This window comes from Triturus cristatus, chromosome 9, assembly GCF_964204655.1.
Source record: "Triturus cristatus chromosome 9, aTriCri1.1, whole genome shotgun sequence".
NCBI classification, from domain to species: Eukaryota; Metazoa; Chordata; class Amphibia; order Caudata; family Salamandridae; genus Triturus; species Triturus cristatus.
Window position 1 is genome coordinate 264,050,251 of NC_140592.1, and position 1,153,433 is coordinate 265,203,683.

At 46.0% G+C, this 1,153,433-nt stretch overlaps 2 protein-coding genes, 5 long non-coding RNA genes and 2 other non-coding genes across 9 annotated transcripts; 4 read left to right on the forward strand and 5 right to left on the reverse strand.

Moving 5' to 3' along the window:
• Positions 1-34,396: 34,396 nt before the first annotated feature.
• On the reverse strand, positions 34,397-679,552 carry IARS1 (isoleucyl-tRNA synthetase 1). Its single transcript, XM_085624880.1, has 34 exons — positions 679,428-679,552; positions 604,281-604,406; positions 600,866-601,022; positions 592,950-593,069; positions 587,781-587,863; positions 566,989-567,106; positions 564,767-564,914; positions 542,478-542,565; positions 510,862-510,922; positions 475,465-475,560; positions 474,432-474,554; positions 447,551-447,642; positions 414,702-414,800; positions 379,743-379,869; positions 348,812-348,885; positions 330,118-330,312; positions 325,200-325,286; positions 299,377-299,460; positions 282,117-282,261; positions 268,428-268,548; positions 254,798-254,889; positions 252,921-252,998; positions 246,817-246,938; positions 225,333-225,435; positions 223,435-223,518; positions 221,431-221,605; positions 209,759-209,871; positions 194,006-194,101; positions 175,358-175,534; positions 171,473-171,593; positions 155,215-155,340; positions 117,155-117,298; positions 59,122-59,274; positions 34,397-34,683 (listed from the first exon to the last, which is right to left on the reverse strand). Exons 2-34 carry the CDS (start codon positions 604,397-604,399, stop codon positions 34,601-34,603), a joined length of 3,804 nt encoding a protein of 1,267 aa, XP_085481006.1. The 5' UTR covers positions 604,400-604,406; positions 679,428-679,552; the 3' UTR covers positions 34,397-34,600.
• On the reverse strand, positions 514,106-514,643 carry LOC146797712 (uncharacterized). Its single transcript, XR_014969029.1, has 3 exons — positions 514,609-514,643; positions 514,467-514,519; positions 514,106-514,382 (listed from the first exon to the last, which is right to left on the reverse strand). It is a non-coding gene; the product is annotated as an uncharacterized LOC146797712 (long non-coding RNA).
• Positions 518,892-519,429, reverse strand: LOC146797713 (uncharacterized). Its single transcript, XR_014969030.1, has 3 exons — positions 519,395-519,429; positions 519,253-519,305; positions 518,892-519,168 (listed from the first exon to the last, which is right to left on the reverse strand). It is a non-coding gene; the product is annotated as an uncharacterized LOC146797713 (long non-coding RNA).
• LOC146797714 (uncharacterized) lies at positions 524,100-524,637 on the forward strand. Its single transcript, XR_014969031.1, has 3 exons — positions 524,100-524,134; positions 524,224-524,276; positions 524,361-524,637. It is a non-coding gene; the product is annotated as an uncharacterized LOC146797714 (long non-coding RNA).
• On the forward strand, positions 528,887-529,424 carry LOC146797715 (uncharacterized). Its single transcript, XR_014969032.1, has 3 exons — positions 528,887-528,921; positions 529,011-529,063; positions 529,148-529,424. It is a non-coding gene; the product is annotated as an uncharacterized LOC146797715 (long non-coding RNA).
• Positions 592,615-592,742, reverse strand: LOC146797716 (small nucleolar RNA SNORA84). The gene has a single exon (XR_014969339.1). It is a non-coding gene; the product is annotated as a small nucleolar RNA SNORA84 (small nucleolar RNA).
• On the reverse strand, positions 599,767-599,898 carry LOC146797717 (small nucleolar RNA SNORA84). Its single transcript, XR_014969480.1, has one exon. It is a non-coding gene; the product is annotated as a small nucleolar RNA SNORA84 (small nucleolar RNA).
• Positions 679,553-968,692: 289,140 nt separating the features above from the next.
• LOC146797718 (uncharacterized) lies at positions 968,693-971,235 on the forward strand. The gene has a single exon (XM_085624881.1). It carries the CDS (start codon positions 969,113-969,115, stop codon positions 969,803-969,805), a length of 693 nt encoding a protein of 230 aa, XP_085481007.1. The 5' UTR covers positions 968,693-969,112; the 3' UTR covers positions 969,806-971,235.
• Positions 971,236-996,111: 24,876 nt separating this feature from the next.
• LOC146797719 (uncharacterized) lies at positions 996,112-1,013,931 on the forward strand. Its single transcript, XR_014968518.1, has 3 exons — positions 996,112-996,233; positions 1,004,411-1,004,552; positions 1,012,797-1,013,931. It is a non-coding gene; the product is annotated as an uncharacterized LOC146797719 (long non-coding RNA).
• The last annotated feature ends 139,502 nt before the right edge of the window (positions 1,013,932-1,153,433 follow it).

Sequence of the window (1,153,433 nt, forward strand, 5' to 3'; positions counted from 1 at the left end):
TGGACTACCCATGATCTCCACCAGTATTCCCTGCCTAATCATAGACTCGATCACAGGTTTGATCCCAGCAATCGTTTCAGGGGATAATTTATACTGAGGTGTTCTCGGGAATTCCACGTTTGGCTTAACCTGTATCTTCACCGGTTCCACTCCCCTGACTAAGCCAATCTCCTCTCCACTTAGGTCCCACACGTCGGTCGATACTGACTCCCTCAAATCCTGTGGAAGCTCCTCCACTGTCAAAGCTGGGTACATTTCCACACCCCCCCGCTGGTTTGCAACCTTAAAGGTCGCGTCATCATCCCTTGTCTGCACCTCTACTCCCTTCGGGGTACAGTAGATTGTGCAATTGAGCTTGCACAATAAGTCTCTCCCCAACAAACAAACAGGACTAGAATCGCACACCACGAACTGATGTCGATCCCTAAAGTTTCCTATCCTGACTGGAATCGGTTCTGTCAAGGGGCTTACTAGCCTCTTGTTTGCCACCCCAACCACTTGTATGCTTTCTCCAGAAAGGGCTACACCCGGAACTACTGCTGATCTTATAGTTGACCTGGTAGCCCCCGTATCAACCAAAAAGGTAGTAGGGTGTCCATCGAGTTCTGCTTCCACAAAGGGTCCTTTCTGATCTACTTCTAAAATGGCCCTAAGTAGGCAGTCATCCTCCTGGCCTAAACTCAACCGGGCCAGCAAATCCACATCCTTCTCCTCGCTTACTTCAAACATGGGCATCTGTAAATAAGTTCGAGCTCCCTGCTGTATGTTCTGTATTCTGGGTGGCTGGGGAACCTGCACTTGCGAGATGCCGGTCCCCCCTTGCATCATTCTCGGTACAGTCACCGTCTGTACCTGTTCCGCCCCAGGGACCTGACTCATTCCTCCCTCTATCTGTGGTTGATTATAGGGGTTCAAGGGACACTCGCGCCTCCAGTGTCCCACCTGATGACACTGGTGACAAGCTGTCGTCTTTTTCAGTATTGCTACATCTATGCCAGTCCTAGGGTCTACGGGCCTCGGCCTTCCCTGACCCTGCACGTTCTGATTCCCTGTCTGGTAGTTTCCCTGTCTCCTTACCACTGGACCCCCATTCGGCGGTCCCTGGGCAGCTTGCATCTGAATGAGCAATAGGTTATCTTTCATCTTCTTATGCTTCGACTCAATCTCATCCGTGCAGTACCTGGCGTACCGCAAGATTTCATCTACGGGCTTATTCTGCCAACAGATCAAATGCTGCTGTATCATGAGACTAACCTCGGGCTTCAAACCCAGCACGAACTTAGACACAAACTGTCCCATATCTTTCGTCTCCAGCTCGTCTAGGCCACTGTACTGCTTAAAAGCTTTCAAAAGTCTCTCATAAAACTCATGTACTGTCTCCTTTGGTTCCTGCACCGTCCTGTCTATTTTCACCCAATCAATGTCTTGGGGTGAAACCTTCGATTTCAACCAGGTAATTACTTTCTCATACAGCCTCATCACCGCTGGCGACGGACCATTTGTAATCATATTCCTCTCCGGCTCATAGTCCGGCCAATCAACAGCAATTTTACATGCGTTCCACAGATCTCCCGGAACCACAATATCGAATAAGGTATTTAGGTCTATCCACAACACCTTCGAAATCTTAACAAAACGCTCAACCTGCTTGTACCACTCTGCAAGCTTCTCCCTGAGCCTGGGAAAATCATTCGTAAATGATGCCAAATCCCCCCTGCTCCATGGTACATGCACATATCCCCCATTCGCCACTTCCCTCAGGGGAAAGGTCTTTGCTAGTAACAACCCTTCACCCGGGGTCCCTCCTTCCGCTCCCCTAGAGGTCTTTTTCTTAGACCATTTCTCTTCCCATTTATCCAGCGTCAGCCATGGCCGCATGGCTAGAACCAGTTCTCTGGCATGTGACCTCAATCCAACAACCCTCTTCTCCTCCAACTCTCGCTCAGTATAGTGCATCCTATGACTTCCTTGCAACACCCTAGTCTTGGTTAAATCCACCTCATATTCCTTCGCCAATCCCCTCAATTTCTCGTGTGCCATTCGTGCTTTCCGCGTCACATCTTTCGCCACGAAAAACAGCTCATCCGGATTGTAAGATACTATCCTCTCGAGAGGTAGACTTCCATATATAATTTCATCTACCTCTGCCTTGAGCCTTACTATGTCTATCATCCCTGCCTTCAAGGCTCCTTTCAACACCTGACAACTTGTTCCACGTCCCTCATCATATTCGCATTCTGGTTCCTTCTCTCTCCTCTCTTCTGGTGTTTCTATGGGAGCAGAATAACTCTTAAAGTTATCTTGAGCTCTCTCCGATTGGACCACATTAGGGTTCAGGTGCCTTTCTGACGGTACCCATGACCTTAAATCTGATCTCGATTCCATCAGATTTCTCGGTCTCACCGGTCTCCGTTCCTCTTCGCCCCTAGATGTGTCCGATACCGCTGCCAATGGTGTACTCCATTGTACAGGGCTTGGAGGTCGGGCCGTTGCCCCTTCCAACCCACTTTCCTCACTTTCTCTCCTTGTTCTTTCTGCCACTCGTTCAGACCTCTCACTTTCCTCTGATTCCGGACTGTATATCGACACAATCGGTCCAATGGTGACCGGTACCCTCAATGCATCCGGTAACCTCATCTCTCTTTCAATCCTCCCACTAGCCTCAGACTGACCCTGTGAACTCGCTGTTTCAAACGAAACCAACCCTTCCACTCGGGTCTCAGGTTGGATTGTTACCCTTCTAGTTTCTCCTCTCTCACCCCACCTATCATCCACTTCGTCTGGATTATAAGGAGGTGGTCTCTCGTCTAACAATCTTTGCAATACCCATCATCGGAGTCACTCTCCTCATCCTGTGCTTTCACATGCCTTATCCCCGTCGAGTCTATCAGCAAGGGATACAGTTTCTCTTCCTCAATTGTCTGCACTCTCCATTTTTTCTCCGCTGCATCCCACTTGGCATCCTGAAATGCCCTAATCGACTTCCTCATCCTCTCCTGACTTCTTCCCTTTTCCTTATCATGCGCTGCTCTAATCCACGCATGTAATGCTTCGAACTGTGCCGGTCTTGGCAAGGGTCTTAAGGACCCCATCACCGTCTTCAGTTGGTACAGCACCGCTAGTCTAAATGAGCCATACCTCGGGAAAGCTAGTTCCCCTTCACCTCGTGTAATCTTGTGCCAATTCTCAATCCAGACTATAGTATGTAACCCCACATTCTTTGCCATGTAATGTGCTGGGGTGTCCTCGGGAGGGGCTTCTTCTCCTTCTCGCACAACCACATGCTTATCGCCTCTACACAATTCTCGCAAAACCCTAAGACACTTCATGATGAGCGAATTCGATCTCGCGCTCTGTTTACTTCTTGTTCTTGAATCCTCCAATAACAGCGCGACTCACACCAACCGGCCTATCACAGCGCGACACTTTCTGACGTCACCTTCCTCCGTTCGCAGCAGTTCCCTTCTCCAACACGTTCACGCCCTTTCATACACTGAAATAACCGATTAAGTTACTTCTCTGGCTGTCCGTCCACAGCCTCTGACTGTTCGTCCACAGTCTCTTGACCTTGTTGACCTCAATTGGCGCCCGTCTGCCCCCGTCCGGCCAGACAGATCGCCACTGATAGGTTACTAACACTCCGATCCACACACAACAACCCACGACCAGCGTTAAGTTGCCATACACACGCACGTTCGCTCCCCCTATCTCGGTCCAGGTGATCGATGGTACCTCACGATCTCCTTTGAGTGGTCAACAAAATCTATCTCAGGTGTCTTCTACACCACAACTCCCGGGCTGCGCGCGCTCACAGCCTGATCTCACAATCACACGACATACACATCAACTCCGCAAGACATCACACAACAAATCAACACCGCAATCTACAACATCTCATTTTCATACTCACTCCTGGAACTGCTGCTTCCTGCCGCACTGCTACTCGCCGTCGATGGTCATCTGCTGCCGTCTGCTGCTCGCCATCTGATGATTCACCATCACTTATCGTCTTTTGGGCCTCAAGGATCACTTATCCTTATCTAATCTAATCGTCCCTCGCTATCGGAAGTAACCATCCGTTTCTGCTACCAACTGCTCCGGCCCATTTTAGTATCTCGCAATTATCTACTAGAACCCACTCTGGTCGGATGGAACTTTTTACTTGCCCAATAGCGTGGAGGGAATAAACACAATTATCAAAAATGCTGTCCACAATCTGTCATAATTAAGGACTCGAGACTTAATCTCTTGGCTCTCTGGCTTTTATTATCAGCATAAAGATTTGCAGATACAACGTCCTCAATACGAGGCACAACAAGTACATAGGCACTAACACAAATGCTACTCTACGAAGAATCCGCATACGGCTAAAAATAACTAAAAGCACAATCTCTAAAAGCATGAGGTAGAAAACTACCAAGCCAATGTCGATATTAGGGACACTGGACCATACCATCTCTGTCCCTACTCTGTACTAGATGACATCCCTACTTAGCAATCCCTTGAGACCCTCAATCGAAAGGTGTCAGAGTGAAACTTCCTAAGAAGTCTTCACTTAGAGAGCTTGATCTAAGTTGCCCCCTCTAGCTCTTCGCCTACCCTTCTCTGCTCTGGGCTGCTCTGATCTGCCTCCACCCTCGGGGCGCTGTCCCTAATACAGAACCCCAAGTCTCTGAACACGCCCTTTGCGCCTCCTCTTCTGCGGGGTCGACTTTCAGTAATTTTCCACAGAGCGCTGTCCAGTTCCATCGTCCATCGCTTGGCCTTGAGTCCCAGACGCCATCCGCACTAGGAGTTACGATTGGCACATTCCAATGCACTCCCATGTCTGGCTTTTACTACATAAGTCAATTCATGAACAAAGAGCTTCTCTACTAACGAGCAACTGTCCTTGCACCTGGGGTGAGATCATGCAGGGCAGACATACTACACATCTTTTAACTTGCAATTTACTACAGCCTAAAACCTCTACTGGAATAAATCCTTTTTGGCCTATTGCCCTTGGCTAACATAAGAAAATACCAGGCCTTTCGCCTCAACGATATATGCGAATTCTGGCCACTACTTCGGTTACACAAGCATGTCTAAATCACAGTATTGACATTTACGTCTTTCTTTCATGTGTGGTCAAACTAAACAGTCTACAGACACGAATTCTAATCTACACGTTTTAACATCACATTGTTCAAAGGACTAAACTCTATGCATTTCTCTAATATATACATAATATGCTTGTACATAGCTAACACTTCTATTGAAATCGATATAAGTCGTACAATTCTTTAATACATTGCACACAAAATACCTGAGTACACATTTGATTATATGCGGGTGCCGACTAACAGTGAATATAACGCACCCCTACGATTTTCAACCTTTTAAGCGCTACATCAAAGCTTTAGCTTTTGCATGAAGCACACGAGCCAGTCTCATTGGCAGTGTATTTCTGATCATGCTGCCTTCACGCCGCATGGTCAGTGACTGGCTACCGCCCTCCCCCTATGACCACACCACCCCCGGACACAGCACCCAGACGTGGTATCTTTGGAAGGCGGGGGGTCGCGAAACCCCCCGGCCGTATTTATTAAGTACAAAAACAATAAATTTCAAATTTGCATGATAAACGGTTATACAAAATTCAGCAGGACATTAGATACATAATTGTCAACAGGTGTGAGTGTCTATCCTTAACAAAGACTCTAATACAGATTGTTTCCTAACCGAATCTAACATCCTCCTCTGCAATTTTGTATACTAACATTTCTGGGCCATATGGCAAGGTCGCTAACCGGTGTCAGGTCCTACTAGCTGCGCCTCCCCTACAGGTGTGCGCATGCGCAGCCGGGCCCGGTAATTACCCGGTCCACGCCGTGAACTTCATTTACCCACTAAAGGAGGGCCCTTACTCTGCGCCATCCGGTGACGTCATGAGTATGCGCGCGCGGGGTGGCTACCAGCCTAAGGAAAGCGTGACTCCCCAACCCGCGCCCCTTTGAAGCACCAGTTACCTTGCCCCTGAAGTTCTAGGAGGGGCCAATGGCCCCTCCCCCTGGGCGGGCACCTCCGTAGGATGATGCCCGCCCCCTCAGACCTTCAAATAGTTGCTCACCGGTCATGACCTTACCGCATGCCCCTCATACCTAATAAATACGACGACCTAAGGGAGAAAATTCTAAAGGACAACTACACTGACTAAAAACACAGGTCATGTATAACATCATAAAGCTACTAGGGAAAGAAAAGACCTAAACACGACTGCAACAGTTTACACATAATCCAAAATCATTCGCTACCTTGGGAGAAAGAGGCCTACAAAAAGCATAGTCAAAAACATAACTGCACAATACCATATTGATCACTACAATGGGAGAAAAAGTCCTAACAGAAAAACCTCATCAGAAACTAACATTTCATGACAATTTCCCGCACCCAAATGCCCGCTAGTTGGGCTAGCAACACATCAACCACGTACTCCAGGGATGGTGGGTGGGGAAAAATTATCTGCCCCGAGCGCCGGGGCACGTCCTATGTGGGGGAGCGTCCAGGGAACAAGGGGGTTACCTGGGCGCTCCCCACCGCTTTATCCCCCCCCAGTGGCCCGCCCCCCTCCCTTCCGACCCGGATGTCAATTAACGACATCCGGGTCATCCAGGCAGCCAATCGGCGGTAGGGCGCGCCCCCCAGTGACGCGCCCCAGCACCGAGTAGTCCGGGGGGAGGTCGCCGCACAGCCATGCAGGCGGGGGGGCCAAAAGCCCCCCCTTTCCACATGGTCAGTGACTGGCTACCGCCCTCCCCCTATGACCACACCACCCCCGGACACAGCACCCAGACGTGGTATCTTTGGAAGGCGGGGGGTCGCGAAACCCCCCGGCCGTATTTATTAAGTACAAAAACAATAAATTTCAAATTTGCATGATAAACGGTTATACAAAATTCAGCAGGACATTAGATACATAATTGTCAACAGGTGTGAGTGTCTATCCTTAACAAAGACTCTAATACAGATTGTTTCCTAACCGAATCTAACATCCTCCTCTGCAATTTTGTATACTAACATTTCTGGGCCATATGGCAAGGTCGCTAACCGGTGTCAGGTCCTACTAGCTGCGCCTCCCCTACAGGTGTGCGCATGCGCAGCCGGGCCCGGTAATTACCCGGTCCACGCCGCGAACTTCATTTACCCACTAAAGGAGGGCCCTTACTCTGCGCCATCCGGTGACGTCATGAGTATGCGCGCGCGGGGTGGCTACCAGCCTAAGGAAAGCGTGACTGCCCAACCCGCGCCCCTTTGAAGCACCAGTTACCTTGCCCCTGAAGTTCTAGGAGGGGCCAATGGCCCCTCCCCCTGGGCGGGCACCTCCGTAGGATGATGCCCGCCCCCTCAGACCTTCAAATAGTTGCTCACCGGTCATGACCTTACCGCCACGGGCCAGCATTGTTAACCGACGATCTGGCCTCCCCCTCTACCCAGACATAAACCAGGAGCGCGCCTATTTTTTAAAAAACCCCTCCAACCAGGCCCAGACATTATTAGACCACAGGACATTAGCTGCCTCCGTCAAGTGCACCCCGTCCCTCAAGTAAAAATGCTCGCCCCAGATACACCCATGTGGAATCGTCTGCAACTGGGGGGTCCGAAATAATTTGTCCAACTGTGTGTTGACCCTCCGTACCGAGTGATTCAACGCCCTGACCGAGACCCCCCCTCGCCACTGCCACCGAGGAATAAGTTGCGACCAAACTACTGTGGAACCCGGGCAAGCCCTGGCCACCCACCCCGCAGTGGAAATGATCTCCTCAATGAGCACGCGCCTCCCCAATTTTGCCAAATCATTCTCCCCCAGGTGAAGTATCACCACTGACGGGGGGGGCCCCTGCTGAGCTAAGATTCCCTGGAAGAAACTCCGAAACTGGCTAAGGCATAACCCCCCCCTCCCGAAGAATGATATATCCAACCCCTTTTGCGCTGCGCTCGTCCTACGGTCTCCTGAAAGAAAAACATGTTCCGCGCGCCTAACATAAGAATGGCCCACAATCCAAGTCACCAGTTTCTTGTGTCCTCCGTGCTGTGCCGATGTCGATCGTTGTCGCCCGGTGCCGAGTTCCTCCCCTGCGTGACAGGTTTGAGAAACTGTAAACAAAAGAAACATACAGGGCGTGAGCACCATCATGTCACAACATGTCAATTCGTACATAACTCTTGTAACGTTCAGACGACCATCTTCCCAGTGTCTTCACACTCTCCACTGAGAGACCCCTCGCCACTGCCTCGGTTGCTGCCCCAATCCTAAATGAATGGGTGCCGAATTCCTTTGGATCGAACCCTGCCAGACTGACCGTTAGCTCCAAGACTCGCTTAAACTGGTACCTAGTCAATGGTGTACCATCGGCGTGACACAGCAGTGTGTCCCCCGCCGTGCACTCCCGCTGCCTACAGAAAGCCTCCACGTGAGAAACCGGGCAGCAGGGGTTGGCCCGCGCCCGATGGAGCACTATGGTGTGACCCCGAGAGTCCTGATCGGTTTTTGATTTCTGAATTGTTATTCGCATAACGTCTTCCTTGATCTCAACCCCGGCCCACTGTAGTCCCCCCACTTTATCAGTTTTTGACCCAGCAACTAACTCCCCAACCCTCAAAGCCCCATAAAAGGCCAGGGAAAATGCCGCCTTGAACAAGATAACCTCCCACTGGGAGCTACAAACAGTGTGCAGTGCCCCCAATAAGGCCGTCAGCCGTGCCAATCCAATGGGCCTTCTCCTATCGCCCCGGTAACCCTGTACACGGCGCCAACCCCTCAACGCCTTGCGCACCAGAAATGTGTTAGTGGGATCTCGCATACCCCTACTCTGCGCAAAGAAGGAGATTGCCGCCCTATGTCTGTTCGCAGTCGCAACTGAGCGCCCTTCCTTGTGCATTGATTCTAGGTAAGCTGCAAAGCTGTCCTCCTGTGCCCACCTAGCCTCCCATTCCCGCCCCAAGAAAGCCCGGTAAGACAAAAACGCCCCTTCGTAAGCTGTCTTGGTCCTGGGGGCTAAGCTAGCGACCACGAGGTCCTGTAATCTGGGGCACCAATCTGCCAAAGTACTGCCGGGAATTGCGCCGGCTGGGGATCTGCCGCCGGAAGGTGTTCCCTGAAAACCTGCATTTTAAAGCGAGAAAGGGAGTCAGCTGCATTATTGAGGACGCCAGGGACATGCTTGGCTCTGAAAACCACATTCCATTTTAAGCATTGCAACACAATCTCCTTCAGTAAGTGGAGTATGAATGGACAGCGTGCCCCCTGCTGATTTATGCATTCCACCACCGTCATGTTATCCGACCAGAACACCACGGATTGGTTGCGCAAGTGTTCCGGCCAGACCATCAACGCTACCCATATCGGAAAAAGCTCCAGAAAGCCAATATTGGTAGTCAGACCCTGTGTCCTCCATTCCGCTGGCCACCGCTGGGCGACCCACCTGGTACCCAAAATGGCGCCAAAGCCGGTACTCCCAGCAGCGTCCGTCCATAGGCCCAATTCCGCCGATGTGGAGGGAGGACCCGGCCACACTACTCTGCCATTGAAATCCTCCAGAAATGCCATCCAAATGAGCATATCCTGGCGAACCTCAGATGACAACCTCGTGTGGTGGTGTTTCTCCCGTAGTCCTCTCATTGCTTGGGCAATAGAGCGTGAAAAAGGGCGTGCCATTGGGATAACCTGGAGCGCAAAATTCAATTGCCCCACCACCTCCTGTAGCTGTTGCAATGTAACCTTGTCTTTGCGTAGGCATTGCCGTAGGGCTGCTCTGAAGCTAGCTACCTTAGCTCTGGGTAACCTGAAGCATCCCTCCACGGAATCAATTTCGATACCGAGGAATTCCAAACAGGTGGACGGGCCCACCGTCTTCCCCGGGGCTAGCGGGACACCAAAAGCCCGCATGAGCGCGCAAAATTCCTGCAACGCCCAAGCACACTCCTGAGATCCCGCCGCACCCAAGAAAAGGAAATCGTCCAGATAATGCATCACCTGCCGATGCCCCGTCACCTCCCTCATGACCCATTCCAAAAATGAGCTAAACGCCTCAAAGTACGCACATGAGATAGAACAGCCCATGGGCATACATTTGTCCATATAAAACTTGCCATCGAAAGTGAAACCTAAAAGATGATGGTCCAGAGGATGAACAGGGAGGAGGCGGAAGGCAGATTCTATGTCAGATTTTGCCATCAATGCCCCTGGCCCCAGTGCCCGCAATAAATCCACTGCCTGGTCAAATGATGCATACTTAACGCTACAAATTCCCTCATCAATCGCATCATTCAGTGACGCACCTCTCGGAGCCGACAGGTTGTGGATCAATCTGAACTCCCCTTTCTCTTTTTTGGGTACCACCCCTAGTGGAGAACACACAAAATCGGGGACAGGCACCTCCTGGAAAGGGCCAGCTATTCTCCCCAGGGCCAGTTCCTTGCTAATCTTAGCAGCCACCACTGCGGGGTTATGTTGCACCGACAGTTGGTTCCTGCAATGCGTGCTACCTGTGTAGCCCCCTGCCGGGATCCTAAAACCGTGAGAAAAACCTTCTTGCAGTAGAGTGGCCGCTGTGTGATTCGGGTACCTATTCAACCAAGGGATCATTGCCAAAACATCTATAGGGGTTACGATATCCCGAATATCGGCCCTACACTGGCTTCCCCCTCCCCCTCTGGCTGTGGTTGCCCTGCTTGGACCTGCAAGATGACTCGGGGTGGGAGGGATGACCGCAGATCGAACATGCATGTCTGAATTTACAGGTGCCCGGGGCCCTCGTGCAGGTACGCTTATTAAAGTCCCAACACACCCCTTTTCTCTCAAAACCCCCCCCCCTACCCCTACCCGGGACCTCACTCCCCTGAGCCGCCCGAAAGGGGTGCTGAGGTCTGGTGAAGTACCCCCTGCCCGCAGTGGCAGACTGTAGTGGGGCAGAGCTCCCAGAGAACTGCCTATGCCATGACACAGAGTCCACCTTATCCCATGCCAATGACGCGTCAAATTCCCTAGCTTTCCTGAAATTGACATCATACTCCTTCCAGGCATCCCCCGGGTACTGCTCGCTCCACCCCACGATTCTACTCTGGTAGCAAGCCAATGACGCCTGCACATTAGGAGGCCGCTCGGCCATGATGGTCGTGAACACTGCGAAAGCCCTAACCCAATTGAGCAAAGATTCTTCAACCCTAAACCTAGCACACTGTGCCCTCCACTCACTTGGAAGCATCCACTCCTTTAGTGTCTTTGCCTGGTCCATCTCCCTGTGATCCAGTAGTAATGAAAAAATGTAAACATATTTCCCCGCCCAAATGCATTCCTTCGTTGCCTGGGACACATGTTGTGCCAAATTCTCAGACCTAGAGGGCAATGACCCATCGCCCAAGAGGGGCAGTGCCACCTCCTTACCCTTTTCCTGCGCCGCGACCGGTTGACCACCATCTGCCGTTGGTTGGGCGGGGCTGGAACCTGTAAGTGAAGAAGAAGGGGGAACCGCAGCTCTATCCGCTGCCGCTGCTGCTTTAATCTTTTCTACCAACTGTGCTGCTTCAGCTGCATGGTCTGATGACGCTGGTAAAACCCCCCCCTTTTTTAGCCAAGGTAATAAAGCCGCTATCTGAGATGCCAATTCAGGCGGGACCGAGTCTGGGCTATCTGGTGGGACTATGGGCCCCCCGGGAGGCATAGCCGGTGGGGCTGGCCTGATAGGCGATGGAGAGACCGGTACCGGCAGACCCGGCACTGGGATCGGTAGCACGGGCGGGGGGGGTAGGCCCCCCAGGAGGTGGCGGCGGCGGCATGGCAGGAGCCAATGTAACGGGTGCCGGGAAAGGTACCAAGGGTACTGAATCAGAAACCGTGGGTGTGATTGAAACCGGTACCACTGGGGCTGGGGCACTGCGCCTTCGCCTCTTAGCCTTGGACGACTTGGGCGGGCTAACAAAATCCCCCCTGGACAATGGTGCCTTCCGCTGCCGCGCGGGCCTGCCTGCAGGTGCTGGGGGGTCAGTAAACCTTTCATTCAAGCGTGCTTCCAATTCATCCACTTTACTCAATCTCCTATTGATGCTATTCATCTCCTGCATCATGGCCTGCAACATGACCTCCATCCTGGACCCCCCTTCACTACCCACTGGCCCCGCCATGACTTGGGTGCACCGCCCTACACTAATACCCTAATACAGGCGTCAGTACGCTTATTACCTTCACTAGGTGGAGGATCTACAGGGGGCTGTAAGCACCATGCAACCGTAACCGCAACGCCCCGGCTTATCCGGTTTGTCAGGGGTGAGTGAACTCTAACGTAGACCCACCCGGCGGCTACCAGAAGCAATGTAATGCGAGCCCCCCGCTCTCCTCTTACCGATCGAATCCTGCGTACTCCCAGCCGGAATTGAAGGTACCTGCGACCACAACCGCTGGCCACCACTCGGGGCTTACCACAAGAAATTACAGGGACGTAGTAATAGCACCTGAAATAGAAAATGTATTAAATCCCGGTAGTTATGAAAAGTTACACACGTATGTACGAGCTCTACCTTCCTTCACTGCCCAGTCCACTGGCCTTGGCTGTTGCCCCTAGCGCGTGTTTCAGTGTCACACAGTCCCAGCAGTAAAGCCGATACCCTGTACTTTCCTTGTAACCCCTTGCCCTCTGCCTGAAATTCAGCAGCACCCACTTCCTTTAACTGCCTACCTAAGCAACCACCGGGCGCTTCAATATTAATGTGTACTACGAGTACTTAAAACTGTGCTCAGTAACAGACTTATTTGCACCTATGATCGACCAATCCTTGCTTTTGTTAGGCACGGGGAGATTAAGTGAGTTGCTCAGAATCACCAGAGGTCCTGTCTTCAAGTCGAGGCTAGGTAAAACCACCTTAATATATAGCTGAATGGGTCCTGGTCAAGTAATGCGTATCAAACCTCCCCCATCAAACTCGACATCAATATATTGTCGCTCTCTTTCAGGCTCTCTGTATTTCTATTTCCCGCATTAAATAAAGCATGTGAACATCAGATTCAGGCCTGTTGGCTATGCCAATGCACGTTTAAAAGAGGGTGTGTAATCTAACACTCATCCCTTTACTGACCGGCGGCATCAATCTATGCATAGATCAGAAACATCTGCTCTGCGGTGCAACATGCAGATTCAAATAAAAACGTAACAGCCTGGGACCTCACACACACAGCGCACGATCGCAGGAGGGGCGTGCCACCGCCTCCCAGTACCTGCTACCTTCCTTGCACGCTGCCGACGCCGGATCACACGCTCGGTTCCCCTCTCGTGGGACGCGGACCACAGAATGCCTCCGTCGCTTCCGGATCGCGAGATCGTATCCCAGGAACACACGATGCCTCCTGGCGGACCCCACGAGGCCGTCCGGCGATTCTTCGTGCTCCCGAAGCCGCTGCCTGCCGTCCGACGCGAACGCGAATCCTCAGCTACGAAGTGAACCTGCAAATTAAAAAATAAAACAAGCGAAAAATTATCTGCCCCGAGCGCCGGGGCACGTCCTATGTGGGGGAGCGTCCAGGGAACAAGGGGGTTACCTGGGCGCTCCCCACCGCTTTATCCCCCCCCAGTGGCCCGCCCCCCTCCCTTCCGACCCGGATGTCGATTAACGACATCCGGGTCATCCAGGCAGCCAATCGGCGGTAGGGCGCGCCCCCCAGTGACGCGCCCCACCACCGAGTAGTCCGGGGGGAGGTCGCCGCACAGCCATGCAGGCGGGGGGGCCAAAAGCCCCCCCTTTCCATATTCTGCCTCTTCTCCCTCGGCATTGGTATGCACGGCGCCCTCTCTCCCTCCCTCCCTCCCTCCCATGACTCAGAGGAGCTCCCCAGCCCACCGTAATAACCGCTGGGAGTCGTGGCTAGGACACTGCAGGCTCTCGATAAAGAAGGTATTATATCTGTGATATACTCCGTGTCAGCCTGGTTGTTTATAGGGAAAACAGTTAACATAACCTTAGCTCGCGGCAAAATATACAGAAGTCCGGCTGCCTGTTTCGTTGCGAATAAAAACTTGGGTTGATGCATTTTCAGGGTATATTTGTTAACAGTAAGGATTCGCCTCGCTTCAGATCACCATGTAAGTAGCTGTGAATAATGAAGTTTGATATGTGGATGTCATGGCTCCGAGAAGCATTGTAGCGCTACACCGAAACTTTGAGTCATGTAGCAAAAGCATCTAACGGATGAGAGCTGCAAACATCATTTCTTGGGGAAGGGGGCGAGGCAAAACCGCATGACAAGTTGTCGCAGTGGTCGAATTACATGATTCGTCCAGAATCATCATGGGTCAGTTGTCGAAGCGTTGGGGAAGAGGATGTGGCCTTAGGGAAAGAGCTGCCGACTTTGAAGCTGGGGAACCGGGTTCGAGCCTCGGTGTCAGCTCAGCATTCTGTGATTACCTAATCTCCCTGCGCCTACCAAGTAATAAATGTGTCCTTGTATAACATAACAGGTGCTCATGTAAAGCGCTCTGAGTTCAAGCTATATACATCTGCAAAAAAAAAAAAAAGTGGGATTAGAACCCACGCTTTTAAATTCAAAGGTGCGTTGTCTTTATTAAAAAACTTAAACAGGAGACGCAACATCGCTCTTCAATCTGTATGGATACGTTTATTATTTATTTTAATACAGCCTCGATGCAATGACAAAAAAACACAACAACATGCTAACAGCTTGTACCTTCACACCGGGAGGCGAGGGGTGTTTACGAGGGCGGTGGATGCAGAAATCTAGAAAGCCGCCCGGCAGAAGAGTTAACTTTGAAACACAAATGAGTGAATGAAAGGCTTTTCCAAGATCTGGTGACCTTAGTGGGGGTGTGCGAGGTGCCGAGATAAATCGTTTACATCCCCCCCTCCACCCAGGCCTCCTTTGGCCCTTGAAGTTGTTCCCGGAGGAATCCTCGCACAGGCTGCAGGTGCCACAGCCCACCGTGCAGTGAGTAAGCCCGGCGCCGGTGCCACGGGTTCCTCTATAGAGAGGGCGGAGTGTGTCTGGAACAAAGATTCAATTCACAATTGTTTCACCCCCCGCCTCTGTCCCCTCCACATACACGCAGAGTTCAGCTCTTTGGATTTTTTAGGGCTGCGCTGCCTTCAGTTTTTTTCTGATTCAGGATGCTGCTGACAGCCTAGTTCCCCACCGCCCCTTCCAAAAGAAAAATATATGTGCCCGAAGACAGGGAGCGAGAATAGACAGCCCCCTGGGGTTTGTCTGTGCTATATAATACAGAACTTTATTTATTTATATTGTGCCCCCCACCACCATAATAGCCTTTTGGCGCTTGAAGAAGAATGTTACTATAAGACCTCGACAGATCTACAAGACTTGACAATCATTATTAATATTTGCATCCTGTACTGTTCTTAAGCGCTACAAATAGCACATGTCAGTGTAAACTAAGGCTTTGATTGCCATCTGTGGAGTCTACCATGTATATGCCATCCAGGAGTTTGGGGTCACCTGCCCAAGGGCTCTTACATATCTCCAAACCAATTAAAAACCGGGAGGAGTTCGAAGGTTCCAGGAGTTCCTGGCACTCACTTCCGTTGAGGCTCAAAGGACACCATGTCTAATGCTCCAGCCCTAGAAGCCACTTGGCGCTTCATGGAGGACGGCTGGCTTCTCTTCCTCCCAGTAAAAACCTCTGACAATGTCCTTTAGATTATCGGCTCCTATGTGATACTGTGCCTTGGCGCCAACGAGATACTAACCAGGCGCGCAACACCCATTGGGCTTACCGTGTCTATCAAAAGCCAGGACGCGCGGCAAAATTCTAAGCAAAAACACCTTATAATTTAGCAATTTAGAATCACTGTCACTTTAACATAATTTGTCAGTCAAACACAGACCCCTCTCAAATAAATGCAAGTCACAAATGCATATAATCCAGTTTTTTATCAGTATAATATGGATAACATGTCCTATTGCTTTGTGTTTTTTTAAAATTGTTTTTTCTTCTCACAAATTCATCTAAAGACTGATGGTGCATAATTGCTAATATATACTGTATACTTTTTAGAAAAGAAAAACAATATCATTTACAATACTAATAGCTCTAAACAATGTCACTGCGTGAGCTATTGCATTGTAAATGCTTGTTGAGGAAGAGATTGACGGTCCAAAGATCTAAAATGGGCTGTAGCCCCTGCTTCTTCTTCGGATTCAGAAAGTAGCGGGGATAACAGCCACTGCCTACTTCTGAAACTGGGACCCTTCCTATGACTCCCTGGCCAAAGAAGCCATAACTTACTCCCAGAGCAACTTTAAATGATCCTCCGTCAGCTGTTCCTGATTTGGCAGAATAGGAGGAGGAAAAGAAAGGAAAGGTAGGGAATAGCACTCCAGGACTATATGAAAGACCCACTTGTCTGATGTTATGGATCTCCAGTGGGGGAGATGATAATTTCTCCTACCAACTGGAGTAGTGTGGTCCTGCAGAATCAGCCTAGGATTGCTTGGAGGCTGCGGCTGCTGGGGGCAGTGTGGTCGACGAGTTCTGGCCTCCATTCTGAGATAGGAATGCACCACGTCCTCGTCCTTGCACGACTTGGGAAATCTGTGCCGGACCGTGGTTAGGATATGGCTGACACGGCTGGAAATCCCTTACCTTGCCAGAAAGGGGCGAAAGGAAGATAGGCCATGAGGGGTGGAGGAGAGGCCCAAGGATCTGGCTGTATCTCGAGAGTCCTCAAACCTGACCAGGGCCGAGTCTGCCTTTCCCCCAAAAAGGCAGGTTTCATCAAAGGGCATATCCTTCAAATTGGCTTGGACATCGCCCAAGAAGCCAGTTGTACAAAGCCAGGTGTGGTGCCTTAAGGCCACCATCACTGAAACGATCTGCCCAGTGAATCGGTTGTATCTAGGCCACACCGTACGGTGAATTTTGCTGCATCTCTTCCATCTTGGACAGCTTGGGAGAGCACAGCCTGGGCCTCCCTCGGGACTTGTGGCAGCACTTGCGCAACCGTCTCCCAAAGGGAATGGGAGAAACGGCTTAATAAGCATGCGGTATTCACCGACCGCAATGCCAAGCTAGAGGAAGAAAACTTCTTCCCGAATTAATCCAGCCTCTTGGATTCCCTATCCGGAGGGACAGAAGTGAATGCGCCTTGGGACGTAGAGGCCTGCACCACCAAACTCCTCGGGGTGGGATTTTGGCTGAGTAATTTTGGTTCGCCCGGAACTGGCCGATGGCGGCGTGCAATCGTCCTATTCACAGGAGCCCCTGTGCTAGGTTTGGATCATGTACCTAGAAGGACATCCGTAAGTGCCTCATTAAGGAGCAAAAGGGGATCGGAAGTGGAAGCCCCTGGTTGAAGTACCTCGGTCAGGAGATTAGTCTTGACCTGCACAGAGGGCAGCTCTAGTCCAAGGACCTCAGCTGCCCCTTTACCACCATGGCATAGGATGCCCCCTCCTCCGTAACCACTTTTAGCGGAGAGCATGCCAGTATCTGGAGAAATATACAGACCACTGGCTTCCCTAAGTTCCCCATACCTGTCCAAATTATCTTCAGAGACTTTCTGGGTTTCAAGAGGGTCCCAGTCCCCTCCCATTCCTCTCCTGAGCCTAGCACATCCTCAAAGTGCTCAGGTGACAATATAGAACCTCTGAGTTCTGTCAACGAGGGAATCTGCGTAAATCTACGCCATTCTGACTCCGTGTCATCGGGGATCAGGATGGGGCTTGAGCCACCGACGGGCAACAGTGACATTGCATGCACCGACTTCGGGTTCGTCATCAAGGAAGGTCGCGTTAGCACGACCAGTGTCGAACCGGATCCGGGATCGGATCCCTGGGCCCCTATCGGCGTCGGGGCCAGAGCGGATAGCCTCAAACCCAATGGGGCCCCTTCCACCCACGGGGCCTGAAGGCTCAACCAGGGAGGTTTTTCCGCTCAAATACGCGGCGCATGCCCTCGTAAAACTCTTATCTGAGCGATAGTTGCTCCAGCTCCCAGAAAGGAGTGGAGTTGCGAAGTCGACTCTGGCTCCGGCTCAGCGGAACCGGGCCTAGAGCGTTGGTGCTCCTTACCTCTCGACGACGGAAGCTAGTTGAGGTGAAGACGAAGTTCGCTTGGACTTCTTCTTCTTATGGCTCTTTCCCGAGTGTCCCGAGGACCTCGAATCGGAGGAAGAGGACTTAGGGCTCCGTGAGAGGTCCTGCGACCTCCTCTTCTTCTGTCGGGACTGTGACCTCATCGGAGTCTCGCTTGTTCGTGCCGACTGCCGAGCCACAAGTAATTTCATTGCCCGCTCCCTCAAGGTCTTCTGAGCCATTGCCAGACTGTCCGAACACGATTTAGTATTGTGGCCGTGCTCAAGACACCACAGACATATGCGGTGGGGATTGGTGACCGACATCATGCGGTAACAAGTTCTGCATGCCTTGAAACCGGTCTTCCTCTAAGACATCCCTTGCACATGAAGTCGTAAATCCCAAACTTTTCGACAAAAGTGGAGAAAAAGCCTGCCAAAAAGTGGCAGAAGGGTAGCTCTTCCCGGATTGCCTATTTAGGCACCGCGACCTCATAACAGACGCCGACGTCACGTGGAGCCGAATTGGAGCCACCAGTCGTCGCAAGCAAGGGGTTTTGCACAACAAAAGTTTCCAGGATCCAGTCTGACGACTGGGAAATTCAAAGGTAAGGAATCTGAAGCTAGAAGTCTCGATCAGATGGAGAGGTAGTCTTTACTGCGTATGTCTAACGTACTTTCAGGATGGCTAAGCAGTTTGCAGTAGTAGGGGGGTTGTTGATTACAGAAGGCTCATTAAATAAGGAATACGAGGAAAGATGCAAATTAGATATCTTTAATGCTATTTATTATCATAGTGAGAACTATGTAAAGGTCAGGTAACATGTAGTCTTATTATAGCAATCAATGCATATTATTAAATAATACCTATTAGTTGATTAAAGTAGGAATGGGAAAAGTGGATAGTTTCAAAGTACACTTGTTAGCATGAGGTGGGGAAAAGATATTCTGATGAACATGTGCCAGTGATGCATTTTTCTTTTTTAAGGTAGGGAGGATTTATATTACCCAGGAGTTGAAGGCTGAGGGGACAATGTAAGTTTGTGTGATACAAGTATAAAGCTTATTAGAGAACCATTTTGGTCCTGAGATAAAAATAATTCTGGAAGGCTGTACATATTTTAAAGAGTCCAGAGACCACACCAAGGGCCAAGTTTGAGAGGGCTGTAGGTAAATTGCAATTTGCTGTAGTGCATACGGATTATGTCATGCATCCAACAAGTCAGGAAAAAGTATGTTTGGGTAGATAACCCCTTGATGACTGAGGATTTAAATGCTGTGAAATCCGAAAAAATATGCAGGATATGCATTTTTTCATAGTGAATAAAGGAAGGTAAGAGACGAACAAAGTACACAGGATTAATTAGAGATAAGGGGGAAGCAAATAGGAAAGGATAAGAGAAGTGCAAAAGATTCAGAAGTGGAACGGAAGAATGTATTTTGTGACATCTCTGCTAAACCATAAGGCGAATGCCAAGGAGAGCCCAGAAAGGACATTTACCTGACGTGCAGGAAACATGGGCAGAATGCCCAGGGTGTGTAGAAGCATGACACAAAAAATGTTTAAGGTTAGGAATGAACACTAGGTGACAGTAAGGATCAATGACCAAGTTGGAGGTATTGTAGGTTGTGGACTCCAAAACCTCAATTATTGAAGAGTCGGATTTCTTGCACAGTGGGGAGGTAGGACTGAAAATTTAGTTGATTAGAACATGAGATTTAGCAATTATAGTAGCAGTCCTATACAAATGGTGTTTTTTTCATAAAGTCGGTATGCCAGGACTCAGCCTCAGAACTAATTTTAGAGTGCCTTGGCATCAATAACAGTTTGGGTGCACGGAACCCTTTTGCGTCACTGAGCACCCTTAAGTTGGTGTGTTCCACACAGCCCAAATACAAAAAATTTACAGTTTACAGTGCAGTGCAACCTCATGCCTGCACTGTGAACAGCGCATTTGCGAAGGGTGGACTGGCTGATTGAAGCTGCTGATCCACATTTCACTGCAGGCGGTGACACCAGACTCACTTTGAAGGGGAGCAGGGATCCCCTCACAGGAAGGTGCAGGGACTGATTGCACCAGTTTGTAACTACATGTCCCTGGGTCCTTTCTAAAAGGGCACCCGACTGGGCAGCTCGTCATAGGTGGTGCACAATCACTGCATCTCCTGGAAGCTTCTTTGTTACTGTGCTGGTCTCTGTAATACAGCACAGGCGCAAAGGTAATGGGTTTCCTCATTTGCATGGAGGAAATACCTCCTTGCCTTATTATAAAAGGGGCAAGGCAAATGTCTGCTGCCCCGTTTGTAATACCATAGTGCACATGTGGAGAAAAAAATGGGTCCAAACGTTAGTGGCACCCCAGGTATACTATGTAGAATACAGCAGATGGATTTGACAAAGATGAATGCATTTAAGATTGCACTGGTTGCACAACGGCCAGATAATTGTACCTCTTGAATTAAAAGCTTGTCTGCTGTTGAAAACCATTAATAATTGTGAGGTGTGTACTTTTATTTTAAGAATGGGCCTGCTACTATAGCAAAGGGCGGAGGCTCAAGTGGCACACATGGCCTCTCCTAACTCCCACCACACCCACCAGGCAGGGTACATCCACTAGCTCGCCTATGATGGGCTGATTTACATCAAGGCGAGCCAGGTCAATGCAACAGTTCCAAGTAGCCTCTTGCAGGGCCGGCTTTAGGGCGGTGCGACCGGTGCCACCGCACCGGGTGCTGACTCTTCGAGGGGACGCCCGGTTTCGAAGGATGTTATGGTTTTAAAAGCACCCGTTGCTGCATTGCTGTCCTCCTGCAATTTTCATACAACAATAAAAATGTCAGGGTAACTCCGGAGATTAATGTTCTTCCTGGAGAGAGAAGGAGTTTTGTCTTGTGGAAGTTTTATCTAATTTTATGGTAGCACAGAGTGTTAATGTGCCTGCTGCAAAGAATGTGTACCATTCCGATCACAAAGTGCAGATAGTTTAAATAGGTCAGTGCTTTTGTCAGCGAGATCCTTTGGGTACTAGCAGAGTAGATGTTAAAATCCTAACATGGAACAGTGAACCAATAACTGTCATTAAAGAGCTGCATGCAAACGGTCAAGGTATAGTTTAGCGCATTATGATGTTTTCCTGCGTCTTTCATTAGTCTAATGTTTCAAAAAGGGTTCATTTTGGTAAAACAAAAAAATCCTAATTATTAAATGTAACCTCCAACCCTGGGGTTATGTTTTAAATTCGGAGTCTGTGCCTCTCCAGACCAAGCACTCTTAAACTATACTGTCTACCAGTATGGATGACATGTGACTCACCTTGTAGTCTTCTGGCTTATGTAAAATTTCCTATACACTGATTCACACACATATCATTGATTGTCTATGTGTAGTGTATGTGTGTGTGTGTGAGATGTTAAATGCCCTGACACCCTACACTGGTATAGGTGGCACTATTTACCTAATTAAATATATGTGAGAGACAGTGGTTATGGAGACCTGAGGGGCACTATTAAAGGGTGGTAGTGAGGGAATCTGTGGGGGGGGCACCCATGGTGTGCGCCAACAAACATTGTCGCACAGGGCGCCACCAGTGCTAAAGCCGGCCCTGGCCTCTTGGAGATGCGTTCAGTGATATGGGACCAGCTATGTGATCCAGCATTTGTGTGGCCAGATTTAGTTTTAGGTTTAGAAACCTGTCAAATCAACGGAGAGCTCTAACATTGACCCTTTATAGCCAAGCAAACATATATTTGTCACTGAAATCTGGTACTTGTAGTACACAGTTTACTATAAACGCAAGAGAACAAAAATAAGAATACAAAATAAAATCAGCTTTGAACACGCTATGCACACACGGAAATGGAACAACTCACTATGAGTGCATCTCTGAATAAATGTGGAATGCTGCTTACAAATAAAATGGCAAAGTTTTATACATAGACTGGCGTTTCACATGGGTGCACAAAACTGCCTGTGGGTCAGTGGAGTGCTGTACATAGGAAATGCAGTGACATCAAACCATTCCAAAGAAAGGAACACTTCGTAAGGTGCTGCACTTGCCCTCAAATGCAGTGGCAAAGACAGCAGTGCGCAGCACTGGTGGATAATAATTTTGAGCCCCAGCACACTCTTTTTAAAATATGCATTACGCATGGATTTTAAGTGATGGCAAATATGTGTAAGGGTGTGCATGACATTAAAGTAGATCTAAAATGTCCAACTGTGTGCACCATCTAGGCTTGAATATGGAATCGAGACTAGGAGGTAAAGTACATAGTATGTTGCTGGATCCATTTGAAAGGGTAAGGAATTATCTGGAAGTTGTTAGTACGAAATTAGGAAAGCTGAAAAGGTCGACTTTGAGAAGGGGCGGTTTTCAGGGTACGTAAAAAATTAGGAGTATTCTTTTAGTGTGTGGGAGCAGCTAAAGGAAAAAAATCCAAAGGTTCTGAAAGATGGGAGTAATGAAACACTGACTTATCAGCATGGTTTGCCCCAGTCGTTGATGCAAGCAAACTGAATAACTCAGTCCACATGTGCCTTGATCTCGGGGATCTTAAAAACTAAATTTAAGCTAATAGGTACCTATTGCCTAATTTAAAGGAGATCGTATTAAAAGCTCGAAACCCTATAATTGCACACCCTCAGATCGTGATGCACTCATTATTGTCATTAACATTTTTACACTGTTTGTGATTTACCAGTATATGAGTATGCCTTTTGGTTTGGAATCTGCATCAACGGTTTTCCAGAGCGTGATTAATAAGATTTTCATGGACAAGTCATGTGCCACCTACTGTTAGGATAACTTATTAATGCATAGAAAGTGTTTGGAGAAGATCGATGCTTGGGTTAACAGTCAGTTGTCGAAGTTTAAAGTGGATTTAAAGTAATGGCAGAGAAATGCAAGTTAAAGTGAGAAGTATGACATATTTAGAACACCCCATTGATGAACAAGGGCAAGACCAAGAGGAAAAACATACATGTTAACACCATAGTGGGTGTGTTGCCACCAAAGTACAAGGATTAGTTTAGGTCGATTTCCTGATTTCCATAACCTACATATCTCCCGTCTGGCCAAAAAAATCACAAAAAACAGAAATTTCAAATTACACATAGATAGCTGCACATTTTCCTCCACACTTAAACCAAAGAAAATTAACCGAGTGCAGATTGTAATCTGCATCCCAATCGTTTCCCTGATAAAGTCACACACTGAATTCCAATAGGAGGATATATTTGGACATGTCATAAACAGGTGAATATCGTCTGCAATTGGTAGCATACATCTGGGACAATTATATAAATTACTGGTGATCTTAGTTAACTTTGCAGGTGACCAGTACACTCTATATGTGGTAAATAAATGATTTCTTTTAAGTGATGCTGGTTTGACTACTGTTCGTAAATAATCATAAGAGATACGCCACAATTGCGTTACATCCTCTTCACCAAACTCCTGACCCCAAAGCTTCACAATTTCGATCTCTAATTCCTTATCCATTTCCACAAAGGCCCAGTACCAAAAGGAAACCTCTTTTTTCCACTGGCCAAATCTCATCACCTGACTAAATTTTGTTTCATCGTCCTCCTCCTCCCAAACCTGTGTGGCGCACCAGGAACTTAGTTGATAATACTTGAATCTTGTTAGCTGCCCCTTACAAAGATAATTAAAGTCTTCCCAGCTCATTAAGTCTAGGCCCCGCTTAAAATCAGCCCAACAATGGATACCGCCTAATTTCAGAGGCTGACTGAGCTGATCTCTCAAACATTCGGGGGTACCGGGGGAATCCCATATTGGAGCATAACTCGAAAAATATGGGACTTTAAAAACTTTCCTAACATACATCCAAGTGTTCAAGGCAGCCTTCAAAACCTTTAGTCTTATCTTCTTAAAAAACTTGGAATCGACAAATTTAAAAAGAAAATACAGTTGGCCCTGCGGGATATCTTCCAACATGGCAAAAAAGAGTGAGCCAATAGATGACTTGTCTGTCTTATTAGCCAGCATCCACACATTTTTAAAATGAAAAGCATAACTATAACAAACAAATCAGGGAGTGCCAACCCACCCACCTCTAATCTCCTCCTCAACTTCTTCCAAGAAATCCTAGGACCTTTGTACGCCCAAATAAAACTACCTATTTTACCCTGAAGTTTTGCTATGTCCTCTTTCTTGAAAATCAAAGGGATAGAATTAAAAAGAAATGTAATCTTAGGAAGAATAATCATTTTTATCAAGTTCACCCGACCATATATATTTAGGGGGAGGTTTACCCATTTTAACAACAACCCTGCCACTTCCTGGCTAGTTTTCCTCCAATTAATTTTTGTTGTATCCTCAATCTTTTGTGGGATTAAAATCCCTAAATACCGTATTTTGGTTTTCACCCCATAACTTTGTGAGACCTGATTCCACTCCATAATCTCCGTTTTGTCTGTATTTACTTTATAGCCTGAGACCTGCCCAAATAACTCTGCCTTCCTCATTAGATTTGAGATCGCATACTGCGGATTTCTTGTATACAACAATAGATCATCCGCATACAAAGCTAATTTAACCTCATAATTTTTTGATCTAAAAGGAAGGATGGAAGTATCTGCTCTAATCAAATTTGCAAAAGGTTCAATTTATAAATTAAAAAGAAGCTGAGACAGGGGGACAACCCTGCCTTGTCCCCCTAGAAATATCAAACCAATCAGACAGTGCCCCATTTACCAAAACCCTAGCCTTTGGACCCCGATACAATTTTTGCACCGCCATAACCATATTCCGCAGAAATCCAAAGCTACGTAGGGACTCCCACATATAAGACCAATGCACCTGGTCGAAAGCTTTGGCTGCGTCGACCGCTACTATAGTAAGTGGCTCCCTCCGAGTCTCAGCTATGTCTACTACCCCTACCAACTGAAAAGTTAGTTCATTTAGTTGTCTTCCAGGGATAAAACCTCTTTGATTGGGGTGAATAACCTGTTTTGTTACTCTGGCTACCCGAGCTGCTATAACCCCGGAAAAAATCTTGTAATCCGAATTCAATAAGGAAATCCGTCGATATGAATCAACACTTCTCGGATCTTTATTTGGCTTTAAAATCAAGGTCACTATTGCCTCTGACCAGGACAAAGGAGCATTTTCCCCACTAATGTAAATTAAATTAAACAAAACTTTTAGAACTGGGATTATTATATCAATAATAGATAGAAATGCCTCCACTGGAAGGCCATCTGGCCCTGCGGCTTTCCCCTTTACCATTCTCTTACATTGAGCTCTAATCTCGCCATCTGTAATCTCTCCTTCTAAGACTTTCTGTTGCTCATTAGTAAGCTGAGGGAGAGCCGTTTGTTCTAACCACTCGGTAATATCCTCTTGATCGGGATAGATATCCTCTCTATATAAATCTTTCATGAAACTACAAGCCTCCTTGCAGATATCATTGGTGTGCAATATTTCGCCAGAAGTTCTACTAATTAGTGCTCAAATGTTATTTCTGGCTCTATCCGCCTTAGTCTTCCAAGCTAATAAGGAGCTACATTTTTCTCCATATGCAAAATGCCGGAGTTTGCTGGCTTTCCATTTATCGGATATTTTTTTTATCAATACGCGCTTAAAATGTTGCCTGTAACCCTTCTAACTCTTTACTTAAAGTAGGAACTATATCCAAGTCATCCATTGAGACCTTCTGTAGTTCTCTTTCTTTAATCTTGATCTCTTCCAATTTATATTCATCATCTCGTTTCTCCATCCTTCTTTTCCCTACCATTATAGATCTTAAGACTCCCCTTAGAAAGGCCTTATAAGCATCCCAAACTATTTGATAACCAGCCGATCCGATATTCATACAAAAGTATACCTTAGATTTTTCTCTTAGATCTCTAACTATCACCTCATCTAAAAAAACGGTTCTATCTACTGTCCATCTTCTCTGCCCCTCTTTTTGCTGTATCGTCAGTGCCAGGGCAACAGCTGAATGGTCCGACACTATTGCGGGGACATGTACAATCTCCAATACATCTCCAAGCAACTCTTGGTCTACCAAGAAATAATCAATTCGAGAATGATGTCTATACTTTTTACTGTAAAAAGTGAACTCCCGAGCATCCCCCCTCTTAATACGCCAAATATCGATTAAATTGAAATCCTTCATCATACTCTTTAACCTGGAAAATTATCTGGGTGGGTTCATATAGTTTACTTTAGAGGTCCAATCTAGTTCCTTATCCATAACTAAATTAAAATCTCCTCCCACCACAATAGGTAGTGTTGTCTCTAATAGACAGGATTCCATCTTGAGTAGAGCCTCCGGATCATCATTATTCAGTCCGTAGTAAACTGCGCATACCAGGGACAAATTTTGAATTACCAGAGTCGCCACCAACCATCTACCTGAACACTCAGTTTCATATTTAAGTAATCTTATTCTATTATTACTTTTAATGATAATGGCAACTCCTCGAGTACTCCCCCCTCTGATCCGAGCATACTACCTCCTGAACCCATCTACACTTTTAAAAGCATTGTCTACATTCAATACTTTCCAAATGAGTTTCCTGTAGTAGTATAATTTGAGCAGTGCTTCCCTTAAGAACTTCCAAAACCCTAGATAATTTCCTCCTAGATCTCAGCCCGTTCACATTCCAGGTCAAGAAATTACCTACTTTAAACTTATCCATTCTCTACCCCAAAAGTTTCAATTCTTACCCTATTATCTTGGTTCCGATCCATGAGCATATATACACTTAACACATCCCCTACAAGAGATACGCGAATGAGGACAACATTTTTTGTTTTTCTCCCACTGCTCCCTACACCCAGTGCCCCCCCATCTACCCTCCCCCTGGGAAACTCCCTCTTCATCCTAAGGCGATACACTCCGCACTTTGCGGCCTCCCCCATCCCTCCAGAAAGGAAATCAGGAAATTCTCCCTTGTTTAGTGACTGCCTCAGAAATATAATTTATACTAGCGAGTCCGATATGGCATGTGACCCTATGAGTGAGAGGAGAATATGGGCACCGTTGATAAGATGGAGAAATGAGGAATTGTGAATCCTATGATTAAGCCAAACCTGCTGTCGGTAACCATCCCCCTCTTAGTGGCGGTATCATCGGGTAGAGGAGAATGAAGTGGACGCAGCAGTATGCTTGAGGGATATAACTCGTGATTGTCTCCTGGTCTATCGGTTAGTATCCTTAGATAAGACCTTGAGGGATCAGAGTGAACCCAAACAAGAATGTTGGCGGTATGAGCATTCAAAAAAAATAAAAAAAAAGGATTAGTTTAGGTCGTATTTGGGACTGGTGCTATATTATGCAAAATTCTGTGCATTTGCAGAGACTGCAGATGGAACTTTTATACCAGCATGTGTGTTTGTGTATAACAGTGTCAATAAAATGTAATGTAAGTTTGCACTTATTCTGCCTTCACCATGTCCATCTCCAAACGCACAAGCAGTGAGGGATGTCCCTGGATTCATCTGAATAACTGTAAAAACACAGATACGAGTCAATAAACAAATTACTAGTTAGGATGACTTATTTAAAACAGTCAGGATCCTTATGTCTCGTTTTTCAAAAACTTCAGGAGACTTAACTATGAACCCCTTTTCTCTTAATATCTCCTCGTCTCAAATGTTTACAGGTTAGCACCCTGCAGGCTGCAAGAGTTGATTTAACATCAGTAGCTGCACAGTCATGTTATGCTGGCAGTCAAAACAAATTCCAGTGCATTACCGTTTTGCTATTGGTGGGTATTTCTAGTCTTGTAAACATTCAAGTAGCTGTTCTTGCTATGAATGTCAGAATAAATACTGCATGAGTTCCGCTCTCTCCGGATCTGCGCTGGCTGGCGCGGAAAAAGAAATAACTGAGGTCAGTGCTCAGGGGCGGCGTCTAAGTAGATACCACGACGTCACGACGGCGACCACAACGCCATCGACGAAAAGCGGAGTCTACCGACACACAGGGGTACTGCTGAGATTAAAATTCTCCGGATCCAGTCTGATTCCTGGGGGTAATTCTAAGGTAAGGAATCCATAACTAATAGTCTCTTTCAGATGAAATTAGTATAAACCCTTGAAGTCTCCACTGACTTGATGTTGTCTCCCACTATTGGTTTCACAACCCTTTCTCCCCAAAGGTTCAACTACACATCCCAACCATGCACCATGCTGTTATCTAAGATCTATCAGTTGTTTACTCAGGGACATACTTTTTCAGTACCAAATGGACTCCTATTAGTTCATCTTAGATTACGTAATTCATGAGTCAATATTCACGCCTGCCAAAAGTAAGAAAAGCAGACATTATGATCCATATAGTTGGAAGCTTTGTTACCCTCTCAGGCACATCATGAGAAGGGTGTCTTCATAAGGTTTTAAGCAAGCGCTATAGTAGAATCTTGATTTTGGGTCCTCAGCAGGTAAGGAACCAAGGCAATGGCCCTGCGCCTCCTGATCTGTTCCTGTCACCCTCAAAACACCTCTTCCAGTCAAAACACTCCGTTTAAGCTGAATATTCTAATGTGACCTCAATGGCATCTGACTGTGAGGCTGATGTCACATGATCAGAGTGATTACACGCATGTGCGCACTTATGCATGCATTTATACATACATACAAATGAGGCTCCTCGCCTCACAACACAGATAATTCTACTACCCTGCAGACTGCATAAGAATGATAACTAGGACATGATGATCACTGCCAGCAGTTACCCTCTCCCTCCGCTCCCAAAAATATTTTCTTGTGCATAACACTGCATGAAAATGTCTTGCCTCCTACATACTGACCATCCAGCAGTTCCTGCGTTGCACCGTTTAGGTTTTCCTGCTTATGTGCTATAATATATGTATAAATATAAGGCCAAACAACAACAAAAGACAGAACTGGCGTCAAAAATGAAGGAAAACGCCAACACTGTTATCAACCTCCCAGACACCGTTCTCACTAAAGCAGAAACCCAGCTTCTTTCCCTGGACCTCACTTATTGTGCTGAAAGTAGTTTCAACTACAGTAGAACCCGTGTTGATATCTACAAATTCATACGGAAATTAAAGCTCGTAAAGTTCTTCAAAATCAAGCATTCTAATCTCCCCTTGCCTTTGGTCTCTGCTGTTTCTGATGGCTGTGGCAGCAACCTTACGGTCTCCGACATATCCACCATCCGGACTATGAGAGAATTGGAATCTGATCCCACTCCAGTAACCACAACACAGATGCTGCGTACTGAGGGGTTAGACACTGCTCTTAGGGTCTCCAGCCCTTTCAAACCCTCTTCCACTTTCACACCCATGACGCCAGGGGATGCCAACGACACCTTCAATGATGTTGTAATTGAGGATCTCAAGGAGCTACATCATAAGAGCAAACACAAACGTTCCCGCAACCACAACAAGCATCTGCATGCCTGGATTAAGAAACTACGCAACAACAACCAGATTGTCGTGAATAAATCCGACAAAGGGGGCAATATTGTTCTTTGGCCTAGACATCTCTACTTAGAGGAAGCACACAGACATCTGAGTGATGCCACTTGTTACAAGGAAACCTCTCAGCAAAAATATAACAAAAGTAGGATTACCCTCAAAAAGAAACTAAATAGTTTCAAAATGGAAGGCCTCATCAGTAAAGAAGAGTTCCTGTTTCTCCATCATGAAACACCGACATTACCAGTACTATACGTTCTACCCAAAGTGCATAAGGGCACTTCTCATATCCCTGTTCGCCCTATCATTTCCGCATGTAACAGCCTCTGCGAGAATATGTCCAGATATGTGTATTTCTTTTTGCAGGACTTAGTTGTCTCCTTGCCATCTTACTTACGTGACACTGGGGATTTCTTCAACAAGATCATGGGCCTACCTTGGTCCGACGACTACATCTTGATGTCACTTGACATCACCTCCCTATACACCAGCATCAAACACTGTGATGGACTACGGGCCAGCGAGCATTACCTACAGGAACGCACAACGGGCCTGCAAGCATTACCTACAGGAACCACAATCACCTGTCATCGACATAATGATCTGTTGTTATTCATGATTAAGTGGTGTCTCAACCACAACTATTTTCTATTTGACAGAACAGTATATCAACAAATGTTTGGTGTCGCCATGGGTGCCTGTTTTTCTCCCAGCTATGCATGCTTGCATGTCGGCTGGTGGGATAAACAGGTACTCAGGGTGAACCATAGTGTGGCTTGTAGTTCCCACATCGTCTCCTGGCTCCGGTACATTGATGACGTCTTTGTTGTGTGGAATGGTTCTATTGAAAGTGCCCATGAATTTGTCGCTTCCATTAACTGCAATGCCTTGAATTTGGAATTTAATGCCAACATCAGTAAGAATATGGTAGAGTTTCTAGATGTCACTATCTACATTGAGGAAGGAAAACTGCACTCAACTCCACTGTAAGAACACTGCAGGAAACTCTACTCTCCACGCCACTAGTTTCCATCCCAAACACCTTATTGCCAGCATACCGTATGGGGAGATGCTCCGTCTGAGGAGGATATGCAGCCCTGAGTCGGATCTTAGAATCTGTCAGGAAGAGGCATATGAACGCTTTATAGCAAGGGGTTACAGCAGCAGCTCACTCCAGAAAGCCAAAACAGAGCCATCGCTATACCCAGAGTTACACTCTTAGCGCCCAAACCCCAGATTGCAATGGATGACATCGGTAGCACCCCTGACACTTTGATCAAGAGCACAGCAGACACCCAACTGATTATCGCCTACAGCAGAGAGGAACGGGCAATTAAGTCCATCATCAACCAACATTGGCGTATTTTTCAATCTGACCCAGTCCTGGGCCCTCTGGTTGCCGATAGACCCACTATCACTTAACGCAGAGCTTTCTCTATGAGGGATGGATGCCCTTGTTAAAAGTAGCCCTGAGGTCATCAACAAAACAAACTGGCTTTCTGATGCGAAGGGTTTCTGCAGATGTAACACATGCAGTGCCTGTAGATTTGGTGTCAACACCACCACAGTCACTGCCAAATTCTGCAATAAGCCCATCACACTGCAACACAAATACACATGCAGGACAGAATATGCAGTTTACATTCTCCAATGCAGTTGCAACCTCAAATATGTGGGTAGTACAACATGAGGATTTTACAACACCTGAGGGCGATTGTTAACAATGACCCCAGCTACCCCATGGCCAGGCACTTTAAAGAGGCACATAACAACAACCTTGAGCACCTCCAATATTTTGTGACTTATAGTGTGCCCACACTGAGGCGGGGACCAATCGTGAAAAAAATCTGAGACAACTTGAAACCCGCTACATCCTTGAGCTAGACACTAAGGCACCTTATGGGCTTAACAGCAGTGAGGACCTATAGAACTATATATGATTTTTTCATGCATTGTGCTCATTGTCTTTAACTGTTCTGCTTCCAATATTTCTCAGTATGTGGACTAAAATCTGTGCTGATCAGTCCTTTCCACTTCTGCGACTCCATGTCTATTGCCGCACCTGCTGTGATCCAATTCATTACTCTTTCCGAGTCTGTTTCTCTTCTTAACCCTGCACTAACTGTGTATGTCTCCAAACCTACTTCTTTTTACTTTACCTTTTGTGCTTAGGGCACTGTGTCCTTTATTATCTCCCTTTATGGAGTTATTCTCTGCACATTAGGCGGTAATATTTTGATCTTTTTTATACCCGGCTGGGTTCTGAGCTTAGTTCCATGCTGAACTTTGTCTCTAGAGTAGATTACTATTGTAATCCTTTTAATACGTTGCATTTTGCACTTTGTCACCTATTACTATGTTGCACCACTTTTCACTGCCATACCTACCTCACTACGTATCTTGCTGCAGAGTGCGTTAGTTTAATGAGAGGTTTTTCGACACTGAGTCAGATTCCACTGTCAATGCCGTTTTCTACAGTTATCCATCCCTTTTTTTATTTAATACTCTCGCCTCTCACTCAATAATTATTATCATTAGTTCCATTTTGAGCTGCCATTCTGGCAGTTTGCCCCTCAGTGTTGCTTTGTCCCTGATCACTGATACTTAGGACGGCGTTATGTGGTCTCATCGCATGTCTGCCTCCCACTAGCCCCAAACTGGGCTTTGTTGATAGTTTCGCGATTGCATTTACTTTTGCCATCTCCAAAGCACTAGGCAGTCACTTGGCCATCTGCCTCACAGTGTCCCGAGATTGCACGTGCATGTCACCTTCTTTATTCCCAGTCTTTCCCACGTCCATTGTTTACGTGTGGCAAGTTAGGCAAGCAGCGTGTTTTTCTATTTCTTGAATATTCCTTTTTCCGTGTCCACATAGCGCCGCCTTTCTGAGTCTTTCCTCTCCAACTTTCCCGGCACCATCACAATATATGTCATTGGTAACTCTACCATGACTTGGGGCATTGACGTGATCTCATGTGTGTTTTTCTTGTGTAGTAAAATTACAGTAAACCAACTTACACTGTCATAATATCACCGATACCGTAAAGCACCTGCATTCGTGATTTTACAACGTATTGCAACACACCTACTTACCTGCCAATATAAGCTGCTACTTGCACGTAGCGTGTTCATGTGATCAAGGCCGCAAGTTGGCGGCCGAAACGCGTTATGTGGACCTGTTTATGCTGTGAATAAACTCACCATTTCACATGCTGCTGTGGTCTGTGCCCATATGTTCTTTGCTGCCTGCAATTACTACGAGACCTTCTGCGGAGATATATATATATACACATACAATTCAGTGCACATTTATTATTTAACGTTTTCCTTTATTACAGGTTGATAGTGTACTAATAACTCATATTGTATATCAATAGTGTGAATTATAACCGAAAGCAGATTTCAGTAACTGTGCAACAGAATTGTATGCTAATTCTGGTGTTCGAAAAGAGATCCTTCAGATTTTCTTAGGAGCTTCGATTAGAGCGCGCTCTATGGTGAAAGTATCCTAAGTGAAAGGTTCGTGGCTGGCCTTGCTGGTCTTATCTGTGGTTTTTCAGCAAAAAACACTTTTACAGAGCCAAGCTGAGATCTTGGGTCTCAGAGTCCAGTAGCACATCTAAAACAACTTTGCCATGCAAAAAAGGTATGTGTGAAAGGCTATTTGGGAAACTTGAGCAGGTACTTTGTTGCTGAATAAATTATACTAGTAGCTAGAACAGGAGGTTAACAGTTTTTTTTCTTACAATGGGTTGATTCCATCAATCAATGCTTTGATTTAATGAACACCATCTATATACTCTATAATATGCGACCATTGTTTTTCATGTACTGGTTTATCACATTTTCTATTTAACCATTCTGCTTATTTTTGTCATTTGTATTTATATAACCTATTCTCTGCTAGGGCATTAACTATCAATGAAATCTTTTTTAATATTTCACGTGGATTTCTTGTGTGTTCATCCAAGGGGAAAAGGGGCCCAAGACCTCACTAATAATTGATAAACAATTCTGTAGTGTCACCAGACTGACCATTACCTCAAAAGCACCTTCCAAAAGGTAGGTCGTTTGAGGTAGATGGGTTACATATCTGCCTGACATCCTGGCTCCAGTTGGTAAGCTGCCTGAGCCTGCACATGCCACAAGTCCAAAACGGTGGCGTAGTTGCTGGCAAAGCTGCAAAAATGTATTACCTGCATGGCAAAATAATCAAGGTTGTTATGTGGTCCTTAATGAACACATTTGTCATTCTTTACTACTGGGATTCTGCTGCATAGGTCGAGGCATTATTTGTTAGTTTGGTATTCCATTAAATTTTTGAGTGAGACAAACTGTCCAGTAAATAGCCAGGGGATGGAGGAAAGAAGACCACTTGGACGGAAATAAAGGCAGGTGAGGGATTAAAGGAAGATAGACGATGGATAAAGGAAGAAAGGCAAGGGGGCAAAAGAAATGGCTGATGGGAAGAAAATAGATTAGGAGAAGTTCAAGGCAAACTGAAGGTGCTAGCCAAAGGGAGAAGTAGGCTTTAGTATTTGCAAGGCGGCTAGGGAAGATGGCAGCCAGGGGGGGGAAAGGCATCCAAGGCCGCAAGGGGAAGGACCTGAGGGGAGGAGAAAAGGAGGACAAGCACAAATGCTTTTAAGAGTAGGTAACAACTTAGGGCAGTAATGCCATGGAAAGTGGCAGGTGAAAAATAGGAGCAAGGGGGCGGGGAGATGCTGACTGCTTGTAGGAGGACAGGTGTGAAGTATAGAAGGCTGAGAAGATGTATGGAGTTTCTTATTATGTCTGATTAAAGGGGAGTTCAGATCAGGTTTTTTCCCCTTCTTCCTATATGCCTATGCCATGTGACGGCTGGCAAGCAAGGAGACAAATATGTTAAAGAAGGCTAGAACATGAGTATGTTTTCAGAAAAGATAGATTTTATTGTTAACATCACCAGAGCCATTAGCAGCATATTACACATGCACAGACACAGAACAACTTGCAGTGTATACTTGTTAAAACTAGACTGAAGTGATGGCTGCACAGAATATAATCTTCATTAGGATTCCAGCTTCTGAGTAAAAGCGGGTGAGAGTCTACTGTAAAGCTAAAGTAAAGTCTTTAACTTTCAGCAGTTGTAGGTAAAACTCTTATATATACAGTCTTCATGTGAAGGGTCTCCAGGGATGTACCATCTGTAATTTCTAAAAAGATGAATAAGAATAAAACAAATGAATACATTTAATAGAAATAGCTATTCAAGATACATTCAAACTATTCATGTTATTTCTCTGTGCAAGGTACGTACATACTATCACAGGTACTTTTCGACTTGATTCATTTAATTCATATTTGCTCCATACCATTGACTTCAATATGTATGATTAAGCCATGAAGAGACTTTTGCAATCCCTATACGAGCATGCTATTAAGTTTTGTTAGTAATTGGGTTACTGGTTAACTGGGGTGTGCGCCCTGGTCAAGCAGCAACCACAATCCTTTCAGGGTAAGGCACAAGCAAACCCCAAATTAACCTGTGCTCAGTAGCTTGGCACAGAGCAGTCAGACTTGACTTCGAGGCAACGTGCAAAGTGTTTGTGCAACACTTCAAGCAGTAGGACAGTGAAAACACCACAAAAAAAGAATGGGGACGGCGCCGCCAGAGGGTGCCATTGGCAGAGGGGCGACGTCAGGGAAAGTCAAGGTCGCTCGACCGACGCCGATCTGGGTTACTCTATGGGTACAGGGGGCCCGACAGGCGCAGGGGGCAAACCCGCTGGCGTAAGACCAATAAGACCCTCTTGAACCTGCAGTGCCTCAGCAGGGACGGGCCACACAAATAAGGGGTGCATGGCCTCATAAAATTCTCGAAGTTGAGCATGGGTTGCTCTAGCTCCCGGAAACTCATTGGGGGGAGGGGGGGGGGGGGGGGCTGGAGACTGCCTAGGCGCAGCCATGGAGCCAGGCCTCGAGTGTCGACGCTCCCTCGTCTCATAGGATTTGTTCGACGGAGTGAAGTAGAAGACCTCTTCGACTTCTTACTCTACTTCTTGTGGGACTTACCAGAATGGGACGAAGATCTATGGCTCTGGGACCCTCTTCTCGACCAGAGTTGAGACAGTCACGGCATAATACGTCTAGGGGCAAGGAGCTTGGGAATTGAGGTGCATGTCGCGCAAATCAACGCAGCTCTTAGAGTTATGGTCGCGCTCAAGGCACCAGAGACAGATGAGGTGTTGGTCTGTCACATACATTTGTCAGTGGCAGGCACCGCAGGGCTTGAATCAAGCCTTCCTCATCGACATACCAGGAGACAAGTTTCAAAAACCTTCGATAAAAATTTGAATAAAGTCAGTCACAAAAAATGACTGAGGGTAGCTTTCTCTGGATCTGTACTGACTAGTGCATAAAGAAAAAAAACTGACAGCGTGGTGTGGTGGCGCCTATATAGGCACCGCGCATGTCACTTCCAGACAACGCCACACAAAGCCGAACGACACCACCTACCAGCGCGCAGGGTTACTGCTCACAAAAAATATTCTGGATCCACTCTGAGGCCTGGGGATAATTCTAAGGTAAGGAATATGCAGCTAGAAGTTTCCATCAGATACAACCCACAACAACTTCCGACACAGTTTCATAGGGGAGAGGGAAGAGATTAAGAACTCCTGCCTACACTTTCATCAGTGGTATGAAGTGTCAATCCATCACAAGCCAGCACTTTACAAAGCAAATTACTTTAGCATAAACTATTATTATTTTAATAGTTTGTAATGGAAAAATATGAACTGGTTACTCGACAAATGTTAAGTATGTTGATATCATTTTTTTGCACAAATCAGAATAAACTGACATTCAAATTTACCTTTACCGTGTGATAAATCCCCCAAGTACTGTGCAATTACAAGTTAAATCACACAGAATGGGTAATTACTGTGTGGGCTGTTTATTCCGGTCGTAAAATCACATAGAACTCACCATTCCATGGCGTTTTGCCAGATACATTAATATTCTGCTGTGAATAGGTGGGAAATGTAAGCAGGGGCTGCTGGTTGGCAATGGAGGTGGATGGTGGGAATAGGGTAGGGCATGGGAAGGTAGCACGATTATATACAATTAAAAAAAGAAAGAAAAGTAAATTATACTTGGCTGCTGCTGTAGCCAACGTCTCTAGCAATTTAATGTCTGAAATACCATATACATACATATATTCTTCCACACCAGGGAAATCCGTGTTTGCAATCCTAACCACTAATAATGAAGCTGAACAAAGTTAACGCATGAGGGCATACACTAATTTCCTTCTACCTGCCTCGTAATATAACCCTTAGTGTCCTCAATGTGTCGTCTTTCCTAGGTATATACCTAAACATATGATTTCCTTGCAAAGTAATTGCCTGTATGAATACGAACTTAACATTCTTAATGCACCAAACATTTTCTCTATGTATGGAAAGGCATCAGCTCAGACCCGACCCTAGCAAAGATGCCATGCATGAACAGAATAAGCAGAACTATCCGTGTCACGGGTAAGTCCTCTAGTGAGAAGTAATCACAATACATAAATAATTAAGTAGAAGTTTGTTGAAGTACAGAGCACCACCTGGAAGCACGTCTTTCATCAATTGCTTATCCTTGCAGCTGTCACAGTGTTCACCCCGTCATTCCAAACTGGATTTCAGAGTGCACCATGAGAGTGCTGACATTTACAAATGTAAACACTACACTACCCCTTCCTTAAAATAAATTAAATGTAAAAAATAATACAATGCAAAGCATAATGAATACAAATGCATAAATTACATAATACCATGCAACCATATTAACTAGAAACAGAAAGCAATAAATAGAAAGATACATACATACATCGCATCAAATGATACAATCATACATACAGCAGAACACATTGGAAGATATAGTGCAACACAGGGCCAACCTGGAAACGAGGTGAGCCCATCCATGCTGGTTTCCTCTGAATCCTTTTCTCCCCTGGATTCTCTTCTTTCCTGTTATCTTGCACATTCTCTTCCTCATAACTACCTTCAATCTCTATTGGATCTCTCATTTCGCCTTCATGTACTCCTTCCTCACACTGAAAGTTCCAGTCAGCCTCAAAACCTCTGTACACATTAGATCTTTCTTTATTATATACACGTTTCTCTCCTTTAAGAATGGCTAATGTTTTCAGATTCCACACTTTTCAATCGCTTAATTGCACTGCATTTTTTACAACTATGTTACTTCAAATGGTCAAGAAAATTGACTTTCACCTTTTTTTAACTTTCCTTGACCTTAACTCACATTCATACTATGATGCTAGAACCACTAACCTTTCTGCAATCATACTTGATTTGTGATTTCTGTTGGTGCCCTCTATTTTCTATCTTACCTCATTCAAATTCACGTTAGTAGTGGTGGATTCCACCAGCCATGAAGGGTTACTTTTCATTCGAGGTAACCTACCTCATATAATTTCAAAAGGCGAGTGTCCTGTCATGTCAGTACTAGTAGTTCTATATATCCACACCGTCTAGTATACTTGTAACTCCACTCATTATTTCCAATTCCAGCAATCTGTATGTCACCCTTAAGTACCCTATTGACCAAGTCAATCATACTGTTCCCGCTAGGATTATAAAGGGATGTAGAACGATGTTTAATTGCAAATTCTATTGAAGTAATCTTTCGCCTTGCCTGATAAAAACTTCACACCATTGTCCGTGATAATTTGGACAGGAAGCTCCTCCTTCATCGGTGAATATATTACCCAGAAAATATAAGACAATATCCGTGTCAACTTTGTCCAATATCCTAACTGCAGGCCACCATGAACATATATCAATTGCAGTGATGACATACTTAGATTTGATCCCTATAGGACCCATAATATTCACTGCAATAGTCTCCCACTGGTTTTTAGGAACACAGTGTTCACTTATATTAGGTCTTAAGATTTTTAACGACTTCTGAGCATTGGCACATGTCACACAATTTCTGACCAGCCTTTTAACAAAAATGTCCAAACCTGGCTGCCAAAACCCTTTCTTTGCAGACTGTTTGGTTCTTACATTACCACTATGCCCTTTATGACATTGCATAGTAATCAAACATGTTAATTTGTTAGGGGGGGGGGGACTGCTCTGTCACCTCTCCATATTATGTGATTACCGTAAGCCAGTTCATTTCTAATTTCACAAAAACACCTTATATCTGATTTTTGTGCACTTTTAGTGGACCAACCATTTTTCAAGAATTTCAAAACTTCTTGCAGAATCTTATCTTTTGCATATTCTTTCAACCATCCTTCTTTTCTATAGGGGAAATACTTTCATCATAAACTAACGCTATATGATATTCATCCTGCCTCTCCATACACATCTGCAGTGGCAATTCCCAACCAAAAACACACAGTAACATTGTCCCTAGCCTGAATATAGAATATCTTCTACAAATATCCTGGACTCTCCTAGAGATTCTAGCTATACGTGCGGACACTCTGATCATTCCTTCAGTGGTAAGTAAGCTGACTAAAGGCTTTTGATCACTCCTTATTTCACATTGTTTACCCCACACAAAAGATCTAAAATGTCCTAGGGCCCAAGTGCAAGCCAATATCTCTCTCTCGATAACCAAGTACTTTTCTTCGGCAGTAGTAAGAGCTCTGGATGCATGCGCTATAATAGACTCTGCACCTTCTTTTAACTTATGGGACAAAACTGCACCCAACCCTTTAGAACTGGCATCAGTAGAAATCACACTAGTAAGACTGGGATCAATACCACTCAAAGCAGTGGCTTTAGTAACAGCCCTTTTAACATCAAATTCTATTTTACATTCTTTACAACAATCAAATTTAGTTTTGTTTTCATGCAACTGTCTAATGTGAAACGTCCTGAATTTATAAAAATTAACAAACTTAGTATAGAATTCTGTGAGACCTTAAAAAAACATAGACCTCACATCATCCTTGCTTAGTGAAGCAGGTGCTAACTGTATTGCTAGTAATAACCCAGGTTTTGGTTTCACAACTTATGTAATACATGACCCAAATATGTCACTGATTTTCCCGCAAACTTCCAATTTAAATGTTTCACAGTCAGACAGCTTGCATTTCAAAATTTCTAAAATACTCAATCACGTTCTTATTTGTCCTTCCCATAAATCAGAATATCATCCTGGAAACACTGGACATTCAGAACCTTCCCAAATAATGCATACATCCCACTTTGAAAAGCCGCCGCTGCCGACGCAAACCCAAAAGGCATCCTCTTGTATTGGTAACATCTCATAGGTGTTATAAAAGCAGTATAGCTTTTATAATTATCTTGCTGGGCAATCTGGTAGTATCAGAGTATCAGAGAGGTCAATAGTTGAAAAAAAACCTGGCTTTCTCTACAAGGGCCAACATCTACGGAATCCTAGGCAAAGGAAATTGATCAACCAATATATTATTACTAAAATGGCGTAGATCAATGCATAATCTGATATTTCCATTGACTCATCTGACCACAACAATTGGAGAAATCCATTCAGATGACACAATTTTCTCAATTATGTCATCCTCTACCAGTTTACTTAGTTCTTTCTTGACCTCCTCTCTGACCATGATAGGAATATATCCTAGCCTTCTGTATCTTGGAACAAGCATCCTTTTTTAGTACTATTTCATGTCTGAAATTGGATAATATGACTATTTCCTCCTTAAATTCTTTGGGAACTTTCTTTAACATGGCACTACCCGTGCCCTCTCTTTCATCCACAATCCTTAATGGCTCAGGGCTGCTCAGATTAAGCATCATGCCCAGTTACCCTTGATCATACCAAAACAAAACCGAGGGTCCTTTTTTGCCACGTAAAGTTTACCAATACTCTCTCGTTTTAAACCTAAAAATCAATATGCGATAACCCAACATTTCAATTCCATGCCCTGAATACCCTTCAGGATTGATGTCAGGTTCTTCCAATGTACCACCCAATTTGTAGGCAAATTTGGATTTCTATACACCTTCATTAATAACGGAATACAGGGACCCCGAATTTGCATACATTTTTATCCCTTTACCTACATATGTCACATCGCCCAAAACATTTTTTCTTATCGCTACATTATCAATTAAGTATCTTACGTTTACCCTCTTTTATATTCAACACAAACTTGTTTTCCTTCTGTAACTCCTATAATGAAGTTACCTCCTCACTCTCATCACCCTCATCTACACATTTGACTCTGTTTTCTTTTCCTCCTGCAAACCTTAGAAAAATATCCCATCAACCCACAGTTGGAACATTTTTGTTTGAGAGCTGGACACATCTTGCTATGAGCAAGATGCAACTTGCTGTCACAAGCGAAAATAACTTACATTTTCTCTGTTCCCCTCATATTGCTTCTCCTTACTTCCTTCAGAATGTTTATCAGTTTTTTGAAAGTCTCCTTTTTTAGGTGTAGACTTGTTAGAGATTTTTCTTACACCCTCTTCACGTTTCCCATTCACATCTGCTTGCACTACCTTATCACTCCTACTAGACAATTCAGCCTTCCTGACAATAGCTAAAATATGTTGTAATTCTGCATCCCCCATTAACCCACAATCTTTCTTGAATAGATAGGTCTTCTACATACATTACTACCTAGTCCCAAATTAAGTCTTCTTGTAGAGCTCCAAATTTACAATCCAACGAAAAGGTTCTAAGAGCTGCTACATAATTGTCAATGGAATAGTCAGTCTCCTGTTTTCTCTGGAGGAATTTATACCTTACAATGCCTTTACATTACTTAGGAGAACAATAATGGCCAAAATCTGCAATAGCTCAATCAAATACTCTTCTATCACCCTCCCCTCCATCATCTATCCTTGTTAATCATTTTTTCAAATGCTTTTAGAACTCCTGGACCCACAGAATGTAGAAAGATTATTTTTTTCCCTATTCTGCAGACATTTTCCCTTGCTCATTAACAGTTGCTATATCATTTAAAAAAATATGCTTTCCATTCTGCCCATTTCATTCAAGGCGTAACCCCAGAAGGCCAAAAAGATTGTGGGGGAGCCAATGAAAGCTGCTGTGCACACATATTGAGAGTAATATGAGAATCAACCAAGAAAGAGACAAATAGGGACTAGTTCACGGTAATTTTTCCAAAATACGACTGGGTCCGTTCTTCACCCCATGTAAATCCACAAATTGGAGGTTGCAAGGGATAAGTTTACTAAACAGTACACCCAGTGTCTGTTCTCCTTGCATTACTATGAATCAAGACAGAAAATGTAGTAAATGTTACATCAAATAAGTCAGCAGGAACTGTAGAAAAGATGTGTGAAAAGAAACATAAATAATTGCTTGGCGAAAATACAACCCACGAATGATGATGAGTCCTGACCAAACGAGAACCAGTTTCACAAAGGAGCACCGAAAAAACAAAAATCCAGGCTCGGTGTGGTTAACGAAGGGTCGCCGTTGTGAATAGACTGCCGCCAGACAGATTTTCAAACTGAAACAAATCCAATACGGCGGCACGTTACGTTGGGTGGTTGAGCACGGTGTAGTGATGACTGCACACGTAGAACCAGCAAAGCGGTCCTCACGCGCAATATTGAATGCGTTCATGGGCTGAGCCTGCTCGTAAGCATCAAAACACAGGTGAGAAACAGTCAATCTCCAAGAAGAAATAGGCACTTACCAGGAGGGAGTAAGCGCTGAGATATAAAGCTTAGGGAGGGTAAAACTCACCCACTTTCAAAACGGTTGTGATTCTGGACACAATATTGAATCTGTGTAGACACCAGAAAGAAAATCCCTGCTAACGTTGCGTGAAGGTTTATAACGGTGGTGCTCTAGCTCGTCGCCAGCTTTGTTAAGTAATCACAATACAAAAAGGTTACTTAAGTAGACGTTTATTCAAGTACTGAGCACCGCTTGGAAGCACGTCCTTGATCAACGCTTATCCCTGCAGCTGTCACGGGGTTCACTCCATCATTCCAAACTGGAATTCAGAGTGCGCACCATGAGAGTGGGGACATTTACAATTGTAAACACTACATCTGGGCCTTTATCTAACCATTCTATCACATGTTGTTCTTGAGCGACCCCAACATATTTTCGGTTCTGATAATTTCTCATGTTTATAGTTTAAAGTATGCTTCAGGTACAGAAACAACATAAGGTCTCCAAGTTAACTGCTTCATAGAAATCACCAGAATGCAGAGTAGTAATCTAGGTGCTACTAACATTTCTAAGAGTGCAGTCTTGCCTGCTAATAATAGTGGAAACTTCAATCAGAAAATAAATGTGTTTAATTTCCTTTTATCTGCCTTTGTAAGGTATTTGTTTCATCTATAAGATCAATTTAACTGCTAAAATAAAACTCACTCAGCAACACGAAAAACTGGAAACAAGCATTTTCAGCATATGCCACCAGGATGTGGAACAACATCCCCTATCACAGCAGACCAGCACCAATCTACAATTCAGGATGAAATTGAAAACTCACCTATGAAAGAAACCTCTCTCAGATAGGCGGACTTCTCACAACTTTCTTCTTTCTCTAGCTCTGCCTGGGGATTTCCCCTTGTACAGCGCTCATGCTGATAAGCTAGGTTCAGCTTTCGAGATACCAAAACGTGTATACATACACTTCATGGCTGAGATTCATGTGCCATCTATTGGCCACGAGAAGCAGATTGCCACAATATGATGCCAGGTTCCCAGGAATTGACTCCGATGGCCTGATTGTGAATGGATAGTTGTAAAAAAATGCCAATTTCTATAGGTTAATCCACTGCTGCTCCATGATGGACCGCTCTGATCATGCACCGTGGAATGTGGTATAATGTAAGGGTCTCTCTTTGCTGCTCATGGGTGTACTCTTCTGGGTTTCTCCATGCCAGCCTTAGAGGGTAACATTAAAGTCTATGCAATGGCTGAATATATAATGCCTATTTCTAGGGGCTGCTGCAAGCCACACACAAAGTATTTGTTCCTAAGAGCATATACCATGACAGTCTGCATAATACTCAATACTATAGTTTGCTTCTATGCTGCTCCTAGGTGGTTGTCAGAGCATCTATCTTAGACTGCACCGTTCCTCAACTATGTGCACTATGCTCCATACCCAATGTGGTTTAAACTATATGATGGAGACCACCCCAAAGATGGTACATTAGGATGCAGGATTCTTTTCTTTCAAATGTTTCTTCCATACAATGCATTTGAGGAGCCACATGATTGCTGCAACACAGTTTGTGCTGTTTCTGCCACACATGCATGACATCAAAACACTGGTCACATAGGCCACAATGCATTAACTCATTTTCTATCCATCAATAACACAGCATCCTGTGATTAAGAGCCCCAGCACTCATGTTTTCTTCAATTTATGCCAGGGTGTAGAGGAAGACACAATATGAGTCCTCTTAGGACTTTGGTCCTGACACAGAAAATCCAATCACTACAAAATATAGGCCACGCCACAGACACCCCCTCTTTCATCCAAAGTAGCCCCATGGACTACCTGGTGCAAACATGTTTTGGCACCCTGTTGGGGGTTATACAGCAGTATACCAAGCTTTCTAGCACTTTCTTTAAATAAAGAAACACACCCCTCAAGTCATGGATGGCATAGCTACAGCAAAAATTACAAGGGACAATGCAAGGTGGTAGTTTCAAAGAAATACATAATGCGGGGTTTAACAAGCAGTAAATCGCCTGTTAAAGAAAGGGCACCTGACAACATATAGGTAAGAAAGCTGGTTAGACAACACAATTGCTTTAATAGTTTCAGAATATCACTTTAATAAAGTGGCACATCACCCAGAGTAAATATAACTGCATTGGTGTTCGCCTCTAAACACCCTAATTCCCTTACTGTAATCTGACGGAGGACCGAACCCTGCATGTCAGATGCTACATTGTTTTGCAGGAACAGTATATGTATGTTATACAGGTTCTCTTTATTTATTAGCACTAACATATATATTTTGACAACAGTTGGCAAGAATATTTACCTGAAGTTTCACACAAGGATGACAAGTATAAAGCATGACAGGCAAATTGCTTCTCTTCCTCTAATGTTTATAGAAAAGCTGGGGTTACACAGGTTTAACACTAGCTTTTTCTGTGACAATAGATGGTAGCCAATATTGAATGATACATTTCAGGCCATCCCTCTTTAAGAATCAATCTTTTTATTGATAGGAAGAGAAATTTGCGAAACACAGCTTTCTGCCTACACCCAGAGGTCAGCAGAGCGAGCATTATGTGGCGTTCAAGCCACAACCCGGAGGCCGGCCGCGTACATCTATAGCTAACAGGCTACTAGAAGCGTCTTCCATTTTCTGAGAAGTAAAACAAGAAAATTTACAAAATGATATATCAATCAGGAACCAAGAAGAAAACAGACCCTTCCCCCCACTACCCCTTCCACCACCCCCCCATCGCACCGGTTCAACTTCCTAGACGATATTAAGCATCAACATTAACCTTGATATGTACCCCCTCTTCACACCACTGGGTGAGCGTCCGCTGATGATTGCTCCATTGGTAGAAGGCGCAGGACTTGCAGAAACTTCGGTCACGTAACTTCCCTCATATCTTGTGACAATAAACTCACAAAAGGCTCCCACAAAGTTACAAAGTCTCTCCCTTTCCCTTCCACCCCCAGCGACAGACGCTCCATGGCTAAGAGATTCCATAAACGACGTAACCAGGCTAGGAGCTCTGGGACTGCCACTGTGCCCCATTGTGCTAGAATGACCTGCCTGGCTGTCAACAGTGCTAGTGCTATTTGTCTACCTCTGAGAGATGTCAGTGGGAAAGTCTTAGGATGTGAGAGGCCAAGGAGAGTATACTCCGGAGCATGTGGCAGTGAGATGCCAAACGCTGCATCTATGTTATCTAAGACCTCACCCCAATATCTTTGTAGTTTCGGGCAATGCCAAAGTAAGTGCACAAGAGTACTAGTCATTCCGCACCCCCGCCAGCAGTGGTCTGTCTTGCTTTTATCCCATCTATGTATTTGTGCAGGTGTGTAGTACCAATAAGAGAGAATCTTAAAGGTGGATTCAGCCCCCGCTACGCTATGTGCAGTGTGATGTGCTCGGTATAGGATACGGTCCCATTCTTTGGAAGAGAGTTGTCTGCCTAATTCTGTTTCCACCGAACTTGCGCCATTGTGCGATGCCCATTCGCCCCCGCAAAAGCATGGTATATAACTTAGATATGAGGCGACGATCGTCTTCCTTACGCACCAGCCACTTCTCAAATGACGTAAGCAATCTCGACATTCGCGCATAGTTAGCAGCCCTTGTGAACAAATGCGTTAGTTAGTGGTAGGAATATACATCAGCGGCGGGTAAATCATAACTTTGCCTAAGCTGGGGGAATGGCATCAACCCCTCTATATCGAAAAGGTACCCTAGGCGCTTGCAGCCCTGCACTCGCCAGCGCTGAAATATCGGTGAGTCCTGACCCGGGGGAAATCTGGGTTATCCACAATGGGGGTCATCGGCGAGGGAAAAGAGGTCCAGCCCCTCTGTACTGCCACTCTATCGCAGACCCGGAGTGTGGGCGTCGTAACTGGAGAAGAGTACAAGCCCCAGGCCCGGTGTTGACGGGGTAGCCACAGTTCTCTCCAGATGTTTTTGCCTGCCACAGACTGGTCCATAAAGTTCCAGTGCTTCTCTGATAGCGGCCTATTCCATTCAACTATATATCTGAGACATGCGGCTTGGTAGTAGCCCCCAATGAGGAGCAGGCCCAACCCACCTTTCATTTTTGGGCGTATCATCTGTGCAAGAGAAAGGCGTGCCCCCCCCCCCCCCCCCCCCAGACAAACTTGTTAATGAGAGCTTGCAATTTTGCGAGTGCTCGGGCGGTGGCGCCATAGGTCTCATTTGAAAAACATAGAGAATGCGCAGGAGAATCGACATTTTCACTGCCGCTATGCGTCCAAACCATGCGAGGCATAGTTTTGACCAGGTGTCCAGCGCCTTGGCCATCTGCTCCAGTAGTGTTGAATAGTTAAGCTTCACCATATGAGCAAGAGTCTGAGCCAGCTGCAAACCCAGATATTATATATCACCTTGTGTCCAATGGAATGGGAATTGTTGTTCCAAAGCAATCACTTCCTCAGGGGGTATGCCCACATTCAAGATAACGGATTTGTGCAGGTTCACTTTAAACCCCGACACCTCCCCAAACGCCGCAATCTCATCCATCAGCGCCGGCAGGGAGGTCTGCGGATGCATGAGGGATAAGATTACATCGTCGGCATATAAACTTATTTTGTGGATATCCGCCCCAAACTTCATACCTACAATGCGCTGGTCCGTCCGAATACGCTGGGCAAAAGGCTGCATATAGAGCACAAACCGTAGTGGCGACAGAGGACATCTCTGCCGGGTCCCTCTGGAGATCGGGAAGAGCGAGGATCTACAGCCATTCGCCCGCACAAAGGCTGATGGGGCACAATAGATACACTGAATCCACTTAAAGAAGCTTTCCCTAAAGCCGAATTGGCGCAAGACCTCAAATAGATATCCCCAATCTACCCGATTGAAGGCCTTCTCGGCGTCAATTGCTAGCAAAAGGGCCTTCAGATCCGATCTCCGCGCATTATCTAACAGGTGAAAGAGCCGCTTGGTGTTCTCTCCCCCCTGTCGAGTGGGGATAAAGCCCGCCTGATCAGGATCTATTATTCCCGCCATGAGTGGTTTAAGGAAGGCTGCTAGTACTCCAGCGAAAATCTTCGCGTCAATATTAAGGAGGGAGATGGGTCTGTATGAACCACACTCCGTCACATCCTTGCCCGGTTTCGGAATAACAGTAATGGCCGCCTCAGACATAGAGGGGGTTACCTTCCCAGTCTCTAAGAACAAGTTAAATAGTCTAGTTAAAAGGGGAGCAAGCTCCACGCAGAAGGCCTTGTAGAAGGAAGCAGGGAAGCCGTCGGGGAAGGTGATTTTGCCACCTTCAGTCTAGAAATAGCCGAGATCACCTCTTCTATTCTGATCTCTGCCTCAAGCCCCTCTGCCGCAAATTTAGTGATGGGTGTAACATCGCACGTGGCTAGATAAGCTCGGGACTCACTTGCGGACGTGTCCTGGCCAGTATAAAGGACACCATAAAACTGGCTAAAGGTATCGACTATATTTTCATCTTCCGCGTGTTCCACCCCCTTGTGGTCATGAATCACAGAGATACGCGAGGCTTGGGTTTTAGCACGGAGTCGGTGAACTAGCATCTTGCCACATTTGTCGCTGCTTAAGAAGAATTTATGGCGTAAGCGGATAAGAGCATACTCGCCCCTATCTAGGTCTAGGTGTTACAGCATACGCCTCTTATTTTCCAATTGCTTCCGGACTCTCGGGGCACCGGTGCGCTTATGAATCGCTTCAAGTTAGAGTACCTCGTTCTCCAGCTTCTGACGCTGCTCCTTACGAAGCGTATTGTGCACCGCTGATATAGCAATACATCCTCCCTGTGTGACTAGTTTCAGGGCCTCCCAAATCGAGGACAGGGATGTAGTGGCGGTGTCATTGAGTGTTAGATAATCTGTGATAGTAGCCCTAATATGCTTCGTCGTGTCTTCTGAATGCAGTAGGGACACGCGCATGCACTAGCTTGGAGGGAAGTTACGCGGGCGCTGCGCTGGGATGTGGACAGAGAGGGGTGCATGATCTTAAAGAGAGTAGGCCTCAATCCCTGACGAGTGTAATAGAGGTAATAGAGCGCTTGAAGCCAAATAGTGGTCTAGTCTTGCATACGTCTTATGGCCTGCTGAATAGTAGGTATAATCCAGCTCCCCAGGATGGTGCTCCCGCCAAACATCGTGCAACCCGTTATCTCTTAACTATACCCGCCCTTTAGCAGAAAGCTCTCCCGCCTGGCCCGTACGCTGCCCAGACCTATTTCAGCATGCATGACCAGGTTCATGTCCCCTCCCACCAGAATGGCTGCGTCAGGTGTAGAAAGAATGTCAGTAAATGCGGAGAGCAGGAAGGGTTCCTGTTGTGTATTAGGAGCGTATAAGGAAGCAATAGTGAGGTGAGTTCCCCCCCAAAGGACCCTGATGGCCAAAAGGCGGCCTTTTATTTCAGCTATTGTCGCCACCACCTTTCCGGAGAAGCGGACTCCCAGCAGGATGGCCACCCCATTTCTCTTAGATGGACCTGCCGACCAAAATTGTTGGGGAAAGCGTCTATCACGCAGCCGTATGGAATCTTTGGAAAAGAGACGAGTCTTCTGCAATAGACAGATGTCACCCTCCAAGCCCGCCAAGAGGGACAATACTGCAAGTCTTTTCCTGGGGTGATTAAGGCCTTTGACATTCAGGCTCACTACTTTAAGATCCCTCCCCATCGTAACAGTGCGAGGCCCTGGAAGTGGGCCGGTAAAGCAAACTGCAGCTTATGACTGTGTGACGAGGGGGATGGCAACAGGGACGCACATAAGCAATGTGAACAAACTGACCGGTGTAGAGGTGGCCACCCCTATTTAAATTAAAATAATAAAACTGCCTGCATGATATTCTAACAATATAAATGGTAGTAAAACTATACTCTAAAACTAACTGGGTTTCTAGGAACCCATTGATACAGTAAAGCAATATATAAAAGTGAAATTATTAGCAAGAAGATAGTTATTTATGAGAGAAAGGAGGATTGTGTAGCAAAGGGCATGTAGACTCGAACACTGCCTGAGAGAAGGTTCCATGTAATAAAGCTTACTACATTGCTGTCCTGTATTTTATTATACAGGAGTGCCCCCTTTCCCCTGTGAGGTGTCCATCTGTAAATCTCCTGGTGCATGCTTTAGACATACAAATTCATCAATCAACAGACCCTTCCATATAGTTACTACAACAGTAATAAATATCTAACTGAAATATCTGACTGATTGTGAATTATTGAATTAAAAATATCTATAACAGATCCAAGAACTAAACCACTTCTAGGGAATTCAGATAATGTGGGCTCTAGATTATCCTTAAGGCGTGGTGGATGCTTTTGGTGGGAAATGCTATAGGCACGGTGTTCCTTAGTTGGGCACCATCCTCTGCCTCCTTGCACTTGTGTAGTCCTTTACACCCCTTGAGAGGTGCCCAGGGCCTGTTCAGCTGACTAAGAAGCGATGGCGCTGTTTGTTCTGTTTGGTTGGTAGAGCTGGTTGGTGGCAGTAGTGGCTGCTACCGGAAGGGAGTGGTGGGGTGGGTGGTGAGGGGGTTGAGAGGAAATAAAAAAAAAAAAATGCTTACCTGGGCCGGCCAGCGTTTCTCCTCAGTCCTCTTCCTGTCTACTACGCCAGCAAGAAGCACCTGGGGTCCCAGGCTCCACTAAGCCAATCACTACGCCGCAATGCAGCGTTGTGATTGGTCTGAGCGCTGTGGTTCGGCGCTCAGATGGGGGACTGGGAGGCTTCGCATGTTCCTCACCAGGCTGTGTAATGCAAAGTGCGCATGCCTGTTTGGCCGGCCCAAGCAGTAATGCATACTTAAGGAGTGCAAACTACTCCTCCCCCTGCTCTGGCCAGCCTCGCCTCGTGAGCCACTGACTTCAATAGGAAAAATAACATGATAATAACAATACATTATTATCTTTTTTAATTTTCTTTTGAGGAGTGGGGCGATGCTCCTCCACCTTACCGGAGGAGCTGCCACTGGCTTGTGGGTATTAAAACCTTCACCAATGAGGGGAGAATTTTGGTGATGCACTTAGGGTTCAGAAAGTGCCCCATTAGGGAGTAGCTTCTAGCTGCAGATTCCTTAGCATTGGAATTGATACCCAAGCAAAAGGTAGGTCTGCAAAACTGTTTCACACTAGAAAGTCCTGCAGGGAGGAACAAGTGCCAATCCTAATGGACCAGACTGTCCACGCAGTAATGCTTTGTGAACGCGTGTAGAGAAGCCCACATTGCAGCCTGGTAGATATCCAGAACTGGAACTCCGGATGCTAACGCAGCCTTAGCTCTGGTGAAATGAGCATGCAAACCATGCAGAGCACTATCCATCTTTAGATGGTCCATTTCTGCACTGCTTTCCTGTGTTTTTTAGATCCTAAGTACCCACGAAGAGTTGATCATCCACCCGAACTCTTTTGTGCAATCAAAGGTAGAACGACAATGCAATTTTTGGGTCTAGATGGAGGAGTTTCTCCTAGTCTTTGGTGGAGTGTGGTGCAAAAAAGGTAGGCAGGGTGATGTTCTGACCTACATGGAAGGAAGTCACAACCTTCAGAAGGAAGGATGCACGTGTTCTGGGGTCCAGCTTGTCCGGGTAGGAGGCGATTTATCGAGGGTGTGCCGAGAGTGCCTGCAATTCGCTGAACCTCCTGGCCGAGTTATGGCAATGAAAAAGCAGTTTTGATGGTCAATAGCCTAAGAAGGCAATTGAGCAGAGGCTCAAAAGATGCACACAACAAGGTGAGAACATGAGTCAGATCCCACTGGGGCATGATGAATGGCCTGGGGGCGTGAGGGGGGACTTGTGCTTCAAGCCTTTAAGAAACCTAGCCACAACATGCAACTTAAGATGGTGGTGAACAGATGTAACCAAGGCTCTCCTTACTGCTGAAAGAGTTCTTGCACCACTTCTGGATGGTGATGCCATTTGTGCTCTGCTAATGGTTCTGACGGGTAGCGCAATTGCTTTAAAGCTATGTAGTATTAATCATGCAAAAACAAATCTAATACATTTCTTTATAGACTTCAGGATGGAACACGCGTAGCTAGAAATGATTTGACATAAAAATTATTTTTTACTCTGTAAAACGTAGACCTGTCAAATTCAATAATCATCAAATGACATCAGTGACATAAAGATAAAGTGACATGATATGGAGCTCGGACTCCGCTAGAAAACAGAATCTCCCAATCTCCACCTCTACCAGATGGCCTTCCCATCCCAGAAGTGACGCATTAGTCACCACAGTAGGCTCTGGTTGGGGAAGGGAATGGGGTCGGCCACTGACCCAATCACGGTTCATCAGCCACCACTGCGGATCTTTCGCAGTTCCCTCCCAGATCTGGGCCATGTTGGTGAGATTCCCCTGATGCTGTGCCCACTGGGAGTTCAGGTCCGACTGCAGAGTCTGCATAAGCCAATGGGCATGAGTAACAATCAGGATGCAGGAGGCAATTACAAAAACCTCAGGGTCAGTCTCGCCGAAATCCAGGATAAAGGCTGAAATATTGGTATCATAGCCTGAATATCCTGGACTTGCTGTTCAGGAAGATGGGCCGCCAACTGCACTGTGTCCAGAACAGCTCAGATGAAAGGGAGCATTTGAGAGGGAATGAGGTGTGACTTTGGTACGTAGGTAGTAAACACTGGTGAGTGCAGAAGGTTCGCCATAGAGTGGTGATGGGAGAATTACTGCCTGAGGCAAGCCCGCCTTCAACAGCCAGAATGGAACCCCTGATCTCCGCAGATGAGCTGCAACCACCGTCATCACTTTTGTGAACCCCCGAGGGGTGCTGGGAAGGCCCAACGGGAACATGGCAAACTGAAAGTGTACTTGAGTCACCGTGAACTGCAGGTAACATCTGTGGGCAGGCAGGAAGGGGATGTTGAAATATTTGTCATGCAAGTCCAACGCTACCATCTAGTCTCACGGGTCCAGGGCAGACAGAAATTGGATGAGAGTGAGCATCTTTAATTTCTCCTTTTTCAGTAAGAGGTTGAGATGGGTCAGGTCTAGAATAGGACAAAAGTCCTCTGTCCTTCTTTGGCATCAGAAAGTACTGGGAATAGCAACCACAACCCCCTTCTGATGCCAGCACCCTCCCTATGGCTCCCTTGACCAAGAGAGCCAGCATATCCTGATGGAGCAAAGAGAGGTGGCCCTCCGTCAGCCAGTCATAAGTAGGTGGCATGGGTGGAGGAACAGTCACAAAAGGGAGGGAGTAGTCCCTTTGGACAACATGCAAAACCCAATGGTCGATGTTACTGGCCACCAGTGGTGCAGGTGATGTCGGATCCTGCCGCCCACTGGATGCCCATGATGATCTGAGGTCAAACTAAAGAGGTTTGGCAGCTGTTGGGGTAAGGGGTTGTACTGGCCAGACCTCTGGCAACGTGTCCCGCACCGTCCAATGGGCCACCGCCTTAGGCAATGATAAGGCTGGGAAGCCTGTAGGCTGTGGTGGCTATGAAGGTATAGACAGTTGGAGACCCCTTCGTGGCCACAAAAGGGGCAAAGGATGACTTGGGGCGAAGTCAGGGCCATAAACAAGCCTAAGGTCCTAGCCTTAGTTCTACTATTCTTAAAGCACTCCAGCACTCAGTCCACCATCTCTCAAAAAAGATGAGAGCCACCATAGGGCATGTCCATAAGCGAGCGATGGACATCCCCTGAAATAAACAGTTGTTCTTGCCCATTTGTGGTGCCAAAGGGCCACCGACGATGAAATTGCTCTACCCAGAGAATCAGCTGTGCTGCGTCCACATCACATGGTGAACTTTGCTGCGTCTCTCCAGTCAGCAATACATAGGAAGAATAGGGCTTTGGCCTCACACAAGACTATAGGCAGCACTTGTGCAACCAAATCCCATATTGTTTGGTAATATCGTCCCAAAAGACACACAGTGTTCACTGACTGCAGGGCAAGGCTGGCAGAAGAGAACATTCTCTTGCCAAAGGTATCCAGCCTCTTGGATTCCCTATCCGGTGGAGTGGTAGGGAACACACCAGGGTTAATCCCATAGGTAGAGGCTTGGACCACCAAGCTCTCCAGAGTGGCGTGCTGGGTAAGGATACTGGGGTCTCCAGGAGCAAGGGATGGTGGCAGGCAATCGTCTTATGCACAAGAGCCCATGTGCAAGGCTTGGACCAGGCCTTGAGGAGGACGTCAGTAAGGGCTTCATTAAAAGGAAGTAATGGTTCAGAGGGGCGGCTATCAGCTGAAGCACCTCCGCCAAGACATTTGTCTTGACTGTCACTATGGGCAGCTGAAGGTCCAAGAATTCAGCCACCCTACGCATCACCATAGCAAAAAAGGCTCCCTCCCTCATAGCCACGGTAGGAGGAAAGACCAAGCCAGTGACATGTGAGGTGCCTAAGCCACTGCCCTCCACCAGTTTCTCGTATCAGTTGTTCTCATTCTCATCTATGGGATGCTGGTTTCCATAAGGCCCCCAGATCACTCCAATTTGTCTTCCTGGCCATTCCTGTCAAAAGCAAAAGGACCCGACTCCAATCCGAAGAGCATAGTCCCCAGTCAGCCCTGGAACCAGTCTCAGACGACGCCCACACTGCTCCATGTCGGAATCAAGAATGATGGGGATTGCCATCACTGGAGCAGGCACAGAGGAAGGTCTCGTCTCGCCAGTGGCTCCGTACTTGATCCAACTAAGGATCCATGGGGCCCGACTGACACGGAGAGCAAACTCGCTGGTGGGGATCCATTGGGGCCTCTCCCAAAACCGTGGGGCCCGAAGATGCTCCAGAGGGGCTGGACCACCAAAATATGAGGTGCATGGTCTCATAAATGTATTTAAGCCGGTCTGGGGTTGCTCTGGCTTTGAGAAAATCAGGGAAGCACAAAGTGGACCTTGGCTCAAGCTCCGCAGAAAAGAGAAGCCACGAGTGCTAATGAGTCAGTACCGGTGCCGCAAAGTCAAAGACCTCTTCGACTGCTTAGATTTTTTATGCTTGTGGGACTTACCCAATGAAATTGGGTGCAACAACGATCACTGGGTGAGGCTCTGCAAACTATCCTGGGACCTTGCATATGATCGTGTGTCTCGCAAGGTAGTCAAGCGGTGAGGAGCTTGGGCGATTCCTCCCTCAGCGTCTTGGGGTGCCTGGCACGGCAGTCCTCACAGGACTTGGATTCGTGGTCATGCTCAAAGCACCACAAGCACACCAAGTGGGGTATGTCACAGACATCAGTCTGTGACAGGCATCACTTGGTTTAAAACCACCTTGTTTCTTAGGTGGCATCCTTACACAAGGAAAGAAGAACTCTCAAAAATAGTAAACAAAAAGTCAGTCAAAAAATGATAAGGAGTAGCTCGTACTGGATCAGCGCTATCTGGCGTGGAAAGGAGAGAACGGACATCAACGTGCCAGAGTGGCACCTAGATACGTACAGACTGTCACTTCCAGGGTGGACGACGCGGAGCTGAAGGACACCAACTACCGGCGTAGAGTGGTGCTGCTCAAAACACTTCCAGATCCGGTCTGACTCCTGGGGATTATTCTATAGCAAAGAATCTGCGGCTAGAAGTATTTATCAGATTATTCTCTTTTCAGGAGGAGTTGAAATGGAGGGTATTGTTTTTCAGGTGAGAAATGGTTCAACCATTACTCAAACTGATCATGGACAAGATGGTATCTGCCAATGTAAGGTGGTGTAGACAACTGCCTCTACTTCTTAAGATTAAGAACCTGCAATCTGGGACTGGCAAACTTTAGGGTGAGAGGAGAAGTGGTATTGGAACTTAATGAGTGTGAAGAAATGACATCAAGTATTCTCAAGTAAGTTTTATTGAAAGCACATTTCTGTAGACATACTGGAGATTCTCTACCACCTGCAAGGTGTACTAAGGATAACATTCCCTAAAGACATAGTTTTGTCACTACTGGGAACAGATGTGTCCCTGGGATTAATGAACTTTCACAACAATGCAACTGCACAATGCACCACTCAATTCCCAGGTGACCTCAGAAGCTTTCTCAAACATCTAAATGTGTGAAAGATTATGTGGTTAAAGGCCAAATATCCAGCAGCACATCTTTATTCATACATGATTTTAACACCAGACGCCCTTTTTTTTAACCATAAAGAGCTAAGTATGAGGCTAGATACTGGGTAGATATTGGACAAATTAAGCATTTGACTCCCTCTTCAGAGGAATGCCACTTTCGGCGAGAGCGAAAATTCTTTATGTTCAGGTTTTATGTAGCTCGATCGTCTGCCCAAGATATTTTCTTGACTCTGTCATGTTTCTCCATTTCTTACATGATCTGGGATAGCCTGCTCAGTAGTCTCTTCTTTGGATGTTTGGATGGTGCGGGTCCCCAGGTACTTTCTACACTGCAAGTTTGTTTCGATGCTGGCATTTTGAGGCATGCCTATGAAAAACAGGTCTTCCATGGTTGTCTTTAATTACACAAAACTGTTCCCATCTGGCGTCCAGGCCTCGCTCTTCAATTCTCATTTTGTTTTTAGTGTTTTTTACAGGATCCAAAGACAGATGCTTGAATATGGGTGGGTGGATATGAAGGTTCCTTAGTATTCAGCCAGCAGTACCTCAGGCTGCTAGACTTGCAGGCACGCCACTGCACAATCCTGTATACCCAAATGGAGATGAGATCCACATATGGCTTAGATTTCAGTGCTAAGGCGACAACTGTCTGTACTAAACTTTTTTTTTTTTTTTTTTTTAAGTATACACAGGGGATGGGGATTCAGCTCCTGGGCGGACATATCTCTGCAACTGAGATGCCAACAGTTAGGCTGTAACCAACAATCTTTTTTCCTCATCATCTCCTTCGAGGCAGTAGTGAAGACTTTCCACTCTCTGCTCTATCCAACACTTGTCCTCAGATCGAGAGTATGCTCACCTCACCATGCCGACTGCACTAAAGCAGCCTACTGATTAATAGGGGGTTGATCCACTTTCCAGGGTTAGCCGCACAATTCGTGATCATTTCTCTCTATCACATCTAGCTTCTTCATTTTCCTTTTGAACAGTAACATCAATTTAAATTATCACTTATTACTCACCCTATCTCAACGTGTGTGGCTCACTCTTGAGATGTCATTCCTCACAATCAGTGGAATCAGAGCATCAGTAGATATGCACGTAATCAACGTAAATTTGCATTTGTCCTCAAACCATACCCCATTAAACCTTTGTGGAAACCTTCCAGAGCATAATGTATAACAAAGGTTATAACAAATGATTTCATGCAATGCATCCAATTCCATTGAGACCATCACACACTGCAGACAAAGCAAAAATCACTTTTTTCTGCTTGACCGCTTAACCCCTTCAGCGCTGGGCGAATTCCGCCGCGGTGCTGAAGGGTTCGAGCGCGGGCGGGCTCATGACGGAACGGTTCCGTCATGAGCACAGCTCAACCGTGGCTCATGACGGAACCGTTCCGTCATGAGCATGGAAGGGGTTAATGTATCATAGTAGTGTCATCCTTCAAGTCTAACTGCCTCAGATTAATCCTGGACTGGCAGCCGAGATGTCATTGTCGCCAGGACAGTGCTTTACAACAAGGATGATTGGATTTCTTGGGACACTTAAGGAGAAGGTTCTCCAGAAAAAGTGTTATGGAATGCTTGAGTCCTTGAAAACCAATGAAAGACATCATCCTTAAAACGACTTGATTGACAGTGCACACCCAGGGCACCATCATCCACGGACAAGCAAAATGCGCTGCTGAAACATGTTCTATTGTCAGAAATGTTGAACAATGTGACTGATAGTCCATTTTGCCAAACAGATCATGTTCTTTCGAAATCACAAATTACTTTTTAGGTTGCAAAATAAAGTAAAGCAATATCTACAGGTGACTGGCAACCTTAGGCACTGTCGTAGTGGCGGTCCTTAAATTGACTCTACTACTGTGTGGGTCAAAGAAGAATGGGAGGGTTTTCCATCGATGTTAGTGCTCAAAGAACAAACACACTTGGCTCAGAAGTGTAACAAAATGCAAACTATGAATTATGCCTGTTCTGCAAACCCAGTGTCAATGTTTCTTTTCAAGTAGTTTTAGGTTTATCTCAGGTTTAATTTGTTCCCACATTGTAACCTACTAGTAAATTGACTAATAATTAATGATAGCTCATGCTGGGGTGTCACATTTTAGAAATAGAATCTGTGACAACGGTATAATGTATTCATATTCAATATATCCACAGCACAACAGTTGTTTTTTTAGATCGGGCCTGGCGGCAGCGCTCATGTGTTGCTCGATCTGCGAGGCATGCTGTATTAGGGTACGCACTAGAAGCCCCGCCCATGCTGGCTTCTGATTCGTTAATAGGCTTGTTAGTCCCTTCTTGGTACCGCCTTGTCTCCATTTGTTACTGCCCATAAGGACTGGACCTTTTACTCGTCATGTTACACGGTCTGCTTTATCTTGGCTGTGAGCACTATTTGGTTTAATGTATTTTTTTTTTTTAATTTGCAGCGCAGTCCACTTTCACTTTAGCAGCTGCGCTTCTTTACTTAATTAATTTGCATGCAGCACGGTCCGCTTTCACTTTAGCAGCCGCACAGGTTTCTTTAATTAATTTGCAGCGCGGTACGCTTGCACTTTAGCGTCAGCGCTTGTTTTTTTAATTAATTAGCAAGCAGCGCGGTCCGCTTTCACTTAAGCGGCTGCGCTTCTTTACTTAATTTGCATGCAGCGTGGTCTGCTTTTACTTTAATGGTCCTGCTTGTTTATTTAATTAATTAGCAGCGCGGTCCGCTTGCACTTTAGCAGCCGCGCTTGTTTATTTTATTAATTTGCATGCAGTGCGGTCCACTTTCACTTTAGCGGCCACACTTCTTTATTTAATTAATTTGCAGCCACCCACGTGTGCCTCCCTCTGCTCCTGAATCCCCATCCCACAACCCTATTTCTTCCCTTCCTTCACGACCCGGAAAAAGTCGCCTGGAGCCGGTGCCAGCCTCAGAAAGTTCAGATGAGGGGCACAGGCGTGGCTGGAGCCAGGCACCTCACGCGAGGCTTGCTGCATACTTCTGTTGGAATGAAAGGTAGGCACTTTTACGTAGGCAACGCATTTTCAAGTCAATAGGTCTCGCATTTACGCAAGTTTGAGCTATCGACATTGTAAATGACAATGCCTTTTATTTTTGTTTTTGTTTTCGTTTTTAAAACATAAATAAAAGGCATTGTCATTTACAATGCCATTAGCTTAAACTCGTGTAAATGCGACACCTATTGCATTGAAAATGCTTGTTTTTTAAACCTAAGAGTCAACGGTCAGAACCATCATATTCCTCTCCAGGATTGTGTTTCAATAGACAGCTCCCATATTGCTTTTTTACTGTAGCCATAAGGAAGTAGCCACCCCTAACCCACATGCAGGCAGTGTTCGATAATAATTAGAACGAGGCACTGACTTCTTCATCATTTTGTCAAAATGTTTTATATCTTGGCGTTGGCTCCCACTCCTGAAATTCAAGGAATGTCCAATGAACCCGGCAGACCTTCCCGCTTCGGAGAATGCCAATCAATCACACCTGGAAGCCTCCATTCACGCCAGACTCCTAACCGAACGTGATTAGAGAAACTAATCACTTCCCGTCATTTAACTACACATTGATTTTCATCCTGCTGGTCGTGCACTTTTTCAGGCTCATCGACGAGTCCACTGCTTTGAAAAGGTGATCACTGAAGCCATTTATTTTAACAGCTTTTAATCATGAGCGTTGACACAAATAATTTTCGGGGAGGCTTTATTGCCCCCGCGCTGCAGTTTGCTTTTCTGAAAAAATGAACATGGACTCGGAGAATGCAAATCCGGTGCCACTTTTTAATATACCTATCTGCATATGAAGTGCTTTCAAAGTTAAAAAAAAATAAAAAAGTGTCTAGTGGCATCAGTCAAAACATTCTCGAAGATTCGAATAATTTGGTACAAAACACCTTGTTACTGGCCAGCACACATCTGAAACTTACCCTGTGTTTCACCTTCGTCTTGGTATAGTTTTGTTCTCCTGCCTCGGAGACCGAAGAGCTTTGCACACTCCTTTACAAGGCCTGTGTATGTGAGTCCATTCTGACAAGCTGGGTTTTCCACCAGTAGAGTTCCAACCGTTCCTCTCAGGCATTCTAGAAATAAAGAATAATAAGAATCCACTGTTGGTTTCAACAAACAACACACACGTCATGGTAATGCCATATGAGCTCTATGTATATGAATGCAGCCCCGGATGACGGTAAAGAACTAAGAGGTTGCTTACCTTCGGTAGCGCTCTTCTGTTAGAGACTCTATATAGCCACATATTCCTCATTTTTATAGTATACCTCAGGTGTCAGACTGGATCTACTCTGGTAGGTGGGGCCGTGTAGCGCCACACTGATGCAGTTCCTCTCTGGAAATGACGTGCCGAGCCTATAAAGACACCACTCCTGTGCGCTGACGTCAGTTTCAGTTTAGAGACTTCTAGACACAGACTCCTCATGCTGAATAGAACCAATAAAGTATCTATTAGGAATTAGGAGATGGGTCTGTGAATGGACTGAAATCAGACAGTCCTGCTGGGCCGCATGGGCAAAATGCCTCTGTTGGCAAACTTGACTGTTCAGACAAAAGGGCTTCGGGAACGTATGGAGGGATGCCCTGAAGCCGACTGGGAAATGTCCAGGACAGGTACCCCACATGCTAACGCAGCGGAGTCAGCACTAGCCCTGGTAGAATGAGCACACAGTCCTACTGGAAGCTGCTTTTTAGCCAGTGTGTACAGGGCCGGACTGGCCGTAGCAGGCACCGGGCAATCCCCCGGTGCGCCGCACGGGTGGGGGCCGGTGGTTTTGGCCCCCTTGGGGCTGTTTTTGTTACAGGGCCGTTTTTGCAGCATAGCTGCAAAATCGGCCATGTAACAAAATCGGCCGAAAACCGGCCCTGGCAAAGAGCTCGGACGCACCCCCAACCCCGAGCACTTTGTCAGGGCCGGTTTTGGTTCGCCGTCCGGCCACGAGTGTGTAGAAGATCTTAATGCAGAGCACAATCCAGCAGGAGATGGGTCTCTACCGCATAGCCTTGCTTTGTTTTCACTCCAGAGAACCCCACCACAGAGCTGATTACCCACCAGGTGTTATCTGGTGCGATCTATTTAAAAGCTCATTGCTTTCTTTGGGCCTAAGAGATATAATCCCTCCATCTTCTAAGAGGGATGAGGCAGAGCATAGAACGCCGACAAGGTGATGTTCTGGCCGACGTGGAATGGTGTCACAACCTTAAGCAGGGAGGATGCCCATGTCCGCAAAACCAGCTGGTCTGGGAAGATGGTGGTATACAGCTGATTGCCAAACAGAGCTTGAAGCAAACTCACACACCACGCCTAAGTAACAAAGATGAGGAACACTGTCTTGAAGGTGAGAAGCTGCAAGGAGCAGCAGTGAAACTTCTCGAAGAGAGCGCACCTCAGAAACACACGGACCAAGATAAGGTGCCAATGTGGCATGACAAAGAGGGAGGGAGGAAACAAATGTAAACCTTTCAAAAAGTGCCTAACTGGGGTCTTAAAGAATGAGGACTGATCCGGCATCAGCAAAAAAGCTGAAAGAGCCGAAGAGTACCCTTTAACTGTGCCCAGAACAAAGCTTTGCTGGGCCAGGGAAAAAACAAAACGTCAGATAAATTTGCCAGGAGGGTATCTATCTGCTAAGTATTGCACCAAGCCACAAACTTGTCCCAATTACAGGCGAATGCAGTTTTTGTTGAGGGACACCTGGCTGTCAAGATGACATCAATCATCAGGTGAAGGTGTTCACCCGTTGGTGCTCGAACTCCAAATTTAAAGGTGGAGATTGTGAAGGTATGGGTGCAGAAGCCTGCCCTGCTTCTGTGACAGCAGATCCTCCCGGAGGGGCAGTCTGATCAAAGGACAGATGCTCAACCCCAGGAGTTCTGGATACCATACCTTCCGTGCACAATTCAGGTACACTAGAATTACTTCTTGAGAACTAGGGCAGGAGTGGTATGGATGGAAAGGTATAGAGGAGTCCCAAGTTCCACTCGAGGCGGAACGCATCTTCGAGCGAGAGACACTTTATAAATTCCAATCTGCAGAGCTGCTGACATAAGCGGTCTTGGCAGTGGCAAACAGATCGAGCCAAGGTACTCCCATTCGTGGAAGAGACTTTGAGCCACCTACGGGCACAACTGCCACTAGTGATGCACTAGGCACCAATGGCCTAGCTCATCTGCCCTGCCATTCAACAACCCTGCCAAGTGGTTGACCACTAGGACAATTCCTTGATGACAAGCCATTTTCAGAGGCGCAGGGCCTCCTGCCACAGGGTCCATGACCCTACGCCACCCTGCTTGTTGCAGTACCACATGGCAGTGTTGTTGTCTGCGAACACCTGTTCCAGCCTCCCCTTGATGGATGAAAGGAAGGCTTTCAACGCCAAGTGGATGGTCCTCAGAAGGTTTATATGGAGTGGAGACTCTGCCAGATTTTCACTACTCCTAGATGGCCTTCCCAACACAATAGCCATACATCGGTCACCACAGTCAGCTCTGGGTGGGGAAAGGAGTGGGTCTACTGCTGATCCAATTGAGGTCCATTAACCACCACTGCAGATCTTTTGCAGCTTTCTCCAAAATCTGAACATGGTCGGAGAGATCCCCTTGATGTTGGGCCCTCTGAGACTTCAGGTCCCATTGCAGAGCCGGTATATGCCACCTGGCACGTTGGTCCACCAGAATGCAGGAAGCCATCAACCGGAGCAGCCTCAGAGTTGAGCTCACTAAAATTCAGGACTGAAGCCGAAAGATATCGATCATAGCCTGAATGTCCTGTATTCTTTCCCAGGGGAAAGGTATGAAACTGAACTGTGTCCATAAATGGCTCTGATGAAAGAGTGTCTGAGCAGGAGTCAGGTGTGACTTCAGCAAGTTGATAGTGAACCCCACAGATGACAGAAGGTTCGCCATTGTCTTTAGGTGACTGAGAACTGCTTGGGGCAAGCTTGCCTTTAACGCCCAGTCGTCAAGGAAGACATGGCATTCCTGACATCCGAGTTGTGCTGAGACCATTGCCATCACTTTCGTTAACACAAGAGGGGAGCTGGTAAAACCAAAGTGGAGCAGCTCAGTGGGGCCCGCAGGACCTCCAGAGGGAGTCAGAACGGATCCAAAGCATGGGCTCTTTGATCTGTTGTGGAGTAGCTGAAGGCCCTGGAAAGTCTGTTTGTGCTGGAAGAAGTTGCAGGATCAGCTCCTAAGTCGAGCGGCTTCGGGAGCGAGATTAAGATGCATGGCACCGTCCCACACCTTTTCTGGGGAGTGTGTGTGAGTGGCATGAAGGGGCCGAGTCCCACTTAGATTTCTTATGTTTTTCCTTCGACTTACCTCAAGAATTCAATCAAGAATAAGAATGGACCCTGAAACAACTGCAAAATCTTGTACTTTCAACTTGGGACAGGTTTTGTGGTGCATTCAGGTTCACTGCAGGCTTTAGAGACATGGCTCTACTCCAGGCATCACAGGGAAACCTGATAAGGATCTGTAACAGACATTTGTGTGCGACAGTCCTTACACAGCTTTAAAAAAGTTGTTTTGGGTGGTGATATGTCTCTTGCACACTGTAAAACAGATGTTTTGATAGGGGTAAGAGTCTCAAAGAGATGATGTAAGCCATTGTGATGATGAAAACTTGTTTTTAGACTTACAGGAGGCAAGTGGTTTAGATACTTCACCAGATAAAACCCAAACCGGCATGTAAGCAGTCCATTTAAAAGGTTGATGGCAGGAAGAAAATGTAGTAATCTGTTAAAGATATTGCTTGTAAGAATACATTTCTAATGGAGGTTCATTCCCATTTCACATATATTTACTCTTAAATAGAACATCATGTTCTCCAACGGACTGCAGAGCAACACAACTATTAAGTATCCTGCAATTCTTGCCAATGGTGAGGGACTAAAGAGCATTATTAGGGGCAAGGATTCAATAGAGTTCATTTTTATGGCACATATCGGACAGATTTAACAAGAATTCTGTAATACTAGAGTATTATGTGTGCTCTCTAAACCTACCAGTTAGTCGTGTTGGCACAATGGTTTCCATTGTTATGTTATCTTATTTGTATAGCTCACAAATCACCTGTGATAGTATCCAGGCACTTGAGCAGGTGTGTAGGTGAGTATCCACTCGGAGTGATTCGAAGAGGTAGGTCTTCAGGTTCCTGTGGAACTCAAGAAGTGAGGAGGATCTGATGGGTTGGGGAGACAGTTCTATGCTTTTTGGTGCAATTTAAGAGAACAAACAACCTCCTGTTTTGCTCTTGTGAATGTAGGGATGTGTGAGAGTGAGGCTGAGAGTAGGTGTCTGGCAGACTCGTGAAAGTGTATCCAGTTGTTGAGGTATTCTGGACCAGTGTTGTGTAAGGCTTTGTATGTGTGTATGAGGAGTTTGAATATGCTGCATATGTGAATGGTGAGCCAGTGCAGCTCTCGGAGGTGGGGTGAGATGTGGGTGTGGTGTGGCGTGGGAGGTCAAGTACAAGTCTGGCATTGGTCTGGATGGTCAGATGTCTTTCTAGGAGCTGCTTGGAGATTCCAACGTAGACAACATTGCCACACTCGCACCTGCCAGTGATTAGTGCTTGCGCAATGCTATGTCTGGTGTTCTGCGGCAGCCATGTGAATATTTTTCATGGCTTGTGGCAACAGATAGCGCTCACTGCGATGGCTTGTGTTGTCATGTTGAGCTTGTAGTCCTAGATGATTACCAGGTTCCTAGCGTGGTCTGTGGTGGCTAGTGTTGGTCAAAGCTCCATTGGCCACAAGGTGGTGTCCCATAGGGAAGTCTGGTTTCAGAAGACTGGTACTTCCGTCTTATAGGAGTTGAGCTTCAAGTATATGGTGCCCATTCATTCTGTTACCATGGTCATGCAATTGGTGAAGTTAGCTCTGGTGGTGGTTGTCTTGTCTATCAGGGAGAAGATGAATTGTAGCGCTTGCCTATTAACTATACCCCCGCTTCCAAACACATCAGAGAGGGGGTGGTCCTCCTTTAGGGTCAGAGCAGCACGTATGTGGAACAAGCTGCCTGCTCAAGTGAGATTAATAACCGAGGAAGGACCCTTCAAGAATGCCCTAAAGACATCTTTTAAAGCTTTAGGATTGGACATACTTTTGAGGGCTTCGCCCCTTCCCACCTTTTCTTCTATGCTGAGCGCCGGACTCTCTTAGAGTAGCTGTGCGCTATATAAAAGACATTCATTCAATACATGTGTGTTGCTGGCATAGGAAATGATGCTGATGCCCTGAGATCGAATGATGTTGGCGAGTGGTGTCTTGTGTGCATTGAGGAGGGTGGGGCTGAGATACGATTCCTGGGAGATTTGGCAGATCATGTTCTTGGTCTTCGATGTGAAAGGTGGCAAGTCTGACTCTTTGGGCTCTTCCCTTGATGAAGGAGCAGATCTAGCTGAGTGTGGGTCCTTGGATGCCAATCTCGTGAAGTCTTCTGATGACTGTATTGTGGGATACTGAGTCGAATGCCTCAGCGAGGTCAAGCAAGATGATGGCCACTGTTTTGCTCGCTCCAGGATGGTCCGGGTGTCATCAGTGGCTGAGGTGAGTGCTGTTTCAGTGCTGAGGTTCTTTCAGAATCCTGATTTGAGTGTTTTCCAGTCAGTGGTGTAGTTCGAGGTGGGTTGTGATTTGCTTGTTGGTGGCATTCTCTATCACTTTGGTTGGGTAGGGGAGCAGGGAGATAGGTCAGAAGATGCTCGATTATTTGATTCATCCGACAGCTTCTTGAGGAGGGCGTTGACTGCTACATGCTTCCAGTCTTACGGGAATGTGACGGATGTGAGGGAGTGTAGGAAAGTGGGTTTTTGTTGCAGTAACCACCCCCTTTTTTTGCCTAATAGCTGATGCACTTTTCCTTGTTGTGCCCTGGGTTCCTGCCAATCAGGTGCCCAGGGCTTGTGTTCCTTCCCTAAAAACTGCCTAACAGACAAAACCCAAATTGGCAAACCCTGGCCACATGTCAGCCCCTGGTAAATGGTACCCTAGGTACCCAGGGCCTTGTGACCAGGGAAGGCCTCTAAGGGCTGCAGAACTTATTGTGCCACCCTTACAGGCCCTGTACCCTAACACACACACACTGCTCTTGCATGCTGAGTGTCTGGGTACAAGACAAAACAGAGAGTCGACATGGCACACATCCCTGTGTGCCATGCCCACACCTACACTGCCATGGCATACATCAGCCACCCCTCTAGCTGGGTGCCCTATGCCAATGGTGTGGGCACAGGAGCAGGAGCCCTGTGCCCCTACAGTACCCAGGTCCATTCCTGGGCTCTGTAAGTGCAGTGCTGCCCTTTAAGAATACATGGTGCTGGGAGCTCGTCAAACACGAACTCCACAGCACCATAAAGGCAGCCCTGAAGGCTGAGAAGCCCTACCCAGTCAGGATTAGGCTACTGCCCCCCTCCCACAGGAGAGAGGAAGGATAAGGGGTGTACCCACCCCAGGACAGGGACCCATTGGTCCCTGCCCTTCACCTACCTGTAACGCCCCTAAATCTAGTACTTAGGGGCACCCTGAACCTTCCTTCCCCAGATTCCAGATTCCGAAATTACAAGAAGAGCAAGAAGAAAAGAAGACCTGCCCTGCAGCTGCGAAGGAGAGGGAGACGGGAGACACCAACTGCTTTGGCCCCAGCCCTACCGGCCTGTCGACCTCGAACCTGCTCCTGCTCCAATCCCGGCATCTCTTGTGGCCAGCAACCTCAGAAACCCCGGAGGACCTGGCTACCTTTGAACTCTGATTCCCTGGAACTCCCATGAGTAGAGGCTTTACTCAGAAACTACCTTTCACCCCTGGCAGCAGCCCGGAACCGCGATCCCAGCCCACTCTGCACCAGCCAAGCCTGGCCCGTGCCGGAGTGAACTAAACCCACGAGGACGACCCCACGGCGACTGTGACCCCGAGTCCGGCACCCAAGGACCCCCCTCGACAATCCTGACGAACCCTGCAGCCTCAGAACAGTGTGCTACCCCAACCGCGATCAACAGAGGGTAAGATTTTCCGACACCAAAAGGCACCCCTGCACCCGGCGCCCCACGGCCCTCTGGGTCCCATCCCGGGGTACCTACCTATCCTCCAACTACCTAACTTACCTCTCGAAGTGGTGGTGGCACCTGAAGAGTCCTCATCCCCGAGCTTGCAGTCTTTTTCCTAACCGGAGATTTCCCATTGGCTTTCCATTGAGCGCCCGACTGCTCAAAAGCACTCTGCACCCAGCCGCCCGAGTGGCCCTGGCAGTGAAAACTCTATTCCTTCCTACTTCCCCAGTTGCCCTGAATAAGTGACCAGGAGCCCAGCTCCCACCGCCGCGTGGCTTGCCAGTCAGCAGCCACCAAACAAGGCCCCCCTATCCCTCATAGTATAACATTGGGCCTAACTCTCTCTGCACCCTGAGTCTGGGCCCAGAACCTTAACTCTGCCAGTCGAGTACTTACCCTTGAACCGCAATCTCTATTTTCCTCATAGGGTAACATTGACTGACTTTTTCTTGAAATTTCTTTTAAGTGTGGACTTTTCAAATCTTCAAATATTCACCAAAAATCAGCCAAGTGGCAAAAACGAATTTACTCACCTGTTCCTAGGTGAACTCCCAGTGCTGGATCTTGGTGCCCAGCACTGACTCTGAAAAATCTCTACAACTGTACTTACCCTTAACCCAATTTTCTTCCACAGGAAACCATTGTCTGTTTTTCTGTGAAATTTCTTCTAAGTGTCGATTTCTGCAATCTTTAAATATTCTCCAAAAATCGTATAATATCTGAAAACGTAATTGCTTACCTGTTTTGGATAAAGGTCCCAGTACTGAGTCTAGGCACCCAGTACTGGATTACAAAAGTAACGAGAACGTACCGTACCTGTAACCTGCATTTTCTTCCGTAGGGAATCATTGGTTGTTTTCTCTGAAATATTTTCTAAGTGTCAACTTTTAAAATAGCTAAATATTAGTTAAAAATCATTACAGTATTTAAGTTGACTTTCATCACTTGATTCTGAGAACTGACCCAGGACTGAATCTAGGATCCAGGCCTGGAATTACAAAAGTAACCTAAAAAGTAATCTGTTGCGAATAACTTGAATTTATCATTGAGCTCAATGTATTGTTGTGTTTAGAAATAGAATTGCCTACTGCAACTACTTGTAACTTTTTACTAAAGCCTATTGCATATAGAAAAGTATTTATATGAAACATCTCCTGTCGAGAAAGTATATTTTAATTCCAAGTGTTGGTTCTAAAATAAAACAAGCATATATTTTTTTATATATAAACCATTGGCCTAGAGTTCAGTTATTGAGTGTGTGGAACCATTTGCTGACTGAGTGTGTACAACAAATGCTTTACACTGTCCTCTGATACTGCCTTACTGCTCGTCCAGGCTACCACTTTAGAGAGTAAGGTTATATCTAACTTTAACCTCTGTTAAACCCTTGGGGTCTGTGGACTCTGTACACCCTGTACCTATTAAGGAACAGTATATACAGAGCCACTTTCTCACAGGGAGGTGTTGATTATGCGGGTAAGGATGGGGCTGATTGGTGAGATGCGACTCACCAGGTGTCCCTCTATGCAGACGACCTACTGGTGTTTGTCAGAGACATGTCCTGTGTTCCTGCTGGGCTGGAGCGCATCCTGTGCGAATTTGAGGCGCTCTCGGGGCTCCGGGTAAATGCAGCCAAGTCCTGCCTGTATGCATTTAGAGCAGACACTCGGGATCCGGGTTACCGCCTTGGAGGAGTGCAGGTACAGTGGCAGCCGGACACCTTTCGCTATCTGGAAATTCAGATATATCGTCAGCCGACGGATCTGGTTGAGGGCAATCTGGGTAGAGCCGTATCTGCGATCAGGACTCAGATGAAGTTCTGGAGCACACTTTCCCTCTCGGTCACCGGCCGAATAGCGCTGGTTAAGATGGTAATCTTGCCCTGTCTACTGTACTATTTCGCCAAATTGCCTCTTATACGTCCCGGCGTCCTTTTTCACAGGCTTGACGCGCTCCCTCCGAGACTTTATATGGGGAACGGCGCGGCACAGAGTCGCACTACCCAAATTGTGTCTCCCCGTAGGTCAGGGAGGGCTTGCGATGCCATGTTTTGAGCATTACTATCTAGCAGCGCAGCTGCAGTGGATAGCTCGCTGGCTAGCGGACAGGGGCCACGCCGACGGCAACGGACCCCCCACTGTCGTTGGCTGAGCTACTTAGGATCTTTCATCCGGCGGCAGATGTGATGAAACCGGCGCCGCTGCTATTGATAGTGGCCTACAAATGTTATCGTAGATGTCTCCGTCTTACTAGATCAAGGATTCCCTATGCACCGGCCAATACTTAGTGGGCGGAGAGTGCTTGGGGCTGTGGAACTGAGGGACTGGAATGCAGCTGATATCTGTACCTTAGAGGACCTTTAGCGAGATGGGGCTCTTCTTCCATTCGCAAACCTTGAGGAAGAGACAGGGCTAGCTCGAGGCCAGTTTCTCCGACATCGAACCCTGGTGGAGACACTGGCAGGCCACTGGGGAGACCTACGGGAGGAACCAAAACAACACTTAGTGGTGCAGTATCTTCATGTCATGGGACGGGGGAGACACCTGGTTAAATGGTTTGCGGTGGCGCTACGGATGCACGCGGAGTTCAGTCTAGGGTCGTTGCGCGGAAAATGGGAGGCGGATCTTGCTCGCCCCATGTCCGATAAGGAATGGGAAAAGGTGCTACAGGGTCCGAAAAGAGTGCCTAGGAACATGAGATTCCGCCAAATACAATTCTTCATCTTACACAGGGCATATCTCACACCGGCAGCCATTAACAGATACTTCCATCGTACAGATGCATGCTGCCCCCGTTGTGCGGGACCGGACGTTGGCCTAATCCACATGCTATGGGACTACCCAGTATTGAGCGCCTACTGGCAGGCAATACGGTAGGCGCTCCACAAGTGCACAGGACGGGATATTCCCTCTGAGTGGTCTGTCTATTTGCTGCACCTTTTCCATAGACCGCCTTCTGCAAAAGTTGCCTCTAGATTTATAGATCTGGGGATTGTAGTGGCGAAGAGACTCCTCACTAAGCGCTGGAAGGCAGACACCCCCCCGCCTGTGAAGGCATGGCGAGGCTCATTCCTAGTCTGGGCAAAGGCGGAGGAGGTGGCCCTCCGGAGGGAGGAATCATTGGGGCGCCGGATGACACCTATCGCATCCCAGTGGGGGGAAATGTTGCAATCCCTGTTGCAATTGGCCGTAGCTGACACGGAAGATGATAGAGGTGGGCTGAGGGAACTGCGTTAGTTGACAAGGGGCTGGCTCGCCTGGTGGAGTATCGCGGCACTAGGTGCTGCAGCTTTGATGCAGAAGGTGAGACACAGGAACACGCAGGACATTGTCTGCATGACACTATTTTTATTTATTTTTTTTTAAAGGTTTTTATTGAGCAATAATTCGATTACAAGCACGGGCCTACAACCACCAGGGCCGGCCGCTAAGGACAGAATGAAATATACATTTATCAAAGCTGCAGTCGGTTCCCGGGGTTCGGCCCCGTAGTGACTCCGGATAGTTCTAAAGGAACAGGAGAGTTAAATCCAACAAACACAAAAAAAAAAAAAAAAAAACTAAAAGAAAAACAAAAGGCGAGGCATAAAGACAAACAGTGCAGGTCAGGCTTCCTCCGGGGAACTCCAGTTCAGACCATTAAGCAGCACGCGAAAGGAAGGAGTACCGGGAGGCTGGGGACGGGGGGGGGGGGGGGCAAGGGAAATGAACGTCCATATGTAGTCATTCCAAAAGATGCCCGGAACCGTCAAGGGTCAGGGGGACATGGCGATATCGGTGTCCACCAGGGGGGGCGTACAGATACCCCCGCGATATGCATTCCATTGCCCCCAGATTCTGCCCCATGCCCCCGGCTTACCACGGGCAACATACACAGTCTTCTCCCTGAACATACACCAGTCCATATTCTCCTTCCATACTGACACGGTGGGCGGCCGCTGGGCACCCCAAAGCTGCGCTATATCTCTCTTGGCAATCATGTTCCCCAGGGCCGCCCACCGAGTCTGAGCCGCGCTATAATCATTGGGCTCCCACACATTCAGGACACAGCGACGCACCTCCGGCAGTAGCACAACCCCAGTGACCTGTCCCATAACCGTATGTACCCGGCGCCAGTAGTCCGCCACCTCGCGGCACTCCCACAGGATATGGAGAAAGGTGGCGCTGAGCCCACAACCCCGCTTACAGAGCCCATCGTCGGAATACCCCATCGAGACCAAGCGAGGACCCGTCACATACACCCGGTGAAGAATCTTAAGCTGTACCAACCGGAGACGGGCTGGAATGGCGACCTCCTTGGGGGACGACAGTGCAGACTGCCAGTCCTCGTCGTCCAATTCCACCCCATCCCCCGTCCAAGCCTCCCGAAGGCGCACCAAGAGGTCAGCCCGATGATTAATCAGTTTCTTATAAATTAAAGAAATAGTACTGTCAGGGACATGTCCGTCAAGTATGCGGTCCTCGAGGGGCGAGGAAACCGGGATCTTGGTCCCCTCTCCAAAGACCGAGAGCAGGGCGTGTCGAACCTGGGCATAGCGGAAGAACTCCCTGTCCGTAAGCTCATATTCGGCCTGAAGAGCCGCGAAAGTCTTAACCGCGCCCTTATGCCACAGGTCTCCCACTTTGCTGATACCAATCGTGTCCCACTGGTCAAACCCCTTCGTAGTCCAGAGGCTCCCAAGGCGATCGGAGGCAAACAAAGGAGTAGCACATGTCAGTCGCTCACTCCAGCCCGTGGCCGCAGTGGCAGCCCTCCAAGTCCTCACCGCAATCTTAGTAGGACCCGTAAGGGTCCGGCCAGCCGAGCGGGAGTAAAGCGCCCTGTTATAGTCCCCGCCGGGAAGCAGGAACTTGTCCATCTCATACGCCGGATTCAGGCCAGGCGCATACGTGGCATGGTTGATGGCCGAAAGCTGCGCGGCCCAATAATACCTGCGAATGTCGGGAAGCGCGATGCCCCCGTCGTACCAGGGTAGAGTAAGCTTAGCCAGAGCAATGCGCGCCCGCCCGTCCCACACCAGTCTCCTCTGCAGGCTCTCTACCTCCCGAAAGTAGGCCACTGGGATGACGTCGAAGGAATTCTGGAGTGCATAGAGGAACCTGGGAAGGGACATCATTTTGAACAGCGCGGCCCGACCCAGCGGGGACAGGGGCAGCCTGCACCACCGGGCCGTGTCCTCTCGCAATCGCCGAAGCGGACGCAGGAGATTCTGCTCATAGCGAGCCACCGGGTCCAGCGAAACGTATATCCCCAGGTACTTAAAGCCGCTCAGAGATACTTGGATCGGAAGCCGAGGCGGCAGGAGAGGAGGACCACCGGAGATCGGATAGACGCAGGATTTAGACCAATTGATCGTGAGACCCGAATTATTCCCGAAGGAAGTCAGAACGTCAAAGAGGACGTTGAGCGACTGCCGCGGTGAGGTGAGATACAGGAGAATATCGTCCGCATACAGCGAAACCCGATCTTCAAAGCCCGGGGCCCACCGGATCCCTCTAAGCGAGGGCTCCCAGCGGAGCCAAGCAGCGAGTGGCTCCAGGGCGAGAGCAAAGAGCAAAGGGGACAACGGGCATCCCTGCCTCGTGCCCCTGCCGAGGGCAAAGGGCCGAGAGACCCGCCCATTCACCACCACCTGAGCCATGGGTCCCGTGTAAAGAAGCTTCACCCAGCCAATAAATCCTTCCCCAAAGCCAAATTTAGCCAAGACAGCCCAGAGGAATGGCCACTCGATGGTGTCAAAAGCCATCGTGGCGTCAAGAGAAACCAGCACGGCCGGTTCGGAGAGGAGCTCCGCCCTGGCAAGGGCGCCGTGAAGACGCCGCAAGTTAAGAGCGGTGTTACGATGCGGGATGAATCCGCATTGGTCCGGATGAATAAGATCGCACACGACGCTCAACAGACGAGTGGCAAGGACTTTCGCCAAGATCTTAGGCTCCGCATTTAGCAGTGAAATAGGCCGGTAAGAAGTACAGCGGTCTCGCGGCTTGCCCTCCTTGGGGATAACGACTATCGTGGCCAAACGCTGGTCGGCCGGGAGGGAACCCGCCGCCAGAGACTCACGGAACATGCGACTGAGGAAGGGCGCAAGCTTGTCAGGGCGCAATTTATATAGCTCAATGGGCAGACCGTTGGGACCCATAGCCTTGCCCGAGCGAAGGGAGCGGATCGCGGTCGCTATTTCGTCCGCCGACAAGGGGGCGTCCAGCCGCTCACGGTCCTCGACGGACAAGCCGGGCAAGGCGATATCCCTCAGAAGAAGGCGAGAGTCGTCCTCATCCCTGTCAGTCACTGGGGAGTACACAGCCCGGAGGTGGTCGGCAAAACATTCCACAATCTCGTCAGGCTCCGTCACACACACACCATCCGCAGCACACAACTCCGGGACCACACGATTCACTCTCTCCTTCCTGTCCAGCCACGCGATCAACTTTCCCGCCTTGTCCCCGGCATCGTACAGTCGACCCTGCTGCTCCCTATACATAGTTTTGGCCGCGTCGGTGACCAGGGACCTATATTCAAACTGTTTCAGGCTGAGGGCATGGAGCCCGTCCGGAGTGACATTCGCCTCCAGGGCCGACTCCAGCCCCAAGATGTCAGTCTCCAGCCTCACCACTGCCTCACTCTTGACCCTCTTAGCCACCACTATCTGGGAAAGGGCGTGTCCGCGGACCACGGTTTTAAAGGCTTCCCACAGGGACATTGCAGACGACACCGACCCCTCGTTATCCAGTATTGGTCCATAGCCTTAACCAGGCTGTCACGAGTCGTAGGGTCTCGCAGGTACCATGGGTTAATGGGAGCGATCCGCCCTGCAGACCGCGGCCCGGTGTCAAAAAGAAGCCACAGCGGAGAATGGTCGGAGATACCCCGCGCCAGGTGCCTGACCTCTCGAATCCGACCAGTCTGCGCCGCGGGCATCAGGAAGTAGTCTAACCTAGAGAGACTCCCATGCGCCCCCGAGTGAAAGGTGAATTGACATTGGGTCGGATGCATTAATCTCCAACTATCCACCAGGCCGAAGGTATCCAGCATCCCACCCAGCCATGCCTGGGCAGCGGGGAGGGTCCTTGGTGGGTGACGATCCAGTTCCCCCGAAACCACAGAATTAAAGTCCCCGCCCATAAGCAGGAGGCTGTCCGGAAGGTCAAGCAGCATTCGACCCAAGTCAGTGAAGGTGGAGTTCTGGAGGCCCGGGGGGACGTAAACTGAAACCAGGGCAAGGGGCTGACCCTCCCACCTCCCAATCAAGCACACATAGCGCCCTCTGTCATCCGAGACTATCTTAGTGATCTCCACCGGAAGTGAGGTTCGCAGGAGAATGCCCACCCCCCTGGAACCAGTTGTGAAACCAGAATGGGCCACGAGGCGGTATCCCCCCCTGTTCATTGCATGACAAACATTGCCAACCAGATGCGTCTCCTGGAGAAACACCACGTCAGGAGTCAAACGACGCAAATATTGCAGTACTACACCCCGCTTGATACGGTCCCCCAACCCATTGACGTTCCATGACATAAGCCTCAACCCGTCCCCCCCCATCCCCCCCAATAGATCAAGGGTCCCCCAGCCTGCAGCACAGTTCCCAAATGTGGACAAAAATCAGTACCTCGCCCTGTAAACAAAAAACACACAACAAAACAACCCCTCCTCCCCCCCAACCCCACCCCAGGACAAACTCCCCCCACCCTGCACCCCTGCGGGCCAAAAAACCCCCCCAACTTGCAGTGTGCCTGTCGCCCCTCTAACCCCATTCTACGAAAAGACCCCAGAGGAGGTAAGGGACCCGTCCCCGCCCGCCCCCCTCACTGGTCCTGGTAAAACACAATATGCAAATGAAATAAGACCCAACTGTACAGTGCAAAACGGCAAAATCAAGGACCAAAAGTCATTCTTGAGGGGACCCGTCACCCGCGGTGCCCGCGGAGGGTCCGGGACGGCCACCTCCGTCCGGCAGAGAGTCCAGCCAGTCACTTGCAGCCACAGGAGAGTCAAAAAAGGCTGTCCGATCCCCATGTTCCACTGGGAGTTTTGCAGGGTAGAGCATCGAGTATTTTAGGCCCAGCTCGCGGAGACGACGCTTCACCCCCTGGAATCCCATCCGTTGTTTCTGGACCAGTTGCGTGAAGTCCGGATAAAAATTGATGGTCGAGTTCTCATAGCGAACCGGGCCGTGGGCCCGTGAGGCCTGCAGAATAGCGTCACGGTCCCTGTAGTAGAACAGTTTGGCCACGATAGGCCTCGGGGGGGCCCCCGGCCGTGGCCGACCGCCCGGAACTCGATGGGCCCGCTCCACGGCAAAGAACTTACTTAGGCCAGCCGGGGACAACTGTTTCAGGATAAGTTCCTCGACCACGAGGTCAACCGGGCGGCCGTCGGAGGACTCCGGTACACCTATGACGCGAATGTTGTTGCGTCGGGCACGTCCCTCGAAGTCCTCAAGCCGCCGGGCCATATGATCGTTAACCACCCTGATGTCTCCAAGCGCGGCCCGCAGATCCAACACCTCCGCACCGAGGGTGGAGGTCCGCGTGTCGAGAGCCTGGACCCTCTCGTTAGTTTTGGAGAGGTCGGCCCGGATCAGGGTGACATCAATCGCGACAGTGTCAATCTTACGGGCCAGGGCCTCATATTGCGTCGCGATGGTTTCCCTAATGCCATCAATGGCGCCCATAATGTCCTGTAGGGATAGTTCCGTAGAGACGGTCGCGCCTCCCTCCGCGGTATCCGAGGGGAGGCCAGCAGCGCCAGAGGGCCCCCTGCCCTGGGTGTAGCGGTCCATGTTATTGCTCTGGACTGGTCCCCCGCGGAGGGAAGCCTTGGTCTTGCGGCCCTCGGGACCCCCTTTACCCCCCATGTGAACACGGTCACTCAAGGGGACCTCCAACCAAGAGGTGTAAGGGCACCAGCAAGAAGACCAAAAAATGTCAATATAGGGGGTCCGAGGCGATAGGCACGCTAGTGGCAGTTGAAAGGAAACCTCATGCAGAGGCCCAGGAAACACCTCGCCACTCCGAGCGCGCCCCCCTGCCGGTCTCCTGAAGTGCAAAACCGAAACCGAAAGTGAGGGATCGGCAGCTGGCACCGCGCTGAAGCCGCTGTTGTTCAATTGCAGCCCGGTCCCTCGGGTCCACTTCACCCCGGTCACCTCCGTCGGGTGGGTCCCAAAAGTTCCGACGACGACAACTCAGGATTCCCAGGTCCGATTTAAGTTTTGAAAAGAGATATATGCTCAGCTGGTCTTTATCTCCCAGATTCCATAAGCCACTTCAGGATATTCTCAGGATAGATTCCGAGGAGCAGAGAGGGTGCGGGGAGCCCTGTGCTCACGCGACCATCTTGGATGCGCGCTAGGCTCCTCCCACCTGCATGACACTCTAAATAGGTGATGCGGGGGTTGGGAGGAGGAGACCCGGTAGGGGGTGGGGGAGTGCACCTAGACGCATGTTGAGAGCTGCTGTTGTTGTTTTAGTTGTTACTCTGTAGGGGAGACAGCTCCCCGGCTGCAGAGATTGGTTATTGATAAAATAATTGGTTATCTGTTTGTTGAAATAACTGGAGGGAACGAGCATAACACTAAGGCTGCTACTTTATAGTCCCCACATAGGGTACGACCTTAAAGCATGTGGTGCTGTAGTAGTTTCACTAACAGCCAAGGGGGCCTTTCATATAAGACAGAACTGAACACCGCCCCCACCGTTACAGGTCATCGCAATTGATTGTATAATAACATGAATATATGCCGTGCGTCAATTGTAATTGTGCACTAAACTACTACACGATGTGATGTATAACTATTGTTACAAAATTCAATAAACAGATTTCTAAATAAAAATAAAAAAAAGGATGGGGCTGATTGGTGATTCTTCCAGGTTGTAGACATGGACGGGCATGAGTTTGATGGGGCTCCGGAGCGGATGGTCCACATGATCATCGCTGTGTCATCTCTGGTAAGGGTTGTGCATTCTGTCATGGGGCCATCTTGGCGTGCAATGGGTAGGGTGGTGATGAGATCACTGTGGTTGGGTTGGTGTGCAAAGGGTAGGGTGGTGATGAGATCACTGTGGTTGGGTTGGTGTGCGAAGTTGGTTGTGTGAAGGAAGTTTGACAGGTCATCACAGAGTTCTTGGGAGGGGGTGATGTTGACGGTGGCAGAGGGTGTGGGGAGGTCTTTGACGATTGGGAAGATGTCCTTGCAGTTGATGGAGCTCCCTTTGATTAGTTCAGCTAGTGCTCTTTTCTCGGTGTCTCTCAGTTGCTGGTGGCAGTGTCTGAATGCAGCATTATAGGCAGGTCTATCAGTGGTTTCGTGACTAACTCTCCATTTTCTATCTAGCTGATTGCGGTGTCGTTTTACATCTTGAAGGTCCTATGTTTATTAGCTGGCTTGCTTGTTGAATCTTCTTTGCCTCTTGGGTTTGATGGGTGCAAGGGAGTTTGCACAGCTCTTGATCCAGTTGTTGAAATTGGTGATGTCCTCACTGAGGTTGTCCATGGGGTTGGGTTGATCAGTGCAGATCCAGTCTGCTTCTGAGATTTTGCCTTAGCTGCAGCTTAGCAGGCTGATGCTGGTGGGTGAGTTGATTTACTGTGCATTGATAAGGAAGTGGACAATGGTGTGGTCTGTCCATGTGAGCAGCGAAGTGGCATTGTATTTGATGCTGTTGCTAGTGGTGAAGATGAGGTCCAGTGTGTGTCTTACGATGTGTGTTGGTGCTGTAAAGAGCTCTAATGAACAAGTTACTTACCTTCGGTAACGATGTATCTGTAAGAAACATTAGTTAGTTAGATTCCTCACCTTAGAATATCCCCAGGCGTCAGACTGGATCCGGAAGATTTTTCGTCAGCAATACCCCTTGCGCGTCGCTAGGCGTCGTCTGCGGCTCCGCGTCCGTCGTCGGCGTCGTGCGCCGGAACGACGTCGGAGTACTTAGACGCCGCCCTCGCGCGCTGACGTCAGTTCTTGTACATAGCCTTCCGCGCCAGGAACGCAGAGCCATGCAAAGACCGACACTGGTGCCAAAAATAAAATCGAGGGGCCTGAAAAGGATAACCTTAACCCTAGATGTCAGTTCGCAGAACGGGGAGGATGGGTGGGTCGGTGAGGAATCTAACTAACTAATGTTTCTTACAGATACATCGTTACCGAAGGTAAGTAACTTGTTCATCTGAAAGAAACACGTTAGTTAGATTCCTCACCTTAGAATAGATACCCAAGCAATACCATCCCCGGTGGTGGGTCTGCGAACCAAGATCACACCAGAAAGTCCTGGAGGACAGAACGGCCAAAGAAGCCATCCCTCCGGACTTGGCTGTCAAGGCAGTAATGCCTGCCAAACGTGTGTAGCGAAGCCCACGTCGCCGCCTGACAGATGTCCTGCAAAGGGACACCCCGTCCCAAAGCAGTAGTAGCCGCTGTGGCCCGAGTAGAATGGGCGCGCAGCCCAACAGGAGGGTCCTTTTTTGCCAAGGAGTAACAAATTTTGATGCACAAAACGACCCACCGAGAGATGGTCCGTTTGTGCACAGCTTTCTCCTTCTTAGCACCCACGTATCCAACGAAAAGGTGGTCGTCCACCCGGAACTGCTTTGTGCGGTCCAAATAAAAGGAGAGCGCACGTTTTGGGTCCAGACGGTGGAGCCTCTCTTCCTCTTTGGAAGGATGCGGAAAGAAGGTGGGCAAGGTGACAGACTGCCCAAGATGAAATGGAGTCACCACTTTCGGAAGAAAGGAGGGACGAGGCCGAAGGACAACCTTGTCCGGATGAACAGAGAGAAAAGGAGGCTTTGAAGATAAAGCCTGGAGCTCACTCACCCGTCTAGCCGAGGTGATGGCTACCAGTAAAGCAGTCTTAAGCGTCAGCAGACGAAGAGGACAATTATGAAGAGGCTCAAAGGGAGCACACATTAGAAATGTGAGAACAAGATTCAAGTCCCACTGAGGCATTACAAAAGGGACAGGAGGGAACGTGTGAGTAATGCCTTTTAGAAAGCGTGTAACCACAGGGGACTTGAAAAGAGAAGGCTGATCAGGAAGCCGCAAGAAGGCTGAGATGGCAGCAAGATAACCTTTCAGGGTGCCCAGGGCAGAGCCCTGCCGGGCCAAAGAAAGAAGAAAGAGGAGAACCTCAGAAAGAGGGGCGGAAAGGGGATCCACAGCCTTTGCTGTGCACCATGCCACAAATTTGTTCCACCGGCAGGCGTATACCGTCTTTGTGGAGGGACGCCTGGCTGCCAGAATGATATCACAGACTTCAGGAGGCAAGTCAAATGGCATCAACTGTCGCCGCTCAATCTCCACGCATGGAGGTGGAGGCTGGACAGGTTCGGGTGGAGGACCGTCCCCTGCTGCTGCGACAGAAGATCCTCCCGAAGGGGCAGACGTAGCGGAGGATCGGTCAACATACTAAGTAGCTCGGGATACCAGTACCTTCGTGCCCAATCCGGAGCCACCAAGATGACTTGGGCCCGGTCGTGCCTGATCTTCTTCAGCACTCTGGGCAGAAGTGGTATAGGCGGAAAGGCGTACAACAGACCGCAACTCCACTCGTGACGAAAAGCGTCGCCGAGCGAGTGCCGCCTTGGAAATGCCAACGCGCAGAACTGCTGACATTGAGCGTTCTCTTCGGTGGCGAATAGATCTAACCAAGGCTCTCCCCACTGCTGAAAGAGACCTTGCGCCACTTCGGAGTTCAGACGCCATTCGTGATCCATCATGCACCGGCGGCTGAGTTCGTCTGCTCTGGCGTTCAGAGAGCCCGCCAGATGTTGAACCACTAGGGTGACGCCCTGGTGTTCCAGCCACGTCCAGAGGCGCAGGGCCTCCTGACAAAGGGTCCACGACTCCACCCCGCCCTGTTTGTTGCAATACCACATGGCGGTGGTGTTGTCTGTGAACACCTGCACGACACTTCCCCTGACAGAGGGAAGGAAGGCTTTCAGTGCAAGTCGGATCGCTCTCAACTCCAACAGGTTGATGTGGAGACGAGACTCCGCCGGAGACCAGAGGCCTCTGATCTCCGCCTCTCCCATATGGCCACCCCATCCCAGGAGGGACTCATCCGTCACTACGACATGCTCCGGTTGGGGAAGGGAGAGGCTTCTGCCCATGACCCAATCGCGGTCCGTGAGCCACCACTGCAACTGCTGTGCAGTGCCCTCCGAGATCAAGACATGGTCGGACAGGTTGCCGTGATGCTGGGCCCACTGAAACTTTAGGTCCCACTGCAGAGCCCGCATGCGCCGCCTGGCGTGATGCACTAGTAGGATGCAGGAGGCCATCAGCCCCAGAAGCCGCAACACTAGCCTGACCGAAACCCAGGATAGAGGACGAAAGATGGGAATCAGGGCCTGAATATCCCGGACCCGCTGTTCCGGTGGATAGACCCGGAACTGCGCCGAATCGAGAACCGCTCCGATGAAGAGGAGCTTCTGAGAGGGACTCCGGTGTGACTTCGGCATGTTGATGGAAAACCCCAGCAAATGCAGGAGATCCGCCGTAGTCTGGAGGTGGGAGACGACTGCCTGGGGCGAGCCCGCCTTCAACAACCAGTCGTCGAGATAGGGGAAGACTGGAACCCCTGATCTGCGCAGATGAGCTGCGACCACCGCCATCACTTTCGTGAACACCCGAGGGGCACTGGTGAGGCCGAAGGGGAGCACGGTAAACTGAAAGTGCTCTTGGCCCACCGTGAACCGCAGGTAACGCCGGTGGGCCGGCAGGACGGGGATGTGGAAATATGCGTCCTGCAAGTCCAACGCTACCATCCAGTCTCCGGGGTCTAGGGCAGCTAGAACCTGAGCCAAAGTCAACATCTTGAACCTTTCCTTCCGGAGGAAGGCATTGACGTTCCGGAGGTCCAAGATAGGGCGTAGGCCCCCTTTGCCCTTCTTGGGAACCAGAAAGTAGTGGGAATAACAACCACGACCTACTTCTGGAATCGTAACGCGCTCGACGGCCCCCTTGGCCAAGAGGGCCGAAACTTTCTCGTGGAGAAGATTCAAATGATCCCCCGAGATACGGTGGTGCTGCGGTGGCATGGCTGGAGGGGTCGTCTCGAAGGGGAGGGAGTAGCCCCTTCGGACGATTTGCAGCACCCACCTGTCCGATGTGATGGACTGCCAGTGGAGCAGGTGATGGCGAACTCTGCCGCCCACTGGCGTGGAATGGGCCTGAAAGCTCGGACTAGGAAGGCTTTGAGGCGGATGCTGCCGGGGTGGATGTGGGCTGACCTCGTCGTCCTCCAGAACCGCCTCGGCGGAAACCACGTCCGCGACCGCGCGCAGGTTGGTTCTGCGGCTGGTGGCTAGGCGCACGTGAGGAGGCACCCCTTCCTTGGCCACGAAAGGGGCGAAAGGCGGAAGACTGCGACCGCGGGGCCGAGAGGCCCAAGGACTTGGCTGTAGCCCGGGAGTCCTTAAAGCGATTCAGCGCACTGTCCGCTTTCTCGTCAAACAGGCGAGTGCCATCAAAGGGCAGGTCCATGAGAGTGCTCTGGACATCGCCCGAAAATGACGTGGACCGCAGCCAGGCATGACGTCTAAGCGCCACTGTGGTAGAAATGGCCCTACCCAGCGAGTCCGTGGTGTCAAGCCCACATCGTATAGCATGTCGCGCGGCATCCCTCCCATCGGCCAGAGCCTGGGTAAGTCGTGTCCGGACCTCCTCCGGACACAGGGGCAGCGCGTCCTCCACCGCATCCCACAGAGAGTGGGAATAACGGTCCAAGAGACAAGCGGTGTTCAAAGACCGCAGGCCCAAACTAAGGGAGGAGAACAGCTTCTTGCCAAACTGTTCTAGTCTCTTGGAATCCCGGTCCGGCGGGGCGGTCGGGAAAGAGGATTGGGAGGTGGAGGCCTGGATAACCAGGCTCTCAGGGGTAGGGTGTTGGGACAGAAAACTGGGGTCGCCCGGAGCAGGGCGGTGGCGCCTGGCGACATTCCTGTCCACAGGAGGAACTGTGGAGGGCTTGGACCAGGTGCCCTGCAGAACGTCAATGAGGGCCTCATTGAATTGCAGCAGAGGCTCAGTGGAGCTTGCTGCAGACTGAAGCACCTCAGTAAGGACGTTAGTCCTCACAGCCACGGCAGGCAGCGCGAGCCCAAGGGCTGCGGCCGCCTTGCGCAGCACCACAGAGAAAGCAGCGCCCTCCTCCGAAGCCACAGTCGGAGGAGAGACAAATCCAGTGTCTGGAGAGGTATCCAGGCCACTGGCCTCCCCCAGTTCATCTGCCCAGTCCTGGGACAGTTGGGCCTGAACGGCCATAGGATCCTCGGATCCCTCCCAGTTGTCCCCATCATCCGACTCCTGGTATAGAGGAGAAAGTAACGGAGCTGGGCGGTAGACATAATGTGTCTCTAGCGGCGCCGATCTCGGCGTCCATCGACGCCGTACCGGCGCCGGGCCCGGAGTGGGACTGAACTGGGGCACGACGTCGAGCGGAGTCGACGTCGGCGGTGGTACCGGTGTCGACGCCGGCGGAGGAGGCGTGACGAGGTCGACCGGCGTCGGCGGGGACTCGAGAACGGGTCCCTCGGGCGCTTGCGGCGTCGAGGCCGGAGCCGTCAACGGCGCCGGGGCCGGAGCCACCGGCAGGCAAGGCAGCCCAGTCGGGTCCGCGGGGCCCGAAGGCGCACCAGCGGGCGCCGACGGCGGAGCCAGGTTCCTCATGGCCGAGAGGAAGGCACTGACTTCCGCCAGCGTCGCATCAGTCCCAGGGACCGGAGGGTATGGGGACGTGCGCGGCGCCGGCGGCTCCGCCGGAGCCGCGGGGGTGGAACCACCCTGACCCTCGGCCGAGTCGCGCGACCGGCGAGGGGAGTCCTAAGAGCGGTGTCGCCTCTTGGACTTCTTGGAATGCTTCGACTTACCCGAAGACTTGGATCCCGACGACCGATGGTGACGTCGGCTGCGGCTCCGCGACCGATCCATGGACCTCCTCCTGGACCGGGATCGAGAGGCGCGCGGAGCCGAGTGGCGAATCTCGAGAAGCTTACGGGACCGCTCCCGTCTAGCCTTCCAGGTCAGGGCCTTGCAGTCCGAGCACGACTCCGCGTCGTGATCGAGGCCCAAGCAGTAAAGGCACCGGCGGTGATGGTCCGTAACCGACATCAAGCGGTTACAGTCCGTACAGGCTTTAAAACCAGGCATCCTACCGGCACCGGAGTCGAGACAAGATCAAAAAGGATCACAAAAGTTAGTCAAAAATTGACTAAAGGGGTAGCTCTCCCGGATCTGCGCTTACTGGCGCGGAAAAAAGAAGAACTGACGTCAGCGCGCGAGGGCGGCGTCTAAGTACTCCGACGACGTCATTCCGGCGCACGACGCCGACGACGGACGCGGAGCCGCAGACGACGCCTAGCGACGCGCAAGGGGTATTGCTGACGAAAAATCTTCCGGATCCAGTCTGACGCCTGGGGATATTCTAAGGTGAGGAATCTAACTAACGTGTTTCTTTCAGATCTGTCTTGCAGGTGGAAGTTGAGGTCGCCGAGGAGTATGTAGGTTCTGGAGTCGATGGTGATGGGGGCGAAGAAGTCGGTGATGAGGCCAGTGAAGGTGGCTAGCAGTTGAAAGGCGAGGGTTCCATTCAGGTTGAAGTTCTCGGAGATTTGAAGCTTGAAGTGCAGATGTTCCATGAATGGAGTGGCACTCTCCTTGGATGTTAAACACACAATAGAAGTCCTTGTAGTTGACTGAGAGACCCCCTCCAGGCTTATGATGGCGGTTCAGTTGTGCGATCTTGTAGCCCGTGGGGATTGCCGCAGTGATGTCGGGTGCCGATGTGAAGTTGAGCCAGGTTTCTGTGAGGAAGAGGATGTCCAGTGCGTTGCTGCTCAGCAGGTCTGAGATTTCGGTTGCGTGTTTTCTGACCGATCGTCTGTTGAGAAGCATGCAAGCGAGTGAGTATTGGCGTGTGGGTTAACTGTGGCGTGTAGTGTTGGGTTGGGGGTTTTGCTGGTGCTTGCATAAGATGTGTGGGTAGGTGACTGCAGGAGACCCGACAGTGGGTTCCTAAAGTGGCTGTGGTGCGGCAGCAGTGGAGGAGCAGCGTTCCTGGATCAAGCGACCAGAGAAGCAGAGTGGAGTATCAGGGGGTAGGGGGTGAACAAACCCAGGTTTCTGGCACTGAGTGCAGTCCAGGTGTGGACGGGTGCAGTTCTGTTTTCCTTTGGTGCACCTGATACGAGTGTCTGCTGTGTGGACGTGCCACAGCTGCAATTAAATAGGTCCTGAGAGAGGGGAGGAGTGCAGAAGAGGTGGGGGGAGCTGCAGGTGCACAGGAAGAAGAGTTAGGAAGGACATGCTGCAGGACCAGCAGGTAAGGAACAGGACAGGCGGGAAAAGCTACGGGAGAGATTGAGTATTGGAGGGAGCGCACAGAAACAATTAAATGCTGAAAGGCACAAAAAGGGGGAAAAGTGACAAAAAACAACTCTGCCTCAGGCATAGAAAGGGCTGAAAAGTGTCCAACCAATGAACAATAGAGCAAGAGGCACGGCGCACAGAAAGGGGTGAAAAGTGCCCAACAAATGAACAACAGAGCAAGAGGGACAGAGAGGGGATGAAAAGTGTGAAACAAACGCATAACAGAGCAAGAGGTACAAAAAGGGGTTAAAAATGTCAAAAATAAAACGGACAAGGAGAGCAAGTGGCACACGGGTAAAGAGAGACGGTCTAAAAAACGGGTGAGGAGATCGCTGGTCAGAATTGGACCACACAAGAACCTCAAGTAATTGGGGTTGAACCTAGGCACCTGGTCGTACATATAGTGTTTGCGAATATTGTGATCCGTACAAAACAAGAACACATTCTTACAGTCACTAAATAGAACATCAAAAGAGATCCGAGTTTCACTATGCCAGATTTGACAAGCAGGTTCACTGATGCATAGGCGTTTCCCGCCTAAAAAAAGGTTTAAGAAAAATAATATAAGGCAATGATAGTGGAATGAGCAACGAAAGGAAAGAAATTACATTTTAACTAGGAGTGAGGAAGGGTGCGGAAACGTGCCGAACAATAATTTCAACGTCATCAACAGATTTAAACCGACTATTTTTCCAAGTAGAGCACAGATTAAATAAATTAAAAACAAACTAAATCCCTAAATTCATAAGGATGCTCCAGGTGCATAAGCCGGGTTGGTTGGGATCTTCCCCTAAATTGACATTGTCCTGACAAAACTAAATGTTTTAAAAGAAAACGACTTAATGTATTTTATATTCTGACATATGCCTCGTCTTTTGGCCGAATCCTACTTGACATCCCCTGTCATGAAACAAAAGCGGAACATGCCACGGTTTGCTGCTACAGCTAATTAACCTGCTATGTGCACGGCGGTTGTATACTGGCAACATCCAAGCGATCCATCACTATTATCTGCCACTAACTCACCGCTAAAGCACCCTAAAACAGAAAGGCGTGTAACCAGAGCTCTGAGGCCCTTATCACTTCTACTTGTCTCTGTTTTATACAGCTTTCAGAGTGCATTTGTAACATAAGATAACGTTGTTTGAAACACAACTAAGCAATTAAGGTGTTCTCTGAAAATGTTTCTAGCAACCCTTCTCTTAAACGGGTTGTGCACTGCAGAATACCTTATTAACATACAATGCATAAAGGTGCACTGCTGATGAATAATTGAGAATACATTCCAGCAGGATCGCACTGTGAAAGTAAATTAGTGTCTTCACTTGTTCAGCAAATACTCTACACGCAATTACCATGAGGCTAATGCATATACATAAACTAATGATGCCGAACGCATCCCTACTGCATCTCTTTATATATGTGCTGATGTAACGTTACACAAATTACAAGCTTGTTCATATTATGCAGAGCGGACAACCAATGCTGATGACTGCAAAACCAAGAGGACATTAAGTCTTCACTATTAGATCTGGCCTAGAGACAGTTTTAGCGCTGACACAACACAAAAGCTTCATGATTTCAATTAACCCCAAAAAATCAAAAAGGTGCCTCGATTCCCTAGGAGCTCTGTAAGATTGCGGCCCCAAATTCGTTTTAGTGGTAACCATTTAAAAAATGTATAAATGGGGAGGGGGTGTGAGTGTGGTCCACCTCTTCGAGCCCATTTTGGGCCCCCGGAGACCTCATGTCCCGTGGTCGGGTGTGCTACTGAATGGGAAGGGAGGCACGGCCCTTCCTCCCAAGTCGTTTCCGCCCTGAAGACCCCATCCCCTGGAGCCCAATGTATTAATTATGGGGAGGGGGAGCCTATCCCAAGCAATTTTCGGCCCCTTGGACCCCATACCCTAGGACCCAAAGTATTTATTATGGGGAAGGGGGCGACGCAGACTCCTTAACCACGTCTTTAATGGCCCTGGGGACTCCGTCCTCGAGGATTGGCTCACTTTGTGTCCCAGGCAGCCTACCCCCGGGACACAGTAGTTTCCCTGCCCGTACTACTGTGGGCAACGAAACGTGTGTGCTCCAGTCCGGCTGGAGCATTTTCAAATCTCCTGCCAAACAGGAGCCCACATGCAAGTTTGCTACCAGCTGACGTGACATTTAACAATGCTCCCACCGACTCAGAGCAGACTTGTGATCTGTTTCCCTGCCCACACTGATGTGAGCAGGGAAACAGAACACAATATTGCGCCCACCATGAGGGAGCAGAGTAAACAGGTGCTCCCTCCAGGTGAGAGCAAAGCCAGCTCCCTCACCATGCAGGGAGCTGGCAGGGGCTCTAGGGCTACCCCACCAGCCCCCAATGTTGTGCTTAGAGGGTGCCATGTGTGGGCCCCCACCTATATTTCATCGATGCCCCAGGGATGGGGCCCATGAGCCACAACAGGCTTATGGCGGGAGCCACGTGGCCCCAGCCCCTCTTTAAAAATGGCCAGCACCAGGGGATGGGGTCTCTCTGTTTGGCCCCAGGAGATTGGATCCCCAGGGCCAAAGAAGGCTCGGGAAAAGGGGGCCTTGCAGCCCCCTTTCCCTTTTTATTATGTTTGGCATCGGGGATGGGATCCCCAGGGCCAAATAAGGGTCTGGGAGTGTACAGCCTCCTCCCCTTAATGGAAAATGCTACTTACCAGTATGCATCTGTTCTTGGCATGCAGAGCTTCAGAGTCACACACTGAGCATAGGTCGCCATCTGGTGGTGGGCCCGGATGATTACACTTTGTTGTTGTCCTGGAAGAAGTCTTTGTCGTCACAAGATAGGGGACTCCTCCTATGGACTATAGTGCGCATGGGCATCAACTCCATCTTCAGATTGTTTTTCGCCAAGAAGGGAAATGATGAAGTTATGTGTGAACAGAAAAGATGTCCATGTATGGTGTATCTTATTAAGATAATACTGGAACAGATAAAGGTAGCCGGGGAAGTGGGAGGGCGTGTGCGACTCTGCAGCTCTATATGCCAAGAACAGATGCATACTGGTAAGTAGCATATTCCGTTTGAGGCATAAGAGCTGCAGATCACACACTGAGTATAGATTGCATAGCAGTTCTCTCCCTTGGTGGCGACCACCAGTATCTGGTGCAGTTGTCTGAAAGTGTTTTTAGTACAGCCTGGCCCACAGTAGCTTGTTGTTTTGCTTGCACATCTACACAATAATGTTTTGTGAATGTGTGCGGTGTAGACCGTGTAGCTGCTTGGCAAATATCATCTAGTGGAATGTTTCCTAAAAATGCCATGGATGCCCCTATTTTACGGGTGGAATGAGCCCTAGGGGGAGTGGATAAAGTACGTTTTGCTTTGTGGTAGCAAATCTGTATGCATTTTACAATCCACCTTGCAATACCTGTTTTTGAAATGGGATTGCCTTTGTGTGGTGGAGAGAAAGACACGAAAAGCTGTTTTGTTTTACGGAAAGTCTTTGTCCTATCAATATAGTGAAGAAGAGCTCTTTTAAGGTCTAGTGTATGAAGAGCTCTTTCAGCCACTGTTGTAGGTTGTGAGAAGAATACTGGCAACTCAACAGATTGGTGCGATTAAGATGAGCGTCAGCAAGTGCTGCCGCATCTTGCGTACCACTAATGGAATGAGTGGGAGAGGCGGAAAACCGTATGCAAAGATGCCTGACCAATTCATTCATATCGCATTGCCTCTGGACAATGGGTGTGGGTACCTGGTGGCGAAGCTTGGGCATTTTGAGTTCAGCTGTGTGGCGAACAGGTCTATGTCTGGATGTCCCCACCTTTGAAAGAAAGGCTGAAGAACTTGTGGATGCAGTTCCCACTCGTGAATTTGTTGTCTCTGACGGCTTAACAGATCCGCAACTTGATTGTAAACTCCTGGTAGATGTTCTGCTAGGAGAAAAATGTTTTGAGGAATGGCCCATCTCCATATGCTTTGCGCTAGCTGTGAGAGCTGTAAGGGGTGCGTCCCCCCCCTGTTTATGTAGATAGTACATGGCTGTCATGTTGTCTGTCCGGACTAAGATAGCCTTGCCTGAGACATGAGTTTGGAAGGATTTTAGGGCTAGGAATATGGCTAGTAACTCCAGATGGTTGATGTAGCTTTTGTTGAGGTGTCCATTTGCCTTGTACTGTATGGTCTGATAAATGGGCTCCCCAGCCGGTGAGCAATGAGTCTGTGGTTAGCACTATTTGTGGAAGCGGGTCCAGGAACAGTCGACCTTTGGAAAGGTTTTTGGTGTTCCACCACTGCAGAGAGTGATGTGTTCGACCGTCCACCACCACCAGATCTGTTAGCTGACCCTGGGCCTGGTTCCATTGGCGTGCTAAGCATTTCTGTAAGGGGGGCATCTGGAGTCTTGCATGTGGTACTACGAAGATGCAAGAGGCCATCATTCCTATGAGTTGCATGGACACTCGAGCTGGTAATGAGTGTTGTGGTTGGTGGTTGTATAAGAGCTTGCATGCTGTTTATCCTGACTGGATTTGAGTGTTGCAAGTGCTTTGGAGGTGTCTACTATGGCACCTAGGTACTGTTGACAATGGGAAGGATGGAGATGTGACTGTGTCTTGTTTATGGAGAACCCGAGTTTGTGTAAGAGCTGAATAGTTTGGTGAGTGTGCTGTATGCACTGGTGGTATGACTTGGCTTTTTTTAGCCAGTCGTCCAGATAGGGGAGAACATGAATGTTCTGCCTCCTTAAATGCGCCGCTACTACTGCGAGGCATTTTGTAAAAATTCGGGGGGCCGTAGTGACTCCGAATGGGAGGACTTTGAACTGGTAATGCTGACCGTCCACTACGAACCGAAGATACTTCCTGTGAGCTTGGTGAATGGGAATGTGGAAGTAGGCGTCCTTGAGATCTAAAGTGGTAAGGAAATCTCCTTGTGTTAACAAAGGAAGGACTTGTTGTAGAGTGACCATATGGAAAGGTCTGATTGAATGTAAAGGTTTGAGCAAATGACACCAGAGCACAGCATATCTATGTTACTTTCATCCTCATTGTATATTGCGCAAACTTCAAAGACATAAATGATTCAAAATCGTAGGATATCAACGTAGCTGAAGATCATTCCACTGTATTATTTTCTTTATCAAAGCAACAGCCGATGCGCGTTTTGCCCCTGCGGGGCTTCCTCTAGGCTCTCTGTAAGTCCTATATGAATCTTGTAAAATCAATCAAACTGGTACTTTTTGTTACTTTTCACCAAAACGTATCTCACTTCCAAATAAGTGTACTAAAAAATTGTATCCATTCACTGTATTCGTCAAAATTGTTTCTTGAAACACAAATTATAAACATATGGTGGCCCAAATTTCAGTGCAGCGGCTTCGGAAAGTCCCTTGGAGCCATGATAAGTTCCATCCAGTCGTTTTTTCGTATCCGTCCTAACGCATGTGGCCTTCTAAGTCCCGTAAAGGTTTAGTGGTCTGAGGTCTAGTATGGGCCTGAGAGAACCGCTCTTCTTTGGTGTGAGGAAATAGAGTGAGTAAACCCCTGTATTTTGGTGATGGAGTGGAACTGGTTCTATTGCATGCTTTTGTAGGAGAGCATTGACCTCCTGTTTTAGTAGTGTCAGATGTTCTTGTGACATGGGACGCTGTCTGGGTGGTATGTGTGGAGGAGTTGAAGTGAGCTCCAGACAATAACCTGAATGAATTATTTGTTTTACCCACCTGTCCGTTGTGATGGAATTCCAGACAGGTAGGAACTGTGAAAATCTCCCCCCGACTGGAGTGGAATGGTCTGGGGGGAGGGAAGTCACTGTTTGGAAGTGGAGGCAGTACGAGTGTTGGTGCCTCTACCTCTACCTTTGGTATTATTGCCTCTATAGCCTCCTCTGTAATATCCTCTGCCGGGTGAGGACTGAGTGGGAGTTTTGAAAGAAGAGGAGGCGTTGTCAGTGTGGAAATTCTTGGCCGTGCCTCTGTAAGAGGAGCGACGAAAGGACCCCTCGCAGTTTGGATTTGCAAGGCTCCCATTGACTTTGCGGTATCCGTGTCTTTCTTCATCTTTTCTAAAGATGTATCGACACTGGGTCCAAACAAATGCTGTTGATCGAAAGGCTGATTTAAAATAGTGTTTTGCACCTCTGGTTTAAATCCGGAGATACGCAGCCATGCATGTCTACGTAAGAGCAGACTAGTATTTATTGCCCTAGAGGCTGCGTCTGCAACATCTAGAGCACAGCGAATGGAGGTGTTTGTGATAATTTTACCTTCTTGAATTAGGTCGTTAGCCCTGGTTTTATACTTATCAGGGAGATGTTTTAATAGGGTCTCCGGCTCATCATAATGAGCCCCATCATACCTTGATGGTAATGCCTGTGTATTAGGAATCCTCCAAACATTAGCCGCTTGGGATGCCATCCGCTTACCGGAGGCATCTAATAATTTAGACACTTTATCAGGGGGTGGGGGGGCATGCCCTGAGGTTTGTGAGTAGGCTCTCTTTCGAGCGTTAGAAACAACTAATGAGTCTAGTGGGAGCTAGCCTTTAATATAAGCTGGGTCAGAAGGGGCAGGCTTATATTTTTTCTCAATCCTAGGATTGATAACTCTGGCTCTTAAAGGGTCTTTAAAGACCTCTGGGGCGTGTTTGATGACCCCCTTGAGCATAGGTAGTGTTATTGTGGACCTTTGCGAAGATGTGATTGTGTCCATAAGGAAGTCATCATCTACGGGGTCAGTGTGCATATCTACCCCATGAAACTGAGCTGCCCTGTGTCGTAGCTGTGAATATCCTATGGTGTTGTCTGGAGGGGATGGTCTAGAGCAGGGGTCTTCAAACTGTGGGGCGCGACCCCCAGGGGGGCCGTGGAGTGATGCAAAGGGGGTCGCGCCTTCCCAGTCACACCTGCCCAGGCCCAAGGGCTTCAGCCCCCCCCCCCCCCTTCCCCCGTCCTGTGTCTCAGCCCGGGCTGCTGCAGTGAAACTTGAGCTGCTGGGGGCTCAGCTGGGCAGTGTCTGGATTCCTATCTCCGGCACCCCCGTGTTTTTTCACAGGTCTTTAAAGACCATTTAACATGCCTTTGTAAACTGCTTACAGAGGCTTAGGTTTTTTTTGCTGGTTCCAGTACCCCCTGGGTCCCCACTGTGCCTATTCCTTACATTTGGATTTTACATTCACTGCCGTAGTGTGAGAATGCATTTCATGGAAAGGAATACAAAGTTGGCTTCCTGGGGGCGCCGTGTGTGAAAGTTTATTGTGCTTTTGAAGCACCTGCTGCAGCGTTTCTTTCCTCCCGCCTCACATAAATGTCAAGATAACTTGTGTGATTAATTATCTTCCTGGAGAGAGATCAGAATGTTGTATAGTTGAGGTTTTGACTTGGGTGATGTTAGTGCAGAGGGTTAATATGCCTGCTGCAAAGAACGTGTACCAAGTAGATTACAGAGTGCGTAGGATGTGAAGAGATCAGAAGGTTACTGCTTTCAAAAGAGACATCCTTTTGTTACTTGCAATTTATAACTTAAAGTCCTAATATAGAATAGTGAGCTATTAACTTTCATCCTAGAACAGCATGCACACTACAAAGAATACATTATTAGACCATTGATTAATGTTGCAAAAAGGGTTAATTGGGCTAGAAATCAATTCTTATTATTAAAGGAAACTCCCAACTATGCTGTTTCTTTTTCGACTCTGAGTTTGTGCTTCTCCACACCTGCCTACCAGTATGGATGACATGTGACTCCTATACTTTTAGTCCTTTGGCTTATGTAACATTTCCTATACACTGATTTACACCCTTATGATTGATTGTCTCTGTGTAATGTGTGTGTGATGCAAAGTGCTTGGACACCCTACACTGGTATGAGTGGCACTATATAACTAATTCAATGCATCTGAGAGTGTGTGGTTATGGAGACTTGGTCACTGTTAAAGGGTGCTAGTGAGAGAATCCGTGGTGGGGGTGGTCATTGTGGGGGGCACCGACAAACATGGTCGCACAGGGCACCACCAGCACTAAAGCCGGCCCTGGGAAGTATGCACAGATAAGCGCTGAAAATACCGCTTTAGGTGACTGTTTTTTTTTTGTACCGACTGGGCCACCAAAATAATCTGCTGGCAACCCTAACCATAGGACTGGAAGTTTGTTGCAGGATCAGCACATTATTTATTTCCTTCACCCTCGATCCCCGATTAATGCCGCAATAGTTTAACTTAGATCTTAAAGTCTACGCCCCATCAATAACATGCTGAGTTACTTCATGGGTCTGGGAATGCACCCTGCATTCAGACAACTCATTCCTCATTCTCGCCCTTCATTGTCACGCTCACCCTGCACTCACAGTGATCACAATGCACTCACACTGATCACCATGCACTTGCACCATTCACCCGCTCACCTTGCACTCACAGTGATCACAATGCACTCACACTGATCACCATGCACTTGCACCATTCACCCGCTCACCCTGCACTCACAGTGATCACAATGCACTCACACTGATCACCATGCACTTGCACCATTCACCCGCTCACCTTGCACTCACAGTGATCACAATGCACTCACACTGATCACCATGCACTTGCACCATTCACCCGCTCACCTTGCACTCACAGTGATCACAATGCACTCACACTGATCACCATGCACTTGCACCATTCACCCGCTCACCTTGCACTCACAGCGATCACAATGCACTCACACTGATCACCATGCACTTGCACCATTCACCCGCTCACCCTGCACACAGTGATCACAATGCACTCACACTGATCACCATGCACTTGCACCATTCACCCGCTCACCCTGCACACAGTGATCACTCTGCTCTCAAAATGCACTTGTCCTGCTCACACTATACCTCAACCTGCAGTCACACGAGTACACTACTCATCCTGCACTCATGTGACACTTCACTCACCTGTCCCCCTCACTACTCAATATGCAACTCACTCAAACAAGCCCATCAGTAATCATACATTCATTCATCCCATTCTGAACTTGCATCCGCACCCAAAATGAGAGAGGACAGCAAGGGAGTGAGAGAATTTGATTGAAGAGGTCAGGGATGAGGAGAAATGTGAATTGCCGAAGAGAAGTGTGGACACGCAAGAAGTGAGTGTGATCCAAAGGTGAGGGCTTCTGTTAGAACAAAGGGGAGATGTGAAAGAGGAATGGGGGGACTGGAGAGGTGTAAGATACAAATAGACAAAGACGAGGTGAATGAGAAGTGCTGAGGGGCACGGGAGGTGACCGGGCCAGAGAGGCCATGAGATAAATGTGAGAGACTGTTAGAGATGAGGGCAGTGAAAGGACAGAATGGCAAGAGGTGATGAAAGGTGAAGTGAGAGGTTGAATGGGGAGAGTTCAGAAGTTGTAAAAAGGGGTGAAAGAAAATGACCTGCAAAGTGAGAGAGGGATCCGGGGTTAGGAGAGGAGAGAGGGATGGAAGGGAGGGGGTGAGAGGAAAGCTGCATGGGTAAAAGGCTTAACTCTACACAAAACCGCCAGGGTTTTAAGGGACCCCTGCTTCTTCCGGTCAGGGCCAGGTGAGCTTCTAATGTGGCAGCACGTATTGCTGCAGAGTGGAAGCCCCTTCACAAAGGTTGACTTGAAATCTTTCTGATGATAATTGCTGTATTTTGGTTATAAATGGGTACTGATTGGGTGAAATCTTTCCTCAGCGTTACTGTGTGTAACAAATATCAAAATAATGAAGCAATGCTATCCCAAAATACGCGGCATCACATAACCTTATTTACGTTTTCATCCCACGCAATTTAGTCAACAGGTTTAGACATTTTTGTCAAGAGGGGGTCCTTACGCCTCAAAATGTTGACAGGGGGGTCTCGGCATCCAAAAGTTTGAAGACCTCTGGTCCAGAGGGATAAATGTCCTCCTGAGTCACACCAGGTGCACCTGGTGCTTCATATTCTTCCAAGGGGTCATGTGATGGTGAACTAGGGTCCCTGGGGTCTTCGAATGGTTCATTGTCTCCGTCCCAAAAATCGTCATCGTCATCTAAAGGTGGAGTGTTTTGGGGTAATGGGAAATTTATAGGAGAAATGTCAGGGTCAGGCACGAATGGAGGTGGTGAGATGTCCCTAATGGGAGAAGATTGGGCATTTTTCTTCTGAGGAGCTGGAGATGCCAATTTCCTCTTCTTAGGCTGCAGTATTATTTGACCTGTTTTGGGATTTTGTAGAAGAGTCTTTTGCAATGGGTCCGGCTTAAAAAGTTCTTCACCAGCAGTGTCCTTTTTGGGAACGGACTTTTTCGGGTCTGAGCTTTTGGAGGTGTTTTTAGCTCCTTTTGCTTTTGATCGGAACCTTTCTTTGGTTGGGGACCGGAATCTTTTTTCAGTTCGGAAGGTTTAGGTTCCAAGGATTTCTTCGGTACCGGTTGTATAGGTTCCGGATGTTTTTTCGGTCCCGGTTGTTTCTGATCCAGATGTTTCTTTTGGTCCGGTTGCTTCGGGTCCAAAATGTTTCTCGGTTCCAGCTGCTTTTTTGGTAGGGGCTTGGGTTCTGCAGATTTTTTCGGTTCTGGGTGGCTAGGTTACGACACTTTCTTCGGTGAGAGTTGTTTCGGGACCAGAACGTGGTCTGAGTGGTGGGAAGGTTGACTCGAGCCCGAGTCACCTGAAGGCTTTAGTTTTGTCTTCTTTGCCGGGCCAGAAGGCGGGGCGACAGAAGTGTGAGAATGGCATCCACCTAGGCCCGAGGGTGAAGGGGTTACCATAGCCTTGTCCGACATGGATGGGTGAGAGGGGTCAATAGGGTCGACGTCTGTACTTACGACCCGTTGACCTGCCGGAATGCTGTCGTCATCGTCTGCTTCGTCAACGGCCTGCTGATCATCTTCGGAATCGGGGTCTTCAGCTTGAGAGTCGATGACCAACTGTCCCTCAGTGTCTTCTGACTCCTGTTGATCTGGAGTCTCTGGGACGATGTTGTCGACTGGAGGCGCTGAAGCTTGAGCCATGGCCCTTCGAGCCTGTCGATCTCTGATGGTTTTCTTCGACTTGAAGGAGATGCAGGCCTGGCAGCGTCGACATTCGTGTTGTGGCGACAAACAGAGGTTGCAGACTTGGTGCAGATCAGTGTGGGGGAATTTGTGTCCACCGTGAGGGCACTTCTTGAAAGGTGTTCTTTCCATCGACCAAGGGCCTGATGGCGCAGGTGGGCCTGACGGCCAGCGTGGACAACCGGAATCGAAATGTAGGTTTTAAACGTTGTGCGTCGAAGAGGGATCACGATCGTAAAACAATACCGACGATAGGGTTAAGTAAGGATTGCGCATCGAAAGGTCGATCGGTAATGAACCCGACTGGGAACACGACAAACACATCCGAGCCCGATGGCGGAAAAAAACAATCTGATGATGGAGTCGATGCCCATGCGCACTATAGTCCATAGGAGGAGTCACCTATCTCGTGACTACAAAGACGTCTTCCAGGAGAACACCAAAGTGTAATCATCCGGGCCCACCACCAGATGGCGACCTATGCTCAGTGTGTGATCTGCAGCTCATATGCCTCTAACATATATGTTTTGGCCCCAGGGGATGAGGTCCCCGGGGCCTGAAGGCCAAACAAACACTGCACGCTAAAGGCTGTGCGCAGTATGTGGTTGGAAGCAGGGCCTGGCTGCAAGACAGGCCCTGCTGCTAACCCCATGCCACACATGACCTAAGGTCATGGGGTTGATTGCCTGTGGGGGAAAGGGGTGGCAGAGTACAAGCCTGATTATGCCACCCTGCAATGGGAGGGGGGCATGAGCCTCTTCCTAATTGGCTGGGTCCCCTCATCTCCAAGATGGAGGGGACTGAAATGTGTGCTTCACCTCGCCTCCCCCACCTGAGGAGTGGGGTTTGCAAGATGGGCACACCTCTCCTCCTAGTTCTATTTTCCCGCTAATTCTCCCACCCAAAGTGGGGGTCAGAACCGGAAGGATCCTTTTGCCGGGGGCAGCAAAAGGCAGGGCCAGCGTACAAAGTCAGCAGGCCTTTGAAGCTTTCCCTATCATGGACCCAGTCCATCCTGGGAAAGGAAGCATGACAAATACCCAGGATGGGCTTTGTTTTGGACCCAGAGAGTGGAGGCTCTCTACCCTGGGGTCCAGAAACCTGCCTCGTGGTGGCAAATGGCAGGCAGCCATTCAGAAACCAAACAAGGGCTGGTCGTTTTTCAGGGGGCATCTTTAAGATGTCCTCTGAGTGCATTTTACATTAAATCCCACACTAGCATCAGTGTGGGTTTAATGTGCTGAGAAGTTTTCTACCAAACTTCCCAGGTTTTAGTGAAGCCATTAGGGAGCTGTGGAGTTTGCAATGACCAACTCCCAGCCCATATACCCTTTGTTGCTTTACTACACTTACAATGTCTAAGAAAGGACTGTAGGGGCTTAGGGCTCATGCCACTGTACCCTCACCTGGGGGTTAGTACACCCTGCTAGAGTGCTAACGTAGGCCCCAGACAGTGGGTGGCAGACATTGCACACAGTGATGTGTGCCATGTCGACTCTTCACTTTTATCTGCACCAAAACACGCAGCCTGCAATGACAGTGTGTGGGTGTTAAGGTGCAGAGCCTCTAAGGGCGGCACAATAGGTGTTGCAGTCCTTAGAGGCCTTCCCTGGGCACAGTGCTGTTGGTACCCATGGTACCTTTTACAAGGGGCTTACCTGTGGCCAGAGATGTGCCAATTGTGGGTATAAAGGTAGAGCTTTAGGAAAGAACATAGGCTCTGGGAACCTCATTGGCAGGGACACAGGGCACACCAAGTTAAAGTACATCATGTTTTAGGCAAAAAGTAGGGTGTAGCCATGCAAAAAGGGGCACATTCCTACACCTAAACTTTACGGGTAGCCTAATTCACATTAATCAACCAAACATATATGGGAAACCCTCATTGCACATGGTGCTCAATATGCAAACAACTGTTCAAACGTCTGTTCCAAATGTAATGCCCTACAGCTATCATCTGTATCAAACCCCACACAGTCATCAAACCTATATTGAGAAATGAAGTTTATACGAGTAGAAAAATGGCTACTGTAAACAATGATTACCCTATGGAGAGCGTATACCCTGTACCACACTGTTTGCAGACAGATAAAAACATCATTTATTTTTTTAAATGTGAAATAAAAAAGTATCTACTAAGAACAGTGTACACTCTATGCAACACTTGTCAAAAAGATACTATGCATGTAAAATAACCAAGGTCTGAAGGTGGTACAGATCTTATTCTTGAAGCTTTCATTCCGTGGTGATAACTTTACAGATAGCCCATCTTCTAAAGCTAAATAAGCACATGTACACAGGTTAGTGCCTGGTGCACACAGTCATTTATGTTATGGAGAAATTGTCATTCTGAGATGATTCTTAGCATCTTCTACGTAGAATCTTTGGCCTGTTGGAAACTTTTTCTGCAGAACCAAAAAACGTGTGTGGAACGTGTTGAACAAAAGTTGTCAACTATCACCTGCACACAGTTAGTCTTCAATACTAAGATTTAGAACATTATAATACCTTTACACACCTAAGATGCATTGGGACGACATGACATTTGTAAACAATTACAACCATTAGCTGAAAACAGGCTGTCAAAAATTAGGTAGTAAAGTAATGAACAAGTGACTTACCTTCGGTAACGATGTATCTGTAAGAGACATATGTTAGTTATAGATTCCTTACCTTAGAATTACCCCAAGGCGTCAGACTGGATCCGGAGAATTTGTTTCTTAGCAGTAACCCTACGCGTCGGTAGGTGGCGTCAGTCGACTGTGTCCGTCGTCGTGTTTGCCGTGATCCCGTCGTGGTGTCTAAATTGACGCAGCCTCTGCGCACTGACGTCAGTTCTGACACGACTATCCATGCCAGAAGTGCAGAGCCATGCAAGACACTGACCACTGGTGCGCTGAACTAGGGCCCTGCAAGGGAGTCCATGTCCCTAGAAGTCAGTTCGCAGAGCAGGGAGGATGGGTGGGGCAGTAAAGAATCTATAACTAACATACATCTCTTATAGATACATTGTTACCAAAGCTAAGTAACTTGTTCATCTGAAAGACTGTTAGTTATAGATTCTTTACCTTAGAATAGATACCACAGCAATACCAACCCCGGAGGAGGGTCTGCGAATTAAGTTCACACCAGAAAGTCCTGGAGGACAGAATGGGCAAAATAGCCTTCCCTCCGGACTTGGCTGTCCAGGCAGTTATGTCCGCTGAACGTGTGCAAGGATGCCCATGTGGCTGCCCGACAGATGTCAAGGAGTGGAACTTCGCGAGCAAGAGCAGTGGTGGCAGCTGTAGCTCTGGCAGAATGAGCACGGAGCCCCACTGGAGGTTCCTTTCTCGCCAAAGCCTAGTAGATTTTTATGCAAAGGACAACCCATCTAGAGATGGTCCGCTTTTGAACTGCCCAACCTTTCTTTGCATCCACATAGCCAACGAAGAGTTGATTGTCCACCCGGAAATCTTTTGTGCGATCAATGTAGAAAGACCGTGAACGCTTGGGGTCCAGACAGTGGAGTCTCTCCTCCTCTTTGGAAGGGTGTGGAGGTGGGAAAAAGGTGGGCAAAGTAATGGTTTGTACAATGTGAAAGTGTGTTACCACTTTCGGAAGGAACAAAGGCCTTGTCCTAAGCACCACTTTGTCCGGCTGCAAAGAGAAGAAAGGGAGCTTAGAAGAAAGAGCTTGGAGCTCACTCACTCTACGAGGGGATAGCCACAAGGAAAGCTGTCTTCAGAGTGAGGAGCCTGAGAGGACAGTTGTGAAGAGGCTTGGAGGGAGCACACATAAGGTAGGTTAAGACCAGATTCAAGTCCCACTGGGGCATTACTAAAGGAGAAGGAGGAAAGAGATGAGTAATGCCCTTGAGGAATCTCTGTACAATAGGGGACTTAAACAGAGATGGCTGATCTGGAAGCCGAAGGAAAGCAGAGATGGCTGAAAGATAGCCCTTAAGAGTGCCCAGGGAAGAACCCTGCTGTGTCAAAGAAAATATGTACAATAGGACCTCTGAAAGGGGATCCACAGCCTTTAATGTGCACCATGCCACAAACTTATTCCATCGACAGGCGTATACAGTCTTAGTGGAGGGACGCCTGGCTGCCAAGATGACATTACAGAATTCAGGAGGAAGGTAAAAAGCTGGGAGGTGGAGGCTGGACAAGTTCGGGTGAAGAACCTTCCCCTGCTGCTGTGACAGAAGATCCTCCCGGAGAGGCAGTCTGAGTGGAGGATCGAAGGCCATGCTCAGGAGCTCTGGATACCAGACTCTTCGTGCCCAGTCCGGAGCCACAAGAATGACTTGGGCCCGGTTGCGCTTGATCTTCTTCAGCACTCTGGGCAGAAGTGGTACAGGCAGAAAGGCGTACAGGAGGCCGCAGTTCCACTGGCAACAAAAAGTGTCGACGAACGAGTGCCGCCTTGGACATTCCAACACTCAGAATTTCCGACATTGCGCGTTCTCCTTGATGGCGAACAGATCTACCCAAGGCTCTCCCCACTGCTGAAAGAGACCTTGCACCACCCCTGAGTGAAAACGCCATTTGTTATCCACCAGGCACCGGCAGCTGAGTTTGTGCGCCCTGGCGTTCAGAGAACCTACCAGGTGTTGAACCACCAGGGTCATGCCCTGATGTTACAGCCATGTACAGAGACGAAGAGCCTCTTGACATATGGCCCACGACCCTACCCCGCCCTGTTTGTTGCAGTACCACATGGCAGTGGTGTTGTCTGTGAACACCTGCACCGCTTTCCCTTTGAGAAAGAGAGGGAATGCCTTCAGTGCCAGACGAATCGCCCGGAGCTCCAGCAGGTTGATATGGAGCCCGGACTCCACCAGAGTAGAGACACCGCTGATTTCCGCTTCTCCAAGATGGCCACCCCATCCCAGGAGTGACTCATCTGTCACCACTGTGAGGCCCGGTTGGGGAAGGGAGAGGGATCTGCCTCTGACCCAAGCTTGGTTTGTTAACCACCACTTCAGCTGTCCCCTTCGAGATCTGGACGTAGTCGGAAAGACTGCCCTGATGCTGCATCCACTGGAACTTCAGGTCCCACTGCAGAGCGCGCATATGCCATCTGGCATGATCTACCAGCAGGAGCCATGAAGGCCAGCAGCCTCAGGGTCATTCTTACCGAAACCTGAGATAGAGGCTGAAACATTGGTATCATAGCCCGAATATCGCTGCTCGGGGGGATAGGCCTGAAACTGCACTGTGCCCAGAACCGCCCGTTGAAAGGGAGCATTTGAGAGGGAGTCAGGTGTGACTTCGGCAGGTTGATAGTGAACCCCAGCGAGTGCAGGAGGTTCGTCATAGTCTGGAGCTGGGAGACGACAGCCTGGGGGGAGCCCGCCTTCAAAAGCCAGTCGTCGAGATAGGGGAAAACTGGAACCCCTAATCTGCGCAGATGAGCTGCGACCACTGCCATCACTTTCATGAACACTCAAGGGGCGCCGTTAAGGCCAAAGGGGAGCACGGTGAACTGAAAATACTCATGGCCTATCGTTAACCGCGGATAGCGCTTGTGAGCTGGCAGGACGGGGATGTGAAAATAGGCGTTCTGCAAGTCCAATACCACCATCCAGTCTCCAGAGTTGAAGATAGACATGACCTGAACCAGGGTTAGCATTTTGAACTGCTCCTTCCGGAGGAAGCGGTTGTGGGCACTGGGGTCTAGAATAGGACGCAGGCCTTTGTCCTTCTTGGGCACCAGAACGTAGCGGGAATAGCAACCACGACCTACTTCTGGCATAGGAACCCTCTCGATGACTCTCTTGGCCAAGAGAGACGAAACTTCCTGGCAGAGAAGTGCCAAATGATTCTCCGACATGCAACCAAAAGACGGTGGTATGGAAGGAGGGATAGTTTCGAAGGGGAGGGAGTAGCCACTTCAGGCTATTTGTAAAACCCACCTGTCTGACGTGATGCCCTGCCAGTGGGGGAGGTGATGGCGAATCCTGCTGCCCACTGGCTTCTGATGCCCCTGGAAAGTTGGACTAGGAAGGTATGGAGGCGGCAGCAGGGGTGGGAAGGGTGGACTGGCCCGCCCGCTGGTCCCAGACCCACATCTCTGGGTTCCACGTACGCGCTGAGACTGGGTACCTTGCATGAACCGGTGGCTGGTCTGGGCTAGATGTGTTGGGGTGCCCCTTCCATAGCCATAAAAGGGATGAAAAGCAGACTGAGGTGGACGGGTCGTCGCTGTGAGGCCCAAGGACCTGGCCGTAGCTCGCGAATCCTTAAGGTGCTCCAGCGCAGAGTCTGCCTTGTCACCAAAAAGGTGACAGCCATCAAAGGACATGTCCTGTAGGGTTGCCTGGACATTCCCCGAAATGCAAGACGTCCTCAACCAGGTGTAGTGCCGACGGGCTACCGACGTGGCAATCGTTCTGCCCAGTGAGTTGGTGGTATCCAGTCCACAGCGAATCGTGAATTTGGCTGCATCTCTCCCATCCGCCACTGCTTGGGAGAGAACGGCCCAGGCCTCCGGGCACTGAGGCAGCACCTGCGCAACCGTATCCCAGATGGTATGGGAGTATCGGCCCAAGAGAAATTTATGAATTTATGACACTCTGACTATAGTGGCATTTCTATAGGAATGGTGTGCCCCTTAAAATAATTTTCAAGCCTTCCTGCCATTGTCATAAGACCAACCTAATAAAAAATGGTCAATGAAGAGGTGAGGAAATGGGGTGCCAGATCAGTGCAAGCATAAAGTTCTGGTCAAATCTGCAATTTATGCCTATTTCCAGCAAAAATGATTCCACTACATACTGGACAAGGGCTGCAGGATAATACGCTTCCACATCAGGCATTTGTTCTCCAGTCTACACTAATGCCATATTCAGAGTCTTATGCACTACCCTGCTCCTTTTTCTTGAGTCGATCCAGTTATTTATCCATCTCCCCTACATCGCCACTAGGTATTGAGACACAGAGCTTATGAAAATGAATGAAGAGTAAGGGAGCACTACCATCTTGAAGATCTCTACCAGTCTTACTAGTGATGAGGGTTGCTTCACCCAAAAGTTCCCTGAGTTCACCTGGCCCAGAATGAGTTTCCGACTAAGATGTGCATAATTTGTAATCATTACTTCCAACACTGAAAGCCTGAGTTTTCCTTGGCAATGGTATTAAGGGAAGGTAGTTACCTCTATTCTTCATGATTCCTCAGGAAAACAGCAGCAATCTACACCCCAATCAGGTCATAACTCTGATATCCTAAAAAAATTCTCAACCTCTCTCAGAAGGTCCATCGGTTTGTCAGGTTCCTCAAACAATATCAGAATGCCACTTGCATACACTGATACAATGTGTTCTGTGTATCCCACTTTTATCCCTAACATTCGCAAAGTCCTTCACAGTATGCACCCCAAAGGTTTCATTGAAATTGAAATAAAAGCAGGGAGAGCAGAGAGTCTGGATTGGTCGCCCAGCCCGCTCTCAGCCAAAAGTATTTGCCTGGTCCTAACCCTTGCAGCTGCTTTAGTATATAGTAATTTCATACAGCCTCTATCTTTGTCCTTACTGATCCAAAGTAACTCATCCAGATATAGCAAACCAAAAGTATTAGGCACATTCTTAGCGTTCAAGGCTGGTAGTGCACAATATTCTCCATCAAAACATAGCCTGTAACATGTATCTGTCTCCTTAAGTTAAGCGCAGTCTTACTAGTGTGCATGAAGCCAGACTGGTCTTCATAAACCAAGTACAATATAACCCTATATAATCAAATCGCTAAGAGTAATATTTTTGGGTCTACATGCAATGCAGACAAAGGTCAGCAATTTTCAATATCCAACATTTCCTTACTTAGTTTGGGCACCAAAACCACCCTTGCCTCCCAATGACCGCAGTAGTATTTCCACTTCCAAAGCCTTAACTAACACCGCCTGCAGTTTGTTGGTAGAATTGGGCTGTATGCGGTGTAGAAATATGCCTGTAAGCCAACCCTTCTTGGGAACTTCATCATATTCATGCTTTTGCTTGGATTACACATTTCTTCCGTAGTGACTGGGCTCTCCAGTGTATATATATAGAAAAGGGAGTATCACGGAAAAAATACGTACAATTATTCATAGAGAGAGCACATTTAATTACCCTTTCAAAATTATTAAATAATAATAGCATACATCTGGCATCATTTACAGTATATCACAAGGAAACAGGCGTTTATACAAAGAAAGATACAGACACATATATCACATACCATCAATACAATATATAACAACAAACAATTAACCCAAACAAAAACATTTTTATGAGAGTGTCCCCTTAAGAGGTATCAGGCGGACCACTCGGAGGTAGTCAAACTGAATAATGGGGAACACAAGCAATGTGGGCAAATATAACCCGAACTTTGTTAGATGTGTCCCAGCGGCAGTCTGTAAATCACTGAAACTCAAGTGACTCCTCCATTCAATATCTGTCGACGTGACCACGTTTCAGCCACAGTGAACTTCAGGCCTCTTCAGGACAGGGGTTAAATGGCAACTAAAAAAATGTATATATATATATATATATATGAGGGGGGTTTACCATTAAAATATTTACAAAGATATGGAACTAAGGGTGGTTCCCAAGTCGTGCGCACAAGCCCAGTAGCCAACAAAAGAACAGATGACACCCTGTGTGCCAACATGATTTATAAAGAGAAGAAAGGGATAAATATTAGTCATGCAACGCAAGGTGCCTGGGAATATCTAATAACAACCCTAACCCTAGTGTGAACAGGCATTAATAAAGTGCAGACAAAACTTCCAATAAAATCTCTTATATAGCCACCATCCTGGCGTGCTGTATATATGTGCCCAATTAGAAACCTTATATCCCTACTCATACAAAACATAGATACACTCACATGTATCTTCCAAATTTAGATCCAAAAATAAGCTCACTCGCAATCGATGGGAGCGTTCTGTAATAGAGGTCAAAAAGGAGCAACAACGTGTCAGCAGGGCTGCTAGGGAGGAGGTATAATGTCCACAGGGCATACTATCGTCACAAACATCAAAATGCACCTACCTAGTAGAGACTTAATTGCGCTTCAAGATTTTGCCTACGGCAGTGATCGGGACACCGTTTCACCGACTGAATCGCGCTTCACCACTTTGCCTTCGACAATGATCAAAGCACCGTTTCACCAACAGATTCTAAAATAAGAATGGAGACAACTATTACGTGTGCTCCGTTTTTACCAAGCCTCTCTAAGGCGGTCTGTCCGGGGAGAGGGGGAGGCACTTACTAGGTCAAACACGGGCAGTTTTTTAACTCGAATTCTCAAAGGCACGCCAATCCAAACACACGCGGGTTCCGAAGTAACGGAGCCAGACGCGTCCTACCCGGAACTAAATACTCGCGCTATACATGGGTCCCTCCCGCTGCCAACGAAGACAAGGATATAGAAAGGGGACTACAAGGCATCTAAGGCTCATAGCGATCTCGGGTCTTCGAGTTCCATGAGTTGAAGACAAACTCCTCTGATTATATTCAACATAGGGCAACAATATATACAGGAACATTCAGTGGAAGTATATTTAAACTAATATTTAAAATAACGACACCATAGCGAAAGGAATCTCAGGCTCATAGAAATCTCGAGTCTTCGAGTTCCATAAGTAGGAGACAAACACGGGGCAACAGTATATACAGAACCATTCAATGAAGATATATTGAAATAACAACACCATAGCAAAAAGAATTCTCAGATACACTCATTACAGCTACTAACTCGGTCCCTCGAACAGAGAAAAGAAAATTTAGAGTGGGCATTGTGAGCACAACATGGTTAACACACCAGGGAGACCCCACCACTCAATAATATACAAAGGATCTGTATAATATATACAGTTACACTAAACAAATATACTTACAGAGAATCTAAGTACATAGCCACAACTGAGAGGAGAAGCGCCCTACAGGTGGCTCATCCATCTGGTACATCAAGGTCATATAACGGTCAGTTTATAGTCTTGGCCAAGAATAAAATTGCATACAGAACCTTACGAAAGCAGGAGCCCCCTTAGACAATTATATAGCAAATCCAGTCAGAAATTGCCTAGGGGAAATCAAATCTATGCAGGATTAATTTCCAATCAACGACCAAACCTCATCGCGGTCATTGAGCCCCCTACTACTAGAGGTCTGAAATCTTTCAATAAGACGTGCTTCTAGAGTATTAAGTTTTTTCTGTAGTAGTATTTTAGTAGTAGCCTTCACTATTGCAAGGACAGTCCACTCCAGCTCGTTTTCACCATGTTCTTTTTCCAAAAAGTGTTGGACCATGGGAGCCCCCAAGGTCTTGCACCGAATGCGGGATTTATGTTGGATAATCCGCATTTTGACTGCTTGTGTGGTCTGTCCTATATGCCACAGAATCAAGAGCAGGGATTCTTCAGGACACGTCAGAGAGTGTACAGACGATGAATCACAATGAGAGTCACAATAATACGAGCCTGGAGTTAATGCCTATATATAATTTGTCTCAACACCCTTTGTCTGATGTAGAAACTGCAGTTCTCCGTAAAGGGTTGTCGTTTGTACCTACAGTTATGCAAGATCCTGTAGATACCAAAACTGAAGTATTACATTTCCTCAGGAAAATCAGATTGAAAATCTTTTTTGCAGAATATAATGAGAGCAATGAAAGAAACTTTAGTGGCCTCAAAAAGAAGTCCACGTTTTGTCCACAACGCTTAGCCATGCCTGAAGAAATTTTGTTCTTTGAAGATCAAACTTTACGCGAAATAGATCTGTTGAACGCTAAACAAATTGCGTTCAGATCTAACTTTAATAAACAAGAACAACTGGCACTACAAGAACTAGCTAGTAATCCCCTTACGGTTATTAAGCCAGCGGATAAGGGCGGAGGAATAGTTCTTTGGGATGCAAAAAACTATGATGAGGAAATTAATAAGCAGTTAAGTAACAGAGAGCACTATCGACCGATAAATGACAACCCTACAGCTAGATTAAAAGCCCAAATCTTACACTTAACTACAGAAGCTATGGAAGCAGGATATTTATGTCAAAAGGAATACGAGTTCCTAAATATCACCGAACAGAAAATACCAAATATATATGTATTACCAAAAATACATAAAGATGCTTCCAAACCCCCAGGTAGACCCATTATTGCCGCTTGTGGTTCAATTTTGGAACCACTAGCAAAATACATTGATGTGTTTCTTAAGCCATTTGTCCCGTTAACGAAAGCCTACGTGAGAGATACAATGGACCTCATCTCTAAAGTGGAGCTCTCGGAGTTCGATGGAGACCAACAGTTGTTGGTCTCCTTGGACATCGAGAGTCTCTACACGAATATACCACAAGATGAAGCACTTCTGGTGATGAGACATGTACTGGACACTAGACAGAGACCCCACCAAGTTCCTTCAGAATTCCTTCTTGAATTGGCCACTATCTGTTTGAAAAACAATTTCTTTGCCTTTAAATCCGATTTGTTTTTGCAAGTTAAAGGTGTAGGGATGGGATGTTGTTTTGCCCCCGAAATCGCTAATCTGGTGATGGATTTCTTTGAAAATAGGTACATCTTCAATGAGGAGACTCCATTCAGGGAGCATATCCACGAGTGGGTACGCTTCATTGACGATGTATTTATGGTATGGAAGGGCACACATGAAGAACTAGAACTATTCCACATATGGCTCAATAACCGTACTCCTGACCTCAAATTTACCAAAAATGTGAGCAATACACGCATTAACTTTCTGGATGTATGGATTATTGCTAGAAACGGCAAGTTGGAAGTGGATTTATTCACTAAGCCGACTGATAGAAATACTTTATTAGACTATTCATCCGGACACCCGCGTAACCTCAGGGACAACCTGCCTTACGGGCAGTTCCTGAGGGTACGACGGAACTGTACAGAAAAACACGACTACTTCAGGAATGCAAAAAATCTACAAGAAAAATTGGTAAATAGAGGTTACCCCAAGCGATTGGTAAAGGGAGCACTTAAACGGGCGTGGTACACACCCCGGGAAAATCTCCTTACACCTAAAACTAAAAAGGACACAGAACAATTGGTATGTGTATTGACCTTCAGCCCGAAAGCCAACAAAGTCAAACAGATTATCTTGAGGAACTTGAGATTACTGGACCATCTAAATATTCCCAAGCCACTGTTCGCCTTCAGGCGTGGTAGGAACTTGAGAAACCAGCTTGTTAAAGCTTCTAGGCAAGCACCTATGCCCACAGATACTAGAGGTCTACTGGGGTTACCTAAAATTGTAGGACACTTCAAGTGTAACAATTGTGCTGTATGTGTACATACCAAGGATTCTAAAACAGTCACGATTCATGGTAAAATACATAGACAGCTGATGTTTTCAAATTGCAATACGAAAAATGTCGTATATTGCGTAACATGTCCGTGTGGGTGTTCTTATATAGGACAGACCACACAAGCAGTCAAAATGCGGATTATCCAACATAAATCCCGCATTCGGTGCAAGACCTTGGGGGCTCCCATGGTCCAACACTTTTTGGAAAAAGAACATGGTGAAAACGAGCTGGAGTGGACTGTCCTTGCAATAGTGAAGGCTACTACTAAAATACTACTACAGAAAAAACTTAATACTCTAGAAGCACGTCTTATTGAAAGATTTCAGACCTCTAGTAGTAGGGGGCTCAATGACCGCGATGAGGTTTGGTCGTTGATTGGAAATTAATCCTGCATAGATTTGATTTCCCCTAGGCAATTTCTGACTGGATTTGCTATATAATTGTCTAAGGGGGCTCCTGCTTTCGTAAGGTTCTGTATGCAATTTTATTCTTGGCCAAGACTATAAACTGACCGTTATATGACCTTGATGTACCAGATGGATGAGCCACCTGTAGGGCGCTTCTCCTCTCAGTTGTGGCTATGTACTTAGATTCTCTGTAAGTATATTTGTTTAGTGTAACTGTATATATTATACAGATCCTTTGTATATTATTGAGTGGTGGGGTCTCCCTGGTGTGTTAACCATGTTGTGCTCACAATGCCCACTCTAAATTTTCTTTTCTCTGTTCGAGGGACCGAGTTAGTAGCTGTAATGAGTGTATCTGAGAATTCTTTTTGCTATGGTGTTGTTATTTCAATATATCTTCATTGAATGGTTCTGTATATACTGTTGCCCCGTGTTTGTCTCCTACTTATGGAACTCGAAGACTCGAGATTTCTATGAGCCTGAGATTCCTTTCGCTATGGTGTCGTTATTTTAAATATTAGTTTAAATATACTTCCACTGAATGTTCCTGTATATATTGTTGCCCTATGTTGAATATAATCAGAGGAGTTTGTCTTCAACTCATGGAACTCGAAGACCCGAGATCGCTATGAGCCTTAGATGCCTTGTAGTCCCCTTTCTATATCCTTGTCTTCGTTGGCAGCGGGAGGGACCCATGTATAGCGCGAGTATTTAGTTCCGGGTAGGACGCGTCTGGCTCCGTTACTTCGGAACCCGCGTGTGTTTGGATTGGCGTGCCTTTGAGAATTCGAGTTAAAAAACTGCCCGTGTTTGACCTAGTAAGTGCCTCCCCCTCTCCCCGGACAGACCGCCTTAGAGAGGCTTGGTAAAAACGGAGCACACGTAATAGTTGTCTCCATTCTTATTTTAGAATCTGTTGGTGAAACGGTGCTTTGATCATTGTCGAAGGCAAAGTGGTGAAGCGCGATTCAGTCGGTGAAACGGTGTCCCGATCACTGCCGTAGGCAAAATCTTGAAGCGCAATTAAGTCTCTACTAGGTAGGTGCATTTTGATGTTTGTGACGATAGTATGCCCTGTGGACATTATACCTCCTCCCTAGCAGCCCTGCTGACACGTTGTTGCTCCTTTTTGACCTCTATTACAGAACGCTCCCATCGATTGCGAGTGAGCTTATTTTTGGATCTAAATTTGGAAGATACATGTGAGTGTATCTATGTTTTGTATGAGTAGGGATATAAGGTTTCTAATTGGGCACATATATACAGCACGCCAGGATGGTGGCTATATAAGAGATTTTATTGGAAGTTTTGTCTGCACTTTATTAATGCCTGTTCACACTAGGGTTAGGGTTGTTATTAGATATTCCCAGGCACCTTGCGTTGCATGACTAATATTTATCCCTTTCTTCTCTTTATAAATCATGTTGGCACACAGGGTGTCATCTGTTCTTTTGTTGGCTACTGGGCTTGTGCGCACGACTTGGGAACCACCCTTAGTTCCATATCTTTGTAAATATTTTAATGGTAAACCCCCCTCATATATATATATATATATATACATTTTTTTAGTTGCCATTTAACCCCTGTCCTGAAGAGGCCTGAAGTTCACTGTGGCTGAAACGTGGTCACGTCGACAGATATTGAATGGAGGAGTCACTTGAGTTTCAGTGATTTACAGACTGCCGCTGGGACACATCTAACAAAGTTCGGGTTATATTTGCCCACATTGCTTGTGTTCCCCATTATTCAGTTTGACTACCTCCGAGTGGTCCGCCTGATACCTCTTAAGGGGACACTCTCATAAAAATGTTTTTGTTTGGGTTAATTGTTTGTTGTTATATATTGTATTGATGGTATGTGATATATGTGTCTGTATCTTTCTTTGTATAAACGCCTGTTTCCTTGTGATATACTGTAAATGATGCCAGATGTATGCTATTATTATTTAATAATTTTGAAAGGGTAATTAAATGTGCTCTCTCTATGAATAATTGTACGTATTTTTTCCGTGATACTCCCTTTTCTATATATATATATTGTCCCTTATACCCAGGTATCATAGGGTGATTTGGGTATAGCCCTGTTGTTTTTGGGCTCTCCAGTGTGTCACTCAGTTAATTCAACAACCTGAAAGTTATGCAGGTGTCCAGTACGTCCTCCATCTCTCCTACATCTGCGACCTGTGACTATATACTAGTCTGTCAAATATTTGCATTGAACTTCATAAATACCCACCACTGTATAAGTTATGTTCTCACCGTAATATGGTCTGGGGAGACTCCATTTTCAGTAGTCATGCAACTGGTCTAACTGATTTATACTCCTTCTCTGTGCCCTAGCTGCCTGTACAATGTCCTCTGGAACTTTTCTAGAGATTCCAGGAGCTCTTCCAGGACTGCCTTCTTTCTTGCTAGAAACCACATCCGTAAATTATTTCCTCCCATTTTACTACTACTTGCAGGCCTTTCAGGGTTCTAGAATATTCCAAAAAGTTCCTTTATTGCTTCCCACTCAGCACCTCTACTAAATATAATGCCCTCATTCGTCTCAAAATACTCTCACATAACTGCTTAGAGAAGTTCGGGTTTAGCAATGCATTCTGGGTTAGTTTCAAATTCAGGGTTCTGGGTCTCACTCTATTACTAAAACATGTTGCCCACAGAGAAGACTGATCAGAAAGCACCTTACCCTAGTAACTTACTAGGTGCTGCATAATCCAGTCCAGTGACATCAGTATGTGACCCAGTATGAAATACAAAAAGTGTCTTACTCTGCGTTTCACCCTCGAGATATCCAGTATCCCCAAATTTTGCATTGCCCTCTTCAAGGTTAAGTTTTACAAGACAGTTGTGTAACAGATGAGAGATTCATGTTGAGAACAGCATCTGCAGCCCATATATGAAGAGAGTGATAGCATATGGGCCACCTCATTGAGCCAGTGACAGGGATAAGAGCATTATTGCCATTAAAAGCAAATGTACTTTCAGCAATGAGTCATCCACCCCATCTACCTATCATCCCAACCAGCAGTACTTACTTATTCTACAGGTCCAACACAGCAATGCAGACAAATGCACTATCCAAATCTCTGATGTAGAAAATGCATGTGGATGTTAATACCAACATCGCCATCACATGATTACCTCACTCTTCTCCATCGTCAAGTGAGTCTCCTGTACAAACACCATATGGAGCCCTTTTTCACTTAGCGAAGGATCCCACTCTCAGTTAACACACGCATTCTGCCCTTAGCCCCTGTTCACAGCTTCATACTTATAAGTCAACCTCGATATTATCAAATCATATCCCAGACCATGATCTGGCCCTGTGTAGGGATATCACAGTTGCATCCTGCAATCTCTGTACACCGTCATTCGTACAGAATGACTAACTAACTATAAGCCCTATCACACCAGCATTCCAATAATATGCCAGCTGTTATGGGGAACAGACTACTAGGTTATATCGCCTCAGTTCTGTTACCGAAGGCAGAATACAGGAGTAATGCTATTTTACATTAATCCTACTTCCTCGAAGCCAGAAATTGCCTATCCGCAAATTCAACTATAACAAACAAAACTAGTAAAACAAATTATCTAAGTGAGACCAGCACCCTAACCCCAAGTAACGCTGCTAACAGAAGAGCATGCACAGCCCACTCTTAGCACAGCAGCAGCATTAACAGGTGTAAGAAACTGGCTCTATATATACTGCACCAAAGTGAGGTACAGTGTGTATAGAGTCCAAGGATCTCCAGAGGTTTGGCAGAGGTTAAAGTTAGATTGAACCGTACTCTCTAAAGTGGTAGCTTGGTCGAGCAGTAAGGCAGTATCAGAGGACAGTGTTAAACATTTGATGTACACACTCAGTCAACAAATGAATTCCACACTCAAGAACTGAACTCTAGGCCAATTGTTTTTGTATAAACAATATACTGTTTTATTTCTAGAACCAAGCAAGCCTGGTACGGGTAAGCATAAAACTACTTTGTGGTAATAAATTACTTGTATGAACACAGTTCAAAATTGCAATGTAATTTGTACTGGTATGGGTTACAGTTTTAAGTAAGCAGTTTGCAACACATTGCAGGTATAGTATATTCGAATGAATGGGCTTTTTTAAGTAAAATGCAGTTAATTACTTTTCAGATTACTTTTACTAACACAGGGCTGGATTGTAGATTCAGCCCAGGGACATTTCCTGAAAACAGGTGAGTAAATGCGTTTTAGTTAGAGGTACGATTTTAAAAGAATATTATTGCATTTCAAAAGTTGACACTTTTTCAGATAGAATCCCCAATGTTATCCTATGGGAGGAAATTCACTTAGCAGGTAAGTTATGTTAACGATACTTTTTCTTGCTCAGTGCTGGATACCTAGATTCAGCACTGGGACATTTCCTGAAAACAGTTGAGAAAATGCGTTTTGGTTATTCGGCTGATTTTTACTGAATATTTGTAATTTTCAAAAGACGACACTTAGAAACTTTTTGGGAGAAAAAGTGTCAATGTTATTCTATGAGGAAAAAGAGGTCATCAGTTTCCAGGTAGGTAATCGGTCTTTTGAGTTAGGGTGCTGGGGTTAGACTCGGGCGTCTCCCAGGGTGAGTGATGCACTGTTGTTGCACCACCAGTGGTGGCCGGGTGCAGAGTGTTGAGGCCCAATGTTATCCTACGGAGGATAGGGGTGCTCCGGTTGATGGCTGCTGGCAAGCAGGCCACTGGGTTGTGGGAGCAAAGCTCCTAGGGTTAAGCTCAGGGCAAGTTGGGGACCAAGTTAGCACCAAAGGGGCACCCTCAGCAGCACTAGGGCGGCCCGGTGCAGGGTGTTGTTTTGAGGTCGGGTGCCCTGTTGATTTCAATAGAGATTCTCTGGGACAAAGAAACACTGCAGGCTCGGGGACGAGGATCTTCCAGGAGTGACCACCCCTTCGTGGGGTAAGTAGGGATGTTGAGGGTTGGTGAGGCACCGCTGGGCTGGGCGCACAAGGCCGTGGGGCATCGGGTGCAGAGGTGCCTTGGGACGTCGGATTTTCTTACCCGCTCTGGTCGCGGTAGGGGAGTCCTCTGGATTGAGGCTGCAGGCGTCGTCAGGAGGCTTGAGGCAGGTCAGGGGTTGCCTGATCTCGGGTCAGGATCGCAGGGGGGGGGGGGGGGGGGGGGCATCCTCGTTGTGTTTTTCCACTTGAGCTCGGGCCGGGTTTGGCGGGTGCAGAGTGGGCTGGATTCACGGGTCCTGGCTGGCACCAGAAGCTGCTGTTCAAACATGTCCGATGTTCACTGGAGAAACAGCTTGGAAAGTGAAGGCAGGCAGGTTCTACGGGGTTTTTGAGGTTGCTGTCCACTTGACACGCCAAGGTTTTGCAGGAGCAGGTTCGAGGGGAAAAGGCCCTTAGGGCTGGGGCCAAGTAAGTGGGCGTCGACCTCTTGTTAGCTCTGCACGGCTTCTCGTCCTTATTTTCTTTTTCTTGTGGTTGCAGGATCTGAGGAAGGAAGGAAGGAAGGTTCAGGGTGCCCCTAAATACTACACTTAGGGGTGTTACAGGTAGGTAAAGGGCAGGGACCAATGGGTCCCATCCCTGGGGTGGGTACACCCCCTATTCTGCCTCCCTCCAGTGGAAGGGGGCAGGAGCCTGTCCCTGGTTGGCTGGGTCCCCCCCACCTCAAGATGGCGGGGACTCGAGGTTGTACTTCACCTCACCTCCCCCACCTTAGGGGTGGAGTTGGCAGAGGTGGGCACACCTCTCTTCCTCACTTGTTTTTCCTGCCGGTTCTCCCGCCCAAAGCAGCAAATGGTCTGGAGAGGCTCACAAAGGCCTTTGAAGCTTCTCCTTCGTGACCCTAACCCATCCTGGGGGAGAAGGCTTGGCACCTCGTCCCAGGATGTGCATTGTTTCAGGTTCCCGAGAGCAGCAATCTCTCGACCCAGGGGTACAGAAACATGTCTGGTGGTGGCAACCTGTGCAGCCACTCAGTAAGGTCACTGGAAGTTAGTGGAGTTTCAGGGGGCATCTCTAAGATGCCCTCTGTCGTGCATTTTACATTAAATCCCACACTGGCATCAGTGTGGGTTTAATGTGCTGAGACGTTTGATACCAAACTTCCCAGTCTTCAGTGTAGCTACCATTGCGCTGTGGAGTTCATAATGACAAACTCCCAGCACCATATACTCTTAATGGCAACACTGCACTTACAGGGCCCAGGAATGGACTTGGGCACTGTAGGGGTACAGGGCTCATGCACCTGTACCCTCATCACTGGCATAGTGCACCCAGCTAGAGGGGTGACTGATGTATGCCAGGGCAGTGGTTTGTGGGCATGGCACACAGGGATGTGTGCCATGTCGACTCTTTGTTTTCTTCTGCACCAAGACACGCAGCCTGCAAAGGCAGTGTGCGAGTGTCAGGGTACAGGACCTCTAAGGGTGGCACAATAAGTGCTGCAGCCCTTAGAGGCCTTCTCTGGTCACAGTGCCCTGGGTACCTGTGGTACCATTTACCAGGGGCTGACATGTGGCCAGAGATGCCAATTGGGTTTAGGCTTCAATGCAGGTTTAGGGAAGGAACACAGGCCCTGGGTACCTGATTGGCAGGAGCCCAGGGCACACTCAGTCAAAGTAAATCAGCAATTCAGAAAAAGTGGGGGCATACCATGCAAGAAAGAGGGCACTTTCTCTCAACAGGTCAGAAAAAAAACCAATCCAGCACCAATACCTCAGTAGAACCAAGCAGTCAGGATGGCGAAGACCTGTCTGGAGACAGTGCCTTTTGGCCGAAGCACAGACCAAAGCCTATGCCCGGCCCTGTTGGCCTCCTGCCCCTCCAAAGCATGCATCATTTTGGGAACCTCAGCTTTGCCTTCAAACAACAATTTTGCTCAGTTGGTTTCCCAGCATAATACTAACCACCATGTTGCTGTACCTCAGTTACATAGTGCCTATAACACAAATTTCAATCCGTGCATCAACTGTCAATTAGCTAAGATCTGATAGGAACTATTCCTCAGGGCCTACCATCAAAGTGCTTTACTTTAGCGCACGGCTGCAACCCAGGCCAAAGCCCTCCAGTCCCCTCGTGGGTGTTTATCAAAGGGGAATCTGTATCACACTTGTGCTAAGATAATCGTCTCCCACTAAAGAGGAGTCCCTACCTCGCTGGATCCACTACCCTAAGCTCATTGCCCACCTATTCTGGGAAACTGAGGAAAACTGAGCATGGCCTATCCAAAATTCTCAGCTTCACAGACAAAAGGAGCATATATTTGACCTCAAACTCCAATAGAGGCTTCTTGGCTGCTTCAAAACTACGTCCTTAACTGCTGTACTGTTGTGGAGTAACAGGGAAGTATGCATGCATTTTCATATCATATAGGTCCCATTCTTCTGGTCTTCTGAAGGACAATGTCTCCATTGTTCAACGATCTGAAGGTCACAGTTCTCTGAGGGGCCTTCAGCTTGGGCAGACACATGGGTGCTTTCTGTGCTCTCTCACTGGAGAAGATGATGTCAGACCGCTGAACTTCAGGCTCTTGTTGATCCAGCTATCCACAAATAACTCCATATTCTTGCCTATAAGATTCTTCTGGAAGGGCCACCATAAGGATATTGGTCAAAACAAGCACTTCTCTTTTGTCCTAAGCCTTTGCTTCCAGTACTTTAGTCTTCTCACACAGGTCAGCCACCTGCTCTCTAGTTGGGCCACTTCTCAATTCATCTTTGTAGCTTGTTTCTACTTATTGTACCCAAACCATCACTCCTTATCATTGCCTTTGTCTTTCTTGTTCAGTCTATTTCCCTAACCAGTCTTTAATTTTATACTTGTTTTTAGGTCTAGCCTGAGCCAGCGCATGCGCTGCTCTGGCGAGACATATAGTAAGCGGGATTTTCGAAGTGCTACCACACCGTTTTGCTGGCCTAGCGCTTGCGTGCGCGTGCACGCGCACAGCCGCCAACTTTTAGTGCGATTACTTTCACTTTTGCCGTACCACTCGCGTGCTTGCCGTCGCGCGCGTGCACCTCTCCTTTCACTTTTGCCGTCTTTCTAGCTGGTCCCTTGATCATTGTTCCAATTAGTGATAAAACATTAATGGGCTCAGCCTCCAACACACAGATACGTCTGTTTCGTGGCTTCTTTCCAACATGCAGCCATGCCCCCGCCTCTCCTCCACCCCCTGACCGCCTGCCCACGCCCCCTCCTCTGATTTGAGTCTTGCTCACAAAGGCTCCCCATAACCACCACTCACTCTCCGACAAACGCATGCAGACTCTCACAAAACCAAACATTGGCATAGCCAATAGGTCTCGCTTTTGGGACCTTATAAGTATTTAGTTATGTAGCAGAATATCCTTGGTGCAACAACACCAACTGTTGCATGTCTAAACACTTATAAGGTCCCAAATGCGAACCCTATTGGCTATGCCAATGCTTGTTACTCTTGTTTGTGAACCATTCCATAACAGTATGGTTAACAACACCTTCCTAGCTAGATTTTGATAATGTTATCTACATTTACCACTTCAAGATGGCCGCCAATGTCGGTCTTACGGGGCTCTGTAATACCCTTTTCACTTTTTGAACTCTCGATAAAAATGGCAATTGCCGGGACGCGCGTCCCGAGTCATTTGTATAGTCGACGGCACCCACTTTGACAGGTCCTGAAGTTCAGCAATAAGAGGTAATATTTTCACTGACATATCAGTTGTGGCCTAAGCGTAAGCTTGCATGTGAGCCGTCTTCCGTGCCAGATTACTACTTGATGCTTAAGCAGTTATAAGCGAACGTTACACCGGCAGTTACATGGGATTCTAGATGCGTGGTCATAAACACTATCATGACCTGGTTTAAGTGCACAACAATCTTGTGACCTATTTATTCACTCACAGCGTTGCGAATCACACCTTTCACCGATACCAGCTCTGTTACAGTTCTATTCACAGCGTGTTGTTAGTTTGATTTCAGTCTGCTGCATAGGAGAGTATGTGGCACACGCTCAATACTATCTCTGTCGCACTTGTATGTTCCGCCAGACCGGTGTGGTGGTGAGCATTCCCTCAACTTTAACCTTTTGACTCTTGGTCACCCTTTTCCAAACCATATTTGAGGTTTCTGGGCAAGGTTTCTGATCCCAGCACGGTTTTAATCTCGTCACTGAACTTGTTTTCATCACCATGATACGCCACGACACAAGGATTCACGTAACTTTGTATGCTATGCATTATAGATAAAATGAATATTTTGCTTTTCCTCTTTTGAACACAGTCGTCTCATTCGATCGTTCTTGGTTTATTTGAGGAAATGAACCCCTGATGAAGGACGGGGACACGCCTGAAATGCATTGGGGCCAATACATATGCTTGGTTCATTGATTATGGATATGTACAAATTTGAAGAATGAAACTGCTCATGAAATTGACATGATTACAAACATACAGCTTACAATAAATGATGTGCTGAAATAATAATGCTGAAATTTGATTATTATTTCAAGGATTTGATAAATCCAGATTGGATGCCAGCAGTGCATCCCGAGGGTCACTTCCCATTGGGAGGTGCAACAGAACTATTTAATACACGACAACTCTCACACCAATGTATCATAATCTTAAGTACATGGATCAAAAGAAGTTGCGTTAATGTCCTTTCGATTATCAATGAATAACCCTTAGTCTGGTGGAATACAATAGCTCCTTGTTGATATAAACAGGTCTCTATACGCAGTGCCACTTAAGTCAACCCCAGCACAAGGGAAACTGTCATACTATTTACAACAATATACATTCAGCACGTGCATGCAAACATGGCTAATCCTTTGGTTTGTAAGGCGCACTTTACCTTGTGGTTCTGCATTCTGCAGCTGCAGATTGATGTACTGGCAGAAGATCTTATCACTGCTCTTAAGCAAAGCGGGAGCTGGCCCTGATGTCACATGCAGAATCTTTCCATTAAGGCTCAGCAAGTCAGTAGTATTCGTGAGTTCTGAAAGGCAAATGGAAAAGGGAAATATTAGCCAGTGACTGCACACAAATAAGACCACTGAATTGCTGGTAGAAATACACAGATGCATTTACATTATAGCGTCTGGCAAGAACTTGAAATATGTGTACATACGTGTTACAATGCATTTTATTATGTGTTGAGACAGAAAAGTCCGCTGCATTGTAAGGGACGTGCCCTAAGTGCCCCACTCTACTGACGTCTCGATCCCTAATGAACAAGTTACATACCTTTGGTAATGCCTTATCTGGCAGAGACAATATCTAGTCGCAGATTCCTTACCTTTGAATTTCTCCAGGCGTCAGACTGGATCCAGAAGATTTGTGGTGAGCAGTACCCCTGCATGTCGGTAGGTGGAGTCTGGGCTGGCAGTGACATCCGAGTCACCTGTATAAGTGCCACCTCGACATGCTGACGTCAGTTACTTTTCACGACTTTCCACGCCTGGAGCACGGAGCCATGATGTGCACTGACACTGGTGTGTCCTAACTAGGGCCCTGAAAGGGATCATCCCTGACCCTAGAAATCTGTCCACCAAACTGGGAGGATGAGTGGGTCAGGAAGAAATCTGTGCCTAGATATGGTCTCTACCAGATAAGGCGCTACCGAAGGTAAGCAACTTGTTCATCTGATGGAGACTTACCTTTCAACATATACCCAAGCAACACCATTCCTGGTGGTGGGTCTGCGGACAAATCTAAACTAAGTCGTCCTGCAGGACTGTACGAGCTAAATGCCCGTCCCTGCAGACTGCACTGTCCAGGCAGTAATGCTTGGTAAAACGTGTGCAGGGAAGTCCACGTTACTGCCTGGCAGATGTCCAGGACTGGGACTCTACGTGCTATTGCAGTGGTCGCAGCTTTACCTCTGGTGGAATGAGCCCTCAGGAGGCTGTTTCTTTGCCAGTGCATAGCAGATCTTGATGCAGAAAATGACCCATCGAGAGATGGTCCATTTCTGCACCGTCTGACCTTTCTTGTCACCAACATACCCCATGAAGTTAGTTGTCCACTGGAACTATTGTGTGCAGTCAAGGTCGAATAGCAATGCTTTTTGGGTCCAGATGGTGGATTCGTTTCTCTTCCTTAGAGGAATGTTTGAGGAGCGTAGAATGTGGACAAGATGACAGATTGGACCACAAGAAATGGTGTCAACACTTTCGGTAGGAAAGAGGCCCTAGTGCGAAGCACCAGTCTGTCTGGATAAACTGAGAAGAATGGAGACTTGCAAGATTACGCGGAATTACTTGAGGAGTACAACCCAGCATTTAGCTCTATGTTCTTAGTGCAAAATACCTTGCATTCAAAATGGACCTGAGGATGCATATTGCGCCAAGAAAATAGCTCTAAATGCAACAGAACACAAACAGCATCTGCCTACAGTCGTACATTTGCTGTTCCTGTGCTTCCGCTGTAGGGTTATTGCGCCAAGTTACGTTAACAGGCGAAATTGCATGATTTTCAGTGATTTTGCATCAAACAGTAATACGAAATTACAGAGATTTGTCCGGAGTAATTAAAGTTTTGCCAAGGCCTATTTTCTAAACAGCCCTTTTATGGAGAGGAATGCAGATAAAAAAATACAGTGGATAATATTTTTCAGAGCTCGTGCATTTTCCAGCAGCAGAACGAGCACAGCCACACAAGCTTTGGTAAAACCAATATATCTGGCTTTAATATGATTAAAGCATGCATGCACAAACTGATGTGTCAGTGTTTCTATGCGCAAGTCCTTTTCATTTAGACCTATTGGTTTGCCCAGTGTTTGTTTAAATTCAGGGATTGCCACCGAGTACGTGCGGGGGTGAATAACAAACAAGCATTGGCATAGCCAATAGGTCTCGCCTTTGGGACTAAATACTTATAAGGTCCCAAAAGCGAGACCTATTGGCTATGCCAAGCGGCCGTGTGGCCGCGAAAGTGATCGCGATCAAACAACAAAGCGGCCCGTGCGGTCGAAAGTGAAAGTAGTCGCGGTAAAAAGCGGCGCGCGCGCCCGTGCACATGCACTGTAGCTCTAGGCTGGGCTGGTAGCACTTCTTGGAGCCCTCTCAATAAGTCTCGCCAGACGAGCGCATGCTCTGGGTCAGGCGAGACCTAAAAACTGCCAGTGATGCGCTTAGTGACAAAGGGAAAAGCTCCAGGGAAGTTCCACAAATGAACTGAAAGTCAATTTGATAACAGTTTGAGATTATGGTAATTGGAGTCCAAATTGGATTATAAAGAATTCTCCTGAAACTACGCATGGGCAGCACCTTTGTAGGCCGCCCAGGCGCATTTATAAACAAAGTCCAGCCAGGACCCGCTGATGTTTTATTACAGCTGTGTGCACTCTCTCTCTTGATGTCTACAGTAGGTTATTCTTTGGGTGGAACTGCTGGTCCACGTGTCAGTTATCGAAGAGAAAGGCAGAGCAGCAAGAATAGCAGTGCGTGAAATACACAAGGTAAACGTAATAAATGAACCGAATCCTACATTTAAAACCGCGTATGTAGGAGCCCCTGAAAGCTATCAAATCACGAAAGAGCTCGAATAATCTACCTAACAAACCGTGGAAAGAGAGATGGCCAACCCTTGTGTGTGTTAGGATCTGGAGAAGGATTTACTTCACTCTGCGCAGGTGTGCTCTATAGCGCATAGAAGCTACATTTGTGATTGAGTGTTAGCGCCAGTGTAAATTGATGAATAGTTAGGGAAACCAAGTGAAACGTTTGCAATACACACATGTAAGGCATCTTCGCATTTTCTAGAATGTTCGGGTCTTGCGAATGCAGAGTTGCTCCATGGAAGGCTTTGGTCGTTCCCTTGAATATATTTATGCAGTGGTTCTGCAGACTCTTCATTTGAAAACTTTAAAAAAGGGCCCATTACATAAACGCATGGGCGGGCACTAGGTAAAGGAAGCCATCTAGTGTGTGGGCAAAAATAGTGCGAGATGGAAGCAGGGGAGGTATGGCAGAGCCGGAAAGACCACAGAGGGCACGGCCGAAGGAAACATAAGAAATGCACTCGCTGCAGCCCTGTAATATGTTGCAGAGTTTTCTAGTTTGACATGATTAGAGATATACATCATCAAAACTACTTCTACTTGTTTTCCATTGGATTTACTTTATTCATAATAAGATTCAACATTTCAAGCCCAGACCTAGTCAAAAGCACCACGTCCAACCGGGACGTATTGAGGCAGACACCAAGAGAGCGGGGGTCCGAGCTGACACCAAGAGAGCGGGGGTCCGAGCTGACACCAAGAGAGCGGAGGGTCCGAGCTGACACCAAGAGAGCGGAGGGTCCGAGCTGACACCAAGAGAGCGGAGGGTCCGAGCTGACACCAAGAGAGGGGGGGTCCGAGCTGACACCAAGAGAGCGGGGGTCCGAGCTGACACCAAGAGAGCGGGGGTCCGAGCTGACACCAAGAGAGCGGGGGTCCGAGCTGACACCAAGAGAGGGGGGGTCCGAGCTGACACCAAGAGAGCGGGGGTCCGAGCTGACACCAAGAGAGCGGGGGTCCGAGCTGACACCAAGAGAGCGGGGGTCCGAGCTGACACCAAGAGAGCGGAGGGTCCGAGCTGACACCAAGAGAGCGGAGGGTCCGAGCTGACACCAAGAGAGGGGGGGTCTGAGCTGACACCAAGAGAGCGGGGGTCCGAGCTGACACCAAGAGAGCGGGGGTCCGAGCTGACACCAAGAGAGCGGGGGTCCGAGCAGACACCAAGAGAGCGGGGGTCCGAGCAGACACCAAGAGAGGGGGGGTCCAAGCTGACACCAAGAGAGGGGGGTCCGAGCTGACACCAAGAGAGGGGGGGTCCGAGCTGACACCAAGAGAGGGGGGGTCCGAGCTGACACCAAGAGAGGGGGGGTCCGAGCTGCCACCAAGAGAGCGGGGGTCCGAGCTGCCACCAAGAGAGCGGGGGTCCGAGCTGCCACCAAGAGAGCGAGGGTCCGAGCTGCCACCAAGAGAGCGGAGGGTCCGAGCTGACACCAAGAGAGCGGAGGGTCCGAGCTGACACCAAGAGAGGGGGGGTCCGAGCTGACACCAAGAGAGGGGGGGTCCGAGCTGACACCAAGAGAGGGGGGGTCCGAGCTGACACCAAGAGAGGGGGGGTCCGAGCTGACACCAAGAGAGGGGGGGTCCGAGCTGACACCAAGAGAGGGGGGGGTCCGAGCTGACACCAAGAGAGGGGGGGGTCCAAGCTGACACCAAGAGAGCGGGGGTCCAAGCTGACACCAAGAGAGCGGGGGTCCGAGCTGCCACCAAGAGAGGGGGGGTCCGAGCTGACACCAAGAGAGCGGAGCGGGGGTCCGAGCTGACACCAAGAGAGGGGGAGTCCGAGCTGCACCCAAGAGAGCGGGGGTCCGAGCTGCCACCAAGAGAGCGGGGGTCCGAGCTGCCACCAAGAGAGCGGGGGTCCGAGCTGCCACCAAGAGAGCGGGGGTCCGAGCTGACACCAAGAGAGCGGAGGGTCCGAGCTGACACCAAGAGAGCGGAGGGTCCGAGCTGACACCAAGAGAGCGGAGGGTCCGAGCTGACACCAAGAGAGCGGAGGGTCCGAGCTGACACCAAGAGAGGGGGGGTCCGAGCTGACACCAAGAGAGGGGGGGTCCGAGCTGACACCAAGAGAGGGGGGGGTCCGAGCTGACACCAAGAGAGCGGGGGTCCGAGCTGACACCAAGAGAGCGGGGGTCCGAGCTGACACCAAGAGAGCGGGGGTCCGAGCTGCCACCAAGAGAGCGGGGGTCCGAGCTGCCACCAAGAGAGCGGGGGTCCGAGCTGCCACCAAGAGAGCGGGGGTCCGAGCTGACACCAAGAGAGCGGAGGGTCCGAGCTGACACCAAGAGAGCGGAGGGTCCGAGCTGCCTCACCGCAGCCTGCACGTCCCCAGAGACGAGACTCGTACAAACGGGCTTAAATAGCCACAGTTTGAGAAATGGTGTAATTATCTTTCCTAAAACCTAGACTCTATAGGTGTTTGCACTTCTTGAAAGGAGTGAGATGTATGGATTACCGGACATTACTAGCGGGGAGAGCAGGGCAGACACAGGATGTGGCCCAGCGAGAACTCTTTAACATATAAAAAGAAGTGGGCAGACACGCAGTGAGGGTGGTATTATCTTGAATACATCATTTATTTAAAATAAGGACTGATCGCAATTCCTAGAAAGGGTCCGTGGCTGCACAGCAGCACCAGAAGCAGAACCCTTGGAAACGAACAGCTATGACGTTACAGAGACTGTGATGTCAACGAGGCCCCGAGTAAATGCAGAGGGGAGGTCTACACGGCAGCACAAAGAAAAGCAGAGGCCACTACTGCCAGGGAAGTATGTCGGGAGGCATGTGGTCTACTTTTCAGGTTCATGGCTGGATCATTTGTAATGACAATAGACTGATCAGATCATGTCCATGGCGTGCCCTCCTCCCCTTAACATGGAAAACATGGTATCACCGACAGTGGTGACGAGTCAGGACATGCTGAAAGGCTTTCCTTATGACGTGCTCTGGCTATAAAAGCCTGGTATCCAGGTAGCTGCAACACTGCGCGCAAGAACACTGGACGGGCAACACCACAGCTGTGACTGGAGCTGGGAACCCTGAGAGGCCGGAAACGGTAACAGCCAGAAAGGAGGGGGTGGGGGCAAGGAACATGGTGAGTTTATGCAGGGCTTTAAGTGGGATGAAAAAACCTGGGGGGGGGGGGGGCTCTCATATAGGGGCATGGCCTTAAGCATCTCTCGTAGGGGCGTGGCCTTAAACACTTAAGCTAAAAGTCTGTACTTAGCATAGTGTGTCGCCCCACTGGTATTTTGCCGTTTCTGTCCATTTATTCAGCTATTTAACACAACAAGTAACATTACACCTGCAAGAAGCCAGGACTAGTATTAGCTTTGTCAATGGCTGTAAATTGAATAAGCTAAATAAGCAACAACTATTACTTCGTTGTAATGCTCCCGTTCTTGTGGGTGGGGTTGTGGTCTGGGTTGGACTGGGATTAAAAATTGGCCTGGGCACGAAAAAAAAAAGTGGCTCACATTTGCATATTGCCTTCCAGCAAAACGCTGCTTTGGCGAAGTTTTATAAAAAGGAGGGGGAAGACTCTCACAGAGGCATCTTTTCTTAATTTTATTTAGATAAAAAAAATGCACGAATTAGTTCACACTGGTGAAACACACCTGAAAACAAGTGCTCAGGCCCCCTGCCCCCGCTCAATATGCATATATTAATGGCCCGGCCCAGCGAGAGAAAGGGAGTGTCACCTTTGCCCAGGGCACAAGTCCTAAAAAAGTGGGGGGACGCTGACGTCACAACAGGAAGTGGCGTCACGAAAGGTGGCTGGCACCATCAAACTCATTGCCTCCCCTCGCTCACCCCTTAGATGCGATTGCATCAGAGAAGCCAGCGCGTGAGCAGCATTCTGAATGAGTTTCGATCTCGCCCCAGAGAGGCCAAAGAGTGAATGTGTGGCTCCATTTGCTCCAGCTATCGAGCTCCCGGTAAAATAAGTGGGGGGACGCCGTCCACCCGCGTGGTACCCCGACTCGAGCCCTGCCTTTGCCCAGTGATAAAAGGGAGGGAATGGTCGCCCATCTGCCTCCAGAAAGGCCACTCAGGCACCCACTGGGCCGCTGGCGGCATCCAAACACCATAGACACCGCCCATATTGCCCCCTTCCCCTCCCCCAGGCTTCCCAAAAAAGTATCCCACAGCTGGAACTCGGATATCGGCCCCTCGGCCATTGCCCGTGTGCCCGCCTTACCAATCCGATCCTGGTTGTGGCTAAGGCTAGAGCTGATGACCTTTGAGCTGAGAAAGCAGGTTCGAGCCTCAGGTCGGCTCAACTTCCTGTGATTCAAAACCGGAATACGTCGTTGTGCAATGTAACTGGTGCTCGTGTTTGCTCCAAGTTTGCTCTATATAAAACTGAAAAATTTGTCTCATTGAAGCTACATCAAAAGCAGTGAGGGATGGTATCGCAGAGTTACGCTTTTTTTTTTTCACCCTAAAGGTAAAAATGGAGATTCCAATAGGGACCCGTTTCGGCACCTGCTTTTAAGAACTGCCGGTGCCGACAGGACCCAGTCCACTGAGAGCCCTGACTTTATGAACACCGTAATCGTTAAGTTTATTCAACCCCGATTCTTCCAACTACCAACCCTTCCAACCCTTCAATTCCCAGCCTAATTCTTCTCTTTTCCAATGTATTCCCTTACTTTCTCTCCACCCCATTTCTTCTTTCCCTCCACTCCCACCCCTGGTTCTCTTTTTTTCTCTCCCTACCCCTTTCCTGATCTCCCTTCCCTCGATACCCTACTCATTTCTCTAAACCCCTGCACCCCACTGCTTTCTTCCATTTCCTTCCCTTCCCCTTTACTTCCTTTCATGTTCCTTTTCTTGCCTTCACTTTCTGTCCCCTACCACCACTTGGAGCACAGTCACCTGCTCTTTCCCCTCTTCCTCACTTCCTTTCAATCTTCACTTCCCTTCCCTAAATCAACTTCCTTAATTTCATCCTCCTTTTCTTCCCCCTACTCTCCCATCCCTTTCCTACCTCGTCCCTCCTGCCATTCAGTCGATCCCCTTCTGTCTCTCCCATACCTACTTCCCTCTCCTCTCGTCCAGTGCACTTTTCAACCTGTCGATACCCAACTCATCCATTCCTCATCTCCTCTACTTTACCTTACCTTCAATATCCAGCGCCCTCTTCCTCCATTGGCTTTTTCTTCTCTTCCTCTCATACCCATCAGCTAAATCCCCCACGCTTTCAGCTTCCCTTCCACCATGCCTTTAATATCGCCATTCCATCTTCCTTTCCCTCCACTTTCTTCTCCCATCCTGCAACAGACTGGAGTTTCCCTTTCCTTCGCCATACCTTCTAAGATCAACCCCAATCCCTCTCCCCTTCAACTGCTTTACAGACCCTTCCCCAACTGTTCTTATCCTCACCCTTCACCTCCCTTCTCTTTCCCTCCTTTACCTTCTATAACATACTCTCATCCAACTCCTGCCTCCCATCTTTAATTTTACTTTACATTCACCTCTGCTACCCCCTTTCTTCCCTGCCTTCCCTTCCCCTCCTCTCTCCACTCCCCTCCCATTTCCCCACAAACCTTCCCAATTCACTTCCCTTGCCAACCATTTTCCTTCCCTATCTTTCTCTTCCGAACCCCTTCTATTCCTCTCCTCTCCCTCCCAGCTTGATTCTCTATTTCCCTACCCTCCCTAGCCTTTCCCTTCCATTCGCTTTCCACATCCAACCTCATCCTCTCCTCTCCATCTATTCCACCCCATACCTCTAACATTTTCACCTCTACCCTCCCCTTTCCCTCTCTTTTTTTTTGCCCTCACCTTCTCTCATTCCTTTCTCATCTACTTTAAGTTCTGTCCCTCTCATCCTCTCCTCTTCAGTCCCCAACTGATCTGCTCCTCTACCTCCTTTTATTCCCTATCTCATTGTTTCCTCTCCTCCACCATACAATAACTGATCCCATCCCCTCCCACTTCTTTCCTTGGTATACCCAACCTGCTATTGTCTAGTCTCTTCTCTCTTCGCCCCACCACTCCCTCTTTGACTCTTTTCCTCTACCATCCACTTCTCTGTTCACCTCCACTCACCTTCTCACATTTACTATACCTTCGCTTTTCATCCCAACCCACTTTGCCCTCCCTTCCATTGCTTCCCCTTCCCAAATTCACGTCCCCTTCCACTCTAGTCCCTTCATTGCTTTCCGTCCCTTAAAATGTTCTCTTCTATTCTCTCCTCTTCACCCGCCTCCCTCCCACCTATACTCTGGTCACCTTTCCTTGCCTCTCCTCTCCTTCCTTTCCCATCTCTATTAAGATGTTGTTTCTCTCCTCATCTCTCCCATTCACTCATCCCATCCCCTCCACAACTCTCACCCCCTTTCCCTCTTTCCTCTCACCTCCTCTCCGTCCCTTCCCATCTTAATTATGGTTTGTCCCGCTCATCACTTCTACTCTCTTCTCTTCAGTCCCCGACCAATCCATTCCTCATCCCTACTTTCTATTACCTACCTTGATCTTTCCTCTACAATATCGTAATCGATCCATCCCCTCCCACCTCTATCCTTTGTATACCCTACCTCATCCTCTTGTTTAATCTCGTCTCTTTACTCCTCTCCCCTCTTCTACGCTCTTCTTTCCTCTTTTCCTCTCAGCTACCACCCCTTTCCCTCCACTTCTCCGTTCACATCCTTTCACCTTAATTCTCCTCTCCCTTCACCTGCAGCGTGTAGTGAAGCTTTAAACAGCCATTACAACCTGGCAAACTAAACCGTTTGCCAAGCATAAACTCCCTTTAATAGTAATAAGTCACCCCTAAGGTAAGCCTTAAAAGCTCATAGGGCAGGGCGCATGGTGTGTTTAAAAAGTAGGACACATGCTTAAGTTTTACATGTCCTCACAAACAAATTACTTACCTTGGGTAACGCCTTTTCTGGTGGAGACTAACAGCAGATTCCTTACCTTAGAATATTCCCCAGGCATCAGACTGGACTGGAAAATCTTGACCAGTGCCTCTGTGCGCCGGTGGGTAGTGTAGTATAGCACTGCATCGGCAAAGTCGCAGTGCCTATATAGGAATCACCCCAGCAGGCCGACACCAGTTTCTTTTGTGAGTACGTTTATGCCAAAAATACAGAGCCACATACAAATCAATGCAACTGTTTTGATCAGCAGTTAGTATCTGAGGGGATTGTCTTAGCAAAAAGAACCCAGTTAAAAAAAGAGGGCAGATGGGAGTGTCAGTGAGGAATCTGCGGTTAGAGTCTACCAGAAAAAGCGTTACTGAAAGTATTTCACTTGTTCTTCTGATACAGACTTCTAACCACAGATTCCTCACTTTAGAATACATACTCGGCCAAGACCTCCACAGAGGCGGGTCCGCAAACTGGCTCAGACCTGAAAATCTTAGAAGACTAAATGGGCAAAATGGCTGTCTCTATGGACCTGACTGTCCATGTAGTAGTGCTTTGTGAAGGTGTGGAGTGATGTCCAAGTAGTGGCTTCGCAGGTGTCAAGATCAGGAACCCCGCGTGACAACGCCGTATTAGCTGCCTTCGCCCTGGTGAAATGGGCCCATGAGCGTTCAGTAGGTTGCTTCTTAGTTAATGTACAGTGGAAGGGAACCCTTTTGGTTGACCTTTGCTGTTGAAGCCTGCACATCCTGGCTTTCAGGGGAGGGGTGCTGGAAGAAGGCGTCTGGGTCTTCTGGGGCAGGACGGAAGCGTCGGCCAATCATGCGGTGCATGGTTTGGCCCAGGCCCCCAGGGGAATGTCAGTGAGGGCTTTATTGAAGAGGAGCAACGGTTCAGATGAACCCGCTCCTGGGTAAAGCAACTCTGTAAATACGTTGGTCTTGACCACAAATGCTTGCAGCTGTAGGGGTCAGTGACCTCCTTCTGCCCTGTGCATCACGGTGGCGAGGGAGGGGCCCTCCTCCGAAACAGGGCATGGAGGGGAAAGCATACCAGAGACCAGAGAAGGGTCCAAGTCACTGTCATTACCCAGCTCTTCATACCAGTTTTCTCCTGAGTCAGGGTCCTCCTCTAGGGGACGAAACCATCCTCTGCCCCTTCCGAAATTAAAGATTTTATCTATGGACGGGTAAGTCCAGGGGCTGGTAGGGGCTGGACAGCGCCAGTATTGATGTAGAATGGCGCCGGCTTGGAATTGGGGATGATGATGTACTAGTTGTAGCGCGGTGCCACTGGCACCTGGGAAGGCGCCGGATGGAATGGAGCCAGGGTGGAAGAAGGCACCCATGGTGGCGTCAATACGGATCCGGGGGTGTATCCAGATGGCCTGGCTGGCATCTGGGGAGGACCTGCCGGCAGTAACCCACTCAGGGCACCTCGCGGCTCCGTGCGGCTCAAAGGCAGGTTAGAGGGAGTCGGTGTTCCAAAGATGGCATGCATGGCGTTGCAAAACTCCCTCAACTGAGGAGAATTGCTCTGGCTCCACGGAACTCTGGGAAATGTAGAGCAGAGCCAGACACCAGCTCCGCAGGTGGAGTGCGGGAGTAGGGTCTCGAAGCAAAGGGTCAGGTGGGGGAAACCAAAGAATGCTTACTCTTCTTTTTGTGCTTCTTCAACTTTCCCGACTTTGAAGAGGATGTCTTGGGAGTGAGATGACGAGCGACAGCGGGAATGGGCAGAGATCTTCCTTAGGAATTGGAACGATGCAGGGCCACCTTCTACTGCGCCATCTGGAGCTTCATCAACTGCTCACAGATGACCTTGGAGCGCATCGACTTGCACTCGGTGCAGGTCTAGGGGTCGTGGCCAGACCCCAGGCACCAGAGACAAACTAAGTGAGGATGCAAGACTGCCATTTTTCTGTGGCAGTCCCTACAAGATTTAAAATCCGTAAGGTTTGGAGGGGACTTGTCCCTAAGCACACTGTGAGCAAATGCTCAAAAGGGGTCGATCAAAAGAAAAAAAGTGGTCAAAAACTGACTGAGGTAGCTCTCTGGATCGCAGCTCTGGATACGTGCTCCCCAGTCTGAGAGGGGACGGTGTCCTCTGTAGTCCCTCCAAGACCAGGAAGCAGGTATTCCCTAAATAGGGTGTGACTAGCTGTGTACCTGGCAGTATTCACCTGGGCATAATTGGTTTCACTTTGTGTCTTTAACAGTGAGTATATCCCTGTCCACTTGGGATCCTTGGCCCTGAAGAATGCCCATGACCTGTATAAACAGCAGACAGGGGTAGAAACATGTTAACATAAGGGGGATGGATTGAGCCATTGTGCTCATATTCTGTCTCATAATAGTTTTTAAACATACCTGAGGTCCCTAACATTAAAGATGATAACCTGGTGTCTCTAGGTATTTTTAATTGATCTGGATCCCTCACTTGTTCAGCTATACCGTATCTAAGAACGCCCGGTACCCATTCTTATTTGGAGGTTTAGTTCACTCTGGTGGTACTGTCCTACCGGGGTGGGGAGAGGCTGCCTATGATGAAGCATGCCACAAACTGTGGGGTCAGGCTTCCTCTTCCAAAATAATGGTCTTCTTTTCTTTCCTTTCAGAACTTCTGACAAGCTTAAATAGGGCACAGATAATCCTTTGAAGGATAACTAATCCCCCCCCCCCCCCCAATAGCTACCGCACTCTGCGTTTTTTTCCAAGTTCAAAGGCGAGCACGACGTACTGTGCATTCCCAGCACTATACATCAGTCCTTCACCATCTTTGAGAAGCCTAGGGTGCTACATGTTCTCCGGGTGGTCTGCCTGAGATTTGGAGTCTAGCTTGTCGACCCACTGTTTGAAGTCACCCCTAGGACTTAATTGACTTTATTCTGCAGATGGTGTATCATTTGTAAAAAATCACTCCAAAAAGTTGAAAGGGGACAACAGGGAGCGACAAAATGTACCTAAAGAACTTGCCATTGACTAATAACTTATTTCACGCAGAATAATGACAACAACCAGTATGACTCTGAGGAAATGGTAACTATGAGGAATCAATATAAACTTGCACATGTACTTGTCTTGCCACCACTAGATTGGTCACCTGTTCTTCCACTCATTGCTGGAGGCGGTAAAGACCAAGATGACATACCATGTCAGGTGAGTTACCATTGGGCTAACAGATGGCAGAACATCGTTGTTGCCCAAAAAATCCCACAAATATGGTGGTCTGAAATTGGTAGTATGATGGCATGTATTTGCGCTATCAAAACACGTCATCAGGGAATTCTAATCAAAATGTGGGAGCTGACATCAGAAAAGTAATATATGATTTTGTCTACTTCTATGCATGGAAATAATCAACTCATTACAATTCCTATTACATGAGCAACCAAAGATTTGTAAGTTATTTGCCTGACAAGACAAAACTTTCCCCGAAAGCACCTTAGCATCAGGATTCAATGGGCAAAATCTTTGCTATAATAAAATTCACTGGCGAATTTGATTACACTATGGTTGTGTCAAAGTTTCCGGGAACATTTTCTCCAAAAAGGGATATTGGGTCATCACATACCTCAGTAGTATTAGGGAACTGAAGAACAAGTTACTTACCTTCGGTAACAATGTATCTGTAAGAAACATTAGTTAGTTAGATTCCTCACCTTAGAATATCCCCAGGCGTCAGACTGGATCCGGAAGATTTTTCATCAGCAATACCCCTTGCGCGTCGCTAGGCGTAGTCTGCGGCTCCGCGTCCGTCGTCGGCGTCGTGCGCCGGAATGACGTCGTCGGAGTACTTAGACGCCGCCCTCGCGCGCTGACGTCAGTTCTTGTACATAGCTTTCCGCGCCAGGAACGCAGAGCCATGCAAAGACCGACACTGGTGCCAAAAATAAAATCTAGGGGCCTGAAAAGGATAACCTTAACCCTAGATGTCAGTTCGCAGAACGGGGAGGATGGGTGGGTCGGTGAGGAATCTAACTAACTAATGTTTCTTACAGATACATCGTTACCGAAGGTAAGTAACTTGTTCATCTGAAAGAAACACGTTAGTTAGATTCCTCACCTTAGAATAGATACCCAAGCAATACCATCCCCGGTGGTGGGTCTGCGAACCAAGATCACACCAGAAAGTCCTGGAGGACAGAACGGCCAAAAAAGCCATCCCTCCGGACTTGGCTGTCAAGGCAATAATGCCTGGCAAACGTGTGTAGCGAAGCCCACGTTGCCGCCTGACAGATGTCCTGCAAAGGGACAACCCGTCCCAAAGCAGTGGTAGCCGCCGTGGCCCGAGTAGAATGGGTGCGCAGCCCAACAGGAGGGTCCTTTTTTGCCAAGGAGTAACAAATTTTGATGCACAAAACGACCCACCGAGAGATGGTCCGTTTGTGCACAGCTTTCCCCTTCTTAGCACCCACGTATCCAACGAAAAGTTGGTCATCCACCCGGAACTGCTTTGTGCGGTCCAGATAAAAGGAGAGCGCATGTTTTGGGTCCAGACGGTGGAGCCTCTCTTCCTCTTTGGAAGGATGCGGAGGCGGAAAGAAGGTGGGCAAGGTGACAGACTGCCCAAGATGAAATGGAGTCACCACTTTCGGAAGAAAGGAGGGACGAGGCCGAAGGACAACCTTGTCCGGATGAACAGAGAGAAAAGGAGGCTTTGAAGATAAAGCCTGGAGCTCACTCACCCGTCTAGCCGAGGTGATGGCTACCAGAAAAGCAGTCTTAAGCGTCAGCAGACGAAGTGGACAATTATGAAGAGGCTCAAAGGGAGCACACATTAGAAATGTGAGAACAAGATTCAAGTCCCACTGAGGCATTACAAAAGGGACAGGAGGGAACGTGTGAGTAATGCCTTTTAGAAAGCTTGTAACTACAGGGGACTTGAAAAGAGAAGGCTGATCAGGAAGCCCCAAGAAGGCAGAGATGGCAGCAAGATAACCTTTCAGGGGGCCCAGGTCAGAGCCCTGCCGGGCCAAAGAAAGAAGAAACAGTAGAACCTCAGAAAGAGGGGCGGAAAGGGGATCCACAGCCTTTGCTGTGCACCATGCCACAAATTTGTTCCACCGGCAGGCGTATACCGTCTTTGTGGAGGGACGCCTGGCTGCCAGAATGATATCACAGACTTCAGGAGGCAAGTCAAATGGCATCAACTGCCGCCGCTCAATCTCCACGCATGGAGGTGGAGGCTGGACAGGTTCGGGTGGAGGACCGTCCCCTGCTGCTGCGACAGAAGATCCTCCCGAAGGGGCAGATGTATCGGAGGATCGGTCAACATACTGAGTAGCTCGGGATACCAGTACCTTCGTGCCCAATCCGGAGCCACCAAGATGACTTGGGCCCGGTCGCGCCTGATCTTCTTCAGCACTCTGGGCAGAAGTGGTATAGGCGGAAAGGCGTACAACAGACCGCAACTCCACTCGTGACGAAAAGCGTCGCCGAGCGAGTGCCGCCTTGGAAATTCCAACGCGCAGAACTGCTGACATTGCGCGTTCTCTTCGGTGGCGAATAGATCTAACCAAGGCTCTCCCCACTGCTGAAAGAGACCTTGCGCCACTTCGGAGTTCAGACGCCATTCGTGATCCATCATGCACCGGCGGCTGAGTTCGTCTGCTCTGGCGTTCAGAGAGCCCGCCAGATGTTGAACCACTAGGGTGACGCCCTGGTGTTCCAGCCATGTCCAGAGGCGCAGGGCCTCCTGACAAAGGGTCCACGACCCCACCCCGCCCTGTTTGTTGCAATACCACATGGCGGTGGTGTTGTCCGTGAACACCTGCACGACACTTCCCCTGACAGAGGGAAGGAAGGCTTTCAGTGCAAGTCGGATCGCTCTCAACTCCAACAGGTTGATGTGGAGACGAGACTCCGCCGGAGACCAGAGGCCTCTGATCTCCGCCTCCCCCATATGGCCACCCCATCCCAGGAGGGACGCATCCGTCACTACGACATGCTCCGGGTGGGGAAGGGAGAGGTTCTTGCCCTTGACCCAATCGCGGTCCGTGAGCCACCACTGCAACTGCTGTGCAGTGCCCTCCGAGATCAAGACATGGTCGGACAGGTTGCCGTGATGCTGGTCCCACTGAAACTTCAGGTCCTACTGCAGAGCCCGCATGCGCCGCCTGGCGTGATGCACTAGTAGGATGCAGGAGGCCATCAGCCCCAGAAGCCGCAACACTAGCCTGACCGAAACCCAGGATAGAGGCCGAAAGATGGGAATCGGGGCCTGAATATCCCGGACCCGCTGTTCCGGTGGATAGACCCGGGACTGCGCCGAATCGAGAACCGCTCCGATGAAGAGGAGCTTCTGAGAGGGGCTCAGGTGTGACTTTGGCACGTTGATGGAAAATCCCAGCAAATGCAGGAGATCCGCCGTAGTCTGGAGGTGGGAGACGACTGCCTGGGGCGAGCCCGCCTTCAACAACCAGTCGTCGAGATAGGGGAAGACTGGAACCCCTGATCTGCGCAGATGAGCTGCGACCACCGCCATCACTTTCGTGAACACCCGAGGGGCACTGGTGAGGCCGAAGGGGAGCACGGTAAACTGAAAGTGCTCTTGACCCACCGTGAACCGCAGGTAACGCCGGTGGGCCGGCAGGACGGGGATGTGGAAATATGCATCCTGCAAGTCCAACGCTACCATCCAGTCTCCCGGGTCTAGGGCAGCTAGAAACTGAGCCAAAGTTAACATCTTGCACCTTTCCTTCCGGAGGAAGGCATTGACGTTCCGGAGGTCCAAGATAGGGCGTAGGCCCCCTTTGCCCTTCTTGGGAACCAGAAAGTAGTGGGAATAACAACCACGACCTACTTCTGGGCTCGGAATGCGCTCGACGGCCCCCTTGGCCAAGAGGGCCGAAACTTCCTCGTGGAGAAGATTCAAATGATCCCCCGAGATACGGTGGTGCTGCGGTGGCATGGCTGGAGGGGACGTCTCGAAGGGGAGGGAGTAGCCCCCTTCGGACGATTTGCAGCACCCACCTGTCCGATGTGATGGACCGCCAGTGGAGCAGGTGATGGCGAACTCTGCCGCCCACTGGCGTGGACTGGGCCTGAAAGCTCGGACTAGGAAGGCTTTGAGGCGGATGCTGCCGGGGTGGATGTGGGCTGACCGCGTCGACCTCCAGAACCGCCTCGGCGGAAACCACGTCCGCGACCGCGCGCAGGTTGGTTCTGCGGCTGGTGGCTAGGCGTACGTGAGGAGGCACCCCTTCCTTGGCCACGAAAGGGGCGAAAGGCAGAAGTTTGCGACCGCGGGGCCGAGAGGCCCAAGGACTTGGCCGTAGCCCGGGAGTCCTTAAAGCGATTCAGCGCACTGTCCGCTTTCTCGCCAAAAAGGCGAGTGCCATCAAAGGGCATGTCCATGAGAGTGCTCTGGACATCACCCGAAAGGGACATGGACCGCAGCCAGGCGTGACGTCTAAGCGCCACCGTGGTAGAAATCGCCCTACCCAGCGAGTCCGTAGTGTCAAGCCCACATCGGATAGCATGTCGTGCTGCATCCCTCCCATCGGCCAGAGCCGGGGTAAGTCGTGTCTGGACCTCCTCCGGACACAGGGGCAGCACGTCCTCCACCGTATCCCACAGAGAGTGGGAATAACGGTCCAAGAGACAGGCGGTGTTCAAGGACCGCAGGCCCTAACTAAGGGAGGAGAACAGCTTTTTGCCAAACTGTTCCAGTCTCTTGGAATCCCGGTCCGGCGGAGCAGTTGGGAAGGAGGATTGGGAGGTAGAGGCCTGGATAACCAGGCTCTCGGGGGTAGGGTGTTGGGACAGAAAACTGGCGTCGCCCGGAGCAGGGCGGTGGCGCCTGGCGACGTTCCTGTCCACAGGAGGAACTGTGGAGGGCTTGGACCAGGTGCCCTGCAGAACGTCAATGACGGCCTCATTGAATTGCAGCAGAGGCTCAGTGGAGCTTGCTGCAGACTGAAGCTCCTCAGTGAGGACGTTAGTCCTCACAGCCACGGCAGGTAGCTCGAGCCCAAGGGCTGCGGCCGCCTTGCGCAGCACCACAGTGAAAGCAGCACCCTCCTCCGAAGCCACAGTCGGAGGAGAGATGAATCCAGTGTCTGGAGAGGTATCCAGGCCACTGGCCTCCTCCAGGCCACTGGCCTCCCCCAGTTCATCTGCCCAGTCCTGGGACAGCTGAGCCTGAACGGCCATAGGATCCTCAGATCCCTCTCAGTCGCCCCCGTCGGAGGTGGTACCGGTGTCGACACCGGCGGAGGAGGCGTGACGAGGTCGACCGGCGTCGGCGGGGACTCGGGAACGGGTCCCTCGGGCACTTGCGGCGTCGAGGCCGGAGCCGGGGCCGGAGCCGCCGGCAGGCAAGGTTGCCCAGTCGGGTCCGCGGGGCCCGAAGGCGCGCCAGCGGGCGTCGACGGCGGAGCCAGGTTCCTCATGGCCGAGAGCAAGGCACTGACTTCTGCCGGCGTCGCGTCAGTCCCAGGGACCGGTGGGTATGGGGACTTGCGCGGCGCCTGCGGCTCCGCCGGAGCCGCGGAGGTGGAACCACCCTGACCCTCGGCCGAGTCGCGCGACCGGCGAGGGGAGTCCGAAGAGCGGTGTCGCCTCTTGGACTTCTTGGAGTGCTTCGACTTACCCGAAGACTTGGATCCCGACGATCGATGATGACGTCGGCTGCGGCTCCGCGACCGATCCTTGGACCTCCTCCTGGACCGGGATCGAGTTGCGAAGCTCGAGAAGCTTACGGGACCGCTCCCGTCTAGCCTTCGAGGTCAGGGCCTTGCAGTCCGAACACGACGCCGCGTCGTGGCCCAAGCAGTAAAGGCACCGGCGGTGATGGTCCGTAACCAACATCAAGCGGTTGCAGTCAGCACAGGCTTTAAAACCAGGCATCCTACCGGCACCGGAGTTGAGACAAGATCAAAAAGGATCAAAAAACTTAGTCAAAAAAGACTAAAAGGGGTAGCTCTCCCGGATCTGCGCTTACTGGCGCGGAAAAAAGAAGAACTGACGTCAGCGCGCGAGGGCGGCGTCTAAGTACTCCGACGACGTCATTCCGGCGCACGACGCCGACGACGGACGCGGAGCCGCAGACGACGCCTAGCGACGCGCAAGGGGTATTGCTGACGAAAAATCTTCCGGATCCAGTCTGACGCCTGGGGATATTCTAAGGTGAGGAATCTAACTAACGTGTTTCTTTCAGATCATGTACACAATGCTTCAAAAAAAATATTAGACCTAATAACAGGTTTAATTGAGACACCTGTTAACACTTCTTACCACCAAGTACTGGAACTAACTTTGCTTGATATTTCAGTTACGATAATGCCACAAAAAATATATATTTCCAGAATCCACCAAGTATCAAGTATGTGTACCGAGTCCACAATTTTCACTATTAATCAATTGATTACGGAGTTTGGGAATCTAGTGTCTTGAGTGGTTAGTTCTTCTACTTTATTTTTCAATGTTTCCACACCACTAGCAGATGTAAATGTGCCCTTATTTCTCGTAAAATTAGTCTATATCTGAAATGACAATTTCTGTAACATATTGTTGTCTATAATAAATATAAAAATCTATTATCACCTATACTAACTAGTTTGACAATGCACAAAACAATCGAGATTAATAAAGATGATGTAAAAATATATCCAAGCGTGTATAAAGAATGTAACTTGATATTGTAACCAGTAGGTAATTCATTAAGGTGATCATTCTATCTCCAACTCATTTCCTTTGAAATTCAAAGATTTGTTTCCAAAGCCTCCTAATATCAAATCACACTTAACCGTACATGGATTCGCAATATTGCTGTGCCCAAGAATATCGAATTCAAATACTGCCACAACTGTTCAACAACATGGAGTATTTTGTTTTTCTACCTCTTGTATTAATGTTTTTCAAAATGTCTGCTTATTACTTGTTCTGCAGTGTGATTCAAATTCAACCCAAAAGGCCTCTGGATTTCAAGCCAATTAAAGGCAAGTACTTAACGATAAGACAAGGAAAGAAATGAGTTGAGAAATTACAACAACAAAACAACTCAGGCATTGACGCTCTCTAATCACAATGCAAAGTGAGCAACCTAATTATGTCCGATTTTTTCTGGAGGGCTCAGAAATATCACACACAATGTTGATGTTGAATTAGAATTTTTAGCCAGTGTGTTATTTAAACTATGTGTGTGCTTTGATAGTTAAGAAAAAAGTATAGTTGTAACAGGGAGACTGGTACTTTTTCTAAGGTTCAGCAGGACACGTTACTGTTTGGGCACACAAAGACAAGAGAAGATATCAAAAACACGAGCCACTTCCGGGTGTAGCAATAAAAGAGAAGCGCATGTAATCTTTTTAAGCCTACACGCTTTCGGACATTTGTGACGCAGTCTGAGAACTAGCCATCTCTTTGATTTCCAAACGAAGACAATAGGCAGTGCTTCACAAACCTTTTAGAACTCCAATCCACTTTTTAGGTCTCGCACCTAGCGTTGCAGTGCGCAGCGAGAGACCTCTTGTAGGGGGTTTGAAAACGGAGCCAGGAATCGCACACGGTCGTGCGTGTGCTTTTCATTTTTGCTTCCGCTATTGGGCTTTGACTGCGTGTTTTTTACAAACAGTGCACGCAATAGGCCAAAGGCGGACACATTGCTCCGCCCATGGCCTATTGGTGTTTGTTACGCGCACTGATGACGTGTTTTCAATTATCGTGCCCAGACACAGGCGCGATAATGGAAACCAGATGGCTCGCTGTGGCGCGCGCACCACTCGTGAGCTTGTTTACTTTATGGATTAGCGTACGTGAGGTAACACCAGTCCGTCCTCACAACATTGCCCTAATGAATATAACCGCAACCAGGTTCGGCGTTCACTTTCACGCTAACACAGCGTTAGCCGTTGCATGCCGACTCACGAAAGCACGGAATTCTTCCTAAAGTAAGTGACACTGGCATATGTGCTGTATCTTTTGTATTATTGAATCTTGGCTCACACGGACTTCGTTAACGCGTTCAGTATCTACTTGTTGGGAGAAAAGGGGTGCTTTAAGTTTCCTCGCCTCCTCAACTTTCAAGCTTAATGCACTTCAAAGCTCTTTAACTCTCTCCGCGGCTTTGTGGCGAGCAGGGCCGCACAATGAGCGGCGGTTTGTTTTCAGAGCTTGTTAAACATCTATTGAAGCCCGGCGTGTGCCGTGCGGGCCGGGCAGGTACTTGATGGGAACCCCCAGAAGATGGCCCCTCTCTACCGGGGTACCAAGGCGCCCCCAGAGCCTTCACTCGGCCCCACCAACCGAGGGTTCCTCACCTCGGACGCACGCATTGACTCACGCACAGGAAACGTGTGTGCTTTTAGTGCCATTTCATACTTGCAGGTACCGCATTGTGCACTTGTGCGCACCAAATCAGAGGGCAGATTACGTTCACCCCGTGTGGACAGCTCCCGCGTCTGGATGATACCCTTGGTGTAGTCGCGTGTGAGACACGCTACTTTAACCATGTATATTTATTTATTACTACTTTATTTATTTAGAAGTTTTGTAAAGCGCTAGGTGTTCTCCCGATTACTTCAGAGCGCTTATTATAAGTATCACCAATAGAACTAAGAGCATTTTTTTCTGAACTAATGTTACGTATGATACACCATTATTTTTGCAAAACACCAATCCTTGTAAATAATGCACCATTTTCCCATTTTGACACGCACATAGTCTAAGAATAGCACCACTGATTATTGACTGTATGTCTGATGCTTTAGGGTTTTATAAAACATAGTGAAATACACCTTTTGCCTGATTTACTGAGCTCTCTAAATGAGGGCACGAGGAAAGCAGTTCTTGTGGTAAGCACTGAGGCGGGAGAAATGTCATGAGTAACGCAGGGTGTCCTAGGCACACACATGTTCTCAACCTTCAAAAGCCACATTTAAGCATTTTGCATAATTATTCACTACTCAATACCACATAAATACACTACACATACAACCAGTCACATAGCAACGATCCACACTCCAAACTATGCCACATAATTCCAATCAGCATAATTCCACCCGCCACAGTTTCACACCACACAATTCAACTCCACACATTTCCATTCCACACTACATAATTTAACATCAAACCACACCATTCAACTCAAAAGCACAATTACACAACACACCACATACATCCAATCCATACCAGAGAATTCCACATAATTCCACATAATTCCACTCCATGGCGCACAGTCCTACTCCACATAATTTTGTTACACTCAATACCACATAATTCCACTGCACACCATGCCACATAATTCCACTACAAAAATCCACTCCACACAATTCCACAACTAACAATACCAATTCAACCCACATAATTCCACTCCACATCACATACATCCACTCAACTCCACTTGGGTAAAAAACATTGTCATTTACAACACCAATAGCTCTCTCACAAATGCGAGACCTATTGCATTGCAAATGCTTGTTAGTACGACAAACGTTTTTGACCCACATGGCTTTAATGGACACGAGGAAGGCCATTTTTTTATGTAACTAAAGCATTGTGAGGTAGTGCATTGCCGTTTACAGACAGGACATTTTCCATTGAAATGGTCACTAAATTTGCACAGATATACAGGTTTACTGATAAAACTACATAACACACATATGTGTAGAAATCGGGTTTCAGTGAATATCTATTATGTGTGTATCACCGAGTAAAGTATCTTGATTTGTTCTGATCCTATTCAAATCTTGGTATCCATCACACTTCAGAATTACAATGTGCTTAATTTTTGCTTTCCTATTTGGTGGATGTGAACTGTTCACTTACATTTATTTACATTTTTATTGTGTGTTACGAAAAAAATGGCATCCTACAGCCTGCCAAATTACACTTCATGTAACCCAGCAAGATGGTCAAATAATTTGCTTTACTTTTCTTTCTCTGGCTGTAAAGTGAGATTAGTTTGTAAATACCAGCACCCATGTTAATCCCTTCGATGTGTGCGTCGGCTAACGGCCGTCGCGAGCACTACCTCCGTAGTGCTGCGCACGTCCGTTGGCCGACGCGGCCCCGCCCGCGCAATCCGCCGCGGTAAACGGGTTAAACAAATATAAGCAGCAGAATTCATAGCCTGACATTTGATCTCTATCTTTGAAGTGCAGCAAATGTGACAAGATGTATGAACAAGTTATTTACCTTTGGTAACGCCTTAGCTTGTAGAGACAATATCTAGCCGAAGATTCCTTACCTTTGAATTTCCCCAGGCATCAGACTAGATACAGAGGTTTTTCATGAGGAGTACCCCTTTGCGCCGGTAGCTGGCTTCGGTGGCTCCACATGGTGTCGTCTGTATAATCTTTGCCGGAAGTGATGTCCGCGTCACCTATATTGTCTCTACCTCAGCGCGCTGACATCAGTTACTTTTCATAACTTTCCACGCCAGAAGTACAGAGCCGTGAAGTGCACAGTGTAGGAGAGTAGGGTCTGCTTTCTATGTTCACCCCCACTTTTTGCATTTGCTTTACTGGTTTTCGACTTAGATGTGGCTGTGGGCCTGCTAATCAGACCCACAGCCCTGCTGTTCTCTCTCTAAATTGATACTATGTACTCTAGGTGCATAACCCAGTTGGATAGGATCACCTTATTGGCCCCTGTACAGTGTACCCTAGGTACCCAGGGCATAGGTGTACCCTAGGCCTACCAGGGGCTGCAGCATGTATTATGCCACCCCTGGCTTGGCCTTCCATTATGACACAACTGGCTGATCACTCAGCTGGGGCAAGGTCGTGTAATCACCCCTTGCTTAGGTGTAGTATTCCTATACCTAACTTACATATAGACACATGTGTACCTATCAGCCACTCCTATGGCAGGCCTTAACAATCCTGGAGGCAGAGTGCTTGGTAACATGTTAGATGGTGCTCTAGCATGAGCTGAGACTGTCTGCAGCTTTCGGAACCATGTCCTTATAGCTGTTCTATGATATAGCCTACCATATACTCTTAAAGTGCCTTATAATCTTAAACGGTTATGGTAACTATGGTTTGGCTTTATCAAAACATGTCGTGTAAGGTGTCTAACACTTTGGAATAATACCCCCATCCCATTTCTGGGGATGAGGATATTATCCCTCCCTTCTAGAGGGAGAAGACATGTTGTAACCTACTTACCCGGTTAAAGTTAACCAGAGCCCCAGCATCACAAAATTGATGCTGCTGCCACAGACACGAGTCTGACCTCCTGCTGCTGGGAGTGATCCCGGCAAGGGAGGCTTGGACAATAGGTTTCCTGCCTTGGGAGGTGCGAGCACCACCCCAGACAGGCCTTAGTGTATTGGGGCAGGGAGGGATGAATAGAATGAGACATGCCTGGGGCACACAAGGTGTCCCGTGCATAATCCAGTTCAAACCGGTGCTGGGGCACTCCAGCCCCAGTCCTGGCGCGAAACTGGACAAAGGGAAGGGGGTGTAACCACCCCCCTCCCAAGTCCCACCCATAAGGCGTGACCTAGCAGGTAACCCAGCCCCCCAGATTTGGATAAGAGTGGTAGCTGGGCCCCAGGAGATTCGATTACCCTGAACCTGCAACTTGAACAGAAACTCTGGACCTTCGACATTCGACGAAAGAAGAAGACTGAAGAATCTCCCTTGTGGCCAAGGAGTGGCTACCCTGTGCAAACAGGCACCATCAAGAGACTACCCTTTGCTTTGCTAAAGTTCTACGAGGAACCGACTGCAGAGCCCGACCAGAGCCTTGACTTCTAGACTTCTCCGACCCTGCTCCACATCCACAGCCGAGCTGAGATCCGTGGAGGCGACGAGAGACGTGGGACTGGCTACCTGGGAAAAGTGGCTAGTATCTTCAAGCGCAGCTTCTGAGGCACCCTCGAAGTTGTGCACCGGGGATTGAGAAGCCCCACCTCCAAGCACCATCTGCACCGAAGACCAGCCCCCACACTCCACGAGTCCTGCGTGGGGCCCTTCTGCATTTTCCTGCTTGCCGCGTCTGTCCGGTTGCTTGCCCGCTGGCTAGTGGCCTTTGTGACGACGCACCCTGAAATCTTCACCGCTGGTTTGGCTCCTCCAGACTGGCTCCTGCTTCTTTGCAAAAGAGAAGCACCTCAGACCTTCCGGGTCTGCACCAGAAGCAAGTCCTCCGTTCTTCGTGGGTTCCGCTTGCCAAGGCTTGGTGAGTCCTAGTCCAACTTCGACGCCGCCGACAGCAAGAGCCTTCGTGGGACAGCTCGCCTCCTGGTCCTGGTCGTCCTCGACGTTCCCTGGTCCTCGTGGCTGCAGCGACAAGCTTCACCTTCACCTGCAATCTTCACGACATGGCCTGGTTCCTTCCTGGTTCCACGTGGTCACTGGCAAGTGACCTTGACTCTGTCCCTTCTGCTTGCAGGTCTCCTCTCTTCTTGATCCCAGCCTTGGGATCCACCGGACACTCTTCACTGACCGCCTGTCAGCAACTTTCCTTCAGGAATCCATAGAAGTCCACGACGAAACCCGACGCAAGTTCACACCTATGCACCCGCAGCCCGTGGTCTAGGTAACTTGGGTACTTCGGTGCTCACAAGGGTAGTGACTATCCTAGGGTCTAGTTTCCGAGTCTCGACTCTCTAGCTGCTTCAGAAGTGTCCTTAAACTGTTTATTTCTAAACTGTACTATTTCTATCGACTATATGCATTACGCGTGAGTGTTTCCACTCTGCACCTGAATCCCGTGGGCCTCCCACTTCCTAACTGTTGCTAGTGTAGTGTAGCCCCAGCGATTCCCTAGGCCTAGGCCTATCCTATTTCCGTGACAGTGGTCCTTATACCACTTACTTAGTATATGGGTTGCGTGGCCCCTAGGGCCTAACTGTATTACTTACCTGTGTGACTTAATGTATGCTTAAATAAGACTGTGTTGTACTTACCTCTAATCTCATAAAGAGTGCTGAGGGTTTGACTAGAATAAATACACTTTATTTTATATATATATCTGTTGTGGTGTCCTTTCATTTGGTATTCAAGGGATTATATATGGTATCACAGCTGGCTTCACATGCCATTCAGAGTTTAGCCTAAGACTGCTCTTGTCCATGCTACCACTAGGATAGCTGGTCTATAAGGTTGACTTTACAACCAATCACCATAAGGGTTGTTTGGACTGATATAAGGTGTACACTAAAACTAGTGACATCATACATCAGGCCAACTTCTCACACACAGACACTAGTGTGTCCAAACTAGGACCCTGAAAGGGATCATCCCTGACCCTAGAAATCTGTTCGCAGAACAGGGAGGATGGGTGGGTCGGTAAGGAATCTGCGGCTAGATATTGTCTCTACCAGATAAGGCATTACCAAAGGTAAGTAACTTGTTTATCTGATAGAAACTTCTAGCCGCAGATTCCTTACCTTTGAATAGATACCCAAGCAATACCATCCCCATTGGTGGGTCTGCGGACAAATTTAAACTAGGAAGGTCCTGTAGGATCAAACAAGCAAAATGCCCGTCCCTGAGGACATGACTGTCCAGTCAGTAATGCTTGGTAAACATGTGCAGGGAAGACCACGTTGCTGCATTGCAGATATTCAGCACTGGGACTGCACGTCCTAACACAGTGGTTGCAGCTTTAACTCTGGTGGTAGGAGCCCTTTACCCTTCAGGAGGCTGCTTCTTTGCAAGTGCATAGCAGATCTTGATGCAAAGAACGACCCATTGAGAGATGGTCTGCTTCTGCACCGCCCAACCTTTCGTCGCACAAACATAACCCATGCAGTTGGTCGTCCACCCAGAACTCTCCTGTGCGGTCAAGGTAGAAGGACAATTTTCTTTTTGGGCCAAGATGTGGGAGTCGCCTCTCTTCCTTTGAGGGATGTGGAGGAGCGTAGAAGGTAGGCATGGTAACATACTGACCCACAGGAAAAAACTAGAAGAATGGAGGTTTGGAAGATAACGCCTGCAGCTCACTCTCCCTCTAAGCCGATGTAATTGCCACTAGATAAGCTGTTGTGATGGTGAGCAGCCTAAGGAGAAAATTGTGAAGAGGCTGGAAAAAAGCTCCATCTAGAAAGTGAGAACCAAATTAAGATCTCACTGAGGCATAATAAAAGGAGAAGGGGGAACATATGTACAAGGCACTTTAAAGAACAAGTTACTTACCTTCGGTAACGATGTATCTGTAAGAAACATTAGTTAGTTAGATTCCTCACCTTAGAATATCCCCAGGCGTCAGACTGGATCCGGAAGATTTTTCGTCAGCAATACCCCTTGCGCGTCGCTAGGCGTCGTCTGCGGCTCCGCGTCCGTCGTCGGCGTCGTGCGCCGGAATGACGTCGTCGAAGTACTTAGACGCCGCCCTCGCGCGCTGACGTCAGTTCTTGTACATAGCTTTCCGCGCCAGGAACGCAGAGCCATGCAAAGACCGACACTGGTGCCAAAAATAAAATCTAGGGGCCTGAAAAGGATAACCTTAACCCTAGATGTCAGTTCGCAGAACGGGGAGGATGGGTGGGTCGGTGAGGAATCTAACTAACTAATGTTTCTTACAGATACATCGTTACCGAAGGTAAGTAACTTGTTCATCTGAAAGAAACACGTTAGTTAGATTCCTCACCTTAGAATAGATACCCAAGCAATACCATCCCCGGTGGTGGGTCTGCGAACCAAGATCACACCAGAAAGTCCTGGAGGACAGAACGGCCAAAGAAGCCATCCCTCCGGACTTGGCTGTCAAGGCAATAATGCCTGGCAAACGTGTGTAGCGAAGCCCACGTTGCCGCCTGACAGATGCCCTGCAAAGGGACAACCCGTCCCAAAGCAGTGGTAGCCGCCGTGGCCCGAGTAGAATGGGCGCGCAGCCCAACAGGAGGGTCCTTTTTTGCCAAGGAGTAACACATTTTGATGCACAAAACGACCCACCGAGATGGTCCGTTTGTGCACAGCTTTCCCCTTCTTAGCACCCACGTATCCAATGAAAAGTTGGTCGTCCACCCGGAACGGCTTTGTGCGGTCCAGATAGAAGGAGAGCGCACGTTTTGGGTCCAGACGGTGGAGCCTCTCTTCCTCTTTGGAAGGATGCGGAGGCGGAAAGAAGGTGGGCAAGGTGACAGACTGCCCAAGATGAAATGGAGTCACCACTTTCGGAAGAAAGGAGGGACGAGGCCAAAGGACAACCTTGTCTGGATGAACAGAGAGAAAAGGAGGCTTTGAAGATAAAGCCTGGAGCTCACTCACCCGTCTAGCCGAGGTGATGGCTACCAGAAAAGCAGTCTTAAGCGTCAGCAGACGACGAGGACAATTATGAAGAGGCTCAAAGGGAGCGCACATTAGAAATGTGAGAACAAGATTCAAGTCCCACTGAGGCATTACAAAAGGGACAGGAGGGAACGTGTGAGTAATGCCTTTTAGAAAGCGTGTAACAACAGGGGACTTGAAAAGAGAAGGCTGATCAGGAAGCCGCAAGAAGGCAGAGATGGCAGCAAGATAACCTTTCAAGGTGCCCAGGGCAGAGCCCTGCCGGGCCAAAGAAAGAAGAAAGAGGAGAACCTCAGAAAGGGGGGCGGAAAGGGGATCCACAGCCTTTGCTGTGCACCATGCCACAAATTTGTTCCACCGGCAGGCGTATACCGTCTTTGTGGAGGGACGCCTGGCTGCCAGAATGATATCACAGACTTCAGGAGGCAAGTCAAACGGCATCAACTGCCGCCGCTCAATCTCCACGCATGGAGGTGGAGGCTGGACAGGTTCGGGTGGAGGACCGTCCCCTGCTGCTGCGACAGAAGATCCTCCCGAAGGGGCAGACGTATCGGAGGATCGGTCAACATACTGAGTAGCTCGGGATACCAGTACCTTCGTGCCCAATCCGGAGCCCCCAAGATGACTTGGGCCCGGTCGTGCCTGATCTTCTTCAGCACTCTGGGCAGAAGTGGTATAGGCGGAAAGGCGTACAACAGACCGCAACTCCACTCGTGACGAAAAGCGTCGCCGAGCGAGTGCCGCCTTGGAAATTCCAACGCGCAGAACTGCTGACATTGCGCGTTCTCTTCGGTGGCGAATAGATCTAACCAAGGCTCTCCCCACTGCTGAAAGAGACCTTGCGCCACTTCGGAGTTCAGACGCCATTCGTGATCCATCATGCACCGGCGGCTGAGTTCGTCTGCTCTGGCGTTCAGAGAGCCCGCCAGATGTTGAACCACTAGGGTGACGCACTGGTGTTCCAGCCACGTCCAGAGGCGCAGAGCCTCCTGACAAAGGGTCCACGACCCCACCCCGCCCTGTTTGTTGCAATACCACATGGCGGTGGTGTTGTCCGTGAACACCTGCACGACACTTCCCCTGACAGAGGGAAGGAAGGCTTTCAGTGCAAGTCGGATTGCTCTCAACTCCAACAGGTTGATGTGGAGACGAGACTCCGCCGGAGACCAGAGGCCTCTGATCTCCGCCTCTCCCATATGGCCACCCCATCCCAGGAGGGACGCATCCGTCACTACGACATGCTCCGGTCGGGGAAGGGAGAGGCTCTTGCCCTTGACCCAATCGCGGTCCGTGATCCACCACTGCAACTGCTATGCAGTGCCCTCCGAGATCAAGACATGGTCGGACAGGTTGCCGTGATGCTGGGCCCACTGAAACTTCAGGTCCCACTGCAGAGCCCGCATGCGCCGCCTGGCGTGATGCACTAGTAGGATGCAGGAAGCCATCAGCCCCAGAAGCCGCAACACTAGCCTGACCGAAACCCAGGATAGAGGCCGAAAGATGGGAATCAGGGCCTGAATATCCCGGACCCGCTGTTCCGGCGGATAGACCCGGAACTGCGCCGAATCGAGAACCGCTCCGATGAAGAGGAGCTTCTGAGAGGGGCTCAGGTGTGACTTCGGCACGTTGATGGAAAATCCCAGCAAATGCAGGAGATCCGCCGTAGTCTGGAGGTGGGAGACGACTGTCTGGGGCGTGCCCGCCTTCAACAACCAGTCGTCGAGATAGGGGAAGACTGGAACCCCTGATCTGCGCAGATGAGCTGCGACCACCGCCATCACTTTCGTGAACACCCGAGGGGCACTGGTGAGGCCGAAGGGGAGCACGGTAAACTGAAAGTGCTCTTGGCCCACCGTGAACCGCAGGTAACGCCGGTGGGCCGGCAGGACGGGGATGTGGAAATATGCGTCCTGCAAGTCCAACGCTACCATCCAGTCTCCAGGGTCTAGGGCAGCTAGAACCTGAGCCAAAGTTAACATCTTGAACCTTTCCTTCCGGAGGAAGGCATTGACGTTCCGGAGGTCCAAGATAGGGCGTAGGCCCCCTTTGCCCTTCTTGGGAACCAGAAAGTAGTGGGAATAACAACCACGACCTACTTCTGGGCTCGGAACGCGCTCGACGGCCCCCTTGGCCAAGAGGGCCGAAACTTCCTCGTGGAGAAGATTCAAATGATCCCCCGAGATACGGTGGTGCTGCGGTGGCATGGCTGGAGGGGTCGTCTCGAAGGGGAGGGAGTAGCCCCTTCGGACGATTTGCATCACCCACCTGTCCGATGTGATGGACCGCCAGTGGAGCAGGTGATGGCGAACTCTGCCGCCCACTGGCGTGGAATGGGCCTGAAAGCTCGGACTAGGAAGGCTTTGAGGCGGATGCTGCCGGGGTGGATGTGGGCTGACCTCGTCGTCCTCCAGAACCGCCTCGGCGGAGACCACGTCCGCGCGCAGGTTGGCTCTGCGGCTGGTGGCTAGGCGTACGTGAGGAGGCACCCCTTCCTTGGCCACGAAAGGGGCGAAAAGTGGAAGTTTGCGACCGCGGGGCCGCTGGATCCGCGGTGGTGGAACCACCCTGACCCTCGGCCGAGTCGCGCGACCGGCGAGGGGAGTCCGAAGAGCGGTGTCGCCTCTTGGACTTCTTGGAGTGCTTCGACTTACCCGAAGACTTGGATCCCGACGATCGATGATGACGTCGGCTGCGGCTCCGCGACCGATCCTTGGACCTCCTCCTGGACCGGGATCGAGAGGGGCGCGGAGCCGAGTGGCGAAGCTCGAGAAGCTTACGGAACCGCTCCCGTCTAGCCTTCGAGGTCAGGGCCTTGCAGTCCGAACACGACGCCGCGTCGTGGTCGAGGCCCAAGCAGTAAAGGCACCGGCGGTGATGGTCCGTAACCGACATCAAGCGGTTGCAGTCAGCACAGGCTTTAAAACCAGGCATCCTACCGGCACCGGAGTCGAGACAAGATAAAAAAGGATCAAAAAACGTAGTCAAAAAAGACTAAAAGGGGTAGCTCTCCTGGATCTGCGCTTACTGGCGCGGAAAAAAGAAGAACTGACGTCAGCGCGCGAGGGCGGCGTCTAAGTACTCCGACGACGTCATTCCGGCGCACGACGCCGACGACGGACGCGGAGCCGCAGACGACGCCTAGCGACGCGCAAGGGGTATTGCTGACGAAAAATCTTCCAGATCCAGTCTGACGCCTGGGGATATTCTAAGGTGAGGAATCTAACTAACGTGTTTCTTTCAGATAATCTATTTACAATAGGGGACTTAAATAAAGAGGGTTGGTGAGGCAGCCGCAAGAAGGCAGACAGAGCAGAAAGATAACCCTTCAAAGCGTCAAAAGCAGAGCCCTACTGGGCAAGGGTAAGAATAAAAAGCAAAATATCAGAAATGGAGGAAGAAAGTGGTTCAATGGACTTTTATGTACAATATGATACAAATCGCTTCCAATGGCAGGCATATTACCCGCCTTGGTAGAGGGACGCCTGGCTGCCAGAATAACATTGCAGACTTCAGGAGGAAGGTCGAAAGCTATTAACTGCCGCCAATCAATCTCCACGCAAAAAGGTGGAGAGTTCACAGGTTCAGGTGGAGGACAGTCCCCTGCTGCTGTGATGGAAGAACTGCCCAAAGAGGCTGCCTGACAGGAGAATCAACACTTATATTTAGAAGCTCGGGATACCACACTCTGCGCCCAGTCCAGAGCCACAAGGATGATTTGGGCCCGGTCGTTCCTGATCTTCTTGAGAACTCTGGGAAGGAGTGGTATAGGCAGAAAGGTGCACAGGAGGCCTGAGATCTACCCGAGACGAAAAGTGTCTCTGAGGAGGAGCCAACCATGGAAACTCCAGCACACAAAACTGCTGACATTGAGCGTGCTCGGTGGAGGCACAAAGGAGATTCTGTGCCACCTCCGGGTGGAGATGCCATTCGTGACCTGCTATGTATCAACAGCTGAGTTTGTCCACTCTTGCATTTAGAGAACTTGCCAGGTGTTGAACCACCAGGGATATGCCCTGCTGTTCCAGCCATGTCCAGAGACGCAGAGCCTCTTGACAGAGGGTCAACAACCCCACCCCACCCTGTTTGTTGCAGTACCACATGGCAGTGGTGTTGCCCGTGAACACCTGCACTAGCCTTCCCTTGATGACGGTAGAAAGGCTTTCAATGCCAGCCGAAACCACACAGAGCTCTAGCATGTTGATGTGGAGTCAAGATTCCGCTGGAGACCAGAGTCCTCTGATCTCCACCTCTCCCAGGTGGCTGCCCCATCCAGGAGAGACGCATCTGTCACTACTGTAAGATCTGGTTGAAGAAGGGAGAGGGGTCGGCCTCTGACCCAATCACGGTTCATTAGCCACCACTGCAGGTCCTATGCAGTTCTCTCCGAGATCTGGACCATGTCAGAGAGATGCCCTAGATGCTGCATCCACTGCAACTTCAGGTCTCACTGCAGAGCCCGCATATGCCATCTGGCATACGTCATCAGCAGGATGCTGGAGGCCTTGAGCCCCAGCAGTCTCACCAAGACCCAGGATAGATGCTGGTAACATCGGTATCAGCCTGATTATCCTGGCCTCGCCGCTTGGGAGGATAAGCCCGAAACTGCCCTGTGTCCAGAGGAGCTCCGATGAAAGGGAGCATCTGAGAGGGAGTGAGGTGTGACTTCAGCATGTTGATAGTGAACCCCAGCGAGCCCACCCTCAGCAGCCAGTCATCGACATATCGTGAAGACTAGTACCCCTAACCTGCGCAGATGAGCTGCGACCACCAACATCACCTTGGTCAACACCCGAGGGGCGCTGCTTTGGTAAAAATGGAGCACAGTGAACTGAAAATGCTTGTGGCCTACCGTAAACAGCAAGTAGTGCAGATTGGCAGGCTGGACAGGGATGTGAAAATAGGCATCCTGCAAGTCCAATGCTACCATCCTGTCTCCTGGGTCCAGGGCATATAAGACCTAAGCCAATGAGAGCATCTTGAATGTAAATGTAAATGTAAATGTATGTGTCTTGTAAAGCGCACTGCTGCCCTGAGGCGTCGTGGCGCTGTAGACCGCTGGGGAACCCGTCCTGGCTATCCCTGTGAGATGGTCCCTCCTGGGTATCTCCAAGGTGAAACCAGGCATCCCCGGCGAATGTGGGGGGCCGTTGTGGAGATGAGGCAAGCTAATGCCCAGAGTTGCCGAGTGTGTTCCTGGTTAGAGTAGGTACCGAGGCGAGAATTATCGAGTCCGTTTTGACCCTGGTCCACGGCCCTGCCGCGTCGGGAATTGAACCCTGGTCCCTGGCCGATTCTCTGCTTGCGGATCTGCCGCCTCTAACCAGTGAGCCACACCTCTCCACTTGAACTTCTCCTTGTGGCAGTAGTTTAGGGTTTGGAGATCTAGGATAGGATGAAGACCCTTGTCCTTCTTGGGGAACAGAAAGTAGCAGTAACAGCAGCCACTGCCTACCTCTGGCACAGAAACCCTCTATATGGCTCCCTCGGCCAAGAGAGCTATGGCTTCCTCGCACAGCAGGGACAAATGATCCTCTGTCTGCTGGTCGTAGTACGGATGGAGAGTATTCTCGAAGGGTGGGAAGTAGCCCCTTCGGACGATCTGCAGAACCCTCCCGTCCAATGTTATGGACTGCCGGTGATGGCGGATCCTGCCACCAACCGGACGTCCTCTATCTAAAAGGGAAGGATTAGGAGGGTTTGGAGGCTGCAGCTGCCAGGGTGTGGTGTCTGGACCAGACCGCTGGCTACCCAACACCAGAGGCAGGTAGGAACCGCGTCCTTGTCCACACAGAGGCTGGGAAGCCTGAGCGGCTTACATAGGGTTGGCGCGGCTGAAATGCTCTCCCCTGGCCAAGAAAGGAGTGAAAGGCAGACCGGGGATGTGGAGCAGCCGAGAGGCCCAAGGACTTGGCCATAGCCTGCAAGTCTTTAAATTGCTCCACAAAAGGGGGTGGTGATGAACGGAGCATCAGAACCAATCAAACACTCACACCCAGTCAACAGATCTGGGTTTGATCCATCACCGTTCTTTAGCCCACTCTGCCACCCCAGTTCAGACATGGCCATATGCAAATCAGTCTGACCCTGTGCCTCATGGGAACAGTCCAGCCCAAACTGCCAAGCCATGCCTTCCCTGGACCGGAATCAAGCTTCCTAGGACAGATTTCTGGCATTTCAGCCATCTTCAGCCAGGCTTGCTTGAATCCAGTGGCAAAGTGAGCAAGGGACTCACGTCTGAGCATACCCTGCCAACTTATGGCGAACAAAGCGGTACAAAAGGGGGTGGTGATGGACGGAGCATCAGAACCAATCAAACACGCACACCCAGTCAACTGATCTGGGTTTAATCCATCACCGTTCTTTAGCCCACTCTGCCACCCCAGTTCAGACATGGCCATATGCGAATCAGTCTGACCCTGTGCCTCATGGGAACAGTCCAGCCCGAACTGCCAAGCCGTGCCTTCCCTGGACCGGAAACAAGCTTCCTAGGACCGGTTTCTGGCATTTCAGCCATCTTCAGCCAGGCTTGCTTGAATCCAGTGGCAAAGTGAGCAAGGGACTCACGTCTGAGCATACCCTGCCAACTTATGGCGAACAAAGCGGTACAAAAGGGGGTGGTGATGGACGGAGCATCAGAACCAATCAAAATTTAAATTGCTCCAGCATCGAGTCTGCCTTGTCTTCGAAGAGACGGGTGCCATTGAAGGGCATGTCCATGAGGTAAGCCTGGATATCCCCTGCAAGCCAGATGTTCTCAGATAGGCATAGTATCTGAGGGCCACCGTCGATGAAACCGCCTGCCCAGCAAGTCGTTCATGTTCGAGCCACAGAATAAAGTGAACTTCGCTGTCCCGCCTAACTTTTTTGGACAGAATGGTCTGGCCTCCTCCAGGACCTGTGGAAGCAATTGCGCAACCATTTCCCACAGCGTGTGGGAATAGCAGCCCAATAAGCATGCAGTGTTTACTGATGGCAATGCAAGGCTGATGGAAGAAAACATTTTCTTTCCCAAGCTGTCCAGCCTCTTGGAACGTGCCATGTGAAGTGGAGTCCTACATCACCAAACTCTCTAGGGACGGGTGCTGGGTGAGGAAATTTGGGACCCCTGGAGAGGGGCGGAGGGGGCGAGCAATCGTCCTATTCATAGGAGCCTCTGTGCTCGGTTTGGACCAAGTGCCCAGAAGGACGTCGGTGAGGGCTTCGTTGAACGGGAGTAGGAGTCCAGAGGAGGAGACTCCCAGTTGCAGCACCTCCGTTAAGATGTTGGTCTTGACTGCCACTGAGGGCAACTGAAGGTCGGGGACCTCAGCTGCCCTCCGCACCACCACTGAGTATGTAGCTCCCTCCTCCATAGCCACGGTAGGGGGAGAAAGCATGTCGGTATCTGGAGATGTATCCAGTCTGCTGGCATCATCCAGTTCCTCACACTAGTCCATATCCTGATCATACTGGTATTCTAAAGGGTCCAGCGAGCCCTCCCATTCCTCCTCAAGGCCTAGCACTTCAGAATAGGGTATAGGCTCTGACCTAGGAAACAGGTTTCCTGTCCGCATAGGTTGACAGGGCTCCGTATCATCGGGATCACAATGGGGCTGGCGCTGGGAGCATCTGTGTGGGGACCGGTGCCGGGGAAGGTCATAGTGGCACGAGCTGTGCCAGTCCGTATACATGACTGCATCTATGGGGGCCCATGAGAGCCAGAGTGGCCGGCACAGAACCAGAAGGGGCCCCCTTTGATGCCAATAGGCCCGAAGGCGTTCCGAAGAGGTCAGGCCACTCAAAAATGAGACTCGTGTCCTCATAGAACTTATTTGAGCAAGGATCACTCCATCCCCCGGAAAACTGGGGAGGAGCGAAGTCGGCCCAGGCGCAGATTCCGTGGAACCCCGCATTGAATTCCGATGTTCCTTCATTGCGTCGGTAGATGGAAAAGGAGAAATCGAAGAACACTTCAACCTCTTGTGTTTTTTGTGCCTCTTACCAGAAAGACCCAACAATTTTGAGTGGGATAAAGAAGTCTTCAGACTCCTGGAATGGTCCTGAGACCTTCCTCTCGAGCAGGACTGTGACTTCCGCAGAGTCGCATGCTGGCTGCTAGCAGCTTCAGGGACCGCTCTCTCAAAGCCTTCGGCGCCATGGCCTGGCGGTCGCGCTCCAGACACCACAAACACACAAGGTGTGGGTCCGTCTTCGACTTTGCTCGGTGAAAGGTGCCACAGGGTTTAAAACCAGCCTTCCTCAATAAAATCCTCAACGAACCAGGCGGAATAAACCCCCAAAAAAGTCGACAAAATATCACAAAAATCCTGTCAAAAGTGGACTTGGGGGTAGCTCTTCCCTCGGATCAGCACTGGCTGACACGAAAATAAATTAGCGCCGAGACGCCTACGGGCAATTGTACACGCTGTATAAATCTCAAAAATAAATAAATAAATAAATAAATAAAAGAACTGACGTCAGCTGACGCATGGCCAGATTCAAAGGAAAGGAATCTGTGGCTAGAAGCCTCTATCAGATGCCGAATTTAAAGGCATCTTTATTTATTTGTTGACTTTTGCATCCCGTCCAAGAAATAGGCTTGCGACCCACCAGTGGGTCGTGAACGTGAAAAATCCCTGTCCACTGCCAAAAGCCAACTGAGAACAACATGACCCAGATGATATGAAATTACAAATAAAAAAATTAATAAAGGTGCAACAACCGTGACCTTTAAGGCTTCAGGTGTCTTATCTGAAGTTAAGCAGGAGTTATCAAAATTACAGGATGCTGAGGGAGCACAGAAGGAACTCCCCAAAGCAGTTACCAGCTTTGAGTCATGCTAGGTCACCCCAGAGAGAGCATGTCAGCATGGGATATTATGATGAGCAGAGTGCTCAGTCTGCACTGGGCACAGACTAAGATCACAGAGGCTGCATGAAGACCTCCAGACACTGAGGGAACCCTCTGGTAGCACTGTAAGTTCACAGGCTATTTCCTCGACTGTGCTCCTTTCGTTTTGTTGGCTGCTAAAAAACAATTTGGTCTTGGTTACACCACACAGATTGGCCACTAAGAACTTGTGCGAGTGCCTTCTCTGCACTCTCCGCGGGAATAGCTCCACATCTGGCCGTCAAATTGTATGCATGACACACAGTTCTTCATACATAACACACAAAAGAAGGAAATGTAATTAGATCCTTATTTGGAAACTAGCAAACTGTGTAATTAATGTGTTTAAATATAATACAAATATTAGAAACATTATTATAATCTTAATACAAACTGTTGAACACTAGCGATAAAAGAGTTATTTTGGGAGGTGGGAAGGGTGGGGAAGAGGATAAAAACACCTTGCACATTTTAAGTGAAGACTGCTGCTGATGCCCACCCTTGCCGGCACTTCAATCCATTTAGGGTGATTATGCCTGCTGGTGGTTTATCTCTCTCAAACATAGGTGCCAGGTCCTGCATTACACAATAGCTGGTGCCAGGCAGCGAAGTGCCCAATGTGGTTATAGGTCCACATAGCAGCCTTTCAGCAGGGCTTATTCCTCAGGTAATTTCAGGAGTAAGTCAAGGGGAAGAGGTGAGACTTTTTACTGACAAAGAACAATTAGCTAGTGGACAGAGTACAACCTTCATATCATTTCTGACCACTGGCTACTGAAGGAAAGGGGGTGTGGTGAGGACTTGCGTTGGGTTGAGTGCCACTGGCTCATCAGGGCAAACAGCTGATCATGGAGGGAGTGGGGGGTCAAGGTGAGGATTATTGCCAACTAATGAGGCATTTACAGTCTAATTATTATATGGGATGGGATACTACTCTCTAGTTAGGGGTGGAGATCTAAAACATGAATGGGCCGATTACCATACCATTGTGTCTGTTTATTCTGCAGCAGAGACAGATGTCACTGATTACTGCATAGCAACTCCCGAATGGTGTCAAGTCCAAATTGGAGCAAAATGTGGGTAATTGTTTTATGATAGCGCAAGATGGCCTCTGGGTACAAACCTCTTCACTTATGTTTCTATAATACATGTCTTCTATTCAATGAAGCGGGTTCAGAACCAGATTTTGAGACGAGACGATAAAATCTTGACAAGAAATGCTCCTAAAACCTACCAGTGCTGCCTCCTTGTTACAGTAATTCGATGAAGTGTCCACAGTCCATTTTGCAATTCTTTTTGAAACATCTAGGTCATCAATTGGCCGTTTTCTCACAAACTGGATTTAGGCCATTTGACTGCCACTAGATACATCTTTTCACATTTAGAGTTTAAGCTTATGTAAATTCATAAACACGCACCTGTGTTGCCATTGTAAACGGCAAGATTGCTATCCTTCACACCAAATATTGAAGCAACAGCATCCTTAAACCTGGAAAAGTCAGGTACACCATCTCCTTTGGGATTTTCCAGTAGCAGAACTCCATCTTGATATATAAAACACAACAGAAGGAAACATAATTAGATCCTTATTTTGAAAATGGTAAACTGAGTAATTAATGCGTTTAAATATAATAAAAAAAGGTGTTAACTTTATTATAATCTTAATACAAAATGGGGTACACTTGCAATAAAATAGTTTTTTGGGGAGGTGAGGTTGGAGGATAAAATATACCTTACACATTTTAAAGAAGTATGAAAAATGTATATCAGTCAAAAGCAAGAATATGCACAAACGCCCAGACCTAAGAGGCAAACTGTTCCAGTCCAGAAATACGGTGATATACTTTTAACCCTAGCCGTAACTTGGACATTCTTTTCGTAGCCAAAGTGTATTTATAGAACAACAGACTCCCCCAATTGCAAAAAGTAAGTTACTGTTGTACGCTATAAAATGACAACTACACAATGGAATGGTAGATTTGAAAGGAATATTGAACTAGATGAGAAGTGTGACTTTCAAAACATATATTCTCTATCTATTTATTTCATTACAGTAATAGATTGCAATTGTATCCCTCTTAAGTGATTAAACGGTCAAGAAACAACAGATCAGAGAAATAATAGTCACTCTGTAATACTATCCTAGCACTTTTTAAAACTTCATGCACAAAACAAAATGTACAGTACATGTCCAGTAAATATCATGCCCACACCACCCATGAGCTGCTGTATCCAGGTTAAAGATCAACATTTCACTAAAGAGTGATGTTACATTTGCATAAATAATAAAATGTTGGTGTTCTGTAAACCATCAGTGAGAAACACTCGTCCTCATTTATAATTCTGCACGATTAAAAATATGCTTCCATTCTTCTGGGTGACTCCAGGCAGGAGAAAAAAGGAAAAAAAGTATGCATGCCTGAGATTGGTGTCAATTAAAGTTACAACCCAATGTATGTCGTTGGTATTGCTGAAACGCATGCTTTCTCCTCCACAGCAACGTTTTATAAGATCAGTGGAAGCCAGGATCAAACTGGTAAAGAATATCAAAGAATCACCAGATCTCATCATTCCTTGACAAGTCAATTGCACAAAGATCCAAGCTACCATTCTGCACCTGTGATGACTCACTTTATTAGCTAGTCTTTTCTTCATGATGTGAACTTTGACAAGAAAAGGGGTAGCCTCCTAAAAAAATGAAAGGTGGACCTCAATCCTCTATCCAACTGTGGCCGAGCTCACACTATCCAGCAGAGGCAAAGGTAATAGAAAGGGAGGGGTCAGACAGCTACAACAGCAGAGCCAACAGCCTGCAACAGCACAGCTACCAACCAGATGGTTCTATATGACCAGCAAACAGGCTTAACTACAGGCAGAGAATCAATACTAATCGACATATGTGAAGAGGGATATTTTGAAGGGAACCCGAGCAGCAGTCTTTTTAAAACCCTCTACCGCTTATGGCACTCTTCACCCTGACATTCTGTAGTTGCCTCATTCCACACGGTGTAACGGCTAGCACAAATTAAGTCACTCATTCAAAATTATACATTGAAAATGTAGGACTAGGGGCGTTTACTTTAGTAACTCAAGAAATACCATGGCTTGAATAAAAAAAAATCAACACTTAATTCATATTTAGGCCCCCTAGCTGACGTCATTCACCAATTCAGGATCGCATTTCAAACCTATGAAGATGATATCAGATCTTGATCTGCCTAGGAGAATGGTGCAAAGTTAAATTTCTAGAGGCTCCATATATAAGACGCCCATTCACATCCCCAACTCAGCTCTCAACATTAGTAACCTAGGAATTCTCTTTATTGTGATGTGGAGATATTTTAAGGGTGTACATCACTGCGGAAAAAACTATACAAAACCCTATAGGTTAAAGCCAGGTATCTGCACAGTGAGCGTTTCTCTTTTAGGATGGCATTATAATTTTTTTTTTTTTTTTTTTTAACAGTTCAAGTGTGGCCATGCCTGTTTGCATTGTTAGTGTTTACTTATGATAGACTTGAAACAAGCTTTGCTTAAACTCTTGACAGGCTGAATTCCTGGCACAACCTCAAGGCTTCAAACTAAATGAAGGGGGTCCGATAATCACCCTTATACATCGTCTGGTAAATACACTGCACTGTGTATTTTAGAGTGTGGGGGGTGGGTGGATTGGCAGGTCCTATTAGGGCCTAGAAAGCTTCAAACCCTCGACACTAAACACACATTATTCATGTTATCGTGTATGTTACAATGACAAAAGGAACATTTTTACACAACCATGCAAAATGAATACACTCAAATTATTAGTGTCGGCTGAATTTAAGTACATTTCATAGTTCATTTATATTTCGCCGTACAGAATATTTTTATAGGCTTACAAGAATGACTAGAAACGGAAATTATTTCAACAAACAGAAATGCTGCCACACAGAAACGAGCTCAGTGTTTTTTTTTTATAAATTAGAGGAAATAACTGTAGAGATATCGATTTATAAACTGCCTGTAACTGATAAGACATTAGCCTCATGCCAGCGACGTTTTATCGAATCTCTGTAACTATAAATATCTCGAGGAAGCTTGGAATACTAACGTAAAGCGATAACCGAATGCTTTCCTAAAGGGGATCATTCTTATCTACCTCCAGACCCACAAACGTCGACTCCACAGTTCAGAGATACGAAAGCAGGAGCCACTCACATACCAGACAGACGAGCGGAGCCTTTGTCTGCAGACCGCTCTTCCAGGGGCGACTACGGAAGCCTGGATGAAAGGTCAAGTAGGCAGGGATGTCGAGAGGTAATGGAGGGACTGTGGATGAGGTGGGCGCACTGTGGAAGCAGTTGCTGTATATCCGTGCGCAGTAGTGGCCCAGTTCTTCCTGTAGGCATGTACTACTTATCAAAACAATTCCTGGTGCCTTTACTGTACTTGACCCCAGTGGTTTAAATGGTAAAAAATAAGTGCATGTACTAATTAAAATAATGGTGTGGCAAGTGGGCGGGGCGGGTCTCGCCTTTGATTTAGTTAAAGCCATTTGCTTTGCTAATGGTATTGTGAAGCAAAGCAAATGGCTTTAACTTAATGAAAGGCGAGACCTATTGCATTTTTAATGCTTGTTCTAGGATACGACGAGTGACTGGTGTATCTCCATTATAATTTATTTATATATATTTAGGATATACTAACAAAGGGGGAAAGCACCCGTGAAGTTCTCCCCCATTAAATAAATGACTGACTACATTGTATAAATAGGGCATTTAATGGATAAACAGAAGCATAGGCAAAGTAATGAAGGCGCCTCTTGGCGCCACCTGGATTGTAGATATATTACAGCGGCGATCACCACAGGGTAGTAATAGTTACGATCGTGCATAGGAAATGCATTTTTTGTGTTGCTAATAACTCTCACGCCGTATGACAAAGTCTAACAAAACTTTCCAAAAAGTGCTGCTTTTTGACTAGATTGCGCACAGAAAGTTTTGGCGTGATCCGTCAAGTGGGGGCAGAGACAAAGGATGGTCTCAAAACGCATTTTCCCCCTGAATTTTTCCATAGGAATTTTAGACACCGCAACAGCCCAAACAGCTGAACGGACTTTTTTTTCTCACTTTTTTTTTTAAACAAACAGTATACATGTTACATCAAGTATGCATTGCATCATCACATAAATCCACTGGTTCACAATGAGATAACTACTATGAGCTATTTCCGTTCTGTTTGTCAATTTCTGCTTACTATCCTGAGTGGCACCAGTCTTGAATCATATATACCGTGTTCAATGAACTGGAGAACTCTTTAACCCCCACCCCCCCTAACTTAACCGGTGTCGCCAGGTAACATCCTAACCCTAACTCAATTATACCTTATTCTGTAATTGTTACCTCAATGTTCTGGTTATGGTCACCCATTTCATTGTGGGGTTCTCCCTACCCCGGTGTAGTAGGAGCCTGTGACAGCAGCTGAACGGATTTTTACCAAATTTGACAGAAAGCTCGATCTTGGTCCAGAAAGAGTGCTTTTTGTGTAAATCGGTTCAGTAGTTTTGGGGAAATTAAGGTTAAAAATATTTGTATATTTCATATCTATGTGGACTGCAGCAGCGTTTGGAGTGTCAGACTTTCGTTGTTTTTAACTTTCTTTACATTGTTGGAGTCCCGTGAGGATAATGGTAAACCCGCATACCGGAGGATCCCATCAGACACAATCATATGATCGGAGCTAAGCCTGGTGGTTGGGTTAGAAGTAAACTCGTGGTTGTGCTGTTCGGTATAATTCTAATATTCACATTTTCTCTACATACCTGTGCATGGTCAAGAGGACAGACTGGGGGGTTAGAACGCAATGTTGGCACATAGACACATACACCAGTGCCGCACTTAAGTGGATCAGTTCCACACATGGCTCACAGTGTAATCGGTGTCTAGCATTGCTTGCTTTGACTCTTATCAGACTCTTCACATACCCACATTAGTTTGGTTTGCAGGGTTCCCCAGCATTCCTTCACGAACTTTGGCAAACTATACGGTGGCAGCTCCTCCTTTTCACAGAGGTCAGGTCTCATCACTACCTGTTTAGCTGTTTATATTTTGACACATTTTTGTCCCCCGCGGTATTGCTTTGTGGTTCACATTTTTTTACACCTCAGGAGTGGTACAACCTCCAATATGAGCGAGGCACGAGAAAGAAGATTGGAGGAGGCTAAAAGTTTATTTGATGAAAATTAGCTTTCTGTTGCTGATACTAATGACACAGCAGCACAGGCGACAATGGGAACAACAAAGACATTGACTCAACAATTGAATGTGTATGAGAATTACTCAAAAAGGAGATTAAAATGACATGGGAGGTGATGTCTTTAGAGAACTACATCGAAGTTGGTAGGGTTCCTTGTGGCCTAAGGATATTGATTACCCCAACATACCAGAACCCCAACCCCAAACTCTTGGAGAAATGGTCTGCTCTGATGGCCAACACATGCAAAAATATGCTAGGGTTGTTAGCCAAGTATGCAGCAATGGAATTAAAGCAAACAGTTGAGGAAATAGCCAAAATGAAAGCGCTCTTGGACAAACACCCAGAATAAGATGAAATAAAGAAATGAGGATGAGATCAAACAAAAGAAAAAGCGAACATTTTTAAGGGACAAGCAAGACTATGCCCAAGGCACGATTCTTACATTTGGACGAAAATTTGATGATGCTGTCAGCCAATACAAAAGATTGGGGGCTTTACATCAACAGGAGCTGGCAACATCTGAAACGGATTCAGACAATTATTCATCTGATCTGGATGAACATAATTCCTCAGTAAGACGGAAACCTATATCGTTAATAGCCTTAGACGGATATTGTTTTTACAGATAAATCAGACCACAGGAGGAAGACTACCAAGAGGAAGAGGAGTAAACGGAGGAAAAGGAAAGCAACAAGGCCTCAGCATCATCTGTGTCCAGCTTCCAATCTACTATGAACTTCATTAGTGATTGGATGAATGCCAATCAACTTAAGTTGAATCCAGACAAAACGGAGCTGATCCTTACTGGTGGTCCGGCTAATCCGTGGAATTCCAACTTCTGGCCACCATTATTAGGAATCCCTCCACTCCCAGCCAGCTCGGTAAAAAGTTTTGGAATTCTGATCAGTAATGATCTAACTATGAAGGCCCAGATCAGTTCAGTGGTTTCTGCGTGTTTTTTCCATCTCCGAAGAATTCAGAAAATTAGCAGATCCCTTTCCACCGCAGCCCTGACCCAAGTGGTTCTTGCCATGGTTATTTCGCGTATCGATTACGCAAATTCCTTGTATGCTGGCATACCAGTATACCAGCTACACCGGCTGCAACTGGTCCAGAATCAGGCAGCAAGGCTTATCTTCGGTCAGCCTAAACATTGCCATGTGAGACCATTGTTGAAGCGCCTCCATTGGCTTCCTTTAACTCAACGCTGCCTATTCAAGTTAGGCTGTACCATCTTTAAGGCTCTTTCAGGACGTGGCCCCGCCTTCATCGCCTCAAACATACATCGGTACATCCCTTCTCGCGACCTACGTTCCTCAAACAAGAATTTGTTGGTCCCTCATACCTTCAAACATAAGAAACATTGAGGTCTTAGATATACGACCTTGGCCCCTCAGATCTGGAACGCTCTCCCTTTTTATTTGCGTACCACTGACTCCTATGTGGAGTTCAGAAAACTGTTTAAGACCTGGCTATTTACCCAGGCTTACAACTGAGACTCACTATTTTGCAACCGCAGCCGTCCTCCCCTAGCGCCAAGAAACCGTCTGGTGAACGTGCGCTTAACAAATAACATTTAACATAACTTAACAGGAGGACGGAACACCAAAAGAAACATTGCCACATGGGAGACTCACAAGGCAAACAAAGAAGAAGTAATGGGTGAGAAGGCTTTATTTGTCATCAACCTGTCCCCCCATAATTTGACCCACGATGAGCTGGAACTTGGCTTAACGTTTTGTCCTACTGCTAATTTTGATTTTTTCAGAATCAGGATTGATATCTGTTTGTTTATACGTAAACTGAAACTTAAAAAGTTATTCCATCAGAACCCTAAAAGAATCAGGTCTGACAATAGCACTGTACTGCATCTCGTGATACTACTGCTGATGATCTGAATCTTGGGGACATCAAAGGTCTTGTCACATTAATGACACTGGAGGGCGAAATAACATAATGGGATAGTGCTAGAGATTTTTGGGAATCCCTTAGCAAAGAGCTTGACAGAACCACTGTTACTCCCTTCAAACCCAAATCCACATGCAACCCCAATACACCTCATGACATCATTGACACATTTCACGAAGTGGTAGTAAGAGATCTTTTCAAAATTTGGTACAGAAGCAGGAAGAATTTTGCATCCAACTTAAAAAGTGGGCAAAGGGAAGCCTTCAAAACCCTTCAGAATGACCATGACATTGTCATCAAACCCTCCAATAAGGGAGGTAATGTAGTACTTTGGGATTTCAATAAATACAACCAAGAAGCGCAGAGACAACTTGATCAAAGCAGTGACTATAAAAGGACTAATGTGCAGGCCTTCAAACACTGTGTTGAGTCATATCTTGCCATGTTACCTTGGTGGAGGGATAAGGGTCTACTTACCACAGATGAATATTTGTTTCTAATTGTCAAACATCCAGTGGTGCCCTGTTTCTATTTATTACCCAAAATTCATAAAGGTAGAGTGAACCCTCCCGATAGAACCATTGTCTCAGCTAGTCTTCTTGAACACACTTCCAGGTACCTTGACATTTTCCTACTACTCTATGTGTTGGCCCTCCATCATATTGCAGAGAAGGCACAGACTTCATCACCAAGGTCCAAAACATTCCTTGGCAGTCACATTTCCTTTTGGTCACCAAGGATGTGACCGCGTTATACACTTGTATTGATCACACGGTGGGCATTGAAGCTTGCAGATTCTTTTTTAGGGATAAACCTAATCTCCAGATTTGATCATACTATGATGTTATTTGAAATTTTGCCTTCATAACAACTTCTTTATGTTTATCAGCCAATGGTATCAATTGGTCGGCACTGCGATGGGCAGCTGCTTCGCGCCAAGCTATGCCTGTATTTTCATGGGGTGGTGGAAGGACAGCCATGTGTGGGTGGAAGAGAACGAGAAATTGACAAAATACATCACTCCATGGACCAGATACATAGATGATTTATTTATTATCTGGGAAGGCCCAAGACGTGATTTGGAAGATTTTATGGCCCACATTAGTCGCAACAACTTAAATCGGTCTTTCACATCCAATATACGCCAGACTAAAATTGATTTTTTAGATGCAACTGTTGAGATTCATGATAGTTAGCTACACACAAAACTCTTCTGGAAAATCACAGCTGGTAATAACATCTTACACGCTACAAGCCATCATCCACAAAATCTCAAGTGGAGCATACCCTATGGCGAGTTATTACGAGCCAATCGTAATTGCAGCACAGATGCCCTTTATGAAGCAGAGAAGGGTAGAATGATATCCAGATTCAGAGCTAGAGGCTACCTCGAGAAAGTACTTAGAATGGCTGACAACAAGGTATCTCAGGTGGCTAGGGATACATTACTGGTCAAAAGAAAGAGACTCAATAACTGGTGAGACTCATCATCACTTAACAGTATAAGTCGGAGGTCAGGGGAGTAGTGGCACGCCACTGGCACCTTGTCAAAAGTGATCCCTTCATCAGCAAAACAGTCAGTCCATACCGCAAATCACGTTTCATAAACCCAAATCTCTAAGTGATATACTTGTACATAGCTACACATACACTAGCTAGAAGGGATGAGCGGCTACAAGAGCAGGGTGGGTTATACAAATATGGCAGGTGCAAGGCCTGCAGGAGGAGCAGCAATAAAAGACCCTACTGCACGGCCACTGGCAAACAGATAAGCATAAACAAATTCATCACATGTGGCAGTGACTTCTGTGTGTTTATCCTCACTTGTCCCCGTGGCCTTAGATATGTGGGCAGCAGCATTGGCCCAGTCAAAAAACGAATTTTAGAACACTACAGGGCCATAAATAATCTTGATCAAGCATACCCTGTTGCAAGACATTGGACTCAAATGCACCAACAAAATGCTGATCTTCTTGTTTTCTTTGCTGTTGACCGGATTGAAAGAAATGTCAGAGGTGGCAATACAGAGCAACATCTGCGGCAGAAAGAATCAGAATATATCATTCTGCTGGGCAGCAAGTACCCGAGAGGTTTGAACGAGATTGAGGAGCTTCATATACACATCGGCTGATGTGGTATTTTACTCAAGTCTGTCCATTCCGTGTCTTCCTCTAGTCTTGAGCATACAGCCATTCATTTCTCTTTTTCTTCCCATTCACTTGATATGTTCTTAACTTACCCTAGATTGACCCCCCCCCGGTCTGTTTGGAGTCTCTGGGTAGGGTTTCCTGTCCCCTTCACAGACTCCAAGCCCCGCACTTATAGCTCGTGCATCTGTTTTTTAGCTTTATTTCTTTTCTTTTTTTAGTTATTTCTGTTGATATGGCATTACACGTTTATGCTCCCTTCTGGGGAGAGTGGACACAGTCTTGTACAATTCGCTTAGAGACTCTGGGGTAGGTTCTGTTCTTATCACAATCTTGACATGGTTCAGAGAACACTTGGCCAGTTAGCATATTATCCCATATGGCAAGTGCTCATATTTCCAAATGGGTTGACCTGTGATTTACATTGGTGAATATAAATGTAACGCACACGTTACTTACTTGTGTAAGAGACATTAGTTAGTGATAGATTCTTTACCTTAGAATATCTCCAGGCATCAGACTGGATCCGGAAAGTTGTCAGCAGTACCCCTGCGTGTCGGTAGGCGTCGTCGGGTGCAGAGGGGCCGAATGTTAGCCAATGGGCCTAAGGGGATCTTCAGTTAGGGACTGCTTACGAGCAGGCCACTCGGGTGTGGGAACAAAGCTCCTGGGGTTAAGATCAGCCCAGCAAGGGCCAACAATCAGCACAGGAGCTGCACCACCAGCGGCACCGGGGCGGCAGGGTGCAGGTTGGCAAGGAGACATCGGGACCTGTGCTTTTCAATGGAGACCTTTAGTTCGACAAAGTTACTGCAGGCTCAGGCAGGGAGGCTTCCTGAAGGCGACCACCGGCTGGAGAGGTAAGTTGGATTCTTGGGAGATACCTGGACACCATCGGTTGGGCCACCCAAGGCCGTGGGGCGTCAGGTCTAGGGGTGTCTTATGGCGTCGGATTTTCTTACCAGCTCCGGTCGCGAGGACTCTTTAGGTTGAGGCTGCAAGAGTCATCTTGAGGGAGGTCGAGAATCACGGGATCCCAGGTCCGGATCGCTGAGGAGACCTCCTCGTGGTGTTGGGCCACATGAACTTGGGCCGTGGTCGTAAGATGCAGAGTGGTGCAGGATTGCGGAGTCGCCGTAATCCGGATTCTGATCTTAGGGACTTTGTTGAGCAAATCCGGTGCTCAAGGGAGAAAGAGTAGGTAAGGTGAGTGCAGGTCAGGTCTTCCGGGTTCTGAGTGGCTGCTAGACACGTCGGGTTGTTCGCTGTAGGAAGGTCAGAGGCGGGACAGGCCGGTAGGGCTGGGGCCAAAGCAGTAGGAGTCCTCTTCTTCCTGGGTCAGCACAGCTCTTCGGTCCTTCTTTCTTCCTCAAATCTGAGGAGGCAAGATTCAGGGTGACCCCTAAAAACTAGATTTAGGGGTGTTAAAAGGGGTGTGCAGATTGGGTCCAATGGGGTGGGTACACCCCCTTTATACCACCCTCCAGTGGGAGCTGGGGCATGAGAATCTCCTTAATTGGCAATGTCCCCTCATCTTCAAGATGGAGGGGACTGAGATGTGTGCTTTACCTCACCTCCCCCACCTGAGGGGTGGAGTTGGCAAAGGTGGGCACAACCCTCTTCCTAGCTTGGTTTTCCCGCCGATTCTTCTGCCCAAAGTGGGCAGCAGAACCCGGTGGGAGCAAGTTGCAGGGGACAGCAAAAGGCAGGGACAGCTTCCACAGGCAGCAGGCCTTTGAAGCTTCCCCTTCCTGGACCCAGCCCATCCTGAGGCAGGGGGCATGACACCAATGCCCAGGATGGGCTTTGTTTCTGGACCCAGAGAGCGAAGGCTCTCTACTCAGGGGGCCAGAAACCTGTCTGGTGGTGGCAAATGGTGGGCAGCCATTCAGGAACCACACCAGGACAGGCCGTTTTTTAGGGGGCAGCTCTAAGATGCCCTGTGAGTGCATCTTACCTTAAATCCCACACAGGCATCAGTGTGGGTTTAATGTGCTGAATAGTATCCTACCAAACTTCCCAGGTTTTCAGTAAAGCCATTATGCAGCTGTGGAGTTCGTAATGACCAACTCCTACATCATATACTCTTTTTGGCTTTACTACACTTACAATGTCTAAGAATTGACTTAGACACTGTAGGGATGCAGGGCTCATGCCACTGTACCCTCAACTGAGGGCTACTGCACTCTGCTAGAGGGGTGGCTTACCTAAGCCTCAGGTAGTGGGTTGTAGGCATGGCACACAGGTATGTGTGCCATGTCGACTCTTTTCTCTGCACCAAAACATGCAGCCCGCAATGGCAGTGTGTGTGTTAAGGTACAGGGCCTCTATGGATGGCACGATAGGTGCTGCCGCCCTTAGAGGCCTTCCCTAGTCACAGTGCCCTTGCCACCCATGGTACCTTTTAGAAGGGGCTTACCTGTGGCCAGAGATGTGCCAATTGTGGGTACGAAGGTACAGTTTTGGGAAAGAACACAGGGCCTGTGAACCTGATTGGCAGGGACCCAGGGCAGATCAAGTGAAGTTGCATCAGATGCTAGGCAAAAATTGGGGGTAACCATGCAAAAAGGGGAGCATTTACCTACACCTGTGAAAAGCAGGGTCCTCACCCAAAAGTAGGGGCAAGCTTCACCATAGGACTTCACTCCTGTATCTCTATAAGGGTACCGGGTGGGCTCAACTGCATGATGAGGATCTTAGGGCTTTTTAAGTTGGTTTGAGGCCATATTAAAAATCATAAAACCAACCCTGGGCTAGCAACTAAAGTATTTTATTCTGGGATGCCCGCACCAGATAAAAAAACTGCAATGAAGTTGATGGACTTCCGCAGTCTTTCTAAATTGTCCACATGTTTTGGAAGACCTGTAAAACTGCCCTATAGGTCAGCAGCCTTAGTCAGACATTTGAAGCTTCTGGCCTACCAAATGTATTTATTCCGATGCTGCATTTGTGATATTGGTACAACGTTGTTGCATGCAACATATCTGTTTCTAAGACACAGAAAACACACAACACAACATGATTTTTTTCCCGAGAGTTGCGATAATAGGTCCCTGCAATTACGGCAGCGAGAATCCAGGGCAAAGAATGACAGTGTTCTCCCTTGAACAATGTTCGACACTCCCCTAATTTCTCAGGATGAGAATAATTAACTTAAGACTTATAACAATATTCTGATGAAATAGGCCTAACAGGCAAGTTAATGTTGGCAGTAGGGTCTGCCAAAACTGGTTCTCCAGCAACATTTCTCCAACTTTCCTACAAGCATTGATTACCATTGGCACTTAGAATATATCACTCTTTTGCTTAGAAAACTGCAAGAGTACAGGGACAAAGTAGTGGCGTCAATTGATGCCAGTTCATGGCCATTAATAAAAGTCTATCATTAGCAAAATATAAACTTTCCCAAGAGAGAAAAAGACAGGCAAATTCTATTCTAGGTAAAGTACAAAAGCCTTTGAATGAAAAAAATATCACTACTGCCAACCTGGAATATAAGATACCATTAATCATCAAAGGAGTACAGTTTGGACACAAGCGAAAAACCAGAGCCAGGGAAAACTTACTGCAAAAAGCAAGTGGCATAGGCCACAGCGAATTAGACTCAAATTGAACATTTTCAATTATGTGATCAATGCTAATGCGATCCATGGCCTATTTCGCATCATACAACTGCACAACTGCCCCACTCGCTGGTCTCCAGATACCCATAGAGAAAACCAAATGTGCTTCATCACCACAAAAAACACTCACATAAGTTTTGAAAAGAAAACCTTAAAAAACATTTTATACAAGATCTGCCACTTGTAAAATAAACCACTTTAATCTGCTAGAGGCCTTAAAATAGCTGTGGACTACTGACACCCAGGTCATAGAACCTTAAGCCATATAGCCTCTTGTCCAAAGGTATTCCCAGTTAGAATACTTATCATACTACAAGTGTTTAAAGACTAACAGATAAAAATATCTTCATATGGAGTGCGTGGCCAGAATTGATATAAGATCTTCTTGCTACACGTTCTTCTGACCTGCAACACCTTCTAGGAGACTGAAGTAAATGGAGGTGCAGGGGAACAAGTGGTTGCAATCCATAGCACATTCAAGTAAACTTCACTTTTACACTCCAAGATAGTTGGTTAACTTACACAGAATCTCCACACACATTTAAGCTACAAAGCAATTTCTTAACAAGCCTTGAAACTGAAAGATGCCTTTGTTAAAGAATGTGGGGCCAGGTGTACGACCTTTTTTTAGGTCTCGCTGAGCCCCAGCGCATGCGCTGGCTCGGGGAGACATTTTGTAGTTGGGATTTTTAAAGTGCTGCCTGTGGCCTAAAGCTTGAGTGCACGTGAGCGTGCACGCGCGCAGCCGCCAATCACTGCTGCGCGCGCACCACTCGCGTGCTTGCCACACAGCGCTCCCGTCCAAGCGATCGCGATCACTTTCCCTTTGATCGCGAGCGCTATTACTTTCGTTTTCACGGCCGCGCGGCCGTTACTTTTACGGCCGCGCGGCCTCTGGGATGCATAGGCCAGAGTTCCCGCTCATCCTCTTTTCCACCCTCCCCCCACCACAGAGCGCTTCTCGCGGCCGCGCTTCCCATTATTTTTTCCCGATGTTCTCCGCTAGCATGTTACCTCTTTGCTCCGTTTCTTGCTTCCTTTGCCTGTTTTCTCTCATCTCTCTTTTTCCTTTACCCTTCTCCTCTCCCGAGTTTTTTTCCCTCTCTCTCTCCGCTACTCTCACGGTGTCCCTCTTCTCTCTCCAGTGCCATTATCCCTCAGTGATTCCTTAGACTCTCCTGCCTCCCCCCTCCCCATCACATTCACTCTATTCAGTGCGCGCGCGGCCCATTATTTTTTCCCGATGTTCTCCACTAGCATGTTACCTCTTTGCTCCGTTTCTTGCTACCTTTGCCAGTTTTCTCTTTTCTCTCTCCTCTCTTTTTCCTTTCCCTTCTCCTGAGTTTTTTTCCCTCTCTCTCTCTCCGCTGCTCTAACGGTATCCCTCTTCTCTCTCCACTGTCATTATCCCTCAGTGATTCCTTAGACTCTCCAGTCCCCCCCCCCCCATCACATTCACACTCTATTCTGTGCGCTCGCCCCCCTTCTTACTGGGAGCACTGATTAGCCGAGCCTGGCGGGCCTCTCCCAAAGTGCTGCCGTCAAGGTCTGTTCAGACTTGTTAGGTCAGTGGGGCTTGGGGAGAATCAATACCTGGGTGTCTACAAGTTGTTATAGCTGTATAGGATCAGCCTTAATTGGGCAATTCAAAACTGTTGGGACACACTTGCACCTTTTTGCATTTTCATGCAGGCGATTGTTCACATTGGGACGTTTTTGTCTGGATTGCACATGCAGGGCAATATTTTACGCGATTATTCGATGATTTATAATCTTTTGTGTTTTCCATCTGGGATGTCTCTTATGCTTGTGATGATTTTCAAGAGTGGTCTTTTATTTGCGACTGAAAACCCTTACGGGAAATATTTTTTGTTGGTCTGATTACCTACTTGGTAAGTCAATAGCTTATAAAACACCTTTCATACAGAGGTCATTAATTCAGGCTCCTATATTTACAATGACATATTGGAACTAATCCTAGTGAAGTGACACACACACAGACACACACCCAAGGGTAGACACGTGTGCACAGTGATCGGAAGCCATACAAATTGTAGACGTGCGGCGTGCAAACGCAGATAGCCCAACACACAGTAGAAACTCACACAGCAACAGCCCTTTCCCAGCCGCCGGCGCCCACACACAAAGGATCCTTCTTCTCACACGCCCGGATAGCACGCTAAAGAATTATTCTGCTTTGCTCTCATTTCGCAAGCCCCTAACCGACAGTGTAATTGGCGCTCAGCAGGACACCAAGGAGGCCGGTTACTCAATACTCTGCGTTCCGGGGCCCAAGCCGTGCAGCCCCTTTTCTCTCATGGCTTCTACTATTGTCAGGAGTGGGGGGTCACAGTGAGCCCAGGAAGCCCTACAAGCACTGGGGAGCCGGGCCTCTCTGCCTGACTACAATGACGAGTGCTCCAGTCTGCTCCCAGGATACTCACAGCAAAAACCAGACAGGGGCGTTCAGTATCAGTAAGGAATTCTACACGTTTCAAGTGCTTCCTTGTCCTTTGAGCGCTAACTTGCTGTACATAGCCCCCTCCCAACTCAATCTTGCCAAACAGCACCATTTTAGGCCATCTTAATGAATATTCTGCAGAACAAGACAAGTACTGATGGAAAATGACCACTGCATGCTTTTTAACGGTCTGGCCCATTCAGGCTCTAGATACAGCAAGCATTGGCATAGCCAGTAGGTCTCGCCTTTGGGACCTTACAAGTGTTTAGCCATGCAACAGTTTGTTGTTGCACCAAGGATATTGTGCTGCATAACTAAATACTTATAAGGTCCCAAAAGCGAGACCTATTGGCTATGCCAATGCTTGTTTGCGGCTGCAAACGGGAGATCCTCTCGTTTGCGACCGCAAAAAAGGGTAATGACATGTATAAATGCTATTTTGTGAGTCACTGACTCGCAAAATAGCATTTGCAACTCCCGCTATTAGGAAGGGGCGTCCCTTCCTAATAGAGAGTCACCATGCCATGTACAATTGTTTTGCGACAGCATTTGAGGTCGCAAAACACTTGAAGTAGATGGTAAACTGCAAGTAGGTGGTAAACCACTCGCAAACGGGACCCCTTCCCCTTTGTGAGTATGTGAGAAAGGGACCCAGGGACCACTGCCTGCCCTTCTAGCCATTCCTAATGGGGTTGCAAATTGCGACAGCCTTATCAATATTCATGAGGCATGCAATTTGCGACTCTATTAGGAATCGCTAACAGTGTCTGAGACACTGATATACATCCCAATTCTGAGTCGCAAATGTGACGCAAATTGCGAGTCGCGAGAAGCAAATTGGGGGGTCGTACATCTGGCTCCTGGTGTGGTTTACTTCTATAGAGGGAAGACTAAATGTGACCATCAGTTGCTTGACAATGTTTTGTGGTAGAACAACAATATATTTAAAAATTGCTTGAGGGGAAAAAAAATACTAACATGATTGTCTCAAATTATGCAGTTTTAATGAATTGCGTGGAGTGCGGTTTGTAGTCACAGACATATTTGCATTCATATATATCTTGATGAACAGTCAACTGGATGTAACAAACAGCAACATTGAAAATAATGTTAGGAAGCATGACTTGGACATGCTTTCTCTTTAGGAGCAATGCTAGGCCCAGACATCTATGCTGGGCCACAACAGATGCAACATATCTTGCAACGCTAATGGGAGCCTAAATAGGTAATTAGTGTGCCTTCACCCGACATTTGTTCATTAAAATATCATCTTTAAACCAATCGAACAATGCATTCATGGTACCTTGCTCACTGCCATTAATGGAAATGTTGAGGTTGACATAAGCACAAGCAGGAGCAACGATACATTTCCCAGAAGTTGATACACCTTTCACAAGCGTGATTTCCAGTTCTGATCCTTTCAGCTAAAAAGAGAATGTAATTTAAATAAGTTATTGCTTAGAACCCAAACGCATTTTTTAGACAAATCATACAAATTCAGATAGTACTTCAAGAACAAGAAATTCACATTGCACTCAACTCAATTCTTTAAAGATTTAACAGCTTACTCAATTGTCTAGTATTGGTATTATGGTAAAAGCCAACAAGACAGATAATTTTTCTTGTCCTCTCATTTGGGAACATTATGATGCAAACAGTCACAGCATTTAAAACGGGCGTAATGCAATGGCTCACACAACCAAACTACATGTATTTGTAATATAGAGAACTATTGGGATAGTAAAAACTAAGATGTCTGTTAATTTAATTCACATTCTTGAGTTACTAAACAGGAGATTATGTACTCAAGTAATATATAAATGCAGAAATCTGCATAGGTGTCTGTCACTTCTGAAAAGGTTAAACTCAGCGATGTCCATTGTTTACCAAAATCTTATCATACATTCGGTACACTGACGCTTTTTGTGGGTCAAGATCCGTATAAAGGCCTCTATGCTGGACTACAAAACAATTACAAGGAACATATCCACACATACGCATTGAAATTATCCCAAAATTAAAGATCATATTCGCAGGGCTACCATCAAGCCCCATTTGTTCCCGAACCATAGAAAATATCCCCAAATTAGAGATCATAATCTCAGGCAAGACCTAAACATGCCTTCAATGGAGCCCCAGTTTTTCCCAAACTGCGCTAAGGCCCACTGACTCTGCAGTAATCCTAAATTTGGGAGAGTTTGACTAATGAGAGGAGATCTGTCTGTTGACCTGAACCTATGTATCAAGAGTGCATCCAGTTAGCCATCGCAACACTGCCATACTTCGTCTGCTGTTTTGTCCTACTTACCTGCAGTGGGAGGAGGAGGTTTTGCATTATTAAGAGGTCAGCATAGAAAACGAACCCCATGAAGGACTACATCGGAGTTAATATATTTGTCCAATATAGCTACTGTGTAGGCCAGTCCTGTGGCAGCATGGTATGGAAGCCATTTGTTCAAAGATACTTAATGATCTGATAAGAACTTTGTCATCCCTCACGTCAATGTTTCAATCTATCAAATGTAATTTTGAACTCATTAGATCTTGGCTTTCGTAGAAGGAGGAAGAACCACAACTCACTTATGAATAAGATGTGTTTTCAAGACCCCGAGACACATTCAAACAGTTCGGTGATTATTTTACAAGTCTTTGTTTAAAATGACCCTTAATGAAAGATGACCCAATACAGCCTAGTAAGACTCACGAAAAGCTTCAGTAAATAGAAGGAGTGGCCAAAATTAGTGGAAATATGCTTCAGGATTTTGGTTAGCCTGTTTATTCTAGTCTCTTTGGTCTGTACATTTTGATCGAAGGCCTCAGCCGCTTTTCATCACCATCTTGGAGAATGTGGACAAGATGTCTATGGCTGCCTTACACGGAAGGATATTTTATGGCGCTATCAAATTTCCTGCATCCGGGTACATAAGAGAACCTGTTAAAATATGATTAAATCCCTTCAAAGAAGTTAGTATGCTGCATTTATTTTCTTAGAATCTGAACTCCTTTATGTCAATAAAGAGACATGGACTGTCTTAGAAGGTACAAAAAGCAGACTTTTAGTTGGCTCCAAAAATAGCACTTGTTGTGCTGTGTAATGCAGCATATGTCATGGTTCCACAAACGTGTTGGTGTCAAAGATTACACTAGGAAGGATGCTGAAGATGGAGTCTAAAATTAATCTGAAATCCGAGTCGACAAATTTGGATTCTGTGACGCATGTGCTACATCACGTGGCTGTGGGGAAGTGGCCAACTCTCACTCTGTTAAATCAATGGCAAGCGTGAAAAAGAATGGAATTTGTGAATAATGGTGACCCATCCATGGGCCTTGTTTTACACTTGCAGTGAAGCAAGCCAAGAGGTTATACTGCTAGAGTCACATTTGGGCAGTTGCACAGTAGAATTGTAAAAAACATAATTCAAGAAAAAGTGTGGCACAAATGAATATTTCTAGATCGGGATTCTGCAGTGAATGGCTGCCGTAGAAAAACTTTACAAACCATTGCAGACTGGGTTTTGGTTGTCAGCACAATATCAGACAGCCCTTACTTTTTGTTTAATGCATAGATTGGGAGCCACAGATTGGTTGGCGCACGCACATTACACAAGCATTTACTTAAACTGTTTTCTATTTTGGGGATTTTCTATCTGCCACGTAGTGGCTCATAATGAGACTGTACACGTCAGAATGACCTTCCAAGGGTCATATATTTTAGCTTTTTGAGGGACCAGCTAACCACACTATAGCTGAAGGGAATGTGAAATGGTTGCTTGATGGCTGGGGGTACAAGAAACTTGGGGCTAAAGAATCTCAAGCATAAAAAATGCTACATTTATCTGTAGAGAACACATCAGCATTGGTTAAACATGAAAAACAATCTTTAACCCATCAGCATTATTAGGGACATCTTAAGAGGTAGATACAGGCACTCTGACAGTTTTATATGCCCTCCTAGTACAATTCCTTCCCATTTATAGAGTATTACTTTATTTACTAGGTATTCCTTCGTACCACTGCAGTGACCAGAGAAACAAGTTAGAAACAAGAACACTTTCTAAGGAACCACGTTAAACCAGAAACAAAAACACCTGCTTAAGAACTGGTTATTTTGTAAGAAGCGAACCAGAACATAACAAACACAAGATAGATTTTACATACAATTAGAAAATTGGAATGTTGAGCACTCCATTGAAGACAATGGAGGGCTCCGGGCTTCTACTGGCTGGTAGAAGCTGGTAGAGCAACATTCCAACGGTTTTTTAATTTCACCGCTGTTGCTGTGAACAAAGGCCTCTCGGAGCCTGAGTGGATTTAAATCCTGTCGTGTTCCAAGAGGACTTTGTATTTTTACAAATTAGAACATTCTAATAGACTTAGAGTCCTCCGTAGAGAGACATTAAAGGCCCACTCCCTTGTTAAAGGCCCTGGCCTTCGACTCAGGCCTTTACCGCTGGAGGGCCTTTAATGGCCGGTAGAGCCTGCTACGGAGGGCTCTAAGCCTATAGTAGTAATCAGTTCTCGGGGCATAACTCAAAAGAAAAAACGTTATAGATGCATAGTTACATTTTAAGAGACAATTTTCTAGATAATCAGTTTGTCAAGTTATATTTCGGCTCACAACAATAGATGAGAAAAAGTAATCAATAGGGAAGACTTCAAAAATAAACATTTATAACAAATCCATAAAAAGCAAGTTTAAAGTATAACGTTGTTCTTACCACAGTATTAGATTCACTTCTGCTGCTATTCCCACATAGTTCTAAATTACTATAGTAAGTTAGATATCATAATTTGCTATTTCTACATGTCTGGGATACAAAATTGGTTTCTATTTGCTTTGAGTTCACTGAGTTTTTTTCAATTAAAAAGCAAGTCCAAAACAAACATAACCTAATACAAAATGTATCTTTGAAACAGAACCCAAACCGCAATCATTGTTCAGATTTTAGCAAACTTATCCCTAAACCACTGCATTAGAAAATCCCATTCCTGCAGAGAGGAGGAGAAAGGGGATTTAGAAAGAACAACATAATTAACTTACACATCTTTTTACCACAGTTCATAGCCCCCTTGTTGTGAAATTAATGTCACCTATGCTGAGAGAGTATAGCTTGTCAGTTTACGGCAAGAACAAGAAGGATAACACTTAAAACAAGAAGGATTGCCTTGAGAAGTTTGTTGCCCTTACTTGGGTCTTCTCTTGTATGATCACGTTGGAGGAGCTCGGGACTGGATACAACTTCAGAGGGGATTTGATCGTTGCAAAAATGAAATCTGTGTGACCCTTGATAACCGAGTCTAAATAGTCTCCATCAGACTGGCATCTGTAATACACGGAAATCTCATCTGTAGGAACCAGATTGCCCTGGAAGTCAATAAATGAACAGAAATTCACCTAATATTATACAGTAAATGTACAAATTATAAATCAAGTATTTAAAGTGATTTAAAAATAAAATGAGAGAAGAAAACATTTTTAGGACATCTATCTTAAAGCTTTTATGTGGCTTTCAACTCATAACTGTTATCAGGTTGTGGTAGAATACAGTGAAAATGGGCACCCATATGTGAAGAAATAAAAATCACCCACAAATGCCTATAGCGACGAGTAACCACATGTGCATTTAGGCAAAGATACGAAAGTACTGACTGATAATAACATGCACTACTCTGAGTACATAATCACTTTTCTGTAACAAAACAGAGATCTTCAAACTGTTGTCGCGGGCACTAGGGAGCATGAGGGGATATATGGGAATTTAACCTGCACAAGTGTTCATGAAAAACAACAGTGTTTCGGTAAAACAGCTTGAAAAACACTTCTAAAAAGGTAAAAGTAACATTATTATGTTTAAACTCTGTATTGTCATTGTAAGAAAATAAAAGTGAACATTGAAAATAAATATTCTTGGGAGATAGTCCAAACTTTAGACAGCTGGGCTCACTGGTTAGAAGTGTTTTACATTTCAGTGAGTATTTGTGAGGGGGAAAATTCAATACAGTAAATTATTTAGGATTACTCAATTTCAATTTTTGCCTATGTTTATTATTTTATTTGTGTATTTGAAGAGTTTGTTGGGGTAGTATTAAACGTAGATATTGAGTAGGGTAATTAGACTAACTGGATGTGCAGATTCGAAAACTGGTACTTTTTAGACACTAACCTTTATTAAAGAGCTTAGATGAAAGCCATCCTGAACAGTTATGTTTAAAAATAAATAAATAAATAATAGAACTGGTTTGGTTCTGTACTGAGGCTGGAAATTAGACTGTTTCAAAGTTTGCTTCTCTGAGACTTCCTCCGTATTTCAGTCATTGGAATCCTTTCTTAAGGGATCTGGTTGGAGTTAGCTGATCCTTGTCTGAGGTGTACTAAGGGGTAAGTTGTATTTCTTTTTATTCAAAAACACCACAAACCTTTGCCTAGAAGGCTTTGTAAGGGTGTGCATACAATTTTAATTTTAGTTCTGCACTCAGCGAGTCAGTGAAATACTTACAATGTCTGTTTTAATTGCTGGACATGAGACCAAATGAAACAAAGTATAGCAGCCTGATTTTGCATTCACTGTAGCCTGGGTAAATTTATTTGGGAAAGCAGTGTACATGGAGAAGAGGGAAGACTTTGTGCAAGATGCATGTAGCGACTGACTATTTTACTACTGCCTTTACCTGAAAGGAAAAGGTTAGACCCATGTCAATGGAGAAGCCAAGGTTTTGGACTTCCTAAGGATGTTCAGAGGCTTTACAAGAACAGTGGGCCATTCGAATGGGCGGGTAGTTGGATTGGCCCCACTTCCTGTAGGATTCAAGTCTTGGTTTTATTAAAGAAGAGGCAGCTGTTTTTCCAGCCAATGCTATTTATGATTAAGACATTTTATTAATCACTGATGGAATACACACAGTCATTCTCTAACCTGGTGAGAATTTAAGAGACATTTGTGTACTTTTGGAGATGGAGCTGGTAATTTGCGAAGGCTTGTATTAATGTAGGCATATAAACATTTAACAGCATAGGAGAACAAGAAGAACACTATTGTAAGTAGCAATACAAGGTGGGGATTGTGAAAACCAAGGAGCTACCATGCACAACTTCACTAGAAACTGTGGAAAAAGTGGATGCACTACCAGTTGAAAAAGGTAACTACAGCCCAATTTAAGTCGTTAGTGAAAACTGGTGTGACCCACCAAATCTCAAGCTGCTGAGAGATCAAGTTGAATACGGCTGACTTGCTCGCCTTTATTCAGGTTAGTGAGGAGCTTGTCTGTTATACTGGCTAGAGTTGTTTCAGTTCTATTCTTTAATCAGAACCCAGATTGTTGATCGCAAAAGTAATGGTTTTCTCAAGGGGGCCTTTTAATTCTCATTACTACCGGAATTCTGAAAGGGCACAGTAGATTTGAAATAGGAAGGTAGCATAACAACAGTTGAGGATATGCGTTCAGTTTCTTCAAAAGTGGATTAAATGATTGCATGTTTCGGAAAGTAATGAGCTAAACATGTTGAAACCGAAGAGTTGATTAGGTTAGTTATGTAGACTGTTAGCAATGGAAGGCATTGCTGCACAACTGATACAGTACACGGGTCCATCGGGAAATTGGAAACTTTGATGTTGTTGAGCCAATTTCAAGACATCCCCCATGTATACTAATTTCAAAGAGGTTAGCTAATAAACTGGTGTTGAGGGGCAATTGGGCAGTGTAAGCAGAACTCTGGACCGATCACAAAGGGTTTTCAGATGTTTCCTTTTTTTTAACTGAAAAATGGCAGATTGTCCTCACAGTGTTTCGGTGGGGTTATTTTCAATCTTGGATGGGTTGGGTAGTTCTTTGAAAACAATTCCTTTGTATGATCCAATATCTCAGTGACAGATTTATCTCTATTACTTATCTTAAGTGAACTCTTCCATGCATTTGCATTATGTTCTGTACGATTTTAACAGTGTTTTGAGTCACTTAGCTCCAATTTCTGATAAACTCTTTTACTTAGGCTAGTACTGTTTAACCGCTTATTGTCATCCATAAAGAATAATTTTCTTTGTTCAAAAAGTTTGATAGGTTCTATCTAACATGTCCAGTGTGGTTATGTTTTGATGGATTTTTTTAGTCCTGCTTCAGGTTCTGAAGTAATAAGGTTTGTGATGTGAGATCCAATGTTTCTTGGAGAAAACATCGACAAGCTGAACCCAGAGGCGTAATGAAATTGGATGGGGCCTCCCTGTAAAGTATATGGAGGTCAGGAACTCTCATGCCAGGGGCCCACCCGTCTGTGCACGTGCCGGAGGGTGCCCCCTGAACTCGTGGGCCCCCAGCATCTGGAGCTGCGGGATAATGTTACGCCACTTACTGACCCACAATATTTTAGTATGCTTGCAATTTTAACTTTTGAGATACAAGTTGTGAGTGACATTTCATTTTGGAAGATGCCGTTCTTGGAATAAAACATTGAAGACCTCTACCAATGCACTATAGCATAGTTTCTTTCTGAGCTGATCATAGACGAAGATGAAGTTTTACTATTTAACAATATCATCAAAGAAAGTATGCAAAATATTGTTTAGAATTTGGAACATTTTCATTACAAACAGATGTTTTCATTAATCTTTCTGCAGCAAGGCTAAAAGTAGTCTAGGGAGGCGTCCAATTAATTCCAGGCCCAGCTGCCCATCTTAGAAAGTATAAAGCCAAGGAGTGTATAGATGCCAGATGTCCCTCTTTCTGCCATCAGAATCACAAGGAACACTCTGAGGTCTGCATTACTATAGTCAAGTTATTTATGCCTCCCCATTTTAATTAGGGAACGTGGAACCGTATACAGGATTCCCAATGATCAATTCATAAGCGAACTTTAGTCTCACCAGCTAACAGTCCTAAGACCTGGTTTGGCCAATCAGTTTGTGAGAGATCACAGCCCAAAGTGATGAGTGATGAGTTTCATGTGAAAACATCAGTGTTCATAATCCTCAAATTTTTAGAATTATATATATATTTTTTCAAAGACTGGGGATGATTGTCCCTTCCAATTTCTTTTTATATGCAAAGTCTGCCCTCAGAACCTCCCATTTTCGCTCATTACCATCCTTCATTCCTGTTTTATTTTCTGCTTTAATGCCTTTTTTCATTTTTGCTGTACTTCCACTTTCCCTCCCAGGGCAGATCGGCGACAGAAATACTAGTTCATATTTCAGTGTCCCCTTGTATCTTTTGTGAGACAATCACAAATATATATATTCAAAGCGAAGTATCACTCTGTCATTATCATCAAGTGAAAAGATTATCCATGTTCAATTCTGTACTACAGAAAACTGCCATTTATTTAGATCAGAATTTGCGACAAATCACATGTAAGAGCTCCTAAATCCAATCTACCTTCCAGCTGTATCAACTGCTGTCCTTCGAGGCCTCTAGTACCAGTCCACTACACTAAGAGGCAGAAGTAGTCACAGAGGTGCCCCTCAGAATAAACCAAAATAAGTTAATCAATACAAATACATCCCACTAAATTCAAGATTCAGATGCAACTACGTATTCTGTTTTAAGATAAGTCTATCGCAGCTTTACTCTTTTATGGTTGGTGAAGCTTTAAGACTATTCTGCAGGCATCAGATTGTTCTTTAAAGGTTAGGAACTGTCCTCAAAAAAGGACCAAGCAGTGATCCGCGTTTGGTCTATTTGAAGCAAGACATGTCAGCCTTTGCTATATTAACACCAGCATTCCACAGACATCTGGAAATTCTAGCATCTTCTGGGTTTCCAAATACCCTTATTTTTGTACTGCCTTGCAATCTTGTTGTCTCTAATTCACAGCAGAATGAGCACCCTGCATGCCTTAGACATCATGAAAAACAACCTCCTCTTTGATCATATTTGGAGGAGCCATTTCAAATGCTGTCACTGGGGTGTGCGTGATTGTTGGGGAAAGGGTCTAGCCACTACGTAGCTGTCCCTCCATGTTCTAACCATGGTATCATGTGCAACTGGAGATGATGCTTCTGTATTTCTAGGCAGTATCTTCTAGAAGAAGATTTGGAATTTCCAGGAGCACCTCTGAAAATGAGGCATGTACAAGTCCTCAATTTCGCCAGCCTCCCCTTCCCTTTACTTGAGGGACTTTGCTTGTACGCTGGTTGAGATCTGCACTTTCATATCCCTTTTGAAACTGAAACTCCCCACTGTTGAAGGTAGCAACCATTTGGACTGGCAGGGCATTCCATAGGCAAGTATGCCACTGAGGCGATGCTATACCATCCTTCAACGTTGAATGCCGGATTCCACAATCAGTGTAGAATAAACAATTGCTGACTGGGTCCATCCAAAAGTTAATGGATGCCTTGGGAGTCTTACTACCAGGGGCCCATCCAATACATAAGTGAGAAAGACTCATAAGATCCTTCGCACAGTTCAAACATTTAAGAAAACCATATTCTCCAATCATAGAGCATGCAAAACAGAGAAAAACGGTTTCTGCAGAGCAGTAATTTTGAAAAATAGCTGACAGTTTCAAATGTAGACCTGTTTCAGAAAGGAGGATCTTTTACAGTGCACCAATATTGGAGTTAAAAAGTGAATCTAAATCCCAAGCCTTTGCATTTGGCCACAGCAGAGAATGCTGGCACAGGAAATAATGACAAAATGGTGCTCTTTATTTTACAAGTCTGCCACTCAACATACACAATGAGCTTGGGCTGAGATCAGCTAATCGAAGTATGCTTTATATCTCAAGCAGCCTGCCGTTTAATCTCATCATCAAGATCTTCCACCACACCATCTACTACTCTGTCAAAAGGACACAATTGACACCTCAGAGGTAAATCATGGAGTCAAATGTAGGAAATTTTCCTTTCCTAAGCATTCCTAAAGAACAAGTTACTTACCTTCGGTAACGATGTATCTGTAAGAAACATTAGTTAGTTAGATTCCTCACCTTAGAATATCCCCAGGCGTCAGACTGGATCCGGAAGATTTTTCGTCAGCAATACCCCTTGCGCGTCGCTAGGCGTCGTCTGCGGTTCCGCGTCCGTCGTCGGCGTCGTGCGCCGGAATGACGTCATCGGAGTACTTAGACGCCGCCCTCGCGCGCTGACGTCAGTTCTTGTACATAGCCTTCCGCGCCAGGAACGCAGAGCCATGCAAAGACCGACACTGGTGCCAAAAAAAAAATCTAGGGGCCTGAAAAGGATAACCTTAACCCTAGATGTCAGTTCGCAGAACGGGGAGGATGGGTGGGTCGGTGAGGAATCTAACTAAGGAATATGCTACTTACCAGTATGCATCTGTTCTTGGCATGTAGAGCTGCAGAGTTGTACACTTAGCATAGATCGCCATCTGGTGTTGGGCCCGGATGTTTGCAGTTTGTTTTTCTTCTTGGACAGTCTTTGGAAGTCACGAGTTTGGTGACTCCTCCTTCGGTCCGTACTGCGCATGGGCTTCGGCTCCATCCTCAGATTGTTTTTCGCCAACAGGGAAATGATGGAGCGTAGTAATAACAGTGAGAAACCCATGTGTTGTATCTAAATAAGATGTACTGGAACGGATACAGGTAGCCGGGGAGGCGGGTGGGCGTGTACAACTCTGCAGCTCTACATGCCAAGAACAGATGCATACTGGTAAGTAGCATATTCCGTTCGAGGCATATGAGCTGCAGATTGTACACTTAGCATAGATTATATAGCAGTACCCAACCTTAGCGGCGACCACCGGTATCCGTTGCAGCTGTTTGAAAAAGTGTCTTTAGTACAGCCTGGCCCACCCTAGCTTGCTGCTTGGAATGCACATCTACACAGTAGTGTTTTGTGAAGGTGTGCGGTGTAGACCATGTGGCTGCTTTGCAGATGTCATCTAAGGGTATATTCCCTAGAAAAGCCATAGAAGCCCCTAACTTTCTTGTAGAGTGGGCTTTAGGAGGAACAGATAATGTTCTCTTTGCCTTTTGATAGCAAATTTGTATGCATTTTACAATCCACCTAGCTATCCCTGATTTAGAAATGGGGTTGCCTTTATGTGGTGGAGAGAAGGAAACGAACAATTGTTTAGTCTTCCTGAAGGGTTGCGTTCTTTGTATGTAGTATAGCAACGCCCTTTTCACATCAAGTGTGTGTAAGGCCCTTTCTGCAACAGATTGGGGTTGCGAAAAGAAGACAGGTAATTCCACTGATTGATTGAGGTGGAAGGGGGAAATGACTTTGTGCAGAAACTTCGGATTTGTGCGAAGTATGACCTTGCTGTGATGCATTTGTATGTAGGGTTCCTGTATGGTGAACGCTTGTATTTCACCAACCCTTCTAAGGGAAGTGATAGCTACAAGGAAAGCTGTTTTCCAGGTGAGAAACTGTAGCTCACATTTGTGCATTGGTTCGAAGGGCGGACCCATTAGTCGTGTAAGAACTAAATTTAGATTCCATACAAGGGAAGGTGGTGCCCTGGGAGGAATTACGCGTTTAAGGCCTTCCATGAAGGCTTTAATAGCGGGCACTCTGAAGAGTGATAAATGCTGTCTGTTTTGTAGATAAGCAGCGATCGCTGCTAGGTGTAGGCGTATGGATGAATATGCCAGGTTACACCTGTGAAGATGGAGCAGATAGCATATGATGTGCTGTATGGATGCATCTAGAGGGTTGATTGTATTGTTACGGCAGTAAATTACAAATCTTTTCCACTTTGCGGCATAGCATGCTCTAGTGGTAGGACGTCTGGCTTCCATGATGATGTTCATGCAATCAGGGGGAAGGTTAAGGTATCCGAATTCTAGGATTTCATGAGCCAGATCGCCAGGTTGAGCTGAGCTGGGTCCGGGTGCCTGATTTCTCCATGGTTCTGGGTTAGGAGGCATGGGGATAGATGCAGTTTTTGATGTGGTACCACTGACAGTTGCAGTAGCGTGGTGTACCACGGCTGCCTGGCCCACGTCGGAGCTACCAGAATGAGTGTGAGGGAGTGCTGTTGTAGCTTCCTGACCACTAATGGAATTAGTGGGAGAGGTGGAAAGGCGTATGCAAATCTGCCTGACCAGTTCATCCATATCGCATTGCCCTTGGACAATGGGTGTGGGTATCTGGCGGCGAAGCTTGGGCATTTTTTGTTTTCGTGGGTGGCGAAGAGGTCTATCTGAGGATGCCCCCACTGTTGGAAGAATGGGTGAAGAACTTGTGGATGCAGTTCCCATTCGTGTAGTTGTTGCGTTTGTCTGCTGAGCAGATCTGCCATGGTGTTTTGTACGCCTGGAACGTGCTGTGCCAGGAGAAAGATGTTTTGAGGAATTGCCCATCTCCATATGCTCTGGGCTAAGCGGGAGAGCTGGGGAGAGTGTGTCCCCCCCTGTTTTTGGATATAATACATTGCAGTCATATTGTCTGTGCGAATGAGGACTGCTTTGCCCGAAATCTGTTTTTGGAAAGATTTTAGGGCTAGAAAGATCGCCAAGAGCTCCAGATGGTTGATGTGGAGCGATTTTTGCTGTGGCGTCCATAGACCTTGCATGGTGAGGTGTAGGAGGTGCGCTCCCCAGCCGGAGAGCGATGCGTCCGCTGTTAGAATCACCTGAGGAACCGGGTCCAGGAACGGCCGCCCTTTGGAAAGGTTTGTGGTGTTCCACCACTGCAGAGAGTGATGTGTGCGGCCGTCCACCAACACCAGATCCGTCAGCTGACCCTGGGCCTGGTTCCACTGTTGTGCTAGGCACTCTTGAAGTGGACGCATGTGGAGTCTTGCATGGGGCACTATGAAGATGCAAGACGCCATCATTCCTATAAGCTTCATAAACACTCTTGCTGGAAGAGAGTGTTGAGGAAGGAATGTTTTGCGTAAGGCTTGAATGCTTGTGATTCTGGCTGAGTTTGGATAGGCAATACCTTTGGAGGTGTCTATAGTGGCCCCGAGATATTGCTTTGTGTGAGATGGTATGAGGTGGGACTTTTGGTAGTTCACCGTGAAGCCTAGCTGGTGGAGCAGTTGGATGGTGCTGTTTGTATGTTGCACACATTGGTCGTAGGACGCGGCTTTTATCAGCCAGTCGTCTAGGTAAGGGAAGACGTGAATATGTTGACGTCTGAGGTGTGCTGCTACTACTGCTAGGCATTTGGTAAACACCCGTGGTGCGGTGGTGACCCCGAAGGGGAGAACCGTGAATTGGTAATGTTGCCCGTCCACCACAAACCTGAGGTATTTCCTGTGAGAGGGGTGTATTGGAATGTGAAAGTATGCGTCTTTCAGATCCAAGGTTGTGAGGAAGTCTCCCTGGCAGAGGAGTGGGAGGACTTGCTGTAGGGTGACCATGTGAAAATGGTCTGAATGTATGTAGGCATTTAGAGGCCGGAGGTCGAGAATGGGTCTGAGGGTCCCGTCTTTCTTTGGTATTAAGAAATATAGGGAGTAGACCCCTAGATTTTGTTGATTGACGGGGACCTGCTCTATAGCGTGTTTTTGGAGGAGTGAGAGTACCTCTTGTTTGAGCAGTGTGGAATGTTCTTGAGACATTGGACGGTGCCTTGGTGGGATATTGGGTGGGGTAGATGTTAGTTCGAGACAGTACCCTGACCGAATGATTTGGGTCACCCACTTGTCCGATGTTATGGACTCCCATGTGTGGATAAAGTCTTGTAGTCTGCCCCCGACCGGAGTGGGATGGTCTGGGGGGAGCGGAGGGGAGTCATTGTGCGGGTGGGGTGGCAGAACGGGTGTTGTTGGTTTTGCCCCTGCCCTTATTGTTGTTGCCTCTGTAACCGCCCCTTTGATTGCCCTTTGAAAAGGTATTTTGAGGAGGGGACTTGTAGGAGGTAGAGGCGTTATCGGTGGAGGAGCCTCTGCCTGTGCCACGAAAGGACGAGCGTCGAAAGGAACGTTTAGAGGCTTGTGTTTGGAGTGCCCCCATAGACTTTGCTGTGTCTGCGTCCTTTTTCATCTTTTCCAACGCTTCGTCTACCTTTGGCCCAAAGAGAGTTTGCTGGTCAAAGGGGTGATTGAGTATGGACGCCTGGACTTCAGGCTTGAACCCTGAGATCCTGAGCCAGGCATGGCGACGAAGCAGGACACTTGTATTTATGGCTCTAGAAGCAGTGTCGGCTGCATCGAGGGCACACTTAATGGAGGTGTTTGTAATTAGTTTACCCTCCTGTATTAGGTCATGAGCCTTGCGCTTGTGTTTTTCTGGAAGGTGCTGCATAAGAGCCTCTAGTTCGTCATAGTGTGCTCTGTCATATCGCGCAAGCAGTGCTTGTGTGTTTGCAATGCGCCAGATGTTTGCAGCTTGGGAGGCGGTGCGTTTACCAGACGCGTCCAGAAGTTTAGATTCCTTGTCTGGCGGTGGGGCTTCTCCTGAGGATTGGGAGTTAGCCCGCTTTCTAGCTGTGGAGACAACTAGGGAATCTAGGGGAGCAGGGCCCTTAATGTATGCAGGGTCTGTGGGTGCCGCTTTGTACTTTTTCTCTATTCTAGGGTTCAGTACCTGGCCCTGACAGGGTCTTTGAACACCTCTGCGGCATGCTTGGTGACACCCTTAAGCATGGGCAAAATAGATGTGGATTTGTCCTGTATGTCAAATGTATCCAGTAGGAAGTCTTCTTCCACTGGTTCACTGTGCATGTCCACCCCATGGTAGTGTGCTGCTCTCTGCACTAAATGATGAAACCCTAAGGAGTCCTCTGGAGGAGACGGCCTGGATGGGTATAGGTCGTCCTGAGGTATATCTGGTATATCAGGGTTATTGTAATCCTCCCATGGGTCTGGGGTCCCTGGTGGAGTGGGATCCATTGGGGCGTCCGCCGGGTAATTGTCCGGGTCCCCGTCATCCGGATCTGGGGATGGGGCCGGATCATAGTGAGGTGGAGGTGGCGGAGACCTGGGAGGGGGAGGGGGTGGAGGTGGTGGAGGAGGTAGGGGAGGCGGTAGTGGGGAGGGCACTCTGAGGGGTGAAGTAGCAGAGTCCTTCCTTTTGGGTGGTGGAGGAGGAGCCGGAGTATCAAGGCGTCTTTTCTTGATAATTAAAGTCAATAGTCCAGTCTTTGGATCTTTGGACAGAGTCTTTTGTAGAGGGTCTGGTGTAAACAGAGCCAGTGGCGTCGAATCGTCCGTCGGCACCGGTGATTTCGGAGCCGAGGGCTTCGATGGTTTGTGTGCGCCATGCTTTTTTGGGGCCTCCTGTTTTTTCGGCGTCGAAGGAGTTTTCGGCGTCGGAGCGTCGGTGCCGACAGATTTATGTTTGTGCTTGGTCGGCACCGAGAGTCCAGGCTTCGGCACCGGTGGCTTCGGAGTCGAGCTGGATATTACTTTCTTCGGTGCCGGATGCTGTTTTTCGGCACCGGGCGTCGGCTGGCTCGATCCCGAGCTGCCGTGAGACTTTGGATGCTTCGACACCGAGCCCGAAGGTGGGGTGATCGAAGCTTTGGTCTTGGTTTTGCCCAGGCCGGCAGGCGAGGGAGTAACCTGAGTCTCTTTGGTTTTGGGCGCGGGGGTGGGAGGGGGCACAGTACTCCCGGCCCGCTGCGCCGGTGTGATGTCCTCCACGTCGGAGTCGTCGGCTTCGGAAGCGCTGACGACGTCTTCTTCCTGCTCGGTGTGTGTTTGCCCCGAGGCTTCGGCGCAGTCTCCGAAGATGTCCGGTGGAGCTGCAGACGATGAGTGCGCCATGGTGCGTCGAGCTTTTCGATCCCGGATGGTTTTCTTCGATCGAAAAGACTTACAGGCGGGGCAGTCTCTGGCCTCGTGTTCTGGAGAGAGGCAAAGATTACACACCTGATGGAGGTCGGTGTGGGGAAATTTAGACCCACATTTTGGGCACTTTTTGAACGGAGTCCTTTCCATCGGCCGGGACCGGAGTCGAGGAGGGCCCAAAGGCCGGTGCCGATGTAAGGGATGGAGAAAGTGCCGCTTCGAGAGATGAAGATGATGATGAAGAAACTCGAAGATACAAGGATTTTCCGTCGAGGCTGGAACCGTAGAAGTTCGAAGCCGGAGCACGAAGTATCACATCCGAGCCCGATGGCGGAAAAAAACAATCTGAGGATGGAGCCGAAGCCCATGCGCAGTACGGACCGAAGGAGGAGTCACCAAACTCGTGACTTCCAAAGACTGTCCAAGAAGAAAAACAAACTGCAAACATCCGGGCCCAACACCAGATGGCGATCTATGCTAAGTGTACAATCTGCAGCTCATATGCCTCGAACCTAATGTTTCTTACAGATACATCGTTACCGAAGGTAAGTAACTTGTTCATCTGAAAGAAACACGTTAGTTAGATTCCTCACCTTAGAATAGATACCCAAGCAATACCATCCCCGGTGGTGGGTCTGCGAACCAAGATCACACCAGAAAGTCCTGGAGGACAGAACGGCCAAAGAAGCCATCCCTCCGGACTTGGCTGTCAAGGCAATAATGCCTGGCAAACGTGCGTAGCGAAGCCCACGTCGCCGCCTGACAGATGTCCTGCAAAGGGACTCCCCGTCCCAAAGCAGTAGTAGCCGCTGTGGCCCGAGTAGAATGGGCGCGCAGCCCAACAGGAGGGTCCTTTTTTGCCAAAGAGTAACAAATTTTGATGCACAAAACGACCCACCGAGAGATGGTCCGTTTGTGCACAGCTTTCCCCTTCTTAGCACCCACGTATCCAACGAAAAGTTGGTCGTCCACCCGGAACTGCTTTGTGCGGTCCAAATAAAAGGAGAGCGCACGTTTTGGATCCAGACGGTGGAGCCTCTCTTCCTCTTTGGAAGGATGCGGAGGCGGAAAGAAGGTGGGCAAGGTGACAGACTGCCCAAGATGAAATGGAGTCACTACTTTCGGAAGAAAGGAAGGACGAGACCGAAGGACAACCTTGTCCGGATGAACAGACAGAAAAGGAGGCTTTGAAGATAAAGCCTGGAGCTCACTCACCCGTCTAGCCGAGGTGATGGCTACCAGAAAAGCAGTCTTAAGAGTCAGAAGACGAAGAGGACAATTGTGAAGAGGCTCGAAGGGAGCGCACATCAGGAATGTCAAGACCAGATTCAAGTCCCACTGAGGCATTACAAAAGGGACAGGAGGGAACGTGTGAGTAATGCCTTTTAGAAAGCGTGTAACCACAGGGGACTTGAAAAGAGAAGGCTGATCAGGAAGCCGCAAGAAGGCAGAGATGGCAGCAAGATAACCTTTCAGGGTGCCCAGGGCAGAGCCCTGCCGGGCCAGAGAAAGAAGAAAGAGGAGAACCTCAGAAAGAGGGGCGGAAAGGGGATCCACAGCCTTTGCTGTGCACCATGCCACAAATTTGTTCCACCGGCAGGCGTATACCGTCTTTGTGGAGGGACGCCTGGCTGCCAGAATGATATCACAGACTTCAGGATGCAAGTCAAATGGCATCAACTGCCGCCGCTCAATCTCCACGCATGGAGGTGGAGGCTGGACAGGTTCGGGTGGAGGACCGTCCCCTGCTGCTACGACAGAAGATCCTCCTGAAGGGGCAGACGTATCGGGGGATAGGTCAACATACTGAGTAGCTCGGGATACCAGTATCTTCGTGCCCAATCCGGAGCCACCAAGATGACTTGGGCCCGGTCGTGCCTGATCTTCTTCAGCACTCTGGGCAGAAGTGGTATAGGCGGAAAGGCGTACAACAGACCGCAACTCCACTCGTGACGAAAAGCGTCGCCGAGCGAGTGCCGCCTTGGAAATTCCAACGCGCAGAACTGCTGACATTGCGCGTTCTCTTCGGTGGCGAATAGATCTAACCAAGGCTCTCCCCACTGCTGAAAGAGACCTTGCGCCACTTCGGAGTTCAGACGCCATTCGTGATCCATCATGCACCGGCGGCTGAGTTCGTCTGCTCTGGCGTTCAGAGAGCCCGCCAGATGTTGAACCACTAGGGTGACGTCCTGGTGTTCCAGCCACGTCCAGAGGCGCAGAGCCTCCTGACAAAGGGTCAGCGACCCCACCCCGCCCTGTTTGTTGCAATACCACATGGCGGTGGTGTTGTCCGTGAACACCTGCACGACACTGCCCCTGACAGAGGGAAGGAAGGCTTTCAGTGCAAGTCGGATCGCTCTCAACTCCAACAGGTTGATGTGGAGACGAGACTCCGCCGGAGACCAGAGGCCTCTGATCTCCGCCTCTCCCATATGGCCACCCCATCCCAGGAGGGACGCATCCGTCACTACGACATGCTCCGGTTGGGGAAGGGAGAGGCTTCTGCCCATGACCCAATCGCGGTCCGTGAGCCACCACTGCAACTGCTGTGCAGTGCCCTCCGAGATCAAGACATGGTCGGACAGGTTGCCGTGATGCTGGGCCCACTGAAACTTCAGGTCCCACTGCAGGGCCCGCATGCGCCGCCTGGCGTGATGCACTAGTAGGATGCAGGAGGCCATCAGCCCCAGAAGCCGCAACACTAGCCTGACCGAAACCCAGGATAGAGGCCGAAAGATGGGAATCAGGGCCTGTATATTCCGGACCCGCTGTTCCGGTGGATAGACCCGGAACTGCGCCGAATCGAGAACCGCTCCGATGAAGAGGAGCTTCTGAGAGGGACTCAGGTGTAACTTCGGCACGTTGATGGAAAACCCCAGCAAATGCAGGAGATCCGCCGTAGTCTGGAGGTGGGAGACGACTGCCTGGGGCGAGCCCGCCTTCAACAACCAGTCGTCGAGATAGGGGAAGACTGGAACCCCTGATCTGTGCAGATGAGCTGCGACCACCGCCATCACTTTCGTAAACACCCGAGGGGCACTGGTGAGGCCGAAGGGGAGCACGGTAAACTGAAAGTGCTCTTGGCCCACCGTGAACCGCAGGTAACGCCGGTGGGCCGGCAGGACGGGGATGTGGAAATATGCGTCCTGCAAGTCCAACGCTACCATCCAGTCTCCGGGGTCTAGGGCAGCTAGAACCTGAGCCAAAGTCAACATCTTGAACCTTTCCTTCCGGAGGAAGGCATTGACGTTCCGAAGGTCCAAGATAGGGCGTAGGCCCCCTTTGCCCTTCTTGGGAACCAGAAAGTAGTGGGAATAACAACCACGACCTACTTCTGGACTCGGAATGCGCTCGACGGCCCCCTTGGCCAAGAGGGCGGAAACTTCCTCGTGGAGAAGATTCAAATGATCCCCCGAGATACGGTGGTGCTGTGGTGGCATGGCTGGAGGGGTCGTCTCGAAGGGGAGGGAGTAGCCCCTTCGGACGATTTGCAGCACCCACCTGTCTGATGTGATGGACCGCCAGTGGAGCAGGTGATGGCGAACTCTGCCGCCCACTGGCGTGGAATGGGCCTGAAAGCTCGGACTAGGAAGGCTTTGAGGCGGATGCTGCCGGGGTGGATGTGGGCTGACCTCGTCGTCCTCCAGATCCGCCTCGGCGGAAACCACGTCCGCGACCGCACGCAGGTTGGTTCTGCGGCTGGTGGCTAGGCGCACGTGAGGAGGCACCCCTTCCTTGGCCACGAAAGGGGCGAAAAGCGGAAGATTGCGACCGCGGGGCCGAGAGGGCCAAGGACTTGGCCGTAGCCCGGGAGTCCTTAAAGCGGTTCAGCGCACTGTCCGCCTTCTCGCCAAACAGGCGAGTGCCATCAAACGGCATGTCCATGAGAGTGCTCTGGACATCGCCAGAAAATGACGTGGACCGCAGCCAGGCGTGACGTTGAAGCGCCACTGTGGTGGAAATGGCCCTACCCAGCGAGTCCGTGGTGTCAAGCCCACAACGTATAGCATGCCGCGCGGCATCCCTCCCATCGGCCAGAGCCTGGGTAAGTCGTGTCCGGACCTCCTCCGGACACAGGGGCAGCGCGTCCTCCACCGCATCCCACAGAGAGTGGGAATAACGGTCCAAGAGACAAGCGGTGTTCAAAGACCGCAGGCCCAAACTAAGGGAAGAGAACAGCTTCTTGCCAAACTGCTCTAGTCTCTTGGAATCCCGGTCCGGCGGAGCGGTCGGGAAAGAGGATTGGGAGGTGGAGGCCTGGATAACCAGGCTCTCAGGGGTAGGGTGTTGGGACAGAAAACTGGGGTCGCCCGGAGCAGGGCGGTGGTGCCTGGCGACGTTCCTGTCCACAGGAGGGACTGTGGAGGGCTTGGACCAGGTGCCCTGCAGAACGTCAATGAGGGCCTCATTGAATTGCAGCAGAGGCTCAGTGGAGCTTGCTGCAGACTGAAGCACCTCAGTAAGGACGTTAGTCCTCACAGCCACGGCAGGCAGCTCGAGCCCAAGGGCTGCGGCCGCCTTGCGCAGCACCACAGAGAAAGCAGCGCCCTCCTCCGAAGCCACAGTCGGAGGAGAGACAAATCCAGTGTCTGGAGAGGTATCCAGGCCACTGGCCTCCCCCAGTTCATCTGCCCAGTCCTGGGACAGTTGAGCCTGAGCGGCCATAGGATCCTCGGATCCCTCCCAGTTGTCCCCATCATCCGACTCCTGGTATAGAGGAGAAAGTAACGGAGCCGGGTGGTAGACATAATGTGTCTCTAGCGGCGCCGTTCTCTGCGTCCATCGACGCCGGACCGGCGCCGGGCCCGGAGTGGGACTGAACTGGGGCCTGACGTTGAGCGGAGTCGACGTCGGCGTCGGGGGTGGAACCGGAGTCGACGCCGGCGGAGGAGGCGTGACGAGGTCGACTGGCGTCGACGGGGACTCGTGAACGGGTCCCTCGGGCGCCTGCGGCGTCGAGGCCGGAGCCGTCAACGGCGCCGGAGCCACCGGCAGGCAAGGCAGCCCAGTCGGGTCCGCGGAGCCCGAAGGCGCACCAGCGGGCGCCGACGGCGGAGCCAGGTTCCTCATGGCCGAGAGGAAGGCACTGACTTCCGCCGGCGTCGCGTTAGTCCCAGGGACCGGAGGGTATGGGGACGGGCGCGGCGCCTGCGGCTCCGCCGGAGCCGCGGGGGTGGAACCACCCTGACCCTCGGCCGAGTCGCACGACCGGCGAGGGGAGTCCGAAGAGCGATGTCGCTTCTTGGACTTCTTGGAATGCTTCGACTTACCCGAAGACTTGGATCCCGACGACCGATGGTGACGTCGGCTGCGGCTCCGCGACCGATCCTTGGACCTCCTCCTGGACCGGGATCGAGAGGCGCGCGGAGCCGAGTGGCGAATCTCGAGAAGCTTACGGGACCGCTCCCGTCTAGCCTTCGAGGTCAGGGCCTTGCAGTCCGAACACGACTCCGTGTCGTGGTCGAGGCCCAAGCAGTAAAGACACCGGCGGTGATGGTCGGTAACCGACATCAATCGGCTACAGTCCGTACAGGCTTTAAACCCAGGCATCCTACCGGCACCGGTGTCGAGACACGATCAAAAAGGATCAAAAAAGTTAGTCAAAAATTGACTAAAGGGGTAGCTCTCCCGGATCTGCGCTTACTGGCGCGGAAAAAAGAAGAACTGACGTCAGCGCGCGAGGGCGGCGTCTAAGTACTCCGACGACGTCATTCCGGCGCACGACGCCGACAACGGACGCGGAGCCGCAGACGACGCCTAGCGACGCGCAAGGGGTATTGCTGACGAAAAATCTTCCGGATCCAGTCTGACGCCTGGGGATATTCTAAGGTGAGGAATCTAACTAACGTGTTTCTTTCAGATACCCATTCCTGACGAGCTCTGGCCCTATGCTCCAACCAATTTCTTTTCGCCATCAAGCAGAAACTTTCTGTCTTTATAACCATAAAGCAAACCTTTTTAAAATTACGACTTTACAAACAGTCACTGTATGCGTAAAGGGCAAGCGTAACACAACAGTTATGCACAATTATGATGCATATAAAGACATCATTTTTCTGTCAGCATTACTTGCTTAATTAGTCACTCAAGTAATTTTAAAGATATCACAATCAAAACATTTTAGGTAACTGCACATTTGGAGACAAACGGTCATTTCAGTCTCTTCCAGGTAGTCCCTGCTATGGAATGATTTGCGCCTCGCATATTGACTATACAGGTCTTATGTGGGAGCAAGTATTGTGATAAACAGGGAGATTAAGTGTGTTATGACTAATGCAACTTTAAAAGCCAAAATATATACCACAAAGCCACTTTTTCATGCATCTATAAGTGAGCTCTTCTCCACTGTTACCATGTATTCAGGAAGCCAAAAACTGGTGAGTTAAGAAAGACTGGCATACATTATTTTTTACTTCTCACTGCTGTAATGGAGAGGGCTTGGCTGTGTATAAAGCAGGGACTTTAGCATCCCTGTCAATACTTGTATTTAGTTGAAATGTGATGTTAGCAGGGTGCTACACACTATTGTCACAGGGGCTCAAAATTATTTTTCTATTTGCAGGCTGAGTAGAACTCCAGGAGACCATCGCCAGTGGCACCTCAGGCCTTCCTAGGCAAGTAAATGGTGTGGTCAGGATGAGGCAGATTTAGTGATGGAGGCAACATGTCCAGCTGCTTAGCACTACAGGCTGCTCCTCGTTAGTAAAATAGTAATACTATGCGGGATGAGCCAATATTACTTTATGAGGATGTTTCTAGAATGTTTCTTTCATCCTCTACTTGGTGTTGATTCAGCTATTGACAGAATATGAATTACAGGCTCAGCCGCGATACATGGAAGTATGATGGAGTTTCTTTATGAACTGCTACTTGTTTGAAAGATTAAGTGAAGAAAGACAGGTCTGCATCATTCCATCTATATATGAACGCCACTTAGAGTACTTAGGGCAGAAGATGCCTTTAGGCTTATTTCTTAAGTCTTTTATTTTAATGTAGTGTTTAGTAAACTGCTTTTCTTGATCTGTATCGATGTAAAAATTGAGCAAATAAAAGGAGAAATACTTCATGATTACCTTACGTATAGATAAAACTAGATCAACAAAAAGACAACATCATGTTACTCAAAGCTCAGTCGAGAAACAAATTAGAGAAATACCACTACCAAGATACACATGGAATTCTTTAAAAAACCAACCTTTTTTCGTAGTTTCTGAATGCGATTTATCACCTCGCGTGCAACTCCTTCATCAACCATGGACTGGTCTGGAGTGACATCTAGCAGAACCAGAACCTGAAAGAGGATGGGAAAAAATTAAGTTGTATAATCCATTAACAATAGTTTATACATGTTCTAATATCATTTCATAACCTGCAATTTCTAAAAGATTTTATCTCACTTTGAGATAGCAACACAGACTAGATATGAGTCACTTAAAGGATCCTTGTAACTATAACATTTCCTGAACTGAGATACTGACGCGACAGCAAAATAGAAGTATGCTATTATCCTGGAAAAACGACCTGTGGTTGCATGAGGCTGCATGGGATGATTCTGAAGACATGAAACGGCAACTTATGAACTAGGGGCCAAACTGTCTTCCCAACCTTGAAAAGATGAAGTTAAAATTCCAACTTCTTTGTTTGTCCTTCCCAATGTGAGAAGTACAGTCCTCCAACATGAACAGCTTCAGATGAAGCAAGAGGAGGAATGAGATCCTTGAAAGTCTCCTACTTCCAGTGCCGACGAAAATCAAGACAAAATGACAGCTGTGAGAAGAGGAGGGCTTCAGATTAGAGCTCTTCTGTTTCCCTTTCTTGTATCAAACAACATATTGCAAGTGGCACCTCTTGACCTGAGGGTACTGAGCACCACCCTGACATCGCTCCAGCTAGGGATTGGTATACCAAGGCAACACATAGCAGCCCACACGATGCTGATGTCCGGCAGTGTGTGGCGAAAAAGTTTCTAAACTTTGGACGCAGCCAAGGACTGGCATGATGGGTGATACACACCACTCAAACTTAACCTGTATGACTGTCAAGACCAAGAAGGGCAGTGATAAGAGTTAGCCACCCGAATTAATATAGAAATGTGGAAGCTGAAGTCTGTATGTGCTGCAGCTGCATCATTAAGCATTTCAATCTACAAAGAAAATGCTATTTGAGGCATGACATGGTGAGTGTATCTGTTGCCGTACAACTTGCCTTTACGATTTGTGAAGCCCAATGATGTGTCATTTTTGTTGCAATTGAGTACTTAATGGCACAGTTTACATTATAGGGGATTAATTTAATGGTGTACTATTTTGGTGGCAGAACGACCAATCATGGAGCAGCAGTATGTATTCCTCTATACACCTTAACCCTGGCAGTAACCACAGCAGAATAATGTAAGAAGTAACTATTAAAAAGTGTCTTAATTGCTTGCTTTTTAGGACTTCTATTGGTTTTGATTTGATTTTCTTCTACAACTAAATAGTTCACCAATTGTTTCCCCCAAAGCGAAACCGTAAAGAATGGGTCATTTGGAGATTATATCAATATTGCTGAATTTAGTTGGAATAAATTTAGATGAAAATTTGTAGAGCTTCGGCCCTCAACAATTCTGACTCATAGCAGTCCCCTTGGCAAAGAGACAAGATGTAATTCATTTATGGAGAATGGCACTTCGGAACAGACAAGTAGAGCCGTGGGAAGTCACAAATTAGTTCAAAAGAATAGAAATTGAGAAGAGAAAAAATGGAGTACATACACAAATCATCATTTTCTTAATTCATGATTGGGAGATTTTGCAAAGTTTCAATTTAAAGTGTAAGGTCTAAACTAAGAGTACTATGAGATGAGACTTTGATAAGAGCTAGTTGTGTCTTAATTCACATATTACAGTTTCATATAAGCATTTACATTACTCCCTGTATCTAAGCAGAGGAAAAAGACCAAATGAAACCATGATACAAACAAAAGATGCTCTTACTTTGTAGATACACAGCACTCAGTTCAAAGAGACCCACCATGGGTCGATACTTCCTGGACCCTATGGTCTGAACTCTTCTTTTACTTCAATGGTCTGAACTCACATCCCATACACTGCCTGCCCATTTCCTACCTAATTGTAGACCACAGACAACTCCTACCTTCTTTTTACTACCCAGCTGTAAATGTAGTTTAATTTTCAGATGCAATGTAGTCGCAAGAAGAAGCACAGACTTTAACAGAGAAAAATGTTATTTCAGTAAAAGAAACTCAAACTTTAAGCCACTTTACACAAAACAGTACTTTAAATGGAGAGGAGTGTGTCCAGTTGTAACTTGATTAAAGAAACACATATGTGGTGGGGATGGGTGGGAATATGTAGGCACCTGGACACCTAGCTTGCCACTTACTTTTCTGTGGCCTCCAGTTGCTGCTTGTTCCAGACTGATCCAGGGACACTGCAGCTGCCTGGGTTTTCCCACTGGGGTTTTCCCAACCGGGTTTTCCCAGTCACTGTACTTCTCACCAACAGAAGCCACGCCAACCCCAGGATCTACCTAATGAACAAGTTACTTACCTTCGGTAACAATATATCTGTAAGAAACATTAGTTAGTTAGATTCCTTACCTTAGAATATCCCCTGGTGTCAGGCTGGATCCGGAAAGATTTTTCGTTAGCAATACCCTTGCGCGTCGCTAGGCGTCGTCTGAGGCTCTGCGTCCGTCGTCGGCGTCGTGATCGCCGGGATGACGTCGTCTGAGTACTTAGACGCCGCCCTCGCGCGCTGACGTCAGTTCTTGTACATAGCTTTCCGCGCCAGGAATGCAGATCCATGCAAGAAACCAACACTGGTGCCATTAATCTAGGGCCCTGAAAGGGATGACCTTAACCCCAGATATCAGTTCACAGAACAGGGAGGATGGGTGGGGCGGTAAGGAATCTAACTAACTAATGTTTCTTACAGATATATTGTTACCGAAGGTAAGTAACTTGTTCATCTGAAAGAAACACGTTAGTTAGATTTCTTACCTTAGAATAGATACCCCAGCAATACCAACCCCGGCGGTGGGTCTGCAAACCAAGATCACACCAGGAAGTCCTGGAGAACGGAACGGCCAAAGAAGCCGTCTCTCCGGACTTGGCTGTCCAGGCAGTAATGCTTAGCGAACGTGTGCAGTGAGGCCCACGTAGCTGCCTGACAAATGTCCTGCAGAGGGACTCCCCGTCCCAGGGCAGTAGTAGCCGCTGTGGCCCGAGTGGAATGGGCCCTCAGCCCCACAGGAGGTTCCTTCTTAGCCAAGGAATAACAGGCCTTAATGCACAAAACGACCCACCGAGAGATGGTCCATTTGTGCACTGCCCGTCCCTTCTTAGCGCCCACGTAGCCAACAAAGAGTTGGTCGTCCACCCGGAACTGTATAGAAGGAGAGCGCACGTTTTGGGTCCAAACGGTGGAGCCTCTCTTCCTCTTTCGAGGGATGGGGAGGCGGAAAGAAGGTGGGCAATGTAACAGACTGGCCGATGTGAAAGGCAGTTACCACCTTAGTGAGAAAGATAGGATGAGTCCTGAGAACAACCTTGTCCGGATGGACAGAGAAGAAAGGAGGTTTAGAAGAAAGAGCCTGGAGCTCACTCACCCGTCTGGCCGAGGTGATGGCTACCAGGAAAGCAGTCTTAAGGGTCAGAAGACGAAGAGGACAATTGTGAAGTGCCTCAAAAGGAGCGCACATCAGATAGGTTAACACTAGGTTCAAGTCCCACTGAGGACTTACGAAAGGGACAGGAGGAAACATGTGAGTAATGCCTTTAAAGAATCTAGCAACAACAGGGGACTTGAAAAGAGAAGGCTGATCAGGAAGCCGTAAGAAGGCAGAAACAGCTGAAACATATCAGTTGAGGGTGCCCAGAGCAGAGCCCTGCTGGGCCAGGTAAAGAAGAAAGAGGAGAACTTCAGAAAGAGGGGCGAAAAGGGGATCCACAGCCTTTGCTGTGCACCATGCCACAAATTTGTTCCACCTGCAGGCGTATACCGTTTTAGTGGAGGGACGCCTGGCTGCCAGAATGACATCACAGACTTCAGGAGGCAAGGCAAATGGCATCAACTGTCGCCGCTCAATCTCCACGCATGGAGGTGGAGGCTGGACAGGTTCGGGTGGAGGACTGTCCCCTGCTGCTACGACAGAAGGTCCTCCTGAAGAGGCAGTCGAATCGGGGGATTGATTGACAGACTGAGTAGCTCGGGATACCAGTATCTTCGTGCCCAATCCGGAGCCACAAGGATGACTTGGGCCCGGTCGCGCCTGATCTTCTTCAGCACTCTGGGCAGAAGTGGTATAGGCGGAAAGGCGTACAACAGACCTCAACTCCACTCGCGACGAAAAGCGTCTCCGAGCGAGTGCCGCCTTGGAAATTCCAACGCTGCGCAGAACTGATGACATTGCACGTTCTCTTCGGTGGCGAATAGATCTAACCAAGGGTCTCCCCACTGCCGAAAGAGGCCTTGCGCCACGTCAGAGTTCAGACGCCATTCGTGATCCATCATGCACCGGTGCCTGAGTTCGTCCGCCCTGGCGTTCAAAGAGCCCGCCAGGGGTTGACCCACCAGGGTGATGCCCTGATGTTCCAGCCATGTCCAGAGGCGCAGAGCCTCCTGACAAAGGGTCCACGACCTCACTCCGCCCTGTTTGTTGCAATACCACATGGCGGTGGTGTTGTCTGTGAACACCTGCACTGCACTTCCCCGTACAGAGGGAAGGAAGGCCTTCAGTGCAAGCCGGATCGCCCGCCGCTCCAATAGGTTGATATGGAGCCGGGACTCCGCCGGAGACCAGAGGCCTCTGATCTCCGCCTCTCCCAAGTGGCCCCCCATCCCAAGAGGGACGCATCCGTCACCACTGTGTGCTCTAGTTGGTGAAGGAAGAGGGATCTGCCACTGACCCAATCTCGGTCCGTGAGCCACCACTGCAACTGTCTTGCAGTGCCCTCCGAGATCAGGACATGGTCGGACAGGTTGCCCCGATGTTGAGCCCACTGGAACTTCATGTCCCACTGCAGAGCCCGCATCCGCCACCTGGCGTGATGTACCAGCAGGAGGCCATCAGACCCAGCAGCCGCAGCACCAACCTGAACGAAACTCGGGATAAAGGCTGAAAGATCGGAATCCGAGCCCGAATATCCCGAACCCGCTGTTCCGGAGGATAGACCCGAAACAGCGCCGAGTCCAGAACCGCTCCAATGAAAAGAAGCTTCTGGGAGTGACTCAGATGCGACTTTGGGACGTTGATGGAGAACCCCAGCAAATTCAGGAGGTCGGCCGTAGTCTGGAGGTGGGAGACGACTGCTTGGGGCGAGTCAGCCTTCAACAACCAGTCGTTGAGATAGGGACAGACTGGAACCCCTAATCTGCGCAGATGAGCTGTGACCACCGCCATCACTTTCGTGAACACCCGAGGGGCACTGGTGAGGCCGAAGGGGAGCACGGTAAACTGAAAGTGCTCGTGGCCTACCGTAAACTGCAGGTAATGCCGGTGGGCCGGCAAGACGGAGATGTGGAAATATGCATCCTGCAAGTCCAACGCTACCATCCAGTCTTCAGGGTCTAGGGCAGCCAGAACCTGAGCTAAGGTGAGCATCTTGAACTTCTCCTTCTGGAGGAAGGCGTTGACGCTCCTGAGGTCCAAGATAGGGCATAGGCCCCCTTTGCCCTTCTTGGGAACCAGAAAGTAGTGAGAGTAACAACCCCGACCTACTTCTGGGCCAGGAACGCGCTCGATGGCCCCCTTGGCCAAGAGGGCAGTAACTTCCTCCTGCAGAAGTTGCAAGTGATCCCCCGACATGCGGTGGCACTGAGGTGGCACGGCTGGAGGGGTCGCCTCGAAGGGGAGGGAGTAGCCCCTTTGGACGATTTGCAGCACCCACCTGTCTGACGTGATGGTACGCCAGTGGAGCAGGTGATGGCGAACTCTGCCTCCCACTGGCGTGGAATGTGCCTGAAAGGTCGGACTAGGAAGGTTTTGAGGCAGATGTGGGCTGACCGTCTCTCTGTCCCCCTGCTCTGCCTCGGCGGAATCCACGTCCGCGACCGCGTTGAGTCTGGTTCTGCGGCCTGTGGCTAGACGGACGTATGGGGGCGCCCCTTCCTTGGCCACGAAAGGGGCGAAAAGCAGAAGTTTGCGGGCGCGGGGCCGAGAGGCGCAAGGACTTGGCCGTAGCTCTGGAGTCCTTAAAGCGCTCCAGCGCACTATCCGCTTTGTCGCCAAAAAGGCGACGGCCATCGAAGGGCATTTCCATGAGGGTGCACTGGACATCCCTGGAGAAATACGTGGATCTCAGCCAGGCGTGGCGACGAATCGCCACCGTTGTCGCAATCGCCCTACCTAGCGAGTCCGTGGTGTCAAGCCCACATCGAATCGAGTACCGTGCTGCATCCCGCCCCTCAGCAAGAGCCTGGGCTAGCCGTGTCCGGACCTCTTCCAGACACTGGGGCAGCACGTCCGCCACCGTATCCCACAAGGAGTGGGTGTAACGGTCCAAAAGGCACGCGGTATTAATAGACCGCAAACCCAAACTGACGGAGGAAAACAGCTTCTTCCCAAACTGTTCCAACCTTTTGGAGTCCCGATCCGGAGGAGCGGACGGGAAGGCGGTCTGGGATGTAGAGGCCTGGATAACCAGGCTCTCAGGGGTGGGGTGCACCGAAGGAAAGCTGGGGTCGCCCGGTGCAGGGCGGTGGTGCCGGGCCATGTTCCAGTCCACAGGAGTGACTGTGGAGGGCTTGGACCAGGTGCCCATCAGAAAGTCAGTCAGTGCTTCACTGAACTGCAGTAGAGGCTCCGAAGAGCTTACTGGCGGTTGAAGCACTTCAGTGAGGAGGATTGTCCTCACGGCCACTGCAGGGAGCTCCAGATAAAGGGCTTCGGCAGCCCTGGGCAGTACCACGGAATAGGTTGAACCCTCCTCCGTAGCCACGGAGGGAGGAGAGATGAAGCCAGTGTCAGGGGAGGTGTCGAGACCACTGGCATCCCCCAGCTCTTCTGCCCAGTCCTGATCAAACTGGCACTGCTGTGCCAGAGGGTCCTCAGACCCCTCCCAGTCGTCCCCGTCATCCGACTCCTGGTAGACAGGTTGAAAGGAAGGAGCGGGCAGTAGATGAATTGCTCATCTATAGGCGCCGCTCCGACGCCAGACCCGGACCGGGGCTAAAACTGGGGAAGACGTCGTCTGAAGACGGCGCCGGGGGCGACACCATAGGGTTTGGCGCCGGCGAAGGGGTCGTAAGGTCAACCGGGATCCAGGCCTGGATCCCACGGGGGCCTATTGCGTCGGGACCGAAGTCGACGACCGTGCCGGGGCCGCCGGCTCGCTAGGCCTCACCATCAGACCTGCAGGGCCCGAAGGCGCGCCGGCTGGCCTCGACGGCGGAGTGAGACTCCTCATGGTCACGAGGAAGTCTCGGATCTCGCCCGGAGTCGCATTAGGCCCAGGGACCGGAGGGTATGGGGCCGGATGCGACTCCTGCGGCTCTGACGGAGCCGCGCGGGTGGTGCCAGCCGAACCCTCAGCCGAGTCGCACGACCGGCGAGGGGAGTCAGAAGAGCGATGTCACCTCTTCGACTTCTTTTTACTGTGCCTCGACTTACCTGAATGCGAGGACTTCGAACCTGACGAGCGGTGATGGCTGCGGCTCCGCGACCGGTCCCTCGACCTCCTCCTCGACCGGGACCTCGAGCGCCACGGAGCCGACTGCCGGACCTCGAGGAGCTTGCGGGACCTCTCCCGCCTAGCCTTCGAGGTCAAGGTCCGGTAGTCGGGGCACGACTCGGCATCATGGTCGGCCCCAAGGCAGTAGAGACACCGACGGTGGTGATCAGTAACCGACATCAGTCGGTGACAGGCATCGCACGGCTTGAATCCAGGCATCCCTACCGGCACCAGGAGTCGAGGTCGACTCCAAAGATGAACCAAAAAAGTACAAAAAGTTTAGTCAAAAAGTGACTAAAGGGTATGCTCTTCCCGTATCTGCGATTACTGGTGCAGAAAAAAGAAGAAATGACGTCAGCGCGCAAGGGCGGCGTCTAAGTACTCCGAGAACGTCATCCCGGCGATCACGAAGCCGATGACGGATGTGGAGCCGCAGACGACGCCTAGCGACGCGCAAGGGTATTGCTAACGAAAAATCTTTCCGGATCCAGCCTGACGCCTGGGGATATTCTAAGGTAAATAATCTAACTAACGTGTTTCTTTCAGATGCAGGTCATAGAACAAGCGCGCAATGGACGCATGCAGTGGGCGCGCCAAAGTCAAACCCGTCTGCGCACCTCCGTGCCTGGACCGGACCCAGCACCACAACCCCTGGCCCTCCCGCCGCCCGATGATACACAATCGGCGAGCTCTACACCCTCGACCCGAGACGCTGCAAATAACACTGCCACCACGCCAACTCATGCTCCATGATAAGACCTTTCACCTGCACCTACTGCCACTTCACCTGCCACTGCACACACAGCAGCTCACCAACCAGCCCCACCCCAAACACACCACCGGAACAAATACACCAACCAGCCCCCGACATTGCCATAGCGATCCCCGACGGATATAAAATGACTCACCTAGACGGCACCAACAAGCCCGGAGCAGGAACAGCCATCATCCACAAAGAGACCATACAGTGTACCACAACCACCGGCAACACCACCTCCCCCATGGAACATCTCAACTTCAGGCTCCACACGGACGACAAGACAACCATCAGAGGCACCCACGCATACCGACCCCCAGGTCCGCGCTCCAGTTTCTGCAACACCATCGCATTGCGTCCCTAGCCTTAGACTCCAAGGACTACATCTATCTAGGTGACCTAAATTTCCACATCGACGACAACAATACTGCAATCCTCCTCAACAGTATGAGCAGCCTCGGATTGACCGAGATTGTCCATGACCCTGCACACACTCCGGACCCAATTTTCACCTCCAGCAACCGTGTCAAATACAGCCATGTCACACTACTCACATGGACCGATCACTCCATTGCCCACTAGAGCATTTCCAGCCATCCCACTGCAACCCCCAAGATGACCAACACCCCACCCCAGGAGTTGGAATAAAATCTCAAAGACCAGATTGACGAATGCCCTCAACACCTCCAACCAATCTACCACCCACAACCTCAAACAGGGAGTAAAATACTTCAACGTCTGGGTCACCAATTGCGCAGACAGCATCGTCCCCATCAAGACTAACATCTAGAGAACATCCACCAAAAAGGCCAGCTGGTACACCCAAGAACTCAGAACAGCGAAACGGGGCAGCAAACAGTTGGAGAGAAGATGGCATGCCAGCAAGGACACCTCCGACAGGGCAGCCTTCAAGACCTCTCTCAAACTCTACCACCGCCTGCTGAAGGCAACAAAGAAGACAGCCTTTGCTGCATGCATAGAAACCAGCAACACCAAGGAACTTTTCAAAATCGTTAAGGAATTCTCCTAACCGTCTGCCAGCGAAAACAACATCATACCCTCACAGGAGCTGTGTGACAACCTCGCCCACTTCTTCCACAACAAGATCGCAACCATATACAGAAACTTAGAATCCCAACTCACACATACAGAATTTCTCAACAGATACGCCACCACCGTAAGCAAAACTAACAACACACTAACCGCCTGGACCATTCTCTCCAGCCAGGACACCATCTCCACCATGAAATCTATCCACTCTGGAGCTCACAGACCAATGCCTGCACCACATCTTCAACCTCGGAAAGCAAAGGATCAGCGAGGGTCTCAACACACTACTCAATCACCTTCTTCCTCACCGGAAGAAACCAGAGGATCCGCATCCCATCTTTCACCTCTGAACCCAAGGAGATCACCTGCGGTATCCCCCACGGCTCATCCTTCAGCCCTATGCTCTTCAACCCATATACGACCATGCAGGCCAACATCATCAGATCCCATGGTCTCAACATAATCTCCTACACAGATGACACCTAAATCATCCTATCACTTACCAACCACCACCACCACCACCAACTTCCACAGATGCATGACAATTGTTGCTGACTGGATGAAGAACAACTGCCTACAGCTGAACACAGACAAGATGGAAGTACTGAACTTTGGCAACAACACATGGAACAACTCCTGGTGGCCATGAGGCCTAGGACCCGCACCCACTCACTGACTCCGGCCATGCCAGAAAACTCAGAATCATCATTGACATCAAGCTCACCATGAAATCACTGATAAACGCCAACTCGTCCATCTGCTTCCTCACCCTGCACATGCTACGTAAGATCTTCAAGTGGCTACCCCTACACACGAGACGCACCGTGCCACAGGCTCTCATCACCAGCCGACTGGTCTATAACAATGCTCTCTATGTAGGAATCGCTGCACACCTCCTACAGAGACTTCAGACCATACAGAACGCCGCAGCCAGACTCCTTGGCATTCCCCGACAAACCCAGATCACACCCCACCTCAGGCAACTCCACTGGCTCTCTGTACAAAAGAGATGCCAATTCAAGATGCTGATGCACAAACACAAGGCTCTACACAACTAAAGACCTGCATACATTAACCACTGCCTGAACTTCCATCTACTGTTGAGAAGACTACGCTCCGCCTCCCTTTCACTAGCCCATACTCCCCGCATCTACCAAAGCCTAAGTGGAGGACAATCCTCCCACATTGCAGCAAAGAACTGGAACAGCCTCCCCATGCACCTCTGGGACATCACCTCACTTCTGGAATTCCAAATAGCCCTCAAGACCTGGCTGTTCAAAATAGCCTCCAGGACCTGCAAGTGCCTGGATACCCTATCAAGTGATTAGCCGTGCTTTATAAATCCTGATTGATTGATTTAGTATGTAATTGGGACAGTGCAATTTTCCTATCACTTAGATACATATTTGCACAATGCCATTTGTTACAGTACATATAATTTGAAGACTGGGAAGATAAATTGATTTGCTCAGAATCAAACATTTTTGGTCAATTGACGAAGGACTAAACCACTGTGTTACTGAATCCCAGGTTAACAATTTAGCCTCTAATTACAATCCCCTTCCATTTTAGAGAGTACTCGCGTATGCGTTAGTTATGCAGCAGAGTTATTTAAATGTTTTCAACATATACATTGGAGCTCTGATTATGATGTAGCTCCTGGAAGTAGACAAATGTTAATTAACAATTCATTTTAAAAGATAAGCCCATCCCTGCTGAATATAATGCCATCTACACTCATAACCACATCTGCCCCCTTGTCAACCTGTTTACATTGTGTGTTCACCGCAATGTCATCAACGTACGAGTTACTTACCTTAGGTAACGATGTATCTGGTAGAGACGATTCTAGCCGCAGATTTCTTCACGTAGAATTATTCCCAGGCGTGAGACTGGATCCGGAAACTTTTTTTGACACAGCATCCCTGCACGCCGGGGGCGGGGCGACATCACGTGACTCCGCCCAGGCATCGTCCGCGTACATGACGTCAGTGAGGTCACATATGACCCGCCCCGACGCGCCTACGTCTGTTTTCTTTGGAGAACTTTTTCGCAACACAACGCGGAATCACCAGATAAACTGTGGAAGCATGGGAACAGTGTGCGAAGAGCAGAACATTGGAAAGAAACTGTGACCAATACCACCACCAGAGTAGTGCCAACACCGCAAAAACCCAAGGGCAGGGAAAGAAGAAAGAAGAGAACAAGCAGAAACCTGCGCAGTCACCCTGCCAGCACATAGACAACCTCCCATCCCTGTGCCTCGGAGGCAAGAACATGCGTAAAAGGCATGGCACACATAGGAAACCCCTCCCCCCCATCCTGAGCAAGGAATGGGACCAGCCCGAAGACAGACGGGGACAACAAACCTCAAAGCCACCCCAACCCAGAGGTCAACTACCCACAAGGGACAAGGGCAAGACAAGGCCAGATGACCCTTAAGCATAGGATAGCAATGGAAGGAGGTGAGGGACGAGAGGGATAGAAAGCAACCCCCCCCCAAATCTGGAGTAGCCAAAGCAGCAGGGCAACGGAGCACCGGAACCCATCCTCCAAAAGGACCAAGGAGTAATGAACCGCCCCCAGACGGAGCCACCTGTCAAGAACAAGGAAGGCCCTCACATGAGACACAGCCCCCCCCCCCACCGGGAGGCGAGTACCGAAGACCAACCCAAGGGTCCTCGCAGAATAGGGGAGTAAGGGCGGGCCGTGAAGAAATCTGCGGCTAGAATCGCCTCTACCAGATACATCGTTACCGAAGGTAAGTAACTCATACATCTGATAGAGACTACTAGCCGCAGATTCCTTCACGTAGAATGGATACCCTAGCAATACCCCCTGGGAAGGAGGGTCTGCGAAAGGACCCCACGAGCCCATGCAGAACAGAGGGCCCCACAGGGGAACAGATCTGTGGACCAGGTAGAGCCTCGCCCCTGTCAGGCCAAGGGAACCCCCACAAGCAGGACCCCACCGACCCCCAGGGGGGGTGTTGGAGGGAAAGAAGGCTGTGGAGGCTTGTGCACTCACAGCAGAGGAACCAAGGGCAAGGACTGCGAGGCTGAAGCACCCCACTCCCCCACAAGGCAACATAGCTTCCTCCCAGTGTCAAGACAGGAAAAGCGGAAGAAAAAGAAGAAGAAGCCTAGAGAGCCCAAGTAAACTAGGGAAAAGAAGGCAAACCCACTCCAGATGGAAAGCAGCCTGCCAGCCAAAACAGCGCCGGCAGTCGAAGAACAGCCCGAGGCCCCAGGAAGGCCGAGTAGGCGGCGCCCGGCAAGGGATACACAGGATCATCCCAGGCCTCAGGACAGGAGCAGGGAGAGGAGAAGATGCCCAGGCCACCACTACGAGTGGCCGCGCACACGACCTCAGGAATCAAAGCAACTTACCTAAACGCCATGGAGAACCGGCACCCGAAGGCGGCCAGAACCCTCTAGCAGAGTGCAAGCAATAAGACGGCTATCACTACCCCACATAGGGTACGTTAAGTCCCAAGATAAGGGAACCCTCTTTGGAAGAACTTCCGCAGCAGAGGAAAAAACAAAAGAGCCACGGGGAAAAAAACACCCCCGCTAAAGGCTTGACAAGCAGCCCAAGAAAAGCAGAAGGCCCAATCTTAGGGCCAAGCCTGCGCAACAACTCCTGCAGAACCACACACAATCAACAGAGGGCCGTCCAGCAGCCAACAATGCGAAAGTCCCAAGGAAGGACGTAAACGGCCAGAAACACACTGTACAGTCAGAACAGCCCACTTAAGATGGCCCAGAATCAACCCAACTCAGAAGTCACTGAGGAGGGGACGGAGGAGGAGGAGGACGGAGCCCTGCCAAGAGCCTCTGGATGGCGGTGTCAGCCAGGGCATGGAACAACAGGCTGCCATCAACGGAAGGTTGATGAGTCGCTCCCGAATATTCTCAGGGAATACTCCGTCCCTAAGCCAAGCATGGCAACGGAGAGCGACTGAGGAAGCCATGGCCCGGCTCAGCACCTCTGAGATGTCCAGAGCGGAGCCGAGAATAAACGCCGCAAGCTCCCGCCATCCAATGCATGATGCCGTAAGTCCACCAGGCCAGACTTCTGGGACGCTGCAGATCCCAGAGACTCAGCCAAGTACCACAAACAGGAGGAGGCCCTAGCCAGCACACACAAGGTGTTAAGGGCCCGCAGGGCTGCGCTGGTCGAGGCGAACATGTTGCGTCCCCAAGAATCCATCCAGCGGGCCCCTCGGGACGGCGGGGTCAACAGTGGCGGCAGGGAGGGAAAAGCAGTCCGCAAAAGGGGGCTGGCGGCTGAGGGGTGAAGGGAAAGACACGCCGGGTCACGCGGCGCTGGGAGGTGCCGGTGCAGAAGATGCTGAGGCACCAGGTCCCCTGAGGCAGGACGCCTCCAAGCCCCCATCAAGGAAGAAAGGAGCGAACCTTCAAAGGGAAGTAAGATTTCCCTCCCACCTGCCCTGGTGGAGGACCTCCAATAGATGGTCAGCCGGAAAGTGAGCCACCGGGTCACCCATGCGCAGAATGCCCACAGCCGTGGACACCGCGTGAGCGAAGGCCGCACCCGCCTCCGTAGGGCCCCGCGGTGGAGAAAGCAGCTCCTCCGTGGGCGACTGTTGCAAACTAAGGCGGTCGTCCCCGAGGCCAAGCGGGGCGGGCAAGGGCCAGACCTGGAAGTCAGAAGGAGCCGAAGAATGAGGGACCTGCCGCTCTTCCGATGAACACCTCTGCCTCAGGAAGGGCGGGGAGCCGCCCTTCGACGCCGGTGAGAAAGACACCACACGGCGACCAGTCTCCGGGGAGGACGACACCAAGATACAGCCCGCCTCCGGAGAAGAAGGAGCGTCCGAAGACGAATTCGTGGTACGACCCCTGTGCGGAGCCGTAGAGTCCGCTGCCTGAAGTAGGACGTCGGCGCCAGCCGACGTCACCGGACAAGGTACCTCCAAGTCACCCCGGAGCGGAGACCGGAGTAGAGCTGGAGCGGCACCGACCCCGGGGCGGCGCCGGAGCGGCACCGACCCCGGGGCGGCGCCGGAGTGGCACCGACCCAACCCCCGCCGAGGCAGCCACCTGCGTGGGGGAACGAAACGGGCCTAGGGAGTGGCACGAAGCCTTCCGCCAACCGTGGCCCAGAATGAGGCGCAGATCGCTCGGCAAGCCATGTAGCGGCGCCAGGGACGATTCAACCTCCGACTCGCCCTCCGACGAGGCAGCCGCCTGTGGGGAGGGGTGAGAGGGGCCCGGAGAGGAGCGAGGGGTCTGCCCTCGGCCTCGACCCGGAGCGGGACGAGGAGGGTCCATCGACCCCTGTGGCTCCGCACGGTCCAGCTGCTGCCGGCGCTGTAGCAGTGTCACCTCGGCCTTAGACAGGACCACCTTGTCAAAGGACCGAGAGGGGCTCGGGGATGTGACCCGAGCCCCGGCGACCTCCTGTGACACCACAGAGACCCCCGTAGGAGTTTGCAGCGAGGCAGAGACGCCATGGCCTAAAGGAGGTGCCCCAGAGGAGCCGCACCCCAACAGTACCACATCCTCCAAGCCTGGATCCGAACCAGTCGGGGGCGGAGCCACCAGCAGCGCCGCAGAGGGCCCTACACAGATCGAGGGAACCGCCGGCGCCCCAGGAGGGGAAGAAAGAGGAGACGCCAGCCAGGCCTGAAAAGCCGCCGCGTATGTCTCCATTTGGACTCTCGATGCCCCAACACCGAGAAACGGTGGATAGGACGACACGCGGGGCCGCATCACCCGCGGAGAGGCCACGCCCCCGGTAGGCCGGAAACCAGCCCCCGGGGACAAACTGCGACACTTACCCACCGGGGAGCGATGCACACGTGACATTGGGGAAGGGCGAGGACAACGACCACGGCTGTATCTGAATCCGTCTGCCGAAGCAGACGGAGGGGAGGACATCGACCTGGAGAGACGCGCCGAGATACGTTTCATCTGGTGCTCCCGCCGCGACTTCGGCTTCAACTGTTGGCACGCCGTACAATCTGTGGTGCCGTGATCCTCCCCCAAACACCACATACAAATGAGGTGCGGGTCCGTTGCCGACATCAGATGCCCACAAGACGCGCAAGTCTTAAAGCCCGAAGGCATTCGCACACTGTTCCATTCAAAAGAAATGGAAGAAAAAGGGGGCCCTAACAGGCTCGTAGCAAGGATCGGATCTGCGTTGCACGCTGAAAAGGAGAAACCTGACGGCGCGCCGAGGAGGGGTTAATGTGACCTCGCTGACGTCACGTACGCGGACGACGCCTGGGCGGAGTCGCGTGATGTCACCCCGCCCCCGGCGCGCAGGGATGCTGTGGCAAAAAAAAGTTTCCGGATCCAGTCTCACGCCTGGGGATAATTCTACGTGAAGGAATCTTCGGCTAGTAGTCTCTATCAGATAATGATTATCAGAACCTATAGAAAATATAAATGTTTGATGACACCCACTTAAATTGTTAATGGCTTTTGAATGTGTTACCTGAGCATCAGAATGGGCTTCAAACTGTGCATCTCCTCCCTCGGCTTGGTCAAATGTGTACATGAGGCGCAGATCTTCCTCATGAAGTTCATGACCCTCCACAATAACAGTGCCTGCATAACAACAGATATACAACATATTTGATAATATTTACAACATATTTCATACTCAAGATAATTCATGAAAAGCATGCTCTCAAAGTATGAAATCATTATCATGATTATCTCAGATTTACATGTCATACCACCTCACAAAGGCTTTTCCCTACCTGCCACTTGCAAATGCACTCACCATTCTGTGGACCAGAAGACTCCCAGTTTGACAGAAGCTATATTACTGCTGAGTTTGTGCTCCTAAAGTCAACGTTTCAATATTGTGCTTATATATGGTCAATGGAGGGCACAAGGAACATTTGATACACTATGGACATTATTCAAAATCCCACCAGTGTTACACCTCAATGTGGCATTAGAGTACACCTTGAAACCCGACAACTCTGGCAATCCTGTAGTCACAAGTACACTGTCAAATACAAGTATCGGTTAGGACATTTCATCTGGTCACTTGTAGGAATCCCAAGGCTGTTTCTGATGCCACATACGTGTATGGTTGCAAGCCGGATTGGGAGGGCAGCCTAGAAAAACATACAGACATGAGTTGCTATTGTAACTAGTTGTTTTTGCACTGAAAGAAGTATACACTTGTTGTGTTCTCAGCACCATTCAAATATCCATTCCTTTTAATGGTTGATTTTAACTGATATATTGTCTATGTTCCTGTGCAGGTAACAGGATTGGGAGATCTCATGGTAAGCCTGGTATCTTTGCCGTCAAGAATATTTGTTCATGAAAGGAGTATTACTATTCAAGTGTTTTTCCTTTTTGTTTCCTTGCATCTTACGAAATGAATTGCTTGCAGGCAACTCCAGTTTTCCAGCATTGTTAGCTTTCATATACTCATGTGCTTGAATCACTCACAGTAAACAGGCAGGGAATCCCTGGACACCTAAAATAGTAGTAACAGGCTTAAAATGGCCATAGGCCTCAACAGTGTCTGTACTTTAGCACATTCGCCTCAGTTGAAACAACCGAATTGCAGCCAATAAAGTGCTGAGTTCTCCTACACCTCCAGCTCAGATTTCATGGAACAAGTGTGAAGGGAACTTATGATAAAAGTGAACCTATGACCAGGGAGGAGAGAGAGTTGTATGTGAATATATAGTAAAGATATCAGCTCGGAAGAGTTGGAGTTGCAGGTTATTAATTTCTTCTACAGCACTGGATCTTTGATAGTTTGACATGATTAAATCAGAATAGCAAGCAATACATAATATTTGAAAAAGTGGGAAGCAGGCTCACCATATTGAAATTTTTATGTATGTATGTCTTGGTAAATATATAAAGCACAAACCTAGCCAGGAAGCAGGAGAGCGCTGTACAGGTTGTGGTGAATTGCATGTCCCACTGCAGAGTTGGCTGCTATATTCACATCTCAGCAGTAATGCTTTGTGACAGTATGCCTGCTTTTCCACATGACTGCACAGAAAATGCCCTGCACAGACTGCTATCTGGTGAAGTGTCCCCCTTGATTAACTGATCTGAAGAACGCAAGGCCTTAGTTTAGTCCACGTAGGACCCAATACACCTGATTTGAGTGTAAGGACTTCTCTACAGCAGTAGATGGAATAGGAAAGAAAGACAACAGAAAAACGAATTCAAGCAAAACTCTATAGGGACTTTTAGAATAAATCTAGAATTGGTCCTGTAACTCTCCAATTCTCACCAAGCTGAAGCAAGAGCATCAAAAGAGTGGTTTTCCATGAAAGGAACTGAATGGGTTAGAAAGGAGGCAGCATGAGTTGGCTAAACCGTGTTTAACTCCCAGGAGAACATCTCATTGGAGGAAAGGCCCTAAAACCCTTCCATAAACTGCTTTATAGTCCTCTATGAGAATGAGAAAGTCTCTTTTGTCCTCCAGGACCAGGAATTGCATCCAAATGCATCCTAATCTGAGACCACTCCTGGCTAGCTGAAGGAAGTATGGTAACAGAATGCGGTTGCATGGATTATAGCTCTCATTTTTGCACCACTTGAAGGAGATATTCCACTTAAGATGTCTCTGCAGTCTGAAGGGTTAGCCAGATAGCTGTACTCTCCGTGGTCAAGAAGCATACCATCAAGCTAAGTGACTGGAGATAATGATGAACTATCTCTCCATTGTATCTGATCAGGAGCTTGGGTTACTCCTTCAACTAGACCATTGGGTACGCAGAAAGCCACATGATGTCACTGTATCAAAATTGACATGGCCATGCCATGGCAATCAGGGTCACGGAACAGTGGTCTCCTTTTGTTTTTCTCAGCACCCTGGGAATGAGGGGATATGGCAGAAAGGCATAAATGAAGACATTCAACCACATCAACTAAAAGACATTGCCCTTGGATTCCGGTTAGCTGAACATGTTGGTGTAGTGCTGGCATTGATTGCTGTCCTGGGTAGCAAGCACTTTATGGATGGCTGCTGTGACAAGGCTGAAAGAACCAACGGTGCCCAAAGCAATTCCTTGCTGGGCTTGGGGCAACACAAACGACACTTCAGACAGTTTGGCATGAAGTGGATCAATCAGCCTGGTAGGACACCAATCCACAAACTTCTCCCAGCAGCAGCCATATACAAACTTAGTTGAGGGATGCCTGGCTGGCATGATCACAACAACCTCAGGAGGAAGATCGAAAGACCTCAATTGTCACCGCTCAATCGACAAGCATGGAGGTGCGCATATTCTGGTGCAGGACCCTGTCTTTTTGTGTGACATGAGACCCTCCCAAAGAGGCAACCTGATCCGAGTACATATGCTCAAGCCCAGGAGTTCAGGATACCATACTCTCCGAGCCCACTAAGATAATTTGCGCCCGGTCAATCCTGATCTTCTTAATACCTCTGGGCAGGAGACGTTTTGGCGGAAAGGTGTGCAGGAGGTCCGCGTTCCACTCTACATGGAACCAGTATCTGAGTGAGAGACACCTTGAAAACTCCAACTTGCATAAGTGCGGACATTGTGCACTCTCATCACTGGCAAAAAGATTAAGTTAACGTTCTCCCCATTCGCTGAGAGTCCTTGTGACACCTCCGGATGTAACTGCCATTCAGGATCTGCAAAGTTTCAATGGCTGAGTTAGAATACCCCGGCGTTTAGAGATCCGGCTAAGTGGCATACAATCAGAAAAATCTCCTGCTGTTCCAGCTATATCCAGAGGTGCAGGACCTCCTGGCACAGGATCCACAACCCCACCCCATCCCACTCTGCTTGTTGCAGTATCACATGATGGTGGTGTTGACCGTGAGCATCTGCACCAGTTTCCCTTTGATGGAAGGAAGGAATGGATGGCTTTGAGTTCCAGCAGACTGATGCACAGTCGAGTTTCTGTCAAAGACCTTAGGCAACTGATCTTCACCTCTCCTAGGTGGCCACTCCAACCCAGAATCGATGATTCGGTCACCAGTGTTAGATTTATTAGGGGTAAGGAGAGGGATCTGCTGCCAAAATAATCGAGGTCCAGCAGCACACCATGGAAGGTCTTTTGCAGTCTCCTAAAAAATCTGGAGCTGATCGGATAGATCTCCGGGTGCTCTGCCCCTGGAACTTCAGATTCCACTGCAGAGCTCACATCTGCCGTCTGGCAGGCTTAACCAGCAGGATGCAGTAGGTCATCAATACCAACAGCCTCCGAGTCATCCTGAATTTTAGGACTGAGGCTGAAATATCATGACCATAGCCGAAATTTCCTGTACTATCCACTCGGGAGGATCTGGGAGATAGGTGCAAAACCGCACTGTGTCCAGTATAGCCCAGATGAAGGGGGGTGTGTGCGAAGGAATTAGGTGTGACTTTGGCACATTTATAGTGGACCCCAACAATATCAGAAAGTTTGCCGTAGTCTGGGTTGTGCTTGCCATCAGCAGCTATTTGTTACATGGGGGAAGTCTGGGGCCTCTTAAGATGTGCTGCGACCACCATCACGTTTGTGAATACCCAAGAGGTACTGGTAAGGTCAATGGGGAGTAGAGTGAATTGAAAATGCTCCTGGCCCACCATGGCGCACACAAACTTGGTTCATTTGAAAAAGAAAATTACCAATCTTACTATCCAGCAAATTGTTATATGGACCTTGTATTGTACATATTGCCTTCATGCGCCGGCTGTTGTTGTTTTTTTCACGTTGTCACTAGCGCCGTTGTTTCACTTACACGAGCACTTTGTACACTTTCTCACTAGGGTTGCCAGAGTATTTTATACCTTGTTGTGCTCTGTTGATCTATCCAAAAAATATATGACGCCGATTGGCGCTTTTGAAAAAATAACTTTGAGTTTCCTCTCTTTTTCCTTGTAATGTCTTGTACATACCTTTTTAAATAATTTCAGTATATCCTGCTGGGATATTGTCGCATTTACAAGTATTTACCCAATCTCAGTTGGGTCTATGGGTATAACTCCTGTGATTATTCTACCTGGCCCACCATGAGCAGCAGGTAATGCCATTGGGCCTGCAGGACATGGATGGGGAAATAAGCAGCCTGCAGGTCCAACGCTACCGTCCTGTCTCCAGGGTTAAGGGCAGACAAGACCTGGCTGAGCATCTTGAATTTGTCCTTCAGCAGAAAGGCATTGAGAGGACGAAGGTCTATGATGGCAGGGAGGCCTCCGCCTTTTTTCAGCACCACGAACGGGCAAAATTAACAACCACGACCAACTTCTGGTGTCAGCACCCTCTCTATGGCTCTTTCAGGCAAAAGAGCATGCATGTCCGGCTGCAATAAGGACAGATGTTCCTCAGTGAGCCAGTCTTAGGATGGCGGAAGATGAGGTGGGGTTTCGAGGAATGGTAAGGAGTAACCACGATGGACAATTTGCAGGACCCACGTGTTCAAAGTAATCGTCTGCCACCCTGGCAGAAAATGCCAGATCCTACCTCCGACAGGGTGGCAGTGTGCTGCCAAGGGCAATTAGAGCAGGACACGGCCTCGAATGAGGTTGGAGCGGCGTTGTGTCAGCGTTGGACAGCACTAAGCGTTGGCCATCTTCATCCGGCGTCGATGGCACCGGCATAGCCATTGGTGTATCGCGTTCTCGGGTGGGAAGTGGTGCCAGAGTGGGATCAGATACTGAAGTTGGTATGGAACCCAGAACAAAACCAGATGGCTCAACTGGCACAGAGGATGGACCCGCTGGCAGAGGCCCTTGGGGCCCCTAGGCACACCAGAGGGAGCCAGTAATTTGCCAAAAAGCTAAAGCATGGCTCCAAGGAATTCTATTTACTGTGGCTGGAAATTAAAGTTGGCTTGGGATCACAGGCAGAACCAGCTTAATAGTTAATAGCTCTGGGAGTGAGACCATGAGGCAAATGTATGCCCTGGGAGAGTAAGGCCCTAGGATCGTTTGGAAATTTTGTATTTATTCTTCAACGTACCCGAAGATTTGGAACGCAGTGACGTCCTGCGACGGTTAAGACTTTGGGATCGGGATCTTCCTTTGGACCTTGACCAGTTATAATATGAAGTCTTGCGGTGCTTTGAGACAAGCAGCTTCAATTTCAGATCCAGGATGTGCTGCATCAATGTACAGTCACTGCAGGCCTAGGAGTCATGGTCCGACCCCAGGCACCACTGGCAAACCATGTGCGGGTCTGTAACAGACATACATTTGTGACATTCCCCACAAGGTTTAAACCCTGTAGATTTGAGAGGCGAGGTTTTCCCCAGCACATTTGTCGAAACATTTTTGGAAACAATTCCAAAATTTTAGTGTCAAAAGAGACGAGGGGTAGCTCCAGAGCAGCATCTGTGGGTGCAGAAAGAAAGGACCTAATGCTAGTGTGCATGATTGCAGCTACATAGGACACTGAGTGTCACTTCTGTAGCGGAGCAACGTCGGCGCAGAGCCACATTGCGCCACCTGTTAGAGCACAGGCGTACTGCTAGAGATTTTTTCCGGATCTAGGCTAACGCCTCAGGGAATATTGGGAAGGTGAGAAGCCTGTGGTTAGAGGTCGCTATTAGAACATCTTGATACTTTTCAGTGCGTCATCCATACGTTTTCCAACTTAAGTTTGGCAATCAAAAGGCATGTAGTTCAGTTCAGTTCAAATGAATGTATTCGATTCAAAAGAATCATAAAAGTTTACAAAGAAGTTTGTACATTCATTTTAAAATGCAAAAAGTTTTATCAAACAGTACACAAAAATTGATATTGAGTTACATAAAATCAACAAAATTTGTTCATGATTCAAAAAGTTTCCTAATTAAAAGAACAATCCTGATAAAACTGAGCACAGAGCTACAAATTGTCTAACGATTGATAATGACCTCAGGTAATCAAAACCTTCTTGATAAGTACAGGGCCGAATGTATATAATGGGCTTAATAAACGGGCTCTTGGATATTTATAAAGTAAACAAAAAAGCATAAGATGCATTGTGCTCTGATCAGCTGTGTTATTACATGGACAGGGGGGGGGGGGGGGGGGGGGGAGTCTCTCACACCATCCCCCCTGTTTTGGAAAAGCCACAAGAAAATGCAATGTATTTAAACGAAATCTTGTCATTAAAAAGCCCAAATGAGCCCGAGTAGTAAAAGACAAGTACAATTGTTGTTGTTTTAAAGATACATATTCCACTGTATTACTAGCCTGACTAGACAAACTTAAAACAGTATGATATGCATACTTGATTACCGTCTTCATATTAGATTGAATAGACTTCGGGTTTTCATAAAAATTTAAAAGGCCTATCTTAGAAAAAGTTTCCTTGACATAGCGTAACCATGGAACCGCCATTGCATTGTCAAGATTCATACAGTCTCTTAAAATACCTCTTGAAAATAACAGCTCTTCTGAGGTCCAAATTTTCCCCCATAAAAGCAACAGGGAAACATGAATTCTGTCAATCACATAATCTAAACCCACCTCGGAATGACAGAATAAAGTAGAAGTACTACTGGGGATAAATAGGAGGCGTTTTAAAAATGTGTTCTCTAATATTTGAATTTCGGCACTTTTGTGGTATCCCCATACCCCTGCCCCATTGGTGGCTACTGACAGACATTTAGATTTATACAGTGTTTTCAGTTCAGCTATCGGCTTATGACCAAGTTTGCTGGCAAAGCGAAAGAGCCCCTCTATGGTTCTGCTAGTTTGTTGTAACCGTGTTGAAATCAAGTGATCCCAGCTCAACTTATTATTAAAAAGATTGCCCAAATAAGTAAAATTTTACACTTTGTCAATGACTATGTCATTGACAGTGTACTTACGTATTTTAGTTTTATTTGGACCACAAACCATGATAAAATATTTGCTAAAAATAACCTTGAGATCCAATCCTAACATGAACTCATTAAATGCATTCAGACATTTTTGTAGGCTGTTTGCTGTTAAAGTCATCAATACTGTATCGTCCGCATAGGACAATAAGGGTACCTGTTTGCCTTCTATTCTTGGAAAATCCAATTTTTATTGTAATAAAAAATGTTCCAAACCGTTTGTACATATTAAAAATAGAAAGGGAGCCAATATGCATCCCTGGCGTTCACCCTCAGTTGAGGGTATTGACTTGGTCTTTTCTCCTAGTGGCATGTATACAATCTTTAAACAGAAGGGGGATTAGAGCACATTGTTATGTATAAAATATTTTCCTGCATTCTTGAGAGAGTAGCCTGGGACCTTCTCATAAATCAGTATGAACTCGGTTTCTTGATTATATAATGGGGTGAAATCAGAGCATGTTCAATCTTCAAGATGCATTTCAAAGAAATGCAGCCAATCCCTACAGTAGACCAAAAACATTTGTTCTTGAAGTTACTCGCAAATCACACAAGTACTTGGGAACATCGAGTACTATCTTAAAATAAAGAGCCTTTCAAAGAGGGTAGGGATGTAGTTTTAAAAAAAACCTTTTCTTTAGCTAGCTGAATCTCTCCTTAATGAAAAGTGGAAAGAATGGCAGAGGACAAAGAAATGGAAGATGACTTTCCTACCAGTTCAAAGGCAAGTGCAGACCAAAACAGTACATCATACAGCTACCAATGGGTCCTCTTGCCCCCATTGTTTATTTTATTTATATATACAGTTTTGTATAGCAAGAAATCGATCCGAAGGAACCAGAGTGCTTGACATAGTTGGCAAAGCGACAGTTACCCGGGTTACATGTAAGTAGATACATTGACATGAATTAAAAGCAAATACAGTGTTACAATAAACACATAAGTGTTCTATATGCAATCTTGGTTGAGTGAGTAACAAATGGAGTAGACACAGTTACATAAAATAATCACAGATAAATGACAACAGTGTATACGATGTGAATATATTAAGTGTATATGTTACGTTCAGAAGTAGTTACTTTAGGGAGTGTCAATTTAAGTACCAGTGTGCCTAGTCCAGCTATAAGATGAGCCAGGGAGCATATAAGCATACAAAACATATAGGCATGCAGTAATGATGTAGACCAGTGCATGAGCAAAAAAACATATAAGCCTAAAATAAGCTAAAACCAGTGAAATCATAATGGCACAAGCTACACACAAGCTGGACACAAGATGGAAGTATGGTCATACAGTGGCAAGTTCTAGATCAGGAGCTACAGAGGTGCTTTAACTGTTCTTAAATCAGATGCAGGCAAGTCATGATCATGTGCAGCGGTGCGGCGGGAGCTACCAGCGATGGACAGGTCGTCTGTCCATTTAGCTGCTGTGTGGATGCAGGCTTGAGGCAATTGAGAGTGGGAGCAACGCAGCTCCTGGCATGAGTTAGGTATGTGTGCGATGTCCCTGCTTCAGAAGAGTCACACACATAAGAGAGGGGAGAGCTCCCATTATACTATGTGGTTCTACGCCGTTCTTATTTACGGATGATCTGCTTTGCTGAAAGACAACTTTAATATTTCTTGATGGACATTTTCCAGCAACTATGTTGAAAAACTGACAGTGGCTGAGAGGATGTATATTATTCAAATAATGCAAGCCATGTTAATTGAGTAATAGGGTGTATAGCAGATCAATGCCTGAAACTGGGCGATCCAAGGAATAAAGTTATAGAGTATTGCTAACAGTACGGGAATTGAGAATATGATGGCTGACCTGGCTCCTGAATACGAAAATGCAATGGAGTCACGCGGGCATTTTATTTATGTAGACTGAAGGTGATAACACAGTGGACCATGTATGTGATTTGTATGTTTCGCACTAGCAGGCAATACTATTAACTAGGGAAAAGGATATTAGCAACAAAATATTCTCTGTCATGCCCCTCGATCTATAACAACCACAGGCAGTCAGTTTATCTCATTTTTTTGTCTTTGCCAATGCAGACCTATTGGCATTGCTGATAGTTTTGTTGATGCTGTTCAGCACCAGCAAAAATAGAGAGAATGCTTTCTGATGCTGAAAATAAAGTGTGATGATGCATACAAGCATAGGCGTCATCATGCATTCATACGAATGTGTCATGACTGTATGGCGGTCGCCAGGTCCTTACATGTAAGAATGCAAGTATCAGCACAAATACACTCCTACCCCATGAAGGGGTGGTTATATTGTTGTTCCAAAGTGGTAGACACCCTTGTGGCAGTAAATAAATATTAAAAAGAGCGCAAAAGCGACGTTTGGTAAGGAGGAACCTGGCTGCAAATAATAATAAATCTTATGATGTTTTCAAACAAATTGAACAAAAACAGGACAGGTGGTATGGAGGAGTCTGGGGGCAGAGGGAGCAACACCAGTGTTAGACGAGGAATTTGGATCAATTAAGAAAACAAAACAGGCAGGAAGGCAGTGCGGGAAGGAGTGACAGCTAGGGAGGGAGAGCAAAACTGAGAGGATGGATGGGTTCCAGAGTGTGAAGATAGAAGCAGCACACGGGGAGGGGTGGGTGAGCAAGAAAACGCATGCCCTCCAGGGAGAGGTAAAAGTAAAACAAGCACTGGCATAGCCAATAGGTCTCGCCTTTGGAACCTTATAAGTATTTAGTTATGCAGTACAATATCCTTGGTGGAACAACATCAACTGTTGCATGTCTAAACACTTATACGGTCCCAAAGGCGAGACCTATTGGCTATGCCAATGCTTGTGTTTGCTTATTTTGCAAACCTGCAATGTGGAAAAAGAGTGGGAAAATATACAAAATAAAGGAGCAGGCCAGAGCTCCAACATGCCAGTACATGCACTGAAGTGTACTCCTTCTCATGCTCCTGTGCACATGTGATCAAACAAAATGCTCTCACTCATAGTGCGGACAGCCAGTGAATAAAGTGGGTTGACCAACTACAGTGTAACCTGAAGTCACGGGGCAGTAGATGAGCTGTACAATGGATGGGTGATCTTCAACTCTACTTAGCAGAACCCTTGCTAAATCAGGAAATGACAAAAATCAAGGGGCAGTACATAAAGCAAGTAGGGCAAAAATGAGAAGCTTTTCCCTTCCATGTGAAAAGTTATGCAAGCATAGAATGAAGTGATCATCTCCCGCTTTGCACACTGCAAGTGTTCAGACCTTAATCGGACTGCAATTTCTGTCTCTAAAGGTGGGGAGGGCGGGCAGAATGAGGTTTTACGAGCTGCGAGGATGCCACAATTCCTAATCAACAAAACACATTTTTAAAGGCACATAAGCTGGCACTGGAGAATAGAGAATGGTGAATGGTCACGTCGGTGAAGCGAGGGATGGAGTGGTGGGGAAGCACATTTAAAACTGATAGCGCGACACTCTGGATAAAAAAAAAAACAAGCGCGACCCGGCCGGGAGTTGTGTGGCGCGCAATTAAATACACAAGTGAGAAAAATGTGAGCGAATTACACCAGAGACTTCACGAGACAGACCTCGAAGAGAAGAGTCTGATCTGAGGCAGAACGAGATAGCGTGAGAGAATGAGACAGACCAGAGCAGCAATACATCGCGGCGCCGCAAAAGTGAAAGTAATTAGCAGAGGCAGAGAATGAAAGCCGTCTAAGATTAGAAACACAACCGATCTTCCGTGCAGTAAGGGAGGGGGAGGTGCGGGTGAGAGAGGGGGAGGAAAACCGGCCATGCGAGGAAAGGAATGCTAGAAACCAGGATAGCAGCTGTGCGCGTGCACAAAATCGCAAACGCAAGCTGGTGGCCTGAAAAAAGCCACTAGGTTAGCACTTCCAAAACCCGCTTACTGAAACTCTTGCCAGAGGAGCGCTATAAGCGCTGGCTCAGGTGAGACCTAAACACATGTCCTCAAGAGAGAGATAAATGCAAAAGATAAATAGTAGTTCTTGGAAAGTAAACAGTGGAATGAAGCAAAACGTCATAAAGAACAAATATTCCAGGGAGACGATAGAGAAAAGCAGCCAAATAAGAAGCAGGGAAATGAGAACAAGAAAGCCATCCAATCAGGAGCAAGGGGGCTGCCCCGAAGCCAACTACTTGTATATATTTTAATGTTGTTTAAGATAATAGATCTTCGACAACAGATAACTAAGGCAGCCTGTTGGTGAGGTCAACAAAAATGCCCGAATAAAAACCTTGAAAATTTAAGTGTTTATACTGTTTTGTGTAATCAATGGAAGGAAATTCCAAAATGGAGCAAACATAAAAGAAAACAAAGCAGCAGCAAGTGTAAAAAATGTATCATAATTGATTTATGTCTATCACCGACCTGTTTTCTGGAATTCTTCCAACTGTTCACTCTTTAGCTCCTTGATGGCAGCCATCACATTCTTGAAGGCTCCCTTTAGACGCTTTCCGAGAACCATGTGATCAGGTTCGGCCCTCAACCGTATTCCATACTTGTCTTTATCAGTAGATAGTGTCACTTGACGTACATTGAGTTCCTGTGCAAATTTGACACCAAAACACTATGTGAATAGCCATTCTTTTGAAACAATTTTGCTGAGAAACAAAGCTTAGCTTGCACTAGTGTGTCTTAAAATAGAACAGCCAATATAATTAAGCGTGTCAGCTAATTAAGTTTTACTGCACATTTTTCTCATATTGCAGAATACTAACAAAGACAATGTTTAGGTGGATTGTTACCAGTGCTAAACTATTTGCATTGTTTCTAGATATGTCAAAGTTACAGTACTTTCAAAGTACTTTTAGTTTAACTGGAACCAGCTACACTAAAGAACATGCTCATTTTGTATGTGTGTCAGTGGCTCATGTTTTCTGTTACAATGTTATTTCTTCCTTTTAAGAATTTTGATAGTTAAAGGTTGCTGGCATTGCCATAAAAGTGACTGCTCTTATTTCAAAGCCTTGGCATTTGACCATACCTGTGATACTAACCTTTATTTGACACTGAGTAATGTTTGTTTATACTAGACTGCACTAAAGCCACAAAGGGTGTTTATCAAAGGAATATGGGTGAAGCTATCGATGGAGTACATGTGGATGGTTTTCACTGGTATGTCAATCGTAGCAGGGCTCTCCATGTTTAACAAGTCTTTTCTGACCAGCGACAGAGCTCATTTTTTCAGCAAAATACACTCACCTTGACAGTTCACTGTCTTTCTCTTATCAGCTGCATGCAAAAGTGTGTCTACAATCTGATGATTTCACCATCAAATTCACTGTAACTCCAACACTGACCCTCAAGGTTGAGTTTCTTGTGGGGTATTCTGAATGCGTTCTCGACCACGACTTTCTCGACACCATCATCCAATACATTCTCAGTTATCTTCACCAACTTCAGTGAACAAGCCTTAACCTGCCACTTTTCTTTGGAACTCTAATTACTAACATTCGTGCCCTTCCAATTTAGGGTTTGAGAGTTTCTATCCTTGCTTATAGTTTAATATTGTTTACTATGCAGTGCCAACATCCTGCAGGGTGCTTTGTGGGAGACTCAGATAATGCATGCATTTGTTTTAGCTAGCTATCCAGTCTCTGACCAAGCTTTGGAAGGCCCTGCTCTAAACATGTAATCTAACCAGCCAATACCTACATTTAAGATTCCACTACTTTGACTAATTTATCAATGTTGTTAGAGTTAGAATGGACTACAACAAATATACGGCACTGAGTTTCAGGTGGGACTTTTGCTCCGCTAAGATGTCTTTTTCTCAAGGGAAATGCAACAAGGGTAGCATGCAGATTTAAAGAAGCATGCAAACAAAATAGATATTATTTTTTTTAAATCTATTTGTAATATATGGAAATATACAATCTTAAAAATCCATTGTAGCCATTTCGTTATCTTCCGTCCGCAGGAGAACTGAAGGGGTATTTTGTGAGCCTTTTCCTAGGACCTCTGCTAACATCAAGTGCAGACCAACAATAAAACAGTACAATAGTTTGCTTAAAGTTGCCAAGGCTCATAATGTTGGCGAGAGTCCAAACATAAAGCTTACTTTCAGAAGCGTTAAACAAAATACAACCGAAAACAGTAGAAATAAAATAAAGAAATACTAAATCAAAAATATAAAGAATGTATATGCTACAGTATAAAAATACACAGAGCTCTATAGACAATTGTTGAAAGAATACAGCAGTTTTAGAGGGGACTTAAAATGGTATCCAAGATAGACTAATCGACGTAAAAAGCAAAGATCACCATCTGAGAGTACCGTATATTGAGTAGGACAATCCCTGAAACCAGTTCAGACCAAATAGTGTCTTCGTAGGGTGCTCCACCTAAAGAAATCATCAACAACACATTTACCTCAAGGATGTACTTATCCAGGGACCGGATATCTGCCAATGCCTCAGGGTCTTGATGGATAACCACCACTTCTTTAAGGGGGTACTGCAATTAAAGAAACATTTCATACAAATGAATTACATATGTTAAAAAAGAAAAAGTAGTTGAACATACTGAAGGGCTAAAATTACTTTTAGGTATCACCAGTCCTTCCTAAAGTGCATTTCTAATATCAAACTCTACCTAACAAAATTTTAAAAATAGTTTAATGAATGAATGAAAAGTATAACATAGTATATGACTCCATATTTTAGTACCGGTCTGAATGCACAAATTGGACTGTCTCTTGTTAAGATTGCCAACATTAGGGCCTGATTTAGATCTCGACAGATGGGTTACTCTGTCACAACGGTGACAGATATCCCGTACAATGAAATATAAATCCCATAGGATATATTGGGATTTATATTTCGGCGGACATGACATCCATCACCTTTATGACAGACTAACTCGTGCACCAAGATCTAAATTAGGCACTTGAAGCTAGTATGTATAATTATGATCATACATTTGGTTCAATAGACTCAAATTGAAAATGATTATTATTATTTATCAAAGTGCTAAGCCAACTATATCATTACATGTTGATACTTCAGCAGTCCTTCTTGGAATCTTATGATCCACTACATGAAGTTCAGGATCAGGCTGCACTAGGGAGATTAAATACCTCAAACTCAAAACTAAATAACTAAAGGTGCACACAAGTTAGCCAAAGAAAGGATAGTATCTTGGGCACAAAAAGGGAAAGGATACTGAACTCTCACAAGTGTTGCACCAACATTTATCTGAACTAGTAGTACACCACACCCCCTTTTTCCACTCCCTTGGGACTATTGTGTGTGTGTGTGTCTGTGTCAGCAAGAGAGAGTAATATCTAAACACCCTTTGAATCAGTGCACTCTAGACACAGTTGGCCACAACACTGACCGGTGCAACAAAGACAGCTCCAGGACTTCCAGTATAAATCAATAAGCTAATCCAAATTCACTGGATGGAGCAAGGCATAGTACCCTGAGACCTTTTGTGATCTCCCAAGGCATTGCAACTTTCCCAGGCACACAGTAAATATATTTATGCAAGTGTATTTGTAGTGCCTCCACATGATATTTGTAATTGGGCTTTTCCTGGAGCCACATCTATTGTTGTAAGCTTTAGGCTGCTCCATGATATCAGACAGCATATTCAAGTGTGGAACCCACTTAATATTTTGCTTGTCCTAAACATTTCTTTTCTACTGTGTCAGCTGCATTTAAATTGGCATTTTATCAACATATATTTCAGGCTAGCAATATTAACTTCTACTCTACTAGCACCCATCAACTGCTTTATCATTCTGTCTACATGGTCTACAGATGGGCCTGAACACTGATCAGAGTTAAAAACATCCAACCAGGCATACTATATAAAACATGAAGCTTTATGACCCCTGTACAACTTATCACCTTTGATTTTCCTTTATCACTTTCCTGTCTTATAGACTTATGTAATGCATTATCAGGAAGTGTGTGCAGTCAGGTGTTTCAGAAATTGTGTTTCCTTTGAGGTGACTTGACTTGTGTGTGTTTCAGATTAATAATGCATTTCCGGTAATGGAAAAAAGAAAAAAATATATATTTCACAGTAATATTGTTATAAAAAGAAAAAAAATCTCACCCGGAAGTAAAGTTGTGCTACAGTTCATGAGAACGGAGTCTCGGAAAGACAACTGGGAAGAACAATGGTTTATAAAGATAATGCAAATTGTGTACTGCTAGTTTCATCCTAAAGTTAGGTTTGCCTAGCAAACACTGCACTTCTATGAAACATTTAGAAAATTCTGAAACTTGGCAAAGTTTTATAACACATAGCAGAGTGCAAACCTTTATTGGAAGAGTTTTTCTATCACGTATTACACGTCCTAGCTCGATAACAGACTGCATCCGGGATACTGCGTTTTCAATTTTCCTGTCAATTAGTTTCTCCCTAAAACAAAAAAGAAAATTATGAATGACGTAATTAGGAGGTAACCTTGAAAAATATTCAGCTTATTCCACTGCAGTATACTTATGGAGTGTGTTTTTGATGAAATAGATCTCCTTGCATATTTATCTTATGGTAAGCATTTATGTGCATTAACAAGGAACATATGTGAGGAAGTATTTATAGCTAAAAGTTTAGAAAACCAATGTTCAATGTTAGCACGCAATTCACATAGAAAAGTCAATAGTATCCTGTGCAGCATTGGCAGAATTGTACTTTGCATCATAGCCTTCAGACTGAATGCACTCCAAAAATTAAAAAAAAAACGAGTACAGTTGACTTTGCCTTCTCACTTCTATCTCTTCTCATTTCATTTTGGTTTATCTGTGTTTTATCTTCATCACCATGGCTTGGAATCATCTGCTCATGCATTCCCAGATTTTCAAACCCTAAAATTCCAACTTGCCAGCCCTAAAACCTCCGCATCAGAGTGCCACTTTGTTACACAGGTGCCCACCATGTGCCAACACACACAATAAATTAACGTTAGGAACAATATTTCTGGTGAATACTCTATCTACCTGTAGATTCCTCACCTTATCAATCTCAGCAGGTACCAGACTAGATCCTGAAAAAATAAAATAGCACTCCTCCACCAGCAGGTGCTACCACAGCTCCAACTCGACTCACGTGCCTCTTCAGGTGCCACAAAACAAGAGATGGGGTTGTGTCCATGTCAGGCTCAAAGGGGGTTGGATAAGACCTATACTGTAGACTCATTTACAATCATAACAAGAACCATGAACTAATTTCTAAGCACTAATCCTAGTTACCCCTAACTCAATAGGATTATTTACAATATAAAATGAGCAGATATCATGTAGGGAATGTGATTTGTTTGCCTTCTTTCTTTCTCTAAACCAAGCTATTTTTTTATTTTTATTTTTTACACATGGTGATTGACACCCAGATTATTCCTCCAAAATTATTTATTCATGCAAAACCTTTTCATTTCTGTTGGGATGTTGTGTTTATCACACACATAACCTGACCTAGGCAACAGTCTAACTCGCACTCCAGTTAGGAACACTTCTGGACACCAGAAAAAAACGATCTTTCCTCGGCAAAGTGGCCTGAGACCTCAAAACAACCAATTTATAACTACCTACCTCGTCATAATTTTGTTTCAACATTCTATACAATTATTTATTGTTCACAGGCAGTCAGACAAAGACTTACACTAAGCCATCCACTCCCACTAGGGATCAACATATCTAATAAGGATCAGATAGGAGCACAAGCATGTTAGGTATAAGGTAGTAATGTGGACCATCAACTGAAACTGTAGCCTTGAGAAGACACACAACTATAAAACAGCCAATAAGCAATTCATTGTCGCTCTCATCAAAAAATGATTCAAAACCAGACCAGCTGCAATAATACGCCTCAGAAATTAAGTCTGCAAAAGACGACATGGGAAAAATATAAACCACAGTACCCTAAACGGTCCAACCATATGCTATATATGCAGTTTGAACAGACAGGTAGAGGCAAGATGACTACCAGCATAACAGAAGAGCACAACAGCCCATGTAATCTTTACCCTATCCAAGACACAAGATGACTAAGTAGCCATTAAAGTATTAGCGAGGGAACTGTTAAAGGGAAGCAAGGGTTTTGAAGTAGATGGTCCAGGCTGTAAGATCTCTGCAAGGATATTAGTTTTGGTCTCAATGGAGGATAGCTGCAATTCTAGTTCCTCAGCTGGCCTCCGGACCACCACTGCAAGGCACTCTCTTCCACTGCTGGCCCAAGTGGTGAGTCAAGTTCTGTCTCACAGGAAGTGCCAAGCCCAAAGGCATCTTTAAATAAAACTATAAGGCGTCATCAGTATAGGGAGGTGAGAAGTATGCCATCCCATTCCCATCATCATCTTGGGTGACTCCTGCTCTGACAGAGGATAAGAGTCAGAACCAAAAAGAAAACTGAGCCTTTGCTAATAGGTGTTAAATGGCAGAGGCATTGGGTTAAAGTTAGGTGGCATGACAGCCGGTTGTGCTTTCATAATTTTGTAAGGCAACATTAGTCGGGCTCGAGCTGAAGTCGGTTTGGGGGCTCTTACATTGGTGTTAGCACTAGGTCCTCTTCTCATACCAGTGTCGGTTTATCAAGAACCATCATAAACCTTGGACCAGAGTGGAAGGTCCTGTAATGGATCTCATGTGGACAGACTGTGCGAGGAATGGATCTACTGATAGAAACTAGACTGTGGAACCCTGCTTTTCCATGGGGCCCGAAGGCATACCAACGAGATCTGCAACCACCTCGAAAATTTGCAGCATTGCCTCTTTAAAGGCCTCGATCTGCTAGGCGATCCACGAAGGCCCAGGAATCTTGGGGAAAGCCTAGATCAACTGAGCAATCGTTTTATTGGTCAGAGGCCTCCAAGGGGTGCGACTAACATTGTGACACCCTTATGTCGTCTCTGAATGGCAGAATAGGGTTGAGTACAGTTCTGCTTTCTAATGCTTGCGCTTGAACTTACCAGAGTACCTAGAGCGCAAAGTTGAGTGGTTGCAGGAATTGCATCAGGACCAGATCTGCGCCAGAGACTTGGGTCTGCGACTTTCTGTGTTTGGCAACATACATATTTGCTTTCCAGTCTGGGATGCATAAGCATGCACTAATTGAATGTCTTGACACCAAAAACACACCTTGTGCTGGTCTGTGACCAACATTTGCTTCCTGCAGTCATAGCACAGCTTGAAACCTGCCGTTTTGGATGAGGACATTGCTTCCTTCCACACTGATAAAACTGTTGTGTGTAGGCATCATGGAGCCAGATGACACCACCTTGCAGCTTGCTGGAGAACTGCTATGGAGAAAAGTTTTCTGGATTTAGTCTGATGCCTGGTGAGTATTCTAAGGTGATAAATCTGCGGTTAGAAGTATCCATCAGATGTTTTCAACCTCTGCCTCCAGCCTCATCATGCACTCCCACAAGCTTGACTGGAGGACTTGTAACTCCGTTTAGCTTCAGCTTATAACTATCTCGTACAGGAGAGATCCAAACTCTGTACAATTTTTAATGGAAGAAGCAATCAAGAAAGTTACTCATTAAATCTGATAACCTTGTGCTGTACTCTATCCTTCTGAGGGTGTATTGCTCCTTTTCTGCATGATTTCCTCATATTCTGAATTCGAAGTACAAAAGTAACTTTTTCTACTAGGTCAAACGTCCAACACCACTTTGACCATGTGCATCGGTGCATTAGACTAATTTGTCACCTAATACAGAACATAGGTGACACCTTTCCAACATTTCCCAACAATGTTTACACTGATTTTTATTAGGGTTTCCCATTTTTCTTTTTTCTACCTTTGTAAGTGTATATCTTTTCGATGCTTACTGCATCTAGGTGTAAATCTTACATTGTTTATGTTCCCAGCTGTACAGTTCTTTAAATTGTTGATCCTGTGACACACTTGACAACATTCAGAAAATTAAGGCTTAAGCTCCTCTCATTACTATAGGGTTATTAAAAGATATTTTGAGGATATCTCTAGCATGCCTTTCTGGCAAAAGCCTTGTGGAACCAAAAGAGTTTATCTGCATCACATGTATCAAATCATGTATGGGCAACAATTTTCCATGATCTGCAGCATTCTGAAGTGGAGTTCAAATTGTCCTTGGATTGTAGTTGCTTGCAGCTCTAATGGTATGTGAACAGTGTGATATAACCAGTGTAATGACACGGTATTGAACTTTGTGCTCTCTGACCAGTCTTTTCCATGATTGCATGACCAATAACTTTTGTTGGTTAAATCATGCCTTTTTTATCCTCATTTCACATTTCTTACCTGGTTTATGACTGGGCCATTTTCATAGACGTATACCTTATATTTGTTACGGGTGTATGCTTTTCCTGATACGTTGAGTTTTACCCACTAATTAAATGTGCATCTTTCATTTCTATAAAAGAATGCTTCTCTGATGGACAAGTTACTTACCTTTGGTAACGCCTTATATGGTAGAAAAATGATCTACCCGCAGATTCCTTAACTTTGAACTTCCAGGCGTCATGCTGGATCCGGCAGATTTTTAATAGCAGTACCCCTGCGCGGCAATAGGTGGCATCGGTCGACTCTTTATGACGTCATCTACTTCTATGTCATTGGCGGGACATCTGCGCATTCTATATAGGTGCCACCCCGGAGTGCTGACGTCAGTACTTTCCACGCCAGAAGTGCGGAGCCATTAAGTGACTGGCTGTGGTGCGTCAAAAAACATCTCGGGCCGTAAAGGGGAAAACAGCCCTGGCACTAAACCAATCCGCAGTGCGGGGAGGATGGGTGAGTCGGTAAGGAATCTGCCACTAGATCATGTCTCTACCAGATAAGGCATTATCGAAGGTAAGTAACTTGTCCATCTTGTCTAGCTGCAGATTCCTTACCTTTGAACAGATACCCAAGCAATACCATCCCCGGAGGAGGGACTGCAGAAAGGTTTTAGATTAAGAAATCCTGCAAGACAGAGCGGACCTGAGAATCCAGTAGGTAGTCTCTGGCAAGCATGTGCAGAGATGCTCACATGGCCGCTTTGCTGATGTCACTAACCGGAACACCACACTACAGAGCCGTGGTGGTTGCCTTCACCCTGGTAGAATTGGACCTAAGGCCTTCAGGAGGCTGTTTCTTTGCCAAAAAGTAACATTTTTTATGCAGAGGATGACCCAGCATGAAATGGTCTCTTATGAACTGCTCGTCCCTACTTTGCTCCAACATACCCTATGAAGAGTTGGTCATCCACCCGGAAATCTTTAGTGCAATCAAGGTAGAACAATAACGCTCTTTTTGGGTCCTGACGTTGGAGACACTTCTCTTCCTTGGAAGAATGCAGAGGTGCATGGAAGGTGGCCAGAGTAACATATTGAGCCAGATGGAAAGGTGTTGCCACCTTAGGCAGAAAAGATGCCTTAGTGCGGAGCACTACTTTGTTTGGAGAGATGGTCAGGTAAGGAGAATGATATGACAGTGCCTGCAGTTTCCTAACTCTCCTGGCAAAGTTATTGCCCCTAAAAAGGCTGTTTTGATAGTGAGCAGCCAAAGGGGTTAATTGTACAGCGGTTCAAACGGTGCACACATCAAAAAGGTAAAGACCAAATTAAGATCCCATTGGGGCATGATAAAAGAAGAAGGGGAGGTACAGATGGGTAAGCCCCTTAAAAAATCTCTGAAGAGGTGATTTAAAAAGTGAGGGCTGATTTGGCAACCAAAGAAAAGCAGATAGGGCTGAAATGTAGCCCTTCAGAGTGCCCAGAGCAGAGCCCTGCTAGGCCACGTAGAGAATGAAAAGAAGAACATCTCAAAGAGAGGCAGACAAAGGGTCAACAGACCATTCTGTATAGAATTTACAAAATATTTGCCATCAGCAGGCGCATACTGACTTTGTGGAGGGACGCCTGGCTGCCAGAATAACCTCACAGACTTCGGCTGGAAGGTGAAAAGCTGTCAACTGTCGACCGCTCAATCTTCATGCAAGTAGGCGGATAGTGGACAGGTCCGGGTGGAGGACCCTTCCCTGCCGCTGCGATAGAAGATCCTCCCGAAGAGGCAGCCTGACCAGAGGATCGATGCTCAATTGCAGAAGCTCGGGAAACCAGATTCTCCGTGCCCAATCTTGAGCCACAAGAATGACTTGGGCCCGGCCGCTCCTGATCTTCTTGAGCACTCTGGGCAGGTTTGGTATGGGCAGAAAGGCGTACAGGAGGCCTGTGCTCCACTTGCGACAAAAAGCGTAGCCGAGCTAGGGCTGCCTTGGAAACTCCAACACGCAAAACTGCTGACATTGCACGTTCTCTTCGTCGGTGAACAGATCTGACCAAGGCTCTCCCCACTGTTGAAAGAGACCTTGCATCACCTCCGGATGGAGATGCCACTCATGATTTGCAAGGCACCAGTGGCTCAGTTCGTCCGTTATGGCATTCAGAGAACTGGCCAGATGTTGAACCACCAGGGAAATGCCCTGTTGTTCCAGCCAAGTCCAGAGACGCAGGGCCTCTTGACAGAGGATCCACGAACCCCCTCCGCCCTGCTTGTTGCAGTACCATATGGCGGTAGTGTTGTCTGTGAACATCTGAACTAGCCTTCCATTGAGGGATGGTAAAAAGGATTTCAGTGCCAACCGGATCGCACAAAGCTCTAACAGGTTGATATTAAGCTTGACTTCCGCCGGAGATCAGAGTCCTCTGATCTCCACCTCTCCCAGATGAATATCCTTGACTGTCCGCTCAGGAGGATAAGCCCAAAACTGCACTGTGTCCAGAACTGCTCCGATGAAAGGGAGCGTCTGAGAGGGAGTCAGGTGTGACTTTGGCACGGTGATAGTGAACCCCAGCAAATGTAGGAGGTTCGTCGTAGTCTGGGGTGGGAGACAGCTGCTTGGGACGAGCCCACCTTCAAGAACCAGTCATCGAGATAGGGGATGACTGAGACCCCTGATCTCCACACATGGGCTGCCACCATCGACATCAACTTGGTGAACACCCAAGAGGAACTGGTGAGGCTGAAGTAGAGCAAGGTAAACTGAAAGTGCTTGTGGTCCACCGTAAACCGCAGATAGCGACGATGGGCTGGCAGGACGGGGATATGGAAATAGGCGTCCTGAAAGTTCAACGCTACCATCCAGTCTCCCGGGTCCAAAGCAGACAGAACATGAGCAAGAGTGAGCATCTTGAACTGCTCCTTTTTTAGAAAGTGGTTGAGGGCCCTGAGTTAAAGTATAGGATGAAGGCCAGAAAATAGCGGGAATAGCAACCACAGCCTATTTCTGGCCCGGGAACACACTCTATAGCTCCCTTGGCCAGGAGAGTCTTGGATTCCTCCCGGAGTAAGGCAAGGCGATCGTCTGTCGGCCGTTCGTAATTTGGAGTCGGGAGGGGTAGTCTCGAATGGGAGGGAGTAGCTCCTTCGTACTATTTGCAGCACCCACCTCTCTGAGGAGCTATTGGCGTATCCTGCCACCAACTGGACATGCATGATCCGGAGGGATGTGACTAGGAAGGTTTTGAGGTGGAGGAGGGGTTTGTTGCTAAACTCGACTTCTGGCCACGCAAACCACGGGGTCAGGTTGTACCGCGTCTGCGGCCCCGCAGAGGTTACTGAACTTGCGGGATCCTCTGACTGGAATAGGTTCGGCATGGTTGGAAGCCCCTTGCATAGCTACGTAAGGGATGAAAAGCAGATACAGGTTGGGATGATGTTGTTAGGCCTAGGGACTTGGCCGTAGTCTGCGAGTTCTTAAGGCAATGAAGTGCTGTGTCTGCATTCTTTCCGAAGAGACAGGAGCCATCAAAGGGCATGTCTATAAGATTAGCTTGGACATCCCCTGAAAAACCAGATGTCCTCAGCCAGGTGTGGAGCCTTACAGCCACCGCCAAGGAAATCGCTCTGCCTAGCGAGTCTGTTGAGTCTAAGCCACAGTGTATGGCAAACTTGGCTGCATCTCTCCTGTCTGAAATAGCCTGCGCAACCGTATCCCATATAGAAACGGCTCGCAGTCGCCAACATGCCACCTGGGGATGCTGGCCTGGGGTCTTTAGGATTTTTTTTTTTTGTACAACAGGAAAGGTGTGCTCGACAATGCTTTTAAAAAAAGAAATAAAGAACAACACCCGGTGTGCACCCGAATCAAAGAGCAGAGTTTCAGGATGTGAAGCACCTAAGAGACCTCATAAAAGTCCCTGTAAAAGCCTACAATTTAAATTACATATTGGTTCTGTGTGGTGCCCCAGGAACACAGGACACCAGCTGGAGAGCTCTGTTGCATAAGGGAGTCACTAAGTGCTACGGTAAGTATCCCCCACTTTTATTCCCCACTGATTGTCACAGGGTCACTACTAGTGTCTTAAGAGAGTGAATTTATGAATGGCCTTGAGAGAGGTTTTGATAGTTTTAAGCACTCTTCGAGCTGGAACTTGTAGTCATGTTGCTCTGGGGTGCAGAAACCTTTTTTCTAGGCCCTTTAGTTCTTTTGCAGCTGTTATGATAGTAGAATAAATACTCATACTCCATATGATATTGATCATTGAAATCTTTACTGATCCCATCAACAGTGAATTATTGCACATATTGTTTAATGTCTTTGAGTGGTACCATCCTGAAATGTCTCAATACTGATTGCACTCTGCTTTGACCTTAAAGCTAGGCCTTTAACTAGTGTGGTGACAACCTGACAAAGCCAGTAGGTCTGACGTTTGAAAGCACCCACTAATGTGTCTTAAGCACATGGTGTGTATTGTGGCTTTAGAGTTCAGGGCTTGTAGGTGCTCAACCCGTCAGCACTTGGGCCTATCAAGTACAGCTAGGAAATTACTTGATGTGCACGCCCTGTAGTGTGTGCCCCCATTGGTTATGAGGCCTTTTGACAGAATTACCATAAGCATTTCCACCTGCCTTTCTGGATCTAGTTGTAAATGTGTTGGTAGTACTTAGTAGTGTGACTAAAATAAAGTACTTTTCCGTTTTATAAGAAAACACTGACTGCAGAGATTTATTAAGTATGGTTTGTTGCATTGTTTAATGCACCTCCCTTCAGTCAGCCTTCGACTGCTCTGCCTTGCTGCCCTGAAAATCACATGCTAAAAAGTAGTTCTCGGAGGTGAACTAAACTCTGTTTGCGGAGTTTTTCGCACTCCGCGGAGCTTTCGGAACACCGAAAAAGTGTTTTCCTTGTTCGTGCTCGCCAACAGTAGGTTGGCCAGCGCGTGCGAGAAAAATCCAACGCTAGACCGCTTCTCAGTGCGATTTCTCTACGTGGGTGGTCGCGGATGGTCGCTATCGCTTGCCGTGAGAAACCTTCCATTCGCATTGAGGAAGCTGCTGCTCGAGTAGAACTTCTACTCGAGCGGCAGAAAGTAGCAGCGCCCTTGTGCCCTGCGTGGGATGCCGTTCTAACTGATTTTATAGCGCATGATAAACACCCTGTGCTAAAAATCAGTGCAAACGGCACAAGGTAACGCACTCTGCTGCTCGCGGAACTCAGTGTAGCTTGCCAGAGTTGTTTTGTAACTTCGCAGAGTTCCGAGCTCAGCGAAATCCACCCCGGTCTACTAAAAAGGGGTACCTGATTCCAAGTTAAAGGTCTGGGTGCTATGGATTCCACAAGACTCCTGTGGTGAGCTACTCCAGTTATCATTGGGTAACAACTGGCAACAAGTGGCCCCTGCCAGCCCTGGGACCAGGATTCCTGACAGTTTGCATCAGCCTTGATCTTCTTTATGCTTTGTTCCTGAAGTCGGACAGGCCTTTTATTCCACCAGGCATTTCCCTGGTAGGCTGGAGCCCTTGTAGGCCAGGCTTGAAAGCCCCTGGCCACTCACTCCTGGTGCCTCTGTCACTTTCCCCAGCTCATCGGGGTTGATTCCGGCAAGCACAGGAAGGCTTCAAGAGATAGGCAGGGAGGAGGACAGTAGAAATAATCACAGCGAGAGAAGAGACAGGAGAGAAGGAGAGAGAGAATTGGATGTAAATGGAGGGTGAGCGCGGGGAGACTAAGGGAGCGGGGTCTGGTTTAAGCATTTTTTTGCCAAGGCTGCTTTTGGTTCCCTAGTCTGGTCATTTTTCTCCCTCTATTGACTGCTCTCACTGCCTGGCCTTCCGACTTCCTGCATTTCTCCCTTGAAAAGGCCAACTACAAGAATGAGACCGAGCAGGGCAGGGACTTCCTTTTACATCTAGGGGGGAAAAAATCTAGAAAAAGGGGTCTTTTCACCAAGATAATCCAAATATGCTTAACGATTCATTATGCAACATGGAAAGGTGGCTCAACTTTATGCAATTTATACTTTAAAAGAATAGGCTTTAGCTTGATGCACTTGTGCTGAATGGTATGACGAAAGGAACAATAGTCAAGAATCTAAAAATGTCTGTTTCTGCAGGACTCCAGGAGTGAGATTACTTGGGCTTCCAACTGTTAATACGTTGTAAAAAGTCAAACCTTAACGAATACATCAAAATGAGACAGCAGACACCTACGCAGGAATAACGTCTGCCGTATTCATGGGAAACAGTAAAGCATACACTATAAAACTGTGCACTGCACTTCTGAAACACATCAATCTTCCAATTGATTAGTGGATTCGGGAATAAATAAGAACGCAGAAACGTCAATAACTGCATACATTAAAACCAACAGCCATAAAAAACACATATGACTTTTCAGAGGCTCACCTTGAACAGCAGCTATGGTCACCTTCATTCATTTAAACAATAATTTAAGGTCTACTAAATGTAATCAAGCATATTTGAAGTCCAAACAAATACAGTTTATTGTTTCAAACGCTAAGGCATATTTAAGAATTTGTCAGTTTACTAGCAAAAAAATCAACATATAATTAGCCAAGCCTCAGCAGTCACAAGCGTATGGTCACACATCCTACAGAGCTATTTTAAACAGTTTGTACGGCCTATTACTGAAAGACTGACTTTATTTCATTTATGCCAGATACCACCAATATCGTTTTTCAAAAATAAGGAGATTTTAATTAGCCTTTCACAAAATGTAAATGCACTCCACAGCTAAGGGCCATTTAAGGCTAAAACATAAAAACTCATTTTATTTTGTTCGCAGCTCCATTTACATTTGCAAATTAGAACAAAAAAGGTACCATGCGTTCGGTTGCATATGAATTGTTAGATTTTACGGTGCCATCAAGAAAATGGGCCACATTTACTCAAACGAGCGGCACGCAAAATTTTACTTTGCAGCCCCCTGAACAGCTCACAAAAATGCACATTCCTATGAACAAGTTACCTTAGACTCTACCAGAAAGAGCAGAACTACAGATTCCTCACTTTTTGAATATTCACCCGGCGTCAGACTGGATCCGAAAGCGTTTGAGCTGTGCCTCTGCGCTGTCAGGTGGGGTCATGCTACACCGCACGGGTGCCGTTCCGCTCCGGAAAGGATGTGTGCGGCCTATATATGTGCCGCTAACGTCCGCCGATTTCGAGGCTGTCCGTGCCCCCAGATGCCGGACCCCAACAGCATATTGTGTATTTAAAATGTAAATCGGATCATATGTAGAACAATAAGAACACGCACAACACAAGGATGGAGCCTCTCAATGGAGAACTGACAAAAGAATAAGCTTAACTGTCATTGGACAGAGACATAGTAGTGAACTGAAAGAAAGTTGCTTGCAAATGTGGCCAGCAAAATCAAATTGTTAAAAATGTGAAAAGTGACGCTGCTCACCAAGCACTATCACCCCTCACGACCTTGCTGTTGTATCAATGCAAGTATAAAGGCACTGAATTATCCTGGCAACCTGATTGGATAATTCATTGAACAACTCTCACACAGAATTAACATATAAAGGTGAATACCGCAAAGTAATCAAGCCGTCACCCGTGAGCAAGGCGTTTGAAAACGTAGAAACGTATAGGGTGTTCCTGTCCATACGCGGATTACGGAGAAGAATTATATGCAAAAAATCTTGTATTCTTCACATCGCTGTGAGTGCACATTTTCCTGTGGTTCATCCTGGCCCAGAGCTGTGCTGGACATATACACATATATATATTCTAAACATAACTAATATATACATTTGTTAAGCAGAGCTATAAGAATATCTATATATTTTTATACTATAATGATATCCGTACAAAGAAATAAACAGATCTAGATACATCCAGAAAATCTAATTATACATGTTTAAAATACACAGCCATAAGTTGTACACTTGTGTTTTGAGTATGGTGGTCATGTAGGAAAGTCAACTCGAGTGATCTTCTTAACCCCTTCGATGCGAGTGACGGAGCGGTTCCGTCATGCGCGTCGGTTGCGCTGTGCGCATGACGGAACCGCTCCGTCATGGCCCCGCCCGCGCACGGAACCTTCAGCACAGCGCGGTAATCCATGCCGCGCTGAAGGGGTTAAGATAAGATGTTTATCTGTGGGTCTTATGTTTGGGGGAAATGAATTTCATCGTTTTGGCTGCTTCAACAGAGAAAGATGCAACACCCCTGGTTTCTTTCTTGTATGCTGGGATTTTAAGGTGAGGTGCCAAACTGGAGCAAAGGTTCCTTTTTTAGGTCTCGGCTAGCGAAGGCTGCGCTTGCGTAGTCTCGCTTGGCGAGATTTAATGTTTTTCAGTAGTGGGGCTTGAACCCGCCCTCTTCTCCATTGGCTGGCTTCCTAAACGGAGGCCAGCCATTGGAGGAGAGGGGCGTCTGTCCATTTAAGCCCCGTCTTTTTCGGATTCAGGGGCGTGTTTTTTAGTTTCTTTCTCTCCTCTGGAATGTAAACATTCCAGCCAATGGGAAGAGGAGAGAAAGAAAAACACGCCCCCGAATCCGAAAATGACGCTGCGTTTCTCTGAGGCATTTCTGCTTGACCTCGGAGAAAGATGGTTACAAAGTCGGCGAGCTCCTGGCCTACTGCACCCGGCAACACGCAGCAGTGCAATACAAATAAAATGGGATTAAAATAATAATATAGCAGCAAACAGTAAGCAACACACAATAAAAACAATTTCCCACTGGTCGTGCGTTAAAGCCTACTGTACCCTGCAACTCGCAGCAGTGCAGAGAAGATTGAAATAGTTTAAAAGTTTTTGTAGAAATAGTAAGCAGTTTAACACTCGTAGCGATAATAGCCCAACGATCTCTACTGGAGTCCGCTGCAAGACCGCGTCGTGGCTCCCATTAAGTAGGGAATCTTGAGGTTGGGCGGTAACAACTAGACCGCCGACCCAAGATGGCGCCTGACTGTGTCCTACTCGGGAGACTTAAAATGGCCGCTTTGTCGGAGGCGCTATGCTGCAGGAGATCGCAGTCTCGGGCCGGAAGAGAACCCACCACCCAACTATGTCCCAGGTATGAGGGGAAGAGGGCAGAGAATGGCCTACTGCACCCTGCAACAGTGCAAAACAAATAAAAAGTGATTAAGATAATAATATAGCAGCAAACAGTAAGCAACACACAATAAAAAGAATTTCCCACTGGTCGTGCGTTAAAGCCTAATGCCCCCTGCAACTCGTAGCAGTGCAGAGGAGATTAAAATAGTTAATAACGTTTTCGTAGAAACAGTTTAACACTCGTAGCGATAATAGCCCAACGATCTCTACTGGAGTCCGCTGCAAGACCGCGTCGTGGCTCCCATTAAGTAGGGAATCTTGAGGTTGGGCGGTAACGACTAGACCGCCGACCCAAGATGGCGCCTGACGGTGTCCTACTCGGGAGACTTAAAATGGCCGCTTTGTCGGAGGTGCTATGCTGCAGGAGATCGCAGTCTCGGGCCGGAAGAAAACCCACCGCCCAACTATGTCCCAGGTATGAGGGGAAGAGGACAGAGAATGGCCTACTGCACCCTGCAACACGCAGCAGTGCAAAACCAATAAAAAGTGATTAAAATAATAATATAGCAGCAAACAGTAAGCAACACACAATAAAAAGAATTTCCCACTGGTCGTGCGTTAAAGCCTACTGCCCCCTGCAACTCGTAGCAGTGCAGAGGAGATTAAAATAGTTAATAACGTTTTCGTAGAAACAGTAAGCAGTTTAACACTCGTAGTGATAATAGTCCACCCATCTCTACTGGAGTCCACAGAAAAGCTCTCACTTTGAAGCCAGAGAAAGAAAAGTAAACACCACTCTCTCAGAAACCTGATCCCAACATTTGACCTCTGTCTTTGAATGCATAGCACACATGACAAGGACAGAACAAGCGTTAAAGGCCTGTTTACAGAAAGCGGGTACTCGGAAAGATACAGTAAACAAGGGATGCCCCACCAAAGTGGCGAACTGAAGCTGGACAGCCTAAAACAAATAAAGCCAGCAAATAAGAAACAATAAACTGTTAGTTACAAACCACAAAATCAACAGCAAAGGGTGAAATGCATTCCCGGAGAAGCTTTCAGAATGCCCACAAGTCGTTAGCAAACCAGACAGCTGTGCTATATGGTAGGCTTCGATCTAAAAAAGAATGAAGTGATTGCATTATTCTGTTCCTGCATGCTAAGATTGAAGTCCAATGTGACCCCTCATAAGTGTTTAACTGCATGGGCAAGCACTTGGCAGGTTCCCTTTTCTAGAGGCCATTGCAATTATATTTGGGGCCTAGAATATGGTTACTAGGCACTATCCTAGCAAAGGTGTCATGGACCCTAACGCAAGACAGGAAAATGGGGCTCCCATCTCCTGTTTTGGTAGAAAAAAAAAAACAATTTTTGGGATCCAGTCGGCCTCCTACACTACTGGGCCCCTGCGCCTCTTCACCTGTTGCACTATTCATGGCTACGCCAGTTACCAGGTGACTTTGAGCAGGCCTGGAGGTTCAACACCTTGTGGTCATTAGGGAATCATGTCATGCTTGTTGCTCAGGAACGAGGATGTTCCAGGAATCTATCTCCGTGCAGTGGCAATTTGGGATTCTCTCAGTGGCGAGCATTTCTGCGGGCTCTTGAGTGCTGTAGGTAAAGTCGGTGGAAGGTGAGAGCCCTGATACCCAGAGCACCTCATGTGTTTGGAAGAGCTCCTCTGGTCTCTGCAGGGCCAAGGCAGACCACAAGGGTCACATTTCTTTGGCCCTTAATTAGTTGCGTGCCCTGAATTATTTGTCTTTTTTCTCTTAGAGGAGGCACGCATAGCCAACTTTCCAGTGGTTAATTAGCCCAGGTCTAGTGATCTTAACATGGCTGTCTTGTGTTATTTTTGTGCCAGGTTCTCCAAGTGTTTGAGGCAGGCTGACGTGCTCATCTATGCATGCAGAGGTGACTAGGGAATCCTGCGATGTCCCGGCTGGTGCATGTACCAGCGTCATCAGACTCCCAAAAGAACAAGTTACTTACCTTCGGTAACGATGTATCTGTAAGAAACATTAGTTAGTTAGATTCCTCACCTTAGAATATCCCCAGGCGTCAGACTGGATCCGGAAGATTTTTCGTCAGCAATACCCCTTGCGCGTCGCTAGGCGTCGTCTGCGGCTCCGCGTCCGTCGTTGGCGTCGTGCGCCGTAATGACGTCGGAGTACTTAGACGCCGCCCTCGCGCGCTGACGTCAGTTCTTGTACATAGCTTTCCGCGCCAGGAACGCAGAGCCATGCAAGAGACCGACACTGGTGCCAAAAAAGTCTAGGGGCCTGAAAAGGACAACCTTAACCCTAGATGTCAGTTCGCAGAACGGTGAGGATGGGTGGGTCGGTGAGGAATCTAACTAACTAATGTTTCTTACAGATACATCGTTACCGAAGGTAAGTAACTTGTTCATCTGAAAGAAACACGTTAGTTAGATTCTTCACCTTAGAATAGATACCCAAGCAATACCAACCCCGGTGGTGGGTCTGCGAACCAAGATCACACCAGAAAGTCCTGGAGGACAGAACGGCCAAAGAAGCCATCCCTCCGGACTTGGCTGTCTAGGCAATAATGCCTGGCAAACGTGTGTAGCGAAGCCCACGTAGCCGCCTGACAGATGTCCTGCAAAGGGACTCCCCGTCCCAAAGCAGTAGTAGCCGCTGTAGCCCGAGTAGAATGGGCGCGCAGCCCAACAGGAGGGTCCTTTTTCGCCAAGGAGTAACAGATTTTGATGCCCAAAACGACCCACCGGGAGATGGTCCGTTTGTGCACAGCTTTTCCCTCCTTAGCACCCATGTATCCAACGAAAAGTTGGTCGTCCACCCGGAACTGTTTTGTGCGGTCCAAATAAAAGGAGAGCGCACGTTTTGGGTCCAGACGGTGGAGCCTCTCTTCCTCTTTGGAAGGATGCGGAGGCGGAAAGAAGGTGGGCAAGGTGACAGATTGCCCAAGATGAAAGGGAGTCACCACTTTCGGCAGAAAGGAAGGACGAGGCCAAAGGACAACCTTGTCCGGATGAACAGATAGAAAAGGAGGCTTGGACGATAGAGCCTGGAGCTCACTCACCCGTCTAGCCGAGGTGATGGCTACCAGGAAAGCAGTCTTAAGCGTCAGAAGACGAAGAGGACAATTGTGAAGAGGCTCAAAGGGAGCGCACATCAGAAATGTGAGAACAAGATTCAAGTCCCACTGAGGCATTACAAAAGGAACAGGAGGGAACGTATGAGTAATGCCTTTAAGAACCACAGGGGACTTGAAAAGAGAAGGCTGATCAGGAAGCCGTAAGAAGGCAGAGAGGGCAGCAAGATAACCTTTCAAGGTGCCCAGGGCAGAGCCCTGCCGGGCCAAAGAAAGAAGAAAGAGGAGAACCTCAGAAAGAGGGGCGGAAAGGGGATCCACAGCCTTTGCTGTGCACCATGCCACAAATTTGTTCCACCGGCAGGCGTATACCGTCTTTGTGGAGGGACGCCTGGCTGCCAGAATGATATCACAGACTTCAGGAGGCAAGTCAAACGGCATCAACTGCCGCCGCTCAATCTCCACGCATGGAGGTGGAGGCTGGACAGGTTCGGGTGGAGGACCGTCCCCTGCTGCTGCGACAGAAGATCCTCCCGAAGGGGCAGACGTATCGGAGGATCGGTCAACATACTGAGTAGCTCGGGATACCAGTACCTTCGTGCCCAATCCGGAGCCACCAAGATGACTTGGGCCCGGTCGTGCCTGATCTTCTTCAGCACTCTGGGCAGAAGTGGTATAGGCGGAAAGGCGTACAACAGACCGCAACTCCACTCGTGACGAAAAGCGTCGCCGAGCGAGTGCCGCCTTGGAAATTCCAACGCGCACAACTGCTGACATTGCGCGTTCTCTTCGGTGGCGAATAGATCTAACCAAGGCTCTCCCCACTGCTGAAAGAGACCTTGCGCCACTTCGGAGTTCAGACGCCATTCGTGATCCATCATGCACCGGCGGCTGAGTTCGTCTGCTCTGGCGTTCAGAGAGCCCGCCAGATGTTGAACCACTAGGGTGACGCCCTGGTGTTCCAGCCACGTCCAGAGGCGCAGAGCCTCCTGACAAAGGGTCCACGACCCCACCCCGCCCTGTTTGTTGCAATACCACATGGCGGTGGTGTTGTCCGTGAACACCTGCACGACACTTCCCCTGACAGAGGGCAGGAAGGCTTTCAGTGCAAGTCGGATCGCTCTCAACTCCAACAGGTTGATGTGGAGGCGAGACTCCGCCGGAGACCAGAGGCCTCTGATCTCCGCCTCTCCCATATGGCCACCCAATCCCAGGAGGGACGCATCCGTCACTACGACATGCTCCGGTTGGGGAAGGGGGAGGCTCTTGCCCGCGACCCAATCGCGGTCCATGAGCCACCACTGCAACTGCTGTGCAGTGCCCTCCGAGATCAAGACATGGTCGGAAAGGTTGCCGTGATGCTGGGCCCACTGAAACTTCAGGTCCCACTGCAAAGCCCGCATGCGCCGCCTGGCGTGATGCACTAGTGGGATGCAGGAGGCCATCAGCCCCAGAAGCCGCAACACTAGCCTGACCGAAACCCAGGATAGAGGCCGAAAGATGGGAATCAGGGCCTCAATATCCCGGACCCGCTGTTCCGGCGGATAGACCCGGAACTGCGCCGAATCGAGAACCGCTCCGATGAAGAGGAGCTTCTGAGAGGGACTCAGGTGTGACTTCGGTACGTTGATGGAAAACCCCAGCAAATGCAGGAGATCCGCCGTAGTCTGGAGGTGGGAGACGACTGCCTGGGGCGAGCCCGCCTTCAACAACCAGTCGTCGAGATAGGGGAAAACTGGAACCCCTGATCTGCGCAGATGAGCTGCGACCACCGCCATCACTTTCGTGAACACCCGAGGGGCACTGGTGAGGCCGAAGGGGAGCACGGTGAACTGAAAGTGCTCCTGGCCCACCGTGAACCGCAGGTAACGCCGGTGGGACGGCAGGACGGGGATGTGGAAATATGCGTCCTGCAAGTCCAACGCTACCATCCAGTCTCCAGGGTCGAGGGCAGCTAGAACCTGAGCCCAAGTCAACATTTTGAACCGTTCCTTCCGGAGGAAGGTATTGACGTTCCTGAGGTCCAAGATAGGGCGTAGGCCCCCTTTGTTCTTCTTGGGAACCAGAAAGTAGTGGGAATAACAACCAAGACCTACTTCTGGGCTCGGAACGCGCTCGACGGCCTCTTTGGCCAAGAGGGCCGAAACTTCCCCTCGCAGAAGATTCAAATGATCCTCCGAGATACGGTGGTGCTGCGGTGGCATGGCTGGAGGGGTCGTCTCGAAGGGGAGGGAGTAGCCCCTTCGGACGATTTGCAGCACCCACCTGTCCGAAGTGATGGTACGCCAGTGAAGCAGGTGATGGCGAACTCTGCCTCCCACTGGCGATGAATGGGCCTGAAAGCTCGGATTAGGAAGGCTTTGAGGCGGATGCTGCCGGGGTGGATGTGGACTGACCGCGTCGTCCTCCAGAACCGCCTCGGCGGAAACCACGTCCGTGTGCAGGTTGGGTCTGCGGCCGGTGGCTCTGCGGACGTGAGGAGGCGCCCCTTCCTTGGCCACGAAAGGGGCGAAAAGCGGAAGCTTGCGGCCGCGGGGCTGAAAGGCCCAAGGACGTGGCCGTAGCCCGGGAGTCCTTAAAGCGAGCCAGCGCACTGTCCGCTTTCTCACCAAAAAGGCGAGCGCCATCAAAGGGCATTTCCATGAGAGTGCTCTGGACATCCCCCGAAAAGGACGTGGACCGCAGCCAGACGTGACGCCGAAGCGCCACCGTGGTGGAAATCACCCTACCCAGCGAGTCCGTGGTGTCAAGTCCACACCGGATTGCATGGCGCGCTGCATCCCTCCCATCGGCCAGAGCCTGGGAAAGTCGTGTCCGGGCCTCCTCCGGGCACAGGGGCAGCACGTCCTCCACCGTATCCCACAGAGAGTGGGAGAAACGGTCCAAGAGACAGGCGGTGTTTAAAGACCGCAGGCCCAAACTGAGGGAGGAAAACAGCTTCTTGCCAAACTGTTCCAGTCTCTTGGAATCCCGGTCCGGAGGAGCGGACGGGAAGGAGGTTTCGGAGGTAGAGGCCTGGATAACCAGGCTCTCGGGGGTGGGGTGTTGCGACAGGAAACTGGGGTCGCCCGGAGCAGGGCGGTGGTGCCTGGCGACGTTTCTATCCACAGGAGGAACTGTGGAGGGCTTGGACCAGGTGCCTTGGAGAACGTCAGTGAGGGCCTCATTGAATGGCAGCAAGGCTCAGTGGAGCTTGCTGCAGACTGAAGCACCTCAGTGAGGATGTTAGTCCTCACAGCCACGGCAGGCAGCTCAAGCCCGAGGGCCGCGGCCGCCTTGCGCAGCACCACGGAAAAAGCAGCACCCTCCTCCGAAGCCACAGTCGGAGGAGAGATGAATCCAGTGTCCGGTGAGGTATCCAGACCACTGGCCTCCCCCAGTTCATCTGCCCAGTCCTGTGACAGTTGAGCCTGAACGGCCATAGGGTCATCGGACCCCTCCCAGTCGCCCCCGTCATCCGATTCCTGGTAAACAGGTGGAATGATCGGAGCCGGACGATAGACATAGTGAGTCTCGAGCAGCGTCGGATGCGGCGTCGGTGGGCGCCGCATCGGCGTCGGGTCCGGACAGGGGCTGAACCGGGGAACGACGTCGACCGGAGTCGGCGCCGGCGGAGGAGGCGTGACGAGGTCGACCGGCGTCGACGGGGGCCCAGGCATGGGCCCCTCGGGGACCTGCGGCGTCGGGGCCGGAGCCTCCAACGGCGCCGGGGCCGGAGCCGCCGGCGCGCAAGGTCGCCCAGTCGAGTCCGCGGGGCCCGAAGGCGCGCCGGCGGGCGTCGACGGCGGAGGTAGTTTCCTCATGGCCGAGAGGAAGGCACCGATCTCCGCCGGCGTCGCGTCAGTCCCAGGGACCGGCGGGTATGGGGACGTGCGCGGCGCCTGCGGCTCCTGCGGAGCCGCGGGGTGGAACCACCCTGACTCTCGGCCGAGTCGCGCGACCGGCGAGGGGAGTCCGAAGAGCGGTGTCGCCTCTTGGACTTCTTAGATCGCTTGGACTTACCCGAAGACTTCGAGCCAGACGAGCGATGACGTCTGCCGCGGCTCCGCGACCGATCCTTGGACCTCCTCCTGGACCGGGATCGAGAAGGACGCGGAGCCGAGTGTCAGAGCTCGAGAAGCTTAGCGAGCTTTCGAGGTCAGGGCCTTGCAGTCGGAGCACGAGTCCGCGTCGTGGTCGAGGTCCAAACAGTAGAGGCACCGGCGGTGGTGATCGGTCACTGACATCAGTCGGTGGCAATCGTCGCAAGCCTTGAACCCAGGCATCCTACCGGCACCAGATGTCGATTGACAAAGATCAAAAGGGATCAAAATATTTAGTCAAAAAAGACTAAAAGGGGTAGCTCTCCCGGATCGGCGCTTACTGGCGCGGAAAAAAGAAGAACTGATGTCAGCGCGCGAGGGCAGCGTCTAAGTACTCCGACGACGTCATTACGGCGCACGACGCCAACGACGGACGTGGAGCCACAGACGACGCCTAGCGACGCGCAAGGGGTATTGCTGACGAAAAATCTTCCGGATCCAGTCTGACGCCTGGGGATATTCTAAGATGAGGAATCTAACTAACGTGTTTCTTTCAGATATCGTTATCAACGTTCGGCTCGGACCAAACTAGGGCCAGACATAAAATACAACAGGGAACAGAAAGAAAAACCCCCAACAGCATGCTCTAAAAGTTAGATTTAGTCTAAATGTTCAACAACCTATCATGTGTGCTAATGAATTCTATGTGTGCACGGGTTTTTGTTGTGCCTTGTTTCATCATATTGCTGCAAAGGAGGGAGGTGTGTTAGCTGCTTGTGTGTGTCTACGCTCTCCTGCTCAGTCCGGAATGGTGCTGATGCTGTTGGCATGTTTGCAGTGGCACAGCAGGGATAACGGGCAGTGAGGCAGGAGAGCTGGGAGGCTCAGAAGGAAGGTATTCAGGCACCTGGTGGACCATCCTTTGAACCCCATTATTGGTGTATCCGCTCTATAAGATGCACCACATGTGTAACATGCCAATGTCTGTAAAAGAAGAGGTGAGCATTAACCTTGCTGTAATGTGTCAAGATGGAATTTAAAAATATCAGTGGAGGCTGCCCTGTGGTTTATGTTGGTTGTTGCGGCACATTAACTGAATGGCAAAACTATGTTTGTGTGTTACCCTGCACTAAATATGTGGGTGCCTTGCCACCCTCTACCCAGGGTTCACAAGATGGTTGATAGCTCAAGGGAGCGCAGGAGGGTATTTTTCACCCTTGTAACAGCAAGTGGAGCTCTTACATTATGTTCTTGGCATTTGTTGTGCAGCACAAAGATGGCTTGTAATGGAATGTCCAAACATAAACAAAAATTATGTCATGAGCAATGCCAATAGCTCTAACTTTAACAATGCCGAGACCATTGCATTGTAAATGCTTGTTATCACATTGCTACCAAACAAATAACAAAATAGACTTTTTTTTTACCTGACTGGAGGAAGCATGAGATAATGAATGCTAAGTGAGTCCTTTTCCTGGACAGAGGATGGGTCAATAAGTTTCCTCAAGTTCTGGTACATCATTTCAGTGATAAACGGAGTAAAAGGGGCCTGTGTTAATATAAACATACAATTTAGTTAGATGGTTTTTTTTCTCACCAAATTAAAAAATACATACACATTCAAAGTTTTCTTTAAAGGATTTCCAACGCTTGGGAGCAAAAAGCTCAACAGCATAGGGTACTTTGACTGTGTAGCCAGTTCATGTGCACTTTACAGACAAGATGAAAACAATAACATGTTGCTTCCACTCACCAATATGACACAGAAACAAGCTATTAATTAAGACTGTCTATGCCCACTCTAAACGAGGTTGGTGCTTGTTAGACCTGGCCCTTTCGACAGGTTTATCCCCAAACGTTTTGCCTTTTGCCTCCTATTTTTTCGGACCCTGTTTTTTTGTCAGCTATAGGATTCTGGGCACTTTACCACTGCTGATCAGTGCTAAAGTGCATATTCTCACCGTATAAATTGTAACAATGATTGTTTATCCATGATTGACATATTTGATTTACTGGTAAGTCCCTAATAAAGTGCATGGTGTGTGTTGGCGCCTGTAAATCAATTGCTACTAGTGGGCTTGCAGCACTGGTTGTGCCACCCATATGAGAAGCCTTGTAATGTGTCTCAGACCTAGCACTGTAGTGTCTGCGCATGCAGTTGTTTACAGCCATGCAAGTGCACCCACTTGCCAGGCCCAAACCTTCCCTTTCCTTACATGTAAGGCACCCCCTAAGGTAGGCCCAAGGTACCCCATGGGCAGGGTGCAGTATATGTGAAAGGTAGGACATGTACTGGTCTGTGCGACATGTCCAAATAGTGAAATACTGTGTATTTCATTTTTCACTATTGAAAGACTGTCAGTCCCATAGGCTCATCATTGGGGCTGCGATGTAACATTTTACACGTGTAGCTTTCCATACGGACAAGATAGAAATAACACACCTTTTGTTAAAGGTGGTTTTTAATTTCTGTGTCTGAAAATGCCACTTTTAGAAAGTGGGCATTTTCTTATTTTGCTATTCTGTGTGCCTCTGGCTGTTTGTGTATTTGGTGTCTGGTGTTCGAATGACAGGAGCTGGGGATGTGCATTCACCCTAGACAGTCACTAGGGGGGTTGAGGTGTGTTCTGCCTTCCCTGGGTGACTCATCGCTGGGCTGAATAGACCTGGTCTACATTTAGAGTGGTGGGAGGAGTTTTGCTTGCACCTGGGACACGGAGTCAGCAGCGGCGTTGTAGACGGCGTTGGGTTGTTTTCTTCTGGTCCAGCACAAAACACACAGTCCCCAGTGCTGATGTCAGAAGAACTTGAAGTCTTTGCAGTTCCTGATCATTCTTAAGCAGGGGGCAAGCTCTACCATAAGCCCTTGGAGAAACTCACAAAAAGGAAGTTGCAGAAAGTTTAGTCCAGTCCTTTCACTGCCTAAGACAGTAGCAGACACTGCAGGCCAACACAGCAAAGCACACAGCAAAGTGATAGTCTCTCCTCACAGGTTCTCCAGCTCTTCTTCTTGGCAGTCTTCTTGGTTCCAAAAGAGTTCTAAAGTTTAGGGGTTTGGGCCCCACTTTTTATAGCCCACAATCCTTTGTCCTCTCAGGCAGAGAGTGTCTGTGCTTAGTCCAAACCAGTTTGGTCCTCTCTGGCTCAGATTCCCAGCAGGAGGCGGTGACAGCAATGTACAAGGCAGACAGGGCCTAATCAGGTACAAGGGAAATCTCTTACCACCACTCTAAATGCAGACCGGGACTATTCAGCCCAGCATTGACTCATCCAGCCACTGCACATCCCCAGCTCCTGTCACTCCACAGCCAGACAGTCAATACACATCCTAGCAGAGGCACACTGGATGGCTAAGCAAGAAAATACCTACTTTCTAAGAGTGGTATTTTCAAACACAGAATGTAAAAATCACCCTCACTAAAAGATGCATTTTAACATGCTGAGTTCAGGCATACTAAACTTTATTTTCCTATCTGGTCCTAATGGGAAGTTATATTTATAAGATGTTATAAATTAACTCCCATGCTTTCCTATAGACCAGATAGCCTTTCAATAGTGAAAAACGAAATGCACTGTACTTCACTACCAGGACACGTCACACACATCAGTGCATGTCCTACCTTTCACATAAACTGCACCCTGCCCACAGGGGTACCTTGGGCCTACCTTAGGGGTGACTCACATGTAAGAAAAGGGAAGGTTAGGGCCTGGCAAGTGGGTGCACTTGCCAAGTCGACATGGCAGATACAAACTATGCGCAGACTCTGAAGTGGCAGGTCTGAGTTACCTTTTATGGGCTACTCATGTGGGTGGCACAATCAGTGCTGCAGGCCCACTAGTAGCATTCGATTTACAGGCCCTGACACACTCAGTGCACTTTAATAGGGACTGACAAGTAAATCAAGTATGCCAATCATGGAAACACCAATCCATAACACAATTTACCCAGAAAGCATATGCACTTTAGCACTGATCAGCTGTGATAACGTGGCCAGAGTCCTATAACCAAAAAGACTGGTCAGGAAAAAATAGGAGGAAGAAGCAAAAGGTTTGGGGATAACCCTGCAAAAAGGGGCATTTCCAACACAGTCAAAAGTTCCACTTCAACTGAAACACTTTCCCCAAGACTCCTCTGAACGGATACTGGAGGGCACGGAACGACTTCTATTAGGCTTCATCTGATGATGCAAACAAGACCACATGAGGAGTGCCTGCCATGCGAAGATGTTCTGGACTACCTCTGGTAGAAGTAGTCACTTGGGATCAGCAAGATCAAGCCAACTGCGGCTGTCAGCTCACATTCTGAGACCTCGCTAGGTGACGGACGGTGAAGCAAATCCCTTGGTAGTGTGCCCAAGTCCAAAGTCTTAATCCTTCCAGACGAAGACGGTGAGACCCTACTACCTCTTGCTTGTTGATGTACCACATTGCTGTCTTGTTGTCCATCCAGATCTGGATTGACCGACACTGGATGGAGGGAAGGAAGGCCTTGTGTGCCAGCTGAATGGGCAGCAATTCTAACAGGTTGATGTTAAAGATCTGTTCCTCCGAAGATCATAGGCCTCTGATCTCCAAATCCACCAGATGAGCTCCCTATCTTGAGGTGGAAGCATTAATCACTACCGTGAACAGTTGTAGGGAGGGAGAAGGCTATCGCGTACTCTGGTTCACTTCGTTCCCCCACCAAACCACTTCCGATGCAGCGCTGGAGATTGCGTTGGAGTCTAATGGGTCTCCAATGTACTGTAGCCGCTACCTACGGAGGCACCACTGCAGGGATCTCATGTGCCAAGTGCATGTGTGACTAGGAAGATGCAAGAAGTCATTAGACTTACGAATCTCAGCATCTTCTAAACTGGAACTTGCGTGCCTTGTTGGAAGGATGAAACAATCTCCGTGACATCTGCAATTGTCTGTGGAGGCAGAAAGGCTAAAAGAAGGGTTGTGTCCAGTACTGAGCCTATGAAGTGGAGTCATTGAGACGCCACAGGTGAGATCTGGGCTCGCTTATGAAAAACCCAGGTCAAACAGCAGGGATACTGTCGACTGAAGATGGCGTGACACCATCTCTGGCATTCTGACTTTAAATAGCCAGTCATCCAGGTATGGGAAGATTGAGATGATGCAGCTGCTGAAATGAGCCAAGACTACTGCCATTACTTTTTGCAAGAACTTTGGGTATGACCACAGGATGGGGATGAGGAAGTATACATCTTCCAGGTTGAGTGATACCATCCAGTTTCCAAGTTCAAATGCCAGTAACACTTGAGCCATGGTCAGCATCTAGATCTGTTTCTCCAGGGAAACAAATTCAAGTCTATGAGATCTAGGATTGGGCGCAAACCGATGACCTTCTTATGCTATAGAAAGTTATATGCATAACATTACTGGCCTTTTTCCTGCCCTGGCACAAACTCCACTGCTCCTTTCTGTAGGAGTTCAGTCACCTCTTGCTGCTGCATGGTTAGGTGGTATAGAGGGGAGAGAAGAGTGTGGGGAGGCAAGAGAAGGTGGAGCCTGAAGGAAGGGAAGGGTGTAACCCCTTTCTACAACTTGGAGGACCTTCTGGTCCCAAGTTATGCCCTTCCAGGCTGAGAGAAAGAAGCACACCTTTGACACCCACAGGCTCCAAGTAGTAGGGAGGAAGTGAACTAGGTCTGTTAGCCTGGTGGTGCAGGGGAGGAGGAGGAGTATTGCTTAGCAGATCCACAACCCTTACCTCTGTCTCTGCCCCTGTATTGTTTGACAGGCGGATTTTGCTTCGGCTCATGGGTCTGGGGTTGGTAGGCATGGTGCTGATGGAAAGAGAAGGCTCTTTAAAAGCCATAAAAAAGATTGAACTGTAGGTAACCCTCGTGGGAGGTGGCAGTTGCAAGCTCAAAGAACAGCCTGGGGCTGGTCTTCAAGTGTTACAATGCAGAGTCTACCATTTCCGCAAAAAGGCATGAACCATTAAATGGAAGGTGCAGGAGGTTGGTCTGAATGTCAAAGGAAAGGTTTACTGTGCACAGTCAGGCATGCTCACGAATAGAGACATGGCAACAATGGTCAGGTTGGTGTCTAACAAGGGATTTAAATCCTATGGGGGAAGAGGTTGCCCACATTCCGAATTTTCTTTTAATACTGGCAGCGGAAGACAGAATGACGTGCAGGTCAGTCAATATCTTTAGATCTGCCATTTCATTGTGACACTTGCCAGTCAATAACTTACTGAGAGAAGAGCACCTGATAGTGTACAAGTTGATTCGAGGGATTAGACTGTTCTTTCCCCAGGAGCTCAAGTACAGCAAACTCTCGTATGTCAAAATAGTTCTAAATCTCGTCATGGCCACAGAACAAGTATGTTTCAAGGGAAGAGCTTTCCACTAAGTTAACAATATTCTTGTGGTTGATATCTTGTCTGAGGGTCTTGGATATATGTGCCTTGGATCAGAAAGGATGATTACTTCGGAAGGAGATATGTTCACAAATGCCAGGAGTACAAGATCCAATAGTCAATCCATCTTATATTGGCTTTCCCAGATACACTTCACCTACGTCTCATAAGAAGCGCACTGGCTTTTGAGGAGGCAACCACAGAACTCCATAATCCTGGACTGCATCAACTGGTAAATATCATCAAGAAACCAGGGTGGTTTCCTCACCATCCACAGGAACTGTGGGTGGTGTAGGAAGCTGGCTTGGACCAGGCCATTTGTGGCGCACCCTCCAGTCGGGGCACCATGGCATCCAAAGCTTTAGCATTAGGTGATCGGTAGGAGGATATATTGAGAAAGGGAGATTTGCCATCTAAGTCTATCTATTGTTGGTTATCTAAGCAGTGGAGCACCCCTAAGATTGTTTTGGGTACTTTAATAAAGTTACTGGGAGTATCATGTTATGTACATTTATAGAACACTTTCTCTGATGAGAAACAAATTTGCAAGGAAATGTCCAGAACTTTCAGCACCTTTATCTTACAGCAGAAATGTTAAAACTGGGACTTTGGAGAAATACTCGAATGGGAGGACTGGTACAAACATGTCAAAAGTGAGTGAATCACAATTTTAAAAACTACCACAGTGCAGGCAAATTACCACCAACGACAGGACAAGAGCAAAAAGTAAGTAAATTAGAAACATTACAATCCAAAGACCCCTTCCTTTTTACAGTACCCATCAAGCCACCATTGCTGAGGCACAATGACAAGGAAAGTTCTACTTTGGCAACAACATTAAGAGGGTTGTAAAAGAGACAAGTGAGAAATAACTACTTATTGATGATACGGAGAGGTTTAACTCCCCATAGCATCTTCTGGGAACTGAACAAAAATAATGAAAGGACAGAGCTACTAATACATGATTTTCAAGCAATGTACTTGATTACCTTGCCCACAGACATGGCCATCAGGTGAATACAAATATATCAGTTGAACATCTGGATGAATGTAATGCAAGAAACGTCTGTAAGTTGGCATTTCTTATTTATTGAAGAAAACACAGGCATATTTGAGACAGAAAGAAAAAGCAAAAAAAAATATAAGCTTCATTACCATAAGTCTGCACATAGACAGCAGGACACTAAGCAAGGTCTCCAAAGCCATTGTACAGTCTTCAGTTCCATTTTCACCCTATACAAAACATAATAAAACAACACAACGAGAAGTGAACTTAAGAAAACAATGGTCTTTATAAGAATTAAGGTCATAAGTAGGTGTTCAATAAAAATGGCAAAATTAAATTTGAAAAGATGAAACACTAATCCGGGGTTAAAGCATACTTTTGCAAACTTTGTTCAAACTTATGTCATGTTTAAGAAAGACAGTTAAACCCTAGTGTTATACTGTGAAAGGTTTATACTGCATAGATAACTGGGAAATCATTTTAGTGTAGTTATATAGCATACACAGCCACATGAATTACAGCAGACGGAACACAATTAGAAACAACTAGCTAGAAAAAAAAGATGAATGTAATGAAATTACTATTTTCATTTAGGCAAACTGAAGAACTTGGAAATAAAATCCTAGTGTACAAGTCATGTCATAACGTATGGACTTTAATTGTTTATGTATAAAATATGGAATACTTTTACTACTGAGATAAAGTCAGTTTATTAAATCAAAATGAAGATGCTTTATGCTTCAAATGAAGGCTGTACAGCTAAGGAACATAATGATCAACCTTCAAAAGACTCCCTTGCCAACTGTTAAGACTAGACTTTCCATTGAATTCTTTCAAAGTATCATAGGACTATATATCAGACGGCATTGTACACTTTTTACACTCATAAGCACAATATACTGGAGTCTGGAAGATACATATATACATATATACTGCAGGGGAATTCTCACTGTGGTGCAATTCAACTACAAACCGAGTGTTATTACAACAGCTCACATCCTTCTCCTGGACTGACCATTCTATTTTCCCTCCTACATATCAGAGCCTCTGTCTAACATGCCACTTAGGCTCCGCCTTCAAAGTGGAAGTGAAATGTTGGACCAAGAACATGTTTTAATGAAATGGCCAGGAGACTCTGGTTCCCAAGCTGACTGGCCGCTACCATACTAAATTTTGTTCTACATGCTGACCTTACCGATGCTTGCAATCAAGGCACAAGCTGTAAAGATGCGTTGCTCTAGACAGGTTGAATAGTGTTCCATGGACGCATTCTTTTAATTCAACAATTTTAATATTAGCAATCTAGTGGAGAGAAGGAAAACTTACCTTCTTTTCAAAGGAAGGGGACTATTCCTAACAGGAGTGACCTAATAACCGGAAGGACATGGATCAGCAGACTGGAAGGGGCTGCAAGTGTGACTGCTCAGGAGAGCTACGGTCACTGCCAGGTCAAACAGAAAGGAGTTGCTCCATCGCCTTCAGCTATTGAGGGGGGTGAGCTTGCACCATTATTTATCCCTCCATGTCACAGGGTTCGTGCAATAGCCCTCTTCGTAGTACAGTGATACAGTTCCACTAGCAAGCCACGGTCCCAGAGTTGGCCTAACAGATTTAGGTCTACTAATACCATGGACAGTGTCTTAAAGGACACATCCTTAAAGATGCCCAAAAGCTTGGAAAAGTGCTTTGTTGGGTCACTGAGGTCTGTTTACATTCCCTGAATAACTGAAGCTCAAAACACGAACACTGACTCACAGGGCACCTTTACTACATTGACCAAAACCAAAATTCAAATGCTGCTAAACGAAGCAATTGCAAATCAAGTGCAATGTTATGGGACCCTAGCAAACCAGTGGTGAATGGCTATTGCCTAGTAACCTCTAACTCCCCAAAGATTCCAAAAAGGTCTCACAAATGGCATCTAGAGAAATGATTTTAATTAAATTACAATTAGTTCTCAAAGATGTATTCATTGAAGTTAAGGTACCGGAGTAAATAAAAATAACATTCACATTAAATTACCTACCTTTAGCCTCCTGCGATTCATTCGAACATACCAGTTTGTTAGCATGTCCACAAACTTTACTAGTCGGGGCACTACTGTGAACAATCTGTAGGCTGGAAGCAAATGACACAAAGTTAAAAATAAGTACAAATATATAGGTTCCCCTTAACAGAATGTTTCCTCTTCATGCTTCATAGACTCAGACGTACGTCTCTACTATGACCCAACCAGACCCAAAAACACTTTGTTTTTCAGACACATGCACCTCTGAAGTCAGAGGATGGAAGAAAGAAAGAGAGCGAGAGAATCTGGGCGACAATGAGAAAGAGAGGGACATCCTACTGTATAAAATCAGATGCAGACTTTAGGAAGGATTCAGCATGATAAATGTAAGGCAAACAGAAGGAGAGAGTGAAGCATGTGTGATAAGTCTAAATGCACTACAAAATCTTCAAGTTAAAAATAGATCTCAGACTAAAGAGGCAGGCCATCATTGTCCACAGTGAATCTGTGATCCTCTACACAAAGCTTTGCTGTTAACAGGTTTCTCAACCTCTGTGGAACAGAACTTGAAAACATGGTTTGCAGAGGAGTGAGGCACGGCTGTGTGCTTGCACCAACCCTGTTTTGCCTCTTTGTCAACGCACTTATTGCCCAACTTATTGAAGTTAAGGACAATGACGCCCCCAAGTTAGCAAACTAAAAGGTTCCAGCATTGATGTTTGCTGACGACACCCTTCTGATGTCTAAGTCGCCGATGGGAATCCAGAGGATATTGGACAGTTGTGTCATTTTTTGGAACAATAGGGGGCTGGAGATTAATACCACAAAAACCAAGTTTATGGTTGTTAACCCAGCCAAGAAAACACGTCCAAATCCCCATTTAGATGGTACAGTACTGGAAAGGGTTCCTGTATTTGACTATTTGGGTCTCACCCTTACTGAAAACATGGATTGGGGGCCACAAATAGCCACGTTGTATGGGGCTGAACTTTGGGGACATTGTTCTTGTACCCTTTTGAGTAAAATTGAGAACAGTTTTTTAAGACAAATTTTGGGTCTCCCCTCTAGCACCCCGTTAACCCCCCTGCGGTTAGATTTAGGTATAAGGCCGATTGAAGATGAGGTTACCTTTAGACCTCTAACTTTCTGGCGCAGGATGTGGGTGACCCCGGAACTGGTAGATTATCAGGTAGAAACAGAAGAGCTACTAGGTCTTCCTGGGGCAGAAAAAAAAATTGCTTGGTTTGCACATAGAGTGCACAAGGATAGGCAAACCAACCCTCTGGAGTAACCCTGAAGAAACTTGTTCTACAGTTTCACGTACTGAACTGGTGAGAACTTATCGAACTCACAAATTGGAAGTCATCTACGGGAATCCAAACCTAGGTGTTCTGACAGTAGAATTTCTTACTGTGAAAGAGGAGTATAAATTAGAACCCTTTCTGGATGATATTCTACCGTCCCCAGCAAGAAAATTATACCTCCAGTTTAGATTTAGCACCCTTCCTTTGCGGGCCTTCACTTCCAAATGGTCTGTATTGGGCCAACGTGGGTGCCCAGCTTGTAACCATCAGGAGGAGTCAGAGCTGCATGTTTTATTTTTTTGCCCAGGTTATAAATCGGCAAGACAGTGTTGGCTAATCCAGCTGTGTAGGAACATGGGGTTTGTGCACTGTCAGGAGGCATTTAGAGTTTTGAAATACGATACCTCTAAGCCCACTACCTTTGCTGTTTCTCGTTTTTTAAACACAATGTGGCGCAGGCGTTGGGTTTTCTTAGAAAAAGAAAAAAAGATAATAATAACCGCCCCAGCTGCTAGCGTATAGTTTATTCTATTGCGTATAATAAGGAGTGTGGAAAAACCCTCTTTTATCTTTTTAATTGTTTTAGATCTTTTACCATGAGATGATTATTTTTAATTGATACATTTTATGTATAACCCTCTCCAGGCATATTTTTTATTGTACCGTTTTTATCAAATTTTCTGCCCATTGGTTGGTCTTTGCAATTGACTTGTTTGTTATTGTATTTATGCCTGTGTTTTTCATGTTTCAATATTATTGCACATGCCCTTTTTTGAACCAATTGGCTTGCTCACTGGTTAGTGCACCCAAATCTTCTTTCGCACCCGAAGATGTAGCACTTTGATTATTACATCTCAGTTCGATGTGCCTTAACTATATATTGTCATGATTTGGATTAGATTATATTGTCACGATTTGGATTATATTGTACGCAAACTTTTATGGTCTTAATGACCGAAATAAAGGTTTTTGAACTGGAACTGGTAAACATGGCGAATAGAAGCACAAAAGAGCACATGCAGAGGATTAGGGCTATAACTGTCCAAACCTCTTGAGAAGACCATGGTATTTGTTACAGAACACTTACCGAGTGCCGAGGTGGCCAGTACATTACCAATACAGGTACCGATTTCAGGCCAGAGAGTTATTACATATAGATATTCCTCACCACCAGGTGCGGTAGCAAACATGACTGAGAAGAAGACTACTTCCCAGCTAATCATCTTGCCTGGTTCCTCTAAACTGCCTGAAGAAAATGTCACTGCCCTACTGAGTTTAGTGTCCCCATGAACCCTATAGTAATTTGAGAAAAGGGATGGCTGTACTCCGGGAGGGTTCAAAGACAAATACAATACTGTGGTGACACTCAGACAAAGCAACATAGAACTTTTCAGAGGAGGTGCATTGAAGAACTTCATTGAAAGTGGTACATCATGATATAGGATTACCTCAATGAAAACTGAATGTTTAAATGAAGTGAGATTACCTCATTGCTAACTCATCACTTCTTTACTGCTAATTGAAGATTTAAAAAGGAAATAAAACATACAAGGACTAGAGCTACAACAATGCTTTGATAGCACACACCTATGAAATGTTCTGAGCAGTGTTTCTGAGTGCTATCACAACCTGCTTTTTTATAAAGTATGTGGCTTTCAGAGACAGTGGTCTGCACAGAGGGGATTTCATATGTGAGTATTTTACTGTTTGAATTGCTCTGCAGAATTCCAATGTGGCTGCGCCTAAAAAGATTAAGTTCCTCCAAACAACTTTTATTGAAAAATAAACATCAATTTGATGAAATATGAACAATTCTGTTTAAACGAAAGCGGATTACTCCACTGACAATTGATCATTATTTTACTGTTAAAAGAAGACTACAAAATGAAATGCAAGATGCAAGGCCAACAGCTATCACAATATCATGGGGCCCTACTGAAAACAGTCTTTCAACACCTGTCAAAAGTTATGTGCTGTGTTGCAGAAGTGCGCAGAGCACTACTATGAGAATGTGGATTGAGGGGATGCGAATCATCACCAAGAAATAACATCACCATTCCGTACCAGGTCCAGCTAGGTCTCAATAATTTAGGCTGGAGCTCAGCCACTGAGTAGCTGCAGCACACAGTAGACAGGCTTAACTAAGGCGAAACATGTAAAGCCTTTATCAGTCCCAAAACTGTTAAAAAGGAGAGAACACACCACAGTAAAAATAGCATTCGAATTTATAAAACTAGAGTAAAATGTAATGAACAAATTGACACCAAAACGCAAAAAATCTAATGTAGAGGACCAGAAATATGATTTTATAGGTCTTACGTCAAAATATTGCTTCTAAGCGCCAAGCGTCAATTGCGGTTATCTGGTCACCGGGTCCAAGTCAAAAGTCAAGGCCGACTGCGAGATAATGCCGGACAGGTACAGAGACCAGAATTGTGCAGGTGAAAAGTCTATCTTATGACTTAGGAGATAATGCCTAAGGCGTGAGGAAAAGTCATCACATGACAAAGATGTTATTCGATGAGGACTGGTGACTTTGCCATTACCAGCCAGTCGTTCAGGTACAGAAATACATAGACAGCACTTTTGTGAAAACATGAGGCGTGGTTATCAGCACAAACGACAAGACAGTGAAGGGCAGAGCTGGAACCCCACAGTAAACTTTCTATAACATAAGCAGAGAGAATTGGAAGATGGAAATTGGTGCCCTAGAGGTTCAGGGACACCAATTAATCCTCTGCATTCAGTGCCAGAAGAACGTGGCTCTGAGAAAGCATTTTGAACATTGCAGGTACAATGAACAAGTTCAAAAGGTGGCGATCCAGAAAGGGTCTCAGACCACTGTCTTTTCTGTTGACTAAGAAGTACACTGGATGACAACAGTCTGTTGTTATCAAGTCCCAACTGGTGAAGTGGGAGACTGCCATTTTCCCCACCAGAAGATGGTAGTGTGGGGGTGGGGGGGCTAGTCAGAGAGGCTCTAAGTCAACAGACGCGGTAATGGACGAGGGTCTGCTACAGCTGCTAAAGGCACCTTTTGATCCACGCCTGCATCAAAAGGAGAGGTACACTGAAGTGTCAGGAGTAGCGGCTAGGGCTATCTCTGCAGAGATAGCTGAGCTCTGGACAGACCCTGAATTTTCTGTATCGGTGATGGTACTGCCTCACAGACAAATCCAGGTACATTGACCATGCCATAGACCTGTTATTCTTGAAGTGCTATAGGAAAGAATCAGCTTTTAAATAAAAAGTTGATTGCCATCAAAGGGCATATCCCTTAGAGTGGCTTTCATGACTCGCGAAATAACGGTATAACACAAACAGGTATGTCCACATAATGTGGCGGCTCTGTCCATGGGCCTGGCATGGCATCTGCAGAATCCAAGTCACACTCCAAAATCTGTTTTGAATTATCCAATCCATCACTGACTAATTTGGGAAAGGGTTTCTACAGGTCTTCCAGTAGGCTTATGGCTGCCATTCTTGCTAATTCCCACAAGAATTGGCAAAAGTAAACCAGCAGGCATGAGTAATTCTCCGAACAGAGAGTGAGACTGCCTGAACCAAAAACCTTTCAGCCCACGGCATCTAGATGTTTTGACCTCGTGGTCACAGGGGGCAAAGGCAAAACGTTAGGGTTCATTCTTGAAGATGAAGTTTGAACCACCAGGCTCTCTTGAGACTAGAGTGAAGGCAAATAAAAGTGGATCACCTACAGCAGGCCTATGACATTTAGAAATTTGCCTGTGGACTGCTGCACCCGATAAAAGTTTCTCTTAGGCAGCCAAGACAGGTTACAGTAGAGGCTCATTAAACAGAAGAAAGGGCTTTGCAAATGAAGAAATAGATTACAAGACCACAGTCAAAATGTAATAGTTAGACACCTCGGAGGAATAAGTCATGTCCAGAGTTCCTGCAGCCTTGAGCAACACTGTGGTAAATGAGGATACTGTCTTTCTCAGGGCTCAGAGCGGAAAGAAATGCCCTTTCCAGGATAGGTATCTAGGACATTTGCATTTTATAAGACCTGTATCAGAGTAACAAAGAGGAAGCAGATGGTGAGCACTTGGAATCATCAACTTCTGTGCGCCCATAATCTGTATCACACATGTCTATGGGGGAGGAGCCAACTATCTCGTCCGCAACTTTATGGGCCCTAGTTCTTCCGTTCAAATTCTAACTTTATACTGCTCAGATATTTTCAGGCAACTTCAATGATGTTCCAGTAACAGCTAAGAACGTGCGGTTGAAACCGGCTCCAGTGGACGACATAATGGATTGCGCCAGACAAACAGGAGCTGATTACATCCAACAGGGGTAGCCCTATTCCCCAAAATCTGGGGCCAATAAACAATAGAACAGCTACAATGGTTCAGGGAGAGTAATTTTTAAAGGAAAAAGAAGTAGATAACAATCATACAATACCTGAGTCTTGAAAAGTGTGTCACGCAGTGTAACAATGAATAGAACAAAGAACAAAAAATATAAAAAATAAGGTACCACTTTGCATTCTTATAGAAATCTTTTTGTTATTTAAAACATTTTGTGTGGAACATGAATAATACACAGTCAAATATACACATACAATTGGTGCTCACTAGCTTACACAACAAACATATAAATACAGATTACAGTGTTGGTGGCTAATGAAAAAAAAGCTTGGGTCAGAGGCAGATCCCCCTTCCTTCCCCAACCAGATCTATCAGTGGTGACAGATGCGTCTGGACCCTAAACGTGTGCTGTCATACTAGCTTGTCCGCACCAAAAATTTCCAGCTAGATGATCACCACTTTACTGCGCCGTTTTTAAGTGTTTTGCCTCCCTAGGCGAGAATTGAAAAATGCCGCCCCCTCCCTTTTACTACCATCACTCTCTCCCCCGTCATCCAGGCTTGAGAAGCACAAACTCTACTGCCGAACCCTTCTATGTTACTCTCATTTACTTTCAGGAAACATGATCACAACAATCAGTCCTGCAAATGACCTCAACGAAAGGCCCGGGCCAGACCGTTACGGTAGCCTTACACTCACAGAACTATGTACACGGATTCCCAATAGAGCCTTGTGTTTAAATACCACCGAGGCGTCAAGTGCACCTCGTTTTCAAAACCAGAAAAAACAAAAATAGTAACTTGCACCATCTTCGAAGGCCAGACCTAGTGGTTTTGCCAATGCTTGTTTTTTTTTCACTGAGGCACCTGAAATAGTTATCATCTACCATTGTATCCATTTAATAGAGGCTGATCACAACATTAGGACAGTGCGTAAAATTCTTCCATTTATTCCAAAAAACACAAGAAAAACTTTTAACTTCCCTAGTTTTATCTAAGTTGGACTACTGTAATGCCTTATATATAAATCTACAGTCCAATCAACTTAGAAGACTACAATCGGCACAAAATGCTGCTTCCAGATTGGTGCTAGATGTCCCTAAACATCAGTCCATTAGGGCCGGGATACAAAAGCTGCACTGGCTGCCAGTTGCTCAACGCGTGAAATTCAAGGCACTTTGTATAGCACACAAGGCACTTTACAGAGTAGGTCCACGTTTTCTATGGCATGCCTTCAGTTGGCACTCCCCAGCAGACAACTGCGATCGGCTAATGCCTTCTTGATGCCTACTTCCAGAGTCAGGACAGCGAACTGGGTGGGGGGTGGGGGAGGGGGCATAGCACCATTAGGCTATGGAACTCTCTTCCGCTTTCTCTTAGGAAGATACCTTCTCTACTTGAGGTCAGGAAGAATCTTAAAACCTGGCTTTTCAAAAACTAAGTTCCCTTACAGTATGCGGTCCGTAAGCGCCTAGACACCTAAGGGTTTTAGTGCGCTATAAAAGTTGTGATAAGTTACATAACATAACAATTAAAAGATTTCCACGTCAGGGAGATTATAGTTCATGATGCTCAAATCTGCGCTAATCAGAGACTATGGCAAGACGTTAATAAAGTTTGGCGTACAACACAGAATGAACTGCTTCTTGGCACTGTGAATAGAAGTTATTGACAAGCTCGTGCATCGTACCGCTATGAGAGTAATCCTGACCAGAATTTGAGCCGGTGCAAGGCAGACTGCACACTTCACCATAGTTGACAAGTGGTTCCATGTTGTGAAACAACTGCAACCAATCCCGGGTGTGCGGCCACCTGTGCATTGCATTCTGGGATTTGTAGTCTTACTTTTAACAGGGTAAGCACTGGCTCAAAAATCCCAGCGTGGACATTGACATTGGCCTACACAGTCACTACCGTATGACGGTACCGGGCATGACACTAGGCTAGTGGTCAGTGTTTTGATTTTTTTACGGAGTTTTATATAGCGCGATCTTGACCCGAAAGTATCGGGTATCAGAGCGCTTCACACAAGCACAAGTTACATTACATCATGAGGACACATTCATTTTTAGTGGTCACGAACAGCCTATTATTATGACAACATGCGCAAATTTCACTGAGCTGCTAATATTTCAGCCCAGAATTCCGAAAGGGGACAATAACCATTTTTAATAGTTCAACTAGGGGCAGGCTAGGGGTCGAACAAAAGGCAGTGTGGGGCAGAAAGACAAAGCAGGTTTTCATTAAACTCCGCAGTGAATTGTTGCAGGATGAGCAACCGCTGCATACCTAGTGATATAGAGCTCCGTGCTATCCGAGACGTCTGACTCAGTTGTACACATTCAGGTACGAGGGCAGGAAGGACAGGCACAGTATTCCAAGTGGAAGATGGTAAATAGTGTTCACTTTCACTACAGTCCTCTGACGTGCTCCGGGCCTGCAAACCCCATTCTCTCCCTGAACCCAGGAAACTCGCTTACTTCCTTAGTCTGAAATTCAGCGGAAATATTCTGGGGCTCAAAGAGTCGCCCGAGTAGTGTATATTCGTGGTCGCCATCTTGAAATGAGTGATTTGTTGCTGTATTTTAAAACAGGTGTTACGCCAATTACCGTGTTTTTTCCAAGTATGCTAGCGCTAACGTGGGGTATTATGTTCGAGAAATACAATAGTAAGTATTATTCGTCCGGAAGAAAAATGAAATAGAATTAGATTTCAAAATCAAGTGCAGAAAAAGGTGCACTGAGCTACTACTTAATTTTCAGAAGCAGTTATAATAACGCTTAGGCAGCTAGTGAAGGCTAATAAGGCCTAACAGTGGAAACCCCCTCAACCCTACGCGTGCTAAAGCACAAGTTACTTACTTGTGTAACGATAGATCTGTAAGAGACATTAGTTAGTGATAGATTCCTTAACTTAGAATATCCCCAGGCGTCAAGACTGGATGCGGAAAGTTTTCGTCAGCAGTGCCCCTGCGCGTCGGTAGGCGTCGTTGTATGGCTCTGCGTACGTCGCTGGCATCGTAGACGCCAAGATGTCGTCATCAGAGTTACTTAGACGCGCCCACGCGCGCGGACGTCAGATCTGTACACAACTTTTCCGCGCCAGAAGCGCAGAGCCATGCCAGAGACCGACTACTGGTGAAATAGAACTAGGGCCCTGCAAGGGATGACCTGAACCCTAAAGAACAGTTCGCAGTACGGGGAGGATGGGCGGGCGGTAAGGAATCTATCACCAACTAATGTCTCTTACAGATATATCGTTACACAAGTAAGTAACTTGTGCATCTGAAAGAGACACGTTCGTGATAGATTCCTTACCTTAGAATACATACCCAAGCAATACCAACCCGCGGTGGTGGGTCTGCGAAGTGAGATTACAACAGAAAGTCACGGAGAACTCAACAGCCAAAGAAGCCGTCTCTCTGGACCCGACTGTCAAGGCAATAGTGCTTAGTGAAAGTATGCAACGAGGCCCAAGTGGCCGCCTGACAGATGTCTTGCAGGGATACACCGTGCCCCAATGCTGTGGTAGCTGCTGTCGCCCTGGTAGAATGGGCACGCAGCCCAACCGGAGGTTCCTTTTTAGCCAGAGAGTAACAGGCTTTAATGCACAAGACAACCCATCGGGAGATAGTTCGCTTGTGCACAGCCCGGCCTTTCTTGGCGCCCACGTAGCCAACAAAGAGCTGGTCATCCACCCGGAACTGTTGTGTGCGGCTGAGATACAACGAGAGCGCACGTTTTGGGTCCAGACGGTGGAGCCTCTCCTCTTCTCTTGAAGGGTGCGGAGGCAAAAAGAAAGTGGGCAGAGTAACAGTTTGCCCGAGATGAAAGGCAGAGACTACTTTTGGTAGAAAAGAGGGACGCGGTCGAAGCACAACCTTGTCCGGATGAATCGCCAGGAAAGGAGGTTTGCAGGAAAGAGCTTGGAGCTCACTCACCCGCCAAGCAGAGGTAATGGCAACCAGGAAAACAGTTTTCAAAGTCAATAACCGCAAAGGACAGTTATGAAGAGGCTTAAATGGAGCGCACATCAGATATGTGAGAACCAGATTCAAGTCCCATTGAGGCATCACAAAAGGAATAGGAGGGAAAAGGCGAGTAATGCCTTTGAGAAATCTATTGACAACTGGGGACTTGAAAAGAGGGGGCTGATCAGGCAGCCTGAGAAAGGCTGAAAGGGCAGAAAGGTGGCCCTTGATAGTGCCCAAAGCAGAGCCCTGCTGGGCCAAAAAAAGGAGGAACAATAGGACCTCAGAAAGAGGGGCAGCAAGAGGATCAACAGATTTTGATGTGCACCATTTTTTTTACACCGACAGGGGTATACCGTTTTAGTGGAGGGACGCCTGGCTGCCAAAATCACATTACAGACTTCGCGAGGCAAGTCAAATGGAATCAGCTGTTGCCGCTCAATCTCCACGCAAGGAGGTGGAGGCTGGACAGGTTCAGGTGTAGGACCGTCCACCTGTTGCTGCGACAGGAAATACTCCCGAAGAGGCAGTCGGATCGGGGGATCCACGCTCATACTGAGTAGCTCGGTATACCAAACTCTTCGAGCCTAGTCCGGAGCCACAAGAATGACTTGGGCCCGGTCGCGCCTGATCTTCTTCTGCACTCTGGGCAGAAGTGGTATAGGCTGAAAGGCGTACAACAGACCGCAACTCCACTCGCGAGGAAAAGCGTCGCATAGCGAGTGCCGCCTTGGAAACTCCCATGCGCATAACTGCTGACATTGCGCGTTCTCTTCGATGGCGAATAAATCTAACCCAGGTTCTCCCCACTGCTGAAAAAGACCTTGCACCACCCCCGAGTGAAGACGCCATTCGTGATCCAACATGCACCTTCGGCTGAGTTCGTTCGGCCTGGCGTTCAGGGTGCCTGCTAGATGTTGAACCACCAAGGAAATGCCTTGACGTTCCAGCCACGTCCAGAGAAGTTGAGCCTCCTGACATAGGGTCCACGACCCCAGCCCGCCCTGTTTGTTGCAGTACCACATGGCGGTGGTGGTGTCTGTGAACACCTGCACTACTCTCCCCTTGACAGAGGGAAGGAATGCTTTGAGTGCAAGTAGGATCGCCCTGAGCTCCAAAAGTTTGATATGGAGCTTGGACTCCGCCGGAGACCAGAGGCCTCTGATCTCCGCCTCTCCCACGTGGCCGCCCAATCCCAGGAGGGACGCGTCCGTCACTACTGTGTGCTCAGGTTGGGGAAGGGAGAGGGATCTGCCGCTGACCCAACGCTGGTTCGTGAGCCACCACTGCAAGTCCTGTGCAGTGCCCTCCGAGATCTGGACGTAGTCGGACAGGTTCCCCCGATGCTGCGTCCACTGCAACTTCAGGTCCCACTGCAGAGCCCGCATATGCCATCTGGCATGATAGATCAGCAGGATGCAGGAGGCCATGAGGCCCAGCAGCCTCAGTGTCTTCCTGACCAAAACCCAGGACCAGGGCCGAAAGATCGGAATCATAGCCCGAATGTCCCGGACTCGCTGTTCGGGAGGATAAACCCGAAACTGCACCGTATCCAGAACTGCTCTGATGAAGAGGAGCTTCTGAGAGGGAATCAGGTGCGACTTCGGCACGTTGATGGAAAACTCCAGCAAATGCAGGAGGTCGGCCGTAGACTGGAGGTGGGAGACAACTGCCTGGGGCAAGCCCGCCTTCAACAGCCAGTCGTCGAGATAGGGGAAGACTGAAACCCCTGATCTGCGCAGATGAGCTGCGACCACCGCCATCACTTTCGTGAACACCCGAGGGGCGCTGGTAAGGCCGAAAGGGAGCACGGCAAACTGAAAGTGCTTGTGGCCCACCGTGAACCGTAGGTAACGCCGGTGGGCTGGCAGGATGGGGATATGAAAATAAGCATCCTGCAAGTCCAACGCTACCAGCCAGTCTTGCGGGTCTAGGGCAGACAAGACCTGAGCAAGCGTGAGCATCTTGAACTTCTCCTTCCAGAGGAAGCGATTGACGTTCCTGAGGTCTAAGATAGGGCGCAGACCTTTGTCCTTCTTTGGAACCAAGAAGTAGTGGGAGTAACAACCACGACCTACTTCTGGCGTCGGAACACGCTCGATGGCTCCCTTGGCCAAGAGGGTCGTAACTTCATGCTGGAGAAGTGCCAAGTGTTCCCCTGACACGCGGTGATACTAAGGTGGCATGGCTGGAGGGGTAGATTCAAAGGGGAGGGAGTAGCCCCTTCGGACTATTTGCAGAACCCTCCAGTCCGAGGTTATGAAGCACCAGTGGGGAAGGTGATGGCGAATATCAGTAAGCACTTCATTGAAGGGCAGTAACGGCTCCGCAGAAGAGGACAGGGGCTGCAGTACCTCAGTCAGGAGATTGGTCCTGATAGGTACAGAAGGGAGCTCGAGGTTAAGAGCCTCAGCTGCCCTACGCAAAACAACTGAAAAATTCCCAACCTCCTCCGTGGCCACGGAAGAAGGGGACAGAGTACCAGAGTGTGGAGAGAAATCCAGATCCACTGGACCCTCCACATCGCCTTCCCACTCAGGCTCATCCGCGCATTAAGCTGCAAGAGGGTCCTCAGACCCCTCCCAGTATTCCCCTTTGTCCACTGGTTGCTGAAGGGGCCGATAAGGATGAGGTGCCCTGGGAATGGGATAAACTCCCCTCCAAGAAATGGAATGGGAGGGTAAGATACCAGTCACAGTTCGGCGCCGTCCAGCGTCAGCGGCGGCGCCGCGTCCGGCACCGAAGCTGGATCCAGTGTCGGCGCCGAGGGCGCCGCAGGGTATGGTGCCGGCGTAGCCGAGGCCTGAGGCTGCGGCATGGAGGCAAACCCTTCCGACGGATCCGCGGGGCCTGAAAGCGCTCCGGAGGGACCAGGCGGGGCAAACAAATGGCGCAAGGCCAACATAAAGGCCTGCACCTCTTCCAAAGTCGCTTGTGGGCCCGGAAAGAGAGGGTAGGCCGCAGGCAACGACGGAGGCTCCAACAGAGGGGGAGTTACCGCCCGCCCCCTCCAGCGCGACCGGTGAGGGGTAGAGGAAGAGCGACGTCGCTTCTTCGACTTTTTATGGCGCCTAGACTTACACGTCCCAGATTCCGACAAGCGATGCTGATGGCTCCGGGACTGGTCCCTTGACCTCCCACAGGATTGGAATCTCGATCGGCGCGGAACCGACTGCCGGACCTCCAACAACTTTCGAGAACGCTCCCGCAAAGCTTTCGGCGCCATGGCCCAACAATCGGGGCACGCCTCGGGGTCATGGGCGTGCCCCAAGCAGAAGAGACACAAGTCGTGAGGGTCCGATGCCGACATGTTTCGACGGCAGGCCCTACAGGACTTAAACCCGGGCATCCCTGTTGCACCAGGAGTCAAGTGCACGACAAAACAAGTTGTCAGAAACCAAGTTAAAACTTTTAACTAGGGTTACCGCTCTCTCTCGGAACTGCGCTGCGGCACGGAAAAAGAAAGAACTGACGTCAGCGCGCGTGGGCGTGTCTAAGTAGCTCGGACGACGTCATGTCGGCTGCTATGACGCCAGCGACTTACGCGGAGCCGTACGACGACGCCTACCAACGCGAAGGGGTACTGCTGACGAAAACTTTCCGGATCCAGTCTGAAGCCTGGGGATATTCTAAGGTAAGGAATCTAGCACTAACGTGTCTCTTTCAGATCTCTCACATCAGACTATGCAAAGCTCTGGGTTGCTCTTTCTTGCTGTCTTAAGCGCTACATGGAAATACTTAGTCTTCAGTTTGGGCCCAAGAGCAAGGAAGCCACAGATCACTAGTGATAAATGACTACAAATGTTACATTTGGGGCCCAATAACTCCCGAATTACACTGGGACCCTCCCACTAAATCAGTTCACATGTGGTTGTAATAGCCACACTATGGAGCAACCAGATGATTTTTGGAGTTCATTTACATCTGCACTTCTTCTGAAAGTAAACTGATATACTATATAACACACCATACAGCCCACACTAGCACACACAGTTTTTAGACAAATCACTTATCATCACACACTTTTCTCTTGTTCAACTTACCAGCCATTTCTAGCTTGAAGAACTGAACAAGTGACTGGGTGAAGGAAAGAACCCATTTATCCATGATATTATTGCTCTCTTTCACTGTGTTTTCATTGTAAATGAATTCAATTCCATCCTCCTGGAAAAGCAATCAAAGGGTAGGGACATTAAAATCAACAGTTGTGAAACTTCAGAGGAAAGAAGCCTTGCATAGCAACCATTACTCCTGTTTTATCTTAATCTAAAATTGATTTTTAGCATTTGCATGGGGAGAGGCTGTACAAATAAACAACATAAATCGTTTTATTTTTACTATGCCAATGCTGAGAGGAGCTAATTAACATATGTATTGTCTCTGTGTAGATTAGACATCATTTTGTGTTACATTATTATTTGATTATGGAGGTGTCACATGACTAGGTTAGGCCCAGGAAGAAACACTGCCATTTTACATCTACACCTTTTTAAAGTTGCCTTCTTTTTCCACACAATGACTTTTGACACACATTTGCTTGAGTGACAGTGCAGGATTAGTTTCTCTGAAACCACATTGCTTACAAGTACACCTTGAGTATTCAGTACAAGACCTGAGCACACATTGTGCAAATATTGTTCTTTATTATTTGGCCGTAAGGTGACAGCGCTATCCCAGAGACAATAAACAATGTCAGCTTGGCTGAAACCTCGTCACAGAAGCATGGATGCTGTCCTTTGTAAATACACACGTTCCTCTGTGCTTAAATTAGAGGAGCACTCTGCTGTCATTGCGAGGCCATCACTATCGTCGGAGTCTCAGCCCAGCTGATTCCTGTGTACCCTCTGCGAGGGATGTCCAATTTGTGAACAAGGCAGGGACCTACATACCTTGCCTTCAGGCAATGGGGGATTTAGATCATCCAATAGGGGATTCTTGGTAGAACACCTGCCCTTGGCACCCAGGTTAAGGGACACATAGTAGTAGTACACTATATACATTACTCCCATGCCAGCATATATACACTGTTTTAGCACGATGGTGGAATCTTTCAATCTTTTTACTGTCCTTATAGTGCTAATCACTTTCATCTACTCCGGTCTATTAATCGTTGCAGCGCATATATTTATTACCAGAATCACAATGGTTCAACAAAAATGTAAAACACACCTTTATGTATTTCTTTCATATCTCTCGGAGAGAGCATGAGTGACTAAGCGAAAAGGTTCTAGATCTGTTAACACGATTCCTTGGGGCTGTCATGTTCTGAGGTTGCCCAAACCATTTGTTACCTTTCCAGGCTTAGGGGTACTTATGATGGCACTGTGAAGTAGCAATTCTGCAGGCCATAATATCCTGAGGGGGTGCATACAATCAGTCTGGCGGCATCCCAACGTTTATTTGTCCAACAAACGAACAGTTCCTCCTGAAATGTGGAAACAGTACGACATGGCGCTGCCAACGTGGTAGATTGGGTTCTTATTTAATGGATCGCCTGAGTAGTTCTCTTGTGCATACCCAGAGACCCCTACACACCTCCTATCCCGAAACGCCATTGGTGGTAGGGACTATCCTCCTCAGCAGAGTAGTTAACCCCTATGTATTGGCTCTAGGTTGTTTAAGCTTGAACACTTCAAAGGATCTATTCCCTTTATGTTACCCTCTCTGTAATTCATACACAATTATGTCAGGAGAAGATGACACGAACACACTTAAAATTGCTGAGAACTGCAGACATGCCGTTACTCAGGATCTATTACAACATGGTCGCGCACTTACAGGTGGAGATGTTATCTTCGTGGTTGAGGCTCATGAAGCATATAGGACAGAGGTGCTCTATTCATGGTTTACATTCCAGGTAGCAGACAACACAATAGGGCTATTTTACAAATACAAACAAGATGAAATTACAAATAACTAAACACCATATGAACAAATAGAAATACTTTCAACATACCAAAAACACAAAAATTGGTTTGATGGCACCGTACCATACACAACAGAAGATGCTAGACTCGGTCCCTTTAGCAATGAGGGAGCAACAACAAGCTGAGAGGAGGAACAGCCATCATCATCTACAAAGAGACCATACCACCCCATGGAACATCTCACCTTCAAACTCCACATGGACGACAAGACAACTATCAGAGACACCCTCGCATACAGACACCCAGGCCCGCACTCCAGCTTCTGCAACATCGTCGCAAACTTCATTGTGTCCATAGCTTCAGACTCCAAGGACTACATCTTCCTCGATGACCTACATTTCCACATCGATGACCCCAACAACAAAATTACCACACACCTCCTCGACAGTATGAGTTACCCCAGATTTACCCAGATCGTCCACGACCCTACACACACCGCAGGACACACTGGACCCAGTTTTCACCTCCAGAAACTATGTCAAATACAGCCATGTCACAGAACTCACAAGGACCGATGACTCCATCATCCACTTCATTATCTCCAGCCCCACACTACCACTTCCAAGATGACTAACATCCCCCACCGGAGGTGGAACAAAATCTCAGAAACCAGCTGGGTGAACACCTTCAACCCCACCAACACTGCTACTGCCACCAACCTTGAACAGGGACGCCTGGATCACCAACAGTGCACACAGCATCTTCCCCATCAAGAGCAACATCCAGAGAAAATCCTCCAAAAAGGCCAGCTGGTACACCAAGAACTCAGAACAGCGAAACGGGAAAGCAAACCGTTGAAGAAGAGATGGCGCGACAGCAAAGACATCTCTGACAAGGCCTGCTGAGGGCCACAAAGAAGACAGCCCTTGCCGCATGCATCAAAACCAGCGCCAACAACACAAAGGAACTTTTCAACCTCAGGAACTGAAGTATCGGCCAGGAACTCATCACCCTACTCAACACCTCTATCACCACTGCAACATTTTGTTACACCTGGAAACACGCCGAAGTCAGACCACTACTCAAAAAACCCACCGCCAACCCCAGCAAACTAAAAAAGCTACCGCCCAATCTCTCTGCTCCCATTCGCAGTGAAGGTACCGAAAAGATCATCAATAATCAACTCATGACACACCTGGAGCAAAACCAGTTACTCGAAGCCTCCCACTCCAGCTTTGGCTACAATCACAGCACCAAAACTGCCCTGATAACCGGCACCCATGACATCTGAAACCTCCTTGACCCAGGAGAAACAAAAGCTTTGATCCTACTCAACCTCTCAGCAGCTTTTAACACCATATCCCACCAGACGCTGATCGAAAGCCTCCACCACATCGGCATCCAAGGTGACAGGCTCAGATGGATCACCTCCTTCCTCACAGGAAGAACCCAGAGGATCAGCCTCCTACCTTTCACCTTTGAACCCAACTTGTGGTGTTGCCCAGGGCTCATCCCTCAGCCCCCACTTTTCAACGCATATATGACCCCACTGGCAAATATCGTCAGATTCCACAGTCTCAACATAATTTCCTACGCAGATGACACCCTACTCATTCTCTCACTCAGCAACGACCCCCACCACCAGAACCAACTTCCACAGATGCATGACAAACGTGGCTGACTGGATGAAGAACAAATGCCTGCAGCTGTACACAGACAAGATGGAAGTACTGATCTTTGGCAACAGTAGCAACACCTGGAACAACCTTTGGTGGCCATCAGACCTAGGACCTGCACCCAACTCCCTCCGACCATCCGAGAAACCTCAGAATTATCATTGACAACAAGGTCACCATGAAATCACAGATCAACGCTGTCTCCTCTGCCTTCTTCCTAACTCTGTGCATGCTACACAAGATCTTCAAGTGGCTAACCCTGCATACAAGACACACGGTGATTCAGGCTCTCCTCACCAGCCGACTGGACTACGGCAACGCCCTCCAAGTAGGAATCAGCGCACACCTCCTACAAAGACTTCTGACCATACAAAACACCGCAGCCAGACCCAGCCTCATCCTTCCCCGACAAACCCACATCACACCCCACCTCAGGCAACTCCATTGACTCCCTGTACAGAAGAGATGCCAATTCAAGCTGCTGACCCAAGCACACAAGGCTCAAAACCACCAAGGACCCGCATACATTTGCCACCGCCTGAACTTCCACTAAGGATCGGAAAGACTATACTCCACCTGTCTTTCACTTGCCCATACTCCCCGCATTTTCCAAAGCAGAAGTGGAGGATGCTTCTTCTCACACATCACAGCAAAGACCTGGAACAGCCACCCAACGCACACCCAGACCATTACCTCACTTTCAGAACTCTGAATGGCCCTCAAAACCTGACTGTTCGAATAAGCCTCTGGGACCTGCAAGCACCTGGATGATTAACCGTGCTTTATAAATCGTGATTGCCTGATTGTTTGTGGGCGTTAGATGCTAACGGATGTCAAGCATGATTCCTGGGTAAGACTGAAGGCGTTAAGAGCAGCAGGCGTGACCAGCGTTATGTGCAGACAGAACACTCGGGATGGTAACAACTTACAGTGTTGGGAAGTTGTGCTTTTATTTGCTAAAAACCTCAATGCTGTCCCAGGTGAAACAACACTTGACCTTTCTTTCTGGTGACCTAGAAATACGGGACTTTCTGTTAGGGCCTACAAAACCACGTCAAATATGCTTCTTGTATGCAATATACAATGAAATATGGAACGGGTCTCAGCAGAAATCTGCTAAAAGACTGCACGAGATTGACAGGGCTAATTTGGAGAAGGCTCTAGCAGTAGTTGACAATGGCTTGACCCCTACTCCCCTCCCCGTCCTCTAGAATGTACTCCCTGAGTAACATAGTATTGTCAGCATTAAACAGCATACAACACAACATATCTGCCTTAAAACATAGGCAATCACAACTTAGATCAATATTGCTATTTAGTTGGACGCTTCAGACACTTCGTTTTGGTTGCATACCATGCCGACTTATTAATGCCACAAGCCTATTTTTACCTTACCAAATGATGAAACAGCAAATACTCATGGTACACAAAGATGCAACATAAACTAAGTTGCACATAGAGACATTAGAGAACCTGCCATTCACTGTTGCCAAAACACCTTCAACGGATTGGATAATCCACAGGTACATTACTCTGTCGATTTTGACATTCTATTTCCAATACTGCTTATAACACCATCAAGTGGGCAGATATGAGGTGTTAGGGAAGGGTATATACGTCAGTATTGGGAATTACCTTCCAAATTTTGGTGTTGAAATAAGGAAACTGAAGTTTTTGTAAGCAGTTCAGGCTGCAAGAGAGCTTTTAGTAGTTCTTAAGTGAGCAAGGAGGTTTCGCTCAACTGGGCCTGTAATGTTTCCATTACAAACTTATCTTGCTACCTGAAAGGTTCCACAGCAGCCATGATTCATCTGGCTTCCTGATTACTGTTGAATGGGAGTTTTGATTTTGAACGATCAAGGATGCTGCTGGATGAAACCAGGCCTTGCCTATCTTGTCACGGTTTCTTCCGTGGTCACTTGCTGTACACAAGTATTGTTTCAATCTGCCCGTACAATTAGGGAGGCGCCACTGTGACCTTTGAATAAGCTTTCAAACATGCATTTTGATGCCCTGAGCAATTTTAAAGCCTTATTGTTTCAGAAAGACGTGGCCTTAACATCGGCAAAGGAGACGTTTGACTTTCAAGTTGCAAGTTCTTCTTCTGAAATACAGTCGCTACTGTGCACTAATTTCTCACAATATTTTGGAGAATTGGTGCACAACATTTTAAACATGTCTCAAACCACCGCGAGGCCGAAGGATCTGGCCGTAGCTCAAGAATCCTTAAAGCGTTCCAGCGTCGAGTCTGCCTTGTCACCAAAAAGGCGACGGCCATCGAAGGGCATCTAAGGGCATGTCCTGCAGAGTTGCTTGAACATCCCACGACAAGCCAGACGCCCTCAACCAGGCATAGCGCTGAAGTGCTACCGTGGCAATCGTTCTGCCCAGTGAGTCGGTGGTATCCAGTCCGGTTCTTCCAGCTGGTCTGCCAAAGAATCCAGTGACCCCTCCCAGTCCTCATCACCACCTTCAGGCCGATAGGGAACACCTGGGACGAATAAGGGAACAAAAGAACCCTCCGGAGTCGGATCCGACGTCGGCCCGGCTCCAGGTCCATCTTAGGGGGTGAGGATGGGGACAGCGTCAGCCGGGGGCCTTGTCGCCGGTAAAGGTTGAGTAAGGTCGACCAGTGTCTATCCGGATCCAGGCCTGGCTCCACGGGGGCCCTCCGGGGCCAGAGCCGCCGGCATCAAAGGCCCAGGACGCCCAAGCGGCTCTGCGAGGCCCGAAGGCGCACCAGCGGAGTCGGGCTGCCCAAAGATACGGTGGAGGGCTTCGTAGAACGTACAAAGCTGGGCAGGGGACGTCCCAGCACCCGGGAATGGGGGGAGGCACAGAGTTGTCCCTGAATCAGGCACTGGAGACGGAGCCTTAGAGCGACAATGCTTCGGATCCCGCGCCGCAGCAGCCGACCGACGGGGAGAAGGCGAAGATCGACGGTGCTTCTTCGCCTTCTTCTTGTGCTTCGACTTACCCAAGGAGTGAGAAGACTTGGACGAGGTGTAGGGACTCCATGAACGGTCTCAAGACCTTCCCCTCGAGCGAGACCGGTAGCGTAGCGTAGCTGACTGCCGGGCCTCCAAGAGATTTTGGGACCACTCCCACAAAGACTTTGGATTTATGGCCTGGCAGTTGGAGCACGACTTTGGGTCATGGTCGCACTCCAGACATCAAAGGCACACAAGGTGCGGGTCAGTCACAGACTATCAGTTTGGGACAGACCTCGCAGGGTTTGAAGTCGGTCTGACGATGGGACAACCCTCGTGCACCAGGAGTCGATGACTCAAAAAAAGAAGTGCCAAAAGTCAAAAAAAGCTTAGTCAAAAATGACTTAAGGGGTAAGCTCTCCAGATCTGCGCTAGACTGGCATAGAAAAAGAAAGAACTGACGTCAGCATGCAGGGGCGGCGTCTAAGTAGGCACTGCGATGTCATCCCGGCGACCACGGCGCTGACGACGGACGCGGAGTCGACTGACGCCACCTACCGGGTACTGCTAAGAGAGAAAATTCTCCAGATCCAGTCAGATGGCTGGGGGTAATTCTAAAGTAAAGAATCTATAACTACCTGTCTCTCTTAGACAAAAAGACTTAGGCTCTGGATTGGTTAGCACCTTCCAGCCAATTTCCCTACGCATTCCATCATTTATTCACTCTGTGCTCGGAAGTATTTTTGGAGGTCTTCCGCTGGTCCTGTTCCTAATTGTCGGGACAGTGATTTTAATTTTCCTACTCCACAATGGATGTCCCATTTCAAGATTGAAGGGAATTGTCACTACCACATGTCCTCCTGTGCCATGAACGCGCATAATGTTTCGGTGCACCCTTGATTCAGGAATTGAATGAGCACTGGTCTTGTCATTTCGGCCTGTAAATCTTCACTGCGTGCAGCTCATATTCCGCCGTCTGCTGTTCACTTTCAAGTGTGTCTTGGACTTGTGCCTAGGAACGCAATCAGTTCAGCCTCTGGACATACAAGTACTGGTGGATCCCTTATAGGCTCATTTGTAGTGCTCTCCTTTGTGTATTCCATTGCTTCTGAACACATTCTACAAGCCTTCCTGGGATGCTTCTGCTCCTGGTGAATTGGATCTTGGCTCCAGTCCTGCAGACTTTCCACTGGCTGTGGTCACTCCTTCAGCGGCTGCTGTGGTGGTTGGATGGGAACTCATTTGCTCCATAAACCTGCTTCGAGGTGTACCTCTGGGATCATCATCTGCAGCTGCTGGGAACAGAAATATTTTGTCTAACACTCAGGACACATTAACAGCTGGCCATTCGTTCAGTAGGAACATTTTGATTTGGCCCATTTTTATTTTTAACATCCAGAATTCTTTTTACATCTGTTTTTTATAAGCATTCTATATCTTTTGACTTTCTGTATGCTTTGGTTTTTCAAATTCTATGATTGCCTTTTTTTTAATAGATGTTAGTGCCATTTATATACACACATGCTGTGGCACTGCTATGGATAACTTTCTTATTAGAAGAAAGCTTTTTAATTGACTTATTTCCGAGGAGTGGGTGTCACGTGTCTAGGTTAGGCCCAGGAAAAAAGACTGCCATTTTACATGTATGCGTTTCTAAAATTACCTTCTTTTTCCACACAATGACTTTTGACACACATTTGCATGTGTGACAGTGTAGGATTAGAATCTCTGAAACCACATTGCATACAATACCACTTCGTAAGTACACTATCACAACACCTTGAACTTTTAGTACAAGGCCTGAACACCCATTGTGCAAATGTTGTTGTTTATTATTCATCCATAAGCCGACAGAGCTATCACAGAGACAATAAACAATGTCAACTTGGCTGAAGCCTCGACACGGAAGCATGGATGCTGTTGTTATAAGTACACGGGGTCTTCTGTGCTCAAATTAGAGGAGCACTCTGCTCTTATTGCGAGGTCATAGCTATCATCGGAGTCTCAGCACAGCTGAATCCTGTTTACCCTCTGCGAGGGATGTCCAACTTGTGACCAAGACGGGGACCTACATACCTTGCCTTTAGGTAATGGAGATTTAGATCATCCAGTAGGGGATTCTAGGCAGAACACCCAACCAAGGCAACTAGGTTAGGGAACGCATAATAGGAGTACACTATATACAGTACTTATATGCCAGCATATATACAATGTTTTAGCATGATGGTGGAATGGTTCATTCTTTTCACTGTCCTTACATTGCTAATCACTTTCCTCCGCTTCTGTATATTAATCATTGCAGCGCATATATTATATAAAGAAATCACAATGGTTCAATAAATACTGAAAATGCCCCTTTGTGCATTTCTTTTATATCTCTTGGATCACGAGTGACTGAGTGCAAAGGTTCTAGATCGGTCACTCCGATTGCTTGGGGGTCAAGGTTGTTGTGTTCCAAGTCTGCCCAATCCCTTTTGTGACCTTGCAGGTCTTCTGGCCAAAATATCCAGAGGGGATGCATAGAATCAGTCTGGCACATCCCAAAGTTTATGTTGTCCAACAAACGAACAGTCCCTACTGAAAAGTGAAAACCATACGACCGAGACTGACGTACTTCGCACAGGCAATATCATGTTGCAAAATGTTTCAATTACTGGTATAACTGTTTAGTAATACCTCTGAACTACACAAAAGCTTCGAAACATTGAGCTCCTCCAATTACGTCTTGCTTGCTTTACTTTTCTCTCTCTCCCTTTTGTTTCATTTGCTCCAAGTCTCACTTTTTTCATGCATCATTTCACCTCATACTTACTTTGTATTTCCTTCATGTTCTGCTTTATCACTTTCACTGTTTACATCTTAAATTTGGTGCCCAATTATGTCCATTCTTACACATTCTCTACCTTACACGTCTCACTTCAGCCCAGAAGACGTAAACTTTTCTTATAACTTTCTATGTGTATTAACAACTGTGAATTCATTTTAGACCCGCTTAAAGCATACCAAAGCCTTAGCATTACTGGATATTTGCACATATTTAGAATTTTTGAGTATTCAAGTGGGTATTTTCTTATTCCATTTTGTACAATACACACTTAGCCTAACTATTATAGTAGCAGAAGCTTTGTTCTTGAGCTCTTGTAATGGAGCAAAAATGGCGGAAATAAGTGAAATCTGACATTTTACTCGGACTGCATCGCCTTAGAGGACTTTTAACATTCTTACCCCCAAGAGAAGAGACTGGCAGCTGTTCATTAGTGTCGACCTGTAACTTCGATTTCCTTAATTCATCCGCATTAAGAAAAAGTCTATAAATGTATCACTAAAATGCTCCAGGTGACTAAGGGTGAAGCTCTGTCCTGCTGATATGGTTTGTTGTACTTAAATTATTTTTTTATTTTTGCTGGTTATTTTTACATTAAACCCATGTTAGATTTCTGTGAGCTTCCCAGAATGTCTGTTTTATTTCCCACCCCTTCACTCCTGTTTTGGTCTTGTATCTGGTACCCAATTTCTTAGTTTATCCCCTTTTCTCACCATATCCCATTTTAGGTGACTGGTACGAGACCTACTGCCTCAAAAACATTTGACATAACCCATGACAACAGCAATTCCCAAATCTTGAAAGTAATTGCTGTAGTATCCCAAAGTTTTACTGCACAGCATTATGAAGGCCACCATTCAGGTCATACTTCCCTATTCTTCTTTTCAGATTCTAATCACAGCAAGAATTGGGGGGGGGGGGCTACAGAGTGACATGTTTAACATCAGTAATTCCTGTCACAATAGGTAGCTGTAATGCCAATTAAGGAAACAGTGCTTGGTGAATAAAGTTGTGCAGCAGGTCGAAGGAGAAATCTGTCTCCTGTCCGGTCAGGATTTGGTTTGGGCAGAGGTGCCGTTTTAGAAGTATTCTATTCATAGCCACGGAGGCATTGCCACTTTCCTAGTGCTTCCTGAAAACCAGGCCTTAAATACCCACACCCAATTCACCTTACTTGCCAACACGTTACAGTCTTGTTTCTCTATCATCCTTTTACCGAGGGAAATAGCATTGGAGTACAGGCCATCAATCTTCCCATAGCCTGCTGCATCTACAGTAGTATTTCATTTTGAAGAAACATCACTGAAAAGGGGAGCAGAGGGATAATGCACTCCCGGATTTGACCTTTCAGATTACTTGAAATGCCCCTGGATACCAGATTCATTTTTGGTGAGGAACGAAAAAACAGAAACAAAGTGGATAGCTGGGCTTGGCACAGGTCGTGCTCCCCTATGGCTATACCCACCACCTGCACATGAGGCCCCTCAGGGAGCAAAGATCAGAGGTACGTGCCCTCAGGGGAATCTTAAGATACCTCTGGACACTATAAATCATTTTGAGTCCAGCAAAAAAACAGACATGAAGTGGGGAGCCAGGCTACCTGTAACAAGGCCTCTGTCCTGTTTATATCGGAGCTACCGTGGGGAGAAGATGAAGGTGTGCTGCCCAGCCTCTGCTCCAATGACCTGAAAAGCCCCTGGGTACAAGGAATCATTTCTAGTCTAGCAAAATAGAAATAGGGTGGGAAGTCGGGATTCCAAGCGCAAGTCTTTCCTCATGCCTGGACGGGGGGGGGGGGGGGGGAAAGGGTGGGCAGACTAGTGGGCAACGCACCAATCTCCTCATTTGAAATGGAAAAATGAGGCTCGCTGGAGACAACCCTGTACCAGAGGAGGATTACTACACCTTTCGTAAGTTGTAGTTTCTAGTGGAAATTCCTCTTCCCCTCATTAGTCTGCACAGGGGAGTAAGAGTTTATTAAGTCGAGTCATGTTTGGGGAGGCACAGGAGTGGGAAGAATCAGGTGCCTTAAACCACGAGGGGAAGCTTCAATCAAGTTCATTCTTTCTTTCTTGGTGTCGGGTGGAAGAACCTTAAGGGGTGAGGGAGGGGGCTGACGCTGAAGGGTTGCTGGGCTGATATCCTGATCAGGGACAGGAAGGTCTTCATGTAATTGTACCCCTTAAAGAGGAGTCTGTCCCTAGGCTCTCGAGTGAAACTTCGCATTTCGCTATTGCAAGCTATCCAGTGGGCCTTCCTCCCCCACACGGATGAGGGAGATAGTATCCAAGATAACAGAGGGCCATGAAGGTATGGTTAAAGACTGTAAATCTTTTGGGCCCTCAGGGAGTCAACCATTATTATCAGGGGGATAATTTTTCCTGGCTGCCCAGTGAGCTTTTCTCATCCCTAGTGGGTTGATAGGAGATTCAATACCGCCCCAAACTACCCCTATAGGTGGGGAAAAACTGGGTCTTATTAGGGATTCAGGGGAGTTGCTGACAGTGGTCCGCTCCCCCTTATATACTGTCTGATGGTCGAAGGGTGATATCTGGTCAGGGACCATGGTCCTATCAAAATCCTTAAGCAAGAGTCAATTAAAGAGAGGCACAGTTTGCTAAGTAAGTCTCCACTTTCTAATTGAGACTCTGCTTTGGACATTGGAGCCAAAGGGCAGAGTTATGGCCCCTGGACTTGCTACGACATGACCTTGCTTTTACAGTCAGCAGTGGCATCTCTCGATTTCTGAGTTGGTGACGTCAGCATGCTAGAGGTAGGATTCACAATACCAATCTGTCACTGAATCCAGAGCACAACATCAGAAGCTGTTCAGAGGACCGTCCAGGGCTGTGCTGTCGATTTGAAAAATATTTGCTCCAGTTCGTGACTTGCAGTTTCTTAGCACTACCCATGCAGTGCTCAGGGCATGAAGAGGGGTTAAATAATCATATGGCTAATCCTACAGTTTTCAATGATTTTCATCTTCACCACTTGTACAGAGAAGGAAGTTCCACTAATTCCCTCTTTTTTATTTGCAGAGATGGTAAACTGTGATGCTAACATGGAGCACGTTCTTCTCTTCTGAGGCTATCGTTTGAGCTTTACATGGATAAATATTGGTCCTTTGTCATAGGCTGTACTGAGTGACACACAGACTTGCAAGTTGGGTATCTGCTGACTGCTAGTCAATGAAGGGCTTCTATGGCTGTGAAATATGGTTGAGTATATGAACATGCAGTAATTGCCTTGCTGGGAATTCTGGATAAGAAGAATAAATGTACCCCGTAAAGTCCTGTGCATGGTCAGGATGTGATAGAACGATGATGATGATGGTCTGGAGCTTCTATCGAAATTGTAGATGTGGGAAAATCCATCTTGGGTTACACATGGAACAAAAGGCACTTCTGTTGTCATGGTTTTCTTGCGGAAACAGAAACATCCTGTAGTATACAATTACTTCCAGGTTTCTTATGTTTGTTGATGTTCGTAGTGATGTTCCTGTGGCAGTCTAATGAGGGATGGTAGTTATTCCAATTTCTGCATTTCAAGGTCTTGGATTTCAGTAAATTTAGTTTAAGATGGTTATTCAACATCCACTGGTCGACGGCTCTGAGACATTGGTCTACTCCTGACTTGTCCAGGTCCTTTTAATTTTCCAGCTGTAGTATGATTTGAGAGTCATGGCCATAACTGTTGAAGGATGTGATCAGAATAGGTAGTGTGGTGAGGTACAGAATGAAAAGGAGAGAGGTACTGATTGATCCTTGCAGTATGCACGTATTCATGCTTAAAGACAGTGATGTTAATGGGCAAAGGGACATGATGCTCGAACCCTTTCAAGAAGATTTCTTGTAGGCTCTATAAAAGGAATTAGTGGGAAACGGTATTGAATATGGCCAGCAACCGGTAGAAGACTGGCAAAAGTGCAGTACTTGAAGGATACTCAAACATTCCCAAAAAATCATGCACTCCACAAAACACTAACATCATCACAGAAGGACCACAACAGGCAGGAAATAACACGAACTAAAATAATTTAGTAAAGTGCTAAGTTTTAAAGACAACTAGCATTCTGTAAAGCTGAGTTTATTTTCTGTTTATATATGCTGAATTGATTCAATATATTAATGTGAATAATGCGTTTAACTAAACTATCTATTCAATTCCTAGTTCGTTAATCCACATAAATGTTATGTATAAACGCTTGTGATAGAGTGACACTTATCTTCATATAGAAATACAGGAACCGAAATTTGACATTAAGAAGCTCAAATTAAGCGACAAACAAGCAAAGAAAAGCCTAACTTAAATGTGTTAAAAAGCTAAACAAGAGATCCAAAGTACAGCTATGGCTTAATTTTCACCGCAAACAGTTATGCACACAGATGGAAGCGTGCTGCATGAATGTTAATTTAATATATTGGAAAGAAGGTACCTTGTGAAGCCGCAGGATGTTTTGCATCAGAAAGCGATATGCATTGTACCACGGGAGGAAAACATCCTTCAGCACGTCTCTCACGCCTTCTTCCTTAAAGCGCAGGTTTTCTGCTCTTACCACAGGAGAATTGATGAGGTACAATCTATAGAAATGCAATAAAGCAAATAAGAAAAGAAACGAAAATTTGCAAGCGGGCTTTTATAATAGCATAAACCTAACTTTTTAACGGCACCCTTTTTTTTTATTGAGCAGTAAAAACAGACAGGTCATACACACAATTCATACATAAATGATAGGTGCAAGGTAAAAATAATACATACTCTTATAATTCATCAAGCATTAAATACCATAAATTCATCAGTCATGTGCAATAACACCTATAGTAGAAACAAGACTTCCATGGAATAAAAGTAAAACCATAACCATTGCTAAAATCTATAAAGCTGTGTGCACACTGTTTCCTTAAAAAGCACAATTCAATCAAAATTAGAGGCAAAAATGTTTTGCCCACCTAGAGCAACTCTCATCTACAGACATTGATCCAACCAGCACCACACCTTTAGGGTTCAATACATACCCAAACAAACCTACAGAAAGTCATGAATACATATCAATACATATAGGCAGATATGTACAAGAACCAGTAGACTTACAACACCTCCAAGTACACAGAACAACAGCTGTACAATTGAGCATGAACGCAGACAAAAAGAAGATGGAAAGGAGGGTAAATCAAGGGGTGGTGTATAAACAGTTCCTAAAAACATTTACTTTAGCGTGTTAGTTTCCTGTAATCAAATACGAACATATATTTGGTTTTTGGGATGTTGACAATTTTCGTTGCTTTGTTTTTTTTATTGTTTTTATTCAAGCGACCTGGGGTCTTAACTTAGCTGATATTTTGCTACAGTCTGTTCTATAACGGTGCAAATTAATTATAACACTTGCCAAAGTACACTGTAACCTAAATCTAAAATGTTTTCTACGTTTTCCATGGTTTACAATCTACATCTAATGCTGCAGTGAGACTGTTATTCCCAATGGCATGCAAACTTGATTCTTCATCTAGAATAACTCAATTAGTCAAACAGGAAGGGAGATAGCCGCACATAAACCGCTGTGAGATAATTAACCTAATTTTATGTAAAAGCCCTTGTTTCAGCCAGACAGTGTTTTACCTGCACACAAGAAAAATACAAACAAGCAGAGGTAAAACCAATAAGGCTGGGTTTAATGTGCTCATATATGTAGTATAAGCACATTAAAGCCACAAACAGAAAGGATAAGCTGTTTACACTGCACAGCTTCATTGCCTTCGACACAGGCCTGTTTTTGGGTCAATGTCAAATATATCATATAGCAAAGGAGTCCTCGCTAGAGCTATTCCTTAGTTTCAATGACACAGAACCAAAGGCAGGTCTACAATGAAGGATGCCTTGTCAACCGACCTTCACTTGTCATGGAAACAAAAAAGGGACTGTGTTGCAGTAAGGAAGCCTTCAATATAGACAGCCATTTAATAAAAATATATTTAGAAGCACTAATAAACATTAGGAGGCAGAGGCATGCTGGGAACACGAGGTGATAGCAGCCATGGGGACAAGGACCACATAGGAAAGAAGGACAAGAGAGGGTGTGAGCTTGAGAAAGGAAGAGAAAGAAACACAGGAAGAAGGAAAGGGCACCAGGAACCCAGTAGAGCCAACAGAGAAGCCTACAGTTGTGAAGCAGTTCTTCATGAGGTTAATGCAAGCATTGCAACGGACCAATACAGTGCATTTAGAGGCGGAAAGACAAATCCTAACAGCCAACAACATTAGATGAGAGAGAAATATTTCCTGAGCTGAGCCACGATGTGACTGACGATCTCAAGCCAATAGATGAATGAGTCTGGTAACAATAATATATGGTTAAAAGGGGGTGGGACCGAAAGCCTACTTTATATTGTTACCAAAAGGTCATTTGATAACTGAACAGTCCAACCACACCTAAAAATGCAGGATTCCATCTTAAGAGCGATTAATACCAGCATTGCAATGCATTAGGGAGTCCATCACTAATTGTGCAGCATCTACATTACAAACACCCTGTATTCCTCTCCGCGTGAAATGCCAAACATAACTTTGCATTCAAGCGCCAACTTGCTTGATGGATATGCAAAAAATGCGCTGAACGGTGCTAAAAGTAAACATAGAAACTATGAAAATGTTACTTTTTACAATCAAACTATTTTGACACATGCTGTTCGGTAGGGGATCGAGAAAAATAATGTAGCATTATGCTTGAGAATATGCAAATATTGAAATCACAGAAAGGTGTCAAGGGAGGTTTATTTTAAATATTCACGATAAAGCTGAGACCACTAATTCTGAGGTTTTTAAGTATTTATTTTGCTTAGTTTTGATAATTTAAAAAGACATTCATAAATCAACTGGACAGGTCTTTTAAAAGGAAACACACATTAGTAAAACACACAATTGCAACACATTTGTATGAGTGATTTAGAACCATTTCTTTTGTGAGACAATATATACAACACATACATAATACCAAACGTTATTTGTGACAAAAATATATATAAATATATAAAACAAACCAATGATCACACGACAAACATCAATAAATTATGTGTGCCAGCCTGAAATTAAACCAGTTCTGCATTTGCACAGAAAACACAAGGCGGACAATTGCTCATTCTCATTGTGGGGGACGGTAGAACAGGGTGTGCCACGAGGGGACTGAATAGAAATGATTTCCCCCTTTTTCTAGGTTGTCAACACCCTTAAGTAGGATATGCATCCCCACCCTCCCACAGGCAGAACAGTAGACATGTGTATTTGAATGAGCAATTGTTCGCCTTGTGTTTTCAGTGCAAATGCAGGACTGGTTTAATTTCAGGCTGGCACACAATTTATCGATGTTTGTTTTTTGGATCATTGGTTTGTTTTATATATTTTTGTCACAAATATGGTTTGGTATCATGTAAACAACGAGTATGAAGCAGAGGAACCACTGGTAGGTGGACAATATCGGGATGGGGCAGTACCCCTTAAACCTACCCCTCTTAAATGAGAAGCAGTGGTGACCTTTGGCCTACTGGGTTGTTGAGGTCTGAGGCGAATGGAGAAAAAAAAATAATAATAATAATAATTGCCTTGCTGGGCATTCTGGATAAGAAGAATAAACGTACCCCGTAAAGTCCTGTGCATAGTCAGAATGTGATAGAACGATGAAGATTATGGTCTGGAGCTTCTATGGAAATTGTAGATGTGGGAAAATCCATCTTGGGTTACACATGGAACAAAAGGCACTTCTGTTGTCATGGTTTTCTTGCGGAACCAGAAACATCCTGTAGTATACAATTACTTCCAGGTTTCTTATGTTTGTTGATGTTGGTAGTGATGTTCGATGTTCCTGTGGCAGTCTAATGAGGGATGGTAGTTATTCCAATTTCTGCATTTCAAGATCTCACAAAAGAAAGGGTTCTAAATCACGCATGAAAATGTGTTGCAATTGTGTGATTTACTAATGTGGTGTTTCCTTTTAAAAGACATGTCCAATTGATTTATGAATGTCTTTTTGAATTATCAAAACTAAGCAGAATAAATGCTCAAAAACCTAAGAATTAGTGGTCTCGGGTTTATCGCGAATATTTAAAATAAACCTCCCTTGACACCTTTCTGTGATTTCAATGTTTGGGTGGTCCAGTCTGGGGAGTACAGGACCCAAGCCATCCTTGTTTCCACTGAGAATATGCAAAAGCATTGCCACCGCCGGGGCCCGAGGCCCTTCCAGTCTTTCTGTCCTGAACTGGGCTATGCTCAAACCAATCGAAAATTGCCACGCAAGCTTATTTTACTCCGCTTTCAGCGACATTTGCGCTATTTTGAAACTGCACCACCCCACCAGTGGCATTTTCTTTTAGTCTTGACGACATGACAAGCTGAGGAACTACTTCTGACTCGGTGTGCCAAAAAGGAGATAAAATGCATTGGTCTGATAAAGAATTCTACACAATGTATTTATTTTTGTTTGGGGTACAATGCAATTAAGCAGACAGAAGTTAACTTAAATCATATTTTTAAAGTGTGGGAACACAATCAATAAGATGTTAACGAGGGAATACAAGACCAAACATTATCAGGAGGCGGAACACTTGGTCTGAGTAATTCCAATTATTAGCAAGAGTCCTTAAAACAAACTTCCCCATCCACTCCTCCTTCCCCTAACCTCAGCATAACATAGTGACATTTTTTTGCTAAAAGTTCACGATAGACAATCACCGCAGTGTTGCCTATTTTAGAGGGGACACACTTTAAAAATGCACATGCTGCGCTTGTTCCAGGAACTAGCGTCTCCCTAGCAAGGCCACTTCTGCTCTGATCTGTAAAAAGGACTCAAGAAATGCCAGTAACAAAAGGCACACATCATATTTCGCATGTACCAAAAACATGGAAAGAAACTTGGAAAGGAGGATGGTAAGCGCAGTTGCTTTTGCTGCCGGCGAGGGGACGTGACGTGACTAGTGGCCAAAACCTGGCTAAAAGGCCCTGCCTATACCGGAAATTAACCATGATTGGCTGCGAGACGCGTTATTCTGTCAGGAGCAGGCAGAAACGTAATGGGTTCCTAATGGGGGATCAGGAGACAGTCACCCGCCCCTATCTTGGTACAGCGACCCTGGAGAATACAGGTGATATCTGAACACCGTACCGCAATGCTGGAGTCCTCTTCGTGGGCGGGACGGGGATTGTCCCTTAGGGTGTATCTGTGTATTCGATGATGACACCATGTGTGGACTAATAATTCTGTTTTTTCTGTTAAATGGTTCCGAGTGAATATATGGTAATCTAATTCACTTAACCGCACCTACGCTATGGGTTTGCTTTTTTTTTTTTTTTTTTTTTTACTTTGTATTACATTTGAAAATGTAAAAAAGAGAGAATTTAAAATGTAAAGAGACTAGCTCTAGTTTGAACACAAAAGCAGACCGACAAAAAAATGTGGCAGTAAATGCTGTGGGCCCTTTCTGGAGCAAGTGCCTCGTTTCCATTTCAATGTCCTCCGTTTTTTTCTTCCATCTAATCAACGTCTGGTGCAGGCAGGAGGAATTAGAAACTTCAACCATAACTTTGGCCGATTTTCAAGGCTTGCGTCATTTCGCCAGTACTCACATTAATATTGATCCAATCAAATATGACTTTCATATCAACTGCATCGAATACTCTTGCAAGTTTACTATTCGAGAAGGTTCAAAAGATTGCCAAAGGACGCTCTGTGCTGAAGAACCACATCAGAGGTGCTATAACTTTTCAGCTAAGACATACTTTACAAATGTGCTCAGTTAATCACATCCGAGGGAATTTAACCTTTTACAGATCAGCCAATGTCACGGACTGATGATCATAAAACGCTTTCTAAGCAGCAAAAGACGTCTCCATACTGGCGAGATTAACATGAATTATTAACAGATTTTAAAGTGTCGCCTTTGATAAATATGTCGCAGTGGCAACACCCAAGCTGGGCTTGTGAGGCACCAGGAGGCTGCACATTCAAAACCTTTTTAAAAATGTATCAAATGTGTGCCTGGCTGGAGCCTCCTTGAATGATAGTAATCTAACAGCAATGTTTAATTTGTAGGTAAAAAGGTTCAGAAGATTTTTCTTAGGAGCACCCTTCAGCCACTGCGAATATAGGGACTGCTGACAGCCAAGGCGGACTATTTTTGATTCTACCTTACGCCTTTTTTTTCTTCAACCACCCTACATATCCTAGATCCTGATGTTGCTCCTTCAGAATATTTTTGCGGTCTTGCTACAGACCGCTCTAGCGGTCTGTCACAGAATACACTGTATAAAATATTACACCGAGCTAGCTACCTTGTTCATGATTATATGGTGTTAGACCTGGCATCCTTGCCACGGTGTCCCCAGAATTTTGACCTTGTAACCTCTTGTCTTTGCTGGCTTGAGAAATCTGAGCCCTTTACCACTGCTAACCAGTCCTCAAGAGCATGTGCTCTTTACTAAAAACATGATAACATTGGTCTAACCACAATTGGCATATTTGATGTCCTTATTAGTCCCTAGTAAAGTGCACTACATGAGCCCAGGGCCTGTAAATTAAATGCTACTACTGGGTCTGCAGCACTGATTTGCCACCCACTTATGTAGCACTTTAAAAATGTCTCTGGCCTGCCAGTGCATAGCCTCTGTGTGCAGTATTAACTGCCATGTTGATGTGGCAAGTTAAACTATATGCCAGGCCCAAACCTTCCTTTTTATTACATACAAGGTCCGGTCCATGGGCAGAGTGCAGTGTATTTAAAAAAAGTAGGACATGAACTAATAAGTTGTACCTGTCCTGGTAGTGAAATACTCTTAAATTAGTTTTTCACTACTGCAAGTCCTATCTCTCCCATAGGATAACACTAAGATTGCCTTATTATATTTTTTAAGTGCAATTTCCAATTGGGCAGCGATGGGACTCCCAAATTTGGGGTCTCAGGACTTGCAATTTAAAAACACAACTGATGATGACGTTGGTTTTTAAATTGCAGTTCTGAAAATGCCACTTTTAGAAAGTTTACCATAGGCCACTCTTCTCGTGTCCCATCTGCCTCACTGCGTCGCGGGTAAAACTTTCCCCAGTTTTGCTACTCCTTAGAACAATATTCAAACCCGTTCATCCATGGAAACCAATGCTTATACGAATCTTGACAATCAAATGCACTTATGAAATCCCTCGGGAGACCGTGCCATTTCAACTTCTGGCTTTTTCTTAACCTTTTCGAGTAACTACTGTATGCCAATCCAGGCTTTTCACAGCAACCCGTGGAATCCAGAAATGAAACGTACATCAAAGTCGGCTCGTCTTTTAATACCCAATGCATTTCGAACCTAAATTGGTTCTTCTTCAGGGGCTTCTACAATAAATAAAAGACATTCAGCTAGCTATTCACTGTCAACCTTTAACATACTGAAAAGATATATATAAAAGCTAACCTGATTCCTCACTACCATAACCCACCATCCTAGGAACCCATCTATACAAATACCCAATACAAACTCCTTCCCATAACACACCCACCTTCCCCTGCCCTCACAATTACTGCAAAGCCCACCCCCGATGTTCACACCCTTGCCCCTTCGTCAACCTTCTTCGGTTTCCCTCTTAATCATTACTAAAACATGCTGACAACAAAAAAACTAAGCCTTCATGTTAAACGCCCTACATCCAAATTACAACCCACTTTTTTCTAACAGTTCTCCCTATAAGATTCTAACCTATCTACAATCTTAAACCCACCCCATTTGCCACTTTCCAAAAGCAAAACAATTCTGTACCTTATCAAAACTTTTAATCGACATCCTGAACGCCTCGTCCTTCTCTCCCCATGTAATGGAAAATCATTCATTCTCGCTACTTTAATGACCGTTATTTTTTAAAAACACGCCCCACTAATCGAACTTCGTGCTTTCAAGCCCGTGACCATAACCCATAGGTGTGCTAATTCTTTCAAAAAGTGTTGAATACAACTTTATCTCCCATAATGCACTACCCTCGACGTTGCCATAATTAATTCAACTTAGAGCAAACCCCGTGCTTCACTCATTCCCCATAATACATCCAATCTACTCGCAACCACTGGAGTGCAGGAATACTACATTTAAACATACTCCATTGAAAACTAATCGGCGATACTAAATAAAACTTGAAAATCATCACACATTCAAAACAAATATCAATGCATAATCCATGGTTTTACAAATGAAAACATACATAAAAATCTTGAAAGAAACACGTAAAGGTTAACTGTCCGTAATCCAACGCTGATTGCTCAATTGTCATACATGCTGTTATGTCTTCATCGAGTCCACTCCAAAAACATGCTGTCTCCAAAGTAATGATACTCACTTAATCTTAACTTTATCAATACGGCGTTCATCCATAGGGTGCAACCTCATTTGGGACGAAACATTGCTAAGCAGAAAACCATAGTTTGAGAATGCACTCCTTCCCTTATATTGTATTCACAAAACATAATTATGTTGTCACTTTTAATGCTTGCGATACAGATTGCTGTGATCTGTCCCCTTCACAGCTCATACTGAAAGTATACCATAGGCCACTCTTCTCATGTCCCATCTGCCGCACTGCGTCGTGGGTAAAACTTTCCCCATCGTTGCTACTCCTTAGAACAATTTTCAAACCCGTTCATCCATGGAAACCAATGCTTATACGAATCTTGACAATCAAATGCACTTATGAAATCACTTGGGAGACAGCGCCATTTCAACTTCTGGCTTTATTCTTGACCTTTTCGAGTAACTACTGTATGCCAATCCAGGCTTTTCACAGCAACTCGTGGAATCCAGAAATGAAACTTACATAAAATCTTTTAATACCCAATGCATTTCGAACCTAAATTGGTTCTTCTTCAGGGGTTTCTACAATAAATAAAAGACATTCAGCTAGCTATTCACTGTCAACCTTTAACATACTGAAAAGATATATATAAAAGCTAACCCGATTCCTCACTTATACCATTGCTACCATTACCCACCATCCTAGGAACCCATCTATAAAAATACCCAACACAAACTCCTTCCCATAACTCACCCACCTTCCCCTGCCCTCACAATTACTGCAAAGCCCACCCCCGATGTTGGCATTTTCTTACTTAAACCATTTGGTGCATTCGGCCTGTCCCTGGAATACACATCTGGGGTAGGTAACAGCTGGCTTCCTGCCTTCCCTCTAGACAGCAAGACACAAAGGAAGGGTAGGTGTGACTGAGTGCCTATCTGCATGTTGATGGGTCACCCTGAACTCGATTGGAGAAAGGAACTGACACCTCACACTTGAAAGGGCTGTGTCTTGTCCCCACACAAATGATGTACATCCTCCTGGAGTGAGTCTGGAGCCAGGGCAGGAAAGGCAGGGTCCTAGGCACTTCAAAGCATCTCTTTGAAGTCTCGATACTTCAAAAGCCCAGCTGGGTTTAAGTATTGGACCTCTGACACCACCAAATGAAAACACTTCTGGAAAGGAATACATTCCATCAGGAAGAGGGACAGCTGTGCTGCCATGAGGGACTGCTACTTTGCTAAAGTGCCTTGCTGTGTTGGCCTGCTGCCTGCCGATTCTTGAATGGGAGTGAGGATTAGACCTGCATCTCTACATCCACAACTTACGTTTCTCCAAGGATTGTTGGCTTGCCTCCTGTTGCTGAAGTCGCAGGGATAGCAATATACTTGCCCTCCATCTTCAGAAACAGCACTTGGACTTTGCTTTCTTTAAGATCTGCTCTGCCAAGTGGTGCTAACCCAGTCCAGGGTCCTTGAAAATCAGCACAAAGTGATGCACCTGCCAGAACCTGTGAATCGATCCAGATGCACCAGTCCGCATGGACGAATCGCCTGCTGTGAGATCGGGATAGATGCATCACCACTGTTGCAGGGACCAAACCAGCACATCGCCCTTAGAATTGCTGTATCTCCCTCGGAACCGCCACATCACCTTCGAAACAGCCACATTGCCTCCAATGCATTGACGCTACTGCGTGGAGAAGATAGAAGCTTTGCTCCTCCAGCGTGGATGAAACCGGCGCATAGCATTAAGAAACCAACGCTCTCAGAACAGGTGCTTCGATCAACGGAACCGACGCATTGCCATAGCTAAGTGGAGAAATCCGGCGCAACACCCTGAGGCTTAGGTTGGTTTGTGGGGTGTGTACTATGGTAATCCTAGTGTCCTCCCACATCTCAACTAAAGTCAATCTTGAGGCAGTCGCTGTACCTTCAAGAAACCCAGAGACAGCAGTCTGATAAAACATGGCAGAGTTCATCAGCAACCAGACAGTGAGTAAACAAATATTTTGACATCCTGCCCTCGCCCTTTGAAGTGCACCCAAGAGTGATATATACAACCCCAGCAGACCTGCCAAGAAGGTCTCGACACTCCTGCAGCATTTGACATTGTGATGTCAACAAGAGGCCCACTGTGATTGGGGTCGGTCTGGCCAGGAATCAAAAGAAAGATGCACATCTGGGTGTTAGCTACCTCTTTTGTGACAGGGCAGGTCTCTTTGAAGTTAATCAAGTTTTTAGGCCCAAACCACAGGTCTTCTTTTCAAGGGCATAACAACTTCTACCCACACTCAAGGCCTTTTGTCCAAGTCCTGCAAGCAAATTCAGACCTCATTCGTGATTCTTCAAATGCTAATTATTGGCTGGCAAGTGTGGGAGAGCAAAATTTGAATTCAGCTCCCGGTACTTCAGCCAGAGGAAACTTAACCTTATAAAAGTATCTATCTTTTACTTAATAGTTATACAAAACCAAATTCTACAACTAAATTGGATTTTGAATCTCAAAAAAGAGCAGAATATCCATGTGCTAAATCCCAGCAAACCGTTTTTCAAAATATTTTAACGAAGAAGGCACACCTATAACTGGCAACATTTTCTATGAACTCAACTTGTTGGTTTCAAAAAGTAAATCAAATTACCAAAACGGACACTACAATACTTTTGCTGAAAACACTTCTGCGCTAGACCTTTTTCAAAATCCCTACTTACAGGGGGAAATGTAGCCTCCAATAGGCTGAGCACAACACTGTGCCATTAGACACTGCACCTTCAAGGATCTGCTACCCTTTCGAACATATAGCGCAGGGTCAGGAAGGCAGTTTGATCTGAAGAAAACACCATGCAAGTATCATTGCCTTTGTAGCCTTTTCACCAAGAAGACTTTGTAAAATGGGAAGGCAGGAAAGCTTTGTATGGCTTCAGAGAGATGACTACTGATGGAGAACTAGGATTGCAGGAAAGTAACAGACTCTTGGTCTTGGGATTCAAGCTGATATCCGTAAGCAGAACAATAAAATGACAATCTAAGTAAGGCTCAACCCTAAAGAAGGGTTCAAACAAGGATGGTGAAGATGTTAAATTATTACTGTTCCTCTCAACATAAAGCTTGCAGCTCGCTCATCATTGTGACCTAAATGATAGCTAGAGGAATGGTCACTTTCCCTGAGTTGTTGCAGGGCAGCCTTGTACGTGGATTCAGAAGGGAGGACATTGGTTTTAAAAGGACTTTGCTGAGTTCTCAAGTAATACAACAAACAAATGATGGACGGAATGCTGACAATGCAGACATTCTCCCCCAGTCAAGAGATCTGGGTTAAATCCATCGTTCTTTTGCCCACTACGCCACCCCAGTTCAGACATGGCCATATGCAAATCAGTCTTGACCCTGTGCCTCATGGGAACAGTCCAGCCCGAACTGCCAAGCCATGTCTTCCCTGGACCGGAATCAAGCATCCTAGGACCGGTTTCTGGCTATCAGCCGTCATCAGCCAGGATAGCTTGACTCCAGTGGCGTAGTGAGCACGGGACCCACGTCTGGGCATACCCATCCCACTTAGGGCGAAAAGCGTTACAACAAACAAATGATGGACGGAATGCTGACAATGCAGACATTCTCCCCCAGTCAAGAGATCTGGGTTAAATCCATCGTTCTTTTGCCCACTACGCCACCCCAGTTCAGACATGGCCATATGCAAATCAGTCTTGACCCTGTGCCTCATGGGAGCAGTCCAGCCCGAACTGCCAAGCCATGTCTTCCCTGGACCGGAATCAAGCATCCTAGGACCGGTTTCTGGCTATCAGCCGTCATCAGCCAGGATAGCTTGACTCCAGTGGCGTAGTGAGCACGGGACCCACGTCTGGGCATACCCATCCCACTTAGGGCGAAAAGCGTTACAACAAACAAATGATGGACGGAATGCTGACAATGCAGACATTCTCCCCCAGTCAAGAGATCTGGGTTAAATCCATCGTTCTTTTGCCCACTACGCCACCCCAGTTCAGACATGGCCATATGCAAATCAGTCTTGACCCTGTGCCTCACGGGAACAGTCCAGCCCGAACTGCCAAGCCATGTCTTCCCTGGACCGGAATCAAGCATCCTAGGACTGGTTTCTGGCTATCAGCCGTCATCAGCCAGGATAGCTTGACTCCGGTGGCGTAGTGAGCACGGGACCCACGTCTGGGCATACCCATCCGACTTAGGGCGAAAAGCGTTACAACAAACAAATGATGGACGGAATGCTGACAATGCAGACATTCTCCCCCAGTCAAGAGATCTGGGTTAAATCCATCGTTCTTTTGCCCACTACGCCACCCCAGTTCAGACATGGCCATATGCAAATCAGTCTTGACCCTGTGCCTCATGGGAACAGTCCAGCCCTGAACTGGGGTGGCGTAGTGGGCAAATCATGCATTTTAACTCTATTTAAACTTGATTTTTTCTACGATCAAACAATGAAACTCGAGCTAAAACAGGCAAAATGCATTTCAACGGCGGAGGACATACTAGTTATGGGGGATAAAAACACAGCTGGATGATGACATTACGTTTTAAAGATAATAATGACAAGCAAAAACTTTGGGCCCTACCGAAGAGCCCGGTGAGGAGAAGGCTGCTAACTAGGGCAAGGTTTTGCTTACTCCCTCAAAGAGTTTACATCACGATTACCAGGGAGGTGGAAAGAACACTGTATGATGTCTCAAACTAATCACTAGTACCCGTTATACATTATTTGCATTTGTAATAAGTTGGTTGGCCTAAGTGGGAAACTTTACCGACAACATTTTTTGCGCTTGAACCTTAGAAACTACAAATAAGCAGTGACAGCATGTGTGTGGTGCTGGCCCACAACTGATAGGGTTTTTTAAAAACGTTTTACATTTAGTTGTAATCGCAATTACCTTACAAGAGGCGCAAACTGTCTAAATATTGGTTTTAAAACACGTTAAGGTCTTTATTTTAAGTAGCATTGTGGCTTGCTGCTATTGTACACTAATGCAATTATTTTAATTGTGTAATAAACGTACTTTATACTAATAGAAATGACTGTAAAAGTAATCAGCATTGGCAAAATCAAAACGTCTCGGTTTAATGTGCTAGCACATTCTGCATAATCACTTAAAGGTAGACACAGAAACTAAGTCTGTATTGAAGCCTCTCATACCTTTGATTTAGTTCTGTTTTTGTTTGTGCATCAAACATTAGATGGCAAGGAAGCCTTTATTATAGTCATTCTTTAGTGTCTATGGCTTACAAAAAAAGAAAGAACTATAATGAAGGCAAATGAGCATCAACCTTCTTTTGAAAAAGAAAAAAAGAGGACAGTCTTAATTGCAAAGGAAGAGTGGGTGGAATTCATGGATGTGGGGGAGGAAACTAGGAGTACACTGAGGAAAGGGGGAGAACGAGAGATCATGGTGGGCGAGGGAAGGAAGAAGTATGCAGGGGAAGACGGTGTGGAGGAGTGAGGAAGGACAGGTGGTCGCAGACTGAGGAAACGAGGAGAACTCAGGAAAAAAAAGCAGAGGAGAGAAAAAGAGGAGGCATCAAAAGAAACTAGTAGCAAGACACACTGGAGAGATAAACAGAAGAGAAGCCTATAGTTGAAAAGCAGTATCTCATGCAGTTCAATGCAAGCCCTGCATTAGAGATAGAAAGATACACCCGGGTAGCTAGTAACATCGGCTGACAGAGAAATACTGCTCTAGCCTGAGTCAAGATGTGATTGACAAAGTCTCAAGCCAATGGTTGAAAGAGTCTAATAAAAAAAGCCAATGATTGAAGAGGTCAGAACCAGAGTCCACACTAAAGCCCCTATTACGAGTGGGCGGTATCAGAAGCATAATAATTAAATAAATCCTTATCAACTAACACAAGCAGAAATAGGGCACTACGTGCGGGTTTTAGTGTTTACTACACCAAAAATGTAGGTCACTGTATTTAGAGGACATTTTTCCCCTGGTCTATTTCAGCAGGTCTGACCAGCCGAAATTCACCTATGGATGTTTGCCACAAAACTCGAAATTCCATTATGTAGGACAACCGGCGTAACCGCACATATCTGAATTTAATGGGACATTCATAATGAGGTCTTAAGTATTTAGTAAGCAAATTATATGTTTAGCACCTGTGCTATCAACACAGTCCTATTACAAATGACCATATAAGAATAAAGTTATCTTATTGGTGACTCCATTAATCATAGTCCATTTCTCACTCTATCAATGTTGACTATCTCACCACCTAGTGGTAGGACTGGACAGTTTTTTTTTTAATACAAAGCATTTCATGCCAGTGCAACTTATACATCCAAACGCCATACTACCATCCCAGCACACGAGCACTTCTGCCCATTCCTTCCAAACAAGCACTGGCAAAGCCAATAGGTGTGGTGTTTGTTTTTTGTTAGAATATCTCATAATGAAGCAAAATCTCAAGCTGAAAATATATGGACGATTGGAGTACGTTCCCTTAGTTGAAAAGACTGCACTAGCAGGGTTAAGCTGTACTCTCAAAGAGCATTATAAAAAGAAGTCAGTTGATGAAGTTTGCGCTACAGGTCATGAACTTATAAAGCACACACAGCAATTTAATGTACAGTAGATACTTTAGTTAAAGGGCAAGTATTATTATGTACAATACTTAAAGTCAACAACATGTTGCTCTGATACAGTAAAACAAAAATGTCAGGCACTTCCTAAACAACAAAGTCATAAGTCAACAAATAAAATGTCAACATTTCAGCTAAGTACATAAATCGAAGAAAAGACACTGGCTCTCATGTCACCTCTGCAGGCTAACAAAAGGCGTAACTTACCACAAAAAGCTAATGGAACTAATGGGAAAAATTTAACCATCCTTAAAATGCCACTGGCTTGATAGTCAATCAAGGCAATAGTGAAGCATGAAAAGCACGCATTACCAGTGGCTGAAGGGGGAGAAAGTAAAGCCCAGTAATTTTTTGAAGAATTAGTTACATGAAGTTGAATTAAAACTAAAGCAGACTGTTGTCTGATTTTATTTTTAAACAATTGTTATTAGCCTTTTTAAAAGAAACACAAAAAGGATCAGCAGCTCAGATCAGGAGCCATATGTTACATTGTGTTACAGTGGCATATTCAGTACCTTCTTGTGTATGGAGACCTTGTCCTTTTTATCAAACTTGTACTACAGAACATTCTACCAGGTTTAATTCCAAACATCCTTTTCTTTTTTTTTTTTGATTGTTGATTATATAAACTTTAACAGGTAACTTTGATAAACTAACAGGTAACGTATTTTCCACCGCGGACATTTTTGCATATTGTAAGTATTGTCCTCTTCCAAGCTCAAACATATTTTCCGCCTCCTCCCTCGTCAGGAATTGTTGGGCTGTATACAAGTCCCAAATCAGTTGACACCCTCATTCAGTCCATTTAGCGATGGGCATATTTTGTCCTATCTTTTTGAAAGGCTGCACGGCCCACAGCGGGGCTTCGGGAGCATAAGGTGCCTTTTTCACTACCATTTTTACTGCAGTTTCCCAAGTTGTGGCTACGTGTCAAATGATGTATGGGAAGTGCTCTGGTACTCTGGCCCCCAGCATGAGGAGTTCGGGAAGCGAGATTCCATGATGCGTGCCTACTAGCAACCGTTTCTCCCAATTATCGTGGTCATCCATCCAACGCGCCGCGTGTTGGAGCTGCGATGCCATATAATAGAGCCCCAGCCGAGGGACTTCAAGTCCCCCCTGTTCCCATTTCTTCTGCAGCGTGTCTAGCTTTAATTGTTTCCTCTTTGATCCCCACATTAGCTCCACCATTAAATGCTCCAAATGTTGGAAGTATATACGCGGGATTTGATACAGTGAATTCTGCATGACATAAGCAGCGTGGCAAGATCACCATCTTTGACAGTGCCACCTTGCCCATCAATGAGAGGGGGGAGTTATTTCCAAAAAGCTACCGATCGCTGTATGCCTCCCACACATCTTCCCATATTTCTCTCCAAAAAGGCCGACTGCATATGCACTAGTTTAATCCCCAAATATTTCACCTGGACGTCGATTCACCAAAATGCCAGGAGTAACTGCAGTGGCATCATATACCCTTGACATTAATGATATCAGCACAAGTGGCATACTGTGATTTTAGACCAGGACTCTTCACAGGAAGTGCTCTCACATGTCCTTAAGCCTGATAACATCTTGACATCGATTACGTTCAATAGTATCTGCATGATTAATTTAACACAACACAGAAAATGTCTATTTTAGATACCACCTATTATGTGCTGAAACATTTGGATGACAATGGTGAGGCGTAATACTTGTCATGAAGCGTAGAAAGTAAAGTCAGACCTCTTATAATGGGGTTGGAGTATCAAGGCTAATGATCACTTGAAGGTATAAAGTAATATCCAAGTCATGAGTCTAAATATTCAAATTGATATTACACAGACACAGAATCCATGAAGATTATATTGTATTCAATATTATGTAGAATGAGGAGAAATATGGGCACAGAACCATTCCAGAGAAGTTGTATGATAACCTTTATATTTGTAGATGAGAGCCATGGTCTGTAGGGCAATGAATATTGCCCTTCAGACTGCGGCTGCCTGCTTGACTGGTTCAGAGTACAAAGATCACTTAGTTTCAGATATATCTGATTGGATACTACATAATCTTCACACAAATGTTTTTCTGTTACCTATCAAATTGAATATTCCTACACAAGACTTGGATACTAGTTTCTATCTTCATGTTATATTAGGATGCAAAAAAGCCCTTTTTGACTAAGCCGGTTTGTCTTGAACTACTAACAGAACATACCTACGTCCAATCATTGTCCTCCATTTCACTAAAGTGAGTGTACATGTGCTTTATTAAACATAACTGATGATTCTGCCTAAATTAGATGCGATAATTAACTTTAATTTGCATGAATACATACATAAAATTGTAGAAGTTCTGACAACCTTTGGTCAATCATCAAAAACAAATACTGTGCTTATTCCCACCGCTTCCTGTGCGAATATACAAACTATTCATTTTAAGAGTGATGGTTTTCCTTATCACTCTAGATGTACTCTTGGGTAGCAGAGTGTACTCTGGTGTACCACCCTTTCCAATAGTGCTTCCATGTACCATTATTGCGTTGACCAGTTTAATATGTGGTTTGCAGCTGATGGTCGCCACCCCTACCACTCTTAAGTTGGGACAAAGGAGAGCTTTACCGTAGGTGTAGCTCGCAGCACAACAAACCGAACATAATAAATCTTGGACTATAGTGTGGGCTCTGTTGGCACTTATATTTCTGACATGTGCACACAAAGATCGTTGAAGGACAAAACAAAGATAAAAAGACACTTTCAAATCATTTCTCCAATCGAGAAAGTATCCTACCGCAGGGCATCAGCACCATAACTGTTTATGACTGTCATCGGATCTGGGTAATTCTTCTTCCGTTTGCTCATTTTTTGACCATCACTAAAAATAAACCAAAGCAGAAAATTAAACAAGCAGGGGAAAAGGTAAAGTGTTTTAAGTTTTATATAGTGAAAAGGTGTTCGGAAACTTGAGAAAAACAAAGAGATACCGCCTGTCCATCAGCAGTCAAAGTTTCCCTTCACGCACACAGATACAGTCTGAGCAGTACCAGAAGTATACAATCCCTCACACAATGCAGTTAGCAGGCAGCATAAGTTCAAAATAAATACCCATCTACACGATCAGACACAACACATCCACACACAACACACCAGGCTGCAGCAGTGCACCACCTCTCAGAATCGACCTACAAAAAAACTCTTGCCTGTACAACACTGAACCCCAAACTCTGAATTAATGGCACGCTGCGGTGTCTCCCCACTAAAATATATCACTACTATTTTTTGCACTATTAGACACGATAATCCAAAGACTGAGGGGGGATGAGTTTACTGGAAAAGAGAGGAAAATAAGGTGGCGGATGAATGACAACATGAGACTTCCTATTTACATTTTTCTTTCATTCTAGAATATGCAGCACTCTACTCTGCAGTATACCAATTCATCTGGAATAGCTTAACTATGGTACATGTGAAAAGATTTAGAACAGGTGCGCAAGATCACCCTTTGTGTAATGAACGGGGGGGGGGCTGTCACTGTACAGACTAACTCCATTAGCTCAGAGTACACTTGCTATTAGTAACCATGGGGCTGAAGCACCTCTGTTTACGGCCACATCCGCCAATGGGCCCTGAAGTCAGACTTGGAAAAGACCAACTGGAAATGCACCCTACAATTCCAGGCAATTTTTGTCAGCATCGTTGCAGGGGCTCGTCGGTCGGCAACACAATTGATGCTCTTTCAACTAGCTCTCTGTAGCACCTGCTCAAGTGCGTAGATCTCACCACCATCTCACGCACACAGTATGTCATTGGCAAAGCAGTACTGCAGTTCACTAATCGGATACAAGCAACATGGAGCCTGCCACACAGGCTTCAAGTGTGTGATCCCAAAAAATAAGCGATAATAGATCTTGCAGCAAGCAGGTATCACATGTATTCCAAAATATGCTCCAAATAGTACAAAATATGCCATCACAAAACTAGGACTGTAGATACTTTTAAGTTATTTAATAAACACATAGAAAAGGATCGACAAGGGCACGTTATAAGCAGAAAGATGTGTACAGTGTTTGCAATAGGAGCCCCTATCGGTCAGCTTGCATCTACTGCGGTTCAAAATGCTACGTCTTCTGGAAGGCTGGGGACTTCAGTGGCCAAGAATATCATGATAGGACTCTCATCGCTGGGCAAGTGTAGGTGGTTTCTGCCCAGCAACACTGTGAGACAACTTTCATTTTAGCACAGGAAAAGGGGAACTTAAAATACAACTCCTATAACTTCTTGTACAGGAACCATCTTAGATTGCTTCATTATAACCAAATGCTCACATAAGATTACAAGTTGCATTCAACAGGAAAATCAAGTTACTACCCTTCAGTAACATTGTTTCCAACAGATATGAAAGGTCCTCAAGTCATACAACATGGACCCCTTCCCAGGTGCTAGGCAGAATTGGAAACTTTTAACAGCAGTGTAATCAAGAGTGCCAGCACCAAGTATCACTGTGCTCAGCATGAAAACTGGAGAAGCACTGCTTCACCGGGAGTTAGGATGCAGTTCCTTAAAATACTTCATGATTCCCCTAGTGTTAGTTCCATCCTGTTTTTTCCATGCCCCACTGAAGAAAAAGAAATAGAGGGTAGAACAAAAAAACAAAAACAAAACAAATCCATCCATCATGCACAAGAGAGAAAACAAGAGGCCGGTTATTTCCATCAAGACAGTAATGCATTGGAGAGTAATGTAGAGAGGAGCAGGAAGCAGCTTATCAAATCATCTGGCTTAGAGCTACTCAAACGTAGACCGACGTGGGAACCATACACTTCTTGTTGAATGGCCATGAAATCCTACTGGTAGTGACATTCCCGCAAGGTCATCAAAGAAAGTCATCTGGAAATAACCTGCTTTTTGACAGCGTTACCGATTCCCTCCAAATGAAACCTATAAAGAGCATGCCATCCACCCTGAAAACGGCGGGTCTGTGGATGCAAAAACTGAGCGCTCTCCCGGGATCTAACTTGTGCATCCTCTCCTCCTCTTTACAGGGATGGGCAAGGTAAGAAAATCACTTCAGTCAAGTGAAGCTACCCCGAGCAATTGCCAGTGCTTCAGACTGATTTACATATGGCTGGATTCAAACTGAGGTGGCAAGGTATGCAAAAGAACGATGGATTGAAATGCTATCCTGAGCGATTGCCAGTGCTTTGACAAATTGCAAGCATTCCTCCCATTACGTTTTATGTGTTTCATATACCGCCCTAAGAGACAAGGGAATGCCCACACATGAGTCCCGTGCTCACTGTGACCCTGGAACCTATCTACACCCAACTGATGAGATCCAATCAGGGCATAACCGATCTTGGTTTGTTTGGGTTCCGGTTCAGAGAAGACCTACCCTGGCTGTTCGGGCAGGCGTGTTCCTATTGGAGCAGGGTCAAAACTGATTTGCATATGGCTGTGTCTAAACTGAGGTGGCAAGGTGCGCAAATGAACAATGAATTGGAATGTCACCCTGAGTGACTGCAGTGGTTCGAAAAATTTAATGCATTACTCCAATCACTTTTTGTGTGTTAAGTAAAACTCAGGGACAAATTTCAAACAAAAGATTTGTTATTGAAACAAAATAAGAAGCTAAAAGGGCTTGCAGCTCGTACATGTATAATGGAGGTTATCGCCACCAAGTAAAGCATCTTCCACACAAGAAATAGCCAAGGGCAGGAGAGCATGGGCACGAAAGAAAGGTTCATCTGAAATTAGAGTATCAAATTCAATTTCCAAACCGGCTCTCATAATGAGTCGGAATTTTGTTATTTTGCAATCCTCTAATAAGTCTTGGCACCACTGGAAAGTTGAACAAAGATTCCTTATCTGGGAAAAAAGCACAAGGATGAGGGAATCTTTAACCATGCGAATGTTAAGGTCTTCCTCAGCTATAGAAAGTCCAGATGAAGCTTGTATTTACTGGTAAATGGGTGCTCACCAGCTAATATCAACTTCATTACACCAGGAACCAATTTAAATAAACTGACCGGCTCAAGTTTCAATCATGTGGGGTTTAAGTTGCCCTTCATTGCAAAGGGCTATAGATGTACTCAACGGGAGAAATTTGGGGTACCAGGTTCGCCTGACCCAATCTGGAGCAACTGGAATCCTAGAAGTCTTCAGCATTCTGATTTTGTGGTTCACTAGAAGAGAAGTTAGGAAAGTTGTAGTGAAGATGAAAAGTTCACTGTAGGAACAGAGCATCTGTAGGAAGAGAGCATCTCCAAGGGAGATCTACAAGGAAACTCCAGCAAGAAATAGAGGTGAGATTATCTGTTGGCCCATGTGTAAAAAGGTCAATCTCTGGAGTGCTGCGGGCCTGAAACATCTGGTCTAACACTTCCTTTAGGATCCCCCCTCAAATAGCGGAAGGTAATCTGCTAAGAATGTCTACCGTCATATTTTCTTCCCCTCCAGATGAGCTCAGGACAGATCAAGTTCTTTTCATCAGGCTGAAACCTTAGGTCTAGTGCCTCTTTGCAAAGCATTATGAACCCCATTACTCTCTGCTTGTTCAAGAAAACATAGTTCTGGTGTAAGAGTGGAGATATGTTTCTCTTTGCAAGTGTGGAAGCAACACCTATAAGGCTAATTTGCCTGCCCTCAATTCCATGAAGTAGATGTGGTATATTGTCTGTTGAGGAGACCTGACAGAGGTAAACAAGAGGTCTTCAACTGGAGACTCCCACAACAAAGAGGTGCATCTGTGACCACCTACGGCTGCAGCCAGGGTAGTATGAAGGGTTCCTATGCCAGAAAACAAAGGATGAACACCGGCAAAAGCCAACTGAAAACACTCAAGTAGTAGTAGAACTGTTTCCACTGCTAGCGTAATGTCAGCTGGAGCGTTTTCATGCATGATTGGGTGTGGGGGGATTAGGAAAATGCAAGATGCCATGGCCCCAGAAGTCTCAAGACGGATCTCGCTGTCTAACAAAGATTTTCTAGAAGTGTAACACCATTGTACTAATGTTGTTCAATCCGGAGTGAAGGGGAAAGGCATGCAATGAAAGAATGCCCAAAATTGCCCCTACGAACTGGAACCCTTGGTTGGGAATCAGGGATGCTTCTCCTCCAGTGTCAGGCCAAGGTCATGTAAAAGGGTGTCCATACTGGACAAGTGTGTCTCCAACAAGTCCAGGGATGATATATTTAGAGCAACTGGTTGGATTATTTTGGTCCCCAATATAGGTGCCATCCGGAGGACAGGAATGGGGAGTCTGTGCCCTATGTTATATTCCAAGCTCCTCCTTTTAACAACGTGGAGGTAGCATTGGCCTTGGATTCAGTTACTCGGGGCAAGGCCCCGGGCCCTGACGGGGTGCCTGCAGATGTATTTCTCTATGAGAAATCATGCTGGGGCAAGTATATTTTGAATTTGGCCAATGCAGTAGCACAAGGGGCTCCGGTACCAAAGTCCTGGCTGGGGGCGGTAATAATCCCTATATATAAAAAAGGGGACACAACTCTACCAGGGAATTATCGGCCCATCAGCCTTATAGACACAGTTCAGAAGGTCGTAGGTAAAATGACCTTGGCAAAAATCATAGCCTGGGAGGAAGAAAATAATGTTCTATCTCCCTTCCAGGCAGGTTTTCGCAAATTGACTAGTACGATAGACCAGATCTTCCGGTTTATGCTACTGCACTGGAAGACAGTAGAGCTGGCGAAGGGCAGTCTTTATGCTGCCTTCATAGATTTACGTGCAGCTTTCGATCTAGTCCCTCGCTCCCTGTTATGGAAAGTCTTAGCTGAGATGGGCATGCCACTTGAAATACTATCGCTAGTGATGAGATTGCACGAGTCAAACTCCGCAAGGATCCAGTGGGGGAAACATGGGCAAATATCTGATGAGTTCCCGGTAGAACGGGGGGTACGCCAAGGCTGCGCAATGGCCCCGATGTTCTTCTCCCTTTATATTAACGGAGTAGTGGAGCGTATGTTGTCTACTTCTGTAGATGCTCCAACACTGGATGGAGTGAAAACGCCAATCCTATTATTTGCAGACGACACGCTCATTCTATCCAAAACTCCCAGCGGCCTGCAGCGTGCCCTGAATATCTTCGAGGGCTTTTGTACTGATCGAGGCCTAGAAGTAAATGTAGCCAAAACAAAGCTCATGACATTCAATCCCCACTCCAGCTTTAGAGGGAACTTTTTCATGGATGGCCAAAAGCTAGAAATGGTTTCGGATTTTGTTTTTCTGGGCATCCACATAGCCAAGGGCGCAAAGTGGGGGAAACACACAGAAGTGTCGGCTCTTAAATTTCGCCAAAACACTGATGTTATAAGTGCTGAACACAAAAGGTCTTTGACCAAACCTATTGCGCCAGCACTCCAAGTATATGAGGCCAAAGCCATTAGCTCCACGCTCTATGGCTCAGAGCTTTGGGGCAATGGCAATTTAGCACTATTAACGCTCGCCGAGAATAAATTTCTTCGAAACCTCATCGGCCTTCCCAAAAGTACACCCATGAGGCCTCTGCGTTGTGAGCTAGGCAGGAAAGCCATTTCAGATATGGCTAGACTAAGACCCATTTTATACTGGCAGCGCATCTGGGTCACCCCTGAACTCGCTCACTACGCAAGGGGCTTCCTGGATTTAATTAATCATGATAAGTTCCATAAGATAGGTTGGTTGGGGGATTTGGGCAGAATGCTGGGGATTTTGGGCATGAATGAGCTATGGGTGAATCCAGAGGAGGCCTTGTTCCCGACCTAAGCAGTTATAAAAACAAAGTATTGGGAAATGGTAGAACATCGGGATTGGAACGACGCCGATTCTTCTACCATGGAGGGACTATTTCTTGAAGTAAAAGCTTCCCCCTTCCTTGAGCCCTATTGGGATATTATAACCAAACCCCTGGATAGGAAGCTATATTTCCAGCTTAGAGTGGGGTCTCTCCCAATTAGATCACTAACTGGAAGATGGGCAGAGGGTAGTTCCCAAGCCTGCCCAGTCTGTAAAAAAAGCACTGAGACCACTGCCCACTTACTCTTTGTGTGTGGGGCTTATTCAGTCCCCCGACGTGTCTGGCTGAGGGCTATGTGCAAACAGCTAGGCACGAGAGAGAGCGGCATCGCTCTTAGGATTATTCGCACCAGTCCTTCAACATTCATTGCTGTGGCAGTTGCTAAATTTCTGGGTTGGGCTTGGGCCATTAGAAGGAAATCTCTCCCCTAATAGTAGGCTAGGTGAAATGAATATTAGTCCATTGCCTGTTCCCCCAGTCAATGAGATTCTAGTCTCTTTGTGTTTATACTGGCTAAATAACTGCATTTGACATGATCTTTAGTTTTCATTGATGAATTTTAATATTATTGATGCCATAATGTTTTATCATTTTAAAGATTTTATAAGAGATTGTAAATAGGTTATAAATGTTTCATGCTTTTATGAGTTTTTTATCTCGAATAAAGCAATTAAATCGCAAATCAATATATTTAGGAAGCAGCTATTCAGATAAGTGTACACATAGACCCTGGCCCATGCCAGTAAGCCACATTACTCTTGTGAACATGTAATGAATGGAAGATTAAGTTATATAAAAGGGGAGCATTGCACTCTGATAGTGCTCATCCCCACAATAAATTCTGTGTTCCTGAACTACTGATACATGGAAATAAGCATCTTGTTGGCCCAATTAGAAAAAACAGTCTTTTGCTTGGGGAGCTTGAAGTGCCTGCAGTAGCGTTACCATCTCAATTTTTTCCTGCATTCGGAAGTCGTTCAGGAATTTCAATTTCAATATTGGATCAAGCTCTCCCCTTATCTGGGCACCAGGAAGCACACAGAATAATCTTTCCTCCTTTTCATCTGGAGGAACATGCGCTGGAATGAATTCATCAAAATGTTTGCGTGGGGGTGGAGAGGAGGGATGAGGAACTTTTTCAGTAAGATAGGGAATAACCTATTGTCACAATATGAAGGTAATTCCCGTCACTTCTGAAAAAAGCCCAACACCATCCCCCAAACCTCACCCCACCCACCGGAGCCTTGTGCACACAACCGCTAAGAGCTTAGAGAGGTTTTTAAATGTTAAAGTGGGACAGAAGAAAAATGAGTCTACCCATTTCTACCGAAGCTCTTGTCTTGTGTTGTGCTGTTGTGGAGGCAGCTGCCGCTGCTACAACCCCCGATATTGTTGATGGATGTGTGCTGCAACATAAGCCACACAAAGAGCTTTGCTTGAATATCTACAGGGAGTTACCAGCCTTCTTTCCAAAGAGAAAATGCTTGCCTTGCTGATGTTATGGCGAGGAAGAATGCCATCTTGATGGTAGACAAAGAGGACAATTGTGAATCGGTTCGAAGGGAATGCACATTAGGTGAGTACCAAATTCAGGTCCAACTGCGTCATCACAAACAGAGTTGGTAGAAACGTGACCAGCCCCTTAAAAAAACACAACAACCAGTGATTTCAAGAGGCATAGCTGATCAGATAAAGATTAAAAGGCCGAAAGGGCCAACAGGTAAACTTTAACCGTTGCCACAGAAAGATTTTGCGGTGCCAAGGACAAGCAAAATAAGGGAACTCCTGATAAATGTGTATGTGGGGGTTGGATGCTTAGTGAGGAACACTAAATAACAAACTTCTCCCAGCATCAGTGCTAAATTTGAGCCGGTGGTTGCTGATGGAGTGCACCAGCAATACTTTTTGGAGACTGGCACTTATTTTTCAGCATCAGATATTTCTCAATTGCATGAGAGGAAGAAACACATAAATCGGAAGACAGAGGAAGAGAAAGAAGGCAAAACCTTTACAAACTGAGGAAGCATGAACCTGCAAGAGCTGAGTAAAAGGAGCAGGAAGTGTTGGCTGCGTATTAAAGACTACCAGCCTTGGTATGCAGCATGCAGATATTTAATTGCACTGGCCGCTGGTTCTGAGCTGAAAGTTGGGCACCGACACTCTACCTTTCATAAATTAAGCACTGCGCAGTATCACGTGTAAATGGACTTGGTAGATGGGCACCTGGTTTCCAAGATGATCCCAATCAGTTTGGAAGGAAAGTTGAAAGACATCAATTGTGGCTGCTCAAATTCCACACATGGAGGTGTAGGTTGTTTAGGACTCGGCCGTGCTGCTACAACAGGTGGTCCTCTGGAAAGGGCATCTGAATCAGAGGACATGTATTCAAGCTCCGGGTACCACACTCTCATTTCCTAGTTTGGGGCCAGTGAGATGACCTAGGTCCGGTGTTTCCTGATATTTTCAGTACTTTGGGAAGGGGGGATAAGGGTCCGAATCCCCAATGCTGGCGAAAGGCGTCTCTCAGGGATGACTTCCTTGGGAACTCCAACATGTAAATGTTTGGACACTGCACGTTCTCTGCTGTGGAAAATAGACTGAGCCGGAGTTTTCCCCATTGCTAGAAAACGCCCTGTGTGCCACATCCGAATGTAACTGTTACTTATAGTCTGCTAGGCACTGTCACCTGAGTGTGTCTGCCCTGGTGTGTAAAGATTCCACCAGGTGCTGGCCAATGGGGAGATGCACAGAGTTCAGCCACTTCCAGAGGCGCAGTGTCTCCTGACAAGAGGACCCACAACTAGGGGTGGGCGGTAAACTCCGCTGCTCCGGTGGACTTTGTGGAGTTTTGCTAATTCCTTGCTCCTGATGGAGAGCAGAAAGCATGGCAGAGTTTTTTTTCACGCGTGACTTGCCAACGATAAGTTGGCGAGCACGAGCGAGAAAATAAAGCACTAGACCACCTTCCGGTGACATTTCTCAATGCGGGTGGTTGCGGCAGGCCTCTACCGCTCGCGTTGATAAAGCTGCAAATGGAGTAGAAAATTTACTTGAGCTGCAGAGAAAAGCATCGCCCCCTGGTGCGCCGCATGGTGCCGTTCATGCTGATTCTAGAGCGTGGAACAAGCTCCCGGTGCTAAAAATCAGTGTGAGCAGAGGTTTCGTACCGAATTTCGTCACTTGTGGAACTCAGTGCAATCACATGGAGCTTTTGAAACTCCCCGTGTTCCGCCCACCCCTACCCACAATCCCACACAACACAGTTTTCTGCAATACCCCATGGCGGTCGTGTGGTCCATGAAAACCTCTGCCCTAGGAACACTCGCAGTGCCAAACAAATCGCTCGCAATTCCAATAAATTTATGTGGAGGCAAGCTTCCGGCAAAAACTAAAGTCCTCTGATCTCCACCTCTCCCAGATGACCTTCCTAACCCAGCAACGATGCATCCCTTACAATCATTAGCTGTGGGTAGGGTAGGGAGAGGGGTATGCCACCAGTCCAATAGTGGTTTATCAGCAACTTTTTGTAGTCTCCTTGGACACCTGGATGGAGGCTGACAGGTTGCCTTGGTCCCATTGCATGGTTCGCATGTGCCGCCTTATGTGGTCCATGAGCAGGATGCAGGTGGCCAAGAGGGCCAATATCCTCAGAGCTGCTCTCACTGAGACCCAAGTCAAAGGTTGAAACATCAGGATGACATCATCAATGTCCTGGACTTGTTGAGCTAGAGGGATAGCTCGGAAGAACACCATGTCTAGGATGGCTCCAAGGGGAGTCGTTCTGAAAGAGTCAAGTCTAACCAGCACGTTGATGGAAAAATTCAGCGATGTCAGCAGTTCAGCCGTTGACTGGAGGTAGTTCATGGTAAGGCTAGTATTGTATTTCCAACCTACACAGATGGGCTGTGACCACCACCATCATCTTTGTGAACACCCAAGGCACACTGGTAAGGCCGGAGGTGAGCACGGAAAACTGAAAGCGCTATTGGACAACCTTAAACCGCAGGTAATGTCTGTGGAATTGCAGGCAAAAGATGTGAAAATATGCATCTTCCAAGTCCAGCGCTACCATCTAGTCTCCCGGATACAGGGCAGGTAGAACTTGGTCAGGGTTAGCATCCTGAATTTGTCCTTCCGGAGGAAGTTGTTCAGAGGGTTAAGGTCTCCATACTTTTTCAGCACTAGAAAGTAATGGGAGAACCAACCAGTCCCGATCTCTGATGCTGGCACTCTCTCTATTGCTATCTTGGCTATGAGAGGTTGAGCTTGGGTAGCTCCTTGACCCCGAGGGCATGGAGGCTGTCGGCTTGCTCCCTGGTCTCAACATCAAAAAGGCTGGGATGCCTGTTGCGGCATAAGCGTATATTGTCTTTGCCCCTGCTGGTAGCCCTTACCAAAGACTCAAATGGGGTGATGCTGTTGGGGGAACTGACAAACTGATGGAGTTAAACCTAGAACAGGCAGTGACCTTACTCTCTTTAAATCCTTCAAGAGGCGATTCCGCCTTTAATCTGAACAGTCCAGAGCCATCGAAGGGCATATCCACGAGGGACTGTTGCACGTCAGATGAGAAGCTCAAGGAACTTATCCCAGCATTGCACCTAAGCACTAGGCTGGTACCAACTGCCCTACCCTGGCAGTCAGCTGTGTTCAGATCAGATCTAATTGAATATTTTGCAGCTCCCTGTTTGTCCAAATGTAAGGTTGGACAGAGGTCCTCTTGCACAGCTAGTAAGATGTATGCCACTCTGTCCCATAATGCATGCCTGCCTAGTAGACATGTTTTTTCACTGAACTGAGGGTGAGGCTGACCGAGGAGAACATCCGTTTAGTGAATGTCTCCATCCTTTTGGATTCCCTGTCAGACGGGGTAATGGGAAACAATATTGGGTCTCAGGCCGCTGGTACAACTTTCAGTATCAAGTTCTCTGGAGTAGGGTGCTACAATAAGAAAGCAGGGACTCCTTGAGCAGGCCTGTACCTCCTCGCCACTTGCCTATTGACTGGGGAGCAAGATCCAGGATTGGCCCAGTGCCCACCAAAATCTCAGTCAAGGCTTCATTAAAGAGGAGTAGAGGCTGGATTGATCTGGGGTATGGACCGCTGTCAGCACGTTGGTTTAGACTTCTTGAGGGAAAAGTAAGGTCAATCACCTTAGCTGCCCGACTAATTACTGTTGCAAAGGATGCGGACTCCTCAGTGGCCAAAGGGATAGATGAGAATAGGCCAATGTCTGGTAAAGTGTCTATACCATTGGCATAATTAAGGTTGTCGAATAGGGTGCCATCGTCATCATACTGGTTATCAACGTCGTAATCAGTGTCCCCAGCATCATTACATGGGACATGCAAGTGTGCCTAGAATGGGCTTAATGTTGAGTTTGGGGTGGTGAGGCATGAGTCTCTGAGTCCAAGAGGACAACCGACTGTGTCAGGCGTTGATGGCTTCGCTATTGGTGCCTTTACTCGAGATGGTGGTATCGATCATGATGTCGTAGGTGGTGTTGAGCGCGGCACAGAAGGTGAAAACATGAGTGGCGTAGAGACCAGAGCGAGCTGCGTCAATCCAGAGGAAAGGGACAGCTTTTGTGCAAGGGCACTGCCAGCGCTGAGGTAGGACAGGGCAGGACAAATCCACTCGACCGCTCGCATTTGAGAGGTAAATTTTATGAGGTCGAGCTATTTTTAGGTCCTACTCGCCCTTTCTGGCGAGTAGGAAAACATACTAACTTTTGTCCTCCGTCTTTGAAAACGGAGCAAATGTGACAAGATAAGAAATGCGTTACTTACCTGTAACAGCAGTTATCCAGTATTGGTGTCTTTCATAGATTCACATGCCTGAATCATTCCCCGTCGTCGAGACGGGAGCCTCCGGTACATAAAAAAGTAATGTCCTATAGACATACATAGAGAAAAAAAAATAGGCCTAAGGGCCTCCCCTTAGTAGCCTATCATAGTCCTTATGTAAAAAGGACCAAACTTCTAGAGCCAGCCAATCAGCTATCACCTCCCTCTAGAACCTTCCTGGCAGGAGCCTCAGTCCCTCAGATTTTCGTACGCACCAAGCTAGGTAGGCGTAATATAGTTAGAGAGAGGCGTGAGTCCTTCCAGGGGAGGCGGGAGGGTTGCATGTGAATCTATGAAAGACACCAATACTGGATAACTGCTGTTACAGGTAAGTAACGCATTTCTTATCCAGTATTAGGGGTGTCTTTCATAGATTCACATGCCTGAATCAGAGTAGTTAGCAATGCATTATGCACATTTCCGATGTAACATGCCAGAAAGGTACTTGAGATAATACAATCATTATCATAACAGTTCAAAGCATTGGCATACATCAAAACAGTAAACAGTAAAGAATGTGCATACCAGGAAGGCGGGTTGTTGGAAGGCTCACCTCACTGGAACAGATGGCGGAGCACCGCCTGGCCCACTGCCGCATCCTTCGTAAGTTCGGCATCCAGGCAGTAGTGTCTGGAGAAGGTATGCGGTGACTTCCACGTCGCCGCTCTATAGATGTCCAAAATCGGCACTCCAGCAAACAGCGCTGCTGATGTGGACATCGCTCTGGTGGAGTGTGCTTCCACCCTGTCTCGCAACGGCCGTCCGGCCCCTTCATGGCAGAACGCTATTGCAGAAGAAATCCACCTTGAGATGCTCTGTTTTGTAAGAGGCATACCCAGCCTTGGTCTGCTGTAGGCCACAAATAACTGTGAAGATTTTCTGAATGCTTTTGTCTTATCCATATAAAACTTAAGACACCGTTTGAGATCCAGAGAATGGAGCGTCCTCTCTGCTGCCGTGGTAGGGTTGGCAAAGAAGGAGCGTAGGACCACCGGCTCGTTGAGGTGAAAGTCTGAAGGCACTTTCGGTATGAACTTGGGATTTGTCCTCAGCACCACCCTGTCCTGTTTGAACTGCATGAAGGGCTCCTGAATGGAGAGAGCCTGCAACTCGCTGACCCTCCTGGCAGATGTGAGCGCAAGTAATAGAGCCGTTTTCCATGAGATGTACTTAATGGAGGCTCGGTGAATGGGTTCAAAGGGGTGCTTCATGAGTTGGTTAAGGACCAAGTTGAGGTGCCAAGTCGGTGGGACCCGTCGGGGCCTTGGAAAGGACCTATAAAGACCCTTAAGGAACTGTTTTACAAGTCTGCTGGACCAGAGAGACGGGCCTTGAAAAGTCCTGGTAAAACGTGAAATTGCCGCCAGATGTACCTTTATGGATGCATGCGCTAGTCCGGACTGTGCCAAGTGCAGGAGATATGGTAATATCTGCTCGGGTGTGATATGAAGGGGTCTCAGGCCCTTCTCTGAGCACCAAACGCAGAAGCGCTTCCATTTGAGGGAGTAGGTTTTGTTGGTACTGTCCGCCCTCGCCTTTGCTAGCACATCCCTGCAGTCCTGCGGGATGTTCAATTGGCAAAACTCTCTGTGCTCAGGAGCCAGGCCGATAACCTGAGCGATTGTAGGTTCGGGAATTGCACTTGTCCTTTGGACATTGTCAGCAGGTTCGGGTGCTGAGTTAGACGGATCGGCGTCCTGATGGAGAGGCGATGAAGGTCCGAGAACCAGTGCTGCCTCGGCCAGTACGGGGCGATCAGAATTAGTGTACAGGGCTCCGCCTTCATTTTCCTGAGGACCCTGGGAATCATCGGGAACGGTGGAAAAGCGTGCGCAAATACGCTGAACCATCCTATGGAAAAGGCATTTCCGAGCGACTCCGGTTGGGGATGCCAGCTTGCGTAGCTTGGGCATTTGGCGTTCTCCCTGGTGGCAAACAGGTCGATTCCTGGGACTCCCCATTCCGAGAACACGTGTGTTAGTGCACTCTCGTCGAGCTCCCATTCGTGGGAGAGGGATTTCTGCCTGCTTAGGGCGTCCGCAATGGTGTTGTCCTTTCCCGGGACGTAGTCCGCCCTGAGCGTAATCCCCTGGAGAACAAGCCAGTTCCAGATTTTCTGCGATTCGCGCGATAGCGTGAGCGAACGCGTTCCTCCCTGTTTGTTCAGGTAATGCATCGTCGTGGTGTTGTCCGTCCTGACGAGCACCTGGGAGTTCTGGATGCGTGGTAAAAAGGCCTGCAGAGCCAGAAACACAGCCCTCAACTCCAGCAGATTTATATGGAGGTGTTGCTCCCGATCCGACCATTTGCCGCTGACTCTGAGGTCCTGAAGGACAGCTCCCCATCCCGCTAGAGATGCATCTGTGGTGATCACCAATGGCGCTGCTGGCAGCAGGAACGGTAATCCTCTCGAGAGGTTTCTGGAATCCTTCCACCACTCGAGACTCCTGGATATTTGTGTAGTTATGTTTATAATGTCCTCGAACGAACCTGCGCTCTGAGTCCACTGGTTCGAGAGAGCCTCCTGCAGTGGGCGCATCCGCAGCCTGCAGTGAGGGATGAGTAATATACAGGAAGACATCATTCCCAGAAGTGACTTGAAGGTGCGAACTCTCAGGGATTTCCTGGATTGCACCGTTTTGGCCAGGGATATGATCCTGTGTTTTCTTTCGGCTGAGGGAAATGCCCTTGCGCATTCCGTATTCAAGGTGGCCCCGAGGAAGGTGATACTTCTCGTAGGGGACGTATGTGATTTCTGAAGGTTCAGCGTCAATCCTAGATGATTGAAAAGATTGGTACAAGCGTTGAAGGATTTGGTTGCGCCTACGGCCGTAGGCGCCTTGACCAGCCAGTCGTCTAGGTAGGGGAAAACTTGATGACCCATTTGGCGTAGGAAAGCTGCCACAGGAGAAAGGCACTTGGTGAAAATCCGCGGAGCGGATTTGAGGCCAAACGGAAGGACCTTGAACTGGTAGTGCTGTCCTGCCACTTCGAAACGGAGAAACTTCCTGTGCCCCTTGAGTATCGGGATGTGATAGTAAGCATCCTGAAGATCCAAGGATGTCATGAAGTCTCCTTCCTCCAGAATGCCAAGGATCTCTTGGAGCGTCACCATCCTGAACGACTGACTCTTCAGGAAAGAGTTGAGTGCCCTGAGGTCCAGGATGGGTCTCCACTTCTTTTCTTTCTTCCGTATCAGAAAGAAACGGGAGTAGAATCCTTTCTCCCTCTGAGCTGATGGAACTCGCTCGATAGCTCCCTTCCTTAACATCTCCGATATTTCCCGGAGCAGCAGTCGCAGATGTCTGTGAGGAGACCTGCGGGGAGGGGTTGGAGGCGGGATGGCGGTAAATTCTAGGGAATGGCCGAATCTGAGAAGTTGGAGCACCCAACGATCTGAGGTGATGATGCGCCAATTCTTTAGGAAATGGGTCAATTTTCCTCCAATTTGTGTAGAACAAGATGGTAGCTGGACTGGCTGGAGTAAGCGGTCACTGGCGTCCGCCTGTGCCCCTTTTCTGGTTCTTACCCCTGAAATTGGATCTTCCGTAAGATGATTGTCGACCCTGTTGTTGCTTTTGCTGGTACTGGGTCTTGTTCTGGAACGAATATGAGGACTTATTCTGGAATGATCCTCTGTAGGAGGACTGGCCTCTAGATTTGTTGCCCCGAAAGGACTGGTTCCGTGCCTGCAAGGTTCCAAGCGCTCTAGCCGTGTCCGTGTCCTTTTTAATGGCTTGTAGCGCCTCATCAATCTTATCTCCAAATAGGTGCTGTCCGTCGAAGGGCATATCTAGCACCTTCGTCTGCACTTCCTGCCTGAACGATGTTGCTTTGAGCCATCCTTGGCGGCGCAGGACAGCCGCCCCAGCCAGTTGACGGAAGCCTGTCATGGCTACATCAATGGCGCAATCGATGATCTCTGCCGCAGAAGACTGGCCTTCGGAAAGGAGTGCTTTCACCTCATCCTGTGTGGCACTCGGAAGTTCTGCTAAGTAAGGGGCAATATCCTCCCAAAGTTGGCGGTTATAACGCCCTAAAAGGGCTATAGAATTGGCCACCTTGATGGTCATTGCCGAAGTGGTCGAAAACCTTTTTCCTATTGTGTCTAACTTTCTGCCCTCCTTGTCTGGTGGTGCTGAAAGAGGCGAGGATGGATTGCGTGAATTTTTCTGGGCCGCTTGGGTCACGACCGAATCCGGCTTCGGGTGGCCAGTCAGGCAAGCTGGCGCCGTGGATGGTGCTCTATACTTCTTATCCAGACGCGGAACGACCGCAGGAACTGAAGCTGGCGTTAGCATCAACTTCTTTCCCTGGTCCCAGAGGAAGTCAATGATAGGGATTGATTTGGACGTCTTTTTCGTCTGCTCCTTAAAGTCATGGAGGAAGCATTCTGTTTCCGTCGACTCCATGACCATATGGAACCGCGTCGCAGCCCGTTCCACTAGCTTGTGAAAACCACCTATATCCACAGGTGGTGAATCTGCCTGGCGCGGTTGTGGGGAAGGTGGTGAAGATGCTACATACTCTTCCTCCTCATCCTGGTCCGTCAGGTCTCCCGGGACCTCACCTTCCTCCATCTCCTCAGCCTCCTCATCCGTTGAGTCTATCACCTGAGGTGGCGGCTCGTGGCAGACCTGCGTTACCTGCCGTGATTGCCTTGGGGCTGTCGCTGGGGGGTTAGTAACTGGCACTGGGACCCCTGTATCCTGTGTTGGTGGTTCTGGGAAACGTTGTTTGTAATCCCTGATAAGGAACTTGAGGTCCTTAACAATTGCCAGAGGGAGGCAGACCATTGGGGTGACCTCCGTGCGGACTTGTTCCTGGACGGGGCGCTCCTGCGCACTTGAACCTTCCTGCTCCTCGTCCGTGCTTTGGCATTTGACAAACAGCTCGGAAGGGGAAGTAGCCTGTTGGAAGAACTCTTCTTCGGACTCTTCGCTCTGCAGGATCTCCAGAGGTAAATTGGTTTGGACCTTGCTTGGAGATGTTGTTTCCGGGGTAATCTGTGGTCTGGGAGCAGTTCCATGCACAGAAATCTCCTTGGTTTTCAGTCCCACGGACGACGACGACGACGACCTTCCCGTCGACGGCTCAGCTGTCACCAACGGCGTCCCCATCGACGATATTTTCCTTGTCGACGATGTTCTCGTCGACGATGTAGTCGTAGACGATTCAGTCGTCGTCGACGCCTTCGTCGTCGACGCTTCCGTCGTCGACGCTTCCGTCGTCGACGCTTCCGTCGTCGACGCTTCCGTCGTCGACGCTTCCGTCGTCGACGCTTCCGTCGTCGACGCTTCCGTCGTCGACGCTTCCGTCGTCGACGCTTTCGTCGTCGACGCTTTCGTCGTCGACGCTTTCGTCGTCGCCTTCGTCGTCGACGCTCTCGTCGACGATGCCTTCGTCGTTGACATCTTCGTCGACATCTTCGTCGACGATGCCTTCGTCGTCGACGCACTCATCATAGATATCCTTGACGTCGACTCTTCCGTCGGCGGAGGGCTCCTCGTCGACGATGCCCTCGACGGTACTATCCTCGTCGTCGACGATGATTTAGACGACGGTTTTAATAGTATAATAGATGAGATAGGGGTACCTGCAGACGATGATGATGGAGTGGTCGTCGTCGACGAGCGGGCCGACGCCGCTGTGGACGTGGACACTGTCGTCGTAGCTGTGGAGACATGTCCTGATGGCCTTTTTTGCACAGATGATGGCGTTGCCATTTTTGAGGCCGACAGAGTAGGCTTCTTGAAGGTGAGAGAGACTTTATCAGACGCTGAAGACTTCGAAGATCTCGCCTCTGAAGACTTTTTGTGCGTCTTCGTAGGAGGAGCGTCTGAGGGGCCAGGAGATGCCATTCTCGGCCTCTTCAGGGAGACTCCAGAGGCTCCAGAAAAGCTCGCCTCTGAGGACACCACACTGTCCTTGTCTTTGAGCCTGTCCAGCCAGATAAGCAGGCGGCCTTCCCTGTCTCTCAAGGTCTTATGTGGGAAAGACCTACATATTTTGCAGTCCTTAGGGACGTGGTCCGGGTAAAGGCAGTACAAGCATAGTTCATGCTTGCCGTCCACATGAAGCCTCTTCTTCCCACATGAAGAGCAAGCCCTGAAAAGGGCTTTCTTCTGGGAGTCCGACATGCCAGGAGATGTAGATGAAATAAAACACTCACTGAAGCAAAAAGAGGCCTGAAGTAGTCAGCGTTGAAATCCTGAAGAAGAAAGTCACCAAAAACTGTGAATAAGTTGGTTTGAAATGAATCCTGAGGAGAGCTCAGGTTGGAGACTCCCTAGCACAACGTGCGGTAGAAAATCTGAGGGACTGAGGCTCCTGCCAGGAAGGTTCTAGAGGGAGGTGATAGCTGATTGGCTGGCTCTAGAAGTTTGGTCCTTTTTACATAAGGACTATGATAGGCTACTAAGGGGAGGCCCTTAGGCCTATTTTTTTTTCTCTATGTATGTCTATAGGACATTACTTTTTTATGTACCGGAGGCTCCCGTCTCGACGACGGGGAATGATTCAGGCATGTGAATCTATGAAAGACACCCCTAATACTGGATAACAAGATTTAAAGGCCTTTTTATTGCTCACAAAGCAAATGAGCAATAAAAATGCCTTTAAATCTTGTTATCTTGTCACTTTTGCTCCGGTTTCAGAGACGGAGGTCAAGTAGGTCACTGTTAGGGCGAGGAGATTTTTCAAGGTACTAATCCTGCAGGACTAGTACCATTTTTTAGATTTTTCGAGCCCTGTAGGACTTGCCGATAGTAAACCAAATGGAGGCCCTGTAAGATCCGTGAGGCAATAGGTGCTCCCGAGGTATTTGGCGTGGCACCAAAAATGTTATCCATGCTGTCTGTTAGGGAAGTGTCTTAGGAGGAAAAGCAGTGGAATCAATTCCGCATGGTGGGAACTACTCTATAGCCTAGAGGTGCAAGTTGTGTCACACGACTCTGATTGGTGGGAGTGACGGAACGGAGAGACCCATACTTAGATTTTTTTATGTTTCTTGTGGGACTTTTTAAACTTACCTGAGCCTTGTGATCTCTATGATGAAAGGTCAATGAAGTGGGACCGCATCCTTGACTTTGGCTGGGACTTTAACGGTGAGCACTTCCTAAAGCGACAGATTTCAGTAGCAGCAAGCTGTGTCGTTTTTGGAGAAGGGGCCCCATAAGCAGTTAACACGGATGCCCATCACAGACTTCCGTCAGTTGCAGTCGCAACGCGGCTTAAAACCTATAGTTTTAGGTGGAGACATTATCCCCATACGTAAGAAATTTAGAGGGGAAATCCCCTGTCAGATATGAGAGGACTCCAGCGCTGGAAGCACAGAAAGCATGGAAGTGACATCAATGCGTGGAGGTGGGGCAAGTATAGTGGACCGATGTTATGTCTAGGGAAGGCTGGATCTGAAGTAGAGTCGCACAATGCCACTTGTTGGTGCATGAGGAAATTGCTATGAAAGTTTCAGGAACCAGTCTCACGTCTGGGGAAATTCACAAGATGAGGACTCTGCAGTTAGAAGTCACCATCAGAAAAAAAAGTAGCCAACAAGAATCAAGTGATCATCACAGCTCAGACTCCAACTGTTGTCTGGCAACTACTTCAGACAATCCACAGAGCATCAGCATTATTGCTAAACTGGACAAAAATGGCAAATACACACTGGGGGAACTCTAATTACCATTCATCTTCCAGCAGGGGACTTCCTTCCCGCTACATGTCTGGCACTCATACAAAACAAAGGAACTAGAACATCCTTCCACACATCTCTGTCCGGTACAACCACATGCAGGAGTGGAAGAGGGCTTTCCACTGCAATACAGAACAAAGGACCAGAAGTGGCTTGTGCATTGCCACTAGCACAATGGAAGTAGGTGTACACAAGAAGTCATGATTGCTTTCTGAAACATTTTATGTCACGAAGGCCCTGCACTTCAAAGAGAAGGCTATCTTTTTTGAAAGACAGGAATCTCATAACAGTGAAAGTCAGAATTCATCCTGGAGTTAAAGGGCAAGCAGAGGCCACAAACCAGTGGGTTGGTGGACTTCTACCCCCATTTGTCCCAGAATGTGACCTACTATTGCACTGCAAGCTGGGCATCAAGAACACCCTTTCCACATTTTACCCTCCGGATAGCAAAGACAAGCAGACAATGCCTTCTCTGGGAAGTTCTGTAGGGGTAGAGATTGGCAATCCAAATAGTCAAACCAACAGAATAAGTACTGTCCAGCCCAGCGCCTTTACTTGTAAAAAGAGAAATACTTTAAGGGGGCAACAGAGAGCCGGTGTGCAAAATGGCCACACTGTTGTGTGGCTCTTACCGTCAGAGGCATCTATCCATCACTATCCACCTAGCCAAACCTCCCACACAGTCGTCCATCAATGAGAATAGGTTTGGGACACTCATCAACAGATGCCACCCGTCGATTGCAGAGGACATGAAAAAATAGGGACTGTATTGAGCTCAGACCCGAGTGCAGCATTAAGAGACAAGATGGTGACCGACCTAGTGGTAGCCCAGAGAGGCAACGCACCACAGCGACTACTACTGAGGCACAAAGTCTGAATACTACCGGGGGAGGAGCTGCTTCGTGCCCGTTGAAGGTGAGCGCAGACTGCATTGCCACAACCATCTAAATTGGCATTTGATACGAAACAAGACCCTAAGACGGTGAGACATGGTTAAGGCTCTTCAGAGCACACCGACACCAGAGCAAGGTGAAAAGGACATGCGCTCACTGCTACGGGCAATGAAGGAAATCCTGCTGTCTATGAGCCAGAAATGGATACCCTTAATGCCCGAATAGATTCCATTTCACATAAGATAGACCAATGTGACGTGGGCATCAGGGAGGCAGAGCAGAGGATCTCTCAGGAGGAGGGCTCCCTTAAGTGCAAAAGCAACACCCTGCACAATATGAAGAAGGTTCTATACGTTCTAGTGGCAAAAAACGAAGATTGGAGGCAAGATGCCACCAAAACAATATTTGCATCCTAGGCGGACCAGAATCGGCCATCAGAGGGAGAATGGAAGACTACGTGGAATGAATGCGGACAACAATGTTTGGTCCAGATGCCTTCTCATGCCTGCTAACAATGGAGACAACCCAGGTGCCTTGTGAGGAGACCCCCCCATGGGGCTCCAGTCAAACCAATTGTAGCACGCCACCTCAATTATGGAGATTGTGACATGGTTCTCCGACTGACCCGGGAGTGGTGCGAGCTATCCTTTCATGGCTGTGCAACCTCACTCTACCCATATTTCACTATGGCAGCACAGGAAGTGCACAGGAAGTACTCCGCTATCAAAAAGAAACTGATAAAAGATAGCATTCTGTACTCCATGCAATACCTGGTCAGAGTCAAGATCACACCTCAAGATAAAGAACACCTCTTTCAAAATCCATAACAAGCAGAGGACTATCCAAATAAACATATTTGGGAGAGACACAATAGGAAAGACCCGCATTATATGACACCCTGATGGTCCAGCCAAAGCAACTCAGAATGAGAGATCTACTGACACTGAGCACCACAGATACTGCAGCTCTGCATATTTTCTACTCAAAATAGTTCAGTGACCATCTTGCATCCTGCCGGTACCACACAGATACTAACTTGCTATCCTCCATTGGAAAACAAGTTCCCAACATTCCAATCTTTGGTAAGAAGGTTTACCACAACAACCCTATGACCCTCTCTCCAGCTCAGTGAGAGTGTTTGTGGCCAGCATGTTGGTCTTCCCCAACGGTTTGCACCCTATCTCATCTCTTTGTGAATATTTTTTTGTTTTCATTGCGTTTTAGTTATGGGAATTCAACATTGTTGGATGCAGGTAATGGGTATGTCCTGGTGGAGTTGAAACACTAGTCCCCGATAGAGGCCCAGACGATTTTGAGCCCTATGCATACAGGACTCACACCTTCACAAACCAATGAGCCCTACTACAGCAAAACTTAATTCCCTGACATGGAATCTAAGGGAGCTCAACAACCTTTGTAAAGTTAGTCAGGTACTTGCATTCCTCCGCAGATACCATATTCATTTAGCCCTCCTGCAAGAGACACATCTAGCTCCCAGATCACACATCCATTTTGCTAGGAGATGGGCTGAGTATCATGTCCACGGTGTCATCATATTGATTAAAAAAGGCACAGGATTTTGCCTACAGTGGTCCGAGAAGGGTGATCAGGGTAGATATGCTTTCCTCTGGCGTCACCTGGGAACCACACATGTTACTGTGGTTAACTGGTATGTCCCAAATGCAGAAGATCTCAATTTTTACACCACTCTCTGGGGGGTGGGGGTTGGGGGGTGGGGGCAATAGTCTCCACCAATGGACAGTCATTCATTTGGGGTGGAGATTGTAATTGCATCTTGCAAGGACACCTAGACAGATTCCAAACCTCCTCTGGAGGTAGATCGGACACAGCCAACAGATTGTACGGTATAATTCAAGAAAGTAAACTGCTAGACGCTTGGACATACAGGATTCCTCTCGTTAAAGAAGGCATCTTTTATTCCTCTGTACACAACATGTGGTCTCATTTAGACTACTGGCTCATTACACCTGATGTAGGGACCTGGATAGTAGCTGTACAACTTTACCTACCTGTACTTTACCTGATCACTCATCAGTGTTACTTCATCTGCTTACCGGATGCAGTGTCATTTGGAGGACTGTGGAGACTGAACTCTGAACTCCTGGCAGATAACCTGTTCACCAAGGAAATTTGGGTGGGAACTTAGAGTACTTAAACATAATGCGTAAGGTACTCAGACAACATTTAGACCGGCTAGAGTGCGATATTAAAAGTTTGGAAGATGAGCTGGCAGAGAATGAGGCCTCACAGATATGAAACACACTTTCAGAATATAATGACGTAGCAGACAGGGAGAGGACATTTTGTGGCAAATGTGCCAGACCTTATTCATACGGGGACGGCGAGTACCCTGGGAAATCATTGGAGAGAATGCTAAAGCATCCCAGGGCCGCCAATGATATTTTGGAAATTGAGAGCGCAGCTAACCATCGCTTCGTGGGTAATGGCCAGATACTAGAAATATTCACCAATTAATACACTGACCTTTACATTTCACAATCCACCTGCTCGTATGCACAGGTGGACAATTACCTCAAAAACACTGCTGACACAGCATGGCTGGTGGCCAAACGCAGAACATCTTTAATACAACTGTTTGAACCAGTGGAAATAAGAGCTGTCATACTGGGACTTCAAGCAGGAAAAGCCCTAGGGCCTGATGGCTCCCCAGCCGAATTCTATAAGTGATACATATGTAACCTGGCCCGATATCTGGTAGACGTTTAGGAAGCACCCGTAAACAGAAAATATTACCTCCATCTATGTGACCAGCCTTAATAGAAATATTGCTTAAACCACATATGTACCCTCACAAATGTGAGACCTACAAGGTGCTATCATTGATTAACTGCGACACAAACATTTTAGCCAAGCTAATTACAAATGGCCTCAACCTTTTATTGCCAGGCTTGGTCAGGCCAGATCAATCTGGTTTCATCACCGGCTGCTCTATGTCCAATTATCGGCACACCTTATTTGCTTTTATCAGTAACCTGGATCCTGACTCAGATGGAGTTGCTCTTTTCTTAGTCGCCACTAAAGCGTTTGACTTGCTGGAGTGGGCTTGCCGTTTAATCATCATCACACATATAGGCATGCCTAGCTCTGTCGTCAATTGGATAACATTTCTCTACACAGCTGTGTGTTTGCATTAAAATTAACAATGCCAGCACTCACCCCTGCCAATTGCAAGAGAAAACAGTCATCTATCCTATTTTCTCTGGCTCCTGAACCATTTGCAGTTTAGATTAGACACAATCCCACTGAGCACACACTACGCTATCATAACCGCGATATATTAATCTAATTGTACGCAGATGATATAACACTTTACCATAGGACTCACATGTCAGCCTTAACCCTGTGATGAGAGAATACGTTCGCTTTGGAGTGCTCTCTAGAATCAAAAGCAACTGGTCTAAATCCCAGATCTTTCTGCTTACCCATGCAACACCGTTTCACACCAAACTACCCACTAGAATGCTGTGACAACGCCATTAAAATTATTTGACATTAAAATAGATTGAAATCCACAATTGATAATCTGAGAGAACTATAGGGTTGGGGTAGCCCAGATCATCGAACATGTCACACACTGCATAAGCCTCCTATTTTCCTTAGCGGCGGCATTAGCCTCATAAAAATAATTATTCTACCCCAATACCTACACCTATCCATCAATATACCCCTGATACTCAACAAAACATTTTTCCATATGTTAAAAACGCAGCTAATACACATAATGGAGGCAGGTAAACAAGAAATGATTAACTGGATACACTCACCCTCCACTTCCATTTCGGTGGCTTCGAGGCACCTTACACTGAATTATACTATCTATGTGGCCAAGCACACTCTGCATATTTCTGGCACTACCCGATTTGTCGAAAACAGCAAACTCCAAGGAAAAGTAGGTGCTTGGACAGAATCGGATTTAACTTTTGGATGTTGAGTGAGATTTCCAGGTGGAATCGAAGATAGCAGGTGTGACAGATAAAAAAAATAAAACAGTAATTCCATTGAAGATGCCTTAATCAGCTAATCGTCTTAAGTAATAAAACGAACTGTACTCCAATCCTCTGGGAGCGTACTACAATTACTGCTAAAATGTTTGTGCATACTCTGAAGCCAACGTTAGACTAAAAAGGAGCACCACAAGTGCGAATACCCAGCCACTAAAAGTTGATTACACTAAATCCAAACAATCTAAGGACACAAAATCTAAGGACACCATACAATTCTTTGTATACAAAGCTTGCAGTCCAAGTGTCAACATGAATATCTTGAACTTTTCCTTTTACAAGAATGTGTTGAGGTACCAAAGTTAAGAATCGGTCGATTTCCTCCAACTATTTTGGGTAAAAAATAAGTACTGAAAGTAAAATCCCCATACTTCTTCTGTCTGAGGAATCCTATCTAGGGCACCCTTCTGAAGCAGTGATTGAAATTCTGCTGTCAAGATATTATGGGGGAATGTAGGAGGATGGTGTGGTGGAACTTGTGGTGAAGTTTCAGTTCGATAGTCTTACGGATCAACTCATAAATGCAGTCACCCACCCCCTCACTTGAAGCCTGATATTTGGGATAACAACATAAGAGCGGTTGTCAGCATAGGTGCTGCTGAAGTGAACAAGACTGCTGTCCTTTCTCTATTTGAACAGTGCAGAAAAACGGAAATGATGTCCGACATGAGATGGCGCCTTTTATGGATCCCCGTCACATCTCTTGGGAAAGGCAGATCTGTGTCTTTGGCTACAGTAGGGCAAGCAGCACCCCAGAAATCTTTTGCTGGTGAAAGTTTCTTCCCAAACCAGTCTAGCACCTGTAGGATATTTCAAGATAAGGAATCTGCTGGAGAAAGCATGCATCTGAAGTGTGGATTTCACTCACAAAACAAAGATAAAATAATATTTTATCTCTAATTTCCCTTTCTGAGGTGCTGAAATGTTGTACCATGGTTTTAGGCAACAAACTCCAGCTCAAATTTTTGTAGGTTGAGAAAAGCTGTAAAAGGTGAAGCCATTTTTAAATTCAATAGTACTTCTTTTATCAATCTCTGCAGGATTAAAGGCTAAGTCAACAATGTCGGGTGTCGCACCTGTGATCCTCAGATTATAAACAGGTTAATTTCAATACCTTGAGTTCACTTGGACAGGCTGAAAGGAGAGTGCTTCTCTTGCTGTTCAGTATGAACAATTCTAACTTTATGCGGGCCCCCTACTGAAAGGATAATTTAATATAAACCTGGCATGCTTGTGCCCAGTATTTCAGAGCAGACTGTACTGAAGCCTCTGCAAGCAACAAAATCTGAATTTGAATTGACACTATTATATCAATGCTGCGTCAGTGAAGCAAACTACACCCACCTGGCCAGCACCAGCCCATTGACAATCACGTTCTTGAAAGGTGGCTTTCCAAAGAGGGCCGTCGACAGCACCAGCAGCGTGTAAAACCTGAAAAAAGATGAACACCAAGTTACCCTTAAGAAGCAAAACTTGAGCTTTCTAACAACTACAGCGATCTTCCCTTCAAAAGGAAAATCGAATAAAGTGATCTGGCAGTAGTTCTCACTGAACAACCAGAGAAATTGCAAAGCGCAAACCTACTACGCAACTTGTGGAAAATAATCATTCTCTGTGACGAACAAGGATATACTACTGGGGCTGCCTGCATAAACTGTATACTTCCTAACTTGAATAATTCTAAGCTTTGCCGTGGAGCATCTTTCCACCAGCACCACCCACCCATCCTGGAATCCGCTTATGCCACCCAAGCGATAAGGGTTGTACTGATACTTAAGGATAAGCTGCCACGAGGACATAGATCGGGAGCTCCAATTATTCAACTGATACCACCAGTATTGCTGCGCCCGCCGAATGCAGTTATTGACTCGTCTCTATGTAGATTATTCTCGACTTACCGTCGGAGGCAAAACTGAACTAGAAAACTCTCAAACATCAGGCCGCAATACTGGTGCACAGGAAGAGCATACCTTAATATTAACTTTGCCTACTTTTCAATTTAAAAAAACTCAACACAGCCTCTCTCTGGAAGGGCTGGAGTGGCACTGTTAATAAAAATAATTCGAGCAGTTAAGAAATAAAAGAAAGGCCTGACGAATCTACACACTAGAGTATTGTGGAGACTAAAGCACTAATAAGTGAAACACTGTAATCATGCATGAAATAAAACCACAGCCTCTTTATTACATTAAGAGGGTTTATGAGGGTATAAAATAAATAGTGCTGGACGAGACACCAAAGGGATTAAAAGAGATGCACAAAAATACCACTGAGGCCATGTTGGTTTTCACTGTGTCTTAGGCAGACGAGCCGTAGACGGTGAAACTTGGTTGTTGGCTTGGAAAATCTCCAATGTTGAGAACCAAATGTGAAATTTCTTAGTTAGATTAAGTGGGAATGTTTTTTCTCTCTAAAACTTTCAATAAGCAGAGTTTCAACAAATAATTCAGGACAGAAGACTTCAAAATATTTAACATGAGCTTTTTTTATCAAGAACATCAACATACACTGCTTTTTTAGGATGAGCAATGGAGTAAGATTGACCTGCGCGAGGTATAGCTGATGCTTTGGCTCTTCACTTCTTCCAGACTTCCACTGCTGCCTGCAGCTGGTACTTATGTTGTGTAACACCTCTTTTTTTCACACTGTGACGTGGTAGCAGTTCGGCCCTTGGCTACAACTCAATAAGATTGCCTCTTCAAGCCACTTCATGGTCCATATGTTCTGTGCCTCAACGTGCAAAAGATGAGTGGGACTAACAAATTACGGTTCAAGGATCATGTAAAGTAGTTAACTTTGCAAAGGAGTTCAGCCCACAAATAACTATCTTCAGGTGAGTCAGTCTCCTTGGATGAATGGAAGCAAATCAAGCTTTCTCACTAAATCTTAGAACTGTAAACAGTGCAAGCAATGGCATGGAGAGAGATGGGAATCCCAGGTACAAAAGATTCTCTCAGCAGGTACACGGATTGATGGCTCATTGTGCCCCAATAACTGTGGCACACAGAGCTGCAATCATAGAACCAGCAGTATTCTGCTCAGAATAATTGTTCAATATTTTTTAAGTAGAAGTTGACTTAGAGGAAGGGCGGTCAGCAGAGACTGGAAAAGGATGCAAGTGATCAAGAAGAACCTGCCAGTGTGAATTTAGGAAACAGCCTCTATGAAACGGTTACCGAGGTGCATGGGAATCATCTGCTGCCCTTAACTCTACAGTTTCAAATACCGCCTATCCAAAGTAAAAACCATATCTTGAAGTTCTTCCTAGTCATTAACATTTTTATAGGAAATGGGAGTACGGTATGGGTGCATTCCTTTTGCCTAGAAAGCAGCAATCATGGATTCACCTTTCCCGCTCAATGGGCAAGAAAGAGAAGGGAAGAAAAAGCATGAAGGGTATTCCACTTGATTTCTCCAAGCACAATCATTCTACTAGAGCCAGAGCAAAGGTACTTTGAAGCAGAGGGGGTAATGAGGTTGAGCGCCAGTGCCCAATTTGTCCAGGTGGTTGCCATGGCACTTATTTCTGGGGACAATGGCTTTTTATGCTCCTGCAGGCAGCAGTCACGAAGTCCCACTACTGATGTTTTTGTTATGTCTGCCCTCAATCCCAGACACAAATGTTATGTCACTGCAACATCGCCACATCACACTGGTTGGCAGTTGCCAACAACCCTCAACTATAGTGAAGCCACCAAGCACCTGACAAGCGGACTCATGAGGCATAGACCAAATTGCATCACTGCATTCGGCCTCACAATGGTAATAAATCTTTTAGCTGTGCCTGGTCCTGGCTGGACTGAGTAGGGGCAGATCGTGTTACCACAGGCAGAGGTACACGTATGCCACTAGTGCTGACAAGCACTACAATATTGCCTCTGCCTGCCCGCTATGACCATCTACTGCTAGATAGGTGCGGAGCTGGCATGCTTTCTTTGCCTGAGTGGAGCTGAGCTGAGCTGCCTGTTTCTAGACATGCACTTTCACTCTCATTCCCTGTCTGCCTTCCTTGCAGCAGGCACCCTTCCTTTCCTACTGCTCCACCTCAGCACTGTGTAGTAACCGACCATGGTGCTAGTGATATCAAGGATTAGCACTGGTGACCCGCAGCACAATGGTTGGTGGCTCAACCAAGACATCCACTGTCAGTGCAAGATGCAGGGGACCGCTGACTAGCTTTCACCATCCCAGCAGGATTGCAGATGGTGTTGCAAATGCAATGAAACACGGCACAGAGCCAGCCTGTGCTTGTTTCCCTCTTGTAACTTATGCATATGCACCCATTGCAACGGGACATGTTCAAGTGACTCCTCGCAAAATAAATGAAAGGTCTGTGGCACCTGACCTAGTCCAGCAAGTATGTGGGACCCACAAAGGCCAATGTTGTGCTTCATTCACAGCATCTGCTTGGGCCTTGACAGTCCAGAGAGAGCGAGTGGTGGTAACCACCAACATCTGAAGAAGATACATACGGCAGGCTCCAGGCTCCACCTGCTCAAGGTCCTTGCGCTAACAGGGGGTCCATGAAGACTTTAACTGGCTGACACCTGTCCTGCGCAGCCTGTGCGTGTTGCTATGTAGCAGTGGACAGATGACTGATAACAGTGAGAAACTGAGCACCAGTACCTACATATGGGTCTAGGGGCTGGGAGGAGCGGTCATGGATCAGCTTCATTTTTAAACTAATGTAAGGCGAGGGCATCACTGATGCTCGTTACAGTTGTTTGCGGTCACTGATGCTTATTAACACTACCTGGGGTGAGCCATTAACAATTGTTACAATATTATTTTGGGCCATTGTTGTGCGTTAAAACAGCTTGGGGCCATAGATGCTGGTTTCAGCTGTTTGTGCCCAAAGATGCTTAATATAGAGCATTGATGCTTTTTACAGCTATTCGGGATCATGGTTGCTTGTCACAGCAGCTTGGGGCCCCGGATGTTTGTTACAGCTTAGAGTGACCGATTCACATTGTGGTCATGTTTCTTTTAGGCCAGTATCAGTTGACAAGGGTTCCCCGACCATCAGTCCCATTTTGCGGAGGTTATTGACCAGATGTTTTGCACCACTTTTGTGGATTATTATTGAAAAATACTACTAAAGGTTTACTCTGCTTTGATAATTAGTGGCACAAAATATGTGTCTCTAAGTTAAACAAATAAAGCCCAAGCACACCTTTAATTTCCTACCCCTATCAGAGCACCAGCAGGCACCCGCAATAGTACGGAGGACAGCAGTGGCAGTGACGTCAGCATTCACAGACACATTTTGGGGCCCAACAATTATTATTATTGTTTTTTAAATCACTTTAAGCACCTTGGGGCAGTACTAACTACATGTCTACACCAGGCCGGGAACTTTATCACTCCACGTCCCAAGCCCTAGGCGAGATGGAATGAAGCCAAAGGGAAGAGGGCATGGATGATGGAGAGTCAGTTGCTACTTTCATTTATCTGCATCCAGCCCAAATTAACCTCCAAAGTGGCAAGGTAGTCAAGCGGTTGATTCCAAATGCAGGCAATCCTAAAAACCCAGCATTATTCGCCAGCACCCAGCAAGGAGGAAACACTTGTAAATTCACAAATACAGCAGCCTTTACCAGAACCCACAAATGCGGAGTACATTGAAACAAATAATATGAACCAAGTAATAGCTAACACAATCTCAGCCGGTTAAATACCCATGTGAAATCATTTTACAAACCAGAAGGTACTTGTACACTGTGCCACAGGGATGATGATACCATGTGCTGGACACAAAAAAAAGAGGGAGTTAAAGCGAAAGGAGACGTTTCTCACAATGCCACAAACGAAAATGAGAGGCAAGACAGCACCTTGGAAAGAGTACTGGAAGACAATGTTGTCATGAGAAGGAAACAAATCCACTTTTAGGGGCGGTTACCACCTGCAAGGTAATTGTTCCTGCGAAAACTAGGACTTAACTAACGCTTTTAGAAAGTAAATAAAATTGCAAAAATTGGAAGTACACAAAAATACTATCAAATGAGAGTAAATAGAAATAATTTAAACGTACTTGCTATTCAACCTAAAAGCTAATAATTGTCTAGTCAGATGGCTCATGAGCACATGTTTAAATTCTCAACAAGAATATTTCCACTTGCCTATAATTTAAGGAAAAGCTTTAAAGTATGTGTGTTCAGTTTGTAATTATTCAATTAGGTAATAGTTGGCTACAGAACAAGTAAATACGGTAATTAGTGATAAAGCAAGCTAGTGGTGTACAGGTGCATACGAGTGATCCTACCATCCTCTTGTTTGGTCAATGCCTTCGGCGATGAAGTCTGCAGGGAAGGAATCTTCAAACTCCCTCTTGTTCTCGAAGGGATAGTGGACTTGGGCGTAGGGCATGCTTCCACTCTCAAACCAGCAGTCGAAGACTTCGGGGACGCGCCTCAGCACCCCTTTCCCACAGCGGGAAGGGATGGTCAAATGATCAACGCTGAAAGAGACAAAAGTTATTCGGAAATGAACACAGTATCATGGTCACCAACGGTTACTTTAACACCAGTGATCCCGATATCACGATACATACATTTTAGTTACAACTCTTACTGGAAGAGAATAAACATTAAAAATTAGCAATACATTTCTCGCCTACCAAACAGCTTTCTACTGCAGGATCTGAATGTATGATCTACACATTATCAAAGAAAGTAGAGAAATTGAAAGCGATGAACTTAATGTGCTACTCTTTAAAAGTAGATCAAAAGCAAGAGACAGCGATGCAGTAAATCAGCATTGTGCCATTTCCATAAAGGCACGTCAACATATCACTGAAAATTTAAACAAAATGTATAATGAACGTTAGGGACAAAGGGCCAGATGTACGACCATTGTGATTTGCGAATCGCAAGTTGTGACAAGTTGCGACTCGTAAATCATAATGTACAACAGTGTCTCAGACACTGTTTGCGATTCCCAATGGGGTCGCAAATTGCATGCCTCATGAAAATTAACGAGGCACTCTCAATTTGCGACCCCATTGGGAATGGCTGGCCCTCCCAGGTATGGTGGCCTGCTGGGCTCAGCAGACCTCCATGTCTAGTACAGCTTTTAAATAAAGCAGTTTTTTTTTCTTTTTTTAAATGCAGCACGTTTTCCCTATAGGAAAACGGTATGCATTTAAAAAAGAGTTTACAAAGTTTATACTACTACTTTTACTACTAAAGGTGTGGATTTGCTGCGACATCACCAATGGATCCGAGAACTCTGGATGCTTCAGTATCAGAGCCGGGATCAGATCCGAGGTCCAAGCCAGAGTTTGTGGCTAGGGAAAACCTTAGATGTTGTGCGATTCCTCGTGATGAGACGAAGGGGAGCCATGTTTTGACTTATGTTTCTTCTTTTTAGAAGTGGGTGACGATTTCAATCCAGAAGAGCGCTAGCAGCTGCATCCTCGTCTGGGGCCGAACATTTTTGTGAAGTTCAAAAACGTAGAATTTGGCTTTGCAGTCCATGATGGCCTATGGATTCATCAGATAAAATTTGACACAATGCCGAGCCGTGTGAGGAGCCCATCTGCAACATATATTTTTGGCAATCCTTACAAGGTTTGATCCCTATTGGTTTTGGAGGGGACATGTCCATTTTACACTGAAAAAGTTTGAAAATAGGGTCTGGCTAGTCTGACAGAATTCGAGGGTGCAAGCTCAAGATCTGGGTTGGCAGGTGTAGAAAGAAAGGACTTGGCTCCAGCGTGTGGATGAGATGACTATATAGGGTCCCGTAGTCATATCCAGGACAGGACGGATATGACGAAGAGCTGCACGATGCCACCTATTGGCCAGCAAGGAGACTGCTAAAACAAAAAATCGCGGGATCCAGTCTGGCACCTGGGGGTATTCACAAGATGAGAAATCTGCAAATATAAGCATCCATCAACATTGTGCTACAAAGATATCCAGGACATACTCAGAAAGTTTCTGGACTCAGAACATTTGACTTGTACTACAAGATAATTTAAAGTGTTTCCAATGCTTGATTTCACCTCAAGTCTTGCAGAAGGCACATAGTTAATGCCCTGTGTGCTTTTGGCTTATCTTTAACTTTCTATAGAATAGGGTGATCCAAAGGTCAGGCATCCACTGAGTATTACTGAAGTACATTTAATCCTACACAGCCATCCAGTAACTTGCATCGTCAAAGCAAAGGCAACCAAAAGAGTAAGGAAGAAGATCACATGCTAGGTTCCCAACAATTTAGGGGGGAAGAAACCGAAAATGCTTCCATGTCCACAATCTATTTTCAGGTGACTAAAAAAAGTAAATATAGCTGGGGGAGGTATCCTGACTACAGGGGTTGTTCTCAGTGGGAAAAGATTGGGATAGAACACCTGGGTGATGTATGGAAAAATGGTTCCCTGCTCTCATTTGAGACTCTTAGCCAAGAATTTGACCTTTGCCCCGCTCAGAGATTCCGCTATCTCCAGCTCGGTCACGCACTTAAGGGGCACATCGGGAAGAGAACCCCCATCCCTGATTTCTCCCCCCTGGAGGATAGAGTGTTGGCCGACCCCATTCCTGAAAAAGGAATTCCGGTGATCTTCCGGAAACTAATGAATACCTCCCCAGATCCGATGGGACACTTGCAACAGACTTGGGTGGAAGACATGGGAGATATACAGGATGAGTATTGGGTGGAAGCTCTGCAAAGCCCACGAGAAATAGCAATCTGGGTCAGATTTAGACTATTACAATTAAACGTTGCACACCGCTCATATTACTCACACACTCGGCTACACAGTTTGGGAAGGGCAGAGTCACCGCTGTACGTAAGGGGCTGCAAACAAGAGGGACCCTTCTACCACCTCCTTTGGGGTTGTCCGGCAATACAAATATACTGGAAGGGGGTCAGTGATAAAATGGCGGGGGCCCTGGGAAGAAGGGTACCAATGAGCGCAAAGTGGTTGCTTTTGATAATTCAAGGGGTGGAGGATTGGTTACGACACACTAAGACATGGCTGGCCCTGGCTTCAGTAGTTGCAAGAAAATATTGCAAGAAAGTGGGAAGTCCCCCGTCCCCCAACTACAGCGGAACTGGAGGAAGATATGGACTGGTGGCAGAGGAAGGGATTTACAGGGCCAGAGGGCGCCTCAAAAAATGGGAAAAAAATATGGTCCCCATGAAGTAATTATAGAGGAATTTCATTGGGGCCGTAAAATACCTAGGGAATACATATAGTAAGCCCATCTCACATCATTCCAGGGCCATCGTTGACCGGATAGGTAATGAGGAACTAGGATTGCTGCCTCAACTTTGATATAAGCTACTGTTAGACCAGGCACCATTGGTGTGGGTCTCCCTTCCATTTTTAGGTCTCTGGACCATCCGGTCGGCAGACCGGAAGTCCGGAGATTTAATGACTTGGGAGAAGAGGGGCTTGAACCCGCCCCTCTTCTGCCCTGTTCTCCATTGGCTGGCCTCGTAAATGCTGGCCAGCCATTGGAGAAGAGGTCCCGTCACTCCAATCATGCCCCGTCCTTTTCGGATCGGGGGGCGTGTTTTTTGCGAAAAGTCTCAGGGAGGAGACAACAGCAAAACACGCCCCCGAATCCGAAAAGGAGGCTGCCTTTCTCCGATGCATTTCTGCTCTGCCTTGGAGAAAGGCAGTGGTGTGCCTTTTGCTCTGCCTTGTTTTTCTGTTCTTTGAGTCATACCAGCAGCACAAAGGCGACTAACTGGATTACTACTTGTTTTATTAAGGTTGTTTGGGTACCTACTGTGTTTTTATAAAAGGATAAGTTTTACTACAATTTCAAGATGCTTGGTGTGCTTATATACAAATTAAAATCATTTGTTTTGAAACTGTCGGATATGCTTTTCTCATTGCGTTATTGCGTTCTTTTGTGTCGAATCGGCCTTCGTTGGTATTCTGGGTTCGTTCCATAGGTAGCGGTACGACCGGACTGCGCAGCCAGTGAATGGTAAGGTCGTTGTTATGTTTGGGGAGTGTGTTTTCATTAATGCTGTTTGTGTACCTACTATGTTTTTCAAATACGTTTCCTGATTTGGCCGAAAATGAATGTTTCATGTTTAGCCAAATCTGATCTACATTGCTGATAATCGTCGTCCTATGTCGAATCTGCGGCGATCGGTATCTTCCTGAATGTTCTGTAGTAAGCGGTACAAAAGGGCGGGGCATTAGTTTATACGGTAAGTTCCGATTAGTTTGGACCTTTGATGTGTGTTTCAAGATGTATGATACGCTTATGTAGGGATAAGTTATTTGACCGTAACTGTCGAATATGCTTTTGTTATCTCGTTATTTACGTTGTTTTGTATCGACTCTGCCTAGGTTACTATATTGGGTCACGTTCTATGGGTAGCGGTAGGACCGGACTGCGCAGCCACTGTAAGGTAAGATCGATGTTAGGTTTGGGGAGTGTTTTTGTTATTAGTGCCGTTTGTGTAGCTACTATGTTTTTAAAGTAGATGTTTACTGGTTTTCCTACAATTTCAAGAAGATTCACGTGCATATATACAAATTATTTGTTTTGAAACTGTCGAATATGCTTTTCTTATTGCGTTCTTTGCGTTCTTTTGTGCATTGTGAGTAGCTGTGGGACCACCTAATGCCCTCCCGTCCACCATCATAAAAAGGCTCCCCCTTGGCACCTTGCATCTTTGGAGGCCAGTACATTCGACACAGCTGCCCCTTCTCCCCCACTTGAGCACCCTTTTACTACACACGACCTTAAGTCCTCACGACCACCCCACCCGCTCTGTGCCCTCCCACCACTGCAGCTCTGTTTCAGATACAATCAGAGCCCTTCCTACCCTCCCCCCTTCAAACCCAGGTGGTGTCTCCCATCTGTGCACCCATAGCCCCCTTCAAAAGTTCATGAGCCCGCCCGCGAACAAGTGTCACCGTCGCCCCCATCCACCCGGCAGTCCCCACCCCTTCTTCCAAGCTGTGCCCCCCCCCCCCCCCCCCGTCGTCCAAGCAACAAGCATTTAAAATGCAATGGTCTCGTTCTAACTACGTTTGCGTTTTATAGTCAACAACATTATCTTTACAATACATTCTGAGTATGAGTTACATTAAAAACAAGGATGAACAAGGATGCAGACCATGCTTTTCGAAAAACTGTGACCGGAGAAGTATGATTTTTCAGGTTTCAACCCTGCTTAATGATGACATAACAGGAAATAACGTAACATCACCTTTAGCCTGACCTTAAAATCGAAGGAAATGATATAACATGACACAAGAGAAGGCCATAAGGTCTTTGAAATAGATGACATCGTCACGGGGTGGTGGGCCAAATTAATTAGATGAGAGCCATGTTATTGTGCTGCCATGGAACAAAGAGGCAGATGAGGGCTGCTGGTCCTGTCCAGCCCAGCTATTCGCCACCCATCCCTTATTCACCGAAAACAAGTGACGGCCGGTTTCATCCTTGCCTTTGTTTCAGTCACAGTGCTCCTGTGTATCTTATGGCCAGTGAGTGTGAACCTTACGACGTGCATGGTTTCCAGCATCACCCTTCCTCACTGAAGTGCAGCAGCGCTCTCCTTGTTTGTTTGTGTAAGAGAAAGAAGGAACTGGAGAGAGGAGGCAGGAAGAGAAAGAGAGAGTGGAGGGAGACTCTTAGGGAGGAAAGTGAGAAAGAAGATCAAATGGAATGAGTGGGAAAAGGAGGGAGCAAAGATGAAAGAAAAAGAGAAGGGAGGACGGAGACAGGATAACATGAGAGAGGAAAGCGAAGGGGAGGGAGTAAGGAGGAAAAGAGGAAGACAGAAATAACAAGCATTTACAATGCAACGGTCTCGGCATTATTAAAGTTAGAGCTATTGGCATTGCTCAGGACAATGCCGTTTCTTTAAATGTTTTAAAAACACAAACATAAACAAAAATAATGTCATGAGCAATGCCAATAGCTCTAACTTTACCAATGCCGAGACCATTGCATTGTAAATGCTTGTTTGCCTTTGCCTCCTGTGTTTTTGCTGTGTGTTGGGACTCCGTATTGCTGGTCTAGATGCTTTGGGCACTTTGCCAGTACTGTTCAATGGCAAAGTGCAAGTGCTCCCTTTGTAAATTGTTGTTATGGATTAGTGATTCCATGATTGTCATATTTGATTTATGTGTCAGACCTTAGTATAGTGCACTGTGTCCAGGGGCCTTTAAATCAATTGCTGTTAGTGGGTTGCAACACTGATTATGCCACCCACAGAAGCATCCTGTAAAATGTAACTCTGGCCTGCCATTACAGAGCCTGTGTGCAGTCTGCCATGTCCATTTGGCAAGTGCACACACTTGCCAGTCCCTAAACCTTCCCTTTTCTACATATTAGTCACCCCTAAGGTAGGCCAAGGTACCCCTGTGCACAGGGTGCATTCTATGTGAAAGGTAGGACATGCCCTGATGTGAAATACTGCCAATTTCGTTTTTTACTATGGCAAGGCTACCTGTTCCTATAGGACAGAATGGGGGGTTGGTTTATAACATCTTATAAACATAACTGGCCCTGGGAACAAAGTCGAAAAATAAAGTTTAGTATGCCTGAACTCAGAATGTTAAGATGCATCTTTTTTAAAGGGTGATTTTTACATTCTGTGTTTGTATTGCACGTCTGGCTTTTGGATGACCGGGGCTGGAGAGGGCCAGCTGCTCCAGAAGTCTGATGAGACAGGGCTGGGATGAATAGACCTGGGCTGCATTTAGAGTAGGGGGGAGGAGATTTCCCTTCACCTGAATGTGCCTGGTCTGCCTTCAACAATGCTGTCTCAACCTCCTGCCAGGAAGCTGCACCAGTGAGGACAGAGCTGGTTTTGGCTGGGTACAGACACACTCTGCCTTCAGAGAACAAAGGATTTTTGTGTAAAAAAAGAGGGGCCCAAACCCCAGACTTTTAGATCACTTCTGGGAATCAAGAGGAACCTTTGCCAAGGAGAAGAGCTGGAGATGCTGCGGAGGAATACTGCCCCAGTGCTGTTTTCTCTCTGGGGTTGGCCTGCAGTGCCTACTTGCTGCCAATGAAAGGAGAGAAGGACTTTTGCGGTTTGTTTTGTCACCTGCTTGAAAAAAGATCTCCAAGGGCCTGAAACTGAGCTTGCCTCCTGTTCTGAAGTCTCAGGGACACAAAGACGTCACCACAAACTCCCCTGAATTTCCTTGATGGGAATTCTAATTTGCAAAAAGGTGCCTGCTGCTGTTCTGGACCTCTAGAGACTGTTTTCCGCTGGGAGCCGGAAAAAATCGACGCAGCTTCGAAGAAGCAAGACGCATCCGCACCTGTTTCCGACGCATCGCCGAAGAAACCGTTGCAGCACCTGCTGCAGCTCGAGAAATCGCTGCACGCCACATCGAGTGCACCGATCTCTGAGATCACCGCACCAAGTCCAACGCAAGGCCTGTTATGCAGCTGCACAAGTTCATGCATCATCACCGGATCGTCGTATCGCATCAAGGTGCCAAGTCTGTCACATCGTTGCACAAGTTACTTACTTGTGGAACGATATATCTGAAAGAGACATTAGTTAGTGATATTTTCCTTACCATAGATTCCTTACTGTGAGAAGTTGGCCTGGCATATGCTGGTCACTAGTTATAGTGGCCACCTTGCACCAGTCCAATTCGACTCTTATGGTAGATAGGTTTAAGACAACCTTTTAAAGAAAGCTATCCTAGTGGTAGCTGTGGAGAGCAGCCTTCAGGCTAAGTCTCAGAGGAATGTAAAGCAGCTTGTTTTACCTTATAATCTCTTGAATTACCAAATGAAACACCACACAGGTATATATATCAAATATATATGTATTTATTTCTAGACACACTCTACTAATCTCTTTATGAGATTAAAAGTCAGGAATACATTCAAATATCAACGTTTCACAATAAGTTAAGCACAAATATGGCTGGGGCCCTAGGGGCGTACCAGACCATATACTAAAAAAATGGGTTAGGAAAGTCGACTTGCAAAATGACAAGGCCTAGGGCCTTTAGAATCGCTGGGGCACGGGAGACACATGCAGTGTGTGAACACAGACGCGGGTTCCCTATTGATTATAATGGAGCAAGTCGCGGTTGGATTTTTAACGTTTTAAAGTCGCGGACGCGGAGCCGCACGACGCCACCTTCCGACGCGCAGGGGTACTGCTGACGAAAACTTTTCGGGATCTTAAATCCCTTCGTCAGGGGCCAGCCTAAAATGAATGTGGAAATGATGAGTAATTCCTACATTATGTATTAATGCTTAAAAGATGCTGTGGTGGTGAGTGTTAGCCTTTAATGATGGTGTTCATGCGTTATTCATGTTAGTAACTGGTGCAGCTCTGTATTGCCATGATAGTAAATCAAATGCAGAAAAATGGAAGAAAATAAGGAGAACCCAACGTTTTGGCGACTGTTAATTTTGGTGAAAAAAGTAATGAAGAGAATAAAATGATGAATGATGATAAACCAGGACTGACTAAAATTCTCTCGTGATGTGACTTGAATGCTGAGGAAACAAATGATTCCAGAAGTGAAGATGTGAACTGAAAATAGCGAAAGGGTGACTAGAAGTGGAGAGAGATAACAAGGTCGCTCACCTTGATGGCGAGGTTCAAAGAATAATGAAATGGACTACAACGGTCATAAGGATAATTGCTGGTAAAAAAACCTGTGTGGAAATATACCATGAAGTAAACTAAAAATAAAAATAAAACTTGGAAGACGTAATGCGTCTCACGTTAGGGGGCGCTTACCTTCAGCGAGTAGTGTGTGGATTTAACGTGGCACTTAGGGTATAGAATTCCGTTAGTGGAGAGAAACGCCGAAAGTTAATGGCCGTGTGGAAATATATTGTTCGCCAGGGGACAATAGCATACGTCTATAAAGGATAAGCGTGTGGTTAGCACTGTAGATAAATATAAATCTGGAGACGCGTGGATAGCCTGAATTCGTGGGGCTTACCTAATGCAATTGCGAGGAAGTCCTCGTAAGCGTGATTGATGCCGTCAAGAACGGAACCATTCCAATAAGCAGCGCGGTTATTTGGTGAAAAGCCGCGCTCAGTTTAAATGCCGGGGGGGACAGGATGGTCATGTGACACGCTGGGCGAAAATGGAAGAAATACTATATGCTGAAATAATATGCTAGAACTGAGTAATACTATCATGAAAAACTGGACGGAAAGAGTAAATTGGAATTAAGCATCCTGAAGCGAAACAAATAAACTGGATGAAAATGATATATATTAGAAGGCTGAAAACAGAAAAAATGGAAGCGAGATAATGTAGAATGAGCAGGAAAAAACTGCGGGTGTACCGTGGAAGCCGATAGTCAGATAATATAAACAGTTGGACTAGTGAAAAAAAAAGAAAAGTAGAACGGGTTAGATGTAGTGCTGTGAGTAATACCGTGATCAAAAAAATAAATAAGAATGAGAGTTAGATCTAGAGTTTGGATGTAAACACGACGTTAACAATGATAACACACATAATCACAGTAAAATTAGGTAATACAGTCTTGCATGAACAGAACATTGAATTTAAATTGTATGTCAAGCGATACTAACTCAAAAGGTGAGTGAATGAACCTAAAACCCACTAGATAAATCTAAATTGTTGGGAAATCAATATGAACCTAGTTGTATTGGAGGGGTTCGTAAATAAGGAGAGCTGGCAGAAATGAGTGAAAAGGTTTACAGAAAACAACTCATATCAATACGGTCATTGAGGCCGGATGGAATCATAGTGTTGAGGAATTTGATCCAATAGATTTCTCTTTGGAGAAGTTTTTTTGTGATGTCTACACCAGGTGTGGGTATAACAGATTCAACAATCTGAAACCTGAGTTGTGATATGGTATGGTGTGATTCATTCCAATGAGTAACTAACGAAGAGGTGGTGCTCCGATTCCTAATTTTACTTTTACGTTCGGTGATTCTGACCTTAATTTTTCTTTCAGTTTTTCCTATATAAGCTTTGCCACAAGGGCATTTAATACAGTAGATGACATTCATCGAATTGAAATCACTTGAGTGTCTGAGAGTTATTTATTTTCCAGAAGATGGATGAGTTAACACGTCGCCTCCGATGACATTGTTGCAGTGAATACAATTGTTACATTTCATAGTGCCTTTAGACTTCAAGGTAGACTGGATAGGGGAAGGAGCAGATAGTAATGTTTTCAAGTTTTTTCCCCGTATGTATGCAAACAATGGTTTGGTAGCAAATAGATTGTTAAAATCATCTTCAGATGCTAGCATCTCCCATCTGGAGTTGATAATGTGTCGTATAGGTTTGGATGCTGTGGTGAACTTGGACACAAACCTTAGGTACCTAGGGCATAGGCACTTCACAGGCCTACCAGGGGCTGAAGCATGTATTATGCCACCCCTGGGAAGCAGACTGAATCTGACACCACAGGCCTGCTACTGCAGCCTGGGTGAGGCAGTGTTAGCACTCATCACTGAGGTATAGGTTCCTATATCTCACCATACACACACATATAAACCTATCAGCCACCCCTATGGCAGGCCCTATCAATCCTGAGGGCAGGGTGCTTGGTTTACAATGTGAGGGGGTGCCTCTGCATGAGCAGGGCCCCTCTGCAGCTACCGGAGTCTATTCTCTATGGCTGTTTGTGGATGCGGTTAAACCATATACTCTTAAGTGCATTATAATGCTAACTTTGGAATGACTGCATCAAAACATGTTGTGTTTGGTGTCAAACATCTCGGAATCATACCCCCACATCAGTCCATGATGTGGGAGTGTGATCCTACCCTTCTAGAGGGGACGACATGTGCCTACTGTGGTAACACGGTAGAAATCTGAAAGAGCCCTGGCATCACAAAATGGATGCCACCAGCACAGACACTGGGCTGCCCTCCTGCTGCTGACTGAAACTCGCAGTGGAGGAGGCCCAACAATAGGCATCCTGTCACCTTCCAGAAAGGATTTAGTGTATTGGAGCTGGGTGGGTGCACTTCTAGAGTGCTTTGAAGTCCTGCACTGAGGGAGCAGTAGGCTCCTCTGTGTATATGCCAGCTCAAATCGGTTCAGGGGTTACCTGTCCCTGCTCTGGCGTGAAACTGGACAAAGTGAAGTGGGTGTAACCACCCCCTACCCTGACCCTCCCAGAGGAGTGGTCATAGAGCTAGTCCCTCCCCTATCTTCAGTATAAGATAGCAAACCTTGCCATTGCAAAGCAGATAACCCTGGACGACGCTCTACAAAGAAGAATCCTGGCCCTTCGACGTTCCACTACCTTTGGAAGACAGAAGAATCTCCCTTGGTGTCAAGGAGTGACTCCCCTGCTTGGCAGGCACCAAAAACCTTAATCAACGGTCGCAAACTTTCCTGCTCCCGCCGGAGTTGGAAGTCCCTGCAGCCCCGGAAGTGGATTTCCTGACTTCTCGACGGCCATTGTGAGTCCCCAGCAGAGCTGAGGCGAGTGGACCCCACAAGTGACGAGGAACAGCAATACCTGGGTACCGTGCACTATTGTCGAGTGCAACCACTTCACGACGTTCTACGAACTTGTGCATTGGACCATTTGTGGCCCAAGCCTCCAGCAGGTTTTGCAGTGTAATTCAGAGGCCTACCCCGTCCCGAGTGACCGTGGGCTCCTGTGAAGCATTTCCTCAAGAGGTGTCTTTGCGATCCCTTGCCCGTTGGCTTGTGGGTCCCCCGAAGACTTTATCGACTCAAGGGGCTCCCCTGGTTGCTCCAGGCCTGCCCTCACTCACCCTCGCTGGGTGAGTCCCTCAGACCTTGCTGGTCTGCAACGCTGACCTTCTTTGATTTCCACGAGACTTGCTGTTGCCAAGGCTTGTTGGCTCCAATCCGGTTGCCGACACCTCAGTAAGCTGCAGACGTCGTGGGACACTCCGAATCCAGCTGCTGGTCATCGTCTATCTCTCCTGGACCTTGTGAGCGAAGAGTCAAAACACCATTGACGACCTGAGATCACCCGACATCCGTGGTCAGCCATCTTCCTGGCCACCGGTCACGGGCAAGTGGCTGTGAACACTGTCTTTTCAATTTTCAGGTCATCTTTATCTCGAATCCACCCTTGGATTCCACCAGACACTTCTTCAGTCGACGCAAGCAGCAAATCTTCTTTGGTCTCCATAGAAAACTGTGACGCGACGCGACCCGACACCAAAAGACACCTATGCACCCGGCTTCCCTGGGTGAGGTAACTCGTGCACTCCGGTGCCCTAGTGTGTGTTGGCCCTCGAATTACTTACCTTGTAAGTGGCTTGCTTGTAGACTTCCTCGAAGTACCATGCCAGAGACCGACTACTGGTGCAATAGAACCAGGGCCCTGAAAGGAATGACCTGAACCCTAGAGAACAGTTCGTAGAACGGGGAGGATGGGCGGGCGGTAAGGAATCTATCACTAACTAATGTCTCTTACAGATATATCATTACACAAGTAAGTAACTTGTGCATCTGAAAGAGACACATTAGTGATAGATTCCTTACCTTTGAATACATACCCAAGCAATACCAACCCCGGTGGTGGGTCTGCGCAGTGAGATTACACCAGAAAGTCACAGAGAACTGAACGGCCAAAGAAGCCGTCTCTCCGGACCGGACTGTCAAGACAATAATGCTTAGTGAAAGTATGCAACGAGGCCCACGTCCCAATACTGTGGTAGCTGCTATCGCACTGGTAGAATGGGCGCGCAGCCCAAACGGTGGTTCCTTTTTAGCCAGAGAGTAACAGGCCTTAATGCACAAGACAACCCATCGGGAGATAGTTCGCTTGTGCACAGCCCGGCCTTTCTTGGCGCCCACGTAGCCAACAAAGTGCTGGTCATCCACCCGGAACTGTTGTGTGCGGTTAAGATATAACGAGAGCGCACGTTTTGGGTCTAGACGGTGGAGCCTCTCCTCTTTTTGAAGGGTGCAGAGGCGGAAAGAAAGTGGGCAGAGTTACAGTTTGCCCAAGATGAAAGGCAGAGACTACTTTTGTTAGAAAGGAAGGACGCGGTCGAAACACAACCTTGTCCGGATGAATCGCCAGGAAAGGAGGTTTGCAGGAAAGAGCCTGGAGCTCACTCACTCGCCGAGCTGAGGTGATGGCCACCAGGAAGACAGTTTTCAAAGTCAATAACCGCAAAGGACAGTTATGAAGAGGCTCAAATGGAGAGCACATCAGATATGTGAGAACCAGGTTCAAGTCCCACTGAGGCATCACAAAAGGAATAGGAGGGAAAAGGTGAGTAATACCTTTGAGAAATCTATTGACAACCGGGGACTTGAAAAGAGAGGGCTGATCAGGCAACCTAAGAAAGGTTGAACGAGCAGAGAGGTAGCCCTTGATAGTGCCCAAAGCAGAGCCCTGCTGGGCCAAAGAAAGGAGGAACAATAGGACCTCAGAAAGAGGGGCAGCAAGAGAATCAACAGATTTTGATGTGCACCATGCCACAATTTTTTCCACCGACAGGCGTATACAGTTTTAGTGGAGAGACGCCTGGCTGCCAGAATCTCATTACAGACTTCGGAACGAAAGTCAAATGGAATCAGCTGTCACCGCTCAATCTCCACGCAAGGAGGTGGAGGCTGGACAGGTTCGGGTGGAGGACTGTCCCCTGTTGCTGCGACGAGATCCTCCCGAAGAGGCAGTCAGATCGGGGGATCCACGCTCATACTGAGTAGCTCGGGATACCAAACTCTTCGAGCCCAGTCCGGTGCGACAAGAATGACTTGGGCTCGGTCACGCCTGATCTTCTTCAGCACTCTGGGCAGAAGTGGTATAGGCGGAAAGGTGTACAACAGACCGCAACTCCACTCGCGACAAAAAGCGTCGCCTAGCGAGTGCCGCCTTGGAAACTCTTCGGTGACGAATAAATCTAACCAAGGTTCTCCCCACTGCTGAAAGAGACCTTGCACCACCTCCGAGTGAAGACGCCATTCGTGATCCAACAAGCTGAGTTCATCCTCCCTGGCGTTCAGGGTGCCTGCCAGGTGTTGAACCAAGGAAATGCCTTGACGTTCCAGCCACGTCAATAGATGTAGAGCCTCCTGACATAAGGTCCACAACCCCACCCCGCCCTGTTTGTTGCAGTACCACATGACGGTGGTGTTGTCTGTGAACACCTGCACTACTCTCCCCTTGACAGAGGGAAGGGATGCTTTGAGTGCAAGTAGGATCGCCTGGAGCTCCAAAAGGTTGATATGGGGCTTGGACTCCGCCGGAGACCAGAGGCCTCTGATCTCCGTCTCTCCCATATGGCCGCCCCACCCCAGGAGGGACGCGTCCGTCACTACTGTGTGCTCCGGTTGGGGAAGGGAGAGGGATCTGCTGCTGACCAAACGCTGGTTCGTGAGCCACCACTGCAAGTCCTGTGCAGTGCCCTCTGAGATCTGGACGTAGTCGGACAGGTTTCCCCGATGCTGCGTCCACTGGAACTTCAGGTCCCACTGCAGAGCCCACATATGCCATCTGGCATGATCGATCAGCAGCATGCAGGAGGCCATGAGCCCAGCAGCCTCAGTGTCTTCCTGACCGAAACCCAGGACCAGGGCCGAAAGATCGGAATCATAGCCCGAATGTGCTGTTCTGGAGGCTAAACCCGTAACTGTGCCGTATCCAGAACTGCTCCGATGAAGAGGAGCTTCTGAGAGAGAATCAGGTGTGACTTCGGCACATTGATGGAGAACCCCAGCAAGTGCAGGTCAGCCGGCCGTAGTCTGGAGGTGGGAGACGACTGCCTGGGGCGAGCCCGCTTTCAACAGCCAGTCGTCGAGATAGGGGAAGACTGAAACCCCTGAATCACGCAAATGAGCTGCGACCACCGGTGGCATGGCCGGAGGGGTAGATTCGAAGGGGAGGGAATAGCCCCTGCGGACTATTTGCAGAACCCACCTGTCCGAGGTTATGGAGCGCCAGTGGGGAAGGCGATGGCGAATCCTGCCACCCACTGGCGTCAGGTGGGCCTGAAAGAGAGGCGGCAGCGGAGGTGGTGGGCTGACCCGTCCGCTGTCCTCGTGACCCACCACAGCGGGTCCCACGTCTGCAGCTGCGCTGAGACTGTGGCTGTGCAGCCTTGCGGGTCTGAAAAGAACGCGCCTGGGCGCCATGACCTTGACCTCGAAAGGACCGAAAAGCAGACCCAGAGTGAGTATGCGTGGTGGCGAGACCCAAGGACTGGGCCGTAGCCCTAGAGTACTTAAAGCGTTCTAGGGTGCTATCCGCCTTATCACCAAAGAGGCGTGTACCGTCAAAGGGCATGTCCAACAGGGTGTTCTGGACATCCCCAGAAAAGCCAGTTGTTCGGAGCCAAGCTTTACGATGGAGCGCCACAGTTGTGGAAAGTGCCCTACCGAGAGAATTGGCAGTGTCAAGTCCACAACGAATAGTACATTTTGCAGCATCTCTACCTTCGTCATGGCTTGGGAGAGAACCTCCCGTGTTTCCACAGGGCACTGAGGCAGCACCTGTGCCACAGTGTCCCACACAGAATGGGAATAGCGGCCTAGCAGGCACGCAGTATTCACCGCCCGCAATCCAGAGCTGGCAGATGTGAAAAATGTTTTCCCAAATTGTTCCAGTTTCCTAGATTCCCTGTCTGGAGGAGCAGAAGGGAACACACTTGGCGAGGCAGAAGCCTGGACAACCAGGCTCTCAGGCGTCGGGTGTTGTGTGAGAAAGCTGGGATCACCCGGCGCCCGACAATGGTGGCGCGCCACACCCTTGTCTACAGGGACTGCTGTGTTAGGTTTAATCCAGGTGCCCAACAGGATATCAGTAAGCGCTTCATTGAAGGGCAGTAACGGCTCCGCAGAGGAAGACTGTGGCTGCAGGACCTCAGTCAGGAGATTGGTCCTGATGGGTACAGAGGGGAGCTCGAGGTTAAGAGCCTCAGCTGCCCGACACAAAACCACCGAAAAAGTCCCAACCTCCTCCGTGGCCACGGAAGAAGGGGACAGAGTACCAGGGTGTGGAGAGAGATCCACTGGACCCTCTACATCGCCTTCCCACTCAGGCTCATCCTCGCATTGAGCTGCAAGAGGATCCTCAGACCCCTCGCAGTATTCCCCGTCATCCACCGGTTGCTGAAGGGGCCGGTAAGGACGAGGTGCCCTGGGAAACGGGATAAACTCCCCTCCAAGAAATGGAATGGGAGGGTAAGATACCAGTCCCGGGTCAGCGCCGTCCGGCGGCGGCGCAGCGCCCGGCGGCAAGGCCGGAGCCGGCAGTACCGCAGGGTATGGTGCCGGCGTAGCCGAGGCCAGAGGTGGCGGCACGGGGGCAAACCCTTCCGATGGATCCGCGGGGCCGGAAGGCGCTCCGGAGGGACCCGGCGGGGCAAACAAATGGCGCAAGGCCGACATAAAGGCCTGCACCTCGTCTGAAGTTGTGTGCGGCCCCGGAAAGGGAGGGTAGGCCGCATGCAACGATGGAGGCTCCAACGGAGCCACGGGGTGTTACCGCCCGCCCCCTCCACTGCATCCTGCGACCGGTGAGGGGTAGAGGAAGAGCGACGTCGCTTCTTCGACTTTTCATGGCGCTGAGACTTACCTGTCCCCGATTCTGACAAGCGATGCTGATGGCTCCGCGACCAGTCCCTCGACCTCCCACGGGATCGGGACCTTGATCGGCACGGAACTGATTGCCAGACTCCAAAAACTTTCGGGAACGCTCCCGCAAAGCTTTCGGCACCATGGCCCGACAATTGGGGCACGCCTCGGGGTCATGGGCGTGCCCCAAGCAGAAGAGACACATGTCGTGAGGGTCCGATACTGACATGTTTCGAAGGCAGGCCCTACAGGACTTAAACCCGGGCATCTCTATTGCACCAGGAGTCAAGTACACAAAAAAACAAGTTGTCAGAAACCAAGTTAAAACTTTTAACCAAGGGTATCGCTCTCTCTCGGATCTGCGCTGCTGCGCGGAAAAGAAAGAACGGACGTCAGCGTGCATGGGTGGCGCCTAAGTAGCCTCCGTGACGTCATCTCGGCGCACACGACGCCAGTGACGGACGCGGAGCCGCACTACGCCACCTTCCGACGCGCAGGGGTACTGCTGACGAAAACTTTCCGGATCCAGTCTGACGCCTGGGGATATTCTAAGGTAAGGAATCTATGATAAAGAATCTATCACTAACTTGTCTCTTTCAGATGGGGGACGCAGTAAGAAACCGATGCATCACCTCCCCACGCAGTAAGAAAGCAACGCATCACCTCCTCTTTGGTAAGGAACCGACGCATCACCTCCCCCGAAGCAAGGAACCGATGCATCACCTTCCCTGCGGCCCTTTTAGTTTGTTTGCGTGACGCATCCCAGGTACTTTGTGAGAAAAGTGTCACATCTGCAATTTTGCCTGAACTGAACTATTTCTACCATCTGACCTCATATTTTTAATACTGTATTGTGGATTTCTTGTTGTTTGGTCTTGTTTTGGTTTAGATAAAGATTACTTATTTTTCTAAACTGGTGTGGTGTCCATTTGTAGAGTTTTCACTATATTACTTTATGTGTTCACAAATGCTTTACACACTGCCTCTGAGATAAGCCTGTCTGCTCGTGCCAAGCTACCAAGGGGGTGAGCAGGAGTTATTTTAGGAGTGTATCCCCCTTACCCTGACTAGAAGCAAGGGTGCCTATTTGGACAAAGGTACCAACTTCTGCCAATTAGAGACCCCCATTTCTAACAGCTACTCTAACCCACTCCCGGAAAGGTTCATCATAAACTGCACCAAATATGCGATGCCGATTCCACTGTACAACTGATATGTATAATGTTTTAAGTACATGTTTTTTTAAATAAAAATATATTAAAAAGCTGTAAATATGTATGATTAAATGTGGCACTTGCATTGTAATATAGTAATTGCAGGAAGACTTCTGTAAGCTTGAAATCGGGTAACATGACTCCAGAAACTAGGTCTACTGCTTCAAACATTAATTGTTTGAAAAACGATGTCTTCAACATTCTTCACATTTTTAAGTCGTCAACCATTATATAATCAAGCAATCGTAGAAACTCCACAACAGCCTAAAGGTTGAAATAAATAGCACCTCTCAAACAAGCACTGGCAAAGGAAATAGATCAGGCTTTATAGCTCTAAAGAATACAAATATAGAAGTGCTCTAAGATGGGTCATGTCTCTATACACCACACCTCTTTCTGTGGATCCACCTTTTTAGTTTCTATGAAAAATCACAATCACTTTTAGGAACCAAATCAACTTTGGCACACAGTAAGCAGGATCACACTTAGGTGCAAAAGTAATGTGTTGCAACATTAACGGGCGGGTGAAAAATTGCTCAGGTCAACATTTTCACTCATAGGAGCTAAAATCACATTGGAGGAAAAGCATATTTAGGTGCAAAGTCAGAAGGAGAATGGAAACACTTTTTTGATGAAAAGCCACATTTAAGGGGGAAAAACATTGGGGAGAGCAAGTACAGACAGGTGCAAAACACCTCTGTTACAATGTCACAGGATGATATATGTAGGTGCAACAACACTCAGAGAGAAAATGCTGTGGTAAGAGGTCATATTAGGTGTAAAATATGTACAGAAGATTGACATCAAATTTGGTTGACAGCATATTGAGGTGTAGAATCACTCTTTGTCCAAAGTAATCAGCATTGTGGTGCAAAATCACATTTAGGTGCAGCATCAACAGGACTGTGCTAAAAGCACCTTTAGAAAAAGAAGTACTCCTCCACTGCAGTGTATGGCTCTCTCCAAGTATGTGAATTTGAAGATATGAGCTCTGGCATGCAGCTAAAGTGGTATACAGACAGAGCTAAAAGGGATCACAGAAGTGTGCAAAGTCCTTGTGTAATATGTTTTACCCAATACAGCAAAATATGAATTTCTTGCAATTGAAGATTCAGCTGTTTATCCAAAAAGTGTCCACATGAAAGAGTAATGTTTGGCTTTCTTGAAACAGAAGAGAAACAAAACTAAGTTTGAGACAGAATCACTTCAGACTGCTTTGCCTCGATTGAATGATCCAAGAAGGTTCACCAGGACACTAACCTCTCTCTGTGCAGATCAGTTAACTTCACACCAGTCAGCTCTGCCAGTTCTTCCACAGATCCAATGCAAACCACCTGTGGAAAGAAATTAAAATGTACGCACATCTGTTATAACACTTCAAATATATTCCAAAGATTGTTAAAAGGTTTTGCTCATCGTAGAAGGTACATACTAAAAGGATAATGACTTCTAGGCATTTGGTACTAATAATGCATATTAGTAAAGTGTTTGCATGTTATTGGCCTTTGCCTTTAGCTTAGGTAAATGCTGGAGCAAGCCTTTAATGGCTGGCATATCCCTCTCCCATATTGCTACAATACTTTTAAGTGATAGTTCCAACAGAATATGTTAGCGGCACAGCTGAGACAGCATCCAAGTCACCTTGGTAATGAGGTTCTGTGTGGGTACCAAACAAAGCAATCTGTATGAAGTTGATCTATGCATATGAAGCCAGGACTGAACATTTGAGGCTGTACCAGCAGATGGGAAAACCGCACTGGGCATTTGAAGCTAAACCTGCATTCTGGATCAAGCATTTGGTGTTGCTATCTGGGCACTGGGCCTTTAGGACCATCCCTATTCATGGGAGGGCAATGCTGGGCACTTGAAGCAAGACATGGGGATGCAGCAAAGGGCATGAGACTGATTACTCAGTCTACACTAGGCATCTAAGGCTTCACTAGGGCATTTGACTACACTAGGGGAAGACTACTCCAGGAATTTGAGGGAAAAAACTGCATTTGTGGAGGCTGCACTGAGTAGTTGTGGCTACCTCAGAACATACGATACTGTATTCCGCATGGAGATAATTGGACATCTGAAGCTATACCTGGGTAATTGGATCATGTCTGGGAACTTTGGAGTCATGACTAAGTAGAGCTGTATTTATGAATTTGAAGAAGCATCTGAAGAGAAGAGGCGCACCTGGACATCTGGTGCGGTGCCTGGACAATTAGGGGGCTGTCAAGGCATTAAGGGCTCTTTTAGTAGTTAATGGCGTAAGATACCTTTTACTTACCTGTTGCAGTGATTTTGACCTTGAAGTTTATATAGTTTCTCATACTATGCAATATTCCACCTCTAGTGGTTGAATCCGGCTGCATTTCCAATCTTTCAAACCTTTTTACATTTAAGGTGCTGACATTTGTGGAGTCCGTATGACTCGCCATAATGTCAACCATGATCCCACAAAGCCCCAAAAGTGATTTTTATTTCAGATTCTTGGTGTATTTTTACTTTTATTGGCAAGTTCTTCCCACCTTCACTAGGGAGGTAGGAGGTTTACAGGTGAATCTATTGGAGATGTAAACCCATTGCCGATGATTAACTGGTATCTTCTGCAGAATGAAAAGTCTTCCAGATTCACATGCTGTGCATTGGTTATATAGAGATACTTGCACTTATGGAAGAGTGTGTAAAGAGAGGGTAGTGCCAAACAACTGCCATACAATAGTCAGACCTTCTCCAGGCTCTTTGTTTGCTTCAATAGCCCCACTGAAATGTGTTGTAGACATATGTCTAGAAGACTATGATGCAGCAGTAAAATATCCTTTAAATACACATTGCCTATGAAGGCTAATGTAGCCCTTTTCTTCCTTGTCAAATGTGCTCGTGGTTTAATGTCTAAAATGGTACTAGGCAATTGATAACATATGAATGGTTGAACAATCCATCTTGCTATGGTACCTTTAGACACCACTGGCCCCAGCAGCTGAAGAGCATGTGCCACAAAGAACTGTTTACACTTTGACAGTCTATGTCTCCTGAATAAAGTACATAATAGCTCTGCATCTAATGTGTGTAAAGCCCCTTCTGCTGCAGTAGTTTGATTTTTAAGGACAGCAATTGTAATAATTGATTCACGTACAAATTCTATATTTGGTATGATAAGTCAATTTGTTCTTATTGCCTTGACCTTATGAACGATTAAAAAGGATTTCTCAACTGTCAGTATCTGTAATTCACGAATCCTAATGAGATATGTGAATGCTTCTAAAAAGGCTGTTTTTTCAATGCAATGGGTTTTAATGCTATCTTGTGCTTTGGTTCAAAGGATGCATTCATCAGCTCAGTCAGCACTAGATTTAGGTTCCACTGAGGTGGTGGAACGCCATGTGGGAGTTAAAGAATGCTGACCCCTTCTAATAATGGTTTAATTACTGATTTTGTAAAGATTTGCGCTGGTTGTTTAGTGTTCATATATGCCACAATGCCTGATACATGAATTCTCAATGATTCATAACAGAGTCCAGATTCAAATAAGTATGTTAAGTAAGGTAATATTAGTGTTTCTTAGTTTTTCCATAGTATTGTCTTTGGACACCAACTAATAAACACTACTTTCCTATCTAACATACCTTTGTTGTTTGCTTTCTTTCCTATTTCATACATCCATACGCTTCTCTGGGGGATACCAAACTCTACAATGTCAAGGGCCATGGCCCCAACGGTAGATTGTGCGGTTCAGATTGAAACAGCTTTGCACAATACATTGTTAGTAAATCCGTGTGAACTTGAATTAGGATTATATTGTGATATGACATTTCCATAAATTAGAAGTTCTATACCGGACGTGGCCATCTGTGTTCCACTAGAAGTTGTGTAATAGTGGCATTTTCAATTTGTTTATTGCAATTGGGATAAGAGATATTAGTTCAAATGAGTATGAAAGTATCCCCATTCAATATATTATTTCTGTGAGACTGTGAATGCGAATGCCTGCGAGGCAAAACTTTGCATTTTGCATGCTGCAAAAGAGATCCACGTCTGGTTTTCCCCATGCTTCGAAAATTACGAGTAATACTATTTGTTTCAACTTCATTTCATGCAAATTTCATGAGTTCCAAAGAAATCTGCCTGAATGTGTTTTGCAAACTAGGGACATGATTTGCAATCGATATTATTATTATTATTTTGTTGCAGTAACTCAATTTCCAATGTCCTGTGTTAATCTTGACAGAGAAACTGATATTTTGCTGCTCTGCTTGCTCAGGTGAAACATTGTTGTGTAGCCTGTTTGAATTTGAAGAAGCATTTTGTACAAGACACAGAAAAGCCCTGAACCTCTTGGGTATTAAGGATGTGCTGCACACACAGATAGCCCACTTGATTTCAATGATATATTTTTTTTGTAATGTGGTAGGTGCTGACCTGGTCTGACATAGAGCCATACCCCCTGCTCTAAAGCCCCAACAGTCACAGCAGCAAACTGGAGGATTTACCACCATAATGCCCTCCTCTGAGGTGGGGGGGGGGGGGGGGGGGGGGGAGAAAGCGTCTGGAAGCCAAATATATCTTTTTTTTATGAGGCGGGGACTGCCCATCAAGGGACTGGGCCGTACCACCCAACCCCTAAAGGCCCAACAGGCCATACTACACAACCCTAAAGCCACAACATAATTTTCTACCAATACCTCCCACCCTGCCCCCAACGGGGCTTAGAGACTAAATTCTACACCCATCCCCAAGGCGAGTGAGAGGAAATTTGAATGCTTTTAGGTGGATTTCTGACATATGAGCCAGCAGAGACTGGGTTTCCCCCCCCCCCTTGCGGTAGGCAAAAAGACTGTTTGGTGGTCCCAGCAGCAGTGCAGTGCCACAGCGGCCACTCCATTCAGTTTCTCACTTAGTTTCCTGGTGGGCCTTCTCATTCCTTGGACGAGTAGATTGGTGATACATATCGCAATCTGCCAAACCAAGGGGCACGAAGACCATCAAAACATCTTGATCTTTCCTTGTTGCATTTTGGAGCCTTTCTTGTCACTAGCAATAGAACCATCCGCACAAGTGGAGTACCTTTTTTATCAGAAATATAGGAACGCTGGATGGGAGGAATTTTGTGAATCCCCACCGATTCTGGAATTTTACCAAACAGAAATGTGAATAAAGTGTGTGCTTTTAGAGAAAGGTTGATGTTTGTAAAGCCTTCGGGGTATAAAAAAAACATAGTGGGATCAACGCAAGCCACATCATCCTAGACTGCTCTAGTTTTCATAAATGTCTTGGTTTGTTAGGGTTCCATGGGTGCCAGCCAAGCCTACTTATCTGGAAGTGATGACATCTAATGATTGTTTATTTTTAATTACCCAGTTTAAAATGCACCGGCTGTAATGTATTCTTGAGATCTGACAGAGCTGAACTATGGCGCCTATTCTGATGTGACTCTAGTACCATTAGATCTGCGCATTCATCCTGGGTTTGCACCCTCACAGCATAGTAAGAACCTGCTCAATTTGCTTTTACCTTTCTGAGCCTCAGATCCCTAGGTAGTGCTCAGTAAAGGTATAATGCACTATAAGAACATATTAGCACTTACTACACAATCAGCTAAGGCACAGTTTGGTCACAACTCATTTCTGCAAAACATTATCCAGCACCTTAGTTGCAACTTTTGGCTATTAGAAAGGGTGGTGTGAGTTACAGCAGGTGTGGAATCTCTAGTTAAAAGGAGAGGATAAGACAGCTTCATGGTTTATTGTCAGAGTGGAGAGGAGTATGGTCTCAAAGTGGTAGCTTCCTTCTGGTGCACTTATTCCAAACAACCAGTCAGCTCTGAGCTTAGATCAAACCAGTCAGCTTGTCATTTAAGAATGCACCTACAGAGCAGTGAAGGTCATCCAAAAGCCGCTCAGCAAATATGTTTCAATTGCGATAGCTACTCGTTCTGATTCAAGGGCTACCTTTTCTTTATTTTTACCATTCATTCAATTGATGGTTCGTTATTTTTTCTATTTGCCCAATTCCTTTGTTCACTGATTATTCTTTCTTCATGCATGACATTCCATTACACTTAAGTCATTGCTGGTTTATTTTTACAATTCTCAGCAGTAGCAAGATGTCATGTACTGTAGTTCATTATTCCTTCATCCAGTGCCAATTATTTCCAGTGGCCTTATTTTATCACTATTTCTCAATTTCTTTGTGTTGGCCATTTCTTCATCCAGTGGTCATTACTTTTTCAAATTCACAATTATTTTGCCTTGTGATCAGGTTTTTCTTCACTTTCAACATTCCATCGTCTGGTGGACATTCTGCTCCAAGTTAATCATGCCTCCAGTGGCACTAGTCCTCTATTACTCATCATTTCACTATCAAGAAGCTATTAATTCTTAATTTTCATCATCCCTTTAGCCTGTGATCTTTCCTTTGTCATGTTCACAATTCCTTTATTTTGTTAGATCATTATTAATTCACATTATTCAGTTGTCATTTCTTTATGGTCACTATTCCTACATCCAGTGGTTATTTTTAGGCCTCGCCTATTGGATACTAAAAGCAACAGCGAAAGACCTATTGTGAACTTATAGTAGGCTTCCAGCCCGTCCATTTCTTACCATAGGCTGGCTTTACTGTCACTCTCATTTACATACTTCTTAATCAATGGTCTGCCTTATTCTTCTTGCGGTTGTCCCACCCTCGGAGCACAGCCTCTCCATGGTCCTTCTGATTGGCTGACTTATATCCTTCCACTGTGCATATTTAGAGAATTACTTTTTTCTTTTTCAGTTACTAATCCATGACCCTGTATGTGTTTTCTAGCTCTCTCCCTCGTTTGCTGCTTCCCCTCATGTACTGTCTCCCGCCATTCCCTGATGTTTTTCTCCCAACCCTCCCAGCTTCTCTGTAAAGCACAGCAAAAGAGGTCTTTTTTTACTGGGTTATGGATGAAGAGGAAACTTTAAGGGTCATTTTAAAAAATATATCTTGCATTCCACATACTGCACGCATTTATGCAGTTGGGGATGGGCCTTTTGCTGCTCACACTCAGCTGACGTAAGGTATACTGTACCTAGCATAGCCCGGAGGGCCCATAAATCCGATCCGTGGGCTACTGCAGAGAACTAAATGGCTGAATCCAGTTGAACGTAAATAAGGCCTTGGCAAGTGTTACGCTTTACAGTCTGACACTTCATTACTCTTTTTAAATTCTGCAGTTTCATCAGTGAAACGGATTTGAAAAATAAGCCATGCAATGTATAAAGATTGAAAACTATTACATCTAGTTTTGAGACACCACAAGACAATGTGTTTGCTTTTCCTCCAGTATTTTGAAATATATTTACTTATTTTAAAAAAACAATACTTTACAAACAAACATTGGCAAAGCCAACAACGTGGTACCAGCATTAGAAAGGTGAGACCTTTTGACATTGCCAAAGCTTGTTTCATACTCTCCATGCATTCATGGAGCAATTGTTTTTTCTTCCAACTCACTAAATCTTAATCTTGTGGGTATTCTTACTACAATGTCACTATTCTTTTACTATATGGTCATTTTTTGGCTTCACTGTCATCATCGCTTCAATCTGTGGCGGCCCTTTATCAATCTTTTTGACAACTCCAGACAGGCTGCATCGCCTCCTGCGGGGCTCAGTCCCCTCCCTGCAGCATCATCACAGCCAGAAGCAGCACCTGTGTCACCTGGAGGGAGCAGCGAAGTGAGCACTGTGGCTCTCAAAAGGAAGGGCAGTCTGAGGGTACTGAACAAGGGTGGGGAGAAGGGGAGGCATGGCTGGGTGTGGGTGGCACAGGGCAGATCTAGGTGCTGCTTGGGCACTGGCTGTTGACAGTACTAGAAGCAGCTTACAGGTAGTGCGGGGTATTGCAGGGGCGCTTTTGCTGTAGCTATGTGATTCTGCCGGCAAAAAACAGGTCTAAGATGGTGTTGAAAATGCTGGCACAAGCCAAGTCTACGTGTGATACTGCTGGTGGGTCTAGAGGAGATATTGGTTCCACAGCCAGATACAAGGTAATGCTGCTGGGAGATAAGTGTAGGGGGCTTCAGAGTTATCTGGCAGAAGGTAGACTCGAGCAAAGGCTGCTGGCAGATGTCAGCTACACCAGGCATCACCAATGAGTAGCGTGTGAGCTACTGGTAGCTCTCTAGCTACTTGTTAAGTAGCTTGCCTGTGTGCGGCACAGCCTACTACATGTGAAGGCTTTTGTTTGTTTGAATTAATATATGTATACCAAAGATGAAAAATGTGTATTTGATATGAAAATGCATTTTCAGAGCCCAAAATTTCTAAAATATATTTAAAGCAGATATTTGAATGATAAATCATGCAGCATTGGGAGACTTATTACTAATATTATTAACTTGGAGCCATGGGGCATTGCAGCTGTGGCTGTTATGTAATACACTAGTAGAGACATTCTAAATTGACAACACCTTTTCTACATAACTACTGGCAATCCTGCGCTGAAGAGGCCACGGATGGTAATACTGCATAGGCTGGCCACTAATGTGATCTTGTCTGATGTGTATGTACAACACTAGTAATATTAGTAGCTCAGGATTGTTTACACTGAACATAAGTAGCTTTCGTTAGTGAAAAGATTGAAGACTCCTGCTCAACATTATGCACTCAATCCATCAATACACCTACTCTTACATACATTCTTCAAACAGTTGGTCCAGTCTTGCATTCACCAACTTACCCACCTACATAACTACACAGATACAAAACTTGCAATCAATTAAGAAGCACTTTCACTTGTTAAACATTGGCAAAGCCAATAAATTTTGCCTATGTGAACTCTTTTGATTTTGTCAATGTGCTTTTTTACATGTTGCACAGCAGCACAAGTTGGGGAGGGGGGGTTCAAGCAACAGGGAAGGTGGGTGGGAAACACATTGGAGAGCAGCAGGAAGGAGAGAAAAAGGTGGGAAACATATCAGAGAGCAGGTGGGGGCTTTGGGGATACAACAATGAGCGGGAGGAGGGTGTGGGTGGGTGACAGGAGAAAGAAGGGTGACTAACAACGGCGAGAAGGCAGGATGGGTGAAAAACAATGGAGGCCAGGGTGAAGGAGAGGGACTGAAGAGACATGCACTCAATTGAATGCATGTCGAAAAGTAACAAAGGAGTGCCTGAAGGAGACTGCAACCAGTGGAACTACACTGACCGCAGAGAGGAAGGTGTACTTGGTCCATGCTCCACGGCAGGGACACAGACAAAGAATCAGGAAAAAGCAGGAGGCGAGGAGAAGTCGGTGACCAATAGGAAGCAAGGAAATGGGAGTGGCATGGGAGCCAATCAATGGTAAGTAAAAGTAAATAATTTGCGGGCTCTAAGCCCCTTTTAAGATTTTGTTTTCTTTACAAGAAATTTCACAAGCCCAGCACTATGCAGGTGAATGCTAAAAGGATAGCCTTTTGGGGACTTGATGGGAGTATGGTATATGAGAATCGATATTCAACATCACCCCAAGTGAGTACCTCAGCATTGAAAACTGAGTAGGGTTGGTGGAACACCAGTGGAAAAAGATATGGGAAGAGAATGAATACCAGGATAAACTCCTCATGGCCAGTTATGACAGTTTCAGAAGATTTAAATCATTGATAGAGATAACATTTTAATAGAACAATATGCTCCTCCAAATTAAGAGTGCAAAAGACGTAAGAAAACTAGCCCTCTGTATCATGTCAATAAAAAACACCAAGTACTCCAAATGTCTGTCTAAATTTCATAAAACTGGAAAACACCTGAAACTAAACCAGTTTTCGGTTATTGCTCAGCAACAAGCTAAGTCACACTGTGTTCTGTTCCGCTACCAGTTCTGTTACTTCCAACATATAAAAAAACAATCATTTACAACTGCTATGGCACCACTAAGCTTCAGAGCCAACATAAACTGCCTTCTGTTCATCAACTCACTTCAGAACTGACTTCCAAACCCTAACACCCTCAAGAACAAATTATCAAAACTATATCCCAGGAGTTTCCAACTTTTTCAGTAATGAGAGCTACTTATGTGCATATTAAAATCATTCTACGCTACTAATATAATTAGGGTTGTAATAGTGATCACCTGAGACAGGATCACATTAGTGACCACTACTTGCAAGATTACCAGCACTGCTCCTCGCAGTGCATCAGGCACGGTTTACAGAAGTAATGTAAAAAAATGCTTTTTCAATGTGGAATGCCTCTACATGGGTAATATGTAACGGCCATAGTTGCAATTTATCTGGCATTAAGTTAGTGATATTATTAATAAGTCTCCCCAGCGCCCCATTATATATTGCTCAAATATCTGACCTAAATATATTTTGGAAATATAATCATTCTTCTCAAGACATCATACAGATATGAGTTCACTCAAGCAAAAGTTTATATTTTAGTAGGTTTGGCTGCACACAAGTGAGCTACTTGCTGGTAGAAAGGTACCAGGTAACAGAGCTAGTCGTTAGAGAAGCCTGCTTTAATCTAATAGGACCGGGGACTAGGAAAAAACACACAAAGTCTTGAAGGCAGCCTAGTGACAGACCTCCCGTGAGCTAATTAATTGATTTTACCCACTCTACGAAAAATTAACAAAGATGAAATGTAGTTTAAATACCTCAACATCATGTAAAATGCACTGCACACTGGTGACTAGGCATACCTGGCATAAATGTAATTCAACGTATACCAAATAAACTCATCATTTCCACCACCATCACTATCCTAGCAGTCCCGAAGTCCAGTTCCCACCTACCAATGATAACTTGTTCAGAGCTTCTGCCTCTCATTGCACCCCACCACCATTTCAAAACACCTCTTCTCCCAACCAAGTCACTGGCTGGGAGTGGTGGTCGTCCCCACGTCTGTGTCCAGCTACATCTGCACCAAGAATCTCCAAGTACCACTACCTGTCTAACTTTACAGCCAAAAAAACTTTGTTTATCTCACAAATCTGGCATACAACTGTGTGGGTCAGTACCTGCTATGTATCTAGTATTCCAATCGCAGCACAAACAGCTATTGCCAACCTAACTTATAAAATTTACTTTTAAAGCCCAGGGACACATATGTACAAAAAGTAAAATGCATACATACAAACAATACCAAAGCCTGTACATCTGTCTTACAACTGCAAGTGCCTCTTCAGTGTTTGGAGAGTTTAAGTGTGTAGTACTAAGAGAGGGCGAATGCAGGTATATGTGAATGATTGGATGAACAGATGCTTTCATGTATGCACTCACCTACCATATATTCATGCATCATCACTCGGCATACATTCATCTGCCCATTGACTCAATTTTGTAGTTAACCACTCATCCATCTACCATACCATGCACAAACCAAATCGCCTATGAGTAACGAAGCCCTTTCAGCCAGACCCATTGGATTTGTGAATGCTGGATGAATTGATGTTTCTGGGCAAGTGACCACATCTATCATGGCCCACAGTACCCCCAATATAGTAATTTAGGCATTAAGATAATTGTAAATGATTTATGTAGACTATTTTAGGCCCCTTTTCAAACGCCATAGCAAGTGATTTGTGCCCATTCGTTTCAACCCCATAAATAGTAATCCAGTAACTATCATGGTAACACTTTTTTGGCAGTAAGCAGGAGCTGCAGCAAACCGAAAGGTAACAATTGAGAAGATACTTATATGAGAAATTACAAGTTAAGACCTTCCCTAAAACCAGAGAATCTGGAACAGAATTATCCAGGAAGATTACGCTGTTCACCTTTGTAGCTAAAAAATTAGGAAGTTAGAGATTGAGGCACAAACCAGACTTGGCTAAGCTAACTGCCACTCAGGGGAATTTGCCAAAGCCAGACATTTTTTAAACGAGTAACATAAGACTACATTAGACCAACGTCTTTTACGAGGAAATTGCAGGGTTGGACAGTCTGCATGGCAGTAGGAATCTTTTGTCTATGAAGCCTTTAAAAATGATTGCCCGTCCATATCAAACACACCAATAATCACTGCGCGTTCTGCAGAAGAAACTAAGCCACCTGCTGCAGCCTCATGACAGGCATCACTGCCAGCCCACCGCCCCACTCCCCAGCTAATGCACAAAGCTCCTATGCTATGCCTCCCATAACAGTTGATATTATATTATTCCTTTGCCAATGAAAGAGTTCATGTCGGGAGGAAAAAAAATGATTTGTGAGTCATCTCCATTATCTGACAATTATGCTAGAATCGTGCGGCTGAAATTAAACGGTAGCGCAGGTCCTATTGATTTTCAATGCATTCTCTTTTAATGTCAATTAATTCACATTTCTGGATTAAATAATGAATGTCAGTTAATCGTTCGCGCTATAATTGACTCGGTAAATTGAAGGCTGGAACGTGATCATTTTTCAATTGAAGCACAATCAAATTCTTCAAATAGTTCTGCTTTACAGAAAAAGAGCTTCATCCTACTACCTACCTGAAATGTCTTTACTTTGTCTTTTATACAAAAAAGAAATTGAACATTTAACAGCTACCAACAAATCTGAGCAAGTTTCCTAGGAGGCGGATAAAAAGTTGCCGTTTACTTGTTATAGTGGACCACCTCAGAAATCTGCTGTGGGTAAAAATTCATGGGAACATGAATCGGAGGGGGAAAAACATTCCACTATCCTGTCTTACCAACAGGCGAAAATGGTCCGAACAATGCTGTAAGCAGAGCAATTATCTTTCTTTATTAAAGCATTATTGTTAGTTCCACACATCGTATATGTTGTATGTGATGCTGCAAAAAAAAGTCCACTTGAAATAAAGCTGCTGAAAGACCCATTAATCTTCTGACAACCTATATTAAAGAACATAGATGCCAGAACGGAGCCTTGATCCATCTATATAAAGTGGGAACACCGAGCAAGAAAGAAGTAAAAGCAATCCAGGACCCTGACGTCCAAGTCCATACAGTGTGAAATGGTTGTCAGAGGGGGCCCATGAAGAAGTATATCAAATTCTGGTAAGAGGACAAGATGACATGCATCACCATCATCTAAAGCGGGAATAATTCATCGTCTGGATGATGGCACACTCTGTGCTGTACGAAGGAAGGAAACCATATTGTTTGCACAGGAGATTGCGGAGGGAAGAACAGTCTTTAGAGTTCACATGGTGCACACCATGAGCCAATTTACCAGTCTGAATCTCCTGGTCATTATGAGCATGAGACAAAAATTGTAAAGGTCGGTGGGATCGAAAGTGGCCTTGACTTAAGAAATCAAGAAAACAGCCAGAGCAAGTACTGATAACAGGAAGCCAGCGGGCTGACTAGAGATGAAATACTTTATCAAAACGCAGGAATACAGATATGGAAATATGTGGTGGGCTTCATTTTGGCAACAATAACGTTTATCCAAGCTTTAATCAAGGAATCTCTCATTCGACAGACGTAGATTAAAGGATTAGGGCCATTTTGGGAGCTTGAAAACCCAAGTAGGTTTTTTGATATCCAACTTAGCGCCAACCTAGAAGTCTTTTCTAGCAGTATCCTGGGACAATACAAGGGTGTTCATCTTATCCAGGCTTTCAAGGAATGTAGCGCTCTTGTAAAGCAAGTAATCAAGAAAAGAACTGATCCTCCAAAATGGTAAGACTCCGAATTTACAAAAGCCAATAGGCAATTGAGGACAGTCCTAATGCAGGTTTTCAGGTTCCCGCTGAGGTTTGTGCATAGAATTTACAAGGGAAAGATAGTAACAACCTACCAGTAAAATACCAATCTTCAAAAAAGGTAATCGGGGAGATCTCAGGTGTTATCGTCCAATATCACTTATTGACACCTCAGTCAAGATAATCAGGATAGTAATATATAACAGGGTGTGTGCATGGACCCGTAGTAAGAACATTTTACACCACACACAATATGGGTTTAGGGAGCAGCTGGGTACAGTGGAATTGGGCCTGGACCATCCATTAGTTCACTTCCAGCATACCCTTCATGCAAATTTGGTAGCAAGAGTAAAATACAGGGACTCTGAAAAGCTAACAGAGCCTTTTTTAATGGCAAGAGGTGTGCATTTGTAGAGTGTGCTTGCTCCGTAATTATTAATATTCTACATCAATAACTTAACTCCGTTTTTGGCAACCTCCTCATGTGACGGTCCTATTATCAACAATGTCCCACTGGCAACCCATGCTGTATGCAGGTGGTGCAGTCCTGATAGCTCAAACAACTAATGCCTTCCGTATGCTGTTAAATGTGTTTGGTGAATTTATATCTAGATTAGACCTTTTGACGAACTTTGGTAAGTCACACATTATGGTTTGCTGTCCCTAACAACAGAGTTCCCGCTGTATAGTGCTGGGCTGTGGGGATTTACAAATTGCACCAACTAACTAAAGGTAACCCGTTTTTAGGTCTCGCGACCTGCGTTGCACTGCGCAGCAGTGCTTGCGCAGGCGAGAGTCCTTTTGTTCTGGGGTTCAGAAATCTACCTAGGAATCGCACACGCTTGTGCGTGTGCGATTCCTTTTTAGCTCCCCCATTGGCCTTTGCGTGCGTCTTCTTCCAAAAGACTGCACGCAATTGGCCTGAGGCGCGCGCATAGCTCCTCCCATGGCCTATTGTCTATTACGCGCACCAAGCGCGCAATAGACACCAATAGGCCGTGGGTGGAGCTATGATTTTGCCCAGACACAGGCGTGACGCGTGCGCCACTTGTTTTTCTTTACTTCTGGTATAAGCGCGGCATCCGCGCTTTACTTTTGATGTTATGAGTAAGTAAAGCGCAGGTGCCGCGATTATACCAAAGGTAAAGAATTAGATTTTTTTTTCTATTTCTTTACGTTTGGTATAATCGCGGCACCCGCGCTTTACTTATAACATTAAAAGTAAAGCGCGGGTGCCGCGATTATACCAAAGGTAAAGAAATAGATTTTTTTTTCAATTTCTTTAAGTTTGGTATAATCGCGGCACCCGGGGCGCGGGGGTGTCACAGAACCCTGATAATATCCTAGTGTGCCTACATCCGAGGTAAGGGCACTATAGGGGCGGGTGGTAGGGAGAGGGGACCAGCCTTAGTCTATGCATGCATCATCGCTGTTTATAAATGCAAATACAATGTGTACGTTCTTAATATTCTGTTACAGCTATTTGCAGGGCTGGTGCTATCAAGTGCGCAGCAGGTAGTTGCAGTGGCCCCAGGGCCAGCCGTTTTGTTTTGCGGGGGTGTTACGGAACCCTAATTATATCCTATACGTTACATTGTTTCATTGAAATATCACTGTATCTGCTGTTGGGCTTTTAATGAGGCGGGTTTCAACATTTCACAACAGGGCTGCCGCACGGAAGAATACTTTTGTGTCTCAGCAGAAGAGCTAGTGCTGCACTTTAAGAGACAAGTGCTGGTACATTGCAGCAGGCAGCTGTGCTCGGACTAGCACGGGTCAGGTCCTGCCGGCAGAGCTGTTATTCTCGTGAGGAGACGGCATACGCACTACTCAGGAGGCCTGTTGCACTTTTGCTGTGAGAGTCCCGGCACTTCTCAGCCACAGTACTACAGTAGCATACACACTGACAACAGGGCAGTGCGCACAAGTCTGCGCAGAGTTTGTATGATTCTTAAAGAGCAGTGCATGTGCTTCCCAGCAGAGCTGCTGTCCTACTATTGGAACAGTAGCATCTGTTCTAGGTAAGGCTGCTATACGTTTAATGGGACAGTAGCAGCTGTTCCTGGCAGAGCTGCTATCCTTTAGTGGGGTCAAGTGTTTCTCCCCGCAGGGCTGCTATACGTTGAATAGAACAGTAGTGTCTCTTCTTGGTAGCATTGCTGTACATATAATGTAACAAAGCAAGCACGGGCAGCATGTGTATTATTCATTTATGGGAGAGAACCACCGCTGCTCAAACTGCTAGGCTCTAATTAACCCATTAATGTATACAGCACCCATGCTATACATTGAATGGGACCGTTCTAGAGTGTCTCCGCAATCTGCCCTGGTTTAAATGGGACAGTACCGGCACTTTTCAGCAGGTAAATTACACTTTCTGGCTGAACACTATTTGCACCTCTTAGCAGGGCTTTTATACTTTTAATGGGACAATACCAGCACTTCTCAGCACTACTTCTGTCCTTGTAGTAGTGCTGTCCTTGTAATGAGATATTACTAGTGTGTCTGGGGGGCTACTGCACTTTTAATGGGACCGTACCAGCTACCAAGCAGACTCACTGATTCACAGAGACACACTCACTCACACACTCCCAGACACTAGCACACAGGTACAGGCAGACTCACTCACAGACATGCAGATACTCACCCACACACAGGTATACTCACTCACTTAATGCTCTTTCTGAGTAGAGCGTTTTAAGCGCCAGTACCTTCGCGATTGGGTCTGCAGCGTTTGTTAGCTGAGGTGTGGCCTTAGTTAAGAATAGAGGCTCATTGCACAGTGACGCCTTCATCATACTGTCTTCTCCGTGCCTTATTTCCCCATCTCACGTCTCGTCATTTCTTCTTCTCTCTCTGCCCGCCAACACTTTTTTTTTTTTCTTTAATAAGCGCAACGCCGTCTTCACGTACACCGCGCTATGCAATGCAATAGGTGTTGCTATTGGTCTCGCATTATTAAAGTTTGAGCTATTGGCATTGCTAAATAATGCAACACCAATAGCTCAAACTTTAATAATGCGAGACCTATTGCATTGCAAATGCTTGTTATAAAAGGGGACTATCAATTCCATCAACATCTTCGACTTAAACTGTTCATGAGAAACTGGGCCTCGGAATTTGGAGGATCAAATGGGCCCCACTACCTTTGTGGCTCTCAGTCTAGAAAAATTCCAAGGCAACCCTTAACCATATCATCATAAAGGATTGCATAAGTTAGGCAAGGCCACCAGTATTCTGAGTTGCCATATGTTTTGGAAACATGAAAAAGCTTCTCCCACCTTTTTGACAATCAGTCTTTAATACTCGCTCAAGCTAAGAAAATTGTGAAAGCTCAGTATGTGGTAGTCGATATACGAGGGAAAAGGCAGAGATTGTGAAACCAACAGTGAAAGAATACATCGCCATAAGACCTGATGTAAGAATGGCATTCTATCAGCATCTAGCGATAGGTAGTTGGGAAAGGTCGCTTCTGTTTAGATTCTGGTCAGAGACGATTATTTACTTTGTTTCCCGTAGGGATACCAACACGCCCTGTTGTCCCAAATTTACCCTTGTGATGGGGTCTCCACACAATCCCTCTTATCTTTTTTTGCCAATTTTATGCACTTTTTGCTAAAAGCTTTAATTCCCTTATTTAAAAAGACTTATTTTGCACAATATAGAGCAGCCTGTCTGCATTTAGAACTTCTTAATAACAAAGAGGTTTATGCCAGTTTCTTGCTCTCAGGGATGTGGCGACTAGTAGCCAATGGACTACCAGATCCCCTCCCAACTAGGGACTATTTTTGGTGAAGTGTGACATCCTGCTATCTCAGAATGTACTATTCCACCAACTTCTGACATAGTGTAACGCTTCTCTTGGTGTGTGGAGTTCCCTAGCCCAACCAAGGAAAAAACAGATTCTTCCACGCTGTCTGAGATGCTAGCCTGTCTGCTAAAACAAACCCGCTGCCCCTCTAGTGTGTGAATACCATTTGCCCTTCAAAGGTGGCTGCCCCTTTGAAGCTCATATTTTGGGCTCACATGCTGTTTTACTATCCTGCCAGGATGAGGACATACCTCTTCCCTTTGTGGGCCCTTTGTTTTCCTTCCTGAAAGCCATTCACACGTCTCGTTGAGGCGACTGAGACTGTCTCGAGGACAATAGATTGTTTGCAACCGTAAACAGTCACTGGATAACTTTGGGCAACAAGGTTCCCACTCTCTAAAATTGATAAGCTGTCAGCATGTAACTCTACACTTGACAACTACTAAGACAACTACTAAGGCTACTAGCCTTTCCACAGCAAAAACTACAATGAGGTGTTTTTACTGTCAGGACGAGTAAAGTTACTGAAACAAGTCATTCTTTTCAATATAATGCACCCTGCCTGTAGGGCTCAACAGGATTGCCCTAGGGGTGACATATAAATATTAAAAAGTAAGGTTTGGGGGGGGCGGAGCTTGGCTCGCGACGAACATGGCCGCCTGAGCCCGGAGCTCCTCCGCACCGGCCTACTATCCTGCATTTATCCGACACCCCCTCAGGCATAAATCATCTTTGGACGGCTGCTGTTGGGTCCGGGGGCCTCGGCGTCCCAGATCTGGCCTTTCGACTCTCGGTGGCCCCCCCGTTCCGGAGCTGTGAGGCGGGGGCTCTGGCGCGCTGCTGGGCCTCATAACCCCCGGGGCCTGGTAGACAGGAGGCGTGGCTGCGTCGCCTTGCGTGCGGCCGGGCTCTGTTGGGACGGGCCGGTCCCCGGAGCGACCTGCGGCAGGATTCGAGGGCCCTCGGCTGACTCGCGCCGGGGCGAAGGCGGGGTGCTGGTCTGGCCACGGCGGGGTCGGGACGGCCCCGCGGAACGATCGTGTGAGCTGAGCCACCTGCAGCGCCTCCTGGAGTGGGAACCCTTGTCCCACCGCCCGTCCATCTCCGTGCCTGGAGGGGCCTGGGCAGCGGCCCGCGCCTCGAGGCGACCAGCATTGAAGAGGAGCAGAGGTGGACTCGCCGGCTACAGGGAGGTTAGTGGAGATCGGACTTTGATTTGACCTATGCGGTGCTGGCGGCGCCCTGCCGCTGTGGGTTACGGCCTCCCTGCGGCCTTCTGAGGGAACTGTGAGCGCCTGACCCGGGTGGAGCCCCTACGGAGACTGCCGGCCAGCACGTGTAGTCCTGGGATACAGTGCATCGCCCTAGTGCCTGCTGCCTATACTCTGACCTTTTGCTGTGGGGACCGTCGCTTTGCCGGTGGATGGCCGGCGCTGGGGCGCCTCGGACATCGGCGGCCGCGCCGTGGGGGCGACCTGGAGATATCTCGGCCCACTGCGGCTCTCGTGGTCTGGCGGCGTCGTCCTCGGGCCTGCCCTGCACGTGGGTCGGACGCTCCTGCGGTAGCCCTGTGCCTGCATCGGCCGGGAGTGGTCGCGGAGACGGCCTGGCACCATGGGAGGGAAGGGCCACCGCAGTGGGGCACAGGCGAAGCTTGAAAAGTACGCGTTCTGCCAGGATCAGAAACGGTCCCCCCCGGATGGGCCTGCGGAGTACACGCTGGCGGACGTCATGGCCACGCTGACACAGATGCAGGCCTCGATCGGCACTATCTCCACAGATGTCGCGCTCCTCCGGGCGGATGTCGCCAAAATTAACTCCAGACTGACTGAGGTCGAGGCCACCACGGAGACCCTCACGCGGGGCACGGCAGACCACCACAAACGCATACAAGCCCTTGAACTGGTGCAAAAGCAGCTGCTGGCCAAGTTGGACGACAAGGAAGGCCGATCCCGACGCAACAACGTGCGGGTCGTGGGTGTGCCTGAGAGTGAACGCGGCCCGGCCTTAGACCTTTTTGTTGAAAAACTGATCACTGAACAGCTGCAGCCCCGCGGGCTCTCCAAGTTCTTCTCGGTCGAGAGGGCGCACCGGGTGCCGGGTGGGAGGCCTAAGCCTGGGGCCCCCCCGCGCCCGATCCTGGCCCGCATTTTCAACTTCCGCGACCGTGATGCGATCCTCCAGGCGGCGCGTGCCGCCCCCCCGCTGCGGGTGGACAACGCTAAGGTCACCCTCTATCCGGACTACACCGCTACAGTAGTGCGGCAACGTAAGGACTTCATGGCAGTTAAGGCAGACCTCCGCTCTCGAGAGCTAAAGTATTCAATGTTGTACCCAGCAAAGCTGCGAGTGGAGGCGGAGGGGCGCACATGGTTCTTCACATCGCCGGCGGAGGCCTCGGAATGGCTCGAGGGGTGGCGTCCGGCAAGAGTGAGGGGTAGGGGAGAGCGCGCCCTGGGCGGCCTTCCCGACTCTCACCAAACCCTGAACGTTGAGGACTCAGGCGCAGGTGACGAAGTGCCTTGAGGCATGGTGCTGTGATGTGACCGGACTATTGGACACTTGGCGACCTGGGGCCTTGCTGTGGCTGTCGGCCCTTGGGGCCTTGAACCTACAGGGGGCTGACGACCCGGGCCCTTTTTCCTTTTCTCTCATCTGACAGTCTGCTGCTTGAGGGGACAAGCTCACGGTGTGGGGACTGGCGGCTGTGTGCTGAGCGGCTTTCCCCCGTACGCACGTACCAAGTTTATGGGAACTAAGCACTCTGCTGAGTTGGGGTGGCGGGTAGTTGTGAATCCGCTGGGCAGGGAGGCAGGGAGGGGGGTGGGGGGATGGGGAGTTCGTTTAAATGTTGATTTGTGTTTTGTTTTAGGTTCACCAACCACTCAAGGATGCATTCGGCTGATTGGGCAGGTACAGGTACACAGGGGTGGCACACGGCAGGACGCGACTCACACACCCTCCCCTGGAAATGGCGTCACATAGCCTGACCCGGGCGACCACTGACTCACTGCCAGGTGCCCCTGCTCAGCAGCGTTCTCCTTCTTTTGCGGTCCTCTCCTGGAACGTTAATGGACTGGGAGACAAGATTAAGAGGGGGCTAGTGCTTCAATATCTCAAGCGCAGGGGGCCCGCGGTGGCGCTCTTGCAAGAAACACACCTAGTGGGTACGTCCACCAAAGCCCTGGATAGGTGGGGGTTTAAGATGGCGACACATTCAGAGTTTACGACAGGGTCCCGAGGGGTGGGCATACTGGTGAACAAGCGTGTCCCCCTGATTATTCTTGATTCCCGTAGAGACGACTATGGCCGCTTCGCGGCACTCACCTGTCAATGGGAGGGGAGGGTTTATAATCTGGTTACGGTCTACATCCCCCCCGACACTACACCAAGCCTCCCTCAGGGCACTGGGCGAATTCCTTTTGGCGCTCCCGCCGGGGGAGCTCATCATGGGCGGGGACTTCAATGCAGCCATGGACCCTGCACTGGACAGGTCTTCACACAGGGCTCTCGGGGCCGAAGCCTCCACGCTCGCAGACTTTGCTACCGCGCTTGGCTTAGTGGACGCGTGGAGGGCATACTGGCCTGATGAGAGACAATACACCTTCCTCTCCGGGGTACACCACACCCTCTCACGTATCGATTACATCTTCACCTCACCGGCCGGGTACAAAGGGGTGACTGAGGTGTCGCACCTCCCTAGGGGCATCTCGGATCACTCGCCGGTGGTCATCACGTTTGCGTCCGGTGACCCAGGTAGGCGCACATTGTTCCCGATCCGCCCCGGATATCTTAAACTCCCTAAAATCGCTAAGACCCTCACAAAGGCGACCAAGAACTATTTCACCGAGAATGCGGAGTCTGTCGGGAGCGCAGCAACCCTCTGGGAGGCCTTTAAAACCGTCCTCCGTGGCCAGGCCATCTCCATCATTACGGACCACACTAAGACCCAGCGGCTCGCTGTACTGGAGCTGGAGCGGGCGATAGTGGAGGCGGAAGCATCCCATACACTGCACGGGGACGGAGATTCGGCGCATACTCTCCATATGGCGCAGCAAGAATATAGGTCCCATCTTTGGGAGGGGGCCCGAGCTCGACAAGTAGCCACCCAGCACAACATCTACGAACTCGGTGATAAGGCTGGCAAACTCCTGGCGTGGTTGGAGAAGGGGGACCGAGCGTCGCGGTGGGTGGCGCGGATTCGCCTGGGCGAAGGGGACTTTACCTCGGAGCCGCAGCGCATAGCCGGGGCCTTCGTGGCCCATTATCAACGCATCTATAACCCTGAGGCCTCTGCTACCGTGGCAGACAATGAGCTCTTCCTTAGGGACATCGCAATGCCTCGGCTGACCGCTTCGGGGGCTGAGGCCTTGGAGGCGGATCTGACAGCGGAGGAGATCACGCTGGCGATTTTGGCCCTCCGCAGTGGTAAGGCAATGGGGCCCAACGGAATCCCAATCGAATACTACAAGCAAAATTCCGCTCTTGTGGTCCCTCACCTATTAGCCATGTATAGGGACGGTCTATCGACGGGGATTCTCCCCCGTGATCAGAGGATGGCTACAATAGTGGTGATCCCGAAACCCAACAAGCCGTCCCACGAGTGCTCGTCTTATCGCCCGATCTCGCTGCTTAATGCCGAGGCAAAGATTCTGGCCAAGGTGCTTGCAACACGGCTGCAGCCTTACCTTTCGACCCTAATACACCCGGACCAGTCGGGATTTATGCCCCACCGGAACACCGCTTTGAATCTGCGGCGTCTCCATGGCATCATTGCTTGCCGCTCCTCGATCGAGGAAGATGCGGCCATACTGTCGTTAGATGCGCGGATGGCGTTTGACAGAGTGGAGTGGCCTTTCCTCTTCGCCGTCCTCCGCCATATGGGGCTTGGCCCCAGGATTTGCGCATGGATCCAGCTGCTTTACACTCAGCCACTTGCACAGGTGGTGGTAAATGGCCGCGTCTCTGACGCCTTTCCGCTGGGTCGAGGGACTAGGCAGGGTTGCCCCCTCGCCCCGCTCCTATTTGCTATGGCTCTTGAGCCATTGGCGGCGTGGGTGCGACAGGATCCGATGATCCGTGGCCTTAGGTGGACGTTGGACTGGGAGGATCGCATATCCCTTTATGCGGATGATGTGCTCCTCTATCTCGCCTCGCCGGCGCGCTCTATCGCCTGTCTCCTCAACATATGTGAATCATACGGCAGTAGGTCCGGATACGAAATAAACTGGGAGAAATCCATTTTATATATGCTCCGAGGCTCCCCACCGCGGCTTCCGCGAGGCTGTAACATTCTAGTAGCTCACGACGGGTTCAAATATCTTGGCGTGTACGTCACGGCCGATCGAGACAAATTTGTCGCGGAAAATCTAATGAGGCCCCTCCAACGGCTTCGCACCGACGTCAAACACTGGCGCGCATTGCCACTGACATTGCTTGGACGGGCTTCGCTCTTTAAGATGCTCGCCCTCCCGAGATTCCTCTATGCGTTGCAAAATACCCCCTTCCCGATTGCACCCTCTTACTTCACGGCAGTCAACGCTGAGATCACTCGTCTTCTTTGGGAGGACAAGTCGCCTCGTATTGCCCTCCACAAGCTTACCAGTGGCTGGTATGATGGAGGTATAGCCCTCCCAGACATTAAGACCTATTACTGGGCGTCGCACCTCATGGTTATTAACCAGTGGCTCCATGTGCCGGGGGATGACCCCGCATACCGTATGGATCGACAAATACTCGGCCCCGGAGGGGTGATGGGAGCCCTCTACAACCCAAAAAGGGGTCGCGTTCCGGCGGGGCCCGCAGCCCATACCCTCCGGATATGGCACGCGGCGCAACGGGCGATGGGCTGGGCTGGGCTGGGAAGATTACCCAGGCAACGCCGCTTTGGAACACTAGGCAGCTCGGGGTACTTCGCACTACCAAGGGGTTCCACCAGTGGGATCTTATTGGCATCTCCAGGGTGGGAGACCTCTGGCGCAAGGGAGAGGTGATCACTTTTGCCCAACTGCAGGCGGATTACGACTTGGCGGACACCGAACACTTCCGATATTTACAAGTTCATCACGCTCTTCAGGCGGCGATTCCACGTGAGACTCGGCTCCCTGAGTCATCGCCCTTGGAGGACCGGCTCCTCATGGAGCATCTGCTCCAGAGAGCGACGTCCCTAACATACCGGAAGATAATAAATAACCACCCGACCCTTTTTCCGCCCTCAAGGGGAAGTGGGAGGCAGAACTTGGAGAATTTGATGAGACGGACTGGAATTCCGCGCTCTCATCCCCCAGGGAGGTGGGCATATCTTCCAAGCTCAGACTGGTCCAACTTAAAATTTTGCACCGCACATACTACACCCGTACCCTCCTATTCAGACTCCACCGGGTGGAGTCCCCGCTGTGTCTCAGGAACTGTGGCCACGAGGGGACCTTCTTGCATACCCTCTGGGAGTGCCCTGTCGTTGCGACTTATTGGAAAGGGGTGTTGCGTATTCTCTCCCAGGTAACCAAAATTCCCACGCTGCCGGAACCTCGGCTGTGTCTCCTTAATGTCTGGGAACAGACGGACCACAAGAGGGTGACCCAGCTTTGGGTGACTTTGGGGCTCATGCTTGCGAAACGTAATATAGCCCAGAAGTGGGGATCGGGGCAGGGGCCTACCCTGACGCATTGGATCCGAGATATGGACCTTGTAATGGTGACCGAAAAAACTGTGTATGTTCATAGAGGGTGCCCCAAGAAATGGTCCCAGGTCTGGGGTGGATGGAATGTTTACAGGGGAAATATCTGTGAGCCCCCACCGGATGCAGCGGACTCGGATCTCAGTGACCAGGACTAATGGCTCCACCGCTGGAGATGGGCGGGGAAGGAAACGATGGGGTGATGTCATTGGGCTGTTTATTCCTCTCTGTGACACCTGTATTGTCATTGCTCCGGTACCTCGTAACCTTTGTATGCCATGCCTTGCACTAAACGAGTGGTGTTTGTTTTATGTGTTGTTGATAAACCCAATAAAAATATTTCAAAAAAAAAAAAAAGTAAGGTTTGGGCTTTGCTATTGCTTTAAATAGCAAAGTTGAGTTAGAAGTTAATAAAACTATTCTACTAGCTGGCAATGGTGGCGAAGAGTCATGTTTTGTCTTGCCACACTTGTGGTCGCACAATAAGTGCTGCAGTCCTCGAGGGACACTAACTTACAGGCCCTGGGTACCCCTGGTGCCATATACTAGGGACTTAGAAGTAAGTTAACTTATGCCAATTGTGTATGCCCCAATTAAACACATACCTTTTTAAGGCACGGAGCACTGGCACTGGGGCCTGTTTGTCAGGACTCTGCACTTACAGAATCAAAAACCAGCAGAATCAGCCTAAAATCTTGGGGGTGATGAAGCAAACAGAGGCACACCCTTACAGCAAGAATGAAGGAAAATGCAGACTCTAAGCCTCTTGGTAGCCAAACTGTGAATACTAAGAAAATGGGCAAGGGGGACACAGGACACACAAAATGGGGTCCTGGTTCAAGGTAATGGTTGTCACATAACAAGAAAGAATTGACACTATCCTGGGGGTCACATGTTGATTATTTTATGGTGAAAAAGACAGCTATGATCAGTCTGTGCCCGTCCTATCTGACCAGGAAAGAGGAAAAGAAATTAGGAAAACTTAAGGGACTACCTGTATTGGCATTAGGAGAAAAGAAAACTGCTGACATGAGCACAAATTGGTCAAGTCTAGTTACACAAAGTGATGTATCTGTTTTAGCCTGAATTAATTGGTATTTGCAAAAACAAATAAGTAAATCTTAGTGTGGTCATGATCAGAAAGTAGTGAGAAGTTATTTTTTTTTTTTAAGATTACAGCCTAGCAGGAAATGTCATGGTCACCTTGTAAATAAAGTAAACACATTAATTAAAAGTGCCTTTTTCACTTTTAGATTTATAAATCGAGGAAATGAAAAAATGAAGTGAATCAGCACAATACATCATGTACTTTATAACATGCTAACTGAAGGTCAGATGGTCAATATACAAATATCTATTCTTCAAGAATAGTTTCTAAGAATAAAGTACTCCAGACCCAATTTCCCTATCCAAACCAGAATTATTAGTAGCCAGGATTAACCCCGTAACCAAAGTATCTTGACTGCATACTTACATTAAGCTCAAAGGAATTATACCAAGGGCAGCTTCAAATTTTGCACAGACTTCTTTAAAACAAAATGCATCACATATAGTGCTACAGTGGCATAGGGTCAATTACAGCAAAACGTTCATACGGACAGGTAACACCAACTTCCCTCTGGAGCAATCTCCACCTCACCTAACCCTGCAAACACCCTCTTTAAACGCCATACAACAAAACACTTCTCTCAAAAACTAACTATAATGCATTTTGTTCTTTTTGACACCAAAAAAATAAAGAACATAACAGACTAAATTATATGAATTTGTTTCCGTGCAGAACTGCTTCACTCAGTGACAACGACTACCAGAAGCATATCACTCCAGTGTGCAAAGACTAGGCCTCTAAACTGACAAAAGAGCTTTAACCCCGAAACTGTCATTAGGACAATATAGCTGCAAATATTTTCTTGTCAAAAGGCCACTTTTTGAAATGTGTCTGGTGATCAGCATGTTGCTTACTCAGTGATTTTTTAAATTCAGAAAAAGTCAAATTTTGGTATAAGGATCAAACGTATCCACACTGGTGCGGTCTGAGGACGATAGACAAGCTGCAACAAATGATATTCTGAAAACTCAATTCCAGAGAGTCGGTCTCTTGCTTGAAAAACAAGAAGGAGCCTGTCATGTTATTCATGTAGTGGCAGCATCAGTTAGGAACTCCATCATGGACAGGCAGACAATGCCAAGCAGATCATCGAAAGTTTCAGGAGACTAATTTAGTACAGACCTCTCCACATGTACCCAGAAGTCCATATAGTGATAGATTTACTGTGTGGGGTATCCAACCTAGAAGAAGTGTCCATGACCATTGACTCAGGCCATGAGTGGAGAAAAGATTCTTTCATAGGTAGGTGGTCCTACATGCTCCACCACTGCAATTCCGCACCCAAGCAATGGGTCACTGAAATCTGACGCTAAAGCTTCAACGTTTGGCTCCAGTGATGCCACAGCGTCAGGTGCACAGGAATCATGGACATGCTTGGGGAACAATGAACAAACACTAGGGCATGATGGCAAAACCAGTTTGAAGATCCACTGCTAGGCAGAAAGTTCAGACTAAAAGCAGGATAACAGACACCATCTCAAGAACAGCAACAGCCTTCCCCTGAGTTGTGTCTACAACTGCTCCACTGAATTGAAGCCTCTGGCAGAATACCAAGGAAGACTGGTTATACTGACCGTAGATACCAGCTAGTGAATTGGAATGCATGTCCAGTGAGGGTGACAAAGATAAGGAACTGCCAAGGTATGGGTAAGAAAGCCCTTCACATAAAAAACCATTTGCACATATATGCCACCAATATCACCATTACACCGCTGAAGACCTTCAGTGCAGACATCTACCTAAATGGCAGGGTGGAGAACTCTTGGTGCTCTCCACCCAAGACATTTCCATAGGTGGACTCCAAATGTGATACAATAATAGGTTTCATGGAAACTCAAGGACATCATTTTGAACTTGTACATGTAAAAGAACATTTGCACATTTATAAATCAAAGATATTGTATACCCTCCACATACTTTGAGCTCTACTAGACCCAAGAATACCTGGTGTAGTAGCCAGAATTTTTTTTCCAAGCTGGAACTGTCTTGATCACGCATTTGACTAGCAATGTTGGTTTCCAAGTGAAAGGGGCAGAAAGCACATGGGAGAGGACTGGAGGTGAATTTTTGACCACTGGAAAACCTGCAGAACAGACAAGTCCACTACACCTGTCTGCAGGCTTCCAGAAAGAGACACCCTGCAACATAACTCTGGGACTGTGAAATAGGTGAAATGCTGTAACTACAGGGTACAGAATCACTCTGCTACCCATTGTGTTTATCTCTACAGCAGCTGGGAACAACTGTGAGGGATCTCATGCCATAAATGCCTAGCATACCCGCTGAACCTCATGTCCGTGATGAAAAGACCTTGGAGGCAATGTTATCGCTTTCCACTGATAAAATTTGGGGTGTCGTCAGACAGCATCCCAAATAATTCAGCACTATAAAAAGGTTTGTCCAGTAAATGAGGCTGTAAGCCTTCACATACGCCTGTCAATCACATACAGCCCTATCTTCTATTGATAACATTTCGGCATCCTGGATCAGCAACTTTGAGCACAGTGTGCGCTTGGAAGGACAAGTTACTTACTTTTGGTGAGTGTCTTTCTGGTGGATGCTATACTTAACCGCAGATTACTCAACTTGTGAATATTCCCAGGGCATCAGCATGGATTCAGAAACTTTAAGAGCACTTATTCTGTGCTCTGATGGGTGGTGTTGTGCAGGGTCCAAACAATGAAGAATCTCCTCCTCCTTATATGTTTGAGGTGGAGCAAGGAATACCGGAAGGTTGACAGCCTGGCCAACATGAAAATGAGAAATCACTTAAGGTAGAAAAGAAGCTCAAGGGCCTCAAAACCAACTTATTTTGGAAGAAAGAAGTATAAGGTGGGTTGCAGAAAGAGCCTAAAGCTCACTCACAAGTCTAGTTGATGTTATGGCAATGAGAAAGACTGTCTTCAAAGTCAGAAGTCTCAAAGGATAACTGTACAGTGGCTCAAAGGAGGGTGCACATTAAGAAAATGCGGATGTAGCTTAAGTCACAATAAGGCATCACAAAGTGTTTTGGTGGGAAAAAAATGTGCATATCTTTCAAACATCTCATCACAATAGATGATTTAAATAACAAGGGTGAATTGTCAACTGCAAAAGAGCGTATAAGAAGCCCTCAACAGTGCCCAAGGAAAATCCTTGCTGGACTAGGGACAGAATTAACTATGAAACTTTAGACAACTCTGCCTGTAAAGGGTCAATTGTCAGGTGATGCACCAATCCACAAATCTGTCTCAAAGACAAGCCTACACTGATTGTATACAGTGACACATCACAGCCAACATGACATCAACAACCTCAGGTGGCAAGTCAAAGGAAGCCAACTGTTGCAGCTCTATCTCCACACATGAAGATGCATATTGTTCAGGCAAGGGTGTTACAACCTGCCCTGCTGCTCCGATAGAAGATCCTTCTGAACCTGCAGCTTGATCGGAGGACAGATGCTCATGTCCAGCAATTCCGGGTACCACACTCTCTCCTGGCCATAAAGGTTCCCACTAGGGTGGCTTAGGAACGGTTGATCCTGATCTTCTTTAGAACTCTGGGCAGGAGAGACAGTTGTAGGGAGGCATACAGGAGTCCCAAGCTCCACTCTAGATGGAAGGCATCTCCAAGAGAGAGCTGCTTTATAAAATAAAATGCGCAGAAGTGTTGGCATTGCATGTTCTTGGTGGTGGCGAAAGGATCGAGCGAGGGTTCTCCCTACTGCTGGAAGATAGCCTCGTAGCCTATAACACCTCCGGATGCAACTGCCATTTGTGATCCGCTGGGTGCTTGCGGCTGAGCTCGTCTGCCCTGGTGTTTAAAGATCCTGCCACGTAGTTCACCACCAGAGTAATTCCTTGGCAGTCCAGCCACTTCCAAAGGTGAAAGGCCTCGTGACACAGGACCTCACCATGCTCTGCATGTTGCAGTACCACATGCAGCAGCAGCTTTCTTTTGATGGTGGGTAAGAAAACCTTCAAGTACAAGCAAATCGCTCTCCATCCCGACAAGTTGATGGAGTCAAGTCTCTGCTGGAGACCAGAGTGCTCTGATCTCCACCTCCCCCTGATGGCCTCTCCAACTCTGTAGTGATGCATCTGTAACCACAGTCAGCTCTGGGTTGGGGGAAGGAGAGGGGTCTGCCACCTACCCGGTCGTGGTACATTGGCCACCACTAAGATCTTTTGTAGTCTACTCCGAAATCTGTATACAATCCAATAGTTTACCCTGATATTGTGTCTGCTAGATTTTTTTTAACATGACCTGCTATGTAAACTCAGAGGCTACATGTGGATGAAAAGATGCAACATTTAGTAAAGAGCATAGATGCATCCTCGTTGGCATCTCGCTGATCTTGGTAGGAATGCTTTAGAAGGATAATGTTACCATCGTAACTTTGTTTATCAGCAATGAATGGGTACCTTGCAACCTAGTAGTAGAACTGGATACGGCTCCAAAAGCTGTTAATACACAAGGCAAAAATAGGGAAGAGCCAGGAAGCACGAGTATCAGAAAGTCTAGGATGAGTCCATGCCTCTCTGCTAGGCCAAAAGGAGGACCCAGAGAGTGGATCTAAAAATTCTATAGGTGTTCCTAACTTTGCAGTCTGATCTGTCACAGCAGGCCAGCAGATAAACACAACTGAGAAGAAGCATCAAGGACCTACCAGAGAAACCAGAGTTAGCCAATCTTACCAAGAAAACTGAAGACAAAGACCCAGCATTAAGAGGTATATCTATGGAATGGGCCATCAGAATGTAAACTTTTCTAATGAAAAACGACCAAGAACTAGTAGAAGGGTATGTTCTAGGTAGACAAAAGGGTTGTGTGTCTGGGACCGGAGGTGAACCAGTGAGCATGCACCTATCCCATTCCAATGTTAGCATTCCCTCTCCAACAATTATTCAAAGCTTCTAAGGAGAGAAATGCAAGTAAAGAAGTCAGTAAAGAACAAAAAATTTGCCTTGGCCCGGTACCCTTTATGAGGCAAAGGATAACTGCACTTCTCGTTCTACTTGCTGCTGAAAGGGTTATGTGTCTACAACGGCTCAAATTGGTTTTTACTAAAAAGAAACAACTTTTGATTAAATTAGCATGTCATTCTAATTTATTATCCAAGTATACTTAGGCTACCATAACAGTATGTCAAGAGTCCCAAAACAATTTGAGTGAACAAAATTGCAATTTAAAGCCTTATTTTATTAAAATGTTGATTCTTTTTCACAATGTTGATTCTTTTCCACAATTTCTATTTATATGAGCAAAATCAGATTGCTCAATAAACAATGCCCTCAAAATCATTTCCATTAAACAACACTCACTCATGTTGCAAAATCCAGCACCGATATTCCGCGAAACTACATCAAGTAGAGCCAATCCATCTCAGGATAGAACAACTATTCCTATTGGCTGCGATAACCCAGCCTCCTTTCTGACTAAAGGAAGCAACACTTCAAGCCTGTATGTCACATATACATGGAAACACTGCTCTTAACCATAAGGATGAAACTTAGAAACATAAGTCACCTGCTTCCAACATGAAAGAAAAAGCTGCGGTTCCCTGGTCAACAGGAGGGGTTAAATTAGTTTTGAGGACAGAATTAAATGTACTTGAAAAAGACAGAAGACTACGAAATGGGAGTGACCTGAATAACTTGTGGGCAGAGAGTACTAGGGTACTGTTGGGAAAGAGGTACAAAATCAAGTTGTGTTAGCATGGTGTGTACACCAGAACTCCCTGCATGAGAAGTGGTTTTGAATCTCACTGAAAGTGGGACATAGAACGATGGAAGAACCTGTTAAAAGCCTGAGACACATATTCAATGGAGCATTTCACACTTGTGCAAGAGCAAGAGGAGTATGAGATCCCAACCGCACCATTTCTGGTTTTGATGAACTAGTGCACATTGCCAGAACGTTGTTGAATAACGGAAATACCAAACCATCAACGGACAAAAAAAAAAAAGACAGCAAGATGCAGTTTTGCAATGCATCTATACAATAAAACCTTGGGAACATTGTGCAAAGCCCTTGCAGGACTTAGTCGTGCAGGAGAGAATCAGTGGGCAAGGAATTTGGGTACAAAGATTGGACTGGGTCACAGTGTTTTTAGCCTGAGCACCTCAGAATAGTAGGTTCAAATTAATACACTTAATTTTATTTCAACCCCATCAGGATAAGAAGAGTCTTCAAGACAGGGTCAGGAACTTGTTATTAGTCTGAGGCTTATCATTATCATGACACACGGGAATGGCCAACATTAAGGTATTACAGGTCTGAGATATTAGAACAAATTAATAGGGCCACAGTTATCCACCAAAAAGCCTCACCAGAAGCATGCCTACTAGGAGTGTTCTCAAATACAAGGGCGGGGAAGCAAAGGAGAGGATTTGTAGATTTAGCTCTATTCTTGGCGAAACGTAAGGTAGCCATGTGAGGAAGTCACTGTGTGCCTCCTTAGTGGCACTATGGAGGTCTGGTGTGGTTGGATGGGCAGCAACAGGGATAGTCTATCTACAAAGAATAGCAGTGAGAACGACTAAACAAAGGAAGATAGCGGTATGGGAGGCTTTTGCAAAGAGAAGCACACAAAGTGCCCCCTGAATAGTTACTGGTATTCGTAAAGTTGAACACAGAGGGATATCCTCTTTACGAGGTGGCAGAAATCATGTCCAGGGCACCAATACTGAAATGTGTGAGGAATGCCATGAATGCAGGGGTCATTGTCCAATATTGTTCGTCTAGCTCTGAGCCCCTATTACGTTTATTAATGTGATCTATACTCTATATGGCAACACTGGAGTGCATTGCCCAAATAATCTAATCACAGTGTGCTCACAATTCCTGAAAACTGCGATTAATAGTGATTCCTGGTCCCAATACATGTTATGGAAAAATCCAATTAAGTGTGTATAGCATGAAATCACCTGAACGGGTTTGAGCAGGAACAAAGCATATACAGTTTAAATAACTGTGAATGAAACTGGAACGTAGTTTGAAATTGTACATACCTCTTCAAAGTCATCACTGACCCACAGAGGGATGGGGGTTCCCCAGTATCGGTTTCTTGAAATAGCCCAGTCACGAGCGTCCCTCAGCCAGTTTCCAAATCTCTTCTCTCTCACAAAATCTGGAACCCTGTTTTTTTATGTAAAAGTAATACTCTTAGTCCTATTAAAACAGCATTACGAGCTTTTTAAACATGAATGGAATCACTGTTTAGTATTTATTATTTATAAGAATTTGAATATAGAGCAAAGGAACAAGAGCCCTAGGCTTACAATTTTTTTTAAAGGTAGGATTATAATTCTAGCATTTCTAATTTCTAAGAATAAAATTTGTGTAGAAGATTATGAACTACCCTAGGATCAACTCCGAATCCGCCATCAACCTCCGATGACATGTCTTACTGTGCAACGGGTCTATAAGGATAGCTCTCAAGATCAAATTTGCAGATGTCTGCATTGCCACTCAAATAAAAATCAAATCAAAGACACTTTATTTGGCCAGTTACGGCCATAAAAGACACAGATTAATACAATATAATCTTAGCACACAAAAAATCGTGCACTATTGCAGAGCTCAGGTATTCAAGCGATAACACTAAACCACTTTGGAAAACGAGATCGCCCACGCTCTAGCAAAAGGAATAAACGTGTTTTGCAACACTCACATAAAGTGCAAAGTGCAAAACAGAAGGATACAAATAAAATGTATATAACAAAAACCAATACTTCAAATACATAAAATGCTAACATACTCAATCATCCATTAATAGATCTCAAGAAATGGCCATTGAATTTTGCCTGTTATGTGTTTTTTAAAGAATTATACTTCATGCCTTGGATGTGATATCAGTTGACTTCACTATTCAGGGAGAGATGATGAATCATTTGTCGCTCTTTGTAGGCCATAAAAGTCTACTAGTAATGCGATAGGAATCTAAGATTTTTTATTGCCTCGATTTTTATTCAAGACATATCAATTTAGCATGTCAGAAACACCCTTCTAGACATTTGATTTGCATGTTTACACCAAGTAGAAAAGAAATAACAAGTCTGTATCAAAAACCTCCTATCAGCAAACATTTGCAAACTGAACCACTTTCAATGGAGAAGATGAATTGCACAAACCCGAGGCCCTTGCATTTTACATGACCCAGCAGACCTTGATCCTACGAGCATGGACTATACGCTACTGGGTCTTCCTCTGCTAAGTAGGTATTGTTGTTCTGCATACTCATGGACACACTATGCAATTGTCTCTATGTCTCCAGCATAACCTTTGAGTCTGCGCAGTACAGAAGAGCAACTAATAACTCAAAGTTCAGCAAAACAAAATTGTCTAGTGCCAAGGTGCTTTTTAGACAGTTCCACGGAAAAAAATAATTGAATATTTGGCAAAAACACATTGGAAACATACAGGTTTTCACTCGTTTTGAGAAATAAAGGTAAGAGACCTTTCTTGGGGAGAAATGAAACTTGCCCAGACATGCAACAAAAAGTCTTGATATTACTACTTCACTGCATAACACAAAACAAAATTTTAGGAAAAGAGCCAAGAAAGTCGGGAAACCCCTTGAAGTAGCGGAATTCTGCATGTAATTATATAGCACAGCAGAAGATGCCAAGGCAACTGAATTTAGTATAATCAACCCTTGCAGTGATTATGGTTATGTACCACTGGGAATTAATGCGGCAATCCAGGAGGTCTTATTAAATGGGAGGAAACATGTATGTGCCCAGCAAATGTCACCGCATTCCTCCTAAAAGAGAAAGCTTTGAAACTGACTAAAAGGGCAATATAGGAGCTAAAATAGTAAAACCAGGAAAATGAACTGTAAATGCATGGCATCCAATCTTCTGATGGTCTTTAAGCATCTTACAAACAGCAGATGTCAGAAAGGCAAGATGGATGTTGCTCTAGTCCAGTACTTTTCTGATACAAACAGGCATCGCAATTATGGGGTATCGGAAGGTAATGAATGCACAGTTTTTGGACGTCAACATACAAAGCATTTCCATCATACAAACTCAACGGTCAGAACAGGCTCCAGAGGCTGAAATTGTATCTCGAAGCACAAAACATGACTTAAGTATTGGAGACAGGAAAATAAGTACTTTGATTGTGTGAAGAACAATCATTTCATACCCTTTTCACTAAAAAGAGGAAAACGTGTAACACTGTTTTGAAAAAGAAACACAAAGAAATCGGAGCTGTCCTAATATCCATGGTCGTAACACAAAACGAGAGGTTCCGCTTCCAAATTCAGTGAGAGACCTGTGATATTTCTTTGAATCGGGTCCCCTCCCAGATACACCCAGGCTGAGCACAGGCCCACAGAAGACTGGAGCCCTCTGCCCCGAAAGACAGAAAAAAAGATGAATTATGCTAAGAAGCAGGTAAATTCATTTGTGACTTTTAGAAGTGTCACTGCTTAGTTAATAAAAATTGAAACCGAATGGCTAAGAACAGTGTGTGCATGTATCATTGTTCCACAGACGTTTCTGAATTGGAATTTTAACACTAAAGGAATTAATTCAAGGTACGTTGCGTCAAATCTACTGTCGATAAGCCTTATACGACAGAAAATAGTTGGGGCCACATTGATTTCTTACAGTGAACCATTTGTTTAGAGCGTTTTTCATTAGGACTTCACTTTAGATTGACCACATAATAAAAATATTTTTCCATCATTTCACCTTTTGGCTTTCACGTTTTCTCTTTCAGCGTAAATTGAACTGACTATTAACTTAAAACAGTTTTTTGGCTATTGATGGGCTACAAAACCAAATGGACAATGGCCTATGCACAGTAAATCAGCCATGCGTTTTTGTTAATACAGGTCATAGAACTAATGTAAAATCAACACACATAAGCTCCAGCATGTAGTAGCACAAAAAACAAGAGGTTCAGTCGATTTAGGAAGTGCAGCTTTGAGTCTTGAAAACGTGCATATGGGGATTCCCTATATCAGGCATCTGTTAATGTCATTTGGGAATGTAACAGATTAAGCCAATCCGACTATCAGAAAGCCATATGGGAGAAGCAACGGGTTAAGTGGACGTGTTCTTCCTTGCTACCCATATTCAACTTTTGTAGCAACGTAATCTTACAAGGACAACCAATCACTTTGACTGAAGAACAAAAATATGTGCTATTGGAGCTTCTGAGCCACCAAGTGGTTTGGCACCTACATAATATATCATCAGTAGGTAGAAGGAGGATCTTTTCCATTTTCAGCTTTTAGGATTTCGACAGGCATCTCCATGGAGATGTCCATCTAATGATGCGTCTCAGTGGAGGGAACCCAGTTTATAATCTCAACATCAATAAGAGTTTTGAGACATTGAAACTGGAACTGATGGGGGAGCACACTGGGGGGGGAGGGGGTAGTAATTTTGTTGGGGGGGGAAGTTGAGGGTAATAGTTACCAGAGTGGGGAGGCTGTTAACAGCCAATGAGAGACGGGAAATAGGAACTTGGATAATACCGTACACTCTTATGGATATGTTGCCTGATAACATTGTATGTATATTACTATGTATTGTATGCACCTATTGTGGAAAAGATGACGGTATGAAGGCGGTAGCGAATAATACAAAATTTTATTTAAAAAAAAAAATCAATAAGAGTTTTGAGAAACTTGGGCTATTTGAGTCATTGGTGGGATGCAGGACATGAGTGGCGTTTCACTGTAATGGAATGAGATTAGTGCTTAACTTTTCTCAGGCGCCCACTAGAAACACCAGACTGTTAGCAACTATTAATAATGCAGTTAGGTAATGCAATTATATGATACTTGGCCAGAAAATCACCCCTTCAGATGGTGCGACCAGATATACACAATGAATATTCCCCCAGAGCTGAAGGTATTTGACAAACCCAAATAAGGAGAATGAAGAATTAAAAATGAACATCCAACATGCCTACTGTTCTAAGAGGAAATGGTTTCTAGATCTATACACAATGTTCCTTACCATCAAGGGAACACACAGGGAATTTGATGAGCCAGAAGACCTGAAATGGTTACTCAAATCTCTCGATACAAAGTACATGGATACATCAAGGACTACTGATATCCCAAATAATCCAGCTGTGAGAGGAACTACAATGAAACCCAAACAATAGGGACAATCTTGGAGACCCTTCCCTTGAGCTTGAAAGAATGAACGTGGTGGTGAAGAAGTGAGATGGACCCTAAATCCGAGAGAGAGAAAAGTCCTGTTCTCGCTTAAATGTTTGACTATAGACTCCAGACGGAAGAAGTGGCAGTGATTCTAGCAGTTGGTGGAAGCTTTGGAGACCAGGTTACACCTCTCCATGCAAACAGATTGACTGACGCATGTGGGCTGATTTGCCTCAAGGAACCTCCTCCTTCTACGAGGGACCGTGGGTCAATTGGACTTGGCAACAATTGGCACGTATGGCAGCTGTCCCACACTAAACAGCTGTAGTTAGACATAGTTCTGGATCCAGAACTCGAGACGCTGATTTCATGTCATAGTGTTGCAATGGCTGGGGAAGCAGGTAGGAGGGAGGAAGGTCACCCATTTAAATAAGTTAAGTAATAGTTGTTTTGCAGTTTCAGGTGTCCCTGAAGAGAACGGTGTGGGATTTATTGTTCACCCTTTGTATTTCTACCTCCAGCTCTAAATTGTGCCACACATCCGCAGTACACTCCTTAGATATCGCTTAGGTGGACCTGGACATTAGACTGAGGCGGTGTCAGGTAAATCCATATATCGTGTCTCAACTTCAGGGTCTGGCATGTCGCACCCATTTCTCAGAGGCTCATTTAGTTCTCTAGTTTATACTGCAGCACAACTATGACAGATCGACAATACCACATTAAATACTTTTGAATACTTTCGTTTAACGTAAATGGCCTTTATCGTTCTATAAAAAGGAAAAGGTTCTGATATAACTAGCCACAAAATCACCTGACATTACGCTTCTACAATAGACCTATTTATCAAAATCAAAGAAACTGAAGGGAGATTGGGTGGGCAGAGTCTTCCAAACAGACAAACTAACCCTCAGGGACTCCTAATCCAATGTATTCCCCCCAAAAAAATGCTGAGAGGCCATCCTGTTCAATAAAACACCACAATGCACTGTGAAGAAGACATGGCTCGACCCGATGGGAAGATACGTTTTTGCCAAAGTAAACACCATGGAGATTGTATTTTGTCATTCCTATCCAGGCTCTTTACAGAATTCGGACAGGTGAGGATCTACAGCTAGACCCAATTGTTCACAGAGCAGGACCATACAAAAAAACGAATGCTACAAACTAAGCGGCACTGTTCAACATTATATAGGGCAATGGACTAACGGACCCATAGTGTTTGACACACCTGTGAGACAAAGAGTAAATGTGTATTTCAAATGTACATGGACTTGTTCTAGGATCAGTTATTTATTCCTAAACCACCCCATGCATGCCATGTTGCATGACTGTCAGATTGTGAAGGGGGGAAATATTGAATCATGGCCCAGTGATGCTGGAGTTTGAACTGGGACAAGTATCCCAGATCACCAAACTTTGGTGTCTGAAATTGTTGCACTATAAAATGTCACAAGATAAGAAGCAACATACTGACCACCTATGCCAGTATATGGATAATAATGAGGCCTCAGATTCGTGCCCCCAAGTTCTATGGGCACTGGGCCAGGCTGCCATGAGAGGCAAACTCATGACAGACTCTGACCTCTCGGGAAAGATTTACACAAGAAAAGCAAACACACCTAGAACCGGAGGTCCAAAGACTGACAGGGAGATACACTGCCCGGCCAATTCTCCAGTTGCTGAGACAGAGCAAGGAAAGTTTGATCTTGAAACACACTTCACTACAAAAGCAGAATATGCCCTCCTTCTCTTAAAGTGGAGGTATTTTGAACACGAGGAGAAGGCAGGATGGTTACAGCAGTGCATCTCCATTTGCGAAAAGCCCACTTAGCCATCCCTGCTATCAGACCTCAAGCTGGTAAACTCACCATCCATGCAATGGAAATAGCTAATGCCTTTGGAAACGTTATAGGGGGTTAGTATAATGCAGACATGCAAGAGAATCCCCAGATTGAACTGGCATTCCTGGGGGGCGTTCGCCTCCACATATCGGAGGAGGGCAGACAATTGCTGGAGCGTAGATAACGCAGGACGAGATAGCCAATACCATCTCGACCATGCCCTAAGGCTCCAGAAGACAAAGATTTTCCAACTGTGTTCTATAAGTTTAAACAAACATATAACGGTCCCATTACTGTATTAGATTTTTAAAGAGGTTGATAATGGCTTTATTGTGTTCAGGTCGGAACTCGCCCTCGGCTTCAGCCTCATCCTTAAAGTGGATAAGGACCCCACTCAATGTGCCAGCTACCGCTCAATCTCGTTAATCAATATAGGCATAACAATACTAGTGATGAGGCTCAGAAAAGCCATACTGAGCCTACTACATGAATCACAAGTGGGCTTTGTGCCAGGCTGCTCGTCAGGGAACAATATGAGCATCCTTACAAATGTCTTGTGGCAGGTGAAACCGGACACGAATGACAAGATCTTGCTCTCCTTGGATGCTGAAAAAACATTCGACCAAGCAGAATGGGGATGCCTATTGTGCACTATGGAACGGGCAGGAAAAGGCTGAGACTTTTTGGCTAAGGTACGGTGGCTGCATTTGAACCCCACCGCCCAGCTAGATTACAGAGGGTGCAGGACGCAGGTCTTTAATATCCACAGAGGGACCCAGCTGGGGGTGTCCGCTGTCACCACTTTTGTTCATTATCGCCTTGGAGCAGTTAGCTGTGGCAATAGGGTTAAATGAGGATATCAAGGGTATTACTACTAAAGCAGGGCAAGTCAAGACTATGTTATATGCAAATTATATCTTATTAATCTTTAGTGACCCAACATTTCACTCCTGCCTCCGATTTCTTCAATTGATTCCTTTCTGGGTTGCCTGGGTACCAAATAAAACCCCAAAAGAGAGAAAAAGCATTGGCAAAGCAAAAAGTTCAGACAAACATTTTGGAACATCCTGCTGCAGACAACACAAAACCCCCAACATTATTGCTTTTAGTATACATTGTGACTATGTCATAAAAATGTGTTGGGCAATCATTCAGTGTAGTTTTGCGATGTAAAACTGATTCTCATGCACTGTAATGCAGCACTCTACAGGAGACGGAATGATACGCCAAACAGTCAATAGCATGAGGTGAGAGAGAAATACTCCTCTGGGTGGTGCCTGTTAGATCTGGAATCCTTGGCGTGGTTTCCCCAGTCTTTTTGCCTCTACCTCCTGTATTTTGAGGGTATGCTGACTTTGTTTCTGCTGGTTTATGTACTCTGCGCACTTTACCACTGCTGATCAGTGCTAAAGTGCAAGTGCTACCTGTGTAAATTGCGATTCTGATTGGTTATCCATAATCAGCATATTTGATTTACTGGTAAGTCCCTAGTAAACTAAGTGTGCCCAGGTCCTGTAAATCAAATGCTGCTAGTGGGTCTACAGCACTGATTGTGCCACCCACACGGGTATCCCTGTAAACTTGACTCAGGCCTGCCATTGCAGTGTCTGTGAGTGCAGTTTTAAGCTGCCATGTCGACATGGCAAGTGCACCCACTTGCCAGGCCCTAACCTTCCTTTTTCTAAATGTAAGGCACCCCTAAGGTAGGCCCAAGGTAGCCCCATGGGCAAGGTGCAGTATATGTGAAAGGTAGGACAGGTACTGGTGTGTTTTACATGTCCTGATAGTGAAATACTGTCAATTCGGTTTTTAACTATGGCAAAGTTTGTCTCTCCCATAGGTTACCATTGAAGCTGCCTTGCAACATCTTACAAGTGTAACTTTCAAATAGGAAGATATAGAGATTTAGAGTTTAGTCTCCCTGAGCTCAGAATTAAAAAATACATCTAAGAGTGAAGGTGGATTTTAAATTGTGTGTTTGAAAATGCCCCTTTTACAAGTGGGCATTTTCGTGTTTAACCATTCTGTGCCTCTGCCTGCCTGTGGAATCAATGTCTGGTTTAGACTGACCAGGGCCTGTTTGTGCATTCACTCTAGACAGTCATACAAAGGGAGCTGAGGTGTGCCCTGCACATCCGGATGGCCCATCAGGTTGATGGGTCTTCCTGAGCTAGAGTTGTGTAAGGAGTTGGCACTGACACATGAATAGAGCTGCACTTCTTCTTTAACAACGCTGTCTCCATCCACCTGGAGTATGTCTGGAGCAAAGGCAGGAAAAGGCAGGAACTTGCAAACTACAAAGACTTTCTTTTGAAGTATGCCTACTTCAAAGGCCAAAAGAGGAATAAGTAGTGGACCTAAAACCCCTGACTTTTAGAACACTTCTGGATCAAGAGGTACCTCTGTCAAGGAGAAGAGCTGAAGAGCTGTGAGGAGGAGTACTGCCCCTTTGCTGTGTGTTACTTTGCTTGGTTGGCCTGCAGTTGCTGCTCCTGCTTTGGAGAGGAAAAGTACTGGACTTTGCTGTGTATTCTGCTTGTGATGTTTCTCCAAGGGCTTCTGTGTGCTTGCCTCTTGTTAAGAAGTCTCAGGGCAATCAAAGACTTCATGTACAGCATCCCTGAACTCCACTGCTGGGAGTTCTGACCTGCCTTGTGGTGCCAATTCCAGTTCTGGACCCTTGGAGGTTGTTCTAATGCTAAAACGATAAAAATCGACACATCGCCTTTCCAACGCTTGTTTTTCCAAAGGAGCACCAATAAAGATGAGGTCATAAGCAGAGCATCGCAGGGCTTTGAGCTATAGGTAGCTCACTAACCAGTAACTGGTGAATTTCAGTGATGTTTGGTTTTTAAACTTTACATTTTGTGCAGCTTCAGAGTGTGTGTGGTGTGTGTGGTGTGTGTGGTGTGTGGTGTGTGTGGTGTGTGGTGTGTGGTGTGTGGTGTGTGGTGTGTGGTGTGTGGTGTGTGGTGTGTGTGGGGTGTGGGGTGTGGGGTGTGGGGTGTGGGGTGTGGGGTGTGTGGTGTGTGGGGTGTGGGGTGTGGGGTGTGTGGTGTGTGGTGTGTGGTGTGTGTGTGTGTGTGTGTGTGTGTGTGTGTGTGTGTGTGTGTGTGTGTGTGTGTGTGTGTGTGTGTACACACACACACAACCTACAGTTGGACTGAACTTCAAATATAAATAATTGGTGTTTGCGGAGCAAAGACATTACGTTCCTGAAATGTATTCATTTATGAACAAAGCAGGCTATAAAAAGTGTAATTAGTGTCTAAAAATGGCATCTTAAATCAACTTAATGTTACTCTAGCCAAGCGTGACCTCTTTTCCAATTGTTCTACTGGAAAGCCTGAAATTGATTTCTATTAGAAGGATGAAACAAGAAATTGCTTAATGCAATTTTGACTTTTTAATTAGCTCAAATACTCTTTCACTCAATTAACTGAATAGCCGACTGAGGGGATTGATAACGATTGGATAACCAAACAGGTCTGTTAAGACCAGCAGATTTTTCAGGGTAGATAAATACTGTGTTGTTAATTTTTGTGACTCATTAATTGAAAGTCACATATGCAAAACTGCATTACCATTAGGACAGCATTGCCAACCCTCTTGATCAGGGGTCTCCAACCTTTTCAGTGGTAAGACCTACTTGTGTTCAGTGAAAATCATTCCAAGCTACTAATATTAGTGCCATACACACCAGGAAAGATTATATTAGTGACGCCCCCTGACAAGATTACCAGCCATGATCACCGCAGGGCAGGATTACCAGCAATAATGTAAAAAAGGCTTTGTCTATTTTGAATCCTCTACAAGGGTAATACATAACAGCCACATCTGCAATGCCCCTGGCATTAGGGTAATAATACCAAGGTAATAAGTAATAAATCTCCCAATGCTGCATTATTATCATTTATAAATATTTTGGGGAAATGATTGGCTTGAAAATACACACATTTTCATTTTAAATAGTCACTTTTCAGTTTTGGTATATGTATATTAATTCAACCAAGCAAAAGCTTCTAATTTAGGTGGCTGGGCTGCACGCAGGAGAGCTACTCACAGGCAGCTGGAGAGCTGCCAGTAGCTCACGAGCTACTCGCTGGAGAAGTCTCCTCTTGATCATGGTGAGCGTGCTATTCCCAACCCTTCTTTCGGGGCGTGTGCCCTGTAAACTTAGTCCTATTTCCTCCTCTCAGAAGTAAAAAAACAAACAAACGTAGTGAGGGGGTAATAAAAAAATATGAGCATTAAAACAGACCTGTCAGAATTCAAACTGCATTCAACAGGTGTATTAGTGCAGTGTGCTGTTGGTACAGAGTCCCCATCTTCTAGATCTGCCCTGCAGGTGCAGTCTACGGTTTGGGCTTCATTGCGTTCAGTGGATATTCAAGTTCTGTGACCATGTGGTTATCCATTGATTAAGCAGGCATTCAAAGACCAACTCTCTCAATGAGTCAAGTGCTCATTCAATGCAGCTATCTCCTGGATGGAAACGACACAGACAAGGGACACTTGATGTTCAAGCAAATATTTCCTTCCATTCTGCCGGTCTGAGAGGTGCCCCTGAATGTTCCTTCTCCATCAGGTCCCTTTCAAAGCGCCAGGAAGGAAGGTTACAGAGGTAGGCTTCTAACACCATTGTTTGGGTGGTTTTTGTGTGCTACCATGAATGACCAGGTGAGGAGGCCACATGTAGAGCGTACTGTGAATGCTAAGGTCTTTTCCCTGCGCTTCTTCGGTAAATATCCTATCCCATGAGTGCTTGTAATAGAGAGCGCCAGTGGAAATAATGCCACTACCACCTTATATCATTGGTCAGAGAGACAACTTTGTGGCCATGTTGAGATCATGTTCGCTGCTGGACCTGTGCATGTGGTGCAGCAACGAGCCTCTCTCTGTGCTATAGGTTGCTGCAGTAAACATTTATACAAACAGGTGAAATTTCTTATTTATCATGAAGAAACTTAAATTAAAACTCTATAAATCACATAGCACTATCATACGTTAGTTCATCTCACCCCCACTTCATTTTAAAATAATGACAGACATCACATCATATTTGCTGCCCTAAAATAATTTTTATTTTTAAAGCAACCCGTTAGAACAATTAATAGTTCTATTACGTATGGATAAATCATGAACATGATTGCTATAAAAATAGAATTTATGCAAGGTTTGTAAATATGTTATGATTTCCATGTCTTTCGTTTTTTTATTAGGTTAGGAGCAATAAGGTACGACGGTGTCATTTGATTTATAGAGTTTTAATTTGATCTTCATGATAAATATGAAATATATTCAATATGAATATTAAATGTGATGTCCCTGCCTACAATGGATTGCGAGAGAGACGAAATACAATAAGATAATTCAATAAATTAAGAAATATGGTGATGTTTTGTATTTTTTCTGTATGATTGGTCTTTTATTTTGAATGTGATTTGAATGTAATCAACTTTTAGGCTTTTAGTAAGGTTGCATTGTGTTTCTTTGATTAATTTTCAGGTTGTAGATCCGAAACACGTGTTGGCTTCAAATCGTCAAATCGTCAAATAGTTGAGGTGTTCTTATGAGAGAACGTGATGAAGAACTTCATATTTGTGAATAAAGCAACCAACTGGAGAGGAACATACATGTGAATGGGACTTTTTTGTTTTCTTTTATTGCCTCCGAATGGACTTGATGAATTGGTAACGCGCCAGTGGGGTAGAGGTGCAGGAGGAATTAGGGGGCTGTGCTGTGTTCCTTATTTACCTTACAAGCAGTTTGACGATTTTTCATATTTATGACAAGTCCAATAATTGGCGAGGTGCCTTCCTTTATCCTGCCTGAAGGTTCTGGAGGCTAATTTGCATTATCCTATTGAGAGGTGGACTGCCAGTGCTTGGCCCCAAAGAGGAGTGAAAACTGCTCCCACAGTAGGACTCCAAGAGCTAGTTCGCTGATGTCCTGTATGTCTGCAGGGTCACAACAAGCTCCCAGAGGCCTTTCTCTTGAAGAGACCAGTTGGCCAGCAACAACTGGACCTGAACTCGTCGGCTGAAGCTGGTGGCTTTTGCTGGAAAAAGTCCTAGCCCCCTAGTGCTGTCCCTAAGATCATGGATGCCTTAAAAGTGACCCAGAGGACATTTCAAGACTTCCAAGACCTGGGGAGCCAGACATCTCGCAGAAGAGGTGTCCTATTCTGATGCAACTTATTCAGACACAGCTTCAGGCTTGCCCTTCCGGAGGATTTTGAGCACCATTAAAAAGACCAAGTCTGAAGGCAAAGTTTTAAACAAGAACGAACCTGCTTTTGTGTATCTGACCGACAGACCAACAAGGTTGGTCTGAAAACTCATCTTGGTCCCAGTCTATTGTTTCTATATAGTATCGTTTGCAATTGGTGCTTTTTGGCATTATTTTTACTTAAAAGTTTACAAATTCATATCTTTGATTCTCCCTATTGGATTGTCGTAGTTTAGGTGTAGTTTTGTTTAGTAAAGTTTACTCTATAGTGTCTTGTAATGTAAATGGGATGCTGGATAAAGTTAAAAGTACTGTGATCCTTTGGCAGGCGCATAAACTGACCCCAGCTGTCTTTACACGCAATTGCTCAGTAAAAGGTGCAACCTTCTGGGTTCGCTAGGGGATCCAGAGGGGTAGCAATCCTCCTCAATAAAACCTTGCCCCTTGTGGTTACAGATGTTTCCCCAGACATCTTGGGATGATAGGTCATGTCACAGGCTGTGCTCAACCCTGATATCTTTGCCAGAACCCTTTGGTTTCAGTGACTTTTGCAGAATAAGGAAGCCAGATGCGCATGAATACACGCACTGCTCTGACTCACACAAATCATATTCGAGAATAGATTATCTGTTCCTTCCCTCCGTTGACATTCTAGGAGTGTCTGGGGATAAAATCTATCCAACGGTCCTGTCTGACCACTCACCTATAGAGATCACACTGCGACCAGCGACACATAAGTCTTGCTCCCACTGGTACTTTCAAGCTAGATGGTTGAAGGATATCAGGTTTCAAGAATTCCTATGGGGGAGATACACTTCTACTATACACTATATGCTAATTCACCACTAATCCTCTTTGGTTTTCAGAGTAGCATGCTACTCGGCAAAACGCGATTTGACGCCTTGTCAAGGGTAGTAAGCGCTATAGAAATACAATTACAATACAGTCAAATCTACTCCAGATGTCTCCCGATTATACTATGGGAGGCCATAAAAATGGTGCTCAGGGGGCAAATAATGGCATATATAGCAGGTAGGAAGGAGAACGAGAAAGAAATTACGGCCCTGGAGATACCGATTGGGGAATTGGAACGCCATCTAATCCAGAAGACAGACTCTGAGGTGATACGTCACCTTGAAGCTTTCAGGGAACCGCTTAAACAGAAGCTTCTCAGGAGGGCCAAAGAAGTAGTGAGAGAGTCCCAAATCAAAGTGTATGAACTTAGGGATAAAACTGGGAAACTGATACATAGGTTAGCAACCAAATCACTGGAGGGTATGTTTGTACCGCAGGTACGCAGACCGGACAGTGAAATGTCCAATCACTCCGCATTTATAGCCGAAACGTTTGCACAGTATTACGGGAAATTGTACAGTTTGACCCCGCCAAGTAGAGCAGAAGAACAAAGCAGCAGACTTTGTGGTCCAAGGCTTTCCCGGGATAGTACGGCAGAGCTGGATTGACCTATATCGGAAGGCTACTTGCTTACAGCATTGCATGAATTCAATCCAGGAAGGTGCCCAGACTGAACGGATTTCCAAAGGAATTCTTTAAAATGTTCACACCCACCCTAGTCCCAAACCTTCTTGCTATGATCGAAAGAGTTTAGACTGACAATATCCTTCTGCTCGATGTCCGGGCCGCTACTGTGGCAGTCCTCGCCAAACCGGACAGGCCACCCACGGACTGCGCATCATACAGGCCGACCTCACTCATGAACGAGGAGGTTAAAGCGATTGAAAAAGCTCTGGCAAATCGATTGGTTACTCAGGTGAGCTCTCTGGTGCATATGGACCAAAACGGCTTCATACCGACCATGGCACCCGGCAATGCCTTAGAAAGCTAAATGTAAAACTAGCTCACCTGGGCTCCGTGTCTGAACAGACACCATTATTGCAGCTGGCCTTGGATTCGGTCGAGCAGTTCTTCCTACACACAATTGTGGTAAAAAGTAACTTTGATCCCAGATTCTGTATATACGTGATGCTGCTGTATACCAAACTATGGGCCAGGGTCTGTGTAAACTGTGTCCTCTCATGCCATTTCCCCATCAGCAGAGGCCCCAACAGGGCTTCCTCCTCTGCCCCCTTTTATTTGCTCTGTTAGAACATCTGGCTGAATGGATAAGGAGGGACGCACTGATTTGGGACCTGAAGTGGGAAGCGGACGCTGAGGAACGAATCTCTTAATCCGCAGAGTATGTCGTCTCATATCTCCAATGTCCAGAGCAGTCTATCCCGCGACTGATCAGCATGCTAGAGATCTATAGCGAGGAGGCCGGATTGCGTTTGAATTGGGAAGAGTTAGCTATAATCCCGGTAGTAGGCAACCCTCCAGATGTAATACTCGGGTCAAGAAATTTGTTATATAAAGAGGGTCTTCAAATATCTGGGTATGTATGTATCCGGGGACCCAGTAGAATGCTGTGAAAGTAACATACATCCTCTGCTTCACAAAATCCACGGGTACATGACATGTTGGGGTTCCCATCCCCTGAACATAATGGGTCGCATAACCCTGCTAAAAATGGTGGCACTACTACAGATGCTGGACGTACTACAACACTACCCATTTAAGATATCTACGGGATGGTTTGCGACCTTGCATGTGGGCATTAATAGCTACATTTGGCGAGGATCGTCTTTTAGGGTCTCCCACAAGAAATGCATACAATCACCATAGGACAGTCGGCTGGGGGCGGTGGACCGGAGACTGTATTTTTAGGCAGCACAGTTGCTCTTGATTAATGACTGGATTTTTAGCGACCAAGACTAACTGACTACGAGGCTCGAGCAAACCTCCCTATTCTGGCAAGCATCATGGACCTAGCTATATGGGGGTGCCCTCCTGGCCTAATGGTTATTGCTACTGTCATGTGGAGGGAAGGGCTAAAGTGGATAAGGTGATGGGGGGGGTGCTCACCAAATAAATGCCACTGTGGGAGCTAGGCTGTCCGAAACGACGAGGATACAGATTTTTCAAAATAGGAGAGGCTGGGGATCTCAAAATTGGGAGACATCTCGTAGACAAACCACATGAAGTTGTACAAGCAACTGGTTGAGGACTACGGATTGCACAAACCACAATTCTTTCTCTATTTGCAACTCCGCCATGCGTTGGATAGTTATAAAGCTCAAACAGCGGCGCTCCCAGAGTACAGTCCGGTGGAAGTTAGACTCACGATGTCAGCCACTGAAGGGAAGGACATATCCTGTATATATCAGACACTAGTTACGACTGTCGCCAACCCACTGTTCAGACTGCAGGAGCAATGGGAGTCTGACCTGGAAGGTGGGTAAAATTGCAGCCCAAGAACAGCCGATTCCCACCCATCTAAGACTGATACAGTTTAAATGTTCTCATAGAAAGTACTATAGCCAGAAAGACTGTGGAGGATGGGACAGGGGGAAGGCTCAGACTGCCCCCGCTCTGGCCAGGCCAGGGGCACCCCGATCCATGTGTTGTGGGAATGCCAGGTGAGACATAGATACTGGAATTTGATTTTTCAGAACTTAGAAGAGGTGATAGGAATCCAAATTGACCAGGACCCAAAACTGGTAATTCAAGAAGTGTTTCCAGGGTGAGACAGGAACAAAGGACAGAAGTTATTAGTAGGGATTGGTTGCATGCTGGCCAAATGAAACATCACTGGCCAATGGAAACCTAGCAAAGCCCCTCCAGTTTCAAAGCGGTAACGGGGGATAGATCACTGCTACCGAGCAGAAGTGATATACTGATCAGGGGCTGTCCCCATAAGTACAACAAAATATGGGGTCAATGTACAGAACATCTCAGCCTATCGGGCTCTGACCACCAGGAGGGAGACACAAGGGTAGGGGTAGGGTGGATATATAGCCCATGACAACGCAAAGAGCTCTAGGGAATGGGCGAGGGGTACAAGACATTGACCTAGAGTCCAGCCAGCAAGCTGTTGGGTCCCTGGTGGCAGGAGACATGGAAAGAAAGTTGACAAGTGGAGGTGGCGACTCTTTGTCGAATGTGTTAGCACGCTGATCAATCATTTGTAAGGATGGGTTTGAGGTACTATTAGGACGGGCTGGGGCAGATGCAGTGATTTGTGGAAGTTTGATATGATTGCACAGTTTCAATCTAAACTTTAACAAAAATGTATATTTTTTTATTTAATCTATTTTTCTAATATGGTTTTGGATTTATTTATTTTTTATTCTATTACTGTTTTGGTACTGCATAAATACGTTGTGCACTGCTGTCTGTCCAATGCCACAGCTACCAGGGGGTTGAGCTCCGGTTTACTTTACTTCACTCCGGTGAATTTGGTGATTATTAATTAAGGTGGGCCATCGCCCACCCCAAATTTTAATCCACTTTCTTACAATACCTCGGAATCTTAATAGCCAGGAAACTAATTCACGAATGGAAGAGGCAGTGTGGTGAACAACTGGCTTAAGGATGTATGTATTAGAAAAACATCGTAGGGTTCTGATCCCCAACCCCTGGCTGAACTGCAAAAAAATTCAAATGCATCTCAATTCAGTGAGATGTAACCAGAAAAGTAGACACAGGTCCTTTACTAGTTGCATTAGGATGCCTTCCTGGAATTTCTTACTCAAAATGTCATACCAAAATAGGGCTAGAACTGGTAAATAACCTTGGCAACATTTTAAATCATTTTTGTTTTGTTGGTTTTTTAATAATCACTGTGCTAACTTACGACAGGAACCAATCATATGCAAATCAGCCTAGCACCAATGGGAACACCACCAGCCCAAACTACCAGGCCAAGTGAAATCCGAACAGGAACAAAAATGGGCTGATCTAGAGATGACTAATTTGAATCTATAGGGACACAGTGACAAAAATAATGGAACAGAATGCAGCCCAGAGTAATTACCAGTGAAGTCAAGCTTCCCAAGCATAACTTTGTTTGCCCCAGGTGCAAAGGTATGCCCAGTCCTGGGTCTTGCAGTTCAATGTGCCACAGGACTCGAGATGCACCTTACATTTGAGGTCCAACGCGGCAAAATGTGGCCTGGAGTTGTTTGTTTTCCCATTCAGATGGGCTGTGGCTTAGCAATTGGGGCTGGATCTTTCTTGGCAGAGCAGGACCAAGGATGATTTAGATATAACTGGTCCCCATTAGTAGAGGCACAATAATAAAAATACACTGGGAGACAACTACAAGTGACCAAGATGAATTCAAGCAGTCCACCCATTACTTCTTCCAGTTCAGTTTTCTAGAAGCATTTACTTCAAGGTAGTTAACTACTCTTTTCTTTAAAAGGACTTCAATATTTTCTCAATCACCAATGTCAATCTGGCTGCCCTGCAGTTTCCAGCCTTTCCACAACACCTGCTTATTCAGAAGAGGAGTCTAGACAAGTATGACCATTCAATAGATGTGTCCACACCACCCGCAGTGCAGATATTTTAGAAGCCTGGAGGTCACATATTCGAACATCCCTGGGATGGCAGCATTTTTCACTATTCTGAAGTCTATAAAACAATTAGAATTTAGTTCGATACAAAATTATAGCATGTTTTCCTAGGAATTCTAAGGGATAGATTGTTAATGTTAATGCTTCTCTTTACTTTTTCACTGCTTTAAACAGTTCTTTGTCGACAGTGATTAAAGTAATTGGGGTTACGTGCCCCAAAATGTGATGGTTTTAATGGTCATTCACATGTTTGGTCACTCATATTGGAAGTCAGAGGTTCTAAAAGTTATTCATCATAAACAGAGTATTAACTTGTGTACCAGACTTGTCGATTTCAGTGGTATAGTACATGTGCGGTAAGGGACAGAAGGGTCTGGTTTTATCTTTGCGTGTGCAGATGGGGTGCAACCTGTAACCAATTTCGTTGCAGAGCCTTTTATTTCAAACTGAAAACCATTGTCTATTATTACAACTCCAAGAGAGGTCTTCTGGCGCGTATTACAGAAAGTGCTCTAGGCTGCAGAGTTGGGATCCACATGGCCTCTTCTGCATCACCAAGATTATGGTACCCAACACTAATCACTGCTTCCTCCATCGAGCATCTGCCCGGTTCCTTCTATGCTGCATCCTTTGGGGCTGCGGTCAGAGCGAGCAAGGAGTGCCGTCGACACCTCACACCATCGCCATCAGCGGAGACCATGGTCTACCCTGTGGTCTAGCAGAACCTCTGCGCCCCCAGGTTTCACAGACCTTAACTCGTGCCATCTACTCACCTTCTTTTCTGCTCTCATAGGTCTATTCTTTATCCAGTCTAGCCCCTCTCCTCTGATGCACCTTGTGTGGTCCTCCATTTGAAATTCGAACAAGTGTGTACCACCCCTCCCTCCCTTGAGGGTCTCCCTGCATGATGTAATATCCACATCCTTCTAGGTCAGGGTATAATGTAAGCATCCAGATCATGCAGGTTCCCAACATTAACTCAGGCATGATGTTGTAAATTATTAGCATAATGTAGGCATCCATAGCATGATGGTACTGCCCAAGGTTATCTATTCATGGTATAATGGTCTCAAGTCTTGGAATGTGGTGGGCATCCATATCATGACAGTACCACACCCCTGACATAAAGCTGTTCCTGGTAAAAGGTTAATTGTCAGCATAATGAGGGCATCAATAGAATGCTGGGTTTTTACCTATGGTTAATGCTGCCCTCTGCATAATGGTGTTAATTCTTGCCATTCTGCAGGCATCATTGCCATACTGGTGCCCTACCCCTGGCATACTTTGAATTCTTCCATAAAAGGGGCATTTGTTCCAGGATGCTACACTTTTCTTCATAATGCTGGTCGAATGGTGGGACTTCCTGGCATACTGTGGGCATCCGTGGCATCAAGCTAGCCCTGAAATCCATAGCATGAAGATACTGACTGATGGCACAATGTTTACCGGGGTATCATAGCAGCAAATCTTGTCACGGTTGGAAAGTTAACACACATTTAGAAAGGTAGAGGAATATACGTCTCTTGCATCTTAATCTGGTGATGGTAAACCATATAAAAAGCCCCTTTCACTTATGCTCTCTCATCAGGTTACCCATCCATCTATCCATGCACTCACCGGTTCTTCCATTTGTGCAATCACTCATTTGATAACCAATGATGAAGCACGGTCACTTACAAAATACCCAGTCTCACTGGCTTTGTGAATGGTTGGGATCCAATCTCCCTGTCAGCCCTCACTGTTGCCTGCTTAGCCTAGCTTTAGATCATTATTACCGCTGGTGATCTGCTGACAGACCAACGAAGCTAAAAACTCCTGGACTGCTCTTTTGGAGGTCTTGTAGTTTACTTTAATAGTCTGCTTTTTAGACATACGTCTTTATTTCCATTCTGAATAGATCCCATTTGCAATTCTATAGAACATTCATTGGTACTCATTCATCCCATCACTGCATTACAATTGGATTTATCACCATTTACAACATGCTGTTCAAACAAGCGCACACAGCCGAGAAAGAGAAGTCGGGGACGTCGAGGAAGGGTTAGAAAAGCAATTCTGAAAGCGCTTACTAGAGCAGCATTAGGTTTTGTTTAAAGTCGCAGCCTGAATACAAATAAGGGCGGCCAATTTCTGTTCCATAAGCAAATGCTGCCCTCTAGTGTTTAATGTGATCACATGCTTTAGTTTTTGTACTGCTGGATGCTTGAAAACCCACAGCGAAAAGATGCAACATAATGATTGACTAAAGGCGAAAGAGCTATAGATAAGAAATGGGAATTCCCCCTGAAAGGATTACTCTACATATCTTCAAAGTATACAAAAAAAGTGAAGAACGGAATGTTTTTTTTAAAATGTGTATTGTGGGAAGAGTTTATACAGGCCATCAATTCATCTTAAAATATAAAGAAAAAACAACTTTTATTAGAGATTACAGCGTAGGAAAAAAACTATACATAGTCCGCTTTCAACATTAATGCGGTATATTACAAAAGGGATGGAAACAAATATCGCACATCGTCCCGATACTAGCAGCAACTTATTCTGATTTAACAAAAAAAATGAGATATTGCGCTTCGTCCCAAATGTAAACAGAAAAAAAACCGACAGCCCAACCTATACCAATCCGCTCAATAAAGTCCGAAATGTATTATGTGTACCGAACCTCGTGCATAACGGCATTCTAGTCCCTTAATTCACAGCATTTAGGACCGCCATTGTTAAAAAGTAGGGGTAACTTCCAACCGCCAGTTTTTCAGAATTATCGACCTTGCTAAGAGAGAAGTTCAAAAAAGTTGTTTCTTCTGCAGCAATTTTATTTAAACGTCGGATGAGTAGCCAAATACTGCTGTCTGTGTATCAATTAAAAAGTTAATCTCTAAAGTATGTAAGCAGTATTACTGCACATTGGCCCAAAACGGCTTTATTTTTTGGACAATTCCAGAAAATATGTGTCCAGTTACTCCCGCTGAACACTAAAATGGCTAGCAGATAACGGAGGATTCATTTTATTCAGAAAAGCCAGTGTTCTATAAAGCAGCCATTTCCTATAATACTGCATACAGCGAATATTCGCACCCTTTAGTAAGGAAAAGCGAAACAATATACAGTTTATTCCAAGTCTCTGCCGAGATCAGACGGCCCTCCTTAGGCTTCAATGCCTCACGAGCTTTCATAAATCCATCGGTTCCCTTATTCTGTCTAAAGTTGGCTACCCAATAGCTAACAGATCTGCGTGTATTAGTCTCAGTCAAATCTTTAACTAAATCTAAACTTGCCATAATTCTTCTGGGACCTAATTCTGTTAAAAAGCGTATTACGTGAATAAACGACCATTGAATCAACATTTAAGTGTTTAATGGAAGGTTCAACTTCGGTCCAATCTTTCCTGGTGTGCATGTTCAGAAAATCCACAATACTCTGCTGATGCCACTTCTCTCCTATCTGGAAGTTTGTTTTTTAATCTATTAAACGAAGGTGGCTGATGTAGATATACGTTAAACGAGTCACACCACTAATGGTGGGTACATCAATGCTTAAACAATTCCTCCTTTCGTTTTAATAACCATTGTAAAATCTTATATCTGACCTTATTGGGCGATTTAGTACGGCTTAGTAAATCATCTATCATATTCCTGAACAATCACAATTAAGAAAAAATTATCCATCCATTTTGAGACTTCTTGGGACCTACAAAATCTATAACAACAATGTGCAAAATTCGCAAAATACTATTCTTTTAGGGCCATATGAATCATTCCAAATTGTGATCGCAAACGCCGAAATTCGAAGAATTTCGGCGTTTGCGATCGCAATTTGGCCCAGTGGTATGTATTAAAGAAAAACTGCCTCGCAAAATAAGGAATAGCAAAATTTGCGATTCCTTATTTTGCGATTGCATTTGAGGAATCGCAAATTGCTATTCCTTAAATGCAATGTAAGAAGCACAGAAAAAATGCAATTTGGGCTTGAGGAATCACAAATTACCACCAACTTAGTTGGTGGTAATTTGCGATTTCTCTGAAAAATTCACTTTTTTGCGTTTTTCAAAGTGTCATGTGGTGCACATACATGCCCTTAGGGCATGTATGTGTGCTACATGTGCACACATGCACATTTCAGGGATGCAAAAGGGTGTCCTTTTGACGCCCTGGCACCTTTGAAATTGCATTCTCAATTTGCGATTCTCTAATTGAGAATCGCAAATTGAGAATGTCTTCCCATTCATTCCGATGGGCCTCTAAGCCCATAGGAATGAGTGGGGAGGTATTCCTTAATTGTGAATTGCAATTCGCAATTAAGGAATATGTAGGATTCGCAAAATTATTTGAAAATCCTACATACATAGCGTTTTGCGATTCTCAAATAGCGATTCGCAAAAAATCGCTATTTGAGAATCGCAAAACCAAACTTTCATACATATGGCCTTAGATAGGGTAGGGCAAGGCCCCCATCTTTCACTGGCCTATAAAGAGTGGCTAACACCAATCTAAGTATTTTACTGGACCAAATAAAAGCAGAGAATATTCCCTCTATCTCTTTAAAAAACGTAATCTAAAAGGCACAGGGGAGAGTGGCAAATATGAAATCGCACAGAGAAAAAAACAGCATACGAATCCGTGCAAATTTGCCCCATTATAGATATTGGTAAGTTGACCCATCTCATAAAAAGCACCCTAATTTTACTGATCAAAGGTGTGTTCAGTGCATATAGATCGTTAATATTCTCTGTTGTGTAAATTCCTAAGTAGCGCTTTGGGTACGAGTTAACAAGAGAGTGAAATTCAGAAAATGGTATGTCCAACGTGCAATTACATAATAAAATCTCGATTTTTAACCTATTAATCTTCTAGCTAACCAAATCTTGATACTCTCAAAAAAACCTCTTCTGATTCTCCAGACTAGGCTTTAAAAACAGAGCAATATCGCAAGCGTACAATTTGATTTGAAGTATCCCACTTATCGGGGACTCTATGCTCGTGAGTGCTCTTATGGCTATAGCTAAGACTCTATGAAAAGAGCAAAACGTATATAGGTGAAATGGGGCAGCCCTGTCTCATTCCCCTGTGTGACTTGCAAGAACCAATATGAACTGAATTTATAATTAATCAAGCTATTGCACCTTTACACAATCGAGCTATATTCTGTACAAAACCAGTGGTAAACCGAGTTCTTAAAGAATAATAAAAAGACTCTTCCAGCAGACCAGGTCGAATGCCTTCTTGGCATCTAGCAACAACTTGAGCAGGAACCTGCTGGTGTTTAAAGTAATATACAGCCTTGACCAGAAAATTTGTTAGAGTACAACTGTCAGACAGAAACAAAACCACATTTGTCCGGGTGGACAATTGTTCCAACAATTTTGCTCATGTGATTTGCTAGGAGTTTCATCACAAGCTTAGAATCAACATTTAGAAGGCTAATCAGCCTATAGGAGTTCGTATTTTCCCTGCACTTCTTCAAAAAGCTAACCACAATTACTGTTTGAAATGGTGATGGGATTTCAACTCCATCAATAATATGGTTAGCAAGCTTTAATATCTCAAGATTCAAAACGGGTGCAAATGTCTTATATAACTCGGCCGGTAAGCCACCATCACCGCAGGCATTCCCAATTGGCCAAGGACTTAATAAGCTCCTCGACTTCTTCTAGGGAGAATTTAGCCATCAGAGCGCGTGATTGTCTCCATTTTAGCTTTGGAATGGAAATTTGGCATAGGAAGCGCCTGCAGTGGAGGCTATCCACCATTTGCTTCACACTGTATACCCGTGTGTAATGTTTAAAAAAATGTATCTGAAAGTTTAGGGTCTGAAATCAGGGTCTTTGTTGCTGTATCAAAAAAGTGACGCAGTCTTATTCTGGGCCTGTCGCTCAGTCTTATTCTGAGCCTGTCGCTCATGAGCCTCCCAGGTTAAACATTTCTCAGCATACTCACTTTCTTCGTATATCTTTTGATGATATGCATTATTAGCAATATACTCTTGCTCATAGTAATAATCCTGCAATAGCAGTTTAGCTTTCCTGAACTCCAATTTATTTGCATGAGATCTATTTCTTAAAAAGTTGTCACTGGCCTGATGTAGAGCAGAACACACTCCAATCCTGCCCTGTGCGCTGCGAGGTAACTTTTTCCGTAACAGCCCTTGAAGTTGTGGAAGCACAGATGGTCGCTTTAAATTCTTTCCATACAGTAACTGCACTAGCAGTATTCGCATTCAGTTTAAAGTAATTTAAAATCTCATTTTATATATCACAGCACTGGGCTTCATCTTCCAATTTCACTTAACTCAAAGTCCATCTCCCAACAGGACTATCTAACTTAATCCCAGTCACTTCCATCTTGACCAGAAAGTGGTCTGAAAAACCGTTTGCACCATGACTATAACTACTTAAGCTCAGGACGGATGAAGAGAGAAAATAATCTAATCTTGCTCAGATTGATACCGTTCCAAGAAGCAAGAATATTCACACCTAGCAGGGAATTTCTGTCGCCATAGATCAACACGATTCAGGATCTTCATATATTCTGACATGGCTCTAGCCATTCGGAGCGAGAAGTAGTGTTGGCTCAGTTTGAGACTTCCACTCCTAGCGGATCCAGTGAGCCTAAATCCACAACAGATGTACTGAAAAGTATCCTCAACAAGATAAGATAATTGAAGCTGGTTCGGAGGGATGAAAGTGGCACACTGGGTCTCAGACTAACGAAAATTGAAGAGGCCACGACACACCTTCCTGGGAGATTCCAGGAGGCAGAACATAGCATCTCTACATTGGGAGATGAGATGCAAGATTCATAGTAGGCGCTCCAATCTACCCTTTCTGAGGATCCCTGAGGGTGAGTAGATATCTGGAAGCCATTCTGATCTGATACAGCTGGTGGAAAATCTGATAAGAACGAGCAGTCTACCTGGCTTTGAAACAGACCTGCTGTAGGAAAGTGCCTCCTTTGACATGGTTAGCCCCAACCTTGTGCCTGGAACATGACGTGATTTCGACTGAAAGTGCACTGGGTCCCTGCTAACCAGGTTCCCAGTGCCTGAGCTCTTTCCCAACACTGTACCACAACTGGCACAACTTCAGCACCCCTGTAAGTCTCTAGTAAGGGGTACCCCTAGTCATTAGGGCATTAGGACTGAAGAGGGTCCCCTGTTGGGTTGCAGCACGAATTGTGCTACCCTAGGGACCCCTCAGCAAGACCATATAAACTGCCATTGCAGGCTGCTTGCCTTGGTGAAGACTAAAGTGAAGAGTTGACATGACACACATCCCTGTGTGCCATGCCCTTCACGAAGTTAGGGAAAAACTGCCTCTATGACCACTCTATTTTGAGGGTCAACAAGCAAATCAAAACGTATTCAATTTGGAGAATAGTCAATATATGAGTATAATGTAGTAGGACCCGTCGATTTCAATATATTGTTCATATACAAGCAATTTGATTTATGCACTGTATGTAGTTATTGCACTTTTTATGTATGAATATGTATAATTACAAATGCATGTACTTTAATTGAGATATATGTATATAAAAAACAAAGAAAAATGAAAGAACTATGAAGTAAAAACCTTTTCAATGAAATGTTTGAATTGAATATTGACTATTCTTCAAATTGAATATGTTTTGATTTGCTTGTTGACCCACAAAATAGAGTGGTAATGAGAAATCTAGTTCATTAATTGTAGGTAAGAGGTTCTGCCTACTTTTTGGAAGAATTTGTTTTGAATTTATGGTCATAGAGGCAATTTTTCCCTAACTTAATGTTTAATAGATTCCAGCCTCTAGGTTCCATAACTGAATCAATCCCCATGATTTGAATGCCCACAGACACTGCATGAGATATAGGTAAGTCACCTCTAATTCCGGACTTCAAGCCCTAAGGCAGGGTGCCCTATATCACATGGGTGGTCATATCAGCATAAGCAGATATGACTCTGCAATATCTAAGTCCATTATTGGATATACTAAGTGCGCAGGGAAGCCATAGAGAGTAGATGGGCTGGGCACCCTTCATTACAAGTTCCCCAACACCATGATGGTTTCACTGTACCCAGATATGTTTGATACCAAACATATCATCTTAATAAACCCACACTGATGCCAGAGTTGGGTTTATTAATAAATGCACACAGAGGGCACCTTGCAACTACTGGTGTGGTCCCTGACAAGTCTTAGCCAGCCTGCCGCCACCAGACATGTTTTGGACCTCATGGGGTGAGAGTCTTCACTCTCAGAGGCATGTAACAATGTCTGCTCTGGGCAGAGGTGCTTCACACCTCCTCCGGGCCAGAATGGCATTCCAGGGCGGGAAGCTTAAAGGGCGAAGTCGCCTTTGAAATGCAACCCAGGCATCTCCAGTTAGTGTAGGATGCCAAACCCCCTCTCCTGCTCCACTTTTGGAGGGAGGATAGGTGGGGAAATTAGTTAGACGAGGAGGAGGGCACACATTCAGCCAGCACCACACCTAAGGTGGGGCAGGTGATGTGGACTGCACTTTTCCCATTCCTCTATCTTGGGTTGGAGAGAATTAGCCAACCAGGGTCAAGGTTATGCCCACATCCCAACTGAAGTGGTCATAGGAGAATGTAGTCGCCCTAAAGGTAGGTAGCCCCAAGGCTACTACCTGCCACTTCCTTTAACACCCCTAAATGTAGTACTTAGGTGGCACCCATCGGCCCTGAACCTCAGATACTGCAGACCTAAGAAGAAGAAGGACACAAAAGAGCTGCAAGGAGAAGAGGATGTGTGACTGACTTGTCACCAAACCTGCCATCCTGCCTGTTGTCTCCGACTACTGCACCACAGCCAACTTGTCCTGCAGCTGTACTCCAGAAACCCGGGAAGCCTGCCCTTGACAAAGAACCAGAAACTCCCTTGCACGTCGCAGGCCAAGTCTGAAGCAGCAACAAAGAGCTCGCTACTAGGTCCGTCGAGTTGGTAACCCACAGCGAAGTGGCAAGAGCACTCCAAGAGTGGAAGCTGGCTCTCACAGACGTTCCGAGTCCCTACCTCACTCCACCGACCTCCAGCCTTGGAGGTCCCTTTCAACTTCATTTGCTGCAGCCAAGGTTTGTTGGTAGCCAGTCCGGCCACCGACCCCTTCAGTCTTCACTCCAACAAAATGCATTCCCCAACACCTGTGACAGACGTCAGAAACTAGCCCACTCCATTGATTTTGCATCACCTGTTTGGTGGCGTCGACTGTGTGGCAGAAACCGCAGCTCGTTGACGGACTAACCGAGACGCATCTTTGGTGCACCCTCCCCCTTGGATGGACATTTCCATATGTCCCTGCATCCAGCATCCCTGGGCAATCGAGAACTGCCATTCCACTCGTGTCCAGGGGCCCCAAAGACCTCTGCTCTGAAAGAATAGAAACCAAATCCGTCCCCCAACGTGCCAGTTGGCACAAGACTTGCAAAATGCAGTGTGCTTTTACTCCTGACTGCGATGGCCTTTGACTGACTGTCACCCGATTTCCCCCAATTGCCTGCAATAATAAACTGTTTGACAGTGACGCAGGTTACCGCCATGGGCTACTCACCTTGGCCCATTGACATTGTTCCTTCCTCCATTGTGTCATCTATTACTTTACTTTTTTTTTTTTTTGACATTCTTTGTTCTGCTGTCCTTACACTGTACTTTGTTTAACTTAACTTCAATGCGAACTTTCGTGCACTTTATGGTTCATTTGTGGTTTTTTTTTCCCTGTGGTTGTTTCCTGTTCTAGTTGGAATGTAAAGCGCTCTGATATCCCCTGGGATCTTGTTCGCGCTATATAAAACTTTATAAATAAAATAAATAAATAAAATAAACAGATAAATGTATGTTACTCTCGACCGCAACAGTCTCTGATTGACGGTACTGCCCATCCCTCGATTTCCCCCACTGCCTGCAATGCTAAATTGTTTGATAGTGACGCAGGTTACCACTTTGTTTTCTACATTGACCATCACGGTAAATACTTGACGTTGTTTAAGCCTTTCCTTCTTCAACTGTCTTCTACTGCATTTTCAAACCCCACTTGCCTAATCATACTGATTTTGGTGACTAAAACATATATAAAGATTATTTTTGCAACTTGGTCTCGGATTTATTCTTGAGTTTGTGTCTCATTTATTGCCTCTGTGAGTATAACAAATGCTTAGCACTACTCTCTGATAAGCCTAACTGCTCGCCCACACTACCACAAATAGAGCGTTAGTATTATCTACTTTTGCCTCTGCATACCAGTCTGGGACTCACTAGACTCTCTGCACAGTGTACTTCATTTTAGTACACTATATAGAGAGCCTGCTTCCTACACCTGACAATTATGAGGGAGCATCAAATCCTGGCTCAACATACCTCCAATATGAAATTTCCGTGAACCATCTTAGTGAATTTCAGTGACTAAAGGATTAAAGACCAGCTCCTAACAGCCGCCATTAAGCATAAATAATTCTCTATTGCGGAGAAGGTGAAAATCTGCATATTCCCGGACATGGAATTAATAGCGGCCTGACAAAGTAAAGAGATTTTGAGGCTCGCAAGCTGGTTCAGATAAGGGGGAGCCCAGGATACGATATTTCAGCAATCAAAGTTGAGAAGTCTTTATAAAGAGCTATTTCATAAATCTACCGATGGTAACGAGGCACGCAAAATGCTCGTAACTGTTCTTAACCCAACTGGTGCCGCCCATGAAGGGAACAAAGTTTAAGGATAAATATATTGACTGCAAGTCAGAATTATCATAAATTTGAGGGTGCAGAGTGGAGGTACACCTCTCCGCTCACAACAGATGGGTGGGTGCTACCTTTGTGTAAATACAGGGTGTCAGTAAGTGATGGGGATTCCTCGGGCACAATACCCCCCAGCTGGGGTGAGGAAATATTTGGGAAGGGCCTCCAAAGGGCAGGGTTTGCTTTAAGAGGCTGGGGTTGGTGGGTCATGGCAGTTAGAAAAGGGAAGAGTTCATACTTTGAAAAATTGACAAGACTATTAACTAATAGAAATAGAAACAAGGCAAGCACTTTCACAACTAAGCAGGAGGCTGCCATGGAAGCACGTGGTCACTTTTGCATTGTACTGTATGTTTGATAGAGTCATATGTACTTATTAGGGGTGGGCGGAATTTGCGTAGTCGCGCAACGCAAATCTCCGCGAAATGGTTAAAAATCTCCGCGAACACGCAGAAATTCCGCGAACACGTGGAATTGCTTGTTCGCGATGCTTTTGTCCCCATTTGCGACCGCTGTTTGCATGTTCGGGGGGAAATATCTCGCGAACATGCATTTTGAGATCGTGAACAAGCAAAAAATTCCGCGAAGCTGCGGAAAGCAGAATTTTGAGCAATTCCGCATTCTCCGCGGAACGCGAAATTACCCGAATTCCGCAAATTCCGGGAGCGGAACGGAATTTACCGCCCAGGCCTAGTACCTATGCACTTTAAATACGGACCAGTGCAATAAGTGGGTGAACCGTTGTGAAAGTCATGTATACCTGTATACATGTATTTTTGTATTGCACTTTATGAAACTGCACACAATATTTTTAGGAGAGAGTATACTTCTCCTTGCAGACATTGATGGAATGTCTCAGATGTATTTCGAGGAGCACAGTGCACTTTTCAGAACTGTATGTTTGATAGAGTCATAAGCACTTTAAATACGGAGCAGTGCAATAAGTGGGTGAACAGTTGTGAAACTTATGTATACAATTATACATGTTTTTTTGTATTGCATTTATGACAGCACTTTATATTTTTAGGGGGGGGGGGGGGGACTTCTCCTTGCAGGAATTGATTGAATAGGTCAGATGCATTTCAAGGAGCACGGGGTACTTTTCAGAATTATGTATTTTAGGGAAGTATATAGAGTAAAGGAGAGAGGCAGGATGGGCTGTGTGTACTAAATTGCATAAATGGTAATGCTTCAAATCAGGAGAGAGAGGTAACATCTGTTTATATCCGCCTGCCTAGAAAGAGATGTAGAATTTTGAGATCACATCTGGACCTACCTGCCCGCCTCTTGTATCCAACTATTTATCCAGGACTTTATCCTGTCACAGTAAAATGTTTTTCCATGGTGCAGCTTTGAATTTGGAAGGAATGAAACCACATTATCATCACTTGAAAGGGATCTTGTTCAATGCCAATGGTCTGAATAATAAACGCAGGCCAGAGCAATTGAAGATTGGCTGAAAAAAATATTCCCCAGAAATCGTGCTAATTCAGGAAATGTACTTTCGAGAAAAGAGGAAGCTGAATTATAAAATGCTTAAGCAATGAGCGGGGGATGAACGTATCTCAAGTGCGAGGGCAGCTCACAGGGGAGGTTCAATACATATAAATAGACCTCTGCAATATCAGATTAGCTCTTCCCAAACAGACAAAGACAGGAGGTAAGCTTAACTAACAATGCTAGAATATCTGTTGCCACAATGTATGCTCTGATTTTAGATGACCCAGCCCTTTGGTAGAGCTTTGTCAGACACTGTTAACTATCCCGGGAAATTGATTTTGGGCGGGAATTTTGATTTACTCTTAAATCCAGAACATGACTTGTCATCACATGAATAGAATGCTTGAATTATTCTCAGCCATTGATAATTACTTGGGCAACATCCCAATCCCTTGTTATTTTGCATGCCATACCTCCTCAGCTTGAACTAGCTATACGCAAATCAGTCTTGAAAATAATTCAAGCATTCCATCCATCACATATTTGTATATTTTGATGTGTCAACCTAAGTGGGACGGGTATGCCCAGATGTGGGTCCATTACCCACTGTGCCACTGGAACCAAGCTGCACCCGACTGTAAAGCCTCAATCAGGACGAAACCGGTATAGTTTTGCCTTTGTTGTTCAGCGAGGGCCTGGCTTGGCAGTTCGCCAAGGAGTAGGGTAATGACTGATTTGCATATGGCTGGGTCTAATCTAGGATGGCATGGTGGGCAAAAGAATGATGGGCTGGGATGCTACCCTGAGCGATTAGCAGTGGTCAGACTTATTACAAGTATCCTCCCATCACCTTTCGTGTGTTTACGCTCCATATATCAAGCCTGCGAGTGTGGACCCAGTCTTAGGCACAGCGCTTCTTTCAGCAGAGATTTAGTGCTAGTAAGGTAAAAAGATAATCTATGAATGAAGCCTTATTTGCATGCCTGTTCAGTGGTTTAGCATGTGTGAAATGAATGGGTGGAAGTGTCTTGAGAACAGTAAAGACTGATAGTACTATACATGTAATGTTTAAGTGGTGTTTATTTGGGCTTCTACGGATCAGTTTTATTTGAAGAAAAGGAGAGAAAGATTGCTGCAATAGCTTATGCAAATCTGCATAGGAGGCACCACAGTTATAGAAATAACCAACAATATACACGGATAATCAGAGCACAGGCAGAACAAGCACTGGCAGGGTCCAGCAAACAGGACCGATTTCAACAGCGTCCAACACCAGAAGTAGGCGAAGGTTGCACATTCACCACAAGGGTGAGCACCCTCACAACTTCCCTTGTTAAACAAGCATTTACAAATGCAGGCTTTGCCTTGCCCAACCCTCTATCCAAAAATAGGTACACTGTCCTAAGGTTATGGTTGTTGAGGGAGGATTGGGTAAGCATGTGGTCTAGTGTGCACATTACATATGTTCACTTGCACTGGCTCCTCGCTTCTGAGCCTGGTTGAACCTTAAGGTCTTCAAACATTTACATTTGTTTCTTGGCACTATCACATTACAGCTGCCCATAATACGAGAAGACATACCATCATTAATCCAAGGCAACCACTGTGCTAGGGTGGGCACCATCATGCACAGCAAGCACACACTATTTCACGGACTGCACACCATAATGCAGGAATGGTCAGAATTGACAGCAGTGTGGATGCTACGGATGCTCACAATATGTCAAGAATCAACGACTGTACAATGGATGACCAAAGTAAGGTAAGAACCACCAGCATTCATCAGAGAGTCAACATTATGCCAAGGGTGGGGATCAATGTGTAAAGAAAGTACACAAAATGCCTCGGAGGCTCTGGTAGTTTTGAAGGAGTGCAATAGTGTCCATGGACACTGAGAGACCTGGATTGATTGATGGGCTCTGCCAAATTCGTTCTCGCAAACCCAAGAGTTGGCAAAGGCATTTGTGTCCTGGATTTTGCCCAGAAGGGTGTATAGGCATGTACATTAGCATAAACATCACATACACTAGTTTTTCCCTTCTCGGACACCGCTTGATCTCAAATGTATTCACATTTGTGCCTTGGTCCCATCATATCATGGCTGACCACAGTATAACTGGAAACTGCCAATATTAAGACAGAATAGGCACCATCATGCCCTCAAAAGGTCATTAATTACCACCATAATACAGGAGCTAACATTGGAGCGGATATGGATGCCACAGATACCCGCAAAACTTCAAGACTTCACACTACTGTGTATTGGATGCCCACAATATTGCAAGAAATGCAAGAAGTATGCTAGGATAAACATTATGCCAGGGTTGGGTGCCACTGTGCAATGATTACCCACAATATGCAGAAAAATGACCATAATACTACTGAGGTCACCATAATTCAGTGGATTGGCACACAGTCCCAAGGATGTGCACAGTATCTCAGGAACCTTGATGTTTTAGCATTTGCTGCCCGAAGAGCTCCGGGTTTGCCCAGACATGGGTCCCAAGCTCACTGCACCACTGTATTCAAACTAGCCTGGCTGATATGATGTGATACCCTGAAACCAGTCCTAGGATGCTTGTTTCCAGTCCAGGGAGGCCCTGGCTTGGCAGTTGGAGCAAGACCAAAACTGATCTGCATATGGCTGGATCCAAACTGAGGTGACATGGTGGGTGAAAAACATGATGGATATGGGGTGCGGCCTGAGCGATTGAGAGATTAATTCAAGCATTGCATCCATCACCTTGTTGTTTTTGCAATAAGTCAGGAAAAGCATGATTTCAGAGCTAGGTACCATTGCACTTTGGATGCCAGAATTATTATGATGACAGGGAAAGCATGTTACCAATATACCCTGAATGTCCAAAAGTTGCCAAGAACACCTCTATTACGTAAGGGACAGTATTTGACTATGGATGACCAATGGGCATCATCCCATGATTGCCAGCAAGCTGCCAGGATTCATCACTACATGCAAGGGTCAACAAAAATCGCTAATGGGTCATCAAGGATGTGCCACTTGTCCTCAGCCGAGAAGGCATGAGATTGCAGGAAAAAGGTAGGGAGACACATTCACGTTTTGGCAAAAACTCAGACATGACCTAGCAGACAAAAGTGGGATGAGGCCTCAGGACCACTTTAAAAAATAAATAAATAATACTGTGCAATGTTCAGAGGAATACAGGACCTATACCTTGGTGTTGGACTTGGCCCTTTCTGCAGGGTCATCCCCAGACTTTTTGCCTTCAATCTCCTTTTTTCTGAACCCGTTTTTGTTGGCCTTTAGGACTTAACCAGTACTAACGCGTTTGTGCTCTATCCTTTAAACATAGTGAAATTGTCTTACACCAGATCTGCAAAACTGGTTGTGGGTTGCTTGTGTACCGGTTCAGGGAGGACATGGCTTGGCAGTTCGGGCTGAATTGTTCCCACTGGAACAGGTCAAGACTGATTTGCAAATAGCTGAGCCCAAACTGAGGTGGCAAGGTGGGCAAAAAACAATGGATTGGTATATTCCCCAAAGCGATTGCCAGATGAATTCAAGAATTCTATCCATCTCCTTGTTGTTGTTGTTGCAGTTGACCCCCAGGCTGTGCGGCCTCGTTTATGTTCAAACTTGCAGGCATTCCTTTTGTAAATTGTATGATTGGCATGGATCCTGTTGCCTGGCCTGTTTGGCCGTATGCTACTCACATACTCAATTACTTTTGCAGTCAGTTATTATTTGAGGACCTCCCTCAGATCCAGGAGGACCCCGGAATGTATTTACATGTTGTTCGACAGCAATGGCTTTTATAGTGCTCTCTGTTTCTGCAAACTTCGATGATTGTGGTTGTGTATATGCTTGATATTATTTAAAGTTGTATCACTATAACATTTGGTGAACTGATGTTATTGCATTTTTATGATTCAGAGCAGCACTAATCAAAATTAACTATTTATTGAATGAGTGAAATAACATCAGTCTGCGCTGTCTGCATAATGTCTCACTGGTCTTCACATTTCTCGAACCTCTACCTCATATCATACCTTTAAGAACTAACACACAAAAAAATCAATGTTTAAACAGAAGGTTGTCTGACCATTTATTTTTATTCTAGTATTCTGTTCTGTTCTGTGTTTCAAACATATGCTGATGTTTTAACAAAAGAAAGTATGTCCAAAAACAAAAATATACCCCATTCGCAGATGGATTACCAAACTTCAACAAAAGCCAGTCACACTCTCTTGGTCATTAGATGTTATGCAGACCCAAAAAAATATAATTTGGCAGCATTTTGCTGAGCACTAACGTGAGACACGCTGTTCTACTTTCCTCCATGCTCTAGGGTATGCTACCAAAGAATTGGATTGTGGTTTAAGTGATGAAAGGACAGGTTGCCAACATAGGCAGGGCAATCACTTCACAGTCTACCTACAACTGTCCACAAAATCACCAAGGCACTCCTAAGTACTTAATAAAAAAATAAAAAAAATGCATGCAACCCCTTAAATTTATATCTGGTTCAACATTGGGCAAATCATTGCAGTGTAAAATGTAATAAAAACCAACATGTCCCCTAGCTGTTTAGGAACCAACATACAAGGTAGGAAGATGCTCATGCAAGCACCTGCAAATACTGGGCATGTGGCGGTAACACTCTGGAATGCATGAGCTGAAGTCGAGTTTTGGAGAGTGTAAACTGTGGGACAAATTCAGACCATCAAGTGTTGACTGATAAATACTTGGTGCTGAAGAAACATAGTGGTTTGAACACAAGTTGGGCAGAGACAGAAACGTTGCTCTTACAACTGGTATGAGGATGTATTGATTAATTGGCTACTAATGCATCAAACAGAAATTACAGATCATTTTTTGCCACTTCATTAATGTACTAATAAAGATGTTTAAAAATAAAAAAAACATAACCTTTAAATGTAGTAAAGTTTCTAAAACAACTTTATTTAACTGCAATTTCTACAGGCAATGTGAACTGGCCTGAATGGGGACAGAGCAAAGTCAGTGATGAAACCTGCTCTTCCTACTGATGGTACTTGGTCACATCTCTCTTTGCAGAGCGGTGAGCAAGTACCATCAGTACTGACTGCTTTTCTAAGATTTTGTAACAGAGTCCAGCAAAGTGAGGTGCTGAGTAACGCTTCAGAGTTTAGAAATCAATAAATAATGGGATTATTTGGAGGTACATTACCAGTAGCACTGACTGTTACAGGTTAGCAGCTTGTCAACCATATGTTCGACTCTCACAAACCAGCTGGGAACTGCTTTGTAAATCAGAGGAGTATCAGACCTACAAACAAAACATTCGATAATAAAGTTAATATGCACAACTAAGACAATTCTACAATTTCTGTTAAATGTCAACTTCCAAACAACCATGCAAAAATGGCCTTCCCATATCTGAAAACATTTTGTAATCACACATTTAATTAATCAAACGAAAAAGCAAGCCATTCACGCTTCCTTCGAAGTCAGAGGCATAACGTTTGTTTATAGGAATTCTTAGTCTTTTTACAAGCATGTCTATTTCAAGGAGGTACCTTTCTATAGGAGGGAACATAGCTACCATGATTAGTACCCAGCTCTGCAAACATCGATGTTCATAGGGTCAGTGGCAAGAGATTTGGAAACTCAAACAAATGTGGCACCACAGTCAGGTATCAAACATAAGACTGCACACAGCGTAAGGATGTGTTCTCATCATGGTGAGCTGGCGGAGCAAACAAACTGCAGCCTTCTCCTCAAAAAGTCAGATTCAAAAACCGACATGTTCAAAAACACAATCTTGATGATTCTTATGTGAATGAACACGGAGCAAGCACATTGCGACCAAAATTCTTGCTTCCCACACACTTCACTGTAGTATGTTTTGGCAATATTTTGGAGAGATATTAGAGATTCTGCATGTTGGACTTGGCCCTTTTTGGCAGGTTCACCCCTGAACTTTTTGCCTTAAGCTCTGACATGGTGGTGGTGGTGGTTTTAGGCCTCTGGGCACTTTGCACTGTGGCCCAGAGTAAAGTGCGTGCGCTCTCTGTGTGTGTGTGTGGTGAGATTGGCCTGCCCTCCCATAGGAATGCATGGGGGATAAGTGTATCCATGGTAATTCTTGGTATGAGAGGAGTGCAGGGTCGTATGTATGAGCTCGTGAGGATAAATGCTGCGCAATGGTGTGCGCAGATTTATGGTGACTGCTGGAGAAACGCCACTTTTAGAAGATGGCATTTCTGTGTACTGTGTGTCTGCCTGCCTGATGTGAATTGCATGTCTGGCTTGTGATTGACAGGAGCTGAGAGGTGTGGGTGGGTGGCTCCAGGAGGAGCAGGGTGAGTCAGCGCTGAGCAAAATGGGACACCTGGAGGATGAGTGGTGGGAGGGGTAATCCCCTGACTCTGAATGGGATGGTGCTTCCCAAGTGAATGCTGGCTCCGCCCCCCCTGTGGTGTGACTGATGGCGAGCCCCCACCTGACAAGAGAAGCTTGGCAAAACAAAACGCTCCAAATCCCCCCTAAACCAGTTCAGACTGGTATCCCCAAGTCCTGTGCTGTGACACAAAGGGAAATGCTGGTATAAATATAGGGGCTTTGACCCCATGAAAATGTTCTGTACCTGGGTGCTGATCCTGCTGGGGCCCAGGGGGGCTGCCAGGAGGGCTTCCCTCCCTGGACCCTGCATTGCCCCCTCTTCTTTAAGGACTTATTCTTCTTACTACAGAACCTTTGCCAAGGAGCTGTGGCTCCTAGCACCTTGTGAGCGCTATATTTTAAATTGCTCAGGGGAAGAGACAAGAGGAAGCATCGCAGCGTGGAGCTGATACCTACCTTGAGGGAATCCCTACGTAGGGATTCCCCCGCTTTTGCTGATTTCATAGCGGGTGCCCAGCCCGCGTCATGCCCGCATTTGATTTATTCTATTTTGATGGATACGGGTGCCCACCCCGCGTCATGCCTGCATTTGATTTTTTCTATTTTTATAGATGGGGGTGCCCACCCCATGTTGCCCACCCCGCTTATGCCTTCTTTTATTTAGATGGCGGGTGCCCACCCCGTATGTCGCACCAGTTAAGACGGGAGCCTACCTCGTATTGCGGAGAGAAGAGGAAAAGGCCACCGCGATCTCGCGGTGACCAGGAGGTCAGGCAACCTTGCCGGCCGAGGGGCGGGACTTCTGCGTCAGTGGAGGGAAGCCCCGCCGGAAGCTGGAGGTCCGGACCCTTGCGGACTCCGCATTGAATTCCCGGGTCCCCGGGTGAAGAAAGAAGAGGCCGCAAATGGCAGCACGGGGCTCCCGTGAGTGAGGGAAGCCCCGGGTGCTGCCACAATTGCGTGGCCTTGGCAGAGGGGGGCCCGAGGCACATTGTCGGTGCATGCCCCATCGCCGCAAAGGAGAGAGAGAGTCCCCGAGGAGAGGGGGCTCTCCCGAGCATGCCGCCATCAGGTGAAGAGCAGTGACGGACCGGGTGAAGGGGACAGGCAGCACTGCACTTGCGGCGAGGCAAGGCTCCTGTGTGGTGAGGAGAGCCCCGCGTGCAGTCTAACAGCCGGCCAGGAGTCCTCAGAGAGTCCCGGTGAGAGGGGGGTCCTCGTTGTATGCAGAGAGCAGTCCCGGAGGATCCCCAAGGAGCCTGCAAAGCCCGGTGAGTGGGGCTCAGTCTTCCAGGGCTTGGGGGTGTGTCAGGGCACATTGCCAGTGCCCACCCCCTGTGCCAGTGCCTATTTGTTTCTTTTCCAGCTGCCCCACCTGATAGCGGGCAGCTGCACCTATTGGGCCATAGTTGTTTTGAGAGTCCCAGCGAGGCCCAGAGGGAAAAGTTGTGCCAGGGCCCATTATGGATTCTCAGCTGCGCTGCACCAGCGCGGGCAGCTGCAACGAGATGGGCATGAGTTTGAGAAGTCCCTGAGTGGGACAGGAGGCATAGTGGTGCCAGGGCCTTCCTTTGCTTTACAGCTGCCCAGCAAGTAGTGGGCAGCTGCTACGTTTAGGCCACAGTTCTTTGGGGGCATATTTTGAGAGGAGTGAGATGCACTCCTTTGCCCTCGTGCAATGGCACGCTTTTGATTCCGCTGCATAGGCAGCAGCCCTAACATTCTGGACACAGGGCGTTTGAGCCCTTTGGGAAGGCCAGTTGGCCAAGGGGTCAGTGATGTACATGATGTTAGGAAATGTGATACTTTACTGTGATTCATGCCTCTAAATGTGTTTGGGGATGAGATTGTGTGTGTAATGTGTTATGCCAGTGAGATTATTTCCTACTGTGGGTATACCCCTAATGTGGGTGATGCTTAGGAGGTTAGGGTCTAATATGTTGGACTGATGAGGTTGGCGTACAATGTCTTTGGCGCCTAATGCGATACTGTGCATAATGTGGTTTATGTTACAGGTTGATGCTGAGTACAGTGGTTACCAGTGATTACTGGTTGTACGTTTATGATATGTCTTACTTATACTAAGTTCGCTTTGTGATGATTCTGACCGTGGTCCAAGTGGCCCTGTCATGTGTAAATAAATAAATAAATAATAATCCCAGCATTTGTAAAGCGCACAGCTACCTCCAGAGAGGTGTCCCAGTGCTGGGGGCCATCGGGAAGATTAAGCGAGCTGTTGCCCAGAGTCACATGGTGCTGGGTTAATCTGCAGCCGGCGCCGGGAAACGAACCTCGAACCCCGTGGTCCGGAGTCAGGCCCCCTGGCCGCTGTGCTACACCTCTTCCACAAAATAATCCCTTGTAAATATGACCTAGTGCCAGGTGGCACAATGTATATTATATGAGTACTATTCTAATGTGTTATGAGAATACAAAGGCTATTTTTGACATAACCTTGTGTGGAGTTCCTTTTGTGGTGTGCCTGGGATGTTGTTGCTGTGTGCGTGCGCAAACGCTTTACACATGGCCTCCGGGATAAGCCTGACTGCTCGTGCCAAGCTACCAAGGGGGTGAGCAGGAGTTATCTTTGGCGTGTAACTCTCTTGCCCTGACTAGAGTGGTGGTCTCTGCCTGTCTTTGGCGGAAGCCTTAGCCAACCAGAGATCCCATTTCTAACACTGAATAATTTAATTTTACCTACAAAGCAACTCCAGAGAACAAAAATATTTAATATATGTACACATATTGTGCTTGAGCTCAGCTTTTTAGGGAAGTTTGAAAAGGGACAGCAAAATGATCAGATCATACATGTTGAATTGGAGCTTCTACATCTAACTGAGAAATGATTCCAGTTATTGGGAATTGAATGCTCTGCTGGACAACCTGGCCAACCTCGGACTCAAGCAACTGGTAACCACCCCCACCCACTACGCCGGCCACACGCTTGACCCAGTCTTCTCATCCAGCAAATATGTCACCTTCAGCCACTCCACCAATCTCCAGTGGACTGACCACAGCTGCGTCCACTTCAGCTTCAGTAAAACGACGACCCACCACCACCCTCAACAAGCCCCCCGCAGGAGCTGGAACAAGATCACCGGCGACCAGCTCACCACCTTCCTCAGCCAGAACCCCCCCACCAGCTCAACGGACCCAAACGAAGCCGCCAACAACCTCACACAGTGGATCACCAACTGCGCAGACGCCCTCGCACCACTGAAGAAGAACCCCCCCAGCAGACGCGGCAGCAAGAAAGCCTCCTGGTTCACTGACTAGCTCATCACCTCCAAGAAGAACTGCCGCTCCCTGGAGAACACCTGGCGCACCAACCAGACCACAGACAACATGACGGCCCTCAAACACGCCACCCGCAAACACCACCAACTGATCCGCGCCACAAAGAAGACAGCCTTCAAGGAACGACTGGACAACAACACCCACAACAGCAAGGAACTCTTCAGCATCGTCAAAGAGCTCTCCAACCCCGACGCCGGAAACAATGACATCACTCCCTCGCAAGACCTCTGCGACTCCCTCGCAGCCTTCTTCCACGACAAGATCGCCAACATTCACAACAGCTTCGGCCCACCAACCACGAACCCCACCACCGAACCGATGCCCCCCACCGCCACCCTCTGCACCTGGACCCCAGTCAGCACCGAAGACACAACACGCACAATGAACACCATCCACTCCGGATCCCCTACGGACCCCTGCCCACACCACATCTTCAACACAGCCGACCACATCATCGCACCCCACCTCCGCGACATCATCAACGCCTCCTTCAACACCGCCACCTTCCCGGAGTGCTGGAAATACGCCGAGATCAGTGCCCTGCTGAAGAAACCAACTGCAGACCCCTCCGACCTCAAGAACTACCGCCCCATCTCGCTCCTCCCGTTTCCTGCCAAAGTCATCGAGAAGACCGTCAACAGACAGCTAGCCGCCTTCCTCGAGACCAACGGATCCCTCGACCACTCACAATCCAGCTTCCGAGCCAACCCCAGCACGGAGACCGCCCTCATCGCAGCCACAGACGACATCAGATCCCTAACGGACAACGGGGAAACTGCGGCCCTCATCCTCCTGGACCTCTCCGCAGCGTTCGACACTGTCTGCCACCGCACCCTGGTACAGCGCCTGAACAACACCGGCATCCAGGAGAAGGCCCTGGAGTGGATCACCTCATTCCTCGCCGGAAGAACCCAGAGAGTCCGCCTCCCCCCGTTCCGGTCAGCGGCCACCGAAGTCATCTGCGGCGTTCCACAAGGGTCATCGCTCAGCCCCACCCTCTTCAACATCTACATGAGCCCCCTCGCATCCATCGCACGTCAACACAACCTCAAGATCATCACCTACGCCGACGACACCCAGCTGATCCTCTCCCTCACCAGCGACCCGGACGCCGCCAGAGCCAGCCTACACGAAGGGATGAAAGACGTCACCGAATGGATGAAGAACAGCCGCCTGAAACTGAACTCAGACAAGACGGAGGTCCTCATCCTGGGATCATCACCCTCCGCCTGGGACGACTCCTGGTGGCCCCCCGCCCTGGGAGCCACTCCCAAGCCAACGGACCACGCACGCAACCTAGGCTTCATCCTGGACTCCTCCCTCTCGATGACCAGACAAGTCAACGCCGTCTCGTCTTCATGCTTCAACACCCTGCGCATGCTTCGAAAGATCTTCCGGTGGATCGCCACCGAAACCAGGAAGACGGTCACCCAGGCCCTCGTCACCAGTCGGCTGGACTACGGGAACGCCCTCTACGCCGGCACCGCCGCCAAACTCCAGAAGAAACTCCAACGGATCCAGAACGCCTCAGCACGACTCATCCTGGACATCCCCCGACATAGCCACATCTCCGGACACCTGAGAGACCTGCACTGGCTCCCCGTCAACAAAAGAATCACGTTCCGACTCCTCACCCACGCACACAAGGCCCTCCACGACCTGGGCCCCAAGTTCCTCAACAGCCGCCTGACCTTCCACAAGCCCACCCGCCAGCTCCGCTCCGCCAGCCTCGCTCTCGCCACCGTCCCCCGCATCCGCAGAGCCACCGCCGGAGGAAGATCCTTCTCCTACCTGGCAGCCAAGACATGGAACTCCCTCCCCATCCACCTCCGGACAACGCAAGACCATCTCGCCTTCAGGAAGCAACTCAAGACCTGGCTGTTCGAGCAGTAGCGTTCCCCCCGCCCCCCCCCCCCCCCAGCGCCTTGAGACCCTCCGGGTGAGCAGTGCGCTATACAAATGCCTATGATTGATGATTGATTGAATGCACATTTGCAAGAGATCGTGCAGGAATTCTGAAAACCACGGCACTTGGAATTTGTCATTGTTTTGGTGGATATTCAGATCAATTAGAAATACATTTGTGGAGAATTGGAGCAGCACAGAGGTGAAAAGAAAAATCAGCTTAACAGTGAATAATTGGACACTCACCTGCTGGCTGATAAATTATATGAAAGCTTTTTTTTTTTTTACATAACTTTTTATTGTTTTAAAAACATGGAACACCGCACACAATACAGTCAATTGCACTTGAATGAACTGCCCGATCAGACCTCCTATAGACCCAGCATCATGAATATAAACATTTTTGATCTGCAACTCTCCAGCCCCCCCCGTGCCCCCATCCCAGACCGGCCATCAATCCATCCGCATGGCAGGGGACCCTATGTGGAGGCTTCACTACTTGACAATTCATATGCTTCATCGTTGAACCGATAAGTTCTCCATTTCCCCCAGACCACGTCAAAAATCCCTGGGCATGCCCTCCCCTCATACACCACCTGTTCCACCTCAATACACAAATTCCTACCCTCTTACTACATGGCTTTTGTTGGTGTTTGCTTCTGGCCCCACATTTTGGCAACATCTTGGTTTGTGACAATGAAATCTAACATATGAAATCTAACATACAAAGCAATACTGCATTCTGGGGGTGTCTGCAACATCTCTTTTTGTGACAATGAAATCTAACATACAAAACAACAACTGCGTTTTGAGGGTGTCTGCAAAACCTGGCATGCCCAGTGTTCCCAGGTGGTGTGTCTTGCGGTTATCTCTAGGATAACTTTCAATTCTCATATCACCTCCTCCCAAAATACTCTCACCTTGGGACATCACTAAATCATGTGGAGGAATGCGCTTTCCTCTCTGGTGCTCTGCTAGCATTCAAAGCCTTCCCCATTTTGAATAATCTGCTCCTGTTATAATATATTCGGTCCAAGATTTTGAGCTACATTAGGAGTCTAGCTTTGATCGTTACTTCCATTGAATGCATCAGGACTGCCTTCAAGTCAATATCTTCCAGGTCTCCTAGTTCAGTTTCCCGCCTGTGACGGAGTTTCTGAAGAGTGTCTGGAGGGTTATTAATAATAGTGCAGTAGGTTTGTGACACTGGCTTCTGTGCAGTCTGTCATATCAATACCCAGTTTCTCAAAGGTCTGCGCTCAGGGAGATCTGTCCAGTTTATTCCTTCTGCCCCGAAGGGATGAATCCCTGTTTAAAAACTAAGAAAGATGGGGAGATGCAGACCCTTTGGGTATGATACAGTGAGAGCAAGTTGTCCGAATAAAGAGAAAGTTCCCAATAAAAATTGTATTTTAGATATTAAAACTCATACCTACATTGTTCATTAAACACATTAGTTTAATGCTGAATTAGATGGATGAATCAGCACAAAGAAAGCTATAATGTAACAGGCCTGTTATCCGTAAAAAAGAAAACTGCAGTTTGAAGCACCTATGAAGTTATTTTAATCGTTTTGCGGAAACATTTTGAAATCTTTTAGCTAAAAGTTGAAAAAGGCCAACACTAAAAGACAGTAACTGATGACTCGCTTGTTGAGCGATTTGAAGTTCACAATTCTAGCTAATTTAAGAGTAGTGTGTAGGTTATACAACCTCTTCTGGCCTACTTTATCTGAACCAATTGTGTAGGAGCCGCAGAAAGGAGGATGAAGTAACGGGAATGCTTATTATACTGTAAGATGCTACAAAATACAACTCTGACAATTACAATTCTACCCTCACATTTGCATCCAAACAATAGCATTTAGAGAAGGAAGGTAGAGAGGGCCAAGCAGCCGCCTAGTAAGTTAAATTAGTACTCCTCCAAGGAGGGCAGAAGTTGCATCTTGGTCTCTGGTTGTAAGGGCTCTAAAAGCACCTGGGTTTCCCACACTACAGCATACCTATGCTGGACACACATGGAGCTTCAAAGATAAACTGTTTGATCCAATACTACCATAGTTAGGTGGGTCATTCCTAGGCTGCAAAAAGAGTTGTGCCTACATTTGAACCATTTGCCGAGAAAACAGTAAGAATGAGGACCCTTTTAGGGTCTAATCTATGTAACTTTGTTTCATCCTTTGAAGGGTGATGGTGAGAAAAGAATGCCCGTACTCTGTATTGGCCTTAGGCAAAAAAGTACTGTTCAACTCTCAGTGTCACTTTCTTTTCATAGAACGCAGTAAAAAGGGGAAAATGTTGGGTGCATCCCTCCGACTCTCCAAGTGCCACCAAAAGAAACATTTTCCAAGCCAGTAATGTATGAGGACAGTAACACATGGGTTCAAAAGTGAGACTCATCAGGAAGGGCAATGATGGCTTAACATCCCTCAGACACATCCTTATGGGTATTGATGGAAATTTGTTTTGAAAGCTGCTTAACATAATGGCCACTACTGGAGGCTCGAATAGATAACCTTGATCTGAAGGCTGAAATCAATATCACAAATTGATGGAAAAATCACAATGACGGATGTCCACCACTTCAATATGCAGAGGCTTGAGAGAGTTGCAGTAACTTGATTTAGAGAAAACTGCCTCCCTGCTAGATTATATTGCTCTTGCACAGAGAAACATACAATTCCTCGCCTGGCAAACCATAATGGGAGCTAACATTTACATCTCTAGGCAAGGAAGAATGCACAAGGTGTGTACACTGGCGTCAAAATCAGTCAACTGTGCTGTCAGAGAAGATTCTGTGAAAGATGTCTTATTTTGTACAGAACCTTCTGAATTAGGTGACTTGATGGGAACAAGTAATGGAGGTTGAACATTCACTAGACAGAAAGAGCAACACCCACAAATCTTTACCTGAAAAAATTATCAAAAAAACAGTGGCATTATCAGTAATTGTGATTAACAAACCGATCTGTCTGGCTTACTTCACATTTGAAAGATGTGGCCTGCATCAGCTCCCACCAGAAGTTTGCTGTTCCCTGTCTGCTTACCCCATCCACTCTTACCACATCCTGTGTCCTCATTAGATGAGCTGCTGATCAATCAGTTTCTGTCTATGGCCCGAAATATGACCTTTGGTTCTATGCAGAAGGATATGTAACCTACTCCTCCATTTTGTTGATGCAAAACATGGATGTCACGGTGTATGTTAATACATGAACCTGCAAAAATGCTGGTGGAATGGCCTTTAATGCTAGCTGGACCACTCTTTGTTGCAGAAGATTCATATGACAATTGCATTCTTGATTTTACTATAATCTGTAAACCTTTTGATGGTAATGTTCTCAAACCGAGGTTCCCCAGAGGGGAGCGATACAACATCACAATCACGACCTGCAGGATGGGGGGGCTGGAGGAGAGTGGAGATCCATGCAAGGTTTCCCCTTTAACGTGTTGATAGGGACACTCCACCACCATAAGTTTAAAGTTATGACTGATGGATTTCAAATCATATACAAAAAGGGAGTCCATAAATTGGGTTTTACTGAAGGCATATTATGCACTGTAATGGTCACATCAGCAAGTTGTTATGGAGGAAACATAAAAATGCAGCGGCCACAGTATTAATCCGGCTGACAGGAGTGGAACTTTCAAATGTCACCATTGTGCTGTAAACCGCACAAGCAGTGAAAACATATGGCCAGAATCACAGCTAAGAACTCAAGTCACTGCAACGGTATCGAGCAACATTTTTTCGTAAACAGAAATACCTAGCTCATATAAAAGAACAACTGAAGAAGATAGGAACATGGCTTATTGGCCTTGACAAGCCTGGTGTCTAAGTGAGGCTAGATATGCAGGCCCCAACGATAAAGATGAGCAATCAACCACCTAGATCATCTTTGCAAATACCCTGGGGACTCAAGCAAGCCAAAAGGAAGGACAATACACAAAGCACTTATGCCAAACTACAAACTTCTGGATTTTGTCTGACAACTCAAGATGGGGAAATAGATGTAAGCGCCCTGAATTTCTACTGATGCCAATTAATCATATTCCTCTAAGGTCCACAGGATCTGATGCAATGTCAACATTTAGCTTTTTTTTTTTAATGTGTTAAGGAAGCAGACACAAACTTGCCGCCTCCTTGGGGCTCAGAAACTTCATACAACAGAAGGAGTAGTTTCTTACCTGTAACTCCAGTTCTGTAGTAGGGGTATCTCTGTTATAGTCATAATCTATGAATAATCCCCGCCCATGTGCGGGGACCCCGGAGCAATCAAAAATATCTCTTAAGCTGTCCCGCATTTGCAAACCTGCAAAGACACTTAAGAGACAGACAAAATAATACAGCCTAATCACAACAAGGCTGCACTGGCCAGCACTTCCTCTGAAGTGAACACAAAAGCCAAAATAAAGTTGAAATGTCATTTTTATTCACATCTGACATGTTCCTTTATTATCACACACTCCCTTCACCAAAATCCCTTTAAACAATAGAGAGGAAGGGGTGGACAGACAAGCCCTATAGGCTGTCATTATGTGTCTGCTAAAGGGATACCGTGCCTTTAAGAAACTCTCCAGAGACCCCCGGTATCCCAGGATGCACAGCCAACACAAGTTACTTTCAGTTCTTTTTGAAGGTGTATAACAACAGGCCTGATACTGTCAGGATACTCCACCGGGGAGGAGGGAGGGTCGCTTATGACTATAACAGAGATACCCCTACTACAGAACTGGAGTTACAGGTAAGAAACTACTCCTTCTGTAGTAGGGGATCTCTGTGTATAGTCATAATCTATGAATAGAATGGCAAGCCCATCCCAACCAACAAGAAGCGGTGGAGTAAGTCCAACCACCAACAAATCACTGTGCAAACAAATTCCTCAGCGAAGCCTGTCCAACCTGCGCATCTGCCCTAGCATCAGAATCCAGGCAGTAATACTTTGTAAACGTATGGACTGACTTCCAGGTGGCAGCCTTACAAATGTCCGCAATGGGAACATTCCTAAGCAAAGCGGTAGTAGCAGCCTTGCCTCTAGTCGAATGTGCCGTAGGCTTACCCCCCCAATGTTTTATTAGCTTTTTGGTAACAAAGCTGAATACAGTAAACAATCCATCTGGAAATGGACTGCTTTGAGGTAGCTAAACCAGTTCTTACCGAACCATAATTAACAAACAGTTGATCCGACCTGCGGATATCTTTTGTCTTATCCAGGTAGAATTTCAACACCCTACGTACATCAAGTGAATGCAGAGACCTCTCCGCCGGAGAGGAAGGATGCTGAAAAAACGTAGGCAAAGTTATCATCTGATTCACATGGAAATCTGATATTACCTTAGGCAAAAATTTAGGATGGGTACGCAGCACTACTTTAGAAGCATGGAAAACAGTATAAGGCTCTTGACAACACAGAGCCTGAATCTCACTCACCCTCCTGGCCGATGTAATGGCCACAAGGAAGGCAGCCTTCCAAGACAAATGCTGCAACGAAGCCTTATGGATAGGCTCAAAAGGCTCCCTCATCAATCTAGATAACACCACATTCAATTCCCATGGTGGAGAAGGTCTTCTAACAGGGGGAAACACCTTACGCAAACCCTCCAAAAAATCCTTAATCACAGGGATTTGAAAAAATGAGGTTTGAGAAGGGCCCTTCCTATACGCAGTCAGAGCTGCGAGATGAACCTTAATAGACTGAAAATTAAGCCCAGATTGAGCTAACTGCAGCAGATAAGGCAAAATAACATCTTCTTTACAGGATGTAGGGTCAAAGTCCTTTGCCTTGCACCATAAGCAGAATCTCTTCCACTTATATGCGTAAGAAGTCCTCGTAGACGGTCTCTTCGCCTCTTTCAAGATCTCCATACAGTCCTGAGGTAGGTTCAAGTGTCCATACTGTACTAGCTCAGGAGCCATGCTGCCAAACTCAAGGACGAGAGATTGGGGTGAACCATCTGTCCTCCGAACTTCGTGAGAAGGTCCGGCCGACACGGCAGGCGTCTGTGTGGCAGAACAGACCGGTGAAGAAGGTCGGTGAACCACCATTGCCTCGGCCACTCCGGAGCAATCAGGATCATTCTGGCTCTGGATTGCGACAGCTTGATCAGCACCGCCGGGATCAGGGGAATGGGTGGAAAGGCGTAGAGAAAGCTGTTGGACCAGCTGATCCATAGGGCATTCCCCAGCGTCCCTGGTTGGTAGTACCTGGACGCGAAGTCGCGGCATTTGCTGTTTTCTGCCGTAGCGAACAGATCTATATCCGGAGTGCCCCACTCTGCGAAGACGTCTCTTAGCACGTCGTCGTTTAGCACCCACTCGTGGTTCTCTTGAACGAGCCTGCTGAGCGCGTCTGCTTGGGCATTCTGCACCCCCGGCAGATGGGTCGCCGTGATCGTCAGGTTCCTGGCCACCAGCCAGCTCCAGATCGCCTGTGCCTCCCGAGACAGGGTGCGTGAACGTGAGCCCCCCTGCTTGTTGAGGTAATACATGGTCGTAGTATTGTCCGTCTGAACCAGCAGGGAGTTCGTCCTGAAGGAGGGATGGAACGCCTTCAAGGCCAAGTGTACCGCTCTGAGTTCCAAAAAGTTGATATGGTAAGTCGTCTCCATCTGCGACCATATCCCCTGAATCTGAAGAGGGCCCGAATGCGCTCCCCAGCCCTGGAGAGACGCATCGGTCACTATGGTCTGGACCGGAATATCCTTGTGAAAAGGAGTCCCCTTGCAGACATTCTCTGGGGCACACCACCATTTCAGAGACTGCCGAGCGTGTTAAGACAGCTGGATCCTGTCCTCCCAACGCCCCCGCCTCTGGTCCCATTGATCCTCCAGACATTCCTGTAGGGGCCTCATATGCAGACGTGCATTGGGGGTGAGAAAGATGCAAGAAGCCATCGACCCCAGTAAGGAAGACACCGTCCTCACCGTAGGAGAGCGGGCTGAGATGAGATGCCGCGCCTTCCCACGGATCGATAAGCGTCTCTCCTCCGAAGGACACACGCTTGCGGTCAAGGTATTGACTGAGGCCCCCAAGTATTGGAGACACTGCACAGGGATCGGCACTGACTTCGACATGTTGATGTGCAGGCCCAGGCGATGCAGCAAGGCAGCTGTCCTGTTGAAATGGCACTGGGCTTCCTGGTAAGTGGACGCTTTGATCAACCAATCGTCCAGGTAAGGATACACAAACTCCTTGGTCTTCCGCAGGTGTGCCGCGACCACCGCCATGCACTTGGAGAACGTCCGTGGTGCAGACTTCAGGCCAAACGGGAGTACTGAATACTGGTAATGGTGGTTGCCTACCAGAAACCTCAGGAACTTGCGATGCTTTGATGCGATCGGCACATGAAAGTAAGCGTCCTGCAGATCTATGGCGCACAGCCAGTCTCCTCGATGCAACTGAGGGTAAATCTGATGCAGGGACAACATACGGAACTTTTCTCTGCGGATCCACTTGTTGGCTTGACGCAGATCTAGAATAGGCCTGAACTCGTTCTTGTCCTTTTTTCTTACGAGAAAGAACCGTGAGTAGAGACCTCTTCCTTTTTGCTGCAAAGGAACCGCTTCTATCGCCCTCTTTTTTAACAGAACATCTGCCTCCCGCTGGAGCTCCCTTACCATGTAGGAGGAGCGCACTGGTGGAATCTGTGGAGGCGGGCTGGTGAAACGAAGACAGTACCCATTGCAAACAATATTCAGCACCCACTTGTCCTGCGTTATTGTCCTCCACTCTGCCAGGTAGTGTTGAATACTTCCCCCCCACCGGAGCGGGTAACGGATGAGGGGGAAGTGACTTTTCAGGGCTTCGACCCGGCCGGGCCTTTGTTCCCCGCCGAGGACTGATGCTGGCCTCTGCCCCTCTGGCGCTTCTGAAAGGACTGCCTCGGGAACTGCTGCTGTTGCTGGGGCTGTTGTTGGTGGCCCGACTGACGCCCTTGGCCTCTCTGCTTGGCGTAGCGCCTGCCCGAGGATCGGAAGGACCTCCTCTGCTCCTTGGGCCTCTCCAGCCCCACCGCCTTTAGAGTTTCCGCCTCAGCCTTCATGCGGGCCATCTCGTCATCCGCATGTGACCCGAACAGCGTCGTGCCAGAGAATGGTAAATTGGCGATCTTCTGCTGTGCTTCAGGCTTGAGCGGGGTCAGCCGCAGCCAGGAATGCCTCCTCATGTGTATGCCGTGGCAGTACCCATGGGCCGCCAGCAGCGACACATCCCCCGCCGCACTGATGATCTGATTAGAAACCATCATGCCCTCGTTCAGCACCTCCTGAAAGTCCTCCCTCTTGTCTCTAGGCTGGGAGGCAGCGAACTGTTGCAGGGAGTCCCAAAGAGACCTGTCATAGCGCCCCAACAGAGCGGAGGCGCTAGCGGCCTTCATCGTAGTGGCCGACGTGGAGCACATCCTCCTCCCCAAGGAGTCCATTTTGCGACTCTCCTTATCCGGAGGAGCCGTGGATGAAGGCGTCGTAGAGTGTTGCTTACGAGCCGCCGCCACGATAACAGAATCCGGTGGAGGATCCACTCTGAGGAACGCCGAGTCAGGAGACCTGTACTTTTTTAGCAGTCTCGAGGGCGCCGGTTTCACCACGGCCTAATAATATCAAAATGGGGTAACCCAGTATCCCTCAGAACCTGGGCGGATTATCAAAATAGTACAAACGGTTCTGTCGGGTAAACAATATTACTTCTAGAAAAAAACCTTCATTTGTTTGCATATACGAACACACATAGAGACCATAAGTAGTTTTCAAAAAGGCTTTATGAATTGCATCATTCATAAATAACTAATGACAATGGCTGTCAAATGTAAAACACAGTTGTGACAAAGTGGCATAAAGTGACATAAAGTGCTCAGTGCTGTGGTGAAAAGTGCGTAATATATACAGTGTGATTTTTGCGGGTATTGATAATTTACAAAGGCCAGTTTAAGCGAATATTCGAAACAATCTGCAGATCGATTGAATCAGTCTTTTGTGCAGAGTATTTCCAACTGATCCTTGAACAGATGTCGACGTTTCAACCCAAGGTAGCGTTATTCGCTAGTCAATACGGGTCTTCATCAGGACAGGGAGTGACAGCCAAAAGGAGGAGGCCCAATGTAGCTTGTGGGGCGATATGTAAAAAGAGGCAAACAGGAGCAGTTGTATCCTGTATGCCCTGGTTGGTGGGAGGGTGAATTCTTTTCCAATCGTTTGAACGAACCCGCGTTGGGGATTAGTCCCGGGCGGGAAATGCGTGAGCATAGACAAAGTTTTGTCCTTCAGAGGGACGAATCACATCCGAGTTAGTCTGGTTTACAGCAATTACTTCTTAATCAGCAGCGCGCAGGCAAGCGTCCTGTCTTTCGCGACAGGATCGACGGCGAACATACCGGTGCCTTCTCTCTCGCCGTCGACGTCGTCGCCTTCGACGTCGAACGCGACCTACCAGCCGGTAGGTGCCGTTTCTGCTCCCTGCTCTGCCCGGAGGTCCCTCCAGGGGCTGAAGCATGGGCGGAGGAGGGAGAATGAGACCCTCCATGCCCGAAGTCCCACCGGTCCTCTGCTGCTCCTGTCCCTGAAGGCGAATCTTCTCCCTGTCCCTCAGGGTCCTCTTAGAAAAGGTTTTACAGATGGCACATGTAGCTGGGACATGTGAGGGCGACAAGCAGAGGATACACACATCATGTGGGTCCGTCTTAGCCTTTTTCCTCCCACACTCAGGGCAGTTATCGAACAAAGCCATACTAAGAGTGGGCCAAAACTGCTCCAGATTGCAGGCAATAGTAGACAAAGGCTCTAGACGTCGAATGAAAACACTATTTATCCAAAAAACCCAATTTTAATCAAGTAAACCACCCAAAAGGGTAGAGCTCAAGCTCCAGGGTCCTGCTAGCAGGAGCCGGAAAAAAGAACTGAAAGTAACTTGTGTTGGCTGTGCATCCTGGGATACCGGGGGTCTCTGGAGAGTTTCTTAAAGGCACGGTATCCCTTTAGCAGACACATAATGACAGCCTATAGGGCTTGTCTGTCCACCCCTTCCTCTCTATTGTTTAAAGGGATTTTGGTGAAGGGAGTGTGTGATAATAAAGGAACATGTCAGATGTGAATAAAAATGACATTTCAACTTTATTTTGGCTTTTGTGTTCACTTCAGAGGAAGTGCTGGCCAGTGCAGCCTTGTTGTGATTAGGCTGTATTATTTTGTCTGTCTCTTAAGTGTCTTTGCAGGTTTGCAAATGCGGGACAGCTTAAGAGATATTTTTGATTGCTCCGGGGTCCCCGCACATGAGCGGGGATTATTCATAGATTATGACTATCACAGAGATCCCCTACTACAGAAACAAATGCTTCTGTCCAAGAAAGGGGCAATATTAATAAATCTTAAAGCAGATATTTCATCTCCCATCAAAACAGGGAGGAGGTTGCAGAGAGACAAGCTGTCACTTTATCAAAAAGGGGAAAGAGAAATCTGGTTTCAATTTCTGCTGGAACAAAGTATTCCTCTTCAGATTCTGAAGGAAGAAAGTGCTCATCTCCTGTGAGAGAATAAAGACTAATGAATAAAGCATGTAGAGAGATGTTGGTGGCATCAGAGCAGGAGGATGAATATTGTCGCTTTTTTCCTCTATTCATTAGTTTTCCCCTGTAAACGTGAAAGTATTTCAAGAGACCAGGTCAGCTGCTTCGGTGGTTTACAGAACTTGTGACTAAAGCATACATTCTCTATATTCCTAAAGGCAATGACCTGTCTTCATTGCCATTGTTTTTTGGTGATCAAAGAGTTGGGCAACTAAGCTTGAACAATCATCGAAAAACCTGCAGACCACAGCCAGGTATGTTTTCTGAGGAGTATTTCAGAGGTCATTCAACAAATACAGCAGTCATGGTGCCCTCACCCTCCTGTAGGCACGATTTAGCTACCTACAATTCCCACAACAGATGGGTGTACCATGCAAATTTGGAAGCCGCTTCACCTGTTCACAGATGTAAACATGAAAACTCTGCAACCTTAAGCATTCATTCGCCTGAATGCTGGGCCCAGTGGAGTTTAAGTGATGTTGATTAAGTATCGCAAGTTTATGGATTTGAAACAAAATAAAGTAGGTCAGTGCTTCTGATAAAAAAACTTTGTGAACAAACTTGCCTTCAGTTAGCTGACGTGGAGAGAAATCACTAATGTTTCAGACACTTTCTTCATTACAGCAGTGAAGCTGGCCTGCTCCAATCGGGTGGGGTATCTGAAATCATAAGTCTAGCTGTAACCCTGTATAAAAATGTTCTGACAGAAAAAGAATGTGTACCTCACTTCACCATTCTCATCTCTCTGCTGCCGTAGCACTAAGTATCTAAGAACCTCTGATTTTTGACCCAAAAGCTCAGAATGGGACAAAGCAGGAGTCTGTAGTTGCAAAGGTCACTGGAGTAAATGTGTTGCCTTGCCGTGGACCATTGTTTTTTTAAATTACTTTTTTGATCCTCAAATTCCACAATCGTAACCTGGAAGGGCTCCACAAAACAGGACACTTATTCCAAAGTCTGTCAACCCGTTTTTAGTAAATTTGAAAGCTAAGAGCATGACAAACCTGACATTCATGCTCACCAGGTGTGTGCGTTTCCTGGAGAGCCCTCAGCATCTTGTCCCAGTCTACGGAAGGTGGAAAAAGTATTAAGTCCCACTTCTGGTCGCTCCTGCATCCCTCAGGTCTACAAGGCAGATGTCTAGGCACGAGGAGTTCTAGTAGGGTCAAATTCTCAGTGATCAGCCGGGCCTTCTGGGAGTCATGAGGTCTTCTGCTTGTAGCTGGTCGTCTGTCTCAGGAGTTGTACTGGAGATGGTGGGATCGGTTCTGGAGATGCAGGAGCCTCCTTGTAATGGATGAATCTTCACATGGATGACTTCTCAGCCTTGAACTGTGCAATCACAGCATACAGGCAGGCAGCTGAGATGAGGTCAGTGAGGAAGAAAAACAGGTGGCCACATCTTGGGTGGTGGGGGTGAGGTGTTGTAAGGGATATGGCAAGTTGTTCCAGTGATTCCAGGTCAGATGTTTGTAACCTGTCCACAATGGAGGGGCGAGAAGTGAGTAAAATAGTCTAACATGGAGTGAGTTCTGAGAAGGAGGAGACTCCTGGGAGCCCTCAGACCGAACTAAGGGGGTTGGGCACAGACTCCTGATCTTACAAAAACTGAATCAACAAAAAAGTGGAGGCGTAGCACACTCCTTGGTACAGTTTGCCTCAAGTCCATAGATGAACTCCGAAAAGCACTGCTGCTATTGGGGGTCCAGTTTAGAAACATAGCAGGCCAAATTTACACTTTTTCCATTTACATTGTGTTGGTACAGAGAAGGGCTTGACATGTCTGTACAGTGAGGGAGACCTTGCCCCTGCGCTTCTTCCACTAAATCTCTCAAATCTAATCAACGAATGGGAGGCAATCTCCTTTACAACTGAAGCCTGAGCGGCAGTGGAGCTGGGTGATGGAGGATACCTACCTACTTGATCAGCAGAGTACTCAGCATTGCATTGTGGTCCACATCTTATCCTAGCCCCCTGACTTTTTTTTTCCAATGATGAAATCCAAAATCTCTTGAAGGACTGGTGCACGATTACTCTTTATGAAAGCCATGTATATTGTAGGAACCTCATACTGATATAGTAGCACACAGAGCATGAGCACACATAAGATGACTAATTGAGGATGAGGATAGAAAGGGAACAATATCAGACAAAAAAAAAATATCTCAACCCCATGTTAAGATTTTGATTTATACAGCTTAGACAGGTAAAATCAACGCCAGAGCAGTCGGAAGCTTTTTTTTGGCCTAGGGAAAAACTAGTTGCAGGATCTGGACCATAAGAACCTGGTTTTGACCCAATATAAAGTTTGATAGGTTCGTGCAGACTCCAGATCAATCTCTACTCAGTCTATAATCGACTCTTATGCGTAGCAAGGAGTCTTCAACTCTTAATATACTAGATGCCCACCAAAGCGGCAATTTATGATCGGCACAGATTTTAATCTCATCTCGGATACATTAGAGAATAAATTTAACAACAGAGGAGGAAGATGAAGCCAAGGTCATCCCATTAATAGAAACCTCCATTTGTAGCCATGAATGTTGATGCTGCCCAGCTAGCCAATCTAACTCTGGCCCACGGCATGAATGCATGCAATGGATGGTCAAAACTAGACCAAGAGAGATCATTTTTCTTTTCAGCGAGGGTACTATAAAAGTAGGTTAGGCTACTTCCTCTTGGATGTTACACTGTGGGACAAGATCCTGGACTTGAGGGTACTTACGAGAGCAGACAGTGACCAGCGGGAATTACAACTTAGCTTACTCCCAAACTCGTTCACAAATTTCTCTGAATAACTGACTCAAAGCAAGTCGAGCCTATAATCAGTAACAACTTTAGAACAATTAAATGGCCAACCAGGAAGTTCAGATTAAAATCTATGATCTCTATAACTCTGCTCTCGCGTCATATGCTAATTGCAAGAGTCACGATATATATCTATACTAGAAATCCACCACCAGCTGTTTGATAAATTAAGGAAACCTTTTCAGCAACCTTTCCAGGCCCAGTCTTCTACTTTTGCATTTAGGAAGATAACTAACCCCCGGTTCAACTCAAAATGCCACCTGGCGAAATCTTCCCTTATTCAACCTGTGAAATCTAGCATCTCATTTACGATCAAAAACGCTAGGTCAGATTATAGGCATTTACTTAAATCAAGTAAAAGAGACTGGGATGAGGCGATGTGGTTGGATCTTTTGGAGGATATAAAGGTCAATGATATAACCTCCTTTTGGCATCCAATAGCACATGGCAGTAAACGGGTAGTCGGGTTACTGATCATTTTATTCAACCAATGGCATGGGTCTCATTTTGAGAACATTTACTCCGCTCCATTGATGACAGAGGGTCCATCATCCTTTTGTCTATCCATCTTGACTGATAGAAGCCAACTAAGGCCCGCATCGCCCATGGAGACCTCCTTTTTTCCTCTGGGTGGCACTGAGACTGCTGTTGATTTATTAAAAACTGCCAAATCCCCAGGTCCAGTTAAAATCCAGGGAGATCTCTTTCGGCATGACCCGCAAATATGGTGACCCTATATAAACGTATTATCATACACTATTGTTAAGGGGGGGTGATACCAGGCACAAGGCGTGGGGCCGAATTTGTACCCATTTATAAAAGAGGGGGGGATAGAGCTCTCCTGCGTAAATGCAGACCCATATGTCCAGTGGACCATTTACAAAAGATAGTCGTTAGAAAGTCTTACAAAAACTAGAGCAATGGATGCTAGGCAACAATAGTTTATCTCCTTATCAAGCGGGCTAGGGTGGGTACAAATGATCAGACCTTTCGCTTTTCACTCATCTATTGGAAATATGATCTCAATTTAAAAGGTCACCTTTATATTGCATTTGTTGACCTAAGATCTGCATTTAATTTGGTACCAAGGCATCTACAGTGGAATTGTCTTAAGGAAATGGGTCTACCTCTCCATTGCTGACCGTTATTATTAGCCTACACAAGAACAACTGCACACAGGTTCATTGGGGTATTCAAGTTGAGCTGAGTGCATACCAGTAAAAAGAGGAGCTAGGCATGGGTGTATCCTTGCCCCTACCCTTTTCTCTTTACATAAATGATGCCCTTATGTTCCTGCAGTATTGCACATACGACCGCCCCAGACTTAACGATAGCCTTATTCCAGCTCTGTGTTGTGCAGATGATGCGCTTCTTTTGTCTTGAACTCCTCAGGGTCTGCAAACCTTTTAATAAATTCACATGTTCTTGTGACCTTAAGGGCGTGGAAATTAAAGTCTCTAAAACTAAATACATGACCTGAACCCTCACAGAACAAAGAAGGGTAAAATGTGCATAGGCCAAACATAGCTGTCAAAGTTTTGATTACCTGGGCATAAAGTTACCTAGCAATTACTCATGGGGAACACAAACAGAAATGAATAGATCCATTATCCAATATAGGATGAGCATCCTTATAAATCTCCATCACGCAACAACCACGATTTCGGTGTCCCAAGGCATGGAGATTTATAGAGCAAACGCCCAAACACCAGCATTATATGGGGCAGAGATCTGGGGCTGTACAAATGCACAAACTTGGGCAGTGGCTGAAAGCTTCTTTGTCAGAGCTTTGTTTAACCTCCCACAAATAGTCCGTTAACACAACTTTTCTTTGACATTGAGCTGCATAGAAATGAACATTTGACGGCACTACAACCTCACTTATACTGGATACATATATGGACTACTGATGAATAAGCCTCTTGAAATGCATCTCTGTCTGAAATATTGAAGATATACAAGTTCAACACCTCATGATGGCTTTGCCACATAAAATCATGGTTATTTACTCAAAATCTGGGATATTGGTGGAACGATCCACTAACTATAACTACATCTGCCAAAAAAATTCTCAAAGAATTATACTGGGAACACAGTGGTGCAGACACAACTAAATACCACATCAGGAAGTTTAACAGCCAGGTATCTAATATACATTTTTACCACACCTCGGGGCATTTATAGATTAAATGTATCAGCCCCTTAAGAAATCACTCTACAGGTGGTTTCGGTATGGTACTTTATGTACAAAAAGTTACATCTATATGGTCATCTACCCAATTAACTAGTGCATTTTGTTCATTTTGCAATTGGGCTGCAGAAGAGAATATAGAGCATTTTTTTCCCAAACTATCACGTACCAAGGAGAAAGTGGATTTGTCCAACTTGCCTTTGATTGGACTTTCAACAGTATCTGGCAGCACTGAGGATATTACAGTAAAATACCTTCCGGCCAGTTGTGTTTATCCTGTGTTTGACTTATTAGGCGACCATGCTTACCACTTTAAAGTTTTTAACTATATTTAAACCCAAGTATAATAGTTTTGAATATGATTGTAGCTTAATTTATGAAATTGCGGACATCTATTTACACATACGCACCATTCTAATGTATTCGCCTTTTTAATGATTTTATCAGCACTTTTCAAATGAAATGAGCAATGCTTTTTTCATATTTTGCATTGTATAAATAAACATACTGAGGAATCATTACAAAAATCATCACGACAGAGGGGGTGTAGTTCACTAACTCGAATAAAGGCCACTCAGTGAAGAAAACGAAAATAGACTTTAATGTAAAAGTTTGAACCTCAGCTAGAAAGGGTTGCATTTCATAAGAAAACAACTTGATACCATAGCAATACTGCGAAACCAATCGGCCTAAACTGTTTAATTAAAATTTTTCCAGGTGAATGGCATTTACCATCTCCTAGAAACCAATTAGTAGAATGTCTTTTTTTTCCCAAATTTGCTTATTGATACTTACATTTTGAGGTGTAAATGGCATTAATCTTGAAAAAGCGTTCGAATGGTTTACAAAGGTCTTGTGTGTGTGTGTGTCTCGGATAGACTGGCAGATACAGTGTGTGTTTTTTTATTCAATAACGATTTTTTTGGATAGCCATTAGTAAGAAACCATGCGTTTTTAGTTATTGTAGTAAAATTTGGTATGTTCTGACATTTTTCAAAATGTTCTTCCCCAACTAGGATTTGATATGGGGTGGCTACAGCAAATTTTTAGTCAAGTGCCAGGGCTAGAATTCAAGCCCAAGATCCAAATTCAGAAGTACCCAGTTGACCATCCAGTCTGCAACAGTCAGACCATTCAATTTCAGACAAAGTTTTATAATAGTACTGTGAGATTATGACCTTTACTAGGATATTAAAGACAACTATTTTAAAAGTGGAACATTTACAGGACTCCGGTGATGTAGTTTCTCCTACACACATTATCTCACCAAGCTACATATTTAATAGTATAGATGCCAAAGGTGTTGTTTTTGCATTTGTCACCCCGAGTGGGAATGGTATGCTCAGACGTGAGTCCCTTGCTCTCCATGCCACTGGAATCAAGCTATCCTGGCTGACGAGGGCTGAAAGCCCGAAACCGGTCCTAGGATGCTTGTTTCCAGTCCAGGGAGGACCTGGCTTGGCAGTTCGGGCTGGACTGTTCCCATGGGGCACAGGGTCAAGACTGATTTGCATATGGCTGGGTTCAAACTGGAATGGCATGGTGAGCAAAAAAACGATGGATTTAGGCCCAGATCTCTGTACTGGGGTGAATGTATGACATTGTTCTGCATTCTGTCCATCAATTGTTGTTTTTGCATTTGTCACCCCGAGTGGGAAGGGTATGCTCAGACGTGAGTCCCTTGCTCTCCATGCCACTGGAATCAAGCTATCCTGGCTGACGAGGGCTGAAAGCCCGAAACCGGTCCTAGGATGCTTGTTTCCAGTCCAGGGAGGACCTGGCTTGGCAGTTCGGGCTGGACTGTTCCCATGGGGCACAGGGTCAAGACTGATTTGCATATGGCTGGGTTCAAACTGGAATGGCATGGTCAGCAAAAAAACGATGGATTTAGGCCCAGATCTCTGTACTGGGGTGAATGTATGACATTGTTCTGCATTCTGTCCATCAATTGTTGTTTTTGCATTTGTCACCCCGAGTGGGAAGGGTATGCTCAGACGTGAGTCCCTTGCTCTCCATGCCACTGGAATCAAGCTATCCTGGCTGACGAGGGCTGAAAGCCCGAAACCGGTCCTAGGATGCTTGTTTCCAGTCCAGGGAGGACCTGGCTTGGCAGTTCGGGCTGGACTGTTCCCATGGGGCACAGGGTCAAGACTGATTTGCATATGGCTGGGTTCAAACTGGAATGGCATGGTGAGCAAAAAAACGATGGATTTAGGCCCAGATCTCTGTACTGGGGTGAATGTATGACATTGTTCTGCATTCTGTCCATCAATTGTTGTTTTTGCATTTGTCACCCCGAGTGGGAAGGGTATGCTCAGACGTGAGTCCCTTGCTCTCCATGCCACTGGAATCAAGCTATCCTGGCTGACGAGGGCTGAAAGCCCGAAACCGGTCCTAGGATGCTTGTTTCCAGTCCAGGGAGGACCTGGCTTGGCAGTTCGGGCTGGACTGTTCCCATGGGGCACAGGGTCAAGACTGATTTGCATATGGCTGGGTTCAAACTGGAATGGCATGGTGAGCAAAAAAACGATGGATTTAGGCCCAGATCTCTGTACTGGGGTGAATGTATGACATTGTTCTGCATTCTGTCCATCAATTGTTGTTTTTGCATTTGTCACCCCGAGTGGGAAGGGTATGCTCAGACGTGAGTCCCTTGCTCTCCATGCCACTGGAATCAAGCTATCCTGGCTGACGAGGGCTGAAAGCCCGAAACCGGTCCTAGGATGCTTGTTTCCAGTCCAGGGAGGACCTGGCTTGGCAGTTCGGGCTGGACTGTTCCCATGGGGCACAGGGTCAAGACTGATTTGCATATGGCTGGGTTCAAACTGGAATGGCATGGTGAGCAAAAAAACGATGGATTTAGGCCCAGATCTCTGTACTGGGGTGAATGTATGACATTGTTCTGCATTCTGTCCATCAATTGTTGTTTTTGCATTTGTCACCGCGAGTGGGAAGGGTATGCTCAGACGTGAGTCCCTTGCTCTCCATGCCACTGGAATCAAGCTATCCTGGCTGACGAGGGCTGAAAGCCCGAAACCGGTCCTAGGATGCTTGTTTCCAGTCCAGGGAGGACCTGGCTTGGCAGTTCGGGCTGGACTGTTCCCATGGGGCACAGGGTCAAGACTGATTTGCATATGGCTGGGTTCAAACTGGAATGGCATGGTGAGCAAAAAAACGATGGATTTAGGCCCAGATCTCTGTACTGGGGTGAATGTATGACATTGTTCTGCATTCTGTCCATCAATTGTTGTTTTTGCATTTGTCACCCCGAGTGGGAAGGGTATGCTCAGACGTGAGTCCCTTGCTCTCCATGCCACTGGAATCAAGCTATCCTGGCTGACGAGGGCTGAAAGCCCGAAACCGGTCCTAGGATGCTTGTTTCCAGTCCAGGGAGGACCTGGCTTGGCAGTTCGGGCTGGACTGTTCCCATGGGGCACAGGGTCAAGACTGATTTGCATATGGCTGGGTTCAAACTGGAATGGCATGGTGAGCAAAAAAACGATGGATTTAGGCCCAGATCTCTGTACTGGGGTGAATGTATGACATTGTTCTGCATTCTGTCCATCAATTGTTGTTTTTGCATTTGTCACCCCGAGTGGGAAGGGTATGCTCAGACGTGAGTCCCTTGCTCTCCATGCCACTGGAATCAAGCTATCCTGGCTGACGAGGGCTGAAAGCCCGAAACCGGTCCTAGGATGCTTGTTTCCAGTCCAGGGAGGACCTGGCTTGGCAGTTCGGGCTGGACTGTTCCCATGGGGCACAGGGTCAAGACTGATTTGCATATGGCTGGGTTCAAACTGGAATGGCATGGTGAGCAAAAAAACGATGGATTTAGGCCCAGATCTCTGTACTGGGGTGAATGTATGACATTGTTCTGCATTCTGTCCATCAATTGTTGTTTTTGCATTTGTCACCCCGAGTGGGAAGGGTATGCTCAGACGTGAGTCCCTTGCTCTCCATGCCACTGGAATCAAGCTATCCTGGCTGACGAGGGCTGAAAGCCCGAAACCGGTCCTAGGATGCTTGTTTCCAGTCCAGGGAGGACCTGGCTTGGCAGTTCGGGCTGGACTGTTCCCATGGGGCACAGGGTCAAGACTGATTTGCATATGGCTGGGTTCAAACTGGAATGGCATGGTGAGCAAAAAAACGATGGATTTAGGCCCAGATCTCTGTACTGGGGTGAATGTATGACATTGTTCTGCATTCTGTCCATCAATTGTTGTTTTTGCATTTGTCACCCCGAGTGGGAAGGGTATGCTCAGACGTGAGTCCCTTGCTCTCCATGCCACTGGAATCAAGCTATCCTGGCTGACGAGGGCTGAAAGCCCGAAACCGGTCCTAGGATGCTTGTTTCCAGTCCAGGGAGGACCTGGCTTGGCAGTTCGGGCTGGACTGTTCCCATGGGGCACAGGGTCAAGACTGATTTGCATATGGCTGGGTTCAAACTGGAATGGCATGGTGAGCAAAAAAACGATGGATTTAGGCCCAGATCTCTGTACTGGGGTGAATGTATGACATTGTTCTGCATTCTGTCCATCAATTGTTGTTTTTGCATTTGTCACCCCGAGTGGGAAGGGTATGCTCAGACGTGAGTCCCTTGCTCTCCATGCCACTGGAATCAAGCTATCCTGGCTGACGAGGGCTGAAAGCCCGAAACCGGTCCTAGGATGCTTGTTTCCAGTCCAGGGAGGACCTGGCTTGGCAGTTCGGGCTGGACTGTTCCCATGGGGCACAGGGTCAAGACTGATTTGCATATGGCTGGGTTCAAACTGGAATGGCATGGTGAGCAAAAAAACGATGGATTTAGGCCCAGATCTCTGTACTGGGGTGAATGTATGACATTGTTCTGCATTCTGTCCATCAATTGTTGTTTTTGCATTTGTCACCCCGAGTGGGAAGGGTATGCTCAGACGTGAGTCCCTTGCTCTCCATGCCACTGGAATCAAGCTATCCTGGCTGACGAGGGCTGAAAGCCCGAAACCGGTCCTAGGATGCTTGTTTCCAGTCCAGGGAGGACCTGGCTTGGCAGTTCGGGCTGGACTGTTCCCATGGGGCACAGGGTCAAGACTGATTTGCATATGGCTGGGTTCAAACTGGAATGGCATGGTGAGCAAAAAAACGATGGATTTAGGCCCAGATCTCTGTACTGGGGTGAATGTATGACATTGTTCTGCATTCTGTCCATCAATTGTTGTTTTTGAAGGTGATGGGTGGACTGATTGAATTAATCTCAGCCACTGGTAATTACTTTGGGCTGCTATCCAGTTTATTGAATCCTGCCCACCATCCCACTATCAGACAGTATACAAACATATAAAAATCAGTTGTGTTAAAGCTCCAATATGAAAAGTCTGGTCTAAACTGCCAGGTTAGCTTCACCAGTAAACGAGAACAGAAGCGACCAGAGACCAGTTCCTATTTGGGCATCGTCCGTGGGTTGCAGCATGAGCCCTATGGCACAGAGAGCACAGAACCCATTAGGAGGGGACCTGTCCTGGCAGTTCAGCTTGGAGTGCTCTTATTGGAGAAGGACCAAGACTGATTTGCATATGGGAGGTTAAAGAGAAGAGTAGCATAGTGAGTGGAAATCAGAGGTCTGGAATGCAGCCTAAGTGATCGCCAGTGGCTGAGAGCAACGTAAGAATTCCTTCCATCACCTTGTTGTTTCCTACAGAAACTTAATAGAAGCACACACAAAAATACTTTAAAGGGCTCTTTGGCAAGGCACTACTTTTCAGAAACAGCTACGAAATGACCTGGGATTAATGATAGCTATAATGATTACTTCTGCCCTGCAGGTGCAAATCAAGTCTTGGCAAATGTTGGTCAGGGTCGGAGGCACCAAGCTTACAAAAAGCAGAGCCTTTTCATTCAAAGAAGTGTTGAGCTACGTGGAAAACACACAGTATGCTAATAAATATTTTACTGGATGGATCGGTCAGCTTGTGCAACCCTGTTTTCCCATCCTGCTCTTTTAATCAATAACGAACTCCTACAATACTTGGGTGGAAGCCAAAAAGGTAATGAGCCTCCAAGGACATTGCTAGGGTGTGAGGTCCGGTAAACCTGCTGAGTTTACAAACAATAACAATGAGTAATTGTGCTGTTATTGAATGGAGTATGAATTGACTGTTGCTGTACAGTTCGATCGGTCACAAAGGTGTTTACAAACTGTAAAAGCTTCCTGGAGCAAACGTTGGATGGGTGCCAGTAAGTGTGGAGCACATAACTGAACTAAATAACTGAGTTGTTTTTTAAATATTTAGCATGATTTGGGGATTTCATCTAGTAGCCTGGGTCATGATAGCACACTTCCATACAATTGCTCATAAAAGGAGTCTCACAAGAAGAAAGCAGTTTTGCTCAAGAAGTCTGGAAGTGCTCAGTCAATAAAGAAGTACACAAGACAGACTTACTGAAAATGCTGATATACGCAGGCCTTTGTTTACGAATCAGACTTTGGTATGGGCTACCCAATTTTAAAAGGTCCACTTACACCAAATTCTGGCAATTACAAGGTTTGTTTAAGGTATGGGGAACATTTACAGGCACCTGGGAACGAACACTGGGTACTTTTCCACTGCTTTTTCTCCTCCCCACCCAGATTCCATGGACAAATCTACAGGAATTTTCTGCCCGCTCAGAGCAAGCAGAGTATGTCATCAGAATGGCCACTGGGACTAGGTAGAGGAGTTTCAGATTGTCAGAGGGTCAGTACATGCCTGAGGCGGGTAGGCTTAAGTCAGGAGGAGGTTAATAGGAATCGGGCTGTGCTCCTGGCAGCCACCCCTGCCCATGCAGCAGTTTTACTGAGTACACATCCGTAACTGCTGAAAATTACCCTAGTGTCTCCAGGTCAGGAGAGGGAGACAGGGCTACATATAAAGACCCAGGATGACATTTTCTGGCCCACCTCCACCTCCAGTACCACCCTACAGAATTAACACTCAGGGAGGGATACTCTCAACACTCAATGAGGGCCACAGTTCTTCGTCGCCGTCATGTATGTAGGACCTCCTCAGGCACAGAGTTTTATTACTATACATGTGCCACATAATCCCTGAAGATACATGCACTTGACACACATGGGATGCTAGCACAGGATCTGAGGTCCACACAGCAGTGGAACTTAATATTAGAGGGGTCTGTAGACAGAGGAAAAAGGTATTGTCACATTACTGATACACAAAACCTTAGTGTTCCGCTATGCCCAATATATGTATATATTTTAACTCTATTTAGACGTTAGAGAGTTATGTATTTCGGATTGTCAGTCACATAAGTAGTGTCAAAGGTGGTCTCGAAACACAACAATGGTTATCCACGGTACACAAGAGAAAACAAACAAAATATCAAAGGCACAATACAATACATATATGACGGGTAACAATGACTGATATATTGTTGCAATCTTTGAAGTATCACATTCTACAACATGCATTTAGGGCAGCGTATATGGAACACAGGTCTCGCTGTCCAAGCTATTATTTAATCCTCGAGGTATTATCTGCCAAATAGTAGCCCAAAACCCGTTATGAGGGCACCCTTGGTGCACGACTCCAGGTCACATAATAGGTTCTGGACCTTGAAATACCAGGGACAGGCCTCGGCACGCACATAAGATTTGGGTGAGGCCAGGACCAAACAAAAAGTAATGATACCAGTTTTACAAGCAGTTGGGCCTCGGGCAGGTGTCATGACATGTTGCTTGTTCTTTGATGTACTTAACAACATGATGACAATCTAATTGCTGACTTCTAAAAATGCAATATTTTACTGTTTGTATCTTGTACGTTCACCACTTTTAAGGGTACAGCTTAACTCTGCTAACGCAAACAATTCAATAAAGAGGCCCTGCTCCAAATTCCACAGAGGTTACTTCCTTGTCATATTGTCTTTCTATGAGAGTTGGGAGCTAAACAACTTCATCTAACTATTATCAAACACTTCCCATAAGAAAAATCAACCGCTAGTGGCTTTGCATTGCTTGTTTTATATGACTCAATTTTATCACATTTTCCTCCATTTTGCCTTGCAGTGTACAATGAAACATTGGGTCATTTTTAGGGTGGCCCATGGGGTGGGGCATAGTACCAGATCTTTTCATTTGAGCTATTGCTATGTACAGATCGGTTTCCAGAACCAACTGCCAAAGGGCTGTTGAAGAAGGGGAACTCCAAAACACAGCAGTTTCATACATATGAAATAAAAACCCAGTAAGGCAACACTTCTAGCATATGCCAGATACTAAAAAAACAACACACAGAAGTGAGCAACTTTTACATTATTCGCCCTCATCGGCCTGTGAAACATCAATCTCCTTAAGGTTACTGCCACCAAGACAAACATATACAATCTTCAATTAGGTAGTCTCCTTCAGGAGAAGCCTTCACACCACTCATCAACATAGTCAATGTCTTCCAAAACATCTAGCCTGATGCATGATATGGGTTAGAAATGGGGGTCTCTAGTTGGCAGAGGTAGGTACCTTTGTCCAAATAGGGACCCTTGCTTCTAGTCAGGGTAAGCGGGATACACTTCTAAAATAACCCCTGCTCACCCCCTTGGTAGCTTGGCACGAGCAGACAGGCTTATCTCAGAGGCAGTGTGTAAAGCATTTGTGAACACATACAGTAATACAGTGAAAATACTACAAATGAACACCACACCAGTTTAGAAAAATAAGTAATCTTTATCTAAACCAAACAAGACCAAAATGACAGACATCCACAATACAGTAATAAAATATGACTTCCAAATGGTAAAATAGTTCAGTTCAAAGCAAATTGAAGATGCAACACTTTCACACAAAGTACCTTGGATGCGTCACGCACACAAACAAAAAGGGTCGCAGGAAAGGTGATGTGTCGGATCCCTACACTCAGGAAAGGTGATGCGTCGATTCCTTGCTGCTGTGCAGGGGAGGTGATGCGTCGGTTCCTTACCTGAGAGGAGGGAATGCGTCGGTTTCTTACTGCATGGGGAGGTGATGCTTTGCTTTCTTACTGCGTCCCCCAACGATGCAACAGACTTCGCGCCTCAATGCAATGTGATGATCCGGGACGATGCGTGGGTTCTTGCAGCCACACAGCAGGCCTTGCGTCGGAATCGGTGCAGTTATCTCGGACTTCGGAGATCGGTGCACTCGATACGGCGTGCAGAAATTTCACAAGCCGCGGACAGGTGCTGTGACTATTTCTTCGGCGAAGCATCAGAATCAGGTGCGGATGCGTAGTGCTTCTTGAAGTTGCGTTACTTATCCAGCTCCCAGCAGCAAACAGCCTCCAGAGGTCCAAAACAGCAGCAGGAACCTTTTAGCTGGTCAGAACTCTTAGCAAGGAATTCAGGGGAGCTGGTGGTGAAGTCTTTGTGTCCCTGAGACTTCAGAAAAGGAGGCAAGCTCAGTTTCAAGCCATTAGAGATCTTCCTCAAGCAGGGGACACAGCAAACAGCAAAGTCCTTTTCCGTTTACTTGTCAGAAAGTAGCAACAGTAGGCCAACCCCAGACAGCAAACAGCACAGGGGCAGTATTCCTCCTCAGTTTCTCCAGTTCCGGAGTCTGGGCCCCAATATTTATACAGCAAAATCCTTTGTACTCTAGTGGCAGAGAAGCCCTGTGCTTAGTCAAAACCAGTTCTGTCCTCTCTGGTGCAGCTTCTTGGCAGGAGGTGGAGACAGCATTGTGGAAGGCAAACCAGGCCTATTCAGGTGAAAGGAAATCTCCTCCCCCTACCCTAAAAGCAGCCCAGGTCTATTCAGCCCAGCCCGACTCATCCAGACTCTAAGGAGCCAGTGAACACCCCCAGCCTCTGTCACTTCAAAGTCAGACAGTCAATACACATCCTAGCAGAGGCACATTGGATGGCTAAACAAGAAAATACCTACTTTCTAAAAGTGGTATTTTCAAACACAGAATGTAAAACTCACCTTCACTAAAAGATGCATTTTAACATTCTGAGTTCAGGCATACTAAACTTTATTTCCCTACCTTGTTCCCAAGGGTAGTTATGTTTAGAACATGTTATAAGCAAACTTCCCATTCTATCCTATGGGAACAGGTCGCCTTGCAATAGTGAAAAACTAATTTGGCAGTATTTCACTGATAGGATATGCCACAAACATCAGGACATGTCCTACCTTTCACATACACTGCAACCCGCCCACAGGGGTACCTTAGGACTACCTTAGGGTTGACTAATATATAATAATACCCAGAAACCGGTCCGAGGATGCTTGTTTCCGGTCCAGGGAGGACCTGGCTTGGCAGTTCGGTCTGGACTGTTCCCATGAGGCACAGGGTCAAGACTGATTTGCATATGGCTGGGTCTAAACTGAGGTTTCATGGTGAGCAAAAGAATGATGGATTTAACCCAGATCTCTTGACTGGGGGTGAATGTATGATTTATTCAGCATTCCGTCCATCATTTCTTTCCGTAGGTCTAACTATATGCCAGATAGATCATCCATCCATCCCAAAACAGGTCACCTCCACTAAGATGAATGCCAATTCAGGCACAATCTTTCTCGGCAAGATAATCGAAAAAGAAGTCCTCACCCAACAAACATCACCCTTCTAGATGAACTACTAATCAGAATTCAGAATGCAATACAGCACAGAGAGGATGTCTTTAGTGGTAACAGACTATGTGAGCACCTCTGAACACACAGGGACAATGGAAAGGAGTTAAAATGGTTTGCATGCTACTGGATGTTGGGATCACAGTACACCTCAGTAACCTGCTGTGTGCCTTGGTGTTATATCCTAACCCAAGGAATTCACATACTATCTATGGAAACACAGAGCAGCCCACTGTTTACCACTTAATCACCCAGTTGATGACCAATGAATGAACAAAATGTTAGCAAACATTTATATCAACGTTGTTACTGCATTTACATGTCTATGGGATATGCATACCTCCAGCAGAAGGGATAATTGTGCTTAAATGTGCCAGTAGAAACAAGTCTTCCTTGCTCTTTCAGCATCTTGATGATGTTCTTGTCTGCATCCTATGGGAAAAACAGTTATAATAATAGCAGACAGTCAAAATCCAGGGTTTTTACCTTTCAGTTTGTTCTTAAAAGACTAATGAAAAATGGGTGTGGGAGTCACAAACATGCTGCAGACTGAAATTGTACTCTTTATTACGAAAAGGTTACATTTGTGTTACATCTAATGGCCGGGCGGCATAGCTGGAAGGTAAAATTTGTGGTTGGGTCCCTAGAAGCGATTGGGGAGGCAGCAAGCACTTTGAGGATCTGGGGCTGCACTGACCTCAGCCCTTGCAGGAAAGGCGCAAGCTGGAAGCCACTAAGGAGGTTGGAGACAAATAGTCATTGGTAACTGATTGAAGAAGGAAACAAATACAGGACCATGGGTGGCGATGTTCCACTTTTGCACAGGAGACTGTGGCGGGCAGAGGTGCTCCGAATATAGCAATGAAGTCTTTGCTCTCTGGCACTCTGTGGCCTGGGCAGCTTAAGATCAGTGGTCAAAGCCTAGGTGGTACCACTAAGGTCAGGGAAACAAGCCAGTTCCTTTCATGCTGATCTTCAGAAGCAGATCACCAGATACCACCTTGAAGGAAAGGGTTAAACAAGACCTGAAGGAGCAGGGGAAAGCCTCCCATGGACAAACGCGACAAAGCACAGTGAAGGACCCAGGGGGAACCACTCCAGTTAGTGAGAACCAGATTCAAGTAGTGCTACATAGTCTGGGAAAAACAAGGTCCGATGCCCAAGCCTAACTAGTTGGCCAAGTACACTAGACAGTTAAAAAGCCAGCTGTCTCCAACAATATGTGATGATTGGCTGATGAGCCACCACCCTTGGACAAATGCCACACCAAACCTACAATGTATACTGCAGGTCTTTAAGGAAACCTACACATTGCTAGACATATGTAAAGATTCAGTGGAAAAGATTCATTTATGTGAGCAGATCAGCATAATATCTTAAATAGGGGGATAGAAGCTGAAGCAAAAACAAACCAAATAATACAAGCCCTGGACATGCACATGGAGGGTCTATCAATGAAGGAAGTAGAAGGGTTTCTTTGTGGAGGACTGGATAATTAGGACACAAACACCACAAATTCTCTCTAAGTTGTTCGAAGTTGCATGGTCCTCTATTGCTCCTGAGACACATAGCTATCATAAATGGAACAAGTACTGGAGCAACAAAGGACGGTCTCATTTTATTGTTACACAGTAGGGAATTATATTTCTGTACTGGATTGTTAGGACACTTAATTATTTCAGCAGGAAATGAAGAATGGGCTCCCACTTTAAAAGGTGAGTGAACCAAATAGCGTATCTACAGGAAACAAAACCTGGTGGCTGCCGAGAAGGGCAACATTTTGAAGAAATTGAGAGGCAGTTATTTCCATGCCTCTATATTTTCCTACTCCATAGGTGAAACTCTCATTAACCCTGTGGGTTTCCCCTGGTGCAACCAGTTTTGTCACAGGTATATTTGATCTGTTGGGACGGATGAACTGATTATGAATATGAATGCTCTGCATGATGATGATCCTATGTAGTTTTCCCTCTGATCTTGTACAGATGTGTGGTTCATGCATAGGTGTGCTACTGATTTGGGTGTGACTTCAACTGTGTATTGCGTGGTAGCAATGACAGGGCAAGGGTCGCAACGTAAGGGTACCCCCCCGATTTTCTGTTGGAACCCCTGTCTGGGAGGATATGAGGAAACAGGTTTTTTTAAAGCCAGCAAGCACAACAGGTCCATAAGGGAATTAAGTGGACACTATATGAAGGTGGTCATTCAGGGATATAGGCCAAAGGGAAAATTAAAGGACAAAGAAAAGTTGGCAGCTTCAATAACGGGCAATGAAGCTGCAATTAATTGTTTGGAAAAGGAACTCCAGAACTCCCCAGTCCCTCTCCACCCTTTTGACAAACTGAAGATTATAAAACAAAGTAAACAACGTTTACCACAAAACCTTTTCCCCGCAGGTAATTCAGACAACTGCTATATAGGGAAGGGGACACATTGGTAAATTGTTGATCTGGCTCCTGGAAGTGAGCAGGATAATCTGACACACAGGAAGAGCAACATAAAAATTACCTTTGGTGACTATCTAAAGATTTTGTATGTGAAGCCCTCGGCTCCCAAATTTCTGAATACCGATGTGTTTGAATGGAACCTGTGAACTTAGCAAGTTGACACATGTACAAAGACAGGTGCAGTGTGTAAGAAGGAAATAATTTTAGGAGAAATCTAAAACCTTGGGGTATGTATACAGACAGAATATTATGAGATAGACCAGACAATGTTGGCAGGTGGAATGTGACGAGTGGTGGATGAGGCTTTTGCTCCAAGAATATACCAGAGAATCTGGAATGGGAGAATGCCCAGGTCCAACAAAACCACACTAGATCACAGGGTGTACTGCCTGTTTTTCATGCTAAATACTGACAAACAATTGGGACGGCTAACTGGAGACAGGTTATGCCAAGTAAGGAGGGACAAGCCCACATTGACCAATTTATGTTGAATAGGCGAGCTTTAACACAAAGATATTTTACACATGTGATGATTATGGACTGTGACGCTGAATATGGACAGGGACTACGAGTATGCTTTAATCTCACCGGACAGTGAAAAAGCTTTTGATTCAATTGGGTGAGGATATTGACTCTTGGTGCATCGCAAATTTAATTTTTGCCTCAAGTTTGTTAGAAGAGTAAGTATCCTATACACAGAACTGATGGACCACTTGAGGAAGAACATGGTTGTGTTTAGATAATTGATTGCTCAAGTGGGAAATGAGACAAGCATGTCCCGTCGCATGCACCACATCGCTGCTCTTTGCCCAGTTATTAAAACAGCTTGAAAGTAAACAGTCACTTATTTGCCCTAGAATTTACTGAGTAACAATGAATATGTTGTGTCAATGTATGCTAGTTTACTTGAAAGACTCTATGCTAGTTTATTTGAAAGACCCAGCCCATTTGGTTGAAGTACTACTGAAATATCAACCCTCAAGAATAAATTGGACCAGCACATCATGTTCCCCAAATGAGACCTGCATGGTTTTGATGATAACCTGCTCCCTAGCGGAAGACCCAAACTGAACGTGGAAAGGGTAATAACCAACCTAAGAAAGTCAGTGGATATATGGGTGACTATTCCACTGTCCCTGATGTGCTGGGTAGCGCCAAGATTGTGGCTTACCTTCAAAGTTTATACTTCCAAGGTTGCATGCATCTATAGCTCTAAAATGCAGGAGGACGAAATAGATAAGTTAAAGTTTGTCCAGGAAGAAGTTAGCTTACTAGTTCCAGATACAGAATGTTACTTTTTGCTGGCTCTGTTTGTGAAAGTCTAATACAATGCTATGCCAGGCAAAATAGAAGAAATTGCACTCTGGTTTGAGCATGGAGGAAAAACTGAGGGACCTATTCATCTACCAGATTCAGGTACTTTCCACCCTGGCACATCTGCTCAAAGTGGCATCCGATCAGTGCAGTGAACATTCCAAGTTGACCCATACACTGATACCATATGCCCCAAAAGCCCTTGTCCGATACCTCCCCAACCTCTGACAAATGGCTGCAGATGCGAATGCAGATGTGATTCAATGGGCACACTGCTCAACATAGCTCAAATACACTAGAGGTCCAGCCAAAACCCTTGGAGATGGATAAAACACTGAACAGCTGCCACATCAAATTTTTTTATCTGGATTTATAAATATGGACTGACAGGAATAAATGTATTTTTTAAACTTAGCATCCAACTTGAATGAATTCCTCATAAGGAGCAGGCCTTGAGAAATCTGCTCGCCCACTCACTATGGGCAAGCAATGATTAGGTCCTACTGGACTGTTCTGGCAAGCTGACAATGAATAGGTGGGAATGAGTACTAAAGAGGTCTTTTGTTTTCCTAGTCACATTTGATCAGCATTCAGAGATAGACAGAGGTCAAAAGTCAGTTTTATGTCTTACAATTACTTTTATTTCTCTGACTGCAACGTTAGAAAATTTTGTCAAGTGAACTGTGTGAACTGTATGACAATCGAGTGTGCAAAGAAGGGCTGTAGAATGTCAGCTTTTTGTTCTAACACACGTTCAAATAGCTTATAAGTGAACTGCACAAACATTTCGAAATATATTTCAGTAGTTATTAAAGCACATTTTTTGTCATTCTGTGTGACGAACAAAAGAGATTTGAATAGGCTAAAACCAAATCAGAACATTTTATTTGGCGATATGCCAATGGAAAATATTTTAGCTACATTCCAATCTCCACAGATTGCTTATACGCTATATAGTTTTACCAGTAAAACTGCATTAGTGGGAAGGTTTGTGGCCATTTCAATGAAAAATGTGATGTTTGTAAATGAGAGTGCACTACCACATCATGCCATAGTAATACATTTATTAAAGTAGGTTTCAAACATCAACTGAGAAACATTCCTGCTCCCTCCTTGATGGCAATGATATTAGTGAAATAAGATGCAAGTCAGGGGTCATGTGTGCCCTTCATGTGGGCAAGATTTTATTACGCACAGAGCACATATTTAGTGTATTAAATCAAACAAAATAGCTTTTTGTAAAGCAAAAATGCTGAACTCACATATTTGGGGATCATATTGAAGTAAGACAGATCCTCCTCGTGTTGGAACCACTGCCAACAAAAATGTCACCAAAAAGCCCTCATGTCCCAGCATGCATATGTGATGGGGACAATGCAAGAAGCCAGCAAATCCAGCAGGCGGAAAACATTCATGACTGGAACTCAAGCTGTTACCCCTCCCCCTGAATGTACTGGACCCTCTGAGAAAGAGGAGGGAAAACTCAGACAGATGTATCCAGTACTGACCACATGAACAGGAGGCACTGGGAGACCTCCAAGTGGGACCTGGGTACCCTTACATAGAAGCTCAAGTCAAACAGCAGAAAAGCTGTTGGTTCAAGGTGACGCAGCACCATCTGGAGTGAGTTAGCTTTGAGCAGCCAGTCATCCAGGTTTGGGAATACAGAGATACCCCGGCCTTCTGAGATGAGCTGTGTAGAAAGCTGGCTCTATATATACTATACCAAAGTAAGGTAGAGTGCGCAGAGTCCAGGGAGTCCCCAGATGTATCGCATAGACTAAATTAGGTAAGTACTAACAGCTCTCTTTGTGGTAGTGTGGGTGAGCAGTTTGGCTTATCCAGAGGGTTTGTTAAGCATTTATTGTATTCACTCAATCAAGGACCGATACACACACTCAGAGACAGAATGTATACCCATTAGGGAAATATAAAAAAAGATGTACTTAGGTTTTATTTTAGAACCAAACAGGACTTGGCACAGGTAAGTAAAATATACTTGCAAAATGCTAGACTGTCCAAGGAAATACAATTGTGCTTGTAATTACAATTCTTACAGGTTCGTATCACTTTTAAATGCAGTTTATATCATACAGTAAATACTTTTAGATTACTTTTGAGTTACTTTAGATGACTGAGTATTGCGGGTGGTAGATACCACACTCTAAAAAAAGAGTTCTACATACAAGGCAAGTACAACTTTATATATTTCGCAGTTGAATTCACTTTTCTCCATACATTAGCTGTTCCACACTTAAAACAATTTTAGGCCCAAAACCTTATAACATGGGTCCTTATTGGAGAAAAATGGTTATCAGTTTTGAAGATAAGTACTCGACTGACGAGGGAGAGCTTTGGGGGTTAGTACCAAGGTTCCCCAAGGTCTAGAAGGGCACTTGAGTTGCACCACCAGTGGCACTGGGGCGGCCGGGTGCAGAATGCAGGGGCCCAGAGTTAACCAATGGGGCTAAGGGGGCCTTCGGCTAGGGTGTGCTATTGAGCAGGCCTCCCTGTTGTGGGAGCCGAGCTCCTGGAGTTAAGGTCAGCACTGTATGGGCCACTGACTAGAACAGGAGCTGCACCACCAGAGGCACTGGGGTGCCCGCGTGCACGGTGCAAGTCGTACGTCAGGAAACCTGTAGTTTCAAATGGAGACCTTCCGTTTCGGAAAGTTACTGCAGACTAGGGCAGGGAGGATTCCTGAAGGTGACCACCGGCTGGGGAGGTAAGTTGGGATCTTGGGGGATGCCTGGACACCGTCGGTTGGGCCACCAAGGCCGTAGGGCATCGGGTACAGGGGTGTCTTTTAGCGTCAGGTTTATCTTACAAGCCCCGGTCGGGGGGACCCTTCGGGTTGAGGCTTCAGGCTTCATCAGGAGTCTTGCGGGAGTTCGGGGATCACGAGATCCCAGGTCAGGATGGCTGGGGACACCTCCTTGGGGGTTGGGCCACTCAAATTTGGGCAGTGGGTGTAAGGGTGCAGAATTAGACGGTCATGGGAGACAGAGTCTGTGGGAAGAACGCAGGACAGGTCCTCCTGACTCGGGGGGGCTGCTGACTTTTGGACTTGCCAGGGTTGTTGATGCAGTCAGGCTGTAGATAGGAAAGGCCGGTAGGGCTGGGGCCAAGGTAGTTAATGTCCACTTCTTCGTCCTCGGTAAGCACGGCTCTTCGATCCTTCTTCTTTCTTCCTCGAATCTGCAGAGGCAAGGTTCAGGGTCGCCATTAAATACTTGATTTAGGAGCGTTAACAGGGTGTGCAGGTTGGGACCAAAAGGTCCCTTCCTTGGGGTGGGTACACCACCTATTATGCCATCCTCCTGTGGGAAGGGGCATGAGCCTCTTCCTAATTGGCTGAGTCCCCTCATCTTCAAGATGGAGGGGACTGAGATGTGAGCTTCACCTCGCCTCCCCCTCCGGAGCGGTGGGGTTGGCATAGGTGGGCACTAGCTTGGATTTCTCAACGATTCTCCCGCCCAAAGTGGGGGTCAGAACCGGTGGAAGCCAGTTGCTGGGTGCAGCAAAAGGCAGGGACAGTGTCCAAATGCGGCAGGCCTTTAAAGCTTCCCCTTTCGTGGACCCAGCTCATCCTAGGTGAGGAGGCATGACGCCTCTGCCCAGGATGGGCTTTGTTTCTGAGCCAAGAGAGCAGAGGCTCTCTACCCAGGGGTCCAGAAGCCTGTCTGGTGAGGGCAAATGGCAGGCAGACATTCAGGAACCACACCAGGGCTGGCTGATTTTCAGGGGGCAACTCTAAGGTGCCCTCTGAGTGCTTTTTACATTAAATTCCACATTGCGATCAGTGTGGGTTTAATGTGCTGATTAGTTTGCTACCAAACTTCCCAGTTTTTAGTAAAGCCATTATGGAGCTGTGAGGTTCATAGTGACCAACTCCCAGACCATATAATCTTTATGGCTTTACTACACGTACAATGTCTAAGGATGGACTTAGACACTGTAGGGGTACATGGCTCATTTCTCTGTACCCTCACCTTAGGGATGGTGCACCCTGCTAGAGGGGTGACTTACCTAGGCCTTAGGCAGTGGATTGAAGGCATTGCACACAGGGATGTGTGCCATGTTGCAGCTTCACTTTTCTCTGTAACAAAACATGCAGCCTGCAGTGGCCCTGTGGGTGTGTTAAAGTGCAGGGCCCATAAGGCTGGGCCAATAGGTGCCGCAGCCCTTGGAGGCCTTCCCTGGTCACAGTGCCCTTGGTACCTAAGGTTCCTTTTACAAGCGGCTTACCTGTGGCCAGGGTTGTGCCAATTGTGAATACTAAGGTACAGTCTTGGGAAAGAACACAGGCCCTTGGAACCTGAGTGGCAGGGACCCAGTGCACATCAAGTCAGGTTGCATCAGATGTCAGGCAAAAAGTGGGGGACCCATGCAACAAACAAAAAAAGGGGCACTTTCCTACAGGCCGTGTCCGCCATCACCTTTGTGACCACTTGGGGTGTGGATACATACCTGAAAGGGAGGAATGCTAACTGGGTTTGAGCAACCCCTACCACGAAACACAGGTACCTCTTGTGTGAATGCAAGATTGGTGTGCAAAATGTGCATCCTGCAAGTCGAGTGACACATCCAGTTACCTTCTTCCAGCACCAGAAGGACCTGAGCTAGGGGCAGCATCTTGTACATTACCTTGTGGAGCTAAAAGTTCAAAATCTTGTATTTTAGGGTGGGAGAAAGACCGTCGTCCTTCCTGGGAACCAGGAAGTACAGAGAGTAGCAACCCTGCCCAATTTCCTGCTCTGGGTCAAACTCTACTGCTTCTTCTGGGCAACAGGGTTGCCACCTCCTGTTGTATGATTTGTCAATCCTCTTCTGCCCTTTTGTGAACCCCTCAAAACCTCTGAAATTGTGGATGGAGACTGGAGCCCCCGAGATCAAGCTGTCACGATTTCCATCTTAATTCATTCAGGACAGCATCAGCCTTTTCTAAGAAGAGCTATGCTCTATCACACGGCATATCCATTAACATCAGGAGGACTTCTCCTGGAAAGCTTGCTGGCCTGATACAGGCATGCATTCACAAAACAACTTAACAGCCCATGGCCCAAGCCACTTAGTCAGTAGTATCTAGGCAAGCTCTTATGCTATGCAATGAGGCACCTACAGGTCATAAACCATCTGTGAAAAATATTCCTTGAGGTGACCCGGTAGATTAGGCACCTTTTTTGGCATGTCTCACGGGGCATTGGTGCATCTCCCCAACAAATAGGCAACACTGAGGGAACAAGGAGCTAAACGGCCAACAGAAACATTTTTGTTCCATACAGCTTCTAACTTCTACAATTCCCTGTCAGGTGGGAATGCAGGAAATGTGCCAGGATTCTGTTTTGCACGGGACGAAGCCTACATAACAAGACTCTCTGGGGAGGGGTGAACTGACAAAAATGCAGGGACGCCTGGCGTTCGCCGCTACCTTCTGGATGTAAAGCATGAACACCTCATAAAGGGCAACAGAGGTTCTGATGAGAATGCGGATGGCTCAAGTACTTCTGCCAGGGCGCTTTGTCTGGTTTCCACATCGGGAAGGGGGAGTTTCAGCACAACAGTCGCTTTCTTGACAGCAGAGTGAAAAGAGGCTGCGTGGGGGGTGAGGGGGGGTCGAGTTGGACCATACATTTCTGTCTTGGGGGAATAGCCCAGTCCACTTGCAGTCTGCATAGCTAAGTAATCAGCAGTGTCAGAAGAAGGATATGCAGCAAATCAGGTGCTTCAGTACTGTTATTTATATCTTGCTGTACTCTGCATGGCATCTGAAGTTTGTCAGAATCAGAGCCGAATAGGTCATGCATTGTCTGACAATAGCACTGATGTAAGGAGGCCTCATGTTGCTCTTCACTATATCTCTCCTCCTCCACTATTATCTGAGCTTCCATCCTGGACCATATGAGGATAACTGCAAACTTTGACCTGGGCCACTCTGTAGAAGGAACTGCATAACAGAAGGTGGTATCATTGCTGGCAAGGGATCAACCAGCAAGGGTCTTGGCACCAGCAGAGTTCCATGCAGAAGAGACGCTAGTGGAGGACCAGCCAGCAGAAACCCAAACAGAGCCCCTAAAGATCCTATGAGGCATGGGCTTCAAGGGACGCCAGAGAAGATCAACCTGGCCAGTACATCTCCATCACAGCATTGAGAAAGAAGGCTGCACATTCCCCACAGAGACAGAAATTCCAGAAAAGCCAGTATCTGCGCCATAAAGTGCATTGCGGTGGTACACCTGGAATAGGACCTTGGGCTGGCATTGCTGGTGGCACTAAAGGAATATCTCCGATTACGATGATGACTCTTTAGGAAGAATAGATGAGACTTAACTCTTAATAATGATCAACTTTCCCTATATTTCCTCCTCCTCTTATGCTTCCACTGTTTCCCTTTCGAGAACTTGGGTGAATGCAAAGAGGAGGACCTGGAGGGTGATGTTGACCTGCCATGCAACAGGCATCAAGTTCAACACATGTCACACACCATAAAACGTTTGGCCCGTCGCTCTTTTATGGCCTTGAGGTGCATGAGGCTGCACTGCTAGCACGGCCACAAGTCGTGCCACGACCCCGAATTCTTGGGAGATGGCATTCCAATGGAAGGGACAGGTATTAAAAATGGAAATGCCATGTCTGCATCCAACGGCATGGAAAAAAGGGAACTTATGTCAGTAAGACAAGTAGCACACTATATGGCTCGAGTGAATTCATCAGTGTCACTTCCGGGGCCAAGATTTAGCCAGGGCCTCCCCTCCCAGTGCAGGAGAGCTAGCTATGGAGAACTTTCTGGACCCAACCTGGCACCTGGGATAGTCAATCAACAGGTGAGGAAAGATCCCACAGACTACAAAGGTGTTCCTAAGGGATCTGTTTTATCTGTCGGATCTAGATTCTCCCTTGAGATCTGGACACTGCCCACAAAGTATAGGATGGCACACCGTGCCCACACTGCTGAATACTTGTGGCATATTACAGTGTACTGAAAATCCCCCTCTCTGATTATGCAAGACATCCAAGTTCCCATATTCACATATGTGTAATGTGGGAGAAGTGCATAGCACCAGGTGTTTTTTAAAATGAGTATTTATGACAAGGCTCACTGTATGTACACTAAATGACCATTTTAAATTCAGCAATATATCTTTTCTTTCTTTCCTCTATTTTTATTGTTTTCACTCTTCCCTTAATAAAAACTAATAAGAAGGTCACTACATTTTTGGCAAAAATGTATAAGGCAAATGCTACTTACCAGTATGCATCTGTTCTTGGCATGTAGAGCTGCAGATCTACACACTGTGCATAGATCGCCAACTGGTGTTGGGCCCGGATGTTGCAGTTGTTTTTCTCTTGGAAAGTCTTTGGAAGTCACAAGGTATGTGACTCCTCCTTTGGATCGTATTGCGCATGGGCTTCGGCTCCATCCTCAGATTGTTTTTCGCCAGCAGGGAAATGATGGAGCGTAGTAATAAACAATGAAGATGCCCATGCGTGTTGTATCTAAATAGGATATACTGGAACAGATAAAGGTAGCCGGGGAGGCGGGTGGGCGTGTGTATATCTGCAGCTCTTCATGCGAAGAACAGATGCATACTGTTAAGTAGCATTTGCCGTTCGAGGCATATGAGCTGCAGATTACACACTGTGCATAGATTGTATAGCAGTACCCATCCCTAGCAGCGACCACCAGTATCTGCTGCAGTGGTTTGAAACAATGTTTTGAGTACAGCCTGGCCCACACTAGCTTGTTGCTTAGCCTGCACATCTACACAATAGTGTTTAGTGAAAGTGTGCGGTGTTGACCATGTAGCTGCTTTGCAGATATCATCTAAGGGAATGTTCCCTAAGAATGCCATGGAAGCCCCTATCTTACGTGTACAGTGGGCTTTAGGGCGAACAGATAGCGTTCGTTTTGCTTTGTGGTAGCAAATCTGAATGCATTTGACAATCCACCTAGCTATCCCATATTTGGAGATGGGGTTGCCTTTATGTGGTGATGAGAAGGAAACGAACAGTTGTTTGGTCTTACGAAAGGGTTGTGTTCTCTCGATGTAGTAGAGTAAGGCTCGTTTGACATCTAATGTGCGGAGAGCTCTTTCTGCAACGGTTTGTGGTTGCGAGAAGAATACAGGTAGTTCCACAGATTGGTTTAGGTGAAAAGGAGAAATGACTTTAGGGAGGAATTTTGGATTAGTACGGAGAACAACCTTGTTATGGTGCATTTGAAGAAAAGGTTCTTGAATGGTGAGTGCTTGAATTTCACTGACCCTTCTGAGGGAATTGATGGCTACAAGAAAGGCAGTTATCCATGTTAGGAATTGAAGTTCACATTTGTGTAGAGGTTCAAAGGGTGGCCCCATTAGTATTTAGGTTCCACACAGGTGAGGGTGGCACTCTGGGGGAAATTATTCTTTTGCGGCCTTCCATGAAGGCTTTTATGGTAGGTACTCGAAAGAGTGATAGATGTTGCCTATTTTGCAGGTAAGCTGCTATGGCGGCAAGGTGCAGTCTAATAGACGTGTAGGCTAGATTGCATCTTTGGAGGTGTAGTAAATAGCCTATGATGTGTTGAATGGACACATCCAGGGGATCGAAGTTATTGTTGAGGCAATAGACCACAAAACATTTCCACTTGGCTGCGTAGCAAGCTCTAGTGGTAGGTCGTCTAGCTTCTCTAATGACATTCATACAGTCAGGAGGAAGATTCAGATAACCGAATTCTAGGATTTCAGGAGCCAGGATCGCAAGGTTGAGCTGAGCTGGGTCCGGGTGTCTGATCTCTCCATGGTTCTGGGTTAAGAGGCTTGGAGAGAGGTGTAACTTTTGGTGCAGTACTACAGATAGTTCCAGCAGTGTGGTGTACCGCGGTTGGCTGGCCCACGTTGGAGCTACTAGGATGAGAGTGAGGGAGTGTTGTTGTAGTTTTCGCACCACTAAGGGAATGAGTGGGAGAGGCGGAAAAGCGTACGCAAATCTGCCTGACCAGTTCATCCATATCGCATTGCCTCTGGACAATGGGTGTGGATATCTGGCGGCGAAGCTTGGGCACTTGGCGTTTTCGTAGGTGGCGAAGAGGTCTATCTGTGGATGCCCCCACATTTGAAAGTACGGGTGAAGAACTTGTGGATGGAGTTCCCACTTGTGTATTTGTTGTGTTTGTCTGCTCAGCAGATCTGCTACAGTGTTCTGGACTCCTGGGACATGTTGGGCTAGGAGGAACATTTTTTGGGGGCATGGCCTATCTCCATATGCTCTGTGCTAGTTGAGAGAGCTGCAGAGTGTGTGTGCCGCCTTGTTTTTGTAAATAGTACATGGCTGTCATGTTGTCTGTGCGGACTAGGACGGCCTTGCTTGATATGTGTGTCTGAAATGCCTTTAGTGCTAAGAATATTGCTAGTAGCTCCAGATAGTTGATGTGGAGCAACTTTTGCTGAGGTGTCCACCTGCCCTGCATGGTGTGATGTAGTGGGTGAGCTCCCCAGCCGGAGAGCGATGCGTCCGCAGTGAGTACTATCTGAGGAACAGGGTACAGGAATGGTCGCCCTTTGGAAAGGTTTTTGGTGGTCCACCACTGCAGAGAGCGATGGGCACGACCGTCTACCAACACCAGATCTGTCAGTTGACCCTGGGCCTGGTTCCATTGGCACGCTAAGCACTCTTGGAGGACGCATCTGGAGACTTGCATGAGGTACTATGAATATGCAAGAGACCATCATTCCTATGAGTTGCATGAACACTCGAGCTGTAAGAGAGTGTTCTGGCTGAAATTTGGCGCGTAGGGCCTGAATGTTTGCTATCCTGGCAGGACTGGGGTAGGTTAGCGCTCTTGAGGTGTCTATCGTGGCACCTAGGTATTGCTTTATTTGGGACGGTTGCAGATGGGACTTCATGTGGTTTACTGTGAAGCCCAGTTGGTGAAGTAGGTGTATAGTTGCGTGAGTGTGTTGTACACACTGGTGGTATGAGCTGGCTTTTATTAGCTAGTCGTCCAGGTATATGAAGACGTGTATGTGATGTCTTCGCAGATGTGCTGCCACGACCGCTAGGCACTTGGTAAACACTCGCGGTGCTGTGGTGACTCCGAATGGGAGCACTTTGAATTGATAGTGTTGACCGTCCACTACAAAACTGAGATATTTTCTGTGAGCTGTGTGAACGGGAATGTGGAAATAGGCGTCCTTGAGGTCTAGGGTGGCAAGGAAGTCGTTTTGGGAGAGCAGGGGAAGTACCTGCTGAAGTGTGACCATGTGGAAATGGTCTGAATGTATATAGTGATTTAGGGGTCTGAGGTCCAGGATGGGCCTTAGAGTGTTGTCCCTTTTTGGTTTGAGGAAATGTAGGGAGTAAACTCGGAGGAGGTGGAGGAGGGGGTGAGGGTAGTCTCAACGGGAAGGTACCACAATCCCTTTTCTTTGGAGGTGGAGCCGGGGAAGGCTTGTCCAGAGGCCTCTTTTTGATGTTGGTCATCAAATGTCCAGTTTTAGGGTCTTTAGTAAGAGTTTTTTGGAGTGGATCGGGCCGAAACAGTTCCTCTGAGCGGTCGATCCGTCGGCGCCAAAGGGGTCAGAGCCGGTGGTTTTTTAATCTTGGAATCATCAGTTTGTTGTTTTGAACTGTGTGTTTTAGACATGTCCGGTTGTTTCCTCGGTTCCGTGATGGCTTTCGGCTTCGAGGTGTGGGTGTCGATGGGCTTGGCTTTCCTGCTCGGTTCCGAAGATGGCATCAATACCGAGGAGCTAGTGGGTGTCTTCGGCGCCGAGTGTTTTGGTGTAGAAGTCGGCGCGGAGGAAGCCATTTTCTTTTTCGGTGCGGAGTGTTTTTCGGAACCGACGGCAGGCTGGCTCTAGCCCGAGCTGCCAGAAGGCTTGATGGGCTTCTTAACCGTGCCCGAAACCGAGGTATGGGAAGCAGTGTCTTTGGTCGTGCCTAGGCCCGAGGGCGAAGGCGTGACCGAAGCCTTTTTCGATGCCGTCGAGGGTGGGGGGTGGGGATAGTAGTAGTACTCACGCCCCTCTGTGCCGAAGTGATGTCCTCGACATCTGAGTCGTCGGCTTCGGAGGCGCTGACGAGGCCCTCTTCGGTGTGCTGATCTTCGGTAACATCGACGCCTTCTCCGAAGATGTCGTCGGGGATTGCAGTCGACGCGTGTGCCATAGTTCTCCTGGCTCTTCGGTCTCGAATAGTCTTTTTGGACCGGAAGGATTTGCACGCCGGACAGTCTCGAGCCTCGTGTTCTGGAGAGAGGTAGAGGTTGCACACCTCATGGAAATCGATGTGGGGAAATTTGGACCCACATCGAGGACACTTCTTAAATGGAGTCCTTTCCTTGAGCCAGGACTGGAGCTGAGGTAGGCCCGAAGGCCTGCGTCGACGCCTGGAATCAAAGTTTCTTGAGGAGTCGCGTCGAGTGGGGAGATCGCGATCGAGAACAATACCGCGGAAGTGAAGGATTGCGCGCCGATGACAAGAACTGTAACTGGAACGGTTCGGAACCGGAGCGCGAAGAACACATCCGAGCCCGATGGCGGAAAAAAACAATCTGAGGATGGAGCCGAAGCCCATGCGCAATATGATCCAAAGGAGGAGCCACATACCTTGTGACTTCCAAAGACTTTCCAAGAGAAAAACAACTGCAACATCCGGGCCCAACACCAGATGGCGATCTATGCACAGTGTGTAATCTGCAGCTCATATGCCTCGAACATAATATTACAAAATAAAGCCTAATGCACAATTCTAAAAGATTTGCGAGAGCTCAGATATGCACACATTTGTGTAAGCTTGCAATTTTTGATATCCATAGTGAGACATCTATTTAGAGAAGGGCGTGTCCAAAGAACAACAAGAAGGTTTTATCCATGACACATTTTGAAAATAAAGTCCAACCTTTAGCTACAAAAATGCTACTATCCTTCTTTCTTTCGAATTAGAGAAAGCTGGTCAGTTTTCCTGAGGTTGTATTGGGAAAACAAACTGTTTTGTTAAAATAACCCTCACCCACCAAAAGGTCCCTTGGTGGCATGCTTCATCAGCGGGTTCTTCCCGCCCCGCTGCGGGACGGGGCGTGGTACGACCAACGACGATGAGGGAGCACTTGTAAGTGAAGTGATGCGATGTGTGATGTGAGAGTGGTAGGGTCTGACTGGATATAGTGGGATTGAAAAAAACCTGGCTGTGTGGAATCTAAATTTTAATACCCGTTGTAGCTGGTATTATTAAAAGCGGGGAGTGGAGGTTTATGTGCTACGATGGGCTCCTACCTCTCTAGTCTACATGTTTCGAAGTCATCCCCATGACTTCTCTTCAGGACCACAAAAAGAGATCCCTGTACCACTCTATGTTAAAAAACAACCTAGTGGTTTTGCCTGCTTAATTTTGCAGTTCTTAGTGCCTATAGATAAACATGCACTGATACAATACCTAATTGGTATGATCATACAAGTTTTAATTCTGTAAGGATAGAAAAACAGGATTCATTACAGTCATATTGCAATTATTGGACCACATCACCAAATTTGTGGGAGGTCTATTTTGTGATATATTTTTCTGATGTGCACAACAACTTTTGATTCAAGTGGGTGCCGTGCTGCACCTGATTGTCACATACAATACATTACAAGACATACCATATAAAACATGAAACACACACTTTAAATGGTTGGTTTTCATAGCATTAGGAACTATATCTATAGATCATTAGCCTCTTATTTGTCACTTTAACCAGAACTAGCGAAAGCTCTATGGAATCAAATACAGAAACATAGTGTCATACAGAAAAAGAGTGAGGCAGAATTTACATACACTCATGTTTCCAAACTATAGCCCCATGAGCTTTTTCACAGGAGGGGAGGAGCGCTTGTAGTCACACACACTAGGAGACAAAATGTGAAGGAAATAGACAGTAAAGTTTAGTTGAGAAGCGATACACTCGTTATTTTAAGTTGCTCGTTGTCTTCGGGGATCGGCTGTGCCGTACTCACGTTATCAAAGCTGCTCACTAACCCTAGCAAGGCCTCCCCGTGGTTCCGATGAACACTGAATGACTGTCCCGAGCCAGTTTAAGTACCTGCCTTCGTCGGCGTTTCACGCGTGTATGTGAGAAAAGCTGCAGTGTAAACCTTCTCAAAATGGCCGCCCAATAATGGAACGCTAACTCGGCTATAAACAGTTACTTCCACATTTTAGTATTAACCGTAGATCGTGCCCTTCTCCGAAAAACGGCGTAAAAGGAATATTATTTTCCACCCGTTACCGCTAACGCTGGAAAGTAGAGGTAAACTTTAAAGCGAATAAAATAAAGTACGCTTTTGGCAGATGCCCCTTGTAGTCCCACTCGCGACTTGTATAGCGCATGGTTTGTGTTCTTATCCATTCCGGTTTACTGCAAACATAAGCTACAGATTCCCATGTGCCCTCTCTTGTGCTCTCTCTAGTGCTCTGAGGTCACATTGCCCTGATACCTGTATGAACTTTCATTTAGTTTAAAAAGATAGGTGTGTTGGAAATGGCCCTTTTTGCAGCGGTATCCTTAAACTTTTTGCTTCTTCCTCCTTTGTTTATCCTGACCTCTGGTTGTTGGCTATAGAACTCTAGGCATTTTACCACTGCTGTTCATTGCTAAAGTGCATATGCTCTCTGTGTAAATTGTTATTATGATTGGTTATCCATGATTGGTATATTTGTTTGACCAGTAGGTCCCTAGTAAAGTGCACTGAGTGTGCCAGGGCTGGTAATTCAAATGCTACTAGTGGGCTTGCAGCACTGATTGTGCCACCCACATGAGTAGCCCTAAAATGATGTCTCGGCCTTCCAATGCAGTGCCTGCAGGCAGTTTGTTAACTGCCATGTTAACCTGGCCAGTGTACCCACTCGCCAGGCCTGACCCTTCCCTTTTCTTACACATTGGACACCCCTATGGTAGGCCCAAGGTACCCCCCTGGGCAGGGTGCAGTGTATGTGAAAGGGAGGACATGTACTAGTGTGTGTAACATGTCCTGATAGTGAAATACTGCCAATTTTGTTTTTCACTATTGAAAGGCTATCTTGCCAATAGGACAGAATGGGGAATGCTGTGTAACATGTTTACCTGCATATCTTCCCATAGGAGTGAGATAGAAAATTGGAGTCTGGTATCCCTGAACTCAGAATTTAATAACACATCTTTTAGTAAAGATGGTTTGTAAATTCTGAGTTTGAGAAATTGCACTTTTAGAAAGTGGCTATTTGCTTGTTCAACCTTTCTGTGTGCCTCTGCCGGTTTGTAGATTGACTTTCTGGTTTGAGAGTGACAGGGGCTGGGGTGGTTCCAGGAGTTTGGGTGAGTCAGCACTAGGCTGAATAGACCTATCTGCATTTGAAGTGGTAAGAGTAGCACCTGGGCCTCAATAGGGCTGTGCCTGCCTTCCACAATGCTGGCTCCACCTCCTGCAGTGTGTCTGATGGCCCTGGCCCACACTCACAAAGGAAGAAGATGTACACTGGCAGACTGCCCTCAGAACTGGTTTGAACTGGGTCCAGGTACCCTCACACATAGAGAACAAAGACGTTTGGGGTATAAATACTAGAGCTGAAACTCCTTAACTTTAGACTACTTTGGAATCAAGGAGGAACCTTTGCTGAGGAGAAAAGCTGAAGAGCTGAAGGAGAAGTACTGCCCTAGTGTGTCTGGGGTTGGCCTGCAGTAGCTATTTCTGTCAATGGAAGGAGAAGGACTTTGCTGTGTGCTGTGTCCCCCCTGCTTGAAGAAAGGACTTTGCTGTGTGCAGTGTCCAGAAAAGAAAGTCTCCAAGGGCCTGAGAAGAGCTGGCCTCTTGTTGTGGAAACACAGGGATATAAAAGTTTCCAAGACTACTTCCTGATCAAGAGAAATCCCTGTCAACGAAGATCAGCAGAAGAGACTGAGGAGAAGTACTGCCCAAGTGTGTCTAGGGCTGGCCTGCAGTTTGCTGTTTCTACTGAGGAGAGGACCAAGGGACTTTGCTGTGTGCTGTGACCCCCCGCTTGAAGAAGGACTTTGCTGAGTGCTGTGTCCAACTGAAGAGAAGTCTCCAAGGACCTGAGAAGAGCTGGCCTCCTGTTTCTGAAGTCCCAGGCACAAAAGGACTTCACCCCCAGCTCCCTGAACTTCCTTGACGGGAGTTCCAGTCTGCCAGGAGGGTCTGTAACCTTGTGTGAGGCCTTTTTGCTGGTGGGAGCTGGAAGCGCGACGCAATGAAAGAAGCATGACGCCGCCGCTGTCGCATCATGGAGGAAGTGTATCGCCGCTGCTGCTGTTCGCCGTCGCATCATCAGAGCTGCGTGCCGCTGCCACAGAGGGTGCTGTCACACCACCGGAGAAGAGTGTTGCAGGATCGACGCATCGCTGAGCAAGTACGCTGATGCTAATCGCTGCCGCAACACTGGAGAAGCGTGCCTCCATCACCGAAGGTGTTGTCGCATCAACAGAGAAGAATGTCGCAGGGCCTGTCGCTGCTCAGAAAACCACCGAGTTCGCTGCACTGCCGTCGGGCGTGCACGCATCGCCTCCATGTTGTTGCATAGCAACAAAGACAAAACAAAATTGCATCACACCGGATCCTAGCAACGCATCGAGGCGCCACCTTGTCGCATCAGAACCGGAGCGCAGGAAGAATCAACGCATCGCCTTCTCTGCGCCCCTTTTGTTTGCTTTGCGTTACGCATCCTTGGTACTTTGAGACTAAAGTATCGCATTTATCATCTACAAGTTTATTTTTGCAACAGCCCTTTTTAAAGACATTCTACTGAGTTTCTGTATGTTGGATTTTTGTCGTTTTGGTCTTGTGTAGTTTAGATAAAGATATTTTATTTTCCTAAACTGGTGAGGTCTCCATTTGTGGTGTTTTCACTGTGTTACTGTGAGTGTTGGTAAAAATACTTTACCCATTACCTTCGGGATAAGCCGGTCTGCTCGTGCCAAGCTACCAAGAGGGTGAGCAGGGGTTATATAAAGTGTGTATCCCCCTTACCCTGACTAGAAGCAAGGGTCTCTATTTCGTCAAAGGTACCTACCTCTGCCAACTAGAGACCCCCAGTTCCAACATGTCTGTTCAATGAGAAAAATCAAGAAAAATCTCATAAAAGAGTCCCATTCGTTGCTAGCTTGGGGCCCTCGCCTGCTCCCATTATTAACAAACTTCATTGGTAGCTGTGTAGGTAGTCCCTTCATATCGCGTGGTTTTACGAAGAAATGGATGCTGCGAGTAGGAGATGAGTAATAGGGGCGGGTGGCTCCTTTCAATACTTATGTGTGAAAAACTCTTTCAGGGAGTGTACGGGGTCTCATTAACGGCAGATCGTGTCAATTCAGTTGTCCCCATGGGATGTTGTCATTGAGTCCTATAACGTGAGTGCCCAATCGGAACGCCGAGCTCTGTACCTTCTCAAATAGTGGCCCCTCATTGTGCACTTGCTCTATGACTGTCCATTGTAAGTCCTGTATAGTGTGGGTGGCCTCCAGGTAATGTGAGGCCCTTTTTGTGGTGGTTCTTTTATATTTTATATTGCTCTTGTGCTCACAGATGCATGTTTTAACTGCGCGTGTGGTCATCCCAATGTAGTGTTTTCCACATGGGCAGGTGATCATGAAGATCACATACTTGCTGTTGGTGAAGCGGCGTTGTTCCCACTCAGCGTTGTTCTGGAAAGTGATTTTTTTGCTCTTTTTTGTCAAATGCAAAAACAACAACTGATGGACAGAATGCAGAACAATGTCATACATTCACCCCAGTACAGAGATCTGGGCCTAAATCCATTGTTTTTTGCTCACCATGCCATTCCAGTTAGGACCCAGCCATATGCAAATCAGTCTTGACCCTACGCCCAATGGGAACAGTACAGCCCGAACTGCCGGGCCAGGTCCTCCCTAGACTGGAAACAAGCATCCTAGGACCGGTGAGGCACAGGGTCAAGACTGATTTGCATATAGCCAGGTCTAAACTGGGGTGGCATGGTGAACAAAAAAATGATGGATTTAACCCAGATCTATTGACTGGGGGTGAATGTTTTGATTTGTTCTGCATTCCGTCCATCAATTGTGTGTCTTTTACTTTTTTGTCAAATGGCACACGCTGCAGTGTCCACTCAATGCTGGGTAGTGGTTGATTCTGCTTGTGTAGTTGTACGTGGCCTGGTGTGAATCAACATGTCCCGTAAGTTCCTTCCTCTCCTGTGTGAAAACATAGGTTTGGGCAGGTTTAGATGGCCGCTGTTCAGTATGCGCCAATGTTTGTTTATTATTTCCGTGTCTTGATTGGAATTTGTGTTGAAAGTGGTTATACACATTGCTCTTTCTTCTTTTGGTTTTTCTGGCGCTGGTTCTAACAGAGCCTCCCTGTTATTATTTCTGGTTCGTTTGAGTGCTTTGACTACCACTTTGGTCAGGTAATTTCTCTTTGCCAGTTTTACACACAAATCTTCCGCCAGTTTTTTTTAAGTTTATTACATTAGAGCAGTTCCTTCTCAGTCGTAAGAACTGGCCATATGGGAGATTGTCCCGTTCGTCCCGTGGATGAAAACTGTCATAAGGAGAAGACCGTTCCTTGCTGTGGCCTTGAAATGTGTTGTTGTTTCCAAAGTCCCATCTTTCACGAATATGTTCAGGTCCAGGAACACAAGTTCTTTATTGGAAATGGTGCTTGTGAATTTAAGATAATCGTTTTGGTAGTTAAGCCAGGTCATGAATTTGTTGCCTTTTTCCAAATTGCCATTCCAGATGACCAAAACACTATCCATGTATCGCTTCCATACCCTGATGTGATGTTGGAAGGGGTTGTTGATGTGGAGGATCTTCTCTGTTTCTAGATGATTGACGTATAGGCCGGCTACACTGGGGGCAAAGGTGATGCCCGTGCTTTTGTAAGTACAAAGTGTTCTGGTATTGGAAGATATTTTTGGTGAGAGCTAACTTGCAGCAATCCATCACAACATTGAGAGGGGTTTGGTATTCCCATTCTGTAGTGAAAAGGACGTCCTCTTTAATGTGCAACGTTTCTTCATGCAGGAGACTCTTGTAGAGGCTTTCCACATCCAATCCCATCAGGAGTTCCTTTGTGAGAACTAATTCCATATCTTGCAGGAGTCTTAATAAGTCTTTTGTTTCCTTTAGGTACATATTTGTCTTTTGTATTCAGGGGCGAAGGAAGGCGTCAGCAAATCTGGACAATGGTTCCAAAATTGATCTTATGCCTGACACAATTGGGCAATCCGGCGCGTTGATCAAATATTTATGAATGTTAAGGATTGTGTAAAAATAGGGGATTCTGGGTGATTTGTTGGTGAGTAACTCCCCGTCTTTGGCCGAGATCCAGTCATGCGCGAGGGCCTCCTCTACTGTGTTGGCGATCTACACTCTTAGTGTTTCAGTAGGGTCAAATGGAAAGACCTCATAGTTCCTGTGGTCTTGTAATTATCGTTGGCATTCTTGATCGCAAGCCTTTGCTGTTTGGATCACGATGGGTCCTCCCTTATCTGATGGCTTTATGATTAGATTGCCGTTGTTGGCCAGTTCCCTGATGGCTTGTTTTTGTTCTTTAGTTGTGTTATGGAAGACGTGGTAGTTGTCCGGGTTAATGTCCTCTATTTCCGTCATAACTACTTTTTCAAAAGCAAGTAGCTCTACAGGTAGCATAGTGTTGGGAGGGGTGAAAGTAGATTTCACTCGGAGTCCTTTGTCGTCCTCTTCTATGATCTGTGGTTCTTTATAGCTAAAAAAAAACTTACGCCACGGGGGGCATTGCTAGGGTGAGCGAGCAGCTTTGATAACTTGACTACAGCACAACCGATCCCTGAAGACAACAAGCAACTAAAAATAACAAGGGTATCGATTCTCAAATAAACGTTATTGACCATTTCCTTCACATTTTGTCTCCTACAGTGTGTGACTACAAGCGCTCCTCCCCTCCCGTGAAAAAGCTCATGTGGCTATAGTTTGGGAACATTAGTGTAAGTAAATTCTGCCTCACACTTTTTCTGTATGACACTATGTTTCTGTATTTGATTCCATAGAGTTTTCGCTAGTTCTGGTTACAGTGACAAATAAGAGGCTAATGATCTACAGCCATAGTTCCTAATGCTATGAAAACCAACCATTTAGGGTGTGTTTTTCATGTTTTATGTGGTATGTCTTGTAATGTATTGTATGTGACAATCAGGGGCAGCACGGCACCCACTTGAATCAAAAGTTGTCGCGCACATGAGAAAAATATATCACAAAATAGACCTCTCACAAATTTGGTGATGTGGTCCAATAATTGCAATACGACTGTAATGAATCATGTTTTTCTATCCTTACAGAATTAAAACTTGTATGATCATACCAATTAGGTATTTTATCAGTGCATGCATATCTATAGACACTAACAACTGCAACATTGAGCAGGCTAAACCACTAGGTTGTTTTTTAACAGAGTGGTACAGGGATCACATTTTTGGCCCTGAAGAGAAGTCATGGGGATGACTTCGAAACATGTAGACTAGAGAGGTAGGAGCCCATCGTAGCACATAAACCTCCACTCCCCACTTTTAATAATACCAGCTACAAGGAGTATTAAAATTTAGTTTCCACACAGCCAGGTATTTTTTAATCCCACTATTTCCACTCAGACCCTACCACTCTCACATCACACATAGCATCACTTCACTAACAAGTGCTCCCTCGTCGTCATCGGTCGTAGCACGCCCCATCCCGCAGCGGTGCGGGAAGAACATGGTGATGAAGCATGCCGCCAAGGGACCTTTTGGTGGGTGAGGGTCATTTTAACAAAACTGTGTGTTTTTCCAATACAAACTTAGAAAAACTGACCAGCTTTATCTAATACTAAAGAAAGAAGGATAGTAACATTTTTGTAGCTAAAGGTTGGACTTGGTTTGATTTTGCATAATTTATAAAGGAGGGGGAAGTCCACTACCTATTGAACCTCTTCACTCCTTTCCTTGTTTATATCTACATTTTGAAAATAACCACTTACTAGATAAATGATTTTGATTCAGATTAATAATATGCATGTTTAAGTTCTTCGTTAGCGTTAAATATCTGGGATAGATCCAGCCTCTGGACACCTGTCAAAGACAACAATAATTTGTAGGCCAGTGAAATTATTTAGTTCGCTCGAAACAGTGATCTCCCTTCTAACCAGGGGCCTAGTTATAGCCCTTCTCTACCCGACCGCTGGTAAGATGTAAACAGTGCATGTTCGTACCCTTGATTGTTACCTGTATTGCAAGCATCTGAGTTCCGGCTCTGCATTGTTCTACTAAGTGGCCTGAGTCTACTCTACAGGAGAAGACTTATCTATTGGGGGATCACAACTACTAGGAAATCCAAGAAACAAATGTGCCTGGCTAGTGTTTACTCTCCACTCCCTGCCCTCTTTTACCCCCCACACAGCTATCATAAGGTTCTTGTTCTTTGTAGGCTTTGAATGAGTGGGAATGGAGTGGGGTTATTTCAGAACTTGTTGGTCACCATAGACCATGCGGAATACAGGAGGGAACAGAACAATCTCTTTAAGAAACATGGGTTAGTGATATTCGTAACAAAAGAATGGGTTATGCACGCCACTGGCCTCTGGCATACAGCCCATTACTAGCACATATGATAGAAATATACATGCTCCTAAATAAAAGAGTAGGCCTGGACTTAGCTTTGGACCATCAAGAACCAATTTGGTAGAAACATTCCATATAGAAAAGGATGAGATTATCAGGGCATCAGGGAATATGACGGGGTCAATAACATTAGGCCAGTGCTTCCTAAATGGAAGATTCCTCTTTCTAGGATCTTGAAGTGGATACCTGTGGAGGACATTAGAAATACCTACAATTCAAACACTGCTTGGGGAGCAAGAACCCCCAATCAAAAATACCCAAGGACAATATAGACTCTTATGATAAATAATCCCGTAGATGTAACTCAATGATCAACAACAATTATTGGGCTTAAGTATACTAGCAGACTGGGAAAATTCCTTTTTCAATTCCAAAAATGAAACAGTAGATAGATCTAAATTATCATTTGTTGGTAAGTTAAGGAGTCATGGATCCACCTTCATGGAATAAGATGTTGGGTAATAAAAATACAAAAATCATATTCACACAGTAACACATGTACAGGGTGTACCTAGAACCAGCGATATTATCTGTGATCTACTCCTGAACAAAGGCCCTACAAAATGAATCCTGGAAAACAAAAGGATCTTCAAAATTTAAATTAAGAGAAAAATGCTCACAAGAGTTATGTATTTTCTTGAATTGCAAAAATAGAATATTAGCAGTTTCTAAAAAAGTGGACTGTTTTCATGACCAAGGATGCAATGTATACATTCATCAGAACAGAAGGAAATGTCTTTTAGGAATCTCTGAAGCGATAACTGGCCTTCTTGGACTTCTATATCGATAATTGATTACTTTGGATTTGGGCTTATTTTGAACAGGCAGTTTTTCCAGAAGGCAGAGTAATCCTAAACGCATCAGCAGAAAAGTGACATAGAAAGCTCATACTATGCATTTCAATATTAGCTGCAGATATAAGTGTGTGCAAACAAGGAGAAAATAAGGGCAAGAGGTTATAATAGGCCAAGGAAAACCAAAGTGGTTTCAAATTTAAGAGAAGCATAAAAGATGAGAGAAAATGACAATGGCGTTCCAGTCATTACATATCGAGTTCCCAGCTATCAGTCACTTGTTTGCTTAAATAGTTTAAATTTCAATGTAATCCTGTGAATCTCTTTGCCCCCTGGGAATTTGCTTCCTTGATTTGCCATTTCAATCTCTGCTGGGGTTTTGTGTTCATGTTCGAATTGTCTAGGTTTCTCGTTGGTATGTGCAAGGTGGGTCATCTCCTGTATATACACTAGGTTTAGTTACAAAACGCCTCATGTGGCGGGAGAACTTTGAATTAGATTCTGTATTCCAGGCAGACAGCAAAGTCATTCTATCCAGCTAACTTTGCACTGTTAGAAATGTAATATTTCTGTCAGGTCTGTGTAAATCACAACGCAATATCCCTGATTCTCAGACATCTAGTCACAATTATTCTTTGGTTAGATTAAATTGCATTAAAAGTTGGAACTGACTCTTCTATACCACTATGTACCCAGTACCAGAATCTTTGTTTTGGTACCATTAAAGCAAAGGAAACGCACTCAAACAATTACCACCATTTAACTAGCACTTACCTTACATTACATGACACAAATAAATGGAGAAAAGAGTGCCAATGATTTCATTAATGTCAAAAATCAACAGAGCACCTAAATACAATATGCCAATTAGTTTGCTATATTAATTGGATCTCAAACAGATATCAGTTAAAACAATTAAATAATGGACCCATGATTAACTAGTCTGCTGGTACACTAAAAGGCTTAGAAGGGACGCAGTTCAGAACACAACTCAAGTGGAAGTCCTAATGTATGGAAAGTTAATATAACAGACACAGCAGTCCAACTTAGATCTATAAATCAATGCATTATCAAGGACAAATTATTGTTGAACGCAGTACATTCAACGTTAGATAGCTGGAGACACAAAGTTTATGCATGGTTTCAAATGTGGGCACCACCAAGCATGTATAAGATTGACCCCATAAATGGATAAGCATACCCAAAAAGCAATGCAGAGGATCGCTGCAGTAGAAACTGGGCTATGTTGTGAGGAGAAAACAGGGCTTCAACGTGCTTCAGTCTGGTTCATGCCTGGTTCTCCTAACTAGCTGCTAAAACTAAGAATCAAGATGTGGGGTCCACTTTAAATCTAGATCCAAAATGGCATGATGTGCTGGACAATGGATGAATATCTAGTTATTCTAGTACTTAACAGGCCTCAAGTTTCTAGAAATGCTCAAGAATACAGACAAGAAATAATTCCTCATGATCAAATAAAAGTTCCTTATAGATGGATGCTTGATGTGACAAGGCAGAAGAGGATGCCTCATGTGCCCATTATACGTTTCAGAGGGGAAGACAAATAACTAGGCAATTTTTGTGTTTTAATGCCAATAGCATATAACTCTGTGGATGGACTGATCAGTGTGTTGTGCAGCTAAAGGAAATAATTTATTATTCCCAGATTTGGAACTTGCCCCTGTATATTGATAGCAGAAGGAGCATGGTCAGTCAGGGACAAACAATACTACATTTAAAGTTGTTGTCCTAGGTGTTTTGCAAGAGTCCATTTTCCCCAAATCTCTTCATATGGCAAATGAACTCCACAAACAAAGGAGGCACACATCAACAAGAAGGTAATTTCACAGCACACAAATATAGATAATTCAGATTAATGCTATGCCCTAACAGTGATAGAAACGTTTTCCACTCCTGTCATACTCATCCTTGCACAGCTGCAGGTGTATGAATGTAAGACAACAGAACCACTTGAGCAAGGAAGTGTGTTTCTCTCTCAAATGGTACTCTTCACTTTTTAGAATTCATTTGTAAGCATACCAACCTTCACATATTGTCCGACAAAGTCAGTCACTTCAGCTGTGAAACAGCCAGATGCATCCACAGGACAAACAGGCACAGAGTCCTTCTTAATGATGTTAAAATCCATGCAAACCCTGTAGTCATCCTTAAGAGAAAATTAAACCACTGTTAAGTAGGGGATAATTTAGATCAATCACATACCAGAGCATAACATAGACCAATAATAACACACAATACTGTTATGATCATTAGAAAAGGGATTTTGCCCTTGCTAGAAAGTAATGCTGGTCATATTGAAACACACCTGTAATCGTCTTATGTCAAAAATATAGTGCAATCTTAATACAATTCGGACACCTGAACAAGTAACAGACAAAGAACTTCAACTAAAGATGGTACCTCTTGTGAATAATATTTTCAATAGTTGTACATTTTAACTGATCCTCAGAGACCTGCAGCATCTGGCACCACATTTTGCCGCTGACCGCCCAAGTGGGGCCAGTCGCAGCAGTCACATTTGCACCCTCTGCTACACTTTTGAAGATTTTGTTGATTCAAAAATCTAGTAAAAAGTGACCGTGTCACTGGAGAGTTAGGGAGAGGACAATCATTCTGGGAAACAGTATTATGTGGAAAAGAGGACCAAATCGCACAGCATGGTTGTCTAAATTGTGGAAGAATATAATATGGGAGAACTGAGTAGTTAGCAAGGTCTACTGCATCAAGTTAAACCATGAAGTACAGAGAATAAACTGCAGCCAGGCACAATATCGGGATTTTCTTTATATATGAATCTGTGGTAGTCTGTCTACAATTGATTCTATTTCTCTGATGCCACCCTTCTTCCCCCATCCCCTCCCACAATGGGGTTACAATGCCATCACCATGAAAAGAAAGTTCAGAACATTCTTGGTTTCCAGCACACTAGTCTCCCAGTTTGATTGGTAATTTCTTAACTTTTGCATTTAATTTGAGAAACCCCATTAAGCATATTAGTGACTGCTGGAAACAGCATGGGAACATCAGGATCAATATTTGAAAAAATATATACTTACAGCGCCAAAGTAAGGAGCCTGGTGTACAACTCCAGTACCTTCTTCCGCCTTCACATAATTGTCAATCACAATTGTAAAGGCACCACTTTCTTTACACTGCAAAAAAGACTGCTGTTAGAAAGAGCAATACAACAGACTCTGCTACATGTCTAATTAATTGTGCAAACCCACAATTGCCTGAAAGAACACAAAGTACACAGCAAGTGGACGTTCTAGATCATGGATCGCTGCATCATCAAAAGTTCCAGCTGTTGAAACTATGAAAACCACCATACTGATTAAAGTGTCTATAAAGAACAAAACTGAATGACTCAGTAAAATGCATTTAAAATTAAGTTGATATTAGTTTATCCTGGTTATACAGAATCACTTGGGAGATAAAGTGAGAATGTGACATGATCTGCTCACAGACTGCTGGAACAGCCAAAGTCAACTTAGCAACAATGGTTCTTTAATTGCTGGAGATGTTGGGTAATAGATTGATCATTCTCACCTAGGATGTTTTGGACGTACTAAGGCTTAAAACAGATGATGTGGGGATATTGGGTACAGACCTCATTTTGTCCTAGGAGGAGAGTCCAAGAAGACATGTTCCCATGATGCAGGGCAGGGTACACAGGGGAGAACAACACTACAACATACAGGACACTGGATGTAGTTTTAGCGGGAGGGTATATGTAAGCCCAATGTGATCCGGCAACTTGTCAACGTAACAGCCAGGGAGCAGCTGGCTGAGACATGAATCTAAAGCAGTGAGTCTTAACCTTTTGACTTCTGTGGACACCCGCTTAACTATTACTGGAATCAGGGGACACCAACTGGATCATTATTGGAATCTGGGAACCCTGGACTAAGCCATTTTAATGAACTGAACCAAAAAGCAATGCACAAAAAACAAAAAACAAGCATCCATGAAACAAATACACAAATTATAAAATATTTTATTAAATTCAGTAATATAAAAAAAATATGAGAAGGGTAGAGCTATTTTAAATCAAGTTGAGGCTACCTAGCATCCACAGCCATACTATATCTTGTTCAAAGCATTTATGCTGCTCCCATGAATCAATCTGAATATACTAACTTAATATTCAGTCTCCAATTTCAGATTCCCTCACATTTACAGAACTTTTAAATGTATTACTTTTACATTTTGCTTCTTTATTTACACGTTATCAATCTGTTAATATTTATTTGTCTAAAAAGGTGCAAACCCTTAAGTAGGTTTCATTGACCCCCATTGGTCCCCAGACCACAGGTTAAGAACCACAGATCTAAAGAATCACCTTTAAAGAAATACCTCAGTAGGGTACAAGGTAGTAAGAGGAAGCCATATACTGTAAATTATCAACATTGAAACTGGTGAAAATGGACTACAGTTTTGTCATAATGCAGCTGCGCTCCTCTAATTCCGGAGTGATCATTATGAACTAAAGAAGTCCTATTTCCATGTGCTTAGACTGTCAGGAGACGGTGGAAGGGCGAGGCATCAGTCACAGCAAGCGAACACTCAGGAACATTCAGGACTATTTCTTCCTGGATGAGTTCCAACTATTTAGACCTAAATTTGGCTTAAACAGTCTTTTTATCTGGCAAAACTTCACCTTGGTTGCCCTGGGAATTGCCCTCCCACCACCAGGTCCCCACTAGTTCTGCTCACATGCTGGTATGCTCATGAATCACCTGCTAATTTCTCATATGAGCACCACATGCTTCCTCCTGCTGCAAATGCTTTGTAAGTTCTCTATTCCTTCGCTAACATCCAAACATCTGTAGTACAGCCTCAAATCATTGCTTTCCTGGACTACTATAACTCCGCATAACTGGAACTCTCAGGGTATTCTACGATTAGACTCCAAAGCATCCAGATTGCAGCGGTCAGTCCGATTCTTGGTTTGTACCGCAGCTCTCACATTTCACCTTATTTGAAACCGCTTCATTGACTGCCTGATCACACACTTAGTCTCTGTGCCTTTGCAGTACAGCAGTCTTTTTGGTCTGCCTTATTACAAGTGCCATAGGATATAATGCACTTCTAATACTGTGGACGGGATAGCTGTCACTTGTGTGACAGAGTAATTCGTCCATCAAACTCTAAATCAGGCCCTTTCTGCCTTCTACAATACTGCTCACACCCATCGATCCCCTAGTATTCATATTCTTCTCTGCATGAAGATTCAAACAGTCATGTACTAAGAGCTACACCTTTTCAGTTACTACTGCCAAGGGCACCAGTAGCCTTCCCTCTCACTGCTTGGCCAGCAAACTTACAGTGTCTATCGGAAACGTCTTAAAACTCAGCCTCTTCTCTTCACTTAACTCATATGCGATCAGTATCCGCATCAGCGCCGGGATGCCCTACTCTATCTTTATTCATTCATCCAATATAACATTAATGGTCTCAGAAGGATTACATGCAGAGCTGGCCTTGCCTGCAGATAAATCAGTGTCTTGCAGCAGGCACTCTGCAGGAGTGTGAATCAGAAAGCATGACAGATCTTCCGGATAGGCAAGGACAGTCGGAAAACAGATTTATTTATGAAAATGGAACAAGATGTTTCTACATTGTTGAGATGTTACTTACACCAAATATAAGCCCAAAATATCTAACTGTGCCTTGTTAATAGTATTTTTGCTAAATAAAATCTAGAAATAAATAGAAGTAAATAATCAAACATTTCAGAAAGTAATTTAAAATGGAGATTTAAACTTTATACTAAGTGTTCACTAATGGTGTCCAGGGCAAGGGAAGGATAGATCCAAGGGAGGGTGTTGGAAGGTTAATGAAATCCTTGAATCCTAATTAAGACTAATTGCTACTATCTTTGTCTCACCAGTTAAAATAAATCACTGATGCTCACATTGAAAGCTACCATTTGTCATATTCTACCCTGCTTGTCGTGAAGAGAACTAGAAGAGGACAAACATATATTTTGAATGAATGCTAAGCAGCTAAAGAGGTACATAAGCGTTTCTAGACACAACACAGAAATGATGTTTGATTAGTTCACCAATACCAAAGAAAAGGAAGAAGGAAATGTTGTTACTTACTTCTAATCCTATTTCTGCACCGTAGGCATCTTCACTTAAGTCAAGAATGTAGAATATTCCCCCCTACATGAGGGGACCGCAGAACACTTCTTTTCCATAAATCAAATCAAAGAATTGTTTTGGAGGTGGGCTATCGTTATCCAAATACAGGCCCTACCTCAACAGACAAAACAGGCCAATTTTTTTCCATCCATTATTAATATATAAATACTACATAATGCAACAGTGTGGTCAGAGAGCCAGGCTTCTGACCAAAATAATGCTTAATGGTGCCCCTTATAGTCTCCCTAAGGACCAAATGCTGAAGTGCCATTACATGTACATGTAGGCACCATGACGGAAAAAAGATACATTGGCTACTCCATCTCACCATCAGTTAGAGCGGATTATGGTCTGAGAGGGTCCAATACAAATACTCTACGTTGGTAGCCGCTCTTAACTATCTTGTACTAATCATTAATGTATCTAACCTTGCCTGCAACATATTCATGGGGCAATAAAATGAAAATTCACTGTCTAGATGGTGTGTGTCTTGCCATACATCGTGAAACACTCAGCCTGATAGCAAGTCTCTGAATGCTGCTACTGTCTTGGCGCGGACGGTTGAAGTTAACAAGTGCAATATCAGCCACATAATTGAAGTACTCCTTAAATTGTGGTTCTATACAACCCATTCCTGTGGTCAGTTTGGTGTGTCCCATGGTAGGACCCTGTTGAGTACTAATAAACTGCAGACGAGGAAGCAATGGAGCCCCACTTCAGCACGATTGTATAATCAGTCAAACGGACACCGGCTAAGGACTGAGGTTTGACCCACCATCAGTGCTCCACAGCAACAGAGCAAGTTTGGCCTGGAAACCAGTAGTTGATTTCACCCCTTAGGGCTGTTAGACTTGGACTTGCATTCATACTTGGAACCTTAACAACCCCCGCCTGTAAACCACATCAAAGGCCATTCAACAAGTGGAGAGAAGTAGGCTTAACAGCTAGGGTGGTCGACCTCGAATCTGGAGAAACTGGGTTCGAGTCTCTGCAACGACGCTGAACATCCTGTGATTCTGGGCAAATCACTTAATCTCCCCGTGCCTAACAAAAAAAATTATAATTAATGTGTCCTCATGTAAACGCAACTGGTGCTATGTAAAGCGCTCTGATACCCGATACGGGTCAAGTTTGCGCTATATTAAACTCTGTAAAATAAAAAATAAAACAATGAAGAATAAGAATTTGAAAAAAACTCGAAAAAAAAAAAAAAACATCCAGATCAACTAGTAAGCGCAAGTCATACCACTTAGTGTTTTAGTAATGTTCTTATTTCCTATATGAGCATCAGAATCTGATTCAGCCCATCCGGAGCATGAGATGCTCATTCAAATGCCACTGGAATGGTGATAACCCAGGGTCAGCTGAGCGTGTACTGGAGACAAATTGCAATACTAATGATTCCAGAACCAGCTGGTCCTTTAGGACATGGTTTAGCACAGGTATACAGAGACTGCCTCAGGTGGGGTTAATGGGGGTAGGGGGGCTGGCTCAGACCAAAAAATCCTGGTGGGCTGAAAAGGCAAAGTAGTAGTGTTTGGTAAATGTGTGCCCACAAAGCAGCCTGATAGATGTCCAGGACAGGAACTCCACAAGCTAACGCAGTAGTGTTGGCTCTAGTGGAATAAGCTCCCAATACCTCAGGGGGGTCACTTCTTGGCTAATATGTAGCAGATATTTATGCAGTGTACAAACCACCTGGAGCTGGTCAGTTTCTGAACTACGTTACCGTTATTGTTCCAGTAAACCCTACAAAGTGCTGATCACCCACCCAGTGCTCTTTGTTGAGAGTGATATAGAATGACTGCCCTCTTAGGATCCAGGCGGTGGAGCAAAGAAAGATGATAAAGTGACGATTTCGCCGATGTGGAAAGTGGTCACCTGCTTCAGTAGAAAAGAGGCAGTTTGTCTGGGAATAAGCTGGTGTACGGAGGGTGAACAGAAAGAGCTTGTAGCTGGCTAACCCTCATGGCTGATGTGATGGCCACCCACAAGACTGTCTTGATCGTCAGAAGTCTTAGAGGGCAGCTACTTATGGAATCAAAGGGGGAGCACATCAAATAATTTAAAACTAAATTAAGAACCCATTGGGGAGCACAACAGGTTTGGGAAGAAACGTGCTGAAGACGTATCAGAAAAAGTGTCACAACAGGTGGCTTAAACAGGGAGGGACAGTCCAGCAACCACAAAAAAGCAAAGATGGACGAAAGGTCCCCGTTACCTGTGACCAGAGAAAGTCCCTGCCTGGATAAGGACAAAACAAACAGCACTTCAGACAAGGGTGCAGAAAGTGGGTCAGCGTGTTTCTCAGCACACCAAGCCACAAACGTGCCCTAACGACAGTCATATAAAGTTTAAGTTGATGAGCACCTGGCTGCCATGATGAACTCACAAACTTCAGGAGAAAGGTCGAAGACCCTCCACTGCCACTACTCAATCTCCCAGGATGAAGGTGAAGAGTGTGCAAGTTCAGATGCAGAACTCTCCCCTGCGGTTGTGACAGGATATCCTCCCAAAGGGGAAGCCGGATCGGAGGACAGATGCACATGCCCAGGAGTTCTGGATACCATTCTCTCCTCACCCAGTCCCCAGCCACCAGGATGACATGGGCCCGGTCGGTACTTATCTTTTTCAGTACTCTGAAGAGGAGAGGTAGGAAGGCGTATAAAAGTGCCATATTCCAGTGTAGTCGCTATGTGTCCATAAGCAAGAGCAGCTTTGGAAACTCCAGCCCGCAAAGTGCAGACATTGTACGTTCTCAGCAGTGAATAACACATCTAGCCAAGACTCTCTCATATCCAAAAAGAGACCTTGAGGCTCCTCTGGGTGCAGACCTCATTCGTGGTCCATGAGGTATCGCCGACTGAGTTCGTCTGCCTCGAGTTTAGAGATCACGCCAGGTGCTTCACGTACAGGAAAATGTCCTGACAATCCAGCCATGCCCCCATGTGGAGAGCCTCCAGGCATAAGGTCCAGGACCCCACTCCGTCCTGCTTCTTACAATACCACATGGGGGTAGTGTCGTCCATGAACACCTAGACAACTTCCCTTTTATGAAGGGCAGGAAAGCTTTTGATGGCAAGCAAATTGTCCTCAGCTCCAGAAGACTGATGTGGGGCCGAGTCCCCGCCAGAGACCAGGGACCTCTAATCCCCACCTCCCCCAGGTGGCTGCCCCATCCCGGAAGCGCTGCATCGGTCACCACTGTCAGCTCAGGGGGGTGAAAGGAAGAGGGGTCTGCTGCTGACCCAATTACGACCCATTCGTCACCACTGCAGGTCTTTCGCAGTCTCTTTCGTGTTCTGGATCAGATCCAAAAGAGTGCCTTGGTGTTGCACCCACTTGGACTTCAGATCCCACTATAGAGCCTAGATATGCCAATGAGCGTGCTTCACCACAAGGATGCAGGAGCCCATCAGATCCCGCAGTCTCAGAGTCAGTCTCACCAAAATCCATGATTGAGGTTGAAATAGCGGTATCATAGCCAGAATGTCCTGGACTCCCCGCTCCAGAGGACAGGCACAGAATTGCACCGTGTCCAGAATGGCTCAAATGAAAGGGAGCCTCTGAGAAGGAGTCAGGTGTCAGGTGTCACTTTGCCATGTGGATAGTGAACCACAAGGAATGAAGGAGGTCTGCTGTAGTCTGGGGGTGTGTAAAGACTGCCTTTGGCGAGCCCACCTTCAGCAGTCAGTCGTCGAGGCAGGCAAAGACTGGAACTCTGACCTCCGCAAGTGTGCAGCAACCACCATCATCACTTTTGTAAACACCCGGATGGCACTGGTGAGAGCAAAAGGGAGCACAGCAAACTGGAAATACTCCAGTCCCACTGTGAACCGCAGGTAACACTGATGGGCTTTCAGGATGGGGATATGAAAATAGGCGTCCTGCAGGTCCAATGCTACAATCCAGTCTCCACGTTCTAGAGCAGACAGGACCTGAGCAAGTGTTAGCATCTTGAAATCCTCCTTCCTCAGGAAGACATTGAGAGGGTGCAGATCTAAGGAGGCCTCCATCCTTCTTTGGCACCAAGAAGTAGTGGGAATAGCACCCACAACCTACTTCTGAGGCTGGCACCATCTTGATAGCTAGTAAGTAGTGCGCACTACAACAGTAGGTTAAGATAGAAGTTCAAGTTTAATTGCTTCATATAGAATTTTGTTAGGGTATCCTCTTTGTTTGAAACGGAGAGACATTTCTTGTATCCTTTGGTTTGCCAATTGTGGTTGTGAAATCCATGTTCACTTCACCACACGCACTCCGCAAAAAACATTGATGATACCGCGTTATTCACCATGAAAACCGGCAAGATACTAATAACACTATTATATCGAGAACCCCATTATCTTCCCCCAAACACAGATCATTAACAACCCGATCCTCACTTTGATCACGTTGCTACAATGACGAGATCACTGCCGTCACTTCGATAACCTAGCTTACTCGCCTCCTCATTATATAATTGCATTCTAGATTTGTCTCTGACGAAGGGTTCATGTAACCCGAAATGCATTGGACAGGACATAAATGTCTGAAACTTAAAAGATGTTTACAGAATTCGAAACCTTGAAGGAATAAAGGAAAAAATGAATACTTTGAAGTGCAAGGAATAAAACTTCATGATCAAACAATATACATCGCCTGATTGAACCTGTTTCAAAACTTGCATCTCCAAGCGGAGATCACTTGAGTGCCCAGGGGGACACATTAATTAACGATTGTGATGCCGCTTTTCTTATTTTCATATGATGTTTTTGACCGATACGTCGCCCCAGGAGCACCAACAAAAACTTTATTTAAATCCTACAAAACACTTGAACTTCTATCTTAACCTACTGTTGTAGCGCGCACTACTTACTACTTATCCATACGATTTTCTCGGCCAATTGTGCGCAGCACACATCCAAAGAAAAAAAAACAAAAAAGGCATATGATGAAATTTCAAATATCACTGACCTCAGGGCCGATACATTTACCTTTGCTGAAGATGAAGCAAGCAGAATCTATGCACTTATACATGAGGAGACCACACAATCTAGCACAAATCGAAACAAGGAACAAAACATAAAACAACTATTATATCTTTCAAAACGTGAAATTAATCAACGCCAGCACGTTAATTAAATACCATCGGGCACAAAGAATACCTAGGGGACTGCGTATTCCCCTCAAACCATCGTTATGTAAGAATGCTCAAAAATTCAAAGACCGTTGGTATGCTATACTAAATAAATGTTCACTTGATCTCATCTTATTAATTATTGAAGAGCTCTCCAGCATCCTTGAAGAACTATCGAAGGAAATAGTTACAGTTACCAATGAATTAACCAACTCAATGTCAACAGATGAATGGACCAAGGTTCTAGAAGACATCAACGAACTATTAACCAAACACTCGCAAGAGGTAAATGAAAAAAAGATCCGAAAGTTTCGACGGGACACCGTCGACTACAAATTAGGCGAGGTATATAGGTGGGCTGAAGTATATGCTCGCAGAAGACAAAACAAACCTTACCATCAAGAAACAGACACATCATCATCTGGTAGTGAAATGTCTAGCAAACCAAGACCTCAAAGATATGAAACAACTCATGGATCAAGACAGTCATCAGTATCAAAACATCATACAACTCATCAAGAACCTTCAACATCAACCACAAGTAAACCTAAATCAACACCAGTGGAGCCTTTTTTAGAAACAGGACAGACAGAAAGACGACCCCGGAGGGGAAAAAGACAAAGGAACACCATTCACCAGGAGTACCACCGCCACAACAAAGAAGGACAAAGGCAAGAAACAGACACAACAAACTTAGTCATTAACATATCGGAACAAATTCTTGATGACAATGAACTCAAACTACTTCAAAAAGGTACTTCTTATGTCCCGACATCAACGACAAACCAACTAGAATTAGAAATCAGTCTTTTTAAGTTCATGAGGAAACTTAGATTACGACATTTCTTTGACAACGTGTTGTCAAACCAAAGATCAGAAGAACCGGATCAACTTCTAGGTTTAAAAACCCACAGCACATATATGGCACCTATCAGCCACAAAACACTAGATACCTTTGAAAACCTAGTACAATCCGAATTGACGAAGATTAATTATGATAAAACAAGAAAAGGTAATTTGACACAAAAAGAATTTGGAATTCTCAGAAAGTTAGCTAACAACCCTAACATAACTTGCACAAAAGCTGACAAAGGGGGAGCTATTGTGATTCTCGATACTTCACATTATGAAAATGAAGTAGCTAAACATGTCATGGACCAAACCACCTACATTAAATGAAATAGCAACCCTACAGACTCGTTCATGAACCTGCTCAAAACAATTGTTGAAAAAGCACACAACAATGGCACCATCAATGACAAAACTGCCAAGTTCCTGATACAAAACAATCCCAAAAGCCCTACACTGTATATGGTACCAAAAATCCACAAAGACCTTCACAACCCCCTTCACAACCCCCCATTCAGACCAATCGTATCTACACGTGGAAGCCTTCACGAACCCATTGGCCAATTCCTTGGTAAATATCTTCAACCAAGTGTTGCTAAGATGAAAACATACATCAGAGACACCACAGACTTTCTATCAAAATTCAACGAAATACATATCAATGCTGATGAATTCATCCTATTATGTACTGTAGACGTCAAGACACTTTATACTTCGATTCCACATAACCTCTGCATTGAAGCCATCGAACACACTTTAACACACTCCAACCTCAATGGTGACATGCAACTTTTTCTTATGGAATTACTACACTTCACCCTATTCCAGAGTTATTTCAAATGGAAAGAAGAATGGTTCCTTCAAATGACCGGCACTTCCATGGGCAATTGTGCTGCGGCAGCGTATGCCAATCTGTTCATGGAGAAATTCGAGGAAGACAACATAATTTCCAAAGCCCCATGGAACATACATAGCAAAATGTTCATACGTTATATTGATGATATTTTCATCCTATGGAATGGACCAAAAGACTTATTAATACAAGCCTTAAATGATCTGAATAGCATCAATGAGCGTATACAATTTTCTTATGAAATACAAGAAAAAAGCATCTCATACTTGGATGTAACCATCATTAAGGTTGATAACAAACTACAAACAGATTTGCACCGAAAACCAACAGACCGCAATAACATCCTACATTACAGCAGCTTTCATCAGGAACCACTCAAAAATCATTTGCCCTATTCACAAATACTAAGAGTAAAACGAATTGTTTCACAACCACAATTGGCAAACCAAATGATACAAGAAATGTCTTTCCGTTTCAAACAAAGAGGATACCCTAACAAAATTCTAGATGAAGCAATTAAACGTTGCCATCAAAAAACACGCAATGATCTTTTTTCCAAGTCTACTCAGAATGTTCTGGTATCCAAATATTCTACAGTTAGCAACAATTTTAAAAACATCATTAAAAGACATTGGCCAATTTTAAAACAGGAACAAGACTTCAACAACCTATTCAATGAACTTCCAATTTTGGCGTTCACGAGAAGTAAAAATTTGGGTGAACTACTAAAAACCAAAGATGAGAGGATATGCAAAGCATTCAAAGGAACACAACCATGCCATAACTGCAATAATTGTAACAACATCATTCAAGGACCATTTATCACACATCCACGTAAAGGATATCAAATCAAACTACAAGTCACAGCTACTTGCGACACAGCTAATGTGATATATCTACTAAAATGTCCGTGTGGCCAAGTTTACATCGGAAAAACCGAACGAAAAATTAAAACAAGAATTAATGAACACAAATCTAACATCCGTACACGCAACATTAAATCCAACATTGCCATCCATTTCCTTGAAAATCATCACAACATCAGTCAATTGAAATTCTTAATTCTGGAAACCGCGATAAGAAAAGAAGGCAGAGATAATAATGAGCATTTACTGCAACGCGAAAACTACTGGATTAAAAGATGGATTCCTTGAAACCACATGGTCTTAATGACAGTATGGAATATCAATGTTACTTATAAATACAGCCAAAACATTTGTACTTTGTATCACTTGTGATTCAAAATTTTCCAGTCCGTATTGTTCATTTATATTCTTATTCACAGTTATATCTACACTTTGATATCTCACTGGCTTATGTGCATGCTGATAATCCATATAGATTCATGCTTTACCTCAATTTAATTTTAATTTTATTATTTATTATTGTTTATCACATGTTTTATTCTTGTAAACCGTTGTGTTATTACAATACGATCATCATATGATCATTATCATTTTTGACCCGTCCTTTACTTCACAATTCGTTGTAAAATACCCTATTAACATGAGACATACTAACACACTTCACTCGCGTTGAAATCCAATATGGCCACCAAAAATACCTGCTAATACACCAGGGTAGCGTTTCACTCATCGCTCACGTAAGCGAATTAACACATTAGTCCGTTATTTATCACAAGTGCTCACAAACGCCGCTAACCACACCGATGCACGGAGAAGCAGACACCCGTCAACATGAATTTTAAGTAAGTGATCTTCTCACAGCTCTCACCTAGCCACAAATATAACAGCTTAAGACAGGAGAGCATTTCTTGGGACTAAACAATACATATATACTTTTTTTACAGACTTTCGAACAACGTGTCTCTTACTCAATAAATACAGCATATGTAAGTTGTCGCTTTAATTAACCACATCGACCATAGCAATAATACTAACAACACTACCTCACGGATATTTATACGGGAATCCATGTTCACTTCACCACACGCACTCCGCAAAAAACATTGATGATATCGCGTTATTCACCTAGAAAACCGGCAAGATACTAATAACGCTATTATATCGAGAACCCCATTATCTTCCCCTAAACACAGATCATTAACAACCCGATCCTCACTTTGATCACGTTGCTACAATGACGAGATCACTGCCGTCACTTCGATAACCTAACTATTTTGTTCTTTAAAATAAGATACTTACTCGCCTCCTCATTATATAATTGCATTCTAGATTTGTCCCTGACGAAGGGTTCATGTAACCCGAAATGCATTGGACAGGACATAAATGTCTGAAACTTAAAAGATGTTTACAGAATTCGAAACCTTGAAGGAATAAAGGAATAAATGAATACTTTGAAGTGCAACGAATAAAACTTCATGATCAAACAATATACATCGCCTGATTGAACCTGTTTCAAAACTTGCATCGCCAAGCGGAGATCACTTGAGTGCCCAGGGGGACACATTAATTAACGATTGTGATGCCGCTTTTCTTATTTTCATATGATGTTTTTGACCGATACGTCGCCCCAGGAGCACCAACAAAAACTTTATTTAAATCCTACAAAACACTTGAACTTCTATCTTAACCTACTGTTGTAGCGCGCACTACTTGCATCTCCAAGCGGAGATCACTTGAGTGCCCAGGGGGACACATTCATTAACGATTGTGCTGCCACCATCTTGATAGCCCCTTTGGCCCAAAGACCCTGCACTTCCTGGTGCAACAAGGAGACGTGGTCCTCAGTCAGCTGAACTGAGAACAGTGGCAGAGGCTGTTGGGTTTTTAGAAGAGGAAGGCAATAAGTAACCCATTCCGGACAATTTGGAGCATACCACTTGTCCAAAGTTATGGCTAGCCATTAGGGCAGGTGGTGCCTGACCCTGCCTCATGTTGATGAGCGGGCACACTAATGTGGTTTAGAGGCATCAAGGGGGGGGGGGGGGGGGAGAGGGGGGGTTGCGGGAAGGGGGGGCAGACTGACCAAATATCCGACCTTGCTTCCTTTGGACTGGAGACCAAATCCACAGCCATGAAAAGGCTGGGAAGCCTGTTCGTCGTGGTGGCTCTGCTGAAAAGGACATAGCTGGTTACCCGTACTGTAGCCACGGAAGGAAGAAATGGAAGAGTGTGGCTAGTGTAGGGCCATGGCGTGCGCCAATGATCGGATGGTGACCGTACTCTCCTTGAAGCACTCAAGTGGTGAACTGGCTTGGTCGCCTAACGTGAGAATGCCATTGACGGGCATGTCCATAAAGGATGCCTGGGAATCCCCCAAAAAACCAGTTGACCTTAGCCACGCTTCGCTGCTTCCCTGCCATCAACGATAGCCTGCTTCAGAATAGCCTGCTTCAGAATGGTTCAGGCCTCCTTCGAGACCATAGGCAGCACTAGCACAACTGAGTCCCACACAGTGCGGCAGTATTGGCCCAAGAGGCACGCAGTGCTCACTGATCGCAGTGGAAGGCTGGTGGAAGAGAAAAGCATCTTCCCAATGGTATCCAGCCACTTGGATTTCCTGCCCAGTGGGGTGGGAGGGAATGCGCTGGGATTTACTCATTTACAATTGTGCGTCCATTGGGGGCGTTGGGGCGTTGCCCCACTAATGCACATGCCCACAGCATGGCCACATTCTTTCTCGTTAACACTTCACCCGTTCACCGTCCTGACCGAACTCGAAATCAGGCCGGCCAGTCGCCAGGCCACGCCCAAGTCTGTCAGGACGCTGAAGGGGGTGGGGCAGCACTGCAGGGTTGGGTTTGCATGTTTGACTGACAGCAGGCAGTGCGCATGTTCAGGTTTGGGCTGGTCATTTTTCTGACCAGCCCGAACATGCGCTCTAGTACTAGCCTGCAGTGCCAGTGAGCGTCGAGCGAGCAAGAGCGAGGGTGAGGGTTGCTAGTTTCCAGTGGCTGCAGCTCGCGGTCTCCTATGGGCGGGCACAGTCCCTGCTCAAGCCAATCCTGGCGCCGCTGGAGCAGCGTCTGGATTGGCTGAGAGCGAGGGGCTGCCACTCCACGCAGAAGACGTTGAAGGAGCCAACGCAGGCCCAGTAGCAGAGGGTGGTAAGTCTTCTTTTACTTCATTTTCTAAACCCCCCCCCGCACGACCCCCCGCGAGTATTGCGACTAACAAGCATGTCTAGCCCACTCGTGCCACCTACACGGCGAAATGGGAGCAGATCGGAGTGCAATGCCACGAAGTCTGAGTGTGCAAAAATGAGGCACCGTCCTGTCGTGAGAAGGAGAGCTGTGCCTCAGCGTGAGCATGATGAGACAGGGGTTCTTTGCCGAGAAGGGAGCGGTCCTGCGGTGTGATGCCTCAGGGTATGTGCAGGAAGACATGCGGGTCCTCCTGTGGCCCGAAGGGAGCACTTCTGTGGTGCTGTGCTTCGGAGTCGGTCTGTGCAGAAGTGGTTCCAGCTATTCCACGAGGACAAAGTAATCCGTGGCTGCTGTGCTTCCGAGTGTGTCTGTGTAGTGTGAGACTACATCCTGTGCTAAGAGGAGTGCAGCCCCGTGGTGCTGTTTCTTCCGGTCTGTGTGTAGGAGGAGGCACTGTCTTGTAGTAAGACGTCAGCAGTGCTGTAGCGCTGTTCCTCAGAGTGTGTCTGTGCTGGGTGAGACACAGGTCCAGTGGTGAGAAAGCAGCAATTCTGTGGCGCTATGCTTTGGGTTGTTCTTGTGCAGGATGAGACACAGGCCCAGTGGTGAGAAAGGAGCGATGCTGTGAAGCTGTGCTTTGGGGTGTGCCTATGCAGGGTGAAACACAGGCCCAGTGGTGAGAAAGGAGCGATGCTTTGGCGCTAAGCCTGTGTGCCTGCGCCTGCTCGTGCCACCTACACTGCCCGTGTGTGTGCCTCCGCCAAGCTTGTCTGATTCCACAGTGCCAGCGTTATCTCTGCTCAGTGCTACAAATGTACTTTCCATTGGTGCAAAGGTTGGTTGTAAAATACCCGTGCCACTTGCGAATACTCTTCACACCTTCATGCGTACCAGCTATGTGCCCATGCTAAAGGTGCCAGCGCAAAGGTGTCAGACTGCCTCTGCCCTTGGTGCCAACATAACCAAGCCCCCCTGTAAAAAAAAGTTTGTTTACTTGGTGTCAAGGCTGACTATGGTCAGGGACAGGCAGGCAGGAAAGAACAGATGCATGGCTAGGTTCCTCGATGGGCGGGCGACCTCTGGCTGAGGCCAGTATCTAGCCGCGAGGCTCAATTTGGTGAGACGCAGATGCCTCAACAGCGGGGTATGCAGGGGTGTGCACAAGGGCGCTGCTGGGCGAGGGCAGCAGGTTCACTGGTGGATTTTGGGGGGTGGGGAGGTTGAGGAAACATGCAGAGGGGACACAAGAAGGCATGTGGGGAGGCACCCGGGTATGCAACAAGAACTCAGGGCGGTATGCAGGGGAGACACAGGGAGGTAAGCATGTATGGAGGGCAAATTACAGCCTAGGGTGCAGGAAGGAGGTATGCAGGAATACACAGGAAACATGCACAGTGGTGCCAACAAAGTAGGGGGGCGGAAGAAAGGTAGAAGGGTCAGAGATTAGAGTGTCAGGGGTCAGAGTTATGCATAGTCTGCATTGCAAGGGGTGCTAATAGGATTACTGGGGTAAATGGGGCATATGCGAGTTGGTTATGGTGTGGGTGTGCTAAGGAGATGTGCAGGGGAGCAGAGTAAGAATCTGTCTATGCGGAGTAAGGAAGGGAGATTGTACAGTGATATACGGGACGGGACATGCAGGGAACACGGGGAAATCCAGTGGGAAACAGGTGGTTGCAGAGGGTGAAGCCCAGTGGAGACAGTCGGGGATATCCAAGTTGGCACAGAGGAATGTGCAGGACCACAAGGGGTACATGCAGGAAAGCCACACATCGCTTTAAGGTCAGGGTCCAAGCATGGAACATACAGTGGATAGGGGTGTGCATGGGAATACGTTTAGGTGAATGCAAGTGGCATGCCAGAGTCAGTAGTCTGAAATGCAGGGGGCAGGTGGAATAGGCAGAGAGACATGCTGGTCGCACAAAGTGGCGTGCACTGTGGCACAACGGTGTATGCAGGACTGGCACAAACGTAAAGTTCAGAATAGACACGTGTGCATGGAGACAGGACATGAGACGAGGTGTATGGAGGATGGGCAAAGAGGAGCTATGTAGAGGACTCGGAGGGTGTGAAAGGTAGGTACAAGAGAGGCAAGTGGTGTATGTGGAGTAGACACGGGTAGAGTATGCAGGGGTAGGGGTACGCAAGGTGGGCACTGGAAGGGCATGTAGAGTTGGCACAGGAGGGGCAAAAAACACTCTTGCCGTATTTAATGACCAACAAACTTCAGCCCTAGGCCCACACCATTGTGCCAACATCACCGGGTTTCGCAGGCTTCCCTGCTCACAGCAGCCATCACACAGGCCTTTTTCACCCATTCTACAATCAATCAATCTTACCCCCACCCTCAGCCCCCGACAGCGCTACCATGGCGACAGCACCAGTGAGGTTTTCCACCTCGGATGCCAAGTGCTTCTGAGAGTGCCAAATATAGGAAATGCTTTCCAAGGCAAGGGGGTCTGGTGTGTCCGGGGTACGCATCCTGTTTGAAGAGAAGACCAGTGTAAGCACACCCTCTGCATGAGCTCTCAGCACGCGCAGTATCCCCAAGCAGCGCTTATTCCTCTGCACACCTCCCCCCCCCATTGAAAGATGCACAGCATGCAACTATGTAAATAGACAGATGTGTAGGGATTTACTCCAGATTCAAACAAGCACTGGCAAAGCCGCCAATAGATAGTGCTTTAATAGTTCAAACCATGTGAACACATATTTTCAGAAATGCCTTTTACAAACGTTACAATCATAAATACTGTTATCACAAAAACACCTGCCCTATTTGCTTTGACAGCGTGTTAAAAAAAGAAGCACAAAAAGATTGTTCATTGTATGAGGGGCGCTAGGTGGCGCCAAACCAAGATGGCCGCACTGTAGTGAGGCTCCCGCCAGACCGGGCACTTCCAACATCCTGTATGGCATCCTGACCGCAATATCCTGCCCATAACCCTCACCGCTGTGCCCACAAGACCCTGCTGAGTGTAGCGGTGCCAAGATCGTCGTAATCGCCCGTCGGAGGGCCGAGATATCTGCTACGGCTCCCCCGGGCGGAGAGTGGTGCCTGACTGGGGCCTGCGGTCCAGGGGCGTGCGCCCGCTGGGAAACTCCAAGGCTTTTGGGCCTGCACAACGCGGTGGGAGAGTCGCCCCACGAGGAGCATTCCGGAGCCGGTGGGAGCACAGCTGTCGCCCCGGCGGTGATATCGCCTGCGGATTGGTGTGGTGAGCGGCCTCGCTGGGAGTGTGCACGCGAGGGACCTCCACCGGTTACTATCTGGTAATCCGAGCTGCTGTCCCTGACCTGGGTGTTGTAAATTGAAACGACGATGTGATTAAGCATTTGCTGAAGACATTAATTCCCTTAGTTTAGATCATGTTCTCTCTGTTATGTTGACCGAAGTTTGGACTCCATTTTGTATTGTCATGCTTCCACGTGTTCCCCACGAGAAGAGTCCAACCTTTGTGTTAGTTGCTCTTGTAATCTGCCTAGTAACAGTCTATAAATAGCTCCTTTGTCCATCTGGCACATGCCCAGACTTGACCACATCTGTTATCAGTTAGCCTTGCTTGACCATGTTTTCGCGGGCCCAAGGAGTGTGTTAGCTCCGCCTACATATTGATTCAGTATTGAAAATGACCATAAATGGTAATGTTCTTCGGCCTCATGTTGTATCCACCCACTTATGAGCCCCTCTATTCTGTATAAAAGGGGACCATGTACGTAAGTTCTTTGTGCTACTCTATGCAATACTGAAGAGTGTTGTGTGGATTGTAGGACCACCCTTAAGGGTTAATAAATGCTGTCTTTGTACTTTGCAGTTTCCGTGCCAACTTCCTTATAGATTCCATTACAGGAGAGCGAACCCTTGTGTCCTGCGGGCCTAGCTGGGGCCTGTATTCATCAATTGGCGCCCGTCACGTGGGGCTCATCGGCGACTCGGATGCTCGAAGGACGGGTCGCGACGAAGGTGAGGAATTTGGCCGGGGACGTGATCACTGCCAGCGGCGTCTTAGCCCTGGCATCCCGAGGGTTTTTTCTTCCTTCCCTTCCGAGCTGACCGTCTGGGTGGCGCCGGTCCTCGACTGAGACCTCTTCTGTCGGTCTTGCCGTGAAAGCCGTTTGGGCGATTGTGGAGCTTGGCAGTTGGAATCTGGACTCTTGATTGGTAAGAACCGGTGTACGGTACTTGCTCCGAGTTTTTGAAGCCTGATCTGGCTATTTGAGTTTGATTTGTGATGACTAGTCATATTTTGTATTTGTCTTTGTGAAGATATATGCGTTGCAACACATATAGGCAGGTAATGTGGAGAGATTTCTCCGGAGCTGTGTAACTTTGAACGGCGCAACGATTAAGTGCCATTTTCTCTATAATATTGCATATTTTGCATTATTCCTGAGCATGCCTGCTTTTAGCGCACTCCGTAAGTGGTGTTGCTGTTTTGGAAACCGGTTGAACCTCGAGGAATCTGCTCCAGCTCCCCCAGAGGGGACTCCTAATAGGGATATGTATGTGAAGCATGGTCTTTCTTCCATAATGTACAGCACAGTATGGAGGAAATATACTAAAAAAGATCCTGAGTTACGATGGCCTTTGTATGGATCGTTTGATATACGTAAGATTGAGTATGTGGAACAGTGTATGTGTAAGCGGCGTGCTCGTCAGGATATGTTTGAGTGTGTGCGGTTGTGGGTGAAGGAGGTGCGTGAGCGAGAGAAGCGTGAGAAAGCGCTGTTCGATAAAGAACAACGGAAGAATGATCATGTGCGGGCACAGGAAGCGAGGCGTCGGGAGGACAAAGAACAAACGGAGAGGCAAGAGAAAGAACGTAGGCTGCAAGTCTCGGGTCAATATGCTGTTCGGCAGCCACTTTATCCTGTCCTTAATAATCTTGATGATGATTTTTATTTACTAGATCGCTCTCCGCCCCCTTATGTTGGCGCATCTGCTCCGAGGCCACAAGATTCTGTCCCGGGTCCGGGTAAGGTAGATACGCGGTCCATGTTATCGGCTGAGCATATGGCTGAGCTTCGGCAAATTTCCTTCCGTGCACTTAAGGGTAAGGTGTCCGTGGATGAATTGTTCCATACGTGGGGGTCGTGGCAGGATAGAGAGAGATTGTATTTTTTGAGCCATTTCGCTGAGGAAGTGATTGCTGCTTTTCGGAAATATTCTAGTGTCTTTGAGCCTGAAGAAGTGACATCGGATGCTAAAGCATTGCATGATGGTGTTTTTTCTCCCTCTAAGGCTCCTGATACGGCTCGGCGGCTATTCGCCTTGCGGGACGCGGTGCTGGCCCATAAAGAAAAAGCGTGCCAACGAGCAGGGGAGGAGACGCAGTCGGATTCGTGTACCGCAGGAGGCCACTCATCCACCTCTCAATCAGATAAGAGCGATCTAGTGCATGCTAAGCCAATGCGCGAGGCGGCGCCTTTGTATGTTCCTCCTAAAGGAGCGGGGACTAGCTCGGACATTACCTCCGCCGATGCTAAGGGATATTTTGTGTATAATTGGGTTTATACTCCGTGGCATAGAGCTGATGTTATGGCATTAAAGAATGCGCTGCCTGACCCCCGCAAGAATCCAGCGGCCTTCTATGAAGAAGTCGAGGGGGCCTTGAATTCTTGCGTTATGACTTTAGCAGATATAGACCTGTTCTTTGGCCTTATTCTACCACCGGATATGTGGCGATCTGTCCGAAAGGTAGATGATATAGTTGCCTTTAAGGCCCGGTGGTCTGACCTTGAGGATGAGGATAGGGAGCGGAAGCCCGCGCAGAAACCGCCCCAGAATATTTTAGATCTCCCTGCTGCTATTGTGGCTAAGTTGAAGACAATTATTCCCCCTAAAAAAATTGACTGGAATATGTTAGCTGCATGTAAACAGAAAGTTGACGAGTCAGTTGCGGACTTCTTTACGCGCTTTGAGGAGACGTTTCATGATTTTAGTGGCCAGTCGCTTACTGACGATACGGGCCGCCACCTTTTTGCGGATAAATATGTGGCTAATCTGCTGCCGGCAGTAGCGGCCCGTCTAAAAGCGAGTGAAAGTTCTTGGTCCTCCGCTACACCGACGGCCCTCCTGACTATCGCCCAGTATTATGAGCGTCAGGAGCAAGAAGCAAAGGGCCAGGAAGAAAAGAAATCGAAAGATTTGAAAACAAAGGTGATGTTGGCACAAGTCTATGGCCCGCCTCGACGGGGTAGTAATAGAGGTAGGGGAGGATCTTATGGTCCTCCCTCGGGCCGATCTGATTTGAATAGGAACCAATGTGCGTATTGTAAGCAATCGGGTCATTGGGCTAGGGACTGCCCGGTGTTGCATGCATCGTGTCAGGGGCATACCCACGGTGGCCCGCGAGGTAGAGGGGGTTTCTCGAACTTTCGAGGGAATTCTAACGAACAGGCTCGTTTTGACTCTGCTGGGCAGCACCGAGATAGACCAAATGTTTTCGATCGCCCGCATCAGTATCAAGTGTCGGGGATTGACCGATCGGGGTACCATGACTCTCAGCATGCATAGGAATGCGTTGGATGGGGGTTAGAATCAGTTGAGGTGCCGGTCGATCAGAAGGGTCCTTATGTATCGGCTGAGGTTTTGGGCTCTACTGATCAGTTCCTAGTGGATACAGGAGCGACACGTAGTGCATTGTCTAAGCAATTGGTTCCGGGGGCTCCCCCATCCGGCTTAATGGTCACATCGGTAGGGTTTGACGGTACACTCTCCCGAAGCCCTCTTTCGCAGCCCCTCATGTTTAAGGTTGATTCTTTTTCTGCACCCTGTCCGTTTCTGCTTGCCCCGTACACACCGGACAACATTATGGGTCTTGATATGTTAAAGCATTTTAGGGCTACTATCCGCTGCTCCCCTGCTGGTGTGCGGGTAATATTGAATGACAATTACCCCCGATCTGAACGGATGTGTACGATGTCAGAGGATGCGCTGTTAGCTACCCTCCCTCGTGCTTTGTGGGCAACTTCGGATACTGATGTGGGACAAATGGTGATCCCACCGGTCCACATTAGTGTCCAGGAGGGGGCGGTGTTACCACGCCTCCCACAGTACCGTATTTCCCAGGAGGGTGAGGAGGCTCTCGTGCAGATAGTGCAGGATTTGATGGCGGTAGGAGTAGTGGAGGAAGTCCCCTACAACATTTGTAACAGTCCGATCCTTCCCATACTGAAAAAGGATACGGATGCCAGAGTTTATCGGTTTATAATTGATTTGAGAGAAGTGAACAAGATCGTGATACCTCAGTACCCAGTGGTTTCCGATATCACAACGTTGCTTACTTTGATACCACCTACGGCGACTATGTTCTCTGTGATCGATTTGAAGAATGCCTTCTTTTCCATTCCCATTCACCCTGATAGCCGATATCTTTTTGGGTTTACATTAAATAATAGATCTTATCGTTTTTGCAGGATTCCCCAGGGCTACACAGAAAGCCCTAGCATTTACAGTCAGGCTTTGAAAAGACAATTGGATTCTTTTGTTCTGCTCGAGGGGGTCGCCCTCATTCAATATGCCGATGACATCTTGCTGGCGGATGACACCCTGGAGTTGTGTGAGAAGAGTACGTTATCCTTACTCTCCTTTTTAGCATCCCACAATCATAAGGTATCTAGGAAGAAATTGCAATTCTGTAGACCAAAGGTGACTTATTTGGGTCACCTTTTGTCTAAGGAGGGACGTGCACTCACACCGGATCGTATCCAAGTAATTTTGGACACACCGAGACCGTCCACGCAGAAGGACGTGCGTGCATTTTTGGGCCTCGTTTCTTTTTGTAGACAGTGGATATTGGGGTTTTCGCACATAGCTAAGCCATTGTTAGCCCTCTTGACAAAGGACACGCCTATCCCAATCCCTTGGTCAGATGAGTGTGATACTGCTTTTCAGCAACTCCGGCAGGCCCTTTGTTCAGCACCAGTGTTAGGGACCCCTGATTATGCAAAACCCTTTTCGTTGTATGTGCATGAGAAAGATGGATGTGCATTGTCAGTTTTAGTGCAGATGCACGGCGATAAGCAGCGCCCTTGTGCATATTTTTCGGCTGTACTTGATCCTGTCGCCCGAGCATTACCAGGGTGTTTTCGCTCGGTTGCGGCGACAGCTGTGTCAATACGCCAAAGTGAGGGAATTGTGTTATCTCATAAGCTGTTGGTATTAGTCCCCCATGCTGTCGATGCCCTGCTTAATCAAACAAAGACGCAGCATTTGACCAGTGCCCGTTTAACGGGATATGAGTTGACGCTTTTGGCTCCTCATATTACGTTAAAAAGGTGCGTAACGTTAAACCCGGCAACATTGTTGCCATACCCCGAAACCCAGCCTGAGGCGCGGAAAGCGCATGATTGTATTCTCGTGACTGAGGAACAAACAAAGGGTCGTATTGACCTCCAGGATACGCCCTTTCCAGAGGTAGATGGAGAACTGTGGGTGGACGGATCATGCCTGAAGCTACCAGATGGTACGACTTCAGCAGCGTATGCAATTACCACATTACAAACGATAGTGGAGACAGCACGCATACCACAGAAATCAGCCCAAGCAGCGGAACTGATAGCACTAACACGAGCATGTGAGCTCAGTACAGGATTATGTGTGAATGTTTATACAGATAGCCGCTATGCCTTCGGAGTAGCGCATGACTTCGGCCTACTCTGGAAGGAGAGAGGGTTTTTAACGTCACATGGAGTACAGATAATGCATGGAGAGTTAGTTCACAATCTTTTAACTGCACTGACGTACCCAAAGAAAATTGCCATCGTTAAGTGTAGCGCCCATAGGAAAGTAGTTGATAAAGTTGGAGAAGGGAATGCGTTAGCAGATCGAGTAGCACGGGAGACTGCGATGCAGCCCGGTACTACTGCCATATATGTAGTGAAGTCACAGGTGGAAAGATGGCATGATGCGAAGGAGGAAGTGCGGGAAATGCAACGGACCGCTTCTGACAAAGAGCGGGAACAATGGGCTAGTGAGGGAGAACTGGATGACGAGGGCTGCTGGAGAAATAAGCAGATGGATAGATGGAAATTACCCACGGCTTTTGTACAACCTATGGTTCAGATGGCACATGGGCTAGCACATGTTGGAGCTTCCGCAATTGTGAAATTGCTTACCCAAGTCTGGGAGCATCCAGAGATTGCTAGCACAGCGAAGAGGGTGGTGCAGACTTGTATGATCTGCCTGAGGTACAACCCAGGAAAGGGTACTCGAACTCCAGCAGGAGGGTTTGTGACACCTACTGCGCCCTTCGAGGTTTTGCAGATGGATTACATCCAGCTTGAGCGCTGTAACAACCTGAGGTATGTTCTAGTAGTGGTCTGCGCTTTCAGCAAATGGGTTGAAGCGTACCCTACGAAAGACAATACTGCAATGACTACTGCGAAGTTACTGCTGAAAGAGTTCTTCCCTCGATATGGCGTCTGTAGACTTCTGTGGAGTGATAATGGGCCTCACTTTGTAGCGGATGTTATAAAGTATGTCTTGAAGGGCCTGGGCATCACCCAGAAGTTTCACGCGGTATTCCACCCCCAATCTGCAGGACTAGTCGAGAAGTATAATGGTACGCTGAAGCTTAAGATCGCTAAAATTCAAGCTTCGACGTCTTTGACTTGGCCAGACGCTCTGCCACTGGCATTATTGTCAATTAGATCGGTACCGCACTCTCGAACTGGCCTTACACCGTATGAGATTGTTTTCGGACGCCCAATGAATATTTGGGGTCCACCAAGACCTAAGGCTGTGTATGATGTACCTTGTGTAATGATGAGCGATTATCTGGCACAGTTAACGGATAACTTGGTTTCTATCCATCAACAGGTCCGAGAGGCGCTCCCTGATCGGTCTACCGGTGAAGGACATGGTCTCCGGCCTGGGGACCACGTGATGGTGAAAATATTTGACAGAACAAACAGCTTGGAACCGAGATGGGTGGGTCCTGAGCAGGTCCTCCTCGCAACGAGGACGGCTGTGCGAGTCTCCAACAGAAAGAATTGGATCCATTCCCTGCACTGTAGGAAGGTGCCGCCCGGATTGGTGGAACCTGCCGTGCTGACCGATCAACGAGAAATCTTGGCTGCAGAGACAGGCCGTGCTGCGGAGCCAAACGCCACTGAGGAGCTCTTTCCGGACCACGCGACTCCTGGAGGAAGGCGATATCATCTTCGACCAAGGAAGTGAGTTTTCCAGTACCGGGACATACTGTCAGAACGGCCCTTGGGTTAGTGAAACGGAGAGCCGATGAGGCAAGGGGGGGGGATCAGCCCTGCATTAGTGTAGCGACACCCGTCTTGGCCCGCTGGTGAAGAAATCAACCGCTGCCCAAGGGGAAGAGTTCTGACAGACTTTTAGTTTCAGGAAGATATTGGGTTTTATTTTTACTTTGATATGGAGAAAAAGAAAATCCTTTGTGCATTAGGGTTCATGTTGACAGTAGCCATTGTTGGGATAACCACATGGTTCGTGGAGGATGTAACTCCCGCTCGGAAGATTCTTGTGCTGACAACTCCGGTGCCTGAGGAGCACTACTTTTATACATTACCATATCAAGAGTTGAAGCATCGACAATCTTATTTGAACAACACTTTCATCCAGATGCTGCATCATACCCACGTTGCTACGAATGCTACGAACTGTTGGATATGTGGGATGATGCCAGCTCATCAGAAGAAAGGAGGAACGCCATTTATACCACTTCCTTTCTCTCATAATGGCTCTTGTACAGCATGGTATACTTTGCTTTTTGCCACTCGGAAACCGACAGTGGGACGATTGCTCTTCAGACTCAATAAAGAATGCCATCAAGACAAAAATGGGTATCCACAAGCGAATGGGAAAATTTGGGAGTTGGAAGAGTACCGACCAGACAATGAATCCATTCCCTACATCTTCACGAACACAAGAGACACTGTGGGAAAGGACAAATTTGTGATCCAAGTAGCACAAGCTCAAGCGGATCTGTGTGTCCAGAGTGTGGGTTTTATCCCTGTTGGTGTTAGTGATTGTATTACTGTTCTGAATATTGATGGGTTGAACAATAGTACCTTCTTGGCCTCCCATAATACGTACTTTGTGTGTGGAAATAAAGGTTATTACCGTCTGCCGGCTGGGTGGTCTGGGGTATGCTATGTATCATTTCTATTACCTCCTGTATTCCTAGCACCCGCATCTTATCATAAGGATCTGAAACTATTGAATAATGTGACTGTAAATAGGTATAAACGTACCTTATCAATTGATGATGTAGATCAGACTGATACCAGTCTGCAACAGTATATGGAGTTTAACTTAGGACTGTTTTTCTTTGTTGGAGCTGCCCTGAACAGTAGGAAGATCCGAAGATTAACAAGAGTGGTAGAAGCTGTGACAAATCAGACTGCTGCTGCTCTTGGGAATCTTACGGAGGAATTGCAAATTACTAGAATTGTTGCATTGCAGAATCGCATGGTATTAGACGTTATGCTAGCTGACAGAGGAGGAGCATGTAAAATTATTGGAAGTAGCTGTTGTGTGTTTATCCCTGATCATACGCCATCAGTTTATAATGCCATCAATAAACTGCATAAAATTGCAGCTGAGATCCATACAGAAAACGGCACTTGGTCCTTTTCTGGATGGTTTTGGGCGTTAATTACTGCCTGGGGATGGAAGGTTCTAACTGGTCTCTGCATTATTATCGCAGTTCTGTTTTCGTGCTGTATCTGCGTTCAATGTGGTCCCTTGCTCTGCTCATTATGTGTATCATTCTGTATCCCTGATAAGAAAGCTATTGCCGATGTTGCTCACCAAAAACGTTTAGCTAAAGAAGTTGAAGAAATGATGACAATTGACATACATGATGATTATCCTAACAAACCGGATGTCTTCAGTAAATGCTGAAAGGGTCGTCTGTTGTAAATTGAAACGACGATGTGATTAAGCATTTGCTGAAGACATTAATTCCCTTAGTTTAGATCATGTTCTCTCTGTTATGTTGACCGAAGTTTGGACTCCATTTTGTATTGTCATGCTTCCACGTGTTCCCCACAAGAAGAGTCCAACCTTTGTGTTAGTTGCTCTTGTAATCTGCCTAGTAACAGTCTATAAATAGCTCCTTTGTCCATCTGGCACATGCCCAGACTTGACCACATCTGTTATCAGTTAGCCTTGCTTGACCATGTTTTCGCGGGCCCAAGGAGTGTGTTAGCTCCGCCTACATATTGATTCAGTATTGAAAATGACCATAAATGGTAATGTTCTTCGGCCTCATGTTGTATCCACCCACTTATGAGCCCCTCTATTCTGTATAAAAGGGGACCATGTACGTAAGTTCTTTGTGCTACTCTATGCAATACTGAAGAGTGTTGTGTGGATTGTAGGACCACCCTTAAGGGTTAATAAATGCTGTCTTTGTACTTTGCAGTTTCCGTGCCAACTTCCTTATAGATTCCATTACAGGAGAGCGAACCCTTGTGTCCTGCGGGCCTAGCTGGGGCCTGTATTCATCATGGGCTGAGAGGACGCCTATCTGAACTGAGGACTCGGGCTGACCCTGTGAGCTGCGGTATTGGCCTTGTGGTGGTGCTGCCCGGCCGTGCTGCTTACCTTCGCCGCCGATCGCCCTGCACCCCGAGGGCAGTGTCCGTGGACCTCCTGCGGCCTGCTGAGAGGTACATACCTGATAATGATTTTAGCAGCCTACACAGCAACCCTGCACTCTTTCCTACTCCCTGCTGACGAGAGGCAACAACCTCGAAACACGTGTCCAGGGATGGCTAACGCTATTCACACTTGCACTCACGACACGAGCATAGGTGTACTCGCCGACGCGGACTACAGGGACCACAGTTCTTTGGGGTAACACGCAGGTAGGTCAGCAGTGTGCGACCATTTTGGATTTAGTTATTTAGTGGCTCCTTGAGCCGGGAGAGCCGACGGGCTCTAGGTTACGCACCTGCGTTGCTTCGAGAGGTACATACCTGATAATGATTTTAGCAGCCTACACAGCAACCCTGCACTCTTTCCTACTCCCTGCTGACGAGAGGCAACAACCTCGAAACACGTGTCCAGGGATGGCTAACGCTATTCACACTTGCACTCACGACACGAGCATAGGTGTACTCGCCGACGCCGACTACAGGGACCACAGTTCTTTGGGGTAACACGCAGGTAGGTCAGCAGTGTGCGACCATTTTGGATTTGGCCTGCTGAGAGGGGATTTGCATAGCGCGGCACCGGGGGCTGTGCGGCCTACCGAGGCTGTGCTTGGGGGCCGTGATCTGCGCGGCCGCTGGGGACCCGCGGACACTGATTGGGACCCTCCGCTGCATTCTGCCCGAGGCGGCTGCTGCTGCGCCCGGACCGGCCGCCTGGAATTATTGTATGAGGTGAGGCCGAGGCCCTGCTGGACCTTGTTGGACTTGGCCTTTCTCCCCCCGCCCCCAATAATAGCGCCCTGGGCGGGACGCCTCCTGCCTCGCGGGCGAAGACATCGTGGTGTGTGGCCCCCTGGGGTCCCCGGGCGGAGGAGGCTCATCGCGCGACTCTGGGACTACATGGCCTGCGGGGTGGGAGGTGGATCCCGATACTGGCCTCGCCAGCGAGCTGATCCGGACCCCGCCTGTGACACTCCACTCCGCGCCACTCGGAGCGATTATTGGCACCACATTGGATCGTGCACGCTTGCGTTGCTGTGGAGGGCCTCGGCTGGAACCTACCTCGACCTGCGCGATACGGCCTACTTCCACCGTCAGTCGTATAGGGGCCAGGCTCCATCTCCCGTTTGACTACTGCCGGAGGGTATTGGTGGGGAGTCCCCTTCCTCATCCCTCAGCCTGTCTTGCCCCTGAGGTCTACATTGCGGTTGGGACGGGGCGTGCCTTTCTAGCCGCGCCATGGGCCGCAGCGACGCTCGACAGTTCAGATTGCCTTTTGAGACCAAAAGAAACCCCACGACGACGCCGGGTGAGGGGAGTGGGCCTCCCGCCACCGAGCCCCCGGACGAGGACTGGAAGTCCCTGTTACTGGGCATGAAGCAGAGCCTGTCGACCATCGACTCCAAGATTGATACCATCAATACCCGACTGGACAGCGTGGTGGCCAAACTGGACAAACATGATGCCCGAATTAAGGAGACTGAGGACAGGATCTCTGCCCTGGAGGACGGCGCCGCTTCTGCGGGCAAGCAGGTGACTCAAATGGACAGGCTTCTCAAAATAATTGCTGACAAGAATGAGGACCTAGAAGCGAGGTCTCGACGCAATAACGTCCGCATCCTTGGCCTTGCGGAGTCCACCAATACTGGGAAAATGGAGGTCTTCGTCGAGAATCTTGTGATTGAGCTCTTCGGGAAAGACTCCTTCTCCTCACACCTCATCGTGGAAAGAGCACACAGATCCCTGGCTGCCCGTCCCCCCCCTGTGGCCTTCCCGCGGCCCATTATTGCGCGATTCCTTAACTACAGGAATAGAGACGCAGTGCTACGACGCGCACGGGAGATTGGTACAGTGCGATACGGTAATACAACTCTGTCTTTCTTCCCCGACTTCACGGCATCTGTGCAGGAGGCCCGACGGAAATTTGCTGTGGTAAAAAAGAAATTACTGGCCCAGGAGATTCCGTACGCCATGCTCTACCCTGCGAAATTGAAAATCTCTCACCAAGGCAAACAACTTTTTTTCCAACAACTGCAGCACGTGGAAGACTTCCTCAAGCAACATAGGAAGGACCTAGCTGGAGGAAATGCTGAACCACTGCGCTCTGGCTCGCCCTCACAGATGGACCAGCAGGACTGAACGCGTTTGTGGTGGCACCACGGTCTCTTGCTTATGCCGCTGCTGAACTTGCCCGGCCGGGACGACGCATATCCTGGTGAGGTACCCTTCTTCTACTGCTAATGCTCAAACTGGTCACTGTTAAATTTTGTGCTCGGTCACCCACCTCCGTCCCACACTGAGAAGCCAGGCATAGGGCTGGGTTCTCGTGGGTGTAAGTAGGGAGGTGGTTGGCAGGTCGGGCGCCCCTAGGCATTGTCCCCCCGATGGGCGAGCCCCAATGCACCCCCTCCCTCAGTGTGGTAGGGGTAGCTGTTCTACTCTTATTGTTTGTAGGGTTGGTATTGCTGGGGATGGGGAGGGAAGGGAGGGTTTTGTATACCCGGCTAGTTGGGGTTGCCGGTGTGGGTGGGTGTATACTCCGGCTACAATCTCAAACCACTGACTCACTAGTGACATACGTACGGAGCTGGAGGGGTGAGGAGGTTATTTGGGGAGTTTGTTTTGGTTGCTAAACTGAGTGCTATGTGAAACTACGTGCCATGAATACATGCCAACTGTTTTTGTGTCCGGGTAAATGGGGGACGTAGCAGACGCGCGACCAGCGTTGCAAATTCAGCTGGTCTCCTGGAACGTACGCGGTTTAAATAACCCGAGAAAGCGGAGACAGATCCTGGGTTACCTGGACAGGCAGGGAGTGTCTATTGCCATGCTTCAGGAGACGCACTTACTGCCGGGAGGGACCCCCTCTTTCGCATCACGCTGGGCTGCCTGCAGGGTGTTTTCATCTTACTCAACCTATGCTAGTGGTGTGACCGTTTTGGTGCGACGAGGGATGGGGTTTATACCTGCGGGAACCGAGGTGGGGGTCTTGTGGCAGATACTGCATGATCTGGGGAAAACTGCACTCACACACGATACTGTTTGCTTGCTACTACGGCCCCAATACAGATGACCCGTCCGCGTTTCTTACAATGTGGGGCAAAATACAAACCCTGGGTATCTCTCATGTCATCCTAGGGGGCGACTTCAATACCACGCTCAAACCCGTGATGGACAGATCACACCCGCAGCCGTCGCACTACACTCACACCCAACGCACTTGGTTACACGTAGTGGACGAACATCAACTGGTTGATGCGTGGCGGCACTTCCACCCCTCACTCAGACAGGGCACTCACTACTCTGCTGTACATTCCACTTGGGCTCGCATTGACTACGTATTTCTGTCGGTGGGCCTCACCCCATGGCTGGTCAAAGCGCATCATCTGGCTCGCACATTCTCGGACCACTCACCGGTTCTACTGTCACTACGCATACCCCTCGATTTGTCCCCGTACTTGAGCTGGCGCCTCAATCCTGCACACCTCACAGACTCGGTCGGAATTAGAGGATGACATAACAGATTTTTTTGAGCGTAATACTGACTCAGTCTCCAGCCTCACTACGGTATGGGAGGCATTCAAAGTTACCGTGAGGGGATGGTGCATAGCTAAAGGAGGAGGAGTCCTCAAGTGCCTGCGTGGAGAAGTGCGCAAACGGGAAACCGAGCTGCTGCACCTAGAATGCGAGATGGCACAGAACGCGCGAGATCATGGGGTCGCAGCGCAGCTTAGAGAGAAACTGAATGAATACACTGAAGCGGCTGCTAAGGAATGTAAGTTCCTGGGGAAACCTTTTGTTGCGCGGGTGTATGGCGAAGGTGACAGACCTGGTAGGGCATTGGCCTCCGCAGTCCGACCCCCTAGATATCGCAACTACATGGCCTTCCTGCTAGACGAACACGCCGTCCCGCAGCGAGATCTTGCGGCCCAACTCCGAGTCCTCACCGATCACTACACCAGACTGTACACCTCCCACAGGACGACACCGATTGCATTGCATGAGTACCTGGATGACACTGCAATTGCCTGGTTGGGCCCATCCCAGCAGAAATTCTTACATCATGAACTAGAACTTGATGAAATAAAGGACGCGATAATGTCCATGAAGTCGGGCAAGGCGCCGAGATCGGACGGGTTTGCCGATAGACTTTTACAAAGCCTTCATCCATGTCCTGGCCCCTATACTGAAGCAAGTGTACTACTCCGCTCTTGAAGGGGGTGTCTTGCCGGGTACGATGCGCGAAGCCCTCATCACATCTCTGTTGAAACCGGGTAAACCGCCAGAGCACTGTGACTCGTACAGACCCCTCTCTTTGCTGAATACGGATAGTAAAATACTGGCAAAGGTACTAGCTACGCGCCTTAACCTCCTGATGGAACGTCTCGTCCTCCCGGATCAGGCCGGGTTTGTCCCGAATCGGGCGACTTCTCACAATCTGCGCACGCTACAGGCGGTGATACAGGATATTGATCCCAGGTGTGAGGCTGCCGCGGTTTTTCTGGACGCCACTAAGGCGTTTGACTCCCTTGAGTGGGATTACCTTCTGGCCTTATTGGAACGGATGGGTATGCCCTTCAACTTCCTGGACTGGATCCGGCTGTTGTACCGTCGGCCGCACGCAGCGGTCCTGCTCAACGGGGCCCGCTCTGCTCCTTTTGTTATCCACAGAGGTACCCGGCAGGGATGTCCTCTCTCTCCAGTCTTATTCGCACTCGCTATAGAACCCCTGGCAGCCAAACTTCGGCAACATCACAAACACCGATCTCTTATTTATCCAGAGCGCCAACTACTTATTGAATTATATGTGGATGACATGACTCTGTACGTCCACAAACTGCAAGAGAACCTGAATCCGCTGTTGCGCGAGATAACTAAATTCGGAGCTATAGCGGGGATACAAATAAACTGGACAAAGTCAGCCCTGTTCCCCTTGACCGACAACACCGCGCAGTTCCCTCTAGATTACCCCTTGGTGTGGGAGGCGGAAGAGATAACATACCTGGGGGTTAGGGTGACCAGGAACCGGGAGGCCCTCATTAGAGCCAATTACGGGACTGTTATAGACAAACTCTCAGATAAAATCACCCACTGGATCCATCTCCCGCTGTCCATGGCAGGTCGTATCTCCCTGATTAAGATGGTGGTACTTCCCAAATTGTTATATCTCTTTACCAATATACCATATAGCCCGGGGGCATACTTCTTCCGGACCCTTAACTCCCAGCTGTCTCGACTTATCTGGGGTGGGAAGCAGGCCAGGATTGGGCTGCGGACACTTATGTTGCCCTATCACCAGGGTGGGCTTGATGTGCCTAGCTTTCAGCGATACTATGACTGTGCCCAGGGCCACTTTGCCGTCTACTGGTTCCACCCCCCCCCCTTTATGGCTCACCTGGCAGTGGAGGATGGGTTCATGAGGCCTGAGCAACCTTCCGGATATCTGTACACGGAGGCTCGAATGGGGGATCGTGACCCCACCACGGTGGATTGCACTGTGCGGGCCTGGAGACGCTTGGCGGGCTATATGGAAGTTAAATTCCTGTATTCTCCTCGTATGGTCCTGGCACATGACCCCAGGCTGAGTGTTACCCGCGAGGAACTTGGACGTAAACTGCTCACGCGTCTCGAGATTCACACGTGGGGCGATCTATATCACCAGGGAGGGTTCCGCACGGCGGCACACTTCTTTGGAGAAACTGCTCCTTCGGTAATGGATACATTCCTTTACACTCGGCTTTGGCAAAATATCAAGGCTATCACGCCTAACTTGCCGGATGAGCCAGAAACCGTGGCGCCCCTACATGCTCTGCTCCAGGCAACCACCCCGACACATGTGGTATCTATGTTATATAAACATGTGCAGGCGGCCCCGTCCCTCCCCTCTCTCAGAGCGCGGACTGACTGGGACAGCGATCTGGGAGCTCCACTGTCGGATGACCAGTGGGAGGAAAGTTGTTCTCATACTAATGCAGTGACCGGTAATGCCCGCCTTCGACTAGTTCATTTTAAATTCTTACATCGCCTCTACTTTACCCCTGCCAAATTGTACCGCTTCGGGCTCCGAGACAAAGATCGCTGTCTGAGATGCAGGAAAGCGGGCGGAGATTTCATGCACCTGGCATGGTCATGCCGGGCCGTGGCTACTTATTGGGTGGCGGTGTTCGAAGCCCTTTCTGAAATGATCGGGGTGGTTACAGCACCCTGCCCTAAGATTGCCCTGCTGGGCCACTCCAACCCCGCGGTAAAGGCGCATCGGAAATTTTTCGCGCTGGGACTTTTGTTGGCTAAGCGCCATGTGGCGTGCAGATGGGGGCGGGGGCGAGCGCCCAAGTTCAAGATTTGGCTGGCTACGATGTCAACCTGGCAGGAACAACTTCACAGCTAGCTTCGAGAGCGTCCTTGAGAGGCAGGAGGGGTTCTGTGTGGGATACCCCCAACTGAAGCACCTCAGGCAAAACATTGGTCTTGACTTCCACAGAAGGCAGCTAGAGGGCAAAGCCCTCAGACACCCTGCTCACCACCATAGCAAAAGATGCCCCTTCCCCTCTAGCAACACTAGGAGGAGTTACCAGGCCAGTGTCTTTTGTGGTGTACAGGCCATTGGTATCTGCCAGCTCCTCATACCAGTTGCCATCATCTGGACCAAAGGGTCTTCATGGGGATCAGGGTAGCTGTAAGAATCCTTAGATCCACCCCAGCCAAAATCTCCACAGGGCCTGTCAAAGAACAGAGGCACTGTGTCTGACCCGGACAGTCGTTGGGTGGTCCAGTCAGTGCCAATGTCGAACGACCCAGTTCCAGCTCGAAGTCAGAATCAGAAATAACTCTGAGCTTGGTGCCGCGCAAGGCACTGGCGGCACTGAGCCAGGAGAATGTTGTGCATTTGTGACTGGAGCCGGCCCAGGTTCAGGAACGGATACAGAGTGTCTGACCGATGCTGAGGGCGAACCCACCAGCAAAAGTCCAGTCGGGCACCACCAAGACCTGTGGGGCCCGAAGGGGCTCCGGAGGGGTCAGACTGCCCAAATATGAGGTGCATAGCTTCATAAAATTCTTTGAGTTGGGCGAGGGTCGCTCCAGGTCCAAAAAATTCAGGGAGGCACAGATTAATCTGTGGATGGAATATGGGAGCAAAGCCTCTACTTGTGGCATCATTTTCCATGCCTTAATCAATGGCTTCAACCAGTGCGGCGATGTCAAACGCTTATTAAAGTTTTCTGTTTGTTGGACTTACCCGATGAAGACGACCTATGAGAACGACTGCAAGAGCGGGCCCAGAACATTCCACGCGACCAGGACCTGGAGAGGTGCCGAGTCGGGCAGCCAGGAGCATCTTCTACCACTCCCAAATCGCCTTCGGATTTATGGTGCCACACACGGGACAGCGCCTAGTCGTAGTCTGGCGCTGGGCACCAAAGATAAACCAGATGAGGGTCTGTCAAGGATATTTGCCAGTGACAGGCCCTACTAGGTTAAAAACCCACTTGTTTCTTAGGAGAAATCACTAGCATTCTCGGAACAGTATGCTAAAAGATAGCTGACAAAAATGTTGAAAAAAAGTGGTTCGAAATTGACCAGGGCAGGTAGTTCTTCAGGATCCATGACATTTAAGTGAAAAGAAAGGAACTTGATTAGTGGGCTGCGGAGGAGCCTATATAGGCACTGCGCACATCGCATCTGGTATAGACAATGCCTAAGAGACACGGCCGTTTGACGCCACCTACCAGTGCGCAGGGATATTGCTCAAGATTTTCGGGATCTAGTCTGACACCTGGGGGATAGCCTAATGGTAAAGAATCTGCAGGTAGAACTCTCCATCAGATCTTTCTGTTTTATAGTGGTCAGTCCTCGACGCTGATAGCACCCAACCCGATCGACATCCAAAGTGAGTCTCCTCAGGTATTGTGTTACAGGCCCACTAGTATGCCTCCATGCTCATTTGCTCTTGATGGAATTCTCCACCATCAACCCCAGCTGTCAATGTGACAAAGCTACTCAAAATATTACAACCAAGTGGATGCATGGTCCCACTCAAGCATGGTGTCGTTGTGTATCAGAGAATAGGATGCCCATGTGAATACTAGCCATGAGTACCACTCAGCAGCGCCTTCTTTCAGACTTAGGAAGATCTACCGTACCTGAAGCAACCAATGCAGAGGCCAGATGAGGAAGGATAACGCCACAAATCTGGATGAGGCCCATGCACAGTTCATAGGAGAGCCCTCTGCATGATTCTCGACGTAGAGTGATATTTCGGTTTTAACAGCATGCGTCATATGTAGGTGAATACATACCCCTGGAATAAAGTTTATTACACTGCAATTTGGTGTGGTTCTGCCCTTCATATATTCGGAGGACTTAGATTAAAAGTGTTTTGCATGGATTAATGGCTTTTTTTTAGCATTTGTACGCCATCTCACTGCAATGAACACGTCTCTTGCAGTAAACCAGGGGAGTCAAAAATCTATATATGGTGCACAGGCAGTTAAACAATAAGAAGACACAGGCAGAACAAAGTTATTACCTGCAAAGTCTGCTCTTTAACAAAAAAAACAGACCTAGGTGCATGCATCTAAAGCTTCAATTGTCAGATCATCTTCCCACATCGCCACCCTGCTACAACAAAGAAATGCTAGTATTTAGGCTGAAATGTTAGGTGAGCTGTAACTTATGGCACATTAAAGGCACCTAAAAACTAAGATCAAAGTTGATTCTGCAGGTCGAAACCCAGTTTCAACAGTCTGTATTAAAGGTCGACACAAGATAATTTCTTACCTTCAAGAAATAATCAAACAGTGGCTTGTATGTTTTTCCTTTGAGAGCAATACCTGGAAACCTAGAAGAAAAAATAACATATTGACCAAGAAAGCAAGGCCACAACAAAGCAACAGTTCTAATATAAAACTTATGCGCAAGTCAATTTGAGGTCGAGAAACAACACATAACCATCTTTTGCATACATTGTTTTCAACAGTTGTACTGCATTGATTTAAAAGATAATAACCTGAAGGAGGATGCAGAAAATTGCCATCTATGAATTACTTCTTGCATGCAATTCAGCAAAGACACTGGTGTTATTATGCTTAGGTTAGCTATATTTCTACAGTATATTGCATTACTGAAAATTGTGCTTTTGCAAAAGGTTTTTACTAATGTAAATGTATTTTTATACACTAATGACATAAAATTCACTGGCTGAATTCTACATGCAGGGAATCTCAAATTATTAGACCACATTCAAAAGAGCATGGTGAAGGAAAGTGCTCCTTTTTGACATGGGCGTCCCCACTTTTTCCTTGGAATCTGATGCAATTTTGACAGACCTGCACAGGGTCCCTGCTATCCAGGTCTCTAGGACCAGATTTCTTTACCTAAAACTGTACAATTGTTCCCCAATTAACACTACCCTAAGTGCCTAGTAATTGGTACCCCTGGTACCTAGGGCATGGGGTATTAAAGAGGGTCCCTGCGAGCTGCAGCACGTATTGTGCCATCCTAAGAGACCCCTCAGCACTCAGCACCAACATGCATCCTGCCATTGCAGGCTGCAAGCCATGGTGCAGACAAAAGTGAAGTAACAACATGGCACAACCCCTGTGTGTGAGGCCTACAGACACTGCATTAAAGTATAGGTAAGTCACCCCTACAGCAGGCCTTACAGCCCTAAGGGAGGGTGCACTATATTACATGTGCAGACACACCTGCATACGCAGATATGCCCCTGTGATGTCTAAGTCAATTGTTTGATATCACAAGTGAACAGGGAAGCCATTTTAAGTATATGTGCCGGACTCTGGTTCCCCAGCTACATGATGGCTTCACCGAACTCTATGGTGTTTGGTACCAAACACCTTGGATTAATAAATGCACACTGATTCTAATGGTGGATTAATTAATTCCTGTACCCAGAGGACACCTTATAGGTGCCCCAAAAAACCTATTGACTACTGCTGTGCTGGCTCGCTAAGGTAGACCAGCCTGCCGCCACCACAGATAGGTTTCTGACCCCTTGCAAGTGAAATCATGCGCTTTCTGAGGGCAGAAGCAATGCCTGCTCCAGCCTGAGGTGTTGTCACCTCCTCCAAGCAAGATGGCTAAGTGATCAGCATATCAAGGCAGGAGGCTTCTAAGACCTCTACCGCCTTTGATATGCGACCCAAGGCACACCCAGACAGGGGAAATGTCACCTCCTGCCCAGGGCCCATTTGGCACCAGGACAGGTGGGAACATTAGACAGTCAAGCGGCATGGCCTTCTCTGAGGCTAATACCACCCCTAAGGTGGGCTACCTGAAGTGGACACGACTTTTAGAATTTCACCTTCATGGTTTTGGCAGAATTAGGCTCAGGAAGTGGTCATACAGAGGGTGTAGAGACCCTAAAGGTATGTAGGCCATTGGCTACTACTTGTCACTCCCTGTAATGCCCCCAAAGGACAAGTTACTTACCTTCGGTAACGCCTTATCTGAGACATGATCTAGCTGCAGATTCCTTACCTTTTAATTTCCCAGGAGTCAGACTGGACCCGGAAGATTTTTCTTTGAGCCATACCCCCTGCGCGCTGGTAGGCGGCTTCGGTCAGCTCTGCGTGAAGTCATCTGAGTCGTCATCGCCCAAAATAACGTCCGTGCCACCTATATATGTGACATCTCGGCGTGCTGACATCAGTAACTTTTTTCATGACTTTGCAAGCCAGAAACGCGAAGCTGTGAAGAGTACTGATATTGGTGTGTTTCAAAACTAAGACCCCGAAAGGGATCAACCTTGACCCTAGTAGAATTGTCTGCAGTGCGGGGAGAATGGGTGGGTCGGTAAGGAACCTGCAGCTTGATCATGTCTCTACTAGATAAGGCATTATCGAAGGTAAGTAACTTGTCAATCTGATACAGACCTATAGCTGCAGATTCCTTACCTTTGAATAGATACCAAAGCAATACCATTCCCGGAGGAGGGCCGACAGACAATTTTCAGACTAAGAAGTCCAGCAGGACTGAACAGGCAAAACAGTCACCCCTGCAGACCCGACTGACAGGCAGTAATGCTGAGCAAACATGTGCAGGGATGCCCACGTTACTGCCTGAGAGATTTCCAGGACTGGGACTCCACGTGCCAATGCAGTGGTAGCAGCTTTAGTTCTGGTGGAATGATCTATTGAGCCTTCAGGAGGCTGCTTCTGAGCCAAAATGTAGCAGATCTTGATGCAGAGAACAACTCATCGTGAGATGGTCTTTTTCTGCAGCGCCCGTCCTTTCTCCGCACCTCATACCTTACTAAGAGTTGGTTGTCCACCCGGAACTCTTTCATGCGGTCAAGATGAAACGACAATGCTCTTTTTGGGTCCAGACGGTGGAGTCGCTTCTCTTCCTTAGAGGGATGTGGAGGACCGTACAAAGGGCCAGATGTACGACCATTGAATTTTGTGATCAGCAAATTGCGACAAATTGCGAGAAGCAATTTGCGAGTCGCAAAATTCAATGTACAACAGTGTCTCAGACACTGTTTGCGATTCCCAATGGGGTCGCAAAACGCGAGGCTCATTAATATATTATTAAGCCACTCGCAATTTGCGACCCCATTCGGAATGGCTAGTCCTCCCAGGGATGGTGGCCTGCTTTTAAATTATGTGACAACAATGAGGGTTCTGGCTCCAACGCAGTAAGGCTGCGCCAATATAAGATTCAACAAAAAAATGCCAGTACTGCACTATGATTAACTCGTATTTTATGGTTGAGTAGCAATCCTCAATTCAAGACCAATCTTATAGTCTGACTTCTTTTGAAAAAATCCTTTTATTTTAATTTTTAGTCATATAATTATTTGGATTATTCAATTTCTTTAAACAAAAATTGAGATGACAACAAAAATAGAGACTTGAACAAAATATATACAACAACGTATAATATGTACAAAGACATGGGCAATGTCACAACTTTCATATAATGTGATATTCAGTAGACATATTCAACATTTGAAAGACAACATTAAGTGCACTTAGGGACATAAACAACAAGACCTAACAAATTGACGAAACATTGACAAATATTCCTGTTCATGGACAAGAGAAAACGCCCTGTGTTGATTAAAGTTTTTTTGAAAACAGGTGCGGATTCTGGTGATTAATAAAGAATTTATTTGTTCTTAATTATCATGTAATAGACCATCCAATAATCTGATTTTTAAGTTTGTAATCCTGGGGAGATTGGTCTATTTGAAAGGACGGAGATAAAGGGAACAGGGGTCGACGCGTTTCGAATCCCCTAAGTAACAGGGATTCTCATCAGGACCGTGAAGATTCAATCTATAAAAGAAATAATAAAAACATTCTGTCAGTCATACTCAGAACACTCAACTTCAATCTATCAAGCAAACTCTCAGATCATACCTTTGTCATGTGATTCAGCAGTCGTTCTCCCAATGTAGTTATTTGGAATGGATCTGTAATATTAAGGATTCAATGGACTTAATAAGGTTGGAGTACCGAATAGAAAGGAAAAAAGATGACTTGCGTAAATCAGGGCACTCACATGTAGATGCGGTGTGTCCGCGTGATCAGTTCCTTCTTATCGATTAAATCAGTCGATTCTAGAAGGAAGAAAAACCTTTATTTGCCTCGGCAAAACAGGGGCAAGCACTGGCGACTTCGTGAGTGAAATTGGCTCGGAATTGGGAGCATATAAGCACGCTGCGCGTCTGATTGTGAAGGAAGGGTGTGTCCAAGAATGAAATAGTTCTTGCAGTCGGTTGCGTACATTCACGAAGAAGTATGTGAGTACTTCTGCATTCAGATTCGTTTAGATTACGGCGGCTTCCTAGGTTGTGAAAGGGTTTAAGAGATCTTACCAGTGTTAGTTTTTCAAGTCTCCTCCATACGCATCCATGTCCATGACTGAGGCGCGTTAGTGCTTGACCCGGTTGACCCGGTTGTAAAAGTAATCGGAGGCTGCTGCTAAGGATTCTGGGCATTGTAGTTTTTTTGATATATCTTGATGCATTTAAAAATCGATTGTCCACTCTATCCATGAATTCTTATAACAGTAGGTGGAGGGAGAACACTGTGTTCATAGATTGTAAAGTTCCGACATTTCATTCAAGCCCTGTGTGGCCGAGTTGAATTTTAGGATCAACATCGCTTCTCGTTGTTTGAGTTTGGTCTCAAGATCTCCACCCCTCTGATCATGCTCTAACTTCGAAATGACGGTCCATCTGAAATCGAGATCTCCATGTGACTCATCAATCCAATGTTGGACAAGAGGTGCTGTGGTGATTTTTTTCTTTATTCGTGATTTGTGTTGGGAGATTCTCTGTCTGATTTCCTGATTTGTTTTCCCTATGTACAGTTTAGGGCATGGACATAGGATGGCATAGATCACGTTTTTCGATTTGCAGTTCGTGAAACAGTTGTGTTTCCATGAGATACCTTCGTGTTGGAATAAATTCCCTTCAATTGTGGAATTACAACACATGCATGTTCCACACTTCTTATGTCCTGTGATAGGAGGTAAGTTGACAAATTCACGTATTGTAGAGGTCTTCTTGGCAGGGATGGCTGCCCTGATTATTTGGTTCGCAATACTTTTATCTTTTTTGAAGGCAAAAAGTGGTTTTTCATTTAACTGTGTGTCAATATCCTTTATAAGATGCCAGTTCTGGTGGATGGTTTTTTTGAGGAAGTTGGATGTTGCCCCAAAGGTAGTCACACAAACTGTGCGTTCAAGTTGTCTCTTTTCTTTCTTTTTCAGAAGTTCCTCACGTGGTGTCCACCACGCGCGTTTGATTGCCTTTTTAACCAATTTGGATGGATATCCCCGGTCTACAAGTCTTCCCATAAGTAGACTTGCATGGTACATATACTCGTCTTTGAATGAACAATTTCGACGTATGCGTAGCAGTTGGCCTATTGGTAAATTTTCTTTTAGACTGCGCGGGTGGTTGCTTGAAAAATGCAAGGATTTATTGCGGTCAGTCTCTTTTCTAAAGAGGGTCGTCACCAGCTGTCCATCTGAGCAATAAACTTCCACGTCTAGGAAAGAAAGTCTTGTCGGTGATGACTGGATACTGAATTTGATGTCCATTGTGCGACTGTTAAGCCATCCATGGAAGTCAGTTAGTTGTTCCATTGTGCCAGACCATGTGAAAAAAATGTCGTCGATGTAACGAACCCAGCCCCTTATCCAATGTGAGAAGGGGTTGTTGTTGTGTACGTATCTGTCCTCATATACACTCATAAAGAGTATAGCCAGCTCCGGGGCAAAGGGACAGCCCATGGCTACTCCTTTTATTTGGAGAAAAAAGTCCTCATGGAATTTGAAGTAGTTTTTAGTCAAAGCCATCCTGGCCAATTCCAAAATGAAGTCCGTGGGAATTTTTGTTGGACGATCTCTTTTATCCAAGAAGATTTCCACCACTTCTAAAGCCTGATCCTGGGGAATTTGGGTGTATAGTGATACTATATCCATGCTTACTAATAGATCTTGTCCTTCGGTAAATGGTACTTGTTGTAATTTGCACAGAAAGTCAGAGGTATCTCTCAGGAAGGATTGAACTGTCAATGTGAAGGGTTTAAGGAAGAAGTCAATGAACTTGGAGATGGGTTCAAAAAGTGAATCGCACCCAGATATTATGGGCCTCCCCGGCGGTGATTTGGCATTCTTATGTACCTTCGGGAGTACATAGAACAATGGAATTCTTGGGTGTTTGTTGACTAGAAATTTGAATTCTTGTTTGCCCAAAAAGCCTTGTTCGAACCCATTTTGAAGATTTTTTCAAGTTCTCTCTGAAATTCAATTGTTGGATCTGATCTTATTTTCCGATAGCATTCTATGTCAAGTAGCTGGCGATTGGCTTCCGCTATGTATTCATTGGTTCCCCAAATTACAATCGAACCGCCTTTATCGGCTTGCTTCACTATAATGCTTTCATCATTTCTAAGTGAGACTAGTGCATCTTTTTCTTTTTTTGACAAATTATGTTTAGTAAAGAATTTGTTCTTTTTTTCTTCTGAAGAAATCGCTGACAATACACTTTTTTCAAAGTATGTAACTTCTTTGGGTATTTTAAATGCTGGTGGACAAAAAGTAGATTTCCTCTTTAGACCTGTAGTTTCTGCTGGCAACATTATTTCTTTACCTGAAAAAAAGGCAATCAGACGAATCTTTCTGCAGAACTCAATGAATTCCAATTTCAGTCTAACAAAATCTGGAGGTTTAGCAGGGACAAAAGAAAGTCCCTTTTCCAAGACACTAACTTCTGACGAGGAAAGGACTTTATTGGAGAGATTAATCACTGACGAAACTTCTAGTTTTTGTAATTTTGTCTCCTCGTGGACATCTCCCATGGCTGGTTGTATCTTGTTTTTCCGCGAGTTTTCTGTTGGCCTTGATCTAAAAAAGGCTGTTGTTGTTGTTGTTGTTTATTTTGTTGAAAATTCTGTTGATATTGCTGTTGTTGGTATCCTCCACGTCGATTAAATTGGGGTCTATATGTACCTGGTTCGGAATCACTTCCTCCTGATGACGATGTTGTGTCCGAGAAGGTTATATATTTTGTTCTTGATCGACCTTGATTGTCCGATAAAAAACGTCTCGCTTCTGGGCGAGAATAAAAATCCTGTTGCAGGTAAGGATAAGCCTTTTCCAAAGAAAAATTGCGCTTGTCTCTCTCGAAATTGTTTTCTTTTTGTTGTACAGAATAGTCCTTGAATTCCAAGATTTCCTTCTCGATTTTTTCTAGGAGAGTCTTAGAGTCTTGAATTAAAGAGTTTGATTTAATTTCCGTTTCCAATTTTTCGATTTCTTCCAATTGAACTGTGGATAACCTTTGTGCGGTTTCAATGGTTAAGACCATGAGGTCTCTGCTGCATTTAGTTTCAATGTAACTGAAGCCTTTTTTGTAGATGTTATCTTCCGTAAAAATCACGGGTATATTTTTGACAATCAAGCCTGTAGGTATTGTGCCTGATCTGAGGTGTTGGAGAAGGTAATGACCATGCAAGTCCGTCCGAATTTGTTTTTTCTTTAGACGAATAAGTTTGTCAGATTCGTTGTTTGTTTGTGCGGTACTGCTGAGAGTTGCGGAACCAAAAGAAGGAGGGTTCCTGAGAAGATTTTTTATATGCTCTTCGCTGTATGCGAAGGTTTGTTCTTCTGACATATTAAATTTAGCAGTCTCTGGGTTGAGTCAATTAACTGTTGTTATTATTATTGGAGGACCCAAATGAACTCATTCATACATACACGTACTTCAATCATCCATTGATAGAACAAAAAAAGAGAAAAAAGAGAAAGATGAAGGGGAGGACGGGTTCAAACTGGAGGAAAAATCCGGCAGTGAACCTGAAGAGAACCTGTTTAGTTGTTTAGTGCTTTAACAGCGGTTTTTGGAACCTCGCGGGTAAATACCCGCTATACAACGTGACAACAATGAGGGTTCTGGCTCCAACGCAGTAAGGCTGCGCCAATATAAGATTCAACAAAAAAATGCCAGTACTGCACTATGATTAACTCGTATTTTATGGTTGAGTAGCAATCCTCAATTCAAGACCAATCTTATAGTCTGACTTCTTTTGAAAAAATCCTTTTATTTTAATTTTTAGTCATATAATTATTTGGATTATTCAATTTCTTTAAACAAAAATTGAGATGACAACAAAAATAGAGACTTGAACAAAATATATACAACAACGTATAATATGTACAAAGACATGGGCAATGTCACAACTTTCATATAATGTGATATTCAGTAGACATATTCAACATTTGAAAGACAACATTAAGTGCACTTAGGGACATAAACAACAAGACCTAACAAATTGACGAAACATTGACAAATATTCCTGTTCATGGACAAGAGAAAACGCCCTGTGTTGATTAAAGTTTTTTTGAAAACAGGTGCGGATTCTGGTGATTAATAAAGAATTTATTTGTTCTTAATTATCATGTAATAGACCATCCAATAATCTGATTTTTAAGTTTGTAATCCTGGGGAGATTGGTCTATTTGAAAGGACGGAGATAAAGGGAACAGGGGTCGACGCGTTTCGAATCCCCTAAGTAACAGGGATTCTCATCAGGACCGTGAAGATTCAATCTATAAAAGAAATAATAAAAACATTCTGTCAGTCATACTCAGAACACTCAACTTCAATCTATCAAGCAAACTCTCAGATCATACCTTTGTCATGTGATTCAGCAGTCGTTCTCCCAATGTAGTTATTTGGAATGGATCTGTAATATTAAGGATTCAATGGACTTAATAAGGTTGGAGTACCGAATAGAAAGGAAAAAAGATGACTTGCGTAAATCAGGGCACTCACATGTAGATGCGGTGTGTCCGCGTGATCAGTTCCTTCTTATCGATTAAATCAGTCGATTCTAGAAGGAAGAAAAACCTTTATTTGCCTCGGCAAAACAGGGGCAAGCACTGGCGACTTCGTGAGTGAAATTGGCTCGGAATTGGGAGCATATAAGCACGCTGCGCGTCTGATTGTGAAGGAAGGGTGTGTCCAAGAATGAAATAGTTCTTGCAGTCGGTTGCGTACATTCACGAAGAAGTATGTGAGTACTTCTGCATTCAGATTCGTTTAGATTACGGCGGCTTCCTAGGTTGTGAAAGGGTTTAAGAGATCTTACCAGTGTTAGTTTTTCAAGTCTCCTCCATACGCATCCATGTCCATGACTGAGGCGCGTTAGTGCTTGACCCGGTTGACCCGGTTGTAAAAGTAATCGGAGGCTGCTGCTAAGGATTCTGGGCATTGTAGTTTTTTTGATATATCTTGATGCATTTAAAAATCGATTGTCCACTCTATCCATGAATTCTTATAACAGTAGGTGGAGGGAGAACACTGTGTTCATAGATTGTAAAGTTCCGACATTTCATTCAAGCCCTGTGTGGCCGAGTTGAATTTTAGGATCAACATCGCTTCTCGTTGTTTGAGTTTGGTCTCAAGATCTCCACCCCTCTGATCATGCTCTAACTTCGAAATGACGGTCCATCTGAAATCGAGATCTCCATGTGACTCATCAATCCAATGTTGGACAAGAGGTGCTGTGGTGATTTTTTTCTTTATTCGTGATTTGTGTTGGGATACTGGCATTTTTTTGTTGAATCTTATATTGGCGCAGCCTTACTGCGTTGGAGCCAGAACCCTCATTGTTGTCACGTTGTATAGCGGGTATTTACCCGCGAGGTTCCAAAAACCGCTGTTAAAGCACTAAACAACTAAACAGGTTCTCTTCAGGTTCACTGCCGGATTTTTCCTCCAGTTTGAACCCGTCCTCCCCTTCATCTTTCTCTTTTTTCTCTTTTTTTGTTCTATCAATGGATGATTGAAGTACGTGTATGTATGAATGAGTTCATTTGGGTCCTCCAATAATAATAACAACAGTTAATTGACTTAATTGACTCAACCCAGAGACTGCTAAATTTAATATGTCAGAAGAACAAACCTTCGCATACAGCGAAGAGCATATAAAAAATCTTCTCAGGAACCCTCCTTCTTTTGGTTCCGCAACTCTCAGCAGTACCGCACAAACAAACAACGAATCTGACAAACTTATTCGTCTAAAGAAAAAACAAATTCGGACGGACTTGCATGGTCATTACCTTCTCCAACACCTCAGATCAGGCACAATACCTACAGGCTTGATTGTCAAAAATATACCCGTGATTTTTACGGAAGATAACATCTACAAAAAAGGCTTCAGTTACATTGAAACTAAATGCAGCAGAGACCTCATGGTCTTAACCATTGAAACCGCACAAAGGTTATCCACAGTTCAATTGGAAGAAATCGAAAAATTGGAAACGGAAATTAAATCAAACTCTTTAATTCAAGACTCTAAGACTCTCCTAGAAAAAATCGAGAAGGAAATCTTGGAATTCAAGGACTATTCTGTACAACAAAAAGAAAACAATTTCGAGAGAGACAAGCGCAATTTTTCTTTGGAAAAGGCTTATCCTTACCTGCAACAGGATTTTTATTCTCGCCCAGAAGCGAGACGTTTTTTATCGGACAATCAAGGTCGATCAAGAACAAAATATATAACCTTCTCGGACACAACATCGTCATCAGGAGGAAGTGATTCCGAACCAGGTACATATAGACCCCAATTTAATCGACGTGGAGGATACCAACAACAGCAATATCAACAGAATTTTCAACAAAATAAACAACAACAACAACAACAGCCTTTTTTAGATCAAGGCCAACAGAAAACTCGCGGAAAAACAAGATACAACCAGCCATGGGAGATGTCCACGAGGAGACAAAATTACAAAAACTAGAAGTTTCGTCAGTGATTAATCTCTCCAATAAAGTCCTTTCCTCGTCAGAAGTTAGTGTCTTGGAAAAGGGACTTTCTTTTGTCCCTGCTAAACCTCCAGATTTTGTTAGACTCAAATTGGAATTCATTGAGTTCTGCAGAAAGATTCGTCTGATTGCCTTTTTTTCAGGTAAAGAAATAATGTTGCCAGCAGAAACTACAGGTCTAAAGAGGAAATCTACTTTTTGTCCACCAGCATTTAAAATACCCAAAGAAGTTACATACTTTGAAAAAAGTGGATTGTCAGCGATTTCTTCAGAAGAAAAAAAGAACAAATTCTTTACTAAACATAATTTGTCAAAAAAAGAAAAAGATGCACTAGTCTCACTTAGAAATGATGAAAGCATTATAGTGAAGCAAGCCGATAAAGGCGGTTCGATTGTAATTTGGGGAACCAATGAATACATAGCGGAAGCCAATCGCCAGCTACTTGACATAGAATGCTATCGGAAAATAAGATCAGATCCAACAATTGAATTTCAGAGAGAACTTGAAAAAAATCTTCAAAATGGGTTCGAACAAGGCTTTTTGGGCAAACAAGAATTCAAATTTCTAGTCAACAAACACCCAAGAATTCCATTGTTCTATGTACTCCCGAAGGTACATAAGAATGCCAAATCACCGCCGGGGAGGCCCATAATATCTGGGTGCGATTCACTTTTTGAACCCATCTCCAAGTTCATTGACTTCTTCCTTAAACCCTTCACATTGACAGTTCAATCCTTCCTGAGAGATACCTCTGACTTTCTGTGCAAATTACAACAAGTACCATTTACCGAAGGACAAGATCTATTAGTAAGCATGGATATAGTATCACTATACACCCAAATTCCCCAGGATCAGGCTTTAGAAGTGGTGGAAATCTTCTTGGATAAAAGAGATCGTCCAACAAAAATTCCCACGGACTTCATTTTGGAATTGGCCAGGATGGCTTTGACTAAAAACTACTTCAAATTCCATGAGGACTTTTTTCTCCAAATAAAAGGAGTAGCCATGGGCTGTCCCTTTGCCCCGGAGCTGGCTATACTCTTTATGAGTGTATATGAGGACAGATACGTACACAACAACAACCCCTTCTCACATTGGATAAGGGGCTGGGTTCGTTACATCGACGACATTTTTTCACATGGTCTGGCACAATGGAACAACTAACTGACTTCCATGGATGGCTTAACAGTCGCACAATGGACATCAAATTCAGTATCCAGTCATCACCGACAAGACTTTCTTTCCTAGACGTGGAAGTTTATTGCTCAGATGGACAGCTGGTGACGACCCTCTTTAGAAAAGAGACTGACCGCAATAAATCCTTGCATTTTTCAAGCAACCACCCGCGCAGTCTAAAAGAAAATTTACCAATAGGCCAACTGCTACGCATACGTCGAAATTGTTCATTCAAAGACGAGTATATGTACCATGCAAGTCTACTTATGGGAAGACTTGTAGACCGGGGATATCCATCCAAATTGGTTAAAAAGGCAATCAAACGCGCGTGGTGGACACCACGTGAGGAACTTCTGAAAAAGAAAGAAAAGAGACAACTTGAACGCACAGTTTGTGTGACTACCTTTGGGGCAACATCCAACTTCCTCAAAAAAACCATCCACCAGAACTGGCATCTTATAAAGGATATTGACACACAGTTAAATGAAAAACCACTTTTTGCCTTCAAAAAAGATAAAAGTATTGCGAACCAAATAATCAGGGCAGCCATCCCTGCCAAGAAGACCTCTACAATACGTGAATTTGTCAACTTACCTCCTATCACAGGACATAAGAAGTGTGGAACATGCATGTGTTGTAATTCCACAATTGAAGGGAATTTATTCCAACACGAAGGTATCTCATGGAAACACAACTGTTTCACGAACTGCAAATCGAAAAACGTGATCTATGCCATCCTATGTCCATGCCCTAAACTGTACATAGGGAAAACAAATCAGGAAATCAGACAGAGAATCTCCCAACACAAATCACGAATAAAGAAAAAAATCACCACAGCACCTCTTGTCCAACATTGGATTGATGAGTCACATGGAGATCTCGATTTCAGATGGACCGTCATTTCGAAGTTAGAGCATGATCAGAGGGGTGGAGATCTTGAGACCAAACTCAAACAACGAGAAGCGATGTTGATCCTAAAATTCAACTCGGCCACACAGGGCTTGAATGAAATGTCGGAACTTTACAATCTATGAACACAGTGTTCTCCCTCCACCTACTGTTATAAGAATTCATGGATAGAGTGGACAATCGATTTTTAAATGCATCAAGATATATCAAAAAAACTACAATGCCCAGAATCCTTAGCAGCAGCCTCCGATTACTTTTACAACCGGGTCAACCGGGTCAAGCACTAACGCGCCTCAGTCATGGACATGGATGCGTATGGAGGAGACTTGAAAAACTAACACTGGTAAGATCTCTTAAACCCTTTCACAACCTAGGAAGCCGCCGTAATCTAAACGAATCTGAATGCAGAAGTACTCACATACTTCTTCGTGAATGTACGCAACCGACTGCAAGAACTATTTCATTCTTGGACACACCCTTCCTTCACAATCAGACGCGCAGCGTGCTTATATGCTCCCAATTCCGAGCCAATTTCACTCACGAAGTCGCCAGTGCTTGCCCCTGTTTTGCCGAGGCAAATAAAGGTTTTTCTTCCTTCTAGAATCGACTGATTTAATCGATAAGAAGGAACTGATCACGCGGACACACCGCATCTACATGTGAGTGCCCTGATTTACGCAAGTCATCTTTTTTCCTTTCTATTCGGTACTCCAACCTTATTAAGTCCATTGAATCCTTAATATTACAGATCCATTCCAAATAACTACATTGGGAGAACGACTGCTGAATCACATGACAAAGGTATGATCTGAGAGTTTGCTTGATAGATTGAAGTTGAGTGTTCTGAGTATGACTGACAGAATGTTTTTATTATTTCTTTTATAGATTGAATCTTCACGGTCCTGATGAGAATCCCTGTTACTTAGGGGATTCGAAACGCGTCGACCCCTGTTCCCTTTATCTCCGTCCTTTCAAATAGACCAATCTCCCCAGGATTACAAACTTAAAAATCAGATTATTGGATGGTCTATTACATGATAATTAAGAACAAATAAATTCTTTATTAATCACCAGAATCCGCACCTGTTTTCAAAAAAACTTTAATCAACACAGGGCGTTTTCTCTTGTCCATGAACAGGAATATTTGTCAATGTTTCGTCAATTTGTTAGGTCTTGTTGTTTATGTCCCTAAGTGCACTTAATGTTGTCTTTCAAATGTTGAATATGTCTACTGAATATCACATTATATGAAAGTTGTGACATTGCCCATGTCTTTGTACATATTATACGTTGTTGTATATATTTTGTTCAAGTCTCTATTTTTGTTGTCATCTCAATTTTTGTTTAAAGAAATTGAATAATCCAAATAATTATATGACTAAAAATTAAAATAAAAGGATTTTTTCAAAAGAAGTCAGACTATAAGATTGGTCTTGAATTGAGGATTGCTACTCAACCATAAAATACGAGTTAATCATAGTGCAGTACTGGCATTTTTTTGTTGAATCTTATATTGGCGCAGCCTTACTGCGTTGGAGCCAGAACCCTCATTGTTGTCACGTTGTATAGCGGGTATTTACCCGCGAGGTTCCAAAAACCGCTGTTAAAGCACTAAACAACTAAACAGGTTCTCTTCAGGTTCACTGCCGGATTTTTCCTCCAGTTTGAACCCGTCCTCCCCTTCATCTTTCTCTTTTTTCTCTTTTTTTGTTCTATCAATGGATGATTGAAGTACGTGTATGTATGAATGAGTTCATTTGGGTCCTCCAATAATAATAACAACAGTTAATTGACTCAACCCAGAGACTGCTAAATTTAATATGTCAGAAGAACAAACCTTCGCATACAGCGAAGAGCATATAAAAAATCTTCTCAGGAACCCTCCTTCTTTTGGTTCCGCAACTCTCAGCAGTACCGCACAAACAAACAACGAATCTGACAAACTTATTCGTCTAAAGAAAAAACAAATTCGGACGGACTTGCATGGTCATTACCTTCTCCAACACCTCAGATCAGGCACAATACCTACAGGCTTGATTGTCAAAAATATACCCGTGATTTTTACGGAAGATAACATCTACAAAAAAGGCTTCAGTTACATTGAAACTAAATGCAGCAGAGACCTCATGGTCTTAACCATTGAAACCGCACAAAGGTTATCCACAGTTCAATTGGAAGAAATCGAAAAATTGGAAACGGAAATTAAATCAAACTCTTTAATTCAAGACTCTAAGACTCTCCTAGAAAAAATCGAGAAGGAAATCTTGGAATTCAAGGACTATTCTGTACAACAAAAAGAAAACAATTTCGAGAGAGACAAGCGCAATTTTTCTTTGGAAAAGGCTTATCCTTACCTGCAACAGGATTTTTATTCTCGCCCAGAAGCGAGACGTTTTTTATCGGACAATCAAGGTCGATCAAGAACAAAATATATAACCTTCTCGGACACAACATCGTCATCAGGAGGAAGTGATTCCGAACCAGGTACATATAGACCCCAATTTAATCGACGTGGAGGATACCAACAACAGCAATATCAACAGAATTTTCAACAAAATAAACAACAACAACAACAACAGCCTTTTTTAGATCAAGGCCAACAGAAAACTCGCGGAAAAACAAGATACAACCAGCCATGGGAGATGTCCACGAGGAGACAAAATTACAAAAACTAGAAGTTTCGTCAGTGATTAATCTCTCCAATAAAGTCCTTTCCTCGTCAGAAGTTAGTGTCTTGGAAAAGGGACTTTCTTTTGTCCCTGCTAAACCTCCAGATTTTGTTAGACTCAAATTGGAATTCATTGAGTTCTGCAGAAAGATTCGTCTGATTGCCTTTTTTTCAGGTAAAGAAATAATGTTGCCAGCAGAAACTACAGGTCTAAAGAGGAAATCTACTTTTTGTCCACCAGCATTTAAAATACCCAAAGAAGTTACATACTTTGAAAAAAGTGTATTGTCAGCGATTTCTTCAGAAGAAAAAAAGAACAAATTCTTTACTAAACATAATTTGTCAAAAAAAGAAAAAGATGCACTAGTCTCACTTAGAAATGATGAAAGCATTATAGTGAAGCAAGCCGATAAAGGCGGTTCGATTGTAATTTGGGGAACCAATGAATACATAGCGGAAGCCAATCGCCAGCTACTTGACATAGAATGCTATCGGAAAATAAGATCAGATCCAACAATTGAATTTCAGAGAGAACTTGAAAAAAATCTTCAAAATGGGTTCGAACAAGGCTTTTTGGGCAAACAAGAATTCAAATTTCTAGTCAACAAACACCCAAGAATTCCATTGTTCTATGTACTCCCGAAGGTACATAAGAATGCCAAATCACCGCCGGGGAGGCCCATAATATCTGGGTGCGATTCACTTTTTGAACCCATCTCCAAGTTCATTGACTTCTTCCTTAAACCCTTCACATTGACAGTTCAATCCTTCCTGAGAGATACCTCTGACTTTCTGTGCAAATTACAACAAGTACCATTTACCGAAGGACAAGATCTATTAGTAAGCATGGATATAGTATCACTATACACCCAAATTCCCCAGGATCAGGCTTTAGAAGTGGTGGAAATCTTCTTGGATAAAAGAGATCGTCCAACAAAAATTCCCACGGACTTCATTTTGGAATTGGCCAGGATGGCTTTGACTAAAAACTACTTCAAATTCCATGAGGACTTTTTTCTCCAAATAAAAGGAGTAGCCATGGGCTGTCCCTTTGCCCCGGAGCTGGCTATACTCTTTATGAGTGTATATGAGGACAGATACGTACACAACAACAACCCCTTCTCACATTGGATAAGGGGCTGGGTTCGTTACATCGACGACATTTTTTTCACATGGTCTGGCACAATGGAACAACTAACTGACTTCCATGGATGGCTTAACAGTCGCACAATGGACATCAAATTCAGTATCCAGTCATCACCGACAAGACTTTCTTTCCTAGACGTGGAAGTTTATTGCTCAGATGGACAGCTGGTGACGACCCTCTTTAGAAAAGAGACTGACCGCAATAAATCCTTGCATTTTTCAAGCAACCACCCGCGCAGTCTAAAAGAAAATTTACCAATAGGCCAACTGCTACGCATACGTCGAAATTGTTCATTCAAAGACGAGTATATGTACCATGCAAGTCTACTTATGGGAAGACTTGTAGACCGGGGATATCCATCCAAATTGGTTAAAAAGGCAATCAAACGCGCGTGGTGGACACCACGTGAGGAACTTCTGAAAAAGAAAGAAAAGAGACAACTTGAACGCACAGTTTGTGTGACTACCTTTGGGGCAACATCCAACTTCCTCAAAAAAACCATCCACCAGAACTGGCATCTTATAAAGGATATTGACACACAGTTAAATGAAAAACCACTTTTTGCCTTCAAAAAAGATAAAAGTATTGCGAACCAAATAATCAGGGCAGCCATCCCTGCCAAGAAGACCTCTACAATACGTGAATTTGTCAACTTACCTCCTATCACAGGACATAAGAAGTGTGGAACATGCATGTGTTGTAATTCCACAATTGAAGGGAATTTATTCCAACACGAAGGTATCTCATGGAAACACAACTGTTTCACGAACTGCAAATCGAAAAACGTGATCTATGCCATCCTATGTCCATGCCCTAAACTGTACATAGGGAAAACAAATCAGGAAATCAGACAGAGAATCTCCCAACACAAATCACGAATAAAGAAAAAAATCACCACAGCACCTCTTGTCCAACATTGGATTGATGAGTCACATGGAGATCTCGATTTCAGATGGACCGTCATTTCGAAGTTAGAGCATGATCAGAGGGGTGGAGATCTTGAGACCAAACTCAAACAACGAGAAGCGATGTTGATCCTAAAATTCAACTCGGCCACACAGGGCTTGAATGAAATGTCGGAACTTTACAATCTATGAACACAGTGTTCTCCCTCCACCTACTGTTATAAGAATTCATGGATAGAGTGGACAATCGATTTTTAAATGCATCAAGATATATCAAAAAAACTACAATGCCCAGAATCCTTAGCAGCAGCCTCCGATTACTTTTACAACCGGGTCAACCGGGTCAAGCACTAACGCGCCTCAGTCATGGACATGGATGCGTATGGAGGAGACTTGAAAAACTAACACTGGTAAGATCTCTTAAACCCTTTCACAACCTAGGAAGCCGCCGTAATCTAAACGAATCTGAATGCAGAAGTACTCACATACTTCTTCGTGAATGTACGCAACCGACTGCAAGAACTATTTCATTCTTGGACACACCCTTCCTTCACAATCAGACGCGCAGCGTGCTTATATGCTCCCAATTCCGAGCCAATTTCACTCACGAAGTCGCCAGTGCTTGCCCCTGTTTTGCCGAGGCAAATAAAGGTTTTTCTTCCTTCTAGAATCGACTGATTTAATCGATAAGAAGGAACTGATCACGCGGACACACCGCATCTACATGTGAGTGCCCTGATTTACGCAAGTCATCTTTTTTCCTTTCTATTCGGTACTCCAACCTTATTAAGTCCATTGAATCCTTAATATTACAGATCCATTCCAAATAACTACATTGGGAGAACGACTGCTGAATCACATGACAAAGGTATGATCTGAGAGTTTGCTTGATAGATTGAAGTTGAGTGTTCTGAGTATGACTGACAGAATGTTTTTATTATTTCTTTTATAGATTGAATCTTCACGGTCCTGATGAGAATCCCTGTTACTTAGGGGATTCGAAACGCGTCGACCCCTGTTCCCTTTATCTCCGTCCTTTCAAATAGACCAATCTCCCCAGGATTACAAACTTAAAAATCAGATTATTGGATGGTCTATTACATGATAATTAAGAACAAATAAATTCTTTATTAATCACCAGAATCCGCACCTGTTTTCAAAAAAACTTTAATCAACACAGGGCGTTTTCTCTTGTCCATGAACAGGAATATTTGTCAATGTTTCGTCAATTTGTTAGGTCTTGTTGTTTATGTCCCTAAGTGCACTTAATGTTGTCTTTCAAATGTTGAATATGTCTACTGAATATCACATTATATGAAAGTTGTGACATTGCCCATGTCTTTGTACATATTATACGTTGTTGTATATATTTTGTTCAAGTCTCTATTTTTGTTGTCATCTCAATTTTTGTTTAAAGAAATTGAATAATCCAAATAATTATATGACTAAAAATTAAAATAAAAGGATTTTTTCAAAAGAAGTCAGACTATAAGATTGGTCTTGAATTGAGGATTGCTACTCAACCATAAAATACGAGTTAATCATAGTGCAGTACTGGCATTTTTTTGTTGAATCTGCTTTTAAATTAAGCAGTGTTTTTAGGTCTCGCCTGAGCCAGCGCATGCGCTGCTCTGACTAGACTTTTAGTGAGTGGGCATTTTAAAATGCGACAACATGCTTTCTGTGTGGCCGTGAGAGTGCGGTTACGCGCACAGTCACAAGCAGAGGTGCCATCCGGCTTACCTCTCTCGTCATGCGCTGTCCGAGTCCGTGTCCATTTTGAAGACCGCTTGCTCTACCAGGTGTCCACTTTTCTTCTCTTTTAGCATGCCCATTCTTACTTTTAAGAATGCCCACCTGGGCTCTTTAATGGATTGGCAAAGTCAAGTCGGTTGATCTAAAGTTTCCGAAGAGGTTAGTCCAGATGCTCCCTCCCATCCCACTTTAGTGCCCCCTGCCCATCCCACTTAGTACCCCCTGCCCTGAAGCACGCATCACATGCTCTTGCCCCCTGCCATTAGCCACGCATCACTTACACTTCACCACACTGTGCCTGCTTGGGAACTCTGTACCCACCTTCCACGATATTGATTTACTTGACATCTCACACGCTGTGGGCATAATATAATGTCTCTGTCCCTATTCATAAAAGATGAAAATATTTTAGCCAGGTGACAAAGTAGCTTGTGGATTGACTTATTATTTGTGGTGCGGTGTGGGCGATAGCTTCAGTGATTCTCATCTAAGTCTAACAGTTCATTTCCCTGCACAACAAACGCTCCACCAGCAACAACAAAAAAACAAGAGCTAATTTTACCGCTGCAGATTGGCCTACTTGTTGCTCATAAAGTTCCCACATGCGCTTTGACCGAGTTAGTAAAAAGCGTCTGTACTGAATGGTGTATTAGCACCAATTACTCGGCTTTACAGCTCCTTATAGTTCAGAACAAAATACCCTCCAGTCTACGATGTGCTGTATTTTTTGAGATGGGAACGTTACTGTCTCTTTGTTTTTCCTGCATGAACCTTAAATCGAATTGTACCCTCGCCGTCTAAAATGTAGTTAAACCCTAGTGACACTTTGATTGGATTCACCTATTGTAATTACAATTTACTTTGACTAATGATGCCTTTTTCGGATGTGTGTGGCACATTTTGTTGCCCTTAATAACTATATACTTATTTCATTTTCATTCACTGATAATATGTAGTTTCTCTAGTTAGGGCACTTTGTTTTTCAATTTTCTAGTGTTGATTTTTTGTAGCTCAGTTAACAACTTTTGTAGTTTTATGCTGAAGATTTTGCATCCTGCTCTTTTCATGCCTCTTGTGAGGCCTGAAGAGATTGGTCGTGGCAGTGGTATGTAATGCAATCTTCAGCCAGATAGGATGGCAGTCTATTTAGCCTCAACTTAGATTAGGCAGTCACTCGTTCTGTGAAGTCTCATGACTAGCTCTGATAATTCTTGAGAGGATTATCACTGGGACAAATCCGCACATGACTTGTCACAGGTATTTTTTTCCCTAATGTTTCCAGATATTTTAAGCATGTTCTAAAAAGCTTACTGCGTTTAATTGTGTTTTCTCTCATTCATTTATTTGTGCAAACATGTGACTGTGTGAGGGCCATGCTTTAAGATAGGTGAAAACTGTATTCCAATTTTTATTTGGCCAAATCTCAAATATAACCACCTACGTATGCAATCCATTCATCATTGAGGATGTCATTCAGAAGTTGCCCCCATCATGGAGTCTAACGTTGTAATAAGTCATTAACTAGCATCATGAATTTTGTGGTTTTGAAATGTGAAAACACAGATTCAGACTAGGTACTTCTTTTCCTTTGTATTTTCTTCCTGTCCACGGCCCCATTTAATATGTTGGAGTTCCGTGGAAAAGTATGGGGCTGCCCTACGAAATGTATTTCTGTTTTACAGAGATATACCATTGCTGTATGTTTTCCCACTCTGCTGAGAAATGCCGTCACTAGCCCATTAAACAAATTTCTCTCTTGTTGAGAACTGTGCTTAAAGTCTGATTACCTGCATATTGCACACTTAACTCATTCACACCCATGAACCTTAGGACAATACCTACTGTCAACATTGAAGCCTATGTCTGTTGGAATGTGGTCCAACATATGGTCTATAGTTGCTAAGGTGTCTATAAGTATCCAACATTAAGAAAACACTGACAGATTATTACTAGATGGTATTTTACTCCATCCAGACTAAAGGTGCTGTTTGGTGGCTCTGACCTGTGTTGAAAGTAATTCCATATGTGGCAGTTCTGCGTTTACATTCAGTATGTCTGGAAAGAACTGGAGCTGTGAATGTTAATAATTTGCCAAGTAAGGTGCTGCAAACCCCCTAGTTGTGGGTAAAGGCAGCAGCAATTCAAACAAGCATTGGCATAGCCAATAGGTCTCACCTTTGGGACCTTATAAGTTTTTAGCCATACAACAGTTGATGCTGTTGCACCAAGGATATTGTACCGCATAACTAAATACTTATAAGGTCCCTAAAGTGAGACCTATTGACTATGCCAATGCTTGTTCCAAATGCAGCCAGTTTTCCTTAAAGGAAAATGGGATGCATTTAAAAAAAATATATATGAAACGTTTTCGTTTCATTTTTTAAGGGCAGGCAGTGGTCCCTGGAACCACTGCCTGGCCCTAAAAAATATTTTCGCCTGCATTTGCAAAGAAGAAGGGGTCGCCTGAGGACCCCTTCCCTTTTGCGAGTACATAAGAGGGTGGTAATTTGCAAGTGTTTTGCGACCGCAATTGGCTTTGGGGTCGCTTTTAGGAAGGGAACGCCCCTTCCTAATAGCAACTTGCAATTCCTAAATAGCGAGTTGCAAATAAATTGCAACTCGCTATTTAGGGATTGTACATAGCCCTTTCACATTTTGCATACACAACCTGGTTGCAAACCCGTTTGCACATGCAAAATAGGGTCGTACATCTGGCCCAAAGTGAGCAAGATGACAGATTGTACCACATTATGGAAGGGTGTCACCACTTTCGGGAAGAAACAGGCCCCATTGTGAAGCACCACTTTGTCAGGGAATATCATCAGAAAGGGAGGTTTGAACGAAGGAGCATCCAGCTTGTTCACCTTTCTTGCAGATGTAGTGCCACTAAAAAGGCTGTTTTTATTGTGAGCAGCCGGAGGGGACAATTATGCAGAGGCTCGAAAGGAGCACACAAGGAAAAAGAATCAAATTAAGATCCCAATGAGGCATAATGAAGGGGGAAGGTGGAAACATATGTACAGGGCTTTTAAGGAATCTATGTACAATGGGCGATTTAAGTAAAGATGATTTGGTCTGGTAGCCTCAGGAAGGCAGAAAAGGCAGACAAATACCTTTTTGAGGGTGCCCAGAGCAGAGCCTGCATTGGGCAAGGGGTAAAATAAACAGTAGAATATCAGACAGGGAAGAAGAAAGAAGGTCGATGGATTTTTCTGTACAATATACTACAAATTCCTTCCACCGTCAGGCGTATACAGTCTTAGTGGAGGGATGCCTGGCTGTCAGAATAACATTATAAACTTCGGGAGGAAGGTCGAAAGCTATCAACTGCTGCCGCAAGAAGGCATAGAGTTGACAGGTTCAGGAGGAGGACCCTTCCCTGCAGCTGCAACAGAAGATCCTGCCAAAGGGACAGCCTGATCAGAGGATCAATGCTCATTTGCAGAAGCGCGGGATACTAGACTCTCCATGCCCAGTCAGGTGCCACAAGGATGACTTGGACCTGGTCATTGCTGGTCTTCTGGAGAACTCTGGGCAGGAGCGGTATGGGCCGAAAGGCTTAAAGGAAGCCATAGCTACACTCAAGACAAAAAGCGTTTCCGAGTGAGAGCTGCCTTGGAAATTCCAGTGCGCAAAACTGCAGACAAGTCGCGAACAGATCTAGCCAAGGCTCTCCCCACTGTTGAAAGAGACCTTGCGCCACCTCTGGATGGAGACGCTAATAGTGATCCGCTAAGCATCGTCGGCTGAGTTTGTCCAACCTTGGCTTCAGGGAACCTGCCAGGTGTTGAACCACCAGGGATATGCTCTGCTGTTCAGACATACAGGGCCTCTTGACAAGGAGTGCACGACCCCAGGCCGCCCTGTTTGTTGTAGTACCACATGGCGGTGGTGCTGTCTGTGAACACCTGAATCACCCTTCCTATGATGTAGGGTAGAAAGGCTCCTTCCAGCATGTTGTTGCGGATTCCGCCGGAGACCAGAGCCCTCTGATCTCCACCTTTCCCAGATGGCAGCCCCATTTCATAAGTGATGCATTTGTCACTACTGTGAGATTTGGTTGGGAAAGGCAGGAGTGTTCCTCTGACCCAATTGCGATTCTTCAGCCCCCACTGCAGGTCTTGTGCAGTTCCCTCCAAGATCTGGGCCATGGCGTAGAGATTCCCCTTATGCTGCCCCCACTGGGACTTCAGGTCCCACTGCAGAGCCCGCATATGCCATCAAGCAAGTATCACTAGCAGGTTGCAGGAGGCCATGAGGCCCAGCAGCCTCAGTCATTCCCACAGAAATCCAGGCTAGAGGCTGAAATATCAGGAGAATAGCCTGAATATCCTGGACTCGCTACTCTGGAGGTGAGGCCTGAAACTGCAATCTGTCTAGACCAGCTCTGATGAAAGGGAGCATCTGAGAGGGAGTCAAGTGTGACTTCGGCACATTGAAAGTGAAGCCTAGCGAATGCAGGAGATCCACTGTAGTCTGGAGGTGGGAGATGACAGCCTGTGGCGAAACCACCCAGTCAGTCGTCGAGATAGGAGAAGACTGGCACCCCTGATATGAGCTGAGACCAAAGCCATCACCTTGGTGAACACCATAGGGGCGCTGGTAAGACGAACAAAAAGGGAGAACAGTAAACTGAAAGTGCTTGTTGCCCACAGTGAACAACAGGTAAGGCCTGTGGGCAGGCAGGACGGATGTGAAAATATGCGTCCTGCAATCCAGCGCTACCATCCAGTCGCCTGGCTTCAGGGTAGACAAGACCTGAGCCAGTGTGAGCATCTTGAATTTCTCCTTTTTTAGGAAGTATTTGAGGGCTCGGAGGTCTTGGATAGGACGAAGACCGTTGTCATTTTTCGGGACCAAAAAGTAGCAGGAATAGCAACCACAGCCTACCTCAGGCGCCAGAACCCTCTCTATGGCTCCCTTGGCCAAGAGAGCCATGACTTCCTCTTAGAGCAAAAGCAGATGATCCTCCGTCAGCCACTGGGAGGAAGGAGGCATGGAACGAGGCATGGTCTCAAAGGAGAGGGAGTAGCCTCTTCAGATAATCTGGAGAACCCACCTTTCCTAAGTGATGTTTTGCCAGTGGTGGAGATAAAGGTCGGAGCCAGCCATCAACTGGACGCCCATAGTCTGGAAGAGCAAGACTAGGTGGGTTTGGAAGTGGAAGCTGCAGGGGGTGGTGGCTTGACTGGACCTCTTGCTACCCGACCCATGGGGTCGGACCGAACCGCCCCTTCATACGTGCAGGGGTTGTGGAACTTGCGCTGCTCTGTGGCTGAGGTAGGGCTGGTGTGGTTGAAAGCCCCTTTAGTAGCAGAAAAAGGCAGACTGGGGATGAGAGGCAACTGTGAGGCCAAAGGACTTGGCCGTAAGCCCACGAGTCCTTAAAGCGCTCCAGCGCCGTGTCTGCCTGGTCTCCGAAGAGACGGGCGCCATCAAAGGGCATGTCCATGAGCGAAGCCTGAACTTCCCAGAAAAGCCAGATGTTCTCAGCCAGGCGTGGCATCTAACAGCCACCGTCATGGAAATTGCTCTGCTCAGCGAGTCGGTCGTATCTAAGCCACATTGAATGCCGAACTTTGCTGCATCTCTCCCATCTGTTACGGCTTGGGAGAGGACAACCTGTGGCAGCACTTGCGCAATTGTTTCCAACAGATAGTGGAAATAACGGCCCAATAAGCATGCAGTGTTCACCGATAGCAATGCAAGACTGGTAAAAAAAAAAAAAAAGATATGTCTTGCCCCAACTGTCCAGCCTCTTGGATTTCTTGTCAGGTGGAGCAAGAGGCAGGGAATGTGCCTTAGGAAGTACAGATTGTCCTGTTCACAGGAGCCCCTGTGTTGGGTTTGGGTCAGGTTCCCAGAAGGACGTCCATGAGGGCTTCATTAAGAGGAAGAAAGGGTTCCAAAGAAGTAGCTCCCGAGCTGTAGCACCTCTGTCAAGTTGTTAGCCTTGACCGCCACTGAGGGTAGCTGGAGGTCAAGGACTTCAGCTGCCCTACGCACCACCATTGGAAAAGATGCTCCCTCCTCTGTAGCTACAGTGGGGGGGTTAAAGCATGCCAGTATCTGGAGGGGTATCCAGTACGCTGGCTTCACCAAACTTCTCATACCAGTCCATTTTCTCAAAAGGCTGGTCTTCTAAAGGGTCCAACAACCCCTCCCATTCTTCTCCTAGCCCTAGCCCTCCAGAATAGGGCTCAGGAAGCTATCAAGGACCTGATGGTCCTGTCGGCGTCAAAATTGGCGTCGGTCGACATGTTACTGGCTCCAGGGTGTCAGGGAAAAGATTAGGGCTGGCGTTGCCAGTGGGCGGCAGGGGCATCAGCGCTGGGAACGGCATTGAGGAAGGTCGCAAATGCACGACTGACGCTGGTCTGGATCCAGTGAAAGAAATCGGAGCCGGGACCTCTGGCGCGGAACCCGATAGAGGCCCGCTGACCCTGCGGGTCCCAAATGCACGCCAGAGGGGTCAGGCTGCTCAAAAATGAGGCACATGGTCTCAATAAATTCTTTAAATTCAGTGGGGGTCGCTCCAGCTCCTGGAAAAGCAGGAAGGTGAGGAGCTGACCCAGACGCAGGTTCCGTAGCACAAGGCCTTGAATGCAGAGGCTCCTCTTTTGTGTCGGCCGAAGGACAGGAAGAAGTCTCTGCTTCTTGTGCCTCTTACATGAATGCCTGAAAAATGTTGAGCGGGTTGAAGAGGACTTGGGACTCCTGGAGCAGGCCCAGGATCTTCCTCTCGACCGGGACAGAGACCATCGCTGTGTCGCCTGCCAGGCTGCACGAAGCTTTAGGAACTGCTCCCTTAAAATCTTCGGAGCCATGGCCCAGCACTCGGAGCTCGACTTGGAGTCGAGGCCGTGCTCCAGACACTAAAACCAAAACAAATGGCACGGTGACAGGCGCCCTGCATGGCTTTAATCCTGAAGTCTTTTTAGACAAGCCTTCCTAAACGCCGAGAAAAAAGGGGTCAACAAAAAGTTTTAAAAATCCTGTCAAAAAGTGACAGAGGGTAGCTCTCTTCACAGATCAGTGCTTCACTGGTGTGGAAAGAAAATAACTGACTTCAGCGCGCCGAGGTGGTGCCTATATAGGGCACGCTGAGGTCACTTCCAGCACGGCCACCACCACAGACATCACGCTGAGCCAAGCAATGCCACCTACCAGCGCACAGAGGTATTGCTCGAAGAAAAATCTTCCGGATCCAGTCTGACACCTGGGAAAATGAAAAGGTAAGGGATTTGCCTCTAGATGTCTTTATCAGATTTGAGAATTTAGGTCGCATCTCTGACACCATGAACTCAGATTAGACAGGGTCGTGGACCAGGGTCAAAACGGACTCGATAATTCTCGCCTCGGTACCTACTCTAACCAGGAACACACTCGGCAACTCTGGGCATTAAGCTTGCCTCATCTCTACAACGGCCCCCCACAGACGCCGGGGATGCCTGGTTTCACCTTGGAGATACCCAGATAGGGACCATCTCACAGGGAAAGCCAGGACGGGTTCCCCAGCGGTCTTCAGCGCCGGGACACTTCCGTTGGAGGTAGCTGCGCGCTTTACAAGCTTCCATAACATAACATAACATAACAGATCAAGAAGAGAGGACAATGAAGAGCAGCAAGTAAAGCGAGAACAGAAGACTAACTGGACGTTTGGCACCAAATCCTGCCTGCCTTCACCAAGTCTTGACAATAGCGACCAGCGACTGATCCTGCAGCTGATCAGCTTCCAAGAACCCCGGGAACTGCCAGCCCTTCACAAATTTCCAAGCGATATCCATTGGAGTAGAACAGCTACTCCCTTGCAGTCCACAGGCACCGACAAGCAAAGACCGTTTCACAGAGTTGCAGCTCATTGCCAGCACGATGCAGCAGATCCCCAGAAGATGTAGCTGTGCTCCTGAAGGTCAGATCTGTCCCCCCACCAAGTGAGAGGACACTGGGACCAACCGGAGCCGCAAAGGAACAATGCCCGAGGGTACTAGACCCCTTGTAGCAAGAAAAGACTGTGATAGTTCAGTCGGGACTCTAACGACTCTGAGACAAAGCAGCCATTGAGAGACATCAGGACCAAAGAGACCCACTTCCAGAGGGGCCCAGCTGTTTCGATTTGGCACCCTCAACCAGCGAGATGGACATCTGCAGGGCCCTGGGATGCACAAAACCCAACTCACCTTTACACTCTGCACCAAGTGCACTAGCCCGGGTAACAACTCACCAACTCTACTCCCTTGTCCCCCAGACGCTTGCGACTCGAGCCCCCCCTGCTGGGAGCTCCTGGGCTTGTACCCAAGTCCCCCTCTACAGTCTGTTTCTCCCCCCCCCCCTTTATCTTTACCAGGCATAGAGCGCACAGCTACCAAGGCGGCAAGCACCTCTGCACCCCTAGGCAGATAACTAGTTACTGCTGGTAGTACTTTAGACTTTGGCCTCTTACGACCTTTAGATCTAAAGGAGACCCCCAGAAGTCGACTGCAAATACCTGTGTGCTATCTATGCCTTTTCTCCATTAGGAAAGCATTATACATAAAGGCGTATTTAAGTAACTATTTTACTTACCAGCAAAATTCAATATTTAACAAAGTACTAACTTGCTTTCAAAGTTCTTGGTATTAAAATTCATATACAAATATGACTGACTTTCTACATTGGTCTTGAATTTGTTCTCGAGTGTGTGTGTGTGTCTCATTATTGCCTCTGTGAGTACAACGAATGCTTAGCACTACCCTCTGATACGCCTAAACTCTCGCCCACACTACCACAAAAGAGAGCATCTAGGATATAATTTGTGCCTCTGTAAACCAACTGGGGTTTGCCTGGACTCTTTACGAGGTGTACCTCATTTTGGTTCACTATATAAAGAGCCAGTTTCCTACACATGTTGAATATTCAAGTGCCTGGGTATTGTGCACAAAATGTGGAGCCATTTTCCAAGTTTTCAATCAGACTACATCTGAGCACATTTAGTTTCTCTGGTTGTAAAGCACACTACTAGGCAAAGCTAGTTCGTCACACACAAACATACACACATGCTTCACAAACGAGCACGTATAAAACAATATATTTTTAGATGAGTGTCTGTAGTTGTGTATTTTAAGATCTGCCTTTAACTGACAGATGTGCACACACCAAATATTTTAAAAAAAACATATATGCCCTACCCACATGACAGATTCAGGCACAACCTTTCTAGGACTGGTGTCTTTGTCCTCGTGTGAGGTAAAGACTGGCACAATAATTACCTGGCAAAGAAACACAAATAGCTTCTGCAGACTTATTTGTTCGTTTTGGATGTGTTTGTGGCAGCTAAACAATTCATCAGTGTCAGACACCCTTGCAGATTTCCATTCACAATGCTCACGTTGCCAGTGTTTGTGCTTGGACTACCTACTTACCTAAGAGAGTGTGGGTTATGTGTGGCTATGTCTGCAGGAAAGCACTACTCTATGGCTCTCCCAAAATCCAGAGCCAAATACACAATTTAAATCAGGTTTGTCTGAGTTAGGTTGTGGTTTTAGATTACTTTTTAGGGTGCGAATGTGTGCATGGCCCGTGCGTGATCATGTTCTAATGGGGTGCCATCTACAGAGGAATACTAGTTTTTACGCAAATAGCAATAACTTACCAATTCCAAGGATTTTAAGCTTTTCTGAAGATAACATTTAAGTGAACTGTGATTCCTGTACAGGCAAAGATGTTTTCTATATATCCATACTTTATATAAGATATCGTTTTGCATAATTAATTACCTTTTATAATATTTTGTTTTGTGTGTGTGTATTTTCGCTGGAAAAAAGGTTAACGTGAAGTCATGATTAGAAGCAAAGACTGAAAAACACAAAAATTCGCCATTTATGGTTAAGTAAACCAGCCCTATAACCCATATGTATATATTTTACCTTTTGCTTTCCATTTACCCTTAAATTGCATTAGAAAAGTTTTACTAATTAATTATCTCTTATGCTCTAAACATTTATTAGCTGTACACATTGTATGAACATGTGTGGAGGGGTTCAAAGAAAAAAGCAAGAGACTAAAGTGAAGTCATGATTACAAACAAAGCTTAAAAATCACTGGCATTTGCCAATTATAGGTAGGTACAGTAACCGTCACATTCATGTGCTGCTTAATATCTCCCTCAGCGCTGCTTACAACATTCAGTGGTTATCAATACTTTCCACCTATTATGCACTGAGCTCAATCCCAGAGTAAGTACAAACAACACTTCCTTTGAAAGCTTGATTTTACCATGCAGTACCAGGATGTTCTGTTCCTCGTGCCCTAGACCATTTGCCCTCACAGTGAAGCCTTTGGTCTGCTTCCAAACTGGAAAAACTTATGCAAAGGTGAATTACCATCCATCACCATACCACACATCTATTCCTCTATGTGATGATATACTACTATATGTTAATATACCAAAGAAAAATAATTGCCCTTGCCGAAGGGATTACTGGACAATCAGAAGCATTCCTGGCTACATAATAAGTCAGAATTAATGCTTTTTGACTGACTCCACCTTGGTTAAGGACAAGAGCTAGGGTTCCTCTGGAATGATCATGAAATGGAATACCTAAGTTAGAATAACATCAGGAGTGTAGAGACACTATAACAGCAACTTTATCAAGACCTTTCATAGGTTTGAAAATCTGGGCTAGAGATGGATGAAATTGTTGTTCTCAATAATTGGTCACATTTACCCAGGATTTACTGCAGAGGTCTCTTTATGCTTTCAAATATGTAACCATATGTCTGCTGCTGATGTTTTCAATAAGATCCATCTGTACTGCCCTGAGGTACGCCTGAAGCCATTCCAGGGTGAATTGAGAATTTTTTGTGCATGTCAGCCCCAGATCTTGAAAACCATACCTAGTTACAGAGGGCAGTGCAGAGGGCAGCTGTGACATATTGGTCTTCACAAGAACACCCTAATCCAAATGTTTTTGTTGCCTGTGCACTGACATTCCTGGCAGCAGCAGAGGGAACAATATTAATAAAAATGCTGACTCCACAATCAAAAGCCAATACAAGCTAGGATGGGTTTGGAAACTGCTAGTAGGGAGTATGGATCTGTGTTTTCTACTTAACCCCATTAAAGAGACATTTCCAACTTCTAGATAAATATAAAAAGGTGTACAAGTAACTATTAAACAAACTTGGGTTTCACGCTCTGAGAGACTTGTACCAGGTCAATTCTGGTGTGTCTCTTGCAGAACAGACCAACCACTTTGCATGTATTGCTATCCATGTCCGGTCGTCTAAATAGGGTTCCATATCAATCTACAAAGAACAGCCTTTTCAACTAAGTGTTTGAATACCTTGCATTGTAAGGACTAAGCATGTAGGTCACTTCTTTTTCTGCGATCAAGCATGCCAGAAGAAATGGCTACTCCTTCCAGGGGGCGAGGAATGCAATAAAAAAATATTTCCCAAAACCCTTGCTGTGCAAGGAAGACCCATTTAACTTACACTTATAGAGGCCATCAAAAAGGGAGCTATCCCTATCATCCCATGATATACCTTGGATTGGGAATAGCCAACTAGGAAGTATTGAAGTGTCCCACTGGTGACCTACAGAGGAATTCTCAGAAGGAGGTGGAGGAAAAGGTAGCCAAAAGTCAGAGAGAAATACTCCCCTTGAAAAGGGTTCCAGAATATGATATGGGTGATCTAAAAGACCCGAATGAGAGGGGGAATTCGCAGACAGGAGACTCCTCACAGGTGAGCCAACTGCTGTCAGGGAAGATGCATCCAGCTGCCACTGAGCTGGCAAGGGAGAGGCATCCTGCCATCGCCCAACCTAAGACCACCTGAACTATTTTTGGGATGTAGGATTCGATCTTGAGTGGGAAGGCATGATGTGCATGGTGGAGAAGAATGATTTCACAACTACATAAAAATGCAAAACATTCACTGGGAGCAGAAAGCTCTATCATTTTGGAAGTGGTCTCTTCTATTTCTGCCTAACTTTATTAGACGATGAGAAGACTGGCCAACTTTGCACAATTAGCATGGCAGTGCAACAAAACTGGCAAAAAAATCTGATAATGCTTGAACATATGCCGGCTGCCAGTTCCGTAGGGAATCATTGTGCACAGTGACCGGTCTTTCATTTCTCAAAATGAACTGAAATTTGCTAGCTTGGTGCTGCTCATGGTGAAGCAGAATATACCTAACCCACTTGGTTTTGATTAAACCACCCACTGTCAAAAACTGGCTGGTAAAATTCACTAAATATAACTTGAATATGGTTGCTTTGAGAATAATCTGCCTCTCACAGTGGGGGTTTGTTTTGATTATTTGTGGGGTAAAACAAAAAAGGACATAACAGAATAAACGAGCCCTGAAATAATGAATGCTGTATGATGCTGTCAAGATTTGTGTATATAAAACCATGATCATAAAACATACTGCACTCCAAGGGAATAAAGCTAGCTGGGAACTCCACGGATTTAATACAGGTGGTGTCAATATGAATTTGAGAACTGGAAGGTAGAAACTAGTTACAAATATGCATTTACCTTCCAAGAACTTCATATTCGCTTTCAGATTTGAACAGAGATACCAGTCTGGCTTCCATCAAGATGTACGTCTTTCCAGTAGACTTATCTAGAATTCAATGTTACACCATTAGTCAGGGCTATTATGTAGATCACAACAATATATATAATATATATTAATATATATATCAAGAAAACACAACAATGATAGCATAAGAGTAAGACAAGAGTGCTCATCTACAAAGATTAAAACCTAACAGGAAAAGCAGGTGGAATGAAACGAAACGAATGTTTTCAAATTGGTCTGCATACCTTCTTGCCCCTTAATAAATGTATTCAATATTTGTTTAGCTAAATATCTCTACTGACAGACCACTTTGATCAAAGAAATGCGATTAATCTTTTAGTAGACGGATCACTAACAAGAGAATTAACATAATATCATTAGGAGAAAAACAAACGCAAGAGGAAATCCATAATTCTCAGTGTCTGAAGGTCACTCCCGGAGCTTCTGGGCAGAGAGGGAAAAGGGTTACTCTTCTACAAGTAATAATTCAATGACCTCAGTAGCAAAGGTGCTGCTCCATTTGTATATAGATTGGACTGCTCTGTTTTCAAGTATACAGTTTAATGCAAAGGCAAATACAAGTTTTGCCTTACAGGGGTGTGGAATTTAATAAAATATCTACTTGTCCATGGGGCAGGTTCCTTAAAAAATCTACTTGTCCTGTAACAAAATCCACTTGTCCCTATGGTGCCATGTAGTGCAGTGCCAAATTATGGCAGCAATCCCATTATATAAGAGCTCTGATATATCCTCTCTGATTATGTCAGGGCTCGTACCATAGTAGTGTTTGAATACTTACAATCCCATTATATTGACATGTTTCCGCAGATCTACATACTGGGGCTGAAGGTAGTGGTAAGCAATAGTTCCAAGGTTAGAATGCCCTTTTGAGTCTCTGCACACCTACTAACTTGCATGTTTCAAGATGTTCAACAACTCTTCTCTAATCTTTTCCCATACTGAGAAATGTTGCAAATTTACTCCTGACAATGGCAGACATAAACCTTCTTCCAGAGTTGGGGAAAAAAGTGGTTGGGGGTAAAGTGAACTTGCAAACACTCAGATTTGCGCATGAGCAAATCTACACATGCACATTAGACTTTGGGGGAACTTTTGAGACTTTCTTTAATAATTGGGCCCCTACATTCTGTCTCTCTCTCTGCAGCGACTGGCTTCACTGTGAGTAACCGCATTCTGCTCTTTCACAAGAAGCATATTGGCACACAAAATAGTTTTGTTCAGTGACAGTAACTACTGTGGCAGTGTGTGCTTTTTGAGACCAAAAACTATTTTTCCTTTTGCCATTGTTTGTTATAATGGTGAGTGCCCGGCAGCTCCCCCACCAATAAGGTTTTACAAAACCCATGCCAGAACAATTCACACATTGACAACATTAAAAAGCTGACCACCAATTTCAGACCTCTGGCTTTGCCAATGCTCCTTTATTTTTGTTTCCCATAATCTTCTTGAAACTGGTTACACTGATTTTCCATTATGAATATGTTTAGGAAATATTAGCATGCATCAACATATGTTACTAAATGATGCTGCAAAGAAATGGTACCTGAAACTTTACAGTAGTTTAGCAAAATGTTTTTTTTCCTGCTTTCATTTTTTTATGAACATTTTATTTTGAAAGCAAAGAATCATCAATCTTGCTTTCAAGCTTCTACAAATATTTGCATCAAATCAAAGAGCATTGTGGGAGCATTATACATAGCCTCATATTGCTAAACTTTGCAAACGTGTGTGCACATTTTTATACTGGAACCACTGTCAGTAGTGCAGTCGGAGCTTACAACATTTACTTAGAGCGCTCACCCTAATAATGAAGGCTTTCAATTAATGAACCATAAATACAAGTTTGAACAGCATTAACATATGGATACAAATATTACCTTATCTGCAGACAGTGCCCTTCCCTGATCCATAATGTGGTACTGCAAACTGGCAGTTAATGGGTTTGTGCAGCAGGGGGTTATTCCTACTGGTCCCAAGGACAAAACACACATAAAAACTTGTTTCCCTTGACCCCAAACAATATGTCCTGGGCGTCGGGCTATAGGAATTCCACATCCCTGGCCTTATATTGAAATGCGCCACTAACATTTAAAATACCAATTTTTTTCATCAGGTTCCCATTGTCACACAATATGATATTTAAGCTACAATGTATTGCTCTCAACATAACAAATCACCTATACCCAATGAACAGTCAATAGCAATGTAAACATGTAGGAGTGGGTGTCCATTTTTATTTCGTTTTCGAATACTGCTATTTAGGTGCTGTCAGGAAAATGAAGTGATTAGGTTAGGACCAGGCACAATGTTGTCACTAGGGTAGTCCGGGTCAAAACCCACTACACCAGAGTCACCACCTTAGTGATGAAATCAATTCTCATTCCGAATAGACTCTACCTGACCCCTAGGGCAGTCATAGTATTTCAAGAGAAGTCATTAAACTAAAAGGCAATCAGACTAGGGTAGTGCCATTTAAATGTCTAGGAACGATATGTAAAAAAAGACGCCTCTAGCCCCACTGGTGTTTCCATATAGACCAGATAACCTCTACCAAAATGAGTTCATGCCAGAGGAATAATTTTGATGTACAAGTGGATAAAGTTTCTTACTCACGAACAATATTGTTAATTGATACATACTCGTCCTGCAGACTACATCATCTTATGATTACTCCTTTCCGACTGGTTCGGAAATACTGTTCCCAGTAATGACAAACCAGCACCAACAGGTGACGCCCAGGGGCTCCGGACAGGCCTCCAATTCCAGACATGACATCACAGCAGTATATTGGGTGCTTACCTGAGCGTGGATGTCAGTTCCTAATGTTTTTTTTGCTCCTCGAAGCATACCGACGGGAACCCAGAGGACCACAATAGCAACAAATACAGCACGTAAAAGGTTTATATACCTCGGGGTCTTATAAATCACGGCACTAGCTCCTTGGGGAGCAGTACCTTCCTGGGAGATGGGACAGGTTAACCAAGGAAACTGTTCAACACAGCTTGGTCGAAGTGTCCATCACTGCCTGCCTGAGACGTGTGGTGCTGCCTGGCAGATGTTAGCAGTCCCAGCACATCTGGAAAATGCCTTGGATGCAGCCTGGTAGAACGAGCACAATGTCTTCTAGAGGGTCTTTCTTAACCAAGGCAAGCCATATTAAGATGTACGGGAGGACCAAACACAAAATGGTGTGTCTTGTCTCTGCCTTACCCTTCTTTGCTCTGGCGAAGCTCACAAAGAGCTGAACATCTACTCTGTCCTGGCTAGGGTGTTCACTGTAGTAGGTAACTGCACACCTCAAGTCCAGTACACACAATCGATTTTTCTCCTTGGTTGGATCCAAAGAATGGAAGAAAGTTGGAGGGTGATATATGGGGCCATATGAAAGGCAAAAATAACCTTGGGTACGCAGTATGGGCAAGTGTAAAATCTAACTTATCCTGAAAGAAAACTGTGAAGGGTGTTTGAACTGAAACGGATTGAAGTTCTCCAACCCTGTGAGTAAAATAAATTGCCACCAACAAAACTGGGGATCAGATAAAGAATCTGTTTCAGAGAAAAGCAGATCAGCTCAAATGGCAAGACCATAAAGAAAGTCAAAACAAGGTTCAAATCCCACCGAGACACAATGCAAAGAGCTTAAAGAAAATAGATAAAGCAAACATGTGCAAAAGTACAGCACTAGTGCCAACTTAAAGAAGGAAGGCTGATTAGAAAGCTGCATAAACAATGGAGCTGTTAGCAGCCTTTAACCATAGCCAATGGCTGATAGTGCATTGCAAGAGACAATGTAACCTCAAGATGTCAGACAAGAGCTATTTAAAAGTATTAATGCCTTCCACCTCTCCCCACTGTACAAATTAATTCCCACATTTTCCATACACAGATTTGGTGGTAGGCTTCTTTGCTGTCAAAAAGAGGTCCTGTGACGTCGTTAGGAAGGCAAAAAGGATTTTAGCTGACACTTTTCAATCTCCACGCATCTGAAGATTTTGTATAGAGGAACTGACCATCCAGCTAGAAGAGCTGGGCCATTCTGCATGCGAATGGATTCGGTTGCGGGAGGCAAATGATGAACACCAACAGATTGGCATATCGAATCCTCCTCGCCACCACAGAGAGATCAGAATCAGCTGCTCCTAAACCTCCTGCATACTACCATAGCGTCTCGGGATACACTCAGGAATCCGTGGAAACCAGTCCAGCAGTCAATGAGACCAGCTGAACCTGAAGGTATCTACCAGGGAACCAACTGACAGGAAATGGCAAGCACAAAATTGGCAGTAATACCTGTTCATGGCTGTGGCAAAAAGATCCACAAAGAGAAGCACCAATATGAAGAAAGTCGAATCTGTCTCCTCAGGGAACAGTTTCCGCTCAGGGTCCTCCTGAGAGAGACAAACATAGGACATCATTCTCACATTGAGGGAGCCTGCAAGTTGGGCCGTTATTGGGAAGATACACCATTTCTGCACCCAGAAAAGAATAGAAAAATAAGAGACACTAGAGGCGATCGAAAGGATACACTATGAAGATCAACTAGAAGCCTGGCAGCTGGGCTTCCAGGGAAATGGAGCTCAAGATAAGCTATGTGGAACACTCAGCCCCCACAAATTAAAAGTCCAGGAGCAGAGATGAAGGGATCAGGCAAAAGGTAGCATTCTCAACCCACAACTTGAGAACTGGTAATGAAATACTGCCCAAAGTTGACAACGCTCTACTACTTCAGAAATGAACAATAATCTGAACTATGTACAATGACTTGATGTGCTGAAAATGGAAACAAGCCAAACTTTCTCTAAGAAAACAAGTTACTTACCTGTAACTTTGGTTCTCCAGTATTGGGAGCTTTCATAGATTCCCATGCTTGAATCATTCCCCGTCGTAAAAGAGACCAAATAAAATGAACAACCAATCAGATTAGCCTTACCCTCTAGAACCTTCCTGAGAGAACCTCAGGCCCTCAGATTTTCGTAGCCCTTGTGTAATCATATAATTTAAGATGCTGAAGGCTGAGCTTTCTCAGGGGAGGAGGGTGGGTCGCATGGAAATCTATGAAAGCTTCCAATACTGGAGAACCAAAGTTACAGGTAAGTAACTTGTTTTCGTACTCCAGTATTGTAACTTTCATAGATTCCCATGCTTGAATCAGAGTAGCTAGCAGTTATGAGCACATTTTCTGAACCTTGATTCCATATTTATCCATTATTAATAATTAAAATCGAAAGTTAATGGTCATTAAACACATTTGTAAACATAAGGAAACAAAGAAGAAACCAGTAAATGAACTTCAAAAATGTGCAAAGAGCTTATACAGAATGACGGAATGAGGGTTGAAAGGGAAAGCTCACCACTTAATGAAAGAGGTTCCTCACGTCTGCCTGGCACACAGCTGTGTCACTCTGCGTTGAAAAATCCAGGCAGTAATGTCTTGTAAATGTATGAGTACTGCTCCAGGTCGCTGCTCTGCAGCTCTCCCGGATAGGAACTCCGGCAAAGAGGGCTGTCGAAGAAGAAACCACCATCGTGGAGTGAGCACAGACCCGCCCTTCAAGGGGCTTGCCCGCTGCTCGGTGACAATACTGGATAGCGCTGGTAATCCAACGAGCAATCCCCTGCTTGGAAAGGAGGAAACCCTTACGAGGGGCGCTGAAAGCCACAAAGAGCTGAGGTGACTTCCTGAAGTCCTTACTACGTTGAAGATAAAATGTTAAGCACCTCTGAATGTCCAGTGAGTGCAGTGCTTTTTCTGCCGGAGTAGTAGGTTGAGGGAAAAACGTTTTGAGTATGACCGGCTCATTCAAATGAAAGTCTGAAGGTACCTTCGGAATGAACTTTGGGTTGGTACGAAGTATCACTGTCCCCTTTTTAAATTGTAGGAAAGGTTACTGAATGGTGAGTGCCTGTAATTCACCTACTCTCCTAGCCGACGTTAAGGCTGGCAGAAGAGCCACCTTCCAGGAGAGAAATTTAAAGTCCGCCCAATGAATAGGCTCAAGGGGATGCTTCATGAGCTGGGTGAGAACCAAATTTAGGTGCCAAAGAGGAGGCGGAAGCTGGACTGGAGGGAAGACTCTAAAAAGGCCCTTGAGAAACTGTTTAATGATCCTTGCTGACTAGAGGGAAGGACCAGAAGACGTGCATCTAAAGCGAGAGATGACGGCAAGATGAACTTTGATGGAGGAGTGAGCCAGCCCTGCTTTCGCTAACGAAAGGATGTAAGGAAGAACTTCATATGGTGCAGAAGAAAGAGGATGAATGCCCTTCCTTCTGGCACCAAAGGCAGAAATGCTTCCACTTTAGCCGGTATGTTTTGTTGGTACTTGGGGCTTGTGTCTGAGAAAGTATGTCTCTACATTCTGCCGAAAAGGTCAAACCAAGAAATTCTCGGTGCTCAGGAGCCATGCCGATAACTGCAGGGATCGAGGATCCGGGTGCCAGACTTGGCCCTGTCCATTGTCAGCAGCGAAGGAATCGGTTGTAAAGGAAGTGGACGTTCCAGAGAGAGAAGATGCAGCTCTGTGAACCACAATTGGCGCTATCAAAATCATCTCTCAAGGTTCCACCTTGAGCTTCCTGAGAAGTCTGGGGATCAGCGGAATGGGGGGAAAAGCATAAACAAAGGCGCCTGACCAGGCCATCGAAAGCGCATTCCCCAATGATCCCGGACGGTGAAGCCTGCTTGCGTAGAATTGGCATTTCTTGTTCTCTGGCATGCCAAAGAGGTCTACGGACGGCCTGCCCCATAGGCGAAACACCTACTCCAGAGTGGACTGGTCCAGTTCCCATTTGTAGCTGACCGATTTCAGTCTGCTCAGCGTGCCCGCCGTCTCGTTGAGAACGCCCGGAAGATGTACCGCTTATAGTGATATCCCATACTGGATCGCCCATTCCCAGATCGTCTGAGCTTCTTTTGATGAAAGACGAGACTTAGTGCCACCCTCTTTGTTTATGTAATGCTTGGCCGTCGTGTTGTCCGTTTGTACCAGCACCACAGACTGCTCTATCCGCGGGAGGAAAGCTTGCAAGGCCAGGCGAATCGTTCTGAGCTCCAACAGATTGATATGTAGAAGATGATGTTGGGGTAGCCAACGGCCGCTTACGCGAAGGTCTTGCAAGACCGCTCCCCAGCCCTCCAGCGAGGCGTCCATAGTTATTATTTGAGGGGCTGGGTCAACCCTGAAGGAGAGACCCTGCAAAATGTTTTCCTCGTTCACCCACCATGATGCGGTCTCCCTCATAGACGCGGTAACAAAGATCTTGTCTTCGAAGGACCCGTCCACTTGGCGCCACCGCAAGTCTAGCTCCTCCTGGAGCGGGCGCATCCGCAACCTGCAGTAAGGAATTAGAGGAATGCAGGAAGAAATGGACCCTAGGAGGGACTTGTAGAGGCGAACTGAAAGTGACTGCCTTTTTATAAGTAGACTGGTCATGACCATCAGCTTTTCTTGTCGCTCCAGGGTCGGAAAAGCTTTGTTGAGGGACGTGTCCAGAATGGCTCCCAGGAACTGGGCTGTTCCGGATGGGCACAGAGTCGACTTTTCTGTGTTGAGAGTAAGGCCCAGATTGTCTGCCGCGTTCTTGGAAGAAGCCTTTAGCAACCAGTCGTCCAGGTAAGGGAAAAACTGAAACTGCTGCTTTCGTAGAAAAGCTGCCACGGGAGCTAGTACTTTTGTAAAGATCCACGGAGCAGACCTGAGTCCAAATGGCAGGACCTTGAACTGAAAGTGGCTCTTGGCTACTGTGAAGCGAAGGAACTTCCTGTGGGCTGGATGGATGGGTACATGAAAGTATGCGTCCTCTAGATCCAATGTGGCCATGTAATCTCCTGCATTGAGGAGTCGAAGGATGTCCTGCAAGGAAACCATTCGAAATGATTGTTTGATGAGATAGGTGTTGATCTCCCTCAGATCTATAATAGGGCGCCACTTCTCTAAGGTCTTCCAAACCAGGAAGAACTGAGAGTAGAAAACCTCTCCCCGCTGAGAGAGAGGAATTGGCTCTATCGCCCCTTTCAGGAGCATTTTATGGACTTCCAAAGGTAGAAGAAGAAGATGTTTTGACTCGGTGGCGCGAGGAGGCTTGGATGGCAGTGGATGGACAAACTCCAGAGTATGGCCGTATTGAATGATGTTCAGAACCCAACGATACGATGTTACTTGCCGCCAGTCGTGGAAGTAAAGTGAGATTCTGCTTACCACTGGTGTTACAAGAGGAGAAGGGACAGTAGGTAGAGCCAGCAAGCCGCTATTGACGCTTAGAGGAGTCCTTCCATTGGCGTCCTTGTCGTCCTCTGTTGTTCGATCGAGAGAAAGAAGATGATTGACCCTGCCGCTTGTTATATTGCGGGCGGTAGGATTGGGAGGCTGATGCATATGAAGAATATCGCTGTTGCTGGTATCCTCCTCTGTAGGTAGGAAGGCCTCTGACTCTGGCCCCACGAAAGGGGCCTTGCGGTATTGCAGAGTCCCTAAGGATTTTGCGTTATCTGTGTCTTTCTTAATATCTTGGAACGCATCTTCAATATGCTTCCCAAAGAGTGCCTCACCATCGAAGGGAAGATCCAAGATTTTGTTTTGGACCTTTGGACGAAACCATGTAGCTCGAAGCCAGCCTTGGCGATGAAGGGGGGAACGCAGTTGTTGCAATGTCCATTGCACAGTCAATGACTTCAGAATAAGTTTTCTCTCCCTCTTGAAAAATCTTTTTTGCCTCCACTCTCGCATCTTCCAGCAATTGATCCAGATAGGGTGAAAGGTCGCACCACATCTGATGATCGCAGCGACCCAGTATTGCTAAGGCGTTTGCGGCCCTGACCATCAGGCTGGACATGGAGGAAAACCTCTTGCTGGCCTTATCGAGGCGTCTGCCCTCTTAATCTGGAGATGTCGTGAGGGGAGCTGAAGGATTTTTAGACTTTCTTTGGGCTGCCTGGGAGATGACCGAGTTCGGTTTAGGCTGACTGACCAGGCAGGCCGGGCTATCCTCAGGAGCCTTATATTTCTTTTCGAGGCGAGGCAGTACTGGAATTACCGTGGCTGGATTTCTCATAACCTTTAGACCTTCGTCCCAGACATGACCCACTATAGGAGTGATCCAAACTGATTTTCTGTAAGGCTCTTTAAAGTCATAAAGGAAGCATTCGGACTACACCATGGGCATGGGCAGTTCGAACCTCTTGGCAGCCCTTTCCATCAAATTATGGAAACCCCCTGTGTCTCCAGGGAGAGAAACCACTGGCGCTGGAGAAGGCGAAGCTGGATCAGGAATAATATAGTCATTCCACTCCGTGTCTGGATCTGGAAGCGCAACGTTGCCCTGGTACTCATCAGATGCATCATCCTGGATGAGAGGGACGATTGGCGGTGTATCTGAAGCCACGGGCAGTGGTGGTGGTGGTGACAATTGAAGGGTAGAAGTCAGTGCATGAGGAACAGCTGTAACTGGCACCACCGGAGCCGGAGATTGTGTTGGGAATCTCAGTCTATAGTCCGAAAGAATGAATTGTAAGTCCGTTAGTAGGGAGGAAGGCATAGAGACCATCTGCTGCTGGTAGACCTCTTGATAACCTAAGGGAGGATCATACTGCTGCTCCTCCACATATTCTTCCTCAGAGTCTGTGTGTTGGCACTTGACGTTTAACTGAGACGGGCTATTTGAATACCCATACGGCCCGTCATCTTCCTCAGATCCCTCCTCTTCAAGGAGGAGTGCAGGTGGTAGAGGTGTCACCCTCCTGGGGGAAGTCATTTCAGGGGTAATCTGGCGCGTCCTGATTGTAACTGCAATTATTTCCCCTCGTCGACGGGGTAATCAACGATGATGTTAGGGTCGTCGAAGAAGACATGAACGGAACCGTCGTCGAGGTCACCACTGCAACGGATGCTGCGATCGTCGTGGTAGACGTAGTTGCCGCCATCACTGCCGCCGTCGACATTCTCGTCGACGTTGAAGTCATCGACGCCATTGTCGACGACAGAGTTGACATCACCGTGGAACCTACAATGGGCGTCGATGCCATCGGCGCTGAACCATGCAGCGTAGGCGAAGATGAGGAAATAACCGTTGACGAGCCCGTTGACGGAGCCGGAAGTGAAAGAGACGAGGACTTAGACTGTACCTTGGAAGTCTTTGTCGACTGAGTCGTTGACTGGGTCGTCGATGAACGAATTTTCTTCAGAGACTTGCCATCAGAAGAGACAGATGAGGGCTTTTTGAAGGCCTTTGGGGTTGCAGGAGGAGACGATGGAGGAACTGAGCTGGATTTCCTCTCTGATGACATGCCTGCTGATAGTCCTTCTCTCTCCATTACACCTTGGTGAGGAGATTTGCTAGGACTACGCCTTTCAGACCTATGAGAGATCTGTTTCAAGCTTTACTGGGACGGTCCTTAGAAGATGAAGTGGAAGACCTACCCCTTTATCCCAGACCACCTAGAAGATGAAGCAGAGGAGGCATCATCACTATCACTTGAAACTGGCTTCTTCCTTGATTTAAGCTTCTGGAGCCAGGTCAAGAGACGCCCCCTCATGTTCTCACAAAGTCTTTGTTGAGAAGGTGCGGCATATTTTACAGTCTGCTGCCTTATGGTCTGGGTACAGACAGTAAATGCAATCCTTGTGCTTGTCCTCCACATAAAGCCTCTTCTTAGCACAGGTTGCACATGCTTTAAAGAGGGCTTTCTTCGCTTTGTCAGACATATTGACACTTAGTTCAAGCAGATCTTGTAGAAAAACAGGTGAAAAAACTTGAGGAAAAAGGCTAACTGAGTAGAGGTCAGTGGAGACTCCCTTGCACAACGTGCGGTAGAAAATCTGAGGTTCTGAGGTTCTCTCAGGAAGGTTCTAGAGGGTGAGGCTAATCTGATTGGTTGTTCATTTTATTTAGTCTCTTTTACAAAAAGAGGTGGATATGTAACAAAACTAGAGTGGTCCTAGGCCTAGTTTCTTTTTTTGTAATGGTTTCTATTGCTATTTTATGTATATCGGGGACTCCCATCTCGACGACGGTGAATGATTCGAGCATGGGAATCAATGAAAGTTCCAATACTGGAGAAAACAACCTTCTACCCTCCTCAACATGGCATCTGCTGACAGGTACACAACAAATCTTCAATGGGCATTAATAAGCCTCTGTAACCAAGACAATTAACCCCCACCTCCTTACCCACAATATTGGTTTTGTTTTCAAGCCTCAACATACCCTGTTAGCCAATGTTTTTCAATTGGTTTTAGTACCTATTGAGTCTTGAAATTCATGTATCCTAAAGACATGCATTTACGTATTCGTCCACCTTTTCAAGATGAAAGTGTGGGTGATGTACTTGAACAGAGTGTGGGATGAAGAGCTGGCTGATATTCATTCATTACCAAGATTACAACTGTAATCTAAGTAGCTATAGTAACTGTGTCTGCATAGTGAAAATGAACCCTCAAGCACTACCTCCCTGGTGCTGCGCACGTCCATTGGACTTCACCAGGGAGGGCACAAATTAATGGTCCGGTGCATCGCACACGAGTTTCCTTTTTTAAAAATTTTTACTGGGGGAGATGCGGAAGGCTTTCCGCGTCTTCCCCCGCCACATACCCCCGCCCATCTGTGGCGACAGTGCGCCGCGAGGCGCTCTGACGTCACTGATTTAACCAACGGAGACGAGGACAGCAGCAGGTAAGGCCGCGCTAGACTCCAATGGGGAATTCTGGCTGGAAACAGCCTCCCCAGCTTTCAGGGAGGACTCGTTTGAAAGGGGAGAGTCTCGCCTTTCAAACGAGGCCTTCCTGAAAGGGATTCCTGGCCGTGGATCGCAACCCCACTAGGCACCAGGGATGTCTTTGGGGGGGTCGGCATTCGTGGTGATGGGTCCCCCCGCCCCCCCTTTAGGGTACATTTATTAAATAATTTACCTGGCTTTCCCTGGGGGTGCGATCGCCCCCCAATTTTTTTTTAAAAAATACTTTTTTTTTTTTTTAAATGGCGGTGATATTGGCAGGGGTCGGTCCTTCTGCTCAGTGGCTGACCCCCTGTGGGAGCAATTATTTATTTAGATAAATATGGGCATTTCTGTGGGGTCCACAATCGGCTCCCAGGGGAGCCATAGGCATGCACATAACAAAGTGCATATAATGTAAAGAGGTTAGTGGGTTACTGCTTCTGTGCCCTTTTGTTTTTCATGGTTTCATTGGGCTAAACTGTCATACTAATGCTGCATGTAAACTTCAATGGCTATGTTAGAGCTTTATGTTTTTTTGCCCAGTCTTTCATCATCTTAATCTTGTGAAAAGGGTCCATTTGGGTAGAAAATAATTTTCATTATGAAAGAGAACCCCTAACAATCATGGTACGTTTTAAATTCTGGATTTATGCTGTCCCAAAATAAGGACTCAAACTATATTGCATGCCAGTATAGATGGCATGTTACTGCTACACTACACCTTGTCCTGTCTGATGTAGCATTTCCTATAAACTGATGTACGATTGCCTCTGTGCAATGTATATATATTCAGAAACACAAAGGATGCCACACTCCAGAGATTGGTTTCAGAGTTGCTTTATTTTCAAAACGGCTGGTGGTGGTGAAAATAAAGCAACTCTGAAACCTGTCTCTGGAATGCGGCATCCTTTGTGTTTCTGAATTTAAATATCAGGTAAGGATTCTACCCGTTGCTGCCTGCACCAGGTATTGAGCGCGCTGACATTGGGAATTAATTGTTATATATATATATATATATATATATATATATATATATATATATATATATATATATATATATATATTTATTTACAGAGATATTTCTCAGTGCTGGAATTATGAGACTGTGAAAGAACTATAATGAGTCTCTTTGAAGTTACCTGAAAGGCAGTAAAGTGTGGTACTGCTGCAGAGTACAAAAAAGAATTTCTGCTAGATAGAGATATCGGACTTTTGTGTAGTGGCAGTTTTGACGCCATAAAGGGTATGCTGAAACGAACAGATCTGTATTATGTAGACAGCTAAGTGGATTAGTAAAGCCATGCAGTAGAAACACTTTGTAACAGATTAAATGTATGTGAGAGAGGGGCTATGGTGAGATGAGGGGCACGTTTGCAAGGATGGTAATGAGCGCATCAAACAAGGTCATAGTGTGCAATTGTAAAGCACACGTTCACCTGTAGGCATCGTGGCGCCAAAATGATGGTCGCACTGGCTCCCACCAGCGCTAAAAGGCTGCTATGATGGTTATGTGTCAAGGTAAAGTAATACTGTGTCTTTTTTCTCTCTTTCTTAGTCTTTTTAGAGAGCGTACGGATTTCGCAAAGGTAAGGTGACTTCGTCATTATTGACTTAGAAACACTTCACTCACTGACACCCACCTACACTTTAAAACCAACAACCTATCTGCCTTCTACGTAGGATAGTGTTTTAAAAGGATAGTTTAGGCACTAGCAGAGATGGCAGATCGTTGGATGAATGCTGCCCAGGCCCTAAATCTGGTTCTGGAGTCCAGCTCTGAGGCAGGATCAGAGACTAAGACAGCAGATACTGAGACGGCATCTGAGGGAGAGGACAATGGAGCCGAATCTGGGAGTGACTTTTCATGCGGCTCAGTTCCATCCGATGACTCATCGTCCAGCGATTCTGAAGGAGACAATGTCAGTCGTGCTGTCCCTTTGCCAGCACAGTCTGTGCAGCAGGACACCCGTAACAGGTTATAACAACCCAGAGTGCAGGCACGTGCGGCCGCAAGCACAGACTGAGTCATGTCTTGGCAGCCTCCCAATTTAGTTCAGCCCCAAATTCCGCCTTTCACTGGTGACGCTGGATGTAAAGTAGATAGGACAAATTTTTGGCCAATTGACTACTTCCATCTCTTTTTTGGTGTTGACTTCCTAGACGAAATTGTGCAGCAAACAAATCTGCGTGCCGAACAATTTCTGAGGGAGCAAGGAGGCACTCTTGCGCCTCATTCTAGGGCGCGCACGTGGACTCCCACTTCTCTAGGGGAGTTGAAGATATTTTTGAGCCTCACGCTTAAAATGGGGGTAGTGCATAAACCAACCTTGCTATCCTACTGGTCTACTCGCACGGTTTGGTTAACCCCCATCTTCGCACCATACATGAGCAGAGGTAATTTTTTGTTATTGCATCGCATGCTGCATTTCAATGACAATTCTGCTGCATTGCCCCGGGACCATCCAGACCATGACAGGTTGTTCAAAATTCGGCCTGTCATGGAACATTTGTCTGCCAGGTTTCCAGAGGTTTATACTCCTGGAAAGAATATAGCCATTGATGAGTCCTTGATCTTGTATAAGGGGCGGCTGCTGTTTAGGCAGTACATTCCAAGCAAACGTGCTTGCTATGGCACCAAGCTGTACATGCTGTGTGAGAGCTCCACTGGCTATGTGTACAGCTTGAGAGTGTATACAGGGAAGGATACAAGTCTTAACCCTGTAGGTTGCCCTTCCATGCTAGGAGTCACAGGAAGGATCGTATGGGAGCTTGTCCAGCTACTTCTTCACAAAGGATATAACCTTTATGTGGACAATTTCAATACAGGAGTAGAGCTGTTCAGTGAGCTCAACAAAGCTGGCACCGTGGCTTGCGGTACAATTCATTGTCGCCGCAAAGGATTCCTGCAGGAGCTTGTTTGCAAGAAGCTCCAGAAATCCCAGAGCACTGCGTTGCGTTCCATCGAACTGCTCACAGTCAAGTTCTCAGATAGGCGTGACGTGTACGTGCTCACTATAATTCTTGCTGAGAGCACTTCACCTGACACGGTTTGGGGTCAGATGGCCGAAATCCACAAGCCCACCTGTATACTTGATTACAACAAGTACATGGGCGGAGTGGACAAGAACGACCAGGTTCTTCAGCCATACAATGGTCATAAAACTCGCACTTGGTATAAGAAACTGTCACCCAGGCCCTAGTCAGCAGCAGACTCGACTACGGAAACGCCCTCTACGCCGGCGCCCTGACCAAGCTCATCAACAGACTGCAAAGAATCCAGAATGCCTCTGCACGCCTGATCCTCGACGTCCCGCGCCGCAACAACATCACCCCCCACCTCAGGAACCTGCACCGGCTCCCTGTCGACAAAAGAATCTCCTTCAAGCTCCTGATCCACGCACACAAGGCACTCCACAAGACCGGCCCAGCCTACCTCAACAGTCGACTCTTCTTCTACGTACCCAACAGGAAACTCCGCTCCCCAGACCTCTCCCTGGCAACCGTCCCACACATCCGTAGAACCACAGCCGGAGGCAGATCCTTCTCCCACCGCGCCGCCACAACCTGGAACACCCTCCCCCTCATCCTACAACAAACCGAAGACCTTCTAACCTTCAGGAGACAACTCAAGACCTGGCTGTTCGACCAGTAGCAACAGCACCCCCCTCTCCCCACCCTCAGCTCCTTGAAACCCTTGCGGGTATGTAGTGCGCTCTACAAATTATTTGATTGATTGATTTACGCACCTGATCCAGATGGCAACATACAATGCGTATGTTGTTTATCGTGAGACCACCACAGGAAGACTCATGTCTTTCCTTGACTTTCAGTTGTCTGTGATTGAAAGTCCTACTGCTTCAGAAGCAGAAGCCTCCTCATGTGTTCTGGAGGACATGGCAAGGCTGCAGGAGCGACACTTTGCAGATAAAATTCCTGCAACACCTAAAAAAGGAGCGACCATGTCGTCGTTGTAAAGTGTGCTCGATGCAGCGAAAGAGGCAGGAGACTCGTGTTTACTGTCCCCAGTGCCCAAGTAAGCCTGCCTTCTGTTTTCCTACTTGCTTTATGTTGTATCACACTAAAGCAAAATACTGGGAAATTGACTGAGGAGGAGCTGCCAATAGGTTAACCTTTCAATTGGTGTGAATGGTTACCTACTCTCTGTGGGCCACTCCTTCACTACACAAGCAGCTGCAGGATATTTCTTCCTCTACTTCATGAAATCCTGGACTTCAACACCTTTATCTGCTTTCAGAACGTGGTAGTTGTTCTGTTCGCCAATTGACAAGTACATTATAGTCCCCACGCTGCACATACTGGTGGACAGAACATATGCCACGTTGTCATGGAGCACCCGTGTTTCACATTCAACCGTTCTTTGTAGTTTATGATGTTCTCTTTAGGAAGCTTTTGAAAATTTCCAGCATGTTTGCCTTAGTTTCAAAGGTAGATATGCTTGCTCAGCTCGAGAAATGTTTTTGCGTCATACTCGGGCACCCCCCAACTTGCATCCACAAATTGGAAGGAGTTGGATAGAGCATTGTGAGAGCATTGATAGCTCGTAACAGAAATGTTCACTCAAGCTTCAAGTAGCAAGAGATGGAAGGCATTAGTATAGGGTCTCTTAACAATTGGACATGGTTAGGCAGGACTCTGAGGACAGACACACGAACGGGTTAGAACAGCTTACGGTAGGTACGCTTTCCTAGGAATATTGCAAAGGTAGAAGGCATATAGTAAAGGTAGTATAGATACACGTCCGGACTTCTTCACCCATGGATTCAAATCCATTGCTGCCACACTCACACTGAATTTACTGTAGTACTTATGGGTCAATGCTGCTTGCCATGTTCATCCTCCGTTAGAACTTAGTAGATGGTCAGTTTGCTGTATGATAAGTGCATTACAGTCAATGCACATAACGGTGGATTGGACATATGCTACGTTGTCACGGACTACCCTCGTTTCACATTCATCCGTTCATAGTTTATGATGTTGTCTTTTGAAGATCTCCAGCATGTTTGCCTTAGTTTCAAAGGTAGATATGCTTGCTCAGCTCGAGAAATGTTTTTGCGGCATACTCGATCACCCCCCAACTTGCATCCACAAACTGGAAGGAGTTGGATTTAGCATAGTTAGTGCACTAAAGGTGCATGAAAGACAGGTCTTCCTGAGCCTCATGTGGCTGTCATGGAAGCAATTAGTATAGGTTCACTGGGCATGCGTTCGGTAACGTTCTGGAAGAAGTAGGTGAAGACTTGACAGGTAGTAAAATATAGTCAAAGTCATTATGTCTTGTGGCATATGAATGTGATGGGCCCTTGCATGGTAGCAGTATGTTTGTGTGAGGGCAAGTTATATGGTTGTTTGGGCCCGTGGCTGGCAGTATGGAAGTCGTGTGTGTGGTGTGCGAATGGCATGTGAATGGACCATAAAGTGGTTGGTGCCGTGATGTGGCTTTATGGCTCCCCTTCAGAAGGCTTAGCTTCAATATTTTTATACTTTGATAAGTATTTGTGCTTTGAAGCCAGCGTTTCTGGAGGTGCTAAAACCAACCAGTGTAAGTGGTGGATTAGCTTTATCAAATTAGTGTGAGATTTATATTTGTGTCGGTTTAATGGCCTTTTGGAAGATATTTTTTTATCAAAATGGGTAGCAGGTGACTTTCTGCCCTAGCTCAGTCGTCACCTAAGCAAACCTTTACATTTTTGAGTACTAGACAAAGGGGGAAGTACAAGGGTGAATGACTTGCTTGGCTCTCATTGCTTTTTTTTTACCCAATATGCCCTGCTGGCCTCATATTTAGTTGGAAAAAATCACTTTTTCCACACATTTTTGTGTGGGAAAGTTGTGGCATCACCGGGCCGACACGAATTTCCTACCACCTAGCGTTCCCCCAGGTCTCCCGATAAAAATGGTGCCTCACTCGTGTGGGAGGCCCTAGTACCAGCGATAGGCAAGGGCCCAAAACGTATTGAGGAGACATCAAAATTGCCTATCAAAAAACAACCTTGTTTTGCGAGGGGGTCACCTCGGTTTTTGGCCCCGTGCTCGGCGGCCAGCTAGAGAAACCTATCAAACCCACACATTTCTGAAAACTAGAAACCCGGGTGGTTCCAGGGAGGTATGGCTTGCGTGGATCCCCCAACGTTTTCTTACCCAGAATCCCCTGCAAACCTCAAATTAAGCTGAAGAAAATCACTTTTTCCACACATTTTTGTGTGGGAAAGTTGTGGCATCGCCGGGCAGACACGCATTTCCTACCACCCAGTGTTCCCCAAGGTCTCCCGATAAAAATGGTGCCTCACTCGTGTGGGAGGCCCAAGTAACCGCGACAGGCTACGGCCCAAAACGTATTGAGGCGACATTAAAATTGCCTATCACAAAACAACATAGTTTTGAAAAGGGGGTCACCTCGGTTTTTGGCCTCATGGTCGGAGGCCAGCTAGGGAAACCTATCAAACCCACACATTTCTGAAAACTAGACACCCGGGTGGTTCCAGGGAGGTATGGCTTGCATGGATTCCCCAACGTTTTCTTACTCGGAATCCCCTGCAATACTTCAAACTTAGCTGAAAAAAAATCACTTTTTCCACACATTTTTGTGTGGGAAAGTTGTGGTATCGCCGGGCAGACACGAATTTCCTACCACCCAGCGTTCCCCAAGGTTTCCCAATAAAAATGGTGCCTCACTTTTGTGGGAGGCCCAAGTACCCGCGACAGGAAACGGCCCAAAACATTTTGTGATAGCCAATTTTGAAGTCGCCTCAATAAGTTTTGAGCCCTACCCTGTCGCGGGTACTTGGGCCTCCGACACGAGTGAGGCACCATTTTTATCGGGAGACCTTGGGGAACACTGGGTGGTAGGAAATGCGTGTCTGTAAACACATATTTACATTTAGGTAAAAAAAAAAAAAAATGTCATGATTCAATTTGGCATCCTAGTACCTTACAAATAAAGTACACATGAAAATTAAAACATGGGACAAAAAAACAAGATATTTGATTAACATCTATAATAGGCCAAACCCAGCCACAAAAGAATCCCTAGTAGTTAAACAGCTTGATTCTTTTTTAAATTTACTAGAGCCCAGGGCATTGGTAATCGTAGGGGGCGACCTGAACGGCACTTTGAACCATTGGTGGATTTTGAGGATCTCTTCGAAGAGGAAGACATAGCAAATGACATTCCTGCTCTTGAAAGTAGTTCGACAGTGCCCTGCTCAATAGCCGCCGCACAAATTATGAAATTGACAACAGGGCGTGCAATGGTCGTTGACCCTCTGACAGACCAAACATTTTTACCTTTAGTAGGGCTAATTGCAAGAGTAATATAGATTTATTGGTATCAATTGAGTTTTGGCCAAATGTACTTGATTTGAAAATAGACCCTAGAAATGATAGTGACCACCGTCCCTTACATCTGACATTAGCAATGGATCATTTTATTGATTTTAACGAGAACAACGAAGATAGTAACAACTCAACTGATGGCATCTTTGTCAGCAATAATCGTAGAGCTGTAAAGTGGCCATATATATTAGGAGATATCCAAGCTATGACGCAGATATATGACACCTTTGCAGACGTCGTCTCCCTGCACATGGATTCACCAGCAGTTGAGTCTCCGATATTGGCAGCACATTATGCATTGATAGAAGCCTTAGCTCCGATCGGGAGTAGAATATTTAAAGATCGTAGTGGGAGAGACCCTAAGATAAGAGATAACCCATGGTACAACAAAGAGTGTCGGGAGACAAAAGCCGATCTTATATTGGCACTTAAAACAAATGACATAATGGGCATTAGGGAGAAAAGATCTAACTACAAACATACTCTTGCTCATGCAAAAAAAACATGGGACGACAATATCTGGACGGATCTAATTAGTGCAGCTAAGTCTAAGGACCAAGTAGGCTTTTGGCGCCTAATTACAAAGGGCAACAAGACTGGTAGGAATACTAAGGATCTTTATCTCGATGCTAAAACTTGGGAGGACCATTTTTCCAGCCTTTATGCGGCTGCTCAAAATGAAGAAATCTCTGTAAGTGCAGTTTCTGCAGCTAATTATAATATTAATGATCTCCATTTTAGTTTGGAAGAAACATTAATGGCAATTAACGCAGTTAAGCCAGGGAAAGCGCCCGGCCCCGATAAAATCCCTGGGGATATGTTAAAGCATGACAGTAGTGTTTGGGGGCCATACATGAATCGCTTATGCAACGCAATTGCATCTGGCTCGCCCATACCTGAATCATGGAAAGGGGCAGAGATCATACCGATTTTTAAGAAGGGCAATCGTTATGACCCCGCAAACTATCGACCCATAAGTTTAATCGATATTTTACAACAAAAAAAATCCTAGGCATATTTTAATGAGATTAAACGACTGGCTCAAAGAGAACAGTGTGCTTTCTAAATTCCTAGAGGGATTCAGATCCAAAATAAGCACAATCGACCAGGTTATTAGATTTATTTGTCTATGCTGGAAATATATTACTTTAAAAAAGGGCCATTTGTATATTGCTTTTGTAGACCTTAGGGCCGCTTTCGACCTCATTCCACAGAACTTACTTTGGGAATCATTGAAATCTCAAGGATTACCGGATGAATTACTCGTACAAATAAAAAGACTACACAAGGACAACTATGCCAAAGTAAGATGGGGCCCGAGGGGCGAACTCACTAAGGCAATCCCGGTTAAAAGGGGCGTGCGCCAGGGGTGTGTACTGGCACCCACTCTTTTTTCATTATATGTTAATGACATTCCAAAACATTTGCTCGGGTGTAAAAATGATTTCCCAAAATGGGAGGGGGGGACCTGGTGCCAGCACTCTTTTTTGCTGACGACACAATATTAATATCACAAACCCCCAAAGGTCTACAAAGCTTATTGGACTCTTAACACAACTTGTAAAACGAAGAGCCTTGAAATAAATGCCAGCAAAACGAAATACATGGCAATAAACCCTCATAAGTCTTTTAGAAAGAATTTAGTAATTAATAATCAAAAACTAGAATATGTCCAATCTTTTAACTATCTGGGTATAACTTTGGACACAAAGTTGTCTTGGAAGCCTCAACTAGAAAAAAATAAGATCACTCTGCTTCAGAACACATTGCCCATAATAAAGAAACATGGAAGTAGTATCTCAAAGGCGGTGTCTCCCGCCCTAGAGGTTTTTAAACACAGAGCTCAATCAGCTTCTCTTTATGGGGCAGAAATATGGGGGTCTACTTGTAAAAAGAGTTTTGAACTAGAAGAGAATACATTTTTTAGAAGATTGCTAAGCCTGCCTGTACGAACACCCCTAATTCCGATGGTTTTGGATCTAAATATTAAATGAACAGACCATTATGCAATATTAAGACCTTTAGTATATTGGGTGTGGGTCTGGTCAACCTCAGAATTGACATATTATAAGGAAGGTCTAGAGGAGATTCTAAGCTTTGACCAGAGCAAGAATATTTTGTGGCTTAAACACGTTTCTTCTTGGTTTGAGAAACTGGGCCTGTACTAATTTTGGGAGTATCCGACACATTTAACATCATTATCTAGGGCACTACTAAAATCAACATTTTGGGCTTGCATGCAAAACAAAGTGCTTTATACCAGGGACAATGGTTCACTAACAATTACGTTTTTTCTATTCAAAGAGGTAGCCAGCTTTGAGTCTTTTTTAGATGAAGTTCGTCCACAACTGGCCAAATCCTTATATATGAAGTTTAGATACGGAGTGCTACGAACTAATACGAATATGCTGAACTGGGCTACAAATGAAAATGGAAACAGTAATGAATGTTGTGAACTATGCCAAAATATGTCCAAGGAAAATGATCTGCACATACTATTCTCCTGCCCGGCCTATGTCAAACCGAGGAACAAATGGATTAAACCCATTTGTCGTAACATGAATACTAGACATTACCTAGAGGCAAGACGAATACTGAAAACCGATACTTCACAAGAAATTGTTTTTAGTGTGAGCAGATTCTTGTTTAATTTAAGTCTCATAAGGGCAAAAGCAGGGTTAAAATGGTAAGGCCTAATAATTTAAGAATATGTACTCTCACTCTAATGACTTAATTAATTTATGCACATGCACTTTAGGTTTATTGGTGCTATAAGGAAATTCAAGCACCCGTCTTATTTCAAAGTATTGTAATCTGTGTTAATCATGTGAGAATATCATCTAGTTATAATGGATTTTGAGCCCACAGGGAGTAATGGTCACTAATCTCTAATTGATTATGTAAATGAATTTTAGAAATTTTACTATGCCTAGTTTTAATTATTTATATATTTTATAATATTACTTTTGCGGCCAGGAAATGGAATTTTTATATTTTGAACGATAGTCCTTCACATGATGAAATATCACTAAATATAGGCGAAGCTGCTATACTTGTATATTCGTACTTAAACAATTGTAAAAAAAAAAATTTTATGATGCATCTGTTATGGTTTTATGTGAACCAAAATAACGATATATTGAATTGAAGTACACATACCTCTCAGTTTTACATACTGCAAGTCTGGATTCACGCAAAGAGCAAGGTTACTGGGCAAGGTCCAAGGAGTGGTGGTCCATGCAACCATGGAGACATTTTCATCTTCATCAAGGGGAAATGTTACAATCACAGAGGGATCTTGGACATCCTTGAAGTGAAATAGAAAATAGACATTACTTAACTTGAGACATTACCCCCAACAACTGCTGCAGGTACAATTTATGATTTGTTAATTATGAGACATAAGGTGACAAATGGCATTTTAAGGGGGTGAACATTCTTGCGTAAGGTAGATGACCCCGATTCTACCATGTTTTCCTTGCTATTTGCAACCTTATGAAGGTCTTGGACACTTGTTCCCTGCCCTGGATGAACGGTTCAGAATCAAACACAAAAGAGGAACAGGTGCCTATGGCCTATCAGAGAGATAGAGCTTAAGTTACATGGGCTCAGCAACAGGAAGAAGACTGTGGATGTATAAAAAAAAACAGACCTCCACAAGCATCACTCAAGCATTTACAGCTGGTTCACACCCGCATCAGTTTTAAGAAAAACCATCCACATAAGTTTGCTTTTCAGCAGAATAGTTCGCAACGCAGTATGGTGAAGCAGGAAATACCAGGCTTCCCTTCTCAAGCCTGGCTAACTCTGGTGAATAGATTAACCATGGCAGTTTCACACAATATGGAGAGTTTAAGGAGAAATCAGGCTTAAAAAGCAGGTACAATCGTCCCAGGGAAAGCAAAAAACACACTGTTAAACCAGCTCTCTTGAGAATATCAGACCCCTTGCAAAACAACCTAAAATGTCCGTCAGCACAATCACCTTTATAATTATATTTTTGAAGTGCTAAGGATGTCTGCCAGTAAACAAGGACTTTGTTTTACATTTTCTCTTGCTCTAAAACATCAGCTATTTTGGATAGGAGTTCTAAGCACAAAACATTTTGATTTTTCAAAAGGGGCAATAGTCAACGCCTCATTTTCATGGAAGAAAATGTCATTTACTTTAAATTAAACAGATGTTTTTCTAAATTGCATCAACACTGAAAGCTTCATGATCATAATTTCTAAATTAGCTCTAAATTGAAACAAAATCCTGGGATCTGTTAAACATAAGATAACGCGTTTCAAGTCTCTACAGTAAAAATAGTTGGGAAAGGAGGATTTTAAAAATATCTATCCTACTTTATTTTATTGTCACACATCATGGAAAATATGGATCATTGAAAGTGTTTCTGCAGATTATGACCACTTCGCCTGTCCTTGACACAACAGGTCCTCATCTGATAGACCCTAAATATTTGTCTGACAATGATGTGTTGGTGGAGGTACGGGCTGCACCCTCCACTCCACAGTCGTGCTGTCGGTGGTTAGTCTGTTGCAGAAGGTGTAAAATAGCGGTCTAGGTGTCAAACGTGGTCAGTCTGTAGTCTACAGGGAAAAGTGGCCATCAACATGTTTTGGCATCACCACCTTGACAAGGCACATACGAGTGTGACATCAACGGGCTTGCAAAGGGTACAAAAGAAATATGTCAGCTCAGAAGGCACCAGCAGCACAAGCAGAAGGGGCATAAACTTCACAGATAATTATAGAGGGCTGTCTGGATCCTCCAGATGTGGACCAGAGCATTGTGGTCTGCACTTGCTTTTAGGCCAGCAACATAAGTTGGGGAGTTTAACACCAACAACGGCTCCGCCATGATAAGGAAGTATTTCTGAGCCGGACGCTCTTTTTTTTTTTTTATCCAATTAAGTTTTGTTTTTTTAATCCATTCAAGAAACTTCCTCAGTTTGATACTTTTTACATTAGGTTTCTTTTCATAACTGCCACTTTTTTCTCTTCTACATCAATACACACAGTTTGTGTGTTAATTTTTATGGCAAGTATCAGCAGGTTTGAATGTAGTGAACATGATTTTTACATACCAATGTTTTGGGAAAAACGTTAAAAAACAAATAGAACATTTCCAAATTGTGGTTTCTAGTAGGTCTTGTAGGAGTCATTTAAACTACTGTGACCTTCTTTTAACTAAAATGGCTACATCTAAGTAGTCCGAGTGTCTGGAATGTCCTATAAACATCAGCAAACTTTCCTATGGTGAGGAATTTGCAGCACTCCCTGTACTTTCTACAATTAGTCAGTCTGACTTCCCATTTAAAATCCATTTCACAGATACTTCACGTTGCCAAGAAGGTATAAAGGGGACACCGGACAAACCTTGTAGTTTTGGTGAGACTCGAAGTTGGACAGAGGGGTGTTGCATGCGGTGGAGAACGGCATAACCTTTACCCCTCGATAAACTAAGCCTTTGTCATACAGCTGTTTGAACACCCACCTAAAGGAAAACAAAAACACTGTTAAGGGGAAAACCTGAGATCAAACATCACTATATCAAAAGGAAAAGGTTTTCATTACGCAAAAACATAAATATGGTATACTAACATTTCTAAACTTTTATGAGAGACTACTAGTTAGTGGCATCATTCAACCCTGACATACTAAGATGATGTCGCTACCCCGTTTTTTGTATACACTACAGAACGCCCCAACCCAGTACCGACTAGTTATTTCAGGGAGATTGAAGGGCTACAAAGGGAGCTGCTCTGGAATGGACGACCCCAAATAGCACTTAAAAAAACTGGTCCTCAACTGGTTTGATGGCGGTATAAGCCTCCCGGATATTAAAAAGTATTACTGAGCTACCCACCTCATTGCAGTCAACCAGGCCACATACCGCTGCCCTCATGACCCAGGATATGCTATGGACAGGTGGCTTCTCCCGGGTGGAAACTATAATAAAGCATTATACACATCCCACAAGAAAATTCCCCTAACTGGCCCAACTAGACACACAGTACAGATCTGGTGTGATGCCCACAAGAGTCTGGGGTGGAGTGGTAAGTTAACCCTGGCCACTCCATTATGGGACTCGGAACGTCTGGGACACTTGAGGACCTCCAAAGGTTTTGATAGATGGGATCTCATTGGCATATCTCGTATAGGAGACCTTTGGGCCGCAGGGGGGGTGGTGGAGTTTCAAAAACTACAACAGCAATACGAGGTAGCAGATACAGAAGCCTTCCACTATTTACAGATCCGCCATGCCCTATATAAGGCTATACCGAAGGGCACGTTGCTCCCAGAATCCTCCCCACTAGAGGATAGGCTCCTCGATGGTTACTTGTCGCAAAAAACTATCTCTCTCACTTATAAGAAGCTGATCAATAACACCCCTGACCCCCTTGGGAGCATTAAAGATTGTTGGGTAAGAGACGGCCTTGAGATTGATGAGGACGAGTGGCGGGAGGCAGTTGCCTCCCCCCCCGAGAAGTGAGTATCTCCGCCAGATTGAGACTTGTCCAACTCAAGATCTTTCATAGGATTTATGTCACAGGGTCTCAATTGGTACGCATGGGGAGGGGGGACGAGGGTGAATGTCGTCGCAGAGGTGGACAAGTGGGCACGTACATGCACATCATATGGGAATGCGACCACATCCAACGGTTATGGCAAGGGATACATAGAACTTTCAGGGAAGTCCTAAATAAACACACACTTCCCGAGGCTAAACGGGTTCTCCTTAACATATGGGAGCCCACAGATCTCAACATCGCGGAGAAAACCTGGGTAACACTGGGCCTCACTGCCGCGAAACGGGATATTACACAAAAATGGGGGTCGGATGTCGCACCTACATTGTTAACATGGAAAAAGACCCTAGACTGGTCCATGTTTAGAGAGAAAACAGTATATATTGCACGGGGATGTCCAAAGAAGTGGACCTCAATCTGTGGCAAATGGAATGCATATAGGGGGATATTTGTTTGGCTCCTTTGATGCCGACAGAAGATGAGACACTATCCACTTGAGTCCGAACCATAGCTCTGTCTTGTTCTTATAGGCCCACTTTCAATACTTTGTATCTCTTATGTGATGAAAGCTTTGTAATTCGCTAATGCAATGCCCATGTTTTGTAATAAAAAGATATAAAAAAAAATAATAATAAACCCTGACATACTACCACAAGCGGAAGTAACCTATCAACATCATGCCATGGGAGATAGCAGCCATCCCTTGTAGCAATGCTAAAGCAGATAGTGAGTGGGCTTCTGATGCTGTTACTCTAACAGAGTTATAATGCATGCTTTCCAGTGACGCCAACACATCAAGAAAGCATGCTTTCCTGTGATATGTCAGAGAGAGCGCATTCATACATGGAAACAGATTGCAAGATTGCTATGACAAGAAAGAGGTACTGTGGCCATTATTTAATCATCAGTAATTAATCTCGCCTAAAAAACACACAAAAAACTGAAACCATTTCCTTCTGAAAAACTAGAACAAAGTCCCCAGTAAGTGACAAATTAGCAATTCTGATTGTATTTTCTTTAAAAATATAGGTCTTTGAAAAAGTATGTGCTCTCAAAACATATGGCTAAAGTCCAATGATACCTGCGCGCACCAAGTGACTTCCTTTACATGCTTCATTAACACTGAGGAGAGCATAAATCACTTCGGATTTAAGATAGGGCATTACAACAGCCATTATCTTAAGAAACATAAAATCAGCTACACTGTTTGCCATTGACCTTGGACATTTGGTATGAAATTGAGGGTTTCAGTCTATCACGATGGTTTATGATTCAGTTCATAATTTCCCTAAAAATGTAAAGGACATGAAAAAGTTCTTCCTCGAGGATGCTCTCTGACACAGCCACTGCCCTACTTATGAAAACATAGGGCACTGTAATATTGGAGCAGATACTGACAAAGCCGCCCTCATACAAAAGTGCACTACACAGCCAGAACAGGGAAATCATTTACATACAAAATGGAGGCACAGGTTTGAATTGTTCTAAAGAAGATGTAAATATGGGTTTAAAAGGTATCCCCAAGACCAACAAAAAATGAATTCATAAATTAGAATGGTTTATCAAACATATTCACAATTTAGATTAATCAACGGGCTGCACAAAGAAAGCCACATGGCGTACACACGTTCCTTTTATTAAACCAATTTACATCTACTTACAACTTACTTAAGCATTTACAACAATTTTTTCGTTCCCTTTTAAGTGTTGGATTCTTTTTACGGTTCACATTCACTGAGAAAATGCTACAAATGTCCATGTCGCCACTAAAATTACCACTGTCAAACAGAGGAAGAAGACTGACCCCCTACAAAACACATAATTAATGACAGAAAATCTAAAAATTTTATGCTATAGGTACTATTTACTTGGACCACTGAGGACAAAATCTATTAAACATTGGACATGAAATCTACTTTTATTTTGGATGTAGATGAAGGTAGCTAAATCTCTAACAGACGAGGGTGAGGAATTTCACATTTAATTATTGGCTTACACATAACAAGCATTGGCATAGCCAATAGCTCTCAGCTTTGGGACCTTATAAGTGTTTAGCCATGCAGCATATTATGCATTACATTATATTAGCTATTAAAGACATTAAAGACATCAAAGTTTGCGGAAAATCATCTATGATATACTGGCCCTATTACTACCAGTCATTAATTAAAGTCCTTTGACAGTGTTGGCGCCTCTTCCGTACTAAACCTTTATGGTCATTCTGTCATAAAATAATAAATAAAAAAAGGAAGACAGTGAGCACATCACTTATGAGAAGGAAATAAAAGTAAAGGGTGCGTGCGCCACTCGGAGCCTTTTTTTTTTTTTTTTACTGTGCCATATCTTTAATTAGGTGCTGATTCAATGTGCCCTGCTCATCCCTCCTGGTATTGACTCCCCAAGTAACTTGATTGCAGGACCTCGTTGGTCAATGTTCTATAAAGGAGGCCTTTTTAAAGTGAACCCGAAAGCCCCTCCTACTGTCAATAGCAAAGGAGAGCAAAGAGTGACAGGAAAGTGGTAACAGAGCAAGACAAATGCAGAGACTTAGAGAGCGAAGAGTGACAGGAAAGCAGTCATAGAGCACGACAAATAGTAGAGAAAAGAGTAAGAGAGCAAGAGATTACATGAAACTGGTCACATTAAGTTAAAGAGAGAGAGTAAAAGAAAATGCCAGATGGAAGAAGGAAGTAGGAGCTCAAGGCTGGGGGCCTTCAACAGTGTTTCAGCTGGGTCTGCAAAATGCCTCAGTTGGGGGACGCCCTGGCCCTCATAGTGAAAAGCCAGGAGACAGCAGAATTAAAAAATAAAATAAAAACAACAAAAAAACACAGAGTACAATGTGGGCAGCATGCAGAGAACATTTTAAAACTTTAATCACTGACACCAACAATAAAGCCGATTTTGCAAAATCCTATGTGAAACTAGTACAGCCTTAACTCATTGCTCCATTTAAGAGACAGCTCTGCGGTCTATGTATCAAGAATATGCAGTTTACGTCCCAAACCCGTAAAAACAAAGGGAAATGTCGGGTATGAGACATGCAAGGACGGCTACCGAAGGAATACTTCACAGACGAAGCTTAAAATATTATTGCAACCTGATGAATAGCTCTGGTTGTCAAGGTTCGAAAACATTGTGTATTTTAAAGCATTGTGAATACGATACGCTTCCAATATCTGTACAGCAACAAGTTGTGATAAGCCACCAAGGTCAGAGACCTCACATCAGACAAAACAGCCCAAGATGTGACAACTAACACAAACAAATGGATGACACCGTTACACGTGCTTCAACGCATTAAGTAACAGTAAAACGATAGCACGTTTTTCAACGATCAAATGCACCGGATGAATAGATGTCAAGCGTCTTGCCAGTTTAGTCAGAACCACTCCCTGCGAAGATCCCTGCGGAAATGCCAGAAATTTCAGGAGAAAGACCAAGAGGGTTATTTAAAAACAGCAAGCACACTTAGGGACCACGCGGGAGATCACATCCGGTTCCCCGCGATCAATTCATAAGTGCAGCTGCCCACAAACATGCAGTACAGCTTCAAAGCCCCGTACCTTCTAGGCGCCCGAGGGACTGTGCAGGTGGGTGTGGCTTCCACAAATGTGCTGGCGTACGCAGGTTCCAGAACTTATAAAGAGCAGGGAGGTACATCCATGGAGACTGGTTCTTCCTTCCACTGATTTACGCAATCAAAGTAATGGGGGGGCATCAAAGTGGCTTGTTCGTGCCCACTCACAGCGGCTTCGCTCTGGCTCCAGGGAGCCTGACTTCTTGATGGCGATGGTGGACCGAGGAGACCCCGGGAGCGGAGCGAGGAGGTCAGGCAGAGCAGCGAAGGCTGCAGGAGAAGAGAAAGGAAGCATTGCCGTCTGATTAAGGGAAAGGCTGCCTTTGTGCTCAGAGGGTGGGGGAGCAAAAGACACACAATTGATGGACGGAATACAGAACAAATCAAAACATTCACCCCCAGTCAAGAGATCTGGGTTAAATCCATCATTCTTTTGCTCACCATGTCACCCCAGTTGGTGGGGGAGGGCTCATAACGCGAAGCGGGATGATGAGAAGGCATACCAGCTTCAAGGAACTCGCCACGCCGTGCAAAACAAAAGTAAGGCGCCGCCCACTTCAAGAAAGTTTGTTTACACATGCTACTGGTTGAAAAATGAAAATTGGAAAAGCCTACACACACTACTGTTTAAACAATACACAGTCAGTTGGAAAAATGAAGCTGGCGCCGTGCTGATTCACAAACCGGAGGCAGAACCCCCCAAAAAAAATCATTGTGCACAAAGGAATGTGAATTTTAAAAAAAAGGTGTAAGACCACATGTAGCAGGGGATTTCTACTGGGTGGGTCCAGAATACAAAAAGGCAGGACTAATTAAGCATGCTGACCAAACAAAAGTAGCTATGTATGAAGGGCAGAGACCGGAACAAATGGGAAACATGGAAGGTGCTTCAAGCCACAGTCTAGATTTGGCTTGGTCAAAACTGGGGTGGTGTGGTGAGCAAAAGAATGATGGATTAAACCCAGATCCTTGTGACTGAGGGTGAATGTTTGCATTGTCCAGCATTCCGTCCATCAATGGTTTCTTTTGCATAAGTCGCCCTAAAAGGGAAGGGTATGACCAGATGTGGGTTCCGTGCTCACTACACCACTGGATTCAAGCTAGCCTGGCTGATGAAGGGTGATGCCCTGAAACCGGTCTCAGGATGCTTGTTTCTGGTCCAGTGAGGACCTGGCTTGGCAGTTCGGGCTGGACTGTTCCCGTAAGGAACAGGGTCAAGACTGAATTGCATATAGCTGGGTCTAAACAGGGGTGGTTTGGTGAGCGAAAGAATGATGGATTAAACCCAGTTCCTTGTGACTGGGGGTAAATGTTTGCATTGCCATCATTCCGTCCATCAATTGTTTCTTGTGCATATGTTGCCGTAAGTGGGAAGGGTATGCCCAGACGTGGGTCCCGTGCTCACTACACCACTAGATTCAAGCTAGCCTGGCTGAAGAAGGGTGATGCCCTGAAACCGATCCCAGGATGCTTGTTTCCAGTCCAGTGAGGACCTGGCTTCTTCAGGCTGAACTGTTACCATAAGGAACAGGGTAAAGACTGATTTGCATATGGCTGAGTCCAAACTGGGTTGGTGTGGTGAGCAAAAGGATGATGGATTAAACCCAGATCCTTGTGACTTGGGGTGAATGTTTGAATTGTCCAGCATTCCGCCCATTAATTGTTTCTTTTGCATCCAGTCTAGATTACAGCATGCCTCGCAGAGCAGCGCATCCGCTGGCCAGGCTCGGCCTAAAAAACAGGCTTTCCGATTGTATAGCAAACTCTTGACCTAGAAGCTTAGGACATATCACAGGGCCGTTCGTTAAGTATCCGTATTTTTCAAATACATGCGCTAAATGGTAGAGGGCAGGGTGACATAATGATATACAATTTAAAATGATGAATATCATGGATGAAAAAAGGTGTATTCTTCAATCTGCTTTACATGTCAACAGTGACATATGAATGAAAAGTTGAACTTCACATAGCAGGGTACAATTTTACATCTCTGGGTATATAACAATTGGTAAAAGAAAATCGCAAGCGTGTAAAATACTTCACACCACTAGGTGGTGCCCAAGGCCATAGTTTGGAAAAGTTTAATCATAATCGAATGCATCCAGGAAGCAAAACAGAGAGGGCAGAGTTTCATACGAATGCTTTAATGTTGAAGAATACAAGTAATTCATAAGAAAGGAAGATCTATGCAAACGCTAATGCCTGCAAGTGTTTTTTAGGGCGCAAACTGGTGTTCATTTCTGACTTGAAAATGCCATATCGACACAGATTGAATGCATTTTACACAAAATGGCTTCCAGTCTTTTAATTGAACTGCAACAAGTAAATGTTTATTTATTACAGAGTGCAGAATACTTTAGTCTACATCCTAGGGTCTATAGCTCAGCCCGCTGCATAATTACATCCCGTCCCGTGGATACTAATCCCATGACGCAGCGTTCCAAAGACACCAAACGACTGCATTGCAACCGCACCCTTGAGTCACTAACCCAACACACTGCCCTCTACTGGCATTAGCTCGCTACACTACATGTAAAATGAAACCTGCACCCAGTTTGAGCTGGTGTTCGTGTACGCGGCCTGAAAGATAGATAAACTGGATTCTTCCGTAATGCTTGGGTCCACTCGTCAGACTTGTAGGAAGATGGCTTACACAGCACACCTATAAGGGTGCTCGCGCTTTTTTTATGGGCTTTCGCGTGACTATTAGGAACGATACAATCAGCATGCTTTGATCACAAGAATGCTGTTGACGTGTGCGGTGTGTGAGATTCACAATACGCAGACTGACTTAAAACAGCATAAGTAGTGAGCTACCACTAAAGTAGTCAAGCCCTCATTTGCCTTAATATTCGGTATAACCCTTTGCACTGTTCTACCTCTAGCACACCCAAATTCACAGTAAATTGATGTTCACAAACCATGTTCCCACACCCTCACAGCACTTTCAGTTTTGTATTCCTTTCTTTGAATGTATGTTCTATGTACTTGCGTGACCAAGCCCGCCACATGTGGAGGGACTCTACCCGCTTCTGGAACAATATATATTTTTAGGTCGAGCCTAGCGGCAGCGCGCTTGCGCTGCTCGCTCTGAGAGGCATGCTGTATTAGGGTATACAGTGGAAGCCCCGCCCACTCTCTGCCCATATTTGTGATTGGCTTGTATCATTTTCCTTCGGAAATGCTGGTTTTCGATTCGTACTTAGGCTTGTTAGTCCAGCCTTGGTACCGCCTTCTCTCCATTTGTTACCACCCATAACGACTGGACCTTTTACTTGGCCCGTTACACGATCTCCGTTATTTAGTGGTTGAGCAATATTTTTTTTAATGGACTTTCCTTATTCCAGCACGGTCCGCTTTCACTTTAGCGGTTGCACTGCTTTATTTAATTAATTTGCAGTGCGGTCCACATCAGTTCATGTAGCATATGCAGATAGCGCTTTCTGTCTCACGGTCCTACTCAAGCACTTAAAAGCAGCCGGTTTAAGCAACACGGAGCTCTACAAAAAGTCCATATAAAATCGTAGGGTCGCCCCTGATGGGTCAGACTGATTTGCATATGGCCATGTCTGAACTGGGGTGGCAGAGTGGGCTAAAGAACGGTGACGGATCAAAACCCAGATCTGTTGACTGGGTGTGAGTGTTTGATTGGTTCTGATGCTCCGTCCATCACCACCTCCTTTTGTACCGCTTTGTTCGCCATCAATTGGCAGGGTATGCTCAGACGTGAGTCCCTTGCTCACTTTGCCACTGGATTCAAGCAAGCCTGGCTGAAGACGGCTGAAATGCCAGAAACCGGTCCTAGGAAGCTTGTTTCCGGTCCAGGGAAGGCATGGCTTGGCAGTTCGGGCTGGACTGTTCCCATGAGGCACAGGGTCAGACTGATTTGCATATGGCCATGTCTGAACTGGGGTGGCAGAGTGTGCTAAAGAACGGTGACGGATCAAACCCAGATCTGTTGACTGGGTGTGAGTGTTTGATTGGTTCTGATGCTCCGTCCATCACCACCTCCTTTTGTACCGCTTTGTTCGCCATAAATTGGCAGGGTATGCTCAGACGTGAGTCCCTTGCTCACTTTGCCACTGGATTCAAGCAAGCCTGGCTGAAGATGGCTGAAATGCCAGAAACCGGTCCTAGGAAGCTAGTTTCTGGTCCAGGGAAGGCATGGCTTGGCAGTTCGGGCTGGACTGTTCCCATGAGGCACAGGGTCAGACTGATTTGCATATGGCCATGTCTGAACTGGGGTGGCAGAGTGGGCTAAAGAACGGTGACGGATCAAACCCAGATCTGTTGACTGGGTGTGAGTGTTTGATTGGTTCTGATGCTCCGTCCATCACCACCTCCTTTTGTACCTTTTTTTTTTTTTTTTAATTGTTTTTTTTTTGTACAATTCAGTGAGGCCAAAAATACTTAAACAAAGTTCATAACATAAAGAAAACACAGTAAATCAGGGACATATACACAGATAGAGCCATAATGCAACATAGATGATCAATAATTTACAAACGTACATCCAATACTAATCATTAAAGTATATTACTATACCCAATTAGTAATCGGCTCCCATATCGCAGCCCCCAATTTCTTCCTTGCCCTGCCTTTTAGTTTATAAAGAGCGGTTTCCAAATTATAAAAAGAAATAAGCTTAGCCCTCCAGCTGACAAATGACGGAGGTTCGTGATCAAGCCACTGAGATGTTATACATAACCTCAAAACCGCCATACATATAAACTTTAGGCCTCTATGTGGTACCAATTTCCTACCCGGGTCGGTACCATGTTCTATCCCAAACAAAACAAGATGTGCAGTCAGAGAAGTCGAAATACCCAGAGACCGTACCATAAAGCGTTCAATATCTACAAAAAGTTGATGGAGCGAGGGGCAAGAAAAAAACATATGTATCGAATCCGCCCCATATAAACCACATCTAGCACAACTCATCCCCCTTCCAGCCTTCCACTTTGTAATCTTTGCTGGCGTATAATATAAATTAAACATGGCCATAAAGGCTTGACTTCTTAAACTGCCAGACAGCAGAATAGCATAAGCAGTCCTCCATACCAGCTGAAGATCTATATTGGTCAATGAAAGTTTTGCCTCCCACGTTGCTTCAGCTTTGCTGATGTCATCGGGTTCTTTCACAATAAATTCCTTGTATATTTGACCTATTTTAGCTTTCCCTTTTATCAACTCCAATAACCGGATCTGCGACACCTGACAGTTCCCCCTAGCAATTTCCGCCTGTAAGAGACTTCTGAGCTGCAGATATTTAAAAAAGTCAAACCTACCTACCCCAAATTTCTCTTGGAGTGTCGAAAAAGAAAGAATATTACCCGTCTCTAATAGGTCCCCTATCACCCTTATACCTTGCTGGGACACCCTCCTCATGACTGAATCCTGACATACAGTAACGGGGAGAATATTTGAATCAAAAGGTGTACGCCACGTGATGCTGGGAATAGCTAGTTGATTCCTGAGCCTCTTCCATACTAGATATGCTGCCTGAATGATCTTAAACCGAGTCTTTTTATAATAACTTGGCTCCAGGATTTTTACTAATAACCCTCGCGCCGAGTCTCCCAAGCACCATTCATAAATAGATGGGGAAAAAGCAGGCTCCTGTACCTCGGTATTCCCAGATACCAACACACCCATAAATTGGAGCAACGTAGCACAATAGTAGACGTAAAAGTTAGGAATAGCCAGACCTCCCCTCTCTACTGGCAGATAAAGCCATTTCATCGCCCTTCTAGAACGCCGATACCCCCAGAGGAACCGTGAGCACATTCGCTCTATTCTCTTAAAAGAGACATTAGGAAACATAATTGGAATTGCCTGAAACAGATATAAAAATTTCGGAAAAATTAAAATTTTTAAGACATTCCCCCTTCCATATAGAGATAAATACAACCTATTCAAACGCTCCAGAGTGTTATTTGATGAATTAATCAGTGGTTCAATATTAATCCTTGGAATATCTTGAACTTTAGTAGATATAAGCACACCTAAATACGTTGCCTGCGTAGCTATATTCATCCCCAATGGTAAGCCAACCTCCGTATGTAACACCTGCGTTTTGTCCAAATTTAGTTTATAACCGGACACTATACCAAAGTTGCTAGTAGTAACCACTATTCTTTCCATAGCCTTATTCATATCCGCAGACAACACCGCGAGATCATCCGCATATGCCAAGACTTTCACTGAATATATATGCGCTTTAACCGGACAGATTTCGGTGTCAGCCTCCAGCCTATTTATAAGGGGGTCTATAAACAAAGCAAAGAGAAGTGGGGAGCAGGGGCACCCCTGCCGCGTGCCCCTGCTAACCATAAACCTCTGTGACTCTTCTCCCCCCAGTCGTACCATTGCATTCGGCAAACAATACATAGATTGTATTGCTCGTATAAAGTCATTGGGAAAGGACTTCCATCTCATCACTGCCCATAAAAACTCCCAGGAGACCCTGTCGAATGCCTTTTCGGCATCCAACAGGGCCACCCCAACGGGAGCCCCCATTGCCTGCGCCCAGTCAAAAACAGAAATAAGTCGCCTGACGTGATCCGTGGTGCCTCTCCCTGCTATGAATCCATGTTGTCGTAATGAGACTAATAGTGTAATAACCGCACCTAATCTCTTTGCTAAACATTTCGAATATATTTTATTGTCGGCATTTATAAGGGAGATTGGACGGTATGAGGAAAGCTCGCAGGGATCCTTTCCCTTCTTCCTAAAAATTATTATAACTGTTTCCGACCAGGAGGCCGGGGGAGACCCCCTAAATGCAGCCTGAACAACCAGGGTCAGTAACCTTGCAAGGCTCTCCCTGAACTTGGTATAAAACTAACGGGATTGAGTCAGACCCCATCGCCTTCCCTGAGGCTAATGACGATATAGCTACCTCAATCTCTTCCCAAGAAATCCTTTCTACCAGTTCATCATTATCCACCTCCTCTAAGCCGACGGTGCCCATTTCCTCTAAATATTGTTGTATTCCTCTGACCGGTTCTGCCGTATATAGTTTTTCATAGTACTTTTTAAAAGAGTCAAGGATCAGGGAGGGAGTCTCTAAGATATCTATATCCTTAATCTTAAGTATCCTAGAGTAGACCTCCTTTTGTCGTAATCTTTTGGCCAAAACACTCCCAACCCTTTCGCCATATTCATAAAACTCCCTTCTGTATACTTGATATTTGGCGGCTGCTTCATCAGCGTACCCTTGATATATAATTGAGCGAAAAGCCGCCACTTCCGCTTGGGCCTCACTGACCCTCCCAGCAGACTTTATCTCATAGACTAATTTTTGCTCCAACATAGAAAGGGCCGCCAAATCATTTAAAGCTTTCAAACGGTCCTTTTTCCGCTACCTTGCTACAAACCTTACTGTCTCGCCTCTTATGCCAGCTTTAAGAGCGTCCCACACGATCTCCGTCCTAGCGGAGCCCATATTCAACTGAATAAACTCAGGGATCCATTTTTCCATCCAGCTACAATACTCATGATTCAGCAATAACTTCCTATCAAAAGTCCATTTCCTCCCCTTGACCCTTAACCCAGCACATTCAAACTCTAATACTACTGGACTGTGGTCTGAAATTAACTTGGGAAGTACATTTATAGAAGCCTTTGCTAGTATAACATCAGAAACCAAAAAGAGGTCAAGTCGTGCCATCTTCTTATGTGGGGCAGAAAAATACGTAAACCCATCTTGCCCTGAATTTAGCTCTTCCCAAACATCATAGAGGCCTTGATCCTGAACCAATGCCTGCAAGCTCCTAAAGGCTCTCGGTTTCCTACCCGTATAAGATTTGGCTGTCCTTATATTTAGTTGCGAATATATATGTATGTTTAAATCACCACACACCAACAGAGGCGGAGGATAGTGAGATAACTCTGTATTAATTACTTGAAAGAAATCTGGGTCGTCCACATTTGGCGCATATATTGAGCATATTGTCATAACTTGTTGTGAGAATGCTACCTCCATCACAACCCACCTACCAAATTTATCCACTTTATATTTTTTGACCTCCAACAATCCCCTTTTAGCCAGAATTGCAACTCCTTTCTGATTAACTGCCTGAGAGGTACAGGCTAACATTTCAAGCCCTAAAGAGCCGAGCCAGGCCCTATTAGACCATGCTATATGTGTTTCTTGTAAAAAAAGCAAGTCCCATGACCTTGCATCGATGATTCTGGCTAAAACCCGCCTTTTCTTAAAGTCATTTAGACCACAGATATTCAACGAACAGCAAACTATTTTCATCATTCAAATCACAAATAACAAAGAATTCATACAAGGAACAGCGCTAAGGGATCCCCCCCGCCCTATAATTTCGACAATTGCCTTGCTCTGCTTATATTTAATACAATCGACATTTTTTAGAAACCATAAAGAATCCTTATACCGCACTGAATTGGTTACACCCCACCCCCACCACCCCCTTCCCCCCCCCACCACCTCCGTGCCCCACCCCATCCCACCCTGAACCTCCCTCAGCGAGCATTGGGAAAAACATTTTCCCTATTGATGGTAAAGCCCCTGCTCACACACCACCTCTACCGCCCTCCCGCCCTCAAAGACAGAAAAAAAAAACCACAGCAATGAAGAAGTGCATAGCATAATTCACCATATAACTATAGCTATGTTGCGAAATCATAATATCCAGAAATCCTCGATTTAACTCACTTATACATTTATACATTATACCCCTAACGCTATGCACCCCCTCATATCCCCCTCATATCTCTCCTAAACTATACAGTAAAAAAAAATACAATCAAATTGACTGGAGATATTATTTTGCCGTGATTTCAGACGTGAAAAACTGACTGCGGCCATCCTTAACAACTTTTAGTTTAGCTGGGTTCTGTAAAAATGCCTGAGCCCCCTTTGCCTGAAAACCTGAAATAAGCTGTCTTAGCCTCCAACGCCGTTCAACAGTGTCTTGACAATAATCTGGCCGTACAAAGAACTCACACCACCCGGCCTTTCTTCTTTTATTTGGGCGAGCTAGATCATATAACTCCTCCCTTGCCCTGAAATTATTCAAGGCTATCAAGATAGCCCTGGGAAATTCTGACTGTTGGCCCTTTTTCTGCACAAATGGAAATCTGTGCGCCCTTTGGACCTCCTTTTGCCACTCCCAGTGCCCCAACTCCGGGAAAGCCTCAGTTAATAGCCCCACCATAAACCTTAGCGTATCTGATCCCTCCTTTCCCTCTGGTATCCCAAGCACCCTCAAGTTATTACGTCTAGACCTATTTTCAAGGTCAGAAATCTTCCAGCGCGTATCGTCTCGCTGTGCTTTATGGAGCACAGCAATGCACGCGTCTATTTGTTTTTGAGATAAAACGCGGCACGACATTCAACCCCTGCAGTACACTCTCGATGCACACTTCCCGTGCCGCAAAATCAGCAGTGTACAGAGTAAGAAGGGTCTGAGATATTACTGAACAGACGAGCTGCAGGATTGTGAAATGGCTAAGTGAGGGAATATTCCACTGCGGGTACTTCCGGGATGACAATGCACTATTTGTAAAATGTAAATAGCAACTCGAGATGTACCAAGCGTTTCTCTGGTGGGTTTTATTTGTGGACACTCCACTCAGGCATGCGCAGTGTGAACGGAAAATGTGAGGCTCTGGCGCGTTACTACCTTTCCACTGCACAGTTTCTCTTTTGAAGCGTTCGAGAACCTTAAATAAGAAGCCTTTTTCATAGATTTAGATCTCATCTCTGAAGTACTAATTTCGGAAAACTTTATTTAAACCATAAGTGTGAAGCCTCTGCCTCACGTGGTACCACCAAGCTGTTTTTTCCGAAGACATATGCACGTCGTCAAATGCGAATATTTACTAAGTATGCTGCTCCGTTTAATGCCTTAACAGTGATTCTGATACAAGCATTTGCAATGCAACAGGTCTCTCATTTACGTGAGTTTAAGCTATTGACATTGTAAATGACAATGCGTTTTATTTATGTTTCAAAAACCAAAACATAAATAAAAGGCATTGTCATTTACAATGCCAAGAGCTCAAGCTCGCGTAAAATAAGAGACATGTTGCATTGCAAATGCTTGTTTTTTTACCAGAGGTCACGGCAAAAATCCTAAAAAAAGATGTGGGAGGACTAACCAATTTAGGCAGCATGTAAGTGACATCTCGGCACGTGACATAGCATGTAGTATCACAGTAAGTGGCATCACAAGAAGTGACGTAACATCTTAAGACCTAACACATATGTTTATCAGGTCTATCATGAGTACATATGAGCGCATTACATTTAACAAATGAGATTTTGAGTAGGGGTTGTGCCAAAAAAGTGACGCAAACTAGATTTAAAGTCTGGGCCTTAACTTATACCTCTATTTTTAGGTCTCGCATAGGGCAGCGCATGCGCTGCCTCTCCGAGGCATTAAGTAATTAGTATTAGTGGTGAAACTCCACCCATTAAGTTTTTATTTGTTTTGTCACTTACCATTGGTTACATCCGACATTGCTCTTCTTAGCTCGCTCATTAATTGGCTGGTGGTCCGATACCTCACTTCCGTTTTGATTCCGTTTTGCCGGAAGCAGCATTGACCAACTACAGTTTAGTTCCGCTGCTCAGCCTTAACTATTCATTTAGGGACTACTTCCTTGTTACTTTACTATTTACACAACACCCTGCTTCACCTCTCTGATAGCTGCAGCTCACTAAATTATTTCTTTATTTAAATTAAACGTTATTATGCAGCGGCATGCCATGCTTGAAGTTTATGGCAGACAGCCGCTTTCTCTGCAACTCGAGTTGCCTCATTCTGCCCCTCAGGAGAAAGGGCTACTGCCGCTGCTGCTTGCGCTGCCATTTCAGTCCCCCACCTGCACCCCTCGTACCATGGAACACAAGGAAGCCCATCCCCTACTGACGGGGGAACCATGTCACGGTTGATGTTTATGGCAAACAGACGCTTTCTCTGCATCTCGAGTTGCCACTAAATTAAATTCTTTATTGAAATTAAATGTTATTATGCAGCGGTATGCCACGCTTGATGTTTATGGCAGACGGCCTCTTTCTCTGCAACTCCAGTTGCCTCCTTCTTCCGCCCCTCAGGAGAAAGGGCTTCAGCCGCTGCTGCTTGCGCTGCCATTTCAGTCCCCCACCTGCCCCCCTCATACCAGGGAACATGAGGAAGCCACCCCCCTACTGACAGGAGAACAGACACCGGGCCAAAAGTAGAAGCATTGTTCCACGCAGCAGATATGGTATGCACAGAAAAGTGGAGACAGGGCCATGCGCACAGCATACCCCCACCCCTTCAATGTATGGAGGTCTTCACTGCAGATTGTGTGACATAACTGGTGCTCATGTAAAGCGCTCCAATACCTTCGCGTCGAGTTTGCGCTATATAAATCTGCAACAACAAAAAAAAGCCGTAAAAAGAAAGTGTCCAACTACTGACAAGTTGCTGTCCGCTATCATGTCAATAATGGACTTCAGGCTAAAATTACGGGCCCGTTTGTGCAATTTACGGACAGGTGGAGATTCAACAACTATCAGGAACATCAGCAATTATTTCACTCTGCTCTGTTCTTTATTTTTTTTAGTGAATTTTTATGTTTGGGGTGAATCTATACAACTGCATGTACCAGAATGCAATGCATGGCATGAAAATAAGCCTGTTGCCTCCAGGCAAACTTCAAATTTGCTGCACCAATCACACATTGGACCTTTGATTATTAGCAGTTCACTTGTCCTTGATACCTTTGTTTTCGCTTTTCCTGCATCAATTTGACCACAAAACGAGAGCTGGTTGTTAAACTGCAAGAGGGACCGACCTTGACGGTGGGGAACCGGGTTCGAGCCCCGGCGTCGGCTCAAACATTCTCTGATTCTGGGCAAGTCACTTAAGCTAAAAAAAAAGCCTAATTGCCTAAACAAATCTGTATGCAATTGGTGCTTTTGAAAAGCGCTCCAATACCTTCGGGTCATGTTCGCGCTTTTAAAATTGAAAATAATAACTAGTGATCTGAATCGCTGGAAGAGCTTAGAGGCGCGTCAGTTTGCAGTGTGTGCTGTATGTGATTAGTACTTGGAGAGGTAGAGCTGAGAGGCGAGTCAGTTTGCACTGTGTGCCATCTGTGTGATCAGTACTTCGAGAGGTAGAGCTTAGAGGCGAGTCAGTCTTCGGTGTGTGCTATGCCTGTGATTAGTACTTCCTGAGATAGCGCTTAGAGGCGAGTCAGTTTGCAGTGTGTGCTGTATGTGATTAGTACTTGGAGAGGTAGAGCTTCGAGGCGAGTCCGTTTTCACTGTGTGCTATGCGTTTGATTAGTACTTCCTTAGATAGTGCTTAGTGGCGAGTCAGTGTGCAGTGTGTGCTACATGTGATCGAGTCAGTTTATAGTGTGTGAACTCTCGCAGGTGCAAGGTAACGTTTCATTGGTTGAAATGGCCAGTTAGTGTCCATGGAGTAACCGTGTCAAATTTACTTCACCACGACCCTTGCTTCGAGACGCAGAGGGGAGACCACGGATCCAGCTTCGGGGACAGACGTTTGTACTTTTACACTGTTTTGTATACTGCGACTGCTGGGCATTCGACTAAACACCATGGTATATGCTGAAAAATCTGAATCGATATGAGGACTGACCCATGTGACAGCCGTGCCTCGGTCATGCTCTTATTCTGAGGCTTAATCATGCAAAACCAAGTGTGAGTAGCTCGGCTTTCATAAGTAGCTCTGTGGGTTCAGGCTGGAGATGTGGTTTCTGACGTTCCACTTCTAGAGGCTCCAGAGCCCATTCAGAGCCCTCTAGAACCATCTCCAGTCACCTCCATAAACTACTTAATAATGCGCACCCCTGTATTCTCTGCATGTGCCTGGAATACAGGCCTCAACATAGGCGCTATTACTTGCTGCTCTTTCCTTCTAACAGCTACAAATCGACCTTTGCTTCCGTTTTGATATGATGTCAAGGCCGTTACTTTTCCCACCCTTCGGCTTATTTTTTGAAATATATTCTAGGCATTAATAATTACTTTGAAACCGACACCTCTCAGTGCGTGAGGCTGTATTTAAGGTATTTGAAAATTCAGATCACGTTCCACGTCTACTACGATACAAAGGGGCAGAACAAAGCCGATTTACATCAAGTGCACTGGCCTTTTTGCACCAATATGTGCACTGAGGAACACAAATATGACGTCATGAACTGGTACTTGGTCTAAATGTTAGTGCAAGATTCTGCTGGTGCGAGGGCAATCTATGTAATCAAAATGACATTACTGACTTGTGAGCCAGTAGACCCAGGGTGCAGATTCTGGCATCTCAATTTGACTGCATTGTCCATTTTTTAATCTGAAAACATAAAAATTGCTTCAGAATGAACTAAATGTTAGCTTTAGATTATATACATAAGCTTGACATTTCTTTCGTATTAAATCTACCTAAGCGCTTTATTATCATATCACAGTATTATCAACTCATTAAATTATCGTGGTAATCGAACATGTGTCTCCCCTCTGCAGGAAATATAACTTGTAACTTGCAAGTTGCAATCGGATCTCTACAGCAGGCATACAAACGTGCTAAATTGCGAATTTGCAAGATTTTGAACTATTGGCATTATAAATGACAATGCCTTTTATTTATGTATTTAATAAACCTGCAATAATAAAAGGCATTGTCATTTACAATACCAATATGTCAAAGTTTTGAAAATGCGAGACCTATTGCATTGCAAATGCTTGTTTTTATACCTGTCACAAGGAAATTGGCACCAAGGAGAAATGTGGCAGCAAAACTGTTCTGCTTAATTGGTTGCAAGCATGTAATTTAAAATATCTTATGGGGTTTACGCACCTGCTGCAGAGATATTTGTCTGCCAACTAGATCTCCAGGAATATTAATAATGGTAAGATAACTCTGGAGGTTAATGTATTTGTTGGCGATATCTGTGTTTTGTCTAATCTCAGTTTTGAATCAAAGTAGCATTGAGGGTTAATGTCTCGCATGCAAAGCACATTACGTAACACGTAAATGAGAGATTTGTATTATTTTATGTAAATGGTTAAGTGGGTTACTGCATTTAACACAGAGATCCTTTTATTTGCAGTTCATCAACTGTAATCCTTCTAATATAACTCAGTGACCTATGAAGGACACCTACACCTTGTAACCCTCACTACCTTATGTAACACATCCTGTACATTGATTCATATACATAGGATTTACTGTCAATGTATAATGTGTACATGTGATGTAAAGTGCTCTGACACCCTGCAGTGGGATGAGTAGAACTAAAGCGCTATAAAAGAAATCAAACAAAATAGTGGTATTTAAATTTTATTTGCGTAAAATGCTTGGAAAGACCAACGCATCTGACATTCTTACAGTGACTGCATATCTCTTATAAAGAGGGACTGAACAAAGTCAAAAGCACGCCTCTCAAGTATTTTTGAACTGATAAAAAGCTGTGTGCCTTTGTTTCTCCTCCACTGTATTTGCATGTACGTGTGAGTCTCCATATAACTCCCAGACAATATACTCTAACGAAGGAGACCTGAAGGCCCCTTAACTGCGGCCTTTTGTTTTGGGCCTAGCTGGAATCTGAAAAGCCCCTTCTTGCCTGCATGTTGCAGCTCGGAATGAAAACGGACAACGTGCAGGCGCTGCTGAATGTGTACCAGTGTCTGAAACCACACTGGGGCAAGTTTACATATTTCTGTGGGGCTCAACCTCTTGGCAGGGTTGACTGCGATCACCCTGTGGAAAGAGAGGGTATACGCCGTCTACCCGCGCGTACCCTCGGCTTGTGCCCTGCCAGAGGTGGTAGGACTCCAACCCTCCTTGCTGCAAAGACAATATTCTAGTGAACAAACAATAAAAGATAGTTTAGCCTTAGTAAGTGGCAATAGATAGGATGACACTACATAACACATTAAAATAAAATAAAGACATGCGCTGCATGTTGAAAAACAAGTATTGGCAAAGCCAATAGGTCTTACCTTTAAAATGTGAGCGCCAACCTGTTAGCTTTGCCAATGCCTGTTTGAAATGGTAATTTTATATTTTACCATTCTAAAATGGACAAAAGCAATGTTGGAATGCCAAAAATTAAGAATGCCAAAACGGCTGCCGGAGAGAATGACGAATGTAGCCATCTTGGTAAAAAAAAAAAAAACATACACAAAGGGAGCAGGACGTGGAAGGGCTGGGCTGTGTCAGGCACTGGAGTGCTACTGGCGAGAAAGGGGATGATTAGGAGCAGAAAGAGAGACAGACATGGGGTCAGGGTCCCCAGAAGAACTTAGGCAAACTTCGGGAATACAATAACAAAACAGGGAGCAACAGATGAGCAGGGTTGTTGAAAGCAGAAGAGGGAGGTGGTAGAGAGAATAAGCAGATAGGAAGAAAGAGAGATAAAAAAAAAAAAAGATGTGCTACCACTGAGAACTGAAATAAAAGAAAAAAGGTCCCATCAAGTCAGCAGATACAGACTAAGACAGACAAGAAAGCCATCAAAAATAAAGCCCTGACCCTAGACCCAGGGTTCCCCACCGTTCACCACTGCCTTAAATTCCTTTCCACTTGTAATAATCGCTCACCACTTACTACTGGCCCATCACAGAGACGAACCTTTAACAGATTTGATACAGAGACAGTTTTTTTGCTGTAAAATAGATACTAATGTGGTGCACTTTTTGGGATGAAATGGAGTATTGTTCTTCAGTGATCTTTGCGCCCACTCCCAGTAAATCACTTAAGGAGAAAGAAAAACAGGCTTGAGGTGGGATGAAGGAGGAGGACTGAGTATTGTGAGACTCACTAGACAATCAAGGAAGAAATCTGAAACGCCTGCTGGAATGAGTAAGACAGACAGACAGAGTGCTATGCCTTGCTCCGGTTTAGACGCAGTGTTACGATCTCACTGCTTTTATACAGACCTTTGGAGGCCTGGAAGTAAAGCGCATTCAAATCAACATTAAATTAAATTAAATACCTTGACAAGCAAAAACCCTCTCACCTTCTTTCGCATTTCTGATCATTGAGTCACTGAAATTGATTACGTACCAAACAGTTTCCATGAACGAGGGATACAGTGTTTTATAATCATTCTTAAAATCGATCCAGCGTCCGAGCCTGGTAACGCTGACCTGTCAAGATGCAAAACATACACGCATTTGTCATAAATCTAGAAAATTTTAAACAACTATATTCAGTTCTCAGATCCTGATGAAAACACCAAGATGACTAACTCAAGCAAATATCTTTTTACAATGGTAGAGCACTACCAGCAGAGTGCCAAAGTAGCAGCAGCCCTGGAGCAAAAGACTCCTTGTCTGAAGGTGAACTCCTTGATGTGCTCTAGTAGGCTGCCCAATCAGAAGGCTTTGTGCATTTCAATCTTGTTACGGCTGACAGGACAGGAAATTGCATTGTACTGCTATGATGAGTTTTGTAATGCGTGGCCCCTTCTCAGCAATCTCTGCTATGGTCCCTGGATCATTCCTATGTACATGAGAGACGCAAAGAACATCAAGCTCCATGCTACATTGAGCGGTCTACAGCAGGCAACAAGCAGCTCATCAGCTGCTGGTAGCGCTCCAACTGCTTGTAAGTAGCTCCCCTGTATGCAGCCCATTCTACTAAAGTAGAAGCTTTTGCTTGGTTGAATTAATATAGATATACCAAAATAGTGTTTCCGAGAAGAAAGTGTGTGCATTTTTAGAATTTACAAAACATACTTAAATCTGGTATTTGACTGATAACTCATGAATCGTCGGAGAATAATTACCATTATTACCATGATACCAGTGGTTTTGCAGCTATGGCTGTTATGTATTATCCATGTACAAGCATTTCAAATTTACAAAGCCTTTTTTACATTACTGCTGGCAACCCTGCACTGAGGTGATCACAGCTGCTATTCTTGCATATGGTGGCCACTAACGTAATCTTGTCTGATGAGGTCACTATTAACCAAACTAATAATGTTAGTAGCTCGGGATGATGTCCAATGGACATAAGTAGCTCCCGTTACTCAAAAGGTTGAAAACTGCAGGCTAACAGACATTAGCCAGAAGCAGCTAAGTCAAAATTGCGTTTTTATTTCACTTCTGACTTACTCACAGATGACCACACACTCCTTCTACAGGCTATTAAATACATAAACACACCAATGGTTTGTACACAGTTCTCCCCTTTACAGGCATAACTCAACTCATCCAAATGTAGAAATACCCCCCCCACCCCCCCTAACCCCTAAAAGAGAAGCTCGTGGTTTGAAAAGCACATTCAAGATGTTCAAAGCTTGGCTCAGTAATTAAAATTAAACCAGGATTGGTTGCTGCATGTTTTGTTACAATGTTTGATCTTCCTGCCCTTGGACTTTGACTCAATCTTCAGGAAAACCTGAAATATCTACTATTAAAGAACATTGTGTGCCCTAACTTTGCTTGCTTACTCAAGAGTCAGCTGTAACTTCTCCAGACGAGACAGCTTCACCTAACAATCCCTCTCCCTCCCATCCTGCTAGGTTAACTCTATGTTTGCAATAGGCACAGATTCTCATCAGCAATAGTGCCTGAAAAATATTTAAGAAGCGGCATAAATAAATTAAAAAGTGGCAAGCGCATGTCTCGGGGGGAATGCTGCTGAGGGGGGCAGAGCAATGTTTACAAGGCATGATGAGGTTAACAGAATTAATAATTTTGTACACAGGTGTACTAAAGTGCACGAGCGGTGAGCCTAGAAATATTGTAACTGAGAGACATCAAAATTTGAGAGAGGGCGCACAGATTTAACATTGTTGTTGGTGTGAAATATGTGGGTCAAACAAGTTAAAATACTAATGGCTTATTTATCACGTCTGTAATATTGCGGGTTCTTCGTTGCTGATGCAGAATCGTCAAGTAGGTGCAAGAATTATGGTGTTTTACCAGAAAGAGACCTACCTTTCTAGGTTACTAATTCAGAAGTCTAACTGACGGCTACAAATGTTCTGTCACTCTTGCTAGACTCCGCCACCAACACCCAATCTACAGAGGATCCATGATTATACCACCTCACATTGAAGTGTTGAGGTCCTTTATTAGTAAAAGGAACCTGTTCTGCATTTGCCAATGTGAAAATCTTTATACCGGATCTGCTTCCCTGTACTCCACAGAATCACCTCCAGTGATAAGTAAACAAGCCGACTGCAGCATTAATACCAGCCTGCACTAAAGGCTGCCACTTGGGTGACACCCAGCTCTGACAACCCAACCCACCTCAGGAATATCCTCAAGGCTAACCGAGATAAGCACATAGACCTTCAGGTCTAAATAGGCACTATATCATTTGATGCCCAAGCAGAGGCCTCATTTGATGACCTGAATCAGCAGTAGCCACTGTAAACACATCCGAAGATGCTGGAAGTACCTTGAATACCAAGCAGAAGATTTGGAGGGAGTCTATGGGTGCAATAAAATAAGGAATTGTGTACCCGCAAGAACCAACATAGGACCGGAGGATGAGCTCTTCCTTTAAATCTGCCTTACCAGTGGTCTCACCAATAGTTCACTTTAAACACCCTATGAGGCAACCACATGAAGCACTATTCCACTGCCTCACTCCACTCTAGCATGTCTTTTTAATTGTGAGGTCTTGGTGCAAAGTATGTGTCATTATTTCATTCCTGAGAGTTTCAGCACAGGAGAAGCAGCCCAAGGCCCATCAGGACTGCCAAGCATTTAACAGCACAGGAGTGAACTGACTAGCTGTCAAATGCAGTTATTTTGCTCCTGAGAGTCTCAACAAAAAGGAGACAGAGCAAGGCCGTGCAAAAGGGCCAGCATGACACCAGACAGACCTAGAGTCAACACACTAGTTGCCAAAGTAAGCACCTTATGCCGGGTGCTCCTCCACCCGCACACCATTAGGCACGACTCAGACTTACGCTGGGAACACATCTGAGGCATCCCTAGGTACACTCTACAGTGGGATCACTTACCAAATTAAACAATATGATAAAGTTATGAGCTGCTCTTAAACGTATGATTAGGACTGGGGAAGGGGATGTGAAGATCTGACAAGCAGTTGTTACTTCAATCCCCTCACTGGGTTTTTAGTTCATAGTTGACCATTAGCAGGTTGATTCCCTGCAAGGTTGTCTTTGACCTGGGGCATTTCAATCATGGTATGGAATGTGATGACTCTGTGGGTGGAGAATTTTGGATTAGGTCCCAGGGAAGAGTTAGGATACCAGTGAGATTGCTTTTGTTTTGATCTGTCTCAGGCTACTGAGCACTACCCATCATGCACTGATGTGTGGGCCCTAGTTCCTGGACGAGAACTCTAAAGTGGATAGGACAAAACTCCCCCAGCCTCGATCTCACACAGCTGCCTTCTACTCCACCCCAATAACTGAGAAGTGAATGCAAATCCCACGTCAGTGCCCACGGTGGGAGGTAGGGACACCTGCCTTGAATGTCAGGTTCATTTGTTTTGCATTGACGTTCAGAAAGGAGTGTCATTTACTGATATGGAATGGGAAGTTTATGGTTAGACCAACTAAGCGCCACATGCTCCTATTGTATCTAAAATATTGTAAGAGAAACCCACATGCCAAGAAGAGCTAAAGGGACCAAGCAGTTTAGGCGATGGAGGTGCCAACATACTTCTTCAATGCTAGGTGGGTGTTAATCAGGATCACACCTCGAGTCTCCTTTGAATGTGATTTTTTATATGCTGATTCAGAGGGCAGGCATTGGAGGCGGTTCGGAGTGTCTTCATAGTGTGCTGGAAATTAGCACTGGAAAACTTCAATTGCATTGCAGACCTTTCACTTTGGATTATTCCATCACCTTGCTCCTGCAGTCAGCACTTCAGAGGCCTTCAACAGTCTTAATTACCTGATGCAATGGGCTCTAGTAACTTGGGTATAGTCCAGCGACCTAGTGATGAATGTGGAATAACACGGAAGGTCACACTCTGACTAAAACTCACTGCTAGCAATAATACACTGTGCTAAGCAATGGACTAAAGCGTGTTTGCAACTAGCTGTGTTGAAGGACTCGTAATCCCATAAAGGACACAGTACGGCATTATTGCAGGGAAACGTCACTTTCTATCTGATACACGGTGAAAAAGAAAATGTTTGTGGAATTAGTAAGAGGTGCTTTGGACTCAGGAGCTTGCACAGCAGTTAAGAGTAGCAAATCCTTGTTGGAGCATGATATCAGAGGCCATCAGCCTGCAATCCTTCATACTATCGAAAATACTTGTATTGATCCAACGAGACCATGTAGAGATTCTGGCGCGAGATTGGGGTTAACACAACTAGACCAACGCAACATAGTCTTTACCAGCTCTCAAAGAAACTCTCACTACAGAGGGTTCAAACCAAGCAGTCCGAACGATCCTGAAATTGAAGACGACAACCAGATATAGGAACTCTAAAAGCGCTTGACTCTCCACCCTAGGATGCAAGGCTCAGGTTTTAAGCTCTATATACACTGCACAAGGCTTACAGAGGTATAGGCACAAGATCTGTGCAGAAGCTATGTGCCATCCCTACTGTGTATTCAGCGCCTGCACATCTGATCACTCAGCAATTTCTCAGGCTAATTAGGATGCATTACCACAGGAATCCTGGGTCTCCAGCTGATGAACGTTTTAAATCTTAACTAGAGGGCATAGTAAAAATGTATGTGTTAAAAAAAAAAATCAATAAAAACTATTTTCAGTAACTTCATGCATGCAGGGTTGCAAGTGAAGAATAGCAAACAGAGGCCCACTCTTCCTGGTTGGAAAGGAGCCCCCCGCCTACACACCCGACGAATGCACAGACAGTGCCATACCTGCAGACTCTGAATTGACTGAAGTCGTATTACACAAACGTAATAAGAAAATAAAGAGAGGACGTGTGTGTAAAAGTGGCAGGGCTATGGACACTGCTCAGTGAATACGGACTCCATGCATACATTGTTACTTTAGGGCCATTTTTATATACTGAAGCACTGCACAGGCTGCAGTCTTCAGAAACCACTAGACAAAAACATAAAGTCACTCAAGTAATCAATCACATTGTTTAAAAAGTTTATAGAAACAAAGGCTATTGATGGAACAAGAAATAAGCAGGGTGTTTGTCTCATTACTAATGTTCACGTTTGGGCACGTAGATGGGAGTACCGCCGTTTAGTTGTGCAAAAACTCCTGAAACTTAAACTAGTCTATATACACATATAAAATATACTGTACCTCCCACTCCTGGGAATATCGCATGACAATTCCTCGGCACTGCTTATTATACTCTGCAATGCCCATCTTGGCGACATCCTCTGGTCCTTTGATCCCCAAGGTCTTGTCAATTTCATATTCCTGTAAAAGGGAACATCTTTTGAGAACACTCCACTGGCTTCCAGTACGCAAGAGGGTATTCTTTAAAGCACTGGTACTGGCCTTTAAGGCCTTTCACAACATCGGCGCCCCCTATTTAAGGGCTCGCTGTCAACACTACGCACCATCACGCAATCTACGGTCCTTATCCTCCCGTTTGCTCCCCACTCCCAGGTTCTATCGCACCCGACGGGAAGGCCGTTCCTTTCAGGTACTGGTGTCTGCATTATGGAACAACCTTCCTATTGAGCTGCGCCAGGAAAATTATCTTTTGTGTTTTCGTCACAAACTAAAAACATTGTTGTTTCTATGATCTGTGTCTGTGGTGTGATTGCTGAGGGCCTTGTTACGGGTATATACGACTAGCGCCGGGACACTCTTGGGAGTAGCCGCGCGCTCTACAAATACCTAGTAACATAACATAACATGTTGCTTTCAGATTTGAAACCATTTAACTCTTAACAACTAAAACACAGCTGTCAGCATTGCATATCTAAACGCAAACATTATATAATATTTTACTCCACATAATCAACATGATTTATTTTAAAATATAAAAGAGAAGTTACACAATATATCATGTTGCCTAATTATCAGTAGATTATATGAAACATTAGGAGTAAAGTTTTTCACACTGGATTGCAATGTGTTGTGCCACAGAGAACTCTCCCTTTACTCTGCCGGTAGCCTGTTAGTCACAAGGAACAACTCTAGCAAATCAGGTTTCTTTCAGCTACTCTGGAAATCATTTTGTGAATGGGTAGGATTCTGCCCTGTGGGTCTTTCACCTGCAGCAAATGAGCCCTCCTAGACTTAAACCACACGGGCCTCACCGAATAGATACTTAGGTAACACATGGTGAGGTCCAAGTGATGAAAGCACTCACTCTTGGCAAGGCTAATGCTGGGGGTCAAGCCTTCACCACCAAGAAAAGGGCTATTTCTCTACTCCAGATATTGAAATGATCACAGAATCCCAAGCACCTGGGAATAGTGTAGCCCCAAAGCTTTTCTCTGGCCCCACTCCTTCCACCTCAGCTGTGTGCACACATCTATATTATCGAGAGCTGTGAAATGATCCTGCAAGGGTAAAAAGGGCTTACTCCTGCCTCCCATGGGCAACCTCTAATCTGCCCCAGTATTCGCCAAGTGGTGAACCGTGGTTTCAACTATCTGGCTCTGATTTCTTTCAAGATCCCACATTACCATCTTCGTCACCTTCCCTCTACTGATCTCTCTTGCTTCTACCTGTTCCCTTCACCATTATCTATCCTGCTCCCTCCCACCTGGGCATGTACCAGGTCACGTAGCCACCAGAGCCTAATGAGACACTAGAGTTTTGGGGGGGGGAACACTGCATCTACGTTGCTTCTTCCTGTGAGATGAACTTGGGCTGGTGTAAAGAGCTATCTGTGCAAGCCAATATATCATTATAGAGCACAAACAGAATAGTCTTTTTGCACTTCAGTAATAGGTGTTATTATTCAAATATCAAATACATTTCACATATTTTAGAAGTCCAATAACGTATAAAAGTATGAAAGACCAAATTGGACTTGAAGGGTTTAAAGCCCATGAACTACTGGTCTGACTTCTCTACATTGGGGTCTTAAAGAACTCATCAGCAATATTCTACAAAGGTTCATGACCATATTTGCTTTGGGTATATATTGTCACATCAAAGAACAAGTTACTTACCTTTAGTAATACCTTATCTGGTAGAGACACTATCTACACACACATTCCTTAACTTAGAATATTTCCCAGGAGTCACACTGGATCTGAAACGTTTGGAGCAGTACCTCTGCCCACCCATAGGTGGATCGTTCAGCTCTGCGTTGTCCACGCTGGAAGTGAAATGCACTGACTTAAATGTCTTTTCACAACTTTCTACACCAGAAGCACGGAGCCACAAAGAATGGTGGCACACTTGGTATGTAGTGCTAAGGCTCTTAGAAGGCTAACCGTAAGAAATCAGTTTGCAGGGCAGGGAGGATGGGAAGGTTGGGAAGGATTCTGTGTCTACATAGAGTCTCTACCAGATAAGGCGTTAAACAAGGCAAGTAACTTATCCATCTGATAGAGACTTATAGCCACAGTTTCCTTCCCTTAGAATAGACACCCAAGAAATACTTCTCTGGAAGTGGACCTACAAAAAGATTAAACCAAAAAGTCCTGCAGGACCTAATGGGCAAAGTGCCCCTCACAACAGACCTGACCATCCAGACCTAAATAGCGGACAAGTAACCTTTAACCGTACTCAGAGCACCGTACCCTGCTGGGCCAAACAAGGAAAAAACAATATAACTTGGGATAAGGGCAAAGACAGAGAATCAATATCCTTTGAATGCACACCATGCCGCAAACATGTCTCAACAGCAAGCGCATATTGTCTTGGTGAAGGGACGCCTGGCTGCCAGAATAATATCACTATAACGATCAACCTTCGCCACTTAATCTCCAAGCCTGAAGGCGGAGCATGCACAGGGTCGGGTGCAGGACCCCGCCTTGGTACTGCGCCAGATGAACCTCCATAAGGAGCAGATTGAACAGAGGACAAAGGCTCATGCTCAGGAGCTTTTGATACCAGACCATCCATGCCAGAATCCGGAGCCACAAGAATGCCTTCAACATGGTCGTTCCTGATCTTCTTGAGAATTCTGGGCAAGAGTGGTATCGGCGGAAAGGCGTACAGAAGGCGTGAACTCTACTGGAGGCGAAAAGCATCTCCGAGCAAGAACTATCTTGGAAACTCCAGCGCGCAGAAGTGCTGACATTGTGCAATCTCGGTGGTGGCCTACAGATCTAACCAAGGCTCTCCCCCCTCTCAAAAGAGACCTTGCACCACTTCTGGACGGAAACACTATTTGAGATATGCCAAGGCATAAATGGACGAGTTCATCTGCCCTGGTGTTCAGAGAGCCCCCAAGGGGTTGAAACACCAGTGAAAAGCCCCGACAATCCAGCCATGTCAAGTGGCGCAGGACTGCTTGACAAATGGTTCATGATCACCACTCCACCCTATTTATTGCAGTACCACATGGCCGTGGTGGTGTCCATGAACACCTGTTCCATTCTTCCCTAGGTAGAAGGAAGAAAGGCTTTCAATGACAACCAGATCGCCCGGAGCGCCAACAGGTTGATGTGACAGCCCGAACTCCGGAGACCCGAGTCCTCTAATCTCCACCTCTACCACATGGGCGCTGTAGCCGAGGAGTGACGCATCTGTCACTACAGTTAGCTCTGGTTGGGTAAAGGAGAGGGGTCTGCCACTGGCCAAATCGCGGTTCATCAGCCACCACTGAGGTCTTTTGCAGTTCCCACCGAGATCTGTATCAGGTGGGAGAGATTCCCTTGATGCTGCGCCCAGTGGAATTTCAGGTCCCACTGCAGAACACTCATATGGCAACGGTCATGTGTCACGAGAAGCATGCAGGAGGCATGAGTCCAAACAGCCTCAGAGTCCGTCTCCCCGATATCCAGGATAGAGGCTTAAACATTAGTATTATACCCTGAATATCCTGGGCTCGCCGTTCTGAAGAATAGGCCTGAAACTGCACTGTTTCCAGAATGGCTCCAATGAGAGGGAGAGTCTGAGAGGGAGTCAGGTGTGACTTTGGCATGTTGATAGTGAACCCCAGCAAATTCAGGAGGTCCACTGTAGTCTGGAAGTGGTAGACAACTGCCTGGGGCAAGCCAGCATTTAACAGCCAATTGTCAAGGTAGTGGGAAGACTGGAACCCCTGACCTCCACAGATGCGCTGTTACCACCGCCATCACTTTGGTGAACACCAGGGCGCTGGTGAAGCCAATGGGGAGCATGGCAAATTGAAAGTGCTCCTGGCCCACCGTGAATCGTAGGTAACAACTGTGGGCAGGAAGGACGTGGATGTGGAAATATGTGTCCTGAAAGTCCAACGCTACAATCCAGTCTCAAGGGTCCAGAGAGACAGGATTGAGCCAAGGTGACAATCTTGAACTTCTCCTTTTTCAGGAAGAAGGCGCTGGTATAGAATAGAACAGAGGCCTCAGTCCTTTTTGGGCACCAGAAAGTAGAAGGAACAGCAACCACAACCTACCTCTGGCACCCTCTCTATGGCCCCTTTGGCCAAAATGGCCAACACTTCCAGACGGAGGGAGCACGGAGAGATGGTTCTCAATCAGCCGGTCGTGAGTGAGTGGCATGGGTATGGGGTTACCAGAAAGGAGATGGAGTAGCCACTCTGAACTATTTGCTAAACCCACTTGTCCAATGGTATTTACTGCCAGTAGAGTAGGTGATGGCAGATCTTGCCTCCCACTGGGTGCCTGTGCTGGTATAATGGCAAACTGAAGGGGTTTGGAGGGGGTAGCTGCCAGGAAGAAAAGTGGGGGGGAGGGGGAGGTTGGACTGACCTGACCTATGGCTGGTGGTCCCACATGGTCTGTGGGAACTGCTGCCATGCAAAGGCTGGGAAACCTGTTCGCCTTGGTGACTGGGAGGGAAGGAATGCGGTTGGTATCCCCTACCGTAGCAACAGAAGGGGCGAAAGGCAGACTGAGGTTGGCATGGGGCCATGGATAGGCCCAAGGACATAGCTGTAGGTCTGCTTTCCTTAAAGCGATCTAGCGCTCAGTCTTCCTTCTCACCAAAGAGGCGAAAGCCATCAAAGGGCATGTCCATGAGCGAAACTTAGACATCTCCTGAAAAGCCAGTGGTTTTCCGATAGGCGCAGTGTACAAGTACCACTGACAATCAAATCACTCTGACCAGCATTTGGGTAGCGTCAAGTTCACATATGAAGGTGAACTTTGCTGCATCTAGTCCATCAGCAAGAGCTTGGGAGAGTATTGCTCGGGCCTCATACAAGACCGTAGCTAGCACTTGCGCAACCAAATCACACTCTGTTGGTGAATCGACACAAAAGGCACGTGTCGTCACCGACCGCAGTACAATGCTGGCGGAAGAGAAAATCCTCTTACTGAAGGTATTCCTCCTTTTGGATTCCTTATCCGGAGGAGTAGCAGGGAACACACTGGGACTGATCCTGGAAGTGGAGGTTTGGATCACCAAGCTCACCGGGGTTGGGTGCTGCGTGAGGAAACAGAAGACCCCAGGAGCAGGGCGATGATGGATGGGAATTGTTCTGTGCACAGGAGCCCTTGTACGGGGATTTGGCCAGGCCCCAATTGGACATCTGTAAGGGCTTTGTTAAATGAAAGTAATGGTTCAGGGGGGCGACTCCTGGCTGAAATACCTCTCTCAAGACGTTTATTTTGAATGCCACTGTAGTCCACTGAAGGTCCAAGACCTCAGCTGCCCTCAACCCACCATCAGCTGCATTACCATCCATAGCAACGATAGTTGGAAGAGACCCGGCCAGTGTTTGGTGGGGTAGCCCAACCACTGGCATCAATCAGTTCCTCATACCAGTTGTCCTTTGGTTCATCAAGGGGATGGTGCAACCATAAGGGTCCTCGGACCCCTCTCAATTATCATCCTCTCCAGGCCTTTCAAAGGAAAAAGGCACTGGTTCCAATTCAGAAGGCATGGTCTAGGTCAGAACCAGAGTCTGTGTTGGATGACACATCGAATCAGGCAGGACGATGGGGCCTGCGCTGATGGGGCAACAGAAGCAACCGCACTGGATTGACTGTGGTCTTGCAGGAGGGGCCACTCCAGATCAAGCACCAGCTCCAACGGGCCCGACTGGTGCCAAGGGCGAACTTGTAGATGGAAAACCAGTAAGGTCCATTAGAGAGGTCGAGCTACAAAAATATGAGGTGTGTGGCCTCATAAAACTCCTTGATTTGGGCAGGGCTCAGTCCAGGTCAAGGAAATGTCAGGGAAGCGCAGAGCAGACCTTGACACAGGCTCTACTGCAGAGCGAGGCCTAGAGCACCGACACTCCCATTGCGCACCTGGTCCAATGACTTGGAGCAGCGCAGGGAAGCTGAAGACTGCTTCGACTTCTCCCAGTTGTGGAACTTAACCGACTTGAATTGTCACGATGATTGTCGAAGCGGATCTGAGAGCAGTCTCGGGACCACCAGAGTGACTGAGAGCATCACGGGGTCATCTGACGTCAAATAGCGTGGTGCTTCAGGGACCATTACCTCACCGCCTTGGGGTTCATGACGCAGCAGTCTTCACAGTTGTTGGAGTCATGGTGCCGCTCCAAGCACTATAGGCAAACAAAATGAGGGTATGTCAAAGACATCTGCTTGTAACAGGCACTACACAGTTTAAGTCCTGTTGGCTTCTTAGGGGACATCCCCAACACACCAGGAGATGAGAATCTCAAAAAAGCTTCAACAAAAAGTCAGTCAAAAATTCCTGGGGGTAGCTCTCTCCAGATCTGCGCTGATGGGTTTGGAAAGAAAAGAACTAACGTCAGTGCGCTGGGGTGGCACCCTTATGGGCACCGTGAACATCACTTCAGGCGCGGACGATGCAGATGAGGAGTGAACCACACCACCTACTGGCACACAGGGGTATAGCTCGAAAATTTCCAGATCCAGTCTGATACCTGGGAAATTCTCTAAGGCAAGGCATCTGCAGCTAGAAGTCTCTATCAGATAAGCCCTTTACTAACAAACACTTCATGTAAAGAAGTCCCTTTAAGCTTTGCTCTTCTTCCCTAGAAGCAAAACCAGAGAGGAATTCAAAAAGCTTAACAGGAAACATTTGTTTACAACATTAATGTCACTGTGACGGGGCAAAGGAGGCTGAGCAGCGAAATCAAACTCCATGCATAAATCACAGTGGTACTGTTTGCCCATTGAAAAAACTGAAGTGCTGCACAGACAGCAGACCCCAGAAAACACTGGGCACACAAATGAATACAGACTTACACAGTACAGCTAAAAGCATATATCAGTAAAAACAATAGTAAAACATTAGGGAGAAATAAAGCACCCAGAGTTAATGAGGTACACTCAACAAACTGGTTAATGTCTTAAGCTGAAAAAAAGCGAAAGGCTATGTATAATGCTAACATTGGGGTGTATGACCAAATATACAAAGGAAGTTAGGTGCTGCTGCCAAAATTCTAAATGAGGTGGTTTGGGTATTCGAATGGAGAAACTTGGGCCCTTTATTAATATCTGAGAGAAACAGACCGGGGTTCTCTGAGGAAAAGAAGAAACGTGCAACATGAACAGGGATCCAACTTCGCGATTTGTCTACTTGATGTCACTTGAACCACTTTGCTGGAAAACAAGTGATAGATAGCTACCCATGTAAAAATCTGTATATGATTAGCACACTTCTTCTCGTCTGAACAACAATCACATTTATTCTTTGGATGAATGATTAGTCATTTCTACAAATTATGTTAATCAAGAAGCGAAGATCAGCATTAAATAGAAAAGGGATAAAGTAGGGCTCCAATAAAGACAGGAAAAAAAGTACACAGGACTCCGCATTTTAATTCATAGTATGAAACAGAATAAACAAAATGAATTACCTTAAACTTTGACAACTAATTGTAATGGACTATAAAAGCATTCCACCACGGTGCAGAAAAGGAAATTCAGACTCTGGTTGCCAAGCCATGAGAAAAGACTTCAAGATGATAGGTAGCCATTTCTGTACAGCAAAGTGTCAAGAAACCGCACTAAAAATCTGTGTGATTTCAGTTTACGTGGATTGGAGATTGCTGTACTAAAATGTAATCTAGGGGATTGGGAAAATATTGTAGATTGGCTAAAGGGGTGTTAAATAAGATCTCTGATCTAAGAGTGAAAAATGGTTTAGAGGAACCAAGCGGAAGAGAGCCTGTATTTATTCAAACATACCACAGGCAGACCATGACAATCCCAGCCAAACCGTCTCTCTACGTAGAATCCACTCTGATGGGCAAATCGCGTAACTATGTCTTTAATTGTCCCAGCCAAGATGTGGCCATAGTGAGGAAGCCCAGTAGCAAATGGAGGACCATCGTAAAAGGTATACCTGCAAAAAAAGAAAATCTCATTGGTTAATTACTATCAACTGTACATATACCAGAAAGCAAAAACGCACAGACTGTATACATCCATCAGCTTCCTCATCCCATCTCAGAGTTTGTGAGTCTGGTGCATGGTACCAAATCATTCCACATGAATCAGCTTGTAAATTGCACAGCTGGAATTTTATTCCTCACCCTCTTCACCAAATGGAATATATGTGCATTGATAGATCAGCTTAGAGTACAGCTTGCCAGTGAGTGTCTAACCAGGATTACTGCTGAGAGACTGAATTTTAACCATTTTCAATCCATTATACAGAAAACGTATTTCCTAAGAAACATGAAATTTGTATAATCATAGGTGTCCTGGTTTCTACTTTGCATTTTGGTACATGTAGCTCACTCTTCCCACGTTAACTGCAGGGCTACAAATGCCAAAATGCAAGAAACAAAATACAAGTGGAGAGGATACCAGCACCCTATGTGGAATAACGTGGCATGCGCAAAAGAAAGTAAACTATGACCATGCTAAGAGGTTGCTGAGACACTGCGGATCCCATGCAAAAATCTGAACTGACGTTGGCCCATTTCATAAGCCAAACCAGTGTACATACTACAATATCTGGTAAACTTACTGCTTTGGAAAATAAACAAAATAAAAAGTAGTGTGTGTGTCTAATCAACATACTGAAGAAGCACGAGGTACACCAAAAGCATACACTAAGCAACTATTACATCGTCTTTTACTTACAAGCATTGCTTTTGTGTGTAGAGGCTATATTTGAACTCTTAGATTTGTTAATTCTTAGGTTTAGCAGTCCTTTGCCGATTGTGACTAAGTTATTGTTCTTTATGTACTATTGTAATTCCTTAATTTTTTCTAGTGCTTTTTGATGTACTCCGTGTCCTGTTTCAATGGGAGGACCATCGCACTTGTTTTTATTTAGCTATATTCCACTTTGCACCGTTCATTCTCCATCAATATTACTTGGACATTTTTTGACCTACAACTCTTGCACGATAGCCGTTTTTAAATGCTCTAAATGCGCTTGAACTTTCAGCCTTCTTTTCTTTTTATTAAGGCACATCAGGTGTGCTATTTCCATTTGTCTAGATATGAAGATTTTATTGGCCTAATGGCTATTAATGAACGGGTGGCTAGAAAGTCTTCAGAAAAGCGGAGATTACCTGCCTGTATTATATCTCTGAGGCAAGTCACTAGTCTTTACCTTTAGTTGCGTCTCCTACCTGTTTAAGCAATATTATACACAGGGGCTTACACAGTTACATAATGCCCTGATCTATTGCATACACAAATAAACCCTTGCAAGAAGCTTCCTACACAAGGTACAAGACTGAAGACAATATTAAGTCTATAATCCCCCTTTGACCTTTGGACCTCAGTATGAACTATCCAAGTATACTAAAACACGCTCTTTTAACCCCAAAGAAGTCCACATGCCCTGAAAATGATCCACTAAAATGAAACAACTCTATGTCCACTTAATGGGCGTATAACAGAAAACCTGAAGATTCAGTTATACTGGCACCTTATTATTTAAAAACGTGTCTATTTGACAAATTAAGCTCCACCAATACATTGCTCCAAGGGCTCATTCTGAATACCTTGACTCCCAAGACAAGTATTAACCTTAACAAAAGATAACTGCCAAGCGTAGTGGGCTGCTTGCTTAACTTTGATGTGCTCCCATGCACTTTTCTATTTTTCAGTGACTTTTCCAACATGGCTGTTGGCCAGGCTGAAACCGTAAAGCCAAAATGGTTTCAGGCAAGTCGTATACTAACAAGTATGCGCCACAACAGGTACGCGTGCATGTGTGCACACAGCAGTTATATTCTCCATTCCAAGATGGCCACTGCGTGCACACGATGCGTTGTAACAGGCTGGAGTAAGTGCTACTGTTGTATGTACGTTCTACATTAAGGACACGCGGCTACCCGTGTGTCCTGGAATGTAAATTTACTTTGGAAGCCTCCTCACACTCCTGAGCTATGGTTGGGTTCCACAGCAGTTCCTGCTGCCGACGGATTCCAACTGGCTGCTCTGGGTGCGTCGTGGTCTCATAACGAAGAATAAACCTGTTTGAATTCATACACCGTTTCCGCGTGTATCTGCCACCACACAGGCCGGTGACCATTTTGGTTTTAACATTTCTTTCATGCCCGACAACCATATTGGAATGGAGACAATGCAAACAAGCAATGTCAAAGTCAATAGGTTGGCACTCGCCTTATAAATGTGAAACCTATTGGATTTGCCAATCTGTTGTATAGAAAATCAAGGAAAAGTTGGTTTTGGGGACAACATTTATAGCCATAGTAATGCATGTTATGGGGGCCCCAATCGGTAAGGGCGATGGTTACTGGGACAACTTTCCAGGCATTCATTTAATATAGGCACACGAGGCAGTGCTGGCGAAAGTTTCCTCTACTTCGCACTGCTCACAGAGCCCATAGCAATGGAAATTAGGGTGAAGAAGTCTGTCAAAGGAAATGGGTTTGGATACATGGCTCATAAATTGTCTTTATTTAGCGGATGCGTAATGTCAGAGGGAATTGCAATCCTCAGTAATGCATTTACTGGAATTACTAGACAAATTTAGTAAGGAATCGGGGTACAAAATGAATTTCGTTGCCTCGCGTTTTGACATAGCTATGTTGGGAAACCAATAATCCTGTTTAGGTTCCTATCATCCTTTTCTTTCTTCTTTTGAGATTGCATTTTGAGTACCAGTACTTTTTGTGCTTATAATTTGCCAAGATCTACAGTTGCATGTACAGACCACGGATTATCTTTAATGTTTTGTGAATTATTGAATAGGAGGATCTAATCCGTTGTGTCTAAAAATCCTCTTAGACCCTTTATTGTTTTTTCTTGCGCACATTATGCCATTTACAAAATATTAACTGCCAACGAGTGTCTGCCTTGGATTCAATATTTAGGAAAAAACATACGTTGGATTTCAAATGATTGAAGAAGCTCACTTCAAAAACAACCAGTGGCAGCTGGAATTAAAAAAATAATAGTTTTCTAATCATACTTTTGAACTGCTGCAGTGAGTAAACCATAATAGACTGAGCGGGCATGAAGACTTATCCCTCTTTTTTTAACCCTCAAAAGTTTGTGTGATATCAATGCGTTGACCAGTTCAGACAGCGCGTTTAACTAATCTACTTCAAAAAACAAAATGCCTATTTCACACATTTCTATATTTTGCTTAGATTCTCGTTTGCCATCTTACCTAGGTTTGTTTTTTGACTGCTTCATGCATTCTTGAAAACAATCAAGTTTCTTCCAGAGCTCTAATATCTTTTCTTCTTCAGATGGAAAGTTGATATTCTCAGAGACTTGCTGAACCATGTTGAGCCTGTAACCAACCAAGGAAAAGTTATTAAAACACAACAAATTATCTCCAATATTCCCTCAAACCGATTCACCAATCAAATTGAATCCATTTACATAGGTCTCAAGACATCTACAAAGCGGGAAATCTGAACTAGCCAGCTCAACCACCCATTAACCCCATCTCCATATAAACAACACTTGCCTTTACTTCAAGAAGACATGCTCTCATTGTTTTTTTCTTAATTTTCATTAAGCCTATCCCTAATATTACTCATCACAATCCTTAAGAACAAAAGGTAGCTTCAACTACCCCATACAAACTTCCCCTATTTTCTGGAAAGCTTGTAACATTGCCAACTAAATCTTCAGATATGAAACAGTCAAACCACACTTGTAACCATTCTGCAAAACCTGTAAAATCTCAGGAACGTTACATGTTACCACGTTCACTGATCATATCAACCATGGAATAATCCCAAAACCTATTATGTGCCTTTAGTGTGGACATCCAGCAAGTTATATTTATTCAATCAATTCTCTGAACAACCATGATATTTGAAAAGCTTACAGATCCACCTTCAGGTCATCTACACTTTCCTTAGACGGAAAATGATCAAGACCTAATTTTGCTAGAGAAGGTTGAAGAAAAGACATCAAGCCGAAGCCAAACTTTATATCGGACTGTTTGAACTTGATAAAAACCCTTGAAATTGGGCGCTATGTAGGGAAGCCAAACACAATGCATCTTGGTCAAGCGATGGCTTAGGTGTCCATAAACCATGCTCTGGAGTTTGGATATATGCAGTTAACAAAGGGTATCTCTAATTGTATCACTACCATCGTAAAAAAAGCTTTCTAGAAGCAACAGCACCATACCCCCTAAGAATACAGCATCAAACACCATAGATAGTGCAGCATGTTGCTTTCCAACAGCAACACATATTAGCAGAAAAACTCAACGATTCCAAAATTATATACAGCAGTCCTCAACCTTAGTAAAAACCACAACCAATATACGAGCATAAACACATAGAGGGAAAATCGAAAAAGAAGCTTATTCCACACATTCACAGGTGCCAGTTAGTGTTTTTCAAGGTATTTCAGCAGATACTAAGGATCGATTAATTTACTGACAGGAAACGTATGTCATCGGAAATCCTGCATGATAGACTGGTAACTGTTTTAATTGTCCCTTTATTCTTTACATTAAAATTCTGTGCCTTCACTTTCCGTACAAAACTATGGAACACAGAAAACCAAAGCAAAATCACTCTTGTGCTTCAGCTGGATGGAAGTGCTTTCTTTGAGAACTGGTGCACCAGTCAGCAGTCAGAGTTAAACACATTGCTCATTATAGTTTGTCGATGTGTGGTATGATGTAAGCGGGTCTTGCGGAGGGGCAAGGGGTCGTTTCTTAAAAGCCATTAGATGGGAGCCCTAGAATTATAAACACGATTGGCGTTTTAACTTACCTACTTATTTGTGCTGATAGAATACTGGAAATAATTTCTTTGTTATTTTAGCAATTTTATCAGCTCTCCAAAATTGATAACTCGCCCTGTACGACATGGTGCAGAACATAGAGCGTTATACATCATGCTGGCGAAAATAAATGTAGTCGAATAGCGTGTATTATTTAGTGCATGTGTCTAATAAACACACATTTATTACTGTAGCTGATATGAGAAAACAATGCTTACTTTCCCATTTAATGCATGTTACAATGACGTCACAGCACTGATAATGGTCAGGGGGCCTGGTGGGTGTGATTTTACCTCAGTGCACGGATTTGACCTACTGTATCCTAAATACAATTGAATATAATTTGCTTATGAGTACTACACATGACAAAACTGCATGGCATACACGATACACGAGAATGTGGCGAGAGTAATATGTGATATACTACCAATATTGGGGAGGGGAAAGGCATCATTACCAACTTAAGGTCTCTAGTGAGTCACGTTCTCTCCGCATACTTATCAATGATAATAAACAGCATATCTGCGCACTTTATGAAACATCATGAAAAACCGCCATGACAATTATTAACCCAACAACAGTGCCAAACACAACACGACAAGTTCGAACTAATCCACCCATTTGAGATATAAATTAAAACCTCTCGCAGATCATGCCATCCACCCGAGGCAAACAACACATCAAACAAAGTCTACATAAATGTGACGGTGATGCTCTTCAACAGTATAACTTGTCTTCAAATTACTACTGGATCCAACAAACACAGAATATGCTCATCCTCACCTTACAACAACATGATGCCCTCCTACAACACAATGAAATGCTACTTGAGGGGTAATGGACAGCCATCAACAATGTAGAAGAAGAAAGCAAATGGTAAAGCCCACCACTTCAAAACACAAAAACACACCGCACAAAGATAACAATCCTCAGAACTATCGAAGACAAAATGGCAACCAAGTTTACCACCATCAACTAAAACAAATTTTGCAAAACTTAACTAGATCTTCTTGGATGCTTTTTTTCTTTGATGTCCACATAGGGTTCCTGATTACAAGTGATTCAGATTCAGCAGATGGAATACTATTGTGGAATCTATTGTGCATTAATCAGAAATGAGCATTATTAATGTGCAGAATAGTAATCTACAATCAAATTAACAGTTGTACACTGATATGATGCTATTGCCTTTGAAACTATTTCTCTATGACATGTTAAAGCCAGGGAAATACACCTATGCTAACTAGGCCTCGGCTAGGCCTCAATGCCATCTTGTTTGGATGTCTCACATTCGTGCTCCGTTTATTATTTCTGCTGCACATAGTCAAGCAAGACATATTTTTTTATTTCCGAGTGACACTGTTCTTGAAAAAGACCCTATAGCACAGGATCTGTAATGGAACATTTCTCAACTTTCTTCTGACTGCTCGGAGTATAGCATTCATTCACAATGGCTTACTGTTGTTTTGTAAATAGTTTGGTCTGGTATCTCCAGATGACATTAGCTCAGAGGGTTTGAATCCATTTTCATGCAGTTGAATAGTGCTTAGTTAGTATGGTTCTATGATGCTCTTTAATCCAATGATCTGATTTGCTGATGCATTCCGGATGCTCAAACCATGATGAATCTGCAGTTTTCATTTAATTCTATGAGAAATGTCTTTATATAATCCCTCAAATTTAGGGGTGAGCAACATGACTTTTGATATTCTACTAGGGATGCTTTCAGATTTCTTACTGATTTTACTGCATATTTGAGACTTCGATTATTTTTTATTTTGCTTATTTTTATGTATAGTCCTATTACGGAGGCTCTTTTTGGCAATGAATGTATGGCTTTAACTGAGACTTCATGCATCTACATTTTATATTTTCTGTATTGTACTCTTTTGAATTTTTGTAATAAACCTGCAAATTTTTCTAATTCTGCTGTAGAACGCATTTAAGTTACTTTACTTATTCGACTGTATTATTGATAACCTGATTTTGTACCTTATCTCCAGGACACACACATTGCCTCATGTACTTGAGGTTTAACATTGTCCCTGATCCATACAACCGTGGATTATGGAGTTGTCTGTTGGGGAGTTTTAGGAGTCACATTGTAGCTCTTATGGTAAGGTTGGAAACTCCTGGGCTAGAGAAAGCGATAGTGTGTAAGTTGTGTGGTCATGTGGAGGTTTGTCTTGTTTGTGGTCATCTGGGTGGAGTCAGCAGGAGTTTGAAATCTTTGTATGTGTGCGCAGTCTTGTAGAGTTCTACCTGCGGTGCTGGGCTAAAGAAGATAAATGACAATGTGGGCTAGATGAACATTTTGTGTTAAGGTTAGGCTACTGTGTACTTGCCAATGGTGCAGTTAGTTGCCTGGCTCAAGTACACAGTGTTAGTATGTCACAGGAGAATGTTTGGGGTTTTCACAAAACATTTGGGCTAATTTAAATTGATTGCCCTTTTTGCTACATCCTTACATAATATAAAAGCATACATGGAAGTTCAGACTGCTCATTATTTGGCAACAAGAACCTTATAGATCGCCTGGCCAATATCTACATCAAATTCTAAAATGTATCATTTATAAGTCACTGCAAGTGGCAGTAGCAATGCTATGGGAAAGCAGATAGTAGGAACATTGCTGCTCTGCAATACTTGTAAAGAGCATTTTTTCATCTGGTTCATCACCATCAATCTCCTAATGTACATGCAAAATAGCTAGACTATGTAAAGCATTTGTTACTGGGGGACTGTGTGGAAAACAGATGGCATTGAAAGAAAGAGACAAGATCAGTAGCCACTTAGAAGCCTGCTGCCGTTCCCTTGGGCAGAGGCTTTAACCACAACAAAACAAGTTTAACATGTCAGACTACTCGGTAATCGTCTGAGGGGCCACTTTAAGGGTAATTTCAAGAATCACTGACGAGGTTTGAGGAATATTGTGCAATGCTGCCTTAGCTTCCACAGTGGTGATAAACTTTAAGATACGGCAATTTTCACATGCAGCACTGGTCATTAAAAATTCAGGTTCATGAGAGCAGTCTAAACTAGGATCGGCTCTGTGGTGTATTGCAGACACCACATTTTCTTACTTTTGCCATCTCAAGTAAATTGGTGAATACTATTCCCCTTCCTTGTGACTCAATATATTCCTCTTGGGTGTTACAAAATATTACCTGTACAAAGTACAGTGGTGAGGCAGGTTGTACAGGAAGGGGGAGGGGGGCTAGATCACGGAAACGTAATAAAATACTGCTTCAGTGGCATTCATAAATATTCAAATATTGACACAGTTTAGTCACACACACCTTACTGACTGCTCCAGCTATCGTTATGCCATTCAAGATGACCCATGCTGATTTCTTAAATTATTAAATGCTGGCCAATTTACCTCCACTCCCCTACGCTGCTCTCCGTACTTAAAGACCTCTTGCCTCGAGCAAACATCATCTGAACCTGTTCCAACCTGTCTACGATGGATCATCATAGCAAGAACTTCCTTCTCACTCATTTGAGTATTACAGGCCCTAACTTACATAAAATCTCCTACCAGCTCAACCTATCGAACAAAAAAATTCAAACACAAGGTTATGTAAGAACTCCCAGAAACTCTCATTGCAGACCAATGTATAAGTGGTCGTAATGGCCACCTCAAAACTTACCATCTCTTGCTAATCTACAATACCCAGTACTGGAGAGAATCCAATGTTGGCCTAGGCCTCATGTACTGCCTCCTCCTTTCTGCCGCCTTTGCCATGCTCGTGCCCACCCACCCACTTCGGCATTCTCAAGCGCAGGCTTGTCGCCACCTGCCTCATAAACTGCCTCCCACTCTAGCCCTGCTGCACTGTTCAGGGATGTCATGACGCTGGGCCCCAAACACTGAGGGAGACTGGCAAGTCCCTCAAGGGCCCAAGACTTTCGTTCTCACCTTGTCTTAATATATCGCTAACCCCATTGGTGGTTGAAGGTTCTGGGCCTTTCAGTCTGAACAGAGAACGGCCTCCCGGGACCAGAGGGACTATCAACATTCCGCTGCCTTGCTCTTCGTCCTTGCTGGACGTAATGCTGCTTATGCAAAAGACATTACATGGCATCCTAGAAACCCTTGTGGCCATAAGCTCAAATCAGGTGGACCAGTAAAAGTATTTGAACAATATTTTGTCTGAACTTCATAGATCTAACAAAGGTTTCCTAGCAGCAAGTGAGGGAATGGGAACTAAGACACTTTCCCCAGGGGATGCTCTAGGACAAAGGGCCAGTATATCAGAAGGGAGAGGGCCTCCACCGAAGCCGAAGGGCTCAGTCTATATCGAAAAACGTCCTAAGTTAATTAGGAAAAGGCATTACATCTTTGAATACCCCCACCCCCGCCCCCTTAGTTATCCGCTAACTACTACCTTCCCCAGAGGATTGGAGGAATGAAATGAACAGCAAGACCTCTTCAGCCAAGAGTGGGCATAGACAAGTGTGCAAGAATGAAGGCAAAAATAGTAACCCCTCATAAAGGGAATCCCAGGTTAAAATAGCACCCCAGTTCTACCCCGCCTAGCAGGGCCTCATCAGCCTTATTCACTCACAGACAGACTGTAGTAAAATCTCATATCAGAAGCCAGCCAGTTACAAACTCCCAGTCACAAAAAGGTCCTGCCACTGCATGCAAAATTATCCCTGTGCCTGTTAGAAGAAGAGATACCAATTCACCATGTGCTTAAAAAAATTCAAAAGAAACCATCCTTTGTCAGAGAAAGTATCTAGGTTTGAGCCTTACGTATTGCTGCTGGATATAATTTGCCGAAGGAAAACAGCTCCAACATTATGCCCTTTGAATCGCTCAAAAACTCTGAATATTTTCCAGCAAATTCCCTTACTCTCCGGGATAGCCACAGACTTAGTCTCTGTGGGATTCCAGGCCAGGGAGCAAGAAAGGGAATTATCAAAAGTAACAGTTATTTCCCCTTGTATCTTTTGGTAAGGAAGGCAGAAGTTGGACTAGCCAAGGCTGGTTTACAAGTCAGTTGTCCTCCCCGTGAGAATTCTAAGCCGTCTGTCTCAAGTTGAGAGTCAACCCACTCCTCTTTTTTCAAATATGTATGGTGGGCGAGCCGTCAGTCAGTGGGAGAAAATTAAACCCTATCCCTATGACCGACTGTGGCCAATGGACAGGAGGGCATGGCAAGATAGACAGACCCCTAAGAATCTAAGGGTGGTACTTGTAAACGACAGATTGATGGAGCACAGAGGTGACCTAGACTAGGAGCAGGGTAGTAGATTTGCCCGCTTGATGCAGCTTCTTGACACTTGGAAGTGGGAAGACTAGCCTACAGGGCCACAGAAAAGGGAATCCTCTCCCAATTTGACAATCTGGAGCTGGAACATACACAGGTTTGAGCTTCTTAGGAAGGGCAGTGTCCTGGAAAAAAGAATAAAGCCCTATCATGTGGTGTTCTTTCAGGAGTCTTGGGTGAGAGGGGATAAGACCACAGATGGCTTTGTAGTGTTGAACAGTAAAGAAAAGGAAAGGGTAGAGGCTCAGCAGGGGTCTTAACTCTAATATCTACCAAGGTAATTAAGAAGCCACTGAAGGTTATTAATGGGTCTAGTGGTATGCAGCTTTCTGTGGTTGAACTCGGTTTGAGCATCAATGTTTGTGGGTGTTTTTTATTAATAAAGGTATATATCCATAGGGAAGAGTACCGGAGACTAAAAGATGGGCTGGAATCTTCTGATCAATTTTTTCAGGACATCATAGGAAAATTCCCAGAAGCAATTATAATAATGGCTGGGGATTTTAATGTAAATGTAAATGTGCAGATATTTATATAGCGCAAATCACCAACCGGTCTCTAAGCGCTTGCTTAGGGAACCCGTCCTGGTATTCCCCTGTGAGATAACCCAGCAGGGCATCCACAAGGTGAAAGCCAGGCATCCCGCCACGAGGGGCCATTGTGGAGATTAAGCAAGCTATTGCCCAGAGTCGCAGAGTGTGAACCCATGAATCAAGTATGCACTGGAGCGAGAATTATCGAGTCCATGGACAATTTGTGGACTCAAGACCCAGCCAAGCCGGGAATTGAACCCTGGTCCCGGGCTGACCTCTGCTTCCAGGTCTGCCTACTCTAACCAGTGAGCCACACTTCTCCAATGCTTATCTGTATCCTGGCCAGACGGACAAACAGATGCCCCCCCCCCCCCCCCCTAACCTCCCACTCCCACCTTGTTCCCTTCCGGCTCTACTAAGCAGGAGACTAAAGTTTTGAGCCAATGACTGGTGAACATTTTTGAATGGCCATTTTAAAAATGATATGCCTGCAGCAGCAACGTTTCAGCAGGGCCTTCTGGCAGGCCCGATTTGATATATGTTCCCCACTGGAATGGAAAACACTGCGTTTTTCTCTCCGAGAGTCAAGAGAACAGAATTTTGTGGTTTAATGAGATTCTGATTAATGGGTAGGGCTGCATATGTGTAAACATCAGAAATGGTGGGTCACTGGTAACTTGTCATGTCAAAGAGAAGAGTTGGTTTGATTCAGCCGGTCAGGAATGAAACTCCTGGCGAGAAGGGCAAACAAACAAGCCCAGCTGGTGATTTAAATCAGGATTTGGCCTGGCTTAAGTGTCAATACAGGAAACTGATTAAAGAGAAAAAGGCCTCTTACTATCATAGTAAGTGGGATGAGATGCTGAAGAGTATTCAATCAGGCAATGAACAAGGGTTCTGGGTGAAAGTAAATTAATCCAGCAGTCCTAATGGGGAGGACCCTAACATGTATGATTCCTGAGGATACATGGGCAGCGTATTTGGTTGAACTGTATGGTAGCCCTCCTATCTCAGCCAGTCTTATATGTATGGTTGATAAGAATCTCCCCCACCCCCAGCTACCCACACCTGGTTCTCAATAAAAGAGGTAAGGGCAGTCATTGATCGGATTAAGCTTTCAAGAGCCACAGACTCCGACAATATCCTAGCAGTGATAATTAAGTCCAATAGCGATTGGTGGACAAGAGTGTACTCCCTCCTGTTCTGCTGGATAGCCTCAACAGGCCACTAACCCCGAATCATGGAAGGGGTCAATACTGAAACCATATTAAAAAAGGGTAACAGTTTCAATCCCTCATATTACAGACTAATTTGCCTTTTAGATATCTTGGTCGAGGTGTTTTCAAAAATCATAATGTCAAGGCTGGAGGATTGGGCTTCTGAACATAAAATTGTACAGATTGAACAAGGAGGATTTCGGAAGAATCACTCAACCACAGACCATTGCTTTGCTATCTGAGCCATCACTCGGAAGGCCCTGGAAGTGAACCAAAGGCAATGTTGTTGTTTTATTGATTTCTGAACAGCCTTCAATACGGTGGACAAGCAACTCCTATAGGGGAAAATGTATCACCTGGAAGCTCCCAACCGACCTCCTTAGTGTATTACAAGCTTTGCACACAGACAACTGGATAAATCTGGTAGGTTATTTAAATAAATTACCAGCAAGAATGGTCTTCAGCAAGGGGGTGTTCTAGCCCCCTTGCTTTTTAGTTTGTTTCTAGTAGACCATTTAGCAACTATAATCCGAGCGAAGTAATTGTCCCCTATAGTTGGGAATCACTATATTTCTTGGGAATCACTATATTTCTTGCCTACTATATGCAGAGGATTTGGTTCTGCTAGATTACACCCCAATCGGTCTGCAGAGAAAACTAGACTCCCTTGAAGCATACAGTAAGCAGAATTCGTTGAAAATTAATTTGGAGAAAACCAAGGTGTTGATCTTTGGAAAAAAGGTAAAAATCTTTAAATGGTACCTGTATGGTCGAGAGGTGGAAGTAGTGAATTCTTATAAAGATCTAGGGCTGTCTTTTTATGGGAATTTAAAATGTGACACACACTTGGGTTGTATCTAGCAGAGGTCCATGCTTCAAGCTCAGATTCAATTGGAAATAAGTACGCCTGGCCCTCACCCCCTAATAAAGGAATATGATGGGGAAATGCCCACCCCCGCCCCCCTCTTGGGGCTGTATGGAGCTGAGGTACTTGCCCTCGACTCCTCTCGCAATTGGGATCCATTGGAGGGGGCAGTTCCCAGAAGTCGTTGGTCGCCTTCAGGTACTATGGTTCAGGGTATAAGGAGGGAGCTGAATCTGATCTCCTGGAACCGGTTGGCACAATATTTTTCAATATGCTTTCGGTGGATAGTGAAGCTTCAAAGGTGTCTAAACTCTGTTGGGATGAGATCCAAGGTAGTAAAAGGAGGTGGGCAGGTGAAACAAGGAAAAGGGTGAGGGATCTCGAAAATATGCATTCCGAGTGGGGCACAATTGTAGCTTGGTCTCCTTTTCCTAGTAAACTATCTCTGAAAGAATCTGCAGGAAACGTTGCCGGGTATTTTGACTGGGCTTATCTGAGGATTATTATATAGTGGGTTTTTTCTGTTTAAGAATGTTTTGTGGATAATTGTCCTAATAAACTTTGTTTTCTACCTACCAGAAACTCGCACTGAAGTCCAATGCATCAGTAGCCGTAATGCCACCTCAAGACATACCATCTCTTGCTCATCTACAACACCCAGATCCTGGGTGGAAACTTTTTAAAAGGAACATAACATCTCAGGGTTGAAAGAATCAACCACAGAAGAAAACTTATAAACAATCTCTCACCAAGTCTCCATGGAAATCTGATCATCTCAATCTACAGTAACAGCAACGATTCAATCAATGAACACCACACTGTCACAATTTGACTATTGTTTGAAGACTCTCCTACCAGGGCACAAGTCGGGGGATGGACTCGGCTGTAGAAAGGGGACCCCTTTACCTTTAGCCCAAATTTGAGAGGTGAGACCATGTCCCCTAGGACAGCAGCTAACTGCATTTGTAAATATTAAAAGCATGTAACCTGACCTAGGAAGGTTTGTAAACCTCCATCCCATTTGCAACATTGCCTTTATTTATGGAAAAGGCCCAGTAGGGGGTTATGTTTAATCTCTTAGCTGAAGAAAAGAGAACTTGACACAGTTAACCCTTCTATTGTTTAACGTACTGCAAATGTGAAGCACATTGTACTTTGGAGATGAATAAAGAACACTAGCGGGATATAAATGTGCCTTAACAGCAAGTTTAATGTTTAAAAAATACACACAGCACATTTTGTTTGCTCACTAAAAGCAGTACTTACAAGTTCCACGTGTCTGTTAAAATCAGTCACCTTCAGTAATTTCCAAGCTGTTAGACCTTTGATATGTGGTCAATTTAAAAATAAATCTTTTCACATTTCTTTGTTATTATGTTACTTTGCTGCGTATGTAAAATGGTTCATGACCTTATAACTAAGGGTTTTTATAGGAGCATGACATCACTATATGTGACGTCACTTTCTGGGTCATGATTTGTGAATTGGGTATAATAGTCTCACCACTATTTTCATTAGGACTTTCACCCTGCCTCCTACAATCACAGAAAGTGATCTTTATCACAATGTACCCCCACTATTTATTCTCCTCAGTCCTGTCCCCCACCATAGAATTCACTCCTCCCCTTTTTGTTCACCTGGCTAAGCCAACATACTACGTCCACCACTCGTCTTCTCTACCCACACAGAGGCTATCGATACCATTAGATCGCAACATCCCATTTCACTTGAAGTCAGATTTGGCTCTTCCCAAATTGTCAGGCCCTCAACCAACTGTCACTATCCCAGACCTTCAACACACTAGCCTCAAATCCCCCAATCCTCCACTCAAAACATACTTAACTCTCCCTCCCTTATTACACACATAAAAAATATTACATCCCAGAAACAGCTCTAACACACACATCTGGCATACACTCAAGGTGAGCACCGCTGACAAAAACCACCCAGCTTCTCTCCACTTACGCCTACACAATAAACACCCAAATTCCAACAAAAAGCTCCACTCTCACTGAAATGCCTTTATGATAAACTCTCACTCAACGGTTAGTAACTTCTATCCTATTGAACTCAGAATTCTGTCATACATCCGTAACTCATTGTTCACTCCTGTCCATGACCACTTCTCTAAGTGCATCCCTCTTCACGCTACCTTCCTCCCCTGATACAATATAAATGAATCATTCAGAATATCAGCTCCAATGCAGCCCACATCTCCTATGTGAATGAAACAACCCTGCAGCTTCACTGCGGGAAATGTTCTTACTCAACAATAACCTTGACAAATCATACTCAAGCCCCACTTACACACAAGGCAATATTCTCGACATGATAATCTTTTAAAAACGGGAACAGGAGTGCCTCTCACATTCTTGTTGATTGGTCTTACTATCTCTTAATTCCATTCAGAATTCTATGACTAAAATATTGTCTTGGGGACAAGATGTTATTTTAGAGCTAAACATCCAAAGGCAAGATCAGAAACTTCAGCAGCAACTATATTCCCAAGAAAACAATATTTCCACAAAACTACTAATGATCCCACTCTCCGTTAACCACCTGTAATTTAGAAAGGACCCTCTGAAACTAAAAAACTAAATATATAAGGATATATTAAGTATAGAGTTGGCTCTGCAAAGAACATTTCATAGAATTGCTCAAACCAGTGGAAAGCTTGTGGCACCAAAATTCCAACAAAATCAATCTGTAGGCTTTACGCAACAAACGCAAAGATAATCATGGAAGCCAAAGCAAACAACATGAGATCAGAAATGGAGACCTTAGAAAATTATTTGATTTTGTCGAAAATTTAACCAATCCATGAGTAACACCAGTAATCCCCCAACACCAAAGAAATCTGCTAACAATTCTGCAATTTTTTTTACGGCAAAACTAAAACAAGCATTGGCAAAGACAACAAGTAACACCTTTTGGGACTTATTGGTTTGCCAGTGGTTTTTAGTCATGATACACAGCATAACCTATGCTGTGTATACTGCCTAAGAGTTTTTAAAACGTTGTTCTCACAGCCAGTCGTGTCATATTACGGGCTTTTTCTTTTCTGTGTAGTTACCAAAACAGGTTGTATTGGTAACTGAAAATAGAAAAGGAAAACAAAAATGAGAAAATGTTTCTTTAAATAAAATAAAAAAGAAGGCCGGAATAACAGGGGGCGGAAGAAATACAAGGCGTCAGTGGAGGAAGCAATACGTGGGCAGAAACAGCACAGGGAGCATGGGTAAAGGGCGGAAACAAAGCAGGGGCATGGGAAGCAAAACGAGGGACACAGGGGGAGCAGGTGACAGAGATAAGTGGAGTACTGAGGGAGCAAGCGGGAGAAAGAGAGCAACATGGTGCAGATGGGGGAGAAACACACTGGTGAGAAAGTAATATGGAGTGGGGAGTACATGAAGGTACCCGCACCATGGAGTGGAGTGGGGAGAAGCTTGGACACGAATAAGAGGCAGGTATATCAGAGTGACAGGAAAGCCAACAAATGGTTAACAATGTCCTTCTCTTTTCTTGGTAAGCCCAGAATATGTCTCGCAACAGACAGAGCTTGCAAGTCTAGTAGGCGAGACCCAATGGTCAAGCTCTCTCTTGAATCAATATCGGGCAAAACTCGGAATGAACAGCTTAACTGAAAACCACCCACAAGGTGGTTATTCTTCAAGGAAATACTACACTGATGTCCAGTTTCCTCAAGCCATCCAAACATTTTATGAACCCATTCCAAGCCAAAATACTCCAAGACATCAGTACCTTGTTCACCCATGATCTGACAAAGGTGATCAGCGGCTCCATCACAAGGAAACACCCCAGACAATATCAAAATCGGTCACATCACACAGCCCCTTAAAAAACCCAACACCAACCCTGAAGACCTGAACAGCTTTCAGCCTCCTTCCAATTGCCCCTTGTTTACAAAAGTATTTAAAAGCTATCCAAAAGAAAATAATGTGCTTGGCCCACACCAATCCGTATTCAGAAATGACTGTCGGATGGAATCAGCAATGCAGCACATAATCGCTGATGTGCTCACCATCTTAGGTGAATCCCACATTCTAGTTATTCTAGACTTGTTAAACATGCCTCTGTTAAAAATTCTAAAAGAATGTATGGGCATAAAGGGTTTGGCTCATTTGCATTTTGATTATACCCAAATGCTCAGAACAAATCTGGGAAATGACTTCTGAACCTCTTACACTTCATCCTTGCATCCACATTTTTCACGCAATATATGGAACCTCTGACCTTCTGTTAGAAATTCAGTCTTTCGTTGGCATAGATTTGCACCCTGTCCACGTAGGTACCACAATCCTAGTCAGGGTAAGCTAGATACACAACCTAAATTAATACTTGTGCTCACCCTCTGGTAGCTTGGCACAGAGCAGTCAGGCTTAACTTAAGAGGCAATATGTAAAGTATTTGTGCAACACAAATTACATTAACTCAATGATAACACCACAAAGAGGCTCCACACATGTTTAGAAAAATAGATTATATTTATCTGAGTAAAACAAGACCAAAATCCAATAAATAAAAGCCGAGATATGAATTTTTAAAGATTAAATGTGAAAACAGTGCTTAAAAGTCACTAGCGGTCAAAAGGTTACTTGAGGTTGTGAGGGACCAGTGAAAATTCATGGTTCAGGCCATCCGCGATGGAGGGCACGCCGGCTACAGGACCCTGACAGGTGCGCTGAAGAAATACCTTGGATGGAGCTTTTGCCGACGTTGAGAACCTACTAAGTTGTTGCTGAGCTGTGCAAAGGCGGTCCATCGTCTCAGTCAAGCTCCGTTGAAGTTAATGAAATGTGTCATTATCGAGTTGAGCAAAACGCCATCGTCGAGCAGTCTTTACGTCGAAGGACGATGTGGCAGAATTTCTCATGCAGTTGAGACAATGCATCGGTTTTTGCAGAAATCGGCTGGAGCACACACTTCTGAGGCCCAGTGTTGGAGGGGGCACATCAGCAAAGGGTAGGACTCAAAGATGGCCGAGTCCAGCAGCACCAACAGAATTTGCGTTCCTGAGACTTCAGAAAACAGGAGGCAAGCCAGCAAGCCCTTGGAGTCACTCAGGGTTCAGGTGAGATTGGGCCAGTCCTTGTCCTCAGCAGGGCAGAGATCAGCAGGGCAGCTCAGAAGAGAATCAGTTCCTCGGCACAGTCAGTCAAGGCAAAGTGGCAATCCTTACAGCACAGCAGTCTTTACTCCAGCAGGGTTCTTCCCAGGTCCAGTAGTGTACTGCTTTATTAGGGTCAGAGCCCCAACAGTGCCTTTGATGTAGGGGGCGACTTCAAAGGAGCCCTCTGAAGAGCACAAGGATCCCTTTCAACCCAGTTCTGTCAGAGGGTAATCAGCCATTTGTGTGAAGACAGGACACCGCCTATTCAAATGCAAGTGTGAGCCATCTCTCCCTCTTCCTGCCCAGGAGGGTTTACAGAATACAGCTGAATCCTCTACCACACCCAGCCTTTTCCTATGTTTGTGACTGTCTAGAGGGAATACAAAAAGTGTAGTTGTCACCCAGCCCAGACGTGTATTGGTGACAGGCTGAAAGGCACAAAGAGCAGAGAAATATCCACTTTCTAAAAGTGGCATTTCTAAAATAGTAATGTTCTCTACCATTAAAGTGGATTTCTCATTACCATTCCAAAGATATGAAAGATGAAGTTGCTACTCTTCTCTAATCAGGAATTACAACTTAACAGTGGTTAAAGAATTCCCAATGCTACCCTATGGGAGGAGGGAGGAGGCCTCATGGTAGTGAAAAATGAAAGTAGCAGTTTGTCACTACCAGGACTTGTAAAACTTAACAGTGCATGTCCTTTCTTTTAGTTACACAGCACTCTGGCCTTCGGGTCAATTAAGGTCTACCTTAGTGGTGACTTATGTCTAATAAAAGGGGGGGGGGGGTTAAGGCTTGGTAAGTGGTTTTAAATGGCACGTCGATGTGGCAGTGTACAGCACACATAGGTCCTCAATGGCAGGCCTGAGACAGGTTTGAAAGGCTACTTGTGAGGGTGGCACAATCAGTGCTGCAGGCCCAGTGGTAGCATTTAGATTACAGGCCCTGGGTATATATTATACCACTTTACAAGGGACTTACAGGTAAATTAAATATGCCAATTGTGTGCACATCAATGTTACCATGTTTAGGAGAGAAGCACATGCACATTAGCAGTGTTAAACTGCTCAGAGTTCAAAGGCAAACAAAAAGACAGTCAGAAAAAGGAGGAAGAGAAAGGCAAAAAGTTTGGGGTAGCCCTGCAAAAAGGGTCATTTCCAACACCTGCCTTCTAGGCAACTGAAACATTTCATTTCACTTATATGCCAACAACTTGCAATTAGAAGTGAAAGTTTCTGCTCATGAGGACCTTAATATGCTCAGAAGAACGTTGAAGAATCTACAGTCCTGCATGACCATACTTCACCTTAAACTGAATTCACAAAAGACAGGATTTCTTCTGGTCTCCCATCAAAACTCTTATACACATATGGTTTAGATGCAACAAACAAACTCAACTGCAAACTAACCATTGTGACACAGCAAAACTCTCAGGTTTCACACAAAAGAAGAATCTTAATCTTGACGCACATATCACTTTCTTACCTAGGAGTGCGTAACACCAAATCAGAGTCCTCTGAAAAATCAAGCCCCTTATTCAACCAGAAGATTTCAAGACCCATGTACATAGCTTACTGACTGGCATGCTGAGAACAAACCTTGCACCTCTAAGAGAGACACTCAATTCTGCTGCCCTGCTGGGTTTCAGGATCCAAAAGTCTTGAACACATCCCCTCCATGTTGCTCACCCTCAATTGCCTCATCATAGAAGCAGTTCAAACTAGCTTGTATTATGCACAAGGCTCTACACATAAGGACACCAGACTACCTCGGTCAAAAACTCATCCTTTTGCGCAGACCCAGTTAACTCCAAAGCTCAGACTCTATTCAACTCGAAACGCAACTCTTAAAAAAAAATCCTATAATCTGGACGAATCCTTCCCAGGCAATGCCCCTAAGGTCTGAAACTCTCTATCCAGCTAGTCATAAGAACAAACCCCCTCACACAGAAAGAACTTAAAATCTTTCTCTCAAATGCTATTTCCAGTCTTGAGCAGCCTACATTTTGTCGCTTCTTGGACGTCGCCTGCAGAGGAAGGATTATGAATGCAATATGATTTCAGAAGGCCACCACTCTGTTTACTGCACCATGCTGTATCCGGAGATGGTGCAGTGTCCCATCCCTCTCTAAGCCCGACCTCCATCAGGAACTAGACATTAGAACATCTAACCTTGGATTAACTGCTCACCCCAACTGACTGCTAACCTACAGTCATATCTCCTCTGCTACCCCCTTTTGTCGCTATGTTTTACCTTCTCCTATTGTAAAGCACTCTGATGCCCTGTAAGCCTGGTTTGTACTGTATCAAGGATGCAAATAAAGATAATGCCTCAACAAAGAATAAGTAAGCAGTGGATATATATATATATATATATATGAGAAAAAGAGGTTGCCGTTGTATTGAGTCGCACTCCAACTCGGTACGCTGTTCATGCAGGCGGCCCCTGCGCGGACACACATCACCCCGTTCTTTCCTCGCCGACGCGTTTCGGGCTATTGCGCCCTTCATCATTGGGCGTGGTTAAGGCAAAGCCATGACAAGCAGGACCAACAGTTACATCCCCTTTATTTGAATCAACATGGCGTACAGGTGAGTATCACGCACTGGTTTCTGGGACTGGTAGTCATTATATTACCCAGGTGGGTTGCTGCCACAGAATTGTCCATTAAATAGTTCTTAGAAGCTCAAATATGTCCTATCACAGCTCCCGCCTGTTTTACCAAACAGCTCCAAGTTGCTCCGTGTTACACCATGCCCCAATAAGCAGGAACGGACTCACATGGGGTCTTGTGATGGTGCGGCTCGTGGCCCAGGCAGGACCACTTTAAATGAGAAAAAGAGGTTGCCGTTGTATTGAGTCGCACTCCAACTCGGTACGCTGTTCATGCAGGCGGCCCCTGCGCGGACACACATCACCCCGTTCTTTCCTCGCCGACGCGTTTCGGGCTATTGCGCCCTTCATCATTGGGCGTGGTTAAGGCAAAGCCATGACAAGCAGGACCAACAGTTACATCCCCTTTATTTGAATCAACATGGCGTACAGGTGAGTATCACGCACTGGTTTCTGGGACTGGTAGTCATTATATTACCCAGGTGGGTTGCTGCCACAGAATTGTCCATTAAAAAGTTCTTAGAAGCTCAAATATGTCCTATCACAGCTCCCGCCTGTTTTACCAAACAGCTCCAAGTTGCTCCGTGTTACACCATGCCCCAATAAGCAGGAACGGACTCACATGGGGTCTTGTGATGGTGCGGCTCGTGGCCCAGGCAGGACCACTTTAAATGAGAAAAAGAGGTTGCCGTTGTATTGAGTCGCACTCCAACTCGGTACGCTGTTCATGCAGGCGGCCCCTGCGCGGACACACATCACCCCGTTCTTTCCTCGCCGACGCGTTTCGGGCTATTGCGCCCTTCATCATTGGGCGTGGTTAAGGCAAAGCCATGACAAGCAGGACCAACAGTTACATCCCCTTTATTTGAATCAACATGGCGTACAGGTGAGTATCACGCACTGGTTTCTGGGACTGGTAGTCATTATATTACCCAGGTGGGTTGCTGCCACAGAATTGTCCATTAAAAAGTTCTTAGAAGCTCAAATATGTCCTATCACAGCTCCCGCCTGTTTTACCAAACAGCTCCAAGTTGCTCCGTGTTACACCATGCCCCAATAAGCAGGAACGGACTCACATGGGGTCTTGTGATGGTGCGGCTCGTGGCCCAGGCAGGACCACTTTAAATGAGAAAAAGAGGTTGCCGTTGTATTGAGTCGCACTCCAACTCGGTACGCTGTTCATGCAGGCGGCCCCTGCGCGGACACACATCACCCCGTTCTTTCCTCGCCGACGCGTTTCGGGCTATTGCGCCCTTCATCATTGGGCGTGGTTAAGGCAAAGCCATGACAAGCAGGACCAACAGTTACATCCCCTTTATTTGAATCAACATGGCGTACAGGTGAGTATCACGCACTGGTTTCTGGGACTGGTAGTCATTATATTACCCAGGTGGGTTGCTGCCACAGAATTGTCCATTAAAAAGTTCTTAGAAGCTCAAATATGTCCTATCACAGCTCCCGCCTGTTTTACCAAACAGCTCCAAGTTGCTCCGTGTTACACCATGCCCCAATAAGCAGGAACGGACTCACATGGGGTCTTGTGATGGTGCGGCTCGTGGCCCAGGCAGGACCACTTTAAATGAGAAAAAGAGGTTGCCGTTGTATTGAGTCGCACTCCAACTCGGTACGCTGTTCATGCAGGCGGCCCCTGCGCGGACACACATCACCCCGTTCTTTCCTCGCCGACGCGTTTCGGGCTATTGCGCCCTTCATCATTGGGCGTGGTTAAGGCAAAGCCATGACAAGCAGGACCAACAGTTACATCCCCTTTATTTGAATCAACATGGCGTACAGGTGAGTATCACGCACTGGTTTCTGGGACTGGTAGTCATTATATTACCCAGGTGGGTTGCTGCCACAGAATTGTCCATTAAAAAGTTCTTAGAAGCTCAAATATGTCCTATCACAGCTCCCGCCTGTTTTACCAAACAGCTCCAAGTTGCTCCGTGTTACACCATGCCCCAATAAGCAGGAACGGACTCACATGGGGTCTTGTGATGGTGCGGCTCGTGGCCCAGGCAGGACCACTTTAAATGAGAAAAAGAGGTTGCCGTTGTATTGAGTCGCACTCCAACTCGGTACGCTGTTCATGCAGGCGGCCCCTGCGCGGACACACATCACCCCGTTCTTTCCTCGCCGACGCGTTTCGGGCTATTGCGCCCTTCATCATTGGGCGTGGTTAAGGCAAAGCCATGACAAGCAGGACCAACAGTTACATCCCCTTTATTTGAATCAACATGGCGTACAGGTGAGTATCACGCACTGGTTTCTGGGACTGGTAGTCATTATATTACCCAGGTGGGTTGCTGCCACAGAATTGTCCATTAAAAAGTTCTTAGAAGCTCAAATATGTCCTATCACAGCTCCCGCCTGTTTTACCAAACAGCTCCAAGTTGCTCCGTGTTACACCATGCCCCAATAAGCAGGAACGGACTCACATGGGGTCTTGTGATGGTGCGGCTCGTGGCCCAGGCAGGACCACTTTAAATGAGAAAAAGAGGTTGCCGTTGTATTGAGTCGCACTCCAACTCGGTACGCTGTTCATGCAGGCGGCCCCTGCGCGGACACACATCACCCCGTTCTTTCCTCGCCGACGCGTTTCGGGCTATTGCGCCCTTCATCATTGGGCGTGGTTAAGGCAAAGCCATGACAAGCAGGACCAACAGTTACATCCCCTTTATTTGAATCAACATGGCGTACAGGTGAGTATCACGCACTGGTTTCTGGGACTGGTAGTCATTATATTACCCAGGTGGGTTGCTGCCACAGAATTGTCCATTAAAAAGTTCTTAGAAGCTCAAATATGTCCTATCACAGCTCCCGCCTGTTTTACCAAACAGCTCCAAGTTGCTCCGTGTTACACCATGCCCCAATAAGCAGGAACGGACTCACATGGGGTCTTGTGATGGTGCGGCTCGTGGCCCAGGCAGGACCACTTTAAATGAGAAAAAGAGGTTGCCGTTGTATTGAGTCGCACTCCAACTCGGTACGCTGTTCATGCAGGCGGCCCCTGCGCGGACACACATCACCCCGTTCTTTCCTCGCCGACGCGTTTCGGGCTATTGCGCCCTTCATCATTGGGCGTGGTTAAGGCAAAGCCATGACAAGCAGGACCAACAGTTACATCCCCTTTATTTGAATCAACATGGCGTACAGGTGAGTATCACGCACTGGTTTCTGGGACTGGTAGTCATTATATTACCCAGGTGGGTTGCTGCCACAGAATTGTCCATTAAAAAGTTCTTAGAAGCTCAAATATGTCCTATCACAGCTCCCGCCTGTTTTACCAAACAGCTCCAAGTTGCTCCGTGTTACACCATGCCCCAATAAGCAGGAACGGACTCACATGGGGTCTTGTGATGGTGCGGCTCGTGGCCCAGGCAGGACCACTTTAAATGAGAAAAAGAGGTTGCCGTTGTATTGAGTCGCACTCCAACTCGGTACGCCCTTCATCATTGGGCGTGGTTAAGGCAAACCACGCCCAATGATGAAGGGCGCAATAGCCCGAAACGCGTCGGCGAGGAAAGAACGGGGTGATGTGTGCCCGCGCAGGGGCCGCCTGCATGAACAGCGTACCGAGTTGGAGTGCGACTCAATACAACGGCAACCTCTTTTTCTCATTGAAAGTGGTCCTGCCTGGGCCACGAGCCGCACCATCACAAGACCCCATGTGAGTCCGTTCCTGCTTATTGGGGCATGGTGTAACACGGAGCAACTTGGAGCTGTTTGGTAAAACAGGCGGGAGCTGTGATTGGACATATTTGAGCTCCCTTAACCACGCCCAATGATGAAGGGCGCAATAGCCCGAAACGCGTCGGCGAGGAAAGAACGGGGTGATGTGTGTCCGCGCAGGGGCCGCCTGCATGAACAGCGTACCGAGTTGGAGTGCGACTCAATACAACGGCAACCTCTTTTTCTCATTGAAAGTGGTCCTGCCTGGGCCACGAGCCGCACCATCACAAGACCCCATGTGAGTCCGTTCCTGCTTATTGGGGCATGGTGTAACACGGAGCAACTTGGAGCTGTTTGGTAAAACAGGCGGGAGCTGTGATTGGACATATTTGAGCTCCCTTAACCACGCCCAATGATGAAGGGCGCAATAGCCCGAAACGCGTCGGCGAGGAAAGAACGGGGTGATGTGTGTCCGCGCAGGGGCCGCCTGCATGAACAGCGTACCGAGTTGGAGTGCGACTCAATACAACGGCAACCTCTTTTTCTCATTGAAAGTGGTCCTGCCTGGGCCACGAGCCGCACCATCACAAGACCCCATGTGAGTCCGTTCCTGCTTATTGGGGCATGGTGTAACACGGAGCAACTTGGAGCTGTTTGGTAAAACAGGCGGGAGCTGTGATTGGACATATTTGAGCTTCTAAGAACTTTTTAATGGACAATTCTGTGGCAGCAACCCACCTGGGTAATATAATGACTACCAGTCCCAGAAACCAGTGCGTGATACTCACCTGTACGCCATGTTGATTCAAATAAAGGGGATGTAACTGTTGGTCCTGCTTGTCATGGCTTTGCCTTAACCACGCCCAATGATGAAGGGCGCAATAGCCCGAAACGCGTCGGCGAGGAAAGAACGGGGTGATGTGTGTCCGCGCAGGGGCCGCCTGCATGAACAGCGTACCGAGTTGGAGTGCGACTCAATACAACGGCAACCTCTTTTTCTCATTGAAAGTGGTCCTGCCTGGGCCACGAGCCGCACCATCACAAGACCCCATGTGAGTCCGTTCCTGCTTATTGGGGCATGGTGTAACACGGAGCAACTTGGAGCTGTTTGGTAAAACAGGCGGGAGCTGTGATTGGACATATTTGAGCTTCTAAGAACTTTTTAATGGACAATTCTGTGGCAGCAACCCACCTGGGTAATATAATGACTACCAGTCCCAGAAACCAGTGCGTGATACTCACCTGTACGCCATGTTGATTCAAATAAAGGGGATGTAACTGTTGGTCCTGCTTGTCATGGCTTTGCCTTAACCACGCCCAATGATGAAGGGCGCAATAGCCCGAAACACGTCGGCGAGGAAAGAACGGGGTGATGTGTGTCCGCGCAGGGGCCGCCTGCATGAACAGCGTACCGAGTTGGAGTGCGACTCAATACAACGGCAACCTCTTTTTCTCATTTAAAGTGGTCCTGCCTGGGCCACGAGCCGCACCATCACAAGACCCCATGTGAGTCCGTTCCTGCTTATTGGGGCATGGTGTAACACGGAGCAACTTGGAGCTGTTTGGTAAAACAGGCGGGAGCTGTGATAGGACATATTTGAGCTTCTAAGAACTTTTTAATGGACAATTCTGTGGCAGCAACCCACCTGGGTAATATAATGACTACCAGTCCCAGAAACCAGTGCGTGATACTCACCTGTACGCCATGTTGATTCAAATAAAGGGGATGTAACTGTTGGTCCTGCTTGTCATGGCTTTGCCTTAACCACGCCCAATGATGAAGGGCGCAATAGCCCGAAACGCGTCGGCGAGGAAAGAACGGGGTGATGTGTGTCCGCGCAGGGGCCGCCTGCATGAACAGCGTACCGAGTTGGAGTGCGACTCAATACAACGGCAACCTCTTTTTCTCATTGAAAGTGGTCCTGCCTGGGCCACGAGCCGCACCATCACAAGACCCCATGTGAGTCCGTTCCTGCTTATTGGGGCATGGTGTAACACGGAGCAACTTGGAGCTGTTTGGTAAAACAGGCGGGAGCTGTGATTGGACATATTTGAGCTTCTAAGAACTTTTTAATGGACAATTCTGTGGCAGCAACCCACCTGGGTAATATAATGACTACCAGTCCCAGAAACCAGTGCGTGATACTCACCTGTACGCCATGTTGATTCAAATAAAGGGGATGTAACTGTTGGTCCTGCTTGTCATGGCTTTGCCTTAACCACGCCCAATGATGAAGGGCGCAATAGCCCGAAACGCGTCGGCGAGGAAAGAACGGGGTGATGTGTGTCCGCGCAGGGGCCGCCTGCATGAACAGCGTACCGAGTTGGAGTGCGACTCAATACAACGGCAACCTCTTTTTCTCATTGAAAGTGGTCCTGCCTGGGCCACGAGCCGCACCATCACAAGACCCCATGTGAGTCCGTTCCTGCTTATTGGGGCATGGTGTAACACGGAGCAACTTGGAGCTGTTTGGTAAAACAGGCGGGAGCTGTGATTGGACATATTTGAGCTTCTAAGAACTTTTTAATGGACAATTCTGTGGCAGCAACCCACCTGGGTAATATAATGACTACCAGTCCCAGAAACCAGTGCGTGATACTCACCTGTACGCCATGTTGATTCAAATAAAGGGGATGTAACTGTTGGTCCTGCTTGTCATGGCTTTGCCTTAACCACGCCCAATGATGAAGGGCGCAATAGCCCGAAACGCGTCGGCGAGGAAAGAACGGGGTGATGTGTGTCCGCGCAGGGGCCGCCTGCATGAACAGCGTACCGAGTTGGAGTGCGACTCAATACAACGGCAACCTCTTTTTCTCATTGAAAGTGGTCCTGCCTGGGCCACGAGCCGCACCATCACAAGACCCCATGTGAGTCCGTTCCTGCTTATTGGGGCATGGTGTAACACGGAGCAACTTGGAGCTGTTTGGTAAAACAGGCGGGAGCTGTGATTGGACATATTTGAGCTTCTAAGAACTTTTTAATGGACAATTCTGTGGCAGCAACCCACCTGGGTAATATAATGACTACCAGTCCCAGAAACCAGTGCGTGATACTCACCTGTACGCCATGTTGATTCAAATAAAGGGGATGTAACTGTTGGTCCTGCTTGTCATGGCTTTGCCTTAACCACGCCCAATGATGAAGGGCGCAATAGCCCGAAACGCGTCGGCGAGGAAAGAACGGGGTGATGTGTGTCCGCGCAGGGGCCGCCTGCATGAACAGCGTACCGAGTTGGAGTGCGACTCAATACAACGGCAACCTCTTTTTCTCATTGAAAGTGGTCCTGCCTGGGCCACGAGCCGCACCATCACAAGACCCCATGTGAGTCCGTTCCTGCTTATTGGGGCATGGTGTAACACGGAGCAACTTGGAGCTGTTTGGTAAAACAGGCGGGAGCTGTGATTGGACATATTTGAGCTTCTAAGAACTTTTTAATGGACAATTCTGTGGCAGCAACCCACCTGGGTAATATAATGACTACCAGTCCCAGAAACCAGTGCGTGATACTCACCTGTACGCCATGTTGATTCAAATAAAGGGGATGTAACTGTTGGTCCTGCTTGTCATGGCTTTGCCTTAACCACGCCCAATGATGAAGGGCGCAATAGCCCGAAACGCGTCGGCGAGGAAAGAACGGGGTGATGTGTGTCCGCGCAGGGGCCGCCTGCATGAACAGCGTACCGAGTTGGAGTGCGACTCAATACAACGGCAACCTCTTTTTCTCATTGAAAGTGGTCCTGCCTGGGCCACGAGCCGCACCATCACAAGACCCCATGTGAGTCCGTTCCTGCTTATTGGGGCATGGTGTAACACGGAGCAACTTGGAGCTGTTTGGTAAAACAGGCGGGAGCTGTGATTGGACATATTTGAGCTTCTAAGAACTTTTTAATGGACAATTCTGTGGCAGCAACCCACCTGGGTAATATAATGACTACCAGTCCCAGAAACCAGTGCGTGATACTCACCTGTACGCCATGTTGATTCAAATAAAGGGGATGTAACTGTTGGTCCTGCTTGTCATGGCTTTGCCTTAACCACGCCCAATGATGAAGGGCGCAATAGCCCGAAACGCGTCGGCGAGGAAAGAACGGGGTGATGTGTGTCCGCGCAGGGGCCGCCTGCATGAACAGCGTACCGAGTTGGAGTGCGACTCAATACAGCGGCAACCTCTTTTTCTCATTGAAAGTGGTCCTGCCTGGGCCACGAGCCGCACCATCACAAGACCCCATGTGAGTCCGTTCCTGCTTATTGGGGCATGGTGTAACACGGAGCAACTTGGAGCTGTTTGGTAAAACAGGCGGGAGCTGTGATTGGACATATTTGAGCTTCTAAGAACTTTTTAATGGACAATTCTGTGGCAGCAACCCACCTGGGTAATATAATGACTACCAGTCCCAGAAACCAGTGCGTGATACTCACCTGTACGCCATGTTGATTCAAATAAAGGGGATGTAACTGTTGGTCCTGCTTGTCATGGCTTTGCCTTAACCACGCCCAATGATGAAGGGCGCAATAGCCCGAAACGCGTCGGCGAGGAAAGAACGGGGTGATGTGTGTCCGCGCAGGGGCCGCCTGCATGAACAGCGTACCGAGTTGGAGTGCGACTCAATACAACGGCAACCTCTTTTTCTCATTGAAAGTGGTCCTGCCTGGGCCACGAGCCGCACCATCACAAGACCCCATGTGAGTCCGTTCCTGCTTATTGGGCCATGGTGTAACACGGAGCAACTTGGAGCTGTTTGGTAAAACAGGCGGGAGCTGTGATTGGACATATTTGAGCTTCTAAGAACTTTTTAATGGACAATTCTGTGGCAGCAACCCACCTGGGTAATATAATGACTACCAGTCCCAGAAACCAGTGCGTGATACTCACCTGTACGCCATGTTGATTCAAATAAAGGGGATGTAACTGTTGGTCCTGCTTGTCATGGCTTTGCCTTAACCACGCCCAATGATGAAGGGCGCAATAGCCCGAAACGCGTCGGCGAGGAAAGAACGGGGTGATGTGTGTCCGCGCAGGGGCCGCCTGCATGAACAGCGTACCGAGTTGGAGTGCGACTCAATACAACGGCAACCTCTTTTTCTCATTGAAAGTGGTCCTGCCTGGGCCACGAGCCGCACCATCACAAGACCCCATGTGAGTCCGTTCCTGCTTATTGGGGCATGGTGTAACACGGAGCAACTTGGAGCTGTTTGGTAAAACAGGCGGGAGCTGTGATTGGACATATTTGAGCTTCTAAGAACTTTTTAATGGACAATTCTGTGGCAGCAACCCACCTGGGTAATATAATGACTACCAGTCCCAGAAACCAGTGCGTGATACTCACCTGTACGCCATGTTGATTCAAATAAAGGGGATGTAACTGTTGGTCCTGCTTGTCATGGCTTTGCCTTAACCACGCCCAATGATGAAGGGCGCAATAGCCCGAAACGCGTCGGCGAGGAAAGAACGGGGTGATGTGTGTCCGCGCAGGGGCCGCCTGCATGAACAGCGTACCGAGTTGGAGTGCGACTCAATACAACGGCAACCTCTTTTTCTCATTGAAAGTGGTCCTGCCTGGGCCACGAGCCGCACCATCACAAGACCCCATGTGAGTCCGTTCCTGCTTATTGGGGCATGGTGTAACACGGAGCAACTTGGAGCTGTTTGGTAAAACAGGCGGGAGCTGTGATTGGACATATTTGAGCTTCTAAGAACTTTTTAATGGACAATTCTGTGGCAGCAACCCACCTGGGTAATATAATGACTACCAGTCCCAGAAACCAGTGCGTGATACTCACCTGTACGCCATGTTGATTCAAATAAAGGGGATGTAACTGTTGGTCCTGCTTGTCATGGCTTTGCCTTAACCACGCCCAATGATGAAGGGCGCAATAGCCCGAAACGCGTCGGCGAGGAAAGAACGGGGTGATGTGTGTCCGCGCAGGGGCCGCCTGCATGAACAGCGTACCGAGTTGGAGTGCGACTCAATACAACGGCAACCTCTTTTTCTCATATATATATATATATATATATATATATATATATATATATATATATATATATATTCACTGAAAAAACCATAGGTTTCACACATGTTATAGTTAGCGGAAATTTTACTGATAAAAAACCAATGAAATTCCCCCGTTATAGTTAGTGCAGGCAACTATAACTCACGCGACCGCAATCCTCTGCTGATGCTAATACTGTATTTAGACACTTATTTGCCCATGTCTTCTTCCATACATTTTTAGCTATACATATATTACAAATATTTTTTTTTCATAAAGACACATATGTCATCAGCAGAAGATTGCGGTCGCGTGAGTTATAGTTGCCTGCACTAACTATAACGGGGGAATTTCATTGGTTTTTTATCAGTAAAATTTCCGCTAACTATAACATGTGTGAAACCTATGGTTTTTTCAGTGAATTTGCAAGGTTTTTTAAATGCTAATTCCTAACTATAACGTGTGTGAAACCTATGGTTTTTTCAGTGAATTTGTACGTTTTTTTAAATGCTAAGTTACTTTACGCCATTCGTGGCGTGCGCGCCCACTTAACGCAGTTCGTTCCGTGCGCGCACGGTGCGCTTCGCGCACCGTGCGCGCACAGTGAGCACGCGGTGCGCTTCGCGCACCGCGCGCCCACTTTACGCAGTTAGTGCCGTTCACGCACGGTGGGCACGCGGTGCGCTACGCGCACCGCGTGCCAACGTTACGCTAGATGGGCTATGTACGCACGATGCGCTTCGAGCACCGTGCGCACATGGAGGACATATGATGCACTTCGTTTTGAAAGGTAATATTTTAATTTTTCGTATATGTTATAAGCCATGCACAAATGGTGCCCTTCGGGCACCATTTGCACACGGGGTGGAGAGAAGTGTGGATAATTTTTTTTTTTTTATTATTTTTTACCGTACGCGTACGGTAAGCGTAATCGACGAAATTAGCGGAAAAAAAAAAATTCCGTTTTTGGCCTTGGGGGATCTTTGGGGACTCCCTCAACATTGCTATGTGTGTGGGAGCTGTCTAAACAGCCCCTTTACATGTTTTTGTGCTTTATATTTTAAACATCACTCTGTGTGAGAGAGAAAATGGCGGCCGCCGCTTCCTGGTTTCGGCCGATTCGAATGTTTACTAAGATCTAAGAGCCAATCAGAATCGCGCTCGCGCACGCCACCGTACGCGTACGGTAAGCGTACCGTAAGCGCACCGTAAGCTGGCTCAGATATATATATTGATTTAAAGGCTATTTTCTCAGAATCTACTGAACAGATTTACACCAAACCTACAAAAGGCACTTCCTTGACCTGAGGACTACCTCTCTGCCAAATTTCTAGTAATTCTGTTCAGCCGTTCGGGCTGTAGCCCTGTCTAAAGGTCCTATGGAAAAATGCATGGGAAAAACGCGTTTTGGGACCCCCCTTTTATCTCAGCCCCCGCTTGACGAATCCCCCCCGAGACTTTCAGGGTAGGAGCGGAGCGTAGCGCCCCACCTATTTTGAAAAATTCGCGAGGATTCGTCGACCGGCGCCAAAGTTATTCAAAATAGAATGTTGCGGATTTCCTATGGAAACGTGGTCCTAACTATAACTACCTACTGGCGACCGCCAGTAGGCAATATATATATATATATTCACTGAAAAAACCATAGGTTTCACACATGTTATAGTTAGCGGAAATTTTACTGATAAAAAACCAATGATATTCCCCCGTTATAGTTAGTGCAGGCAACTATAACTCACGCGACCGCAATCCTCTGCTGATGGTCTGTCTCAAGTTGAGAGTCAACCCACTCCTCTTTTTTCAAATATGTATGGTGGGCGAGCCGTCAGTCAGTGGGAGAAAATTAAACCCTATCCCTATGACCGACTGTGGCCAATGGACAGGAGGGCATGGCAAGATAGACAGACCCCTAAGAATCTAAGGGTGGTACTTGTAAACGACAGATTGATGGAGCACAGAGGAGGTGACCTAGACTAGGAGCAGGGTAGTAGATTTGCCCGCTTGATGCAGCTTCTTGACACTTGGAAGTGGGAAGACTAGCCTACAGGGCCACAGAAAAGGGAATCCTCTCCCAATTTGACAATCTGGAGCTGGAACATACACAGGTTTGAGCTTCTTAGGAAGGGCAGTGTCCTGGAAAAAAGAATAAAGCCCTATCATGTGGTGTTCTTTCAGGAGTCTTGGGTGAGAGGGGATAAGACCACAGATGGCTTTGTAGTGTTGAACAGTAAAGAAAAGGAAAGGGTAGAGGCTCAGCAGGGGTCTTAACTCTAATATCTACCAAGGTAATTAAGAAGCCACTGAAGGTTATTAATGGGTCTAGTGGTATGCAGCTTTCTGTGGTTGAACTCGGTTTGAGCATCAATGTTTGTGGGTGTTTTTTATTAATAAAGGTATATATCCATAGGGAAGAGTACCGGAGACTAAAAGATGGGCTGGAATCTTCTGATCAATTTTTTCAGGACATCATAGGAAAATTCCCAGAAGCAATTATAATAATGGCTGGGGATTTTAATGTAAATGTAAATGTGCAGATATTTATATAGCGCAAATCACCAACCGGTCTCTAAGCGCTTGCTTAGGGAACCCGTCCTGGTATTCCCCTGTGAGATAACCCAGCAGGGCATCCACAAGGTGAAAGCCAGGCATCCCGCCACGAGGGGCCATTGTGGAGATTAAGCAAGCTATTGCCCAGAGTCGCAGAGTGTGAACCCATGAATCAAGTATGCACTGGAGCGAGAATTATCGAGTCCATGGACAATTTGTGGACTCAAGACCCAGCCAAGCCGGGAATTGAACCCTGGTCCCGGGCTGACCTCTGCTTCCAGGTCTGCCTACTCTAACCAGTGAGCCACACTTCTCCAATGCTTATCTGTATCCTGGCCAGACGGACAAACAGATGCCCCCCCCCCCCCCCCCTAACCTCCCACTCCCACCTTGTTCCCTTCCGGCTCTACTAAGCAGGAGACTAAAGTTTTGAGCCAATGACTGGTGAACATTTTTGAATGGCCATTTTAAAAATGATATGCCTGCAGCAGCAACGTTTCAGCAGGGCCTTCTGGCAGGCCCGATTTGATATATGTTCCCCACTGGAATGGAAAACACTGCGTTTTTCTCTCCGAGAGTCAAGAGAACAGAATTTTGTGGTTTAATGAGATTCTGATTAATGGGTAGGGCTGCATATGTGTAAACATCAGAAATGGTGGGTCACTGGTAACTTGTCATGTCAAAGAGAAGAGTTGGTTTGATTCAGCCGGTCAGGAATGAAACTCCTGGCGAGAAGGGCAAACAAACAAGCCCAGCTGGTGATTTAAATCAGGATTTGGCCTGGCTTAAGTGTCAATACAGGAAACTGATTAAAGAGAAAAAGGCCTCTTACTATCATAGTAAGTGGGATGAGATGCTGAAGAGTATTCAATCAGGCAATGAACAAGGGTTCTGGGTGAAAGTAAATTAATCCAGCAGTCCTAATGGGGAGGACCCTAACATGTATGATTCCTGAGGATACATGGGCAGCGTATTTGGTTGAACTGTATGGTAGCCCTCCTATCTCAGCCAGTCTTATATGTATGGTTGATAAGAATCTCCCCCACCCCCAGCTACCCACACCTGGTTCTCAATAAAAGAGGTAAGGGCAGTCATTGATCGGATTAAGCTTTCAAGAGCCACAGACTCCGACAATATCCTAGCAGTGATAATTAAGTCCAATAGCGATTGGTGGACAAGAGTGTACTCCCTCCTGTTCTGCTGGATAGCCTCAACAGGCCACTAACCCCGAATCATGGAAGGGGTCAATACTGAAACCATATTAAAAAAGGGTAACAGTTTCAATCCCTCATATTACAGACTAATTTGCCTTTTAGATATCTTGGTCGAGGTGTTTTCAAAAATCATAATGTCAAGGCTGGAGGATTGGGCTTCTGAACATAAAATTGTACAGATTGAACAAGGAGGATTTCGGAAGAATCACTCAACCACAGACCATTGCTTTGCTATCTGAGCCATCACTCGGAAGGCCCTGGAAGTGAACCAAAGGCAATGTTGTTGTTTTATTGATTTCTGAACAGCCTTCAATACGGTGGACAAGCAACTCCTATAGGGGAAAATGTATCACCTGGAAGCTCCCAACCGACCTCCTTAGTGTATTACAAGCTTTGCACACAGACAACTGGATAAATCTGGTAGGTTATTTAAATAAATTACCAGCAAGAATGGTCTTCAGCAAGGGGGTGTTCTAGCCCCCTTGCTTTTTAGTTTGTTTCTAGTAGACCATTTAGCAACTATAATCCGAGCGAAGTAATTGTCCCCTATAGTTGGGAATCACTATATTTCTTGGGAATCACTATATTTCTTGCCTACTATATGCAGAGGATTTGGTTCTGCTAGATTACACCCCAATCGGTCTGCAGAGAAAACTAGACTCCCTTGAAGCATACAGTAAGCAGAATTCGTTGAAAATTAATTTGGAGAAAACCAAGGTGTTGATCTTTGGAAAAAAGGTAAAAATCTTTAAATGGTACCTGTATGGTCGAGAGGTGGAAGTAGTGAATTCTTATAAAGATCTAGGGCTGTCTTTTTATGGGAATTTAAAATGTGACACACACTTGGGTTGTATCTAGCAGAGGTCCATGCTTCAAGCTCAGATTCAATTGGAAATAAGTACGCCTGGCCCTCACCCCCTAATAAAGGAATATGATGGGGAAATGCCCACCCCCGCCCCCCTCTTGGGGCTGTATGGAGCTGAGGTACTTGCCCTCGACTCCTCTCGCAATTGGGATCCATTGGAGGGGGCAGTTCCCAGAAGTCGTTGGTCGCCTTCAGGTACTATGGTTCAGGGTATAAGGAGGGAGCTGAATCTGATCTCCTGGAACCGGTTGGCACAATATTTTTCAATATGCTTTCGGTGGATAGTGAAGCTTCAAAGGTGTCTAAACTCTGTTGGGATGAGATCCAAGGTAGTAAAAGGAGGTGGGCAGGTGAAACAAGGAAAAGGGTGAGGGATCTCGAAAATATGCATTCCGAGTGGGGCACAATTGTAGCTTGGTCTCCTTTTCCTAGTAAACTATCTCTGAAAGAATCTGCAGGAAACGTTGCCGGGTATTTTGACTGGGCTTATCTGAGGATTATTATATAGTGGGTTTTTTCTGTTTAAGAATGTTTTGTGGATAATTGTCCTAATAAACTTTGTTTTCTACCTACCAGAAACTCGCACTGAAGTCCAATGCATCAGTAGCCGTAATGCCACCTCAAGACATACCATCTCTTGCTCATCTACAACACCCAGATCCTGGGTGGAAACTTTTTAAAAGGAACATAACATCTCAGGGTTGAAAGAATCAACCACAGAAGAAAACTTATAAACAATCTCTCACCAAGTCTCCATGGAAATCTGATCATCTCAATCTACAGTAACAGCAACGATTCAATCAATGAACACCACACTGTCACAATTTGACTATTGTTTGAAGACTCTCCTACCAGGGCACAAGTCGGGGGATGGACTCGGCTGTAGAAAGGGGACCCCTTTACCTTTAGCCCAAATTTGAGAGGTGAGACCATGTCCCCTAGGACAGCAGCTAACTGCATTTGTAAATATTAAAAGCATGTAACCTGACCTAGGAAGGTTTGTAAACCTCCATCCCATTTGCAACATTGCCTTTATTTATGGAAAAGGCCCAGTAGGGGGTTATGTTTAATCTCTTAGCTGAAGAAAAGAGAACTTGACACAGTTAACCCTTCTATTGTTTAACGTACTGCAAATGTGAAGCACATTGTACTTTGGAGATGAATAAAGAACACTAGCGGGATATAAATGTGCCTTAACAGCAAGTTTAATGTTTAAAAAATACACACAGCACATTTTGTTTGCTCACTAAAAGCAGTACTTACAAGTTCCACGTGTCTGTTAAAATCAGTCACCTTCAGTAATTTCCAAGCTGTTAGACCTTTGATATGTGGTCAATTTAAAAATAAATCTTTTCACATTTCTTTGTTATTATGTTACTTTGCTGCGTATGTAAAATGGTTCATGACCTTATAACTAAGGGTTTTTATAGGAGCATGACATCACTATATGTGACGTCACTTTCTGGGTCATGATTTGTGAATTGGGTATAATAGTCTCACCACTATTTTCATTAGGACTTTCACCCTGCCTCCTACAATCACAGAAAGTGATCTTTATCACAATGTACCCCCACTATTTATTCTCCTCAGTCCTGTCCCCCACCATAGAATTCACTCCTCCCCTTTTTGTTCACCTGGCTAAGCCAACATACTACGTCCACCACTCGTCTTCTCTACCCACACAGAGGCTATCGATACCATTAGATCGCAACATCCCATTTCACTTGAAGTCAGATTTGGCTCTTCCCAAATTGTCAGGCCCTCAACCAACTGTCACTATCCCAGACCTTCAACACACTAGCCTCAAATCCCCCAATCCTCCACTCAAAACATACTTAACTCTCCCTCCCTTATTACACACATAAAAAATATTACATCCCAGAAACAGCTCTAACACACACATCTGGCATACACTCAAGGTGAGCACCGCTGACAAAAACCACCCAGCTTCTCTCCACTTACGCCTACACAATAAACACCCAAATTCCAACAAAAAGCTCCACTCTCACTGAAATGCCTTTATGATAAACTCTCACTCAACGGTTAGTAACTTCTATCCTATTGAACTCAGAATTCTGTCATACATCCGTAACTCATTGTTCACTCCTGTCCATGACCACTTCTCTAAGTGCATCCCTCTTCACGCTACCTTCCTCCCCTGATACAATATAAATGAATCATTCAGAATATCAGCTCCAATGCAGCCCACATCTCCTATGTGAATGAAACAACCCTGCAGCTTCACTGCGGGAAATGTTCTTACTCAACAATAACCTTGACAAATCATACTCAAGCCCCACTTACACACAAGGCAATATTCTCGACATGATAATCTTTTAAAAACGGGAACAGGAGTGCCTCTCACATTCTTGTTGATTGGTCTTACTATCTCTTAATTCCATTCAGAATTCTATGACTAAAATATTGTCTTGGGGACAAGATGTTATTTTAGAGCTAAACATCCAAAGGCAAGATCAGAAACTTCAGCAGCAACTATATTCCCAAGAAAACAATATTTCCACAAAACTACTAATGATCCCACTCTCCGTTAACCACCTGTAATTTAGAAAGGACCCTCTGAAACTAAAAAACTAAATATATAAGGATATATTAAGTATAGAGTTGGCTCTGCAAAGAACATTTCATAGAATTGCTCAAACCAGTGGAAAGCTTGTGGCACCAAAATTCCAACAAAATCAATCTGTAGGCTTTACGCAACAAACGCAAAGATAATCATGGAAGCCAAAGCAAACAACATGAGATCAGAAATGGAGACCTTAGAAAATTATTTGATTTTGTCGAAAATTTAACCAATCCATGAGTAACACCAGTAATCCCCCAACACCAAAGAAATCTGCTAACAATTCTGCAATTTTTTTTACGGCAAAACTAAAACAAGCATTGGCAAAGACAACAAGTAACACCTTTTGGGACTTATTGGTTTGCCAGTGGTTTTTAGTCATGATACACAGCATAACCTATGCTGTGTATACTGCCTAAGAGTTTTTAAAACGTTGTTCTCACAGCCAGTCGTGTCATATTACGGGCTTTTTCTTTTCTGTGTAGTTACCAAAACAGGTTGTATTGGTAACTGAAAATAGAAAAGGAAAACAAAAATGAGAAAATGTTTCTTTAAATAAAATAAAAAAGAAGGCCGGAATAACAGGGGGCGGAAGAAATACAAGGCGTCAGTGGAGGAAGCAATACGTGGGCAGAAACAGCACAGGGAGCATGGGTAAAGGGCGGAAACAAAGCAGGGGCATGGGAAGCAAAACGAGGGACACAGGGGGAGCAGGTGACAGAGATAAGTGGAGTACTGAGGGAGCAAGCGGGAGAAAGAGAGCAACATGGTGCAGATGGGGGAGAAACACACTGGTGAGAAAGTAATATGGAGTGGGGAGTACATGAAGGTACCCGCACCATGGAGTGGAGTGGGGAGAAGCTTGGACACGAATAAGAGGCAGGTATATCAGAGTGACAGGAAAGCCAACAAATGGTTAACAATGTCCTTCTCTTTTCTTGGTAAGCCCAGAATATGTCTCGCAACAGACAGAGCTTGCAAGTCTAGTAGGCGAGACCCAATGGTCAAGCTCTCTCTTGAATCAATATCGGGCAAAACTCGGAATGAACAGCTTAACTGAAAACCACCCACAAGGTGGTTATTCTTCAAGGAAATACTACACTGATGTCCAGTTTCCTCAAGCCATCCAAACATTTTATGAACCCATTCCAAGCCAAAATACTCCAAGACATCAGTACCTTGTTCACCCATGATCTGACAAAGGTGATCAGCGGCTCCATCACAAGGAAACACCCCAGACAATATCAAAATCGGTCACATCACACAGCCCCTTAAAAAACCCAACACCAACCCTGAAGACCTGAACAGCTTTCAGCCTCCTTCCAATTGCCCCTTGTTTACAAAAGTATTTAAAAGCTATCCAAAAGAAAATAATGTGCTTGGCCCACACCAATCCGTATTCAGAAATGACTGTCGGATGGAATCAGCAATGCAGCACATAATCGCTGATGTGCTCACCATCTTAGGTGAATCCCACATTCTAGTTATTCTAGACTTGTTAAACATGCCTCTGTTAAAAATTCTAAAAGAATGTATGGGCATAAAGGGTTTGGCTCATTTGCATTTTGATTATACCCAAATGCTCAGAACAAATCTGGGAAATGACTTCTGAACCTCTTACACTTCATCCTTGCATCCACATTTTTCACGCAATATATGGAACCTCTGACCTTCTGTTAGAAATTCAGTCTTTCGTTGGCATAGATTTGCACCCTGTCCACGTAGGTACCACAATCCTAGTCAGGGTAAGCTAGATACACAACCTAAATTAATACTTGTGCTCACCCTCTGGTAGCTTGGCACAGAGCAGTCAGGCTTAACTTAAGAGGCAATATGTAAAGTATTTGTGCAACACAAATTACATTAACTCAATGATAACACCACAAAGAGGCTCCACACATGTTTAGAAAAATAGATTATATTTATCTGAGTAAAACAAGACCAAAATCCAATAAATAAAAGCCGAGATATGAATTTTTAAAGATTAAATGTGAAAACAGTGCTTAAAAGTCACTAGCGGTCAAAAGGTTACTTGAGGTTGTGAGGGACCAGTGAAAATTCATGGTTCAGGCCATCCGCGATGGAGGGCACGCCGGCTACAGGACCCTGACAGGTGCGCTGAAGAAATACCTTGGATGGAGCTTTTGCCGACGTTGAGAACCTACTAAGTTGTTGCTGAGCTGTGCAAAGGCGGTCCATCGTCTCAGTCAAGCTCCGTTGAAGTTAATGAAATGTGTCATTATCGAGTTGAGCAAAACGCCATCGTCGAGCAGTCTTTACGTCGAAGGACGATGTGGCAGAATTTCTCATGCAGTTGAGACAATGCATCGGTTTTTGCAGAAATCGGCTGGAGCACACACTTCTGAGGCCCAGTGTTGGAGGGGGCACATCAGCAAAGGGTAGGACTCAAAGATGGCCGAGTCCAGCAGCACCAACAGAATTTGCGTTCCTGAGACTTCAGAAAACAGGAGGCAAGCCAGCAAGCCCTTGGAGTCACTCAGGGTTCAGGTGAGATTGGGCCAGTCCTTGTCCTCAGCAGGGCAGAGATCAGCAGGGCAGCTCAGAAGAGAATCAGTTCCTCGGCACAGTCAGTCAAGGCAAAGTGGCAATCCTTACAGCACAGCAGTCTTTACTCCAGCAGGGTTCTTCCCAGGTCCAGTAGTGTACTGCTTTATTAGGGTCAGAGCCCCAACAGTGCCTTTGATGTAGGGGGCGACTTCAAAGGAGCCCTCTGAAGAGCACAAGGATCCCTTTCAACCCAGTTCTGTCAGAGGGTAATCAGCCATTTGTGTGAAGACAGGACACCGCCTATTCAAATGCAAGTGTGAGCCATCTCTCCCTCTTCCTGCCCAGGAGGGTTTACAGAATACAGCTGAATCCTCTACCACACCCAGCCTTTTCCTATGTTTGTGACTGTCTAGAGGGAATACAAAAAGTGTAGTTGTCACCCAGCCCAGACGTGTATTGGTGACAGGCTGAAAGGCACAAAGAGCAGAGAAATATCCACTTTCTAAAAGTGGCATTTCTAAAATAGTAATGTTCTCTACCATTAAAGTGGATTTCTCATTACCATTCCAAAGATATGAAAGATGAAGTTGCTACTCTTCTCTAATCAGGAATTACAACTTAACAGTGGTTAAAGAATTCCCAATGCTACCCTATGGGAGGAGGGAGGAGGCCTCATGGTAGTGAAAAATGAAAGTAGCAGTTTGTCACTACCAGGACTTGTAAAACTTAACAGTGCATGTCCTTTCTTTTAGTTACACAGCACTCTGGCCTTCGGGTCAATTAAGGTCTACCTTAGTGGTGACTTATGTCTAATAAAAGGGGGGGGGGGGTTAAGGCTTGGTAAGTGGTTTTAAATGGCACGTCGATGTGGCAGTGTACAGCACACATAGGTCCTCAATGGCAGGCCTGAGACAGGTTTGAAAGGCTACTTGTGAGGGTGGCACAATCAGTGCTGCAGGCCCAGTGGTAGCATTTAGATTACAGGCCCTGGGTATATATTATACCACTTTACAAGGGACTTACAGGTAAATTAAATATGCCAATTGTGTGCACATCAATGTTACCATGTTTAGGAGAGAAGCACATGCACATTAGCAGTGTTAAACTGCTCAGAGTTCAAAGGCAAACAAAAAGACAGTCAGAAAAAGGAGGAAGAGAAAGGCAAAAAGTTTGGGGTAGCCCTGCAAAAAGGGTCATTTCCAACACCTGCCTTCTAGGCAACTGAAACATTTCATTTCACTTATATGCCAACAACTTGCAATTAGAAGTGAAAGTTTCTGCTCATGAGGACCTTAATATGCTCAGAAGAACGTTGAAGAATCTACAGTCCTGCATGACCATACTTCACCTTAAACTGAATTCACAAAAGACAGGATTTCTTCTGGTCTCCCATCAAAACTCTTATACACATATGGTTTAGATGCAACAAACAAACTCAACTGCAAACTAACCATTGTGACACAGCAAAACTCTCAGGTTTCACACAAAAGAAGAATCTTAATCTTGACGCACATATCACTTTCTTACCTAGGAGTGCGTAACACCAAATCAGAGTCCTCTGAAAAATCAAGCCCCTTATTCAACCAGAAGATTTCAAGACCCATGTACATAGCTTACTGACTGGCATGCTGAGAACAAACCTTGCACCTCTAAGAGAGACACTCAATTCTGCTGCCCTGCTGGGTTTCAGGATCCAAAAGTCTTGAACACATCCCCTCCATGTTGCTCACCCTCAATTGCCTCATCATAGAAGCAGTTCAAACTAGCTTGTATTATGCACAAGGCTCTACACATAAGGACACCAGACTACCTCGGTCAAAAACTCATCCTTTTGCGCAGACCCAGTTAACTCCAAAGCTCAGACTCTATTCAACTCGAAACGCAACTCTTAAAAAAAAATCCTATAATCTGGACGAATCCTTCCCAGGCAATGCCCCTAAGGTCTGAAACTCTCTATCCAGCTAGTCATAAGAACAAACCCCCTCACACAGAAAGAACTTAAAATCTTTCTCTCAAATGCTATTTCCAGTCTTGAGCAGCCTACATTTTGTCGCTTCTTGGACGTCGCCTGCAGAGGAAGGATTATGAATGCAATATGATTTCAGAAGGCCACCACTCTGTTTACTGCACCATGCTGTATCCGGAGATGGTGCAGTGTCCCATCCCTCTCTAAGCCCGACCTCCATCAGGAACTAGACATTAGAACATCTAACCTTGGATTAACTGCTCACCCCAACTGACTGCTAACCTACAGTCATATCTCCTCTGCTACCCCCTTTTGTCGCTATGTTTTACCTTCTCCTATTGTAAAGCACTCTGATGCCCTGTAAGCCTGGTTTGTACTGTATCAAGGATGCAAATAAAGATAATGCCTCAACAAAGAATAAGTAAGCAGTGGATATATATATATATATATATATGAGAAAAAGAGGTTGCCGTTGTATTGAGTCGCACTCCAACTCGGTACGCTGTTCATGCAGGCGGCCCCTGCGCGGACACACATCACCCCGTTCTTTCCTCGCCGACGCGTTTCGGGCTATTGCGCCCTTCATCATTGGGCGTGGTTAAGGCAAAGCCATGACAAGCAGGACCAACAGTTACATCCCCTTTATTTGAATCAACATGGCGTACAGGTGAGTATCACGCACTGGTTTCTGGGACTGGTAGTCATTATATTACCCAGGTGGGTTGCTGCCACAGAATTGTCCATTAAATAGTTCTTAGAAGCTCAAATATGTCCTATCACAGCTCCCGCCTGTTTTACCAAACAGCTCCAAGTTGCTCCGTGTTACACCATGCCCCAATAAGCAGGAACGGACTCACATGGGGTCTTGTGATGGTGCGGCTCGTGGCCCAGGCAGGACCACTTTAAATGAGAAAAAGAGGTTGCCGTTGTATTGAGTCGCACTCCAACTCGGTACGCTGTTCATGCAGGCGGCCCCTGCGCGGACACACATCACCCCGTTCTTTCCTCGCCGACGCGTTTCGGGCTATTGCGCCCTTCATCATTGGGCGTGGTTAAGGCAAAGCCATGACAAGCAGGACCAACAGTTACATCCCCTTTATTTGAATCAACATGGCGTACAGGTGAGTATCACGCACTGGTTTCTGGGACTGGTAGTCATTATATTACCCAGGTGGGTTGCTGCCACAGAATTGTCCATTAAAAAGTTCTTAGAAGCTCAAATATGTCCTATCACAGCTCCCGCCTGTTTTACCAAACAGCTCCAAGTTGCTCCGTGTTACACCATGCCCCAATAAGCAGGAACGGACTCACATGGGGTCTTGTGATGGTGCGGCTCGTGGCCCAGGCAGGACCACTTTAAATGAGAAAAAGAGGTTGCCGTTGTATTGAGTCGCACTCCAACTCGGTACGCTGTTCATGCAGGCGGCCCCTGCGCGGACACACATCACCCCGTTCTTTCCTCGCCGACGCGTTTCGGGCTATTGCGCCCTTCATCATTGGGCGTGGTTAAGGCAAAGCCATGACAAGCAGGACCAACAGTTACATCCCCTTTATTTGAATCAACATGGCGTACAGGTGAGTATCACGCACTGGTTTCTGGGACTGGTAGTCATTATATTACCCAGGTGGGTTGCTGCCACAGAATTGTCCATTAAAAAGTTCTTAGAAGCTCAAATATGTCCTATCACAGCTCCCGCCTGTTTTACCAAACAGCTCCAAGTTGCTCCGTGTTACACCATGCCCCAATAAGCAGGAACGGACTCACATGGGGTCTTGTGATGGTGCGGCTCGTGGCCCAGGCAGGACCACTTTAAATGAGAAAAAGAGGTTGCCGTTGTATTGAGTCGCACTCCAACTCGGTACGCTGTTCATGCAGGCGGCCCCTGCGCGGACACACATCACCCCGTTCTTTCCTCGCCGACGCGTTTCGGGCTATTGCGCCCTTCATCATTGGGCGTGGTTAAGGCAAAGCCATGACAAGCAGGACCAACAGTTACATCCCCTTTATTTGAATCAACATGGCGTACAGGTGAGTATCACGCACTGGTTTCTGGGACTGGTAGTCATTATATTACCCAGGTGGGTTGCTGCCACAGAATTGTCCATTAAAAAGTTCTTAGAAGCTCAAATATGTCCTATCACAGCTCCCGCCTGTTTTACCAAACAGCTCCAAGTTGCTCCGTGTTACACCATGCCCCAATAAGCAGGAACGGACTCACATGGGGTCTTGTGATGGTGCGGCTCGTGGCCCAGGCAGGACCACTTTAAATGAGAAAAAGAGGTTGCCGTTGTATTGAGTCGCACTCCAACTCGGTACGCTGTTCATGCAGGCGGCCCCTGCGCGGACACACATCACCCCGTTCTTTCCTCGCCGACGCGTTTCGGGCTATTGCGCCCTTCATCATTGGGCGTGGTTAAGGCAAAGCCATGACAAGCAGGACCAACAGTTACATCCCCTTTATTTGAATCAACATGGCGTACAGGTGAGTATCACGCACTGGTTTCTGGGACTGGTAGTCATTATATTACCCAGGTGGGTTGCTGCCACAGAATTGTCCATTAAAAAGTTCTTAGAAGCTCAAATATGTCCTATCACAGCTCCCGCCTGTTTTACCAAACAGCTCCAAGTTGCTCCGTGTTACACCATGCCCCAATAAGCAGGAACGGACTCACATGGGGTCTTGTGATGGTGCGGCTCGTGGCCCAGGCAGGACCACTTTAAATGAGAAAAAGAGGTTGCCGTTGTATTGAGTCGCACTCCAACTCGGTACGCTGTTCATGCAGGCGGCCCCTGCGCGGACACACATCACCCCGTTCTTTCCTCGCCGACGCGTTTCGGGCTATTGCGCCCTTCATCATTGGGCGTGGTTAAGGCAAAGCCATGACAAGCAGGACCAACAGTTACATCCCCTTTATTTGAATCAACATGGCGTACAGGTGAGTATCACGCACTGGTTTCTGGGACTGGTAGTCATTATATTACCCAGGTGGGTTGCTGCCACAGAATTGTCCATTAAAAAGTTCTTAGAAGCTCAAATATGTCCTATCACAGCTCCCGCCTGTTTTACCAAACAGCTCCAAGTTGCTCCGTGTTACACCATGCCCCAATAAGCAGGAACGGACTCACATGGGGTCTTGTGATGGTGCGGCTCGTGGCCCAGGCAGGACCACTTTAAATGAGAAAAAGAGGTTGCCGTTGTATTGAGTCGCACTCCAACTCGGTACGCTGTTCATGCAGGCGGCCCCTGCGCGGACACACATCACCCCGTTCTTTCCTCGCCGACGCGTTTCGGGCTATTGCGCCCTTCATCATTGGGCGTGGTTAAGGCAAAGCCATGACAAGCAGGACCAACAGTTACATCCCCTTTATTTGAATCAACATGGCGTACAGGTGAGTATCACGCACTGGTTTCTGGGACTGGTAGTCATTATATTACCCAGGTGGGTTGCTGCCACAGAATTGTCCATTAAAAAGTTCTTAGAAGCTCAAATATGTCCTATCACAGCTCCCGCCTGTTTTACCAAACAGCTCCAAGTTGCTCCGTGTTACACCATGCCCCAATAAGCAGGAACGGACTCACATGGGGTCTTGTGATGGTGCGGCTCGTGGCCCAGGCAGGACCACTTTAAATGAGAAAAAGAGGTTGCCGTTGTATTGAGTCGCACTCCAACTCGGTACGCTGTTCATGCAGGCGGCCCCTGCGCGGACACACATCACCCCGTTCTTTCCTCGCCGACGCGTTTCGGGCTATTGCGCCCTTCATCATTGGGCGTGGTTAAGGCAAAGCCATGACAAGCAGGACCAACAGTTACATCCCCTTTATTTGAATCAACATGGCGTACAGGTGAGTATCACGCACTGGTTTCTGGGACTGGTAGTCATTATATTACCCAGGTGGGTTGCTGCCACAGAATTGTCCATTAAAAAGTTCTTAGAAGCTCAAATATGTCCTATCACAGCTCCCGCCTGTTTTACCAAACAGCTCCAAGTTGCTCCGTGTTACACCATGCCCCAATAAGCAGGAACGGACTCACATGGGGTCTTGTGATGGTGCGGCTCGTGGCCCAGGCAGGACCACTTTAAATGAGAAAAAGAGGTTGCCGTTGTATTGAGTCGCACTCCAACTCGGTACGCCCTTCATCATTGGGCGTGGTTAAGGCAAACCACGCCCAATGATGAAGGGCGCAATAGCCCGAAACGCGTCGGCGAGGAAAGAACGGGGTGATGTGTGCCCGCGCAGGGGCCGCCTGCATGAACAGCGTACCGAGTTGGAGTGCGACTCAATACAACGGCAACCTCTTTTTCTCATTGAAAGTGGTCCTGCCTGGGCCACGAGCCGCACCATCACAAGACCCCATGTGAGTCCGTTCCTGCTTATTGGGGCATGGTGTAACACGGAGCAACTTGGAGCTGTTTGGTAAAACAGGCGGGAGCTGTGATTGGACATATTTGAGCTCCCTTAACCACGCCCAATGATGAAGGGCGCAATAGCCCGAAACGCGTCGGCGAGGAAAGAACGGGGTGATGTGTGTCCGCGCAGGGGCCGCCTGCATGAACAGCGTACCGAGTTGGAGTGCGACTCAATACAACGGCAACCTCTTTTTCTCATTGAAAGTGGTCCTGCCTGGGCCACGAGCCGCACCATCACAAGACCCCATGTGAGTCCGTTCCTGCTTATTGGGGCATGGTGTAACACGGAGCAACTTGGAGCTGTTTGGTAAAACAGGCGGGAGCTGTGATTGGACATATTTGAGCTCCCTTAACCACGCCCAATGATGAAGGGCGCAATAGCCCGAAACGCGTCGGCGAGGAAAGAACGGGGTGATGTGTGTCCGCGCAGGGGCCGCCTGCATGAACAGCGTACCGAGTTGGAGTGCGACTCAATACAACGGCAACCTCTTTTTCTCATTGAAAGTGGTCCTGCCTGGGCCACGAGCCGCACCATCACAAGACCCCATGTGAGTCCGTTCCTGCTTATTGGGGCATGGTGTAACACGGAGCAACTTGGAGCTGTTTGGTAAAACAGGCGGGAGCTGTGATTGGACATATTTGAGCTTCTAAGAACTTTTTAATGGACAATTCTGTGGCAGCAACCCACCTGGGTAATATAATGACTACCAGTCCCAGAAACCAGTGCGTGATACTCACCTGTACGCCATGTTGATTCAAATAAAGGGGATGTAACTGTTGGTCCTGCTTGTCATGGCTTTGCCTTAACCACGCCCAATGATGAAGGGCGCAATAGCCCGAAACGCGTCGGCGAGGAAAGAACGGGGTGATGTGTGTCCGCGCAGGGGCCGCCTGCATGAACAGCGTACCGAGTTGGAGTGCGACTCAATACAACGGCAACCTCTTTTTCTCATTGAAAGTGGTCCTGCCTGGGCCACGAGCCGCACCATCACAAGACCCCATGTGAGTCCGTTCCTGCTTATTGGGGCATGGTGTAACACGGAGCAACTTGGAGCTGTTTGGTAAAACAGGCGGGAGCTGTGATTGGACATATTTGAGCTTCTAAGAACTTTTTAATGGACAATTCTGTGGCAGCAACCCACCTGGGTAATATAATGACTACCAGTCCCAGAAACCAGTGCGTGATACTCACCTGTACGCCATGTTGATTCAAATAAAGGGGATGTAACTGTTGGTCCTGCTTGTCATGGCTTTGCCTTAACCACGCCCAATGATGAAGGGCGCAATAGCCCGAAACACGTCGGCGAGGAAAGAACGGGGTGATGTGTGTCCGCGCAGGGGCCGCCTGCATGAACAGCGTACCGAGTTGGAGTGCGACTCAATACAACGGCAACCTCTTTTTCTCATTTAAAGTGGTCCTGCCTGGGCCACGAGCCGCACCATCACAAGACCCCATGTGAGTCCGTTCCTGCTTATTGGGGCATGGTGTAACACGGAGCAACTTGGAGCTGTTTGGTAAAACAGGCGGGAGCTGTGATAGGACATATTTGAGCTTCTAAGAACTTTTTAATGGACAATTCTGTGGCAGCAACCCACCTGGGTAATATAATGACTACCAGTCCCAGAAACCAGTGCGTGATACTCACCTGTACGCCATGTTGATTCAAATAAAGGGGATGTAACTGTTGGTCCTGCTTGTCATGGCTTTGCCTTAACCACGCCCAATGATGAAGGGCGCAATAGCCCGAAACGCGTCGGCGAGGAAAGAACGGGGTGATGTGTGTCCGCGCAGGGGCCGCCTGCATGAACAGCGTACCGAGTTGGAGTGCGACTCAATACAACGGCAACCTCTTTTTCTCATTGAAAGTGGTCCTGCCTGGGCCACGAGCCGCACCATCACAAGACCCCATGTGAGTCCGTTCCTGCTTATTGGGGCATGGTGTAACACGGAGCAACTTGGAGCTGTTTGGTAAAACAGGCGGGAGCTGTGATTGGACATATTTGAGCTTCTAAGAACTTTTTAATGGACAATTCTGTGGCAGCAACCCACCTGGGTAATATAATGACTACCAGTCCCAGAAACCAGTGCGTGATACTCACCTGTACGCCATGTTGATTCAAATAAAGGGGATGTAACTGTTGGTCCTGCTTGTCATGGCTTTGCCTTAACCACGCCCAATGATGAAGGGCGCAATAGCCCGAAACGCGTCGGCGAGGAAAGAACGGGGTGATGTGTGTCCGCGCAGGGGCCGCCTGCATGAACAGCGTACCGAGTTGGAGTGCGACTCAATACAACGGCAACCTCTTTTTCTCATTGAAAGTGGTCCTGCCTGGGCCACGAGCCGCACCATCACAAGACCCCATGTGAGTCCGTTCCTGCTTATTGGGGCATGGTGTAACACGGAGCAACTTGGAGCTGTTTGGTAAAACAGGCGGGAGCTGTGATTGGACATATTTGAGCTTCTAAGAACTTTTTAATGGACAATTCTGTGGCAGCAACCCACCTGGGTAATATAATGACTACCAGTCCCAGAAACCAGTGCGTGATACTCACCTGTACGCCATGTTGATTCAAATAAAGGGGATGTAACTGTTGGTCCTGCTTGTCATGGCTTTGCCTTAACCACGCCCAATGATGAAGGGCGCAATAGCCCGAAACGCGTCGGCGAGGAAAGAACGGGGTGATGTGTGTCCGCGCAGGGGCCGCCTGCATGAACAGCGTACCGAGTTGGAGTGCGACTCAATACAACGGCAACCTCTTTTTCTCATTGAAAGTGGTCCTGCCTGGGCCACGAGCCGCACCATCACAAGACCCCATGTGAGTCCGTTCCTGCTTATTGGGGCATGGTGTAACACGGAGCAACTTGGAGCTGTTTGGTAAAACAGGCGGGAGCTGTGATTGGACATATTTGAGCTTCTAAGAACTTTTTAATGGACAATTCTGTGGCAGCAACCCACCTGGGTAATATAATGACTACCAGTCCCAGAAACCAGTGCGTGATACTCACCTGTACGCCATGTTGATTCAAATAAAGGGGATGTAACTGTTGGTCCTGCTTGTCATGGCTTTGCCTTAACCACGCCCAATGATGAAGGGCGCAATAGCCCGAAACGCGTCGGCGAGGAAAGAACGGGGTGATGTGTGTCCGCGCAGGGGCCGCCTGCATGAACAGCGTACCGAGTTGGAGTGCGACTCAATACAACGGCAACCTCTTTTTCTCATTGAAAGTGGTCCTGCCTGGGCCACGAGCCGCACCATCACAAGACCCCATGTGAGTCCGTTCCTGCTTATTGGGGCATGGTGTAACACGGAGCAACTTGGAGCTGTTTGGTAAAACAGGCGGGAGCTGTGATTGGACATATTTGAGCTTCTAAGAACTTTTTAATGGACAATTCTGTGGCAGCAACCCACCTGGGTAATATAATGACTACCAGTCCCAGAAACCAGTGCGTGATACTCACCTGTACGCCATGTTGATTCAAATAAAGGGGATGTAACTGTTGGTCCTGCTTGTCATGGCTTTGCCTTAACCACGCCCAATGATGAAGGGCGCAATAGCCCGAAACGCGTCGGCGAGGAAAGAACGGGGTGATGTGTGTCCGCGCAGGGGCCGCCTGCATGAACAGCGTACCGAGTTGGAGTGCGACTCAATACAACGGCAACCTCTTTTTCTCATTGAAAGTGGTCCTGCCTGGGCCACGAGCCGCACCATCACAAGACCCCATGTGAGTCCGTTCCTGCTTATTGGGGCATGGTGTAACACGGAGCAACTTGGAGCTGTTTGGTAAAACAGGCGGGAGCTGTGATTGGACATATTTGAGCTTCTAAGAACTTTTTAATGGACAATTCTGTGGCAGCAACCCACCTGGGTAATATAATGACTACCAGTCCCAGAAACCAGTGCGTGATACTCACCTGTACGCCATGTTGATTCAAATAAAGGGGATGTAACTGTTGGTCCTGCTTGTCATGGCTTTGCCTTAACCACGCCCAATGATGAAGGGCGCAATAGCCCGAAACGCGTCGGCGAGGAAAGAACGGGGTGATGTGTGTCCGCGCAGGGGCCGCCTGCATGAACAGCGTACCGAGTTGGAGTGCGACTCAATACAGCGGCAACCTCTTTTTCTCATTGAAAGTGGTCCTGCCTGGGCCACGAGCCGCACCATCACAAGACCCCATGTGAGTCCGTTCCTGCTTATTGGGGCATGGTGTAACACGGAGCAACTTGGAGCTGTTTGGTAAAACAGGCGGGAGCTGTGATTGGACATATTTGAGCTTCTAAGAACTTTTTAATGGACAATTCTGTGGCAGCAACCCACCTGGGTAATATAATGACTACCAGTCCCAGAAACCAGTGCGTGATACTCACCTGTACGCCATGTTGATTCAAATAAAGGGGATGTAACTGTTGGTCCTGCTTGTCATGGCTTTGCCTTAACCACGCCCAATGATGAAGGGCGCAATAGCCCGAAACGCGTCGGCGAGGAAAGAACGGGGTGATGTGTGTCCGCGCAGGGGCCGCCTGCATGAACAGCGTACCGAGTTGGAGTGCGACTCAATACAACGGCAACCTCTTTTTCTCATTGAAAGTGGTCCTGCCTGGGCCACGAGCCGCACCATCACAAGACCCCATGTGAGTCCGTTCCTGCTTATTGGGCCATGGTGTAACACGGAGCAACTTGGAGCTGTTTGGTAAAACAGGCGGGAGCTGTGATTGGACATATTTGAGCTTCTAAGAACTTTTTAATGGACAATTCTGTGGCAGCAACCCACCTGGGTAATATAATGACTACCAGTCCCAGAAACCAGTGCGTGATACTCACCTGTACGCCATGTTGATTCAAATAAAGGGGATGTAACTGTTGGTCCTGCTTGTCATGGCTTTGCCTTAACCACGCCCAATGATGAAGGGCGCAATAGCCCGAAACGCGTCGGCGAGGAAAGAACGGGGTGATGTGTGTCCGCGCAGGGGCCGCCTGCATGAACAGCGTACCGAGTTGGAGTGCGACTCAATACAACGGCAACCTCTTTTTCTCATTGAAAGTGGTCCTGCCTGGGCCACGAGCCGCACCATCACAAGACCCCATGTGAGTCCGTTCCTGCTTATTGGGGCATGGTGTAACACGGAGCAACTTGGAGCTGTTTGGTAAAACAGGCGGGAGCTGTGATTGGACATATTTGAGCTTCTAAGAACTTTTTAATGGACAATTCTGTGGCAGCAACCCACCTGGGTAATATAATGACTACCAGTCCCAGAAACCAGTGCGTGATACTCACCTGTACGCCATGTTGATTCAAATAAAGGGGATGTAACTGTTGGTCCTGCTTGTCATGGCTTTGCCTTAACCACGCCCAATGATGAAGGGCGCAATAGCCCGAAACGCGTCGGCGAGGAAAGAACGGGGTGATGTGTGTCCGCGCAGGGGCCGCCTGCATGAACAGCGTACCGAGTTGGAGTGCGACTCAATACAACGGCAACCTCTTTTTCTCATTGAAAGTGGTCCTGCCTGGGCCACGAGCCGCACCATCACAAGACCCCATGTGAGTCCGTTCCTGCTTATTGGGGCATGGTGTAACACGGAGCAACTTGGAGCTGTTTGGTAAAACAGGCGGGAGCTGTGATTGGACATATTTGAGCTTCTAAGAACTTTTTAATGGACAATTCTGTGGCAGCAACCCACCTGGGTAATATAATGACTACCAGTCCCAGAAACCAGTGCGTGATACTCACCTGTACGCCATGTTGATTCAAATAAAGGGGATGTAACTGTTGGTCCTGCTTGTCATGGCTTTGCCTTAACCACGCCCAATGATGAAGGGCGCAATAGCCCGAAACGCGTCGGCGAGGAAAGAACGGGGTGATGTGTGTCCGCGCAGGGGCCGCCTGCATGAACAGCGTACCGAGTTGGAGTGCGACTCAATACAACGGCAACCTCTTTTTCTCATATATATATATATATATATATATATATATATATATATATATATATATATATATTCACTGAAAAAACCATAGGTTTCACACATGTTATAGTTAGCGGAAATTTTACTGATAAAAAACCAATGAAATTCCCCCGTTATAGTTAGTGCAGGCAACTATAACTCACGCGACCGCAATCCTCTGCTGATGCTAATACTGTATTTAGACACTTATTTGCCCATGTCTTCTTCCATACATTTTTAGCTATACATATATTACAAATATTTTTTTTTCATAAAGACACATATGTCATCAGCAGAAGATTGCGGTCGCGTGAGTTATAGTTGCCTGCACTAACTATAACGGGGGAATTTCATTGGTTTTTTATCAGTAAAATTTCCGCTAACTATAACATGTGTGAAACCTATGGTTTTTTCAGTGAATTTGCAAGGTTTTTTAAATGCTAATTCCTAACTATAACGTGTGTGAAACCTATGGTTTTTTCAGTGAATTTGTACGTTTTTTTAAATGCTAAGTTACTTTACGCCATTCGTGGCGTGCGCGCCCACTTAACGCAGTTCGTTCCGTGCGCGCACGGTGCGCTTCGCGCACCGTGCGCGCACAGTGAGCACGCGGTGCGCTTCGCGCACCGCGCGCCCACTTTACGCAGTTAGTGCCGTTCACGCACGGTGGGCACGCGGTGCGCTACGCGCACCGCGTGCCAACGTTACGCTAGATGGGCTATGTACGCACGATGCGCTTCGAGCACCGTGCGCACATGGAGGACATATGATGCACTTCGTTTTGAAAGGTAATATTTTAATTTTTCGTATATGTTATAAGCCATGCACAAATGGTGCCCTTCGGGCACCATTTGCACACGGGGTGGAGAGAAGTGTGGATAATTTTTTTTTTTTTATTATTTTTTACCGTACGCGTACGGTAAGCGTAATCGACGAAATTAGCGGAAAAAAAAAAATTCCGTTTTTGGCCTTGGGGGATCTTTGGGGACTCCCTCAACATTGCTATGTGTGTGGGAGCTGTCTAAACAGCCCCTTTACATGTTTTTGTGCTTTATATTTTAAACATCACTCTGTGTGAGAGAGAAAATGGCGGCCGCCGCTTCCTGGTTTCGGCCGATTCGAATGTTTACTAAGATCTAAGAGCCAATCAGAATCGCGCTCGCGCACGCCACCGTACGCGTACGGTAAGCGTACCGTAAGCGCACCGTAAGCTGGCTCAGATATATATATTGATTTAAAGGCTATTTTCTCAGAATCTACTGAACAGATTTACACCAAACCTACAAAAGGCACTTCCTTGACCTGAGGACTACCTCTCTGCCAAATTTCTAGTAATTCTGTTCAGCCGTTCGGGCTGTAGCCCTGTCTAAAGGTCCTATGGAAAAATGCATGGGAAAAACGCGTTTTGGGACCCCCCTTTTATCTCAGCCCCCGCTTGACGAATCCCCCCCGAGACTTTCAGGGTAGGAGCGGAGCGTAGCGCCCCACCTATTTTGAAAAATTCGCGAGGATTCGTCGACCGGCGCCAAAGTTATTCAAAATAGAATGTTGCGGATTTCCTATGGAAACGTGGTCCTAACTATAACTACCTACTGGCGACCGCCAGTAGGCAATATATATATATATATTCACTGAAAAAACCATAGGTTTCACACATGTTATAGTTAGCGGAAATTTTACTGATAAAAAACCAATGATATTCCCCCGTTATAGTTAGTGCAGGCAACTATAACTCACGCGACCGCAATCCTCTGCTGATGGTCTGTCTCAAGTTGAGAGTCAACCCACTCCTCTTTTTTCAAATATGTATGGTGGGCGAGCCGTCAGTCAGTGGGAGAAAATTAAACCCTATCCCTATGACCGACTGTGGCCAATGGACAGGAGGGCATGGCAAGATAGACAGACCCCTAAGAATCTAAGGGTGGTACTTGTAAACGACAGATTGATGGAGCACAGAGGTGACCTAGACTAGGAGCAGGGTAGTAGATTTGCCCGCTTGATGCAGCTTCTTGACACTTGGAAGTGGGAAGACTAGCCTACAGGGCCACAGAAAAGGGAATCCTCTCCCAATTTGACAATCTGGAGCTGGAACATACACAGGTTTGAGCTTCTTAGGAAGGGCAGTGTCCTGGAAAAAAGAATAAAGCCCTATCATGTGGTGTTCTTTCAGGAGTCTTGGGTGAGAGGGGATAAGACCACAGATGGCTTTGTAGTGTTGAACAGTAAAGAAAAGGAAAGGGTAGAGGCTCAGCAGGGGTCTTAACTCTAATATCTACCAAGGTAATTAAGAAGCCACTGAAGGTTATTAATGGGTCTAGTGGTATGCAGCTTTCTGTGGTTGAACTCGGTTTGAGCATCAATGTTTGTGGGTGTTTTTTATTAATAAAGGTATATATCCATAGGGAAGAGTACCGGAGACTAAAAGATGGGCTGGAATCTTCTGATCAATTTTTTCAGGACATCATAGGAAAATTCCCAGAAGCAATTATAATAATGGCTGGGGATTTTAATGTAAATGTAAATGTGCAGATATTTATATAGCGCAAATCACCAACCGGTCTCTAAGCGCTTGCTTAGGGAACCCGTCCTGGTATTCCCCTGTGAGATAACCCAGCAGGGCATCCACAAGGTGAAAGCCAGGCATCCCGCCACGAGGGGCCATTGTGGAGATTAAGCAAGCTATTGCCCAGAGTCGCAGAGTGTGAACCCATGAATCAAGTATGCACTGGAGCGAGAATTATCGAGTCCATGGACAATTTGTGGACTCAAGACCCAGCCAAGCCGGGAATTGAACCCTGGTCCCGGGCTGACCTCTGCTTCCAGGTCTGCCTACTCTAACCAGTGAGCCACACTTCTCCAATGCTTATCTGTATCCTGGCCAGACGGACAAACAGATGCCCCCCCCCCCCCCCCCCCCTAACCTCCCACTCCCACCTTGTTCCCTTCCGGCTCTACTAAGCAGGAGACTAAAGTTTTGAGCCAATGACTGGTGAACATTTTTGAATGGCCATTTTAAAAATGATATGCCTGCAGCAGCAACGTTTCAGCAGGGCCTTCTGGCAGGCCCGATTTGATATATGTTCCCCACTGGAATGGAAAACACTGCGTTTTTCTCTCCGAGAGTCAAGAGAACAGAATTTTGTGGTTTAATGAGATTCTGATTAATGGGTAGGGCTGCATATGTGTAAACATCAGAAATGGTGGGTCACTGGTAACTTGTCATGTCAAAGAGAAGAGTTGGTTTGATTCAGCCGGTCAGGAATGAAACTCCTGGCGAGAAGGGCAAACAAACAAGCCCAGCTGGTGATTTAAATCAGGATTTGGCCTGGCTTAAGTGTCAATACAGGAAACTGATTAAAGAGAAAAAGGCCTCTTACTATCATAGTAAGTGGGATGAGATGCTGAAGAGTATTCAATCAGGCAATGAACAAGGGTTCTGGGTGAAAGTAAATTAATCCAGCAGTCCTAATGGGGAGGACCCTAACATGTATGATTCCTGAGGATACATGGGCAGCGTATTTGGTTGAACTGTATGGTAGCCCTCCTATCTCAGCCAGTCTTATATGTATGGTTGATAAGAATCTCCCCCACCCCCAGCTACCCACACCTGGTTCTCAATAAAAGAGGTAAGGGCAGTCATTGATCGGATTAAGCTTTCAAGAGCCACAGACTCCGACAATATCCTAGCAGTGATAATTAAGTCCAATAGCGATTGGTGGACAAGAGTGTACTCCCTCCTGTTCTGCTGGATAGCCTCAACAGGCCACTAACCCCGAATCATGGAAGGGGTCAATACTGAAACCATATTAAAAAAGGGTAACAGTTTCAATCCCTCATATTACAGACTAATTTGCCTTTTAGATATCTTGGTCGAGGTGTTTTCAAAAATCATAATGTCAAGGCTGGAGGATTGGGCTTCTGAACATAAAATTGTACAGATTGAACAAGGAGGATTTCGGAAGAATCACTCAACCACAGACCATTGCTTTGCTATCTGAGCCATCACTCGGAAGGCCCTGGAAGTGAACCAAAGGCAATGTTGTTGTTTTATTGATTTCTGAACAGCCTTCAATACGGTGGACAAGCAACTCCTATAGGGGAAAATGTATCACCTGGAAGCTCCCAACCGACCTCCTTAGTGTATTACAAGCTTTGCACACAGACAACTGGATAAATCTGGTAGGTTATTTAAATAAATTACCAGCAAGAATGGTCTTCAGCAAGGGGGTGTTCTAGCCCCCTTGCTTTTTAGTTTGTTTCTAGTAGACCATTTAGCAACTATAATCCGAGCGAAGTAATTGTCCCCTATAGTTGGGAATCACTATATTTCTTGGGAATCACTATATTTCTTGCCTACTATATGCAGAGGATTTGGTTCTGCTAGATTACACCCCAATCGGTCTGCAGAGAAAACTAGACTCCCTTGAAGCATACAGTAAGCAGAATTCGTTGAAAATTAATTTGGAGAAAACCAAGGTGTTGATCTTTGGAAAAAAGGTAAAAATCTTTAAATGGTACCTGTATGGTCGAGAGGTGGAAGTAGTGAATTCTTATAAAGATCTAGGGCTGTCTTTTTATGGGAATTTAAAATGTGACACACACTTGGGTTGTATCTAGCAGAGGTCCATGCTTCAAGCTCAGATTCAATTGGAAATAAGTACGCCTGGCCCTCACCCCCTAATAAAGGAATATGAAGGGGAAATGCCCACCCCCGCCCCCCTCTTGGGGCTGTATGGAGCTGAGGTACTTGCCCTCGACTCCTCTCGCAATTGGGATCCATTGGAGGGGGCAGTTCCCAGAAGTCGTTGGTCGCCTTCAGGTACTATGGTTCAGGGTATAAGGAGGGAGCTGAATCTGATCTCCTGGAACCGGTTGGCACAATATTTTTCAATATGCTTTCGGTGGATAGTGAAGCTTCAAAGGTGTCTAAACTCTGTTGGGATGAGATCCAAGGTAGTAAAAGGAGGTGGGCAGGTGAAACAAGGAAAAGGGTGAGGGATCTCGAAAATATGCATTCCGAGTGGGGCACAATTGTAGCTTGGTCTCCTTTTCCTAGTAAACTATCTCTGAAAGAATCTGCAGGAAACGTTGCCGGGTATTTTGACTGGGCTTATCTGAGGATTATTATATAGTGGGTTTTTTCTGTTTAAGAATGTTTTGTGGATAATTGTCCTAATAAACTTTGTTTTCTACCTACCAGAAACTCGCACTGAAGTCCAATGCATCAGTAGCCGTAATGCCACCTCAAGACATACCATCTCTTGCTCATCTACAACACCCAGATCCTGGGTGGAAACTTTTTAAAAGGAACATAACATCTCAGGGTTGAAAGAATCAACCACAGAAGAAAACTTATAAACAATCTCTCACCAAGTCTCCATGGAAATCTGATCATCTCAATCTACAGTAACAGCAACGATTCAATCAATGAACACCACACTGTCACAATTTGACTATTGTTTGAAGACTCTCCTACCAGGGCACAAGTCGGGGGATGGACTCGGCTGTAGAAAGGGGACCCCTTTACCTTTAGCCCAAATTTGAGAGGTGAGACCATGTCCCCTAGGACAGCAGCTAACTGCATTTGTAAATATTAAAAGCATGTAACCTGACCTAGGAAGGTTTGTAAACCTCCATCCCATTTGCAACATTGCCTTTATTTATGGAAAAGGCCCAGTAGGGGGTTATGTTTAATCTCTTAGCTGAAGAAAAGAGAACTTGACACAGTTAACCCTTCTATTGTTTAACGTACTGCAAATGTGAAGCACATTGTACTTTGGAGATGAATAAAGAACACTAGCGGGATATAAATGTGCCTTAACAGCAAGTTTAATGTTTAAAAAATACACACAGCACATTTTGTTTGCTCACTAAAAGCAGTACTTACAAGTTCCACGTGTCTGTTAAAATCAGTCACCTTCAGTAATTTCCAAGCTGTTAGACCTTTGATATGTGGTCAATTTAAAAATAAATCTTTTCACATTTCTTTGTTATTATGTTACTTTGCTGCGTATGTAAAATGGTTCATGACCTTATAACTAAGGGTTTTTATAGGAGCATGACATCACTATATGTGACGTCACTTTCTGGGTCATGATTTGTGAATTGGGTATAATAGTCTCACCACTATTTTCATTAGGACTTTCACCCTGCCTCCTACAATCACAGAAAGTGATCTTTATCACAATGTACCCCCACTATTTATTCTCCTCAGTCCTGTCCCCCACCATAGAATTCACTCCTCCCCTTTTTGTTCACCTGGCTAAGCCAACATACTACGTCCACCACTCGTCTTCTCTACCCACACAGAGGCTATCGATACCATTAGATCGCAACATCCCATTTCACTTGAAGTCAGATTTGGCTCTTCCCAAATTGTCAGGCCCTCAACCAACTGTCACTATCCCAGACCTTCAACACACTAGCCTCAAATCCCCCAATCCTCCACTCAAAACATACTTAACTCTCCCTCCCTTATTACACACATAAAAAATATTACATCCCAGAAACAGCTCTAACACACACATCTGGCATACACTCAAGGTGAGCACCGCTGACAAAAACCACCCAGCTTCTCTCCACTTACGCCTACACAATAAACACCCAAATTCCAACAAAAAGCTCCACTCTCACTGAAATGCCTTTATGATAAACTCTCACTCAACGGTTAGTAACTTCTATCCTATTGAACTCAGAATTCTGTCATACATCCGTAACTCATTGTTCACTCCTGTCCATGACCACTTCTCTAAGTGCATCCCTCTTCACGCTACCTTCCTCCCCTGATACAATATAAATGAATCATTCAGAATATCAGCTCCAATGCAGCCCACATCTCCTATGTGAATGAAACAACCCTGCAGCTTCACTGCGGGAAATGTTCTTACTCAACAATAACCTTGACAAATCATACTCAAGCCCCACTTACACACAAGGCAATATTCTCGACATGATAATCTTTTAAAAACGGGAACAGGAGTGCCTCTCACATTCTTGTTGATTGGTCTTACTATCTCTTAATTCCATTCAGAATTCTATGACTAAAATATTGTCTTGGGGACAAGATGTTATTTTAGAGCTAAACATCCAAAGGCAAGATCAGAAACTTCAGCAGCAACTATATTCCCAAGAAAACAATATTTCCACAAAACTACTAATGATCCCACTCTCCGTTAACCACCTGTAATTTAGAAAGGACCCTCTGAAACTAAAAAACTAAATATATAAGGATATATTAAGTATAGAGTTGGCTCTGCAAAGAACATTTCATAGAATTGCTCAAACCAGTGGAAAGCTTGTGGCACCAAAATTCCAACAAAATCAATCTGTAGGCTTTACGCAACAAACGCAAAGATAATCATGGAAGCCAAAGCAAACAACATGAGATCAGAAATGGAGACCTTAGAAAATTATTTGATTTTGTCGAAAATTTAACCAATCCATGAGTAACACCAGTAATCCCCCAACACCAAAGAAATCTGCTAACAATTCTGCAATTTTTTTTACGGCAAAACTAAAACAAGCATTGGCAAAGACAACAAGTAACACCTTTTGGGACTTATTGGTTTGCCAGTGGTTTTTAGTCATGATACACAGCATAACCTATGCTGTGTATACTGCCTAAGAGTTTTTAAAACGTTGTTCTCACAGCCAGTCGTGTCATATTACGGGCTTTTTCTTTTCTGTGTAGTTACCAAAACAGGTTGTATTGGTAACTGAAAATAGAAAAGGAAAACAAAAATGAGAAAATGTTTCTTTAAATAAAATAAAAAAGAAGGCCGGAATAACAGGGGGCGGAAGAAATACAAGGCGTCAGTGGAGGAAGCAATACGTGGGCAGAAACAGCACAGGGAGCATGGGTAAAGGGCGGAAACAAAGCAGGGGCATGGGAAGCAAAACGAGGGACACAGGGGGAGCAGGTGACAGAGATAAGTGGAGTACTGAGGGAGCAAGCGGGAGAAAGAGAGCAACATGGTGCAGATGGGGGAGAAACACACTGGTGAGAAAGTAATATGGAGTGGGGAGTACATGAAGGTACCCGCACCATGGAGTGGAGTGGGGAGAAGCTTGGACACGAATAAGAGGCAGGTATATCAGAGTGACAGGAAAGCCAACAAATGGTTAACAATGTCCTTCTCTTTTCTTGGTAAGCCCAGAATATGTCTCGCAACAGACAGAGCTTGCAAGTCTAGTAGGCGAGACCCAATGGTCAAGCTCTCTCTTGAATCAATATCGGGCAAAACTCGGAATGAACAGCTTAACTGAAAACCACCCACAAGGTGGTTATTCTTCAAGGAAATACTACACTGATGTCCAGTTTCCTCAAGCCATCCAAACATTTTATGAACCCATTCCAAGCCAAAATACTCCAAGACATCAGTACCTTGTTCACCCATGATCTGACAAAGGTGATCAGCGGCTCCATCACAAGGAAACACCCCAGACAATATCAAAATCGGTCACATCACACAGCCCCTTAAAAAACCCAACACCAACCCTGAAGACCTGAACAGCTTTCAGCCTCCTTCCAATTGCCCCTTGTTTACAAAAGTATTTAAAAGCTATCCAAAAGAAAATAATGTGCTTGGCCCACACCAATCCGTATTCAGAAATGACTGTCGGATGGAATCAGCAATGCAGCACATAATCGCTGATGTGCTCACCATCTTAGGTGAATCCCACATTCTAGTTATTCTAGACTTGTTAAACATGCCTCTGTTAAAAATTCTAAAAGAATGTATGGGCATAAAGGGTTTGGCTCATTTGCATTTTGATTATACCCAAATGCTCAGAACAAATCTGGGAAATGACTTCTGAACCTCTTACACTTCATCCTTGCATCCACATTTTTCACGCAATATATGGAACCTCTGACCTTCTGTTAGAAATTCAGTCTTTCGTTGGCATAGATTTGCACCCTGTCCACGTAGGTACCACAATCCTAGTCAGGGTAAGCTAGATACACAACCTAAATTAATACTTGTGCTCACCCTCTGGTAGCTTGGCACAGAGCAGTCAGGCTTAACTTAAGAGGCAATATGTAAAGTATTTGTGCAACACAAATTACATTAACTCAATGATAACACCACAAAGAGGCTCCACACATGTTTAGAAAAATAGATTATATTTATCTGAGTAAAACAAGACCAAAATCCAATAAATAAAAGCCGAGATATGAATTTTTAAAGATTAAATGTGAAAACAGTGCTTAAAAGTCACTAGCGGTCAAAAGGTTACTTGAGGTTGTGAGGGACCAGTGAAAATTCATGGTTCAGGCCATCCGCGATGGAGGGCACGCCGGCTACAGGACCCTGACAGGTGCGCTGAAGAAATACCTTGGATGGAGCTTTTGCCGACGTTGAGAACCTACTAAGTTGTTGCTGAGCTGTGCAAAGGCGGTCCATCGTCTCAGTCAAGCTCCGTTGAAGTTAATGAAATGTGTCATTATCGAGTTGAGCAAAACGCCATCGTCGAGCAGTCTTTACGTCGAAGGACGATGTGGCAGAATTTCTCATGCAGTTGAGACAATGCATCGGTTTTTGCAGAAATCGGCTGGAGCACACACTTCTGAGGCCCAGTGTTGGAGGGGGCACATCAGCAAAGGGTAGGACTCAAAGATGGCCGAGTCCAGCAGCACCAACAGAATTTGCGTTCCTGAGACTTCAGAAAACAGGAGGCAAGCCAGCAAGCCCTTGGAGTCACTCAGGGTTCAGGTGAGATTGGGCCAGTCCTTGTCCTCAGCAGGGCAGAGATCAGCAGGGCAGCTCAGAAGAGAATCAGTTCCTCGGCACAGTCAGTCAAGGCAAAGTGGCAATCCTTACAGCACAGCAGTCTTTACTCCAGCAGGGTTCTTCCCAGGTCCAGTAGTGTACTGCTTTATTAGGGTCAGAGCCCCAACAGTGCCTTTGATGTAGGGGGCGACTTCAAAGGAGCCCTCTGAAGAGCACAAGGATCCCTTTCAACCCAGTTCTGTCAGAGGGTAATCAGCCATTTGTGTGAAGACAGGACACCGCCTATTCAAATGCAAGTGTGAGCCATCTCTCCCTCTTCCTGCCCAGGAGGGTTTACAGAATACAGCTGAATCCTCTACCACACCCAGCCTTTTCCTATGTTTGTGACTGTCTAGAGGGAATACAAAAAGTGTAGTTGTCACCCAGCCCAGACGTGTATTGGTGACAGGCTGAAAGGCACAAAGAGCAGAGAAATATCCACTTTCTAAAAGTGGCATTTCTAAAATAGTAATGTTCTCTACCATTAAAGTGGATTTCTCATTACCATTCCAAAGATATGAAAGATGAAGTTGCTACTCTTCTCTAATCAGGAATTACAACTTAACAGTGGTTAAAGAATTCCCAATGCTACCCTATGGGAGGAGGGAGGAGGCCTCATGGTAGTGAAAAATGAAAGTAGCAGTTTGTCACTACCAGGACTTGTAAAACTTAACAGTGCATGTCCTTTCTTTTAGTTACACAGCACTCTGGCCTTCGGGTCAATTAAGGTCTACCTTAGTGGTGACTTATGTCTAATAAAAGGGGGGGGGGGGTTAAGGCTTGGTAAGTGGTTTTAAATGGCACGTCGATGTGGCAGTGTACAGCACACATAGGTCCTCAATGGCAGGCCTGAGACAGGTTTGAAAGGCTACTTGTGAGGGTGGCACAATCAGTGCTGCAGGCCCAGTGGTAGCATTTAGATTACAGGCCCTGGGTATATATTATACCACTTTACAAGGGACTTACAGGTAAATTAAATATGCCAATTGTGTGCACATCAATGTTACCATGTTTAGGAGAGAAGCACATGCACATTAGCAGTGTTAAACTGCTCAGAGTTCAAAGGCAAACAAAAAGACAGTCAGAAAAAGGAGGAAGAGAAAGGCAAAAAGTTTGGGGTAGCCCTGCAAAAAGGGTCATTTCCAACACCTGCCTTCTAGGCAACTGAAACATTTCATTTCACTTATATGCCAACAACTTGCAATTAGAAGTGAAAGTTTCTGCTCATGAGGACCTTAATATGCTCAGAAGAACGTTGAAGAATCTACAGTCCTGCATGACCATACTTCACCTTAAACTGAATTCACAAAAGACAGGATTTCTTCTGGTCTCCCATCAAAACTCTTATACACATATGGTTTAGATGCAACAAACAAACTCAACTGCAAACTAACCATTGTGACACAGCAAAACTCTCAGGTTTCACACAAAAGAAGAATCTTAATCTTGACGCACATATCACTTTCTTACCTAGGAGTGCGTAACACCAAATCAGAGTCCTCTGAAAAATCAAGCCCCTTATTCAACCAGAAGATTTCAAGACCCATGTACATAGCTTACTGACTGGCATGCTGAGAACAAACCTTGCACCTCTAAGAGAGACACTCAATTCTGCTGCCCTGCTGGGTTTCAGGATCCAAAAGTCTTGAACACATCCCCTCCATGTTGCTCACCCTCAATTGCCTCATCATAGAAGCAGTTCAAACTAGCTTGTATTATGCACAAGGCTCTACACATAAGGACACCAGACTACCTCGGTCAAAAACTCATCCTTTTGCGCAGACCCAGTTAACTCCAAAGCTCAGACTCTATTCAACTCGAAACGCAACTCTTAAAAAAAAATCCTATAATCTGGACGAATCCTTCCCAGGCAATGCCCCTAAGGTCTGAAACTCTCTATCCAGCTAGTCATAAGAACAAACCCCCTCACACAGAAAGAACTTAAAATCTTTCTCTCAAATGCTATTTCCAGTCTTGAGCAGCCTACATTTTGTCGCTTCTTGGACGTCGCCTGCAGAGGAAGGATTATGAATGCAATATGATTTCAGAAGGCCACCACTCTGTTTACTGCACCATGCTGTATCCGGAGATGGTGCAGTGTCCCATCCCTCTCTAAGCCCGACCTCCATCAGGAACTAGACATTAGAACATCTAACCTTGGATTAACTGCTCACCCCAACTGACTGCTAACCTACAGTCATATCTCCTCTGCTACCCCCTTTTGTCGCTATGTTTTACCTTCTCCTATTGTAAAGCACTCTGATGCCCTGTAAGCCTGGTTTGTACTGTATCAAGGATGCAAATAAAGATAATGCCTCAACAAAGAATAAGTAAGCAGTGGATATATATATATATATATATATGAGAAAAAGAGGTTGCCGTTGTATTGAGTCGCACTCCAACTCGGTACGCTGTTCATGCAGGCGGCCCCTGCGCGGACACACATCACCCCGTTCTTTCCTCGCCGACGCGTTTCGGGCTATTGCGCCCTTCATCATTGGGCGTGGTTAAGGCAAAGCCATGACAAGCAGGACCAACAGTTACATCCCCTTTATTTGAATCAACATGGCGTACAGGTGAGTATCACGCACTGGTTTCTGGGACTGGTAGTCATTATATTACCCAGGTGGGTTGCTGCCACAGAATTGTCCATTAAATAGTTCTTAGAAGCTCAAATATGTCCTATCACAGCTCCCGCCTGTTTTACCAAACAGCTCCAAGTTGCTCCGTGTTACACCATGCCCCAATAAGCAGGAACGGACTCACATGGGGTCTTGTGATGGTGCGGCTCGTGGCCCAGGCAGGACCACTTTAAATGAGAAAAAGAGGTTGCCGTTGTATTGAGTCGCACTCCAACTCGGTACGCTGTTCATGCAGGCGGCCCCTGCGCGGACACACATCACCCCGTTCTTTCCTCGCCGACGCGTTTCGGGCTATTGCGCCCTTCATCATTGGGCGTGGTTAAGGCAAAGCCATGACAAGCAGGACCAACAGTTACATCCCCTTTATTTGAATCAACATGGCGTACAGGTGAGTATCACGCACTGGTTTCTGGGACTGGTAGTCATTATATTACCCAGGTGGGTTGCTGCCACAGAATTGTCCATTAAAAAGTTCTTAGAAGCTCAAATATGTCCTATCACAGCTCCCGCCTGTTTTACCAAACAGCTCCAAGTTGCTCCGTGTTACACCATGCCCCAATAAGCAGGAACGGACTCACATGGGGTCTTGTGATGGTGCGGCTCGTGGCCCAGGCAGGACCACTTTAAATGAGAAAAAGAGGTTGCCGTTGTATTGAGTCGCACTCCAACTCGGTACGCTGTTCATGCAGGCGGCCCCTGCGCGGACACACATCACCCCGTTCTTTCCTCGCCGACGCGTTTCGGGCTATTGCGCCCTTCATCATTGGGCGTGGTTAAGGCAAAGCCATGACAAGCAGGACCAACAGTTACATCCCCTTTATTTGAATCAACATGGCGTACAGGTGAGTATCACGCACTGGTTTCTGGGACTGGTAGTCATTATATTACCCAGGTGGGTTGCTGCCACAGAATTGTCCATTAAAAAGTTCTTAGAAGCTCAAATATGTCCTATCACAGCTCCCGCCTGTTTTACCAAACAGCTCCAAGTTGCTCCGTGTTACACCATGCCCCAATAAGCAGGAACGGACTCACATGGGGTCTTGTGATGGTGCGGCTCGTGGCCCAGGCAGGACCACTTTAAATGAGAAAAAGAGGTTGCCGTTGTATTGAGTCGCACTCCAACTCGGTACGCTGTTCATGCAGGCGGCCCCTGCGCGGACACACATCACCCCGTTCTTTCCTCGCCGACGCGTTTCGGGCTATTGCGCCCTTCATCATTGGGCGTGGTTAAGGCAAAGCCATGACAAGCAGGACCAACAGTTACATCCCCTTTATTTGAATCAACATGGCGTACAGGTGAGTATCACGCACTGGTTTCTGGGACTGGTAGTCATTATATTACCCAGGTGGGTTGCTGCCACAGAATTGTCCATTAAAAAGTTCTTAGAAGCTCAAATATGTCCTATCACAGCTCCCGCCTGTTTTACCAAACAGCTCCAAGTTGCTCCGTGTTACACCATGCCCCAATAAGCAGGAACGGACTCACATGGGGTCTTGTGATGGTGCGGCTCGTGGCCCAGGCAGGACCACTTTAAATGAGAAAAAGAGGTTGCCGTTGTATTGAGTCGCACTCCAACTCGGTACGCTGTTCATGCAGGCGGCCCCTGCGCGGACACACATCACCCCGTTCTTTCCTCGCCGACGCGTTTCGGGCTATTGCGCCCTTCATCATTGGGCGTGGTTAAGGCAAAGCCATGACAAGCAGGACCAACAGTTACATCCCCTTTATTTGAATCAACATGGCGTACAGGTGAGTATCACGCACTGGTTTCTGGGACTGGTAGTCATTATATTACCCAGGTGGGTTGCTGCCACAGAATTGTCCATTAAAAAGTTCTTAGAAGCTCAAATATGTCCTATCACAGCTCCCGCCTGTTTTACCAAACAGCTCCAAGTTGCTCCGTGTTACACCATGCCCCAATAAGCAGGAACGGACTCACATGGGGTCTTGTGATGGTGCGGCTCGTGGCCCAGGCAGGACCACTTTAAATGAGAAAAAGAGGTTGCCGTTGTATTGAGTCGCACTCCAACTCGGTACGCTGTTCATGCAGGCGGCCCCTGCGCGGACACACATCACCCCGTTCTTTCCTCGCCGACGCGTTTCGGGCTATTGCGCCCTTCATCATTGGGCGTGGTTAAGGCAAAGCCATGACAAGCAGGACCAACAGTTACATCCCCTTTATTTGAATCAACATGGCGTACAGGTGAGTATCACGCACTGGTTTCTGGGACTGGTAGTCATTATATTACCCAGGTGGGTTGCTGCCACAGAATTGTCCATTAAAAAGTTCTTAGAAGCTCAAATATGTCCTATCACAGCTCCCGCCTGTTTTACCAAACAGCTCCAAGTTGCTCCGTGTTACACCATGCCCCAATAAGCAGGAACGGACTCACATGGGGTCTTGTGATGGTGCGGCTCGTGGCCCAGGCAGGACCACTTTAAATGAGAAAAAGAGGTTGCCGTTGTATTGAGTCGCACTCCAACTCGGTACGCTGTTCATGCAGGCGGCCCCTGCGCGGACACACATCACCCCGTTCTTTCCTCGCCGACGCGTTTCGGGCTATTGCGCCCTTCATCATTGGGCGTGGTTAAGGCAAAGCCATGACAAGCAGGACCAACAGTTACATCCCCTTTATTTGAATCAACATGGCGTACAGGTGAGTATCACGCACTGGTTTCTGGGACTGGTAGTCATTATATTACCCAGGTGGGTTGCTGCCACAGAATTGTCCATTAAAAAGTTCTTAGAAGCTCAAATATGTCCTATCACAGCTCCCGCCTGTTTTACCAAACAGCTCCAAGTTGCTCCGTGTTACACCATGCCCCAATAAGCAGGAACGGACTCACATGGGGTCTTGTGATGGTGCGGCTCGTGGCCCAGGCAGGACCACTTTAAATGAGAAAAAGAGGTTGCCGTTGTATTGAGTCGCACTCCAACTCGGTACGCTGTTCATGCAGGCGGCCCCTGCGCGGACACACATCACCCCGTTCTTTCCTCGCCGACGCGTTTCGGGCTATTGCGCCCTTCATCATTGGGCGTGGTTAAGGCAAAGCCATGACAAGCAGGACCAACAGTTACATCCCCTTTATTTGAATCAACATGGCGTACAGGTGAGTATCACGCACTGGTTTCTGGGACTGGTAGTCATTATATTACCCAGGTGGGTTGCTGCCACAGAATTGTCCATTAAAAAGTTCTTAGAAGCTCAAATATGTCCTATCACAGCTCCCGCCTGTTTTACCAAACAGCTCCAAGTTGCTCCGTGTTACACCATGCCCCAATAAGCAGGAACGGACTCACATGGGGTCTTATGATGGTGCGGCTCGTGGCCCAGGCAGGACCACTTTAAATGAGAAAAAGAGGTTGCCGTTGTATTGAGTCGCACTCCAACTCGGTACGCCCTTCATCATTGGGCGTGGTTAAGGCAAACCACGCCCAATGATGAAGGGCGCAATAGCCCGAAACGCGTCGGCGAGGAAAGAACGGGGTGATGTGTGCCCGCGCAGGGGCCGCCTGCATGAACAGCGTACCGAGTTGGAGTGCGACTCAATACAACGGCAACCTCTTTTTCTCATTGAAAGTGGTCCTGCCTGGGCCACGAGCCGCACCATCACAAGACCCCATGTGAGTCCGTTCCTGCTTATTGGGGCATGGTGTAACACGGAGCAACTTGGAGCTGTTTGGTAAAACAGGCGGGAGCTGTGATTGGACATATTTGAGCTCCCTTAACCACGCCCAATGATGAAGGGCGCAATAGCCCGAAACGCGTCGGCGAGGAAAGAACGGGGTGATGTGTGTCCGCGCAGGGGCCGCCTGCATGAACAGCGTACCGAGTTGGAGTGCGACTCAATACAACGGCAACCTCTTTTTCTCATTGAAAGTGGTCCTGCCTGGGCCACGAGCCGCACCATCACAAGACCCCATGTGAGTCCGTTCCTGCTTATTGGGGCATGGTGTAACACGGAGCAACTTGGAGCTGTTTGGTAAAACAGGCGGGAGCTGTGATTGGACATATTTGAGCTCCCTTAACCACGCCCAATGATGAAGGGCGCAATAGCCCGAAACGCGTCGGCGAGGAAAGAACGGGGTGATGTGTGTCCGCGCAGGGGCCGCCTGCATGAACAGCGTACCGAGTTGGAGTGCGACTCAATACAACGGCAACCTCTTTTTCTCATTGAAAGTGGTCCTGCCTGGGCCACGAGCCGCACCATCACAAGACCCCATGTGAGTCCGTTCCTGCTTATTGGGGCATGGTGTAACACGGAGCAACTTGGAGCTGTTTGGTAAAACAGGCGGGAGCTGTGATTGGACATATTTGAGCTTCTAAGAACTTTTTAATGGACAATTCTGTGGCAGCAACCCACCTGGGTAATATAATGACTACCAGTCCCAGAAACCAGTGCGTGATACTCACCTGTACGCCATGTTGATTCAAATAAAGGGGATGTAACTGTTGGTCCTGCTTGTCATGGCTTTGCCTTAACCACGCCCAATGATGAAGGGCGCAATAGCCCGAAACGCGTCGGCGAGGAAAGAACGGGGTGATGTGTGTCCGCGCAGGGGCCGCCTGCATGAACAGCGTACCGAGTTGGAGTGCGACTCAATACAACGGCAACCTCTTTTTCTCATTGAAAGTGGTCCTGCCTGGGCCACGAGCCGCACCATCACAAGACCCCATGTGAGTCCGTTCCTGCTTATTGGGGCATGGTGTAACACGGAGCAACTTGGAGCTGTTTGGTAAAACAGGCGGGAGCTGTGATTGGACATATTTGAGCTTCTAAGAACTTTTTAATGGACAATTCTGTGGCAGCAACCCACCTGGGTAATATAATGACTACCAGTCCCAGAAACCAGTGCGTGATACTCACCTGTACGCCATGTTGATTCAAATAAAGGGGATGTAACTGTTGGTCCTGCTTGTCATGGCTTTGCCTTAACCACGCCCAATGATGAAGGGCGCAATAGCCCGAAACACGTCGGCGAGGAAAGAACGGGGTGATGTGTGTCCGCGCAGGGGCCGCCTGCATGAACAGCGTACCGAGTTGGAGTGCGACTCAATACAACGGCAACCTCTTTTTCTCATTTAAAGTGGTCCTGCCTGGGCCACGAGCCGCACCATCACAAGACCCCATGTGAGTCCGTTCCTGCTTATTGGGGCATGGTGTAACACGGAGCAACTTGGAGCTGTTTGGTAAAACAGGCGGGAGCTGTGATAGGACATATTTGAGCTTCTAAGAACTTTTTAATGGACAATTCTGTGGCAGCAACCCACCTGGGTAATATAATGACTACCAGTCCCAGAAACCAGTGCGTGATACTCACCTGTACGCCATGTTGATTCAAATAAAGGGGATGTAACTGTTGGTCCTGCTTGTCATGGCTTTGCCTTAACCACGCCCAATGATGAAGGGCGCAATAGCCCGAAACGCGTCGGCGAGGAAAGAACGGGGTGATGTGTGTCCGCGCAGGGGCCGCCTGCATGAACAGCGTACCGAGTTGGAGTGCGACTCAATACAACGGCAACCTCTTTTTCTCATTGAAAGTGGTCCTGCCTGGGCCACGAGCCGCACCATCACAAGACCCCATGTGAGTCCGTTCCTGCTTATTGGGGCATGGTGTAACACGGAGCAACTTGGAGCTGTTTGGTAAAACAGGCGGGAGCTGTGATTGGACATATTTGAGCTTCTAAGAACTTTTTAATGGACAATTCTGTGGCAGCAACCCACCTGGGTAATATAATGACTACCAGTCCCAGAAACCAGTGCGTGATACTCACCTGTACGCCATGTTGATTCAAATAAAGGGGATGTAACTGTTGGTCCTGCTTGTCATGGCTTTGCCTTAACCACGCCCAATGATGAAGGGCGCAATAGCCCGAAACGCGTCGGCGAGGAAAGAACGGGGTGATGTGTGTCCGCGCAGGGGCCGCCTGCATGAACAGCGTACCGAGTTGGAGTGCGACTCAATACAACGGCAACCTCTTTTTCTCATTGAAAGTGGTCCTGCCTGGGCCACGAGCCGCACCATCACAAGACCCCATGTGAGTCCGTTCCTGCTTATTGGGGCATGGTGTAACACGGAGCAACTTGGAGCTGTTTGGTAAAACAGGCGGGAGCTGTGATTGGACATATTTGAGCTTCTAAGAACTTTTTAATGGACAATTCTGTGGCAGCAACCCACCTGGGTAATATAATGACTACCAGTCCCAGAAACCAGTGCGTGATACTCACCTGTACGCCATGTTGATTCAAATAAAGGGGATGTAACTGTTGGTCCTGCTTGTCATGGCTTTGCCTTAACCACGCCCAATGATGAAGGGCGCAATAGCCCGAAACGCGTCGGCGAGGAAAGAACGGGGTGATGTGTGTCCGCGCAGGGGCCGCCTGCATGAACAGCGTACCGAGTTGGAGTGCGACTCAATACAACGGCAACCTCTTTTTCTCATTGAAAGTGGTCCTGCCTGGGCCACGAGCCGCACCATCACAAGACCCCATGTGAGTCCGTTCCTGCTTATTGGGGCATGGTGTAACACGGAGCAACTTGGAGCTGTTTGGTAAAACAGGCGGGAGCTGTGATTGGACATATTTGAGCTTCTAAGAACTTTTTAATGGACAATTCTGTGGCAGCAACCCACCTGGGTAATATAATGACTACCAGTCCCAGAAACCAGTGCGTGATACTCACCTGTACGCCATGTTGATTCAAATAAAGGGGATGTAACTGTTGGTCCTGCTTGTCATGGCTTTGCCTTAACCACGCCCAATGATGAAGGGCGCAATAGCCCGAAACGCGTCGGCGAGGAAAGAACGGGGTGATGTGTGTCCGCGCAGGGGCCGCCTGCATGAACAGCGTACCGAGTTGGAGTGCGACTCAATACAACGGCAACCTCTTTTTCTCATTGAAAGTGGTCCTGCCTGGGCCACGAGCCGCACCATCACAAGACCCCATGTGAGTCCGTTCCTGCTTATTGGGGCATGGTGTAACACGGAGCAACTTGGAGCTGTTTGGTAAAACAGGCGGGAGCTGTGATTGGACATATTTGAGCTTCTAAGAACTTTTTAATGGACAATTCTGTGGCAGCAACCCACCTGGGTAATATAATGACTACCAGTCCCAGAAACCAGTGCGTGATACTCACCTGTACGCCATGTTGATTCAAATAAAGGGGATGTAACTGTTGGTCCTGCTTGTCATGGCTTTGCCTTAACCACGCCCAATGATGAAGGGCGCAATAGCCCGAAACGCGTCGGCGAGGAAAGAACGGGGTGATGTGTGTCCGCGCAGGGGCCGCCTGCATGAACAGCGTACCGAGTTGGAGTGCGACTCAATACAACGGCAACCTCTTTTTCTCATTGAAAGTGGTCCTGCCTGGGCCACGAGCCGCACCATCACAAGACCCCATGTGAGTCCGTTCCTGCTTATTGGGGCATGGTGTAACACGGAGCAACTTGGAGCTGTTTGGTAAAACAGGCGGGAGCTGTGATTGGACATATTTGAGCTTCTAAGAACTTTTTAATGGACAATTCTGTGGCAGCAACCCACCTGGGTAATATAATGACTACCAGTCCCAGAAACCAGTGCGTGATACTCACCTGTACGCCATGTTGATTCAAATAAAGGGGATGTAACTGTTGGTCCTGCTTGTCATGGCTTTGCCTTAACCACGCCCAATGATGAAGGGCGCAATAGCCCGAAACGCGTCGGCGAGGAAAGAACGGGGTGATGTGTGTCCGCGCAGGGGCCGCCTGCATGAACAGCGTACCGAGTTGGAGTGCGACTCAATACAGCGGCAACCTCTTTTTCTCATTGAAAGTGGTCCTGCCTGGGCCACGAGCCGCACCATCACAAGACCCCATGTGAGTCCGTTCCTGCTTATTGGGGCATGGTGTAACACGGAGCAACTTGGAGCTGTTTGGTAAAACAGGCGGGAGCTGTGATTGGACATATTTGAGCTTCTAAGAACTTTTTAATGGACAATTCTGTGGCAGCAACCCACCTGGGTAATATAATGACTACCAGTCCCAGAAACCAGTGCGTGATACTCACCTGTACGCCATGTTGATTCAAATAAAGGGGATGTAACTGTTGGTCCTGCTTGTCATGGCTTTGCCTTAACCACGCCCAATGATGAAGGGCGCAATAGCCCGAAACGCGTCGGCGAGGAAAGAACGGGGTGATGTGTGTCCGCGCAGGGGCCGCCTGCATGAACAGCGTACCGAGTTGGAGTGCGACTCAATACAACGGCAACCTCTTTTTCTCATTGAAAGTGGTCCTGCCTGGGCCACGAGCCGCACCATCACAAGACCCCATGTGAGTCCGTTCCTGCTTATTGGGCCATGGTGTAACACGGAGCAACTTGGAGCTGTTTGGTAAAACAGGCGGGAGCTGTGATTGGACATATTTGAGCTTCTAAGAACTTTTTAATGGACAATTCTGTGGCAGCAACCCACCTGGGTAATATAATGACTACCAGTCCCAGAAACCAGTGCGTGATACTCACCTGTACGCCATGTTGATTCAAATAAAGGGGATGTAACTGTTGGTCCTGCTTGTCATGGCTTTGCCTTAACCACGCCCAATGATGAAGGGCGCAATAGCCCGAAACGCGTCGGCGAGGAAAGAACGGGGTGATGTGTGTCCGCGCAGGGGCCGCCTGCATGAACAGCGTACCGAGTTGGAGTGCGACTCAATACAACGGCAACCTCTTTTTCTCATTGAAAGTGGTCCTGCCTGGGCCACGAGCCGCACCATCACAAGACCCCATGTGAGTCCGTTCCTGCTTATTGGGGCATGGTGTAACACGGAGCAACTTGGAGCTGTTTGGTAAAACAGGCGGGAGCTGTGATTGGACATATTTGAGCTTCTAAGAACTTTTTAATGGACAATTCTGTGGCAGCAACCCACCTGGGTAATATAATGACTACCAGTCCCAGAAACCAGTGCGTGATACTCACCTGTACGCCATGTTGATTCAAATAAAGGGGATGTAACTGTTGGTCCTGCTTGTCATGGCTTTGCCTTAACCACGCCCAATGATGAAGGGCGCAATAGCCCGAAACGCGTCGGCGAGGAAAGAACGGGGTGATGTGTGTCCGCGCAGGGGCCGCCTGCATGAACAGCGTACCGAGTTGGAGTGCGACTCAATACAACGGCAACCTCTTTTTCTCATTGAAAGTGGTCCTGCCTGGGCCACGAGCCGCACCATCACAAGACCCCATGTGAGTCCGTTCCTGCTTATTGGGGCATGGTGTAACACGGAGCAACTTGGAGCTGTTTGGTAAAACAGGCGGGAGCTGTGATTGGACATATTTGAGCTTCTAAGAACTTTTTAATGGACAATTCTGTGGCAGCAACCCACCTGGGTAATATAATGACTACCAGTCCCAGAAACCAGTGCGTGATACTCACCTGTACGCCATGTTGATTCAAATAAAGGGGATGTAACTGTTGGTCCTGCTTGTCATGGCTTTGCCTTAACCACGCCCAATGATGAAGGGCGCAATAGCCCGAAACGCGTCGGCGAGGAAAGAACGGGGTGATGTGTGTCCGCGCAGGGGCCGCCTGCATGAACAGCGTACCGAGTTGGAGTGCGACTCAATACAACGGCAACCTCTTTTTCTCATATATATATATATATATATATATATATATATATATATATATATATATATATATTCACTGAAAAAACCATAGGTTTCACACATGTTATAGTTAGCGGAAATTTTACTGATAAAAAACCAATGAAATTCCCCCGTTATAGTTAGTGCAGGCAACTATAACTCACGCGACCGCAATCCTCTGCTGATGCTAATACTGTATTTAGACACTTATTTGCCCATGTCTTCTTCCATACATTTTTAGCTATACATATATTACAAATATTTTTTTTTCATAAAGACACATATGTCATCAGCAGAAGATTGCGGTCGCGTGAGTTATAGTTGCCTGCACTAACTATAACGGGGGAATTTCATTGGTTTTTTATCAGTAAAATTTCCGCTAACTATAACATGTGTGAAACCTATGGTTTTTTCAGTGAATTTGCAAGGTTTTTTAAATGCTAATTCCTAACTATAACGTGTGTGAAACCTATGGTTTTTTCAGTGAATTTGTACGTTTTTTTAAATGCTAAGTTACTTTACGCCATTCGTGGCGTGCGCGCCCACTTAACGCAGTTCGTTCCGTGCGCGCACGGTGCGCTTCGCGCACCGTGCGCGCACAGTGAGCACGCGGTGCGCTTCGCGCACCGCGCGCCCACTTTACGCAGTTAGTGCCGTTCACGCACGGTGGGCACGCGGTGCGCTACGCGCACCGCGTGCCAACGTTACGCTAGATGGGCTATGTACGCACGATGCGCTTCGAGCACCGTGCGCACATGGAGGACATATGATGCACTTCGTTTTGAAAGGTAATATTTTAATTTTTCGTATATGTTATAAGCCATGCACAAATGGTGCCCTTCGGGCACCATTTGCACACGGGGTGGAGAGAAGTGTGGATAATTTTTTTTTTTTTATTATTTTTTACCGTACGCGTACGGTAAGCGTAATCGACGAAATTAGCGGAAAAAAAAAAATTCCGTTTTTGGCCTTGGGGGATCTTTGGGGACTCCCTCAACATTGCTATGTGTGTGGGAGCTGTCTAAACAGCCCCTTTACATGTTTTTGTGCTTTATATTTTAAACATCACTCTGTGTGAGAGAGAAAATGGCGGCCGCCGCTTCCTGGTTTCGGCCGATTCGAATGTTTACTAAGATCTAAGAGCCAATCAGAATCGCGCTCGCGCACGCCACCGTACGCGTACGGTAAGCGTACCGTAAGCGCACCGTAAGCTGGCTCAGATATATATATTGATTTAAAGGCTATTTTCTCAGAATCTACTGAACAGATTTACACCAAACCTACAAAAGGCACTTCCTTGACCTGAGGACTACCTCTCTGCCAAATTTCTAGTAATTCTGTTCAGCCGTTCGGGCTGTAGCCCTGTCTAAAGGTCCTATGGAAAAATGCATGGGAAAAACGCGTTTTGGGACCCCCCTTTTATCTCAGCCCCCGCTTGACGAATCCCCCCCGAGACTTTCAGGGTAGGAGCGGAGCGTAGCGCCCCACCTATTTTGAAAAATTCGCGAGGATTCGTCGACCGGCGCCAAAGTTATTCAAAATAGAATGTTGCGGATTTCCTATGGAAACGTGGTCCTAACTATAACTACCTACTGGCGACCGCCAGTAGGCAATATATATATATATATTCACTGAAAAAACCATAGGTTTCACACATGTTATAGTTAGCGGAAATTTTACTGATAAAAAACCAATGATATTCCCCCGTTATAGTTAGTGCAGGCAACTATAACTCACGCGACCGCAATCCTCTGCTGATGCTAATACTGTATTTAGACACTTATTTGCCCATGTCTTCTTCCATACATTTTTAGCTATACATATATTACAAATATTTTTTTTTCATAAAGACACATATGTCATCAGCAGAAGATTGCGGTCGCGTGAGTTATAGTTGCCTGCACTAACTATAACGGGGGAATATCATTGGTTTTTTATCAGTAAAATTTCCGCTAACTATAACATGTGTGAAACCTATGGTTTTTTCAGTGAATTTGCAAGGTTTTTTAAATGCTAATTCCTAACTATAACGTGTGTGAAACCTATGGTTTTTTCAGTGAATTTGTACGGTTTTTTAAATGCTAAGTTACTTTACGCCATTCGTGGCGTGCGCGCCCACTTAACGCAGTTCGTTCCGTGCGCGCACGGTGCGCTTCGCGCACCGCACGCCCACTTTACGCAGTTAGTGCCGTGCACGCACGGTGGGCACGCGGTACGCTACGCGCACCGCGTGCCCACGTTACGCTAGATGGGCCATGTACGCACGATGCGCTTCGCGCACCGTCCGCACATGGAGGACATATGATGCACTTCGTTTTGAAAGGTAATATTTTAATTTTTCGTACATGTTATAAGCCATGCACAAATGGTGCCCTTCGGGCACCATTTGCACACGGGGTGGAGAGAGTGTGGATAATTTTTTTTTTTATTATTTTTTTTTTTAATATTTTAGTTTATCTTATCTTTAATAAGCCAAGCACAATTGGTGCCCTTCGGGCACCAATTGCACACGGGGTGGGGAGAGTGTGGATAATTTTTTTTTTTTTATAATTTTTTACCGTAAGCGTACAATAAGCGTAATCGGCGAAATTAGCGAAAAAATACAAATTCCGTTTTTGGCCTTGGGGGATCTTTGGGGACTCCCTCAACATTGCTATGTGTGTGGGAGCTGTCTAAACAGCCCCGTTACATGTTTTTGTGCTTTATATTTTAAACATCACTCTCAGTGCGAGAGAGAAAATGGCGGCCGCCGCTTCCTGGTTTCGGCCGATTCGAATGTTTACTAAGATCTAAGAGCCAATCAGAATCGCGCTCGCGCACGCCACCGTACGCGTACGGTAAGCGTACCGTAAGCGCACCGTAAGCTGGCTCAGATATATATATTGATTTAAAGGCTATTTTCTCAGAATCTACTGAACAGATTTACACCAAACCTACAAAAGGCACTTCCTTGACCTGAGGACTACCTCTCTGCCAAATTTCTAGTAATTCTGTTCAGCCGTTCGGGCTGTAGCCCTGTCTAAAGGTCCTATGGAAAAATGCATGGGAAAAACGCGTTTTGGGACCCCCCCTTTTATCTCAGCCCCCGCTTGACGAATCCCCCCGAGACTTTCAGGGTAGGAGCGGAGCGTAGCGCCCCACCTATTTTGAAAAATTCGCGAGGATTCGTCGACCGGCGTCAAAGTTATTCAAAATAGAATGTTGCGGATTTCCTATGGAAACGTGGTCCTAACTATAACTACCTACTGGCGACCGCCAGTAGGTAATATATATATATATATATATATATATATATATATATACATATACACATATAAGTACATATATACAGGGCTTGAAGTGGGCCAGGTCCTCCCGGTGCTGTGGCAGTTCTGAAAAGCAGGTGCTGAGACAGATCTTGATCAGGCTCTCCATCTTTGCCCTCACCCTCAGGATGATAAAAATCAATATTAACTCTGCACGAGTACCACCCTTCACTGCCTTTGATGTAACTTCAGCGACTTGTTATAGTTCTTTCTCAGTCTTTTAATTTCAGAACTGAAACATTTTCAATATGCTGTACAATAAAGCCGTAGTTGTTGCTTATTTATCTTATGCAACTAACAAACATTGACAATGCCAATTGTCTTGGCTTGTTACTTGCTGTATTATATATCTGGATGCATGACAGAAGCAGCAAACTATCAGACGGGTGGCACACTATAATGCTAAGCAAAGATGTTCAGCTTATGTTTCTAAGCCATGCCCTTGATTTCATCGGCCACCCCCTTTGAGAGACCACCTCCCCAGTTTTTTCATCCCGCTTAAAGCTCTGTGTATATATATATATATATATGTTTATATATATATATATATATATATATTCTTGAAACAGTAAGAAACGAGGACCTGAGAAATTGATGGGGCAGAAGCACTGGGACAAAGAGCATAGTGAAGGCTACTGAGCAGGTGTTGCAGTTTAACTGGCTTGCAATGTATCACTGAGAGCGGTGTACACGGGAGGTGCTGTGTCAGGGAGGTTGGAGGGCAGGAAATTCAGGGGCGTGCGAGGGCTGACAGTACAGTGGAGATGCCGGTACACGTGTAAACAGTTATACATGTGTATACTACACAGACATACAGTTATTCCTCTATCATCCAATGCTCCTGAGGCCGCAAACTTAGGTGCAGAAACCAATAAGCTTACCCTGGATGCCAACTTCTATTTCACTGTCAGCTCCACGCTGCCGGTGCTACCGGCTCTTCCGAATGATGCAAGTAAAAGAAAGCATGAAACCACGTCCAACCAATCAAATCAGGCTCAAGAGAATGAGCGAAATAAAAACAGAAGACGGACTACAGATTGCTGCCTGTCAGTTACGCTTTTTTGATGCGACATTAGGAGGGTAGACGCGCTGCGACATAAGGAGCGAGCGAAGCCGGTAAGCGATAGCATAGTGCCAAGATATACAAACGTGTTGTAGTTATTGGAGAATGTAATATTTAGTAGGGTTTTCAACCGGAAGTCATTTTGTAAGCTATCAAGAAAGCTCTCGGTGAAATAGACACGCTCGGTTTACAAGGTCTCTGAGCTTTGATATTTTCACAGATGGCCTAAACACTAGACCGCGCAGGTGCAAGTCAATTTGGTGGCACAGATAGACGTCATGCTGTAACACAGAGTTAATTTTTCCTTCGCTGGGATATTTTCGTGGTTTTATTTTGATAGTTAAATGCAGTCCTGGAATCGGAAACATTTTACTGCGGGTGGCATCAATAAAAGGGGGGTGGAGTGACGAGGCTTGGAGTCATGAAAAGCAGCCGGATAGTCAACTTTACACAGTGCTTTAAATGGGAAAAAATAAGTGCAGGTACTCATTAAAATGAGCTAGAGGTGTGGTGGGCGGGGCTAAGAGCAATACATGATGATACTTAACGACTTATATTAGTGTTGCAGCACACACCAAAACACATGATAAATGTGTTTATATAAACAAAGCAGGTTAACTCATTACACAAAATGAAAGAGAAATGCGATAATATGTTAACATTTCCTTTTTTTGCAATAGTTGCACCTTGTTAATGCCATACTGTTAGTTGCTGTTGTTTGGCACAATACTATATATTTTTGAGCACATGAGTAGGAAGAAACTGAAAATACCCCCACTTCGAACCAAACCTCTTATGGCACAAAGCAAAAGAAGCAAATCATTACGACCCTTCCCCGAGAGATATCTCTTGTCTCTTCCATCGATCTATCCATTCATCCTACCATTTACCTGCTGATGGCCCCCATTTAACCTTTACATTCTATTGTCTATTCAGTCTTTCATCCATCATTCAGTTTTACCCTTTCACCCCTTTATACCATCCACCCTTTCATCCATCCTCCCTTTCATTCATCCATCCAATCTTTCACTTATCAACCGATCATCCGCCCTTTTATACAATCATCCACCCTCTTTCACCCATCCATTCATTCACTCATCCATCCATCCATCTATACAGTCACTCTTGCTCACTCATCCATCCACTCACCCACCAACCTTCCCTACTACATTATTTATGAACCTTTGTCGCCGAGCAGTTATGTACACACAAAGTGCCACCCATTTTCTTTAAACTACCTCCTCAGAATGTCTTGATTCTTCTCTCTCTCTCTCTCTCTCTCTCTCTCTCTCTCTCTCTTTCCCCCCCCCCCTCTCTCTCTCTCTCTTTCCCCCCCCCTCTCTCTCTCTCTTTCTCCCCCCCTCTCTCTCTCTCTCTTTCCCCCCCCTCTCTCTCTCTCTCTCTCTCTCTTCCTTCCCCCCCCTCTCTCTCTCTCTCTCTCTCTCTCTCTCTCTCTCTCTCTCTCTCTCTCTCTCTCTCTCTCTCTCTCTCTCTCTTTCCCCCCCCTCTCTCTCTCTCTCTCTCTCTCTCTCTCTCTCTCTCTCTCTCTTTCCCCCCCCTCTCTCTCTCTCTCTCTCTTTCTTCATACAACAAACAGGCATACTAATGCAGACAAAAATAAGCAGACACACAAAAGACTCGGGTATGATAAAAGCATAGTCTTCACCATGGCTTTTTTAATTGCCACTGCCTGGGGACTGCCATGATTCCTGTGTTTTCGCAAATGCAGAGGATAGTGTGAATGTGGTTGACAGCACAGGGCCTGAATGGACCCCATAGCTGCCAAGTTTTCAGATTGCTATGTGTGACATTTTCATATTTTCATTCCAATTATGAGTGACATTTCAACGACTGAGTGACCCTTTCTCGCTAGCAAAATTAAGCAATGAAGACGAAGGAAACTAATAAATGTCAGAAATGGCACTCATTTGAGTTTAGCTGCTAATGTTTCAGATTGCTAATGTGTGACATTTTCATAGATTCAGTGGATTTACGAGAGTCAGGCAACAACTAGATGTGTAACACTTAGAGTGGCACTTTCTTGCGACCAAAATCATGGAATGAAGTCAATGGAAATAGACAAATATCAGAAATCACACTCCTTTGAGCAGCAAGGAAGTCAAACTCTGCAGCAGGTGCTTTTGAAGCTATTATTTATTTAAAAAAAAAAAAAAATCAGCACCCTCCACCCCAACCTCCGCTTCAGGTGCGGCCAAACCACATGAAACAAAGAGATCTCTGTGACAAAAATAGCAACTCACTGAGCTATCCACATACAATACAGTACAACACAATATGCTTTTTTGAAGGAGGCATATTAACCCTCTACAGTCTACGCTACTTAATGGTGAGAGTTAAATCTGTCTACAGAAAACTCTGACTTCTCTCCAGCGGAACAATAATCACATGACGTATCTCTGACTTAGCAAGTCTAACTGTGGTGGGAAAAGAAAGGCTGCTGCTGCGTAGTGTCACTGTCAAGCAGGGATGTTAAACACTTTGAACTACTAATAAATCATCAAAACTGCTAGTTTAGACAAAACGTAGCGTATTTTCAGCTCAGACAGACAACTCTAGTGTGCCCATTTGCAAGGCCCTATACCATGCTGGAGCCCCCTAATCATTTTCGTAACAAACATTTTAAATGTCAGCAGCAGGAGATTATTACATTAATATCTGATTGACCTGAATCTCTTTATAGCTGTCAGAACGATCCACCGAGAAGAGCTGCTGGCGCGGCACTGCCAAGATCGCTAGCCTGTCTCTTCTTCAGAGAGTTAGGAAGGTAGGTGCCTCAGAGCAGAAAGCATAAGTGCTCCAGGGGCCTCTTCGATCGCATTGTCTGGGCGTTAACCATACAATCGAGAGAAAGTATGGTAAGTGTGAGAATCCGCCGCCCTTGCCCCTGATAACATTTCTCTGTTTAAAATATTACCCTGCACTGACTTTTCACTACCTGAAGTGCTGCGCTTTGAAAATCACACGCGCACACTAGCAGGTAAAATGAATCTCGACCATGCTCTGTCAAGCACAGCGTGATAGTGAACACCCGAGATTATTCAAACGAGCCCTGCTGAATAGCTCAGCTGGGGCTTAGATTAGGGCTACAGAAGCGGCGCCTTGCCTGCCGGAGACACGTCCCACTCCTGCTCACCAGCACAGCTAATGAGCCTACCTTTTCATGAGTACCGGTACTCTCTAGGGCAGTAGAGAAGTGCCGGTACTCAGAGCGACAAATTTAAGAAGTGCCGGTACTCAGTACCGGTGAGTACCGGCCCATTTGAAGCACTGACTTTACATTAATATTTTTTTAAACTGTCACAAAGAAATTGGCGACTAGGGGAAACGGGACAGTATATCTGTTCTAGCTTAATGAGTTGCCAAGTCTGAATTTTAAAAGAGTTTTGTGTCCAGAAAATATCAGGGAATTATAAATAATGGTAAAATAACTCTGGTTGTTAATAAATTTGCTGGAGAGATGTGTTTTGTTTAGTCACAGTTTTACCTCCTAAAGTACAATAAAGGGTTAATGTGTCCCCTACAAAGCACACATTGTACCATACACATGACAGACTTTTATTTTGTATACATAGGTAAGTGGGTTACCAGTGGGTTACTACTTTCGACGCAAAGATCCTTTTATTACTTGTACTTCAAAAATTGGAATCTTCCTAATAAAGCACGGTGGGCAGTGAAACAGTATCTGCATGCATACAGCAAGGCATGGTTTTAGGACCTTATTATTTTTTGTTAACCTGTTGTTATTCTAAGGCTGCTAAAAGGGTTTCTCTGAGTTGTAATAAAGTCTTATTAGAACAGACAACCCAAAGTACTCTGTTACTTTTTAAATCCTGACTGTTTGTGCCAGGTATGCACTCTTAACATGTAATTCCGAACCAGTAAAGATGATGTGCAACTGCTAGACCTTAAAACCGTCATTGTCTTATGTAAGATTCTGTACATTGATTTACACACTTGTATGATTGATTGTCAATGTGTTTTTTAAATATTTTTATTGAGGTTTTGCAATGCATACAAACATTCTAGTGCCCCAAATGTAGCTATAAATTGTCTGTTTTCAGAAGGTCTTCCTTGCTGCAATAACATAAACGTCCATTTTCAGTTGCATCTAAACACTGCCAGTTTAAACCCTTCCCTCTCGCTAGTGAAATACAGTCGTAGGCCATGGACATATAAGTTATATGAACTATGGTTTTATCCTGCCTTTGTCCCTGCTAATATGCGTTTCTAGCCTCAGGTTCAGGGCATTTTGTGTGTTAGTGTCTATCGTGACTGATATGGTTGCTGTGCTTTATGGGCGGAAGAGAAGTATGTTCTAGCTCAAACTCTTACCCATGAGGTGACCCAGGTTCTGGCTCTGAGGTGTTGCTCAGCCATCTGTCGTAGGGATCCGGGATCTGCTGCTGTTCCGGTGGTGGCATAGTGGCCTCCTCTTTACCCCACTCATTTAAATTCAGTCAGCGTTTCCAACCAGCAGTCTGACGGTGGCACATTCCGAAGGCCTCTGGCTTCCTCTAGTTGCAAAAACGTGCCTTCCGTCGTCACCCATGTGGCGACCTCTGTCTGCCATCTAATGTGTGGTGGCCCCTCCATACTCTTCCAGTGGGGTACCGTGTCTCTGCAGGTTACACCCAGTGCAAGATCCAGGAATCTATTTCCACTCTGCCCCTCTCTACGAGGAAACAGAACTAGCAGGCAAATCTCTGCTGTTCCCAAGTCCCTTCTACCAAGGGTGCTTTCCAAGTCTACTATTACTCCCTCCCAAAATGTGGTGATGTACGGGCACTGCCAGACCATGTGGGCAAAGTCTTTGTCCAGTAGATAACACCGGTGGAACTTATTTATTGTCAATGTGTGTGATGTAAAGTGCTCACTGACCCTAAATTAGGATGAGTTGTGATATAAAGAAATAACAAAATGAATAAGTCCTATTTATATTGTTTTTAGTATAAGTAATTGTAAGACCGATACTGCTGACATTCTTAAAGTGCATTCATATCTCTTACGTACAGGGATTAAACAATGTCAAAAGCTTGCCTCCAAATCGTAGTTTCTCTTAATTATACATGTGAAGCGGTGAGCTGTGTGACTTTGTTTTCCCTCCATTGCATTGGCGTCTATGTGTTGGGGTCAAGATGGCTCCAAACTAGGATTATACCTGACCAAAAGGAGGGCTGATGGCCCTTTACATTCAACCTTTGTTTTGGCCTAGCTGGAATTTACTAGAAGAAAGACCCCTTACTGCCTGCATGTTGATACCCCGAACAGAACACAAACAACTTGTGGGCACTACTGAAATGTGTCTCGGTTTTAACAAATTACACCAGGTCATATTTGTCATATTTGGCTGGAGCCAGACACATCCCTCAATCTGGGTCAGTTATAGCTGCCGGATCTGGGATCAGGCTGCATCCCCCTTCATCCCACCACTGGCTAAATGACACCTTCTCACTAGTAAAGCAAAGTGTTTACCCTAATACCCTTTGTTCAACATAATGGGCTAGAAACTGAGAGCACCTCACAATGCGAAGGGCATTTGGTTAGAAAGATAGGGTGGCCCAATATTGTTAATCGAACAAGTTAGAAGACTGGGGGTCGCTAGGGGGTGCAGAAGCAAGATGGTCGCACTGGTGTGAGGCTCCTGCTGCTCGGCGTAATCATCCGACAAATTATCCTGCCCAGATGGTCCTGACTCCTCAATAATCATCGCGACGAGGTGATAACCACTCCACACACTGGCGTTGTAAATTTGGAGTGAGCAGCGGCTTCCACACTGCCACTACAGCCACATCCTGCATTCACCGCTGAGATGGCATAAACTGCCTGGTACTGCCGCTGGGCGGAGCGAATCACAAGAGCACCGCTGCACTCCACGAGGTCACTGGGCCTCGAGTCTGATGCGGTTGGTGATCTCGGTGACCGGAGAAAGAGGGGTGAGTGTGTGGCATCCCATCCCCAGCGGAAGCTAGCAGATCTGTCTCCCCGTTCCCTGCCGAAGCCAGAACTGAGTCTGCCCATGAAAACTCGCCCTTGTAATTCTTCTCCCGCGCCTGAGGCACGCACTGCGCCATCACTGACTCCGGTCCCAGGGTGGCGGACTCTGCTCCAGGCAACGACCTGCAGACCTGCTTCTATATCGTGACAGGGGCATCGCACAACGCCCGTACTACAGCCGCAGTGCCTGCCGCTTTAGGCGCCCTGCTGACCGGGAAGCGCTGAAGGCCGTTCTGCCTGCTGTATACGCTACTGTGAATGCCACAGCTCCTGTGCACTGGTGCCGTCACCCTACTGGGATACAGCTGTGAGTTACTCGCAGCGTGAATGGCAATTATCATATACTTCGGAGGCCCAGACAAAGGGCCATTTGAGATTGCCTGCTAATTCTACTGCTGGGGGCACAGTGACACCACCCCTCACCGCGAGAACGTCCCCTCCTCACGCCAGCTCCAACATGTGCCCCCCACGTGACTACAGTGGGCCTGCCTGCGCGGCCTAATCTACCATCATTTCAGTTTGGAGGTGCTGCCTTAAGTCTGTCCCCACTTACCATTGCATCGCTGCGCTTGCTGCCGTCTCCCTGGCTGGAGCCTCTCCCTCTCTAGGCGCTGCTCCCTGCTCCGGATAAAAAAACTACCAAAGCTCTTATATCGGGGGCTTACTTGATCGCGGGCGCCCTACAGACGGCGTATACGAGGCCGACCAGCTCACACTAAGACACAGGCGGTGCTCATCACCATTATCTGCTGTGTGAGGAAGCCCAGAGACAACTTGCGCTCTCAGTTACTCGCGTGAGGTGCTTGCGTGCCGCGCCCTCACCACACGGCACTGCCTACATTATCAGAACATCTCGACCATGGGAAAGGCGGACGCAAAACAGCCACGGCTGACCTTTGAAACTAAGAAAAGTAGTCGTCTGCATCAAGAAGATACTGACGCGGCCAGCAGCGAACCCGCACCAGGGTCATCCCCTACACCGGATGAGGATATGAAAGTCATCCTTCAAGAGGTTAGGCAGGGGCTCACGTCCTTTGCGGATAAAATGGATGCTATGACCGCTCGGATAGTACACAAGATAGATGGCCATGAAGAGCGCATCAAAGAGACAGAATACCGCATCTCCGATTCTGAAGATACCACGTCTCATATCCAGACGAATGTGGCTCAAATGGACAAACTCCTGAAGATCATTGCAGCGAAAAATGAAGACCTCGAGGTGAGAAGCAGAAGAAATAACATACGCGTCCTTGGCATCCCGGAGAATACCAACACTGCGAAGATGGAGGAGTATGTAGAGAGACTGCTGCTGGCAACCATTGGCGCTGAATCTTTTTCCTCCCAATTCATCGTTGAAAGGGCGCACCGCACGCTTGGGCCCCAACCGCCTCCATGGAGCACGCCACGACCTATCATTGCACGGCTCCTCAATTACCGGGACCGAGATGCTGCTGTAGCGCTCACTGGCTTCTCGACATGGGGCAGGCGGTCCTACCTGCGTTCCCTTAGGTGGAGCACCAGGAAGAGGCATTATGAACAACACAGAACGAGTACTGATCCCTCAGGTCATAGAACACTACAACTCCCAGAAGCCCCACCACGGAATCACCGGAAGGGTAAGCTTGCATTTCGAAGCTACAAAGCCCCGCCCCTGGTTTAGCGCGGGGCTTTGCAAACTGCCTGGAAGCCAGTTTCCAGCCGTTCCCGTTCTATGCCGAAATTCCCTGCCGCTGAGTAGCCTCCACCGTTCCTGTTATCAGCCTCGTAGCGGATGGGTCAACCCGCTTTTCCGCTGCTCTGAACTTCTTCGGTTCGTAGTTTCAGTACGGATGCCGCTGCCATTTTTGCCTCATTGATTCTTCACTACCTGCAGTGGGGACCGCAGCGGTGGTCCGGAGTCAGGCAGAGCGGATGGTATTCCCCGCAGGACTGCTGTAGCTCCGTGAGCCACGCACCTTGGTCTCAGTGGGTATCTTCCCACGCCGTGCAAATCATCGGATTATTCAGGTATTTAGGTTGTAATTTACTTTTGGAGCTGAGCGCGGTTGCGCTGTTTTGTTTGTTGGGACTTGCACCGCGTATCAGGATTCTGTGTCCGGATGCAGTATAGTCTTCCTGAACATTTCCCGTGTGGACTACACTGTTATCAGCGCTGCTTGCCATGGTTCTTGGTGAGTAACTGCCGAGGTAGAATAGTAGGCGAGGGTACGCACCATTACTTGTATTAATCCCTTACTCTCTCTCCTGTGTGCATACAGTATCTTCCTGCTCCCACGACTTCTACACGTCCCCCCAGGGCCATAGAGGGAGAACAGGAGAAGGAGAACAGCTGGCAGCCTTTTTTCTTGTTTTATCCACTTCCCCTTTCCCCGGTGTGCAGGGTCGCATAGGAGTTGTACATACCCTATGCGCCGCTGTGCTTTGGGGACGAGGGAGGATACTCTGCACATCATTGTTCCCGCTGACAATCTTCAGAGGTTAGTGGCTCATCACTTGCATATGCCATTGACATCCGACAGCTGCTCTCCGGGCAGCTCGGGGAAAAATGACAACTTAACTTCGAGGGCAACACGTTTACCATCTACCTGGACTTCACAGCGGCAGTGCAGGAGGAATGACGGAAGTTCTAATCCGCTAAACAAAAGCAACGTCAGGCCCAAATAGACTATGCGTTGTTATATCCAGCCTGTCTGAGAGTCACTCATCAAGGCAAACAAACTTTGTTTACCAAACCGCATCAAGTAGATGACTTCTTGCTATGCCTCAAACGCCAAAATACAACATCCGCCTCACCGGACACTGCATCTAGATCAATGTCTCCGACCGCAGAATAACCGACAGCTGAAACGTGCTGTAGCCATATTCCATGGCGTCTAAGACGATGCGACGCCTCGCAAACTTTGAAGCGTGTAACCTCCAGCATGGGACACCTGTCACCATCACCAAATAAGTGACACTCTGGGTCTGTGAAACAATCAGCACTGGGTCTTTGAAACAATCAGCATCGAGCACCCCCAGCCCTCTCGGAGGTTGTCCACATCACCGCTCTGACACTCTGAGGGCCGGGTGTGACTGTGCATGAACCTAAATGATCGATCTCCCCCCCCCCCCCCCTCTAACTTTTGCTGCAGAGTTGTATGCGGCTTGTTCTTACAGTTTATGGGTTCTTGAGTGGGGTAGATAATTCTGGCATGTTTGGGATGCTTCAGTGGGCGGGAGGGACCGGGGTCTTGTTTTGAATTTGTTGTAATATACCTGACAAAGCGTGACAGACACAAGTGTGGTTGTATCCATAACCTTTCTCCAGACATCATTAGGCCACAGCGCAGTCCACTATGTACCACCAAGGCATATGGCTAACCCAACACATCCGCAGAAATTGCAGATAGTCACTTGGAACGTCAGGGGGTTGGGTGACCCGCGGAAACTACGCCAGATACTGGCATATCTAGACCATCACCAGATCCATGTTGCCATGCTCCAGGAGACACACATCCATCCCAGGCACACCACTACTTTTGCACATAAATGGGCTGACCACCGGATATTTTTGTCTTACTCCTCATACTCTAGAGGGACAGCCATTCTTGTTAAAAAGCGGACGCCTTTTGCCCTGGCTGGGACATTACTAGACCAACATGGGCGATATTGTCTTGCATGGGGTAGGCTGGGTATGGAGTCTGTTACCTTGGCATGTTGCTACGGACCCAACTTCGATTTCCCCTGATTTTTTTTTTTACCACACTCTGGGGCAAGATCATGGAGATTGGCTCCACTCACATAATATGGGGGGGGGAGATTTTAATGATGCCCTTGATCCTGCCGTTGACCGGTCCAATCCAGCACCACATCACTATAATAGATCGCACACGGTACTACGAGACCTAGTGACAGAAAATAGATTGCTAGACGCTTGGCGCCATATCCATCCTCATATCACAGAAGGCACGCATTTCATTGCGCACTCTGCATCTTGGCCCCGTTTACACTATTGCCTTCTCTCCCGCAGCTTAGGTCCCTCGATAACTGATACCACGCACTTAGCGAGAACCTACTCTGATCATTCCCCGATAAAACTGACACTTGTTTTCCCGGGATATGCCACCCCACGTAGCAGCTGGCGATTGCTACCTCTAGCACTGCTCGACACAGCATTCCATAGCGAGTTGGAAGAGGAAATCCAGGATTTTCTTCAGAGGAATAAGAGTTCAGTGGATAGCGTTGAGACTGTCTGGGAGGCCTTCAAAGTCACAATCTGTGGTTTCTGCATCTCGAAAAGCTCGGGGGTACTACGGGATATACAGAGTACACAAAAAAAACTAGAAACTGAGCTCAAAGCACTTGAAGAGCCGCTCTCTGCAGGCTGTGACGGCCAAACACAGCGAGCATTCCGCGACAAACTCTCTGAGTACACTGCCACTGCTGACCGCAAAACTAAATTTAGGGGTAAATACTGGGTGGCCTGTCGTTCGGGGAGGGTGAGCGCTCTGGGAAGGCCCTGGCTGAGACAATAGGAAAGCCTCGATTTTCTAACCATGTTTTGGAGATCTCCAGCCCCGGGGACATACTATATCGCGACACCACTGACATACTTAATACGTTTACCACACACTAGTCCTCGTTATACACATCAAACAGGCAGGACCACCTCGAACTGGATGATTTCCTGGGGGAAGTGGCGCTCGGATGGCTAGGTGACTCACAAAGAAAATTCCTATGTGCCCCTTTTGAACTAGATGAGATGCGTGAAGCGATAATGCATACGAAGTCCGGTAAGGCCCCAGGCCTGGACGGACTTCCCATTAAATTCTATAAAACATACATAGACCAGTTGGCTCCTATCCTTAAAGAGGTATATGAAGACGCCCTTGAGATTGGCACACACCCCCTCCCCACTAAGAGGGAGGCGCTCATCACTTCCTTTCTCAAACCCCGAAAATCGGCACTCCACTGCGGCTCTTACAGACCACTGTCCCTCATTAATTGTGACACTAACATTTTGGTCGAGGGGCGTGGCTTGGCGCGTGGCAAGATGGCAGCACTGTAGTGCAGCTCTGCCGGTCTCCACTCTAATCCTTTGATTTATCCTGTGCTGCTGGAGCACTTCCGCAAGCCCGGCGAGGAGGAACTAACTGTATGCACCCCGAGACCACACCGGTTGAGATACTAACTGGGCGCAGCTGTCCCGTCGCCTCGATTTGGGACGACCTCCGGAGACTGCGCGCAAGAAAAATGGCGGCGGACTGGGGAAGAAGACGGCTGTAAGGGTGCGACGGGGAACGCTGGACGTCTGCTACGCTGTGTTGCCCGCGCTTTATAGCCTTCGGGGAGCTGTGTGACCTCCGTTGAGGTAACCGGGACTGTGTCGCTACTCTGCCACACCCATGCCGGTGTGCGTTGCCGGCGGATGCGACTGGCTCCGCTGCTGGCGGCGGATTGCACGCGAGCGCCCGGCTTGAGAGGGCGCGCCAGGCCGCGCGGTGGAGGTCGTCCGCCGGCGCTCGGCGGAGGTGCATTATGAGGATTCAGCCAGCAGCGCTCTCGAGGTGAGGAGCAAGCGAGGAAATTTCAGCGGCTTGATTTCGCACCCCCCCCCCCCCCCCAACCCACCGCTCCTATTTTGAACATCCGAGCTCGAAATCTGAATTGCATGCCTGGCACCTCGTGGGGTGCTTGGAGCCGGCTGTTATTAGTCTCCAGTGACTGCGGCTCATTAGTTAGCCCCCGGACTTTTCAAGCATAAAGCGCAGGGTGCTGGTGGCTTCGTATTCTTCGTAGGTGGCTGGGTGTCCATCAAGAGACGGAGACACTGAGGTCAAATCTACTGGTGCCATTTGTAGCTGCTAGAATTGCGGCGTCGAGCTTCCCGGCAGGAGAGTGGCTGGCTACAGCGCGCCTGGGTGGACACTGGCCTCAAAACTATTGAGGGAGCAGTTCTGACAGAGGCGATAGTGTAAGCGAGCGGACTCTCTTCTGCGACTGACCGCCCATAACCGCGACTCCTGGGTGCACTGCGGCGCTTCAAGTTCTAGCGGACTGACTGTGAACCACGCTGTGGTAGCAGACTGCGCCTGGTGAATAGGTTGCGTGCACTGCCTCTCTGATCCGTAAATCTGTAGTTACTTTGTGGGTTTGCTGCCTCTGCGGACTACCAGGCTGCACGACACACCAAAAACAACAGAAAAAAGAGAAAAGGCTTGGCTATTTAAAATAAAAACATGGGGAAACCTGACAAGCACCAGCCTTGCCTAAACTTTGAGTCGCGCAAGTCTGGCAAAGTGGCGCAGAATGTACCATCTGACTCGGAAATGGACGCGACTGAGCAGGTCCCTACAGCGTTGGAGAAGACATTGGCGGCGATTCAGACTAGCTTGCAATCTATAGACGGTAAGATCGAGGCGTTTAATGGCCGCATGGACAGCATATCAGCTAAATTAGATAAGCAGGTGGCGCGGTTGGGGGCGGCGGAACAAAGGATTTCGGATGCAGAGGATGGTTTACAGCACGTGGCTGCTAAAACAACGGACATTGAAAAAATACAGGCGCTTATCAAAGATAAGAATGAGGATATTGAAGCGTGCTCGAGGCGTAATAATATACGCATCCTAGATTTGCCGGAGTCAACAAATGTGGGGCGGCTAGACGAATACATTGAAACTCTCCTGCGGGATGTATGTGGGCCGGAAACCCTTTCCAACATGCTGGTGGTGGAGCGTGCGCACAGCTCTCTGGTGGCGCGCCCGCCTCCGGGTGCTCCGCCACGACCCATTATTGCGCCTCTTCTCAACTTTAGGGATAGAGACGCGGTGCTACGTGTGGCCCGCCAGAAAGGGGAGATACACTATCAAGGAAATGAACTCTCATTCTGTCCGGATTTTACAGCTTCGGTCCAGGCCGCGAGAAAAGAGTTCCAAGGTGTAAAGAAAGTGCTGCTGCAGGAGCAAGTGCCGTAAGCTATGCTGTATCCCGCGCGTTTGCGAATTGGAGAGGATAGCGCGGCGAAGATCTTTAGCAGTCCGAAACTAGCTATGGACTATGTGCGGACTCTGCGGTGCCAGAAACAAGCACCGGGACATACTGCTGATATAGAGTAGTACTGATGTATTTTGTGTTCTGTTTGGTTTATTTCCTTCCCTGGCATCCTGGACTGCGGACTAGTGGAGGTATGAGCGATGGCATGTTTTCTTAATGGGAACTAGAGATACCCTAACTGCTCAACATTCATGGGTAGATAGTGAAGATGACGATGTTTGTGCTGGTGACTACGAGGATTATTTGCAGTGTGTGGTTGCAGGCGAAAGATTGACTTCCATTAGGGAAGCATGGGGAGGAGCCGCAGCGGCACTCACTGTGGTACACTATGCGATACTGGGCGGGAGGATATTCTGTTGATCCCGTTTGATGTCGCTGAGTGAAGAACAGGTGGAAGTTCTGGGTATTTTAAATAGTGTTAAGGTCAATATGTTCTCTGAGGGCGCGGGAGGCTCTACCAGCGGCGGTATAATTGGTGGTGGCCCTCTCCCTCTAGTAAGGGAGAGAGAAGTGTGCCACTACGATTCCCCCCCCATGGGAATACCCCATCTTGATTTGAGTACTCGAAGTTTCTTGTTGGATGGAGAAGTTACAGCAGGGACTGTCTTTGGCGTATTGGTGTTACCAAAGTTGGTGGGGGAGGGGGAGGATCCTGGCCTATTGTTGGGGTTGTTGAGATTTTGTACGAAATGAAAACAGACACATATCGGCCCGGGTTGTTGGAATGTTTGTCAGTACTAGTGATTAAGTGCAGATATACACGGGGTAGCAGTGGCAATGGGTGAGAGATACAACTGTGTAACATGGAATATTCGTGGGCTAAATACTCCGAAAAAAGTTAAACAAGTATTAGCGTACCTAGATAGGCATAAAATTCACATTGCCCTGTTGCAGGAAACGCATTTATGCACGCAGAGAGAGACCAATATTGCACGAAAGTGGGCAGGGTGCGGGTTAGTCTTCATTTTCTACATACGCCAGGGGTGTTTTCATTCTGATAAAGAAAGGCATACCATTTTCCCCAATACGGTCACAGACTGATAGCGAAGGCTGATGGGCCCTAATGCAGGGCAAGTTGGGAAATACACTGATTACACTTATTACTGTATATGGTCCGGTGGTGGATGAGCCGCAACCTTATGTACAATTGCTGGGAGTGCTCCGAACGTGGCCGGATGTGGCGACACTATGGGGAGGTGATTTTAATACGCACCTCAACCCGATCCTAGATAAGTACAAAACCTCAAGGGGCGCGTACTGTCAGAGTTGCGCAGTGTGTGCGTGATGCTATGGCAGAAATGGGCTTTGTAGATGTGTGGAGGTTGCGCAACGCTGCAGAGAGAGTGGGTACACATGTGACGCCGGCGCATCAAAGTTGGTCCAGATTAGACTATTGGTTACTGAATGAAGGTGCTAATGGATGGGCTATAAATGTGTACAATTTACCGCGCACGCTTTCTGATCATAACCCAATAATGCTAGAAATCCAAATACCAACTAACACTCACTTTCCATTTACCTGGAGATTCAGAGCTGAGGCGTTACTTGATCCTATATACGAAGACACTATAAGGCAGGCAATCGCGCAATATTTCGCACAGAATGTGGGGTCAGTGGATAGCCCAGCTATCTTGTGGGAGGCATTCAAGGTCACAATCCAGGGGGTTTGTATGAGTACCACTTCAGGAATTTTTAGGGACCTCTGGGGTCAGCTGACGAAGCTTGAAGGCACATTTGAGTGAACTTGAGACCCAGTATATCGCCGACCCGGCGACCACTCCCCTTGACAGGCTTCATGCTTTGTTAAAAGAGTACGGCGAATTAGCGGGCACCGAGATACGATACAAATCAAGGCGACATGTGGCTAGAGCCTATGGTGAGGCTGGGCGCCCAGGCAGGAGGCTTGCCGAGACCATTTGATTTAGAGCTAACTACCATCATATTCATAAGATAGTGGATGGAAACGGGGAGGAACACTATCAACCTCAGGATATAGTGGAACAGTTTACAACTTTTTATGGTGAACTATATGCCTCTAGAGGCACTTGTGATGAAGCGGCTCTGTCCGAATATCTGGAGGGAGTCGCGTGTGCGTGGCTTGCGGATGGACACCGTGAATACCTCGGACGGCCCATAGAGGAGTCGGATATTAAGGAGGCCATTAAATCCCTACCTAATAACAAGGCCCCAGGCCCAGACGGGCTCACTTCGGAATTTTATAAACAATATATGGACATCGTCTCCCCATATCTCTTAGAGGTGTATGCAGAAGCTCATGAGTCAAGGATACTGCCGCCTTCACTCCGACAAGCGCTTATTATCACACTTCTCAAAAAGGATAAGGACCCGGCAATGTGCGAATCGTATCGCCCCTTGTCATTAATAAACTTAGATGCCAAAATACTGGCGAAAATATTGGCCACTAGACTGCAACCGTTGCTTCCGGTCATGGTGCTGCCGGACCAGGCTGGTTTTGTGCCGGGGCGCTCCACTTCCAATAACCTTCGCACGATATTCGCCATGTATCACATTTTAAACCCTGACCTCCAAGCTGCGGCGGTCATGCATGATGCCGCTAAGGCCTTCGATTCCATTGAATGGGGGTATATGTTCCATATACTGAGGAGAATGGGTTTTCCTAATGTTTTCTTACGCTGGCTGCAAATACTTTATACATACACATCGGCGAGAGTGAGAGTTGGTGGCCTTACTTCAGACCCTCTCCGTATAGACCGAGGCACCAGGCAGGGATGCCCACTATCGCCTCTCCTGTTTGCTCTTGTGCTTGAGCCGCTCGCCTGTATACTCCGTCAGCGTCATAGACAGACAGCGCTTAACTTTAATCAATGACCGGTTGGGATATCTATGTACGCTGACGATATGGTCCTTTTTATACGGGTGCCGCAGACCCACCTTTCGCAGGTGTTGCGAGAGTACATCAGGTTTGGTCTTTTTTCTGGTCTCACGATCAATTGGGAAAAATCGGTGATTATTCCATTAACATTATGCACGCCCCCCCTTTTTAGAATATCCGTTGATCTGGACGACTGACAAAGTCAAATATTTAGGTGTTTGGGTGCATCGAGACCCTGAGGTAGTTATCAAGGAGAACTACGGTAGAGCGCTGCATCATTTGGAAGAGCAGGTGGAAAGGTGGGTGCATCTCCCTTTGTCTTTGGCAGATAGGGTTGCAGTGCTCAAAATGGTAGTCCTGCCTCGTTTTTTGTATTTTGTATTTGTTCTGTAACATTCCACTTCCCTTAATCAGACATTTCTTTGCTACGACGAGGACACAACTTTTAAAATTAGTGTGGGGAGGGAAACAGGTGAGAATCAGCTGGGTCTCGTTGACGCTTCCGTATGCCGGGGGGGGGGGGGGGGGGGGGATTGTAGGTGCACCCGATCTATATCTTTATTATTTATGTGCGCAGGCTCAATACGCTTATTATTGGTTTCGGCCACATGACTTCACCCCTCACTTAGCGGTGGAGGATGGGGATGCACATCCCATACCACTGTCGGGAATACTTACTCATGTAAATAGGGGTGCACCTAAAAAAGAGATTAATTCAATAGGCGCGTGGCAGGCGATCGGTCGGATGGCAGGAAAGCTCCCTATATACGCGCCGGCATTGCCGCTCGCTGGACACGCGGCGTTGTCTGTAATGCAGGAGACTGGTCCCATTAGGGCATTAAAAAAAGTAGGAATAAGGCTTATGCGCGACTTGTACTCAGAGGGCAAGTGCGTGATAGATACTGAATTAGAGTTCATCAGCAATCCCACGCTGCTATTCATATACACTACACATCGCCTAAGGCGCGCCTTAAAAAGTAATTATCCGGAATTCCCGGCCGAACCGCCGACTCTCCTATCTCTGCAGTTGCTGCTGGTAGCTCCCACAAAGAAGAAATTAATCACTAAACTGTATAAATCGATACAGGAGGAAGCACTGAGGGGGGTGGATTGTAGTCTGGAGCGTTGGAATTCCTCATTAGAAACCCCTCTAACAGTGAAAGACTGGGAACAAATATGCACCCTGACGGGGACACTCTTGCCCAACGGCAATTTAAGAATTCTACATCTGAAATTTATACACCAGGTCTACCATACTCCTCTTAAATTGTACAAAATGGGACTTCGAGATTCAGCGCAGTGTAGGAGGTGTGGGTGCGGCGACGCAGACTTTTGTCATCTTGCGTGGGACTGCGTAGCGGTGTACACATATTGGAAAGAAATACTCAGTCATATACATAAGATGACTGGCGCTGAGATACAGTGCACGCCGCCGGCATGTTTGCTTTGCTATGTACCACAGTTAAAGGGGGTGTTGGGCAGATTTGTACGTGTTGCTCTTTTGTTAGCCTAAAGGCGAGTTGCTATGACTTGGGAGGGTCGCCCAAGCCCTCGGATAGTAGACTGGATTAAAGATTTAATATATTGTAGGGAACCTTTTGCAATCTACGTAGAGGAGCTACCTGCTACATCTAGGCCTGAGGATATTTGGGAGCCGCTTAGGCAATGTTTGCTGGCTTATACCACTGCTGACGTTACCTTATCTTAAAATACACATTGTATGTTGCTCTGTTTACTGTGCTACAAAACGTGGTTGCATGACAATGATTTGACTGTAGATGGAGGATTAGTTGTGTACTGTAAAGCGCATGCATCTATCACCTGGGATTGTTTTTATTTTTTCTTGATTTATGCGCCCTGCGAGGCGAAAATGTGTGCTGTTTTCATTGATTTTATTTTGAAATTCAATAAAAAGATTTAAAAAATAAAAAATTTGGCCAAGGTCATAGCCAATCGGCTAAAACTGCTGATGAAGAAGCGGGTCCTCCCTGATCAGGCGGGCTTTGTCCCGGGCGAGCAACCACACATAATCTTCGCACCTTTTTCTCAACTCTGCGTAACGTCGATCCCCCCACCTGCCGCTGGCGGCATTTTTTTTTAAACGCTACCAAGGTGTTTTACTCAGAGTAGGATTACCTTATCAGGGGTGTTACAAAGAATGGGTTTCCCCCCCTTTGTTTCTCTAATGGATATGGCTACTATACCGTCTCCCAACAGCTAAAGTTTTAATTCATGGCCATTAGTCCACACCCTTTCCCATCACCAGAGGTACCAGACAAGGGTGCCAACTGTTCCCCCCCCCCCCCCCCCCCCCCTGCTCTTTGGCCTTGCGGTTGAACCACTGGTGGCTAAATTGAGACAACACCACCAGGACAAGGTGCTCCGCTGCAATCTGCGTCCGATACTCATATCTCTTTATGCGGACGACATTACCCTTTATGTCCGAGATTCGCAACGTACCCTCAACTCACTCCTACAGGAATTTATCGTCTTTGGGAAACTGTCTGGGATCCACATTAACTGGGGGAAGTTGCAAATATTCCCTCTCACCCCCGCGGCCACACCATTCACCCTGGATTTCCCACTTGAGTGGTGCGATTCAGACATTCGATATCTGGGCATCCGCATCTCCGGGGACAGGGAGGAGTTGTTGCGCCTCAACTATGGCACCGCTCTAGACCGCATCGCCGGTTACGTCACTCGCTGAATCTCGCTGCCGCTCTCCCTTGCAGGACGCGCCTCCTTAATCAAAATGGTAGTACTCCCACGGCTATTGTATCTATTCCTTAATATCCCGTATCACGCTGGTAGACATTTTTTCAATATTGCGATCGAAAATGATTAGGCTAGTATGGGGAGGCAAACAGTCGCTCTTACAGTGGAACATCCTTACTAGGCCCTACTCACAGGGAGGATTTCATATCCCCAACTTCGAACTTTATTACACATGTGCGCAGGCTCACTATGCCTATTATTGGATCCATCCCACCCGCTATATGCCACAGGTCGCGGCAGAGCAGTGGCTGGCAGATCCCATACCCCTTAATGGCATGATTTGCTCTGCTGCTCACCCGTGGGACAAGGCACCGACCACGGTTACGAGCACAATGGATGCCTGGAATCGCCTATTGACTCTCCTACACTGCCCCATGCTATACTCACCGTCACTTTCTTACCATCCTCGCATGCAACTACTTCAAGAGACTAGTTTCCTCAAGCTTGCAGAGAGGACTAAGATTGCAACATGGGGGGGACCTTTACTGCAATAGGTCGTTTCGGTCAGTAGACCAAGTATTCCATGAGATCCAACCCTCCCCTCTGGATGTATTCCTCTACGTACGGCTCCGCCAAGGCGTGCAATCTATTACCTGGGAGTTCCCTCAAGAACCCCCCCCCCCCATTTTAGCCCCTTAGCGTCTGATGCTACAAGCTACTTCCCCGGGACACCTTGTTTCCACACTTTATCACACCGCACACACTTAGCGAGAGGAGCCTTCGTGCCCCTCTCGGGCGCATTGGAACTCAGAGCTAGGTTATGAACTGATGGATGAACATTGGACATATTGCTGTCTCCAAACAGAACAAATTTCTGCCAGCACTAGATTGCGCATCACACACTATAAACTCTTACATCGTCTGTACTACACCTCAGCTAAAATGCATAAATACAAACTAAAAGACTCAGACTACTGCGATAGATGCGGCGCCCCATGGGCAGATTTTCTTCATTTAGCCTGGGAATGTCCAGCAGTGCATTGGTATTGGGGATGGGTTTTTGATGCCCTAGAACAGATGACAACACTATCCTTAGAGCGCACTCCACTGGTTGCTTTGTTAGGCTTCACCAAACTAACCCCCAAACCATACCGCTGCTATCTCGCTACTGCATTGCTGTTGGCCAAACATCGCGTGGCCTGTAGATGGGCCAGGGGGAGAGCGCCAAAGTTCAAAGAATGGCTCGCTGACTTAATATACTGTCAGGAACAATTGACTAACTATGCTGAACTGCTCCCCAGGGCTTCACGGCCCAAAGATATCTGGGACCCTCTTAAAAGCTACCTCCTAATGCACCCAATAGACACAACCGCTGACGCTCCGGTAGCAGCAGAGCCATAGGAGTATTAACACAAAGAGTGCACGGGGCACACACGGGACACACGCATGGCCACCTACCTAATTGCACCTCCTTGCTAAAGTGCCAAGTGACATGATGTACTGTCTTATACACTGATACTGTGATGTTGAGATCCTGTACTGCAATGTAAATTGTTCTTCCAACGCGTGCGTGGTCATAGCCATAATGGAGGTATTTACGCTGTAGGGCCTCTCTCATTGCGCCAATAACTAAGGGAGGATAACAGTGATCTCCTGAACTGGATTACAGCCTCCTCACAATATGAACTGCTCCTGAGAGGAAAGGACCTCATTTGTATCCCATAGTAATGTGTCTGTCTTTACATGCTTTAACTGTTAATGCATTATATTATTGACGAAAATCAATAAATGCATGTTTTTTTAAAAGAACAGGTTAGAAGACTGCTTGGCAGTTATGTCATGGTTTTGTGGGGTTGTCACCAGGCCAGTATTTCACAGGCAAAGTGGTATTTCTATATCTGGCCTGTAAAAACAATTGTTACTGTGCAAAATTTGTAAATTTGACAGAGCAAATACAGGAATAAATCATGTCAAAAGTATTTTAGACTGTCTGCCCTGCTTTTAAATGTTGTTAAAGCAAATGTAGGCAGATATTCCTTGCTAAACGGGAATAATTCAAAAATAATCAAATTGCTGGTATTGTTCTCAGAGACAGTTTGCCTCTCTTCGGCTTGCCACTCTCCCTGCCGCACCGATCTTTTTTTCTCTTTCTCTTTCTCTCTCTTTCTCTTTCTCTCTCTTTCTCTCTCTTTCTCTCTATTTCTCTCTATTTTTCTCTCTTTCTCTCTCTTTCTCCTCCCTGCCCCCCCCCCCTCCCCAATAGGTCTGAAATCCGCACTGCAGTGAAAACATGGAGTGATGCTCCTCGGAAAGAAGAAATGTAAAATATTGTATATCATTTGAGTCCTCCAAACATCATTTTATCAATGCTGAATATTTAAATAAAGGAAACATTTGAACCAACATGTAATCGTTGTATGATTTTTTTAAAAATGTTATTTACCTTTGTATTTGTTTTGGTATTGTATATTTATAAAAAATGAACTAACGTGTAATCGCTGCATGCGTGACATGTGGATGTAATTTACCTGTGAGAACAAATTAATACATTTTTCTACGTGGTTATGTCTTAGTCTTGTCAAATCTGTATTCTCATCATAGCATTGTAAAAAGTGAACCAAAATTAATAGAACCAGATCGCATAAATAATGCTCAGGTGTGGTCCATCAGTTTTCTGATTACTAACATAAAATTATCAATACTATTTATTTTAATCACTTTAGACGGATGAAAGGCACACTGCTAGGATTGCAATTGTCTCCACAGTTATGAATAGCTCTCCACAGCAGAGGCTAGATTTCATGTCACCACATCAGTCCATCAGTATACAATCGCCCCAAATATCAATCAAGTGGCTGCCCTTTCAGCAAATCTACCTGAAACAGGTTCTCATGTATTTTTAAAGAAAATTCCACAACACCAACCTGCTTTAAAACTAGTTCTGTCTGTATTAAAAATATTGTAAAACTAATTTGCTTTTGCTTGACCTGGTGCCAGAGCAAAGCCACCAAGTGATCTTATGTCATGTGTGACACCAGCCAGTCCTGGCTGTTGTGCATACAGCACATTTCATTCTGCTTTTCCCGTTGAAAGGATGTTCATCCATGTCCCAGCATGTAATGTGTTATTAGCTCAGAAAGCAGCTCTATCGCGAGGTGTCACACATCCAGCAATTAAACTCTACAAACTGGAAATAAAAAGTGCTCAAACGCTATATTACCAAGACAGAATTGTTTCTGCTGTAAACTCCCCTTGTGAAGTATTTCGGATTGCTAAAGCTGTGGTCACCCCTCACACCGCCCCTAATATCATAGCGGACACTCAATTTTGTTGTATTTTATTAAAAAAAAAAAATCAGCTAATTGATTACAAGTGATCTATAAATCTTTTCCCGAGAATATAATCCCTCAAATTGACTCCACGATGGGCTTTACTTCCCCTAGCCACTTAGGTCATTTGGACGAATTCCCGCCTTTGGATATGCCGTCCTTCCACGGGATCATGGATCGTTTAAAACCAGGTTCCCCATTAGATCCTGCTCCCCCTTGTATATTAAAACAAGTTAAAATGCTGGTATCCCCAGTGATGCTGTAATTAATTAATGCTTCATTGAGGACGGGAATCGTCCCCCCTGCATGGAAATTAGCAATGGTTAAAGCCCTCCTAAAGAAACCCAACTTGGACTCAGAGGAGTTGGCAAACTATCGCCCTATATCCTTGTTACCTGGGGTTGGTAAAATAGCTGAGAGGTATATTAATTCCATCCTTTCTGCTTTTTTGGAAGCCAACAATCGCTTCCATCCTACCCAGACAGGATTTAGAGAGCAGCAGGGTACGGAAACTGCGTTGATCAGTGTGATGGAAGAAACAAAACGTATCCTTGATGGCGGAGGCTGCGCTGCCCTTATTCTCTTAGATCCCAGCGCAGCCTTCGATACGGTGAACCATCAGTTACTGATTCAACGAATTTGTAAGGTGGGAGTGTCAGGAAACGCACTAAAATGGCTCCAGTCTTTTCTTGAAGACAGATCCTTTGCAGTCCGAGAAGATGACACTATGTCAAATTTGTTGCCATTGAACTGTGGGGTCCCTCAGGGTTCTTCCCTGAGCCCCACGTTGTTCAATATTTATTTGGGCCCGTTGGCGGAATTAGTGCTGCCTTTTTGGGGTTCAAATAATTACTTACGCCGATGATACCCAGTTGGTGGTTTCCATAAACCAGCAAGATAGTTCTTCGTCTGGTTTGTCCTCTTGTCTTGCAGCCGTTTCTAAGTGGATGGATGCATCATACTTAAAGCTTAATGGGACCAAGACAGAGCTTATGTTAATGGGTAATTCGGCTCCATCTAATATCGATCATCTTTGGCCCAGCTGTCTGGGCCCTGCTCCTATTCCCAAAGATCATATTAAGAGCCTTGGGGTGTGGCTGGACCGTAAGTTAGATTTTAAAGAACAAGCCCGCAAGGTTGCTGCCAGCTGTTATGGACTGCTAAGGCTGCTTAGAAAGATCTTGCCTCTTCTACCTTTTGGTGCTAATAGGTTGTTGGTCCAGGCAGTGTTTCTTTCTCGGTTAGATTATTCTAACACTTTATATTTGGGAGCCCCGTCTTCCTCGATTAGACGTCTTCAGATTGTCCAGAACTGCGCAGCCCGCCTGTTGATGAACACTCCTAGGCGGCTCTCTGCAAAACCGGCCCTTGCTGCCCTCCATTGGCTCCCCATCAATGAACTGGTCCAGTTTAAGGCTCTATGTATGCCCATAAAGCGATCTCTGGCAAAGGATCTCCTTTGATGCGTTCTCTCATTCAGCCCTATTCTCCTAATAGAATTCTGAGGTCTGGAAACAAACGCTTACTTACGGTCCCAAAAATGAGGAGTTCGTAGTGGGGGGTGACTCTTCTCGTATAACATAGCAAAGCTCTCGAACCTTCTGCCTCTTCATGTCCGCCTAGAGGATGATCATCTATCCTTCCGGAAAGAATTAAAAACCCATCTTTTCCCTTGAGGATTGTTCTAAGTATGAAGTGCTGCTAATAGCGCTGGGATGCCTGCGGGTGAGCACGCGCTTTATAAATGTTATTTTCATTTCATTTCATCCATAGGGATACCCTTAGACTGTCATCGGACATTGTTTTCAAGTCTGTTAGTTCAATTAGTTTTGTTAAAATGAACCAAGACTACAACTTCAAAATACATTTGATTTATTATATGAAGGCCAAGATTGCAAAACGATGCTCCTGATGAGACCGAACATCTAACCCTAAAACCTAGTGTTTAGCAAGCCAACAAATTAATACGGAGAGTCCAGTCCATGGTCTGGCTTGGCTCTAAGAGCCTTACCATGAGCATCACATAAACCATGCAACAAATGTTATGTAAAATATGATTAAAACTCTTCGAAATTTAAAAAAGTGTATTTCTTTTGCAGGCAGAAGTGTTTCGCTTTAGTACAAGAGATGGTATCAGACCATTGAGTGGCATTTTAGGAGTGATAGTTGCTAATTGTGAATAGGTGAGACCTATTGGCTATGCCAATTGTTGGAAGGCGGACCCCGAGGAGTCGGTGAGACCACCAAGGGGGGCCCTCGCACTGCACGAAGTAGCCGAGCGCTGCCGAGAAGTCTCCTGAGAGATCCTTCTCCTATCACGTACTAGCACAGTAACACCACCACACCGGACTCAAGGAGGTTGTCTCAAGACAAGCAATTCTTTATCATCAATAAAAGGTTACGAGTTCAATATTTACACGAAGGGATCGAGGGATCCACCAGAAGTCTCAATGTCGCTTTGGAAGGGTAGAGGTAGCGGGACAGTCTTTGGCAGGAATGTGGTACGAGGGTACCTGGGGCCCAGTTCTTATCCTCAAGCTGGAGGACCTCCGCTCTCGGAGGGGTCGAGCCGCGACGGCGTCAGCAGGGCTCCGGCGTACAGTTCGTGGAGAGCCGCGATTCAATTAGCAGGGCTCTCAAGATGGTTTCTGCTCAGCTCGAGCCGCGACGTCGTCAGCAGGGCTCCGAGGAAGGTTTCAGCGAGGTTGGGCCGCGACAGCGTCAGCAGGGCTCCGATGTTCCAGGTGGTTCAGAAAGGGTTCACAAGAGGGAGCCGCGACGCAGTCAGCAGGGCTCGTGATGTTTCCGACAAGAGTTCTTCTCCGTAGGGTCAGCCGCGATTCAATCAGCAGGGCTCTCGACTCCGGGATACAACTGCCGAGCTGTGGTGGGGTCGCTCCAGATATAGGTCTGGAGCCCTTTGATGTCCGGACCTATGCGCCCGAGGGGGCGGGGTGGCCGGGTGGAGGTGGCCAGACGCCCAGCAGGAGAGGCGCCAGGCCCATGGGAGTTGCAGGGCGATCACACCTCGAGAGGGGAGGACAGTTGGGGGTCCCATCGATACCGTCCTCCGCCGGGGGCGATGAATGGTTCCTGCGGCACCCCCTGGCCAGTCCGTGGTGCTTCGATGTCGGGGCTTCGCTGGGGTCGAGGCCGGGTTGAGCGGGGTTGCGCCGGCTGGTGCACGGGGTGACGTGGATGCCAACAAGATGGCGGAGCCATGAGGAGCATGCGACCACGTGCAGTTCCGGGTGAAGGGCCTTGGTGCAGTTCAGACGGGTGGCCCGTGAAGGCCGGGGCGGGGAACGGCCACAATCCAGGGGGTTAAGGACCACGCCACGAGGCCGGGTCCAACAGGCGTCCCCCCCCAGCCGAAGGCATGGAGAGTCACCCATCTCCTTGGGGATTCTCCTCGTCAAGGCGGAAGAAGCGGGACAGGCCGTCGGCGTTGGCGTGGTCATTGCCGGGCCGGTGTTCGACGTCAAAGTCCATCCCTTGTAGCGAGATGGACCATCGCAGCAGCTTGGGGTTCTCGCCCCGCATTCGCATTAACCATTGCAAGGGCCGGTGGTCGGTCTGGACCCGGAAGTGGGCGCCAAAGAGGTAGGGCCGGAGCTTCTTGAGGGCCCATACCACAGCGAAGGCCTCGCGCTCAATAGTGCTCCAGCGTTGCTCCCGGGGCAGTAGTCGCCGGCTGATGAAGGCCACTGGTCGGTCGAGCCCCTTTTCGTCAGTTTGGGATAGGACGGCCCCGATCCCATACTCGGAGGCGTCCGTCTGTACCACGAACTCCTTCTGGTAGTCCGGGGCCTGCAGCACCGGAGCAGTACACATGGCCGTTTTGAGGGTGTCGAAGGCTGTTTGGCAGCGGGGTGTCCAGTGTACCTTCTTGGGCTGCTTTTTGGACGTTAACTCTGTGAGGGGGCCAACAATGCTCCCATAGTCCCGGATAAACCGCCGGTAATATCCGGTGAGGCCCAGGAAGGCCCGGACAGCGGTCTGGGTAGTGGGGGGTTCCCAGGTCTGGATGGCATCTATCTTTGCTTGGAGGGGGGCCACCTGCCCGCTCCCCACTTGGTGGCCCAGGTAGGTCACGGATCCGTGGCCGATTTGGCATTTGCTGGCCTTGATTGTGAGCCCGGCCCGCTGGAGGGCGGCCAGGACGGCCTTCAGGTGGAGGAGGTGCTCGGCCCAGTGGTTGCTGTACACGGCAATGTCATCTAAGTAGGCCGCGCTGAAGGCCTCAAGCCCGGCCAAAACCTTGTTCACCAGTCTTTGGAAGGTGGCCGGGGCGTTCTTCATTCCGAAGGGCATCACCCGAAAGTGGTAATGCACATCCGGAGTCGAAAAGGCGGATCTTTCTTGGGCGCCGGGGGTGAGCTGGATTTGCCAGTACCCGGCGGTGAGGTCCAGCGTGCTCAAGTAGCGAGCGGCCCCTAGGCGGTCGATGAGTTCGTCGGCCCGGGGTATCGGGTGTGCGTCCGTCTTGGTTACTACATTCAGGGCTCGGTAGTCCACGCAGAATCGCAACTCCGGGGGGTGGCCGGGAGCTGCGGCCTTGGGCACCAGGACGACAGGGCTGGCCCACGGGCTGTCGGAAGGCTCGATGACCCCCAGGGCCAGCATCTTCGCTACTTCGGCCTGGATGCAGGCCCGCACTCGGTCAGGCACCCGGTAGGCTCTGTGTCGTATGGGGGGGTTCTCCCCGGTGTCGACGTCGTGGACGCACCAGTGGGTCACCCCCGGGGTGAGAGAGAAGAGGGCTGCGTAGTCCCGCAGTAATCGCTGGCAGTCGTTGCGCTGTTCCGGGGTCAGGGACGAGGCGAGTTGGACCCCTTCGATCGATCCATCGTGAATGTCGGATTGCAAGAGGTCGGGCAAGGGCTCGGAGTCGTCCTCGCCCCCCTCGTCGGTCGCCAGCAGCAGGCTTAGTTCGGTCCGGGCGAAGTGGGGTTTTAGCCTGTTAGCATGTAGGACCCGGAGGGGGTTCCGGGGGGACTCCAGATCGACCAAGTAGGTGACGGGACTTTTCTTCTCCACCACCTTGAAGGGCCCGGTCCACTTGTCCTGGAGGGCGCCGGGTTCGACCGGGGCCATGACCCATACTTTCTGACCTGGCTCGAATTCTACAGTAGAAGTGTTGCGATCGTACCACCGCTTCATGTCCTCCTGGCTGGCCTCGAGGTTGGCTTCGGCGATGGCTCGGAACTTGCGGGTCTGGTTTCGGAGGGTCAGGAGGTATCGGTAGACGTCAGGAGGGGCGCCTCGGGGCTTCATCTCCCAGCCCTCCTTGACCAAACTGAGCGGTCCGCGGACCGGGTGTCCATACAATAGTTCAAACGGGCTGAACCCCAGGGACTTCTGTGGGACCTCCCGATAGGCAAACAGGAGGCAGGGCAGCAGGACATCCCATTTCCGCCTGAGTGGTTCTTCCAGGCCCTGGATCATCCCTTTCAATGTTCGGTTGAATCGCTCAACCAGTCCGTTCCCCTGAGGGTGATATGGGGTCGTGAACTTGTATGTGACCCCGCACTGTTGCCACAGGGACCGCATGTACCTGGAGATAAAGTTCGTGCCGCGGTCGCTCACCACTTCGCTGGGGAATCCCACTCGGGAGAAGATCCCCATCAAGGCCCGGCCTACCACAGGGGCCGTTATGGTTCTGAGTGGGACCGCCTCCGGGTACCTGGTGGCGTGGTCCACGAGGACCAGGATGAAGCGGTGGCCCAGGGCGGTTTGGGGGTCCAGGGGTCCCACAATGTCGATTCCGACCCGTTCAAACGGGGTGCTGACGACGGGAAAGGGCTGGAGGGGGGCCTTGACCCGACCCCCCGTCTTTCCGCTGGCTTGGCAGGTCTGGCAGGACCGGCAGTGGTTGTCCACATCTCTCCGCATCCTGGGCCAGTAGAAGTGGATCACCAGACGACTGTACGTTTTGTCTTTCCCCAAGTGTCCGGCGAGGGGCACATCATGGGCCAGGTTGAGAAGAAACTCCCGGAAGCTGAGGGGGACCACCAACACGCGGCTGGCCCCGAGTTCTGCTACTTTCTGTTCACTGTACAACAGGCCCTCGGCCCAGTAGATCCAGTGGGTGCCGGTCTGGTCACCGTTGGCTTGCGCGGTCGCCTGTTGTCGGACCCCTTCGAGAGAGGGACAGGACTGTTGCTCTTGCTGGAACTGCTCTCGGGTGGGGCCCCCTTCGTGTTGCCATTGCGTCAGCTCTGGTAGGGCGCTCGGAGAAGTCATCTCTTCGGGGGAGGATTCGCTGGACCCAGGGTCGGTGTCCGCCTCCTCCTCGCTGCTGGCGGGAGGGGGTGTGAGCCCCTCGGGTCGGGCGGTCCCGGAGGTCGAGGATGAGCGGGGGGCCTGGGCGGTCATGGACCGGGTGATGGCGCAGGCCCAATCAGCCAGTCCCAACATTCGGAGGTGCTCTCGTCGTTCTACTTGAGCCCAGGGGGAACTCTCCAAGTCGTTCCCCAGGAGGCAGTCGACCGGGGCGTCGTCGCGCACTGTCACCTTCAGCAGGCCCGTCACCCCTCCCCACTCGAAGGGGACCAGGGCCATCTGGCATAGGCTTTCACTGTTGTCGGCCATCCGTACAGGGCACAGCACATTCGGTAGAATCTGTTCAGGGGTCACCAGGTGGCAGCGGACAGCGGTGATACTGGCGCCAGTGTCGCAAAGGGCTTCGGCCCGTTGTCCGTTGACCGTGACCTGCTGCCGGTACTTCTGGGTGTTGGTTGGGATGGGGGTGCAGGGTACCATCTCCCGGCTACCCAGGCAGACCAGGGACATGGCTGCCGGCTCCCACTCAGTGTTCTCTCGGTCGAGGGCCTCTTCTTCCTCTTCTCCTCCCCCCCAAGGCGGCGGTTGTCAGCTGCCGGGGCGGGGGCCCGCCGGCCCCGTTTCTTCGGTTCAGAGGGCAGGCCGGGTCGCTGGCAAAGTGTCTGGTTTGTTGGTAGCCATAGCAGGTCACTGGTGGCCGTGGTCTGGGTCGGGCCGGGCCCACCCTTCGTGCTAGGCTCGGGGAGAGAGGTGGCTGCGGTGGCCCTCGAGGGGGGCTCCTGGGGGCCCCAGCGGGAGGGTCTCGGTTCCTGTTCGGCCCTCCCCCCCCCCCCACCGCGCTGGCATGGGGGTCCGTTGGGGTTCCTCTGGTACTCCCCCATTGAGCTCCGGGGGACCCGGGAGTTGACCCATCGATCGGCCTCGACGGCAAGTTTTCGCGGGTCGGTCATTTTGCTGTCGAGGAGGTGCTGTCTCAGTTCCACGAAGCAATTGTTGGAAAGATGTTCCCACACGATGAGGTCGACCAGCTGCCCGTAGGTGGTTACTTTGCTGCCTTTGATCCACCCTTCTAGGGCCCGACTAAAAAAGTCCACATATTCCACCCATGTGGTACCCGGGATTTTCGTGCAGTCTCGGAACCGCTGGCGGTACATCTCCGCTGTTAGCCCGTAGCGGGTGAGCAGGGCCTCCTTCATGTGATCGTAGGAGGTCATCACCTCCTCCGGTAGCTGGAGCAGCGTGTCCCGCCCTTCACTCAGGAATCGCCCCCACAGGCCTGCGCCCCAGTCTTTTCGGGGCACTCGATGGGAGGTCATGGCCACCTCATAGGCCTTGAACCATTGTTGGATATCGTCATTCTTGTAATACTCCTTGACGACCTCCTTCGGGATATGTACCTTGGCCTCGGAAGGCGGTAGAGTGTCTCTAGTACTGGGGGTGTTGGTCCCTCCGTTCTTGGCCTTGATCTCGAGCTCCTTGAGACTGCGCTCGTGCTCAAGAGTTAGTTTCTTTTCCTCCAACTCCTGGTGTCGTCTCTTCTCTTCTATCTCTTCTTGAAGGCGTAGCTGCTCGAGGGCCAGTTTCTTTTCTGCCAGCTGGAGTTCGCCGTCCAGTCGCAGTCGGGCGAGCTCTAGCTCGTGGCTCCGGACCTTTTCCCGCTCTCGTATTTCTTCTTCGGAGAGGCCGGTTTCTAGGCTCTTTCTTCCTCCGGTTGCCGGGGTCAGTGCGGTTGCTGTGGTCTCCGTCAGGGGCAAGGGCCCTTCTTCCTGGGAGGGGCCTGCCCCGGCCTCCAGCCATGTCCTCAGAGCTTTCTGCATCTCTTCCTTGGTACCGAGGCTGGTGGTTGCAATGCCTTTGTCTCTGCAGAACTGTTTTAATTCTTTGTGCGTATATTCTTCCAGCCGTTCGGGCTGGAACTCCATTGTCGCGTTGTTTTCCTGGCTGCTCATGATGCTATTCGTTTGGATGGGTAGCTAGTGGGTACTGGCTGGTACGTACTGCGTTCGGCTCTGATCCCGTCGCTGGCCACCAAATGTTGGAAGGCGGACCCCGAGGAGTCGGTGAGACCACCAAGGGGGGCCCTCGCACTGCACGAAGTAGCCGAGCGCTGCCGAGAAGTCTCCTGAGAGATCCTTCTCCTATCACGTACTAGCACAGTAACACCACCACACCGGACTCAAGGAGGTTGTCTCAAGACAAGCAATTCTTTATCATCAATAAAAGGTTACGAGTTCAATATTTACACGAAGGGATCGAGGGATCCACCAGAAGTCTCAATGTCGCTTTGGAAGGGTAGAGGTAGCGGGACAGTCTTTGGCAGGAATGTGGTACGAGGGTACCTGGGGCCCAGTTCTTATCCTCAAGCTGGAGGACCTCCGCTCTCGGAGGGGTCGAGCCGCGACGGCGTCAGCAGGGCTCCGGCGTACAGTTCGTGGAGAGCCGCGATTCAATTAGCAGGGCTCTCAAGATGGTTTCTGCTCAGCTCGAGCCGCGACGTCGTCAGCAGGGCTCCGAGGAAGGTTTCAGCGAGGTTGGGCCGCGACAGCGTCAGCAGGGCTCCGATGTTCCAGGTGGTTCAGAAAGGGTTCACAAGAGGGAGCCGCGACGCAGTCAGCAGGGCTCGTGATGTTTCCGACAAGAGTTCTTCTCCGTAGGGTCAGCCGCGATTCAATCAGCAGGGCTCTCGACTCCGGGATACAACTGCCGAGCTGTGGTGGGGTCGCTCCAGATATAGGTCTGGAGCCCTTTGATGTCCGGACCTATGCGCCCGAGGGGGCGGGGTGGCCGGGTGGAGGTGGCCAGACGCCCAGCAGGAGAGGCGCCAGGCCCATGGGAGTTGCAGGGCGATCACACCTCGAGAGGGGAGGACAGTTGGGGGTCCCATCGATACCGTCCTCCGCCGGGGGCGATGAATGGTTCCTGCGGCACCCCCTGGCCAGTCCGTGGTGCCTCGATGTCGGGGCTTCGCTGGGGTCGAGGCCGGGTTGAGCGGGGTTGCGCCGGCTGGTGCACGGGGTGACGTGGATGCCAACAAGATGGCGGAGCCATGAGGAGCATGCGACCACGTGCAGTTCCGGGTGAAGGGCCTTGGTGCAGTTCAGACGGGTGGCCCGTGAAGGCCGGGGCGGGGAACGGCCACAATCCAGGGGGTTAAGGACCACGCCACGAGGCCGGGTCCAACACCAATGCTTGTTAATACATGGTGCACATTGTGAACGACTGTAACTGAGCTCATAGGAACTCGGTGACTATGCCCTTTATATCACGCAATTCAAAGGTTAAACATATAGATTCACTAGTAGATTCACTATTACATCTGGACGTAACTCTACACTTGAAAATTGAGAATAGCGTAAAAATGTAGAGTCACACCTGGGTGTAGACTTGGCTGTCCCCACCCCTCAAACCAGGAAGTGGAGCCTCCTACAACACGATTTAGGAGGGTAAAGTTACTGCTAGTAACTTTTCGCACTTATTTGCAGATCACTGGTGTTGTCGACCCAGAAGAGATAGGAAAGGCAGATTTTGGTAAATCCTATTTTGTGCTATGTGAGTAGAAGTGCTGCAGTACTACTTGACATACAACAAAATGAAGCTTTTGAATGGGCCCCAAAATGTCTGAGTGGAGGAATGTGGTAACAATACACATTTTGCGTCCGTCTAACCCATGAGTGACACTTGGTAGGGCTGTTACAAGTCTGAACTTAATAATCACTTATCTAAAGAACTTGTAAGCATTTTTTCCTCCTGCCAGTTGTTGAAGTGGAATGCATAAAAAAAACAAAAATTGGCAAAGTTAATGAGACTGGCCTTAAATTCTTAGATTTGGTGCTCTCCTTTGATAGGGGTAAGTTGTTCCAAGAAGTCTGTGCGAAAGAAGAGAATGCTTGCTTTTCTTTGTTTCTTTATTGTAGATTTAGGCATTACTATGATAATTTGGTTACTGATGTGAGTCATGCGAAAACAACTGACCACTGGGTGTTTTAGCAAGGTAGGCTGGATTGTGTGTATGTAGGGCTCAATGAATTATCTAAATGAATTGGAACACATTTGATTTTGATGCTGTCAGGCACCGTTCTGCGGGCTCAGGGCAGACTGGCTACTGGACCCCAACCATGGTGCTTGAAGTTGTTGGAACTTAAAAGTCTGTGCATTGGTAAAGACATGTACCCCTGCCCTTAGTGCCCAACTGTACTGTTGTCTGGATTCCTAATGCTGATTTATCTATCTATTTATTTGAGTCATAGGCGAACTTAGATCATGCATGTGTGCCAAGACATAGGTCTGTCTCACAGATTGCGGTCTTGTTGGACTGGGAAGGGCGCCCAAAGCTCTACCATCATAGTGGTGAAAGGCTACCACATTCATCAGGAGTTGAGCAGCATGAGCGCGGTGTTGGCAGCATACCATGTAATGATCAGTAGTAGTGAACAGGACCTTTTCACCCTGTGTCACTGGGGTAAGGGTGACAGGCTCACTCACCTTTTCAAAAGTTTCTCTGCTATGTGCTTAATTTCCTTGGCATTCATCTGGTAAGTTGTGGAATGCAGTGCAGGAGTAGTGATTGCATTATTTGGAAGGGTACAGTACAAGGATGGAGCAGTACTTTGCAGTGTCACAATCCTCTCACCAGATAATCTGGATCTGCAGAAGCAAAGAAAGTCTACCCAATCTCTCATTGACCAGCCCCTAACACCCCTGAATAAATTAGTGCAAGCATTGGTGATTGATCCACAAGGAAAGGGGGTATGGAATGAGAGAGGTCAAATTCTAAGAAGCTGTGCCAAACGAATACCAGGATGGGTTAAGGAAGTGCCTGGTCTCCACAAGATGTGGATCACGTTGGTGGTTATCGGCACCTAAAACACAATACAGACATACACAGAAAAAAACAGAGGATAGGGTTATAGCCATGAGCACAATGATGCACACACTAGCAACAGTGGCCAAGTGGAAGATAAACAAGCTTAACAGTCTCTAACGTATTGGAAGGTAGACAGATGTCACAATTGTACATCATTGCAAACACAGTAATCTTAACTGATGTCCATGTATCTGGAGATGAAAGGACTTGGATCCAGGCAATATGAGTGTGTTATAAAAAAAAAACAAAGTACGTATCCAAAGACCACGTCCCATCAAAAACATACAGGCAGAAAACTCTGACTTTCTTTTTTGCTTGATCCGGGAAAGTTACACAGGATTGTGGTGTTATCCGTAACATCAGAAGCAAAGATTTCAAAAGTGGGGGCTGCCGCCAGTCTCCATGGAACAGAACTATTGCCAAAGCAAGGAACATCCAAGCTCCAAAACGCGGCAAAACATGGGTGCTGCAGGACATAGAGCAGCAGGAACAGCCGCCAATAAAAGCAGGGAATCCAAAACAAAGGGAGTCCAGAACTTCAAGGTAAGGGGCTTGGGGAATGAATCACAGGGACCACTCTCATACTGCTACAACAAACGCCAAGCAAGCTTTTGTGGGACGGTCATGGTTTAAATAGACCGCACCAAATCCAAGATGGCCACCAAAAATGGGTGACTAGCGAGATCACGCACTGCGAGTACGGGAAGAAGGCCACCACTAGGATCAGGAAAGGGAGGTGCATCCCATATGCCAGAAAAACAGGTAAGAATTATAACCCTGCCAAAAGACCCTCCCGTAAAGGGAACTTAACCAGGGAGTTTACTACATGTGTTGACAAGCGGCACATGACAAACGGGACACAACACAGTACATTTGTGTGGTTAGTACATGTACTAGGTATGTATGCCAAGAGGAATACATCACGTGAGATGTAGTGCTGTGCAGTGCATGTGTGGAAACAGCATGGGCTGAGTGTAGGTGTGCTTGTTTGGAGTACAATATTAAGGGTGAAATGTTGTGCTGCGCACACAAAGTGTGTGTATGTGTGCTGCCAGTGTATGTGTTTGTAAAGAACACACCCTGGTGTGTGTGTATATAGAAAAGCTTCAGTGCTGAACAGTGTGCGCGATACTTGGAGGAACAGTGCTGGACTGAAAGTGTACTGTGAAAGTACACTAAGTGACTGTCTGCAAAGGTATGTTATATGAAGTACCCTGGGTTCTCTTGGGAAGCCCAGGCGCAACTGGCAAAGACATGAGGAAGAGGAGAGGAACTCCCCCGGACAGATGTGTATTCCTGCATGGGTGGAAACAGACTCAAGGGAAAAGGAAGACACGCCCTTTACATTTCATAACTGCTCTTTGATTCAGTGATAGATCACACGGAAGGGGCCTGTGCACATCTCCGAAAGGGGGATGGGGCTGATAAAAGAATCCTAAAGAGTTGGGCTGGGATTAAACTTTTGATGCACCTACCACTAGGCTGACATCCAGGAGTGAACTCTTGGCACTCCCATGAACTGTATTGTGGACAATCAACTTCAAAGTCATTTCTGCTGTGACTGACATCTTTCACGAAGGAAGATGAAAAGGAGAAGTGCTCACTTCAAAAGAAGCAGAACCAGCATATAAAACTGCAAAGACCCAGACCCTTAATCACATGTGATGTCTGAACAAGGACTATAAGAAGGAAAGGTTGAGTCCTCAAACATTTGTCATCTGCCAAGCAGCTTTATGAACTGTGTGAGTTAGAGAAGCTCTTCAAGACTTATGCCTGTGGCCAGGACTGGGGGCAAAAGCCTTCTAGTCTCCCTTCTGAGTGCGGAGCCATGAGTGTTTTTTATTTTGTGTTAAGGTTTTTGTAGAGCGTCACAATCATCCACAAGGGGATATCACCGGCATCACCCAGGGAAACTAAGACCTCCTGCCCCTAGAGCAACAGCGCCTGCCTGCTTGCCAAGACCAGTATGCCCTGTGAAGAAAAAAAGAGCATTGAAGGGTGCAAGGTCACGCGGGGAGCCCTACTGTGACTACTTCTGATGCAAAGTGTGAGGATTCAGCTGAGCACTGATCGGCCTGTCGCCCATGTGCAAAATTGTTGTCGGTTACCCCATATGCCAGGAGAGGGCTGCGCTGGACTGAGCCGTGTGTTGAGCACCAGGTCTTGCTACGTCCCTACTGTTGCACTATGGTGACCCTGTATGCTAGAGGGGGCCGCCAGTAAAGTTACCACTTCGAGAGCCAAGACTTGAGAGTGTCTGGGCCAGGGTGGAAGAGCCTGCGTTTGTATAACCCCTTACCACAGCAAGACCATGTGCCAGCAGGGGTTGCCGATACAATCCTAGGCAAAGGATTTGAGTCACCACGGAAGGACAGACTGAGGCTATGATCTGTGGGTTGGACCCACACTGCGAGGGAACTACCCTTGACTCGCCACTAAAGAATGCTGGAGATGCTGTGGATGATGTTGCACCCTCGCTGGCTCCAGTCGGGAGCTGAAAAAAGGATTGCTTCTCTCCCATTTGAGCAAAGTCAACTTATCGTGTCTTCACGAGCAGGGAGCTGCTCCGACATCTGGGAGACTTCCAGCAACACCATTCAGGAGAGAGCCTGCACCATCAAAAGCTGCTGTGGGGCCCGTGAGCAGCCCTACTAGTCCGAACTGAGCAAGACTCCATGGTGTGCTTGTAAGGAGCCCACTGCATCGCTGAACTCGTCTGTGCTGTGAGAGTGGGTAAGATGTTACCTGGGCCAGTTGGATCAAGGAGGCACTCGCAGTAGCCGGTGATGCTGCACCATAGATACTTTTGACTAAGTTCCTAAAAGGGAGTACTCTTAAGTACGGCCTTATAGTTTGCATTCCCTGATGCTGCCACAAGTGAATGGCGAATAACCCTGAACAACTTACACAAAAGAGAGTGGGAAAGGGATTGTCTTGACAACTACCAGAGCACGCCCTCAAGGGGTTTTGTGTTGTTGCATTTGAATGTCACATTTCTTTGTATGTGTAGTTAGAAATAAAATGCTACTTTTTATTATAAAAGCTAGTAGTGGGATGGACATTTATTGTTCATACTGTCTGCACTTTGTTATGAGTTGTATTCACTGACCTGTATCTAAATCTACATCCCCAGGAAGCCTTAACTGCTCGACCACAACTACCACCGAGAGTCAAGTGCAAAAGGGGTACTTGGCCAAGTTGAGCGGGGTCCATAGTAGGCCATTTCCCAGGAGATAAGGAGTAAAAGGCCTCAAGCACCACTGTTGGGCCCAGTAGCCCCTATTGCCTCTGATGTCCTTGATCTGTTCTACTATGGCTCTGCAAACTGGACCAAGTACTCCTATTCTGCACTTGACTCGCAGGGTAGTGAATACCAGCTTCTGGGTTGACTTTGTTGAATACACAACATGGCAGATGCGGCCAGGCATGTTCAGCTCAACAAGGGCCAGTTGGAAATCAAGCAGTACAGCAATTGCAGACCAATAGTGGCCTGTGAAGGATTTGCGCAGCAGTTGTAGCCCAATAAGAGGCGATGCAGAATCCACATTGCTTGGCAGTGGCAGCCCAACCTGAGCCAGTGTAGGACACAAAGCAGTTGAACCCCCAAAATGAACCAATGCAGAATCATAGAGCACTAGTTGCAGCCTGACAAACTGTGCGACAGACTAGGAGACTCACTGCTGTCTTGGGCACTCTGCTTTCTTTGGGTGTTATCGACCTGGAACACACTGGACGTCTCCTTCTGGACCGTCTCTCATCCTGCAGGGCCAGGTAGACTCCTTCCTTTTCTCAGCTGGCAGGCGTCTAGACACTAAGCAGAGCCTCAGTTCTTCCAGGAGACCGTGTAGGCATCAGGTGATGTTCCCTTTCCTCCAGCTTCATGGTGGATACCTGGTGTAACAAACTGGATTTTTATTTGCAGTGTGTGACTACCCACCTCAGGAAATCATCGTGACCATTGTCGGGGTGAACCCACAAGCACTAAATTAACCTGAGCTCAACCCCCGTTGGCTAATCCACAGAGCGGACAGGCTTAACTTTGGGCAATGTGAAAAAGTTTCAAGTAGAAATCGTGCCAAAAAGCACAAAGGGCCAATGATAGTCAGTGATCGTGGTAGACGCCATTTGATGCTAACCGCGATGGAGTGCGGATCAGATATACCAACCAGGTTCTTACTTCTCAAAGACTTTACCTTCTGAGTTAGTCCTTTGAATCCCAACCCTCCCTTGGAGTACACTTCTAAAGTGAAGGACCTCAAGGGAGGCACTTTAAGGCTCCCATGGTGTCGGGTAGAGGTGTACAGCATGGTCCAGCAGCCCAGGTCCAGCTGGGTACGTCCAGGAAAAGGTCTCTTGTAGCATCCATGTAGCATGAACAGGAGGACGGCTATATGACCCTTGGAGTTGTCTACTTCTTTGTCCTTTGTACAAGAGGGAGAGGCACAGTCTTTCAGGGCTCCTCTCATATCACTGATTCAGGTCCAGGTCTCTTCTGATGTTGCATAGGTCCAGAAAGTGTTCTGAAGTAGGTGGTTGGAGGTGGCATGTTTATGCCTGGCTTTAGCTAGTGGGTGGAAATTACTCCTGGGCATGTCCGAACCAATGGGGTAATACTTTCTAGGGCCAGTTCTACCCTCTTTGGGTGTTTTCAAGATGGCTTAAGTTAGCAAGGATAAAGTGCACATAGTTTTAAAGCTATTGAAAATATGAGGTCGAGCAAAAGGCAACATTTCTAGGGTAACTATGCTGAAAAGGCTGATTTCCTGCACCAACCCTTATCACAAAGCAATCTTTCAAATACCCTGCAGAGCTGTCCTTCCTTGGCCATGAACAACATGGAAATGGAACAATGTAGGGTTGTTTGAGCCTCCATTATTTACACAATATTTTAGGTCCCATTTTATATGCAGTTTGTAGGCAGAGGATATGGAACTACTGTCTCAAACTTCAGGAGTGTTTTAGATGGGTGCTCTTTCAACTGCCTTCCCAGGTAAAGTGATGGTTCTCATAGCATGAAAGACTGGGTATTTGTCTTGTCTGGAACACCAAGAACATGGGCATATTGAAATGTGAGGTTTTTTTTTTTAACCCATTGCTGAACAGTAATCGGGGACTGGGAAAAAGACATGCCTGATCTAGGAACTTTGTCACAGTGCACAATAGAAACTACAGTTCTACCCCTCACACGCTACCCTCAACAAAATGTCAGTGCTCATGAAGAACTAATCGCAGCCTGTTAGACCTGGCACATTGGCGTGGGTCTCCCTTCCATGTTTTTCGCTGTTGCCTCATATGTTTTGCTGGTGTTAGTTGCTCAGGGCACTGTGCCACTGCTGTCCAGTGCCACAGTGCAAGTGTAAATTAATGTATGATTTGTGATTCCATGATTGGTTGGTTTGGTTTACCTGTCAGACCCTAGTACAGTGCACCAGGAGTGCCCAGGGCTTGTAAATCCAAATGCTGCTGGTGGGCTTGCAGCACTGGTTGTGCCACCCACAGAAGCAGCCTGTAAAAATGTGCCTAAGGTCTGCCATTGCAGAACCTGCTTGCAGTCTGGTACTGTCATGCTGACTGGGCAAGTGTACCCACTTGCCAGTCCCTAAACCTTCCCTCTTCTTCATATCAGACACCCCTATGGTAGGCCCATGGGCAGGGTTCATTGTAAGGATAAGGTAGGACATGCCCTGGTGTGTGTGGCATGTTCTAATAGTGAATTACAGCCATTTTCGTTTTTCACTATTGCACGGCTACCGGTTCTCCATAGGCCAGAACGGGCAGTTTGGTTATTACATTTTATAATCTTAACTGACTCAGAGAACATGGTAGAAATTCGAATTTAGTATGCCTGAACTCAGGATGATAAAATACATATTTTAGTGAAGTTGGTTTTTAACATTCTGTGTTTGAAAATGCCACTTTTAGAAAGTAGGCATTTTCTTGTCTAACTATTCAAACCTGCCTCTTCTAGGCTGTGTATTCCTTGTCTAGTTTCTTTGAGTGACAGGGCTGGGGAATTCCAGGAGACAGGGTGAGGTGTCCCAGTGGTGAATAGAGAGATCTGCATCTAGATGGGTGGGAGGAGTTGCACCTGGGACCTGAATAGGGCTGTGCCTTCCCTCCACAATGCTGGCTCCACCCCCTGTGGTGCGTCTGATGTCTCTGCCCTGCACTCTGAAAGGAAAGAAGGGAGTCAGGTAAACAAAGTGCTCCAGGACTGACCAGAACCAGTTTGAACAAGGCAAAGGCCCCTCTGCCTTCAGAGGACAAAGGATTTTGGGGTATAAGTATTGGGATCCTGATCCCAAGAATTTAGATCACTTGGGGAAAACAAGAACCACCTCTGCTGAGGGAGGAACCAGAAGAAGCTGAGGCGGAAACTATCCCTGAACCTGGGGGATTGGCCTGCAGTGGTTGCCTTACTGCCAAAGAGAGGAGAAAGGAACTTTGTGTGTACTTTTGCTCAACTTGTGAAGGATCTCCAAGGGCTTGGAAAAGACCTTGCCTCCTGCTGAAGTCTCAGGAACAACAGACTTCACCCCTCTCCCCAGAGTTCTTTGGAAGTGCCTGCTGCTGTTTTTGGGCCTTCTGAGGGACTGCGTGTCGCAAGGAACTGGAAGCGCGACTCAAAAAGGAGAAGCGTGTCGCCGTCGGACCTGTTGTTGTCGCATCTCGTAAAGTGTGTCACCGCTGCAGTATTGCATCGAGCGAAAGCGTCTCGCATCATCCAGGAAGTGTCTCGCAACGTCGAAGAAGCGTGTCGCCATCGCAGCCATCGTAGTTGTTGCATTGCATCACATCAAGACAAGCGCCTCGCATCCACGGAGAAGCGCGCCACCGTCGGGGCTGCTGTCGTCGCATCGCGTAAAGGGGTGTCGCTGCTGCAACATCGCATCGAGCGGAAGCGTCTCGCAAACGTCGGGGAAGAGTGTCGCTGCCAAGGCCGCTGTCGTTGCATCGCATAAAGGGTGTCGCCACTGCAGCTGAAGCGTTGAGTCTTCTCGCAACATCGGAGAAGCATGCCGCAACTGGAAGATCTTCACGTCTTTATTTCTTTGCACCAAAAACTTCATCGCATCAACATCGTTGCAACACTTCATTGCCCTGCGTGTCGCATCTAAAAGATACATTGACTTAAAGTGTCGCATTTAAGAACTTAAGAGAACTAAACAAAATTCTACCATCAAAAGTAACAGTATTGTGTATTGTTGTCGTTTTAATGGTCTTGTGGTAACTCTATATAAAGAATACTTATTTATATAAAACCTGTGTGGTGTCCATCTGTAGTGTTGTCACTTGGTTACTGTATGTGTTCACAAATGCTTTACACACTGCCTCTGAGATAAGCCTGTCTGCTCGTGCCAAGCTACCAAGGGGGTGAGCAGGGGTTATTTTAGGAGTGTACCCCCTTACCCTGACTAGAGGAGAGGGTCCCTATTTGTCACAAGTGCATACCTGTGCCAACTAGAGACCCCCAAGTCTAACACAGCCACTTTGCTAAACAATGTTTTTGAAGGTAATTCTGTCACCATTCTCGTGTCTGGAGCTCCACCTTCCAGCCACAAGAATGCAGGTAGTACACTTCTTAGCCTCTCAAAAACATAAAAATTTGACTAGATCTACAGGTCTAGTAACTTGAATAATCTACTTGACCGAATTGTGATGTACTTGACCCGTAAACTGGTCTCAAATCGTGGGATCCCAGGCAAATATTTTATGGAGCTGCCATTTTCTTCATTATCTCAAATGGTAGGACCTTCAAATATGCGACTTCAGCATTTTTGCTGTACAAAAGACTATTTTATTTAGTAGACTAAACGTTTGCTGCACGTATAATAAGAATCAAGCCCTCATAAAGGGTATACATGACCTCTGATTTTGCCTCCTAGTTCACTAATGGCATTGTCATCAGAGCTGGGGCAGAAATTTTTCTCAGTTAGTGTTTAAAAACTCACTTTTAATAAATATGTTACTAAAGTATGATGTGGTAATGCACTGTCATTTACAGACAGCACATTTTCCATTGAAATGGCCACATGCGTTTACTGATAAGACTATATAGCGCATAAACATGTTTGGAATTTTGGTTTTAGCATAAATATTTATCATTTGCACATCACCAAGTAAAGTGTTATGATTTTGTTTTCATCCTACAAAAATCTTCTTTTCACCACAAAGAATTACAAAAAAAAGTCTCTTCATAAGTATTGAAATGTTTGTACAGTTCATTTATTAGCTATTTCAATGTTATTAGGAAAAAAAAGCCTGACATCTTGCAGCCTTTCATTTCACACCCTTTGCACAGCGCGATTATTACACCGTTCACTTTACAAAATCCTCTCACTTTGCAGTCCGAGAAAGAAAAGTAAATGTAAGAAGACAAACTGACTTTTGAACTCTGTTTGTGAATGCAGAGCAAATGTGATAAGACGAAAACAGATTTAAAGCTATCATTATTGTTCATTCATTTTTTGAGTGAACAGAACACCTGTTATTTGTCAGCTCGCCAGAACGGGCGAGTAGGCTCTAAAAATAGCTTGCCCTCATGAAATCTGACTCTCCATAGTGAGTGGGCAAGTAGATTTCACAAGGCCTGACTTCCAATGTCTGGGGAAGTTGTCCTCATATTCGAGCTTGTGCTATGCCAAACCATGGGCATCCAGAGTAGATCCAACTGTCTTCAGTACACATTCACATGTGTATACACACACACACTTACACGCACACATGTACATGCAGACACGTACAAACGCACACGTACACCCCCTCCCACCGACCATAATGAAGTGTGAATTTACTATTCTAACTCCACGCTCACTTTGATAGTAGGGTAGGTTATAAAGCGGACTGAGGCAAATGTAACGGTACTTACAGTTTTTTGATGCACTCACTGCACCTAAACGCAATACTGGGACCGGTCCTCCTAACGCTCCGGTCCTCACAAGATAGTGTTTGTATGGTTCTGTCATGGTTTACCCATGCTTTGAGGACCAGTCCAGTCCTCACAGCGTGGGTTATTTTTATACACCACACCCCATAACTCAAATAAAAATATCTGGGCACATTATCAATCACAAAACATGGTATGCTGCCACTACGATTATATGTGCTACACCCATTATGTTTGCTGTGCCCCTCCAAGTCACAGGACAGATCCTGGAGCTCGCCGAGTAAAGGACATGCCTAAGCCTCACATTCACGCTAGATTAGCATTACGTCATAGTCAACAGTATGTCCGAATACTGGATACACATGCAATTGGGCACTTGGGGTAAAGGAACACACCCTTATACCATGCATTGGGCATTCCTATTCCAACCAATGTAGGCTGTGAGGGGTAGCCACAGAAGCTTCAAGAGGTTGGGGAGTATAGTGATCAGGTTTGTGCTCATCCGTAACAAGGTAGCCAGGAGTGATAGGAGAATGGTGCCAGACCATTTAGTTGTCTAGGAATTTGACTCCATAAAAGCCAGTTTTGCCATTGAACTAACATTTGATAGGACTCCATTGAGTCAATGAGGCCATTGAGGGGACTTGCAAGTGACTTCAGAGATGTCAATGGGTTCATTGAGTTGATCATGAATGTGACTGCATTAAAGTTAGTGAATTGACTTGAAAACAGTCAGTGTGTGTTGTTAAAATACTTTGCTATTGTGGGTACTGAGAACACTCCACTACACTCTCATCAGAAACGTGATCACTAATGTATACAACGGCAGCATCATTCATGGTTTCTTGGAATGTGAAGCAGTCTTAACAATGGAGAGCAAAAAAAGCTGAAATGCGCTCAGTACTGTACACCAAGGCACTACAAAGTGTAAACCTGTCCTCTGTTTTCAAGGAAGCACAGCCGTAAAGTGTTCAGCATAAAACTGAAGGACCAATATAACAACAAAATCGCAATGGTGCCTGCACTGCGAGTTCGGTGTTTTGGCATCATCGTTTGCATAATTTGCATATTGTAACAAAAATAACTTTTGTGGTTCAAACCTTTCAAAAGTTACTATAAATGCTACCACTCGTGTTTCCTTGCAGTAGCATGCCTTTTGTGTTACAGGGGCAGCTGCTAGTTGTTGTATTGAGTTGAACTGATAATAATGAGGTAAAACATTTGCCCATACAGTGGAAATCTAGCGAATTAATACTGCTTCAACATATGGCAGATTACGCCACATAATTTGCCTTTGCTTGCTGCATAATTTTGTCGACCTACCTCATAATTTGGTCCTCCTCTGCTGCATAATTCCAGCGCCCTCCAAATAAACCAAAACTCAGACATCTCCACTATTGTTTGTTTGGAGACACTGACTCCAGAAATGAACTTAAAAGCAAATGTTTCTTTTAAGGGATTACGGTCCTAATAACTAATATTTGACGACCACAAGACGATCGTATGCTTTTAAGCAAAACCAAATGACAAATACAACAAACAAAAGTTAAAAACGTCTTGTTGGCCAGCGCTTGCACTGACAGCTCGGTGTCCATGTGTTGCCTTGATCCGGTTTATATGTTGTTACTGCCACAGGTAGAACATGTACTATTCGTCCTGTTCAACTCAATTACTCCAACTATGTGCTCGTTACATTTTAATTATGGGAACAGCATAAGAATGCGTTAGAACATGAAGGTTACTTTTCAGGGATTCACATCCTGAAAACATAGTCCCATTCTTTATGATCGCCCACTACCCTAATTTCTGTTTAAAAAAAAAAAATACATGGTTAATTCTCACGTGTCAAATATTTGTGTTTGCTAGCTTAAGAAAGCAAAAGCAAAATCCAACCTCGCGTGTGGAGAATACGCATTTATTTATCCCTCCCTGCCACTACGTAAATTAATGCCAAATTATTATTATATCTTTTAATTATTTTGCACAGAGCGTAATTATCTCCTACGAACCTCAACAGTTTTTCCCCCTCGAAACGCAACATTTTTGCCGGGGGCAAATATCGCCTGCTAGATATGTGGGTCTGTGGCTGCAGACCTGCGTTATGTTTCGGGAATGTCCCTCACTGCGCTTCTGGGCTGCGTTATGTTGTTTTACCATGACTACATAAGGTAAGCAGCCGGGAGGTGTGTGCAAGGGTCATTTAAGCGGTCTAAAAAACATAAAAAGCTCTGGCCCGTTTTTGGCCTGGGCCAAGCCGCTGACAATGCACTGTATCAGCGGCTACAGGAAAGCCAGCCCCCGCCCACCGTCTACGACCGAGTGACTCAACTCAGTCCTTTTGTGGGCTGAACCTGACAGCACGGCCCGAGGAAGCCAGAGGACTCCGGAAACTCCAGCTGTCACTTGACTGAGCTGACCTAGAGGTTCGAGTGCCTCTCTAAAGAGGACACCTGCGAGTGTCATGACGCGTGCCATTAAAGCACATGACGTCACGACGTGTGACATTCCATGTGGCATCACAGGAAGTGACCTCACTCGAAGTGACATCAGATACTAAGATCTCACACATATGTATATCAGGTGCATCATTTAAATGCATTATGATACCTAAGAAATGAGATTTGTAGTCAAAATTGTGCAAAAAAAGTGGCGCAATCCCGATGCAAAATCTGGGCCTCAACTAATAAATGTTTTTTTTTTAAAACCCTGCCACAAAAAAATTGGCAACAAGGAAAAGCATGGTAGTAGAAGTTCTGCTTAATTGGTTGAAAAGTCTGCATTTTAAAACATTTTATGGTGTTAAGGCATCTGCTGCAAAGGTGCCCAGTAAAGGAATAATAATAATGTTATCTTTGGAGCTTAATGGATTTGTTGGAGAGATCTGTGTTTTGTGTAATCCCAAATTTGAATCAAAGTAGTATAGAAGATTAAGTTGTCTCCTGCAAAACATAATCACCCACTGTTTTGGGGGGGGTGAGGGAGGTGGGGCGTTTTGGGATTTTTGAACTTCTGTTTTGTTGTTACTCTCGGGTTTGTTATTCATGATATCACAACACACATCTTATACAAGGTTGTGAGTATAAATATACCACTTAATTATTCAATAGTGCTCTGATATGTGTATGTTATAACATGTGCCAACTAAAAATGCAATAAAATGTTTGTTTTTTTAGCTGTCTCCTGTAAAGCGCATTGTGTAATATGCGGATCACAGATTTTTATTTTATGTAAATTGGTAACTGGATCACTGCTTTGAACACAGATCCTTTTGTTAGTTGCAGTTAATAAATTGTGATCCTTCTAGTAGACCACAGTGAGCTCTGAAGAGTATGTGACTCTTGAACCTTGTAACCCAGACTGTCTCATGTAACACATCTTGTACATCGATTTACACACTTACATGATTTATTTGGAATGGATAATGTGTATGTTATGTAAAGCGCTTTAACACTGTATTGGGATGAGTAGGGCTATAAAAGAAATAAAATAGTGAAATTTTAAATTTGTATTTGTCTAAATACTGGGACAGACCAGCACATCTGACATTCTTACAGTGCATGCACTTACATACAACAACGTAAAAATCATGCATCTCTTAAGTATCTGTGAAAACATAAGCTGTGTGCTTTTGTTTCCATTTGCATTTGTAAGGTTCCAGGACGCGTCCAGCCAGATACCCGATCAAATGGAAGTCTGATGGCCCCTTAACTTCTGTCTTTATCTGTGCCCAGCTGGAAATGAAGAAAAGAAATCACTCGCTGCCTGCCTGCACGTTGCTGCTGGCAGTCGAAAGCAGACAGCGTGCAGGCGCTGCTGAAAGTGTTTCAGTGTCTGAAAATGACACTGGGACAAGTTCAACATATTTCTGTGGGGCCCAACTTCTTAGCAGGGTGGACAGTGTTCTCCCTGTGAAAATAGCGGGTGGATGCTGTGTACCCGCGTGTACCCCTGACTCGTGCCCTGTGTATACCACACTGCTGCCTGCGGGCATAGGCACTGGAAGAAATCACTATGCTGGAGCACAGAAGGTGAATGACCAATAAAGATGCCTTTAAATGGTGTCTTTATCTTGTCACATTTGCTGTGTGTTCAGAGACAGAAGTCAGATGTCTTCGGCAAATTGCTGCTCCAGTGTTTAACATGGAGATTGGTGTTTACTTTTTATTCTCTGAATACAAAGTGAGGGAATTTCGTAAAATGAATTATGTAACAGTCTTTCTAGAATGCAGAGAGAAGGAAAGGCTGTAGGATGTCATTTTTTTGTAAAACAACATTAAATATTAAATACCTTTTAAATGGACAGTTTGCTTAGTGAAGTGCAGATGATTAATTATTTGATGAAACTTGATTTCCATACATTGCCGTTTATGCACTGTATAGTTTTGCTAGCAAATGTAGTGGCTAATGCAAAAAAATGTTCTGGATGTAAATGACACTGCGCTACCACACTCTGCTTCAGTAATATATTTGTGACGGTGTGCTTCAAAGTTCACACCAGCTGGCTACTTACCACACCAACACCCCTCTCCTGCTTAGGTGACTTGGGTGATGTATCACTGATGGCAGCACCCCCACTCTGAAAATTGTTCCAGCATCCCTGGTTTTGGGGGGAGGGGGGGGGGGGGGACTGGCCTAAATGGAACACCATTACTTTCCATTTAGGCCAGTCTCCTGAACGGCGATGCCTGCTCACAAAATCCCCACCTCTCATATTTTTTATTTAGTTCAGATTTTCAAAGGTTTTTCACTCTTATCTGTTGATGTTTTTAATGACCTGCAATTGATAATGGATGTACCATTTGTGGCTTGACATTGCTGCTTTCTTAACACAAAACCTTGCCGAAAATGTAATGTTTATATAATCCTGGTCATGAGCCTTCTCTTTTCTTCCAAATAAGGAGGGTAAATGGACAATAACTAAAACACTTTATAATACACGCTATCGCTAATTAAATACTACCAGTTATTTGTAAAAACATTCAAAACAAAGAGAACCTGCAAGTTGTTCGACAATGGCGATCATAAAAGTTTAACTTACTTAGCTGTTTGTTGGCACAGAGATGCATACAGTTCTAGGTGAGCAGTTGCGGCAAGTGTCTCGACAATAATACATTTGTTCCTGAACTTTGTAAAACATAAGCTAGCCAAAAATCAAATCCACTCTAGGCGATGTAAGACCAGAGGAATCAAGCATGAACGTTTTTGGTTTACTTATCCGAAAAGACAAGTAATTGAAAAGAAAGGGAAGAGCTTATTTGTATTTAGATTTAGGACTAATGAAACAAAGAATTGGTCCTCTTAAATTAAACAATTCAAATCTATTTTTAGGTTTGACACGGATGATGTTTGCTTAAGTATATTGTATAATTACTTTAAGAGGCGTTGGCTCTGCCTCCAGCAGTTGGCTTCTCTTGTACAGAATCTCCCGCCATTGCCTGGAGACATTGTCACTCACATCTTGGCTCAGCCCACTTCAGCATTTCTGCCTCCCCTTTTTAGGTCGAACCAGGGCAGCTCATGTGCTGCTCTGCGACGACATGCTGTATTTGAGTATGTTCTTGGAAGCCCCGCCCACTCTCCGCCCATATTTGCCATTGGCGTGTGACATTGTCCTTTTGTGAATGCTGCCTTCTTATTCGTCAATAGGCTTGTTAGTCCCTGATTATTACCGCCTTGTCTTCATTTGTAACCTCCCATGAGGACTGGCCCTTTTACTTCTGTTACATGATATGTCTTATTTAGTCTGTAAGCACTAGTTTATTTAATGAGTTTCTTCTACTGCAGGCACTGCTTTCCTGCAGCATTCAGTGCCACATGCGCACTTTCACTTTCCAAGCAGCCTGGGACAATGGCGGCCGCTTCTTTGACATGAAATAGGTCTCGCATTTACAAGAGTCTGAGCTATTGGCATTGTAAATGACCATGCCTTTTATTTTGTGTGTTAATTATCAAAACATAAATAAAAATGTCAAACCTATTGACTTTGTAAATGCTTGTCATTCCCGTAACAGACACTGAATACTATGTAATGTAAAGGTTGTGTTCTTTGTTTTGTCATTTGTGATAAAATACTATTCTCCTTGATCGTTTGTTTTTTCTTTCATATTTGTGTTTAGAGTAGTAGAGTATGCAAAGAAAAAGCCAACAACCACAAGCTCTTAGAACATACGCCGTGAAAGATGCAATCTGCAAATTGCATGCTCTGTGTAAACTTGGACACCTTCGTCTAAAGACACACAGTGATGATGTATTCAAAGAAAAAGAGAACTACTTGACTCTGGGAACAGACACTGTGAAATACACGTTGTGAAAGGATGCGTGATGATTTCTGTAAGGCACTAACTGCCACCATAGAAACAGCTAAAAATGAAAGACATATAAGCAACAGAAGGGGTTGTGAGCAGAGATAAGGGTCTTAAGACAGTACACGGTACCAGGTCAAATTTGTAAGGGACAAGTCAGAGACGGAGATCCTTCGGTGTGTCAGCACCAGTGCTTAATTTGTAAAATATTAAGTGCCAGGGCTCTGACCAGGAGGCCACTGCAGCTTGCACCACCCATCGCCCTTGTCTTCGCTGCCAAAAGCACTACTAACCATCTCTCCTGCATGTAAATGCTACAGTTGAGATTATTCAGGTTCCCAAAGCTAAAGGAATGGCTCGGGAGGCAGATATTAGCACTTTTGAAGTATATTGTATTCCTAAACAACCGTTGTTCTGCTCATCTCTAAATTAGATGAGCAGCGCCACCATGTGGTAGACTCTTCTAAGCATGGTGTTGACAATTAGGTGCCGGTGCCAAGCATCGGACACCAATTAAGTGCCGGTGCTGAGCACCGGAAAGCCCTGGCTCAAACTAAGCACTGGTCAGCACACTGCATTATAAGGCTTAGGCACACAGTGGTGCAGAGATCTATGTATATCCAGCAGGTCTCTGTGTATTACACAAGTATGATAGGTCAGTTGGCTAATAGAAAGAGGTGTGTGTGTGTAAGTCATGGTTCTAACGAAGCCTAAAATTCACTGAAATTCGCCAGTTATAGGAAGGTAAATTAACTGCAACTTGCATCCCAGTCATGCACTGCTTGTTATTGTCCTCACATCATCACTCATGACATCTCACATAACCTCCTTGTTGGAAAAATTCTGTGGTATAAATGCTATCCACCTATTGCACACTGAGCCCAATCTCAAAGGGAAAACAAACAACACCACAGCTGAAGCCTGATTTTTAACATGCAGTAACCGGATGGCAGGTCCCTTGTGCCCTTGATCAGTGATTCTTATCCTGTGGTCCGGGCCCCCTGGCGATCAACAGCATGTGCTCTGGCAGTCCATGACAGCTTAGAAAATTAAATATTAGCAGAATAATAAAGTGTATATAAATAAAGAAGCAATATTGGAAATATTATGACATTCTGTAAATGAGAAGGAATTTGAAATTGGTGGCTAAAAGTAGTATGAACGATGAGTAGCCTCAATTGAGTTTATACAAGCTCCAACTGTCCAATTAAAATGATCTTATTTTTAATATACTTGTTTGCGAAATTTGTGAATTAAATAAAATATTTAGTAATTTGTGTGTTAACTTGATGAATGCTTGTTTTTGTATTTTTTTTGTTTATTGTATTACGGTTCAAAGCATCAAGGTTCTTAGCCTGAGGTCCCTGGCTTCCAGTAATGACTCAGTGGGGGTCCCCAGGTTCCAATAATGATTCAATGGGGTCCCCGGATTCCAGTTAAAATTAAGTAGGGGTCCACAGAAGTCAAAAAGTTAAAACCCACTTCCCTAGATAATTTGCCCTCACAGTAATGTCTTTGGTCTGACTCCCAGCTGGAAAATCCTACGCATAGGGGAATTACTGTCCATCACTGTACCACACACCTATTCTCCTATTTTATAATATACTACTTAATGTTAAGATTCCAAAGAAAATTTATGTCCATTACTGAAGGATATATTTGGTTTTAAGAAGCATTCAGGGCTACCAATTAAGTCAGAATTTGTGCATTTGACGGACTCTACCTAGAGTGGAGGTTATTTGTTTTTGTTCAAGTTATTTTGGTGAATGATATGCCAATTGGTTAGTTTATTTCCCATTGCTGACTAGTGTAGGTTGTTCGTAAAACGTGGGTTCTACATAAAATGAACTTCTCAAGCAATATACAGTAACCAGTGCTCAATTCAAGAAAAAAAATAAGTGCTGGTGCCCAAAGCTTAGCTCAGAGCCCATGGACGGTGCTACCGACTATTGGGTTGACAGATACCACGACTGTGCATAGTCTTGATGTCACCTCTTCCATTCTTCATCCACTTTTCAACACCCCTTGCCCCTTTATCTCACTCTTGCAGGTTCTTTTGCATACTTGCTTCCTCGTTCTGTCACGTTTTTCCTTCTTTCTCTTCCTCCTTTTCCCCTTGTATGTTTTTCTCCTTAATTCCTATGTGAAAGACTGAGGATAAATAAGTTCCGGTCCCCAAAAAGAGCCCTTACTGGTTATTGTAAATATCAATGGACACCAGTTTGTTCACATGGGCACTGCCAGTTCCCAGAAGACCCCTATCATCTAGTGGGCCCTCCATGGTTCCATTGTGTCCCTGGTCATGTTCAACCTCTATGGGGATGCCTTTGGGACACTGCTCACCAATGACAGCATCAACATTCACCAAATATGCCAACACACAATTCCAATTGAAAGTCTCCTCCGTTCCAGTGATCCAACACCTTAAACATTGCCTGCACCATATCTAGACATAAATGACACGCACCGTTATGAAGCTCATCCTCACCAAGACAGAATTCTTACTATTCACCAAGAACTGCAACTATTCTAACTGGGCTTCATGACCTTCAAAACTCTTACATCTGGACGGTAACAATGCCCTCGTCCTCTGCTTGCTAGACTCCACATTGCACACCTTTACTTAAGGGTATCTGTCATAATGCAGCTCACCTCAAAAGTTGCCTGAGGTATGACTACATCACCCCTTCACTGTCCTGATTGGGACCCATGGCAGCCCATTGCGAAACAGCACCATCTTCAAAACTATTTGCATCGCCTATAAAGCCATCACGCCTGGCACCCCTGTCTAACTAGCTGAAAAGCTCACTGCCTTCGTTGGCTCTCAGGAACACCTCCAATCAAGACCCAACCAGACTGGAAACACACTTGTGCCTATGAGAGAAAATAGAAGGCAACAGGCCTTCTTCATTACTACACCCAGGATATGAAGCAACATCTCTGCATCCAACAGAACCAGCCAAATCCTGCTCCAGTTTAGGAAAGGGCTAACTTCAATAATTTATTTGGTTATAAAACCATCCAAGAACCATAAAAAACAAATACAAAATACAGCAGAGTTTACATATATATAACCTACTGGCGCTCGCAAGTAGGTAGTTAGTTAGGACCTTGTTTCCTCAGGAAGAGCGATTGTTGTTTTGGCAGTAACTTTGGCAACGTTTGACGAATCCTCGCAAAATTTTCCATATTAGTATGACGCTCACTTCAGCTGCTGTCTTGAAAGTTTCAGGGTGATTTGTCAGGTGGGGGCTGAGAAAAAGGGGGAGTTAGCAAAACCCATTTTTCCCATGCAAATATCTGTAGGGATTTTAGACACGACTAGCGCCCGAACTGCTGAACGGAACTACACCAAATTTGGCACAAAATGTAAAAAAAAGAAAAGGGGGCAGAGTAGGAATACCCTTACCCCTTAGCTCTGGACTTAGGGTCCCAGAGGGAGCCCGCCTGGGCATAAAAGATTTTTTTTTAATACATTGATGCTGTACAAACACGATCGAGGAACGAATAAGTGGCAAAAAAGGGGCCTTGAAACACATATCCTTAGGCGAATTGAGCCCGGAGTCCACCACCACCTCCCTGGGGCTTTATTTGAAATAATGGAGGGGGCCGCACAGGGCCCCCCCTCCTGAGGCTTAATAAGCCCCGGGGACTACCACCTCTCCTGTGGTAAAGAAATACTGGGGGGCTTGCGGACCGCCACGTGCCCCAGGGACCACCACTTCCCAGGGCCCAAAGTTTTTCAAGCATGGGAGAGGGGCTGCTTGCCCCCCCCCCCTCTTCTGGGCCCTCATAGGGCCCCGGGTACCAATACCTAACCGGTGCGGCCTGTGAACAAGAAATGAGGGGGGCCCTGTGGCCCCTTCTCCTGGTGCCATATATGGCCCTGGAGCCTGCCACCCCCCAGGGCCGGCTCCTGCTATGTCATGGGGTCCCCACCCATGGGACATAGCTGTTTGATCTGATATGGCGGATGCTTTGACAGCTCCCGTCAATTCAGAGCAAACACGAACTCCGCTATTGGCAAGCGAGAGCTGAGACACCCCTTCCGCTTGCTGAGAGCAGAGTTTTCCTCCCTTTCCCTGCCCCCGGTCAAGTAAGCTGGGAAACAGATGAAAGGATTGCTCTCACAGATAGGGAGCTCCCTGTCTGTAAGAGCAATGCCGAATCCCGCAGGAGGCGGGGAGCTGGCTGGGACCGCAGTGGCCATGAAGCACCCCTGCAGTTCCCAAAGTGTCTGGGTGCCCTGGGTGAGCTCCAGGGCACCCACAATCAAGAGGCCGGGCCCAGGGGGATGGGGTCTTCGGGGCCAAAATAGGCCCGGGGCGAGGGGCTGCTCGGCCCCTATTCCCCATGAAAAATATTGATATTTTAAGGCTAGGCGCTGGGAAGGTGGTGATTCCCCCAGAGCCCAGGAGGTCTGAGCTGCCCCCGCCAAATCATGTTATTGCCCTGAGAAGGTGGTGGTCCCTGGGACATCGTAGTAGCCCATGAGGTGGGGTCCATGCGGCCCTCCTCCTTTGGTAAAGGATAACGCCCAGGAGAGGTGGCGGTCCCCAGGGCTCTTGGAGCTAAATGGACACTCCTGCACCCTCTCACAGACCCACTCAGACTCACGCACCCACTCGGATACTAATGCGCTCACGCACCCAGTGAGACCAGAGTGCAGCCACTCCCAGGCCCACTCAGACACTCAAACACCCATTGAGACACTCACTCACAAACCCACTGAGACACTTGTGCAGTCACTCATACACCCACTGTCAAAGGTTACAGGTTACACCTAGGAAATAACATTTTTTTTTAAACTTAGAAATTCACTGAAAAAAGCAAAGGTTACAGGGATGGTGTAGTTAGGCTCTTATTTCACTCATGAAAAACCAGTGAAATTCAGTTGTTATATTTACCTGAGCTAAACATAACTTACGCCCCCGCAATGCACTGCTTATGACCTCTCATAATAAATCACTCATGACCTAGTCAGTTACCTCGCAGATATCTCAAATTACATCACTGATGACATCATCTGCAGAACCATTTACACCCCCCATAGAACTTCTCATACACCTGCTGACCTACCCATACAACCACTCAAACACCCATTTACTTATCCATAACAACTTACACAGCCACTCACTTACCCATACACCTACTCACACAGCCACCCAGTCACACTCCTGCTCACTCACGCAGCCACTCAACCATACAACTACTCCCATTCCCACTTATTCACCCATACAGCCACTCCCACACCTAGTCACTTACCCATACAGCCTGTCAACAGAGGGAGCAGGAGGGATTAGCACTTCCTCCCTAAGTGTGCATGATGGCTTGGCTACCTTTCTGGGGCCGGCCAAACAGTCATGCACACTTGGCATGTTCACCACTGGGCTGTGTTGCACAGCCCAGTGGAGAACATGCCCAACCTCCCAGATACTGCCTGAGCAGCCAAATAGGCCGCTCAGAACAAAGGAGCAGGGTCATGATTGGCTGGAAGAGTCCGGGAGCCTGGGTGCTTCCAGTGGCAGAGAGTGAGGATGGAGAAGAGACGTGCGGTGGCAAAGAAGGTAAGTTTAATAACTTTTTTTGTTCCAAGCCTCCCCACCCACCACCCCCGTACAGAGGCAGCCGCCACTGGGTTTAGAGTCCCCTTGTAGTGCTGCAGAGTCCGTGAGGCTGAAATCCAACTCTGGGGCACTGAGATGACCCAGCCCTAGACGTTTTGACGTTGGATACTGGAGCAATATAGAATAGAGCCAATAACCAATCTCTTTGAAAAACACTACATCATGACAAAATAACAGTCCACCTCCACTCTCAGAACCCAGATTATCCTCCAATTGCGCATTGACTATCTTTGCCTTTGACTCTACATAGTGCTCCGCTGCCTTTTGGCTAGGTTCACTCTGTTCCAGGGCCGAACTGGCCGTAGCGGCCACCATGCGTTTCCCTGGTGGGCCCCCAGGGTGGGGGGCGGTTTTGGGCCCCTGGGGGCGGTTTTTGTTTCCGGGTTGGGAATACCCAGCCCCCTGTTGCAAAATCGGCCGAAACCGGCCCTAGCAAACCGTTTGGCCGCACCCCCTCCCCCAAGGGGGGCCCGGCTGAGCAGTTTGCCAGGGCCTGGTTTGGTTCCCAGTCCGGCCCTGCTCTGTTAAATACTACATAAATACGGATTTCTTCTTCCACGTCTCCTATTAAGATTTTTGATGTGGCTCTTGCTGTCTACAGTGAAATGTAAATACTGTGTAAAAAAAAAAAAAAAAAAAAAAAGTGTCAGTCAAGAACAGCAAACAAGTGCTTTTTCATCAATTTGGAGGCAAAATGGCGACACAAGCACATTTATTTCCTCGGAAAGCAGAAATATGGAAATAAGTGAATACATGGAAAAAGTTAATTAATGCCGACTGCAATGTAACCAGGGGTGACAGATTATCGTATATATGCCCAAAACTGCGTTTTTTGCCCAGAATTTCATCTAACAAATCCGTGGGGCAATTTTGGGCCCCCTATGGTATAACGGCGCTCCTGACTGTATGGCGCATAATTCCTGTCATATTGTGGGTATCTGTTGCAACAGTGCATCCAACCATGGCATCATATTCACCCTGGAGCAATTGTGATAATTCTTGGCATATTCTAGGCATCCATTGCACAGCAGTGACATTCCTGACATATTGTGGGCCTCCAAGTCATTCATGTCTGCTATATCAGCTGGGCTCTGCTTTATTGTGGTAATTCATGATATTTTGAGCATATTCATGACATGATGGTGCCAACCCTGCCATAATCTTGATCCTAGCTTAACAGTAACAATTCCAGTTATAGTGTGAGTAACTATGTAATGATGGGGCCAAGGCACAAAGGTAAATACTTTTGAAAATATTTAACTTCAAGCAGAGAAAAGATTAACCAGAGTAAGTGAACAAATGTGACGTGTATGCTAGTGTACATGCTTAGCTAAACCTCTCTGAAAAAGAGACATGTGTTTGTCAGTACCCGAGCTTTGGAGAGAGAATTGGACAGGTCCCTCTGTTTGTGAGTCCTTTTGTCTGAGTCCCTGGAACAGATTACTGGATAGCATCTCTGATGGCCATACTACACTCCATTACTACCACCTGGGATGCCAGGTATACCTGCCACCTGACTGGCCAAATATATGGTCTTTCCCTTACCAAACAGCAACCACTTTTTCTGTGATTTTGGTCCTTAGCCCATACTTTAGTGGTGAAGGTGCTACAGTAATGTTTCAGACCCACAATGTCTCTTGTTTTGATCCCAAAATTGCAGAAAGTATTAGACAAAGGAGAGATATGCATTTCCCTTAGAGATACATTGTAGAACACTGCCTGGTACTTATGTTCCACTGACTAGAGCAGGTGTCTCCAACTCATCAATCGTAAGCTACTGGTAGCTTGCTGACACCTTCAAAGTAGCTTGCAGCCTTGAGTTAATTTTTAATTAAGGCCAGGTCAACACAGTTTTTTTATCATCTTGTTGCATTTTCTTTTTAAAGTCAAGGAAGCCTATGATTATTTTAGCCAGACCTCTTCAGCTGCAGACAGCAGGGACTCTGCTTTATGACGCAGGGTGGGGCACAGAGCTAAAGGGCTGATTTTCTTTAACTCTTAAATCAACGTTGATGTTAACTCAATATTGGAGTCTAAGAATAAAATGTTTCTGAATGTTTTTAATGTGTGAAAAGTACAATCAATAGTTAACTTAATGATTGAGTTAACTCGTGTTAGAAATGGAGTTTCTGGTTAGCCAAGGTATGTACCCAGGCCAGGCAGGAACTACCACTCTAGTCAGGGTAAGTTAGATGCACAATAAGATAACCTGTGCTCATTCTCTGGTAGCTTGGCACAGAGCAGTCAGGCTTATTTAAAGAGCCAATGTGTAAAGTGTTTGTGCAATACACACGCAGTAACACAATGAAAACACCATGAAAAGACTCCACACTGGTTGAGAAAAATAAAGGTTGTCTATCTGATTAAATTAAGACCAAACGACAAAAATCCAATTTGTAGTTCATGATATATTCATGTTACAGGTATCCAGGTAAACGCCATGCTAAGCAGCACTTAAGATCAATGGGTCATGTTTAGAACTGGTGAGAAGCAACACAAATCAAGTAGAGACAAGTGGTGGTTGTTTCCCTGCAAATATGTGGCCAAAAGGTAGTGTTTTTAACAGGAGTCGCAAGTAGGGAAGTGCACCCCAGGTCCTTCGGGACAAGGAAGCTGGGAGAATCTCAGACCTGATAAGACCTCCCGGGTCTGGCCCACAGTACCTGTATGTGGGGGTGATGACCACAGGAACTGGGGTCCGCGCCACTGGGAATCCCAGGCAAAAAGGTGGAGTGGCATCAGGTCGTACAGCCGATTATGATCTGTTCACACCTGCAGCACTAGTCTTCTGGGTACAGGCTTGCTGGTGACGCTGGCGCGCAGCAGTGAATCTGCTCATGTGAACGGAGCTGGTGCTTCGACACAGCTATGACTATGTTACCATGGCAACCAGCTGGGGCTGCGGAACGGACTTCCCTTGACACTGCAGCTTCTGGAAGTTGACAAATAGGGGGATCTCCACCGGCGCAGCACGCTTGTCGTTGTAGAACATTGCAGGCCCAGAAGTGAAGTGCTGGACCAAAAGTATCTGGACTGTTTTTGAGACTCTGGTGCAGATCAGACAGTGAGCTGCCCCTAGCGAGATCCACAGAATGTAGAGTTCTGCAGCCACGTCGGAGGAGGCAGAAAGTCCTTTATGGCCCTGGAACTTCAAGGAAAACAGGCGGTAGGCCAACAAGCCTTTGGAGTCACTCTGGGTCCTGTCCTTTTTATCAGCAGGGCAAAGATCAGCAGGCAGCAGGGCAGCTCAACAAAGCAAAGAAGCAGTTCCTACGAACAGTTTGTCTCAGCCAAGTGGCAATCCTTCCAGCACAGCAGCCTTAAATCCAGCAGAGTTATTCCCAGGTCCAGTAGTGTACTAATTTGATAGGGCAAGAGCCCTGGCACTTATACCAAAAAAGTGCCTTTTGATATAGGGGAAGACTTAAAAGGAGTTCTCTGAAGTGCACAAGGATCTCTTTCAACCCAGCCCTGGTTCCAGACTACCAGTTGGGGGTACATTAGCCCTTTGTGTTAGGGCAGTACACAACCTATTCAGATGAAAGTGTGAGCCACCTCTCCCCCTTCCTGCCTAGGTAGGCTAGCAGTATGCAGACGAATCTCCTGTCACACTCAGCCCTTCTTGTGTTGTGGCTGTCTAGAGGAAATGTACAAGGTGTAGCTGTCACCCAGCCCAGTCAAATTCAATGTTACCATTAAAGAGGATAGATCGCCACCATTCCAAAAATATTAAACATGATGTAGTTACTCCTTTCCAATCGGGAATTAAAGCTTAAAAGGTGTTTAAGGAATCCCCAATGTCAGGCTATGGCAGGAGTAGGCCTCACAGCAGTGAAAAACAAATTTAGCTGTTTGTCACAGCCAGGACATGTAAATCTTAAAAGTACATGTCCTACATTTTACACAGCACCCTGCCCTCACGGTCACTTACAGCCTACCTTTGCCACGTGTTCTATACAGGGCCTTTTGTAGTTTTCCCTATGTTAGTCTAGCTGTGCACGACACAGGCCACTCTACACCTAGACACACACAGAAATGCAGCTGTTGTTTATGAACATGTGAAGCTTGTCTTATAGTATGCACAGCAGGGTAACGGACCAAGAGAGAGAGATATTTTCTGAAAGAAGATCATGGTTATATCCGAGATATAGAACGTTCATCTGTGTATGCTAAGGTACACAGATGAACTCAGATCTTTGCTGTATAATCAGTTTGTTTCTGTAGAAGGGGAGGGGGGTTAGGCTATTCTGTTCTATAATGTGACGGGCCTTTTCATAATATACGGTTTATTGACATTCCTGATGGTATTCTTGCTGTGCAGTTGTTTTCTGATTGTGGCACTTGTACTGCATTTTAGAGCACAATAGTTTAAATAGACATTTCAAATTTCCTTCGTGTCTCTCTCATATTTTACTGTGGATGGGTCTGAATGTGTGAGCGAAAGGGCTGCCTGTCATCACTCCCTAAAAGGGTTGAGAGTGTTGTATTCTGGGGTGTCAATTCACTTTTGCCTCTAGCTATAGTGTCTCACTTGGCCTCCTACTCAAAACCAGTCTGACACGGGCTCATGGTACTGAGGTGGTATGATGACTCAGTTCCTATCTACTAATGTTCTATGGTCCCAAGCATAGTTCTGTTCCTGAGCAGAATCCCTGCAACATGGCGCCGCTAATGTTTGGCCTGGTACTTATCTGCGGGAACCCTCAGTAGCACTTGTGCTTGTCCACAATACCCTTACACCATCTTGCGGAGATGTCCGTGGTGTTTGGGATTTATCTTCCAAAGTTTTTAGGGACCACCTAGTTCTGTTGGTTTTTCAAGCTTGAATATTAAAGGGATCATACCCACTTTGTGCTGCTTTCGTTTAATCCTTCGCCTATTTGATTATGGCGGTTGCTACTGCAGCTAATTGCCGCCCTGCCTTTACAAATGCTCAATTGCGCATGGTGTCCCTAATGCGAGGGCTCCTGTAGTTTGTGTGATTGAAGCAGACGCAGCGTACCGCTTTGAAGTCTTTAATTCCTGGGTCATCTTTCTGGCCATCAATGCTAATGACAATGTTTCATACTTATACTGCTGCAGTACCAAATACTTAACATCCTTATGCCCTTCTTGACATTCCTCTCACGGTTCGGGTATACCAGATTTGGTTTAATAGCGCCCTTCCTCATGTCCCCCACATTGTTCATCTGGGCCCCTTAAGTATTGATGGAGCCTCCTGGCCTACTCTTGCAGGCTTTATACCTTATTCGAATTTAGCTGCTCTGAATTTGGTTGAGACGTGTTATATGGACAGATTGTTCTTGTATATAGATGTTTAATACAATTTGTTTCCTGTACTTTTTGGCGGGTCCTGCTAGAGCTGGCATGCCTGCTCAGGTACAACAAGCTGCGGGGATTGTTATTAGTCTGGTAATTGTGAATTCAGTTATGGGCAAATGCCCACCTAATCGCAAGGACATTCCCTTCTTGAGTGCCCAGAAGATTGATCACGATAATTTGAATAAAGTACTTGTTGTAGTAGACAGTATTAATACGTTATCATCTCGTATTTATAATTTGAACAGTATTGTGTCATCTGTTAGATATATTGTACAGAACTATATGTCGACATTGTATCAGGGTCAGAGTCAGCTCAGACCCACTGTGCAGTTTAGATGGACACTTCAAACACTTACGAATGGACACGTTCCTTGTCATTATCTGAATTGTACTGCTTTGGTTTTACCTTTATATTAAACACACACACAACGATCAATGGGTATGAAAGATTAAACAGATACCATGTTACATTTAGAAGAATTTGGGGAAAAAATCCCATTTACTGTAGCCAAAACGCCCTCAGTGGTGTGGTTAATACACGGAGTCATCTCCCTGCCTATATCAAAATCAATTTACAATGTGCATGAAACATTTTCTGATGGGTCGATATGAACCCTTTGGGAGCAGCTACATCTATGAGCTGCCATTTACCTATCTCTGTGAGGGTGCTGTTAGAGAAGATTTTCTTACGGGAGTAGAGTGTGATTCCCCTGCTGGTCATTCACTTGTTTGTCAACATGTTAAAATTCAATGCACTTGTAATGTTTTGGTGCCTAATTTGGCTTGTTATCTAAAGGGAACACCAGTTCCCGCAATTCTTCCCTTAATTTCTGTACTTTCAAATGGAAGCTATCTCATGCTTAATAATCAGGACTGTTGCGATATGCGGGCGGGAGTCCCGTATTTTAGATCCGTTTACCAGTTAGTCATTTGTTGTAACAATGTCCTGTTTCCCCAACCACATGGAGTGGTAGATAGCTTGTTTTGGCCTTCCATTCCGACTTTGACGGTAGATTTCAACAAGCTAAGCCGACTTAAAGCATTATTGTTTCAAATAGAAGTGGCTCTTACATCTGCCCGCAAGACCTTCAAATTGCAGGTGGCCAGAACTACTGTTGAAATACAGTCATTGTTAAATACAAATCTTCCCCTCCATTTCGGGGAAGTGATATATCAAATATTTAATGCTTCTTATACTGCAGGTGTAGGACATTTTTTAAACCTGTAGGCTTTGGCCTCATCACATCTTTCCAAAGTATCTTTGGAGTAATACCGGCTTTTATACACTTTATTTTTTCTAGCATGTTGAGTCGGTTCTCTGTACTGCTGTTCCTCGTTTGCGGCATTCTCATCCTGTTACTGCTGTTCCCTGATTGATTCTCCTTCTGTGTCTGGCCAGAACCTGGCATCACTCCAGCACTACAGTGAGCGCATGCTTCAGCTCTTTGGCATGATACCATTGCAGGTGTTGGATGTAGATTGGTGTCTAACATTCTACTGTGCTTAGTTCATCTTTGTGCAACCTGTATTTCACTGTATCTGGTGCCCCTTTCAATGGGCACTGGACGTATGCCTGGATCTTGAACTGCTGATGTGTGCTTTAGTGGCCCATTATCAGGACTGTTCCTTGCGTTTGCGACCTCTACAAATTCCCAGTCTGAAGCAGATGGACAACGGGAGTTCCTGTGCATCGGCACACCGATTACTAGATCAAAGTTTTGTTGAAGTCCGCGCAGGTTGCCCGGTGATAGTATCTTCATCTATTGGAGCTGAGGATCATGTATGTTCTTGGGAACTTATGAACTGGGCCGCAGACCTGTCCATCTATATGGAAGCGGATGCCATCATGGAGTCCTTCGCCTCCACAATGGCTGCTTACATACTGGATTCCTCCGACAAGCACTAGTTGGATATTTTTCTTTTCAAATTGTCCTTTGTCAGCTACCCGAAACCATTCTGATTTGTAGCACTGCCTTTGAGTTTGCTTACCTTCTGATTTCTGTTATCCCTTTACATGCTTCCTTCCTGACGAAGGGGAGTGTGTCACGTGTTCTATACCGGGCCTATTGTAGTTTTCCCTATGTTAGAATAACTGTGCAGGACATAGGCTGATCTAGTTTTGCACACGTTAATACGTAAACACATTTGCTTTTGTGCCACATTATATTTTCACACACAACCTGCAGTTGTTTTCTTGTTCTGTTCTTTCTTGGGATTTAGTCGGAACAGCAGACGAGGTCAAACAACAATGTCCCTTGTTATTTTGTTCTGGTCAGGTACTCGCACCTAGACACAACACAGAACTGCAGCTGTTTATTAACATGTGAACCTTGTCGTACACGTATGCACAGCAAGCTAACAGACCGAGAGAGACAAATATTTTCTAAGAGAAGATCACGACTGTACCTGAGATGTAGCACGTTCGTCTGTGTATGCTAAGGTACGGGTTCCGTTGCTAAATCCAGAGATCTTTGCTATATAATCACTTTGCTTCTGTAGAAGGGGAGGGAGGGTTAGGTCGTTCTGTTTTATAATATGACGGGGCTTTTCATAATATATGGTTTATTGACAATGCTGATGGTAGTTTTGCTAGGCAGTTGTTTTCTGATTGTGGCACGTGACCTGGATTTTAAAGCACAATAGTTTAAATAAACATTTCAAACTTCCTTCGTGTCTGTTTCATATCTTATTGTGGATGAGTATGAATGAGTGTGTGAGCAAAAAGTGCTGTCCTATCACCGCGATCCCTCTAGAGGGTCAGGAGTGTTGTGTTCTGAGGTGTCAATTCGCTTGTTCCTCTGGTTTGAAGTAGGAGGACAAGTGAGACACTATAGCTAATCTGACTCTGGCACATAGTACCGAAGTGGTATGGTGACTCAGTCCCTATCTACTAATGTTCTGTGGTCCCAAGCATAGTTCTGTTCCTGAGCAGAATCCCTGCAACACCTTAGAGGTGACTTATGTGTAACAAAAGGGGAGTTTAAGGTTTGAAAAGTGGTTTTAAATGCCAATTCGAAGTGGCAGTAAACTGCACACACAGGCCTTGCAATGGGAGGCCTGAGACAGGATTGAAAGGCTACTTGTGTGGGTTGCACAACCAGTGCTGCAGGCCCACCAGTTGCATTTAGATTACAGGCCCTGGGTATATGGTAAACCACTTTACAAGGGACTTATAACTAAACTAAATATGCCAATTGGGTATAAACCAATGTCAACATGTTTTAGGGGAGAAGCACATGCACTTTAGCACTGGTTAGCAGACGTAAGCAGAGGTAAGGTGCTCAGTGTCCTAAGGCTATAAAAAGATTCAGCAAAATGGGAGGCAAAAGGTTGGGGTAAGACCACCCTAAGGATGACTGGTCCAAAATGCCCCCCCCCCCCCTTGCTGAAAGTTGGGAGAGTTACCCAACCTCTAGGGAGTTCTCATCACTAAGGCGGAAGAACCTGGACAGACCGTCCGCATTAGCGTGGTCTACTCCTGGTCTGTGTTCCACACTGAAGTCCTTACACTGTAGGGAAACGGACCGCCTCCACAACCTTGCATTATCACCCCTCATTTGCATGAGCCACCTGAGGGGCATGTTGTCTGTCTGAATCAGGAATGGAGTTCCAAACAGATATGGCCTCAACTTCTTCAGTGCCCAGACCACAGCAAAACCTTCTCTTTCTATTGAACTCCACCTCTGTTTCCTGGGAATTAAAATCCTGGAGATTAAGAGTACAGGTTGGTCCAGGCCCTCTTCATTGAGCTGTGAGCATACTGCCCCTATACCATACTCCAAGGCATATGTCTGAATGATAAAACTCCTAGGAGAAGTCAGGGGCCTTGTCTTATCTTATTATGTATCTAACTTACCCTTACTAGAGTGGTAGTTCCTGCCTGGCCACATACCTCAGCCTACCAGGAACCCCATTTCTAACAACTCCCATTTCAAAGTGTTGCATTTACACACAGCAGGCCTCTTGCTCCCAGTGGCTGGTTGACACCACATATTTATAGCTGAAAAATATAGCTATTTTCTTTTTTTAGTGGGTAAAGTTTAGAAAAATGTTGGACATTATGGAACATTTTTCTATACTTCAAATTGCTCCCATATTTTGTTTTTAACTGGTATGTTTGTGGTACACATGTACAAGTAATGATAACATGTTGTAGAATGCACTGCAGTCTTCAATTTTACTATTGGTGCTCACAAGCAAGAATGTAGGGTGTGGCACACTGGAACGCAATCCGTCAATGCGCATGAAATAATGAAAACGTGCTCAAGCCTCATCAGGCTCCTTAAGCACCAGGATACACACCCGTAGAATTGTCGCAGTGGTCGAGGACAGCGGGAGTGCCGTACGAGCGCCGGAGGTGCGCCAGAGGTAAGCCCGTTTGCGCCCGTTCGCGCATGGTCGGGCATAGGGTCTAGAACCTCTGCTCCAGTATGTAAGCAGCCTCTTACCTATTCTCGTCGGATCCTTTTATCGCTGAAAGGTGATTCATTCCCCACATGTTGCCACTCTTTAGATTTGGCCTTTGGTCATTCTTCGTGTAATCATTGCTCCTTTAGCGTAACAGAGAGTGGCGAGAATAGAAGACCGCTTGAAGTCGAATTGAAAATGGCATTAGTTAACTGTCGCTCACTGCCTAAGCATGCTGTCGAAATTTCCCTCCTACTTCACGATAAGGCCTTGGATATACTGTTTGTCACGGAAACCTGGCTGGGACCTAATTCGGGCCCGGATATCGTCCAGTCACTGCCTCCTGGGTATCTGATTCAACATAAGGACAGAGCCTTAAAGGTGGGGGGAGGGGTTGCCATTATTTATAAGGACTATATAGCGTGCCGGCTATTAGAACTCTCGATCCCGGATAGTGAAAGTGTACATTTTGCCATCTCAATTTCTCCAGAGACTTCTTTTTCAGGGTTTTTGATCTATCGCCCCCCGGGCTCTTTGGGGCAATTCCATGAAAAACTGGTCTAAACAGTAATGGACATAGCCAGTACAGTCTCCAACTTTATGGTGTTGGGGGACTTTAATCTTCATTTTAATAAATCATCGGATATCATTGCCTCAGAAGTAACTAAAGACCTGGGGAGTTACGACTTAAACCAAAAGGTACACATCTCAAAGGTAATCTCCTGGACCTCATTTTTTCAAATATTCCTGGCCTTATCACTGATGTCCCTGACCAGGTTCACTGGTCAGACCACATGGTAGTTTCTTTTACCTGGAAGGTGACTCGGTCTAGCTTAACCCCAATCTCGCATAGAGGGCTGGCTAGGCACTGGTCCAAACTTGAGCTCTCTGAATGGGCAGAAATTTTGAAGAAGACTGAACCTTCAGCCCATTCGGATGTGGATAGAGCTAATAAGGACTTTAATCAGTGGATAGAACGATCCTTGGATAGCCTGTTGCCTAAAAAACCGACAACATTAAAGAAAGGCCACACTAAACATCCTTGGTTTAATTTGGAGCTAAGAGCCCTTAAACAAGAGTGCAAAAGGGAAGAGAGGCAATGGCGAAAAGAGTTTAGCTGTGAAAAGAAAAGGAGATATAGAGCTGCTCTAAAGAAATATAGGACCGCTCTGATCACCACTAAATCTGTATTCTTCGCAGGTAAAATTGAGTCCTCCGCTAATGCCCCTAGGGAGATGTTCAGAATAGTAAAATCATTGATGAAAGTACCTGATCCGCCGCCCGCTCCAGATGAATCAGGTAGTCGATGTGAAGAATTGGCGAATTTCTTCAGCACAAAAATTCTAAAGATCATTGATAAGCTCCCTCTAATACCCTTAGGCGACCACCAATCATTACTTACCATCCAGGACCAATTGGATCATCCTAGGCTCTCCTCTTTTTCTCCTCTTAGGGAGGATCTCCTACCTCCCCTATTGAATGCCATAAAGAGTGGCTCCCCGCTCGATCCCGCCCCGATGAACATCTTAAACTCAGTTTTGCCTGCCATCAGTAAACCCATGGTGAACGTGGTTAATGCATCAATGGAGTCAGCTGTGGTTCCTAGAGAGTGGAAGGTAGCGATGGTCAAGGCTTTGTTGAAAAGGGCCAGCCTGGACCCAGGAGACTTCTCCAACTATCGCCCCATTTCTTTGCTACCGGGGATTAGTAAACTGACTGAGAAGTTTGTTAACATTCAATTGGCCTCTTTTTTGGAATCACATAATCTGCTCCATCCATCCCAAACTGGGTTCAGGAAAGGACAGGGAACTGAAACAGCCCTGCTGAAGGTGGTGGAGGAGGCCAGGAGGATTCTGGACGCAGGTGGCAGCGCGGCCATTATCCTCTTGGACCTCAGCGCCGCCTTCGATACGGTTAATCACCGTATCCTCATTTCCCGCCTCAGTAACATCGGAGTCACGGGTAAGGCCCTCAAGTGGTTGGAATCCTTCCTTAGGGATAGATTCTTTAAGGTGTTTGAGGATGATCATTGCTCCTGCCCGGTTCCGCTGCAGTGTGGGGTGCCGCAGGGGTCCTCCCTCAGCCCCACACTGTTTAACGTGTATATGGCACCCCTGGCGGAGATAGTGGCCCCTTTTGGGGTTCAGTTGGTGAGTTACGCCGACGACACCCAGCTGGTGTTCTCTTTGAATCAGGCTGCACATTCTTCTTTGAATTTGTGTAACTGCCTAGAAGCCGTCGCAAGCTGGATGGATCAGTCCCATCTTAGGCTGAATGGTGGAAAGACAGAGTTGATGTTGTTGGGACGACAGGCTATATTTGACAACTCTACTTCCTGGCCCTCTTGCATGGGTCCTGGCCCCATCCCTAAGTCTGAAATTAAAAGCCTGGGGTTCTGGCTCGATGTAGAACTGTTGTTTAGAACTCAGGCTAGAAAAACAGCTGCCACCTGCTTTGGGCTCCTGAAATCCACGCGTAAAATCCTTCCACAATTGCCGGAAAAAGCAAGAAAAATCTTAATACAGTCATTGATTCTATCCAGGATAGATTATGGGAATGCAATCTATTTAGGAGCCCCGGTCTCCGCAATTAAACAACTTCAGGTTGTTCAGAATTCGGCGGCAAGGCTACTTACGGACACCAGTCACCGCTTATCAGCCAGTCCCGCATTAAAAACCCTCCACTGGCTTCCGGTGAAAGAGCGGGTCCATTTTAAGTCGTTGTGTATGGCACATAAAATCATCCACGGGAAAGGTCCTCCCATCTTAAAAAAACATGGTAATGCCCTACAAGCCCTCTCTAAATCTTCGCTCTAACGACCAGAATCTTGCAGGGACTCCAAGAATCAATAGATCCCGCTCCGGTGGCCGTCTTTTTTCACTGAATGTATCCAAATTGTGGAATTCTCTTCCTTTATCTTTTCGCCAAGAGCCCAGTCTTCTTGTGTTCCGGAAGAAGCTAAAAACATGGCTCTTCCCGAGAAATTAGAGATCTCAGATTAGCTAATGGTTCCTCTATTATCCTCTGGTTATCTTTCCTGAGCGCTGGGATGCTTTCGAGTAGCCATGCGCTATATAAGAGCCTTTAAAAAAAAATTGTCAGTCAAACAAGTTCAAACTGCTTATTTCCATTTTAATCTGTTTTATTCGATTAGAAATCCAAATTCATCCATGTATTACTTCATATAGGGCAACAACAGTTTCAACAGGTGCTGATCAGGCTTTCCTCTAAATCCCGAATCTGTTCACTGTTATACTAACGCAGTATGGGAAATTTAGGCCCAATGCATTTCGGGCAAGACTGCCCTTACTCGGGGGTAGCTGATTAAAAAACATCCCATAAATATCAAAAGTCACCAATTTCAAAACAAACATGATGTCTCATAATGTAATTTGCATGACATTCAATAAATAAATCAAATACATGTACAACTATAGTCCTGTGCTAATATTAAACATAATAAAAAGCAACTAAACCAAGTTATTCAAAATAGTGCTTTCACGTTTCTACCAATAGAAAAACAAACATACTCTATGTCAAAAACTTGCAGCTAAACACATGCAATAAATATACATAAAACGCTTGTGCGTGCAGCCACCCCTTGTGTCATAATAAAATTCACTACATGAGCGAATTTAAATGAGCCAACGTATAAACTATAAAATTCCTGCACCAAAGAAACACGCCACGACTTTCCAGTCCCGGATAAGTGCTCAAATTAAACGTGGTCTAATGAAACAAGTATGCTAAATTTAAACCTGGCGATGTATGCAAACCACGTGACCCGGAACACCGTAAAAAAATAAACAAAATACTGTGCTAACTGCATCCATGCTAGATGCGAACATTTAATTTGAGCACTTACCCGGGACTGGAAAGTCGTGGTGCGTTTCTTTGGTGCAGGTATTTTATACGTTTTTTGTGTATATAGATATATAGTAGGAGGCTGGCTTAGTATATGGTGCACACTTATGTAAGTGGGCACCATGTACACATCCAGACAACCCTTATGGTGTTTTAGTGGTATTAGACAACCTTAGAAAGCCCTCAGTGGTAGCTGTAGAGAGAAGCCTTCAGGCTTAGTCCAGAAGGAGTGTAGAGCTGCTTGTTTTATCAGAAAATAATCTTTTTGGTATAGATTAAGTGAAAAAGAACCACACAATATATTTATTAAAATATGCATTTATTATAAGACACACACAAATATCTCCTAACCGGAAACATATACAATGCACACAATACTTTGCAATATAAACAGGGGGAGACCAAACCATATACTAAAATAGTGGTATACGAACCACGATTCAAGTCAAGACTATATCCAGTAGACGTAGAAGTGCTGGGGACCCATGGAACCACCCAAGGTAAGTAACCAGGAACCCCACGGAGGCCGTGTGCAGAGTTGAAACACGACTGCGTGCTCCGTTCAAGTCAATAGTAAGTCGCAGTTGCAATTTTAAAGAAGGACCCTTGCCAGTGGACCCCGAAGAAACCCTGTGGAAGATAGAAAGTTGGAGAGGCACCCCATACGTGGATACCCTAGGAACCTGGATAGCTACACCAGGGAAGCCGGGAGCATAGGTGTGAAGTGACGTCGGATACCGCCGTCAAACTCAATGGAGGACCTCAGGAAGATGCCGCTGGCAAAGAAGAGGAAAGTGTCCAGTGGAACCCAAAGGTGAATTCAACATGATAAGTACCTGAAAGCAGAGGGGACAGAGTCTATGCCACTCAGGGGTGACCAGGGGGCACGGAAGACGAATGCCCACCAATGTCTGGTGTTGCAGGATATTTGACGGTGACCTTGAAGCTGAATCTGTGTGGAGCAGGCAACACTGTGGAAGACCAGAAGCCATTCACAAACTGTCCCACATCAGATGTCGAGAGTTGAGGGGTCGGTGTCCATCGGGAGTGCCAAAAAGCCTTGGCAACTACAACCAATGTGGAAAGCGAAAAAGGTGCAGTTTCGGGACCAGCAAGGTTCAAGTGACTCACCACAAACAGAGGAGTCAGAGTAGACCCCGAGCAATTAGGGGAGCCCACTGCAATCAAAGAAGACCCTCAAGAGGACACACAGGCCGGAGGTACTGGAGTCTTAAGAGGACCTCGAGCAGCTCACCAAAGATGCAGACCCACGGTGCAAGAGCTGCGGGGAGGACCAAGATCTTGCTTACAGGAAATGCTTTAGGTGGGGGCTACTGGAGCCTGAAGACCTCTGAGGAAGAGAGCCAACAAGCCTTTGCAACAGCAAGTCGACACGGTGCACAGGAGTTCGGTTCCTGCGGTTCCGACGAGGGAGACTGGCCTCAAACTCAGTGAGATGACAGTGCAGGCCTTAAGAGAGTTGAAGAACCACCACCTGTGTTGCTAAGCCTTTAGGAGTCCGTGGGAGCCCAAGAGCAGCAGACCAGTCAGCTTGGTTGCGGTGCCTGCAGATGCAGGAAAGTGACTCCACTTCAAGGGAGATTTCTTCAGGTGTCTTGGATGTCCACAGGCCTTGGAAGGTTCCTGTATGGAGCACAAGCGTGGACGTTACAGCAGACAAGACCAGGAGCAGCAGGAGTCTTCCCAGTTGCAGTCTTGGTGCCCAGAGCAAAGTCCAGCGAAGTTCAGAGTGCCCAGAAGGTCGAAGAAGTGGTGTCTTGATCTGAATCTTGTCCCACGGCAAATCTAGGGACCCACCCACGGGTAAGCCCTTAAGTACCCTAAAGAAAGGGTTGGGACAATTCCGCGGTCCCTCCCAGAGGAGAGGCTGGACAGTGGGAAGGATACTCCCTTGTTTTTTGTCCAGTTTTGCGCCAGATCAGGAGCAAACGGCTCCCTGAACTCGCTTGAATTGGAGTATGCAATGAGGGCACCAAGTGCACCCTTCAAGCAGTCTCCGTGGCCCTGGCAAGTGCCACACATGCTGCCCAATACACTAAACCCTGTCTGGGAGGTGGTCACACCTTCCTGGGACAGGATATATTTTGTTCTGCCTTCCCCTTTCTCGAGCTTGGCTCAGCAGCAGGAGGGCAGAAACATGTCTGTAGCTTGCTGTCCAGTTCTGGAAGTCTGGTACCAGAAGCACTCAGGGCATCCAGAGGACCTTTACAGTGCATGGAATCATGCCTTCCACACCGTTTATGGTGCGGGACTATGATTCCAACATGTTTGATACCAAACATGACTGGGTTCGTTACACATGGCCCCACTATATATCGTAGTGGCTGATGCACTTACAACCTGGGAGAATGGACTCCAAAGGTTGAAGGGGTGTCTTGCTCGTGCAGGGGCACCCTCACACTAAAAACCGAGCACCCTGCCTTCAGGATTGAAAGGCCTGCCTTAGGGGTGACTTATAGGTATTAAGTGCAGTGACCTCGGATATAAGCAAACTTAAATCTGTCGTAAGTGGTGCAAGCATCAGCTCACAGAGGCTGCAATGGCAGGGCTGCTGTCACAGTTTGAGTGGTTTCTCATGGGTGGCATAATACATGCTTCAGCCCATGGGAGACCCCTGGTGTACCTATGCACTGGGTATCTCAGTACCATATACTAGGAACTTATCAGGGTACACAAGTAGCCAATCTGGGATGTACCCAAGTATTCACAATAACCAAGTTAGGGGAGAAAGCACAGAGACTATGGTTCTGATTAGCAGGATCCCAGTAAGACTAGTCAGAAACAGCAAAACACCAGGCAAAAAGTGGGGGTAACCATGAAAGCAGAGCCTACTTTCCTGTATATGTGTGTGTGTGTGTGTGTATATATATATTCCAAAAGAAAACATGCACTCTTCAGTGCACGGAAACAGGCCACACCAACCGTGCTTGATAAAATCCTTTTTTAGTATAGTATAATTATAGTTTTCCTCGATTATGCACTGTGACTTTTCACCCAGCCACAACTTGGAACTGTCCGTTTAAAGGCGTCATTTGAGGTGTTTGGTACACAGTGAAAGCAAGTGAAAGGTTTTGCCAACAACAACATTGAATGATTTAGTTGTTTGAAAATGGCAGCAATGGTGCATTATGGATGTCGTGGTCCAGGTGACTGCTGTAACATACTAAAGTGCAGAGAAAGAGTATGAAAATACTATATTTGTGATGGACTTACCTGAATGAAATTTCAAAGTAAACATTATATCTCTGCAAAATGGAACTACTTAAAACTTCATAAATCGTCATGTACTGCCTCTTTTAATCGAATACGTGGGCATTGGTCCTTCTTCAATGTTTTCACTCACGTTGTTTAAAAGCTAACGAACCCACCCATGTAATATTTGCATATGATTAAGACTTGATGGAGTTGAAACGCGTAATGCTTTTCTGCCTTACTATAAAGGATTTTATCAAGCACGGTTGGTGTGGCCGGTTTTCGTGCACTGAAGAGTGCGTGTTTACTTTTGGAATATATATATATATATATATATATATATATATATTATACCGTTGTTTCTTCTAAAATTGACTATTTACTCAATGTCAATACAGATCTACATTGTTAGGAGTACTGGGCCTTTAAAATGCATTACAAGGGACAGATAAATACAGCCAGTAGAAGGAAGAACTTACCATCAAAGCAGACCCAATTGTAGATGATCATGACAACTCCATACCAGCTTCTCACTCATAAGGGTCAAAATCGCTCAGGCACTCATATTGGGTACAGTATATATAAAATACCAAAGTAAGGTCTATATGAGTACAACAAAACAAGATAAAGGCATAAAATGAGAGGCTATCACAAACTAAATGAATAATGTTCCAGTATGCCACAATGAGTCTTGTTGATGCAATATGGTTTTTTGAGACTTTTGCGATTGTTGGCCTTATCAAGAAGGCATGCTCCAAGAACAGATCTTTTACATAGGATGGAAATGGGGACTAGAAAAAGTGCATTTCTGTCTCTATGGAGGTTTACCAGGTCAACTCAATCCTTCAACCACATAAGAACACCAATTCTCCGTTGTATTCAGTTCTTGTTCTATGGCCTTGCAACGTTCAGATCCATGTACATTCCATCTTATGAAGGATGTGCGCGAGGTCACCGCCTTTTGCCGGAATGTATGCCATGCCATGTCAATGACCTACCACGTTATGTCATCTGCTGTATGATTCTTTTCCAAGAAATGAGATACCTTGGGAGCGTTGGCCACTGCGCAGCTGATCCGGCGTTAAAAAGAAAAGGCCGGCATTGGGACAGGGTAATAGTATTTCATTTCCGGTCTGGTGTAGCATGCCAACTGGGAAATCCAAAATATTAAACAGTTATAAAGTACAACAGAACTTATTAAACAAAATATTGAGGACAAACTGGCAAATAGGTTGATCAGTGGGGAGCAGAAGAATCTGTGTAGGGTCTGGTAGGGAAAGATTTTGGTACAGGTGCAGTGCTACTGAGGCACAAAGGTCAGCTGCCCCAGCTCACCCCAATTATGTTGTCCTTTTACTACCAGAGCCTACAAAAAAGCCATAAAAACCACAAAAAGACACCACTACTCCACACGCATAACTGAAGCAGACTGCTCTCCCAAAGAACTCCATGAAAGTCTAACAGAATTCTGCAATTTGGAGTATGTAAACAGAGAAACAATCACAAGACTTCTGTGACAAAACCCTATTTAATTCATTTAAAAAATTACAAAGACTACAAATTAACTGAAGGAGAAGGATAACAACACCACAACAATGCATGACCTAACTACCACAGAGAGAGACACCAATAACCATGCATACCTCAAATACCCTGTCACAAAGATTTTCTTGATATTCTCATTGCAGCCATATCATCAGGATCACCCTTCTCCACCCAGAACTGCCAAGAATCTCTAAAGATATCCTCCGCTCAGCTTGTGAAGGAGAGGTAGCCAGATGCTTCCTCAAGACCCTGGAACTAGGTTTATTCCAACCTCAGCTCAAAACCTCCTATGATACACCTCTCCTAAAAAAGAAAAACCTTGACCCATCTGATCCAGCAAAACTACTGGCCCATATCATATGGACCATTCATAGGAAACATTTTGAGAAAGATGTGTTTACTCAACTCTCTAACTTAACCGAACATTGTGGCTTACTATCAAACCAACAGTTCGGGCTCAGACCAGGCAGAAGCACAGAGTTGGCAATCATATCCATCTGAGATGATCTAAAACTCACATGGGACAAAAACGCAATAGCTACCTTATTACTTCAGGATGTATCCACTGCATTTGACGCTGGTCACCACCACCCCTACTGTGAAGACTTCACAATATTGGAATACATGAAAGTGCTTTCAAATGGATTGATTGTTATCGGAGACAGGCAAAGTGTAGTCTATCTATCCTATTTCACACCACCTCTTCACACACAACACTGGTGTTCCTCAGGGTTCATAATATCCCCTCTATTATTCAACATCTACCCAACCCCCTTACAAAATGTGTTTCAATCCTGCAACCTCACCTATTACAACTATGCAGATGACACCCAAATCATTTTTAAAATAGATAGTCCTGAAGACCTCTACGATTCAAAACTTGATGAGTGCCTGTTGGAAATGGCCCTTTTTGCAGGGTTATCCCCTAACATTTTGCTTCTTCCTCATATTTTTTCCTGACCTGTGGTTGTTGGCTATAGGACTCTGGCCACTTTACCACTGCTGATCAGTGCTAAAGTGCATATGCGCTCTGTGTAAATTGTTATTGTGATTGGTTATCCATGATTGGCATATTTGACTTGCCTGTAGGTCCCTAGTAAGGTGCACTAAGTGTGCCAGGGCTGGTAAATCAAATGCTATTAGTGGACTTGCAGCACTGATTGTGCCACCCACATTAGTAGCCCTGAAAAGAGGTCTCAGGCCTGCCACCGCGGTGCCTGCATGCAGTTTGTTAACTGCCATGGCAACATGGCAAGTGCACCCACTTGCCAGGCCCTAACCTTCCCTTTTCTTATACATAGGGCACCCATATGGTACTCCCTAGGTACCCCCCTGGGCAGGGTGCAGTGTATGTGAAAGGTAGGACATGTACTGGTGTGTGTAACATGTCCTGATAGTGAAATACTGCCAATTTCGTTTTTCACTATTGAAAGGCTATCTTGCTTCATAGGACAGAATGGGGAATGCTTTGTGACATTTTACAAGCATATCTTCCCATAGAGATAAGATAGAAAAATGGAGTTTGGTATCCCTGAACTCAGAATTTGAAAACACATCTTTTAGTAAAGAAGGTTTTTAAATTGAGTCTGTGAGTCCTACCCTTGCCTGAGATGCCTCCTTCCAGTTACAGGGCCTCAGAGGTGGGTTTTGCAACTAGTCTCTGCAAGAACCGGTGCGAAGCATCGCAAAGTCATGCAAAGCCTCTCGGAACTGACGCTGGATGACACAAAGCCTTGCTGAGTCTCGCTAGGCAACGCAAAGTCTCGCTGCGCAGCCCCCAGCTGCGACGCAGGACGGTGCGAAGCCTCGCAAAGTGACGCATCACCTCCGGTGTGTCACACATCGTACCTGTGCACCAAGTTTTCCTCGCATCACACGCAGACCAGAACCGTCTTGGATTTCGACGCCTCACTCCCCCCTACAGTCTGGATTCGACACATAACCTCTGCAGCAAAACTGACGCCTTGCCTCCCCAAGGACTCAGGAACTGACGCATCACTGTGTTTTCCAACGCTTCCTTTCTCTGCGGCTGTTTGGCCTTATTAATTTTGACGCATCTTCAGGTACTTTGTGTAAAAGTCATGCATCCATAGTGTTCTATTGTACAAGTTCTTTAAACCTTTTGAAAGTTGTAGGAAGGTGGAATCTGACTATATGGTTGCCCCCAACTTTTTTTCCTGGTATTTGAATGGTGTTTGACTAGTCTGGCTGGGATCCTGCTATCCAGGACCCCAGCCTATCTGCTTCCTCTCTAAACCGATGTGAGTACCCTAGGTACATACCAATTGGATACTGAGGACACCCTATGAGGCCCTTGTAGATGGTACCCTAGGTACCCAGGGCATGGGTCCCTCAGAGGCCTACCAGGGGCTGCAGCACTTATTGTGCCACCCCTGGGACAGCCATACAAACTGACACCACCAGACCACTACCGTAGTCTGGGTAAGGTGTTGCTTGCACAACTTACAGGGATATAGGTATCCTGTATCCCACTTAATACAACACATATATTCTCATAGGTCACCCCTAAGGCAGGCCTTTCTAATCCTACAAGGCAGGGTGCGGAGATATATGTGTGGGGGAACCCCTACCTGAGTAGGGCCCCTCTGCAACCTTCGTAAAACTATTGCTGGGTTGTTTGTAGTGCAGCCATACCATATACTCTTAACCGCATTATAAGTAATCGCGATAACGTGATAACTTGAGAATGGCTACACAGAACCATGTCGTGTTTGGTGTCCAACATGTAGGAATCATACCCCCAATGAGGCCATGGGAGTGAGGGAATGATTTACCCCTGCTAGAGGGGCGATATGGGAAAAGCGGCAGAATTTAGACACCAATTTAAAAGTGCACACGTAGTACAAAATGGATGCTACCCGCCACCCACACGACTCTGGCTGCCTGTTGCTGGGCAGAACTTCAGCCACGGCAGCTGGACAATAGGGATCCTGTTGCAGGGAGGTGTTCCCACCTCCCCAGACAGACTATGTGGATTGGAACTGGGTGGGTGCTCCATAGGATGTCTTTCAGACTTGCACATAGGCTTCTCCAGTGTCTACTTCTGCATACACCGCCTCAAACCAGTTCAGGGGCATCCTGTCCCCTGCCCAGGCGGGAAAACACACAAAGGGGAGAGGGTGTAGCCACCCTTTCCCGCCTGAACTCTCATTGGTGGGCTCTGATCTGGACACTCCCCTAATCCTTGGATAAAGGTGAATACAGGGTCCCCAGAGCCTCAGATTATTCTTGGACTTTACAGACTTGAACTTCGACTTCCTGCCGCACAGCTGAATGAAGAAATCTCCCTTTGGGTAAAGGAGTTACCCTTCTGCTTGGCAGGCACCTGAAACACTGCAAGTGACCCGGTTGGAACTTCGCTGCTCCTACGGACATCGACGACTCCTACCTACCTTGTGGTGGGTTTCCAAGCATCCCAGAGGCCAGTAAGTGTGCACAGCAAATCTCAACACCGTGGACCCCTTGGATGCCGAGATCCCCAATACCCCAGGACACCAGCCACCTCTTGCAAAGCACACGAACCCGACAAGTGGGGAAGTTGTGCTTTGGCCCATTATTAAGCCAACCTCTCAGCATCATCTGTGCCAAAGATTGACGCCCTAGCCCACTCCAGCGACCCGTGGGCGCATCTTTACGCACGCCAAATTGCTGCCTCCAGCGGTCCCTTGTCTCTCGACTGGTGGGCCCTGGCGGAGGTCAATCTTTACTTCTAAGAGTTTCCCTGGTTGCTCCAGGCCTGCTCTTCAGTCTCCTCGCTGGAGACCTCACTCAGACCTTGTGGGTCTGCACCAGTAGCTGTTTTGTGATTCTTGCGTGGGTTTGGTTGCCAAGGATTAGTGGATCGAATCCGGACACTAACACTGCAGCGACCCTCATCCTTCGTGGGACAGTCGCCCTCTAGAAGCTGGCCTTCTTTGAAGCCTCCTGGAGCCTGTGGCTGCTGATCCAAGCTACCCATCTTCCACCTGGAAGCACCCGATATTGAAGGGCTCTTTCTGCTGAGCCCCCTGGTCACTGTGCCATGACCCAGACTCTGTCCCCTCTGCTTTCAGGTCCTTCTCTTCAAGATCTACATCTACAATCTTCCCGACATCGACGACGCTTCTGGCTAGCAGCAGTTCTTCACATTTTTCCATTGAAAAGCAGCCTGCGACCCGACATCGAAAACGACCTATGCACCCGGCTTCCCTGGGGCAGGTAACAGTGATACCTCGGTACTCTCGTGGGTGTGCGCCCTTCAAAAGCTTAACTCTAAACTCGAACTCCTGCTAGAAGTGTTTTTAATCTTGTCAATTTCAACCGCGACATTCTCCATAGACTTTAATAGAGATCCCGACAGTAGCTTATACCACTGCACCCGTCTCCCGTGGGTCCCCTTCCTCACTACCTTGGGTGGTTTCACAAGGGGCCAGCGACCCTAAATGCCCTAGGCATTGTCTGGAGAATTGTCGTGGTTCTTATACCACTTTTTAGGTCGAGGACCGTCCGGTCTGCCGAAGGCAGAACCGGAAGTCGGAGATTTAATGTTTTGGAGAAGAGGGGCTTGAACCCGCCCCTCTTCTCCCCTGTTCTCCATTGGCTGGCCTCTTGAATGCTGGCCAGCCATTGGAGAAGAGGCTTTGTCACTCCGAACAGGCCCCGTCCTTTTCGGATTCGGGGGCGTGTTTTTTCGTTACTTTTCTAATTATATCCTCCAGCCAATGGCAAGAGGAGAGAAAAGCAAAACACGCCCCCGAATCCGAAAACGCCACTGTGTTTCTCCGAGGCATTTCTGCTTCGCCTCGGAGAAAGGCAGTGTACTTTTTTCGTCCGTGGGTGGTCTTTCTTGTGCCCTTTTTTCGCAGAAAACCTTCCTCTGCTACGTGGAAGCCCTGAGAGCCGAAGAACAGGTCACGCTCGCCCTCCTTGTAGAAAGGCACCGACAGTTCCTCGAGAGGTTTCACCGTCACAACTGTGCACGCGGACAGCGGCGGGCCTGGCGGCCACGAGCCACAGCAAGGCTCTGTTTGTGTGCAGTAGCGGAGGATGTAAATGAGCCTGGAGCGACTGTACAAATAATTAATCGCAGAGACACCGTAACGTGCGCTGATGAATGGCACTTCCTTCTCGCGTTCCGCCCGCATCGATTATCGCCGCCTGCTCTCGTTGCTGCGGGGGGTGAAGAGATGATGGCAGCTCTCCTGCCTCCTTCTTCAGCGCGAGGTGGTGGCCGTAGCGCCTTTGTAGGTGAGGCAACCAGTGTCTACACCGTGCATCACTTGCTCTGGATGGCTCTTGGGGCGAACTAGGGGGTTGGCAGGGCCGCTGCGGTCAATAGTGTAGCAGTGGCACCATGGCCCAAGGGTGCGATGGGCAGTTTTCTAAGCAATCGTGGCTTCTTCACTACCACACCCGGTGGTGGTAGCGGGGTGTGTGTGTGGGAGGGGGGAGTCCTTTTTCGCATATTGCATGGGGGTGGCAATGCCCCCATGCTACGCCACTGCCTGTCGGCACTTGAACAAATGACGGAGGAGCCGCGGATGCCTTTAGGGTGTGCCGGCTCGGCTGCTGGTGGCCAGACTGTCTGTTGGCGCCCAGGCTCCGGCCTGCACTTCCCGGCCCATTGTTCAGAGGGAGATCTCCAGGGCAGAGCACATCTGCCACCCGTCTGCCTCAGATCGGCTCATCTCTAGGAGGGGGTGGGGGATTCCTGTCGCAACATTTTGTGGAAGAGAGGGCCTGGACAACACCCGTTTTCGATGCCACCGGGTCACTCGACTTGAAAGGGCGCGTGCATGTGATATGAACAAGTGTGCATTATCAGATATGCATGATACACGTGTATGTGCATCTGGTGTGTTGTATCTTGTGTGTGCATCGTGTGAATTTTCTGAATGCTGTGCTGCGGTTCTTGTGTGACAGGCAAGTTGTATTAATAAATCTGGGGGTGTTTTGTGTTTGGTATTTGTGTGCATCTACTGTGTGGATGCCTTGTTTGCTGAACCCAAACGCGTTAAAAAAACAGTTGAAACACCACCAAGTACCCCACTCCTCGCACCTATAGATGTTCCATGCGTGTTCCACGCGTATTCAACGAATATACCACGATGCAGGCGCGCAACACCCATTGGACTCGGAAGGCTTCAGACCCCCCAAGCCCCCACCCCCCCCCGGGCGTGTGTGCCAGCCCGGGATGAGACAGCTTCCCGGGCAGACACACAGCCGCACCCGAGCAACTCACAGGTCTTTAAAAGACCATTTGCATGTTAATGAGGCCTCGCTGTCGTTTCACCCCATCTACGACTCCTTGCAGCTCCATTCTGCCTATTGCTCACCCCTTCTAAGAGCCCCTGCAGCTCCATTCTGCCTATTGCTTAAAGTTTCAGCCCCCCCCCCCCCGGAATTTTTTCTTAGCCCCTCCCCCCGAAATTTGGCTCTAGTTGCGCCTCTGCCACGATGTGCATGAAGTTCTATAGGAAGCTAGAAATAATTCCATTTATATTGCGCTATTTTGAGGAGGCGTCTAAGCACTTTTCCACGAGTAGCAGAGCATGTAACAAAAGTACAGTTTGTTCATTAGTGGTTTTTGTGGCAAGTCCCGGATGTAAACAAGGGCATGGGTACAAAAAGTGCAGAAAGCTCCTTATCCACTGACTAGTGCTTACCGTAAGTTATGGTACTTACCTTACATAAGTTACCTTGCTACAGAAATGTTCACTACAAGGAAAAACAAACAAAAATAGGTTATTTCACGGCAGGCTGTTTACTCATCAGGCCAAAGGTTTCTGTCCAAATGTTTTCCAGTGATGCAGGACGCATGGCGGCCCTCACACTGAAAACAAACTCACTTCTCAACGGGCCTTTTCATCAGGGCCGTGTGAAAAGGACTCAGCAAAGACATTTGCTGCCCTTTTACGTCATATTTTGTGACCTCACGTACAAATCAGGGCTGGCAAATTTTAGAAAGCTAGGCTACTCCGTGAATACTGGCAAAAAAACGAATGCGCAGTTGCGATGTCAGAAAGGTTTTGAAATCTGCCTCCTATATGGGGAATAACTTGCATTGCTGTCATCATTAGGTGTCACGTCAGAAAGCACTGCCGGGGTATTATTTTTCAATTTAAATGTGCATTATATCATCACACATTATGTTATTTATATTTTAGAGGCATGGTGAACTGAAAATAAATGTTATTTCGTTTCATTTTGTTACATATTTTCAGAGCAACAGGTTTGTTTTAATCGGAACACATAATAGAAGGCAACACCAGTGGGTTTTAAAATATTGTAGTGACTGCATCCCCCACACATTCATGTACGTCATTTAGAGCAAAGTATCCAGAACGGGTTCAAACAGCATTTGCATCCATTTCAGAACTTTCACTTATTGGAGCAGGAATGTGCATAGATCTCACTGCTGTGTTTTGGCGGCACATGCCACCAGGCCCTAAGTGATGGTAACTGCACATACAAGACGTTGTATCAGTGGTAATCCTGCGCCCAAAGTGGACAGAAAGCGTGTTTGCAAAACCTATCCCATTATTAGCGCACACGTGTTGATGAGGTGTAAAAGCATCAATGGGTTAAGAGCCAGGGTCTCACCACGCAGGTCTAAGGTACCAAACACTCTCATTTATTCCCACTGAGACTGGACACATCAAACTCTTTGACTGAATCCCTTGCTCAGCCTGATTCATCTCACAAAGGCCCGTAAAAACGTCATCAGTGCGCTCGAACACCGGAGCCTAAGCAAAACCGTAACTAAAATTCCCTAAGAGAGACCCACCCAACAAAAACATAAACAAAAATAATGTCATGAGCAATGCCAATAGCTCTAACTTTAACAATGCCGAGACCGTTGCATTGTAAATGCTTGTTTAATATATGGTTTGGTCCCCCCCTGGGGCCCTATGATTCCAGTGCTATTTATTGTAACTATCAATGCTTGTTTGAATTGTATCTTTACCTCCAGCCTCATAAAGAGACTAGTGGGATTATTCTTAGAATAAATACATATATTTTATATATATATATACCTGTGTGGACTACTCTTTCATTTGGTTATTCAAGAGGTTATCTATGGTAAAACAATAAGCTTAACACTCCTTCAAGACTTAGCCTGAAGGCTGCTCTCCACAGCTACCACTAGGATAGCTTTCTTTAAAGGTTGTCTTTTAACCTATCACCTTAAGATAAGAATTGGACTGGTGCAAGGTGTCCCCTATAACTAGTAGACAGCATATGCCAGGCCAACTTCTCACAAAAGTCATATTTTAACTGCGTATGTTGGATTTCTGTCATTTTGGTCTCGTAAACTTTAGTTAAAGATATTTTATTTTTCTAAGCTGGTGTGGTGTCCATTTGTGGTGTTTTCACTGTGTTACTGTGAGAGCTGGTACAAATACTTTACACATTGCCTTTGAGATAAGCCTGTCTGCTCGTGCCAAGCTACCAAGGGGGTGAGCAGGGGCTATCTAAAGTTTGTTTCCCCCTTACCCAGACTAGAAGCAAGGGTTTCTATAAGGACAAAGGTACCTACCGCTGCCAACTAGAGACCCACATTTCTAACAGTGCCTTTGTGCCATAAACACATGGATGATGAATAAGCATCTAAAGCGCAATACCACACAGACCAATTTTGAAATGCGTGAAATGTTGGAACTGCCAGCCTACTGCCATCTGGCCTTAAAAACTCCATTGGCTACCTCTAACTACAAGGCCAATGTTCAAAGCATTCTGAGCCTCTCAAGGAAAAGGACCGCAATACCTACAAGTTAAATTCAAGCAATACAAACCAAACAGAATACTGTGCTCCAAGCTTGCACCACTTATCATCGTACCACCTCACCATAAGAAATGCGTAGGAGACCCTGCTTTCTCATTATAAGCCGCCACGCTCTGGAACTCATTACCAGCTAGTATTAGAAGTACTCGGACCATGTACACTTCCAAAGACTGTTGAAAGCCTGGCTATTTCATAGACAAAATGCGCCACCAGCATCCTGGCAATAAAGCCCAAGCTTGGCACACCCTTAAGAGGAATCCACATCTTACAACCCACAAATTGCATAAAGCACAACCAGCGAACAGCTTTCATTATGCAGGAAAGCAAAAAAAGGTCTAACCTACAGTTTGCCGTGGCCTTGTATATAGTTATGTACTTCCATATGCAAAAGTTATGGCCCACAAACCATAATACATAGAGGTTAGGAACAAATTATAACTTATACCCATTAAATTTGCATAAGACATCTGCATGAGGGTTGTCACTCACAAGCATTCTGCTGCCAAACATCCCCAAATTAACTGGCATCGAATAACTGAACAGATGTGCCACACATTACTGGACAATTTTGGAGAACTTTAAATATAGTCCATTCACTGCAGGTCCCAAATATCTACACAAACTGACTGTTTCTACACTCACAAAGTCAATCGGGTATGGAATGATAATAAGAAATGACCATCCCAATAGATCTCGCACTCCTCTCTCTCTCCAACCGTGCCAGGTCGGGACCACAACTATAAACAAAATCTCAGATTGGACAACCCAGTGCAGTTACCACTGAAGAACATTGGGGCTTCTTTACAATTCCCTTTTCCCATGTTAAAAGTGACGCACCGGCGGCGCAAGGGGCTTGTAAATAAGCCTCATTGTATCCTATGAAATACCATAAAGGGACCTGCAGAGCTGTTCAAGGCTACTAGCATGACGAAATCCATAAAACGTACACTTCATCACCCAGCACACTGCTACACGCTGCGTTACACAACACTTTACCGCAACCCGGTGATCATTACGCCCGACATGGAACACTTCCCACATGGGACCCACACAAATACATTCTTCCAGCTACACACCCTTCATGGTGAAGCGTGCTACTCATGTAGGATAGCGCTTCAGTGCCCCATATAGGGGTAATAACCGTAAGCACTATAAAAATGCTGCTATACAATACACCACCGAAGGTTAGGAGGGCCCATTAGCCTTGTACCATAGCACCGTCTGGTGTACCATGGCAATCCACGCTTGCCACTGTGCACTGTTGAACTGTGCAGTGCCTGGTCGGGTTATATATTTTTCTGCAGCTACTCCCAGTCCCCATTGACGTGAAAATGTTCACAGATTTCTTGTGTAAAAGTCAGCAAATTCACTCCAATACTTTGTTGTTCCAGTTAAAATCTTTATTTTCAGTGTCGTATTTTGAACCAAAAGGCCCCATACTTTTTGTCATGATTTAAGCTGAGTTGAAACTGTATCAAAAAATAAAGAAAAGCTTTGTAGACATCTGGGAATGGACACCCATGTTCATTTTCTTGCAAGCTCGTCTTTTTTTAAATTCTAGAATGTTTCCTTCCCATCTCCGTAAACACGATGAGCAGACCATGCCCGCTCGTAGCCTGCAGCAGCAGCTTCAGTTGCCAAACAATTCGCATGCCTTGTTCACACACCCTCGGGGATCTGACGCTCCGATTGGTCTACATTGTGTAAAGGGGGAGGATCCTGGCAGGCTTCCGTGGAAAGTTTATGGGAGGAAGCCGGGAACGGAGATAGTTTAGGAAACGGGTTCCAAGACTGTGTGTGTGCCGCAGCATTTTTATTATTTTATTTTTGAGTATGGGCTGCGTATACGAAAATATATGCCCAGAGAAGGTTTTTAGAGCAGAGAATTGGGTCACGCTGCGAAAAGTTCTGCAAAGGTTTTGGCCTTCCGGCCAGAGCTGCCGACTTTAGAGCTGGGGAAGCAGGTTCGAGCCTGGCGTTGGCTCAGCTTCCTGTGATTCTGGGCAAATCACTTAATCTCTCCGTGCCTAACAAAACTAGCATTTGCAATGCAATAGGTCTCGCATTTACGCGAGTTTGAGCTATTGACATTGCAAATAACAATGCCTTTTATTTGTGTTTTCGTTTTTAAAACCTAAATAAAAGGCATTGTCATTTACAATGCCAATAGCTTATACTTGCGTAAATGCGACACCTATTGCATTGCAAATGCTTGTTGGAGACGTGCCCGCTTTATAAAAGCCCCAAAATAAATAAATATATTGGATTCGCACGTGCACAGAGACCTGTGGTACAAAGCCACCAGCAGTGCTTTAATAGGCCTCAAAGCGCCTCAGCTCGTGAACGCATTAAACATGAGGGGGCACTCAAGGTGGGGGGGGGGGGCTGGGAAAGTCTAACTTACGGAAGAGAGACCCCCTTGGAGAAGGAGCCAGGAAGTACCTTGTCCTGTGCGTGGGATGCCGGCAGGGGGTGGTGGAGGGGGTGTTGTATAGGGGTCTATGGGTGGCGGGCACCTTCCCGCCACTCCATCAGGTGGGGTGTCTGTTTAGAGCGGGGGGGCGGGGTTCACCTTATCTCCCATCTCTGTGTTGTGGGATGGGGTGAGGCCCCGAGCCCCCACCCCTGCTGGTTGATTTGTCATTTCTCGTTGGTGGAGCGGGAGAAGGCGCGCGAGGGCAGATCTGGGTGGGGCAGGGAGGGCATTGCCGGTGAGCACCGAGAGGCAGGGCTGTGTGTGTGTGTGTGTGTGTGGGGGGGGGGGGGAGGAGGGGGAGGGGGGTGTGGGGGTGCTCCCAAGCAGTGGGGTCTGTGCCGGTTAGTGCCGTGTGTGTTCAGTAAGTGCTACAAAGTGTGTGTGGGAAAGTGCTCTGTGATGAGTAGAAGCGGGCGAGCCAACTAGTTAACAGGGAGAGCCGAGCCAAGGGTCGGCTCGGCTCTTCGAGCCCGTGCACGATCCGAGCACTTCAAAAGTCAAATATGTGTATTCCTGTAACATGTGGAAGCTTTGGCATTAATAAGTCACATTACACTGCGAAATACTTATTAAAACTGGAACTAAGAGGCAAGACAGTTGTTACGTGAACCCTGTACGGGAGCCAGAGCAACATTAAAGTCTAATAAATCGAACGCAATTAATCAATCAATCAACCAATCAAGTGTTTGTTCAGCACGAGTGCTCACCCATAAGTGTCTCAAGGTTTCAATAGATTTTCGTGGCGTTAAAATAAGCTTAGGGTCACAGGAATAATGAATGCATATGAAATGGGGTCAAAAGTGTTACCTAATTTAACATCCAGCGTGTTCCTTAAGGGCTGATTGGTAGTGTTGAGGTGGGGCTCAGCTGAGCTGCTAAAGACAGAGAAGATACCTATGTAGTTTAAAACAGTAATTATTTTTGTAAAGGAAACACCCAAAACTGAGTTGTCACTTACTTATATAACAAGTGGTTATACGGCCGTCTGTGCACGTACGATCAAAGGGGAATTGCAGGTCAATAGATCACTGTCAACTTCTAGTTCAATCTAAAGAGACATGAAAACGAAGTGGTTTAAAAAAAGGTTGGTTCTTGGGCATGAGCTGGGTATTAAAAACATGATAAATCGCCTCAAAGGGGCCATACTTCCATTAATGAGGAGCACTGCTCTTCAACGGCCGTCAAGAGTTCTAGCCCCTATTATTGTTTGGCAGTTGAATGACAATACACACACGTATGTGCGATGCTCAGCAATGGAGGTGGAAGGCTTGTCCTCACCGTATGTTATCGGTATGGGCACAAAGCCTAGATGAATAAACACACAGGGGGTGACTGTGAACTTAATAGTCGACCTGCAGGAAAAAGACTTTTGAAAAACTTCGGCAGCTGCCGTGTCAAAATCGGTATAGACACAGAACCTCGATGTATAAACAAACAACGGGTGATTCTGAACTTAATAGTCAACCCGCGGAAAATAAACTCAAGGGAAACCTTCGGCAGCCGCAGAGTCATGATGTGGATGGTCGCGCTTGAGAGAGAGAATAGTGACAGTCAAAAAGTCGAGGAGATGGATAAACACAGTTCGGTGCCTTCTCCTATATTTCATCAAACCAACAGTGTAGCCAAAGCCTACGCAAGTATGTGGCAAAAGCATCTGCGGGGACACAATAATTAAATAAAAAACTGTTAAGGACGGAAGAAAATCCGTCGGGCTGGGATTCAAATAAATGGAAACGCGGGTTGGGGCAAAAAGAACACACACAGACATGGTCTCACCTTCTAGCCAGCCGCCTGGCTCCATTACTACATCAGGAGCGAGCTCACGATTGGGCGCTTTGTTTTATAACGTCGTTGAAAACGTGCACGTTAAGTGCAGCAGCGAAATCCGTGCAAATCAGGCAGCGTGAGTCACGGACAAAATACCGCTGCCTGGTATTATGTGTATGGAAGAAATACCTTGAATGATCACTGGGCAATCGGTCGTGCCTCTTGGATGGTAAAACAAGCGTTGGCCGCGCGCGAGCGGCCGGAGACGCAAAATGTGGTGGGGGAGGGGGAGAAGCAGGAGTTGTGTGTGCGCGTGTGTCATCACGATCGCTCTGAAAGCGAAAGTGATCGCGATGACGCACACGAGTTTTCAAAGTGCTGCTGGCGGCCAGCTGCACGCGTGCACGATCGCGTGAACGCAAGCGTTAGGCCAGCCAGCAGCACTTTGAAAATCCCACATACAAAATGTCTCTTCAAGCCAGCGCAAGCGCTGGAGCTCAGCGAGACCTAAAAACACAACAAAATGAACGTGTCCCTGTGTAACGTAACTGGTGCTCATGTGAAGTGCTCCAATACCTTCGGGGCGAGTTCTCGCTATAGAAAGCTGCAAAAAAATAAATATACACAATATGAAGCGCATCCTTTTCCAGATGTTTTTCTGCTTATGGAATAGGTACAGTGGCATGTATGTTTTATTGGTCAATTGTATTGAATCATGTGTATAGAGCTTACTACCCCCTATGTAGGGTGCTGAATGCTTACAGAGATAGCACACTATATGAGTGGATGTGTGTTGGAACTGGCACGTTCTGGTTGGCTGAGGCGAGGCCCTAGCCAGGCAGAACCTACCACTCAGGGGTGGGTGATTACACTTGCTGTATAACTTGCGCTCACCCTTGCATAGCTTGGCACTAAGCAGTCAGGCTTATCACAGAGACTATGTCTAAAGCATTGGCCCAGCACTCTCACACAATAGATACACTGAGAGTCACAAAAGAGACTTCACACGTGGTGTACATAAAAAAAAGTTTGTAGTCAACACCAATGTTCCTTCACATTTTTTTCCTCTGTGTGCGGCAGTGTAAGGTCTCTGTGTGCTGCAGCCAATGCTATGTGCGCCAAGAAGCGGACCGCGCATATAGTTGCAGCGACACATCACTCCAAACTTTTACTTAAAAAATGAAAATACGGTGCATTCCACACATACAGCGCCACATGATGGCTCTTAAGGCAGGTTTCAAATTTACATATACACACCATGACATGAATTGGTTACACAGGCAACTACAGAGAAAGCACAGGACTCCAGCGGTGGTACCAATATAAGATTTCACTAAAGATTCTCAACTAGTGCTCAGTTTATAGGGTGGGGAAATGTTGGGAGCCTATACAAGATCACATACCTAAGGATACATGCAGGGGGGCACATGTTATGCCCCCTGTGTGCATGCACCCCAAGTTCCTGCAGGGCATGGACTTAGAAGTCCATGCCCTGCAGGAATTTGCTTTGGTGTTCCCATTTCGGTGCCTTTTTATAGGTACTGCAGTGGGACAGCCGGGCACTTTGAGATCTGCATAGTGCACATTCTTTGCAGCAGGCATATTAACCCTCTGCGCTATCTTAAATCTTCCACTAGAGAAAACTCAGAGAGTTATCTTGACATATTTATTATAGCATGACAATTGCTGGAGTCAAGGAACATCCCTGCAGGTGCTATTAAAACAATAATATACCTGCAAACACCGTTTCCCCATGCACTCTCAGAAGTCCGCACCCCACACAGTGACGGCACCGGTCACACCCCCTTAGAGCCGGCCCTGGGGCTGCGGCTGAGCCCTATTAACCAAAGAAATGCAGCAAGTTTACCAGGGAAAGCTTAAGGATTTTGGGGGCCCCTGTTCAGAATAGATTTTTGAATTTATGATTCTATTTCAGCTCTTTCTTGCCCTCTTAGGCCAGGTCACTGACAGTATGCGGGCATAATTATCCGAATTCTAAATGTGTTTGCATCTAATGTTCAGGGATAGTGAGTGTGTTATCAATATTGTAACACATCAGCACTTCACTAATATTACTACAAATAATATCTGTGACACTCCCATTTCTCAAATGTTTGGTCCTATTGCGATCTGAAAGAATCCTTTTTATGGATGTCGCCTGAAAAATCAACATTTCTCTGCAGAATGGCTAAATAGACTCTCGCACATCACCCACCTTAAAAATAAATTAAGGAATAATGGTATTGAAAACAATCGGGTTAGTAATTATTCAAGGTATCACAGCAAGACTACCAGGAGGCTCCCCTTAAAGGCTGGGGTACTGGGCCAGAGCCCACTTTGGAGATGCCTTAAATCATCTCTGAAGTCTCAGCCCTGCCAAGTCCCATGCATCAGGTGTTAGACAACGCATTTCAGTGTGGTGGTCTGCATCACTGCACTGACATTTAAAGTTACAAATAATTGCGGGTCCTCAGGAGCGCTAGTAATCGTGCGTTAATACTGACTGATTGATTTTCACTGAATAACTTTAACTGCTGTGCCCTTATTTCAGTTTTCTACTGACTGCTCCCTCCAAGCAAAACAAAGCGGAGTCAGAATCGTATCTTTCACTAGATGCGGGTGGGGCTAGGCAGTGGGTGTGCATTCACATGAGCACATCAAGAGGGGGCAGAGCCATAGTGGCTGCAGGATGGAGTAGGCCCGTCGACGCCCTGACCAAGGTGTGCAGAAGCAGCAATAGCCACGCTATCAAAGGCAGCCTGGTGATAAGTTCTGAGTGACTGAGGGTGCATTATGGGGAATGATATGGGACCATGTTCATGCACGCTGGGCAAGTATGACTTGATGGAATAGTGGAGCAGCCTATCACCATGAAGTCAAGTTGAATATGTGACTGCTAACCATATGCCTCCGCCTGTTTACACCACATCTGATAGGCCTCTTGTGGATTAGAATATTTGCTGTCTACGAGAGGGCAAATCGGCATATGATTGACAGAGCGGAGCCGGACATCCTGTTTGGGTGTATGGTTTCCACATTGAGAAACATACCGGCCGTTTGTACAGTTTTCTTGAGAGGCCAAAGTTTGTCCTCTTGCAGCTGCTACTGAGCCATAGAATCATGCTCGGGCCGGTGTTTGCCAAGGGATTCGTTACGGTGAAGCAGCCCGTACCAATGGCTGCTCCTCAAGAGTTGCCTCGCAAAATAAGTTGTGCCTCTGTGAAGCATTTCTCTCACTGCTTCAAAATGTACTTTCAATTATTAATAGCACCAGCGTGCCGCCCCCAGGTACCGGTCCAATAAATTTCAGCACCAGCGGGTTAAGTCAGCAGAGCCGCCGGCCTGGTCAGTGCCAGTGGTGTGTAGTTCTGTGACAGCCTGTGCTGCAGGACTGTATTGGTTACATCATTTTTTTAACAGTACAATCAGGTTAGCTAAGTTAGTGTCCTTCCAATTTTGGGGTCCTGCTCAGGGGCGCAACTAACTTCTGGGGTGTTGAGGGGGGGCTAACACTCTCAGCCGGAGGTTAGATTTACTGTTTCCACTCCAAAGTAAGTAAAAATTGGGAAAGTGTTGTACTTTGAAGAGGTTAGATTTATTGTTTCCACTGTAGCATAAGCAAAAGTAGGGAACGTTTTGGATTTTAAAGGGTTTAGATTTACTATTAGCAACTCGTAATATTTTTATGAAAATATATAAATATCAAAATAAAAAAATAAACCTATTTTAAACAAACCATATTCATTAATTTTATATCAAATTAAATTACATTTTATAACATACTTTTTATATGAACAATAAATTAAAAACATAAAAATGATCAACATTTAAAATATATGCAGTTCCCTCATTACTACCAAAAAACAAACACAAACAACCAGTAACAAACAATTAAAATGAGTAAAACAAAAAATAAACACAAAACATTAATATTCAAATATCACATAAAACAAAAAATTAAAACAATTAATAAAAATAACATTATTTTAAACTAATCAGTCAACAATTAGTTTAAAAACAAAATAGCAATTACTCCATTTACTTGATTATCAATTAATACATTCATTTAATTAATAATTAACTATAAATTAAATCATTTACAACCCACTAGTAAATCAGAAATTTCTAATTACATTTAAACACAATTAAATATCAGATAAAAAATTACAGAAGATACAAACTAATATAATACTAACACCTTAATTCCATAATAACTAATTTTTATCAAAATGATTAAAACACAATATTTTTGAATAAATAAAATGATTACATACTACAACATTTAAAAAAAAACTATATTATTTACCTATAAACACAACATGCATACCCTCTATGTTCTGTCCTAGGTTATGTTACAGCTGTTATGTGCAAAGGTTGAAACGTTCCCATACTGAAAACCAGCCCTTTTTTTCTTCGCAACAAAAAAACTCAGGGGTGCTGGAGATAAGACTCCAGACACTGCCCAGCCGAGCCCACAACACAATCTGCCCCTCTCTATTCACAAATGAAATGCAGCAAGTCTACAAGCACGACATGCTTGTAGACTTTTTTTTTTTTAATTTGTTTTATTGGGTTTTCTTAGAACATACAACTGCAGGACTCATCGTTGCATTAGTATCATACACATTATGTTCGTATTCAACATTCGACAATCGACCTTAGTTGACAATACAGGCAACCAATGACACAATAATGAAAATATAACGTCCCCACTTGTGTTTGCCCATTTTGGTTGGCATACTGACGATCCAGCGTGTTGCGTTAACTTCTAGTAAATAGCGCAGAACGGACTTAACCACAGAAAGAATACGGGTAACCTCCCTATCGTGAGTGTACTAACTATGTGTTAGGACGGTGGAGTAGTTATCGCAGTTATTAGCATTGAGTTGATAAAAATTATATAATTCCCAAAAGTTTTTGGGCCTGTTACGTGGGGGGAGAAGTTCACTGAAAATCTCTGTCTGCGTACTGCAGAATGTCATGTCATTCTTCCATTGGATTAGCATAGGGAGTGGACCTCGAGACCAATTAATAGCAACCCTGCGTTTGGCCATCAGCATCCCCATGTCAACCAACTTACGAACACCAGGAATTCGTTTAGAGTAGCCCAAAAGTGCCAGTGTGGGATCAGGGTCTAGAGCTAATTTCGTGACTTGACCTATTTCCTTGAAGACTGTGACCCAGAAGGCTGCGATGCCCGGACATGTCCAGGCAAGGTGTAGAAAGTCAGTCAACTGTGCATTGCATCGATCACAATTCGTGCCCTCCCGCAACCCGTACCGGTGTAGCCTCTCCGCTGTGTAGTATACCCTGTTTAGGTATTTGAAGTGTACCAGACTATATCTGCCATTAAGTGATATCCGCTTTGTGCTGGTGCAGCAATAGGTCCACACATTATCAGCTATTTCTATGTTCAAGTCTCGCTGCCATGCTAAGCGTGCTTTGGTGTAATGGTTCGCTCTGTATAACATGGATGCATTATAAATGGTCGCTACTAAGCGCTCTGGGAATTTCGCCCGTATAACGAGTGTTAAAGCCAATAGTTGTGGTGGTTCTAGATATTCATCCCCCAATAGCTCTCTGTGCGTGCCGTGTTCTGTGAAATTGATATCTCGTCACTATAGTAGGTGATAACTCATCAATGCTAAAATCCTCCCACCCTCTAGCGACCCCACAATCAAACAGCTCCGCCACCGCTCGTATACCCAGAGTATGAAGCGCTTGTGTGACCCCTCTCTCCCTACAGGGAGACAACCACATACACCAGTCTAGCAATGCTGATGGGGAGTAAAGAATCGCGCCAGCCTGTAATTGCAGTAAATATTGCCAGGCATGTGTCGTGGCATTAATAGAATCTAGTATACATGTCCTTCGGTCAGCAGTTTGAAACAGCAACGCAGGGAGCGGAAACGGAGCTGCCACATGCTTGTAGACTTGCTGCCTTTCATTTGTTAATAGGGCACAACTGCAGGGCAGATTGTGTGCCTTTGTTAAAGTAATCCTGTTAGTTGCAGCTCATGATGGGCGCTGCGATTAACACGATTACTTATCACGCCGCCTGCATTTTAAAAGTGGCGGTGCGAAGGACCTCAGTTGCCTGTGCGTGCTTTACATTTTATAACGAGCGCTACGGGAGACATAGGTGCGCACGCTTTAACTAATGCAACATGAACACCATGTGTTTCTGGATATAAATCACATCTGGAAATATAACTAGCAGTACCAGGCCCAACCATGTTAAAACTACCTCAGTAATATGCACAATTGGGAAAGATCATATTTTACCCCCTTTCCACCCCCACTCCCCAAACACCCTTATGTGGTGCAAACATTGTCAGAACGGGGCCCACCGTGGCAATTATTGTAATTCAATACCACACAGTTATAGGGTGCACCCCAGATCACAATGATATCAGAAATATGTACACAGAGATAATTACAACACTAAATAGCACCGCGTGCCAAGGCCAAACGGGTAAAAAACCATGTCAAACGTAGTATACTTTTGGTAGGAAATCAATGTGAAAAGCAACACAATTGTACGGTGTAATTGTTAACAGGCAATCATTTCAACACTCATTCTGCACAGTTATGCAGTGCCATGGATATCAGGCAGGTCTGTATGGAGCACACTCGCACACATATGCACACAGCATTGTAATGCGGTGCAACTGAATTCCGGCAGGTCCGTTGATAATGCATGCAGACCCCCTGGACCAAGCCCTCCTCCACCTTTCAGCTAACCCTGACTACCCTACACCCACGGGCTACAGATAAAGAAAATCTTACCCCTGATATTAGGTCGCACTTAGTCAGGGACCCAAGGAAGAAGGTGGGGGTAGGTAGCAGGACTAATTAGGCAACAGTCGACAAATGGATGTTCGGCCACTACTCGGAGTTCACCGACAGTATGCAGAGCAGAAACAGGCTGAGGGCGATAGTCGTTCAATCCTAGATTTCCAAACTGTGCCTTCCAGCCCAGCTCTGTGATGCACAGGGGGGTGGGTAACACACAGTCTCTTGATCTGCTTCCGATCGCTCTCAGAAGCTTTTCTTAGCCCAGTCAATTACTCTCCGCACCTTGCCCTGACAGGACAATACTATCTGTCAGGAGAGGGACATTGGTCCGCCACACTGAGGGCATAAAGGAACAATCGATGAATGGGGGATGAAGCAGTGGAGCCTTTCGGAAGAAGGAGGCACCCCGTCAGATACACGTCGATCAAAGTAGCACCCAGGCAATTCGGGCAACACAGAACAAGAATCCACTGCTCTGCACCTCCCTGGAAATGAATATCTGGTGTGCATTGATAAGAGCCGCACCAGACAGTTCCAGTCTCACACAAAGAAGAGTCGCAAACTCCGTACCTCCCTGGAAATGATGCACAACATCTGGTACGCATTGATACAAATCACACCAGAACGTTCCAGTCACACACAGATGCAAGATCAGCAGTGTGGCACGAGGTAGAATAAAGCACTACTGCGGGTAGGCTCTCACCTCCGAGAGTCGCAACCTGTGAATCTGACACCACATGCAATGAGCATGCAGTCGGCATGTCAAATGAGAGAGATGCAGCACGATCGACAAAGTGAACCACGCAACCGTTGAATCCGCTCACCACCAACAAGACACTTATGCACGTTGAGGCCCCACAATGCAGAGGCCACATTCCTCAGATGCAGGCCGTACTTCTAGAATTCTGCACAAGGCAATTCAGTCTCCAGGCACAATACTTAGTTTCACGCTCACACTGCGTCACCAATTGGGATCCAGTAGACGATGTGGGTTCTTAAGAAGGCACTGCTCTCCAGGTGTCACAGGTAGATTGTGTAGGTTCCTTGCGGGCAGTCCTAGATGTCCCTGAAACATCCACACGAGAAGAGGGGGCAAGCCAACAAGCCCTTGGAGAGCACACTTTAGGGTCACAAACAGCAGCAGGTAGTCAGGCCAGGCCAGCCACTATTCAGAAACGGTCCACAGTCCCTTCTAATGGCAGTAATCCTCCCTGTACACAACCAATTTTTCTGTCAGTCTGCACCACACAGTTCCAGATCCCCAGTCTCACATCCCCACAAGTGTATCTCTACCCTGCTGAAGTATGGCCGCAGTAGTTATACTGTAGTGTGCCTTTGAAGTTGGGGGTGGTTCAAATGGTTTCCCTCTGAACCACAGATGTCACCCCTAATTTTCAGTCCTGTCTGCCATGACGCCGTGGAATTCAGATTTGCTCACTTTGCCAGTGGATTCAAGCTAGCCTGGCTGAGGGGTGTTACCCCGAAACCGGTCCCAGGATGCATGTTTCCAGTCCAGGGAAGACATGGCTTGGCAGTTCAGGCTGGACTGTTCCCATGAGGGTCAAGTCCAATTTGCATATAGCTGGGTCTGAACTGGGGTGGCGAAGTGAGCTAAAGAACAATGATGGAATCAACACAGATCTGTGACAGGGGGCGAGTGTCTGAAAAGTTTCAGCGCTCCGTCCATCATCTCCTTGTGTTTGTCAGGGACTGTCCGGGACTATGTCAGGAACACAGTCAGGGACTCGAGCACGGACTGGGTAGAAAACGTACCGTGCACAGAAAGAGTAGTACAGCACTGTCCAGGATCACACAACGAGTCAGAGGAGAAAAAGGGATCCAAAGGGGAAGCCTGTACAAGATGGCTAAGACTCAGAAAGGAAGGGCACTCACAAGGCAATTTAGCATTCAGACTAACTACACCCAGGACGGACGTGCAAGACATATATATAATATATTCAAAATAAAGGGAATGTGGAGTAAAGCACTCAGGAGCTCCACACAGTAAGACTGAAGTTCAGCAAGTTCCTCATCCACAATTGCTGTTACAGATACTGACTGAAAATACCCACATATAGGATATGTATGCAAAGGCAGGGTCTGTGGAGCTTATACCTATGATAATGTTATAACTGTAAATCAAAGACAATACTCACAGTGAACAAGAAACATCACCTAGGTAGTCAGCTGTGCCCACGGATCCTGGTGATCAAACAGGAACATGCAAGGCAGTAACAGCAAAGGGGTAGAACTAAACACAAGCACAATAGACAAGGAGCTAGCAAGGAGGAGTGTTTAACAGGAAAGGAAGGAGATCACAGGGCACACTTGGCAGAAAGCAGGTAACAAACATACAAGGTAACCGAAGCAAGGCAGCAGAATAGAAAGACCATAAATTAGGAACTGGAACCAAAGAAATGGGAAGAAAGGCAAGGACTGGAAACAGATATACAGAAGGGGAGGCTACAAGAGTATACCAGAGTAGTTCAGGAACAGGGACTTACTAAAGCTTTAGGAGTCAAGGTAGCACTGCAGGCAGTGCTGGTTTAAAGAAACTAGAAATAGCTACAGCTCAGGAAACAAGGAGTCAATAGAGCACTGCAAGCAGTGCAAATCGGGAACTAGAAATAGCTGAAGCCCAGGAACAAAGAATAACTCGGGAACTCAGGAAACAAGGTAGCACTGCAGGCAGTGCTAATTCGACACAAGGAATAGCTATAGTTCAGGAATCAAGGAACAAGGATTAACTATAGCTCAGGAATCAAGGAATACCAAAAGCTCAGGCAACAAGGATCGGTCTCACCAGGAAACAGCTACAATGACCAACCTTGGCCTGAAGGGAGCTGGGGTTTAAAAAAGCTCACAGTAATCACATGCATCAGGTGCGAGCAGAATAGCAGCAGCCAGCCACAGGTGAGCTGAATTCCTCCACCCATCCTTGACCTGCAAGGGTGGAGACAAAGCAGTGAGCAGGGAATTCTAGGTAATGGAGTTTCAGGCGTGAGCAGGATGGCTTCCACAAAACCAGGCATGGATTGGGAAAGGATGTCAATTCCCAAATAGTGTCCAAATGGCTGGAAGTCAGTATATACAGGAAGGGGAGGGTCTAGAAGCGTATTAGAACATCGGAGAGTCCCACAGTTCAGTCCCCTGGTGGTGGACATGAGAATGCAGGGAGCAAGTTGTGACAGTGTTTGCTTTGTGCGTCCTAAGTTGGCAGGGTATGCTCAGACGTGGGTACCTTGCTCACTTAGCCCCTGGATTCAAGCTAGCCTGGCTGATGAGGGGTGTTACCCCGAAACCGGTCTCAGGATGCTTGTATCCAGCCCAGGGAAGACCTGGCTTGGCAGTTCGGGCTGGACTGTTCCCAATTTCCATTGATGATGCTGAGTTCAAGTAGTGAACTGGTATAGGAGATCATTTGGTGACATGGATTATATCCGATTGGGACGGGAGGGCCATCTGTAAAGTTTAGAGTTACTTGCTCCCTCCTGTGATTAGAGGTAGGAAACAGGGCAAACTTTGTCTACTATGTCCCTGATGTGGAGGAATGACATAGCTGTTAGAGTCCTACATCTCATGAAACAGATAGCATGTCTTCAGGTACTGAGTGCAGAAGGTATTTTCGATTGTGAGTGGAAAGGCATAGTTATTATATCCAATGTGCATGTTAAGGTAATTGCAAGGCTAAGTTGGATGGCAGTCCCCAGTTTGAGTGGGATACAGGTCTCTGTCTTCTTTGTGAAGTACGCTGGTCAGGACGTTCTCATAGGTCTTGACAGTACTTATACCGATAGAAAGGATTATCATTTTGAGTTCAAATGCAGGGTCAACAATTTATGTAATTACCTTAGGAACAACTGGGTTTGCACTTGTATGCTGTGCTGTAAATGTTCTAGAAGGCTTCATTGCCAGCCAAATTATGAATTTCACTGCTTGGTGGCTTGTGCAGAGAAAGTGTAACCTCCTATATATTTGTTATTGTAAAGGCAGTATGCGATCCGTGGTGCTACCTGGAGTGAAGTGTACTATTTTCTTTGCATTTCTTAAATTCAAAATGTAGGTTTAGTGTTCATTTTCCTTGCGAAGCTTTTAGAACAATGCAAAGGGACTTGAACCTTGATTTCCTAGCTACAGGTAACAAGTGGAGTGCTTACAGCACTGGTGTCATGTGCTCTCCATGGTAAAAGCAGAGGAGGAGTCTTTTTGTAACATTTTAAATTCATTTACTTTGAGTATGGTGAAACTGTTGGTGCCATGGTGCTGGCCTTATCAAGCCTGTAGATCCCAAGTGTGGGAATAGCATGTAGTTTTCTTGGTGCCTAAGGTATGTAATAATGTCTCCCCATGTTTCTATTGTGTAATGGGTGGTCTTTGTGACCCAGTTGCCATCTGGTGTCAGGGATAGATCTAAGATCATGGTTACCCTTAGGTTTCGTACCTCTTTTGACGTGGCTGGCAGACATTAAGTTCTTTGAGATTTATGGCCATAGGCTTTTGTTTGTCCCATTGTTCACATATTCCTCAACCATGCGTCTATGGCGCAGAGGCAGTTGTGTCTAATGGTCTTCTGGGCCATCCATTTTTTTAGAATGATTTGTGTGTCATCTATATAGTTCTAACACAAGGCTGAACAGTGTGATCAAGACTGGTAAGGGAAAGTTGGTAGAGGTTGAATAGGAGCAGAGAGATGCTGGACCACTAAGGTCCATCACAATGTTGTGTGTGAAGGGATGATAAGAAAAGTATTAAGAACACCAACCTCTGTCTGCTATTGAGGTAGAAAGCAAGCATTTAGTTAAGGACATAAATAATTGATCAATATTTTGCTGCTTAAATAGTACGGCATGGAGCAACCTGCACTTTTCAGTGTTCAAGATGGGACAATTTTTCCAATTTGTTTTTGTCTTAAAAACCTTGTTAGTACATACAATTCAATTCAATAGTTCTTTATTCGGTGGTTAAAAACCATCATAAAAGAATACACATATATACAATTAAAACAGTATTAAATCAATATACAGAACATTGAATGAATCTATGTACATGCAAATAGTTCATTAGTCACAGGAAATCCTTGTTAGTAGCTTGCTAAAACTAACAAGTTGACAAGTCTTCAGTGTTCATAATTAATGCTGGCCTCTAGTTACCCTAAGTCTGAGTGCAAATTTCAAGAAACTTGTCACCGCACATAATGTTAACGGGTCGCTAGCCCTTTGTAGAAAGGTCAGTGCCTCTTTGGCTCGAGTGAACCTTGCCTTTTTTAAAATATCTTTTAAGAATCTACGTCTTGGGATTGTGTATATGGGACATAAAAGTACAAAATGAAGGGTGTCCTGCGGAGACCTATTGTCGCAGCCGCAGGCACCCTTCTGCTCAATTGAATTACTAAAACCAGCTGGATCAGCTAACAAATAAGGTAAAAAATTGAGCCTAAAACGTGACATACACTGTTAACTCCTTTTTAAAGTGAAATACAGTATATTATCTTAGTCACAACCTAGCAAGCATTGGCAATATGAAAAGGTCTGGCTTAAAAACAAAGGTTTTGGGGAGTTGGCCGAACGGCTAGGGCGGTCAACCTCCAATCTGGGGAACTGGATTTGAGCCTCGGCAATGACGCTGAACATCCTGTGATTCTGGGCAAATTACTTAATCTCCCCGTGCCTAACAAAAAAATGTATGTGTCCTCATGTAAGGCAACTGGTGCTATGTAAAGCGCTCTGATACCCAATTCGGGTAAAGTTTGCGCTACATAAAACTCCGCAAAATAAAACAAATAAAGGGCCTCTTTAGTCCTTGTTGGGCTCAGGCACTCAACATGTCCTCACACATGCATTGTGTTATTCAGCCTTGTGCTCCTTAAGCCATTTATCTAGCCACTGACTCCTTCTTGCATTCAGCCACTTGCACAACCACATAAAACACACACACATTTTCAACAGCATAGGCAAGGTAAATAGAACATTTTATAGATTAAAAGCATCAAAAAGAAAACATGATGGCTCTTAAACTATGGTGGTCATGTGTTTGCAATCATAAAAACAATTACAGATGGTAGTGGGTGGCTGTCTTGCAATGGTACAATGTACATTATGTGTCATTGTTTTAAAGTTCCAGCATGGCCACCACATTCTGAACCATGTTGGTCATCTTGTATTGGTAAAACAGTGATGTACTATGGGCAATATTGTCAAACTGTTATAAATTATTCTTAGGAGGGATTCTGTAGTATTACCACAGTACACATTTTTTATCCTCACAGTTTTTTTCTACTGGGCCATCACCAAAATTCTTGCCTACTATAGTAAACTTTGAGATTTCAAGTAATAACTGCCTACAGACTTTAGCACAGTGTAAAAACAATCCACCCATATGAACCTACTCTCTTTAGCACATGCTTTTCATAATAAGTAAGTCAGTCCTACTGGCTTTGTCATATTTTTCCATAATCAACCCGATAATAAGCAGATCACACCTACTACGCCAAACTACTCAGAGAATAAGGAAAGTCTATTCCTCCTATCTTAAAAAAAAATAAAAATGAATTGGACAATCCCGACTGTTTTCTTCCTTAATAAATTCTTGGTCTCTCTGAATAAGTCTAAGGACATTTTTAGCATAGTCTCTGAATTTTCTAATCCTGACAGGGTGACTATCCCCATATAACTGACACAGGATCTATGCAACCCTCTTAATTCCTTCTTTATTGACAAGATTGGAATACTAGAGGATAGCATCCCTGCCAGTTCCCCCCCTAATGTACATCCATTGAAGATAATAATCCACTCAAACTATCTATCTTCCCTGCAATCAGTAAGGAGGTTTTTCTGAACCTATTATCAATAGTCAAATCAGGCTTGACACTTGCCCTCCGAGAATTTAAAACAAGCCTTAACAAGCATTGGCATAGCCAATAGGTCTCGCCTTTGGGACCTTATAAGTGTTTAGCCCGTGCAGCATATTACCCTTGACTTTGGGAAATACAAGCACCAAAATATGTAATATACATGCCAAACAGCGTCACAGGCGAGACCTGCATGTTTTGCCAATGGGAGACGGGTGCAGAGAAAATCATAGGAAAAAAGTGTTTGTTCATGATTCCTACCACATGCCTGGCTAGCACGGATTATTTGAGTGTCACAGAGAGTGGAACAACACACTGTTTTCTAAATTGTTCAGCCCACCACGCAACACCCAACGACAGGTGGTCTGGTTCCTTTTCACTAGGTCAACTACAGCGTTTAGAAACTGAAAGATTCATTGTGAAGCGCTATGCAGAAACAAGTTATTATGACTGGGTCGGTTTACGCTGCTGAAAAAAATCAAATGCTAACTAAATACAATGTTTATGTGACATGGTTATAAGAAGGCTGGCGGGGCTGGGGCTGGAAGCGAGTCACAAGCACCCAGGAAGTTGTATAAGGCGAATAACGGGGCACGAGCCCGGGTGGCGGGGGAGGAGGCTGCAAGCACGTCTGTGTGGAATGAAAAGTGCAAATATATGTAGAGCGCTTCCAAGCTGAAGCAATAAGGGGGTCAAATGGAAACAGGCGGGACAGAGACTCATGATGGGGAGAGAGGGTGCTAACTGGGACAGGGTAGGAAAGAGGGGAATGGATGGGGAAAGGCAGGTAAAAAGATAGATGATGCGGAGGGCAGGCGAGAAGGGGCGGGTGAAAAAAGAAAAGACGAGAACTGTTGGTGAATTTTGGAGATGCTTGAAAGCAGCAGCAAGATGGAAAACAAAGTGAGTGAGAAGGGATGTGGCAGGACACAGAAGCAAGGATGAGATGGCCCGAGAGCGGTAAAGATGTACGGTTGAATTAAAAGTAGACAGGAGGGAGAGGCTGATAGCGACAGTGAAGAAGAGAAAGAAAAAGAGATTGAGAGGAAGAGAGGAATAAACGGGAGATGAAGACAATGGGGGTGCAGACTAAGGAATGTTGAAAATGAGGAGAGGGAGGGAGCTTATAGCATGTGGTGGAAATAAAGGCAGAGAGAAAAGGACAACGTAGAAGGAATCGGGGCGGGAGAGGGTTTTGGCGGAGACCTAAAATAAAATAGTGAAGGGGTCTCCATGGACATCGATGTTTTACTTACAGATTGTAATCCCAGCCTAACATGCATTTAAAAAACGTTGTCACTACCATACATGAGTGTTAAAAGTGAGCCCCAGCACCTTGACAGCCTGTAGGTGGAATGGGCGCTACACAAACATCTGATACCCGTCAGATCGTAGCGCTGAGAGGCTGAGCTAGAAACGGCATAAAGAGAGGATGATGAAGAGATGACAGAGAGCTAGAGACCGCCCACACATAAAGTCGGCAGGGTGGGGAGATTGGAGAAGCAAGGGGGAGCAAGAAAGGGGGAAAGAAGAGTGGAGAATCGTTCAGAAAGCAGTGGGGGTGAGATGGGGTGCAAGACACAGAGAACGACTCGGAGAACGTAAAAGAATTAGAAATGAACTTGCAATAGAATAGAGAGGCAGAGGGGCACCCCCTGGGAGCTGGCAGGACAAAGTCGGGTGATAAGGGGTTGGGGAGAAGCGAAGAGCTAGAGACAACAGTGATCTAAAGGGAGGGAGAGAGACTGGGGGGCAGAGAGAGGGTGAGCGATGGGGTTTCTGCAGAGGAATAGCAACGAGTGACAAAGGGGAACAAGAAGCTCTTGCCTATAAACAGCTGTAAACTGTTGTGTAGATGATTCCTTAAACAAGCTTCGGCCGCGCGGCTCACTGAGAACATCAAAGCGGCCGAAAGCGGCCAAAAGGGGGAGAAAGGAAAGGTGAGTGCAAGCCGAGGTGACAAGAAGGGCTGGGCAAGAAGGGAGGGGGGAATGCCAGCAGCAGAGGAGCCTTATTAAAGCTGACGAAAAGGGAGGGGGAGAAGGGAGGAGGGAGTGCGAGCAGCAGCTGTGCACGTGCACGCCATGGTGCACTCAAGCTTCAGGCCTGAAATCATGTGGGTAGCACTTTGAAAACCCACATACTAAATGTCTCTCCGAGCAGCGCATGTGCGCTGGCTCAGCGATACCAAAAAAGGTCTTCTCTCATTCTCCCGATATAGCCACGTCCCTCCTCAACCATTCCCTTAGCCAAGGTATGGTACCCAACATCTTCGAAGAGGCTATAGTGGGCCTGTTCCAAAAGAAAATGGAAATGCACCCATTAATCTTTAAGAACGATCAGCCAATCTCCTTGTTGCCTTTTTTGGTGAAAGTGCTGGCGGTTCATGTTGCCAGTCACCTATGTTCCTTTTTAGAGGAATCTAATTTTCTTGACCCCCCTCCTCACCCCATCAGGCAGGGTTTCGTGCCTCGGCCAGCTCATTCGACTGAAGAAGTCATAGAGAATATGTGGGAAGAAGCTGACGAAGGTGTTACCCAGGTGTTGGTCCTTCTCAATCTGTCTACAGCATACAACGTGGTCGACCCTGTGCTCTTGATTGGCCATGTTTGGATTGCGGCCCTACAAAACTTTGCTTTAGCCTGGGTTGCTTCCTTTTGAAAGGAACGCTCGCATTCTGTCCGACTATCCCCCTTCAATTCCCCCCCCCCCCAAGGCCCATCTAACTTTTTGAGTACCTCAAGGATCTTGTTTGTTCCCCCATCTTTTTAATTTGTATATTCTTCCGCTGGTTCACTCCTTAGGAGATGCAAGTCAGGGTGTACAACTATGCGAAGGATGTGCAGCTTTTGTTTACCATTGACCAATCCCTGGAATCCATAGAAACCTTCCAAAATACCATGCTGTACATCCGAGATAGGATGACTGGTAATCATCTTAAATTCAACTATGATAAAACCGAGATTGTCATTACTCACAATAAGGTCCATCTGTGTAATTCTTTCTTTTGGTCCCTCACGATGAGTACCCCCCACAGCCAAAACACTCAGAAAAGAGTATTGAAGTCCTCCTCGATAAGAATCTATCCATGAAACCTCAACTTGGAGCTGTCTTGTCCTCTTGTTTGTACAACTGTGAAAAAACAAGCAAAGTGGCAAATTCCTTACCTCTGATACCTTGTTTGAGGTTGTTTTGGCTTTTGTCATTATTGGATTAGTATATGCCAACTCTTTATACCCTGGCCTCCCTAAATGCCTGAACCATAGACTTCAGTTGGTTCAAAACCGGGCTGCAAGCTTATTTTTCAACAGCCTAGGCACTGCCATATCAGCTCCTTGTTGAGAAAGCTTCTATGGCTACGGTGGAACAGCGTTCTATTTTTAAAACAGTCTGTATCACTTTTAAATCTCTTCACAGCAAACGTTCTGCTTTTGTATAATTAAGAATCATAAAATACACCCCTACTCACAACATAAGGTCCACTCATAAGAACTTCCTCGCAATCCCCTCATTTAAAAATAAGAGATTGGAAGGTTCCAGATTTTCTGTTCTTGCCCCACGCAACTGAACTCCCTTCCCCCTGAGTTGGGATCTATATGAGTGGAGGTGAGTTGAGAACTATGAGGTTCCGGAATATCTTGATGACTTGGCTCTTTAGACAAGTGTGTGACTAAGTTCTTGCCTGTAGTGCATTGTTTCTGTTACCCAGCTCCATGAAACCTGACCAGATATCTAGCGCTATATGTAACATAACATAACACCAATGTGATCTAACATAACTGCTACCAGTAAACTAGAAAGGCCTTCAGCATTTATCATTGACCTTACATAATAACCAACACAGACCTACTGAAGTGCGCAAGCTAGCAGCCACCATGCCTACATTTATAAAATTACACATATGTATAAAATTACAGTTGACAAAATGATATACAACTTCTCTGAAAAAGTCCTAACAGAAGAATTATCACAGTGAAACTTTCCTAACTCCACCTCTCCCCCTCCCCGGGATTTCCTTGCCTACCATGGTAATCTATGAGATTTCATGTAAAAAAATACCTGTCTATAGACTATAACACAGTGTGATAACTAAACACTATTAAAAGCCTATTCCCTTTAACAAATGCTTTTAAAAATAAATAGACCAGACCGCCTGCCTTTGTCACAGCCTTTCATAATAAACCAACCAGACATATGGCGTCAGACACATTTTTTCCAAATGGACCAATGAGGTCTGTAGCCTTTATTATTGCCATGTCACCATAACCATTTCAGGACTACTGTATTGAGTGTAAGCTTTACCACAAGGCAACCATCAGGCATACAGACATAAAATTACAATTGTATACACAAATGCATGGTAAAGTAAACTACTATCTCTCCTAAGACGCCCTTACAATGATTAGGACAGTGCAAATCGTCTATCTCCACTGTTTTCAGTAACTAACATCAAAACCCTTGACTACTATGGTAATCTGAAAGATGTAACAAAATACATCTGCAATCTTTATTACAAAGTATTAGTAATCCACGCCTAAATGCCTTTTGACTTTAACATATACATTTCACAATAAATACGTCCATTGTCATGATCATTGGCTTGCCATCAAAACCAACCTAGTCCTGATGTATTGAGCATAAGATCTCCCACAAGGCAAAACATGCAAAACGAGCACTTTTTCAGTGAATGGACACCACTTCTAGGCAAACAAACCCCCAACATGCGGGCAGAGCCTAACCCCATCTCTCTTTGGCATTTCTGAAAGCTCTTTTTCAGATGATCACATAAGATGTTCACAGCTGTGCTGTCAAACTAGGCCTAGAAATCTTATTTGGAAGCAGTATATCTAATAACCATGTTTTATTTCTTTTTCTGTAAGTAGCACATATAGCAAAATAATTCTATACGGTGCAAATGAATATTTAATACACTATTTCAACAAAAAAATGATGCCATTCCTTTTTTAGGTCTCGCCTACGCAGCGCGCATGCGCTACATAGGAGGACCTTTAGCCTTCGCTCTGCTCTTTTTGGAAGCACATACTCGTGCTTATGGCGGCATCCACCTTGCGGGAGCAAGCAGCGGCGCGCATGCGAATTGGCTGTTGCTTGCTCCCGCAAGGTGCCACAAGCACGAGTGTGCTTCAAAACAGCTGCTCCGGGCGGCGGCGACGGTTTGTTCTGTTTGTTTTTTCTGCCCTCCAAAGCAGTCTCCTGTCAGGAGGAGGCGATGGCTTCCCTTGCTGTATCTCGTTTATTGCAGATAAGTCATGGCTTTGTTTTGGGAAGAATGCTATTAGCAGCAAGGAAGAGAGACGAGCGAGCCCCTCTCTACATCGTAGTGTTTACATCTGAGTGCCATTCGCTGCCCCGTCTCCATGCTTCCCCCTTGCGTTTTCCATGGCAGGAGCCCCTCTTGCACTTTGTTTTGAATGGAAGAGTAAGGAAAGTTGTATGCACGCCTCCTTTAGTGCTTGTTGACACAGCTGGCGCATTCACCATAAATGACTTTCACTATCGCAATACAGCGCCTTCTTTAAAACACTCTATGGCCAAGCAACAACTCTCCATTCTCTTGGCTGATACCCCATCCTGTTTTCTTGACTTGAAAGGAAACTGTGTTCATTTGCAAGGAGCAGTTTATTTCCATTCTTGGCAACACCTATTATCGACTTGCAGACAAAGTCGCACTTTCGATTTCAAGCAATGAAAGTGAGTGTTCCTATTGTAAACACCCCCAGGATCAAAGTGTCTGGCTCGCATGGTGCATTTAAGCTAGAGGGATTTACAACTGCATTGACAGAAAAACAACGTGAAATCGATTATTCTACCAGGAATAACATTTTCACTTTAAAGCACGGCATACACTCTCAAAGATGCATTAAAGTACCTGCAGTTTTCAAAGAAGCAAACCATTATAAAATTAAAGCAGAGTGGAATTGTTTTAACTCGGTCATTAGAAATTTGCAGATCTTTGTGATCAAAATCCCCTGCTCCAAGTTGAAATACCAGATTACACCTAAGCCCTCCAACCCATTTCCAATCTGCTCCTGGAAAATGTCAAACGTAAATAATCTACTATCCAAAGACCAAATTCACTGTCTTTTAATTTTATGAGTGGGTAAGGTTCTGAACGCCTAAATGGGACGCCACTTGGCTTAAGACCTTACCTTATGGCCACTTGCATAGGCTTGTTTCCCCATAGTGAATTTTCCCCTGTCAGTGTTACATGGTGGGCCCCTGATTGAGCTGTGTGTGTGGCATGGCTCTGAGCCATCTGCAAACTATTTTGCATCAATATTGTTTGCTGCCTGGACTGAGGGTTGCTGCATGGTTCTGGAATGCACACACCAATAACGTAAGGATCTGTGTGCCAGGGTTATGGTAGTGGAGTTGTACCTGCTGTATGTGTGCATAAATACTTGTTTTGATTACTGACAGTAACATTTTCTGTCTGTGGGGACGAATCTGTGTCTGTGTAAAACGAGGTCGTTGAAGTGCACCATGTGCCCTCCTCCTCCCTCATTTAACTGTTCCCTGCCTTGCAGTGAGTGCCATCCTCACGTCTGAAAGATAGTGCACCTCTCAGCTCATCAGCGAATGGTGGCCCTTATATCCAACAGATTTATAGTGCACGACCCCCTTGGGCAGTGAGTGTTCTGTTGCAAAGTGCACATGTCGGGCCATCTTACAATGTACCTTACTCCCTGTTGAAGTAAACTATTCTGCCGTCACCGAAATACAGTCCACCCCAATTTCTTATCATACATTTCCTGTTCCACCTTGTTACCACTACAAAATTTACATTCTTTTTATTTTTCAACCTTTCTCTTCTTCATGTTCCTTTTCTTTTTTTTCTTTTCCTACTTTACTGCTTTTTATGTGTTTGTTGCAGAAGGTGTCTAGACACTTTGTTATAGCAGCAGCACATTTTTCGTGCTGGCGGCTATAGGAAGGGCACAGGTTTCCAAGTTTATTGCAAAGCAGAGGGCTGGAGGTCGTGTGTTGTGCGGTAGAGCTTAGAATGTGCAGATTTACAGGGGGACACAGGTTGTTGACTATCACTGTGGACCAGTGCTTAATTTCTAAATAAAATAAAAAATACGTGTCAAGGCCATCATTGGGAGGCCACTGCAGATGGCAACACCGATTGGGGAGAGGATGTGGTCTGTTGGCTAAACTGCCGACTTTGGTGGAGGAAACCAGGGTTCGAGCCTCAGGTCGCGTCCACATCCTGCGATTCTGGGAAAATCACTTAATCTCCCCGTGCCTGAATGTGTAATGTAAATACGGTGCACCGGTAAAGCGCTCCAATACCTTCGGGTCGAGTTCGCGCTATATAAATATGCAACAAAACAAATAAGCAACTTGGCATAGCCAATAGGTCTCGCCTTTGGGACCTTATAATTGTTTAGCCATGCAACAGTTGATGTTCTTGCACCAAGAATATTGTGCTGGATAGCTAAACACTTATAAGGTCCCAAAGGCGAGACCTTTTGGCTATGCCAATGCTTGTTTGTCTAGGGGTCCCTTTTAGAATAAGAAGACTGTCTTGCCTATTCTGGGCACGGCAAAGGGTAGCTCACTCCCTTTGCTAGTTAGGTAGTGCGTATCCCCTCACTGCAACCTTATTTCTTCCTGCCTTTGATTGGTATTCCATAGCATTGTCAGTTTCAGGACATCCCCTCTCCTTACAGAAGTAAGAGGATTAAAGCTGGACAGCACAATGCATATTTTCCTAACAATTGTAAACTAAACTATTTTTTTTTTAAAGACAGCCTGGCAAATCCTATGGTTGAACACAATCCGGAAACTTCACGTCCCACGAACTCTTAGAAAAGAAGTTCAACTCCTAGTAGGACTGTCTAGGTCACAGCTGGAACAGACATCAAACCAATCAGATTCAGGTTCCAAAAACTATTCTAATACGGAGCCGGGTTCCAGGCCAGCCATGGTGAATCTCCCCAGGGCAGTGTGCTCCTATCATATACCATTGAAATTCGCAAGTTATGGTTAGGAATGCTATTCACACCTACTATTTAAACTGTTTTTAAGTGAATTTCTAAGTTTTTTTGTAAACCTATAGTTGTACTAATCAAAGCTAACCAGAACTTCGGTCATTGGCTATCTTCAGTGTGAGTGACACAATTTTGATAATGCACATGTGCACCTCTGCTTAAATTGTCCACTTGACTGCCAGGGTTGGTAGGCTAATCACGGGTTTCTTTCTGCTTTCATGGCATATTTCTTTTTTTATTTTTGCCATCTGTCATTTTATTACTTATATTATTTTTGTAAACATGCGCACTAACTTTACATGACTGCGTTTTAACGTTTAATTACTTCTCAAATGTTAATGCTTATTGCATACGTTTGCAAAGCAGTTTCTTAAAATCATGGACTTTCTGAGAACAGAATGTTGGGTGTTTCAATGTAAGTTCCAGATGGGGAGATTCTAAGTGCCATACTTTTCAAATAGTAATGCAGCACAGCAAATCACCTTGCTGCACTGTGTGACAGGGAGAGGGCAGAATACAGCGCAATCCTGTCTTTTCTCAGCGCTGGCACACATTGTGCTGCCCAGCGCCAACGCAGGCACTCTTGCCCCATGGTACAAGGGTGCCTGTGTTGTAAGGAGGATTGTTTTGTGCAGAAATTGGCACATTCTTACACAAAAACTCTTTCTATTTGTGCTGCAGAATACAGTAAACACAAAGAGGAAAATGAAGATATTTCTTTTCGTTATGCCTCTCCTGGGTAGGCGTAACATTTTGGCACATTCCCAAGTCTACCAGTAAAGGTAAATCTGGGAATGCGTCAAAATCCATGGGATTTATGTGGAAACACCCATGCGTCACCTAAAAAAAGCCTCCCTGGAGCAGAATAACGCAATGCAGCAATTTGCGTTGCGGTGTTAGTCTGGATTTATCAAGCCACTCAGGCCCACTTAAGGGGGCTTTGCGTGGTTTGATAAATTGCATTTCAAGGGTTGCATCACTTTTGCACCTCGCGACATGCTGCAAAAGCAACGCAACCCTTCATAAATATGACCCTAATTACTTTCAGCATCGCCGGATGTAGGAATGCACTAAATAAATGCAATACAATAAAATTGTGTTTTTATGTGATTTTACTGTGATGTAACGACCTGGCTTATTATTTATTTAAGAATTTTATATAACGCTGGCAAGACCAGAGGGAACCAGAGCGCTTTACATCAGTATATGTTTACATCAAGATAACGAGTATAATCAAATCAAGAAGCACTTGTAATTTTGTAATGTTTTCGCCATGTTCTGGGTTTCGGATCCGTGGTGAGTTAGGCCACTGTGTTTTACTGCAGTCCCCCTGTAGTGGGTAGGAAAGACAGGAAACAGGAACTCCTGGTAGTAATCCTGGTCTTTTATTTACGCGTGAACAAAGCAGTAAATAGATAGTAAGCGAAGAGCCCACGGACACAGCTGTCAACGATAGCAGGAGCCAAGCAGTAACTGGCAAGGTAGCCAGAACCTAACATGACATACTACCATTCTGAAAAGAGAATGCGCCAACTTAAAGCGACGGTGAACACTACAAACAGTATACTACAGCCCCACTGTGGTGGTTTTTGGCTTCTTCCATTTTGGGTGTGGGCGGAAGGGAGGATGAGTGTGTGTGGGGTTAGCGGTCGAGTGTTAGACCCTGTTAATGGATTTAAACGTGGGCACTGTGTGGCCTGCTAGGAACTAATCTTGAACTTGTTGGCTTTTTATCACGGGTATGGTTAGCAGACCATTATTTTATGGTAGAGTGTTTTTAGGTGATTTACTATGTTATAATGACCTGGCATAGACACATTTGTAATTTGTTCAGTTAGTGCGGTGTAGCGTACCAGTGGTGAGGTAGGCCACTGTGTTTTACCGCAATCCTCCGCTGCGGCAATTTTTGGTTTCCACAATTTTGGGTGTGGGCAGAAAGGAGGAGGTGTGTTTGGGATTAGCGGTCAAGTGTTAAACCCTGCTAATGGATTTAAACACGAACGCTATTTTGGGGGAAGCGATTCCTTATAGTTCCCCGGGCTATAATTCCTAGATGGCCACCAAGCTATCGCCTTAGTTGTCACCCCCCCTCACTGATTTTAAAGTATGAACACTTTTTATTGATTATAATTAAGGCTCCGTTTTCCGTTTTTATGGATTTTTACAGATAAATACAGACAGAAAGCAATGTGTTTTCTGTCTGCATTTATTTTTAAAAGTGGATAAATACAGAAAATTGTACTTCGTTTAAGTGACTCTCCGTGCTGTCTTTCATTATTTATAGGCCAGCAGATGGACAGCGTGGGAATTTTCTTTAAATAACGGGATATGCCAACATACATTTATGGAATAATGCTAGTATTTACCAGTAGATGTATCGTTATGTAATATTTGGCAGCTTAAATAGCCAAAACACGACAGACATCAACGTATGAGTGCGTGTCTATCAGTAAAATAGATATGGAAATGTACAGTTTTACAACTTCTTTTATACGCGAAACACAACATAAATATGGATAAATACAGATAAAATAGTCCAAATATGGATAAATGCAGACAGAAATGAGCAAAAAATAAATACCATAAAACCGGGAGCCCTAATTATAATCTTCATTTTGAGGAGGGAGATTGGCTTAGCAGGAATTTAGTGCACTAAAAGCAAAATAGAAAGCCATACAAGCAGAAAATGCAGGCTAAATTGGTTAAGCAGTATATATGTAGTCCACAAATATAATACATACTAGCGTGACCTACAAAATTGCAGTAAAAAAATGAACTTAATTGCATCATGCAAATTACCACAATCTGGTATGCAGTGAAATACCAGTAGTCTGATTAAAAAAAAATGTCCACAAGGAATTTACAACAGCATTAGCTGGAAACAAGAACTGGTGTAGCTGGAATGTGCTCTGTGCTCACATGAAAAACATGAATAACTGGTAGAAAGCGTCCCACTATCACATCCGACTTTAAACACAAAGGCAACACTTAAGTAGTAAAGTGGAAACAAAAATACTGCTACTGAAGGAAAAGCCTTGTGTGCTGGTTTGGTCCTTGTACAAGAGCAAAACGCATCACTCGTAGTTAGTGGGTGAAGTACGCTGCCCCATGGCCCCCTGATGGATGCTGGAGTGGGTGGAAGCAGAATGTCAATGAGACAATAACAGATCGATGGATAATGAGAGCTGGCTGAAAACCCATTTAAGTTTAATATACATTTAATTTTAGTAAAATCAAATGGTCTTGGCTAATGCCAGACCTGAAATATGGATTTTTAAAGTAAAGCTTTTGCCTAATGCATCAAAAAAAACAGAGGCGCTGCATCAGTATGACTCCTGTTTGTGTTAGGCACTTTATGCACCTCTACTCGAGACTCTTGAGATGAGGCAGTGCAGTAAGTGTTACTCGTGATTCATGATGGACCTCTCTCGATATGACCATTCAATTTGATTCATTTGAGCCCTGACGAGGTTCAAAACCTGTTTGAACGAAACGCGTTGGCTGGATGTTCTTTGTATGATAACATGTTTTTATGGATGCGGATTAAAGAAAGAATAAATATACTTTGAAACACCTGTGTGATCTCTGTGGACTACCATATTCCCGGGTGCACCATTCCAGTCATTATTTAACTCATTTGTTTTTTGATTAGAGAAACTAACTCGCAATGAGAGTTTGTTTTCTCCAAATAAAAAAGTTTTCGAAGTGACCTTTTTAAAGCATGGCACGTGCTGAACAAACTTTCAGTGCTAAGAAGGGTGCCCAGCAACTTCAATGGTGGCTCCTGCCACAGCACTGATGGCCCCAGCAGGCTAGGTACTCTCAAAGGAGCGAACTGTCATCTGCCAGGGTGAACACAACATGCCCTTTGCCCACCTGTTGGTCTGGCATGCTAGCTTCCAGGGTCTGAAGGGCCCCAAGTGATTTCATCTTGCTTGGAACTTCCAATTGGCCTCTACACAGGACCTCTGAAACAAACTCCCTAACCCAAAGTGCTCCATTGCATAAAATCTAAATCTCTGATCTACAAGGGAAATGCTCTGAAGCTGGCACAATCTCATTCTAAACTATTGTATAAATTAAGCATGTGACAGCAAGTGTATTAATTAACTAATCTATCTTGGGAGTATTATATCACTAGACATGCTAAATAGATCCATATCAGCAGAATGCGCTTTAAGCGCCTAGGCCATTATGCCATTTTAAATGCCTTCAGTTGTAATCAATCGAGCCTTGGGGCAATCAGAAGCAGGAAGTCCTTTTGCATCCTACCTATAGTCCCTACCACGTTTATTACTAATCAAATGAGACAACATTGTGACACACACACTGTAGTGGTGTTCTGGGCAGCTGTGACCCTGCTCTGTATACTACAACTCCACTAAGGTTTTGGCACACCTGGACTCCTTACTGACATGATTGATTATGTGTCTGGGTTGAGTGGGCTAAGGATGTCACCAAGATCTATAAAGTATTGAGTAACCAATTATACTGTGTAAGAATGCTAGATCACACAGTCCTTACACTGAAATGGAGCAACTAGTTACCATATAGAGCTTGAACATAAGACCTTCAATTCTGAAAAAGGGCCTTTAAAAACAGAGAAAGGAGTGGGCAATCCTTGTACATTCTAAGGGCTTTTCAAGTTGCACTGCCAATTTAGCAACTAGAATGGGAGGATCAAGATCATGCTTTAGCCAATACTGGATAGTCCAATCAGGAAGTAAGAGGTCCACAAATGATGTAAAAACTATGACAGGCATTTCTTTTTCTGCAGCAGGAATGTTATCCATCAGGTTGTAGGCGCTTCTGTTTTTAGATTTCACCTGTGCAAAAGTGAGCCACGGCTTCTAGAGTAATAAGATGCTCTGTGTATTGACTATAAACCAATAGTAATGAGGCTCCTGACCGCGTCATCATTTGCACACAATATTTTCAATTTCTGGTGAGCATAGACTTTCATACACATTCTACATTCATAACTAACATTGATGTGTCTGGCGAAAGCATACACCACACTATTAGGATTGGTGAACAAAGGGTCACCGGTTTGGTTTTAAATACATGGATGGAATAAGTCCTCGCAAACAGCGTGCACAATTAATTTGCTTTATACGTTGCAGCAACTTAGTGGTTATTTTGAGGCAACACTTGCCGCTCATCTGAAAAGGGTCCATTGGTCCTGAAAAAGTTGCTGGGTTGCTACTACACAAGTAAAAAAAAATTACAAAAACTGTAAACCCCCTATAAACGGATGCTAGCACAATGGACCTTGGTTTTCAACAGCTCAACTAGATATTTGCTCTGATATAATGGTTTCAACAAGACATGCCTTTAACTGTCCCACCTCCCATTTCTGTATTCTGGAAACCCATTTTAGAAATGGGAGCATACACTTGCAATCGGAGAATATTGTGCAACAAATGAGGGTTTATATTACGAAAGGTGTCGGAAATGGCATTTTTGAAAGGTCACCCCCAAATATTTTTGCCTTCCTCCTCCTACATTTTGCTGAATTCGTTTTTGTTGGCCTTAGGACTCTGAACACTTCACTACTGCTAACCAGTGCTGAACTGTATGTGCACTCTTCCTAAAACATGGTAGCATTGGCTCATACCAAATTGGCATGTTTAATTTACTTATAAGTCCCTAGTAAAGTACATTACATATGCTCCGGGTCTGTAAATTAAATGCTACTAGTGGGCCTGCAGCACTGATTGTCCCAACCACTCAAGTAGTCTTTTAACCATGTCTGAAGCCTGCCATTGCAACCTGAGTGAGCATTCTAAACTGCCATGTCGACCAGGCGATATAAACCTTTTGCCAAACACAAACCATCCACTTTCATACATATGTCACAGCTAAGGTTGTCCATGGACAACTTAGAGGACAGGGTGCAATTTATCTAAAAGGCAGACCAGGTACATTTAAGTTTTGCGTGTGCTGGCAGTGAAAAACTCTTACATTCATTTTTTTACTGCCGCAAGCCCTATATGTCCCATAGGATAACATTGGGATTACTGTATTACATTTTATAAGAGTAATTTCCAAAGGGGCAGATATGACTGGTCAAAGTGTGGTGTCTCTGGGATCACAATTTAAAATCCAAACTTATGGTGAAGTCACATTTCAAATTGCAATTCTGAAAATGCCACTTTGAGAAAGTTGGCATTTTCATACTTTAGACAATTGGTGCCTGCTGCATGTCTCTGATCACATGTCTGGGGTGGGTGACAGCTGGGCATTGTGTATTCCCCATAGACAACCACACACAATGGGAGCTTAGGTGTGACTTGATGGGTTATCCTGGCAGAATGGGAGGGAGGAGTGTGACCCAGTCTCACACCTGAATAGACTGTGTCCTGTCACCTCAGAAAGAATGCATACCCCCTTGTAGTGAGTCTGAGCTAGGGCAGGAAGGGCAGGGCCTCTGTGCACTTCAAAGGCCTGTCTTTGAATTCTCCCCCACTTCAAAGGCACCACTGATTATAAGTACTGGACTTCAGACACCACCACTTCAGTACATTTCAGGACCTGTGGATACTCGACCAGGGAGAAGGGCCGCTAAAAGACTGCCACTCTGCTGGACTGCTGCTTTATTGGACTCCTACTTTGCTGTGCTGCTCTGCTGGCCTTCTGCCTTGGTGAGAAGGACTGGACCTACAGCGCATGACCTCCAAGTGACTCCAAGGGCTCTCTGGCTGGCATGGGACATAAAAGACTTTTAATTCCTGCAACTGGATTCTGCTATCTGTGAGCCCACCCTGCCAAGTGGTGCCACTCAAGTCCTGGGTCTTTGGAAGTGTGCCTAAGGTGCTTGCCAGCAGAATCAACTCATCTTCTCTGCGGAGTGATGCAACCCGAGTGGAACCGGCGCATCTCCTCGGCTGAGCGACGCATACCCGAGCAAAACAGACTCGTTGACACTGTTACATGGTTTGGACCAGTTGCAAGAGACGATCATTGCAGCATTCAGAACCGCCACCGCATGACACTTTACCCCGGCTCAAGCTCCTCGTGTTCCTCATCGATGGCAGCCTCAATGATGAAACTCAGCATCGCAGCTTCACCGCTCACTGGAACCAAGGCATCTCCTTGGCTGCGCCCCGCATCCTCAACACCGGACTTTGCTTTGCCATCCCCGTCAACAAGATCCTTGACGTTGACACATCAGGACGTCCCACCGCAGCCTCGTCACAGCTCTGAACCGATGCATTGACTCTGCTGCGCGACGCATCTTCGATGCAGATCCACGCAACGTTCTGCAACCAGGATTTAAAGTACTTTGTTCAGCGGGCACAACTGGGTCCCTGTAGCCGGCCTGCACTCTATCATTGTCAGCCAGAACTTGTGACTTTGTCCCTGTACAGCAAGACCAGATATCCCTCACTTTGTGCTTTTTTGTGCTATTTTTCACTATAAACTTTAAAATTCAATACCTCCAGTTCTACTAATTGAAGTTTTGTCGTTTTGGCCTTGTTTTATTTCTTAAAATATATTCTATTTTCCTAAACCTGGTGCAGGATTTTTTGGTGTAGTGTTTCACTGTTTTTACTGTATGAAGTGTTGCACAGATATATTTCCTCCAAGTTTAGCTTGACTACTCTGTGCCTGCCTCTTACCCTGACTAGGATTGCAGTTGCTGCTTGACCAGGGCTCATACCCCCAGTCAACCAGTAACCCAATTTCTAACAGAAGGACTAGGAGAACCCAGCAGGACTCTACTGTAATTTATCTTTGAAGAAGAAAACAAGGGTAAAATGAAGCTATCAGAATTACCTCTGTAGATGTATCCCTCTTTTGTGAGTACCTCAGCTAACAAGGAAATTGGGGGAAAGTTTTGTAGGAGAGCCCTAGTCATAAAAAGAATAATGCTCCATCTCACCCAACGCCATATCACTTGGGAGAGGGGGGCCACGGAGGACAATGCGAGAGGAGGAGATGTAGCCTAGTGGCTAGAGCGGCCATTCTTGTAACATAGAGAATCGGGTTTAAATTACTGCGCTGGCTCAACATCCTATAACTCTGTACAAATCATTTAATCTCCCCGTGTCTAAAAAGCCTTTGGCCCAGATTTTCCCTTTAAAACATTTTAAAATGCTTTGTTATTCATCTTCTGCTCAACCCAAAGATTGCTTACCTTTGAAACGCCTGTCTAAACAATCTTGGCTTGAGACAAAAAAATGGGCGGGTAAAGAGAAAGCACAGCTAAGATCATGTGCACACCTGTTCTCTTTACCCAGATGGTATTCACTGGTCACAGCAAGGAGATGAGCTTTTGCCCATAGAAATATGTTACAATGATCTTTGCTAGAATCTGTTGCTTTCTTCCCCTGATCATTTTTGTGACAATTGGCTAGGTTGTCACTATGCACCATTGCCGTCGGTCCCTGAAGTTGCAGAGTAAAGAGCAACAAAACCCCCCTAGGGTGTTGGTTATCAGTCCTAGTCTCCTGTGAAACTGTGTCTGGATTGCCCGCATGGGATGTTCTCAAAATCTGTTGGGGCGTGTGAGGATTTGGGTTTTTATATGGTATGGCTGTTCAGCCTTACCGTGTGATACACTTGCAAAAATCTGTCTTGGGTCCAGTCAGGCTTGTTTGTAAAACCTTGGGCTCAACCCTGGGTAGCCATGGCTTAGGCTTAAACAAAGGAACAAATGTAAAGCATTTAACAGTACCAAACAATAAAATAAGAAAGCCACACAACACGAAAGAAATCCGACACCAATTTATAAAAATAGATTATATTGTTATGAATTTGTAGAGTCCAAAAAGAGCAAAATACATTGGAGGGTTCTCGAGATGCAGATTTTCAAAGAAAACTCAATCTTAGTTTGACTGCAACCAAGCATTGGTAACCATAAAGTTTGTAAACTTTTGAAAAGTTTGTGAGAGTTAAGTCTGACTACTCTGGCCGGCTTAGGTGACCAAATCGAACAGGGAGAAGGTCTGGGGGTCAATACAGAGTAGCTGGACATGTACCTGCCAACCAAAGCATTTTCCCAGTCCAGTTCCAAATTTTACAGCACGACCGCCAAAGACTTCAATGGAGTGGTCCTGGTGCTGCGGATGCAGGAGATGGAAGATACTCTGGGTGCTATGCGGTTGATGGAGCTGCCTTTGTGGTTCATCCTATATCCACCGGTCAGGTAGGGTGAATTTGGCCACAGAAGCCGTGGTCCCTCGAACTCTTCTTCAAGACAATAGAAGGCCAGGTGTGGCTGGGCTGACAGTCTCCGTCCACAGCAGTCCCAGCAATATTCCTTTGTGGAGACTGGTGTCCCTCTTGGGTGACCAGGTGACACTCCAGCTTGCGGATGATTCAGGTGCAACTTTTGGCTGTTGAGGATTGGTCTCTGGGGGTGCCCAGCGGCAGTCAGTGGGGATTCTTGAGTGGCGACTGACTTTCCAAGTTAGGCTACTTCAGCTTTGTTGACCCTGGTGCTAGCTCCAGGGAGGTCAGCCAGTGGACCCTTGGAATCACTTCTTTGTTATGGGGCTGGAGAGCAGTTCCCCTAGCCACAGACACGGTTATCTCTCTCTTTGCTAGCCCAAGGTTCGGCAGGTGCAGTCAATCAGACGGTGCACCCACTCTTTGCCAAGTCCAGGGGTCAGAAAAGCAATCCTTCTTTGGTCTTCTTTTCAGTTCTGGCATGGTCTAAGGTGCAGGGTGACCTATTTATTCCCAGAAAGTGCCTGGGGGTGGGAATGGGGGGTGGTGTGTTCACTAGTCAATGGGCTATGAGATTCCATCCCTCTTGGTGATGACTTTCCGGCTAAATGTGGCATCTATCATTCCCAGAGTTCACTATTCTGCCCACTCTCAAGATATCAGGACTGTTCCTCTGATGTTAGGATCTTGCTAGCCCACCCTAGAGGTGTGGTTACCTGACGACTACACACTCACGGGAAAACTAGTTTGGCCACTGGCCTCCCTTCTCTGTTCCTGCTGTTAACCTGTCTACCCGCACAAAGGCTAGCCCCTCAAGAGTGTGATCGCCATTTGCCCCCGAAGACAACTTTGCCTTTGAAGGTTGCCTTTAAGGCTAATACTTTGAGTGGCTTCCTGCAAGGGAAGATCACACTTCGCCCTGTAGCAGGCTGGTATTGTTCCTAAGCCTGGGAGTTGTTCACACTACCCTTCCCAGGAGCGCAGAAAGCTGTGTGATGGCCACTGACCGTATGAGGCAACTAGGCAAACTGGGTCAAAGTGGCAAATTTCTAGAAGTTGCATATCTTTAATAGTGAGATTAAATTTGAGTTGGACATCAAGTCGGGTCTAATGCCACAATTAATTTGATACCTTACAGCACCCATCACAGAGTTCCATTCAGAAGTAAGCGGTGCTGAGTAGTCAGTCAGTAACCTTGTGTTAGCCGATGAGGCTACTAACCCTCCCACAGCAAAACGACAATTTTGAAGTGTTGCTGTCAAGACGGATGGAGATATCTAGATGGACAGATACTACTTAATTATATACAGCTCCCTGCCTTGGGGCTCGCTAGGCTTTCTTCAGGGGAGACTTGCATATATTGGTAAGGGAAGTGGGGGCTTTGCCATTGATTTTTATGCCAAAGTCAAGCTAGCTGTGTTGCCACTACTCTTCCAGTCTGCTGTGGCAGGCTGGGAGCCATTTTGTACGTTGTCACCCACAGGGTGGCACAATCAGTGCTGCAGCCTTGGGAGGACACTCTCCCTAACATGTCCTGGGTACCATATACTAGGGACTTGTAAGTAAGTCAGACTCTGTCAATTGGGGATAGCCAATTCGACATATACTTTGTGAGGGGTTAGAATGCTGTCACTAAGGTCTGGTTAGCAGGCCTCCGTGTGCTCTCGGAGTTCAAAAAAACAAAAACAGCAGCATCAGTCCAAAATGTAGGGGTGAACATGCAAAAAGAGGCATTTCCTTACAGTGAGGAGTGAGTTCAGCTGTTGCACAGGTTTAACCACACTATAAGTCAGCACCCTATGATAGTGTGCAGCACAGTAGACGTAGCTTTTCAAATGAAAACAAACATTGCCAAAGGTTCAAAGTATCCATAGCAGGTTTAATGTCAGTGTCACTACTGTACAGCAAGCGTTAAAGCCCCTTCCATATGTGCACAGCGCAACAGCTTTATATACATGTGAAGGACAACTCCCTGGCACTCCCCAACCTCCTTATAAATCTATTTACAGGCTATGTGGAACAGAAACTGCAACCCTACTAGGAAATACAAAAGATTTGCAAACTTTGCAGGAGTTTAATCTAAGAGTTCCATAGTTGTATCCGTTTGGTCCTTCCATATCCGAGAGACATTGCTGTCCAGTGTCCAGTCATCCAGAAGAATGTGTTCCAAATCACTGTGTCTTTTTGGCAGATTTAGGGCTTCAGCTTGGTAAAGGTGAATGTTTTTACAAACTTACTGGGTTTTGATCAGGCATAGCTGACATTTGACCTGGTGACCTTTACAGTATCTGGAAAACCAAGAATATGTTTGTTGAGCTACTGCTCGGGTACAAGTACATCGTGTTAACAGTTGACACTCCGAATATACATACAAACTACAATGAACATAGAAAATGATATACATGGGCAGGCCAGCCAGCTTGTTTTTTACTTCATCTATGCTGCAATGTATTGTCAACCTAAACCACACCTGTGAACCCCTTTCCAATCGCTGAAACGTGCCGCTTCATTCTTCCACCATATTTGCCAGCTGGCCAAGTTTAGGTCCCAGTGGCACAGTTGTAGTACAACAAGAACTGCCACCTACGAGGCCAGGTGGATTGTGTCACCATTGGAGAACGTTCCCAATAGCTGGGTGCAATAGGATAAGAAGGTCATACTCCAGGGACCTAGGACGACATGGATAGATGACAACGTTAGCAATTTGAGATGGAGGCTTAGTCACAGAAGGAAAAACATTGTAACTGCTGTGTATACCCTAAAAATATAAACACTCATTACCTTCATCCTCAATCTTGCATAGCTCTACCAACCCTCGTTGTGGCAACCAAGCACTAGCACAAATGAAGTTAGAAGCTGGTAATCTCAAAACAATACTTTCTTAATGTTGCACTTCAATGTCTTTAGGTCTTGAATTGCTCCCAACTGACCAGGGAAATATTTCTAGAGCCCAGCCTCTTTGTCAACAAAGAATCTTTTGTCACACTTTGTGATCTTTATTTTAGAAATGTGAAAGACACCTAAAAGCTGTATTGTAGATGAGAATATATTTGAATTCCCTTGTTTGAGATGTTTAGGATTAATTACAATTACAAACCATGATTTATTTGTGACAATAAGAAGCTTTACCAGACAACATATACAGCTTCCTAAGGACACAAGATATATGATCATCGCAAGGGGTGTTGGGAACAGTTTCAACTGCCAGCTTTTAAAGAATATGCAATTTGCAAGTTTGGTTTTTGGTATGCTATATTAAGGGAGTGCAATAATTGATGTCAGATATAATTATCACATGCAATGAAGATTGTATATTCTTCCAATAAGGATATCCAACTTTTAAATAGCAGTTTGATCAGTTGATGCAAAGGGGCAATGGTAGCCTTGGTGGTGTTGTCCATAGAAATTTAGGAGTTACAAATTACTCCTAAAGTATTTACTGTGTTGGCAAAGTGAAAGAAAATCCCTGCAACTCGAATCCATCTGAAGGTTTCGATGAATTTTTGTAGTTAGTTTGCACAGTATAACAGCGAAGTTTCACTGTTGATTCAGTTTAGACTGTGTCCGTGTTTATTCATATTTGGATTTCAGAAATATAGATTGTACATATCTCATAATGGTGATAATCAGATAATAATTTAAATGCAGCGTTGGTATTGCCAAATTTCCACCCAATACATTCTTCCTTCAGTTGGTGAATCAGCTGCACATAAAAATAAAATAATTGGGAGACCAACACCCTTTGGGTCTTCACAAGACTTAAGTTGAGGATCTCGGATATGTTCCCCAACTTTCATATTTGAGAGTCTGTTGTTCTCAACAGCCCTAAACCAATCTTCAAAAATGCCCCACCACCTCTCAAATTCTAGTGGGAGGTATGTCTTCAGTAATATCAAGGGAAGTAATAGGCCCAAGAGCATAAACATAGAAGGTGGGCACAGTGAAGAACCTCAAAAATAGATGTTTGTATGACAATTAGGTCTGGTTTTGCGCCTTTATTTGGGCCAAACCTCAACAGCCAGTTGCATGTGATTTCTGCAGCATACAGTGTTGGAATATGGATTCTCTGTCCCTGAGAAGAAAACTCCTCCTCAAATCTATTAAAAATGGGCTTTATCTGAGTAGATGACATCTTGTCCTAGACTTGTCCACAAGAGAATTAATGAATGAATGTTTGTCTTATAGAGCGCGAACTTTGCCCAAAGGCGTCAAGGCGCTACGGATAGAACCGGCGGTCATAGGAAACACGAAAAGGAGTTTAGATGTTAAAGTTTGAAGAGCCATGTTTCTAAGGCCTTATGAAACAAAAGGTGAGAGTCTTGAACAGAGAGCAATAGAGGGAGAGAGTTCCAGAGCTGAGAGGCAGCAACAGAAAATGCTCACCCACCTGGACCTCCTGAACCTGAGAACTACCAATCAGTTTTTGTTGGCATACAGCAGTTGTTTAGTAGGGACATATTGTTGGAAGAGACTACCTTCGGAACCCAAATTATGAAGAACCTTATGGACAAGGCATAGGGCCTTGAACAGAATTCTCTTTTCTAGAGGAAGCCAGTGCAGCTTGCGAATAGATGCCGAAACTGGGTGGAATTTAGGAAGATCCATCACAAGTCTTGCCACTGTATTCTGTGCAAGCTGCAGTTTATGGATGTATCTCTTATTATTGTCCAAGTAAAGAGCATTGCAATAATCCAATCTGAACAGAACCAGAGCAACAGCTGACCGCTTTCGAGAGGAGAGGGAGATACATGGAAAGATTTTCCTCAGGATCCTGATATTACCAAAACAGGTGGAAACCGTTCTGTTGATCTGGGGATCAAAAGGGAGAGAGCTGTCAACTATGGCACCAAGATTCTTTGCTGATACGGCTGGACAGGGGCATGGGCTGAGCATTTCAGGCCACCAAGCGTGGGACCATATGGGTTGTTGACTACCAAAATCAAGACTTCTGTCTTGTCTCCATTGAGTCGTAAGTAATTGTCTACCATCCAAGCGGCCAAAGCCCGCATGCAGCTTTTAAAATTTGCAGCGGACGCCTCAGTGCTGTTGGTGATTGACACAATTATTTGTGTATCATCTGCATAGGATAGAGCCTCCATCCCAAAAGATCTAATAACCTTGGCCAATGGGGCGACATAGATGTTGAATAATGTTGGACTCAATGAGGAACACCGTGGCACCCCGCAAAAGGTGTGAGTGCTGTCATAGTAGAATTGGTCCAGTTTTAATTTTTGTGACCTAACAGTGAGAAATGAGGACAGAAGCTCCAAAGCAGAGCCTGAGCCCCAAATTCTTTATGATGGCCGACCAACCTCGTAGGCGAGATGGAATCAAAGGCCACGGGTAGGTCTAAGAGAATTAATAAAGAAGTGTACCCAGCATCTACTTGAATACGTATGTTATTTACTGCAGAAGTTAAAGCAGTCTTCGGGCTATGGGTACTCCTGAACCCATGCTGGGAGCCATCGAGCAAATTATGCTGCTCCAAATAGGAACTAAGATGAAAGTTTAGATGCTTCTCCAAGATGTTTGGGGGACTGGTAGCAGAGAAATAGGCTGATAATCTTTTAGTTCTGAAGGATTCAGCATAGCTTTTTTTAATAAAGGTTTGACCACTGCTGTGGGTACTGTTCCGATGAAATGGCCACGTGGTCTCTTTTAATCGGGTTGAGATGTCGTCGCAAGATCCTTTCTTGATGGCGGCAGGATTGTCTAAGTTTCCTTAGCCTTTCTGAAAACCAAGGGGCAGTGGGCTTTTTTCTGCCTGCATATTGCTCTTTAAGGGGGGCGAGGGAGTCAATAGCTGTCGACAGCCAATTGGAAAACTCTCTAGATGCCAAATTGGCATTGGTAAGATTGGTCCAGTGAAGATTGCTGAGGGTTCTAAGGAGAGATTCCTCATTAAAACGGCTGTAATTCCCATTAAGTACCTTTCTATTCCCCTTATTCAAGGATTTGTGAGGTAGAGAAATCACAAGAGAAAAAGGAACAGCATTGTGATCTGACCAAGAGAGTTGAGGAGGGAGGAGGTGAAGAGTGATCCTTCATTGCATGTGAGTAGGAACACATACAACATCTCATGTTATACATATGAGTACTAGGTGCTGCTTTAAGAAAAGAGACAAACATTTCCTAATCCTCAGCCATCCTTTCCATAATGTTCTCCAATTGAGTCTGAATAACTTTGGACTGGCAGTAGTAGGCTCTTGTAAGCGCTGCCCATTTTCCAGGTCTTTGGACAGATGTCACAAACTAGCCTCTACAACGGATGCTGTGGCTATGATGTATAACCCATCAAAGGTAATGTGTGCAAGAAACTGCACCTGCTGTTGTTTATCACTCAGGAACTGGAATCAGCCACCTCTCTGAGACATCTAAGAAGTTGCTTGCAATTCATAAAGAGACCCCAGACACAGAATGATGTATATAAATGATAGCAGGTAGTACTGATCAAATAATTCATCCTCCAATAACACTGTCAATGGCAGAGGGAATCCTGGATTAAAGAATATGATGTAGAAGCTCTTCCCAATGAGGCACCTTGAGTAATTTCCCATGGGCTGTAGGTCCTCCCGGGATCATCATTAGGAGTGTTTGAGTCCCATCTTAGCATTTGCTGGAGGCTTCAGTGGATCTTGTACCTGCATATGGCCTTGCCTACTGTTTTCAGTTTCTATTTTTGGTAAATTCTGGTGGGGTTTTTTCAGTTTACTCTGTACCTTAAAAAACAATTGTGTTCGGTGGTTACATATTTCTTTTGCCATTAAAAACAACAGAAACAGTGTTTTTCGGGTGTTTATGGAACTTTAACCCCTTGTGTGCCCCGCCCTTTCCCCGCCCTGTGCCGGGCGTTGAATTAGCGGGCGGGGTTCATGACGAGATAGTCTCATCATGGGCACAGCGCAACCGCGGCCCATGACGAGACCATCTCGTCATGGGCACTCAAGGGGTTAATTTAATTTTAATTATTGCTTGCTTTCTGCACTGATAGTACATGTGTATAGATAGCGTGTGCACAGGGTATATGAGGTCCAAATACATTTTTACTGCACCAGAATGGACTACAAAGTCAATAGCATTCTTCATTAACTCTGAAGATTGTAAAGATGCTTCCAGCATACCATCTAGCAAGTGACCAGGATCTCTTACAGTGAGGCACTTCAGCTCAGGTATCGATTTTGACAGACCATCATACAACTGTTTCACAGACGTAGCTGAATTACTGCAAATGCAAACAATATCACTCCAATCTTTATTGAACTTGGTAGGAACTTTTTTCGGCAGCATCTCAAGTGACACTGTGTTCCATTTTTACCAGATGTCTGGTGTCATGTTTTCACCACTATCTCAGATGCTCGGTGAGAACATTCTTGTCACATATACCTGTCCATACATCTTGCATTGAATGTTTAAAGCTTGAGGTGTTTGAAAATTCACGTGCAATCAATACAGACTCAATAGAAAAGGGGGCTGATGTATCAAAGGATTTCACCCATTCTCTGTCTGTGAGTAAATGTGATGGTGCATATTAGGAAAGATTCTTATGAAACCTGCCATTTTACCTATCAGTGAAATCAAATGTAGCCAAAATATCAAATATGATTTTGATATTTCCTGATTCTCTACAGTTTATAAAATGACTAAATAAGACCTAAAACATGATTCTAAACCCTGCATCATTAGACCAAAGAACACAAAACTGAAAAAAGCAGAAGGGAGAAGAGACCATGTTTTAGTGACATCCCTAAACAACAAAGCTCAAGCAGAATAATGTTAGCCCAGTCTTTCTTGATGCTACCTTGTATAACAAAGTTACATTTGCCCCTTCGGGAAAACATAAAAATGTCTCTTTCACTCATCTTTTCTTTCTTTGAATGGCACTTAGTTTGTGTTTGCAAAGGTGTTTTTTCAGTGTTTATATGTTTACACCGATGATGGCTATTTTCCTTTTGTGGGGTTTTATCAGTTATTATAGGTTTAAACCTAAAACCAGATAGCCTAATTATAGCCTACAAGGTCTTCTTGTAACAACATAATTACCTGTGCAGGTCCTTTAACGGCTTCAGCGAGGTGAGAGTTGTGGACATGATAGAGGTTCCTTCTTGGTATACAATATTGCATTTTACCCTCCATAGCTGATGCAAATGAACTGGCTAACATAGAGCGGAAAGCATTTTGTGGAGTTTTAAATGTCATACTGTGACTGGGCTGCTTGTCTCAGGCCTTGCAACCACCACTCGGTCTCCCTCAGAACCCAGCATGTACAGACAAAGCGGCCCCAGCAGTCACTATGCAAAACCGCAGAGGCCCCATGTGTGCCATTCACGAGGTCACTAATTATTTTTTTGCCATCCCCTGGACCACTAGCTAGCCATGATTGAGCCAAGAGAAAAGAGGAGGCAAGACTAGGGAGTTGAGATTGTGAGCTGTAAGTAATGGGCCATTTCCTAGGCATGACAAGCCCTTTGTCAGGTCAAGTCTTTGGGGCAGGTGTGAATTGGGGGTATTTGGAGATAATCCTTGTGACAAGTATTGATGAGGTCTTTGAAAACACAGGGACCAGGTATGACTGCAAGCTTGCTGATTTTTTTTTTTATAAATCTTTTTATTAAACATGCATCACTTCCAATAAACAATACAGCGGTATCAGTCAGGTTATACATTGTAAAAATGCACTGGAAGAAAAGTGTCATATCAATGCATCACATAGGAGGGCAACGCTACGGGGTGAGGAGGTCATCCTGTTCAGCACAATGGGGCGGTACACAATCTCTCCACGGCGTGTATTCCAAGGATTCCATATACGGGACCACTTTTTGGGGCATCCCCTGGCCGAATACACCGTTTTATCTCTAAACATACACCAATCAAGGTCTTTTTCCCAGGCTTCAAGTGTGGGTGGGTGAGTTGCGCCCCACAATTGTGCAATATTTCTTTTAGCAAGCATGAACCCTAGTGTAGCCCACTGTGTCTGATGAGTGTTCAGGTCCGTGGCTTCCCATCTATTCAGGAGGCACCTACGTACCTCTGGACGGAGATGGACATGCAGCACCACATTAATTGTGTCATGGACTCTGCCCCAGTAGGAACTGATATGTTTGTACTCCCAGATGATATGCATGAATGTCCCCATATGGCTACAACGCCGCTTGCATTCTCCATTATCGAACCTCCCCATATATACCAAATGGGGCCCGGTGAGATATATTCTGTGGAGGATTTTAAGCTGTACTAACCTAAGGCGCACTGGAATGGCAACCACTCTAGGGGAGGACACTGCCTCTTGCCAGTCCTCGTCATCTATTTCAATACCATCTCGCCTCCATTTCTCTCGCAATGATTGGAGGGGATCCACCATGTAATTGATTAGTTTCTTGTATACTAAAGAGAGAGTTTTTTCGGGTAGGTGGCCATCTAAAACTCTGTCCTCTAAGGGTGAAATTTCGGGAAGAGGGGTTCCCTTGGGAAGATGGGACTGGAGTGAGTGTAAGATCTGTGCATATCGGAAGTATTCAGTGCCTTCCAGCTCGTATTCTGTTTGTAGTGTGAGGAAGGATTTGACCCCTCCCTTTCCCCAGATGTCTTTAATATGCGAAATGCCAATAAGGTCCCATCTATCGAACCCTTTTGATTTCCATAGGTTGCCCAATTTCTCAGAGTCCAAAAACGGGGTGGCCAAAGTTAGTTTCTGTCCCCATCCAAGAGAATTAGTGGCGTCATGACAAATGCGGACAGCATGGTTGGTGGGGCCCATCAAGGTGTTTCATTTTGGGTCATGCATATAATGCCCTATTATAGTTGCCTCCGGGGAGGAGCCACCTATCCATGGCATAGCCTGAGCCATCAATACGGCCGTACGCTCCATGGTGGATGGCTGCTAGGTGCGCAGCCCAGTAGTATTTTTTAATGTCTGGGAGGCTGATGCCCCCGTCGTATCAATTTATTGTCAACTTATTTAGGACAATACGAGGTTTGCCGTCCCACAACAAGTCTCTCTGGAGACCTTCAACTTCTTTAAAATAATGTGTAGGTACAGAGTCTAGGGTGTTCTGCAATGCGTATAGGAACCTAGGCAGGGACATCATCTTGAACAGGTCAGCTCTGCCCAAGAGGGGAAGCGATTTCCAGCTGGCAATATCTTTTTTAAGCTGATGCAAGGGCGGGAGAAGGTTATGAGGATAACGGATTGTGGGATCAAGAGAGATAAAAATTCCCAAATATTGAAAGCTAGTAGTGTTCATCTGTATTGGGCAGTCTCTCGGAGGGACAGGTGGATCTCCCCGAAGAGCGAACAACAGGGACTTACTCCAGTTGACCGTAAAACCAGAGAATCTACCGAATACAGCTAGGATATCCAATACAACTATGAGGGATTCTTTGGGGAAGCCAAATAAAGCAACATGTCATCCGCATAAAGCGAGAAGCGATCTTCTAAATCTGGGGGCCATCGCATTCCTTGTATCATAGGATCTCACCGGATCCATGCTGCCAGTGGTTCCAGAGCTAGGGCGAAGATAAGTGGTGAAAGTGGGCAACCTTGACGGGTACCCCGACTAAGTAGCTGATAATTTATTATTGACAACCACTTGGGCCAAAGGCTCCTGATATAAGAGACGTACCCATTGGATGTATTGATGGCCAAAACCCCTCTTGGCCAAGACCGCCCAGAGGTAGGGCCACTCAATAGTGTCAAACGCCATAGTTGCTTCTAAAGACACGATCACAGCTGGCTCTTGGATAGTATGTGCTCTGTCCAAAACCCCATGGACTCTGCGCAGGTTCAAAGCCGTATTTCTGTGGGGCATAAAGCCGGATTGGTCGGGGTGTACTAAGTTACTAATTATTTTGACTAGGCGATTGGCTAGAAGTTTGGCCAGGATTTTAGGCTCGGCGTTTAGAAGAGAAATCGGCCTGTATGAAGGGCAGTCAGTCTTAGGCTTTCCTCCTTTATGTATGGTGACTATGGTGGCTATCCTCTGTTCCCTGGGCAGTACTCCGATTTGTCTGGATTCCTCAAACATGGCTTTAATGTATGGTGCAAGTTTGTCTGGTCGCAATTTGTATAGTTCGATGGGAATACCACTGGGGCCAAGGGCTTTCCCAGAATTTAAGGAGCGGATCGCTTGAGCTATCTCTTCCGTTGTCAAGTCACTGTCCATAAAATCTCGGTCTTCTAGGGAGGGGCTGGGGAGTCTATTACCTCGCAACAAGTCCTGAGAGTCCTCTTCGGTGAACCTAGTGACTGTCTTATAGACAGTCTGGAAGTGACTGGCGAATCTGTCAACTATTTCTTGCGGTTCAGTGAGAGCGAAGTCTCCGTCACCCTTAAGTTCTGGGACCAGTCTGCTTGCCCATTCCTTTCTCTCCAGCCATGCTATGAGTTTTCCTGCTTTGTCTCCCAGGTCATAGATCCTACCCTGTCGCTCCCTGCCCAGTGACTTGGCCCTGTCTGTAACTAGAGCTTTGTAGTGATACTGTTTCAGGCTCAGTAAATGAAGCTTCTCCGGCATCACTCCAGGTTCCAGGTCCCTCTCCAAACTATAAATTTCAGCCTCGATGTCTAGAACCTCTTTTTGTTTATCTTTCTTTTAACCAGAGATCAGCGATAAAGCCTGACCCCGAATTACAGTCTTGAATGCTTCCCATAATGACTGGGATGAGGACATGGACCCCACGTTGTCAGAAAAGTAATCGTCCATGGCTTTGATAAGGCTTATATGGATTGTCGGATCACGTAGGTACCAAGGGTTAATTGGTGCTATTTTTCCCACTTTGACCTGGTTAAGGACTTTATAGACCCATACCAGTGAGTGGTCGGAGATGCCTCTAGCTAGGTGTTTAATTTTGTGGATGGATGTGGCTTGTTCCGCGGGTACTAAACAATAGTCCAAGCGGGAGAGGCTATGGTGCGCCCCAGAGTGAAAGGTGTGTTGTATCTGATCTGGATGGTATGTTTTCCACCCATCTACCAGTCCCATGGTTTCGAGGAAATCAGGCAGCCATCGAGAAGAGGGTCCCACCTCCCTTGGGGGGTATCGGTCCAGGGTGCCCGAAACTACTGCATTAAAATCGCCCCCAAGGACTAAGGGGCCATCCGGAATAGTGAGCAGGGCCAAGCCCAGGTCCGTAAAGGTGGTACCCTGCAGGCCTGGAGGGACATATACAGACATGAATGTAGTAGGGCGGCCCTCCCTGGGGGAACGAGTTCTTCACCATGATGCCTACACCCCGGGAACCGGAGGTTAATCCTGCATGTGCAACCATCTTGTACCCCCCTCTGTTCAGTGCCTTACATAAGTTTCCGATCAGGTGTGTCTCCTGCAGCATGACAATATCTGGTGCCTGCCACTTGATATGGTGGAGAACTACACTGCGTTTGATTTCGTCCCCAAGCCCGTTAACATTCCAACTCAATATTTTAACATTCTTGTCCCCCAGTGCTCCCACTATACCATTCGTGAGTATCAGAATCCTCTGTGGTGAAATGAAACTCAAGTACCGATGCTAAAAACAACACAATAAAACAATACAAGTCCCCCACCCAACAACCCCCCTCTCTGCTGCCCTGCACTCTGGGCGTGAAACTATCCATATAAAACTTGCAGAGTGCCTGTCGCCCTATAGGAGAACTAAATGCAGAAAAGATAAGGACGTGGCAACCCGTGTCCCTGCTCCCCCCCCCCCCCCAAAAAGGATAAAAATGATAAAGTCCCCAAGGTGAGTCACACATCACAGTTGTAAGTGTCTGCCATCAGGAGGGAAAAGCCCCCCTGAGGTTCGGCCGCCATGCAGCCTGATACCTGACCCAGTCCGCTTATGAAAGCGGTCCTGGTTGAGGAGTCATCCTGTCCACTTCGGTCTCATCAGTCATGGGACGGGGAGGCAGCAGCACCTCCAGCATTGCGTTCACGTGACGCCTGTTGCATCTGGTATTCTAGCCAGTCAGCCGCTTCCTCCGGCTGTTCGAAGAACCAGTTCCTCCCTTCCGCTTCCACCCGGAGACGTGCCGGGAATAGCATCGAAAATTTCAGTCCCTTTTCTCTGAGCTGCTGCTTCACTGTGGTAAATGACCGTCTCTGCTTCTGCACTCGTTGTGTGAAGTCTGGGAAGCAGGAGATGTCTGCGTTCTCGTAGCGGAGGGTAGCCCCCATTCTAGCGTTTTGAAGGATTAAGTCCCTGTCCAGGAAATTCAGTACTCTCGCTAGAATCGGGTGCGGGGGAGCCCCTGGCTTGGGGCAAGCTCCGGGGACCCTATGTGCCCTCTCAATGACAAAGCATTTGCTGAGGCCTTAAGGCTGTAGATGTTGTAAAATGAGGTCCTCCACAAAAAGATCTGGGGCCTGTCCCTCGGCCCTCTCCGGCACGCCCAAAATGCGCAGGTTGTTGCGACGTAGGCGCCCCTCATAGTCATCTAGCTTGAGCTCCGTGGCCTTGCGAAATAATTGCATTTCTTGGATCCTACCCTGAAGCTGGGTGACGTCACCCATGAGGATAGAAGTGTTGAGCTCCACCTGTTTGACTTTCTCATTAAGTTTGGTGAGGTCGGATCAGGTTAACCTCGATCGCGATGGTGTCCATTTTATGTCCCAGGGAAGTCTGACCATTGGTGATCGCCTTCATGACGTCTTTCAGTGACAACTCTTGGTCTTCTTTTCCCTGCTAGTTGGGGGTTCCCCCCCCTCCCCCCCAGATTGTCGGCCCTGGAGCATGTCTTTGGGGATGGTGTAACGATCAAGTCTGTTTGCTTGCAACAACTTTGACCCCTTTGCACCTGCTGATTTGGTCTTCTCCATTTTCGTCTCGCAACTGCGTGCTTCTGCTCCCGGTGCCAGCCGTGTATCCCCGCGTAGCAAGGGCGAGACCCAGGCCTCCTCTGTCTTCAGGTGCACTGTCACACGTACCTCAAGTGTTCAATCAGCTACTCAGTTGATGGCTAGCTGGTGGGTGCAATTTTCCCCAGACACTGCCCGCATCACACCTATCGCCTCATGAAACGCCAGTATTACTCTCAGCTGGATGACCGGCAAGCTCCATTGTCTGGATGGCTCGCAGTCCCACAAGAAGGAGAGGGGATCCCAACGCCGTTCGCGGTGACTCACAAATGGGTGGGAGGAAAGGCTCAGCTGTTCGGGTGGCTCCTGGGTTGTGGCCCCCGCCACTCACCGCGATCCAAGGACATGGAGGAAGGGCCAGGCCTTCATCAGCAATCTAGCGCTCACCAGATCAGTCAGGCAGTTCCACAAGGATTGGTTGACAGGGGAGGGGAAGGGCCCAGTCCCTTCCATAACCACTTTGGGGGCCCCCTCACCTCACCCTCAGCGTGCTGACGGTTGAATGGATCCGCCTCCGGTCTCGTGCCTCGCCCGCTGCTCTCTTTGTCTTATCGTCAGCAGCCTTCGGTGCCACCACTGCCCGCAGCTTATTTCACGTTCTGGGTGCCGTCTTCAACACCGTACCCGGGTGATCAGCTTCTCTAAGTCTCCACCGGGCCTCAGCCTCACACGCGACACTCCACTAATCTGTGTGGGCACAGGCCGTGTCTGCAGGTCTCTGGTGCGGCGAGTTAGCGAAATCGAGTCCCCGGCTCCAGGATAGGAATAGGCCCTCCGCTTCCGGGACCCAGAACATTGTAACAGGGGGGTTTCTAGCAATGGGAGTCGGTGGGAGATGTCCCGCTCGCTTTCCGACGGGTTCCCTCCCCTCAGTGGATCGGATGTTGCGGCCGGATAGACGGGAGGGGAAAAAGGTGTTACGAAGCTGGTGGATCAGGCGGCCATTTCGCTCCGGGTCTTAGCCACGGCCTCGCAAGCTCGCTGAATTGACAAGTACCTTCTCTTTGGTCTTTTGCTTTCAAGGAAGCGACAAACGGTTAGGGCTTACTCTTTTAGGATGATGTGTGGAGGGAGAAACGTCTAATTCAGGAAACACATATATTACTCATATTCAATGTAATGTGCAGCAAGTGTTGAATGAATGAATTGCATGTGTTGGGTATCCAGTGTCCTCGCGAAATATCCCAGCACTAAGTATTCCAAGCGAACTACTTGGCAGTAAAAGAAAATACACCAGTGAGAAAAAAGGCAATTTAAAAGACTTTAAGGAATGTGCTGAGACTCCCCATCCACTAAGGATGAGTATATAAAGAGTTCCACATTTTATTGACGAGATATGGAAAATATCTCCTTCCAGTACAGGCCTGCATAATCTGAGGTATAGCAAGAAGAAAGGCCGTAGAAGATTTGCCATTTCTCATGGGAACATTGCAATGGGATGCTGAGCAAAGTAACATTTTCCCAGACATATAGATCGCTTTGTGACATTTGTAACAAGAACCCCTGGTCATTATTGTCAAGGTAGTGAGCCTTCATTAGTTTTGGTGTCTGAGGCAGGACTGACAATGTCCCATCATTCTCAAAGATAGGGTACATTCGCAGCTTGGTTTTCAGCAATGTATGACCAGGAGTAGGTTTGTTACAATAAAGCACAATACAAATTAAATGTATCATTAGTTGCTCGCACCCTAAAATATTAGTAGTATTAGAAATATCTGCTTCCAAATACATTAGAATCTGCACCTAAGTTGATACATAAAATAGCTTATTTGAAAGTGATATCCACCCAGTTGCAAAAAACGTTAGGGATTGCTACAATATCTTTCCCTATGAGCTATCTCATGATAGCGCACCTACTGTGATCCTTTAGTATAGAAGTCATAATTTGAAATTAATACAACCGATTATCATCTTGGATCCATTCAAAGATAGTACACAATATACACCATGGTACCTTTTGTACAGTGTTTATCAATCAATCAATCAGGGGTTGATAAAGCGCGCTACTCACCCGTGAGGGTCTCAAGGCGCTGAGGGGAAAGGTAGGGCAGCTCCGGTCAGTCGAAGAGCCAGGTCTTGAGAGCCCGTCTGAAGGAGTGCAGGGTTGGTGAGCGTATTATTTCTACTGGGAGAGTGTTCTATGCTGTGGCTGCGGTGTAGGAAAATGCTCTCCCTCCTGATCTGCTTCGGCGGACGCGGGGGATCTCTGCCAGGGCGAAGTCGGCTGAACGGAGGTTCCTATTGGGTGCGTGGAAGCTCATTCTGCTGTTGAGGTACTTGGGTCCGATGTTGTTGAGAGATTTGTAGGCGTGCGTGAGTAGCTTGTAGGTGACTCTCTTCTCAACGGGGAGCCAGTGGAGTTCTCGCACGTGAGGGGTCATGTGTTCGTGGCGAGGTGTCCCTAAGATGAGCCTGGCGGCCGCGTTTTGGATGGTTTGGAGTTTGCAAAGTAGGGATTTGTTGATTCCTGCATAGAGGGCGTTGCCGTAGTCGAGCCTGCTGGTGATGAGTGTGTGTGTGACTGTCTTTCTGCAGTCAGGGGGGATCCACTTGAACGTCTTCCGCAGGATAGGGAGGCAGTTGAAACAGGTGGATGAGATAGCGTTGATTTGGCGGTTCATGGAGAGGGAGGAGTCCAAGATTATGCCGAGGTTCCGGGCGCGGTCCGTAGGGGTGGGCGGTGGGCCGAGGGCGGGAGGCCACCGTGAGTTGCTCCATGTGGAGGGGCTGGATCCGAAAATGAGAACCTCGGTCTTTTCGAAGTTGAGTTTGAGGCAGCTGTCCTTCATCCAGCTGGCCACGTTCCTCATTCCTTCCTGAAAGCTGAGTCTGGTGTCTTCTGGGTTACTGGTGAGGGAGAGGATGAGTTGGGTGTCGTCAGCGTAGGACACGATGCTGAATCCGTGCTGCCTGACGATGGTGGCGATGGGGGCCATTATAGATGTTGAACAGGGTAGGGCTCAGAGAGGAACCTTGGGGAACTCCGCAAATGATGTCGGTGGGTTCGGAGAGAAAGGGGGGGGGTGGAGCCTGACTCTCTGTGTTCGCTGGGAGAGGAAGGAGCGGATCCAGTTGAGGGCACTTCCCTGGATCCCTGCGTTGTGGAGTCTGTTGGTCAGTGTGCGGTGTGAGACGGTGTCGAAGGCTGCGCAGAGGTCCAGGAGGATGAGGGCTGCGGTGTGGCCCTGGTTGAGCAGCATGCGGATGTCGTCGGTGGCGGCGATCAGGGCTGTCTCGGTGCTGTGGTTGCTGCGGAAGCCGGATTGGGATGCGTCCAGGACGCCGTTGTCCTCGATGAAAGTAGTCAGCAGAGCATTAACGAGCCTTTCAGTTACTTGGCAGCGAAGGGGAGGAGGTAGATGGGTCGGTAGTTCTTTAGGTCAGTAGGGTCAGCCGAGGGTTTTTTGAGGAGGGGCTTCACTTCTGCGTGTTTTCAGTCCATGGGGCAGGTGCCCGATGCCAGGGAGGAGTTGACGGTGAGGGCTAGCTCTGGAGCGATGGCCGTGGAGGCTCTGTGGAAGATGTGCGGGGGCAGGGGTCCGTGGAGGCTCCTGAGTGAGTGTTCTTCATAGTGGTGGTGATGAGTTCGACGGAGGCGGGGGCCCATGTGGTGATGGTTGGCATGGTGGAGGTAGAGGTTGTAAGGGTGAAGGCACTCGTTGGTTTGTTGAAATTGTCATAAAGGATCATGATCTTCTGGTGGAAGAAGGTGCTGAGCTTGTCGCAGAGATCTTGGGAGGGTGTGATGTCAGAGGCTTACGCAGGGGGGTTTGGTGAAATGCTTGATGATCTTGAAGAGTTCGCTGCTGTTGGCTGCGTTGGCGTTGATTTTTTCCCTGATGAATGTTCTTTTGGTGTCTTTTATCAGCTGGTGGTAATTCTTCATGGCGCTCCTATGGTAGGTGTGGGCTTCCGAGGTCTTTTGGTTCCGCCACGTTTTCACGAGGCGTCTGCAGGTGCGTCTGGCCTCTAGGAGTTCTGTGGTGAACCAGGCTGCTTTTGGCGGATGTTTGGTGGTGGGCTGCCGCAGTGGGCTAGTTTATCGGCACAGCTGGTGATCCATCGGTGGAGTTCAAGTGCAGCGTCGTCGGTGTCGGTGGTGGCTAAAGGGGGGTCATGGAGGAGGGTGGAGTTGAGAAGGTCCTCGGTGATCCTACTCCAGTTTCGGCGAGGTGGGCGTGGGGCTTGTTTGGGTGCGGTGCTGGAAGTGAAAGTGAAATGAATGCAGTGGTGGTCTGTCCAGGAGTGCTGGAGGTGTGGGTGACAAGGATGTTTGACCCTACAGTGAAGATGGGGTCCGGAGTGTGCCCTGCAATGTGGGTGGGTGAGTTTACCAGTTAATTGAGTCCCAGGTTGGAGAGATTCTCAAGTAGCGCGTTTGTGTCGGGGTCCTGGTGGTTGTCGAGGTGGAAGTTTAGGTCTCCGAGCAGTATGTAGTCCGTGGAGGCGATGGCGTGGGATGTGGCGAGTTCTGTGATGGCGGTCGTGGCTTGGGCACGATGCCCTGGTGGTCTGTAGAGGGTTGATGTGGATCTGAAAGTGGAGGTGTTCTAAGTTGGGAAGAGTGATGTTAGTGCTGGGTGTGGAGAGTTGGAGGGATGATTTGTGTGCGATGGCGAGGCCACCACCCGGGCGGTTGGGGTGATCTAACCTCCTTAGTTTGTAGCCATCTGGTATAGCCGTGGCGATGTCAGGACCGGAGCTTGCGTTGGTCCAGGTCTCGGTGAAAAAGGCGACGTCAGGGGCGAGAGAGTTGAGTAGGTCCCAAATCTCAAAGGCGTGCCTGTGAAGGGATTGCACGTTGAGAAGATGCACTTGATGGTGTTGGCGGGTATCTCAGCAGGTGGTGCTTTGGTAGCTGAGGCAGTGGTGTCCATGGAGAAGGTGCATTGGCAGTGAGCGCAGGAGAAAGCTCCTTGAGTGTTGTAGGGCACTGCTCGTACGCAGTACTCGAGGCGGCTGGGTTTGAGTGCGCGGAGGCTGGCGACTGTGTAGAGGAGGGGGCCCATAGAGCCAGGGTTCCTGGCGCTGGGCGCGGTCCAGGCGCGGACGGGCACAGGCGGGCTTGCTTAAGGCGCGCCCGCTGCGCGCGTCCGCCTCGCAACCGCGCAGCGGTCGCCGTTATGAAGGGGAGGGGGGCGGGATCGCGGAGGAGGTGGGCGGGAGTCTGGCGGGGGGCTGGGCTGAGGGGAGGATCACCGGGGAGGCGGTAAGGCGCTACGGCGCTAAACCAAATAATGAGGCAGAGACCTGTAAAGTTGACACATCTTTGGATGCACTACCTGGCACATCTCAATCATTCTAAACTTTTTCCAGTTTGTCAACCTTTTCAAAGATGAGGCTTTGATCACACTACAGCCTATAGTAAAGTAAACTGGTCTGGCATTGCTTTAATATTAATCAATCAGGGGTTTGTAAAGCGCGGCTTCTCACCCGTGAGGGTCTATATATTAAAGAAAACCATTCAACAATGACGCTGATAAAATATTCCATCCTCCTTGCTTTTGTCTCGATCCACAATGGCTTCCGCTGTAGGAGGATACACTTGAGCCTCATACACGCTAATGTACAATATCCTGAAAATAAAGCAATCCGATCTGGCACTTCTTAAATATTCCAAAGTAGTATCATGGGAAGTAGAGTTTGAAAAGGAAAGAACATTGATTAATGGCACTGTTAAAATACTACATCCTCCTCGTTTCTGACCGATCTAAAATGTCTCTTGTTGGGAGGGGTCCTCAAGCTTCATACACGCTAGCGTCTTACTTCACTGCCTGGCATTTCTCCAGACCCTGGGCTTCATAAGTAGATGCCCACACCTGCTAGCTCTTCTTCCAGGGATCTCAGAAGCAGGGTAGAGTTCTGGCCACGTTTTTCATCAACAAAAGTAAGTAGGACTCTTGATGGGGTAATCACTGTCTGCTGATGTGAGAAAGTGCCATCTTTCTTGCATGGTATGCCCCCACTTTTTGCTAAATTGCTGAATGTACTTCGATTGAGTGTACCCTGGGTTCCTGCCAATCAGGTGCCCAGGGCCTATGTTCCTTCCTTAAACCACATAAACTCCAAATTGGCAAACCCTAGCCACATGTCAGCCCCTAGTAAATGGTACCTAGGTACCCAGGGCCTTGTGGCCAGGGAAGGCCTCTAAGGGCTGCAGCACTCATTGTGCCACCCTCAGAGGCCCTGTACCCTTACACACACACTGCCCTTGCAGGCTGAGTGTCTGGGTGCAGGACAAAACAAAGAGTCGACATGGCACACATCACTGTGTACCATGCCCATCACCTACACTGCCAAGGCATATGTCAGCCACCCCTCTAGCTGGGTGCATTACGCCTATGGTGTGGGCACAGGAGCAGGAGCCCTGTGCCCCTACAGTACCCGGGTCCATTCCTGGGCACTGTAAGTGCAGTGCTGTCATTTAAGAGTACATGGTGCTGAGAGCTTGTCAAACACGAGCTCCACAGCACCATATTGGCAACACTAAAGCCTGGGAAGTTTGGTATCAAACTTCTCAGCACATTGAACCCACACTGATGCCAGTGTAGGATTTAATGTACTAAGCACCCCAGAGGGCATCTTAGAGATGCCCCCTTACAGCTAACTTACAATCCACGTCTGCTCTGAGGCTGCCCAGGCTGCCACACAGCAGACACGTTGCTGGACCCCTGGGTGGGAGAGCCCCTGCTCTCCCGGGCCTGCAACAATGCACATCCTGGGTGAGGTGAGAAATCTCCTCCCCCAGGATGAGCAAAGGGAAGCTTCAAAGGCAGGCCGCCATTTGGAGTTTCCCCAGACCACTGCAACCCCCCACTCTGGCGGGAAGCTTGGCCGGAAACCCCATACAAGGACAGGGGATGTGCCAGCCTGCCCACCCCACCCCTCAGGTGGGGGAGGCGAGGTGAAGCACATCTCCGGGCTCTCACCATCTTGAAGATGGGAGGCCCTACCCTATCAGGATTAGGCTACTGCCCCCACCCACAGGAGAGAGGCAGGATAGGGGGTGTACCCACCCCAGGACAAGGACCCATTGGTCCCTGGCCTTCACCTACCTGTAACGCCCCTAAATCTAGTATTTAGGGGCACCCTGAACCTTCCTTCCTCAGATTCCAGATAGAAAACTACAAGAAGAGCAAGAAGACCAAGGACCTGCCCTGCAGCTGCTAAAAAGAGAAGAAGACACCAACTGCTTTGGCCCCAGCCCTACCGGCCTGTCGACTCTCGAACCTGCACCAGCGCGGCATCTCCCGTGGCCAGCAACCTCACCAACCCCGGAGGACCTGGCTACCTTTTGGCTCTAAGCCCCTGGGACTCCCATGAGTAGAGGCTTTACTCGAGAAACCTATTCCTAACTCCTGGCAGCAGCCCGGAACCGCGGACCCAACACACTCTGCACCAGCCAAGCCTGGCCAGTGCCGGAGTGGACAAAGACCCTGAGGACGACCCCACGGCGACTGTGACCCCGAGTCCGGCACCCAAGGACCCCCCTCGACATCCCGGACGAAGCCTGCAGCCTCAGAACCGAGTGCCACCCCAACCGCGATCAACCAGAGGGTAAGATTCCCGACGTCAAAAGGCACCCCTGCACCCGGCGCCCTGCGGCTCCCTGTGCCCAATCCCGGGGTACCCACCTAACCTACAACTACCCAACTTACCCCTCGAAGTGGTGGTGGCACCGGAAACATCCTCGTCCCCGAGCCTGCAGCCTTTTTCCAAACCGGAATATTCCCATTGATTTCCATTGAGCGCCCGAAGGCTCAAAAGCACCCTGCACCCAGCCGCCCGAGTGGCCCTGGCAGTGCACTCTCTACACTAACTTACTTCCCCACTTGCCCTGAGTAAGTGACCAGGAGCCCAGCTCCCACAGCCGCGTGGCTTGCCAGACAGCAGCCACCAACCAAGGCCCCCCTATCCCTCATAGGATAACATTGGGCCTAACTCTCTCTGCACCCGGCCGTCCTGAAACCGCTGAGGGTGAACCAACTGTACCTACCTGACACTGGGGGACCCCTGAGTCTATGCCCGGAATTTCAACTCTGCCAGTCGAGTACTTACCCTTAAACCGCTAACTTCATTTTCCTCATTGGGTAACATTGACTGGCTTTTTCTTCAAAAATCTTCTGTGTGTGAACTTTTCAAAACTGTAAAAATTCACCAAAAATCAGCCAAGTGACAAAAACGAATTTACTCACCTGTTCCTGGGTGAGCTCCCAGTTCTGGATCTTGGTGCCCAGCCCTGACCCTGAAAAGTACTCACAACTATACTTACCTCTAACTCATTTTTCTCCCATAGGAAACCATTGTCTGCTTTTCTGTGAAATTTCTTACAAGTGTCTATTTTTGCAAATTTGAAATATTCTTTTAAAATCGTACCATTTCTGTAAACGAAATTACTTACCTGTGTTTGACAAGGACCCCAGTCCTGGGTCTAGGTACCCAGTCCTGGATTACTAAAGTAACGATAAAGTACTCTACCTGCAATTTGAATTCCTTGCCATAGAGATCCATTGAATGTTTTCTTTGAAATATTTTCTAAGTGCTAACTTTTGAAATAGCTAAATATTATTTAAAAATCATTACAGTAATTAAGTCGACTTTCATCACTTGATTCTGAATACTGACCCCAGGCTGGATCTAGAAGCCAGACCTGGAATTCCAAAAGTAATCTGAAAAGTAATTTATTACAAATAACCTGAATTTACCATTGAGCTCAATGCATTGTTATGTTTAGGAAATAGGATTGTTTATTGCAACCAACTGTGACTGTTTACACAAATTTATTGCTTAAGACAAAAGTATTTATATTCAATCTCTCATTCTGAGAAAGTATATTTTTACCCCCTTTGTGGTTCTAAAAATAAAACAAGCATATATTTTATATATATAAACCATTGGCCTGGAGTTCAGTTATTGAGTGTGTGAAACCATTTGCTGACTGAGTGTGTACAATAAATGCTTTACACTGTCCTCTGGTACTGCCTTACTGCTCGACCAAGCTACCACTTTTGAGAGTAAGGTCATACCTAACTTTGGCCTCTATCAGCCTCTGGGGGACTGTGGACTCTGTACACCCTGTACCTATTAGGGAACAGTATATACAGAGCCACTTTCTCACAGCTGACAACAGCTGTCTTCCGTACCTTAAATATTAAACTAACACTTCCATTATCTAGTTACTGACAGACTAGAAGCATCTCTGAGATACTCCATGGGCCCTTATTTAGGACACCATAGGATGTGCATGCCATATGAGCATGATTTCTTCACTCACTAGTGCTGTGATCATGAGAGTTGCATGCTGTTGTTGTGTTTTTTTTATTTACTCTTTTAAAAAACTTTCAAAGGGATGATATCACAAGCAAGCTACGTTTGAATCACCCACTTTGTAGATATGGACCTTATATGTCGTTTTGTTCCACAGGTCATAGAGACACCTAGGACTCCAATGTCAGTTGGTACACTTGCATTTTCTTTATTTCTTTTAGATGTGTTTTGAGTACACCTCAGAGGCACTGGAGACTGGACCACAAACTATTGAAACCCAATATTATAGATAAGGGTAATTCTAATTTTGGCCCTGAAGAATTGCCAGAGGCCGATTAAGGACTAATACAGCATCCACTATGCCTACATCTGGATGAAACCACTGGCCCATTACTAACCCTATTTGCTTCATCTATAATATTTAACCTAGGCACGGACAAACGCTGAGAATACAGATTGTGTAAAAGCGTTGTCCACAGCCAATTTTAAAGGTTTTCTCTCCCAATCTACTGTTCTCATCAGAGATAGGGGCACCATTCCACGCCATGGCAGGTACTACACATGTAGCTTCAGAGACCAATGAGAGACAGCCCCCTTGCTGGCCATGCTGGGTATTACAGCCCCCACTCGGTGAGTAGCGAAGCCCGGTGGTGAGGGTTTGTGCATCCTGTAAAGCAGTGATTCTTAACCTGTGGTCCGGGGCCCACTAGGGGCCACAAAGCCTACTCAGGGGGATTGCGACTGCTAAGAACATTTTATAATATTAACAAATTAATACAGTGCATATAAATAAAGAAGCGTGCAAAAACAACAATTGATGGACAGAATGCAGAACAATGTCATACATTCACCCCAGTACAGAGATCTGGTCCTAAATCCATCGTTTTTTTGCTCACCATGCCATTCCAGTTTGAACCCAGCCATATGCAAATCAGTCGTGACCCTGTGCCCCATAAAGAAGCAACATTTTAAATCGTAGTCTAAAATGTGTTGGTATCCTCAGATTGATTCGTTGGAGCAGTGTAAGTTCATTCAACAAGATATAGTTTGGGTGAGTAAATTAAATACAATATCTGTGTGCTTGTTTCTGTATTTTTTGTGTATTGTTTTGCTGTTCAAATCATCCAATGCTTAGGCCAGGGTGACTGGGGACCTGGATCCCAGTAATGATTCAGTGGCGGTCTCAGAGTTCCAGTACTGATTAACGGGGGGGATCTACAGAAGTCAAAATGTTAAAACCCACTGCTGTAGAGGAAGCCATTATTGACCACATGAGTTGGATTCCACTGTCGCAGTTTGTGACTTACGACTGTGGTTAAAGGCACGCCCACTTAATGTATCCAATTTGGAAGCTCTCTGGAGGCGAACAGGAATCCATAGAACCTTTTGTTAAGAAGGCGCTGTTACTGGGGTCGTTGTACGCTGTGTGCAGCACAGGCCATGCCATTAACAAGTCATTGTCTGAATGTTGATCTTCTCAGGTCACATGCTGACCTGCTGACAGTGGTTTGGTCGAGGTCCAGTGAGCACAAAGGGATCATGCTGATTGATTCAGCATATGAAAGAGAAAACCAGTCACAATACTTTGCTCCAAGTAATAGGTGGGAATCAGAGATCAGCACATGGGACCATGCAGGAAAAAAAAGGGGGGACAACAGCTTTCAGTGACACTGAAACCTATGGACCACAACTTTAGGGGACCATAGATACAGGTGAAAGCCTAGGCCGAGGATCCCACCTCTAATGTAGATAGCACTCTCATGCACATCGCAAATAATCGGGGAGGGTGTGTCTTATGTCCTACTTTATTGATTGACCTGCACAGGAGGTAGGTAGTCTCCCCCGCTGGGGTGCAGGTACAAAGCAATACATTCGTACAGTAGCCATCTATGTTAAAGGGTTTCAATTTGGGTGTACTCCCATCACCCAACGGAATCTAGAATTACGTTGGTGAGCAACCTACCAGAATCATGTAGTGGACTTATTAGCAGATTTGAGAGATGGCTCCACTACAAAAGAAAATCCAGTCGGTTTACCAGAATGATAAAATCAGGAGCAACTTTGGCACATAGATAGTGCGCCATAAATTGTTGACCTTCTTCCCTGTGACAAAGCCGAGCACTGACGATGGCACAGCCACTATGAATCGCAGGGACCATATCCAGAATTTACAAATTGTAAAAACGATGCGAGACCCCCTTACCTGTGTATGGAGATTGGGGGTGGGGCGGGGCGGGACAAAGAGTGTCTTCCAATGGAAACAACAACATTATCAGTTAGGGTCAGACGGGCTTTATAACTATAAAGAGGAAACTAGCTTAAAAAAGATGAAAAGCTAGCTGTTTTTACAATGCATTTGGTAAATTCCAATAGTACAAAGAGTTTTTCTCAAACAACAAGAGAAGCTGCATGTCACTCTAACATGGTTAGTATTGTAACTAGCATGAAGAGATCGCCCAGCGAGGGGATAATGGAATTCAGTGGAGGATGCTTACAGTATTGATTATTCCCCGACTAAACAATATTAAAACACATTGGTGGATACCCCAGTTGACCAGTGGATGAAAACAAACCTGAGCACATTATTACAGAGGTACTTACTTTGAGATGTTTGATTTGGTGAAATATTGACATTTAGGACCGGCTCGCATCATTACGCCCAGGAATTAACTGCAAAGGAGCAAAAATACCCTGGTACAAACAATTTGAGTGGGGCATGTTTTGGGTTCACTTTCTTGCCTGTATAAGCCCTCTGTGGGGAGTAATGCGCCTAAATGTCGTTTGTGCTTGTTTATGAGCCTTAGTACCCAAACTTTGGGGCTTATTTACAAGCCCCTTGCATCACTTTTAATATGGGAAAAAGTGACGTACCTGTGGCGTTAGATGATTGTGCATAAGCCCCTTTGCCTTTAGTGTGGGCATTTGCCGCAGTTAAAGGTTGTGGTAGGTTCCTAGTCAAAGTGGGAGTGAAAACAATTAGCACTCTGCTCATTGTAGGCGCTGAGTTGAAACGTGTGCTGTGCAAACACCACCTGGGACTGTTTTGCCTACTTCAGGGGTCCAAAAAACAGGAAAGGTGACTACAAAGAAATCCTCGTGCGTTCCAAATCCTGTACACGCAGATTTGACGTTCATATGCTGCAATGTTTGTACATCATTAAAGGCCTAAGGAGAGCAGGAGACACTTAACTCGACAGTAACCCTCCCCTAAACTATATAAACTTTATTTTGCGTCATCACAGTCCTTCCCCATAGGTTGATGCCGAACCCACGCACATGCACACGTGGAGCTGCTTCCGTGCCAAGGAACTTGTGCGTCTAAGAGCCTCGCTTCAATGAAAGAAGAACCGGTTTCAAGATCTACGGTTCCGCGATAATGGCGAATCGTATTTAATCACTGGGAAGTTAGAGAACATCAAGAGAGTTTTAAAAGCAATGTGCTTTAGAGGGGCTCGTTGTTCATTTCTGTAGGACATGGTGTAACAGGATTAAGTGCTCCACGCCCCAGCAGAGTTCACACACATTCACCATAATAAAGGCTCTTGCCACAGTTTCTAGGGATGCAGTGTGCCTGGTTCACCAAGAATGTACTCGTTCCAAAGATACAGCATCCAGTGTTGGTGCGTACAAGATGGCGCACCCTGAAATGTGCCAGCCAGTGAGATGGCCCAATAGACGTTGCATCAGACTGGGACCCAAAGCAGTCTTGGGAAAAATGTTTATAAATCAGCCTTTCGCCTTTCTCTCTCTTTTTCCTTTGTCAATCCTGCTTAGTGCCTGCTGCAGTTACCCTGATGGAGCTGGAGAAAGTGACATAAATTAAACAAGCATTGAAAATGCAATAGGTCTCGCCTTTGATTAAGTTAAAGCCATTTGCTTTGATAATGGTATTGTATAGCAAAGCAAATGGCTTAAACTTAATGAGAGGCGAGACCTATTGCATTTTTAATGCTTGTTGTGAAATGTCCCAGCTTTTGGCTTTAAAATTCTGGTCACCCTCTGCACAGGGCAAGGATGGTGTCACCGACAGATAGAGGCTGAGCCCACTGCTGCAGATCATGCAACGTCTGTTCTTGATGTAGATCTTTTCTCTAGTGCTCTGAGGTTCCCCACAGATCTGTAAAGTAGGAGCACGCATCTCTACAGCAGGTGCATTAACCCGCTGAGCCACATTACTGAGAGCAGTAGCTAACCGGCTCTCGGACCCCCAGTGAGCACTGGTGCTTGGTGGGCATTATGACGTGGAGTTAGCTGGAATTCTCACAGAAATGCCTTCATCGCCTTTACATGTGGGCACCCAGTCCTACACTGGCCTTGCATATCTTTTTAGTAGCTATGTACCTCTTCACAAATGGGACTGTTTCCGATCTTCCGTAATAAACACGAGGCCAGTTGGCAGGTATGTCATTGTACACTTGCCAACTTGCCACATGACACGTATTTCACCCTCAACCAGTCCTGGTTTTATTGCCTACTGAATTGTTATTTGGATTTTCCCATTATAACTAGGGCTCCCGGTTTTATGTTATTTTTTAAAAAAATTCTGTCTGTATTTATCCATATTTAGTTATTTCCCATCTTATTAGTATTTATCTATATTTATTTTGGGGTTTGCGAATAAGTGGAGTAAAAAATTGTACATTTCCACATTTATTTAACTGATACACTCATACTTTGTTGCCTGTTGCGTTTTAGCAAGTTTAGCGGTCATATATAGCAAAACACTACATCCACAGGTACAAATTAGTAATTTACTCCAAATATATTTTAACATATGTCTGTATTTAAAGATATCTTAACCTCTTTTTAATGTCTTGCTGCTCATCTGTTGTCTTGGAATTCACAATAGACGGCATGGAAAGTCACTCATTAGAAGCACAATTTTGTAGTATTTTCCGCCTTAAAAAATAAATACTGATGGGAAACACATTGTTTTTTTGTCTATATTTATCTGTAACTGGCTGAAGGTTTTAGACATGACACTAGTCTGCTGTGTGCTAAGCATGCTCCTTGTCCTAAGGCCTGTGCTTATTGACTGATACACTCCTGCCAAGAGGCCCACACGTGAAATGCAAATTAAATACAATCAACCACGCAAACTATGGTGTTTCTAAAATGCATATTCCTTTCTGGCATTGAGTTTTTGTACCCTCATACAAGTTCATCTTGTTACCACGAACCACTTACATTTAGTTATGTATATATGTATGTATATATGTATTTTTGTGATTTTATATAGCGCAGGCTCGGCCCAGGGCATCAGAGCGCTTTACAATAGAGTCAATCAATATTCTTATTCGGGTATAAAAATATCCATAAAAGAGCATGACATAAACAGTTGAAATTCCATAATAAATTTAAATTGATATACACATTATTACAAACGATAAATTATACCCAATTGCAACAAAAAACAATAAAAAATACAAAATATTAACAGATTAAAAGCGAGACAATATGTGCTGACCCGAGCAGATCAAGCAGCATAAAATGTCACCATTAAGCACTCAAGAACAAAGCTCTAATGTCCTTAAATACTTCTGTGCCCCAATGGAACCAAGGAGCTAGTCCTCTCCTCTGGTGTTCCTTAGTTTTACCGCCAGTCTTAAAAAATGTACAGTACTAAACAGTGTAAAAGGATCGGGGGAGAGTTTCAAAAATAAGAGTGCCACATTTGCCTGGTTAATTTTGGAACGTCTTAAAATGGTTTTTAAAAACAATGACCTAGGGCGAACATAAAAAGGACAAAATAGGACAAAATTAAGAGTGTCTTGCGGAGAACTCAGATCGCAGCCGCAACATCCTTTTATGTCTGTTACAAACCCAGCCGGGACAGATAAAATATGGTGCAGAAGATTTAGCCTGAATCTAGTCATTAAAAATCTGTCGTGTCTATTATATATGTTAGAAAGATAAAATTCCATTCCTGGGAGTGATTTTGTCAACAGGTGGGCTCTTACTGTGACTTTCCGCCCTTCTCTGTCCTCTCTTTCCCGGGTTATGCACCGCGCAAATTCAGACTCTATGACACCCTTGTTTCTGGGGGATAGTGTGGAAGGTTCATCGAAGAAGTTAGCGTAACCCAACCGGCTCAGGGTGTCCCTTACATATTTAAGCCAGGGTATCCGGTGGCCTTTATCCCCCGCAATGTAGTCCTCAAGTATGTGTCTGCTTAGACTTGCCTCTGGATTCGTCCATATTTTTATCCAACAAATGATAGGTTTAAGACTTAACCTCTCACTGGTATTGGTGATACCAAGCTCCTCATGAACTGTATAGGAAGGCGTGCTTTGGGGCACTTGCAGAAGCCTTCTTAGGAACTTATTTTCCTCTATTTGAATTTTTGATGTATCTGTAAAGCCCCAAACCTCACTCCCATACATGGTCTTGGCACAACAAACCGAACTGTATAGGTGCACAATTTCATTTGGTGACCAGCGACCTAGTCGTGTGGCATAGTTCATGATTGAGCCCACCGAGCTGATTTGTTGACTACATTTGTCCATGACCAGTGGTTTAAAATTAAGATACTTATCAAATAAAATCCCTACGTAGTTAAAAACTTTGACTTTTTCTAATTTATGTGCCCCAATTGTAAAAATAAATTTCTTAGTAGGGCTTTTACCTGTTTCCATGACATATGATTTGGAGAGGTTAGGTAATAGGTCTAAGTCCGCCATAAAACTAACAAATCCATTGATAAGAGCCTGTAGACCCCTTCCTGTGCGCGCCAGGAGGACCGCGTCGTCAGCATATAGGAGACCAGGTATACTTCTCCTCCCAATGCATGGGCAGTCTACCCCCAAGGCTCCGAGCGCCTTATCTAAGCCGTTTATATATAGCGTGAATAAAAAGGGCGCCAGGATGCATCCTTGCCTCACCTCCCCCCCCCCCCCGAGCACAGGAAGTCTTCAGATGAATCCCCCTCGTCACTAAACCTAACCTGTGCCATTGTATTCTGGTGAAGCATTCTTAAAATATATATCAACCCTGGGTCAACGCCCATAAGCCCTAGAATTTCCCACAATTTCCTTCTATTTACTCGGTCAAATGCTGCTGAGAGGTCCATAAATGCCAAGTACACCGTGCCCTCCCGAGCCTGGGTATACTTGGCCACCAAATGGTAAAGGTTAAGGCACTGATCTGTCGTAGAACGACCATTACGAAACCCATACTGAATATCTGTGATAATGTCATTTTCGTCTGCCCAGACCATTAGGCGGTGTAGGATGACCCTACCCAAGACTTTTGCCGTTACATCAATAAGTGATATCGGACGATAGCACTGCGGGTCATTCCTGTTTCCCTTTTTGAACACAGGTACAATAACGGCCGTGGACCATGACCTGGGCATACCTACTTCTGTGACTGTATTAAAAACTCTGGTGAGTATAGGAGCCCATAGGTCTACCTGATTTTTAAATAGGTCTGGTGGGATCCCATCTGGGCCTGGAGCCTTTTTTATTGCCAAGCCATCTATTCCTAGCTTAATCTCAGCTACCGTGAACCACATCCATGAGCTAGCTGGAAATCCTGTGACTGGAATTAGTTGATCCTCCGAGCCGCCATGGTTGTATAACCTTTTAAAATGGGACACCCAGGCTTCCGGCATGATATGACACGCCACTTTCGGTTTGTTTGTTGTCTGAAAGCAGGGATCATTAATTACCCTCCAAAAACTGTTCATATCCCTGCACTCGGCAGCCTCTCTGTGTCTCCGATGCCTGAATTTGTAGGGAAGTTTTTCTCTGTTTAATGGCCCTTTTATAACAAGTCTTACAGACAACGACCATGCCCCTATCCTTAGGGACCGATTTAAGTGCTAACTTCAGGTCCCTATGAGCCCTTGAGCATTCTCGATTAAACCATCTAGGATGTGGGTCGACCTGCGTCTTCTTCTTTTTGCCCCTCAAAAGACTGTCTATATGCTGGGCGGTGCCATCAAAGGCTCTAATCAGATCTTTCCCCTCCACTGTTAGGTCTAGGCACCTCCAAGTCTGACTTTCAGTATTGTCGAGAAGCGCTCTATGAAATGCTTTCCCATCAATGTTACTCCATCTGATTCTCCTGCCCTGATCCGTGACTTTAAATAGGCCCAAAATGGTCCTTTTGCCCGACTTAGCAATTAAGTTATCATCCCTCATAGACAATACCAGGGGGTTATGATCACTGAAGGCTCTAACCATTATGCTAAAATTTGTAACCCTACATTTAAGCGTGTTTGTTACAAAAATAAAATCGATAATCGGGTCTCTTCCCCTGCCCTTAAAGGAAGGGTTGATTATATTAGACATCCCACTATGAATCAGATCCATCGTATGAGTTAGGTTGTGAGTGCCCAGAATCTTACTTAATTCCCTGCCCTCTCTAGAGTGCTCTAGATGCCAATCCTTAGTAGAAGGGCCTGAATCCCATTTTCCCCTTCCCCATTTCAAATAGGGGCACTGATGACAGTTAAAATCCCCCATTAAAACCAACTGGGTACTTATATCCCCTGCGTCTTGTAATCAAGCCAATCTCTCCTCAAGCTCGGCCAGTCTCAACATGGATTGTCCCGCATTGTAGAAATTGATAAAAATGAGTATTATACCCTTCTTGCAATATCTAATGCCTTGGAGACAGTCCGAACCCCACCCCATATCCTCTCAGGTCCCTTGAATTGTCAGGGCCACATAGATTATTAGGCCTCCCTTGGCACGGGCCATATTAGTTTTGCAGGCCGGGACGAAAAACATTTTATAGCCCTCTAAATGTGGAGCACTAATGTTGGTTTCCCAGGTTTCCTGGAGACAAATGATGTGAAATTGTCTGATGAAGTCTACCCATTCCTTATTTTGAATTTTGGCTGCGATCCCTGCAATATTCCAGGAGACCACTCTGATCTCCTTGGAAGCTAGTTCGGGCCCACTATTTCCTCCCCTAACCTTCCCTAGGGGGGAAAACGTTTCTGATCTTCTTGCTACTGTGGTCATACCTTTCCCACCCCTCTCATACCGCACTGATGTGCAGGGGGAAATACTGAGAATGAATTCCCCTAGCAGACTTATGTCGTCAGGTTTAGGATGACTCTCCTGTTCGCACTCACTCTCCCCTCTCCCTGCCCTATCCAGTCAGTCCAATTCATCCAAAGTGGATGGGCTGGAGAGTGGGGCAAATCTATTTGTTACTAGGCCAGGCCTGTCCTCCCAGCCTTTTTCAGTTGCCTGGCGCCGCTGGGTAACCAGGCCTATCTCGTTAACTTTGTCCCTATAAAAAAAGTACAGGGGCAGCATTCTTATACAAGACCCACTTGCCATATCCCCAATGATGGGTGTCAAGCAGGTCTCTTACCAACTCTGGATGCCTAAGATTTACAATAACACAGTCACCAGCAAACTTTCTCTTGCTGTCGCCAATCCAAGCCACCCTCCTGGCCATGAGGATGTGTCTTTGCTGGAGAATCCTTACTTTCGTGTTGTTGTGTATCCAATGTGAGGCCTTATTGATCAGGGTTGTAGTTGATTCTTCCCTGTTATGACTAAGTGCAGGAACACCTACTAGCACCACCGTGTAAGGACAGGATGCAGGCGGTAAATCCAATGACTGCAGGCCCGGTGTGCTCTGAGCACAATCATTACTGTTACTAGTACAGGCCTTCACAGACTCCTTATTTCCTACACCGTGGTCCGGGAGATTGGAGGGGGCCAACGTTGTACTGGGGCCCTTGCAACACAAACTCCTATTGCTACCCCTTAATCCCTCCGAGGCTATCCCTGTTGTGTCCATAGGCCTAAGGTCTTTAGTAGTTTCAACCACTGACCCATTTTTGGCACCTACTGTCCCCTCCTCCATCCCTTGTTGAGTGTTCACAGGTAACTGCCCCCTGTCTTGATCTAACAGCCTACTTATTCTCCCTTCCAATCTATTAATTTCTTCCATTACCGGCCTCAGATATTGGAGTAGGAACTGTTCCATTTTTATCTCTAGCGCCTTGATAATTCCCTGGAGCCAGTCCTCCCCGCTCCCTTTTTGGCAGTTTTGACACACTGTGCTCTCGGCTTTCTTCCTTACTACTTTATTAGGTTTAGTAAGCCCTCTACGGTTAGGTTTAGTGGCAGGACTTATTATATGCGGCCCACTGGTAACTGGAAGCCCCCTATCCCTGGCGCAATTGATTTCAGGTGGAACGGCTGAGGGGGGAGTAGCTAACGCCAATAAGGACCTTTTAGAGCATGTAACTACTTCCCTGGCCATACTCCGTAAGGGGTCTAATTCAGTCTCTATTGATTGGGCACTAGGCCCCACACCCAGACCACCCATTTTCACAGTTCCATGCATAAAAACCTCCGGACCTTCATCTCTACTTGAGATTAGCTCTACTGAATTTAGGCTGGTATTAACCAGCCCAAATGAGTTAACTGTCTCAAGGTCCCCATGAGGTATTGTGTTAACAGGTGCTTGTGTGTCAATAGGGCCGGGCTGTATAGTGTGTACTAAATTGCCTTGGGCTACTAGAGTTTCTCCTCGAGGCGTGGGGCATGACGCTATTTTGCCCAAAGATGAGCATTTTCGTGCTATGAGAGAGTCTAGTGACAATCTCTCCTCGGTCAACTGTATCTCATGCGTGAGCAAGGACTCCGCTCTTGTAATAAAAGCGTCCAGGGTACCCTTTACCCCTCCCACCACCCTGGGCTGGGTATTTTTAGATTTGACCATAGTCGATCCACAATACAGAGAACTGCACAACAATAGCTACCCATGCTATGGGCCCCACAAACTGTGAGGGCTTAGTGGCTTGGAAGTTATAATCCCAGTCAGCAGGAACTAGATGTGGGGGAACACTCACATTTAGATAAACAGCGAGGAATATACATTAATCTTCCCTAATATATCAGCTTTTCTATTGAAGGGGCTACAAGGCAGTCTATAAGTATCCCAAAGTCTAGCCAGTACAGCCTGGGGTCACCAATAGGCCCTGGGACCTGACCACAATTCAAGAGAAGTGGCCCTGCCCGGCCTCCCTCGGCCCCTGACGGCCACAGATGGTCCCGCCCTTGTCCCGGGCTTCTCCCGGCACGTCCCGCGGGACGAGGTTCCGCCCAAACCTTTATGCGCCTCCTGGAGCCCGTTAGCAGCGTCGGCGGTGTCCTCGTTGATAGCGGGGCTGCTGGGGGATGAAGTCCTGATCTCGCCGTGCAGCGGAGCAAAGCCCGGCCAAAAGGAGGGTCACACAGGGAGGGACAGCAGAGCAAGGCTCGGCCAGAAAGAAAGTCACACAGGGGGGGCAGCGGAGCAAAGCCCGGCCAAAGAAAGTTTTGTCAAAAAGGTTCCACAAGGGCCTCGGCCCCGCCCAGACCTTTATGCGCCTCCTGGCACCCGTTAGCAGCGTCAGCGGCGTCCTCGTTGATAGCGGGGCTGGTGGGGGATGAAGTCCTGATCTCGCCGTGCAGCGGAGCAAAGCCCGGCCAAAAGGAGGGTGTCACAGGGAGGGACAGCGGAGCAAGGCCCGGCCAGAAAGAAAGTCACACAGGGGGGGGCAGTGGAGCAAAGCCCGGCCAAAGAAAGTTTTTTCAAAAAGGTTCCACAAGGGCCTCGGCCCCGCCCAAACCTTTATGCGCCTCCTAGCGCCCGTTAGCAGCGTCGGCGGCATCCTTGATGATAGCGGGGCTGCTGGGGGATGAAGTCCTGATCTCGTCATGCAGTGGAGCAAAGCCCGGCCAAAAGGAGGGTCACACAGGGAGGGACAGCGGAGCAAGGCCCGGCCAGAAAGAAAGTCACACGGGGGGCAGCGGAGCAAAGCCCGGCCAAAGAAAGTTTTTTCAAAAAGGTTCCAATAGAGTCAAAACCTATCAATAACAAGAGGAAAATACAAAGATGATCCCTGGAAGGGCTGAGCACCAGGTCACTCTTTGCAGGAGATAAAGCGCATTGGACATATTCATAACACAACCTAGCAGATGATATGAGGAAGGACTCTGCCCACAGGTTGTTCATCAATAGATCGCGCCAGGTGAGGTTGAACTGCACCTACCAGGAGCGTGAGGAGGTGGGGTGGCTTAGCCTAGTGACATTCAAAGACCAGAGCTTTGAGGTCTTTTTTGCAGGTGTCATGACTCATGAGGTGGTCTGACCGAGGGAGTTCCACATTCATCTGGCGCTTCCAGAGAGAGACTGGGTCCCGATTAAGGTAGGGGATTACCAAGCGTGTTTGTCCCTCTGAAGTAAAACTGGACTACAGCTCCCAGAATGCACCGTGTTGTAAATGAAAGCCCAGAGTTGGAGAGATGGAGTGCAGCCCAAGTGGTCATGTGTTATTATTTGCGGCTGAAGCCGAATTACAAATAACGTGGTACTGTCCAGACACTTATCCACTTGCTAAAAGAGGTGTAGAAAAATATGCATGCAAAATGGCCCTGAATGTGGTTCATCCTTTCAGCTACGTGAAGTCTGTACAATCAATACAGTTGATTTGGGTAACAATGACAGGTATTTCTTGGGTATAACACCACTGTTGAAATAGACTGGAACACACACTATACTGTTGCTGTGTGGCATATCTGCACCATTTAAGCTCGGCTTACACTCTTTCCCCCGTATCAGCTAAATGCAGTGTTCAGGGGCGCCTGTCATATTGAATCGACGAGTTGAATGGGAGGAGCTTGCTGTAGGCGTGCCAAATACATGCAAACTTCACGTTACATTTCTTTTACCATACCAATAAATCAGACAATGATTACTCTTTTTTATGTCCAGGAAGGCCTGTGATGCCTTTACCTAAACAGGGCCAAATTCAACATTTTACATAGCAACATACATTTTTTTCACATTTGCTGCCATGATCGAAGAATTTAGGTGTGTGATTTAGTGACAGACAGATTTTCACTATACTGTCCCATTTGTCGTGTCACTCATAACTGTGCCGAATTTTCGTTTATAGTCATTGAACCCCTTATGGTGACATTGCCTTCACTTGTGGCTTAATGTTTATTTTGACATTAGTGGCCTTATCGAACAAAAACACGAGTTTCAAACTTTCGCTGACACACAAACTACGAAATACATTAAGAATCCAACAGACTGTTGTACAATTCCCTGAGAAAAGCAGCAATGGATATTTAATTTTATAGCAGTACACCACATGCCTTGAATGTTTTTCTTTTCAAACATATCTTTATTGGTGTTTAGCATGTATTTCATACATTATATCCAAAGTAGGGGGGCGGAGCTTGCTCGCGACCAAGATGGCCGCTTGAGTCCTTTGCTCCGTGTCATCGTCTCACTATCCGACATTTAGCCGACAGCCTTGCACACTAACCTTATCACTCTGCTGAGGATTGCTCACCGGAACGCGCAGAGACTCCAAGGGTTGCACTCTGGTTCCCCGGCGATCGGGAACGAAGAAGATACGGCGCCCTGAAAACGTCTGCCTTGCTAGGCCTGGATCCCCGGACTCGAGTTGGGCGGATCGACGGACTCTGCTGAGGGAGAGCTGCTTGGATGCCGGCGGCGCGAGAGACGCCTTTGCCATCCGGGAGTCCCACTGAGACTGCTGCTGTTGCTGGTGGTGGCGTACTGACGGATGCCTCGGGGGTGGACTGAGCCCCGAATAACGAACGATAGAAGCGCAGGAGCCCGAGGCACCCTAGTGACGGAGGAACGCTTCGGAGCAAGTGGCGGGGTCCCGCTTTGACCACACGCAGCTCCGGTTGTGAAGGTACCCCCCTAAAATTGGGCCAATGAGAGGGTTTTGAAGGGTGTATAACCCATGGTGTATGCCCCCTGGTAACGGATGTGCTGAGTGACTCTAGGCGTCTGGGAGGCGCGTTGCCCGCGGGGTCTGCGATTTTGGGCTCCATGAAAAGTGCGCGCTCGGCTTAGCCAAGTGAAGAGGCCCAGAGGACAGGGATGGTAATTGATCGGCTGGCAATTGAGGCGCTTGGAGGTGAGTGGGGCAGTCACCAACGCATCAGGAGACGAGCAGATTGGAGCACTTGCTGCCGTGGATTGGTGGGGGTGCGGGGCCCCTGGGATTGCAGTGCTCCCCGGTGAGACCCGCACACAGGAGGACTGCTTGGGGCGTAGAAACGCACTTCAACTGAAATTGAACCTTCGGTTATCCTATTACCCAGCCCCCTTTGGCGGCGCTCTTGCGTGGTGTGTGATTTTGAGCGGGGAACAGAGTGTGGCCCCTGCTGTGCAGCGTAGGGCTGCGTGGAGGAATACAGCGATGCTTGGGCGGCGACGGAGGGCAATATTGCTGGTGTGTGAGGCCTGGTTTGGATTTATCGGCCAGGACCCTGCATTTTAGCACAATACCCTATGCTTGGGTGAGTGCGGTAGCCGTCAGGTAACAGATTTTGGCGGTGCGCCTCCCGAGCCACTTTGCTCAGGGTGCTGTCCCACAGGCCGGCTACAAGCTGACAGCGATTGGTTCTGACTGGAACGTCTCACAGTCCCTCCAGTGGTATTGTGTATTGAGTTTCGTGACCGTAGAGAAAAGAAGAGTTCTGCTTGGCGGGCTTGACTGTGTGCGGAAATGGGGAGAGTTGACAAAGCGCAGCCCAAGCTCTCTTTTGAACAGAAGCGGTCGAAGTCTCATGATGCCTCCACAGATGAGTCTGTCAGGATGCAGTCCCCCACGGCTGACAATGCTAGCCCAGATATCCGGTGCATGCTTCTGGCCATGGAGAAAAGCTTGCAAAGTGGTATTATCTCCCTCGGTACCAAAATGGATGCTCTCTCCTATAGGATGGACTGAATGGTGGAACGCTTAAACAAACACGCTGAGCGGCTAGACATGTCGGAACGAAGGATTATGGAGGTGGAGGAAGCACACACCACGCTCGATACAGAATACAAGCAACTTGGGAAAGTAATGCGTGTCCTTCAAGACAAAACAAAAGACCTAGAGGCTCGTTCTCGTCGATCTAACCTCAGAATCACTGGTCTCCCGGAGACTTCCCCGACAGGTAACATGGAGCAGTTTATTGAAGGACTGTTGGTCAAACTGCTGGGAGAGGGAGTATTCTCCACTATGTTTGTGTTGGAGAGAGCGCATCGTTCTCAGGGGTCTCGTCCACCTCCGGGGGCACCACCACGACCGATCATCGCAAAACTGCTTAATTATAGCGACAGGGACACAGCTCTGAGACTGACGCGGGAAAAGCAGAAGCTGGCCTATGAAGGCTCGGAGATATCACTATTCTCGGATTTCACCATCCGTGTACAGGAGGCGCGCCGACACTTCGTCCCCATGAAAAAACAGCTGCGAGATCTGGGCATAGACTACGCTATGTTATACCCGGCTAAACTTCGGGTCAATAGACAGGGCCGTTCACACATCTTTACCGATCCAAATTCATTACAGAAGGCCCTCAAGGAATGGTCCAAGGAACGTCACCATGGCACGGAACGACATCAGCTTGAGGAAGGGGCAGGGGGTTGACTGGACGAGCAGGACTGACGATGGCGTACTGCAGCTAGCTGATAAGTATAGTCTTGAGGACTGAAAAGGGGGGAGGGGGTGGCCCTAGGGATGGATCAGGTACTGCCTATTGCGGACTGCCACAGTCTATCCATGATTTATACAAAGGGAGGGTGTCATTGGTTCTACTCGAGGTCTAGAGGCAGCTGATGGGGAGACATTGGACATACTGTTGAAAGTTGATTGAGGTGACGGCAAGGTGGGGCAGCTAGGGATGGAATACGTAGAGATGAATCCAGAACTATCGTTGGGGTTGGACTCTGGTCCTGGAAGCATCAAGCCCTGGAATTGGATGTTGTGCTACCGTATTTTGATCTATACAATTACAGCGGCATTGAAGGGAGTGGTCAGCGAGGCTGTACTCATGTTCGCTGACAATGCATGGGGAAATGGGGCTATTAAATGTTTTTCCTTGATCTCCTAGGGAGGACGAGCAACATCCACCCACGAGTGAATCACACACCAGAGGGGACAATTTCAATTTAAGGGGAGGCAGGAGATTGATTGGGGGTGTTTTTTGGGGATGACTCGCGGCCAAGTTGGGGGCGGGCTGGCATGGGCGGGGGAGGGTGGGCGGTGGGCGCAGAGTTGGTGTTTTGGTTGTTTGAAGATAAATGTTGGTCTTTGCATGGTGCACTTTTTAAAGATTTCCTGCATAGGTCGGGATGCATTATGTGCTCTAACACATACGATGGCGGGACCCAGTGACGTTAACGTCCCAATGAGATTGGACTCCCTCCGTGCCCTCACGTGGAATGTTCGGGGGCTTAATGACCATCGTAAATTACGTAAGGTGTTGAACTACCTGAATAGACAGAATGTAGATGTAGCGTTAATTCAGGAGACGCATCTCCCACTGAACAGCGCATTATTATGCTGGAGAGGCCTGGTGGATAACATCAACGCCTCAGGTTTCACCACACATGCCAGAGGGGTGCTGACCTGGGTAAATCCTAGGTCAGCCTACACACTGGAGCAGATGTCACAGGAAGGGCATTGACCTAATCTTAGTGAATGTCTTTGGCCCCAACTATGACTGTCTGGAATTTTACACAACACTTGCGAAAGAAAAGAAACCAGTGGTCACCACTTGTATGCGAAGCTTTTATAATCATCGCGGAATATCTCTGTCATCCTCTTGAGACAGAGCAGTTGCCATAGCCGCGAGTGCCACAGCGACACAGTGGGAGCTGCCTTTTTCTTCCATGCTGCTGCGAGTATTACTTTCGGGGCCCCAATGCATCTCCACATAATGGCATTATCTGCCTTTGGTGTTCGAGAGCTGGATCGCGGATGCCTAGGAGAACCCCTTCTATGGTGGTCGGTATCGGGTAGCCCAACATGCTCTTAATTTGCGCTATGGTCTCCTCCCAAAATGGGCTTATTGTGGAGAGGTCCCACCAGATTTGTTGGAAATCGCCCAGTAATCCGCAGCCCCTCCAGCATCTATCCGATGTATTCGGGAAAATCTTTTTAAGTTTAGCAGGATAAAGGTACCAGTCCATCATTGTTTTCAAGTGGGCTTCCCTGAGTTCCAGGAAATGGTTACATTTTGTGATGTCTGACCACACCCCGGCCCACTCCTTGTCACCTATGTCCCTGTGTATAACCCTTTCCTACATATCCATATACCTGGGATGAGGAGAGTGTGCGGTTGATAGAAGGGAGTTATATAGGAATGAGATTACCCCCATCATGGAGCCTACCTTTAGAATAAATGATTCAAAACGTGTTTTGTCTCTTGTAGCAGCATTGTGAATGTGTGGGGTAAGAGCCCAGTGTTTGAGCTGGAGATAGTGGAAGTGTTCATCAGGTTTTAAATTAAATTCTCATCTGCAGTTATCAAAAGTGAGGATGTCATAATTATGAAAGAGTGCAATACAACCGCCCTCTCTCCAGCTATCAAAGGGTCCCTCTTGAAGTGCTGGGGAGAAGGCCAGATTGAAGTGTATCGGTGTAAAGGGGGAGGGAAACGAGGTCCATTGATCATTCTTAGATATAGAGTCCCACACCTTTCTTGGGCTTCCATATGAGGTCCCAGATTGTCCTCCCGGCGATGGCTCGGTCCATATGGAGCCAGTGCTTCTCCGACTCCCTTTTTGACCAGTCCGCCACAATCCGTAACTGCGCAGCTTTATAGTAAAGGCCGAGGTCAGGCAAACCCACTCCACCCTCCGTTCTAGAGCGTCTCAATATTGACAAAGAGATTCGGGCCCTCCCATCTTGTCATATGAACCATATGAACAGTGATTTAACTTTTGGTAGATATTCCTTATCAAGGTCAATAGGCAATGCCTGAAAAAGATATAAAAGTTTAGAGAGTACCGTCATTTTAATCACATGTATGCGACCTAGCCAGGAGATAAAGAAGGGCTTCCAATGTTTAAGGTCGTTTTGGAGTTGGAGAAGAGCGGTCGGGAAGATTGCTTTGTAAAGTCCTTCGATGCGTAGAGTCAACTGGATTCCCAAGTATTGCAGAGAGTGGCTGGCCCATTGGAGTGGGGAAAGCGTCTGCAGTGTGCCTACCTCTTCATTAGAGACCGTTATATTAAGTATGTATGATTTATCGAGGTTACCCTTGAAGCCCGCCACCGCCTCGTATCTGGCCAGTTCGGACTGCAGTGCGGGAAGAGAGAGCGACGGTTCTGTGAGGGATAAAAGCACATCATCCGCAAAAAGTGATATTTTATGGGTGTCATGAATGCAGACCGCCAGTGGTTCAATGCTTAAAGCAAACAACAGGGGTGACAATGGGCACCCCTGTCTGGTTCCCCTGGTCAGCGAAAATGAGGCGAGAGTGTCCCATTAACCTGTACTCTGGAGCATGGTTGAGTATAATTAGCCTTAATCATAGTGATGAATTTGTCCGCAAAGCCAAAACGTTTGAGTGTGCAGAATAAGAAGGACTAGTCCACCCTGTCAAAGGCCTTTTCGGCATCTAACCCCACAAGCACCGCTGGGATCTTCCGTATGGAAACCTTCTCGATGAGATGTACTATCCGTCTGACATTATCATGGCTCTGTCGCTCCTTTATAAAGCCTGATTGGTCAGGGTGTACGAGGTCTGGCATCAGGTCATTCAGTCGGGCAGCTAAGATGGCTGAGTAAAGTTTTGCATCGAAGTTTAAGAGGGCGGTGGGCTGGTATGATGCACACAGGTGTATGTTTTTCCCTGGTTTAGGGATGACTGTGACAACCGCCTCGGCCATTGAGGGAGTCACCCCTCCATCCTCTGCCATCTTGTTAAAAAGACATGTGAGATGCAGTATGAGGTCAGGTGCAAAGGTTTTATAAAATGAGGCTGTCAGCCCGTCTGGGCCAGAGGCCTTGTGGAGTGTAAGGGAAGTTATGGTTGCGCCCACTTCTTCTGGGGTTATGGGGGCCGTGAGTCTGTCGTTCCACTCTCAAGAGAGCTGGGGGAGGTGGAGAGTCTAAAGATAATTGTTTTGCGGCTCTATATCCCATGATTCCCCAGTATAGAGTGTTCTGTAAAAGGAACAAAAAATGTTGGCTTTACCCCCATCTGTACGGACCAGCTTGCCCCTCCCATCTTGAATGCCTCTAATGTATTCCCTTTCACTTTTTTCTTTCAATTGCTTTGCTAGGTGTTTATATATTTTGTTTCCCTGGGCGTGGGAAATTTGGCAAAGTTTTAATAGTGTGTGTTCCGCACGCTTAGTGTAGATAGCCTTAAGCTTTCCCCATAGTGCCGTAAGAGCACGCAGTGAACCTCTGGTGGGATTAGTTTTATGTTACTTTTCTGCTAGTTCCAATTTTGTTTCTAGACCCTTCTCTCCATAGCCCACTGTTTATTTAGTATGGAGTTAATTTCTATGCTCTTTCCCCATATGACCGCTTTGAATGCATTCCAGGTATTGAACAATGAAGTATCTTCGGGTCTGTTTAAGTTAAAAAAAACTCTGTGATCAGTTCTCGCATCTCAGTTCGTAAGACCTTATCTCTCGTGAGTGAGGCCGGGAAGTTCCATTTCGGCGTTGTGGCCATTTGTGACCTCCTCTAGAGCTAGTGGACCATTGGGATGTACTCGGGCCTCTTAGATCAGTCCCCTTGGATGGTCCCTGTGAGGTCGCTGGCTCAGCTGAGGGGAGGCCCAGCAACACCAAACCCTCCTGTAGCTCAGTAATGTGTCTTTGTTTATTGTTATATTCGAAACTCAGACCAAATGGGTATGTCCAGCGGTAGCGGATGTGATCATCGCGCAGTTTTGCCATGATGGGTCTAAACTGCTGCCTTCTCGCCAGGGTGGCAGGTGCTAAGTCCTGGTAGATACTGCATGTATGACCTTGGAATGTGATATTACTTTTATTCTGAGCCGCTTGTAGAACCGCTTCTTTCACCTTGTAGGAGTGAAATTTGGCAAGTACATCCCGAGTCCGTCTCCTTTCTCCGGTGGCTGGCCCGCATCCGTGATGCACTCGCTCCAACTTGAACTTGAGGGTTTGTGGACTTATGATCTCTGCAAGGAGACCCTCGAGGAAAGCATCAAGATCAGCCCCTTCTGCTTTTTCCTCCAGATTGCAGATTCGTTCATTGTCCCTCCGCGCCCTGTTTTCAAGGTCTTCGGATTGTAATTGGGTTTGGTATGGTTGTTCCTGGAGGTTCCGCAGCTGATCCTGTGTTTCTGAGGTTCAATGGTCAATATCCTGGGTCGGTACTTCCATGTCTATTACCCTCGTGCCCACAGAGTTCACATCTTGTTGGAGTGTGTCCACTTGAGCGTTTGAATCGTATTTTAGTTGCTCAAAGGAGGCCTTTATGTCTTGACCAAGTTCCATCCGGAGTTCAACGTTAAAACCTTGTAGGGAAACCATAAGGTCTTCCTTTGTGAGGGCCATGGTTTCTGTAGAGTTGTCCCGTTCCGACGGCAGGCGTTTATCCGCTGTTGAAAAGAATTCGGAGACTATATTTGAGGTTTTATTTGAAGTCTTCTTTGGTGGCATAGAGGCGGGCCACATATTAACCCCCAGCGCTCTGGTGGGGGCTATAACCACCTGGAGTGCTGGTCACTTCTTGGCGGTCTTCAATGCAGAGTGCTGATAGTGGGCACGATGGTAGGGGCTCATCCCCTCGTCATTCGACCCCCCCATCCCTAGGGAGCATAGTTATCCTCCATCTAGGGGACCGGACCCCTCATGTACACGCCACCACCAGGCTCCGCTCTTGCAGTCTCAGCGCCAGGGGAACAAGGGTGTATTTCATCCTTTCAACAGTTTAGCCGCCCCGGGTCCGCTCTCTTCCTGAAGTTCCGCTGCGAAGGCCCTGAGAGGGGGTTATTTGGTCATGGCTTGCCGGCAAGTCGCGCTCAGTAGCCAGGGAGTCCGGGGGCCCACTGTCCAATGGTCGTGCAGGTTCCACGGTGCCCAGCCTTAATTTACCCAGACGAGGTATCTCCCTGATGCAGCCAGGGAGGAGAGTTCCTGAAATTGGCAGGGCCCAGTTTAGCTGGAGAGACCTACCCTCGCTTCGTCCACCATCTTAAGGTCAGGCGTGGAGCTCCAGGGGAACCAGACAGTCAGCTGGAGGCCCCTGGTGATGGCGCCCAGCGTGTCTCCCTCATTCACACTGCCCTGCCCGTGTTGCTCTCATTCATCAAAGAAGGTGGCGTGTCAGCAGCCCAGTAAATGTGCTTACCGGCTCGACGTGTTCTGACGATCCGCCGTTGTCGCCAGATTGTCGCTGTGCTCCAGCGTGGAGTACAAAATCCCTCCCTCCGTCACAGACCAAAGATCTCACAAACATACACTATCCATACATTCGCTGGTGGGGCCCATAACATCAACATTCACTCACCATCAATCTGTGTTTCTTGGGAGGCGATTATCTTCCAAACGCTGGCATGAAAGGAATTACCTTTTTACTCTAATGAGCAACAAATCTACGCAACCTTCTGATACTCATTAGGCCCTGAACTTCACCTTTTAGTATTCCTCTCATAAATCGGGATGGATCAGTTAGTTGCAGGTTTAAGTTGACTTCCAATTTTCTAATTTACCTTTTCATTAATACATTGTCAATGAATAAACAACCCAACTCATTCTGTAGTTATTCAATTCAATCTTTATCTAATTAATGCAAATTAAATCATTCATTTAATCAAGTCGCCAATCATATTTACCTATTCTGGCTAATTGTCGTCCTCCATGTCAAATCTGGTAGTCTCGCAAATCTATGCCCATCAAATTTAGTAATTTCAGTTCATCAGGAGTTTGGGCATTAATTCAGTTTGTCAAATATTCAGGGAAACTGCTGTCCTGCAGCGTCACCGTCCTCTCCGTCAGCATAACGTCAGGAAATCGAGAAAAGCCAAAAACGAACCCGCACCAACCTCTCTATTCTTCCATAATTTATAGTAAAAATCATTGACAAATTGTAACAAAAATGGGTCTTCAGCTCCTCTGATTGGACAATCGAAAATCGCCTGACAGGGTTCACACAAAATAATGTCTCTTAGATCATCAGTCTTGCTTGTTCCGGTTTTTAAAGGTGTCTTATTGTTCTTTCTGAAAAGCTGGCTTGCTTCCCAGGACGACCTTGGTGGGTACAGTCTGGTTAGGGTCATGACGAGGCCACTGTAGCTGGCGTTAGCGCAGGCGCACTTCACCCAAACCTCATGTAGCGTCGACGGTCGGTTTAGATATCAGAGGCAGCCATTTTGTGGCAGGCCCAAATGGTCAACTTAAGCAAAAGAAACACAAAACGTAATTAATACATAAAAATGACTAAATAAATGTTATTCCCTCTCTAATACCCATATGTGTATGTATTTATCTAGCAATAAGCAACACTCAAGCGGTTTATACTTACAAAATAAAGCACAAATCACAAATACATCACAAAAGCAACATCTATCATGAATTATTCTAATTGTCTATCATTAGTATGCGTACATAATTTAGTTTACGATTTAATAAAGTCATGCAAAGCAATCCCACGTGTATTTCAATCATTAATAAGGTGATTAGTAACTTCCACTTCAATCCATTAGTTCGATTATAATTAATTAATTAATCTAATTAGTATAAACATGCAAAATGGGGAGGGTATACAACATTTTTTGAATTACCTGCTCCAGCAATCCCCCCTTTGGTGATTTTATCACCATACTACCCAAAAATGTTGTTCTGTCTTTTACGGAATCTTTTAAAATGTTTTCTTGCTCTTAATCATAATTCAGTTTCACCTACGTCTTCTCTTTTTGCTGATTCATACATACTCTCCTTCCACTCCTCCAATTCTGTCTCTTCAAATTCCCTTTCTTGTTTCTTATCTTTTCTTAATTTTTCGCTTTTTACTCTTTTCTTGTTTTTATTATTTTTACAACAAATACAACCTAATCTTATCACTAATATTATGCAAATTACACATGTTAATGGACACAATATTTTGCCTACAAATGTACTACCAAGCTTTACTAAGAAATTTTTAATAGCAGCTATTTTCTTTCCAATCTTTTCCCAAATACTTTCAACCTCCAGTGGTACAATTTCATCATGCAATTCAGTAATATTCCTAATATAAATGTTTAGATCTTTGCTTTCGTCAGGAATGTAAGTACAACAATGTTGAACTTTCAGCCTTCCACAGACTCCACCCTCTTTTGCCAAATATATATGAAGGGCAAGTCGATTTTGCATTACCATAGCACGCATGGCAACCATTTCAGTGTCTACCAATAAGAATCCTACAGCGGTGCTTGTTGACAAGCGATCCACTACTGTTGAAAGTCTTCTAATTTTGTTTGCATTCAGAGATATTCCCACTGCTGGTATCAATGCTCCAAAAATGTCACCTACAATTTCTGCCCAAGAATCTCTCTTACTCCGCGCTAAATGATTACGTAAACTATGTACACCATCTTCTCCTCTATCCATATGAAATTTTTTCGGAAAGACCAGGCCTACATAACATGTGCCATACCAATGGTCTGGCAAACGAAAATATGCCATGTTCCCACAAATAAAATATAATCCAGGAAAGACTGGATCTTTTCCGCCTTTAAATCCCCATCCAACCATGATTCGGTATGTATCATGGCACTCACTATTACCTAGAAAATAATTATCATACACAGTTTGATTCCTTCGAATACAAAATTTCCCTTTCTGAGGCCAATCTAAAGCTATAGTTGGACTAGCTTCTCCTTTCAAGTGTTTTTCTCTTTCTACATCCCAGACTGTTTTCTCCACTTTCCCTTCTGCTGCCCTTCTTTGAATTTTCAGTCTCCTTTCTTCAACCATGTCTAAGAATGTCCTTGCACGTCAAATTGTTTCTAAAAATATATTCTAATGTTAATTCTTTAGTTTCTAAGAAAAATTCACCTAATACCTTAGCTGGTTTTACCTTGTTTAGTTTATTAAAAGAAGGAACTTGCGCAAAAATGTTATCTACATCTGAAAAATAATATTCTAATTTCCTTGTCTGATAAAATAAACTAGCTATTACACTACATGTTATTCCATACGTTGCTGGAAGGTGATGATAAGTCACTCCTTCTGAAACAGAGGCAGGTAACTGCATGCATACGTATCAGTCCCTTACATCCATTGTCTTTACATATTCATACAATAATTTTGAAAACACATTATTAAAAAAATCTGTTATTGACCTGTCTTTATGCAAATAATTGTTATCTATTCTAGTTGGAACTACCTTTGGAATCTTCCCTATATTAGTTTTATTCTCACTATTTCCTTCTAATGTATCTATAGTGACCTTAAAAGAAATGACAAGAGCAAGGATGCTCCATAAAAGCATTAATAATTCTGTACAACAACAACACATTTGACACCATCTTTTCATGAATGTACATCTACCTTTGCTACTATCTATGTTAGCCATCTTTGTTAAAATGAACCGTGTCTTTTGACTTAGCCTCTTTTCACTTCACAACTAGTTTTCCTAACCTAAGGCTCTAACACCTATTTGGTTCTACCAGTATCTATCTTTTGACTTAATTTCTTGTTTTCTTCATCAACAGCTTTCTTGATTTATTCAGTTTGGCATCTCATCATTCTTTACTTTCCTCTCGTCATCCAAATACAGAATTTCCTGAACTTCCGTTTCTTCTTCTCCAATGTCGGACAAGAGAACTCTCAGGATTTCTGATTCTTCTTCTTCTTCAACCACTTTCAGTACAGCCTCCTCTGGATGTCCTTGACTATCTGCCTCTTCTCCCTTTTCAGGCAGAGCCACGTACGTCCATTCCGGTGACTTATACTTCTGGTTAGGTTTCCTTGTTCTTTTACTCTCTTTATTCTCAGTTATTTCGTCTTCTTTTGATTTTTCTTGACTTGTTACTTCATTCACCTGTTCAGCTCTTGGTGAATTGACTCGTGTCAGTCGATATCTCAATTTCCTTATTTTATTGGGCCAAACGTCATCCTTTGCAACTCTTTTTACTTTACTTCCTTTGTCGTTCTTTTCATTCCTCCAAGCTCTCTTTCTTAGAACTCGACCTTCAGGTATTTCATTTTCACTCTCTTCAGACTCTGTCTCAACTTGCTTTGTCTTTTCAACAATTTCTTCTTCCACCACTTGTTTTGTTTTCCCTACTTCTGTCCCTCCTCGGATCTCTGACACGCAATCTTCCTGCTGACTACTTGTCCCTTTACCTAACTGGATGTTGCAGTTCCCTACACCTCCTCTGGGGTCTTACGCAGAAATCTGTCCCTCTCTCTCTGTACCTGTCCCTTTTTCCCTTAAATTTGTTATTTCCGGTGGAATATCTCTGTCTCTCATCTGGTACTTCCTTTTCACGAATTTCTTTTATTGTGTCTTCAGTATTTTTCCCTCTTTTCTTTCTGTGTTCTTTTCTAGAACCCTGCGCTTCTTGTTCGTTTCCGGAATCGCTGGATTCAGAAATCTGCAATCTTCTTCTCAGAGAGCTACTTCTGGGGACTAAAGCCAGACTTGGTTCTGTTCCCCCCCTTTCAGAGTTTTCTCGTGTCTTCGACTCTTTGCCATCTGACTCAGTACTTGATTCTGATTCATCAAAATATTCTTTTCCTGTGCTGTCCACTCGATTTGGAATTCTCAATGTGTGACTTGCATGGATCCAGTTTTTCAGTCCAGCACACTTCACAGCTGTTGTCGTGGTCAGAATGACTTGTCTTGGTTTTCCCCATTTTGGAACCAAACAATTTCTTCTCCTGTGGACCTTTATCCTTACCCAGTCACCTGGGCTCAGATCATGGGCTGGCTTCTTTTCAAGGGGGGTGGCATCCGCTCCAACCTGATGAAACACAGAATGAACTGCGTCAGCCAGGCCTTTACAGTATTCCAACACCATGTCTTTAGTTATAGTCATCAGCTTGTTGACTGGTATAAACACGTGTCTCATTGCTCGTCCCATGATTATTTCATGAGGACTTGATCCTGTAGCTCTGTCTGGAATTGATCTAATAGTCATGAGTACCAGAGGCAAGACATCAGGCCATTTCATACCTGTGGCTAAACACATTTTCCCTATTCTATTTTTTATAGTACCATTCATCTGTTCAACCACACCAGAAGCCTCTGGTCGGTTGGCACAATGTAGTTTTTGTTGTACATTCAATGCTTCACAAATTAATCCTACAATCTCATTATGGAAATGTCCTCCTCGGTCTGATTCAGTTGTCACTGGGAACCCAAACCTAGGGATGAACTCTCTCAGCAGTAGCTTGGCTACTGTCATCCCATCATTTCTCCTTGTTGGGAATGCTTCCACCCACCTAGAGAATAGGCAGACCACAACCAAAACATACCTCAGTCTGTTACAGGGAGGCATTTCAATGAAATCTACTTGCATTCTGGTGAAAGGCCCTCCTTCTCGACCTATTGTTCCCAGACTCACTACTGTCTTTCTCCCAGGATTGTATTGCTGACATATTAGGCATCTTTGACAAAGACTTTCTGCTACAAGTCTGAATTTTGCATTGTACCAGGTCTGCTTAAATGACCTGATCATGGCATCTCTCCCTATGTGTCCCTGGCCATGATACATCCGTGCCATGGTAGACATCATGCTATCAGGCATACCCGGTCTTCCATCTCGATAGACCCACACATGATCCTTATCCCTTGGGGCACATCCTGCTTTTACCCACTGTTTCATTTCCTCATCTCATGCCTCTTCTTGCAACTGTCTTACCTCTTCCCAAGTCCCTACAATGTTAGTAAACATCAATGAGCAAGAAGACATTTCTCTTTCCTTAGCCCGATTGACCGAATTCTGATTACGTGCACAATACTGTACCATGTCATTTGCATATCGATTTCCTGTGGCGATATAATCACCACCTTGACTATGAGCAGCACATTTTACAACAGCCAATTGTCTAGGCAGCTGTATCGCCTCAAGCAATTTTCCAACCACTTCAGCATTCTTAATAGGAGTTCCACTCGAGGTCAGGAAACCTCTTTGTAGCCATAGTTGGCCAAAGTCGTGGACCACTCCAAAGCCATACTGGCTGTCAGTTATCACAGTCACTCTCACATTTTTCCCAATCTTGTATGCTCTAGTCAAAGCCACGAGCTCTGCTACTTGGGCCGATTTTACTCCTTTCAGATAGGATGCTTCTATTACTGCTGCAACCGTGCACACTGCATACGCTGCACTCAGCACTCCTTCATCTGTTCTTAAACATGACCCATCAACAAACATCACAAAATCACTTTCTGGCAAAGGTACATCTTTTATATCTGGTCGTGGTTTTGTACAAAAATCAAGTACATCCAAACTATCATGATCTACTTCATCTCTTACTTCCACAATATTGGCATCAGGCAACAATGTTGCAGGATTCACATTCAAACATCTTGCAAGACTCACATTAGTTGCACCTAATATGACCTTTTCATACTTAGTCAGCCGACTGGGTGTCATATACTGAATACAACTCCTTGTTAACAGGATTGCTACATCATGAGGTACAAACACTTTCAATGGATATCCCATTACAATTCCTTCACTCTGCTCCAAACTTCGACATGTTGCAGCCACCGCTTTGAAACATCCAGGTAAAGCTACAGCTACTGGATCAAGCATTGATGAAAAATATGCAATTGGTCTTCTCAGTTTTCCATGCTTCTAGATCAACACAGAAAGTGCACATCCATTTCTCTCACTGCAATACAACTCAAATTCTTTCTCCTAGTCAGGCATACCTAATGCAGGTGCTTCACACAAACCATCTCTCAATTTTCTAAATGCTGCCAATTTCTCCTTGTTCAACTCAATGGGATCTTTCACATCACTTCTCGTCAATCGCACCAAAGGTTTTGCGATCAAAGAGACGTTGCTGATCCACTGACGACAGTATCCAACCATTCCCAAAAACATTCTCACCTCTCTTTGAGTCATGGGAGCTCTCATTCCTTTTATAATTCTGATCCTGTCCATGGTTATTTTCCTTAGTCCTTTCTCAATGTTATGTCCTAAATACTGTACTTCCTTTTTACAAAACTGTAATTTCGATGGTGACACTTTAAGTCCTCCATCTGCCAAATGATTTAGCAAGGCTATTGTGTCTGACTCACAGGCTTCACGTGTTTTTGACGCCACCAAAAGGTCGTCAATGTATTGAACTAACACTGAATTCTTGGGCATTTCTAGACTCTCCAAAGACTTCTTCAATAACTGATTAAATATTGAGGGGCTTTCTGTATACCCCTGTGGGATTAGGCACCATGCCAAAATACGCTCACCAAAACGAAATGCAAAAATTTGCTGACTGTCGTGGTGCAATGGGATGGAAAAGAAAGCATGACACAGATCAATCACTGTATACCATTCTTCATCATGGGGGATCTGATATAAAATCACTGACGGATTTGGTACAATGGGGCAACATGATACCACAATTTTATTCACCTTTCTCAGATCTTGCACTATCCTGAATTTCCCATTAGGCTTTTTCAGTCCCATTGTCGGTGAATTACATGGACTACTCATTATTTCTCTCAAAATTCCTTGCCTGATCATTTTCTCTATTACAGGAGTTACTCCAATTATTTCAGGTGTCAATTTGTATTGCGGAACATTTGGATATGTTACTCCTTCCTTTACTGTTATTTTTATTGGATCTACATTTCTCATTAGCCCTACATCTTCTCCAGTGAAATCCCAAACTTCTGCTTTTACAGACTGTCTCAATTCTTTAGGTAATTCATCAGCGTTGAATACAGCATATGTTTCAGTAACTTCATTTTCTCTGTTAGCTATGGTCATCTTATACAGTACATCCGGTGTTTCAAAAGCTATTCCATCCGGAGTACAGAATATAGTGCAATTCATTTTGCACAACAGCTCCCTACCTAATAAATTCACAGGACTGGTGTCGCACACCACAAAGCGGTGCATTTCTGAAAATTTCCCTATGCTAACTTTCACTGGTTCTGTAAGGTATGTTTTAATCTGTCTGTTGGACACACCAACTACTTGGATCGTTTCATCCGAGAGAGGAAGATTCTTAATATCAGCTGATCTAACAGTTGATCGAGTAGCACCAGTATCCACTAGGAAAGTAATATTTTCACTATTAACCTTCCCATCTACAAAAGGTTCTGTCTGGTCCACTTCTAGAGTTGCGCCAAGTACGCACTCTCCTTCCTCCCTTTGGCACGTTCAAGAACTTTCTTCTGAGTCACTTTCATCGCGTTGCAGCCAATACTGCGAGACAGCGCTAGCGCGTGGCAGCTTATTTACCTGTTCTTCATTGTAGAATCCTGATTCACTACTATACTTCTGTGAGTTTCTGCTCTGTGGAAAAGGCGGTTTGGGCACCTGATTCTGTGGGGTAACAACTTGCTGCTGTTGCTGCAGTTGACCAGTCACCTCATGCTGCACCTGTGGGTTCAATGATGGATTTTCATTATTAGTACTTGGGGGAAATTTACACTCGGATTTCCAATGCCCTATCCTACCGCAATTATGACACTGAAATTTCTTTCTAGCTTCCTCAATATTCCCTTTATATTTCCCAGGATTAAATTTCGGCTTTGACCCTACTTGTTCCACTAATTGTGCTTCTTGTCTCTCTGCTACTTTTACCTGTGCCCACATTGCCTTCTCTTTCAGTTTTCGCTGTTTTGCTTCAATTTCATCACTGAAATATTTAGCATGTCTCAATACTTACTCTATTTTCTTGTTTTGCCAATCTACCGTATGCTGTTTAATCATTTCACCAATTTCTGGACGTAAACCATATACAAATCTGTATACAAAATGACTCAAATCCTTTTCACTCAGATTCTCATCTCCGCTAAACTGCTTAAAAGCTAGTATTAGCCTCTCATAATATGCATGTACTGACTCTTTACTTTCTTGGTGTGTTCGATCAATTTTTACCCAATCTGTCTCTTTAGGGGGCACTTTGTTTTTCAAAAATACCATAACCTGTTCATATTTCTTCATTACCTCAGGGTCAGCAGCTCCTGTTTTAGGATCCCTAAGATATTCCTGAGTTGGCCAATTTATCATGAGCTTGCACTCTGTCCATAAATCTACTGGTACAATTATGTCAAATAGACTATTCAAATCAATCCATAGTACTTTAGACAATTTTACAAATCTATCTACCTGCCTGTACTACTAGACGGGCTTTTCACGCAGTCGAGGGAAATCATTTGTAAAAGACAAAATATCCTGTCTTGTCCATGGGACATGTACATATCCTCCTCCTGGAATCTCTCTCATAGGGTATTCTGTCACTACCTTTTCCTTTTCTCTTACAGGAAATGCTGAAAATGTCTTATCTGAGGCATCGTCACGTTTTCTATACCACCTGCTTCTCCATTTATCCACATCTCCCCATTTTCTCAATAAAATGATTATGTCCTTAATCTGACCTATTCGTCCTGTGGTGTTCATGTTTTCAATATCTTTTTCGGTGAAATCTACTCGATATGGTTTCTGTAAGGCTTTTACCTTTTCAATATCAATACCCATCTCATTTGCCACTTCTTCTAATCTTTCATGTAGGTTTTTCGCTCTCCATGTCACACTTTTGCACAAAAATAGTAATTCTTCATCCTGATAAGTTTTCAATTTTTCTGTGGGGATAGTCCCTACTATTAATTCTTCCAATACCATTCGTAACTTAGCCACATCAATTGATTGGGATTCTTTGTCTTTTCTCTGCAAGCTTCTTAACCATTCACTTAACTCTTCTGTCGATGGTCCTACTAGCTTCTCTACATTTCCTTGTCCAAAATCTGTTTGTGTTTCTGACATCGTCTCTATCATTGTCATAGGTTTCTCTGCACAGTTCTGACCTACAAACGGGTTATTTGAAAAATTCGGTTCAATTACACTCATAGTCTGCCTCCATGGATTCTCATTATTACTTCTGTAAGGGACTGTCAAACAAGGCTCACTGTCCTTCTGTTTGTCAAAAATAGGCATTACTGGACCTATCGTTACTGGAACAGTTACCGCTTCTAGATTCTTAGTCAATTCTCTTATTTGCTCAGTTAATTCTAGGGTCGTTTTTGCTAATTCTACAGAATTTTCTCCATCTGTTTTTCCTTCCGACCTCTCTTCTACTTCTCTAGTAGCATTGTGTTTACCCAAACTTTGGGATTCTGGTTCCGATTTTATGATTCGTATTGTTTCTCTCATTGGGGCACTTGGGGTTAATATTTCTGGTTCTGGTCGATACGGTGGTGGATTCTTATAGAACATATCATCAAGAACATCATCCTCGGACTCATTCACTCCACACCCTCTCGACTCCACATTATGCCTCTTTTCTACGCACTTTCGTCCTTCATTCTCTCCTGCAGTTCTTACAGGGAACAAACCCTTAGTCATACTCGCATCCCGCCATCTTCTCATTCGATCATTATGCGTTTCATGTCCGTATGGTCTACCAAACATGTACCTATATCCTCTACCATTTCTTTGTCTCTCTCGTTCATGCATTTCGTCTTCCCATTCCGTCAAAGCCTCAAACTGTGTCGGTCTAGGTCTTGGTTCTAACTTCATCATTTTCTCTCTCAAATTTCTCAAAACAGCCAAATTAAATGAGTCAGAGCTTTCAATCAGCTTTATTCGGCAATTAAGACATAAAAGCACATTTACAAACATTTATTTACAATTATATAAATTACCTAAAAAGAGAATAAAATTACAATTAAATTTTTCAATGTCCGTCAAGCTAATTCATGCTTTAAGAAAAAAGTTAAAAATGAGCACCACAATCATAAAATTCGAACCAGCTCATATCAGCTTAAATTGCACAGGGAATAACATAATATAACATTGTGGGCACCCTGATTTCCTACTTATAATAACAGCAGCGGGTAATGTTAACAAGATGTTGTGTTACTTATGGGTAAAAAGTTAACGTTAAGTTTCAAAGCTTTTAACCTTATGCCCCAGGCCCATCCTATAAACTTAGCTACAGCTACACAGATCGGAGGTGCAGGGTCGGTGCATAGAATGCGAAGGGCGATAGCATATCTTTTAATGCCCATGGACTTACAAATTGGTTTTATCCATTTTTCCCTCGGAATTGCATACAATGGGCAAAAGAACAGTACATGACCTATATTTTCGCATTCATCTACGCATCTAAAGCACCTGTCCTTGTTAGTGCCTGCTCCCCCCCATCTAGAGGTGAAATCTGCAACAGGTAGTGTACCCACCCGCAGTTGAAAGTATAGCTTGCGATCAGTGGTTTTTTCAATGATGTCCCAGAACTTCTCTTTGAGGGGTTGGGATTTAAACTCTAGGAAGCGGGACGTTAGTTGAGAGGAAAGGCCTTGGGCAATTTCTAGTTTATAAACCCATTCCCAGTACATCATTTTCAGCTTTTCTTTGGAAGGAAAAACTGCACGTGTTGGATTTTTCCAGAGTTCAATCAGGCCTAAACTGCCTAGTAGGGATTTGATCTCAAGCAGCCAGGATATTTTCTGGGACCTATCGGATTCAATTATATCCACAAAACCACTCCTATAGTGCAAGAGTTCATCTGTGCACCAGAGTCTACGCCAATATAATATTGAACGTAACCTCGCCAGATGTTCTAGGGGTTTTTTGCCAAGATCCAATAGTAAGGGGCGCAATGGCGTACTGGATGGAAGATTTGTGATTTTGCGGATAAAAGCATTTTCTAGGACCTTCAGCCTATTCAGATTGGCAAAGCCCCAGAGCTCGGCCCCATAAAGGCATGAGCCCAGGACCGAGGTTCCATAGATTTCTAGAGCTGGAGAGATTGGCTTAGTTAGTGAATTTTTAAACCTAGATAGAAGAGCCCCTGACTTTTGTTTATGTTGCAAGACGGCACGATCAAGTTGGCAGTCCCAGCGCATGTTTTTTTGTAAAGTAATTCCCAGGTAAGTGAATGAGGTAACCTCCTCCAAGGGTAACTTGTTCATGAATATTTTCCCCTTGAAGGATTTTGATCCATTGAATGACATAAATTTAGTTTTTCCCGTGTTGACTTCCAGGCCCCTTGCAGTGCAGAATTCTTCGAAACACCGGAGGGCCTTCGATAGGCCACTGGGGGTCTTTGAGATAATCAACGTGTCATCCGCGAACATGAGGATGGGAATGCGTTCGCCGGCCAGAGCAGGTGCATCGGTCGGGGTCAGAGAGAGCCGACCGGCCACCCCGTCGACAAACAGTGAGAAGAGGGTCGGCGCCAGGACGCACCCCTGCCGCACACCCCTGCCGACCGGGAAGTCCTCGGTCACCTCCCCCATGCCCCCCCACCGCACTCGGGCAACGTTTCCCTCATGTAAGCGGACAATCACGGAGAGGAGCTCAGGAGCAATACCCATTTCCCCCAGAACCTGCCACAGCCTGCTCCTTGGGACCAGGTCAAAGGCAGCCCTTAGGTCCACGAATACTGCATAAAGGGCACCCCTCCCCAAGACCACGGTCTTCCAATATATGTTGGCAAAACGGAAGACTTGGTCAATGGTACTTATCCGGGAACGGAACCCTGCCTGCATTGGGCTCAAAATGTCATGGTCGTCGATCCAGAGTTGAATTTTATGGAGGAACAAGCGGCCTATAATCTTTTGGATCGAGTCGATTAGACTGATTGGCCTATAATTACTTGCCTTTGTTTTATCCCCCTTTTTATATACTGGGACGATTTCAGCGCCCTTCCATGAACACGGGATCTCGGCTCCCTGGGCAATTGCATTTGCAAGTTGCAAAATGTAACTAGACCAAAGACATCTATTGTTAAGAAACATGTCTGCAGGGATTCCATCCATGCCAGGGGCTTTTCCTCTGACCACTTTATCCAAGGCTCTATTTACATCTTTTATTATAAACGGGGCCTCTGTGTAAGATACAGATGGAGAGGTCTCAAAAGGGCTGGTTTCACATGGTGCGGCATACTGGGGTTTGAAGTAATCAACCCAGTCATTTTGTGCCACATTGTTTTGTGGCCGCTCTGCAATTCCACCCCTGTCCCATTTGTATGTATCCCAGAAAGCTTTACTATTCTTATCCCTGGAAGCATCCAGTAGGTCCTTCCACATTTCGGTGTCCCAGGTTACCTTTGCCTCCTTCAATGTCTTCCCATATTGGGTCCTGGCAGTCCTTACAAGCGATACATCTTTCGACTTGAGTGCACTGCCAAGCTCTAACCGGGCTTTCCGACACTCGTTGTTATACCAGCCCTCTTTTTTGTGGGGTTTAGGATTTCTACCGGAGATGGGTTTAAGAAAGTATTTCCGCAGACTCTCAAAAAGCCTGGTATGGATTTCTGCCACTAGATAAGATGGAATTGGGCCCTCAGCCTGTACACCCAATACTTCTAGAGCGGAGAATGCTTCTCCATTTATTGCCTGCACAGTCTTTGGATCCTCAGCAATCCGGTCCCATTTTAGGTAGCGTGTATTATTAGACAGGAGGTGCTCAGACTCATACGTAGCTTGCACTGGTGATGAACAACCAAGCAAGGACGCTTTAAATGACGAGACTAGTGGATGGTGATCGCTCTCTTGCCGACTAATTACCTCCATGTCTTTAAAGTGGGTCCAGAGTTGTACATGGATCAATAAGTAATCAATCCTGCTAGCCCTACGTCCGTTATCAAAAGTGTTTGCACCTAATTTGTCGGACGGACTTCTGCCGTTCGCTGCTCTCATGTGATTGCCTAAGCAGAGGCCGTTTAATTGGATTGCGGCCTCCGTCCACCTTTTTGCTGGTACAGTCTCCAGTGGTGGAATTCCCCATTTAGCATCTTCTTCCTCTGTAAGCTGTGATATGTCATCAAAGTACAGTGGTTCAAACGATGTGTTAAAATCACCTGCTATAATAGGCAGGATATTGGGGGGTAGAGAATCGATTGTTTCTTCCAGTAAATGAACAACTGGGGACCGTTTTCCCCCGGGAATACCTCGCGCATAAACATTAAAAATTTCTAAGTTAGTCCCAGACTTCGGGACAATCTTTACAGATAAGATATCTTCACTCGCGTGGGGACTTTGGGATACGCGGCATCCTAAGTTTTGCTTTAGCCATATAGTTAGCCCGCCAGACGGCCGGCCTCTTTTGCTTTTTATGGCTGGGATATGAAAGTTAAGGAATCCATTGCATATAAGGGGGGCTAGTAGCCATGTCTCTTGAAAGAGACATATGTCAAATTTGGATATAAAACCTAACCATTCAGGATCAGCTATTTTTGGGCCTAGGCCGGCTATATTCCAAGATATTATGGTCAATGGGCCACTCTCAGTGCAACCTCCATTATCTAATCCTATGCTCAATCGTGTTGAGCTTGGGCTTTCTCTCTGCAGGTAGGCCAAGTCATTGCTACCAATAGTACTCATGTTGAATGTATCGCCAGAGACGGCTTTCCCATCAAAGCCAACCAAGGCTACAGTGCAACTAGGCGATACTATCACCCCAGACTCACTTGTTAATAGGGGTTTTACCCCCTTCTGGCGCTGGTCCAGTGGTATTTCCAGGGAAGGGTTTTTACTGAGCGCACCTTTCTCTGTTAAGGTAGAACATACTACCCGCTTTTCTCCAAGGGTTATAACAGGTTCACATGTACTATTCTTTTTATGGTGAGAGTTTAGTCGTCAATCGCAGTCTTCCAATCCGGAAGACCCGATTGTCTTATGCTGCATATTAGGTTCACTTGGATTACTAGGCCGCCAGTTGTGATCTCTCTGACCAGAACCCACTAAGTTGCGTGGTTGGTAGTCGCAATAGAAGAAGGACAAGGGCAGTGAAAGGATTGGACTGCAGGAACTTGAGTTTCGCCATTGGCAGATATGCTCCACTGCCTTGGTATCTCTAAAATTAATTATGATACAATCGCCTTCTATCGTTTTCTTCGATGAACCAACCCAGTTTACCCGGCGCACAAAAAGGATTTCTGTTGAGACATTTGGAGGCAGGGGGCGATTACAATTTAACCAATAAACACATTTGTTCCTCAATTCCCCGTAATCCTCCCTAGTATCAGTACCCAAGGGCTTAACTCCTGCCAGTATTATCACATAGGGTCTAGACTCTAGAGGGAGGTGTATGTTTGGGAGTTTTCTTGTCTCTGAGTCTCTATATGCTTCCCTGCCCGGATGTTTTAGTACTTGGCCACTATGTACTCCTGCAGAACCATTCCCCCCACTCGTTATACTGCCTAGTGTAATGGTCTTGGTGGTATCCCGGGTAACCAGACCCGGCTCTTGTAAGTTGGTACTTGTTTTAGATATAGAAGTGGTGGGTATAGCATTAGTGGTAGTGGCATTCTTATTAGGGGGCATAACTGTTGGTGATTTATCGCATGCCCGGCATTTACTAGTTTTATTCTGCCGAGACTGTGCTGCCGAATATTGCAGCTCCAAGCAAGACAATCTATTTTCAATCCCATCGAGTCTATCATAGATTGGTTGGCACGTTTTATAGAATATTGCCTCTGTTTTCCCCCCAAAATCATCACCCACATTGTGCTGTTCCTTGGGGGGGGGGTGATACATGAAACATTTGGTCACTCTCTTTCCCATTCTCCGAAGCTACTTCTAAGCATGTGGTTGATTTTTCAACAATGTCCGCTGGGGTTATTCTCCTTGACTTAGCGGTTAGGCCAGTGTTTGGTGGTTCTGTGCGTTTCCTTTTGGATCTCTCTGTTTTCGTACTTTCCTTGCTCTTGGGGGAAGTTTTCTTATGTTTAGGGTTCAAAGTGGAGCGAGTCTTTACACTCTCAGTTACCCCAGTTTCTCGTGGCGACTTTAGTTGGCCCCTTTTTTTCCTGGTATTGAGATTGGCTCCTTCAGAGGCTGGAATGCAATGAGGTACATTTCTCTGTGGGGAGGGATCATCATCAACATTACCCGGTGCTACCAGCATTATGCTCACATCATTATCTGGGATCTTGTCTGCATTATGCGACGGGGAATGAGCATGAGTGAGGTGGCCCAGTGAGGAGCGTTTGTCTGTGAGATAACCCAGCGACAAACGTTTTTCGGTGTAGTCAATCTCTTTATCCAATATGGATGATACCCTTACAAGGAATTGATCAAGTGTGCCAACCAGGGACTTCCGTCTCGTATCGGGAACAGCAGACATCTTTTACAGGACACTTTGACTATGTATTACACTGTAAAGGATTGCGTTGGCGTGACTAACCTTGCTGAGGTTCTCCAGGGTTCTTCGCAGAGGGTGGGCCCGACCCGACCTTACACGGCCTCTAACGGGCTCAAACGGGCCCGCCCTTGGCCCAGGCTTCGCCCGGGCGCGGCCCGCGCGCGTCCCGCGCTGCGGTGGTGCTGGGGGCCTGAAATAGGGCCCGGGCGCTGCAAGATGCCGTGTGCAGTACGCGCCGGGTGCTAAGGCCGCTGGGTAATGTAGTTTAAGCCTGAGCCGTTCCCCTCACGGCGTGGATGCAGGCAGAGACCAAGGCAAGGGTGACAGGGCTTGACAACCCCCACAGAAGAGCCGTTCCCCTCACGGCTGACTCGGACCATGCAGAACAGGAGCAATCAGGTAAGCGCGAGTCATAGTCTGGAAAAGGTAATACTCCGTCCTCTTTCGTGTATCTCACCCAATTGTCTAACCAAATACAAGTATGATACCCATATTTCGCAATCATAAAGGATGCGGGGGTTTTCGGTGGAGGAAGTAACTGTCCTTCCCTAGTTTTGACCGGTTTGTCCTTCTTAAACCACTTCTTGATTCTTCCTAACCATGACTTTTTCTCTTTTTCTGGTGGATCGTAATACATTTTCTTGTCTTCCGTGTGTCGCTAGTCTCTCTTTACAACTGTACCGCTATTCTATCCAATCACAGCGCGACTCACACTAACGCGCCAATTTAGAGCGTCTACGTCATCCTGTATTTCTCCACTCCTAGCGCGGCGTACACTAACGCACCAATCCGGAGCGTTTCACAGCTCTGTCCGACTGTCCAATCCCAGCACGGTCGTTCTGACGTCAGCAGCCACTGCGGCAGCTCCTGCTCCTGTCTACCCCTCCTTTACAAATCTGCTCAGTAAGTTTTTGTTTCAATTTCTACACTTCTGTTAGTAACAACATAGAAACGTCTCCATTGTCCGCTTCGCTAACCAAAGAACAGCAAAAAGACCTTTCTCACGAGAATTCCGTCTTTCCCGAGAGCAGCGCTTACCTCTGCCCTACTACGGAATCGTTACTTCCGTTGATAAAGTAGCACATCCCTCTACTTCACCCTTCTAACAAGCATTAGCTAATTGTTTCTCTAGTATTTAAGACACATAGTTGGAGACCCAATGCTCCTGAGAAATAAACCCAGAGTTTCGCAATTAACCCAAATGCCTTTACATTCACACACGTTCACACAAGAAGAAGTAGTACATTCACATAGAATCCTGTCTTTCCCGAGAACAGCGAACAGTCTGTCCTACTACAGAATTATAACATACGTTAACAAAGCAGCGCTTACCTCTCCTTTGTCCTTCTAACAAGCTCAGAGAGTACCTATTACCTTTCCAGTGATAAGCGTTATCGGAATGCCAGTTGGATCCCTGGTACCTAAGACCATAACTTCACAGGTAACCTTTGCTATCATACACTCTTCTCTCACACAGAAAATGTCTCTAATGGCAACACACGACGATACTACCGAATCGAACCCAGACAATGCGTTGTGCAACTTCAATTGTCACACGTTTCCCCTGTGTATCTACAGGGCAACAACAATTCCGTCTTTCCCGAGAGCAGCGCTTACCTCTGCTCTACTACTGCGGAACCGTTACCACTTTCCGACTTCCTACATCCCAGGAGCCGTGCTAACAACATATAACTCAACGCAACTCAACATGGAGTGTTAGTACATAAATCAATCAATAACCAATAATCAATAAGCAATGTACAAGCAATAATCACCAAAACAATAACAACCGTCATACTGCTACCAGAAAAACTGCTCCAGCGTGGAGTACAAAATCCCCCCCTCCGTCACAGACCAAAGATCTCACAAACATACACTATCCATACATTCGCTGGTGGGGCCCATAACACCAAAATTCACTCACCATCAATCTGTGTTTCTTGTGAGGCGTTTATCTTCCAAAAACTGGCATGAAAGGAATTACCTTTTTACCCTAATGGGCAACAAATCTACGCAACCTTCTGATACTCATTAGGCTCTGAACTTCACCTTTTAGTATTCCTCTCATAAATCGGGATGGATCAGTTAGTTGCAGGTTTAGGTTGACTTCCAATTCTCTAATTTACCTTTTCATTAATACATTTTCAATGAATAAACAACCCAACTCATTCTGTAGTTATTCAATTCAATCTTTATCTAATTAATGCAAATTAAATCATTCATTTAATCAAGTCGCCAATCATATTTACCTATTCTGGCTAATTGTCATCCTCTATGTCATATCTGGTAGTCTCGCAAATCTATGCCCATCAAATTTAGTAATTTCAGTTCATCAGGAGTTTGGGCATTAATTCAGTCTGTCAAAGATTCAGGTAAACAGCTGTCCTGCAGCGTCACCGTCCTCTCCCTCAGCATAACGTCAGGAAATCGAGAAAAGCCAAAAACGAACCCGCACCAACCTCTCTATTCTTCCATAATTTATAGTAAAAATCATTGACAAATTGTAACAAAAATGGGTCATCAGCTCCTCTGATTGGACAATCGAAAATCGCCTGACAGAGTTCACACAAAATAATGTCTCTTAGATCATCAGTCTTGCTTGTTCCGGTTTTTAAAGGTGTCTTATTGTTCTTTCTGAAAAGCTGGCTTGCTTCCCAGGACGACCTTGGTGGGTACAGTCTGGTTAGGGTCATGACGAGACCACTGTAGCTGGCGTTAGCGCAGGCGCACTTCACCCAGACCTCATGTAGCGTCGACGGTCGGTTTAGATATCAGAGGCAGCCATTTTGTGGCAGGCCCAAATGGTCAACTTAAGCAAAAGAAACACAAAACGTAATTAATACATAAAAATGACTAAATAAATGTTATTCCCTCTCTAATACCCATATGTGTATGTATTTATCTAGCAATAAGCAACACTCAAGCGGTTTATACTTACAAAATAAAGCACAAATCACAAATACATCACAAAAGCAACATCTATCATGCATTATTCTAATTGTCTATCATTAGTATGCGTACATAATTTAGTTTACGATTTAATAAAGTCATGCAAAGCAATCCCACGTGTATTTCAATCATTAATAAGGTTGATTAGTAACTTCCACTTCAATCCATTAGTTCGATTATAATTAATCTAATTAGTATAAACATGCAAAATGGGGAGGGTATACAACATTTTTTGAATTACCCGCTCCAGCAGCTGCGTGTAGGGCACTTTCACAGCGCGGTCCTCTCAGCGCGGGTGTCTGGGGCCCCAAGATGCAGCCGGGCGCTACTTCAGCATCTCCTCCGGTGGGAGCCTTCGCGTTGCGGGCTGATGGTGGTTGCCATTTTGAGGAGCCCCCCAGCCGCTCTGCCCCCGTCGCTATTGAGGACAACGACGGTAGCCCGAGCTCAGGTCTGTGTCCCTTCGCAGGCTTGAGGTCAGGAGCTATTGAGTGGTGCCTTCGGAGGTCACTTTGGCGGTGTTCATCCGCTGCAGGGCCCTCGAGACGCCAGCGCGGACCGGGAGCCGAGATGGATTACGTCTGCTCGGCCATTGTAGAAGTAACAGCCCTGTACCCCAATAATAAAACATCTTTCTGACTGGCATGTTATAAATCCAGCCAGCTCGTGCCCCTCAGTAAGCAGTTACAAAGAGCTTCGGATTAAATGTGCAACCTATCCAGCATGCACATTGCGCTTCTTTGGACAGGATGTCTGTGTATAACAAAAATGACAGCTGCCAAATTGTCAGTTGATCAAGAATGGATAAATAAAAACGAAGGCAGATGACAAAATCCAGTAAGATGTATTCACTCCGCCACACCATCAAAAGGGGAAAATAAATAGGTGTTTTTATTTGCAATGTAATAGGTCTTGCATTTCTGAAAGTTTGAGCTATTGGTGTTGCAAATGATAATGTTTGTTAGTTTTGTTTTGTTAAAAAATATCCCAGCAGTAGCATAAGTAATTTAAAAAAATCCACAAAGCAATAAAACGTTTCACAGACTGTTACCAGGTGTCCCTGTGAAGTTGTAAAGTGACCTCTTTAAGCCTCATAAGCTACTGCACCCTTACTTATGCTACTGCTGGAATGTTTTTTTAAGAAAAAAAAAATCTAACAAGCATTATTATTTACAATGCCAATAACTCAAACTTTCAGTAATGCGAGACCTATTGCATTGCAAATGCTTGTTTTAAGTACTCACTAAGTTTGGATGCTATTGGCCTCTTTTCCTCCTCTTTGTCTCTGGGTACTGGTATTATAGATATTGGACTGAGCTCCGAATCATCCCTATGCAGGCAAGGAGAACCGTGTGGGCTTGGAGATTTCTTTTAATGTGAGGATGAGTACAGAGGTAGAGCCTCATGGAGATACAGGTAACATGTTTTATGCAGTCTCCTTGTAATCCATTGAGCCTAAGACTACCTGTTCTGCTCCTTCAGTGACGCCACAAGAAAATCAAATCCAGCATCTTTTGATAAATTGATTGTAAAGTTTCCGCAATGTCAAGTCTAGACTAGTGGAATAACTCTCTGGCTGTCTTCTGTTTTGATTGACGGCTCTTTGTCCTCCGAGATCCTCTAAGCGTTGTACGTCTCATTCTGATAGTAATTTCCAAGCTAACTGGAGTACAACGCTATGGAGAGAGTGAATATAAATATTTTGCCTCTAAATACAAGAGTTCAGCACTTCATGATATGCTTTCCTTTAAGGGTGTAAGGGGTCGGGCACAGTCCTCTGCCTCAGCAACACACAGAACTCTTTTAGACCTTCACAATCTTCTACAGGAGAAGCCCAGTCTTGCTCCTTCAATGGCAGTGTTCTTATACTGCCTGAGGGGTTGGGAAGATAGTTGTGATAGGTAAGGTTCGTCGTGATGTCTAAGGTGTAGGCCAGGTACTCCTAGGTGGTTTTCCAAGTGCCCTCACACACCCTTGCGGGTGCAAAGCATCATCATCGGGCGTTGCTCCTCGTGGGGGTGGCGCTGCAGTCCCTCACGGGCCCTTCAAGAGGGCTCTCTTTCGGAGATCTTTTGATTGGAGTAGCCGTAGTTGTGCGTGCGGGTGTGTGGGGATGGTGGGTGATGTGGTGAGGCTAAAAAGACCTATAGGAACCCCAAGTAGTTTATTAATGAGTCCTATGGGTCTGGTTAAAATCTAACGGGGAGTGGTGCCTGAATAGTACTCCGGAACAGTAGAGGGAAGGTAGGTAGTTCTGTTACTCTCGACCCGTATATAGTGAAGTTAGAGTGAGAGTGAGAACGTGTGGTGGGTGGTCAACATGTTTCGCGCTTCCCAACGGTCCCTAACGGATCCGTAGCGCTTCGTCAGGACCAAAAGAAAAAATGATAACAAAAATAATAGATATAGGTCAATACGTATCCTATGTATCCATAGTTAAGGGATCCCGTTGTATTCGAGTCCCTAAGCGCGAACCCAAAGGAATTAGGGTCCAGGCTATACCGGATAAAGATCAGCTGGGGCGCGGGGCGCCAGTTAAGCCCCGGGTATTCTGCTCTGAACACCTACGTGCCTCCAGGATCGCCGGTGTCCGGGTTCGCGCTTAGGGACTCGAATACTGTTACTCTACTGTTCCTGAGTACTATTCAGTCACCACTCCCCGTTAGATTTTAACCAGACCCATAGGACTCCATTAATAAACTACTTGGGGTTCCTATAGGTCTTTTTAGCCTCACCACATCACCCACCATCCCCACACACCCGCACGCACAACTACGGCTACTCCAATCAAAAGATCTCCGAAAGAGAGCCCTCAGGCAGCTCACCACTTTGGTACTGCCAATCATAGGAACTGATACCATTTTGTGTATTTAGCTATCTTAGGAGCGCTGGTACAGGACCTTCTTCTTAACTCTTGCTCCTGGTCCCCCTCTTAGTGTGATTACGAGTGTTCTTATACTTCCAGAGAGGGAATTCATGAAGGATTTGTTTCTTGAAAAGATTTCATTGAGTACTCGTTTGCTTTCTGGATCGGTGCTAAAAAAGAAAAGGTTTCAATTTTGAAATGCAGTCACCAAGATAATGGTCTTTTGTCCCTTGGACACAACCATCCTTGTGATCAGGGCCGGCTTAGGGCAGTGCTGCCGCACTGAGTGCTGACAGGGAGGGCGGGCGGGCGCTTGCCTCAGGGGGGACGCGGGTTTTAGCAATAACCTGCAATTTAAAAGCACTTGCTGCTGAGTTCCTTGTGCGTCAGCTTTCATGCAGCAATACAAATGTCAAGTTAACTCTGGTGATTGATGTTTCTGCTAGAGAGAAAGATGGGAGTTTTGCCTAGTGGCAGTTTTGACTCGCTGTAAAGAAGCGTAGAGGGTTAAATATGCCTGCTGCAAAGAACAGATCTGTATTTTATGTAGATAGGAGTGGATTAGTAAAGCCAGCCTTTACCAGCGCTTCAAAACAAATTAAATGTATGTAAGGGGCTATGGAGAGATGAGGGGCACTGCTTACCTTTGCTGAATTTGCACATTGGCTCATTTCACTTTTGTGTACTCTGGGCACTTGCACGTGGAAACCAACCTCCTGGTACGAGCTGTGTTCAATGCTCGGCGGGTAGGAAGGTCCCGTGTATCACTTCCGGTCCATAGCCCTTGAGACGCACGGGGCAGCGGTCTAGTTGCTGCACCCGGCGTCGGAGGAAGTAGCATAAATTCGGCCCATGAAGCAACCGCCCTCAGGCTAACTCCCATTACGGTGGCATCCTCGGGGGAGCACGGTCGTTTTGACCATTTTTTAAAATAAGATTACTGTTTTTACTTCTGCTGCATGTTTTAAAAAATTACACTGCTTATCTTTGCTGAATTTGCACATTGGCGCACTTCACTTTTGTGTACTTTGGGCACTTGCACGCGGAAACCAACCTCCCGGTACGAGCTGTGTTCAATGCTCGGTGGGTAGGAAGGTCCCGTGCATCACTTCCGGTCCATAGCACTTCAGACGCACGGGGCAGCGGTCTAGTTGCTGCACCCGGCGTCGGAGGAAGTAGCATAAATCCGGCCCATCATGCGACCGCCCTCAGGTTAACTCCCATTACGGTGGCATCCTCAGGGGAGCATGGTCAGAGGGGCTCGTTTTGACCATTTTTTTAAATAAGATTACTGTTTTTACTTCTGCTGCATTTAAAAAAAAAAACAATTACACTGCTTACCTTTGCTGAATTTGCACATTGGCTCATGCTCGGCGGGTAGGAAGGTCCCGTGCATCACTTCCGTTCCATAGCCCTTCAGACGCAGCGGTCTAGTTGCTGCACCCGGTGTCGGAGGAAGTAGCATAAATCCGGCCCATGAAGCGACCGCTCGCAGCGGGCGTGCCGCTAGCGCGCCTAAGGCAAACCCGTCCACGCCCTACCGGGTCCAGGGGCCAGGAACCCTGCATCTTTTCTCTCAGCACGCATCAGGTACTCCAGCGCACAACTGCGGCAGTTAGATAAGGAGTTTTGTGAACGCATATGATGGAGGCAGATGGCCTTGGGCTCGTTATTTAAGTGTCCTTATTGCCCTTTCACCTTCACCCCCTATTTCCTGCCACCTCCTCCATCAAGCGTTGCACATAGCATTTTGCTTTTAAATTGTAGATCTCTCCCCAAGCACTCTACGGAAATTTCAATCCTACTTCAAGATCTCGCCCCAGAGGCTCTATTTTTAACTGAAACCTGGCTCAACGATAGCTCCGAACCTGATATAGTGCAAACTCTGCCCCATGGGTATGTAATTCAAAGGGTAGATTGAACCACAAGCAAAGGTGGAGGAATCACGATCATCTATAAGGACCACCTCACCTGCCGCCTACTTGGCAGTCCTCTCCGGGAGTGCGAGAATGTACATTTCCTTTTGGAATTCTCCCCTCTCCTCTCGCTCTCAGGCATTCTGATCTACCGCCCCCCGGGTGCGTTGGCTCCTTTTGTAACTGCCTGTTAGCAACAGCCATCGATCTAGTTGGCACATCCGTCAATTTTACGCTCCTCGGTGATTTGAATTTATATTTCAATGATCCAGGAGCTACTGCAGCAGCTGAACTAGCTAACAACCTTGCGGCACTCCAGCTGGTGGAAAAAAGTTCTTCTACCTACACATGGGCAGGGACATTGTCTTGACCCTGTGTTTTCAAACCTGGAGAATCTCCGGGGAAGCGATCCTATCCCTATTCCCTGGTCTGACCACCACCTGGTGCCCTTAGCCTGGCATCCTCAAATATCTACACCCCTCTCCCATCCCATACGGACCCTCATCCGATCCTGGTCCCAGGAATAAGAGTAAGAATAAGATCACCTACAGAAAGGCTATATGTAAATATAGAGCTGAGATGAAGAAAGCTCAGGCATCCTTCTATGAGGAAAAAATCCGGCTAGCCTCCAATTCTCCCAGAGAGACCTTATCTATCATAAAAAGGCTCCTCAAAAGCCCAATCCCTTCGGCGCCCGCAGATCCTCACGGTACCCTCTGCGAAAAGGAGGCTGAATTTTTTGACACAAAAATTCAGAACATCATCAAAACCCTCCCCTATATCGACCCTTTATGTACCAACTTTCCTCTCGATCCCCCCTCCACTACACATCGTCCGGAGCTCTTTCCTCCGCTCCCCATGGAAACGCTCCTGACTTTAATGTCGACAGTCAAAAGTGGATCACCTAGAGACCCAGCTCCTTTGAGCATCCTATTAAAGGCAGCACCCACTATTGGCCCTACGATCACCCAGGTTATCAACACCTCACTTAGCACAGGAACAGTCCATCCCCTCTGGAAAGGGGCGATGGTCAAAACCCTACTCAAGAAGCCCCAGCTGGACCCCTCAGACCTTGGCAACTATCGCCCTATCTCTCTTCTGCCTAGGATTGCAAAAATCACGGAAAAATATGTTAATCACATTCTTTCAAATTTTATCGAAACTTTTAATCTACTACACCCGTCCCAAACTGGCTTTCGCCCTCGGCAGAGCACGGAAACTGCATTGCTAGCGGTGGTGGAGGAAAGCAGAAAAATTTTAGATGTTGGAGGCTCAGCAGCCATCATACTTTTGGACCTGGGTGCAGCATTCGACACAGTGAACACCAAGTCTTGATTCACCGTCTCATCAACCTGGGAGTAGCCGGTACTGCTCTAAGTTGGCTTCGTTCCTTCCTGAAAGGACGATCATTTCAGGTTTTTGGAGAAGGCGTGTGTTCCAAACCTCGGCATCTCCTGTGTGGTGTCCCGCAGGGCTCATCTTTGAGCCCTACGCTCTTCAACGCATATATGGCCCCCCTAGCCTCGATTGTGGCTCCTTTTGGGATCCGTATTGGTCACCTACGCCGACGACACCCAATTGCTCGTAGCATTAAATCAACCCACACATTACTCTACGACTCTGAAAGCATGCCTCACGGAAGTTGTAAAATGGATGGGTTCATCCCATCTGAAATTAAATGGTGAAAAGACAAAGATCATGACCCTGGGCAACTTTGATAACACAACACTTGGAACCCTCTGGCCAGCATGTATGGGCCCGGCACCAATACACCCAAGCCAGAAATAAAGAGCCTGGGCATCTGGTTAGACCATAATTTGACTTTCAAAACGCAAGCTAGAAAGGCAATAGCAACCTGTTTCAGCCTGATCAGAATTGCCAGGAAAGTACTTTCCCTGCTCCCCCCCGAAGCCAAGAAAACCATGGTGCAATCCCTCCTATTGTCAAGGTTGGACTATGGCAATGGGCTTTATCTGGGAGCCCCTAGCTCTGTGATCAATAAACTGCAAGTGGCCCAGAACTGCGCAGCCAGATTGCTGATGGGAACTCCCAAATTCCTGTCCACAAAACCAGCCCTCTGCCTACTACACTGGCTCCCAGTGAAAGAACGAGTTATGTTTAAAGCTCTCTGTATAGTTCACAGATGCTTGCAGGGGACTGGTCCTCCTCTTCTCTCTGTGGTAATTCAGCCTTATAATGCAAGGAGAGAACTTCGCTAGGGTGAACTTCACCTAGTCAACATCCCTAGAATCAAACGAGCCAGAAGTGGCGGTAGACTCTTTTCTCCTAAGGACGTTTTCCAGCATTTGTTATGGCCCTTGCATTTGTAGTTCGTTAGGACCATTTTTTTGGGACGTTTTATAGAGTTCGAACTTGACTCGAAGGTATCAAATATCAGAGCGCTTTACATGAGCACCAGTTGCATTACACAAGGACACATTCATTTTTGCCAGGCACTGGGATATTAAGTGATTTGCCCATAATCACAGGATGTTGAACGCTGTTGCCGAGACTCGAACACGGTTCCCCAGATTTTAGGTCGACTGCCCTAGCCATTAGGCCACATTCTCTCCCCAATTCTTCGTCCAGCGTGCACCAAGATTCCAGGATGAAATTTACATATAGGTATTAATAACGTTTCTAAGCCCAGTTATGCATCTCGGTATTCTGGTTATATAATGTCTGTATATCTGTTAGGTAGCACACTACCACTTCTCTTGTATGATCTGGTTTCAATGACCCGCTCCCAGAATATTTCTTTTATTTGGATTAAGGAAGATTTAGATATGGCAACATGACGAAATTCAAATGGCTCGAAGGTCAATGACTTAAATGTTTTCGTAACATACAGGAACTACTACAAAGGGAGCAGTTGAAGCAATAAATACTTAAGGACCTGCCCATAAGTATCAAGAGCTTCTCATATCCACAGATTCCCCTGGTACAACAGAATCTTGAAGAAGATGTCAAAGATAGGTCCCCAGGATCCTTGGTTCAAGTCCATAGGAAGTATAGGAGACCCTGGTGGGAAGCTTAATAAATATTTGTAAGAGCTGTTCTCTACTGCAGTGTCTCTGTTATTATATATGTGGCACCAGAAGTATGTACTATACAGAGTGGCCAAAACTGAGTAGCCCGCCACCCAGCTTTCGAATTTCCAAATAAATCAAACTACAGCAGATTACCTAAGTGACAATTACAACTAGGTTTTTCAGATTAAGAAGTCTATTTTATGTCTTCTGAGAACCTCATGCAAAGATAATTAATGTGGCCTGTTCTGGACCCGTTGACGCCCCCTTGCCAATCTTGAGATTAGTGCAGCATCATTGGCAAGCAAATGTATTGAAATTGGATAACTCCTCCACCTGGGGGCATGAACTTAAAGAATGTATTATTCTTGGGCTCTTTCGTTGAAGAACGATGCAAAGAGGTTTGAAACCATGGCACCGCCTTCACATGCAATTTGATTATTTGAAAATTACAGTCGTTTATATGCAATGTTCTAATCAGTGAAAGGTAAACTGGGTGTACTTCAACTTTTTCAGCAGTGTCCATATCCCCTACAATCACCACAATCAAAAGTCATTGATGGACTGTAGATATCATGAGTTAGTATATTCAGCGTAGAACTTACCTGTAACTGTCATATTGAAAAATAAATATATCAAAAGATTTCCAGCTCTCAAGCTGACTCGCTTTGTAAAGCAGCCTTATGATGAACGTACGCCTCGTTTGATGTCAATCACCCAAAGTGACCAGGATTGTAAAGAGATCATCAGTGCTTGTTTCTAGTCGTAACTGATTTGATGTAAACACAGTTGCAGGAAGACTAGTCAACAAGCTGGGTTCTTCTATCGAAATGAGGTCTGTAAGATCAGCGGATTTCAGAATGATACCTATGAAAAGAGTTGAGCTGGTTATTTCTCTGAATGGGCTGCATTGCAGTCTTTATATTTAGCCAAAATATATGCATCTGAGCACAGCTGAATGTAATGTGCTCTAGAGATCGTTCAGACCCATTACTGTACAACTGAAGGGTGATGGCAGTGTGGTGCTACGTTGGGAATCTTTCGGGAGTCCGCAGGAATCTATCTACAACAGAAATGTTAGATTGAGTTGGCATTGGAATGCCTTGTGTTTTTCATATATAACAGCTCAGCTGTCATCTTAAATAAGCTGGGCTGTTATCTTCCCCAAGTTTTCTTTTTTTTGATTTGGATAAAAACAGCTCTTGTGTTTGAGATTCTGGTATCTTACACTGTGTGGTAAGCGTAGCCAATATGCTGTCAATTTGGGAGCCTTCTAGGGTAACATTTGATACACCTAACATTGCACCTTGATTTATATTGTGGTCTTCAGATATCCATCCAGTTTCTTAGACTATGTTGTGCAATGACTATTCATTTTAGTTTAGTAGATGCACTTACTGTAGAACATTTTTCCATGTTAACATGTGTAATTTTGTTGGTAGCGCCATTTTGCCTTTCACACCCTCTGATCTGTTTGTATTAATTGGGCAAGGCGGCACAACAAGCACAAAGGTGATTTACATCATGAGCGACAATCTCGATAGAGATAGATTGGCGGCAGAACTTTTTGATAACCTTAGTAAAGGGAGCTCGGTTACACAGGCAATTAGTGTCACTAATAAACCAAAAAATGAAGGATTACGTGACAAATTCATCAAACTCGAGAAACTTAAACGTTTTGAGATGTCGAAATGGTGGGATGGGGTCACACTTAAGCAATATATGAAGCTTAACAGGAAAACCCAGAGGCCTACGTTCCCAGATCATGCCAACATATGATGATCTGGACGATGACCTTCTGGGTATTTGGGAAAAGGAGCTCACATCTAGCTCCATGAAACTCATGGAAATCCTCATTGAAAATGCAGAGAGAAAGGTACGGAAACTACAGGCCGAAATCACCCAGTTAGAAAGCGAGATTGCGTCTTTAGATTTGCCTGAAGTTGCATCCAAAAATTATGATATCCTGAAAGGGGTATTATCTGAACATCAAAATGACATTAAACAGCGTAAAGCTAGGAAGTTGAAAAGGGATGAGGTAGATTATAACTCTGGTAGGGTACTTACTTTCTCAAAGAAATATGATTATCTCATTCCTGTTAGCACTAACAAAACCATTCCTGTGTTACAATCTACGAGCTCTAGTAACACCTCTTTGAATACAGTACCCACTAGCGATAGTGAGGTGGAGGGGGCTGCTGGTGGCAATGGAAGACAGGCCCTCCCTTTGGGGAAATCATCCTTCTTACAAGAAGTATACAGAATCAAAAGGGGCAATCGGGAACTAAACAGGAGATCAGAAAATGTAAGAAGACAAGGAGGGGCAGCAGGGGCAATGGGAGAAGCAGACAGGATAGGGATGAAGACACGATCCTGGGACAAGAAAGATCAGAAACAATAGAAGATATAGAGGTTGAAGTGATCAATTTATCTGATCGTATACTAAGTAATGATATGATCATGTTACTGAAAAAAGGCATGGGATTTTGTCCGTCTTATCGGGGGGATTTGTGTGATGTCAGAATTGATTTATTTAAATTTGTAAGACTCTTAAAATTGAAAAAATATTTTGCTATGAATCCCATACCCAATAAAGATATTATTCCACAACTGGGCAACCCTTTGTCAGATCTGACTACAATTAAGGACATTCAAGATACTATGATGTTACTATCTATTACTGAAATGGAAGAAGATCCAATCACAATAGGCAAGGTCCTAGCAGATCTAGATATTAGACCTGATCTCTCAATATCTAGTGGCTTAAAGGAAAAATCTAGGTGGTCTCCAAATCTTATTAGCGGTAACAATATTGAGATTTTTCACACTTTGGTTCTCAATGATCTTGATAAAGTAGCTAAGGACTTGGCATTATCTAGTAGATACCACCACGATAATTTAACAGTGCGAGAAAGACAAGCCCTTAGATCTTTAGTTGATGACCCTGATTTGATCATAAGGAAAGCAGACAAAGGGGGGAATCTAGTTGTAATGAATATAACTGATTATGAAAAAGAGATCTTTTCCAAACTAAATAATGAACAATGTTACCAGAAGATTCCATATAACCCTATTTTCTTTCTAACGACTCAGATTAATGGATTACTTAAACAATGGCATGATAATCATCTTTTGGATCAAGATGAAGTCTTATATTTGAAGATTGACCGTCCCCGCTACCCCTGTCTGTACACATTGCTTAAAATTCACAAGGACCTCCCTTTTCCACCGGGGAGGCCCATTGTGTCAGGTATAGGGGGACCAACCGAGCGTATGTCACAGTTTGTCGATTTATTCTTGCAGCCTTTGGTGATTAACCTACCTTCCTATATCAAGGATACTAGACACATCTTAAGTATCTTGGGCGATATAACCTGGGAAACAGGCATGATGTTAGTGACACTGGACGTAGTGTCGCTCTATACGAGCATACCTAATCATTTGGGCTTACAAGCTGTTCAACATTTTCTGTCCAATAGACCAGCGAACCTTTGGGAGCACACCCAGATGCTTCTTACTATGACTAGAATGATCCTAGATAACAACTTTTTTCTTTTTAAACAGGAATGGTTTAAACAAACCCAAGGAGTGGCCATGGGCTCGAAATTTTCGCCAGCATTTGCAAACCTATATATGGGCTGGTTTGAAGAAAAAGTCATTTGGGGTGCATCAGGCAGTAAATGGCAAGATTACATTTTATTTTGGGGGCGATACATTGACGACTGCCTCATGATTTGGACTGGTACTGAATTGATGTTACAGGAATTTATAAATCACTTAAACTGTAATGATTTGAATATTAAGTTTACTTCTTGTTCAAGTTTGTCACACATTGTATTTCTTGATGTTGAACTGTATATCAAAGGCAGTCAAATTCATAGCAAAATGTATCGTAAACCGACGTCATGCAACTTCATTCTGCATGCTAACAGTGCACACCCCCGGCATCAAATTAGGGCAATACCATTTGGGGAAATGTTAAGAGCTCGCCGCAATTGCAGTGAAGATGCAGAGTTTTTCAAATGTATTGATGACATGGGCAAAAGATTTTCCCAACCGGGTTATTCAAACAAGGATATTGGATTAGCCAAACGTAGGGTTTTCAATACTAAACGTCACTCTACACTTAAGCCCAGCGTGGTGACTGGCTCACAAACTATGCCAATACGTATGGTGACAGATTACACATTATTGAGTACAGGCTTGCGCAAAAGTCTTCATGGGTACTTATCTGATAGACCATTAATCACATTTCGCATTTCGTAGGGGTAGGACTCTTGGTTCGATTTTGAGTCCTAGCTACCCCTTAGAGCAAAAACAAGAGACCTGGTTAGATAAACTGAATAAAGGTTTTTTTAAATGTGGACATTGCGGCATGTGCAGACATGCTCAAGACAGAACTTCACATTTCCAGGATAAGGATGGTCATGTTTACAGAATTATGTCCAATATTACTTGCAGTACCAAATATGTGGTCTATGTTGTTGCCTGTAAGTGTGACAAGATTTATATAGGCAGCACCATTAGAGCCTTAAAGGAACGAGTGAGTGAACATATGAGAGCTATAAAAAACTGTGACATGAGATATCCCATAGCTCAACATGTATACGAGTGTAAGGCGCAGGGCCTCATTAAATCTTTTCGATTTTATGGCATTGAGCATGTGAAGCTTGACCCACGTGGCGGTAACAGGGAGTTGAAATTGCGCAGATGTGAGGCACGATGGATCATGCGCATGAAGGCTGTAGAATTTTGTCTTAATTATGACCAGGAATTACAGTATTTTTTGGGTGATTAATAATATTACTATCCCCTCTCAACTCGATACTTTGGCTATCTGTATACATCATATTTTGTCCACAACATGGTCCAAGGTTGGATATGCATTGGAGTGTCAGGAAAATTGTAACCATAATTCTATTATGGTTGTATGGCATTTGTAATGAGTGGTTTATTCGGCAATACGACTAGGACGGTGGCTAATTCAAGATTCTCTATTTTCTAGAGCACTTACTACGTCGAGTGGATGACTCTTGATAAGGATTTTTTGGCAATTGGATAATTTTGTTATTAATTTTGGGAATACTGATTTAGGTAAGTCAGAAAAAAGTGGTCTTGCAGCATATGTTCAGGTGTGTTTACGTTTTTCTAGTGTTACTGAATTCAATTTATCATTGTTTTAGGTGCTTTCTACTCAGGCCTTTTTACTCGGATGGCCACCTTATAATTTGGCTGCATCTAGATGTGGTATTTGAACGTAGGATTACTATCCAGTTTCAACAGGTATATATTTTTTGGACTTCATGGGTCTCATGATTGACCGTGCCTCATGTGTGACGCAATGACTAAATTTGAGTTATTTGTATTGATTTAGGTTTGCAGTTCTTCAAATAATTAAGGTACAGATTATTCTTTTATAACTATTCGTAGTATTAGACTCACACGGGTTGGTGAGTAGCTTTCTGAGAGGTACTTTCTCACTGATATTACTACTGTTGTGTGCCCCTCTTGAATATTATGCTGTTTTAGACACATGTCTTACACTGTTATCTTCATACTATCTACTGATTTTGACTTATAATTTTGCCTGTTTCTTGAACCGTTTATCCCTTTGCTTTGTGTCATAGTAACTGTATTGCATTTTTTCTGTGTATTTTCTGCCGCCATCTTTCTATACATATGTTATTTGTGTTACTTCCAGCCCTGAGGAAGTCGTATGGGTTAATCCCCTCCAAACGACGAAACGCGTTGGGGAGTGGAAGAATCTCGTTAATAAACTAAGAAGAATGGAAGCTTTGCGCTGCATCTGATTTATTGAATTATTAATTTATTTCTAAGCGTGTGCATCAACTCTATTTTTTTATATCTTCAGATATCCATCCAGTTTCTTAGACTGTTGTGCAATGAATATTCATTTTAGTTTAGTAGATGCACTTACTGTAGAACATTTTTCCATATTAACATTTAGTTGTGAATTTTGAATCTGAAGTTCAACATTGTGAGAAAGTGCTTCTTTTGCATGGTTGGCCCCCCACTTTTTGCCTGGTTTTGATATGGTTTCAAATGTAGTGTACATGGTCCCTGCCAACCAGGTCCCCTGTGCCAGTGCTCCTACCCTAAAACAAACCCCTAATTGGTACTTCTGCCCACTGTAAGTTGCTATTAAATGGTACCCTGGGTACCTAGGGCCTGGGGGCTGAAGAGCATCCCTTTGGAACCCCCTCACTGGTACCATGCCACTGCCCTTGCAGCCTGCATGCCCCTGTGAGGGGGAAAACAACAAAGTCAACATGGTACCCTGTATGGGTGCCATACCAGCGAGCACTGCCTGACCGCATAGGTAAATCACCCCTCTAGCAGGCCTCACAGCCCTAAGGCAGGGTACACTATACTACAGGTGAGGGCATACCAGCATGAGCATATATGCCCATACAATATCGGGCACCATTTCCTAATATTGTAAGTGCCAGTGAAGCCATAGAGAGTACATGGGCTGGGAACTCGACAACTTGAGTTCCACAGCAAAAGGATGGATTCACTGAATATAGGAGTCTTTGGTACCAAACTACTCTTTTCAATAAATTTACTCTGATGCCAATGTGTGATTTATTGCACCATGCACTCGGAGGGCACCTCAAAGTAGCCCCCTGAAAGCCCACCAACCCTGGTGTGGTCTCTGACTGACTGTAGACAGCTAGCCACCACCAGACATGGTTCTGGACCCCTGGATAGAATGCCCCTGCTCTCTGGGAGAAGAACCAACGCTCATCCTGGGCAGAGATGTCATGCCTCCTCTCTCAGGATGGGCCAGTGCTCGAAGAGGGGAAACTTCAAAGACTTGCTGCCTTTGTAATGCAAACCCCAGTCTATGCTGCTAGCAGCAGATGGCAACCCCTGGTTTTCATTCCCACATTGGGTGGGAAAACCAGTGGCAAAATTCAAAAAGCTAGGAGGTGTGACCACCTCTGTCAACCCCACCCCTAAAGTGGAGGAAGCGAGGTGAAGCACAACTTTTAGCCCGCATCATCTTGAAGATTGTGGGACCCCTCCAATCAGGGCTAGAACTGTGACCCCTCCCACAGGAGGGTGGTATAATAGAGGGTGTAGTCACCCCAGTTAAGGTGTCCATTGGCCCTACCTGCTACTCCCCTAAAAAGGCCTACTAAATTTAGTGTTTAGCAGGCTTCCCCAGACCTGGCCCTCAGATCTACGATGACCTAGGAAGAAAGAAGACACCCTGCAGCAGAAGCCAGAAGACGACAAATGCCTTTGCCCCAGCCCTACTGGCCTGTCTCCTGCTTCGACGACACTGTGACCGGTCTTGCAACAGTGACCTTTGAAACCCCTGGGAAGACTGTTGCCTTCAATAAAGACTCTAATATCCCATGGACAGTGGATCTGTCCAGAAGAAACAGACTTCAAAGACTCCGGATCCAGGTGGATCCGCATCCTCAGCCCACTCTGCACCCGATGCCCATGGACCGTGTCTGAGTGGCTTACCTGTACAGTGAAGTCTCCCCGGCAATCCTGACCTTGTGTCCAGTGTTTGCTTACCTCTCCTTCCCTCCACGACGGCGCCTGCAGTGTGAATCCAGAGGCTCCCCATGACTGCGACCAGCTCCGGTAAGAAGACTCTGATGTTGAAAGGCACCCCTACACTTGATGCCCCTGGGCCTTTTTGAGCTGAACCAATGGTACCCCTACAACCCTCTACATTCCAATTTACCTCTTCTGTCATTGGTCTACCTCCTGCAACCTACGGTGCCACTCCTGCAGCCTGTTTGCCATCAGGGAAATACTCATTAAAAAGCATCGGGCACCCAACCCTGCACCCGGCTGCCCCTGTGCCACTGGTGGTGTATGTTTGTTGCTGCTTTTTGCCCCCCATGCTTGTGCTAACCCCCAAATCGTTGCCCCTGCAACCGATCTACTTACTTGCAAGCAGTGTTGCTCCAGGCACCTCGTTTACAATGGATAGCATTGGCCGAACTCCGCTTTTGACCTCTGCACCCGGCTGCCCCTGTGCTGCTGGTGGTGCAGTTTGGTACTTGCCTCGCCCCTTGCCCCTGATGACTTTTGGTTCCGAAGACAGAGATTGTTTGATAAATACTTCCCTGTTTAACCCCAATATTCTTTTCCCCTTAGGATTGGACTATGTGAAAAAGTTTCTAAGTGTCGATTTTTCAAAGTGAAAAGTATTTTTATTTAAAAACGCACTTACCTTATTATAAAGACCTGGGTCTTAATATAAAGTAGAAATAAAGCATAATTTTATACAATTGGTCTGGATCTCCTTCTTGAGTGATGTGTCCATTATTGATCACTGTTGTGCAATAAATGTCTTACACTCCTCTGTGTTAGGCCTAAGGCTGCTCAGCCACACTACCACTAATAGAGCACGTTGGGTTTTACATTGAGCCCTGTACACTTTTGGGTACCTCTGGACTCTTTGCACGGTATTACTACCTAGTGGCAATATCGTATACAGAGCCAGCTTCCAACAAACATTAGGGAAATGGGAGAAGTGTAATTAATATTTCTACTTTCTTGGCCCAATGGAGAATAGTTGCTCTAGTCATCAGCACAGGTTGATTTACATTTATAAGTGTTGAGATGTTCAGTGACAGGAGACAGCTTAGAAAAATATGGTAAGTCATCTGTGTTTTAATGATGAGGCAGACTGGAGGTAAGGGATGCCTTTCTGATATATATTAAAAAATATTAGGTAGCTTGATTGATATGAATGGCATTGTAATAAGGTTCAAATTCTGGGCAATTAATACCTCTTTGACCCTTTAAAAGTCTTACTAGTTACCTTCTTGACTGCCTGAAGAATGGGTGATTGCTCCCCGTATAAAGAGTGACACCCGGCACTAATTATACATGTAAAATATGTCAATTGTCTCCTTAAGAGTGTGCCATTTAGAAGGAAATAAACGAAAAGTCGTTAAAACATCTTTTTAAAGTGTCTTAAAAAATGTAATAGTCATTTAATGTAGTATCATCTCCAGACACCAAAGTTGTGGTCCATGCAAAAGCAGTTTAGGACTAAGAACCAATAACATAGCTCCACTTTGCTCTCTGAGGAGGAAAAGGATCAGGTCAGAAAGCAAAATATATCCTCAAGCAATTAAGACGTTTTTAGGTCTCGCCTGACCCAGCGCATGCGCAATGGTAGAGGGATGGCCCAGCAAGTGCAGCGAACTTGAGCATAATCTCAAGGATTTTTGGGAAGTGCGTTGCGAATTAAGCATCATAGGGAACAGAGTTTACCGTCAGAACAGGACGCAACCTTACCAAACATCGAGTGAGGGAGAAGTTCTGGTTCCCCAGAAAGGATGCTATGGTGGAGAAATTGGTAAAGGATTGCATTAGCTGTGCTAGGAGCGACAAATGCAAATCACTAAAGAAGGCACCTCTATCTCCAGTTGAAGTACCCATTAAGCCATGGAGCAATCTGGCCATGGACATCTTTGGGCCCATGGACAGTCTGGGTATCCAGAAGAAGTTCATGTTAGTCCTTGTCGACTCCACTTCCCATTGGGTTTCATACAAATTTGTCCATCGCACTAACACGTGTGCCATTCTGGAGTTTCTTAAAGATGTTTTTGCGAAAGAAGGCATGCCATCTTCGCTGGTCACAGACAATGGGGTACAGTTTACGTCACAGCTTATGATTGACTTTCTAGCCAAAATGAACATCAAGCATGAGAAGACGGCTCTGTATTGCCCCAAGGCCAATGGCCTGGTAGAGAGGGCAAACAGGCTCATTAAAGAACACATTCAGCTAGCCTCCACAAATGGGTGGGAAATAGAATCATCCATGCCGGACTGCCTGTGGGTATACCACACCTCCCCCAATCTAGTAACAGGTATTTCCCCTTTCGTGTCCCTCAGGAGGAGAGAACCCTGTACTGAGCTCAACCCCAGTTGGTTGGAGGGTGGGAAGGTGGCTAATCCCAATACTGTAGAAGCCAGCGAGAAGGTTAAACTGCACCAGGAAAAATACAAGGACTGGTATGACAAAAAGCACGGAGTCAAAGCCCCGGGGTGGAGAGTAGGTGATATGGTGCAGGTGAAGAGGAATGTAAAAGGGTCACACAACGTGAGCAAGTTTTACCCTCCTTGTCGCATAGCCAAAACATTCTATAATGTAGCTCTTCTTGAAAATGGACAATATTGGAGCTGTGAGAAGGTTACAAAATGTAATGTGTATTCTGTTGGTAATTCAGGGAGATGTGTTGTAATCTAACTGTTTATTATGGTACATTCCACCCACCCCTCCTTTCCCCTTACCTTGGTTTGTTCCGCTGAAGCTCGACTTAGAATGTTGACAGATGTCTGTGGATTCCGGAGAGTTGGATGACCAATAAAACAGACTGGAAATTCCTCCACTATCTTTTGCTTGAACTTTCAACAGATATCTTGTTCAAACACAACATATTAGAAGCAGGACATGGGGAGGGGCTTAAAGGGCAGTGAAAAGAGAGAGGAGGGCAGATTGTTAGGGGCACCTAAAACACATCATTGTTTGAACTAATCAGCATTTTTAAGGCCCTCAAATCAGAGAGAAGAGGGAGTGTGGATTTGTGTTTTTCCCACTGTGGCCATGTAAAAATCACAGGTGATATCCGGCAGGCACTTCACCGTACCTCACTGAAAGTACTTTTACCCAACTATTTACTCCAGAATCAATTTTTTAGGGGAGTGTAACCCAGGTGACGTGGACCTCCTTTAAGAAGGTATAATCACCCTGTGTATGCCCAAGCACGCTAAAACATGTTGTTTAACCACCCCCATTCATAACAGCACATATGGTTAATGGGATTCCTAGCAAGGTGTAAAATGATTAAATGTGTCTCTAAGAAAAAAAAGCACTTAACTGGGAACGCCCTCCACCGCCTCTCCTCTGTCCTCTTCATCTTCCTTCTTCCTGTCTCCAGTCCCGGCAGCAGGAAGCAGCAGGAAGCACCCGGGCTTCCAGGCTCACCTAAGCCAATCACAATGCTGCAATGCAGTGTTGTGATTGGTCTGAGCCCCATGGTTCAGCCCTCAGACAGGGACAGGGAGCCTGTGCATGTTCCCCACCAGGCTGTGCATTACAGCCTGGTGGGGAGCATGCAAAGTGCACATGACTGTTTGGCCGGGTCAAGATGGCGGGCCAAAGAGTCATGCACACTTACAGAGTGCCACCACTCCTCTCTCCTGCCCTGGCCAGCCCCGTCCCTCATGAAACAAAGTCACTGATTGCAATAAGAAAAATATGATGATAACACTATGTTATTATCATTTTATTTTTCCTTTTGAGCAGAGTGGGGACGCTCCTCCACCATAGCAGAGGAGCAGCCATTGCTCGTCAAATATTAATATGCCGTGATCGGCCTTCAAGGTTCTTATTCTTGCCGTGCCTGATTTCTGTGGCCTTTTCCAGGTGTAGCTATTTCAATGGAGGTGGTGGCACCTTCCTCGGAATATGCAAAGTGCCTCTCGGGGAAACAACCTTAACAACGCAACCATTACAACGCATGCCATTACATCGCATTCCGTTGCAACGCCAAAGGTGTGCAGCAGTGGGTAGAAGTTGCTGGGTTTAACTCCAACACCTTCCCTACTGTAGCACAAACTGGAGTTGGAATAGAAAATGAATCTATTCCAACTTCCAGCGCCCCCCCAACAGAAAGTCGGAGTCAAAGTTTGCATTGCAACAGCATGCGATGTAATGGCATGTGTTGTAACGTCACATATCCGCCTCTCGGCCTTATCCAATCTTATTATTTGTCTATCAAGTCGTCTGGTCTTTCACGCTGTTGTGCCACCTCCAAAGAAGAACTGGGCATATGCCTTGGTCCTGTTCCAATAGTAACAATCCAGCCCCAACTACCAGACCAGGACCACTCAGAATGGGAATACAAGCAACACCCAAACTGGCTTCACCCTACTGGGCATCTTCAGTAGGGTGCACCTGGTCTCCCATCACACACTGAGTATGGGAACTGTGCCTGGGCATAATGTTTGCACTTAAGATATTTCACTGAGAAAAGCAAACATGTGATGAGTGAAGTACTTGAATTAATCGCAGCCACTGATAATTACTTGGGATGCATTCCAGTTCATCTTTTTTTGCCCCCCCCCCATGCCTCCTCAGAGAGGAATCAGCCATATGCAAATCAGCCTTGGTCCTGCTCCAACAGGAACAGTCCAGCCTAAACTGCCAGGTCTACTCTGAATGGGACACAGGTAACCCCAGATCAGTTTGTACTGATTGGGCCTCTTAGAAGCATGCAGATTGAGTCGTATGGTACAGTGATAATAGAACCCATGCCTTGGCATAACTTCCCTATCCAATGCAACAGATTTGCCCAGATGTCTGTCCCGTGCTCACTATACCACAGGAATCAACCTATGCTACACTGATAAGGCCTAAATAGGCCAAATCCAGTCTGGACTTGCTTAGTTTCCCACCGGGAGGGCATCTAAACTGGCAGTTAGGGCTGGATGGTTCCTGTTACAGCAGGGCTCAGACTGATTTCCATACGGCTAATCTCTGTCTCGAATGGCAGAGTGAGAAAACAATGATGTGCTGTTATGCAGTCTGAGTAATTATTTGTAGCGAAGATGGATCCAAGCAGTCGATCCATTTACCTTCTCTTTTTCCACAGAGTCCAATAATACAGCCTTATAGCCCACCGTACTGGACTACACCGGCCTTTAAAGGCCCGCTGCAGCGTTAAAGGGAGGGCGTGTCTTTAATGGCTGCAATTAAGGCATGCATCTGGTGGTGCCCCTGGTACAATGGTTTTGTTGAAAGGGGACAGAGCTAGGATGGCATGATAGTATACTCAGTACTCTTGTTGCCTTGCAGCAGTTCTTACCTTTTTTTTAATGTTAATGCTGCATCAAGGGAAGATGGGCGAAGGCCAACTGCTTGCTCCAAAAATGGGGTATTTTTCTAATGACCTTACTGGGAGAAGGATATGCCCTTAAACATTATGTACTGTAGGAGGAAGAGTGTCCTTGCTCAAGCTGATCGCCATGGTAAAAGGGGGTTAGTAAGTTGGGTGATGTTATTTCTTGAGACAGGGGGTGGCTCGGAGCAGAGTGGAGTGGCTCGGAGCAGAGTGGAGTGGAGTGGAGTGGCTTGGAGTGGAGTGGCTCTGAGGGCCTCTGCTCGGAGCGGAGTGGCTCAGCTCTGAGTGGCTCGGCTCGGAGCGGAGTGGCTCGGAGCGGAGTGGCTCGGAGTGGAGTGGCTCGGAGCGGTGCAGAATGGAGTGGCTCTGAGCAGCGCAGAGTGAGTGCTTTAAGTGGCTCGGAGTGGAGTGGCTCGGCGCAGAGCGGAGTGCTGTGGAGTGGCTCGGAGTGGAGTGGCTCGGAGTGGAGTGGCTCGGAGTGGAAAGGCTCGGAGTGGAGTGGCTCGGCTCAGAGTGGCTCGGCTCAGAGTGGAGGGGAGGGGCTCAGAGTGGAGGGGAGGGGCTCAGAGTGGAGGGGAGGGGCTCAGAGTGGAGGGGAGGGGCTCAGAGTGGAGGGGAGGGGCTCAGACTGGAGGGGAGGGGCTTAGAGTGGAGCGGCTCAGCTCAGAGTGGAGGGGCTCGGCTCGGCTCGGAGTGGCTCGGCTCGGAGTGGCTCGGCTCGGAGTGGCTCGGCTCGGAGTGGCTCGGCTCGGAGTGGCTCGGCTCGGAGTGGCTCGGCGCAGAGTGGCTCGGCTCGGAGTGTCTCGGCTCGGAGTGTCTCGGCTCGGAGTGGCTCGGCTCGGAGTGGCGCGGCTCGGAGTGGCTCGGCTCGGAGTGGCTCGGCTCGGAGTGGCTCGGCTCGGAGTGGCTCGGCTCGGAGTGGCTCGGCTCGGAGTGGCTCGGCTCAGAGTAAAAACCAAAGGAAATGATGGACGGAGTGTTGAACATTTCAAGCACTCACCCCCAGTCAACTGATCTGGGTTTAATCCATCACCATTCTTTAGCCCACTCTGCCACCTCAGTTCAGACATGGCCATATGCAAATCAGTCTGACCCTGTGCCTCATGGGAACAGTCCAGCCCGAACTGCCAAGCCATGTCTTCCCTGGACCGGAAACAAGCTTCCTAGGACCGGTTTCTGGCATTTCAGCCGTCTTCAGCCAGGCTTGCTCGGAGTGGCTCGGCTCGGAGTGGCTCGGCTCGGAGTGGAGTGGCTCGGAGTGGAGTGGCTCAGCTCGGAGTGGAGTGGAGTGATGCAGAGCAGAGGGGCTCAGCTCGGAGTGGAGTGTCACGGAGCGGAGGGGCTCAGCTTCGGAGCGGAGTGACGCGGGCAGAACGGAGGGGCTCAGCTCGGAGCGGAGTGATGTGGGGCAGAGCGGAGGGGCTCAGCTCGGAGCGGAGTGACGCGGGGCAGAGCGGAGGGGCTAAGCTCAGAGCGGAGTGGAGCGGAGCGGAGGGGCTCAGCTCAGAGCGGAGTGAAGATGGGCGAAGGCCAACTGCTTGCTCCAAAAATGGGGTATTTTTCTAATGACCTTACTGGGAGAAGGATATGCCCTTAAACATTATGTACTGTAGGAGGAAGAGTGTCCTTGCTCAAGCTGATCGCCATGGTAAAAGGGGGTTAGTAAGTTGGGTGATGTTATTTCTTGAGACAGGGGGTGGCTCGGAGCAGAGTGGAGTGGCTCGGAGCAGAGTGGAGTGGAGTGGAGTGGCTCAGAGTGGCTCAGAGCGGAGTGGCTCTGAGTGCCTCTGCTCGGAGCGGAGTGGCTCAGCTCTGAGTGGCTCGGCTCGGAGCGGAGTGGCTCGGCTCGGAGCAGAGTGGCTCGGAGTGGAGTGGCTCGGAGTGGAGTGGCTCGGAGCGGTGCAGAATGGAGTGGCTCTGAGCAGCGCAGAGTGAGTGCTTTAAGTGGCTCGGACTGGAGTGGCTCGGAGCAGAGCGGCGCAGAGCGGAGTGCTGTGGAGTGGCTCGGAGTGGAGTGGCTCGGAGTGGAGTGGCTCGGAGTGGAGTGGCTCGGAGTGGAGTGGCTCGGAGTGGGGTGGCTCGGAGTGGAGTGGCTCGGAGTGGAGTGGCTCGGCTCAGAGTGGCTCGGCTCAGAGTGGAGGGGAGGGGCTCAGAGTGGAGGGGAGGGGCTCAGAGTGGAGGGGAGGGGCTCAGACTGGAGGGGAGGGGCTTAGAGTGGAGCGGCTCAGCTCAGAGTGGAGGGGCTCGGCTCGGAGTCGCTCGGCTCGGAGTGGCTCGGCTCGGAGTGGCTCGGCTCGGAGTGGCTCAGCTCGGAGTGGCTCAGCTCGGAGTTGCTCGGCTCGGAGTGGCTCGGCTCAGAGTAAAAACCAAAGGAAATGATGGACGGAGTGTTGAACATTTCAAGCACTCACCCCCAGTCAACTGATCTGGGTTTAATCCATCACCATTCTTTAGCCCACTCTGCCACCCCAGTTCAGACATGGCCATATGCAAATCAGTCTGACCCTGTGCCTCATGGGAACAGTCAAGCCCGAACTGCCAAGCCATGTCTTCCCTGGACCGGAAACAAGCTTCCTAGGACCGGTTTCTGGCATTTCAGCCGTCTTCAGCCAGGCTTGCTCGGAGTGGCTCGGCTCGGAGTGGCTCGGCTCGGAGTGGAGTGGCTCGGAGTGGAGTGGCTCAGCTCGGAGTGGAGTGGAGTGATGCAGAGCAGAGGGGCTCAGCTCGGAGTGGAGTGTCACGGAGCGGAGGGGCTCAGCTTCGGAGCGGAGTGACGCGGGCGGAACGGAGGGGCTCAGCTCGGAGCGGAGTGATGTGGGGCAGAGCGGAGGGGCTCAGCTCGGAGCGGAGTGACGCGGGGCAGAGCAGAGGGGCTAAGCTCAGAGCGGAGTGACTCGGAGCGGAGCGGAGGGGCTCAGCTCAGAGCGGAGTGACTCGGAGCGGAACGGAGGGGCTTAGAGCAGAGCAGCTCAGCTCAGAGCGGAACAGGGGGGCTCAGCTCAGAGCGGAACAGAGGGGCTCAGCTCAGAGCGGAGTGACTCGGAGCAGAGTAACGTGGCCCTGGAGCGGAGCAGCCTCGGAGTGGAGCAGTTCATCTCGGAGTGACTGCTTGGAGCAGCTCGTCTCGGAGTGGCCTCGGAGCGGAGTGGCCTCGGAGGGGAACAGAGGGGCTCAGCTCAGAGCGGAGTGACTCGGAGCGGAACAGAGGGGCTCAGCTCGGAGCAGAGTGACTCGGAGTGGAACAGAGGGGCTCAGCTCGGAGTGGCCTCGGAGCACAGTGGCCTTGGAGCGGAGCGGCTCGTCTCGTAGTGACTGCTCGGAGCAGCTCGTCTCGGAGTGACTGCTCGGAGCAGCTCGTCTCGGAGTGGCCTCGGAGCGGAGCAGAGCGGCCAGAGTGGCGCGGAACGGAGCAGAGCGGCTCGGAACGGAGCAGAGTGGCGCGGAACAGAGCAGAGCGGCTCGGAACGGAGCAGAGCGGCTCGGAACGGAGCAGAGCGGCTCGGAACGGAGCAGAGAGGCTCTGAATGGAGCAGACCGGTTCGGAACGGAGCAGAGCGGCTCAACTCTGAGCTGAGTGGTTTTGAGCAGAGTGGTGCCTCGGACTGTCTCGCCTCGGACTGTCTCTCCTCGGAGTGTCTCGCCTCGGAGCAGAGTGTCTCGCCTCGGAGCAGAGTGTCTCGCATTGGAGAAGAGTGGCTTGGTGCAGAGTGGCTCGGCGCGACTACTCGGAGCCGCTCGTCTCAGAGAGACTGCTCGGAGCAGCTCGGAGCGGAGTGGCCTCGGGGCGGAGTGGCCTCGGGGCGGAGTGGCCTCGGGGCGGAGTGGCCTCGGGCGGAGTGGCCTCGGGGCGGAGTGGCCTCGGAGCGGAGTGGCCTCGGAGCGGAGTGGCCTCGGAGCGGAGTGGCCTCGGAGCGGAGTGGCCTCGGAGCGGGGTGGCCTCGGAGCGGGGTGGCCTCGGAGCAGGGTGGCCTCGGAGCAGAGTGGCACGGAGCAGCTCAGAGTGGCACGGAGCAGCTCAGAGCCGAGTGGAGCGGCTCAGAGCGGTGTGGATCAGAGTGAAGTGGAGTGGCGTGGAGAGGAGTTGCTCTGCTCAGAGTGGCTCAGCTCGGAGTGGAGTAGCTCGGAGCAGCTCGGCTCAGAGTGGCTCAGCTCTGAGCAGAGCGGCTCGGAGCGGCACATAGCGGCTCAAAGCAGAGTGGCACAGAGCAGCTCAGAGCAGAGTGGAGCAGCGCAGAGCGGCACGGAGCAGCTCAGAGCACAGGAGAGCGGCTCAGAGCAGTGTGGCTCAGGGCAAAGTGGAGTGGCGTGGAGCGGAGTGGCTCAGAGAAGCTCGGAGCAGAGAAGCTCTAGGTGGAGTGGCTCGGAGCGGAACAGAGTGGAAAAGAGCGACTGTGCTCAGAGCGGAGTGTCTCGGATCGGAGTGTCTCGGATCGGAGTGTCTCGGATCGGAGTGTCTCGGAGCGCAGTGTCTCGGAGCGCAGTGTCTCGGAGCGCAGTGTCTCGAAGCAGAGTGTCTCGGAGCAGAGTGGCACGGCACGGCTCAGAGCAGAGTGGCACGGCTCAGAGCAGAGTGGCACGGCTCAGAGCAGAGTGGCACGGCACGGCTCAGAACAGAGTGGCACGGCACGGCTCAGAACAGAGTGGCACGGCACAGCTCAGAGCAGAGTGGCACGGCTCAGAGCAGAGTGGCACGGCACGGCTCAGAGCAGAGTGGCACGGCACGGCTCAGAGCAGAGTGGCACGGCACGGCTCAGAGCAGAGTGGCACGGCACGGCTCAGAGCAGAGTGGCACGGCACGGCTCAGAGCAGAGTGGCACGGCACGGCTCAGAGCAGAGTGGCACGGCACGGCTCAGAGCAGAGCGGTGCAGCTCGGAGCAGAGCGGCACGGCACGGCTCAGAGCAGAGTGGCACGGCACGGCTCAGAGCAGAGCGGTGCAGCTCGGAGCAGAGCGGCATGGCTCGGAGCCAAGCGATACGGCTTGGAAGAGAGCGGTACAGCTCGGCTCGGAGTGTCTCGACTCGGAGTGACTGCTTGGTGCAGCTCGTCTCGGAGTGACCTCTGAGCGGAGTGGCCTCGGAGAGGAACAGAGGGGCTCAGCTCAGAGCAGAGTGACTCGGAGTGGAACAGAGGGGCTCAGCTCGGAGCGGAGTGACTCGGAGCAGAACAGAGGGGCTCAGCTGGGAGTGGCCTCAGAGTGGAGCGGAGTGGCCTCAGAGCGGAGCGGCTCATCTTGGAGTGACTGCTCGGAGCAGCTCATCTCGGAGTGACTGCTTGGAGCAGCTTGTCTCGGCGTGGCCTCGGAGCGGAGTGGCCTCGGAGCGGAGTGGCCTCGGAGCGGAGTGGCCTCGGTGCGGAGTGGCCTCGGTGCGGAGTGGCCTCGGTGCGGAGTGGCCTCGGTGCGGAGTGGCCTCGGTGCGGAGCGGCCTCGGTGCGGAGCGGCCTCGGTGCGGAGCAGCCTCGGAGCAGAGCGGCCTCGGAGCAGAGCGGCCTCAGAGCAGAGGGGAGCGGCTAAGAGGAGAGCGGAGCGGAGCAGCTCGGAGGAGAGCGGCACGGAGCGGCTCGGAGCAGAGCAGCACGGAGCAGCTTGGAGCAGAGTGGAGTGGCTCAGAGCAGTGTGGAGCGGCTCAGAGCAGAGTGGAGCAGCTCAGAGCAGAGTGGAGCGGCTCAGAGTAGAGTGGAGCGGCTCAGAGCAGAGCTGCATGGAGCAGCTCAGAGCGGTGTGGCTCAGAGTGAAGTGGAGTGGCGTGGAGAGGAGTCGCTCTGCTCAGAGTGGCTCGGCTCGGAGTGGAGTAGCTCGGAGCAGCTCGAGCAGCTCGGCTCAGAGTAGCTCGGCTCTGACCAGAGCGGCTCGGAGCGGCACGTAGCTGCTTGGAGCAGAGTGGCTCAGAGCTACTCCACTCTGAGCCGAGCCACTCTGAGCTGCGTGGAGTGGAAAAGAGAGGCTCGTCTCGGAGCGGAGTGTCTCGGAGCGGCTCAGAGCAGAGCGGCCCAGCTCTGAGCAGAGCGGCACGGCTCGGAGCAGAGCGGTACACCTTGGCTCAGAGTGTCTTGGCTCGGAGTGTCTACGCGAGTCTCGGCACGGTACAGAGTGGCATGGACCACAGCGGCATTGAGCAGAGTGGCGCAGAGCTGCTCTGGGCAGAGTGTCTCGGAGCTGCTCTGGGCGGAGTGTCTTGGAGCAGCTCGGAGCAGAGTTGCTCAGAGTGGAGTGGAGTGGAGTGGAGCAGAGTATCTCGGAGCAGAGTTGCTCGGAGTGGAGTGGAGTGGAGCAGAGTGTCTCGGAGCAACTCAGACTGGAGTGGAGGGAAGTGGCTCGGAGCGGAGTGGCTCGGAGCGGAGCACAGTGGCTCGGAGCGGAGCACAGTGGCTCGGAGCGGAGCACAGTGGCTCGGAGCGGAGCACAGTGGCTCGGAGCGGGGCAGAGTGGCTCGAAGCGGGGCAGAGTGGCTCGGTGCGGAGCAGAGTGGCTCGGTGCGGAGCGGAGTGGCTCGTAGCGGAGCGGAGTGGCTCGGAGCGGAGCGGAGTGGCTCGGAGCGGAGTGGCTCAGAGCGAAGTGGCTCGGAGCGGAGCAGACAGGGTCAGAGCGGGGCAGAGTGGGTCAGAGAGGGGCAGCTTGAAGTGGAGCGGGTCAGTGGAGTGGCATGGAGTGGGTCAGAGGGGAAGCTCAAAGTGGAGTGGGTCAGCGGAGTGTCGTGGAGTGGGTCAGAGTGGAGAGGGTCAGAGTGGAGCAGAGTGGAGTCGGTCAGATTGGAGTGGGTCAGAGCAGAGTGGTGTGAGTCAGAGTGAAGTGGCTTGGGTCAGAGTGGGTCAGAGCAGAGCGGGTCAGAGTGGAGCGGGTCAGAGCGAGTGGAGTGGCTCAGAGCAGAGTGGAGTGACTCAGAGCAGAATAGTGTCATAGAATAGAGGTGCATCGAGTGGCATAAAGGGAGTTGTGTAAAGAGTCATAGAATAGAGTCTCACGGGGTGGCTTAGAGAGAGTTGTCTAAAGAGTCGTAGAATAGTGTGCCACAGAGTGGAGTAGAGTGCTGTGGAGTATCTTGGAGTGGAGTCTCTAAGACTAGAGTGAAGTGGCGAAAAGTTCAGTGTTGCAGAGTAGATAGACATACAGTTCATTAATTTTTGAGTTAGGTGGCGTAGAGTGCAGTGGCATAGAGCAGATTGTTTCAGAGTAGAGTGCAGTACCGTGGAGTGTTGCTCAGTAGAGTGGTGCATGGTAGAGAACAGAGGAGTAAAGTGGCGTAGAATACAGTGGCATAGAGTGCAATGGTGCAGAATAGATTAGAGTGGGGTAATGTGGAGTGATGCAGAGCAAAGTGGCATAGGGTGTATTGGCTAAGAGTATAGTAGAGTGGTGTAGAACTGAGTGGAGAAAAGTAGAGTGAAGTAGCATAGAGTAGTGTTAAGTTCAGTGGAGGAGAGAGCAGTCTTACAGAGTAGAGTGTCATAGAGTGCAGTTGCTTATAGTAGAGTCCAGTGGCACACAGAAGGGTGGCATAGAGTTCAGTGGCAAAGAATGCAGTGTTGCAGAGTAGAGTGTTGTAGAATTCAGTGGTGTAGAGTTCAGTGGTGTAGAGTTGTGCAGAGTAGAGTATAGTGGTGTAGAGTGCAGTGGTGCAGAGTAGATTGGCATAGTGTGCAGTGGCGTAGAATGTATTGGTTTTGAGTAAAGTGGTGTAGAGTGCGTTAGCGTAGAGTGCAGTGGCTTAGAATATAGTGGCGTAAAGTACAGTGGAGGGGCACAGGGTAGATTGGATTAACGTAAGGCGGAATGGCGTAGAATGCTATCGAGTGGATTGGCGTAGAGTGCAGTGGTGCATAGTAGAGTAGTGAGGGGTAGAGTGCATTGGTATAGAGTACAGTGGTGTAGAGTAGAGAGGTGTCAAGTGAAGTGGTGAAGAGTAGAGTGCAGTGTGGATTGGCATAGTGCGGAGTGTTGCAGATAATAGTGCAGTGGAGTAGAGAGGGGTAAAGTAGAGTATGCATGGCGTGGTAGAGCACTACCATTAAAGACAACACATATTCAATTGAAATTAGATATACAGCTTTTCTGATAAAAGTATAACACGCCCAAACAATAATGTGTGGCAATATCTTCACCTAGTGTATTGATTTGACAATATTAAAATATTTGTTTCCACCACACTTCAGAATTGCCAAAAACTGTGCTTCATTTGTGCTGTCCATATTCTAAAATATATCTGCACAGTTCATGTACAGACATTTAAATTTAGTTTTTTGCTAGAAAAAAATATCGCACAGCTTTCTGTCCAGCACATCTCAAGTATCCAGCATGATTGTTACATAAAACCTCTCACTTTGAAGTCTGAGAATGAAAAGTAAACTCCAAGCTCCCTCTGAAGACATGTGGCCTCTGTCCTTGAATGCACAGCAAATGTGACAAGAAAAGAACAAGATTTAAAGGTCTGTTTACAGAAATTCAGTACTGGTGGAAGAATACAGTAAATCGGATTTTTGGGCAAGGGAAGGGATCAACTCAAGCTGGACAGCCAAAAACAAATTAAGCCAGTAAGTAGAAAGCAAGCAAATGTGAGTTGGAAAAGCCAACGGTAAGCAATGGGTGGAATGTATTCCAAGGGAAGCGCTCCGAATGTCCCCAAGATGTTGTTAGCAAACCGGCTTTGACTAAAACGATGGGTCTAGCCAAAACAATATCCCCTCAGTTTCCCTAATGATGAGGGACACACCATTGTTTCTGTAAACTGAAAAGTAGATATACTGGAAATCAAATTTAATTGGTATAGGGCTCATCTTCAGTTTTGACCTCACCCCCTTCTTCTCAATCCAATCCGATCATGTACTTGACTCCCATCTACCTGTATCCATGGTCGAACTGGCCTATAGGGAAATCTGGCAGGGCCGGAGTATCAAACCAGAGTGTAGGTGAATTTTCTATTTACTATTTATGGGCCTGCTTATGGTCTGCTGGCCCTGTCTATACTGTTGCTTTCTGTTAGAACTGGGGGTCTCTAGTTGGCAGAGGTAGGTACCTTTGACCAAATAGGGACCCTTGCTTCTAAGTCAGGGAAAGGGGATTACACTACTGGATAACCCCTGCTCACCCCCTTGGTAGCTTGGCACGAGCCGACAGGCTTATCTCAGAGGCAGTGTGTTAAGCATTTGTGAACACATATGGCAATACAGTGAAAACACTACAGATGGACACCACACAAGTTTTATAAAAAATAAGTATTCTTTCTATAGACTTAACACAAGACCACAAACGACAAAAATCCACAATACTGTACTTTGAATTGGTTTCAAGATGGTAGAATTAGCTTAGTTCAAGTTGTTGATAAATGCGATACAGTTCTCACAAAAGTACCTGGGTGCGTAACGCAAAATAAACAAAAGGCTCGCAGTGTTGGAGATGTGTCGGTTCCTTGCTTCGGGGAAGACGATGCGTCGCGCCTCAATGCTTGCGCAGAGTAGGGGATGTGTCATGATCCTTACCGGAGAGGAGGTAATGCGTAGATTCTTGTGCTGCAGCCCGGTTACGATGCGGCAAGATGGCGCCTCGATGCGATAATCCGGTGCGATGCGATAAGATGGCGCCCTTGATGCGACGACGTTGAGACGATGCGACACGCCCTGGCAGCCTTGCGATGACTCTCGTACTTTGGAGCCGCGACAGACCCTGTGACACGCTTCTCCGATGATGCGACGGCGACCCTCACGTTGCGACGCGCTTCTCGGGTAATGCGACAGCAGACAGCTGCGACAAAGGCACGCTTCTGGGAGATGCGGTGGCAACACGCTTCTCCGGCGATGCGATGATCACAGCTGCGGAGGCGACACGCTTCTTCTCGTTGCGTCGTGCTTCCAGCTCCCAGCGACACGCAGGCTTCTGCAGATAGAATTCCCAGCAAGGGAATTCAGAGGGGAGCTGGTGTTGAAGTCTGTTGTCCCTGAGACTTCAGCAGGAGGCAAGCACAAGTTCAAGCCCATGGAGAAATATTCTGCAAGATCATGAAGTACACACAAAGTTCCTTCTCCTCTCCTTGGCACTGAAGACACCACTGTTGGCCAACCCAGCAACACAGCACACTGGCAGGGGGCAGTCCACTCCTACAGATTCCTTTGGTTCTTCTCCTTGTCAGAGGTTTCTTCTTGTTGTTCCAGAAGTGATCTAATTTCTTGGGATCAGGGTCCCACTACTTATACCCTAAAATCCTTTGTCCTCTGGAGGCAGAGGGGCCTTTGCCTTGTCCAAACCGGTTCTGGTCAGTCTTGGAACACTTTGTTTACCTGACTCCTTCTTTCCTTTCAGAGTGCAGGGCAGAGACATCAGACACACCACAGGAGGTGGAGCCAGCATTGTGGAGGGAAGGCACAGCCCTATTCAGGTCCCAGGTACAACTCCTCCCACCCATCTAGATGCAGATCTCTCTATTCACCACTGGGACACCTCACCCTGTCTCCTGGTATTCCCCAGCCCTGTCACTCAAACTCCAGACACACAATACGCAACCTAGCAGAGGCAGGCTTGGCCAGTTAAGCAAGAAAATACCTACTTTCTAAAAGTGGTATTTTCAAACACAGAATATTAAAACCAACTTCACTAAAAGATGTATTTTATCATTCTTGGTTCAGGCATACTAAATTTGAATTCCTACCATGTTCCCTGAGTCAGTTAGGATTATAAAATGTAATAATCAAACTGCCCATTCTGGCCTATGGAGAACAGGTAGCCTTGCAATAGTGAAAAACGAAAATGGCTGTAATTCACTATTAGAACATGCCACACACACAAGGGCGTGTTCTACCTTATACTTACAATGCACCCTGCCCTTGGGCCTACCATAGGGATGTCTGATATGAAGATAAGGGAAAGTTTAGGGACTGGCAAGTGGTTGCACTTGCCCAGTCAGCATGGCAGTACCTGACTGCACACAGGCTTTGCAATGGAAGACCTGAGACACACTTTACAAGCTGCTTCTGTGGGTGGCACAACCAGTGCTGCAGGCCCACCAGCAGTATTTGATTTACAAGCCCTGGGCACACATGGTGCACTGTACTAGGGTGTGACAAGTAAATCAAATAACCCAATCATGGAGTCACTAATCAATACATCAATTTAACATAGGGAGCACTTGCACTGTGGCACTGAATGGCAGTGGCACAGTGCCCAAAGCATCTAAACCAGCAAAACAGATAAAAAACAAAGAAGGCAATCAGTAAAAATGGAAGAGAGACTTACGCCAATGGTACCAGGTCTAACACTTTCCATGATATTACAACAAACAACCATCTCAAAGGCATACAGTTTCACATACCTTGTAAAACACCTATTAAGCACAGCTTTACAGGCTCAAAACTGCCCCGATTTACAAATGTGGGAAGCTTTGTTTGCTATATGATTTTCTAATGGGGACACTTTTACTTTAGTGCCCGGGCCTATTCTTAACAGGCATAGAGGTAGGGGGACCAGGCGTCCCAGATTTGCCCGGACAGTCTTGGGTTCTCACCAGCTGTCCCGGCAGATTTTGGCAATATTGGCTCATGTCCTGGTTTTTAGAGGGGGTCGACTGAAACCAGTGAGAGGCACTAATTGGGTGTTCTAAAGTTGTACTGGCGAGCAGCTGTTATAAGTAAGCAATTTAATTAACAGGTATGATGCTAGTTTTAGAAATTACATTTTATTTATTTTCTTAGTTCTTCTTCTGTGTTCCTATGTTGATAAGAGTTGTCATTCTGCGCAGCACCGTTGATGTAAAATTGTAGTCCTTCTATTCTTGCAAAATGTCTCGGTTTTTGGTTCTCAAGATCTGGTCACCCTACATAGAGGAGGAGTGGTGGGCACTGCTGAAAGGGCGCATGTGGGTATGGCCAGCTGTCCTATGATGGCCAAACCAACATGTGCACTAAGATGTCTCCAATCTGAGCTATGTTGCAGGGTTGGAGACAGCAGGCTGCAATGGAGCCAGAGCAGCAGAAGAGTGGTGATGCAGCGGGCCGCAGGTAAGTTCTTTTTTGGGGGGGTTCTTTTGTGTTACTGTCATCCCGTACACCCCCTCCCGCACTGCCTCATCACTTTTCCCTTACACCAGTAGCTACTGTAGCTGAGTGGATTAGCTTCAAAACCAATTGAAATGTATGTAAAGGAAGGTCTATGACCTGGAAAGAAGGGGATCAGTCAAGTTATTCCCAGACAGTCCCGGTGTCCCGACACATTTCTTTATTTTGAATAAATGTCCCGCTTTTTTAGACAAAGGTCAGGTAATTGCAATTGCAAAAAGGGGAAATTATGCTCTCCGTACACGCTTCAGAAGAATGAAAAAAGAAATAAGCAATTTATTCTGTTAAGGTCAGACAGCACAAGAGTTTTTTGGCTACATGCTCCCAGCAGAGGGGAGACAGGGTAGGGAGAAGGTCAGGGAGCATAGGATGGAGTTCCTGCCATCGATGAGAGAGAGAAACAGAGAGAGAGAGAGAGACTGACTGACTGACTAACTACAGGACAGACCAGATATAGAAGTAAGACTAAAGGCTTTAGTCCTACTTTTATTTCTGGCATGTCATGGTTTTTGGTTTTTAAAAACTGCTCACCCTAGCCTGCACTTTAATATGAAAGAGAGAGTACCTGCTCTTCTGAGCACTTATATGGAGTACCAGCACTTTTATATTTCTATTTAAAGCACTGCAAACCTCTTTCTGCATGTGAAAGGATGTTTTCATTGTTCAGTGATGAAGACGGACATTGTCTGGCTGAGACGAGTTCTGTGTTTGCAGTCATGGGATGAATAGGAGAGTCCTGCAGCTTCGAACCCCACGAATCTCCAGGCCAGCCGCTGATTCCAGACAGGCGAGGTGGAGCAGACACAGCTCTATTTCGAGTAGGGTACTTAAAGTCATTAGGGACACTGTATTCAGCCCTCAAATTTTCACCTACAGATCATTGATTTCAGGTATTAGTCTAGTTAGTTCAGTCGAATCAATACAACACCCAGAACGCGTTAGACTATCACACCGAATCCCAGGAACTGAAACTGTGCCTGAAATGACCTGGAGATAAGGGGTCAGTCAAGCTTTGATGCTGAGGTCTAGGAGTTCCTCGTCAGTCACTGAACCTGGTGTAGTGCGTGATAGTGACGTTACACGCTGCTGACGCAGACTAGTCAGGCTCAGTACCTATAAACACGAGCCAGCCATTCTTTGGAGGAATAACGTCAGCACATGACGTAGTTGGGAGGCCATCCATCTTGTGAAAACACAATGAACTGGCACTGTGCTGCGACTTTGGCCTTGCCACTGAGGCACAGGTGTGCCTCTATAGCCGTCACCCATGCATGAGTTGTGGAAAAGTGCCAGAGGCACAACACAGCACGCAGTGTTTTGCAAAATCCTATTATTGATTTAAAATTGCCATGTTTGGAAAAATAAAAAGAATGCTTTACCCAGAAGACATGGTGTGGACATTGATTCTTACAATTATGTATTGCATTAATTACTGGTGGCTATCTGTCTATTCAACATAGGACAGAGTCGAGGCACTAACTACTGTGTCAACACAGTCCTCTAAATGCACTATATATTTACTCTGGTATTCATTAACCCAAGGGCATTAAAGTACTTTCCATTATTGGAAAAAAAGGAGGTCGACTCTGCCCTGTAAAGTTTCCTCAACTCTTTTAAAGTGTTAAAAAAATGGGGGTGGGGTCATATTTCTAAACCCCCTAAGTGTAGGCGCTATAAAGTAGAATTCGAGGATATGCACTGAAGACCAGCAGCTGGATGGAGGTGTTGCGTTAAGTCAGGCCATGTAATTCTATTCTTTGTCAACATCATATAAGGAGATATGTCTATAATCACGTAAGTCACGTGTATACATGCAATAAAGTACCCGTTCGACAATCTGCAGCATCATGTCCTTGCAGGAAATACCCTAATCGTGTTCCCTTCTAAATGACAGCAGATAGTAATAAGTCTGCATCTGAATTTGAGAAAATACTGGGACCGTAGCAGAGCCTTACAATACATGTTGATTGACGACAATCTCTTAATGGTGCATTCACTACAGGGAGCACATTTGCATTCTGACGAGACATTCTTAGCTTTGAATTTATGAGCCAGCGCACAGTAGAAGTGTAAACATTTTTTTTTTTTCTGGTCCCCATATCTGGAGCTCGAGAAACATAAATACAGATTGCCAGTTTAAACCTGCCTTGTCCTTGCTGCATCAGCCGCTTACATGATGGAGAAAGGGCTTTCATGCTGGCTGTTATGCTTATGAAAGTAGTGAATCTTCGCCCTGCCTCTGTCAGCAGCTCCCTCACACATCATTCATGGCCTTTTAAAATGAATTTCAGGAAGTAGAATGATCGCACAAGGAAATGATGCTCAAAGAATTAAGATATATTTAAAGCAGAGTATGTTGAATAACTAATGTTTACTTGCATTATTAACAATAAAAAGATTTCAACATAAAATGAATTTCACTGTTTTATTTTGGAAGCTAGTGATCTGCAAGTGTTCCATGTGAGCATATGGTAATGCATGTTTTATGACACGGTCAAACTAGGGTCTCTTTGGAAGCCTAGTATTAGACTGAGCTCCTCAAAAAACAGGAAATCTACAGCGGGAATATCCATCCATGGACTACAGGGCTAGCATATACATCATAGAGTTACAGATTACGCACATCCGATAAATTTAGTTAAATTTACAGTTAATCAAACTAATAATCTAATATTTATTCACACAGAACGTGGCCATTCTAAAATCTGGTATGGTTTCGGGCGTATGCACCGACGTTAGACACTCCTGCCCTATGGCATCAGCCATAGGTGGGGAATACTTTTTCTGGAACATGCTACAATTCCAGAATTTCATTAAATCTTTATCTGTTTCAGCTCTATAATATGTTGCTATTGCCACAGCTATTTAAATCAAGCCTTGGTAAAACCAATAAGTCTCAAATTTTGGGCTTTGCCAATAATTGTTTCTGATGGTGTTCAGTATTGGCAAAGAGTAAAAATGTTTATTACTGAAGTGGATGTGCATTGACAAAAACAAAAAAAGCGAAGCCCGGCGCAATGACGAATGTGTGCATCCATCCTTAAGCGTGCACACACGTGTCAAGACCCTACAGCAACCACAGCGTGATGACGTGTGTGCGTGCCTCACCACACATACATATTTGATGCTCTGTCAGCATGCTCTAACCTTGTGTGGAGGATCCAACAGAAGTGATGCTGCTTTCTTTTACTCAATGCTACTACCAGTGACCACTTGGACAAGAATATGGGGCCAGCGGTAGAAGTGAGAAAGGGAAGTGCTTGGATTACTTACTGGAAATCTTTGTTGCTCCTCGTCAAAGTCTTTCTCGTCCCAGTAATAACTTTATTGAGGCAGTCGGCCTCCCCAATATATGTTTCATAATATCAAATTTGGAAGCCTAGATTGTAGTCTTTCCTCTACTACTTCCCTTCACCCCATAAACCCCACCCTGCATTCAAAGACGTCTTTTATCAATCTTGAAACAAGCATCCCACTCAGGGCAAAGTGGAGGCAGGACGGTAGGTAGACAGGGATGAGGAGGACTTTGAAGAGGAGTAATGAAGACTACCAATAAGTAATCTGGGCATTATATCCCCATCAGTCTCCCTCGGGCAAGTACTTTATTGAGAATGTACTAAAGCTGACAGAAGGACACGTACAACAAGGGATGTTTAACCAGCGTTTCTTTTTTAAAGAACTAAATAGAAACAGGTTCCAACACGTCAGTACACAAATAAATGATCTTTGTCCTTAGATACCAATGGGTAATCAGGAGTTAAACATTATTTGATGTAGCCTCCTGTAAAAGAAACCCCTTTTGCTTCTGCCTAAAATGAAACCACATTTCTGGATTATTTACTTTTGATTACTTTTGGAATTTCCCTTCCCATAGATCTAAATGTTTGGAGAAGTCTAGCTTTACCTATCTACTGTAGTTATCGTAGGTTCCTTTGCCTTCATTGGACCTCCAAATGAAACCAAAACTCCAATAAACTGAATTATTTTGTACTTTCCAAAATGTACTGATATAGATCTTTTAACATCAGAGGGTGTGAAGCTCCTGTTTCCACACCCAGACACATTTGGAAGGATCCATTCTTGATTCACATGGAATTGGATTTAACTTTTGGGACAAATCCTGGGCTTGGTCTAAGAACTATCCTGTCATGAAGAATCTTTAAATCAAGAGGACTAATTGTAAGGGAATGCATCTCCCCACCCAGTCTGCATCCAGATGTAGTCTCTAAAAGAAAAGCAGCTTTATGTGATAGCCACTGCAAATCAAATGAAGTCATAGGATTGAAAGGATGTCCTTATAACCCCAGTGAAATTGTGAAAAGATCTCAAGGGGGTAAAGGAGAATGGATCTAAAACTTCCAATAAGCCTGGAAACTAGGTAACCTCAAGGCTTCCTACTGCCCATTATAGTTGATCATCGGGCATTTCATGTAGAAGTATCTAGACCAGATTGAAAACCATTTCTAAGAATATCGAGAATTTAAGAAGCATTACAACATGTATGTTTTGTATGCCCTTTTTGGTAGACCAACAGACAAAATGGTTGCAGTGTTTTACCTCACTAGCAATAGTAGAGTGTTTTCTAGAACCCTAAATGTCTAAGCTACTTCACCTGAAAAAACCCTCTCTTGAACTTTCAGACCATGAGGTGAAGGCAGCTAGGGGCCTATTGGGATAGGTGAGGAAACTGTAGAAGAGATGTGTTCGACTTCGCATCCTTGGCGTTGTTTACCCAGACTTTTTGCCTTCAGACCTCCTGTTTTTACTGTTTTGGCTGATTTTATTTTTGCTTAGTTTTTGCTGGCTTTAGTAATCTGAGCACTTTACCACTGCTAACCAGTGCTAAAGTGTATCTGCTCTATACTTACAACATGGTGACATTGGCTTATCCACGATTGGCATATTTAATTTACCAATAAGTCCCTAGTAATGTGCCCCACATATGCCCAAGGCCTGTAAATTAAATGATATTAGTGGGCCTGCAGAACTGATTGTGCCACCCACTTAAGTAGCCCTTTAAACATGTATTGGGCCAGCAACTGCAGAGCCTGTGTGTGCAGTTTTAAACTGCCATGTCGACCTGGCAAGTACTTGTCAGGCCCAAACCTTCTTTTTTATTACATGTAGGTCACCCCAAAGGTCTTCCCTGGACAGCCCATGGGCAGGGTGCATGTATTTAAAAAGTAGAACATGTAAAAGTAGGACATGTTGCAAGGAGACTATACTCACAGACTGAAACTCTCCATGCCTCACAGGAGCAGAATTGACACATAATTCCCAACTCCGCACTCAGACTTCCCCCAGCTTCCACTGTAATTGAAAACTGAGTGAACCCCAAAGGGGGAAAGGGGATGGAAATAGAGAAGAGACTGCCTTGTCTAGTTCTTCTGGTTCACCTTATGATCTCCTCAGTTTTCTTAATGGAGTTTTAGTAAATACGGAGATGCTGTGTTCACTGCAATCATAAAACGTAACTGTTATTTTCTTCCTACTTTAGCTTATATCTCTCACTACTATTTTATAAGTATTTATATTCTTAGACATTGCTCTTACCCACTAGACTAAGGCTTTTGCTTCTCTTCTATTTTTATAAGTGAATTAAATAACTTCTGAGTAACTTCGTTTTCTTCTCTTTCTTCTCAGAAAATATTAAAACCTTTTTCAAATATCTACTTCTTTACACACTCATACCATATTCTTGTAACCTGTGTTCATTTTCTCTTAACAGTTTTCAATTTATAATTATTACATTTAACTTTCTTTACTTTTACACAGGCACTACTACTTGCGTGGCCGAAGTCTTCAAGAATTCAGGTAAGACTGTCATGTCTTTTCCCTTAAACTCCCAAAATAGTCTTATGTTCTCATGTCCCCGGTAGTTGTTAGCAGAAGCAGGAGGTTGTGGGCCAACGGTAGGAGTGGTGTCAGCTCCTGCGGGAGCCTCGTCGGAGCGTGAAGGTGCGTGAAGGGACAGAGGAGCCATAAGATAAAATGCTCAGCACCAGCACACTATACGGTCAACGAACCGGTTGCGGGCCTAAGAAGGGGTCTGTTATTTTCTTCTGAGACCACAGGGGCACCTCCCCCCCCCCTGGCTAACACGAGAGACACGTGCCTCAACAAATGCGATCGGTGATTACGGGGGCATACCTTCACCTGCAACGTCGTGCAGGGGTCCGTTATCTCTGCCTAAGTGAAGTAATTATGGAAAGCGAGGCAGGCTTTTTCAAGTAAAGCAAACATTAACACCGGATAGCTTACGGGTGCATGTTCCATCTGCTGATATTACTGGGGTCTCTGATTTGTTTCTTGTTAGTGCGGAATTCCGGACAGTGACTGCATTTCGAACTTGCCTTCACGAGAAAGATCCATGAAAGTTATTACATCTCTGGCCCTCAGTATACGGAGCATGCCCTTGCTAATATGATTTGTGGAATTACTGCCTTCTTTTCCAAAGTAACATAAAGGATATATATTTTTATACACTAAAGAGTAGAGGGTCCCGCAAAGCAGCAGTCGCCAGTTTGTGCTCATCAGCGTGTTGGGGGACTACATAGCCCAAGTGCCTTTGCGGTAGTAGCTGCCCACTGCAATTACCGCCGCCAGCTGGGAGAAGCGCCTGGAGGCGCTTTAAATAGAGGCGCGGCCTCCCACAGCGGGACACGCAGGGCGTGCCCGGGCCGGATGAGGCCGAGGTGGGCCAGGTCATTTTTATTTTCATTTGGCGCCTCGGACATTCATGGACCTTCTCCCTGAATATCGGACCCTTTGACTGAGACCTAGGAACTGAGGTACGAGGCCATTACATACATCATTGTGTAAACTAATCTTGCCAGAGGAAAATGGCACAGAAACCATCGACTAAAAAGAAATCATTAACGGGCCAAGGAGTGGTGGGGACCTTGGATGCTTTTTTACAAAGGGCAGAGTCAGCCCTCATCCATGAAATCGCTCTTACCGAGCGTAGATTGTCATTAGAGCCACAGGCCCCTCTAAGACAGCCTATAATGCTTGACCCCGCAGACCACTCTAACTCTGGTCCACGTTCTCCCTTGATTGATGCATCGCCCAATCAGGCCTCCGCACCAGAAAACGCCCCAAAGATAAGTGACCCAGCCACTAGAACTAAAGTATTTACCAGAGGCCAAATAAGCAAAACCAGCCGGGGGGGGGGGGGGGGAGGGGGAAGAGTCCTTTACCCCAGTCTAAGAAACGAAAAGGGCAGGGCATCAATAAGTAATCATATCCTATATCAAAAAGAAGGCGCAGAGGTATAACAAGGGAGCTGGAGGAGGAGGGAAACTGTCTAGTGACTGACACTGTTACTAATGATAAGGAGTCTCCCCCATTATTTCTATCTCCTCTGCAGATTAATGATAGCGGGGAGTTTTGGACCAAAATGGGTGGGCGTTGTATCAGTTTTATTGAACCCGCTGATACAAAAGTTATCTAGATTGGAAGCGAGCATAGACAAACTAGAAAAGCTCGCAAGCACTGTGTATTCAAAGCAGCAGAGCCAGCAGAGTCTGCAAAGCCACAAGAGTACCCAGTCTCCTCAGCCACACCAGGCTAACGCGTCATTGTAGCACCAAGATTGCCCAGCCTCATAGGCCCAATAGCCGTCCAAATGATCAGCCCAGCACTCCCGATCCCAGCCTAGTGTCAGTACCCCATACTGCCCCATTGGACCCCCAACCCAATAACCGCAACAGGGTAGCAAGGGGGAGGCCAAATGCTACAGCACATACCCAAAGCACTATTCAAGAACAGCTGTTGAACATTAAAAAAGCACCACCCTCCAATAGGCTTAATCGTGCAGGTAGGGTGGAAGTACAGTCTCAAAGCAGTCAGGGACAACATAATAAGACAGTGAGAGAACCAATAGGTGCTAATATACTACACCTACCCCGAGAAGCAACACCTTACACTATAGTGTTGGCTAATGTCCCTACACTGCCATATGGAGCAATGGAACATTGGACCAATCTGAAAAACAAATCACTATACGAGATAAGCACAAAGACACATCTATCAAACCCTCTTTTTTCAGAGTTCAAAATGGTGAGACGGGTCAGTTGGATAGGGAGATCAAAAAAATCTCTAGAAGGTGACTGTGTAGTACTATCATTTGGGTCACCAGATCTAGTTTAAGCAATACTAGAAAGGGTGGGTAACTGGTCTGTAAAACAAATGGGGATTAATATCCTACCCCTTGGTTACTTTTACAAACCACACGGCTTGACACAGTTTTCATTAGGGTAGAATCTAGGGGGGATGCGGAGACCACAGAGATATGCTATTCCAGTGAATAACTACTATGACGTTTTCAATCCCTTAGATGATAATGACTGACTGACCCCATTGAATGGGGGATCAGCTGTGGATGGAGGCGTCATAAGAGACAACACGACTGTAACAACATCTAATGATCATCTGGAAGCTCAGGAGACCTCTGATTCCAAGTCTCCGTGCAGGATAACTGTAAGGGAACCCCCAGAGAAATGTATCACTGGTAGTTGTCACATAGGGCAAAGGCTTAAATGGGACACTGATTCCAACGCATTTACCGTAGACCACTCAAGCATCGATAATGTATCAACCCTTGGGCTCCAGGGTAATAGTCACATTACTGAACACATTAGAAGTAATCTGCAATTGACTGCATATACTGATGTGTCAACTAATAATACTACTAGTACAGTTATGATTATGCCCTTGTTGCAATATCATCAAATATCACGCCCGATATCTGTGCCTTTCAAGAGACCTGGGCCGTTGATAGAGTACACATAAACGGCTTTACCACATACAGCGTGGAAGCTAACCCGCCCAAAAAAACGGGTAGGGCCAGAGGCGGCTGCTAATTCTTGTAAAAAAATACCTTAGCCTGCAAGTACAAGCAATTACCAATAAATTCACAAGATGTCATGGGGATTCAGCTTGTCTTCCCGACCGGCCTAATTTTGACCTTGTTTAATGTTTATGCTAGGTCAGAATCATATAGCAGCGAATCTCCTGCACTTTCACTGCTAGACGACTTGGTGGGAGTTTATCAATCTAACTCTAAAATTATAGTTGCAGGGATTTTAATGCTGCATTTGAACCCTCTTCCCTACTAAGTGCTTTGCTCAAGGAAGAGTATTAACTATGGGGTATCCCTAACCTGGTTGCTGGCGAATATGGCCAACGTCTATCAAATGTCTCCCTACAGATTGCTTCTATCATCACAGGCAGGAGTCTGAGGGCTTGTAATGGGAGAACTGCATCTAATCTAGGAAGACAGGCCACTTTTAAAAGGGGTGCCTACACAAGTATTATTGATTACATTTTTGTTGACGAAAGAGTGTGGTCGTTAGTGGAAGATATGATTATTGAACAAAGGACCAACAGCGATCACAATTCTTTATAACTAAAATGAGGGGCATGGATTTGGATAGGAATTTCTCTAGTCACATTTCTAAAATCGAAGAGCTGCATGTAACCAATAATCGCAAAAGAGTCACTTGGCCCAAAGTCCAATCTGATCAGGACATATACACTAGAATATAAAAGATTTTTGTATTGTTTTTAACTAACCTGTGTAGTAGTGTGGGAAGTATACAATTCCCTGAATTAACGCATATCACATCGGTGCACCAAGAGTTTTTTGAATCTCTACAAACTGTTTTTGCTCAAATTAGTTCTGGTAGAAGGCCTGCTAGCATATGGGGAAACAAATGGTTCAATAATGAATGCAAGAGAGCCAAGAAGCCTCTGCAACTAGAAGTCAGAGAGCGCTATAGAGATGAAGTAACCCTGGCACGTATCAGTTATAAAGTAGCGATAAGTAAAGCAAAATGAGTCCATGCTGATAATAATTGGTAAGATCTGGTCCTAGCTGCTCAATGTAGAGATAGCCGCCTCTTTTGGCATATCGTCTCAAAGGGCAGTCTGGAAAATGCTTCCACTCTTAGTTATCACATCCAACCCGAGGCTTGGGTGGACCATTTTTCAAATCTTTATTCCAGGACGGAGGACCAGGGTATTTTAAATACCCACATGGCCGACCTAAATCCAATAATTATTGCCCCTGCCGTGAATGCAAACAACATAGCATTGACCTTCAGCCTAGAAGACACCCTGTCAGCGATCAACAGACTAAAGGCAGGTAAAGCCCCTGGCCCCGACCTGATACCGGGTGATTTGTACAAATCCGAATCTATGATATGGGCCTCGTATATCAATATTTTGTCTAACTGCATAGTGGCTGGTGGGGATATTCCTGAAACCTGGAGGGGAGCCGAGATAATTACCATCTATAAAAAGGGCGATGCTACTATCCCCTCCAATTATAGACCCATCAGTCTGATAGACAATTTACAAAAGATTTTTGCTAGGCAAGTTGTAGATAAACTTCAAGGATGGATGATGATATTGTCCACATTCCAGGCGGGTTTTCGTTCCAAAATAAGCACGTGTGACCAAGCTTTAAGATTCACTTTATTAACATGGAAATGTGTGCTACTCAGGAAACAGAAGCTCTATGTAGCATTTGTGGATCTGTGAGCTGCGTTTGAACTAGTACCGCGTGACTTGTTATGGAAGACCATGCTCGACCAAGGTGCTCCAGCGGATCTGGTAACAGTGATAGCCAGACTCCACAAGGATAATTACACCCAGGTCAGATGGGGGAAAAATGGCAAATTAACAGAGAAGATACCGATCCAGCGAGGGGTGCGCCAGGGGTGTGTCCTCGCCCCACGTTGTTTTCTTTGTTCATAAATGATGTGGTGAGTCGTTTGGTGGCCTGTAGGAATGAGGCACCCTCCTTGAACGGTGAGAAAGTCCCTATCCTGCTTTTCGCAGATGACTCCCTATTAATATCTAATACACCTATGGGTTTGCATATTTTATTGGATAGATTCCTTGAATTTTGTAGAGACAGGAGATTGGAACTTAACACCTCTAAGACAAAATATATGGTGTTTGGGAAAGTTCGGGGAGGTCTACGGGAGATCAGGATTACACACGAACCTCTTGAACGGGTAAAAAACTTTGATTACCTAGGCATAGGTCTGAATGCGTCACTCAGCTGGGAATATCAGTTAAGCAAGAGCTATTTAACCCTTTGTCAAAGATCTAAATCTATATTAAGATTCCACAAACAATCTTACTCCCAACCCCTATCCCCAGCATTGGAAATCTATCGTGCAAAAGCCCAAAGTGGAGCCCTGTATGGAGCCGAGATATGGGGCTATACTACTGTTAATAAGCTAACGATCTGCGAAAACATCTTTGTTAGGTCTCTCATTTTGGTACCTATTACAACTCCATTAATCCCCCTTTTTTGCAATCTTGGGTTGAAGAGAATAGGTGACATGGATGCCCTGAAACCCCTCATCTACTGGTTGCGTTTATGGATAACCCCCCAACACACTGATTACCAAAACTCTTTACGGGAGGCTATGATGATCAGTGGTGCAAAAAACCTTCCATGGTTTAAACATATCGCAGACTGGTGTAAATCAATGAATATGTTGGATTTGTGGGAACACCCAGATAGGGCCACAAGAGGTGATCTGCTGAGATTAAAAGTTAGCTACTGGGACGTGGTGGGAGATCGCTATAATAATAATTTAACTAGTGGTTAGTTATCCTCCAAATTTCTAGCTATAAAATCATGCTCACAATTTGAACCCTTTCTGGACCAAATTTCGCCCCCTCTTGCTAAAAGTTTATATGTACGATTCAGATCAGATATGGCAATCTGCTCTTAAAATTCCCTGGAAGGGAGGCGGTTAGTTTATTATTAGATTCTTGTCCTGCCTGTACTAATGCTAAAGAAACTGAAGAGCATGATTTGTTTTTTGTCCTAAATATCTACAGATACGTAGGAAGTGGATAAGACCAGTTTGCCTTAACCTAGGTGCAAGGCAGTACCAGATTGCGTTTAGAATTCTAAAAGCGGACGTATCTGGACCAATAGTTTTTGCTGTTAGCTGCTTTCTATTTGTCTTCTGGATAAACCGTCAGAAGCTTTTACCATAGCTTGTACTGCTATATTTTCTGTCTTATGTTGTATATGTACCCTATACATTACATACTGCAGGGACACTTCCTCTCTCTTTTTAATGTATCTGCGAGCAGTATTGCTCCCAGTAGGAAGCCTGTACATCAGTTGTTTTTATGTATTTTGACGTATGCTTGGCCGACCATTCCTATAGCCCTCTTTATTAATTGTGATTTGGGAATGTATTCGTTTTTATACTTTTAGATTGTAAATTGATAAATGTTTTTATTTTTTGTATACTTTGATGGTATTTGAACAAATAACCGAATAAAGTCATTTGATGATGATGATGATAATGAAGTCAAATTAACCTTGTATAGTCATGTGGCTAATATCCTGCAAACTACAGAATGTGCTGACTGCTGGTGTGAACCGGAAAGAGTGACAAAAGGCACTGGACAAGATGTGAAGGAAAGGTTCTGGCAATATATGTCCATAAATCTGCTGGAAAGAAATTAGAGCAGCTTTGGACACTCAAGACCTTTCCAATCTTCGAACCATATTTGGATAAAATAACCCCCGCCCCCTTAAAAAAAAATCATTGGGTGTCAAATTTAGACTAGGTACTTTGGCAGTGAAGCAACACACTAGGTCATGGCACAAAGGTGGGAGTAGTTCTCCAATTTGTGGATGTGATTTTTTTTGGGGGGGTTGGGGGGGGGCCTGGAGCGTGACTAGGCAGCTGCACCAGCTATGTTACTGGGGAGTTTTATTATAGCTTTCACCTACCTCAATTTAAACATATGACTATCACACCGCCACCGTTATTTGTCCACAGAAAAAGGTGGAGACATTTAATTGACTTGAATAAATTCTGATCCGGCCATCGTGTGCAAACCTGTACCATTCGGTTCATCTTGAAATGTTTTTATTTAGCCAGTCACGGCTGGTAAAGGAAATGTGGGCCTGCAAATGATGCACTTCCTACTGGTCAAAATAATACGTTCTCATATGATAAAAGTGCTTAGCATCTGCCCAAGGTCCAAAAACTAGCACTTTCTTATTGGGAAGCTGGGTGCAATGATATGTTTTTACAAGATTTACCAACTCAAGGAAGGACTACAGTTCATGCACTAGCACATTTTCTTAAGCGGTTGGGCTACTGTGTGTAGCACTTTAACGTTGTATGAATTTTTATATTTAATTTCGTTACATTTTATCTAAATATTGTCTGGCCTAGTTACAATAAAGTTACAGTATCATGGTGGCTGTGAAGCCCTCCCTACAGGGGAACTCTGGAAGGTGTAAATTCATTATTGCAACCCAGCAAAAGATGCATTTTGAGCTGACGCAATAATTTGGTCCAACAAGACCTAACACTTAGGCACTAGTACTAGTACTTTATCAGTAGTAGGGCCATACGGCAAGCACTTAGATTGTGTCATCTTAATCTGGCGACCCTCATAGTATCTTGTATGGTGCCATAATTTTTACACTCTGATTATTTTTACTGAATGTAGTTTTTTAAATGTATTTTAATTCTGATGCTGTTTCTGTTGAGCATCAGTATGGCTCACTGTCATGGTATTTTCTTATATTGATGTATGCTACTAATCTTAAACGTACATACATTTGTTACGTATATTGTATGGCCTGCCTATGTCGGGCTGTCATAATAAATAAACTTGAATCAGTGTATCAGGTATAATAACCAGGTAACTCCCGTCGTACATTTGGTTCTCTAAAAGTAGAGTCACGTAGTAAAGGCTTACCACAGGAGGTGGTAGATGGTTTGAAACTCAGTTACTGTGCGACACAGTCAATTACTCAGAATTGTCTTGGAGTCCAATTAGAGCTGCATCTTTAAAATGTTTCTTTATTTTTATAGATGGAAAATTAACTGTACCTAAAATAAAGATTGAAATAAAAAACCGTTTGTCCTAGGACATTTTTGTGCAGAGACTGAAAACCCTAATATACTGCTTACCAGCACTGCAGCAGAATTCAATTAACATGGGACCCTATGGTGAACATTAACCAATGACGTTTTCCAATCCTCTGCAACCTCCAATAGATATTTGGCATACTGCAATATTTGTTTGCTTCAAGTAGTTAATGGGGCAGATGTCCGCACAGAATGCAACAATATATCTAGTCTTAAGTGATCCTTCCAGCCTGTGCCATAGTTTATAGAGGGCGCTGGGTGGAGGGATGAGTAACTAGGTGTGATTGAGCTCAGAAGGCTGAGTCCAAAACCAGTAAAGAACAAAACCTGCTACCTGGATAGCAACAGGACTCGCACCAAAGTCCCAAAAATATAATTGTGTGTGAAAGGCCAGTCCATCCTATGCCTCCGTGTTCAGATTCCAAAAGGCATGCAGCTCAACACATATTTGTCAGAACAAAGGTCGCGTAATCAGGACTGCACAGTAATTGTACCTGGTTCACAATATTTCCAATCATCAATTTGTTGCTCTCTTCACGAGTTGTCGTATGTGATGCGTGAATGCCCAGACAGAAGTCCTTTTGTTTGCTGTGCTATATGGAATCGAGCACTACATCACTGAAGGGCCCCAGCAGAACCAAAAGCAGTCTGAGTGGACATGGTCTAGGATTTTAGCTCGAGGACTAAGGCTAATTGCATATTGTTGCCCTCTTCAACTGGTCTCCTTCTGTAATGGTGTTTAGTAGTTAAAAACAAATGGTAAAGAATGTGCTCGGAGTAATTACTAGGGGTTCGGATTCATATGGATGTTTTAATTCATGATTATTATTTTTTGTCGCCTAAATAATCGGCAGAACACAGGCTGCTGGTGAGCCGATGTCATATTACACTCATCTCATGACCTACTGGAATTCACCACTCATCATAAAGTACCCCCTTAAACTTTGGAGAGACCATAATCACCCTAAAAAGCTGTTGAGTAAATGGGACCACTCATACCACCTAGGTTAGTGGGAGAAGACTTGTCTTAACTTTTCTAAAATTTCCTGATGAGACAGACTACGGAGAATAGGGGTCCTTTCACTTGGACATTTCCTGGGTCCAATCCCCTCTTCCCAGATAGCCTTTTTGCTTGTTTTAGTATTGCTTCAGGTCACCAGACATTGCATGATACAAGGCAGCTCCCTAAACAAAAGGGCTAAGGATTTCCTCTTGAACGTCATTGCAATACCCTGGATCACTTCCAGCTGGCTCGCAGACTGTGGGATCCATTTGGAGAAAACAGAGCAGGCCAGCACAATGTTTAATAGAGGTATGGTTGTTACAGTTTCCTGGGCCATTCAATGACTTGTCTCTCTGCAAACCACTCTCGAGGCTGCTTGGACGTTTCCAGCCATGGCCTACCTACATCACAAAATGCAATTGTGCAATACTTTTTGGTGACTCACAGCAGGTTGCCTTATGGGGCGGAGTACTTCAGAGGTTCTCCAGAGCTGCCGACTTTGAAACTGCGGAACCAGGTTCGAGTCTCGGATTTGGCTCAACATCCTGTGCAAATCGCTTAATCTCTCCACGCCTAAAAAAACAAAAAAAAAACAAACAAAAAAAACGAATGAATGGGTCCTTGTGTGTTGTAACTGGCGCTCATGTGAAGCGCTGCAATACCTTCGGGTTAAGTTAGCGCTATTTAACACTGCAGACAAAAAAAAAATCTGTGGAGCAGCCAACATGACTTTCTAGCTAAGAAGGCTTACTTGAAAACAATAGGTTGTGCAAAAGGAAAGCCTGGGAGAATTTGTTTTACTTACACAATTCTCCCTTAATTTCATGGCGCAAAGTGTTGGAAGTACCCAAGGGGTGGAAGCAGTTTGTAAGAGCTCATTACAAATGTGAATTACAAAGGAAGTGAGAAGAGAAGGCGTGTTGAGTCTGTCAGTTTAAGCACATCCCTCCTGGTTATGAAAAGAAATACCCGGTGACTGTTGATCTGCAGCATATCCAGGAGCCTAGCGAGGGTGTGAGGGACCTAGCAATGAGAGCCCCCCAAAGGCTTGCGGGAACCCAGAAGAAGGGCCACGAGCGCTCTTGCGTATCACCGGTCATATGGGTAGGGTCGGGCTGGCAAAAGAGATGCAGAACAAGGCCACTGCAAGGTCGTAGAGAATGCGCGGCGAGTGGCTCCAAATGTCAGGAAAAGAAAGCTCAAGTCGCGAGTTTTTAGCGAAAATAAAATGGCCGAGATGAGCACGCGCGAGGGCTAGAGGCTGCAAGAGTAGTGCAGAGTGGATTGGGGGGGGGGGGGGGCGGAGGGGTGGGCCAGCAGCTGAGGGGCAAGGGCAGAAGTTGAAGAAACATCGGTACTGTTAAAAGTTGTTTCAGAGCTGGAATAAGACTGAGGTTGAGATACACAGAGTGGGGGGTCGGGGGGGGGGGGGGGGGTAGTTGAATTATTAGAATATGTTTCCGTAAAGTTGTATCAAAGAAAACCATCACCTCAGTGTCGGTCTTTTCTGAAAAGAGTATTTCTGCTTGGGGAATCACCGTCTCTCCCAAGCAGGCTCGGCTCCAGGAACTTTTATTTGGGTGGGCCATGGATGCATTTGGTTGGGCCACTGCGGGCTCGGTTTGTCACTTATATATCTAGCCAGGCCTGCTTCAGGGCCCTCCTTCATCTCTCCTTAGCCTTTCAAGTGCTCAGTAAAACGCACTATTTTCTTTCCAAATCTCTTTCTAAAAGTGATCACTCTCATAAAAGTGTTTTTTTGCCATGTATTGTCTCTTTGATGGGAAGAGGAGGTTATTGAGGTGGGATTATAAGGCAAGTGACACTTCTCGGGCTCTCCCTCATGACCTCCTCCTCGGATTCCCTCACTGACACCCTCCACCAGCGACCCTCATCTCTCCGAAGCCCCCTCTATTGACCTCATCCTCAGACTCCCTCACTACCATTCTCCTCCAGTGCCCCTCATCTCTCCGTAGCCCCCCCATTGACCGCCTCCTCAGATTCACTCACTGCCACCCTGCACCAGCGTCCCTCATCTCTCCGTAGCCCCCCATTGACCTCCTCCTCATATTCCCTCACTACCACCCTCCTCCAGTGCCCCTCATCTCTCCATAGGCCCCCATTGACTTCCTCCTCAGATTCCCTCACTGCCACCCTCCGCCAGTGCCGCTCATCTCTCCGTAGCCCCCCTATTGACCACCTCCTCAGACTCCCTCACTGCCACCCTCCACCAGTGCCGCTCATCACTCCGTAGACCCCCCATTGACCTCCTCCTCGGATTCCCTCACTACCACCCTCCTCCAGTGCCCCTCCTCTCTCCGTAGCCCCCCTCCATTGATCGCCTTCACGGATTCCCTCACTACCACCCTCTTCCAGCACTCCTCATCTCTCCGTAGCCCCCCATTGACCTCCTCAGGTTCCCTCTCTGCCACCCACCTCCAGTGCCCCTCATCTCTCCGTGGGCCCCCATTAACCTCCTTCTCGCACTCCCTCACTACCACCCTCCACCAGCATTCCTCATCTCTCCGTAGCCACTCTCTCATATGCATTTCATTTGTTGTATAGCGCTACTCATATCAGTGTAGGGTGTCACAGTGCTTTACATCACGCACACATTGTACAGAGACAATCAATCATGCAAGTATGTAAATCAGTCTACAGGTAATGTAACATAAGCCAATGAGGATTACAAGGTGTAGGAATCACATGTCATCCATACTTGGGGGCAGTATATTTTAAGAGGGTTTGGTCTGGAGAAGCGCAAACACATGATTTAAAATATACCCCAGTGGTTAGGGGTTGGCTTTACTGATAAAAATGTTTATCTGCCCAAACAAACTCTTTTTAGCAACATTAGACTAATGAAAGACTGGGGAAGTTCTAACTATATTACAACACAAAATAAAAAGCTATGTTCTAACAATACCATTTAGGTTTCTATGCAGCTGTTTGATGACAGTTCATAGGTCACTGTCCTATGATAGGATTGTAACTTCTGAACTGCAAGTAACACAATAATCTCTGTGACAAAGGCATAACCCACTGAGCTATCCACATAAAATGCAGTTTATCTTAATTTCAAAACTGCTAACAGACAAATGATTGCTCTCCAGCAGGATCATAAATCACCAGAGTTATCTGGTCATTTTGTATTGTAAATGAAGCATACATGAAGTATATGTCTTGTTGGGCCTTCCCTGATTTTAAAAAGAAGAACAAATAGCCACACATTCTCTTACCTGCTGGTTCCTCGTCACAGCCCTGTCTGATAAGCAGCTGCAAGGGCCAGGAATGGTGAATCGGGATCATCAAACTTTTTTTCTCCAGGAAAAAAATATCCATGCAGCAGAAGGTTAAGGTCACCCGGTGCCAAAGTAAGGATTTGTCCCCTTCCCATGCCCCTATTTTACCTGCACAAGTTGGTGGGGACACAGTCCATCTTTCTAAAAGGAGATGCATGATTGAGAGTGCCTGTGAGAGAGAGCCCAGGCCCAATCACGCAACTTCTAGAAGAGGAAGAAAAACAACGTTTGGAGGAACGTTTTCAATGAATGTCACTATTTTCTACTGGCCTTTGTGCCGACACTGCCAGGGCCAAGGCTAATGTTTGGGTGGGCCAGGCTCCCCACCCTCTAGAACCGGGCCTGCCCCCAAGGCCCTTGATTATTAAAAGAGTATTTGTTAACCATGCGAATTGTGCAACTAGAAGTCTTCTATTGTCGAGCAGGGCATAAATCCTTAAAAAAACGAAGTGGGGCGATTAAACAAGTTAGGCAGTGTGTTAGTGACATCATAGCGCATGACATCACGGCGCGTGACGACCGCATGTGGAATCACAACCCATAACCTCACAGGAAGTGACATCATAAGAAGTGATGACAGATCTTAACACCTCAGGCTTGTTTAGCAGTTCTGTCATGAGTATATTTGACCCTATTACAAGATTTAACAAGTGAGATTTTGCGCCAGGGTTGTGCCAAAAAGTGGCACAACCCCGACACAAAATCTGGACCTCAACTTATACATTTTTTTTAAATACTGTGACAAAGAAATTGGCAGCAAGGAGAAATTTAGCAGTTAATCTGTTCTGCTTAATTAGTTGCAAAGTCTGAATTTTAAAATAACTTATAGGGGTTAAGGCTCCTGCTGCAGAGATCTTTGTACGCCCAGTAAATCTCACGGAATAATAATAGTGTTAAAATAACTCTGGAGGTTAACTCGTTTGCTGGAGAGATCTGTGTTTTGTCTAATCACAGCTTTGCGTCAAAGTAGCATTGAGGGCTAATGTGTCTCCTGCAAAGCACATTATGTACCATTCAGATGACAGATTTTTATGTACCTAGGTAAGTGGGTTACTGCTTTTAACATACCGATCATTGTGTAACTTGCAGGTTATAATTTGCAATCCTTCTAAAATTGCGCAGTGAGCTATGAAGGACATGTGACTCCTGCACCTTGTAACCCTCACTGTTATATGTAACACATAATATACATTAATTTACACACAATGTATTTTTAAGTTATAATGTTTACATGATGTAAATCATTCTCCTACCCTATGTTAGGATGAGTAGCAAAATAAAAAAAAATTGTGGTATTTAACTTATTTGTGTAAATAGTGGGACAGACCAACACATCTGACATTCTTACAGTGCATGCATATCTGTTATATCCAGGGACTGAACAAACTCAAACTCATGCTTCTTAAGTACCTGTGAAGTGATAAGCTGTGTGCCTTTGATTCTCCTCCATTGCATTCAGATGTGAGACTCCAAATAGCACCTAGCCAGGATGCTCGAACAAAAGGAGGCCTGATGGCCCTTTATCACCTGCCTTTGTTTTGGGCTAGCTGGAATTTAAAATAAGAAAGCCCTCTCCCTGCCTGAACGTTGCTGCTCGGAATGAAAGCATACAACTTACAGGCACTGCTGAAAGTGTTCAGGTGTCTGAAATCTACACTGGGATAAATTCAGCATATTTTAGTGGGGTCCAACTTCTTGGCATGGTGGAGGGCGTCCACCCTGTGAAAATAGTGGTTGGACGCCACCTACCCGCGTGTACCCCCCCGACTTGTGCCCTGCTGTCAAGAGAAGATACTTAGAATTGAAAGGCAACGGGAGCGTAGAGAGCAGGTGTTGGCGTGTCCAAGCATTTGCTAAGGCTATGGAATTCCCAGCAGTCTGAAGCAAGGGAGGCCAGATGTTTAGGATACACTTTTGGTGCTCGCAGTATTACAGCAAGGGGGCCATGAGCACAGGCGGGGAAAATGGCCCCTTTAACTGTTGTTAGGCTAGAAACACATTAGCTATCAGGGTTGAATGGGCCTTGCCAAATGGTAGCTAAGCCCCTAGTTGTTCGATTGCCAGAGCACACAGAGCAATATGCGTTTAGAATAACTACATTTTCATGACTTGCAATACATTGGCCATGCTTATAGTCCCTTGACAATGGCCAAATGTTTCATACATATCCACAGGTGCTAGGGCAGCAGGACTTCTGCAGCACCCCCCCCCCCCCCCCCCCCCCCCCCAGGGACCCGTGCTGGAGTTCAAAAGCTTAATGAAGACTAAAGATGCCTTTTAATTTTCGTTTTATCCTTTAACATTTACTGTACGTTTAAATACAGAGGTCAAACGTCAGATTATGGCTTCTGACAAATTGCTGCTTATTCTTTCAACAAGGAGATTGATGTTTACATTCTCACTGCAAAGTGAGAGGATTTTGTTAAGAACTGAACTATTTGACAATCTTGCCGGAGAAAAGGGAGTGTGAAAGAAAAAGCTGTAGGATGTCATTTTTTGTCTAACACACAACATTAAAATACCTATAAATGAATTGTACTGTTCAAAATATATCTGCAGTTAGGGAAGCAAAAATGTAACACTTTTTGTTATTCTGAAGTATGATGGAAACAAAGATTTTAATGGGATCAGAATTAATCAAGAGACTTCACTTGGTGATGTGCAAATTATAAATATTGCCGAAAACCAAACCCCCTCAAGCTGACCCAAAGGATTGCTCACTTGGGGATTCTGAATGATATGGGTGGCAAACGGGGTGACCACACGCTGGTGGGTCTGGCCACATTATGGCAAAGAAGAATATTGTGCATTGCTGCAAACTCGAGGTTCTGCCCAAGTTGTCCAACTGACGGTCAGCAATTGACTGGCTAGCCAAGATGGAAGAACCCATATACAGGGCCTGGGGCTGCTCCCTCAAACACATGAAGATAAGGGGAACTTGGTGGGAGTACTCTGTACTGTATAGAGGGAGCAGCGACTTATGATGGGTTCCTAGTTGTCTTTTACCCTTGCTGTTATGCATACCCTTAAGATATATATGGTGCTGGGAAGCTGCATGCTTGCAGTTTAGTTTTTGTGCTGTTTTAATGTCACACAAAACTCAAAGTTTGTGATAAAAAAATATTTTTTAATAGTTCGTAAATGATCTAGATTTATCAGTCAAACTCCCTGTCTCAGCACATTTAGTGGCCATTTCAATGGAAAGTGTGCAGTCTGTAAATGACAGTGAGCTACCACACCATGCTTTAATATATATTTGCGACAATGTTCTCCAAGGAGCACCATCGGCTACATACAAAACCCTTACCACTCCCTGATGCATAAGTGTGACCCTTGGGTTTTTCACAGTCATCAACATTGATGGCAGCACATCCTCTCTGAAAATTGTTCCAGCACCAGTGTATAGATCAGGGCTTACCATGGCGCCCCTATCTTGCAGGATTAATAGATGATGCAGACAGACCATTACTATACAATGACTGATGTATGCCTCCTCTAAGAGAAACTGTGCTTGGGAAGCGGGTAACAAGGCTATAAGTTTCAGGTAAGCTGGACTGCCTTTACCTGAAATGCCATGTAATATCATCAATTTAATTTCGTCTGTCCAGTAAACCCTCAAAAGGGAATCTTTACTGTTTTAATTTTTTTATCTTGTGACACATCAAACATTCTGGTTCAAATTCTTAGAATTCCTTACCTTCTTTTTAATAAAGTTGTGTCTAATCAAATCAAAAAGAGCTTTATTCGATTTTAGTCATATAAAATCACAAAAGCAGATAGATAAAAACATTTAAAAAATGTTCTAAACTACAAATGTACACAGCTCCAAAATTCATTCGTTTACAGGTGGACTTAAACCAAGCATATTATTATGGGTAGTAAATATTACAAGTAAAACAGTCCTTCGAAATTTGGTACAATCTAATATATTAAGTTGTGTCATGCAGTGCCCTCACGAAGGCGCGTTAACCCGTTTTGTTTTTGTACAGCAGTTGCTACAACACTCCACACGGATACCACTACTTATTTCTAATCTGAAAAATCAATATGAACTAATTTCCTGACTTGCTTGGGGCATCTTAGTTCAAAGCTTTACTGAAAAATGTACCTTTTAACGGCATTGTGTTCAGTAAAAAAATAAACTTCCAGGGTTATTTAGAGTAGACAGACAGTTCACTTGGTCATAGGAGCTCATGGCTTCTGCCTTCCCTTAAGCAGTCTACCCCTAACACCAACACAGTGGGGATTATTTTGCCAAATGTGCTTCAACTGGTGTGGCAGAAGCCTTCTTGGCAAAGCTGGAATTCCGCACATCCGCCATGCAGGGGAGATGGGGAGCATTTCATTTTTGCTTTGGAGAAACGTAGTAGGACTTTATCTCTGCAAAACAAAAATGCATGGCCCTCCCACACTAGGAGTTTTCTCACAGTGTTTGGGGGAACAGTTTTATCGTTTCCTATTCAGGAGTTAAGGTGTTTACCCAGGCGGCCTCAAACTTGAACCAAGATTAGCATAGTCAAAAGGTCTTGCCTATGAAAAACGTTTGCGAACCTTTCTACGCTTTGAAATGCTTCTTGCTAATTTCGTACGGCATTGGTAAAAAGAAAAAATGCTTGCCAATGCTGAGCAGCATTGTCAAAAAAAGCTGAAATCTTGCCACAGCGTAATGACTAATGTGCATGCATCCGCCATGGCGCAATGCCCTTTTTTTGGCCACAGCATTATAACGTATTTATGTGCATGCATCGCCACACATGCGCACAAATACGTCATGCTGTGTTGGGCATTTTTTGCTTTAAATGTACCATTTCTAGATGGCAGATGCCCATCTAGAAGCTGTACATGAAAAATATATAAAGTTTGTGAAAGTAAATTTAGTGCAATGCTCTGGCCAGTAGCAAATTGAAGCTGCTGGGCCCTCCTAGAACATAAAACAGCTATTTTAAAAAATGGGTCTTTGAGGGGCTGGGGATTAATGGAGGAGCCATGGGCTGGGGTAATAAAAAAAACTGGAGGGGTGGGGAAATCAATGGACAAGCTGGGAAGCACCACAGAGAGCACAAGGAGGCAGGGATGTGAAGGAAAAGTAGCACACAGGAGAGGTGGAGAAAGCAAAAGGAAAAGTTATTTTCCGGAATGTAAGCAGTAGAAGGATACAAGTCTTCCAATCAAAAGGATGGTAAAGTCAGGGATGGTATCAAATAAGTAAAGGGACAAATGCAAGAACAGGTAGGAAAGCCACTGAACAAGAAGCAAGCAAATAACCTTTACAAAAACGCCAACCAATGATAAGTAATGGGTTGACCAAAGGATCACTGTGTGTATTTGTATTGTACACTATAGGTCTATCGACTACAAACTACTCAACCTGTCACAAGTCAAAACATTTGTCTCAAGTATAGGAAAGTAGATTATTATGTGCTCTGGTTATGAGATCTCACCATGTAATATTTTCACAATATTTATCAGATCTAGTTAATTTCTTCAATAAAACCCTTAATTCAGTCCCTTGTAGCTGTAGCACAGAGCAGTCAGGCTTAAACAAAGGAACATGTTTAAAGCATTTAGAAGTACCAAAACAGTTAATAAGTGAGAAGCAAAATACAATAAAATTATGACATAAAATAAAAAATAACATCATCTTATAAAGCAAATGTATTTTTATCTTAAAATAGACACCAAGGAGACACAAATCTATTGAGGGAAACCATGGATATGAATTTTCATTGGAAAATTATTAGTTTTTAAAGATGCAGTAAATCAATGCAATTGGTTGAGCAGATCTTAACCAAATGGTTGGTACAGCTAGTTCTCTTAGCTTGGACGGGCCAGGAACAGGGAGACCGTAACCGGTCGCTCCCAGCAGTCTCAAGGTCCTCCTTTAGCGCAGTCCAGCCAAGAAGTGATCCAGATGCAGGATGGTGAGGTGTTGAAGATGCTGAAGAAACAGAAGAGATGGGGTGAGTTTCCTGGAGCCAACCAGGGTTCACGAACATCAGGGGTCCTCTCCCAAATTGCAGAAGGGGAGTCCAGGGCAGGTCCAGCGGTTAAATACAGGTAAGCATTTCTTAATTTCGGACTTTGGCTACAGGTCCCAGAGTTGGAGACATCTCTGAAAAGTCAGTACTCGGTCGCCCAGGAGGTGTTCAGTGTCCAGCAGTGGTCAGGCGTTCCTGGGTGGTTGGACTCTCAAGGCGTGCAGTGTTCTTTAGCTTTTGGTAGTCCAGAAGCTTGACAGAAGGCTAGCCACCTAGCCCTTTGAGTCACTTCTTCTGTTGTCGCAAAAGTGCAGCACGGTAGGCATAATTCTCTTTGGGTACAGCAGGTGCAGTCCAGTCTTTAGTTCAGTGTCTCTTTGCTGGCTCCAGGAAGCACCAGCCTTTATTTTGCCTTCCTTCCAGTCCTGTAGTGATCTGAGTACTGTGGGTCTGGGTTGCCACTTTTATGCCATCTTGCCATTTATGAAAGGGAATGACTCACTTGCCAATGAGGCAATAGTTCCCATGAGGCAACCCTACACACTTTACATCACGTCTTGGGGGTGTACCCAAATCCAAGTGCAAGCCTTCTTCCCCTGTGAGGAGCCCTGGGCATACCCCTGAGGTGTGCCCAGTTATAATGGTCCATTCCTCCTGAAAATCGGTTCTACAATGAGTTTTCCACCTTTAGAAGAGATGCCAGCTTGTCTGCCTTTACTCAGGTGTGGACAGGCGAAGGTGTGATCAACATTTGCTTCACTGAGGCTGTAGCCTCTTTAAAGCGGGCCATCTGTGGACCACGCCAAGTAGTCCTCTAGCTGGAGGAGGCCACACCTCCTCCTATGAGCAATTCTTTGTTCTCTGTCCTCGGAGCGCTCCACTGTTCCTTGCAGGAGGCAGCATTTTGGCTTAGGTGGCAGCTGCTGCAGACAGACAGGAAAAGCTACTGAAGGTTTATAAAAATTACATGTATATGATCTAAAAAAAATGAGTCACGTTTAATATAACAATAAATTTGATAATCTCTGGTGGTCGCAAATGGAAGTTAGCACGTAGTGCAGTGGCTCGTGAACCTCCATGTTAGGGCGCACAGGCCTTGCTACAGTGAAAAAGGCAATGTCGTGTTTTCGCTGTCAGTGATCTTAAAAAAAGAGGTCCTTTCCTACACCAGGTCAGTGTCAGTGTTTTGATGCTGATGCAACTTGTGCAGCCTTTATAGAAAATTATGCATTTGTTCCAGCTCAGTAATAGGACAAGCCCGTTTTGTAATAGTGCAATGGTGTTTATTTCGTCTGCTAGCAAGACTGCTCTACTGATTATCATGCAATACCTTTTATATTTCTAAAACGTTAACACATTATTCTAGAAGTATAGTGATGTGTTTCTAGAAGAGGAAACATGCTAACAAAAATGGAATATAAGATTCCACCTATGAAAGGGTCTATTGTGCTCTCGAAAGTTAAATGCATCCTAGAAAGCCACCAGTTATTTGGTTGATCATAAAGTATTATGGCCTAAATAACTTAATAGAAATGGTCTTGGACTTTCAGAAGCACATTTTCTGATATTTCTGAAACGCAGGAAGAGCCTGAAAGTTTTTAAAAGAGCAATGTTGAAGTAATTTTGCGGCAAGCAGAATAGGACTGCACATCCGCCCACTCGTAGCACACGGTAGACTAAAATCATAGACATTTTTGTGTCAAGCAGGGCGATTGCATGTAATTGCAGTCTTCTGTCTTGAAATTCCCATCTCCATGGTTGGCGAGCAGTGCTGGAATTAGAAATCGTTTTCTCTGGGATCCCACACATTGGAAGTAATAAAATGGAGGCAGTCATTTGCATTTTAAGGGCATCAATACAATGAAAAATATTACTCTGCAAACACTTGCTGGTTACTTGCCACTCTCCGAATTCCTTTTAAATTCAACACAGATGCAAATTCACAAACTAGAAGTTGTCACCCGCCCGACCGATGAATACTCCATGTAGGTGTCTCTGCGTCAATTAATATATCAATATCAGAAACCGCTTTTTTTGTCCATCTTCTGACTCCCTACATTAGTCAAACATCATTAGTACCATCAACCTAGGTGGACAAGTCGAGCCTATACTCTCCCTCCATGTATTTTAAAAAAGGTCGCCATATGGCCAGGAAGTTATCTCTTGAGTCACATGTGCAGAAACTCTCTCTACTGTCATTGTTTCCCAAAACTTCCAACATCACACGGAATAAATCGAGCTCCGTTTTCATTGGCGTGCTGTGGTCACTCTAGCAACCCACAGCAACCGAGAAATTAATTTCTGTGTTCTAAAAGTAAAAAAAAATTCTGTCTGCAGTATCAGCCTCCCTGAGAACCCCACAAACGCTAAAACTGAAGCTAGAATTTCTTTTGAGTAGGTCTGCAGCAAATGGTAGTCGCACTATATGCGGATCAGTTTTGCATTTGTTAAAAGATCTTATTTGCCTCCATGAACGTCGAAGAAATGGATCAGAGTCCACAATCGCCGTCTCAATTACTGGAAAGATGATCAAATTCTTGCTGGTTCGAATTCAGGGTTGAAATGTATGAGGGTAAGTCGACAAGGGTAGGATATAAGTCTACGTTTTTGTGATATTTTGCCCCAGGCATCTAGTAAAGTACTTATGTTTTGACTATAATATGCATTTTGGGGTTTGTCCCTCCTCAGCAGCCATATTTTATTCCACAATAATCTCAACATGGGCACTCATACCACATATACCCAATGTTTATTGGTTTCTCCTCTGACCAATTCGTAACTGTGCAGCTTTAAAGTAATTTAATATATTGGAGAATACCAAATCCTTTATTTCCCTTGGGGCAAATAAGCATGGCTATCATGGAATCTTATTTCCCTCGGTGGCAGATCTGCCACCCAGCCACTAGATCTGTAAGTATTTCCATTTATGCCAATAATTCTTGATACTCCTAAAGAGAGTTGGGATATTGATTGTGGACAGGCTGCGCATGGAGAGCATCCGCCAAATATTTTGTTATCTAATTGCTTCTCCAGTAATTTTATAATGGAATGAGGTTTTTTAGGTCTCGCCTGAGACAGCGCTTTAGCGCTGCACTCGCAAGAGCTTTTGTTAAAGGGGGATCTGGAAGTGCAAACGAGTGCTTTTCAGGCCTCCAAATACAGTGCATGTGCGCCGGGCGCGCGCACCATTTGGCAGCCTGAAAAGCACTGCCTGATCACTTTCACGGCCGCTTTGATGTCCTCAGTGAGCCGCGCGGCCACTGAGGACATCAAAGCGGCCGCAAACGTGCACACCATTTGCCACCCCCTTCCTGCTTGTTGCCTTTGCTTCCTGTCACGCTACACTCCCTTACTCTCCCACCCAGACCTCTTACACTTTTTTTTGTCATTTCTCATCGTGATGCCCTTTTCCCCCCACTTTTCATCTGGCATAACTCAACCCCCCCCCCTCCTCTCTCTGCTATAGCTTTCAATAGTAGCGATTTTTTTTTCCTTCAACCGCATTTCAAAGGTAGTTCCAAGGGGCCCATTTGAGGCCGAAAAGCGATCTATAAATGACTCACTTTTCTTTGGGGTTTGTTCAAATTCTGTAGGATTTCTTTCACCTCCTTCGTCCACGTCCCGTCTCTATGTCCCATACCTCCTTCATTCATTTACACCTCACACCCTCTACTCCCTGACTCGTCTTCACTCCCTCACATTTTCTGTCTCTCTCTTTCTCCCTTAATTTCTACACTTTCTTCTCTATTTATCAGCAAGTCTTTTTGTGTGTGGCTTTTTTGCAGTTTTATTTACTGCTGACTCGACCCGAAGGTATTGGAGTGCTTTACAACTCCCCCACTTCTTTCCTCTTTAATGATCTTTCGCCTGCCACTGCCTCCTCTATGATGTGCCTCCCAACTTCTCTGCTACCACCCTTGCGCCTTCTCCTGACTGGACACCCTTACTGTCATTTCCTATGTTTCTAACCCCATCCTTTCATCTCCTGTACCCAGCACTTCTACTTCCTTTCCCCCTTCCCTTCTTGTGACCTCCACCAGGTCAGTTCCCTCTCCCCGCACTCCTCTTTCTTTTTAACTTTTTCCTACCTCACTTACCATTCCGCCTTCTTCTCCTCCACTACTCTTCCCCCTGCATTAGTCCATCCCCTCGCTACCCATCAACGCTCCTTCCTTCCCCTGCTGTCCCCTTTTCGGAGAGTTCCAATGTTTTCATCTCTCCTTTTATCACCTCTACCCTCAGCCCCCCTCTTCATCTCTTCCCTCTTCATCTCCTTCCCCCCATAAGCCTCACTGACCTGCACTCTCCCTCGTCCGCATACTTCCCTCCTTTACTCTGATTTTATTTATGCTTTTTGCATTGTCTTTATTGCGATTAAAGTCTAAACTCTTTAAATCTGGGGTGATGAAAGACGGCTTGTCGGCCTACTTCAAAGCGGCGAACTCCCTGCACGCATGACCGGCTTCACAAAGGAAACAGGCAGCCTACCCGGTAGATAATGGGGAGGGGGGGGCTCTTGCACTGTTGATGAGGACTTTGTTGGGGGAGGGAGCAGGTCACCGACAGTTCGTTTTACCAACGCAGGTCCTTAATACACATTTTTTTGCCCAGCCTTATTTCAATATAGCCTTTCCCCTGCGCCTGCTATGGCACTCTTCTGAAGGGCACAGTACTACCCCAGCAGTCCATAGGAAATACATCCGACACTTGTATGCACCTGGAATCGCTTTTGGGCGCTTCTCCTCGGGACAAGCTCTTTTTTTTTCTTATTACGTACATTGCATACTTACTAATTTCACATTCTAAATCCTCCGATGTTGGCAAGTTGTATAATTGGGGCAGAGGGAGTCAAAAACACACGCTTCTCGGCGCTATTCAGGGGTATGTAGCGCTATATCATTTAAATCTCGCAGTGCTTCGAACAAGCATTTGCAATGCAATAGGTCTCGCAGTTATACAAGTTTGAGCTATTGGCATTATAAATGACAGTGCCTTTTATTTATGTTTTTTTAAAAACAAACTTAAATAACAAGCATTGTCATTTACAATGCCAATAGCTCAAAATCCTATAAATGCAAGACCTATTGCATTGCAAATGCTTGTTCTTTTTTCTTTTTTTTTTGCAGGACAGCGACCTCCTCTTTTGTCAGTTTAATAAGTAGCAATTCCAATTTGCTTTATTTTGTACCCCCAGCTAGGCCATATTCACCTAGAACCATCAATTGTGGTGGCAGGGAGTCTTCCGGATTTTTCAGGGAGAACCGCACATTGTCCACTAACAGCAATTTCTTGTGGTCATTACCCCAAAATGTGCTGCCACCAGGTCTGAATGCACCTTCATTGAGTGATATGGTGTACAACAAAACGATTTATTTAGGTCCAGATCTCTGTACTGGGGGTGTATGTTCAACATTCTGCCCATCAATTGTTCTTTTTGCATTTGTCGCCCTAAGTGGGAAGGGTATGCCCAGACATGGGTCAGTGCTCACTACGCCATCGGATTCAAGCTAGCCTGGCTGATGAGGAGTGATGCCCTGAAACCGGTCCCAGGATGCTTGTTTCCGGTCCAGAGAGGACCTGACCTAGCCTGGCAGTTTGGGCTGGACTGTTCCCATTGGAACAGGGTCAAGATGGATTTGCATATGGCTGTGCCGAAACTGGAATGGCATGGTGTGCAAAAAAACGATGGATTTAGACCCAGATCTCTGTACTGGAGTGAATGTTTGACATTGTACAGCATTCCGTCCATCAGTTGTTCTATTTGCATTTGTCGCCCTCATTACAAGTGGCACTCTTACCAAGACATAGTAGGGTGAACAGTAAACATCCCTATCTTCTACCCTGAGGAGTTACAGTGATAAGGAAAATGCTTAGTTTGCCTATCCCTTACCTTATTGATAAATGGTTGCCGCATTCCAAAACTTCTTCAGCTACAAGTGTCTAGCTCACCCTGTCAGCGGATCTTCTGTGCATCTAGTGCCATCAGAATGGATCTTAATCTTTTAGATTTTGCCTTCTGGACAAGGTGGCGTAGCCTGTGGATATTGTTGAACGACCATTTCCTAAAAGCAAAGCTAGCCTGCTCTTCCTGAATCAAGGAGTAAAACAGCAGTGAGAGCCTATTCGCCAAGACTTTCAAATATATTATAACAAATACATTCAGTCATGTATTGGGTCTATTGGGTGCAGCAGGACTTTCCCTGGTTTAGTGATGACCATATATTTAACCTTGTCCATGGACTGACCCACCCAGGGATTGCCCAGAAACAAATGTAACACTTCTTTCATTAATGAGGCAAGTTTTACGCAGTCGTTTCTATAGAGTTCTCCTATGCAGGCTGTGTTCCAGGTATCTTCTTCAGCTTCAAGCCTTTAATGGCTAAACTGTGATTTTATCCTCCCTCATCTGGAACTATAATTCCTTTACTTGTTGTGGCGTGAGCTTAGGAATGTCAATTAGTCTAGAAACACATTCTGTACCTTTCCTTCCTCATCCTCACCTGCACATAAATATGAGCAGTACAACTGTAACAGAGAGGTTACGCTAGGAGAGCATGGTAAATAGAATAACTTGCATCTAGATTTTCTTAGGTAGGATGAGTGCACTGCATACCTTATTTACAGCAAAACACCGTAATTTCTAGGAGTCAAGAAGTCTATGATGCACATGCATCAACATTGTGAAAAACGATCCCTTAATAGCGAGAAATAAGGAATATTTACTGAATCCACATTAGCGAGTAGAGCAAACACCGATTAGCAAAAAGCGATTTCGGTATTAGCGAAATCGGTAATAGCGATTTTGGTAATACCGAAATCGGTATTCGCGAAATCGGTAATAGCGAAATCGCAAAAAACGGGTCGCTCTGGGAACGGTCTTATGACATCACTACCAGGAAGTACAGCTGCCCCACCCTCATTCACTCGCCTGAGGAGCTCACAGGAGGAGGAACAGGACACAGCCTGAGGCTACAGAATCCTCACTGACAAGACTTCCACCCTACCCTCACCAGGATGGACAAGGATGCACCAGGCAGCGCTGAAACAGCCAGGAAAAGGAAGCAAAAGTTCTCAGACCGGGAGCACCTGATCGAGGGGGTGAGCAGCAAACATGATGGGCTGTTCGGAAAGCTGTCTCTCAAGGTGCCAGAGGCAGAAAAAAGACGCATATGGCTGCGCATCAGGGAGAGGGTCAATGCCGTGGGAGTGACGCCCCGCAGCATCGACGAACTAAAGAAGAGGTGGTACGACCTCAGGAAGAGGGCCAAGGAGAGGATCGCAGAAAGGGTCAGGGAGGCAGCTGGCACAGGAGGGGGACCATCCACAGTGCCTGCAAACACTGCCCTGGAGGAGCTAGTCGAGGGGACCATCCAGCCAGAGGCGGTCGTGGGAGTCATGCAGATGGACACCTCCGGCGCAGCCACAACTGAACAAGGTAAGATGCATGCCTGTGCCCATACTCTGAATATCGTATACTCATTCCCATCCCCCCAGCTCGATCACAGAGTGCAGGCAGAAGTGCACCACACATCTTCCCTCATATCAGTAGTGCATCATGGGAGTCGTAGTCATGTCAGCCCGGTGTGCAAGTATAGTGATAAAAGCAAAAATATTTACCAACAGCAGTAGAAGCCAAACATAGACTCAAATATTGTAATTAATAGAAGGACATGTATGAAAATTTACAAACTGATGTCGTAATAATCCCGCTAACCATGCACTGTTTCACACACAGATGCATCTCCTGGCAATTCAGATGACAGCGGCCGCCTCATCATCTCGGAAACACCAGCTGATTCTGATTGCGACACTCCGCAGGAGGGTCAATCCCCACCTCCACCTGAAGAACTAGGATTTTAATCCCAGCGGCGCAGGGGACACGCTCTCAGTCTTCGGGTTCACCTGTCTTAGAGTACAGAGACACGGGATTCTTCTGGTGACATCAAAGATCATATTTATTAGCTGCAGCCAGTAACAGAGATCCTAGAAGTACAACACGGTGTATGTTCTCAGGAGACTGCTCAACATAATAGAGCGGAGCGTCGTCTTTTATGCCAAAAACCACATTCCTGGCTAGCATCAATTACTCACAAACTTGACCAATCAGAGGATGATATTTACAGAGGCATCACATAACGACAAACCCACATTCAGTTATCCAACCCACCGCCAATGACAAGGCATAAATCCAGCATTCTTGCTCGAACAGGCCGGACGGGCCCATCATAAAAGACCTCAACCCAAATCAATAATTAGGCCATAAGGCCATAAAAGTAAGGAGCAGAAACAGATGAGGAGAAAGATAGAGGGGTGTGTGCGCGTGCCATAGAATCAATAATGTCCTGCTCTTTGATCTCTATCTGACCAGCTGCTTAACAAGGTACTTGCTCAACAAGTTTAGCCTCGGGCAACAGGGTCAGTTGACTCAGGTCAAACTGAAGTCAACACGAGCTCAAACTAAGGTGTATGCGTCCCTAGAGGCTCGCTTGGCCACAGTCATCCTGTAGTCGTTAGCCTATGTGAGAGCAACCACAAAATGGCGGTTATAAACAAAATGGAACCCACGGGTGCACACTAGATCGTTAAATACACAGTGAATTCATCGGTGTAGCATGACGAAAATGCTTACGCGCACCGCACTTGTCAGTCGCGGTTCGCTGATACCAAAATCATCACGATACGACAACCTTCATTTAATGGGTTCAGAATTCACGGAACCACAGACCCTCCTTTTGCCCTTACATAGGCAATAACCTAAACTCACGTCAATCTGAATCCAGGTCTATGTTCATCAGATCATTGAGATGTTGCTGTAGCATCATCCTGGTACTTAGTAACTCTCTCTGGACAGGTCTCCTCGAACACGAGGTAGCAAAAAGGCCACATATTACGGGAGCTCACTGTACACAAAGACAGAACAGGAAGAGGGTAGCTAATACCATCCCAATGACCATCAGGATCTTCCATCCCCAAGTGGATAACAATCCCCAGAACCATTCCATAAACGACCAATCTCCTTCGTCCACATGTATGGACTCGGAGATCTTATGTAACTTGGAGATGGCTTGGAAAACTGTCGGAGCGTTATCTGGGATGAAAACACAACAGCTCGATTGGATCAATTTACAGACCCCCCTCTATCTGCAAGTATGACATCCAACGCAACTCTGTTCTGAAGAGTCATAATGCGATCCGACTGGAGCTCAGCAGTCAAGTTACTAAGGGCGCCGGCAGTTTCGACTATGGTGGACTCAACCACTCTCGTCAATTGCCGTATGTTCCTGCTGTTAACCATAGGTCCCCAAAATGGCAGAAAACCCTTCACGGAATCTCCCAATTCTTGTCCTGCGGTCTCTTCCTTACTGAAGACGCCTCGAACGACTCTCGTTTTGTGGTAATCTGCCGCAGCTGTAAATGTAGGGGCAACAAGAATGAGACAAAACATGTGCCCGAGAAATCAGGGGGCAACCATGTATATGCTCTGTCATGGCAAATGAAGTAGGTGCCCTTAGCTGCTAAATACGATGGGGAAGTCTGGGACGCAAAAACATATGTCTCAGTGCAAACACTCTTCCCTAGCTGAGCTCTAGGATTCTTGCCATTTCCTTGCAGACAGTAATGACCCCGATGGGGTACTATCCAGATCGGGGAGGATCTCTTCTCTCGCTGGTTCCCACTCAGACTAACTCCATATCCAGTGACGTTCCATCCGATATACGCTAGTGTCTCATCTCTCGGGATAGCCTCATAAGAGCTCATTCCTCTAATCATGTCGACTATTCCCTTGACCAGAGCACTATTCTTCGGGCTATCTTTCAGAGAACGTAGGGGGTTAACTTCACGGGCATAAATGAACATTGTTCTGTATGCCCACACAGAACCATTGTAGCTAAATGGCAGGGCCAGGTAAGGAATACCTTTCTCGGCAGTATGGGGCATAAGGCCACACACCCAACAATTAGTTGTGTTCACTACTAGCTGGTGTTGGTGCAGAAGCTGAACAAAGGAATTATTAGCGAATTCCATTCTCCTAATGGACTCATGTTCAGGCAGAGGGTGAAAAGAATGCGAAGAAACAGTAGGAGGAGGCATAGGTTGTGTAGTGGGCATGAATGTCGCTTGAATAGAGAATGTCACATATCCAATTAAAAACATTATTAAACTCAATAGTATAAACAGACATAATATTAAAAAATGTTTTCTATTCATTATTATACACATTTTGCTCTTGAAGCTCATTTTTTAGTAGGTCTCTCCATCTCGAAAAACTCCATCCTCTAATCGTGCTGCTCGCGGCGGATGGGTGTTCTGTGCTAAAGAATGCGCCTGTCGGTCCAGGGAACGCCCTGAGACCAACCAGAACCATCGACCTAACGTCTTCGGCTTGCACTCCAAGGACTTGGCACCGTGACCCTACAGCTGAACCCGGATGGTGGTTCGAAAAACAAAAATCAAAAAAAGTTTCTCGGAGGGGAGCCAACCAAAAGAATAGCAAAGAAGGGACTCAGTTTGTCATTCGTCCCATGACTCTCGGTCGCAAGTTATAGCGCTCTTTACCAGGCAATGTCTGTTCTCGGAAGAGTAACTCAGGTTCAAAAGTGTTCAAATGATTTGATGGAGGTACAACTTCTTGGAGAAGTTCGTCGCTCTCTGGCTCAATGTCTGTTCCAAACAAACGGGCATCGCTAAAAGGCAGAAAACGAGGCACGGTCTCAGTCTCAGGAAGTCCTCTTTGGACCCACCGGTCGTACGGCAGAGGCAAAGGGACCCTCTTACAATGTACGCCGTGAATCCAGTTCTTTTTACCGTGCACTCGTACCGCAGAACGGGTGGACAATAACACCAGATACGGTCCTATCCAGCGGGGCTGCTCGTTCCGGGTTCGCTGGAAGTTCTTCACGAGCACCCACGCGACAGGTTCAAGGGTGTGCCCTGGATCTTCAGAAACCTGTGGCAAAGTATCATGAACCTGTTGATGCAGAACACGCAATTTAGCCGTCAATTCGAACAGGTAGTCAAGCAACACAGGGTGTTCTATCTCACTAAATTTTGTCGGCCGCGGCACTCCCCAAATATTTGCCGGGCGACCGAACACAACCTAATAAGGACTCAGACCCATTTGCGAATGCACAGTCATTCTTGTGGACAGAAGGGCTAACGGCAAAGCATCAGGCCATTGTAGACCAGAGCTCGCTTGAATTTTGGCCAATTTCAATTTTAACGTGCCATTGTAGCACTCAACTAGACCAGCTGACTGGGGATGATTGGCAGCGTGGAACTTCTGCCGGATAACCAACCCATCACACACTCTCTTCATCACTTGACCCACAAATTCACTCCCATTGTCACTCCAGACCACCCTCGGCAAACCAAACCTAGGGAAAAATTCCTTAATAAGGGCTTTAGCTGTGGATCAGGCAGTGTTGTCCTTCAGAGGGTAGGCTTCCACCCATCTAGAAAAAAAAAGCAAACAACCACTAAGACATACTCCATGTGGATGAAATCTAGCTGCAAAGCCTCAAACGGATACGTGGGGGGGAGCAAAATGACCAGCTGGAGTTGGAGTTCCCTTACCAGGATTGTACATCAAACAAACCATACAGTTCTTGACCAAATTCTCTGCACACTTAGGAATGCCAGCATTTTGCCATACCGGGGCCAATGACTTACAAATCCCTTTCACACTAATGTGAGCCATCCCATGTGCCATGGTAACCACTGGAAGTACATACGCGTCAGGCAACAACCATCGCTGATGCTCTGACAACTCAACCCAACAACCATTCGAATCCAATTTACCCTTGCTTTCTCTCCATTCATTCAACTCTTTCTCTGTAGCTTCAGCTTGGATGGATTTCACACTCTCAATTGTATCTTCACACATACTCCTATCTGGAATCCATCTCGCTGGACCCGCAACATACATTCGACTCATCACATCTCTCGCAGTCTCTTTCGCGACTTCATCTGCAAATGCATTACCACGACCTACATCGTCCGTGACTTTCTTATGCGCACTGCATTTCACGATCGCAACTTGCAACGGCAAAGTAAGAGATTCAAGAAGTTCATTCACCAATCGACCATGTTGGATCTTGGTCCCATGCGAAGTCAGAAACCCACGTTCTCTCCACAATCGTCCAAAGCTAAAAGCAACACTGAACGCATACTGGCTATCAGTGTACACAGTCACTCTTTTCCCTTTCGACAACACACACGCTCTTGTCAATGCAATCAATTCTGCCGCTTGTGCGGAGTTGTGAGGGATACGAGCAGCTTCAACAATCGTATGCAAAGTCGTAACCGCATATGCCGCAGTCGTATCACCGTTCGGAAGTTTAAAACACAAACCATCAACCCATAATGTACCATCACATTCTGCAAGGGGAGTGTCCCTAAGGTCTATCCTCCCTTTCGTTTCTTCCTCAGTCCTGAGGAAACAATCATGCTGTTCTGTATCATTTATCTCAGTTGAAATCGGCAACAACGTGGCTGGGTTCAACGTGTTGCATCTTTTTATATTTACATGACTTGCTAACAAGGTCAATTCGTAACCTGACAACCGAGCACTAGTTAAGTGCTGTGTCTTGGTACGGTTCAACAAGGTATCCACTGCATGTGGAATCATCACAGTCAGTGTATTGTTCATCACCAGACCAGCGGACTGTCGGATTGAAACAGCCGCTGCCGCTGTAGCTCTCAAGCAACTCGGCAACACTCTAGCTACCGGATCTAAAGTCGACGAAAAATAAGCACATGGACGTTGCCTATTGCCAAACTGTTGAGTCAAAACTGACAATGCACATCCCTCTCTCTCGTGGACATACAATGTGAAATGTTTACTGTAATCGGGGGTACTCAACACAGGAGCTGAACACAGGGCGTCACGCAATTCTGAAAAACTCTTCTGACATTCGTCAGTCCAGGGAATAGGATTCGGGGTATCCTTAACAGTAAGAGCTATCAAAGGTTTTGCAAGCAAGGAAAAATTAGCAATCCACTGTCTACAGTACGATGTGATACCTAGAAATGCACGCACTTCTCTCTGTGTCGTAGGCACACTCATTTTTGCAATCGCTTGGATTCTCTCTGGGGTCAATCTTCTTCCCTCCTTCGATAAGAGGTGACCTAAGTAGGTAACTTCTTGTCGGCAATACTGCAACTTCGACAGAGAAACTTTATGATGGAATTCAGACAAGTGACGTAACAATGACAGAGTAGCCTCTCTACAAGTCTCTTAATTTTTAGCGGCGACTAAAAGATCGTCAACATACTGAATAAGAGCAGCGCCATTGGGTAAAACCAACGAATCAAGTTGCGTCTTTAAAGCTTGACTATAGATCGATGGACTCTCACAATAGCCTTGAGGGGCGCGTTTAAACCTGAAGCTTCGGCCTCCTAAAGAGAAGCCAAAAATATCTCTACTCTCTGCGGCAATCGGGATGCTGAAGAAAGCATTCTTCAAATCAATCACCGAAAACCACGTGGCTGTAGCCGGAATCAAAGTCAGTAGAGCGGTGATATCAGGCACAAGAGGGAATTGTGGAACAACGATCTTATTCACCTCGCGAAGATCGATCACAAACCTATATACAGGAGGCTGAGAAAAATCAGTTCGTTTCAGAACCGGCAAAACCGGACTATTGCACACATTACCTCTTGTTTCCTCAATCACACCTTTCTCAATCAGATCAGAGATGATCGCCAAAAGTGCTTTTTCACCATCACTTGAGATACGATACTGTGGAATGCGTGGTAATCTATCATTCGCCTTTAATGTCACAACATATGGTGGAATCTCCAAAAGACCCACACCATTAGGACCAGTAGCCCAAAGAGAATCAGGAAGAGAAGACAATTCAGCTGGAAGTCGGTCTTTAGACAAATACATCGGAGAGATCACTCTCTTTCCCAATGTAAGCTGTACTCCTGAAGGAGAACAATAAAGCGTCGCATACAATCTCTTCAACAAGTCCAAGCCCAACAAGTTCTCACCACAACCTGTCGTCAGAATGAGGGGTGCTTCAAAGTCACAAGGTCCAACAGAAAGAGACAAAGGACTAGAAATCGGATTGCTAACCGGGGCGCCAGAAAAACCTACTGAAACATTCGTTAAGCCAGACAAAGGTGCGCCAGGGAGTTTGGTGTGCATGATAGAACTTTTCGCAGCACCAGAATCCAACAGAAAAGGTTCAGACACCCCTGATGCAATCACTTCAACATAAGGTCCACTCTGATCCACTGGAACTGAAACAACTCCCTTTCTTTGTCCGTGGCTGTCCTAGCAATCATTACCTTCCATACTTTCTCCTTCAACGTAATAATCGTCCGCATAATACTGAGCCGTCCTACCAGACGCACCATTCTGTTGATCAAAACAATTCATCGAATTCTGCGGAGGCAAGGAACGCGCAATCTGAGGCACACCACGTCCTCGACCTCGCGGAGCTTGTTGAACACCTCGACCTCTCATAACAGAAACACCATTCGTGCGCTGTATTAATCTCAGGCAATTATTCTTGAAGTGACCTTCTTCTTTGCAATACGCACACTGATTGGGGCCTACAAGGAAACGCGGTTGAGAAGACTCGACCATTTGCGAGCTTCTCTGATAGTGTGGTGGTTGCTGATAATCACGCTGTGTATTGCGGGGCGGGTATGCTTGCTGCAGAAGAACCTTAGTCTTTAATTCCTTAGTCTTTTTGTCCGCTTTCTCTATCTCATCTTTATTTCTATTCTCATAGTACTGGGCAGTAGCCAATATCTGCGCTGATGAAGAAACAGCCCAAGCACTTTCAGAATCCTTCAACCTATTGCACAACTCGGGAAGCAAATTATGCACAAACTTGTCAACGAACAACCTTTGACCACCTTCTGTACCCATGTCTTGACCACTGTGGTCTACAAATGTCTCTTCAAATCTAGTGAAAAAGTCGGACACAGTTTCGTCCTTCTTCTGCTTGCACGCAGACAATTTGTCCCAATTCACACGTGTAGCAGGCATCAAAGTCTTCATATAATCAATAATTCTACCAGGGAGATCAGCAATCACATTTTCGGGTTTAGCACCACCTATTTGTCTTTCATCTGTAGTTCTAAGATTATTCCATGTATCACCTAATTCCTGCACATGATCCGTATGACGGATCTTACTCCATATAGGCTGTGAAACAACATTCCCAAATAACAGATCTATATCAGCCAAATTTATAATACAGGAACTCGCAGTTTGAGATAGCTCCTTATAAAACCCCGCAGGATTTTTACGTGGATCAGGCAGAGTCTGCTTTAGAGCTAGTACTTCGGCACGCTTCCATGGAACATGTACCCAAACGCGCTGGAAATGTGCCAGAACAGGTGGATTAGCATTCGCATCACCAGGTCTCCAAACGGGAGGAACCTCACGCATCGGATATTGACGTGCCTTTCTCCTAACTGAAGAATCAGGCTCAAATAATGACTTAGAAGGAAAATCGCTCCTAAATGACAACAATGTCGCGACTGCTCTTTTTACATCGAGACCCACTATAGTTCCTTTCGCGAACTCGGACTGCACACAGAACAACTCAGGCGGAGCCCGCCCTACCTCACTATCTTCCCACTGTTCACGGAGGAAAGAACACATCACATCAAATACATATCTTTGGGTCGGTGCTTCCCATTGATGGAAAACATTCGTAACACTCTCCAGATCATAGTGTGAAGGATAGTTAACCCATTTACGTGCCAAGTGATCCAGCACTGTCCGTTCATCCGGACCAGGCAATTGACTACGCAATTGCTTACGCTCTACAACAGGAGACATACCTAATGAACCCATTAGAGGGGAGAAAAAATTAGCAACCTCATCAGTCATTCTCCGTCGGGCAGAAGGAGAAGGTGACAAAAGAACAGAGGACAAAACGGAATGAGAAGGAACGGAAGTCGGAATAGTGACAGAAGGGGCAGACAACACAGGTATAGAGGTAGTAGACGAAGGAGGTAGCAAAGACGGCGGCCCTTAAGAAGGCTGCGCCGAAGCAATAGTAGTAGCCAGCAAAGGGAGAGCTGGCTGTTGAGGAACCGCTGGGGGTAAAACAACCGGAGGTTGCGCAACTACAAGTTGCGGAGGTGCGGTAGCACTCTGAGCATAAGGGGGTGGCAAACTTAATAGATGCGACATTAAAGGATCTTTCACAAGATCTTCCTTTTCTTCTTGCTGTTGAGGTGGCAAAACTGGATAACATTTGTCTACCGCTGATTTACGTTGCCTAAGCCTCTGTTCGCTTTCCTGCTCTTCCTCATTATCCCTAAACTGTATCGCAGCCTACACCATCGACATACCTTGTGCACGTTTATTTCGTTTTGCTAACTTAATTTCCTTTTGTTTAGATTCCTTTCGCCAAATGCGGAAGGAGTCGAACATTGCCGGCCGGGCTTTCTTTTTGAAGAGTCTGACTTCTAAATTATCTAAGATTTCCGTGTCGTAGCTACCATATTGGGGCCACTTTAGGACACCATCTTTTCTAGTATACCTAATCCATACCTCATTATACATGATGGGGCCCACGCCGTGTTTCAAATAGAGCTCATAGTTCGGAGTTTCGATCGGAGGCACCGGACACGAGTCCTCCAATCGGGAATCCTTTTTACAACCATAACAAAATATCTTTCCAAGTCTGCTAAGACCAGGCATCTTCGCTCACTAGTCTAGCTTCAAACTTCAAGGGAATATCAGAAACGATAGCCTCGTGAATACACGAGTCCCTCGGCTTTGGGGCCTCAGGTACCAAATCAAAGCGATCCCGAAGGATACCAAATCAAAGCGATCCCGAAGGATACCAAATCAAACAATCCCGAAGGATACCAAATCAAACGATCCCGAAGGATACCAAATCAAACTGGGAGACGCTCCACTCATACTTAACTGAAATATCGATGACGTCGCCAGAAGACCCGTCTATCGTCTCGCTTTACAAATCATCAAAGGGCTCCAAGATAGGGCGACAGTCAGGGCAGCAGTCCCTCGTAGCCGTCGGAATGCGGGGAACTTCGCAGCAAAGACTTTCGGACCACAACGACATACAGGGGTCGATGAAGTGGTAGGCCTCCCTCCAGAATTTCCACACGAAGCTCCTCACGATCTTCAGGCTTGGACCGGTACCGCTGAAGTCGCCCCGAGTTGGGCGCCAACTGAAGAACTAGGATTTTAATCCCAGCGGCGCAGGGGACACGCCCTCAGTCTTCGGGTTCACCTGTCTTAGAGTACAGAGACACGGGATTCTTCTGGTGACATCAAAGATCATATTTATTAGCTGCAGCCAGTAACAGAGATACCAGAAGTACAACAAGGTGTATGTTCTCAGGAGACTGCTCAACATAATAGAGCGGAGCGTCGTCTATTATGCCAAAAACCACATTCATGGCAAGCATCAATTTATCACAAACATGACCAATCGGAGGATGATATTTACAGAGGCATCTCATAACGACAAACCCACATTCAGTTATCCAACCCACCGCCAATGACAAGGCATAAATCCAGCATTCTTGCTCGAACAGGCCGGACGGGCCCATCATAAAAGACCTCAACCCAAATCAATAATTAGGCCATAAGGCCATAAAAGTAAGGAGCAGAAACAGATGAGGAGAAAGATAGAGGGGTGTGTGCGCGTGCCATAGAATCAATAATGTCCTGCTCTTTGATCTCTATCTGACCAGCTGCTTGACAAGGTACTGGCTCAACAAGTTTAGCCTCTGGCAACAGGGTCAGTTGACTCAGGTCAAATTGAAGTCAACACGAGCTCAAACTAAGGTGTATGCGTCCCTAGAGGCTCGCTTGGCCACAGTCATCCTGTAGTCATTAGCCTATGTGAGGGCAACCACAAAATGGCGGTTATAAACAAAATGGAACCCACGGGTGCAGACTAGATCGTTAAATACACAGTGAATTCATCGGTGTAGCATGACGAAAATGCTTACGCGCACTGCACTTGTCAGTCGCGGTTCGCTGATACCAAAATCATCACGATACGACAACCTTTATTAAATGGGTTCAGAATTCACGGAACCACACACCAGCAACCATACCACCACCACCACCTGCTGCGCCAACTGCAACCAAACCGCGAAGACGCAGGGCACAAGTCCCCTCCATGCAGGTGATGGATGCATGCCCGAGTCCTGCAACACCATCTCCCCAAAGTCCAACAGTTGTCACACCACCAGCACCACCACCTGCACGTGGCCGAGTCACGCAGCGGCGCAGGTCCCTGCGCAGTACTTCGGATGTAGCTGACCAGGCAAGCTCCCCATATGGTGGCATCGAGGCACAGATGCTGCGTGTCCAGCGCCTGCAGGGGAGACACATGGGGACCATTAGCATGCACATGTCGCGCCTTGCAAGCAAATGTGTACCCTGATAGAGGCAGTGCGGGACATGACCACTGTAGTGGCAGAGGGGAACGGAAAACTGAGTGAGGACCTCCAGGAACTCACCCGTGCCATCAGAGCAGGGCATCACAGTGAGCGACGGAGGCACAGACAGAACTTGCTCCATTCCACTGCAGCAACCAAGGCCATCACTAGGCTGTGCAATAGCACTGCTGTATTGTCCCGACGCTCCGTGTCACTGCAGGTGGACCTGGGCCATTATTGTGGTGACGTCGCAAAGGCCCTAGGCCAGGTGACCACTGCAGTGGAACACTTGCAGAGCGGAACTTTCAGTGGCAGCACCTTGGGAGGGGAGGACGGCAGTGAGGCTGCCTCAAGTGTCAGCAGCGTATCCGTGGTGGAGACCAGCACCAGGAGGCGCAGTTCGTGCTGCTCCACAGCCACAGGGACAGCCCGTGGTGAGGTGGAGGAGACAGGTGATAGGAGGCTGGGCATTCGTGGCAAGCGCCACTAGACATACAGTACGCCATCCCTGACCATGGTGGGGTAAGCATTGTACAATTGCACACCCGTGACTACAACGGGGCAGGTTTAGTTCCTCATTGTGTGGGGGAGCTCTAAATCGCATTAATTTGTGCTCGCACATACATCAGTGTTCCTGTGCATTAAACAGTAGCACCACAAATGATTTCGTCATGGATCATTCTTACCTGGATCAGAAATGATGTTGCGTGATGTATGTCCGCCTCCTTTGGCCCTCAGCTGTGTTGGGAACGTGTGCCTGTCGGTGTTGTGCGGGTGGTTGGTCATCCCGGTAGTCGTCATTCCTGTCCACCTCTATGGGTATCCCCCTTCTGGTTGCGATGTTGTGCAGCATGGCACATACTGCTACAATCCTGCAGCAGGTGTCTGGTTTGTATTGCAAGGCACCACCAGTCTTATGTAAGATTCTGAAGCGACTCTTCGGAATCCCAAAGGTCCTCTCAATCACATTTCTGGTGCTTATGTGGGCCGCGTTGTAGCGTTTCTCCTGTGGTGTTGCTGGATTGATGTAGGGGGTGAGGATATATTCACGTAGGGCGTATGCACTGTCACCTACAAGATGGAAGCAAAGGCTTAGCAACAGTGATGAATATACATGTGTGATGCTCATGTTTTGAAGAGTTATGTATACGTACCAAGCAGGAGTCCCTCTCCAAATTCTCCATTGAGTAGGCGCCTGTGGATGCCACTGTGTCTGAATATGTAGGAGTCGTGTGTGCTCCCTGGAAATTGTGCCACTAGGTCCGTGATGATGTGCTTGGCATCGCACACGACCTGCACGTTGATGGAGTGGTAGGACGTCCGGTTACGGAAAATGTACTCATTGGCTGAAGGTGGACAGATGGGGACATGGGTGCAGTCGATGCATCCTATGACATGGGGGAATTTGGCCACAAGGTAGAATGCCTGTTTGGTGTGGTCCAACTGCTGTGGGGTTGTGGGGAAGCTGATGTGGGTATGTATCATTGTCAGCATGGCATCAATGAATTTGTGGAAGAAGCGTGAAAGTGCGCTTTGTGATACGCCTCCCGCTACGGCGATGACCCCCTGGAAACTTCCAGAGGCCAGTAGGTGCAGGCTGCATAGGACCTGGACATGCACAGGAATAGCATTGGTCCGACGTGTCTGGTGCTGCAGTAGTGGTTCAAGGTCTGCAATTAGGCGCACGATCATGGCACGATTGAGACGATACTTGTCGTAAACCTCATCCTCATTTTGTCCTAGCAATGTGATGCGCACTCTGAAGACTCTCTCCTGGACCCTTCTCCTGCGCTGTCCTGCTGCATTAATTTGCATCCTCCTTGCAAGCACGTAGAGGGCTGCCATTTTGTGCAAGGAAACAGGGTCTCCTGGCCCCATTTGAATGGCTTACTGATTGGTAGCATCTGTGGCACATGTAGTATTTTTTTTTTATATATTTATTTTTTTAAATGAAACTTTACCTCCAGGTTCTGATTCCCCTTAATCTGCTCATGCTAAATAGCGATTTTTGGGATTTTCGGTATTTGCGATTTTTGATGCATTCATTAGCGATTAGTCATTTGCGATTGGCACTTGCCGGGCCCTATTAGTGAATTCGGTATTTGCAATTTTTGTGTTTTGCGATTCGTTATTTTGACGGGGCTTCTTTTAGCGATTCTTTATTTTAGCGGGGAATTATTTTGCGATTCTTTATTTTTTACCGATTTGTGTTGCTGCATTGGGAATCGTTTTTTGCCACTCGCTAACGGGTGATTTTAGGGATTCGGTATTTTTGCGACTTGATTTTTGGTTGATGCATGTGCCAGTTAGTTCCCATCAAAAGTCTGCCTCAACTCCTCCTGGGCTCAGGCTCGATATCCCCTTTCAGTAGAAAGTGTGATATGGCATTGGCATCTCTGTCAGGCAGGGTCGTCTGCAGGCAGGCAGTACCTTGCTCGCGATAATCTGGGCGAAGGACCTCTCCTGACAGGTGGTAAAGTGACAGTTCTTGTATACTGTACCTTATCTAAGATGGAATTTTAAATGTCACCTTTGGAATGCTTGATATAACCAAAAAGCATCACAATGCTAGTTTAGGAATCATTCCATTATATAAGGTGAAAATGTGACAATTCAGACAACACTGTTTTGGTTATTGTTTTTTGCTTGACCTTGAAAATGAGATAACAGGGCACATGTCCCAGACTTATGCCGCACCAGGTGTTGTGTTTATGTCTATATCTAAATGATTTGACACTTTCACAGTTCTTAGAAAGATAGACATGTTGATGGTTTTACAGAAATGCAGAAAATTGAGTCAAGGTCCTTTTAAAAAAGGAGGTGCGGCCTACTTGGAAAGGAGTTGGGCCTTATATCTTTACGTCACAGGGATTGGAATTTAGCCATGAACTTGTAACAAGGGCCTTATTCAGAAGATAAGAACTTTGACCAGGATGACCCGCTAGGTGTATCCAACCTGTGCTCCAACACAGTTGGACTGAAGTTGCACCTGTGTCGTATTCAACCGCGAACAATGATTTCTGGTTGCTGCTTTACTTTTTTATGGTTCTTTTTGCCTTAAAACTTTAAAAATTCATACCATTGTATTATAGACGCAGGCACAGAGGCAAATAAGTTGTCAGAAGGTTCACTGACGGTGCGCCATCTAAAAGGTGGTGCACTGTCAGTACGCACCCTGATGGCAGCCCTTTGGAGGGGGGAAAAGGTGTTCCTATAGACCCCCCAAACATCCCCTTGCAGGCAGGTGCAGTCACTCACTGCACCCGCCTGCATGGGGATCGCTCTCCCCTCTTAAAAATGCAGGCAGGTTGCTGCCTGCACAGTGTAACACAGAGTGAAGCGACCTCTGACCCTGTTTACCAGGCAGGTTGCTCCCCTCACTGCCACGCAGTCCCCTGTGTGACCACTGACCGCTGCTGCATTGTGTCTGCCTGCATTAGAGTGACTGTGCCCTCCTTCTCTTCTGTACCCACGAGTGAGTGATTCTCCCCCACTGTACCTGTGTATTTTGCTGCCTTGATTGTCCCCCTCTCCTTTGGTGCCCAGATTGTGTCCCTTTTTTCTTCTGTCATTCCCCGCGTCTTCCCCCTCGCCGCCCGTTTCCCGCCGCCGCGTCCCGTAGCTCCGCCCCCCTCGCACCCTATTGGCCGCTGCGTCCCGTAGCTCCGCCCCCCTCGCACCCTATTGGTCGCCCCGCTCCCACCTCCCAGCTGCTCCTCCCTCCCTCTCCCACTCATATGGAGGCCGCGCAGCGGTAGAGAGAGCGACCTCTGACCCTGTTTACCAGGCAGGTCGCTCCCCTCACCGCCACGCAGTCCCCTGTGTGACCACTGACCGCTGCTGCATTGTGTCTGCCTGTGTTAGAGTGACTGTGCCCTCCTTCTCTTCTGTACCCACGAGTGAGTGATTCTCCCCCACTGTACCTGTGTATTTTGCTGCCTTGATTGTCCCCCTCTCCTTTGGTGCCCAGATTGTGTCCCTTTTTCTTCTGTCATTCCCCGCATCTCCCCCTCGCCGTCCGTTTCCCGCCGCCGCGTCCCTTAGCTCCGCCCCCCTCGCACCCTATTGGCCGCCGCGTCCCGTAGCTCCGCCCCCCTCGCACCCTATTGGCCGCCCCGCTCCCACCTCCCAGCTGCTCCTCCCTCCCTCTCCCACTCATATGGAGGCCGCGCAGCGGCCGCGCAGCAGACGGGCGCAGCGGGCGCGCCGCTGGCACGCCGAAGGCGCGCCTAAGGCAAGCCCGTCTGCGCCCGTCCACGCCTGGCCTGCGCCCAGCGCCAGACCCCCTGGCCCCCGCAGATGCCAGCCCACCCGCAAGACCTACAACGCCGCCACTCTCATCGCACTCAACACCGGCCGGAGCCCCGGCTGCTGCAGAGCCACCCCAAGACGCACCCACGGACCCTTCACCTGCCAATCCTGCAAGTTCTCCTGCATCCGGACCCGTACCGCACCCGCTAAGCCAAGCACCAACAGCAACCACCTGAAGCACCTGAAGTGCATCCTGCTCAACACCCGCTCCGTCCACAGGCACGCAGTGGAACTCTGGAACCTGCTCGACGCCACATGCCCAGACATCGCCTTCCTCACGGAAACCTGGATGAACGCCTCCTCAGCACCCGACATCGCCATCGCCATCCCGGACGGATACAAGATCACCCGGAGGGACCGCGCCAACCAGAGTGGAGGAGGCATCGCCATCGTCCACAAGAGCACCATCCGCATCACGACCAACTCCGAAGACACCCTCACAGCCGCCGAACACCTGCACTTCCAGATCCACACCGACCCCAAGACCACCCTCAGAGGCACCCTCATCTACAGACCCCCGGGACCTCGCACACAATTCAGCGAAGACATCGCCGACTTCATCAGCCCGCACGCCCTCCCCTCCGCTGACTACATCCTCCTCGGGGACCTCAACTTCCACCTGGAGAACAACAACAACTGAAACACCATCACCCTGCTGGACAACCTCGCCAATCGCGGACTCAAGCAACTGGTGACCACCCCCACCCACTACGCCGGCCACACGCTCGACCCCGTCTTCTCCTCCAGCAAGGACATCACCTTCAGCCACGCCACCGGACTCCACTGGACAGACCACAGCTGCGTCCACTTCAGCTTCAGAAGGACCACGACTCACCACCACCCGCAAGTGGTCCCCCACAGAAGCTGGAACAAGATCACTGCCGACCAGCTCACCATATCCCTGAGCCAGAACCCCCCCACCAGATCAGCGAACCCCAACCAAGCCGCCAACAACCTCACGAAACGGATCAGCAACTGCGCAGACGTCCTCGCTCCACTGAAGACCCCTCCCCGCCACACCCGGCACCAAGAAAGCATCTTCGTTTACCGACGAACTCAAGAGCTCCAAGAAGAACTGCCGGGCCCTCGAGAAAGCCTGGCGCAGAGACCCAACTACAGATAACATGACCACCCTCAAGCTCGCCACTCGAAGACATCACCAGCTGATCCACGCCACCAAGAAATCCGCATTCAAGGAACGACTGGACAACAACGCCCGCAACAGCAAGGAACTCTTCAACATCGTCAAAGAGCTCTCGAACCCCAGCGCCGGAAACAACGACATCACGCACACGCAAGACCTCTGCAACTCGCTCGTCTCGTTCTTCCACAGCAAGATCACAGACATACACAACAGTTTCAGCACACAGCCAACGCACCCTACGACCGGAACAACGGCCCCCACCACCACCCTCCGCGCCTGGACCCCAGTCAACACCGAAGACACCATCCGCACGATGAACTCCATCCACTCAGGATCTCCAACCGACCCCTGCCCTCACCACGTCTTCAACAAGGCCGACTCCGTCATCGCACCCCACCTGCGGGACATCATCAACGCCTCCTTCGACACCGCCACCTTCCCAGAGAGCTGGAAGCACGCCGAACTCAGCGCCCTACTGAAGAAACCATCAGCGGACCCCACCGACCTCAAAAACTACCGCCCCATCTCGCTCCTTCCTTTTCCGGCCAAAGTCATCGAGAAAACCGTCAACAGACAACTGGCCGCCTTCCTCGAGACGAACGGATCCCTCGACCACTCGCAGTCTGGCTTCCGGGCCAACCATAGCACCGAGACCGCCCTCATCGCAGCCACCGACGACATCAGAGCTTTGCTCAACAACGGGGAAACAACGGCCCTCATCCTCCTGGACCTCTCCGCGGCGTTCGACACGGTCTGCCACCGCACCCTAGTGCAGCGCCTCAACAACATCGGTATCCAGGAGAAGGCACTGGAATGGATCATCTCCTTCCTCGCCGGAAGAACTCAGAGAGTCCGCCTACCCCAGTTCAGATCCGAGGCCACCGAAGTCATCTGCGGCGTACCACAAGGATCATCACTCAGCCCCACCCTCTTCAACGTCTACATGAGCCCCCTCGCAGCCATCGCACGCCAACACAACCTCAACATCATCTCCTACGCCGACGACACCCAGCTGATCCTCTCCCTCACCAACGACCCCGCCACCGCCAGAACCAACCTACACGAAGGGATGAAAGACGTAGCCGAGTGGATGACGAACAGTCGCCTGAAACTGAACTCAGATAAGACAGAAGTCCTCATCCTGGGATCATCACCGTCCGCCTGGGACGACTCCTGGTGGCCCCCTGCCCTTGGCAGCGCACCCAAACCAACAGACCACGCACGCAACCTGGGCTTCGTCCTGGACTCCTCCCTCTCCATGACCAGACAAGTCAACGCCGTCTCCGCATCATGCTTCAACATCCTACGCATGCTACGTAAGATCTTCCGGTGGATCCCCACCGAAACCAGGAAGACGGTAACCCAGGCCCTCGTCACCAGCCGGCTGGACTACGGCAACTCCCTCTACGCCGGAACCACAGCCAAACTCCAGAAACGACTCCAGCGCATCCAGAACGCCTCAGCACGCCTCATCCTGGACATTCCCCGACACAGCCACATCTCCGTACACCTGAGAAACCTGCACTGGCTCCCCGTCAGCAAGAGAATCACGTTCCGGCTCCTCACCCATGCACACAAAGCTCTCCACCACCAAGGCCCAAGATACCTCAACGACCGCTTGACCTTCTACACTCCCACCCGCCAGCTTCGATCAACCAGCCACGCCCTCGCCGCCGTCCCCCGCATCCGAAGAGCCACAACAGGAGGAAGATCCTTCTCCTACCTGGCTGCCAAGACGTGGAACTCCCTCCCCATCCACCTCCGCCTGATCCAAGACCACCTCTCCTTCAGGAAGCAACTCAAGACCTGGCTGTTCGAGCAGTAGCGGACCCCCCTCCCACAAGCGCCTTGAGACCCTCCGGGTGAGTAGCGCGCTATACAAATGCTTGATTGATTGATTGATTGAGTGGCTGCTTCAAAGCCGCTCTGTTTTTCACTTGATTGCACTGTCCCCAGGGCAGCATGAATTTGCGGCTACCCTGGAGGCTGTGCATTCAATGTAATAAGGTGCACGTTCCCTGTTTGCGCCTGGTGCACCTGGTTTAAGCCTGCACAGTGGTGAAAACAGGGAAAGTGCACCCTATGAGTAATAGGGCCCCTGGTCTAAAAAGCCGCTCTTTGACTTTACTTGGAAGAGGCCTTAAACAATCTGCACATAAGAGAAGTTTGGATTCTTCAAGTTAACCAGTCCGAAATTCAAAAAGGCTGTGAATAAGAGCACATAGAACATAAGCAGGCAAGAGGATCAAAATGAAACGGCATGGCACTTGCCGGCCTGGATGGTGATAAACACCTAAACAGAATTGAAAAGTCAAACAAACCTAAGGATTGATTACACAAAAATTATGAAGAGCAGGTGTATGGCATTTCGCCTCAGAGAGTTGCCAACACTGAACTATGTCTCCAAATGGCTAAGATGCATCACAACACACAGAGATGCAGTAGTTAGTTGAATAGGTACAGTTCTGTTTTGTTCGCACCTACTCGGAGAACTTTTTTGTCTACCTATGCTATCAACCTACTCGAAATCTGGGAATTTCCAAGAATTGGATGAGGTGGGCTCCCTCACGTAATGTGACATGCTTCATCATAGGCCACCGCATCCTACCTTGGTAATATGGTATAACCAGGGCGGACTCTACCTCAAAGGGGAATGTTTTGAAGGAGTTCTTAGAAATTATTTATCTGTACATTTATCTGTGATCCAGTTTTCCTAACTAAAAATACCTTGGGATAAACCACAAGAATTGCTTCATTAGGTGGCACCCTTTGTATGAGTAAACAATACAAGGACAGTATGCTCAGAGGACGGTTTTGGGTGTCATGGCCCTCTCGTACCTCTGTGGTGCGGACATGTTTCTTCAAACACAAGGAGAGGATGGACGGAACGCTGAAACTTTTCATACACTCACCCCCAGTCACAGATCTTGGTTGAATCCATCATCATCATTCTTTAGCTCACTTCGCCACCCTAGTTCCGACACAGTTATGTGCAAATCAGTCTTGACCCTGTGCCTCATGGGAACAGTCCAGACCGAACTGCCAAGCCAGGTCCTCCCTGGACTGGAAACAAGCATCCTAGGACCGGTTTCGGGGTAACACCCCTCGTCAGCCAGGCTAGCTTGAATCCAGTGGCAAAGTGAGCAAGTTATTGGGTGTCATGGCCCTCACGTACCTCTGTGGTGCGACATGTTTCTGCCCATAATTTATCCTAAATAAAGGTCTCGGGCATTCATCATGGCTTTTAGGATCCCTATGTTATTCTATTTCTGAAAATGCAGGAAACGACCTTTATTTCCTTGTCAAGTCAAAGGCAAGATCACCTGAGTAGGGGAAGATTAAACATAATATTAAGCTAGAGAGTCAGTTATATATAGAGAACACATGTGCATCATTAGGCTGATATTTGCTCTCAATGTGGGTATAGGACTTGGATGCACAGTTGTGGCACACATTACGCAACACACAGATGAATAAAACCATGCTGCATTACAGTTTATTACTCTTCATTTTACCTAAACCAGAGAGGCCTTGTGGTCCGTGTGTAGGGGTGGGCACCTCCTATTGTCACACACTAAGGGTGCTAAATATATATTTTTATATCTTCATACATGCATGTTGCAGTAGATTGATGGTAAAATTGATGGTCATAACTATTATAGGGGTCAGGGTTATACTCCAATAAATTCCAAAGAAAGTCAAAGAAAGAATATGCAGACTAATGCCCTTCACACGCCCTCCTTCACACATGTGGTTATGTGGGCTGTGATGGGGACTAGAGTAACGTTTATCAATGACCGGAGGTTGAAAATCACTTACTTCATCAAAGAGATTCGCCTTCTGTATTCCTACCCTGCCCCCAGGCATAGCCTCTGGTAGAAGGAATTGGGGGAAGTGCAGCGTTTTATATCATCCTGGCGCTGCCCTTAATTGTATTCAGTTAATCTCACCTGGGTATAATTCGCTTATGGCTGTCAGGGCCGGCGCGATCGGAGCCACCGCACCGGGCGCTGACTTGGGGCGGGGTTCTCATTTTTGTAAGTATATTATCATTTTTAAAGCACCTGCTGCCACGTTCCTGGCCTTCAGCAATTTTCAGGCATCAATTAGAATGTAAAGATAACTCCGGCGATTAATCGTCTTCCTGGAAAGAGATGTAGTTTTGTCTAGTGGAAGTTTTGACTCATCCCAAGGTAGCGCAGAGGGTTAAAATGCCTGCTGCTAAAAATGTGCACCATGCAGATAGCAAAGTGCATATAATGTAAATAGGTCAGTGGGTTGCTGCTTCTGTAAGAGAGCTCCTTTTGTTACTTGTCGTTTGTAAGTCAAAATCGTAATATAGAACACAGCTATTAACTATCATCAAAGAGCTGCTTGTAAACTGCAAGGTATATGTTAGAGCTATATGTTTTTTTGCCCAGTCTTTCATTATCCTAATCTTGCCAAAAGGGTACAATTGGGTGGAAAACAATTCTTGTTATTAAAGAGAACCCCTAACAATGGTGTTACATTTTAAATTCTTAATTTGTGCTTTTCCAGAATAAGGACTCTTAAATTATATTGCCTACCAGTATCGATGACATGTTACTCCTACACTACACCTTGTAGTCCTGTCTTATGTAACATTTCCTATGGACTGATTTACACACCTATGATTGTCTCTGTCCAATGGGTGTGTTATGTAAAGTGCTCTGACACCTTACACTGGTATGAGTGGTGCTATACAACTAAATTAATCCGAGACACAGTGGTTCTGGAGACTTGAGGGACACTGTTAAAGGGCTGTGGTGAGGAAATCTGTGACAGAGGAGGTAATTGGGGGGGGCGCCAACAAACAGTAGCACAGGGCGCCACCAGTGTTAAGGCCGGCCCTGATGGCTGTCACCTGATAAAATGTGCATCTGCGCTTTCTATTGGTCCCGGAGTGCCGTGCCTTATGAGGGAGGTGGCGTGTAGTATTAGCAAAACCCATGGTGGAATGCGGAGAGCGTGGCTACACAGAGCACCTCTGTCTGAGACACGCTTATAAAATATGTAGGCATTCTCTGCTCAGAGTTTATAAACATCCTAAAATAGCACAGATGGTTAATGTACTTGTTTCAGGGCATAAAGTGTAGATCATATTTGAATGTTGTGTATGATCGGTCAGTGGGCTAGTGCTTTTGTGGTGGTCATGCTTGTGTTGCTCAGTGTTAAATAAATTACTATTAGTGTAATTCGACAGATGGGTACACCTTACATTCTTACTTGGTATGTAAGGGTCTACACTTCTTAGACACAGAACCTGACAGTGACAAAAGCCCCTTCCAAGGAGAGTGGCTGTTAAGTAGCAAAAAACTTGCTAGTGGCCATTGCCAGCGCTTGAGTCGATTCGAACCACCTATAACTGTCTTTACTTCCGCACGCTGACAGACGTTTCCAAAGGATGGATCATTGATATTTAGCACTTTAATGTTTTGTACCCTATATTGTTTTATTACGACGTGTTGTTACAGGCCCGAACTTGGTTATTTACTTGCTATGCGTTGCATTTAGGGTTTTGTACCCACTGCCTCAGTTGAAAGTACTGTGCCAGTTCACTCCTACTGGTGTTATTAAATGATGGATTACTGGCACCTAGCACTCTAGTGTTATTGTATATAAAAAGGTTTCATTCTGATGTGTTGTCCTTGGACGGATATCACTTGCTTTGAGCATGTCAGCTACTTTGTAATGTATCTGCTACGCAGAGCATTTAAGGTTTTATGCCACTACCTCAGTTTAAAAGTACTGCGCAAATGTTCCCTTACTGGTGTACCGATACTTAGATCTTAGACTAAGAATTATTGCCCAGGTCATTTTAACTTTCTTGTATTTTAACTTTCATGTGGAAAGCGTTATTTTTTTTTTAATTAACTATATTGAACATTACTTATTTACTTAGTTTGTCCCTTTACAACTTGAAAAGTGACAGGCTGCATGTGTTTGTTTACTTTGATATGCTCTGAGTTTTGCATCAAGGTGCTAAGTTCCAGATGTAATCCTTTGATTTAAAACTGCTCCAAGCCTTTTGGACAAACGGTGCCGCTGGTTACTACTCAAGTGTCCCAGTCCCACCTGTAAAAAAAAAAGAAACAAAAGGAGGGAGTTCGCCTTAGCACCCTGCAGGCGTAGCAGTTTGTGTCCTGGTGTTTGTAAACTGAACAGTAACATTCCAGACATGGTAATGTTTGCTGGAATCCTGCCCTGATCTTGGATCTAGCGCCGAGATCTGACTGGATCCCCTTAAGTTCTAGCATTGGTTGAATTGCGATTCAACGGTCTGAGTTTCATCATGCAGGAAACAGTTGGTAAACTTTCCCCATGACTCATCGAAGGCTGCTTTGCAAGCGCTGCTATAAGCAGGTGCCAAGATTGTTGAACGCTGACAGGGCGGGTTCTTCAGGGAGTTTGGAGTAGGGGTAGAGGCATGTGTTTTGGTCTACATCGACCCCAGTTACAAAAATATCCCCAGGAAATAAATACCTCATACCTTGTTGGTTAAAACAATAACTCATTCTGTTTTGATAATAACTTGCTATTTAAATAGTACTTTCAAGCAAAACATCTTATATAATACGTTGTATGTAGTATAATTATCGGTAGCCACTCTAGATCTAAATTCAGAGGTAAACGATTAACCTATTGGGCTATATATAGTACAACCTAACTGCGGGGCTTCAATGCTAAACTATACCAATAAGAGAGGTCAGAAAAAAATACTATGTGAAATGCATAACCATAGAGAATGCTCCCATGGTCAATGCACAGAATAACAACAGACTGGAAACATAGCCATTACCAGCAACACTGGTGGTACGACTCAGTTAAGTTGTTTTTCCTACAGAGTGGTTAGTACCCCCAACGGAAGGTAGACTGCTTTACAGTGATGTTTTGAGTATGAAAAAAAAAATGGTTCAGGAGCCATTTAGGTTATCTCAAACACTATTGCACAAGCATGTATAAAACAGTAATTACCTTTTAGGTTACATTAATGGAAGGTGGGTACAGATTTTAAAGTACAGAATTATGGTAAAAATGTAAGAAAAATATATGAAGTTATGCACGGGTCGAAGTAAATATGTGTGGTTATCACTATTGACTAGTGACAATGTAAGGTGTTCCGCTTTAGGTAGGAGTGTGCAGAGAATAGATGAGGGTGTTAAATGGGTTGGTTTTCATATGTGTGTGTGAGGGTAGATGGTGAACAGCTTCTGATGAATACTTCTGATGGGTACTTCTATGCACAGATTCCTCCTCACCTTTTGAATTTCCCCAGGTGCCAGACTTGATCTGGAACGTTTCATAGCATTGCTCCCACACATCGACAAGTGGCACCATCGGTCTCTGCGGCAACCTCACCACTTCTTTACATGAGGGGAATGAGCCGTACTTCGGTACCTCCCATCTACAGTGATGTCAGTTCCTTTCTTTCTGCACCCTCCGACAAAGATCCGTAGCACTCCACCCTACATTTGTTGGGGTTTCACCGACTCCAAATTTGTTTTTCTTTAATTGTGTGCTAGGGAAATGTCTTCTCTAAAAGCCACAGCTTTTAACCATGCTGTGACTGCACAAAGTCGTTGTCGATCACAGAACTGCATGATGTCTGCCTGTAGAATTGATGTTCTGAGACAAATGCTCCCTGATGCACCTGAAGACAGTCAGGGAGGTGGCGCAGTACGTCACTGAATGCAAGAAACTGAGCAGGTGGTGGTCCAAACAGCATCTAACTCCCACAACAAATTATGGGCCCACTCTTATTCAAGGTCTTGGTCCCGCTTCAGGTCCCCACCCTTGGGTAAACTGAAGATAAAATTGGGAGACAAGTCTGTTAGAAATGAAAGAAGTACAAGGGAGACTCTTCTCCATTCTGTCATTCCCAACTGTGTGAGATGTTGTGCAGGCAGCACCTGAACGACAGACTCTACTCCCATCACCTGACACAGAGCCTACTCTGCATCTGCTCCCAACATACAGCAAGTTCCCGGGGCCATCACGGAACCCATAGTAGTCAAAAGCCTGTAGATGGCTATGCTGTAAATGTTCCTAGACATTACTGGCTTCTTCTATAGTACCTTTGAGCCCAATGGAGCTGCACAGGTCTGCACTTGGACTTTTACTGGTGGGGCCTGCCCCGGTTGTGACTGACCACATTGGGCCCAGCCTTATACTGGTGTTGTCACAAACCTGGTCAGGTCCAACCGCTCCGTCATCAACTTCAGTGACACCCACTTAACATCTGACAGTGATGCCTGTTCCAATCTGGAGCAAACACTGGCAATTGCCAGGCCTAAGTCTTGGTTTCAGATTATTAAGGCACAGAACCCAACTTTGAATTAACGTAAGCCTCTCCATCAATGCCAGTACAATAGTAAATTGGAAGTGATGTGCTAATCAGATTTTTACACCATTCAGGGCCTTAAAATTTTTCCACACAACACTGATGATAAGACAGATATTTTGCTCCCTCCTCATTATACTGATGCAGGCCTATATTTAGATCTACACAATGCTAGTTAGTGGTCTGGATACTTCCCCTGCGACAGAGTTGTACTCCCCACCAGTGCTACCCACAGAGGAGAATGCCTCTTTTGTGGTCAGTCACGGACCACCTGCAGACAGCTTTTACTTCTGTTATCTCTGGGGCTTTCCATCAATGAGCCAAAATCCCACATGCAGCCTAAGCAAATTATTCCCTTCAAAGGGGACATGGTGGCGTTCAAAGCTTTTGCACCCAAGCAATGAGTCTGGGACATTCAGGTTATGGTTCTGATGTTTCAGGCTCACTTCTGGGTGTGGAAAGTTCTGAACAATCTTAGCCTGGTGCGTCTTGCTGTTCCCCTATGCCTTCAGACACAAGTGGACCCTGTAGTGGAACCTCTGCCTCCAGTAGGCCCAGCACTGGGATTTTCTCTTGGACAACATTTGCATTTTGGAAGTGCCAGTCTGTGATCTTCAGTGCCAGCTGTCTCAAACCAACCTAGCCAGTTCTTCCTACTCCAACCAAACCTCACAATACTGATGAATGGATTGTTTCTGGGCCGGGGTGGTCATCTGGAAGAGGTGGAGGTCTCCAGCAGAGCCGAGGCATCACATGATCCTTCTGGAGCTTTGCAGCATTTGGTTGGCTCTGAAGGTCTTCTTCTTGTCCATCAAAGGGAAGCCAATTTTGACCTTGATGGACAATACAACCGCCATGTGGAATTGAAACAAGCATGACAGTGTGGGGTTACGGGTCAGTTTCAGGAGGCTCTGTGACTGTGGTAGAGACTGGATCTTGAAGAAATCCCTCCTGTGGGCAATTACTTTGCCAGGCTTGCTGAATCCCAGGAAGGACAAGCTCAGCAGATGCCATCTGTCAAACTACAAACTGTCTCTTAATCCAGAAGTAATTCAGGATGTCTTCGTCTGGTCGGGCGGACCTTGGGTGGAACTTTTGGTGCAGCTGAGAACACACAGTTGCAATAACTACACCATGGATTTTCAGTCTTGAAGCTCCCTGGGAGACGCATTGCTCCTGCAATGGGACTCTGGTCTCCTGTATACTTTCCCACCTCCTCCTCTCCTGCCCAAGTCCTGAAAAAGATCAGGAAAGACTTGGCTCACATCATGCTGCTAGCTCCAGATTGGGTAAGGAGAGTATGGAACTCCAATCTATTGAGCCTAAGATTTTCCCTCCAGTCTACACCGCTTCAGATAAGACATTGTGTCTTAGCAATAGGGTAGGGTCCTATACCTGAATCTCTATACCCTACACCTCCATGCATGGAGATTGAGCAGCACCAACTGAACAGGTTTGATCTGAATGCAGTAGTGAATATTATTCTTGTGGCAAGACGCCTTTATACCAAATCTATTTATTAGGTTCATTAGGCAAAGTTTCTGGCCTGGTGTTGAGTCAATCAAATTAATCGTCTTCTGGATGAACTGTTTGCTGTTTTGGCATTTGTTTTATTTGTGGCCTAGCAAGGCATTCAAGTGGGCACTCTTAAAGGTTATTATTTGCCTGACCAACCCCTTTTATTCAACTCACTAGTTGTGATGAATTTCTTTAAAGGCTCTCATATATGATCCACCCCATGCCCTTTAATATGCCTCAATGAGACCTTAATTTGGGCGTCACATTTTTAATGTGCATGTCTGTTAGAACTGGGGGTCTTTAGTTAGCAGAGGTAGGTACCTTTGACCAAATAGGGACCCTTGCTTCCAGTCAGGGTAAGGGGGATACACTCTTTAGAAAACCCCTGCTCACCCCCTTGGTAGCTTGGCACGAGCAGACAGGCTTATCCCAAAGGCAATGTGTAAAGTATTTGCACCAACACTCATAGTGACACAGTGAAAACACCACAAATGGACACCACACCAGTTTAGAAAAATAAAGTATCTTAATCTAAACTACACAAGACCAAAACGACAAAAATCCAACATACACAGTTTAAAAATATGACTTTAAAAAGGTTTCAAGAACTTGTACCATAGAAATCTATGGATGCGTGACTTTGCACCAAAGTACCTGGAGATGTGACAAAAGTTCCCAAGCCAAACAGCTGCAGCGTCAAAAAACAAAGAGATACGACACTCCTGAGACCCTGAGGAGGTGATGCGACAGCCCTGCTGCACGCAGCGGACGGGTTACGTCGAGTCCGGTCTGTAGGGAGAGCGATACGTCGAGTCTTCATGCCGATTCCGGTTCGCAGGTGATGCGTTGGGAAAGTGTCTCACACAGGTACGATGCGTAGATCTTCGGGATGCGACAGTGATCGAGGCGGCGTTGCGCAGCGTCGGTCCTCTTCAGCCGCGATCCCTCGATGCATCGGTTCTTGCAGCAGTGACAGGCGCTGCGACGATCTTCGCAGCGGCACTGCGATGCGATGGAAATCTTCTTGCGCCGTAAAGATGCGCCAGTGAAACGTGCCGCAAGAAGAGCGATGCGGCGGGTTTTGCAGTTCTTTTCACGCTTCTTCTTCAAACTCCCAAACAGCCGCAACAACCTCCAGAGGCCCCACAACTGGATCAAGCACTCTAGACAGGTCAAAACTCACACAGCAGAGTTCAGGGGGAGCTGGGAGTGAAGTCCTTTTGTTCCTGGGACTTGAAAACAGGAGGCCAGCTCTCCTCAGGCCCTTGGAGATCTCCTTCAAGCAGGGGACACAGCACACAGCAAAGTCATTCTCCTTTCCGTGGCAGGATAGCAACTGCAGGTTAGCCCCAGAACACACAGCCAGGGCAGCCCTTCTCTTCAGTTTCTCCAGCTCTTCTCCTCGGCAAAGGTTTCTCTTGAATTCCAGGATGATGTAAAGTTCAGGGGTTTCAGCACTCATATTTATGGGTGCACTCTGCCAGTGCACAACTTCTTCCTTTGTGAATGTGGGCCAGGGTCTCCAGACGCACCACAGGAGGTGGAGCCAGCAATTTTGAAGGCAGGCACAGCCCTACTCAGTCACAGGTGCTACTCCTCTCACCACTCCAAATGCAGATCGGTCTATTCAGCCTAGTGCTGACTCACCCAGACTCCTGGAGCCACCCCAGCTCCTGTCACTCTCAAACCAGACAGTCAATCCACAAACAGGCAGAGGCACACAGAAAGGCTGAACAAGAAAATAGCCACTTTCTAAAAGTGCTATTTTCAAACACAGAATTTAAAAACCATCTTTACTAAAAGATGTGTTATTGAGTTCTGAGTTCAGGGATACCAGACTCTAATGGGAAGATATGCAGGTACACATGTTACACAACATTCCCCATTCTGTCCTATGGGCAAGATAGCCTTTCAATAGTGAAAAATGATATTGGCAGTATTTCATTATCAGGACATGTTACACACACTAGTACATGTCCTACCTTTCACATCCACTGCACCCTGCCCAGGGGGGTACCTTGGGCCTACCATAGGGGTGTCCAATGTGTAAGAAAAGGGAAGGGTCAGGCCTGGCAAGTGGGTACACTGGCCAGGTCAACATGGCAGTTAACAATCTGCGCCTAGGCACTGCAGTGGCAGGCCTGCCTGAGACATCTCTTTGGGGCTACTCATGTGGGTGGCACAATCAGTGCTGCAGGCCCACTAGCAGCATTTGAATTACCAGCCCTGGCACACTCAGTGCACTTTAGTAGGGACCTACTGTTAAGACAAATATGCCAATCATGGATAACCAATCACTATAACAATCTACACAGAGACCATATGCACTTTAGCACTGATCAGCAGTGGTATAGTGCCCAGAGTCCTATAGCCAACAACCACAGGTCAAGAAAAACAAAGGAGGAAGAAGCGAAAAGTTGGGGATAACCCTGCAAAAAGGGCCATTTCCAACAATGCCCTTCAAGCCATAGTTATTCATTGAAATTGCAGGCCATTTAGATGGTATACCTCATTGTAATCAATTATGTGTGCCGTATTTGCGAGCTACAGGGGCAGATAATGCTATCTCGATACACTACTTTCTTCATGGACAAAATATTGCTACGTATACTGCTTTCTTCCCGGATAAATAGATACTGCAAACTTGTGCTTCCTTTCTGCTGAAGGTGGTGTCCCCTTCCACTTGGGACAGTCCATCATTCGCCATACCTTTTTTGCTCCCCCTCCCTAGAGGCAGAAGCTTCACGGGTTGGCCTAAAGACAGCACTTTGCTTTTACATTCAGCACATCAAGGAGCAGCAGCTGGATCACCAGGTTTTTATTGGCTTTGTCGGGGCTAAGAAGGGAACTGCAGTCCAGAAGGTAACCGTGACCATGTGGATCATCCTTTGCATAAAGACTTGCTATGTCATGGCCAAAAAGGAGCATCCAGAAGGCCTCTAGGCTCATTCCACCAGTGTCAAAGTTGTCAGGGCACCTTCCAGGCTGTTATATAGGCATCCGTACACACCTTCATCAGGCACTACTGCCTTGATAATCAAGTCCACAGGCAGGGCTATTTCGCCATCTCTGTCCTGCAGGACTTTGTGGTGTAAGTACACTCCTCAGACTGTCCCCCTTCAGAGAGATACTGCTTTGGTATGTGTTGGAAGGCGGACCCCGAGGAGTCGGTGGGACCACCAAGGGGGGGCCCTCTCACTGCACGAAGTAGCCGAGCGCTGCCGAGAAGTCTCCTGAGAGATCCTTCTCCTATCACGTACTAGCGCAGTAACACCACCACACAGGACTCAAGGAGGTTGTCTTGTGACAAGCAATTCTTTATCAGCAATAAAAAAAGGTTACGAGGTCAATATTTACACGAAGGGATCGAGGGATCCACCAAAAGTCTCAGTGTCTCTTTGGAAGGGTCGGGGTAGCGGGACAGTCTTTGGCAGGAATGCGGTACGAGGGTACCTGGGGCCCAGTTCTTATCCTCAAGCTGGAGGACCTCCGGATCTCGGAGGGGTCGAGCCGCGACGGCTTCAGCAGGGCTCTGGCGTACAGTTCGGGGAGAGCCGCGATTCAATCAGCAGGGCTCTCAAGATGGTTTCTGCTCAGCTCGAGCCGCGACGTCGTCAGCAGGGCTCCGAGGAAGGTTTCAGCGAGGTTGGGCCGCGACAGCGTCAGCAGGGCTCCGATGTTCCAGGTGGTTCAGAAAGGGTTCACAAGAAGGAGCCGCGACGCAGTCAGCAGGGCTCGTGATGGTTCCGACAAGAGTTCTTCTCCATAGGGTCAGCCGCGATTCAATCAGCAGGGCTCTCGACTCCGGGATACAACTGCCGAGCTGTGGTGGGGTCGCCCCAGATATAGGTCTGGAGCCCTTTGATGTCCGGACCTATGCGCCCGAGGGGGCGGAGTGGCCGGGTGGAGGTGGCCAGACGCCCAGCAGGAGAGGCGCCAGGCTCATGGGAGTTGCAGGGCGATCACACCTCGAGAGGGGAGGACAGTTGGGGGTCCCATCGATACTGTCCTCCGCCGGGGGCGATGAATGGTTCCTGCGGCACCCCCCTGGCTAGTTCGTGGTGCCTCGATGTCGGGGCTTCGCTGGGGTCGAGGCCGGGTTGAGCGGGGTCGCGCCGGCTGGTGCACGGTGTGACGTGGATGCCAACAAGATGGCGGAGCCACGAGGAGTATGCGACCACGTGCAGCTCCGGGTGAAGGGCCTTGGTGCAGTTCTGACGGGTGGCCCGTGAAGGCCGGGGCGGGGAATGGGCACAATCCAGGGGGTTAAGGACCACGCCACGAGGCCGGGTCCAACAGGCGTCCCCCCCAGCCGAAGGCATGGAGAGTCACCCATCTCCTTGGGGATTCTCCTCGTCAAGGCGGAAGAAGCGGGACAGGCCGTCGGCGTTGGCGTGGTCATTGCCGGGCCGGTGTTCGACGTCAAAGTCCATCCCTTGTAGCGAGATGGACCACCGCAGCAGCTTGGGGTTCTCGCCCCGCATTTGCATTAACCATTGCAAGGGCCGGTGGTCGGTCTGGACCCGGAAGTGGGTGCCAAAGAGGTAGGGCCGGAGCTTCTTGAGGGCCCACACCACAGCGAAGGCCTCGCGCTCAATAGTGCTCCAGCGTTGCTCTCGGGGCAGTAGTCGTCGGCTGATGAAGGCCACTGGTCGGTCGAGCCCCTTTTCGTTGGCTTGGGATAGGACGGCCCCGATCCCATACTCGGAGGCGTCCGTCTGTACCACGAACTCCTTCTGGTAGTCCGGGGCCTGCAGCACCGGAGCAGTACACATGGCTGTCTTTAGGGTGTCGAAAGCTGTTTGGCAGCGGGGTGTCCAGTGTACCTTCTTGGGCTGCTTTTTGGACGTTAACTCTGTGAGGGGGCCAACAATGCTCCCATAGTCCCGGATAAACCGCCGGTAGTATCCGGTGAGGCCCAGGAAGGCCCGGACAGCGGTCTGGGTAGTGGGGGGTTCCCAGGTCTGGATGGCATCTATCTTCGCTTGGAGGGGGGCCACCTGCCCGCTCCCCACTTGATGGCCCAGGTAGGTCACGGATCCGTGGCCGATTTGACATTTGCTGGCCTTGATTGTGAGCCCGGCCTGCTGGAGGGCGGCCAGGACGGCCTTCAGGTGGAGGAGGTGCTCGGCCCAGTGGTTGCTGTACACGGCAATGTCATCTAAGTAGGCCGCGCTGAAGGCCTCAAGCCCGGCCAAAACCTTGTTCACCAGTCTTTGGAAGGTGGCCGGGGCGTTCTTCATTCCGAAGGGCATCACCCGAAAGTGGTAATGCCCATCCGGAGTCGAAAAGGCGGATCTTTCTTGGGCGCCGGGGGTGAGCTGGATTTGCCAGTACCCGGCGGTGAGGTCCAACGTGCTCAAGTAGCGAGCGGCCCCTAGGCGGTCGATGAGTTCGTCGGCCCGGGGTATCGGGTGTGCGTCTGTCTTGGTTACGGCATTCAGGGCTCGGTAGTCCACGCAGAATCGCAACTCCGGGGGGTGACCGGGAGCTGCGGCCTTGGGCACCAGGACGACAGGGCTGGCCCACGGGCTGTCGGATGGCTCGATGACCCCCAGGGCCAGCATCTTTGCTACTTCGGCCTGGATGCAGGCCCGCACTCGGTCAGGCACCCGGTAGGCTCTGTGTCGTATGGGGGGGCTCTCCCCGGTGTCGACGTCGTGGACGCACCAGTGGGTCACCCCCGGGGTGAGAGAGAAGAGGGCTGCGTAGTCCCGCAGTAATTGCTGGCAGTCGTTGCGCTGTTCCGGGGTCAGGGACGAAGCGAGTTGGACCCCTTCGATCGATCCATCGTGAATGTCGGATTGCAAGAGGTCGGGCAAGGGCTCGGAGTCGTCCTCGCCCCCCTCGTCGGTCGCCAGCAGCAGGCTCAGTTCGGTCCGGGCGAAGTGGGGTTTTAGCCTGTTAGCATGTAGGACCCGGAGGGGGTTCCGGGGGGACTCCAGATCGACCAGGTAGGTGACGGGACTTTTCTTCTCCACCACCTTGAAGGGCCCGGTCCATTTGTCCTGGAGGGCGCCGGGTTCGACCGGGGCCATGACCCATACTTTCTGACCTGGCTCGAATTCTACAGTAGAGGTGTTGCGATCGTACCACCGCTTCATGTCCTCCTGGCTGGCCTCGAGGTTGGCTTCGGCCATGGCTCGGAACTTGCGGGTCTGGTTTCGGAGGGTCAGGAGGTATCGGTAGACGTCAGGAGGGGCGCCTCGGGGCTTCATCTCCCAGCCCTCCTTGACCAGGCTGAGCGGTCCGCGGACCGGGTGTCCATACAATAGTTCAAACGGGCTGAACCCCAGGGACTTCTGCGGGACCTCCCGATAGGCAAACAGGAGGCAGGGCAGCAGGACATCCCATTTCCGCCTGAGGGGTTCTTCCAGGCCCCGGATCATCCCTTTTAAGGTTCGGTTGAACCGCTCAACCAGTCCGTTCCCCTGAGGGTGATAGGGGGTCGTGAACTTGTATGTGACCCCGCACTGTTGCCACAGGGACCGCATGTACCTGGAGATAAAGTTCGTGCCGCGGTCGCTCACCACTTCGCTGGGGAATCCCACTCGGGAGAAGATCCCCATCAAGGCCCGGCCTACCACAGGGGCCGTTATAGTTCGTAGCGGGACCGCCTCCGGGTACCTGGTGGCGTGGTCCACGAGGACCAGGATGAAGCGGTGGCCCAGGGCGGTTTGGGGGTCCAGGGGTCCCACAATATCGATTCCGACCCGTTCGAACGGGGTGCTGACGGCTGGAAAGGGCTGGAGGGGGGCCTTGACCCGACCCCCCGTCTTTCCGCTGGCCTGGCAGGTCTGGCAGGACCGGCAGTGGTTGTCCACATCTCTCCGCATCCGGGGCCAGTAGAAGTGGGTCACCAGACGACTGTACGTTTTGTCTTGCCCCAAGTGTCCGGCGAGGGGCACATCATGGGCCAGGTCGAGAAGGAACTCCCGGAAGCGGAGGGGGACCACCAACACGCGGCTGGCCCCGAGTTCTGCTACTTTCTGTTCACTGTACAACAGGCCCTCGGCCCAGTAGATCCAGTGGGTGCCGGTCTGGTCACCGTTGGCTTGCGCGGTCGCCTGTTGTCGGACCCCTTCGAGAGAGGGACAGGACTGTTGTTCTTGCTGGAACTGCTCTCGGGTGGGGCCCCCTTCGTGACGCCATTGTGTCAGCTCTGGTAGGGCGCTCGGAGAAGCCATCTCTTCGGGGGAGGATTCGCTGGGTCCAGGGTCGGTGTCCGCCTCCTCCTCGCTGCTGGTGGGAGGGGGTGGGAGCCCCTCGGGTTGGGCGGTCCCGGAGGTCGAGGATGAGCGGGGGGCCTGGGCGGTCATGGACCGGGTGATGGCGCAGGCCCAATCAGCCAGTCCCAACATTCGGAGGTGCTCTCGTCGCTCTACTTGAGCCCAGGGGGAACTTTCCAAGTCGTTCCCCAGGAGGCAGTCGACCGGGGCGTCGTCGCGCACTGTCACCTTCAGCAGGCCCGTCACCCCTCCCCACTCGAAGGGGACCAGGGCCATCTGGCATAGGCTTTCACTGTTGTCGGCCGTCCGTACGGGGCACAGCACATTCGGTAGAATCTGTTCAGGGGTCACCAGGTGGCAGCGGACAGCGGTGATACTGGCGCCTGTGTCACGAAGGGCTTCGGCCCGTTGTCCATTGACCGTGACCTGCTGCCGGTACTTCTGGGTGTTGGTTGGGATGGGGGTGCAGGGTACCATCTCTCGGCTACCCAGGCAGACCAGGGACATGGCTGCCGGCTCCCACTCAGTGTTCTCTCGGTCGAGGGCCTCCTCTTCCTCTTCTCCTCCCCCCAAGGCGGCGGCTGTCATCTGCCGGGGCGGGGGCCCGCCGGCCCCGTTTCTTCGGTTCAGAGGGCAGGCCGGATCGCTGGCAAAGTGTCCGGTTTGTTGGCAGCCGTAGCAGGTCACTGGGGGCCGTGGTCCGGGTCGGGCCGGGCCCACCCTTCGGGCTAGGCTCGGGGAGAGATGTGGCTGCGGTGGCCCTCGAGGGGGGCTCCTGGGGGCCCCGGCGGGAGGGTCTCGGTTCCTGTTCGGCCCTCCCCCCCCACCGCGCTGGCGGGGGGGTCCGTTGGGGTTCCTCTGGTACTCCCCCATTGAGTTCCGGGGGACCCGGGAGTTGACCCATCGATCGGCCTCGACGGCAAGTTTTCGCGGGTCGGTCATTTTGCTGTCGAGGAGGTGCTGTCTCAGTTCCACGAAGCAATTGTTGGAAAGGTGTTCCCACACGATGAGGTCGACCAGCTGCCCGTAGGTGGTTACTTTGCTCCCTTTGATCCACCCTTCTAGGGCCCGACTGAAAAAGCCCACATATTCCACCCATGTGGTACCCGGGATTTTCTTGCAGTCTCTGAACCGCTGGCGGTACATTTCCGCTGTTAGCCCGTAGCGGGTGAGCAGGGCCTCCTTCATGTGATCGTAGGAGGTCATCACCTCCTCCGGTAGCTGGAGCAGCGTGTCCCGCCCTTCACTCAGGAACCGCCCCCACAGGCCCGCGCCCCAGTCTTTTCGGGGCACCCGATGAGAGGTCATGGCCACCTCGTAGGCCTTGAACCATTGTTGGATGTCGTCATTCTTGTAATACTCCTTGACGACCTCTTTCGGGATATGTACCTTGGCCTCGGAAGGCGGTAGAGTGTCTCTAGTACCGGGGGTGTCGGTCCCTCCGTTCTTGGCCTTGATCTCGAGCTCCTTGAGACTGCGCTCGTGCTCAAGAGTTAGTTTCTTTTCCTCCAACTCCCGGTGTCGTCTCTTCTCCTCTATCTCTTCTTGAAGGCGTAGCTGCTCTAGGGCCAGATTCTTTTCTGCCAGCTGGAGTTCGCCGTCCAGCCGCAGTCGGGCGAGCTCTAGCTCGTGGCTCCGGACCTTTTCCCGCTCTCGTATTTCTTCTTCGGAGAGGCCGGTTTCTAGGCTCTTTCTTCCTCCGGTTGCCGGAGTCAGTGCGGTTGCTGTGGTCTCAGTCAGGGGCAAGGGCCCTTCTTCCTGGGAGGGGCCTGCCCCGGCCTCCAACCATGCCCTCAGAGCTTTCTGCATCTCTTCTTTGGTACCTAGGCTGGTGGTTGCAATGCCTTTATCTTTGCAGAACTGTTTTAATTCTTTGTGCGTATATTCTTCCAGCCGTTCGGGCTGGAACTCCATTGTCGCGTTGTTTTCCTGGCTGCTCATGATGCTGTTCGTTTGGATGGGTAGCTAGTGGGTACTGGCTGGTACGTATTGCGTTCGGCTCGGATCCCGTCGCTGGCCACCAAATGTTGGAAGGCGGACCCCGAGGAGTCGGTGGGACCACCAAGGGGGGGCCCTCTCACTGCACGAAGTAGCCGAGCGCTGCCGAGAAGTCTCCTGAGAGATCCTTCTCCTATCACGTACTAGCGCAGTAACACCACCACACAGGACTCAAGGAGGTTGTCTTGTGACAAGCAATTCTTTATCAGCAATAAAAAAAGGTTACGAGGTCAATATTTACACGAAGGGATCGAGGGATCCACCAAAAGTCTCAGTGTCTCTTTGGAAGGGTCGGGGTAGCGGGACAGTCTTTGGCAGGAATGCGGTACGAGGGTACCTGGGGCCCAGTTCTTATCCTCAAGCTGGAGGACCTCCGGATCTCGGAGGGGTCGAGCCGCGACGGCTTCAGCAGGGCTCTGGCGTACAGTTCGGGGAGAGCCGCGATTCAATCAGCAGGGCTCTCAAGATGGTTTCTGCTCAGCTCGAGCCGCGACGTCGTCAGCAGGGCTCCGAGGAAGGTTTCAGCGAGGTTGGGCCGCGACAGCGTCAGCAGGGCTCCGATGTTCCAGGTGGTTCAGAAAGGGTTCACAAGAAGGAGCCGCGACGCAGTCAGCAGGGCTCGTGATGGTTCCGACAAGAGTTCTTCTCCATAGGGTCAGCCGCGATTCAATCAGCAGGGCTCTCGACTCCGGGATACAACTGCCGAGCTGTGGTGGGGTCGCCCCAGATATAGGTCTGGAGCCCTTTGATGTCCGGACCTATGCGCCCGAGGGGGCGGAGTGGCCGGGTGGAGGTGGCCAGACGCCCAGCAGGAGAGGCGCCAGGCTCATGGGAGTTGCAGGGCGATCACATCTCGAGAGGGGAGGACAGTTGGGGGTCCCATCGATACTGTCCTCCGCTGGGGGCGATGAATGGTTCCTGCGGCACCCCCCTGGCTAGTTCGTGGTGCCTCGATGTCGGGGCTTCGCTGGGGTCGAGGCCGGGTTGAGCGGGGTCGCGCCGGCTGGTGCACGGTGTGACGTGGATGCCAACAAGATGGCGGAGCCACGAGGAGTATGCGACCACGTGCAGCTCCGGGTGAAGGGCCTTGGTGCAGTTCTGACGGGTGGCCCGTGAAGGCCGGGGCGGGGAATGGGCACAATCCAGGGGGTTAAGGACCACGCCACGAGGCCGGGTCCAACAGTATGTATTCAAGAGGTGAACAATCTGTTAGCAGTATCTGTGAGAAGAACAAGTTACTTACCATTGGGGATGCTGTAGCTGTTGGATGCTCTATCGAACTGCAAATTCTTCCTCGTTCTCCCTCCTTGCTAATCTGTGGACATTTGAGATTCTAAATAGGTGTCAGTCGAGCAACGCAGGCTCTTACCTTGTAAAGCTCACAATATTGCTCCGCAGAGACTATAAGAACCCACTTCCTGTACAGCAACTTGTGAAGTGATGCACAGCAAGGCAAGAGGATTAGGACTAGAGAAGATGGTCTTGTTTCTTGAATTGCTTGGAGTTGCGGTACCCGGGAGATGGCTGTTGAGCTTGAAAATAAGTGACAGGTCGTAAACTAAGTTATGGCGCTTTCTCTATACTCCTACATAAACCCCTTCGATTAAATAGAGTTAGAATTCTACTTGTAATTCAGCTCTCTACAGTCTTGTCCAATTAAGAACCCTTGGGATGGGAAGGGCCTCCTAATACGTCTTCTTCCAAGAACAATGTTTACATCTGCAATACACATACAACAACTAAGATCACAAACATAATGCAGTTAGTTTCGCAATACCATTTCAAAAGCCAGTGACTTTCTTGTCCTTAACAATAACTTTGTTAGTTTGTGATTGCTCGTGATAGTTGTTGGAGATGTCCTCTGACACCGTATTTCTTCACATTTGTTGTAAAACACTCAAAGGTGATGTTAGTACTAATCAAGTCTTATTATTGATTGGTGCAGTCTTTCGAATAAGATAATTAGAATATCATTCCCTTTAGTCCTTATGCACGCATAGTAAGATTTGAAATGTACCTCGGGTTGTTGTAAATGTAATATTAATCGTTTGTTCTTTTTTATTAGGTTCCTGATAGTCTTGAGTGGCCTCTACTGAGGAGGTGAAAGGAGTAGTGCGGAAGCTGGCGGGTAAGCCCTTCTTTTCCGTGTCAGGTAGGAGAAATTATTATCCAGGCAAAAGCATCAGGCAAAGCACGGTGCCGATTCCCAGAACGATATAAAAATGGAACTGACATTTGTTGAGCCCTCGCGATATCGTACAAACTCACGAGACTTGAGCAAAATATGGGCTGACAGCCCTGTGGCCATAATGTTTGATATTGACCAAAAGACAATAATGGGTGTGTGGAACTTCTGCTACCAATCGCGGGGGGGGGGGTGGGAGAAGGGACATGGGGGGCTGAGATAGTTCCCAAACACAAATGACATGGCGGCCTAGGGAGCACATGGCGGATATGGGAACAGGCAATTTAGGAAACTGACACGGAGGCCGGCACCCTGACAATAGGTCTCAAGTTAGTTTGCATGTGTGACACTGTGTAAAATCTGTCACGGCTGATCTGTGTGTGAGGGCATGGAAGTGATCAAATGAAAACTGATGTCAGTGTGAGGGCAGAAGCTGATAAACAACTCCTTGCCATCACTTCCAGTGGCACTGATGTCACCGCAGAGTCAGATGGAGCCATTTGTCATTGCACTGCAACTATGGTTATCAAAGGTTCTGCATTCTGTTTGGCACATGGAGAAATTCGAAATGTGAGGAATCAGCGTTTACAGTAACCACCAGAAAGAGCTATTGAAGGTAAGTAACTTGTTTTACTGTACCGTGTTTTGGTGGGGAGCTAAACATGTTTATGGAGTGCTCAACTGATTCAAAAGTAGGTGGTTTATCAGTCGAGCTCTGAAAGAGGAGAGAGAGAGAAAGAGGTCCTGCCATATCTTGACTGGTATATTATTCAAGAAATGTTGAAGCCTGTCTGAAGAAACATCAGGATAACATGGAGATCTTTTTAAATTGTTTGGTTTTCACATGGAGCTTGTTTGTGTTGCTTTCTTTTTACTTGAGATAATCAGTTAACTTTTCGGGCAGTGTGGTGTGTTATGTGATCTGAAAGTGCATGAGCTTTCAGAAGGAGATATGTGAACTTGACTAGCATAGGTGTGATATGTTAACATTTTATCATGCCAGTCGTAATTCTAGTTGCTCAATCCTCTTTGCAGGGGACTGTAGAATGCAAATGGAGGTCAGTGAGTACTGATATTCCATATTCAATTTGGGATATATTCAATGATTACATTTACTTGAATTAGGTCATCGCATGGCATGACTTTTGTATGGAATTATGAGTTTGAGTTGATAATGCACACTTTTTGTCACCTCCTCAATGTGTCCTTAAGGTAGTGGCAAAAAGCGTGCATTCCATATTTAGGCATTCATTTAGATACTGACATAGAAATGTACTCTGCTGTTCTGGCAGCCTACATCCTGACATATTTAGAGATTATCTCCAGGCAGGCAGAGTTCCCTGTGCCTTTGGGAAGTGCAGCAATTGTAGCTCTGCTGAAAGCACTGAAGCTTTGTAGCATCATGTTCAATGCTCCAACACAGCAAAGATTTCTGTTATTCATAAACAAACTCCCAAAGCTGGTGTTTGAATATAGAAAACAAAATGTCACCGATACTCTGGGAGTTGTCTACCAGGATGTTGTGGTCATTCATTTATTTTCCTGTTTGAGATTGCTAGGCTTTCCCTGGGGTAGGGGGGTGGCGGGAACAGACAGGAAAGAAATTAAGTTCAGGAACTTGGACTGATGACCCAAAGTCAGTTAGGCCATCAGCTAAAGGTTTCTGCGAGCAGAGGTTCTGCTAGAGGAAACATGACAGTTCACCCACCTCTAACTAGAGCAGCTGAAACACAAGCTTGGCTGACAAGGTGCTCCAGCATATAAGGTACAAAGATATGGGAACTACTCATGCTGCAAGAGGACTGAATCTACTTGCATTCTAGTGTTTTCATATAATATTTCCCATACCTTATAAAACAGACTTGTTGGCTAAAATGCAATTTATGTATTTTAAAAATGCACACATCACCAGCTTCTAGTCTGTTGGTACTTTTATATAAACAAGTCCCTGCCAAGTGTTTCAGAGCTGGTGTTTCGCAGATTTAGGAAATTTTTATGAGGGGAAAGGGATATTTTTCATGGTGGATGTAAAGCAGTTGCAGCAATGGGCAGCAGCTGCCTATCCTGGTTTGACCTTCAGCGCCCCTTGGCACTGTCTTGCAACTTCATATTTCTGAAAAACATTAAGGCAGTGGTAGAGGAAAGTAGACGGAATACAGCAGCTACGTACCCTAAGAGGTGACTATAAGGCAGTTCATGAGCTACCTGTGACTTGTCTCTGAGATGTTCTTAATCCACCAGTCGTAGCTAACTTTCTTTCTCCAACACCTCCTGTGCCCTGGATCCCCAATACAAAAGAGCAGATATACAAACAGACAGGTCTGTATCTATTCAGGGATAGATCAGCAGAGCAAGGTGTAGCTCTCCAATCTGTAAACATTGGGAGACAGCTCTGCTCTCTGTGATAGTTAAGAAGTAGCTCTGGTGTCTGAAACAGGAAGACCTGGATGTCTCACTCTGCACTGAGTGAGACATCAGCAGCAGATCCAGGGATTTATCTATGAAACATAAGAAGTAGCTCAGCTGCCTCTGACCTGAAAAGAACAGCAGCTCATCTGTGTTTGGAGAGTGAATGATAGATGAAAGCTTTTATTAATTACAAATGCAAAAACAACAGTTGATGGACAGAATGCAGAACAATGTCATACATTCAACCCAGTACAGAGATCTGGGCCTAAATCCATATTTTTTTTTTGCTCACCATGCCATTCCAGTTTGAACCCAGCCATATGCAAATCAGTCTTGACCCTGTGCCTCATGGGAACAGTCCAGCCCGAACTGCCAAGCCAGGTCCTCCCTGGACCGGAAACAAGCATCCTAGGACCGGTTTCGGGGTTTCACCTCTCTTCAGCCAGGATAGCTTAATTCCAGTGGCACAGAGAGCCCAGGACTCAGGGCAGTTCCGGCTGGACTGTTACTTTCATGTAACTATGTAAACCTGTTTCAGTTACTCTGTATGAAGACACACATACATGGTACATGAACTGCACAAAAATATGCCGTTTGGGAAGCAGAATGGCTCCCCTTAGCTGGTCCTCCTCCAACTCCTCCTAAAATGTGCTGCTGTGGTCCGGGGGCAGCACGTGATTCTGGTAAACAAAAGATCTTCACGTTTACAGTGGGCACTGAAGACAGCGCTCCGCCCCTATTGGGCTTGGCTTTAAACTAGTTCTTTCCAGTTTATTTTGTAGGTGGAGGGACTCCGTGAAAGAATGTAAATGCTCCTCTCTGGATTTGAATTACAGGCCTGAACCTTGAGCATACCAACAACACCCTCCGTCAGTGCATCGATAAGAACGTATTTTAGCAACACGCACTCATGCATTATGCGCTTCCCCAGACTATTGCTTCATCATAGTTCTATTATTGCGCCTTTGCCTATGCATAAACAGACTGATCGGAACTTCGCTGAAGAATCAACCCCCATGTGTTTACCTCCGTTAGTAGGGTTATAACTCGCCATTGTCAAGTTATTCTATACATCTTCTCCTTTGACTTTTGCATTCTTGACGATTGAGTTGTAAGCTTTCACTCATTTCGGCATGGTAAATGCTTTCCTCCGATTGGCCCTTGCTCGTCTAGACCCTGCTGTCCTGTGATTGGCCGACGGGTATATTTAAAATGTTGACGTTGCGCTCTGCGTTTCCCGCGGTTCCCGGCTACGGCAATTTTTCCACTTGAACCTCGGCTCGTGTGCCCCTCGTCGGCTCTGGACATCATGAAGCGTACATCCAGGTACATAATTATTAGCGTAGACGTTTCCTTTATCATTTTGGGCTGTTTTTTAACATCGCATTCTGCTATACAGTCCATCATTTCCCCCGTGTTTATCGTGTAATAGTCTTTCCTGTTAGCGAGGTCCTTTTCCATTATGTTTCTTTTATATCTTTTTCCTGTTATTTTCTGTGACAGCTTCATCGTTCTTGATTACTAATATCATCCGCCATTGAGTGGCCATTTCCCGGATTTTCCTATGTATCAATCCCACCGTGATTCAAACACGATCATCATTGCCCGCCATACATCCTCTCCCAAGGTACTACGAAACTGCTCAATTAATCTATTTAACGTTTTGGCAACCCATTTTCTCTGTTTAGTTAACCCTTATCGGTAACTCTTCTGTTTTTCTTGATTTTAATTAATTAAGTAATCATTCCTTGTTTATGCATTTTCTTCAGCTATCTCCGGACATCACGGAGCCGACCACGAAATAAAAGGGGACTCTCCCCTCAGGATTCAAGAGTTTTTTATTATTGAGCTCACAGACGCCTCTCAATTATGGTTATATTTACCTCTAGGTAAGACTCATTGGTCTCAATATTATCATATTCAAATCATCAGTACTTAACGAATTTTCTAGTCCATCATCTCTTCCCAGTTAGTCACACTTTATCTAGTTCACGCTTTTCATTTACAACTGTGAATTGATTCTTTGCACTTGTTCTATTTGAGCTGACATCATCGTTAGCACTATTTAGCTTGTATTCTTAACCTTGCAGGTATTTATTTAGCCAATTACCGCTTTCAATTTCCCTTGTGGAATCTCTATGAACTCCGAAGATTTATCCTATGACTAACTCGGCCGCCTAAATTGAAAGGCAAGCATAATCTTTCATTTGTCCTATTACTCTGGCTTCAAGATCGGACCTCTAGCAAGTTCCACAATGACTTATTTGGTCCCACTTTTGAATTGTTTTTACCATTTAGGATACCCATCTCAAGTGGAACTGTCCCTCGCATCTGTTGCTACCTATTCCAACCATCGTGGAGGTTTCGTTCTAACTCGAGTTGGGTGAGACTCCATAATACACTTTAAACATTTTTATTAAATCATTATACTCCTCTTTAGTAGTGAGTGTTACCCTAATGTATGTTTTCTGATATTGCTTGTGTTTAGTTTCTTAGATCTGTCTTTGGTTCACTCATGGGTGATCCATCCCATGTGAGATGACCAACGTGGTGCAATTTCTACTCTAGATTTAAACTGTCTATTTAATTTTGGTCGAAATGCTTAGTATCCATATATTCTTCATCGTACAAAATGTGAGTGTCTGTATGCCACCTAAATTGTGGTCTATCGGTGACCTGTGAATTTATTTGCTTCATTAAATAATATGATTTACCTTAACATTGCCCTATTATTTAGTAGAAACTTAGAGTTCTGACTATGTATAGTAATTTATCCTGATATTTATATATCTCCTTTTTTATTCCTTTTTCTTAATTTTTTTATTTGTTACGTATTTGCAGGCCCCCTGAAATTAAAGAAAACGCCCTGAAGAAGGTGGCACCCTATTAAGTGGGTGATTGCACCGAAACGCGTGTCGGCGTGTCCTGCTGTTTTTGATTTGGCGCATCCCCCTTAAATTAGCCAGCGGTGTCTAACCCTAGACACCCTTACACTACGAGGAGTTTTTCCCTCTGCTCACCTTTTTTCTCTTATCTTTTAAGAAGAGTAAATGTATGTTTTACCCTTTAAGATTGACTGTGTATGAATGCATTGTATGCCTGATTATATGATTGTTATTTAATTGTACATATACTCTTTTCAATCCCTGATGGGGGCCCATTTTTGATTATTTTGTGTATTTTTCACTATCAACCATCATACTTTTTGTATTGTTTATCTCCTATCTATGAGTTATTTGTAAACTTACTTATCGAACTCTTGTATTATATAAAAAAAATAAAAATATTATAATATCATCATCAATTCCCTATTGCCATTCATGTGTTTGTGTTCCTCTCTTAATGGTGGCTAATTCAGCTGTTTAATCAGAGAGATCTTTTTGATCCATTTATATACGTTAAGGTAGAGCTTATTCTCTTGAGTTGTTGTTGTGCATATATGCCACCTTCACCCACACATTTAGGAACCCAGGAGGAGAGGAGGTCAGATACTAAGGGGGTGCGGGAGAGTTGTCGATTTCATCATTGGTTCAAACCCTGACCTGCAGTGGCGTAGTGCAAAATGATGGGGCCACCATGAGGAATGCGAATAGGGGTTGCCAAGTCTCCCATATATTCATTGGCCTTGGGCAGAAGGGGGCCCCTTAAGAATTTGGGGCGCCTGAATATTGGGAAGAGGGTCTGCGCTGCAGGGACTTGCCTTACGCCCCTCTGACCAGAACAATTTCTTCCTGAAACCGAAACACCTTCTCCCGTTGTTATTTGTATAAACTATACTTGCATGTAACTATGTAAACCTGTTTCAGTTACTCTGTATGAAGACACACATACATGGTACATGAACTGCACAAAAATATGCCGTTTGGGAAGCAGAATGGCTCCCCTTAGCTGGTCCTCCTCCAACTCCTCCTAAAATGTGCTGCTGTGGTCCGGGGGCAGCACGTGATTCTGGTAAACAAAAGATCTTCACGTTTACAGTGGGCACTGAAGACAGCGCTCCGCCCCTATTGGGCTTGGCTTTAAACTAGTTCTTTCCAGTTTATTTTGTAGGTGGAGGGACTCCGTGAAAGAATGTAAATGCTCCTCTCTGGATTTGAATTACAGGCCTGAACCTTGAGCATACCAACAACACCCTCCGTCAGTGCATCGATAAGAACGTATTTTAGCAACACGCACTTAGGGCAGAATAATTGTGTTAGGGAAGGGTGCTAGGAATGTTCATGATCGGTAAATACGAGCAAAATCAAAAACATGACTACTGAACTTCTCTCAAAAGGGTGTGTGGGTTGCTGTGACGTTGGTGAAATGTATACATTGATTAATAAATTATACATACATGCCAACATTTAGAAACACCCGAAAACGCGATTTGGGAAACATTTGGAATAAAATGAAATTGGCCATTTACTTGCACTTTTAGAAGTTTAAGTGGGAGAAGGGAAATATATCGATAATTTGGCTTTTAACAATATTGCGGGTAACACGATAATAAAGAATAAACGCACGAATAATTTAAACATGAATTTATGATAACGGGGAAAAAACTCCTGGGCGTAAAAACTAAAGAAAGTGAAGCTCGGGGTTTCATTCAGCTCTAAAACTGCAATCTCCCTGAAAGGACGCTAAAGCAAAACGTATGCTTTAAAGAAGATATGCACGGGCATGGCCGAGCAGTGCACGCCATCGACCATCTCCCCCCCACCCCAAGCCAATCCTCTCGCACCCACATCGAGGCATAAATATACACAAAGCTGCCTTGTGTGTGTGTCACCCGCCCAAAAGCTCTTCTCCAAGGACCTTGGCCAGATAGCCGATACCAAGATCCTGGGAGGGGTGCAGGACTCAATCAGTACACGATATTGAGACTACCGTGGCTACATTTGCTGATGTACACCCAGTGTGGTATTTTCTTTATATATTTTTATATCCAATAGCAAACAACAATAGGACAACTATTTTTGTGTTAGATTAATATTTTGGATGTTGGCTGTTTATGCACCTTCATCCGATGGTATAGTCTCACGACAAGTTTGTGTATTCAGTTACGGCTGAGAATGACATTTCAAAACAGTTACGCCGTTTTCGTAGCACATTTGCCACGAAACTTGCGTAAGTGAAAAGGGATACTACGTTGGGAGAGTATACTACTAAATAAAAGAGAAGAAACTTGAATTGAATAAAGCACAACCTTCATCGTTCCCATTTCGAAATTTGGTATGTTGTTTTTATCGATCTTCAAAACAATGGAAGGATTTCGATGCTGCAGAAGTAGGTTCTGTAACCAAATGCCCCGCCTCCAGGAGTAATTGGTTTAGCCCATCGCACATATAAACCAGGCGTAGGCGTCGCTTCTTTACAGATGCAGCTTTAGATATTAGGTACTGTGCTCTGGATCAGCGCCTGTTAGACGAGCCCTCTAGACCTGCCCGTTGCTATTTGCTCTTAGGCAATTAGTACCAGCAAAAAACATTTACAAAAACGAATAAGTGATAAAACTCCCCAGTCTCCACTAACCCGCCAGCTGCAGAAGACTGCCAGCCCCCAGCCTGTGCGGTCGGGCTATGCGCCGCACGGGAGCCCTGGTCAAGAAAAAAACCGACCGTATTGTGAGAAGGTAGAGGCGGAGATCAGAGGCGGCCGAGCCGCTGGAACCGAAACAAGAAAGGGTGAGGAGACCGGGGGTAAGGCAGCCCACGGAGCGGGAAGGGTAGACCCGAACAGAAGGAGCAAGGGGGCGTGGACCCCCGCCGGGGAGGTCGAGCGCGAGAGGCGCCTCGGCTCATGCTGAGGAGAGTCGAGTCCGTCATGTGCGGCCGCGGCATTGCAGCGCTCTGCCCGTGGGAGGCCGCACCGCTGGAGGCGCGGGGTCCTCAGTGGGCGAAGCCGCCGCCCAGGGGGACCGGCCGAGGCTTCCGCCCCCGCTGGCAGAGGAGAGTCGGAGGCCGCAAAGGGGGCGGGGGCCGGGCCATGCCACCGCACAAGCCGTACCCTGCAATGGTGCCCGGCCCCCTACGACGGGTGCCCCGCCTGCGCCCTATCAATCTGCAGGGCATGCAGGCGCCGCTCAACACCAACCAGTTCCTGATGCAGGAGAAGTACCAGCTCATGCACCTGCGATCCGACTCGGTGGGCAGCACTGAGAGCGGCGACGGCTCGGACTGCGAGATGGACCCGCTGGACATGGACCAGTACCTGTACGTCCTGGAGAACGCGCACGGGGCCCTCCTGGACGAGGACTCCCCTCCCCGGCAAGGCAGAAGGCGGCGGCGCGGGGAGGAGGTGCCACCCAGCCCCCACAGGACTACAGACCAGCAGATTGACCTCTTCTTTGGAAGCTTCCTGGTGCCTGAGCTGATCATTCAGGAGGACAGCAGCATGCAGTATTTCCCCTCCGAAGACGACGTTCTGGAGAGCGAGCAGTTCATGGAGAGGGACTTCCAGGAGTTCTGCAGCAAGATCTCCTTGGTCCAGTGACAGTATAAGAACACTTACCGCGCGACGAAACCCAGACCGCTCAGAAAAGCCACACAACGCACGGTAAATTAAGATGGCACAGTCAAAAAAGCATAGGACGCCCTTCATCCCACATAGACATCACACTACATGGGGTAAATACAGCATGTAAGATACACAATTTAGATTGCACCAACCATCACACAGCCCTTTAAAACCTCTACGAGGCCCACGCATCCCACCTAATCATATAGCGCACAGTGAAACACAATAAAGAAAAAAACGACATACTGCATTAATTACTCGTGGCACAAATATTGTGCAGAATTTACCTTACTGCATACCACACTAAAACTGACAACATAAAAAATACAGATATGAAAAACACATCTTTAGAATAACATTGTCGACATAACTTAGCAAATTCCAAACCTTTCTTAGAGGCCGAATACGTCAAAGGAGTATACGCACCCATAAGTTAGAGATAAGAGCAACAAATACAGCCTTGAACCCTCACCTTCCATTGAGCGATATTGATAAATGATAGCACGGTACACGTCCTGTACACAGTAACGATACACAACATATAGAAAATCCACACATTCCACGGCAGTGTTGTAACTAGTACAGAACGGAAAACCCACAAACTGCATAATGAAACTGAAAACACTTGTGACGCTGTAAATTAGGGAATGCATGACAACATAGTAATTGTACACGCGGTAAGAACCAGATCAGAGGGAAGAGCGGTCTGACACTCCCACGTACTTGTGATTTCATTGCCCTTTTTTGTTAAAACAGATATATATTTATGGTTTTATATTTTTGGTAAGAAAACGATAAAAGAAAAATTGAGATTCTTGGGGGCCCGATTGTTTGTCTTTTGGACCATTGACATTTCTCATTAAAAATTCGGGGGATGGACCGGCTCTCGATGGAATTATGGTATTCTGTGGACTTAATTGACTTGCTTGCCAAAAATTGTATTGCCTTCATACAATCAACACTGCTGACGGTCATGGCAGAAGCCAGATTGCATTTGTGCCGAATCCTGCAAGCATCGGCTACTATTTCTTGCTCACATGTTTTTCTAATGCAACGGTTTGCCTGTGCTGGGGTGAGGGGCATTTTATCCTAGGCTAAGGGTGCGCGCGCGACAGGAAGGACGGATCCGATGCTCAAATTAATTTCGCTGCAGGTGGCGACTGAAGCACTTTTATGTAAAAAAGATTGTATGTTTTTATATATGTCACCTTCGTTTATTTTTTCATACGATGTGCCTGTCCCGTCATTGTCGTTCAGCCTGTCAGTGTAAATACATTTGAATAACCTTCATTGTATTCGTTACATCTCTGTATATTTTTTTTTTGAAGTTTCAGCAATTGTACGACTCTTCGATTTGGCGTGCCTGAATAATAAAATGCTGTTTGGCGATTGTTTTTTTTCTAAAACGTTCTGGACAACTTAGATTATCAGGTTAGTCATATGAATCTGTAATGCCAAAATAATGTATTTTTGCAACTCGATCCATTTTCAGTATTTGAACCATTAATGATTGCGGACAGACTACAGTAGTAAGGTATGCATTTTGCTGTTGCTGGTCTGTGCATTTGTTCCTACGCCCAAGCTATCGTCATTAAGAATGCATTTTGAGCGCGCATTCAGTATTTGTGCTTGTTCAGCAGGGGCATCTTAACAGAGGCTCCAATGCTGCAGCGTGTAGAACTGATGCATGAGCTAATATTTTCAAGATGGACATATAGAAATCTAGCTTAAAGAATGACCCTGGCCCTTAAATATGCATGCCGTCGGTGTCTCTGTTTAAAAGGGGGGAGTGGGGGATTAATATCCGTCAACATTTCATCACGATGCTCAAATGACACCTTGAAGACAACACAAACAATTGGGCACAAAAATAGTGCGCATGATAAAGGACTCAACTTTTATGGCAAGTTCTTCTTTATGGCTTTGTGGAGGAACTTGCTTTGGTTTTGCATGTTTGAACGATTTTAGATTACTCACGAACTGGTTGAAGGGGCTCCTCTTCACCTAGTTTAGTTGACTTTTGTTTGGTATGTCTCATATCAGTAATTGATGTTAAATTGAAATGTTCACAGTCTGAGAAGCCAGGCTGTCTGTTGACTCAAGTAAGCTCAGTGTTATATAAACATGTAGGTACCCTCTTGAGTGTACCAGAAATAGCTATAATTCCTCCACAATATTAAGTTCCATAAGGTTATTGAATCATTTTAAGTCTTGAAAGTATTTTGTGCCTCCCATCCTAGCTAATTTTAAAGGGTTTCTGTGAGTGCAAATCAAGGGATAGTGTGAGATTTGGGGATTGGATTTGTCGGAGAAGAGTCTAGTTAGCAGTGTTCCCTGACAGTCTGTAGCCTAACCCTAGGATGCTATCTAAGCTTCTCAGTGCCACATCTCTGTTTAGTGGATTTGCCCTACTGTGGCAGATCTCCCATGGTAACGCAAGTAAAGTTTGTTTTTCAGTTAAAACGGCACATAAAGTAATATTTGCTTTTCTGAAGAATCGGAAAAACACTGAATTTAGATGCACTACTTCTGTTTTGGTGTCTGCTGGTGCCAAACAGTACAAGTGCACCTGCTATATCGAAGTACTTTTCTGTGATGGATGCTCCCCCCCCCCCCCCCCCCATGACGCACTTGGGCCATGCTTAGTCACTTAATATGCCCATGTACACATCTACAAAGGTCTTAGGACCTACTTCCACTTTCATTTTGGGAGCATAGTGACCAACAGGTATGCAGCTGAACTCTAGGGTCAGTCCAGGGCAAAGAGCACCTCCATGATGTCATCCTGCTTTACTGTAAGCAAGACAGAGCTTTGCTTTGTGGAGGTTGAGGCATCAGAATTGTGACAACAAAGGTCACTGTGCATATAGATGCCTCCAGAATCGATGTCTTCTCATAAAACGCTGCACCCAACACACCTGTTCTTAGGTTTACATTGTAATTGTCTAAAACATGCATATAGTAGCTGCAGCCCTTCAGACAGATGGATCGTGGACCATATTGTTACCCTGTTAGATACAGATTCGCCATGCAGAGAGTTCCATGACTGGTTTTGGTGAAACTGGTCATTCTGCATACATTAACTCAGAAAATGTGTTGTTATTGTATAAACTGTAGACAGTACAGCAGGAACTTTCCTCATATGTGCTGCAGATGGTGTAGTTTCCTCAAAACGTGTATGGACCCAATTCTGAGCCTGCATTCATATTTAGATACAGTCCCAGGATAACAAAGTTAAACTTGCAATTCCACTGTTTCCATGTCAAAAATAAGCTTGGAACTTATAGTGCCGAAATAAGGCTTGACACTTGGCAACATCACCTGTGCAAAACACGGAGAGTACATTTAATGGAAACATACTGAGCTGTGCTTGTTCTCTGTTCCTAGATTGAAAATGGACTATAACAGTACACACTGCACAGAATACAAAGGCAAAGTGTCTTGTGCAACTGTCACAATGCCCGAAAGGAACACAGTTCCCATCCTTCTTTAAAAAACCCAAAAGCCTACTACTCACAAGCTTGTTAAAAATAAATGCTTGGATGTCTTTAGATAAACAAAATTCCACCAACCGAGACCTACAATGTACAACATTCATTCTTGTAAAATGCACACGTAAATGATGCAAGGCATACCGCATGAGATAACACATCCATCCTGCTTTAAATTATTTTCATACAGCAACATTTGCTGTAACTAAAGTTCCTACAGCTATGAGATAGTTTCTTAGCAAGCTACTCCCCTTCGATTAGATAGAGCAGAAATATGCCCGGATCAGACAGTGAAAATACATTAACCCATTTCTTGAATTCTCGAGGCAAAGAACAGGACACAGAGACACTGGCTTGCAATAATTGAGCGCAAATCGCTTACAGCCCCAGTCCACTTCTTCTTTAAATTCACACGAGGCGAAGAAACTGCAGCACAGCCAAGCACCAATACTTAGTAATTCTTTTTATTTTATTTTATTCTCACAATCGGTATGGACATAAGACCAACGCGTTTCAGCCGTAGCCTTCGGCAGGGTCATTGAGTTTAGAAGTGCAAACAATCCTTTTAAAGGGAACCACCCCTCTAACACATCATAATTAAAAACAATGCATAGACTGCTGCTCATTAGGATCAATGGCGCAATTCTTCGACCATGTTAAGTTTTGTCACATATATAACTAACATTTTCTTCTGTGTGTGTGTGTAGATATATGAGATCCATTTCTATACCTTTGGTCTGTGATTTTAATATTTCAATACAGATAAAAATAAAGTAGTTTTTCTCCCAACAGCACCCATATAGTGTTGATGGGGAGTCCCAAAATGCGATTTCCCCATGCAGTTTCCCATAGGGGTTTTAGATACAACTATAGCCCACCGCTGAACAGAATTACACCAAATGTGGCAGAGAGCAAGACCTTGGTCCAGAGTGTTTTTTGTAATTTGGTGTAAATCTGTTCAGTAGTTTTGGTGTTACTAAAGAAAAAAGATTTATGTATATCTAGAGACGCAGAGCCACCCACCAGCAGCAGTGCTGTGATTGGCTGGCTGCAGCCTGAGAAAAGTTGCCACCATTTTGTGAATCTGGACACGATGCCCAGGGTAGGGGAGAATAAAGTATAAATAGGAGATAAGGATCAGGATAGAGCTATCCTGACCCCATGGGACTGATTGAGGGGGTCTGTGAGGGATCCCTCATTGGCAAGAAATTGTCCAAAAACTTTTTATTTATGGTACGCAAGGATCTGGGCCACTCCCCCTGTGTATAAATCTGCAGCGAAATCCAGACCCCAATTAAAAAAAACACACCCAGTCTCCCATCCATACAGCCGCTCACACACACAGTCCATGATACATCCACTCAAGACCGCTCACAGACCCATACAGGCTCTCACACACCCACACCCACTCGCTTCCTTACAGCCATTCATGCACCTACTCAAAGATCCAGAAAACCACTCCGACACACATACAGCCACTCACCCAGTCATACCGAGAAACCACTCGGCCATTTACACACTCATACAGCCATTCACCCACTTACAGACCCAGAGAACCACTCCTCAAAAATCTATTCAGACCCTCGCAGTCGCACACCCATTTGGAGACCCAGAAAAACACTCGTACACCCATTAACACACCCAGACTGACCTACTTACACAAACACTCACACACCCATAAAGCCGCTCACCCACCAACAGACCCACAAAACCACTCATACACCCACTCAGACCCATACAGCCACTCACGTAAGTGCCCCATTTCCCCCACAAAGTGCTGGTTCCAGGGGCCAAAATCGGCCTGGGAAGGGGGGCCAGCTTGACCCTACCCCATTAAATATAGTGCTGGGGGATTGGGTCCCCGGGGCCGAAATCTGCCTGGGGAGGGAGGACGCATGCCCCCTCTCTCTGAAATGTTGCAAATGGCCCTGGGGATGGGGCCCACAGCGGCAGGTGTCATGTCCCCTTGAAAAATCTGCCAGACCTTGGGGAAGGAGTCCCTGGGTCCAAAAGCGGCCTGGGGAGGGGGCCTGCGGGTTGGCTACCTTTGGGGAGTTGGCCACAGGGCCTGGTCACGTTGTGGCCAACCCCTTTAGCCTTGCACAGTGTGGGGTTGGCTGCATGCTGTGTGTGGTGGCGGTTCGATTAACTTATCGTAATTAAGTATTACTTTGTGTAAAAAAAAAAACTAGAAATTCACTGGAAAAAACGAAAGGTTACAAGGACAATCTGGTTAGGAAATAGCTTTAAAAACTAAGAAATTCACTGGTTAAAACAAAAGGTTACAAGGACGATCTGGTTAGGAAATAGTATTAAAGATTCCCTAAGAAAACCACAGGGTACAGTAAAGTTAAAGTTAGGTTCAGATTTTATACACATAAAACCATAGGAATTCAGCAGTTCTAGTTCTGTCAAGAAACTATAACGAGCGCCCTAGGTTATGGTATGCCAAATGATCTTCCTCTATATTTCAACACTGAATGATTATTGGTTGATCTAATAGGTGTAGATTTTGGGAAGGGCTCTGGACAGGGCTAATGAGGTACTAGTCTACATAAGTACAAGGTGGATGTTGAAGGTTTTGTTGGAGACATGTGCGCACTTTTATCAATCAGTGTGTGACGTGCGTGAGAGAGGTTGGGGGATAATAGAAGCATTGGGGAGCAGGTCTGTGGGAGATGAGAATGAGGTCATCCATATTACCTTGTGAGTGGTTGGCTGAGGAGTGAATGTTGGATTGGTGGTAGTTTGGGAGAAAGGGCAGCAGGGGTGGCATTCACGAGACAGATAAATGAAGCATCTTGGGTTGATACTTAATATTGTTGGCTATTTAGTTGTGGGTTGGAATGGAAAACAGGTTGTGGCTGTGACGTGTCAGAATGTGGCGGGATCATCTAGGGTGGAGTGGCATAGGAGTATATCTGAAGTAGGGAAGTCAGAAGGCTACTGATAATAGTTGCGGAGGTCGGTAGTCTTGGACCGGATGAGAATAGTGGTTAGGTGCCCAAGTAGGTGTCTATGGGCATGGAACGCTAAAATCAAATGTTGCTTTATCAGGCTCAGCATAAGGGCTGCAGGAATTGTAATGATGCAGCGGAGTAATGAGTAAAGTACAGAGACGAGGTATATTTTCAACAAATGAGGTACATGAGTAGTAAACGGTACAGGGTGCATTAGTCACTGAGAAGGGGTGAGCACACCAAATCTAAAACCTAAGGTGCACAGAGGGACCCGACGTTCTTGTGTGGGAGCAAAGCAGGTACAGTAAAGATTGTAAGGAGATCAGTTAGTCAGAACATTGGGGTACCAGTCACTGGAAATGATTCAGTGCACTGGCGCAGAAGGCACCATTCACTCAAATGGGCAGGATAAGCGTAATGCAGGCAGGCCACTCACGAATCGGGATCCCAGAATGAGTTGTAGTTCTTGGAATGTTGGAGAAGCAGGAGATGAGTGGCAGGTAGTCAATTCCTGTTGTGACGAGGAGCAGGTGGGCGAAATTAGACCTCGGGCTTTCTTGTACCCTCAACAACATACTGAGCACACGACCAGTACAGCTTTGCAGTCCAGCTATTTAACATTGTCAATATTACAGTTGAGAAGACAGATGCACGGGTGGCTTCAGGAGTCCCCTCACTGATGGCGTGGGTTGGTTGTTTTGATGTTCAGAATGATTCCAAACTATGAATGTCACCCCGAAAAATGTTGATTACTTCAGCAGATATTTGGTGTTTCTATTTAGGCGCTTCATCCCGTCCATCTTTACTGTCACAACTTCAGCATCGCCTAAACATCTTCTACAGAAATTGCTTCTTTCGGGAGCCGTAGAATTGTTCCCAGCAGCCCACGACGATTAAGGTTTTGACTCCATATTTTAATGTTGCCAAAAAGACTGGGGCATTCAATACTAATGAACGTTATTTTGATCTGTTGTCCATTTATCTCTGAGTGTTATTTTTTTTTTTTTAGTTCGTGTCTGGATGCTCCTTCAAGGACACGCTTTAGCCCGCTTGCTAGGTCCACTATTCCAAGGGTTAGTAACACTCTTCCACCATGACAGTTTCTTTGAAAAAAGCCAGATTCAGTGTAGACACTCGCCACATGTACTCGGCAATCTCACAAAGATTTTTCTAGTCGTGTCCAGCCTTTGTCTAAGGACTTACCCTTTCATTAAAAATATTGTTCAGCGGATCTGGTGGCTTAATGTATCCTTTCCAAGATTACATCGTGCTACTCCGTGCCACATTGGTGATGCTATCTAGCCAGTTCTTTGCACTGTAACTGATGTATCAATCTGGGACACTGCAGACAGGCTGGTCCCTGAATTGCAGAAATCTACCTCATCAGTATATATGAGTTTGGACTTTTGTCTGCAAATACTTGCCACAAACTGTGAATGTGAGGCTTACATGGAATGTAGACCTGTCTTCCATTCTCACTTAGAATGCTAGATAAAAATGGCACATAGCAAAAGGGAATTGTTTAGTACCTCGGTTTTAATATTATTTGGCCATCTGTCCAGGGTAGTTTCTAAGGTCGCTGGAGCTAGTAGTCTCTTGCATCCAAGTCGCAAACTTCGCCAGATTTAGTGAGGGCAAATTTAGCTTCAGTTACTAAATACATTTGAGACTATAATCTGTGTAACACAACAGTTTGTTTTTTAAAAAGATGCAGTTCTGTGAAGCTGCATACAGATAAAACCTTATGCTTCTGATTTTCAAAAATATGTTAACATCTCAATTAAAATGTCGCATTCTTTTAGGATTTTAAAAATATTCCTGATGAAAGGGCCATGTAATATTTTCTTTTTTTTTACCAAGAGACGTTTTGTAGCTTTGTGTAAGTCAAAATTCTATATTTGAAAAATACTTGTTTTATAACATACAAAATAATACATGCGTGCCTGCACATTCCCCCCTTAAATATATATCTGCAGTAGGCACCATTTGTGTTGTAATATAAGGGTGGCAGACTGTGTAGCATCAAAGATTTCATCCAATTCTAAAATGTAAAATATATTGTCTTTATTCAAAATCGGGTAAAGCAGTTACCTTAGGAACCCAGCATAATCATAGGAAAAACAAGGGCACTAAATTGTCAATTTTATTTCATAATTTAAATCTGTGTTTAGATATTTTTCAGTTCAAAGACTTCAATTCAGCTTTTGAATAACTAAAGAGGCGAGCAGATTCTTTGTCTTGCTAACAGAGCCTCCTTAACCCCTAAACTGCTGCCCCCCCCCCGTGGTTCCATTGTTATCGGAAGACTTAGGAGCATGATGAATGGTGGAAAATTTGTGGCTCCCCACAGATTTCAGATGATTTCCTCACAAACATGAGGAAAGTGTGTAGTCTGCAGCGCAGTGTGAATCCATGTAAAGCACACTATCCTGGACGTGTGTCTAGTTTTCAGAACTGTCTGGGTCTGGTAGGTTTTCACAGGTGGCAGCCTACCCAAGCCTGCCCATGGCAGCCATTCACCATTGCAAGTGGAACAATATTGGGAGTTAATCACACCCTCCTAGTCCATATGTTAAAACAACACCCATATAATTCAAATGTCTTCTTGTTTGGCATTAGGATGGAATTTCTTAGTCTGCAGGGGAGTAGAAAGACTAGTAATTTTAGGGGTGAGGGTGGGGTGGATTTTGCCATACACTGGGCTTTCTGACCCCCAGGGGGCAAATTGGGGAAAACCTCATGTCTGCCCCAGGACGGAAGGCAAACAGATAGGTTTGTTCCTTTTTTGGGATTGGGGGTTTGGCTTAGGCCAAAGTGCAACACCCACACAACTTTCTTTTGCCACAAAGGCAAAATTCTGGTGCCGGGTGGACTTTCTATCCACCTCCCCCGGGGGCATATTTGGGGCAATCTCACCAATCTGCCCCAAAGGGGGACTGAAATACACTATTGCCCCTTTTGGGGAAGGGGTATGGCTCGGTGCCAAGTTAAGGCCAAACCCTCCTTTTGTTTTGGCTGCTTTTTGAATCGTTTAGTGGGCCTTTTGCCTCCCGAAGGCCTATTGGGGGGGGAATACCCCAATCCAACCGCGAAGGGGGGGATTCTATTGGTCCGTGAGTTGGGGAGAGCAGGGTCCATGATTGGGGAGGGGGAGCAAATTGGTATAATTATCCCAATCCACCTGAGGGGCAAAAAGACTGTCGGCTTCTTGTTGGGGTGAGGGCATGGCAGCCCCTAAACCTATTTTTTTTAAAAAGGAAAACAATCCCTGGTGTCCAGTGGGCTTTTTGCTTCCCCCGGGAGGCAGACTAGGGGTAATCACCGCTCCTGCCCTCCAGGAGGGAGCGGATTAATGTCACCATAGTTTTTGGGGATGCTGGGGAATGGCCATGCCCATAGTGGGCAGCCCCTACCCATATTTATTGTAAAAATAGGCCCTGGTGCCTAGTACTGGGCTTGCTATCTTTGTGGGATGGGGGCATGGCCATGCCCATGGTGGGCAGCCCACCACTATTTAAAAAAGAATAAAAAAGTTCCCAGGTGTCTAGTGGGCTATCTACCCCTCCCCTGGGTGGGGGCAGTTTGGGTGTAATCACCTTCATCTGCCATTGGTGGTGGGGGGGCAGAAAGACTAGTTTTCGTTTGGGGAGGGCTGGGGACATGGCCATGCCAATAGTTGGCAGCCGCCACCCCTATGTTTATGTTGACAACAGACCCTTGTGTCTAGTGGGCTTTCTTCCCCCCACCCCCGGGGGGAAATTGGGAGTAATGACCCCCATTTGCCCAGGAGAGGAGAAAGACTGTTCTCATATGGGGGTGGGGCACAAGTCCTTGCCCAACCACTCTTCCTAAATCCCAGGTGTCTAGTGGGTAGATCCCTGCTTGGGCATTGCTCTCCTATGGTGATCCACAAGCAGGGATTCACTGGGGAGAGACATCATTGGAAAAGGGAGATTCTCCTCTTTCCAACAATACCTCCTCTGCCCCAATCAGTGCTGGGGGGGGGGGGGGAGTAGGGAGTGAGATGTGCCCCCTGAGCACTGATGCAGTGAAAGAAACCAAGCTCTTCATCTTGTTTTCCTTTCACTTTAGTGTAATGATGTCAGCGCACCTGGCGAGCTGATCAACATTACACTAAAGAATAAAGAAAAAAAGGCTCGAGGTGTAAAAAAAAGAATAATACAGGAATCCCTCTGGTGTTCTGCACCAGAGGGGCCTTTATTTACCTTCCCAGTGTTGGCCGATGGCAGACAGACTCACTGGGGAGGTAGTGCGGGCGTCAGCCATTAGCCAATACCCGCACCCATTGGTCGACACCCACCCTGAAGGGGTTAATTATTTCTTACTCCTTGCGTATATTTTGAGCCCAGCAACGCCCAACAATTTAGGGAAATTTTAGTCTGATCAATATTGAAGGGATTATTAAGGTACCTCAGAGTATGTACCCTTGCTTTTTCATGCAAGGCAGTTGTATAGTTCAGATGTCACCTCTTACATATTAGCCAAAGAACGGAGTGACAGTAATTTTCTTTTATTTCGGCTCTCTGTTTGATCCCATTTAGTGTTTGGATCTTCTAAGAGCTTCCTCACATATTTGTGGTGTACTTTTATATGGAATTCCTGAATTAAATGACTTACTGAATAGTCTGCATAACATTTACAGAGCCCCCCCGCCAATTGATGTCAAGGCTGAGAGTCCGGAAAGGTCAATATGTATTGTTCACTTGAGGGACTTTTAAAACACCATGCCCAAATACTTGTGATTTGATACTGAACTATTGAGCACACCTCTACATCATGCGAACTTGCTCTCTTTCAAGCCGAATGTTAATACGTTTGTCTTGTCTTTATTTAACTTCGTTTTTCTAGGAATGCTCAAACATTAATATGTTTGGATTGCTCCTTCTGAAGCCCAACACTTGGACAATTCTGACTATTGACTCTTCAGGGTTAGGTTGTATTGGACTGGGTAGCATATTGTCTTCTTCTGCAGACTATATCATTGTTCTGTGAGAGAGAAGAAATTCTATAGCAGCATTTGAAACTTTTGGTATTTGAAACCTATTGTTCTGGCTTTTCCCTTCTTTCTCCTGATTCTTCGTGAAAGGTAGATTAAGTCTGCACAGGTAATAATGCTGAAGTGTATTATCTGAGCTCACAGGCTAGATAGAGCCTGCTTTCATTCACCCTTTCATGGGAATTGGACCAAATGTATTTTGATTCAATAGGTCCATCCTGAAGGGAAGTGACAGGCCAAGCAGGTCACAGCTCAAAAGTTACTACTCTCCACCCTAGTAGAGTTTGAGCAATTAGACCATTCCCTACATTGATTTTTCCACAATCTGTGGACCGTGCGGAGCATCTCTAGTTTAGTTCTTAGATGGCGAGGCGTCAAAACTACCTGGGAAATGCATCGCTGAAGAACTGGTCTGGGAAGTTGCAATAGGAATTTCCTTCATTTCTGGTGATTGACATGAATTGAATGCAAGAGAAGTACCACAGCTTTGATTTGGATTGCTTCAGTCGTGCTTTGCCAGCAGTGTTTTCCTTCTCTTTAGTCGAAGAACCAGTTTCTGGACTTTTGTTAAGAAACTCCCCCCCCCCCCCATCCTACTAAAGATACTGACTCTTCCCCTACTAAGAACACCTGAAAGCTTGATTTCTGAAAGGTAAGCCTTATATTAGATGACTACATCTATTGATCTCCTTTTTTGAATTTCTTATCCTGCAAATAGATGGATTAAGAGTAATTTTAGTAAAAAAAAATTCTACGTGTCGGATATTACGGATTGTTTTAAAGGTATTGGATGGAGATGCTTCCCGCATAGTAAATGGGTGTGTGCCCCTGTCTTGGGTTCCTGACTACTTGTAAAACTGGTTAATTTGCTTTTTGTTTGACCCTGGTACCATGCAAATCCAGCATGTGAGCAGAAACCTAGGCCTGTCCCCGACTGCTAGGAAAGAGCCTGTCTGTGGCCAAGAAATTTTCAACAATAATGCCTTATGATAGGCATTGGACTACGTGTCCCTTTCTTGGGTGCATCAAATAAAGCAGCGTTGGCAGCATAACTGTTTTGTCAGTTTTTAGTGTGACCAGAACTTTTTTCTCTGTCAAAGTGTGGTCCACAAATTCCTCTCGTATCTTAACGTGTGTAACAATAACAACGTTTTGGTAGTTTTATGTGAATCTGATAGGCAGAACGATAACTTTAATAATCAGATTACTGAACTGCTTAAACAAGTTCCTTTACATTTGTGGTCTGAACATTCAAATGATGTGGTTGTGTTATTTCTGTGGAGCCAGTCAAGAATAAAAGAAACAAAAGTGCATCCTGCAGGTTCTGAAGCCAAAGCTGCAATTCAATCTCTCATCTCAGCTTTGATTTAGCAGCATGTTTATTGCCCAGTGCGAGTGATAGCAATAGTCTCACTCATTGCTTTTTAATTTCTCCATTGGCACTCATCACCAAACACTGAATGGCAATCATTAGCCACAACTTCACCATAGAAAGCCATATGTGGAGTCTGTTCATTTCTGCCTGCTACAGTTTTGGGCCACAAACACTGTAAATACGAGGCAGCTCATTGCAATGACTCTCACCGATCACATTGCATCCAGTGCATTCTAGTGCGTATCCAGGGACTAAGGGCCATATGCATGAACACGTTTTCCCATAGACACAGAATGGGTAAAACCCTTTGATACATCTGGCCCTTAGTTCTTTAGTGATAGAGATCCTGCTGCGGTGCACTCAATGGGGGAAGGAAAAGTGAAGGCCGTACATATATTCATCATATGCATCAGTTGTTTCTCCCTAACTGGTAGATATGATGACCTTTATAATGTGATTTAATTATATTGATGGGCATGAAACATGCATTTTATTATCAGAAATTGACGGATCAATAAGTTTAATTTGAATCAGCTATTGGCTTTCAAGGAGCAGTGCATCTTTGGTTTCATCTTATGATTGTACAACAGGTTGTTAGTACTTTATGGTTTGCCACAAGGCGTAGAATACACTTTGGTGGGGTGATTCTAAAGTTTTTTAGAGCTAACTTTAATATGCGGTGCTTACTCCGGATAGTAAATGCTGAAAGACACCAGGGAACCTCATGTGCCACTGTTTCAGAAGGTGACTGTGAATAACAATTATCTGATGAACTAGCAGTTCTCCCATGGAAACGGTCTGATAATTCCCTGTTCCAGAAACCTAGAAATAAAAATGAAAGAAAGACATCAAAAAGGGAGGAAAGATTGCACGAGGAAAACATGAATATAGAAAGAAGACCAGACAAAATGCAAGTTACGGAAAGCTAGGGTGCAACAGTGAAACACTTTTTTAAACGCTAGGAGGGGGGAGAGAGATGGTCATACGGCAAAGGATTGCATGCAAAGAAGAGAAGAGCAGGAAAAGGAGGACTCTGAGACGGACATCCCAAACGAGATCGGATCCAGAGAGATATGAACGAGCGGGTGAACCTGACACACAGACTCCTAACCAGATGAAGAGGCAGGCACAATGGTCCCAGGTCTTTAAACCTTAAACCTGCAATGACCCAGTGTACAATCATGGCTACCCTGGTGGGTATCTAGATGGTGAGGGGTTAACTTGGTTGTCTTCCCCCATTCTATTTCTTTTTTTATTTTAAAGCAAGCAAAAATAAGAACAGCAGAATAGAAAAGGTTTCGAGTCACCAGTTCCCTTACAACACTGGTTCTTAACCTGTGATCTGGGGATCCCTGGAGCCTACTCTGCCACTGCTTAGAAAATTAAATAATATTAACACATCAAGTAAGTGTATATAAATAAATAATTCAAACTGAACATTTTGAAACGAGAAGGAATTTGAAATTGGTGGCTAACAAGTTTGTATCAGATTGGCTTGTGGGAGCAGTGCAAGTGAGTCAACCAATATATAATTCGCGATGTGTGGCCTCTCTTGAATTTAGAAAATCTCCAACCTTCCCATTAAAAATTTGTTTTATATACTTGTGAATTAAATTAAACATTTCTTCATTTGTGTATTTGTTTAATGAACGCTTTTGTCTGTACATTTTTTTGTATTGTATTGTGGTTCAAATAATTGAAATTGATTAGGCAGGGGTCCCAGGCTTCAAGTAATGACTCAGTGGCTGTCCCTGGATTCCTGTAATGATTAAGTGGAGTTCCACAAAAGTCAAAAGGTAAAGAACCACTACCTTACTAGATGTCGAGCAACAGATTTATTAAAATAATAAAATGGGAAGAGTAGGCGGCCATGGCAAATCACCCAAGCAATAAATGCTTGGGAAAGCTTAAAAACAGAAAATTGGAAAGCCATTGATACCATAAAAAAAAAGAGATGGGCAGAACAGAAACTATTTAAAAGAAAGGAGCTAAAGAGTAAACCACTGATATCAGGCGGTAGAAAATACAGGGCAAGAACAGAAACGGGAAAAGAGGCTGAAAGTCTGAAGTATTCGGACTACAGAAAGACAAAAATTATTTTACTTAACTTGCTCACCAATACTGATATCTACCGCTGGTTCTCTCGGGGGTCGACGAAGAGGGCTTTCAGTGGACACCAGGGACAGGAGACCCGAAAAAAGCAGACCAAGGGTAGCGGCACGAGTACCCACAGAGAAAAGAAAGCCTCTGAACTAGGAAACATTCTTTTTGTCCAATTAATAAACTAAAACCTTTATTGCAGTTAGAGCAGCGAACATTTTACTAAATGATCATTTAAATTTGTCCTAGTTGCGACTAGGCCTGAAGCTTTCATTGCGGATTTAAAATGTTTTTTGAGAAAGTGCGTTCGTGTTTTTTTTTTTTCTTTGTCGTAACGTGATGACCTTGAACAGCTTAGAAGAGTAGCTAATTGTTTTGCTTGTAGAGCAGTAAATTTACTTGATTGTCGGTTTATGATTTACTGTGTGTGTTAGGATAGGAAAGAGCCTTCTGTACCAGGGGGGCCAGACTGTTGCTGTCTTCAAGGCCATGCAGAAGTGGGAGCCTTTGTTTGTCAATGAGATCGTAGGGAGTTTACCTGCACCAAGACGACAGCGTAACCTGATTGGCCCCATCTTTAGGGGGTATGAGGGAACCCGCTCTGAACTGATTGTATTATTTTAGCTATGTGGCTTAGTTTAGCTATGGCAGATCCTATCCTGACTCAGCTGAGGGAAGACTTTGCCCTAACTCTGCTACTGGAGACCCCATATTCCGAAGTAATGGAGTTAGACTCTTGAGCATTTCTGCCTTTTACCTTGAACCTTAACGTGGTTCATTTCAGACCAAGACCATCTGCTTAGGATTTCCCTATTGCCGCTTTAGATGCTTATCTTAGAATTAGGCAGTTCCTTTATGGAACTTGTATATCTTCTATTTTGCATTTTGTACTCTATGTTGATCTGCATTGTCTTTTACTTGATGTATCTCAGGGGACTGCTTAACAATACTGAATTTTATGCTATTTGATTGATTAATGATTACCGAATGAATGAAGCTAGAAACTTTGAATAAACTGTTAATAAACATTTAGGGCTGGAAACTATTAGCTAACGTTCTTGTAGAGTCAAATTGGTTTCACTAATTGATGTTCGCTCCCAAGATACACTTTCAGCTAATTACTAACAGTCCATATGACTAGTGGTGTCACACCAAAGCCGAAAGGTATAGAAAACTACTCTGCATCACTCCTGACTCAAATTCTGCCTTCTCAAAAAAGCAAAATACTGATTAAGAGACAGTCTATCTTCTTCTGTCATTTGGGAACAACAGTTAGTAATCTCCATGCCTCACATTGGCCCTGTGTGCTATGGCTGTTGCCAGTGGCTACCGTCCATTGGGGGATGGAGGATCCTACCATCTTCCAGTCATCACAAAGGGAATCATTAGCGAAACTGAGGGCATGAATACAGGCCATCATATCTTCTAATAATCCAGTTTCACATGAGAACTAGTTGTAAGAGTACCTGAGTTGTAGCCCTCTTAAATGGATTGTGCTTGCAAACCTGCCTTTCACTAGCTGGTTTACAAGAGAAAGTACATGCACCGAGGCCTCGCTCAAGCTAAGCTTTCCTAAGATCCATCTATTTGGTGATTAACAGAGAAGCCAAGGACCATGGCGGGGCAATTGGAAGTTGTCATTCATGACAATGCCTAAATCTCTCAGCTGCTGCACTGTTCCTGCTGCTACTGGTGCACAATGCTGAGCTGAAGGAAGACTACAGTTTTGTCTGCATTGCTCCTTATCCAACCCAGGAAAGTATAAAGTAAATCAGGTGGAGGGCGAAGAAGTGTGTGTGTGTGTGTGTGTTTGGATGTGCTGGGGTAGAGGAGAGGGTTCATCCAGGCCTAATTGTGCCCACACAGTTCCCACTTGACATTATGGGTATTCTTGACACCTTTCTGGCTATCCATAACATAGTTATGGGAACCTATCTTCAACAGTTAATGAGCGCTCACAACATGATTGTGGCCTAGTCTTGAAATATGACAGGCATTTTTTGACAAGATTCTATCAATTTTTTATAATGATGTGTGGTGTGGTTTATTTCTTGTTATTTTTATTGCACTATATATTCCATGCTTTCTTTGTGTTTTTGATTGCACTGTATAATATATGACCATGGTTGGAATCTTGAATGATCATGATTCTCTTGCCTATGTCATTCTGAAGACTTTACGGAACGTAAGTACTGCTGACATTTTTGTGCGGTGGATGTTACTTAAGCAGGAGGAATTCCACCCCAACTCAGGTACCCACTGTTCATCTCCGGGGGCCATGGGGTCAATTTGTGTGGGAAGCTGTCATTTCCCCCTTTTTTCAGTGTTTTTGTCAATCACGCCATCTTCGCGCCCTGTTCCATGCGCCCTGCAGTTGCACTCACTTCAGCGTTCTTTGTGCTCGCGGTGCCATCGCATTCGCTCGAGCGTTTATGCTAGCTGTGCCTTCCATTTACTACACTTGCTCCTGCTCGCGCTAACCTCATCTCACCCTGCCGGTGTTTCTTGGTGGTTCCACGTGCTCTTTCTCTGCCTTGCGCCCTACCAGCATCCCACCGTGCTGCCTATCATCTACGCTCCATTTCTCTGTCCTCGGTGAACTGTTTTCCAACGTGGGCATTATTTCGCTACAACGAAACTTCTACAATCACAATCTTACCTGTTTCGTGTTTGTACAGTTTACGTCTTCCTGACTCCTCAGTCTTCAGCCATGATTCATTCTGCACATCTTGCTGCCATCGTTCTTGATTACTGGCTGCAATCTACCATCGAGCTTCACTGGATGGTCTACTTCCTGTATATTCCTGGTTGATCAGCACTCCGTGTGGACATTTTGGTTACTGCAGCCAAAAACAAAAAAACTTTATTGTCCTTTTCTTCATTCACATTACAATTGCGCACTGTTTTTCTTGTACAGTTTTTTTTCTATTCTTTTCTCTCCTTTGTTTTCTTACTGTTGTTCATCATTACTAATCTTTTTTGCTTTCCAGGTTTAGATTTCGTTTTATGGACAAACATTCCCTGTATTGTATTCATATACCATTGTACCACTATGCAAACAGTCACATCTCCCAGTCCTTTTCTCTAAGAGCCAGGTGAACCACCTTTGAAATGGCGTTTATGGTACAGATCTTTCAATGCATACTTGGGTGCAATTGATGGTCTTAAGTTTAAGGCAGATAGAAAACATAGTCTGCTATATTATTACCGAGGGGTAGAAGGACAAAATGTATTTGATCATTTACCAGAATACACTGGGCAGGATAGCGAAGATCTTGATGAATTTCAATTAGTTGTGAAACAATAGAGTGCATACTTTGAAGGTAAAGTTAATTTAGTGGTACACAGACAGGTGTTTTACTCATGTTCAAGGTCCAAATGAATCTATTGACTCCTATGTGACTGCTCTAAAAATGTTGGCTGTATATTATGATTTTGAGAGTTTTACCTCTCCGCTCATCAGAGACCAGATTGTTTGCAGATGCCATTACAAAAAGATTCAACAAAAATAGTTGTCATGCAAAAATCCATCATTAGATGAAGCTATTGATATTGCAAAAAGCATTGGAAGTTCACAACTTGATGCTAAGCAAATAGAAGCCGCTGTATCTGTTTCTGGGGTAGCTGTTGTCAATGCGACCACCAAACCTTTTTTCATGGGCGGCCCCAGTAGCAACAATTCTAAAGGGGCAAGTTCAGGAGATAATATTTTCAGAGGAGGTAAAAGCACTGTTACTGCACGTAACTTTCCTAAGTTGCAATGTTTTAGATGTGGATCATCTACTCCTGTTTCTAATTAAAAAAATTGCCCAGCAGCTTCACAAGAAAGTTGGAAATGTAAAAAAAAAAAAAAGGGCATTTTGGCAAGGTTTGCAGAGGTGGCAAACGTTTTCCTATAAGGAGCGTTCAAGATTACACAGTGTACAATGAACAAGATATAGTCGAAAAAAAAGGTTGATGAACTTTTTCTATTTGTAGATTGTGTAGAAGTTAATAATGTTCAAACCAGTAAAGACATTACTGATCCTTTAATACACTTTGAAATTGATGGGTGTGGTATTCCACTACTTATTGATTCTGGGGCAAGGATTACCATCATTTCAGTTGACAGATACAAAGAGTTATGGCCTCCCAAGGTGTTACCTCCTGATGTTATCACCACTGCGTTTGAAGGAAGCAGAATTGAATTGAGTGGGTATTTTTGGCCTGATATCAAATTTGAAAGCAAAACTATTCATGGTAAAGTTTATGTGACGTTTAAAGGTATCAATGTTTTGGGATGGTTGCACCACGCTGAGTTTGATATGATCATCAAACCTGGACAGAAAACCCTGTCTCCTTGGTTAATGCTGTAGGTGTCCAGGTCCCTTCGAAAAATAAGTTTGAGGCCGTTTTTCAAGAAAAAATGGGAAGATCAAAAATGTTTTTCATTCTATCCAAGTCAAAGAGGATGTTTCTCCCGTTAAGCACAAACTTCGTAATGTTCCTCACAGCATCAGAAGTGAGTTATCTGCTATGTTAACTAAATTGAAGGGATTATTGAAAAGGTGGATGCTACTTTCTGGTTGTGTCCCATTGTTCTTGCCAAAAAGAAGTCTGGTGAATTACGTCTCTGTGTAGACTTGAGGTCCCTTAACGTAATTTGGGTTGAATGTTTTCCCTTCCACGAATTCATGATTTAATCACTGCTGTTGGTCAATCCTAATGGTTTTCGAAATTTGATTTGTGAGCAGCATATCATCAGGTGGTCTTAGATAAGCTTTAGTTACACCTGATGGTACCTTTCAATTTTGTCGCATGCCATTTGGATTGGCCTCAGCAGCCTCTGTTTTCCAAAAGGTGATGACCAATATGTTTAAGGATGTACCCAATGTTGTTATTTTTCAAGATGACATTTTGGTGCATATTCTTAAACTGGAAAAACACAAGGAAATTATTGAACAGGTTATCAGTACTTTACTAATGAATAGTGTAACATTAAGAGATGACAAGTGTATTTTTGCAGTTAACGAAATTGAGTACTTGGGTCACATTCTTTCACATGAGGGTGTCAAACCAAAGCCCAGCATTGTCGAACGCATTGTCAATGCTCCTCATCCTGCCAATAAGTAACAACTTAAGGCATTTATGGGCTTGTGTGAGTTCTATGGGAAGTTTATAAAAACATTGCTGGTCTTACAGAATGTTTCAGAGATCTAAAGAAAAGTGCAGATTTTATTTGGATTTCTACATGTCAAGAGCATTTTCAATTCATTTAGGAGAGCATCCAGTTCTTAGGGTATGGGGGCAGTTTTGTCTCAAATGGTGGAAACGAAGTGACAGTCGGTTTTGTGTCAAGAAGAATGAAGGAGGTTGAACTCATATATTCTGTCATTGAGAAAGAAATGCTTTTGTATGGGGAATTGAAAAGTTCAAGCCCTATGTATGGGGAAGAAACTTTTATCTGAGAACTTATCATTAGCCTTTAGTAGACATCTTGTTAGGTAACAAAATAAAGAGAACCCCAGCCAGACTGTCGCGTCTGTCCACTAAATTGCTTGAGTTTAATTTCTCTGTACTTCATATTGCAGATGGCAAGACCATTAAGGCAGATTTCATTATCCAGGCTTCATGTACAGGATTGCAATGAACACTCTAAGGTGTTTGAGGATGTTGAAGAGTGCATTATTGCAAGTGTCGAAGAACACTCTAAGGTGTTTGAGGATGTTGAAGAGTGCATTATTGCAAGTGTCGAAGACACAGTAATCTGTCCCAATATGAGTCATTGGCTGGATGCGTTAAAATCTGATTCTGTTTCGAAACATGTTATGAACCTGTTTGTTACCGGTTGGGCTAAAGAAAGGTCCATTGATATTGAGTTACAACCTTACTGGAAGGTGGTTGATGAGCTTTCAGTTGAGAACGATTTACTTGTCAGGGGAGGGAGGTTATTCCTCCAAAATGTCTCGGACGTAAAATTCTTGAAACTGCTCATTTAGGCCACTTGGGAGTGACTGCCACCAAATGCAAATTCTGCAATGATTTCTGGTGGCCCAGTATTGATTGAGAAGTAGAGGCATTGGTGAGGGAATGTGTACAATGCTCATACAGTGATAAACACCTCACTACTGTCTCACCTGTACCGAGGCCTGTTCCTTGTCCAGAAAGAGTATGGCAGAGGGTAGCAGTAGATTTCCTGGGACCGTTTCATGTGTTACCCAACAACATGAAATATTTTATTGTATTGTTAGATCACCTGTCCAGATGGGTGGAAGTCGGGTGTTTCTGAGCTCAACACCAAGTCTGTCATTCGGTTCTTGCAAGATATTTTCAGTAGGGAGGGTACCTCCGAAGAATTATTGTCTGGACAACGGTGTACAATGTACTTCAACTAGTATGCAAGCGTTTCTAATCAAAACTGGTGTGAAAACATCTACGCTCTCCACTTTATCATCCTCAAGCAAATGGAAAGGATTCAACAGAGTACTAGTTGAATGTATTCAGAGTGCTGTCAAATCTAGGGTTGGTTGTGAGACTGCTGTTAGAGATGTGGTATGGGCGTATAGAACCACGCCTCAATCAATCTCTGGATCTGTGCCATTTGAATTGAGAGGTAGGAAGGTGAGTTCGACATTGAATCCTTTCTGGAAGATCAAGGCGTTGGGTGGTGGTTGCAGTGTATTTGAGGAAGCTAGTAAGGTGAAATGTGCTGGTGACAATTTCAATCGTAAGAGATGTGAAAAATTGACTGATCATTGTAAGAAAAGAATCGTGAATTTTTCTATTGGTGAATGGGTGTGTGTCAAAGAACCGTTGTTATTACAAAAAGGGTACTCAAAATGTAGGCATCCGGCTTGTATTGAGGAGATCAAAGGTCATGATGTCAAACTAAGCAATGGCCAGTGGTGGGACATGTCTGGACCATCTTTTTTCACTCTATTTAAATCGGACAACTCTGGTCATCCTAGCCAGCCAGTCTAGGTCCGTTTCACTTGCTTTTAAACGGTTGTTGGTTTACCTGGAATAAATAGTTTTTTGGTAATAACCAGCCACCTTTTAATACTTGCACCACCTTTCACAATCACTCTTCCCAACAAAAACCTGCTCTGTCTTTTTTTTTTTTGTTCCCTGAAAAAAAAGAGAGATGTGTGGTGTGTTTCTTGTTATTCTTATTGCACTATGTATAACATGCTTTCTTTGTGTTTTTGATTGCACAGTATATCATATGACAGTGGTTGGAATCTTGCAAGACCATGATTCTCTTGCCTATGTCATTCTGTTCCTGGAATGTTTGTGTTTGACTTGTTGGGCAGTTTATGCCTATTCCCTGGGCCCTCTGGACCAGATTACTTTGAACACAATACATTGAGGATTTAAACTCATTGTTGTCTTCGACTAGACTTTACATGATGACCCATGCCAAATGCGTTATTGGCGTTCTTGATTAAAGTGATACTGTTCCCGCCATCATAGTTGCCTGTCTTTGATGTACACTAGGCATTCTTGCTGACTCTGGATATCTCTGGCATGATGGTGACTCATTCTTGACATATTTTAGAAATTCTTGGTGGCAGTCTGGCTATCCCTGAATAGTGGCTCATGCTTAACATATTGTCGCCAGTTAGACAACTCCTCCACATCTTTGACATAATAGCGACCACTTTTTTGATATTGTAGATGTCTTGACATAATTGTGACTTTTTGTTGCATGTATATGGCACTGGTGTATTGGTGCTCATCAATGGCTTATCATTGATGTTCATATCTTAATTCTTAAAAAAGCGGATTAAATGAGATAAAACTTTAACTTGTGGTATTTTTTGCTTGCCTTTGGCTGTGCGTCCGAAGTGGGGTGGATTTCCGCCCCACATCTCTCTACATATTTTCCACGTGGCTGGGCAGTCCACGATTTCGAGCCAGCACGCTTTATCTAAACTTTGCAACCAGGATAAACTTGTAAAACAAGGTGTGCACTCTGTCATTTTCTATGACATTTAATACTGTACTGCTCGTCGACGAGTTGCACCCAAGGATGAATGATTATAAACGGAGGATCAACATAACGTCACATGCTGGACAATCTAAACATCTTTCCTTTAAAGTTATGCTCATCAACTACTTTTTGAAGCAACGAAAAACCTCTGATTGGACTTTTGTTTTGTTTATTTTTGAAAATGTCATCAACTTGTATAGAACTTCATAATATACAAACTAAAAGTTACGTTGTATATGGGACCAGATTGAGGGTGGTGACATGTTTGGTAAACATCTTGTATAGTGGGCAGCACCAACGGATAATAGACACGGGTAAAGAGGGGTAACAACGAGATTTAAATACACACATTTAACGTTCATGCCGGCCAGTAGAGGAATCTCGCATTAACAATAGTGCATCATGGGCTTTGTAGTTTTGTAGACGCAGGTACGTAGTCGGAAATAACCAAGTGTGTCTATTGGACGAACAGAAATGGGTGGGAGTATGATGCGGGTGTTTTAAATAGCACAAGATTGTGAGGCGTTTACAACGCTTTGTAACATCAATGGAAGCAGGCAATGAAACTTTGAAGGTATGGGCGCTTGTGAAAAGGTTGTGTTATACATTTTGCGGGGGAACTGTTTAATGTGTTTAATGAGTTGGATTTCTGTTTTATACGGGAGTTACAAGAGTCAGAGCGGGTATTTACCGTGTTGGAGGTTTATCATGAACTTTGTGGGTTTATGTTGACTATGGGGTGAACTTTTGTCATAAACAACGTAATTTTAAATGTAAGAAAAGACGCAAATTAGAGGTGTTCAAAAACAGAATTTAATCGATTTGTTTTAATTTGTAGACAACCCCTGACGAAGGGCCAGACCAGGCCCGAAATGCATTGGGTAATGAAAAATACTTATCAAGGAGGACACATGTATTGTTCCATGCTGCAGATCAAGGCCTGTACTGGCATGTCTCCATGCATTAAGGATTTTATGCAACACATTGTGTCCAATAATTGTCCGGATAAAAAGGAGTGACGAATTTAAAAAAGCGGATTAAATGAGATAAAACTTTAACTCGTGGCATTTTTTGCTTGCCTTTGGCTGTGCGTCCGAAGTGGGGTGGATTTCCGCCCCACATCTCTCTACATATCTTAATTCTGGCACAACAGTGGTGAAATCACAAATGTGAGGAACATCCCTAGTAGTTGATGACAATGGCACTGAATGGGCATGAAAGGTAGAACACGTCCCTTTGCGCCAGTATTTAGATTGATTCTTGGTGAAAATTACAAGTTTTTTTAAGGACCACATATGCATTTACTAAAAATGAAAACTGACTTGTAGTAGTGAAAATACTTTTTAATTAAAATTGCAATCTTCTATTTGTGGGAATTGAGCTTGTTTATCAAAATGTAAATATATTTCAGGATGAGATGTTTGGATTTATGGGAACTAGCAAATGTATGTTTTGGACAAAGTGATTACTGTTCAGAAATATTTTGAAAGCTGATTTACGAAAAGTTCATGCAGAGTTTGGAGGAAAGATTGATGACTTGTATTCCGTGGTACCACATGGAATTTGCCATAGATTATGTTTTATTAATTGCGTGTAGATATTTCACCATGCATGTTGATAAAACTTTCTATGATATTATCACTACTGCTTATTGGAGCCTGTGCATTTAGTTTGGTGTAATCTGATTCCGGTCGAAATTCTAATGTATTTGAGAAGTAGCTCTGCTACACAAGCCTATCGGATATAACTAGTGCTGCAGTATATGATCCATGGTGATATGATTTATGTAAGGCCTTATATATTTACCCTTTTGCTTCCAAACTCAGTCATGCAATATTTCTGAGAATGTACTTGAAAGGGACAGAATGAAAAAAGACGTTTTAGAAATGCTAAATGTTGTTATACTGTAGAGATTTGTGAGTGTGCATTCTACCATTATTATGGCCTCGCAGAGTTATGAGTTTATGTAACTTACACAGCCTCTGATTTCTGAAAATTATTAGGCATGTAAAATTAAATACCAGATATGTAAAATGTATATAATACATGTAGGGAACATTTGCTGAAAAATTTAGTGTTTTGCCACCATCTATTCAAGGTTTTCCTTGGGAGTGTGGAAGAGCAATGGGTGCCTGGAACCAATATTTTGTGAATATTTATTAAATGCTTGTTCAGAACCTGTGAATTTCTAGATCCTTTATCTAAAAAATGTGTTGTGAAAATAGGTTCTGTTTTTTCAAAACTCCATCTGGCGGAGACTCTCTCACTCCCTCAAAGAAGCATGGATTTCTTGTTCACTCCCTTTCAAGCCAGGTATTTGTCACCTATCACTTACAACATTCACATGTGACCAACAGCTGCAGCTCAGAGTGCCAGTATCCCTCCATTTTACCTATTATTCTTAGATTATTGATCTTAGGCCTCAGGCAGTACATCCATTCTTGCATCTAAAGTGCCTCAATATTTAAAGCACACATTTCCTTGACAACATCCACAATGTATTGTTATGTAGAGTATGCTTTAACAAGTAGATTTCATTATCAAATTACTGTGCCAGTTTTTGAATATAAGCATACTTTGTAATAAAGGAAATTACTGCTGTGTAATGACCTCCACAGTATAAAGTTAAGTATGTAGATAATGCTATATTTCCTAACCTCCGGGTGAGCGCAATAGAGCGACTGCTCTCAGTATGATCTGCTACCTGCAAGCATGCAGAGCTGCCACGCGATATGGCCTATCTCCTTTTTAATATAACAATATTAATTTTACAAGATAAACAATCTTTAACTTTGTAGCTATACAATATGGAATAATCTATATATCATCAAAACAGTATCTCAATAATGACAAGAGCTAATGCTCTCTCAACTAACAATTTGCAAAAGTAAAACATTTAAATAGAATCATTCAGAGTTAATACTATTTTCAAACAATAAATTGGAAAAAGGAAAACATTTAAATGTAATCTTCCATCCAGTAAGGCGTGGTTCGTATGCGTTCACTCGATCTACACCTTTTTGTATCAGAAGTAACGTTTGTCCTGAAACATTTCAACCTGAAACATTTTGATCTATTTTGAGCAAACATTTCTTTTTACATACATCTAGATCATTGAAGTTAACCAGGGCAACTGAAGATTTAGTCCACCACTTTCCCCCTATCATACAAAATGCAAACTTGGATACAGCAATAATTCTTTTAGGATTGTTTAATTTCACATGACCTTTCCAGACTAACCAGGGAATGCTAATTCTTACAAAGTTACCTGTTGAAAGTCAGTAAAATGTACTCTATTCAAGAGTTGTACCTGGAAAACATTTCTACTTGTTTCTTCTTTACCAATGTATCAATTTTTGTTTTGCAGGATTCACAGTTATAAGTTAACATATTTCTCTTGACCTGATGTGGTTCTAAGAACTTAATATGTTGTGAATGGCAGATGCAGGATGTAGATTACTGGATAAAGCTAACCATATGCTGTTAACAGTAAGTTTATTTCCTTGCTCAAGACCATTCCCTTGAGGGTGATGAAGACTAGTACGTCTATGTTCAATACCTGTTTCTTTAAGAAATGTAACCATGGTATCCAATGGAAATTGCACCCCATTATCAGTAATCAAAACATTTGGAATACCTTCATGTGAAACAATTTCTTTCAGAATACTAATCACTGTGTGTGTGTTTGGTGCTCTCACAAAAAAAACGTGTATTTTGTATTTATAAAGCGCACCCTCATCCCCAAAGGGATATCCCAGCGTTAAACCGGATCTTAACCTGTTCCTGTTTAGAACCTAAATCGGATACAACCAGCTCTTCAGTTTCTTCCGAAAAGCCGACAAATCTGACATTGCACGTAGGTTCTGAGGAAGATTATTCCAGTAGGTAGCTCCTAAGAAATTAAGAGCGGGCCCCATTTTAGATTTCATAATTCTTCCACACGATATTAAAGCCTGGTTTGCTGCATGAAGATAACGTTTTTTTATGGAAAAAAACTATTCTGTAATATTCCTGGACCTTTATCATAAAGCGCTCTGTGGAAACTGGGAGCCAATGGAGATGGTTGAGACAAGCCAAAGCGGATCTCCTTCTGGAGCAGAGTGAACAAGTACTATGCCATACAGAGATAGAGCGCATTCCTATAGTCCAAACTGCTCATTATCAAGGCTTGAACAATGTTTCTTCTTCATACCACTAGGATGCATCGAAATAATTTCCGAAGGGTGCGTAAAAGGTCAAAACAGATCCTGCATACCCTAGTCACTTGTTCTTGCATCGAAAGAGCATCATCAATTAAGAATCCAAGATTCTTTTCCACTTTTTTAGATTTTGGTGCTGGGCCTAACAACATCGGCCTCAAAGAATAATTCCAAACCTTACTGGCTCCCCCAAACAGCAAGATATGTTTTATCAGCATCAAGTTTTAAACGATGCGTTTGCAGCCATCCTGCTACCTCTGAAAGGCAGTCGACCATGTTCTCCTGCATCTCACTATGCTTATCAATTGAAATAATAAACTGGGTGTCATCAGCATACATCGCAATCTCAAAACCCCTCGTCTTCACAATACTTGCGCAATGTGCCAAGTAAACATTAAACAAAGAAGGGCTCAAGGAAGAGCCTAGTGGCACTCCACAGTGCAAATTTCGAGAGCTGATCTAAAAGTGGGAAGCTGCACAGATTGGGATCTATTACTTAACAAGCATTTGCAATGCAATAGGTCTCGCATTTATGCGAGTATGACCTATTGGCATTGTAAATGCAAATGGCTTTTATTTATGTTTCAAAAACCAAAACATAAATAAAAGGCAATGTCATTTAAAATAAAAATAGCTCAAACTCTCGCAAATGCGAGACCTATTGCATTGCAAATGCTTGTTCTTTATTATGCCGAACCTAAGTAATGCATTCACTTTGGGATACAACTAGATAACCTATTTAACAGACATCTGTTTCACTTGCAATGGCCTACATATTCGCTCTAGCATCAGGTCATTGATTAGGGTCCTTTCTGCAAGTTTCTAGATACTGCAGTTTGAGAGACCTTGCCTGGAACATTTAGGCTCACTAACCTATTAAATCTAGGATAAGCATCGACTCACAGAATAGCTGCTGCCAAGTACAAAAACTAATTTCACAACAGCAACATGAATACAAGCCTACTACCCTGGCAATATGGCCAAAGACCTTAGATGTCGAATTTTCATCAGCTTAGAATTCACCCCTGGTACCTGGGTTTTTATAAATCGCACTAGAGCCATACTGTCTGTTCCTCAGATACACTCATTTACATAAAACCATTTAAGGAAAGCAGTCTCGGCCCTTCTTTTGCTGAATCCCACTGCATCGGGTAGAGAGAGACACCCTCCATTGGCCTGTATGACAAAAACATGATAAGCTTTGTAAATAAAATACACTTAACCCCTTTAGCGCGTCATAGAATGCGGTGCGGACGTTTCAGTGCGCGGTCGGGGCCGCGTCGGCCAACGGACGTGCGCAGCACTACGGAGGTAGTGCTCACGACGGCCGTTGGCCGACACAGGCAACGAACGGGTTAAGCTCGGGTTCTCTATTACTCCTAACATAGCACTCAATCTTGTGAAGAGGATGGAGTAGACAGGTTAAATCAGAGTAGATGGTCAGTCATTTTCCTTGAAATGTTGCACAACCTTTTAGGAAATTCCAAGTAAAGAGTACATTAGGGATCTGAGAAGTTTTCGGAATCTTTTCAAATACCCGTACTCTGTGTTGTTCCAGAACGAGGGCCTTTTGTCTACAGGACACATAGTATAAAAATGCTTAAGCCAGCCAGAAGGAAGAGGCATAGCTTACCCGTTTGGTTAGAACTGCTACTGTCTACACTTCACAGTTGTAGGTTGATCACGCCCACGTTAGCGGGATAAAGTGAGACTTGAGTCATTCATCTACGTTCTTGAATCTTCCAAAGCATCATGTCTTGAGGAAGGCCACAAGGACATGCTTTGTTAAGTATCAATCTCAAGAAAACCATAACAATGCTTCAACCTCTCCGCTGCTGCACTGTTTACAAAACCATCATAAATGTTATCTTAAAGCAATCTGCATAGGTGAAAGGTGTTATTGTATGCTATTTGTGCAGCATGTTATGTAACAATGTCTACGGTCCGAGTACTGTGCTAAAACTTTATGTAGCTACCAGGACCAAGTGTACTCGACAAAGATCAACCCTCACGACTGAACCAGACTAGGTTTTGTGGCCTTCAGCTTAGAACAAGAAGCGCTGACAAAATGGGTAACAGCAGAACACCGTAAGCAAAGATATCTACTGTGTAGGTTGTGCATCAAGAGTAAGCTAGAAACTGGCCACCTGAATAAGTGGAGCAGCCATCATCTTCCATCAAATGCTGAGTTTCTATTTACAAACCCCAGGGAGCTGGAGACAGTTTTCTGCAAATGTAAGCAGGCTGGTATTTCAACGCAATAAATCTCTTTGCTCTTATACATCGATGTTATGCTAAAGATATCAATGGCAAACTCAGTGGCCTCTTGGAGATCAAGGACAAGTATACATCAACCACCACCTGGGATACCCAAACCCTCCAGACACCTGTGCTCTGGCGCCCAGGCCCTCGCATCCATTAAAGTACAGCGGAGATCACTCCTCCTACCTCGTATCCAAGTCTTGGAAAGACCTTCTCCTCCACCTCCACCTCCAAACAGCATCCTTACACATGGAATTCAGAAAGAGACTAAAGACATGGTTCTTCGACTGATAGCAGCAGGATCTCATCACCTGGATACCCTCACGGGTGATTAGCCGTGCCCTACAAGTCCTAATTGACTGATTCTGATTAAAACAGCATGGCCAAGTACCTTTCGTAAAACGTATCAGAATTGCGTTACTATTCACAGCTATGAGCTGTAGATAGCAATAAATACTGGAATGCTCTTTGTCCTCAAAGGGCGAAAGGAATAAGTCCCATCTCTCCAGGTGTGCAAGAATGACTTTGAGAATTATCACGCTGTAAATTGCACTCAAGAGTGATCGCTATACCCTGACCATCTGGATGGGAAGTGGCAGTGACTAATACCACTTTAGAACACCTCTTTATTCCATCTACTCCGAGTGTGGCACTTATATCACAGTTCACTGCATTTAACTGGAGACAGTGGTTTTACTTAACAATACTCCCAGAGTTCTCAATCTAAGGATGCATCGCTAACAGAAACATAAAAAAAAAATCATAAAATGAGACATCTAGGAATGGAGCTGGTCCTGAAACATCACAGACCTGCAAACGAACGCTCTCCAGTGCCTGTTGAGAGGTACCAAATGCAATACATTTCCTTCTGATGTACTCCCGCAAACTCTAGTAACCCCAGGGCATCAGAATTTCAAAGCAAGAGCTGACAAAACAATCTTTCTGCATACTTCCTGATATTTGCTTAACTTCTTAAAGCCCAGAACGACGAACATGTGGCCAACGGCTGGTTGGCAGGCACAGGCAGAGCTGCTCTGCGTTCACGGTCTTGCAAACACTTCTCTTCACCAGCTTCGTGTTATTCAGAAATAGTGAATTACGTCCTCACGCGATTGTGTGTTCAAACACCATGACAACCGTGACACACATCCTGCCATCTTTCTGGATGCGAGTGGGCGGCGGCTGCTGCAGTTGTGAGGCGGCCTGCTTGAAAGCAATGCTGGTGGGGGCTGGGCAGAGGCTGAGCCCAGAGGTCGTGAAGCAACCCGGCCTGCAGACACAGGTGCCTGTGCACGAGCGGAGAGGACTCTGCCTCCCACCCAGCTTGGAACTTCTCCTCTAGTCCCTTTCCAACAAGGGACCGGGGAGACAGGTGAGGGGAGACAAGTGGAAAAGCATCCCCAGTGCACTGTTTTGCTGAAGGACAAACCTTTAGAGCAGCGGCTCGTCGGTGCCACCGGACTGCACAGCAGCAGAAGGACCTGAGTTATCAGGGAAAGGCTGAAAACAATTCCTCTGTACTTCACGAGACCAGAGTACACGGACTTACCCTGTGTTTTGTAATACACAAGGAAACAAAACCTTGCCGGACTCTTTAGACCCCGGGTCTCATGCATAAAAGGACTACTGGACACTGCCCTCCAGTAATAGGGATTAAATACTGCTTGCAGCAGAAAGGGGGGAAACAGAAGCCTCGGCCGCTGCAACTATCCAAACAGGCGCGCAGGAAGGCAGGATGTCCACGCTGGAGCACTCACCTGCCCCGGCGCGTCCTGCGTGTCTGAACTCTGCAGATCTAATCTCGTCTCTGAACTCTACCTTCACAACTCATGGGAAACCGTCAGCTGCGCCGAAATCCCACCGCCTGCAGCTTCATACGGTGAGCACACTGAGTGCCAAGGAAGGGCTATGAAAAGGGCCTTTGGGCCCGACAGAGAGGCTCAGTTACAAGCCTAACTCCTTCAGCGGAAGGTGGAACGGAGCGGGAGGCTTTCTAGATTTGTTAATGTTCTTTGAAAGGAACCTACTGACTCGAGGGAAAACTGCCTTTCCCTAAAGCGGAATTTCATTTGCAGTTTTATGGCTACATGGGAAAGATAAAAGGGATATGATAAACATACGAACCTTTACAGAGCCAGCCTAAAAAAACGACAGAGGAGCGGGGGCTAGGGAGCGCGGCAGCGAAGTGAAAGCGCGCTGCGGCACGTGCTGGCCACCGAGGGGAATGGGCGGAGCAAAGGCAGTACATGCGCCCGCCTTTGCCCAATTGCGTGCTGGCTTTAAAAAAAAAAAAGCACGCGAAAGTCAATGGCAGACGCGGAAAGCAGAACCACACGCACGAGCGTGTGAGCAGCTTTCAGAACCCCATACAAAAGGGCTCTCGCTGCGTGAGCAGTGCTGCGCACTGCAACGCAGTTGTGAGCCCTAAAAATTAATAGAACCACTGCAATGTTGTAGAGTACAAACCAATTGTATCCACTTAAAACTATAATCTTCATCCAATTGGATCAACTTCAATCAACTTAGGTCTATAATCAATTAGAATTAGAGCATTTCTTTTTTAATAAGTAATTGTGATTTTTCACAATCTTTCAAAACTCTACAAGCAAAAGCAACTGTATGATCAAAGAGTTTACATATCTGGGTAAATACAGCTCCTAAACCTTTGTTTCTGGCATCCACTATGACACATTCTGGGAGACCTTGGACATGTGGTTGTAATACAGATGCTTGTAACAAATCAGATTAGATGCACATAAAAGCCTCCTTTTGTTGAAAATCCAATTTTCTTAAGTATCTTAGAAATAGGTTCAGCTACAGATTAAAGATTTTGAAGAAATTTAACAAATAATTCACATAAACCAATGAAAGATATTACCTGCTCTCTATTACTTGGTTCTGGAGCCTCTTCAATGGCCTTGTCCAAACCAGGTTTTAGACTAATTTCATTTGCACTAACTATGCGCCCTAAGTACTTTAGTTGGTTTTGATCAAAACAACATTTTCCCTGTCTTAAATGTAAACCTCTGACTTGTAAGTTTTTCAGAAACTTCACCCAATCTGTGAATATGTTAATAAGGATTCTTAACACATCAACTTGAAAAATTAGAACTCCTTCCTTATTTTCCAAAATCTCATCCAGTACACTCTGAAAAACAAGCGACAGGTGCCATTCCAAAAGACATCCTTCTGTCCTGGACCATTTGTTGTAACAAAATCTGTATGATACTTAGACGAATCAAAAAGAGCAATTTGATGGTAAGCAGATCTTCAATCCAATTTGCTAAATATTTTCACACTATTCATCTTTACTATCAATTCTTCGCAGGGGGTGAGTAGCAATCCAAATATTTTTGTTTAGTGACCTCAGGTCAATACAAATGCATCATTTGTTATTTTTCTTTTTGACTATTGCAATAGGCAAAAGCCAAGTAGAGCTATCAATGTATTCAATAATTCCCTGTATTTGCAATTTTTTAAGGCCCTGGATAAATCATCCCTAATGCTTAAAGGGACACTTCTCCATTTATGCTTAACTGGTATAGCATCTTAAGTTTAATGTTCAAATCAAGATCTTGTAAAAATCTAAAACTATCCCCAAATAACATATCCTACTTCTTAATCAATTGTTGAATCTGAGAATGATAATCATTATCATTGTTACGATGCGCAGGATGAACACAAAATAGAGTCTGACATACAGCCTATTTTGTGCGGTTTCAAAACTTCATGCAATAGTTCAAGAAAAGATATGTCCTTTTTCCTGTTGTCAGGTAAAAAACAATATCTAATATAGGTTGATGAGCCCAGTCTAAAATGTTCTTTCCCCTGAATGTAACCTAGATTTTGCCAGTGACGCATGTGTTTTGGGCAACTAGTTGTAGAACAAAATAGCAAATTAGATCAATTTCTGAACCTTGAAAAGATTCAGTCCTGATATCAGGATCTTCAAGTAGTTAATTTTTCAAACTTTTCTCAAACGTATCATGTGTAATGATTCCTTGGCTCTAGAATCCATCCCCAACTTAGCTATTTTCCCTCCACACAAATATGTCGGCAGTGGGATTCTCACAAAATGTAAGATCTGTTGAATTCATATTCAGCACAATTTTTGAAAAACGTGTCGGAAGACTCCTCTATTTCATTCACTTGAAGTTTCCTTTTTATGCACACTTTGGCAAAATGACCCAAAGTGCCATTTTGATTAAAATGTTTCTTAAACGCCGGTCACTGTCAGAAATTAGCTGCATAACGAGGAGATCCTCAGTGAAAATGTTCACAAAATCTGTTGTCTGAAGTATTAACAGCTTTTGACTTCGATTTAAAACATAAACTCTGCAGCTTGCCTTTTATATTCAAAACAGATTTTCCAGCATTTGTCCTTAAATTTTCCACTTCTGCCTGTGAAGAACCAGCGTCAATCTCTTCAGAAAGAGCCAATCTGTTGAAATAAAGTAATTTCTCTTGGATGGCCTTCTAATGACTTCTGAGCTGTTTAGTAAAAGAACAAACTGTCTGACAACTACTTATTTTGTATCAAATCTCTGCTCTAATCTTTGTTCAGCTTCTTGAAATTAATTCAGCTCTTCTCCTTCAGTGGAGTACACACAGGTAAGTGTTCAAATATATGTTGACTTTTTCTACCTAGACAGTGCTCTAATAAATTTTTTTTCCTTTCTGCCCTAAATTGTTGTTCATCAATAGCTCCCAAGATAGACATTAAATGACGTGTACCAGTCCTTACATTCAATAATTAGTTTACCAGGCACACCCAAGAAAGGAAGAGGAGCCTGCATCTCTTGCATTTTCAATAAAGATAGAAATCCCAAAGAGAATAGTAAAATTAACAAGAAATGGTGTCAAAAAGACATAAACAGGATGGCAAGATAGTAAAAATCTGTTGCACAGTAACGAGATGCACTTGGAAGAATTTCCAATTAGGTGTTCATATCACAGTTTGATTCCATATCTAATTTGTAATTCACAAAACCGCTCTCATGGATGTGCAGTTAACTGATGTTCATTTTAAGTGAAAATTTTGAGATCGTGTCTGTAATAATAAATATGTTTTATATTGGAGTGCACATCACCACTCTACTCCAACCCTTAGGAAATAAGATAAAAGTACAGTACCTTGAAACAGCAAAATGGGGAAATTATATTGACCATTACTCTCATTGTGTGACCTTTGGGCTTTTTTGTCAGAAGAAGGAGACAAGAAATACTCTTCAAGCAACCAAAGAAAATGGGCGGAGCTACAGGCAGGAGAGTTGCATCGTGGGAACAATCTCTGAGGTTGACCAGATAGTTACCAATTATGCTGTGTAATGACCGCCACAGGATACAGGTAAGTTTGTAGATAGTGCTTTATTTCTTGAAAACTTCCTTAGGGAGAGTGCAATAGCGCAAATGCTCTCAATCTGAACTGCATAGCCTCTGCCCAAATGAAGTAATGGCAGAGACTCGAATGCTCTTGTTTAAAACCCAAGTTTGCCCACAGCCGGGAGCCCGATTGCGTGAACAGCTCGCGACCTGCAAAGCGTGCAGAGCTGCCATGTACTTTCAATTACCGTTCAAATTAGTATTTAAATTCCATCCCAGTTTAGTTTGTTACTGACGTAGTTTGTTCTAAAATCCAGTATTTACTGCAACCTTTGACAATATCCTCTAGCAAGAACTGCTAGTTCTGGCAAGCTCCCCGACCCACGAATGTTGGCATGTCTAATTTGGATCTAGTTTAGATCTATGTTGCAGCCCACTGTGCTTTATAAACCACTGGACGTTTCACTACCCTATGGTTATTGGAGAAGAACCAACCCTCCCCAAAGTTGCCTCTATATGAATTTCTAATCAATGTTTTTAGACAACGAACCAAAAAGTCCTCTGGAGAAACAATACCATAGACAAGAGAAAGACATTACATTCGTAGCATCATTTCTAGATGTGAACCACTTCCACCCTCCTTTTATGTTACTGTCAAAGCTAGGGCCAAGGCCCCCCCACCTCCCCAAACCATATATTCCTGGCTACGAACCTGAGAGCAAGGTGAAGGCAACACTGCTGCTTCACCCCCAATGGAGTCTGTGTCCCCTGCACAAAGACTACACTGCCAAAAGATCAATTATACCATTAAAAATCATTACTTGATGATAATTAAAACCAAAGTAACATTAGAGCCAACTCCGTTGTTAAATATAGTCCGGTGTATATACATAACTTACTTTCAAATAATTCCCTGCTTTACGCGGCAGTGCATGGTATCGATTTGGGACAGGGTGGTATAACGGCGTCCTGAATTGTGCACATTTGTATAGGTACATTTGATGCTTATAACAGCGTTTTATGGATTGACTGAGCCTGCTCTCTACTCCGTGCTCCGCACCCCATGCGGACACCTGCTACCAACTATGCCCAAGGACACAGAGAAACCTTAAAGCTTGCAACATGTCACCGAAAGCTGTAATAGTTGAATGCCTAGGCACCCTTGAAAAAGAAAGTGCAAGTACCCTGGCATGGCTTCGCCTTTCGTGGGTCATGATCTCCCCAGATTATGGTAATGACTAATGTTGCATTCTGCACATCTGCATTTGTACTGTGAATGTATAATATATATTTGTATATAGGAGGTTTATCCCTTTGGATCTAATACACACAGTGTTCACAACCATGTCTTGCGTAGGTAGTTAATCAGGCCTGTTTTATTTCCTTGCATTTTGATACTTGTACTCTTTAAATTGCATTGCAGGCTTTAGGGATATTCAACTGGACTTCAGGTTCAAAGTGTGCCTGCCATGACTAGAGCTTGCTCCTTGAACTGTACTAAGAAGACATATATATATATATCTCCAAATGAAAAATGGTGTCTCCGGTCGCCCTTGCAAGCGGGTCGGGGGTCAGGGCGGCAGCCGCCGCTCCTTACAATCGAACAAGATTTCTTACCAAATTCTTGGTAAAAGAATGAGCCACACCAGTTTATTTGGGCAAACGATAACGCAAATTTTCCTGTAACTGGCCAATAAAACAGTTATCCGATTTAGATTTTGCAGGGTGAGGGCCCAAAAAAGGGGGATCAAAAATGGTATCTCCATTTTAACTTCAATAGGATTCTTTACATTTACATTGGCTGCATGAAAATATCCCAAATTTGGCTCGAAAGTAGAACTTAGAAAAATCACATTTTCTCACATGTGCTGTTGTATACTGTCATAGCCCATTCAGAGGACATAGAGCATACAGGAGCTACTGAACTTCAACTGTGGTAGTTGAGGTCATTTGATACTGGTGTCTTGGCCCCATTCGGGACAAAACTGGTCTTGGGTTGCTTGTGTTCCAGTTCAGTGAGGACCAGGCTTGGCCGTTCAGGCTGGACTGTTCCTATTGGAACAGGATTAAGACTGATTTGCATATGACTGGGTCTGATCTGGGCTGGCATGGTGGGCCAAAGAACAATGGGTTGGAATGCTACCCCAAGTTATTACCGGTGGTTAAACAAATTGCAAGAATTCCTCCCATCATCTATTGTGTGTTTTGGCTAACACCCTAGGTGGCCAAGTATATGCCAAGGCATGGGTTCTTTGCTCACTGTGCCACTGAAACCAAGCTGCACCCAACTGAGGAGCCCCAATCAGGGCGAAACCGGTCTTGCAATCAATCAGTCAGCATTTGTATAGCACAACACTGTCACCTCTAGGGGTATCTGGGCTCTGAGGGTGCTGTGTCTCAGTCGAAACGCCAGGTCTTGAGTTTCTTTCTGAAGTCCGCCATGGAGGGTGCTATTTTGAGGTGGAGAGGTAGGTAATTCCAGGTCTTTTCAGGATATAGGAGAAGGAGCGGCCTCCGCTCCAGCGTGTGCGTGTGCGAGAGCAAGTGAGTCAGAGCACAGGTGTCTTGTGAGCAGGTGGAATTTCAGTCGATGATTGATGTAGGATAGTCCTTGATCGTGTAGAGCTCTGTATGCGGCATGAGAATCTTGAACAGGCATCTCTTATGGATGGGGAGCCAGTGGAAGTGTCTGAGGTGAGAGGGGTTGCTGGTTTGTTTGGGGAAGTCCAGAATGAGTCTGGCTGCAGTGTTCTGTATGGTCTGGAGTCTTTTGAGGAGCTGGGTGGAAATTCCAATATAGAGAGTGTTGGCATATTCTCAGCGACTGGTGACGAGGGTCTGCATGGGTGTCTTTCTGGTGTTGATTGGGATCAATCTGAAGATTCTGCGTTGCATGCGAAGGGTGTGGAAGCAGGAGAAGGAGACTGCGTTGACTTGTCACTTCATGGTCAGTTGGCTGTCGAGGATAATACCGAGGTTGCGTGCATGGTTTGTCAATGTGGGTGTTGGTCCAAGTTCTGCTGGCCAGCAGCTGTGGTCCCCCAGTGTGGAGGAGTTCTTTCTGAAGATCATAACTTCTATTTTGTCGGAGTTGAGTTTGAGGCAGCTGTGGGTCATCCATTTGGCTACGTTGGTCATGGTATTGCAGAAGTTGGTTTTGGTGTTGGAGGGGTCCTCAGAGAGTTAGAGGATTAGGTGAGTGCCATCAGTGTAGGAGATTATGTTCGGTCCATGGCATCCGATGATGTCTGGGATGGGATGGGGGTCATGTAGATGTTGAACAGGGTGAGGCTGAGGGATGATCCTTGGGGTGCGCTGCATATGATGTCCATGGGTATGGAGGTAAAAGGAGGAAGACGGATGCTCTGTGTGCATCCTGAAAGGAAAGAAGAAATCCACTTGAGGGCATTGTGTTGTATGCTGATGTTGTGGAGTCTTTCGATGAGGGTGTGGTGGGAGACGGTGTCGAACGCAGCAGAGAGGCAGAGGAGGATTAGGGCCACAGTGTCTCCATGGTCTTTGGTTGCTTGTGTTTCGGTTCAGAGAGGACTTGGCATTTCGAGCCGGACTATTCCTATTGGAGCAGGATCAAGACTGATTTGCATATGGATGGGTCTGATCTGAAGTGGCAATGTGGGCAAAATGTTAGCAAAAAATAGATAGGTTTTGTGACCGCTATTTGCATAATATTTTAGATTTCTTTATATATTGAGTTAATAAAGCACATTGTTAACTCTGACCTCACACATTTTGTAACGAAATGCCTCTCTTTGCATGATCACCCCCAAACCGTTGGACTGATGCTGCTGGTTTTTCGACTCGGAGTGCATTGATGCCTGCTAACCAGCCCGCAGTGGCAGTCTAATAACCAGTTACAATGTCTATGTTGAATTGGCTATTCCCAATTGGCATACGTTCACTTACTTGGAAGTCCCTAGTTAATGGTCCCATGGGTACCCAGGGCCTATAAGTTGAAGTGTCCACCCAGGGCTGCAGCACTGGTTGTGCCACCCTGAGTGTGATAAGCTATGAAAATGTCTCCCAGTCTGCTACTGCAGCCTGGAAGAGTAGTTTTAAACTGCTAGCTCGACTACCATGTAAACCAATGGCAAAGCTTAAAGTTCCCTTAATGATATATGTAAGTTTCCCCTATTTACAGCCTATTGAGCCTGAAGGCAAGGAGAGGTATATTCTTAAGTAGGACATATGTTTTTATATGTCCTAACAGTAAAAACTCTAAACTGTTGTTTTTACAGTTGATAACCAGATAGCCCCATTGGCTAGTACAAAGTTACACACTGGCCCTTTAGCTGTGCTAACTTCTGAATGAGACTATCGAAATGGGTACTTCAAGTTATCAAATTCATCGTGGTTTTAAACCCGACTTGATGCTCAAGTCGAATTTAGGATTTAGATCTATTTTATTGATTTTATATAGAAAAAGCGATACACAACAACCCACCTACATCCAGTGGCCAGTGGTGATCTCAATAGTGGGCAGTAAGCATGCATCGCAGAAAAGTAGGAAAGAATGGAAAGAGTGAAAAAGTGGCGATAGAGGGATTTAAGACAAAATGAAGAGGCATACGGGTTTGCACCAGGTGTCAAGGGCTTCCGATGGGGGCGCAAGTGTTCTAGCACTCTGCAGACGCAGCTGTGGAGGTTAAGTGCAGTATCCGTAAGTACCGGGGACAAGACAGCTCACAGACCTCATCACACAGGTATTGAAGGCAAGTTTGCCACATCTTTTCAAAGCAGGGGAGTTGAAATGTAGCAAGTGCGGTTAACTTTTCCATCCCCAGTATATCCCATAATTTATGTAGCCATTCGAAATGTGTTGGCACAGCATCTGTACCCCATTTTGCATGTAGACTCTGTTTAGCCGCTCCCAGTGCTAGGATGATTGCTCTGCCTCTATTAGACCGCAGCGGGTAGGTGAGAAAGTTGGGGGAGACCCAAGAGAATATAACTCGGGTATCTAGGTATATCTGTCACAAACAAAACGTTTACCACATCCAAGACCCCTGCCCAGAAAGATTTCAATTTAGGGCATTGCTATAAGAGGTGGGTAAGAGTACCCTGGTGTCCACAATGAGGCCAGCAATATCGTCCGCCAGTAGGGTCCCAAGTGGCAATCCTGGCCTTGATGAGGTAGCAATAATAGGCGATCTTCAGGAGCATTTCTTTACTAGTTGTGTTAAAAGCGGAGGTTTGTGCACGATGTAAAATATCACTCCACTCTCTATCTGTGAAAGAGCATGCACATTCTTCCTCCCCTCTAGAACACGCAGATGATTTTGGGGGACTCAGATGTGTCATCAAAATAGCATAGAGGTCAGAAAATAGTTTCTTATCTGTGGAACGGGGGAGAATTAACTTCTCAAAAGCTGTAAGTACCCTACTAGCATGTGGTTGAATCCAAGGTTGAGTTACCCAATGTGCTACTGTCAGAAATTTGTGCTGTGCCAGGGAGGTCATATGTCTGCAACCTAGGGAAGTCCATAAGCCCATCAGCATCAAACGGGTCCCCCCACTCATTTGCAATTCGCTTCCTGCCATGTCTCAAATGCTGAGCCCGCGGCAGCTGGTGGGAAGTCTGGGTTGCCTATCAGTGGTGTCTGTTGGGAGATTGATGTAGAAAGACCATGTCACAATTGCACCTTGTTCCAAACCCTAACTGTGGATCTCACCACCGGGGAGATATAAACATTGGCTGGCCTGTGCGGTTTTGGTAGCCAGGGTACCTTCCAGATATGGATGGCCATGATTGCCTGGTCTATAAAACACCACCCAAGTCGAATTTAATGTCACAACTAAGCAAAGGCAACTTTTAGAAAGTTGCCACTCTGATGCCTAGTTTTTTCAGTGGCCACTCGCAGTTGCTGGCCACCAGACAGCATTCTGTCCTCCAGGGGAGTCGTGTGAATGACTCCCCAGCCCTAGGAGAATAGAGGTCTGTTATAGAGGGAGGTGTTACCTCCCCTTCGCAGGAAGCCACAGAGGTTGTTGGCTCAAAAGGCAAGCTTCAATGGAGAAGCTGAATTTGATAGGCAAATGGTAACCACAATCTAGAGCAGTTGACCCATTGTTCAGTTTGACAGGGTGGCTGTGGGAACAGAGAGGGGAAACCAGTTGCCAAACCAGTGTTTCAGAGGGTGTGTAGTCCACAGGTAGCCACACCTCTAGGGTGGGCTTCCAAGCTGCTCACAGCTAAGGAAGGGTTCAGACATATTGAGAGTGGGCAAAATAGTGCCCTCTGGGCATGGCTAGCTGGAAGTCATCATAGGGTGGGAGGGATCCTGGTAGTCCATTGGATAGTGATGTCATCAAAACCCAGGGCACCTTCTGTACATAAATATGGCACCCATGGCATCATGAACCTCAGATCACATATGGACTGGACTGAAGGAGGACTGCCCTGCTGACCCCTGGACCTGGCAAGACAGGTTGCACCATCCTCTGGACTGCACCTGCTGTGTCTTTGGCTACTGAAGAGAGGACTGTGCCTGTGGTGCCTGGCTCATGGCACAACAGGCGCATTCAACACACTCCAAAGCTCCAGACAGAAAAAGTGAACTCCAAGAGTGAGTCGACCTGTTACTGCATCAGGGTCATCAAAACTAAAGTATCCCTTCCTGGCTAGTTAGTAACCACTTCTGAATCGCCGCTGACCGTATACGTGCAACCAAGAAGACAATCCCTCAGCACTCAAAAGTTGTACCATTGTATGCTGAACCCAGTAGAGTCACCAGATTGTGGTTTGGTCACCCAAGAAGGACACTAGCCTGCGTTAAAGGAGACCTCTGGACCTGCTGTGTCCAGAGACCGGTAGCCCAGCTGTCGCTGAACTCCTATTGGCTCAAAGAGGATTTTGAGGGACCCTGACAGTTGTGACCAAAGATGCCCACCTTTACCGTGGACCCAGGAAGGCCCCCACCAACCCCCTCTTTGTCAACCGCAAAGGACCAAGAATATCTTTCAGCGTCCTGTGTCTTGAGCATCAGGCCCACTTCAATGAAGTCTATGGCGGTCTTTGTGTAAATTGTGGAACTGGACTAGCGGCTGCTTTAAGTGACCAAGGGCCTCATGTAGGTAAATAAATTTTACCGGTTCTTAAATACCGAGCCGTACCGAATCGGTAAATTAGAATCGGTAAGTTATATGTAGGTAAAAATTCGGTAACAGTTACCGATTCGGTAACATTCGGTAAATACGAATCGGAATTCACCGATTCGGTAAATACCGAGGTGATAATTACCGAATCGGAAAATACCGAGGTGGTATCTACCGAATCGGAAAATACCGAGGTGGTATCTACCGAATCGGAAAATACCGAATCGGTATGTACGGATTCGGTAAATAACATCACATGACTTGACAAAACAGCTAATCCTGTGCAACGACAGCCCACCCAACCAGGAACTGCCCACACCCAGGCAGGTGTACACAATTAGCCGAAGTGGCCACACCCAGGCAGGTGTACATAATTAGCCGACCCTGGAGAGGCTTGGAGTGCAGAGGAGAGGCAGGGAGCAGTTGCATGTGCGAGCGGGAAACGAACAGCATGTCCAGCCAGAGAACACAGAAAGACGGAGGGGAAAGGAGGAGGAAGCTCAAATTCAGCCCCAAGGAACTCCAGGTGCTGGTGGAGGAGGTGGTGAAGCAGCACCAGAAGCTGTTTGGGAGGCAATCCCTGCAAGTGCCTGAGGCCGAAAAGCGCAACATATGGCTGGCCATCCAGGCGCAGGTCAATGCTGTGGGAGTGACCCACAGGGACATTGAGGTCCTCAAAAAGCGCTGGTATGACCTGAGGATTGTGGCCAAGAGGAAGATGGGCGACATCCAGAAGGAGGCCAGCCAGACCGGAGGTGGAACCAACAGGGCACCTGCCCTCACCGAACTGGAGGAGCTGGTGGCGGCCACAATCGAGCAAGAGAGCGTCGTGGGTCTTGGGGACGCCGACAGCTCTGCCAGAGCCGCAACACACCAAGGTAAGACGAAAGCACAGCAATGTAGCCTCCCCTACCCCTATCCCACATCCCCCATTGTGAAACGAGAATCACACGTGTCAGTGCAGACAGGCAATGCATTCCGGGAGATGTAGTCAGGGCAACACTAACCATGACGTAATGTTACAGGGCAACAAGGCATGTCACGCACTCGAGGCACAAGGAGACAGAGGACAGATTGGAATGTGAAATGATTTATTGTGACGCTTGCAATGCAGCCCTTCGGGGACACTGAGCCAATGTTGTTTTTCTGTCCACAGATGTGACATCATGCAGTACAGGGCATGCTGCAGGGGAGACGGCACACCGGCCACAAAAATCACCTCTAGCCAGCACGAGTTCAGACCAGGGAGCAGGCCCACTGGCAGCCGCACCACCAACACAGCCAGCCTCGCCGCACACAGAGCCAGCATCACCTCACCGAGAGCCAGCATCACCACAACCACAGCCAGCATCGCCACTCATGTTCGAATCACCGGCCACATCTCCGCTTGCAGGTGTGAGAATGAGGAGGCGTCCAGCAGCCAGGCTACGAGCCTTCGACACCTCGTCAGACGACAGCATGGGCCCAGAAGACCGCACCGGGCCCCAGGAAGGGAGCCATCCCACTGTGCCCCACACCTCACAGGCAGCACAGACGGGAGCAAGAGGGCGCCGCAGGTCGCGTGTCCAGAGTCCACCAGCACCCACTGACGGCCATGGTGTCTTCTTGGGGCTCGAGGGCCAAATGTTGAAGCAACAGCGCCTGCAATCAAAGGCAGTTATGTCAGTCCAGAGGCACATGCGGGTGATGAAGACAAGCTTAGTCAACATGGACACAAACATTGGCGGCATGGCTGCGGGCATTCGGGACATGTCCCAGTCAATCCAGCAGTTGTGCAGCAAATTAGATGCTGACATCGAAGCACGGCGCCGGGAACGCCAGAGAAGGGACACTACCAGCAGGGCACTCAACCGTCTGGCAACTGCGACTTCCCTACTTTGCCGGCGCTCTGTGACGATGCAGGAGGGCCTAACACAGTGCTGCAGCGACCTGTCTCGGGGGATGGTGCAGGTGACAAGTGCACTAGGGGTGCTATTGACTAGTCAGGCGTCGACAACTGCTGCAGGGGATGCTGCGGAGAGCATCGACACCAGCAGCAGCATCACACCCCCCGTCCCCGAAGCACGCAGGAGCAGCAGGCGGCTTGGGGTTGGCTCTAGTGAGGATGCACAGGCCGTGCAATCCACCACTGCAGCGCGTATGCGCAAACATTGATGTGGCCCTGCTTAGCCACTTCCCATTGGGTGACGTAACCCTGGACATACTCCTTGTATAGATGGTATATTGCCAGATTGGCCTGTTCATGTGTTCATGGCGTGGTGCCACATTAAACTACGTCATGACTTCTCACAACTCGCTGTGTCCCCTCACTTACTCAGAAATAGTTGCATGTGATCTCTGCCCGTCTCTCTCTCCCATCGATTGCAGTTGGCACTCTAGCTGCGCTGCCCTCTGGCTGGCCTGACTCATCCTCGTTGTCCTCAAAATATGTTAGTTCCACATCTGTACCTTTTTTCGTGGCAAGGTTGTGCAGCATTGCACAAGTGGCAATAATCTTGCAGCAGGTGATGGGTTTGTACTGGCGTGCGCCTCCGCTCTTGTGGAGGCAGCGGAACCTGCTCTTCAGTAGTCCAAACGTGCGCTCCACCACATTGCGTGTTGTTTTGTGGGCCACGTTGTATCGTCTCTCACTCTGGGTTGCTGGGTGTAGGTAGGGAGTGAGGATGAATGAACGGCATGCATATGCACTGTCGCCTGGATGAGTAAAAGGGAACCATCAGTTACATGCCTCTATACACTCTGATTTGCAGGTTTCAAGGGGCGTCACTGTTACTTACCCAGCAGGTATCCCTCTCCGAATTCGCCGGCACTCAGTCGTGTGTAGATCCCACTATTCTGGAAGATGTAAGAGTCGTGGGTGCTCCCAGGAAACTTTGCAACAATATCTGTGATGATGTTCCCTGCATCACAGATCACCTGCACATTGATGGAGTGGGTGGACTTCCTGTTCCTGTAGATGTGCTCTGTATCAGCTGGTGGACAGATTGGGATGTGTGTACCATCAATACAGCCGATGACATGGGGGAACTGTGCCATGTGATAAAAGTCTGTTTTTGTTTTCTGCAGTGCAGCCTGTGTGTTTGGGAAGCTTATGTAGTGGTGCATTCTCTGCATCATGGCATCCAGGAACTTCCTGAAGAAACGGGACAGGCAACTCTGGGATACACCACCCACCGCAGCTATCACCACCTGATAACTGCCGGATGCCAGTAGATGTAGGCTGCAGAGCACCTGCACATGTGGTGGTATGGCGTGCGCCCTTCTTGTTGGCTGGTCCAGGAGTGGGTGCAGGTCCCTTATCAGGTCCATGATGGTTTCGGGGTGTAGCCTGTACCTCTCATGTATCTCTGCATCAGTCAGCTGTAATAGTGTGATGCGCTGTCTGTAGATTTGTTCCTCCCGTCGCCACACCCTCAGTCCTGCTGCCAGTAGACGTAGGCGCCTTGCAATGACGTACATGGCGGCCATGTTGTCCACGCTGTTGCATTTTGGGATTGCTTATGTGCATTGTTGATGGTTACCACCTGCTTTCAATCCGTGTTAATTACCGACTCTTATTTACCGATTTTCCTGGATTTCTTAATTACCGACTGCTCCTACATGTCATTTTAAATTTTTACCACTTCATATTTACCACTTCATATTTACCGATTCGTTAATTATGTATTCGGTAAATATGAATCGGTATTTTAGAATTCGGTAACTATGAATCGGTATTTACCGCCTCATATTTACCGAAAAGTGGTTTTTGGACTCCTACATCTCACTTGTCTGAATACCGGTCGGTAACGGCATATTTACCGAAAATCGGCCGTTACCGACCGGTATTTCGCTACCTACATGAGGCCCCAAGTAACTGTCCAAATATTACTTATTGACCTCCCAGTCCTTCTCCCTATTGGAATTGGCCACCCAGTCTGGCCCAGAGTTTCAAAACGCAAATCTTCAAATCTTTCCAACTTAATGTTTATCCATGTTTGCACTTTGGACTAAAAAGCTGAGATGTACATTTTGCTTAAAAATCTATATCTCTGGAATCATGTAGTGGATTTTGCTCATCTTTGGTGTCTAAAAATTCATTTATAAAATCTATTTTTATAAATTAGTGTCAGATTTGTTTCGTATTGTGTGACTTTCTTGTTCTGTTTGGTACTTCTAAATGCTTTACTCTAGTTACTTTGTATAAGCCTTACTGCTCGAAGCCACAGCTACCCAGGATTGAGCAAGAGGTTTTACAAATGAGCCTGATGGGACCCAAGATGGTTTTGTGAGTGTACTACACAGCGAGGTGTCACATCCACACCGCAATACTCACACATTTCATTTGGTTATACAGTTATGAATAATGTAGATTAGTTTACTTTATCCAGCCAATGTGAATTAAAAGATTATTGCACTTCTGAGCTGTAAAAGAAATATAATTAACTTATTCCTATGGCATAAGTGGCACCTGCTCCTTCTGATTTGGCCACCATACCTCACTTTTCTTCCTTTCAGTAATCTTAAAGTTTTATTCAGCAAGACAGAGCTTTGGCCTTGCTATTGTCAGTGTACTGGTCAAGTATTGCATAGTTTTCAGTAATAATTTAGGTCAAGGATGGGAATTTCCAATACATCTATTGATTTAAATGTTATGCCAGCAGTAACTCTGCTCGACCTTTGACTGCGCTCATGGATGGTAAATACAAATCGATATATTATCGTCATTGCTCTCATAATATAGTACTAGAGATTCCGCACTCAGGAGTACCTTTGACCATGGCGTCCTACACTGGGCATTGGACAGTGTTTGATGGGTGATATTCACACAGTGGGCTCCATGCGAGGGCTTCTATTTGCTTTTTAACTGTTAATTTCGTTTATAGGGGTGCTTAATATTTAATGATACTGGCAGTAGTGACTGTACCTATCTCTATGCTGCTCCAATGCTGAAGTCACAGGGTTGAACCACGAGACACAGCCATGACACTCCCACTGAAAACATACAGTTGATTGGCAAAGAATGAATAAGGAGCTAAAGCTAAAACAAAGGAATTTAAGGTTTCCTCCTCTGTTAAATTCACTGTCAATAAATAACAAATGGTTAATGGTATGGTCATTCAATGTTCTGTAATAATAATGATGCTTCTGTTCTTCCAAGAGCCTTGGCACAAAAAGTAGGCTCTAGGATGGGTTTGATGTCCAGGGTATCACCACCATGTCTAGGGTTATTCTATGGAATTTGGGGCCAGATGTACGAAGTATTTTTGCGGTCACAAACAGCCGGATTTGCAGAATTGGGCCATTTGTATCCGCAAAAATGCCTTTTAGTACAAATACTAAACTGAGATTCTTGAGAATTATTTGCAGTTTGGGTTTGCGAATCAGTATTTGGAAGGGGTGTGTTTAAGGTGTTGCTTCCAAATGCAAATTCTTAGTAGTATGTATTAATGTCTTGCGACTGAATTACGAGCGTGAAACATTAATATTTTCCAACTTCTTGAAAGGAGGTAGTAACCATTTGCAAATGAAAAAGAGCCCTTCCCCTTTGAGAATGTTGAAGAAAAAAATAATAATTTAATAGCAGGCAGTGGTCCCACGGACCTGTGCCTGCTCATAAAAAAAGATGGCAAACCTTTCATTTGTTATTATTTTTAATTCATTAACAAACAAAAAAAAATCTTTTTTTAAGAGCAGTATCAGACTTGGTGACCTGCTGACCCCAAAAGTCCTTTGATGGCTATCATTCCTAATGGGTAGCAACCTGTGACCTGCCTCAATAATATGCATGAGGTAATGCAATTTGCGACCGACTAGAAATTGCTAAATATAAACAAAAAGTTTCATGCATTAGGAATAGCAATTTCCTAATTGCGATTCACAGAAAATTTACATTTCGAAATAGCTCTCCCCACTGTTAGTACAACTGGCCCTTCATTCTGTATGAGAAGTGTAGAGTAGCCATGCATTTTCATTCTTTTCTTATCACTGTAGGATCCCTCTCAGGAGAACGCCTTGCTAGCGGTTAGGAATTATTATTTAGAGCCTGGAGTTGCAGCACCCACTGTTAGATTTACTGTTGGGGATGGTTGACAGCCAAGCCTTCTCCATTGTATCTCTAAATGGACACTAAGTTTGTGCTCCATGGTTGAGGGTGAGGTTGAGGTTGATTATTATGATAATAATAAGAGTATTTTTCTAGAGTGCATTGATACTTACAAGGTGTTCTGGTGTTAAGTGGAAATTCAAGCAAAATGAGAGAATCCAAGAATGGTCAAAAGAAAATAACCATGTTTTAAAAAGATAGTCGCTTAAGTTGTCACTGGAGTGTCAGAAGAGGCTGATTCCAAAGTTAAGAAGCCAGATTAGAAAAAGCATGGCCCCCAACTGTAGATTTGCTAAACTAAGGAATCCGTAGGTAATTATCTGCACTAGAATTTGGACTCATCAGATATATTGAGAGTAATATGTAATTGTAGATCAAGAAATCCTTTTTTAAAGAAACACATTCTAGGCAAAACAAGCTAACTTAAACATTGATTGCTTACAAATGGGAAGCAACCACTGATTGTGCAGGTACTCGGAGAGAAGTATCCTGCATGGAATACCCAGAATAGGCCTGGCAGCAGGTTCTGGACTAGAGCTGGGAAGTCAGGTGTGCAGAAGGTCTACGTATAGCGAATTACTATAGTACGTGCTGGCCAGGATTATAGATTGTACAACTGTTTTTTAGTAGTCAGGAGGAAGTAAATGAATGATTTACCAGAGCATTTGAATGTAAAAAAAGTAGTTGCCACATACTTTGTGGACCTCAGTGGAGAAAGATAAGGTTTGATCAAAATACTATTTTTTGGCAGAGGCACCTGGAGTAGGAAAGGAGGAAAACATGGAAGTTGCGAAGGATCAGATCTTTAGTTTTGTTCCTATTAAGTTTCAAAGCATTTATTTCCATCCAGCATACCACCTCCTTGAGGCGGTCATGAAAATTGGATTGAGCAAAGCTCACTTTGAAGGAGCATGATCAGACTATCATCAGCATAGGCAATGAGTGATTGACCATAAGAATGGAAGAGGTGAGCTAAGGGAGCAAAATATGTATATTAAAACAGTATGAGATAAGAGACCATGCCTGTATGACACCACAGGGAAGAGATCTGAGGTTGAACCGATATGTGGGAAGGCTTGTGCATAGTCAGTAATGAAAGCGCAGGGCCATGCTAAAACTTCCACAAACGCCATTCTTCCATAGATGGAGGCTGCAGAGAGAAACAATCAATTTATTGAGGCAATTTCATCCTCATCTAGCAGCATTCTAAACTTATGGACCACCAAGAGAAGGCTATATCAGTACTGTAAACAGGCCTTAATCCAGAATGAATGGAGTTGCACAATCATTGGTGAGCTCGAGAGAGGAGGGATTTATGTGTTTCGGCAAGTATCCAAGACAAAATCAGAAAAGTATGCAAGAGAGGTAGAGAAATTAGACGGATCGAAAGTAGTTATGATCTTTTCTGTTTTCCAAGCTATATTTTCAGACAGATGTTATTAAGTTATGGTGACTGGTAAATCATTTATCTCTTGTTTTATTGATAAAACAAAATTATTGCATCAAAAACTGAACTCGTCACATCATGTACATATTCATACCACTGAGGAACTGAGATCTAGGTTGGATGATGGGGGAGGGCCGCATTGATATTATTAGATCTATTGGTGGCCTTCAATACCGTGAACCACACTATTTTAATCAACAGACTCTCAGAACTGGGTATTAGAGGACCGGCCCTTAAACTGTTGACCCCCTTCCTCTCTGATAGAGTCCAATCAGTGGAAGCGGGGGCCTTTGCTTCAGAACAGTTCTCACTCCCGTGCTGGATGCCGCAGGGCTCGACACACAGCCCTGCGTTGTTCAATCTGTATGTCTCCCCTCTGGCCAAGATCATCAGGCATTATGGGTTCTCAGTGGTCTCGTACGCTGATGACACCCAATTGGTGGTGTCAGTTTCCAGCAATATGGAAGAGACAGCAGATAGTTTCAAGCTTTGTATGTCTCGGGTACATCAATGGATGAGTCTGAACTGCCTGAAACTTAATGGCGGGAAGACAGAGGTCCTTTTATTGGGCGCTGACACTTCTTTCTGGAGACCCAGATGGTGGCCAACGTGTCTAGGAGACACCCTCACGCCAGTAAATAAGGCCAAAAATGTAGGCATTGTTTTCGATGACAATTGACCTTCAAATATCAGATCACCTCCCTGTGTCCCTCCATGTTCTTCATCCTGAAGATAAGAATAATCCACCCCTTCGTTCCACCGGAGTCAGTAAAAATTCTGGTGACAGCACTGGCATTGCCCAAATTGAACTATAAAAACGCGCTATGTAGGGATCCTAAAGCAGCATCTTCAAAAGCTACAAAGGCTTCAGAATGCAGCAGCTAGATTGCTGCTGGATATTCCAAAATTCCAGCCGGTCTCACAGAAGTTGAAGAGCCTACATTGGCTCCCGGTGGAGAAGAGAATTATATTCAAAGCACAATGTTTAGCTTTTAAGGCACTCCATGGGACAGGCCCTGACTTCTTGGAATAGCAATTGAAATGGTATACACCAACCAGAAATTTAAGGTCGGCTCATTGCAAACTCCTTCATTTGCCCAGAACTAAAAGAGTTTGTTGGGGCGTAAGAAGTTTTATTTCAGGAACCGTTAAAACCTGGAACGTCCTTCCCGGTGAAATAAAGAATTGTCCAACTATGTTGGCCTTCAGAAAAGCTTTAAAAACCTGGCTGTTTGTAAATTAAGTTCAGTGTTGGATTGCGTTGGTAACCTTCTTTTTCCATCTGGCTGAAGCGCCTAGAGACCGGCTGTAAATTGTATGCTATATAGAAGTTTAAATCAAATCAAATGTTTATGACGATATTCACTTTCAATGAAGACATACTCCCAGATGATGCCTTTCCTAGGTTACTTTAAAATGTTGACAACTATTGCAATGACTTCGCATGCCTATATATTATTGTAAACGTTGTAATATGCCAGGATTCTCATTTACTGCATAAATGTATATGTTATCATGTTGATTTTCTAGTGACAAAATAATAAATATTTTTTTTTTGTACAAGTGAATACATATTCCAAAATGCTGAATAAAACCTCTCTTAAAATATTACTGGTGTTTTCATTGGTGTTTTGGAGAAAAACATGTCGAGTCCGTATGAGCAGCTAACAGATGTCTTGGTCTTAATCAGAAGAGTTGGTAATCTGCTATCCTGGTTGCTGATTATCTCATACAGTCTGGGAGCTCTGGCGTCCATGGAATTCATGTCAGTCTGGGCCACGCGACTGCTCTTTTCGATTGCACAAGAGTAACCCCAGTGCTATGAATATGAAGCGCAAAGCTCGTTGGCTTATCTTTAACCGGAGTCAGATGTTGCCGTGTGACAGAATCTCACTGTTGCATAATCATCACCCTCCTATTTTTAGTTCCACGTGATTGTGCAAGGCATCGCTGCTGTGGCTGTTACTGCTTTTGCCACCACCTCGGCTGTGGCTGGTATTGCTTTTGCCACCACCTCGGCTGTGGCAGTGGCTTAACGAAACTTGAGCTGGCCCAGGGCTTGAGAAGAGGATAGGCCCGGGTAGACGCCTTCTGTCGCCTATTTTCAGAGGGTAGATGCCGTCTACCCTGCTGCAAAGCTGGCCGCTTTCAGATTCACTGAAATATGCTGAACCCCTCCCAGTGTAATGTTCTGGCTCTGGACACTTTCAGTCATGGTTTTAAGTGGGCCGGGTCCTGCTGTTGCCCAGTACTGGCAGTCCCAAAAGGCAGCTGCTGAGACGGGTCCCTGCCTGGCTCTCCATTTTTGCCCTCACTTTCAGTGTGAGAAACATCTTGACTCTGCAGCAGTACCACCCTTCACTGCCTTAGATGTAGCTTCGAGGAGACTTGTTCTATATAGTTCTTTCACAGTCTCATTTCAGAGCTGAAGCGTTTTCAAAATTATATATAAAACAGTCATAGTTGTTGCTTGTTTAACTTATGCAACTAACAACCATTGACAACGCCAATAGTCCTGGCTTGGTGTAGGTATAATGTCACTTGCTGTATTATATATCTGGATGCAGTGACAGAAGCAGCAAAATATCAGTCAGGCGGCACACTGTGCTAAGTACAGTTTTTTGCTAGGTGGCTTTAAGCCACACCCATAATTATATAGGCCACGCCCCATGAGAGACCCCTCCCCCCCCAGTTTTTTTACCCCACTTAAAGCCCTGCTTTCAGCTGTGCCTGCAGGTTGTCTGCTTTTGTTCCCAGAAACAAAGTGCTGGCAGGCGGGGAAGGGATGTATCAGATTCCAGCTTCACCCATAACAAAAACCGGGGTTAGGAGCTATTAGGCCTCTTTTTGTTGGAGTATCCTGGCTGGGAGCTATCAGGAGTCTCACACCTAGATCCAATGGAGGGGAAACAAAGGCTCACATCTTATCACTTCACAGGTACTTAAGAGAGAAATGCTTTTGACTTTGTTCAGTCCCTGTATACAAAGATATGCAATGCACTCTAAGAATGTCAAATCTGTTGGTCACCCCAGTATTTACACAAATAAAAATTTAAATACCACTATTTTATTTTAATTATTGTATAGCGCTTTAGCACTACATCAGTGCTAAAGCGCTATAAAAGAAATAAAACAAAGTAGTGGTATTTAAACTATTTGTGTACGTGTGATATTAAGTGCACTGATACCCTACATGAGGATGAGTAGGGCCACAACTCATCCCCATGCAAGGTGTCAGAGCACTTTACATGACATACAGATTACACATTGACAATAAATCATGTGTGTACATCAATATATAACGGATGTGTTACATAAGATAGTGAGGGTTACATGGTGTAGGAGCCCCAATCCCTTCATACCTTTTTGGGCTATATTAGGAGGATTACAATTTATGAACTGCAAGTAACAAAAGCATATGTCTTAAAAGCAGTAACCAACTAACCTATGTACATTAGAAAAAAAGCGGTCTTCTGTGTGTTACGTAATGTGCTTTGTAGGAAACATATTAACCTTCTATGCTACTTTGATTCAAAACTAGGACTAGGCACTCATAGATCTCTCTAGCAGATACTTTATCCTCCAAAGTTATTTTACCATTATTATTCCCTGAGATTTAGCTGGCACACAAAGATCTTGGCAGCAGTTGCCCTAACCCCATAATATATTTTAAAACCTAGACATTGCAACCAATTAAGCAGAACGGTTTTACTGCCACGTTTCTCCCTGTTGCCACTGTGAGGTCTTAATATCTGATGTCACCACCTGTGAGTTCATGAGTTGTGATGCCACTTCCTGTGATGTCACATGTGATGTCACACGCGGTGATGTCACTTCCTGTTCTCCCTTACTGTCAGAAAGAGTACCTACTCCCATACTTGAGTTATATGGGTTGGGGTTTATTAGGAAATAGTTAGGATAAGTGTATTCATTACAACCTTAAGCACATATTGGATGTCCCCGATTAAATCACTGTTGTCACGTATTATCCCTTATGTTAGGCAGTATTTTCCGGCTTAACATGTAGAACTAGAATATATCTATAATGTATGCTCAGTACTCTGACAGTAGTTAAATATCCTGGTAGTAAAGTCATTAAAGCTATCAGTGTAGTTGGTGTGACTCCATGTGAACCATGATAAAATCACTATTGCAGTAAAAGAGTGCCTTCTGCCACCAAGGCAATAATTCAATACCATCATCATTCATTATTCGTTATTAATCAAATATTATACCCCAGTTTTTCTAAATGATGTTTTTGTTTAGCCCCAAAATATAATTCTCTTATTTTCTAGCTATAAGTAATATAATCTTGAGGTAGATATTTTTGTTAGAATTTTCTCCAACAAATACATTGTCCATCACATTTGAAATAATATAACAAACCTAATTTAATATGTAGTCATCATACATGTCACAATATAATCAATAAAATCCCATCAGTACAAAGTGTTCCTAAAATGTATCCATCATAGTTACTTTTTTGTATTAATAAATACCATAAAATATTACAATTCTACAAGCTCTATTCCCTTATGAAACATTTTCAAAAATATTTATGGGCTTTTCTAGGTTTTAGAGAAACTTTGTAGCGTTAGGAAACATATTTCGGGTTTGCAAAGCTTTGTAGCTATTAGCATTGCAGTACAGTTATACATTTGTCGGTGCTAGCTATTGTTGATCAAAACACAAACCATAATGTAGTAAAGTAACCTGAAATCAATAGCAAAAGAAAGAATTTTGAGACTTGCAATGCATACAAGTCGACTAGTCTATTATACCTCGGTGTGGTTTCGGTACTCTCACAACAGATTCTTATATTAATTAAGTTCTAGATGCAGAGCCCGTGTGTATAAGGAAAGTATTCTGGCTGATACAGGTTTCAGAGCTGAAACCATGTTCTTTTGGGTGATGGTGATGTCTGTGACAAGGAAGGATGAGGGCCTGGCCAGGGGCACAGGCGGTTGAAATGATCAAAATGATGATCGGTCTCAGACATGCTTGGGTAAGTTAAACAGTATTGCGTTACAGCTAGTCGTTTGGATGCCGTTGCTTTTTTGTCTCTTCTGATTAGCAATTGATTTGCTTTCCACTTCCACCCCTTGTGTAGCTTCCTGTTCCATTGCTCCCATGTAGGTGAGGTGAGCGAATGGTCTTTTAGCCATTATGAGTACTAGGTCTATAAACCTTGTCTCAATTTTCTCTTTTTTGTGGCGGGACAGCAGATATGGTAAGTGTGTTTTTGAGAATCCCTCTAGACATATGTTAGATACTTTTGTATAGTTTGCGTAATATGACCCCAAAATGATTGTATTGTAGTGCATCTGGAACCTATGTCGGAGAATTACATTATGTGAATTACATTTCGGGCATCTATCCAGGATGGTATGAAATATTTTATTAAGCTGACTCTGGGTTAGGTAGGTGTGGGGAATTAACTTATGTTGGATTGATCTGAAATGTGCATTTCCAGATACTGTTTTCAGTTAAGGCTGGACAGTTCTTCATTCATGGTCAGAGATATGTTGGGTGTTCAAACCTGCTGTCAGGTCTTCCTCAGAGATTGAAAGTCTGGCTTTGTTATTTATATTAGTACTGTGTACAACTTTGTAACCTATTTTCTGGAGCAGCTGATGTCAAGCATGTTTTCTAGGATTGTGTGGGTCAGTGAGGGGGGGGGGGGCGGGTTCAGTGTGTTGTCGCCAGATCTTCTTTATTGTGCATTTTTAATGCATTAAATAATATGAACAGATCTGTTGGGCTGGGGTATTCCAGATGCAAAGGTTGGAAAATATGTAAATCAGTTTCATTGTATAGGTCACCTGTGTTAATGATCCCTGAATGAGTACAAATTTGTTCTACCTTTCTAAGCTCAGACATACACCATAACGGCAGTGTTGGGGAGTATGCTGCCGCTCCCTTTGTCTTGTGTAAAACGTTTCGGCAACATCGATTTGCTACCAATGTCAGGATATAGTCCATCAGCTCATGTATAGGTGCTCAACAGACACTGGTCCAGAGTGGTTTATCATCTAAAGCCTCTCGTAGAATGGGGCAGGCTAACAGTCAACCACACGACCCATTGGAAACTGACTGACCTAGTAAGTTTACAAAATTTAGGTGTGGCCAGGCCTCCTTCCGTGATGGGACATGTAGTTTAGGTAAAGCTAATTTGTGTCTTTGATCACTCAAGATCAGATCCTTTAGGACTTTGTCTGATTCCATGTAGAAACATCTAGCAATGTATATCAGGATTGTTGTAAACATGGAGAGGAACCACAGCAATAATACAATTGTAGCACTTGCTAATAGAGGCAGTTGCACAAAAGCTTATGCTTTGGAAAGAGTCTTTGCAAACCTGCAATCGATAAAATGTATTTCTGGTGGAGACTCTAACCCCCAAATATTTGAATGTTTTGTGTATCTGTCTCCGTGGTAACTAATACAGCTCTATAGTATCGAATTCATCTGCTGTTTTAAGCAGTAATAACCAGGACTTGGTTTTGTTCATTTATAGTGCATAAGCCGTTCTTAAAGCCTTTATAGCCCACATATCTCTTCCTGTGTGAGCCTCCAAATTCTGGGCGTGTAACAGTAGACCATTGGCATAAAGGTAAATAGAATGTACCTATCTGTATGCATTGAGTTAGGTCCATCGTTCAGAATACCACAGCCAAAGCTTTATTGCCAACAAATGTCTCATTAGAGAAGGGGGCAACCATGCTGTGTATATCTATTTATCTGAATCTGTGCAGAGATTACCTTCCCTGTCCTGTCATTAACAGTGGCTTTAGTATGCAATAATTGAATCCATTTGAGTATTTAGGGTGCCACTACTTCTCTGTATCTGTTGCCCCTACCACCGGTATTCCCTGACCTGCAGAGCAGTCACTCATAATATGAAAAGCCTTCTGATATTTAATATGGGTGCCTCTGTGGTATAAGTCGAGACCGGCCTCGGTGGGCCACTTCTTTCAGAAGAGGCAGTATTCTGTTTGCTGGATTTGAGTCCAATTGCTTACAGACGATGTTCAATATAGAATGAGGGCAGCATGACTTCACTTCTAATGGGTTAAGTTGCTGTTGAAGTAGTGGAACTGGGCGTTTCTCATTGGAGGTAGGTGGCAACCCCTTCTTGCTCTTGGCTTCCTACTACATGTTCAGAAGTTTAGGGGTCCATATTCTGCTGTATGCAGCATACAACTTGGCATGAAAATACGTCCGGTCTGACAGTTTTACCTAACGCCAGTTCTGGGATTGCCGCTTTATCTCCTCCATTTGGAGAGGTTCATCAAGTGTAGTGGTTTGTGTTACGGTTAACATACTGCAAAGTATGTATATAAGTATTTGATTACCTCCAGGGGTAAGAAGGGTGTTTTGCCCCATATAGATTGCTACAAAAATTGTGCATTACATCGTTTATTTGCATTCAAGTGTTGAGTATTTCGTCAATCTGGGTTTGTAATGCCATAATTGGTTGGTTCAGAGTTTTACTTTTAGGTAGTCAAGTTAACAAACTACCTGTCTTATGTTTTCGATAACTGTTTTGTCTGGTTATAAGATTTTTATAGTAATGTATTTATAGGCATTCTCTTATGTCATTGTATATCTCCCTAATGTAGTAGACTAGGTGGGTCTGTTCTTGCTTGATCTCCTTTATTTCCAAATGCCTTATCTCCAAACTTAGGCATCACTACTTAATGTCGTTTTCACTCTAAAGCAGGATATCTGCTGGCACATTACATTCACGTAGGCCTCGAATGCGTCCTGCTCAGGTCTGGTGTCACTAGTTGTGCAGTCATTGTTCTTAAATTCTAGTCTTGTGTGTGTCCTAATGGTTTCACAGAACGGGGTGCCAAGTAGCACTTAGGGTTGTACATTTCACGTGGGCATGTGTGTGACATATCTCTCCCATTGTAAATGTATCAACACAGGATTGTGATCTGATCTCGCCTGATAAAGGTGATCGGTGTATGACCCTCTGTAAGTGTTCAGATTGGATAATCGTGTCTAGTCTACACTGTAGATCGTGACTAGGTGAATAGTGTGTGAATTTATTTCAGCAGGGGTTCATTCTCTACAAATGTATGTAAGCCTCCAGTCATGAAGCCAAGCTCTGAGGACTTCCTCATTCTTGGCCACCTGATTTCCCGACATTGGAGGGAGCGATCTGTTCCCAAATAGTATGGGTTCGAGCCAATTATGTTAGGTGTGGTGTCACATTGTGACGATACTCCATTTGCGTGGTTGTGGAGGCATGTATTCTGGCTTTCGCCATGGCATTGCCATCTAGAATACCAGTCACATTTGAATATATATCCTCAGGGTTTAACTTGGTGCTGAGTACATTTTATGGTAATCCTGGCTTGATCAATGTGAGAGTTCCCCTCTTATATGAGGAGTATCACATTCTTTTAAATTTTAGCACCCTCTGATTTTGGTAAATACCTCCTGTAGGGATGTGATATCTATATCGCACCTTCTCATATATTAATATATCTTGTGTTGTTTGTTGTGTTCTCCATTCCCCTTATGTTACACATCTAGATGAGTTGTGGCCACCTGAAGTTTTGACCATGGTCAATACACGGTGGCTTATCAGACCTCCCTAGAAAAATATGCCCTGTGTTTGCATTTTTTCCTTGGAATAATGTAGAGTGCATGCCTGCCATTACTTAAACAGGACTTGGTTTTGAGCTGGAAGAGTGCTACCTAACTTGTGCATGAGCATCCTACCTCTTGCTGAGATCACTGTGGCCCTTAGGTGCGATAGAGTAAAAGAGGAATGTGTTGTGTTAGAATTGGCACATTTATTTTCCTTACCTATTGCCTATCTCAAGCTTACCTATTATCAACTGTCGCTGTACTCAGCCTTTACTATAGATGACAGTGCATTAGTTATGGTAGCGCCAAATGCCTATCTATTGTGGCCTAGGAACACTGACTAGATGTCCTGTATATTCAACCATATGCTTATAAAAGGTGTACCTCTTCCTGAGTTTATAAGCATTTTACTTTAGCACAGCCATGAGGGAATACAGTCAATAATAGCAAATCATCAGCTATCACAGGTGTTATCTTTGGAGGGTGATCAAGATCTAAGCTTCTGCCTCGTTGCTGCTTTCATTTGATGACTTTTATGTGTTTATTCAGAGTCCTTCATTTCAGAGTAACGCAAGTTTTCCATCCATGTTATTATCTTTTCTAGTATTTCTCTACGTTCGACATTGACTTGTTCAGCTGTTGATTTATTTGATGTACACATATTTGGGTGCCCCTGCTCCCTTTTTGCTTTTATGTTTTGGGATGCGAGATTGGGAGACCGTGTTAAGTAACCCATTTGTCTGCACATTCTCTGGCTTCTGGTGAGTCTGTGAAGAAGTAGGATTCACTTTCATTTATAATTTTTAGTGTAGCAGGAAAAATCAACATGAATTTAAAGTTCAGTGTTGGGAGGGTTGCCTTGACTTTGCAGAATTTGTTAAGTTGCTGTTGGGCAGTTGCTGTGTCTACTGGAAATATATAGATCTTAATGTCTTGAATCTTGTACGGGCTATTTCTTCATGCTAATTGAGGAGACTGGCCACCACTGACCTAGGCTAGGCCGCTGGGCTGGCAGCTTCGAAGAGATCCGGGGGAAAAAAAACTTTGACAAATACCAAGAAGCGACATGTGATGCAAGCTGGTCTTCAAAGAATAGTTCTGTAGAAGGGCTATGCTCTGTCAATTACCTGCTCCTGCTTGTCACTTGACTTGACCTATGAGAGGACAATTTCATTATTTTTAATTCTATCAGATAGCTTTTGTTGATCAGTGCTTAGAAGCAAAAGCACTGTGGCCAATGTGCCGATTTTGTTTTGGAGAACTTTCCTAGTGCTCTAAGGGGGTTATAGATTGGCATCTACCATGATCTGTTATTGCTCTCTTGCAGGGCAAAATGTTCAGGATGTGTGGCCAGCTTACTGTCAATAGTCATTTATGAGCTAATCACATTTGGTGCTATCCAATGTGGTGGCCCAAACCTCCTTGTTGCAACGTTTGCCTGAAACTTCATTATAAGAACTCCCCCCTCCAATACACAATTGTGGGGGAGGATACGATGGGGGCAACCAGGACCCCACACAAATCCAGGAAAAGCAAGATGTCTTTAAAAAGAGGGAGCGTGGGAGTGACAGTTGTGATTCCAGGCATCCCCTCCTCTCCTGCACCTGCCACTCACTTCTCTGCTCACCAGTGGTCTGCAGCCACATCTCCTGTCTGCCAGCAAGGCTGCCACTTCCCGATCCTATAACTGCTGTCAACGGCTTCATGGTTACCTCCCCAGCTACCTAGGAGATCCTCCTGTTTGGATGAGCTGAAGCTCCAGTCTGGGCTGCCACTCTCTGCCCTCAAGGAATAGTGGAAAGGATGAGGGTCATTGTGTCTTCCACACCGATACAGTCCCAAAGGGGTTGGTTTCTCTGACTGGTCCAACAGCCAGACCTCCAAAATACAACAATAGACCTCATTAGACACATTCAATGAGCGCTCATCCTTGTGGATTGCAGCTGTGCAGAAATCCTTGGTTTTGTAAATTGCTTTGTATGAAGGAGAATGTAGGATGCTAATTTCTGCCTCTTGTTTACTCTCTGTGTGGCAGACTTTAGAGGATTCTTCCAGGCAGTGAGGGAGCCTTCTTGCCAGGCCTCTCCCCCAATTCCCTTTTGATCCACAAGTACTTGAAAACAATTGGTTGTACTAGATACCCAACAAGACAGCAATAAATGGCACCCTAGTACACTTTCAACTGGACTATGCCCATTTGTAAATGGCCATTATTGTAAATTGAGTTTCAGCAGTGTAGGAAACATCCAATGCAATGTCAGTTGTTTCCAAAATCCTAACGTCTCAGCATCAGATCCTTTATATACCGGATATATTGAACCATCTTACCACAACAACCTAACATTTATCTTGTCTCAATCTTGGGTGTAGTAACACTGCTCAAACTGTACAGTTCCATACCCTACGTTTCCTTAATAAACAATAGTTTACGTAGGGAATGCTATTTCTAGTATGTGCTCTATATTCATTACTTGTAAAAAAAAAAAATGTAATACTATTTTCTGAACTTTTCCCCCCTTCAGGCTCCAAATCCCAATAACCTTGAGTGTTCTTGTGCTATGCTATGGTGACTAAGAATAGAAACAAACTGTTGCAGGTCAATATTTTAATTTTGACACAATGATAATAGAGCCTGCTCTTTTACTTTTGAGCCAAAATAATAAATTACCTGTGCAGTCAAGATTGAGGAGGTCCAATTCGTGGCTCATAACCTGAACTGGTGTGTTGTATACAAAACAAGTGTCTTTTACCCCAAACCTTTCCTCTTTGCGTGTTCCAAAACATTCTACACCGAATTACTTCACAATTGCTCCCCAACTTAAAAAGACATGCACTCTTTGCATTACACAATTGAAGAGGCAATAAGGACAGTCCTCCCTATTTCTAATTAAAGCTTAACACAGACTCAGACTTCAATTTATTTCATTAATATTATATAACATCGAGCAAGTCCAAAAAAAGATCAGGCCAAGATATTTAAAAAATCTATCCTCTTCAATATAGGTATCATTCGTTTGTCATTTCTCTTTACTTGTTTTGTACCTGCTATATACATCACTTTAGTTGGACTTACATTAATTTCCAAATGTCTACTTTAGTCTAATGCAAACAACAATTAGACTTTGAAGCCCAACATACATCTTGAAAATATAATGCAATGTTATTGTCAAACACTCTTACTCGCAGTGCCAGCTCTAGAAGGAAAATAATTGACCATATTAAGAATGTGAGTCTAAGGTGCATTTTAAATACGAACGGTGTAACCATGCGGTTCTACCCTTGCCCATGTTAGATCTTCATGTGCTCCATTATTTACCAACGCAAGGGTTGAGTACCTGTACACGTGTTCCTAAATGCAACTCCAGCAAAAGATTGAAAGGCTTATTGTATATACCCAGGGATGCCAGACTCCTCCATAGCATCTTCCAATATTTACAATCCCAGAGCTACCCCACTCCAAGAAGCATGCATAAAGCTAAGGTGATATGATAGAACCATACCTTGGCCCTCTGTGTAGTGGTTCTTCGCAAATCATGATTGGCAATGTGGACAAAAATCCGCTATCTTATGCCCACTCCTCTAATGATTCAAATAATTCTCCTATGCAGTCCACCTAATCTTTATACTGTTGGGTTGTTTCCTCCATTTATAGGACTGTCAGGTATGTTTGCTAAACATACAGCTAAGAAGAGCACAAATGTTCCACACATCTCTGCAGACCCAGATTTAACATTTGGCTAAACACATTATCCAGTCAAGAATATCATTTACACTTTGTAAAAATGGTGTATAAATAAAAGTCCCCAATATACTGGACACCAAACTTTACGTTGTCTCTGAAAGTTCCCCTGTATTTTGCTTTTTGTAGCAGTTTGTGTGAACTGTGACTTTGAGGGACTCCTAAAACTGCAAATTGGTGATCCAAAGCAACAGGCTTTTATGGACCCTGACAGGGGAGACCCTACATTGGTCTCTGCACCTTATATCTTCCAATTGCCCACTTTCCTTCATGCTATAGTTAAAGCCCTGGGCGATGGCAGCATGTGTATAGTTTTCGGGATGGTTCCATTCAGCAGGGATCCCTACTTGACTTCCTGTTTAAATCAAGGCTAACAGCTGGTGTCTGAGGGGGGCAAGCTTCTTGTACATTATTTTTAAACATTCAAGAAATTAATGAAAATTATATTCACAACATACTGCATTAATGATTGCGATGATCAAAAACGCTATTGGTGCAGCCATCATTAGGGTTATCTATAGTTGATAATAAATATGTACTTTGTTATAAAAAAAAAAGGTTGGTTGTAAGGTGCAGGATTGATTCTTACACCACTGGAGTACCCGATTCTCCATTCTTTTACTATTGTTCGCCAGACCTGTCCGGTGGGAATACACAAAGCTTACGGCCAGAGCTGATCCCTAGAAGTTTGGACTTCTAAACACTGCCCCCAGGAAGCTTGGGCTCCCATGCACAGGCAAAGGCCCCTGCATTTCAGTATGGGAAGAGAATGTTCCCACCTTCCTCTCTGTGAAGAGAAACACTTCCCCAGCCTGATTAGCTGGACCCTTTGAACTTGAAGGAATGTGGTGCTGTGGTTGGCAGTGGACAGTCTTATCTGGGACACAAACTGGCGCTTGCTTCCGTAGACCCTTTTCAATACTTATTTGACCTGGACCTGAGTGAAACCTATTGATGGTGATTCTAGAGTGAGAAGCGGAGTGCTGCCCACTTCCTCTTGGCTGGGTACAAGAGTTAATGCCCTGCTGCAGCTCTTCCAGTCTGCTTTTATTGAACTTTTCAGCTTGGATGATCACAGCCAGTCACGGCTTGGAGGAGCAACGCCAGTCAGGGTGCCTAGAAGCCCTCTCTACCCCTTGCAAGAGTTTAAAGGAGGGTTGTGCAAGACAGCTTGAGTGCAAGTGAGCTGGGTGAGGACTCTGTTATGGGAACACAGTATATTTGTTATTATTTTGTTTGTAATGACCCTGCCAGTACGGTTGGCAAATCAACTAACTAAATTATGGGGTTGAGAAACTTTGTGGCCCTTTGTGCCTTTAAGCATGCATCTGTTTCTGTGAGCAAGACTGTGGAATGGCTCTCTGCTCATTGAGTGTGGTCAATGAAGGCCCCATAGGTAGCAACATATCTCCATTTTGGAAAACCAACATCACTAAACATAAGACCAAGAGGTATGTTGTTGAATGAAAGAAGAGATGACACGACTTCTGTTGGCAATATAGCATAGAGTTTATAAAAGCGCGTGGAAAGTCAGTCAGCTCAATGGAACTAAAATCTGAACTTCAACTTGCAATGCAGTGGACAGTTACTTTTATACCTTTGTAACTGCAAATAAGTCATGCATTTGCATATTAAATCAACATTTGCGTAAGCACATTATCTTTAAAAAGGTAATACTTTCTGCAAAAACATCTAATCACATGTTTATGAAATGCGAGTCGTGCATGTGTTATTGTTACATTTACATACCACAGCTGCACTACTGGTGTCCTTGGCTTCTCTTGTGCTTGGAAGCCTAGTAATGCTCCACTCCCTACACATCTAGTGCTCTGCAAGGCCTGCCCCCCCACGTATTAAGTGCCTCTTTGCTGCTTTATCTACAGAATTTCTCTGGCATGTGTTCTTCCAGTGCGGGTCTGTGACCTTCCATTTCTGCTGTCTAATTGGGTCTGTGACCTTCCATTTCTGCTGTCTAATTATTTTTCTCTATTCTAGTAAAGCACGTCTGCTTCCCTCCCCAAGGTCCTGACTCCATTTGTACTTTCTATTCTGCTACGGAAGACAGCTTAGGCTTGTATTTCTTTCTTTAACACGTACATCTGTACACGTCTTTCTGCTGATGCTTGCATTGACATGAGTGGGCCTTCTTCAATTTCTACATTCATTATACCAGGTGTGCCTATCTTCGTGGATCTAACCACATACTCTCAATCATTTTCCATTCAATTTGCTTTGTGTTAGATATTTTCAACAGAGTAACCTTTTTGAGGAGAGGATTGCAAAGCCTCCATTTTGGGTAGCACGGTAGCAATCATATTGTAATCATTACTTAGTCACTTCAATGATTCAGTATTTGCATTTTGTGGTATTGTGATTTCTATTGCAGGATTGTGGCTACGTTAGAGGTCATTCACTCATTGTGTGTATTATATAGTATGCATAGCCAGGAGCACTATATTTTTATATCATTGTTTAAATGTCCATTGTGTATATTCTTATGTTGTCTTTCTATGGATTTGACTTACTATTACAGTGTAACATATTTGTATATTCTTGAATTATCATCATAGTGTTATGTAACCATATCTTCATTGCAGCTGCCTCAAAACCACCCTTACCTGTTCATTGACTGTTTAGTCACAATTATTCTAAGAGACATGGAGCCTTAGTAAAGCTAACTTTCTAGTTCAAATGCTTGACTTAAAGCCAGGTAACTTGGGAGCAGTAGCATTCTCGCATGCTGAATGCTTGGAAGCCCCATCCGGCTACTGGTCCTGTAGAAAAAGGCTGTCAAGTGCAAAGGTTCTTGTGTTGAATTTGTCTTGTGTAAGCACCATTCATCCCCTCTTAATCATTACTTCAATGTTATCACTGGTAACATTTCCAAATTCCTTCAGATATCACCAGCTAGAATGTATAGTTTCCAATCTTGTTTTTACAGCACTTTAAAAGTTCAGTCTTTTATTCCACAATATCCTTTCTCCAATTTAGTATTAATATAAATGCAGCATCATAGTTCCACAGAAAGCAAGAGAACCATAAAACATTTTGCTTTCACATTACATTTCACATCTTTTAATAAAAGGAACCCTAAATATAAACATATGCGATCGTCAGCACTATCAAGGGGAAAGGGGGGACTAGGAGACAAAGAAAATTAAAGGAGTTAGGAATCTGAAACCAAGATCAAAGCCACAAAATCAGCAGATTGTCCTAAAGTCTCACATTGGCCATTCTAATCAGATAACCTCTTCTCCAGCGCAAGAACAGTCTGCAGTTCTGCGATGTCCCTGGATATATATTCTGCAGCTTTTGTGAAGCCAAATACCAATTAAACATAAGTTTAGATCATTTTTCTCTGGGCTGGCTACTTTTGTCCAACACAATGCTGTGCAATGTCTGCCTATAGTAAGTTCCACTCTTCATCCTTAATTACCATGCCTAGATGTGTTCCCATCCTGCTTGGTATGGGTACCATTAGTCACAGAATTCTCAAAGTTGCTAGGGTCTCTTGTTGCTGCAGCATTATTGACTGTAAAGTGCCCAGTGGTATGTATGAACATACTCCAGTCTGTCAATATTGCTGACGTGGAAACCTAGTTTACATTGGTCAGATGATTTAATTTCCCCCTTGTGAACATGTCACTTCGGGTCTCTCCCTCTCTCCACCTTTGGAAGAGTGTGCTATTGATAGTGAGTGTAAACTCAGGGTTATGATGGATCACTGTAGGGGAAGAAGGGTACAGAATCAAGCCTAGGTAGTAGCCACTGTTTATGTGTGCAACAGTGTGGTGTCTGGTGTGCATGCTGAACCACAGTACATCTTTCTATGGTTTGATACATACATATTTGTTTTTTATCAGTTTTGCATGAGGTCCAAACTCATAGGAGACAGAAATACACAGCTTGATAGTACCAGAACATATCTGGGACGTTCAGGCCATCCCTTGATCTCAGCACTGTCATAACCCTTCTAGACCATCACATTCTCTGCCTTGTCCACATAGTCATCCATATGCTTGTGCGCATGCGAGTCTCTTCTTTGTGGTCGATATCAGCAGGGCCTTAAACATGTATAACATTCTGGGTAAGATAATCATTGTTTCAGTTGCAAGTCTACCTAACTGCAACAGAGATTTCCACTTAATCAGATTAGCTTGTAAAGCTATTCTAAGGCCCTCATTTCGACTATCCAGTTAATTGCTATATGTGCGGTGACTGCTGTTACTGAATATATTGGAATTTAGTTTTTTTTTTTTTAATGACCGGTCAAGCCTGCTGGTATTTATCAGCAAAAACATGCCTGGTATTCACTGGCACGGGTGGATTTTGGTGCAGTATGCATCAAATCTGCGTTATTCCATCAAAACTCGTAATTGTGTGTTATTTATTGCAACTGATAAATTCTGACTCAACCGAGTGAGATATCCGGTGCAAGAAATATCACACCAGTTACTGGGCCACTCGTAATGAGGGCCTATGTGACAGCCAGTTAGCTCTAAGCAACATGATCAGAGATAAAGCCTCTTCGTATCCATAGGTTCCCCCGCCCAGTTAAATGGAAAATGGAATAATAGACTGTAAAATGCAGACTAATCACACCATTAGTGTTAGATTTAAAATCTTCCAATCTGTCCTAATGAATTTTAATCCCAAAACCAAACTAACTTCTTTAATTGTTAAGAAGCTCTCTCAGCAGTGGTTTCAGAATGGTCAAAGTTGGAAGAATATCATCTGCAAACAGTAGATCTTATTATATGAATCACCAAATGTAATATCCAAAATTTAGGAGGACTTCCTTAGGGTGGGTGGAAGAGGAAAGGTTAATAGTTCAAACAATGACAGGGACCAGGGACACTCCTTCCTTTTCTCTACGCAGGGAGATGTTCTCCAATCAGTGTCAATGTGCCAATATCCCAATTTATGAATCCTAATAACCGGGAAACGTTCAACCATAAAATCGCTTCCAAATCCCATCTTGGTGAGCAACAGCTGCAGAAAGTCCCCAGCTTACTTGATCAAACACTTTTTCTGCATTGAAAGTCACTTGGTAGGACTCTTTTTCTTGGTGGCTTTGTATATCAGATGTGTGGCCTAACAAAAATGATTGTGTATAACACACATGGACAGATGACAGATGACTTTGATCTACTAGTCTAGGCAAATATCTATTAAGGTGGGAGGCCAGTATCCTAGTAAAGAGCTTGGCTTCAAAATTAATGAGTGTGGTCAGCATGTAGTTATTTGCATTCTTTGTGGATTTTCTCTGGTTTCAGTATCATCATTATGTCTTCCTCTGTCATGGCGGATGTGACACTAGTTTTACCATTAAGGTGTCCCATTAATATCTCCTCAAATCTTTTGTAAAATTCTGATGAGAAGTCATAATTTTTGTTTTAGAACAGATGGTGTACATAGAGTGCACATGTAATTACATAGCACAATAGTGTGTCAACAATCAGTGTAATTGACAGCCCTGCTCACGCCGAGGGCTGGCAAAAAGCAAACATATGTACTTTCTGTTTATAGAGAAACAGCACAACAATAACCTAGCCCCTCGCAACCAACCTCAACCTTCCTGAAAAAGGAAGTACCCCTAAGGACACTGTACACATGCAAGAAGGTCACTCCACGTCCAAAGCGCAGGCTGCAAGTGGTGTGTATACCGGAGAACATTCATGGCGGATGTGTATCCTTTTTGATAATGTTTTTAAATTGCTCAAGCAGCATGTTCTAGGCCTTTGATTTTAAATATTTCTATAGACCTGTCCATTCCTTCCTATGTAGCAATGTACTCTCTGCCCGTCCCCACATAATTAGTGCTTGTGACCAAGCAGCAATAGAGGGAGCAGTGTAATGTTTCCACCGCATAGTGATGGCCCGTTTAGCTCAAGAAATGGGCGAGGAAAAAGGTCTAGGAGCAATCTTGCAGTGGAGTTACGTAGGACAAGGCCCGTTGTGGTTGACAGAATTTGTATAACCTGAGCCCAGTATTGCTGTAGGGAGGGGCAAGCCCATAATGTGTGAATGAGGTCCGCCTTGGATAATGCACAACAGGGACAGGCCGGGGCCATGATCAGGAAGATCCGACATAGTCTAGTGGGCATGAGATAGGCCCTGTTAAGGATGTTAAACTGAATATATTGAAACTGGGCACCTCGGGACACCCTACAGGGGTATGCAAGTACCTTCTGCCAATCTGAATCATGTACAGCATAAGCATGGTCTCCCTCCCATGCTACACGTAGCACTGCATGGGTCTGGTCCCTCTGCTGCAGGAAGGCTCTGTAGAACCATCTGATGAGTTTGCCCCATGTACCTGCTATGTGAAGGATTTTACAAAACTTTGTGTGTAGATGGAATCGCTTGCTGTATGCAAATTCACTGATATAAAGATCGCTTAATGCATTCATATCTGGGAACTTGCCCGGACAGGAGGTTGTACTCAGCCACTAAGGTGGGGAAGGTCATAAAGTCCCAATTTCGGAAGATATTACCCACCGTGGAGATGCTAGCTACATGCCAAGGCCGCAGTTGCCCCTGCTCTAACTGGCTTGTTGTGGTCGGTAGACCTACTAGGAGAATATCAGTGGTGAAGGGGGTGTGCCCAGCTGATATTGTTACCTCTGTAGCCAAACAAGCCATGGCTACTCAGGACAAGACCGTAGATGGGAAAAGTACCTTGCATGGAAGGGTATAGAGCATAATGTAACAGCCCATTTTGGAAGTCACTCTTAGTCAGCCCTGTTTCATAAAGAGTGGCCCGCTAGCCAGTAGGCCACTCATTGCAACTGGAGTACTAAGCAATAACATTCAAAATTAGGGAGAGCCAGTACCCTTGCCTCCATCAGGAGTTACACATCAATAACTGTATTATAGTCCCTCCCCCAGTGACCCAAGGCACATCCGCCCAGTCAGCTGTAGCAGAGGTAACCCGGGACCAAAAGATTAAATGGTCCAAGTGTGATGCATAAACTACTCTGAGGTTTAATGGATGTCCATTAAGGCCCCCACCCAGTGATAAGGAACTGGCCGTGTCCGCATATGTTCTGTCTCGGCCCTCATCCAGATCACCACTCCCTGGGAGTAGGCAGAGTAACTGGCACCTAGTACCTGACCCCTCCATTTGGACTGCAGCCTAGCCACCTCTGCATCCAACAAGTGTGCCACAAGGAGAAGGGCTACATTCACCCCCCCCCCCCCACCTCCAACCAAATGAAGCAAGGCATCTTGGACTATAACATTTATGCTCAGAATTCAATCCCCGGATATTCCAAGTGATGAAACTATAGGTTTTAACAGGCATGCTGTGATAAGGAGTGATGTCATAGCATGTACTTTCAGAATCTCTCATGTTCCTGTTATGTTTCTTGAATGCTAGCTTTACACGCATCCTAGATGGTGGCCAAAGATTTACTGTTAATCTTATGTTATCTCCAAAAATTATTTTATTCGACCCCCGATATGTGGACCAGACAGATACTCCCTGTTAGACCTAAGATCCGGGGGTAGCTTGGCTTAAGGGGGAAGGCCTATACTCGTTCGCGTGTCGTGCTTGCACCACACTCATCTCGCACTCCAGCGCACCACCACCAAAAATGACGCTACACCAGGAAACTGAGAAAGATGGAAAACCTTTATCTTCCCTTATTTCTTGTCTCTTCTTTTCTTTTCTCTTCAGGACAAATCAATTATTACACCACCCACAGTAGTGGATTAGTACTTTGAATAGAGACAGTCGCATATGATACCGACATTACCTGGTAAAGGTCAGTAAATAATAGGCCGCACTTAGCATTGCACTTCTTTAAATAGGGTCAATAAATAATATGCAACACATAGCATGAACATTGCATGGTCAAGATAAGCATTAATTACAAGGCCGCACTTAGCATTGTACTACTTTAAATAGGGTCAATAAATAATATGCAACACATAGCATGAACATTGCACTGTCAAGAAGATAAGCATTAATTACAAGGCCGCACTTAGCATTGCACTACTTTAAATAGGGTCAATAAATAATATGCAACACATAGCATGAACATTGCATGGTCAAGATAAGCATTAATTACAAGGCCGCACTTAGCATTGCTTGCGCTGAAACCCAGGCCCTATCAACCTAGCGCTGCCCATAACACTTAATACTGCTTCAAAGTATGACAGGTGGGTACAACGCCATCCTTAGCAGATCACAAGCGCCTCTGGATCCTAATTCCTACCCTCACGCTACACCTGGTAACTCACTAGTGCTTCCTACTCTGGTCGCTTGACATAGCGCTTTACATGAGGCCCCTCAACCAGGGCGGAGGAATATAACGCTTTGAAACTGGCGCTTTGAAGGGGTTGGGGCCAAAGGTCCTGGACCGGCAGTCCGAGACTTATTCTGACGCTTTATGAGTCCTGAAGGGGCAGAGGGCATGAACCAGTCTACTCCTTCGTCGGGAGTCGTGTGGGCACACCCGGCTTACGAAGCACTTCCCCGGGGGAGGGGCGAGTCCTGGGCCTCTCTCCGGCCGTCCGCCCGCCTCCCCCAGGGGTTACCTGATTCTTGGACCCTCGTGGGTTTGAAAGCGCACACTTTGGCTCCCTCCCGGCGATGTCCGGGTCGAAGGGGAAGGCGCGGGGCTCCCGGACGGGCCAGACGTGGCCGGGGAGCTCCGCTGGGTTCCAGGCTTTCCTCACAGGTGCCGAGGCCCGCGCCCGCAGCCGCTCACGACCCTCCGGCGGGGGCGCGGCCCAACCAACCAATGGTACTACGGCGGGGGCGGCGTTTGGCAGCCCGCCCCCGTCAGGTGATGCGAGTATTCGGCTTCGTCCTAGCGCGGCCCACAGGAAGCCTCGGTGACGCCTCTCTCTCTCAGAGGGCCGCGCCTCCAGACACTGGGACAGCGATTCTCTTCAGGTAAGCCTCGATCTACAGCGCAGGAGCAAACCATCTACGCAGCCAGCACTCCTGGGGCTGCGGCGCTGATCACTTTCCCACCTCAGAACAGCAGTCAGTCTCAGGGTTTGGGCATTCAAGGGCTCCGGGGAATCACAGTGGCAGGGGGCAATGGATTGATGAAGGGAGCTCCTTATCTTGGTGTCTCTCAGGGGTCCTGGCTAGGCGATTTGCCCTACTTGACGACTTGTTCCCTGAGGACAGAGGCTTCCGGCCGGGTCAGGTCACCAGATAGAGGGCGGTGTCAACTAGGGGGAAAATAGCCGGCCCAAAGGTCAGTCAATCTCTCCTTTTCGTGCACCCACCTCCCCACGCAAGTGCCTGCCTCCTGGCTCCTCACCTCATGCCATCTCTCTAAAATGGCTGCCGCCCCTCACCCCTATATATAGCCTGGGCCCTGACTAGCCAGAGGGACCCAGAAGGTTCTGGAATCCCCCATGACAGCCTATGGCCCAGGCTCGGAGATGACAGTTTGGGCCACCATTTTGTAGGGGAGATGTCATTCACCCTCCATTTTAGAGGAGCACCTTGCGCCTCATCCCCAATTAGTGAAGATGGACACCCAGGGCCTCTAAGTTACCACCAGAAAAATATAGTGGACAGGAAAAAGAAATGAGGAGAGGAAGGGACAAAAAGAAAAGAATTGAGGAGGGAACCACCGAAGGGCTGACAGGTCTAACACGCGTCCCCCCCAGCTGAAAGTGGGGAGAGCTACCCAATCCCTTGGGAGTCCTCTTCACTAAGGCGGAAATACCTGGATAGACCGTCAGCATTGGCGTGGTCCACTCCTGGCCGATGTTCCACCCTAAAATCCATTCCCTGTAGGGAGATGGACCACCTCAATAGCTTGGGATTCTCGCCCCTCATCTGCATCAGCCACCTGAGGGGTCGGTGGTCGGTCTGAACCAGGAAGTGCGAGCCAAACAGATATGGCCGCAGCTTCTTCAGAGCCCATACCACCGCAAAGGCCTCCCTCTCAATTGCACTCCACCTCTGTTCCCGGGGGAGTAGTCTCCTAGACAGGAAAACCACCGGTTGGTCTAGACCCTCGTCATTGAGTTGCGACAGCACTGCCCCGATACCGTGCTCCGACGCATCTGTCTGGACGATGAACTCCCTGGCGAAGTCAGGGGCCCTGAGAACAGGTGCCGCACACATGGCCTTTTTCAAGGTGTCAAAGGCTTGTTGACATCCCTCGGTCCAGATTACCCATCGAGGGTGCTTTTTGGAAGTGAGCTCAGTCAAGGGGGCCACAATAGTACCGTATCCCTTGACAAAGCGTCGGTAGTAACCAGTGAGGCCCAAGAAGGCCCGGACCTCTGTCTGAGTCTTGGGGGGTTCCCAGGCCATGATGGTTTCGATCTTGGCCTGGAGAGGTTGCACCTTGCCCCGACCCACCAAGTGACCGAGGTACACTACCAACCCCTGCCCGATCTGGCACTTACTGACTTTGATCGTCAGACCTGCCTGCTGCAGAGCCTGAAGAACAGCCTGAAGGTGACACAAATGGTCCTCCCAGCTGCGGCTGAAGACAGCGATGTCATCCAGGTACGCAACTGAAAAGGCTTCCATTCCAGAGAGGACCTGGTTCACCAATCGCTGGAACGTAGCAGGGGTGTTCTTGAGCCCAAAGGGCATCACACAGAACTGGTAGTGACCCTCAGGTGTGGAGAAGGCTGACCTTTCCTTGGCTCCCTCCGTCAGGGAAATCTGCCAGTACCCGGATGTAAGGTCAAAGGTACTGAGATATTGGGCAGCTCCCAACCGGTCAATGAGCTCATCCGCCCTCGGGATGGGATGAGCATCTGTCTTTGTCACAGAATTCAGTCCCCTGTAATCCACACAGAACCGGAGTTCTGGGGTAGTGCCCGGGGGGCAGCTTTAGGTACCACTACCACCGGACTGGGCCAGGGACTACTTGAAGGCTCAATCACTCCTAGCTCCAGCATCTTGGTAACTTCTCCATGGATGCTAGCCTTCACTTTATCCGACAGTCGGTAGGACTTGGACTTCACAGGTGGGCTGTCCCCTGTGTCCACATCATGGGTACACAGATGAGTCCTTCCCGGGACAAGTGAGAACAAGGTGGCAAACTGCTCCAGTACCTGGCGACAGTCCTTCTGTTGTTCAGGAGTTAGGGACGGTGAAAGGATCACTCCCTCCACCGACCCATCCTTCTCTTGGGACGCAAATAGATCAGGAAGAGGTTCACTTTCCTCTTCCTCTGACCCATCAGTCACCATCATTAACGTGACCTCGGGTCTCTCTTGGTGAGGCTTGAGGCGGTTGACATGAAGCACCCGATGGGGCTGCCTGGGGGTCTTGAGATCTACCACGTAGGTGACTTTGCCCTTCTTCTCAACCACCTCAAAGGGGCCTGACCAGCGATCCTGGAGGGCGCTAAGCTCGCCAGGTTCCATCACCCACACCTTCTGGCCAGGCTCCAGCTCCACCGGTGAGCGTTTCGGTCATACCATTCCTTCATGACCGTTTGGCTGGTTTCTAGGTTTTCAGAAGCTTGCTTCCACAACCTAGCCATTTGGCTACGAAAGGCCAGAATGTAGCTCACCACATCCGGGGGAAGTTTTCTGGGAGTCTTTTCCCATCCATCCTTCACCAGGCTGAGGGGTCCACGCACAGGGTGCCCGTACAACAGCTCGAAGGGGCTGAAGCCCACTCCCTTCTGTGGTACCTCCCTGTAAGAAAACAGCAAACAAGGTAGGAGGACGTCCCATTTCCTCCGCAGGCTTTCGGGCAGACTCCGGATCATGCCCTTTAAGGTTTTGTTGAACCTCTCCACCAGACCATTGGTCTGGGGGTGATAAGGAGTGGAGAACCGGTAAGTGACTCCACACTCTTTCCACATAGCCCGCATATAGGCCGACATGAAGTTGGTACCTCTGTCCGACACCACTTCCTTGGGGAATCCCATCCGGGTAAAAATTCCCATAAGGGCCCGTGCCACTGCAGGTGCAGTAATGGTCCTCAGAGGGATAGCCTCTGGGTACCGTGTGGCATGGTCCACCAGAACCAGGATAAACCTGTGACCGGCAGACGTTGGTGGATCCAATGGCCCGACAATGTCGATGCCCACCCTTTCAAAGGGGGTGCCAACGACAGGCAGTGGTTCCAGGGGAGCCTTCAGCTTCACCCCTGTTTTACCACTAGCTTGGCAGGTTACACACGTCCTACAAAACGTATCGGACGTAATCCTCATCTGAGGCCAGTAGAAATGAGGGACAAGTCGAGCAAAGGTCTTGTCTTGTCCCAAGTGTCCTGCCAAGGGTATTTCGTGAGCCAATCCCAATAGGAAGGCTCGGTAACGCTGGGGAACTACCAAGGCCCGGGATGAACCATGCACCGGAGCCTTGGGTTCGCTATAAAGGAGACCATCCTCCCAGTATATGTGGAAGTTCCCCGAATCGTTACCCGCTGCCTGGGCTTCGGCCTGCTGCCATAAACCCTCAAGGGTAGGGCACTCCTTCTGGGCCCGACAAAACTCTTCCCTAGTAGGTCCTCCCTCCACCTGCCAGTCTGCAGGGGTAGGTAAGCCCTCCAGGGAAGTTACATCCCCCTCCGTAGACTCCGGGACCACTTCAGTTGCCCCATCCACCTTTGGAGGGTCAGATGCCAGGGCAGGCTTTCCCTTACCCCGTTTTCCCTTTCCGGCAGCTGGTTGGGCCTTTGTCCCAGGCTCCAACCTCTGTGAACTCCCTCTTCGGGCAGTCACGGACCGGGTGTTGTCCACTCAGGGGTCCCCAACATTTCCATGTGGGCCCTGAACTCAACCTCCTTCCACGCCGAGTGTTCAAGGTCGTTTCCCAACAGGCAGTCGACCGGCATGGCAGGGCTGATTGCAACTCGTAGAGGACCCACAACCCCTCCCCACTCAAAGGGAATCTGGGCCACCGGATAGTGACCCTCTCGGTTGTCAGCCATTACAACCGGGTGGACTACATTGGGAACCACCTGCTCTGGGGACACCAGCTGACTCCTTACCATAGTCATGCTGGCTCCTGTGTCCCTCAGAGCCTCCACCCTCTGGGCATTGATGGTGACCCATTGCCTGTACTTAGTAGTATTCGAGGGCATCTGGGTCTTAGGAACCATCTCACAATCCCCTAAGGACACTAAGGTTAGCCCTACCCACTCACCTCCCTTATCTAGGGGCAACTCCTCCCCGAGCACTACACTCGCCACCCCAGGGGTTTTTCCTCCAATGGGAGGGTGTGGTCTCTTGGGACACTTGGCATCCCCCTTATAGTGCCCAACCTCACCACACTCATAACATCGGACAACCCTAGGCTGCTGACCACGGTCAGGATAAGGGGGTTTGTGGGGGCCAACCTTAGGAGGGAATCCTACTCCCCTCCCTTGTGAACTCTTTTGGGGGCCTTTAGAGAACTCCCTCTTTTTGTCTCCCCCCTCTTTCTTCTGGGGGGCGCCCTGTCCAGCCCCTTGGAAATTCCCTCCAGTCCCTTTTGAGGATACCCGGGTACTCGCCCAGATATCCGCCTCCTCTGCAAGCTTCCTAGGATTAGTTAGCTTGCTGTCCACCAGGTGCTGACGCAGCTCCGGAAAACTTTTCTCGGGGAGGTGCTCCTTTAGAATTAAATTATACAGTCCCTCATAGTCCTTGACCTCACTGCCCTGCACCCAGCCCTCTAAGGCCTTCTTGGCATAGTCCAAGAAGTCTACCCAATTCTGGGTGGCCAACTTTTGACTGTCCCGAAACCTCTGCCTGAATTTTTCAGGGGTCAACTCAAATTTCCTCACTAGGGCTACCTTCATGAGGGGGTACTTGGTCTGGTCTTGCTGTTCTAAGGCTAACAAGGTATCCCTCCCCACCGGAGGCATATACCTATATAGGCCACCCCCCCCACTGAGCTTCGGGGACCCCGTGTGCTCTTAGGGAAACCTCATAGGCAGCCAGCCATTTAACGATGTCGTCCCTGACACCATAGCTGGCAACTACATCTTTGGGCGGGTAAGGCCTGGTCTCTCGGGGAACCACTCTAGGTATGCTGCCTCCAACGGGACTGCTGGGGATTCCAAACTGTAGGGCTTTGAGTTCCAACTCCTTTAAGTGGAGCTCATGGAGGAACCTCCTCTCCTCCCTCTCTTTTTCCAAACAGGCCAGATCCATTCTGAACTGCCTCTCCTCCCTTCGGTCAACTAGATCAGCAGAGGACAGGCTCCCCCCTGACGCACTACTACCCACTCTTGATAGGGGCCTAGACCCGACGTCCATATTGCCGCTTCCAGGGGGAAAAAGGACTTCCGTTTCTTCCGGGAGGTCTAGTCCTGGCTCCTCCTCCCGTTTCCCGCTAGGGTGGGCCATAACCCAGGCCCTTAAGCTTGCTTGGAGCTCTATTTTCTTCGCCCCCTGCTTAAAGAATACCTCCCGCTCCTGGCAGAATTCCTTCAATTGGGTCACCGTATATTCCTCCAGCCTATCCAATTCGAATTCCATCCTACCAGATGGGACCCCAACACAGTCAAAAAGAACTTCACACTGGAAGACCTTCCCTAGAAAGGAAGTATAACACAGGACAATTTTGAAAACCTCCAATCAGGAAAACAATCTGGAGAAAACTCCAGTCAAAACAATCTAGTGTAGGCTGTGGCGCGCGCCAAACTGCTACTGAGTGGATGCAAGCACAGATTCAGGATCCCACCGCTGAGCACCAATTTGTTAGACCTAAGATCCGGGGGTAGCTTGGCTTAAGGGGGAAGGCCTATACTCGTTCGCGTGTCGTGCTTGCACCACACTCATCTCGCACTCCAGCGCACCACCACCAAAAATGACGCTACACCAGGAAACTGAGAAAGATGGAAAACCTTTATCTTCCCTTATTTCTTGTCTCTTCTTTTCTTTTCTCTTCGGGACAAATCAATTATTAGACCACCCACAGTAGTGGATTAGTACTTTGAATAGAGACAGTCGCATATGATACCGACATTACCTGGTAAAGGTCAGTAAATAATAGGCCTCACTTAGCATTGCACTTCTTTAAATAGGGTCAATAAATAATATGCAACACATAGCATGAACATTGCATGGTCAAGATAAGCATTAATTACAAGGCCGCACTTAGCATTGTACTACTTTAAATAGGGTCAATAAATAATATGCAACACATAGCATGAACATTGCACTGTCAAGATAAGCATTAATTACAAGGCCGCACTTAGCATTGCACTACTTTAAATAGGGTCAATAAATAATATGCAACACATAGCATGAACATTGCATGGTCAAGATAAGCATTAATTACAAGGCCGCACTTAGCATTGCTTGCGCTGAAACCCAGGCCCTATCAACCTAGCGCTGCCCATAACACTTAATACTGCTTCAAAGTATGACAGGTGGATACAACGCCATCCTTAGCAGATCACAAGCGCCTCTGGATCCTAATTCCTACCCTCACGCTACACCTGGTAACTCACTAGTGCTTCCTACTCTGGTCGCTTGACATAGCGCTTTACATGAGGCCCCTCAACCAGGGCGGAGGAATATAACGCTTTGAAACTGGCGCTTTGAAGGGGTTGGGGCCAAAGGTCCTGGACCGGCAGTCCGAGACTTATTCTGACGCTTTATGAGTCCTGCAGGGGCAGAGGGCATGAACCAGTCTACTCTTTCGTCGGGAGTCGTGTGGGCACACCCGGCTTACGAAGCACTTCCCCGGGGGAGGGGCGAGTCCTGGGCCTCTCTCCGGCCGTCCGCCCGCCTCCCACAGGGGTTACCTGATTCTTGGACCCTCGTGGGTTTGAAAGCACACACTTTGGCTCCCTCCCGGCGATGTCCGGGTCGAAGGGGAAGGCGCGGGGCTCCCGGACGGGCCAGACGTGGCCAGGGAGCTCCGCTGGGTTCCAGGCTTTCCTCACAGGTGCCGAGGCCGGCGCCCGCAGCCGCTCACGACCCTCCGGCGGGGGCGCGGCCCAACCAACCAATGGGACTATGGCGGGGCGGCGTTTGGCAGCCCGCCCCCGTCAGGTGATGCGAGTATTCGGCTTCGTCCTAGCGCGGCCCACAGGAAGCCTCGGTGACGCCTCTCTCTCTCAGAGGGCCGCGCCTCCAGACACTGGGACAGTGATTCTCTTCAGGTAAGCCTCGATCTACAGCGCAGGAGCAAACCATCTACGCAGCCAGCACTCCTGGGGCTGCGGCGCTGATCACTTTCCCACCTCAGAACAGCAGTCAGTCTCAGGGTTTGGGCATTCAAGGGCTCCGGGGAATCACAGTGGCAGGGGGCAATGGATTGATGAAGGGAGCTCCTTATCTTGGTGTCTCTCAGGGGTCCTGGCTAGGCGATTTGCCCTACTTGACGACTTGTTCCCTGAGGACAGAGGCTTCCGGCCGGGTCAGGTCACCAGATAGAGGGCGGTGTCAACTAGGGGGAAAATAGCCGGCCCAAAGGTCAGTCAATCTCTCCTTTTCGTGCACCCACCTCCCCACGCAAGTGCCTGCCTCCTGGCTCCTCACCTCATGCCATCTCTCTAAAATGGCCGCCGCCCCTCACCCCTATATATAGCCTGGGCCCTGACTAGCCAGAGGGACCCAGAAGGTTCTGGAATCCCCCATGACAGCCTATGGCCCAGGCTCGGAGATGACAGTTTGGGCCACCATTTTGTAGGGGAGATGTCATTCACCCTCCATTTTAGAGGAGCACCTTGCGCCGCATCCCCAATTAGTGAAGATGGGCACCCAGGGCCTCTACGTTACCACCAGAAAAATATAGTGGACAGGAAAAAGAAATGAGGAGAGGAAGGGACAAAAAGAAAAGAATTGAGGAGGGAACCACCGAAGGGCTGACAGGTCTAACACTCCCTCACTCTCTAACTTTACAGTCTCCGATAATGGTATGGTTCCCACCATTCCCGTAATAAATGGGCATGGTCTATCCTTGTGAAAATTCGGTGTGCAGAGTAAAAATAAGTGTATTTTTCTTAGAGACATTTAAATGTCGATATGCATCTATAGACCCCAGGCCACCTATCAGATTTTTCACTTTCTTACTCGTTCTTCGATCCCTCAGGAGTAGATCTATTCAGGTTTGCACCCCCAAACCAGATTTAAGTCTTTCAAATCTCTCTTCTCTTACTAACAAGTGGTCTATGTCTCACACCCATGTTGGGTAGGTAAGTACTGAGAAAGGTGTACTTTGTACCCATGTGAATGAGTTGATTTAGCACATGCGTGATGCCTGGGACTTTTTTGTTAAAATTTGCTTCAGCTAGGTGGTGCGGTTGAACAGAATGGCCGCTCCTACTGTTTTAGATGTATGTGATGTGGATATTTGAATAGGGTAGTCTTGGTCTCATTCTCCATTGCCCAACCTGGATGCATTTCCTTTAGAAACGCTGTCTGAGGCCTTTTCCTTTATGTTGTGCAGGCTCTTTTCTGGTCATCATTGATTATGCCGCTAAATATCAGGAGGCTATCCCATTAAGTCAAATTGCAACCCTTCAGCTGGCTACTTGTCGGGATTCTAAGCTCCAGACCCGTCAGACCAGTATCCACGGAAGCAAAGAAAATGTCTAATCACTCCTGCAGGATATATCCACCTATAGTAGTGAAGATAACATTGGGTGGAAAGATATCCTGAGGGAGTGGAGAGACCAAAAGAACCACCAGGGATGCGGTAGCAATCAGGACCAATGAGGGGTTAAAGCTGTGTGAAAAAGAACAAAAGGACATTAAGTATTAAGTATTAAGGAAAATGCAGGAAACAGAGTTATACAAGTGATAGAGATCTTAGTGGCAATAAGTATGCTTTCCCAAACTCACCAAAAGCACCTTCAGTTGAGAGGCATAATCTTAATATCAAGTAAGCCCGGGAAGGGATTACTAAGGATGTGTATGGGGTGATCCGTGCTCCTCACCCAGGCAGGTTGACGGCGAGCTTATCACCTCGATATGCAATCCTGGAAGCAAGAGGCAGTTCCCAAAACAAAATGAAGTAAGTGATGTCTCCTCGAAAAAAAGGGTTTCTTCCTTTGATGCGGGGTGCGTTTAGCAGTCCGTGCAATGCTGCAGTTTTAGTACTCCTCGTAAAAGAAAAAGGCTCCTGATGCTCAGAGGATACTTGCTTTAGTTCAGGTGCTTTTACCAAAAGTTTGTGGGTATTAAACAAAAAGCGGGCCGGATTTCGTGTATCCAATCAACACTATGATTCAATAGCAATCCCAAGAGACGAGCCGATGCTGCATTGGTATTTCACTTCGTTATGGCGGACGGGGACAACAGCGTTGCGCAATGTCCTGGCGTAAGTGTCTTTCCAATACACGAAACAAAAAAGGAATTGTTCAGCGCTTCTCCGTGCTTTTCTCAGCAAACTCTACAACCCCAAAATTTGCTGATGTGAATCCGACGGTAACGCGTACTCGCGTAACCGGGAGTGGGTTTGTGTTAATCAAGGGAGATAGGCTGTAGATTAGAGTTATGGGACCGGGAGCGGGGCAGTGATAGCAAGGGGAAACGGAGCAGCGCGTCTCCGCGTTACTGGGCGTTTGGAAGCATGCCAACGAAGGAGGGGCAGAAGGCAGCGCGTCCTCGCACTGCAGCGGGATAAGCCAGGTCCCGGAACGGGATATAATCAATAATGAAGAGTCTCTTAGCGAGTGGGGTCTCTACTGTTCGCAGTCCTGGTCGAGAGCTTAACTCTCCAGATTCAGGCAATTGACAAAAAGGGGCGTGGTTCTAACCTAGAAAGGAAGCCAAGCACCGGATAACGGGCGTTGCCTGTTGTTATACCCAAAAGTCAGCTGACCTGCATTTCAGAGCAGCATGGGAAAGCATACAGGGTGATAGCCCTCACAATGCATAATGGGAGATGTAGTCTTGTGAGTGTTGGAAACTGATGGAAACGAGATACAGGAAACTCGGTGGTTGACACTACTGCTGTAATCTAGGCCCTTTCCTGTACGAAATTTCCCAACAAAATCCCAACAGGTTAATTGAGTTCTTTTCTATCCAAACTCATGCATCAGTTCTGCCAGCAGTTTTGGAATAAAGAAAATAAAAACCTCTGCCAGTTATCCCTAGACCAATGGGCTGGTCAAAAACTATAGAACAACCCTTATATTAACTTGAAATCAATTGTTAGATGATGAAGATACAAATTAGGACAACATGTTGCTACTTACTTTGTTTACGATTCGGTGGCCGGTACAAGTTACTATCGGATTTTTAGCATTCGAACTACATTTTGGACGATGTCATTGAACGTCACTAGACATGGCCAAAGAACGGTGGAAGGAACAACCAGACATGGCAAAACCTTGTGAGCCAGCTAAAAGTTTGAATGCAGAAAATTAGATAAACTGTGGAAGAAAACTTCGAGAAGGACCGGTTACAACAACAATGCTAATATAATTGATAACCAAACTTAGAGAATTCAATCTAGGAGATGAACCATTACGTTCGCTTCCCTCTCATGATAATAAGATGTTGGCTACTTGGCTAGGACCTTATATATACTAGAAAGAGCCGAGAATGTTCCCTACCAAGTAAAGCTATAGTCAAATTATAAAGATACCCACAAAACGCTGGAGGGACCTATAAGTGCAACTGGTAGAAACAGCAAAGACTGAGGATTAAGAAATGCATATTGCTTATAATGTAAGTGAAAACCAAAAGAAGACGCAATTCAATTAGTTAACCCCTTTTCTGGTTTATCTTCTAAAGATGCTGGAAGAACTTGGACAACATATAACGATTTTATCACACAACCGTGGAAAGCAGTTAGACAAAAACCCTATTGTATTCCTGAAGGTAGATGAGCAGCCATCCGGTAATACTTCAATGTGGGTTATCGAGCCCTCAAGGAACTCTACAGCAAGCACACAGTAACACATTGTATCTTTTCTTGTTTTCCTAAATTCACTTTCTCATTTCAAACTGATTCACGTTCCAAATAATTCTGATCATTTTGATAGGAATGCAGCACGTTTTGGGTCCTAAAGAATGTCAATCTGATATTTGTTTTTGTTTTTCTCTTTCATTTGATTTTCTCTCTGTTCTTCTTAATTAAAGAAATGTCTTCCTTCTTTTTCCTTGGCACTAGTGTCATCAGTCTTTCAAACGTCGGTTTTTCACCTTAGCTTGGGTTACGACATTTACGTTTGATGAAATTGTTATTTTCAATCATTTTTATACTACATAAACTATTGTAATAATTTTATATTTTTATTTCTCTCATTTCTTTTTTCTCTATGATCTATTTCTTTTATACTGTCATCATATTGGGATCATTTTAAATGATTTCTCTATTGCTGTTTTTGAAATCATAGCATGTTATATTATTACTATCTTGGCCCTGAGGAAGCGACATGTAGTGAAACACGTGTTGGCCCGTGAAGAACTTTTGATAATGTAATAAATTCTCTTATTTGATTTAGAAATGTGAAAAATATCTTTGGCTCTGAAAATACGTATTCAATCAATAGATTGACCTCAAATAAAGTTTGTGTTTATTTTACCGTTTATACAGGACTGGAGGGTTTGGTCCTATAATCCTTATTTTGAGGCCAGTGTTAACCCTTAGATAGCCTCCTTCTCTCTCTCCCCTTCCTTGTGGTAAAGAACTCCACAGTGGTGTTGGTACCAAAGCCTTATGGGAAGTACACATTTTAGACAGATAAATCAAATTTACCAGTATCATAATACCCTATTCCGAGAACTGCTGAATCGATTGTGCAATTGGGAGAAGCACAATATATCACCACTTAGGATCTAATAAAAGCATATTGGCAATACCCCTAAATCCGTCAGACAACAACAAAAAAAATCTTTACCCAAAGAAGTTTATCAGGTCACTAATTTTGCCTTTTAGCCTGCATGGGGTTCCAACTACATTATTTTCAAAGGCATTTAGGTCTCTTGAGATTGGTTTTCAAAACATTAAAGGAGGGCAGGTTTACACATCAATCCAAAATAAAGTATGATGACAACCCACAAAGTTAATTATTTGGGATATGCGTTATGCCATGGCTATTTTCTGCTTCAGGAAGTTACAACAGCAGCAATATATCGGTAAACAATCTGCAAATGAAAAAGGACTTGCAAGTTTTCTTAAGCCTAATAGGAAATTTTAAACTTTTCATTCTAAATTTCTCACATGTAGCCACCTTTTTGATTGATCTTTTAGGAAAACCCAAATTGAATAAACACCTCAGATATCCAAATCCAGAAGCAACTGAAGCATTAAAACAATAAAAACTGAGAATTTGTTGAAGCCCAGCTTTTCAGTGCCTTGATTTAATACGTCCATAGGCTTTGGAGCAGTATTATCTCGAAACTAGAAAAGGAAATACCAATCTTTTACATCAGTTGTATATTATTTCCTAGAGAACCTGGATACTCTGCAATAGAGAAAACATTTCTTAGTCAAGTGGGAGATGGAATGTCTAAGATGTTATCTGGAAGGAAGGGTTTTTTTTATTCACAGACCATGCGCTATTAACCTGGATGTCCCAGAAAAAGTTCTAATCTGAAATTAATGAGGTGTTTTTTAACCTTAGAATCCTACATGTTCAAAGTTATACATTGAGCGGGTCGGTTTCAAAATATTGTTGACTTTTTATCACAGTTTTCCAAGGATATTCTTCTTCAACGTAAGCTAAGGGGGAAGGAATATCAAGGGATGCATATAAGGAAAGATATAGCTGGAGAGCAGAGCCAGGACATGGTTCCCAGTCGCCTAGCTGAATTCCTGTAAGGGGAAACAGAAATTGTTAACAGAGAAGAAGAAATAGGCAAAGAAAGGACAGACACAGAAAAAAATAAACAGGAAGAACATCAAGGAAAACAGTAAGAAAGAGGAGTAGGGTGGTTAAGAGGCACAACTGAGGAGAGTCTTGGGTTTCCACAGGAGAAACTGAATGCTGAGATGCAGCCCGAGCAGAATGCCCACAATACAGAGGGGAAAGCAGACTCTGACAGTCTAAGATGGGAAAGAGACTCTAACAGACATAGGGCCTCATGTAGGTAGCCAAATACCGGTCGGTAACGGCCGATTTTCGGTAAATATGCCGTTACCGACCGGTATTCAGACAAGTGAGATGTAGGAGTCCAAAAACCACTTTTCGGTAAATATGAGGCGGTAAATACCGATTCATAGTTACCGAATTCTAAAATACCGATTCATATTTACCGAATACATTATTAACGAATCGGTAAATATGAAGTGGTAAATATGAAGTGGTAAAAATTTAAAATGACATGTAGGAGCAGTCGGTAATTAAGAAATCCAGGAAAATCGGTAAATAAGAGTCGGTAATTAACACGGATGGAAAGCAGGTGGTAACCATCAACAATGCACATAAGCAATCCCAAAATGCAACAGCGTGGACAACATGGCCGCCATGTACGTCATTGCAAGGCGCCTACGTCTACAGGCAGCAGGACTGAGGGTGTGGCGACGGGAGGAACAAATCTACAGACAGCGCATCACACTATTCCAGCTGACTGATGCAGAGATACATGAGAGGTACAGGCTACACCCCGAAACCATCATGGACTTAATCAGGGACCTTCACCCACTCCTGGACCAGCCAATAAGAAGGGCGCACGCCATACCCCCACATGTGCAGGTGCTCTGCAGCCTACATCTGTTGGCATCCGGCAGTTATCAGGTGGTGATAGCTGCGGTGGGTGGGGTATCCCAGAGTTGCCTGTCACGTTTCTTCAGGAAGTTCCTGGATGCCATGATGCAGAGAATGCACCACTACATAAGCTTCCCAAACACACAGGCTGCACTGCAGAAAACAAAAACAGACTTGTATCACATGGCACAGTTCCCCCATGTCATCGGCTGTATTGATGGTACACACATCCCAATCTGTCCACCAGCTGACACAGAGCACATCTACAGGAACAGGAAGTCCACCCACTCCATCAATGTGCAGGTGATCTGTGATGCAGGGAACATCATCACAGATATTGTTGCAAAGTTTCCTGGGAGCACCCACGACTCTTACATCTTCCAGAATAGTGGGATCTACACACGACTGAGAGCCGGAGAATTCGGAGAGGGATACCTGCTGGGTAAGTAACAGTGACGCCCCTTGAAACCTGCAAATCAGAGTGTATAGAGGCATGTAACTGATGGTTCCCTTTTACTCATCCAGGCGACAGTGGATATGCATGCCGTTCATTCATCCTCACTCCCTACCTACACCCAGCAACCCAGAGTGAGAGACGATACAACGTGGCCCACAAATCTACACGCAATGTGGTGGAGCACACGTTTGGACTGCTGAAGAGCAGGTTCCGCTGCCTCCACAAGAGCGGAGGCGCACGCCAGTACAAACCCATCACCTGCTGCAAGATAATTGCCACTTGTGCAATGCTGCACAACCTTGCCACGAAAAAAGGTACAGATGTGGAACTAACATATTTTTAGGACAACGAGGATGAGTCAGGCCAGCCAGAGGGCAGCGCAGCTAGAGTGCCAACTGCAATCGATGGGAGAGAGAGACGGGCAGAGATCACATGCAACTATTTCTGAGTAAGTGAGGGGACACAGCGAGTTATGAGAAGTCATGACGTAGTTTAATGTGGCACCACGCCATGAACACATGAACAGGCCAATCTGGCAATATGCCATCTATACAATGAGTATGTCCAGGGTTACGTCACCCAATGGCAAGTGGATAAGCAGGGCCACATCAATGTTTGCGCATACGCGCTGCAGTGGTGGATTGCACGGCCTGTGCATCCTCACTAGAGCCAACCCCAAGCCGCCTGCTGCTCCTGCGTGCTTCTGGGACGGGGGGTGTGATGCTGCTGCTGGTGTCGATGCTCTCCGCAGCATCCCCTGCAGCAGTTGTCGACGCCTGACTTGTCAATAGCACCCCTAGTGCACTTGTCACCTGCACCATCCCCCGTGACAGGTCGCTGCAGCACTGTGTTAGGCCCTCCTGCATCGTCACAGAGCGCCGGCAAAGTAGGGAAGTCGCAGTTGCCAGACGGTTGAGTGCCCTGCTGGTAGTGTCCCTTCTCTGGCGTTCCCGGCGCCGTGCTTCGATGTCAGCATCTAATTTGCTGCACAACTGCTGGATTGACTGGGACATGTCCCGATTGCCCGCAGCCATGCCGCCAATGTTTGTGTCCATGTTGACTAAGCTTGTCCTCATCACCCGCATGTGCCTCTGGACTGACATTACTGCCTTTGATTGCAGGCGCTGTTGCTTCAACATTTGGCCCTCGAGCCCCAAGAAGACACCATGGCCGTCAGTGGGTGCTGGTGGACTCTGGACACGCGACCTGCGGCGCCCTCTTGCTCCCGTCTGTGCTGCCTGTGAGGTGTGGGCCACAGTGGAATGGCTCCCTTCCTGGGGCCCGGTGCGGTCTTCTGGGCCCATGCTGTCGTCTGACGAGGTGTCTAAGGCTCGTAGCCTGGCTGCTGGACGCCTCCTCATTCTCACACCTGCAAGCGGAGATGTGGCCGGTGAATCGAACATGAGTGGCGATGCTGGCTCTGGTGGTGGTGATGCTGGCTCTCGGTGAGGTGATGCTGGCTCTATGTGCGGCGAGGCTGGCTGCGTAGGTGGTGCGGCTGCAAGTGGGCCTGCTCCCTGGTCTGAACTCGTGCTGGCTAGAGGTGATTTTTGTGGCCGGTGTGCCGTCTCCCCTGCAGCATGCCCTGTACTGCATGATGTCACATCTGTGGACAGAAAAACAACATTGGCTCAGTGTCCCCGAAGGGCTGCATTGCAAGCGTCACAATAAATCATTTCACATTCCAATCTGTCCTCTGTCTCCTTGTGCCTCGAGTGCGTGACATGCCTTGTTGCCCTGTGACATTTACGTCATGGTTAGTGTTGCCCTGACTACATCTCCCGGAATGCATTGCCTGTCTGCACTGACACGTGTGGACTGCAGTGTGATTCTCGTTTCACAATGGGGGATGTGGGATAGGGGTAGGGGCGGCTACATTGCTGTGCTTTCGTCTTACCTTGCTGTGTTGCGGCTCTGGCAGAGCTGTCGGCGTCCCCAAGACCCACGACGCTCTCTTGCTCGATTGTGGCCGCCACCAGCTCCTCCAGTTCGGTGAGGGCAGGTGCCCTGTTGGTTCCACCTCCGGTCTGGCTGGCCTCCTTCTGGATGTCGCCCATCTTCCTCTTGGTCACAATCCTCAGGTCATACCAGCGCTTTTTGAGGACCTCAATTTCCCTGTGGGTCACTCCCACAGCATTGACCTGCGCCTGGATGGCCAGCCATATGTTGCGCTTTTCGGCCTCAGGCACTTGCAGGGATTGCCTCCCAAACAGCTTCTGGTGCTGCTTCACCACCTCCTCCACCAGCACCTGGAGTTCCTTGGGGCTGAATTTGAGCTTCCTCCTCCTTTCCCCTCCGTCTTTCTGTGTTCTCTGGCTGGACATGCTGTTCGTTTCCCGCTCGCACATGCAACTGCTCCCTGCCTCTCCTCTGCACTCCGAGCCTCTCCAGGGTCGGCTAATTATGTACACCTGCCTGGGTGTGGCCACTTCGGCTAATTGTGTCCACCTGCCTGGGTGTGGGCAGTTCCTGGTTGGGTGGGCTGTCGTTGCACAGGATTTGCTGTTTCGTCAAGTCATGTGATGTTATTTACCGAATCCGTACGTACCGATTCGGTATTTTCCGATTCGGTAGATACCACCTCGGTATTTTCCGATTCGGTAGATACCACCTCGGTATTTTCCGATTCGGTAATTATCACCTCGGTATTTACCGAATCGGTGAATTCCGATTTGTATTTACCGAATGTTACCGAATCGGTAACTGTTACCGAATTTTTACCTACATATAACTTACCGATTCTAATTTACCGATTCGGTACGGCTCGGTATTTAAGAACCGGTAACATTTATTTACCTACATGAGGCCCATAGACTTTCCTAGAGAGATGCTACACTGGAAAAAGGAGTTGGTTTCAACTGGAACAGAGACCAGAATTCTCCTAAAGAGCCCAAGGATGCAGAAGAAGCAGCCTGGATGAAAGGAAAAGACTGGTAGTACCCTTACTATCCCAGGAGGATAAAGAAGGCCTTCCCACAGATCAATGATGAGCCAAGGGAAATGGGACAATCTATAAGGGGAGGTAGGTTGGTAAAAAGGCCCGGCAAGGTGCAAAACATATATTATGAACAAATTAACAGAGATATAATTAATGGGTGATGCAGGAAAATGTACAATTTATTCTACTTTAAAGATTCAAGTAATTATGTTAATCAAGAAGAACTGGCTTGTAACAAAAACCTATCTCTCTTTGATTAGTTTGTGTTTGGAAAACCGATTGGTTTTTTAAAAGATACCCTCACCCACCAACCTAGTTGGTGGCATGCTTCATCATCGGGTTCCGACCCAAGGCGCCGAGTGCACCCTGGGTGCGCTGCAATGCATGAATTACAGCGGAGCTGTTTTTTTTTGTGTTGAGTGTGGTGCAGTGATCTGTGAGTTTAAAACTGTCTATAGGGTCCCCCTCAGTGAAGAGAGTTAATTTATTAATGGGGCCCTATGGCAGCATTTAAAACATATAGGGCAGATACGTCTAGAGCTTTCGTTTTCACTCATGTATCCTGTATAAAGGTCTACATGTTTCAGCCAGTCATTACCATATGCTGGCTTTCGTCAGGACCAGGAAACGTGAAACCAGACTGGGGCAGTGCCCACAGCCTGGAGTGAATAAAGTGCTCACACACTAAGGTGCGTAGAATGAGAGAAAACCTATTCGTTTTTGCCTGAATCTTGAGGACTAACTTGCAGTCGCTTTGTTAGGACTTTGGTATCTGGGAAAATAAAAACACAAACAGTAATCAAAAGACACACATGAAATATAAAACACATGTATATGAGACAAGCATGCACTTGTGTGCATCACGCAGTGTCAGACTTGATCTAACTAGATCACTATAGTGGTGACAAATTTGTACACCAATGCATGCATGGCGTTTTCTATGGAATGAGTATTGCGCAATTTGTACTATCATGGAGTAATGGGCCCCATAACTCGAAAACTCGACCCCGTGCTTTCAACGAAGTGAAGTTGGTATAGTTGGTGGCAATTCAAAGAAAGAGGTGAAGCAATAACAAGTAGTAACTCTTACTTAAGTCATTAAGTTTCATTAGAGCGACATGAATCCCAAAAGGGGGGCAGTGCCTATAGTCACACATTGAAAGAAAATGACATCAAGTAAACCAATTGGAATCTCATAAAAGAGATCCAACATCGTGCTGCTTCCTGGTAGTTGAGACCAGGTGCTCTACTTACGTCGTCAAGGTCCACTGCCCACCATGCTGCGGACTTTGTGAGTGATCCCGAGGATGTGTTGCTACCTCGTAGTCCGCGCCGGCCGCTTCAGCATGACGATGTGACGCAGGGGCGTGGTTATCCTCCAGCATTCAAGTAATTAGCCAGAAGAAGAAAACACAAAAATGAAATTTAGACATTTTAAAAAGAGAAGCAAAAACGAAAGGAAGAAAAGTAAGGAACGTCAGATGAGGACAAGAAGGAAAATACCTTTTTTTACTTGATTTTTCAACGCTACTTTCGTGTGTCCCCTTTGATGGGCAATATCCTGGTAGGAGAAGAAATAATACTAGTCATGCCATCAGAGCGCTTAAGACAGAAATGGACTGTGGACCACGAAAACAGGTTTCACTGTTTGGTATACACCTAAAAAGAAAGTTGAAGACACAAAAAAATCCCTATAAGACCAGACCCAGCTCTTTGTGCTACAGACGAGACCGATCATGGGGAGTGCCTCTGCGAAGCTCCAGCCCGTCCATTCATGACAACAGGATCGTCGTGCTACAGTGACTGTGTGCGACACCAGGCCTGCTCTTTGAGCTACATAAACGACCATCTGCAATGCTTCTCTGCTCTTCGCAGCCCCCTCCTCCGTGAACGGGACTCTTTGCGCTGGACTGAGAAGGTAACTTTTCAGCGGGACTGACCTGGTCCCTGTATCTAACCCGTGCTCCATCGCGGTCAGCCTGAACTTGTGACATGCTCCTGGTCTTGCGCTGCCAGCTAGCTGCGAGTGGGGCTTTGGGCCTTTTGGCGCTATTTTCACTTAAAAAATGTTAATTGCATATCTCCGGTTCTACTGATTGGATTTTTATCATTTTGGTCTTGATTTATTTATTACATTTTGCTCTATCTTTCTAAATTGGTGTGGGATTTTTTTGTGTTGTGTTTTCACTTTATTACTGTCTGAAGTGCTGCATAAATATTTTACACATTGCCTCTAAGTTAAGCCTGACTGCACTGTGCCAAGCTACCAGAGGGTTGAACATAGCTGAATTTGGGGTTTGCTTGTGCCTCACAGTGTCGAGGATTGTGGTTGCTGCTTGAGCAAGGTTTCACCCTATCCCTCAACCAGGAAACCAAATTCTTACATGTATCTCACCCACTCCGACCTATTAGATGGTAACGTGGGCAAAGCAATCAGCGTCTTACATTCTCCAGTAACCTTCTGGACCCCCTTTCTCCTCACGGCCCCAGGATTTATTGCAGTGGCAAAAGTGATGATGCTCCCTCACCTCATGCCTCTTTGGTCGAGCTTATCTGGGGACGGGGAGGCACAGAATTGGGCTGGCTAAGCTAAGACTCCCCACCATCAAGAGCATAATGAAGGCGCCACATTTTAAGGGATATTACTATGCCGTTCAACTTCAGTGACTGGTTTACTGGTTGGCGGAATACTATCGGGGGAAGCTCAAATGAGCATGGCCCAGATCAGAATGTGGGGTATTATGCAGGCTATTGTTCCCGGCTGCCAAATCCCTTTGCAACCCTTACTTGTTACTGAAGATGGCATTGATAGTTATGAGGCAATGTAGTCAGTATGCTCACTCGACAGTACCATACGCCCCTACTACCCCACTATTGGGGTTTTTCTACACCTGGCAGACTGCTCACACACACGAAGCTTAGGCTGTGGGAGGTGGTGGAGATCACCATCCTAGGAGACCTCTACGATGGGGGAACTCTCCAATTTTTTCAGCTTTTCGATGATAACACGGAGCTACCAATGTGCCAGTTTTGGCTACATGGTAGAATAATAGACATACTCCACCAGCTGTAGAGGGATAACCAGGAGGAACCCCCCAGGCTTGTATTAACCCAGGCCATGTACACAGTAGGGCAAGGGTGCAGGCTTTTTACCTGGTTTTATAGGGCAATATTAGACCACACTGGGGTGTCCCTTCAACTGCTCAGAAACTGGTGGGCGGAGTGCTCGAGGTGGGCACATGAGAAAGTATGTCAGAGAGTACTGGAGTAACCACAGAGTGTCTCCTGAAATGCACATGTCAAATTTATTAAATTTATTATTTTGCACAGAGCCTACTTCAATCCCTCTAGGCTTCACCGGATTTACACATCAGTAGTAAAAAATTGTCCTAACTGCCATCAAGCTCCAGCAGATTTTCCCCACTTGATGTGTCATTGTGCGACTCTTCTGGTGGGTGTTCTGGAGATGCTGTCATAGGTAACAACTTGTCCATGGTTAGACCAGCTAGAAGCCTGCCGACTGGATATAGATCCTCAGTCTAAAAAGACCAAGGTGTCACCAGATTTGTGGATCTAGTGTTCCTGCTTGCCAAACAAGCCATAACCATGCGCTGGAAAGCACATACTCCTCCAACACTTCTAGTGTGGAGGCAAGCCGTGGTCACTTGGGCAGAACCTGAGAGTAAAGCACCTCACAGGGAGGAAAACCAGGGCTTGCACAGAATGTCCATTGTAACCTAGTGGGACACCCTGGTGCAAGAGTTCAAGGATTATGGTACAGAGGACAGATCGATGAACTGCTACCCTTTCCCCTTAGTGGGTTTCCTACGCAGACACACAACTCTAAATCCTGGGGCTACAGATATGTTAAGTTGGTGTTGGTGTTGGGGGGGGGGGGGGTGCAGACTTGAATTAAGGGCTAAAGTCTGATGCCTCCATTACTTGCTACCTGACTGCCTTTCCACTACTCCGGGGGGCATATTGAGTGAAAAAGGTATGGTGGGCCTGGAATCACGGGTGAGTTCGAATAATGTCATATGGTGCGTCAAGAGTGGGCCATTCAGGAGGGTGGAATCAGGTGGTCAGTTGTACAGATTAAGTAGAAGGGGGAGCTTGTAGGCAGTTTGACAGCTGGTGTGAGGTCAGAGTTGGAGGGACCTGCCAGAGGAAAGAGTATTGCTGTTGTGAAATAATCTATGAATTTTCTCCTTATGCGCCCATTGCATTTCATGTATTAATTTATTTCAGTGCACATCTCTTATTTATAAACAAACGTTACATTTAATGATGTTTGCACTTGTCTACTATTTGCTTCATTATAATTTGATAGTTCAGCAATAATTGATAACCTGATAACCTGTAGTCCCAAGATTTAAAGATCTAAGTGAAGGTACAACAAGATTAATAAATTAATTCTTGCATTTAACATCATTCGATGTGAGGCCTCCTCTTTTCAAAATGATGAGAAGGGTGTTTTTTTTTAACTTGGTACAGACAATATAAGGCCAGAGTTGAGACTCTTAGTTTGAGCACGCAGAAGCTGTTAACACTTTTCATGAAGGCCGCAGGCAGGCGTCTCCACACCAGCGCAGCCTTATCTGTTCGCTGGAACGCCATAGCTACTGAGTAGATAATTGGGGACATCCTTCTTCACATAGAACAACACTTCTGTTGTTCTACTAAGATATATGGGTAAGAGGCTACTCACACAGGCCCTTCTGATGAGAAGACAGCTCAGCTAGAGGAAAGAAGGGAGAGGTTTGGGAGGTTAGAGATAAGTTCCATCTTTTCAAGCAAAGAGTTCTGAATTCTGAACTTTCATTGCAGTGTTGCAATTTGTCTTAATATTATGTTTATTAATTGTATTCATTTTACTGTTTGATCATTTTTATAGTTACAACTGTACACATTTAATGCACTAGGATAGGACATTGATTTTAGTAAATCCTAAAACAAAGCCTTATTGTGCACTCTTGAGTGTGTCTTCATATTAAAAAGGGATTTAGAACCTACTAATACAAATAGTCCTGTGAACTTTTACGGGACTGATCATTACCCAGAATGCACCACCCCCTGTAATTCTTAGGTGGTTTGTGGGCTACAGTCCAATTGATTTCATGGCTCTAGCTAATGAGTTGGCATTGAGCTTCTACTTACAGAGGGTTTGTAAAACGTAAATTCCGGGCCGTATTTTGGAAGGAATTACAAAAAACGTATTAGTGGGACCTTAGCAGGTTGATGATGCAAACTTGACTGAGTGCTCTGAAGAGACTGGAACACCTGCTTTTTATATTGGGATGAGAGAAAGAGGTGAGTACTGCTGGGTTGCGTTTAGGTGGAAGAGGCTGGCTACATCATGATTTTTCAGGAAGATGACTGCTGGTTGAGGGTATCAGGCTTTTGGTACAGAGCGTAATTCTTAATTTTGCCTGCAGGAGGGGTAAGAGGAGGAGTGCTGAACTACTGTTACAGAGGTGCCAGAAATGTAGAGCATGTCCTACCAGCATGGGTGGGGGCAGGTGGTGTTAGTGCTGCTGGAAACTGAGGTGGGGGCATAGCCGACTCTGCTCGCACTGACAAGGTTAAGGGGATAAACCTCAAGGTCAGGGTAGGCAAGAGAGGTCAGCCTTCTACAGACAGGTGGGTTCTGGATCAGCCTACCTTATATGGCGCCACAAACCACCCTGATCTTCCATGATCATATCTTAGGTGTTTAGAACACTGTCAATTCTCTCCTATGTCGGCCTCCCCCTCAGAATCTGGAGTCGAGCCATTGGAAGACTCCATTTAAAGGTCACTGTTACTTCACACTGCAGGTAATAATTTGCCATTTCCTGGGCCAGGTCTCTGCCATGTACTACATCAGCTGGGATGTGTGTCAAGAGGACATCATATATTGCTGGTTGTGAGAGTGTCACAGGTACAGGACAGAGTAGGACAAAAGTCCCACCATTGCCTGAACGTTTACCTTTCTCCTTTCCTTAAAAGAAATACGAGGTGAGAGGGCAAAAGCTTAAATAAAAAAGCCAGAGAGAGATAGATTGGGAAAAAATATCTTCCCAAAGACTAGATCTTGCCTGGCAATCCTGATCAAATGCAGCAACTCAAGGAAATAGCAGCACAAGTGTGGGGCAGTCGTACCTATTATTGGACTACACTAGGCCAAGTGGCAGCGTTGCATATCTAGCTGAGGTTGCTCACACTCGGGGTGGTTGTGGCAGACTGGATCAGACTCCCCTTGTCGCATGAAATTGTCAGGGGTCGGATCAGGACAGAGCAACTCGGACACCAGCATATCAGACAGTGAACGAATGACTGTAGCACCTACCTCCATTTTTAGATCTCGCCTACAGAGCGCTTTTAGCTGTTATTGAAGACCTATCTTGGATAATGCTAATATGTACAATGGGTTATGGGTCAACCCATTGACTTGCTCTGCTTCGGCATATAAGCGATTATGTTTTGCTGATGCGGAACAAAACGGGCAAAATGTCAGGTAATTCCATTGAAAGGGGCGCATGATTGGCTTTGCCAATGCTTGTTATTAGCCTGGTCCTCTGACGAAGTGACATAGTATGGGATGCGTGTGAGTGACAAAACTTCTAAATGGGTGCCACCCTTTTGACTAGTTCTCACGGACATGACAGTTAGTTTTTTGCTTTATCAAATGCCATTCTTTCTGATATGTTGCATCTTTTTCAATCGAAGGAACAACATTAGTTACCATCTCCAGGAAAATAATTTTCTGTATTTTGTATCTGGAACAATAAAGCTGAGGTATTATCCTGCAGTATTTACACAGCATTAAGAACATGTTATTTCAAGCAGTGAAGAAGATAGTAATTGTGTACCGCTAACCGCACTTGAACAATGCTATGTCTCTGTCTCTGGTACTAGTAAAAGGCGTCCCAAAGGAATTAGCCAGATATGAGATCTGGAGGTGGTCATAGAGGTGGTCATAGATCAAGCCACTGGTTCCTCCTGTTTTATGTTGTGTTTATAGTGTGTCTATAAGTATTGCATAAGTCACCTAAGCTCGCCTTAATTCTTCATTCTGTGCTTGAAGGGTGGCACTTGTGTAATTCTTTTAAACTTTGTCTCTTGGTACCATTATGTTGTGGTGGAGACACCTTTTACCGTCGTACAGATTTATTTGTATAATTTGTTTATCGGCTGTGAGTTTGACGAAAGCTACATGTATGAAGGGAAGTGACAGACAGGTTGCAATTAGCCACATAGGGAGAGACTTCATCCTAATCATCCCTGTAGTCCCCGGTTGTCCTCTGCTGGGCCAGGGCGGGCACTTGGAGGCTTTGTGTTTAGTGTGAGTCTGCGTTGGGTCTTTGTAGACAGGCACACTCCTCCTTGCATAACCCTTACACAGCCCTCAAGTTTCATTGTTGTAGATTACATAATAAATACAAGCTGTACCAAAACACAAATGGGAACACCTACATGTTTGGTCTCCTCTTCCTTGCCACTTTGTGTAATTAAGGTAAATTTAAATGCTGGATTGCTGCCTGAAGGAGTTAAAAAATGTCCCCAATCCTATTCCTTGATTTTACATGTTGCTGTAAACAGCCTGATGCTGAACTGTACTGGGAGGATGGCTTCCCAGTGAAAGAGCCCATTCTATTCATACAATCTGAACAGTTCTGCTAAGTGCTACAGAAGATGTCCATGACTCTGCTTGAGCTCTGGGGGAAAGAGCTAGCTCTTTATAGGATTGCACTGAAAAAATACTGACAGCCACGTGTGGCTTCTCATAACTTTATAATCTTCACTAACAGTAAACATATATCATTCTAGGAGACGTGTCATCATCTCCTGGGCTTAAACTCCAGAATTGCCATGCAATTGCTAATAGTGCTATGGTAGAGTATTTTTGTCTTGCTAGAGTTTTCGGGCACAAGGTGTACTCCATTCCTTTAGCCACTGTTTACCTCAATTTTATGTTCATATGTTCATATTTCATGGACCGGCCTCATTTTGAAAGCGCTTTGTCTCACTGAGGGGAGCGATGGAGCTTCTGCTTTGCAGTAAGATCATAAGCATCTCCCAGCATCACTGCCATGGATTTGGTTTCCTTTGATGGTAAAGGAGCATGCTCATTGGTAGAGTATGTCCAAGGTGAGCAGTCCCAGGACTGAAACAAGTTCACTGCCCTCGCTCTAAGCTCAAATATTGTTCTCTGGAACACTGCCTGTCCAAGCCTAGTAAGATGACAGATCTTGCTGGTCAGTGTTCAGTGCTATGGAACTCTGCTGGGTGGTGCTGTTGCAAGGCTTTATGGTACCGTACTCCTGAGGCACAGATGCAGGAACTTAATTCTACTGGTGCCTGGCTGTTATTCTGCATGCCTAGCACAACCCACTTCAGGTTCAATGTCACTTTTTATACCTGCTTTATCAGAGTTTCATGTGTCGACTGTGTACCTGATGCCTGTTGCCGTTTCTAAGGAATGTATATATATGGTCATCTAAGTGACTGTGTTTTCTACTCTACCATGTTGATCTTCAGTTTAAAACTGGCTTTTTATTTGTGACTTATGCATGAAGATGACATAAATTGCTTTTGCTGAACTCACTCGATGGGGAGGGCCATTACCTTTAAATACCTTTTATATAGTCGTGGATGCTTTCTTCAGAAGACTAGAGGTTGACTTTCATCCTTGCTCTGGGATGGTGGGTCCCCACGGATAGCACTGACGGGAATGTATAGATCAGTGTATGCTGGGGACATTGTTCTCTCCAGCATTAGACTGAACTACTGGGCCCCCCATCGCTTGTTGAGAAATGATTGGGTGCACTCCCCAAGCGATGAATCCCCAGTGTGCCTAGATGGGTTAAATATGGATTATTCGACTTACTTGCATTACCAATATGGGGGTAAGAAATAAACCACAACAAAGTCTGTACTAAACCTTTGGCATAAGGCTGCGCCACTTCTAAGCTTCAGAGGGAAAATCACTGAGGAAACCTCCTATGGGTTGGCACTTTCTTGAAAGATAAGGCCAGTTTACAGGGCCTTGGCATTTGGGATACCATTGGGGTATTTACAATATGAGCTATATTAGGAGAGGGTGCTATCAAACCGTTTACACACTGCAGATCGAATATCACCTGGCTCATCTCAAGAGTTTAAAAGTTTGTAAATTTGCCAGGCCCTGCTCCTTGGATTTGGGTAGTTTATCAAAGCCCCTGGAATGCAGATTAGTAGCTGAGACATTGGATCAAAAGGCACTTTCAAGTATCTTTAAAAGTCTAGTTGTCAATCTGCCTGAGTGCCTGCGCAGCATGAGAGTCTCAGCAAAAAGGCCTTAGGTCCCTTGGAGGGCTTCGACCGGGAAGCCGCACTGATGCATTCATTGAGGTAGCTATACACCATGGCCTGAAATTAATACAATAAAAAATATACACAGTGACTACTATCAGAGGAGCAAATGCTAACTGCCTGAAATGCAGTTTGGAGAAAGGCACGCTTATTCATATTAATTGCCAATGTCCAGCTTTCCAGACTTTTTGGCGTGACGTCGTTGACAAACGTTTGGCGATGATTTAGTGCTAGAGTCTCACCGATAGCACAATTTATGATTTTAGGCAGATAGTTCGTTAAACCAGAGATAAAATGAACCTTCTGCTCCCTGGGCCTCATGATCACAAAGAGATATTGCAAGATAATTTGGTTATTCGCTGAGCCCAGCAAGGGTGAAGTAGTGTTGGAAGAGCTTTCGACACGGTTAAAAACTCCGTAATTCACTCTGGCAAGAAATATTACATTATGTTCTCTTGTTGTTTGAGTTTGTAATGTAAAATTGAATTGAAAAATAAACATTAAAACAATTTTAAAAAAAGAGTGAAGTGGCGCTTAAGTATGGACCACTTCATGGAAGCAGTAAAGTTCACAGATGATGCACTGGAAAACATGATAAGATTTGGGGTCCTGCTGAAACCCTTCATGGGCTGAATGAGATCAACATTGGAGTCTCTGTACTCCAGGGCCATCCAGGGGATTGAAGTTAGGCTTTGGCACCTACCTGCCGTAAGGTATGTGATGTTAGGGGGCCCGGATGCAGTCTTTAAGACGCGTATCATTGCATCTGCCTACTCAAGTACATGTGGTTATGTACTCGGATCCGACTCGAGACGTATGGGAATGTTCTTCCAAATATTGATCTTATATTAATTTGTGTAGGTTGTGTTTCTTTCTTGTGTATAAAAAATACAGATATTTCAAAGAAAAAAAGCTATTTTTTAAAATTATTTAGTTTATTGTCTGTTATCGAAGTTGTTCATTTAATCATCTTGTCTCTCAGTGCTTTCAATTTAAAAGAAATTGTATTTCTATCTCTACATAAAGGTTTATTGGTCACCTAGTCGTGATTCGAGTCTGGCCCAAACCTCAAGCATTTTATTGTTAGAAATCATCTTGTTCTTCAAGAAATAAATTCTTATATCTGTCTCACTCCAAGTGTCAGTGATCTTCTCTCCAGTCTGGCCACAATCATTTCTCATGGTCTTGTTTTCCAATGTATGGTGTTCTACAAAACATTTGTTTGTGGCTTTTATCTGACCCATTCCATTGAGGCCATCGTGCTTGAACCTTTTTTGACCTTTTGCGTTTATTATTCCGAATTTTATTGGCTCTGTTTTATTTAGGGCTAAGTAATAATGATGAATTCCGTCATCAGTTAATTTTTAGCCTGGCTATTGTACTAAGAAATTATATTGCACAATATACGAGGTAAAATGTTTTCAATCCCCATGAATCTGGCAAACTCATTGACAATATATCATTGTATTACTGTGACTACTTTATTACGTAAGTCGTACACCTTTCCTCATCACATTTTCAAATGACTAATGCAAATCTCTAAGAGGAGCACAATACATGAAAATACATGACATTACTATTTAAGGCAACTTTTCTGAATGCAGAGAACACTTCACAGCAGTGAAACAGCACATTGTTTTGCCTATATCCTAAACAGTACTTTTTGTTTAGATTTAATCCGACATTCAGTGGAGCATAGCTGCTTATGTAGCCTACGATGCCTTCAGCTAGTTCTGCATGTTTCGCTAACATACCTCTACTATTGAAAGAATAGTCTTAAAAGCACCATCGTGCAAAATGCTGCTGGCCAAGAATCCAAGACTGACTAAAGGGGTCAAACGTTGCCCTGTGCTTGCATGAGGTAAATAACCCATTACGCCCACAAAGCACATCACCCACTGTTCCTGTTCCCCTGAGGAGCATCACCCTGACCTCTTTTGATCCATAACGCACTGTGCTACCCTGGTTCACCTCACCCTGTTATTTCCTTGATGCACCCATATCACCTGCTGCACGTAATTCTGTGTGCATCATGCAACAGGTATGTATGACTGTTGTCTGTGTGCATTGATGTCTGTATGTTTGTCTAAGTACAGTGGTGCCTAAATGTTTTTTGGCGCTTCTGAAAATTGGGGTCTGTAGGTGTGTTTGTCTTTGTACCTACCCTGTCACATGTGTGTCCACTATATGTTGGAGTACCTGTGTGCATGCACTGTGCAAAATCCAAATCTATTGCCTTAGTCAATGCTTATTTTCAACTATTTTGTAGTATTTGCTTGGAATTTTGCTATTGTTTCTCCTTTTATTAGGTTTGGCGTCCACCAAGACCTTTTAATTTTACTTAAATATGTATAATATATTCACATCTAGGGACTTTCAGCCACCTCATTTCATCCATTTGTCTGTTGATGTCATTCACATTTTCCTTCCACCCACTACAGCATGGGGCAGTGGTCAACCTACTTAAGCCACTGGATAAGTTCACGTTGAATGGCTGCATTTTGCTCTTTCACTAGGAGCACATCCACACACAATCTAGTTCCCTTCAGTACCAGTGCTTTTAATTTTTACTTTAGTATTAATTTAGTGTAGCCTTTGTGTTTAGAGCCAAATCTGATAGCAGGATGTTTCTGATGTGAACACAGGGCATATTCCATCTTTATCAGATGCCATCTCCTGCCAATGCTGTTGTAAATTCCTTTTGGACTGTTTTGCTTTTCTCACTGCTGCTATTTTACAGCACACCAGATTATGCCCATTTAAAACTGTTCTGTATTAAGTTATCCTCTTTTTCCTTTTTTTCTTTCTCTCCTTCTTTCTTCCTTTCCTTCTTTCATGCCTTTCTTTTCTTCCTGCCTTCTTTCTTTCCTTATTTCGTTCTCGCCTTCATTCATTCGTGCCTTCTTTCCTTCTTACCTCCTTACATTCTTTCATTCTTTCTTTCTGTTCTTCTCTTTTGTCTTCTTTTCTTCTTTCTGTTTTAAAGGCAAGAGGCCTACATCCAATGCCAGGCTGATTGACCTTTTTAGACCTGTGTTAGCCAAGACCTTTTGATTTTGCTAAAAGTATGTGTATAACATAGTTACTAATATGGGCTTCAGCCAAATGTCATCCATTAGTCTGTGGTTGGTGTCATTCACATTTTTCATCCTCTCACTCTAGAATGGATTAAGGAACAATGCATCAGCCCATTCAGCCATTGGCTGGCTTAACTACGACTTACTGCCACACTTTCACAAGCAACACATCTACATTCAAAGTAGTTCCATTCAGTGCCAAGTAGTACGATCGTAATGTGGTTTTGTTTTTTTAGATGTAGCAAATTTTTTTATACATTGATGAGGACCCGTCAATAATAACGTTTTGCAAAAATGATGACAAAGTCAAACAAGGATTGCCAGAAGGCTGGCGGCCAGCACCAGATCTATTGGCTTTGCCAATGCTTGTTATTACTATGGTTTTAAATGCTTAAGCTCTGCTGCCCCTCCTATAGCCTGTGTTCCATGTTAATTCTACTCCTGGAGTCCAATTCCACTTTTCCCTTGAATGCTAATACAGTTCCTTTTGATACCTTCTTGTCTGCCACCACTTCGGTGAGTGGGCTCCCCAAATAAAGCCACTGTATTCACCTTTCATGTGACCTGGTTTCTTACCACATGTTGCCAACGTGATAGATATAAATATTTAAAATCATTGTTAAAAAAAAACATTTCATTTCACGCCCAGGCAAACAAGACAGGCGTCTTTCATGATTAATGGAAGAAGCATGACACAGCTGTGCATATATTGTGTTGCCTGCACTGGGAGCACGTGCGTTGAACACACTTTTCAATTATGCACGCTGCTAATCCGGTTCGGTCGTGCAAACAAGGCAGCATAATATATTCAAGAAGAGCAGAAGAGGAGGACGAAGCGTTGGTTGCAGAAATGAGACACCACTGATGTGCCTTTGCACATTTACAACCACACCGATTGTAAGCCTCTCTCTGTCAATAAACACACAACATGTGCGTGTCCACTTTAAAGCAGCGGGATGAAAATATCTATGAAAATATGGCCCAAGACATGGCCAAAAACGTCTAAGCACTATACTCCGTCTTCCTTCAGAATAGCGTAAGGGAGGCCAGAACCATGGTAAAGCTGGGTGCAAACCCTCCTTTTCATTTACCCAAGGTAGAGTGAGAAAGAGTGCGTTTACTTGGGACTAGTGAATAGATTAAAAGGTATTTAGAATTGATGGTCAGCCCTCTTAAGAGACCTCCGGCTCTCGGCAGTCTACGAAAGAGACTGCCCTGTTTGCATGTGAATACATTTACATATTTATTAGGAGACCTATATAGCACCACATATCTCCTCACCACTTGAAAGTGCTAGCAGGGAACAAAACAAACATAACAGTCAAAGAGAATTGATGGGATAAGAGCAGGTAGAGCTCTGCTGGAAACATGGATTGGTCCTGGGTCTGCATTCTTCTGTGGATCCAGTGTTTAGGTGCCACTTCTGTAAAGCGCAAACGCAGTGGGAAATTAACATAGAACAACTGGGTACAAAAGCACTGGATTACCACTTGTCCTTTATATCACTGGTGAGTTGTATATGTGATAAAGTGCCCCCGGCCATACACGATAAGGGTATTGTAAGCCACCGATGAGTTTCATGACCATATAGAGGACCGAAGGCAGAGTTCCATTATAAGGTTATGGAACTCCGAGGTGACTTGCAATATACTCATCATGTACAACAGGGAGTATGGTGACACAATCATCTTTCCCTCATACCATTTATATCCTCGGTGATCAGCTCTTTCATATGAAATAGAGAGCATGTTGGAAAACGTGACATAAAAATAGAATCTGCAAAATCCATTACACAAAAAAACTCTTAGATATTTGTTGTAAAAAGATGTTAAAATCAGTTTCAAACCAGTCAGTTAAAAAAAAGGCGCACCAGTTCCGAATGTGTAGCAACATGCAGAAAGATTGTAACTTTTCTATAAATAACTAAGGAGTACAAAAAATAAACATGTTACCATGAATATCTCCATTCTGATCACTGGGCAGCTAGACAAACAGAGCAGAAGAAAGAAAAGTCGCCTTTCATTTAGTTCTTTAAACAGCTGCTTTAGTTATGCTCGATGACCTGATCTACCTCCCACCAGGCTGCTTACAGTAGGCATTGTGATTTCAGAACTCAACAGTGATAAGTTATTACAGTTGAGTGGCTAGTCATTTCTGTATAACAGGAGACTGGGTGCATCACAAGTCGCCTATTATAAAGAAACTAAAATTGGGTTTTGATAAAAGGATTACAGAACCCCATGTATTATATGTGAGATATAGTACCCCCCACTGTATGTTATGAACATGTGTGGGGCAAGGACATATGCTAAGCACCTTTATAAAGTCACAGAAGTCCCATCACTTGCAATATTCTTTTATGTATAGTAGGGCCTATATTATTATTTTATTTTAAATCGATACTCCCACCATAAAGGCATCAGTAAGCAGCATGTAATTTCCTGCAGTCAGTACCTTGGAAACGTTTTGATTTAAGGCAGTATTAATGATACATTAGTGTTAGGTTTTGTATAGCGCTCGAATACCCCAAGGTGTCTTGGGAAAAAAAGCATAATTGAAATAACAGAGAACATTATTGGTTGAAGAGCCATGTTTTCAAAGCTTTCCTGAATTGAAAAAGATTTTGTGAATTTTTAAGATCAAAAGGAAGAGAATTTCACAATTTGGAAGTACCTATTAAAAAACGTTTTCCACCCCAACGTGCTTTCCTGCATTTGGGGACAACAATGTTTTTTGAGAACAAGGAGCGTAGAGAGCTGGATGGAATGTACCAATGGAAATTCTGGATGAGATAATCAAGTCTGATGTTATGTAGTGCTTTAAAGGCAGTGCACAATGCCTTAACAGCTATTCTTCATGGGCAACCAGTGACGTTAGATAATTGCGAAAGATGCTGAGTGGTATTTGGGGAGACCATAGACAAGACGTGCCGCAGCATTCTGTAGTGTTTGAAGCTTGGCTAACAGTTTTTGCTGCATATTAATATATAGTCCATTGCAGTAATCTAGTTTAGACATGATTAGTGCAGAAACGACCAATTTTTTTCAAATTCACAGGAATGTAGGGAAGGCATTTCCTGATGATCTTTAAAAGATAAAAAAACAGATGTAGCCTCCTAGGTTCACCTGGTTTTCAAACGTTAGTTGTTTATCAAAAACAACACCAAGGTTTGTGACCTTTCCTACTGGGATAGGAGTTGGGCCCATGACTTGTGGCCACTAATCCGGAGCCCAGAACATGGTATTATTTCCAAGTAATCGAATCTGTTTTTCCCCCGAATTCAATCTCAGGCAATTTTTGTGCATCCAAGAGCTGATATTCTCCATACAGTTCCTAAATTGGGCAGCTGTGTGGGCAGGATTGGCATCAACACACGACAATTTGTGTGTCGTCGGCATAGGATACTACAGAAAATCTGAAAGATTTAATGAGTTAGGTAAGAGAACTATTAAACTAATTGAACAAAGTGGTGCTTAGTGAAGCCCCTTGAGGTACACCACAAGGGAGATTCAAAAGGTTTGGAGACATAATTATCTAAAGTGACATAGTGTTACCTGTCAGAGAGGAAGGAAGCCAGAAGAGAGAGGGCAGTATCTCTGATGACCAGCTCATACAGGCATCTAATTAAAACCTCATCTTGTGTTTCGATCAGCGGCACAGGGGTAAAAGTCATGGGGGAACCATGCCCATCACAGCTTCACTTCTTTAGGTCCCCCTTAAAAGTACATTTCCTGCCCAAATAGAAAAAAAATAATTCCTGCCATCTTGCCACCTTTCCCCATCACCCTTAGGCGAAGTACTCCCTTCCCTCCCAATCTCAAAATAAAAATACCTGGCATACTGCACTCCTGGTGCGCACCCCGAGCCATATCTTTCCTTCACCTAATCTTTTCAGTTCCAAAAAAGGTACCTGGTGTTCAACCACTCTCCATGTCCACACTTGTGAATACCCTCCTCTCACCCTCCTTCCTGGTACAAAACAAGCATTGGCAATGCCAATAGGTGTCAGCCATGAAGCCTATTGGCTTCACCAATGCTTTTTTTGTTACATGGGAGATGGTCATTGTTGAATGCACAAGTATCTACTGTGACCATTTCTTTACTGAATTTCAAAAAATAAAATGATATACATTCAGAGATGGCTTCCACGGATGTGCACACATCCACAGTGGCCATCTTTGAAAGCATTTAAATTTAATTTGACAAATTCCATTCAAAGATGGCCCCCACGGATGTGCAAAGATCTTTGAATGTAATTGGTAAAAATGTCAAAACTTATGGGAAGTTGCCTGCTGCATGTACATTCAAATGCACATACACACAGAACCATCTTGAAATGGTCAGAACAATATTTTAAGATGGTTGCCTGCTGAAATTGAAATGGGCAGACAAAAATTAGCAAGGGAGTTAGAAGGAGCAAGAGTATGCTAGGTTGGGGTGCAGAAAGGGACAGGGGGTTAAATAAGAGTGGAATGGAGTAAAACAGAGGAGTAAGGGTAAGGAGAGAGTGAGGGAGACATAATAGTCCCTCATATTCACTATGATGCAAGTGGTAAGGAGTGAAGGATACCTCAACCAATCGAGACACTCAGAGACCGAAATGCTCCTAGGCAAGACAAACACAAGAAAAGAGAGGAAAGCCATAGGATACGAAGCAGGGAAGTGAGATCGACAACAAAGCCAATGTAAGGTCTACCAGGATATGGAGCAGAGCTCAGTAGAGATACCTCAAACTCTCAGACATAATTTAGCTTAGACCCTGTACTCTCCCTATTTTACTTACCTGAACCTCACAGGTCCTCGGGGGGACACAGTTTCGGCCAGCAGATCCCAGTCCTGAACTTCTACTCGTCCAATTGTATTTACCTGGTTGCAGGGCCTAGAGCTGGGTCAGTAGGTCTTAACACCACTTGGTCAAACAAACATTTGCAATGCAATTGGTCTTGCATTTGTGAAAGTTAGAGCTGTTGGAGTTGTAAATGAAAATGTTTTTTACTTTTGTGTTTTTGTTTGCAGTGGAGTGATCATATTTTCATAACTCTATTGTCATTCATATGACATCGCGGCACTGGAGGACCAGAAAATGGGAAATCGGTTATGAGGGAGGGGAGGTGGAAAATAAATGACACCAATGGACTGAATACAGTATGCCTTCACAGCGCAAGCATGTGCGATCATGTATATACCATGCTTGTTACATTGCTGCTTGGTTTACTCAGCATTAGTTAAATCATACACACATGGTAACCTTTGGGGAGTAACATGCCCGGTTCCGATAACAGCTTATGTACACACATACCAGATGCCCTGGAGTATGTTGTGTGCTCCACACAAAGTTCAATGTGTGGTGGTTTATTCATCAACTTAGGCCAGAGGTGAGCCAAAGGACTGGACGAAATATTTTTTTCAGGGATATGCAGATATGCATTTTGATGAAATTGCATGCCATTCTCTTTCACCAAACAAGGAAGACAAAAAAAGACCATGAAACGAGAAATGACCAGTTCAGGCCGTGTGTGCTTTTCTTCCCAGCACAGTGAGGTCAAAGAGTGCTTCTTGAACCACACAAACTACCTTTTTTTTTGCAGTTTTCTGTAGTGCAAACTCCTTCGAGCGCTTTACATGAGCAAAAGATTCATTACTCAAGGACACATTTATTTTTGGTAGGCATGGAAAGACAAAGTGATTTGCTCAGAATCACAGAATGTTGAGCTGACTTAAAGACTAGACTAGAACCTGGATCCCCAGTTCCAAAGTCGGCAGCTCTGACTGTTATGCCACATACTATCCGCAGGGAGTGTGGGTAGTTTCTTTGGATCTGCCTGGACATCGTTGTGCAAGTGAGAACCACAGATAATTCACTAACTGCAAAGCTGCCTGTTCCTCAGATGTGCTCAGAGAGCAAACGTATGGGTTCTGTGGCTCATGTTTTCTGTGAAGCCATCGCTAGTCACCAGGTGCAAAGGGCAAGTGATTTTGCTTTAAATCTTAATCTTAATGTGATTTACCTACGGATTTTTCAGTCAAGCAAATTTGTTATGACATCGAGTAGGCAAGGGAAACAGTGAACTCTAGTTACCATCAATGGCTATAACATTGCTTGCGGCAGAGGCAGCATGGCCCATGTTTGAAACGCATGCCTCCAAATTGCTGTGCAATAACTGGGCTATGAAATAAACCATCAACATACCAGTTGCTGCATGCCTCGATTCCCATCCATTATTAAGCTGAAAATCTAGCAGGCTTGAATCATAAATTACACTTGTGTATTAATGCTAGATGCAGTTATTTCTTAAGATGATCAGATAACCTTAAAGTTACTCCCTAGCTCAAAAACACTAGTCAGAAAAGAATAAATTACGAATGTTGCAGCAAAAGACACTGATGCCTATGCCCAGCAGGAGAGAGGCTGTGGCGTAACCTTCAGAGCTGCCAACTTTGGGACTGGGGAACCGGGTTAGAGTCTCGTTGTGGGTAAAACTATGCCTTTAAAAAATGAGGAGGAAACAGATGACCAAAGATGTCGAACAAAAAGCAGCACAAGGAAGCTCCCTTTGAAAACAAGCAGGAAGGACGACAGCAAGGCAGAGATGGAGGGGATGCAAGAGAGGAGGCAACAGATGGCTAAGCCAGAGATGCAAAAACAACAGTTGATGGACAGAATGCAGAACAATGTCATACATTCACCCCAGTACAGAGATCTGGGCCTAAATCCCAAGTTTTTTTGCTCACCATGCCATTCCAGTTTGAAACCAGCCATATGCAAATCAGTCTTGACCCTGTTACTCATGGGAACAGTCCAGCCCGAACTGCCAAGCCAGGTCCTCCCTGGACTGGAAACAAGCATCCTAGGACCGGTTTCGGGGTTTCACCCCTCTTCAGCCAGGATAGCTTGATTCCAGTGGCATGGAGAGCACGGGACTCACGTCTGAGCATACCCGTCCCACTCGGGGTGACAAATGCAAAAACAACAGTTGATGGACAGAATGCAGAACAATGTCATACATTCACCCCAGTACAGAGATCTGGGCCTAAATCCATCGTTGTTTTGCTCACCATGCCATTCCAATTTGAAGTCAGCCATATGCAAATCAGTCTCGACCCTGTTACTCATGGGAAGAGTCCAGCCTGAACTGCCAAGCCAGAGGTGGCTAATTAAAAGAATCAATTTGTGATGTCCAGTGGGAGGATACCAAGCACCCAAATGCAGGACAGATGGACACTATTGATCAACTAGAGAAAAGGAGTTTCAGAAGGCAGGCCAACCAACCAACCAGAAGCCCTGGGCTTGTGAGAAGCCCATAGACTGAATACAGCATGCCTCTGCACAGCAACGCAAGTGCTGCCCAGGGTCTACTCAAGGATTTCTGAACCTACTGAACTCCCACAGCAGGAATGGTGGCAAGCTTGGGTGGTAGAGGGAGTCGCAAAGTCATTTTCTGGGAAAAACCCTGCACGCTTCATTAACGGCATACAAGATAGGGCCATGGCACCTGTCATCTTCAGGATGGAGAAAGGTGAGCACACCTTTTAAAGGGTACTGACCCCAGGGTAGGTCACGTGGAGAAGGGGAAATGGCCGGGGAGCTGGTGGTGCCTTGGTCAACCTATCTGGAATAGATGGGGGCTTCCAGGAGGTGGGGTATTTTAATTGGATAGACCAAAAAGGATTTGGGAGATGCATCCTGGCACTACAGAAAGGACTTTGAGAACCTCTTTCTTTCTCTTTTCACAAGAAAGTGGAGGGTTATGTAACAGGGAAAGGCAGCAAAGACTTGTGTGAGATAGAGAAAAAGCCTAATCATGTATTTGCCCTCCCTCGGGAAAAAAAGACCTAAAAACAAGACTCTATTCTCAGTAAAGCAAGTCACATGGACATTGAGAATCCACTGCTACCCACTCTTGCCTATCTGTGCACATTGCCTTCCGCTCTCTAGCTAATGCATCAATCTCTGCTCACAAGTGAGATGGTAAACTCTGGGAGAGTGGCTGTCATCTTCGTGTGCTCCTGCTTATCAGTGAGGGCTTGCACAGACCCATGGCTGATGGTGGAAACACTTGTTGGTGGAGCAAAAGTACCACTGTGATACCCGTTTCCCTTTGGTCTAGCGCATCACCCTCATCATAGCATTTGCTTCAGAGACTTATGTATCTGCGCTCTGATCGCGAAGCAGGAAAGCCAAAATTGCTATTTTGGCTCTGAATGACAGCAGTACCCCATAAGTCAATGAATGCAGGGAGCATTGTGACGTGTGGATTCTGCAAGGATGGCCAGTTGGCATTTGGACATGCTACAGAGCATCCCGGGATGCCTTGGATTGGGTTGTATGTCGTTACAACGCATTCCGTTGCAACGCATGCCTTTACCACGCATGTGTTACAATGGAATGCTTTCTCAACACATAACCTTTACCACCAATATTCCTTTACCACGCATACCTTTACAACGATTTTCGTTGTAAATTTATGCATGGTAAGGGCATACTCTTGGTAAAGGTTATACCCCTCCCCTGTACCCTTACGTGACCCCCCAGCCCCCAATCCTTCTTATATTTACCCCTGCCCTTAACCCTCAATCCTTTTATATATATATTTTTAAAAAACTAAAATTCCCCTTACCTCTTCACGTCGTCTCCTCTCCATCTTCCGTGGTGACGTCGTACGTCGTAAAGAGGAAGCGGAAATTTCTTTCCGTTTCCTCTCAAACGACGCTGATTGCCTGCACTTCTCGACGTGACATCAGGTGAGCCCCTTTTTTTCCCGCTCTTTTTTTTTATTTTTGGGGGGAGACCCCTAAGCCCCCTTTTTCTAAATTTAGCCTTTACCACACATGCCTTTACTACGTATCTCGTAGTAAAGGCATGCGTGGTTAAGGTTTGCATTGAAACGTCCGCGTTGTAGTGGCCGTTTCCCCTTGGATTGATAGAGTTGACTGAGCACATGTTGCCTGGAACCAGCTTGGAAACCTCTGTGGGTCTTGATGCAACCATGGCATCTTTAGACATTTAAGTGGGGCCCTAAACACCTACAACCTGCTAGGGAACTCTAAGGATGGTATCTGACACAGGAGGGCCCTAGAAACCCACAAGCTGCTGAGGTGCTCTGAGGATTGTATTTTACCAAAGGGATTGGACCAGAACTTGGAGAAGTGGTAATATCCATGAAATTGTTCTCCTTCCTGATAATGACCTGCAGCAGTGGTATGTGATATAGTCCTCCCAAGAATTTACCAAATATGGATTGTGGTGTCTGACAGTTTGCCCATGAATGTGGGTACAGGCGTTGATCGCTGCAGGTGAGGCTGATATTAATGCACTTTGGCTTATCATTAAATTTGGTTCTCTGCTTCAGAACTACAGTGTTGTTACTTGTTTCTTGGGTGGAGATACTGGCCAGTTTCAAGTATAATTATAGTTTTTTATACATCCACCCACATAATTATGCTCTAGACGGTCTGAGCAACAAATCTGGTTGTTATGCCCATGGGGACCAGCAGCCTCTATGAACGGTATACATACTTGAATATTCGGCTATATAAATTAACACCAAGAGTACACAAAGCAACATCAGGCAGAGAGCACACAGCACTGCTTCCAATATACGCCACAGCATGATTCACAGTCAATTCGTCTCAGGCTTTCATTAAAATTGGGCCACAAATTCCGATGGGTATGGAGGGGTATCTGCCCCATTTAGATTCCCAGTTCTGTAGGAACACTGTTAGACTGGAGTTTTTTCGCTCACAACAGTTTGCTTGGTGATTCCAGTCAAGTGGTTGGGTAAAACGCCATAGAAAAATGGGAACTTGCCATCGATACCGGGTGGGTAATTTCTCCTTTTACAGGTGTCTCACAAGGTGTTTAATCTGCTGGTAAGGTTGTATATCCAAATATTGCATATAAAATTTATCGTCTGACATAAATATTATGTCCTAAATATTGTTTTAAAAATATTGTCCTATTGGCTGTAGACTTCTATTAACTTGAGCAGGGCGATATTTTTGTACCTGATATTTAGGACACAACATTTATATCAGACAATATTCCTCCCACTTCTCCATAATTATTAAGGCCCTTGGTATTGATACATCCTGAGGTTTGAGGAAGTGACTAGGGAAAGTTCCTTCTTGGTGGCCTTCTGGGATACAGGACGCCATGTTGGGTGTATTTTTTCGGGTGAGCAAGGCAAACCGTATTTGTGAGGACGGAAGTCAACTCATGTAGTAAGGCCTACATGTGGAATGCAGACTAAGAGATAATTACCGATGCCAACGGTATAGGTAACTCCTGAGGTTTGAGGGCTTAATAGTTGGACAGTCACCAACCCTCTGAAGGTGCAGCTCTTGGTAGAAGGGTTTCATGTTCTCATACATCACACAGAGCCACTCAGGCGACTATTTGCATTCCCTGGCAACAAGGCCATTTTTTGAGTTTATTGGTTTCAATCTTGACTCTCTTGTGGTAGGCTGATAAAGTGGACTTGTAGCAACAGCCATATATTTTACTCCAATGTCCTTACAAAATATTTGAATCACCCTCATTGCAGTAAAATCAACTTTTTATCCTTAAAATCTTCTGAAAACAGGAGACTTGAAAACCCGGTCTTGGCGTTATGTTTTACCTAAGAACCAAAGTGTTGATTTTAGATTCGAATTACAGTGGGTACTAATAACTTTTCACTTTAATGGCAGGCGCATTCTGTATTTGATTGAAAAGGCTCAAACTAGTGCTTAGCAAAAGCATCTCTTACTAACCTGGAATGAGCAAATGAAAAATGCCATACCACTAACATGACCAAGAAACCGGTCAGACTGGATTTTCTTCCATCAACACTATTCCCAGTAAAATGTAAATGTATGTGTCTTGTAAAGCGCACTGCTGCCCTGAGGCGTCCTGGCGCTGTGGACCGCTGGGGAACCCGTCCTGGCTATCCCTGTGAGATGGTCCCTCCAGGGTATCTCCAAGGTGAAACCAGGCATCCCCGGCGAATGTGGGGGGGCCGTTGTGGAGATGAGGCAAGCTAATGCCCAGAGTTGCCGAGTGTGTTCCTGGTTAGAGTAGGTACCGAGGCAAGAATTATCAAGTCCGTTTTGACCCTGGTCCACGACCCTGCCGCGTCGGGAATTGAACCCTGGTCCCTGGCCGATTCTCTGCTTACGGATCTGCCGCCTCTAACCAGTGAGCCACACCTCTCCACTAAGCAACAATATACAGACATTTGCAAACCATGTTTATGCATAGATCCCCTTTAGGGTATGTTTTTGTTTGCAAAGCACCAGAAATAGACTCCCCAATTTAACAAATATGTTTATATGTTAATAGTGAAAAGGTGTATAATCCAAGCAATAATGTAGGTAAGATGTTGATAATTGTTTGGTGTGTTAGTAGAAGAGTGATGCTGTTTTTTGCTGTACAAAAATTGTAAGTAATGTAATTTAACATTTTGATGTTTACTTAATTTGAACATAGCAGTAGCATTGGATGAGGTATCCTTCTAGTAATTACAGCATGGAGTGACCACCACCCTCCAGTTTATTAGTCTTTTGTGTGATATCTGTAATACATTTGGGTGATGTACTTGTGTTTTGCTTCCATTGAACTTAGGCTAACTCAACAAAAATCAGATCACTGATGTGAAGGTGAAAAGTTCGGAACTGGAGACAGTGTCCTTAATTACCTGCAAGAGAGGTGGTCACCCTCTTCCAGCAGCTTTTGTCACAGGAGACCACCAAATCCTCCTACTCTGGCTGTTAAGGCTCGCATCTGAGGAAGTGCCCGGAGCCTGGTGCTATCCTCCTATATAGGAGGCAACACGCTGTTGCCTTCCACCATTGTGCTCTTTGGTGATTGTCTATTAACATTTCGGTCTTATGGCAAAGCCACGTAAAACATAACCGTTAAAGAGTCATGGGTCCACAGGGCAAGACTGGTCAGTGGTACACGGGCGTCTGTGCACCCATTAGTAACTCTAGGTTTTTGTCTGTTAAAATAATATCCTCTGGGATCAAAATCGTGTCCCACCTCTGAAGTTTTTCTGCTTTGACTGGTCAGTTTGACCCAATCCAACAGCTTAATTGTTTACAACTACTCCGACTGTGTGCATCTCTAATTCAGAATCAGTCCTAGTGCTGACATGGATGAGAAGTGCCTATCAGCCACTAGTAACTGAAGGGCTAAAAACAAGCTAACATTGAACAACTTATGCACAAATTCTGGTGGTCGACGCCTAAGCCTCTCCATTTTGGCATATTTCCCCAAATGTTCTACTGCTGAAAAACGATGGCATCATGATTAATGATAAACTTACTTCGCACCCCCTTACACTCAATTGGCAACAGTACTTATAATGTTTTATTTGTTATTAAGTTTCTGTGACAAATCTCTCTGTACTTTGATCACAAGCATAACGGCTCTTGGAGATATATAGACTACTTTCATACCCCTGCTATTAGCTCCCCTCCTACACGATGGGGTCGCCCACACACCCCATTGAAAAAGATGATGTGGCTACAGAACTCCATCTCTCGATTCGTTCCTTTGGCAACAGATTCAATACCAGGCCCAACAAGCTTTCTCTGGATCCGGCGCTCCGTTCCAGTCACAGAGAAGTAAACAGCATCTTCCAGATTCTTTTAATTTCTTTTGTTCTTTGCCAAGGACTGAAAACAACAGCTGGTGAAGGGGCATGCTTTTTTCACGCAACCATTCTGGAGAATACCCTGCTATTCATATGAATGACTTGGACCAGCTTCTTTCTGAACCATTTTGGAAACCTTTCTATTTCCATTATAAGTAATTGTCAGACCCTGTTCGGGGGTCCACACATCAAGCACAGGCTACTGGGCCTCGGTAGTGAGGGCTGGGGTTGTTTGCCTCGGATATCGTGGGGTCTGTTCTTCTATGCCTTTCCAAACTGGGCCAAGTACAACTCCTCTAGTATGTTATGGGGGTGGGGGGGGGGGGCAGTTGTCAAGCTCAGGGCTCAACAGTCACCCAGTAGCGCAATAATTTGAATGTCCAACCAAGTGCTTGCTTTTGTTAAAAAGAAAGTATTTTAATACACGCAGAAGACACAATACTACCACTGCAGCATATAAATACAATCATTTGACTGAATGTGACAGCATCGCAGTATTTAAGGTGTCAATTGGCGCCCTGACATCAGTTCTGTTTTTCTACATTTTGTCAATGCAGGTCTGGAGTTCTTCTCTGATGCAATTGCTCAGCAACTGACTGTGACAAGGACAAATGTCTCCCGCTAAAGTCTTGGGGTTTCAACCCTGTTGAAGATATCGGAAGATGCCCAACTGTATTTGGTGTCTAGGATCTCCCCAAGTCTCCTCGGAATGCAAATCTTGCTCTTTGGAGTTCATCAGGGAAAGACAGGGTAAGCTTTCCTGGCTGCCGCATCCACACCAAGATGATTTCAGAGGTTGTGTGGGCTCAGAGGGAGACATTACGTGTACCATGCCTTCAGATGGCTTGTAGTAGACCCCACGCCCAGCTCATGGCTGGGCATCCGAATAGCATGGGCTGTGCTAGGAATTCCATGCATAATATCACCTTGAGGGTGGTCTGCGAGGAAGAGTTGGAAGGGCAATGGTCAATCAGCAAAGTTATGAATTTCCCAAAAGTTATTAAACTTGAGCTTCTTCGTTGTGTATTAAGCTAGCACCAGTAGTTAGTGGAAAGGAGTGTGGTCAAGCCTTATGAATTGCTCTTTCCAAGATAGTAGTCTGATCAGCATATTCTATCTGAGGTTCCCAGTCCAAGATCAAATTTAATATTTTCCTGTGATGTCAATTCCTGTTTAAATTATATAAAGGAGGCATAATGAGTGAAGGGTGTGCTGGAGCAGAGTTTTCATTTAGAAAATTCAGGGGCTTTTGAAGCTCTGGTATGTCTATGCGTTTTATTAAATATTAATAAATAACAAATTAATTATTTGTCTTGTGTAAGTGTGTATTCATTAATCAATTCGTTTGTCTTAACATAAGAGAAAGTTACACAAGGGTTAGCATGTGTGTGCTGTTTTTGTTTTCTAAAAAATAACGTGCAAGTTTTCATGTTTAAACGTAGCTGTGTGCTGTTTATTTTAAGCACAAAACGCTGTCTGAATTAATGCTTTCTTATGTCGCAAAAGCTAGATAAATGCATACACATAAGGGTATTAGTGGGGTTAACACTGTTTAATCATTATGCTGTAGTAACGTTGTTTTTATTTCTTTTAATTGAGATGGTCTATTGTGGCCTATGGAGGCCTAATCCATGATGGCTAATTTTGAGAGCCTGGCCTCGAGTGAATATGTGAAAGACGTGACGAGGGAGACCCCTGCTGGAAATGGTCTTGAGGGTGACTGACCATGGTCCTTTTATGAAACTTTCCATGAGGACAGCAGCAGTTTTGGGTGTTCTCCAAGAAAAGTGAAAGTGTCCTTGGCAATCTCGAAAGACAAAGGAGCCGTAGAGGAAAACTCTGAACTGTGGCTCGATGGCCGAGAAGAAACCGGATTAAATGTGATACATGTTTTATTTTCTTGGTTCCTGTTCCGTAGTCTTCGCTATGTGTATTTTTCCTGAGCGGAGGTTCACAAATGTTGCAATGTTGCATCCTTTCCTTCTCGCTCTGCTCAGTGATTCAGCGTATTCTTGCAAACTTGATGAGTCTTTCCATTGTAATTTTCATTATAAAAACTGTTAGCTTAGGGAGGGATCTTGCCACCCTTTTGCCACTTGCCATTTTACCTTTGCTGCGTGAAGCTGCGTTGCTGAGGATCGTGCTGAGGACTTCGTCTTGAGAGACTTTACCGAGAGACTTGTCCTGACCCGTTCTGACAGTTAGAATAGGTAACTATGAGAAATGATTTATTCTGATTGATTTTACTTTGACTAATTCTAGATAAAGCAATATAATTTTAAAACATGGTGTTGAATTTTTCTTTCTTGTCAATTATTGGGTTTATATTTTTGATCATTATTGTATATGTTGTGTAGATTATGTTATTGATTAGGACAGTCACTAAACCAGATCCGATCGACCTGATATTGATGCAGGGTGTTTAGGTGTTTTCTTTCCACAGGTTTATTGCTGGTAGAGTATTTGAGCGTATGTTAGTGAAATGGGCCCTAGCGTATGATGAATGTATGTGCGTGTAACTGTGTGATTACTCTATCCGTGGTAGTGGGCATATTTTAGATACCCTGATCTCTATCAATTTCCTGGTAGCAGAGGATGGTTTTAGATGGTTGTCTTGATCTGATAAGATTGCTTGTACATTGGCTTATTGATTATTGATTTTATTTTGTTGATATTGGTATATGTACTAATACTATATGTTGAAGTCGTCATGTTGAGTTATATGTAGTGCTTCTGGAACTTGGAAGCTGTTGTAGCAGTTCCGTAGTAGGGCAGAGGGAAGTATATGCTGCTCTCGGGAAAGACGGGATTGTAAGGAATAACGTGTGACAATTGAAGTTGCGCGTTCACATTGTCTGGGTTCGGAATCAGTGACATCGTCGTATGTTACTATTAGATATTTCTGGTATATAAGGAGTGTGTATCGTAGTGAAGGTTATCTTTGAAACTCTGGTCTTAAGTCCCAGGGATCCGTAAGGATTTCCGTTAAAGCTTATCGCGGGAGGAGTAATAGGTATTCTCTGAGCTTGTTTGAGGAACTGGGCGAAGTTGCTTAGTTAATGTATGTTATAATTCTGTAGTGGGACAGATTGTGCGCTGCTTCCCAAGAACAGGATTCTGTGTGCATGTACTATATTTTTCTTGCATGAATGTGCGTGAATGTTTGTACATTTAGTTGATTGTAAGACTCTTTGGACAAGTCCTAGAGGAAACAGTTAATGAATGTATGTTAGTAGGGCAGAGTAGAAGAAGTGCTACTGTGTCAATGAAAGGTTTCTTATGAAAAGACTCTCTTTTACTATTCTGTAGTTAGCGAAGCAGACAATGGAGATGTTTTAATGTTGTAACTAATAGATTTTGTAGAAATCTTGACACGAAGTCTACTGAGAGATTTTGTAAAGGAGGGGTAGACGAGTGACAGAAGACAGAGACAAGCGACTGCAGCGACTGTTGACGTCAGAAAGTCCGCGCTCTGATTGGATAGTGGATCAGAATAGGGTTCGCGCTAGGATTAGTGCGTTGGTGTGAGTCGCGCAGGGATTGGAAGAGCTGTTTAGTGACGTAGACGCTCCAGGATTGGTGCGTTAGTGTGAGTCGCGCTGCTATTGGTTGAAAAGCTCGTATTGTATATTTATAATACGGAGAGAGTAGAGAGTTTTATTAAGCGCTAAAATGTATTATCAAGAGGAGAAAAAGAAAAAAACGTTCTTTGGGAAAGTTAAAAAGTGGTTTACCAAGGATAAAGAGGTTAAAACAAGAGAGGGTGAGTTGCTACCTCCAGCGAAAACACCTGCATCCTTCATGGTTGCGAAATATGGATTACATACCTGTATATGGTTGCAGAATTGGGTTAGGTATACTAAAAAAGATGGTGTTCTAGCATTTCCAGAACATGGTTCATTTAATTTGGCCGTGTTGAGAAATTTACGGGAAAAGATGGTACGTTTGGACCCGAAGCCGAGACCTACGCAGTTCGAGGCTTTAGTGGAATGGGAAGAGGAAGTTCATGAGCGAGAAAAGCAAAGGTCTGGAGGGTATTACAGGAATATGTTTGGGAGGAGACATGATCGTGAAACACATCATGATCGGATGAAAAGATGGCGAGATGTTAATATGTCAGAGGGACTATATCCTATGAGAACAATTGAAGAAGGAGCAGTTGGAGTTAATGAGTATGATGATGAGGTCTTAAATGACATGATTTACAAGAGACCACCTCCATATAGACCAGAACCAGATGAGAGTACACCAGTTGTTTCTCCGATAAGAGATACAGTCTGTATTATTGAGAAAGAAAAAGTGACACCTGAATCGAGAAGTAATAGTTCTTTCAGGGAGAAAGAAAATCGAAGTAGTGAGGAAAATGCTAGAAAATTAGCAAAAACGACAACAGAACTGACTGAGAAAATTAGGGAGTTAACGAAGAATCTGGAAGCTGTTACGGTGCCTGTAACAATAGGTCCAGTTATGCCTGTGTTTGACAAACAGAGAACAGGTGAGAATGGACTAGTGATTCCATATGTTGGGAATAATCTGACAAATTCAGTTGGTCCTTCAGGAGATTCAGATAAAAGAGCAGAAAGAAGTGACCTGAGACAAACAAGACATGACACATGTAGTGAACTATTGGATACTAGTGAACCTAGTTGTTCAGGGATGCCAATTTTAGAACCGCAGAAAAGAGTGGTTCCAGTGAGAAAAACTGCTGAAATAACAGTTGATGATTTAAATGATTGGATGAAGGTTCTTCAGAAAAAGGATAAAGATTCACAAGTTATTGATGTGGCTAGGTTACGTATAGAATTAGAAGAGCTTGTGACAGGAACAGTTCCAGTAGAAATACTGAAGAGTCATCATGATGGTGAGTTGTTGTTTATGTGCAAAAGTATTACCTGGAGAGCAAGGAATACACATGACAGGCTAAGGGCAATAGCAAATGAGCAAGGAGTTGACATTGATAAAGTGAAAGCTTTACAGAGAACTTACAGGATGGATTTTACAGAGAAGGACATTGAAAATTTGAATGTTTCTGGTAGAACAGGACAGATTAAAGAAATGGTGGCATTACTGCGAAGATGGGGTGATGTTGAAAAGTGGAAGGATAGGTGGTATAAGAAAAGAGAGGAATCTGTAGATAGAACAACTTATTCAGCATTTCCAGTGAGAGAAAAAGAGAAACCAGTGGATAATTATCCTATGAGAGAAATACCTGGAGGAGGATATGTACATGTTCCATGGACCAGACAGGATATTTTATCATTTACGAATGATTTCCCTCGATTGAGAGAAAAGCCCGTCGAGTGGTATAGGCAGGTAGATAGGTTTGTGAAATTGTCAAAAGTGCTGTGGGTTGACCTGAATAGTCTGTTTGATATAATTGTTCCAGCAGACTTGTGGACTGAGTGTAAAATAGTTGTGAGTTGGCCTACTGAGGAGTATCCAAGAGATCCAAGAACAGGGGCACCAGATCCAGAAGTAATGAGGAAGTATGATCAGGTGATGGTATACCTGAAGAGTAAAGTTCCTCCGAAAGAGACAGACTGGGTTAAGATAGATCGAACACAACAGGAAGCAAAAGAATCAGTTCATGCTTTTTACGAGAGGCTGACTGGCTTTTAAACAATTCAGTGGAGATGAACACCTGGGTGACAAAGACTTGAGTCACTTTGTATACAGATTTGTATATGGCCTAAGACCTGAAATTGGTGAGAGAATTCGTGAGCACACAGTGGATTGGCAGAGTAAAAAAGTAGATGAGATTCTGAGACATGCAAAATACTTCAGTGATGAAATTGAAGCAAAACAAAGAAAGCTGAAAGAGAAAGCAATGTGGGCACAAGTGAAAGTTGCAGAAAGACAGGAAGCACAGTTAGTGGAACAGGCGAATAATCCAGGAAATAATGCAGGAAATAGACCCAGATATGCAGGAAAAGGGAAAGGAAGTCTTGAGGAAGCAAAGAAAAAGTTCCCTTGTCACAACTGTGGCCAGCTGGGACATTGGAGATCTGAATGTCCTAATCCACCATTAGTGAGTAATGAGAATAAACCTTTAAATCAACAGGTGCAGAACCAGAATGATGGGAATAATCAACAGCAACAACAGAAAGTTGTGAGACAGCAGAGTCAAGAGCCAAAACCGCCCTTGCCGCAGAATAGAGGGGTACAAAAATATAATCAGGACTCAGGATTCTACAATGATGACCAGGTAAACAAACCAAGACGTTCTAACAAAGTACAGCAGTACTTGTTAAAGAGTGAAGGGAGTGAGTCTGAGGGTGATTATTGACGGTGCCGAGGAGAGGAGGAAGAGTGCATACTTGGTGCAACTCTAGAAATAGACCAGGCAGGACCATTTGTGGATGGAAAAATAAATAAGGAGAGTGTTACTTTTTTGGTAGACACAGGTGCGACAAGATCAACTGTCAGGTCAACAGATGTTAGAAATCTTCCTCTCTCGGATGAAGCAATCCAAGTAGTTGGTGTAGCTAATACACAAATCAGAACACGTCTTACTAAACCAGTAAGAGTACAGATAGGGAAATTTTCAGACATGCACAGATTTATTGTCTGTGATACGAGTCCAGTGAACCTGTTAGGTAGGGACTTATTGTGTAAGATGAATTGCACAATTTTTTGTACACCAGATGGAATAGCTTTTGAGACACCAGATGATGATGTTTTCTACCGAATGACTCTAGAAAATAGAGAAAGTGAGTTAATTGGTGCATTTGCTGTGTTTAATCCGGAGGATTTGCCTCAAGAGCTGAGAAACACTGTGAAAAAAGCAGTTTGGGATTTTACAGGAGAGGATGTGGGATTGATGAATAATGTAGATCCAGTGAAAATTGCAGTGAAAGAGGGAATTACATATCCTAACATTCCTCAGTACAAAATGACACCAGAAATAATTGAAGGGATAACTCCTATAATTGAGAAAATGATTCAGCAAGGAGTTCTGAGAGAACTACTGAGTAGTCCGTGTAATTCACCGATAATGGGACTGAAAAAGCCCAATGGTAAATTTAGGATCGTACAGGATCTGAGAAAAGTTAATCAAATTGTGGTGGCATGTTGTCCTATTGTGCCAAATCCATCAGTGATTCTGTATCAAATTCCACATGATGCTGAGTGGTATACAGTGATTGATTTGTGTCATGCGTTCTTTTCAATTCCATTGCATCATGACAGCCAGCCGATTTTTGCATTTAGGTTTGGCCAGCGTATCTTAGCATGGTGTCGAATCCCACAGGGGTATACAGAAAGTCCTTCGATATTCAATCAGTTATTGAAGAAATCGTTGGAAAGTTTGATTATGCCCGAAAACTCAGTGTTAGTGCAGTAAATTGATGACCTATTGGTGGCATCAAAGACACGTGAAGCTTGTGAAGTGGATACCATAGCTTTACTGAATCATCTGGCAGATGGAGGGTTAAAGGTATCTCCAGCCAAATTGCAATTTTGCAAGAAAGAGGTTCATTATCTTGGACACAATATTGAAAAAGGTCTGAGAAAGGTGACGACTGACAGGATCAGAATAATCAGAGAAATGAAAGCTCCAAAAACCCAGAGAGAAGTGAGAATGTTCCTGGGTATGGTGGGTTATTGTCGTCAGTGGATAATTAATTTTTCTCTGATAGCAAAGCCACTGATTAAGCTGACGAAAAGTGAAATGACAGATCCATTAGATTTGGATGCAGAACAATTGGCAGCATTTGAAGAGCTCAAAAGTAAAATGTGTGAGGCTCCAGCTTTGGGTATGCCTGACTATGAGAAAGAATTTGAGCTGTACTGCAGTGAGAGAAATGGATGTGCACTTTCAGTGTTAATCCAGAAACATGGACAATTGAGAAGGCCTATTGCGTACTTCTCATCAACACTTGACCCTGTAGCTGTGGGTTTACCAGGTTGTCTGAAATCTGTGGCTGCAACATGCAGAAGTCTGGAACAGAGTGAGGGAATCATAATGGGATATCCTGTAAGGGTATTCGTACCTCACAATGTGGCAATTCTTTTGACAAGAAGCAGAACTCAGTACATGTCACATAGTCGGTTGACTAAGTACGAAAAAGTAATACTGGGTGCATCAAATGTGACTCTTGAGAGATGTGTGAATGTGAATCCAGCGACACTCTTGCCGGATATTGAAAATGTGGGTATAAAGATGGAAGATGATCATGATTGTTTGGATGTGCTTGAATACTGTACAAAACCGAGACCAGACATAAGGGATATTCCCTTACCTGAGAATGACCATGTGTTGTTTGTGGATGGATCATGCTTGAGGAATGATGATGGTGTGCTATGTGCAGCATATGCGGTGTGCAAAGTTTCAGAGGTCATGGAAGCATCACCGTTGAAAGGAGTGAAATCTGCGCAAGTTGCTGAATTAATAGCATTGACAAAAGCTTGCGAAATTGGGAAAGATTTGAGGACGACTGTGTTGACTGATAGTCAGTATGGATTTGGAGTGGTGCATGATTTTGGCCAACTTTGGCTACAAAGAGGTTTCTTGACATCGAGTGGAACTCCAATAAAGAATGCTGAAATGATTGGTAAATTGCTTGAGGCGATACAGCTGCCTAAGGAGTTAGCAGTTGTAAAATGTGCTGCCCATGGTCCAGGGGAGGATTTTATAACGGTTGGAAACCGTTATGCAAACGATGTTGCGCAGTATTGTGCCAAGACCAATCAGTCTATTAACAGGGAAAGAGAGAGGGAAATGTCTTTTCTTTCTGTGATGTTTACTAATGCCCTAGAGACCTGGGATGAAGTGAAACAGTTACAAGATGAGGCAGGAGATGAAGAGAAACAAGATTGGATTAAGGCAGGATGTGCTCCAAGAGAAACAGACCATGTTTGGGTCTACAGAGATGGCAGACCAGTGATGCCTAACTCAATCTTGTCGTCAATGGCAAGGATGTATCATGGCCAGGGACATTTGGGAAGAGACGCGATGGTTAGGTCGTTTAAACAGACCTGGTACAATGCAAAGTTCAGGACAATTGCAGAGAGCATCTGTCAGAGGTGTTTAGTTTGTCAGCAATTTAACACTGGGAAAAAGACAGTGGTGAGTCTGGGAACAATAGGCAGAGAAGGAGGTCCTTTTACAAGAATGCAGATCGATTTCATTGAGATGCCCCAAGTGAACAGACTGAGGTATGTTCTAGTGGTAGTCTGTTTGTTTTCAAGGTGGGTGGAAGCTTACCCGACTAGAAGAAATGATGGATTAACAGTGGCAAAGTTACTGTTGAGGGAGTTGATTCCTAGGTACGGGTTTCCAGTTACAGTTGAGTCTGACAGAGGTAGACACTTTCAGAATGAGCTCATGGGTTTGATTTGTGAAGCATTGAAAATACAGCAGAAGCTACATTGTGCATACCGACCAGAGGCTTCTGGTGTGGTTGAGCAGATTAATGGCACAATAAAGAATAGGATTGGAAAGATGTGCTTAGCCACTGGCATGAAATGGCCAGATGTTTTGCCTTTAGTTCTGATGACGATGAGATCTACTCCAGATAGAACTACTGGTTTGAGCCCGCATGAAATAATCATGGGACGTGCTATGCGCCATGCATTCGTGCCTGTCAATAAGTTGGTGACAATAACTGATGACATGATTTTGGATTACTGTAAAGGCCTGGCTGACGCAGTTCATTCTGTGTTTCACCAGGTTGGAGAAGAAGCTACCACACTTGAGAAGAAGCAAGCCCATGATCTGAGTCCAGGAGACTGGGTGAGGATTAAGGTGCACAGAAGAAGAAATTGCTTGATTCCAAGGTGGGGAAGGCCGAGACAAGTTATTCTGACTACGACGACTGCAGTAAAGTGTGCTGGAGTGAAGCACTGGGTACATGCAAGTCATACTCTGAGAGTTCCAAATCCAAAAGAAGGGACTGGTAAAGAGTATTTTGAAGAGTCAGATTCCAGTGATGATGAAGATACTGATGATACGGAATCAGTGAGAAAAGAAGCAGAGAGAGCTTCAAGAGAATCACTGCGAGTATCAGAGAGAAGATCGGATTCTGTAAGAGAGCCTGAAGTTTCAAACAGCAGTGAAGGAAAAAGAAAAGAAAAAAGAAATCACACAGAGACTACTCCTGAATCAGAAGAGGAGGAGATTGAAGAACCACTTGAGATTATACTTGAAGAAGTAGGGTCAGAAGAAGATAGAGAGGGACAGATTGCGGAAGACCCCCGAGGAGGTGTAGGGAACATTCATGAGGAGCTAGGTGAAGGGACAAGTAGACAGCAAGAAGATTGCGTGTCGGAGACCCGAGGAGGGACAAGAGTAGGGAAGTCTCAAACAGTGGTGAAAAAATCTGTGGAGAAGAAGAAAACTGCTGGAAAACGGAAACAAGAGGCACTTGAAACAGATGATGAGGATGAACAAACAGAGGGTCGAGTTCTGAGGAAGAGAACTTGGATTGGAGAAAGAAGTAATAAAGAAATAAAGCCGAAAAAGGTGTTAAGAGGAGACCGTTGGCCTAACAACAGAGTTAAGAGGCTGAGATACAAAGTAATAAGAGCAAATTCATCGAAAGCTGAACAAGTGAATGAAATTTCAAGTCAAAGTTCAAAAGCTGAAGGAGAAGAATCAAAGGAGTCAAACGAACCAGTGGAAATAAAAAGAGTAAGAAGACCCAACCAAAAGTACAGATCACCGGAATGGTCTTATGTGACACTGTCTGAAGGAGGAGAAGTAGAAACAGTGACTCGAGATAATCTGGAAGTGGTCTTGAGAGAAGTGGTTGAGGAAGATACTGGTGAAATTCTGAAAGTACTCTTGACTGACATTGGAGAAGAGTCGAGTACTGAGGATCTTGACGTTGGAGATCTGATACAATTTGATGTTGAAGAAATTGAAGTGAAAGATGACAAGTATCCAAACTGAGTGAAAGAAGGATTCACTTGGATCAAGTGAACGAAGAGATCATTTGGATAAACTGAAAGCTGAAGAATTGCTGAAGAATTGAAGAAGTTCAAACAGTAGTGGAGTAGTAGAGGCTAAACTAAAATGGCTAACATAGAGGATAATAGAAATAGATGTGCCTTCTTTAAGAGGTGGTGTAGAATGTGCTGCTGTTGTACTGGATTATTAATGCTTCTATGGGGTGTTTTAATTTTATTAGTTACTTTTAGAGTAGAGTTTGGAATGAATATAGAAAATGTGACAAATGTAGAGAAGAATTCACAAGAAGTAGTTCCAATTAGAAGTAGTAGTTACATACACAAAGATAGGTCAATTAATAATTTCTCTAGTAATGTTTTTCTAAACTGTTATATGAATATGTGAAGACAATGGAAGTAAGGGATTGCTACGTCTGTATGCAATTACCTGCATCTGTTTCAGAGGGTGTTACTTATCACCATTTACCAGCTACATATGGTATTTCTTGTAGTATTTTAAGTAGTGTTTTTTATTTGTTAGGGAAGGTAGATTATAAGATGTCTAACAGAGATAGTATTTTTGGGCACTTGCCAATGAATAAAGAGCTGAATCCAGCTAAAGAAGCTAACACTTTTGGTGAGATTTTTATTGAAGAAAAAGGATTAACATTAGATTACATTTTTAAGAATAATTTAACTTGCAGTTTGAAAGAAGAGGAGAGAGCTTTCCTGGATATGGTAGAAGAAAAGAGAGTGAACATGCATGAGAAAGGGAGAAAATATGAAGAGAGTGAAACAATTTGGGACATTGAGATGGGAAAAGAGTTGAAGAATGGGGCTAGTCCAACTTTAGTTCTAGATGCGCCACAGAAAGGTAAACTTTGCATTACCAGAAGGAAATCCCAATATGATACATATTTTGTGGAAACTAGTGAGTGCCATGATACATACTTCATTGCGACAGGTTGGGGTTTCAGAGGTGGAGAAGATACGATTTTTCCAGGAGTGTACTATGTTTGTGGGAACAAGGCTTATTACAAGTTGCCTGATCATTGGTATGGCACGTGTTATGTGGGCCTGGTTTTTCCTAAGATTTTTCATACAGATAAAATAAGAGATGTAGAAGATATTAACTTATTAACACGTTTTAAGAGAGAAACTTGGTCTGAAATTGTGGGTGATATTTTTGGGGTTTTGATTCCAGCAGTGGGAATTTCTTTAAATGCTTATGGAATTCGGAAACTGTCCACAGTGGTTGATCGCTTATCGACAAATACCGCAGGAGGGTTTCTTTTGGTGAATACGGAATTAAGTGCTGTACGTGCCATGTCTATGCAAAATCGACTTGCCCTTGATATTCTATTGGCCAAGGAGGGTGGAGTCTGTGGAATATTGAAAGTTCAACATTGTTGCACTTACATTCCTGACGAGAGTAAAGACCTGAATGTCTATATCAAAAATATTACTGATTTGCATGAAGAATTAGTACCACTTGAAGCTGGGAGTTTGTGGACTAAAATAGCTAATAAAATGATAGCTGTTAAGGATTTTATTGCAAAAATAGGTAGTACAATTATAGGTAGAATATTGTTTCCTTTGTCTTGTATAATTGTGGCTTTATTAATAATAAGATTGGTGTGTGTGTGTTGTAAAAACAGGGGAGGGAGGAAGAAATTGAATAAAGAAAAGAAAAACAAGAGGTTGAAGAGAGAACCTCAAGAAATTGAACTAGAAGAATTGAGGGAGAGTGTTTACTTAGAGACAAAGAGAGATGATGAAAGAGTGACTAGTGTTTAATGTTGTGTAAGGGGAAAAGACATTTCTGATTTCTCCTAAAATGGGACTAAATTTTCACTAATTTTTTTTTTTGGGTTTATTTGGTGATAAAATCACCAAAGGGGGGATTGCTGGAGCAGAGTTTTCATTTAGAAAATTCAGGGGCTTTTGAAGCTCTGGTATGTCTATGCGTTTTATTAAATATTAATAAATAACAAATTAATTATTTGTCTTGTGTAAGTGTGTATTCATTAATCAATTCGTTTGTCTTAACATAAGAGAAAGTTACACAAGGGTTAGCATGTGTGTGCTGTTTTTGTTTTCTAAAAAATAACGTGCAAGTTTTCATGTTTAAACGTAGCTGTGTGCTGTTTATTTTAAGCACAAAACGCTGTCTGAATTAATGCTTTCTTATGTCGCAAAAGCTAGATAAATGCATACACATAAGGGTATTAGTGGGGTTAACACTGTTTAATCATTATGCTGTAGTAACGTTGTTTTTATTTCTTTTAATTGAGATGGTCTATTGTGGCCTATGGAGGCCTAATCCATGATGGCTAATTTTGAGAGCCTGGCCTCGAGTGAATATGTGAAAGACGTGACGAGGGAGACCCCTGCTGGAAATGGTCTTGAGGGTGACTGACCATGGTCCTTTTATGAAACTTTCCATGAGGACAGCAGCAGTTTTGGGTGTTCTCCAAGAAAAGTGAAAGTGTCCTTGGCAATCTCGAAAGACAAAGGAGCCGTAGAGGAAAACTCTGAACTGTGGCTCGATGGCCGAGAAGAAACCGGATTAAATGTGATACATGTTTTATTTTCTTGGTTCCTGTTCCGTAGTCTTCGCTATGTGTATTTTTCCTGAGCGGAGGTTCACAAATGTTGCAATGTTGCATCCTTTCCTTCTCGCTCTGCTCAGTGATTCAGCGTATTCTTGCAAACTTGATGAGTCTTTCCATTGTAATTTTCATTATAAAAACTGTTAGCTTAGGGAGGGATCTTGCCACCCTTTTGCCACTTGCCATTTTACCTTTGCTGCGTGAAGCTGCGTTGCTGAGGATCGTGCTGAGGACTTCGTCTTGAGAGACTTTACCGAGAGACTTCTCCTGACCCGTTCTGACACTTAGTTAGAATAGGTAACTATGAGAAATGATTTATTCTGATTGATTTTACTTTGACTAATTCTAGATAAAGCAATATAATTTTAAAACATGGTGTTGAATTTTTCTTTCTTGTCAATTATTGGGTTTATATTTTTGATCATTATTGTATATGTTGTGTAGATTATGTTATTGATTAGGACAGTCACTAAACCAGATCCGATCGACCTGATATTGATGCAGGGTGTTTAGGTGTTTTCTTTCCACAGGTTTATTGCTGGTAGAGTATTTGAGCGTATGTTAGTGAAATGGGCCCTAGCGTATGATGAATGTATGTGCGTGTAACTGTGTGATTACTCTATCCGTGGTAGTGGGCATATTTTAGATACCCTGATCTCTATCAGGTGCATACCAATACTTTAATTCCCTTATTTTTGTTACTTTCATCGCCCACTTGCTACTACTTTTGTCCCAGATTTTTGGGGGGGTTGTTTTGTAGCTGTTTTTTTCTTTGGATTTTCTTATGAATTTCTGTCTTGGCTGTTTCCTTTTCCCTTATTTTATGGAGAGCTCAGTGTCTAGTTTGGTACTTCTGTGTTACCTTTTATCGTCAAACATGAAAATAAGATTGCAAAGGAGAATTTGTACAATTGTATCTTTTCCTTCCAAGAGGGCACCCTCTTTGAATCCGGTGTCGAACTTCCTCGTGGCTTCTCCAATTGAGCCAATGCAGTTACCCTCTCCATTTGCTGACATTTAAGACTGTTTTCTTGGTGGCAATAACCACAGGCTGTAGCGTTAGTGAACTTCCGACCATTTTGGTTCAACCATATTTCATTGTGTTCTACACAGACAAACTGGGACTTTGTACTACTTCTTCCTGAAAGTCGTATCTGCCTTCCACATGGGACAGTCTATCTCTCTTCCATCTTTCTTTTCTTGTCCCAGCAAGGAAGAGGAGAATCTGCATAAGTTGGATCCCAGGCAGTGTCTTTACATCAGCTGAGCAATGCAGAGTGTGGGATAAACTTTGAGCTGAATTTGCTGTGCCAAGAGGTGCAAACCATTGACCAACCACACAATCTCTTGGGTTACTCTTTGTATAAAAATGTGTTATGCTCTAACCAAGAAAGACCTTTTAGCTGCATTTTGGATATACTATACGAAGATCATGGTGGTCTCTATTGCTCTCACCATATGCATTCTGCTTGCTCATGTTTGCAGGGTGGTCACTTGGTCTTCCTTACATTTGCAAAACATTACTGCCTCACAGCTGAAGTACACGTTGATGGATGCTTTGTCAGGGTTGTGTTGGATGGCTTGCACGGCTTCCTTGGTTAATCAGCACTACTCACTACCACCTCCCAGTGGGTATTGCTTTAGGACTCATTCATAAGGGCTTGTGTCACGTTACGGCGCTTGCCGTCCCCCTCCACGAAGACGCACACACAGAGACGACCCGGAATACTCACTTCCGGGCGGAAGTCGAGTACCGGTCTAGTCGTTCACAGGGGCACTAGGGTCAAGGAAGCGCTTCCGGGGGAAACGCTTATACGCCGCGTTTCCCGCCGGTTCGGCGCTTCGTATTCTCTTGGAGTACCCGAGCCGCGAGGAGCGAGATTAACCGTCCTGAAGCCAAACGGAAGTGAACGCCGTCCCTCTCCACTGGAACCCTGATTCTACCTTCGTCCACACTTCGTAACCAGTCCAGGCTTCTCAGGTTTTCCAAACCCTTGCCCCCTAGACTTCCCGGGCGGTTGAAGGGTTCCCCTGCTTTGGTGTCTGTGTGGGAAGTGAGCTTGCCATTGATGATTTGTCACAGTTTGTTTTGCCTAAAGCGCGCAGAGCGCCATTCCTGATTTCCATTGATGATTTTGCCTATTGATGATTTGCCACAGTTTGTTTTGCCTAAAGCGCGCAGAGCGCCATTCCTGATTTCCATTGATGATTTTGCCTATTGATGATTTGCCACCGTTTGTTTTGCCTAAAGCGCGCAGAGCGCCATTCCTGATTTCCATTGATGATTTTGCCTATTGATGATTTGCCACAGTTTGTTTTGCCTAAAGCGCGCAGAGCGCCATTCCTGATTTCCATTGATGATTTTGCCTATTGATGATTTGCCACAGTTTGTTTTGCCTAAAGCGCGCAGAGCGCCATTCCTGATTTCCATTGATGATTTTGCCTATTGATGATTTGCCACAGTTTGTTTTGCCTAAGCGCGCAGAGCGCCATTTCTGTTTCCATTGCTGATTTTTCCTTTGCTGATTTTGCCAATGTGTATGTGCTGAATTGCCATTGAGGAATTTCCGTTGATCTTTCGCAGAAGCGCCTTGCTGTTTTGTTTTCTCTACTCGGGAGCAGGGTTTAAACTGCAGCTTCCAGGGTTGTTCTTTGGGAAACTAGATTGCTTTCCACTGACCACGGTGTAGGAGCACCGACATTTGCTTTACTGCATAGCCTGTCCTCAGCACTTCACCTGCGCTACTACCGTGTAGCGACCGGCGTCCCCGCAGTCAGGGTGAGTTCCTTGAGTCTAGGACAGGACCTAGCTCTGTGTGTGTTTCCACGGTGGTTGGGGGTTCTTCACTGACCATAGTCTTCCTCTTTTGTAGGTCATTCTGAGATACCCTGCACCCCTACCTACCGCTTTCACTCAGGCTCCTTTCCCTGCGTCCATCTCATCCCTGCTGGGTTCTACGGTCCACGAGGGTCAGGTGGGTGCAGGGACGGGCGCTCCTGTCGTCTCTGCGGAATCGCTGCACAAGCAGAGGTAAGTCTTGTGGAGCAACCCGACAGCTTGTCATTATCATAAACCCTCTCTGTTTCTCTCTGCATGTCTTGAAGGGGTACAGAAAAAATGCTATGAACTATTGCTAGAGCAGCACTAAATTCCATATATTCTGAGACTTTGTCGCATCTGGAGTGGACATAGCCGTGGTTCAAGGCACATCATACTATCGGGTGGTGCTGGAGAGGTATTGATAGGGGTAAAGGTTTTCTGGATCTTGTCTGTCTCCTGGGAGATATTCCTAAAGTGAGAAATATGCAGGAATATATGGTATCAGCAAATATATGTTCACAGAAGTCAAGCCAATTTTACTTCTGACTCCAATTTGTATCAACTTTGGCATGCGGGAAAGAAACTAAAAGATAATAATGTGGGTGTTTGCATACAATGTTTTTATCCCTTTGAATACAGGTGAAATTGTCACCCAACTCTGTGGTACTCAGTTTATCGACGTCAATATCATGACTGGCATGACGTTGCACAGGTGTTGCTGTGCTGAAGACCACAGACAGAATACAGTATAGGGTTCCAAATTGTAGTAAGGGCTTGTTGTGTGCCCAACTCCCTTTCATTAGTAAGGCCAACTTACTGGTGATGGTTGGGTATGTGATAGTGTAAGGACAACCTTTCTACAGAGAAGGCTGTACTGCAGCATGGCCTAATGGATATTATATTCCTACGGAAAAAAATGAAATGAATAAAAACAAAACTTGACTCCACTGTAAGTCTGTCTTACAGTCAATCAGCAGGACAGTGGTAGACAAATGATGCCAGGTGCAACAACACATTGTCACTCAAGTTCTAGGTTTAAACTGGTGGTGGGCCAGGACATGAACAATGATGTGAATACAGTGATGTGAATGTGCCCTTGGACTGTGTGGGCTGTTTGGGATTGTGTGTGTTCTGCATGTGGGTTACAGCAAGACCACCAATGAGCCACTGCCAAGTTACTCATGAAATGCCTGCGAGCAGATGGATTGTAATCAAGGTGTGCTAAAAAATGGACCATGACACCAGTTGGGTGAGCAGATTGAATGTCAGTGCTGCAGCTTGGAGTGCCAAGGATGTTCCAAGAACATTTCCACTACTAGTGGGACTTCTTTCAGATTGCGATTCACTTTGTAGGTTTTATTTTTGTTGTATTTGTGGGAGGATCTGGCATGGTTGTGATGGCAATTGGAGTTATACTTATGACATAGATATCTGGATCCTTTCTCAGTTAATGGTAACAGGACCAGTGTCCTCTGAGACATCGTGGAAGGTGATGACACAGTTAAATGTAAATATTGAAAACTTGTACGTTTCCAGCTACAGCCTGGATGTAAAGTGATTCTTCCATAGTGCATTGAGTCTTGATTGTGAATGTGGTTTGTTTGATGGTAATGGGACATTATTTGTATCGTAATTGGTCTGTGAGCCGTTGAAGATGGGCTAGCATCTTCAGTTTGTGCGAGACGTTGGTGGAACTTCTTAATAATGATTCAGTGTAGTCCCCCCGGAGATGGTGTCTGAATGGTTTCTGTGAGAAGCTAGGAGCAGAGGTTCTGGTGCGCACGCATACAGCTTTTCGCTGTTTCTCCCTCCCAGGCCTTCACCAATCTGTTGTCACTATACCACCGTAGTCTGCCTGTTGTGGTTGATAATGTAGTCGCAACTAGTCATAGGGGTCCTTTATGATGGCAATATGTTTGGCACAATCAAACCTGACCATAGACCGTGGCAGAGTTATTCAACTTTGCAGGGGAGGTCTTCAGATTCAGAATGGTGGACTGGCCTGGCTACTCTCTTCTTCACTCTTTTTGGTGCTGAAGTGTGGCACCTCTTCTTGAATTCAGGCCGTCGAGGCGTGTGTGTGTGTGTGTGTGTGGTAGTCTTATTGCTGAGTGAGGGCACCCTGGGGGCAAATATCAAGTTTCCCCGCTTAAGGGTGAACGTTGAGGCTTCATGTCACCATTCTTGCCCCAGCGAGAACTTTTGAAACTTCAGTTCCTTGGATGGAGGAACGTAGGTATTGGGGGTGTAGACTATAGCATCACCACAATTGTAGGTGTGTTGAGGAGGCAGGTGTGCCAGGGCCGAATGGGGGCTGCTTCACTGTGTGGGGCACATGCCTGATGAAGCATGTTCATGTGTGTGCTATTTTATTATTGTAGCCTCTTATTAACTGGCAGGCACACCAAGAGGTGACCTTTAGCAGCTTGGTAAAGTTAACTGTCATAGTGTATTTGGTTGGCACTTTACCCAGCTTTGGGTGCGTATTTTGTGATTGCCCGCCTCATTATTCTCTTGTGTAAGTTTAAAGTACATATTCCTTAAGTGCCTGGCCAGTGGGAGTAGATTAAGGGCAGAGCTTAGGCCTTTCCTCAAGAGTCTCAGGACTGACCATGGGCTTGCAATGTTTGTCAGTTTCTGGGGGTGTGCTGATGAGATTCAAGCAGTTCCTTGCTATGCTGGCGTAGCCTTAGACTGCAGCTGTGTCATCACCTTCTCATAGACGGCATTTAATTACCAGTTTCATGCCCTCTGGACTTTCTTCAGGCACTGGTGGGGTGAACAGCTATTTTGTGTGTCACCCAGAATCACTGATGGCATATGTTGTGCCACTAGGGACCTTGGATGCATCTTCAGTTGGCGTGTGTGAACCCAGTCTTTCTTTTCAACTGTGCTGGTGGAGCCAGAGTCCTGAGATTGCCCTCAGCAAGTTGTTTTGAGTTCAAGCTTGTGATCTCCAGGAAACACTATGGTACCATCAAGTGCTAAACGCTCTGCGACATCTTTCCACCAATGCAATGGACTGCTAGAACACCAAATAGGATTCAGTGATAGCATAGCAGAGTCCTCCTAAGTTTCTTTTATGTTTAAATTTCTTTTATTGTTGCATCAGTAATAAGCACAAAAAGCATCCAAAGTAAGATGTCAGCTTGGCATCAACATTCAGCCTCAACTAACATTGCTGCAACTTTGAAATGAAGCCTGTGAGAAGTTGGCCTGATATGTAGTGCTCACTATTCTAGTGATCACTGTGTATCATTCCAAACGACCCTTATTGATGATTGGTTGTAAGTCAACCGTATAGACCAGCTATCCTAGTAGCGTGGATACGAGCAGTCTTTAGGCTAAACTCTAGAGGGCGTGTTAAGCCAGCTGTTTACCATCACATATACCCCTTGAACGCCAAGTGAAAGGGCACCACACAAGTTCTTATGAAAATAAAGGATATTTATTTATAACAAGACTACCCTGGCTCTTTATGAGTCAGGGAGCTAAGCACACTACAAAACTCTTATGAAAATACTTCTGGTTGCACAATTTACACAAATGCCCGAAGGGCACCAAACCATTTGCACTGCAAGTGGAATGGGAAAGGTTTAGATAGTTTAAAGTTACTGATTCCGGAGGAATCCGATCAGTGGGACTAAACGAAAAAGGAACTGGACACTTGTAGAGTGAACCTACGATGGAGCACCGAGATGCTCGAGTTACCTAGCCCAGAGGCTGCGGCTGCGTGGGGTTCAGCAAGATGTCGGGAGTCCTCGTTGTAGTCTCAGGAGCCTGAAAGAAGAAGTTGCTGGCAGGCGACCAGTGTCGATGTTCAGAGAGATCCAAGCCTGGATCGGTGATGAAGGAAACCTGAAAGCAGAGGGGCCTCAGTTCTCAACCGCTAGCCAGCGATCGTGTGGGTACCAGGAAGGTACCGGCTGAAGTCACCGCGACCAGGTGAGTGGATGACGTCGGACTCGGCTGTTCCTCGGACCAGGAGGCGCGGCGGCGACCAGGAGGGAGGGCGAGCTGTCCCACGAAGGTGTCTGCTGTCGATGATGCTGGGCCCAGGAATGGGGCAGCAGGTCTGGGCAGTGGCAAACCCACGCGGTGGAGTCAAGATGGCGTCGGGAGTGGACCAGGAGGGTCCGAGGTACTCCTCTGTTGAAGGGGAGCAAGAGCCAGTCTGGAGCAACCAGACCAGTGATGGAAGTCTTTCGTGGTGCGTCGTGAAGAGGGCCACAAGCCGGTCGGCGAGTGGTCTGACAACGCGGTGAGCAGCAAGGAGCAGAAGGGCCCCCACGCTGATCCCGTGGATGCTGGGGAGGCAGACTTCGGTGCTGGAGCCGCTCGGGTTTAGGGCTTCTCAAACCTTAGGTGCACTCACTCGAGGGTCCCTCGGTGGGCGTGCTAGATAAGCGTCGTGCAGGTTCTGAAGATGGCCGGTCCCGCAGGTCTCGTCACACCTACGAATCTCAGCTGAGCTGATGATGTAGGTAGGGGTCAGAGATGGCAGGGAACCCGGGTCTCGTCGAGCTGGGCAGTCTTGATCCGTGGGAGAGACGTGCAGCAAACCGCAAGCGCTTAGGTGGTGCCTGCTGGTGCAGGGTGGCTACTCCTTAGCCACAAGGGAGAGTCTTCAGAAATAGTCAAGAGTTCCTTTCGTGGAAAGTAGTTCAAGATTCAGAATTATCCAATTTGGGAAGGGGACCCGCTCCCACCTTTATTCTAGGAAAAAGGGGCTGGCCCGTGACTAGGTCCTACCTATGGGTGGGACCAGGAGGGGGGTGGTTACACCCCTATCCTTTGTCCGGCTTCGCCCCAGCTCAGGGGCTGGTGTGCCCCCGAAACTGGTTTGAGCCGGGCTATGCACAGTGAGCACCGGGGTGCCACTTGCAATCACCTTCCTTTCAGCCCTGCCTACCTGGGATACACAAACCCTGTCTGGGATGGTGCTAACACCGCCCTCGACAGGAAACCCTTTGTCCAAGCTCCCCGCGCTGGAAGGTCTCCCAGCAGCAGGAGGTCAGACTTGTGTCTGGTGGCAGCATCCATTTTGTGATGCTGAGACTTGAGTCAACTTTAACCAGGGTTCAAGGTTACTTCCATGTCGTGTCCCTCTAGAAGGGTGGAATGCTAACCCCGTCGCCAGAATTGGCGAGGGGTTCGTATTCCAATTCGTATGACACCTTACTCGACATGTTTGGGTGATGCGATGCCAAAGTTAGCAAATAACCGCGAGGATTATAATGCCCTTTAAGGTAGTTGGCCCGCGTCACCATGGAACGGCTATTAGGATTTGGTTCCGCAAGCCGCCGACGGGCTCAGCTCGCGCCAGAGCACCGTCCCACATGATTCCCCGCACTCTGCCTTCAGGATTGATAAGGCCTGCCATAGGAGTGACTGATAGGAATCCATGTGTCCATTCTTAGGGTTAGGTATAGGAATACTACACCTACAGCAACGGGTGATTACACCACTTTGCCCCAGCTGTCGTGCAGCCAGTTGTGTCAGATTTGGGCGGCCATCCAGGGGTGGCATAATACATGCTGCAGCCCCTGGTAGGCCCTGGGTACACCGATGCCCTGGATACCTGTGGTATGCTGATACAGGGACTGATAAGGCGGCCCAGTTCCAATTAGTGGATGCACCTAATGTACATGTGTGTTAATTTCGAGAGAGAACAGCTATGCTGTGGGTCTGATTGGCAGGCCCGCAGCCGGCGAAAGTCGTAAACCAATGAAGCAAAAGCAAAAAATCTGGGTGATCATAGGATTGCAGACCCTACTCTCCTACATGACCCCCCCCCAAACTTTGGGACAATAAGCTAACCTTGACCAGGTGAGTCTTCTTGCTCTAAGTGGAAATACCTGGAGAGCCCATCTGCATTGCCATGATCAGTGCCAGGTCTATGCTCCACTGTGAAGTCCATCCCCTGTAGGGAAATGGACCACCTAAGTAGTTTGGGGTTTTCACCCTTCATTTGATTTAGCCACAAGAGGGGCTTATGGTCGGTCTGAATCTTGAAGTGAGTGCCAAACAAGTATGGCCTCAACTTCTTCAGGGCCCAAACCACAGCAAAGGCCTCCCTCTCAATAGCTGACCAATTCTTCTCTCTGGGGGTCAGCCTCCTGCTAATGAAAGCTATGGGCTGGTCATGACCATCAAAATTCAGCTGAGATAGAACAGCTCCCACACCCAACTCCGAAGCGTCTGTTTGGACAATGAATGTTTTGGAGTAGTCTGGACTCTTTAGGATAGGCACTGTGCACATGGCCTGCTTTAGGTCATCGAATGCCTTTTGACAGCTGGCTGTCCACTGAACTTTTTTTGGCATTTTCTTACTTGTCAGATCGTTTAGCGGGGTCACAAGGGATCCATAATTTCTGACAAATTTCCGGTAATAACCAGTCAGGCCCAAGAAAGCTCGAACCTGAGTCTGGGTGGTTGGAGGAGCCCAGTCCTGGATGGCCTGTATTTTGCTCTCCAATGGCTGAACCTGGCCTCCACCTACAAGGTGGCCCAGGTATACAACCTGTGTCTGCCCTATCTGGCACTTAGTGGCCTTGATAGTGACTTTCCTCAGGTGGACCAGGTGATCCTCCCAGGTGGAGCTAAAGACAGCGATATCGTCCAGATACGCCGCACAGAAGTCGTCCAACCCAGTGAGAACTCGATTCACCAGCCTTTGGAAGGTGGCAGGTGCATTTTTCAAACCAAAGGGCATTACCACGAACTGATAATGCCCACCCGGGGTAGAAAATGCTGTTTTGGGCTTGGCCTCCTCAGCTAACCTGATTTGCAAATACCCAGCTGTCAGGTCAAACGTACTTAAGTAGTTGGCCGAAGCCAACCGGTCTATAAGTTCGTCTGCTCTCGGTATCGGGTGGGCGTCAGTCTTAGTGACTGCATTGAGGCCTCTGTAGTCCACGCAAAACCTCATCTCTTTCTTACCGCCCTGGGTGTGAGGTTTCGGCATGAGAACTACGGGACTAGCCCAGGGGCTGTCCGAGGGCTCAATGACTCCCAGCTCCAACATTTTCTGCACCTCTGTCTTGATGCAGTCTCTGACATGATCAGGCTGTCGATAGATTTTACTCTTTACGGGCAGACTGTCCCCAGTGTCGACCTCATGGGTACACCAATTGGTCTGACTGGGTGTCAGAGAGAACATATGTCGAAAGGATTGAAGAACCTGTTTACAATCCTTTTGTTGATGTCCAGAGAGGCTGTCGCAAAAGACAACACCATCTACCGACCCATCGTCAGGGTTCTGAGAGAGCAGGTCCGGGAGAGGGTCACTCTCCTCCTCCTGTCCCTCATCTGTGGCCATGAGCAAGCCCATGCCCTCCCTGTCGACATATGCCTTGAGCCTGTTTACATGGAGCACCCGGTGGGGGCTCCGGGGAGTTCCCAGGTCTACCAAGTAGGTGACCTCTCCCTTTTGCTCAATGATCGTGTGGGGCCCAGACCATTTGTCTTTGAGTGCTGCTGGGGCCACTGGCTCCAGCACCCACACCTTCTGTCCAGGCTGGTACACAGTCAGGACAGCCTTTTGGTCGTGCCAAGCTTTTTGTAATTCTTGGCTCGCCTCAAGGTTTTTAGATGCCTTTTCCATGTATTCCGCCATCCGCGAGCGGAGACTGAGCACATAGTCCACAATGTTTGATGCCGGCTTTCTGAGAGGTCTCTCCCATCCTTCCTTTACCAAACAAAGGGGTCCCCTTACAGGATGCTCGAACAGAAGCTCAAAAGGGCTGTAGCCAACCCCCTTCTGCGGGACCTCTCTGTAGGCGAACAAGAGGCAGGGTATCAGGACATCCCATCTCCGCCGAAGCTTTTCAGGTAGTCCATGAATCATCCCTTTGAGGGTCCTGTTGAATCTCTCAACAAGCCCATTGCATTGTGGGTGATAGGGTGTGGTGAATTTGTAGTTGACACCACACTCCTTCCACATAGCAGTCAGATTTCCCGACATGAAGTTTGCACCTCTGTCGGAGACGACCTCCTTAGGGAAGCCCACTCTGGAGAACACTCCAACTAGGGCTCGTGCCACAACAGGTGCTGTAGTGGTCCTAAGGGGAATAGCTTCAGGATACCTGGTGGCGTGGTCCACCACCACCAGTATAAACTTGTGCCCTGATGCTGTCTGGGGTTCCATTGGTCCGACAATGTCGATCCCCACTCGTTCAAAGGGTACCCCCACCACCGGTAGTGGTATGAGGGGGGCCTTTGTCGTGCCACCTGACTTACCACTGGCTTGGCAAGTGACACAGGAGCGGCAAAACTCCTTCGTATCTTCGGACATGTGGGGCCAGTGAAAGTGTGGAACAATTCTGTCCCAAGTCTTATTCTGGCCTAAGTGACCTGCAAGGGGAATCTCGTGGGCCAAGGTAAGGAGGAAACCTCTCAGAGACAAGGGGACGACCAGCCTCCTGGTCGCGCCAGGCTTGGGGTCTCTTGCCTCGGAGTACAGGAGTCCATCGTCCCAGTACACTTTGTGGGTACCTGTGGCGTTCCCTGCAGCCTCAGCAGCAGCCTGCTGTCTGAGGGGTTCAAGTGAGGGGCAGTCTAACTGTGCCTTCCCCAGGTCTTCCCTGGAGGGTCCCCCTGAGCCCAGAAACTCAACCTGACCAGGTTCAAGCTCTTTCGGCTCCGTTTCCCTCAGTTCTTTAAGGTCAGCCTCCTCAGAGACTTGATCCACGACCTGGGGCAAGGGGGAAGGCGAAGCCTTACCCTTACTGCTCCTCTTCTTGGAAGGTGTCTGGCCCGTTCTTCCAGGATCCAGCACCTGTTCAGTGGGGCATCTTTTGGCCTGTGACCTGGTCACAGCAAGGACATGTGCAGGCAAGCCTAACATTTCCATGTGAGTCCTCTGCTCCACTTCTGACCATTGTGACGTTTCCAAATCATTGTCCAACAGACATTCTACGGGGAGGTCTGAACTAACCACAACCTTTTTCGGGCCACTTACCCCTCCCCAGGAGAAATCAACAACTGCCATACTGTGATTGGTAGTGACATTGCTGGCATTGGTCACTAGGTAATCGGTACCTAGCATGATCTGTCCAGGGTCCACAAAGTTAGGCGTCACCATGGTGACACTGGCACAAGTGTCCCTGTAGGCCTGAGCCACTTTTCAATTGATCAAAGGTGTCTGTCTGTATTTGCCCAAAGTATTGGGACTTGCACCAGGTGACATATCCATATCCCCTGTACGGACAAGGACGGCCTGAGTGAGCGTGCTGACTAAGTCGTCACTCCCCTCGGTTCCCAAGGTTAACCCAGCTAATGCCTTGGGAGGCGCACTACCACTGCTGACTGTACTAGGGGGTGCAGGTGCCTTAGGGGCTGCAGTGGCAGGAGTTTGCCCTCCTTTCTTGGTGCACTCACTAAACCAGTGAGTCTTACTTTTACAGTATTGGCACCACCTTTTTGACTGGCCTTCTTGAGTCTTCTTCTTCTGTGAAGCCTGACCCCCACCCTCTTTGGTTTGTTGGGGACCTGTCGAAGACTTCTGGTCGTTTTGTTCGTTCTTGTTACTACCCTTTTGGTCTGCTTTCTTCTGACCACCCTGGTTCTGAGTCTGGTTCTGCTTGACCCTTGTTCTGACCCATCTGTCTGCCTTCTTTCCCAATTCTTGGGGAGAGGTCAGATCCGAGTCGACAAGGTGCTGATGCAACAATTGGTTCTGACAGTTGTTTAAAATCTGTTCTCTCATGATAAGATTGTACAATCCTGTGTAATCAGTAACCTTGCTACCCAGCAACCAGCCTTCCAAAGCCTTAGTGGCACAATCGACAAAGTCAGTCCAATCCTGAGACTGAATTTTCTGGGTGTCCCTGAACAGCACCCGGTACTGCTCGGTGGTTAAGCCGAACCCATCAATCAGTGTATTCTTCAGGACTTGGTAGTTGTTTGCATCCTCACCTCTAGTAGTGAGGAGCTTGTCTCGTCCTTTACCTTCAAAGGAGAGCCACAGTATAGCTGCCCACTGACTTTGGGGGACGCACTGGACAGTGCAGGCCCTCTCCAAAGCAGTTATCCACTTGTGGATGTCGTCCCCTTGTTTAAAGGGGGGCACTATTTTACTCAGGTGTCTAGTATCTATATCCCTGTCTTTCTCTCTAATGAGAATGCTGCCACCAGTGGGATCTAACCCACTTAATTTCTGCTCTCGGGCTAAGGCAAGTCTTTCTTTGGCGAGGGCAAGTTCTTCCCGCTCGATCCTCAGATTGACTTCCCTCATCTTCGCTTCATGCTCCCTTCTCTGAGGGGACGTCATTCCTCTCTGAGAAGAGGCCTGAGAGACATGTGTATGAACAGATCTGTTAAAGCCTCTGGAGAGAGACCTAGCTCGTCCGTTCCCAATGTTAGGCCTGCTTGAGCGTGGGCCCGGGGCTCCCCCAGTTCCATTCTCATGCCTGCTTAAGTTGGTCCTCGTAAGCCTGCCGACTACCACTGGACCTTTGTTTGCCTCGTCTCCTGATAACTCCTCCTCGTCTTCCTCCTCTGTATGGAGGTCGAGGTCCGGGTCACCAAGGGTTCCCTCTAAGGGAGGCATGTTCCCATCAGCATTGGGGGGACCTGTGTTAGAGGACCTCCTAGCATCGTACGTCTCTAAGAGACCTATCAGAAATGCGATGGTAGGGTTAGAACCCTGGTTTAGCTTCCTGGAGGCACACAGTTGTCTCATCTCCTTGAAGCTAAGAGCTGCATATCGTGACACGACCTGTGGAGGGTCACTGACCACTAAGGGAGTCTCTGCAGACTCTCCGTGGACCGACATGCTTTCTAGTGAGGTGTAAGTGATGCACCTACCTACACTATTTGTTTACCTACTGATCCCTTGCTAAGAGTTGTAGTCAGGGTGTGCTAAGCCCTGTTACACTACAACAGCTGGTTCAGTAGAACTCAGAGTATTCTAAGTTGTTATATGTACCTGGGTACTTATGTGATCTTTCACTTTGATATTCTTAGGATACGTGTGTGGTAACCAACAGCAAGCTCAAATCCCAACCGCTGCTCACCAATGTGAGAAGTTGGCCTGATATGTAGTGCTCACTATTCTAGTGATCACTGTGTATCATTCCAAATGACCCTTATTGATGATTGGTTGTAAGTCAACCGTATAGACCAGCTATCCTAGTAGCGTGGATACGAGCAGTCTTTAGGCTAAACTCTAGAGGGCGTGTTAAGCCAGCTGTTTACCATCACATATACCCCTTGAACGCCAAGTGAAAGGGCACCACACAAGTTCTTATGAAAATAAAGGATATTTATTTATAACAAGACTACCCTGGCTCTTTATGAGTCAGGGAGCTAAGCACACTACAAAACTCTTATGAAAATACTTCTGGTTGCACAATTTACACAAATGCCCGAAGGGCACCAAACCATTTGCACTGCAAGTGGAATGGGAAAGGTTTAGATAGTTTAAAGTTACTGATTCCGGAGGAATCCGATCAGTGGGACTAAACGAAAAAGGAACTGGACACTTGTAGAGTGAACCTACGATGGAGCACCGAGATGCTCGAGTTACCTAGCCCAGAGGCTGCGGCTGCGTGGGGTTCAGCAAGATGTCGGGAGTCCTCGTTGTAGTCTCAGGAGCCTGAAAGAAGAAGTTGCTGGCAGGCGACCAGTGTCAATGTTCAGAGAGATCCAAGCCTGGATCGGTGATGAAGGAAACCTGAAAGCAGAGGGGACTCAGTTCTCAACCGCTAGCCAGCGATCGTGTGGGTACCAGGAAGGTACCGGCTGAAGTCACCGCGACCAGGTGAGTGGATGACGTCGGACTCGGCTGTTCCTCGGACCAGGAGGCGCGGCGGCGACCAGGAGGGAGGGCGAGCTGTCCCACGAAGGTGTCTGCTGTCGATGATGCTGGGCCCAGGAATGGGGCAGCAGGTCTGGGCAGTGGCAAACCCACGCGGTGGAGTCAAGATGGCATCGGGAGTGGACCAGGAGGGTCCGAGGTACTCCTCTGTTGAAGGGGAGCAAGAGCCAGTCTGGAGCAACCAGACCAGTGATGGAAGTCTGTCGTGGTGCGTCGTGAAGAGGGCCACAAGCCGGTCGGCGAGTGGTCGGACAACGCGGTGAGCAGCAAGGAGCAGAAGGGCCCCCACGCAGATCCCGTGGATGCTGGGGAGGCAGACTTCGGTGCTGGAGCCGCTCGGGTTTAGGGCTTCTCAAACCCTAGGTGCACTCACTCGAGGGTCCCTCGGTGGGTGTGCTAGATAAGCGTCGTGCAGGTTCTGAAGATGGCCGGTCCCGCAGGTCTCGTCACACCTACGAATCTCAGCTGAGCTGATGATGTAGGTAGGGGTCAGAGATGGCAGGGAACCCGGGTCTCGTCGAGCTGGGCAGTCTTGATCCGTGGGAGAGACGTGCAGCAAACCGCAAGCGCTTAGGTGGTGCCTGCTGGTGCAGGGTGGCTACTCCTTAGCCACAAGGGAGAGTCTTCAGAAATAGTCAAGAGTTCCTTTCGTGGAAAGTAGTTCAAGATTCAGAATTATCCAATTTGGGAAGGGGACCCGCTCCCACCTTTATTCTAGGAAAAAGGGGCTGGCCCGTGACTAGGTCCTACCTATGGGTGGGACCAGGAGGGGGGTGGTTACACCCCTATCCTTTGTCCGGCTTCGCCCCAGCTCAGGGGCTGGTGTGCCCCCGAAACTGGTTTGAGCCGGGCTATGCACAGTGAGCACCGGGGTGCCACTTGCAATCACCTTCCTTTCAGCCCTGCCTACCTGGGATACACAAACCCTGTCTGGGATGGTGCTAACACCGCCCTCGACAGGAAACCCTTTGTCCAAGCTCCCCGCGCTGGAAGGTCTCCCAGCAGCAGGAGGTCAGACTTGTGTCTGGTGGCAGCATCCATTTTGTGATGCTGAGGCTTGAGTCAACTTTAACCGTGGTTCAAGGTTACTTCCATGTCGTGTCCCTCTAGAAGGGTGGAATGCTAACCCCGTCGCCAGAATTGGCGAGGGGTTCGTATTCCAATTCGTATGACACCTTACTCGACATGTTTGGGTGATGCGATGCCAAAGTTAGCAAATAACCGCGAGGATTATAATGCCCTTTAAGGTAGTTGGCCCGCGTCACCATGGAACGGCTATTAGGATTTGGTTCCGCAAGCCGCCGACGGGCTCAGCTCGCGCCAGAGCACCGTCCCACATGATTCCCCGCACTCTGCCTTCAGGATTGATAAGGCCTGCCATAGGAGTGACTGATAGGAATCCATGTGTCCATTCTTAGGGTTAGGTATAGGAATACTACACCTACAGCAACGGGTGATTACACCACTTTGCCCCAGCTGTCGTGCAGCCAGTTGTGTCAGATTTGGGCGGCCATCCAGGGGTGGCATAATACATGCTGCAGCCCCTGGTAGGCCCTGGGTACACCGATGCCCTGGATACCTGTGGTATGCTGATACAGGGACTGATAAGGCGGCCCAGTTCCAATTAGTGGATGCACCTAATGTACATGTGTGTTAATTTCGAGAGAGAACAGCTAGGCTGTGGGTCTGATTGGCAGGCCCGCAGCCGGCGAAAGTCGTAAACCAATGAAGCAAAAGCAAAAAATCTGGGTGATCATAGGATTGCAGACCCTACTCTCCTACAAAGCACCCCCCCACCAACTCCCTACTCCCTCCCGTCAACCCTAAGTAAAGCTCTGTCCCTGACAGACCGAAAAAAGACTTGTTGATGCCTTTTTTTTAAAAGTTTTAACAAGCTATAATGAGAAGACATTGGTACGAGTGATCTAAATGTGCAAATGAATTACAAAATGGTTTCCTTATGCAAAACACTTAAGGCGTGAGCTCATGCTCTGCCTTCCAAACCCTACTCTTACTCTGAAGTAATCCAAGACCTTGCTGATTTCAGAAGGGTAGACTGGAGCGCTTTCTCTCTGCCCTGAGAGAGTAACAAAGGAAGAACGCACATTGTTTAGGCCGCGGCCATTGCGATGTCCTTCACCTACTGAGGTAGAATGGCTCAAGAGCCCGGGTGATTTAAATCTGCAGACAGAGGGAGCACAGCACGGCTTTCATCCTGCTAAGTCTGCAGATCAAAGGAGTCCATGAGGGACACGCCCCCACCAATTTATAAAAAGGAACGCCCTTAAATAGAGACTTTTGTTTGGCTTATCACTAACTTTGCTAGTGAACCCAGCAAACACAATTACAAATCTTGAACCTGGGCCAGTCTCTATGATGTATTGTGTGGAGAACAATACTAGGAGAACTAAGGGGGAACGAATTTGTAACTACCCGGATGTGCATTCATTTCTTGAATGAGGGATATGATATATATAACAACTGTTACAGATTTAAGTCATAAAATCGACATAAAAGTAGCATTGGCAAGGCCAGTACTTATCGCCTTTTTTATAGTCACAAATATGTGTATGTTGAGTGTGAAGATGCGTTTTATGTATAGGTGAGTGAGGCAGGGTCACTATTGGTGCCTGTTGTGCTGTGGGGTGTTACTACGCTGTGGGGCAGGGAAATGGAACCAGTTGAAATGGAGTGATGGGGACCACACAGTGCTGGGGTAAGGTTCTGAATTGGTCAAGGTATTTCAGCGGTATGATCATACTGGGATAGTGTGCAATATTGTCACATGGGTTTATTGTAGGGTGGTGGTGAGTGATAGTGTGGTAGATGACGTAATATAACGTTTTTGAGGCTGGATTTGCAGTTTTGAGGAGTGGTGTTTTAATGGTGTTGTGCTATTGACTGGTACATTCAGAGATCAAGCCCTGGTGGTATCAAGCTGAAAGAAGTGGTATTATGGTGCTTGTTAGAAGGCATAACAATGCATTGGTGATTGCATTGTTCTTAATGGGGTAATGTTGTGCTGAGGTGGTAGTGTGGCACTGATGTGGTGTGTGCTTGGAGTGCAGTGTTGTAGTGTGGTAGTGTTGTTCTTTGGGACAGTAGCATAATTTTTGGAGGTAGCAGTGAAGAGTAGGGGGAATTTTATGGCGTGACAAATTGTGGTTGGGTGTGCTAGTGCAGTGTTGGGCCGTGTTAGTATGGAGTAAGGTTGAACTGCCATGCTTGGGGACCCTAGTGGTGTTGCAGTGGTAGTGTAGTTCTGAGTTTACTGGTGCAGTAATGGGGTGGAAGTGCAGTCTTAGCAAAGTAGTGCAGTAGTACTGGATGGTAGTACAGTGAAGATAGATGAGGGTTGGTGGCTATTAGCTCGTAGTGTGTTGACAGGGGCTGGAAGCATAGTGCTGATATTTGGCACTGTGGCAGGGGTGTGCTAGTGAGCAGTGGCTGGCAGCAAAATATTGTGCGTCGGTAGTGTAGTGGGGGTGGTTGAGCAGCACTATTGGGTATTTTTGGAACTGGTTTTGATTTCAGCACCTCAGTGCTGGGGTAGGATAATACCATAGTGGGTAAGGATGCCATTACCCTGGTGTGGGGTGATGATGGAGTGGAGATTTATTTTAATATAAAAAACACACCTGTAATGGACCTTGCCATCACCCTTCTGCGATACCTGTTCCCATTCACCACAATACTTGTCTGCCACCTCTCATCCCTCCCAATCACAAAGGCGTAGGTTCAGAGCACTCTTAGGGCCCGATTCCGATCTCGCTAGGAAAGCCCTCTGTAGGACTCGTATCCCGAGGGCTTTCCTAGCGAATCGCGTTCTACGAGTCCGACCGAACGAGTATGATGCAGCTGTATGCTGACGGACTCGGTTCGCTCGGACTCCCATTGAAATCTATGGGAGCCTGTATACCGACGCGTACACAGGCTTTCATAGCAAAAAGGGGGTGGGTGGGGAAAAGCATACACCCTGTGGCGGGCACCCCATGTTGCCCGCTACACTGTGCATGCTTGGATCGGGGGGACCTATGCGCACCCCCCCTGCGACCGATTCGGAGAGCTCCGGGTGAAGGCGGGCCTGCTCTGGCACCCCGAAGTCCGATTCCGACAGCCGTTTCGTCTTGCTGAGACTGAGTCGATATGGCTGTCCAAATCGTGCATTGTGCTCGTTCGGAAGTGGTGTCCTTTGCGTGGCACGATTTGGCTCCAGACGAGTCGGACGGACAGATTCAAGTTCAGAAAGGATTCCATTGGCGCGGACGAGATCTTCGCATTGTACTCGGTCATTCGGAATGGGGGACTATTTGGATGGAAAATGGTTCCGAATCGGATTTGGTCATTCTGGATCCCGTCAGGAGCCCTACCGACCGAGATCAGAATCGAGCCCTGAGTTTTCACCCGAAAATCTAATCTCGTTCATGGCTCTCCTGATTCCCCTGCATTACAACACAGTTCATGAAAAGTTGCTGCTAGACAGAGTAAAATCACAAAGGCCTCCGGGATTCCTTTTATTTGTTAATCCACTCTCCCCATGAAACATTGTATATTATTGTCTTTCCCCTGCTCTAATTAGATATTTTGAAATATTCATTTTTTTAGAATTTCATATGCCTCTTATAGTAACATGGCTTGTGCTCTCAACATTGCAACATCCACTCCCACCAATGAGAACGCCGTAATGCAGTGGCCAATCAAAATTATAATATGACTCATTGGCAGGCGTAGTGGAGTCTTTCTAGGTTTCTGTGAGATGCACTGGCTCTACACGAAATCTAAAACTCGCTCTTGCCAAACCTAGGACGGAATGGTGTTGCCTAACTCATAAGACATTTTTTAAATGCTTGACTTAAAAAGAAACCCTTGGGAATATGAGAGGAATCCGAGATAGTGAGGTGGACATTCATACAGTATGTCACACAAAAAATAATTTCCCCTTTTTGAAATGTGTCAAGTTTGTGAAAATAATTTGATAAGCCTGTAAAATCATATCGATATCCAGCCAGTGGTGCAATGGTACTTTTAAGTGCCCTAAAAGGCACAGGTAATCTAAACACACAAGGCAGGAATACATCAATTTAAAAAAAATGCTGGATTCAAGCAAGAGCTGTACTTTGTACCTGCATGCCACAATTCTTCTTCGGGCCCTCCTGATCACCTCAATACCCCTCTCTGCCAAACTAAAGGCATAGATGAGAAAGGGGCAAACAGGCTTTGTTTGTTTGGTTCTGATTTGTCCCACGTGAGCACACATAGGTGGAATGTATTGACCGCCTAAGTTTTTAAATATGAAACTAACGAGGATCAAGGAAAGACTGTAACATGAACTTTAAACTCCATCAAAAGAGTTAGCTTACACCAGGAGAAGCACGCCCCATGCTAACTATGACATTTTCTCTTGGCAAATCAATAATTAGACCACTGAGCCATACTAACAATATCAGTTTGAAATCTTGGGTGTCGCCCTCTCTTGTGCAGAATAATAGGGGGCAGGTCAGCTAATGAGTCGTGTGGGATATGAGGGTGATATAGTGGTGGCTTGGGGATCAGAGGGTGGGGTGGAAGCATGATGTGTGGGGCATGAGGTGATGTTGGGTGGTAGTGCAGTGACTGAGGCTGATAGGGTGGTTGCATGTGTGGTATTGTCGAACTGGCAAAAGTTAGCATATTGGTGGTGGCTAAAGTTTGGGTCCTATTGGTAGTAGGATAACAGATGTAATAAGTTGGTGCTGAAAGTGGCAGTGTGGTGAAGTATAGTAGTGAGACTACATGGTGTGGTAGTGAGGTGGTCTGATGGTTTGATGGAGTGGGTAGCAGTGTGGTGATGTGAGTTCAGAGTGTAAGTTTGTGGCTTGGTTATGTAGCAGTAGCGTGGAAGAGGTGTTCGGGAAGTGGCAATTATGTGCTTTGAGATGGTAGTGCAATTCTGCTGGATGGTGGTTTAGTGCTCTTGGCTGGTAGTGTGGTGTGGCAGCCTAGTTCGGTCAGGGAAAGAGTGGTGCTGGAGAGTGTTACTGCCACAGTGAATGTTGATAGTGTGAAGCTGCAGTGCAGAGGTATGTGTGTGTTCTTAGTGCAATAATGTGAGAAGTGGGATGAAGTGTGGTGCTGTGGCTGACAGTGTAGTGATGGTGTCATGGGTGGAGTTGTAGTGGAGGGGTAGTAGTGTGATAGTGATTGGTGGTTGTGCATTTGAGGATGCACTGTGGTGCAGAAAGGTAGTAGTTAGGTGGTAGGGATTGCAGGAAGATGATGAGGTGGTAGGTAGGAAATGTGTGGTGTTGGTACTGCAAGGGTAGGTGTGGCAGTTCAGTGGTGTGTGGAGTGCTAGGGAGGTGGGGTGGTATTTCAGTTATGTGCTGGGGCAGAGCAGTAGTTGTATGATGGTAGAGTGGTGGTAAACAGTGCTAGTACTCTGGTGGTTGTTGATAGTCTGATGTTAAAAGAAAAAGATTGTAGTGTGGCAGCGCAAGATGGGTGTGTGATGCACTGACGATAAAGCAGTACAGAGAGTTGGTGGTATGGTGGTGGTAGTGTGGTGCCAGAGGGCAATAGTGCCATTTCTTAGGAGTGATAATGTGGAGGTTTGTGGCAATAGTTCAATGTTTTAAATACTATAGAGCTATGGGCTGTTGGCAGTGTGGTGTGATGAAAGGGTAATTCTAGGGGCAGTGTGGGACTGGGCACTTGTAATGGCAGTGGCAAAGGATACTCTGAAGCAGGACTGTAATCTTGGGGGGTGACAGTACATGCTGTGAAGTGGTTTTGCAGTGTGGTAATGCTGTGGTGTGAATGGTAGATGTGTGGCGGGAGCTGCTAGTGTGGTGCTGGTAGTATGGGGGTGGGTTGTTAATGCGGGGTGGTGATAGCAGAGCGGTGATATCTGGTGCAGGGTAACAATGGAATGACTAATATGCTTTACTAAACTGAGAGCCCTAAGGTTCTAGTAGATTGTATTGTATTATAATTGCATTTATATAGCGCTTACTACCCCTGGCGAGGCCTCAAAGTGCTTTTTCGGCAAGTAGCATGCTACTACGGAACCCAAAAAGGATTAGTGGTGAATTAGTATAGTGAAATATGAAATTAATTTGAACGGTGGATATGTTAGTCTGTTCTTTGGATTGAGAATGATAGTGGAGGCATAGAAGAGGAAAAGTTTGCATTTATATAGCGCTTGCTACTCCTGATGAGTTGGTGAAGCGCTTTTCGGAGAGTAGCATGTTACTCGAGAGACAGAAAAGGATTAGTGGTGAATTTGTCTAGGCAAGTATGTAATTAATTTGAGTGGTAGACATGTTAGTCTGTTATTTGGACTGAAAAGGATAGTGGAGGGAAGGGTTTGCAATAATATAGCACTTGCTCCCCTGATGAGGTGTTGTAGCACCTTTCGACGAGTACCAGGCTACTCTGGATCCCAAAAAGGATTAGTGGTGAATTAGTGTAGGAAAATGTATGTTCCATGCTACATTATTGCAACAAAAGCAGCACCCACCTGACATTCAGGATGCAGCTCCGCCATTTAATTCTGCGGGACTACAGCCACGCCACCTACAGCGCTAACAGTGCAAGATACTGCTTTGCTGTTCCACACTAGAATAATGCAAATAAACCAATAGCCAGGGCTATAGCTTGGATAATACAGTGAAAACTAAAGACAAAACATATATGAATTTATTCCAAGGATTGTGCTGAACTTGCCATTACTCAATTGCCACAGCCCGTCTTTAAACCAAATCTACCCAACCCTTCCTTTCCGGTCACCATGGCTCACCTTGCCTACAAGGTCATCATTCAGTACATTCATGGTGTTCTGACGTATGTCACCATTGGCCAGTTGCAAAACACAGTTCTATGTAACTGTGCCACCAGGCAGGGTGAACTTCTGACCTATGCAGCAATTGACCCCCTGTGTCTGTTTTCCCTTTTTTGTTTTCGATCAAATTTATTTTACTTTATTGTATTCATCCCACTCATACTTAGTAAGATATTTGTGTACTTTTCTATATTTTCATAGTAGATAGAAACCAAATATCGTGTTCTGTTTTGGTGAAAAGGATTTTTTATTTGTTTGCTCTTTTAATTGGGCAGTTTATTTTCTACATATAGACTATAGACCAAACCACAGTAATGGCATTCACAACTTTTTATAAACAAATACAAATGTAACGTAAAATTGAGATATTGCCGCAATGTGATCATAACTTTTTTTATTCTTGTTTCACATTGATATTAGTTTCGCATTTTGTTTTCCATGCGGTTCCTTTTGTATACTAAAACATTTCCATGAAAGAGTGTTTTTGTACTCCTGCGATAGAGGTTTTTCAAGAATTTCTTGATTTCAATTGATTCTTGGTAAACTCAGTGGTGAGCACCTGGCTCCTTTGTAAATGTTGGAGGCTGCTGGTGATCACTTGACACTGAAGTACAGAAATGTGGAGGGAAGCAATGCATCATGTGGAGGAGGATTCCAGTGGAGGTCTTGTGATGAGGGGTTGAAATGAGTGCAAGAGAAGCATAGATTTCTAGGGAGAGACAATGAGTTAGTGTTGTACCAAAGTGAGTTATTAAATTCCTTGCACCCTTCCTCTTCGGTGTACACAACCCAAACTGCTGCTGGAGCAACACTGTGCTCAATCACATTTAGCATTTTGCTACAGCCCTCATGCACTTTTAATGGCAAAGAGTTTCTAAGAGCGACATTGCAGACTTTGATATTAGCATCAGGCTATGCACACCTCCTGTAGCCTCAATGTTTTCGGTCTAGGGGCACGATGTGGTAAGTTGATAGACTTTCCTTTGTTCCATTCTAATCTCCTGTCATATGTCACCAAGTCCATTGTCAGGCAGAAAGATATGCTCAGAAGGTGCAGTGCTCTTAATTTCTTTCTCCCACCCCTTCCACCCCTTCCAAACAGCAGGCAAATAAGCTAATCCACCAAAAGGACAAAAAAGCATTCCGAATGCCACATTAAGTGTCTCAATGAAGCTGCATACTTATGATGGCTAGTCACTTTTGGTAGCTCTGGAGACGTATGAGGCGTCACACCCTTACGTGACATCCCCAGCCAATGGGTATCATTCTAATAGTCTCTCTTCACTCATAATGCATGGGACATGTCCCAGGCCTCAGTACTTCATTGGTCCTCCATGGGATACAGTCACGTTCTTGCCTGTGGCCTTTTCAGATGGCGACAATGCATCGGCCTGTTTCCCGACTTTGGGTTTGGAGGTGGATATACCATTCACATGGACCAAGTCCTGTCATAATCCATCATACCTCAGATCCTGCCTTAGCCTCCTGAAGGGCAAAGGCAATATCTGTATCAAAGTGTCCAACAGTTCAGAACACAGGCCCTGGAATAACCAGGAGCCCTGTCTGCCACTTCCTCCAAGAGAAAGGGTGAGGTCTTCTGTCCGGCAAGCCCCAGTGAGTAATCTTTATACTTATTTAGCACTCCCTTACTACTTGGTTTCACTAGCTATAGTAAACAATATGTCAGTGAATAATTGATCTGTGTCCTTAGACACATCATGTATGATAGCAGCAAAGTAACCCGCATCGCCAGTGCACCTCCACTCTATCTGAAAGCAGATAGTCACTGTGTCATTTGTATCCCATTATTATCTTTAAATTGCAAAAACTGTCACGGTGTTTGGAATCTCTCTTTCATTAAATTTCTAAATAAAGAGACTGCAAATTTGTTTTCTGGTGGGACCCTTAGGGACACAGGTTTCGCTCATGGTCATAGCAACGTCCTCTCACCTCTGATGAACTCACCATCGCTTTCCTGGACGTCCTGCACTTTCAGACTCTTACAGAGATTGGCTAAAACTGGGAATCAGCAGGTTTCCCTAAAATGCAAGGTTGCTAGTTTGGTCCCTGATTAAAAAGTCCATCTAGGATACATAAAATATATGTATCTCACCTTATTTCATAATGCAATTTGGACCTCATCAGCCCCTGCGACTTTGCTATTACTAATCAAAACAAATGGACAGAGCCATGGGTTCCACTGGAGTGGGGGCAAAACCTATGCTGCGCCAAGCATTGCCACACTGCAGCAAATGAGGATCCAATTGTGCTGTACCCACCGCCACTCTCACACCACAACAATCCTTCTAAACCATCCAGTGTAATGTCGCCAGCTTCCTGATAATCTATACTTAGACAAAGTGGGAGGGACATCCAATGCAGGCTTTTGTAGCCCCTTTTGAAACCGTGAGAACAAACCATAGTTACCTGACCTGCCTGAACCAAAACGACATCAAATACCAGGGAGCCAATCAGGGCTAGCTCTGTTGATTTTGACACTGTGTAACCCTCATCTGCCCGGTGTGTAATCCAAGGTTACTAATGGCTGACGTTCCGTTGATATGGAAGCACAGGGGCACTTAAGGGAATCAGCCAAGACATTCCCATGATCCGTGTAATCTAAACTGGGAATCATTGTCCTGTGGATGAATAGGTTAATCCCATATTCGTTTTGTTAAGAGCAATATCCCATCAGGTACTTGCTAAAGACCTCTGGTTTGTTTTGTTGTGTCTATTCCTAATTACTTTACTTTCTTCAAATTTGTTTTTTTTTTAAAGAAAAGCCATTGCCTAGACATTCATCTTCCTTAAATTTGGCCAGTGGGCAATTTATCAGGGGTGGGTTCTGTGGTGCAGATAATATGCAAAACTTAAGGAGAGATTTTTTCTAAGAGGGATCAACAAATATGCACACCTTTGTTGTTTTAAAGCAGGCTTCTTGAAGCAATGTTGCGTTTGTTTGCTGGCATTTGGGTTATAGCCAATCCAACGGGGGATATACACAAAGCTATCTTAAAACACACTAAACTTTGTGATTTAAATTGGTTGTGAGAGGTTTTCTGTGTTGTGGGAAACAAAAACATCTGTCTGGTCTTCAGAGTCCAACCAAAGGAAAGGGGAGGCACTTTAGTTCCCACCCACTTTCTCTAACCTCTTGCATTTTCCTCCAGGCTAGACTCTTAACTAATGGCTAAATAGATGTAAATGTCTGCATGATCCATCAAAGGTGAGGTCCCTTTAAAACAAACTCAGCGAGGATCCGACAATTCTGCAGCCTTAAGTGGGAATTTGTTAAATCCAGAAGCCCTGGCACAGGTTTCAAACTTATGCATCAACTGTATATCTTCAGAACTGGCTCCTTATTTGTATCTTTTAGTGGTGTGCATATTGTATGCGACTTGAGTGCCTGGATGTGGAATGTGGGTCAGGCAAGCTGATTTTACTTGCACAAGCTACGCGTTTCGAGTCTCAGCTTGCATCGAGTAAATATTTGCAGCCTCTTGTATATACTGAAAACAGGATCCCTACCGAAAGGACTCTTCAACCGTCCAAAACCACACAAAACTGGAAAATTAGGACTGAGACCGTCCACGTCATCTTTGCAGCTCCAAGTTTCAAATGAGAGTGCCCATCATGAAGCTTTTTTGAAATAAAAAAAAATTCAGTAAGATATTCTTTATCTAAAAGACGGAAGACAACTCTTCCAATCAAAAATAATTTACAGACATATTGACGTAAGATTAATTTAAAAAGATAATAATATACAAATGTGTAGCCTTTAGTAACTTTTGTGCCCTCCCCAACTGCAGCAAGGGCCAAAGGCTGCAGTAAGGGACCAGATGTGATTTAGTTGTTGTTTGTCAGGCGATGGAGTGTTGTGGTGCCTGCGTTTTATGGGGGCACGGCACTCCTTTTGTCGGGTTTCCTCAGGTGTAATGTCTTCTAGAATGGCTGTGCATGTTCTCACCTTTCAGCTTCATCCCTCTCAAAACCCAGCGCCCAGTCATGATGATATTTTGGCAATATTTATGTTACAGATATTCCACCATAGAGTCCACCCCTTATAGCTAGGTCAAACTACAGCTACCCAACCCAACTAAGCCTTATAGAAACACCTACAATCGCCAACAGGAACATGCACCAGTTATGCAATTACCTTAATAAAAAAAACACAGAAACAGGTTACCTTATCACCCATATAACATTCTGGTCAAGCAGATGTAAAATAGGCTTCTCCATTCAACTTTCAAATCCGTTTCTTTCTTCAGGTAAAATGGCAACCAGTTCCACCTCAGCCTTTCCTCAGACAATGCTCCTGTTGTTAGTGGAAACCTAAAGTAATCTCAACCCCACTACACCATGTGGCAGCGTCGTCACCTAGAAGGGGTACAAGAGAATGCACCCAATATAAATGTGTCCTTTTACAACTACCTCCTATTCTTACTGTAGAAATCCCTCTTACTCATGAGGAAAGACCATTAAAGGGTATATCCAGTGTTTACAGTATGACAGCGAACATAACGACTCTATATATTGTATGCTAATTTACATATTCCCTGCAAACATTTAACAACAGTTTATCATTTTTACTGAATACTTATGGGAAAATGCCAGTTAAAACAAGAACTCAAATTTCACAGATTTCTGATAAAATACTGATTCATTTTTAAAATTCATGCTTTTAATATTGATATGCTTTTAAGGAGCAGGTTTTTGTCAATATGTTTGTTCCTTTTATGACATGGTAGCCCTATGTTTCTTTATAATGTTAAAGTATTGTTATTAAAATTATATTTCAATTTTTCCAATGTCTTTGAGCCTGCAGTTTAATCTTCCTTTTTTAGGTCTCACCTACCAGATAGGTTTTAGCTGTTGTTAGGAGAAAGCCTCTTGTGGACCATATCAAAAGGTTACAGTGGGCTTGAGACCTGTCCTTTGCTTTCTATAGGTTAGCTGTATTGTCATTTGCTCACTTTTTATTTGATGGCTTACATTCCTCATCCCTTGTTTGTATGGCCACTCGAGGGCAGCTTTTTGTTACAATCCTTCTGATTGGCTGACTCGTATCCTTCCACTGCTCACTTTTAAGAAACAGCTTTTCTTCTTTTTCGTTAACACTCCATGAAAGTGCATGCAATTTATTTCTCTCTCCCTCATGTGCCTCTCCCCCCACCAAATGCTCACCCCTATGCTCCCTGCTCCTCGCTCCCACATATGCCGCTCTCTGTCTCTCTTGTGTGATTTTTCCCTTGCCAAATCCCTTGAGCTCCGTGCTGCTCTCTCCTTCCTGTGCTGCTTTTTTCCTCCTTTATCCCATATACTCACAGGCTTTATTTTTACTTAAATCCCCTCCACCCACCTCTGATATCTCCCCCCACCCCCATCTACTCCTCTGTACCTTGCCAACCCCTTGCGGTCCTTTTAAAAATGTTTGTAAATTGTTAGGACATTTTTTGGAATGCTAGTCAGATCCCATTTGCTGCCAAGCAGCTCTACCTGCTGAAATGCCCTTTAGCGTAATAGTAAATGTATTTTTGCTTACAGCGAAAAATGACGTCTGCCATATTTGATTGTTAAATAGTAAAAAAAATTGTGTTTGCAAACACAGTAGCATCATGATGAATGTACGGTGTATATGCATTTTTCTTTTTCTTTGGCAATGCTGCACAGCATTGGCAAAAAGCATTAGCAAAGCCAATAGGTCCGAAAGGCAAAACCTTTTGGTTTTGCCAATGCCCGTTTATCCGTTTATTCCAGGGTCACAGCCTAACGTATGTTTACTTATATTCAGCTCTTTATATTGTTTACAATAGTTCTGATAGTCTGAAAGAATTATTTTTTGTGATTTGAAGTTTTTTGTTTAGATCTTGTACATTAATATGTTCCAACCACAAAATGCTGCTCTTTGGATCTTCATCAGGACATTCATTGATGGACCTTGAAGTTTTCTACAGAACCTGTTCTGGAGGTATTTTTGTGCTGACTTCTTTAATTTAGCCACTAGTTGACAAGCTTCTCTCATTTCTAACTTTGATTTTACTGTGGGAATCCTCTGCTGTTCGGCACAGGCTTTCGGCACCCTATAGTTCGTCCCTTTACTGCCTTAGTGTAAGATGGCTTTCTGTTCAAGCAATGTGTTTTTGCTGCATGTGGAAGCTAAAGTCTATGGGCCCGATTCACAAAGGTAAACTCAGACCAAAGGTCTAAGTTTACGACTTTTGGTATTCACAAAGGTGAATTTAGACAAAAAGTCTAATTTTACGGTTTTCACAAAGGTAAGTTACGAGTAGTAATATATGTCCACTTTCGGGATGAAATCTCCAACCCAAATGCGGAGACTCCACTCAGCACCCTGAGTTTACACTCTGAATGCGGAGATTACACTCCAAATGCGGAGATTACACTCCGAGTGTGGAGTGGAATCTCTGCACTTGGGCAGAGACTCGGCCAAAGTGTGGATGTAAAGATGCTACTCGTAACTTACCTTTGTGAATAACCAAAGTTATAAACTGAGAATTTTGGTCTAAGTTTACCTTTGTGAATACTGAAAGTCATAAACTTAGACTTTTGGTCGGGCCCTAAGCCTTATCGGCTTTTGGTCAGGCCCTAAGTCTGTATTTTATCAAGAGTTTGTTGACTTGTCCCAAATGAAGCACTCAGAATTACGCAGCAGATGTACTAATTTTTCATGCAACGCAGCACAACAACTTGCTACGCTGTGTTGCGTGAGAGGGAGACAGCAGAATACGCCATATTTACAAAGATATGGGTCATCCCTGTCGTCTCCTAGCGCAGGTGCACTATTTGCTGCCTAGTTCCAATGGAAGCACCCTTGCACCATGGTGCCAGGAGACCTGCGTTACAGGCAGGATTGTTTACATGCAGGGACACCCTCTTGCACACAAACAATGCTTACAGGCATTTTCCTCTTTTTATGTGTGATGGAGAATGCAGCACATAGGAAAACAAGCATTTGCAATGCATTAGGTCTCACATTTACGCGAGTTTGAGCTATTGACATTGCAAATAACAATGCCTATTGACATTGTCATTTACAATGCCAATAGCTTTAACTCGTGTAACTGCGAGACCTATTGCATTGCAAATGCTTGTTTAAAAGCGCTTCAAATCATCACTTTATTCAGTTCGAAAACGAGCCATTGGGGACCAGATAATAGTAATTTATGGGGCGGCAGAAAACCTCACAGAACATCCGAGACTAAATGCTCAATTAAGCTGAGCAAGTGAACACATTTTAAAGGAGAATATAAGTGTACTCCGGAGCAGCCTGCTGTTTAAAAGACTATATTCCACAAAATGCAACAACCAACTCGTTCCAGTAAATTAAATATCTTACTTTTTTCCTCCGAAATTCGTTTGGTATAAAACATTTAAATTAATGCAGTGTTGCGATGTGTTGTTCTGCTGAGGAGGTGCCATTAACCACATTATAGCGCTCTGCTCCATGCTGTTGAATGCGTACAAAAGATTTTGTTTGCAGTAGTGCCTGTGGTGGGGGCTGGGGGCACAGATCATACTCGCAGACTGCGGACTGTCAGAGACCCAGAGCAGTGGGGGTCATGGAGAGCAGGAGCGCTATCAGAAGATCAAATAACAAGCTGCTGGGAGAGGGAATGGGAGGAAGACGAGCAGGGTGGACACAACAGGCAGACTGTCTGGAAGCTGCAGGCAGAGAGCTCTGCGACTGAACCAAGCTCTTCACAAAAAAAAAAAACAGTGGCCACCTTCAGGAAACGTATAGAAATAAAGTCGTCCAAAACCTTCGCATAAGCTTCACGAAAACAGAGGCAAGCCGCACAAAACATCGTGCACAAGGGTCACGAAAAGGAAAAAAAAGAAGGAACATTATAAACAAAGCTGTTCAAAACATCGCAAGAAGCTTCATAAAAACAGTGGCATTCAAAACAAGCTCAAGCAATCACAGACAAGCAGGAAGTGGGATAAGGGAGGGGGTGGCAAATGGCGTGTACATTTCGCGGGCGCTTTGATGTTCGCAGTGACCACGCGGCTCACTGAGAACATCAAAGCGCCCGCGAAATGTACACGCAGGCTGCCAAATGGTGCGCGCGCCCGGCGCACTGTGTGAAAGTGATCGCGATTGCGATCACATCAAAGCGGCCGTGCGGCCCGCGAAAGTGAAAGCAAACGAGTGCTTTCAGGCCTCCAAATGGTGCACGCGCCCGGCCAACGCACATGCACTGTATTTGGAGGCCTGAAAGCACTCGTTTGCACTTCCAGATCCCCCATTTACAAAAGCTCTCGCGAGAGCAGCGCTAAAGCGCTGTCTCAGGCGAGACCTAAAAACGGAAAAAACATGGGGAAATACTGATATTTCTCCTCGTAACACCTCACTGAAGAGGGGGGTAACATTTTGGCATATTCCGAGTACAATTCTTTGTAAATCTGGGAATGTGCCAAAATCAATGGGTGGATGCATGGGAACACCCATGGAGGGTTGGATTGGGATTAAAAATCGGTCCGGGCACGCTAAAAAAAATGTCCCACATTTGCATAATGTCTTTCCGCAAAACACTGCTTTGGTGAAATTTTATACAAAAAAGGGAGAGGGAGGTTTAAAAAAAATGCACAGATTCGTTTACAATGGTGAAACACACCTAAGAACTAGTGAGTCCACTTCTGCTCAGGTCCCCTGTCCCTGCTTAGTATGCACACATTAATGGTCCGGCCCAGCGAGAGAAGGGGAGTGAAACTGCCCGTTGATAAAAGGGAGGTAATGGATGCCCATCTGCCTCCAGAAAGGCCATTCAGGCACCCACTGGGCCGCTGGCGGCATCAAACAACGCAGAAACCACCCAAATTGACCCCCCAGGCTGCTAAAAAAAACAGCCCACAGCTGCGACAGGACACCAGCCCCTCGGGCATTGCCTGAGTGCCCGCATTACCAATCAGACGCTGCGCCCATGCTCCACTGATATTACGCCTTCCCCAGGTAACCCAAGGCAGCGCAATGTGCTACGAGATACTTTGCATTACTTTGTATTTCTAAACCATACAAAGTTCCCCAAAGGGGCTTTGAATGGCTTAATAGATCCCAGATAAGGCATTGTGTTGCCTTACGATGACTGGCAGTAAGCAAGGACAACACAAGAGCTTACTAATTCTGGGCCAACATCTTAACATTATTCCTTATCGTATATTGCTTTATTTGTACAGCTTGGACAAGGTGTATGCTTGTTTTCTTCATTAAAGTAACATTTGATGCTATGCACAGATCTTTGCTCAGGAACGAGCCAGTAAATTTTGGTATTCCTTCCACATTAATAAATCTATATATTCTGATACCTGGGTAAGGGTTATGCTGAGGTAAACCGCTCCATCTCCTCTAAAATATGTACAAGTCAAGAAATGAAGCAGGGGTACGTTCTTGCAAACCCGTTTGTTAGCTTACATATCATGAATGTGGGTGCTGTCTTGTCTGGAACTAGAGTACTTCTCCCTAAATCAAGTTTAGAAGTCTACAATACGCTGACGAAACCACATTGCTGTAAAATGCTATGGTGAGTCTACAGATGATACTGTTTGTCTTGCATTTATTCATCTGTACAAGCATTGCTACAATCATAAGTATGAATTATTTATCAACGCAAGGAAAAACGAATGCGATGATGTGTAGATGAAGGGTGTGCGAAGTTGGTAGATGGCTCTTAAGTGACTCACAGACAAAAGTCAAAATGTATATTTTTTGTGCCGTGATTAGAAGAACCGCGGGCCACAAATGCCATCAGGCAAATTTAAAAACAAAAGGAATTTGATTCTCTCCCTCTGAGCTTAAAGGGCTCAACCCTGAAATAGATTGACCATCGCTAAATTCAATTTTGTCAGCCACAGCAGGGAAAATAATGTTGGCACTGCTAGACGGGCACGTTGCTTTTCCAATACACTTTTTTGACCCAATTCTCGACTTTTCGCTCCCCATTTTATCTTCTGCTGTGCACTTTCCATCTGCAATTAAAGTTGGAGTAGTTCATTCTTGTCAGACATCTGTTAAAAAATAATTCCTTCTGGCATATTACTCCTTACGTGTTGTCGAGATCTAAAATACATACATCAGAACCTTAATATCGACTCCCTAAATATTGTCAGACAAGAGCTAATATTAGAAAATCTATATTGGCAGTGACAGTATTTCAATATTATGGTCTTTATATATCTGTAAGCAATGTCTGGGTAAATAATGTAACATATTGCTGCGGAGTCAGACTCCATTACAACATTTACCTGGGTTGAACTGGGCGACATCCTGGAGGCAAGCCGAAACCCTTAAGTGCCCTATGGCGCAATCGTTAATAGCACAAAAAATAAGAAATTAAAAGAGGAATGAAACAGTACAGGTCCTCTAAATTCTCTTAAAATGTATGTGAAGAAACGTGTAAGATCTAAGGCAGATGAACTAAGTTTACATACACAAAAATTGGTTGTAAATTGCCACCAACTTTTTGTGAACATACTCTGATTTGTTGAAGAGACTTCTGTACTACTAAGGGGGCAATTCCGATGTCGGATAGACGGAGTCCGTCCGACATCGTTTGGGAACTGGGACCGAACGACCTCCTGTCGTCGGTCCCAACCCAGGAAGTAGGATGCGGCTGAGCACTGTTCGGTCGCACAACTATTCTTTACCATGGGAGCATGCACTCCGCACGGAATGCATTATCTCATGGAAAAGAGCTGAGGTGCAGTTCATCCCTGCACCCCTTGGCAGGCACCTCAAGGTGCCTGTCACCGGGTGCAGGAATCAACGGGGGGCACCATAGGTGCCCCCTAGGCTGCCATCTGGTGGCCTTGCATCCATGGGGGCACTGCGGGGGGCCCCCAAAGTGGGATTCCCACAGCCTTTCTGTGTCAGAAAGGCCAGCGCAGAAAGGCTGTGGAAATCCTCCATTGTAATCCCCCAGCCGGAAAGAGCTGCATGAGGGATTGATGGAGGATTTCCAAATGAAAGCCAGGCCCTCCGAGCCTGTTGCAAGCCATTTGGAAATCTGGACAGCTGATTCCGATGCGGTCGGAGTTGTTTCTGACCGCATCGGAATAGGCTCCTAAGTGGCGTAGCAAAAACACAGGGGATCACAGAAGAACCTGCCAAATGAATAAGGCATGTCTCAATTTGCAACCACCAGTGACTGGCTACAGACACAGGAATGGTGGCTTAAAAGGTATGGCAGACCATCATCCCTGATTTTGCATTCTCAAGTGAAAACCTTTTTTTTAAGCCACACTGGTGCAGCTTTAAAAAAAAGTTTTCCATTTGGGAAAATATCAGGCGGGAGCAGAACACCTTTTCGTTTGTAAATTAGTTACTAACTCCTTTGAGGGGTTGGTAAATGTTTATTGGATTGCGACTTGAACTGTGATCTAAAACCATTTATAATTTACATACACCTTTTTCGCCCAGTCCAAACTGTGTTAGGGTATGGGTTTCAAAACTCATTTTATGAGTTAGAAAAACTTTTCAGAACTGTAAAATGGCTTTAGAAATAGTTATTTTGCTTTTGCAAACTTAGGGACCTATTAGTATGTCAGGCGGATCGCCACCGCCCACATGGCGGTGGCATTCCGCTAGACATAATCCCCCGCCCGCCTCCCTTTTCCCCCCCACCATATTATGATGGCGGGGGGTACCGCAGCGGACAGGAAGACCGTCCGCTGCTTTTCCGCCCGGTCGTCAAGACGCCCGGGAGGAAAAGGGTTGCATATGGTGGCGGTGTCTGCTAGACACCGCCATCCATATTACTATGGCAGCGGGAAGCAGCCTTTCCGTGGCGGCAATGCCGTCCTCTCAGTTGGGGGCCTGTTGCGGCCCCCCAGGGTGTTGGGGGGGTGGGGGTGCACATGGGGGGGTACCTATGGTACCCCCCTGCATTTGCATGCACAAGGTGGCAGCCACCGCACGGTGCCTGCCCCGTTGTGCATGCAAATGCACGACATGCATATATTGCATTGTGGAGTTGCTGCATCCAGCACCGCCTGCCACAATGCAATGCATGCGGGATTGGTGGCATCCTAATTGCCGGTGCTGGACCGCCGCACCACTGGCGGCCTGTCCCAGCACCGCTAGGGTGGCGGGTGGACGAAAGTCCGCCCGCCATCCTAATAGGCCCCTTAGTGAAGCTCCTCAGGCTCATCAATTCATGGAGCTGATTGAAGTAGGTGTAAATGTTTGCAAAGATGTCTCAAAGAGAGGATTCCTGCCCACTGGAACATCTGTTTTGTGAGTCATGCTGTTCTTGCCAATGAGGCTGGACAAAATGGCACACTCTGGTCTTAGCGTGGAGGCACAGAACTGAGGAATAGAATTTAGACGTCAGAATGCAGAGTATGCCTTTTGCTACTGGAAAATGTCACTGACACTACGTTACCGCTTGGATACATTACCTGGGACCACTTACTAACTGTATACAATATCTGGCGTAGCTGTGAGAGTGGAAGGAAGCACCCGCAGTATCTCGCAAGTACATGTACGTGAGGAAATAGATAGTTGAAACCCATTGGTAACGAGCAGTACTCCATTACTATAAAAGTAATCCTCTGCAATTGAGTGCATAGCTTTAGGATAGATTGACAACGAATAAAGACAGAGGATGAGGACGCCTGCCTATATAACCAGATCTGTTGAATTAACCAGGGCCGGACTGGGAACCAAAACCAGCCCTGGCACAGTGCTCGGGCGGCCCCTCCAGGGCTTGGGGGGGCCGCCGAGCGCTTTGCCAGGGCTGGTTTTTGGCCGATTTTGTTACAGGGCCGATTTTGCAGCTATGCTGCAAAAACGGCCCTGTAACAAATACGGCCCCCACCCGTGCGGCGCACCGGGGGATTGCCCAGTGCCCGCTACAGCCAGTCCGGCCCTGGAATTAACCCAGTCAGTGTTGAAAATCACAGATGTCATAACCAGATTCCCTCACATCTTGTGCAGTTGAGTGAAAGGCGTGGCCCGTGCAGGTAAGAGCATTGGGGGGGGGGGGGGGGTTCGACAGAGAACAACGAGGGAAACTTAAATTAGAAAAAAAGGAAAACCAGTTACCTTGTGCTCGCCGCATTGCGGACTTGGTGGGTGAGTAAAGAGGAGTTCTGCTTCTATATTTCCAGAAGGTGAGGCTGAGGCATTGACAAGTGCAAGGGTCATATGACTGAAATGTTGCCTGGAGGAGGCCTAGTCAGGCAGAGCCTCTTATGGACGTGTTAAGAATACAAATAACGAAATATGTTTTTATTAAACACTCATAGATGGGTCAATAGATTATTGCTTTGTTTTGGGTTATTTTGTAATGCAACGTGAGTGGAAGTTTCTTTACTACATCTGGCATGCAGCATTTACAACACTTTTATTTGGTAGTGTGTGACTTCCATCTTGTCTTAGAATTCTCAAGCACATCCTGGTGAGAATATCTTGTCAGCCCATTTACCTTGTACACAGTCTTGCACAACATAGATCACAATTTAAACCACATCTAAATAAGTTTGAGTTTACAATTCAGCTGAGAACCGGTCCTTACAACATTCAGAGACTACCAGAGCTAACACAGGCCTAGTGTAACTCATTTCAATGGTTTGGAAAACAAATGTATTTGTATAAAAATTCAATAATTGTTTACTTAAGCCATCCTATTTAGAGGTGTGATGTTCATATACACAATGGCTAGCATAACAACTAATTAATGCAAGGGAAGCTGAGAACTGTACGTTGATGGGGCGTAGCCCAAAAGCATGATTACAATAATGTGATTTCATTTAATTCCCTTTATAAATAACACAACAATTAAAGGAGCTACTCAATGAAGTCAAAGAAAAATAGTTTGCACCTTCCTGCACCATTTCAAATCTATGTTTCAGATACTTGCATATCAAATCATAACATGACCTGTGAAAAGTACAAACAAAATGATGTTCTGCATGCAGAAAACAGGATTAAATGTAATCCTTCTAAATTGCAACAGTAATGTCAAGGATGCAATAATGAAGCCAAAACGTTGTTGCTCCGGCTAATCTACCTTTTTTTAGGTTTATATAGCGTGAACTCGGCCAGAAGGTATCAGAGCGCTTTACATCAGCACCAGTTGCATTTCAGACAGACACATTCATTTTGTTTGGCACGGGGAGATTAAGTGATTTGAGCAGAATTACAGAAAGTTGGGCCTTCTCCAGCTGCACTGAGTATACTGCACGCCGCTACAACTATGTGTTTGGAGACTAGTGGACTACAGACACCCATAGCCACCTATTGGTCCCAGATAATCCAGAATCTTTCTGCAAGGATTGGTATGGCGGTGACACCCTCACTCAAACTGGCCTTGCTGGGCTGCAATCTAAATACATCGAAGGAAGGGCGCGACCTCGAGGCATATGTGACCCCTTGCATGATTATCTCCGTAGGACAGATGTGCTTGATCCTGGTGGCCACATCAAGGGCCAGTAGGAGTGAGATTTTCCTGTCTGGTACCAGCGGTCCCTTTGAAGAAGATGCTGGCTAGACCCAATGGGTTGGGCCTGCCTGTTGGTGTACCTTGGTGCTGGGTGTGTGACTGATGTGTGACTGATGTGTCTGGCGCTGTATCATTGGGCTGGTTGGGTCTTCTAGGATGTAGCCCTATATGCTTGCCAACGTCATTATATACTCAGCCTGGTTCACTGACTGTCATATCTGGCTTATATTTTGTGCTGTGGTGTAATGCATTTTCATTGGGAATGTTTACAGCAATGCTGTTTCTATTGCTTTAATATTTTTTGGGTGTTGCAACTAACCAACGAAACTTAACAAATACAAAAAAAAAATTTAAACTTTATTTTAGTAGCTGCTACATTGACTTATAGTGAATTCCTTTTATTTTAGCTAACAGGCTGACTGAAAAAGAAGAATTCACACAAAATGTTGAATTTTGCAAAGAAAATTTAAAATGTATGTCTTGAAATGATTTCAAAATGATAACAGAAATAATCCGTGATGAATGAGAGCATGGGGAAACCAGTTTAACCAAACAAGCGTGTTAATCGCGCCTCAATGTATCTTACCCAGAGAATGACTTAGCCAGTGAACTGAATCCTTTCTTGGGAACTATGCCTAGGCCTTGGATTGGACCGACCAAAATGGTCACAGAAATTTCAATCTTCTCACTCTTTTATAAACCAGCTCTAGGAAAACATAGGGCCTGATTTATACTATGGCGGACAGATTAAGTACTGACGCCAAGGTAGAGTCCTTTACTCCCTCCCACGGCGAGGGCTCTCTGCCTGTTAAAGTTAGAAATGTTCGCCGGCCCAGCAGACATCTCTTGCATTTATAGGAACCAACATCATGCGGTTCCTGTTATTTATTGAATGTTTGACGGGCGGCTCAATCAACATGACAACACCTTCTGACAAACTTTCAATAATTTTCTCATTTTTAAAAAGAAAATTTTAAAGTGGGATTTTCTTTTTAAAAATATAAAACCAATAACCCCCCTCACTCTGGGAGATTTCCTCTATGGCATTGGGGACATTTTGCAGTTGTGACAGTCAGTGAAAACTGGCCTGGTGTTCGCCCACTCTAAAAGGGGCAGGCAAACAGGTAGCCAAACCTGTGATGCCTCTTACTCTGTTAGGCCGTCAGAGGTGTATGTAGACAATGGAGACGTAGAAGTCCCTACCACCTACATACTGAAGTTTCACCCAACTCTAAATGAGGTGGGCGGAACTTCGCTTCTCTCTGTCAATGTCTAGATCAGGCCCTTAGTCCCATATCAAGGGGTTTCTGATCTCTAAAAAAACGTATTCTCTAATGTAAGTTTTAGAAGGGAAACAGTGACACAGAACAGTGTATGCATTTTTCAATTTTAACTGCGCTAAGATGCATCTATGAGTGCATCTCATCCAGGCATGCGCTCAAAATGCAATTTTAAAACGGAAGCCCTTTACCCTCATACTGCGTTTTTTTAAAGGAGTTTTGCTATTTCTTCTTGCAAAGTGTATTGAGATTCGAAATGGCATATTTTTGCGGTGTGCTAAAGTCATCACTTTCTCTCTCTTTAACCCACTATTTAATTTACCACCCGTTTGGCATCAAGATCAGCCTCTTGGATTGATTATATTAGCAGCAAATTTAGTCCGGCCCGGAAATGGATGTAAGCAGTGGAGACCGCTAGCAGGGGCAATCGGTGCGGCAGCGCAGGGAAAAAAATAAAGTAAAACAAAACTTACCTGCAGCCTCATGTCCATCGCCTCGCCGCCTCTTCAGCTCTGACGATGTTCACACAGGCTCCCAGAGTCCCGTGCGCCAATCCAGGTGCTACTCTCATGCTGGACCTAGCATGAGAGAAGCGTAGGGATTGGGCGGAGTAGGCTGGTTCCATGCTCCAGCAGGGATGGGGAGCCTGATACCTCCAAGCAACAGCCTGGGGATATCCAAGTGTGCATGTCAGTTTGGACAGCCTTTGACGGCATGCGCAGTGGCAGTGCCCTGAGCCAACCACTCCTCCTGCTGGCCCCACCCTCAAGACTCAGCTGCGTCTCTGCTCCGGAGTAAAATAAAATGGTGGTAAAGCAGTCTTCTTAACTGCTTTATAATCATTTTATATTACATGTGTCTGATGGTTCCAGCAGTAGGGTGACGTTCCTCCGCCATAACAAAGGAGTCGCCCCTGGGTGCAAGTTTCATATTGGATGACGAAGCTAATTGAAAATGAATATTACCCTAGTGATAATATCTCTAAATGCCACTTCCATTGCTCCCTCCCACAGTACTGAGTCTGACCTTCTCAATGTGACTTCCAAAGGGCCCTCCTTCTTATCCTATTTCACTTGCCCCAGAAATTTGCTTTTTTGAAAGATTTGTACATTTCACAATACCTAATGATTTTATTTCTGACAATGGGATGTTGTAATATTGTTAATTAACTATTTAGCATAACTTCTATTCTTATCATGGCAGTTATTGTTGTCTTAGGATGCAAACATCCCAGGAACTTCTGCACGGTTTGCAAATATTGGACTCTTTTGAAGCTATCTGATTGTTTTTTTATAGACTATAATTTCATGTATATTTTTTAGGTGCCCTGCATTTGATCTTTCCTACCCCGAATACATTAATTCTGACATTACCAGAAGGAAGAGATCACTTATGAGGTACAGCTACTTTGATTTAGCCTCCTTTGAATTTTAAATGTAACAATTTTAGCCTAATTTCAAAATAAGTGCAATAACTCACTACCTACCTAGTATCTTAAATTCAGTTGTTGAGCACTATTAAGCTGTGTTTTCATGTGGCCAAGTTACATAGATAAATTGCATTATGTCTGCACTAATGTATGAAAGCCTCCAGGTGTCGAATTCCCTTTCACCATCACATGCAGCTATCACTCAGGCATGTGTGTTATCCCATCACTCTAAACAACCTTTCCAAAATAACAACGTATAGCATTATGATTTCATTATTAAATAATATATTTAGCGTGATCCACAGTAAATAAATCAAACCACCCGGTCCGTTTCCTCTGAAAGGTTTGATAGAGCCCCCGTTTTTGAGTTCATTGCCCCATTAACAGGAGCACGAGATCAATAAAGACAAACCTTAATGAAGAAAATCCAGGCTTGATGATTTTAATTTATAACTGGGTATCTTGAAGAACCATCCTTGCAATAGAGCTTTCTGTACACGTTTCTAGATGTGTGGATGTGATATACGTAAGCTGTTATGGCTCCAATCCAAAAAAGTGTCAAAATAATCGCAACCGATCAAATCAGAACTCACTGGTATGCCCCCTTCTTATCATGAATAATCTCACCATCAGTTAGTGTACCTGAAATTGTCTGGGGTGACACTGTCCTTTCTTAGAATAAAGTGAAGGGTGTGGATTAATTTATGTTTTAACAAGCAGCAAAATATAACAAATGTTTCTCGCGAAGACTTTATGTAATTGTGAAGGATGTGGCCTTGGGAATTGTTTTACCTCTTGGGGTACCTTGCAAGTATAGTAAACCAAATACAAGATGGGTAAAAAGAACTTTGACCAAGGAATTTTGTGAGGGGGTTACCGATTTGGAAGTCAACAATTACAGTAACAGTATTTCTTACGGGTATATCCTTTCCTCTATTATCACATTTAGAGGCACTGCCATGGCCAGGGGTAAACGAGCTAGAGAGTATTTTGGGTGTAAACTGCAGAGTTTGTCTAATTCTACAGTGGCAGCTTTACGTGACATCCCCACCCACTTAGAAAGTATGTACATATACTCTGAGCAAACGAGATATGCGGTCGATTTTATTTTAGCTAAAAGCGGTGGTGCATGCGCAATAATAGGAGAGCAGTGTGTGGTCGGTATCACAAATATGGAAAAGAATATTACACAACATATTTTAGACATTTTGGAAAATGTTTGAGGGATGGAGAGTGGTAATTGGAGCTGGTCTTATTTTGGTGGTTGGCGTTGGATTCTAGAAAAGGTGATATATTTCATTGTCCTTTTAATTTGTTGCTGTGTTTTGATTCAGTGTCTTCCCTTATGCTGCTCATACTGTGCTACTTATCTCTCTCCCAAAAGGATTTCAGTTCATGATACTAATGCCACTATAATGCTTCAAAAAGAGCTTGATACTATCATGCAATTGGACGAAGGGGTTTTTGGTTCAACTACTTCTCTTGCAGGTTCTATTCCTGATGCCACTTGTACTGCTAATGTTTAGTGTCATTTTTCTTCTCTACATTGGCTATGCATATATACATATATATATATTCGTACCTGATATATTATTGTCTGTATGATTGTATATTTCTCTACTGTTAGAATTGTAAAGACCCTTGCCTGATGGCAAGAATAAAGGTGTCTGTATTAGCTTATAATGCTAAAAGGAGGGTCTGTTAGAATTGAAACGTATTATTGCCATATTACTCGTATTTCACCTGATATTATGTTAGCATTATATAGCTAATTCAGTATATATGCATACTGTATGTATATGCAATTAGTAAATGCAGATGTTATGTTTGTTAGGTTGACATCTGTGCCACCATTTTACCTCTCAAGACGCCATTTTCAATCATAATCGAAACAGTTACTTGATCATTTACGAGAAATGGTTCTTGGTAAGTTTAGTTTCTTCAAAGCTGAATCTTGCTCATTAACACATGCCTTTCCTATTACATGGAGGCCTTCTCCCACCTGTCTAGTGGGGAGGATAAGCCAGACGACCTTGAGCAGCAGATAGCTTGTGCCAGGCTGCGGAATTGAAACTTCTGTACCCCCATTGTATTACGACAGCTACCAATGTTTTTCCATAGTAGGTGGGTCTTTGTGGGCTCCGCAACATACATAATGTAACTTTATGCTTTTTTTTTTACAGAGTTTTATATAGCACAAACTTGACCCGAATCTGGTATCAGAGCGCTTTACATAACACCAGTTGCATTACATGAGGACACATTCATTAATCATGCTTGTTAGAGGAAGTCCCTCGTCAGCCATCATAGGAGGCTGGTCAGATTGGACTCCACTGCAGTGTATTTTGTGAATAAACTAGTTTGCTTGTATTCTCTACTGCGTCATCGACTCTTCATTATTGGAAGGCTAGAGGAGGTCAAGAGTGACCTGGGTGCCCCTATTGGGTCACTAGCTTCACTAGCATAATGGAGAGCAGAGTGGGGATTGACCTGAGTGGGCTGGATCAAGCCGAACTGGAGAAACCTAAGTGCACATGTTAGTTTGGCTTGCCTAAGATGGCCAGCCAAACTGACATGCGCACTTAAAGTGCACATCTCCCACTCCTCCTCCCTGCTCCCATTGCCCGGCCCACCCCTCCCTGCGCACGCTGGCTCAGCCAGAAGCTGAAAAATATTTTTCAGCTGCTGACTCTGAGCCAGTGGGGCGTCGCTTCTTCTCCATTGTGGAGGAGCCACCCATGCCTGGCTAGTAAATGATTTACAGATTGCACCTCACCCTAAAATACTGGCCTTTCTTGTCACAGTTAGAAGGAAAAGGAGAAATAAAGATGTGGCAGGCCGTTTCTCAGGTAATCTGATGTCCACAGTTCTAGTTCTCATTGAATCTAAGATAGCATGAAAATGAAATCTTTTATCTTGAGTACTAAGTGGACCAAAAATGGAAGGTGTACCTTGCAGTTAATCAGAGATGAAGAGATGCATCATGTACAGTTTTGCTTACATGTACCCCTCAAGTCTACGCCTTAAATGAGCAGGAGATTCCCTCATCTCTGTGAGTTGCATCAGATGTACTTTCAATTTCACCCAAAACAGAAAACCAATGGCCAAATCATTACATTAAACAAATCTGATGAGACTTTTTAGCAGAACATTTCTCAACGTATCCTCCAAGCTAGTTCCGTAATGAAATTTCAAGGCAAAGCTGCTTGTGTTTTCTTGCCAACAAACTAGCCAATTAATGGGCAGATCACCTCAACTTCTGCAATCTACAAGAATATAATTTCAAAATATTTAATCTAAGCCCATCAAACTTGTCCCACCTGAAATATGGACTTCTTCACTTAATATTTCATGAGCCTCCACCACGGTTCATCAGATCTGATCTAATACAGCTGATGTGCCAAATTAGCCTCCATAACACAGACCATCTTCTTTGTATTAAACAGATCCATTTGGTCCTCCCTTAATCTCTTTAAGGTGGGTCTCCTGGCAACATGATTTCTGGTGGCACAAGAAAGAAATGGCAACATAGAACAGTTGTTTTTCTCTCCCAGTTTTACCACTTTTGGGAGCCCGGTTTCTGAAGAAATCAGCCTCATTATTCTGCCACATAATAAATGTTTGCTTGAAAATTGATTCCTCCTATCTTGCCCTCACTAAACCCCCTAAACAAACTACAAAAAATAACCTTCTAACAGTGATTGTATTCAATAGGTTACCAGCATGTGGAAAAACTCCAAATGTCAATTCACAGCATAGCAACCAAACTAGCTGAGTCTGATCCCTGCCATGGTTACCTCAAGGATTTACGGACTCCAGTAACTATTTTTCTATCTGCGTATAAGTATTGGGAAGCATACATTGCATAACAATTTGCTCACATGGCTAGATATATTTACTTTCTACAGAAATCCACAAATTTTACAGTCCACTCATTCATTTGGAGTAGAAGTCTCCACTGCTGAAGATGTTTTACCGCTCAGATGGTAATTATCAAGTTGATTAGGAAAGAATAGGACAGCTCTATTTAAGCCCACTACAGTTCAAATAAACCTTATATGAAATGTGTCTGACATGTTATCTAAATGCTTCGTTCCCTTTGAATTAGACATTTGACGATAGTGTTAATCAGCAATCTTTAATTCAATTATTGTGGAGCTCAAAAAGTAAGCCTCCACTGGTACTGGTAATAACAATGCCTCATGAAAACCCTGATTATCCCTTCAGAAACTCAGCACTTGGAAAACGTATGTTTATCGAAGGACCTGCCATTGGAATCATCCTGGACATTATCTTACTGATCTTATCAGGTGGAAGAAGATGAAGTGGAGGAACTGGTATCTTTATGCACCTCATGTGAATGCCTTATACATATTTTTGTGTTGCAGGCTCAGCCAGATTATCTCCTATGGTCTCCTTTGTGGTAGCCTTGAGATTAATCTGCAACATCTCCTTTGCCTCTGAATGCTGGAAACATCAGGAGCACCTTCTTGGTCAGAAGAGGATAATTCCTCTGAGGAGTAAGCACTAGGATTCCTCTTTGCTGAGGCTTTGCTCGTCCTCACTGTCCAACAACTGGAATATGGAGCCTTCAATGACACCCAACCCCCCCACCCGTGTAACGAAAAGTCTGTCATTCAAGCAACTGATATAAAAACTCAGAAGCATGTACATCCATGTGCATGAAGATAACCCTTAGATGCTGCTGTCATCTTCAATATACTGTCAGGATCAACCGGGGAATGTTGTCGGCTGTGATTATGTCTGCCACGCTCGCAGAGCCCAAGGCAATGCAGCCTTTACCTCCTGGCATTGACACTGGTTGCCTTGCCTGTACACAGGATCTCATTACACAGAGCTGGGAAACTGCACATACCTGCAGGTCCTTGGAAGTGGCAATATGAGGAACTACTGGAGGAAAATAAATCTGAATTATTGGATCCCACAGTAATTACTCAGGGTCTAACTTGGAATTGGCCAGATTTTCCCCACTTCCCCTTGTATCAGTAATTGCACAGGTGGTGAAAGGCCTGCCCATTTCCTGAGCTACTCATAATAAAAGATTTGGTGTTATCATTGTTCAACACTGTATGGATGGTATATTCAGCTGAAATGAATCTGAAAGGCCAAGCATGAGCAGCAGAGCAGCATACCCTGCTAAGGAACAGGAACTGTTTTATCAGGGTAATGCATACATACATCAAACATATATGATTTTCTGTTTCCACTAAACTCACTGCTTAAATTAAACACAGTATAAGAAAGCTGTAAGAAAACAAGGCTCCCACCCACTTTTTGCCCCCATTTGGAATACTAAATGCTGGTTTTCGACTCTGACAGTGCACTGAAGCCTGCTAACCAGGCTTCAGTGCCAGTCCTCTCTCCCTTAAACTGTTATGTTGTGAATTGGCAATCCCAATTGACAAGGACTTTACCCCCCTTAAAAGTCCCTAGTATATGGTACCAGTGGTAACCAGGGCATGGGTGGTAAATGGATCCCCAGGGCTGCAGCACGGTTTTGTGCCACCATGAGTGACCCAAGTAAACTACTGACAGCAGGCCTGCCATTGCAGACTGCAGGAGAAGTGCAAACGCTTTGATCTCGACTCTGCTTTCACCATGTGTGGCACAGTCAATGCACTATTTTTTAATAAATGGCATGCACCCCTAAGGAAGGCCTCCTGAGTTCAGGAGGCAGGGAGAATTATATTAAAGGTGAGGACATATAAGTGCAAGCCTATATGTCCCTATATTGGCATTCCCCATTGGAATGTACTATAAGTGTAAGTGGTCCATAGGATAACGTGGGCTGCCACTCAGGCATTCTCGAGGTTGGCAGGTCAGTTATGCTACCACCAAAATATGTCCTGTTTGGTATAAAACAACGTGCCTTTTCACCCCTGACAAGAATCTTGTGCCTTGGGTGATGTGGCATACACCCAGGTCTCTACCTTGGAGGTTGCACACCTCTTTGCTCCAGCTTGTCTGTGTTCTGGCTGATCAGCCCGTGCTTCCAGCGTTTGCTGCCACCAAGACAGGATGCTAACCTCCTGCCAGGCAGTGTGATCACTACCAGGAGACAGGAACAATGGCTTGGGAGGGAAAGAGGTCACACCTCCCTCCTCCCAAACATGCTAGAGAAGTGGCACATCAAGGAGGTGAGCTTCAGCGGCTGCATCGCCTCTGATATACATCAGGGCAGACTCCCAGTGGAGGAAACAGCCCTACCCCAGACACATTTGCATCCGAGTAGGTATGAAATTAGTTATTTAAGGAGCCGAACACCAACCAGAAGGCTAGCCACACCTCCCAGGGTGAGCAACCTGGTCTGTAAACTAAAATTAGATTTCTGCCAGTCTTTAGAAGTGGCAGAATAGAGGGTTCTGGGTAGAAAATGTGACTCACACCCTCGGATTTTGTCACCCCTGGGACGGACTAGGTGTAAGGACTAGCTATCCATTGGCTACTAGATCCCACGCCCCAAACTCCTCTAAATTTAGGATTTAAGGGACTCCCCTGATACCAGAACCTCAGTTCTGAACAACCTGCATCAAAGAGGACAGAAGAAGAGACCCGCACCAGCAACAACAAGACTTGCACAAATAAAAAGAGGGATACCCTGCACCTTTGGCAATGCTCTTGTAACTGCCTGATCGAGACTCAACTTAGGCTATCCCTCGGCTCCCTCAGACAGAGGGAACCCTGTGGGAGCCTGAAGCACCCTCAAACTCCCCTGGACTAGTGGCACTAGTCCCCTGCAAACTGCAGGTAAAACGACGCTCTGGATCCGAAGAATTGCTGGCCATTGGGCCCTCCGAGGGATCACCCAAATCCAGATGGTCTAGTGCATTGTGGGAACTATAGTCCTGGGTTCCAAAAAGTTGCAGGAAGCTACCATGTTCCCCTGGACCACTGAATGTCGCAGTTACTTTCTGCTCTGCTTAACGCTGCCAAGGCTTGTTGGTCTCCAGTCAAGCAACTGATCCCTTTACTCAATGCTACATTAAGAGAGAATTCCATCTGACCTCCGACAGACGGCAACAGCCACACCGTTATCTTTGCATCCCCCGCAGCACTGCTTCAGTGGTAAAAGCAGCTCTCTGCGGCTCCCGTTCAGCACCAGGGCCAGCCTGGACAACTCTGCATCTGGGCTCCACAGCTTCGGTAAAATTTAACTGGCTGTCGTGGCTAGGTCCTTGGACCCGCATCACCTTTACCCTGCAAGGGTACATGCAACTAGACCTGCAAGTGACTAATTGTCACTAGTGCATTTCCTATTGACCGCAATGTTACATTTTCACTGTATAATTTTGCATTGCTTTTCTATTAATTCTGAAATCTATTACTCCGGTTGTATGTATGCTATTCCATTCATTTTGGTGTCTAAATTTAGATAAAAATGTATCTCTATTTTTATAGATTGGTGTCGGATTTTGCTCAAATCTTGTCAATTATGTATTGTCCATGTTAGTACTCTGAAGTGCTTTACACATGTTCCTCTAGTAAAGCCGAATGCTCATTGCCACACTACTAGGACTGAGCTAAGGCTTTATTAGTGTGAATCCAAGGACCATGTTTGGGGTATTGTGATAATGTTACATGGGGAGGCCTAACCCCCACACCACGTAATACTCCACTTTTCTACATGGAAATACAACTTGAAGCCTACAGCTGAGCTGACTTCACAGATAATTTCCATTAAACAAACGTTACCTCATAACAGGTGCCAACAGTCTTTTCTATAATTGGAGCTAATTCTGCTAAATGAAAATCGCCCCTAGCTGCTAGAAAATATGAACTCAGTTACTATACTGACCACAGCAGAGAAGACTGCAATAGTGAGCCCAATGTATAATTACCAGGAGTGACCAGTGCAGCAAATGGTTACCAACAGTAATGTCATAAATAGCTTTATTAAGCCACTCCCATCTTTTCTATTGGCTCCTCTTGATGTCCTTAGTAAACACTGTGTTTTCATTGGTGAAATAGCTTACTAGGCCCTCCTCTTCAAATTTTGTAACTTCCCATAGGGACTGCCCGTTACAAGGGCTCTTAGGCTGCATGATATTTTAACATTTGTAAGCACTATTTTTTTTTTGCTGTCCTCAGGGAGCGCTGGAGCTTAGCTGTCTTCGAGCAGTGCTCGCGCTCAGCTTATGACTGCCTTTCCATTCTCATTTACATTGCGTGGGCTTGTGTGCTTGGAATCTTGTTTGTTCAGACCCCTCCCACGTCCCAACACAGCATGGGCGTGCACCTTTATTTATTAATGGCGCTGCAGTCACTTTGGGCTCACTGGTATCTGTTTTGCCTCTAGCCCCTCCAAGCGCGGCACCGCGTCCCGCTTTTCATTCACCTGGTGTCCGTGTTGCCTTTAGCCCCTCCCTCCCCTGCTCATGTTGTTTATTTGGACTGTCTATAACTATACCCCCACTTAAGACATTTGATTGCCTCTGTATATGGAAAAAAATTCTGCTCAACTTAAAATGTTTACAAAATATTAAATATTTCTTCACAGTTTTAAATGACTTTGACAATAAATCTTTTTATCTCCACGGTGCTTATAGAAAACACCAGTATCTCTGTATTTCCAATATGGCTGTCGGATTCTAAGGCAGGACCCTGTGCTTTTGGCTACAGATTCATTGCCATCGCAGGAAGTTCTGCTTGCGAATAAGGGGCATTTCATTTTGCACTCCTTTCAAGGGTACTATAATGGGAAATGCACCTGGTGTTCCTGCTCTTTGGGCAGTCAAGTTTCCTCTCGCTACCACTGTATCGGGTCGCGGCTCCTCCACGTGGGCGGAGGTGCGTCGCCCCACTGCTTTCTTGCAGTGCGAGAAGCAGAAACATAAAATGGTCCAGATTGCCGCTGTTATTTTGTCGCTCCAGACATGAGTGATGTGCTTTCAGGGTTTAGCTTATGTACAGGGTATAAGCCTCACTTTGTGCATGTTCTCCCCGCTCTCACTGACAGGGTATAATTTATGCAGAAACTTTAATTGGAAAGGAGTACATTTTTCTTTTCAACATTTGCACCCGGTGTCCCTCCTGTCTATGCAGTCATGTTTCCTCTGCCTAAAACTGCTCTCTCGATCTGTTGTAAGTATAGGGTGTTATTGTATGGAGGTGTTCGCTGTGGTGTTTTAAGTCCAAACTGTTGCTATTATTTTCTCTCTTCCGACACGAGTTTTGCACTTTTGGGGTTTAGCTTCTGAATAGGGTATACGTCTGTACTTTTCCCACCCCTACTTTCCATTGATTTCTCCATTCTCTTTCCTTCCTATCTTTTTAATAGGTCAAATAATCACTCCACTGCAAACAAAAAAAGTAACTAAAAAACATACTCATTTGTAACGCTAATAGTTTAACTTTCACTAATGCAAGAGCGATTGCATTGCAAATGCTTGTTATCTTTTGAGTTGCGCCCATTGCCACCTCAGACACTTTCACTTTGGATTCCAGAGTTCAACGCTCAAGCTGGCCCGGTTGCATTCATTTTTTCAAGCCCAGTTTTCGAACATTCCGCTTCGTCAGGGGTAGTAAACGCTATATAATGCACTTTTAATATCATAGTTGACTGTGATTGAGTATGAGAGGGCCTGGAGGCAGGCAGCCACCCCTGGTTTGGTTAGATGCCATACCGAGGGTTTAGAGTTGAGTGGCAACATGGAGGAGTAGACAGCACCACTCAGCTCCAAACCCTCTGAATAATATACTAGGTTGGATTCTACTTCCCTGCGCTACCTACGGCCTACTGCTACCCCCAGGGCCGGACTGGGAACAGAAACCGGCCCTGGCAAACTGCTCCGCCGGCCCCCCCAGGGGTGCGGGGAGTGCAGCCGAGCAGTTTGCGAGGGCCGGTTTCGGCCGATTTTGTTACAGGGGGCCGATATTGCCGATCCCCGGTAACAAAAACGGCCCCCCAGGGGCCCAAAACCGGCCCCCACCCTAGCAGCCTACCGGGGAAACGCCCCATGCCCGCTATGGCCAGTCCGGCCCTGGCTACCCCCAAGCTACTCACTGAAGACCCCTGCCTCAGATTGGTCATGCTCTGGGGCCTAGTTGTCATGTTAATTCTTTCTATTGCTGTAAAAGAAATGTGGGGCTTCATGTGAAGTGGTTGTATTAGTCAAGACGGTAAGTCATACATATAAAATCAACTGTTCTGCTGGTTTACATTTAACCTGCACAATGAAGACGGCATCGTTTAGATTTTTAATGTTTGCAGTTTAGTTCATGCTCACTTTTCAAATAATCATTCTTTGACGTGCATGTGTTCCTTTGTTGGTTAAGTTACATCATACCTGTTTTACCTAACTTATTTTTAGTAATAGTTGTTCAATAGCCTTCAACTGATCTCACCTGATTTGCAAATCCGCATTATTGAACACATTGCACTAATTTAGCTCTTGAAGAGGCCTTTACAAACATCAATGGCCTATGTTAAAAATTAGACAAATAAAGTGCTCATTCTTTTGCCCAAATTGGAATGTCTCTAACAGAAATACGAGGGCGATCCCAGCTTTCGCACTTGACCCAAAATGTGTGATCTGGGTAACAAACCAGTTACTTCACCGTGACTCGTTTTCCTCAAAACTCTTGCATGTGTAAGGCACTTACACTTCGAGATAATTTTGTGAATCCTGCACTATGATTGTGTGCAACAGGATACTTAATTCTTGAAAAATGTTTTCCGTATCTCCCTCCTCCGCCCGAGAGCCAAAATGGAGGTGCCTTCGAAGGAGGCCCACGGCGAAGCAGTGTACAAATAATGGCCACCTCACTTGTGCCAGTGTCAATCACCACATGCACACTGTGTAAAATGGATATCAGAGTGAAGTGGAAGGGAGGCCCGGCCCATCCCGGAGCCCCCGCGAGGGTTGAAACAGATGCGGGGTCGCTGCTTTGCCGCAGTGTGTCAGAGAATGGGACCCTTGTCTCAGAGTGACGCCTCCTGGCACGCGGCTCCGGTCACCAGCAGCAGAAGGCAGGGCGCGCTGACACCGGACACCACATTTGCCAACGGTGATATCAGAAGCTGTGAAATGGAAACACAAACACCCGGGAGCGCGCATGAAGCGCATGGCCTTGAAAGGAAAAGGAAAATTACAGACACACTGCCGGACGGTTTAAAGGGACAGCTGCAGCGCACCGACAACCAGGCAGTTTTATGAACCTGTGCAGCCAGGCCTCTGGTGCGCCCCAAACTCAACCGTAGAGCATCAACAACGCTGTAGACGTCAGGCGTTGTGTTGTGGAGTACACCTGTCGCAGTTTTACTTTCCATAAAAAAATAAGCTCCAAAGCAAAAAAAAATCTAAATCCTTCCCTGCGAATCCCTCCACTATCCTTTTCAATCCAAATAACAGACCCACCGAGGCGGGCAACTAGCGCAAAATTTCGAGGGGGGGGGGGCTGAAAAATATTTCGGGGGGGGGGGGGGGGGGCTAAGTCTTCGAGCCATAGGCAGAGTGGCTGTAAGAAGGGGTGAAACCACAACAAAAGCCTCATTAACGAGTAAATGGTCTTTTAAAGACCTGTGAAGTACTCGCGGCTGCAATTAGATGGACGCCAGCCCGCGAGGCTGTCTCAGCCGGGCTGACACACATGATGGGAGGGGGGGGGGGGCTGAAGCCCAGTGAGCCCAATGGGTGTTGCACGCCTGTATCCACCACTCAAATTACTTTCATATTTCACTATAATTATTTACCACTAGCACTGTACGTGTTCTAGAGTAGCATGCTATTTGTAAAAAAAAAAAGCGCTTCAACCCCCCAATCCGGGGTAGCAAGTGCTAGATATCCCTCTACTATCCTTCACTATCCCTACTATCTCTACTATCCCTCCACTATCCTTCACAATCCAAATAACTGACTAACATATCCACCACTCAAATTACTTTCCTATTTTCACTATACTAATTCACCACTAATCCTTTCTGGGTTCCGAAGTAGCGTGCTACTCGCAGAAAAAGCGCTTCAACACCCCATCAAGGGTAGCAAGCGAAAGCACTTCAGCACCTCATCAGGGGTAGCAAGCGCTAAACAAATGCAAACCTTTTACCTCTTCTACCCTTTTGCTATCCTTCTCAATCCAAATAACTGACTAACATATCCACCACTCAAATTACTCATATTTCACTATACTAATTTACCACTAGCACTGTACGGGTTCTAGAGTAGCGTGCTACTTGCTAAAAAAAAGCACTTCAACCCCCCCATCAGGGGTAGCAAGTTCTAGATAAATGCAAACCCTTTTCCCTTCTCTATCCCTCCACTATCCTTCACAATCCAAATAACTGACTAACATATCCACCACTCAAATTACTTTCCTATTTTCACTATACTAATTCACCACCAATCCTTTATGGGTGCTACTCACCGAAAAAGCACTTTGTCGCCTTGTCATGGGTAGTAAGCGCTATATAAATGCAATTGCAAGACAATACAATATCGTAGCAAGCTAACATTCGCAAACGGAGACAAAAATTTGCATTGTGATTACAAAAGTTACCATTATCTTCGAAGCCCTTGTTTCCTGTTACTGATAGATGGCATCTTTGTCCCCTTTTGAACTCTAAATTCCTGGCTTCACATTGTTACCATCAGTCGATTTGCTTTCAATCGGCACAGGATTTTGGACAGCAAGTCAATGTTGGACTGGCCTATATGACGATCAGGCAGCGCCTGATGGTCTTGTCTGACAGGTCAGTGCGTGGGTTGGTTTTTTGTTGTGGAGGATCGATTTATAATGCTGAGTTCCCCAAACATTGCCTGCAGTAAGATCAGATTCATGCAGTCTCCTTGCAAAACATTTGTACAGCGTGCCTTTTCAAGTTAAATACGGCCCCATTTTCAGTTATCTGATTCGTTAATGGGGGCTGCTTTTATTTTGGTGCCAAGGCCTATTTTCTGTCCCAGTCCGACCCTGCAGCAAGTGCCCATCATTGCTACCCTTAGTGGATGTGAGGACCCTTGAACACTATTAATTGCAATTCCAATAATACTATGTGTGCGTCAGAATAAATTACCCTGACGCTTGTTGTGGATAAAATATATTGTAAGCAGTTGCGGCCGGCATGACTCACGGATGGGGAGGTCGCGTGGGGGGAGGGTGGAAAATTTAAAAATAAAAAAAAAACGTACCTTACTGGGTCCAGCACCGCCTCCGCTTCAGGCCGGGTCCCACGTTTTCCTGCTGCTTTCCTGCTTTCCTGCCTCCAGCAGGAACAGGGAGCAGGCAGCCTCCTCCCCTCCCCTAAGCTAATTACAATGCTGCAATGGCAGCGTTGTGATTGGTGGGGACGGGTCGCCCAGCCGGGCGCCTATGGGGAGGCCATTTTCTCTATGTAGGCTGGCAGCCTACATGGAGAAAATGCAGAGTGCGCATGACTGGTTTGGTCGGCCCCAGAGGGACGACCAAACAGTCAGGGTCTACAGCATTGGGCAAGCCGCTCATCCCCGACCCGCCCAACCACCCACCCGCCCTCAACCAGGCATACCCTTCTGCTTTCTTGCACTGCGAGAAGCGGAAACATAAAATGGTGGCCTAAAGCTTGCGGTTACGCTCGCAGTTACGCGCAGAGGCGCTATCTGGCTTTCCTCTCGTGTCATGGCTCATTAAGCGGATCGCTCGCCACTCGCCAGACGTGCCTCCTTTTTTCTTACTTTTAGCGCGAGGCGCGCGCACGCACGCACCACTCGCGTGCTTGTTTTCTCTCTCTCTCCTGGTCTCTCACTTACTGCCCCAATATCTCTATCTCTTAATTCCTCTCTCTCCCTTTTTCTCTCTTTCCCGGTCTCTCTCTCTTTCCCGTTTTTCTGGAGTGTTTTTTAAATATATAGCGCGAACTCGACTGAAAGATATTGGAGTGCTTTACATGAGTGCCCAATTACATTACACAAGATCACACACCTACTCTCTCTCACACATGCACACTCTTTCTCCTTCACAGTGTAAGGGCTCTTTCCCAACACCTCACCCCTACACCTTTACCCCACCCTCACCTGACTTTACTCACTCCCTATTTGATCTTCTTCCTCATAATCATACACCCGCATTCCGGAGTCCCACCTTCTCTACTTTCTACACCGCGGAGCTTTCTGTGTTAGTCCAGCCGTTTCTTTCTGTCTACCTTTAATGTCTCCTGCACAGAACGGCTTTCCTCTCTCTGACATTGTTTTTCTGCTTTTCTCAACCTTGTTATACCTGGCCTAGAGACCGCATCTGTTGTCTCTCTAGCCTCATGTGTTCTGAAAAAAAATCATAACAAAATATGAATATTTACATATAGTTATATATACACGGGGGCTTTTCGTCGTGTCTTCATTTATGGGTCAATTCAACCATCATTGACATTTCGCCAGCATGCAGTATTGGGCAGTGTCCAGCCCACTGGAGCCACTGACTGTGTTCACTATGACTGACTGGATTTTGTATGTGCTTATCCACCTAAAGTAGAGTTATTAGGTCACTTCGTCACGGCATTGTTGTTTACATGCACAGACTTTCATTTTGCAATGCTATGCATTCTGGGAGTTGTAGTCTTCATATGCGTTAACTGAACAATTTGGCTAACACACTTGATGCCCATGATTGCTATCAGAATAGCCTAGAACAGGAAACGTCCTGTCGATATTCAGATATGTAGTTAGGCATAGACAGAAAGTCACGCATCGGTTCTCTCTCTCCGTCCTATCATTTAAAAAGTTGTTCAATTGTTATTTAAAGCTGCAAAGTATAATGCATTAATGCAAACAGAGGAAGCGGCCCGGTATTCCCCCTGGGAGGATGGAGAGGTCTTTAGAAATGCTGGCAGGCTCTTGTGTAGGTCAGTTCCAACCATGACCTTGGAATGAGCCCAAGGTACAACTAATGTTTTTGCAACACTAATGTGAACTCTTGCCCTCGTAGGCCTGCACTGAACCTCTCTTGTGATAGTAAAGGGTGCATGTTTGCGGTGAATGATTTTTTTTTTTATCTCTGAGCATTTAAGGCCACCGCGTGCGGTCACGAGGCCACCCAAGCACTTTTTGCGGACTTTACATATCAGGTGACTTGCAGCTCCCGTTGTGCACATTATCCCTTCCAGGATAACGAGTGAAGACATGATGGGGCACACTTCCTTTCTATGGAGGATGCTACGGACAGTTTGTGGACCCTTCCTTAATAAGATCATTGGTGCGTTTAAAATACGTGTCAATTGTTGCTGCACGTGGGCGTCACCACCTTCAACGCTGTGGTTCCCACGCCGTCGCGTGGCTGGTAATCCCCAGGTGGGGCTCTCCACATTCAGTGTATTTTTTTTTTTTTTTTTTTTAAGAGAGAGAAAAGAGAAGTTTCGTTCATCCAACTAACTGGCACTCATTTTACAATTAACAGGGCGAAGAACTGAGAGAGGCCTGCAGTTACACACAGACCAGTTCTGTGGACACTCTTAGGAGCCGACACCCTGTACCAATGGATGTGTTGCGGGGTGAAGGGGCAGTCGGAGAGATTCCACTGTGTTTCATTGGCCACACATGCATGTCACAGTATCTTTACAGGAATACTCTGCAGTGGCTCTTTCTAACAAGCATTGGCATAGCCAATAGATCTCGCCTTTGGGACCTTATAAGTGTTTAGCCATGCAACACTTGATGTTGTTCCACCAAGGATATTGTGCTGGATAACGAAACACTTATAAGGTCCCAAAGGCGAGTCCTATTGGCTATGCCAATGCTTGTTCTTAATGCTGCTGGTTCTGGGGTTTGTATCCTAGAGCATGCGAAATATCATTTAGTCACATTGTGCCACATGAGCCTGAAGTTTTACATTTTTTGTGGTCTTCTACTACCACACATCTAAGGGGTTATCACTCCTTTGCGGCTCACCGATCCACTGTGCTCACTTATTAGCAGCCTGTCAACCCCAAGGCACCCATAATGTTGTACATGAACACCTCAAAGCATACTTTTGAAAGGTGAACATCATTATCCCTATAGAAGCCAAGCACCTTCAGATTGATTAGGCCATGCCTTATAAAGACAAACCCTGCGTTTCTGCAGAATCTGTGCATCTCAATGCTAAGCATAACCCTAGATTTCTCTACTTCACTATGCGGCAATGATCCTCTCTGTTCAAGACATGGGATAATTTCTGACTAATGAAAATATATTGTGAGGAGAAACGTCTTCTCACTGACAAGGGCGCACTTAATATACGATGAAACACACGGGTTTCTTCACCAATTTTCATTTATTGATCGAAACACAAATTATTTGATTCGATACAATGAGTTTCAAATGTTCATCAATTCATGTGGAAAATCATGTTCATACTTAATTTCCAATAAAGTAAAATATTCTCTTTCATGACAACCTTAGATGTCCACCCAATGCATTTCGGGTCAATAACATCTGACCCTTCTTCAGGGGTCTAAAAATAAATGAGACAGGACCATTAAGTTCACTATGAACATTAAACTAAATGCATAAACAAAAAATCAATACCGAGTGCTAAATCATGTCAAAAATCAAATCATAAATGATCATACACTCTGTTGCTAAAAATTAAACAACCTAAAAGGTGCCTAAAAACTAGAGAAATGTGCAGCGCAAAAAACGGAAAGTGACATAAGCTATGGGAAACATGCACATGATCTGAAGAACGGTAAACTCAAATCTACTGAAATATGATCTGTCCATGAGCGTATAAAAAGTGAAATACGATCAAAAAGATCGCATAAAAATTATAACTATCACGGTGTAGACTTACTGGGGACTAAGCGGTCTCCGTGGCTGTCAGGTTTCTGAACTCAACGGACGGCGTTCGCGCCAAAACAGGTAACGAGTCAAAGTGAAACATGATGGGTCAGGATTAGTAGACCAAATCACGTGGTATGAGACTGAACTAAAAACTACACTATGAATGGCTCTTGGGGGAACCAGTGAAAATAAGTGGCTGCGGGTGAACCAATCATTACGAGCGAAAGAAAAATAGAGCTGCGAATCAGCTGAAGGAATAGGCTAAATGTTCTGCGCTTACAAAAAGCAATCAAACGTCAGAGAATGTATGTGAGAAGTGTTCAATAAAGTTAACAACACAAAAAAGAAACAATGTATATATATAGAAAAATGTAAATATATAGAAAAATGATCTTAGGACCACATGATGCCTTATGACAATGCTGAATTATTACAATGAAAATTATAGGAAACATGCATATTCTATGCGATCATTAATTCCAAAAGGGTGGGAACAGTTCAATTTCTTGATCCAATAATATTCAGTTCTTAGTGTTTGTTTTGTAGGATCCATGTCGCGGCGTTGTGAGATCGTTTCCAGTATGGTAAAACGTAGTTGGGATATTTGATGGCCAGCTTCCATCCAATGACATGCTACAGATCATTTAAAATTCTTCATCCTAATGTTACTCTTATGTTCAGTAATGCGAACTTTCACTTTCCGCTCTGTTTGTCCAACATATACTTTGCCACAAGGGCATTTAATGGTGTAGATGCAATTGGCTGTGTCGCAAGTACTGGTATGATTGAGGGCTATAGCGTAACCCTTGGTAGGATGAGTGAATTTATTGCCAATTATTACATTCCCACAATGAGTACAGTTTTGGCATTGAAGCATGCCGCGCCATTTCTGTGTCGATTTCTTGGGAGTGTTCAATATTTCTTTAAGATTTTTAGAGCGTTGAAAAGCAAAAGTGATTTTATCTTCATATAGTTTATTTAAATCAGGTTCCATTTGTATAATTCTCCAGTGCTTGTTTATCGTTTTCTGAATTTTGTGTGACTCAGTGG

Bases quoted from the DNA above. Each gene is read 5' to 3' on its own strand.
- IARS1 (XM_085624880.1), bottom strand. From the start codon at position 604,399: ATGGTTCAGCAAGTCTCTGAGAATATCAACTTTCCATCTGAAGAAGAA. The intron at 474,555-475,464 runs GTAAGTATATAT...TTTTCTCTTAAG, and splicing joins AGGCTCCTTACTTTGGCGCT to GATGACTACAGGGTTTGCAT. The intron at 223,519-225,332 runs GTTTGCACTCTG...CTTTAATTGCAG, and splicing joins GAAAAACTCTTCCAATAAAG to TACCCCCTTAAAGAAGTGGT.
- LOC146797718 (XM_085624881.1), top strand. From the start codon at position 969,113: ATGCTGAGGAGAGTCGAGTCCGTCATGTGCGGCCGCGGCATTGCAGCG.